We start from the raw sequence: 962,943 nt of genomic DNA, 5'->3' as shown, positions 1-962,943 counted from the left end.
TATTCCGTGCAGCCTGAAGTCTTGGCTGCACACTTTCAAGCTCCCATTGCTATCTCCCTTTGCCCTGAAGGAATTCCAAATGTCAGTTATCTGTGGCCTTCGCACACATCTGTGACCCTCTCTCGCGCTCTCTCTCTGCCCCTCTCTCTCTCTCTCATTCAGGAGAGAAAAATCAATCCGGCTGACGTCACAGCATAAACAATTATCCCCAAAAGGATGATGCAGAAGAAATATCACCCCAGTTGCCTTCAAAAGAGCCAGAGAATTAATCGCGCATGACACGCCGAAGGGCTGGGAACTGTCATTAAAACAAAGAAACAAAAGAACCCACCCGAGTGGGGCTCTGGAATCGCACTGGCAACGCTTGAGATAATTTCTGGGGCGGGAGGCGGGAGAGAGGGGAGCAGGCGGGGGAGGGAGGCCTCAGCCCGACGGAAGCCAGCTGTGCGCGCCGCTTCCTCCCACTCGGACCTGGGCCGCCGGGCGCCGACCAGACCGCGGGGCGCAGCTCCGCTCGGCGTTCGAATCCCGCCGCCGGCGCGTCCTCGGGCCCAGCGCACACGTGAGCCACCGCGCAGCCCCAGGTGGAGCGCGGCTGCCGCCGTCGCCCACCGCAGTCCCTGTAGAAACCAACTTTCTTCTCAATGACACCTTTCTCGCCAGGCGCCTCTAGCATCCGTCGTCGCCTTTAAGCCCAATCGTTCATTCCAGTGGGAATCCGGCGGGAGACAAACGTGCCGGTTCCGGCCCGAGGGGTGGGTGGAGCCCAGGGTTACGCAGTTTCCAGGGACGGGGTCGGGGCGCCGTGCTGCTACTTAAGTGGAAAGGGTTATGACACCCCAGCTGCTTGGGTTGAGACTGTCACCCGACTGGTCCCTAGGGATCCAGGAGCCTTTGAGAGGGCTCCAAGCCCCGGGGTCTGGCTATCCTCGTTTCCTTTCAAGCAGGCTTAGCCCTCAGAGGGCCAAGGAAGGAAAGGGCAGGAGGAGTTTAGGAGGGAGGAGGAGAAAGAAGGGAGATGGGAAGGGGAGGAAAGTCCTCTCTAGAACCCTAGACGACAACATCCGGCAACGTGACTAAGAGAAAGGCCACTACATCACAGAACAATTCTGAACATCAAATGAAATAATTTTAAGAAGTATGATGCATTAGACCATCAAGGTTGAGTCTCTAATACTATTATTAATTATTTATATTATAAATATACCCATGAACTTTTGATATTGCCCAGCCCTTGTCATAGTCTAGTTCTTTCTATGAGAGCAAATATGAGGTATTGGTGGCTGAGGACTACTGAAGAAAATATAACTAAAGGAGCTAACTGAAGTACCATATTAACAGATGAAAAAAATTCAGTTCCTTAGCAACTTAGAAGTTTTGAAAAACTCATTGTTCTCCCTAAGGACACATACTTCAATGGCCTTGAAATTTCAAAATGAAACTCTCCAGGGAGATACAAATGCTTGTGCCTTATTCCGTATACCTATGAGGTAGTTGAAATTTAAAAGAGGAAAGAATTCCAAAGTAAAACCTGTCTTGAGTATAACTTACACTGCTCTGAAGACTGCAAGGGTATTATTGCCAAAATCAGATTGATTAGTGTGGGAGTATTTAGCCAAATGTTTTGTAATGGTTAAGAACATGGATAGATATTGGTGTCAAACAGACTGGGATCAAGTTCTGTCTCTGCCACTTCATGAGCTCTAGTGACCCTGTACAAGTTATGTAATTCTCTGTGACTCACAGCTTCCTTATCTGCGAAGTGAAGATAATAGTACCAAGTTCATAGGACTATAAATAGTACTAATAACAAATCTTTATTAATGGTTTACTGTGTGCTAAGCAGTGTTATAAATACTTTGCCAGTAAATTACTTAGCATTGTGTCTGGAGCATAATATACCCTCCATGTTGGCTTTTTAATATTAGCATTATTACCACCAAAGGGCTGCCAGAGGCATCAAAGAAGTTTGCAGCCAACTGAGAGTTATACCACATGCACAGAGAACAACTCAGTGAAAGATTAGGTGATGCATCCAGAAGTGTAACATGTCAGAGAGTTCTCAGAGACTGCTCTGTAAAAGAGTGATTACTAAATAAGATAGGGAGCTCTAAATTAGAAAATTGGCTCAATATTGGAGGTAAGTGTAAGCACTGAAGTGTAGGGCTAGGCAACATTGTCAAAGATGTAAGGGGAGAGAAGAGCCAGGGAAATCCAGGCTGCCTGGCTTTTCTCACCCAATGTAAGTTTTACAGTGTGTTAGAGCAAACCTCTCAAAGAGATTCAGTGTGGGCACACATCAGTTTTGCTTTCGACTTGGAGCAAAGCAACTAGCCAGAGACAGAAAGATGGTTCAAAGATTCTTTTGGTCACTGGGGTAGTTATAGAAAAAAGAAAAGTGTCTAGTTAGGATTGTTAGAGAAGGAACATGAAAGGGATGTGTAGTTAAAGGTTATAAGGCCAGTATCAAGACTGGTTGAACTTTATGCAACCTTATCAAAAAAAATGTTATCAATTATAAAAGCATCCGATGAACAAAGTTCTGCTTCAAATAAAAAACTGCTGAAGTGTGTTATCAGAAAAGATTAAGCATTCTAATTTTTTCTCATAGGTTTTTTTGGGAAAAAAATTGTTTTCTCAAGAACAAAGACAGTACTTTAGATTGTAACCCCAATTTCATCCCTTCCTAGGATAGTTTTTACTTACCAACAAGAAGGAGAATTTCTAGCTGCTATAATAATGGAATACTTTTTTCAAGTCTTAAATGGAAGTCAAAGGATCTGTGGAAAAGATCAGTCAAATTACTGACTTGCATCAAAGTACAGGGACTTCCCAGGAGTCTAATCCAGGATAGCGAGTGCGTGCCCAGATCACACCAGGCTCTCAGAGAGTGCCTGAGATTTGTCCAAGACCAAAAACTTAATTGCTGAAGTCACTAGACATTTAATTTTTTTTCTGAGATATTTGTATGCTAATGATGCCCTATTACACATTGGTTATTTTACAAATCCTATTATATTTTACTATGCACATTGAATTTCTTCACTATATCCCGATTGGTGTGTGTGTGTGGAAAATCAGCTCATATCTCAGAAAGAGGAAGAAAATAATGAGAACTGAGTCACAAATGAAGGAGGAAACAAAATTAACACAGAAGGAAAGTTTAAAAAATGGATCCAGATATGTATCTCCAAGACAGTGATCTCAGCACGACATTGACTCTGCCCCTCTTGCTATCCCTGCTGAGGCAGTTCTATGAATGTAGAAAGGAAAATATTGTCCAAGCCCTGGAAATCAGCAAGAGTCCCACTTAGAGAATCAGATTTCCATAGGATGAAATGGGTGAGGAGCAGAAAATATATATACCCATGCTCAGAATGTTTATACTCTTTGTTCAAAGGAAAAACTCCAACTGGAACTGACATGGGCAAAGAAGGGGTCTATTTGGGTAGCTCACAATATGAGAAGCACTGCACAGCTGAGGGAAAGCAGGAATTCAATCCTCCAGGAAATGCTGTGACCAGAACCAAGTACTTACAACTCTGTTTCTCCCAGCACATCAGCTTCTTTTTGCTGCCTAGTTTTGCTCCCTGTGATCAGAGAGCTGGCCATTTAAATCCTTTAAGCTCACAGCTTGGCTATCCAAGATCTACTTCAAAAAACTCTGATTGACTGGCTTGGATCACTGTTCCACCTTTGAACCCATTAACGAGGCCAGGTTGATGAGGTCTCATGATAGATTTATTCAAACCAAAATTTACATTGGACTTAGTCACATGCCCACTACTGAGACTACACATGGGAGAGAGATAGGCAAGTTTCTGTGACAAACAACCTTTAATAATATGAACCCCTATTATGGTTGGAGGGGTAGAAGAGACATTGGCGAAGAAAGAGATGGAACGATTACCAGAACAAATGTGGGGAGAGCAACTATGAAACAAAAGCTGTCCATCATGTAGACATTACTCAGTACACCTAAGATAAAATTTACAGGATTCATGGTGGCAGAGGGACTCAGAATGCTATACTCAATCCCATTCGGTATAGTGGAGAGGTTATTTGTATATTCTCACTCACTATATCCAGAGAGAAACTTGCAGACCCTATAGCCATCCTCCTCCTCACTGTGGGGAAGGAGGGCAGAAAAGGGGAGAGCTGACCCTACATGTTGACCCACGGACACCAAAGACATGTTCTGAAATGTTTGCCAACCATTGGTCCAACGCTGCCCAGAGAACCACATATCCAGACCTCAACCAATACTGCAGGAACTTCTATCAGCCGGGAGTACTGCTCTATCTAGACCTATATTGATCTTCTTGTTAAATGGAGACATGTTGAAAACAATCTTCATTAAAATCAGAAATAAGACTTAAATCATGCTTGTTATTTAATACTGTTCTATGGATGCTAACCAAAAAATTAGGAATAAAAGGTATAAAATTGTTTCAGAGAGAGTGATATGTATTCATCACAGCATTTTCTCTATCTGGATACACAGGAAGACTGCATTTGTTGGCTTTCCTTGCATCTGGTAGGAGCTATATGACTGAATTAAGGCAACGGAATTTTCCAGGCCTGGCCTTTACAGGCATACTACATACTCTCCATACCTCTTTTTCCCAAATGGCACAGACCTACTTGATCTTCATTAGACTTTTTTTTTTAAATTATTACTTTTTTTTAACATCTTTAATGGAGTATAATTGCTTTACAATGGTGTGTTAGTTTCTGCTTTATAACAAAGTAAATCAGTTATACATATACATATATCCCTATATCTCTTCCCTCTGCATCTCCCTCCCTCCCACCCTCCCTATCCCACCCCTCTAGGTGGTCACAAAGCACCGAGCTGATCTCCCTGTGCTATGTGGCTGCTGCCCACTAGCTATCTATTTTACGTTTGGTAGTGTATATATGTCCATGCCACTCTCTCACTTCGTCCCAGCTTACCCTTCCCCCTCCCCGTGTCCTCAAGTCCATTTTCTAGTAGGTCTGTGTCTTTATTCCCGTCTGACCCCTAGGTTCTTCATGACCATTTTATTTTGTTTTTTAGATTCCATATATATGTGTTAGCATACAGTATTTGTTTTTCTCTTTCTGACTTTCTTCACTCTGTATGACAGATTCTAGGTCCAGCCACCTGACTACAAATAACTCAATTTCATTTCTTTTATGGCTGAGTAATATTCCATTGTATATATGTGTCACATCTTCTTTATCCATTCTTCTGTTGATGGACACTTAGGTTGCTTCCATGTCCTGGCTATTGTAAATAGAGCTGCAGTGAACACTGTGGTATATGACTCTTTTTGAATTATAGATTTCTCAGGGTATATGCCCAGTAGTGGGATTGCTGGGTCGTTTGGTAGTTCTATTTTTAGTTTTTTAAGGAACATCCATACTGTTCCCCATAGTGGCTGTATCAGTTTACGTTCCCACCAACAGTGCAAGAGGATTCCCTTTTCTCCACACCCTCTCCAGCATTTATTGTTTGTAGATTTTTTGATGATGGCCATTCTGACTGGTGTGAGATGATATCTCATTGTAGTTTTGATTTGCATTTCTCTAATGATTCATGATGTTGAGCATTCTTTCATGTGCTTGTTGGAAATCTGTAAATCTTCTTCGGAGAAATGTCTATTTAGGTCTTCTGCCCATTTTTGGATTGGGTTGTTTGTTTTTTTGATATTGAGCTGCTTGTAAATTTTGGAGATTAATTCTTTGTCAGTTGCTTCATTTGCAAATATTTTCTCCCATTCATTCTGAGGATTCTCTTTCTGCTTTGTTTATGGTTTCCTTTGCTGTGCAAAACTTTTAAGTTTCATTAGGTCACATTTGTTTCTTTTTGTTTTTATTTCCATTTCTCTAGGAGGCAGGTCAAAAAGGATCTTGCTGTGATTTATGTCATAGAGTGTTCTGCCTATGATTTCCTGATAGTGTCTGGCCTTACATTTAGGAGTTTAATCCATTTTGAGTTTATTTTTGTGTATGGTGTTAGAGAGTGTTCTAATTTCATTCTTTTACATGTAACTGTCCAGTTTTCCCAGCACCACTTATTGAAGAGGCTGTCTTTTCTCCACTGTATATTCTTGCCTCCTTTATTCAAAGATAAGGTGACCATAGGTGCGTGGGTTTATCTCTGGGCTTTCTATCCTGTTCCATTGATCTATATTTCTGTTTTTGTGCCAGTACCATACTGTCTTGATTACTGTAGCTTTGTAGTATAGTCTGAAGTCCTGGAGCCTGATTCCTCCAACTCTGTGTTTCTTTCTCAAGATTGCTTTGGCTATTCGGGGTCTTTTGTGTTTCCATACAAATTGTGAAATTTTTTGTTCTAGTTCTGTGAAAAATGCCAGTGGTAGTTTGATAGGGATTGCATTGAATCTGTAGATTGCTTGGGGTAGTATAGTCATTTTCACAATGTTGATTCTTCCAATCCAAGAACATGGTATATCTCTCCATCTGTTTGTATCATCCTTAATTTCTTTCATCAGTGTCTTATAATTTTCTGTATACAAGTCTTTTGTCTCCTTATATAGGTTTATTCCTAAGTGTATTATTCTTTTTGTTGCAATGGTAAATGGGAGTATTTTCTTAATTTCACTTTCAGATATTTTCATCATTAGTGTATAGGAATGTAAGAAATTTTTCTGTGCATTAATTTTGTATCCTGCTACTTTACCAAATTCATTGATTAGCTCTAGTAGCTTTCTGGTAGCATCTTTAGGATTCTCTATGTATAGTGTCATGTCATCTGCAAACAGTGACAGTTTTACTTCTTCTTTTCCGATTTGGATTCCTTTTATTTCTTTTTCTTCTCTGATTGCTGTGGCTAAACTTCCAAACCTATGTTGAATAATAGTGGTGAGAGTGGGCAACCTTGTTCCTGATCTTAGTGGAAATGGTTTCAGGTTTTCACCATTGAGGATGATGTTGGCTGTGGGTTTGTCATATATGGCCTTTATTATGTTGAGGTAAGTTCCCTCTATGCCTACTTTCTGGAGGGTTTTTATCATAAATGGGTGTTGAATTTTGTTGAAAGCTTTCTCTGCATCTATTGAGATGATCATATGGTTTTTATTCTTCAATTTGTTAATATGGTGTATCACATTGATTGATTTGCGTATATTGAAGAATCCTTGTATTCCTGGGATAAACCCCAGTTGATCATGGTGTATGATCCTTTTAATGTGCTCTTGGGTTCTGTTTGCTAGTATTTTGTTGAGGAGTTTTGCATCTATGTTCATCAGTGATATTGGTCTGTAGTTTTCTTCTTTTGTGACATCTTTGTCTGGTTTTGGTATCAGGGTGATGGTGGCCTCATAGAATGCGTTTGGGAGTGTTCCTCCCTCTGCTATATTTTGGAAGAGTTTGAGAAGGATAGGTGTTAGCTCTTCTCTAAATGTTTGGTAGAATTCACCTGTGAAGCCATCTGGTCCTGGGCTTTTGTTTGTTGGAAGATTTTTAATCACAGTTTCAATTTCATTACTTGTGATTGGTCTGTTCATATTTTCTATTTCTTCCTGGTTCAGTCTCAGAAGGTTGTGCATTTCTAAGGATTTGTCTATTTCTTCCAGGTTGTCCATTTTATTGGCATATAGTTGCTTGTAGTAATCTCTCATGATCCTTGTATTTCTGCAGTATCAGTTGTTACTTCCCTCTTTTCATTTCTCATTCTATTGATTTGAGTCTTCTCCTTTTTTTTCTTGATGAGTCTGGCTAATGGTTTATCAATTTTGTTTATCTTCTCAAAGAACCAGCTTTTAGTTTTATTGATCTTTGCTATCGTTTCCTTCATTTCTTTTTCATTTATTTCTGATCTGAGCTTTATGATTTCTTTTTTTCTGCTGACTTTGGGGTTTTCTTGTTCTTCTTTCTCTAATTGTTTTAGGTGTAAGGTTACGTTGTTTATTTGAAATGTTTCTTCTTTCTTAAGGTAGTATTGTATTGCTATAAACTTCCCTCTTAGAACTGCTTTTGCTGCACCACATTTGTTTTGGGTCGTTGTGTTTTCCTTGTCATTTGTTTCTAGGTATTTTTTGATTTCCTCTTTGATTTCTTCAGTGATCTCTTGGTTATTAAGTAGTGTATTGTTTAGCCTCCATGTGTTTGTATTTTTTACAGATTTTTTCCTGTAATTGATATCTAGTCTCATAGCGTTGTGGTCAGAAAAGATACTTGATATGATTTCAATTTTCTTAAATTTACCAAGGCTTGATTTGTGACCCAAGATATGATCTATCCTGGAGAATGTTCCATGAGCACTTGAGAAGGAAGTGTATTCTGTTGTTTTTGGATGGAATGTCCTATAAATATCAATTAAGTCCATCTTGATTAATGTATCATTTAAAGCTTGTGTTTCCTTATGTATTTTCATTTTGGATGATCTGTCCATTGGTGAAAGTGGGGTGTTAAAGTCCCCTACTATGATTGTGTTACTGTCGATTTCCCCTTTTATGGCTATTAGTATTTGCCTTATGTATTGAGGTGCTCCTATGTTAAGTGCATAAATATTTACAATTGTTATATCTTCTTCTTGGATTGATCCCTTGATCATTATATAGTGTCCTTCTCTGTCTCTTGTAATAGTCTTTATTTTAAAGTCTATTTTGTCTGATATGAGAATTGCTCCTCCAGCTTTCTTTTGATTTCCATTTGCATGGAATATCTTTTTCCATCCCCTCACTTTCAGTCTGTATGTGTCCCTAGGTCTGAAGTGGGTCCCTTGTAGGCAGCATATTTATGGATCTTGCTTTTGTATCTATTCAGCCAGTCTATGTCTTTTGGTTGGAGCATTTAATCCATTTACATTTAAGGTAATTATCTATATGTATGTTCCTATTACCATTCTCTTAATTGCTTTGGGTTTGTTATTGTAGGTCTTTTCCTTCTCTTGTGTTTCCTGCCTAGAGAATTTCCTTTAGCATTTGTTGTAAAGCTGGTTTGGTAGTGCTGGATTCTCTTAGCTTTTGCTTGTCTGTAAAAGTTTTAATTTCTCTGTTGAATCTGAATTAGATTGTTGCTGGGTAGAGTAATCTTGGTTGTAGGTTTTTCCCTTTCATCACTTTAAATATGTTGTGCCACTCCCTTCTGGCTTGCAGAGTTTCTGCTGAAAGATCAGCTGTTAACCTTATGGGGATTCCCTTGTGTGTTATTTGTTGTTTTTCCCTTGCTGCTTTTAATATTTTTTCTTTGTATTTAATTTTTGATAGTTTGATTAACATGTGTCTTGGCGTGTTTCTCCTTGGATTTATCCTGTATGGGACTGTCTGTGCTTCCTGGACTTGATTAACTATTTCCTCTCCCATATTAGGGAAGTTTTCAACTATAATCTCTTCAAATATTTTCTCAGTCCCTTTCTTTTTCTCTTCTTCTTCTGGGACCCCTATCATTTGAATGTTGGTGCATTTAATGTTGTCTCAGAGGTCTCTGAAACTGTCCTCAGTTCTTTTCATCCATTTTCTTTATTCTGCTCTGCAGTAGTTATTTCCACTATTTTATCTTCCAGGTCACTTATCCGTTCTTCTGCCTCAGTTATTCTGCTATTGATCCCTTCTAGAGAATTTTTAATTTCATTTATTGTGTTGTTCACCACTGTTTGTTTGCTCTATAGTTCTTCTAGGTCCTTGTTAAACGTTTCTTGTATTTTCTCCCTTCTATTTCCAAGATTTTGGATCATCTTTACTATCATTATTCTGAATTCTTTTTCAGGTAGACTGCCTATTTCCTCTTCATCTGTTAGGTCTTGTGGGTTTTTACCTTGCTCCTTCATCTGCTGTGTGTTTCTCTGTCTTCTCATTTTGCTTAACTTACTGTGTTTGGGGTCTCCATTTTGCAGGCTGCAGGTTTGTAGTTTCCATTGTTTTTGGTGTCTGCCCCCAGTGGCTAAGGTTGTTTCAGTGAGTTGTGTAGGCTTCCTGGTGGAAGGGACTAGTGCCTGTGTTTTGGTGCATGAGGCTGGGTCTTGCCTTTCTGGTGGGCAGGTCCACATCTGGTAATGTGTTTTGGGGTTTCTGTGGCCTTATTATGATTTTAGGCAGCCTCTCTGCTAATGGGTGGGGTTGTGTTCCTGTCTTGCTAGTTGTTTGGCATAGAGTGTCCAGCACTGTAGCTTGCTCGTCGTTCAGTGGAGCTGGGTCTTGGCGTTGAAATGGAAATCTCTGGGAGATTTTCGCCATTTGATATTACATGGAGCTCGAAAGTCTCTTGTGGACCAATGTCCTGAACTTGGCTCTCCCACCTCAGTGGCACAGCCCTGACGCCTGGCTGGAGCACCAAGAACCTGTCCTCTACGCGGCTCAGAACAAAAGGGAGAAAAAGAAAAAAGAAAGAAAGAAAGAGGAAGATAAAATAAAATAAAATAAAGTTCTTAAAATAAAAAATAATTATTAAAAAAATTTTTAAGTAATTAAAAAAAAAAGAAAGAAAGGAGAGCAACCAAACCAAAAATCAAATCCACCAATGATAACAATTGCTAAAAACTATACTAAAAAAACCACCACAACAACAACAACAAAAAACGGACAGACAGAACCCTAGGACAAATGGGAAAAGCAAAGCTATACAGACAAAATCTCACACAGAAGCATGCACATACACACTCACAAAAAGAGACAAAGGGAAAAAAATATATATTTATATCATTGCTTCCAAAGTCCACCTCCTCAATTTGGGATGATTCATTGTCTATTCAGGTATTCCACAGATGCAGGGTACATCAGGTTGATTGTGGAGATTTAATCCGCTGCTCTTGAGGCTGCTGGGAGAAATTTCCCTTTCTCTTCTTTGTTCGCACAGATCGAGGTTCAGCTTTAGATTTGGCCCCGCCTCTGTGTGTAGGTTGCCTAAGGGCGTCTGTTCTTCGCTCAGACAGGAGGGGGTTAAAGGAGCAGCTGATTCAGGGGCTCTGGCTCACTCAGGCTGGGGGGAGGGAGGGGTACGGAATGCGGGGCGAGGCTGGGGTGTCAGAGGCCGGAGTGACGTTGCACCGTGTGTTCTTCATTAGACTTTGAATGTGCAAGAAATAAACTTGCATTGTGTTAATTTCTACACTATGAATATACATTATATACATGTGAATATTTACATATTGTTTTCACATTATATGTGTGAATAATCTTTTATGAATGATTTATCCAATAGTATATATTTTTAAAAGAGCTAGAGGAAGAGTAATCCAAGCAGAGGACCCTCCAGGTGTAGAGGCCATCAGAAGGGAGAGAACACTGAGCAGCACTATGGCGGTCAGCCAGAACAAGCACCTTACAAAAGGTGGCCAAGAGGGGGGCAAGAAGAAAGTGTTTGACCCATTTTCTAAGAAAGACTGGTATGATGTGAAAGCATCAGCTATGTTCAATATAAGAAATATTGGGAAAACACTAATCATGAGAACTCAAGGAACCAAAATTGCATCTGATGACCTCAAGAGTCATGTTTTTGAAGTGAGCCTTGCTGATCTGCAGAATGATGAAGTTGCATTTTGAAAATTCAAGCTAATTGTTGAGGATGTTCAGGGCAAAAACTGCCTGACTAATTTCCATTGCATGGGTCTTACCTGCGACAAAATGTGCTCCATGGTCAAAAAGTGGCAGACCATGATTGAAGCTCATGTTGATATGAAGACTACCCATGGTTATTTGCTTCATCTATTCTGTGTGCATTTTACTAAAACAATGCAACAATCAGATTCAGAAGACCTCTTATGCCCAGCACCAACAGGTCCTCCTAATCTGGAAGAAGATGATGGAAAAATCATGACCCAAGAGGAGCAGACAAATAAATGACTTGAAAGAGGTAGTCAATAAATTGATTCCAGACAGCACTGGAAAAGGCATAGAAAAAGCTTGCCAATATATTTATCTGCTCCATGATTCTTTGTTAGAAAAGTAAAAATGCTGAAGAAGCCCAAGTTTGAATTGGGAAAACTCTGGAGCTTCATGGTGACGGTAATAGTTCTTGGAAAAGCTACTGGAGATGAGACAGGTGTTAAGGTCGAATGAGCTGATGGATATGAGTCACCAGTCCAAGAATCTGTTTAAAATTCAGACTTTTAATGGTGACAAATAAAAGAGCTTATTTGTGATTTTTTTTAAAAAAGGGAAAGAACTATGTATGTTCTAGAATCTAAAACTGCTCTGTCTAATATGGTAGTCACTACTACACGTGCCTCTTTAGCAATTGAAATATGTCTAGTCTGATAGAAAACAAACTTATGGTTACCAAAGAGGAAAGCTGGTGGGGGGGAGGAGGGATAAATTAGGACTTTGAGATTAACATATACACACTACTATATATAATAGATAACCAACAAGGACCCACTGTATAACATAGGGAACTATACTCAATATCTTGCAATAACCCATAATGGAAAAGAATCTAAAAAGGAATATATATATAAATATATATAGAGAATATATATATTTTATATTCATATATATAAAACAATGTACATATATATATAAAACACTGAATCAGCTTGCTGTACACCTGAAACTAATACAACATTGTAAATCAACTATATTTCAATAAAAATTAAAAATAAATGTGCCTAGTGTGAATTGAGATGCGATGTAAGTGTAAAATGCACATCAGATTTCAGAGAGTACAAAACAAAGAGAAGCTAAAATATCTCATTAATAATTTTTATAGTGATTATATGTTGAAATGATAATATTTTTATACATTTGGTTAAATAAAATATTAGTAAATTAATTTCACTTGTTTCTTCATAGTGTGTGAACTTGAAAATTTTAAATTATACCTATGCTTCACTTTTGTGGCTCACATTATATTTCTATTGGACAGTGCTGTTCTAGAGACTGACAGAAAGCTAGCCTAACAAACATTGGCATAAGCAGGAGATGGGTTAATTTAAGAGGTTATGTGTTAAGGGTGTATGTCACTACCACATTCACATTTCTTCATCCAACAAAGAAATGTTAAAAATTATCTATGCCCAGGCACTCTGTCAGGTTTGGCGACACAAAGATGAAAGAGGCATAAACCTTTCAAGAAACCTCTAGCACAGGGGAGGAGACAGATGAGCAAACCAAGAATTACAATACATCCATTTATGAATGTTCAGAGCTAAGGCGACACGAGGAGGGACACCTGGGGTAGAGGAGAGGCAGAGAAAGCTCTCAAGAAGAGTTACCGCTTGAGCTGTCTTTCAGGGGCAAGTAAGATACTCTTACAGACCCACCTTTATCCAGCCCTATCCCATCCTCCTTTCTCTCCAACTTCAATTTCTCCTCTGTTAGCCCTTTCAGTGTTCTGTCTAGATGTTCCATTCAATGGTTGACAAAAATGCCCATAATCAAACTTTAGCATCAACTTGCTTAAACTCAACCCTAGTTTTCCTTTAATGACATATTTTCTCTTTCCTCTGTGTCCACTCTACTGGAGACCATCTCCCTCTCCCATGTCCCACCCTTCATCCCCAACTCACTAGGTGAAGAGGGGTTGGCATTTTCTTAGTTCCCCATTTCAGCTTCTGTGTCAATCATTTGCTGCCATTGTCAAAAATAGCTTCTAGGTCCATCCTGCCTGCTTGCCCCCACTTTAGTTGTTTTTCTTTTTGTCAACCCCAGATCAACTCCAGGTCAAACTTTCCTCTATGACTTCAGCAACTGTGTCACAGTCCTCCTCTTTATCTCACTACCTGTCCTTATTATTCATGACTTCAGCATCCCTTCCATCATCCAGCATACTTACTTCACAGTTTCTTGACTTTCTCAAGTCTGATGACCTTAATTCCCTTAATTTCCATTGTATCTTAGTCACTAAAAGTATAGCCATATTTTGGACCTCATCTTTGTTTATTTTTATTATTTCACACTGTATATTTCACTAACCCCTAAACTATGTATCTACCCTTCCCCACCCTCCACATACCATACATATGCCTTAACACCTCCTGAATCTGCTTTTGTTTCTTATTGTGATCCCTAGGGCTGTGATGCTTCCTTATTCACTTCTCATAGTCTTGGGAGTAAAATCTGTGGTGAGGTAAGAGGAGAGCTTCTGGAAAGCAATCCCTCCCTCAAAACTCAATAATATCTGCTCTAGTCATTTTCCACTGACACTCACCTGGAATGCCTACTTTTATCTTGATAAATGTCATCCTTTCTTCAAGGTCAAACTCAAATTCCCTCCAGGAAACCAAGCACATGGATCTTTCCTTCTTTAGCTCCTACTACATGAACCAAATCAACTTTTGATTATATAGCTTAAGTCATCTCCAGATTATTTCTTATCTATTAGTCATTGCCCCAACAGAAATCTATAAGAAAAGGACCATACATTCTATTTCTTTGGCATTTCCTACCCAAAGAACACAATGCTGGATGTATATTTGGTGCTTAGATAATTATTTGATAAACAAATATATCATTTTTTATTTTGTTATGTAAATCCAGTAACAAAACATTCTGCTTATTCTCATAATTTCTTTGGCAGTGAAAAAATTGAGGAGAAAATAAAACTTTCTTGTGTAATCTCCTCAGAGAGGTCCCATTGAAAATCCTAATGGGAATATAAGCCTGGCAATTACTTCTCAGATTGGATCCAGAAGCCAGACCTGGTTGGGTGGGGTTGTTATTAGAGCAATCAGAAGCAGAAACCACAGAGCACCATGATAACAGCCAGAGTTTATGAAGCATCTCATAGCATTCTATACTTTATTAAGCATTCTATAGGCAGTCTACTAAATACTTTCTGATTATTATTTCATGCAATTCCTCCAAACCTATGAGTTAGGTATTCTATTCCCATTTTACAGATGAGGAAATAAAGACTCAGAAGTAGTAAATGACTTGTCCAAGAGAACAGCAAGTATCAGAGTTGGGGTTTGAACTCACATCTGTCTGACTCTAAAGCCTATGACTTACCCTTAAAATTCAATGAATATAAATTTGTTTTGTGAATATTAATTGGTTTGGGGAAGGTGTCTAATATTCCTTATTTCCTCTGGTAATACAACTCCCTTCTTTGGGGAGAAATTTCCTTCTTCTTTCCACCATGCTCCATCATGAAGAAGAAATGGTTACTGTCATCTCTCAACATGACAATACCTCCCTACCCATAATGTTTAGTCAAGGGAGAGATATCTGTCCAAGCTGAGCCAACAATACCTGATTTCCCAGATCAGAACCCAAGCTGCCCCAATTAGAATTCTTCCCCCAAATTCAAGAAACTAAACCTGTGAGTGAGGAGTGTTTCCTGTTAGGTACTCAAACTATACAAATGTAAACCTGAAGCCATGGCATGTCCTTCACCTCCTGAAAGAAGACTGTGTGCAGGAGAGAATAAAACTGACATGGAGAGGGAGGGAGAGAGAGACAGCCCTATTGCTTGTGAACCGTCCCCACTCACCTTTTCTCCCTTGCTGCTTCTGACCTTCCCATGGTGAGTGGAACCAATAGCTTCCCCAGTTTGCCCAAGCAAGTGCTTTCTGTCACTTGCAAAGGAGTCATAAATGATTCAGCCCAACCCAGGAAGTGCTGAAGGTCAAAAATCAGTAAAATTAAGACTCATTAGCATAATGAAGAAGTAAATGAAATACTGGAAGCAAGAGACAAAGCCAAGAGGTTGCAAATCAAACAGCACCAAGAGTGGATTAGGGGTGAGAGACAATGGAATTAAAGCCACCTAAGATCATCTATCCTGGAAGAGCTCTGTGAGACCTGAAACTATTTTCTTTTTAAAGGTCACTAGCCAAAATAAGAGTCAGTAGGTCAGCTTAGTTCAAAGACATGGATGGAGTAAGAGCAATAATCAGAATTTCATAAGATAAAATTATTCCTTTTAAGAATTAAGCCCAAATAAAGCTATCTCCATCTTAAAAGAGTGTTTTTTACTGGTATTCGCTACCTTCTTTTTAATGACCATTACAAACTAAATAAATCATATGTTAGACCCAAGGAAGGAATTAAAAGGAAATCAAAGACATTTGAATATGTAATATGTCATATTGGCTAAGAACTAAAGTTATATAGAATTTACTCACAGAAGAAAAAGAGGCTTGGCTCTTGGTAGACTTAATTTCACGAGGATGATGTGTTCAGGTTTAGAGTAGGTGAGAATCAGTCTTTGACAATGGCCCAGAGAGGCACACTAATATGGCTGTAAAAAGAAGCTTTCTCAGTCTGCATTTTCATTTCAAAAATGTAGGTACACGAGCTTAATTTCCTAACTGGGTTTACCTGAAGATCAGTGTCAAGGAGCAAGCTCTAAAATGTAAATAATTCATTGGTTCACCGAGTGATTTTCCAAGCTACCACGGACTTTAGTGCCCTGACCTCTGGGAGAAAGAGGTGAAGGCTTGGATTGAAGCTTTTTTTAGCAAATCCTTTCCATTCAAAACCCATAAGCTTCTTGTCCTTGTCAGCAAGTATCCAGAAGGTGCCTTGTCAACAGATCCCATTCGAGGGGAGCACAGCTGGGAGCTGACAGAAGTGGGAGGAGCCTTGGGAGCTTTTGCTACAATCTGGCCTGTGACATGAATTGAAAACTGCTTTGGTTTTTCAGCTGGAAGTAAATTACATTCCTTTGACTCACTTTCTGTTTTGTGATGTGCCTGTATGTGTACGCAGTATGTGTGGTTTGGACATGTACATGCACACATACAAGTGTGTTTATCAGTTGAAACTGGGCAGTGTTTTCACATAGTGCATAGTCTAATAAAAATTGTTGAATCTCCAATTGCTTCCTGTGGGTTTTGTGATCATTGCCCGGAATAAGAGCAGGATCCAATCCAACTCATTGCAGAATCTGCCACCAAATACAGTCAAGTAGTGTGATCAAAAATTGTTGAGGGCTGCTAATTTAAATGGCTAAATGTGCACCCAAGGTATAATGTTAATCTTTCAACTTTTTTTTGCTGAGGCTTTAAAATTAGGGCATGGCTTAGGATTTACACACAAAAAAGAGATGCTTATACAATTGCTTTTTTTTCCTCTTTAAGAAAATCATTGTGCCTCTATTTAGTCACTTATTGGAAATAGGCCATGGTGAAGTGTTTCTACCATAAAAAGGACAAATTATTAAGTTCTCTAAATCCTATCACTTTTACAGTTGACAATTAAACCAAATTATTACACCCATAAAACGGAATAAGAGAAGGTCCTTGCTAAATAAATCATTTCAGTTTCAGGGTTGCTTGATAAATAGTGATGGGAATATAAATTCTATTAAGTGAGAAACTCTACACTCTAAATTGGATACACATGGTGGACTTGAGAAATGAATTTGAGATGAGAAATATATTTGCTTTGTGAACCAAAGTAATATAGTGGTTGCTAAATTCATTAAAGCATTAGCTGATTATAATTCAGTGTGTTAATTTCATATAATGGGTGATAAGCTTTACCCTAGTTCTAGTTATGATCTGTAATAAACCTGGATGTATATTTGTACCCCATTTTCAGACCGTGGCTTTTTCAGTCCCTTTGAACTAACATTGTTGATACCTTTTATCTGTAGCCTCAACTGCACTTCTTATGAACCTCTTCTGACAAAAGCTGGAAAGAATGTTAGTAATTGCATTCATTCCTCCCAGCAGGTGAAGCCAAGAATCATTTGTGTTTGCAGTGTGGTATCAGTGTACTGAGGGTCAACTCTGGATGCTTGAGTGCCCTCCATCATTTTATTCTGGTCCATATCCCTTATCTCCCCTTAGTTTTCCTCCCAGCTTCTTCAGAGGACCTGCTTATCAGGGGCTCTGGCACCTTTTCTGGTTTTACCAAACAATTTCTATGGTATCCATCTTCCACTTGAGGTTTTACGTCACTGGACATAACTGCCACAGAGGCCAAGAGTACTGAATATAAACCGGCAATAGAGGATCACTCATTGTCTCAGTCTGAGTTTGTTCAAAAAAATTGAGGCATTGCAAGTGTTGATGGGTGTAATTGATGTTTAATAATGAAGAAAGGGCTTACACAAATATGGAAAGAGCTGCAGGATTATCAATCTGGTTGGCTGAAGCTAGAGAATCAAGAAAGAGTCACAAATATCAAACTGAGGTAAAGGAATAAAGAAAGAAGCATACCACTTATGGGGGGAGTTTTCAAACCAGTATGGCTGCTAGGTGAAAGCTCTTGAAGAAGTCTTGAAGCCTACCACATGGGGTTATAATAACTTTCCAAAAATTCATTTGCTTTACTTTACCTTCCAAATCTCAAGAAAGTTGTTCTCATTGGAAAACTCTAATCCAGAACCGTGTATGGAAGGAGATTTAAGGAAACACTCTTTCCAGGCCTAAAAGGGGATTTTGAAGATACTGCTAAATTGACAACAAACAATCTAACAGAGTCAACCCCTTTGGAAATTTGACAACTATGCCCCATTCCATTTAACTGCATTTAACTTGATAAGTAATATAAGTACATCATGCTTTTAATTAGCACAATGCAACCATCCTTTGACAACCAAAGACCAACAAACCCTCTTCCCAAAGAGTAGACTCAAGTCTCATATATCATTTTAACTATCTCTAAATGATGCTTAACCCTCTTTAGCTAAGTTATACTTGCCCCTTTGAAATCCTGTAATACTAATGCTAATGTTGTGTTAAAATATCTAATGTTAGATAATACAACATGAAGAGACAGAACAGAAAAGAATAATTCATTAACATATGTAAATATAAACAAATCAAAGCAATAAGGAAGATGAGTTTAATCACTACAGTTATTGTTTCTACAAGTGATGATTTGGCCATAATTGGTATTTATATCTTTCTTATTCCACTAAACTTTCCTTAGCCTCTTTGTTTTCGATAAGTGGTTCAGTTGGTTGTGGTTCTTTGCTCAATGGAATTACCCAAATCCTCCTGAAGGATCTGTCATCAGCAGTCTTGTCTGTATTGGGTTTCTGTAGTTTCTCATTATCTTTTGCTAGAGGACATAAGAGTACTAAGAAACACACCCATAGAATATTCTGGGTTATAGTCATGTCCTCTTTACTCCCATTTTGTAGTAGCAACATAATTTCCCCTTTATAATCAGAATGAATTACCCCACCTATTAGAGTAACACCCTCCTTTGCTATTGGTTCAGTGGCATGAGGTACCCATAGTGGCCAGATGGCACTGGCAGTTTCTAGTTCATAATAACTATGTTGTGCCCCCTGATTCTAGGAATTAAGATCTTAAAGCAGCAAGCCCAAGTTGTAATATTGGGAATAGAAAATTTGCTAGTGGATTGTTAAGGGTAATAATGAGAGAATCCAGTTCCATTTCCACCCTATAGTTCTTAAATCCATACATCCTGGCTAAGGGTGAAATAACATCGTATACTGATTGCTGATTCAAAGCATGTACAGTATCCTGAGGACATTTTCCCAGCCTTGCAAAGTTTGTCAAGCACCTAAAGTCCTCCATCTATAACCTACAGAGGGTTATATTGTCCCTCTGATCATTGAAAGTCTCCTCTGTTGTGGTAGCCCTTCCATGAACATTTATATGACACAAAAAAATCCTAATATTCTATGCCAATTTGGAGGATTACATCTACTTATCTCTTCTCCAGACCTCCGTGTCTACAGTTTTCCAATTTTGTGTCTCCTCACTCCATGATCATCTAGCTAAACTGTTAGCGACTGCCCACAAAACAGTATAGATCCATACCTCTGTCTACATTTCCTTCCAAGAAAAATGAATAACAAGGGGCATTGCTCAAAGTTCTTTGTACTGGGAGGATTTCTCTTTGCTACCATTCTTTAGGATCACCCCTGTGTGATGCTACAGTGTTGAAGCTGCCCACTTTAAATTGTTACTGGGATATAATACAGAATCATCTTGTAAACAAGCTCTGTGTTTGTCCATGAGCTGATCATAGAGGACTCACCATGAAGCTAGAGGTGCTGATCGGGGAAAAGAAGTCTGGCAACAGGAGTAGGGACCTCAGGAGTCTTGAGTAATTTGTCTGGGCAAATTGCTTGTGCCTCCAAGAGCTGCTTGGGCCCTATCTTGTATATAGTACTTGATGATGAAGTGCTGTTGTACACATCCAAATTTATAACTTCATGAACCAGACAGCACACATGCTATGAGAAAAGCTTGTCATTTTATCATGAAAAGCTTAGGTCACATGGTAACTCGATGGCCCATTATCACACATTCAGTCTCTTTTAGGACCCAGGAGCAAGCTGAAAGCTGTTTCTCAAAAGGACAATAGTTATCTGCAAAACACAATATAACTTTACTCCAAAATTCAAAAGGTCTGCACTGTTATTTATCTATACGACTTGCCAAAGACTCCATATAGCATTCATATCTGTCATAGATACTTCACCACCATTGGGTATGCAGGCTTATACGGCTCAAGTGGCAAAACAGCTTGAAGAGCAAGCAACCTGGACCTGTTGCATAGCTTTTCCTTGTCCTGTTTTCCGCTCAAAACTGACAGTCTTAACAGATTACTCAGTAAATGGATCAAATCCATGTTCCTAAATGAAGAATAGATTGCTTCAATACCCAAAGAGGTACCCTAGGTGTTATACATTTTCCTTACTGGTTGGAGCCACTTGTCCTTCACTTTGTAGTGATTATCTCAATGTATCCCAGAAATTCCTAGAATTCCTAGAAATTTCACTGAGTTTTCAAGCCCTGAATTTTGTGGTCTTACCCCCTGGCATGCATGAGTTTTATTAAGATGTACAAGGATATTAGCTACTTCCTGCTCACTAATTTCAATCAGCCTGATAACATCAATGCAGTAGGCCAGAATAATGTCCCATGGAATCACTAGATAATCAAGGCCCTTGAGCACTGGAGTATTGAAGGGGTCTGAGGTAAGGCCACCTAGTGAAGGTATATTGTTACTTCCCCTATATCAAAGAACACTTGTTCTGATTGTGCTTACTAACAAGTGTAGAAAAAAAAAAGCACCAGCTAGATCAACAGCTACCTACAAGATATCCGGAGCTGTGTTGATTTGTTCACTAAAAATCCACAACTGGTCAATAGTTTCAATTGAAGTCACCATCTAATTAAGTTTATGATAATTCACTGTCATTTCCAAGATTTATAATTTCTCTGTCCTGGCCAAGTATGTAGGTAGTAGGTAGGTTGAATGGGTAAAGTGGTAGAGACCAATATCTCTCCATATTTCAAGTCTTTGATCAGTATTACTTTTGGTTTGCAATTTCAGTAGGAAGAGTACTGAAGAGGCTTTCCCACCATAATACCTCCCACTCCACGGATCAAGGTGCTAATATGACAAGTCTGCATATGCCTATCCTACCTATGTATTCAGAACTAAGAAACAGCCAGAAGCTTGGACTTATAGGCAGGCATGAGCCAAAACTCCATTAACCACCAGTTCTCCATAAGTTCCTACTTTTGACTAGTGGACCACAGTGGCACTTGTGTCTCCAGGAATGAGCATCAATTCAGAGTCAGTTTCTATTAATCCCTGGAAGATTTAGCTACCTTCCTTTCCTCAGTGTGCAATCACCCCGGTAAATGGACACAAGTCCCTTTGGGAAGGTTCAGAGGCAGACTGACAGCACAATTTTTGTAAGTATAGCAGATCCTTTACTTAAAGTGACCTTTAATATAGCATATTAGTTTCCTATGGCTGCTGTAATAAATTACCACAAATGTAGTGTTTTAAAGCAACACAAATACAAGTTTATTAACTTACAGTTTTGGAGGTCAAAAGTCCAAAATGGCCCAAAATGAAAGTGTTTGTAGAGTTATGTTCCTTTCTAGAAGCTTTAGGGGACAATTTGTTTTCTTGCCTTTTCCAGATTCTAGAGGCTACTTGCACTGGCTCATCACCCCCTTATATCTTCAAAACCAGCAGGGACCAGGTATTTCAAAATGGCTCCTTTCTCTTCTGCTTGTGGGAAGCCTGAGGGGATCCTTCTCTGATATTTACTGAGAGTTCCTGTAGGAAAATCTCACAAAATTGTGGGGGCCCTTATGCTTGGATGCCCCTGGAGTTTTTAAATCTCAGAGTTGTTCAGACTGAGTCTCCAGCAAGTGATTGATTACAGCTCAAGTTTTTCTACCCCAGCACTGGTTCCTGAGGAGGTTTCCACTGCTGACAGCTCTTCAAGGATAACTACTGAACCCTGTGGGTTGAAGGAAAAAAACCCAGATTTCCAGATAGACTAAAAAACAATTTACCACTCAGCAAGAAAAGAGGTGAGAACTCAAGTTGAAACAACCTGTGTAGACAATGTCACCACAGAACTTCTAGATACTAAGAACCATGGAAGCCTGGACAGACCAGAAGCCATCTCCACCAGTGCATGGAAAAAGGAAAGAGCGTACCTGAAACAAGAAAAAACAGAGCCAGGAGGACCAGAGAAACATCTCTGATGACTTTTGGAGCAGGAGGACTCAGTAGTACCTGAAACCATTTAGCTGAATTGAAAATTTTTCTTTTATTTTTCAAAGAAAGTTTGGGGTTTTTATAATTTACAGCTATAAGACTGAAGAAATACTGTTGTTAAACATCTGATTGAGCAGAAGCAAGAAGAACTACAGTCCTGCAGCCTGTGGAACAGAAACCACATTCACAGAAAGATAGACAAGATGAAAAGGCAGAGGGCAATGTACTAGATGAAGGAACAAGATAAAACCACAGAAAAACAATTAAATGAAGTGGAGATAGGCAACCTTCCAGAAAAAGAATTCAGGATAATGAGAGTGAAGATGATCCAAGACCTCGGAAAAAGAATGGAGGCAAAGATCGAGAAGATTCAAAAAATGTTTAACAAAGACTTAGAAGAATTAAAGAACAAACAAACAGAGAAGAACAATACAATAACTGACATGAAAACTACACTAGAAGGAATCAATAGCAGAATAACTGAGGCAGAAGAACGGATAAGTGACCTGGAAGACAGAATGGTGGAATTCACTGCTACAGAACAAAATAAAGAAAAAAGAATGAAAAGAAATGAAGACAGCCTAAGAGATCTCTGGGACAACATTAAATGCAACAACATTCACATTATAGGGGTCCCAGAAGGAGAAGAGAGAGAGAAAAGACCCGAGAAAATATTTGATGAGATTATAGTCAAAAACTTCCCTAACGTGGGAATGAAATAGCCATCCAAGTCCAGGAAGCGCAGAGAGTCCCATACAGGATAAACCCAAGGAGAAACACACCGAGACACATAGTAATCAAATTGGAAAAAATCAAAGACAAAGAAAAATTATTGAAAGCAGCAAGGGAAAAATGACAAATAACATACAAGGGAACTCCCATAAGATTAACAGCTGATTTCTCAGCAGAAACTCTACAAGCCAGAAGGGAGTGGCATGATAGACTTAAAGTGATGAAAGAGAAGAACCTACAACCAAGATTACTCTACCCAGCAAGGATCTCATTCAGATTCGATGGAGAAATCAAAAGCTTTACAGACAAGCAAAAGCTAAGAGAATTCAGCACCACAGAACCAGCTCTACAACAAATGCTAAAGGAACTTCTCAGTGGGAACACAAGAGAAGAAAAGGACCTACAAAAACAAACCCAAAACAATTAAGAAAATGGTCATAGGAACATACATATTGATAATTACCTTAAACGTGAATGGATTAAATGTTCCAACCAAAAGACACAGGCTTGCTGAATGGATACAAAAACAAGACCCATATATATGCTGTCTACAAGAGACCCTCTTCAGACCTAGGGACACATACAGACTGAAAGTGAGGGGATGGAAAAAGGTATTCCATGCAAAGGGAAATCAAAAGAAAGCTGGAGTAGCAATACTCATATCAGATAAAATAGACTTTAAAATAAAGAATGTTACAAGAGACAAGGAAGGACACTACATAATGATCAAGGGATCAATCCAAGAAGAAGATATAACAGTCATAAATATATATGAACCCAACATAGGAGCACCTCAATACATAGACAACTGCTAACAACTATAAAAGAAGAAATTGACAGTAACACAATAATAGTGGGGGACTTTAACACCTCACTTACACCAATGGACAGATCATCCAGACATAAAGTTAATAAGGAGACAGAAGCTTTAAATGACACAATAGACCAGATAGTTTTAATTGATATTTATAGGACATGCCACCCAAAAACAGCAGATTACACTTTCTTCTCAAGTGCACATGGAACATTCTCCAGGATAGATCACATCTTGGGTCACAAATCAAGCCTCAGTTAACTTAAGAAAATTGAAATCATATCAAGCATCTTTTCTGACCACAACGCTCTGAGATTAGAAATGAATTACAGGGAAAAAAACGTAAAAGCACAAACACATGGAGGCTAAATACGTTACTAAACACATGGAGGGTAAATACGTTACTAAATAACCAAGAGATCACTGAAGAAATCAAAGAGGAAATCAAAAAATACCTAGAGACAAATGACAATGAAAACACTACAATCCAAAACCTATGGGATGCAGAAAAAGCAGTTCTAAGAGGAAGTTTATAGCTATACAAGCATACCTCAAGAAACAAGAAAAATCTCAAATAAACAATCTAACCTTACACTTAAAAGAACTAGAGAAAGAAGAACGAACGAAACCCAAAGTTAGCAGAAGGAAAGAAATCATAAAGATCAGAGCAGAAATAAATGAAATAGAAACAAAGAAAACAGTAGCAAAGATCAATAAAGCTAAGAGCTGGTTCTTTAAGAAGATAAACAAAATTGATAACCCACTAGCCAGACTCATCAAGAAAAAGAGGCAGAGGACTCAAATCAATAAAATTAGAAATGAAAAAGGAGAAGTTACAACAGACACCGCAGAAATACAAAGCATCCTAAGAGACTACTACAAGCAACTCTATGCCAATAAAATGGTCAACCTGGAAGAAATGGACAAATACTTAGAAAGGTATAACCTTCCAAGACTGAACCAGGAAGAAAGAGAAAATATGAACAGACCAATCACAAGTAATGAAATTGAAACTGTGATTAAAAATTTTCCAACAAACAAAAGTCCAGCGCCAGATGGCTTCACAGGTGAATTCTATCCAACATTTAGAGAAGAGCTAACACCCATCCTTCTCAAACTCTTCCAAAAAATTGCAGAGGAAGGAACATTCCCAAACTCATTCTATGAGGCCACCATCACCCTGATACCAAAACCAGACAAAGATACTACAAAAAAAGAAAATTACAGACCAATATCACTGATGAATACAGATGCAAAAATCCTCAACAAAATACTAGCAAACAGAATCCAACAACACATTAAAAGGATCATACACCATGATCAAGTGGGATTTATCCCAGGGATGTAAGGATTCTTCAGTATACGCAAATCAATCAAAATGATACTCCATATTAACAAATTGAAGAATAAAAACCATATGATCATCTCAATAGATGCAGAAAAACCTTTTGACAAAATTCAACACCATTTATGATAAAAACTCTCCAGAAAGTGGGCATAGAGGGAACCTACTGCAACATAATAAAGGCCATATACAAGAAACCCACAGCAAACATCATTCTTAATGGTGAAAAACTGGAAGTATTTTTTCTAAGATCAGGAACAAGGCAAGGATGTCCTCTCTCACCACTATTATTCAACATAGTTTTGGAAGTCCTAGCCACGGCAATCAGAGAAGAAAGAGAAATACAAATTAGAAAAGAAGACGTTAAACTGTCACTGTTTGCAGATGACATGATACTATACGTAGAGAATCCTAAAGATGCCACCAGAAAACTACTAGAGATAATCAATGAATCTGGTAAAGTTGCAGGATACAAAATTAATGCACAGAAATTCTTTCATTCCTATACATTAATGATGAAAAAACTGAAAGAGAAATTAAGGAAACACTCCCATTTACCATTGCAACAAAAAGAATAAAATACCTAGGAATAAATTACCCAGGGAGACAAAAGACCTGTATGCAGAAAACTATAAGACACTGATGAAAGAAATTAAAGATGATACCAACAGATGGAGAGATATACCATGTTCTTGGATTGGAAGAATCAATATTGTGAAAATGACTATACTACCCAAAGCAATCTACAGATTCAATGCAATCCCTATCAAATTACCAATGGCATTTTTTACAGAACTAGAACAAAAACTCTTAAAATTTGTATGGAGACACAAAAGACCCCGAATAGCCAAAGCAGTCTTGAGGGAAAAAAAACGGAGCTGGAGGAATCAGACTCCCTGACTTCAGACTAGACTACAAAGCTACAGTAATCAAGACAATATGGTACTGGCACAAAAACAGAGACATAGATCAATGGAACAAGAAAGAAAGCCCAGAGATAAACCCATGCAACTATGGTCAACTAATCTATGACAAAGGAGGCAAGGATATACAATGGAGAAAAGACAGCCTCTTCAATAAGTGGTGCTGGGAAAAGTGGACAGCTACATGTAAAAGGATGAAATTAGAACCCTCCCTAACACCATACACAAAAATAAACTCAAAATGGATTAAAGACCTAAATGTTAGACCGGACACACTGAAACTCTGAGGGGAAAAAATAGGAAGAACACTCTTTGACATAAATCACAGCAAGATCATTTTTGATCCACCTCCTAGAGTAATGGAAATAAAAACAAAAATAAACAAATGGGACCTAATGAAACTTCAAAGCTTTTGCACAGCAAAGGAAACCATAAACAAGATGAAAACACAACCCTCAGAATGGGAGAAAATATTTGCAAATGAATCAACAGACAAAGGATTAATCTCCAAAATATATAAACAGCTCATGCAGCTCAATATTAAAAAAACAAACAACGCAACCTAAAAATGGGCAGAAGACCTAAATAGACATTTCTCCAAAGAAGACATACAGATGGCCAAGAAGCACATGAAAAGCTGCTCAACATCACTAATTATTAGAGAAATGCAAATCAAAACTACAGTGAGGTATCACCTCACACCAGTTAGAATGGGCATCATCAGAAAATCTACAATCAACAAACGCTGGAGAGGGTGTGGAGAAAAGGGAACCCTCTTGCACTGTTGGTGGGAATGTAAATTGATACAGCCACTATGGAGAACAGTATGGAGGTTCCTTAAAAAAGTAAAAATAAAATTAACACATGATCCAGCAATCCCACTACTGGGCATATACCCAGAGAAAACCATAATTCAAAAAGACACATGCACCCCAATGTTCATTGCAGCACTATTTACCATAGCCAGGTCATGGAAGCAACCTAAATGTCCATCGACAGATGAATGGAAAAAGAAGTTGTGGTACATATATACAATGGAATATTACTCAGCCATAAAAAGGAACGCGATTGGGTCATTTCTTGCGACGTGGATGGATCTAGAGACTGTCATACAGAGTGAAGTAAGTCAGAAAGAGAAAAACAAATATCGTCTATTAACGCATATATGTGGAACCTAGAAAAATGGTACAGATGAACCGGTTTGCAGGGCAGAAACTGAGACACAGATGTAGAGAATAAACGTATGGACACCAAGGGGGAAAAGCGGCCAGGGGGTGGGGGTGGGGGTGGTGGTGTGATGAATTGGGCGATTGAGATTGACATGTATACACTGATGTGTATAAAATTAATGATTAATAAGAACCTGCTGTATAAATAAATAAATAAAATTCAAAAATTTTAAAAAAACAAAAGAAAAATAAACCATCTGATTAGGGTGATTTGATTAAAGGTATTATAAATCATTCAAGAGTCTTTCAAAGTAGCTTTAAATAATATGAATTTGTAGTAAATGATGCTTGATTATTGTATAAGTAATTTTAAGTAAGTATAATACTCAAAATAGTTATAGCAGAAGTATACATTTAACAAATGTTCTATTTTGTTTATTCAATTTTGTTTGTAAAACTTTGTATTTAATTTTTCATTAATTTAGACTTTGTTTTATATTATTTTATTTATTTTAAATTAATGGTATCTTTAATAACATGCTTAGGTTATTTTTTTAGATGTAGAAGATATACAATCATTATCTCCCTCCAAACCCTGCCCACTTCCTCCCCATCAACAAATGACAGGCTACTAAGTAGATTTCCATATGTAGATCTTTATGCATATTTCTTATGTGTAATTCCAAAGATTTTTATCCATATGCAAGTATGATTATATATCTCCCTTTGTTTTTACACAACAGGCAGCATAATATACACAGCAATCTTTCCCTTACTCACTGCATTTAACATCTAGACTGATAACTCCCAAGTTTATAGGCCAGACCTCTCCCCCTAATTCTAAACCCACATGTCTAACCACCTAATTAGCAACTGCACTTGGGTATATAATAGCCATCTGAAAATGAACTTGTCTAAAATTGAACTCGAGACCTCTCTCCACACCAGCTCTATTTCTAGTTTTCTTCATCTCAAGTCACTAACATTTCCATTCTACCTGTTCAGGCAAGTGATGACACCCTTCCATTTCCCCCTATTTCTCTCACAACAGTTCCAACAATAAATCCTATTGGCCCTACTTCAAAATACATCCAGAAGTCAACTGTGGCTCACCATCTCTGTTTTGCCACCATCTTCTCTCCCCTGGATTATTGCATTAGCATTTGAGCTGATCTTCCTCTCTATTTCCCTGAAGCCCACTCTCAATGCAGCAGCCAAAGTCTGCTGTATCACCTGCAAGACCCTATGTGATGGGTACCTCCTATTCTCTGGACTCATCTTTTCTGATCTCCTCTTATTCTCACTGCTTCAGCCTCATGGCTTTTCCTTCTGTTCCTCTAACATTTCTTTCTGTTCTGTTCCTCAGCCTACTGCTTCAAGGCCTCAAATTACCTGCTTTAGTTTTTCTGTTGTCATATTCATTAAATTCTGTTTTAATAATTTTAATAGTCTTTAAAATTTTTGGTTTGTTCTTTATTTAAAATTTTTTAAATATCTGAGTCAGTATTAAATAGTTTGCCATTTTCTGTTTGCATATTTCTCTAAGTATTGAAAGCTATTTATTTTCCACCAAGCACTTCCTTAGAGAAATCTCATAAATTCTTCAATATAGTGTTTTCATATTCATTATCTTTATTTTCTAGATATGCTATGGTGTTGTTTTACATTTGCTTCATGAACTGGGACTTATTTTAAAATATAGTATTAAAATTTATAGTTAGAATGAAACAAAAAACAAAACCCAGCAGGGACCAGTAGAATCATTCTCACAATGACATCTCTTTGGTTCTGACTCTTTGGTCTCCCTCTTCCATCTTTTAAGGATACTTTGATTACGTTGGGCTCACTCAGATAATCCAGGATAATCTCTTTATTTTAAGGTCAAGTAAGTAGAAACCTTAATTCTTCAACCTGGTTTCCCCTTTGCCATGTAACAAGACACATTCACCGATTCCGGGAGTTAGGACATGGACATCTTTGGGAAGCCATTATTCTCCCTCCACACCTATTCTCTCCCTTTTAAAAAGGACTCTAGGTCTATGATTTGGCTCAAGTATGGGAATTTGTTAAGGAAATATGACCATCTATTATATCGGCTCATGTCAAACCCCTGTGATCACATCAAGTTTTGGTTTTTGTTTGTCTTGCTTATACAAATGAAGTAGGTGGCTCACCACGGTCCTAGGGACCCCATCATAAATTAGCCACCATTAAAGATCTCTACAGACAAAATCATTCTAATTACTTCTTGTATCTTGTCACTCAGGGATTTCACCACCTATTGAATTCAGAGTGCTTATTTCCATGGCAGCATCTTTGGCTTTCTTTGCAGAAAACTGCCACTACAGAACCTTTCAAGGATGCTGACACTGCCTTCACCAACTTATTTCTCAAAGCCTTGATGAAGGGTATGTACTCTGGACTCTCCTAGGTGATATAACCAGTAGGCCATTCATAATAAATCTACTCCAGGTTTCATATCTCCGTAAGCCTTCGGATACCTTCTTATATAGCAATTGTTCTCAACTGGAGCCAATTTTGCTTCCCCCTACGGACATTTGACAATATCTAGAGACATTTTTTGTCATCATAAATTGGGGGAGGTGCTACTGGCATCCAGTAGGTAGTGGCTAGGGATACATCTAAACATTCTACAATCCACAGTCTCCCTCAACCTCCAACAAAGAATTATCTGGCTCCAAAATATCAATAGTGGTAAGACTGAAAAAACACTGCCCTACAGTATACCACAGGAATTCTGATATCTTAGCTTCATTGATTATAGACCACTATTGAGCCCAGATTTTAGTCAACAAATCTAGAAACTAAGTCATTCCCAGCTTCTTGAGCTAATGCATTGTATTCAGAATCTCTAGTTGATGCATCCATATTTAGAAATTCAGTCTGATCAAATGTTATATTCCTCCCACCCTGGTCTAACATATTTAAGATCTCTCTTTTTCTAATTTTATTTGTACCATTTTACCAACCTCTCCCTATTTCCCCCATATTCCAGTCCCTGGAAACCACTTTTCTACTCTCTGTTTTAAAGTTTAACTTAAAAGGAAATTAGATTCCACGTATAAGTGATATCATGTGGTACTTTTCTTTCTCTGTCTGGTTTATTTCACTGAGTATAATGCCCTCAATGTCCATCTATTTGTAGCAAACTGCAGTATTTCTCCTTTTTCATGGCTGAATACTATTCTGGTATAAATACACACTTCACTTTCCTTATCTATTCATCCCTTGATGAACACTTAGGTTGTTTCTATATCTTGGCTATTGTGAATAATGCTGCAATAAGCAAGGGAATTCAGATATCTCTTCAATATCCTGTTTTCATTTCCTTTGGATATATACCCAGAAGTAAGATTGCTGGATTTTATAGTAGTTCTATTTTTAATTTTTTGAGGAACCCTCATATTGTTTTCTACAGTGGCTGCAGCAATTTACATTCTCACCAACAGTGTATAAGTGTTCTCTTTTCTCCACATCCTCACCAACACTTGTTATTTCTTGTCTTTTGATAATAGCTACTCTAACAGGAGTGAAATGATATCTCATGTGGTTTTGATTTGCATCTCCTTGATGATAGTGATGTTGAGCACCTTTTTATGTACCTGTTGGCCATTTGTATATCTTCTTTGGAAAAACATCTATTCAGTTCCTTAGCCCATTTTTTAACTGGATTATTTTTGCTATTGAGCTATATGAGTTCTTTATATATCTTGAGATTAACTCCTTATCAGATATGATTTTCAAGTATTTTCTCTCATTCTGTAGGTTGCCTTTTCATTTCATTGATGGTTTCCTTTGCTGTGCAGAAGATTTTGAGGTAGTCCCACCTGTTTATTTTTGCTTTTGTTGCCTTCCTTAAGATCTCTTCTTATCCATACTTCCCAACTTTCTACTGATATGAATTGATAAACCTTATATTCTGTGCCTGTGCATCTGGGTTATACTCAGTGCTGAGCTGTATTACAGGCTTAGAATCATTAGAGGTGGTGGGAGTTGGTCTTTGTTTTTTATTGAAGTAAAGTTGATTTACAATGTTGTGCCAACCTCTGCTGTACAGCAAAGTGACTCAGTTATATATATATATGTATGTGTGTATATATATATATATATATATATATATATGTGTATGTGTATATATATGTATGTGTATATATATATGTATATGTGTATAAATATGTATGTGTATATATATATGTATGTGTATATATATGCATGTATATATATGTATGTGTGTATATATATGTGTGTATATATGTGTATATCTCTATATATGTATGTGTATATCTCTATACATGTATGTGTGTGTGTATATATATATATACACATTCTTTTAAAAATATTCTCTTCTATTATGGTTTATCCCAGGAGACTGGGTATAGTTCCCTGTGCTATACATTAGGACTTTGTTGTTTATTCATTCTAAATGTTGTAGTTTGCATCTACCAACCCCAAACTCCCAGTCCATCCCTCTCCCTTCCCCCAACCCCTTGGCAACCACAAGTCTGATATCTATGTCTGTGAGTCTGTTTCTGTTTTGTAGATAGTTTCATATGTGCCATCTTTTAGATTCCACATATAAGTGATGTCATATGGTATTTGTCTTTCTCTTTCTGACTTACTTCACTTAGTATGATCATCTTGAGTTGCATCCATGTTGCTGCAAATGGCATTATTTTGTTCTTTTTATGGCTGAGTAGTATTCCATTGTATATACATACCACGTCTTTATCCATTCATCTGTTGATGGACATTTAGGTTGCTTCCATGTCTTGGCTATTGTGAATAGTGCTGCTATGAACATAGGGGAACCTGTATCTTTTTGAGTTATAGTTTTGTCTGGATATATGCTCAGGAGTGGGATTGCTGGATCCTATGGTAATTCTGTTTTTAGTTTTCTGAGGAACTTCATACTGTTTGGTGGGTGTTGGTCTTAAGGATCAGCATTCACCTACAGGGAAGCTATCTCTGAAACGGTCATTACAGATTCTGCAGGCAAGAAGAATGTAACTCTCTTACATAGGGAAGGAAAGGTGCTTCCACTGGCAAGGGAGGCTCAGGGGAATCTGGAAGTTCCAGGTCCTCAGTTTAATTAAAATATAGCCAGATCTTCTCATTCCAACTTTAAAGGTCCAACTCTTTCCCAATCAGTGCCCTAAATTTAACATGAGAGAATAAAACTTTGGATTTGGTTGTCAGAAATTTCAACTCTGAGGCTACAGGAAATAGGATTTCCTTTTGGACAGTCATAGAAGTCTTCTGATTATTTATCTACCTTTGAGCTGGAATATTAGAGCCCTAAGTGCAGCTCCTCACCCTCCTTACGTTCTCTATTACATTTAGAAGCAACCAATCCATCTGACAGCACATTATTTCCATTACAGTGTTCTATTGCAGCAGCTTACAGCCTTGACTCCTATAGGTACTTGGCTCCAGGTGACTACAGTGCTCATTTAAGTAACTGTTTTGCTACCGCCTGCCATAAACTACTAATGACTCATTACCACTGAAAATGAAGGTTATTAATACCTTTAAATCTAATCAGGTCAGAGAACCAATGCAAGACTCCCATCCACAAATTTCTGTGCCCTTAAGACTACTTTAAATAGCGAAAGTTGCATTAGTTTGGGTTTGGTTGAGAAAACAGAGCTACAAGAAGTTTTATGAAAATAAGTACTTTAATACAGGAATTAGAGCTTACAAAATGGAAGGACCTGAGGGATCTGGGATATCTGGCATGCTGAAGCAGAAGAATTGGAGAAACTTTCACTGTGACATCAACGAAAGCCCTGGAACAGAGAAAGAAAGCTTCCGCTTGAGAAGTCTGCAAACCACTGTAACTTAAAAGTAAAAACTTCAAAAGGCGTTTGAAAGCCTGCCACGTATGTCTGCTAGACCACTCCAAATATAACAGCTTCTGCTTCACTTCTGCTTTCCCAGATCTCATGCAAGTACCTTCATTGGCAAATTCTAACCCAGAGACTTACAGATAAGGGAATCCTGGGTAATGTCGTTCTTGGCTTTAAAGGGACTGGTGGTGACGGTGCAAAGTTGATAACAAATGCAGCGCATTCACCCATTTTACAAATACTCATGAATCTCCATTGTTAAACTTTGCCACCTGTAACAACCCTGGTATTTCAATTCTTGCTTGTTTGACCACAGTCTGCTTTTGAATATCCTTCCTAGCATTAATGAATCAGATTCTAAAAGTGACTGTTCAGCGTTTGATCCGAAGATTTGTTTTAACTTTGCTTTTCGGAACACTACCCTGGCGTGGAGGACCACGATTCTGGACTGAATTAGGTGGTTCATGTGTTTGAACTTGATTTTGCTTTGTTAATCCTTTGTTCTTTTGAAAACCAAGTCTTCATGGTAGCTGCAGATAGAAGCCTTTCTGCATTTCCTTTGCTCCGTGATCCCGCCACCCCGATTTTAGTTCAAACATCACATCCTTGGAGAAGTTTAGCCTGACTTCGCATAGATCTAATCTACCCTATCAGATCAGATTGATTACATCCTCACAACAGTACTTTGTACTCCCTTACAGCATTTATCATAGTGTGTACTTTATACTTGTGCCATTATTTGATAAATAGCTCTAACTCCCACTGAACTATAAGTCACAGGAGGACAGAGACTATGACTGTTTTGCTTACCGTTACATCACAGTGCCTGATACATAATAGGTGCCCAGTAAATATTTGATGATGTGTCATCTGATAGCCTCATGCCATCCCTTGCAAAAGTGACAGCATGATATAAAGAAAGGAGTGCTAACAGACCATCAGGAGAGCTCGGTTCTAGTTCCACCTCACTTGCTATCTTGTTAGATGAGCTTGGGCAGGTGACTTAAACTTCCTGAGTTTCAGTTTACTCATTGGGAAATGAAGCAGTTGAACTGAAGGGAGGTCCATTTCAGTTCTAAGCCTATGACTTTTTTGTATGAATGAATCTTGTGCATAGAATTTTCTTAAAATAGGATATACTATCACATACTCCCATTGAATATGGGGGTTGTGGGAGATGCGGCATTCTGAGATGACCTCCCAATTTTTAGCTTGGATGACTGCTTTTTTTTTTTAATATATCAATGAAAGCAATCAAAGTTTATAGCATGAGTCACGGATCTTTCTTTGGATTCAAGATTAACAATATTTTCCTTATTTTTACTTATTTTTATTAATTTGGGTCAGTTTTATTGGACTGCACTCATACTACCATTTTTCCTGAAAGGTAGCAGTGTGTTTTAGAGGCAAATGCATGGGCTGGGAATCATATAGATTTAGTTTTTAATCCTGATTCTTCACTTGCTGGTCATCTGATCATAATGAAGTAACTTCACCCCTGCGAGCCCCAGGTTTCTTTTCTTTAAAATGAGAATAAGGGACTTCCCTGATGGTCCAGCAGTAGAGAATCCACCTTCCAACGCAGGGGACTTGGGTTCAATCCCTGGTCGGAGAACTAAGATCCCACATGCTGCAGACAACTAAGCCTGTGCACCACAACTACTGAGCTCGTGCACCTCAATGAGAGAGCCTGTGTGCCGCAACTAGAGAGAAGCCCGCACGCTGTAACTAGAGAGAAGCCTGTGCACTGCAATGAAGACCTGACGAAGCCAAAAAATAAATAAAATTTACTTATCCTAAATTATTAAAAAATAAAATAAAATAAAATGAGAATAAGAATGATTACACTATAGAATTCTTATGAAAATGAAATAGATCATCACTGTGAGTATCCAAGCCCAGTTCATGGAATAAAGGAGGCACTCAAAAACCTAATTGAGTTTACAAATAAGGAAATTGAGGCAACAATTTCATGTGTGTGTATGTGGCTTAAGCTCATGTGACTGGAGCACCTGTTTCTCAAATCTGCCTGGATCTCAGGTCTGTCTGGGAATCCTGTGGAAAAGGAAGATAATAAAGGATGAAAAAGGATAGTTCAGAAAGGAAGCCATGTGAATAAAAATAGTAGGCACATACATGGTATAAACAGTTCTCAGTATCTGAAAGAACATTAAGCACTTTGTTTTTTATCTCTTTAATCTCCTTTAATGTTTATCTTGGAACTGCATTGAGCAAAATGAACAGCATTTTTACATTATAAGACTTTCAAAAGGTTAAATCAAAATACAATTTTTAATTAACCAAAATGCTCAGAGAAGAGCAGGATTTTGGTTAACTGAGAAAGAAGTCCAACACTCATTTTTTTCCACTTTGAACTTGAAAACCTTTCAGCAATTACGTTTTAAAAGTTTCTAGCTATAGTCTATAAAATATGTACATTCTCGGGGATTATTTTGTTGTTGATGTCTAAGGATCTATTGATAGGTGTGTTATCATTGATTATCAATGATTCATTTAATCTATTATATTTTCTTAGTGTCTAACAGAAATTGCTAGATGCTAGGAATACAAAGACAATAGGTATAATTTCTTTACTCAAGATTCTTACAGTGTAGTGCTATGAATAATAAAAGTAAGAAATTACTAAACATAACTAAAAAGTGATTGTTTTAGTTATTGTTGTTGTTATTTAATTATAGAAGCTTTACTTTTGGACACCATTGACAGGCGCAGAGGAGAGGTGAGGGCCCCTGGGCAGAATGAGAAGGGCGGCCCAGTTTGCCATGAACGTCCATCTGGTGGGACCTAGGCCCAGCCCTGGCAAGCCGGATGTCACCAAATCCATCAATCAACCTCAAAGATAGAGAGATTTTTGTCATCTCTGGTGGAACTGAAGATAAGAAAGAAGGTCAAAGGAAGAAGAGGACTTCAGGAAAAGCCAGTAAAGAGTGCTGAGAGAGGGCAGACTGCAGAAGCAAGAAGAACTACAATCCTGCAGCCTGTGGAACAAAAACCACATTCACAGAAAGATAGACAAGATGAAAAGGCAGAGGGTTATGTACCAGATGAAGGAACAAGAAAAATCCCCAGAAAAACAACTAAATGAAGTGGAGATAGGCAACCTTCCAGAAAAAGAATTCAGAATAATGATAGTGAAGATGATGCAGGACCTTGGAAAAAGAACTGAGGCAAAGATCGAGAAGATGCAAGAAATGTTTAACAAAGACCTAGAAGAATTAAAGAACAAACAAACAGATGAACAATACAATAACTGACATGAAAATCACACTAGAAGGAATCAATAGCAGAATAACTGAGGCAGAAGAACAGATAAGTGAACTGGAAGACAGAATGGTGGAATTCACTGCTGTGGAACAGAATAAAGAAGAAAGAATGAAAAGAAATGAAAACAGCCTAAGAGATCTCTGGGACAACATTAAATGCAAGAACATTCGCATTACAGGGGTCCCAGAAGGAGAAGAGAGAGAGGAGGGACCCAAGAAAATATTTGAAGAGATTATAGTCAAAAACTTCCCTAACGTGGGAAAGGAAATAGCCATCCAAGTCCAGGAAGCGCAGAGTGTCCCATACAGGATAAACCCAAGGAGAAACACACCGAGACACATAGTAATCAAACTGGAAAAAATCAAAGACAAAGAAAAATTATTGAAAGCAGCAAGGGAAAAAACAACAAATAACATACAAGGGAACTCCCATAAGGTTAACAGCTGATTTCTCAACAGAAACTCTACAAGCCAGAAGGGAGTGGCATGATAGACTTAAAGTGATGAAAGGGAAAAACCTACAACCAAGATTACTCTACCCAGCAAGGATCTCATTCAGATTCGATGGAGAAGCCAAAAGCTTTACAGACAAGCAAAAGCTAAGAGAATTCAGCACCACAAAACCAGCTCTACAACAAATGCTAAAGGAACTTCTCTAAGTGGGAAACACAAGAGAAGAAAAGGACCTACAAAAACAAACCCAAAACAATTAAGAAAATGGTCAAAGGAGCATACATATGGATAATTACCTTAAACGTGAATGGATTAAATGCTCCAACCAAAAGACACAGGCTTGCTGAATGGATACAAAAACAAGACCCATATATATGCTGTCTAGAAGAGACCCACTTCAGACCTATGGACACATACAGACTGAAAGTGAGGGGATGGAAAAAGATATTCCATGCCAAAGGAAATCAAAAGAAAGCTGGAGTAGCAATACTCATATCAGATAAAATAGACTTTAAAATAAAGAATGTTACAAGAGACAAGGAAAGACGCGACATAATGATCAAGGGATCATTATGCTATAAAAGACGAAATCGACAGTAACACAATAATAGTGGGGGACTTTAACACCTCACTTACACCAATAGACAGATCATCCAAAATGAAAATTAATAAGGAAACAGAAGCTTTAAATGACACAATAGACCAGATAGATTTAATTGATATTTATAGGACATTCCATCCAAAAACAGCAGATTACACTTTCTTCTCAAGTGCACATGGAACATTCTTGAGGATAGATCACATCTTGGGTCACAAATCAAGCCTCAGTAAATTTAAGAAAACTGAAATCATATCCAGCATCTTTTCTGACCACAACGCTATGAGATTAGAAATGAATTACAGGGAAAAAAATGTAAAAAGTACAAACACATGGAGGCTAAACAATACGTTACTAAATAACCAAGAGATCACTGAAGAAATCAAAGGGAAAATAAAAAAATACCTAGAGACAAATGACAATGAAAGCATGACGATCCAAAACCTATGGGATGCAGCAAAAGCAGTTCTAAGAGGGAAGTTTATAGCTATACAAGCCTACGTCAAGAAACAAGAAAAATCTCAAATAAACAATCTAACCTTACACCTAAAGGAACTAGAGAAAGAAGAACAACAAAACCCAAAGTTAGCAGAAGGAAACAAATCACAAAGATCAGAGCAGAAATAAATGAAATAGAAACAAAGAAAACAATAGCAAAGATCAATAAAACTCAAAGCTAGTTCTTTGAGAAGGTAAACAAAATTGATAAACCACTAACCAGACTCATCAAGAAAAAGAGGGAGAGGACTCAAATCAATAAAATTAGAAATAAAAAAGGAGAGGTTCCAACAGACACCACAGAAATACAAAGCATCCCAAGAGACTAGTACAAGCAACTCTATGCCAATAAAATGGACAACCTAGAAGAAATGGACAAATTCTTAGAAAAGTATAACCTCCCAAGATTGAATCAGGAAGAAATAGAAAATATGAACAGACCAATCACAAGTAATGAAATTGAAACTGTGATTAAAAGTCTTCCAACAAACCGAAGTCCAGGACCAGATGGCTGCACAGGTGAATTCTATCCAACATTTAGAGAAGAGCTAACACCCATCCTTCTCAAACTCTTCCAAAAAATTGCAGAGGCAGGAACATTCCCAAACTCATTCTATGAGGCCACCATCACCCTGATACCAAAACCAGACAAAGATACTACAAAAAAAGAAAATTACAGACCAATATCACTGATGAATATAGATGCAAAAATTCTCAATAAAATACTAGCAAACAGAATCCAACAACACATTAAAAGGATCATACACAATGATCAAGTGGGATTTATCTCAGGGATGCAAGGATTCTTCAATATATGCAAATCAATCAATGTGATACACCATATTAACAAATTGAAGAAGAAAAACCATATGATCATCTCAATAGATGCAGAGAAAACTTCTGACAAAATTCAACACCCATTTATGATAACAACTCTCCAGAAAGTGGGCATAGAGGGTACCTACCTCAACATAATAAAGGTCATATACGACAAACCCACAACAGACATCATTCTCAATGGTGAAAAAATGAAAGCATTTCCTCTAAGATCAGGAACAAGACAAGGATGTCCACTCTCACCACTATTATTCAACATAGTTTTGGAAGTCCTAGCCACGGCAATCAGAGAAGGAGAAGAAATAAAAGGAATACAAATTGGAAAAGAAGAAGTAAAACTGTCACTGTTTGCAGACGACATGATACTATAGATAGAGAATCCTAAAGATGCCACCAGAAAACTACTAGAGCTAATCAATGAATTTGGTATAGTTGCAGGATACAAAATTAATGCACAGAAATTTCTTGCATTCCTATACATTAATGGTGAAAATTTTGAAAGAGAAATTAAGGAAACACTCCCATTTACCACTGCAACAAAAAGAATAAAATACCTAGGAATAAACCTACATAGGGAAACAAAAGGCCTGTATGCAGAAAACTATAAGACACTGATGAAAGAAATTAAAGATGATACCAACAGATGCAGAGATATACGATGTCTTGGATTGGAAGGATCAATATTGTGAAAATGACTATACAACCCAAAGCAATCTACAGATTCAATGCAATCCCTATCAAATTACCAATGGCATTTTTTATGGAACTAGAACAAAAAATCTTAAAATTTGTATGGAGACACAAAAGATCCCGAATAGCCAAAGCAGTCTTGAGGGAAAAATACGGAGCTGGAGAAATCAGACTCCCTGACTTCAGACAATACTACAAAGCTACAATAATCAAGACAATATGGTACTGGCACAAAATCAGAAACATAGATCAATGGAACAAGATAGAAAGCCCAGAGATAAACCCACACACCTATGGTCAACTAACCTATGACAAAGAGGCAAGGATATACAATGGAGAAAAGACAGTCTCTTCAATAAGTGGTGCTGGGAAAACTGGACAGCTACATGTAAAAGAATGAAATTAGAACACTCCCTAACACCATACACAAAAATAAATTCAAAATGGATTAAAGACCTAAATGTAAGACTGGACACTACAAAACTCTTGGAGGAAAACATAGGAAGAACACTCTATGACATAAATCACAGCAAGATCATTATTGATCCACCTCCTAAAGTAATGGAAATAAAAACAAAAATAAACAAATGGGACCTAATGAAACTTCAAAGCTTTTGCACAGCAAAGGAAACCATAAACAAGATGAAAACACAACCCTCAGAATGGGAGAAAATATTTGCAAATGAATCAACAGATAAAGGATTAATCTCCAAAATATACAAGCAACTTATGCAGCTCAATATCAAAAAAAAAAAAAAAAAAAACAACCCAATCCAAAAATGGGCAGAAGACCTAAGTAAACATTTCTCCAAAGAAGACATACAGATGGCCAAGAAGCACATGAAAAGCTGCTCAACATCACTAATTATTAGAGAAATGCAAATCAAATCTACAATAAGGTATCACCTCACACCAGTTAGAATGGGCATTATCAGAAAAGCTACAAACAACAAATGCTGGAGAGGGTGTGGAGAAAAGGGAACCCTCTTGCACTGTTGTTGGGAATGTAAATTGATACAGCCACTGTGGAGAACAGTATGGAGGTTCCTTAAAAAACTAAAAATAGAATTACCATATGATGTAGCAATCCCACTACTGGGCATATACCCAGAGAAAACCATAATTCAAAAAGACACATGCATCCCAATGTTCATTGCAGCACTATTTACCATAGCCAGGTCATGGAAGCAACCTAAATGCCCATCAACAGACGAATGGATAAAGAAGTTGTGGTACATATATACAATGGAATATTACTCAGCCATAAAAAGGAATGCAATTGGGTCATTTGTTGAGACGTGGATGGATCTAGAGACTGTCTTACAGAGTGAAGTAAGTCAGAAGGAGAAAAACAAATATCGTCTATTAACACATATATGTGGAACCTAAAAATATGGTACAGATGAACCGGTTTGCAGGGCAGAAATTGAGACACCGATGTAGAGAACAAATGTATGGACACCAAGGGGGGAAAGCCACAGGGGTTGGGGGTGGGATGCGATGAATTGGGAGATTGGGATTGACTTGTATACACTGGTGTTTATAAAATTGATGACTAATAAGAACCTGCTGTATAAAAAAATAAATTAAATGAAATTTAAAAATTAAAAATAAAATCTAAAAAAAAAACATTTAAGAAATAAATGTAAAAAAAAAAAAGAAGCTTTACTTTTTTAAAATATACATCAGGTTAGGTTCCAAAGGTTATTTCTGAACCCACTTGTTTATAACTTTAAAGTGTTGGAAGGGGTTTTTACATGTATTTCCTTGATGCAGTTCTAACTAAATTGAGGTATGATTTGTCCCTTCACAGTTTTAAAGCCAAGTTCAAATTGGATGTCGTCTCAGGGAACGTTTCCCAAAATAGATCAGTGTCATCTACATTAAAAATTAGCAAAGCCTGTTGATCACCAAACCCCCCCGCAATACACTCACACACACCCCCCCACAAAAACCCACACCCACACACAGACGCCACACACTGATAATCTCCAAGGCAACCACAGAATGCCCCAATGTCTCTTTGCTTCCTCATCACTCCTTTGATATTTAGATTCCAGTAGGTGTTGAACCATTGCACATTCAAGAGCTGCACTAGAACTTCTTTCCATCAAGAGCATTTTCACCTTGTTTAGTCTTTACTCTTGTAACAAACTTTGAACCTTCTCCGGAATGAATATTAGACTAGTGGGTTTCCAGCATGGATGCTGACTCTCTGGCCACACATGTAGAAGGTTATCCGTTTTGCTCAAAACCTTCTTCATATCTTGCTGAAGCACCGTATTCGTTATCAATGGCATGATCTAATCTCTGTCCTTTCAGAAGCATTCCTTCTCACTATACTGCAAGTTCATCCATTTGTAATATTCATAATCTTTTCACTACTTTCTAATTTTAAACATTCATCTTGTTTTTTATACATTGTACATATACACCTCTTTCTACTAGCATTTACCACACATTGCTCATGGTAACTAGGAGATATAGGACAATCATCTGGAAACATGAAGGACCCACTTGAGGCTCTTGGTCAATATTTTAAGGTGATTTCTGTCAGCACGGTTGAATGTTTTCCCCTAGGCACCTCCAGCTGAGGTGTGGGTATGGAATAGAAGAGAATTGGATTTAGCCAGGGTTGTAGTTTTGCCTGCACGTAAGACGATGAGAGAGATGGCCAAGAGATTTGATTTGTGCAGTGACTACAAACATTGACCTTGGAGTTTTAAGCTGGATAGGAAGAAAGAGAAGATATTGAACCATGAGAAATAGTGATAAGATGGAATGATCAATTGATTGGAGATGACTTGAAGAGTCAAAGATCATTGGAAACAGCTGTCAGGGTAGAGAAAATGAGATGAAAAGATGAAAGATAGTGATCAGAGAGGAATGGTATAATGGCTGGGTTGCAGGTAACAATCTTGACAAGGTCTACAGTTTGACTTAGGGAGTGAGGAGGCTGAGGTAGGGTGGACAGCAAGATCATGGGGAGAAGAGACATTAAGGTTGTGAGCAGCCATGCTGTGAAAGCATCACATATACATATACTGAGATCACCAAGAGTTAAGATATAAGTAGTATGGAGAGCATGAGAGTGAGCCAGGAGCTGAAATTGCCAAAAAAAAATGAGGAGTTGGGGTGATAACCTGGGAGTCAGTAGATAACAGCCAGGATTCCACTAGATGCAATAGTAATATTACTAAAAACCTCAGAACTGAGCATAAAGACCAATACTCACATTTTAGCCCATAGGTCTAGGCCAGTTAAGCACTAGAACCATGAATAAATCAAGCCCATTGACAAATTTTTATCTGAGGGACAATACACTTTTAAAAAGTTTGGATTAGTTGTCAACAGATAAAAATAGAAGAAATCTCATAAAAGTCCAATTTCCACCTTCTCTTGAAAAATGGAAAGTTTCGATGTTGGGCTCAAACTGACATACAGGAATAATACAGTGAAGTTGAGTGCTGACTGCCCCATCAAACAGTACACACTCGCTCCAGTTTACCACAGTCCCCACCACTCCCTCATGTCTCACTTGGCCTCTTTTACTAAGTTACTTATCAGTTCCCCTATAGGCATTTGAGTTTTTAATCCTATCTCAAATCAATAGACAATATTTTGGCCAAATGACTGTAAAAGATTGCTAAAGCTATGCTTAAAAGTGAATCTCATAGAAGGAAAAGTATTTACGTGTTGGAGAGCTCTTTTCAGTTGGAATTTAAATTTACTGAAGATTTACCGCCTTGCCCCACCACTTCACAAGCAATTATCCTCATTGAATCAACATTCCTAAATTACAATGCATTCCAAATTATATTCCAAATATATTCTTTGTGTCATAGAGATAAAGATTAAGAACCTAAAACGTACCTTACGCTCAACCTTCTTAACTTATAAGAAGAGAATGGAAGGAAGCATAGGGAGTTAAGGTAAGATGTTCAAGGTCATGAACCATGCTGCATGGCATAACTGGAATTTAAATTCTGGTCTTAACTCCCCCAAATTAAATTTAAAAATAATCATTTATCTGGTTTAGGATCTTTTGCAAATACTTTTGTTGTAAAATATTGCAAAAATTATTGCAAAAGCTTACAGAGTTTAATATATTAATATATGTGTACTTATCACCCAGCTTTATTAAAATTTCAAATATCTTTAGATTTGGGAAAGAAATATTTTAGATAGAGCTGAAGCCCTTCCCACATGTTCACCCCAAGTCTCTTCACTTCCCTTCCTCCTCAGAGGCAGCCATTATGGCAAATTTGGTATCTTTCATTTAGGAAGGCATTTAAAAGTAAATAAATTCTAAAAGTAATTATATTTATGGAGATATTTTATTCCTACTAAGATGTGTGAACATACAGTGCTAAAAGGAGAATGCATATAGAGTTTATTTACAGACCAAAATCACCCTACAAAAGGAGATGGAGCAATTCCAAATATGCCTCCAAGCGAAGTCCCAAATTGAAACTAAGTATTACTGACTCAAGACAATACATGAGACTCATTGATTTCAATAATATGAACTAAATCCTGTTTCTCCAAGAGTAAAAGTGAGGAGAGATGCTTCTAGGCAAGGCCAGGTTCGTGGGCATGCAACCTGTGTGGTCACACAGAGCCCCACAGCTCAAACGGTCCCACGCTTGGTTTAATGCTCTGCTATTGCTGTCTTGAAATTCTGGATAATTTTTGAACAAGGGGCGCCACATTTCCATTCTGCGCTAGGCCCTGCTTATTACATAGCTGGTTCTGGTCTCGGGGCAAGTGAGAGCCAAACTGAACCTTCCATCCCCAACTCTCTCTCCCTAAGATGCAGCTGTCTTCTAGTGACTCCTGAGCTGACAGTGGCTGCCAAATTTGCTTTTTCCTCAGGAGGGTGCTGTTCTACCTTTAATACTCAGTTCTAATCTTAGATGCAGACTTCATGCCTAGTTTCCCATGCACAGCTGTATATAAAAGAGGGAATGTTTAAGTAGGGTTTTAAAGGCCAAGTTACTTCAAAAGGGAAATGGACATGGAAATACAGATAGGTAAGAATTACAGTCATTTATTGAGCTCTTACCTTGTGCCAGGTGCTATGCTAAGCAGAGTAAATGCAGTATTTCTTTTATCTGTACAACACCTTATGAGATAGATGTTATTATCTCCCTTTTACAGGTAACAAAACTGAGGACCAGAGAGTTAAGTACCTTCCCAATGGCAGATAGCTAGTGAGAGGAAGAATTAGAATCTGAGCCTTGTCCTGTCTGCCTCCAGAGACCATGAATGGAAGGCTTTCGTTTGTTTGTTTTAATCTCTCTAATAGATAGATTTTACTTAATCTAATCATTCATCCTTTGAATAAATCATTTCCTTTTGGTATTTCAAAAATATCTCTAGAGCAAAACATCAGAGTAAGAGGGATCAGTTAGTCTCACTGGATCAATGGCTTTCTAAGCTTAGTAAATCATTCCCAGGTCATCATTCAAACGAGTGCTCCAGGAAAATTCCTTGTTTCTCCATGTTAGAGGCCTTTGAGGCAGCTCACAAATGATTTAATCGTGAATAATCTGTGAGTGCTAAGGTGCTAATTTTGACAATAGCTTTAATGAATGTTTAATACATTCTAGATGTTATTTTAAGTATTTCGCATACATTGTCTCTTTTAATTCCCACTATCAGCCCTGTGAAAGTGGTATGATTGCTATTATCCCCATTTTGCCGATGAAGAAACTGAGGCCCACAAATATATATATATATATCTCAGTGAAAAGAATGAAGGTTGCATTGATAAATTAACTTGTCCCCAAATGCGTGGTAATATTTCCTCTACTCTCACTTTAACCCATTGTATAATGTGTGTGGTTTTATATCAGGAGGTACTGAAATTTGGAGGATTATGTTATTCTGTGCTGTGAATAGGGTGTTCTGTAAAACCTTATTCAAGTAATATTCTTCTGAAACAAGCTTGGGCTGCTACATTGCCAGTCTTTTGTTAGATCTTTGGTGATCCCAGCCAAATTGGCCTTTTGCTTATTTTAAATTAATCTAGGATCTTAAAGAGTTATACATTCTAAAAGAGGAGAGGGCTTATTAATACTGACAGTGAAGAGACACAGAGAGCAACGTTTCTTTGCTACTAAAAGTAACTACTTATACAGCTCATAGTCACAGACCCAAATTCAGGCTCTCTTTTCAGGTTGCATCCTTACCCAGCTCCAGGTTGGAAGGAGGCACTTTTCTCTGCCACCTCCATCACTACTGGGACTAGTCTAATTATCCTCAACATGTACATGTCTCAGAGTATGCTTAGTTATGTGGCAAATAGGTAAACTCTCTATCAACAAGAGAAAGATGCTCTCCAAAGGTAAGATCTCTATCAGCAAGAGAAAGATGCTCTCCAAACAATTCAGAAGGCCACCATTTGAACCCTTCCTGCTTGCCCTAGAATTGACTTCTTTTAAGATGATTAAACTTGGGGACAATTATTCCATTTGTGTGAAACTCTTATACAGAAGTGTGGTCCTGGTCAGAATTTTATCTTTAGTTACTTTTATTCATGAAACATTTCATTGATCACTCTCTCCATCATATTTTCCTAAAAGAAAAATATTTTAACATTTTAAAAAATTTCTGGAACAATAAATCTTTATAGAATTATTTTTCTTAGTTGAGCTATTCTTATAAGTGTTAGCATAAGAACATTTCTTAATCTCTGACCCCAAATCCTGAAATTCAAAAACAAATTTTAAAATGAAAACATTTTTCCAAATTAGCAACAAACATATATGATTTGTAAACCTGTCCAAAATTAATATCTGTTCAACTGCTTGTCAAATCACATAAATATATTACGCATTTTGATAAATACTGAGCATAAACATTAAAATTCCATTGACACTGAATCTCTTAACATAAAGGATAGTGCCTTTTTAAAAAGTTAGTTTAAAAATTTGTGGAAAATACTAATTTTTGCTAGAATGAGTCAAGAACAAGCATCAATTCTATTGCAATTTTTTTTTCATTTTTAAAGATTTAGATGCTGGAGGAATCTTTCCTGTAAGTAAGTAGATGGAAATGGAAGGAGTTTTGTGATAGAAATGTCACTCAGTTCTTGTAATTCTTTATGAGCTATGTGTTAAAATTATATAATGATTCATTATCAGGCTTTGTTTTATAGTCAGTTTCCAATTTGAGTTCTCTTAATTTCTTCATCTATCTTTGCAAACAAGGAACATGGAACCCGCCAGACTTCGAATAGAATTTTTTATCCACTCATTAAAGATACTTACTTTCTCCATATCCACACTAATATTTCAAATTGTTCTTTTTGTGTGGTACCCTGAAGGTGTTTATAACCTAGGGAATTTCCCATAGCAATTTAGAATAAGTATGATGTTTGTCTATTTTAGGGAAAGTAGAAAGAAGGGAAGTGTTGAAAGGGATTCTAGCCATGGGTGCCTTTTCATATTTCAGGAAAGAGTATGAATGGAAGTTAGATATCTGGAAATCAATTCCTCAGAACTACACTTGGAATGTTTCAATTATCCATAGGAATATATATATCTTGCCACAAGCTATGGGAAACCATTAATAACATTAATCAAAGTAGTGATATGTTCAGATTTGAGCATTAGGAAGATCACTGTGGCTGCAGAGAAGAGAGATCAATAGGCTGGGGGTGAAATGAAGGGACAGGTACCAGTGGCTAAAGGAGTAAAACCAAGACATTGTGACATTGTCACAATGTGACATTTAGACATTGTGAGCCACAGAAAGAACTTGGAGTTAGGGAAGTGCTAAAATTTGGCTACTGGTGGCTCAGAGCTACAGACTGGCACTATTAACTCATGATCTCCTTGAGATTTTATATCCATCTAGATCATAGGCATTATGTAGAATGAATCCTAGGGAACAATGGAATAGGATATATTTATATATATATATTTTTTAACCTTGAGAGTTCTGTTTTTTTTTTTTTTAGTACACCTTTATTGGAGTATATTTGCTTCACAAAACCGTGTTAGTTTCTGTTGTACAAAAAAGTGAATCAGCCGTATGCATACATATATCCCCATATCTCCTCCCTCTTGCATCTCCCTCCCACCCTCCCTATCCCACCCCTCTAGGTGGTCACAAAGCACCGAGCTGATCTCCCTGTGCTATGCGGCGGCCGCTTCCCACTAGCTATCTGTTTTACATTTGGTAGTGTATATATGTCCATGCCACTCTGTCACTTCATCCCATCTTACCCTTCCCCCTCCCTGTGTCCTCAAGTCCATTCTCTACGTCTACGTCTTTATTCCTGCTCTGCCACTAGGTTCATTAGTACCATTTTGTTGTTGTTAGATTCCATATATATGTGTTAGCATACAATATTTGTTTTTCTCTTTCTGGCTTACTTCACTCTGTTATGACAGACTCTAGGTCCATCCACCTCACTACAAGTAACTCAATTTCGTTTCTTTTTAAGGCTGAGTAATATTCCATTGTATATATGTGTCACATCTTCTTTATCCATTCACTTGTTGATGGACATTTAGGTTGCTTCCATGTCCTGGCTATTGAGTTTTCAGTAATCTCAATTCAAAAAGAAAATATCACGAATTGAATAATTTCCTAGATTTCTGTATGTTTTGGAAGCTAGTAAAATAAATCAACTTCTATTCCCATTAACAAATTCTTTACTTGTGGTAAACTGGCCTGAGTAATATGCTGTAAACTATTCTACCTAAATCCTATGCATTCTTTAAGGATTATCTCATATCTGATCTAAGATCTGAAACCTCAAATGAAACCAATTTACAGCAATCTCCATTTTGTACTAATTTGTTTACAATTAATTTCTACTACCCTATATTTGTCCATTCCTTCTATATTTTCTTGAGACTTCTCTTTGGGGGTTGTAATAGATTGTTATAAATTATGGACACTTAGTATTTAGTCTTACCGATGTTTGTATCTTGCACAACCTATGAGATATTTTTTTTAGTTGGGATATAGGTGCTTTACAATGTTGTATTAGTTTCTGCTGTACAACAAAGTGAATCAGCTATATGTATACACATATCCCCTCCCCCTTGGACCTCCCTCCCACCCCACCCCCCATTTCTACCCATCTAGGTCACCACAGAGCACTGAGCTGAGCTCCCTGTGCTATACAGCAGGTTCCCACTAGCTATCTGTTTTACACATGGTAGTGTATATATGTCAATCCCAATCTCCCAATTCATCCCACCCTGCTTCCCACCACCCGTCCACATGTCTGTTCTCTATGCCCGAATCTCTATTCCTGCCTGGCAAATAGGTTCATTTGTATCATTTTTCCAGATTCCACATATATGTGTTAATATACAATATTTGTTTTTCTTTCTGACTTACGTCACTCTGTATGACAGACTCTATCCATGTTGCTACAAATGATCCAATTTTCATTCCTTTTTATGGCTGAGTAATATTCCATTGTATATATGTACCACATCTTCTTTATCCATTCATCAGTCAGTGGATGGACATTTAGGTTGCTTCCATGTCCTGGCTATTGTAAATAGTGCTGCAATGAACATTGGGGTGCATGTATCTTTTTGAATTATGCTTCTCTCAGGGTATATGCCCAGTAGTGGGATTTCTGGGTCATATGGTAGTTCTATTTTTAGTTTTTTAAGGAAGCTCCATACTGTTCTCCACAGTGGCTGTATCAATTTACATTCCCACCAATAGGGCAGGAAGGATCTCTTTTCTCCACACCCTCTCCAGCATTTATTGTTTGTAGATTTTTTGATGATGGCCATTCTGACCAGTGTGAGGTGATACCTCATTGTAGTTTTGGACTGCATTTCTCTAATAATTAGTGATGTTGAGCATCTTTTCATGTGCCTCTTGGCCATCTGTACGTCTTCTTTGGAGAAATGTCTATTTAGGTCTTCCACCCATTTTTGGATTGTGTTGTTCTTTTTTTTCTTTTTTGATATTGAGCTGCATAAGCTGCTTGTATATTTTGGAGATTAATCCTTTGTCAGTTGCTTCGTTTGCAAATATTTTCTCCCATTCTGAGTGTTGTCTTCTCATCTCGTTTATGGTTTTCTTTGCTGAGCAAAAGTTTTAAGTTTAATTAAGTCCCACTTGTTTATTTTTGTTTTTATTTTCATTACTCTAGGAGGTGGGTCAAAAAAGATCTTGCTGTGGTTTATGTCAAAGAGTGTTCTTCCTATGTTTTCCTCTAAGAGTTTTATAGTGTCCAGTCTTATATTTAGGTCTTTAATCCATTTTGAGTTGATTTTTGTGTATAGTGTGAGAAAGTGTTCTAATTTCATTCTTTTACATGTAGCTATCCAGTTTTCCCAGCACCACTTATTGAAGAGACTGTCTTTTCTCCATTGTATATTCTTGCCTCCTTTATTATAGATTAGGTGACCACATGTGCATGGGTTTATCTCTGGGCTTTCTATCCTGTTCCATTGATCTATATTTCTGTTTTTGCGCCAGTAACATACTGTCTTGATTACTGTAGCTTTGTAGTATAGTCTGAGGTCAGGGAGCCTGATTCCTCTTGCTACGTTTTTCTTTTTCAAGATTGCTTTAGCTATTCTGGGTCTTTTGTGTTTCCATACAAATTGTAAGATTTTTTTTCTAATTCTGTGAAAAATGCCATTGGTAATTTGATAGGGATTGCATTGAATCTGTAGATTGCTTTGGGTAGTATAGTCATTTTCACAATATTGATTCTTCCAATCCAAGAACATGGTATATCTCCCATCTGTTTGTGTCATCTTTGATTTCTTTCTTCAGTGTCTTATAGTTTTCTGAGTACAGATCTTTTACCTCTCTGAGATTTTAAGTTACAAGTATTGTAGGCTTCTGAAGATGGGACTGAACTCTAAGTCTTTTCTGAGGCATCCAGCGTATCCAATGCAGTGTCACACAAAATGGATCCCATAAATGCCTATTAACTGATTCAATTATATCTCTTGGGTAGCATCCCTGTCTTTATGACCATTTAAAGAGGCTATCCTCTTTCTCCAAGTTCTCTTTTAAACATTAGTTTCTATGTTTCCATAAAACCATGGACTAATCAAGTAAACATGAAGAGAAAGGTGTCAGCTAGGTCACTTCATTATAAGGCTCATTTTATTTTATTTTTATTTATTTATTTTTAAACATCTTTATTGGAGTATAATTGCTTTACAATGGTGTATTAGTTTCTACTTTCTAACAAAGTGAATCAGTTATACATATACATATGTTCCCATATCTCTTCCCTCTTGCATCTCCCTCCCTCCCACCCTCCTTATCCCACCCCTCTAGGTGGTCACAACGTACCGAACTTATCTCCCTGTGCTATGCGGTTGCTTCCCACTAGCTATCTATTTTACGTTTGGTAGTGTATATATGTCCATGATAAGGCTCATTTTATAGGCACCTCTCTTTAACACCATTAAAAACAGGGTTTCTGGGGCTTCCCTGGTGGCGCAGTGGTTAAGAATCTGCCTGCCAATGCAGGGGACACGGGTTCGAGCCCTGGTCTGGGAAGATCCCACATGCCGCGGAGCAACTAAGCCCGTGAGCCACAACTACTGAGCTTGCGCGTCTGGAGCTTGTGCTCCGCAACGGGAGAGGCCCGCGCACCGCGATGAAGAGAGGCACCTGCTCGCCGCAACTGGAGAAAGCCCTCGCACAGAAACGAAGACCCAACACAGCCAAATATAAATTAAAAAAAACAAAAACAAAAAAAAAAAACAGGGTTTCTGCACCACCCCAAACTTTATTATTTGGTTCTAAAATTAAACTGGGACTTATAAGTCCAAGGATGAAAAGAGATACAGGAAGGGAACACCTATTTAATGCCTACTCTGCAATGGAAAATTTATATCCCCTGTCCTATCATACCAGCAGTCTCTTGGGAAAGTCTGGGATGACAAAACACAGGAGAATTAAAAGCCTCTGCTCTCAGCAATCCTGTCTTGAAGACTCTTTCTAATCCTCAGGAATATTCCAATGTCTGATACCTTCAATTAACCCAGACCCTGGGCACTCACCTAAGCTTTTATAAGGAGTTTTTATGGGAACTCCCAGAATCAGATCAAGGGAGTGAACAACTTGCCCTAGTTTCCTATAGATCATTCAAATTATCAAATTCTTCCCAGTAGCAGAGAGAAGGAAAGTTAGCAAGAATAGCAGCTCCAAAAACTTTGGCTAAAGTTGTAGGTGTAGTTGAGACCTCAGGCTAGCTTTAAAAAACAAGACTATAGTAGCTTCACAGTCTCTGGAGCCAAGGCCAGTGGCTTTCAATGTAGATAGACTCCAATAATGGTCTTCAAGCTGAGTGTGAGGCTGTATCTATAGAAAGGTTGTATAAGGCTGAAGCAACTTGGCTTTGGGAACCAAATGATCTGTATGTAGCAACCTGAGTCTTGGCTTCTCGGAATCTAGCTGAGGGTAGTCTTAGAGAAGCATGGAAAAGAGGAAAGAAAGAATACTACTAGCAAATGCTATTACTAGAAGAGGAAAGAATACTATTGGACATTTTTGGAAAAGTTGAATTTGAATCTTGATTCTGTGACTTTTTGATTTTGAGTTAGGCACTTAAGCTCTCTGAACCTAAATATCCTTTTTTGCAAAAATAAGAGAATAATGATACCCTGCCTATACCAAAGAACCATCATGAAGATCAAATTTATTTCATCAATTCTTTAAGCAAATATTTATCATGTACTTTTTATGTGTCAGGCACTCTGCTACATGCTAGGGATACACTGGTGAGCACAGATGTGCTTCTTGGCCTGATGAAGATTTAGTCTAACACAAGTTTCTCAACCTCAACACTATTGATATTTTGTATTGAATAATGCTTTGTTGTGGGAGGTTACCCTGTGCCTATCCTGTAGCAGTAGCCTTCCTACCCACTAGATGCTAGTAATGTCTCTGCTTCCTGTCATAACAACCAAGAATGTCTCCAGACACTGCCAAATTTCCTTTGGGAGGAATAATTATTGCCAGTTAAGAACCACTAGTCTAATGGGAAACAGGTGGCTTCTGAGAAAGGGAAAACAAGTTTCTTTCTTTCTCCTTCTGGATGTTAATTAGGAAGCATTTCCTGGTGGTGGCCATCTTATGAACAAAAGGGGAATTGACTGAAGCTATAGGTGGCAAAATGAAACGATGGAAGAAAACTTGGGGTCCTGGTAACACAATAAAAACTTTAAAACCCTGGAGTTTGCCCTATCTCTGGACCTCTGGATTTGCTGCTAAGTGAGATATTGCATTTACACATTGTTTAAGTAAAAGAGTTTCTGTTGCTTGCAACTGTAAGAATCCTAATTCATATGGTCTTTCTTCATCTCTTCTTTCTTCATCCATAAAATGAGGATAATAAAACATTCTTTGTTTTGCAGTGAGGATAAAATGTTTATAAAACATCTTGCCCACTGTTGGGCATCAAGTAACCAGTATTATTATAATGACTAGATTTATTTTTGATCTTTTAAGATACTCATCCTCATTTGCATATGTCTCTGTTTAATGCCGATCCTTAATATGTGCATCAAATATTAGTTTTCCTCACGGATTTCCTCAGAGAATGTTCCTTCAAACATACGGTACAACTTACCAGTCATTAATATTTGTTAACCCAATAATAATGAATGTCTATAAAACTTAAACCTGCGGCATTCTTGGTAACCTGACTGTTTTCACCTCTCTATATGTGTGTTCACTCTTCAAGTTGTATATCTTCACTATAGTGTATTATTGCATCTCTGTCTCTTTGGTGAGAAGAGTCACTTCCCAAGAGGGACCTGAGCTAAAAATTATCTCCAGCCAGGAAGGATCATGGACATTATGACCCTTCCAGTGATGTAACATTAAATGTCCTTCTTATCCACACTGCAGTAGCCTTCAGGAAGTTTGTGATGGAGTTAATTAGTGCTCACCATATCCAGCTTTCCTTTCTTTCCTGGGCACAAAGGAACATGTCCCAGGCACTTACAGTTAAGTGGATCCATATGACTAATTCTGGACAGTAGTCTGTGTAGTCTGTGACAAAGCAGTATTTGAGAGTGGGTGTCATCTCTGCAATTTTCTCTTTTGCATCTTTGGAAGCTATTTTTTCCAGATGGTGTAGCCACAAATTGGAAAGAGCCTGGATCCCCGCTTGGAAGGGAACAGGCTTGAAAAGCTGTCTGACCTAAAGGAGACGTGAGTGAGAAATAAACTTTTATGTGTAAGACCACTAAGGTTTCTGGGGTTATTTGTTACCTAAAAATAGCCAATCCTGTTTTAATACAAGGGTGTTCCTACTTATCCATTTCATGTCACACATGCTGGGGCTACACGAAATCCCTTTTATCTGGAATCATCTGGGAGGCAAGTGCTCCACATTGTGAATTTTCCAAATACCCGAATGGAACCAGTATGGAGGGGAGGTGAGATAAGGGGTTTGGACAGTTTTTATTTGGCTGTGTATCTTTTTGTCCTATGGTCCTGGAACATGTTAAATTGGGCCTGACAGCTAATTTAGGTTAACTTTCTCTTGGAGTGCTTTTGTGGGCTCTATGAATGTGCTGTGCTGATGGCACCCTCTTCCATTTCTTTTGAACTAAGAATATTCATCCTTATTCTAGATGGTAAGATTTGTGATTACTTTCTCAGTTTCCAGGTATCTTCTCACTCCTCCAGGTCACTCTATTGAGTAAGACCCAAGAAGACGCCATACTGATACTGTCCTATGTGGCCCCCACCATCTATGGAAAACATTCCTGCATTGTTGGCCCTGATAAGCTCTGGAATAAAAGCTGGTCCCAATGTAGCAGTGCTCACCTGATTCTGGGTCCCTACACTAATCAGTCAACCTCTTTCCCACCTTCTACTTAACCCACAGTCCTCTTTTGCTTTCTTAGACACTGGTTTTCTCCACAACATCTTCTGACTGCAGAGGACACATAAAATGTCTCCAAGTGGTGCCCTGGAAGATTCCCTCACTAGGATTGAGGTAAGAAGATTGTAACTGTACTTCTACTTCATAGGAAGCCAGGTAGAGACTCACAGCAAGGCAAATGCACTCCTCAAAGCTATCTCCTTTCCCATTTTTTCTGTCTGATCCCACATTTATCTTTGATTTGACTGAGGGTTTAAAGAGACCTGGACTAGTTTCTAAATCTGCACATGGGAACACACGGAGGGAAAATTCTATCTCAGGCTCATTTTGCCATTCTGATATGTACAGTACAAGTGCTTTAACTGATACTAAGATAGAGCAAACAAGCCCCATGACAACATCTTGTTATATGAAGCTTACCTTTTTAAAGCAGTGGATTCTTTCTATTTTAATAATTTTTCAGTGACACATATTTTAAGTGTGTGCTTAAATTATTTATAGATAACTAAAAATTTTTATTATGCATATTAGTTATTATGCCTAAAAATTCATGCCTTTGGGGAGTACTGACATATGTGAATTTGCTTATTTCTATATCAAATGTCCCCAAATGACTATGCTTTAATAATAATGTCACATGAAGGATTGAAGAAATTTGTGGTATATGTACTGAAGAAAAAGAAGACATATGAGAGATATAAAACCATTCTTTAAACATTTGAAGGGTTATCTGTGGAAGAGAGATTAGAATTATTTTATGTTGACCTGGGGGCAGAATCAGAACCAATCCATGTGGAATTTTGGCTCAACATGAGAATGAACTTTCTGATGAATAAAACTGTGGTATCAACTGGCTGGCCATTTACCAAACCTGTTTCTCTTCATCCTGGACATGTAGTTAGACAACATTTCCCAGCCTCCTTTGCAGTTAGGTGTGTCCATGTGATCGAGTTCTGACCAATGGAATGTGATATTTGTTGTTGCAGGCCTGGTCCATAAGTACCCTCCTCGTACAATCTTCCATGCTCTTTCTCTCTCCACTGGCTTGATGTTTGTGATTCTGAACTGTACTTCTTCTGCCAGTCTTTACTTGACTAACTTTATTTGACTAGATTATTTGTTACAGATACTAGCACTGCCCTAACTAACTTAATAACTATGAAAACAGAATGGGCTCCATTGGGAAGTACTTTTTGTGACTAAGGTATCCCTTCAGCAAGGGTGACTTAGAAGGAATTAAACATTTGCACAAGGGTTGAATTACATGTTCTGAGTTCCCCTCTAATCCTGAGATTTTTATTATTTTATTCACTCAAATATTTTTCAAACTACTGTACTCTCAGACTTTCATTTAACAGTTGAGAGCATGGCTCCTTTTAATGGTCCTCAAATTTCTCTTCTAATTTGCTGCTTCTAAACTGCTCTGAATATTTTAGACAACCAAACTTGTTAACTCTGGCCTTGAAATAACAATCAGTATGAAAAGGGCAGTATACGAATTTTTATATAGAGAGAATGATTCTCATTTTGCAATTTATTTACATGCATATGCACACAAAAGAAAAAAGATTAGAATGAAATACAGTAAGTCCCCTACATATGAACCTTCAAGTTGTGAACTTTCAAAGATGCAAACATGTGTTTGCATATCCAATCACGTAAGTTAGTTCACGTGTCTGGCATACATTGTCACATGCATGCATCCTCTACAAGTGGTTGTGCTTTTGTGTACTTTACTGTACAGTAGTGTACAGAGTACAGTAGTAGTGTATCTTTATTTCAAGCCCAGGATGTCCGGAAGCAAGCATAAAAACAGCGGTGATGTAGCTGGTACTGCTAAGAAGCACCAAGCGATAACGATGGAAACAGAAGTGAAAACAATTGAGAGAGTGGAGCAAGGAGAAAAGATGGTAGACGTCGTTCGTTCTTATAACATGAATCGTTCAACCATTGGCCCAATTCTAAAGAACAAGGACAAGATCACGGAATGTGAAGTCTGCTGTGCTGATGAAGTCGACAATAATACTGAAAAAGTGGATAAGAAGAAGACAGTAATATGGAAGAAGAAAAATGATGGAGGAGATGGAGAAACATAGTGTGTGGATGCAGGATCAGCATCAGCGTCGAGTCCCACTCAGCTTAATGCTGATTCAAGAGAAAGCTAAAAGCCTTTATGAAGACTTGAAGAAGAAACATGGCAAAGAATCAGAAGGCGCATTTTTAATGCCAGCCATGGCTGGTTTCATTGGTTCAAGACTAGAGCCAAACTTCACAACGTAAAAGTAAGTGGCGAGGCAATGAGTCAGATACCGTAGTTGTCCGGGAATTTCCTGAAATGCTTCAAGAAATTATTGATGAAGGCGCATATTTACCTGAGCAGGTTTTTAATGTGGATGAGACAGGAATGTACTGGAAGAGGATGACAGACCGAAGTTATATCAGTAAGGAGGAAAAGTTGATGCCAAACTATAAAGCAGCAAAAGATAGTCTAACTCTGTTGTTAGGTGGCAATGCTTCTGGTGATATGAAGCTGAAGCCTCTCTTAATTTATCATTCAGAGAACCCAGGAGCTCTTAAAAGCATAGCCAGGGGCTCTCTTTCTGTTGTGTGGAAGAGTAACCCCAAACCCTGGGTTACACAGGCCATTTTCCAGGACTGGTTTTTCCACCACTTTATCCCAGAGGTAGAGAAATATTGCTTAGAGAAGGACATCCCATTCAACATTCTTTTGCTGCTTGACAGTGCTCTGGGCTACCTCCCATTCATGGACAACTTTCATCCCAATGTCAAAGTAGTGCATCTGCCACTGAATACTACGTCACTCATCCAACCTATGAACCAGGGAGTTGTAGCGACTTTCAAGAAATACTATTTATGACACACTTCTCATCAGGCAGTAAAGGCAAATGACAAATCAGGAACAACCTTGCAACAATTTTGGAAGACTATAACATCTACAAGGCCATAAAAAATTTGACTTTGCTTGGCGTGAGTTTACAGGCATCACCATGAATGGGGTTTGGAAGAACCTTTGCCCACAGTTTGTTCACGATTTTCGTGGATTTGAGAAGGTGGATAAGGAGTCCAAAAAGGTCTTCAGCAGTTTAGTGACCCTCAGCAAGAAGCTGGAGCTAGATCTGCAAGAGGACGACTTCATTGAACTCCTTGCTATGCAACAAGAGGAACTTACTAATGAAAACCTGATGGAATTGGAGGCCCAGAGAAAGGATGAAGACAGACAAGAGGAAGAAGAAGTAACTGAAGAACCAAAAAGATTTATGATGCAGGAAATGGCAAGGGGATTTTCTTTATTTGAGGAGGCACTGTTAGTTTTTGAGGCACAGGACCCGAACGTAGAATGGTACACGAAGGTTGCAGCAGCTGTTCAGAACGCAGTCCAGTGCTACTGTGTCATCTATGATGAGAAAAAAAGAGCTACTGCCCAGACCTCACTGGATTGTTTTTTCAAGAGGGTAGATAGAATTGAATCCAGCAAGGAACCAGAACCTGTGCCATCAACGTCAGGCCTGCGTGAAATTGCAGCTTGCACTCCATCTCCTACTGCTGATGATCCTTCATCTCTACCATCTCCCACCTCCTCTCCCTCCTCCAGTCAGTAACTCTTCTTGCCTGTTCACTCGATGCCAGCCCCTGTATGCTGGCTGTTGTACTGTACTACTGTACTTCTCAAGATACTGTACTGTAAGATTAAAAGTGTTTTTTTGTGTTTTTTTATGTATTATTTGTGTGAAAACTATTGTAAATCTATTACAGTACAGTACTATATAGCCGATTGTGTTATTTGGGTTCCTAGGCTAACTTTGTTGGACTTAACGAACAAATTGGACTTATGAACGCACTCTCGGAACAGAACTCGTTCATAGGTAGGGGACTTACTGTACACAAGATAACAAAAGTGGTAATTTCTGAGTGCTGGGATTACTGTCAATGTTTAACATTTTTCTTTAAACTTTTCTGTACTATATTTTATTTAAACTAAAAAAGAAAAACAGATTATTTTTCGTAATCTAAAAAAATCTAATAACTATTAAGGTTACTTTAAAAATTTTAAATAAATAGATTTTAAGTTAAACCTGTGAGGTATGACACAAGAATACAGCTCTGACAGTGGGTTTTGTCATAAACATTATGTCCAGACAGTGAAAGTCTAGAGTGAAGAGTTCAGGTGATCTGCCACATGGCCTCCAGTTGAGGGATGCTGCTCTACTGTACACACACCTCAGTTTTAGTTTTATCCATCACCTGGCCTCCATTTCTCATTGCTCTATAAAAACGAAGAGCAAGGGAGAAGTTGCTGACATTAGGACTATTTATCCCATTCTTTATGGCTCATTTCATTAACTGATTGTTTACATACTACCTATTGTGGCCTCGTGGAAATCTTTGGAACAATTATTCACAATTGCAGGCCTTAAATGAATGCCTTTTTTGATGGATAACTTGGTGGGGTATTACTTTTTATTCGCCCAGAATTCTAATTGGATAACTCTCATTATAGCTCTCCTTTGTTTTATTACTCCCCAAGTCCCAATTTACCTTTCGATTACTTTTTGGTTTATTAGTTTTTCCCCTAAAATCTGCAGCTATCGTTTTACATATGATGTTTCTCTGATCGATTTTATTTCTATCCTTAAAATGACTCAAAAACTAGCCATGGAAGAAAAGTCAATTTTTGCAATATAATTAGACAATGGAAAATCTGATTGGTTGTCTCCTCCTGCCTCTAAATCACAGGAAAAGTCTATAGATTAACATACCTAATTTGGAGATGCCAAGTTAGTTACAAGAAGAGCTAACCTGGGGTTTGCCCAAACTGTACTCAGTGCCATATCTCTGCCACTGGTGATAGACCACTGTTCTTTCCAAGTTCATATGTTTCCATAGACTGGGTTTTCATGGTTTTGGCCAAGTATGCTAAAGGGCCTTGGTATGTCTATGGTGAGCAGAGAGTTTTTAACAATGAAATGGTTCAAGCAGCTCTGAATCATTCTGAACACAGAGAACAAATGTTATAGGAGCCTTGAACCCGGTGTGTCTATGCTGTTCCTGCAAATGGTTGACAGTTAAGTCCAGATGTCTCAAAGGAGCCTTCCTGGATCTTGACTGGTACCAAACAGGTATATTATGCTTACACTTAGAAATATTTTTCAAACCAAAAATCAGCAACTGGCTCTGACAGCATAAGGAAGATAAAGGTATTCAACATAGATGATGGTGACAATTAGTACTTTGGGGGCACTGTTCTTTACATGTATCACTTATTTAATTCTCACAGCAATCCTGGGTGGTAAATATGTAAACAGTCAGTTAATTAAATGAGTCATGAGAAATAAAATAAACATTATTTTTTTTTTACATCTAGAATAAACACAGTTTCTCCCTTGCATTCTCTTTTAATAGAGAAAGGAGAATTGGAGGCAAGTGACGAATGTTAGTACTCCTATATCACAGATGAGAAAGCTGAAGCACAGAGAAATCAAGTTGCCTGTCCAAAGTTATATTGAATATTTAACATTGGAGTTTAAATTAGGAGACGTATTTGATATTGGAGACATGACGTGGGTGTAATGATAATAGTTTTCCTTTGCATACATTACATCTAATCTTCGTAATAACCCTGGCAAGTAGGTATACCATCCCCATTTTACAGTGAGGAAACTGAGGCTCAGTTTTAGTGAGTTATTCATGGTTGCATAGCAAGAAATTGGTGGAGCCAGAGGAGATGCTCAGCTTTCTTTGACAAAAAAGCCTGCACTGTTCTACTAGATCACACCGCCAGACACATACTTCCTGAAGTTGGTCCCAGACCTTCTTTCTTTCTATTCCCTCCCTCCTTTTCATAACTTGCCCAAATGTTAGTCAAGGATATAATTCAAGAAAATGAGAAAATTCGGATTTCAAGTAGATTAGAAAACAGGAAAATTGCCTTGTTTTTTTCTCTTCTGGATTAGATATGGGGTTTAGAGTAGAATACTCTAGCTGTTTAAGAGTGAATAAATAGTAATAATGCTAGTCAAATAGCATCACCAGATAGATGAGAAAAGATGAAATGAAATGTAGTTTAATATGGAAATGAAATGTAGCTTAATATGATTGAGGATAGGCTTGCAATAGGAGGAAATAAGGTATTGATGGAATGGAAGTCTGGGAAGATTTAATAGAACAATTAATTGAAAATTAGACTCAAAGAGCATTGTGTAATATACATACAAGATCAGTTACACAATACATACAGTTTACTCTAAGGATCAGAGCCACTCCTTTATAAACACACATACACACACACACAAACACATGCACACATATCCTTATCTAATGAGGTAGGTCTCTCAAGGAAAGAGTCTTTTTCTGCATATGTAGTCTTTCAGGAGAGAGAAATGAATGATAATAGCATAAATCGATAGCAATTATTAGTTCAAAGCACTACCCATCATGTTCATTTCAGATTTAATATTTCAGATTCAATAGTACAAATGCAGGATAGTATTTTAACATGATTTACAAGCATTTTCAATAAAAATAATTGAAAAAATCAGAAAAGTCTTTTGGTTTATTTTCCAATTTCATCTTTCATGTAGAAATTTTGGCAAATAAAAAAAATAACGTGAAAGGAAAAATAATTTTTTTCATTAATCCTTTCCAGAAATAAGTATTGCTAAATCTCTGGTATAAATATATACATGTATTTATTCAGCAGGTAGAAGAATTGCTATTAAAAATTAAAAACTGACTGCAGTTGCTCCTGCCTTCTAGATTAATGGCAAAGTTCTTGTCTAGTTGACAGATTATTATTCTGGTTTATTTGCAGAGAAGGAGGAGGAAAAGCTGTTGATGGGTCTTTTTGGTGACAATAATGTTGTTACCATATACCACCAACACACAACACAGAACACAATTTAGATGGGCAAGTGCAGGACAAAGGATGAGCTGTATGTTCAGGACAAAGGATGAGGAAAAGTAGAAGGAAGTTCAGTAGCTCAGATTTCTGGAAGGTCTAGCAACATGGTGGGAGGCTGTGGGTATACAAAGCAACAGAGCCAGTGAGAAACTGAAAAGAAATGCAAGACTGATGGTTGCCAGATTTCTGGGTCTGGCAACATCTGCCTTTGAACTGGAAATTGCTTCCGGTCCTATATTTTATCTACTGATTCTTCACCAACCCAATTTTCTCTTAAAATTTCAGTAAAATTCCATTACACAAAAAAGCTTTGTGTCTGTGATACTTTGGATGAAAATTATGTACAATGCACTTAAAAATCAAAATCATATTCTACATATAGAAATTTTTCTTATTGAAGAGCTAACTTTTAAATAATGAATCCCTTAGTTTTGGTATGTATTTTGATATGGACATGAATATATTTAGGCATATATCTTTGTATAGAATTCTATTTTCTTAATGACAAATGTCCAAAGTCAAGACACAGCTTGGCTGCAATTGACACATTTTGTTAAGAAACAGTTATGATTGTTATATCTTTATTCACACATTTTATTCTCTTCCAGTTAATCAACTTGTACATGTAGTTATCAATCCTGGCAGTTTCACTCAAGTTTATTCATTCATATGATAGCTAAAGTTGCCACCAAAGTAGCCCTAACCCTTCTGAGTTCTGAGTCCTTCTCAGACTTGGTCTGCTTAGAGATTTGAACATCCTTGTCTTTGACCTTGAGCCCTTCTGAGTCTGCTGACCTCTAAACCTGGCAGTGGAATGGGTTAGAGGAGCTGAGCAGCAAGGTCAGCAAAGGTCAGCTGAACCAAAGTGGTTAAACGTGGGGATCTTGCCCTCAGCTCCATTCATGCTGGTCATCGAGGTGCCTATGGAAGTCAGAAGGGTCTTGAGAAATGATATTTTTCCAGCTGTAAATATTACCTTATTTGGTCCTTGTATTATCTGTGAAATATAATTGTTATTATTATTCTCTCTATAAAGATGAAAAAACAGACTCAGACCAGCTCCTTGTCATGAGCTAATATGTGGCAACCTAAGGCTCTGTTAACTTGTTTTGTTGCTGTTCCTGCTCCCAAATTCTTGAAAATCCTGAAGAACAAACATAATATAGTTTGAATTATATCTCACTGATTTTATCTCTCTCTTCCTCTTCTCACTCTGGTGCAGTTGTTAAGGGGATTTAGGCCAAAAAGAAGTGGGAAGAAAGGAAGGTGTCACAATGGGACTTTGTACCTAAGAGTTAACTACACCCTCCTGGGAGCAGAACCGAGGTATGTCTGAAATCTTAGACTGTGAGTCTGATTCTTGTGGGGATTCTGTGGTCTCCTAAAATATTAGTGAACCATCACCGAAATATAACAAAATAGAATAGAAGTACTCTGTGTGGCTTCTAAGTTTGAGATGCACCCGTCTCTACTTCCCCAGACTCAAGTATTTCACAAGCATTATCTTAGTCATCTAGCACAGTTTTATTCATTCCACCTTGAAGAGGAAAAAAATCTGAAATTCAAAAATACTGCAAATTTGGGTCAAGGTCATACTAAAGCAAGACTATAATGAAAGCAGGCATAATTTAGTTAAGTTTTGATTCATCTGGGCAAATGCCTGAGGATATAGATTGATGTGTGGCAATAGCCTTCTATGTGCTCTACTTCCTCTTCCCTATCTCTCTACTTCCTCTTCCTTCTCCCTACTTCCATCCTTCCTATCTCTCTCCAACATAGAACTCCCTGCCTGGTAAGTCTCTATGTCTGAAGAGTAAATAGCATGTAGTTTAGCGTGGTATTTCATGTTTGCCCCTAATCTAGCTTTTCAACTTTTACCAAACACTTTCTGAGCTCTGTACATCCTGTGCATTTTTAGGTCTCCACGGCTTTCCATACAATGTTCCTTCCTCCTTGAAGCCCTCCCATCCTCCTCCAGTTTCCACAGGCCCTTTGCTTCAAGACTCACCTCCATGATTAGCCATTTAAGAAGCTTTCCCCAATCTCTGTTTCTCCCACTCCATAGTATTTTTTTCCTCTTTTACATCCCTTTCTACCATTGTAGGGAATATCTTTGTTTTGTCTGTCCTGAGACCTGGCTACACCAACTTTGGTTCCTTCAACATCTGCTCTGATTTTTTCAATGGCAGTTCCTTTTTTTTTTTTTTTTTTTTTAAAAAAAGTCTTTATTGAATCTGTTGCAATATTGCTTCTGTTTTATGTTTTGGTTTTTTGGCCATGAGGCATGCGGGATCCTAGCTCCCCGACCAGGGATTGAACCCGCACCCCCCTCATTGGAAGGCGAAGTCTTAACCACTGGACTGCCAGGAAAGTCCCGATGGCAGTTCCTTTGTTCTTATGGTTTCTTCTGGCCACATTTGACTGGTCTAGATGGGACTCCCATCTACACTCAGAAGTTTATTAATCAGAGTCTTAAGATTTTTTAAACCAGAATTGAGGAAAAAAATAGTCAGGTTCTCTCTGGTGGCCAAAGTTGTTGGGAGTCAGGTTTGGGAAATGTAGGTAGCCTGCCATGTGCTTCCACAGAGAACAGTACTGCCTAAACTGCTGAGCAATGAAAAAGAAGGAGTTGGAGAAGAGAAATAAAATGCTGGCAACATCCAAGTCCTGCTTCCCATGGTTTCTGAGTTGAACCTTCCTTGCAGACCATGAGCCAGTTTGCCAATTTGTTACCTATTGTCTCTTAGCTCCAACCTACATTTCTTTAGTCTATAAATTGCATTTCCTAGACCCCCTATACCAGCAGGCTCTTTGATAGCTTGCAGGAGGCACTAGAGAAGGATAAGAAGGCCCCAGAGGAGCAGGGTCTTCTTTTCTGTTTTCTGGTTGTTATTATCAGTGTCTTCCAGCAGTGACAGTTTGCTACAGCTTCCAGCTTCTTTGACACTCCCAGTAGCTGATTTATTGCAGCCCCTCAGAGAGCTGGAGTGGGAATTGCCCCTTCCTCAAAGTCTGAGCATCAACTCTACAGTCACTGCTCTGAGATGCAGGGTTCTAGAAATGCAACCCTTCTGTTTTGGTCCCCTGGTCTGGAGGAGGTAGTTTCTTCTTGCAGTTACCATCTCTGTTCCCTCTTTGCCCTTTCAGCCTTCCAACACCTGTGAGACTATTTCTTATATATTATTCCCTCAGATAGCTAATTGTGATTTCTGTCTTTCTGACACACCCATTTAAAAAAACTCCCCTTTGGCTATTTGGGGTCTTCTGTGTTTCCATACAAATTGTAAAATTTTTTGTTCTAGTTCGGTGAAAAATGCCATTGGTAATTTGACAGGCATTGCACTGAATCTGTAGATTGCTTTGGGTAGTACAGTCTTTTTCACAGTGTTGATTCTTCCAATCCAAGAACATGGTATATCTCTCCATCTGTTTGCATCATCTTTGATTAATTGTATCAGTGTCATTGTTTTCTGAATACAGGTCTTTTGCCTCCTTAGGTAGGTTTATTCCTAGGTATTCTTTTTATTGCAATCGTAAATGGGAGTGTTTCCTTAATTTCTCTTTCTGATTTTTCATTGTTAGCGTATAAGAATGCAAGAGATTTCTGTGCATTAACTTTGCATCCTGCTACTTTACCAAATTCATTAATTAGCTCCAGTAGTTTTCTGGTGGCATCTTTAGGATTTTCTATGTATAGTGTCAAATAGCCAAAGCAATCTTGAGAAAGAAAAACGGAGCTGGAGGATTCAGGCTCCCTGACTTCAAACTATACTACAAAGCTACAGTAAGCAAGACAGTATGGTACTGGCACAAAAACAGAAATATAGATCAATGGAACAGGATAGAAAGCCTAGAGATAAACCCACGCACATAGGGTCACCTTATCTTTGATAAAGGAGGCAAAAATATACAATGGAGAAAAGACAGCCTCTTCAATGAGTGATGGTGGGAAAACTGGACAGCTACGTGTAAAAGAATGAAGTTAGAACACTCCCTAACACCATACACAAAAATAAACTCAAAATGGATTAAAGATATAAATGTAAGGCCAGACACTATCAAACTCTTAGAGGAAAACATAGGCAGAACACTCTATGACATAAATTACAGCAAGATCCTTTCTGACACACCTCCTAGAGCAATGGAAATAAAAACAAAAATAAACAAATGGGACCTAATGAACTTCAAAGATTTTGCATAGCAAAGGAAACCATAAACAAGACGAAAAGACAACCTTCAGAATGGGAGAAAATATTTGCAAAAGAAGCAACTGACAAAGGATTAATCTCCAAAATATACAAGCAGCTTATGCAGCTCAATATCAAAAAAAAAAAAGGACAACTCAATCCAAAAATAGGCGGAAGACCTAAATAGACATTTCTCCAAAGAAGACACACAGATGGCCAAGAGACACATGATAAGATGCTCAACATCACTAATCATTAGAGAAATGCAGAGCAAAATAACAGTGAGCTATCAATCACCTCACACCAGTCAGAATGGCCATCATCAAAAAATCTACAAACAATAAATGCTGGAGAGGGTGTGGAGAAAAGAGATCCTTCCTGCCCTGTTGGTGGGAATGTAAATTGATAGAACCACTGTGGAGAACAGTATGGAGCTTCCTTAAAAAACTAAAAATAGAACTACCATATGACCCAGCAATCCCATTACTGGGCATATACCCTGAGAAAACCATAATTCAAAAAGATACATGCACCCCAATGTTCATTGCAGCACTATTTACAATAGCCAGGACATGGAAGCAACCCAAATGTCCATCGACAGATGAATGGATAAAGAAGATGTGATACATATATACAATGGAATATTACTCAGCCCTAAAAAGGAACAAAATTAAGTTATTTGTAGTGAGGTGGATGGACCTAGAGACTGTCATACCAAGTGAAGTAAGTCAGAAAGAGAAAAACAAACACCGTATGCTAATGCATATATATGGAATCTAAAAATATGGTACTGATGAACCTAGGGGCTGGATGGGAATTAACACACAGACGTGGAGAACAGACTTGAGGACACAGTGGGGATAGGGAAAACTAGGACGAAGTGAGAGAGTAGCATTGAAATATATACACTACCAAATGTAAAATAGATAGCTAGTGGGAAGCAGCTGCATAGCACAGGGAGATCAGCTTGGTGCTTTGTGACCACCTAGAGGGGTGGGATAGGGAGGGTGGGAGGGAGGCTCAAGAGGGAGGGGATATGGAGATATATGTATACATATAGCTGATTCACTTTGTTGTACAGCAGAAACTAACACAACATTGTAAAGCAATTATACTCCAATAAAGATGTAAAACCAAAACAAAAAAAACTCCCCTTTTTTTTAAGGTGGTTCAAACTGAGGTTCTGTCACTTGCTCTCATATCCTTCCTGACCAGCACAAGCATGCTTTATGGTTACTGTTTAGAGTAGCAGCCACTCTGTCCTGAATGTTTACTATATGCAAAGCACTGTGTAACTACTTCATATGAATACTTTTATTTAATACTCTCATTGTTATGAGATAAGCATACTAACCAAAGAGGCTCCCTTCAGCACTCATCTGTTATCTTTACCCGGCTCCGTACACACACACACAGGCTCACACACTGTGTTCCCACAGGTACCCAGAGGCACGTAAATCCTTTCCCTTTCTCTATCAGCAGCTATATGGGCAGACTTCATACCTGTTATCAAGGAACTGGCTTATTTCTAATACCAAAGGAAAAAGAGTTTCTGCATGACTGAATGAAGTGCATCTGATACGTGAGTGATATTGTCAAAAATACCAGACCAACCACGTGAATACTCTCTACTGGTCCCTCCACCAGCCTGGTAACTGTGGAAGGCAGACCTGGGACAAGGGGCCCTGGGCTTTGAATAGACTATCTTTGCTTTCCAGAAACTTATTTTAAAAACGAAGCCTTGCAAAGGAACTTTTGAATTTCCAAGGCCAGGGGCAGAGGGCCTTGATCTCATCTAACATGTTAAAGGTCCAAGTCTTTTATCTGGATACCTTCCTATAGATAGGAGGTAACCACGGTCCAGGAATAACTGCAGAACAAGTCCAATATAGAATCATTCACTGGGCACCAGAACATTCTGTCTTGATTCTTGATTCTAATACAGCATCCTTACTGTGTTATATTCTTATTGTTCAATCTAGTAAAGCTTTTCTTGAGAAGGGGTGTGATTTATCCATAATATTTGGAGATAACTGCCTAGCAGGGACCAGTAATAATTTGATGAAGGGCCAAGTCCTTCACTTGTTTTCTTTCACATCTGAGAACACTGAGGCATAATAAGGTTGATAAACTTACCGAAGACCACACTGTTAAAAAGTGAAAGATCTAAGCTCTGAAACGATATGGCTCAAACCTCATGCTTTTAACCATTATATCTCACTGCTTATCTCTTCAAAACTGTGATCAATACATGATTTCTTTTTATCCCTTCTCCACTCTTTAATCTTGCCCTCAATTTATAGGGCAGTGCCTTGCACTGACCAGAAACTCAAAGATTAAATGTTGAATATCTTTTAAAAAAGCACAAACAAACAACCACCCTCTGTGAACTTAATCCTCCTCCTCTTTGCTCTGAGGGCTTTGAGGAAGGCCCAAGCATTCGCCAGGCAATCACATCTCTGAGACCTCTGCCTCGTCTCATCCAGAGCAGTTCTTTTTTCTGTGTTGTATAGTACATCATCTGTTTTACATAAGATGTTGTCCGAGAAAAGGGCTTCTGCTACCAAAACAACTTTAAAATCCTCTGATATAGAAGATTCTTCAAACTACCTAAACTCATATATATAATAAGAACAAGTAAAAGGGTGTGTCCTTATATATATATATGTATACATATATAATTTCTTTTCCCAGACACTTACCCATCTATGGTACTTAAAAAGTTGAGCTGCTAAATCCTTAGGGACAGGCCACTAGTACTATAATACTGATGGCAGTAGAAAGAGGTGAAAATTGGGTGGTAACAAAGGTGGCAGAGTACATGGCAGAATAGGAGTGTTTCTCTTGCTGAACATCTTTGGAGAAAACATGAGTCATGTGCCTGCACCTCCAAGTGGCATTGCTGGCAAGGATGAAACCTCTGGGACTGGCAGGACAGAGATCAATGGAATTGCTTAGAGGACCCTGCCCAGCCTGGCTTCTGCTAGGTTCACTTTCTCACTTTTTTCTGGCCGCTGTTCACCTGTCACATCCATAGAGAGCCTGCCCCTGACATGCTATCTATAAAAACATCTTCTCCCATTAGTCTTCCAACCCTACTCTGCTGCATTTGCCTTAACTTTTTTATCTCTACCTGAATTATATTATATATTTGCGCTTTTTATTTGTTTATTGTCGGTCTCCGTGCACTAGAATGTAAGCTCTGTGAGGGCAGGCACTTTGTCTCTTATATTCACTTGCTTCCCCAGTGCCATAGACACTCAATTCAACGTTTTGTTGATGGATGGATAAATGAATTCCTTATCCTGGACTTGTCTTTGGCAGAGCTAAAGCTCTACAACTTTATGCATTTCAGAAAGGGTTTGGAGCATACCCCTGGCCTATGGGGTTTTTTCCTTCTTTGCCAAATTAAGCTAAAAATGACTTTTCCTATCATGATTATTAAGTTTACACTGTGCATCTATGTTCACAACTATCGGGGAGGTAGAAATCCTTAGTAACTGTGAGGTTAACTTTGACTTACATTGAAAAACCCTGATATTCTCAAACACATTAACGTCTCATTTATTTAGTGCCCATAAATTTGTAATGGTATGGGCATTACAAATTGGTCTGCAGTATATTTTCTCCATTATTTGAAGTAAGGTTTTGCTGTGTCGATTGATAGTCTGAACAAGATTGCAGGGAAACTGATTAACTACTTAACAAAATAAATTCTCATACTCTAAAAAAATACTCTTTTTTTAGAGTATTCAGCAATACCAGTATACCCATGTTCCAATGGTTTAAATGGCTCATCTCTACTGAGTAAAGCAGATCCAACAGAACCTTGAATTGAAATGCTAGCTTTGGACCTTGTTTGACCCTTAAAACAATACAACTTTGCAGAGACTGGGACATGCAATTTCTGTATTCCATTTTTGGCAACAAAATTTAAGAAGGAATTAACAAAAGAGATGCATTCAAAGATGGTCCCCTTGATGGCTGAGACACAGATTGCACCTCTAAATTCCTCAGTTTCCTTGACTTGCTCATCTAGAACTTATGACATGATTGTTAGGCAAACTCATCTAGTTCCTAAGTCAGTCCTGACTAGGGCCAGAGTCATATTAGCAATCTTTGCTCCTGTCTGTAAAAAAATAATCTAAATAATAATATTGACCATGTCCTGAATATTTACTACATGCCACACACTGAACTATGAACTAAAATAGTATTTCCATTAACCTTCTTGATAAAGCCCATGAGTTAGGCATTATCTCATTTTACAAATGGGGAAACTGAGGTTCAAAGAGGTTTATTAATTTATGCCATAAAGTCCCATAGCTGGTAAAGAGCAAAGCCAGGATTTAGAAGCAAATGCTTTTAACCCCCAGGTCACTGCTCTTATCCAGCGCACCAAAGGTAGGTGGCCTTTGGTGCCATAAACTCAGCCACAGTGTGCTGAATAAACCCTGTGTGCCCTGGTATCTGCCATGTTTTTTCCCTCCAACACTCTTGTGGCTATCCCAGTCCATAGGCCTGCACCTTTGCCTTGGTTTCTCTGCCTAGCCCTGTAGTTATTTCCAGTAACAGCCTACTGGCTAGGCCCAATACCTAACTCAGATTTGGAGTGTTTCCCTTTCCTAAGGCAACTCCCAGTGACCTACTCCACCCCACTGATGAAAACCCTTTGATTCTCATGCCAGTCAGAATGACATCTGAGCTTGCTCAGTCCTTAAAAATGCCCATTAGAGCCTTCTCCAGGCTCTGTAGACAACTTAATTTTCCCTCATCCCATCCTAAAGACCATGCCTGCCATCTTTTTTGTGAAGGTTCCATCATGTCTTGAGGTCTAATCCACTTTCCATAGTTTAGCCCAAAGACTTCTTTGGCAGAGGCTTTCTGCCCACATCATTATTTTCATTTCTTTCTTCTAGTGCAATGATTGAACTTGCTCAGTAGCAATTGTTTATCCGAGAACTTAGCAAAACGGCTATTGTTGATTGCAGTGCACCTGGAGATACAGCCTTGTCAGATGGTGCATTCTTATTCCAGGTGGATAAACTAATAGGGACAGTTGGCTACCCGAAAGAATTGAAAATCTTCTAAGCTGACATTCTAGGTAAATTAACTTCCTCACTTTCCTTATCTCCATCTTTCTGCCCAATCCACTTGCTTCTCCCAGGCAAATTTACTCAACATTCTTTTTGTGTCATCATCTTAATCCTGCCATGAAGACTTCTTCATCAAACCCTTGGCCCAGAACAATTCAGTTCATCCATTTATTATGTGACCATCTTCTAAATGTATGATTATTCATAAAACTCCATCTGACAAATTGGAAGGGAGGTTGCAATTATCTCCCAACTCTACCTTTTTTCTAAACAAGCAACTATTCTTTCTCCTCCTGTCTTTCTATGTTACAAACACATTATCAGTTAACAGCAACTATCAAGATTTCTCTAATGCATTAGTTACGTCTCCAGTTGCAAAATAATACAAAATTAAAACGATAAACTGTATTTTAATAAAATACCACGAGTAGAATTAATTTGATTCATAAAGAGTTTTAGATTTCTATAATTAGGGCTTATGGGGACCTTAAGAGTCAGGCAGTTGGTAATAAACATTATGCTGGGCAACCAAGGTACTGGACTGGGTGTCAAGGGAACTGAATTTCAGTTCTATCTCTTCCACTAGTCCTCTGTTATATTGGACAATTCTTTCCATATTTTTGGATTCTCCGAAAATACAAAAACTTGGACTACATGATGTCCTAGGTTCTGGAACATCCCATGATTATAGTATATTACAAACCTGTTTTAATGTTTTATTAAGGAACAGATGTTAACTTATTTAAGATTTTTAAAAATTTCATTGTAATCTACCAGATAATTTATTTCTACACCATTCAAAATTTCAAAAAAATTTCTTTAAACTAGACCATTGAGGTTCTTGGTACTCTATTTCCCCTTTATTATCCCTAAGTCTATAATAAAATTTCATTTGAGTGTTCTAGTCCTGTGTCATCTGGGATAAGAGATATGAAGAGAGAGGTCCAGTGTCCCTGCTTGGATAGGAGTGTGAAGGGGGTGTGGGTCAGGATGGAGATGTCAGGGACAATCAGTGACTGACCCCAAAGGAAAAGATGAATCTCTGGGACAGACTTGGGTTGATTCACCAGCTGCCCATCACCACTGAAAGATTCTTCTTTTGGTTGAAACCTAGAAAACTATGGGTTTAATATTTACGAAGAAATGAAGCTTTTCATTTATGTATTTAACTTTCATTCATTTTAATAGAGTAATTACTACGTGCCAGGCAACAGGCTAGGAACTGGAGACACAGAGAGAGGAGAGCAAAGGAGCTCAGTGTGTAGAGACAAACATTAGCCCAATAATACAATTACACCATGTGGTAAGTGCTATCATGGCTCTGGTGTAATAGGTTCCCCCTGCCCACACCGTTTACACCCCTGTGATGTTCTTTACTCTACTACATGGTAGCAAGTGAGTGTGTGTGTGTGTGTGTGTGTGTGTGTGTGTGTGTGTGCATGTGAAGATCTGTGCATGAGAATAAGGTCCCAGTCCTTTATCTTAGCTAACATCTTTGCCTAGATACAAAAGGATTTCCATAGCCCAGGATTTGATATCTCACAAATGGAAAGGGATGCATTTCTCATTCTATGAGTGAGGAAGACTGTGGGTTCTCTGCTTTCAGATTACTCTCTATATCAACAAGATCTGATTACATCACAAATCACCTACAAGCAAGCACTCTTCACCTAAGTAAATATTATTTTCTTCTAAGATAACTTACATCTCTTATGAGTTATGAGGCTAATGCGTTTGTCCTATTAACATAACTTTTGACCCTGCTTCTTACAAAATAATTATCCTGGAAGGATACTGTTAAGAAACATCTGACCTCCTCCTAAATCTACTTATATTATAAAACCCACTATATTAGCTTGGAAAATCTGTGTCCAGACCAGATGGACCTGACCTAAAATATTCTTTTTGATCATATTATCTCTCCCAAGATAGAAGATTAAAATTGTATATGTGGAAGAGCTCCGTTCACCCAGTTCATCCAACTAAATTATGAAGGAAGATAAACTGAAGAATCTGACTTTGTCTAGGGCTTTTGTTATGGGAGTTGCTAATAAGCAATGGCAGCAAAAATCTAAAGACCATCTCATTGAGAGAGGATCTAGAGACCCCACCAGGAAACACACAAACCTCATGATTCAAGCCAATGTCAACCATTTGTAGGTTTGATCCTGTTGGTTCAGTTAGTTATTCATGAAAATGTGTACAGCATTATCTACCATGCATGCAAGATGATCGTAAAGACAGAAGTGTTCTGATGTTGTTTACAATCTAGCTGGCTCTTTTATCTATCACAAACATATAAACAGTCCATGTTTATTAGCTGTGATATCCAAAAGATGTATTTTTCTTCTTATAACACATTGCTTCTGCACTAACAATGTAAGAGATCTGTGTTATACAGTGTTGGCTGAAAATTTCCCAGCTACTCTTGACTATTGAGAAGAACACAGAGAAACATGATTCTCTACATAGTTGCTGACTCTCCCCTGTGTGGGATAGGAGGGTCCAACAGGTGCTCTGGGAACCCATCAAAATAAAAGCACATTTGTGAAAAGTGAAGTCAAAGGAATAAACTAAATTTCTTAGCATATGACCCAGTCTGGAATTTGTGGTTCTATTACTCTCATGGCCTGGTTTCACTAACTGGAGTGTTCATAGAAATGGTATCAGAGGAAGACCTGTGCACATCTCAGCACAGATGCTGGCAAAAGTCCCACCAAATAGAACTCAGCTCTATAACTGATTGAACCAAAGTAACCCAGGGCTGAGAAGCTTGCTATTTCCTGAAAAGTCTTTAATGTTGGGACTTTGAGATCCAATTCAGCTGCATTTCACTGCATGTTAATAGTGTTCTAATGGGATGAATCTTAAATGTTGTTGGCTTAGTTTTTGAGACTTTCTGAGTGCTCTTAAGCCTTGTAGAATGGTGCTCAGAAAAATATCTTTAGTGTGCTGGAATCTTGATGAAAAAGCTAACAAACTTAGACTGCATTCACTGAAATTTAATATGAAGTTGAGAACAGACTACAAATGGAGTGTTGTGTCCTGTTCTGGGTGCTTGACGTCAACAGTGACACTGACAGTTATAAAATGTAAGGTACAAGAAGTGCCACTCAGGAAGGAGCCTAGGAAGAAAGTTTTACAAATAATAGTTGAGATCATACTGGATGTTTTCCCTGAAGATATGAAGACTTGGGGTTGGTGAAGATGGCAGGAGCTTGGGAAAAATCGAGTTACAGAGAATTGGCTTGTTTAGGTTTACTCCAAAAGGATGCATAAAGACTCATGCAAGTTTCTAGTAGACAAATTTAGGGGTATAAAATTAGGGGAAAAATCCCAGATGTATTCAAATATAGAAAGAACTGTCTCTTAAAACAGAATCCACCCCAGGCTGTGATATTCCAGGTGAAGCTGGGGACTCCACTCCCTGTAATCTGTGATTAGAGGAAGTAAATCTGATTTAGGAACAAAAAGTTAAGGTCTTGGAGTTGGGCACACCTGAGTGTGTATATCACCTCCATAACTTCTTGGCTATAAATATAATTAAGGAATTTACTTTATCTGAACCTGAGTTCTGTCATTTTAAAAATAGAGGTAACACTTTCCTCCACATGTTTGTTTTGTAATGAATGAGTAAGACATTATGTGTCAATGGTCTATTGAAATGCTTAACACATAGAAAGCACCCCTGAGTAACTTGTAGGGTTCCTTCCAGTTTTAAGAATCCCAAATTCTGAGAATGGTGCAGTGAGTATATAATATTTTTTGCTAGGTAACTTTTTCTGTGCTTTTCTATCTTTTCTTGTACATATTATGGTCCTGCCTTAACATGTCACTTATTGACTGGAAGTACCTTACATTCAAATCTGTGACCAGAGGTTCTGAAATCAATGTAAGTTTACTCAGGAGATGTTTGGTATGTTTAGTATTTCCATTATGGAATCATGAGTGAGCTCAAGTTAAGATGGTCTGTTTGACTTTGCCTTCAGTATTGGGGGGGGAAAAAAATCCCATGACACTTTACTGCCTCTTGGGATTTCAGGATTTGTGTTTTGGATTTTCTATAAAGTAGCTCTATTGGAGAAGTCGTTTCAACTCTGATGACCTCATATTTCTTATCATGGAAACAAGAATGTTGATTAGATAATATTTAAAACCTTCCCATCTATAAAAATAACAGGATTTTACTATATGGCCAACTCTGTCAATATTTTTCTAGAAAGATTAGCACCTTGGAAAATGCAATTTGAATTCCAAAAAAATTTTATGATGGCAGAGAAGTAGGAAGAAAAAGTGGAAAAGTGTTCACTGGAAACTAATAAAGAGAAAAGTAAATTGTACTAATTCAAGGTTAGAAAAATACCAAATTTGGATTACATAAGAGACTTCAAATATACATGAGTCAGGAAGTAAATAAAGAATAATGAAAAGAGATGCACAGGATATCCTGGAAGACCCAAATCATGTATGTGTTGGTCAAGAAAACCTTCAAGGTCCCTTCTTGATAGAGGAGGAAGGGTTTGCCAGATGGACCAAGAGAGAAGACATTTGGGGCTCATATCCAAGTGTGTGACAAAGGACATGCTGTATTTCAGGAGTAGCAAGTGGGACCAGTATGCCAAGAGTTCCAGGTGTATATAAAAAAGGTAGCAAAACGTGAAGTGAGAGAAGGAATGGGGTCAGAACTTGAAAATGAGTGTTTATTATTCTCTTCTCAAAAAACATTTAGGGGTGTGTAGTTATGCAGGGGACTTGATAAGTACTGCACAAAAAGAACTAACCAACTGACTTCTTTCTTTCCTACCTGCCTTCCAAAAGCATTGACCATGCCCCTGTAATAGGGAGGGCAGACCTTGCATGAGATACACCAGATATTCAAATCCTCACTCGAGGCTGCGGGGCATCCTTTGTCTGCACAACTCCATGGTTTGGGAACCTCAGTCTATGTCCAATTTACTCATACCCCCAACCCCCCTAAAATGTGCTCCATCCTGCTTGGGCTACCTGATTTAGCCGGCAGCCCAGGCTAATATCATTCTTGGTGCCGTCCTCAGGAATCTCAGGTAAACTCAGGACATGCTGCTTCACTCTGCTCCTTTTTCAGCTTTGCTGTTTTCTAGTTCTCTCTTCCCCTGTTCAGAGTGATAAAGGGTCAGATTAATAAGCCACTAGCCAAGCAAGTTTCTGACTAGGGAATAAATTCAGGTCTCCTCTTGCAGGCACCCCCAATCTGTATGAGCTATTCTCCCAGAGCCCCCTAAGGAGGAAGTGAAGCCACCAGCCACCCCTCCTTCACAGGTGATAGTGAGGAAGGAAACAGCCCCTCTTTGTGAACTCTGCACTTTCTAAAGTGTTCACTACCTTTTCCCTTCCTGGTTCTTCTTATAACAACTAGAGTTTGGGCAGTTTTGTTGCCTCCCACAAAGCCCTTCAGGCAAACTTCTGGAGACCCTTTGTTCTTAAAATGCAACATACTTTGCAGAGTCTTTTGCCCTAAACTTTGGGCCTTCATTGCCCACCTGACGTCTTATACTGTTTTGGAAACTTTGTGGTGCCTATAACTGTACTTTGCCTTTTAGACATGGAAGTTTAGGAAATCAGGACAATTTAGAGGATTACTATCCAATCCCTTAATTGTTCAATGGAAGAGCTGAGGTCCAAAGACATGAAGGGGTCTGTCTAAGATTACATATTTGTTATTGGATACTGGAACCATATCAGTTAGGTTGCTCTTGGTTGTAAGAAACTATAACTCTAAACTGGTTTAAACAGTAACAGAATGCATTGTATCGTGTAACACGAAGTCCAGAGGTGGGACAGTCTACAAGGCACAATCAAGAGCTCTGACTGTATCACTTTGCTCTTTGCTCTGCCCTTCAACCAGGTGTCAGCTTTGGGTCAGGCTCTCATCCCTCATGCTCTCAACATGCCTGCTCACTGTAATTGTAGCAAAAATTATTCCTTGTTCTTATCTAACCAGTGAAAGAGATTCTTCCCTCCAACCATACAATGGAAGTCCTTCTTTGTAATCCAATTGAGCCAAATTGGACATGTGCTCAATCCTGCACCAATACAGCCCCTGGGGGATGCCTGTGCACTGATTAGCTTAAATCTGGGTCCCTGAATAAATCACTAGCTAGGGGATGGGATTACTCTAATTGGCTTAGTTGTTAGGATCCATTTTTTGGAGTGCAGATAAGTTCAGCTATTCCTGAGATACATATGACTGTCAAGGAGTGGTGAAGGATGGTTATCTAAACAAAATTTGGAAGGAGGAAATGGATACTGTATAAACAACAAACAGTATCAACTATAGGAACCCAGGAACCCCATATATTCCAGTCCTATGTTGATTGGCTGACAAGAAGGAAGAAAGACGAAGGACTCTGGAGGTTGTACTTGAAAGAGTACCACATTCAGAACAGACAGTGTGGGATCCTTCTTATGAGTAATGATGCTGAGACAGTCCAAACAGAAAATAGCTAACTAAAGAGCAACCATTTTATTCTGCTGCCAAGACAATGCCACCTGCTATGACATCACAGGTAGATACAGCAGCACGTTTTATTTTCTGAAGTTGCCAAGGCAACATAGTCTGACCATGACAGTAGAATAAGGTGGGCAGCATAGAAACTGACTTTCCTTTTTTCAATATATTTTTTTCACTGTGAAAAGCAATTTAGACTAAAACAAAACTTATTGTTGGAGAATATTTTAGATACCCAGAGATAGGTTAGCCAGAGAAAAGGTAATTAATTTTTTAATTCAATATTTTTTAGACATTCTTCAGTGGGTTAAAATGATCAATAAATTATTATGGGTCGGAGCCTTCTATGATGGGTCTCAGTTGCTTTTTTTAACTTCTTTGTCTAATTCTTTTTGACTTTTTGAATTTCTTATCAATATGACACAGGTCTGTGCAGATCTGGCTTATTTTTTTTTTCCCTTGAATTTTTTTTCTCTATCAACTTCTGCCCAGCTCTCTTGAAGCTAACTGATGAGACTCATTCAATACTTTTTTGTACTTATACTCCACAGTGCCTATGATAGAACTAGACAAATAGAATGTATTTAATTATACTTGTTGGTGAATTGCTCTTTCCTTGTGTTTTCTTATTTTATTTTATATCCCACCACCAATTTTCTAAATTTATTTTTCTTACTTGCTTCTTTGTAGTAGAGATTTGTCCAAAACTAATAATGGTTGAAAATGCAGTTTACAAAACAGCATGAATCTCAGTAAAGAAGCATAACTTACACTATCTGTTTACCAGCCTAAGATGTAATTTGGTATACCTCTTTCATCTTTTCAGTTAGTGACTGAAACTTTCATAACCCTAATAAGCAACAGAAAGCCCAGCATCTCCTTCCTCAGGCTTCAGCACTAATTGTGTAAAAAACATGGGGCTTTCTCATTCATTAATTTATTCATAGAAAAAAATTATTAGGGCGTGACCATTATGTGCTAGGCACTGTTCCAGATGCTGGAGATACAACAGTGGAAGAGTTCTGCTCTCAGATACTTTTAGATAGAGAGAAATGGGAAATCTATGTGCTCTAGTACTGATACTTTGATCATTTCTACATGGTTGACTGTTGAACACTCATTCTATACCATTAGGTTAAAACCTGTCCACAATTAGGTGTTACCTTTCCATGTACAGATCCTTAACCAGTGTTTCATTAGCACCTCACCCTGAGGTCCAGAGTTATTTTACCTTTGTTTGCATTCGTAGCCATTTCCTCCAAAGCTTATAATTGAACCAAGAAAAATAAATCTTGCAGGAGTTGTATTTGTGTGAAATGATTTCCAGGTAACTTAATTTTTTTAAAGTAACTTTCACCATGGCTTAAACTTTTTATAGTGATCATGCATCAAATTTGTAAACAAATAAACAAAAGAACAACCAAAAATAATACATCTGGAGGCTTCTAGTCTCCATCTAGGATATAGAAAGCTGAAAAGAATGTTGCTTTTAACAATAGAAGATTCCAGATAATCCAACAAAATTCTAAGTTTTCTTAGGAAAGCCTGGACAGGGGAGAAACCACTGCTATGAGAAAAGCAAAAAATCCTGCCCAGACACTTCTCCCCTAAGGAACAAATACTTAGGTTGTTAGTGGAAGGGCAGCAAATACTTTTGTCCCCAGAGTACAGGTGAAGACGCATTTCAGCTGAGGGAAGGGAAAAAGAAAAAAACCTCTATGACTAGAGAATGGGCAGGGAACTGGACCTGGCTCAGACAATTTGAGGTCTCCTATTCTGGGGGAAAGGCAAGACCACCAAGTTTAAACTCTGAGACCCTTGGATATAGAGCCTGCCTAAGAATGAGGCAGAAGCAGGGCAACAGAGAATACTTCCCACATCCCACTACCACTACTGTGCTAGCAACCACCAAGTATCAAGTAATAGTAGTCTACTGCTGGGTGAAAGGCAAGAATATAGGAGAGACAACTTCTCTGATATGCAGGTGCACAGGGAAGGTGTAAAGCTAAGAGTAGAGCAGGAACATAGACAAAACCATCTGGCAAACCAGCCCCCACCTTAAGCACAATGTAATACTAGGAGAATGAAACTGGTGAGACACTAAAGCAACAACAAAGTTGAAACCAACTGAATTTCTGATCACGTTGACTCAAACCCCAACAGAAGGCATTATTCCTATTTGCAAGCATAAATAATATTGATATTTATTACAATCTCTACTGTTCTAGGTACTATATCCAGCATGCAATAAAAAGATAAAAATAACCTCTGTCAAGAGACAAAACAATCAACAGGATCATACCCAGTGATTACCCAGGTATTGGGACCATCAGCCAGGAATTTAAATCAACAATGATTAATATATTGAATACTCTAGGAGAAAAGATGCACAACGTGCATGAACATATGGGGACTATCAACCCAGAGAACTGAATACTGAAATAGTATTCCAAACAGAAATGCTTGAAATAAAGGATACAGGTAGCAGAGATAAAGAACAACCTAATGGATACATCAGGGCAATCAATACGGCTGAGGAAAGAATCAATAAACTGAAGAAATTACCCAAACTAAATCACAAAGTAAAAACAGAAAACAGAACAGAGAATTCAGAAACTATGGAATAAGATCAATCATCTCATATATGTATAATTGGAACTCCAGAAGGAGAAGAGAGAATGACATGGAAAAAAATATTTGAAGAGATGACATCCAATAATTTTCCCAAATAATGAAATATATCAAACCACAAATCCAAGAATCTCAGAAAACCCTAAGTACAAAAATACCAAACACATGCACACCTTCCCCCCACCAAGAGACATTATATTCAGACTACTGGAAATGAAAGTTTAAGAGTAAATTGTAAAGGTATTCAGGGAAAATAAGACATATATAGAGAAACCAACCAACCAACCAAATTACAGCAGACTCCTCATCAAAAACTATGCAAGCTGGGAACCACAGAGTGGTATTATCAGAGTGCTAAAACAAAATCTGTAAACCTATAATCCTATACGCAGTGAAAAGACATTTAGAAACTGAGGGAGAAATAAAGACTTTTTCAGAAAAATAAAAGCCAAGAAAATTCTTCTTAGCAGAACTGCACTGCAAGAAATGTTAAAGACAGCTCTTCAAGCAAAGGAATGTGCTACCAGAGAGAAAAGTTGATGTACGCAAAGAATGAAGATCTCTGGGAATGGTGAAAATAAATGTAGATATTTTCTTTTTAATCACTCTAAAAGATAATTGACTATCTAAAGTAAAATTAATAATGATGTATTATGGCACATGTAAAAGTAAAATGTATGACAGTGACAGAACCAAGTATAAGTGGGAGGACTAGGGAGCATGTACTATGAGGTTATTACATAACACTTGAAGTAGTGTAATACTAGTTTAGGAAAACCATGCTTCATTAATGGTGAACATTGTGAACCTTGGAACAACCACTTAAAATAAAATGTTTTTAAAAGATGTGTGAATAATAGACCAAAAGTGAAAATAAGATTGAAAGTAAATATACTCAATCCATAGCAAGTGGGGAAAAAAAGAGCTAGATATAGATGGAACAAGTAGAAAACAACTATTAAAATGGTAGGTTTTAACTAAAAGAATATATTAATTGTTACATCAAACATAAATTGTTTAAACAACAACTAAAAGAAATTATCAGACTGGATAAACAAGCAACTCAACTATATGCTCTCTATAAGAAACCCATTTTAAATATGGATTAAAAGTAAAAGAATGGAAAAAAGATTTGCCATAATAACACTGATCGAAAGAAAGCTAAAAAGGGTAAATATCAGACCAAGTAGACTTTAGAACAAGAAATATTACCAGGAAAAATGAGGGACATTGCATAATGCTAAAGGGGTCAATTTATCAGGAAGATGTAACGATCCTAAATGTGTATGAACTTAACAATGGGACTTCAAATTATCTGAAGCAAAAACTAGTAGAATGAAGAAAAAATTGACAAATCTACATTATAGGTGGAAACTTCAATCCTTCTCTCTCAGTAACTGATAAACAAATGGATTTTTAATATCAGTAAGTATAGAGAAGATATGAACAACACTATCAACAAACCTGATCTAATTAACATTAGCAGAATACTCCTTCCAACAACAGCAGAGTACACATTATTTTCAAGTGCAGGTAGAAGTACACAATAGACTATTTCTCTGCAAAATATTTCCATAAAAAAACTTCAATGAATTTAAAAGAATTGAAATTGTACAAAACATGTTATCATATAGAAATAGGACTGATTGTCAACAGAAAAATACCTAGAAGACCCTGAAAAACTTGGAAATGAAACAACACAGTTCTAAGTATCCCATGGTTCAAAGAGCAAAACACGATGGAAATCAGAAAATATTTTTAAATGAATGAAAATTAAAACACAATATATTAAAATTTGTGTAATATAGCTAAAGCAGTATTTGAAAGGAAATTGCTACTATAAGATGTTTATATTAGACAAGAAGAAAGGTCTCTAATCAATAAGATAAGCTTCCACTTTAAGAAAATGGAAGAATATTTTAAATCCAAAACAAACAAAAGAAGGAAATACTAAAGATCCCTACAAAAATCAACAAAATATAAAGCAAAACAATGAGAGAAATCAAAGCTGGTTCTTTGAAATCAGTAAAAATCAATTAATCTCTAGCCAGTCTGATCAGAAAGGGGAAAGTCACAAATGAGAATAGTGACACCTCTACATATTCTACAGATATTAAAAGATACTAAGGGAATATATGAGCAACTTTATGCAATAAAGTTGCCATGGGCTGAGTGTTTTCGGGAAGAGTTTGGCTGGGTGTTTTAAGGGACTGAGTGACTACAAAGCAGAGAATAAAGAAATTTTTGTGGATGATGAAACCGTTCTATATTGTGATTGTGGTGATTGCACGACTATATGTGTTTGTTAAAATTCACAGGACTGTGCATTATAAACAAACTGTATTTAATGTAAATTCATTAGTTTCTTTAGATTAAGGATCTCAATCGTCATTGTTTCTCAATCATCCTTGGCATATGTAATAGCTATCCTTAACTTCTGGGATTTTTTAACCTCTTGTTTTTAATTTATGTAGATTAAAAAGCTTAGATATCAAAATTTTTAGATATTAAAAATTCTTGTCATGAAGAGTGGAGGAGATTATACAGGCAGGATAACTACATGCAATGCATGATTGGATCTTGAACTGAATCCTAGAACAGAGAAGGACATTATTAGGAAAACTGGTGAAGACCACAAGATAGAAAAATAGAGTCTGAAACATGATTTTTAATTTAAATATATTGCTTAAACTAATAATGTATGTAATTCAAATGAGAACAAGATTTAAAATTAAAGAAGAAAAAATACACCACGTCTTTGTGCTGGTGCAACTGAAGGAAGTCCCAGCATCACCCACCACTGGCCACCTCCTGAGTTGACTTGTGTACTGAAGCAAAGGACATAAGACAGGAAAGATGTGCTGCTCCTGAATGTTTGTGGCTGCCCCGGTCTCTCTTGACTCTCCATTCTGGGATATGTGATATTACTATTTAACAAGAAGGAAAGCTTAGAACCAGTCCAGGCAAAGATAGAAGGTGAGGGATCTAAGCATCATCTCACCCTTGTCACAGACCTCTTAATGAAGCTTTGTGTGCGCCAATGGCAAAGAATCTGAAATCAAGAAATCCGTAACTTGTTGCACATTTATGTTTTGCATATGACAACTCTTTATTGTAGAATGAAACATTTTCTTGTTGACATAGCCATCCATCACTTCCTGGGCAGGTCTAGAGTTGCTCATGAATTTCAAGGATCAACTCCCATGCTTCTTTTGCAACCCTCGTGTGTTCACCACACAATCTGGCATTTACCTCTTCCTTCACATACAGCATTTGAGCCATTTCTTTTTAGAGATTATCCCATAAAACTTTCTCAAATCTATTTATCTGCATGTCCTTGGTGCCCCTCAGTCTTCTGCCAGAATTTCTATATAATTGGAAGGAGTTCAGACTTTTTTTTTTTTTGAAGGGAAACAAGCTTCCCTGAGTATTTCCTCAGTATGTTAATGCATCCATGGCAGATAGAACTGGCTGGTGTCCCCCATCCCCCAAAGAACACAATAAAAATGGATGCACCACCGAATTAAAATAATTTAAACTTGAATCTCTTTGGAAGCAAACATCCAAAAGGGAGCTAATGTTATTCTTTTATGATAAGACTTCTGTCTAGATTCCGCTAAGAAAATGACTGCAAGATCAGGGAAACTTCTCGATAGTTGAAGAAATTTTCCTTTACATTATAGGCTTAGATAACACTGCTCCCCAGCCACCATTCCTCCAAATTAATGACTTTTCTAAGGATATATGCATATAACAGGTAAGAATTTTCAAGCCATATGCTTAGATATGTATAGGAAATAAAATTTGTTTCCCTTAGAACTAAACCTAGTTTCTTCCTTAAGCCCTTGCTCCATCAGTAATGGGACACATGTTGCCAATTCGGAGTAAACTTTGACATCTGAGGCTTTTTTAGATGACTTAAGGAAAGTATTGTCCCTGCACACTTTTTCCTCAATCGTTTTTCCTCTGACAGGGCACCTAGGTTTCTGGCGGCCCTCAGAGCCTCCTGACAATGACATGATGGAGGAATTGTCCTAGCTCCCGGGTACCCCCAGCTCCTCCATCTTTCAGTGTCACATCCACATCCTCTTGGCTACACCAGAACTATTTTGCTGCTCTCACTGAGTGAAGGAGCTCAAGAGTCCACCTCTGGCCCATTGGCCTGGGATCTTCACACTGCATCTCCACTCTACTCCCATAACCGTGATGATGTGGAAAACTCCCCAGCTGCTCCCCCCTCCTAGTACAGGTGGGAAGCCGAGCATAGGGCTGCACTAGTCTAACACCCTCACATTTCTCTGAGTGCATTACCATCCCTTACATCCACCACTTTGACATTGAAGGAGGGACAGGGATCAGTGCCACTTTTCAAAGCCCCTCACCAGGTTCTCTTCTGAATTTCTTAGAACTCTCTCTTCTCAACTCGGAGGTATTTTAACATCTCCTCAGTGTTTGTGCTTACTTATTTTTTTGCGTGTGTGATGGGAGATGAATGAGACAATGGAGTGGAAAAAAATAACTAGAAAAATGTTCTTAGAAATCTACAGTGTATGCCAAGACCTCAGCTTTTTTTTTTTTTCTTTAATAGATTTTATTTTTTAGAACAGTTTTAGGCTCACAGCAAAATCAAGCAAAAGGTACAGAGACTACCCCTTACAACATGGGTATGCCTTCCCTATTATCAACATACCCCACCAGAGGGTCCATTTATTATAACTGATGAAGCTACATTGTCTGTAAATGTTCAACTAAATTGAACCAAAGTTCATACTTCACATTAGAGTTCACTCTTAGTGTTGCACTTCCTATGGTTTGGGTCAAATGTATAATTACACGTAACCGGGATCATGGTACCATGCAGAGTAGTTTCACTGCTCTAAAAGTCTTCTGTGCTTCACCTATTTATCCCTCCCTCTGCCTAAACCCTGGCAGACACTGATGTTTTTACTGTCTCCAGAGTTTTGCCTCTTTCAGAATGTCATAAAGTTGGAATCATACAGTATATAGCTTTACAGACTGACTTCTTTTACTTAGAAATAGGCACTCTTCTAAAAGATTCCCCTACACTTCATTGATACTAGGATGCATCATTTGTAAGATACATTACTATTTTATGCGCCACTAGGGGAAAATATGCTGCTAATTGAATATGAACAATGCTTTCTTGCATTCTGAATTTTATTTTATACTAATCAAAGATGGCACTTAATGGATTTTTTAAATCAGAGATCACAATTGTTCACACATTAAACAGGAAAATCCAAGTGAAATAAATTAGTTAATGTCTTTCTAAAACTCAATTTATCTTTGGAAACTGTCTCTTCTTAGTAACTTTTGAGGGTCCCCACTTCAGAATTCCTGTTCCAGGATTTTCTTCCCAGCCCCTGACACCCATTTTCCAGTTTTGACACTGGAGCTTCTGGGACCTTACTAGAAGAGCATTTTCCAGCAGTCAGGAGGCACGTTGCTCCTAAAATGGTCCTGAGACGGCTTGTGGCCTGACACCTGGAGCGACTGCAATGGTCCTGTCTCCCCACCTCAACAGCAGTCTTAGCCCAGGAGCAGCTGATAACAATTTTATCAGGACCACAGCGTGGACATGAGCGAGTGGAAGCCCCACACGTTGTCAGCACATCTTGATTTTAAGATGTTAAAACATGAAAAAAGAGTGCTCTTAGAATTGATGCTATACAGGTAAGCCATCTAATCCTCACAACCCTCTGAGGCAACTACGATTATATCTCCATTCTACAGATAAGGAACCTGTCTTCGTCTGTTCGAGAGGTTATAACAAATTACCATAGGCTGGGTGGCTCATAAACAACAAAAATTTATTTCTCACAGTTCCGGAGGCTGGAAGTCCAAGATCAGGGGACCAGTATGCTCAGGTTCTGGTGAGGGCCCTCTTCCAAGTTGGTTAAGAGGTTTTATCGAGTTTTAACCTCCTTCCCCCTTTACCAGTGGGCAGTGGGTGAGGCTGAAAGTTCCAAACCTCTAATCACTTTTTCTTTTTGGTGACCAGCCCCATCCAGAGGCTATCTAGGGGCCCCACCCTAAGTCATTTCATTAGCATAAATTTAAGTGTGCTCAAAAGTGAATGACATAAAACACTCCTGTCACTCAGGAAATTCCAAGAGCTTTAGGAGCTCTGTGCCAGGAACCAGGGACAAAGACTAAATATATTTCTTACTAGGCCGCAAGCCCAAATGTCCACTGATGGATGAATGCATAAGTAAAATGTGGTATACACATACCATGGAATATTATTCAGCCTTACAAAGCAATGAAATTCTAATATATGCTACAACATTCATGAACCTTAAAGACTTTAAGTTAAATAAGCACAAAAGAGTAAATGTGATGTAATTCCACTTGTAAGAGGTACCCAGAATTTGACTAAATTTACAGAGACAGAAAGTAGAATAGTGGTTATCAGGGGCTGGGAGCAGGGAGGGAAGAATGGAGAACTATTGTTTAATGAGAATCAAGTTTCATTTTGGGATGATGATGTCAACTAAAAATTGGCACTTGCCATCTGCCTCTACAAGGATTAAGTCACTAGCTACTGTAGTCGTTGACCTTCAACTCACCCCGAAGTGAGTTCGGGGTGGAGATCAGGAATGAGGCACTCTGTGCTCTGGCAGAACAGGCCTTCAGATAGTTGGATATTTTCCAGAGAAGATTTTATGAGTCCAAATTCTTGCATCTTCTCACATCTAGAAAAGCACTGAAATCATTAACAGAGACATCTGCTCCTCTTGACGAGCAGTATAACCTTCTGCAAAAAATGTGTGCTTGATTGCATGTATCCCCTTTCACCAAAATCACATATATACTGACTGCACCCACACCTTCAGAGAAGTTCCTCAAAGCTATCTGAGAGGCTATTTCCCAGGCTATAGTCCTCATTTTGCCCCAAATAAAACTTAACTCACAAATTTCTAGAGATGGCTGATGGTGATGGTGCACAAAAGTGTTAATGTACTTAATACCACTCAATTGTATGTACACTTAAAATGGTCAAAATGGTAAATTTTATGTTATGTATATTTTGTACCAATAAGAAAAAGGAAGAACACACACATACACACACACACACAAATGCACTGTATGAGGCTTTGTTAAAGAATTGGTTGTTAAGATATCAAGCGAAGCACCTCAATCTGTTGACTTTCTAGCCACCCTCCCTTGATAAGAAACTGTAGGGAAGCATTATTTCATGGTGCTTCCAGGGTCCTCCAGGAACTGTATCCATTGAAAACATAAGACCTGGCTTTGAAGCAAAGAATCCAAGAGATTCCAAGAGTCAGGGTAAAGAATTTGTGAGCAAATTCTCCCTCGTGGCTGATCATCTCCTAAATCTAAGGACTGGTTATTCTTTTTTGAGTAGTCCATTGTGTTCAGTTTCCTGATGAGAACAAGGTGGATGTTCAAATAAGCTTCATCTTTTAGTCAGATGTAACCAGTTTTGCCCAGTCAAGTTATTTATTTAGATGTATGGCACCAACTGGTATGGGCAATTGTGTCCAACCAAAATTCATGTGTTGAATTTCTAACTTCCAGTATTTCCATGTGACTGCATTTGGAGATAGAGTCTTTGAAGAGCTACTTAAGTTAAAATGAGCTCATTAGGGTAGGTCCTAATCCAATACGACTGGTGTCCTTCTAAGAGGAGATTTAGACACATACTACACAGAAGGATGACCTTGTAAAGACGTGGAGAAGACAGCCATCTGTAGGCCATCTGAGGCCATGGAGGGAGGTCTTGAAGAAACCAAACCTGCTGACAACTTGTTCTATAACTCTAGCTTCCAGGCTGGTGAGAAAATAAATTTCTCTTGTTTAAGCCACTCAACCTGTGGTATTTGTTACAACAGCCCTAGAAACAATACACAATCTTTGAGGGAAGCTTCTATTTGGTACAGATTGAAGCAAAAGAACTTCTTGGATAAAAACTGTGATATTTGACTAAACATTTCTCCCCAAAGGGTAAGCTTGTTCCTACCTATATAATTTTCCTTCCAGATAAAAACACAGGACATTGTACACCTTAATATTTTTTCTTTTTCTTTTGATACTAGTAAAAGACTGTGAGCTCCTACTTGTAGGGACATACTTCATTTCTTAAGCTGTTCTGTCAGTCTTTATAACAGACATTACCACTTTTCTAATGCACTACTAAAGTGCTATAGCTTCCATTATTAAACACCTGTTTTCTCTGTTTAAAATTTTTTTATTTTCTTTTATTTGTTATAGATTCAGCTAGAAATGAATTAGCTTGATCTTGGTCATCAATTCAAAAGGGAGCCCTCAGGTGGTTATAACCAAGTGTTATAAAGCAAAACTTATAATGAGATTCAGAGGAACAAATAGAGATACAACATCTTCATGTCTCTGGCTGGAAAAAAAATACTGAATTACTGGGCAAGATTTTTTAAAACATTTTTGTGTAAAGCAATATTCTATGTGTTTTACATGTAATAACTAATTTAATGCTTACAACACCTTAGAGACTCTTATTATCCCTATTTAATAGTCACAATGAGCTTATGTTACTTGACCCTAATCACAAAGCTGAGAAATGGGAGCGCCAGCTTGTGAGTTCTGGCCTTGTGGCTCCAGGGCCCACCCTCTCAATGGCTATTCTTCAAGGCCCCCTCCCACTTGCACACCAATTTTTACTTCTGAGACTCTAGTTAGTTATGTTACAATTTGCTTTTCATGATCTGTGTCTCTTGGTCTTTTATTCATATATACCACCTCTTTATCTCTGTGGGCTGCATTATAGGTAATTCCTTCAAATTATATTTTCCAGCTCATTGTCTCTTCAAGTCTGTTTAACTTTCTGTTTCACTCAGCCGCTGAGATCTGTGTGTGTATTTGAAATCTACAAATCTTATTTAGTTCTAAAACCTGCCTTATCTTTTTTAATATTCTGGTTTTTGTTCCTTATTTTTTATTTTCTCTCTGATTTCTTTGAACCTTTTGCACATGGTTATTTCACATTTTCATCATATCATTACAATATCTGCAGTCTTTGGAAGGTCTAAGTCTTTATTGTTTCTGCTGCCTCTCAATTATTCCCTGTATGTTTTGTAGGTTTTTAAAAAAATTGTGGATTATATTTTATTGAATGAAATCTATGAGACTCCCAAGAGCCTATGTTGGGCATGTTGATTGCAAGGATGTGAACATTTTCTTCCAGGCCATCTCATCTTACAGCTCCCTCCTCTGCTCTCTCTCTTCTTGCTTACTGTTACTATTACTGTTTATTTAATTCTTAGACCCTCATAAATTTCCCTTCACTCTAATAAGTGCTACAATGCTTTAACATTAGTTTACTGTGTTTGTGTAATTCATCATCTAATTATATTTTATCTGGAAGGCCCTTTAAAGTAACTAGTTGACCATATTGCCAGAAATTGAAAACCACATCTTTCTTTCATAAGGTAAAATTTTCTAGGCAGGATGAGTGTGGGTTGTCTGAAACTCTAAAAAATTTTTGCGTACATTCTCCAGGAATATAACACACCTTCTGGTTATCTACATGCAATCATTCCAGACTCTTTGATTTTCTAATGAAAGAAATGAAGGTTAGAGGGGGGAAATGACTTGTCCAAGTTATTTCTGCAATTGAAAAACAAATTTAATAAAAGAATTAGAACTGATCACTAGGAACAAAGAAACTTTTCAGGTTTACCCAATGGTCTGTGAATTAGACTCAGAAAAAAATTGAGAGAAAATGGCAAAATAAGAGCTCTCCTAGCAGCAGACTGCTTGGCCTGTCTAAGCAATCCAGGATATTCAGCAAAGACACCTTCTCCACCCGTTTGGGGTTCAAACCACAGTTCTTTCCAACTTGAATCTGATCAGCCCTCACAAGATGGGGTGATAAATTGGAAGGAAAGAAAATTTAACAATTGATCAGATTACTTTTTGTGTCCTGGACACATAATAAGTTACCTCATTCCAGGATTCCATGGGAATGACCCAAATCTAGACGCTTTACTCTCCAAGACTCAAGAAAGCATATACATTTGCATTCTTAGATTGATAATAACAACTGGCTGGTAATATTCCAAGGGAAATTTTGCAAAAGTCTTGCTTGCCCAGAAATGTCCACATCAGGGGCTTGGGGTTTAAAACGTCTCAATTTTGTGGGCTCTGAGAAGGCCTGAGGTCACTTTGGATCACAGATTAAGGAGTGAGGAGGGAGATCTGTCTTAGCAACTTGTCAGAAGCCTGGCTCACCTTTTTGTAGTGAAGACAGCAGATTAGGGATGCCTATAAACTAACATAGACAGATCTTTCTGAAATCAGTGTATAAGTTTTTGTAAATAACACTTGTTATACCCCCAGTGGCTAGAGTAAAGCCACACATATCAAAGGCTTTCAAATAAATACTTGCTGATTGAATTTGCTATGAAGTAAAAATTATTGAACCCTGTTTCTGAGCTTTAGTGGCAGAATTGCTTTGTGCCACTGGATGGTGCTGTAAAACCACTCACAAATACACACAATACAGATTCTGATGCTTTCTGGCCTCCCAAGCATGAGATATTTCTCTGTCTCAGCTTTTCAAATGAACTTAATCTGGATATCATGCACTTTTCTTTCTGAGAAAAGCTGAAAGCATTTCCAATTCATTCTTTAGTTAAACGACTTTATTTTTGTAGAGCAGTTTAGGTTGACAGCAAAATTAAGAAGATACAGAGATTTCTTATATATCCCCTACCTGACACATGCATAGCCCCTCCTCATTATCAACATCCCCCACCAGGGTGGTACACTTGTTACAATTGATGAACTTACATTGACCCATCATAATCACCCAAAGTCTTCAGTTTACATTAGGATCCATTCTCAGTGTTGTTCATTCTGTGGGTTTCAAATGTAGAATGACACGTATCCATCCTGATATTATCGTACAGAGTATTTTTCACTATCCTAAAAATCCTCTTGTTCTGCTTTTTTCTCCTTCCCTCTGATTCATTCCTGGAGGCAGTGATTGTTCCAGCAACACTTCTGCTAAAATTGGATCCACACTGGGAAGATTTCTACAGCTCTGACATTTGGATGATAGACACATCTATGAAGCATTTTGTTGTTTTTGTCAGAGGTGGCAGTTGTCGATTAATTAATAGAAAGAAAGGAAACCAGGAATTCTACGCTTTGGGTCCCAGACCCAACATCCCCTTATGACTTTCCTCAAAGTGAAAATGTTTAACTTGACTAGTGATTTTCAAATTGTGCTCTTGTTCCTCAGTGACCTAAGGATTCTTCAGAGATACTTTCAGCTGCCAAGGGGTATGTGTGTGTGTGTGTGTGTGTGTGCATTTGGAGGATGTGCAGAGGGGGAATGAGGGCAAGACTGTTCCTTCCAACCCTTTCAACCAGAATAGCTCCATGTCAGGGATGGGGATAGGAAACAAAATCTTTTTGTTGTCATTGTTTTTAAGAATGTTACCCTCTTTCAGAAGAAAATTTGAACAAACTACCAGGCTCAATGATCTCAAAGGCCCTTCCAGTCCTAACAGCCTATGGTTCTAAGTTCTTTCATTTCTTGGTTGAATATTTCACCTTGGCCGACCTGCATGCAGGCTAAGAGGATGAGGGGCTCTGGATTAGCCTGAAAGCAGCAGGCAGGTCTCTGCTCACCCTCAGTGCCCTTCCCTTGGTGCTGTCTCCTCCCTGTGACCATGAGTGCTGGCTGCCTGGCTCAAACAAGCCACCACTTAGGAGGAGGCCTTTGGAGAAGGATTGGAGAGACACAGAGCACTGGGGTAGTACAATTAATTGAAAAGATACCCACTTCTTAGAGTAGGCTTGGGAAAGTACATAGGCAGAAACTGAAGGCCACGGCCCTGTAACAGGAAAGCATCAACCCAGGGCCCACTGTGCATAGAGGCAGGAACCAAGTGTACACAGAGAAGAGGGTCCCAGAGATGGGCAGGTGAGAAGACGATGTCAACCAGTTCAACAAGCATGTTTTGAGTGTCTGCTGTATGCTGCACTCTAAGGATACAGAGAAGAATGTAAGGAGATATCAGGAGATGGGAGACAGACACATAAATGGAGAGCCATCAGGCCATATGTAAGCGCTTTGGGAATGAATGGAACAGGGTGTTAGGGCAATTGAGAGAGAAGGCACTGAATCTAGTTGGTGGGTTTGGGAGACTTTCTGGAAGGGCAAACACCTAAACTGAATCTCTATTGACCCAGAGACCACTGCTGTAATCATAGTGAAAAGGCTTTTATCAGTTTTTTATGAAAGTTGTTTTAAATTAATTTTTATTGGAGTATAGTTGATTTACAATGTTGTGTTAGTTTCTGTATGAAAGTTTTTAAACTCAGACTTCTGTATATTTTTGATGGTCGCTTTCATCCCATATGTAGCATTAATAGCTACTCTTCATTCAGTTCTAAGCATAGTGCTAAGCACTCTACATGTAATTCCACATTTAATCCTCACAACAATCTCATGATACAGGCAGGTATTAAGACCCTTACGTTGGAAACTTTTTATGGAAAACATCAAGCCCATACAAAAACCTTTTTTTAAGTATGATTATTTTTTTAATTAATTTTTTTGGGAGTATAGTTGCTTTACAATTTTGTGTTAGTTTCTTCCTGTATAGCAAAGTGAATCAGTCATACATATACATATATCCACTATTTTTTAGATTTCCTTCCCATTTAGGTCACCACAGAGCACTGAGTAGAGTTCCCTGTGCTATACAATAGGTTCTTATTAGTTATCTATTTTATACATAGTAGTGTATATATGTCAGTCCCAATCTCACAGTTCATCCCTTCCCCCCTTGGTAACCATAAGTTTGTTCTCTACATCTCTGACTCTATTTCTGCTTTGCAAATAAGTTCATCTCTACCATTTTTCCAGGTTCCACATATAAGTGATATTATACGATATTTGTTTTTCTCTTTCTGACTTACTTCACTCTGTATGGACCTACTCTCTAGGTCCATCCACATCTCTGCAAATGGCACTATTTTTTTTCCTTTTTATGGCTGACTAATATTCTGTTGTATATATGTGCCACATCTTCTTTATCCGTTCCTCTGCTGATGGACATTTAGGTTGCTTCCATGTCCTGGCTATTGTAAATAGTGCTGCAATGAACATCAGGGCGCATGCACCTTTTGAATTATGGTTTTCTCCAGATATATGTCTAGGAGCAGGGTTGCTGGGTCGTATGGTAGCTCTACTTTTAGTTTTTTAAGGACCCCCCATACTGTATAATTAGTTTCAGTATACTCATCACCCAATATGAACAGTTATCAACTAGGAGCCAATGGTGTTTCATCTATACCTCACACATTTTCTGATGTCAGGAGTATGTTGAAGCAAATTTCAGACATCATGTCTTTTCTGTACATAGGTCAATGCTTTAAACTAAAAGATAACAAGCAAATGTAACCACAAGTCTGCTGATAGCTAAGATGGAGTTAAGGGACTGGATTCACACTCCTGCCTGAAATAACCAAAGAAAAAGACAAAATATGTGAAATGATAGTTTTTTTAATACAGTGGATATCAGACAATGAAGGACAATGATATCCCAGATATGAGAAACAGATGAGGTATGCCCTCCCCTTGCCCTGCTTATCACCCTGAGTTCAGGTGTGACAGGGAGGAGGAACACAGAGAAGCAGGATGGGGTCCCTGAGCAGCTTTTTGTAGAAGTGATCATTTGACTGTAAAATTCAAATGGAAATGCAAATGACTCAAAATAGCCCAAGTAACTTTGAAACAGAAGAGCAAGGTTGGAGTAGTAGTACTACCTGATTTCAAAACTTATGATAAAGTTACGGTAATGAAAACAGTGTCATAATTGGCATCAAGATAGGCAAATAGATCATTGGATCAGAACAGAGGGTCCAGAAGTAGATCACATGTATATGAAAACAGATTTTTAATGAGGCACAAAGGAAATGAGTGGAGAAAGGATAATCTTCAACAAATAGTATTGGAACAAGTAAATATCCATATGCAAAAAATGAAGTTTGATACATCACGTACAATATACAAAAAATAACTCCAAATGGATCATAGATCTAAATTTAAAACCTAAAGCTACACAACTTTTAAACCTCTAGAACATTAGAGACTTCTGTGACCTTGGGTTAGGCAAAGTCTTCTTAGATATGACATCAAAAGAGTAATATGCAAAAATAAAAAATTGGTAATTTGGATTTCATCAAATTTTAAGACATGTGCTCTGTGAAAAATCCTGTTAAGAGAATGGAAAGACAGCCTACAGCCTAACAAAAGATGTTTGCAAATCATATGTCTGATAAAGGACTTGATCATATATATAATCAAGTCACTTCACCAAAGAAGATATAGATATAGACGTAGATATAGACAAAGATATAGACATAGATGAAGATATAGACATAGACGTAGATATAGACGTAGATGTAGACATAGACATAGATATAGATATAGATGTAGATATGGAAAATAAGAACTTGAAAAGATGCTCAACATAATTAAGCATTAAGGAGATGTAGATTAAGGCTAGAGTGCAATCCTATTACAAACCTATTATAATGGCTAAAAATAGAAACGATGGACCATGGCAAATGTTGGTGAGGATATAGAGCTTTAACTAGTATGGAACCTGGAGGCAGTTTGCCGAACACATTGCCAATTGCTTTGCTTTGCCAACTCTGCAAGGGGATATCTAGTTAGGGAACCAAAATGTGAGGTAAATGCAGTAAAATCAGACCTGAGAATATGGTCGTTTGCCTTCCAAGTTAGGAACATTGAACAGTGAGGAACCTTAAGAGATCTGGGAGTTTTGAGGTTTAGTGGGCACATAACACAGAGTAGGATTTAGGGGGTTACTAACTGAACCACACCTGAGGGATCCTCCTGAAAGAAGGTAGGCAGGGAGGTCTCTAAGCTGGGATATACATCAGCAGGACACATTTTCTTACCTGGACTGTCAGTCTTCACAGTTCAAATCCCCATCATGAATGGAAGTTTGATATTGCAACTCATCTGCTAAGAATGGAAGGGAAATTAAAGGGGGAGAAATATTGGATGCATTGTGGAAAAATATTGGATGTTGTCCTTCTGGTGAGGATTACCTATAAGTGTGAGGAAAACGCTATAAGTATTTTCAAACAAGCAAAACAATAAATCAAGTATTTAAAGAATATCATTAAGTTCTTGTTTCTGATCAATAACTTAACACTATGAATTAACAAGGCAATTAGTCAATAATGAGTATTCGACTTCAACAGTTGCATTTTTAGCCAGAGAAGCACACATTCAGGATTCAAATCATGGAACCGAGAATTGCAAAGTTTTTAATTGTTCTGGACACAGCTCTTCGTGCCCTGCTGCCCTTCCCCTTCCTCCTCGGTCAAAACTGTGAGGTTGCCTCGAATAGTCCCTAACCATCTGGTGCCTTAATGTTCTCATCTGCAAAATAGAGACAAATATTTTTGTTCTCAAAGAGCATAATAGGGGCCTAATATCTATTCCTTAAGTGAATTAATAGATTGGTTTCTTCAACACTTAAGTGTTATCACAGGTCACATCAGTGACCATTATCTTCCAGAGACTCTAAACCTTACAGAGGATATAAACTATTTCCTGACTCCAACTGTAAAAACCAACTTCCTCATTTCAGTAGAAATGACACCATTAGCAACAAGTCAATACCATAAAACATGCATTTCCTAATATGGATATATTTTTCAAAATTTCTCAGTGCTTTTTTTTTTTTAAGTTGGAATGAATTTCAGCAGCCTTCCAGCTATTACTGCTCTTTCGCATAGGAGCAAAGTGAAACCCTGAATGAATGAATGACTTGCTTATATTTACATAGCACAGACCCTGGGACTATTGATCTTTCTTCTATCCAAGAGCAAGTATTAGTAGAATTACCCATCCTCAATTAAATCCTAGGATAAATATAAGTATCTAATGCTCCATTAAACCTGCTGTTGGTACCACGTGGCAGAGGTGACTCTGTTGTAAAAATTGACTGAAAGGATGGCAGGAGCCATAGTGATAATGGAGTTTGGCCACCCAGATTGGTTTAATCCCCCATCACTTTGAATTATCCTGAAGTCCTAAAAAGTCAACAGGGAGGATATATCAAAGAGGGAGGATGTGGAAGGTCTGTTTAGTCCTGAAGGTAGGGCATTAATGCCAAAACACAGGATGGATTCAAATTCCAAAGAAATTGTTGGTAGGAGCAGTGGGGATGGGGAGTTGGGAGTGGGGGAATGAGATGAAAAACTTTAAAAGAAGTCTCTCCCTATTGGGAGACACATCCCAGCCAAGCCAATCCTGGTGAGACCTGGATTGAGGAAGGGGGAAGTTGTTGAAAAGTAAGATAGGTCCTAATCCAATGGAACAAAAAAGTTATTTCCAGAATATGGAAACAAGTAAAAGGAGAGAAGATGTTTACCTGGGGGTTCTAGGTTATATTCAGAGAAGTTACACATCTGCTGCTTTGAAATGTATACCATCTCAAACAGATATCCATGGCTGGATTTCCAGTGAATAGACAGGAAGTTCTGCCCCATGTTTTATTTGCCTGTTGGGTCTGCAATTATACATGCAGTTAGGAGATTAAAGCTGGCCATTCCTAGCCACACCCATTATTGCTCATCATAATCTCCTCTGAACAACAAGAACAATTATAGGTCAGAATCATAGAACTTTAGAGTTAGAGGGACTCCCTGAACAGGGTTTCTATCCTTGACACTACTGACATTAAAGGTGTAATAATTCTTTTTATGAGAGACTGTTCTGTGCATTGTAGCGTGGGTAGCAGCAACCCTGGCCTCTATACACTAGATGCCAGTAAACAGCTCCCCAGTGGTGACAACCAAAAATGTCCCCAGATGTTGTCAAATGTCCCCCGGGGGTGGGGGTGAAATCACCCTCTGTTGAAAACCACTGTCCTAGAACACTGTACCCAACCCCTCTCACACCTTGTACACATAAAAATTGAAAATATTTGTATAGGACAAAGAGTAAACTGGAGGGACTCTGAGAATAGCTATGTAAGCCTCAGTGAAAAAATTCATTACACTTTATACACTTATAGGAAAAATAAAATACAGAATATTAAATATTTAAATTTATACAAAAATTCTAAATAAACTCATTTCAAAATTTTAAATGAGAAATTTGAACTTACTTCCACTGACATATCTTTTTACCGACAGATATTATGCTTAAAATGATTTTATGCAATGCTGATCAAGATATTTTAATGATGATCGCTTCAAATTCTTAGTGGTCTCTATCAACGAGGAATTTCAGTCATACAAGCAGATGATTAAAAAAATTTAAATCATTGTTTATAGTCAATTGAAGATTTGTAACTTTTGATATTAAAGAACCTAATAGCTTATCCTTTTCTTATACAGATAAATCAGTGTTTAAATTTCTTATGATAAAGCGAAAGTATTTCAAATTTGAACTTTTATCTATCTTGTGTTTCAAAGTAATAATGAAGGTTGAATTTCTACGTCGCACGTGTACTGTGCGAGCGGCTGTCCTGCAGCCAGTGTGGAAACCACTAAATAGGCTTCTTGGCCATCAGCTGCAGATGGACAAGAGAATCTGATACACGTGAAGACAGAAATCCTGGGCTACCATTTGTCACTGGGCAGACCAGAAAGACCCACCATATGTCTGCACCCATCTATCCCCAACTGGCTGCATCTTGGCCTAAGCTCCAAGCTCTGGGCACCTGGCAACAAACTCCCTTCTGGTCCTTAGACTTTATCCAGGATGGTTATTGGTGTGTTCTGAAGCCAGCTGCTGAGATGCCCAGGCCGTAGAGCACCTCCTTGGCCGCACTCAGGGCATCATGGTGAAGCAACACATGGTAAATACGGCACAGTGTGCTAGCTGTCTTCTCTGGGGACTGCAAGCCTGGTCCTGGGACGCCAGCACTGCTAAGACCACTCCCCAAGGAGTGGTGATGAGACTCCTCTTGGTTAGAGGCACTGGCTCCAGAGCCTCAGCTACCAAGTCCCATAGGGCACTCTGAGTGTTGAGACTCAGTAATTCATAGCACACTTGGAATCCATCTGCAGCACACAATTGTAACATGGCACACAGCTTCGGAAGCTCTGCCTTAGAGAATTCTTCCTGGCTCTAGGTGAGTACGCCATGGCCCAGAGAAAGGTGTGAGTCACCCCAGGTCACGTGCTAAGCTAATGACAGAGCTGGGACCGGAACCGAATTCTTCTGGCTTGCCGTACCACAACTATGTAGATCCTTCTTTTCTTGTCACATTTTTCCCCTCTGCGTCTTCCTTCCTCCCACTGACTCATTCACCATAGATTTCTCATGTAACTAGCCTACTAATGGGTATATTTTACTGCTGTGTCTCTGTGAAGAAAGTTGCCACAGGAAGAGAGAAGAGTGAAGATGTACAGTAGAGAACATGAGGCAATATTTTCATTTTACTCCATCTAATATCTTTGGCTGCATCTTATGCTGAACACTACTAGATCTTGGTGATCTGTAAAGAGACACGGTGACCCAAAGGCTACAAATAGGCAAGAGGTCAAAATAAGATATCATTTTGTCTGAGAAAAAAATGGAAATAATTTCAAGTGCTTGGAGAGACATGCAGTGGTTTCCAAACTCCAGTGTGCATGAGAATCTCATTGGAAGCTTGTTTAACTTATCTCGGCAAGTATTTCTAAATCAGTTGGTTTGGACTGAAGCTGACAGATCTGCCTTTTAACAAGCACTCTGGGATTATCTGATTGAGAAATGCTGAAACAGGAGTAAGACCTTAGAGCTTGATTGCATTATATAATGGGGACATAGCAAAAGGTGAGAGGAAAATGATTTTTGTAATTAAAAAAATTCTAGTTTCTCTAAGGTAACTCATATTCAGGGTATTCATGTTGTAAATTATTTCTTAGAGATAAAAAATTCGTCTCCTCTCCCTCTCTGCTTTCCTCCTCTACTTTCATCTATTTTGAAGCTGGGAAAAAGGGACTTTGGGTATTTTCCCTTAAATGAATGCAAGCCATTTATATAAAAACCGCATTCCAAGTGGAATAGCCAAGATGCAAGCTTCCCTGGTCTTCTGAGTCTTTGACCCTTTGCTGTGCACCCCAAGTTCAAATACCTGTTAAGGCTCCCCTTGTTTTAGGCAACCTGATGCGACACACTTGTGTTAGACCCCCACTCCCTGTCCCTAGAAAAGGTGAGGCAGACAGTGAGAGAATAGGATAGAGGTGGTGTGCTAGTGACAGCCTATCAGAATGTAGGATGTGGGAAAGCTCAGAGCACCGCTGGCCAGTTATGGTAGAGGCATTGCCCCAGGAAACCAAAAGACAGAGTCCATAATGTAGGCCCAGAAATGGGCTCATAAACACATTTTTACCCCGAGTTAATAATTTTCTTCTCAAAGTCCTTCTAAATAAATCTTACTTGTGTACGTGTACATCATATTATATTGTTATAGATGTGTTATGTGTGTATGTGTGTGCGTGTGTGAGAGAGAGAGAATGATTACTACCATCTTACTCATGTGAAAAGAGAAGATTAAAAGCCCCTGATGTACACATCAAATACCATGATGCATTTACTTATATATTTTCTCATTTGAGCCATACAGAAGCTTTGTGAGGAAGGTAGACTTGATATTATTTTTCTCATTTTGAGGAAATGGAGATTTAGAGAGTTAACATGTTGTGTAACTTTGAACAAGTTATTCTTACTCTTCTGGCTTCTGTTGTTGTTTTTTAACCTACAAAGTCGGGGGATTAGCATAGCTTAATCCCATGGTAATAATATATCATCATTAACTTAGCCCAAATCACACAGCTAGAAAAGAACTTTAACTCATATCTTCTCCTTCCAAATTCAGTATATGTTCTTCTAAACAAATGGCTTATCAAAGAGGATGGCACTCAGAGCAGGTAACTGGAGTCCCGCAGATCTTGCTGTACCTAGCGTAATGAAGTCAAGATAAGTCCCTGCTCAGCTGTCCATCTCAGAGCCAGAATAGTCTGTGTGGACCAACCTCCTCTGTGTGGTCATGTGTTCGGGCTACCCTGAGGAGGTCATCTGGCCCTACTCATGGGTATTCCCATGAACCCACATGCTCAGTGTCCAAGAGTCAGGCTGTGGTGAGAGGACCAGGAGAACAGCAGCAGCCTCCCATAGGATGGTTCCCTCTGCCAGAGCAGGGAGACAACAGCTTGCTGGAATTTTAAGGCGGCCACACCTGCATCCATTAGGCCTTAGTTTTTCTGCCTCCCCACTTTGCAAGTGAGGAAATAGTACCTTCCATGCAACATCCAACCATGAGATATCTTGCAGTCTTGCAAGGTATCATGCAGTCTTGCATGGCATGGCAGAACAAGTCAAGCCTGTGAGTTAGAAGATCTCATCCTAGTTACAGAGAACTGTGTGACCTTGGGAGTGTCACTTAACCTCTTTGAACTCTGATTTCCACATCTTTGAAACAAATTCAGTTGGTCAAATAATCTCTAAGACAGGTGATTCTCAAGCTTTTAACAGACATTAAGAATGACTTGGAAGATTTGGGTATAAAAATGGGTTTGGTATCATACAGGTTCATCATATTAAACACAAATAAGAATGAACATATCTTAGATATTATATAATATTTATATTGGATATAATAAATAGAGGAACTGATCAATTTATACATTTAATTTCTTTCTAGTTTCCAAACAGGCAGTTTTAGCAAAATGTTATTCCTCAGTGTACATGTGTGATTAAACTGTTTGAATTTCATCAAAAAAAATCACTTGGGGATAAAATGCGTACTTATGGGGGTCTTGGTTCCTATGATTCTGATTCAGTAGGTTGAAATAAGGCACAGGAATCTGATTTTTTAACAAGCACCCAAATAATTCTGCTAGAAGTGGTCTGTAGACAATACTGCAAGGCTGAGGGCCCCTCCAGCTCATGCTGTGTGGATTATTCATCTCTCTCTGTAGTTTACCAATCACCAAGTGCAGGTGATTATTCAGGCAAATTATCTGCCTCATCCACCCCTTCCTTTGAATCCCACAACAAAGACAATTTTATGTCAGAATGACAGCAGTGACCTTTGATTTGAATTCCTGCTTCCCTTATTTTGTCCTCACGTCCTCTTATCACAGTCTGCGTATATTCTTAACATCTTCTCGTCAAAACCATGCAATGGGTGTTAGTTGTCTGTAGGATGAAATCCAAACTTCTTAATCTAGCAATTGTCTCCAAATCCTTGTCTTCCATGGGTCCTCCATAGGAATGCTCTGCACAGAGAGAATCTGACTGCTTGAAGTCTCCTGAATGAGCCTGTGTGTCCTCGCCACCAAGCCCTTTGCTCAGATATCATCTTCCTCCTGAAACTTTCCCCTTGACCCCTCTGTACCCACTGTCTAAATTCTATTCATTTTTTGAAGAACAGCTTTAAAGTTCATCTCCTTTAGGATGTATTTTCTGACCACTTCTCTTGACCGTGAGCTCTTTATTCCTTTAACCAGCCCAGCACCACAAAACAATCTTTCGAACGTTTCTGCCTACATTGTGTACCTCCATCTCCTCACTTACCTAGAGCACAGTGGTGTCTCTAAGTAGTTATGCATTTCTGTATCCTCCACAAGGCTGTGCACAGAGCAGGTATTCAATTCAGATGTACTGCACAGTCTTTTCTCACAGAAGGCCTTCACTGTTTCAACAACAAAGCTAGTATGAACCTGAGTGAGCTAAATTAACTTCTGACATTTTTCTCTGTTTGCAAAATACAAGAACCAAAACAGGATACTCCTCATCCCAGGATGTTACGAGAAACCATTTTTTCAAAATGAATAATTGTTGACCAAGAAACAAAATGAACAGGTGTATCTGCCGGCTTGGATTAAGAATGCTTCCTCTAAGTAATAACACAAGCTTTTTCCCCTCTGTGAAGGATTTCCTGGCATCCTCAGCCATATTTGTTGCTGTTAATGATAATAGCATTTATTAAACATTACAAAGAATCATATATGTTATTTCATGTAATTTTCACAACCACCCTATGTATGAATCATTATTAACTTTCTTTTACAGATAAGGAAATCGAAGCTTAAGGGATTAAACAGTTTAACAAAAGTCACCAGCTGGTGACAGAGCCAGAATTTGTGCCCAGGTCAGTCTGATCCCAAAGCTTAGGCATTTGGTCATTACATCATCTTGCTAAACTAACATCTTGCTGACCTAATATCACAGGGCCTTTCAGTTGTTGCTTGCAGGCTAAGTATCTGGGGAAACTGTAAAATTTTTGGAAGCCAGCTGTGTCTTTAATGCCTGGCACATAATAGGTGCTCAATGAAACCCAAATAAACGCAGACTGAAAGGGAAGATAAGAATGTGACAGATTATAACATGTTCCAGGCCAGGTGGTTATGACAAGTGCTAATAAGTGGCATCAACAACGTGAGAGGCAGAAGAGAGAGGGAGTCCCTTCAGCTGCCACCAAGAAAGGTTGCGTGGAGGAGGTTGCCTTTGAGATAGCAATGCCCCTTTACCTGAGAGTCCCATCCTCAGTACCCTTGGCCTGTACAAACTCCTGATCAGTAAACATCATGGTATGCACAGCACAGGGTCCTCAACCACTTAATCATTCAGATGATCTGTGTGTCACTTGGGTTCTTAGCTATAACCACAGGAACCAGCCCTAACTAGCTTAAGCAAAAAGGAATTTACTAAGGATCTTAGGGAGCTCACAAAATCTCCAGGAGGACCAGAGAATCAGTGTGAGGAGCTATTCAACCAGAAAGAACACTCAAACCCTCTGTGGATGAGGTGTTTATACCAGTCCATGACTGGGGACAAATAGCTCAACCTACAGGGGTGATGTTAGATCAAGAATGCCCAAATCTCAGCCAATGCTGTACCCCAAAGCTGGACACCCCAGCCACCCTTTTTATTAAAAGATGGAGTCCATGGGGTGTCTGCATCATCACATTGCTCTCTTCCTAATCAGAGAGCGTGAGGTTGCTGGGGGAAGCCCAGATTTATGTACTGACATTCGAGCTTCAAGATAGGCTGGGAAAAAGACTCTGGCTTCTTACTTGGCAGAGCAGAATTCAGAATGCAAGCCACTCTCCCAAATGTAGGAATGTAGTTCAAAAGATGCTGAGGGGTTCTATGAGGGATACCAGATGTTATTATCGTATAACAACAAGAATAGCTGAAACTTCCTGAGCATATACTATGTGCTAACCATTTTGCATACATTTCCCTTTCTTCCTTGCAAGACCACACAACTGATAATATTTGTATCCCCATTTCACACAGGTGGATACTAGGGCTGGGAGAGGTTAGTTTAAGGCCATACAACTGAGGTGTTAAATTCTATACCAGATTAAATTACAGGTCCTGCTACTTCCCTGAACTTCCCCTATCATAACACTCTTCTTATGTTGTTGTCATAAGGTACTTAACAGCTGCCTTTTCGGCTAAGTGACATGAGCATACAGGAAGCCTGTTTCCTGTTATATCCCCAGCACCTGTGATATTTATTCATTAACAGATACTCAACTTCCATTGTGGGTCGGGCACATTCAAATGGTGACTCAATAGTGATACACTGAATTCATCTAAAGTGCCAGGCACTGTCACTAGGTGCTGAGGGTGCTGTTGGAACAAGATAAGCAAGGTCCCTGCCTGAGGGAGACAGACAATCAACAGATAAACAAGTGTATAAAGTAACTGGAAGTAATATGTGCTATGAGGAAAACTAAAGCAAAGGAGGGGATAGAAAGTAATGGGGTGGGGTGATGAGGAGGGGCTCTGCTGGGATGGTGTTCAATACACCAGAATGAAGGAGAGAATGACTCCTATGAAAATCTGGGGAACCATGATCTAGGTGGTGGGAATAGCAAGTGCAAAGGCCCTGAGGTGAGAATGAACTTGGCCTGTTCTGGGAATAACAAGACCAGTATGGCTAAAGCATAATAAATAAAGGGGAAAGTGGTTGGAGATGAGTTCAGAGAGATAGGCCAGGATATATACATCCCGGAAGCCACTCCCTGGTATGGAATTTAAGTTTTACTCAATACAAGGGCAGCATTGGAGGGTTTCGAGCAAGGGAGTGCCATGATAATGCTTTAGTTTTAACTAGATTATGGCAGAGGCTGTGTGGAAATTAGACTGGGAGTGGGGCAAGATTTGAAATAGGGGGGTTGTATAGGTATTTTAGCAGTAGAACAGCAGAGAGAGAACTTGGACTGGGGTATTTGGGATGAAAAGAAATGGCTGAATTGGGGGGTCTATTTTGAAGGTGAAGCAGACGGGTTTCCAAATGTATTCGATTGGGGGTGGATAGAAAACTGACTTGAGTAACTGGGTAAATGGAGATACCATTTCATGAGGTGCAGAAGACTTGGGCAGGAGAAACTTTGGAGGAAAACTCAGACTTCATGGTACTTGGATGTGGACACTTTGAGGGGCTTCCTGGGTCTGAGTGGAGATGTTCAGAGGCATTGGACGGATGGATGTAAGAGGCCGGATTTGAGGGGAGAAGTCAGGACCAGATGTACAAACATGGGAGACGAGTATACAGCTGAAGTTTCAAGTCTTAAGACTAGATGATCACCTTAGCTAGAATTCAATAAACTTGTTAAATATTTAGGGATAGAGATTGTGTTGAAACATAGGTCTGACTCAAAGCCTTAAGGCACATAACTTGTCACATCCTTTCTGAACTTCAGGACAGGAAGAGGAAACAATTTTACTGAGGGAGAGAGAGATTGGTAGAGGGATAGAGACACTGAGGGAAAAAAGGGGTAGAAAGAGCAGTGCCAGATAAAGGGGAAAAACATGAAAGGGAGAGGCCAGCAGGGGATGGGGAAGAAGAGGGCAAGAGCCTACAGTTTCTGGCTGGGACTCCTTTAATCTTTAGTGATTTGTGTACTTACAGTCGCCCTCTGCCCACTGAGCGCTTTTCTTGGTTTTGTTGACTGCATTTTCTAAAATTATTCATGGAGCTAACTTTATAAGACCTCTTGGGAGCAATTTATTTCTATTTGGTGTCAGGAATAGCTATCTTTTCTTGAGAAATTTAAAGCAAATCCTGAGAAATCTAGGGATCCCGTAACTAATCAGGTTTTTTTTTTTTTTTTTGGTCGCGCCACGCACCTTGCAGGATCTTTGTTCCCCAACCAGGGGATTGAACCGTACCCCCAGTAGTGGAAGCGTGGAGTCCTAACCACTGGACCACCAGGGAAGTCCCACTGATCAGGTTTTCTTTTTGTGTATCAAAGTCTCTTGAGTAACATTTTTGCATCAGCCTAATTTCAACTCCATTTTAGGCCCCAATCATGTTTGTCTTTTTTTATGTATATGTGCTTCTTGTTTAAATTTCTTTGCTCTTTTTAAATATCCCTAAGAGTTACATCAACTGCTCTATAGAGCAAGGCAGGAAATAACAAACACATGCGGCATCTGAAAGAACCTTCCTTTCAAATCATCTGTTCCATTGCCCCTATAAACGCACTTGTCAGACGTGTGTCTCAACTTCTGGTAGAGAAATATGTCCCTCAGGTCCGCCCAGGGACTGTCCCCCACATTTCTGCTCTGTCTTTCTTTTCCCAGGAGAGGGAGTAACCAAGCTCAGCTCTCCTTCCTCCAGTCACTCTACGAATGAGAAGTAGGATTATCTTAACTATTTATACCAGGAATAAAAGAGGCCCAAATGTGACCAGCATCACTTAGCATCACCTCTTTGGTCAAATCCAGATGAGTGTAGCTACTGCTACAACCAATGCAGTAGCAGGGGTTGCAGCTTGACAGTTTAAGTTGTAGTTGTCCTAGGATACAGTTCCAAGCACATATGGCAGACTGGTGGTTTGGGCCTCCAAGGATGTGTCCCTGTGAAGGACTACCAACTGAGCCTAAGTCAGCTCACATCTGGAATGGAGAGGTCACCACTCTCCAGAAACAAGGTTATATCATGGAGTCTTTGGCAGTGGTCATGACCGAAGACATCAGTGTTACAAGCCTGAACAGGAAAACAGGAAAATGGTAGCCAAGAGCACTACATGAGATGGGCAACTTCCTGGGCACTCCCAGAGCAAATAGGGAGGAGTCTGAGGAAACCGGAAGTACTGCAATAGCAGGTGGGGGAAGAACCAGAGATATACTGTTTTGGTACGGAGTTATTGGTTTGACCTAGAGAAATTCTAGTTAAAGACTATTTTGAGAAAGAGTTCGATAATAACAGCGTAGACAATGTTTATGTAAATCTGCTTATGTTAGCATCCATGAACACTGGGGTAAATGTCCCTCTAATGCAGAAGAAGCCTCTAAGAACTCACTCACTGTTGGGAATGAGAAAGCTGTACACTGGAGAAGGGAGATGTAATTCCAGTAATCGATCATTTGTTTGTGAACTTTTATTAAGAACTGATTACAAGCTTCTACTGTGCTTGGGGCAGATCTACTTATAGAACAAAAGGCGGTTGTCATGGAAACTGCAGATAGCTGCAGTCCTCTCTGGACCCGAATGAGGAGCTAAAACCCCTCTGACCAAGTTATTGTCTCTAGCTAAGACGCCCAGGAGCTTCAAGACCGTTCAAGTCAATAGTAGACTTCTGATTTTATGCATTACTCTCCCATTTTAGTTCTGAAATGAACTGTGAAATCAGGGCTCTTCTGATGAAGAGGACGATAACGACTCAAGCAGTTGACACATTCCTAAAGGTCTGTGTTGCCTTTTTTGAGCGTGCAAATCCACCCTTGTCTTTGCATTTGCGTTATCCTAGCTTACATTGCAGAGAGAGCAAGGGGCTAAGAACAGAGGGCATCTGATCTATGAGACGGACTAGGGTGAGTTGATCATATAATATGTACTTCTGTTTGGTTCACACTAATGATTTAAACAAGCCCAGAATCCCAAAGACAAATGGCAGAGACTAAGGATGAGTGGCTCACCCTTCTCTTAATGTACCTGCCCTCTCAAATTCCAGCTCCACTGCTTAATGGTTCTTTGACATTAGGCAAATCCCTCAAGCCCTCGGAGCCTCAGATGCCCCCTTACGTTAAATGGACAGATCAGTTATTAGATCACAGAGTTATTTGAACAACAAATGAGAAGCTGCGTGTAAAAAATTTTTGGTTTTTTTTCTTTCAAATATTAGAACTTAGTGGTAATTTTACTTAGCTTCATGGAAAGAGGTTGGTACCCTGGTTAGGGCTATGTTTGCATTTTTTCAGCTTCGTGTGCTTAGATTCTGGCACAGTGCCTGGTTTACTGTAGGAGTTTAGTAAATGTTTGCTGTTGAAGAAATGAGAAAGGGTTGTAGTCGCTTTGCTTGTAATCATTCTGATATTCAATTCCAAGAATTGGAAGGGAAGTCTCAAGGTCATCTGATCCCTGACTCTGCCTCTGTCTGTAAAGAAGAGGTAGGTTGGTATACAATGAAAGCTCTTCCAAGGATATGACTGTCCATGGATCTCAAGGCTGATCAACGGGGGCTTTGGATAGAAGCGCCAATAAGACAAAAAACAGAGTGGAATTGGCCTACCTCTAGATGAAATAGGCTGTTTTTTGCATGGATGCCAGTAGATCTATCTTCTTTAAAATAATTCCACCGTCCTTATCTTCCTGTTGGTTTATGGGATCATGTCTCTAGAAGACTCCAATTGAAAATACAATTATGTTCTCAGAGAATGGTAGCTTACAAAGTCATTAATAAGTTCTTGAACCAGCAGGGTAGGGACCACTGAACAGCAAGCTTTTCAAGGGAGGGAGGAGGGATTGAGGGTAGATTTGGGGTTATTTCTTGAGGACCATGAACAAGCTGGTGTGCCTAGGTGGGTCCCAGACAAGCTGGGAACATCCCAAAAGCACCAGGGAAAAGAGGACTCAGAAACTGTGGGAGGGACATCTAAGGCAGATGTGGCAAACTCTGTCATTCTGACCAATACTTAAGGTAATTAAAATTCTCAAAGCACGGTTACCTTAATTTTCTCACGTCACTCTCATAACAACTGTGCAAGGTGGTCAAGCAGGATCAAGATCATCACCCCACAGTTTCAAGTGAAGAAACGGAGGCCCGGATCAGTCAAATGGCCTGTTTAACACCACTCAGGTAATATGTAGCAAAAGTGGTACTAGAGTTTATTTCTTACGACTCCTAATTGAGTTTTCATTAAATTCTACTGCCTCCTTGACTTGTACAACTGACAAAAAAAGCAGTGACAATGAAATACAGATAATACTAGCAGCCCTCTTTCATCAGGCTACTACTGTGTAGCAGGCATTGTGCTAAAGAGCTGAGAAACATTTTGTCATTTATTAACTATCACCTCATTTTACAGATGTGGGAAATGAGTCGTGGAGGGGATAAAATAACGTGCCCACACCCCTGCAGCCAGTGAGAGATGCAGCATGGACTCTAGTCCTGGTCTGTCTGCTGTCAAAGTCTGGGAGTGCTCAGAGCTTTTGCAGTAAAGGATCTCTGGGTTGGAAGGATCTTAAAGATAGCTTGGCATAACCGTCCATCTAAATCCTTCTCCAATGTCTCCCTAAATGCTTTTCCATGTGTTTGACTTAGAGAAAGCAATCTCCCTATTTCCTCGGGCAGCCTGTTCCATTTTAGGACAGTTCTCATTGTTAAATCACCAAAGGGAGAGATTTTTTTTCTTTCAGCAGCAGATACAAGAACATTTTCACAGGAAAACACTTTGATAGCCTCACTTGAGGCCAATCTAAGCCTCTTGAGGTCTGAGAGTCGGCTGGTGCCACTTTAAAGAAAAGGACCAGGATTGTGTAAGAGAGGATGAATTGTAGCTCTCAGAGGGCTTGGAGAATGAGAGTATAAAAAAGGAGGAAAGGAGGGAGGGTGAGTAAAATGGTGGCATGATGAGCACTTCTTCATGTATCTCCTCTTTAACTACTACTCCCCAAAACAAAACAAAAAATAAAAAAACTTATGCAAAGTCTACAAAACCCTAAAACATTTGTTTGGATTTTTATAGAAACCTTTGAAAGGGTTGGCCTGGGGATATTCCCAAAGGAGTAGAGGTAGTGCTTGTATTTGGGGAAGCTGGCCATATGAGCATAATGGGCAGAGGGCTGGCAGATGACTCTGTGAGGAAGCTTTGTGGGTGGTAGAATGGAAGGTTGTGGTATATCTAATGAGATTTTATAGCCTACAAAGGCCTCAGTTGATGCTTGACTTCCAGTTACAAGAGTTCTCCAAGTTATTGCACTTATGTTTTTTCTTTTAGCTGGATTGTTTCAAGTAGAGAAGAGGAAAATTAGTCCAGTAGATTCTTGACATCCAAATGAGATACTTTTTGAGACTTTCTCAAATCCTCATCTTCACGACTATTGCCATAGACCATGATCTCCTATACATTAATCTGTAAAAGGAGGGTAATAATATCCGCCCAGCAGGGCTGTTTGTGAGAATTTAGTGAAATCATGTGTTAAGTAGAGATAAAACACCATAGAGGATCTGATGCTGGCAGTCAGCTAAGCTCACTCATTTGCAATGACTTGTTTTTCATAGTGTGATCCACATTTGTGCCTCAACAAAAATTTTAAATGGTGGCACAGCATGGCCTTTGGAGGGTAGCATGAAAATAACTGAAACCTCAAATTTGAAAGCGTCAAGTGCCCGGATTCGCCTATGTCAAGCAATGTATTCAAAGTATCTTCCATATTCTCTGGGTTTGAAACCCTCAGATCTTTGCATGTTAGCCATCAGTTTCACACTTAAAAAGATGAATGATCCAGAATAATAGTGCCATCTTTTCTTGCCAGCTTTTTCCTCCAGCTAACAATGATCTCATCTCCAAGGTCTAATTCTCCCTCATATCCAGGAGCAGGCAGTAACTATTGATTCGATCTCCACTCCTTGCCTCTCTGTCATCAGCAGAGCTAGAAAGAGATGTTGTGCAACTGGCTGGAGTCATGTTGAGGACCAAGGGAAGGGCTGGGGTCAGAGATCAAAGCTTGTCTGGATGCCAGGTTTATGAACTAATATCATCTTGTTTTTTGTCTCCCAGGGGAATTGTGAGAGGCAAAAACTGCACTTGTTTGATTAAAGAACATGAATCTTAAGATAGAATGAGTGAGATTGGTATCATAAATAATTTTGGGAATGATAGGGTGGTCACAAACACATTGCAAGCATCCGTGGGCGAGCCAGAACTCCAAGACTGCACGTTTATACAATCTACGTGAGCCCCTGAGCGCCCCGCATGGGATGATTGACTCTCCTTGGAAAGTGACCAGCTCAGGTCCCCCAGCCCTCTGAAGATAAGACAGGGGAAGCGATGACAAGAGGGGAGAAGCTGAGAAATTGCATTCCCAGGACGATCACAGGGGATCAGCAGAATGGCTCAGGAATGTTATTTCTTGCCGGAAAGATGTGGCATTATCTCAGAACCATCTGGTGGCAGCAGGAGCGAGAAGGGGGAAGGAGGCTCTGAGCAGTGGTCACGTAGCCTTGTCTTACTGTTTGCAAATGCCCACAATCAAGCTATTTCCTGACAGAAGTGGGTCAGCTAATAGCCTTGGCTCAGGAAAAATGGAGCTTCAAGGAATTAGAGAGGTGATCTGCAGAGACTGTAGGATTCCTCTACCAAGAAACCTTAAGAGACACTATCCAAAGCTTCCTGTAACATGGGCAAAGTCCCCAGACTCGGGGAGAGTGTAGGGTGCTCTTTATCTTTCGGTGTGAAATTGATCTGGATTCAGGAAGGCCAGCTCTCTCGCAGCCTCAGTGAAAGATGGCATTTATGGACTCGAGGGTTCTATCTGGCCTCTATATACCTTTTAGCCCACATTAGTGATTACAGAACTATTGGATCAGTTCCCAACTTTAAAATATCAAGGTATTTTACATAGAATGCAGATTTCTGGCTCCTCTGAAGAATGGGAAATCTGGTCACTCTGGGCCCACATTCTCACATGGCAACCCTTGGCTGGAATTGAGCAGCCTCTGTCCCCGGAAGCAAGGGATTTACTCTCCACTACCCCATATTCCCTACCCAACCACTTCACTTAAAGCCCCTGTAGGCATTTGTTTTGTGACTCTTGCCCTAGAATGCAGTATCAGTGATAGCAAGGAATGTGAGCATGTGTCCCGAGTGTACCTCTGTCCCCAGCACATGTCTGCACAGGGCACAGGCATTTAATAAATATTTCCTTAATAACAGATGGTAAGTGAAGACAGTTCTGTCGAAGCAGGTCTGCATTTAAATCCAGGCTGTGTGAGCTTGGGTAAATGATTGAACTTTCTACGCCTCTGCTTTCCTCATTTATGAATTAGTACTGACCTCATAGCACAGTCCGAGAGAAGGAATGCAAAACATTTCACGTGGTGTTGCCCAGACTGAGCGCCCAATAAATATTTGTTGAATGGCTGAAACCATGTTCAGTCACAGAGTTGTGATCCCTGGGCCTCCTTTTTTGGATAAAGTAGAAATTATTTCATGAAGTGAGCATGGGAATTGCAAAGTGCCAGAAAAGAATCACAAATGACGACCAAAACAGTGGTTCTCGTGGGGGTGAGGGATTGCTGGGCAGGGAAGGATAACCTGTGCCTCCGTTTCATTGTTAACCATCAGGGTAACAGCATGATGTGCAGCACTAGGGGGGAGCAGCTGGGTGAATTTTAGGGGGTAGAGGTGGGGTTATGAGTACAAGATTTGGAGATGTGTAATGTGTGCTAGGCACTCGGCTAGGCTACTAAATCCATTTGAGACCTCAGTTTCCTCCATTAGAAAATGAAGATCATAATACCCACTGTTTGGGGTTTGGTCTGATTAGTTAATATGCAAATCCATATAATATGCTTAACATGTTGGCGAGCACATAGGAGATGCTTAGCAAATGATATAGTTATTGGTATGAGGGGGAAAGCACTGCTTTGAAGTTCACAGTCCTGAGTGCTATTCTTTTTTTTTTTTTTAGTTTAGTTTTTTTTTTTTAATTGAAGTATAGTTGGCACTATACTTCAGAAATCTGGCACTTTACAATGTTGTGTTAGTTTATGGTATACAGCAAAGTGATTCAGATTATATATATATATATATACATATATATACTCTTTTCCATTATAATTTATTACAAGATATTGAATATAGCTCCCTGTGCTGTACAGCAGGTCCTTGTTGGTTATCTATTTTATATATTTAGTAGTGTGTATCTGTTAATCCCAAATTCCTAACGTATCCCTCTACCCCCCTTTCCCCTTTGGTAACCATAAGTTTGTTTTCTATGTGTGAGTCTGTTTCTGTTTTGTAAATAAGTTCATTTGCACTATTTCTTAGATTCCACATAGAAGTGATATCAAATGATATTTGTCTTTCTTTGCCTGACTTACTTCACTTAGTATGATAATCTCTAGGTCCATTCATGTTGCTGCAAATGGCATTATTTCCTTCTTTTTTATGGCTGAGTAATATTCCATTGTATATATGTACCACATCTTTATCCATTCATCTACTGATGGACATTTAGGTTGCTTCCATGTCTTGGCTACTGTAAATGGCTCTGCTATGAACATTGGGGTGCATGCTGGGGTGCATCCTTTCAAATTAGAGTTTTCTCCAGATATATGTCCAGGAGTGGGATTGCTGGATCATATGGTAACTCTATTTTTAGTTTTTTATGGAACCTCCATACTATTCTCCATAGTGGTTGTACCAATTTACATTCCCACCAGCAGTGTAGGCAGGTTCCCTTTTCTCCATGTTTTCTCTGGCATTTATTATTTGTAGACATTTTGATGATGGTCATTCTGACTGGTGTGAGGTGATACCTCATTGTAGTTTTGATTTGCATTTCCCCAATAGTTAGCAACGTTGAGTATCTTTTCATGTGCTTCTTGGCCATCTGTATGTCTTCTTTGGAGAAATGTCTACTTAGGTCTTCTGCCCATTTTTTGATTGGGTTGTTTGTTTTTTTGCTTTGAGTTGTGTGAGCTGTTTGTATACTTTGGAAATTAAGCTCTTTTTGGTTACATTGTTTGCAAATATTTTCTCCCATTCTGTAGGTTGTCTTTTCATTTTGTTTATGGTTTCCTTTGTTGGGCAAAAGCTTGTAAGTTTGATTAGGTCCTATTTGTTTATTTTTGCTTTTATTTCTATTGCTGTGGGTGACTGCTTAATGCTATTCTTTCTTCATCACCTTACCATGTGACCCTGGGCCATCCAACTTCCTGCTCTAGGACTCTGCTTCCTGTACTGTGAGAGAGTTAACTTGTGTAGTGGATCCTGTGGAGTGCCACCCCAAACTACCTTCAGAACAGAGACATTCAGTACCCCCAGCAGCAGGGAGTGCTTGTTGGTTGCTGATGGACCATGGCTGAGTTCCTCTTGAAGAACTGCTCTCAAAGATAACTATCTCATCCCAGTTTCCGCACACCCCTCCCTGGGGGTGGGTCTATGCAGAGGTTCAAAGTACAGAGAAGCTAATTTAGGACATCTCTGAAGGGCCATCCCAACTTCAGAGCTCTCCCATGGGATCAGCTGAATTCTCTGTTTCATTGTAATTCAACTTCTCATCTGCCCAGTCTCCTTTCCCTCATCCCCTTATAGATGTTCCTGAGAGCACTCACCAAGAATTTGAGGGTATAAGTTTCCCTTTCAGAATATATTTCCAGGAAATATGACCAATGGCAATTTGGGTGATTTCAGCTTAGTCTCTCTGAGCTCAGAATTGTTTGGCTTGCTGTACTGCGCGTAGATGACAAGGAGTTGGTGTGTGTTACAGAGGAAGGTCAAAGTTATCTTCCTCCGAAATCCTTAATATAGACTCTAGACAATTCTCTATGAGAATTTTAAAATAACATGAGATAAAGGCAAATATTTTCTGGAAGGCCATGAGGATTCAAGGAAGTGGCAGGCCTCCTCTTGTGCAGCTGATGCAGGATTTGAGAGTTTGAGACACACACAGGACAGCTCAATTAGATAAGCCTTTCAAAGGCCTGCATAGAAACCTGGCAGGGAAATCCTGTCTCAAACCTCGGGAAATGACCGAGGTTTCTTCCCCAAAATGCAAATGCAGGTTCTGCTGAGACCTTCTTGCCAGCAGGAGGAACGGAATTTGGTGGATGCTGCCTGCATTCCAGAGAGAGGAAATTAGGAAAATCAGCTGGGATGGGAGAGCCAGTACTGTCCGGCAGCACTGCCTCTTGCCGGCAGTTTTCTCCCCAGCATCAGGCCTGTTTGTGCTAGGAATGGTGAGGAAAGCCCGCCTTTTCTTGCAGAGAATTAGGCATCTTAAGCAAGGCAAGATGACCCCAAGGTGTCACTTCTGTACTCAAAAGGGGGACAGTGTGCTCAGCCCCTCAGAGAATGGGTCTGGGCCCCTCCAAGCACTGCGTGTGCAAAAGGAGCCGGAGTGGCAGCTGGTGTTTGCACACACTCTCCCTGGGGACCCGATACTCAGAGCCATATGAGTCTTCCGTCTGGTTCAGAAGCAAAGATGCAGAGGCAAGAAGCTAAATTTGTCCTTCACAAAGATTCCCACAGAGGAAAGCACCTTGGCTAGAGCTGGAGGAGGCCAAGATGGGGGGATGGTCTTAGGGTCTGAGCAGATGAGGGGAGAAGGAGGAGGCCCTCCTGCAGGACTGGGTACAGCATATCTGCCAGAGATTCCTCAGGCATCCAAAGGAGTTAAGGACATGTCTTGGAATCACAAAACTGATCCTTCCTTGGGCAAGTTCTTTAATTCCATAGACTGTTTATTTTCCCTTCTGTCTAACAGGAATGATAGTAAGAGTCCTGGCTTCATAGGTTGCTGTGAGGCCTAAGTGAGGTCACATATGTGTCTAGAGCACTTAGCTCAGGCCCTGACCCTCAGCACACACCCTCTAAAGCATTGCTGTCTTTAACCTCATTCTCCAAGGTAGCTGGAGCTGAGAGGTGCAGGCTGGAGGAATCTGGCTTCTAGGTCAAGTGTCCACCAAGAGTCAGTTTAAGAGACCCTGTTATACATAGCGACTCATGCCTGCAATTGTCATTGCATCCTGACGGGGTTGTCCTCCTGTATTTAAAGTCTGAATCACCATCATCAATAGAAAAGGATGGTCTTTCCCTTCCAATATTCCAAACTAGCTTCTACAGGTCCCTCTTAATTTCTACGGCCATCTAGTTTAAATTGGCAGAAGGATCCAGCAGAGTGGTTTTTCTCCATTATTGATGCCGTTATTACAACTAACTTGGATTTGTTGAGTGCCTACTATGTGTCACCTCATTTAATCCCCTTGCTCACTAGTGAGTGAGGTAACTCCATCACATGGAATGAAAGTCTCATGGAAAGGGAATGCTGGAAGAGAAGAAGAAAAATGGAGTAGAAGCAACATGGTAGCCAAAAAATCTCATTCATGAGTACATGTGGGACCCCTCCTGGGGACTCCTACTACAGGGGCGTACTCTCTGGGACCTAAAAGTTCTTCATTAACAAGTAAAGGCAAGAGCTAGCCACAGCTCACGTTACAGAGTCCTTCTGAACTAGCTCCTTGTCAAAGGTTTTGTGTTTTACTATAAAACACCTGCAATATCCTTCTCCATATCTCCAGGCCTGGATTTTGCTTTGCCAAAGAAAACAAACTTCAACTCCTACCCCTTAACATTCTCCTTGACATGGGAGATCACCTTTTTAATTGAATCTTTCAGTTCAGAAGAATCTAGTATTGTCTGTGACAACACAGAAGGACCTCTTTGTGAGCATTTCTCAGAAGCTTCCTTGGGGGTTTCCCTAATCAGAGACAGAACTCTCTACTAATGCTTTCCATTTCTGTGGGATAAGCCAGAACCTTCCCAGATTTCTTTTGGTCTAGAGAGGCCCCTCAACACAGGAATGGTCTGCCTGCCTGCCTGCTTGCCTGCTTTTCCTTTTTCCCCTCTCTCCTTTATTTATTTATTTTTTTCTCCATGTGTCTGTGTGTGTGTGTCTGTGTGTGTTTTAATCAAACTCACTTCCAAGTCCTGGCTTTACCACTGTCTATGTGCCCTTGGGCAAGTTAAACTCTCTGAGTCTCTAAAATGTATAAAGTGATTTCTAACACCTCTTTCAGCCCTAAAATCAAATTTAACGCTAATATCCAAGATAGTAAATAAGAGCTTGGGCATTGGGGTCGGTCAGGACTGGGTTTAACTCCCACCTACTTTGCCACTTACTTCATGACCTTGGAGTAGGAAGGCACACATTCTTTGGGTCTCAGTTTTTCTGGCAAGGAGATAGAATTGACCTCATATGATAAGAGGGTTGGATGTGGTAGCGGTACTGAGCAGTACACTTATTATGTGCCTGATTCTGCTCTAAGCTCTTTACATGTGTTGACTCATTTAATTTGCATGATATCTCTGTAATGTTTCATTTTGTTAGGGTCTCTGCTTATTTTTCTAGCTTGTTGAGAGTTTTTATTTGCTTATTTTAAACTGAATTCCATCACTTCAAACATAGGAAGTGATGGAATTAAGTTTAAAATAAGCAAATTAAAACTCTGAACTATAACCCAAGTGGCTTCTCTGTCTTCATTCAATATGTTCTTTAAAAATATATTGTAAAGCCTATGGCCAAGAAGACAACACTAAGGAAGTAGTGCTAAACCTTTGTACATTAGAACGCTAGAGAGTTGTTGAAATATACAAATAGCTGATGGCAATGCCAGACAAACGAAATCTGAGTCTCTGAGGGTAGGGCCGGGTATTGACGTGTTTTAAAACTTCCCCTGTTTATTCTAACCATCGGCCAGGACTGAGAACCACAGCCCTATGTCATGAGTTTAAGGATACTCGCCTAGACTAATAAGCTGTGAAGGGGTGTGGATAAAGTGGTTATCAAATATGACTCTGGCTTATCACTGCACCCACATTTCTGCAATTAACCTAATTGTCAAATCTCCCTCTAAAATCAGAATACATTCTTTTTAGCATGTTCCTGACCAGGCTACTCCAGTAATCCTCTCAGACAAGTGCTGGCTCCTAGTGATGACCATTTTCATGCCTCAATGTTTAGAAATATCCTCTAGGGTTTTGCCCAAATCAATGGCATAGGCTTATCATTTCTGAAATTCAACTTTTGGATAATTAGAAACTACTTATTTCCAGTCTTCTGGAACCTTACTCCATACTTGTCAAAGATCATAGAAAACTGGCTCTCTCATCAGACCTGTTAGCTTTCTCAACCCTATGGGTTATAACACCTATGTATTTACAGGTGAAAAGTTAAAGAAACTTTATGCTCCTTTCCTATTCCTCGCTTATTTCAGGTTCTACATATTCAGAAATGCTGGGGGTGGCTGGCACTGACAGCTCACTAACAGCTCTCTCTGAAGAAATCCTCTTCACAAATCCCCTCTTAATCTTCAGCATCCCAAACCTCTTACCCTCTCAGTGTGTTTGAGTTATCCAATAGGCTCCTGATTACTTCCTGTTTGCAGGCCTTCTGGGTGGACAGCCTCAAAATTTGCTTCAGTGTCTAACATCAAGGCTATCTTGGTACTTTGGTTTACATCCCAGTTATCAAACCTGGTAAATGAATGCAAAACGCAAAACTGCCCACTTGGCTGTTTCTGTAAAAGTCTATTGCACAGCATTCATACTTGAAGCCAGCTTGTATTCTCCAAAACCTTCCTCCGTGTCCTGGAAGCCTGATTCAACATAGCCTACGTGTTGGCTGTCAGTTCCCTGTGCTAAGAGTTTTCGCAGTATACAGAAAACAGGTCAAAAATCTGTTGTGAATAGACGAAATAAATTGGCCTTTCTATTTTTTTCCTTCCTTCTCACTCTAAGGTAATTTCAACTTTTATTATTCCATGATTATATTCCCCAATTTCCTTTGCATACTAAGGGAGCTTATTATTATGGAGTCCATCATGGGGGATTGTTTAACATTTTAATTCTTATAATCCTCACAAAATCTCTTGCAGGTGAGTGCTGCTTTGTTTATTCTACAGCTTGGGAAGCAGAGATTCTGAGTTATTAAGTAAACTGCCTACATTCTGACAGGCAGCAAGTGGCAGAGCTGTGAGTCAAACCTGGGTCAGTCTGAGCCACTGTACTTTATGCAGCCACTGTTAGAGCAGCCAACTCCGGCCTGCCCCAGGCATACATCATCAACGGACAATACTTATTCCCACTGGATCCAGATATACCCACAGAGTCCCCAACACATTATTCCCATGGCCACTCATTACCTTTCAGAGTTGGCAGGCAAGCGGAAGACTTTGCCATCTCTTCACAATATGATGGGTACTGTTGTATAAATCGTATCCTAAACAGATGACTTGAATTTTTACAGTCTATCAAAAATCCTAATTCTTTTGAACTAAATCCCTTTCCATTCTCTTAGAGCAAAGACTAATTCTGGATGCTCACCAATGTTCTGCACACTCTGGTTTCTTCCTAGCTTTCCAGCCTCATCTTGAATCCCTTCTCCCCTCTATTTCTGTCCTCTAGACACAGTGGGAATCTTTCACGCCCTCAAATAATCTATGTTCCCTTATCCTCAGGGCCTTGGCACATGCTGCCTTTTCTCTCTGTAATATTTATCTTCTTCTTTATCTGGTGAACTTCTCATCTTCCTTTAGACCTCCGCATGCTGTCTCTTGCGTCCCAGCTAGATCAGATCAGACCCTCCGTCTATCGTTTTCAACACTCTAGAACTTTTTTTCATGCAACTTACCATGGTTTGTGAATATGCACTCATTGTGTTGTTATTTAATCAATTCTATCACTTCTCCATTTACTTTCAAAGCCTCAGTGTCTGGCACATAGTAGGCAGACAATAAACAAATACAGACCAATGTCTTCAAGTTTCAAATCATTACAGGAGTCTCCTGAACTGCCAGTTTCCTTTGTCCTTTGAATATTTCAAGTATTAACCATAATAAACATGCAGAGAACCTGTCAGGAAATAATGCTTTTGTGAAATGGAACCACACCAGTCAGATGGCAACTCCCCTTTCCCTAGCTGGCCCCTAGTCACATGAACGCAAACATGCTCCCTTGCTGGGCTATTCCACTTCCATCCATAGTCAGTGGGTAGAGTGATAAAAGAGAAAGTGGAAGTGCTGGAGCCAAGCTGGGATTTGAGTTCCAGCTCTAATACTCTGTAGCTGTGCAACATTTGTCATGTGGCTAACTTCTCTAGTCGTCAATTTCCTCATTTGTAAAATCCCACACTCATAGGATTCCTGGGGAGACACAATGGGCTAATGAATCTGAAGCACGTTCCCAGCACAGAGACTGGCTTGTTGTATAATACTACCTTCCCCCAGGGTACACTACATACCTGGGAAAACAGCAGTGAGTTTCTTCAATCAAGATATACGATTAAAATAGTTGACATTATGTTATGGTCTGTGGTCTAAAAATTCCTCATATATTAATCTATTTTAAACTCACAGGACCTGAACCAAGATGGCGGAGTAGAAGGACGTGCTCTCACTCGCTCTTGCAAGAACACCAGAATCAAAACTAACTGCTGAACAGTCATTGACAGGAGGACACTGGAACTCACCAAAAAAGATACCCCACATCCAAAGACAAAGGAGAAGCCACAATGACATGGTAGGAGGGGTGCAATCACAGTAAAATCAAATCCCATAACTGCTGGGTGGGTGACTCACAGACTGGAGAACACTTATACCACAGAAGTCCACCCACTGGAGTGAAGGTTCTGAGTGCCACGTCAGGCTTCCCAACCTGGGGGTCCGGCAACGGAAGGAGGAATTCCTAGAGAAGCAGACATTGAAGGCTAGTGGGATTTGTTTGCAGAACTCTGACAAGAAAGGGGGTAACAGAGACTCCACTCTAGTATTGGGTTGCCTCGGGCCAAACAACCAACAGGGAGGAAACCCAGCCCCACCCATCAGCAGTCAAGGGGATTAAAGTTTTACTGAGCTCTGCCCACCAGAGCAACAGTCAGCTCTACCCACCACCAGTCCCTCCCATCAGGAAACTTGCACAAGCCTCTTAAATAGCATCATCCACCAGAGGGCAGAGAGCAGAAGCAAGAAGAACTACAATCCTACAGCCTGTGGAACAAAAACCACATTCACAGAAAGATAAACAAGATGAAGACGCAGAGGGCTATGTACCAGATGAAGGAACAAGAAAAAAACGCCAAAAAACAACTAAATGAAGTGGAGATAGCCAACGTTCCAGATAAAGAATTCAGAATAATGATAGTGAAGATGATCCAGGACCTTGGAAAAAGAGTGGAGGCAATGATCGAGAAGATGCAAGAAATGTTTAAGAAGACCTAGAAGAATTAAAGAACAAACAAACGGAGATGAACAATACAATAACTGAAATGAAAACTACACTAGAAGAAATCAATGCAGAATAACTGAGGCAGAAGAATGCATAAGTGACCTGGAAGACAGAATGGTGGAATTCACTGCTGCAGAACAGAATAAAGAAAAAAGAATGAAAAGAAATGAAGACAGCCTAAGAGACCTCTGGGATAACATTAAATGCAACAACATTCACATTATAGGGGTCCCAGAAGGAGAAGAGAGAGAGAAAGGACCAGAGAAAATATTTGAAGAGATTATAGTCGAAAACTTCCCAAACATGGGAAAGGAAATAGTCACCCAAGTCCAGGAAGTGAGAGAGTCCCATACAGGATAAACCCAAGGACAAACATGCCGAGACACATCGTAATCAAATTGGCAAAAATTAAAGGCAAAGAAAAATTATTGAAAAAAGAAAGGGAAAAAAGACAAATAACATACAAGGGAACTCCCATAAGGATAACAGCTGATTTCTCAGCAGAAACTCTACAAGCCAGAAGGCAATGACATGATATACTTAAAGTGATGAAAGGGAAGAACGTACAACCAAGATTAATCTACCAAGCAGGATCTCATTCAGATTCGATGGAGAAATCAAAAGCTTTACAGAGAAGCAAAGGCTAAGAGAATTCAGCACCACCAAACCAGCTCTACAACAAATGCTAAAGGAACTTCTCTAAGTGGGAAATACAAGGGAAGAAAAGACCCTACAAAAACAAACCCAAAACAATTCAGAAAATTGTCATAGGAATATACATATGGATAATTACCTTAAACATGAATGGATTAAATGCTCCAACCAAAAGACACAGGCTTGCTGAATGGATACAAAAACAAGACCCATATATATGCTGTCTACAACAGACCCACTTTAGACCTAGGGACACATACAGACTGAAAGTGAGGGGATGGAAAAAGATATTCCATGCAAATGGAAATCAAAAGAAAGCTGGAGTAGCTATACTCATATCAGATAAAATAGACTTTAAAATAAAGAATGTTACAAGAGACAAGGAAGGACACTACATAATGATCCAGGGATCAATCCAAGAAGAAGACATAATGATTATAAATATATATGCACCCAACATAGGAGCACCTCAATACATAAGGCAACTGCTAACAGCTCTAAAAGAGGAAATCGACAGTAACACAATAATAGTGGGGGACTTTAACACCTCACTTACACCAATGGACAGATCATCCAAACAGAAAATAAATAAGGAAACAGAAGCTTTAAATGACACAATAGACCAGATAGATTTAATTGATATTTATAGAACACTCCATCCAAAAACAGCAGATTACACTTTCTTCTCAAGTGCGTATGGAACATTCTCCAGGATAGATCACATCTTGGGTCACAAATCAAGCCTCAGAAAATTTAAGAAAATTGAAATCATATCAAGCATCTTTTCTGACCACAACGCTATGAGATTAGAAATGAATTACAGGGAACAAAGCGTAAAAAACACAAACACATGGAGGCTAAACAATATGTTACTAAATAACCAAGAGATCACTGAAGAAATCAAAGAGGAAATCAAAAAATACCTAGAGACAAATGACAATGAAAACACAATGATTCAAAACCTATGGGACACAGCAAAAGCAATTCTAAGAGGGAAGTTTATAGCTATACAAGCCTACCTCAAGAAACAAGAAAAATCTCAAATAAAAAATCTAAAGTTACACATAAAGGAAATAGAGAAAGAAGAACAAACAAAACCCAAAGTTAGCAGAAGGAAAGAAATCATAAAGATCAGAGCAGAAATAAATGAAATAGGAACAAAGAAAACAAGAGAAAAGATCAATAAAACTAAAAGCTGGTTCTTTGATAAAAGACCTGTATGCAAAAAACTATAAGACACTGATGAAAGAAATTAAAGATGATACCAACAGATGGAGAGATGTACGATGTTCTTGGATTGGAAAAATCAATATTGAGAAAATGACTATACTATCCAAAGCAATCTACAGATTCAATGCAATCCCTATCAAATTACCAATGGCATTTTTTACAGAACTAGAGCAAAAAAATCTTAAAATTTGTTTGGAGACACAAAAGACCCTGAATAGCCAAAGCAGTCATGAGGGAAAAAAACGGAGTTGAGGAATCAGACTCCCTGACTTCAGACTATACTACAAAGCTACAGTAATGAAGACAATATGGTACTGGCACAAAAACAGAAACACAGATCAATGGAACAAGATAGAAAGCCCAGAGATAAACCCACGCACCTATGGTCAACTAATCTATGACAAAGGAGGCAAGGATATACAATGGAGAAAAGACAGTCTCTTCAATAAGTGGTGCTGGGAAAACTGGACAGCTACATGTAAAAGAATGAAATTAGAACACTCCCTTACACCATACACAAAAGTAAACTCAAAATGGATTAGAGACCTAAATGTAAGACCGGACACTACAAAACTCTTAGAAGAAAACATAGGAAGAACACTCTTTGACATAAAACACAGCAAGATCTTTTTTGATCCACCTCCTAAAGTAATGGAAATAAAAACAAAAATAAACAAATGGGACCTAATGAAACTTAAAAGCTTTTGCACAGCAAAGGAAACCATAAACAAGATGAAACTACAACCTTCAGAATGGGAGAAAATATATGCAAATTAATCAACGGACAAAGGATTAATCTCTAAAATCTATAAACAGCTCATGCAGCTCAATATTAAAAAAACAAACAACCCAATCCAAAAATGGGCAGAAGACCTAAATAGACATTTCTCCAAAGAAGACATACAGATGACCAAGAAGCACATGAAAAGCTGCTCAACATCACTAATTATTAAAGAAATGCAAATCAAAACTACAATGAGGTGCCACCTCACACCAGTTAGAATGGGTGTCATCAGAAAATCTACAAACAACAAATGCTGGAGAGGGTGTGGAGAAAAGGGAACCCTCTTGCACTGTTGGTGGGAATGTGAATTGATACAGCCACTATAGAGAACATTATGGAGGTTCCTTAAAAACCTAAAAATAGAATTACCATATGACCCAGCAATCCCCCTACTGGGCATATACCCAGAGAAAACCATAATTCAAAAAGACACATGCACCCCAATGTTCATTGCAGCACTATTTACAATAGCCAGGTCATGGAAGCAACCTAAATGCCCATCGACAGACGAATGGATAAAGAAGATGTGGTACGTATATACAATGGAATATTACTCAGCCATAAAAAGGAACGAAATTGGGTCATTTGTTGAGACGTGGATGGATCTAGAGACTGTCATACAGAGTGAAATAAGTCAGAAAGAGAAAAACAAATATCGTATATTAACGCATATATGTGGAACCTAGAAAAATGCTACAGATGAACCAGTTTGCAGGGCAGAAATTGAGACACAGATGTAGAGAACAAACGTATGGACACCAAGGGGGAAGAGCAGCGGTGGGTGGGGGTGGTAGTGGTGTGATGAACTGGGCGATTGGGATTGACATGTATACACTGATGTGTATAAAATTGATGACTAATAAGAACCTAGTGTATAAAAAAATAAATTAAATTAAATTAAAAATTAAAAAAAAAAAGATAGCTGGGTGCAAAGAAACTGGAAGTTTAATCAAGTCATTAGTTCATCATCCAACTATCACATTTTCTTTCCTGAATCCACTTAACATCTCTTCTTACTGTTTCAAAACCACTTGTGCCCAATGGAGGTCTATGAGCTGTTTCTGAAAGGTCATAGAGAACCCTCTGGAGACCAAGAGGCACTGGGGCAACGCAGCATCATATTGTCTTTAGTAAGAATTTCTGAACATTTGAGGACTATTACTATTTATTTCTTTTAATACCACTCAGCACCCCCTGTAAACTATTTTTTTTAATGAAAATGTGCTTTTTTTAGTTACCCCAGACTAGCTGAGGGACAAGATAAACAGTTTTTACAAATCTTGCTATTTCTTTTGTTGTAAGCATGCTGTTGAAGATATGGGTTGTTACATAGCACAGTTACCTTTACAAGGAGTCCCAGGAAATATTGCTCTCTGACTTCACCCTCCTGAATCATTGTGGGGCTCATGAACAATTGGACAGTTTCTATATACAGACACTGGGAATTGTGTAACTGACCACAATGTTTCCCTTTTATTGTAGAATTGATTACTGAAAAGCTCAGAGTCAAACTTATGATTGACTTTCTATAGCAAGTGTGTTAGTTTTATAATAGGCATTAAATAAATAAATAAATAAATAAATAAATAAATAAATAAATAAATAAACTCACAAGAGCCCTATGAAGCAAGTACTAGTACTAACAGCTTCATTTTACATATGAGGAAACTGAGGTTAAGAGAGATTAAGTAACTTACCCAAAGTCACAGAGATAATCATGATTGGGCCAGGATTTAAACCCAGTCAGTTTATACTCTTTTTTTTTTTTTTTAACATCTTTATTGGAGTATAATTGCCCCACAGTGGTGTGTCAGTTTCTGCTTTATAACAAAGTGACTCAGCTATACATAGATATATATCCCCATATCACCTCCCTCTTGCATCTCCCTCCCACCCTCCCTATCCCACCCCTATAGGTAGTCACAGAGCGCCGAGTTGATCTCCCTGTGCTATGCGACTGCTTCCCACTAGCTATCTATTTTACATTTGGTAGTATATATAAGTCCATGCCACTCTCTCACTTTGTCCCAGCTTACTCTTCCCCCTCCCCGTGTCCACAAGTCCATTCTCTATGTCTGCATCTTTATTCTTGTCCTGCCCCTATGTTCTTCAGAACCATTATTTTTTTAGATTCCATATATGTGTTAGCATATGGTATTTGTTTTTCTCTTTCTGACTTGCTTCACTCTGTATGACAGACTCTAGGTCCATCCACCTCACTACAAATAACTCAATTTCATTACTTTTTAGGGCTGAGTAATATTCCATTGTATATATGTGCCACATCTTCCTTAACCATTCATCTGTCAATGGACATTTAGGTTGCTTCCATGTCCTGGCTATTGTAATAGAGCTGCAATGAACATTGTGGTACAAGACTCTTTTTGAATTATGGTTTTCTCAGGGTATATGCCCAATAGTGGGATTGCTGGGTCATATGGTAGTTCTATTTTTAGTTTTTTAAGGAACCCCCATACTGTTCTCCATAGTGGCTGTATCAAGTTACATTCCCACCAACAGTGAAAGAGGGTTGCCTTTTCTATACACTCTCTCCAGCATTTATTGTTTGTAGATTTTTTGCTGATGGCCATTCTGACTGGTGTGAGGTGATACCTCACTGTAGTTTTGATTTGCATTTCTCTAATGATTAGTGATGTTGAGCATTCTTTCATGTGTTTGTTGGCTATCTGTATATCTTCTTTGGAGAATTGTCTACTTAGGTCTTCTGCCCATTTTTGGATTGGGTTGTTTCTTTTTTTGATATTGAGCTGCATGAGCTGCTTGTAAATTTTGGAGATTAATCCTTTGTCAGTTGCTTCATTTGCAAATATTTTCTCCCATTCTTTCTGAGGGTTGTCTTTCCACCTTGTTTATGGTTTCCTTTGCTGTGCAAAAGCTTTTAAGTTTCATTAGGTCTCATTTGTTTATTTTTGTCTTTATTTCCATTTCTCTAAGAGGTGGGTCAAAAAGGATCTTGCTGTGATTTATGTCATGGAGTGTTCTGCCTATGTTTTCCTCTAAGAGTTTCATACTGTCTGGCCTTACATTTAGGTCTTTAATCCATTTTGAGTTTATTTTTGTGTATGGTGTTAGGGAGTGTTCTAATTTCATTCTTTTACCTGTAGCTGTCCAGTTTTCCCAGCACCACTTATTGAAGAGGCTGTCTTCTCTCGATTGTATATTTTTGCCTCCTTTATCAAAAATAAGGTGACCATACATGCGTGGGTTTATCTCTGGGCTTTCTATCCTGTTCCATTGATCTATATTTCTGTTTTTGTGCCAGTACCATGCTGTCTTGATTACTGTAACTTTGTAGTATAGTCTGAAGTCAGGGAGCATGATTCCTCCGGCTCCGTTTTTCTTTCTCAAGACTGCTTTGGCTATTTGGAGTCTTTTGTGTTTCCATACAAATTGTGAAATTTTTTGTTCTAGTTCTGTGAAAAATGTCATTGGTAGTTTGATAGGGATATACATTGAATCTGTAGATTGCTTTGGATAGTATAGTCATTTTCACAATGTTGATTCTACCAATCCAAGAACATGGTATATCTCTCCATCTGTTTGTATCATCTTTAATTTCTTTCATCAGTGTCTTATAGTTTTCTGCATACAGGTCTTTTGTCTCCTTAGGTAGGTTTATTCCTAGGTATTTTATTCTTTTTGTTGCAATGGTAAATGAGAGTGTTTCCTTAATTTCTCTTTCAGATTTTTCATCATTAGTGTATAGGAATGCAAGAGATTTCTGTGCATTAGTTGTGTATCCTGCTACTTTACCAAATTCATTGATTAGCTCTAGTAGGTTTCTGGTAGCATCTTTAGGATTCTCTATGTATAGTATCATGTCATCTGCAAACAGTGACAGCTTTACTTCTTCTTTTCCAATCTGGATTCCTTTTATTTCTTTTTCTTCTCTGAGTGCTGTGGCTAAAACTTCCAAAACTATATTGAATACTAATAGTGTGATTGGGCAACCTTGTCTTGTTCCTGATCTTAATGGAAATGGTTTCAGTTTGCCACCATTGAGAATGCTGTTGGTTTTGAGTTTGTCATATATGGCCTTTATTATGTTGAGGTAAGTTCCCTCTATGCCTACTTTCTGGAACATTTTTATCATAAGTGGGTGTTGAATTTTGTTAAAGCTTTTTCTGCATCTATTGAGATGATCATATGGTTTTTCTCCTTCAACTTGTTAATATGGTGTATCACATTGATTGATTTGTGTATATTGAAGAATCCTTGCATTCCTGGGATAAACCCCATTTGATCATGGTGTATGATCCTTCTAATGTGCTGTTGGATTCTGTTTGCTAGTATTTTGTTGAGGATTTTTGCATCTATGTTCATCAGTGATATTGGCCTGTAGTTTTCTGTTTTTGTGACATTTTGTCTGGTTTTGGTATCAGGGTGATGGTGGCCTCGCAGAATGAATTTCGGAGTGTTCCTCCCTCTGCTATATTTTGGTAGAGTTTGAGAAGGATAGGTGTTAACTCTTCTCTAAATGTTTGATAGAATTCGCCAGTGAAGCCATCTGGTCCTGGGCTTTTGTTTGTTGGAAGATTTTTAATCACAGTCTCAATTTCAGTTCTTGTGATTGGTCTGTTTATATTTTCTATTTCTTCCTGGTTCAGTCACGGAAGGTTGGGCTTTTCTAAGAATTTGTCGAATTCTTCCAGGTTGTCCATTTTATAGGCATATAGTTGCTTGTAGTAATCTCTCATGATCCTTTGTATTTCTGCCATGTCAGTTGTTACTTCTCTTTTTTCATTTCTAATTCTATTGATTTGAGTCTTCTCCCTTTTTTTCTTGATGAGTCTGGCTAATGGTTTATCTTTTCAAAGAATCAGCTTGTAGTTTTATTGATCTCTGCTATCATTGCCTTCATTTCTTTTTCATTTATTTCTGATCTGATCACTATAATTTTTTTCCTTCTGCTAACTGGTGTTTTTTTGTTCTTTGCTCTCTAATTGCTTTAGGTGTAAGGTTAGGTTGTTTATTTGGGAGGTTTCTTGTTTCTTGAAGTATGATTGTATTGCTATAAACTTCCCTCTTAGTACTGCTTTTGCTGCATCCCATAGGTTTTGGGTCATCGTGTTTTCATTGTCATTTGTCTCTAGGTATTTTTTGATTTCCTCTTTGATTTCTTCAGTGATCTCTTGATTATTAAGTAGTGTATTGTTTAGCCTCCACGTGTTTGTATTTTTTACAGATTTTTCCCTGTAATTGATATCTAGTCTCATAGCGTTGTGGTGAGAAAAGATACTTGATACGATTTCAATTTTCTTAATTTTACCAAGGCTTGATTTGTGACTCAAGGTCTGATCTATCCTGGAGAATGTTCCATGAGCACTTGAGAAGAAAGTGTATTCTGTTGTTTTTGGATGGAATGTCCTATAAATATCAATTAAGTCCATCTTGTTTAATATATCATTTAAACCTTGTGTTTCCTTGTTTACTTTCATTTTGGATGATCTGTCCATTGGTGAAAGTGGGGTGTTAAAGTCCCCTACTATGATCGTGTTACTGTCGATTTCCCCTTTTATGGCTGTTAGTATTTGCCTTATGTATTGAGGTGCTCCTATGTTGGGTGCATAAATATTTACAATTGTTATATCTTCCTCTTGGATCGATCCCTTGATCATTATGTAGTGTCCTTCTTTGTCTCTTGTAATAGTCTTTATTTTAAAGTCTATTTTGTCTGATATGAGAATTGCTACTCCAGCTTTCTTTTGATTTCCATTTGCATGGAGTATCTTTTTCCATCCCCTCACTTTCAGTCTGTATGTGTCCCTAGGTCTGAAGTGGGTCTCTTGTAGACTGCATATTTACGGGTCTTGTTTTTGTATCAATTCAGCCAGTCTATGTCTTTTGGTTGGAACATTTAATCCAATTACATTTAAGGTAATTATCTATATGTGTGTTCCTATTATCATTTTCATAATTGTTTTAGGTTTGTTATTGTAGGTCTTTTCCTTCTCTTGTGTTTCCTGCCTAGAGAAGTTCCTTTAGCATTTGTTGTAATGCTGGTTTGGTGGTGCTGAATTCTCTCAGCTTTTGCTTGTCTGAAAATGTTTTAATTTCTCCATCAAATCTGAATGAGATCCTTGCTGGGTAGAGTAATCTTGGTTGTAGGTTTTTCCCTTTCATCACTTTAAATATGTTGTGCCACTCCCTTCTGGCTTGCAGAGTTTCTGCTGAAAGATCAGCTGTTAACCTTATGGGGATTCCCTTGTGTGTTATTTGTTGTTTTTCCCTTGCTGCTTTTAATATTTTTTCTTTGTATTTAATTTTTAATAGTTTGATTAATATGTGTCTTGGCGTGTTTCTCCTTGGATTTATCCTGTATGGGACTCTCTGCACTTCCTGGACTTTATTAACTATATCCTTTCCCATATTAGGGAAGTTTTCAACAATAATCTCTTCAAATATTTTCTCAGTCCCTTTGTTTTTCTCTCCTTCTTCTGGGACCCCTATCATTTGAATGTTGGTGTGTTTAATGTTTTCTCAGAGGTCTCTGAGACTGTCTTCAATTCTTTTCATTCTGTTTTCTTTATTCTGCTCTGCGGTAGTTATTTCCACTATTTTATCTTACAGGTCACTTATCCATTCTTCTGCCTCAGTTATTCTGATATTGATTCATTCTAGAGAATTTTAAATTTCATTTATTGTTTTGTTCATGATTGTTTGTTTGCTCTTCAGTTCTTCTAGGTCCTTGTTAAATGTTTCTTGTATTTTCTCCATTCTATTTTCAAGATTTTGGATCAGCTTTACTCTCATTACTCTGAATTGTTTTTCAGGTAGACTGCCTATTTCCTCTTCATTTGTTTGGTCTGGTGGGTTTTTATCTTGCTCCTTCATCTGCTGTGTGTTTCTCTGTCTTTTCATTTTGCTTAACTTACTGTGTTTAGGGTCTCCTTTTCGCAGGCTGCAGGTGTGTAGTTCCCATTGTTTTTGGTGTCTGCCCCCAGTGGCTAAGGTTGGTTCAGTGGGTTGTGTAGGCTTCCTGGTGGAGAGGACTAGTGCCTGTGTTCTGGAGGTTGAGGCTGGATCTTGTCTTTCTGTTGGGCAGGACCACGTCCGGTGGTGTGTTTTGGGGTGTCTGTGACCTTATTATGATTTTAGTCAGCCTCTCTGCTACTGGGTGGGTTGTGTTCCTGTCTTGATAGTTGTTTGGCATAGGGTGTCCAGCACTGTAGCTTGCTGGTCATTGAGTGGAGCTGGGTCTTATCATTGAGATGGAGATCTCTGGGAGAGCTTTCGCCATTTGATATTATGTGTAGCCGGGAAGTCTCTGGTGGACCAATGTCGTGATCTTGGCTCTCCCACCTCAGAGGCACATGCCTGATACCCGGTCAGAGCACCAAGACCCTGTCAGCCACATGGCTCAGAAGAAAAGGGAGAAAAAAAGAAAGAAAGAAAGAAAGAGTAAAATAAAATAATTAAAATGAAACATAAATAATAATTATTAAAAATTAAAAAAAATAAAAAGTAATTTTAAAAACGAAAAAAAAAGATAGAAGAGAGCAACCAAACCAAAAACAAATACTCCAATGATACAAACACTAAAAACTATACTAAAAAAAAAAAAAAAACCAGACAGACAGAACCCTAGGACACATTGTAAAAGCAAAGCTATACAGACAAAATCACACAAGGAAGCATACACATACACGTTCACAAAAAGAGAAAAAGGGGAAAAAAATATATATCATTGCTCCCAAAGTCCACCGCATCAATTTTTTTTTTTGGTTTTAAAATCAACTTTATTCAGGTATAATTAACATACAATAAAATATACCCGTTTTAAGCATACAGTTTTAATGAGTGTTGACAAATTTATGCACTTTGTAACCACCAGCACAATCAAGATATAAAACATTTTATGAAAGGTATAAAATTTTTCCCTCACTCCAAAAAGTTCCCTTGTGCTCCTTCACAGTCAAATTCTCACTTCCTACCTCTCTCCCACTGCATCAATTTTAGGATAATTCGTTTTCTATTCCAGTATTCCACAGATGCAGGGTACATCAAGTTGATTATGGGGATTTAATCCGCTACTCCTGAGGCTGTTGGGAGAGATTTCCCTTTCTCTTCTTTGTTTCGCACAGCTCCTGGGGTTCAGCTTTGGATTTGGACCTGCCTCTGCGTGTAGGTCGCCTGAGGGCATCTGTTCTTGCTCAGACAGGACTGGGTTAAAGGAGCAGCTGATTTGCGGGCTCTGGCTCACTCAGGCTGGGGGAGGGAGGGGTACGGATGCGGGGCGAGCCTGTGGGGGCAGAGGCCGGCGTGACACACCAGCCTGAGGAGTGCCGTGCATTCTCCCGGGGAAGTTGTCCCTGGATCACGGGACCCTGGCAATGGCTGGCTGCACAGGCTCCTGGGAGGAGAGGTGTGGTTAGTGACCTGTGCTCGCACACAGGCTTCTTGGTGGCGGCAGCAGCAGCCTTAGCATCTCATGCCTGTTTCTGGGGTCTGCGCTGATAGCCATGGCTCACGCCCGTCTCTGGAGCTCATTTAGGCGGTGCTCTGAATCCCCTCTCCTTGTGCACCCCAAAACAATGGGGTTAGGAGCTGCTGTTAGGCAGCTCCAGACTTTTTCCTGGACTCCCTCCCGGCTAGCCGTGGTGCACTAGCCCCTTCAGGCTGTGTTCACGCAGCCGACCCCAGTCCTCTCCCTGGGATCTGACCTCCGAAGCCAAAGCCTCAGCTCCCAGCCCCCGCCCGCCCCGGCAGGTGAGCAGACAAGCCTCTCGGGCTGGTGAGTGCTGGTCGGCACAGATCCTCTGTGCGGCAATCTCTCTGCTTTGCCCTCCGCACCCCTGTTGCTGTGCTCTCCTCTGTGGCTCCGAAGCTTCCCCACTCTGCCACCCGCAGTCTCCGCCCGCGAAGGGGCTTCTAGTGTGTGGAAACCTTTCCTCCTTCACAGCTCCCTCGCAGAGGTGCAGGTCCCTTCCCTATTCTTTTGTCTGTTTTTTCTCTTTTCTTTTGCCCTACCCAGGTATGTGGGGAGTTTCTTGCCTTTTGGGAGGTCTGAGGTCTTCTGCCAGCGTTCAGTAGGTGTTTTGTAGGAGTTGCTCCACATGTAGATGTATTTCTGATGTATTTGTGGGGAGGAAGGTGATCTCCATGTCTGACTCCTCTGCCATCTTGAAGCTGCCTCCCAGTTTATACTCTTAGACCACTACATGATACTGTCTCTTGGTTGGAAATTTAGCAAGGAATCATAGGCAGTGGAAAGATCATTAGCTTTGGAAAGAGAAGAATCTCCCAGTTTTACTATTCACTGGGTGACCTGGCCAGCTCAGTTCTCCATTCTCTAACATGGGGATTGTGGGACTTCCCTGGTGGTCCAGTGGTTAAGACTCCGTGCTTCCAATGCAGGGGGTGCAGGTTCGATCCCTGGTTGGGGATCTAAGATAGCACATGCCATGCCAAAAACATAAAAATAAAAATAAAATAATAAAATAACATAAAATGGGGATCGTGTTCCCCACCCCACCCTCTAGCGTGAGAGCCATGTGAGAGGACGAACGTAAATGCCCTGCACACACCCGGAATCAGACAAACATCGGCTCTTTCCTCTCATGACAATCAAATCTCTTTCTTTCGTAAAAATGTGAACTTTGAGTTGTCTTGCCAATAACCTGGGAAGGGTAAAGAGAACTTTGGCCCTTGACCAGCTCTAGAGTTTCTCGGATACAAATTGTTGACATCGAGCCCACACAAAGCTGGAAACTCCCACAGGGATAACTACACGGGCTCTGACCCAGCACAGATTTCCTCTGAATTCTACAGAGTTTCAACACAGCTGAGGCTCTTAGAAAGCAAAGCCCAAGGTTCTGGAAATACAGAGTCCAGCATGGGGGAGGGGAGCACTGATCCTTTGAATAGGAGGGAGTCTTGGTGATCAGGTTTAGCAGACAGGGTTCCAGCCACACTGCCCCTGCCCTTCACAAACTTCATGAACGTCTCTCTAGGAACCTCCTTCACACAGCTTTACCCAGAGAAGTGTTTCTAATAGAAAAAAAAAATTCTGACATTGGGCCTTTGATTGCCAGAGTCTCCCTGGGCTATAAAGGACAAGGGTCTGCCCAAGGTGGCCTTAGGACGTCTGCTGAGCACTCTGAGCCCCAAGAAGAGGTGGGAGTCTGCTCAGTGCCTCAGTCACAGCCGTGAAAGTGAGAACATAATGGATCCTATCTCCTAGGGTTACTCTGAGGATGCAGTGGGGTAATAAATGTTCAAAGCTTAGGACAGGGCTTTGCCCTTACTAAGCACTCCGTGAACGTGAGTTGTAGTTGTGTTATTACACTTGTCTTAGATCACACAGCAAAGTGAGTAAAGAAACTAGAATTGGAGCAAAGATCTCAGAGAATCACAAGCCCAGCTCTTTCTGTCCCGCGAAGCAGCCTCTCTCTGGCACGTCTGAGCCTCAGTATCCTACTTCGTGGAGTGAAAGGGCTAAGCCATGTTAGGGAGTCTTATAGGACATGTAGTATGAAAGAGTCTCCCCCAACTCTCCACCCCACCACAGATTCCACCCCCATGATCCCGCTTCACTAACATGCTTCCCAGCCCCTCATCCCTCTGGGTTCTCTCTACCCTCACAGGCTTCCTTCAGCTCCAGAAAGTCCCTGTGGCATAGAAGCACACACACAGAGTTTTCTGATCAGTGTTTTCCTCTGAATTCCCATGTTTTGCTAGGCCGTGGACGCTGCATGTGGCGTCCCTCTGTCAATAGGGTGCCTGTGACCTGAGCTCAGGCATGGCAGATCTGATTCTGTCCTGGCCTGGGTCAGCTTGGCTAGTAAAACCAGGACAGTGTTCCAGTTCTGCGTGACTGAGGGGCGAGGAGCCCGGTTCCCATGGCGGCAGGTGTGTAGGGGCCATGGCACTGAGTTTGTGGGCATTTGGGCCTGGGAAGGCAGCACGGGCTGGGGGAGGCCTGACTGCTGGATTGGAAAGGAATTTTGGAAGAATACAGAATTCTTTGTCTGCTTCAAGTTAGATCTTACACAAGTGGCTTAGCTTCTCTGAGTTACAACTTCTCTGCAAGTGAAAGATCTTACTGCCCTCCTCGTGGGCCCTGGGGAAGATTAAGAGGGCAGTTAGTGTAAAGCATGGGGCAGAGACTCAATAAGTAACTGTTTACTTATCATTCCGTTCCTCTTCTCTTCTAATATAAATGCAAATAATGGATCTGGCTCCCAGGAAGATGAAAAGAGAAAGAAAAGATAATAATAATTCAGTGTTATTCATGCTCCATGCAATATATCCTTTTAACTTCTCCGTAACCCTACAAGATAGGGATTATTATTATCCTCATTTTATGTATGAGAAAATGGAGGCTTGGAGAGCATAAGTAACTTGCTCATTATCACTAGGAAGCGGTGGAGTTGGGACATGAACACGGGCCTCCAGCCCCAAGCTTATCCACCAACCAAGCCTTTCTGACACCCACGAACTGAGCTGGCAGCCTTCAGCCAAGCAGTTGTGGACCAGGCCTCCTTGCAGCCTTTCTGGCAGGTTTTCCTGATAGCTGAGAATTCTTCTCAGCAAGGTTCTGCCATTTCTTCTCTTGGTTTAGTGTCAGCTTCACCTTTTTCTTTTGAAACCATAGATCTGTCAGCTGTCCACTCTCAGCCATACAAGGAGAAAATGCACAGCCAGGGCAGGATTATGGTCTTGGCAATCCAGACCCTCCTCCTGAGACTGTCCAAACTGGCCTGGGCCTGAGGCTGGAGGCATTTGTTGACTCTGGCTGTGGTCCCCCAGGATGTGCTTCTAATTCTCTTCATGGGTCATCTTACCCCCCCCTTGGTCAGTGGTGGCTCATCCTCTGTCAGGGCTTGGGCCTTGCTTTGTCCATTTCCTACTCCTTCCCACTTGCCCACCCCTGCTTTTGACTTCCCACAGTCCCTGGGTTGTGGTTATACCCTCCACTTTCTGGTCTTAAGGTATCAAGCAGGAATGGCCAGAGCTTGAGATGAATGGGAAAATTGCCATTGGCCTTCCATGTCCCCAAGAGCACCATGACTGCACAGGGACCCTCCAAAATAGCCTGGGCTTTGGAGGGATACACCTTCTACACTTGCAAAGAATACTTGGCTTCTCTAGTCATTTTCTGGTTTCTTTGTCTGAAAAACCAGGGAATTGAGTCAGGTTCTTGCTAATGCTCTTTCAAGTGCTGACATCCTATGAGCTGGTGATTAAGATTTTTAAACATATTTTTAATCCTTTTCTTCTTTTTTTTCTGATTATAGAATAGTGAATTCTAATTGTAGAAAATCTGAATAACATAGAAAAGTGTAAAACAGAAACCAGTCGAACTCTTATCCCTCAGAGAAACTTAATATTAAGATATTGGTATTAATTATTCTTTTTCTTGTAGTATACATTTGTGTGTTTAATGTGGTTTTTGTTTTATATATTTATTATACAGTTTTTAATAAATTTAACCTAAATATATTATATAATTAAATATTATTCAAAAATATTAGTTTGAAGGCATCATAGAATCCCATCATTTATTTGTTTTCATGGTGTTGGACGTTGAGACTGTTTAAAGCTTTTTTTCCAATTTAATAATATTACAGTGAATATGTTATATATGATATTATAGAGCGAATATCAATAAATCTATGTGTATACTTAAATCATTTCCTTAGCTCCACTTAAAAATAGAATTACTAAGTTAAAGGATTAGAATTATTTTTAGTGCCCAAATCCCTTTCAGAAGACTTGTATTGATTGATACTTCTACCCAAACGGAGTATGTGAGAATGTGAGTACTAATTTTACTGGAGTCTCAGTATTGGATTTGATTTTTTAAAATAACTTTGTCAATTTGAGAAATGGTATCTCATTGTTACGGTAACTTGCATTTGTTTTGTTACTTGTAAGGATAACATTTTTCACATAATAACTGGCCATTTTGATTTCTTTTTAAACTGAATTCTCTATTTATGGGCTTTACTCACTTTTTGAGTATTCATCTTTTCTTTTTTATTGATTTTTGAGAACTGTTTATTGATTTTGAGTATAAAAATCATCGCTTATTGATCTTTGGGAAACCTATTATATAAAAAATTATATCCTTTGCCTTTCATGTATGTGACATATATTTTCTATATTTACTGTTTCCTTTACTTTTGTTTATAGTAAATTTTAGCACATATATTTTAAATTTTATGGAGAAGAATTGATCAATCTTTTCCTTTATAGTTTCTTTCCTTGTTTTTATGCTTGGAAAACCTATCTCCACCTTGAGATAAAAGAGTCTCCTATAATTTCTAGTAATTCATTTCTACCGTTAATTCTATAACCAATTTAAATTTAGTTCATATATAATATGAAATTTGAGTCTATTTTTCTCTGATGATTAATAAATAGCTACAGGTTTGAACTATATTAATCAACTTCCTTTGAAAAATGATATGATATGAAGTCTATCACATTTTGAAGTCATATATAAACAGTTCAGTTTCTAGACTTTCTCTTCCGTTGTATATGTCCATTTTCTTATCCTGTAACACTGTCCCTTGTCTTAATTATTATAGTTTTATAATAATTTTAATTACCTGGAAGTTCATGTTGTCCATAACTTTTTCTTTCAACAGTTCTTCAGCTATTCTCACTGCTTTGATCTTTCAGATGAATTTTAAAATCAGTTTGTTAAATTTCTCCAAAAAACTACCATTGATTCTTTTTTGAAATTACATTAAGTTCATATGCGAACCTGAGGTGAATTTAGATTATTATGACACTGAGTTTACCACTCAGGGATATAGTATATATTGCCACTTAGAAAAGTCTTCCTTTATGCCCTTAAGTTCCAATTTCTTTCTATAGTTCCTGCCTATTTCCTCTTAAGTTTGTTCCTACCTATTTTAAAATATTTTTGCTATACTCTTGTAACTGGGATCATATTTTTTATGACACTTTGTGGTTATTATTTCATGCTGATTATTTAGCATTAAACATGACTGTTTTCATTTAGCATTACATAATAAATAGTAATCGTTTAGCTTTAGGTGATAGCATACAAATCGCACGGAAATAGCATTTCTTCTTTCTTACTGGTGCTAGGAAGCAGGGGATTTGCTTTTATTCCTGTTCCTAAACTCTCCCCACCCACCAAGAGTCAAGTATTCATTTCCGCACATACTGAGTGTCCTCCGTTTGTCCCATGCTGTGCTTGGCAGTGAGGCTCAGCACCTTCCACCTTAAAGTCACCTTTCTGAGTTTGTCCTTCCAAGTCCTCTGCCCCTTTAAGCCACAGTGAGAGGTTGGGTGTGTGTATTAATAACACTTTCTGGCTGCCTCACGATGCTTATTTGGAGGCTTCCCGGATTTGGTAGCATGGGCTTCCATTTTAATTAGCTTCTCAGGAGGTGTTTGCACAATTCATGAGACAAATAAGCCTTCTTTAGAAGTGAGAAGCCTGGCGCATAGTGGCCTGGTCTCCTGAGTAAAACTCCTGGGAGCCTTGTTTCTGGGAAGGGTGATCAAATTGTGACAGAGGAAATGGTGGATCTGGCTCAGCTCACTATGGATGAGAGGCTTGGCTGTTTCTGGAAGTGAGTGGCAAGCTAAGCCATATTAGGAACCCGAAAGGAAAAAAAAAAAAAATCACGGATTCTGTCTTTATTTACTTCTTCAATATTTTTTAATTGTTGACTTTTGGCACTCATTTTGATTTGGGGAAATATTTTATTAAAATATTTATTTCTATTATTAATTTATTTATACTGCTGAGCTTTTTTTGGTGTCCCCTTCAGTTTGGCAGCTGAGTCGAGTGCCTCACTCTCCTCATCCTAGTCCTGACCCTGCTGGAAATGCCTCTGGAATGAGTGGAATTGTGGGTACACCCCCAAAGCTATGCCCATATTTAGCCTCTAGCATCTGTGAATGTGACCTTATCTGGAAAAAGGGCCTTTGCAGATATAATTAAGGATCTCAAGATGATCTCGTTATCAGGGTGGGCCCTAAATCCAATGACAGGTGTCCTGATAAGAGAGAAGAGAAGGTGACACAGAAGAGAAGGCCATGTAAAGACAGAGGCAGAGACTGGAGTTATGAACCCACAAACAAAGGGCAGAAACTGGAAGACGCAAGGGGGATTCTTCCTGAGAGCCTTTGGAGAGAGCACAGACCTGCCAACGACTTGATTGAATCCTGGCATCCAGACTATGAAAGAATAAATTTCTGTTGGGGCAAGCCACCAACCTCGTGGTCATTTGTTATGGTAGCCCTTGGACATGATTCCAGCCCCAAAGGCAGGTGTGTTGGGAAGAAGTTTATAAGTCATACTGAGGAGAAACCTCAACCATCGGGTCCAAGGCAAGGCAGCTGCAGGTGTTGCAAAGTGTGTAGAGAGAAACAGAGGTGCAAAATAAAAAGTTAAAGACAGCTTCTGGCGGGTTAAATGGGCATGTGTGTATGTGTAAATTTCAGTTGACTCATCAAATATTTGAGTACTTTCTCTCTGCCAGTCCCTTGTGTGAGGCAGTATGTGGCCCTCACACACACGTGCCCATGCTCACTGAGCACAGACATGCATGATTTAAAGCAATCTTAAAAGACAGACTAAATTGTGAAGCTACTATAGAATTCTAATCAGCTCTTCCCAGAATACTTGCCACAGTTCTTCCAGCTCCCTAAGGAGACATAGCAAAAGCTTCTCTCTGTGATTTCATAACACCCTCTGTTTTCTACTAACGATGTACTTTCCCCACTGTGTAGTAAGGAAACGTTCTCTTACCTGCCTCTTACCCGCACTAACTGTGGACTCAGTGAAGTCAAAGATTATCTTTTAAATCTCTATTTCCCCAGCACTATACACACACGTATGTGTATATATATATGTGTGTGTGTGTGTGTGTGTGTGTATATATATATATACACACATATATATATATATGGAAAGAATAAGTTAAGTCCAAACCCCAAATAACATTTTGAGAGAAACAATCAAGGCCCCCCAATGTTAGATGTGCTACGTGAGGTCAAAAAATTTTAACTTAGAAGATTTTTAAAAAGCGGAATCCCTAATAAAGAAAAATGAGCAAACAAAAAGAGAAGGCAGTATGTGCAGTGATCAAGCTTATGAACTCCAGGTCTGCACTCCTGGGATTATGTCCTGTCTCTACTTGTTATCAGCTTGTCTCCTAGTTCTCTCATCTATAAAATCGGACTCATAGAGGTATCTGTCTCGTTGGGTTATGGTAGGGTTTAGATGAGTTATTATATGTAAAGCTTCAATGCATTTTAATTAATATTACCCATTGAATCTAAAGCTTTTAGCAATGTAGCATCCTTATGCGGACTATCTTATAAACTTCATGCTGCATTGTTTTCATTTTTGCTTAAAGGGTCAGTTATCTTTTTAAAAGATTTTTAAAATTAAGATAAAAGTATATATTTAGTAGTATAGTTGTCATTTCTGGGGCTCTTCATTTCTTGGTGGATTCAAGTTTCCATCCGGTTTCCTTTTCCATTTGCTTGAGGATTTCCATGAACATTTCTTATAGTGTGAGTGTATTGGCTACACGATCTTTCACCTTTTGTATGTCTGTAAAAAACCTTTGTTTCTCCTTCATTTTTGAGAGGTGTTTTCACTTGCTATAGAATTCTTGGTTAACAGTTTTTCTTTCAGTACTTTAAAGATGTTGTTCCATTGTCTCCTTGTTTCCATTGTTTCTGACAAGAAATCGTTGGTATGTTTATCTTTGCTCCTCTATACATAACCTAATTCCCTGCTCCACCTGCCTTGGCTACTTTTAACATGTTTTTTATCACTGGCTTTAGGAAATTTGATAATGATGTGCTTTGATGTCATTTTCTTCAAGTTTCTTGTTCTGGGGTTTCACTGAGCTTCTTATATTTGTGGGCTTATAGTTTTCATCAAATTTGGAAATTTTCCAGAATTTATTTTTTAAAAGATTTTAATGAACCCTTCCCCCTTCCTCAGGGACTCCATCTACTCCTTATTAGCCCCCTTGCAGCTGTCCTGAAGCACAGTGATGATTGGTCCATTTCTTTTTTTTTTTTTTTTAATTCTCTTCTCTTTTTGTTTCAGTTTGAATAGTTTCCATCATTATGTCTTTAAGCTCACTAATCTTTTCTTTTGTAATGTCTAATCTGCTATTAATCCTACTTAATGTATTTTTATATCTTTCTTATCTCTCCTTAACATTTTGAACATAAGGAATACAGCTTCAACTGTATTTCTATCTCCTAATTCTAACATTTCTGCTAGGTAAGTGTTAGTTTTGTTTGATTGATTTTTATCCTCATTATGGGTGGTATTTTCTTCTTTCTGTGCCTGGCAAGTTTTCATTAGATGCCATGAATTTTGAATTTTACCTTGTTTGGTGCTGGATAATTTGTATTTCTATAATATTCTTGATCTTTATTCTGTGATGCAGTTAAGTTACTTGAAAACACTGTGATCCTATGGTTTTTTAAGATTTATTAGAGGAGACTATAGCAGTACTTTTTTTTTTTTAATTAATAGCTACTTTATTTATTTATTTATTTATTTATTTATTTATTTATTTATTTTTAGCTGTGTTGGGTCTTTGTTTTGTGTGAGGGCTTTCTCCAGTTGTGGCAAGCGGGGGCCACTCCTCATCGCGGTACAGGGGCCACTCTTCATTGCGGTGCACAGGCCTCCCACCATCGCGGCCCCTCCCATTGCAGGGCACAGGATCCAGATGCGCAGGCTCAGCAGTTGTGGCTCATGGGCCCAGTTGTTCCGCGGCATGTGGGATCCTCCCAGACCAGGGCTCGAACCCGTGTCCCCTGCATTAGCAGGCAGATTCTCAACCACTGAGCCACCAGGGAAGCCCCTATAGCAGTACTTTATTTGAGATTAATTATTCCTTACCCAAGGCAGTTCATCCTCGGTACTCTAACTAATTCCCCATGAATCATGAGATTTTCCAGTCTGGCTGGAAGGTACAGGCACTCTTTCCAGCTCTATGTGAGCACAGGGGACTGTTAATCTCTTAGCCATTTCAGTAATTCTTACCTTTGACTTGGGTTGTTTTCTCATAGGTATGTGATGATCAGTACTCTGCCATATACTTGAGAAGGGCTTTCGGCAGACCTCTGAGGTTCTCTCTGTTAAGCTCCCTCTTTCCTGGTAGTCCATCCTGAGAACTATAGTTTCCTTGTTCTCCTCTGACTCTCAGCTCTATCTTCAACTCAAGGAGTCAGCTGGGCTCTGCTTGGGTTACATGGCTTGGAAATTCTTTCAAGGGAGATTATTGGGCTCACCTCACTTGTTTTCTGTTTCTCAGAAATCATTCCCTTTCATTGACTAATGTCTAGGGTTTTGAAAACCACTGCATCATAATTTGTCAAGTTTTTTTATTTTGGTTGTTTCAGTCAGGATGGTAAACCCAGTTAATTTATATTAAATGGAAGTGGAGTCTGAGACTGCTTTTTTAAATTTCATATGTCCTGGCTCCTGCAAAAGTCTGATTCAGAATTTGTATTTTGCAAAACAAGATATTCTGGTGGATACTCCTTGTTGTACACGAGAGGACTAGATCTTTGATATTCAAAGTACTGTCCATGTACCAGCAGCATCAGCATCATCTGGAACCTTGTTAAAAAATACAGAATCTCATGCCTCACCCAAGATCTACTGATTCAGAATCTGCATTTAATAAGATTCCCAGTTGATTTGTATGCACATTCAAGTTTGAGAAGTACCAGACTGGTTAATTTCAAAGTTCCCTTCTAACTAAAATTCTTTTTGCCTGTGAAATGGGTAAGATGGTTTCTAAGAGAGCAAGGGACATTGTGGGAAAGTTGAATGTTAAAAGGTATGTTAAAGACATAATTTTCTAGGGTAGGTTTGTCATATTAACTGCAAAAGTCCTAACAAAGGAAAAAATAAAAGAGCTAACAAAGGACAAAAAGGACAAATAAATACTCACTTGACTAACACATATTTTTACAATTATTTGGTTAATGTTTCTCTATATGGTTTATGTATTTCTTTTGTTTTTCACCAATCTATCCTAAGAGCCCAGATAGTGTTCGGCATGTGTCAGGCACTCAGTAAATAGTTTTTGATTGACTGAATGACTAACAGACTGAAAGATTAGAGACACTGTCAAGGTGGGTGTTTTTATGCCTCTAAGAGGGACAATTTAGACACAGAGAGCTCAAAAGGGACAGAATAATTTGACTCAGAGAAGATGGCTCAGACTACCTAAGAAATATTAATATTCAAGAGAATTTCATAAAGGAGGGTATCCCAGAAAGTTTATTCAATAATTCAATAAATATTCTTTGTAACTAAGAGAAGTAACGAAGGGAACTGCAATTCCATGTAATTTCAAACAAAGAGAAAGAGTGTGTTACAGAGGAAATAGCAGGCAGTTTTGGAGAAAGTGACCATGCCAACTCCAAATTTACAATAGCTGAGGACACAAGTCTTGGGGCAGCAGCTTTACATATAGAAAGAGCCTAGAGTTTCACGTCATGCAGATCTCCCCTTGAGTCTCTGCTTTTCATCAGTCCAGTGAAATGACTTGAGGCACTTTCTTAGTCTTCTCTGGGCCTCTATAAAACTGAGTTGGTGGAGATGATTATGATGGTGATCATGGTAGTGGTGATGCTGTTGTAGCTGGGTGGCACATAACTTGTATCTCAAGGAGTCTTTGTAATAATCAAATGCAGTGATGCCTATGAATGGATACTATAATGTTTATTAAGTGCTATGCAAATGATCATTATTCCTGGATTTTAGAAAGGTAATAAGAAAAACTCATGTGACTGCACAAAGATGCTCTCTAAAGAGCTCAGTTTGTAATATAATAGGTATAAAAAATGATAGGAAGAGGAACAGCTTTCCCAGAATGAATACAAAAATTTGAGACCATAAGAGTCAAGACAGCCACTTGATGAACGTGAATATATGCTTAGCAAGAAAACAATGAGAATAAGCTAGGTGGAAAATTGTTGAGGACAATAGAGGGAGTATTCAAAGCTCTGATGAAAATCAAGCCAAACAAAACACACACACACACACACACACACACACACACACACACAGTCAAAGAAGGACAGGGAGTCTTATAGCTTGGCAGATAGTGTAGAAGTTATATAATTCACAGGAAAACTCTAGTCTAATAATCCTCACATCTTCTCTTCTCTTTCTTTCCTATCTTCCCCTCTTTCTATCTTCTCAGGGAGAATGAACTTCATGCTGAAGAAGGAGAGAACAAATTGCCTTCATGTGTAAAGGGGAGAAAAACAGTCAAAGAAAGGGAAACGCCCAACATCCAGCCTCCCATCTCATGCTTGAATTTTCCCTTTAACATCAGCCCCAACGTAAAAGTCTCCTTGAAAACCACTTCTAATATCTTCAGTTCACCACATCTTTGATCATATTATTCCATCTTTGGGCAATAAGAACAATTAGAAAATCCAGTTTGTCATAACTCTGGGCCAAAACAAGACTTCCCATATCTTCCTTTGGCCTGGGTCCCATCCTTACTGTAATTAAGTACAAACTAATTTTCTTTTTACTTAAGAATTACTTACACATTTAAACGTTTCTTCTATTTCCCTTCTCCAAGTGGAGTTATCATTTCTTCAGGCTGAACAATCAGTTTTCCTCCAACAGTTGGATGCTTGAGTTCCTTTAGTATCCTCCAAAAGTGTTTTTACTTGATTTTAACCAAATGTTCCTCTTGGTTAAAAGAAATGGCTAGTGTGAAAGGACCAATGTTCTTTTGTTGAAAGAATATCAAAGATACCAGAAGAAAGAAATTCTTTCAACTCTCCTTCACTGAACTCACAAGTCCACTTATACATATACCCCTCCTTTTCTGGTATATTGGAGAAAGTAGCTTTTCTTCTAAGACTAATCCTTCCACCAGTGCTTTGGACCACACCACTCTGCTTTCCCAAGCAGACATTATCAATGATCCCTCCATCTTCCTTCCCTCAGTCCCTCTCAGTCTTCCTCTTCATAACTAAGCTTCTTGTCTGGTCTCACTGCCTCCATTTTTTCACTTCCCTCTTACTCTTTATTCAATGAAAACTGGCCACTGAGCCATCGCTTCATTGAAAATGATCTAAGTTCACCAGTAATATCCATAATTCTAAATAAAATGAATATCTTTTCCTTCTTACTTATTTCATCTCTCAGCAGAATTCAGTATTGTAGACCAACTCCTTATTAAAGCAATCTTTTTCTTTATCCTTCTTAGACACCAGGTTCTCTTGGTACACTCCCCACTTCTTTGACTTCTCTTTCTCATTCTTCTTTACAGACCTATCCTTTTTATATTCTGTCATTGAATAACAGAGTTCCTCAAAGATTAGTCCTACCCCCAATCCTCTTTTCTCACTATATAGTGTCTCCACAGGACATCCCACAGCTTCAGTTACCATACGTATGATCTGTGGGTATCTCGTAGCCCAGGCTTCTTTGAGTTCCAAACTGTCATATTCAAACTATCTATTTCACATCCACTTGGATGTCACAAAGACAACCAAACCAAAAATCAACACACCCCAAACTGGAATCATGCCTCCCCACAACAGTTCTTCCTAGTGTTCCTTTTTTCAGAAAACAACTTCAGTACCTTTCCAGTTTTATAAGCTAGAGACTTGGGATTTATTCTTTAGTCTTGTCTCCCTCTTTCTTCTCTAATATCATCCATCGGCAAGATCTGTAAATGCAAGGCCTAAATTGCTCCACATTCATACATTTCTCTCCATCTCTACTGTCCCATCCTAGTCCAAGATATCATTTCATTTTTGCTGAACTACTGAAATCACCTGCTAACTTTTCTCCCACATTTTTTATTGTCCTCTCAGGATCTGCCCTCCACTCTGTATTCAGAATGATGTTTCCAAAATTCAAGTTTGATCATATCGCCTCCCTGCCTCAAATTTTCAGTAGGTTCTCATTGTGTTTAAGGAAGAGCAAAATCCTTAAAATGCCCTGTGAGTTATAGCCTGTGCCTGCTTCACCAGCCACCATCTCAAGTCAAACCAGCCTTGTTTCAGGTCCTCGTGGGCACTCTGCTCCCTCCTGCTACAGAGCTTTGGCACAAATTGTTTTTACAATCATGAAAATCTTCCCTCTCTCTTTCCTTACAAATAGGTCCAGGTGATTTCTCTTAATACTCTCATGTAACTGTATTTCCATCCTTTAGAGAACCGATATCAATTCCTAATAATACACTTGCATTTAAAAAATTTGATTACTATATCTGTCTCTCTAACTATAACATTATTTAATGCGAGTAGGTCTTTTACTTGTTTAAATATCTCTGTATCTCCAGTGTCTAGTATAGCTTCTGGCCCAACAGTATGCACACAATAAATTTTTGTGGGATGAATGAGTATATGGATGAACCTCAGTGATATCCTTTCATATCCCTACTCTTTTCCTGTGCTCTTCCTTCCTCCTGGCATACAGCCCCTCCTGCCCTTCTTCCCCATGCTCTTCTGCTAGACTTGCCAAATAAAGCACAGAGGTGTTAGAAGAGCATCTCTGTTCTTTAAGTGATTTCATGTCTCTAGGTACACGATTTCCCAGGATGTTAAAAGGACTTAACCAATGTGGTTTTTGACTCATAATTGGTGATCTTTGAGGAATCAGAGAGAACACATAATATGTCATACATCTGGGGGAATGTGATAGACAAATATTATCCCAATCTTTAGAAAGATAGAGTCCATCAGTACATGTTGAGCATGACATCAGTTGTACGAAAAATTCTAGAATAGATCATCAAGAATTCTAGAATAGATTAATGTATGGTGTGTGGGTCATTGAGAGAAAAGTAACTAGCACGAGTTCCCTTAGAAAAGTCATTCTAGGGGCTTCCCTGGTGGCGCAGTGGTTAAGAATCTGCCTGCTAATGCAGGGGACACGGGTTCGAGCCCTGGTGTGGGAAGATCCCACATGCCGCGGAGCAGCTAGGCCCGTGAGCCACAGCTACTGAGCCTGCGCGTCTGGAGCCTGTGCTCCGCAACAAGAGAGGCCGCGATAGTGAGAGGCCCACGCACCGCGATGAAGAGTGGCCCCCGCTCGCCGTAACTAGAGAAAGCCCTAGCACAGAAACGAAGACACAACATAGCAATCAATCAATCAATCAATCAATAAAATAAATAAATCTTTAAAAAAAAAAAAAAGAAAAGTCATTCTATAATAGTCGCTTCTCTCAGTTAGTTAGGGTTTAGTAGATTGTACTAAGGGGGGAAGTGCTTTAGACACAATATGTCTAAATTTCAGAAAAGTCTTTGATCACATTTTTTCTGATATGTTTTTCCACATAGGTGAATGGCATACAAAGCTGAATTTATAATTGACTGACCACCTATGAAACACTGACAAATGGATCGATGCTGATCGGAAGACTGGTGGTGGTTTAACACACCTCCATTTTTGGTTAACATTTTTACTAAAAATGTAAATGAAAATATAGAATACATTTTTATTAAATATGTAGATTACAAATGTCGGGGTGGGGGTGGGCTCATAGGTAGCAGATTATCAGAATCAGAATTCAAAATTATTTTTAGGCCAAAAGGAATTTGGTTTTAGGATTAAAACCAACAACATGAAGATTTTTCCCCACACGCATATGCTGCCTCATTTAACCATCACTGTAGGGTGTTAATATTATTAATAATTCTCATTTATGACATGTCTGAATGTGCCAGACTCTTTGCATTAGTTATGTCACTTAGTCTTTCTAAATCATGCTTTGATGTGGATATCATGCCTCCATCTTACAGAAAAGGAAACTGAAAATCAAACAAGTTAAATACCTTCTCTAATGTCTTAAAGGTAGTGCTAGAGCTGGGACTGACACACAAGTCAGTCTGACACCCAAACAAAAAACCCTCTTTTCTATACTCCACTGGTTTTTCAGATAAAACATATCAATAAAGTGTAAATGATGCACTGAGTTGCAGGAACTCAATTCTACAAGCACAGAAAGGTGGAGACAAGGTTTCACAGTGGTTCGTGTGAAAAGGTGTGAAGGGCTTCTTTGCCTGTAAGCACCTTGTGAATCACCAGGGTGAGTCACTGACTTCTCACCAAATGAATATGATCTGGGCTGTGGACCAGTGCCCAGAACAAAGAAGGGCAAGAGCCACACTGTGCTCCACCGTGACTGAAACACGGTGCTTTTGGACACTCATCCTAAGAAAACACTGTCAATGTGAGCAAACCCAGGATAATTAGACCAGAATGATGAATTTAAGTCATATAGAAAGTGCTTGAAGGAACTACAATATAGAAACCATGCTACCTCTAGCTATATACAGTTAGCATGTGTTAATGTATACTGTAGGACAGACACTATCCTGAATATTTTACAGCCTTAATTCATTTAAGTCTCACAGTAATCTTTGACATAGGTTCTGTTATTATTGCTTCTATTTTATAGATAAGGAAACTGAGGCACAGAGAGGTTATATAACCTTTCCCAAGGTCACATAGTCACAAACTCTGAAAGGTTGGCTCCTATTTTCAATTGGAACAAGAAATTAGAAGAGGAACTATTTGGCTACAGAAGGAAAAAAAAACAGAGTGGGTGCTCTAGAAGAGTACAATTTGATTCCATCTCAAAAACTTAACAATTTACCTCATCTCAGAAGAATCTTGCTGAGTTCTCTATCACTGGAAGCTTTCAATCGGGCATATTTTTGAGGGATTCTACAGCATTGGAAGAGCGTGGACTAACATGATTACATGTTTCTTTCCATTTCAAAATGAGTCTATCAGTGTCAGCATAATCCCATATTGGTGGGTTGAAGTGAGAGCATTTATCCTCCTGGAGTCTTAAGGTGTGTTTGGAAAAAATCTAGATTAACTGGAACTTAATTTACAGAACCTTAAATTAATCAAAACGTATTGTTGCATTCTGTTTTCAAAGGAGAAGGTGATTTTTAATCCTTCCACCCATAAGAACACACATCCAGACAGTAAAGATTTGTTGATCCCTACTATATGTAAAGTTACATCGGATTCCATTTTTAACTGCCTATTGTTCGTTCCTGTTAATTATGAGAAAATTTAGGCTTGGAAAATTTAAGTGATTTGCCCAAATTGCCACAACTAGGAAAAGCATAACAAGGGCTGGAACACAGGTTTGTCAAACCTTGCTTTCCCCAGCGTACTCTACTCCTTCCCCAAGAAAACCAGATAGATGGATAGATATACTTCCCAAGTAATTTCAACAACAAAGTTTTCTACCTTGTTTCTTGGGTCATTTGCTCAACGAACATCACAGGGCACTCCTTTCACTAAGGGCCAGCATAATGATTGTTGGGGAGGAATACAAAGATTAAGCAAGCAAACAAAAAACATTGTCCTATCTCGAGGGGCTCAGTATTGAGTAGAGAGGCAAGTCTGAAAACAGGGCATTGCAAACTAGTGAGAAAAACTGAGAGCCAACTTGCCTGCCATGCATCTTCTTATTAACTGGGGGTTTACTGTCCTCAACAACAGATTTATTCAAAAATATTTGAGCATCAACTCTGTGCCAGGCATGATGCAAAGCATTGTGGAACCGGGGGCAAAGCACCAAACGTGGTTTCTGCCCTCACAGAGGTTCCAGTTGCTTGATCTCATGTGTTCTGGCCTGACTCTTCTTGGAGTTTCCATGTAGGAAACCAGAGAAACTGTGGCGTCACATCTTACTTGGATGTTAGGTTAGAAGTCAGTGAGAAAGACAAAAATAAATATAAACATGATTACTGTTGAAAATTGCTGTATCAGACATGACATACTATAACTCTAATCATCCAGAACAGCCAGATGTTTTTTTTTTTTTTAATCCCCTGGTGTTGTAACAGACCATTTTTTACTTTGTTTTTATTTTTACCTAAGCACCAGACAGCAGGCTTGCTTTGACGGATCATGCTGTACGATAAAATCATATCTTGGAATATTAAATATCACAGTCAGAAAGCACAATGCAGGAACTGAGACGGAGTGAGGGAGTAGTATTTTTATGTGTCTCCACTTACTCTCACTGAGGGCCTGCACTCAGGGCTCTAAACTACAGAGAGCTGTGAGAGCTGCTTGGGGAAAAGCAGGAGACCCAAAGAATATCTGCAAGCAATGAAAGGGTCTGGTAGAATTGTTCTATCAAAGATATGGAGAAGAATCTGTGCCCTTGTTGGGATGGGGTGAAATTTGAGGGGAAAGAAAAAAACAAAAAACAGAAGGATGTGGTAAAAATCACTACCCAATCCTCCAAGTCCCAACTACCAAGCCGAGGGCAATTCTCAAGCATCCGTGCAAATCTGGTCAAGCACGTGGGCAGCATTGGGCCTTGAGGTGGGGAGCCTTGGGAGACTCTTTTGAGTTTTGTCTTCTGCTCACGCATCTCTCAGAAAGTTTGTGACTGAGCCTTCCCATTTTTACTGGGGGAAGATAGATATAACAAGAGGCAGAAAGGTTCTTATACCTGAACTTCTCTTGGGAGAGCAATGTGTATATGTTTACAAAATACCTATTGAGAAGCTCTTTGGTTTGGAAGGTAAGATGCCCCCAAATCAGGCTCCACCCATAAAAGATGAATGCTGACTCTGGTGCAAAAGCCAGGGAAAATAACTGGTTCTCCTCCTGAGAGGGAGGTTCAGTGAGTTGGAGGAAAGAGTGAAAAGGAGAAAGAGGAAATGAGGCAGCTCTGTGATGGTGGAAAGCAGCATGCTGTTGAAACTGACCTCCCAGACACCCTGTAGTTTCTAGAAAATTCTACAAAATCACAAAATGCTGGGTGTGGACAGCTTTCTTGAGGAAGCTACTGAAGGGGTCCCAGTGTGGGTGAAGGATGATTTGGGGTAAAACAGAGTTAGCCCACGTGGACACAGGGCCCAGCGGATAGGGAGCCTCCTCACTGAGAGTTTGGGGACTCTCAGGAACCCTGCCCTGAATTTCGGACACATACATCTGATTGCCTCCTCAGCATCTCGACTTGGATGAACAAAAAGCACCTCAAATGTCAAGAGTCCCTCACCAAAATCTGTTCCTCTCCAAAGGCTCCCCATCGCAGGAAATATTCCCACCATTCAGTGGGCTGCTCAGACTACCTCTTCGGGATCATTTTCACACCCTTTCCTGTGGTTTCATTTTCAAGTCCATCAGCAAGCACTGTTGGCTTTGCTTTAAGAGCCTACCCCAGGGAATTCCCTGGTGGCCCACTGGTTAGGGCTCTGCCCTTCCACTGCGGGGAGCATGGGTTCAATCCCTGGTTGGAGAACTAAGATCCCTCGTGCCATGCAGTGCGACCAAGAAAAATAAAAAATAAAAAAAATAATAAAACGAGGCTGAGGATCATTAAAAATTTTTTAAAAATAAAAATCTACCCCAAACCTTCCAACTCTTAACACCTCTGCCACCACTAATCTTGTCAAGTCCCGGTCACTTCAGAAGACCCTTGCAGGAGCCTCTTGGCTGGTCTCCCTGATTCTGCATGTGCCTCAATATTGTTATTCTCCTCACAGAGTGATCTTTTAGAAATGTAGGTCTGATCATCTCAGTTCCCCTGCTTGAAACTCTCCAACAACTTCCCCATATCCTTACAATAGCCTGAGGACTCTCTGTGACCTGGCTACCAACTTTCTTTCCTACTCCTCTGCCTTCCGTGGTCTTGTTGCTGCTCTTTGCAGTGGGCAGACGCACTGTATTTTCAGGGTCTTTGTATTTGCTGTACCCCAGTCTGGACCATTAATAATGGGTGAAGCTGGGATTCCAAGCCAGGTAGCTGAACTCCAGAGCCATTGCTCTTAACCACTGTCACTCACCAACCCCACAGCACAGGTCATACTACCTGATACTGTATTACTTATCTTTTCATTTATTGGGTTTGCTTTTTTTTTCTCCCCCTCTAAAATATAAACTTCAGAAGGCCAGGGCCTTTGTCTTTTTTGTTCATCACACAGTGCCTGGCACACAACTGGCCACTCTATAAATATTTGTGGAAGGAATGAGCCTTAGCTGACATCTGTGATACAATGGCTAACACATGCCCGTTAGATGCAATATTCACTAGTCTGTACAAAATCCTCACTTTAATGAGGATGGAACTGTGGCTTGAACAGGTTAAGTATTTGCCCACAGTACACAACTAAGAAGTAGACGAGCAGGGATTTGAACTGGGATCCGTTTACCTTCAGAGCCTAAGCTCTTAACTCCTGGGCCATGTTTGTCCTCCTACCCCAAGGTCCTGCTTCCTCTTCTCCCTGATCCCTCCATGTGGAACCTAGCTACACCAAGGAAGTAATTAATTTGTTTGAAGAGCTCAGAAAAACCTTAAGAAAACAAAAACACCTTGGTATAAAGCATTACACTTTTTATAACTGAATCGTACCTGTTCAAACATATAGTCCATTCCTCTGATTTTATAGCTGAGATTAAGGTGCAGAGAAGTTGAATGGATGTCTAAGACTTCCAGATTCCAAGATGCTGCAGAAAAATCCCTGTGTAAGGAATCAGGAAATCTTCTAGTGAGTAACTGTGTGTTATGGTTTGAGTTATATCCCCCTCAAATTTATATGTTGAAGTCCTAACCCCGAGTACTTCAGAATGTGACTTTATTTGGAAATAGGGTTGTTGCAGATGTAACTAGTTAAAGTGCTACTGGAGTACGGTGGGCCCTTAACCCATGACTGGTGTGCTTATAGAAAGGGGAAATTTGGACACAGATATGCACACTGAGAGAACATCACGTGAACATGAAGGCAGAGATTGGGGTGCTGCATCTACAAGCCAAGAATGCCAGAGATTGCCAGCAAATCACCAAAAGCTAGAGGAGAGGGAAGAACAGATTCTCCCTCACAGCCCTCAGCAGGAATTCACTCTGACACCATGACCTTGGACTTATAGCCTCCAGTTCTGTGAGAATAAATTTCGGTTGTTTAAACTACCCATACTTGGTTATGGCAGCCCTATGACACTAATATACTGTCATCTCAGACAGGTCACTGGCCACCTCTGGGCCTCAGTTTCTTTAATTATAAAACAAAAGGCATAGACTGGAAGATCTCTGAGGAAATTTTGTTTCTGGAATTGTATGGCTTATCATTCCAGGGCTCTGAGACAAACACCTTTTTGGTTTGGAAAGCCTGAGACATGGGGTTGTATTTCACTCTTTCACAAAACTACTTGGTTCTATTCAGTTTGACAAATGTATATTTATTTCAGAAATTGGATTTGGTACTGGAAGTTCAATAGCAAATAAGATCCATCTTCTGACTTCAATGATTTATAGTCTTTTGGGAAAGACAAAAACCTAACTTAAATACATAGTGGTAGGTATTAATAGTCATAACATTTCTTAGAACTTTATGTATATCAGTTCATGTAATTCTCACATAACCCGCTATAAGCTAGGTATCATTATAATTATCTCCATTTTACAGATGATAAAGCTGAGAAACAGGGGAGTTAAGGGACTTGCCCAAGGTTACACAGTTAATTAGTGTCAAAGCATGAGATGTTCTGGGATTTCCAGAAAAGAGTCCTTATCCCAACCTTAGGGATCAGGGAAGCGTCTTGTAGGAGGTCACCTGATCTGAGTCTTGAGGGATGTAAGAGATGACCAGGTTGGAGAATTCTTGGTAAGGGGCGCAGGCTGCACAAATTGTGGGTTGATAAATGGCATTTGCCAGACATCTTAGTCCATTGTGGTTCACAGGCTTTAAGGCTCATACAATTGTTGATTTCATCACTCTCAAAAGATATGAGGCTCAGAGAGGTAGCAATGAAACTGTAGAAAAAGCCCTGGGTTTATTATCCCAATCTGACAGATTTCTCATCCCCATTATACTGCAGGCCAGTGAGTAAGTGACTTATTTAAAGTTGTACAGGTAGTAAATGAAGGAGTAAGGATTTGAACCCAGGCCATTTGGCTCCAGAATCAGGACAATAAACCACCTCCCTTTACTTGGACTCCATTAGGCTTCCTTCAGTGGACTGAGAATTACCATGACCCCCAACTTATTTATATCAAAATAAGCCTGTGGGAATATGTCAGGGAAATGCCATCCAGCATGTGTGTGTGTGTGTGTGTGTGTGTGTGTGTGTGTGTATGTGTGTGTGTTTTTCCAACTCTGACAGTTCCTGAGTCTGTAAATCAGCCTTTAGCTCCTATGCATTTTGTTAAGCACAAATTATCACCCTCAGCCTTGGCAAAGATGCTGCAGTAACTTCTGCTTCTGCAGTAGCTCCCTGCCATCAGGTGGGAGGATGACTACTGTTATGGCCTATGTTTTGGAGTCAGAAGATGAACTTTCTTTTAGATTGATCATCACTGTGGTTTTCCTGAGAGCATGATTATGATTTTACAATCTGGAAGGCAAGTAGTGAGCAACAACAGCACATTGTAAGCTCCTGGAGTGCAGAGCTCCATCTTACTCATTTCTGATCCCTACTTGTCTCTATACTTGAACCAGCGCCTGGCCATGATGGGTGTACAATGTCTGAAGACAGCTGGGGTGAAAGAAAGCTGTTATGGTCTGAGTGTATATGTTGCCCTATGTTGCCCTAAAATTTGTATGTTGAAATCCAAAACCCCAAAGATGATGTATTAGGAGGTGTCACCTTTGCAAGGTACTTTAGTCATGAGGGCGGAGCCCTCATGAATGGGATTAGTGCCCTTGTTAAAGAGGGTCCAGAGAGATCTCCAGCCCTTTCTACCAGGTGAGGATACAAGTGAGAAGGCACCAGCTATGAAGCAGGAAGTGGGCACTCACCAGAATGTGATCATGCTAGTATCTTAATCTTTGAATTCCCAGCCTCCAGAACTTTGAGAAATACATTTCTGCTGCTTTTAAGCTGTACAGTCTGGAATTTTGTTATAGCAGCCTGAATGCAGCTACGACAAAAGCCTTAGCTACAAGTGTGCTTCTCTCTTCTGGAGCAGTGGTTCTCCACTCAGATTACACGTTAGAATTACCTGGGGAGACTTTAAAAAATCTGATGCCCAGGGCTCCACCCAAGACCAATTCAAACAGAAATCTGCGAGTGAGGATGGAACTCAAACTTCAGTATTTAAAAAAATATTTATTCCCCAGATGATTCTAATTTTGCACCAAAGGTAAGAACTACTCTGTAGGAAGAGACCTGCAAAATGTTTATAAATATTTATAGCTCTAGATATTTTAAAGTCACACCTGTGGCTATTCTAACCAATTCACTTTTGTCACTCAATCTGTAAAAGCTCAGAGACAGTGGGGTGCAATCAGAAATCGGGGATGGTGGCAAAGAGCTATAAACACTAGCTCTGGAACCAGCAGGCAAGCTGGTTCTGCAACGGTGGCTCACCTTCAATTGTCTTTAAAAAGAAAAACAGTAATTTCAGTTTACTGAGTGGAGTTTTTCTAGAGCAGACCCCTTCCTGTTTCACGAACCGCTTCCCCCTGTGGTTAAAATATCATGGGCCATCCACTGATTCTTATTTGCAGGCTTTCTCAACACACACACACACACACACACACACACACACACACACACACACGCACACACACACACACACACACACACACACACACACACCTTTCTCAGGATAAATTTATTTTAAGCTGACTTTTTCAACAAAGCATTATTTTGTTTATGATATTTACACAGTTCTTTCCAGAAAGAAAAGCATAACCATATGATCAACAGGAGACTCCATGGATCACTGAGATGACCATGAGTGTCAGCCAGCACTCCTTGCATTGTGCTTTAAGGTGACTCTTTGGACCTCAGATTCTTCATGTGTCAGATGAATCAATGGGACAATCTGACTACACTAAGCTAATGTTGGACCATCTGACTACATTAAGTTAATGTGTTGTGAGTCTATGATTCATTTTTCTAGAGGACCCAGCCAAGTTGGAGATTCCCTTTATTCATCCAGTAGATTAAACTCTTCAGATTCTTAAAGTGGCTTTGTTTCTTTTAATTCACCGTCTCCCTTCTCGTACCACTGAGCTAGTTGAACAGTTGTTAAAAAAATAAATGTTTCAAGCAGGGGACTTTTTGGACACAGATTATGAAACTTTAGTTGTGATGCTCGCCAAGCAAAGTGGGTAGTTTGTGTCTCTGTGGGGTACGGTAGGAGAGAAGAGAAAAAAAGATCTGCTTTTAATGCGTCAGAACTAACCACAAAATAATTGGGCCTACAGTCTAATCTAATCATGCTTTTGTTTATTCACTTCATATAAAAGTCTCTTAAGAATGCATCTGAGCACAATATATAATAATAATCCTATAACATACATTGTGAGAAACTTTGGAAAACAATAAAATGTCCACCTGAAATAAGCAGTGTTCATAGACATACAAACCCATTGGTCATGCACATTTGTGCCATTTCTTGAACTACTGAGTCACAATGCTGAACTGAAAGCATGAAATAGATTTTACAAACAGAGACTGAAGCCACTCAGAGGCCTAACAAGTGTTATCAGAAGCTTCACATTTGCATAATTTACTACGTCAGTTCACATTTTATTATAAAATTCACATTGTTTTATTGTTTTCTTTTGTAATTAATTGGAACATGACATTCCTGCTTAACAGCAGGCAGGGGGCTTCCTCTTCAAAGTCAGTAGTTTGGGGACTCTCTGGAGAACCATCTGTGAGTTGCTTGTTAAAATGAATGTAGTGTTTCTTGTTAAACCGAAGCCACAATTATAGTAGAACCCAGTTAAAACTCAACTCATGTGTACAGATTTGGATAAAACAGGGGTAAAAACCACATCCCACTGCCCCCTACCCCTATCAAACTATACAAAAGTAAAAGCTCAATAGAAACCATTAGTATCTAATGTGAGAATCCTGTTTCCAAAACAGTTCATGAAGGGGTTGAGCAGTATTAGCAACTCAGACTGGGAAAAGGGCAGACCCAACTGGTGAGGGGGCCGTATGTCTCTCTTCAGCGATGTTCAGGTTCTATAATAATACACAATACAAAACGTTACAGGAAAAGTCGTAACTCTTAGGCAGAGTCTTCTACACAAATTGAACACCACCGTTGGCAGGCAATGTTAGATATATAAATTAATAACTTACAAAACATTACATTATATACATTAAGTAATAAATACACGGTTATAAACAGAAATGGAGGTGATAGCGCGGAAGGCAGTGCAAGAGAAAGACGGCAGCATTAAACTGGAAACGGTGTAACTGGTGTGAGCGTGAAGAGGGGCGCAAGAGAACAGGATGGGGGCTGTGCAACCCCAGTGGCACAGGGGTTCGGGACCCGACAGGGCAACTGCTCATGAAGCTGAATTCTACACAGACTGTTACTGTGAACAACATGACTACCCCTTAGTTTGTTCAACTTTATTCTGTTTACAGCAAAAAAGTGCAACTCTAGAGGAGAGAAAATACTGTTGGAAGCAGGCAAACAGAGATACGTTATAAGGGCAACTGAGGAGTTGTTTGGGACCATAGGAGAAGGAAGTTGAATGTGGTTAGAAGCGTAGCCTTTCTATTTGCAAAAGTAACTATAGTCAAGTGAAAGATATTGCCCAAGAAAGAAGGAAGACCATTTTCTTTCCTTTTTTTTCCCCCAGAGTCAAAAAAGTTTATGTCAACTTTGAACGCTTATCTGTGTAGAAGTTAATACTAAACTCTAGGTATTCAACAGGCATTTTAAAGACGTGAAAATGTTTTACAAAAAAGGCACACAGGTTGGCAGACAAAGGGACAGGTGAGCAGATTTAGAAATGACATTATTAGTCAGTCAGTTCAGTCACTAGAGGGGACAGATTCCCAAAACTTAGTGCAGAAAAATCTCTCAGTTTTGTGTCTTCCATTTTCAAGCCATTCGGTTGTGATGCGAACTTGGCCTCCAGAACCACAGAAAGCTTCAGCTCTCCACTAAGCTTGCAAGCAAGGCAAGTCAACTGTGGAATTTCCTGAGCTGCTATGTGCTTCCCGGTCTTGCATTCTGGCTCCAAACTCAAGTAACTGGAAAGGCCGGGAGGCCCTTGTCCTGTGCAGGCCTCGGCCCCCATGGTGGGCTGGCCCTACCATACAGCTGGCATGCTTGTCAAGGGTGGAATGTTCATCTCCATATGAAGAGGGAGATTATGTGTCAATCGGGGACTTGTCTTCTGTTGTGATGTCTACATCAGTCTCTCCCAGTGAATCCCTATTTTCCGGATCGATCACACAGAGTGTCTTTGTGTTGCCAAAATAGTTGTGGCCCTCTCCTTCTTTTTCGGGGCCTTCAGAATCCTCCTCTTCGAGGGTCAGTTCAAATTGAAACTTCTCCATCAGACCCTGGCAGTCTCTGTTCTGCTCGTCCAGTGGTGGGGAGGGACTCTGGGGTATCATGCTCTGATACCAGTTCCTGTTATCTTCTAAAGTATCCAGAATGTCCTGGGCATCAGGCTGTACCAGGTCCGCCCAGGTCTCCCACAGCGGATGGACAATGTAGTCGATGAAGCCCACCTGGAGAAAAATAAGGTTACACATCTGTTATTGTGAAGGGCCCTGGAACACCAAAGAAGCCGTCCTGGTTTGCATGCAAAGAAAGAGCCACAGCAACCCAAGAGAGGTCAATAATTCTGGAATCTGTTATTTGAGTACCTACTATATGGTACATCCTGCACTGAATGCAATATATACATTATCACTCTTAATCACGCAGAGTAAGTATGGTTATTCACCATTCACAGAGGAGGAAACTGTGACTCGTTGAGATGAAATATCTTGTCAGAGATCACAGAGCCAGTAAGTGGTGGAGATGGGACTCAGTCCCAACTTTGTCTGATCCCAAAGCCTGTGTTGGTCTCACTAGAACTGATTACTTTTCCTCTGACGTCTGCCAGGTAAGAAGTCTGGATGTAACCCTGGCTGGGAATGACTTTGTCACTCTTTGGATTCTGTGAGTCATTCTCTGAAGAAGGAAGCTCCAGGTCTACTGAGTTCTGACTCAACATTCTTTCCCTGATAACTTTAAAATATGCCACAAATATGAAAGGGAGCCGGCCTCGTATGACTCTGAGATGTCTCAAGTTCTGTGGAATGTTTTTGGTTTGTAGACGACGTAGGTAAAACATTTGAAAACACTTCAAGCCCCTAAACAAACAAATATCCCCTCTGCAGACACGTCTGCAATTGTTTTAGATCCAGAGGGCATACCGTCATTTCCATCAGGAGAAAGAAGGAAAAATAAAGACAATTAAGCAGTTCCTTTGCTAGTGTTCCTGTGAAGAAATATGAAGCTTATGGTTCTGTTATGGTTTACACAGGGGCTATGCATCCTGCATGAGCTGGCTCTGTGGCCTTATGCTGACCTCTCCACTGTGGGACAAACAGGAAACATTGGGGGTGGGAGCAGGCTGAGAGAAAGAATAGGCACTGGTTGAATGAGGGAATGGAATTCCCCTGTCATGGTCTGGGGAGCTGGAGAGATGCTGGATTCAGGGGTAGATGAGCAAAGGCAACTTCTGTGCACCCATGGGCATTACATAGCTGTCTTTCCACACTGCTGGAAACTTCCCTTTATTAACATTCTGGATTTGGGCCAGTTATTTAACACATCAAAGTTGTACCATATCAAAGAACCTTAGTCATATGTGATTTTTATCTGTCTATCTATCAATCTATCTATCATCTATCTTTTCTCTGGTGTTTCCCTAGCCTAAACAAACAGAATTCATACCACAGTCAGGGCATCTCTGATCTGCACTGATTACAAGAACTTCGACTGTGGATGATTAAGATATTTCTCTTGCTTCCACCCATCCCTCTTTCCTCCGTTTTACTTCTTTATGTATGTTTAGTGGTTTTTAGAGACTATTTTCAAGGTGTTTTCCAGGGACCCGAAAAATACAAGCTCAAGGCAATGGAGAAAATTCAATCAGCTGAACACAGTGCAGTCATTTTCTTTCTTCATTTGTTCTGCTTCTGCTAAATGTTCAGCACTTTTTTGAAAGGCAGCCTCTAGTTGCTTATTTCCTAGGCCCTGGGACGAGAGAACTCTACAAATCCAAAGAGCACCTAGTCAAGGGCTTCCTTCATTGCCAGGCTACTCAGACAATGCTCACCAGAGCCCATCTGTGGGAAACACCACGGTGGACCACAACATGGAAACAGTGAGACGTGTTCTCAGTGATGGACAGTGAAGAGTTTTGGGTGGAGGGTAGCTGGGTGAACTGGACCAAGAGGACAGCTTCTCCACCTGACACACTGGGGAAATACCTGCTATGTCTACGTCACAAGGCTGTTTGGAGGTTCAAATGGGATAATGTACGTGAAATGTGTGGAAAACCACACAGAACGTCATATACATACAAAACACCACTGTTGCTAACAAAAGGGCAATATGCTATTTAATTAACTAATTCATGAATATCTTGTTCTAATTAAGGCATTAGGGTATTTGAATTGGCCCTAACTTAATGTTATCATGTGTTTTTATGGCATATTAGACCTTCAGAGCACTTCCACAGATTTTAAACTCATTTGATTGGGTTTCTTTCAAAGGAACTATACATTGATATTATAACTACATGTAAATTTGGGAGTACAAGGTAGTGGGGAAAGAGGATAAATACTAACAAAAAATACTCTGAATGCTTTTGTGATAAAGGCCTTGGGCAGCCTAGAGACACAGTCTTAATCATGATTGCCTGGCTCAGGTCGTTTGTTGTCCTGAAAAAAATAGCATCTCAGCCGGCCCTGATGCCTTTGTAAGAATATCGATACTATCTAGTGCTACGTATTTTGCAGCTAGCGGCATCTGGGGCATTTCTGCATCTCCCTGCCTACAGTGTAATGTCCCCCCAGTCCTTAGCACACAGGGAGTTTGTAGCTTTGGACACAACCAAAAGATGTTAGCATGCTCTCAGAAGTGTAGACATGACCTTGGAAGGGGACACAGGACAGCGCTTCAACTATGAGGCAGAGAGATGTGTGGGAATGAGATTCGTCACCTCTGGTGATGGTAGCAGTGTGCATGATTAGGGAGAGACAATGAAAACAGGAAACAAGGGTGAAAAGCAGAGGTCCTGGATAAAGACAGAGCTGGGGGAAACCTAGAGGGATGAGATGAAGGAGATGGCAGCATTCAGTTAAATCAGCAGGTTTTGCTAAGGTCATAGACAATGATCTACACTGAGGATACACGGTCCAAACTTTGATGGATTTCTGAAGACTGCTTTATCTCCTCGCTGTGAAATTGAGTGTAATGGAGAAGGCGAATGAGTCATGAGCATAATGGAACTAAAGAAGTAGTTGCTTCCTTATAATTTCATACACACACACACACACACACACTTACACACACACACACACACATATACACACATACGTATATTTAAAAGAAAATAGAAAGAGCCCTCCAGTTCAGCCATCAGCAGAGCTCACAGAAACTTTGAAACCTTATATTAGATACCTGGGATTTTTCCACGGAAGCTGTGTGCTTATCACACATGGGGCTAATCTCCATTCCCCTCTCCCGCTCTTTGTCTCCCTGCTGGAAAAATTCCTCCATGATGCGGTCTGTCCATTGCCGATACAATTCCAGGGACTTGGTGGGGTTGCTCAGGTCTGCACAGTGTACCATGTTGCGAAGGACCTGAAATCATCAAATTTTGGAAATCCCATAAAATTAGGTATAAATACTACCAGAACATCTCATTCCTCTTGTACTAGTACACTTGGTACCAGACCCAAGAACATTTTAGTTGCATTATAATTATGGTGTTTGCAGGACACCAAAAAAGCAGGATTACAATGGTGCTGGCCAGAGTTGGTTATTTACCATTATAAGAGTCCCCAAAGGGAAAATGTGTCTTCTTTGATTGACAGTCATTGAATTTAAAAACTGGAAGGGACATTAGAGGTCAGATGCTGCCATGGTTTCTTCTCCTCAGTTTGGAAAAAATGCAAAGAATTACTCAAAGTAGATGTCTTCATATTTTCCACTTGTGGAAAGAGGAGACCAGCTGAGGGCAATTTGTATAACCAAAACAGAGCTAACAAAGTTCAAGTCAGTGGGATTTATATCCAAACATGAGCTTTTGGGATCAGCAGTCACGTATACCCTATTACAAAGAGATTTTGCTGTTTATTTTTAGAATTAAGCAATTCAATAAATAGGGTTCTGTTTTTCTTCGTAAATTAGAGAATCAACTTGAATGTCCATTTTCCTTTGCTCGTTCTTAAAATAAGTCCAAAGCCGTAGTAGTAACTTAGGACATGCAACTAAGTAAGCTTGTTTGTTTTCTTTTTCTAATTGTTGTTTCATTAATTTGGTGTGGCTTTGTGTTAAATCAAAGGCTTCTGTCAAATACCTGTATACGATCAGTATAGTTGTCCAGGAGAAGAACGCCGGAACTTGTAACTTTCTTTGTTTCTACCATTGTCTTCAGGTCTGCCAGCAGGCTCATGTGTTTGGACATATCAGTTGCTAAGACCTGAGGTTAAAAAAAAAAAAAGGAAACTCTCAATAAACTCAGTTTATCAAGGAAATGGATTTTCTCTTCCCGCGAAAGTAAGTGAGGAACACAGGGAGGCCAAAGTCTTACCATGTCAATAACCATCTTCCTGAGTGTCTGACGCTGCTTCTTGGTGAGATTCTGGAAGATGTCACAGTGTTCTTCTTGGAGCAGTTTGAAACCCACGGCAAGGTGATGGTTTTCCAACACAGATTCATCATTATACATCAAAGCAAGTTCTGAATCTAATAAACAAGGGAAAATGATGATTTAATAAAAAGGGATACAATTCAAACTGTGGAATTCCCTCAGTGTGAAATCAGATCTAGTTCTCTCCATATGATTTCAAGAACCAAGACCCCATATGTCATTTTCTATTAGAGACAGAGTCTCCCTCTACAAAGAGAAATAGTCAGTTCCTAAGTAAAAAAAAAAAAAAAAAAAAGTTTCCAGTAGATATTAGCTCATAAACTTTCTCTTTGATTAAAAGTCACAGTATTTTTAAAATCCTATTTTTCCTTTTCACTTCAGATGAAGAATTTGACATTTTAGGTAAGGGCATTCCCAAGCAATTAATCCTATTTTTATCTCAGTTTGTAACTTCCCTTATGTCTTCACAAATGTGTGCTTTGGAAAAAGAATAGACTGAAAATGCCACTAAACTTTACCCAAGGTATTAAAATTTTTCACATTATTTCACTTTTTGATATGTTTCCCAGCTCCATCAATTGTGAGTTTTGGATTTTTAAAGAAGATAATGGTGTGAGTGTAAAATTTCACTTTATCCAAATAATGTAGCTCTTTGGAGCTTTCTATAAATATGGTAACAAAACAATAATTTTTTACAACAATCTTGATATCCCAGTTTCTGCCCTATGGCCCTATACAACAGAAACTGCATTATCTAGATACCTAAACTACAGCGTCTAGCCTGCCTTTCACACAGAAGAATCACAGACATCCTTTGTTAGGCAGCGCCATGGTCTGCAATTGAGAACATGGTCATCAAACTCATGATGCCACATTTTCTCTTAACCAAGAATGATAGCCAAGTGATGATAATATGTTACTAATTGTAGGTGTTGTTACTCATAAACCACTGCTTTTACGGTGTGATTTGAGTTACATCTTCAGAAAAGGTGGTGGGATATGTGATGTCGTTTCAGCACTCTTGCCTTGTTCATCCTGTGATCAAGGGCATAGCTCTGCAAGCTGGCTTTTTATGGTACGTGGCTTTGGCAGAAAGACCATTTTTCTGTGTGAAGCTAACTGGCCTATATATGGAATGGTTCATGACACCACAGTACACCAGCTGATATAACCCACACAGACAAGCATCTGCCCAAAGTTTACGTGCTTTCAATAGAAAAACAAGGTAAAAAAAACCAAGGTACCTCACACTTAGTCATGCAAATATCCTGATGATAAAGTATGACAAGGGCTCTTTCACAGCAAGTAGCTCCAATATTTCTTAAAACTGTCAGCACTTGATGTTAATCTTGACCACAACAAGATAACCAGTATTCTCAGAAGAAAAAAGTACTTAGATTTTCAGCATTTAGAAATGGTACATTAACTGGGAAAAATCATGGATTTTCATTAGCATGGATACTAAATATTTCGAGCATGACAAAAGCTTTAAGTAGGGCTTGGGATCCTAAGGATGGGCCAGCCCTTGAAGGTCACTGAAGTCAGACCAATCCATACTACAGACCAGTGCATAATCAAACCTATGAAGTTGGAAGAGAGTGTGTGAGACTTTTAATGACCCGACCCTCCATCCTGAATTGTGGAAGCTTTTTCTTGGAGTCTTATTTCTATATGGAGGCTCCCACGCTCAGATACAACGTTTGGACCTGCTTCCTCAGTAGAGAGGGACACTAATGGGTCACCATGCTCTGTGTGAGAGCCCTGCATAATCCTGAAAAATCATTACCACATTATTCCCAAGCCTTTCCGTATCCTTACTGGATAATTCCACATGTGTTACTCTTTCCTCACATACTGCATTTTCCAAACATTGAGTACTTTTTATGGCTCCCCTCTGACCCTTTCAAAGTTCTCCATGCAGCTCAAAATGATGTTGCTAGACTGGACACAGTATCCAGGAAAGGTCTGACCAGCTTGTGTGGAATGGAAGGATTACCTCATTATTACCCTTATTATTATCCATAATGAAAACATCAGGAGGAAAAAAATGAAGCAGTGACTCATACAGTTATCTCAAATGACTGTTCTAGGGGCGAACTCACTTGTGTTGATGAGAAACTGATTGGAGACTCCAGGATGATCAACGTCATGAATGGCAGCTGCAAAAATGGCGGCCAGGATTTCCAAATCTGTGAAGACGGCCTGCAGGGCAAAATGAGTGCACTGAACTCCACGTTCCATTTGCCTATCCTGCTTAATTAGTTCCATACTAAGGTACCCCATTTCATTCTTGTTGGGAGAAAGATGGTTTGTTGATTTATACAATGTCTCAATATACTATTTTAATTAAATGTAGATTCTGTCCATCATCATAAGGTCTCTTATGTGAGAGGAATGATGGTCAGAGCCCATGCCCACATCGAGCTTGCAGGCTGAGGCTTGGGGAAGGCGTTAGCACAATGCTCATGGTAAGAGATCAGGTGGTACCTGATATCTGTTTCTTGGATAAGTGGTATGACAGGATGGTGCTTATGCAACACGAGCACATGTACTGGTCAAAGAAGCACGTCAGACTGGCTCTGCTCTGATATAAAAAGCTTCATATACCTTCAGGCTGAATAACTAAGATCAAATTCCAGATTTATTAGCCTGCCAAAAAGTTATTTCTCAAAGCTAAATTTGTAGCATGGTCAGAGCTTTCACACATTCATTCATTCATCCATTCAGTCAATACCCATCCACTCAGTGATTAGTATGGACAAGATTTGAGGACATTTCTGAGAAATGAGACCTAATGCCCACTGCTCAACTCCTTCATGCCATCCCGTGAAGCCTCCCTCCTCTGCCCCTACCTGTACGCAATGATTTAAACCTAGTATTTATTTAGGTATAAATTGCTTCTGGCTGAAATGTCTTTCATCATTCTGTGTGGTTACTTAAATCTTCTGATCCTTCAATTCAATCTAATTATGCAAGGACACATTGAACTTTCCCTTCTCTAAACATCTGTGGTACTCATACTCAATTTCTAGCAACACAGTAGGTAACGGCAGCAGACAGTTGATAAACAGTGTTGGCCCACCGTGTGATACTGACACAGAACATAAAAATAATACTGTTTTTTTTTTTCCTTCAGGGCTATAGAACAGTCTTAGCTTCTTGGATTTCATTTCTCAGAATATATGGAACCCAAGCAATAGAGTTGGGGTCAGTTTAATCTTTCTTCACCTTTCAAGCTGAATCTGCAGAGGTGGGCTTGACTAGGGCGTGGCCAGTCCCTTCCCACAGTGAGCCTACACATTTTGGAAATACCTGACCACCACTGCCATCTGTCAAGGAAGAGCATAGACTGCTGTACCCACTGGGCTGCTTATAGTGATACATACAAATGCATTAATCTGTGAGAGAAGCAGTCACAGCCACCTTCTAGAGAGATGTCTAACAAGTTGGAAAGCTGTCCCTCTTTGCTTCAGCATTGTTAATTCTTCAGTTCTAGATTTTTCAGTTACTTTTCCTTCAATCCATAGAACCAGTTTTATGAATTCTTAGGCGAATAAGCCTATGGATGCTTATTCCTAACAGGAACTCTATAGAACATTTTATATTATATTTCTGTGCTATCCCTCAGAGTACCTGGGATGGTGTAGGCAGCTCAGATCAGCACATGCAAACTGAGGATATACTATATACTAAATGCTGAACTAGACACTTATTAGGTACTAGAGACACAATGACAAATAGAGCACCCTATTAACTGCTTGATAAGTAAATAATTTTTCAATTGTAACAGAGGTAAAGAAAAGGTTACTCTGATATTAGAAAGCAAGCAGAAATGTCATCCATTTATATTAATAACCCAATTGATACATGCTCTACATAATAAAGAGCCAGTTCCAGTATGCACAAACATCTAATTACATTATTTCTGTAAATATATCACATGTTGTACGGCACTTTTTAAAGAGGATGGGCAGGGTATGCAAAACAGATCATAACTACTCACATCTAACGCTGGCGTAGAAAGAAGAACATGGGTTGACTGGGCTACATCAGCAGCGTGTAGGCTGTTATGATATGCCACATCAGCATGGTAATGGTCTTCTAAAGTCATCATGTAGGTAACAAAGGTGTCAGATGAAATTTTGAATGTCTTTAGGAGGTCTCTTTCCTATGCGGCAAAAAGGATTAGAAAATAAATAAGTGGATGTCCAAAAATGAAGAAAAGCCAAATCAGAAAAGTAAACTGGGATGGAAAAAAATCATAAAGAGCATCTAATTGGATAACCAACATTCACTCCTGTTTACTCACCTGGAATATGGCATACATGATGCAAGTTAGGGGCCTGTTGTGTGAATATCCAGCCACATTGAAGATGTTAAGGCCCCATTTGTTCAGGTCTTCCAGCTCCTATCATTAAAATTAGAGACATTTAGAAATAAGGACAGTTTTGTTCACATGCCTCATTATTTTTATTTATTCTGGGGACAGGGGTTGGCTAAGTCTTTAGAGTATCTATTTAGAGTGTTCTGGTTGCATGAACATTTGAAAATGGAATGATCTGGGAAGCTGAGTATCCCCTTCATGCTGGTTAGAAGTTTCTGTATATATTTTTCAGAAAAGGGAGAGTGTGTGTTTATTGATAAATTTTGTTGCTGACCTCTAATTTTTTGCCGTATGTCAGTCCTCAACCAATGTTGCTTTCAGAAGTAGGTGCAAGTGATTAGAGATCATTCTAGACCCATTTCCCTGTCTCTCCCCTTCTCTGCTCACTGGTCCATGAGTAACAGCTAGAAAACAATCTCAGGGTAACTCCTCTGCCCTTTGGTTATTATCACTGAGAGCCATGTCAAGGAGACTTAGCTGCTAGAATGTGTGTAAGTCAACCCTGATTTAGTATAAAAGGTCATGAAGATGCTAGTCATCCATTACATCCTAGAGCTCCTGGGCCACAGAAAGACCTGAAAGAAACATCATTCCATCCTGTGTTGTGGGATTATTCCAAGATTATCTGATTAAAGGAGCAATTTATTCCATTATCAATTACTGCCCAGAGTAAGGGATCCAGGCTCTCCCCAGAGGCTTGGCCCAATGTGTAATCAACCTTCTTCTAATCTTTCAGATGCTCCCTCACTGAATGTTCATTTGTTCTCATTTCATATTCTCATAAGGCTGAGAGAACCTCAGCAGTCACCTTGCACAGCCTCCGAGAGGAGGTATGAATTCTTTCTGAGCCTTCCTCCACTACTAGGGTTTGGGCTCAAGGGTCAAGGCTGTCAATTTCTCTCATTTCTTCTTCAGCTCTGCCAATCAGTGCAGATTTTCTCATCAGTCCTTGGCATACAGTCTCTGAAATATCCTCTGGGGTAATTCAGCCCTGCCTATTGCCCTCACCTTGGATTCTCCCAATATGTGTTCAACAGGATTCTCCATTCATGAGTTAATGGACCCAACTCAGGACAAAATATGGTCCTTTGGTATAGAAAAAGGGCCTTTAACTAGGTGTTCAACAATGGACAACGGGCTACATCAGCCTCATCATACTATTTAATAATAAAGCAAAAGCGATCACTGTTTTCTAGTAGGAGGTTTTAGACATCTGCCTGTTATAAAGCAGAGCTACATGAGCACACACCCAGCTCATACACACCTTGGCTAGATGATCTTCATTTTCCGTGTTGACTCCAAAGCGTGCGATACTTGTATTATTTAAGCTTGAACTATGCATCAGTTTTTTCACTCCGCTTATCTGTGTCATGAGCTGTTGCTTTTTCTTTTTCTCCCTGTCTTTCTGGGTGGGAGATGGAATCTCCACGTCATTCTGCTTGTCTGCAACAACACAAAAATAGGTTTTCCAGTCCCTGTGTGCCAATGAGAACCCACTGCAATATTCAAAAACAACTTCTAACGGTCTATAATGGATGGCTCATCTTATGAAGGTCTGTCATAGCGTTATCTCACTTGATCTCCAGGACAATCCGGTGATACATGATTTTATTGCTAAAGCAGCAAAGTGACGTCCAGAGGAGCTAAATAAGTTGTTCAAGAAGTGGCAGAGGTAGAACTCAATCCCATGTCCTCTGTTTGCAGGGTGATTTGGGACAATTACACTCATACATTTTCAAGGTGAGGCATCAGTATTTATATGCAAATTTCTTATTAAAGTGAATAACTTGTATGTTTGTAAAAATAGAAAAGGTTCATGTATCCAAGCCCAGGTTAATAAAAAGAGGCTTTATGTTTTGCTCACTTTATTATGTTTGTAATTATTTTTTAATTTAAAAGATCCATATAACAGTAGCTGGGTTCAGTTTAGACGAGTAGTATATATGTTAGAGAAATAAATGGCTTCTAATCTTCAAATGATTACTCTAAAGCCTTGGCTTATGACCATTTGAGGTTAAGAGGAAGACTGTAATTTCAGTTTTATTTCATGCCTTGTGTCTATGAATTCTGCTAGTAAATAATAACAACGCCTCTCATTGGTAACAGGCATTACATTTATTAATGTATTTGTGCTTATTAAATATAATCATCTCATTTAATTTTTTTAAAAATTCTGCTACAACAAGATGAAAGGAGAGCTAGGGTTAGTGAGAAAAACATATCTACCTGCTCATAGAAGCTCTTTCTTCTATATCATGCTATTAAAAATATCAGCAATCAAATATTCTATTTCACTTCACAGGGAGATGGATGGATCCCGAGTCCTTCTGAAAAATGCATTAACTCTCTCAGGTCACAGGGATGCCTGTGAATGCACTGAGGAAATCATTTATTGAGGTGCTCTACAGCTGCTCTACAGCTACTTCATTGAACTAAATGACACCCTGTGGCTGAAAGAGTTAATACAGCCTTCAAAAGTTCCTACACTTATCTCTACTTGTTTCAGCGAAAATGAGTCCAAAGACAACTTCTCTATTTGAAAATGACACATTTCCAGATGGCCTGCTGGGATCTAGATGATTTGCTTTCAACTCTTGCAGCTGATGGCATAGTCACACGTTCTCCCTGGAGACCTCCGCCTGCTCACACAGCCCTGTGGACAACTCATCAAAGCAAAGTGAGCGCAGGGAGGCGGAAGCAGCTGTCCTGGACCCTTGGCACCTGGCTGTAGGGCTGGAGCAAGAGATTTCTCTATCCCTAGCATCTCAGTGCTGTCTCTGGGTGCCCCCAAGTTCCTAGATTCATCAGCCTATGACTCTGCCTTAGGGAGGAATTTTAGTGGTCATCCCAGTTAGTTCAGGGGTTTCCAACCTAGTTCAGCATCAGAAGCACCCAGGGAACTTCTGAAAAATACAGATTTATGAGCCCCACCCAGTCCTACTGAATCAGTGTTTTTTAAAAATCTTCCCAAGTGACTTTGATGATCAGAGTCAGGTTTGGGAACCAATAATAATCCCACATGTTCACTTTCCAGATGAAGTCAGCAACTTTCCCAAGCTCAAAGGGCAATTTATTCAACAGATATTTATTTTGCAATCACTTTGTTCCAGACGCAGTGATTTAATAGCTTAGAACCCAGGCCTTCAGGTTCCCGTTAAAAGCTCTTTCTGGTCTCTCAACCTTTGGCATAAAAACTATATATGACATTACTTTTGAAATTACTTTTCTCCCTGTCACTTCACTCCTAATAATGACTACTTTTGCTAAAATAAAAGGCCACAATAGCCCCTGCGTTTCCTAACCATCAATCTTCACCATTCTTCATGCCTGGTTAACGAAGCTGTTAGATTCTTCTGTGCCAATGCAAATACAAAACCTCTAGTGAGACTAGCAGCTTTTTCCCTTTGTTTAATTAAAGATTCCCTGCGACAGCGAGAAATTGAGCCGAATCACTACTGTGTCTGGAACATTACGATAAAGAAGAAAGCCATTATCCACAGAGAGTGCCATTTTGACATTAATGGGTGTTTCCCTATGCAGGCATTCGAACAACTGATGGGTTTCCCAATTCTGAATTTCCTCTGCTAAATGCTTAGCCAGCCCCATGCGGAAATAACCTGAAACACACACTCAAAGAATCATACTACACGCTTTGTGAGTTCACATTTACAGAATGGTCAGACTACAGTGGGGAAAGAGTGGAACAGTACCAAATAAATAAATAAATAAACAGAGGCAAAAAACATCACATCAAAACTCTGATAATGGTGTCATTGGAGGTGCTTTTCTTGCTAGCTTACAGCATTTAATCATGCAAAATTCCTGAGTTCTCTTCCCTGTGTCTTGAGAATTCTATGTTCCAGCTTTGGAGACAGTAAGTCGGGAATTTAAAGGGGTGATTCTTCTCTGTTTGAAAAAATATTAACTAACTTGTAATATCACATCTAAATATCTTGCTTTAATCTGTGCTCCCTCCCCCTGGGTCCTTTACTTCCTCCTGTACCAGCAACCCGAGCCCATTATCCTGTATCAGCATCACAGAGTGCCTGCTGGGATGGTCTGGACACCATCCTTTTAAATGGAAACAACACAAGTTTCACACATTCCCCACAGTGAGGGATTTCCCTCCTTTCTGGATGACACATTTTAACTTTCAATGACTCTTATTGAGATACTGCTCTTCAAGTTTAACTGAAATCAATAAGGTCTTCCCATTTTGTGCTCTTGGAGATGGTTGCTGTGCTCTGACAAGAGGCTCTTATATTACTGGAAGCTGTTAACAAACACATTTTTAGGTCCAACAATCCTGATTCTAAAGACTTTTCTCCATAGATTACATCTATTACTGAAAGGCGATTTTTTTCTGACAGCCTAATAACCTTTCCTAGTTAAAGAAGTGAGGTATTTTGATCTAGGAGTCAAGAGAGTGAAGTCATAGATCTGGCTCAGGAACATTTTAGCCAAGTAATCTTGGTCAAGTTACATACACTTCTGGGCCTCAGTTTTCTTTCTTGGAAAATGAGGGAACTGGATGAGGCCATTAAGGTCCCTTTCAGATCTGACATTTTGTGAAGAAGGCTTCATGGTCCTCCAGGAATACTCTCCATGCTCACAAGGCAGGATGTGGAGTTCCATGTCCTGCATTTGCAGTTTGGAAACAAGCTTTGTTTGTTTGCTTTTTAAGATTATCAAATTGTAAGCCTACAGGCTGTTCCAGAGAATCCAGGTTGCCAGGTATGTCTTAGCAAGACTGATAAACTCTGTCCATATAGAAAGTTAGAGCTGGAATGGACAGAGGGTGTCATCTACTCCAGTGTTCCCATTTTACAGTTGAAGTAGCTGATGAATCTTTTGTTTATATGATGGATTTTTTTCTCCTTAAATTTTCTCAAGAATATAATCTGTCTGTCTAGTCTGCTTGATCGGGTCTACCTTGTGTGTGCACATGCGTGTGCATGCAAACACACACACACAAACACACACTCAGGCTCACCACCCTCCTAATGTTGAGTGTGTAAGGACTGAGGTTCTAACAACCTACCTCAAACCACTTGTTGTTGATAATTTAATTTTTTTTGGAATAATGAGAAGCCAAATGATGGTTTTCCTCAAGAGATATGCCTCCATAGCAAATGGAATATTCAACAGAGTTGACAGTTACCCCTTCTTGAGATGCAAAGTGTTGAGACTGAGAACTCATTTTTATTATCTTCTCAGCCTCCTCACTTGATAGCCTTTGATGCTAAAATAAGAATAATTGGTATACTAAACTATTCCCATGGTCCTTGGCGAGCAGATAGTGAAAGAGGCTACAAGCCAAGAGGACTGCTTAGGTACAACCTTGGATGATGAAGGGCTCAGAGACTTCCTGCAGCTTTACTCCAGTAGTCAGAGTCTCTTCTGAGACGACAGACAAGCCCTGATATTTTAACATGCAATGTTTATGAAAACAAAAACGAGTTATTGCACTTATTGATTTTATTCTTCTTTCCCACAGTCATTAACCTGGAGACTGTCCCTAAAACAGTCCCTAGCTTATGAAAAATAATTGGGTGTCGCACACATGGACAGGAGAAGATGGCTGCCTTCAAAAGAATAAAGGGGGATAATGGAGAAGGAAAGGATCAGTATACAACACTTTCTGTTCAATTAGATTCTAGCTCCTCTTGGAGCTAGGAGGTATGAAAAAAATCTTCTCTTGGTTCTCTGACAAAGGTTGCCGCAACTGCCACTGGAGAAAACCAGGTGCTGCAGACACCCACATACTGGAAACAGTTGGAAAGGCACTTGTCAATCATGCCAATGCCCACTGGCCACAGAGTAGTGCCATGAGCTTTCCACTAGGCTGACCAAAGATTGATCTGCTGATAGCAGGAACTGCTTTGGCATTAGAGAAATAGAATTGATTTTTTAAAATAAAACTAGAAGAGGTATGTGTTTCCATAAGACATCAAGGCAAATGCTCATTGATTTAAGGATATGCAGCAATGCCAAAAAGAAGGGAGGTGTAATGTTCAACTGTAAGAATAGGTCATTTCCCTGGACAGTGGAGTTCTGCTAAATAAGGATAATTCAGTGGTAATTGAAAGTCAACAGAATCAGAGTCTAAAGGCTACCCATTCACTTTGAAGTACAGATTTGCAGGTTCTGCAGGTCTTATTCAAGAAAAATACACAACAGAATGGCTTTAAACATGAGATCAGAAATTCCTAGTAATCAAACAGGATGCATGACAGTAGTTGAGAGGCACTGATGCAAACCTTTCCTGTCAGTGACATGTGTTAAAGACTAGCAATGTGAAAGCAGAGATTGATAGGTAAGTATCAAATTAGGAAGATAATGATGCTGCTTGCAGAAGGCCAGCTCCTTCAGAGAGGTGGAGATTCTTTCTGCCCTCCCCCCATGTATCGTTAAGAAATACCTTAGCAAAGCAATAGCCGAATTATTTCCAAAGCTTATTATCATGGGTCAAATCACCATACAGTTCTCCAGCCATCTCTCGCAAAGCATCTAAAAGGAAACCTTTTGCTCAAAGCCCAGTTACTGGAAGAATTTAAAGAATACCATGTCAGAGGAGCCAATTGGAGTTGTCCCTAAGGCTTGGATGATTGCAACCCCCATCATCCCCCCCTTCAGAGGTCTTGACAGAGATGGAAGTGGGTGGGTAGATAAGGAGTGACCTGAGGTCTATATAAATTTAATTAGCCCATAATAAACTTCTCTCTTTGATGGGTATTTTCATTCATTTTTTTCACAACACCTTACAGCTTTTTTTCTTTTTTTTAACCTTAAAGATTGTCTTTAGTTCTTATTTTAAATGGATTTGTTTTTCTGTGACTTAACCCCATTCCAAACTCACATAGTGATGTTCCTGACAGGTTGCAGAAATTAATATTTTAAAAAAATCTCAGTTATGGAATAAGTTTCCCAGTGAATTCTTACCTAAGAAAGTATTTGAAATGTATTCAGACACCTGGTTCCCCGATCGGCTCATTTCTGAAAGGTGTGTCAGCTCCCGGTTCAGCATTCTTTTGAACTGTTTATAAAGAACAAAAACATATTAACCACCTAAAAAATAGCAGATTATCATTTTAGATGTTTCCAACTTTATTAAGAACCAAGAGACCGAGTGAGCAGATATCATTAGATAAATGATACTGTTTCTACAAAATACAATAATGTGAAATTATTCCAACGTCACCTTAGGGAAAAAAGGTTTTCTTAAGATTTCTTAGAATTAACATCTGATTTCTTTTGAAGATACAAACATAGGAAAAGGAATTTTAACAGAGGTCAAGATCATTTCACTTAAAAATGTAACCACATTTTAAAATACGTTTATTGGAAATTAACTCTAAAATATAATTTGAGTTAATAACCTATACAGTGAGAGGTGATTAAATGTGAAAACTTTAAGGGAAAACAAAAGAAAAGATAAGCATCCTTTAAAAATAGAGATGTGTAAAAAGAATAGGATTAAAATACAACACAGTCTATTTAAATACAATGTAATATAACATGCCCCCATTTCACCATAAGCAGCCTCAGTGGGCTAAGTGATAACACAAATCATTACAGAGGTTTCCTACTTCACAGAAAACATTACACATGTAAATGTTTCACATTCTATCAAAGACACATAATGGAATCAAATTAACCCACCTTGATGTAACCCCAAGATACAGATAACAAATAGTTTGCCTCAGGCATTTTGGAATGCACTCCTTGCCACAATCCACAAATCCCTTTGAAAGAATTCACAGTTCTGAGAGAGCAGTCCCAAAAGGATCGGTAAAGCCTTGCAGATTCAGTGGTAAAATAATCAAAACTTATGATAGACAAAGCCTCCAAAATTTAGGGCGTTTTCTAATCCAAACAAAGACCATCTTCGCACTCCATTCTTGCAAGAAGCCTATGTTCCCTGCTTCTTCCCTGGCAGAGAGAGTAATGAAATCAGGACGTGCACGAAGGAGCAAAAGCCTGTCCAAATGCATTCAGCTGGCTGGTTTGCAGCACTTATGAATTATGAATAGTCCTGGTGGCCGAAGGGGTTTCCACTCTAGATTAGTCCTGCTCAGCTGAACTCTGCAAGGTAGGAGCAATTCTTCTTTCCCGAGGGGATGCCAGACTAGGAAACACAGCCATCTTTTTAAAAGGAGAAGATTAAAATGGAGGAAGCCCCATGAATATTTAAGGCAATCCGAAGTCGGTACCCTCCCCCATTTCACCTAGGTGTTCTTCACCCTCTCTCCACTGCGGAGACCAGGACACTGCAGACGCAGCCTCCGCACAGAGCTCAGCCGCTCTAAGGGTTTCGAAGTGATGGTGTGTTTGATTAATTTACTTTCCGAACATTAAAAAAAAAAAAAAATTGAAAAATCGAGAACTGTGGCTCTTTTCAAACTAGGCTTTCAGTATACAAGAATATTTTTTAAGCTAGCTTTTGGGGAGATTTTTTGCACACCAACGGCGTGCCAGTGCATTTAGACTTCTTTCACAATGAAACGAATGGGAATAGAATTAATGGATTTCGTTTTAAAAGTACTTCGTACGCAGAATGTAATTTTCTGCCCTCCATCAGCTCATTAATATGCACATGAGACTGCATTCGACAAATGAATTAAACACATTTAACCTTTCCATCTAGGATCTGGAGTGAGTTAGGAAATACAAGCTATCGTTTGCTGCATGAATGGAGAATTATTCGGGGTTATGAAAGACTGTGCTGTTTTGGTATTTCAGTGTTACATCTTCTAATTCATGCTAGAAATATTTAAGAATTAAATTAATTTTTATTTTGTTCTTGCAATCTGGAGCATGCTGAGGAAGTCTTTCCTATAGTCTCTCTCTCTCTCTCTTTCTCTCTCTTTCACCTTGTCAGCTTTAGAAAGATCACAAGCAAGAAGAAAGTCTGAGACTAGAGCCCTGCAGTGGGGTTCCCTACCCAGGCCCATCCCACTCCCCTCCTTCTCCCTCCTCCATTACCCCACCCCTGGACTCCCAGGAGTTCAAGTACAGCACGTTAAAGAAATAGCGAAGCACCATGGTAACAGCCTCCGCACGCAATTGGCTCTCTTTCCTGTGAGGCACTCCCCTTTCAAATCAGCATCCTGCACAGACAATGGCTTCACTTCAAGCATCCAGACCCCCTTCATGCCACTGCCTGTGCCCAGGAGACGAGGCCTTTTGAGGTGAAGCCAATGCAAGTCAGTATTGCCGTCCTTTGGCTCACTGCTCTATGCATTGTCCTCCAAGAGGCATGCACAGTCACCCTCTTTCTGGGGAACCCTGCTGGTGTACGTGTGGGTCTTCCCACGATATAATACATTAGTAACAGTCACCAGAAATCTCCGAATTAATCATCTCAGCTAGTGTGTTTTACTTATCGAACTGCTCTGCAGTTTGAACTCCAGGTGAATCATGTAAGTTCTAAGTTGTTTATTTTTTTAAGACAAAACTGCTCAGTCATAATAGCCCCTCATTTTCAGTTCTCAAAAGACAGGCACTTACACTAAAGACTTAGAAGCTGGAAAAGACAGGTTTCTGTGCTCTGATGGATTAGCTGAATTTTGGCAAAGAAGCAAACTTTACTCGGAGCATTGCAAAAAAAAATGTCTTGTAGAAAGCGTAGAGACAGATGGTTTTTTAAATTATGTCTCCGCACTAGACTTCACCAAATGTAATATTCAAGCAATCATCCTCATTTTGGTTCCTTTGGTCTCTTGGAAATACTTAGGAAGATTTTGGAGTCAATCAGGTTTGTACTAGTTGAATAATGCCATTTCATCTCATGTATTTGGTAAATATTTACTGAACCCCAAAATGTGCCAAGCAATGCATTAAGGATATAGCAGTAAAAAAACAAAAACAAAAAACTCCCCCAAACAAACAAAAACACTTTTCATGCTTTTAATAAGCTTTCATGCTAATAGAAACAGTCAGCTATATTAGGATATGTTCGTTAACCACAACAGTTACTAACTGTCTGGTGAGGCTGGGGCCAACCCTTTATTAGCCATATTGACCCTTCAGCTCAGAATATAGGAGCAGCTAGAAATTCAATCATAAAAGACTAGGAAAGACTTTCCTTCTTACTTTTTTTTCAATCACCTCCCGTTGCCACAGGATCCTGTTGGCATACATTGTCAATCAGTCCCAACGTGGGCACAGGGAGGTGGCTCTAAGCTACAGGGCTGAGAATAAACCAAACTCCTCACCTTTCCTGCATAGCTCACAGATGGGTTAGTGAATTCATGTAAGTAGTTAACAGCTGAAAACCACCTCTCTCCTTCTCATGCCTAAATTAGTTCTCCTATGAGCCTTCTGCTAACGGCATGACAATGCCACCAAAACCCAAAGTCATTTTAAGGCAACCATAAAACACACAACATGATGAAGTGCGCAGATGGAGGTCACTCAGTGTCAGAAACTGACCCAGTCCTTTAAATGTTGCTTAGCAACAGCCTTTGGTTTTCCTCCTCCATAAGGGAGGGTCCAACCACATTGACTAAGGCAATCACTGCTCTCATCATAAAGCGTTTATAAAGGGCCCACTTATATTGGGCTCTGTACAAACTAAGCAAGGCAGACATGGCCTTGGAGGAGCAGACAGGGGGTATCTTTTACATTCTAGTAATGCAGAGTCCAATTAGTATGGTTAGTGCTGGCCTGTGTGATGAGACACGTCAAGGAATGGAATAGCTTGTGTTTGAGGTTAAGGCTGGGGAGACAGTGGGGAAGCTTGGCTTAGTGGGGTTTTCAGTGTCTGATTCCCATATGGGAGTTGTTTCTGTTGAGCCAGAGGCAGCTACGATGTAGTAGACGAATCTAGACTTTCATTCTCAGCTCTCCATAACAGGTAACAGTCTGGTGAAGTCACCTTAGCTCTCATATACAAAATGAGAGTGATGCATGATTTTAGGATCTCAGCCCAAACCTGTCAAGATTCTATGATAAATTTTGCGGCAGCCTCCTACAGTCTGGACATATTATTTACCAGCAACCAAAATTTCCCAGAAAACAAAACTCTCTTAACACTACAGAGAAAAACAACCCAAATCGGAAATGCTTCAGTCCGTAAGAATAGGTCAGCAACAAAAGAAGAGAAGCGGTTATCACCCCTCCAGAGTTTTATATTCTAAGACCCTTGGAGTCTCCCTGTCTCCTTATCAAGTTGGGTATTCAATCCAGATAAGAAAATTAAACAGCTCCTGAGGTTAACTGTGGCCCCAGGAGCTACAGGATTGAAAGGGAATAGACATTATTTACTTTATCAAATGCAGTAGAGAAATCCACAAACAGGAGCACACTATTTCAAAGATAAATGTGTCTCTACAACCTAAGGTACACATATCCTATTTTTCTGTTAAGAAGCTGCCTTCACAAGAAAACCCTGTTAGAGCTTACCTAGAAATAATGTCCCCAGAGGAAATGGCCAAAGCCCCTTTTCAACACAGACAAGCAAAGTTTGTGAATGAACCCTTAGTAATACAAATTCCTCCAACGCTTCCTTAAGCTTACGCCCAACACTAGATTCATGAACACCGCCAGAAGTTAGTTATTTTCTGAAAAGGGAAAAAGATATCATTCTCTACTTAAATAATTCGATATTGTTTGCCTAGCATATATCTTCTCTATAAAATCATATGTGAATTTTTTTGAATAGGCTACCTTTAATAGTGGGAAGTTACTTAAAATATATAGAATAGCAAAAGCTGAAATTGAATTACACTTGATATAAACATTTTGTTTTATGGCTTCAATTTTTCTTTGGCTTCAATGCTACGTACAGAGAATATTTTCTTCCGAGCCAATTTCTCCTGAAGGGATGGAACACTTCATCATTTTTCTATATTTCTCATCAGAGGACTAGTTTGGGCTTTGCGCAAAGATCCACAGTAAAGCTAGACACTCTCTTGAAAAGTTCTTGTTAAATCAATCACACAGGAAGGCTGGACTAGAATGATCTCAGAAATTCATCCTGGTTCTAAAACTTGGTGATTCTATCTTTCTAAGAATAAAACCATCAAGAAGAGTAATAATACAAGGGACTAGTATCAAGCACATAAAAGACCTACTTTTAAGACTAACGTGGGCTTGTTAGGGGGTGACCTGGAAATCACTTAAGAGTGAATCTTTAGTGATCAAAAATATTCTTCAGCCTATCAAAGGCTAGATAAAGCAGGCACTTTCCTCTCATTGATAACCTTAAGATGAAGTAAGTAGATGAAAACTGCAGATGAAAAAAATGTGCCCCTGAGAGGAAGACAGCCTCAGGAGTCACCCTTGTGGGTGGCCGTCTGCGCAGAAGCCCATCTGTGAGACAGGCGCCTTATTGTGTGAGATCTTCCTGTTTTTGCAGTATGAAACAACCGCCAAAGTCATTAAAGTCACAATGACTTTATTAGGGACTAAATTTTGACTCATATTTTACACTTTGTTAGTCATAACTTAATAAGAATTCCCGGGCATAAGAAAAAGTGAAGGGGCTGAAAATCCTGCCTGGAATCACAGTATGCTAGTAGTGGTAGAAGGAAGTTGAAACTGCAGTGGCCGGCCCAGTTTAGTGAGAAATGGAAGTAAGGCAAGCTCGTCTCTTAGTTCTGGCACTCACCTGATGTGTGATCTTGGGTAAGATGAATTACCTTCTTGGGGCCCAGTTTCTGTAGTTGTAAAATGGCAAATTTCTCAGGTTCTTTCTGATTTTGAAAAAATTGCTTCTTCCATATTCCTAATTTTACATATGAAGTAACGAAGACCCAAGGAAGTGAAGGACTCGAATTCCTAAACACCTACACTTTCCTTTGCAAAATCTGATTTAAACAACAACGGGAATAGAGTGTACTTTTTCTAAACCCCTTTATCACACTCAGAATTCCCACAATTCTTAACATTTCAGGTTATCTGACAATGCATCTCATCTCTTGTCTCCTTTTTGTCTTTCCCTATGAACTCTACCATCTATTTGAAACTTGATGCCCAAGTTCTTTAATGACATATTTGTCTTATTTGAGAGGCAAATGAAATTGAACTGAGTTGGTAATAGGGTTAAGAAAGGAATAACTTGCCATTGTCCATTAATATCTACTTAACTGGAGACTATATAGTTCCATGATGGGGCATTCTAGCAGAAAAGTTCTGCTCTATTACTGGAGCAAACCCCTGGTGCTCCAAGGAATATAGTTAAGTCGTTCTAACTGTCCATGTGCCAGATCAGAAAGAAATGCATCTAAACGTATTAGAATTGAGTGATTCTCTTCTTAACTGTCCAGTGATGTAATAATCCACAATAAATATGTAATGAAAAACAATCATGGACATCTCTACCATAATTCTGTAACAAAACATTGGCATTTATGATGAAGCTAAAATAGAGTAAATTCCATTTGCTGGTTAGAGGACTAGTATCTGTTGAAGAGACATTTTAAAAGTCAAGGTAGGGACAAACCATTAGTGCTTTCATACACAGAACTGAAAAAAAATCAAAAGAATTTAAATATAACTTTGAATATAACTGCTCTACAACTTGATACTACGTCTTGAACAGGTCTCAAAATTATTACCATAGTTGTTTCTTCTTAACCAACTGTCTATCTATACTCTTTGCTGCTGTCTGTTTTTCTCAGAATTTCTGGAAACTTTTCAAGAGGAGATATGGCACACATTATTGGGATGCTAAAAAAACGGACTTTTCCTAGACCCAAAGTAATCCCCATAAAAATATTTAGAGGAACTTCTCATGAACTAACATTCCCCTAACTCTGAGAGTTGCTGCAGTGACACAATTTAATAGACAAAAGACACTATATTTATACCCAAAGACTTATATTTTCACTATGCATTTTTAACTATATATACATATATATGTATATATATGTATAAGCTATGATTTATAAATATAGTGTGTGAGTATATATATGTTTTCACATATGTAGGGTTTCTAGATTTAGTAAATAAAAATTCAGGATACCCAGTTAAATTTAAATTTCAGATAAACAACAAATGTTTCTTTTTAGTATAAATATGTCCCAGATATTACATGTCCTAAATATCCCTTAGAGAGACTGGATTTCAAAGTCATACACTCATAATGTGTAAGGTTTAGAGGTACCGTATATTTTTAGATAATTTAAAATATTCAAACTTGTTCTTTTTGACAGAAGTCTTTCCTTCTGATGAAAAACACCTGCAACTGTTACTGAAGCTTCACAGTTTCATTTTATGTACCTGACCTTTCCCTTTTAATATGGTTGTTAATAGTGACAGACCCCAAAGAAGGTACTATGACAGATTGAGGATGCTGGCCTGATAATTACACACAGCAGAGGCTTTATTTTTCTACAGATGACAAAAATCACAGTAGCAATGAAAAAAATCAAGGAATCAAGGTAAACTCTTTAGTTACTCTTTTCTTTTTCCGTTTAAGCCTTCTACAACTTCTTCTGTGCACGATGGCTAATATTTAACCTCAAGCTTCTAAAGCCAGTTCCAGGGCCATGGGACGTTAATGCGATTCCAAAGCAGAAGACTAAGGTTTCTTTTGAACGATTTCATAGCCAGAGGTTCTATAACTTGTTACATTTTTAAAATTAGAAATCTTACCATGGATCAGACCCACGGTCCTTTCAGTTTAGTGTCCTCTCCTGACCAGCGGAAAACACGACCTATGCTTTAAGTCCTTCATATTTAACTTGAAAGCAATGCCACAGAACAGGAAAATCATCCCCCAAACATTCTACGTTCTTTTCATAACCCCATAAAAATTGGTCATGATTCTCTTCAAGAACTGATTTCCAATTTTATCCTATAACATCTCCTGGGTTGCTTAAAATCCTGCATTAAATATTGCCTTATTAAAATTTCCAATATTTTTGCAGCCATAAAAATCTACCATAGCTGATTTTTGAGATTACTACTATACCCCTTTTAATCACAATATGCAGCATATCTTGTGTTTAATATTAATTATATTGATTTCAGCTAGCAACTTTCACATACCCTTTGAGATAAAAGACAACGGGATGCTTCAAAACCTTCCCTGGGCATCGCTGCTTCTGGATTAGCAGTTTCCCAGGGTTGGGACAGCCCCTTAGTCTGGAAATTTTCAAGATCAACTCTAGGGACCATCAAATAAATAAAGAAAATCCCTGGGTTACATAGAAATATCCTTTTCTTCCCTGAATAAATATATGTTATCTGTTGGTATTTTGGTAATCCCTACGCTCGAATACGTCCTTGCAAATTGAGAAGAATCTACCATAGGTTAGAGGTTTGAGCATATTGTTAAACCATAAAGGATGAATACAGTAGTCTTAAGTAATTTTATCCTCAAAAAAGACAGTTATACTTGTTTTGCTTTTTGTTTTTCCTATTATTAGCTACCAATGTTTAGAAGAGATGGATGGATGCTTTGCAGAACAGTGCACCCCCAGATGTACAGGTTTGTTGGGTGCATGAAATTACTTATAAAAGTAGTTTCAGAGTTAGATGCATAGGTTATACATGAAGTAGAAGGGGTTCTGACTAGAGGATGGCCTTACCGGTGGGGTCTAACAGCATAAATAAGACTCTAACAGCCGACCCAACATCATAATAACATGACATAGGATCAGCTGAGTATACAACTGGGTCTGAAAATAAAATCCTATATTGTAACTTAGACTGAGAAACTTGGCAAGTTGTTGAGTTTCTTGGAGACTAAGTTTTTCTATCTTTAAAATGGGAAGTTTAGAAACAATACATATACAGTGGTTGGTAAGGTGTCTGAGACTGTTGTAGAATTTGTACTTAAAACTGAGTTTTTCTCTGAATTTTCAAAGAATCTGAGCTCTTGGCACCTTTTTCACTTGGTTTGCATCTGGGTGGAGGTTTTGGTTGGCTCTTTAGCACCTAAACTCTTTTCTTTTCATTGTTGACAAGAAATTAACTAGAGAATTCCCCTGATACGCTGCTGCAGGTGTGATGCTGTGCTATGTCATATAGATTACGTGACACATGAGTTACTCACAGAAGTTCTGGCTCGCTGGTTGACATTTAGATTATTCATCAGTCTAAGGAGTGTAAACCAGAATTGCCAGAAAGATAGATGAAACCTGTCAGATAAAGCCGTAACTCAAAATGGCGTTGTGTTAAAGCCATACCTTTAAAAAGTTTATTTTGGAGATATCCAGCTGTTTCAAATCTAGCCTTTCATGATTTCATGACTTAGCCAATTTCCTCAAATTAAGAGACTTTAGAACTCTTTATGTATTAACCAGAAGTCATGAATGGCCACAGATTGCCTGACATAAGGACAACTGTACCAAGTATGCATTTTACTCAGATTTCCAAAGTTCAGGTCAATCCAGCAGCATATCTGAATTAATTGATTATGTGGCCAAGGTGGGGATGAGAGGAGTACCAGCAATATGTCAGGAATGAAAAATACAACCAAACAATGGCATAATGACTAAGCTCCTATGCTCCAGACACAACAGATATGGCAAATGGCTGAGTTTTAGACACAACATGTATTCACAGATATGCTCCCAGCTGAGTATGCAGTGGCTATTGTCAGTCTCTGTAGAGCTTAGATTCTTGTCCACAGGATGCGGACTTTTCAAGAGGAAGGTAAGCTGAATACCCCGATGTCGAACCAAACAACAACAAAAATTGCTTCATATTTCTGCTCACGAGGAAAGAACATTTGTCCCCAAGACTTCGTTCTCTGTTATCTGATTGCATTTGGGGAAGGCTCTGGTGCAAGCTTTTGCTGCTTCTGAGGGTACTTTGAAGAGCCACCGTGAACCAGATGGGAATTTCTCATCAAAGCTAACAATTAGAAAAACTAGAATTGGTCATGGGAAGCACCTATGTGTAGCACGGTACAGTGTAACAGGAAACAGGATTCTTGGGTTCTAATAGATTTGCCACTAACAGTATAGTTGGTCCTCAACAAATTAAGTTTCCGAGCCATCATGCACATGATCCAACAAATATTTATTTGAATGCCTAGAGCTATTCTAAATGCCAGAACTACAATAATGAACAAGGTAGACACAATTCATGTCACCAATAACCTTACAGTCAAAGGGAGGAGATCAGTAAAAACCAAGTTCTACAACAAAAACAAAAAAAAAAGTCAAAAATCATAAATTGTGACAGCGAATTGTAAAACAAATAAACTACTGACTTAGGATAATTAGAGAAGACCTCTCCAAAGAGATAACATCTAAGCTGAGGTCTGAAAAATAAGAAGGTCGAGCTCTAGCTTTAAAATTCTATGATTATATGTTTTGTTGGCAAGTCATAGAAGAATATAATAAATTACCCTGTGGATTTCTTTTTAATTATTATTATTTGTTTTTAAACTTTTATTGGTGTGCAAAATACACACAAAATAGTGCACAAAATGACCATACTTGTTTAACAAGCACTCAGGTGGGAAAGGAGAATATTACCAGCAAAAAAGTCCATTTTGCTCTCTTCCAATCATTAACCACCCCATTTCAAAGGTAACATCCTGATAAAAAATATTAGTTTTTCCTGCTGTTGTTCTTTTATAAAAATGTAAACATACATCATATTAATCTTTTGTTTTCCCTTTTAATTATTATTTTTAAGTCATTTGACTTTGAAGCAAAGAGAACAGATTTGATTCTAAGCATCCTGATTTAGTGGCTGAGGGTCTTGGACACAGCTTGCAGCTTGGTTTCACATTGAATATGGAGATATAATAATACTTTCCTCTTGGTGAGCATCAGATGAGATAACATAGGTGAGAGTGCTGTGTATGGAGCAAAGGGCTCTTCAGGTAGGTTTCCTTACCATGCTATCTTGGATCGGGCAACACAAAAGTAACAAACAGCTATACACTTAAAGAAAGTGGCCCTTTATGTAATGCTGTATCTTGGTACCGCAGGAAGCTTTGAGAGCAAATAAGCTGTAAGTGAAGAAATGGGACTTAAAAATCTCTACACTGCCCCATAATTAATGTTCCCTCAGGCAGAACCAGAGTCCTTGGGAAAGTGCAGTCCTGGCTCATGTAGTTAGATTTGAAAATTGTTCAAAGAAGAAAAATCTCTCCTGAATTATTTCTTACCAATATCTCCTCCTTCTACATTACTTTTATCAAAAAGCTCATTTTTTACTCATTTTAACTCAATATATTTATCTTACTTTAAAAAAAAGAGAATCCAGTCTTGCCCAGGGATTCATGTTTTTGTTTGTTTATTTTGGCAAAATTCTCCTATTTTAGGATTTATCAAGGGCCCTGAAAAGCCTTTTTTTTTTTATTATAAGAGAACTCTATATCTTTTGGATGATTATAACTGCCTCTTGAGCTTTTTTTTTTTAATTGGAGTTTATTTATTTATTTGTTTGTTTGTTTGTTTATTTGTTTATTTTTTGGCTGTGTTGGGTCTTCGTTTCTGTGCGAGGGCTTTCTCCAGCTGCGGCAAGCGGGGGCCACTCTTCATCGCGGTGCGCGGGCCTCTCTCTATAGCAACCTCTCTTGTTTCGGAGCACAGGCTCCAGACGCACAGGCTCAGTAGTTGTGGCGCACAGGCTTAGCTGCTCCGCGGCATGTGGGATCCTCCCAGACCAGGGCTCGAACCCGTGTCCCCTGCATTGGCAGGCAGATTCTCAACCACTGCGCCACCAGGGAAGCCCCGAAAAGCCTTTTTTTGAAAAGCAATCTATGACCTTTCTCAGTTAGAAATTTTACTCTTTTACTATGCAGCCTTCAACAATGACCTTAGCTTAATGCCTCAAACATACAAAAAAGGATTATTAGTAAAGGAGTATTTTTAATTATTGCAAGCAAAATAAAATGAACGTCCTGAAATTAAGTTATACTGATTTTAAAGTGTTTCAAAAATAATACTGATAAATCTTGAGATATTATCAGGGAAGCTCCCATGCAATTGGTAAGACAGATGCAAATAACTGCGGTGCAACTAAATCTTAAGTGTTTTAAAATACAGCAGGGAAAAATTCAGTGGCAGCTCATCCTGTCAAGAACACAAGTAATGTACTGGCCCTGGCCAAGAAAAACATACCCATTGCATCAATAAACTCAGATCTAGCTAAATCATTCTGACTCAATTACAGAATGGAGCCAGGAGTAGCGATCGCAACGGACAGGGACTAAGGCAGGGAGGGCACTGTGCCCTTTCATCTTGGTGGATGGGTAGCATCTGGCCAGTGAAACTGACCCTTCTGGGCTATCTACAGCAGGAGTTGGAGTCCATCTCATTAGTGACCCATCAGAAAGTCCCTAGCTTCTCACAGGCAAATGGGTGTGCAAAAGGATACTGGAAATGCACATTACCCCTGGATAGCCTAAGCATGTTCCACGAATTTAAAGTTTTTGAAAATGCAAAAAAATGTTTCCATCTTTAAACAGTGCTGTGCCCACCGGTGAGGTCATTACCTGTCCTAGCATTGGTCAAAACCAGGATAAGCTATCAAAACTCCCAATGCCAACAAATTTCCTAAATGACCAAATCAAGTAGAACTGCAGAGAGCTTTTCCAAATAAAACAAAACCAAAATCAATTACCACCAACTGACAAAAGCCTTCATCTGCTTTTCACTTCCCTCCTGACAGACAGAAGTAGAGCTATGCCTCCTTGATAATTTTTAGCCCCACTACCACTATAAGCAAATGTGGAGCCTCAAAAATGCAAAGCAGAATTTCAGGACTCAAGAGCTTACAAACTGGAGCACACATAAATAAAACCCCAGATAATGAAAATGTTAGCTATGATATTAACCAATATAAGATAGCTAAGAGGATGGTCTATGAAAATTTGATCCAAGTCAGGGTAGCTAAGGCAGGGTTTCAAAAAAGAAAGCCAAGAAGTCTAGCAGACCAGGAATAGGTTCGTAGTACAGGGCCTGAAGATGTATTTGAGCCAAAGGGAGGTTTTCTAGGCAACAGGATACCAAGAGAGGGGTAGAGCCAACATTCCTTCATTCTCAGGTTATCATAAAACTCTTCCTTGTTTTCAATAGATCTTCTGATATCGAGGGTAGAGAGGAAGTTGGAAGTCCAGTGTTGGGAACAACCAGAGCTACTAAAATTTTAGTCTATTTTTTTCAACTCTGTCAGTTCTTTTCCTATACTCAGCTGATTAACCTGGTTATTAAATAATCTCCTCTACCCCCTTTCACCCCCAGCAGTGAAATCTCCTTTTACATATTTTAACTTTTAAATTCAAGTCTTCTGTATCTTATTATAACGGCTAAAAAACTAAGTTGTCTTATCCATCCAGGAGTTAAAATTTTTCTTTTCATTTCCTACATTATATGCTAAGAAAATTTCTAACTTTGTCCTACTTGATAAAATAAGTAATGATTAGCAATGGGTAAATATCAAAAGAGCTAAAGTTAGACTATCAAGGATATTTTGGCATGGAATGATTTCCCTTAATAAACATTATCCACTAGTCCCTTTTTATTGGTGGAGGATATGTTCCACCCCCAGTGGGTGCATGAAACTGAAGATAGTACTGCACTCAATATATACAATGATTTTTCCTATACATTCATACCTATGATAAAGTTTAATTTACAAATTAGGTACAGTAAGAGATTAACAACAATAACTAATACTAAAATAGAACAATTATAACAATATACTGTAATAAAAGTTACGGGAACGTGGCCTCTCTCTCGAAATATCTTATTGTACAAATTTAATGCTTATACCGTCTCAATTAAGCACTTATCACACAGTGTGGCCATGACTTTTGCAGCTTGAGGCGCAAAACTGGCACAAATTTCTTTTTTCTTTTTCACAATTTCACCAATAGAAGATTTATTCTTACCATAGATCTTAGCAACCTCAGCATATGATTTTTTTCTTTCCTGATTAAGTTGAGAACTTTTACCTTTTCACTTAAAGGAAGAACTTTATAACTTCTCTTTGGCATATCTGAATGTCCAGCAGCACTACTCTTGTGCTTTGGGGCCATTATTATGTAAAATGTAAAGTAAGGCTCACTTGAACACAAGCACTGAGATACCAGGACAGTTGATCTGATAACCCCGCTGGCTACTAAGTGACTATCGGGCAGGATATGCTGGACAAAGGGGTAAATCACGTGCCTCCGGGTGGGTGGAGTGGGACGGTGTGTGATTTCATCACACTAATCAGAACAGCGCGCAATTTAAAACTTAGAAATTGTTTACTTCTGGAATTTTCCATTAAATATTTTTGGACTGCAGTTGACCATGGGTTACTGAAATGGTGGAAAGCAAAACCACAGATAAGGGGGAGGGACTACTATAAACGAGATGATCAGTTCTTCCCAAGTCATTTTCCCTTTATTTTTTCCTGCATCTGCTCATTTTAAGTAGTTAGGTTAATAGTTTAGAGTTTGTCAATGTTTTATGGCAAGATATTCGCAACATGTGCTTAACTCAGACATCTGAGTTAAACATCAGAACTCATCTTGAGCTACCTAAACACATCGAAATGTATCTCTATCTACTGTAAATGAGGTTTATTTGATTTAAAACGTTGACAAGGCATTAATTACATCAATATTGTTTCTAAATGTGTAGCTGCCAACACTGCTGAACCCAACTCCACCAAGATGTTGATAACACAACTCAAGAATCCAGAATTCTTATTTGAGTTAGGAGAGCTTTGCATAATTTGGGCCACTGGGCAGAAACATTCTGGGGTACAGGGACAGGGTCAACCTGAGATCACTGTCTTCGTTTCTACTTCCTAAGCTAACAGCTCTGCTAAGTAGCAGAGAGAATCAGAACATTGACTATTTTTCCACCAGTTGGTAAAACTCTCCAATTTATCACCTTCAGTTTCAGAGAGGGGAAAGGAAGAAATAGAAAGAAATTGAAGGAGTTTTACTAATCACAGGGTTTTTACTGCCTAAACTTTGGCATTGGGATCAGTGGGAAAGCAAATAAGTATCAAAGCCTTAAAAATGTTGCCTTTTAATCCATTAATTCCATTTATGGGAATCTAACCTAAGAAAAGAATGAAGAAATAGGCTATTATGTTAACTGAAAAAGTTGGAAATAAATTATCTGTAGGGTAGCATTTCAATTATGTGAGGATGAAAATGTTAATCCTGGTTGCCTTAATGAGATTTTTTATCTGATGATATATGTATGTATATATATGTCTATTACATTAATATGTATTAATTCAGATATATTAATATGTATATTTATTCAGAAATTGAAACAGCAAAAAGCAAAGAGAAGAAAAACAAAACAACCAATGCCAGGGACATTTAAAGTAACTTGCTCCAACTATTTCCTGCTAGATTTTGATCACAAAATTTTCAGGAATACTAAATTAGTTCTCTTTACTTGAAACGATTAAGACATGTACAGCTTTTATTCATGAAGGGTAATGAGAAGGTTAAAAATCAATGCAAGCTAAAGAGGGAATGTCCCACGTCTTTCTTAAGCTTAATCAGCTTTTTGCTGAAGATGAAGAGCAAGCTGGATTTTAGTACCTTAATCTTCCACTAATTAACCTGATGACTCTGGAGAAGTCATGTCATAATAAAATTACTTTTCATTTAGATTGCTTTTTTATATTTTACAAAGATCTTTGGAGCATATTAGATATTTAACCCTCAGTTTTTATAATCCTCATCTATAAAATGAAGTCTTAAAATAGGTAATACCTATGGCTCCCTTATAGGCTCAAAGTTCTGGAATTTTGTCTAATGCAACCACATAAGACTATAGCTAGAAAGAATACATTCAGGTCTCTTGGTTAGGTTTATCAACTCATACTGACCAAAGACATTAGATAGTTGCCAAATTATCACTCCACTTTGCCCCATTTGATTAGCTTTAGCACACAGCCTATGTGGTTGAGTTGGACAGATATTTTTATTTAATGATAACACCTCTTCTTGCTGTTTTCTTTCTAAAATAACCGTTTAAAATGTTCAGATATAAAATGCTAAGACCTCTTGTCTTAAATGCAAATTTTTAAAACTGGATAAGTCACTTTTACCTTCTGGTATCTGTACTCAAATTTCATTTTTATAATTTGCTGAGGGTTATAACATTATGCACCATGCTGTTAGCAAAGAATAAAGGGAACTGGGCCATTTAGAGTTTTAAAATGACTATCTTTAAGATGACCATATTCTGAATAGCTAAAAAAAGAAAAAGGAGATGAAATTGAGCCATGAAGATGAATTTTCTTTTCAGTAAGTTCACTAAACTTCAATCTCTGAAGGTTTCTAAATGGCAAGTAATTAGCTGAAGAAACATGTGACTCATGAGCAGAATTGCATGATTTATAGCTTTTAAACTCTACTCCATAAAGAGAAAAAAGTATCAGGCACTTTTTAAAGAGAAAAAGATTATCAGTGACTTCCCACAACAGAAACAAAAGAAACAGGAGTTTTACTGTCTTCTTCATTTCTAAATAACTTAACAGTCATTTCTTTGTGGAAACACTTGGCTACTTTAAAGTAAATCAAACAAAGGAAGTTACAGTAAAATATCCAAGAGACTAAACAGTTTGGCACCAGTTGAGGGAAACATCACGTACAACTGGGCAAGACAGAGAGAGGTTGGCAGGTCCCTGAAAAATGCTAAAGTGGAGGGATGTGCAGAGATGCACAGTGACAATGGGCACAGAGCCTTCTAGAGTGTGAAATCTATTGACCGCGGCACAAGTTTGCCCTGGTATCTTCTGGTTTGGTAAGTCCTGGCTTCCAGAGCTGAGCTATCTCTACTTGCTGAGCACACATTTACTTAGAAGTAAGATGTGCTGGAAGAATAGCACAAGAACAAGCTCCACCCTTGGCCTTTTCTCTCATAGATAACAATGGCATGGATCTGGGGAGCGTTCTAGACCAGGGCCTACTCTAAAAGAAAAAAAAAGATGAGAAAGACGTATAAAAAGATGTAAAACAAACCTTTATTCCATTGACATAGTGTAATTCTATTTTTCAAAACTAGTGTTCTAGATTTATACTTGCACTCTAAACATAATTACCTGATTTTTTTAATGTGGAGAGAAAGTCTCCCATTAAAATGACTTATTTATTCTATTTTGCAAATATCATCTCTTATCAGCTAGCCAGAGGTGCACCAATCAACGGTAATGTTCCTTCACTTCATTCCTGTTTTTTAGAGATTTTTTAAAAGATTCCTTGTTTTTTAGAGATTTGTGCACTTGGGTACTTTCAGGTGAATTAAGTGGGCTAAATGGATTAGAATTCAGTGGAGAAAATGGTTCTGTAAATACCAATGCAAAAATATTTCAATTAAGCAAAACAGATTACAGATCAAATTTACTACAAAGCACTAAACAAATTTCAAAATCTTCGATTTAGGTTTTGATAAGAATAGAACATGGAATACTGACTTACACTCAATAATACAACTCTATTTTGTCAGAAAGAGTAACTGAAATAATGCTGGATAAAGAATAAACAACTTAATTTTCTATTTCATCTCTGTATGAAGACAAATCTAAGGGAGACAGTCTCCATGTTACTTCTAGGAAATTTCCCTATATTGATTGATTACTGCTACAGAAACATCGCTCCTCTGTTTTATGTTCATATTGCATGCATTGGAAAGGACATAGTATATGATGAAATTGCCCAATTATTTTAATAATAATAAAATGAAAACATAACAGGAATAGCCTCTCTCTGTTTTCTTTTTATTTCGGGGGTTGGGGGGGTAAGTAAAAAGGAAATCAGAGGGTAGGCTAAAGTCCTTTAAACAAAACTCTATTATCTTATCTTAGGTCATGTTAGAGAAGAATTTGGGGAAAAAAAATAGATCTTTAATTTAGCAAACTGATACAGTGGATTAGTTTAATATCATTATTTACAGTTTTATGGATGCTTTAGAACAATTTTCTATAACTATGGTTATTCTTCCACCACTTCTATGTTAATGGACACTGCTTTCCAGCCACAAAGACTGAGCTGGAGGTTATTAATGGCCGATCTAGAGGCCCAGAATATGGTAATTGCAGATTAGGATTCTGAACCAGACTTACCCATCAGTGATAGCCAGAGTTAGAAGAATAAGACCTCCCAGAAACCACAACAAAATTCCCTTATAAGAATGATTAACTATCTCTTGCAAAAATCCTCAACAAAATACTAGCAAACAGAATCCAACAACACATTAAAAGGATCATACACTGCGATCAAGTGGGATTTATCCCAGGGATGCAAGGATTCTTCAATATAGGCAAATGAATCAATGTGATACACCATATTAACAAATTGAAGAATAAAAACCATATGATCGTCTCAATAGATGCAGAAAAAGCTTTTGACAAAATTCAAAACCCATTTATGATAAAAACTCTCCAGAAAGTGGGCATAGAGGGAACCTACCTCAACATAATAAAGGCCATATATGACAAACCCACAGCAAACATCATTCTCAATGGTGAAAAACTGAAAGCATTTCCTCTAAGATCAGGAACGAGACAAGGATGTCCACTCTCACCACTATTATTCAACATAGTTTTGGAAGTCCTAGCCACGGCAGAGAAGAAAAAGAAATAAAAGGAATACAAATTGGAAAATAAGAAGTAAAACTGTCACTGTTTGCAAATGACATGATGCTATACATAGAGAATCCTAAAACTGCCACCAGAAAACTACTAGAGCTAATCAATGAATTTGGTAAAGTAGCAGGATACAAAATTAATGCACAGAAATCTCTTGCTTTCCTATACACTAATGATGAAAAATCTGAAAGAGAAATTATGGAAACACTCCCATTTACCATTACAACAAAAAGAATAAAATACCTAGGAATAAACCTACTTAGGGAGACAAAAGACCTGTATGCAGAAAACTCTAAGACACTGATGAAAGAAATTAAAGATGATACCAACAGATGGAGAGATATACCATGTTCTTGGATTGGAAGAATCACTATTGTGAAAATGACTATACTACCCAAAGCAATCTACAGATTCAATGCAATCCCTATCAAATTACCAACAGCATTTTTTACGGAACTAGAACAAATCATCTTAAAATTTGTATGGAGACACAAAAGACCCTGAATAGCCAAAGCAGTCTTGAGGGAAAAAAACGGAGCTGGAGGAATCAGACTCCCTGACTTCAGACTATACTACAAAGCTACAGTAATCAAGACAATATGGTACTGGCACAAAAACAGAAACATAGATCAATGGAACAAGATAGAAAGCCCAGAGATAAACCCATGCACCTATGGTCAACTAATCTATGACAAAGGAGGCAAAGATATACAATGGAGAAAAGACAGTCTCTTCAATAAGTGGTGATGGGAAAACTGGACAGCTACATGTAAAAGAATGAAATTAGAATACTCCCTAACACCATACACAAAAATAAACTCAAAATGGATTAGAGACCTAAATGTAAGACTGGACACTATAAAACTCTTAGAGGAAAACATAGGAAGAACACTCTTTGACATAAATCACAGCAAGATCTTTTTTGATCCACCTCCTAGAGTAATGGAATTAAAAACAAAAATAAACAAATGGGACTTAATGAAACTTAAAAGCTTTTGCACAGCAAAGGAAACCATAAACAAGATGAAAAGACAACCCTCAGAATGGGAGAAAATATTTACAAATGAATCAACGGACAAAGGATTAATCTCCAAAATATATAAACAGCTCATTCAGCTCAATATTAAAGAAACAAACAACCCAATCCAAAAATGGGCAGAAGACCTGAATAGACATTTCTCCAAAGAAGACATACAGACGGCCACGAGGCACATGAAAATATGCTCAACATCACTAATTATTAGAGAAATGCAAATCAAAACTACAATGAGGTATCACCTCACACCAGTTAGAATGGGCATCATCAGAAAATCTACAAACAACAAATGCTGGAGAGGGTGTGGAGAAAAGGGAACCCTCTTGCACTGTTGGTGGGAATGTAAATTGATACAGCCACTATGGAGAACAATATGGAGGTTCCTTAAAAAACTAAAAATAGAATTACCATATGACCCAGCAATCCCACTACTGGGCATATACCCAGAGAAAACTGTAATTCAAAAAGACACATGCACCCCAATGTTCATTGCAGCACTGTTTACAATAGCCAGGTCATGGAAGCAACCTAAATGCCCATCGACAGACGAATGGATAAAGAAGATGTGGTACATATATACAATGGAATATTACTCAGCCATAAAAAGGAACGAAATTGAGTCATTTGTTGAGACGTGGACGGATCTAGGTATTGTCATACAGAGTGAAGTAAGTCAGAAAGAGTAAAACAAATATCGCATGTTAACGCATGTATGTGGAACCTAGAAAAATGGTACAGATGAACCGGGTTGCAGGGCAGAAGTTGAGACACAGATGTAGAGAACAAACGTATGGACACCAAGGGGGGAAAACTGTGGTGGGGTGGGGATGGTGGTGTGCTGAATTGGGTGATTGGGATTGACGTGTATACAGTGATGTGTATAAAATTGATGACTGATTAAAAAAAAAAAAAAAAGAAGGATTAACTATCTCTTTATTTCTATATTTATCTGTCCCATTGGGGTCATTGATGGTGAGTCAGATGGCCCTGGGTATGAATCCTGGCTCTCATCTTTACCTTAGGCAATTTATTTCAACTCTCTAAGCCACACTCTACTCATCTGTAAAATGGGGATAATAATAGTACCTATCCAAAGAGTTGCTGTGAGTATTAATGACAGAATGTCGATCAGGAGCTTAGCACAATATCTGCACACAAAGTATACACCTGCAAAAATAGATTGGTTGTTCACTATTACTGTTCTATTGATAAACACAAGAGCTGAAGTAGACCATGGAGACAGTCCTCTCCAACAATTTTTTTTTTTTGCAGTTAAGAAAAAGCAAAGATTCAAAATGATTTAATTGCTTAAGATAAAACACCTCAATAAAGGCAGAGCTAGAACTCAAACTCATGGCTTATTCCCAGGCTCTTTCCACTTTGCTGTCTGTAGTACCATACATATCTGAGCAGTAGAGAAAGAAAAATTGGATCAAAACACTGTATGAGTCCCCTGCTTGGCCATCAGAACTGATTTTTATTCTATTCTGCCCTCTAATCCGAGGTCACCTGCAACATTTGTGGAGCCACATATCATAAGTCTAATTGTATAAGGATATAAATTGAGCTACCTCCAATACTCCTACTTTGACAGACATCCCTTCCTATGGAAGGCCAGATTGAATTTAGAAAACTTGAACACCTTGGATATGGTAGTGCAGGGGGATCTTCGTGGACCATGCCCTGCCCCCTTCTTTCCCCATGTCCTGGCACCACCAGGGACCTTGTATGTGGGTCCCATAAGTACACCCTCTGCTTAGACAGCCTGCATGTCCAAGCTTCTCCCACACTACTGTCTCAAGCCAAATTGCTGCCTCTTGGCTACTCCTTGGGCCTAAAGGTATGTTTTCCTGCAGCACACCCAGGAAAGAGGCCTGCATAGGTCCTGGAAGTGAGTTCAAAGCCATTTGAGCAGACAATGTGAGGGTGGATGTAGTATGGAAGGGGGAGCACAGGTGCTCCCTCGACCCAGCAGCCTCCTCACGTCCTGGAGCGGAGTACAGCTGGATGCAGACTAGGCTAGGCTCTCTATAAGCACAGTGCCCAGGAAGAGGAGCCCTCCTGCCCCATGGGGTCACCGCTCTAATCATGTCATTTAATTTTGCGCCAAAGTGGAACTAATCCCTTTCAATAACTGGTCACCTGTCTATCATCTTCCCAACAGAGTTCTAAGATGAATCCATTGATCAATACGATCTATTTCCTTTCAGTTCTGCTGGATCCAACATTTCCCATCCTTTCAAATTATACAATTGGATAGAGAATGACTCACCAACTGTAAGGGAATCAACCTATCATGGTCACATTCCAGTGACATGCAGCTTGGGTCCCAGGTGGCTCCAGGCTGGTAGAATTCTATGACCTAATTCCCTCCCACCCAAGAGCACAGGCAATCAGTTGGCTTCACGTTTGGTACTCTAGTACGGCTACACCTGAAGAATCGGAAAAATAAACCTGTAGAGCTGAGGGGACTCATTTCCCCTGACATGGTATCTGTAGCGGACTTTCTGATGCCCTTAGAGAAAAAGGTCCGTCTGTCTCCCATTCTCATCTTATAGACTTCCTTAGAAAACATTTACTGAAATGCTGGGTCCTGGTGTTCCATTCTCCAGAAAGTACTGATATTATTCAGGACTGCTCTTTTCAACAATAGAACATCCATTTTCATCGATAAGGCCCAAACCTTTGTACTACACATAAAATAACCCCAGGGCAAAGCTAGTTGAGAAAGAAAAGTGTAGTGGGGGACTTTTAGGGGAAAGTTAGGTCAGTGACCAGCTGCTTGAACATAGCTCCTTACTGGGTATCACATCTTTTGAAAGACATTCAACATGCCGGGTACGAATGACCCCTTTGACATTTTTCACCTGAAAATTTTAGGTCAGAGACACTGTTTCTCAGTCAAAGCTCCCTTTCCCCTCAGTCACAACGCCACCTCACTGGGATTGTTCTGTGTCGGTCCTTCCTCAGCCACTGTTGTTGCAACTCTGTAATTTTCTGCCTGCGTCTGTCAGGAAGGAGACAGGAAATTCTAGTCACCCTCACAGCAGCTGCGCCATTCCTCCTCTCCTCCTCCAATGACGTCGGTTGGCTTTGGTGACACGAGGTCAGGAACTGAGCTACAGTGAAGGTCAGGAAGATAGGTCAGTGTTTATGCCGCTGTTGGGCTGGGGACCCTGCTGAGGCTATTTGCTTTCTTCCTTTCTATACTGTTTCTCTTTCCGTTCCTCTTTTTATAATGCGCAGCCAAAGCATCCTGTTTTCAAAACATCTGACTGTTTTGCCCCTGAGGAACTCATGCTCTGATGCATTTTGCTGAAGTGTAAGACAATTCTTCTAATTCAGGAGGTGATAAAAGTTGAAACAAAAAAATTAATGAACAAATCTAAGAAGGCAATCTGTGGTTACAGAAAACAGCTCTCAGGCGGCTAGCTGTTGGCAGAAGGTTCACTAGACATCCTTTTCATCTTGAAAGACAATGTCATTGCCTTGTAAAACTCCTACTTAATTTATTCCATCTTGTTGTAATTCTTGGGGGGAAATAATCTACAATACTGACCCACCTGGCTGCACCATTCTCTGTAATTCTGGAATTCCACTTGGCCTGTGGCCAGCATTAAGGAATGAGGGAAATTTGAGCCAAGGAAAAGACTATGGTTTTGTAAGTCACAGAAACAGTTCCTCATCTTACTCTCTGGGCTCTGAAGCACACTTGGGATGGTTGCAATCTTTGAGTCACAGTTTTCTTCAAAAGGGTTAAGAAAAAGCAACAAACAAATCCATCCCTACCCAGATGAAGTGAATATAAAGACTACTTGTTTTCCTCTACTAGACACAGTCGACGTTCTACCATTTGCATGTAGACTGGCACACATGTAATCTCCAAACCCCTAAGCAAAACGCAGGTTCTCCCATCACCATTCTCATGCAAGTTCAGAGGCTGCAAACAAAACTCAGCAGTCACTTAGCTGATCAGAACTAGAGACAGATAGTTTTGTGCAAAGATGTAGCAGATGCTATTAATAAGTTATCACTTATTGAACTTTTGCTACACATCAGGGGCCTTGCTGAGTGCTTTAGACGCATTATCTCAATCTTCACAGCAACCCCAGTAAGGTAGGGACCACTTTCATCCCTGTTTTACAGATGAGAAAGTTGAGTCTTAGAGCAGTTAAGTGAGTTGGCCAAGGTCAAGTAGCTAGTAAATGATAGAAACAGGATCTGAACCATGATCTTTGGACTCCAAAGCCCATGCTTTTCACAAGCTTCCTGTATAGAACATCTTCACACTTACTTCCAAGTCTGTAACTCAGAGATTTGCCACAGCGCCTGTGTTCAGTGAGAGTAAGCAGAAGATGATCGAAAAAGACTACACAGTAATGATGATAATGATGATGATGACGATGATGATATTTTTAAACAGCAGCTCAGATGGAACACTCAAATAATTTTGAGAATATTTAAAACTGAATGTGAATTTTAGTTTTACCGCAGATAATTCAGTTCCCCCTAAACTGGTATAGATCAATTTCTTTTTGGTGGCCACAAAAATATTCACATTATATTATATTATATGTGCCATGGATTAACCCTGAGATGATTATCTGGATAATCAAGACTTCGGGATTGGGGGTGGGTAAAAAGAGAGCTAAGTAAAGAGAGAGAGATCTTTTTAAAAAATTGAAACTGACTTCAGCTGTCATCTGGGCATTATTCATCCACTGGGTAATTGCTTTGCCCTACAACCTCTTCACTGTAGCTCTAGAAACAGGTGAAGCTGCATGCCTTCTACTTAAGCTAACTGTGTCAGCATTAAGGTTTAGCCCTTTCTTTAGGGTTAGCTCTATTCAACTTTCATTGCTTCCTGCACAGGACACCATAAAGGAGGAGCGGAAGCCTGAAGCGAGTGGAATCCTCACTGGGTCCTACACAGTCCCTGGTGTCAGAGCCTCATTAACTATACACTGAATATGAGATTATCTGTAATAAATTTGCAAGACAGACAATGTCTAATTTCAGCACTCTAGACACAAACCTGGTTAGAATCTACAAGGCATCAACAGTCAAAACGAAAACTAATGGCAATTTGCAGTTTCTCAATGAGTAATCTTTTTCTCCAGAGGGAGAAAGTTGCCCACTTTATCTTAGTGACTCCAGAAGAAAGTTCAGGGTGTCCTTTATGGTGAAACCTGCTAAAAAACTACCCCTAAATACCAGATCTACATCTTGCATGTGTATCAATGATCACAAAATGCAAAGAACAGAGTATCTGTGAATGTTTCACAGGAGGCTAAAGCCTGTGTGAAAATCCTCCTACATGAACTCCAGTGTGGTTTGGAGAAGTTATGCAGTTACGCCCTCCTCATGGGGAAGCAGCTGGTTGAGATTTACAACAGCCTGGAAAAACCCAGAATTTAGCTTCAATTGAGAACTTCAGAGAAAAGTCAGTAAATAGTTAAACCTCAAACCTTCTTTTTTTTTCCAACTTGAATCTGAACTAAAATTTGAGAGAGGCTTATTTTTTTTGCCCTTTCATTAACCAATAAACAAGAGTAAGAAAAGTCCACTCTCTATACCACCCCCTCTACCCCGCCAACCTTCAGGGCATGATGCTTCCTCTACTCAGATCCTCTGAGCAGGAGCCAGCAAGTCTTGAAGGGAAGGTGATACTTTTAACCCCAGGAAAAAGGGAGGAGGGACACACATGCGGGGCTGGAAAGGGCATGTTGGCAGGTGTGGAGCAAAATCTTTTCCCAGCCCCAGAACCTTAAGACAATAAGATAATACCTCAGGCTAGGATGATTGGGGATTTTGAAATGTGTATTTATAAGCGTGCAGTGTTAAGGCTTTCAATTAAAATAATACATACACAGACACACATATATGTGCATATAGATAGATAGATAGATATAAAATTAACAGTCTCCAAGAGAAGAATGCAAACAAAAAGCAACAACTCTCACTACATAAATTAGCACTCTAAATCCAGGTGTTACTTAAACAAATGATATAATGGTAGATAAATAAAGCTCTTCAACACTAAGTTTTGCCTGGGCATTGTACATAAAACCATTTCTTTGCAGTATGGGTGGAATGACTTCATTTCATATGAGTCCACTTTGCAAAGCAGCAAACTTTAAAAAAATAACTTTCTTTTTTGGAGACAAAGTATATTGTTTCTTTTTTTAATCTTAGGTCACACCAGCACCACAAAAGAAATGTTGGAGAATATCAGAACATCCTTCTGAGGAGAATTTCCGAATTTATGAAACTTCAGGGCAAACCATTCTCACCATCGACATACAGAAATCACATTATTTTCTTGTTCAGAAACACATATATAACACCTGATTGCAACGCAACATTTTACCCTATGGATTCATTCAGATTTTATCTTCCTGTTAATTGTTTACAAAAAAACATTTTCACTTGTATAGTGATTGGTACACTTCATAAACACCCCTCACCTTAAACACATTCCGCACGGCATCAATAAGAAAGAAGTTCTGGGAATTAAAGCCTGCTGAGGATCTTAAACTTTTGCTGTAGCATCACGGCGCAAGCAAAGTGGGGCACTTTGGAACAGAATCATCGGAGGCAGATCAACAAAGCTGACAGTCGCGTCCCCATGCACCTCTGCTGCTGGCGGAGGCCGGGGCAGCCCCGAGCTCCCCGCGCGGTCACACTTTAATGAATAAAACGGTCATCTCTTACCTTGTTAGAAGCCATCTCACTGACAGAGCGGTAGGTCTGGATGGTCTCTAGCTGGTCTAAGCACCAGTCCAGTTCCTCCAGCGTTTCCATTGCTAACTTTTGATAAGATTCTTCTGCAAACAAACACACAGACATGTAGTTAGGCTGGAGCTGCTGCAGGCTTTCCATAGCCGAGTCACCGCTGCCGCCGCTGATGCCGGCGCTACTGAAGGTGGCCCCGTGCTCCTTCATTATTTGCACGCCGCCGACTCCTTCCTTCCAGCTCTCTCCACCAGGAGAACAAATCACCGTGGTGCTCTGCCCGGAATGGCTCGTGCCAAGTTTTCACCCCCCCCGGCCCCTCCCGCCCCCAGGCTGGATGAGGTGTCTGCGATCTACCAAGAAACTTCCTCTGAGGAAGAAGGCGGGGAACCGGCTCTGAAAAGCTCATCTGCATACATGAGTCCTAAAACTCAAGGCAGAAGCAGTCAGTTTTCTCAGGCTCTCTCTGCCTTCGTCATCTTGGGGCTCTTTGGGGTGCGTGATGTCATTTCTGAGTGTTTGCAGTCTAGAGGAGAAATGAGGGAAGCATTTTCTCATTTGGCTTTTCTTCTAAACGAAACGTACAGTCGAAAACTGGAGGGGGAAACTGACAGTTACGTTGTTGGAAGGCTAAGCAGTCATTCATTCTGGGGAATGTGCAAATGTTGGAATAACTTTCAATTCAGCAAACACTGACCAGCACACGTCTTCCTCTCTCGCGAGTCTCTCTTTTAAGTAGAGGCAAAATGAGGTCTCCCTGATAAGAGTGCAGTCTCAGAGAAACTGTCTGGAGTTTTACATGAACACATTTATTGGCTGGGGAGTCGGGCAGTTCTTGTTATACTAAACAAAGCTAAAACTTCTCTTCTGCAACTGCCAGGATCACAGGGAAATTCTGAACCAGACTTTCAGGTGGAGCCAGATGTGAACGCTGCAGATTTTCTGATTAAAGCCAGGGCCTCGGATTTGTCACTGTAGGAATCCAGACTTTCTGTAAATATGTCTCAGCGGTCCATTCAAAAATTATTGCTTTTAAGATCATATTTTTGCTGGGTAATGAAACTCTTTTTAAGTGTTCACAATACGTCATTTCATACCCAAAAGTTCGTGAGTCTAAGCTAATACTTAAGGTTATTGACTTAAGAACCCTATGTTAATAAACACTGAAATTAATTTTATAAATGCTAGATGAACCAATGATGCTACAGACAGTTATAAAAACCAGTCAGACTCTCCTGCATGCATGACTGATTTTTGAAGGGAACACCATCCATTAACTCTACCAAGCTTTCTGGAATGCAAGCGCACAATAGGCACTAATAAAATTAAAAACCTCACATGAAATTCTATTATAAGGAAAAGACTCACACATTCCTGTCATATTTAGAATACATTTTTCATATGTTCACGCAGAAATCCTAGGGAGATCACATAGCTTTTTTATTATTATTTGAATACTTTTATGTGTGTGGCACTCACACTTGAAGCAGAAAAGGGAATAAACAGAAGAGAGATTCCAAGTGACAGGAGTCACTTGGCACCGATGCACATTTCAAAGAATAGGTGTCTTGTTCATCCCCCACATATGCCTACCCTTCAGGATAAACGGGTTAAAATTCAACATCCTGTATGTCATACTTAAAAAGCCACAAAACCACTGAAGGTGACTTCCTCCATTTTTCTTTTCACACGCCTCAAAAATGTGCAGACAAGAATTGAAGTGTTTTTAGTAAAACTCATTTCAAGCCAGCCTTGCACATACCTTCCCTCCTTTCTTCCTCAGTTTTGCCATGCTGCTTCAACACGAAGAATCTCCTCACTGACTCTTTTGTGTGTCTGAAACACCCCCTTGCCTCTATGCCCTTCCAGAAGAGCGCTTCATCCAAGGAAGCTTTTCCTGAAGTGACAGAATCCTCCCGTTCTCCCTCCTGGCCTCTCATAAAAGAAAAAGTCCAACCACTTCCCAGTTAATCATGCTTCATGACCCTGGTGTCTTCCATATCACAACCTGTGGTCCTTAAGATCAGACATTCACCATGGTGGTGGGGAGTAAGTAACTTGCTTGGAGCATTTTGAACTGACTGCGGGATGATATATTACACTTCTCCTCCCCGGAAGAGGAAAAAAGGGATCCGATCTCCACCCACAAAGAAAATATGGTAATTATAGCAGTGAAGCACTGAAGACGGAGGAGAACTCTTCAATGATCTGCCAATTAAGTGCCATCGCCACCACTCATTCCTTGTCTATTACATAGAATGAACACACGCATGCTCCTAGAGTTAGGACAATAGTGAGATGCCAGTGACTGGCCAGTGGATGTGGCAGGAACTTATTTCACTGCCCTCTCTGATTCTGGTCAGCCACAATATTTTTTTAGGTAAAAAGTTAAAATTTGAAGTTAATGAAAACTTGTCCCTTCCCAGATTCTTAATCCATGGTCAAGGTTTTCTTTATGTGCTGTTTTAGAGCCTTCTTATCACAGTAACTGAGGCAGGAGGCACAGATGTCAGAGTGGGCTAAGGATGGGAGCATCAAACCCCAGCTACTTACTGGTACTGCCAAAGGAAAGGACCAGTGCAGCTCAAACTGGCCTCCACACTAGAACTTTGTGGCTCTAGCACCAGATCCGGTGCTTGGTACCTAGTAGATACTCAGTAAATTCTCAGCGGAATGGAAACCACAGTGCCTGCCCAAGCAGCCTGAAAATATTGATACTTGGGTATCTAGAGGCTGAGGATACATCTGTAGCACTGTGAAAAGAGCACCAGCTTTGGATTGAGACTCAGGCATTTTGACTTTCTCTCCTACCACTTACTGTGTGATCCTGGACCTCCATTTCCCACATCTTAAAATAAGGAGAAGAATATTTATCTCATAAAGTTATAAAGGGGTTAAATGAAACAAAGTACAGAAAGTATGGTAACCAGTTCTTAGTAGGTGATCAGCACACAGGGGTATAATTATTAATGGCAGTAAAAGTAACCCCCAAACCTGGTATGTGTGGTGGGAGGAATAGGAAGGGAGATAGAAGAACTGCATATTCAACAAGGGGTTTTATAGTCAGGATCAGTTCCACAATTTGCAGGGCCCAGTGCAAAATGAAATGCATAGTCCCTTTTCAAAAAGCAGGAAAAAGTGCTGTGAAAGGTCTTAAAATATGAAGCTTTTTCCTTTCTTCTGAAGTTGCTCTCTCTTGACCTGTCATGGTGGTATTGTATTTTTTAAATAAACTTTTAAAAAATAGTTCTAGATTTACAGAAAAGTTGCAGAGCTAACACGGAGAGTTTCCATATACCCCACATCCAGGTTTCCCGATAGTTGACATCTTAAAATGGCATATTTGTCACAATTAATGAATGGCATGGTGTGTTTTATTTACTCTTTAAAATTGTGTTACTTCAGGCAGAGGGATACCAGGAGGAGAGTGCAGACCCTTATAGGACCCCAGAGGCCCTGCAGCCTCTGACTTAGGGCACATGCACAGCTTACCAGTTGCTGGGGTGCCTGAACCTGCTAACTTCCAAACGGCGTGCTATGCCCCGGCCCAGGGCAGGCTCTGAGAAAGGCAGACATTTCCCTTCACCATGGTACCAATGCCCCAACCCACAGCAGACAGGTGACCCCTAAGGGTGCTACAACTTCTGCACCAGGATGTGCTAGATACCTGGATCAGGGTGGATAAGAGGATCACCCCCACCAAGACATGGCCTCTGTCTACCATGGTATAGCCATGCCGGCCCAGGGCAAGGACGGCTGCTCCCATGCCCCACCTGAGACTTTGCAAGGCACCCACGTCCAGCTCAGATCCTCTCTGCACCTGCACCCAGGCCCCCGCTGGCAGTGGACAGCAGCAGTGGTCATGGGGTAGGGGTAGGGACATGGATGCTCGATGAGCCCCGGGGTGCCAAGGATCAGGGAAACAGGTGGGTGAGAACACATCCAGGGGAAGCAGGTAGGTGGCAGGAGATGGGACAGTATGGGAGCCGAGGCTTCAAGCCACGGAGTATATGCTCCATTTTCCCATCCGACTTTACTTACAAAACACCAAGATAATAATATTATGAGTTTCAAGACTAACTATGGTGGCCTTGAGTGAGGGCCCCTGTGCAGCTGCACAGGTCACATGCCCATGAAGCTGGTTCTGTTCCTTTTCTTACAAAAATGACTCTGAGAAGGAACGATGCTTAGCACCCCAGAAGCAAGTCTCAAGGGGATAAGAGAAGGTATTGGGGCCATCTGTGGTCATGGGGTGACCCTACTTGTCAAGAATTTCCGGAGAAGAAGGAGCAGGAACAACCTCCCTTCTATTCTCCATTTCTTTTGCTCTTTCACTTCAACAAGAGCGACAAAGGAAGATTTACTTCCTTCTGCGGGTCTGGGAAGTATTGCACTTGACTCTGAGAAACAGGAAGAGAGGATGAATGAATAATTATAATTAGCATTAATCTGGTAATAATACGTGACATTCAAATAGCTCTTTTCTCAAAGGAGCGCCAAGCACACTACCCATTAATCCTTGCAACATCTCTGTGCAGTAAACACCGAACAGATATGATTATCTCTAATTCACCTTAAGGCACAAGCTAAATCAGAGGTTAAACAGAGCAAGATTCCGGGCAAGACCCTATCTTGGTCAATAAAATAGAGGATTCACCTCAGGGCTGAAAATGCATGCATTCCTGAAATTGCTGCATTTAAAGTGGCATTTTACCCTTGGGTCTTTTCTATTTAAAATTGTGTAACTGCTTTCCTAAATGTTGTCATTTCTTGAGTCTCCTCTTCCCTTTTCTGATCCACCTAACACAGCCATTAGCACAGTATTTACTGTGCAGTGTTTACTCAGAAGACCTGGCTTGGTTCTGGTTCCGCCTCTTGTTTCCGAGGGTAACCTCAGGCGAGTTACTTAACTTTGCTGAGGCTACATTTCTTTATCTGAAAAATGAACATACGAAAAATACTTACTCTGTTCTCACAAGGAAGGTAGAATAGGAGAATACACACAAAACCAGACTCTAAACCTTTAAGTATAATGCACATTTTGCAAATATCACATTTATTATTACAGACAGGATATAGGTGCATTGTAGACATTGTAGACAACAAGAAAATTACAGAGAAGCAAAAAATTTGAAATGATAAAAATGTCACATTTTACCAAGCAGAAATCACCATCGTTATCCCCCTTGTGCATATCCTTTCATGTATGCATGTATATAATCAAAACTAGACAACACTCGTAATTCCCTGGCAGTCCAGTGGTTAGGTCTCCGTGCTTTCACTAACGAGGGTCTGGGTTTGATCCCTGGTTGGGGAACTAAGATCCCACAAGCCTCACAGTGCGGTCAAAAAAAAAAAAAAAAAAGAAAAGAATAGACAACACTGTACAAACTGTTGAGTAACATTCTTTTTTTTTTTTCAGTCAATGATCTCCCCTCTTCTGCTTTAATAATTTTCCAGCTCAGCTAATATTTAGCACACATTTCAATATTCCCATTTTTTTCATGCAAATTCAGTGGAGAGAGAGAGAGAGTGTGTGTGTGTGTGTGTGTGTTTTAGCAGAAAGGTGTTGGGCAGGAGAGATGCAGAGAAGGGCAGGGCAACAGGAAAGGGCAATGAGAAACCTCAGCCTTGCCACGAATAGCGAGCTGCTCAGAGCTGGAAAGCATGGAAACAGATTTTAGCAGTGATGAAGTCAGTGGCCCAGCTGGTAAGAGACCTCAGGTGCCCTAAAAGTTGGCCCCAAGCTCTGTGCAGGAAAGCATGATCTTATTACTGATCTCTGGGAAAAATCAGGACGGAGGCCCTTCATGTACTTATATCATTTGACTTTGAAGCCCTCAGTATGAGGGTTTCTCAATATAGATGAGAAAAACTGGGGCTCAGACAGGTCCTAAATCCCTATTATTAGCAAGTGAAAGCATCACAATATACCCCAAATATAAATTTTCTACAAACTATATCTAAATGCAATTTTTTATTGAGATATGATTGACATACAAAAAAGCTGGGCATGTTTCATGTATACACCTTGATGAGTTTGAAGATAAGTACACACCTATGAAACTGCCATCATAAATAATCTCATCTTAGCCATCGCCTCTAAAAGTTTCCTCCCTCCCTCTCTTTGTGTGTGTGTGTGTGTGTGTGTGTGTGTGTGTGTGATAAGCACATTTAAATAAAATCTACCTTAAATTTTTACATATATTATACAGTATGGTTAGCCATAGATACCATGCTGTACAGCAGGTCTCTAGGACTTAGTCACCTTGGGGATCTGAAACTATGTACCTTTTGATCAACACCTACCCAATCCCCCTTCACCCAACCCCTGGTAACTACCATTCTACTCTCAGCTTCTATGAGTTTGAGTATTTTAGATTCCTAATATAAGAGATCATTCTAAATGCAATTTAAACACAGCTCTGTATGTATCAGAAATGTATTTGTCAAGATTCCAAGACTTTCTACCCCAATACAGTGCATAGAAAGGAAATGTAAACAACCTTTTGTTTATCTGCCTCACATAATCAGACTCTTTTCATTAGAGAAGGTGGTACTATTTGCAAGACTGTACGGTGGTTAAATCAATCAGAACAATTGCCACAGGCAACAACAGGGATGAATCTCATAAACGTTAATGTCAAGCAAAAGAAACCAGAGATTAAAAAGCACATAAAAATATGATGTAATTTATATAAAGTTCAAAAGACGCAAAAATAAACCTATGATGTTAGAAGTCAAGATAGTGGTTAACTTAGAGTGTTAGCAACCGGGCGAGAATTGGAGGGGGACTTCCATGGGGCCGACAATGATGTACTTCTTGGTCTGGGTACAAGTTACATGGGTCTGCTCATTTTATGAAAATTCACTGACTTCTACACCTGTGATTTGTGCACTTTTCTCTGTCTTCCTGATTTTCTGTGCATGCTTTCAGCAGAGAGACCCACCTAGGGAAAGCCTAGTTTTATTTTTTTTTTAATTATTTATTTTTATTTATTTTATTTTTGGCTGCATTGGGTCTTTGTTGCTGCGCGCGGGCTTTCTCTATTTGCGGCGAGGGGGGGGCTACTCTTTGTTGCAGTGCCTGGGCTTCTCATTGGGTGGCTTCTCTTGTTGCGGAGCACGGGCTCTAGGCGTGCAGGCTTCAGTAGTTGTGGCTTGCAGGCTCAGTAGTTGTGGCAACCGGGCTTAGTTGCTCCGCGGCATGTAGGATCTTTCCAGACCAGGGATCGAACCCGTGTCCCCTGAATTGGAAGGCAGATTCTTTTTTTTAAATTTTAATTATATCACTCTTTAATTAAGTTATTGATTTGTACATCATAATATAATGTACAATATGATAAAATTGTTGTTGATCACATCAACTTCTCTCTTTTTTTTTGACATCTTTATTGGAGTATAATTGCTTTACATCGTTGCGTTAGTTTCTTCTGTGTAACAAAGTGAATCAGCTATACATATATATATATCCCCATATCCCCTCCCTCTTGCATCTCCCTCCCACCCTCCCTATCCCACCTCTCTAGGTGGTCACAAAGCACCCAGCTGATCTCCCTGTGCTATGCGGCTGCTTCCCACTAGCCATCTATTTTACATTTGGTAGTGTATATATGTCAATGGCAGGCAGATTCTTAACCACTGCGCTACCAGGGAAGTCCCAAAACCCCAGTTTTTTTAAAAAAAAAAAAAAAGAAAGAAAGAAAAGAAATAAGAAACAAGGTTTCTAAAAATGTTTCCTTTCCTTTTGTTGAACTGTAGCAATGGGTATCAACAGAGCTTGAGGGCTTCCCTGGTGGCCTAGTGGTTAAGAATCCACCTGCCAACGCAGAGGATATGGGTTCCATCCCTGGTCCGGGAAGATCCCACATGCCGCGGAGCAACTAAGCCCACGCACCACAACAAAGAGTAGCCCCTGCTCGCCGCAACTAGAGAAAGCCCGCATGTAGCAACGAAGACCTAATGCAGCCAAAGTAAATAAAAACAAAATAAAATAAAAAATAAGAAACTTACGGTTATCAAGGGGAAAGATGGGGGCAGGCAGAAATTAGCAGGTTGAGATTAACATACAAAAAAGACAAACAAACAAACAGAGTTTGAGTAAATCACACACAGCTGAAAAAGGATGTTGGTTTTTTTTGTTTTTTTTTTTGTTTGTTTTTTTGTTTTAGGATGTTGGTTTTGACATTGCATATACCAGGATGCTCCTACTAACTCAAAATTCAGTGGAACATATTGGTGTCTGGCCCAGCTGTTTACAGATCCTGACTCTGCCATTTGTTTGTTAGCACTGTGACCTTAGACAGGGTAAGGAGCCTGACTGTGTCTCTGTGTCTTTATCGGTAAAACAGGAAGAGAGCATAAACTAGCTATGAGAATTAAGTGAAGCAAGGCATGCCGAGGCTTTGATACAGAGCTTAGTACCTGTCAGGAACTTTTTCCTCCACCCCACCCCCTACAAGCCTCTCCCTGGTCCTGGCCACTTTCCTGAGGGTAGGTAGCCATATATTTGGTAGCTGAGTTGGTAGAGTTGTGCTCTGGCCCTGGGCATTGGAGGTGGGGGGGGGGGGGGGGGGGCGGGGCGGCACATATAAAGTGGCCACGAAATCCTACAGTGTGCCTCTGGCTGCATGACCTCAGATAGGGAATTGGTTCTTGGTTAGGTTAGAGTTTGTTGGTTTTCACTTCTAAAATACAGAACTCGCCTGATGTATCATTCTGCTTTTACCCAATGCATATTGACACACCAGATCAGTGGACCTTTAGACATGGAGAATTGTATAAGAAAGCCATCTGTTCATTCATTTATTCCACAAGATATACGTTGAGTATCTACTACGTGCCAAGCCTGCTGCTGCCGGGTGCTGGGACCACAGCAACGAAGAAGACTCGGTCCATTGCACTGAATGATTACATGGGAAACCCCTTTCCCATCTTCAATATGGTCAGTCTGTGAAGCTGGGTGCCTTATCATCTTCCTCCCCTGCCTTGCTCCCCATCCCAAGCTTATATAGTACCTTTGTAAAATTAGAAAAATGTGCTCTCTCTTGGCAGCCATAGCCCTTGGGCAGATAGCTTGGGAAGTGACGCAAGGGTTGAATTTCAGCTCCCCTCACCACCTGGCCAAGTACCTTTGATCAGTACCCAAACTACACAATGACCTTTTGCAATGGCCCAGTGGCACATGGCACAGTCGGGGCAACCTAGCATGAAGCTTCACCTGGTCACAGCAAAACCTGCACTTTTAGCCTCAAAATAAAGTAAACCGTTGATGTTGAAAGGAAAGCATCCCAAGACCTTTCCTAGCTCTTAATTTGTGAATATCATCAAATAACTGAAATAACATTAAATAAACCTCCATAAAATAACAAAAAAATTTAATTTGGTAGACTAATTGTTATCTTTAAATGCAGTTTTTGTTTTTGTAGACACAATTTCTAAAGCAAGGGCTCCCTTGGGGAAAATATTAAAGGAGATCTTGATGGAGAAAATTAAAAAACCACTCTTCTGATTCTTGGAAGTAAGAAGTGTATATGAATTGGACTCTACATCCAGCTCATAACTAGCTTTTTCCACAGGCTTCTAGCCCTGTAGATGTCCTCCCTAGATTCAGTGGGCCTTGAGGTTAGCAGGCTTATTTCACTCCTTGGTTCCTCCTCAAAGTGCAATAAGTATTTGTTAAAATGTAAAATTGTTTCATACATATGGAAATCAGCCTCTCTTTATTTAAGGGAGTTAGGTTGGGGCTGTGAGCCTATTTATTTAGTGATCTTGGTTATGATGTTTTTTCCCTGATGGTTAAATAGCTTTTCTTTTCATTGTAAGTTATTAAGTCCAAAGGTATATATTTTCTTTTGATCACTCTTTGGTAAATGAAATGCACCTGTGTTAGAGTGCAACTTTTCCAGAAGGCTGTTGTTTTAACCTTGAGTAAAACATTCTTAGAACAAATCCCAGGAACTGAAGAACACTCATACAGTCTGTAACACAGTTCTTCCAAAGGCCATCTGTAAGCCCCAAATGGCCTTTCTTCAGGCGGGACTTTGTTAATGTGTCTTTATAAATATGAGGAACTTTGCAATTGCACATGACAGGGATTTCACTCTGGGTGGATTCATGGAAGAAGAGGTTCACTGCCCTCAAGGGAAATAACAGTGAAAGTAGGTCATTTTGATGCTGATCTCCTTAGCAAACTCCTGTAAGACTACAAGTTATAAAAAACTCCAATCACAGCTAGCTTTGGTATATACAACTTGACAGTTTACCAAGCACTTTCACTTGTGGATCTCATTTTTTCCTTGCAAAATAAACCCCATGAGATAGAAATTATTATTATTATGACATACATTTTCCATTATGCATGTTAGAAATTTGAGGCCTGGAGATGTTTAATGATTTGCTCATTTTTTGCTCTCATCATCTGATGAGAGACAGAGAGAGATGAGAGATGAAGAGGAGGGAGGGAGAGAGAGGGAAGGAAGAAAGGGAGGAGGGAGAAGAACCAAAGTTCTCTGATCCTGAATTCCATGATCTTTTTTGCTAAGCCATGGGGCCTGTTATAAACAAATGGTCCAACTTTCTCTTTCTTTCACCCAGGCAAGATTGGACAAGGTGAAACTGTCTTTGATGTGCCAGCCTCATAGCCCTATTCCCTTTCAGTGTTCTTACCCTTGCCAAACTCTGCTCTCCAGAAGGAATCTGACTTTGGCTTTACTTACTAATGAGAGTCTGTACTCATTCAGTTAATAACATGTACCACAAATGTGAAAGGGTGCCCAAGGAACTTAATTATCCACCTGTGTTGGTGTTACAGGGCAATGCCACAAGAAAGCAATCAGACATGGAGGTCAGTCGGTGTCCAATTATTTTTCTAATACATTAAATATATACAAGAAATATTTATGAAGAATATAGAGCAGTGGTTAAAAGCTTGGTCTCTGGAACTACACTGTCTGGGTTCATATTCCATTGTCTAATCTTAGAGGAGTTACTTAATTTCTCTCTGCCTCAGTTTCCTCACCCATGTAATGAGAATAATAATGGTATCTATATAATGGGTTGTAGTCTTTACTTAATGAATAAATGTAAAATGCTTAAGGCAGTCCATGGTATAAGTGCCAGATAAATGTTGGCTATTGGTTGTTGAATATCAGACAACAAATATTTATTTAATGAGTGGATTTTTTTTTGAGTGCCTATTATGTTGTAGGCTCAGCATGAAACTCCAAGGGTATAATGGTAAATTCTATGGACATAGTTTTTGCTTACTTGAAGCCTATATTCTAGCAGGAAGAGACAAATAATTATACAAAAACTTACTTAATTACCATTGGAAAAGGAGCTGCTACTAATTTTAGAGTGCCCTAAGAATTTATAACAGGGATAACAGAGGACTCAAAAGTCTAAGAAGTGGGATGTGATAGAAAGTTCAGGGAAGGCCTAACTTGGAAAGTTATGAGATTTGACGGAATAAGAATTAGGTGCAAAGAGGGAGGAAAGCATACCAGACAGGAAGAATATCAGGGTGCATTCCACCGACTAAGATCTGTCCATGTGGCAGGAACACACCGAGAGAAAAAGACTGGTGTGAGAAGTTCAGATCAGGCCCTACACAGCCATGGAAGGCCATGGAGAGAAGCTTGGAGTGGCCTAGCCAAATCTGCGTTTAAAAAAGATCACGCTCCCTGGTGGTCCAGTGGCTAAGACTCCGTGCTCCCAATGCAGGGGACCTGGGTTACATCCCTGGTCAGGGAAATAGGTCTCACAGGCCAACTAAAGACCCTGCATGCCACAACTAAAAATCCTGCATGCTGCAACGAAGATCCCGCGTGCTGCAACTAAGACCCAGGGCAGCTAAATAAATGAATAGATAAATAAATATAAATAAATAAATAAAAATCTTAAAAAAAAAAAGAGATCACTCTCCATGCAATCTAGAGATTGAACTTGAAGGCGGGAGTGGCTGCAAGGAGGCTAGCTAAATAGTATTTAAAAGCTCAGGATAAGGAGGAAGACAGATAAGTTTGATTTCTGGCTCTGTCATTTATTTTATTAGCAGCGCAAACTTGGGCAAGTTGCTTAATTTTCTCTAAGTCTTAATTTCCTCATTTCTAAAATTAGGGGATGTATATCTTTCCGGTGGGGTTGTTATGAGAATTAAGTGAAGTAATCCACATAAAAGTACTTAGCCCAGTACCCAGCACCTAGTAAGTATTCATGCCAGTTGCTAGCAGCATTATTACTTATTTTATTGCTTTAACCTATGCAGGAAGTAGTGATGGCTAGAATTACGTTGTAGCAATGCAGATGGAGAGAGGTAAATGCATTTGAGACATTTATGAGTTGAAACCGTATCGTCCCTAGGACAGTGGTATTTGGTTGGTGACCAAAACTCTCAGTCATCTCAGCTTTTCAGGTCAGAATGTGATTTCTGTCAGTGTGCTTTAACTTCATTCCACTTTCAGTACTAGGCCAACTCATAAGAGTGCAATGAGAAATCAGAGACCAATTAATTAATTTACAGAGAGCAATAATTTATGGTAAGCTTTTCATGTCATCTAGTCATTACACATTCCTCAACATGGGAGACCAAATGCTTATCATAAGATTGCTTGGCAAGCATCAAATCAGAGCAGGGGACCTAGTTGGATGGTTTTAATCTGCTTTACTCAAGCTTGATACGCTTAGCTCAAGTGTTTCCATTGGCCTGAAGTGCCCTTCCCAACTTTGTACACCTGGCTAACTCTTATCTTTTAGGATTCAGCCTAGAGTTATCTCCTCTACAAAGCTTTCCAAATACTCCGAGGTTGGATTAAGCTCCCTTCCTCTCAGCTCCCACAACAACTGTGTTCAGGCCTCTTATTTCCAACTGACCATGTCACTGGAATTCTTTCTCTTCGTTTATTTTACCCATGACTTCTTGAGAGCAAGGAACATATCTTTTTGGCTGGTCTTTAATGTAGCACAGTATCTACTTACCTAGCAGAAGCTCAAAAAAATATTGTTTCAACTGCTGACTTGCCCAACATATCAGTAGATGGGATATCCACTACCCAAAGGAATGGGGTCTTGGCTACTGAACAGTATTGGAGAAGCAATATCAGGAATTCCTGCTCTTGGTTCTTTTTTTACTAGTCTCCAAATAAACCACCTTCTTTTTGCTGATTTATTCAACGTTACCACAATTAATAAGCTCTCTATTTCTTCTGCATTCATGTCTTGATTAGATTTCTAGCTGGCTCATTTTAATATAGGGGATGTTCTGTCTCCCAAGGGGACTTTTGCAAAATCACATGCAGGATTTGTTATTTAACTCTCACAGAATAGCTGCAGGTGTCTGTGCACTAAGCAATACTAGAATTCCAAATTGATTTTGACAGTTGTCATACAAAAGATACAAGTAAAGTTCAGAGGCAGCACAGACAGATCTTAAAGACATGGGGGAAAGGGCGATCAGGAGAGACTTGGAGGCCACGTAAAGAAGAATGGGTGGAATTTTGAGAGATGGAAAAACTGAGGTAAGGCAATGAGCAGCATGAATAAAGGTATGAAATTAGAAACACGCCACATCATTCAGTCCTATTTGGGAGAATAAGCATAATAGTCCTATTTGATTAGAACATTGGGTGTCAGCAAGGGTGCAGACTGGAATACATTTGCAAAAGTAGCATGGTCAGGCCCCGATATTGGAGAGTGTTTTATGCTAGACCAAGGAATCTGACTTTATTCGGCAGACAATGGGGAGCCATTGAAAACTGTTCAACAGAAGGATGGCACACACAGTGGTTAATAAATATCTTAATATTGTTATACAGTTGTTTAATGTTTTGCAGTTATAGATCTCTTTCATATGTACAATCTTTTTAAATCCTCATCGTGCCTTGTGAGAAATGTTTTACTGTCTCTATTTTATACAGGAAGAGACTGAAGTTTAGGGAGTTTAAGCATCTCACCCCAAATCCCATAACAGATAAATGCAGAACCCAGAGACCTGAGCCTGGGCTTTCTGCCTCAAGTTCCATGCTCTTGCTATTACAGTGAAGCCTATAAGATGAATAATTGATCTGACAGATGTAAGTTGTAAGGATAATAAGATGGAGCAGAAAATAAGCACCTGGTAAATTATTATTATCAGGGATTACTATTTGCAGAAAAAGTTAGCCGCTAAGAAGTAATGAGGTCCCAAACTGAGTGGGATCAGGGGGAATAGAAGGGTTATATATACCTTAAATTTCTCTTTACTTGTAGAGTGAAAGTTGTCAAAGGAATTTCAAGAATCGATGGAAAGCAGAAGAAAAGGTGTTTGCCATTGGGAATGAACATGGTAAGTGGGGAGAAGAGGGGTAGAAATTTCCTGTCACTCAAAACGTTATGGGCTGAAATCTCTTTCACTTACCTATAGGAAAGTGCCTCCACCTAGCGCTCTCCTGGGTGATGTCTCCGATCACACAGGACTTGGGGTACTTCACAATGTGAGAACGGCATTGCATTTGACAGTCAAGAGTTTGCCAAGAGCCCAAAGTACTACACACAGTCTTTTCCAGTTGACAAAGCATTTTCAAGTGTGCTCATTTTCTTCTACAAACAAAGCCATGAAAGTTCTCTCCATTTTTATAAATGAGATCATTGAGGCTAGTCAAGGTAAGGGGACTTTCTTTAGAATCTGGAATTTCTGCATTGTCCAGTATAGTTATTAATCATGTGTGGCTATTGAGCAGTTAAAATGTGGTTTGAGATGTGATGCAGGTGTAACATACACACTGGATTTCACAGACTTTATATAGAAAAATGATGTAAAATACCTCTGAAAAGTTTTACATTTGACATGTTGAAATTATAATATTTTGGATATAGTGAACTGAGTAAAATACATTATTAAAACAAATTGCACCTGTTTCTTTTTATGTGCTTACTAGAAAATTTTAAATTTCCTCTGGGTTTTGCATTACATGACGATTGGACAGCACTGTTCTAGACCATCAAGCTATTGCTATTGATGTGAGTACTCCAAAGCCAACATTCATTCCCCCCACACACTCACTTTAGAAGAGGTGGTAATAAGGATAATAATTGGAGTTATTATTTATCCATTACCAAAGTTTCTAAGTACTTTGCACGCATGAACTAATTTAATCTTCATCAAAATTTCATGACCTGAGTATTATTTTATATATAGTAGATCATTTTATTTTGCAGATGAGAAATAGAGAAATTCAGGAGCTCTCTGAGAGCCACAGATTTAGTGGCGTCAGAATTCAGACTTAGCCAGTCTGCCTCCAGTGCCATTAGGAAGGCTTTAGTGGCTGCCTCTGTTGGGTAAGTCCCAAGGAGACATTTGGATTGATTTCACTTTATTGTTGACCTACTATAACTCAGGCAGCATGTGAGAGACTTTAGATATTATCTCATTTAATCTTCGCAACAACTCCATTAAGTAGTTATTATTCCTATTTTACAGGTGAGTAAACTGAGGCTTGGAGAGATTGCACAACCTGCCCAAAGTCACACTAGGTACATGGTGGAACTCAGTTTATAATCCGGCCTGAATCTAAAGTTGATACTCCATCACTACGTCAGTCTGTGAAAGAGCTACACCTGAACCTCCTGGGGGTGTTCCCAGGCAAACCCCAAGGTACTGAAGCAGTCTCTCTGGGGTGGGCTCTGGGAATTTGTTCTTCTTAGAATTGCTTCAGGTGACCCTCATCCTCAGCCAAGTTTGGCGATAACCACCCTCTCCGAGTCTTTCATTTTCCTGGGAGTCCCACCCCTTCAGTCTCTCCTGGGAGCTGATGAAAAATTGAAAAAAAAAAAAAAAAAAGGAAAAGGAAAGAAACAAACAAAAACAGTATTTCCCTTAGGCAGCTTCAGTGAGGCTGACCATTCATCTCAGCAGTGTCCCTGCTTCTTTCAAATCTTATAATCATCTGCCCTAAAATGTGGGCTGAAATGATTTAATTAAGCAGAGATAATCATAGACTTCAGAGATAAAATAGCCAGTCCTCCTGAAGACATCCTTACAAACATCGAAGCAGTCCAGGGCTGTGTCTGAGATGAGAGAGGCAGGGATTTAGGGAGCGTAGAGGTGGGGGGGATGGGAGGAAGGAACGTAGCGGTAGACCCACAGGCTCTCAATGTGATTTATGGGGTCCTGGATGATTCACTAAGAACCACTGGATGTGAATGAAGACACAGAATGAATAAAATCAAGTGACTCTTGGGGGTGGGGTTGTGTGTGTGTGTGTGTGTGTGTGTCCCCATGTGCACGAGCATGCACGAGCGTGCACATGTGGTAGGAAGGTTATGTTTTTGGCAGCCTTGTTTGCACATAGTCAAGCAATTGCTTTATGTGACAGATTCAGAACTTCTGACTAGCACACAAATATAAAATTAGGTCCTAGGTTTCATGGCAACCCAACTCAACACAGTAGCAAATAAGAATTGTTTGAGAATGTGAGAAAGAAGCCAACATTGTGTATGTCACAGCTAGCTTGCCTTCCTTTGACCAATTTCTCCTAATTTAGCAGTACTTCCGTTCCTGCCCTAATTTCTCCTGGTTTGTAAACTACGTCACTTAACTGAACTCAGCTCCAGACTTTAGAAAAACAAAATTTTGTATTTCAGCAATGGTTTTCTTGGCATTTCTGCCTCTAAAGAATTTTACTTGATTCTGATTTTTCCTTTTCACCCTTGAAAGATCGTAGCTATCAGTTGTGTTTCCCTGTTTCTCCTTTTCTAATGGAGTGTCTAACACAGTATAATGCAGTGTCTGTTAAATGTGATTAAAGATTTCAGTGTTTGGTAAAAACCAATATTTACCAGGGAAATCCCGCCAACATAAATGTGCAGGCGAGGTAGAAAATATTGGCTCAATCTCCCCCGGACACACACATACAAACAAGAACTGTAAATGTTTTGCATGTCACTTCTGACATTTCTGGACTCTTTTTTGCCAGTTTCACACATGTATCCATTTAACACAGATTCTGAACAGTCTTAAAACTGGAATAATCTAGATAATAGACTCCAATAGTCATTTTTAAAGTTGTTTTCTTATTAGCTGAGGTTTGTTGTTGCTTGTTTTGTTTCTGCTCTGGTGGTTCTTCTAGCATTTATCACACACTGTCACGTAATTTGTTTAAGAGGTTTCCGTGAATTATGAGAGTTAATATTATTTGAAATAGTAAACAAGGGAATACTGATCTTTTACAAAGTAAATTATACTACAAAACTTATTTGCAGAAACATCCACAGACATTTTGAGATTAAGTCAGTCTTGTTTGAGTGATTGCTTTAATTTAGCAAACATTTACTGAATTGAATTTATTCACTGATTGAATTTATTGAATGAATGAAATACTGCTACACTTTGAATGAATTTCAAATAGTTGTAGTTTGGATTTGAAATTATTTCTCTGAAACTGAATAGGCCAGGCAGCCAGCAGACAGAAGGCCCCAGCTGGCACCTGGCAGCCACAGCCTCAGGAGGAAGACTGGAGAGGGTGGAGACTGAGTGAGTTTCACGTGGCCAAAGCTCAGGACCAACCCCTCAGTAAAAACTTTAAACTGCAGTTCCTATACCACACTTCCTCTTAGTACAGAGGGCTGGGTCTGAGACAAGGGAGAGGGAATGACTCATCTGCAAAAGAGGCCACTGAGATTGCTAATGGCAAACCCTGAACAGTGCCTGGTAAACAGCAAGCACTTAATAAATGCTTACCTTATAAACAAGTAAAATGAAATCCAATAACCTACTATAACTTATGGGTTTAGTGTGGCATGTTCTGATCAAGATTTAGGAGCAAGAACAATTTCTATGTCTAGTCGTCATGATAAAATCCCTTTGGTTACTTTCTCTAACTCCAAATGCTCAAGTGCTTATGCACCAAAAACTGAAGGACCACGGGAAGGATGGATAAGGATAATGTTAGTCAGAGCAACCATTAATTGAGAGTCTGCCTGAACAAAATCTCTCTAATCTTCGAGACAACCTTGTGCGGTAGATTGCGTTATCATTAACGTATAGAAGACAGAAGAGGTGGGAAAGGAAATGGTGAATGAGGCTGGAAAGGTGGCCTGGGTGCCTGGGCTCAATAGCAGGCCCCAGTCCAGGATACAAAAGAAGCAAAAGACAAGTCGTTGCTGTCCTCTAGGAATGTGTGATCCGAGAGGGGAGCAGGCATGCTCAGGCACAGAAGGCAAACAGCAAGCGCACACTGTGGGCTGCGGGCTGGATCATCCGAAGACTGGGAGCAGCAAAGGCATGCTTGTGATTTGAACAGAGCAGGTGCTTATTAATACATGCTTGTGGAAGTGCACTGAACTTAATTGAATTAAGAACCAAATAACGGTAATCTAGATGGAAAAGCATGGGATCCAAAAATGAAATGCAAAGCATCAGGGAGATAAGTCTTACTGAACAGAGATTGTTGAAGAAAAATGGTGAGAGAGTCGGAGCGGGGCCAGATTGTGAAGTGCAGGAGTCTGGACTTGATGTACGTACGAGCAGCAAGGAGCTACTGGAGGTTCTGGTCGAGGGACGAGGCATGAGGAAAGAGGGAATTTAGGACAATGCAGCCAACAGGAGTGTGTAAGATGCCTCTCAATGGGAAGCAGCTAGAGTTAGGGGTCCCAGGAAGACCCAACTGTGGGGATCTAAGCTGAAAACAATGCAGGCTAGAACAGGCGGTGACGATAGGATGAAAGAGAGAAGTTCTAAATAAGGTCTGGAAGGAAACAAATATATACCAATTCATGACAGGGCAAAAAATATACCATTCTCCATAAGAGATGACCAGGGAGAGGAAGGTGTACAAAACCGTCAGCACGGTTTCTAGCCTTGGCGTGGACAGAGCAGAACCACTGACAGATATGAAGGAGTTGGGGGAGGAGGGGGAAACGGTAATTTGGACTCCCTGGAGTTTGGTGTGATTCCCATATGGTTCCAAGGACTTGGGGTGGGTCTCTAGTAAGTGGACTGAGCTCCAGGCATGGATTGCTGCTGAGGATTATGAGATGGGGGTCGTGAGCACACACTGCCTGCCCATGACTCTCCAGGACAGGTGTCTATCTTCTAATTGGTTCCTGGAGAAAGGTCAATAACAAATACAAGATCCCACCCACGGCCTGCACATTATCTCACCAACTTGAGTGATTTCCAGCTCTGCAGGGCACAAGCCCAATGCAAGAGATTTCTCTCTTCTCAGCATCTGCAAGGTACAAGGCCAAATCCTCTGTGGAAAGGACCACTAAAGCTGGATGCGGCCCGAGAGACCAATCATATTTAAACCAACTCCTTGGTTCATAGGTGATAAGACTGAGGCCAGGAGAAAGGAATGGACATCTCCAAGATCATACAGCCATTCCCTCTGTGAAACAGCAGGGACCAGTTTTGAATTTTTACAGAACCTGTTGTTGCCACTTCACTGTGCCTCAACTCTGACTGGCAACATTTAAAGTACCATTCATTTAAACTAGTATCTGTGGATACATAATAGGTGTCAGTCTCCATGCTAAACACAGAGGATACCAGAAGGGTAAATAGAGCAATCACTGCCATTGAGGCACTCACAGTCCAGAAAAGACTGTTTGAGAATAGGAGTCATTGCTTTTCCTCGGGTAGGAGTGATAGGGAAGGCTTCCTGGAGGAAGTTATGCCTTGGCAGGGTTTTAAAGGATGAATAGGAGTTTTCTCAGCAAGAAATAGGAAAAGAAGGTAAAAGTATTTTATAAGCAAAGGGAACAGCGTGTATCAAAGTAAAGAGATGATACAGTATAGTGCTTGGTGTTACTATTAAGGGTTTAGTAGTTTCATGGCAATTGAGGGTAGAGAAGGAACAGCAGGAGAGGCAGACAGATCACTGTTAGGAATTTTAAAAGTATGTGTGTTGGGGGTGGGGGGAGTGAAAAACATGAGGAAGACATCCACAGAGTTCCTAAATGATATTCCTTAGAGTTATAATCAGAGATATATAGAGAGTTAGAGAGCAAAAGTCAGTAAACTTTTTTAAAAAGACCAGATAGTAATTATTCTAGGCTTGTGAGCCACATGGTCTGAGTTGCAAATATTCAACTCTGCCATTTAAGCATGAAAACAGCCACAGATAATACAGAAACAAATGCAAGTCACTGTGTTCCAATGAACCTTTATTTTCAAAAACAAGTGTACGGCCCGAGGGCCATGTTTGCCAATCACTACTACAGAGACATCCTGAGATCCTGACATCACTCTCAATACCTGTGGTAGACAGAACAAAGGCCTCCCAAAGAGGTCTACATCCTAATCCTTGCAACCTGTGAATATATTATGCCACATGGCAAAGGAGGATTAAGGTAGCAGATGGGAATATGGCTGCTAATGAGCTAACCTTAAAATAAAAATATTATTTTAGATTATCTAGGTGGGCCCTATGTACGAGGGTCCTTAAATGTGGAAGTGGAAGACAGATGAGTCAGTGTCCGAGTGATGGAATGTGAGAAATATTCAACTGACTATTGCTGCCTTTGAATGTGGAAGATGGCCAGGAGCCAAGGAAGGCAGGCAGCCTCTAGAAGCTGGAAAATGCAAGAAAATGGATTTTCCCCTAGAGACTCCAGAAAGGAACACAGCTTTGCCAAAACCTTGATCTGTGTTGTTTTAAGCCACAAAGTTTGTGTAATTTCTTACAAGGGCCATAGATAACTAATACAATGCTCACGTGAGCTAAACCTTCTAAACATTGTGGCGAACTCTCCGGCCTCCAGAGTAAAGAACTCAGGTTTAACATCCATTTAAGTGCCTCATTTAAATGCAAAGGGTAGGTTAAAGAAATCTGGATTTGGATGTGGGGAAATTAGGCCATGCTTCAGGGAGTGTCTAGAATAAGGAGCTGCTTTTACACTGAACAGGCTTCACAGCTCCCTGATGGGGTAGAGGAGGTACTGAAACAAAATTTCCCATGATGTGTGTTTCTCAGGGGGCTCCCAGACCTATACACTTGGGGATTTAGAGAACTGTGTGCGTGAGGGTGCAGATGAAAGTCCCAGAGCAGGTCCCGTAGGCAGGCTCAGAGTGGGGAAGTGGGCCGTCAGACATCGGCGCCTGACTTTCTCTTCCACCCACAGCCGGCTACCCTCTGCCCTCTGCTGTGCCACTGTAACATTTACGTCACAGGGGATACACTTTGCTGCCCTAACATGTGTGTTACAAGGGAAATGAGAGCATGAAGCTGGTGGCATTTGACAAAGGAGGCAGCATTCCAAAGACGAGCTTGGGCAGGCCCGGCAGGCACATGCTGTTAGGGGTCATTTCAGAGACAGCCACTGCCGCTGGGCACTCACAGAGGTAGGTCGGTTGAGGTCAAGGGCCTCTGCCCAAAAGGCCTCTCAAACTACCTTCCGTGGCCAGAGGCGGAGGCCATGGGTTCCAACCTCCCTTCCACACTGTAAACATCCTGAAAGCAAAGACTTCCTCGCAGCAGCTAACACAGTGCCTTCCACGCCAGAGCCAGGCGTCACTGCCCAGTGGCTAACTGATTATTAGTAAAATCGAGGAGGCGGTGAAGGCAGATCTTGTCATAACAATAACAGTTCTCACAATAAATGTGGAAAGTACATTTCAATGTACAAAATATCCTCACATACACTGTCTCAAATGATCCTCCTAAGGCTGCTAGGAAGGGAGTATTAGCAAACCCATTTTGCTGAGAAGGAGAATGAGTTTCATAGGCATTAAGTGACTAGATTAACACTCCACAGATCGCATCTGGAAGAGCTGGGCCTGAACCCAGGTCTTTGGTGTCTTAGATTGGGAGTTCATCAGCATCTTACAACTTCTCCTCCTTTCCTCCCTTCTCTTCGTCCCTCCCTTCTGGAAACACTGAGTATCTACTATGTACCAGACAACACTGTTCAAGGTCCCACAGATATAAAGTTAACTAAGAAGGTTCTGGACCTGAGGAAGATCATAGTTTGGCAGGGGAGCCAGACATGTCAGTGTGCAAACTATGATACAACCTAAGACTAAGACATTTATTGAGTACTCTATGTGCCGTGCACTGTACAACTAACGTTCAACATCTTATGATGTAGGTATCATCTTCCCCACTTTACAGGTAAGGAAATGTAGCTTTAGAGTCATTAAGTATCTCGGAAGTTGCAGCCAGGATCCCCATTCTCTCCTGATTCCTCATCTCACAGTCTCAGCCACTCTACAGTGCTATGTCACCGTAAGCACTAGCACAGAGCTCTACACCGGGGCAGTGAAAGAGCAGGGGAAAGACGGGTTGACCGTCCAGCAGAATTAGAGAAGCACAATAAAAGATGGGTTGACCGCCCCTAGAAAGTGGGACATGTGCATATAATGCAGCAGAGAGGAATGAACCAGGTCATTTAAGGATGATCTTTAAGTTTGACCCCTGATTCTAAAAACTGAACATGAGAAGAGAGTATCCCACAAATCTGATGCCATTTAAAAATATTTTTCTGAGTAACTATTAGGTGCAAAGCATTGCCCAGGGGATTCCATGAGGAATCAGATTCAGGCCCAACTCTTAAGGAGATAATCCTGATTTGCACTGAGAGAGTAGAGGTGAAGACATCTTCTAAGGTCACTGTGGGGTAGAAGAAAAAGTTCTGCACTGGGAGCTGGGAGATCTGGACTCCAGTCCCAGTTTTATCACCTGTTCACGCAGCAAGCCCCTCAGCCTCTCAGTTCCATTTCTGCAGCTTTGAAATCCAGTGTTGGAACAGATAATGTCTAGGGCCTCTTTTAGCTCTGATATTTTATTATTCTGTTTCGTTAAGGAAGTAGAGGAAAAGAGCTCACGTGTCACAGGGGACTGGAAAGGGAGAGAGTAGTTCACCTCACCAGAAGCCATCCCACAGGAGGTGCCTTTGGCACCCCAATCCTGCAGGTGCCCAGCAGCCGCGTGGTGTGAGCTGCCAGGGTCCCCGCCTGTTTTCTACTCTCAAACTTGCAAGGGATCCCCTAAATAATGAAACCACAGACAGGTAGCCCAAGAGGTCAGTGTTTTTCAGATGCCTTGCACATCCACAGCACTAAGTGGCTGCTTGAAGCTATTATACCATTATTATTGTTGTTAGAGAATTACGGTAATTAAGACTATTTACTGGGAGCATTCTACGCACAAGATGCCATGAGGGGTGCTTTGCTGACAATTACCTCCTCCTCTTGCCAAATGTAAGCAGTGTTACTGTCTCTAATCTAGAGATGAATCTGTGGCTGGAGAAGGTTAAATAACCTGCCTGAAGCCACACAGCCACCAGTCTGGGGCAGAGCCTGTACTCCCACCCAGGACCTAACCCTAATCCTAACCCTAACCGTAATCCTAACTTCATCCTCCTGCTCTATTTTGCTACAATCTGCGATGCTTCCAATCTGGGTACCCTTCCTTCACTTTAACCTGCCATGAGCAACTGAAAAGGAGGTAAAATGGCCGATACGAATCATACCATCATCTTACCTTACAGTTTGCAAAGCACTTTCTCATAAATCCATCACCTGATTCTCATGTCAGCCAGAAAGAGAGATGGAGCATTATTTCTATTTTATAGAAGAAGAAACCGAGTATCAAGGGAAGTGAGTAACCTGGAGGTTTCTTAAACCCTCTTGCCATGCTAATCATGTACTCATCTAAATTTCTGACCACTCTGGGACATTAATTTTCAGAACATTGTGTCATGCGTCTTAAAATGTATCCGGTTATTTATATTTGCATTGCAGCATGGCTAACGTAGGGCCTTCCCGAAGAGATATTACCAAATGGCAACTGGTGTTTCCTTAAATCTTCTTCCAGGACTCAGTGTAAGTGATTCCCAAATAACTAAGAATAGTTCAGTGAGTGCTAAAGTTCCAAACCCTCACAATAATACAATTTTTTTTTCTTTCAAAATGCCAGTACATTCATTGAACCCCATCCTCTTTACTGAGTTGACAGTGTTTATGTAAACTTCACAGAACATTTTGAACCTTCTTTTCTGAGTGTAAGGCTGTATGTAGTGCTATGAAGTAGATCACGAAGAACTTTCTTATAAATTTTCTACAAACTATGTCTAAATGCAATTTTAACATAGCTTTGTATACATCAGAAACATATTCATCAAGTCTTCCCAACTATATACCCAAAGAAAGCACATAGAAAAAGAAATTTAAATAATCTTTTGTTTCTCTGTCTCACAGAATCAGACTCTCTTACCACTAGAGAAGGTTGTGTGGTGGTTAAATCAATCAGAGCAATTGCCACATGAAACAACAGGGATGAATCTCATAAACTTAAATGACGAGCAAAAGAAATCAAATATTAAAAAGCACATAAAAATATGATTCAATTTATATAAAGTTCAAAAGAGGCAAAAAGGAGTCTATGATTTAGAAGTCAAGAGAGTGGTTACCTTGAGGGGGATTGTGATTGGGAGGGGACTTGCGGGGGGCTTTCATGGGGCTGGCGATGATGTATTTCTTGTTTCAGGTTCTGGCTACGTGGATGTGTTCGTTTTATAAAAATTCACTGACTTCTACACTTGTGATTTGTGTACTTTTCTCTCTGCATGTTATATTTCAATAAAACGTTTCTGGAAAAAAATCAATTAACTCTAGCTTCTTGGGCCTTGACATCTGTAACTAGCATCTTGTCGCTTCTGTCACTTCTGTTTCCCTTTGGAGCTTCTCAGTGGGAAGTGCTCCACCTTTAATTCTGAAATACCTCTACTAAGCTCAACCTTCTTATCTGCCTAATTTTGTAATTTTTTCATGGCTACTGGAGGGCAGAGCCAACGTGGTTTGAAGAAGAAAAGGTTCTACCATTTACAGTTGTTGAGTCCTTAAGCAACAGCTTGTTCAATGTGACTCTGAGGATCTCTACCTGTGTAACTGGGGTAATAATGGCTGCTTCATAAGGTTATGATTACTCGTCATGAGGATTACATGAAACAATGTGTGCAAATGCCATCAGAAATCCTAGCATAATGGTACTCTTGGAAATCTGACTTTTGCCCTTAACTCCTCCCCACATTGCCCATTCTGTTTGGATCTTCATCTAACATGAATCCCATCAACACTAATATATAAAACAATAATATTCCCCACTACCTGGGAATTCCTGGGAAACCCCCATTGTCCATATTTTCTCTTCTGCTGCCATAGTTGAAAAGCATCAATACTAGGTTAATTACATCTACCACAAATGCCCGGGTCTAACCTCAGCAGGGCTCTTAGTGCAGTTTTATCATCTCGCTACTGATTCCTCATAGGTGTATATGAAAACATTCCCACTGCTCACAAATTCCCATTTCCATGTCTATCCTCTCACTTTTACCAAAGATCCAATTTCCTACTTCACTGGTAAGATAAAGGTCAATTTGAATTCTACCAACTTCACCCCATTCTTGCCCCAGGAGGCTTCTTTGTCTCCACTTTTACCTATCCATTTTAGTGTCTCTCCTCATTTTGTTTTGTTTTTTTCTCCTCCACGCTAGTTGTTTTTTTTTTTTTTAAGACCTTGATAATTTCAGTTATAACCTCACTCATTTACGCCTTTAACAACTTGTTCTCCATGACCTTCACTGTTTCTACCTTTACACTCCTTTATGTTTTTCCCATCCTACAACCTAAAAGCTTTTCTTTAGGCCCTGCTTCAACATTATCACAACATTCTTCTTTTATTGCCACCTTCCAGAGAAATAATTTTAAATTCTAGTTCCACTTCTTCACCAGCCCATCAACCTTCAATGTTTGTAGTCTTGTTTCTGCTCCCTCCGTTCAATGGCAACTGCTTTCTCTCTCTCTCTTTTTCTCAAAACCCAGGGGCCTCCTGAATGTGAAATTTAGTGGGCACTTACTATTTATTTTATTTTATTTTTTACTGGGCACTTCTTAGTATCCATTGACATCTGTCACACTTGACTTAGTGACTTAGTGACTCTAATCTCTCCTTTGGCAATTTCATGTACTTCCATGTCTTTAAATGTTACTTTCATTTTGATAGCTCCCAAATCATTGTCCCTGATCTGTTACTGAAATGCCACATCTACATTTCCAGCTGACTAATGCATCTTACCACAACATTATTCTACTTCTACAAATTCAAACTCATCATAAAATAGATCATTTTATGGAATAAACATTGTTCAAGGCATCTGATTTCACCAACTGGCTATTCCACTAACTTGCAGAGTGATCATAGACAAGTCATTTACTCTCACTGGATTTTCTTCTACACGAAACAAAGGGATTGGGCATAATCATAATGACTTTAATAGCTGTGAAATTCTATAATGCTATGTTTAAAAAGATAAAGCCATTATCTTCTTCCCACCTACAATCTGCCCTTTTCCTTGACTTCCATATTTTTATTAATGGTACCCATATTCCCATAGTTATCTAAACTTAAAATCTCTGCTTTATCTTCCATGCCTCCTTTTTTTCTCAGTTTCTACAACCTACCAGTTGGCAGGCTTAGTGGATTCTACCTCAAAAATATCTACTGCATCCAGTCCCATCTTTCCCTTTCTCTCATTATAAATTATAGTCAAGCCCTCATTTAACCAACTGGGGCTTTTGCAGTCACTTTCTCACTGGTCTCCATGTTTTATACCATCAAAAGACTGATTTTCTTCACACATGACTCATTACATCAAGTGCCAGCTCAAAAATCTTTAATGACCCCCATGACCTTTCTAATACACCAAATACCTTTATTTGGTGTTCAGGGTTCTTTCTAACCCAGGTCTAACATCACATACTCTTCTCCTTTACTTAAATCTCAGCTGCAAACACAGGGATGGATTTGTTCCCCAAGTAAGTCCTGTTATTTTCACCACACTCTCCTGGTTTGTGCTGTTTTCTCTGAATGGATGATGTTCTCTGTAATCCTTTATTGAAATCCTTGCCATCAATCAAGTCCCAAGTCAGATGGAACTTCTACTTGACGTCTTCCTTGAATCCCACGGCTGGAAGCCATCTGTCCCAGCTCAGAACACCAGTGCCATCACGCTCTTCTGCAGTGACACTTTATCATGTTCTTAGCTGATTTAAAGTGATTTATATACACTCATTTTTCATTATCTGAAGGACAGAGGCCATGTCCACTTTGTACCCAGATCCGTACTTCTACTGTAGGCTTATAATAGAAAGGGGATAAAAGAATGAATTAAGTACTTAATATTGTACCTTGTGTATGACAAAAAAATAAAAGTCACAGGAAACATGCCCTTAAGGAGTTGTCGGGGAGACAAATCACTACCCAAGGAGACAGTTAGAAAACAATGTAAGATATTCTAACATATCAACACCAAATAGAATTGCCTCTGCTTTAGATTCAGATTTTGTTCCAACTCAGCTCCAAGTAACTGGATGGTATCAAACATAAATTGCCCTGGGTTACTTTTCTTATGAGTAAACTGCAGAGTTGTCCAATTTAGCCAAAAAACAAACAAAATGAAGACAAACAAAGACAGCCAGTTAAATTTCAATTTCAGATAAATAATATATATTTTTAGTTCTTATACTATAATTTGTCCTTATACTAAAAAATTATTTGTTATTTATCTGAAATTCAAATTTACTGGGCATCCTGCATTTTATTTGGCAGTCCTCAATAAGGGAACTGTTGTTAATCATCTCTGAGGCTGACTACTCCAACATTCTACATTCAACAGCATTTTCAGAGAAAGGAAGGATAAAGCTGTGCTGTTCCCTCGGCTTGTAATTCCTTTCCCCTAGATCTCTGCACTCAGCTTTTAGCTCAGTTACAGATGCCATAAAACCCTTTTGACTCTCCTATCCAAAACAGCACCTTCTTATCCTTCCAGCTCCCTTCTCTGGTCACCCCTTATTCCATTAGCTTGTTTTTTTTTTTCATTATCTGAAATTATCTCCTCCGTTCCTTTGGGCACATGCTTATTGCCTGTCTCTCTCTGTCACTAGAATGTAATCTTCAGAGAGAAGGGTCTTTACTATCCTGTTCACTGCTGTGTCCCCAGCACCTAGAACAACAATGGCAGATACACGAAACACTTAAAAAACCAAAAAAAAATACAATAAGTGCTAAAAATGAATTTTTTGGCCAAAGAGGACTAATGGGGTCCAAAGGAAGAAAGCTGAGTATGGGTTAATGTGGTTAGGAAAGGTTTCTTGGAGGAAGTGGGACTTTAGCAATGCCATAGAGCGCTGGTTTGGGGGGGAGAGTGTCTATCACCTGAATAAGCTTAGGAACATTTGCAAGCTATACATGTCCCTGCCCTGCCCCACCTCCTCACTGGGTGTATCAGAATTTAGGGTGGTTGATAAGCACCATGTTTAATGTCAAAAGGCTCCCCAGATGATTCTGATATAACCCCTCTACCCTATTTGAGAACATCTTTCACAAAGGATGGGTAGGATTTGGTTAAGCAGAAAGCCTTAAGAACAGAACAATGTGAACTGAGCACAAAGAGAAGAAAAAGAGCATCAACTCTCAGGTGGTGTGAAAGTACTGCTCAGATTGGAATAGAGTTAAGGAATTTGTGCTTCAGCTTGTAGGCAAAGGAAAACAAAGGAAGGATTTTCAGAAGGAAATAAAATTGTAAATTGCTACCTATACTTTATACCAGGATCAGGAAACTCTGAGGAACCAAACACAGCCTACTGCCTATTTTTGTAAATAAAGTTTAACTGGAGTACAGCCATGCCCATTTGTTTACACACTGCCTAGGACTGCTTTTGCTGAAAGTTCAGCACAATGCCTGTAATACTCAACCCTTGTCAAGCTCTCCATGTCCTTTAAGATTCTGCCATTGCATAAATGGCCTTGCAGCCAGGGCTCCACTAATTCATTTTATGTGATGATTACATTTATGCATTCATTAATTCCTAGATACTTGAAAGGATTTGGGATATACAGGTTCTAGGTTAAAGTGCTGGGTTCTGTATTTACAAGACTTGTGAGTCCTACACCTTGCTCATCATCTACCATGATTATCATACTCTGTCGATATGTGGTTCTGATAACATATATCAGTGGTATTGTAGGGTCTTCTAATCTGGCACCAAATAGGAAGATACAGTTATAAATAACCACATAGCAAGTTCAAGTCTCTTCTCAGAAACTGATATTTGACAGGATTGGTATGAAGCTTGGTTCCCAGCAATAGCACCAGACACATGAGCAGGCAGGGTGTCATGGCTAAGTTTTCCAGTAACTCCAAAAATATCTACTCTCACCTCTTTCCCCATAGAGTTACACAAACACTAACTTCCATCCTTATCACACTTTTAGTCCTCTCCCAACTCTAAGTCTTACTTCTGGGAATAACCTAATGTTTTAAGCAAATGGCTATAGAGTTTGGTTTCCTGAGAGCCTCCTCCTGGAAATGGTACTGTTTTAGATGGCTTTAAAAGAGCTTTCCGTCTTCTCCTGCCCCCAAGGGTAATGCAGAAGCAAAATTCCTTTTTGGTTACAGTAGATTATGCAGCATTTACTCAAGAAATATTTATCCAGACAGAGTTTATCATCCTATATGTTGGGGTTAAATGGTGAAAAAATAACCACTAGTGAATGACTTGTAAATAACTAGTTTTAGTGCCTAGACAGTGGTATTCCAATATGGGTATTTTAATTAGAGTGGTAAGGATAAAGCGGTGATAATCACTGGGTACCACATAAGCCTACAGAATGGTCACCTAACAAAATCTTGGGGACTTCTTGGAGGAAGTGGTGTCTAAGTGATAAGCTGAAGGAGCTACATAGATCAAGAGGAGGTGGGACGAGAAGCCAAAACAAGAGAAGTTCTAAAGGTCCAGAAAGAATAGAAGACTGGAGTCCCGTGTCAATAATATACTATAAACAGTTGCTGATTATCTGAGGATAGCTAAAAAGCTCTGTGGTAGATTCTCATCACTCTCTGGTATGTTGCATAAGGAAACAAGGGCTTTGGTTTATATTCTACTTTTTATACTGCCACCACTTTTTTGTGTGTGTGAGCTCTGGACATTGCTTAACCTTTTAGAACATCAATTTTCTCATTTGTCGAATCTCATTTGTCTCATTTGTCAATAGGAATACCTGCCCTTGAAGGACTTTGCAGAAATCCAATGACACAATGTGTGGGAACTTGCTTTGCAATCTCTAAAATGCAAGGGATTGTTATTCTAATTCCGGCCACCACCCAGGCCACTCCCTGTTTCCACCCACCATTGTCCATCTAGATTTGCTCAGCATATGCAAGCTACTTTTAATGTCATCTGCTGACAATAAATCAAATAAATCAAGAGCCCACAAATCCAGATTTTTAGATTCTCCCAGGCTACACAACACCATAGCCCACGTAATAGGTAACAGTAAGGTGACCATCAGGGAAACTTACCAAACTGTCAATCTGTAATTCTTTATGTTTTTCTTGCTCATTTGACAAATGTGGAAACCAATGGGGAAGAGTCCCATGAATGTCGCCCAGCTAGGGAGTGATGCTAAGAGCATCTGGTTTGTGGATGAACCGTGCATTTCCATCATCTCCTGCCTCCAAAGCCAATGGGTCCCTTCTGCTTCAGGACCTTCTCAAGTCCTCCAGAAATCAGTACAGGGACAGTGAACTGCAATCTGGAAGCAGTTTAGCTTTCCCCGTTTTCACCCAGGGAAGCTGTGTCCTAATCCCTCCCTGCTTCTGGGCTTACTGTAACTGAATAGTCCAAACCTCTGGGGTTTGGGAGGCTAATGACCACCTCCCAGACAAAGTTAATGAGTTGGATGAGCAGTAAGCTCCAAGCTTTAGCAGGAGATTTCTCTCAAGTTATAAACGCCCAGTGAACTTGCTACTTGTATTTCTCCCATCACAGTCATTCCCTAGGAGAAGTTCAGCAGGGATCCCTGTAATAAAAAGGTCTTTGTAACTCACATGGGTGTAAAAAACCAAACCAGTCATTTGGGAAAGGAACTCATTTATGCCCATGGGGAGGAAAGGCTAGGGGATACATTCATGACCTAGTTTTAGGTAGCATTTAAAATGAACTTTAACATTTTCATTTCATTGTTATTATTCTATCATGAGGTCACAATTATACGTTTGCAAAGAATTCTTTCTCTAATATATCCCGTGCTTTTGAAAAATATTGGCAGGCAATCTGGGGTAGTTAAAAAAAAAAAGAGTACTGTCCAGTGGCAAAAAGATCAGAGATCTAGCCCCAGCTTTATCACTTACTAGTATTGGGGATCTTGGCATGTCACTAAACTTCTCGGGGCCTCAGCTACCTCCTCTGTGACATACGAGTCCTTTTTACTCCAGGATCAACTGAAGCAAGAATGACAGCCACAAGAAGCATGAAAGTGACTTGAGGATCATGATCTCTGACTCAGTTTCCCATAGCCCAAAACTTTACAGGACTGGGAACACAGCAGGCCCTCAGGAAATACTTGCTGCTCAAATAAAGAAGCTCCAAAATGGGTCCTTAAAATAATGGAAAAAAGTATGCTTAAATTATTAAAAATTACCAGTTGACAAAAATCTGCTTATCTGATATTGGTAGTCTGGTGTATGTGGCAGCCATGTGAGGCCCAGAAGATGTCTGTAGCTTGTACTGTGGCCCATTCATGAACAAATGGTTTTCTTCTGAGTGTTTCAGTACACTACACCCGATGCACACACACACACATACACATCCATGCTATCTTTTACTAGGGAGAAAATGGAGACTATTTGAGGTATTAATAGCTTGACCTTCAGAGCCCACCCATTTAAACATTATCTATCAATAATGTCATGTTTGGGTGAGAAACCCCAATAAAAAGAAGACTAGAGAATAGGCTGTTTATGAACAATACATTTGGATACTAGAAATGGAGCTGTACGTGACAAGCTGTGATTGCCCAATCCATCCAGGGTAGAGAGATTGCCCTGCCATAGAGTCATCTTCCTAATGGAACTCAGACCCTCTGGAAATCAAAAACATAGAGAAGGGTAAAGGCCTTGAGTGCAGGATCTGTGTCTTAAGTCACAGCTACTTACACGCATGTAGGCATCTAACACATATTTGATGAATGTATTAATAAGTGAGGGACCGGGGAATGGAAAGAGCTCTGGACTGAGAGTCAAATGTGGATTCTAGCCCACATTCTATCATCAGCTATGTGAGCAGAGGGAAGTCATTCCAAATCTCTGTCCCTCACATGTGAAATGAGAAGACTGGATAAATCAGCAGCTCACAATCAATAAAGTGCAGTGAATGGGCTGATCTCTCCTCGGTGGGCAAGGAGAAGTGAGTCCAGCCAGAAGTGATGTTCCAGGCTGCAGCCAGGAATGCGGTCTGAGTGCTGACTAAGTGCCCAGAATTAAAGAGATAATATTCCCTTCCATGATCAGTATCTCAGGAAGTCTTGTGAAGAGGGGAACCAAAATCACCAGAAAATGAATTTATTCAAGGAAGCTGTTAGCTTTGGCCAGTCACTCTGCTTGTTGTAGAATGAGCCTGTCACTCTGAGAAATGAAATAGGACCCTTGAAAGTCTTCCCACATGGCTAAAGATAAAAGCAAGAACAATAGAGAGAAGACATCACTCTGGATGCCTGTGTTTGTGCAATAGAGCAAATGTCCTCAATATGCATTTGATTGCATTTTAATATTCATATCATTAGGAGTTTATATTATAGCATGTTAGTTTTCCTTGTAATATTTTCATTCTGCCATCAACTTTATTATTATTAAAAAGTACTATAGGAACTTTTGGCTACCATGAACACAATGCTTTCCACTTTACTAAATGTTTTCATATCCATGTAAAAGGCTACAGTGATGCCCTCAGAGGAACCATTCAGGGGTAGAAAGCGGAGATGATATCTCAGTTCCATTGTGTGGAACTTCTCCCTCAGTTTGTCAAGAAATATTTGTAAAGTGGAAATTTAAAAGATGTCAAGTACAACATTCACCTGACTGGACACATACAGGTTTACCTGGAGTATTCTAAGACTGTGCTGTTAGTGGAAAGAACACAAGTTGTGAAAGCTTGGGTTCAAATCTGGACCCTGCCCCCTAAGAGTTGTATGACTTTGGACAGATGACTGAATTTTTGTTATGGGCAGCATATCTTTAATTTAATGCAATAATCTTCTCCAGAGTTTCTGTGTGAGGATGTAAAAGACTGTGAAACACCTAGCACGTAGTAGGCATTCCATAAATGTTAACCCTCCTCTTTTCTCCAGAAAGCTCTGCCCTTCTGTGGTCTACCTGTCCTCCATCACTGAACCAACTAAGTGAAACCTATTAGTTAGTCAGGCAAGCTTCCCCTTCTCTTAATTCCACTTACAAAAATATGTCCTCTTTTCCCCCAAATATATTCCTCCTTCTACTTTCAAAGATGTCATGAAGAGCCCCACCTAGTCTGATATGACTATAGTAGCTTAGGGGTAATCTTAAATTTGAAAACAGAAGTCAGTGTGAGAACAAAAGTATATTAGTATATTGTTCCATTGATGGACTTAAGATATTAAATTAATATAGTGTCATAGGATTTACCATTCTTTTTTTGGTATACACTCTGTTATTATATATCTGAGGAATTTATGATAAGGAGCACACTTTGGAATTCACACCTAAATTCACTAACAAATGAGTAAAATAGTTTTTGGCAGACTTCTACATATAAAAGAGTAGGACAACCCTGTTATTACCATGTGAAATAGAAGGTAAACAACCATAATGGACTAATAATCTGGATCATTTAACCTTACTACTTAAAAGATTCTGCAGTAAATACTACAGTGAAGTGGCTTTTGGCATGAGAAAGTGAAGGTTAGAACATTTTGATGTGGATCTTTTAAATGAAGCAATACCATCATTTTATTTGTCCTGTTTTGTGGAAGACTTTGAGAATTGCTTTTTAAAATTTCTTTCTTTGTTTTGTCTTTCTGGTAGAAATGTAGTATTGAGAGATGTCCGTGAGCTAATGAAATTCAAAAAAGCTTAAAATGATACTTTCATTATTTGGCACAAGATACTCAGGAAAGTACTGAAAATAGGAAAGGCCCAAAATGAAACCTAGGAATACAAACATCTATTCATGAAATGGGAAACAGTAAGGACATTAGGCAATAATGGATTTTCCATCCTTATGGATCTTACACAAGATCTCTGCAGAGGAAGAGAATGAAACAACTCTAGGAACACTGAGAAATTCAGTCATGTTTCCCAAGACCCTGAATCAGAATCTGTGTGAGTCTATCTAACACGTAGTGAATGATGATATGGTTCATGGATGTCTAACAAGAAAAGAGACAAGAGAAGAAGAAAGAATCAAACGCCCATACATGGCAACTCAAAAACAGAACTGACCTTGCAATGACTAAACTTCATTCTAGACTAACAGCATGAAATACAACATTCTTCAGGAAGACAAATGTTTCTACCTGCATCTTGAATCATTGAATGTCAGGGTATGAAAGTGTCATCTCACAGGTAGGAGCCTAATTTCTGATCAAAGAAGTTATAAGGAATTATCATGCACATCATGCATATTCCAAGGAATCCTGTGCAAAACTTGGTAAGATATTCACAGGAATAAGAGCTGCTTTGAATTACAGAGGGCCTATTGAGAGCAGCAAAATATTCACCTATGCAACAAATATGTGCCAGCCATTTTTCTAAGTCCATGACAAGGTACCAAAGTGACAAAAATTCCTGCCCTCACGGAGCTTATATCCCATTATTTAACATCTACACAATCCTAACAACAGCCATAGAAGGTTATTATTGGCAGATAAGGGAACTGAGATATTTAAAAATTGAGTAACTTGCTTAAGGTCACAGAGCCTGTAACCAATGGGCCAGAATTCAAATCCAGTTCTGTGCAGCTCCAAAGCCTGAGTTTTCTACCTGATTTGCTACACTATATCTTATGAGCAACAGAAAAAAGATTCTGAGGGTCAGCACATCTACTGCAACTCAGGTGCATATTTTCCACTAAAGAATACTCATTTCTTGTTTGTGGTAAAGACTACAACTTACCAAGGAGGCAGCAACTCAGTACTATGTGCCGACCAACAGGCAGGCCCTCGTTCATCCAAAATTTATGAACCAGGTATGTGTCAAACCTTAGACCAGTTCCTGGGGATATAAGACATAGCCTTTGCTTTCAGGGAGTCTAGTGGGAAAGAAAAGCATATAAATGGATCATCATAACATAGCAAGATGAGGTTGAGCTAAAGACAAGGATGTCTCCAGGATGCTCGGGAGAGAGCAGAAAACAGGTCAACACAGCCTGAGGGGAAGGACTTTTGAGCCCTGGGTTGAATCTTAAGCAGATGGAGTTAGCTTGGTGCAGAAAAGGGAGGTGGAGTGAGAAAGCTCTAAAGTGCTTTGAGTAGAGACAGAGAATGACATGTGCAGGGAAGTGAAAGAGAGCATGGTGCTCAAGAAACTGCAAGTATTTCGACGTGTGGGGTGGAGCGTGAGAGGGATGCTTCTGAAAATGGGCTCTACTGTATTTGAGCAATGTGTGTGTGTCTGGGGGGAGGTGTTGCAGACAGGAAAGAAACTGGGGAACATATGTAGAAATCCAATAATAAGTTATGAAATCTATTTAATGGGTCTTGGCCAGTATTTATTTAAACAACAAAAGACTAGACTAGAATAGAAAACATCAGGTATAACACATGTAGTAAGATATTGTTTTATAAAACACACGCATATGTGGGGACTGAGTCTTGATGTAAAATATACGTCTTACTGCGAGTCATGGTCCAAAAAGTTCTAAACCACTGGTCCAGTCTATCTTTTCCAATGGGCAGACTGTCCCCTTTGGACCTATTCAACAGAGCTCCCTTGCAGGACCTACTATCTATCTATTCCTGTCAGAAGACAAAGAGAGGTCGCTTGGAACAAATCTGTCCCAGTTTCTTAAATACTTTCCATACTCCAAAGTCCATGATCTAATTCTAAATCTCAAGTGCTCAAACAGATAAACTCCAATGACCAGGGCTATTTCTGAAAAGCAATTAATATTTCCTTTGAAGAAGTGAGAAAAAATACACACACAAAATGAAGCTTCAAATGACTCCAAGAAAGTTTGGGGCCAGCAAAAAGTTCTCTGACCCAGCTATGTTTTCCACCAAATGAATCACCTAGGTACAAAGCCAACACCTTTGAGTCATGAAGCACATGTGTTGTATCTTTGGATTCTTTTCCTTTACACAGGGATTTTCCCTAAAAAACTTTTTTGGATTTTATTCCTCACTTTCTCTTCTAATTCAATTTCTTGCCAGTTTCTCTGCTCTTTGATTTTTCCTTTACGATGTTTAATCTTGTTTCTCTCCTCTTTTGTCTCACCATTCTGAATTAATAAAAAAGTTCACATGCAAAGAAAATCCGTATAAAATACAGCTTTTAAAAAAAAAGAACTTAAGATGTTATTGTTTCTTTCTTTTAAATGTATTACTCATTTGTAAAGCCCAAGAGTTAAAGAGATCCCACAATATCAAGTGCTGGGGAAATTGATAACATGAGAAATTCTTTTCACCTGCAAGGAAGTGAGGGTGGAAGAAGAGGAAACCTTTTTGTGGGACTGGTATTTGAACAGCTCTTAAGAAGATGGGAGGAATTGGATATGTACAGACGGTATTAGGGAGAGATCAAAAGTGCGACAGAAAGATGGGAAGCTTGGGAGCTGAATTTAAACTGTAATTAAAATAAAGTTTTATAATTTAACCCTTAAAAAAAAAAAGAGTTAAAGAGAAAGTTAACCGAAGTAGTTTAATAAATACTTCTTCATTAAATTATCTGGTTAATTTAGGCTAGTAAGATATTAGAGATTGATGATTCAAGTCAAAAATTCACTTTGGGCCTAAATTAATTAGATTGCTGGCCAATATCAGTAGAATTAATCAGAACGTGTGTTTTGTGGGTCAGCACACACATTTGTTTATGAATCAACAATCAGAAGTCAGTGTTGGAAATGACTATCTCTCAAGCCCTGACGATTTATCCTTCTCTAAGAATACATCTCTCTTCTTTGAGCTATAAAAACACCAATTGTTCTTGGGAGGCGATTTTGTACAACCATAGATTTCTTGAACTTGAAAACAACCTTAGAGATTATCTGGTCCAGAGTTTCTCAACCAGTTTTTTTTTTTTTTTAATTTTCTACCGGTTTTATAAGGTTAAAAACATAAAAGATCACATACCTTGCCCTTATGTAGATTCAGATGGCCCTTTTGTTGGGATTCTATGCTTTTTATATCCGTATTGGCTAAGAAGAGTTTGTGAAGCTTTATTTTCTGTGGTTTCTGAAGATATTTTTCTTCTCTTTTTTAAATGAAAAATGAAAAATTGTATATGCTTTATTAAATATGTATAAAACTTGGGAATCACTAATGTAGTCTAATTCTCCATTTTACAGACCAGAAGAATGAATCCCTAAGATGATAAATGATTTTTCCCCATGCTCCATCCTCCACGGACCTGGTACAGGATATGCATAGCAGATGCCTAATAAGTAGCCATTTCAACCACCTTGAAAATGCCCATAAAGGAAAAAAGTGAGTAAGGAAGTGAGTGACAAGAAATCATCCACTGAGTTACCATCCCAAGGCTAACATTTGCCAGAGAGGGTGATTTTCCAGGGGACTTCAGAATGTGTCCTTAATTTCTGTCCCATTTTAGTCATTCTGCCAAGAGCCCGGCAGCAAATAGCTGCTGCACATGAGGGGACATTTGTCCAAACAAGTGGTGTAAAAACAAAGCTGCTTTGTTTAGAGCTCCTCGGTGCTCCTCCCTGCTCCCTCCCTAACCTCAAGGACCTCAAAAAAGGTCATTTTGTGAAGTTCTGGTGTGTACATGAGTAAACTTGAATCATCATATGTCACAATTGGAACCACTCAGCCAAATGCCACGGACCAGATTACCATGGCGTCCCTAAATAGGTTATTATGGCAGGTCTGGGCTACTGGGTCACCAGGATACTCCAGCTGGGTTTGTTTTTCATCTTACCCACAGGGAGCTCGGGTCCATTGCAAACATCTATACCTAAAGCCATTGGAAAAATATCTTGAATTCATTCAAATTTACTTAGAAAGAACAGAAGGACAACAGAAATACTTATGTTACTTTTCAAATTATGTAGAATTAGTGTGTCTGAGGGAGTCTCAGGCACAGATCACATCCAAAAAGGTAGAAGGGAGGGGGGCGTGAGTTGATTACCTGAGTAATTTGGACACTTAAAACAATAAGGAGAGAAGAGCATATTTGATATGGGTCAGGTATTTGAAATACGTATGTTCACCAATTAAATCAAAATTATGGAATACTTATTCAACTTTCCAGCTCATTCCATTTAATAACCATAGCTACCATTCAATGAGCATCTACTACTTGGCAGGTATGTACTTGATGCTTTATGTGGATTGTTCTGCCATCCTTGCAAAGTCAGTTTTGTAAACTTTATCTTTCAAACTGCTAAGTAGTGAAGCTTTGATTTGTTTCCGTGGTTCTCTGTCTCCAAATGATGACTTGGCCTTCAAAAGCTCTAAATTCTCAATTCTCATTTTCCCTTTTAGTAACTATGTGACCTTGGGCTAGTTATTTAACCCCTCTCCATTTCATTTTCTTTATCTTCAAAATAGGGTAAATGATAGTCTCTAAGAATTTGTTATACATGAAAAGGGCACATAAAGCCCTTAGCTGGCACAGAGTTAAGCATTTGACCTGTTGTTGGCTTTTATCATTATTGTAATGATAGCATATTATTAGTATATCTGCAAATAACCTGAACAGTTAAGATGCCCAGATGCTGAGACTAAAATTTTCAAACTGACCTCAATTATCTGGGAATTTTTTGTAAAGGACAATTCTCAATTCATAATTACGTGGTGGGAAAAGATCAGGTCATTGCCAGTCCTTAGAGCCCACAGAGCTCAGGTTATGCTGTGTCACATGCATCAACAAATTTGACTTCAGGGAAAATTATATTAACGTAGGTCACCAGGCTTGCAAAAACCAACAACCATAAACCTTTCTCTTTAATAGGCTGGTTGCTATGAAAAGAGGGAAATTTGAATAAAAGCCATCAATTCTATAATCACCCCCAATGAATTAATCCCTCATTTTGAGAGTATGGGAGAGTACAAACTGGTCTCAACATAGTTGAAAACAAAATTCATGTGTTTTGTGAATAAAATTTATAGAATGGTGGCAGTGTATGATAACATGAATATGCACAGTAGTTTGATCTGGCAAGGCTGCTCACTGATTTGTTGTTATAATGTACTTGTTAAAAGAGCCTAGATTCTGGAGTCAGGCTTTCTGGAATCAACTCATGGCTTCTTCACTTGATAGCTTCCTGATATTAAAAAAATTACTTAAAGTCTTTAAAGCTCATTTTTCTTATCTGTAATACAGATATTATAACAATACATACCTCACTGTGTTGTTTTAAAGATTAAGGGACACAGTGTATAGTAAAAAAGCACTTTGCCCCGATCCTGATATAGAGTAAGTGCTCAGTAAATCTTAGCTCTTACTATTTGTTGTCAATCAAAAGCTTTCTGTGTCAAGTAAAGATTGTGTACCTCTTCTGCACTCATGAGAGCTTGGCAATGGGGAGAGTTAATGGTGATTTCTCAGGTAAAGGTGCCCTTGTTGCTGATGGAAACCTGGCAAGCTGTGAGGTACAGTGGGACAGAGCATCCAGCTTGGACTCCTTTTAAGTATGAGTCAAAATCAGCCAGTGCATGTCTATCATCATCCTGGTGGGCTGTGGTAGTTCATTCTATATATCATTCTCTCATGGAGGCCATGGTTCCTCCCTCTGAGCAGGGGCAAGAGGGGTAGTGGGGTAGGGGAAGGGCTCCTTGTGGCCAAGTCTCCAAAGCAGCTTCATGAACATTTATTAAGGGCTAGGATTCTAGTAGGGGATTCTAGTATATTTTATTACTCCTGGCATTGGAAATTACCCCTGCTTCTAAATTAAGCATCAATTAAGTCAGGCCACTGAAGTATGACTGCTGAGTGCTGTAAAGACCCACTTGGATTTTGTGTTACATTCACTTTTTAAAAAAATATATTTATTTATTTATTTTATTTTTGGGCTGCATCAGGTCTTAGTTGCGGCATGCAGGATCTTTTGTTGTGGCGCATGGGCTCTTCGCTTCGTTGCAGCGTGTGGGCTTCTCTCTAGTTCTGGCGTGTGGGCTCCAGAGTGCGTTGGCTCTGTAGTTGTGGCACGCGGGCTCTCTAGTTGTGGCTTGCAGGCTTAGTTGCACCACGGCATGTGGGATCTTAGTTCCCCGACCAGGGATCCGGAGTCCCCTGCATTGCCTGACAGATTCTCAACCACTGGACCACCAGGGAAGTCCCAGATTCACTTTTTATTGATGATTTCAAATCTCAAATGAGCTCCCAATACTGCCTGGAAGTCCCAATGAGTACTTACTTTCTGTGACACTATGTCCTACATTTTCCCTTCTCAAACCTCCCATCTGCCTTCCACTCCACAATTTAAACTATCAGATGAGAAATAACTCTCTAAGTTTTGATTGAGTATGTGTAAGAACCTATCTCAAAAGATTGTTATGAGGATTAAATGAGTTAATAAATGAAAATTACTTAGAACATTACCTGGCACATAATAAACTCAATAAATATTAGCTATAAGGATGGTGATTATTTCCTGTGCCTAAAGCCATCTCCTCCTCTTTCACCTGAAGCGGTGTCCCTGCTCCGGTCAAAAGGCAAGCCCTCAACCTACTTTCTGGATCCCACTGCCCTTTACCTGCTCTAGGATTGTTCCCTTGATTATTTCCTGTCTCTTTCCATCAGTAACCTCTCCTTGTCTCTGAAATTTTTTCAGCAACATACAAATATGCTTTACCATCCTCAAGTGTTCAACCCACTGTGAATCTGGCTTCTTACCTTATAAGTCCCATAAATCTACTCTTGTCAAGATCATCAATGACTTCTGTGTTGCCAAAACCAGTGGTCACTTTTCTATTCTCAACCTACTTCAACACAGCTGATGGCTGTCTCCTTCTCAAAATACTCTCCTCACTGAGGCTCTGTGATACCATGTTCTCCATGGTTTCCTCTTACCTCTCAGATCATTCTTTCTGAGTCTTCTTCCTGATCCCCTCCTTCTCTACTCAGAATCTCAATGCCGTCATTCTCCCTGGATCTGTATACTCAACACTCTCATTCAAGCCCATGGATTTATTCACAATTTATATGCTGAAGACTCCAAATATGGATCTCTAGCCTAACCTTTCCTATGCTGACCTGACATCTACTCAAGGATGCATCACAACACTCAAAATTAGCAGCTAAAACCAAACTCTTGACTTCTTTCCCACCCCACCTTCCACAATTTCCTCCTCTAATCTTATCCATTTTAGTCAATGGCAACAACACCATACAGTGGCTCGAGCCAGAAGCCTGAATTTCATTCTTGACGCCTTTCTTTCTCTTAGTGTTTCTACTTTTCCCTCTCCTCATCTAATCGATTAGCAAGTCTTGTCTATACCATCTCCAAAATATATGGCAAATCTGTCCATTTCTTTCTATCCCTGCCTCTCTACCATCCAGGACTAAGCAAACATCACCTCCTTACCTAGACTGCTTCAATGTTCCTCTCACTTCCTCTTTTTTTTCCAATCCAACTTACTATCTACATCGATGCCTGAGTGAGTTTTAAGAAGTTATATAACATTTTCCCTTCTACTTTTTGGTGCCTTCCCAGTTCGCTTTAATATAGTCTTAACTCCTTACTATCCCTTACAAGGCCCCACAAGATTAAACCCCTGCCCATCTCCAACCCCATTTTCTACCTGTTTTCCCCAGGTCACTCTGCTCCAGCCACACTGGCCTTCTTTCTTAAATACACCAAGCTCAAGACCTTTGAACATTCCGTTTCCCTGCCTGGAATAGTCCCCTTTTTTCTTCTTAGCTTTCTGGCTTCAGGTGAAATGTCACCTGCTTGGAGAGACATTTTCTCATCTAAACAACCTCCCCTTCCTTCCCATTATTTTCTACTTCTGTGCCCTCTTAATATACTTCAAAGCACTTATCAGAATTTGTTTACCTTTCAGTTCATAGTCTGTATCTCCCTCCTCGTCCAAAAGGGGTAAGGTCCATTTCTATTTTATTCACCACTCCCTAATAAAATGCCTGATACTTAGTGGAATCTACAAAATACTTGCTCAAAAAATGAGTGAATAAATAACCAGTCATCAAAGTCTTAATTTGAGCAGTTGAAACGCTAGAAGAATTGAAGCAGAGTTTTGGCCAAACTCACTTAAAAAGCTGGACCACGACAAATTATTCTTCCAGAAAGTGGTGCCAAGTCCTGTTGATGATGGAGCATCTCGTGACTGTGATTGGATTTTTCCTCCCTCCAGTTTATGCAGATTATATGCCTCCTCCGTGAACTCCTTAACCCTGACTATTTAATTCCTAACCAAGAGCCAACTTTAATTCCCTGTCCTTGATGAAACCCCTCACCGTATTGCTAGCCCACAAGGTCCTCGTGATCCTCAGAAAACTTAATAGCACTCTCTTAATAATTATATTCCATTTTGTGCACTTTTTAATGAGCCAGGCACTGGCTTAGGAAATGAGGATCAAATATAAAGTTCTTTGAACTAACATTTATTCAGCATCATTTGAACCAGGTTATGTTAAGCATTTTACAACATCAACACTCATTAATTCCCATGCAAACCCATTTTCTATTTATATTTTATTTATTTATTTTTATTTAACAAATATTTTTATAGCACATACTACGTGCCAGGCCCTCGTCTAAGGACTATACAGATGTTCATTCATTTAATCCTCACAACAAACCTAAGAGGTAGGAAGTATTACAATATTATCCTTACTTGATAGTGTGGGAAACTGAGGCAAAGACAAGTTATTTGCTCAAAACCACAGAACTAATAAATGACAGGTCAGAATTCAGGCCCAGACAGAGGGACTCCAGAGTCTCCATCCTCAAACATCATTCTGGACAACTTCCTAACGCCTATCAGGCAGTTGTGATTACTCCTGTACCACCCCAGTAGGGGACTCTGGACTCACAGGTTAACTTTGCTAGGGTTCCACAGTTAATTTAGGTATTCAACAGCAAATATTTATAGAGTGTCTAGTAAACGTCAGGCACTGTGCCGAATTCTATGATACACCATGTTTAAACAGACTTGTCCTCTGGGAGCTTACAATCCAGCTAATTCACGGGCAATGGGGAATTTAGATTTGAGCGTTTCTGACTCTAAAATTTATGACCTTTCCGTGATCCCATTCTAGTAGAGTTACATCAAATTGAGTTCAGACATGAACCCTCAACACACAGGTGGTGAAGGTGGGGCAGCTCTGAAAGGCTTCACTGAGGAGGAAACCACCTCTTACCACTTTTACCATTATTTAAATGATTAAATGTTTCACACTGAAATATTCCCATCCTCACTCACTGCAATCTCCTCGAGGGCTGGGACCCTAATTTAATATTGTTCACAGTGTTTGGGACAGTGCTACACATAGCGTCAGTGTCCAATAAAGGGATCTTGAATGAGCTCTGATTGGGTGAGCTCTTGAAACAGTGAACAAAGCTGGCAGAAGTAGTTTTGCTACATTTAAGATTTCTTCAAGCTTCTTCAGACTTGAACACTTAATTACCATGGCAGACACACACTAGCTTTTTCTGGCTCTTTGGGGTCTGTGACTCAAAGACTGAATGCCATAAAACCAGGAGGTGTTCTGAATAGTCTCCTTACCACACGGCCTAGATCCTATGCACTTCCAGATTCAATATTGTCCTCCCTAGGGAGCCTCACAGCCCCATCCGCTGCTACCAAGCCCTCTGGAATGAGGAGTCCTGACTTGGTGACCACAAATTGTCTCATGTTTATGTGGCCAAAATAGGCAAATTGAATTCTCACATTTTTTTTTCACCAGTGCAATGGGAAACATCCAGGGCCTTGGTCCTTGGAAACGATGAAAAACCAACCCAAATGTATAACAGAGCAAACACCACTGTTTGCCATGCTGTCTTGTTTGTTTGGGGGGAATGTGGATTTATTAATAATAAAGTTTCTCCATGTGGCAGACACATCTGGGTCACAAAGTATCAGTCATAGAAAGTAACTCAGGAAAAACCCCATTCAGTCCTGCAGAGTACGACATCTGCCAAGGCTGTGGGCTGTGTTTCTGCCTTTTGAGTTTTAACAGCATTTCAAAACAAAAGAGGAGATGTTAGGTGTGATCTCTCTCCTGTGATTCAGAATTATTATTAACAATGGTGCTCTTGATGGGAAAATGTAAAACAAACCATCCCCAAAGTTTCAACTCCTTAAAGTTTCAACTCACAACCCTGAGTAGGCTGGTTCCCCAAATTTACACAGAAAGAAACGGACTAGTAGACTTCAATGAACAGAAGCACGTGGCATCTTCTGTAGAGACACATGGGCAAAGGAACAACATCTACATTTATTTATTTAGCACTTATTTATTTAACCTTCTGGCTGGGTTGGGCTGTTGGATTTGGTTTTACATCCTGAATTACAAAATTTATGATGGGAACGTGTGTCAGCTGTTTGCTGAAGGAAAGAAAGACCTCTGTTCTTTGTTTTAACTCATAGTAGAGCCAAGCATCCTACATGTTTATTTAGAGAAGTTAAAATATGTGATGAATAAGAGCCTAACCCTAGCTGGCCTTCCTCTTCTACATCTTCTGTTCTTTCCTCCTGATTAAACCCTGGGCAGGTTCCTGGTACCTTCTTCCTGGACTGCCCTTTACCAGGTCTCCTCTCAAACCCCTCTAATCCATCTGGCCAACGGCTGCCAAAATCAGAATCCGCTAAAATTTTCTGAGAGCTGAGCACATGCCTGCTTTGTGTATAACGTGATCAAATGCATATCCTACACTTAATTTGATTCTCACAACCACTTTGTCACATAAGAAAGGGTACAGTATGAACAGTAGCCAAGGGCATGGGCTCAGGATCAGGCAGAAAGAGTTTCCAATCCTAGCTCCACTACTTCCCCCCCACCGACCCAGTTTTATTGAGATATAGTTGACATACAACATTGTGTAAGTTTAAGGTGTACAGTGTGATGATTGCTACACATATATGTTGTGAAATGATTACCACAGTAAGCTTAGTTAACATATCCATCACTTCTCTACTTTTTAATGGAGGCTTTGAGAAAGTCAGTAGCCTCATCTGTAGAGCAGGGATAAGAACAGGAATTCCTTCATAGAGTTGTTTTGGCTTTAAGAATAATTTTATTGAGGCTATTTTGCATGCCATATACTTCACCTTTTTCAAGTGTACAATTCAATGATTTTTAGTAGATTTACTAAGTTGTGCAACCATCAACACAGATCAATTTAAAACCATTTTTACCATCCCAATATGATCCCACATGAACCTTTACTGTTAATCCCTGTCTCCTACCCCTGCCCCAGGTTTTGTCTTTATGTCTTTGCTTTTTCTGGATATTTCATGCAAATAAAATACAATTTATGGTACCATACAATATGGAGTATCTCATGTCTGGCTTCTTTCACTGAATATAATACTTTTGAGGTTCATCCATGTTGTATGTAGCATGTATCCTTAGTTTGTTCCTTTCTACTGGTGAATAACATTTCATTGTATGGATGTAGCACCTTTTTCTATCTATTCACCAGTTGATGGACAGTTGGGTTGTTTCCACTTCTTAGCTATTGTAAATAATGCTGCTAAGAACATTTGTGTCAAGACTTTCTGTGGATATATATGTCTTCAGTTCTCTTGTATAGATACCTAAGAGTGATCATATGGTCAACTTATATTAAGTACTCATAGAGTTGTTTTGAGGCTTGAACATTACATAGAAATGGCCTAGCCCAATGCTACACAGGGAGCAGTAATCAATGAAAATTGTGGTTGTTTTTGCTGCTGCTCTTTTAAGGAGGTTTAATCCTGTTTACCATGTAGGTGAGGAGGCTAAAATAAAGCTCAGAAAGGGTTATCAACTTGCTCAAGATCACACAGCTAGTCAATGGATGAACTGAAATTCTCTCATGATGTCTGACTCCAAGCCTGGCACTGTTTCCTGCCACCATAGCAAACACACCACATTAACCATCCTGAAGAGCACAGCTCTGACAACGTGCTCCCCTGCAGAACAAATATCAGTGGCTCCGTGCTGCACATAAAATAAATTTTCAGCTTGTGTGCTAGGTATACAAAGCCCCCTATTGTTTTCCCACCAATCTTTCCTTCCTACTCCCCCACTACATACCCCTACCCTATCCTCCCTTCACGAATCCTTCACAATGACTTTCGTTCCAATAACTCAGCCCACATTCTTTGGGCCACTATACCTTTGTTTGAGCATGATCTACTTTCTTTCTTTTTTTTTTTTTTTTTTATTCAAACAGAAAGTCACAAAAATTATACTCATCCTCATCAGTTCACTCAGTCCCATGTAATTAATTTTTTTTTCATCTTGATCTTCTGTTAGCACTTTTCTGAATTCATCAGTTTTCCATTAGAGTTCTGAAAATGCTTATTCATTCAGTTCAGCAGTATAGTCAGTTACCAGAAAACTGTACTTGTCAGAGTCTTTTCCATGAATTCCTTGATCTACTTTCTTGAACAGTATTTCTCAACTTTTGCCCTGTGAAGTCTTACCCATCCTTCAGGGCAGAGTTCAAATGATATCTCCTATACCTTCGTCGTTCTAGTGGCTCAGGACAAAATTAACCCGTATTAGTGAGAACCTACTGTATAGCACAGGGAACTCTACTCAGTGCTCTGTGGTGACCTAAATGAGAAGGAAATCCAAAAAGGAAGGGGTATGTGTATACATATAGCTGTACAGTATACAGTAACACAATACTGTACAGTATACAGTAACAAGACTGTAAAGCAACTACACTCCAATAAAAAAAATCATAAAAAATAATAATTATATAAACAATGAAAAACAATTAACCCATAGTCTGCTAATCCACTTAGTTATAACAGGTACTCAGTGAACACACTGACTTGAGCTGAAATGGCTAAAAGAAACTTAGCTGTGTAATGAATGATCCGGCTATGGGAAATACTAATTTTTTAAAATTCAATAAAAACTTATTTATAAAATTCCTAGGTATAGCACAGTACAGAGTGTTATTTGTACCGAGGGTAGAAGCCTGCTCCTAACCACCGGCCTTCCTCTGAGTGTCCAGAGCACTCATGCTTCAGGCAAATTCTTATCATATGCTATTACATAACCATTTATGTTTGTCTACCCCACAAGACTGAGCTCTTCAAGAGAAGAAACTGTGTCTTATTCACTCCTGTATACCCATCACCCAGCACAATGCCTGATTCATGTAATAGTGAGTAGTCACGGGGTGCTTTTAGAGTGAATGAATGAATCAATCAATGAACAAGACGGTGAGTGAATGAGAGAATATCTGATTTCAGAGTTCTAAAAGAGGTTTCTCCTTTAAGAAAGACTCTAATCTTCCCATTGGCCTACTGTTAACCCTTCTGCTGATTAAGTCAATAAGTACATATGAAGAATATTTTCCTCCTAAGTCCTTCCTTAACCCTTTCTAAACAAGGGCCACAAGAAAGGAATATTTAAGGAAAAAAAATTTTCAAATTATAATTGTATAAGCTCTAAGACATAGTGACTTTTTCCTAAGTAGGTTGTTGGATACTACCAAAGCAGAGGGCTTTGCACATAGTACAAGCATTGTAAATAGCTGTTGAATAATTGGATCCAGCAAACTTTTATTAAGTGCCAATGAACAAGACCCGGTTGCAACCTTCCCAGACTCCTGCCATAAGGGGGCTAACAAACATATATAATAGTAACAAGAACAACAATTATGTATTCAGTCATTACTCTATGACTGGCACTATTTTAAATGTTTTATATGAAGTAACTCATTGAATCTTCATAACAACTTTAAGAGGAAGGTATTAAAGATGAAGAAAATTAGAATGAAGACTCTGAGGTATCAAGCAGGTTTAAGAAGTCATTAGCCTAATAAGTAGTAGAACGGGGATCTAAACGCAGGCAGTCTGGCTCCAGAATCTCCTTATGAGAATGCTTTTAAGCTGAGGTGAAGGACCACCTCCCCTTCATTTTTGTTTCCCCAGCACTCATAAGGACTCAATGACCATTTGCTATTGAATTGTGCCAACTACGGCTGGCAGGGATTAGGAAAATAATAAAGATACACTGTGTTATGCAACAATAATATAGCCAAAGTCAGGGTGGGAATGGGTGGAGGTTTTGGAGCCAAACCCATGAGACCTGGGCTTGAACTCCAGAATCACCAGTAACTAGCTCAGAGGCTATTTCTTCTCTGACAAAAAAATGATCCATCCCAACACCCAAACACCACCATTTCTGGGCCAGGAGCCATTTTGGAAGTTTGAAGGCTCTGTAAGATTGGATTCTAGACTCAAAGACTCAAAATAATTCAAAATAAAGATGACTAAGTCTGAGGTTAAAAGATTTACCTCAGGTCACACACCTGGTTGGTACCAGTACTAAAATTCAGTTTCCTGAGTTCCAGCCCAGTGCTCTTTCATTTAAGTCACACAGTTTCATTTGAGGTAGGAAAGTTGAACAAACACCGTAAGAAGTAAATTATTCAAAACGGGACTTTCCAGAGCCAGCCTAAAATTGGACAGCTGCCTCCTTGTGTTCAAGTGAGCCGTGCCCCAGTTTCACTACAGATCTGAAATCGAACTCTTGCTCCTGGTGATGTCAGAGGCCGGGGATATCTTCCCAGCAGTGAGTAATGGTCTGGAGATAATTGCCCCACTACTCTGCTCTGTCCTAAAATTTCTCCCTTGCCTCCTCTCCCTGCCAGGTTGTCCTACTCAATACCCAAAAGAAATACCTTTCAGTGAAGAGGACTTATTCCTAGAACAGAGGAAGACTGTCACCTCTCCACTGGCTCAGTGATTTCCTTGAGGGGAGACAAAGGCTTGAATCACACTTTCCTCTAGATTTTCTCTTGTCCTAGAATCCAGAGTAAGGCATAGATTAAATGTAGCACAGGAACAAAAGGGTATTGTCCAGAGAAAGCTGAACGTGATTGAAGCAGCAGATGTAAACACCAAACCCAGGGCGTGTGTATCTTTAAGGCAGGTACCTGTGTGGCCATCACCAGAGGCACTTTTACTTACCTGATAGCACAGAGGGCTAGTGCCAAGTATATAGGCTTTGGAGTCAAACAAGCCAGGGTTCAAATCCTAGCTTTGTTACTTACTAATTGAGTGCAATTATACTGCTAGTTACCCTCATTGAGGCAGGATATCATTGATTAAAAAAAGGAATAATAATATGGATTCTATAAGGGGTTGCTGAAGTAGAAAAGAGATCTCATGTGCAGAGCTCTTAATAGCAAATACAGTATTTACTTAGTAGGGGTCTAATAGTATGTTAATTCTTCTCTCCCATGCCTTGTAATTGAAACAAGTGCTTTATGGAGAGCTCTTTGGAAATACACACTTTGGGGGTAGTGTAGAGCTGAAACTAATTGATCAAACCACTGTTCTCTCATAGATACTCCTAATGCAGAAACATTTCAGAATTGACCAAGTCCACCCTTCTGCTGAATGATGGAATCCCAAGTTAAACTTTCTACATCTATCTAGACAAGTGCTCTTCCAACAGGGGAAGGCAGAATGAGTCACTTCCCAGAGAAACCCCTTCTATTTTCTGCCAAATCTCTAATGGGGCAAATGGCTCATGGACACAAAAATCTCTCTTACAAATTCCACCCACTGTAATCTGCCTTTGCTTTCTGCCCTGGTAGCACAGAATGGTGAAGAAAGACTGTTCTCTGTCAAAGACTGGAGTGAATTCCCTCCACAGAAACTTGAGGAGTCAGGGGTGGGGGGCGGGAGGGTAATAAGTAATTCCTCCAACAAAATTAGGAAATAGATGAGAAGTAGCACATTCCAGTGCTGTAGAAAAAGAGGAGGTACAGGTAAGTGTTTCTAGAAGTTGAGTAAAACAAGTTACTCAAGACCTGAAGAAAAGGTAAGATTTGGGGGAAAGGAACCTGGTGAGATGCTAATTCTCTAAACTCCAGAAAGTATCAACAGTTAAATAATTTGATGAGAGCAATTCTTTATTAAAAGATCAGTGAGACTTAGGAGGAAATTGCACCTTGAAGGCAGGATCATAGGCCTGAGGTATTCCAGACCGGGAGGGGTTAACAGGAGCCACGTGCCTTAGGATTAAAATACCTGGGGATCTTAACTGAGATGCAGAGGTGACAGCAGCCACTTGGAACCCTGGTGAACACAAGCCTGTGAACAGGGTATGGAGAATTGCCTGGTGCAAAGTGCTCTGCCCAGGGGCTGGAGGCTTCAGCTCTAAATACATGCTTTCTCAGTGACAGGAGCACAGGACTCAGAAGGGAAATGGAGATAATGGAGATGTTCAAACTCACATTTGAGAAGGGAGGAGTCCCAAGAACGACCTGGAGAATAGGGTTGGTATTAAAATTTCCAAATTGTGTAAGAGGACGTGAATGTTTCAAACCCCGTTTGGTGGAAATAAGTAATATACATAAAGAGGATTCCCACCTCACTCCTCCACTCCCACCACCCTGAGATATTTTGGGCCAAAATTAACCTTTTCTGAGATATTTCTCCCTATTAAGTCTAAGATCATCGGTTGTGGTCTCTAGACATGGGGCACACGTTGACTGGCTTTATTGTACATCCTGTGAAGCCCAAGATTTTCTCTTTTCTCTCACAGCCACTCAATAGAGAGAACGACAAGGAAGATGCTGATGGGGTGTCACCAACACCGAGGCAGCGCGCTGCAGCTGCCTGGCGCCGTCCCAGGCTCAGAATCCCACCGCTTTGCACTCCTGGTCTTTCAAAACTATCATATGGTTTTCAAAACATTTTTTGGAGCTGAGAGGAATGGTTATTTTACTGTGTTTTGAAGAAAAGTCTCGATTAGTCAGAAGAAATATAAAGATTTTTATTTTCCTGGATCTTATATACTTTATTTGTAGTAGAGCTGGGCATAATTCAGGTCTGATTCCCTAGATGAGATTTTTGTTGGTGGGTTGGTCCCTGGGATGATTAGTTTTATGTGTCAACTTGGCTAGGACCCAGCTATTTAATCAATGCGGATCTAGATGTCGCTGTAGGCATTCTGTACATGTGGTTAACATCTACCATCAGTGGACTTCAAGTAAAAGAGATGACTTCGGATGAAGTTGGTGGGCTTCATCCAATCAGTTGAAGGTCTTAAGGGCAAAAACTGAGGTTGCTCGGTAAAGGACAGATTCTGCCTCGAGACTGAAGCGTTAACTCTTGCCTGAGCTTCCGGTGTGCACTGTGGATTTCAAACTGCTGGTCCCCACAATCACACGAGCCAAATCCTCAAAATAAGTCATATATACATATGTATGTATGTATGTATGTATGCACGTGTAGAGTCTCCCACGGGTTCTGTTTCTCTGGAGAATCCTGATATGGAACATATCTTCATATAGCTTTTTCTCTAGAGTCTTATTTCTATATGGTGCGCAATCAAGATCAGATTCTGTGTCTTATTCACATTAGTACTTCTCCTCTCCACCGGCTTGGTGACAGGCCATAATAAAAAAATGTAGCATAAGGAATACACTAAAACCTGAACAAATGGATGAATGATGTAGAAAGAACTTAGGCCCATGGCCTAAAGAACTAGGATGCTTTTAAAAAGCAACACAGGACATGCATAGTCCAATATAATGTAATTAGAGTGGGCAGTTATGACACTAGGCAGGAATAATTGCAGGAGGCTTTCCATAGGTAACCTTTGAGTCAGATTAAGAGGACTGGGAATTTCCTGGTGGTCCAGGGGTTAGGACTCCACGCTTCTGCTGTAGGGGGCATGGGTTCAATCCCTGGTCGGAGAATTAAGATTCCACAAGCCTCGCAGCGTGGCACCCCCTCACCCAAAAAAAAAAAAAAAAAAAAAGACTGCAGGGAAGGTGGTTTGGAAGTGTGAGGGACGTGGAGAGAGTGGTAAATCAGAGGGAGGCCTAGAAACGTTCTGAGGGTAAAGAGAGACAGGCTGGTCAAAACTGTGATGAGAGAGGAAGAAATAATGGAAAACCAGGTCAGTGAAGACAGAGGCACATCGTGTTGACAAAAGGCATGAGAAGAACCCTTATTTTCCCCTGGGATAAAAAAGTAACAAACCATCATGCGCACGCACTCACGCACGCACACATGCACATGGCATTGAGCTGGCACGTTTAGGGAGCCAAAGGATTCATTGTTTGTCCGGGCAGGTACTCTGCATGTAGATGTAAAGGAGCTGAGTGCCTAAGACTGCCCAGCTGTACAAACATGCGAAAAGCCTCTCTCCATGCTTATGTACCACACTTAAGGTGTGTGTTGACTTCCTAGAACTGAGCCTCAGTTAGCTTGAGGCCCTACTAGCAATGCAGGGATGAAAAGGAAATCACAGTGTCAAGTTCTCGGGAGGATGACTGGCTCTTTGGTGGGACTGTCCTTCCAAAGCGATCACACAGAGAACTGCAGAGGGTCAGCCTTGCCTTTGCCTTCGGAGAGACAGTCACATAGCCTAGGAAAATGAAACGGCTTTCTTTCATGAGCCCAATTTTCTTTTTGTGCAGATGGCAATCTAGATTCTGAAACAAATTTTCGTCCCATTGTTTCAAGTTCCCCAAAGCTGGAGCAGCCGGGCAGCTGCAAAGTCATTCAGTTTCTCTGTCCCCCACAAGTAAGCTCTTCCTTATAAGAATCCACCCCTGACTCAAGGAAGTCCATTTTTCCATGAGTAGAACAGCCATATTTCTCTCCTTTTACTTACAATTCATTGCACTACCTCTCTTTCGTTGTTAATTCTTTTTTCAGTAGGTTTTTGAGCACCTGCCCTGTGCCAGGCACTGACCATACAGCTAACGGTGTAAGCAATCAAGAAAATAGGCAGTTACAATATGTTAAGAATATTAGCATTTATTTAGGGCTTTCTGAGTGCCAGCCATTGTTCTAGACACTTTACATAAATTAATTTAGCTCTCATAACAATAGTATCCTATGCCAAAGGTCCTATTATTTTCCCCATTGTACAGATGAGGAAACCAAGGCCCAGAGACATTGAATTACTTACCTACAATCATACAGAAAGAAAGGAATAGAACCAGAACTAAACTCAGGCAGTCTGGCTTCCGAGGTTGCCTTCTTAACTGTGCAGGTGGACAGAAGGGGCAGGTGCTGAGTATCTTGACAGAGAAAGCACAGGGGCTAGGAAGCACATAGGAGGTGTGGGCACAAGCCCAGACTTGTGGTTCAGGAAGTACTGTATTTAAAGTTCAAATCAGATCATGTCAACCTCATTCTCAAAATCCTTTAATGGCTCCCCAACTGGATTTAGAATAAAAGCTACATGTTCAACCATGGCTTACAAATGCTCTGCCCCATCTGGCCTCTCTGGCCTTGCGCCTTGCCGTCCCTCTATCAATCCAGGTCTCTGGCTGTAGCACCTTTTAGGTGTTAGTCACTGTCACCACCCACCCAGCTCCTACTAAGTGTTTAGGTCTCAAGACCAAGTCATTTATTTACAAAGGGCTTCCCCATCCCCTAATCTACATTAATCCCAACCATAACCAATGATAATGATAATTAGAGCAAACAGTAAATAAAACTAGCTGGTAGGCAATGTTCTAAATGCTTTACTTACAATAACATTTAAATTTTATAACAATTCTTATGGGAAGAACTAGTATTATTCCCACTTTCACAGGTGAAAAAATGAGGCATTCTGTACTTTTCTTCATTACAATGACCAAATGTATAATCATGTACCTATTCATTTGACTTTTCCTGGGCAGTAAGCTCCACAAGGTCAGGGTCTGAATTCATTCTCCTCATCATTGTATCCCCAGTGCCTAGTACAGTGTCTCGTATAGAGTAGGCATCTAATAAATGTTTATTGAATAAATGAATAATGGACGTATATGAAACATTTCTCTCAAGACTTACACGTTACAATGAAAGGGATAGATGACAAAGGAATTAAGGGAAATTCTCTATTATATAGTACTTATTGAGGCTGCAGATAACTCAGTTCCTTTGGTTTCTCTCCTGTTGTGAAATTCTAACCACCCCCTTTCCGTTCGTTATAACATCCGAGGTTTACAATGTGGGGAGGCCAGGGCGGTGTGGTGTAGACTAGAGGGAAGAGCATGGGTTTTCAAGAAACACAGATCTAGGTTTCAGTTCGGACTTAATCACTTACTAACTGTGTGTCTTGAGTAAGCCCCATATACCCACTGAGCCTCCTTTTCTCAATCTGTGAAACAAGGACAATAACATTGGCAAAACAGTTCAGTTGGTGAGAAAATAATGTCTGCAGAGGGCCGAGCACAGTGCCCAGCATGGAACAGGAGTTCTTCTCCTGCAATCAGAGGCAGGCATGTGGGGTGTTGGAAATGATCTAGTGTACTAGACAAGCAGCACTAGCCAGACTAGACCCCAGGAATGTGAAGCCCAAAGAGTAACTGAGGGACAGGGGCAAAGGCTGCATTATCTGACCTGGCTGCCTCCACGGATCAAATGAGCTGGATAATCGCCATGGTCCAAGCTCGCTCCGAGGACACAGTCAAAGAGGGGGTGGGAAAAGTACACAAACCTCCGAGGGGTCACTTTTGGTCCATGTCAATAGCTCTAGCTGGGAGTAAGTCAAGACAATAAACCAAGACAAAGATCCAGTGAGTTCTGTTGCCTGTTCTCTATTTCTAGGGGACAGTCCCTGCTTTGTTTCTCTTCTCTCTGGTGAAAGGGCTGTTCCCTGAAATGCTCCTCGTTTCCGAGAACAGCTCTGGAGGCAACTCCATGAAGTGCTGGCCAGATGAGAAGCAAGCAAGCTGAATTCACCCTGCCCGCCTGGGATCAAGTGGTTTTGGGGATGCAGGAGGGAGAAAGGGGAACTTAGATGGTCCTCTTCCTTCCTCCTTCATCTCCCAACGTCCACATTCATCCTTTTCTAGGTCAACCCGAGCTCCTTCTCATCTCCCTCCCTCCCAATAAAGAGGAGAGAAGGGAGTAGGTGGACACGGGGGTATTGAGAGAGGCATAAAGGTTTTCCAAAAGGAGTCAAAGTCCTCTCTGATGCTGTCTCTGCTAGTAGGTTCTGTCTCCTCTCCAAAAAGAAGCTCTGCACCAGCTTATGCTGCTGTTCTCTGCTGAGCTCTGTGGGCTGAAGTACCTGTGCCCGTGTAGGTGCGTGCCCAACCCTGAACATGGTTTTTACATAACCGTAATGGGTTGTGTAGCTGCAATTATTCTATCCTATAAAGTGAAGCCCTCTCAGGTTTATACAAAAGAAAACTCTCACTTAACTAAGATCCAGCTTATCAGAATGCTAATTGGACTTTCTTCTTCACACTCTGTTTTTAAGAGAAAAAGTCACACTTGTGTCGTGTTCTGTTACATTTGGTAACAGCTGCATTCTGCCCCCAGCTCCCTTAGCTTCCCACTGTATGTCCTGGAGACTCCTATCTTCAGCTCTAAATCTACTTCCATAAAATCAGATTTTCATGGCTTCAGGGGGAAAGAATCTTTCAAAAAAAGACTGCCTTCTAGATTGTATTACTATGAAAGAGAACGTGATCAGAACCTTCTAGAAAGATATCTACAAGGCTTGTTTTGGTTCCCTACTGATGCCAGCAGGCCTGAGCTCTCACCTGTCACACACTGACCATGTGCTTTGTGCTGGGTGCTATGGGAAGTGTGTTGTACAACACTAATAATATCGATACCAATATTGACACTTTCTAAGGGCCGGGAGCTATTCTAAGTGTTTTACATGTGTTTATGTATTTAATTCTTATAACCAACATATGAAATATGTACGATTTCCATCACAGTTTTATAGAGGAGGCAACTGGGACACTGTCCCAAGACCACACAGTGGTGGAGCGAGGATTTGAGAGAGGCAGTGTGGCTCCAGAGTCTTCACTGTTAATCCCTATACATAGCTTTTCTCATTTAGCCCTTCCTGCAATTTTATGAGTAGAATATTAAAATACCCATTTTCCAGATAAGAAAACTGAGTCTCAGAGAAGTAACTTGTCTAAAGGGTCGACCCATGATCCCAAGCCAATTCAGTTCAATATGCTGAGTACCTACTTTGTGCCAGGCTCTGTGCTAGACATGAAGAGCATAGTATAGTGCAAGAAACTAGTCACATTTAGTCGTTTTCATTTTTTTCCATTTCTTTTAACACTGTCACTTCTTGCTGAAGTGATGGATAATAAAGAGTTCACTTTGAGTGAAGGAAAGTCACCTGCAGTCAAGATTATCCAGGGATGCTGGTACTGGGCACATGCCTGAGAGCTAGAAGATATTTAGGCCAGGCTGAACGAAGCCAACTATGAGCCTCAGCTCCTTTCCAATCCTTTCTGATTCAGGAACAAGCATTCACCCTTTTGTCTTTGGTTATTCCATAAGCATTTATTGAGCATCTACTATGTTCCAGATCTTATGCTATAAATTGCGGATATATAAAAAGAGGATTCATACTTTATTTGGGACACTCTCAGTTTAGAAGAGGTGAAAATTAAAATAAAGATTACAGCATAATACAACAAGTGCAATAATTGAGATTTTGAGATAATAATTAAGATAATAATTGAGAGTGGTTTTGGATGAGTTGTGGAAGATGGCGTATATGTTGAGATCTGAAGGATAAGAAATGCACTTTCCAGATGGGAATGGGTAAAGGAACTAGTATTTACTGAGCATATACTATATCAGGTCCTGGATTGAGACTATATTTAGTTTAATCCAGACTCTAGAGTCCAATAATCAGAGGGTATAAAGAACTCATTCACCGTGACAACGTAAGAAAATCCCTGAGCTGAATATGTGAATGATATTTTCGGGGAAGGGCAGCCCAGGCAGAAGGAACAGCATGTACAAAGGCAGGAAGGCAAGGAAGAGCCTGGCGTATTTGAGGGACAGTAAGTTCAGTGCATCTCAGCCATTAGCTGTGCACAGGGCCAGGGGTTAAAGGGGGAGGTGAGGACAAAGAAGGAATTAGAAACAAATTCTGAAAGACTTTGCATACCTGGTAAGAAGTAAGGATCTTATCCCGAAGGTAAAGGTTAACCAACTCGGAAAACAGCATAATTGGGTTTTAGAAGAATAATTCTAGTACCAGAATAGAAGGTGGATTGAAGTGGGGAAAGACTGAGCACAATAAACCAAGTTGGAGGGCCACCACAATGGCTTAGGAAGGGAAAATGAAGCGCTAAACTGAAGGAGAGGAGATGGGGAAGAAAAGGAGGGTATAAGATTAGAGGAAATGACTACAAGAATTGTCTGTGGGAGGCGAAGAGCAAGATAAAAGATAGTGAACAGCCACTCAAATCCAGGAATATGGGAAAAGAAGAGGTGGAGGGAGGGATGGGTCTGGGCCTCCAGATGAACCCCAAGGGGTTACTAAAGGTGGCTGGATGTCTAGCATTCCTGTACATACTTACTGATAAGTGTGTACACACTTACTGATAAGGAGTGCAGGGAGGAAAGGGATGGGGTGGAGAAGGGAGATGACTGCTGAGCCAACATGGTAGATTCTGACAACCGGATATGAAGAAAGCTGTCTGCTCAAGATGGTTCCCTGACTCTGAGCCTGGGAGGGGGAGGTAGGTGTGAGGGGAGGATTTGGCTCTGACTCCTGGGGCCGTCCAGGTAAACAGAGCTGTCAAGAACACCCAGAAACAGACAGATGTTTCCTGAAGGGCTCTCTCTGACACGCCTGGGAGCTGCATGACCAGGCTTGCGGCTGGCAGCAGCTGGGGTTTGGGAGGACACAGGCACGTGGGCAGCCTCCTGCGGGGCTCTGCGGATGAGGCAGCCGAGACAAGGGAAGCTGTTTTCCCAGCCTCGTCCTCCACCTTTGCTTTAGACCCCCGGTGCTGCCACAGCACAGTGCCGACTGGCTGCATAGAGGTTGAGTCATAGATGACAGGCTGCAGCTAGAAGACACATAGAAGCAACAGAAGGGGCAAAATTGTGTGTGTGTGTGTGTGCGTGCATGTGCATGTGCAGGAAACTGTATTCAGGGAACTCTCAAGCATGGTCTTGCGGGCAGACAATAGTGATTCGCCTAGATAATTTATGTCGCCAAATAAACATCAGGATGGGCTGTGCAGAGCTAAAGGTGAGACACATTTTTAAAAGTGGGGCGTCTCCCTTTAGGGTCTCAATGACAGGAGATGCTTTTGCACACAAAGCCTTCAGGCAACAATATCTAAGCTTTGTCTGAGCTTACTGTAACCGAAGAGAAAGAAAGGCCGGAAGTAAGAGGCAAAAAAAAAGAAAGAAACTGTGTTTGGAGATAGGTCTGCTACAGTATAAACTTTTCCCTTTCTCTGGCTCACTGCTATAGCAAAACCTGATGGTTGTCTTTGTAAAAAACGTGTCTGTATCTAGGTCCCTGGCAGTGATTTGCTTCTGGGAGGGCCAGCAATCTATTTAATGACTCCATTGACGTCAATAGCATAACTGAAATACTTACTAACATGCATGATTCCAACTTTCAGGGGGGTGGGTGGATGGTGTTTCTCAGCAGTACAAAAAACGTGAAGTGGAATCAAGGCGGAATGAACTCCAGTCTTTAGGCAGCAAGTGAGAGTTGAGATGCTAAGGGTCTCATCAGTTCCATTTAATACTAAGAAACATTCACACTAAATTTAGAAATTAATTTCCAAATAGTGGAATAGCCATTAATGAGCAGGGTATTATTTTTGGTAACATTTGCTCAAGGGTAACATTTTAACTATTCACACTTTAGTTGACTTGTCAATGTTTTTTTTGCAACTTACACTTACCTAATTTTAGACACGTACGGAATAATTGCAAATCCATATAAACAGCTTAATGTTGATGCTCTGAGGTAAACTTACAACAGGAGGGCTAATTTAGACAAAAGCAATTCTTATAAGACAACCATTTGGGAAATTATTCTCCGAATGACTAGGGCTTTTCTAGTGCATCTGCCCTATCGTCCTGTATGCAGGCTGCCTAAATACTCAAGATGAATAATTAAGGCAATTATCCCAATAATTCAGGCCACACAGCATTCAGAACAAAGAAAAAAAAATCTGATATTTTTGGTTTTTTCTTTTTTTCCTTTCCTCCCTCTCTCTTCTTCCCTCCCTCCCTCTCTCTCTCTTTCTTTCTTCCTTCCTTCCTTTCCTTCTTTCTTTCTTTCTTCCTTCCTTTCTTTTTCTTTCTTTCCTTTTTCTTTCTTTCTTTCTTTCTTTTCTCTTTCTTTCTTTTCTTTCTTTCTCCTTCCTTCCCTCCTTCCTTCCTTCCTTCCTTCCTTCCTTCCTTTCTTTCTTTTCTTTCTTTCTTTCTTTCTTCCTTTTTGTTTGTAATTCCCTCCAATTTCTCCTTTTTCATGAGTGGCCATAGCCTTTGGTAACAAGATTGATTTTATTACTATTTGTTGTAAGTGTTGTAACCCTGCTTGACAGTTCTTGCTTAACGTGGAAACCGAGCAAACGTTCTGCTTGTGCTGGGCTTCATTTCCAGTCATCTGACTCAGATCAGCTCTCAGGCCATTGCTGTCATTCTCAGAGAGCCCTTTACTGGTGCACACACAGCCCATCTCTCAGCCTAGGCTCTGGCTGCTCTGGCAAAGAATGAGAACTGAATCAAGGTCATGACTTGCCAAATTTCTTAAGATCCAAGGTAACTCACTGAGCCTCTTGTTTGCTCCTCAAATAGAACCCACGTCTGACACACACACATGAACCTCCAGGGGGATATTCATAATCAAGCAAAGACATGGGAGGAACTCATACTGAGAAACAGGCTTCTTAGGAGAAAGTCTCTTCTGTTTTATCAACCGGTAAAAAGCCATTTCCTCCCCAGAATGACCTAGAGGACACATATTAGAAGAAATGGATTCCTATGAGCACTAAAAAATATTAATTAAGTCTGTTTCTCACTTAGGCCCACCTATTTCAGACTTATTGGAAAGCTCTGTATTGTCTCATCCTATTTCTCCATACACAGGCTTTTCTTGAAATACATCTAATTGACTGGTGTTGAAAACCATCATGAGCTGAGGCTGTGGATACCCAGGCTGAGAGACACTTCGGGTCTGCAGCAGTCTAGCCTGAAGTCCTCAAGGCAATGCTCTAGTCATCTTTGTGACATGGTTTGCTGTCATTTCTGATGACCCGTGGCCTTGGGGGTTGTTCTTCAAACCATCTTATCTGTTACATGGGTGACGTTCCTGCTCAATACGTTTATTAGTAAACTTTGGAAGAAGAAAATTAGTGTAGAATATTCCACCTTACACATTGATTTGGCTGCTAAAATGTTCCATATATGATACATATTATTAAAAATCAAGTCACATTTATAATAATCAGAAGTGCTGGTCATTAAAAGGAATACTTCTCTTATTCTTTGCAAAGCAAACGATCGTTTCGTAAAGGCAGTGAACACTTGATAATTTATCTTTTCAGTAAATTCTTACTTTCATGACATACCCATGATCACTACTGAAATGCATGCAAAAGCAAGGGATGGTTTGGGTGGGGAAAGTGGGAAAATTATCCTACACACACACACACACACACACACACACACTACACATACAATATACATATGCTCACACAGTCACTCATGTACACACACACACACACACACACACATACCTACACAGTGATTTTCCTCAATTACCTTTTTTTTTCTGTTGAAAATAATTTGGGGGCCTGAAATCCTGAGAATTACTTCAATTTTCCAGTTTGAATGTGTATAGATGACAGAACCCAAGTTCCTCGATAAATTATCAAGTTCCTGCCTTGTTTGGAGTGTTCTTTTTTCAATTCTATTTTTTTCCCTTTCTGTTCCAATCCTTACGTATCATGTAGAGAAGGCCTGGAATTCATGTTTGGGAAGAGGCAAAATGTGATAAAAATCGAGATGCCCATTAAACTCCACAGCATTAACATTTTCAACACCTCCAGGAGGATTTACTACATTTTCTCCTTAATGTGGGAGCATATGATTTCCACATTGCTATATTTTCTGGGTTTTAAATCCTCTATTACTTTACTCTGGCTTTCCTATTTAAAGTATAAAATGCCAACTTTTTCGATTTAACTTTTTTTGTTCAAAATCTATGTGACCATACTAATATATAGATTTAGATAGTGTAGTTATAGAATGTGTCTTGAACTTCTTTCAATTTCAATGCAATAACTGATTTTTAACAGTAAAAACACGCATGGCTTTTCATAGCCATAGAGGTAAAATATTGACTCATTATTAAAATTTAATTTATGAGCATTTTCCTTAAGATAAAGTCCCTAAACTTTATGTAGCTCTCCTGCTCAATTCAACATTTACCTATCTTCCTACTATGTGAAAATAACTATGCAAAAGTATCTTAAATGATAAAGAGAGGAATAAGGTATAGACAGTCCCAGCCTTCAAGGAGCTCCAATGGAGGAGACATATAAGCCACAAATTGGAGTATATCCTAGAATGCAATTCTCTCCATAGCACAAAAAAGGGAGCAAGTACATTGATTTTTTTTTAAAAAATCTGGATGCCTTTGCAGAAGAGAGAAATCTGTGTTGTAGCATGAGAGCTAAAAAGAATAAACTTGGTTAAACCATGAGGAGAAAGGTACTGCAGACAGAGATTTGCTTTGACTTCCCCCATGAATTTTTTCAGTTAATGATCAATTTGTAAGAGCAAATGTACCAATTTAACCATGGTTTTTGACAACTAGCTTTTAAAATGAATTGCATTTCCTTCATTTAGATGCATTTTAAAAAACGTTTTAAAAAGAAAAAAAAATCTTTCCTCTGACTTTTCTCTGTCTCTCTCTTAAACTTGCTTTTTATACAAGAATACAGTTACCTAAGTCAGCCAGCCTTTCCCAACAAACTGGGTTGTTGTTAAATCTCTTTAAATTACTGTGGTTTCTTGTATCTTTTATCTTAGATTTCAAATGAAATACATGAGTTCAGCATCAGTGCTAATAAATGAAAATCTGATCTCATTATCACGATAAATCATCTTTTAAAGCAGCACGGCAGCTTTCAGTGTTTTTGTGTGCTGTGAGCCACTTATTTTTCATTCCCCTTTAAAGTTTCTATTTAAACACACCTCTTTGTCATATGCTGATAAATATTAAAATAACAGGAAAAATCTGCCTGACTTATTTAAGCTGATAATAAAAACAAAACACAGGATGTGTGTGTCCTCCTTCCTTTTTTGACTGTGGTTGAGCATTAAGAAGGTTTTGAAACCTATAATTATGTAATAATTGGTATCGCTACATTCTCTGCCCAATGAAAAGTCAGGATTTTTGTAGTTTGCCACAAAGACAGACAAAAACAAATTGCCTAAGTGGTATTGTCATTTCTCTGCTCCATTGTTTTAAAAGAATTTAGCAAAAGACTCTGTACTTGCCAAGCTCTAGTTACTGTGCCAATGATCACAACGTGATCTTTCCGACAGCATCTTTGGCTAATGAGCTAATTTATAGAACCATAAATATCACATATTCTCCTGATGTTTGTCAGTATTTATTACAAGAAAAAGAAAACATAGTTTAAATATTCGATTTGTTGTCAAAACCATCTTAGTAAACTTGGCTAATAGAAATGGTAGTGATGGTGCCTCACAAGTGGGCCAAAATGATGAAATGACAGGAGTTTCGAAACCACCCCCTTTGATCTCCAGCATGTAACACCAGTTACATGTTAAAACACTCTAGTTATTTCGTTTCACTTTATAAAACTTCTAAAGGACATAGTACATCAGCACACCACATTTTTAAAGTCCGTGGATAGAGTACCATTTTCTTCTATTTCATATCATGGGGCTCTAGAGGTAAACTTGACTTTGCTTAATATTTTCCTTTCACTTTTATTCTTGTTCTCAATATTTTTCTCACAAACATGTTTTAAAGCATGTACCATTAATACTTCAAACGCCAGTGAGCCAATGGAACCTACTGCCTTTGTTCTCTTCTTTTAAAAGTTGGACTTTTTCAGCCATAAAAAGAAATGAAATGGAGGTATTTGTAATGAGGTGGATGGAGTTAGGGTCTGTCACACAGAGTGAAGTAAGTCAGAAAGAGAAAAACAAATACCGTATGTTAACACATATATATGGAATCTAAGGGAAAAAAAAAAAGGTCATGAAGAACCTAGTGGCAAGACGGGAATAAAGACACAGACCTACTAGAGAATGGACTTGAGGATATGGGGAGGGGAAGGGGTGAGATGTGACAGGGTGAGAGAGTGTCATGGACATATATATACACTACCAAATGTAAAATAGCTAGTGGGAAGCAGCCGCATAGCACAGGGAGATCAGCTCGGTGCTTTGTGACCACCTAGAGGGGTGGGATGGGGAGGGTGGGAGGGAGGGAGATGCAAGAGGGAGGAGATATGGGAACATATGTATATGTATAGCTGATTCACTTTGTTATAGAGCAGAAACTAACACACCATTGTAAAGCAATTATACTCCAATAAAGATGTTTAAAAAATAAAAATAAAAAGTTGGACTTTTGTATTAGCTCTGTTATATGTATGGCCATCACATCAGCAAGAAAACACAACATCCGAGCGTGGAAGATCGTAAGAATAAAGGGAAGGGAAACAGAAACCTATGAGGCAACATTAGGTGTTAGGTGATCTCAGCATGAGTTCATCTTACTGTTTCTCCCGTGGTTCTACTCAAATCCACTGCCATACTAGTGGGACAGATTAAAGAGGAAAAACTTCATTTTGCACTTTCAAAAATGTCATCTAACTGGTTGCATCTTATGGCAAGAAGAGTTTTACGTCCAACACGTCTCCAAGATGTTCCTTCAAGGTGGCCCTTCCTCTCCACAGCTCTCAACTCCACATGAAAAGCGTATGCGCAGTACTAAAAAAAATGAGAGGTTAGGTTTCTCTTAAAAAAAAAACACCTTTGAGGAACAAAGTTGGATGACCTCCAAAAGAAATGATTTGTGACCTGGAAAGAGCCTTTGGTTTCACACCTGGAAAGGATGTAGACTCAAGTGGGATGTATAGTTGACGCTAAGAGGAAAACCACTAACATTCACCATGGGGCCCTCAGGCCAATGTGGGAGCACCTGGGACCTTTGAGGTTAGCTCTCCTGGAGTTCACTGGGGCCGGCAAGCTGAGGGCAAAGCTGCACTCTTGCTCTTGTTCTGGGAAGCAGCATGACCACACATCCATCACATTCTGAAAGCCGAGGCACGCACAGGGTGGGAAAATTATTTCATCCTGCTTTTCGTTTGGTTTCACATGGAGTGAAGTAAAGCTCCAGTCTACCTTTGAAAAAAGTCACCAAGAGACCTATTTGGAGGGCCGTGATGTGCAAACGAATGCTATTATTCTACAAAAGGTTCTGGAAAAGAGGCACATTTGTTATTTTGAAACATGGAGCTAATAAGCCTCATGCCATGGCTTACCTGGAAGGTTGACTCTGGAGACAGATGGCTGACTAGCAGCTGGAGACCTCCTGTGGAGAGGGAGAGAAAGGAAGGTCTGAGTCTCTGTACGAATACCCCTCCCTGCACCCCCATGATCACAGAGGAGTTTTCCAGGTCAGAATGAGCTACCTAGTGACATAATGCTATCTCTGGAAGGCGGGCTCCTGTAACTCGTGGGTGACTGCAATTCTCACATCCAGATGGCCTGGAATTTCCCTATGCACAGCGTCCCGGATGCTACAGCGCTCCAGGAAGGAAGTCATTTACTCCAGGTCCCTAACCAGTCCTTCTGCTTTAGGTTTCCCTGCCCCAGGAGGCCTTCCAAAGATGACACCCTTGCTCAGAAATGACACCAAATACAAGTGTGAATCCCAACTCCTTTGGGCAGTGCTATAGAAAGTTACAGCCAGAGGAGCCCTTGGAGATTAATCAGTCCAGGCCTCCCATTTTTGCACCTTAGACATCTGAGACCCAGAGAGATGAAATCACTTGTCAAAGGTCACCTAGCCATTAGGAACAGCAATCTAGGTGGCTTAACTTATGGAAAAGTCTTTTCATGGTCGAACTGGGCATTATTCTACATCACAAAGCAAGCCTGCTCAACTCGAGTCAAACGAGACAAGCAAACAAACTCACGCTCCACAAATATTAGGGTTCCTTCTCCTTTTCTTTCTTGTTTTTCTTTCTTCCTTCTTTATCTTTTTTACCCCCCTCCCCCCAAAACCCTGATTTTCTTTGCTGCTCTTGCCATCCTTCTCATGCTTTGCCAGACTCTCCAAGATTCAGGGTGCATTGCTAGAGAGCCTCCCAGAAACAGGATAGAGCAGTGGCCCGCAAACTTTAGGGTGCATAGAATCGCCTGCAGAGTTTATTAAGACACATTGCTGAACCTTACTTCCAGGGTTTCTGATTCAGTCTGCCTGGGAGTTTGCATTGCTAACTAGTGCCACGTGGTGCTGATGCTGCTCATCTGGGGGCCACATTCCAGAGCCAGTGGCATAGAGGGCCGTCTGCCCCACTAAAGAGCAAACCGGAGATTAGCAGTGAGCAAGAGAGTGGCACTGCAGGCCAGTGGGTCTCAAACATGGACGCCATTTGATCACGTGGGGAGCTATCGAGAATATGATTCCCTTCCCCATCCCTGGAGGGTCTATTTCAGCGTGTCTGGGACAAGGCGTGAGAATCTGTAATGTTACTATTGCTCTGTGAATTCTGATGCACAGGCAAGGTTGGGAAGGAAGCCAAGTTCTAAATGGCCTGCAAAGGGGTTGAAAAGGAAGGGTTTCCCTACTGGTGTGGCCACAAAATTACTTTCCTAGATTTAAAGTATTCCAAATCCATTTTTGGTCCCTTAGGTGTAATATAGCTTCAAGGTAAAAATATCTTATTGTTGCAGGGTCTGATGGACAGGGTTCATATTTATCACTCATTTACTAGCTGGGTGATTCTAGGCAAGGTATTTTTATTTTTTTTAATTTATTTTTTATTTATTTTTTTTAATGTTTAACCCCACTTCTGGGCTGGGCTTTTTTTTTTTTTAATTAATTAATTTATTTATTTATTTTTGGCTGTGTTGGGTCTTCGTTTCTGTGCGAGGGCTTTCTCTAGTTGTGGCGAGCGGGGACCACTCTTCATCGCGGTGCGCGGGCCTCTCACTGTCGTGGCCTCTCTTGTTGCGGAGCACAGGCTCCAGACGCGCAGGCTCAGTAGTTGTGGCTCAAGGGCCTAGTTGCTCCGTGGCATGTGGGATCTTCCCAGACCAGGGCTCGAACCTGTGTCCCCTGCATTGGCAGGCAGATTCTCAACCACTGCGCCACCAGGGAAGCCTAGGCAAGGTACTTTTAAACTCTCTGTGGCATGACATTTTCAGGTATGATGTAGGGCAGGAAATTTTCTCTACCCTTCTAGGTTCTTTTGGCTGGTCTATTAATTAACTTGACATAAGACAGATTACCAGGTGACAAACAAATTTAACTACATACTTAAGGGAGCCCCATAAGAATATGAGACCCAAAGGCAAGTCAAGCAGTTGAGACTTATCTGTCATCCTGAGCAAAGGAATGGAACAGGAGCCTAGGGCTTCAAAGCTTAGGAGGGTCATTCACCAGACAATGAGAAGAGCAGATGATTTGTAATTAGATGTTTGCCCTGCCAAACACATGGGTCATTCAGATAAAAGTTATCTCTGATAATAGCTCTGTCTCTCTTTGAGCCAGGCCCCCAACTACAATTATTTTAGGTAGTTGAAGGAGAGGTAAAAGCTTTTCTTGAATCTGCTGGGTCTTGATTGCCTTCAGCTCAAAATAATCCACGTGCCAATGTGGCATATTTTGGGATCACACATTCTGCTCTCCTGCGGTGACAAGCAAAGGGAAATTGCCATCCAATGTGTGCTTTTCTCTGCTAGGCGCTGTGCTGGGTACTTCTTAACTTCCAATGAGAATATCATCATCTCACTTTAAGGATAAGGAAACTGAAGCTCAGAGAAGTTAAGAAATATGCTGAAGCACACATGGCTTATAACAGCAAGGTCAGGATTCAAAGCTAAGTCTTTCTGAATCCAAAGTGCATTTTCTTTGTACTATGCCATCTGTTGATAACACCTGCACTAATACTGAGGGCTGTTTTTCAGAAAAATTAAGAGATTAAATTCCAAACTCCTTAGCCTGGCATTCAAAGTCTGCTCTTTGGCCTCAACATATGCTTTTATATGCCAACCACTCAGTAAATACTTATTGAATGGAAGAATGAATGAATGAATGCATGAACGAGGGAAAGAACTAACTCATACTTTGCCAAGGCCAATCTTGATCACTTCCTTTTCCTTGAACACGTGCTATTCCTTTCCTGACGCTGCTCGAGCCGTTCCTCTGTGAAGGAAGCTTTCCTCTCACAAATCTGCACATTTAAGTGTCACCTCCATTCTATAACATTGCCAGTTATGGTAAGAAATATACATATATATTTGGCCTTCGGCTCCATTTTTGGCACAGACCTCCTAAAATCCTTGGAGCTTCCTAAGTGAGGAAAGCAATCAAGGTGTCTTTTGCTATGTTAATGAGGTGACTTTTGGACCAGCAACTACATAACCTAAGGAGGGGGTTGCCAGGGGACCCAACCATGTGATTAGAGAGTTTGAGCTTTAGGCCCACCCTGAACCTCTGGGGAGGGGAGAGAGCCTGGAGATTGAGTTCAGTCACCAATGGCCAATGATTTAATCAATCATGCCTTTGTAACAAAGCCTTCATAAAAACTCAAAAAGACTGGGTTGGTGAACACGTGGAGATTCAGAGAGAGTGATGCACTCGGAGAGCGTGAAAGCTCTGCGCTCCTTCCCCCGGCAAACCCTGCTTTGCTCTCTGCATCTCTTCCATCTGGCTGTTCCTGAGTCATATCCTTTTATAGTAGACCAGTGATCTAGTAAGTAAAATGTTTCTCTGGGTTCTATGAGCCCCTCTAGCAAGTTCACTGAACCCAAGGAAGGGCTCATGGGAACCTCCAACCTATAGCCAGTGGGCCAGAAGGCCCGGCAAGAGCCTGGGCTTTCCACTGGTGTCCCCAGTGTGTGTAGTGGGAGAGGGGTGTGCGGTGGAGGGGCAGTCTTGTAGGACTGAGCACTTAACCCACGGGATCTGACGCTATCTCCAAGTTAATAATGTCAGAACTGAATTGAATTATAGGACACCCAGCTGGTGTCAGAGAATTGCTTGGATGTGTGGGGAAAAAAAAACCCATTATCAGAATCATACCTTCAAAGGTCAAATGCCATCTTCTCCAAAGAATGTTGTTGTAGGGAGGAAAACTTGCTACCCAAAATGCTCTTGGCGTACGGATTATTTCAAGCTGAAAAGGCCCAAGGCCCGAAAGACTGAGGAAGAAACTTTGACCTTTCCCTTAACAGTCTAAAAGAATGTAAATAGAGGAAGGGAGCTCTGACCACAGATAAGTATAGTATGAACTAGGTATGGTAGACAGGGAGGAACCCAGCAAAGTCTGTTTGTTAAAATTCCATTCTGTGTGCCATTGTCTTTCTCCGCATGGTCTGGCAAACCTTTATTTACCAAACATTTGCTTTTCCACTTCCACGTCAATTGCCTTCCTTCCTCTTCAGGTCCCAAACCCCTACCCCACAATATCCTCTTTGGTCTTTAGCTGAAAATGGTGTTTAAGGTGAGGGTTTCAGCCACTTTGTCCAGTTACTTAGTTTTCCTGGGCCTCTCCCATGTATACATGCTATTAAACTTCTGTTTGACTTTCTCCTACTAATCTGTCTCATGTCCACTTAATTCTTAGACCAGCCTGAAGAACCTAGAAGGAAAGAGGAAAATGTCTTCCTTCCTGAAAAGGAAGCTAAAAAATGATTCCTCCTCTAATCTCACATGGTGCTTCATTTGTACCTTCAGGGTTATTTCCTCATGTTACAACTCATATGGCCATGGACTATCCCCACCCCTAATCTATGACCCATTGATGGTGGGCTCCAGTTCTGACCCCTTTCACGTGCCCTCTGCAGGACCTACCAACTTGCCTCGCGTAAAGTAGGAACTCCATAAATATTGGTAAACTGTCGATTGAACGAACCATTGATGTGAAAATGATTTGAGAAGCCAAATACCATATGAATGTTTTATCTGGTTTCCTTTTCCTCTATAGTCTTGGTTTTACACACTCCCCACTGGTCCTCAGACTCAGAATCTGCTTGTGTTGCTGGGCTCTTTGCACATATTTTGCTCATCTGACCACTTTTCTCCTCCTCTTTAAGTGGCAAACTCCTTCACATGTTCTAGGACTGCACTCCGGCATCACCTCAGAGGATCCTTCCCTCCTGTGACTAGTCACTGCGCCACCTATACTTTCCTAGGCTTGCCCCAGCCTAGTGCCACTCTTAACTGCATTACAATTCCCATTTTCTTGTCTGTCTCAACTAGGCTGTGAGAAATTTAAACAAAGATTGAATCTCATTCATCTTTGTAACCTTGTAATTGGCAAAATATTTGGTACGATACAGGTAGTCAATAGCTGTTGATTAGATTGATAATGTATTTTTTTAATACTTTTATTTTAACTATCTTCCTGAGTTCCAAAGAAGACTTCTGTGAAAAGAGACATAGAACCAAGAGACCCTCAATATTGGAAATCTCTGCTTTCTTAATAGCACAGCGACACATAGCACCTGATCCTCCCAATGATTTCTTAAAAATTACACAATTTACATAAACTCCTTTGTCCCAGGAGTTATTTTGAAAATATAACTTTTATTTAGAGTTGTTAATTCGGGTGAGCATCTGTGTGTGTAAGTTTTGGAAAGGCAAGGAGTACGTTTATAAAGGTTCATCACTTTTTCTCAAGACCTGGTGCAAAGAAGAAGCTCGATAGATTTTAACTGAATGAATGACATCTGGAGGCTGCATTATTGCTTGTGGGGCATGAGAGTACCAATTAGAAAACTGTGGTGAGTGCCAGAAGTAAATGGCACTGGTTGCCCATTACGAATCCAAAGGTCCGTAACTTACAGAAGAATCATAAGTTCTATGCCTGGGTTTGTAAAGATGGTGATATTAATAGGGAGGATAATATGGCCACAGCAGTTAATACTTTCCAGCCCTGAATAACACAGTGGAAAAAGAGCTGGACTATGAATAAGAAGACAGGAATTCTAACCCTGGTTCTGGCACCTTCTAACCATATAGCCCTGGGCAACTCACTGAACTTCTCGGTTTCTTCCTCACCTGGGTAGAACAGGCAGCAACTAACATTTTCTGCTAATTTACAAAGTGCCAGCTTCTGTGTGAGAGGTTTTACATATATTTCCTCCCTTACTCTGAGGAAATTTGGCTAGGTTCTGTCCAGCTCTGAATGCTCAAGATTTTTATTATTCTCAGCTAATTTAAATCCCATGCCAAAGGACACAAGGCAATGAAAGACTGAAAACAAAAATCAGTGGTTATTAATTCTTTCTCAAAGATTTCATACATGTTCATTTAATTACATCTCGGAAGAATGTTAATACAGAGATGTTACGTGATCTCCCGGTAGCCACCGGTGATGTGTGTGGTGTTAGTGACAGAGTTGGATGATGGAGACAGCTCTTTGCTCCCAGCTCAATTCCCTGGTTATCAGTCTGCTGAATGTAGGTACTCTCACTCACATGTGATTTCTCCATCAGTCTGTTTAAAGTCAGTAAATGCTTTAGGGAATGCTTATCTGAATTAACAACTCTAAATGAAAGCCATAGTTTCAAAATTCCTGGGACAAAGGATATATAGGTTTTAATCTGAAGCCAAGAAATACAAGCCCAATCAAGCATCCCTCAATAGAACATTTCAAGGAAGTGCAAGAAAATCACCTCAATAGGAACTTTGAGATTTTTACCCTTTGGGTGGTAAAGCTCAGACAGACAATGAACTGCTTTTATGCTGAGCAAAGAGCCAAAAGATAAAGGAAATCTTGACTTATGAGAATTATAGTTCTATGTGGGAGTTCCTTTTCATATAAAAGCAACACATTATCCAAATGTCTCATGAAAACCATTCCAAGGACATAATTATTGCTTAAATGTTACATTCAAGGCAAGGAGTAGCACTTTGGAACCCAAGTCAAATATCCCAGAAAACAACTTCTGAGTTCCATGAACCTTACAGTTTCAGTTGGTGAGATAAGTGACTATCTGGGTTGGGGTGGGAGGGGGAATGCTCTTAGCATGGTGGATCCATTCCTGACAGATATTCTTGTCTTCAGTTGTCTTTATTTGTTTGAGGGTATTGACTATCTAGGAATAGAATACAGTGCATTAAATGAACCCTCAGTTTTCCAACCTGACCCTGCCAGGCTGCTGCATCACTCACTTCTCAGCCTGAGCTAGACCGAGGCAATCTCAACTCCCTTTGGTGAAGCTCTAGTGGCGGACATGTTGGTTTTAAGGAAGAACTTGAACTCAGTAGGAGGATCAACTCTGTACAAATATGGGTATGGATTTGGGAATGATCATTAGATGCAACTATTCTACTGCTGGTCTATTATGTTTGCTGAGTGTGGTTTGGACCAGAGGTGACACAAAGGGCCATGATTTGGAGGGTGGTCCTCAGCCAGAGTGTGAGAATTGGCTCTGGGTGAGCTCTCTATATGGCAACTATGGTCTTAGGGCACTCTGTATATGGCAACTATGGAGGTTTATGTGGCTCAAAACCCCCAAGGCTATGGAAAAATCTTATCTCGAGAAAGCAGCTTCAGCTGACAGCCTATAATCAGCAGGGTTAGGCTGAATTCCCCGATGCTTTAACAGAGGAAGGACCTCCGAGCCCATGCCAACAAGCCAGTAACTGAAAACACCCTGACACATCACCACTGGCACCCCGTCTCCCTGGAGCTGTGCAGTGTAGTAGCCTTGAGCTCTGCTATGTTAAAGAATCCTTTGGAATGTATCCTTATTAATCTCTTCCTCCTCAATTCCTACCTCCATCATCTTGGTCCAGGGTTTTACTCTTCATATTTTAATTCCTGAAACGCTCTCCTAGCTCATGTCTCTGCCTCAGGCTCTCTGACCTTCAGCTATTCCATAAGTTCTTCCTAAATGACTCTGTTCCAAAGCCTTCAGAGATTTCGTCCCATAACCCAGAAGACTGAATAGGTATAGTAAATGGAAAGATGTGAGATAGTAGACATACATATATTGTTCTCTACCCTTGCTTCCTGACACAGAGCTCCTAAAATTCCCTGTAGTTTCCTAAGTAATAAGAGCACTAGTAGCACCTTTTTTTCTAATGAGGTGACTCTGGGTGGGGTCCTGGATTTCTCCTGGATGGGGGCTGGTCCCCAGAAACAACAAGCCATGATCAGAAGCTTAGAATTTTCAGCCCTACCCCTCATCCTCCAGAAAAGAGAGAGGGGCTACGAATGGAGTTAATAATTGATCATGCCTATGTGAAGAAGCCTTCAGCGAATCCTAATGATACAGGGTTCAGAGAGCTTCTAGGCTGGTAAACACATCCACACCAGAACGGTGACGCACCCCAACTCCAAGGGGAAGAAATTCCTGCACTCGGGACCCTCTCAGACTCTGACCTCTTCATCTGGCTGCTCACCTGTATCCTTTATCATAGCCTTTAATGAACTGGTAAACATGAGTAAATGTTTCCTTGGGTTCTGTGGGCTGCTCGAACAAATTAATGAAATTAATTAAAGGGGGGTGTCATTGGAATCTTATAGCTGGTGGGTCACAAGCAAAGATAACTTGAGCTTACAACTGGCGTCTGAAGTGGGGAGGGAGGCGGTGGGCAATCTCGTGGGACTGAGCCCTTAACCTGTGGGATCTGATGCGATGTCAGATAGCATCAGGATTGAGTTAAACTGCAGGACACCCAGCTGGTGTCGGACATTTTCTTGCTCTTGTGAGGGGAAAACCTCCACGTATTTGGTGACCAGAAGTGTCAGAAGTGAAGTGTTTTGTGTGACTAGTAAAGAAGACTCACTGGGAAGACAAACCTGGGAGGGAAGAACTGGGTTTTTCCCTACAGAGGAAGGAAGAAAACTGAGTTTTCCTTACAAAAGAGCACTGCAAGAGAATCAGGATACTAGGTTTCAGCACTGGCTCTGCTCATCCCCTCAGAAGTGAGCTGGTTTTGCACTAGTCATTTAATCTCCCTGAGCTTTGTTTCCTGTCCATAGTGTGGTGGCAACATGTGGGTCATAAACATCATTTACAGTGACGATAACTGTGATAATGCATGTGAAAACTCCAAAGTATTACACTGTTTCTGGATTCAGCAAGAGAAACGTAACTATCACTTATAATAACTCACATTTATTGAGCACCTACTACTATGTGTCAGATGCTGTTATAAATGCTTTGCAAATATTAACTCATTTCACCCTCAGAACAACCCTATTTTATAGATTGGGAAACTGAGCTCTGGAGAGGTGAAATAACTTGCCCAAGTCACATAATTTTCAATTGGTAGAATTGAGTTATGAAGCCAATAAATAAGGCCCCCAGAGGCCATATCCTGTAAAGAAAAAAAGATGGAAAAATGGAAAGGATCACTTCCAAAAAAATAATTTTCAAAACATTTGGTGGTCTTTCTCTAACAATTAGTAATTCAGAGATTTATATGCATGACGAATACTTATGGAGCACACACTATGTGTCAGGCATTCTGCTAATTCTTAGAAAGTCAAGGAAAAGTAAATGTAAATTTCAAGGGTCCTTACGGGGACACACAGTCTAGTGGTCGTGGTAGAGATCCATACATGATTTGCAGAGTGTTCTGGGGCCACTGGGGGGCGCTCAACCAGGCTTGGCAGGGTCAGGGGAAGCATCCTGGTGAAGGTAACACAAATGAGTGTTATAAAAGACAAGCAGGATTCAGTGAGGCAATCACTGGCAGGTGGAGAGAGACACTTTAGGAAGCGAGAACAGTAAGTCCATAATTAGGATGGAGAATAGAACATGCAGGGAACAACCAGGCCACAACTGTCAGAATGTGATTCCATGTGGCCAGAGACCTGGTCTGATTGCACACCTCTGTAGGCCCTGGCACTTCCTATCAGAATGTAAACCCTGAAAGGGCAGATAATTGTCTATTTTGGTCACTATTATATCACCAGGGTCTGGTACAAGGTGGTGCTCAATACATATTTGTTAAGTACACACATATACGTGTGGATGAATAGTACACTAAATAAATACTTGTTGAGTGAATTATTTAACAATAAACAGGGAGCACCATTGCAAATGAGGCTGGGCAAGCCTCTAGCTTTCCTGTATACTGCCTCCAATATAAACCCAATCAACTATCAATCAAAGTAACTTGAGCTGGATCATGAGGTGCCTTGGGGCCAAGCACACGCATTTAAACTTTATCGTAATGATCAGACTGAACCACTGAAGTGCCTCAAGCTGCAGAGTGACATGGCCAAACAGCAAGTGAGAAAGAGGACGCTGGTGGCAGTTTGGAGAACAGTTTAGAGGAGGAGAGACCAACGATGGGAAAAACTCCATGGGGCTATGCAGGACTCTCTCACAGGAAGCTCCCGGAAAAGGGATAGAACAGCGAATGGAAAAGTTAGCTTTCAAAGCAGGGTTTACTCTTGCTTTTAACAACTCCACGCAATAAAAATTTGGATAAAAGCAAAGTAGAGGGTCGATGAATCATTTCACAAAGACTGGAGAGACAGGGTGTCCTAGAGTGAACACTAGCTGAGAAAAATCAGGAGATTTAGGATTTGGCCCTGGTGCATCTTTAGCCTATGGTGTGGTTGTGAGCAACTTGCTAGATTTCTGAGGGCCTGATTTCTCCTTCTGTAAAACAAAGAGGCTGAGTCATTTCTCAAAGTTCTCCTCTGGCCCTACCATCCCAGGATCATTGATTCTATGACCTTCTGATCCCTGTGATGGGTTTTAAATTGCTGGATAGTGAACTGCATAGCACTTAGACCCACAGATTGAAGTGATTTCGGAGGAGAAAATTACTGCAGTATTATTAAGTTCAAACCTTTCATTTAACAGATCAGGAGACCAATGTTCAGCCCTGTTAGTTGAAATGGCCAAGCTTATGCAGCTCGTTAAGGGCAGAAGAGAAGATAATCCCACTCTTATCATCAAATTACATGAACCTGTTCATATATTATCAAACAATAGGCAACCTGGACCTGAACTTTTGGTACGTGTAATTTTAAGTTTGAATTCTCTGAACTCAATAGTTTATTCCAAAAGAATTTTAATAGAATTTATGGTCTTTACTGATGAGTATTCACACTTTCAAGTAGTAAATACAAAGGTTAAAAAAAAAAAACCCATCTCATTTTTTCATCTGTTGAACTCCTGTCTACTAAGTGGTAAAGGCACAAAGATAATAAGATCTGGACTAATTTCTAACATCTTACCGGTTCTAAAATACTATGGTGATCCATCCTAGTTTAAATTTTATCATGTATCCTAGCTAGGAGGGCAAATTTCCATGCATTAGTTTTGGGTTGTGGGTTTTTTTAGTGCTGTTCAGGGTTTCGCCTTTATGGAAAGGATTTATAACTCCACAAAAAGTGCATGCTTACTTGTTGGATGTTCCATGGAGGTTTGTCAGTACTGTGAAGTTGTTTCTCACACTTCGCAAGCTGGCAAGGACCTATAAAGAAAATGTTTCCACTGTTAGGAATGGTTAGGAACAAAAGGAGAGGAATGGGCAGGTTCAGAGGCTACACTTAGAAACTACACCCAGAGACAGAGTGAGAATGAGCCAGGCCAGCATGATACGTACCTGGGCAAAAGGCGTTACAATCAAGTCATCGCCATGTCTGGTGAAAAGAGAGAAAAGAAACATTTTTTAAATGCATTTGAATTATAACAGTGTCATATAAGCTGTAATATGAAACTTCATCAGTGTTAGCAACACAAAAATGTTATACAAATTCTTCCACCTGGATATAAGGCAGGACTGATTTAGGTGCAGATGGGGATTTCAGGAACTTGACAGAAAAAAACCCACCAGGTTCATGGCTCCTGGATTTACAGTGGCTACACATAAAAACACTTGCAAGTAAGCATATATCTTCAGGGTATTTTCCCATTAAATAGCAGACCCAGAGTACTGTAATTCAAAGCAATTTGTGGATTTTGGTTGCCAGAGCCAGGAAATTCAAAAGGAGGGCTGCTCACAGGCACACATAGAGTTGGAAAAAATGGCATAACAGTCTGGATAAAGGTTAACTTTGGATTTCCTGGCTTTTGTTGATTTGAACCGCAGCCTTAATGCCACTTAAACACAGATTTCTGTCTGGGAATCCCATTACTTTTTGTTTTTAAGAAAACTTTTTTCTTAAAGTACCCAAGAAAAAGCTTTTAAGGGAGTGTAGTGTAGGGACTGAACCTACTATTATATCATTGTCTCTCACTTTGTCCCAAAGATCTGATTAAGCTGAACCTAGTGTTACATAAATCTGTACTTAGGAATAGTCAAAAGTGTGTTTTCAGAAGTGCACTCTCTCTCTGACACATGCTTTGATACCTCTTCTTAAATCCACATTCAGCAAGGTCTCCATTAAAACCATTAGAAGACAGGCTGGCCTGAGCTGCAGACGCACAATCAGGCCAATTTGCTATCACAGTGTAAATCATAACAGTCGCACAGAAGGTGGTGAACAATGAGTTTCCTTCACTGTCTGATCATCTTCTCTGTCTTCACGATCACCACACATATATGGCACCTTATTCGCTAACTACGAGAGTGCAACCAATGGTTATTAAACACCTGCCCAGTACCAGGCATTAGGTGAGAACTAGGGATGCAGGGTTGGATAACACCTGCATCCTTGGGGGCCTCTTCTCTAGCATAGACTTTTACTTTGGGGTATTATTTAATACAATATTTTCCTTTCTACCTTGGTCTTTAGCTAGAAGTCCCCCTTCAATTTCATTAAACTTCCTGTGCATCTGATTTGTACAGTGACCAAGTGACTATAAAAAGATCACTGACAAGAGTAAGCATTCTTGGAGTGATTACCATCTGTCAGCCTCTGCATGAAATCTCATTTAGTTCTTGTAACAAGAACTGGGCAACGACTCTTATTCCCATTTTATAGATAATATCAACGCTCAGAGCAGGTAAGCAACTGCTTAACTAGCACACAGCTAATAAATGAAAGAACTAAGACTGATTCCAAAAATCTATGCTTTTAAACATTATGTTTCCTGTTTTATGACGACCCTGCATAGTTGATTGAATTATACAAGATTCATGATCCCCACAAATTAAAACAGAGGAGACAGAAAAATGTCCAAAACACTGCAGTAGATATTATAAATACAGAATGAGAAATACAAACAATTGATACTTAATGGGGTGCAAAGGAGATGTCATAATTACAGATTAGACATAGTAGAAAAGGCTTCATTGAATGAGTGGTATTCGAGATGAACTTTGAAGGGCAGGCTTTAAAAGGCACGGATGGTAGGTGCTACTAATGAGAACAATGCAAGAACCGAGGCATTGAAATGGGAAAGTCCTGAACATGGAGATGCTTGGTGGCTGTTTAGAGCTGAGCAGTGACAGACATTTGCAGGGGATAAGACTCAAATGTCCCCCACACCCAAGTTATGGACATTGTGGACAACGGTTGTGGAGCTGGTGCTCAACTCAGTAAAAGAAATGAGCCAGTGAAGGTTTTTAGTGAGACAGGCAAACAGAAAAGTGCTTTAGAAAGTATTGGGTTGGCCAAAAAGTTCGTCTGGTTTTTTTTTTCTTTTTTGGCTGCGTTGAGTCTTTGTTGCTGCATGGGTTTTCTCTAGTTGTGGCGAGCGGGGACTACTCTTCATTGCGGTGCACGGGCTTCTCATTGCGGTGGCTTCTCTTGTTGTGGAGCACGGGCTCTAGGCGTGCGGGCTTCAGTAGCTGTGGCACGCGGGCTCTAGAGCGCAGGCTCAGCAGTTGTGGCGTACGGGCTTAGTTGCTCCGCGGCACATGGGATCTTCCCGGACTAGGGATCGAACCTGTGTCCCCTGCATTGGCAGGTGGATTCTTAACCACTGTGCCATCAGGGAAGTCCCAGGTTTTTCCATAACATCTTATGGAAAAACCTGAACAAACTTTTGGGCCAACCCAATAAAATGCTATGGATACAAGAGATGGATGGAAGAGAGGACAGAGCCAGGAAGATGGGTTAGGGGGATATCGCCGTCATTCTGATGAGAAGACATTGGTGAGGCAGAGAAAGAAACAGGAAAAGACAACTGGAAGAGACCCTGAACGTCTTGCCAAGGACTTGGCATTGAATTGGATAAGGGGTCATAAAGAAATACTATTTTCAGTTTTAAAAATGGGTATCTGGGAAAATAGTGAAGTGGTGAGTATAAGTTAAAAAGTAAGGAGGAGTTGGAGGAGACGTGTCACTTTCTCACATGTTGAGTTTTAAGATATTTGTTGATATTCTGGTGGAAACAGCAAGCGGGAAGACTGAAACATGGGGGTTAGAGCTAGAGATTTAGGAGGTACCTACAACAGTGGGGCCCCTTAAAGCAATGGCAGGGAGTGGCTTCCTGGGGTGGGGTGTATAGAGAGAGACAGTCAAAGGAAGAACCTCAGGGCTCTTGGAGAGGAGCCCAAACGAGACAAAGTTAAGAGAGGGGCAGTTGTGATAAATGCAGGGTGGTGAGTTATTACAAGAACTGCCCCTTCTCAAGCTATTTTTTGGAGATGGGTGAAATATCTTTCTATTTGTTCAGATTTCTTCTGTGAAGTTCACATTGTTCAGAAGACATCAGGGTGAGTTGGGTGTAAAGTGATAGTGTTAGACTTAAGTAGGTCATCTATGGCTCCTGGATTTCTGGAGTCTACATGTCCAACAAAAGTTAGATAATACAAGCAAATCTCATACAGATGTAGTACCTAAAGCTGATGTATTGTTGCATGAATGGGGAGTTACTAAAACTGTACAAACTAATGATTAAACAGAGGTTAAAAGAAAAAACACATTAAGAGAGGGCTCGGTGTCAAAATGACTATTATTATGAAACTTTTGAAGTTTAGGAGAGCAGAACACTCAGAGGCAAGAGACGAATTTTCAGATCCCCATTACTGGGTCCCTTAAAGAATTTGAGCTGTAAAAGCCAATGCTGTATATCAGACAGTAGCTGTTAGAGAAATGATCAGGTAATTCATAGATAATTCATCGCAAGTCGAAGAAACAAAAGAAAAAAACTTCTATTTGAGTATAGCCAGATGATTTATAAAACCGTTCTAAATTTTTAAAATCATAATTTGGTACATTAATAATAAAATGCATGAATGTAACAAAACACTTGATTGGTTATGAAAACTGACGTACTTCTTAGTTGCCCAAACCACTAGAGACGACAATACCTCTCAGGAACGAGGCCAGATATTCAGAACCGTGGCACGAGCACCATCTAGTGACAAAACTAGCACATTACAATTTTGTAGGATAATTGGAGATCAGAACTCTGTGGGTCTTAGAATTGAGTGTAGGTCTGCTCTCAACAATGAATGCTTTTCTAGGAAGCAAAAATGCTGCTTCCTACTGCTACACTCTGGGTTTTATTAATTTTAACTTCCTCTGTTTCATGATTACAGGCACTTTGCTTGTAATACTAATTATCGTCTGCCTTAGAGAGAGACATATACTATTGTAGTGAAGAGCACAGCTTTTGGAGCCAGACAGCATTGGTTTGTTTCTCAGTTGCACTATTACTAACTATGAGACATTAGGCAACCTCTCTATGCCTCACTTTCTTCATTTGTAAAATGGGCGTTGTGAGAAATAAGTTATTATATATGTACAACTCTTACAACAGTGCTAGGCACATAAAGGCACTTTCGTTAGTTATAGTTATTCGTACTAGTAGTAGGTATCATTATTTATTATAGTAGGTATCATGTCCATCTTCCCAGCTGGTGAGAACTTCTTTAGGGTAGTCATTTCTGCCCCCATTACAATCAAGAGAACTAATATTTATATTGTACTTTACAGTTTACAAAGCATTTTCATGTCCCTTATTTCATGTGGTAAGAGTATGTTCTTGACCCTGGGGAACGGTGCAAGCACCTATCTTGTTGGTCAAGCCTGAAACCTTCCTTCCCCTCATCCCATAGTCAACCACCAACATCTGTTGATCCTAACTTGCAAATATTTATTAATCGCCCATTGGATCTGTTCTAATGTAGATCCCCATCCTTTAAGATGCAGATTACCAAAGCAGCTTCCCATTTGGCTCTTGGAAACATCTTTAGGCGTGTCCACCCTCCAAACTGTTCTTTAGACTGTAATCAGAGTTATCTTTCAAAAACATTCGTCTGATTATGTATTTTCCTGTTTTAAAGCCTTTAGTAGCCCCCCACTGCTTGTCTGCAGCATAAATGCCAACTCCTCACATAGGCCCTCCGTGATGAGGGAACTGCTTACTTCTCTGGCTTCGTCTCTCACCACTTCCTCATCCTCTCACGTTCTCTGCCTGAGCCCTGTTGAGCTGTGGTTCCCCCAAATGTTCTTGACAACAAGAGAGTCAGTGAGCACATAGCCCTTCCTCCTGCACACCTTTCTGCCTGGCTAACTCCTTTAGCTTAGCTGTAACCCCTCGAAGCAGGCTGCTCGCCTTGCCTGGCCAATCTCTCAAAGTCCAGTGCATCCCTTTCCACGGACACTGCCCTTTTCCGAAGGTAGTACAACTGCCTATTGACTTACTAATCTTTTAGCTCCCCTGAAGACAAAGAAAATGTCTCATTTGTTTGCAAAGTGCCTAAAGGTAAGTAAATTTTTGTTAAAAGAAAGGATGTGTATAATCTTCATAACAGCTGGAAAGGCAGGCAGAGCAGAGATCCGTATCATTATTTTTATTTTTCATCATTATTTAGAGTCTGTTTATGTACTGGATAACCATGTGGTTTCATCATCTAGACTCCCTGGATTTAAGCCGTGATTCCCCTTTTACTGGGCAGGTTACTTAATCTCTCTGTGCTTCAATGTCCTCATCTTTAAGACAAGAATATTACAGTACCAACTACCTTGGGGTTATAGGGATTAAATGAGTTAAAATATGTAAAGGACTTTAAATAGTATATAGGAAATGCTTAATAAACGTGTGCTTTTATTTACAGGTAATTTAGACACTACAAAAAATACTCAATGTCTTAAAGCCATGGTGCTAGTAAGTATGATGGCTGTAACTCAAGTCTTAGACACCACATTGTACTTTTTTGGTAGTCCATCAATTAACAGGTCTTACTGAGCCTGCGCGTCTGGAGCCTGTGCCCCGCAACGGGAGGGGCCGCGATAGTGAAAGGCCCGCGCACCGCGATGAAGAGCGGTCCCCGCACCGCGATGAAGAGTGGCCCCCACTTGCCGCAACTAGAGAAAGCCCTCGCACGAACCGAGGACCCAACACAGCCAAAAATAAATAAATAAATAAATAAAGTAGCTATAAAAAAAATAAAATAAAATAAAATAAATAGGTCTTAAATTTAAGTGGGCTCTTATTTCTGCTTTTCCTCTTGGCTCTCAGATCTCATTTCCCTTGACCACTCTCTCTAGAGACTACTTACTTCTCATACAAATGGTGGCTTTAAAAAGTTCCTTTGGGGCTTCCCTGGTGGCGCAGTGGTTGAGAATCTGCCTGCTAATGCAGGGGACACGGGTTCGAGCCCTGGTCTGGGAAGATCCCATATGCCACGGAGTGGCTGGGCCCGTGAGCCACAACTACTGAGCCTGCGCGTCTGGAGCCTGTGCCCCGCAACGGGAGGGGCCGCGATAGTGAAAGGCCCGCGCACCGCGATGAAGAGCGGTCCCCGCACCGCGATGAAGAGTGGCCCCCGCTTGCCGCAACTGGAGAAAGCCCTCGCACGAACCGAAGACCCAACACAGCCAAAAATAAATAAATAAATAAATAAAGTAGCTATAAAAAAACGCAGCTTTCTTTAAAAAAAAAAAAAAAAAAAAGTTCCTTGTCTGTGTAAGACTACAAATGGGACAACCAAGTGAAGGAAACATGGATCTTGCTTCCCTGTGGCTTTACTGGTGGATAATTAAAACTTGGTCCTATCCGGGGTGGTTCCCGCCACAGTTTGGGGCAATCTAACTGGCCTCACCAGTTTCCGGTACTTTATGTTCCCATTGGGAAATCTGTACCTTGGTATACAAAGACATTACGTTAAAGATGACTACAACACAGGAACGAAAGAGAAACCAATAAATTATTGCCACATCTAGGAAAGCATGTGAAATTTCCTTTTGGGATCCAATGGCGATCTTGTTTTCTTTACTACAAAGCTTTATTTCAGTCTCTCTTTTGTTGCTGTATGCTAAAGCCACTTTTAATTTTCCATTCAATTTTAACTCAATATCTTTTTCACTCATTCTCCCTGCCTATATGTTTTCTCCTGAAAGAGCTCAGATGAGAAATTTTAAAAAGCTAGTGTTGTCTCTACTGTTAAGATTTAATGCTGAGGAATTATGCAAAGTTTTCTACCTCTTGTGTAAATTCATGACCTGTTCTGGAGAGAGGGGCTTCTGAGTGGGGAACACGCTGCACCCCCATCCAGCGGGCTTCACATCAAGACTCCAAACCTATTACTGTCCTTCTTTTTCTTGGCTTTATGGGTAGAAGGCAGGAGAAGCAGTAAGAGGTTCAGGGGCTGCTGTTCCTCTATTTCAAATCATCCTGAAGAGTAATAATCAGGTGAAATAGCTTTGAGAGCATTACTTCAGGTTAGCTCAAAATACCTGTGTAAAACTGGATTTTCCAACATGGTCCTGATAAAATGAAATTTCAGAAGAATCTGGATATTCAAGTTCTACTTCTTGTTGTGTTGAGAAATATAAATTCCTAAACTGACAAACACATGAAAGTTTTACTGTCATGTTGAAATATTTGCAAAACAAAATTCTGGGCTATTTTTATTCACCCAAAGCTTTTAATATATCTTGTTATCAGTATCTTTGATAGGATGAGATCATGATTACAACTGTGTTTTCTTGGGAAGGACTATTCTTTATTATGAAAGTGTGCCCTTACTACTTTTTAAAGTTCTGGTTTGTTTTCTTTTTTAACATCTTTATCGGAGTATAATTGCTTTACAGTGCTGTGTTGGTTTCTGCTGTATAACAAAGTGAATCAGCTATATGTATACATATATCCCCATATCTCCTCCCTCTTGCGTCTCCCTCCCACCCCTCTAGGTGGTCACAAAGCACTGAGCTGATCTCTCTGTGCTATGGGGGTGCTTCACACTAGCTATCTATTTTACACTTGGTAGTGTATATATGTCCATGCCACTCTCTCACTTCGTCCCAGCTTACCCTTCCCCTTCCCCGTGTCCTCAAGTCCATTTTCTACATCTGCGTCTTTATTCCTGTCCTGCCCCTAGGTTCTTCAGAAACATATATATATATATATATATATATATATATATATTTTTTTTTTTTTGGATTCCATATATATGTGTTAGCATACGGTATTTGTCTTTCTCTTTCTGACTTACTTCACTCTGTATGACAGACTCTAGGTCCATCCACCTCACTACAAATAACTTAATTTCGTTTCTTTTTATGGCTGAATAATATTCCATTATATATATGTGCCACATCTTCTTTACCCATTCATAGGTCGATGGACACTTAGGTTGCTTCCATGTCCTGGCGATTGTAAATAGTGCTGCAATGAACATTGTGGTACATGACTCTTTTTGAATTATAGATTTTTCAGAGTATATGCCCAGTAGTGGGATTGCTGGGTCATATGGTAGTTCTATTTTTAGTTTTTTAAGGAACCTCCATACTGTTCTCCATAGTGGCTGTACCAATTTACATTCCCACCAACAGTGTATGAGGGTTCCCTTTTCTCCACACCCTCTCCAGCATTTATTGTTTGTGGATTTTTTTGATGATGGCCATTCTGACCGGTGTGAGGTGATACCTCATTGTATTTTCGATTTGCATTTCTCTAATGATTAGTGATGTTGAGCATCCGTTCATGTGTGTGTTGGCAATCTGTATATCTTCTTTGTAGAAATGTCTATTTAGGTCTCCTGCCATTTTTTGATTGGGTTGTTTGTTTTTTTAATATTGAGCTGCATGAGCTGCCTGTATATTTTGGAGATTAATTCTTTGTCCGTTGCTTCATTTGCAAATGTTTTCTCCCATTCTGACGGTTGCCTTTTCATCTTGTTTATGGTTTCCTTTGCTGTGCAAAAGCTTTGAAGTTTCATTAGGTCCCATTTGTTTATTTGTGTTTTTATTTTCCTTTCTCTAGGAGGCGGGTCAAAAAGGATCTTGCTGTAATTTATGTCATAGAGTGTTCTGCCTATGTTTTCCTCTAAGAGTTTCATACTGTCTGGCCTTACACTTAGGTCTTTAATCCATTTTGAGTTTATTTTTCTGTATGGTGTTAGAGAGTGTTCTAATTTCATTCTTTTACATGTAGCTGTTCAGTTTTCCCAGCACCACTTATTGAAGAGGCTGTCTTTTCTTCACTGTATATTCTTGCCTCCTTTATCAAAAATAAGGTGACCATATGTGCGTGGTTTCATCTCTGGGCTTTCTATCTTGTTCCATTGATCTATATTTCTGTTTTTGTGCCAGTACCATACTGTATTGATTACTGTAGCTTTGTAGTAGAGTCTGAAGACTGGGAGCCTGATTCCTCCAGCTCCGTTTTTCTTTCTCAAGATTGCTTTGGCTATTTGGGGTCTTTTGTGTTTCCATACAAATTGTGAAATTTTTTATTCTAGTTCTGTGGAAAATGTCAGTGGTAGTTTGATAGGGATTGCATTGAATCTGTAGATTGCTTTGGGTAGTATAGTTATTTTCACAAGGTTGATTCTTCCAATCCAAGAACATGGTATATCTCTCCATCTGTTTGTATCATCTTTAATTTCTTTCATCAGTGTCTTAGAGTTTTATGACTACAGGTCTTTTGTCTCCATAGGTAGGTTTATTCCTAGGTATTTTATTCCTTTTGTTGCAGTAGTAAATGGGAGTGTTTCCTTAATTTCTCTTTCAGATTTCTCATCATTAGTGTATAGGAATGCAAGAGATTTCTGTGCATTAATTTGGTATCCTGCTACTTTACCAAATTCATTGATTAGCTCTAGTAGTTTTCTGGTGGCATCTTTAGGATTCTCTATGTATAGTATCATGTCATCTGTAGTGACAGTTTTACTTCTTCTTTTCCAATTTGGATTCATTTTATTTCTTTTTCTTCTCTCATGGCTGTGGCTAAAACTTCCAAAACTATGTTGAATAATAGTTGTGAGAGTGGGCAACCTTGTCTTTTTCCTGATCTTAGAGGAAATTGTTTCAGTTTTTCACCATTGAGAATGATGTTGGCTGTGGGTTTGTCATATATGGCCTTTATTATGTTGAAGTCAGTTCCCTCTATGCCTACTTTCTGGAGGGTTTTTATTATAAATGGGTGTTGAATTTTGTCAAAAGCTTTTTCTGCATCTACTGAGATGATCATATGGTTTTTATACTTCAATTGTTAATATGGTGTATCACATTTATTGATTTGCATATATTGAAGGATACTTGCATTCCTGGGATAAACCCCACTTGATCATGGTGTATGATCCTTTTAATGTGCTGTTGGATTCTGTTTGCTAGTATCTTGTTGAGGATTTTTGCATCTATGTTCATCAGTGATATTGGCCTGTAGTTTTTTGTGTGTGTGTGTGACATCTTTGTCTGGTTTTGGTATCAGGGTGATGGTGGCCTTGTAGAATGCGTTTGGGAGTGTTCCTCCCTCTGTTATATTTTGGAAGAGTTTGAGAAGGATAGGTGTTAGCTCTTCTCTAAATGTTTGATAGAATTCACCTGTGAAACCATATATTCCTGGGCTTTTGTTTGTTGGAAGATTTTTAATCACAGTTTCAATTTCAGTGCTTGTGATAGGTCTGTTTATATTTTCTATTTCTTCCTGGTTCAGTCTCGGCAGGTTGTGCGTTTCTAAGAATTTGTCCATTTCTTCCAGGTTGTCCATTTTATTGGCATAGAGTTGCTTGTAGTAATCTCTCATGATCGTTTGTATTTCTGCAGTGTCAGTGGTTACTTCTCCTTTTTCATTTCTAATTCTGTTGATTTGGGTCTTCTCGCTTTTTTTTCTTGATGAGTCTGGCTAATGGTTTATCAATTTTGTTTATCTTCTCAAAGAAGCAGCTTTTAGTTTTACTGATCTTTGCTATTTTTCCTTCATTTCTTTTTCATTTATTTGTGATGTGATCTTTACGATTTCTTTCCTTCTGCTAACTTTGGGTTTTTTTTTGTTCTTCTTTATCAAATTGCTTTTTTTTTTCTTTTGAATTTTATTTTATTTATTTTTTTATACAGCAGGTTCTTATTAGTCATCTATTTTATACACATCAGTGTATACATGTCAATCCCAATCTCCCAATTCATCACACCACTACCACCCCCACCCGCTGCTGCTTTCCCCCCTTCGTGTCCATACGTTTGTTCCCTACATCTGTGTCTCTATTTCTGCCCTGAAAACTTGTTCATCTGTACCGTTTTTCTAGGTTCCACATATATGCGTTAATATACGATATTTGTTTTTCTCTTTCTGACTTACTTCACTCTGTATGACAGTCTCTAGATTCATCCACATCTCTACAAATGACCCAATTTTGTTCTTTTTTATGGCTGACTAATATTCCATTGTATATATGTACTACATCTTCTTTATCCATTCATCTGTCGATGGGCATTTAGGTTGCTTCCATGACCTGGCTATTGTAAATAGTGCTGCAGTGAACATTGGGGTGCATGTGTTTTTTTGAATTATGGTTTTCACTGGGTAAATGCCCAGTAGTGGGATTGCTGGGTCATATGGTAATTCTATTTTTAGTTTTTTAAGGAACCTCCATACTGTTCTCCATAGTGGCTGTACCAATTTACATTCCCACCAACAGTGCAAGAGGATGCCCTTTTCTCCACACCCTCTCCAGCATTTGTTATTTGTAGATTTTCTGATGATGCCCATTCTAACTGGTGTGAGGTGATACCTCATTGTAGTTTTGATTTGCATTTCTCTAATAATTAGTGATGTTGAGCAGCTTTTCATGTGCTTCCTGGGATCTGTATGTCCTCTTTGGAGAAATGTCTATTTAGGTCTTCTGCCCATTTTTTCATTGGGTTGTTTGTTTTTTTAATATTGAGCTGCATGAGCTGTTTATATGTTTCGGAGGTTAATCCTTTGTCCGTTGATTCATTTGCAAATATTTTTCCCATTCTGAAGGTTGTGTTTATGTCTTGTTTGTAGTTTCCTTTGCTTTGCAAAAGCTTTTAAGTTTTACTAAGTCCCATTTGTTTATTTTTGTTTTTATTTCCATTACTCTAGGAGGTGGATCAAAAAAGATCTTGCTGTGGTTTATGTCAAGGAGTGTTCTTCCTATGTTTTCCTCTAAGAGTTTTATAGTGCCCGGTCTTACATTTAGGTCTGTAATCCATTTTGAGTTTATTTTTGTGTATCGTGTTAGGTAGTGTTCTAATTTCATTCTTTTACATGTAGCTGTCCAGTTTTCCCAGCACCACTTATTGAAGAGACTGTCTTTTCTCCATTGTATATCCTTGCCTGCTTTGTCATAGATTAGTTGACCATAGGTGTGTGGGTTTATCTCTGGGTTTTCTATCCTGTTCCATTGATCTATATTTCTGTTCTTGTGCCAGTACCATTTGTCTTGATTACTGTAGCTTTGGAGTAGAGTCTGAAGTCAGGGAGTCTGATTCCTCCATCTCCATTTCTTCCCCTCAAGACTGCTTTGGCTATTCGGAGTCTTTCGTGTTTCCATACAAATTTTAAGATTTTTTGTTCTAGTTCCGTAAAAAATGCCTTTGGTAATTTGATAGGGATTGCGTTGAATCTGTAGATTGCTTTGGGTAGTACAGTCATTTTCACAATATTGATTTTTCCAATCCAAGAGCATGGTATATCTCTCCATCTGTTGGTATCATCTTTAATTTCTTTCAACAGTGTCTTATAGTTTTCTGCATACAGCTCTTTTGTCTCTCTGGGTAGGTTTATTCCTAGGTATTTTATTCTTTTTGTTGCAATAGTAAATGGGAGTGTTTCCTTAATTTCTCTTTCAGATTTTTCATGATTAGTGTATAGGAATGCAAGAGATTTCTGTGCATTAATTTTGTATCCTGCTACTTTACCAAATTCATTGATTAGCTCTAGTAGTTTTCTGGTGGCATCTTTAGGATTCTCTATGTAGAGTGTCATGTCATCTGCAAACAGTGACTGTTTTACTTCTTCTTTTCCAATTTGTATTCCTTTTATTCCTTTTTCTTCTCTGATTACCATGGCTAGGACTTCCAAAACTATGTTGAATAATGGTGGTGAGAGTGGACATCCTTGTCTTGTTCCTGATCTTAGAGGAAATGGTTTCAGTTTTTCACCATTGAGAATGATGTTTGCTGTGCGTTTGTCATATATGGCTTTATTATGTTGAGGTAGGTTCCCTCTATGCCCACTTTCTGGAGAGTTTTTATCATAAATCTGTGTTGAATTTTGTCAAAAGCTTTTTCTGCATCAATTGAGATGATCATATGGTTTTCATTCTTCAATTTATTAATATAGTGTATCACATTGATTGATTTGTGTATATTAAAGAATCCGTGCATGCCTGGGATAAATCCCACTTGAACATGGTGTTTGATCCTTTTAATGTGTTGTTGGATTCTGTTGGGTAGTATTTTGTTGAGGATTTTTGCATCTATATTCATCAGTGATATTGGTCTGTAATTTTCTTTTTTTGCAGTATCTTTGTCTGTTTTTGGTATGAGGGTGATGGTGGCCTCATAGAATGAGTTTGGGAGTGTTCCTTTCTCTGCAATTTTTTGGAAGAGTTTGAGAAGGATGGGTGTTAGCTCTTCTCTAAATGTTTGATAGAATTTACCTGTGAAGCCATCTGGTCCTGGACTTTTGTTTGTTGGAAGATTTTAAATCACAGTTTCAATTTCTTTACTTGTGATAGGTCTGTTCATATTTTCTATTTCTTCCTGGTTCAGTCTTGGAAGGTTATACCTCTCCAAGAATTTGTCCATTTCTTCTAGGTTGTCCATTTTATTGGCATAGAGTTGCTCGTAGTAGTCTATTCGGATGCTTTGTATTTCTGCAGTGTCTGTTGTAACTTCTCCATTTTCATTTCTAATTTTACTGATTTGAGTCCTCTCCCTCTTTTTCTTGATGAGTCTGGCTAATGGTTTATCAATTTTGTTTATCTTCTCAAAGAACCAGATTTTACTTTTATTAATCTTTGCTACTATTTTCTTTGTTTCTATTTCATTTATTTCTGCTCTGATCTTTATGATTTCTTTCCTTCTGCTAACTTTGGGTTTTGTTGTTCCTCTTTCTCTAGTTCCTTTAGGTGTAAGGTTAGATTGTTTATTTGAGATTTTTCTTTTTTCTTGAGGTAAGCTTGTTTAGCGATAAATTTCCCTCTTAGAACTGCTTTTGCTGCAACCAGTAGGTTTTGGATCATTGTGTTTTCATTGTCATTTGTCTCTAGGTATTTTTTGATTTCCTCTTTGATTTCTTCAGTGATCTCTTGGTTATTTAGTAACGTATTGTTTAGCCACCATGTGTTTGTTTTTTACGTTTTTTCCCCTGTAATTCATTTCTAATCTCATAGCGTTGTGGTCAGAAAAGATGCTTGATATGATTTCAATTTTCTTAAGTTTACTGAAGCTTGATTTGCGACCCAAGATGTGATCTACCCTGGAGAATGTTCCATGTGCACTTGAGAAGAAAGTGTAATCTGCTGTTTTTGGATGGAATGTCCTATAAATATCAATTAAATCTATCTGGTCTATTGTGTCATTTAAAGCTTCTGTTTCCTTATTTATTTTCATTTTGGATTATCTGTCCACTGGTGTGAGTGAGTTGTTAAAGTCCCCCACTATTATTGTGTTACTGTCAGTTTCCTCTTTTATAGCTGTTAGCAGTTGCCTTATGTAATGAGGTGCTCCTATGTTGGGTGCATATATGTTTATAATTGTTATATCTTCTTCTTGGGTTGATCCCTTGATTATTATGTAGTGTCCTTCTTTGTCTCTTGTAACATTCTTTATTTTAAAGTCATTTTGTCTGATATGAGAGATACTACTCCAGCTTTCTTTTGATTTCCATTTGCATGGAATATCTTTATCCATCCCCTCACTTTCAGTCCATATGTGTCCCTAGGTCTGAAGTGGGTCTCTTGTAGGCAGCATATTCATGGATTTTTTTTTGTATCCATTCAGCCAATCTATGTCTTTTCATTGGAGCATTTAATCCATTTACATTTAAGGTAATTATCAATATGTATGTTACTATTACCATTTTCTTAATTGTTTTGGGTTATTGTAGGTCTTTTCCTTCTCTTGTGTTTCCTGCCTAGAGAAGTTCCTTTAGCATTTGTTGTAAAGCTCGTTTGGTGGTGCTGAATTCTCTTAGCTTTTGCTTGTCTGTAAAGGTTTTAATTTCTCTGTCGAAGCTGAATGAGATCCTTGCTGGGTAGAGTAATTTTGGTTGTAGGTTTTTCCCTTTCATCACTTTATATATGTCCTGCCACTTCCTTCTGGCTTGCAGAGTTTCTGCTGAAAGATCAGCTCTTAACCTTATGAGGATTCCCTTGTATGTTATTTGTTGCTTTTCCCTTGCTGCTTTTAATATTTTTTTCTTTGTATTTAATTTTTGATAGTTTGATTAATATGTGTCTTACCATGTTTCTCCTTGGATTTATCCTTTATGGGAGTCTCTGTGTTTCCTGGAATTGATTGACTATTTCCTTTCCCATATTAGGGAAGTTTTCAACTATAATCTCTTCAAATATTTTCTCAGTCCCTTTCTTTTTCTCTTCTTTTTCTGGGACCTCTATAATTCGAATGTTGGCACATTTAAAGTTGTCCCAGAAGTCTCTGAGACTATCCTCAATTCTTTTCATTCTTTTTTCTTTATTCTGCTCTGCAGTATTTATTTCCACTATTTTATCTTCCAGGTCACTTATCCGTTTTTCTGCCTCAGTTCTTCTGATATTGATTCCCTCTAGAGAATTTTTAATTTCATTTATTGTGTTGTTCATCATTGTTTGTTTGCTCTTTAGTTCTTCTAGGTCCTTCTTAAACCTTTCTTGTATTTTCTCTATTCTATTTCCAAGATTTTGGATCTTTACTATCATTACTCTGAATTATTTTTCAGGTAAGCTGCCTATTTCCTCTTCATTTGTTTGGTCTGGTGTGTTTTTACCTTGCTCCTTCATCTGCTGTGTGTTTCTCTGTCTTCTCATTTTGCTTAACTTACTGTGTTTGGGGTCTCCTTTTTGCAGGCTGCAAGTTTGTAGTTCCCCTTGTTTTTGGTGCCTGCCCCCAGTGGCTAAGGTTGCTTCAGTGAGTTGTGTAGGCTTCCTGGTGGAGTGGACTAGTTCCTGTGATCTGGAGGATGAGGCTGGATCTTGTCTTTCTGTTGGGCTGGACCGCGTCTGGTGGTGTGTTTTGGGGTGTCTGTGACCTTATTATGATTTTAGGCAGCCTCTCTGCTAATGGGTGGGGTTGTGTTCCTGTCTTGCTAGTTGTTGGGTGTCCAACACTGGGTGTCCAGCACTGGAGCTTGCTGTTTTTTGAATGGAGATGCATCTTAGTGTTGAGACGGTGGTCCCTGGGAGAGCTTTCGCCGATTGATGTTATGTGGGGCCTGGAAGTCTCTGGTGGTCCAGTGTCCTGAACTCAGCTCTCCTACCTCAGAGGCTCATGCCTGACACCTGGCCAGAGCACCCAGACCCTTTTGGGAAGTGTGAGGTCTTCTGCCAGTGTTCAGTAGGTGTTCTGTAGGAATTGTTCCACATGTAGATGTATTTTTGATGTATTTGTGGGGAGGAAGGTGATCTCCACGTCCTACTCCTCTGCCATCTTGAAGGTACTCCCTCTTTTTTTTTTTTAAGGGAGAATGATACTAGTTAACTTACATATATAATCCTTACTTGCCTAAATCTAAAGTTGGCAACGCTATGTAGGTTCTGAAGTTAGGGGAGAATTTTTCCTGGTTGGTAAAATTGAAAAGAGGGTAACCATTAGTATTAGGGACCTGAACGCAGAGTCGTTCAGAACTCGATGTCTGTTTCTACAGCTATAGACTGAGTTGGACTGTTATCTTGAAAGTCTCTTCATGTTCAAAATTTCTATAACCTTTTCATCCTAAGTAAGGAATCACTGGAATTTAATCTGAAATTTGGTTAGAACTTGCTGGGCAGCCTCTGAGTGACCCTGAGATGCATCAGGCTGTTTGTCAGGAATCTGGGGGGTGGGGGGAGGCATTAGCTGCCTTCCAAAGCTAGTCTTTCACCCGTGAAGCACTATGTGAATGAAGCTCTAATTACTTCAGCTCAACACATCTCCTATGCTCTCCCTCGGGGGAGTCTAGAAAGCTGTTTGTTTTGGTGGAAGAGAGAATTCCAGGGATGTTCAGTGTCAAAACCCCCATTCAAACCTTGGTCAGAAACTTCCTTGGTTCTACATGATCTAGAGCAAAGAGGTTACCTCTACTTGACTCATGTTTTCTACCTGATAGGAGAGGTTCTACTTTGAAGTTTGAAGAACATAGGTAAATAAAGTCCAAAAGTTTTGCCTATGGTCTTTCTTAGCTACATCAAGGTATATAGCATGGCATAGAGTCATGGGGTAGAGGTAGGTTTCTCACTTCTCAGAGTCTTTATTTCATCATCTATAGAGTGGAGATAATAATGGTGCCTACCTGACAGGACTTTTGTAAAGATTAAAAGAGATAACGTATGTAAATGAACAGGGCCCTATGGTAAGCACTCACTAAATGTTTCCTTCCACACAGTAGCAGTGTTCCTCTTATCTTTCTCATTTAACTGTAACCTCCCTGAGAGCATGCAACCTTTTTGAGAATAATATCTGTTGTTAACGCATCTGTGATTTTTTTTCCCACTGTTCTGCTCACCTTTTATGCCCAAAGCCTGGCACACTGCATGGCACATAGGAGAGCTTCAGTAAATTTTTGCCAAATGAGTGAATAAATGAATTCTGGTCCACCCAATGATTGAGACATTTTAGGGCAGGGGTGCCTCTATTAAAATCAGCTGGCGGAAATGCCCTGGGGAATACTTTTTATTGGTAGCTTTAAAATGCCCCCTGCCTCTTTCACAAGAGGGTGACCCTTTTTAGCTTCCTTTCCAACAGCAGAAGAGAGCCCAGTGGAATTTTCCAGGCTGGAGACTTTAGAGAGCTACTGATATTTTTATAACATATGATGTTAAATACAATTGTACATGTGCCTAGAGACCTTTTAAGGCATGAATTCCAGCATCCAATTTTATTTGGTTTCAGAAACTTAATAAACAAGTAACACAACCCGGTCATTGTTCTTTAAATAAAAATTAGAGATCTCCAAGTAATAGCAGCAAAACAGAAACATCAGCCATGCTTAATAGGGCGGTGGAGTATATTCTATCTCACCCAGGAGCCAGGCAACAAGTGGGCATTGTGTTAAGGTTCCAGAGAAGGGACACAGACACGTGACTAGATGACAGCTTATTAAATGTCACCCAGCAAAGGCCACTCAGAGAGGATGCGTGTCACCAACCACCATTTTCCTTCTCTGCTGTAGCCTCATGCAAACTGCGCATGCCTTGGAAAGTTTGAGTGTGGTTTGCAAACAGTGTTAAGGTTCTCATGCCGTAAACGATTCAGCAGTTCAGGAAATGAAGCCAAATAATAAAAAATTTTTTTAAAGTGTCAATAACCGAAGTGAATCAAACACGGTTGCCTGAGGTTTTAAACACTCTTGGGGACCCCGGCTACATATTTCTCATGCAAGAGAGCATTAATGTCCTTAAGGTGGTCATCATTGTCACCTCTGCTCTGTTCGTTTTTCTCCGTCTCTCCTGTGGGTTAAAGGGGAACAGTTTGCTGCTCTGATGTGATGGGGTTAAAGATGAGGTAAGTGTGAAACTGCGAGCCAGACAGCTCGTACTTACTGCTCGCTTGGAAGTGAAGAGTTTCTCGACATCGCCTTTGGTGACAAGTCATAGTCGCTGTCTGATCTGTAGAGAAAGGACTCTCTGCGCTGGCTGTGCCCGGGAAAGGTGGCATGAAGCACCAGCCCAGAGGAAGAGCTGGCCTGAGGATCCAGCGGGCTCCGACCTGGGGAAGGGCCATTTTCCACATCAAAGCTTAAAGAGAAAGAAGAAAACTGGTCACATGAGAAACATAGAGAAGGGCATCTGACATACATACATGGAGAACCCATGCGTGCCAGGCACTTTACATAGCACTTCACACTTCATGGAAAGTTTTAAGGCTCCAAACAGCTCTGAGTTGCAGTCATTCTCATTTTATACAAAGGGAACAGTCCCACAGAAGTTCAGTCATCAGCAGAGACTGGAGCCAGGATTTGACCCTCGGAGCAAAGTCCCATGGCCTTTCAGCGGCATGAGCAACATTGACAAATTCATAAAATAAACTGGTGATAATAAGCGACTCCAGATACGGCATCTAACACACCTCTACGTGCCAGACACTCAACTATCACTTGAATGAGTCTTCTTAGCTGGGAGGCTTCTTCCTGCCATAAATAAATATCACAGTCTCATTAAAGATACAATGTGCACATTTCTGAATGTTTCAGGAACAAAGTGCTAACCTGAAAACATCCACTGGCTGATTAAACGGGAGGTCCAGTCTGACACTTAATATTCATATGCAAGTTTAAGCACAGACAATGACTTAATTAATCTGATAATGCCAAATAGCCCTCCAGGGGTGCAGAGCTTTCTCTCTGGAGGAGGATACAGCTACTGACTCTGGCAGAGGAGTGCCGTTGAGATTTCTGGTCAGTCTAGCTCACTCTGGAAAGGTACCCTCAAGTCCAGAATTATTTGAACAAGCTCTGATCAATGAACACACAGGTGGGAGCAGTAGACATTTTGGCTGTTGTTTTCTCTCTCCTGGTCCTGGTGTTACTTTAGGCACTGTGTCCTTCCCATGCTCTCCACCATCCCCTATGCATTTTTCCTGCATGCACAACCTCCCTTAGCCTCAGATTGACAGTAACCCTCTTGCCTAGTATTTCTCTAGACCACTCACTGCTCTCTGGCTAAAGCTCTGCAGAAAGGTGTTGGAGAAGGTATGGGGCTAAGGATGCTCTCTTTTCCAAGCTGGACCACAGTAGCGGGCTTCCTTTATACTCATCCAGCTGCCATAATTTATTTCTACATTTGTGGTTCTTTTCGTTCACTAGTTCTTATAGCCTTCTCTCTTGGGGTGGATTTTGCGTATTTCTTTTAGTTTATAAATTGTTTTCTGATCTATTATTCCATTTACAACCCTTATTACGACCCTGTGAAGTATGTAGTATGATCTCAGTCTACATTTGAGGAAAATGAGGCTTAGAGAGATCTTGAACACCTGCTCAAAATCACAGGCTAGCAACTGTAAAGTAAGAATTGGAAGACCCAAGTCTTCCAATTCTGTCCTCTACAACCTCAGACTTCAGTAATCACAGAACTCCAGAATGGCTCACTGGGTCACTGAGTGCAGTTTCCCTTCAGTCTCTACATTCAAGCGAAACGTGTGTTTGGTATGTAGAGAGTCAGTTGGATTATGAGCAACCTTGGCTGTTATCTTGGATGAAGACAGGGGAGGCAGTAAATTACCCTGAGGCTGTAGGTTTCACTGAAACAGGGAAAGAAGAAATGAAAGAATTCAGGGTCATAATGCTTCCCCGGAGACCATTCCGAGAAGCTGCTTTTAGCCAACCCACAAACTCCGGGTGTCTGATAAGAAGCAGCAAGTGAGAATCTCCAGTTAAGAGAACAAGGAAGAGCCATAACAATCCAATGTATGTATTTGGGCTTTCACGGTACTGCAGATGGATTTTCACAGCAGGCTCACGGTCTGGGATGGGACTGTCTTTCAGAGACTGCAGGCAAGCAGGCAGGTGGGCAATCACTCACACATTTCAGCCTGTTTGCCAGCCTGCCTGGAGGTAGAGCTATATTGTAAGGCAAACACGTTGCAGCAAGTGAAAATATAACGTAAGCTGACTTGCACACTTTCCTTGGGTGAGATCTATACTAGTTGTTGAGCAAAATAAAGAGCTCCTTTGTGGATAAGGACTCCTTTGTGCCACCCAGAGCTTGTAGAACTAGGACTTGATGCTGGCTCTGAACTCTTCTTAAGGACAAAGAGGAAAGCCTCTTAAAAGGTAAAGATGGGACTACCTAAAGCTTAAGAGTGGGCATAAATAAGCTTTGAAATTTCATGAGTAATCATGTCGTAATTCATTTGGTATCTATCTGTACAGCCTCTATGGGTATTAAAACATGGAAATACTTTTTTTTCTTTTTGATGTGGACCATTTTTAAAGTCTTTATTGAATTTGTTACAATATTGCTTCTGTTCTATGTTTTGGTTTTTTAACCCCGAGGCATGTGGGATCTTAGCTCCCTCACCAGGGATTGAACCTGCAGCCCCTGCACTGGAAGGCAAAGTCTTAACCACTGGACGGCCAGGGAAGTCCCTGAAATACTTTTGTAACAGTTGGCAGCCATCCACTGCCCCAGACCATCCAGGATCTGCTGATGACTGGAACAGCAGGGGGCCTCTAGCTTCAGCGCGGTGGCCTGTGTCCTTTTAATTGGTCAGTGCCCATGTGGTACCAGTCATTAAATATTATGAATGTCACTGCTGTGTATATCCGGGCTAAAATCTTAGAAGAGGTGCCAAGTGGGTATGCCTACCAAACTCTCAGAACTTTTTCCAGTGAGGGTTTCCACCAGGGCTCACTCTGCCCTGTTTCCTGCTGCAGGCATTCCTAGTGGGCAGAAAGTAAGTCCACAAGTATTACCCTTTAAGCAGATGTCACAAAGCATCTGCCCCCAGTGTCAGCAGGACGACCAGGAGGTTTGGTCCTGCCAGGTAAGCAGGGACTGGGCCCAGACACTAAAACTCCCTCCATGCTGCTTTCCTTTGTTTTCTTCTTTTTCTTTTTCCTTTCTTCTTTACCCTGCCTAAACTCATAGAAGAGCTTGCGAGAATTCAGAAAAAGCCAAGGAAGAATTCTCTGGGGCAAAGAAGCAGTTTCAGGGAGACAAATGGCCTTTCATATTCCCTGGGGCACTGTTTCAAAGCAACCAACACAGATGTACAACTTAGGAACAAACATGAGTCACCAACCAGACACCAGCTCCAGTCACAGCAAAATTAGTGGGCAGACATCACAATACGTCCCACAGATCCAGGGTGGGAAGAGGGATGTGGGCAAAGGGAAGACGGAGGATAGGCTTAACAAGCAAAAGGAACAGGCCGCACAAACTGAAATACAATCAGGGAAAAAACAGAATCTGAAATATCGGAAGCGAACATACAAATGGGGTCATTATTTATTTAGAGAAATTTTTGGCCCTGCCTTAATCAGGACTCATATTTCACCTTTAGGCTTCTTTATATTAAAAAATACTATTATAAAAGTAAATAAGAATGTTATGTAAAATATCAACAATAGAGAAAAAATATTAGCAGGTTAGTATTTTCTTTCTGAGTGTTAATATTTTTCCTGCAGGCTTGAATCATGATTTATTTTCGCGTAGTGCACAGTTTTCAGAATTATCATTTTCCATGCCCATGGAACTTAATGGTTCATCCAGAAGTCGTGCCGAACTTCTTCAGGCATTTTCCCTATTGTGGGTCACCGAATTTCTAATTTTAAATAACACTGTAATTGCTACCTTTGAGCTTACAGTTACTTCAATATTCGGATGATGTCACTGAGAAGTTTCAGATAGACTTGAGAGGATGTCATGCACAATTTTCTGAATAGTTGACGGGACCTGCCCAGAGCCAGCATATGGACTGAAACAGTATTGAAAGTGGCCTTTTTTCTAGGATCAGAGACACTCCCCCCACCCCCAAGTCCTGCTCTCTGACGTCCAGGATTCTGTATGCTGCTGTCCCCCGTGATTCTGCCTGCCTCGGCAGATCGCCCTGGACTGAGTCAATTGCTTGTTGTCTAAGACCTAATATTTTAACAACTTTCTCCTGCTTTGATTCTAGAGGTCTCAGCTTCTCGAGGCAGCGGCGGTAGTGGGTGATGCTGTGTGTGAGAGGTGGTGCTGCCCATAACTGGAATGCCCTTCTCCCCACTGTCTCCAATCAATCACTACTTCACATTCAGCTCGTGCCACCTCCTCCTGTAAATATTTCCTAACATTGCAGCTACCAGTCCGATTTAGATACGTACTCCCCTTCTGTGTCTTCCTAGACTCCTTTACAGCAGTACTTGATCACAGTACTTGTAATCTCTATTTAATTTTCCATTTATTTAATTATCCACTTATTTAGCTGCTCCCCGATAGATTCTTATCTCCTAAAGAGAAGGGACCCAATATTACTCACTTCTGTATCCCAGGCATCTGGATCGGAGCCTTGTAAATAGTAGGTCTATCAAAAAATGTCAGCTGAACCAATGAAAGTCAATTTACTATGAAATGTTTCTCCTATCCCTTCCCTCTTCCTGCCTCCTTACCCTCATCTCAATTCCCACTGGCAGGGGTTTCTGCCGTTTCCTTCAAATGAGTCTATACAGATGCGACATTAACTTATTTGATAAGCTTTGTGAGACGATGATCTAAAAATAAAAAAAAAAAAAAAATAAAGAGCACAGCTGTGTTCTCCCTGAACAAAACAAACTTATATAGAAAAATCACTGGCTTAGATGTTTGAGATGGTGATATCTTTACACAAACCCCCATGATGGGAAAAGCCCTCCTATACCAGCTTCTGCCTGCCATCTTCTCGTCTCTTTCTTTTTAATAAAAGCAGGAACATTCTCTGCCCCACTTTCTCTCCTGGTGGACTCCATTGCCCAGGAATCCATGCAAAGCCAGCCCTGCACTGGTGCTAAGAGGGAGCCAGCAGGCGGCAGAAGACATCTACAGCTTCCCCAGCCTGCACTGCCCAGCCTCCAGCTGGAGCAGGTAGGGCCGCTTGCCAGTCTCCGAGGGAGAAATAGGACTGAAGCCGTATTCATAAGCCTGGGAGGAAAAATCAGGGATAAAGAACAGAACCACAAGGTGTACATGAAACCTTTTATTAAACGAAGAGGAGCTCTTATTTCCAAGAATTCAAGCCAAGCCAGGTGGTTGCAGAATTGCCTGCAATTGTCCCCAGGGTGGTTGTTTCCTGATCCCCAATTACCTGCACATACCCCAATTGATGTAACAAAGAGTCATGAAGCAACATCCTAGGAATCACTCATTTCTGAATCAGAGGAGACTTTTCTTTGACAACTCATTCCTTCCCTAGGTAATACACTGTCAAATTCTCACAACTCTGGGCTGATTCTCTTCCCCCCATTTCAAAAGGAGAAAACAGAAGCCTCCAAAATGTGAAACTTCATTTGAAAAATTCTCAGGTGTAACCTCTTTTAATTTCATCCTGCAGTCTGTGCCCAGGGTCCTCTCCTCCATGGCCTCATAGACTCTTTTTGATCCCAGAACCTACCACGCTGGATTGTATGTCTCTGTTTACATTATCTCTCTCACTCCAGTAGACTGTGACCTTGAAGCAGGGACTAAGCCTTATTCATTTTGTATTCCCAGGGCCCAGAACTGAGTTTCACACCAGAAGGCATCCAACAAATATTTATTGAATGAATGTGAGGATCTCACCAGTTTATATCTCTTATCTGACAAAAAGCCATTTTTATTTGGATTAAAACCTCTGGCAGCTAAAGATCTCAGAGGAGTCCCCAAATGGAGTCAAGAGGGTCCTCTTTCTCCATCCTCCCTGCAGTATGCCAGGAACTCCATCCCACGAGTTTTGGAGAACTTTTTTTGTCTATCATAAGGTGTATGTTTGGGTGTGGAGTGTGTGTGTATGTGTGTGTTTTTGGGCGGTGGTATATTTGTGAAAAAAATGCTGTGTTTCTTTAAAGTCCTGTTGGAAAATATTTCCCTCAGTTATACTCAGAAACTAACATCTTCAAATGCTTGCTTACCACTTTGATAAAAATAACCATTCACTTATATACTTACATTGGCCATCACCTCAATGTGCTACCTGGTCCCTGTAGATGAGGAAGCTGCACAGGGGCATGCGTTTTTACCCACAATGACAGTGACCCACCTTTGTATAATTAATGGCTGCAGGCTGCAGCCAGTCCTAATTTCTAATGAAGGACTTAACTGTGCAAAATCATAGTCAGCATGATGTAGAGCCCATGTCCCAGCTGAAAGCAGGCAGACCTCCTCTGGCCATAGTTATGGCAGAATATCCCAGTTTTGCCCTAAGAATCCAGTTCCAAAGTCTTGACTTCCCTCCCGCAGAATAGGAAGGAGAACTATGATGTTCAGCTCATCTGAATTCCAGAAGCATCTTTCCACTGCTTTCCTTTTTTCCTAGGGGCTTTGAAAATTACATCCACTGCAATAATCCAAAAATGCTTTCCCCACAGAGAAGTTTAACCAGAGGGAGCAGAGTAATCCCAAAGAGCCCTGGGATTCTGCAGCCCTGGCTTCCAGCTCCTGCTCTGTGAAGAAATAACTGACACGAAACAGGGACTCCCCATATTCTGGCCCCCAAGCCTTAGTCTTTCCCCACTGAAATGAATGAAGAAATGAGTCAGTAGAAGATCTTTGAGATGCCTCTGAGATTAAACATGTTACAGAGATTTTAGAAATAGAAGATCAGTTCTCAAGTGTGGTTCAATGTGGTTTTACATTGTTAACGATAACTCATTCACTCAACAAATATTTATTAGCATCCATTATGAAACAAGGCACTGTTCTAGGCCTGAGAATTCAGCAACGTATAAGACAGACAAGGTCCTTGTGGGGAGAGATGGACAATAAATAAGTCAAATGAGATGATTTCAGAAAGTGATAAATGCTATGGAGAAGATAAAGCATAATGGTATGGTAGAAACAGGTTCGGAGAAGAATGTTTCTAGGTTGGGTGGTCAGCAGGCCCACTCTACACAGCCTCGTAGACTGTCTATTGCTTTACACCGGATGCACCACCCATCTTCCTCAGAAGTTATCATTTGAGTTGAGACCTGATAGAGGTAGTAGTAAATTCTGTCGTTGGGTTCCTTCCAATCTCTATTTCCATACCCTTTTAAGCCAAAGAATTGTGTCAAATGATATTTGGGTTTGAATGTGGTGCCATTTATTAAACTAGTGATTTAATTTTCCTCTTCCCTGCCCGCCCCCCTTTCTGAGTTGAGTTAGGTGCTCCATTGTCTCATACAGCTATCTCTGCATTGATATCTATCTATTGATATATTCTACCATAACACTTGTCCAGAATAATTGTAAGTAAGTGTTCTAGTTTGCCCCCAAAGGGCTGTGTTCCTCAGAGACACAGAACCTCTTTTTCATATTATTTATCCCATTGCTAAGGGTCATGCCTGTCAGAGGTACTTAGCAAATGTCTGATGAAAAAAGAAATGAAGGAATAAATGGTTCGAGACCAGGAACCTTATTCTAGCTCCTCTTTGATGCCCACCACAGACAGCAGAGACTTCTCCAACAAAAAGGAGTGTAAGTGGTGAGGAGATATGGAGTCATCTCCTGCCTTCTACTGTGATCACCCCTAAAAGCCAGCTCCATAAAGAAGAACCAGGGGGTTGCTACCAAATACCAAATACCACCTGCAAAGAATGGCTGGAATACCTTCCATAGGGCATCAAGCCCAAGAAGAAGGCAAATGATCCTATTTGGCAATGATCATCCTCATCCCTTGATGTTGATGGTGGATGCAAATGCCATGAATATTCCTCTTGATGTTCCTTTAGCTGAGGACTCTATGTTGCAAGTTCTTTTATTTGTTGTTTGAGATCTTTTCTCAGGGTGTTAACATTTCACTAAGGAAATGCATAAACAAATAAGTAATATCAATACCTAATTTTTCTACTGGGATTATAAAATGAGGGTCATTTTAAAAAGTCGTTGTTTCAAATGCTTAGGAGCATATTTTAATGATCCTTTAATAACTTCACACTGTGTTTTTGCTATGTTATGTAATTTGATGCACAAGAAAAACAGGACCAAATGTAAACAATCCTACCTCATAATTATAAGAACATTATTATTTCTAACCTGTTTACAAAGTGTTCTGCCCATCTATTTCCAGGTAAAAAATAATTTTCAGAAATAGGAATGTTATAAAGTGTGTGTTTCTCTATGTTTTAGAATTATGGCTGAAATTTCATATACCCACTCTCAAACTTTCATCCACTAAAACCTTCTAAGAGCTAGGACAACTCTTAACAGTAAAGGTCACTTCCTATAGGACAGTGATTCCCAGGAAAGGTAGGGGCCTCCCAGATGAGAATAATTTTGTGTGGGAATGTGTTTTGTATGTGGACTTTATAAAGCGGGGGTGTGGGAGGGTGGAAACTTACTACAAGGTCAAGAACTTACTACTTTGTGTTACTGCTGCCCTAGTTGCACTTTGGATGTACAAATTATCCTACTAGCTCAATATTTTTCAGCCTACTCTCTCCACTTTTCCTAAAAGGTTACCATAAAATATATTCAAATGGTTTCTTAACAAAATAAAAATACTCTCGTTTATAAGTTTGGTAGCCCTGCCAATAATAAACTCTAATAATTAAATATTTATTAAAATATATGGTACCAGCTTCCAGTAGCTCAAAGGCAAGTGAAACCACCTTTGAGAGAAATGAGATCAATCTAGGGAAACCATTTCTTACTCAACGAATGATGGTTTCAAGAAATTGTTCCTTTCTTTTATAAGTTCTCACATACCATCTGGAAATCTGTCCCAGAATTCTGCTTGAAATCTATAGCTAAAATATTGTAGATAAATGGTCATTTAGCATGTTTGTGTATACTCCAGTGGTGGGGGACATGTTAACCCCATGAGACACTGAATTTCACTTTTGTATTGATTTACTTGTTTCAAACTTGGGCCAGAAAACTTGAATTTATTTTAATCTTTAGCCCAAACCTCCTCTAGTAACCCCCACCAACCTCCATCCACTTACCCAGTCTCCCTCATTGTGGTAAATGAAGCCGCCATCTATTCAGTTGAATCATCCATGATTTTACATCCTTCCTCAACCCCCCTTCTTCCTTTTCAGTTGGCCAGGAAGTCCTTTCCCTCCTACATCAAAACTGTACACTCTATCTCTGCTGCCATCACTGTTTCAGGGCATTAAAATCTCACTTGAACTAGCGTAGCCACCCTATGAACCTCCTTGCTTCCACCCCCCCTCCATCCTCCAAACCCTTCTCCACATAACAGCAAGAGCAATCTCTTAACACACACAGCAAATCATGTCATTGCATTTAGCATAAAATCCTTACATAGTATTGCCCCTGCCACCCCTGCAACCTCATCTGGTACCACACTCGCCTTTGCTCAGTATAATTCATCTTCAAGGGCTTCCTTTTTGTTTCAGAAACATGCCAAATCCTTTCCCACCTCAGCAGTTCTGCATGTGTGGTGTTTTTTCACTGGTATATTTTCTTTGCTTTGAACAGTTCCTGGCTTATAGAAAGTGCTGAATAAATATTTGTTGAATGAATGAATAAATGCTGCTCTCTGCTTATTATCTCCTCTACTCTGCACGGCTGCCTTCTTCTCATTCTTTAAGCCTCGGATTAAGTCACCTCATAAAAATTCCTTCCCCAACCCATCGTTTAAGTAGGGCCCTTTTGCATCACAGTACTATTACAGCTTTTTGCTACATCTATTTTTATGTTCATTATTTTTGTAATTGTCTTCCTCTTGCATAAAACGCCAAGCTCCATGAGGACCATTTGTTGTGTTTACCAATGTATTAACTAGTGCGTGGCAATGTGCTTGGCACATATTGCTAGTCCTGGACCAATGTCTATTCAATGGATTAATGAATAAATAAATGAGTGTGTGAGTATATTAAACACCAACAATCAACTTACTGATTCATAGCAGATCCAACTTAATTGCTATTTTAAAAGCAACTCTTCTTCATTAGGAGAAGGACTCATTTATTGATTTCCTGTCATTGGCGTAGCACCCACACTAATCCTTAGGAAGCTCAAATTTAAAACATCAGTTGTTTTAAACATCATAAAAACTTGTTAGAGGTTTGAAGCATTTTTTTGTGATTATTACTCTGGGCTTATTTCAGAAAATGAGACTAGTTTTGAGATCAAATTTCACAAGTCATTGACCTTTCAGAGAGAGCTTCAAGTAGGTGTTGAGGTCTGCACTGAGGCTGCATTTCCAGTCCCCAGTTTGTGAAATGGCATTACTTAATGTTTCAAGAACTTTGTATTTCAAAAAATTATATTCTCTTGAGAATGAATAGGCTATATATCTCCCTTTTGGTGGAGTCATGGGGTGGAAGGAGTGGCAGTATGGTTTGCTATTAACTCAAATACTAATCGTAAAATTGGTAATCATTGCCTCAGCCTCTGGTCTACAGAGCACTTAATAGTGTTTACATCAGTTAACATCTGGCCTCCAAATGTTATCAGTCTTGAACACTGCACCTGCCGACAGCCTGGTATTTGAGTTTTAAATATGTTCTTTTAGAAAGGAAGGGGGGGGGTGAGAGAAGGAAGATAAGAGAAAGTAGAGGTAGAAAAATGAGGTCACAGAATCTTTTTTCCTTGACTTAGGCAGTAAAGCTAAGAAAAGCGACGCATTTTTTTCCTCATAGGTATAGAGCACTCACTGTGAGCTGGGCCACATGTTATGTGCTTGGTGGACATTAACTCATTTCATTGCTATATCACTCTGTGGGGAAGATGTTAACTTGATTCTATGGATGTGAAAACTGAAGTTCAAAGGGTGTAAAAATTTTGCTGAAGATCACTCAGCTATTGGATGGTGGATCTTGGATTTAAACCCAGTTTGATTGGAACCATTAACAAGTTCAATCAACTCACTCATATCAGTAAATATCTGCTCAGTCTTTCCTCTTGTTACTATCAATAAATCTCCATGATTATATCTGAAGTCAAGTCTTCTGTTCTGAACCCTACCCTTTCCCCCTATTCATAGACTATGTTACTTTACTTGCTCATGCATCATCATTTTCCATTTTGTACATCAGCAAGGAAATCTTTTAGGCGGAAGAAAAATAATACCAGATGGAAATCTGAATCTACACAATGAAATGAAAATTTTTTTGCTTCTTATTAAAATATCTGAAAAATATAACTGACTGAAAAGCAAAAACAATAACAATGTATTGTGATATTTATAACACGTGTAGAAGTAAGACATATAACAATAAGTGCACAAAGGCAAAGGAGGGAGAAATGAAAATATATTGTGGAAAAGATATTATACTATATGTATACTATATGTACTGCTTGAAGGTAGATTGTGGTAAGCTAAAACTTACACTAGAATCCCTAAAGTAACCATTAAATTTTTTTTTTTTAAATGAAGAGCTATACCTAAGGAAATAAAATGGAAGCACAAAACACTTAAATACCCAAAACAGAGCAGAAAAAGAGAAAAAAGCATATAATGAAGAGATAGGACAAATAGAAAACAAATAGCAACATAGCAGCTATAAACCTGACCACCTTTACAGTCTCTTTAAATGTAAATGGTCTTAATACCACAATTAAAAGGCAGACATTTTCAAGATGGATAAAAGAGCATGACCCAACTATATGCTGCCAAGATAGATAATATTCTAGGCCATAAAACAAGTCTCAATAGGTTTTAAAAAATCCGAGTCATACAAAGTATGTTTTCTGATCAGAGTGAAATTAAATTAGAAATCGTAACAGAAAGATCTCTAGTAATGTTCCATGTATTTGAAACTAAACATTCTAAATAACTCATGAGTTAAAGATAAAATCAAAAGAGAAATAGAAAGTATTTTTAACTGAATAAATATAAAAACATGACATATCAGGATAAGGAGTGAGGAGACTTTCAAGATGGCAGAAGAGTAAGATGTGGAGATCACCTTCCTCCCCACAAATACATCAGAAATACATCTACATGTGGAACAACTCCTACAGAACACCTACTGAACGCTGGCAGAAGACCTCAGACTTCCCAAAAGGCAAGAAACTCCCCACGTACCTGGGTAGGGCAAAAGAAAAAAAAAAAAAAAGAGACAAAAGAATAGGGACGGGACCTGCACCACTGGGAGGGAGCTGTAAAGGAGGAAAAGTTTCCACACACTAGGAAGCCTCTTCACTGGTGGAGACGGTGGGTGGCGGGGGGGAAGCTTCACAGCCACGGAGGAGAGCGCAGCAACAGGGGTGCAGAGGGCAAAGCGAAGAGATTTCTGCACAGAAGATTGGTGCCAACGAGAACTCACCAGCCTGAGAAGCTTGTCTGCTTACCCACCAGGGCGGATGGGGGCTGCAAGCTGAGGCTCCGGCTTCGGAGGTCAGATCCCAGGGAGAGGACTGGGGTTGGCTGCATAAACACAGCCTGAAGGGGCTAGTGCACCACACCTAGCCGGGAGGGAGTCCGGGAAAAAGTCTGGAACTGCCTAAGAGGCAAGAGACCATTGTTTTGGGGTGCGTGAGGAGAAGGGATTCAGAGTACCACCTAAACGAGCTCCAGAGAGGGGAGCGAGCCGTGGCTATCAGTGGGGACCCCAGAGACGGGCAAGAAATGCTAAGGATGCAGCTGCAGCCATCAAGAAGCCTGTGTGCGAGCACAGGTCACTATCCACACCTCCCCTCCTGGGAGCTTGTGCAGCCTGCCGCCGCCAGGGTCCCATGATCCAAGGACAACTTCCCCGGGAGAACACACGGCGCGCCTCAGGCTGGTGTAACATCATGCTGGCCTCTGCCACTGCAGGCTTGCCCCACATTCTTACCCATCCCCCCACTGGCCTGAGTGAGTCAGAACCCCCTAATCAGCTGCTCCTTTAACCCCGTCCTGTCTGAGCGAAGAACAGATGCCCTCAGCGGACCTACATGCAGAGGCATGGCCAAATCCAAAGCTGAACCCCAAGAGCTGTGCGAACAAAGAAGAGAAAGGGAATCTCTTCCAGCAGCCTCAGGAGCAGCGGATTAAATCTCCACAATCAACTTGATGTACCCTGCATCTCTGGAGTACCTGAATAGACAACAAATCATCCCCAAAATGAGGTGGTGGACTTTGGTGGCAACGATATATATATTTTATTCCTTCTTCTCTTTTTGTGACTATGTATGTGTATGCTTCTTTGTGTGATTTTGTCTGTATAGCTTTGCTTTTACCATTTGATCTAGGATTCTGTTTGTCCATTTTTTTTTTTAACTATAGTTTATAGTGTTTGTTATCATTGGTGGATCTGTTTTCTCATTTGGTTGCTCTCTTCTTTCATTCTTTTTTTTTCTTTTTTTTCCTTTTTTATTACTTTTTAATTTTTTTATTTTTAATAATTATTTTTTATTTTCTATTTTAATAACTTTATTTTATTTTATTCTTTCTTTCTTTCCTTCCTTCCTTCCTTCCTTCCTTCCTTCTTTTCTTTCTTTGTCTTTCTTTCTCCCTTTTCTTCTGAGCCGTGTGACTGAGAGGGTCTTGGTGCTCCAGCTGGGTGTCAGGCCTGGGCTCTGAGGTGGGACATCTGAGTTCAGGACATTGGTCCACAAGAGACCTCCCAGCTCCATGTAATATCAAATGGCGAAAGCTCTCCCAGAGATCCCTGTCTCAATGCTAAGACACAGCTCCACTCAACGACCAGCAAGCTACAGTGCTAGACACCCTATGCCTAACAACTAGCAACACAGGAACACAACCACACCCATTAGCAGAGAGGCTGCCTGAAATCATAATAAGGTCACAGATACCCCAAAACACACCACTGGATGCGGACCTGTTGACCAGAAAGACAAGATCCAGCCTCATCCACCAGAACACAGGCACTACTCCCCTCCACGAGGAAGCATACACAACCCACTGAACCAACCTTAGCCACTGGGGGCAGACACCAAAACAACAGGAACTACAAACCTGCAGCCTGCAAAAAGGAGACTCCAAACACAGTAAGTTAAGCAAAATGAGAAGATAGAGAAACACAGAGCAGATGAAGGAGCAAGATAAAAACCCACCAGACCAAACAAATGAAGAGGAAATAGGCAGTCAACTTGAAAAAGAATTCAGAGTAATGATAGTAAAGATGATTCAAAATATCAGAAATAGAATGGAGAAAATACAAGAAACGTTTAACAAGGACCTAGAAGAACTAAAGAGCAAACAAACAATGATGAACAACACAATAAATGAAATTAAAAATTCTCTAGAAGGAATCAATAGCAGAATAACTGAGGCAGAAAAACGGATTAGTGACCTGGAAGATAAAATAATGGAAATAATTACTGCAGAGCAGAATAAAGAAAAAAGAATGAAAAGAATTGAGGACAGTCACAGAGAACTCTGGGACAACACTAAATGCACCAACATTCGAATTAGAGGAGTCCCATAAGAAGAAGAGAAAAAGAAAGGGACTGAGAAAATATTTGAAGAGATTATAGTTGAACACTTCCCTAATATGGGAAAGGAAATGGTTAATCAAGTCCAGGAAGCACAGAGTCCTACACAGGATAAATCCAAGGAGAAACATGACAAGACACATATTAATCAAACTATCAAAAATTAAATACAAAGAAAAAATATTAAAAGCAGCAAGGGAAAAACAACAAATAACACACAAGGGAATCCCCATAAGGTTAACAGCTGACCTTTCAGCAGAAACTCTGCAAGCCAGAAGGAAGTGGCAGGACATATTTAAAATGATGAAGGAGAAAAAACTACAACCAAGATTACTCTACCCAGCAAATCTCATTCAGATTTGATGGAGAAATTAAAACCTTTACAGACAAGCAAAAGCTAAGAAAATTCAGCACCACCAAACGAGCTTTACAACAAATGCTAAAGGAACTTATCTAGGCAGGAAACACAAGAGAAGGAAAAGACCTACAATAACAAATGCAAAACAATTAAGAAAATGGTAATAGGAACATACATATCGATAATTACCTTAAATGTAAATGGATTAAATGCTCCAACCAAAATACATAGACTGGCTGAATGGATACCAAAACAGGACCTGTATATATGCTGCCTACAAGAGACCCACTTCAGACCTAGGGACACATACAGACTGAAAGTGAGGGGATGGAAAAAGATATTCCATGCAAATGGAAATCAAAAGAAAGCTGGAGTAGCAATTCTCATATCAGACAAAATAGATTTTAAAATAAAGACTATTACAAGAGACAAAGAAGGACACTACATAATGATGAAGGGATCAATCCAAGAAGAAGATAAAATAATTGAAATATTTATACACCCAACATAGGGAAACCTCAATACAAAAGGCAAATGCTAACAGCCATAAAAGGGGAAATTGACAGTAACATGATCATGCTAAGGGACATTAACACCCCGCTTTCACTAAAGAACAGATCATCCAAAATGAAAATAAATAAGAAAACACAAGTTTTAAATGATACATTAAACAAGATGGACTTAATTGATATTTATAGGACATTCCATCCATTAACAACAGAATGTACTTTCCTCTTAAGTGCTCATGGAACATTCTCCAGGATAGATCAGATCTTGGGTCACAAATCAAGCCTTGGTAAATTTAAGAAAACTGAAATCATATGAAGTATCTTTTCCGACCACAACACTTTGAGACTAGATATCAATTACAAGGAAAAATCTATAAAAAATATAAACACATGGAGTCTAAACAATACACTACTGAATAAACAAGAGATCACTGAAGAAATCAAAGAGGAAATAAAAAAATACCTAGAAACAAATGACAATGAAAACATGACGGCCCAAAACCAACGGGATGCAGCAAAAGCAGTTCTAAGCGGGAAGTTTATAGCAATACAAACCTACCTCAAGAAACAAGAAACATCGCAAATAAACAACCTAACCTTACACCTAAAGCAACTAGAGAAAGAAGAACAAAAAAATCCTCAAAGTTAGCAGAAGGAAAGAAATCATAAAGATCAGATCAGAAATAAATGAGAAAGAAATGAAGAAAACAATAGCAAAGATCAACAAAACTAAAAGCTGGTTCTTTGAGAAGATAAACAAAATTGATAACCCATTAGCCAGACTAATCAAGAAAAAACGGGAGAAGACACAAATCAATAGAATTAGAAATGAAAAAGGAGAAGTAACAAGGGACACTGTAGAAATCCAAAGGATCATGAGAGATTACTGCAAGCAACTATATCCCAATAAAATGGACAACCTGGAAGAAAAGGACAAATTCTTAGAAAAGCACAACCTTCAGAGACTGAACCAGGAAGAAATAGAAAATATAAACAGACCTATCACAAGCACTGAAATTGAGACTGTGATTAAAAATCTTCCAACAAACAAAAGCCCAGGACCTGATGGTTTCAGAGGCGAATTCTATCAAACATTTAGAGAAGAGCTAACACATGTCCTGCTCAAACTCTTCCAAAATATAGCAGAGGGAGGAACACTCACAAACTCATTCTAGGAGGCCACCATCACCCTGATACCAAAACCAAAGATGTCACAAAGAAAGAAATTATAGGCCAATATCACTGATAAACATGGATGCAAAAATCCTCAACAAAATACTAGCAAACAGAATCCAACAGCACATTAAAAGGATTATACACCATGATCAAGTAGGGTTTATCCCAGGAATGCAATGATTCTTCAATATATGCAAATCAATCAATGTGATACACCATATTCACAAACTGAAGGATAAAAACCATATGATCACCTCAAGAGATGCAGATAAAGCTTTTGATAAAATTCAACACAGATCTATGATAAAAACCCTCCAGAAAGTAGGCATAGAAGGAATGTCCATCAACATAATAAAGGCCATATAACAAAGCCACAGCCACCATCATTCTCAATGGTGAAAAACTGAAAACATTTCAACTAAGATCAGGAACAAGGCAAGGTTGCCCACTCTCACCACTATTATTCAACATAGTTTTGGAAGTTTTAGCCACAGCAATCAGAGAAGAAAAAGAAATACAAGGAATACAAATTGGAAAAGAAGAAGTAAATCTGTCACTGTTTGCAGATGACATGATACTATACATAGAGAATCCTAAAGATGCTGCCAGAAAACTACTAGAGCTAATCAATGAATTTCGTAAAGTAGCAAGATACAAAATTAATGTACAAAAATCTCTTGCATTCCTATACACTAATGATGAACACTCTCAAAGAGAAATTAAGGAAACACTCCCATTTACCACTGCAACAAAAAGAATAAAATACCTAGGAATAAACCTACCTAAGGAGACAAAAGACTTGTATGCAGAAAACTATGAGACACTGATGAAAGAAATTGAAGATGATACAAACAGATGGAGAGATACACCATGTTTTTGGATTGGAAGAATCAATATTGTGAAAATGACTATACTATCCAAAGCAATCTACAGATTCAATGCAATCTCTATGAAACTACCAATGGCATTTCTCACAGAATTGGGACAAAAAATTTCACAATTTGAATGAAAACACAAAAGACCCTGAATAGCCAAAGCAATCTTGAGAAAGAAAAATGGAGCTGGAGGAATCAGGCTCCCAGTCTCCAGACTATACTACAAAGCTACAGTAATCAAGACAGTACGGTAGTGGCACAAAAACAGAAATAGAGATCAATGGTTCAGGATAGAAAGCCCAGAGATAAACCACACATATATGGTCACCTAATTTTTCATAAAGGAGGCAAGAATATACAATGGAGAAAAGACAGTCTCTTCAATAAGTGGTGCTGGGAAAACTGGACAACTACATGTAAAAGAATGAAATTAGAACACTCCCTAACACGATACACAAAAATAAACTCAAAATGGAGTAAAGACCTAAATGTAAGGCCAGACACTATCAAACTCATAGAGGAAAACATAGGCAGAACACTCTATGACATAAATCACAGCAAGATCTTTTTTGACCCACCTCCTAGAGCAATGGAAATAAAAACAAAAATAAACAAATGGGACATATTGAAACTTACAAGCTTTTGCACAGTAAAGGAAACCATAAACAAGACGAAAAGACAACCCTCAGAATGGGAGAAAATATTTGCAAATGAAGCAACTGACAAAGGATTAATCTCCAAAATATACAAGCAGCTCATGCAGCTCAATATCAAAAAAACAAACAACCCAATCCAAAAATGGGCAGAAGACCTAAGTAGATATTTCTCCAAAGAAGATATACAGATTGCCAACAAACACATGAAAGAATGCTCAACATCACTAATCATTAGAGAAATGCAAATCATAACTACAATGAGGTATCACCTCAGACTAGTCAGAATGGCTATCATCAAAAAATCTACAAACAATAAATGCTGGAGAGGGTTTGGAGAAAAGGGAACCCTCTTGCACTGTGGGTGGGAATGTAAATTGATACAGCCACTATGGGGAACAGTACGGAGGTTCCTTAAAAAACTAAAAATTGAATTACCATACAACCCAGCAATCCCACTACTGGGCATATACCCTGAGAAAACCGTAATTCAAAGAGTCATGTACCACAATGTTCACTGCAGCACTATTTACAATAGCCAGGACTTGGAAGCAACCTAAGTGTCCATCGATAGATGAATGGATAAAGAAGATGTGGCACATATATACAATGGAATATTATTCAGCCATAAAAAGAAACAAAATTGAGTTATTTGTAGTGAGGTGGATGGACCTAGAGTTTGTCATATAGCGTGAAGTAAGTCAGAAAGAGAAAAAAAAATACCCTATGCTAACACATATATATGGAGTCTAAAAAACACAAAATGGTTCTGAAGAACCTAGGGGCAGGACAGGAATAAAGATGGAGACATAGAGAATGGACTTGAGGACATCAGGAGAGGGAAGGGTAAGCTGGGACGAAGTGAGAGAGTGGTATGTACATATATATACTACCAAATGTAAAATAGATAGCTAGTGGGAAGCAGCTGCATAGCACAGGGAGATCTGCTCAGTGCTTTGTGACCACCTAGAGAGTTTGGATAGGGAGGGTGGGAGGGAGACGAAGAGGGAGGAGATATGGGGATATATGTATTTGTATAGCTGATTCACTTGGTTATAAAGCAGTAACTAACACACCATTGTAAAGTAATTATAGTCTAATAAAGATGCTAAGAGAAAAACAAAAGAAGAAAGGATAAGGAGCTTGTCCAAGGGAAATAGTATGTAGACCTTTTCAAAATTAAAATTTGAAACCAGATCTGCCTGACTCAAAATAGCTACAGTATCTTCCTAATAAAATTATAAATTCATTAAGAACAACAAAAACAAAACAAGCCATATCAAAATCTGTGGGATGCAGCTAAACCTTACAGGGTAATCTATAGCACTAAATTTTTATTAGATAATAATAAAATAGACCAGAGGGCAGACAGCAGAAGCAAGAAGAACTACAATCCTGCAGCCTGTGGAACAAAAACCGCATTCACAGAAAGGTAGACAAGATGAAAAGGCAGAGGGCTATGTGCCAGATGAAGGAACAAGACAAAACCCCAGAAAAACAACTAAATGAAGTGGAGATAGGCAACCTTGCAGAAAAGGAATTCAGAATAATGATAGTGAAGGTGATCCAGGACTTCGGAAAAAGAATGGAGGCAAAGATCGAGATGATGCAAGAAATGTTTAACAAAGATCTAGAAGAATTAAAGAACAAACAAACAGATGAACAATACAATAACTGAAATGAAAACTACACTAGAAGGAATCAATAGCAGAATAACTGAGGCAGAAGAACAGATAAGTGACCTGGAAGGCAGAATGGTGGAATTTGCTGCTGCAGAACAGAATTAAGAAAACAGAATGAAAAGAAATGAAGACAGCCTAAGAGACCTGTGGGACACCATTGAAAGCAACAACATTTGCATTATAGGGGTCCCAGAAGGAGAAGAGAGAGAGAAAGGACCCGAGAAAATATTTGAAGAGATTATAGTCGAAAACTTCCCTAACATGGGAAAGGAAATAGCCACCCAAGTCCAGGAAGTGCAGCGAGTCCCATACAGGATAAACCCAAGGAGAAACATGCCGAGACACAGAGTAATCAAGTTGGCAAAAATTAAAGACAAAGAAAAATTATTGAAAGCAGCAAGGGAAAAACGACAAATAACATACAAGGGAACTCCCATAAGGTCAACAGCTGATTTCTCAACAGAAACTCTACAAGCCAGAAGGGAGTGGCATGACATATTTAAAGTGATGAAAGGGAAGAACCTACAACCAGGATTACTGTACCCAGCAAGGATTTCATTCAGATTCAATGGAGAAATCAAAAGCTTTACAGACAAGCAAAAGCTAAGAGAATTCAGCACCACCAAACCAGCTCTACAACAAATGCTAAAGGAACTTCTCTAAGTGGGAAACACAAGAGGAGAAAAGGACCTACAACACCAAACCCAAAACAATTACAAAAATGGTCATAGGAACATACATATCGATAGTTACCTTAAACGTGAATGGACTAAATGCTCCAACCAAAAGACACAGGCTTGTTGAATGCATACAAAAACAAGACCCATATATATGCTGTCTACAAGAGACCCTCTTCAGACCTAGGGACACATACAGACTGAAAGTGAGGGGATGGATAAAGATATTCCATGCAAATGGAAATCAAAAGAAAGCTGGAGTAGCAATACTCATATCAGATAAAATAGACTTTAAAATAAAGAATGTTACAAGAGACAAGGAAGAACACTACATAATGATCAAGGGATCAATCCAAGAAGAAGATATAACAATTATAAATATATATGCACCCAACATAGGAGCACCTCAATACATAAGGCAACTGCTAACAGCTATAAAAGAGGAAACTGACAGTAACACAATAATAGTGGGGGACTTTAACACCTCACTTCCACCAATGGACAGATCATCCAAAATGAAAATAAATAAGGAAACAGAAGCTTTAAATGACACAATAGACCAGATAGACTTAGTTGATATTTATAGGACATTCCATCCAAAAACAGCAGATTACACTTTCTTCTCAAGTGTGCACAGAACATTCTCCAGGATAGATCACATCTTGGGTCACAAATCAAGCCTCAGTAAATTTAAGAAAATTGAAATCATATCCAGCATCTTTTCTGACCACAACGCTATGAGATTAGAAATCAATTACAAGGAAAAAAATGTAAAAAACACAAACACATGGAGGCTAAACAATATGTTACTAAATAACCAAGAGATCACTGAAGAAATCAAAGAGGAAATCAAAAAATACCTAGAGACAAATGACAATGAAAACACGACGATCCAAAATCTATGGGATGTAGCAAAAGCAGTACTAAGAGGGAAGTTTATAGCTATACAAGCCTATCTCAAGAAACAAGAAAAATCTCAAACAATCTAACCTTACACCTAAAGGAACTAGAGGAAGAAGAACAACAAAACCCAAAGTTAGCAGAAGGAAAGAAATCATAAAGATCAGAGCAGAAATAAATGAAATAGAAACAAAGAAAATAGTAGCAAAGATTAATAAAAGTAAAATCTGGTTCTTTGAGAAGATAAACAAAATTGATAAGCCATTTGCCAGACTCATCAAGATAAAGAGGGAGAGGACTCACATCAATAAAATCAGAAATGAAAAAGGAGAAGTTACAACAGACACCACAGAAATATAAACCATTAAGAGTGAAAGACTGAATTATTTCCCACTAAAATTAGGGGAAAAGAAATATCTGTTCTCATCACTTCTATTCAGCATTTTACTAGAGGTTCTATTCAGTGCAATAGGCAAGACAAAGGTATGAAAGTATCTATATTAGAAAGGAAGAAGTAAAGTTGTTTCTATTCATAGATAATATGATTGTCTATATTGAATATTCACTGCAGCTTTGTTATAATAAAAACTGGAAACACCCTAAATGTAAAGGTTCATGAATAAAAAAATTATAAAATATTTATATAATGCAATACCACTTAGCAATAAAAAGGAATGAACTAAAAAAAAATTTGTGATTACCACTTGTGACCCTCCACCTATTTTCTCATTTTTTGCACTGTTTTTAAAGCAAAACTCTTCAAAAAGTTGCCTTTATTGGCTGTCTCCATTTCTTCAACATCTGTGTAATTCTTAGCACATCATAATCAAGATTTGGTCCAAAGCACTTCGTACAAAATTCCTTCTGTCAAGATTATCAGTGCCCAAACCAATGATCAATTCTCAGACACCATCTTTCTCAAAGGGTCAGGAGCATTTGACATAATCTTTCTCTTATTTTGACTTTCAAGATATCATCTTCTCCTGGTTTTCATCCTATTTCATTGACTTCCCTAAGTCTTTAATTTCTTCCCAAACCCTACATGTTGGCAGAGTCCCTGGGCTCAGCTCACAAATCTGTTTTATCTACATTCATTTCCTATGTGATTTGACCATTGCTCTTATCATGGTATAAAATACTACCTGTTCAGTAATGACTCACTAATGTGTTTAAAACAGTGATGATTATAGGAATAGTACAATGAATGGCCGAGAGGCTCACTAACTAGACAAAGCTGGAAACCGCAAGAGGAGCAAAGACTATTGAAAGGACAAACATTTGAAAATGTGGTATGGACGCCAGGTGCTGCCAGAGAGGGGCCCAGACTGTGCTTTCCAGTGTATTCGAGACACTGTCTGCACTGCTTTTGTGAATCACTGTCCTCAGCTCTGGTGGTAATTTTATGTAAAATGCATCCAATTTATATAAAACTACTTAGCATTGATTTCGCATCTGAAGAGTTTCAGAAACGTCAACATTCCAAAAATAAATGGTGTCATGATTCTATTAGAGCTTAAGCAAAGTCTCCAGGCTTTGCTGTTCTTCGCCATTATTTTTGGAAATTAAATCTTCCTGTAATTTAAACCAAATGCCTCTGCGCAGGTCACAGCTTGCCCTCATCAGCGTAGGCAGTCCCTCTCTTCCTTCCCCAAAGCCAAGGTTAAGGCGGATCAGTCAGGCTTGGGAAGTGGCCTTACAAGTACAATCTCCTTGGGGAACTGAGGATACTTTTACCTCACACCTGACCCTCACATGGAGAATGAGAGCCCTAAATCACTAGGACAGGCTTCAGCTTTTCTTCCCAGAGCAATCCTTTCAAAAGAGAGTTACAGGATCAGTGTTTTGAAGTAGATAGAGAAGATTTAATTTTTTTAATGAATGTGAATTCATATTCCTCTTCAGATATCAATTCCCATTCATGACTCCTTATTTTGGAAAGGGCATTGTTACTTTACAAATCCAGCTTTTCAATAACAGCAACAATCATTGCCTCCAAATTTCAGTACTGAGGAAACACATTGCCAAAGCATTCTCTTCCTTTCAATTGCTTCTCCTACATCCCAGTGCTTTGACTGACTCACTCACAAACAGTTAAACAAGTCATTTGAAGGGCTGATTTATTTGATAAAGACATCCCCTGAATACTTTTCCTTAGTTCTGTCAATAATCCCATTTCCTCGTTTTATCTTTTCACAACCAATTCTCTCAACATGGATTTCCTCTTTAATACTCAATTATCTTAACTTACTGGTAAATTACTCAGTCAAACCAAAACATCAGTTTCAGTAATCAAAAGGACAGAGGGCTCTTCACGTAGTGTTTATGACTCACATATTTCTGACTCACAGATGGATGTACTGTGTTCTGTGCCACCTCAATAACATAGCATTACTTGGACAAATAAAAGCCACTACCTTATGCAGTCTATCTAAGTTTCTTGCATGTTTCCTTCTCAATTTTATAAATGAGTCACTTCTTGAATATTCTTCAACAATTTGTAAAATTCTATTCTGGAGTATGACCATTCTACTCTAGACAAGGAAGCCATGATACTCTTTCTATTTCTCCATGCAGGTTTTACAACTTAGGAACTATTTTAATATAGAATTGAGAGTTGCTTAAGGCCATTTATTATTTAATGAAAATAGAAGCAAATTTTATTCTTATTAGGAAAATTTAGTTTGGGAATAGTTGTTTTTTTTTTTTTTTTTCTGTTTTTAGGCTAACAGTTCTTCTGATGCACAAGCTATAAATCTCATTGTTAGCCTGGAAAAAAATATGACAGAAAAGGGCAGGAAACATCCCTTAATAATTCCTGCAGTGGGACTATCATGTCTGCTGGGTACTCAAGGCACTTTTCAAAGAACTTCTTTTTTTTTTTTAATTGCAGCAAAAAATACAAAGTGTAATTGAACTTTCCTGTGTCAAATCCTCTAATACATCGCCATTGTAGACAGAAGAAAGTTCAAACTGATCTGTCGGGTAGTCAAGGTCCTTATGGTATAGTCTGAACCTGACCTTCTAAGCTAGGATCACTTATCTATGCTCTAACCAAGTTGAATTACACACTCTCGCAGAGATGTATTTACTCGCTTTTGCTTATGCTCTTCCTACTTCCTAGACTATCCTTCCATCTAGAATACGCTTTCTGACATTTTCACAAATCCAGATCCATGTGTGAGCAAGGGACTAGGTGGGGGATGGAAAACCCAAGAATTAGGGAGAATTCGGCAGCTCTAACTCTGGGAGTGACTGTGCAGAGACTGTTAAGGTTCTCTATGTTGTCAGCCCCATTAAGAAATACTCAAAGTGACTCAAGGGGTCCTATATATAGTGGGAAATGATTGCCCTGGGAAAGCTCTACTTAGAAGCAGTTTAATGTAATGGATCATGCAGAGGCTTTGGAATGAAACAGACCTGGGTCTGAACAGAAGCCCTGCCATTAGCTAACTAAAAGGGCTTGGATTTAAACTTTCTGAGCCTTAGTTTCCTCGTGTGTAAAATCATGATAGAAGAGAAAATTAAAGGCTTGCTATGAGCATAAAATTGAATATGTGTAAAAGTATAGCTCTTCAGTTCTAGAGTTCAGTAGCAATGCCAGCAAAGAACAAATGCAGAACAGAAATGGAAGTATAGTTTATGTAGACAGAGGATTTGAGATTTTATCATTACCTGCCCCGACTCCTGAAATGTAATTGCCCACGATCTGTAGACATCACATAGCAGACCTAAAAGTTTTCATGTGGCCTTAGAAGCTGCTGAAGTGTGGAGTAGGAATTCAGGAAAGAGTTGAGAATCCCTAGATCTGTGAAGGCGTGGTGGCCACCTGGTAACAGAGGTTCTGGGGGGGGATGGCCCAAAGCCAGGAGACTGAATAGAGTCTTGGAAGATAAGCAACTCAGGAAGAGCCAAACTGTATGGCAGGCATGGGATTTGCTGCCCCAGAGGCTCAAACAATCTTTGTCTCCTACTCTGCTTTGAGGCTAAGAGTGTTCAAGTGATATAGTTTCAGCCAATGAGATGTAGCTGGAGGTCTCCGGGAAAGGGATTCCTTCCTAAATCTTAGGTCAGACATACAAAACTGCCATTTTTGTAGGTTAAAAAGTAGCTGAAAGTCAGCAATTTCAGATGTTCAACCTATAAAAGACAAACCTTTCTAACTAGGAGAGCTCTTCATCATTTTTTACTCTAGGAGAGCTCTTCATCCTTTTTTACTTTCTCCTTTTTTTTTTTTTTTTCTTTCCTGGAACACAGAACTCAAAGCACAGACAATCAGTAGCAATCATGGCTTTGAGGATAAGCACCAGGGTAGCAGGAAAAGAAGATAAAAGGACACTGAATCTCCAGACACCACTGAGTAACATAAAGTCCTGGACCACCTACCTCTAATATTCCTGTTGCATGAGACAAATACAGCCCTCACTGTTTAACCACTGTAGTATGGAGTCTTGTTTGCATCTGGAAACACCCCTAGTTGATGTCATGGTGCTGAGTCAGAAGGCAGAGAACCAGTGGACTTTAACTGGGCCAAAGAACTGACCCCGGAGAAACTGGCTTCAGGGAGTAAAGTACCTCTCAGGATGATCAAAACATTTGAAGTAGAAACCAACCTTCTGCTGCCCCTGCAGGCAACACGGTATGATTCCTTTTCGGGAAAAGAAAGGAAGAGAAGGGAAGAGAAAAGACAGGAGGAGAAGGAGAAGGAACATATTGCTCCTTCTCCTAGAACAATAGTTCTAGGAGAGCTGCAGTTCTAAACGGAGTGGTCAGGTTAGCAAAGCAGATATCTGAGGAAATATTTGGCTGACGAAACAGGAAGTCAAAAGGCCCTAAGGCAAGAACATCCTTGTATTTTTTTTTTGAATTTTTGAATTTTATTTTATTTATTTTTTTATACAGCAGATTCTTATTAGTCATCAATTTTATACACATCAGTGTATACATGTCAATACCAATCACCCAATTCATCCCACCACCATCCCCACCCCCACCCCCCCGGCTTTCCCCCCTTGGTATCCATACATTTGTTCTCTACATCTGTGTCTGAACTTCTGCCCTGCAAACCGGTTCACCTGTACCATTTTTCTAGGTTCCACATACACGTGTTAATATACAATATTTGTTTTTCTCTTTCTAACTTACTTCACTCTGTATGACAGTCTCTAGATGCATCCACGTCTCAACAAATGACCCAATTTCGTTCCTTTTTATGGCTGAATAATATTCCATTGTATATATGTACCACATCTTCTTTATCCATTTGTCTGTCGATGGGCATTTAGGTTGCTCCCATGACCTAGCTATTGTAAATAGTGCTGCAATGAATATTGCGGTGCATGTGTCTTTTTGAATTATGGTTTTCTCTGGGTATATGCCCAGTACTGGGATTGCTGGATCATATGGTAGTTCTATTTTTAGTTTTTTAAGGAACCTCCATACTGTTCTCCATAGTGACTGTATCAATTTACATTCCCACCAACAGTGCAAGAGGGTTCCCTTTTCTCCACACCCTCTCCAGCATTTGTTGTTTGTAGATTTACTGATGATGCCCATTCTAACTGGTGTGAGGTGATACCTCATTGTAGTTTTGATTTGCATTTCTCTAATAATTAGTGATGTTGAGCAGCTTTTCATGTGCTTCTTGGCCATCTGTATGTCTTCTTTGGAGAAATGTCTATTTAGGTCTTCTGCCCATTTTTGGATTGGGTTGTTTGTTTCTTTAATATTGAGCTGCATGAGCTGTTTATGTATTTTGGAGATTAATCCTTTGTCCATTTATTTGTTTGCAAATATTTTCTCCCATTCTGAGGGATGTCTTTTCGTCTTGTTTATGGTTTCCTTTGTTGTGCAAAGCTTTGAAGTTTCATTAGGTCCCATTTGTTTATTTTTGTTTTTATTTCCATTACTCTAGGAGGTGGATCAAAAAAGATCTTGCTGTGATTTATGTCAAAGAGTGTTCTTCCTTTGTTTTCCTCTAAGAGCTTTATAGTGTCCAGTCTTACATTTAGGTCTCTAATCCATTTTCAGTTTATTTTTGTGTGTGGTGTTAGGGAGTGTCCTAATTTCATTCTTTTACATGTAGCTGTCCAGTTTTCCCAGCACCACTTATGGAAGAGACTGTCTTTTCTCCATTGTGTATCCTTGCCTCCTTTGTCATAGATTAGTTGACCATGTCATAGATTAGGTCCATGGGTTTATCTCTGGGCTTTCTATCTTGTTCCTCTGATCTATGTTGCTGTTTTTGTGCCAATACCATATTGGCTTGATTACTGTAGATTTGGAGTATAGTCTGAAGCCAGGGAGTCTGATTCCCCCAGCTCCGTTTTTTTCCCTCAAGACTGCTTTGGCTATTCGGGGTCTTTTGTGTCTCTATACAAATTTTAAGATTTTTCGTTCTAGTTCTGTAAAAAATGCCATTGGTAATTTGATAGGGATTGCATTGAATCTGTAGATTGCTTTGGGTAGTATAGTCATTTTCACAATAGTGATTCTTCCAATCCAAGAACATGGTATATCTCTCCATCTGTTGGTATCATCTTTAATTTCTTTCATCAGTGTCTTATAGTTTTCTGCAAACAGGTCTTTTGTCTCCCTAGGTAGCTTTATTCCTAGGTATTTTATTCTTTTTGTTGCAATGGTAAATGGGAGTGTTTCCTTAATTTCTCTTTCAGATTTCTCATCATTAGTGTATAGGAATGCAAGAGATTTCTGTGCATTAATTCTGTACCCTGCAACTTTACCAAATTCATTGATTAGCCCTAGTAGTTTTCTGGTGGCATTTTTAGGACTCTCTAGGTATAGCATCATGTCATCTGCAAAGAGTGACAGTTTTACTTCTTCTTTTCCAATTTGTATTCCTTTTATTTCTTTTTCTTCTCTGCCGTGGCTAGGACTTCCAAAACTATGTTGAATAATAGTGGTGAGAGTGGACATCCTTGTCTCGTTCCTGATCTTAGAGGAAATGCTTTCAGTTTTTCACCATTGAGAACAATGTTTGCTGTGAGTTTGTCATATATGGCCTTTATTATGTTGAGGTAGGTTCCCTCCATGCTCACTTTCTGGAGAGTTTTTATCATAAATGGGTGTTGAATTTTGTCAAAAGCTTTTTCTGCATCTATTGAGATGATCATATGGTTTTTATTCTTCAATTTGTTAATATGGTGTATCACATTGATTGATTTGCGTATATTGAAGAATGCTTGCATGCCTGGGATAAATCCCACTTGATCGTGGTGTATGATCCTTTTAATGTGTTGGATTCTGTTTCCTAGTATTCTGTTGAGGATTTTTGCATCTATATTCATCAGTGATATCGGTCTGTAATTTTCTTTTTTTGAAGAATCTTTGTCTGGTTTTGGTATCAGAGTAATGGTGGCCTAATAGAATGAGTTTGGGAGTGTTCCTTCCTCTGCAATTTTTTGGAAGAGTTTGAGAAGGATGGGTGTTAGCTCTTCTCTGACTGTTTGATAGAATTCACCTGTGAAGCCATCTGGTCCTGGACTTTTGTTTGTTGGAAGATTTTTAATCACAGTTTCAATTTCATTACTTGTGATTGGTCTGTTCATATTTTCTGTTTCTTCCTGGTTCAGTCTTGGAAAGTTATACCTTTCTAAGAATTTGTCCATTTCTTCCAGGTTGTCCCTTTTATTGGCATAGAGTTGCTTGTAGTAGTCTCTTAGGATGCTTTGTATTTCTGTGGTGTCTGTTGTAACTTCTCCTTTTTCATTTCTGATTTTATTGATTTGAGTCCTCTGCCTCTTTTTCTTGATGAGTCTGGCTAATGGTTTATCAATTTTGTTTATCTTCTCAAAGAACCAGCTTTTAGTTTTATAGATCTTTGCTATTGTTTTCTTTGTTTCTATTTCATTTACTTCTGCTCTGATCTTTATGATTTCTTTCCTTCTGCTAACTTTGGGTTTTGTTTGTTCTTCTTTCTCTTATTCCTTTAGGTGTAAGGTTAGATTGTTTATTTGAGATTTTTCTTGTTTCTTGAGGTAGGCCTGTATAGCTATAAACTTCCCTCTTAGAACTGCTTTTGCTGCATCCCATAGATTTTGGATCATCGTGTTTTCATTGTCATTTGTCTCTAGGTATTTTTTGATTTCCTCTTTGATTTCTTCAGTGATCTCTTGGTTATTTAGTAACATATTGTTTAACCTCCATGTGTTTGTGTTTTTTACGTTTTTTTCCCTGTAATTGATTTCTAATCTCATAGCATTGTGGTCAGAAAAGATGCTGGATATGATTTCAATTTTCTTAAATTTACTGAGGCTTGACTTGTGACCCTAGATGTGATCTATCCTGGAGAATGTTCCGTGAGCACTTGAGAAGAAAGTGTAATCTGCTGTTTTTGGATGGAATGTCCTATAAATATCAATTAAGTCTATCTGGTCTATTGTATCACTTAAAGCTTCTGTTTCCTTATTTATTTTCATTTTGGATGATCTGTCCACTGGTGTGAGTGAGGTGTTAACGTCCTCTACTATTATTTTGTTACTGTTGATTTCCTATTTTAGAGCTGTTAGCAGTTGCCTTATGTAATGAGGTGCTCCTATGTTGGGTGCATATATTTATAATCGTTATATCTTCTTCTTGGATTGATCCCTTGATCATTATGTAGTGTTCTTCCTTGTCTCTTGTAACATTCTTTATTTTAAAGTCTATTTTATCTGATATGAGTATTGCTACTCCAGCTTTCTTTTGATTTCCATTTGCATGGAATATCTTTATCCATCCCCTCACTTTCAGTCTGTATGTGTCCCTAGGTCTGAAGAGGGTCTCTTGTAGACAGCATATACATGGGTCTTGTTTTTGTATCCATTCAGCAAGCCTATCTTTTGGTTGGAGCATTTAATCCATTCACATTTAAGGTAATTATCAAAATGTATGTTCCTATGACCATATTCTTAATTGTTTTGGGTTTGTTTTTGTAGGTCCTTTTTTTCTCTGTGTTTCCCACTTAGAGAAGTTCCTTTAGCATTTGTTGTAGAGCTGGTTTGGTGGTGCTGAATTCTCTTAGCTTTTGCTTGTCTGTAAAGCTTTTGATTTCTCCATCAAATTTGAATGAAATCCTTGCTGGGTACAGTAATCCTGGTTGTAGGTTCTTCCCTTTCATCACTTTAAGTATGTCATGCCACTGCCTTCTGGCTTGTAGAGTTTCTGCTGAGAAATCAGCTGTTAGCCTTATGGGAGTTCCCTTGTATGTTATTTGTCGTTTTTCCCTTACTGCTTTCAATAATTTTTCTTTGTCTTTGATTTTTTCCAATTGGATTACTCTGTGTCTCGGTGTGTTTCTCCTTGGGTTTTTTCTGTATGGGACTCTCTACGCTTCCTGGACTTGGGTGGCTATTTCCTTTCCCATGTTAGGGAAGTTTTTGACTATAATCTCTTCAAATATTTTCTCGGGTCCTTTCTCTCTCTCTCCTCCTTCTGGGACCCCTATGATGTGAATGTTGTTGCATTTAATGTTGTCCCAGATATCTCTTAGGGTGTCTTCATTTCTTTTCATTCTGTTCTCTTTATTCTGTTCCGCAGCAGTGAATTCCACCATTCTGTCTTTCAGGTCACTTATCCGTTCCTCTGCCTCAGTTATTCTGCTATTGATTCCTTGTAGTGTAGTTTTCATTTCAGTTATTGTATTGTTCATCTCTGTTTGTTTGTTCTTTAATTCTTCTAGGTCTTTGTTAAACATTTCTTGCATCTTCTCAATCTTTGCCTCCATTCTTTTTCTGAGGTCCTGGATGATCTTCACTATCATTATTCTGAATTCTTTTTCTGGAAGGTTGCCTATCTCCACTTCATTTAGTTGTTTTGCTGGGGATTTATCTTGTTCCTTCATGTGGTACATAGCCCTCTGCCTTTTCATCTTGTCTGTCTTTCTGTGAATGTGGTTTTTGTTCCACAGGCTGCAGGATTGTAGTTCTTCTTGCTTCTGCTGTCTGCCCTCATCCTTGTATTTTTTTAATTGAAGGACAGTTGCTATAGAATATTATATAAGTTACAGATGAACAATATAGTGATTCACAATTCTTGAAGGTTAGACTCAATGTATAGTTATTATAAAATATTGGTTATATTCCCCATGTTGTACAATATATCCTTGTAGCTTATTTTATAGTTCGTACCTCTTTCTCCCTTACCCCTAGGTTGACCCTTCCCCTTCCCCTCTTGCCACTAGTTTGTTCTCTATATCTGTGAGTCTGCTTCATTTTTGTTATATTCACTAGTTTGTTGTATCCTTTAGATTCCACACATAAGTGATATCATAAAGTATTTGTCTTTATCTGTCTCTTATTTCACTTAGCATATCTGAATAACAGCAAATAGGCCAGGGTAGCTGGGCCACAGTGAGTGAGGGGGAGAGCAGGAGATGAGGGGAGGGGGCCATTTCATACAAGGCTTTCATAAAGCATGTGTGAGAAAGAAAGACAAGGGCCAGTGATGCCTGCAAGGTTTTATACCTAAGCAATTAGAAGGCCCTAGATGTCATCCATCATCTGAGATGAGGAACACAGTGGAAGGCATAGATTCTGGTTCTGGGCGTGAAGACCAGATCATGTTATGTTTGAGATGACAGACATCAAAGAAGAGATGTCAAGTGGGCAGCTGGATATAAGTGGAGAGAGACACATTTCAGGTTCATATGAACGTTTCCCAGATTGATAAGTCAGGAGTAGTCTGTGTAGGTATGCTCTTGTTTTTGAAAAGTGAAAGATAAAGTTGTATTTGCATCCATCTGTTCTCAGTCTCTTGTATACTGATATTTGTTTATTTTTTAAATTTAATTTTTATTTTATATTAGAGTATGGTTGATTTACAATGTTGTGTTAGTTTCAGGTGTACAGCAAAGTGATTCTGTTATAAATATACACATATCTATTCTTTTTCAGATCCTTTAACCATATAGGTTATTATAGAATATTGAGTAGAGTTCCCTGTGCTATACAGTAGGTCCTTGTTGATTACCTATTTTATATATAGTAGTGTGTATATGTTAATTCTAAGCTCCTAATTTATCACTCCCCCCACTTACATGGTTGATGTGAGGAGTTTGGGAGGATTTAGGTGAAATAATGTACACAAAGGGTATCACAGAATAGATGTTCAATAAATAATACCTAATATATATCGTGTTCTTATATTTTTCCAGGAATTTTGGTAAGCATTACGCATAAACTAACATATTTAATCTTTCCAGTCAATTGATGGGGTATATAATATTTTAAGCTCATTACATAAAAGAGGATAACTTAAGTAACTTAAGTAAGTTGTTCAGACAACTTAAGAATCTTGTTCAAGTTCAGAGAGCTGGTAAGCAGCAGAACCTGGTTTCATACAAAGATCTTCTACTCTTGAACCGATGTTCTTAACCTGCATACTATACCAGAGTAACAAACTCAGAAGCCCTTAGGGGTAACGTAAATTCATGCCATGATTCCTATATCCAATGCCCAGTCAACATTTACACACGGGTATCTAATGGGCATCTTAGACTCCACATGGCCAAAACAGAATCCTTTACTTTCCCAACTAAATCTGTCTCTCCTTCAGTCCTTCAGTTTCCCATATCAATTAATGGCATTGTCATCTGCCCAGTTGCTTAAGCCAAAAACCCAGGAATTGTCCTTGATCTCTCACTTTTCCTCAACGGATGCATCCAACTCATCAGCAAGGCCTGATGGCTCTATTTCCAATATTTATCCCTTATATGTATATTCTGTTCATATTTACAGGTCCAACTGTGATTTCAAGCTAATGTTATCTGTTATCTTGATTTTTTTCACTACTCGCTGGTCTTTCTGTTTCCATTCTTGGCTCCTATAACCATCTTTACCCATAGCAACCAGAATAAACTTAAATATGTAAACCAGACAGTGCTTTGAAATCTTCTACAGCCATCCATCACACTTAGAATAAAACCCCACATCCTCACTACAGCCTATATGGTTCTCCATGATCTGCTCTCTGCTATCTTTCTGACCTCATTTTAAACTAGTGTCCCTCCTTGCTCATTATATTTTAGTTGCATTGTCCTTCTTTTTCCTTGAACAAACCAAATTCTTCCTGCTGCAGGGTCTTGCCCTTGCCGTTGGCTTTGCTTATCATCCTCTGCCCCTGGTTCTTCAAATCACTGAGGCCTCAGAGCAAATATTATCTCAAGAAGGCCTTTCTGGTCTACTCCATCTATATTATCACTTCCTTCCACCAACAATCCACACCACAGCATCTTATTTTATTTACTTCATTATGTACTTACCGTTATTTGACCTTTTCCTGTTACTTGAATTTGTTGACTCATTTTTATCAGTCTCTCTCCAGTAGGATGCAAGACTCATGAGAGGTGAAACCTATCTTATTCCCTGCTATATCTGCAGGGCGTAGAACAGTGCCTGACACATAGAAGACCTTCAACAAGATTTGTTAAATAAATTTGTTGATTTATTGGTTGATTGGTTGAATATCAGATAACAGGGAGTAATTGTTGGGGTCTTGATGAACTAGATGCATATTCAGCTTAAAAAAATTTAAATTTAAATTTCTTTAAAATACTTTATTGGCCAAATCAAAAGGTCTGTTAGAACTGACAATCCCTGCAGCTCACCACTTCACCTCCTGACCCATCCTCACCAATTCCATAAGGTTGAAGACCTGAAAACCTAGAGATAGAATGACACAGAATTTCAGTATGCAAATAAGAAACTGCTTCCAAGCAAAATATTCTTGTCCTAGATCTGTAGTGATTGCACCAATAGAAGAAATTATCCAGTTACCCAGTCTTCCTTTAAACATGACATACACAATGAATGTGTTATTTCCCCCTGGTGGGAAATTTATTGATGGGAAATGTTGCAAAATCCATGAAAACAAATTTGTGTTCAAAGGAAAATAAGGGATTGAAACCTCCAGTCACCAAAAACAAAATAAAACAAAATAAAACTGGTGACCCAAAAAATAGTATGCATTTACATAAGTTAAACAGGGTGCTTTTATTTAATTGATTAATTAATTTACTTTTTATTTTTGATGTTAAGATTTTAACTTTTTTCTCATGTACACAGGGGTCTCACAGATAAGGAAATGAAAACCCAAAGAAAGAAGTAGTTAGGCTTTAAACAGGGTGCTTTTTAAAAGATTTCATAGCTAGGTTAAGCATCAAATATACCTCCTCTGGTTGCTGGGCCCAAACATTCAGTTTATAATTTCTAGAACCCAAGTCTAGATGCATCCTGGCTGGGGCTGTGCATAAGTCTTGCTTCAAAGTCTATCAGGAGAAATGCCATGGGAGTTGATGTATCCATACCCAAGGAGAAACAGGCTTTCTTCACTTAATTCAGTTCGAATCCACTTGATGAGTGTAAAAGAATTCCTCTTACTCGGGATTTCCCGTTATAAAATGTGAGGGTAGAAAATATTTGAGCTAACATTAAGATTGCAGTAGTTCTTAGAAATACTATGTACTGAGTAGAGTAAGATGAGGATAGATCATGCGCTCTAGGTTTTGGAAACAGGAAAAAAATACTGGTGGTAGTAGACAAAAGCCAGATTGAAGTGGGTTGAGGGGAGAATGAGAGGGAAGGAGATAAAGACAACTTTTTAAAGAGTTCTGCTGTGAAGGGGAGGGCAGCTATGGAACAGACACTGGAGGGGGCTCTGAAGTCCATCTGGCTTCGTTAATGCCATGCTTGAGTGCTTGAGAGGAGAGAATGATGATCAAGGTGCAGGAGAAGTGTTGCAGGTGGGAAGTCCTGCAGAAGGCAAGAGGGCATAGGGTCTAGTCTACAGTGGAGAGGCTGGACTGGGTTCATGGATTATGTCCAAAGAAAGGGCAGAGGGCATTGCTAGATTTGGGGACAGTTAGGTGAATTAGTTCTCCTGTGATTTCTTCTATTTTCTCAGTAAGAGTGAGATAGATGAACATGATTCTGTAGGTTTTAGGAGCAATGAGATTGTGTGAAATAGTTGTTTTAGAGACTGGGAGAGTGCATTGACCTGAAACACGAAGTAAGACTGCTGAGTATTGCTGACAGCTCATTTGAGATTTGTGGTCATTAATTTCGAATGAGCCCATGAAGCATGGTTGAGTGTTATTCTCCAGCCATGTTCAGCTGCTGTTTCTTGCGTGGATGCTGAGGAGGTGAAGAGCTGGTCTAACAAGTTCTGAAATGTTGACCGTAAGTATGGTGGGCAGCTAGGGATGTTTATAAAGGGGTGATTTTAATGATAAACCCTGAAGTCTAAGCTGGATACAGAAAGAAATAAGGGATGTGTGTGTGAGGAGTTGAGGGGTGTGAGGGACAGTGGGAAGGTGGTAGGGTCAGTGAATTGGAAGTCATCATAGGGTACAAGCCTAAGCAGAGGGGAATAGAGAGATGAGCTGGAAAGATGGAAAGTGGGAGTCTGACAGTGGGATACTCGACATCAAAATTCTGGAGATGGTTCAGTTATTGGTAACTAAAAGGGCTAGGATAAACATGGGAGAGAAAATGGCTTAGTTGGTGTGGAGGAAAAGATTATTCAAAGTAATAGCAAGTAACCATGAGACCAGAATACTGAATGGATCGTATACGTGGATGCGGAAGTTATTGCAAATGATGACAAAATTTATAAAGGAGAGAAAGAGTGAGTCAGATGCTGCAATATTCAGTGAATTAGGAGGGACCCAGAGGTGGATGACTGCACTCAGGAGGAGTGGTGGGTGATATAGTCTGATGGCATACACTTCAAAGGAGCCAGGTTTTCAAGAGAGAAGGCTAATAAAATGGCACCTAAGCAGTAATGAAAAGTAAGGAGGATGCCTTCTCTACCTCTAGGCCTTACAGTGCACAGAGTATGGGAGGAAAAAAGGGAGCTATCTCTTGAGGGCACTGCAAGGGTAGCTCAGTGGCCAAGAGAGAGGCAGTGTCAGAGCCAGGAAAGGGAACAATGGGCTAAGAGACTGAGAATTCAGGAAATCTTGATGATTCCCAGACCAGGAGTTCTAGTGATATGGTGGAAAGGTTAGGGGAGATTAGTTTATATTGGGGGATGTGTCAGGCCATACAGGGCTAAAGGTCAGGGTGATTATGGAAGGCTTGGACTTTTAATGGTAACAGAGGAAGACAGGAACTAAGACATAGGAGAGGGATGGTGATGGAGGGTGAGACAATCAGAGGGAGGAAAGAAGAAAAGATTTTGGAACTGAAGTTCCTCAAGGATCTTACCTGTTTGAATATCAAATAACCACAGAAGAGGAGAGACAGAGAGGAAAGAACATAAGGTACATAAACAGGAGTCTTGGTCTCGAATATGATTCTGTCATTTAATTGCTACGTGACTTGGGAGAATTTATATATTTAATTCTAAATTACATAATCTATAAAAGAGTTTTAATACTGCATACCTCATAGTGTTGCTACAAAGATTAATTGTTGATTAATACCTTTTACTTTTTTAATGAAAAATAAAGTACACTGGATTTATTTTTTGGTTGCTAAGCATGCATTTCATTTTTAACAATATCTTAATTTACCCTTAAGCAATTTTGTCTTCCCCATTAGAGAAAGTCAGTTGACATAACAAACAATCAGAGGTCCTACATAACCTGGCTAAACAAGATGTCCCATCCTTGGAATTTAAATCTCAGCTAGAGGGACAAAAGAGCTAAAAATGGCTAGAGTTCCTTTTCATCCTGGTGGGGTGGTCTTTATCAGATGGTCCTGTTTGGGAGGCTCTCTGGGGGGTCCTGCTTCTTTCCTCCAGGGCTGCCTTCATTCTTGCCTATTTTCAGGGCTGGCTTTTCAAGCGTCCAACAACTGTAGGAGCTCCCAATAGCTTTTCAGTAAATTCCCATTTGTTTAAGTTAGTCAAAATCAATATCTGTTGTAAGAAACCAAAGAAACCTAACTGATACATTAATACGTATTATATAAATGTTGTTATTGCAACTGCTACTACTAATAGCAGTAAAAAACAATGTGTCTGTTTACCACTTTAGACAGAAATAGCCAAGGCTTAATTGGAAAAACAAATGAAGAGATCAAGTTCATATTCTTCCCTGGAGCCCTGGCAATATTTTCAACTTATTCTCCTTCAAAGGACTATCAATCCGAATTGATGTCATTACCCATCTCCAACAAGGCTCTCAGCAACAATTTTAAGACACCTTTCTAAAGCTATAAATTTGCCAAACCAGTCCCAGTAAATCCAAGTCTATGCCATTATGAAACAGTAGCAGAGGGAAAGGCAGTTTAAGAATGTGAGTGGGGAAGGATAAATCACAGATAAAAAGATAAATTAGCAACCTGAAAAAGCAATGACTCAAAAAAGAGAGCATCCATTCTAATTTATAATGCAAAAGTCTCCGCTGTCATCATCCATCTTAGCCTGCAAGCAGCATCCAAAGCTTCTTTGCAATTTCAATAATCAGTTTGGATAACTAATATCCATATTCAAAGCCCCTCAACTTCATACTCCATTAAGAAGATGCGGATGTGCCAGGCTCCTGAACGTCTCCCATTTTATCCCTTGAAATTTAAGGAGAGACAATTTGGAAACTGTAACATGTTTTCTCTCTCTAATGTATAGGAGGTGAGGCTAAGAGAAAAGTACCTGAACAAAGAAATACTGAATATTAATCTAAGCTATAATGCTTTGAAATAGAAGGGGATCAAAGAGTGTTCTTGTTATCAGGTACTCTGCTCTTCTCTTTCTGTGGTAAGTAAAAGCATCCAATTTTGGCTGCTTCGCCTTGTCTCAGACCACCTCCAAGGCTCCAGACGTTCCTGTCCTCCCTGCTTCCTTCCTTTTTTTTTTTTTTTTTAATTTTTTATTTATTATTTATTTATTATTTTTATTTATGGCTGTGTTGGGTCTTAGTTTCTGTGCGAGGGCTTTCTCCAGTTGCGGAGAGTGGGGGCCACTCTTCATCGCGGTGCGCGGGCCTCTCCCTATTGCGGCCTCTCTTGTTGCGGAGCACAGGCTCCAGACGCGCAGGCTCAGTAATTGTGGCTCACGGGCCCAGTTGCTCCGCGGCATGTGGGATCTTCCCAGACCAGGGCTCGAACCCGTGTCCCCTGCGTTGGCAGGCGGATTCTCAACCACTGTGCCACCAGGGAAGCCCCTTCCTTCCTTTTACTTTATTTTGTCTTGTCATTAGGTAGCTTCTGCTAGCCATTGTGAATTTCTCTGCCCAAGCTGGCTTGGTGTATGTAGCTTCCTCAGCCCCAAATTCCATGTTGCCTTGGAAGACAAGGAGTCAGGTCTTTCTAGTTTTAAGGGTTTTGATGTTAATCATGATAGAAAAACTATCAAGGAATCACAAAAATAATAAAATAGAGAAATTACAAAGGTTTCCAGAATTGTACAAAGTATATAGTCTCTGGTCTTTCATTTCTACATCCTGGTGACTGGAAGTCCTTTTGCACTCTTGCTCTCTGATTTTGCTATTGAGGAAGAAGCCCATCTCCATCCCTAGCCTTTGTCTGATCCTGCCTCTCTGCAATGTCACGCAGAATCCTTCCTCAACAACAGTCTTCTTGCCAGTGCTTGACTTGAAGGTTCCAACCATAATTTTTGAAAGCATAATTTTTGGCAAATGGAAATGAGACCATTAAGGAGAATTTTATTTGGATGATTTGATCTCTGTGTTGCAATGTCAGATGAAGTAACATCTCTTCAAATGTCATGGCCCAACCCAGATCATTAAAATAGCTTTCAGCATAAAAATGGGGTGTAGAATCCAAAGGTAAGCCAGGGACAAAGGAAGGGCTAATACTGTGCTTTGTGACAGTCTCTGAATTTCAATTTTCCCCATGACTTGGTCTTCATAGGCAGAATAGAGACAGCACACTTTGTGACCACAACTGAAACCACAACTTAGGAAAATGCTTTACATGTGAAATGATTTGAGTCAACTATAAAAGCTCTCTCTTTGATGGTTTACTAATCAGTTTCAACCTGAGAAACTTCTATGGCAGCAAGTAAAAGCAATTGATCCTTAGTAGCAGCCAATAGAATTAGATAAGAATCATGCCACTTACATTATGATATATTACATGCCCACTGGTACCTGCGACCAACCCCTGTCATTACGCTGCCCTTGCCACTGGACCATATTCCAAGGGAAACCATATTAGAAAAAGAATCTTCTAGGGACTTATCTTTCCTGAGCCTATATATAACAAAGTTCTCCACTTGTGAGAATGGGACTCCTACATATTAGCAGCCCCTAAGTGAGAGGTAATTTGACTTTATTTACTCAATCTGAGAAGACAGACCACTGATGCTATCAAATGCTGCTGGCAGAAATGGTGCACGTTAGTAAATGCAGTGAAAGCATGATTTTTCTATAAAAACTAATTGAACCCCACAGTTAAAACCCAATGAAACAGATTTTTAAAAGATGGCTATTGCTATTCTTATAACTCTATGTACCCAATCAACCAAAAATTGTTTTAATTCTATCAAATACAAGGTCCTATGCTAGATGCTAAGAGCGCTAAGATGAGGAAGTAGTATTTCTGCTTGCAAGAACATCACTGGCTACTGGTAGAATAATATACGCACAAGGACCTGAAAGAAGATTACATCCAAGATCACAGCATTTCTGAAGGATAGGGAAGAGGTCCCACGGGGGTCATAGAAAGATTAAAATTTGTTGGGCTGGAGGTAGGGCGATAAACACTGATATTGAAAAGGATTGATTGCCTAGGAGGAGGATAACTTTTTAGCAAATGGAAATGAGACCATTAAGGACAAGACACAGAAGTGCAGCTAGTGGGTCATCTCACTACTTCCCTCCTCTGCACTTTCCAGACAGCTGAGAAAGAGACAGATAAAGAGAGAGGCCCGTAAATTCCTTTCCTAATGACTCTGTCCTTGGACTTTGGAGGATATTCTCTCTCTCTTTGCATTTGAGAGCTCAGCAGACCCTGAGTGGGAGTATCCTAGCTTCTGTCTAGTTCTCTGTCTAATAGTTAGGAGTTACTGTTTTGGATGGGGGCTGAATATTCCTGCATTTCCCATGCACTGAATAGTAATATCACCACTATCTGTTTGCACCCAACAGCCTTACAGAGGTGTTCGGTGGGCTATTACCAGGCTACTGCTGCTTCCCGCAGTGTTCTTCCTGCCTTTAATTTCTCCCCCATCAATCCATCTGATATAATGTTGTCAGCTTAATCTTTCTGTAATCCATTTCTAACTCAGCCGCTCCCATCCTGAACATCCTTCAGTGACTTCCCATTGTCTATCTAGCTAATGAAAGTTCTCAGTGATCTGGCCTCAAACTACTTTTCCAGCTGTATCTTTATTTTGGTCTTTTCTTCTTAAATCTTAACCAGCAACTACACAGAATTTCTCCAATTGCATGTGTACAAGTCAGTTTCCTGCCTATGGATTTTGCCTGTTATTCTATTGCTTGGAAAGCACTTTTTCTCTCCCACTCTTGAAATCCCAGCCATCATCCAAAGCTCTTTTCAAATGCTGCCTCCAGAAAGTTTTCTCACAATATCTCCAATATACTCTATAAATTATATGCTTAATAGCCTCTGAATTAATTGAAGAGATATTTAATAAACAGCTACTATGTGCACAGTATTATTCATGACACTTAGGATTTAAATAGTTACAGTTAAGAAATCTACTGTTTAATAGGAGAGGGGAATATAAAGAGTTAACAACATAAATTTATTGAGAAAACATGACTGCTGTTCCTAGTAGATTCCAGGCACACACAAAACTATTTTTTGGAAGTTTAAAGGCAATTTCCCTCTTTTTTTTTTCCTTATATGGATCACAGTAGAAGAAATATACACCATTTTCTGTCTAGAGTTAGAAACACTTACACTCTTCAATTTTACAGCCTCATCACTGGTTGCATTTTAAAGGAAAAAAAATGTACCACTACAGTTTAAGGATGAGGGTATAATTTAGAAACAGAAGAGAAAGAAAATAGAATCATAGAGGATAGCCTGTCATAAATTTAGGTCTGGAAAAATCCAGTGATTTCACAAATTAGCTGAAACCTGCTTACTTGAGAAGTTATAAACATTCTCTTTTTCCTTATCTTCTAGGAATTTTACCTAGTATGTTGCCATTAATTGCTAGTGGAAACATGGCCAGAACTCTTCTCCCTGCCCTTGTGTTTACACAGTGTAGGGAGATCGGTTACAGACCCACACAATTTTAGAGATTTGGATTGGGTCTTAGAAATCAGGAGTGACCTAGTGGTTGTCTACTTGTACGCTATGGAGATCTTTGAGGGTAAACCCAGGTGGGGTTAGGATTCAGGAAAATACTAGCAGGATTCCAGGCATCTACTCTCCAGCCTTCACATCCAGAGAACTGCTATTTCATTAATTTTATTTAAGTTTCTGAGTAGGATCTTACTTTTTAAAAAGTTTCCTGTGGTTTAAAACCACTAATCTAGGCCATTTCTTTTATTTTCCAGTGAAAAACCTGAGGCTCAGATAGTTAATGGGACTTGCTCATGGTCACACAAAGGCTGTGACAGAGAAGTACTCAATAACTTAATGTACATTTCTTCATTTCAGAACATTCCCCAAAGGAGTCTAGAGAAGAAATTAAGGGATGGATGGATGGATGGATGGATGGGTGGATGGGTGGGTGGAGGCATATGGATGGGTGGATAAGTGATTGAGTGAATGTATAAATGCATGTGTGTTAGGGTTTGATCCAGTTTAACCCATGCTGAAGTGCATTCATTTCATGGTGCATGAAAAGGAAAATGGATTGGGCATCAGAAGTCTTGGATGCCAATTTCAGCTCTGCCATTTACTGTTATGAGAATTTGGGAAGGTTTATCCTCTACCAGCTGCAGTTTTTTCATCTACAAAATGGAGTTAGTAATATATTCCCCTCACGGTTACAATAAGGAGTAAATGATATATTGTTTAGAAGAGCCCAGGTGCAATTCTAGTGCCAGGAATGTTAGGAGATAATAAATAATAATTGCATGAAAAAACCCAGTCCTTGTTAGAGAAATACACATTTTCACTCTAAAGTATTTTAATAAGAAATGTAAGACTAATAAAAATAATAAGCCAAACCATATAAATATTCCAAATAGCTAGGTTGATTATTATCCATTTGCTTCTCTCTACCCCTACCTTCACTCCAATCCATTCTCCATCTTTCTTTGTGATCTATGGGGTTGACCCCTAGATTCCCTTGCCGTCTGACTTTTGGTTGAGTTAAGCCAATGGAAGGCACTAAACAGAGACAGGCAGGCAGGAGAAGAAAGATGCCACAGCATTTCTTTTCTTGCTCTCTCCAGCTTGGCACTGCGGTTCTGATAGTGGCTGCATGCTACACTGTCCTAACCCTGTTTCCTCCTCCTGCTCCTTCCAGACTAGCACTACTAACTACTTCCCACTCTGGTCAGACCTTAGGCACCCCAATATCCCTTACTGGTTCCATTAACTGCCTATACTTTTGCAGATAAACCTTTATCAAATTACATTCATAATCCCAGATGGATGTGCTTTCTATTTCTTGCCAAGACTGATTATGACTGCTACATTGTTGGGGTTAACAGTTGATGATGAAATGTAACAGCCTCATACGGCCTTCAAAAATGAATAAGGTAGATTAAACATGATCCAGTAGATTAAATGTGGCCACCAATGACCCACATGGGCAGGGGCCTAGAGGGGATAAGCTAAGACCTCTACAAACCACTGTTTTCCTCCTCTTATAGTTAATGACCCATCTTACTTTTCACATTGAAAGAATAAACTTGGAGCAAATGAAGCAGGTAGGATGGTATAAGAAGAGAGTAATTTAAGTTAAAGGCTTTATTCAATCTCAAAAGCAATGGAATTTGTAGCTGGGGCTGGATTTAGGGCCATGACTTATCCTCAACTCATTTTGCTGTGCGTAGGGACTGAGATTGATGTTGGGAACATGTGGTCCAGAGAGTCACAGTCAAATCCAAAAAGAATTGGGCAAATTAATGATTGCACTACCTCTGAGATAGACTTCTTCTCCAGATAGCCTTCCCTTTCCTGTGGCTAAATGAGTTGTTTCAGTATCCCTTTTCCTTTCTTCTCTTGCATACCATGCACTGACTAGTTGGGAAATGAACACGTCGAATTGTGTCCCCAGCTAATAGCTGACTATGCTTTAAGACATTCTCAGGGATGTCTTAAGAAAGCAGGTTCAGGGCTAAATTGCATTGCCTTCTCTAATAATAAAGTATGCTTTTGTCAAAAGTAACATATTGCATTTAAAGACTAACTTGTTAGATGAACTGGAACTGAATCCATGAAACTAATTCAGGAAATTCAGATATTGAGTCGAATGTTCATAGTTAAATACTGTGGTACCACTGGATAACACTAGTGTAGCCAGTTTACAGCAAAATATCAACTCTGTTGGGGATAAAATAAGAATGATTTTTTTTTTTTTCTAATTCCTTTCTTCAAATATACTTTTGAAAATTTCCTTTGCTGTGACACTTGAATAACATCCTGGGCAGACACCATAGCTCTGCAAGCAGTTTTAGGAGTATAATTCATGCTACTTTAAAACTCCAATTTCATGTTTCCCCCTCCTCACTGCAGGCAAGGCATTTGGCCTTTACTCCTTCACTCCACCTCCCAGTCCAGCACCTCGTGAGACGGGGCACAGAGTTTCTTGTTGAAGTATAGTTGATTTACAATGTTGTGTTAGTTTCAGGTGTACAGCAAAGTGATTCAGTTCTATATACATATATAGCTATTTTTTATCAAATTCTTTTCCCTTACAGGTTATTACAAAATATTGAGTATAGTTCCCTGTGCTATACAGTAGGTACTTGTTGGTTATCTATTTTAGAAACCCAGCCCAGGGTTCTCTGCACTGTGATACCACTGGCTCTCTCATCTCCTTCCTGGCATCTCCCAGCCCCAGGATCTAGTCTCATGTATCATGCTAGAAAAATCATGTTCTTCACTGACTGTCAAAACTCTTTGCCTCTACAGTGAAAATATTTGCAGATACTAGCTCAGACTATAACCTTTCCATGGACACGTTTCCTATTACCTGCAATCTGCTGAAGAGATCTCTGAGACCTTTTGTCTGCATCTTTATACACTGCCTGTGCTGAGCTTTCCACCTCCTGGGCTCTGTCTACTTGTCAGTACACCCCATTACCTTTACTAAACTTCCCTCACCTGTCACAGCAGGTTTCAACTGTCTGTTACTAAAAAGTCTAGACTTTCTGCTTTCATCCTTACCCACAGCTGTTCAGTTTCTAACCACTACTCCACTCCAGTAATTGTTCTATTCCAGGAGGTGTGTCTTATTCTTGCTCCTATCCTCCTACTGTTATTCACCCCTGCCAGCCTGGCCATATTATGAGAGAGGATCACTTTCAATTTCATTCAGTTTGCACTGAGCTGCCCTAGCCAATTATGATTATTTTGTATTCTGAATTTGTCGTAATGAATTGTAGGTATTTACCCAAAATTTAAAGTAACGACTTGATTTGTTAATGGGTTTTGGAATTACTCAGACCTAAGCTTTAATCCTGGTTCTGCTACTTGTGACTTGGGAGGAATAATCTCTTTGGTTACAGAGTCTTGATCTGTAAAACTTAATGAAGATAACATTTAGGTTAAGCAAGGCATATTTCATTAGATATAAGACACTATTGATTTTAAGATACATTTATGGGCTGTTGATATTTAAGAGAAATATGTGTCTTAGAATTGATGTGAGAACATGTGTACAACCCTTCAGCCCAATACCTAACCAAGAGTAAGTGCCCAGTAGATCGGAACTCATTTCCCCTTCCTTGTCTCTGTGATTTCCCTTTACTCCACTGTCTTCTTCCTCTTCAAAAATCCATGAAAATTATGAAAAAACACCAGAAGGGAAAAGTAGGGGATGAATAAAAGATCTGAGGATTCTTTTGATTTTTTCTTTTTGCCTAAATGGAGCCTTTGTTTTTTTTTTTTTTTCACTTAAAGTCTAAACATAGTGGTGATCCCAGAAGTACAGTTTCCTGGACAAAATGGTTGTTCTACTTTAGGAGTTAGGGAACGTTTCATGGACCAGGAATAAAATAGTTTTTCAATAATAAAAAGGAGATCTTGCTTAGCTTTCATTGTATTATCCCCAAGATCATAGTATATCTCTTGCCACAGGTATGTTTAGGGGGACATTTCAATTTTTTAATGCAGACATGCTATTTTTGCACAGTAGGCATCCATATGGCAAGCAGAAAGGGCTGTAAAGTTAAGCAGGACAAGATTATGGAGAAGCTTTTGGTCATGATAATTAGTTCAAATTTTTCTCCTGAATGTGATGGGAGAGCATGGAAAGATTTTATGTGGATAAGAATTTTACTGTGGATCATCATATTTGCATTTCCAAGGAAATCATCCAGGGCAATGTGATGAAGAACTGAATGAATGAAAGCAGAGGTGCTCTAACTCTACACTGGAGCCCAAAGCCACCAAGGTTCTTAAATTCCAAGCCACAGTAAATGCATGGTGGAGGAGCAATGGACCAAAAGCAAATTAAAACAGGGAAGTCCAGCCACACATATGGTCCCCATTAAGCAGGAAGTAGGAAAAAAATTGACTTTACTATATACAGTTGTTTATTGCTTTCAAATTTAGTTTTCAGAGAGGAGAGCCTAAAACAATGAAAAGCACAAACTATGTTAGGTCAGTTTGAAACCTATTATTCTGCAGTAATAATGTTTATAGTGCTTAGGTGAAGTTGCTATAAAACAGAAATGCTGGGCTTCCCTGGTGGCGCAGTGGTTGAGCGTCTGCCTGCCAATGCAGGGGACACGGGTTCGAGCCCTGGTCTGGGAAGATCCCACATGTCACGGAGCAACTGGGCCCGTGAGCCACAATTGCTGAGTCTGCACGTCTGGAGCTTGTGCTCCGCAACAAGAGAGGCCGTGATAGTGAGAGGCCTGTGCACCGCGATGAGGAGTGGCCCCCACTTGCTGCAACTAGAGAAAGCCCTCGCACAGAAACGAAGACCCAACACAGCCATAAATAAATAAACAAACAAACAAACAAACAAACAAACAAACCCAAAGTTTAAAAAAACAGAAATGCTGGGTGAAGGTAGTCAAAAGGTACAAAGTTCCAGTTATAAGATAAATAAGTACTGGGGATGTAACAACATGATGACTGTAGTTAACACTGCTGTACAATATGTTTGAAAGTTGCTGAGAGAGTAGATCCTGAAAGTTCTCATCACAAGGAAAAAACCATTTTTTTTCTCCTTTTTTAAACTCTGTGAGGTGACGGATGTTAACTAAACTTACGCGGTAATCATGTTGCAATACATCTAAGTCAAGTCATTATACTATAAACCTTAAACAGCACCATATGTAAATTATATCTCACTTATTTATATATATAAAACTGAAAGAAAAAATAAAATCAGAAATGCCACAGGTATATAGCAAGGATCTAAGGATTAAGACAGCCCATGGAACACCTGGATACCATGTCTGGGCACCAAGAGTCCTATTTGCAGACTTAACAGGCATCTTAGGGTACACATGGAAAGAGATTTTAGGACTAATGATTTCCAGCTGGAAGGCAATAGCTGGAAAGGAGCTCCTGGGGAGGGCAATAAAATCTCTCTGAATAAGAAAAAAGCCAAGGTACCGTGGTCCTTTCTTAGGACAGTTATTTATCCTTGGCGGACAAGGTTGTGCCACTGAAGTACATCTAGTTCAGTCTCTAGGAGCTTTATACAGCTTCCTCAGAAAGGAGATTTTCTTCAGAGAGTTCAATGATGCACAATGAAATGGTGTCCATAGGAATACAGGCTAATTAACTATAGGGTCTCGAGCTGAAATAAATGCATAGAGCCAATTAAGGCCCTTATTGATTTAACTGGAAACAAGAACAACAGTAAAAACCCATGTCTGGAAAACAAGGCTTGACTGAGCTACCGCCAAGAAAGAGGAACAAAACTCCAGGGGCCTCCATAGACTTTGGAGGCAATATATACCATATTATGATGCCCTGCCTAAACTCACTGACCAATGACTTGAAGGCTTCTAGCTCTGAGAAAGGTCCACAGAGAGAGAAAGCCCTCCTGCCGTGCTGTGCTGTGTTGTGCTCCAGTGCACGCAGCCCTACCACTTGCTCCTTAGTACTGAGCTTATCCAATGATGCTGTCACTGTCGGTGTAGATTAGGAAGGTGTATGGAGTTTACAGCATGTCTCAGAAAGTGTATCATGATGGCAGTCTCCAGGATTCGTGTCAATTCAACAAATATTTAATGAGAACCTAATGGGCCAGGAACTGTTCTAGGTGCTTATGATAGGTCAGTGAACATGAAAGAAATGACATGAAGGAATTACATTCTAGTGGAGAGAGAAGACAATTAAAAATAAAATGATAAAGTGTATTTCATAGTATATTAAAGAGTGATACATGCTACTGAAAAGAGTAAATAAAACAGAGCAAGGTAATGAAGATCAGGAATTGGGGTGAGGGAAGTTAGGTCTTTTGGAGAATGTGAGATTGGAGCAAAGGCCTGAAGGTGGTGAGGGAGTTAGTCTTGTGGACACAGGGATGCAGAGCATTTCGGACAGAGGAAACTGCTGGAACAGAGGTTATAAGGCAGGGGTGTGCACATATGCTCTGACTGAAGAACAGCACAAAACCCCATGTGGCTGAGAGAAAAGAGTGAGAAGAAAAGTAGAAATCAGAGAAGTAGAATTTAGAGAAGTAATGAAGGGGCAGATTAAATAGGCCCTTTACTTAGGTTCTGAGAGAAAGAGGATTCGATAGTGGCTCTACACAAAGTTTGGAACCAACTGTAAGCAGGTCCTGTCACATGAAAGAGGAGAGGTTACCTAGCAGTGACCAGGACAGCAGGGAGGAGCAATTTCCCGTGGCTGAACCTCATGTGATACATGTTGCTGTCACTTTTCTTGGTAGAGAAGACTAAGGTAAGAATCCAAATTTATCGATAGGCTGTAGACAGTAGCTGCTCACAAAGAGGGCAGGAAAAAATTCTGAGGGAATCCAAGGAATTCTCTAGAGTACTCTCTGATGCCCCATGTCTGCTGGTAGAAGGCAAGAATAGTTTCTGTCAGTACTGTGCTCTCAGGACCGCAAGGACTTGATCCATCAAGATTAAAGGCTTGGGTTCCCCTCATTGGGTAAGAATATCAGCTATCTGAGATACAGGCTGAAGGCTTTTCTGGTAACTCTGTATGAGAGACCTGCTAAACAACAGTGCTACAGTCTGCCATATGCTTAGGAACGTCCCCAAGTTACGACGACATCTTCTGAAGCTGTCTTTCGAAGCTAAGCAAACCTGGTTTGCTGCCATGTACTAGTTGTACAACTTTGGGCACAAAGCTCCCCCACCCCTTACTTAGTTCCTCCTAAGCTGCAGTTTCTTTCTTTATAACTCAAGGCTAATTAAAGTATCTACTTGAAAATGTTGCTGAGATGATTAAATGGGATGATGCATGCACAGTACTTAGTAGAGGGTTATTTTATTATTAATAAACCATTATCATTTACTCCAGTATATAGCATTATTATTTAACTGGCCTCAGACAGAAGCATAGATAATTCATCTATAGGCAGGAAGGTAGAGTATTTGAGAGCAGACACTAGTAACTGGGAGTCTGTGGAAATCTTCTATTGCTTCACTTTACTCAGTGAATTAGAAAAAAGGATCATCAACTGAGAGTAGGGATAAGAGAGGAGGTCTTGAGGTTTGAGCAGCAGGGGAGGTATGAAATACTCACCTAGAATTTTAGGAGGGTGAATGGACCTGGAATGTATAGCCTGATTGCCTGGAGAAAGGCCATGCCTTTTACACAAGTAAGAAGTTGTATCTGGCTAGTGTCTGAGTCTTAGTAGAGACCCATAACCATGTAGTATCATGTTCACACTACATGGGATTCAGGTGATGATGTGGCCCAGGCTGTCCATCATGAATGGCATATCTAATCTTTCTAGCCTTAATATCAGGCATGCCCTGCCCTGCCATGCTCTTCCAGAGGAGAAAGTGCTCAAGCAAGTCTTGATGTCTCAACTAGAAGGCAAGGCTTTCAACACACACCTCTAGTGTGCCTACACCTGCCGCTCTACTCCTCCTCCTCAGCCCATATTAATGGCCCTATTGGAAATTTCTTAGGAGCAGACTTCTAAAGGCAAAGGGAAAAAATGGAATAACTAATTATGGTCTTATGATCAGGAGCAGAAATAGAGTCTAGTGTCAATGGCTGTGACAGCAGTGTCATCAACAGCCTGCTTTTTGTGATGTGACCTTGGCTGTGGTCCTGGCAGCTGCCTAGCTTTCCTCTCTCCTGCCTGTTTGACAAACCTTGTCCTGTAGGTTCTTGGTGATTGCACGAACTACCATATATCCTTTCCATAAATTCGTCTACTTTATAAGGGAGTCCAGATTGATTTCAGAATCTTGGAACTAAGAAACCTGACTGATAGATAGAGGGATAAATATCACTCATGTGGAAGTAAAAAGATCACTGACCCTAAAAGCAATGTAATCAATCATAAGGACATATTGCAGTGCAAATGGAAGTCAGTATAAATGCATAACCAAATACCTGAGAGAAAAATGTCAACACTAATCATGAGTTTCAGAAATTGGCTGGAGTCCACGTTATCCTCTGTGAGATTGGGCTTGTATGAAGGGCAATCAGAGCATCCCTCAAGACAAATGCAGAGTTCAAGAAATGTTTTAGGATAATGATGCCCATGAGCCCATAAAACTGGAATGTGAATGTTCATAGCAGCTTGATTTGTAATAGTCCCTAACTAGAAACAACCATATATCCATCATCAGGCAAATGGAAAAACAAATATCATGTAATAATAAAATGGACTATTATTCAGTAATGAAAAATGAACTACTGATATATGCTACTGTATGTGTGACTCTCACACAATATTATGCTGAGTGAAAAAAGCAGATGCAAAAGAGTATATACTGTACAATTCTTTTTACACAAAGTTCTAGAACTCGCAAAACTAATCTGTACTGATAGCAATCACATCAATGGTAACCTGAGGCAAGGGGGTGGGGTGAATTGTAAAAGGGCACAAAGCAATTTACTGAGTGGTGGACATGTTGTATCGCTTGAGAGGCGTGGTGGTTCCAAAGATACATAAAATTTTCAAATCTCATCAAATGCATAGCACTTAAAAGTACGTTTTCCTGGGCTTCCCTGGTGGCGCAGTGGTTGAGAATCTGCCTGCCAATGCAGGGGACACGGGTTTGAGTCCTGGTCTGGGAAGATCCCACATGCCACGGAGCAACTGGGCCCGTGAGCCACAATTACTGAGCCTGCACGTCTGGAGCCTGTGCTCCGCAACAAGAGAGGCCGCGATAGTGAGAGGCCCGCGCACCGCGATGAAGAGTGGCCCCCACTTGCCACAACTAGAGAAAGCCCTCGCACAGAAACGAAGACCCAACACAGCCATAAATAAAATAAATAAATAAAATTTGAAAAAAGAAAATGCTCCCTATTAAAAAAAAAAAAAAAAAAGAGGGAAAGCAATATTTAAAAAAAAAAAAAAAAGTACGCTTTCCATTGTACGGAAATTATATCTCAACAAAGTTGATTAGAAAACTCACAAGCTAGCCAAACACAAATTTATGGTAAACATAAGCTCTGACTTAACAGGGTATTTTGTGTAGATTTTGGAATCAAACAGCTGAGTCTGAATCTAAGACATTCCCTTCATTTTGTAGCTATGTAATCTTGAATAAATTATTCCAGATTTTAGAATATTGGAATCCTCACCTATTTTACAATGAGGATTAAAGGAGATAACGTGAAACTACCTAGCACATAGTAGAAACTCAAGAAATAGTTTCCATATACAACTGAATTGAATTCATGGTGCTCTGAGTAATACTACACACCAGCTTACTTCTGAGGAAAGCAGAATTAGTAACTCCTTGCATGAAGATCCCTGTGGGACAAGAAATCATTAGACTGAATTACCACTGCCTATGGAACACACACGAGAAAGGTCTAAAGCTTATGAGGTGGTCTGACATGAGACTAAGGATTCATATCTGGCATACACCGTTGAGCATAACAGAATTCTGATGAAAGAGTCTGAAGTTGTACGAGGTTGGAGCATGTTCTCTGGAGTCAAGACAATCCTGGCCTGCTGCTATTTACCAGTTACGAACTTCGGGCACGCAAGTTTCCTCCCTAAGTTTCAGATTTTCATCTGTAAATGGGAGTATATACAACACCCACTTCAAATGGTTGCTGTGAGAATTAAGTGAGATAATACAGGGAGAGCATTTAGCAGAGTATTATTTTGTAATTACTAAATTGATGCCTTTTCTGCATTTATTTAATTGACCCATCCATTGTAGTCTATGTGTTATTTGTGATAGCTTTATTTTAAACAACATACAGAATAAGTCCTGTTTTGTAAAATTTGAGTGACTTTGGAGGAGCAAGAAAGTATAGTGTAGGAAATTAATAATTTTATTGTATGGCTCTGGTTATAACAATAAGCCTACTATGATAAAGCATATTCTAGGCTCTCCATATCTCCATCTCTTCAGAATGAGAATCTTTTGAAGCGAAAGAATATTAGCGCTTCCCTTGACAATTACCTTAGGAGTCATCCAAGAAGAATCTTCAGAGAGTTAAGCACTTATGAATAATTTGCTTGGGCATCTATAGCAGGAACTGGCAGGTGCTAGCTAGAACAGCTCGCTGGAAGTAGACGCCACCTACACCATGAATTCTTTGAGGACGCATTCATCTTTCTACCCTCATCACCTGGAACATAGTACACCCTTAACAGTTGTTAGCTGCGGTCGGGGAAAGGGAGAGTAAAAGCAAGCAGTACCAATGATAACTTGTATAAAAGAACCTGTGCTCATCCTCAACACTCCTTTCAGAGAAAATGATGGGAATGATTAGCAACCATTTATGATCAATGGCCCAAAATGACAAAAAATATTGAAGGAGGCACACCTAGACAGCGTGGAACATTAACAACATAGGCTATTTAATTTATACAGGAAGCAGTTACAATTAGTGGAAAAATGTACCGTGTGATTGTGAAAATAAGAGGTTTCCCTTAGGTTTGATTCAAAATTAGTCTAAGTAGTTGAGCTACACAAAAGATAAAGAAATCACATTTTAACACCTAGAAAGCTACCCTATTAATTGGTAAAATCAAATGCGAAGAGGATTAACAAGCTGAGATCAAACCTTATGGTTCTTCATGCAATTCTAAAGACTTAATTTCAGGATACAAAAGTACTCAAAGAGTGTTTTGTAATTACAAACCAATAAGAAAATCCATCCAGGAGGAATAATTATATAATTTCTGCATGGCTTCATTGTGCGAGGCTCGGAGAACAGGAATAGATTCCTCTATCATTATGAGCGCTGCAGGGAATGACTCACCATTACAACTGGGACGGCATCCGAGAATAGTTGTTTTTTTTCCCCTCCCATTGTGTATCGTATAAGAAATTAAGCAGGCTATAGTTCCCAGTAATTTTTAAAAAATTGAGAAACCCCAAACCTGATTCAGTTTCTGAGACTCTCGCCAGTAACAAGATCAGCAATAGGGTTAAGCTATTATTAAAAATATAAGAAATTTCTCTTTTGAAAATGTTTTTCATTTGCCTTAAATTGTTGGTCTTCACTGGCAGGAAATTAATTTATATCTTCAGTGACCTGTGGTTTCATAAATATTTATGATAGCAAAATGCCATCTGTGTAAATAATTGGGGCATAGTTTCTAAATTCTTGAGACTAACATCATATATCACATGATGTTGAGACTAACACCATAAATTAAGAAACATTTCATTTGCTTTAATCCTGCTACTGAATTTTAATCAGTAAATATTATAAAAACCTCATTATAAACCTACATATTATTAAGAATAAATTATGGCACTCAAGACTAAAAATTTATCAGGTAATAAAGAAATAACATGACTATAAACAAGTTATTCTAAAAACAAAACTAAAAACGATATTTTTAGATGTTAGCTGAACTTGTCGTAATTATTTCACAATATATGTAAATCAAATGGCACACCTTCAACTTACAATGATGTATGTCAATTATTTCTCAATAAAACTGGGGGGAGAAAACCCTTAATCTTTTAACCTTCCATTTATCTCAAAGAGAATTGAGAATTGTAAATTTTTGCCCCATAAATTGTGCTTATTTCCTCAGTTCCATTATTATTTTCAGCAAAGCTTGTGGGTAAAGAAAAAAAAAAAAATGTAAGATTTCCTTTCAGTATAAACCTTGGTAATCTTTCACCAAAAAGTGGGCTCAGCCTTGGATGTTTTGTCTGAGAAAGAATAAGAAAACACTAAGGGGCAGGAGGGGTAAGTGGTGATATAATTAGTCCATCTTAAAACATGCTGTAATGCAGAATCTTGCTCATATTTAGCCCTATAACCCATCTTCAGTTTAACGTACATGTTTTAGACTCCTATACTAGAAATTCAAAGACAAATGAAAATCAGGCCCTGAGCTGGAAGATCATACAGTTTCTGAAATTCCACACATGATTATATGAGTTCCACACTCTCTGCCCTATAGTTTCCCCACTCCAGGCACGCTTGGACTACCTGGGCCAGATCCCAGCTGTGGCACTAACCAATCTCTTTACTTGCAACAGATTCCTAGCAAGCACACTGCTGAACCAAGCCAGCTGCTGGCAAAATGAATGAAGGTCTTTACAATAAATGACCCACGTCCCACAGCATTGTTTATTATTATCCCACTGAAAAGATTGTTTTTTTTTAAAGCTAGGAGATGATTATACACCTACCATGCTCAAGACTTCTATGTTCTTGCTGCTTCCTCCACCTTCCGTTTCAGGGTTACTAGACACATCTATTCTTTGGTCACTGGGCTATATGTGGGATGGGATGTTGGCATGTGGAACCGGGGTGCATGGCCCGCAGAGGGTCTATCTGTGCTCCAGGCCAAACAACCTCCTGTTGCTGAACCTTCAGGGACCCTGAAACAGGAGCCTTCTGGGAGATCATCTGAACCTATCCCAGAATGGGATTTCACTCCTATGGGGTATATTACAAGTTTCCCTGAAGGAAACTGGATTGGAAAGAGAAATTAAAAGAGGCCCTGGAGAGAAAATACTCAGGTTTGAGGGTGGAAAGCAGTGCAGGCCATGGTGAGGAGTGGCAGAGGTCCTGGGGAAAAAGTGACTGTGCCCGACCATTTGGAAGCCATGCTACTGCCACCAGTGACCAGTGTCCTTGGAAGATGATAGTTTATGAACTCCTGATTCCTGGTATATTGCTTCAGCTCCCTTCTTTCTTTGCCCCTGCAGTCACTGTATGTGTCCAGAAAGGTCCCAGCAGGAGGACAGATATTACCGCATCTTGAAGAACACTGGAGTTAGTCAGCCTATCTGAATGCAGAAAAATACCAGGGAAGGCAACAGGGCATGGACACAAGGGAGTAGGACTTGAAACTTTGACTGGAAAGGGCCATTTACTAGTTGTATGACTTTTCTGTTTCCTTTTTTCATATGTAAAATAGAGAAATTAATAATAATACCATGATGAGTGAGTGTAACGTTAAGATGCAGAACTCTAACACCAACTATTTTGCAATCACTCAGAAGAGTGGGTTTTTGTATCAGGTTTAATTAATGACCTCTACATCCAAGACTCACTAGGAAAGGGACCTGAGGCTCCTTGCAGGATATTAGCCACTTGGTTTGCTCCTAAGTCTCGATTCAAATTAACATTAGTAGCTTAATAGTGTATTAATACAAAGCCACAGCCTACTTGATCTCCAGTTGCATTCTTCCTGCAGCTGAGTACTTACTTGTAGCAGTCACGGACTTGGTCCAAAAAAGCTCTTTGCAAAGAAAGTACTAAAAGCAGTGTGATTTCCTTGGCCTACTTCTCTTCCATTCAAGCACACTAACTTGCCAACTCAACAGAAACCTGTTCCTTCCTATTCCAGTGAAACAGCAGAAAATTTTGAACAGAAATATACAGCAGCAGGGTCTTCCTTTTCTTTCTCAAATTGAATGCTAGTGCATTTTAAACGCTTTCAGGATGAATCTTAAGTTGTTAGGGATTCTAAATTTTGTCTATGTATTTCTTGTTTGCCTTAACCTTAGGTTTCAGTTTATTTTTTATTCAGATCTTTAGAGAGAAAATAAATAAATTTATACAAAATATGGATTCCAAGTCCCAGACAGGAGATTCTGAAGAAACCAGTGCTCTTCAGGTTTTGTATTTTCCCTCATCAGCAACGGGAAAAGAGCAAAGATGGTTCTTCACTGTAGTTTAGGTGGCATATCTGTGGAATATTTCAATTCAGTTTTTACTGTGAGAAACACCATTCCTGAATATTCTGCTTATAAAAGCAATAAACATGATGTGTGTCTGGCTGATTTTTTTACCCTCTTTAACAGTAGGAAAGACTGCTGCTAGCTATAAGATATTAATATCTATAAATTATTTTGCTTTTTTGGTTGGGTGAAGTGCGTTGATTTATCGTCTGTTATGGCCAAGAATACAGTTCTAGGCCAAGCATACAATTAGACACGGTCCATTTTCAAGTGCAAAGAACATGGAGAAAGAATAAAAATACAAACTTTGCAAATATATTTTTTATTCCAAATAAAGAGATCTAATTTAGGCCATAAGTGGGAGAGTCACAAATACCTATACCCTGCCAACTCCATGAAAATTAAATTACTGAGTGATATTCGTATTTGGTAAATTCAACAGAGACCGCGGCAACAAAAAACTGATTCAGACTTCAATCTCTGAAATTTGATTTAGCAGAGTAAATTACTTGTCTGATTTCAGATTTATATGGTTTTTAATCTCTTTTTTGTCATTTTTTTTATCCTGAACACCAGCTTAGTGTTCGTTTTGTTGTTATTGTTCTTTCTACAATTCTGATTAGTGACAAACTTTATTAACAATCAAGGCAGTGTGATCTTCATGTAAAAAAGAAATATGAGGGGGCAGAGTGCCTACAGAATCTTCTTGTGCTCACACCTGGTCACCTGATATTTTCCCTACAGAGATGTGCTGGCCTAAGGGCCATGTCATTTTGCAGAAGTTCTCCATGTCCGAAGTTTTGATGGCAAAACAACCCTCAACACTTCAGCGCTCCAGGCAGTGTCTCTTTGAGAGAATAACAATGTCTTAATCTCAGTACCTAGACTGTTGATACAGGAAGGCCTTGGATATAATTCTCTCATTTCAAAGATGAAGCAGTTAAGAGCCAGTAAAGAAAAGTGACTTACTCAGGGTTATCTAATTTGTGGCAGAGCTGGCTCCGAAGCAGGCCTCCTGTTCCTAGTCCAGGATTTTTTTCCCATACTGTTTGGCCTTGGCAGGCTGTAATCAATTTTCACTTTTAAAGATACAATTTTTTTTAACGTAGTTCCTCAAAAAAGGACACATTCTCAGAGCTTTGTGGCTTTGTGTCATTATCAAGTGATCAATATCACTCTTGAAAAGAAATTCAATAAAATGCTTTATCAAAGTTTCAGCCTCTTCTTGCAGGGGTCTCTTAAAATCCATTGAACATACTAGTTTTGTAAGGCATATTAACTAGCCAATTCTTACTAACAAGATATGCAAAAGAGAAGGATAACAGAGGGTGAAGAAGGTAATGAAGTTCCCCCAAATCCAATAGGGCCAGGAGTCTTAGGAACTTGGTGACATATTTCCCATTTTACAGATTAGAGAGACTGGGTGATTTTCCCAAGGATCTACTTGCATGGCAGAGCTAAGATCTCAACCTGAACCACTTTGATTACAAGCTCAAGCTCCTTGAGTCAAATATTTTTAAGTCAAGTACAAAGACAGGGGGAGGGTGTTCTTTAAAAAGATCAAACTACGATTTACAAAAACTCCTTTTTAAGTCTCTGACATAAAAATTTTCCCTATATTACTCCTCTGGTCCTCTGGCAATGTTCCCCGTGGAAGAAGGTCAGAAACCTAAGACTCCTTTTAGTTATGTTGTTAATACATAAAGCAATGTTATTTAAACCTTTGGGTGCTTTTGTTAGTCAAAGATATCACTGATTTTCTCTCCTACATAGGGAAATGTACACAAGGTCATGGGAGCCCTGGAAAAATACAAATTTTTCAGAGTAGCTCTATTCTTCTGGTGCCAGGGTGACTTTTGATTGGCCCCAGGAGGTCACCTTAGTCACATTTTAAGTTCATTTGTCATTCTTGGATTGCTCATCAGAAGAGACTAAGCAGGGCTTCCCTGGTGGCGCAGTGGTTGAGAGTCTGCCTGCCAATGCAGGGGACACGGGTTCGAGCCCTGGTCTGGGAAGATCCCACATGCCGTAGAACAGCTAGGCCCGTGAGCCACAATTACTGAGCCTGTGCATCTGGAGCCTGTGCTCTGCAACAAGAGAGGCTGCGATAGTGAGAGGCCCGCGCATCGCGATGAAGAGTGGCCCCCGCTCGCCGCAACTGGAGAAGGCCCTCGCACAAGATACGAAGACCCAACACAGCCATAAATAAATAAATAAAATTTTTTTTTTAAAAAAAGAAGAGACTAAGCATTAAACTCCAAGTAGTAAGCTGTGTACTACTGATTATTCATTTTAGGAAACGCACCTTTATCAAATTTTTATAAGATATGCAACAAATGGATAGCAGAAATGTTCCTGGAAAGATGAGTGCAAATCAAAATCTAGTTTAATTTTTTTTTAAATTCACTACTAATAATGACTCTTTAAAAATTAATAGTAATGACTCACAGTTATGTAGAGTTCAAGAGCTGACCAAATATTTTCACATACATAAATCTCATTTAATTCTCACAAGCAACCATTCAGTAAAATTCAAATATTAAGTGACCGTTAATCTATCCTATGAATTGGGCTAGGCCCTAGAGATACAAAAATAAATAAGAAATAGCCCTGGCCTTCAAGGAATTCACCATTTTTATTATTATCATCTTATGTAACATAGTATGTAAGCAAAGCTTATAAGTTAGAATATACTTGCCCATTGAGTCCAGTTATATCCAGACTGAGACTGGAGTTGTTTGAAACCAAAATTTATTCTTGTCTTACTACATCAAACTTCTGCTTAGCTTCGGAGTAGAAATGTGAGGAAAGTGGCTGTGCATTTTTTAAAAAACAGTCTCCCTTAATATATTAGTTTTTAGTTTATGACTTTTATAAATCTGGGATTTTTAAAGGCAATGTGCACCCTTGTAATCTCTCCTGCTATTACATAATGCTTTGCATTTCCACGGTTAAAAGGAAAAGTTTTCAGCATATGTTTGCTTAAACAGAAACAGAATCCAAGTTATCATGTTCATGTATGATTTCAACTAAGCAATTCACAGGGTATAATTGCTAAACATGCGATTATATATTATCCTGGGACTCACAACTGAGACAAAGACTTGGGGAGAGTTTACGTGTGCAAAAGGAAGGTGATTAAAGGGTTAGACAAAGAGAAATTATGAAGAAAGTTTCAAGGAATTTGGCTTTAGGATGAGAGCTGAATAACATCTTGATAACAATCTTCATGTACATGAGGAGTTATTATACCAGCTGTGTTTAACTCTAGGGATGGAAGAAAATGAATTCAAACTGCAGCCCTAGGGATTTAGGTTAGCTCTGAAAAGCTATTTGCTGACAGGTGAGATTGTCTTACTGGAAAAGGATACCAGGGGAAGTTGTGGAATCTCCCTTAAAAAACAAAAAGAGATTTCTAATCTCTTTTTATAGCTCAAATGTGACATGGCCCCAGGCAGAAAGGTGGACCAGATAGATAGCACCTCAAGGTCCCTTTCATCCTAATGACTCTATAACTATGATGATTTCAGCCACTAAAAACATCCTACCGTGTGGCAAAAGCCCATTTGATGCTGAAGTTATAATACCTGAAGTTTCCCTTTTACTTTGCTAATAGTTCCATGTAAACATTCCATATAGACAATAGCTTCAATTTATGGTTTTCCTCCAAATGTCAGCTAGAATCAATTTAGAGGTGTCTTGATCAATGTTTCTAAAGGTTAAAAGGCCAAATGTAGGAAAGTGCTAATATTTTGTAAACTGTTGTCCCCCTCACTCATTGTTTCATTTTAATCCCAAACCATGGAGAACCCAGTAGAGATTATCATTATAAAGCTCTGAGATGATAATATCCCCCTATGAGTATCCCCATAAGCTTTTTCTCACCAAATTAAGTTGATACTGGACTTCAGAGGTTGCTCAGAAGCAAACCAAGCACAGCAGAGGGATTGGAAGGTATGGGATATGGTGAACCTAAGACATCACTCCATTCAGTTCATTTATTTGACAACAAAGAAATAGGCTCAGGATTATTAAAGAATTAGTGCAGGATCATACAGGTTAGCAAAATACAAAGCTGAGATTAGAATTCAAGTCTTTTGACTCCTTATACAGTGACTGTTTTATAAAGCATATTTTTCATATTAAAAGGACCAAATGTTTCCAAATATATCTAGATGCTAAAAGACCAGACAAACAACTTGAAATTCCTTTCTTGTGGAAACATCTGACTTTTCTCTCCATGCTACGATAATGAAATCAGGAGGGAGGGATAGATTGGGAGTTTGGGATTGATATGTACACACTGCTATATTTAAAATAGATAACTAACAAGGACCTACTGTATAGCACAGGGTACTCTGCTCAATATTCTGTAATAACCTAAATGGGAAAAGAATTTGAAAAAGAATAGATACACATATATGTATAACTGAATCACTTTGCTGTACACCTGAAACTAATACAACATTCTTAATCAACTATACTTCAATATAAAATAAAAATTTTTAAAAATCAGGTATCTTCCTGCATGGACAGACATGTGTAACAGTTATTCCATTCATATGTGACTACCATATTCCATAAAATCCACATAAAATCCATGTCTTTTCTAATGGATTTGATAGATGCTCACTTGCCAATTTCCCCTAACTGTAAAGAGTAGGCTTTAGAGGCAGAAAACCAGGTTAATCTTGACTTTTCCAACTGCTAATATTTCTGTGGCCTTGGGCAAGTCACTTAATCTGTTTGCTTCCCCTTCTGCAAAATGAAGATTTACCTAGATTGACCAAGATATTATTACGTTAAATGCTTAGCACAGGCCTGGCAAACACTAAGTGCTCAGTAAACTATAGGTGCTGCTGTTATTATTATTGTTACTATTATTATTATTATTTCCATATACTTCAACACTCAGAAAGTTACCCTGAGACGTGATGAGAAATACAGCCTTTCCATTAGGCATACAGATATAAAAGAGCTCTTTCTTGGGAAAACAATCCCCCATCCCCCAAAGCCATGAAATCCATGTCTTCAGTGTCAAAAGTTCAGTTTAACTGACATTTTCTGCATTTCCTGAGGAGCCAATATATGTCAGAGGCTCTACTGAGTGCTGTGGATATAAAAATGAAGGAAACAGTCATGCTCCTCAAGGGTTGCATGGTCCAGAGTTGAAAGAAACAAATAGATAAATACAATATGACAGGGCAAAGAGAGCAGAAAGGGCAGTACAGGATGAGAGGATGGGGGAGAATGGCGAAGGGTGTCGGGTGGAATTTGGAAAGGCTTGTCAGAAAATTCCGTCACTTCAGCTGAGTCTAAATTTTAAGCAACAAGACAATGGAGGTTCATGATTCCTGAATAGTTTTTTTAAAACTAAAATTTTGCAGGCTAAACTAAAAGAGGTCACTGATCAAACTTGTCCCTTATCTGTTTCATCTTAAGTCAGTTTGACAGAAAGGATTACAAAATATAATCATCTGAGTGAGAGAGAGAGAGACTGTTATTTCAGCACCATGCCTGGCACATCAGTAACTGTTTGCTGGGTAAATCTTTTTCAGTGAATCTGCAATTTGTTGGAGGTAATTATCAATATAAGAAGGTCATTTGGAGGGAGATGCAAGAGGGAAGAGATATGGGAACATATGTATATGTATAACTGATTCACTTTGTTATAAAGCAGAAACTAACACACCATTGTAAAGCAATTATACTCCAATAAAGATGTTGAAAAAAAAAAAAGAAGGTCATTTTATTATCATCTTATTTTTACCAACACAACTCCTCAAAGATAATTATTCAGGTAATGTTCTCAACTCCTCACTTCAGCTTCCATGTGGATTCTTATTCTTAACTTGACAAAAGGCAGACACTTTAAATAAAGGGGGTCATTAGCAAAATCCTCAGGGTTTCTATTGACCGGATGTTAACCTAATTATATGGCTCACATTTGCTTGGATGTGAGCTAGGATCCTTAATGTCCGCTAATTTTTAAATATGCACTGGTAAAAACATCTTACTTGTAATATAACCCACAGGTCAGCATTATAAATAAGTTCTGAGACCTGTGGATATGTAGGAAAAATCACCTATACTCTATCACTCATCTAAATAACCTCAGAGGAGATAATTAGATGTTTAAACTGTTAAATGCTCAAGATGACATAGCTCACAAAATGTATCAATATATAAGGTCGAATTGAATCTCTCCCCACAGGGCACTAGCCCCCTAGACCCTCATTTTAGTAGCTCCGCACACAATGCATAATAGTTTTCATAATGTATACTGCATTAGCATATAGGCAGGGTCACAGCAGCAATGAGATGAAAAGATTACATGGCAAGGTAAGTTCCAAGCAACATTCCTTTGAAATAACTTTCCTGAGATTATTTGGAAACACATTATGAATATAAACATATTTTGACTCTTTGCTTTAAAAAGATAAGTAAAATGGGAAACAATTTACCTGATTAAACATATTGAAATATCTATATTTTGTTAGAATAAAAATACACTAAAAAGCCCCAATCAAGACTTGATAATATTGATAATATTTATGCAGCGCTTGATGCTTTGACCTATAGAGTATCCATGGGAAGTATTATTATATTGTCGAAGAGGCTGACTTCATAGTGAAAATGCACTTTTAGCAAACAGGCTATGGGGCTTGTTCCCTTGGCAGAGAAATTTCCAAGTCAGCACTAACTCTTCTTCCATTCAGGACCACTTGTTACTAAGTGCTGTTAGTTCTAGCCCCTTTGCTCCTGGTGAATTTATCTCCTCTCCATTTTAGGCAGGCAGCTTATCAGTTTGTGACTCTCATATTCTCATACCTAGAATAGTGCCTGACAGATAGTAGGTGCTCAATAAATACTTTAAAACAAATGAATGAATTCCTATATCGCCACATTATCCTATTTCCTCAAACCCCTCCTCCCACTTGTCTCTGAAAACTCCTAATTGGCATCATGAGCCAGATTTTCTATTCTCTCATGTACGTTACACACGGTTGCTTAACCAATTACACTAAAGCACAGATTTAATGGTTTTACTCCCTAGATTAAAGCATTTAAGTGTCTCCTTATTATTACAAACTTCTCACCCTGGCATTTAAAATCTGTCACTAACGGCCCTAATCAAACTTTGACCAGATCCCAGCCTTCAGCTTCAAAATAAGATCCTTTGTATCATTCCTGTCACCCCTCAGACCATCTTGCCTATTTGACTGTGTTCATGCAGGTCCCTTGGCCCACATGGCTGCACCCACCGTCTTTATCTGCTGAAATATCACCAGTCCTTCAGTATTTATGTGAAATGCTACTTCATTCCAGGTGCACTGATCAGATACTATCATTTCATCTTATACACCTATCTTATTCTGCCTAGTAATATAGTTATATGTGGGTCCATGTCTTATTCCCAGTATTCTAAGTTCTCTAAGGCCAACGACTGTATCTTATTGATACGTAGCTTTTATCCTAAAGCATACAGTAAATGGTCAATACATATCTGCTAAGATGAAGGGAATCCAAAAGATAGGTCATAGGATCAAAAAATACTACCTCTTTGAACACATGGTGGGGAAAGCAGAGGATGAATGTAGAGTTTCAAAAATTGGGATTTGAATCTTAGCCCTGCCTTTACAAGATGAGTAGCTCAGGCAAGCTTTTTTATTTTTCCTTTTAACCTGACTGAAGCCGTCTCCTCATCTATAAAATGATGACAATTACTTTATCAACCTCACAGAGTTGTCTGCCAGACAAAGTGAAAAATGGAAGGGATGTTTTGTAAACTTGAAATGTTATAAAGATTCAGCAGTTTTCCAATTGTATGCCATGTAACTTGTTGGCTCAAAAGAAATGGAAGCTACCTGGTAATTGTGAGTCCTTTCCTGCCATTCCTGGTGGAGAATGGGGACTGGGTATGCATAAGAACAGAAATGGAGAATATTCTCCTTCTGCCAGCGGTCCAATTGGCCAGCAGAGGAAAAAAATCAGCATTTGGACACATATTTTTAACATTAATGCTCAGCTAGGTCACTAAATTGCTATGTTACAGCATGTAGAAAGATTCCCTATAATAAATTATTTTGAGGCTTAGAGTTTATCATATTTTTAATGTATTAAGCTGACAAAGCAGCTTAAAGAAAAACATTGCCAAGGGGTTTCTTTTTCCTCGTCTGCTTCCTCTTGTGTATTTTCTTTTTGCTAAATTCATTAAAAAAAAATACAATGATAAGAGTCTGTCATTTTCCTTGGAAAATACTGTAGCTCTACTCTGTGCTCATATCATGGTTTTGGGGCGCTTATTTAGAGCTCGACACAAAAGACTGTGTATAGTGTAGAGACCAAGAGGAAAGGGTGCTGGTAACTAGGCAGGGCGGTTAGACCAGTCCTGCCCCCAGGGAAAGACATTTCCCAGGCCACTTTCTGCTTCAGATATCCCCGATGGTAGAGACAAGCCGGATGCAGGTTATGATATCTGAGTACCCTGGACGAATGTGGCTCATTGAGACATAATCTGATTTTAGAAGGGCTTATCCAACTCACATTCCTTGTCTGAGGCTTTCCCACATTTCTGGAGAGCTGATGACATTTTAATAATTTTTTTAAGTGCAGGGAAGGAGACAAAGTCTGCCCATTATCTGAGAAAATATAACAGCTACGTCTTTGGAGTGAAGACTGGGTTCTGAATCAGTGTTTTTCTGTTCCTTCATTTCATTTTTGTGCAGGTTAACTAGACACCCTGGACTGGTTTGAAACCTCGCAATGACGTCAATGGGGCAGAGAAATTGGAGCAGCAGAGACAGCTGCAATGCAGCAAGTCTACTGAGGTTTTATTCTTTTCTCCCAGGGTGACATCTGAGACAGATATTATCAATCAAACCCTCCTGGCTCAGCACCAAATCAAAGGCACTTTATCATTCAAAGCAGTAAAAGCTGCAATTAGATGATCTGCTCAGCTTTTTCCCTAGGAATATCTTGTTCACGACAATTAATAATGCAATTAAACCTAAATTAAACAAGAAAATGCGTACTAAAATATTTCATTTAAATATGGGAGTTCTTTCCTTTAATGGTTCAATTATCAAATTATTAAAGATCACTCTCTACATATATTTTGTATAAAAAATTCAAAACAAAGCATTACCTCTTTTGAAAATACTAATAAAAGCCAAATGATAAACTTTAGCCCGTTTCCAAGAAATGTCCAAATGTCCAGGAAAAAAATATAGGTACATAAATAGCAAAGCTTTACTATCATTTAGAAAACAACAAACAACAAACAACAACAACAAAAACCCAGGGACAGTTTACAGGAAGGAAACCAGTGCTCTGCGAATTAACATTTCTTTCAAAAACATTCAAAATAAAACCAAAAAGAAGAAAACCGAGCCAACTGCTTTTTTGTTTGTTAAGCACAACGTATTATTTACTGACTTTTCAAGCGTCTCTTCTTGGGAATTGTCTTCCTTGCCTGAGTATAAAATAGCATATTGAAATCTGAAAAAATACAGCACTTAATCTAATTATATAGTTTTAAAGTAAAGATCTTCATTCTGTCTGTCTGTCTCTCTTTTTAAAGAAGAAAACTTTAAACTACTAAGGACACCCAAGGCTAATCTTAGCAAATCTAACTAATAAACATCCTTAGAACAGATTTTTTTTTTCAAAGTTGCCTGGAAGAGCTAGGCATTGAATATGCTCACCAGAAGGAAGAACACAAAACTGACTGCTATCCTGTCTCTCCTTGCTTTCTGGAGTGTTTACTGGCAGACACAATGCTGGTGAAAAAAATAAGTGCAAAGTGGACTAGAGAGAAACTGGGGGTAAAAATCAGGGAGAAAATACCAATGTCAGTCTCAAGGTGATGTAGCCAAACTGAATGGGATTCAAAGCCATTTAGTCTAGAAAGGCAAACTGGCCAAAAACAAGAAATATAGAAAATAATATTCTTCAGCAACTGCCTTTTATCCAGGAAAGCATCATCAGCTCACTCAACGTTATCACACTAGGTAATATTATATAGGATGTATATTTCTCTATCTTAATAACAGATTCCAAAACTAGGAAAGGCCATGATGCAGGAGACTTACTATTTTAATGAGGAATAAAAAAGAGGACATGTGTTAAGTCAGCACTAAGAGTTTAGTTTAGCTAGAATAACAAATATCTTGCCAATAAGTCATGTTTACCCAAGTGTAGGGTACCAAAAGTTCTCTTTATTATTTAGATTTAAACAATAAGTTCCTTTTTTCCACCCTCTTTCATCCATTTAGCTGTGAAATAGACAATAAATCATAGCTAACACTATGAAATACCTTGTGCATTATTTACAAAGCTTCCTATCTGATCCAGCCCTAAAGTTTCTCCCACCACGAGATCCATCATTCCTTTATCCATTCCTTTCAGTCAGCATAATGGTAATAACATGGGCACTGAGGCCTGTGGATGTGGGTTTATATCCTAGCTCCATCTAGATACATATCCTTGAATAACTCAATCTGCAAAATAATAATGAAATGAAATGACACATGAATGAACATCTTGTAGGCATTCTAAATGTGATAGCTATTATTTTTAGATGTTTGTTTAAAATGTGTATTATTGTGCTTCAGTGTCAAGTATTGTGCTATGCAGTCAAAACACACACACACACACGCACACGTGCATGCACACACACAGAAAATAACAAAATGCACAGGGTAAACCAAGCTACCAACCTGAGAATCATTCTTACCTTCCCATCTAATCACCACTACCACTACCAACAAAAGCAGAGTAGGGCCCTTTCACAGCTGTCGGAAATGTCTTATCAGCCAATGTGCCAAACCTTGCCAATGTCATAAACAAGCAAGTAACAGCCCAAGTGGTCACCCAGCCTAGAGGATTCTACCTCTTTTACCCTTCTTGAATTGGTTTCCTCTTTATCTGGCCACAGATGACCTAATTTATGTCATTATCATCTATTTCCTGGATTGTGACAACAGACTCCTAACTAGTTCCCTTGCTTTGAGCTTTACCTATAAGACCATCCTTTTAAAGGATAATCTGGCAATGGCACCACCTGCTTAAAAACTTTCATGACTTCTTCAAGCTTTTATGGAAAAAGTCTCAGAAGGTCACAAAAGATCCTAAAGGATATGCAGCTTGAGTAACTTTCTAGCTTTATCCAATGACTACCTATAGTTTATTTCTATATTTCCCCTAGCTAGGCACAGGATGGCATGCTGTTTTTGAAAAATCCTGAACAAATCAATGAACATCAGTATCTATAATTTCAGTAGCTCTACCTTACCAAGAAGAGATTTTAGTATTCTTCCTGTGGAACAAGGATGGATCTTTAGCGTGCCTCTTGGGCAGTTCGGTCCTATTCCTTTCCCATGGTCATTGTTTTGATTGAGGAAATAGGCACTGGATTCTGCAGCCATGAGAAAGGATACTAGAAGTTCTAGAATCAGATTCAGTTGATTGAGGAAATAGGCACTGGATTCTGCAGCCATGAGAAAGGATACTAGAAGTTCTAGAATCAGATTCAGATTTAAAATCTACACATTCTGAGTGTCCGCAGTTCTTCTAAGGAATGTATAGCCTACCATTTCAATCCAGAAATCGCAGGGATGCCAGAAGTGAGAGCCCACGTCAGCCCATGCAGGAAGTTAATCATTTATTGACAACTACTGTTGTCCAAATGACCTGAGCATCCTGGATCATTTACTCATTCATTTAGCAAATGTTGATTGACAACTGTGTCATCCTAGACACTGCAAATTCAATGGTGAACAAACAGGTTAGTTTACTTTTATTGAGCATCTGCTGTGGTATGCTTCTTTCCTTCTAATACATTTTGATGTGTAAGCAGCCCATGACGGAGGGCCCTTTTTGTCATTGGCAAGATCTCATTCTCACACCATCCTACTGGGTCTTCTTCTCCAGTAATTTCTAGTTCTGTGTGCAGTTCCTACCCTCCACTGTATCCTGTGTTCTAATACAAAGTGTAGTCTCACTGTCTCTTGCCAGATTAAGGAGAAAAGGGTTTCTTTAAGCAGGCAGAGCAGGCACCTAGATAGTCTGGCATTGGCCATTCACCATTTGATGGTATTTTGATATTAAAAAAAATATGTACTGGGTGAGTTTCCCTGGTAAGGTTGGCAAACACTAATGAATAATTGACTTGGAATTAATCAAAGCAGTAAAGAATGAAAGTGAATTTTTTTCTGACAGGTGATTGACAGGCAGAAACTAAGTATTGAGCATAAATGCTTCATTTTCCAAACTTAATTATAAGGTCCTTGAGGGTCTTTCCCTTATTTACATCAGTTTCAGCACACAGTATACCTCATATAGTACCTCCTTGTCCACAGTATTATTCCCATAAAAATTTGTGGACTGTTGCTTTTGGAAGCAATTAAGATATTTTCAGTTGAAAGTACCAAATATGTTTAAGTAAACTGGGAAACAAATACTATTTTTCTGTTAATAAAGGCCACAAAGGAATTTAAATATATTCACTAAATAAAATGTAAATATGTATAAATTTATAAATAATAAATTAAAAATTAAAAGCACTGTCATTAGCAATCAAGAAATCAATACTTATACAAATTGTCTTTATTATGTGGTATAGAGTAAGAGTTTTAGAATCATACAGACTAGAGTTTGTGTCCAAATTCTGTTCATAATATGCTCCATGAAAACGGGAAAATTAATATCATCTAAGTCTCAGTTTTTAATAAAGGGATGATAGCTTATCCAGTAGTTTATTATGAAGAATAAGTGAGTATGTATAAAGTATCCTAAACTGGCATAGAGTAAATATTTAATATTTTTAAGTGATATACTATAATTTTTTTCTATTTTGAGTTTTTTTGGGGGGCACAGGGAAAACTGTTACATGGAAATTTCAGAATATGTCACTATAGTGAGTTTTTTCAAATAATATATAAGAGAATAAGAAATGCATAGATAATCTCTTTCTTTTACTGTATTTAAAAAAATTAATTGTAGGCATTGTGAGACTTTATAGTATTTTAAAGTCTGAATTATAATTTCAAGACTTGTCCTTTGTATCACAGAAAGTGATTTTTAACTATATGACTAAATTTTTGGGGTTTTCACAGCAACATAATGCCTACCGACGCTTGTGACAACTCTTCCAAAGCTCTGTTTACTGAGCCATCATGGCACCCCACCTTTAAGAAAGGCATTCCCGTTGCTTACTCAGAAATCAACACCAAAGGCCTACACTAAATATCCTTGAACAGGGTTTCCTAAAATGACACAGAGCCTGAATATTTATTATCTGGATTCAACATGCTATGGACACAAGCCAAAACTTGACTTATTCCTGTCTGCAGCTTATGATACTTCTCAATGACAAAAAGATCTCCCAGGGCTTTAAAACTCTGCTGCTACAGAGTGAATTTTAGTTTTAAAATAAAATCTTCCTTTGGGTCAAGTATTCACAAGGAGGTAAGAAGATCAAAGACCAAGGCTTGTCCGAGGCATGTTTCTCCAAAATCACTTGAACTCATGGAGGTGCACAAGTCCCAAGTCACAGAATTACAACTCAAACACACACACACACACACATACACACATACAGTCTTTTAACAAATATTTATTGAGCATTTACTGTGTGCTAGACACTGTTCTGTACATGTAAGATATATTCATTAACCAAACAGACAAAATACCCTGCCCTTATGGAGTTCACATTCCACCTTGGGGTATGGGGTGAGGTGGGAGAAATGGGGAAAGAAACTATAACAATACACATAAGCCACAGTGTAGACTTTATTTTTCCCTGGACCAGTCATGCCCATATCTATTATCATTCCTTTGCATTTGCTTTGCTCTCTACCTGGAATGCCTCCTTTGTCATCCTGCTAGACCAAGGTCAAATATCACCTCCTCTGTGAAGCCTTATGCTAGCTCTCCTTGGGGTCTCATGGAGCTTTATTATAGCTCTTTTATGGCATTTCTCAGATTGTCTTCTAATTGACATGTGTCTGTCTCTCTCAGTGGCAGACAAGTTCCTCCGAGGCAGGAACCTAGCAAAGACTAATTCCTAGTAAGTGTTGTATCACCAGGGCCACCCAGTACAGAGCATAATCAAGTAGCACCCTCAATGAATATTCAGTTAAAGACTGAATGCAGTTTTATTCTATAATAAAGAAAAGAAAGATTAATTGTGAGGTTAGCTATGACTAGGATGTTTCCTTGCACACAATCCACACCAAAGTTTGGCTAATACACAACTTTAAGAAAGATTATGCTTGAAATTGAACTATTTCATGTGAAATATAACGGCATTGTTTAACTAATAGCTGATTCAGCAGGCATGGTAATTCAAAAGCAAACTTTTAATTAGTTGATACAAATAGCCTTGATAGAAATACTAATTTTATGACTTGCTTATCTTTTTTTTTGATTCTCTCTTTTTTTCTAATTTGAAGCTTTTTTTTTTTTTAACTTTTATTTATTTATTTATTTATCTTTATTATTTTTGGCTGCATTGTCTTCGTTGCTGTGTGCGAGCTTTCTCTAGTTGCGGCAAGCAGGGGCTACTCTTCATTGTGGTGCATGGCCTTCTCGTTGCGGTAGCCTCTCTTGTTGCCGAACACGGGCTCTAGACACACGGGCTTCAGTAGTTGTGGCACACAGCCTCAGTAGTTGTGGCTCGAGGGCTCTAGAGCGCAGTCTCAGTAGCTGTGGCTCACGGGCTTAGTTGCTCCGTGGCATGTGGGATCTTCCGGGACCAAGGATCGAACCCGTGTCCCCTGCATTGGCAGGCGGATTCTTAACCACTGTGCCACCAGGGAAGTCTGGCTTGATGATCTTTTAAAATGCTTAATTTTACCTGTGCTATAATCATTTAGATAAGTTGAGATAGTTAAGATGTTTATTTTCTTCAACCTTCTAATTATCACAAGAAAATTAAATTACTGCGTTACTCTGAGAAAGAAGTCTTAGCCCTCTAACTTACTGTGATTGGCACAGTGGAGATTACTTTGGGGAGCTGCAATATAAGGCAGGGGATATTCCAAGAGCGGAAGTCCTCGTAGGCTTTAGAAAGTGTCTACGCCCCACTGTGGTATTAGATCTGTGGTTCTGTAGGCTGGACCCTCTCAAGACATTATCTATCAGATTAGCTTTTCTTCAGTCTATCTTCAGCTCAGAGAGCGTTGCGTTCATTGATTCAGCTATGCAATCAAAGAGGAAGCTGCATTTCTGATACAGAGGAAGGTATTAGGAGCAAGCTAACATCCCTTCCTGCAATCAACTGTCAGGGTAATGTTAGGTCTTCTACTAAACGGATAGCTGGAGCCATCTGCCTTTAACCAGCATATAATATGAAGCACTACGTAGCTGTTGATACTAAATAAGAATGTCTTCCTTCTTCATCTTTTCTCTACTGACTTTTCAAGGAAATAATCTCATGGGAAAGGTTTATTTCTCTGCCCCAAATTTGAGGCAAATGCATTCACACTTCTCTTGCATAGGCCCAACACTTAGCTTCATGCTGATAACAGCAAATACGTGATGATCGATAGAGTACTCTGACTTAGAAGCGTGTGCTTTTGCTTGAGCAGGCTGTATGCAGTTCCTTTAAATAGCATAGGAAGGAAGAAGTAATGTAATTCTTCAAATATTATATACACTTTTCCTCATTAAAGTAGGCTCACAGGCATTCACTCATACTGCTAGTGTTATGGTGAAAGTCTCAAGAGTAGGATAATGTCTATAGCACAGAGAAAATTATGAATATATTTTTTGGAAGTCTTGGGTGTTTACATTCCAGCTAAATAAATTAGTTGTTGATTGAAATGAGTTTTTCTGCTCTCTGTACCTATCAGTGACTACCAGTAAAAGATAATGTATTTGAATTTTTGTGAGTATTCAAATTTTACTGTTTTTTAACTTCATCACAGGGACCTGGTCTCGGGCACATTTTTTCCTTTTGGGTAATTAAAGCAAAGGGCCTTCTCTGAGCTAAAAAAAAGAGTATCTTTCACAACATAATTGCACACAGGACTGTAACCTAATGGTGGTCAAAAATCAGCTCTTGAACGTTAGTTTCTGTGTGGTGTTTAGCAGTGACAAATACACTCTGTCAGGCTCTATAGATTTTCTATCTATTGTTTCACAGAATAAACAAGTATTTACTGATTTCTGGAAACATTTACAAATCTGTAACTTAGCTTCTAATATGATTACCTTGGGAGCCAACACAGTTTCAAGTTAAGCCCATAATCCCACCTACTAAACATACTAAATGTAGGTGTGCCCTGCTTTAAGGAACCATGCAGTACGAAATATATGTTTACATAAAACAAATAAATTGGGAAGTAATTTTACTATAAAAATAGTTCTTCTTCTTGCTAAAGGATTTCCCCTAGGGTTCCTTTAAAGTTTAGTTCCCCTAGTGCATTTAAGTGATGTTTATGTATAATTAAACATTGAAAATGTAGAGCTCAATTTTATTTTCTCACTGAATTCACCATTAGCTATAGCTCAACTGGAAAAAAAAATGCCGGTAAAATAACTAAAAAGAAATTATGTAAGTCAAACGAGCCCAACTAGAAAAAATAACTTTACACTTAACTCTTAAGGAATTGATAAAAAGAGATAAATCTTATCAGGTAGAGGGCCTATAAGGGTACTCTAGGCAGCTTTCCAAGCTTTTAGCTGTTGAACCTTGAAAGCATTTTAATTGAACAATTTACTTGTGAAGTTCCATTTTGATCATCGAAAATTGCCATCAAAGAGTTGACCGAGCCATTGGGTCACCTCGAAGATTCTTATACACACAAATAGACTTTTGTGGGTTTAGTAGCACTTGCCTGAATTTTTTTTTTTTTTTTGCCTGAATTTTTTCCTCCAAAAATATTGAGAATAGAATACTACTCTACTTCTATGAAAGCCCCCTTTGCTTTCGTAGAAAACACTCAAACCAGTCTCTGCTTCCAGGCTGGCGCCACACAGAGGTCTATGGTCTTCCCTGCTTTAAGACCCTTAATGGTCCCTCGTACTTTTGGGGATAAAGTTGAAATTATTATGAGGGCTTATCTAGCCCTGTCTGTCTTTTCTGCATCGTCTCAGGCATCCACTTCCCTTCTTATGATTTGGAACAGCAACAGCTTTTCCCCAAATGAATCATGCTCAGCTATGTTACACCTGGAAGTTCTTTCTTCTGATTCTCTGTCTAGTTTTGGCCTACTTATCCAACAGAATTCTAGTTATGAATCACTTCCTTTATGCCCCCATCTGATATAGGTGAAGCCAAAGAAGGTTATAACATACATTATTGTTTTAACACATTAATTTATAATCAGTGATTTATTTGTGGGTTTATTCTATCTGATGGTTACACAACTTTAGATCCCAAAAGCCTAGAGCAGTACTTAGTACATAGTAAGTGCTCAATAAATGTATGTTGGAAAGATGAATGAATCAACCATATCAATGGATTAGTGGAATTTTTAAGAAGTTAATTTGAACAGCATACCATGACTAAAAAAATCCCCTGGATTTTCAACAAAACGCTAACCAATTTATAAATATGTGAAGGTGATGAGAAAAGGAGTAAAGAGGCTAATATTTGTTGAGTTAATTATTTGGACTAGGCACTGTGCTACTTTTCATCTCATTTAAATACCACAGACACATAATAACTGTATCATTTTTCATATTTCATTCTTATTATAACTTAGAGTTATTGAGAGTTTCATATGTGCCAGTAACTGTGTTAGGTGATTCACATAATGTCACTTAATTGTCACAGCATTTCAAGGGAAGCATTATAACTTCATTTACAAACAAGAAAATTAGCGCTCTGACCTGCCCAAGCTCATACAGTTGGTAAACAATGAAGCTGAGATTTTCACTCACACTGATCTGGTTCTCTAATCAGTGTTTATTTCATCGAAACAACATCACATCACCCAAACTGTTTTTCAGAGGTCTATGAAGATATTAATAGGTTGCTCCACTCCCCAAAAAGGTTTTATGGCTAGATAAGTTTAAAATACTTTTTCCCTTTTTAAATATATCCTCTTTTAGAAATTCACAATGACATTAATTGTATATCACAGCTCTGAAAGCATTATGAAACCTGCATAACTATCTAACCAAGTGTTTTCAAGTTTTAAGAAACTGCCTCCTTTTCATTTCTTCACAGACCACTAACATTACACCCCCAAAAGTTCATGACTGCCTTCAACTGAAGTTATACTAAAATAGGGTAAAAGGGGTTCTTTTGACCTCAACCTCTTTTGAATTCCATTCTTGATGGGAAGATTAGAAATTCTAAGTTCCTTTTCCTTTCATGACCCCTTTATTTTCAACTGACCCTAGCAAAAAATATATGATCAGGAAAAATTGTGGTCTGATTTATGAGAACTAATTATGCTCAAAATTGAAAGTATTTTTCTTCTCTGATTTACTCATCAATACCACCAGAAGTATTTGTTGAATGAACTGCCTGAAACCTATGCTACGCACTGGGCAAAAAATTATGCCAGCTGTAATTTCTGTCCTCTGGAAGCCTTGGCATTCAGAGAGTTGGAAAATGAAATCCCCAAATAAGCAATGCCTATGTTTAAAATGTATGCTCATATTCCTCTGTTTTGATGTATACGTCAGTCTGGGACTGTGAGATGCTACCAGGCTAAATCAGTGTAAAATTACACAAGTCACTGCTTGGTTCTACCCATTGTCTCCCATGTACCCAGAATTCCATGTTTCTTATTGTCTTAACTCTCAAAATGAAGACACAGTTCATAGACAGCGAAATATTTAAACAATGCAAAGTAGTTTACCACTCTCCCACAGCTCTAAACAACAAGATTTTTAAAAATATTCAACTATTCATTAGCCACATAAAAATACATATTTGAGAATGGTTAAAAAAATCTTTACAATTTGTAGTAACTGCTCATTACCTTATATTTCTTTTTGTAAGAGTCTAATAAAGGAAAGCTTTTCAGAAAGTCTTACTTTAAATTTCAAGTTGAGAAAAGTGAACATCATTCACAAATTTTACCATGGCCTGAGGAAACAGATAGTTTATTCTTACAGAAAAATTTCATCCAATTCACTATCTACTCCTATAACCTAAAAAAAAAAAAGATAATGTAAAGAACTTTTAATATATGAAGGTACTCAAAGTATTTTTCCTAAAAAAATCACACAATTTTACAAAGCATAACATTTTCCCGTTGTTTTGTTTATATTTATTTCTTATTATTCAGTGATTTTAAATATGAAACCATGTCTCAGCTCTATTCCTGAACTGTCAGATGAAGTTTGTTGTTCACAGCGTTACCAACACCTACCATATCCATGAATGTCTCCGGGGAGGAGGTAAATCTCCAACATGCAGCATCCTGAAGGGCTGGTGCTGTCTCAGTATCCCAGCACTCAGGAACTTAGTTCATTTCATTAATTTCCCTGTGTTCTTGAGGCCACATAGTTATTGCTTAGCTCTTTGTCCTTTTAATTTTCTTTCCGATGGCATGCCACTTCCCATTGCAGAGTAGATATCATTTTCGATATGAATACAAATGACTTAGCAATCAACATGTAAGCATTCAGCTGGAACATCATCAGTGGTTTCCTTTAGACATCAAATGAGAAAATCGATTTTCAGTCACATCTGAATGATAGCTTCCCATGGTGCGTGGAGCATTTCTTCCAATTTACCTCATAAAAGGAAAGCATTTGAGTTTCTAAAATTGTTGAAAAATCTCCCTTTAAACAGTATCCTCTGTTTTCTCTCTCATTTTGCATTTTCTCCTCCATGCCTGGTGATGTGTCAGCATGTTTTCGGGTTTTCTTTTAACTGAGGTAGTGATCAGATTAATCAAATACAATTCTCTCTCCTTCTACCTTTTGTTTCGCGTTTGGAGCTATCAAACCTCCTGTCTGACTCGTTCTGCGTTGTTTAGCCCATTCGGGGCACGATGAAAGAACACCTAACACACAGGGTCAGATTTCCTGAATGACATATGTTAGACCATAACAAAGGAGAAAACCCTGGAGAGATTATAAGTCCTTTTCATTGCAGGAGATTACAGAGCAAAGAAAATGTCTATGTTACACAAAGAAATAACAGCGTGACTGGAATAACAAATTCTCCTTTGCCCAGGTTTGGGATCAACATCCCTGACTGCTCTAAGCATGCTGGTGTGCATTTAAACTTCCACCTCTAGCCCAGGAAGACCGGCCTTTAAGCAGATACAATACCCCTTAACAGCCACTAGGATCATCATTAACACCACACAGCAGTAAACAGGTTCAAAGATCCTCAGATCCTGAAGAACTAAAGGCATCTTCCAGAGTGACAAATTATACCCCAAAGACATTCAACAGAAAAGACAAGGGTCTCAGCATTCTGGATCTCTGAGTGGAACGTGATCATGGCTACAGCTCACAGTGACAAACACTGGTTTGCAATCAAATGAGACATGTCTGCATGGCTTCCCCTTTGCCTCTTATTATAGGACTTAGTCTTATTTAACGTCCTTCTGGATCCTGATAATCCTGTATTTTAACTGGATCTGTGCTACTAAAGGGATACCCGGTTTCTTTACTTCAGATTTGCCGCCACATTTCAACTTCCCAAACCTCACTATGTCCCAGAGAAGCTGACCTTAAGATAGGACTCATTTTATACAATGGCAGCAACAGGCATGAATTTATATACAAAAGGTATATATATATATATATATATATATATATATATATATATATATATATATAAATATATTCACAGGTGATCAAAACTTAGACATGAAAACCAGTTTTCTTACTGGACTTCCTCTTGTGTCCTGGCTCCGCTACAGTCTATTGTCAAAATAGTAGCCACAGTAGTTCTTTAAAAACCTAACTCAGGTCACATCATTCATCAGCTGAACACCTTCCAATTGTTCCCCCTTTCATTCAAAGCGAGAGATAAAGTCCTTACAGTGATGTACGAGGCCCTAGTACAATCCCCAAGATCTCCCTAACCCCACTACTCACTAGGTGTTCCCTTCCTCACTCTACTTGGGCTTGCACTGGTCCTTTGCTGTGTCTAGAACATGCCAGGCATGCTTCTGCCTCAGGGAGTTTTCAATGGGTATTCTCTCTGCCTAAGATGCTCTTCCCCAGTTCCCACTCTGGCCACGCCCACACTTCCTTAAGTCATTGTTCAAATGTCACCTCATTACTGAGAACTCCCCTGACCACTCCTAACCTGACACTCTCTTTATTATTTTTGTGCACAGCATTCATCACCTTCTCACATACCTAATTTATTTATTGTTTGCATCATCTGTATCCTCGCACTAGAATGTGACTGCAAGAGAAACAAGATTCCTGCTGCTTTATTGTCAGTGCCTACTTTAGTGCCTAGTTCACAGGCTTACAGCTCACAAGAAAGAAGGTAGTTGGTCCAGTTCATAATTAAACAGAAGTTTTGGACTTCCCTGGTGTCGCAGTGGTTGAGAATCTGCCTGCCAATGCAGGGGACACGGGTTCGAGCCCTGGTCTGGGAAGATCCCACATGCCGTGGAGCAACTGGGCCCATGAGCCACAACTACTGAGCCTGCGCGTCTGGAGGCTGTGCTCCGCAACAAGAGAGGCCGCGATAGTGAGAGGCCCGCGCACAGCGATGAAGAGTGGCCCCCGCTTGCCGCAACTAGAGGAAGCCCTCGCACAGAAACGAAGACCCAACACAGACATAAATAAATAAATAAATAAATAAATAAATAAATAAATAAATAAATAAATAAATAAATAAAATAAAATAAACAGAAGTTTTTATGAAAATAATATTTTGGGTCAGGATGAATGTTCCAGTAACTCTCCTACAGGAAAAATTTTATTTTCTTTTGTGGTTTAGGGAGCAATATAATTGTTGAGAAGGACTAAACAGAAGAGAGAGGCATTGGGGAATGTAGTTCATTTAATACAATAGGGCAGCATGATGGCTTTTGAAAATGCTAAAAAGGATTGTTTTTAGATTATGAAGGAAATATAAAATTAGCAAAGGCTATCTGGGAAGACTTTGATAAGGGGAATTTTAAAGATATATGCCTAATTCACTACCACAACTACCGCAAGAGACTATGCTTTTACTCTTGGAAATAGAAAAAAAGGCACCTTATATTCATTTTCAATTCCATAGGATTACCAAAAAGCTTAAGTTCCCTTTTTTTTTAATAACAGCTTTATTGAGATATAATTCACATGCCATAAAATTCAACTTTATCAAGTGTCCAATTTGATAGTTTTTAGTATATTCACAGTCACGCAACCATCACCACCATCAATTTTAGAACATTTTCATCATCCAAAAAAGAAATTCCATCTCCATTACCTTGCCCCTAGCCCCTGGTAACCACTAACCTACTTTCTGTTTCTATGGATTTGCCTATTCTGAACATTTCATATAAATGGAATCATATAATATGCGACTTTTTTCACTTACCATAACGTTTTTAAGGTCCATTCACGTTGTAGCATGTATCAGTACTTCATTCCTTTTTATTGCTAAAAAATATTCCATTTTATGCATATATCACATAAATGAATATATGTTGATTGCCATTTTAGTTGTTTCCATTTTTTGGAAATTCATATTATGTATGAATAATGCTTCTATGAACACTCAAATACAAGTTTTTGTGTAAATGTATGTTTGCATTTTTCCTGGATATACACCTAGGAGTGAAATTGCTGGATCATATCATAACTCTATGTTTTACATTTTGAGAAACAGTCAAATTATTTCCAAAGTGGCCACACCACTTTTCAATGTCATCAACAATATCTGAGGGTTCCCCTCCTACACTGGTGGTGGGAATGTAAATTGGTGGAGCCACTATGGAGAACAGTATGGAAGTTCCTTAAAAACTAAAAATAGAGCCACCATATGATCTGAGATCCCACTTTTGGGCATATTTCTGGAGAAAACTATAATTTGAAAAGATACATGCACCCCAATGTTCATAGCAGCACTATTTACAATAGCCAAGACATGGTAGCAATCTAAATGTCCATCAACAGAAGAATGGATAAAGAAGATATGGTACATATATACAATGGAATATTACTCAGCCATAAAAAATGATGAATTAATGCCATTTGAAGCAACATGGATGGACCTAGAGATTACCACACTAAGTGAAGGAAGTCAGATAGAGAAAGACAAATATCATGTGATATCACTTATAGATACAAATGAACTTATTTATAAAACAGAAATAAACTCACAGACACAGAAAACAAACTTATGGTTACCAAAAGGGAATGGTAGGTGGAGGGATAAATTAAAAGTTGGAGATTAAAATATATACACTACTATATATGGAGTAGATAACCAACAAGGACCTACTGTATAGCACAGGGAACTATATTCAATATCTTGTAATAACCTATAATAGAAAAGAATCTAAAAAAGAATATATAGAGATATATTCTATATCTATGTCCATATATGCATAACTGAATCACTTTGCTGTACACCTGAAACAAACACAACATTGTAAAACAACTGCATTTCAATAAAAAAATTTTTTTAAAATGTCTGTGGATTCCAATTTCTTTACATCCTCTCCAACATTTGTTATTGTCTGTCTTTGTTATAGCCATTTTAATGGATGTGAAGTGTTATCTCATTGTGGTTTTGATTTGCATTTTTGTAATAACTAATGATGTTGAGCATATTTTCATGTGGTTATTGGCCATTTGTGTATTTTCTTCGGAGAAATGTCTATTCAAATATTTTGCCCATTTTTAAATTGGATTATTTGGCTTTTTATCATTGAGTTTCAAAAATTCTTCATATATGCTGGAAATAACTCCCTTATCAGATATATAATTTGCAAATATTATCTCCCATTCTAATGATTGTCTTTTCATTTTTTTTAAAAAATAAATTTATTTATTTATTTATTTATTTTTTTGGCTGTGTTCGTTTCTGTGCGAGGGTCTTCGTTTCTGTGCAAGGTCTTTCTCTAGTTGTGGCAAGCGGGGGCCACTCTTCATCGCGGTGCACGGGCCTCTCACTGTCGCGGCCTCTCTTGTTGCGGAGCACAGGCTCCAGACGCGCAGGCTCAGTAGTTGTGGCTCACGGGCCTAGTTGCTCCGCGGCATGTGGGATCTTCCCAGACCAGGGCTCGAACCCGCGTCCCCTGCATTGGCAGGCAGATTCTCAACCACTGCGCCACCAGGGAAGCCCTGTCTTTTCATTTCTTAATGGTATCCTTGGAAGCACAAAAGTTTATGATCTCAATGAAGCCCAAGGACATAATTAACAAGATAGAGTGGTAGCACAGGGATTCAAACGCAAGTTAAAGAAACTAAGTCTGAGAGACAGCTTGCTCATGGTCACTCATCTAGAAGAACCCAGAGTCAGGGCCCAAACCTAAATCCTCTGACTCTGTATTTCATGTGCAGTATGTCATGCTGCCTATAACAGATATTGTTGGTCTTCTCATAAAAGCTGAACTACTGGTAGTAGAAATTCCTCACGATGGGGAAAAAAAAGAGTATACATATGAAATACATTACTCTAGGATTATGTCTGCAAAATGGATTTCTTTTGGATTTCTACTAATGCATGTCTTGCTGATGGAGTGGATCCCAGTTTCCAGCTGAGAGGGCTGGGCAACATCAGGAAATAAATGGAAGAATAGTGATGGCAGAGACTTGCATACTTATAGACCAACACATCTTAAGATTTGTGCTTAAAGCTCACAAGGAGGAAAAGCAACAGGGAAAAACAATGTTATCTGATAGCACAAAGACACGTAGGCCATCCATCAACAGCTAATAGCACGAAAGACACTTTGCCTGAGCAGGCCGTTTTTCTTTTAGCAATAAGTCACGCACCAGTGCCGGGTGGAGATATTCCCAGGCTGGCGCTGAAAATCTGAAGTGTGATGGGCAGCTGGACAGCCTTTAACTACTTAAATAGGGCATCGCTTATCTTATTTCACTAATTTTTAACCTCACTAGTTTTAAATGACATTTAAAAAAAATTATTTTACTCAGAAACAATTTTACATGCTGAAACGTGATCTTATTAGTTCAAGTATCTTACAATAAATGTGGCTCTGAACAAAATCTTACGGGCTAAGGAATTTGAAGTTATTTCCAAGCCATCTCCTAACATGGGTATTTCTTTGATATAAAAAATTAGAATCTATACTATTTGACCTAGAAATAGTAAAAGCAATAATAATGATTAACAGTAGTAATAAGCAATAATTATTATTACTTATAAGCAATAATTACTATTACTTATTAATATTAGTTACTACTATTATTATTTTTACATTAGTAATAATAGTATTATTTTAAGTGATAGTGATGAGATTAATAATAATAATGATGATAATAATACCTTTTACATAGTACTTTGGAGTTTACAAAATGTTTTCACATATATTGTTGCATTTAATCCTCATCACAACCTTCTAGGGTTGAGTATCCTATCTTCATTTTATAGATAAGGAAATTGAGATCCAGATTCAGTCTCAACAAACATCAGTGTATCAGGTGTATGCTAGGTATTGCCACCCATGCAATCTTATCTACCACTCACAACTCCATTTGAGGAAGGTATTGTTAATTCCATTCTGCAGATGAATCTCAAGGAGAATCAAAATTTGCCCAATTCTATAGCTAGTAAGAAGCAGTAAAGAAATTTGAGCACAAAATTTTTTTTGACTCCAAAGTTGTGCTCTTCTAGTAAGAAACCATAACTCCTGAGAATGTTTATAAATTAAATTGTTTGACAAAAAGTTTTCATGGTGATTATAAAGATGGGAAGTTGTATTTTGCATCTGAGCCTCAACAAGAAAAACAACAATGGCAATAAAAATAAAAATGGTTCACATTCATTGAATACTTTCTATATGTCAAACATTGGGTTAAGTAAGCACTTTGAACTTATTATCATTTAATCCATATAACATCCCTATATTATTACATCTGTTTAAAATGTTGAAAACTGAAACTAAGAGAAGTTTCAATAACCTACCCATGACCCCAGTATGGTTAATTGACTTCAAGTCACGTTGAATTGGGTCTTCTGTTTCTCACAAACAAAAACACAATAGGTAATTCATCTATCCATTATCCTAATGATTGGCAATCCCTTAATTCATTTCTCAGTTTATCTTAGGTCCAGCACCAGTCGTCCACGCACTGTGACTGGAAACCAGTATAGACTGGGCAGCAAGCTGAGATCTGTAGTTACAGAACAGAGAGAAGCTAGCTGGCTTACCCGAGATCTGATATACGCGCTAACAAAATATACTGGCTCTGTTAGATACTAATCCCAGATGACAGCATCGACAGACTGTGGAACAGCCGCTTTCCCTTGCCTGGAAGCCACAGATTGTTAGGTTCTCTGTGTGTGTGTGTGTGTGTGTGAGATTAAAGGGTCACCAGGATGATAGAAAGCAAAGTAGGCAAGTCCATGAACCTTACTGCTAAAGAACCTTGTGAAAGCACAGCTTGTCCTGTGCATTAGTTTTCAATTAAGGATAAAGTGAGGCTGTAGAAAATCCTTAGAGCCTCAAGGCACCTGAGCACTGACCATTTTGTACTCTAAAAGTGTGGAGCTTCCAAAGACCCTCACAATACCAACACTGACTAGAGCACATTTTTTTTTTTTTTTTTTTTTTATTTATGGCTGTGTTGGGTCTTCGTTTCTGTGTGAGGGCTTTCTCTAGTTGCGGCAAGCGGCGCCCACTCTTCACCGCGGTGCGCGGGCCTCTCAGTATCGCGGCCTCTCTTGTTGCGGAGCACAGGCTCCAGACGCGCAGGCTCAGTAATTGTGGCTCACGGGCCCAGTTGCTCCGCGGCATGTGGGATCTTTCCAGACCAGGGCTCGAACCCGTGTGCCCTGCATTGGCAGGCAGATTCTTAACCACTGCGCCACCAGGGAAGCCCTAGAGCACTCTTTTTTTCAGCAGTAAAAGTTCTTGGATTAAAATTAGATTTGATGAATACCTACTTGGCATTGATAAGTACCCACATTGGTTGTGATGAGTGTTAAGCGCTTTACATGGTTTCTCATTTAATTCTCCAAAGAAGCTTATATAATTTGATATCATTAACTCCATTTTAAAGATAGTGGAATCAAAGATGAACAAGATTAAGTTATATGCTGGGGGTCACAAAACTCGTGGGCGAACTTAGGAATTCAGCCCAGATATATTTGGCTTTAAAGCCCTTGCTCTGCGCTATCTGAAGCCTGAGTAGAATATTAGCCACCACTTATTAGCTGTGTGTCCCAGGATGAGTCATCGATATCATTGAGCCTCAGGATCTTCATCTTTAAACACAAATAATAACAGAGTTGCTGTGATGATGAAAGACAAATAGGTAAAATATAAATAATAATACTACCGACTTCATAGGTTTGGTAGATAACTTAAACAGAGAGTTTGCAATGAAAACCCCTGGTAGACAATAAGATACCATATAAATATGAATTTTAAAATAATTTGAGCTTCTGTGACTATGAGATTCTAAAAAGATGAATTGATTTTCTTATTCAAAGAATTGAGTGTTAAACCAGAAATGCACTCAGAGTAAGATTATCCTGATACTTTAGACTTGGGTAATTATCAAAAGGCTTCCATGGAAGACAATTTCCCAGCACCCAGTCTAAGAACACATTCCAAAGAAAACAAAGGCTATTCTGTGTGCATGTGTGTGTGTTTCTATTCAGGTTTGCATGCCTGTTCCTGTTTGTGCATGTCGGTGCTAACATGAGCTTTACCACACTGATTTTGCCTCTCAGTGTGGTCATCTGGAGCGGTCCAGATGTTCTGTGGGAGTTGTCAAGCACCCAATTTGAATGCCAAAAGAAAGGTGCTTACAGCAACCATTCCAAAATAACGTGTTTCCAAGATTTGGGAGTATGTATTATAATTTTCAAGAAAAAAAATAAGAACTGCTTTTTCATCTTTCAAAAGATTGGTTGTATCTGGATATTTTAAAATTCCTTCCTGACAGTGCACACGTGTCCTTTAGGATTCGACTCTGATCTGGAAATAATAACCTATTGATGTTCTGACAGCGCCACTCTGGAATTATTGCTGGAGGGCTGGAAGCCAACTTGGCTTCTGATCATGAAGGCTAAAGGAGAACCTCCTCCTGATGGCTCTTTGTTTTCATATTTAAATAAACCTTAGAGGCAAAGTCAGTATAATTAGATCTCCAGAGGCACTAAGATCTTTAGAAAACTTTCCATGAAAAAAAAAAAAGATCTCAGAGGTCACTGAATCCAACTTGGTCATTTTGCAAATAAAGAAACTTAAACAGAAACTTGTGTAGGGGCACTTGAGTAGCTAGAAATTGTTTTCTATAACTATAGTAGATACTTGTCTCCATCAAAAAACAAACGAACAAAAGCAATAACAAATCCCTAAGTTGTGTTAAACTGTTGGCTGAGTGCTAACTCCGTTAGGAGGGTAGAAAGCTGTGGCAATGTGGTGTGGTGGACAACAGAGGAGGAGGCAATGCTTAGATACCCACAGACCTGAATTCAAATCTCATTTTGCCACTTAACAAGTTAGCAAGTAATTTAATTTCTCTGTACCTTAGAGAAAGGTTCGCATCTACAACATGGAGATAATACACTGTACTATTTAGTGTCAAAATTTTTAAATCTAAGAATTCCTTTTTTTTTAGGGTGCTTTTTCTGCCACTCTTGGCACTGTGCCTAAATCATCACAGTGGCGCATTGGTTTGAGGTGACTCTTAGCCAGTGGAATGCTACTGATGTTCCTATCACAAGCGCACACCACACCAACCCAAACTGAAATTTACATAATTGCTCTAATATGATGCATCTTCATTTATCTAGAAGAATCTGAAATCAAGGTTCTCAAATGTTTCCTCAGAATATTCTGGAGATATGACAAAATAGAAAGATGATCACTTTTTATAAGCCTTTGGGTTAGGGAAAGAGTACTCAAACTCTAGTCAAAGATTTACATTCAAGTCTCATTCCCTCATTCAACAAATATTTGTTGGGCACCTTGAAATAATACAGCACTTGGACTTATGTTCTAGTGAGGAAAAGAGGGACTACAATGAATTAAACAAGTATATAATATACTGACAGGTAAGTGAATAAGAAAAAATAAAGTGGGTTAAGGGACATGGAATTGTCAGGGAGGGATTACCTTTGAGTAGAATCAGAAGGAATTCAGGTAGTGAATCATGGGAAAATGTGGTAAAAGAATATTCCAAACAGGACTAGTAAGTACAAATACCTTAAGGTAGAAATAAGCTTGGAAAGGCAGAAGCTAGATCATGTAGACCTCATAGGTTCTAAAAGAGACTGTGAGTTTTAATTAGAATGAGAAAGGAACCCACTAGATGGTTTTACATTTAAAAGGACTACTTTGGCTGTTCAGTGGAGAACAGACTATAAAAAGGGGGTTTTACATTTAAAAGGACTACTTTGGCTGTTCAGTGGAGAACAGACTATAAAAAGGGGAGAGAAAGGAAGCAGAGAGCCAGTTAGAAGGGCATTTCTGAAGTCCAGGCTGGTGATAACGGTGGCTTTGCCTAGTTTGGTAGAGGTAGACATGGTAATAAGTAGTCGGATTGCAGGTAATATTTGGAAGGTAGAGTCAGTAAGACTTACTGACTGATGAAATGCTGGGCCTGAAGAGAGGCATTAAGGATGACATCTAGATTATTGGCTAGGGCACCTGGATGAATTTAGTACCACTTCCCAAGAAGGGGAGCACTGGCATTAGAGCAGGATTTTCCAGAGTTCTGCTTTAGGAGCTGTAAGCTTGAGATGCTTATCTAGAGAGTTAAGAAGACTCTTGGATACACAAGTTTGGAGCCTCAGGGAGCAAAGTGGGTTGAAGAGATGAATGTGGGAGTCACCAGTTTGCAGACAATACTAAAAACCAGGATCTGGCTGAGATCACCTTGGGAGTGTAGACAGAGACAAGAGGAGAGAGAAGACCTGAGCAGCGGGCCACTTAGAAGTCTGGAGGAGGAGGAGCCAGTGAGTAGCTGGAAAACCAGGGCAATATACTGTGTTTAAAGCCAAGTGAAGAAGAATGTTTCAAGGAGGAGGGAGTGAATAGATAAGATGTACGTTCCTAGTTACCTTGATAAAAGCAATTTCAGTGGAGTTGTGGGAATGAAAACCAGATCTGAGTTGACTGAGGAAAGAATGTCAGATGAGAAGGCAGAGACAGTGACAGCTTTGCTATAAAAGAGAAGACACATAAGGTTTGTTTCTGATGGGGAACATGAGGTCCAGAGAGGGACTCTTAAGGATGGAGATATTATAGAATGTTTACACTCTGAAGATAATGGTCCAATGGAGATTGAGAAATTGAAGTTTAAATGACATAATAAATGTGAGTGTGCTTTGTAAATTAGAAAACACTATACAAGTTTCAGATGTTCAGTAATTTGATCTAAATGAACATTTACAGTCTAACCTTTCATAACCCACATCTCACAAAACATTGCATCATGTCCCTTTTATAAATATTTATGATGACATCATAAACACTCTCCTGACTACTTCTTGTTTGTGTTCAACTCACAAGAGTTGCTTTGTTAGTCACAATAATAGCTATTGAGTTTGAGAAAAGATGAAACTGTTCATGTGCCAATGAACTTATCCTTTTAAGGTCCTTTCATTCACTCATTCTTACTGGATCTGAAGCCAGATAAAAACACAAATGCCACTTTTTAATCCACTCTAATAAGAACATACCAAATGCCTACTACTTAGAAGGCAATAGTAAGTTTTGTGAGATTTACACATTAGTTAAATCATTTAGACATCTTATCAACCTGTCTCTAAGACCCATCTTCACCCTGTCTCATACTTTGCACTTCTATTGATTCTTCCATGTACAAAGGCAAGGACATGGAACACTATAATATATTTCATGAGTGACTTTGGCTTTGTAAAGCATCAAGTACAAGAAATTGAGCAGGAGCGGGAAATAAAGCTGGAGAAGTAGGCAATAAATATCCTCATACTAATTTGGATGATAAATGTCATTAATAATTTTTAACACGGAATATCATGGCTTGATTGGTGTTTTGGAATGATTGAAGGTGGATTAGAAGAGGATGAGTGAGAAGTAAGGGCGTCAGGAGCCTCATTTAGCCATGCATTCAATGTCTGGAGTACCTATAGGATGCCAGGAATTGTGCGACGTTCTGGGGAAACCACCAAGAAAAAAATGTAATTCTGCCCTAGTGGTAATAACTATATTACATATATATTTTAAAATAAATAAATACATAGACTAAGGTATGATATGTATTAGAACATAAATATATAATAAATAGCATACTGGTAATAATCGACAGACAGGTATCTACAATGTATGATCACCTCTTGGTTATATTATGGAAAATTAACCAATCTGTGGATCAACCTGCTAAGAATTAATTTGAAAAACATATTTGTCGAAAAATTTAAATTCATATGAACCAGAGGGTATCTATTTGGAGGCATATATTTTTGAAGCTGAAAAGTCATAAGGTAGTGAGTGTCTGGGGTAGCCATGATCGGTCATGGGAAGTTGTGAGACAGGAGAAATTATAGGTAAGCAGAAGACATGAGAAAAGAGAAGAGACATGTAGGGCTGGAGGAGCAAAAGGAAAATGGAGCAAGTCTACAGAGGAGACATCATGAAAAATAGAAAGCTCATTCAGCTAATGAGAAAGAAACAGATAAGAACATAAGACTCCAAAGGCATCTTGGCTTCAGCTCCAATCTAGATGCACTTTGAAAACTCCAGCCCTATTACTTGAGAAAACTTGCGTAGGTCTGCGTTCCTTGCAGACCTACAAAGGACTTGCAAAAAATACTTTGTTGGCTGTCTTTACTAGCTGATAACTTTGAGCAAAGGCAAAGGGTGGAAGATGGGAGAGACAAGCATGAGAAGAGGTTTATGTTCTCGGTTCATGCAGAAATAAAAGATATTTTGAAAGCATTTTGTTTTTATAAATGAAGCATGTGTAGCCACTTTTACACTCAACAAATGCTTCGAGGAAAACTCCTGCCAGCTGACAGTGTTTCAGATTGTGTTTTGTAGAACAAAGAAAAGAGCATGTTTAATTCACAAGGTACTTTATCCGTGAATGAAAGCACAAAGTGGACAACAGCAAAAAGCAGGATCAAGGATGGCCCCAGACACAAAAGTGGTTTCTTTAAGGACCCTGTTTTTTAGACTTCTTCCATCTCTGCCCTTCGATTCCCTTTCATAAAGCCTGCCCCCTAGATGTGCTCAGGGCTCATTCTATCAAACAACCACTTAGTCATACCAGGAACCCTTACAGAGCATCCCACTATGTGTTTGGTACTATGCCAGATGTTGGGATAACAGAGGTGAAAACCCCTTTTTTTTTCCTTTAAGAGCCCAGTCTAGTGGGGAGCTTGGGCAAATAACAAACAGGTAAACAATAGAGGATGGAAAATGGATGTCGTAATAGGCAGAGTGCTGTGGGGACCTAGAGGAGAAGCCCCTAACTCCTCAGGGTGGTGGCAGCCTTCAGGGAGGGCCACTTAGCTGCCTTAAAGGAGGAGATGATACAGAGGTAAAGAAGGAAGAGAAAGGAATTTGAAAGAGATATCAGGACATGTATTAAATAATGTCTCCCAGGTACATCTGGAGATTGGATAGTTCCAAACCCAAATGAATGGATTCTCAATGGTGGCATATCAAGCATTATGGCATCTTAGCAACAGAGCTATTTTTGGATCAGTTGACTTCTTTGATGCCCCTCAGATCACACCACACACATTATTCCTTTACAGGTTTTATGAGGACAGAGTGTCCAGGCCACTACCAGCCGGCTGTCTGCTCTGGCTAATGTCTGTATGTAGGAGGATTAAGGTGAGGAGATGCTGAGGGGAAAGTGATTACACTTCTACAGCAGGAAGTGATTCAGTTCAACAAACACTTATGGACACCTACAGGTTACTTATTCGCTCCCCCCACTAGACTATGAACTCTCAGAGTGCTGAAAACTTACCTAATTAATCTTTACATACCCTGGCAGTTAGCATAGGACCTGGCACAGAGTAAGTATAAAGATTGGTCCATGAAGGAATGCTCTACACCCTGTAGAGAAGATAAAAATTTGATACAAAACAAAACAAAAAAGCATGAGATTCTTGACTCCCTCAAGCCACAGAAGAGGGGGGTGGTTGCCATGAATACACTTTAGAATACCGCAAAGCAAAGCAAGGTGACTGTACTGCCAGGAAATCTGTTGGGGGTTCGAGAGAGGGAGAGATGATATTTAAACAGGAAAGCAGCCAAGATTTGTGAAGGCAAAGGGTATTTGCATGGGGTCTGAGGGATAAGAAGAGGAATTTGATAGCTGGGGTATGGGGGGACCAGCAAGGCAGAGAAGTGTGGCATTCCATTAAAGCATGATTATTAGTCCGGTGTGGGGCATAAAAAGGCCTGGAAAATTGTGAAGCGGGAGAGCGAGGCAGACCCACGTGACAAAGGACCTTGTAATGATTCGTTTTATGGATCAACCTGACTAGGCTACAGAATCAATATTTAATCAAACACTAATCTATGTGTCTCTGAGAAGGTGTTTAGCAGATGTGGTTAACACCTACAATCAGTTACTTTAAGTAAAGGAGATTACTCTCAATAGTGTGGGTGGGGCCTCATCCAGTCAGTCAAAGGCCTTAAGAGCGAAAACAGGTTTCCCAGAAGATGAAATCCTGCCTCAAGGCTGCAGCACTAACACCTGCCTGATTTTCCAGTCTGCTATTTCAGTCTTAAGACTGTAACATCAATCCAGCCTGGGTTTCTAGCCTGCTGGCCTGCCCTACAAATTTTGAACTTGCCAGCCCCCATAATCATGTGAGCCAATTCCTTTAAAAAAGTCTCTCTCTCTCTTGCTTCTGTTTCTCTGGAGAACCCTGACTGATACAAACCCCAAGGGTCAATGTTAAAAAGCACAGACCTTGCTTAGGTAGCAGTCATGTATTGTCATTGCTGCTACAGGCAGTGCCACCACTCCATCTGCTCCCTTTGTCTTGTGATAGAGGGAGAATATAAGAAATACTAAACGTATTGGGAACTCCACAGTGATCCTGAGTTTCCCATATTCCAAGGCATTTAAGTAAACAGCACTGGGAATAGCTTCCAGGTACAGAAAATAAAACTTGTCACTGAAAAGTTTCTAAAATGGATTTCCCCTCTCCTAGTATCAAGCAGTGTTGTGATGATCACCAGAATCCCTAAACACAGCTCTGTTACACCAAAAATCTTCAAGTGTAATTATGTTTCAAAACACAACAGATTTGTTTTTGTATTTTCAAAAAGAGATGTCATCCAAATAGATTTTTATCATCTCTATTTTCTACAGCTACTTTGAGGCTTTTATGGTGCCTTTTTACTGAAGGGTTCAAAATGTGCTACTGACATTATAATATTAATTTGTCATACAGCTGAGTTAACTTCAATGAGCATTTACCAGTATCGCACCAGGTGCTGTGAGAAGCACAGAGAAGTACAATAACATCTCAGCTACCCACAATGCTGGAGGAAAACCTCATTCTGGATAGCAAATCTATTAGCTGAACAAATATTAGTTTAACAAATATTTAATGAATGTTTACTATGTGACAGGCACTCTACTAGATCTGAGATAAAGAGATGAATCAAACATGGTTACTGCCGTCAATTATTTATAGTACATGAGAATAACAGATTAACAAAAATACTCAGATTTGGTAGATGTTCTTCACTGATATTTTATTTAGGAATATAAACAGTCTTTATTGTGATAGCTGCAAAAATCCTTAACAAAATACTAGCAAACTGAATCCAACAATACATAAAAAGGATCATACACCATGATCCAGTTGGGTTCATTTCAGTGTTGCAAGGATGTTTCAACATATGCAAATCAACCAGTGTGATACTCCACATCAACAAAAGGATAGACAAAAACCACATGATCATCTCAGTAGACGCAGAAAAAGCATTTGACAAAATTCAACATCCATTCATGATAAAAACTCACTAAAGTGGGTATAGGGGAAACATATCTCAACATATAAAAGCCATTTACAATAAACCCACAACCAATATAATACTCAATGGTGAAAAGCTTAAAGCCTTCCTGCTAAATTCAGGAATAAGACAAGAATGCCTACTCTCACCACTTCTATTCAACATAGTACTGGAAATCCTAGCCACAGCAATCAGACAAGAAAAATAAATAAAAGGTATCCAATTGGAAGAGAGGAGGCAATACTGTCACTATTTGCAGATGACATGATACTATATATAGAGAACCCTAAAGTCTCCACACAAAACCTATTAGAAGTAATAAATGAGTTCAGTAAGGTATCAGGATACAAGATTAATATACAGAAATCTGTTGCATTTCTTTACACTAACAATAAAATATCAGAAATAGAAAGTAAAAAAAAAAAAATCCTGTTTAAAATCACATCAAAAAATAAAATACTGGACTTCCCTGGTAGTGCAGTGGTTAAGAATCTGCCTTCCAATGCAGGGGACATGGGTTCAAGCCCTGGTCCAAGAAGATCCCACATGCCACGGAGCAACTAAGCCCATGCACCACTACTGAGCCTGCGCTCTAGAGCCCATGAGCCCCAACTACTGAGCTCACATGCCACAACCACCGAAGTCTGCACACCTAAAGCCCGTGCTCTGCAACAAGAGAAGCCCCCACTTGCTGCAACTAGAGAAAGCCCGCACGCAGCAACGAAAACCCAAGGCAGCCAAAAATTAAAAAAAAGAAAAACAATAAAATACTTAGGAATAAACTTAACCAAGGTGGTGAAAGGCCTATATGCTGAAAACTATAAAACACTGATAAAGGAAAATGAAGATGATTCAAATAAATGGAAAGATAGTCTATGCTCTTGGATTGGAAGAATTAATTTGTGAAAATAGCCATACTACCCAAAGCAATCTACAGATTTAATGTAATCCCTATCAAATTACCCACAGAACTAGAACAAATAATCCTAAAATTTATCTGGAACCACGAAAGACCCAGAATTGCTGAAGCAATACTCAGGAAAAAGAACAAAGGTGAAGGAATAACCCTCCCAGATTTCAGACAATACTACAAAGCTACAGTAATCAAAACAGCATGGTATTGGCACAAAAACAGACATATGGACCAATGAAACAGAACAGAGAGCCTAGAAGTAAACCCACACACCTATGGTTATATTTGACAAAGGAGGCAAGAATATACAATGGAGAAAAGACAGTCTCTTCAGCAAGTGGTATTGGGAAAGCCGGACAGTCTCATGTATCAATAAATCAATGAAGTTAGAACACACCCTCTCACCATACACAAAAATAAACTCAAAATGGTTTAAAGACCTAAATATAAGACATGATACCATAAAACTCCTAGAAGAGAACATAGGCAAAACATTCTTGGACATAAATCATAGCAATATTTTCTTAGGTCAGTCTCCCAAGGCAAAAGAAATAAAAGCAAAAATAAACAAGTGGGACCTAATTAAACTTAAGCTTTTGAACAGCAAAGGAAACCATCAACAAATCAAACAGACAACCTATGGAATGGGAGAAAATAATGCAAATGATGTGACCAACAAGAGATTAATATACAAATAGCTCATACAACTCAGTATTGAAAAAGACATACAGATGACCAACAGGCACATGAAAAGATGGTCAACATTGTTAATTATTAGAGAAATGCGACTCAAAACCACAATGGGATATCACCTCACACTAGTCAGATGGCTATCATCAAGAAATCTACAAATAATAAATGCTGGAGAGGGTGTAGATAAAGGGAACCTTCCTACACTGTTAGTGGGAATGTAAGTTGGTGCAGTCACTGTGGAAAACAGTATGGAGTTCCCTTAAAAAGCTAAATATAGAGCTATCATATGATCTAGCAATTCCAGTCCTGGGCATATATCCAGAAAAGATGAAAACTCCAGTTAGAGAAGACATATGCATCCCAATGTTCATAGCAGCACTATTTTACAATAGCCAAGAAGTGGGAAAAACCCAAGTGCCCAGCAACAGATGATTGGCTTAAGAAGATGTCATATATATCACAATGGAGTATTACTCAGTCATAAAAAAGAATGAGATACTGTCATTTGCAGCAACATGGATGGACCTAGAGAATATTATACTTGGTGAAGTAAGTCAGACAGAGAAAGACAAATATTATATGATATCACTCATACGTGGAATCTAAAAAATAATACAAATGACTCTACATACAAAACAGAAACAGACTTACAGACATAGAAAAAAACTTATGGTTACCAAAGGGGAAAGGAATGGGGCGTGAAGGATAAATTAGGAGTATGGGATTAACAGATACAAACTACTACACATAAAATAGATAAGCAACAAGGATTTACTGTGTAGCACAGGGAACTATATTCAATATCTTGTAATAACCTATAATGGAAAATAATCTGAAAATATATATATATAACTGAATCACTTTGTTGTACCCCTGAAACTAACACAATGTTATAAATCTCTTATACTTCAATTTAAAAAAAGAGAACTAGTACCCAGTTTTCAACAAGAAGATTTTCTTCCAAATGCCACTTACTATATAAAATAAAGAATAAAAAAATATTTTAATGTTTTTAAAAAAGTCTTTATTGTGAAAGTGACACTTGATGTTAGTCTTAAACCATGAGTAGGTGTTTGGCAACTGCACAAGACTGAAGCAGGGAGGAAGCAGGGATGAATAAAGGCATAGTTTATTGTGGGTAGTGGGAACTTCATGAACAAAGTCATGAAGTGAGAGGGGCTTTAATTTCTGGGAAACTGAATATAACGGTTACTTGAGATTGTTATAGACTTAACATAGTGACTAGAAAAGAATAACTATTATTATCATTAGTTCAGCACAGATGATGCTTACAGTGAGACAGAAGTAGTGGCAAGAGATGGGTGAAGCCAGAGAGGTTAAGCAAGTTCCCCATGGAAGAGTCATGAACCAAGCTAAAGAGATTAAATTTTAACATGCAGGCAATGGGGAATCACTTCAGCTCCAGCTATCTTAGCTTTCTGTTTTTGAAAAACCAGTCAAATTCCAGTTTGTCTTCTTGTTCTCTTTGCCTATAAATCCTTTGATCCCAAAACACCCAACAAAGAAAAGTCCAGGACCAGATGACTTCACTGTTAAATTCTACCAAACATCTGGTCCAGGACCAGGTGACTTCACTGTTAAATTAACACAAATCCTTATCAAGCCCTTCCAAAAAAATAAAATAAAATAAAAGAAGAGGAAACACTTTCCAACTCATTCTATGAAGCCAGTACTACCCTAATTTCAAAACCACACAAAGATATCACCAGAAAAGAAAATTATAGGCCAATATCCCTTATGAATATAGATGCAAAAATTCTCAACAACATAGTAGAAAACTGAATTCAGCAACATATAAAAAGAGTTAGACATCATGACCAAGTGGAATTTAACCCAGGAATCCAAGGTTGGTTTAACATATAAAAATCAATTAATATAATATACAATATTCATAAAATGAAGGATAAAACCCATGTGATCATCTCAAAAAAGACAGTAAAAGCATATGAAAAATTCCAACATCCTTTCACGGTACAAACACTCAATAAACTAGGAATAGAAGGAAACTTCCTCAATTTATGAAAAACCCACAGCTATCTTCATATTTAACAGTGAAAAACTAAATCATTTCCCCTTACAATTGGGAACAATAAAAGGATGTCTGCTCTTACCACTTCTGTTCAATATTGTACTGGAGGTTTTAGTCAGTACAATTAGGCAAGAGAAAGAAATAAAAGGCACCATGATTGGAAATAAAGAAGTAGAAACATTTCTATTTGGTGATGACATGATCTGGTAAATAGAAAATCTTAAGGAATCCACTAGAAAACTATTAGAGCTAATAAATGAGTTCTGCAAGGTTTTGGAATATAAGATGAATATACAGAAATCAACTGTATATCTACACGCTAGCAATAAACAATCAGAAAATGAAATTAAGAGAACAATTTCATTTACAATGGCATCAAAAAGAATAAGATATTTAGGAATAAATTTGGTCAAGTGATATGGTCTGAATGTTTGCATCCTCCCAAAATTCATATGTTGACATCCTAATCCCCAAATGTGATGGTATTACTAAGTGGGCCCTTTAGGAGGTGCTTACATCATGAGGGTGGGGCTATCATGAATGGGATTAGTGTCATGTAAAAGAGCCTCCAGAGTGACCTCTAGCTTATTCTACCATGTGAGGACACAGTGAGAAGATGCTGGCTATGAACAAGGGCGTGGGCCCTCAAAAGAAAACAACCATGCTGGCACCTTGGACTTCCCAGACTCCAGAACTGTGAGCAATAAATTTCTGTTGTTTATAAACCACCCAGTTGGTGATATTTTGTTATAGTAGCCTTAACAGACTAAGACACCAAGGAAGTGTAAGACCTGTATTCTGAAAACTACAAAGGGTTGCTTAAAAAAACTAAAGAATTAAATAAATAGAAAGACATCCCAAGTTAACTGATTGGAAAACTGAACATTGTTAAGTTGACAATACTCCCTAAAGTGACCTACAAATTCAATGCAATCCCTATCAAAATCCCAATGGCCCTTTTTTTTTTTTCACATAAATAGAAAAGCTGATTCTAAAATTTGTATAAAATTCCAAGGGATTTCACATAGCCAAAAACAGCCTTGAAAAACAAAGCTGGAGGATTCACAGTTCCTGATTTCAAAACTTAACTTGTATGATATCGCTTATATGTGGAATCTAAAAAAGTAATACAAATAAACTTGTTTACAAAACAGAAATAGATTCAGAGACATATAAAACAAACATATGGTTACCAAAGTGGGGGGTAAATTTGGAGTTTGGGATTAAAATACACACAGTACTATATATAAAATAGATAACCAACAAGGACCTACTGTATAGCAAAAGGAACCATACTCAATATCTTGTAATAACCTTTAATGGAACCTATATATACATATGACTGAATCACTTTGCTGTACACCTGAAACTAACACAACATTGTAAATCAACTGTATTTCAATAAAACTGAAAAACAAAATAAAACAAAATTTTAAAGTCTAACAGGATTAGGAATAAGGCTAACTTCTTAAGTGCTGTGTACCAACAAAACAAATGTATAGAATAAATTGTGTTAAATGTCGTGAAAAAAAAACTTAACTTGTAATCAAGACAGTGTGGTGTTAGCATAAGGACAGACATATAGATCAGCGGAATAGAATTGAGAATCCAGAAATAAACTCATGCATCTATGGTTAATTGATTTTCTACAAGGATGTCAAGACAGTTCAATGGAGGAAAGAATAGTCTTTTCAACAAATGGTGCTGAGAAAACTGGCTATCCACATTTAAAATAATAAAGTTGGACCCCTACCTAAGACCTATTCAAAAGTTAACTCAAAATGTGTCATAGACCTAAATATAAAAGCCAAAACTTTAAATTTTCAAAATAAAACACAGGAGTAAATCTTCATGACCTTAGTTTCAGAAATGGTTTCTTAGATATGACACCAAAAGCATAAGTGATGATAGAGAAAAATAGAAATTTGACTACATCAAAATTAATGTGGTACAAATGATATCATCAAGAAGGTGAAAAGACGAACAGAATGGGAGAAACTATTTTCAAATCTTATAACTGATAACTGGATATATTTGTGTTTGGAATAAAGAACTCAATTAAAGAACAACTCATTTAAAAAGATAATTCACAAAAAATTATATACAAATTACCATAAGCACATAAAAAGATGCCATCATTATTAAAGAGAGATGCACATCAAAACACAATTAGATACTACTTACTCCTACTAGGATAGCTAAAATAATAAAGACAGGCAATAACAAGTGTTGGTGAGGATGTGAAGATATGAGAACCCTCATTCATGTCCAGTGGGATTATAAAAATGGGGCAGCCACTTTGGAAATGTTTGGCAATTTCTCAAAAAGTTCTTGTATGACCTAACAATCCCCCTCCTAGTTATATACTTGCATATGAATGTTTCTCATTATTCATGAGAGCCAAAAATTACAAACAACCCAAATGTCCATCTATTGCTGAATGGATAAACAAAATGTGGTATATCCATACAATGGAATATTATTCAGTAATAAAAAGAAATGAAGTGTCAATACATGCTACAACATAAATGAATCTGAAAACATTATATTAAGTGAAAGATGCCAGTCACAGAAGACCACACATATTGTATAACGTCATTTACATGAAATGTCCAGAGTAGGCAAATCCATAGAGGTAGAGAGTAAATTAGTGGTTGCCTAGAGCTGAAGAGAGTGGGATTGGAGAGTGAATGCTAATGGAGAATAAATGCTAACACAGGGTGTATTTTTGGGGTGATGGAATATTTTAAACTTAGATTTTGGTGATAATTGCAAATTATGTGAATATACTAAAATGATTCAACTGTACGCTTTATAAGGATACATTTATGGCATGTGAATTATATATCAACAAAGATGTTAAAAACAACAAACATATGCTGAAGTCAGATATGGAAGCTACTATGGGAGATAGAATTGTCATAGAAAGTTTAAGGGAAGAAGGGGATTTCAGCAACCCTGAAAAATAGACAGGATTTGGACATAAGGGAGCAGGTCACAGAAAATTCCATGGGGAAGCTGATGCAAATTTTTTTTTAATGATACAGATAAGATACCCATCCCAAAAAGAGGAGAAAACATATTTATTCTCATTTCTATTGTCTTTCTGCAAAACTTGGTAGGGTGATTTTGGTACACTGCAAATAATTCTAGCCTCAAATGATAGAGTAATAAAAATCATTAGATACCTGTCAGGACAGAGCTCCTACTACAAGTCAGACTTTTTCATTCTAGTTTCTCTTCCTGAGTGATTTAAAACAGTTCCATGTGGAATGCCAAGAAGCAGAATAAAGTAGGTAAGAAGTAGGTAAGAAATACCTGCCTGGAAGCACTCTATTACTGCCATCTATAATTTGTTCATTCCATACTGAAGTTTGACTGAATCCAAGCTGACAAGAAGAATTACCGGATATAGAAAAAAGCTTTTATTCCGAACAAGATATTTGAACCAGAAAAGGCAATGTGATATGTGTGGGTCTTGAAATTGTGTGGTTATTGAGAGGAAAGAATGAATGTGGGAATGTGGAAGGTATCTAGGGTCACGGATGTTGCATTGTTGATGTACCAGTGGGCATGGGTTCATGTTCCCTCACCCAGTTCTGCCATGAACTAACAACGTTATCCTGAGCAAGTTGACACTCAACCTCCAATCCATCCTCTGCAAAATGGCAGTATTTCCCAACTTACGGTATTGTAGAGAGGGTCAGAAATGATAAATGTTAACTAGCTCAACAAATCTTTATTGAGAATCTACTTGGAACTATGACATGATGAATTTTAAATTGTCTTTGACTTGAAGAAGCTCACAGTCTAGTGTGACAGCACTTTCTAAAGTATAATATACTGACCAAACATAGATGCTATTTTTGTTTTTCTTCCACATGAATTATTCCTTCTCACACAAACTGGCTCATTTAGGCTTCACAACCTGTCCACCTATGTCAAAGCTGTTGGCTGGTTCATTAATGTAGCCTAGAGAGCATGCACTCACAAATCAAAAAAGGTTGAATTTCCAGGCCCTGGAGCTGCACACAGCAACTCAGCAGAGAAGTCATGCTTTGTGTTTACCCCTCATTTTTAGTGTGCAATGGGTATAAAGAAGTACAGGATTTTAAACATGGTAAGTTTTTCTGGGGCATTAATTTGTCTCTATGGTAAACAATTTAAAACATGATTTATAACTTAGACATATATTAGAATAGAGTCAAAATTTAAATGAAATTTTAATATATAACCTTGAGTCTTTAGGGAGAGCAAGCTGACTCCCAAAGTGTATAATGCTCAGGTAGGCAGATTTCAAGTATCTTAGCTCAAAGCTGTGAGGTTTGACTGTATGAATTGTTTATTGCGCAATGTCAGGGCCACCATCCACATAGACTCTGAGTCAAACAGTGCCCCCAGGAGGTATGAAACAGTGGTAATTCTTCAGCTGCTCATCTAGGCAAAAGTCTTGGTAGACTAAGTCCCTAAAAGTCATACTGCCTAGGATATGGCCTTCTAAGTCTTGTTCAGGATGAGTGGTTTTAATATATTCTTATTATGCTGTGAGCAAAAAAGGATAAGAATATCTAGCAGCAGGTTTTGGAAGTCACTTTCAGAAATGAGTTGGGGGGGGTGGGCGGTGGACTTGTTGACCTGTCAAATGTTTTTCTATCCTTGCTTATGTTTGTGAAATAAAACTAATATTGCAGTCATATATCAGTGCCACAATTTTCAAAACGCACACTCACAAAATCTTAATAATAGCAGGGATCATCACTCAGCGTCAAAGAGCTGTTACTATTCCTCTGTGGAAATAATTAGGAGAAAAAACAGTATTCAGTATCTGTCCAGAAAAGCACAACAACCCACTGCGGGAAGCAAAGCAGCAATGAAACGGCTGGAAAGGCACCTTCTTCATTTTATCTCATCCCACATTTCTTAAAAGGCAAGCAATAATAAGTCATAAAAGCTTTTGTGGAAATCACTTACCATCATCTGAAGACCACAAGATTGTTACTTAAATAAAACGTTTGAAAATGACTTTCAGAAATCCCTGAGACTCAAGATCTCAAAACACACTGCATGTGTCATACAAAGAGGGATGATGAAGTGCCCTTCTTCCCATCAGAGGCCCAAGTTTTGACTTTTTCAGTATATGAGAGCTAACAGAACCTCAAGTTATGTATCTGAGTGTTTTTCTCCACCTATTTGTAGTAAGGTCCAAATATCTGGGCAGAGAAATAATAGCCTTGCCCATTGTTGCAACAGGCTCACTAGCACTGCTTGAGTTACACTAGCTACAAGATTCTCTTGGACTCTGACGCCGTCAAAGCTGTTTGGCTTCCTACTAACTAACCATCCATGCACCTTCTGCAGCTCTGTTAGGTGCTTGCTCTGGAAACTGCTACCTACCTGTTTTCTCTAGCATGCATAGGCTACCAGGAGCTTGAGGACAAACAACATGCCACTCTACTCTGTCTTCTCATCACATAACACAGTGGCTGGCACATAGCAGGTGACCAATAATGTTTTCTGAATGTCTGGAAAGAGATGCATTAATGCTCAAATTAAATGTTTATTTTAGGAGCTAGCAGTCAACCTTGTGGATTGCTTTTTGTGATAACCAGAGCATTATAGGGGCATAAAGAGGTTGTACGACACACACCAGTCCATTTTACTGCCTTAAGAAGTTAGATGTTTGATGGGGTGCAGTGATTTTGAAAAGTGGAGATTAGAGCCTCTGGAAGTCTATCAAAGCAGAGTAGCCATCCATAACTGTCCAGTGGTGGCATTTACATGTCTTCCAAGATGTTCTGTCTTCAGCTACTTAATTCATTTTCCATTAGAAAGACACTAACTGTGTATTTCCTTAATTCAAGATCACTAGTAATAAAACATGATAGCCCCTTTTCTTCTGTGGTACTAATGTATCAGTAACCAATTTAAACTCCAAATTGTTGGTGCAGTTGAAAGAGAATAATTTAGTCTATGTTAGAATTTCAGAAATTTTTTTAAATCACATTTTTCAAATCCAGACTATTTATGATTAACTTTGATATCCTTTTTTTCATTGGATCATGTGCTTCCTAAGGAGCCACATCATATACTTTTTTGTATCCCTGCAACCCAGCACAATGCCTGACACATAGCAAGTGCACAATAAATATTTATTTGAATGATGAATAGATGGATGTTCTAAGTAGGCATAATAGTTCAGTAGGAAAGAAAAGAGGAACTGGAACCTTTTGCTAAGTACTGACTTAAGAAGATTGGAAAGTTTACTTTTCTCCATCCTCACTAATTTTTTCTGTTGAAAAAGAGTTGACATACAATATTATGTTAGTTTCAGGTGAACTGCATACAGACTTGACATTTGCATACATAATGAAATGATCATCATGATAAGTCTAGTAACCATCTGTCCCATACAAAGTTATTACAATATTATTGACCATATTCCTTATGCTGTATATTATATCCCCCATGGCTTATTTATTTTATAACTCGAAGTTTGTATCTCTTAATTCCCTTCACCTATTTTGCCCATCCCCCCACACCCCTCCCCTCTGTCAACCACCAGTTTCTTCTCTGAATCTTTGAGTCTATTTTTGTTTTGTTTTTTTTTATTTATTTGTTTTGCTTTTAGATTCCACATATTAGTGAGATTATATAGTATTTATCTTTGTCTGACCTATTTCACCTAGCATAATACCCTCTAGATCCATCCATGTTGTCACAAATGGCAAGATTTTGTTTTTTAAGGCTAAGTAATATTCCATTGTGTATATATATATATATATATATATATATATATATATATATATATATATCCCATATTTTCTTTATCTGTTCAGATAACAATGGACACTTAGGTTGCTTCCATATCTTGGCTCTTGTAAATAACGTGCAATGAACACTGGTGTGCATATCTTTTCAAATTAGTGTTTTTGTTTTCTTCAGGTAAATACCCAGAAGTGAAATTCCTGGATCATATGGCAATCTTATTTTTAATTTTTTGAGAAACCTCCATGCTGTTTTCCATAGTGGCTGCACTAATTTATAATCCCACCAACAGTGCATGAGGGTTCTATTTTCTCCACATCCTCACCAACGTTTGTTATTTGTTGTCTTTTGATGACAGTCATTCTGACAGGTGCAAGGTAATATCTTATTGTGGTTTTGATTTGTATTTCCCTGATGATTAGTGATGTTGAGCATCTTTTCATTTGTCTGTTGGCTATCTGTATGTCTTCTTTGGAAAAATTCATGTCCTTTGCCCATTTTTTTTTTTTTTTTTTAAAGTTTATTTATTTATTTATTTATGGCTGTGTTGGGTCTTCGTTTCTGTGCGAGGACTTTCTCTAGTTGCGGCAAGCGGGGGCCACTCTTCATCGCGGTGCGCGGGCCTCTCATTATCGTGGGCTCTCTTGTTGCGGAGCACAAGCTCCAGACACGCAGGCTCAGTAGTTGTGGCTCATGGGCCTAGTTGCTCCGTGGCATGTGGGATCTTCCCAGACCAGGGCTCGAACCCATGTCCCCTACATTCGCAGGTGGACTCTCAACCACTGCGCCACCAGGGAAGCCCCCCTTTGCCCATTTTTAAATCAAGTTTTAAGGTTGTTGTTTTTGTTGTTGTGTGAGATATTTGCATATTTTGGATATTAACCCCTTATCGGATATATCATTTGCAAATATCTTCTCTCATTCAGTAGGCAGCCTTTTCATTTTGTTCATTTTCTTTCACTGTGCAAAAGTTTTTTAGTTTGATGTAGTCCCATTTGTTTATTTCTGCTTTTGTTTCCCTTGCTTGAGGAGACAGATCCAAAAATATATTGCAAAGCCTGATGTCCAAGAGCATACTGCCTATGTTTTCTTCTAGGATTTTTATGGTTTCAGATCTTACATTTAAGTGTTTACTCCACTTTGAGTTTATTTTTTTATATGGTGTGAGAAAGTAGTCCAGTTTGATTCATTTGCATGTAGCTATCCAGTTTCCCCAATACCATTTACTGAAGAGGCTGTCTTTTCCCCCATTGTATATTCTTGCCTCCTTTGCCAAACATTAATTGACCATAAAGTGTCAGTTTACTTCTGAGATCTGTATTCTGTTCCACTGATTTATCTGTTTGTTTTTGTGCCATTACCATACTGTTTTGATTACTGTAGTTTTGTAGTATAGTTTGAAATCAGGGAGTGTGACACTTTCAGCTTTGTTCTTCTTTGTCAAGATTGATTTAGTTATTTGGGGTCTTTTGTGTTTCCATATAAATTTTAAAATTATTTTTTATAGTTCTGTAAACAATACCATTGGTATTTTGATAGGGATTGCATTGAATCTGTAGATTGCCTTGGGTAGTAGGTTATTTTAACAATATTAATTCTTCCAATGTATAAGCACAGTATATATTTCCATTTGTGTTATCTTCAATTTCTTTCATCAGTGTCTTATAGTTTTCAGAGTACAAGTCTTTTACCTCTTTGGTTAGATTTATTCCTAGGTATTTTATTCTTTTTGATGCAATTGTAAACAGAACTGTTTTCTTAGTTTCTCTCTCTATGAATTCATTGTTAGAATACACAACAGATTTCTGTATATTAATTTTGTATCCTGCAATTTTACTGAATTCATTTATTCTAATCGAGTTTTGGTAGCATCTTTAGGATTTTCTATAGTATCATGTCATCTGCAAACAGTGACCGTTTTGCTTCTTCCTTTCCAATCTAGATTTCCTTTTTTTTTTTTTCTTGTCTGATTGCTATGGCTAGGACCTCCAGTACTATGTTGAATCAAAGTGGTGAGAGTGGGCATCCTTGTCTTGTTCCTGATCTTAAAGGAAATACTTTCTTCTTTTTACCATTGAGTAAGACATTGGCTGTGGGTTTGTCACATATGGCCTTTATTATATTGAGGTATGTTCCCTCTTTACCTACTTTATTGAGAGTTTTTATAGTAAGTGGATGTTGAATTTTGTCAAAAGCTTTTTCTGCATCTATTGAGATGATCATATAATTTTTATTCTTCAATTTGTTAATGTGTTGTATCACATTGACTTGCGAGTATTGATCCATCCTTGCATTTCCGGGACAAATCCTTCTTGATCATGGCATATGATCCTTTTAATGTACTGTTAATTTGGTATGCTAATATTTTTGTCAAGGATTTTTGCATCTGTGTTCATCAGTGATACTGGCTGTAATTTTCTCTTTTTCTGTGGTGTCTTTGTCTGGTTTTGGTATCAGTGTGATGCTGGTCCCATAGAAAGAGTTAGGAACTGTTCCTTCCTCTTCATTTTTTTTGGAAAAGTTTGAGAAGGATAGGTGTTAACTGTGCTCTAAATGTTTGGTAGAATTCACCTGTGAAGCTGTATGGTTGTGGACTTTTGTTTGTTGGGAGTTTTTAAATTATTAATTCAATTTCAGTACTGATAATTAGTCTGTTCATATTTTCTATTTCTTCCTGATTCAGTCTTGGGACATTGTACATTTCTAGGAATTCATCCATTTATTCTAGGTTGTCTATTTTATCAACATATAATTGTTCATAGTACTCTTATGATTCTTTGTATTTCTGTGGTGTCAGTTGTTAACTCCTCTTTCAGTCCCGTTTTATTTATTTGGTTCCTCTATTTTTCTTGATGAGTTTAGCTAAAGTTTAGCTAAAGGTTTATCTATTTTATTTCTCTTTACAAAGAACCAGTCCTTAGTTTCATTGATCTTTTCTATATTTTTTTTTAGTCACTATGTCATTTATTTCCACTCTGTCTTTATATTATCGTTCCTTCTACTAACTTTAGGTTTTGTTCTTCTTTTTCTAGTTCCTTTAGGTGTAAGTTTAGAGTGTTTGATATTTTTCTCATTTCCTGAAGTAGGCTTATATTGCTATAAACTTCCCTCTTAAAATGGCTTTTGCTCCAGTCCATAGATTTTGGATTGTTGTGGATTTCGATTTTCATTTCTCTCCAGGTGTTTTTGATTTCTTCTTTGATTGACCCATTGGTTGTTTAGTAGCATGTTTTTTAGCCTTCACATATCTGTGTTTGTTTTTGTCTTGTAGTTGATTTCTAGTCTCATACCCTTGTGGTCAGAATAGATGTGTGATATGTTTTTGATCTCAAATTTATTGAGACATGTTTTGTGGCCTTGCATAAGATCTATTCTGGAGAACATTCCACGTGCACTTGAAAAGAATGTGTATTTTGATGTTTTGGATGAAATGGTCTGTATATGTCTATTGATTACTTCTGGTCTGATGTATCATTTAAGGCCAGTGTTTCCTTATTGATTTTCTGTCTAATTGATCTGTCCATTGATGTAAGTGGAATGTTAAAATGCCGTACTATTATTGTGCTACTGTCAATTTCTTCCTTTATGTTTGTTAATATTTGCTTTATGTATTTAGGTGCTCCTATGTTGGGTGCATATATATATATATATATATATTTTGGCTGTGTTGCTGTGCGCGGGCTTTCTCTAGTTGTGGCTAGTGGGGGCTACTCTTCGTTGCAGTGCGTGGGCTTCTCATTGTTGTGGCTTCTCTTATTGCAGAGCACGGGTTCTAGGTGCATGGGCTTTGGTAGTTGTGGCACGCAGGCTCAGTAGTTTTGGCTCATGGGCTCTAGAGCGCAGGCTCAGTAGAGCATGGGTTCTAGGCGCACGGGCTTAGTTGCTCCATGGCATGTGGGATCTTCCCAGGCCAGGGATCAAACCCATGTCCCCTGAATTGGAAGGCAGATTCTTAACCAGTGCGCCACTGCAGAAGACCCTGCATATACTTTTTAAATTGTTATATCCTGTTGTTGGAGTGATCCTTTTATCATGTTATGTCCTTCTTTGTCTCTTATTACAGTCTTTGTTTGAAAGTTAATTTCATCTGATATAAGTATTGCTACCCAAGATTTCTTTTTGTTTCCATTTGCAGGGACTACTATTTCCCATCCTCTCACTTTCAGTCTGTGTGTATCTTTAGGTCTGAAATGAGTCTCTTTTAGCCAGCATACATACGGGTCTTGTGTTTTTGTTTTTGTTTTTGTTTTATCCAACCACTCTATGCCTTTTCATTGGAGCATTTAGTCCATTTATATTTAAAGTAATTACTGATAGGCATGTACTTATTGCCATTTTGTACATTGTTTGCCAGTTGTTTTCATAGTTCTTTTGTGTTCCTTTCTTCTTTTGCTCTCTTTCCTTGTGATTTGATGACTATCTTTAATGTTATGTTTAGAATTCCTTTCTCTTTTTTTTGTGGGTGTATCTATCATAGGTTTTTGGTTTGCAGTTACCATAAGGTTCATATATACATATAATTTTTTTGATGTTCTCTTATGCTCAATTGCATTCTAACAACTCTACATTTTACTCCCCCAACTACATTTAATGTTTTGATGTCATCTTTTACACTTTTTTATGTGTATTCCTTAATTACTTATTGAGGATATAAATAATTTTACTACTTTTGTCTTTTAATTTTTCTGCTAGCTTTGTAATTTGTTGATCTACTACATTTACAGTATGTTTGCCTTTACCAGTGAGATTTTACCTTTCATAATTTTCATATTTCTAGCTCTGGCTTTTTCTTTTCTGTTAGAGAAATCCCTTTAACATTTCTTGTAAAGCCAGTTTAGTGGCGCTGAACTCTTTTAGCTTTTGCTTCCCTGTAAAATTCTTTCTCTCTCCTTCAAATCTGAATGATAACTTTGCTAGCTTGTTCTTGGTTGTAGGATTTTTCCTTTCATCACTTTGAATGTATTGTTCCACCTCCTTCTGGCCAGCAAAGTTTCTGCTGAAAAGTCAGCTCACAGTCTTAAGGGAGTTCCCTTGTACATAACTAGTTGTTTTCTCTTCCTAATTTTAAGATTCTCTATTTATCCTTCATTTTGCCATTTTAATTATAATGTGTCTTGATGTGGATCTATTTGGGTTCATCTTGTTTGGGACTCTCTGTGCTTACTGGACCTAGAGGTCTGTTTCCTTCCCTAGGTTAAGGAAGGTTTCAGCTATTATTTTTTCAAATAAGTTCTGCTCCTTTCTCTCTCTCTTCTTCTGGAACTCTTATTAATGTGAATGTTGGTACATTTGATTTTGTTCCAGACGTCTCTTACACCATCCTCATTTTTAAAATATTCTTTCTTTTTTCTTTCTTTTTTTTTTTTTCTGTTCAGCTGAAGTGATTTCTACTACTCTGTCTTTCAGATTGCTGATCCATGCCTATGTATCATCTAATCTACTGTTGATTCCTTCTAGTTATTTTTTTGTTTCAGTTATTATATTCTTCAGCTGTTTAGTTCTTCTTTATGTTTGCTAACTGTTGAAATTCTCATTCTCACTGTGTTCATCCATTCTTCTCCTGAGCTCAGTGAGCATCTTTATGATCATTACCTTGAACTCTTTATCAAGTGGATTGCTTATCTCCACTTGGTTTAGTTCTTCTTCTGAGCTTTTGTCTTATTTCTTAATTTGGAACATATTCCTCTGTCTCCTCATTTTGTCCACTTCTCTGTGTTTATTTCTATGTGTTAGGTAGATTGATTACATTTCCCAATGTTAGAGAAGGGACCTTGTATAGGAGGTGTCCTATGGGGCTCAACAGCACACTCCCCTATGGTCACCAGAGCTATATGTTCTAGGGGTGCCTTCTATGTGGGCTCCATTCACCCTTCTGTTGTGGCAAGGCTGACTGCTATGGGCATACTGGTAGGTGGGACTGGCCCCCAGCCCAGCTGGTTGAAAGGCCCTGCCTCATGTGGTGGCTGTAGGCCCACTGGAGGGAACAGTAGGTTTTCCATGTGGTTGGCTGCATGGCCTTGCGGTGGGGAGCGTAGGGTTGCTGCCGGCCACTGGTGGGTGAGGCTGGGTCCTCATGCAACTGTCTGCGTGGACACAGTGTTGGGGGTGCTCAGCACTGGTGCTGGCCTGCTTCCACCTTCACAATGCTTGGGGCTTTTAACTTCCAGTTAGGATTGCTCTTACATTTTTGGTCAACAATTTCTGCTTTCCCCCACAAGCTATCTCTAACAATCAGGACTGAATTTAGCTGCATTAGTAGGTACCTGGCCACAGTGTGTTAAACAAATTAGTTTATTTTTCTCCTATAACAAGGGACCCAGGGTAGGTAGCCCAGAGCTGTTGCTCAAGAACCAGGCTCCTACCTGCTCTATGATCCTCAGTGTAAGACTTTTGCCATCCTAGTTATGAAATGGCTGTTCATCTCTGCGAGTTGAGTGGAAAGAAGGGCAAGGGCAATATGAACTACAGATGTCAGCTGTGTCTGTTCCATCTTAAAAATACCCTCTGAGCAACTTCTGCTTATACCTTAATGGCCCAAACTGTTACATAGCCATCCCTGGCTACAAGGGAGTTCTGAGAAGGTAAGTAATTTTATGTAGGCACTTTGGCTCCCAAATTAGAATTAGGTCCCTGTTCATAAGGAGAAAGAGGAGGATGGATACAAGTTGGACACCTAGCAGTGTCTCCTATACCACCACCCATCCTAGAAGCACCCTGGCTGGCACAGTGTCAAGGGTCTTCTCTACATTGCCCTGCTTCAATTCACCATTCCTGTTAGTCTCATCTCCCTACCTCACTTCGTGATGCTTTGATCATGATCAGATTATTGTCCTGGATTCCAGAACTAATGCTGGATCTTGACCTATTATTCCCACTTTCCCCCTCTCTGCCTATTGATATTCTCCCTATTTGTCAAGGCTCCACTCAAATGTTTCCTACTCAGTGAAGCCTCCTTACCTCTTAAATAATCAGAATTAATCAGCATTTTAGTGTACTAATAAGTTAGGCTGTATTAGGATATAGTTAGTTGTGGATGGACCTGTTTCCCTCAGTAGAAGGCAAACTCTTAAAGATAAGGGCTATGTCATATTTTATTGTAGCTCAGTGTCTGGGAAAAAGGTAGGTCCTCAATAAGTATCTTCTGTACTAATGTGATGCTTTTCTTGATTCTTCAAGCATTTTCTGTGCTTCTTATTCTAAATCACTGTCTGTCTCCTGTGTTGAGGTTCTCACTCTGCATCTACATTATAAATACTTGCTATAACACAGATGCAAAGCATGGATGTGAGGGGAACTGTTCTCTCTGCCTAAGCTTATTCTCCATCTTATCCATCCATTCCCTGATTCTGGGAGGAGGGTTTTCTTTAGAGATCTTTCCTGGTGGCTGATGTGAGTGTTCAAGACAAGTCCCAAATGTTCCTTCCTTCTAGCCCTTCTCTTCCAAAGGATGGAGATATATATATATAAATGAAAATTACCAGGTGCAGACAGATGTCAACAAAAGAGTGAAAGATGGATATTACAATATCATTAAGTCAGAACACGACCCTGGTACGTCAAATGAAATAGAAAGCGTGGCCCACAAGGCAAATTTTGCACATATAACTAACAGCAACTTGACATTTTCAATTCATCTGTGGATTTTTCCACGCAAAAAAAAAAAAAAGACAGTTCAGAAATTGTTTCCCCCTAACAGGGGTTATTTTTAAAGCAAGTGTTCTTGTAAATAAACTCTATTGTGCTTGCTTTCTAACACTGTTTCCCATTTAAAAAAAAAAAAAAAAAAAACACTGTCAGTATGTTGGCACACTGCAACAAAATTCAAGTTCTTCCTGTGGTTTTCTATATCAGAAAATATTTCCATACTGAATTCTTGGCGAAGGATTGTAGTTTTTCTAATCTGGGGGAGAACCATGGGAAGCAACATTAAATTGGCAGAAGTGACTTTGAATCTTTTATAGTACTACCATTTACTGACTTTTTTAGAGGTTATATAGAATTGTTTCCCTTTCATTGCTTGTTTTCATGATACCTCAAGTGCATAACACATTGTGTTGCTTTCGTAGTTGGAGCAATGACTGACCTGAAGGGGAAGTCCATGTAGTCACTGTATCACCACCCAGGATTGGCTGTGGAAATGTGGCCCTAAAGGCAACGGTTCTAAGAATTGCAGGGCAATTCTTCAAGCCCTGCCTCTCAGAGACCCAGAGAGAATTATATACGCTTGTTTTGGTTTCTCCCATAATCAGGGAGATGATCCCCACTCCCTGCTCCTAAGAGACCCAGAGCCAAAAAACAATCATCTGTAATGGAAGTTATATTCCAGGGCAAACCACAGAGGCATTCTGAGATGGCTTTTCAATCTCTCTTTTTTTTCTAACTCAATCTCCTTTCCCTTACATCTCATCCTTCACTAAACTGGGTAATAAGATATTGAAAATATCAGAAACCTGAATAAAGAAATTACTTCTAAAGACTGGTTCACTAAAATAAAGTCATCTCCAGGAATCTTTGCTCAATTCTTTCTGTCCTAGTTTAGAGTAGGTTTCTCTCCTGTGTATTTCCAAAGCTCTCTACATTCATTGCTGGCTGCTAGTACAGCATTTACCACAATATATTGTTCCAAGTTTCTCTCAACCAGAATTCTGAGAGTTCTTGAGACCAGGATCCTGTGTCTTAATAACCTTAGCATTCTCAGTGTTCAGGTCACTACAAGGAACACAGTAGGAGCTTAATAAATGTTTAAAAAATGAACGAAGAGTAAAATTCCTAAGCTATAGCATATATATATATACACACACACATATAAATGCATATTATATATGCACAAATATATATACATATGTATCCATATACTTAGCTTTGATTAGATTGATATCTCTGACAACCAGAAACTAGTAAAATTCTGCATCTGTTGAAGAACAGCATATGTGAAACCACTGTATCCAGACAGAGACCTAAAACGTTAATATGATGTTTTTAAATATATCTCACAAGCTTCAAAACAGAGAACTAAAATGTAAGTGGGTGGCAGAAGTAGGAAAACCAACTGCTACAAAGCTAATTTTCAAGAGAGCAAAATGTACGTGAAATCATATTCCAAGTAGTAGAGCAAGAGCAATCTGTAATACACCTATTCCTCCCAATGAAAATGTACCCTTCATATGCATAAGACTTAACCATAACTTTAATGGGCACACATATCACATTCAAGCACTGCCATAAGCTGAATGACACCTACTTGTATTCAAATATAACACTCCCTTAAAGTCATAAGAACTTTTAAAAGATGGATATTTTTAAAGTTTGGGAAAATAAACATAGGGATTCCTATAAACAGTGTAAAAACAGTATAAAGATTGATTTCTGTATTTTTGCATTATACAACAAGGCCATTTTTACTTTTCACTTGTTTTGTAGAGTACAAATGGAGATGTTCAACACATTTTGCCATTTCTTTCTTACATGATTAGAGCATCTTCAGCTCTTTTGACATTTAAATTATATTTTATGCTGCTTATGTAATGATGTGTCATTCTTTGCATTTAATTTGTAGTTGTAAAATCCTTTGTTTCCTGGCTCTGTATTTTTAAATCTGAGAAGCTTTGCTGACCTTTTCCCAGTTTCTAGCCCTCTCTGAGGAAATTTCATCAAGTGGCTGGCCCTTCTGGGCTTGCGAGATTGGCACTGCACAGAGTGAGATCACCAGTCGGGGCAAACTGCATGTTAACCAACTGCTCTCCACTCTTCATATCATTTTCATCTGGGTAAGGACATTTTAAAATGAGCATCAAGAACAGCCATCAACAAAAACAGAAATATAGATCAATGGAACAGGATAAGAAAGCCCAGAGAAAAACCCACACACAAATGGTTACCTTATCTTTAACAAAGGAGGCAAGAATATACAATGGAGAAAAGACAGCCTCTTCAATAAGTGGTGCTGGAAAAACTGGACAGCTTCAGGTAAAAGAATGAAATTAGAACACTCCCTAACACCATACACAAAAATAAACTCAAAATGGATTAAAGACCTAAATGTAAGGCCAGACACTATCAAACTCTTAGAGGAAAACATAGGCAGAACACTCTATGACATAAATCACAGCAAGATCCTTTTTGACCCACCTCCTAAGAAAGGGAAATAAAAACAAAAATAAACAAATGGGACCTAATGAAACTTAAAAGCTTTTGCACAGCAAAGGAAAACATAAACAAGACAAAAAGACAACCTTCAGAATGGGAGAAAATATTGGCAAATGATGCAACTGACAAAGGACTAATCTCCAAAATATACAAGCAGCTCAATATCAAAAAAACAAACAACCCAATCCTAAAATGGGCAGAAGACCTAAATAGACGTTTCTCCAAAGAAGATATACAGATTGCCAACAAACACATGAAAGGATGCTCAACATCACTAATCATTAGAGAAATGCAAATCAAAGCTACAACAAGTTATCACCTCACACCGGTCAGAATGGCCATCATCAAAAAATCTACAAACAATAAATGCTGGAGAGGGTGTGGAGAAAAGGGAACCCTCTTGCACTGTGGGTGGGAATATAAGTTGATACAGCCACTCTGGAGAACAGTATGGAGGTTCCTTAAAAAACTAAAAATAGAACTACCATATGACGCAGCAATCCCACTACTGGGCATATACCCTGAGAAAACCACAACTCAAAAAGAGTCATGTACCAGAGATTGGTTCAAGATGGCGGAGTAAAAGGACATGCTCTCACTAGCTCTTGCGAGAGCACTGGAATCACAACTAACTGCTGAACAATCATCGACAGGAAAACACTGCAACTCACCAAAAAAGATACCCCACATCCAAAGACAAAGGAGAAACCATAATGAGATGGTAGGAGGGGCACAATCACAATAAAATCAAATCCCCTAAGTGCTGGGTGGGTGACTCACAAATCGGAGAACATTTATAGCACAGAAGTCCACCCACTGGAGTGAAGGTTCTGAGGCCTGCATCAGGCTTCCCAACCTGGTGGTCTGGCAACGGGAGAAGGAATTCCTAGAGAATCAGACTTTGAAGGCCAGTGGGATTTGATTGCAGGACTTTGACAGGACTGGGGTAAAAAGAGATTCCACTCTTGAAGGGCACAAACAAAGTAGTGCGCACATTGGGACCTAGGGGAAGGAGCAGTGAACCCATAGGAGACTGAATCAGACCTACCTACAAATGTCGGAGGGTCTCCTGCAGAGGCAGGAGGTGGCTGGGTCTCACCGTGAGGACAAGGACACTGGCAGCAGAAGTTCTGGGAAGTACTCCCTGACGAGAGCCCTCTCAGAGTCCACCATTAGCCCCACCAAAGAGCCCAGGTAGGCTCCAGTGTTGGGTGGCCTCAAGCCAAACAACCAACAGGGAGGGAACTGAGCCCCACACATCAGCAGACAAGCAGATTAGAGTTTTATTGAGCTCTGCCCACCAGAGCAACACACAGCTCTACCCACAACCAGTCCCTCCCATCAGGAAACTTGCACAAGCCTCTTAGATAGCCTGATCCAACAGAGGGCAAACAGAAGAAGCAAGAAGAGCTACAATCCTGCAGCCTATGGAACAAAAACCAAATTCACAGAAAGATAGACAATATGAAAAGGCAGAGGGCCATGTACCAGATGAAGGAACAAGATAAAACCCCAGGAAAACAACTAAATGAAGTGGAGATAGGCAACTTTCCAGAAAAAGAATTCAGAAAAATGATAGTGAAGATGATCCAGGACCTCGGAAAAAGAATGGAGGCAAAGATCGAGAAGATGCAAGAAATGTTTAACAAAGACCTAGAAGAATTAAAGAACAAACACCTAGAAGAATTAAAGAAAAAGCAAACAGAGGTGAACAATATAATAACTGAAATGAAAAATACAATAGAAGGAATCAGTAGAATAACTGAGGTAGAAGAACGGATACGTGACCTGGAAGACATAATAGTGGAATTCACTGCTGCGGACACAGAATAAAGAAAAAAGAATGAAAAGAAATGAAGACAGCTTAAGAGACCTCTGGGACAACATTAAATGCAACAACATTCGCATCATAGGGGTCTCAGAAGGAGAAGAGAGACAGAAAGGAACCGAGAAAATATTTGAAAAGATTATAGTCGAACACTTCCCCAACGTGGAAAAGGAAAAACCCACCCAAGTCCAGGAAGCACAGAGAGTCCCAGGCAAGATAAACCCAAGGAGAAACATGCCGAGACACATAGTAATCAAACTGGCAGAAATTAAAGACAAAGAAAAATTATTGAAAGCAGCAAGGGAAAAATGACAAATAATATACAAGGGAACTCCCATAGGGTTAACAGCTGATTTCTCAGCAGAAACTCTACAAGCCAGAAGGGAGTGGCATAACACATTTAAAGTGATGAAAGGGAAGAACCTACAACCAAGATTACCCTACCCAACAAGGATCTCATTCAGATTCGATGGAGAAATCAAAAGCTTTACAGACAAGCAAAAGCTAAGAGAATTCAGCACCACCAAACCAGCTCTACAACTAATGCTAAAGGAACTTCTCTAAGTGGGAAACACAAGAGAATAAAAGGACCTACAAAAACAAACCCAAAACAATTACAAAAATGGTCATAGGAACATACATATCGATAATTACCTTAAACGTGAATGGATTAAATGTTCCACCCAAAAGACACAGGCTTGCTGAATGGATACAAAAACAAAACCCATATATATGCTGTCTACAAGAGACCCACTTCAGACTAGGGACACATACAGACTGAAAGTGAGGCGATGGAAAAAGTTATTCCATGCAAACGGAAATCAAAAAGAAGCTGGAGTAGCAATACTCATATCAGATAAAATAGACTTTAAAATAAAGAATGTTACAAGAGACAAGGAAGGACACTACATAATGATCAAGGGATCAATCCAAGAAGAAGATATAGCAATTAAAAATATATATGCACCAACATAGGAGCACCACAATACATAAGGCAACTGCTAACAGCTGTAAAACAGGAAATCGATAGTAACACAATAATAGTGGGGGACTTTAGCACCTCACTTACACCAATGGACAGATCATCCAAACAGAAAATTAAGAAGGAAACACAAGCTTTAAATGACACAATAGACCAGATAGATTTAATTGATATCTATAGGACATTCCGTCCAAAAACAGCAGATTACACTTTCTTCTCAAGTGCAGATGGAACATTCTCCAGGATAGATCACATCTTGGGTCACAAATCAACCCTCAGTAAATTTAAGAAAATTGAAATCATATGAAGCATCTTTTCTGACCACAATGCTATGAGATTAGAAATCAATTACAGGGGAAAAAAATGCAAAAAACACAAACACATGGAGGCTAAACAATATGTTACTAAATAACCAAGAGATCACTGAAGAAATCAAACAGGAAATCAAAAAATACCTAGAGACTAGTGACAATGAAAACACGAAAATTCAAAACCTATGGGATGCAGCAAAAGCAGTTCTAAGAGGGAAGTTTACAGCTATACAAGTCTACCTCAAGAAACAAGAAAAATCTCAAATAAACAACCTAAGCTTATACCTAAAGGAACTAGAGAATGAAGAACAAACAAAACCCAAAGTTAGTAGAAGGAAAGAAATCTTAAATATCAGAGCAGAAATAAATGAAATAGAAACAAAGAAAACAAGAGCAAAGATCAATAAAACTAAAAGCTGGTTCTTTGAGAAAATAAACAAAATTGATAAACCATTAGCCAGACTCATCAAGAAAAAGAGGCAGAGGACTCAAATCAATAAAATTAGAAATGAAAAAGGAGAAGTTACAACAGACACCACAGAAATACAAAGCCTCCTAAGAGACTACTACAAGCAACTCTATGCCAATAAAATGGACAACCTGGAAGAAATGGGCAACTTCTTAGAAAGGTATAACCTTCCAAGATTGAACCAGGAAGAAATAGAAAATATGAACAGACCAATCACAAGGAATGAAATTGAAACTGTGACCACAAATTTTCCAACAAACAAAAGTCCAGGACCAGATGGCTTCACAGTTGAATTCTATCAAACATTTAGAAAAGAGCTAACACCCATCCTTCTCAAACTCTTCCAAAAAATTGCAGAGGAAGGAACACTCCCAAACTCATTCTATGAGGCCACTATCACCCTGATACCAAAACCAGACAAAGATATTACAAAAAAAGAAAATTACAGACCAATATCACTGATGAATATAGATGCAAAAATCCTCAACAAAATACTGGCAAGCAGAATCCAACAACACATTAAAAGGATCATACACCATAATCAAGTGGGATTTATCCCAGGGATGCAAGGATTCTTCAGTATATGCAAATCAATCAATGTGGCACACCATATTAACAAATTGAAGAATAAAATCCACATGATAATCTCAATAGATGCAGAAAAAGCTTTTGACAAAATTCAAAACCCATTTATGATAAAAACTCTCCAGAAAGTGGGCATAGAGGGAACCTACCTCAACATAATAAGGCCATATATGATAAACCCACAGCAAACATCATTCTCAATGGTGAAAACCTGAAAGCATTTCCTCTAAGATCAGGAATAAGACAAGGATGTCCACTCTCGCCACTATTATTCACCATAGTTTTGGAAGTCCTAGCCACGGAAATCAGAGAAGAAAAAGAAATAAAAGGAATACAAATTGGAAAAGAAGAAGTAAAACTGTCACTCTTTGCAGATGACATGATACTATACATAAAGAATCCGAAAGATGCCACCAAACTACTAGAGCTAATCAATGAATTTGGTAAAGTAGCAGGATACAAAATTAATGCACAGAAATCTCTTGCATTCGTATACAGTAATGATGAAAAATCTGAAAGAGAAATTAAGAAAACACTCCCATTTACCATTGCAACAAAAAGAATAAAATGCCTGGGAATAAACCTACCTAGGGAGACAAAAGACATGTATGCAGAAAACCATAAGACACTGATCAAAGAAATTAAAGATGATACAAACAGATGGAGAGATATACCATGTTCTTGATTGGAAGAAACAATATTGTGAAAATGACTATACTACCCAAAGCAATCTACAGATTCAATGCAATCCCTATCAAATTACCAATGGCAGTTTTTACAGAACTAGGAAAAAAAAACTTAAAATTTGTATGGAGACACAAAAAACCCCGAATAGCCAAAGCAGTCTTGCGGAAAAAAAACTGAGCTGTAGGAATCAGACTCCCTGACTTCAGACTATACTACAAAGCTACAGTAATCAAGACAGTACGGTACTGGCAGGAAAACAGAAATATAGATCAATGGAACAGGATAGAAAGCCCAGAGATAAACCCACGCACCGATGGTCAACTAATCTATGACAAAGGAGGCAAGGATATACAATGGAGAAAAGACAGTCTCTTCAATAAGTGGTGCTGGGAAAACTGGACAGGTACATGTAATAGAATGAAATTAGAACACTCCCTAACACCACACACAAAAATAAACTCAAAATGGATTAGAGACCTAAATGTAAGACTGGACACTATAAAACTCTTAGAGGAAAACATAGGAAGAACACTCTTTGACATAAATCACAGCAAGATCTTTTTTGATCCACCTCCAAGAGTAATGGAATTAAAAACAAAAATAAACAAATGGGACCTAATGAAACTTAAAAGCTTTTGCACAGCAAAGGAAACTACAAACAAGATGAAAAGACAACCCTCAGAATGGGAGAAAATATTTGCAAATGAATCAATGGACAAAGGATTTATCTCCAAAAGATATAAACAGCTCATGCAGCTCAATATTAAAAAAGCAAACAACGCAATCAAAAAATGGGCAGAAAACCTAAATAGACATTTCTCCAAAGAAGACATACAGATGGCCAAGAAGTACATGAAAAGTTGCTCAACATCACTAATTATTAGAGAAATGCAAATCAAAACTACAATGAGGTATCACCTCACACCAGTTAGAATGGGCATCATCAGAAAATCTACAAACAACAAATGCTGGAGAGGGTGTGGAGAAAAGGGAACCCTCTTGCACTGTTGGTGGGAATGTAAATTGATACAGCCACTATGGAGAACAGTATGGAGGTCCCTTAAAAATCTAAAAATAGAACTACCATACGACCCAGCAATCCCACTACTGGGCATATACCCAGTGAAAACCATAATTCAAAAAGACACATGCACCCCAATGTTCATTGCAGCACTATGTACAATAGCCAGGTCATGGAAGTAACCTAAATGCCCATCGACAGATGAATGGATAAAGAAGTTGTGGTACATATATACAATGGAATATTAGTCAGCCATAAAAAGGAACGAAATTGGGTCATTTGTAGAGACGTGGATGGATCTAGAGACTGTCATACAGAGTGAAGTAAGTCAGAAAGAGAAAAACAAATATCGTATATTAATGCATATATGTGGAACCTAGAAAAATGGTACAGATGAACCAATTTGCAGGGCAGAAATAGAGACACAGATGTAGAGAACAAACATATGGACACCAAGTGGGGAAAGTGGCAGGGGGTGGTGGTGGTGGTGGTGGTGGTGGGATGAACTGGGAGATTGGGATTGACTTATATTCCCTAAAATGCATAAAATCTTAACTAATAAGAACCTGCTGTATAAAAAAATAAATAAAATAAAATTCAAAAAAAAAATACTGTTGGTGATAGAGAAGCTAATAAGGTGTGGTCTCTGACCCAAGAACCCTGACAACTCCAGCATGGAACATATCATTGAGCAGAGGTGCAACAAATACTTCTTGGATAGATGAGCGCATAAATGGATGTATATGAATCCTCTGCTTTGTGTAAAACCTAGCTCTTGCTTTGTAATTTCTTCATGAAAATGTAAATTTTGATAGACCTTAAAAGAGTGTTGCTGCCTATTGCCAAGCTCTGATTATTCTCACCTCTCTTGATTTGTGAGTCAAACCATTCTAACCCTACCTGCCAGGCAATCAAGCCCACACTGAGATCTCCTTCCTTACATTTCTAATTGGACTAGTCATTTTGCAATTCATCATGCCCTGCATTACTGCTCTCCTTGTATTGTTACATTATCTTGCTACTGATTGTCTTATTTGTTAAAGGCAATTCTGTTTACTTTCTGCTTTCCCAAAGAAGATAAGCACCTTAACAGCAGGAACTATACATACTATAATGGATAAAACTGTGAGTGCTTGAGCTAGACTAGCCTGGCTTTGTCACTTAATATCTGTGTGACCCAGTGTAAGTGACTTAACCTCACTGGACTTTGGTTTCCTTATGTGTAATATGGAAATAATAGGAGTTCTCCACTCTCACTGTGTTGTTGTGAGGATTACAGTCATTAATATGTATAAAGTACTTAGAATAGTTCGTGACATATAGTATGTGCTCAGTAAATATCAGTTACATATTTGGTTTCTCAGCATAGCACCTGTCACAAAATATGATAGAAGACATGAGATACTCAGCAAATAATTGTTAAAGTTTAGCCATAAAAAGGAAAGTGAAAAGATGATGAGATATGCACATTTAAAACTATTTAAAAATTTTTTTATTTTTACCCTTTGTTCTTTGATTGACTGGTAAAGATAAAACATAAAAACCTCTTAAACTCTCCAGTGCCAATAGACTAACAATCTGGAGACCCCTGATGCAGTCCGGACTCTGACTTTAGCCACCTGGGTGACCTCTGGTGAGTCACTGAAGTGTTCTGATCGTTTGTTTCCAAATCTCTCTGTTAGGCATAATAATACCACTCCCCTCAACTGAGTCTTTCAAATTTCTAAATGAGTGTATAAGAATAAGTGACTTAAGATCCTGACTCATCACATTCAGCAGAATAGCCTTACCCCCTACTTCAGTGAGAAAACTAAAGCCGTCACATGTGATCTCCTTCAACTTTCTGCCACCATGAAGAAATACATCGAAAGATATGCTTAAGTGACTCCCCTCCTTTTTCAGAGAATGAGCTTTCCCTCCTGATCAGCCCTAACTTCTTAGCTATGTCTTTGATCTCCTTCTTTGCTACACCCTATGAGGTGATGAAAATGCTCACAAAAGAAGTAATCAGCTTTAAACATCTGCCAGCAATTATCCTCTCCCTTTCCTGTATCTTCAAATCACCCCTCTCTAATGCCTGTTTTCCCTCAGCCTGTGAGCCTGCTTAAGTTTCTCCCATTCCAAAATCCTTAATCCCACATCCTCTCTAACATCTAAGATCTCTCCTCTTTCATCTAGACTTCTCAAAAGGCTTTGCCATTTCCCCTTCTTTTACTGGATTTGCTTGATATGGTAATGATTGATCTCCTAATCGCTAAATCCAACATTTTCGTATTCTAGCCCTCATCTAATCACATGCATCTGATATGCTGAGTATGCCCTCCTCTTGTAATCCACTCTACAATTTCTGTGACTCCTTCATCTCCTGGTTCTTCTTCTACCTCGACCATTGTTTCTGTCTCTCTCCTTCTCTGCCTCAGCTCACTTTCTGAATGATGGTTTCCCCCAGCAATCTGTCCCTATTCCACTTGTCTTCCCTCGTGAGTCTTCTTGCTGGGGGAGATGGGGGGCGGTCTCATCATTTCAGTTACAACTTCTAATGAAACAATTCACACATCTTTGAAACAGGATCTGAAAGTGGGAATCAATCTACTTGGGTTTTGGTTGAGGCCCCAAGACAACAGATGTAAACTAGTCCCATACTCCAGAATGAAATTCTATGGCACTTGAGCAGAACTGGAAGTTGGAAAGCACATCTTATATTATAGCTGTACTAATGTATCTTCACAAAGTGGAACTGCAGAGGTGAGGATGGGGAGGGGTCATAAGTAATCAGCCAAAGGAAACACACTGCTGGCATGTGTAGTTAGCATAGCGGTAGTCACCATAGCTCAGTACACAACTCTTCAATGAGCCCATGGAAGTGCTCAAAAGGGAAAGAATCGGGCTTCCCTGGTGGCGCAGTGGTTGAGAATCTGCCTGCTAATGCAGGGGACACGGGTTTGAGCCCTGGTCTGGGAAGATCCCACATGCCGCGGAGCAACTAGGCCCGTGAGCCACAACTACTGAGCCTGCGCGTCTGGAGCCTGTGCTCCACAACAAGAGAGGCCGCGATAGTGAGAAGCCCGCGCACCGCGATGAAGAGTGGTCCCTGATTGCCACAACTAGAGAAAGCCCTCGCACAGAAACGAAGACCCAACACAGCCAAAAATTAATTAATTAATTAATTAATTAAAAAAAAAAAAAAAGAAGAACCTCTGCTTTGCTAAAAAAAAAAGGGAAAGAACCACCTTGAAACATCTGGAACAGCCAGAGCAACCCCATACCAGATTACACTGGTGCCAGTCAAGAGAGACCTTTTCTGAACCTTACTTTCCTCCCTCCTCCCATCTATTGTCTGCTCACAGTGTGGGAAGGCAGAAGTTTGACTTGAAATGCTGATTTGCAATTTCAACTACTACATAAGATCAGATATTTTAATTACTAAAATGAGACTATCTAGGGAACCAAAGTGACCAAAAGGGCTCAATGATGACTGTCTCTCAAGTTGCATTTATTAAGTATAAGGAACACATCTATATTACTGGCCCAGACTCTTCTCTGAGCCTTGTGTTCATAATCCTAACATCCAGCCACACATCTTCACCTGGATGCCTTAAATTACACATGTTCCAAACTAAACTCATCCTTGCCTAAACTTGTTTCTACCTCTCTATTTTTTTCTCAGATGGCATCAACCATCCTTGGTTTCCATATTTATGTCAATATCCCTAAGAGCAAAATCAAGTTCCAAGGATCACTCTATTCTTTTATACTCTATTCTTAATGCCATTGTGCTAACTCAAATCTTCGTTATTGCTTCCCTGGACTACTGGACTTTCTCTGACTGTAGTCTTGATATGTCAAATCTGCAGCTGACCCAGTGAAACCCTGCATTGTGGTTATCTATTTAAAATTAAAATCTGATGGCATAAGACCCTTCAATGATTTCTCATCACCCAAAGAATTCCCTTATCAGAATATTCTGGCCTTTAACTACTTCTTCATTTTCATCTCTAGTTACATGTTGCTTCAAATTGCATGCTCCAGCCATATTAATATGTCTGGAACTTCTGTTTCCACCAACACACACCAATGTAGGTGTTTGCTGCTTTACTGTCTTGTTCTGTTATTGATACCTTGGAATGTCTATCTCACCAATCCTCCCCATACTGCCAAACTCTTCTTCATCTTCTAAGACTCAATTTGGGTATCAGCTCCTTCAGGAAGTCCATTCTAGCACCATCTTCCTATATACAGACTATGTAGTTACCTCTCTTATACATGCTATGATGCATTTCTGTAGCTGCAGATACTGCTTCGCACTGTACCCTTTTGTCTATTTATCATTCTACTTTACTAGATTATATTTCTGGAGGGAAGTGATTATATTTTATCTATAAAGCTCCAAAGAAGAGTGTTTGGCACATGGCACACATGTAACAAACATTTTTGAAAAGAAGGAAGGAATTGTATAGAAGTATTTCACAAACCTCCTTTCATCACATTATTTCATTTGACTCTCAGAACAAAATCATGGAGTAGATATTTTAATTTCTATTTTACAATAAGGGAAACCAAGCCTTGGATGGCATAAGCAACCTGCTAATGACCACTGAGGGGATTAAATGTAGCAAGGATTATGTATCTATGTCTTCTAGGACCAGGATCCATGTTTATCCCACTCAACCACGCTGGCACCTTTGAACGCCGAACCTAAATGTATATGTGAGATAAGGCATGAGGTGTTAACAGGATACTGTTAACAGGAGTTTCCTCTAGCCCTAAAACACCAAAAAGAGAAGAATCAAATTCCAGTCAAAGTAAAAGAAAGAACCAGAATTGAGTATGAAGAGATGAGGTAAAGGGCCATCGGACCTTTGAGAGATGTGCTGCTTTACACACCACCTGCGTCTTAGTGCATCCTATTATTAAGCAGAGAAGTTTTTAAACTACCACGTAATTACATTGGATTATCCAAAGTAACTCTACAGTGCCAACTCTGTAACTCTCTGCCTGAGACACAATTGTTTCTCAGGCTGAATCAGAGTATGTTTTCCGTAGGAAGCCAGCATGGTTCTGGCACAACAAGAAAGCTGTTCTTTTGGTTTCAACATATTCATCTGGATCTCTATCTCATCTTAGAAAAGATTTCCACTCTTTCATGGCAGACTTAGGAGTCTGTTTTTCCAGTTTTGTCTATATATTTGAGATGACAACCTACGCTTTTCTCTCCCTGCCTCTTCCCTGCTCACTTATCTCCCACTAAAGTAAGAGGTAGGCTCATTGTCTCAAGGGAGGAATGGGGAAAGGCAGAAGGCTTTCAGGACAGCAGATAATGGCAACACAGAGAGGGCTCAACCCCAGTTACCAACTCTCCTCGCTACCCCAGGCCAGGTTCCTGAGAGTACAGAGGTCCTGGGCTCTGCTCCTCAGCAGTACCACCAGGAAGGAGGTGTCCAGGCCCCAGGAGGAAGATGGCTTCTTAGGGTTGCTAGGCACACAGGATCAGAGGAAGACTTGCTTAAGATTCCATAAGGGCCACAAGCATGGCAAGGAAGCAGCAGAAGAATGCCAGACCTAAATAAACGATGAGGATAGGGACAACAGGCTTCTTCTCATGGTCAAGCCAGCTTGCAGGTCCAATGGCCAAAGACAAGGTTGCCCTATAGTCATACTTGGCAGTAAGACCAGGAGTTGTGACTCACCCTTGAACCGCTCACCCCTGACTCACCCTTGAACCTCAGGAAGGCCTAAGCTTAACTTTTCCACCAGGTCAACAGAATAGGACTCAGAACCAGAAGTTAAGGCATGTTAGTGAAAGTAAAGGCAGGAGCATCTATTGCGTTTCCAAGTTTGTGAACTGAGATTCATAGATAAGTTATTGTCATCATCATCACTGTCATCATCATCACCATCATCACCATCATCACCATATACTGTGGAATTTCTTCAAATACCCGACTGACAGTAATTTCCAAAGCTACCTCTATTGCACGGGAGCTTGGCAGGACCACCTGAGGCCTACAATTTTGTGGGGCATTATATTGTGGGCAAAATGTGAATAGCGCTGCAGAAGAACAGAGGCAACATCCCTACTTCTATATCTGAGTCTTTATCGCCAGGTCTTCTCCTGCTCCCACCCATGTTCTTCCTATTCGCTTTAAACAAAATCACAGGAGTTTGGGATTAGCAGATGCAAACTATCATATAGAGAATGGATAAACAACGAAGTCTTACCACATAGCACTGGGAACTGTATTCAGTACCTATGATAAACCATAATGCAAAAGAATATGAAAAAGAATGTGTGTGTATATATATATGTGTATGTGTAACTGAATCACTTTGCTGTACAGCAGAAATTAACGCAACATTGTAAATCCACTATACTTCAATAAAATAATTTTTTTTTAAAAATCACCAAACTGCAATATTGGAAGGCTCGCTGGCATGCCTTGCCCTTCATGTTCCTCTAAGCGAGGAGCCCTGGTTGTATCAACTCTTGTATCCAGTTGCCACTCAGAGGAATAGATTTTCCAAACATAATATTTTTCATGCTACACCGCTGCTGCCGCCTCTGAGCTGTATCTGAATTTTCCTAATCCTGTTAAAAAAGTTGGATGACCTTGGTCTTCTCCGGCGCTTTGCTCTTGAATCATTGAGAAAGCAAAGAAGAGGAATATTAAATGCAAATGCACACTGTGTAAATCACTCGTGCCAGCCCCGGCTGCTGTCTAGGGCTGTGTGATCTGGAGACAACAAAAACAGTCTGCTTGAGGTATAGGATTTCAAGGCAATGAGAAAAAGAGAAACATTCCAGTCTCATAGACTCAGCAGCCTTTCACTTCTAACTCCCTTTGAAGCTAGAAGGCCAATAAAGCAATTGTTTTTCTCTTTAAGAAAGGTCAGAGTTTATTTCTAGGCCTTTCTAGCACAACAAAAGTTAAGATCAGAGAAAAGCCAGCATAATTACATCAGTGTTCATTCAGTCCTATACTCCACATTCATCTCTATGACAAATATGAAACATCTACCCTGTGTCAGGCACTGCACGTGAGTCATTTCCTCCTTTTACAAATGGGGAAACTGGGACTCAGAGGATAACTTCCAGTTAGGAAGAGCTGGGATTTGAACTAAGGTGGGTATGATCTCCCCACTGTACTGCACTGCTTCCTCATCATGTCCTCTTTCATCCATGACACTAAATAATGCTTGAGTGGCTATTGAATAGACCCACATTTTTCAGGGCCGCTCCGAGTCAGAACAATCTCATAAAAATACGAATAAGGTCACGACGTCACTCCATGGCTTGAGATACGCTAATGAATTATCACACTTAGAATAAAATCGAAACACTCTTTCACGGTCCGCAAGTGATCTGGCCCTTGCCTAACCCTGGTGCTTCCCCTACACTCTCCGCATCTCTTGCTCTGCTGCAGCCATCCTGCCCTTCTTTCTGTTTTTTCAAGGTTCCCCTCATTCCCTCACAGGGTTCTACATTGGTCTTTTGCCTGAAGGTTCTTCTCACAGATCCTGAAATGGATGGCCCCTCACTGTTGAGATGTCAGCTCACAGACTGGCGTTGCTTATGTGTTTATTTTCTTGTCGGCTGTCTGCACATCCCTGGTATAAGGTAAGGTGATATGAGAGGGACCATGTCCCCCACTCACTGTTCTATCCCCAGCTCTCAGAACAGTATGTGGCACACAGTAGGTACTCAATAAATATTTATTAACTGAATTCATTTGTTATTACTAGGAAAATTTTAAATGTTAAATCATAATCCTTTCCCTGGTTATTAATATATATTTGGCATTCACAAAATATTGAAGGTTAATATTGGCATAAAGTTTGATTTTGCCATTTTCATAGGCAACATATAACTATTGTTTAATATAATGCTGATTTTTTCTCATATCCACAGCTATTCTAAATTCAGAATCTGTTTTCTATGTTACTAGCAGCTTTCTTTTTTTTAAAAAAACATGATTTCCCATAAATATTTTATGTTGTTTATAGCTCCTTATTTTGATCATTCAATATTTGGTGACACATTGAAAACAATAAAATAAGTATCTGCTAAGTGGGACTGACTTATTAACAAGGTCCCAGTAAAACAAATGAAGTAAATTCCTCTTCCGGTTGGCAATACTTACAGCAAGTTTCATCTGTCCACTAGCTCCTGCCCTCTTTCTTCCTGCTAATGGTGACATTTCGACATATCCATCTTGCCCTTGGAATGAGCTCTGCACAGCCCTTTAAACCAATTCTGAGAGCATCAGACTGCCAGTCTGGGACTGAGAAATTAAACTGACCTGGAAGGGGCTTATTTGCAACCTTGAACCCCATTTCTAATTGCCGGGTTTTTACAATATCCATGACATTTGAAGGTAGCATCCTGACTCTACCACATATTGGCTGTGTGGGCTTGGGTGAAATAATAATCAAACAAAAACAAAAACAAAAACAAAAACCTCCCCTAACTTCAGATTCCTCGATTGTAAAATGGATGTCCAGGAAATAGGCTTCTAGTCTTTATGATTTGTGTGCAGGAGGTTTGTTGGCCAATGCTTTTGGGAACATCACACTTATAAGGGGTGAAGAGAAAGGACTGGGCAGAGCAGATGAACGGTGATGCTGCAACAGAGGCTTCAGCTGAACCTACTACTGATGCTTTGGAGCTGGGATGGCCTTTCAGCGATGTTGAGACTAGGTACTGAATCTTGATAATCTACATCAATCAGTCACTGGATACAGGCTGCCCGCAGGAGGAAGTGTGACCCTGGACAATTGCTGTCTTTGGTTGACAGCAATTCCTGATAAGGAGTCAGGCAAGAGCCTTCAACTGCCAATACTTGGGGGCAGCTGGGGGAGTGAATAGCTTGGTCCTTAAGGATGTCTGGGTGGTGTCCCGCAGCATCCGCTATGTGGGGTTGGTCATATTTCTTTGCCAGATTTCATGTGATATCAAACAAGATCATGTGTGTTGAAAGCATCTAGCCTAGTCGCGAGCACTTAGATGACACTCAATAAAAATGTGCCATATGAATGAACAAAAGAAAAATGAGTAAATGTTGTATTGATGCCATGTTTTGTTGTATTTGCTAGTTCCCATGTGCTGCCCGTGTTTGTCACCTGTGTCTCTCTTTCATAAAGTATGTGATTATAAAGATTTAACTTTTTAGAGAGGCTCTACTGGGTCTACCATGAGGGGCCTGTCTCCACTTCACAAATTGATTCATTTTCCCACTTGCTTTGAATGATCAGCTACACTTTTAAGTAGGAAGGACTGTACTAAGTGGGTCGAGTTTGACAGCTACATGTTGGACCTTTGAAGACAGAATTTGGGGAATTTTTAGCATCAGAGTTAGGCTGACTGGAATCTAATCTTTTATAGAATTTTTAAAAAATCACTTCTATTTTTTAGGCTTTAAGGCTAGCCTGGCAAGGTAATATTTTCTAATTATTTCATTTCAGCTGGCCCATACATGAGATTTGCAGTAGAAACAAGGTAAATGTTATACATCTGAATCAAGAGAAAGTCATGTTATATAGTTATTTCTTTTACAAAATAAGAATTCATTTTCCTCTTTATGGAATAGATCTCCTATTTTAAAGAAATTCCTCCAATAAATACACTTTTACACATATTAATTAACAACCTTTTGAGATAAATACGTATTTATGGACAGATTTAAGTGACTTGCTGAGTGGCAGAATTTGTAAGGGACAGAGCTATAGCTTGTCAGTTTGACTATTGTGTCATGTCCACCTCCAATAATACCACAGTGATTTTGTTTCCTCTCTCAAAAATTTGTTTTCTCACTGTATAATTAGTTAATTCTTTAATTCCATTATGAAATATTTTTGTACCACTTATTATATACCAGGTCCAGACTGCAAGACGAGTAACAGTGTCACTAAATGCAAGTACTCACATAGGTAAGACCAACTATTGCAACAAGGGATGTGTCAGAACAAAGCCTTAGACCTCTGCGAGACGAATCTACTTCCTTCAGTGTCTTATTTGTTATTCAATCATTAAGTCAGGCTACTTACATGGTTTTCAAATTTCTTAAGAAGAAGCAGTCACTTTTAACCTCACTGTTAACCCTCAGGGTGAGAAATATCCTTAGAACAGGCTGTTTCTTCTCAAGTGAACATCCTGAATACATGCTACTTAGACTCCAATATAAATGAAACCTAATGGCTAGAGGAAAATCACATTCTCCTGGAATTGTACATTTATGACTCTAATAAGGTGAACAATGGCTCTGTTAATTTTTTGAAATCCAATACATTCACAATTACACTAATACAGGCCAATTTTCAAGGGAACAAAAATAAAATAAATTGCTTCTTTGGAGAAATCTCCAATGAGAGCTATCTTATGACATGGTATCTCCCTGGAGACTGGTTATAGAATTTTCTTGCAGAAAACATTTTATGTGATGAAAATGGAGTGCATTTGTTTCCTTGGAAACAAACCCTTTCACCTTCATTGCACAGAATTTTTAGCAATGAAAATTTAGTAATTAGGCCCAAAATCTACCTATTTTAAACTAGTGGAATTTTCAAACGCATGATATTATTAGAAGTAATGTGCAATAAAATCCAGTTAGCTCAGTTAAAGTCAAACAAATAACCTTTACATATCTTAGAAGCATAGACACCTGGCATTCTAAACACTGAAATAGAATTACCTAAGGACTCATACTTGAATAGGTTAGAAAATCCTTCAGTTCAAATCATCAGATGACTAAAATAATCTGTCCTAAAGAAAGAGCTAAGAAAGGCACAAGTTGAGTAAACAAATATTAGTTATTAGAAAGTTTCATCATGAGAAAGGCAGTACTGTGACTATTGGCCAGTAGTCTCAAGCAAATAACAGTTTTGGGTATAGAAAATGTTTTCTGCAGGGAAACAAGGAGTCTGTTTTCTTTGCTAAAGTGTGTGGGGGAGGCGTCTTACAGCCCTTTGGTTTTTTTCCCCCTGAGCACTTATTTTTCGAAAAATTTTTATTGATGTACACTTGATTTACAATGTTTCAGGTGTACAGCAAAGTGATTCAGTTATACATATATATGTGGACATATATATGTAGTCTTTTTCAGATTCTTTTCCATTACAGGTTACTGCAAGATATTGAATATAGTTCCCTGTGCTATACAGTAGGTCCTTGTTATTTATCTATTTTACGTACAGTGGTGTGTATCCGTTAATCCCAAATTCCAAATTTATTCCTCCTCCCCGTTTCCCCTTTGGTAACCATAAGTTTGTTTTCTATGTCTGTGAGTCTATTTCTGTTTTGTAAATGTTATTTGTATCATTATTTTATATCCCACATATAAGTGATATCATATGAAATTTTTCTATATCTAGCCCTTTTCTTTTTTACAGAATCAACCAGAATCAGCCTCCTGGATATACTTGAGATATCACATGCTTTCTTTTTTTGTATTATATACTATTTGCAGTGTAAAGGTAAAAATATTGGGAGGGGGCACTAGACCAGTTAAGACTAATTCTGACATTTCTCAGGTTCAAATGATTACTTCGATAAAAGTAATCATATACTTTAATTAATTCTACACTTTATTTAGCTTCTATATTTTATTTAAACTCTAGAAGAAAAATGTTACAGAACATTTTTCTCCTTTTTTTCTGTTACAAAATTTTCTTTAATGAAATGATTTGGATAAGCTTTGAACATTTTACCCTGTCTTTAAAGTTCAAATCACTTAGAAGTGTCCCTAATGTGTAGACAGAATTATATTTAAAATTTTTTAACTTTGAAATAAATTTAACCTTACAGAAAAGTGGCAAAAATAGTAGAGAGTTGTGGGGTACCCTTCATCCTTCACCTAGTTTCCCAAAAGTTAACATCTTGCATAACTATAGTATAATTATCAAAATTAAGAAATTAACATGCTACAATACTATTAACTAAACTGTAGTCTTTATTCATAATTTACCAGTTTTTCTACTAATGTCCTTTTTTTTCTGTCCCATGATCCAATTCAGTATCTCGCATTACATTTAGTTTTAAAATTTCTTTATTCATCTCTAACCCGTGATGGTCCTCCCTCGTTCTTTGTCTTTCATGACCTTGATACTTCTGAAGAGTACAAGTCTGTTATTTTGTAAACTGTTCCTGAGAAGTGATGCACCCTTTAAGTTTATCCTATGAAAGGGTACATGATTTCAATCTATCTTATTACCATTGATCATTGGTTAAACTTGATCATTGGTTGAGAATGGATCTGCTGGATTTCTCCACTTAAAAAAAAAAATTACTATTTTGCCTCTGTAGCTAATAAGTATCTTGGGACAGATACTTTGAGACTATGTTCTTTCTCAAACCCAATAGTTTTAGCATCTACTGGTGGATCTTGCCTACAGCTATTACTGCTATGTTTTAATGGTGACTTTCTGTTTCTCTCATTCTTTCCACATTTATTAATTCGAATTCTACTGTATAAAGGGGCTATATGGACAGTTTTTTGTTTTTATTTTTGGTTGGTTTGAAAATAATCATTTTACTGCTTTGTCCTAGGTCCTCTGAACCAATTTTAAGTTTTAGAAGATCAAAGTTGTTATCTTAATAAGGCGGGGTTGGTATGAAGAAATGTTACCGTGGGCCAAGAAAATTAAAGCTTAAAAAAAAAAAGAGAGAGTCCATAAAGCAAATGCTGTAAGGAAAGCTTCAATCTCTGAAACAATTTATTTGTATTTGATGTTAGTAACAAAAGAGGCATATTAGAAAGTTACCAAGTCTTGATTATTCAATTATGTATTCAATGAATTGAAGACATTTTGCTAGGCGAGGAACTGACCATTTTTCATGACTCAACTAAAATATCTCTTCTCAAAATCCTTCTCTGACTTACTCTGCAGAGTAATTATTCACCCCTTTTTTATTGTCTATTAGTGTGTGCCTCTGATATTTGCTGCTTTTTTTTTTAAAGATTTTTTTGATGTGGACCATTTTAAAAACCTTTATTGAATTTGTTACAATATTGCTTCTGTTTTATGTTTTGGTTTTTTGGCCGCGAGGCATGTGGGATCTTAGCTCCCCAACCAGGGATCAAACCCACACCCACTGCATTGGAAGGCGAAGTCTTAACCACTGGACCACCAGGGAAGTCCCAAATTTTTTAAATTGCATTTCAGTTGTGGACGTTCTCCCCTGCGCTCGACCCCTCTCCCTTTCTCTTTCCTCTAAGACTGCAAGCTTCTTGGGATCAGCCACCTCAACTGATTTACCCTTGTATTTCCAACACTTAACCCAGGGTTAATACATACAGGTCTTCAAATTAATGTTTAATAAGTTCTCAACAGATGGATGGATGGATGGGCCAAAATACCTGCCCTCAGGAAGCTTAATCTAGTTATAATTTGAATTATTACAGGCAAAATAAGGGGGGCAATATATAAAAAGAGTCTGGCTCAGCCATTAAAAAGTCATGTGGACATAGCAAATTCATTTACCTTTCTGGGTTTCAGTTTCCCCATCAAAAAAACTGATTAGATGATTCCTAAAGTTATTTTCAAATACATTCCATCATTCTAACGTCTATTTGGATATTGCTGAAATATGAATACTGTACTAATATGTACTCAAAATGTCCAATTGAATAAAATTTAAAGCAAGTACACATGTTCTTTCTAACACCAGAACATTTATATATTTTATCTAAATTGCATCATTATATAAAATTAGATCCTTTTTCATATGACTGTCAATCTGTTAGCTCTTCAGAACTAACCAAGGAGCATGATCATTTTCTATCTCAAGTTATGGCAAAAGTAAGCATTTTTGGTGCCTTCCCAACTCCCCTGGAACAACATTTACCAATTATGCTAATCCTGCTTCACACATGCTGATGTTGTAAGCACATCGCCTCTCGTGGGACAAATCCATAATTTGATAAATACAATTAAATGCTTAATGGCATCATACAGACTTCTTTCTGTGTAGAACAGCTTGCCTTAAACTTACTAATGAAAATAATATCTTGCATTTGCTTTGCATTTTATATTTCAAAGGGCTTTCGCATTCATCACTTTGTATGAGGAAACGTTAACAATATTTAGGAGCTGAACAGAAGTCATATATTGTTGTTATCATTACGGTGATATGACAACCTGGTGAGGTAGACAGGGAGAGTGAGAATCATTATCCAAGTGTACAAATTAAGTAACAAAGCCACAGCCTGGCCAAGGGATCACTCATGATCACATGTCCTGTGACTTCCAGGTATTGTGAAGGGTATTTTGTCCTTGGCCTAAAGGAATTCACATCTAAAAGCTGGTCTATAAACACAATTAATATGTTTTTATTTGATGAACTGACGATGAGCGGAAGGCTAAAGTGTCTGTGACGATTATTTAATGGCAACATTTACGAGTTTAAAAGAATCAGAATGATACTAAAGCTTTCAGAAAAAAGCACAAGAAATCAATAAGGGAGGGAAAGAAGGAATGGGAGGAAGGGAGGGAGAGAGGAAGGGAGGAAGGGAGGAAGGCAGGCCCACTCCCACTCATATCCTACCCCTTCACTTGAAAAAATCAAGTATCTGAAAATGCTGATGAACATAAATATTTCAGGAAGCAAGGTACACAGATATACAAAGGTACTCTGGAGGGACAGGCTTCAAAGCGGTGTCAAGAACGTTACATTTGAATACTTTCTTGTCAAATCTATTAGGATTTCAGTTATCATACCTGTTGAATTCACACGAACTAGAACAGCCTTAAGTCGTGCTATTTTCTTTTGTTAAAATCACTGTCCTAACAAAAAAGTCTCATTGTCCCACCTATTTCAAGTAGAACATGCTTAGTAGCATGTGGAAAAATACTGACCTTTTCAAATGTCAAGGTACGATAGGCTGGATATTCCCGTAAAGGAAAAAGAAAAGAGAAATAGATAAATGGTCAAAACACACAGCTCTTGAAAAATCCCAGTGAAACCCGAGACTCCTCAGGCCTTATGTATAAAGTATGTTATATCACAGACAAGTTTCTCTTTCTCAAGAGCATAGAAGAAGGCATCTACAATACAGCTATATTCTCCTAAAAGTGATCTAAGGGTTGGTTATATTTGTAAAATTAACCTATTTATCAGTCAGCCTCTAATAATTCATGATTTTCATTATCTGAACCTAGGTTGTAGATTCTACATGTTATTTCATAACAATTTTTTCAATATCAAAATAAATCTTTTAGGTCTAAAATTCAGTGAGAAATAGTATAATTTCTCTCCATATTTTAAAAAGAGTCCATCTTCAATGAGGACAAGAACAGTAGCAATACTAGCTAACACTTACTGTGTACTTAAGAGGTATTAGGCACCGTTCTAAGTGTTTTGCATATAGTAATACATGAATATTCTCAAGAACCCTACGAGGCGTTATTATTATTCCATTTTGCAGATAAGAAAACTGAGGATCGAAGACGCTAAACAGCTATCTCAGTGTTGCATAGCTAGTCAGCAGTAGCTCTAGGATTATAATTCAGGCCACATGACTCCAAAGTTATTGTTCTTAACCTCTACATGATGTTACAAAGGTACAAAGGAAGCAGGAAGGAAGAGAGGATGGGAGGAGGAAGGGAGGAAAGAATGGAGAATGAAGAAGGACAGGGAGGGAGGAAGACAGAAAGAGCTGGGAGGGAGAGAGGAGGAACATTGGGAGGGTGGAAGGGAGACAGAAAAAGAATGTCAAAGGAAATAATTTAACTCAAGTTTCAAAAGGACAGATGAGCTTCCTCAGTGAACAGTTGTGAAACTCAGCTAGTAAGTCACTGAGAATACTTCTGAGGAAGTGAGGCATGCTAACACGCTCATGTGAGAAAGCTGGAAGAGGGGAAGTTGCGGCAGAAATAGGAATGCTGTACTACTTCTTTAGGACTACTTACCAAGAACTGTGTTAGACCCATTCCCTGAAAACTGCTACTAAGAGAATGAAAAATAAATAAATAAAGGGAAATTTTCCACCATGCATCTACTAGATGCAAATGTTAAATGGCCAGTTTTCTTCTTGAGCAACAGAGGTTAAGGCACAGAGTTCTTGGCTAATTCTTAGTTACTCTTGCCTATTCTTAGCCAAAGAATAAACAGAGCTCCTTTAAGAGACTCATAACTCACCACTGCCTAACCTTAGATCTGACATTCGTGTTGTGATTGGACAGTTCCAAATAATCCTCTCTAGCTTGTTCTCCATAACTTTCCTCAGCTCAGGCAAATTGAACTATTTATTATTTCTCAAATTACCCCATACTTGCCCACTCACATGCTCAGTTTTCTTCATGTTTGATCAAATCCTACATTTTTCCAAGTCCCAGCTAAAACACCCCTCACCGCCACTACAAAATTTCCCTGATGGTTCTACCTGATGGCCCTAGCCAGAAGTGCTCTTTCCTTCCTCTGAATTCTTGTTTAACTTTGTCTGCATTTGTCTTTACACTTTTCACTTCCTTCTTTAAATCTCTTACATGGATGATTCAATATCTTACTTCCTCAGGGCAGACTGTAATCCTCTGAGGCAGCACCACTATTTGGTCTATCTTTAGAGACCTCATGGTACTTAAAAGATTGATTTTGAGATAGTGGACAAAACAGGTTTTAAATAAATGTTTGTTTAATTTCCACCATATACATTACACTATTGGGGGCATATACATAATCATTATAGGGCACACACCCTTTGTAGATATATAATGTACACATGGGGCAACTAAAATGACTTAAACTAAGTTCTAGACTCCCAGAGGAAATACTATGAAAACAAATAGTCCTCATAATGATATCTACAGAGGTCCCAAACTCAAATGCCTGTAGGGCCCGTGGAGGTAGCATTCGTGAGAGAAGCCAGCACTGGGCCTGGTGCAGGAAGAAGAGGGAGGGCTGGAGACAGTGGAAGTGGAAAGTGAACCCTTCAAAAGTAATCGCTGCTCATTGTAAACAAGCTGGAAATAGTTCATTGGTACTGCATGGGAATGCCAGCCTATTGTGCCAGAATTCAGATCTTGATATGCAATCTAGTAATTTTTATATCTTTGCAACTAATCATTACGATTGTTTTTGTGGTTTTTACTTTAATAAAACACTGTGCAGGCAAATAAAACCCATTTGTGTGCTGAATCTAGGCTGTGATCACCAGTTTACTGAGATCAGACTTGAAATTTTCAGGCAGGTGTGATGGAAAGATAGAAGGTCAGAGATCTGTGACGTTTATATGAGACACAGGGAGTCTTTTCTCTAATTCTTGCCATCACTACTGGGGTAGGGGAAGGAAGCACTTACAATAAATTTCTCCAGGAGACTGGATAAGTGTAAGATGCCCCTAGCCGTGATATCTGCACAGAAATTTATTGTCTCACCGTCCCAGGGGCTGGAAGTCCAAAATCAAGGTGTCAGCAGGGTGGGTTCTTCTGAAGCCTGGGTGGGAGAATCTGTTCCATGCCTCTCCCCTAGCTTCTGGTAGCCTCGGGTGCTCCTTGGCTTAGAGATGGCGTTCACACTGTGTCTTCATGTCATCTTCTCTCTGTGCATCTGTCTCTGTCCAAATTCCCCCTTTTTTATAAGCACACAGTCATACTGGCTTAGGACCTACCCTAATGATCTCATCTTAACTTATCATCTGCAAAGATCCTATTTACAAGCAAGGTGCATTTACTGGTCTTGGGTGCTAGAACTTCAACATCTTTTGGGAGAACACAATTCATCCCATTAACAGTGATACCATCCACAATCCAGCGCTTCTTGCAGAGCTCCCTCTTCTCCTTGAAAATCCCAGCAGAAGTTTGTGCCATGAAGAAAGAACTGGGAACTGTGGCAGTAACATCAGTTAAAGGGCAGGGTCCTGGGACACAGAAATGCTTTTTTACTCTGGTGATGTAGAATGCTGAAGACAATATTATTTCTCCTGAGAAACAAGTAAATATCTTTCCTTCCTCCCTGTAATATGAGGATACGCTCAGCTATCTGTACATGTGGCCAAGTGCACTAGCAGCTGTTCTGTGTGTCCTGCTTCAGACTAATGGCCTTAAAGGGTCAGGTCCTACCTGATTCTACAGGACTTAATGTACCAACTGCCTCTGTACAGAGCGGCTCACTGGCCAAAGTCATAGTGAAAAACACACTGCTGCGTTTCTGCACATACAGGAACTGCATGGTGAAGAGATCTTTGGAAAGCCCCTCCTACAGTGAATCCCTGACCTTTCTACTCCTCTATTTCCTTCTCAAATATCATTAGAATTCAACCAAAACAGAGATTATCCAGAACCCAGCTGGGCCACCCAACTATATATGTGGAGATTACATGGGTCTTAAATGAGACTCCTCTGTTTCTCTGAGGCCTTTATGATGTGAAGCCTTGAAAACCCAATTCATTTCTCTGGACAAATTTTGCTATTTGTAAGATGAAGAAGTTGAAGAACGTTATAAATAAAGATGAAGAAAGTGATACACATAGAGAGGAATAGCATTAGATGTTTCTGTGAGAATCCCAGAAGGCTTTACCAAAGAGGTAACATTTGAACTGGTTTTGAAAAAAGTAGTGAGGAATTCACCAAGACTCAAAGAGGGAATGAGCATTCCAGGCAAAGATAAAAGCATATAACACATATATATGGAATCTAAGAAAAAAAAAAGAAATGGTTCTGATGAACCTAGGGGCAGGACAGGAATAAAGATGCAGACATAGAGAATGGACTTGAGGACACGGGGAGGGGGAAGGGTAAGCTGGGATGAAGTGAGAGAATGGCATGGACACATATATACTACCAAATGTAAAATAGATAGCTAGTGGGAAGCAGCCGCATAGCACAGGGAGATCAGCTCAATGCTTTGTGACCACCTTGGGGGGGGATAGGGAGGGAGGGAGGGAGATGCAAGAGGGAGGAGATATGGGGATATATGTATATGTATAACTGATTCATTTTGTTATACAGCAGAAACTAACACAACATTGTAAAGCAGTTATACTCCAATAAAGATGTTAAAAAAAATTAATTGGCCATAAATATAAGGGTTTATTTCTGGACTCTCAAATCTGTCCCATTGATCTATATGTTTATCCTTGTGTCAGTGCCAGACTGTTCTGATTACTGCAGCTTATATTAAGTTTTAAGATTAGGAAATGAAAGTTATCCAACTTTGTTCTTTTTCAAAAAATTTTGGCTATTCTGTGTCTTTAGGATTTCCATATACATTTCAGGTACAGGTTGTCAACTTCTGCAAAATAGCCTGCTGGAATTTTGGTGGAGACTGAGTCGAATCTATAGATCAATTTGTGAAGAACTGCCATCTTAACAATGTTGGGTCTTCCTAACTGTGAATGTGAAATGTCTCTCCTTTTATTTAGATCATATTTAACTTTCCTCAGCAATGTTTTGAAATTTTCAGTGTTTAAGACTTGCACTTCTTTTGCTAAATTTATTCATAAGCATTTTATTCTTTTAAATACTATTGTGAATGGAATTGTTTTCTTATTTTTATTTTCAGATTGTTCATTCTAGTATATAAAAATACAATTTACTTTTGTATATTAAAAAAAGATAAAAGTATATGCAAAAGTAGAGAGGAAAGAAAAAAACAAGCAAGGAATTTATCTACTTAATTCTTAAATGCCACCAACTCTGAGACAGTTCATTAATGTAAGAGATGTAATAACAGTTTTGTTGTATTTTTTTTAGAAAGAGAAGCATAACACATTACCTCTGCATCTCAATTTTCATGCACACCCTATTTTCAGCAAAGATGATATATGAAAAAGAAAAATGTCCCGCAATCAAGAAAAAACTAGGTGATCTGATAAATTCCTTCCAGCTCTAATATTTTATAAGTAAGTGAGCTGTCCAGTCCCAGAAACTAATTCAGTTGATCAATGAGTACTCGCTATGGATAAAGCTCTGAGCTGAATGCTAAGGGAGGGTGGGGATATAAAATAATTTAGAAATAGCTGTAGCCTTGGAAACTGAGCAAACATTGAGGTAAATTCTGTGTGTTACTACCACATCGCTTCCAACCTGTATACTTGATCTGCTAATTTTTCTGCAATCAAGTACAATCTTATATCTAACAGTTTTAAATGTTACCTTGCCAGATAATTTCCATAATTACAGCTTGTGAAGATTCTCTGGGCTCTCAAGTTTTCTAATGAAACTGTTTTAGTGTTACAATGGGGTGGCTATTCATAAACAGTTGTGAAGAGGGTCAGAAGGAATTTCTCATTAACACTCAAGTACCTGGGTCCATGAATTTGATTCAAGAAGTTAAAAAAAAACTCTATACTATCAACAATCCTTTTTTTTTTTTTTTTTGCAATTCAGAAGAGCTTCTTAAGCAGACCAAAGAGAAAGAATGCAACTAGAGCAGCTGGAGTTGTGCATAATCTACATCTACTTATCTGTGGTGCAGCCCACACCCAACAATTTTCCTGAATGTCTGTTTTACTTTACACACAGGTGTTTGTCTTCTTTTCTTCCTTAGATGATTTAAAAGTAAAAATGGAATTTTCAAAAATCTGATGAATACACAATGAGAAAGTGAAGGGGGGCAGAAGTCTGTCATGAGCATTTGGAAGATGAAAGCTGGACTGAGGAGTGATAAATGATGAGGCAGGGCAAGAGATAACACAGCCTAGTGACATCCTGGGGGCTGCAGTTGAGAAGGAAGTCACAATGAGCTCTAGGCTGGAAAACTGGAAAAGCTGTTAAAAGATTTTTTATAGATAGACCTCAAGATATTTACACCCCCATGCCAAATCCTCAGGCAAAAATCAGAAGAGCTCCTCTAAAGAATTAGACTAACCTGTATGGTGAAAGTTCCAGGATATGAGTGTGGTGCTGGGGATGGAAGGGGAGCCCAGCACTAAGTACCCAGTTCAGTGTCCTATCCACTCACTCTGCCTGATTCCCCTAAAGCTAGACCTGCTTTTGCACATGGAATTCCAAACAAGCATTTTTATTGACTCATTCTTAAATATGAATGGACAATCAAAAATCATCACACATTTGAGGAAAGCCTAAAATACGAGCAAGCCCCAGATAAAAGAAACAGGAAATAGAGATAATTTGACAAAGTTTTCAAAATTAGGTATGCTCATGCAAGTGAACATCCACCTTGATGAGTGTCTCAGCAGAAAAGCAGGTTAAGAAATAACTGCTCTTCCAATGTTTGATCTATCCCTCCAAATTTCCTATCTTCTGTACGTTCGATGAACATTCTATAGCTATGCTCCAAGAGCCCTAGAACCCTTGACTAAAACAATCAAGGAAATACAGTAGAAATAGAATGTTGCCAATGTTAAATATTTCTTTGGAGTCAAAGTAGATTTGGCAATGTAAATTTAGAATATCCAGGGGACAGTTTCAAAAAAGTGATAAATATACGATCCTGAATCTATTATCAGGATTCCCTACACCGTAAGCAAAATATGCCAACACTCAATCCTTTCTGCTCAGATTCCAGCCTTCCAGAGCAATAATTTAATAAGTACATCTGGCCAGCTAATCAAAAAGGAGAAAGGGGTTTTCAGACAATGGATGTGCCCAATAGGAAGTCCTCACAGTCTCAGCATTCTGTATTCTATAGCAGACAATTTGGTATTTGATTAACATGTTATCAATTTCCTAGGGTCTGACTAACTCTCATGCAAGTTTAGAATCAAATTTTGTACCTCAACTCTTGATGAATTCACAAAAATAATGCCATTCTGGAATGTCTTGACTGGATGGCTAGGTTACTCCTTGCCTGGCAATAATCCTCTATATTTGGTGCATTTTTCTAAAACAGTGATTCTCAATTTTGGCTAATTAGGATTATCTGGGGAGCTGTTAAAGAAAATTCTGATGTCTGGACCATCTCCAGATATTCAGTTTATTCGATCTTAGCTGGGACCTGGGCATTGATAAGTCGTAAGTGCTTCCCAAGTGACCCAAAAGTAAGCGAGAGAAGAGAACCATTGCTCTGAGGTAAGTTATTGTGGGTCAGGAGTTTAAAGTAATACTGGGCTGCTGACAGCCCAGTATGAATCTTATCATCCATTTTTGATATCAATATTATCTTATCAATATTTATCATATTCATTTTTGCTCCACGATCAGACAATTTCAACAGGGGTAAATTATGGGGAGAAAGATTGTTACCTAACAGATAAAATAATTTTTAATGCCTGGAACTTCTTAAGAACAGATTGGATCGCAAACTCCCTAACCTTGGAAGGCTTTGAGTTGGACACAATTCAATTCAATATTTTCTGTGGACTACTGTATGCAAGGAGATCCAAAAATGAGTTAAACACACACTCTGTTTTCAGAGAGGTTTCAATCTAAGTTTCCTTCTCATTCTAAGCTTGTATAATTTGCACATCAATTATTTTATTTTTATCAGACTAATAATAAAATTCAGAACCAGGCATTAGTACTTTCTGCCTTTTCCTGGATTTCACTCTCATTTAAAAATCTACTTTATTATTTGATGCTTTATCTACCTCTTGCTGACTATAAAACCTTAAACTTAAAGTTTTAAGTTTAAGGCAACTTAAACACTCTAAACTTTAGTTTCCTCATTTTTGAGAAAGGGTTCATAGAGTAGAAGTGCTTACCCTCAAAAGATTCTTGCAAGCATTAAATGAATTATGCATACAATGTTCTTAGCACAGTGCCTAACACAAAGTACTTAATAAATGTTTATTATTGTCTATCAACTCTCAAAACAATATATTCAATGCATAATTTATACCTCTTTTCTTCCTGCTATTATTAGAGTTTAAAGAAAATGAGATTTTTATTAGAATTTCTCTAACTCACTGACAAGAATTCTATTGACAGTGTTTGTAGTGAACACATTTTTGTGTTTTTAAAAAGGGATAAGAAGTAAGAAACACTTAACAAATGGAATTAGGCTTGTAGTTAATCGAGTTATAAGTGTTGCTTAGACAGACATTCGGTGCACATTTCGTAATCAGATGTTTCATTTTCTTCTTCACATTTGGGCTCTTCATTCTCTTAGAGCAGCTGTGTAATTCAGTGATTAGAATTATCTTATTATGGACTAGCACAGTTAATGTACAACACATGTATGAAAATAACAGGATCTTGTATTAGGAAATGATTACAACACAGAGCAGCAACAGCAATTCTGTACTCACTTGTCTTGATGAAACCCATTTTTGTTTTATAAATCATTAGATATTTTCCAACTCTGCAAAATAATGTAAATTGATGTTTTCCCTCACAAAATGCTAGTTAAAGAAAATTTTTGATGGCAATTATAATTGTAAGTTGATCAAAAGCTTTGAAATACCAAATGCAAATAAAGCAGCTCAAAGCATAAGACATCTGGAGCAACACAGCAATGCAACTCTGTGATATTTTTCTGCACTGCGAAATGTTCTAGTTCGGTAAACAGTTTAACCTTTTTGTATGCTATTCGCACATCTGATTCACATCCATGGGGGAAAGCACCTTTCGGTGCTTGAGAATTCTAAATGTGAGTCCCAATTTTGTCTTAAAACTTAACATCAAGGGAGAGGAGGAACAAAAAGGAAACTTGGCCACTTCAGATGCTGTCACAATCACTAGAAACAAGCTGGAGTGCCATCTTATTGCTTCGGGCAACACTAGATTTGGAAGTGGAAGACCCAGTTTAAGTTCTGTTCTGCTATTTACTTGCTGTGTTATCTTGGGAAAGTCACCACATTTCTCTTGAGTCTCTGTTTCCTCCTTTGTAAAGTGGGGAGGACACCACATCCTCCCTAGAGGTGCTATGGAGATTTGTCGGTTCATGGGAATGAAGTCCTCTGTAAACTGAAAAACACTTCAAAATGTTTCAAAATGGTAAGGTATGGATACATCGATGCCAGAGGCATGTGAGGAAACGCACATGACAGCAGAGACAGAGGGAGACTGGATCTGTATAATAATCAGGCAGTATGAGTGGCAGCGGTATCACGCAGTTAGGTGCATCCTCACCTCCTTGTTTATGATCGTCATCCTGACAAGGTCAATTAAACGAGAACCTATGCAAAGTATCTGGCTCATAGTAGACAGCCAGTAAGACTTTGTTTATTCACTTTCAAGTACTAACCTATGACTTATTTTTGCTATGTTTATATGGTTATTTAATTAACTCATTCAACAGACATTTAGCAATGCTTCACTGGAGGGAAAAATTATTATATAATTCTATTCTCATTAAGGTTTGGGGTGAGACAGACATTCAATAAGTAATTTCCTCAAGTACATAATTATAAATTGTAATGAATGCTCTGAAGGGAAGGTACTAAAAGGAAGCAACACAAGAACATTCAATTTAGAAGAGTTAGGGATGATTTCGACCTCTTTATGAGTACTTTGAGTTTTCAAACATGTCTCCCTTTTCTCTACAAATAAACTTAACCTCCTAAGTATGACTCAGTAGTTATAGTTCTTTGTATTTCTCCCAGAATCTCATTCAATTATTTGCCTATAATACTTACTCAATGTATATAAAGTGATCAACTTGTCTCACACTCTCTCTTTGGTCATTTTACTTGTCTTGTATCCATCCTTGGATAAACACATAAATTGTGAGTTTCCAGTATAAAAGATTAGTCCTGCCAAAGATGCTGGGACCATTCAGTCACTTCATTATGTAGGAAATGGTGATTGTTGCAAACTCTGAATCGCTCTCTTTTGATAGAGAACCATAAGCAGACGATACAAAAATACCTGATCAAAAGAAGTATGAGCCCTTCTAATCAACTACAAATCAGACCAAGCCATATGGATTATAATGAACATATCACTTGTTGATGTACTGCCAGTGAGAAAGCTGAAATCAAGGGGAGGCAGTGCCCTTCTCATCCAAGCCTACATGTAATCACACCTGCAAATGTCTCTGTGACATAAACAAAGCCCTAGACTATAATGAGTATGACTAATCAACATCTGTTAGACACTGACAGTTATGCTCACTTGGAGCTGAAAAGGCCAAGAAACATGATTTAAGATCATGTTTTGAGACACTTTAGTGGCAACAGAAAAAAAATTAGCTGTGATTTTTTTTTTTAAAAAGCAACTTACTATGATAGATTTCCAGCGGCTGCTTCTTCTATTTACAGTTCTGTTATGTTGGGTATTCTGCTTGCTCCCTCCACATGCCCACTCCACCCTTCCCCACTCTGCTTTAGACTACAAAAGGATGCCCACCGTGACTTACATCACCTGCCTCTCTTGCCCCAACTTCTCTTTGTGTTCAGCCAGTGGGGAGTGGAAGCAGGACTGAAGAGGCATTCATCCTCCAGGCTTACATCCCGAGGGGTCAAGAGAACTGCTGAAAGGCTTGTCGCCTTAGACGGCTATCTCCACTCAAACTTGCATGGAACGGCTCCCTCTTCTCTCCTCTTGAATCTTAGGGAATTAAGGGCACCACTGTTTCTAATCTGGGTGACTGAACTATCCTTGGTGGCTTCCTTTATGCACCTTTGAACACAAATCTTTTTATAAATCTCCTCCAATTATCCTAATTTGGGAGCACAATCTGTTTCCTATTAGGATCTTGGCTAACACATACATATGTAAAATTTTAGATTAGAGGAAAGTTCACACATATTAGTGTACCACTTCAGTTTTTAGATGAAGAGAGAGAAAGTTGCTTGCTCAGAGTGGCAAAGCTAGTGGAAAACCAATACCAGAGGGTATTTTTATCAACCAAGACAATGCTATAAGGTAATGGTTCTTAAAGTGTGGTCCCCAGACCAGCAGCAACAGCATTACCAGGCAATGTGTTAGGAGGGCAAATTCTCAGGCCCTTCTGTAGACCTACTGGATCAGAAATTCTGGAGTCAGGACCAGAAATCTGTATCTTTCAAGTCCTCTAGGTAGGTGATTCTGATGCATGCTAAAGTTTGCTAACTATTATTTTAAGGTACCATTCTAATATCAAACATATGAGATAAGAAAAAGCTCACTAATTCAGACTATTATGGGAGAAAGTTCATTTTAATAGGACGCCTAAGTTAAATAATAGTCTTAAAACAGAAACAGGTATATCAATGTTCATAGCAGCATTATTTAATAACAGCCAAAAGATGAAAAGAAGGAAGCAACTCAAATGTCCCACAGATGGATCGGTAAACAAAATGTGGTATATACATACAATATAATATTATTAAGACTTAAAAAAGAATGAAATTCTGACACATACTACAGTGTGGATGAACCCTGAAGACATTATGCTAAGTGAGATAAGCCAGACACAAAAGGACAAATATTGTATGATTCCATTTACATGAGTGCCTAGAGTAGTCAAACTCATAGAGACAGAAAGTAGAATGGTGGTTGCTAGAGGCTGCAGGGAAGAAGGATGGGGAGTTGCTGTTTAATGGGTAGAGTTTCAGTTTGGGAGTATGAAAATGCTCTGGAGATGGATGGGGGTGATGGTTGCACAACAATGGGAATGTACTTAATGCCACTGAACTGTATGCTTAAAAATGGTTAAAATGGTAACTTTTATGTTATGCATATTTTACCACAGTAAAAAAAGAAACAAGTGGCAATTCTTTTAAAACACCAAAAATAACTGCTAGAAAACTGTTTCAAAATTCATATCACATAAGGTTTTTCTTAATGAATCCTGGTGCTCAGGTCATTTCCTGTTGGTAAGAATTTGGCACGCCTTAAATCTTTGTTCAAAAGAGCAACATTTCATCATTTACTTATAAATAATTTGCTAACGTTGATAAAAGTGCTTTGTTTTATCACATAGGTTAATTCTCATGATTCATAAGTGTTACAAAGTAAGATTCTGCGCTGTCCAAATTGGTCATATTAATCAGCTTGTGACATATCTAACGCTGCTTATCCAAAACCTCAAAAGTTCCCAGCCAATTCCTAACAAGACAGGAAGGATAACGGTAGTTGCAGTATCAGTGGTAGTAGCAGTAGTAGCTGTTGTCATCGTCACAGTTGTAACTGCGGTAGAAATAGCTGATATTTAACTTGAGGGCTTACTACATACTAGACATTGTTTTATCTACTTTATATGTATTCATTCATTTATTTTTCTGACAACTATGTGAGGTAGATACTATTAATATCTTGTAAGCTTCACAGAGGTTAAATAGTATTCCCATTTTACCCAGCTGGTTATTGTGGAAGATGAAAATACAGATGGTTTGACTTCAGAATCTATGCTTCTTAGCCATTAAGCATTACTACCACCCTTAGTAATATCTACCATGTATTTGGCACTTACTGTGTGCCAGGAAGCATGCTATGTGCTTTTTCATACATTATCTCAGAAAATCATACTGAGGAGCTGGAGACACGACTTATGGAGTCAGTCCATCCATTGCGCTCTTCTATATACCTCAATACTTACACGTTGGAACTCTTCCCATCTAGTTAAAGCTGCTTAAGTTGGAGGCAGTGAGGAGCTCCAAGCTCCTCCAAACACCTCCATTCACACTTCCTTACTTAGAAACGTGACAGAAATTACTATTTTGACTATGTCCATTGGCAGTATTATCTCAAACTCTCATCAATTTCTGCTCTTTATTGAAAAACTAGGTTTAAGGAATGATTTAAAAATCAGAACCTTATTCACCAGTACTGATCTGCATTTATGAACACTTTCAAACTTTTTGCTAGAACAATTGGGTTTACAGGGTATCTAGTCTTGGCAGAAGTGCTGGAAATTTACAGTAAGGCTAACTTTTCAATTGAAAAGTGTTGACTGAATGACTTGATCATTCTGCAACCAGACAAATCAGAAAATCTCTTACCTAGGAGTACTCCACAGAAATTAACTGAGTCATCCATGTATCATTTTAGAAAGAGTCCCACAGACTTGAAACCTGATATCCTAACAAAAATATCTACTGCAAAAATCCTAGCAATGTTAATATAGCCTTATAACTTCACTTACAAAACTATTGCTATGCTCACTAAAAGAATTATCCCATCATCACCAATTACATGTGTATTCTCCAATATACTTGGCAAAGAAACTCTAAGAAATAAAAATAATTTTAAGAAGTTTCCTGAGACATCTGTTGGTGTATTTTAGATAAATCTTCACCAGGATTGTCTAAAATAGAGTTTTACTAACTCTATACCCTAATTACAATGCATTAATTACCTTCCCCTTTAATTATCAGGTTCAATGATTAGCAAAGAATATTAAAAAAAAAACTTGGTTATTTGGGTCAGTACAGATTTCATTTCTCCATGTACCATGAGCACTACAATCAAGACACTGGGCAGAAAAATGGTTGATGAGGAGACTAATGGGACAAAGGTAATGCTGTGAGAACAGAGACTTTCTGTATGACCAATGGTTTGACTTAAAATCACTCAAAAACTAGAAATTAGGCAAGCTAATTTCATTAAAAATGATATGAAATCATTTGTTTGACTAGATTTTTCAGTTGCATCAAAATAATTTAAACCAGCTCTATAAGTAGAAATTGAATATTTTGATACTATGCTCAATAACTACTTATAAATATATATTAACAACGTACTATCATTCATAAAAGATATTAAAATGAATGTGCATCTTTTTAAAAAAAATCCAGATGAAACCTCCGAACATTTCACTATAAGTGTCAAGGTTTGTTGTTGCTATTGTTGTTTTATGTTGACATTTAATTCACAGCAACAAGCTGCAAAATAGCTTTTATTGTCTTGGGTTGATGCTTATACAACTAAGATTGATCATATTCACCTCGTAGCTTAGAACAGTATCCAATTTGTCTTCAGAAAGACTTGCTTCACCCATCTCATAAAACGTTTAAAATCAGGAAAGTTCCTAAAGGGAAAAACACCAGCAAATAACGTGGTGTTCTGCCTGGAATTGAATGCATCTGCATGAGAGCATACCATCTTCTGAGGCAAGGACTCAACAAATAAAGTCTTTTTGGTTGCCGCACTGGACTTATCATGAATTCTCATGGGAAGGCAGGTATTTTTTGCTGTTTTCTGAATGATTGGAACAGCTTAAAACTTTTTTTTAAAGTGCAAAGACAAAAATAGTTTTAAAGTTCACTGTACACCATAATCTTGAATAAATAGAGGGAAATGTGCTGGCATTAACAACCCAAGTTCATTACTGTGCTTTTCTCATTTCAGGTGCACTGAAAATAATGGATGATGGCTATCCATCTTAATTTAATTTGTATGTACTGTGTTGGTATGTTTTTATGCATTCACAGTAGGCTATGACTTCCCATTTTCTGCAAAGTAATGGAGCATATGCTTTAGTATAAACAGATTTTGTAATGAAAAGTGAATTTCATTCAGAGACTACTTGGAAGCCTAAAATGTTCTGATAGATTGCACAGGGGGAAATATATCTGTAGAGCTGATTCATTGGGTTTAATGGCTATCATTCCAACTCAATGTTAAGGAATTATATTGTTTATTTATGTGTACTTATTGGCTTGTTTTCCTCTGTGGTTTTAATACCATACTGGAAACTACAAGTATAGAGTGAAAAAGGTTGCCATGATCTTCACTAGAAAAGCCAAGTCTCCTTCTAGAGATTTATCATGCTAAATCAATGTCTAAATTCTATCGCTATGGACATGTACAGACAAATATTCAACTTCACTAAAAGAGGAACTCTAAGGCCATTTTTCAGTGGCATACATGCTGGCCCCATTTCATAAGTTTAAGATACAGAATAAGAAGCAGGGCAAGACCAGGAAGTTTGATGAAAGCAAAAGTTCAAAATCTTTTTAAAGTTCCCGCTTTTTGGGAATTCCCTGGCGGTCCAGTGGTTAGGACTCCGCGTTTCCACTGCAGGGGGCATGGGTCCGATCTCTGGTCAGGGAACTAAGATCTCACATGCTTTGAGGCGTGGCAAAGGAAGGAAGGAGGGAGGGAGGGAGGAAGGAAGGAAAGAAGGGAGGGAGGAAGGACAGGAGGGAGGGAGGGAAGGAGGGAGGGAGGGAGGAGGGAGGGAGGGAGACTAAATAAATAAAGTTCAAGCTTTTTGGAGAAATATGTTCAACATAAGCCTTGTCTCGGGTCCTTGAGCTTCCTCAAGATCTAGAGAAGGAGGAAGCAACGTGAAGAAGCACATGTAAGGCAGGATTTCTCTTACTCAACAAAATCAACTCATTTTAACCTTTCCATGAAGAGTCATAGTGATTCTCCAGAAGCAGATGCCAATTTTTAACAAAAGCAACAATTTACAAATACATTTCCAATGCACTTCTACAACTAAACTAAGTAATCCAGGGGAGGCAATGTGATTTTACTCTATTGCTAATAACAAACCTTCATTTATGTGTTTTAGAAAATATTAGTTTCATAGAGAATCAAAAAGAACTTTCCTTTTATATAATTAATTTCCTAAAAAGTAGACTGTGATTTATTCTCTGGAATATCTACCTCTAAGAGGAAAATGTTACTATTGAAACAATACTTAAGGCACAATATCTAAAGAATTTGGAGCCAAAGAAACTTGGCATGTTAGTAAACTGGATATGAGGTTTCTAATTTCTAGTCCTCGCCACCATTAACTTTGCGTCTTGGAGGAAGTCATGTTCTGACACAGGAAAGTTGGGCTCGATTTTTTTTTTTTTCATTTGTAAACTGAAGAAGTGGATCTAAATGATTTTGCAGATCCCTTCCATATCTAAGAATAAAAGATATTGGTTTGCTTCATTTTAATGAACCATATTAAAAAAAATGCAAGTCAAATCAAAATATAGAAAAGAGATCTATTTTGTAGGCATTTTAGCAAAAAGATGTTAGAATAACCCCAGATATTTTCTAATAGGTTGAAAATGTATGATTAAAAGATCTTAATGGTAACCTTCTAAAACATCAAAGATTCTAAGAATAACAATACTGCTCAATTTACCAGCTATACTCACAGCAAAATTAATCCCATCACTTCCCATGTGCTGCTAGAATGATAATTTCTGATTTACAGGATTTAGTCTATCTGGGACTAGTTACATTTTCATAACATTCGACATAAAGAACACTCAGGTAGACACACCTATTCAGGGAGAATCCCTGAAAGTATAATGCTATAAATTCAAAGCAGAATAATGGTACAATGCAGAAATTTTTTCTTAAAAACAAACAAACAAAAAACCGTAAAAGATCTTCTTAGTATTTAAAACTACTAGCGTCTCTTTGAATTAGCTACTAGAATCAAAGTATAAAAACTCAAAATCTTAGAGTTTAGTTTAGCCATAGATAGGTAACAGCAAAGGCTTTAGGCATCTTGATTCAGCAGTAATGCTTTTGGGGGATGTGCAATTAAACTCTACACCTAGAATACCCTCCATACAAACAACAGTGAGTTTGGAAACTGTATTCTCGGTGAGTTCTAGTATGGCTGGCCAGCAGTGGGAAATTCTAGCAAGCTACAAATAGTTTAGGCTAAACTTAAAATGTCTGCAATCATCTGAATAAAGAATTCATTTATTCATCATTGGTTGATGAAGCAAATACTTATTAAGCATTTACTTTACTAGGCACTATTTTAGGACCTATGGATACCATGATAAAGACACCAGTCTAAGTGCCTCCTCTCACAGAGCTTACTTTGAAGTCAGGGGAGAGGGAAATAAACATATACATACATAATATTCAGGTGGTGACAAAAGCTATGAAGAAACATAAAGCAGAGTAAGAAAACAGAGTAAAGAATCAGTGAAGACATCTTCAGTAGAGTGACATTTAAGCAAGGATGGATTTAAATGAAGCAAGGAACAAGACAGGATATTATCTAGGTGAGTTGTGTCGTAGGGAAAAGAAACATTCCAAGCAAAGAAAGCACCCAGTTCTGATAACATCAATAAAGAATGAAATTATGGAGTAATTATTCCATGAGGACAGAGACCACATCCCTCAATGTATTTCCCAGCACCCACCACAGCATTTTGCACATTGTAGGAGCTGACATGTGCTTGGCACTGAGATAAATTGACTAAATAATTCAATGCCTGCTCATTTAAGGATTCAAGAAAGGAAGAAAGGATATGTTCACTAGCTTTATTCTATCAGCAATGGACCTCCATTTCATCAGGGTTTACTGAATGCCAGCTATGTGTTCAGCATTGCCAACTATGTGTTCAGCATTGTAAAAAACATTTTATTCTTTTATTATTTAAAAATGTATATTCTGCTATTAAAATCATAACATAAAAAGGCATTAAAAACAAAGTTGAAATGAGTCAAAACTATAAAAATATGCTAAATAGCATGTATTAATTTATTCTTTCAAATTGTTCAAGATTTTCACCAAGTCAAAAGCAAAAGATCTAACAATTAGATTTAGTTCAGAGCTTCTTGGCAACCGAGGGGGCAAAAAAGTGATGGGAGGTATATTAGGGTAGTAAAATTTTCATTGTGTGTGTGTGTGGTTTTTTTTATTGGAGTATAATTGCTTTACAATGTTGTGTGTGTTTTTAAATAGAAGGTGTAATATGTTTTTATAAAGCCTTAATGAAAGCGATAAGGTTTACATAGCTGAGTGAAGCCGTTTATGGAAGGGTTAAAGGAAAGTACTCCAGTTAAGATGCTTTTTAGTGCTCTAACTTGATATAGAAATGAAACCTAAAAATGTTAAAACAAGCATATTCATTATAATCTGTAGACCACCTTTATTTATTTTATTTTATTTTATTTAACATCTTTATTGGAGTATAATTGCTTTAAAACATGTGTTAATTTTTGCTTTATTACAAAGTGAATCAGTTATACATGTACATTATGTCCCCATATCTCTTCCCTCTTGCATCTCCCTCCCTCCCACCCTCCCTATCCTACCCCTCTAGGTGGTCACAAAGCACCAAGCTGATCTCCCTGTGCTATGCGGCTGCTTCCCACTAGGTATCTATTTTATGTTTGGTAGTGTATATATGTCCATGTCACTCTCTCACTTTGTCTCAGCTTACCCTTCCCCCTCCCCGTATCCTCAAGTCCATTTTCTAGTTGGTCTGGTCTGCATCTTTATTCCTGTCTTGCCCCTAGATTCTTCATGATTTTCTTTTTGTTTTTTCTTTTTAGATTCCACATATATGTGTTGGCATACAGTATTTGTTTTTCTCTTTCTGACGTACTTCACTCTGTCTGACAGACTCTAGGTCCATCCACCTCACTACAAATAACTCAATTTCGTTTCTTTTTATGGCTGAGTAATAGTCCATTGTATATATGGGCCACATCTTCTTTATCCATTCATCTGTTGATGGACACTTAGGTTGCTTCCATCTCCTGGCTATTGTAAATACAGCTGCAATGAACATTGTGGTACATGACTCTTTTTGAATTATGGTTTTCTCAGGCTATATGCCCAGTAGTGGGATTGCTGGGTCGTATGGTAGTTCTATTTTTAGTTTTTTAAGGAACCTCCATACTGTTCTCCAGAGTGGCTGTACCAATTTACATTCCCACCAACAGTGCAAGAGGGTTCCCTTTTCTCCACACTCTCTCCAGCATTTATTGTTTGTAGATTTTTTGATGATGGCCATTCTGACTGGTGTGAGATGATATCTCATTGTAGTTTTGATTTGCATTTCTCTAATGATTAATGATGTTGAACATTCTTTCATGTGTTTGTTCGCAATCTGTATATCTTCTTTGGAGAAATGTCTATTTAGGTCTTCTGCCCATTTTTGGATTGGGCTGTTTGTTTTTTTGATATTAAGCTGCATGAGCTGCTTGTATATTTTGGAGATTAATCCTTTGTCAGCTGCTTCATTTGCAAATATTTTCTCCCACTCTGAGGGCTGTCTTTTCGTCTTGTTTATAGTTTCCTTTGCTGTGCAAAAGCTTTTAAGTTTCATTAGGTCCCATTTGTTTATTTTTGTTTTTATTTCTATTTCCCTAGGAGATGGGTCAAAAAGGATCTTGCTGTGATTTATGTCATAGAATGTTCTGCTTATGTTTTCCTCTAAGAGTTTTATAGTGTCTGGCCTTACATTTAGGTCTTTAATCCATTTTGAGTTTATTTTTGTGTATGGTGTTAGGGAGTGTTCTAATTTCATTCTTTTACATGTAGCTGTCCAGTTTTCCCAGCACCACTTATTGAAGAGGTTTAGACCACCTTTCTTGAATGTTAATGTATTAATATTCTTAAGTGTATTTTTCTTGGATCCTAGAGAACAACGATTCAACTAACCTCTTGAAAACTCACTAGCAGTGTTGACATTCTGAGCTGGTGATGGAAAGGAAAAATTCAGGGTGCATATGCAATATCTATAGGTTTAAAAGATGATGTTTGATTTCAAAGTTAAAGTGTTTGGACTTCTGCTTCTGACCATGATGGAATAGGAATTAACCCTCCCACCTCAAACAACAAGGAAATATATAAATATATTTTATTTATAAATAAATATAAAATATATAAAATAATGGACTGTGATTCCTTAGAGAAGGTAAAATAAGCCAGGTGAGTCCAGTGAAAGCCCAGGGTACAGCCCACAGGTATCTGCCTGGCTGCAGTTCAAGGAGAAGAACCCAGACAGAGCCCAGCATTCTCAGTGAGTTGAGAAGATCAGAGTTTAGGGAGGGTAAGGGGGTTGGAAACAACACGATAGAACACTAGAGATGAGGGAGTTGTACAGAGATAGAACTCCAGGGATCTGCTGAGGGTTGCCCATTGAGTCAGGCTGAATACTGATATGCAATTGTGTGAGAGGAAACTACCCAAGGCTGAAGAATGAATCCCAGTCTGAACAATTATCAGAGTTTATGCAGAGCTTATCACAATTCATGTTTCCACCATCCAGTGTGATTACATGGAGTATCAATATGAATCACCATTTAGTTATCACCATAATAGTGAAGGATAATCAATCTTAGACTAAAGGCTACTGTGAACCTGCTTTAACTAGTTTAAAAGCAAGCTTCAAAAGAATCAAACTGATTCCAAGTAGCTTAACCATGCCAGAAAAAATGTCTATCACTATTTAAATGAACACAACAAAATCCAGCAGCAAACAATGTAAACCCCAAAATGTCCAGCATCAATAAAAAGGGGGCAAAAAGATCAATAAATAGGGGAAAATTCAGTAAAAAGACCCAGAAATAACAGACATAATGACATGTGCAGAGAAAGATCTTTTTAAAAAGGTACAATAAATATGCTCCATTTGTTTCAGGATATAGACAAAAATATAAATATAAGGAAGAAAAAAAAATGTAAGCTATAACAAAGAGCCAACTGGAAATTTAAAGATGAAAACTGCAACATCTGAAATGAAAAAAATATAATGCATTATATTGCCAGCAGATTAAATACTGCAGAAGAAAATTATAACTGAACTTGATAACATAAAAATAGAAACTACCAAATCCAGTATACATAAAGAACCCTTTACTTTTTCAACTCAATTAGAAGACAAATAACATTTTTAAAAAGGGCAAAATATTTTAATGATACATTTCACTAAAGAAGAAATGTAAATGGTCAATAAGCACATGAAAATATCTTCAACATCATTAGTCATAGGAAAATATAAATTAAAACAACAACAAGACACCATAGACATTCACTAGAATGGCTAAAATTTAAAGAGTGACAATATCAAGCTGATGAAAATGTGGACCCCTAGCAGTTCATACACTGCTAGTGGAAATGTAAAGTGTTACAATCACTTTGGAAAACAGCTTAGCTGTTTCTTCTAAAATTGCATATATATTGATACTTACTATACACCATCCAGTAATCCCATCCTGCTATATTTACCCAATAGACATGAAAACATGTGTACATATAAAGACTTGTACTCACATATCCATAGTGGCTTTATTACAATAGTCAAAAACTGGAAACAACCCAAATGTCCATCAGCTAAGTAGATAAACAAATTGTGGAATTTCCCTCCATAAATACCACTCAACAATAAAGGAGCAAACCTCTGATTCATAACAACACGGATAAATCTGAAAAGCATTATGTTAAATGAAGGAAACCAGATACAAAAGACTATACTCTGTATGATTTCATTTATTTGATGTTCTAGAAAAGGCAAAACTATAGTGACAAAGAACCTCAATGATTGCCAAGGGCTGAGGGGGTAGAAGGAGATTGACTGCAAAGTGGCAACAGGGAAGTTTTTAGGGGTGATGGCAAGGTTGTATATAAGCATTGTCCAATAGAAATGTAGTGCCAGCTATACATGTAATTTAAATATTCTACTAGCCACATTAAAAAAGTAAAAGGAAATAGGTTAAATTAATTTTAATAATATGTTTTATTTAATTTGAGATATCTAAATATTTTTCAATGTATAATCGATATAAATTATTAATGAGATATTTAAATGTTTTTCGTACTAAGCCTTTGAAATCCAGTGTATATTTCACACTTAAAGCACAACTTAATTAGGACTAGCCACATTTTGAGTGATCAATACCACAAGTGGCTAGTAGCTACCATTTTGGACAGAGTAGTTCCATATCATGATTGTGGTGGTGGTTACACAACTGTATACTTTTGTCAAAACTCATTGAATCATACACTCAAAGTTGCTTTAGTTTATTGTATGTAAAAGATATAAAGCTGATTTAAAAAAAAAAACGTTAAAGTAGTTGATTTGTGGGTTTGCTCACATAAAAGACCTTTCCTCCCACCCTGGAAGGCAAAGCTCTAGGACACAGAAGAAATATAAAAACAAACAAGAAACATTCCTATGTAAGAATTTTATAATCGAATTGGGAAAGCAAAAGTAATACATATTATATTACACCGCAATCCATGACATACATAATACAGCAGTAGCTTGGTTCCAACTTCAAGGTCAGTAAATTAGTTCTACGAAGTAATATCACTGATTCTGAACCGGAATAGCAAGAAACATATAGAGAAATTGGCGGGTTATTTTTCTATGAACCTTGTCACTACTAAGTACTTTAGTTCAATGCAAGAAATACCGTAATCAAGAAACCTGATTTGTATCCTGGATATTCCACTACTAGCTAGCTATGTGATATAATTTCTCTGACCTTAGTTTCCTCTCCTGAATAATAATAATGGCTCCATTTTTAATTGCCTCATATATACTCTTTTAAATTAACTCATATATACTCGGTGCTGTGTCAGGCATTTTATGTCATTCCTTTCTCTCCTCAACATAATTTAGCAAGTACGATTATGCGAATTTTATAGATAAGCAAACTAAGACTTAGAGAAGTTAAGTAACTTACTCAAATTGCAAGCTACTAAGTATAGAATTGGATTTAAATAAAGGTTTTTCTAGTTCAAAAAGTCCATGTACATTCTATTAGACAGCATTCACTCCCAAGGTGGAGTTAAGACTGGATGTTCTCCCGGGATTGATGGTACTGTGTAGCACAAAGTAACGATCAAGAACTCAAATTCTAGGGTCATTAGGATAAGGCTAAAATTCTACCTCTGCTTTCCAAGGATTTTACTGAACCATCAGTCTCAATTTCTTCATACTGTCTAGTATGTAATGGTTAAATGCAAAGATTCTGGAGTCAGACTGCCCAGGTTCATTGCTTATTTGTTCTGTGATCTTGGGGAAATTACTTAACCCCTGTGCTCCTCAATTGCCCACATCTTAAAAAAGAGGGGATAATAACTTCCACAAAGGTTGTGAGGACAAAAAGTTAAGATAATTTAGGCATTTAGGATTGTGGTTGGCTCTATAAATGTTGTTAGCTATTGACACTGTGCTTCTAGATGACTTTGGCGCTCACTTTAAATTCTACAAGTCTATGATTCTACAATTTATAAATTATTGTGCATGGATAGTGAACAATTTTCCCTCTGAATTTGTTTGTGTCTTTGCCTTAAATAATTCTAAAGTGATTTTCAAAGTTTATAAGCTAACAGTGATTTTTAGTTTTTAGTCGATTAGACCCTAATGCTAAAAAGAAACTGCTTTTAATACAACTGTCCAAAGTAAAAGAAGCTAGATTTGGATGTATATGTCTTCTGCTGCAGGGACTCATTAGGTCACTAGGTAAGTGAGAGATCTTTGAAAGGGTCTTCTGTTACACAAGGACTATAAACTCTGTTTATTAGTTTGAAAAGTTGTTAATCATTAAGTTTTCATAAAATCTAAAGTGCAGCCCTTCTTCTAACCTATCAAGCTGCTACCTCTTTCAGAGTCTGTGTTTTCTATTCCCTCTGTCTTGAACTCTCTTGCCCCATATACCATTTCTTAGCTTCCCTCAGGTCTCTGATCAGCTATCACTTCCTCAGAACGTCCTTCCCTAACCACCTTTTACTGCTCTCATCCATTTGTTTTACTTCATATCATTTCTCACCCCCAGCTATGAATTACAATGAATTTTTTTGTGTTTTGTGTGTGTGTGTATGTGTGTTTCCTCTGATTTCAAAGACTTTGTTTGATGGAGTGTCCACAGTACCTAGAACTGTACCTAGCACAGAGTAGAAGTTCAATTTAAAAAATAATTGGATGTATGAATGAGTCTCAGAAGTCCAAATGACCTCTTGGTCTGTGCTGGTTCTAAATGTTTGACTCTAAAATTTAAGGGGCATAAAGGTAAACTGCTTTGTTATTCTTCCTCTTGGTACAGAATTAAAACGTCAAATTACAAATATGTCCATTTGAAAATGATTGCTAAACAAGCAATTTTAAGGATAATTCAGTAAAGTTGCTTGAAAAATAAATACGTAAATAAATGCTTGTATGAAAAAAGTTAAAGAAGAAATTGACTTCAGCTAAATTAGATTTAGTGTTGCCCGTTTCCTGGAAGCCTCAGTTAAGCAAGACTAAGGTAAGTCTTTGCCTCCCTCACTGCTGTCAGCCATTATAGAAAGGCATCTTGATAACAAGACACTTTGACCCAAACTACAGCCTAGAAGAGTGGAAATATGATGTATCATACTGAAAAAGAGCACAGCTTTTAGAACCTAAGAGCGACCTAGATCCTAACCTCAGCCTCACTGCTATGACATCATCCAGGGTATATTATTTACTGTCCCTATTCCTCAATCTCTTACTACTATGAAAAAAAGAGGTAAAACAATACCCACCTTGCTTTGCAGTTGTTAGAATTAAGTTATGTATCTAGAGCATGTACTCTAAAATCATCTTCAATAAATGCTGTTTTCTACCCCCTCTCTATTGCTGCGCTCTTTGCCTGGCTCTGAGCGTTTGGCCTCTAGCCTTCTGCTTGGATTACTGAAGCAATGACTGGCCTTCAGTCTTCCCTAAATTGGGCCCGTAGTCCACTAGCACAGTCTATCCAATGCCACAGTCGCACTACCAGCCTTATCCTACAGCGACTCAACTATCTCCGTAACCTCAGAATTACATTTTCACCTTCAGATCAAGGTCTTAAGTGATTTCTAAAACACACTTACTACTCTAAATATTAAAGCACAACTATGGGCAATGTTTCCAAACTTTTTCTGGATTGTTTCTCCTAAGTGCTGAATGTGGTGGAGAAGGCCAGTTTAGGGATCTTTCTTGACTGAAGTCTCATCCTGTTCTGTGCTCACTTCCGCTTTCTGAACTCCAGCCTCACTGGACTTTTTCAGGTTCCTCTCAATTCTCACAGGTCCTTTGCACATGCTCTCCTCTCTGTCTCTAGTATTTTCCACCATCTTTTCTTTTGCTATGCCTACTCAAACCTTCATCTCTCAGCTTAAATGTTACTTCTTCTGAGAGATTTCCCCTGACCACCCCAGCCCCAAATCCGAATGGGCTTCCTTGCTAAACTCACGTCATCATGTAGCTTCTCTTTACAGTATTGATCAAAGTTGTGTTTTTAGTTTTGTTTGTACTACCATTTAATTAATTTATAATTCCCAATAACTTCATTTTTCAAGTTCCTTGAGGCAGGAATTATGTTTAATTTTATGTATCCTTGTACTCTGAGCACTTAGGACACAGCCTGGCACATAGTAGGTCCATGATAAATATATGAATGAATAAATGGATAATATGCAAAGAAAAAGACTGACTCAAAATTAAAATTTCTTACATACAGAATTCATTATAGTGTTCTCTTTTTCCAAATGTTCATTACCTTAGCATGGCGATCTTCATCTAAAAATCTTAATTTCCACCGGAAAAAGTAAAAGAGCTGTTGACCCTTGGTCATTCATTAATTCAGTCTTTCATGTTTATCACAACTCATGTTCTATGACAGGCACTGAAGATGCAAAGATGAATAGTGTATGCAGCACAAGTTCTACTTCTAATTGTGTAAGCTTCTATTTCCTTCTTCTGTTGCCGTATTATGGATTTTAGATATATCACCAGTGAATACAGCTACCCAATATAGTTCTTCTTTAGAAGTGAATATAGAAGGAAAAAATACATAAAAGTGGTTAATGCTGATCATGCTGGCGCTGGAAATTTACCGGTCAGTATAAGTTAACAGTTATTTAATGAACTCCACCAGCAATCCTTCACATTGCCATCCATCTAAGCCTCTAAAATACACTTCATCAGTGAAAACAAGGCAGTGTTATTGGGTCCCACTCTTGAGCAACTTCAACTCTGCTCTCTTTATAGATGGCCCCTCCTGTAATTATTAAAAAGTGTTTAAATTTCATCTGCTGGGTATGTCAATGGATAGTAGTCAATTAGAAGAGATAGGAAAAGTATCTTAATTCAGAAAAAAAAAATAGGATCGGCATATTACAAAAACAATGAAAAAGAATGTATAATCTAACATGTAATTTTGCTTTGCAATCTCCACATAATCATTTATTAGAGTTATTAATACCCATGGGGAAAGAGTTCTTCTTATAAATAGAGACAATCAGAGAGCAGTAACCTGAATTTTATGGAACCTCATTCTTTAGAAGGAGAGTTTTCTTCTGAGCTTTTGAAGTTGCCCACAAGAGTTATGTCATTGCTTATAACCAAGGAAACCACAGGAAACTTGGTTGCTAGGAAACCACTGAATTATCTCCATGAAGATCACCACAGTAGTCTTGGTTTGAATAGAACAGATGCTAGGAAAATAAAATTATGAAGTTACAGTTACTTTTTTTTTCAACCTAGGATGCCTTTTTAATTGCCAGTTAAATCTTTTCACCTAAGAGGAACTGTTTGTCACTTCTGAAAGGCCATCACACAGGTAGAACGGGGTGCCACGACAGGGTGCTGCCGGGGCTGCAGGAAACGGGCACTGTACAGTGTGTGAGTCTAGGCTCCAATGCACACATCCTTCCTTTTCCCAATTAATTTAGCTACCTAGGGAAGGGATGTAGTGACAGCTACTGTCACCCCTACTGAGGGATAGATTATTTAAAAAATCACGCACACTAGCAGTTGAATATTTTCAGAACTCTGACTTCCAACATTCTCTAGTATGCTTTATGCAAAATAGAAGTCCACGCCTCCTTCTTAAAAATTTAAATTGAGCTGTGATGACACAATATAAGAACAAAGAAATGGCTAACCTTGGCCAAGCTTCTGAATGGTCCAATATAAGTTCCCTTTTAGAAAACACGGTGATCCAAAGTTTTCTTCAAATATCATATGTATTGTCCTGTCACCTGTCCTTCCCTCCATGGAATTATTAGTGATGTATTTATAAATCTATCTAAACTTGGTTAGACTACAAATATATTTCCAGCTCACACCATACCTGGAAAAATTAGGACTTATAGCCTGTCCACACCATGACAGGAAGTGATACTTCCTTTTATATGCCTCAAACCTAACTTTCAAGGTAATTCTTCTTTCTACTATTCTAGAACTACATTTACCTTATTCACACTCTTTTCTTTCTCCGGTTCTTCTACCTCTATGTTTGCCAAGGTCACTTTGTCCCAAAGTTGCCACCTCCTCCGTATTACCAATTTATGTTTTTCAAAATGAAGTTATGGGATGCAATTCTGATCATCCCTTCTTCTGTTTTCTAAGAGTTAACTTGTCAGCCACATAATTCAAGGGTCTATTGTATGCCTCTCCAAATGTAAATTTAGATTTTCAGTTGATAGTCAAATGGATAAAAATCTTCCATAAACTTTATCCTGTGGGCAGTGATCCTGTGGGACCACTGGGGAGTTTTAAATAAGGGGGATGATATAAGCAAATAATCAGATCATGATAGATAACTCTGATGGCCGAATGACAAGTTTTGGTGTAAGACTACACTGGAAGTAAACAGAATAGTTAAGAAACTATCTGTGTATTTCAGAACACTCACAACAACAAGCTTGTGTTTGGGAGGGAAAAAAGCTGGAATATCACTAAACAAATAGTTTACAAATATTCAAGAAGCCTATGGCATTATCTCATATGCAATCTCAGGAAAATGACTGGCTTAGTGCAATGCCTTTTATACAGTACAAGGGAAGAAAAATCTCTACATCTTCATGGACAAGATGAAAAACTTAATTTTTTGCAAGTGCATTGTTAGTACAATGCCGTCTAAAGATAGTCCATTAATAAATGGCATATCTGTAAGAAGATCTATGTTGGCATAGCCAATCTGGTCCTGTCCTTGGCTCTATCTTGTTCCTCTTTTGTAGCAACAACTCAGATCAACATATAGCTAACATGTTCAAGAAACCTGAGTACAATACAAATCTGAGAGGGAAACGACCAAGAGGTATTACAAAATCAGTAGGCTAAAAATGAGCCACTATCTAGAAAGATAATAATAGTTGCAGTGTAATGAATAGCTCCTATTTATAGGGTACTTTATATACGTTGTCTCTAGTCCTTGCTGAGCTCTGGCAACCTCAGTATCATCATTCTTATTCCAAAAATGAAGAAATTGCTGCTCAGAGAAGTTGCGTAAGAGTTAGTTAATTAGTAACAGAGCCAGGTCATGTGCCCATGCCTAGTTAGCTCTTTACCAGTCTGACTGGTTGGTTTATACTTTGAGAATAACAAGCTCAGTGACTTAATGCAGGAAATTTTATTACTCACTCATACTACCTGTCTAAGTGGGTCATATGGGGGACCCTGCTTATTATAGTCACTTAGGAACCCTGGCAGATGAGGGCTCCTCTCTCTAAGGCTGCAGAGGCAGAAAAAAGGAGTGTGGTGATTCGCAAACTAACTCTTAGAGCTTCTGCCTAGAAATGCCATGCTCCGTGTACTCACATCCCAGGAGCTAAAAGCTGGTCACAGAGCTAAATCTAACTTACAGGGGGCGAAGAATGTAATCTTGCTGTTCCAGGAGTAAGAAAATAACTGAAACATTTGTGAAAAGCCCTAGTGATTACCAGGCCCCTAAGGTCAAGTTCTCTCTACTTCACCTTGTTGAATATTCAATAGGATGACATTGAAAACAAAGATAAATGGACAGGTCTCCATTTCATTTAGGGTGAACAGATACAGAAATACAAGTACAGCCTAGAGTAGATCCGACACAGCAGCAGGAGGTATAAAAATACTTAAGATTAATGAGAGTAGAACCTTGCAGTGAACCATCATGAATAGGTTTACTAGTAGCATTATAAAGCCATGATTCAGAAAGGCCAATAAAAAATCCCCACACTTTCAATCCAAGTCTCCTGTCAAAACTTTCTTCATGAGCTCCAGGCCTCATCTAACTAAATACTAGATGTCTCCAATTGGATATCCAGGGTACTTGGAACTCATCATTCCAAAACTGAACTTAATTAATTTCTTGTCCTTAAATTGTAACTCAGGAACATCCTCGCATTTGCCTTATCTGAACTGACACGGCCCCAAGCCAGTGCCCCAAGTTAGAAACCTCAGACTCCTTTCCTTCTCTTCCCTCTCCTCTTCTCTGCTTCAGACAGCTGACCACCAAGTTCATTTGATCTTTGCTCAGCAACGCCTCTCCTTGGCCTAAATTGTAGTTCCTCTCAGCTATTTTTAGAACTATTGCTATACCCTCTTAACTGATCTCCGTGCCTCCAGTTTGGTCCACTCCAAATCATTTTGCATACTTCTTCCAGAGTAATCTTTCTAAGACAATTCTTAAAATATGGTCTCCCTATTTAAAAGCCATTGAGTGGTCTTCTAATACCCATAGAAAAAAGTTCAAGCCCAACTGTGTGAAACATAGGCCCTTCACAATTTGGATCCTGTATTTCTGGTTTCATCTTCTGCCTTTCAACCCATACTTCACTGGCGTGAAGCTACCAACCGTTCTCTGAACATCCTGAACACTCTGCTGTTATGACTCTGTGCCCTTGTACGTGCAGGTCTCTCCCTGGCATGAGTACCTGTCTCTTCACAGTCTGGTGAATTTCCATTCAATTTGTAAAGATCCAACTCAAATATCACTTTTCTCAATTATACTTCTCTCTTCAAACACCTCTATTATTATCCTTATCACACTGTGTTGGAATTATTTCTTTACAAGTCTATCTCCTCTGCTAGACTACATGCTGTGGTAGGAATTAATTGTCCTAGAACTTAACATGGGCCCTAAAGTTTTGGAAGAATTAGGATGGAGATGAGCTGGAGAATGAAATGCTAATTGGATGGAACTAATGGTGCGGTTTGCAAACAGTACTGTTGGGTTAAAATTTTTAGGAACTAAGTAAATTGTGAACAGATCACTGGCAAAATAAAAAATCAAGATAGAAAAAATAAAAGGTGATTATTAGCAGTATTAACAAGTAAAATGTTATTGGCCTATTCACTAATTAGAATTCCCTAATGATTAATGACATAAGAAAATAAACTTGAGGGTCTGGGATATCAGGAGGTGCAGAATGGTCTTGAAAGAGGTCATAGTGAACTGCTGGCCTCAGTCACGTAGCTCCCAAACTCTGCTGATCCTTTATGATACTGTACCGACCAACCCCTTTATAAAAATCTCAGGTAGCAAAGAGCCCAAATATTAACAACACACCTGGCTGCATGCTCTTTGAGGAATTTTAAATTAGCACAAAGAAAAGTGTTTCCCTTGAGAGCTATTCTGGCATTTTATACTTACTTATTGCAACTGGTATGTGAGACCAAAGCAACATGCTTTTAATAAAACACTCCATAAACGTGGGAGAGGTGTGTTTCATTACCCTGGTGATAATTCCGCTTTTTTCCCTTCAGAGAAGAGAGGCTCTGAACCCCGCTGAGCTGACAAAATAGGCTCGATGAATCCCTATAGCAAGAGTAGCATTAGCAGTGGGATTGCATAGATTTCAGATCGCAAAAGCCTGGGTAGCATTTCTTTATTGAAGTTGCCTGATTGCTTTGGTTCTAATCTTCTCCCCAATTCCTTTCTTTCTCTATTGAAAATCACTACAACAAACAAATGAAACAATAACACCACAAGCAGCAGCGTGGGCTGAGCCCCTCATCACGAATGACAGCTGCACAAACTTGCAGTCAAAACACCTATTTTTGAGACTAATGCAAACAAAGCCTGTCATGATTTCCCCTAACCTGTCAAGATCAAGGGCGATGTGCACTGCATGCCCCAGATCTCTGTGCTCATGCTGGTCAAATGTATCCAGAATCCAGGAGAAGTTTCTGGAATCAGAGTGCCCAGCCATTCTGCTTATTATGGCAACCTATGGTTCTGTTTTAATCAGCTGCCAAGTTATTACTTCCTTAGCTGCATGTAGAACCACTCTAGATTTCCCTTCTCCCAAAATAAAACTTCTCAGATGCTCTTAGAGCTGCTTCATAGGAAGGTAAATGGCAGGAAATGCTGCTAGCTCATATTAAAACTTCCCCATTCATTAAATTTGTACCTTCTCCCATTATTAAGAGAACTTCTAAATTTCCCTGTTTGTACTTTTCTCATAAAAAATCCTTTTTTTAAAATTCAATGACTTGTTCCAAACCACTTCATCATTCTATGTTTCATAAAAAATTTAATGGCATCTAATCTTCTAAGTCCCACTAAAATTACTTTGTATCTAATGTCAGCTCCAAGCCAGTCTAAGAGCAGATACTTATACCTAAAGCCTGTAAGTTCTGACCCACTTGGTCCCTAAATCACTGGTTCTCAAAATTTAGTCTACATGACAATCACTTGGGAGTTTGTAAAACATGCAGCTCCCCGAGACCTATGCCAAAACTACTGACTCACTAGGTCCTGGGTGGACCTGGATGGGGCACAGGAGCATAAATGCTGATAAGCACCTCTAAGTGATTCTATTCCATACACTGAGACCCACCCATAAGCCAATGAGAACAAAGCCCCAGCACAGATATGTTTTCAGCCCCATCCTCACTAATCCTAACATTTGGTGTATCCTGATTTGAAAGCCATCAGGCTAAACCACATCCTCCAACATTTCTGCCCTAACTCAGTGTGCATGGCAGTGCTAGGCTGCAATTCTTGATTAGTACTTTGTTTCCAGCCAAAATGAAAACTGTGCCTAGAATCTCAGCCCAGTTTGCTGGGGCACTAACACCCCGCCTAGTTTCCACCAGGGAGAGCCCTGTCCCAATTACAGTCTGAATTTCTACCAAAAACCAGAAAGAGTCCCCAGGAGAATGAAGGGACCACCACATATCCGAAAAAAGACTGGAATTATAGGTGAGATCTACCATATCTGATCCCACTGGATGCACGCCATCCCCCAACTTCTACATCTGAGCCTCCAGATGTCTAGAGTATTCATCGGGACCAGCACATTCTCTAACAGTTAGACCCTTAACCCTTTTACTGGATGAGAGTTTGGGGGGTAAAACCACAGTGTGTGCCCTGCTCGCCACGTGAGAAATTTTTCTTACTGTATTTTACTTTGTTGCTATGATGTCATTCGCTAGACTCAGGGTCATTATATGAAAGATTCCTATGAAACCCTTTATTGTAACTACTGTAATGATGTTGGCAAGGATGTTGTTCACTAATTTACTCAATTTCCTCTTAATTTCTCCTTAGGGAGAAATTCCTGCCTGGTCTTGATACCAAAAATAGATTTACTGCTCATGAAAAATTGATTTGTTTTTTTATCTCATGGACACTGAATTTTGTAAGAGAGAAGGCTTCTGTTTTTGACTTTGACTGCTAGAAAGCAGAGCCTACCTCTAGTGTTATGTTGTATGTTTTAAGTCACAATCCCAGCAACGCTGTCCCCAGTTTTATTTTTCTATTTTCTTTCATCCCAATACTCTCTTATTGTATTTCTCATATCTCTTATGGGGTGTCTTAATTTTTTTTAACTGAATGAAGGTTTACTCTTGACTCCTTTCTGTCCTGCCCATCTGGGTCTAAGATAACAAGATAACTCAAAGGCTAGGGATGACCAGTGGTCCTATCAACAAGCATCTATGACATATCGACCTGATGCTCAGAAAAACTGCAACTCATCTGAGGGATTTTGAAGTAAGACAAAGTGCTTGCCCTTAAGGTACCTACAGTGCAGCTGGGGAAAGAAGACTGGCACATATAGACTGGCACAAGAGAACACAGTGCAACGGGAAATGTTAGGGACAAGGTGGTATTGATGGTTAATATGCCCGAGTTCAAAGATGAAGGAAATCACTGAAGGCAGGTGGAATTAGACGTTTTCCAAGAGATAGGACTTGAACTTGCACTTAGGTCATGGAGAGAATTTAACATTTTAGATTAATAGAATGGGAAGAAGGACATTCTGGACCAAATGAAGTATGGAGTATAATATAGAGTACAGCATGGAATAGAGGCACAATGGACAGAAAAGAAAGTTGAGGTAAAGAGACGTGAGTTTGGATCCTGGCTTGACATAGGTAGATTCCTTAACCTCTCAGCGTCCTTCTCCTAATTTGTAAATCAGGATAAGGATGTCTACTAAGAGTCTCACTTTGATAAGAATTACAGATAAATTGTAAAACAGCTATACAATACCTAGCACAGGTTAAGCACTCAAAATGAGCCACCTCTATGACAATGGTGAGAAGTCTGGAGGTGAGACTTAGTGCCTCTGGCCTGCAGATTCCTTCCTTCCACAGCAGCTGCTATACCCTGAGAAGTGGGAAACATAATTACATAGAGCTGGGGACAAATGGTGGGTGGTCTGGTAAGTTAGCAGGTAACTTTGGACTTGAGATAGGAGGAACAAATGAGCTATTTAGAGTTACTAAACAGGGTAGTGACAGGATGAAAGCAGTGTTTAAAGATTAACGTGGTCATGGAGGAAGAAAATGAAGGAGAAAATACTACAGGCATGGGCACTAACTCAAAGGCTGTTGTGGTGATAGGCATAAAGTGACAAAGTACAGGATGAAGGAGGTGGCAGGGGACTGCAAAGCGGAGGCTTGGAAACACTTTAAAGAAAATATTTCTTTATTTTCTTTAGAAAGGATTTTGTGACTGACTATACAGGGGAGACGAATGAGTCAAAGGGTCAAGTCTTATCATAGTAATTGTCCTACAAATTGCCAGTTGTTTGTCTTAATCTCCCACTAGATTCTGAATTCCGTAAGGGAAAACAACATTTCTATCTGGGTCACCAGTGCCTAGCATGGTATTTCAAGCATAGATGACAATCATGATATTTTAAAATGCATTTCATTAATGAATAATGAATTCATGAACTAACTTTATTCATGGAAAATAAACTGAATGAATAAATAAATGACATTAATGACTACCACAAACAAAAATAGTGAACATGCATTGAGCACTATCTATTGAGCATTTTGTAAGACTTCATTTACATTAAATATCTTATTTCAATCCTAACAAAATTCCTATAGACCAGATACTGTTTTATCTGCATTTAAAATGAAGCACAGCAAATTCAGGCAATTTACCCAAGGTTGCTTAACTAGAAAATGACAGAGCCAGGACTCAAACCTATGTCTTCTGCTGCCAAAGCCTGTGCACTTACTCAGCAAAGTGGGATTGGGCCTTGGAAAAAGAAAGTCCTGTCAAAAGAAAAGCAGAAGTAATGGAAGCCAGTTACCTTTTATACACTTTTCACTTTATAAATATTTACTCTTCATATCAATTCCACAGGTAGATATTCAATTACAGTGATCTCCTGTGGATAAGCAGGGTCCCTAGAAAGAAAAAAAGGAGCTTCCTTGTTCTCAAGCACAGGAAAAACAAGTAGAAGAGAGTAGATGTGACAAGAAAAATCAGCCAGAAGACGACAGTAGAAGATAAACTGCAAAACCGCACTTGATGGGCTTCCCTGCTGGCGTAGTAGTTAAGAATCCGCCTGCCAGTACAGGGGACACGGGTTTGAGCCCTGGTCTGGGAAGATCCCACATGCCGCAGAGCAACTAAGCCCGTGCACCACAATTACTGAGCCTGTGCTCTAGAGCCCGTGAGCCACAACTACTGAAGCCGCGCGCTTAGAGCCCACGCTCCACAACAAGAGAAGCCACCGCAACGAGAAGCCTGTGCACTGCAACGAAGAGTAGCCCCCGCTCACTGCAACTAGAGAAAGCCCGCGCGCAGCAACGAAAACCCAACGTAGCCAAAAATAAAAAACAAACAAACAAAAAAAACGCACTTGATTAAGTGTGCAAGGAAGATGCAGGTTAATAAACATTAGGATTTGGGAAGTGAGAGTGAATGCTACCATGTTTCTTTGTTCCAATGCCCCTCTGATTACTTCTTTCTGCAAATACAATTCCAATTGTATTTCTCTGTTATAAGACTGTATAAATTGCAATAGCCCATTTCAAGAGCATTTTACAAAAATCCCCCTTTAAAAAAAAAGCTCTCTTTCCAGGCATCTGATGATAGTTTAGAATAGATGACTTGTGAAGTGAACACATGCCATTTTAGCAGGCAAAGCTAGAGTATTTGTAGCTACACACACATTGCCCTTTTCATTCCCATATAGAAGTTTTCTGTAGTAAAGAATTTCAACTGAATTCAGAATTACCGAGTTGCAGCAAAGGAAACCACTCACAAAATGAAAAGACAACTTGATGAATGGGAGAAAAATATTTACAAATGATATGACCAATAAGGGGTTAATCTCCAAAATATATAAACATCTCATACAACTCAATGTCAAAAAAGCCAAACAACCCAATTAGAAAATGGGCAGAACACCTGAATAGACATTTTCCCAAAGAAGACATACAGATGGCCAATAGGAATATGAAAAGATGCTCAATGTCGTTAATTACCAGAGAAATGCAAATCAAAACCACAATGAGATATCACTTCACATCTGTCAGAGTGGCTGTTATCAAAAAGACTACAAATAACAAATGTTGGCAAGGATGTGGAGAAAGGGAATCCTTGTACATCATTGGTGGGAATGTAAATTGGTTCAGCCACTGTGGAAAACAGTATGGAGTTCCCTTAAAAAACTAAAAATAGAACTACCCTATGAACCACAATTCCACTCCTGGGTATATATATCCTAGGAGAATGAAAATGATAATTCAAAAAGATATATGCACACCAATGTTCATAGCAGCATTATTTACAATAGCACAGATATAGAACCTAAATGTCCATCAACAGAAGAATGGGAAAAGGAGAGGCAGTCTATGTATATACAATGGAATACTACTCAGCCATAAAAAATAAGGAAATTTTGACAATTGCAACAATGTGGATGGACCTGGAGGGTATTATGCCTAGTGAAATAAGTCAGATTGAAAAAGACAAATACTGTATGTTATCACTTGTATGTGGAATCTAACAAAATAAAACAAACTAGTAAACATAACAAAACAGAAACAGACTCACAAGTACAGAGAACAAACTAGTGGTTACCAGTGGGGAGCGGGAAGGGGGAAGGGGCACAATAGGGGTAGGGGAGTAAGAGGTACAAACTGTTATGTAAAATAAGCTACAAGAATATACTGTACGGAAAGGGAATATAACCAATATTTTATAATAACTTTAAATGGAGTATAGCCTATAGAAACTTTGAATCACTATGTTGTATACCTGAAACTAATATAATGCTGTAAGTCAACTATACCTCAATTTAAAAACATTTTTAAAGAATTATTGAGTTACAACACTAGCACTAGTTCTATGAAGTATTTTAGATACCTCTATGCTATAAGAAGAGCCACTGCAGACCAAATGTACACAGATGAAACAGTTATGGAGGTGAATCTAAGGCAGTGAACACTACCCAGTTTCCCAGAAAGCTAAGAGAAAGCCCCCAATTCCTCAAATTAAGACATTTTACAATGGAAATATTTTAAAATACATACTATATGGTCTTCTGCCACCTTAACGATGGTATGCAAAATATGTAATTCATCTTTAAATCACAGATTTGGTTGTACCTTAGAATCAACTGCAGAACTTTAAAAAATATCCATTTCCTGGGCCCCACCCTTCATGAATTAAATTAGAATCCCTGAAGGTTAGGCCAAGAACATCAGGCTTTCTTTTTTAAATGCCTCAGATGATAATAATGTAAAACCAGATTGAGAACCATTATTTTAGCCTATGACTCAGAGACATATTTATGAATATCAGGTATTTCTGCATTCACTACCCATAGCTATAGAAACTGATGGGGAAGAATTGATGAGACCTTAGGCTGATGACTTAATTTGCCCCAAATCTTGTTCTCTGTGAGTGAATAGGTCCTCACTATGTGTCAGGTACATTTATGCAGTGTATACTTCTCCATACACAGCACTTGATTTCTGCTGAAAAGGACTGGCTTGTCATTGGGTTGGCCAAAAAGTTCATTCGGGTTTTTCGGCAAGATGTTATGGAAAAACCCAAAGGAATGTTTTGGCTAACCCATTATATCAACATATCACCAGTCACCCAGGGCAAACCTTTGCAACACCAACTGGCCAACAGCAGTACATCCAACCCTCGGGTCTCCCATCCACAACCTCTATGTTCATTCTGGTTACTCAGGAACTGGCTCCTCATCATTAAAGTATGGAAGGGTATGGCTCACACTGCTTAAAGGGCCTGAACCAATCTAGAAATAGAAAAGTTCCACAAATTTGTCTCCAGATAACGCCAGAGACGATCACTTCTTGAACGTCTGCTTTATGCCAGGCACTGGAGTAAGTGCTTTTCCTAACATTATCCTACTTGGTGCTCACAGGAACCCTAGGAGTGGGTATTTTGTTCAGGGTCCTGAACAAGACCAGGCTAGATAAGCCAAACCAAGGGGATTTCCTTACAGGGAATTTGTTACACAGGTATTGAAAGAGAAGTAATGAAGTGGAGGTAAACCGGGTATCAGTAACTGCAAGAAGTAGCTAACAATCCTCGGGCTGGAAAAAAAGGGAAGATGTGCGGTTAACAGAACTTACAGACTCAGAGGAAGAGGCCCCACACAGTGGTGCACAGAAGGCTGAAGGGACTTGACTGCTACTAGGAGTAAGAACAGGAACTGAAATCTGGAGCCTTCCCTCTCTTATGCTGTGGAAAAGATGCTAATAGGATCTGAAATCAGGAAGGTGGTCTTTTCTTCCCACCTCCCATCTTTTGGGTTCCCACCAGTATCTCCCATTGTTAGAACCTGACTGGAAACAAGCTAATAAGTGAGTTTGAGAAATGTGGTCCACTGAGCTCCATCTTCAGCATCACAGAATGGTAAAACAAAAAGGAGAGGGCGGAGTTTGGGGATGAGAGTCAATAGGTGAATAATTGGCATTTGTAGGTGTTATCATTTTCCCTGTTTTATAGAGGGATAAGAAAAAAAAACTAAGTAATTTGACCAAGGTTACAGTTAGTAAGAAGAGGAGATTGACTCAAATCTGTAAGCACATCTATGTTTCTAACTACTGACCAACATTGCCTTCTGTGTGGTACAGCCTTAAGATTTCCAAAGCACATAATAATAATCATATTCATTAATGAGAATTAACATTTACTGAGCACTTTTCACGTGTCAGGCTTTGGACTAAACCCTTTACATGGATTTGTTTATTTAGTTCTCACAATAATACTATGAGGTGGGTACTACAGTATTATCATCTTTGGTGGCAGTATAATGACATGGTGATCAATACCATGGGTCAAGGGCTCCAGACTTTCAAGTACCTGGATTAAAATCCCATCATTATCACTTATTAGCCTAATCTACTGTAGGTAGCTATTTAACTATTTTATACTTCAGTGTTGTCACGTGTAAAATAGGTTTATTAATAATACTTAGCTTAAACAATTGTAGGGAAAACTAAATGAGATAATGATATTAACTTCCAGAAATTCTGAATAAGCATTTGATAGGTACTAGCTATAATTGTTATCACCATTTTGCAGGTGATAAAAGTTGAGCTTTACTCCATTGCATATTCTTGCCTCCTTTATCAAAGATAAAGTGACCATATGTGCATGGGTTTATCTCTGGGCTTTCTATCCTCTTCCATTGATCTATATTTCTGTTTTTGTGCCAGTACCATACTGTCGTGATTACTGTAGCTTTGTAGTATAGTCTGAAGTCAGGGATCCTGATTCCTCCAGCTCCGTTTTTCTTTCTCAAGATTGCTTTGGCTATTTGGGGTCTTTTGGGTTTCTATACAAATTGTGAAATTTTTTGTTCTAGTTCTGTGAAAACTGCCATTGGTGGTTTGATAGGGATTGCATTGAATCTGTAGATTGCTTTGGGTAGTATAGCCATTTTCACAATGTTGATTCTTCCAGTCCAAGAACATGGTATGTCTCTCCATCTGTTTGTATCATCTTTACTTTCTTTCATCAGTGTCTTATAGTTTTCTGCATACAGGAAAACTGCATAGGTAGGTTTATTCCTAGGTGTTTTATTCTTTTTATTGCAGTGGTAAGTGGGAGTGTTTCCTTAATTTCTCTTTCAGATTTTTTGTCATTAGTGTACAGGAAAATGCAAGAGATTTCTGTGCATTATTTTTGTGTCCTGCTACTTTACTAAATTCATTGATTAGCTCTAGTAGTTTTCTGGTAGCATCTTTAGGATTCTCTCTGTATAGTATCGTGTCATCTGCAAACAGTGACAGTTTTACTTCTTCTTTTCTGATTTGAATTCCTTTTATTTCTTTTTCTTCTCTGATTGCTGTGGCTAAAACTTCCAAAACTATGTTGGATAACAGTGGTGAGAGTGGGCAACCTTGCCTTGTTCCTGATCTTAGAGGAAATGGTTTCAGTTTTTCACCATTGAAAATGATGTTGGCTGTGGGTTTATCATACATGGCCTTTATTAAGTTGAGGTAGGTTCCCTCTATGCCCACTTTCTGGAGAGCTTTTATCATAAATGGGTGTTGAATTTTGTCAAAAGCTTTTTCTGCATCTACTGATATTCTCATATGGTTTTTATCCTTCTATTTGTTAATATGGTGTATCACATTGAATGACTTGTGTATATTGAAGAATCCTTGCATTCCTGGGATAAACCCCACTCTATCATGGTGTATGATCCTTTTAATGTAGTGCTGGGAAAACTGGACAGCTACATGTAAAAGAATGAAATTAGAACACTTCCCAACACCATCCACAAAATTAACTCAAAGTGGATTAAAGATCTAAATGTAAGGCCAGACAGTATAAAGCTCTTAGAGGAAAATATTGGCAGAACACTCTATGACATAAGTCACAGCAAGATCCTTTTTGACCCACCTCCTAGAGAAATGGAAATAAAAACAAAAATAAACAAATGGGACCTAATGAGACTTAGAAGCTTTTGCACAGCAAAGGAAACCATAAACAAGATGAAAAGACAACCCTCAGGATGGGAGAAAATATTTGCAAATGAAGCAACTGACAAAGGATTAATCTCCAAAATATACAAGCATTTCATGCAGGTCAATATCAAAAAAACAAACAACCCAATCCAAAAATGGGCAGAAGACCTAAACAGACATTTCTCCAAAGAAGATATACAGATTGCCAACAAACACATGAAAGGATGCTCAACATCACTAATCATTAGAGAAATGCAAATCAAAACCGCGATGAGGTATCACCTCAGACCAGTCAGAATGGCCATCATCAAAAAATCCACAAACAATAAATGTTGGAGAGGGTGTGGAGAAAAGGAAACCCTCTTGCACTGTTGGTGGGAATGTAAATTGATACAGCCACTCTGGAGAACAGTATGGAGGTTCCTTAAAAAACTAAAAATAGAACTACCATATGACCCAGCAATCCCACTACTGGGCATATACCCTGAGAAAACCATAATTCAAAAAGAGTCATGTACCACAATGGTCACTGTAGCTCTATTTACAATAGCCAGGACATGGAAGCAACCTAAGTGTCCATCGACAAGTGAATGGATAAAGAAGATGTGGCCCATATATACAATGGAATATTACTCAGCCATAAAAAGAAACGAAATTGAGTTATTTGTAGTGAGGTGGATGGACCTAGAGTCTGTCATACAGAGTGAAGTAAGTCAAAAAGAGAAAAACAAATACCATATGCTAACACATATATATGGAATTAAAAAAAAAAAGGTTCTGATGAATCTAGGGGCAGGACAGCAATAAAGATGCAGATGTAGAGAATGGACTTGAGGACATGGAGAGGGGAACAGTAAGCTGGGACGAAGTGAGAGAGTAGCATGGACATATATACACCACCAAATGTAAAATAGATAGCTAGTGGGAAGCAGCCGCATAGCACAGGGAGATCAACTCAGTGCTTTGTGACCACGTAGAGGGGTGGGATAGGGAGGGTGGGAGGGAGGCGCGAGAGGGAGGGGATATGGGGATATATGTATATGTATAGCTGACTCACTTCGTTATACAGTGGAAACTAACACAACATTGTAAAGCAATTATACTCCAGTAAAGATGTTAAAAAAAAAAAAAAGTTGAGCTTTACACGGTTAAATAACTCTCCTAAGGCAGAGCTTAAAAGTGATACACGAAGTTTATTAGTGACACAGCCACAGTTTTTGGACTCCAGATTCTAGTTCCTTGGTCACTATAGTATAATCTATCCTGTAAATTTTATAAAGATAATTTCTAATCCTTATACGATGCTGCAGTAATAATAGTAAATACTTCTATAATATTTAGCTTGTGTCAGACATTATTCTAAGTACACTTACATATCTTGGCTCATTAAATCCTCACAACTCAATGAGGTAGGTATAATGTTATCTCTGGTTTTCAGATTAGAAAACTAAGGCACTGATGTTAAGTAATTCACTGGAGGATGCTTAGATGGTTCAGTGGCAGGACTAAACTTCTAATACCTGACAGAAAGAAAGGTTTTATTGACCCCTTTTACCAGTGAGGAAACTGAGGCTCAGAGAGGTGACTAATTCAAGGTGAAGCAACAAGACAGTAGAAACACGACAAATCTTCCCAATGCTACCACCATAGGCTGAACACTTCCCACGTAGTCCACATTGCTACCAAGTTCTCTACCAAAAAAATGTAGCTTCCTTTAGAGTCATTGACATCATAGAACTGCTAATTCCATAGGCAGAATTTTCTTTATTCCTGAAGTATCTATTATATATCCTTTATTCTACTTTAGAAATTAGTACACACAGATGATGATTAGAATATATATATATTTCAATCAAATTTTTTTTAAAAAAATGACTTTAATATTTTCTAAATTTAACTTTGTTGAAATTTTATGAAGTGTAGTCCACAAAATAGCTGGGACATAGAATATCAGCTCTGTAAGAATCTCAGACAAAGGCTGGGGGAACTCAACATCCAAGTGAAGGGCATCCAGCACTGATGTTTTTTGAATGAGATTGAGAATGTTGATAATAGAAAAGACATACACTGGATGCAAACTAATCTCAACCTATGCCAATGTTAGAAGCTTTACCTCTTGAAGGCTAAACAACAACTGTTATGAAGAAAAACAAGAAATAATAAATTAAAATAGAATTTCCTCACATGGGGGGAAAAGCCATGCAGAAAACTCTGTGGGATATTCAATAGCAATGAGTCAGGAAGACCATGATGGAAAAGCAGAGGAAGATTCAGAAGGTCTATGCTAAGAACTGAATGTACTGTGAGAGACCTCTTTCTCATTAAACATCTACAATATTCTCATAAGGGATGAGAAAGCTAGAGAGAATCCGCCTGTAATACACACAGTGGCCGCCTCCATGTTGCCTCTAAAATGAGGCCTCTCTGTTAGCACTTGAAGGCACTTTGGTGAAGACATCCCCTGGCCCAACTTTGTTTTCCGTATTTTCCATCAAAGTTAGACTTCCTACTATTTTTCCTATGAGTTCAGGCTATCTCAGCAATAACATCCAAACACCAAAACCTTTGCCAATGTTTTCAATGATTACGTTTTGAATTTTACTCATGCAATCAAGCCTCCTTTTTTTCCTTTTTTCCTCAATACTGTAATCCTAGTTATAAACCAGTATCTGCTCACTCACTAAAAAGATGACCATATTCTTTAACCAGTTCATTTTATTTATACAGTTTTCAACAACTTACAATATAGATATGTTCTATTGGTTCTTTCATGATGGTTTTGGAGGCTGGGATAGTAATACTTTGTCACAATTTTTCTACGTGAACTGGAATAACTTTCTCACTCAGGAAAGGAAAACACAATGGCATAGAAACGTGGAAATGTCATAGCCTGGTGGACAGCTCCCATTTCTCTCAGAACCATGCCAATGAAACAAAATCTTAAAAAGCAATTATTTTAATATTGCTACACTGGACCTCTCTCATGCAGTTAGAGACCTAGGATTTTACAGGACAGACATTGTAGAAACATCTGGGACAGAATGAGTTTTTGTTGGAACAAAAAGATTGCTCAAATTGAAGACTAATAAATGTGAAAAAACAGCAGGTCATTTAAACTGCCCAACAAATATTTAAGTTATTTTTTTTTAAACTTGTTAACCCATTTTAAACGCTTATTTTTATTTCTTCAAGGAGAGGCTTCTACCTGATAATTGGAAAGACTACTTCATAATTTAATAAATTTTATCTTTAATAGAGTTCACATGTACTTCATTTAAATATTCTCATTCTCAATTCTGCCTCATTGCTCTTAATAGAGCTTCATTGTATTACATAAAATATTTTTTCCTCCTCAACATTCAGCATCTTCAAACAATATCAAAGTCATTAACTCTCCCTTCAGTTTCTGCTCAGTCAAGCTGTGTGTAATTAGCTCCTTTAATCTTTTCTCTAAATAACTCTCTCCATTCTCTTAATCAGTTTGTGCATTCTCTGAAGTTTCTTTAATTCACTGGCATTTGTTGCACTGCATTACATGTGGCTTTACAGGTGTAGTATAAAAACTATGTACAGTACACTTAATTAACTACCCTGCAGAATATCCATGGGGAATTTAGAGCCCCAGCAGGTTTATATGACATATTTCACATGTAACCTGAGGGCTACCAGGTATATAAAACAACTGAGATAAAAGGTCAGAATCCTCAAGTTCCCTTAAGTCGCCAACAAGGGCACCTGTGCAACAGTGACTCAATCAGCAAGAGTTTTTAACAAAAAAATAAAAATAGTTATATTTTAACCAGAAATACCTGTCCACACCCCAGAGCCCACTAAGAAATCTTTAAATAGAATTGAGAGAGACCAAGACAGAAAGGAAGAAGATAGAGGCAGATAGATATAGACAACTCAGAAAATGAAAGAGAATGCTCTGAGCACACATTTTAATTTTTAATTCTGTTTGAAGTGAATCAATACGCACTAAATGAGACAGATGTGTAGGCTACCTGGTTGCAAAATTCATCGCTCTTTTGATCACCAGACCCATCTGATCTGAATGTGCCTGAGGTCAAGCTCCTCAGAGACAGGGAATGAGTCTATTATAGTACATAGTAGAGGCTCTAAAACCAAAAACACTTCTTGCATGAATAAATGAATTCATGGGTGATGCCACTTTCCTTCCCCTACTGCCCACTCCCCTCCCCAAAGCTGTGACGCACACTTCAAGAGAACAGGAATATTCTCTGATCAAAGTTATAAAGTACTTCTACCCACCTGATAGAATCCTCATGTATTGTGTGATTTTCATATGAGGTCCTGTGCCAGGCTATGGTGCAGAAAAGAAAGATGAGAGCTAAAATCTATGACAAGATTTAAAGTACAGATTAATATAATAATAGGGGAAAATGTCACAGCTTTGTACAAAATGAATTGCCCAATAAATAACAAAGAAGGTCAGAGAAAAAATTTCGACCAGATTTTAGGGACTAACTAGATGCTGCAGAGAAATAGGGAAAGGAAAGGAATATTCAGGGAGATGGGCAGTACGCCATGGTGGTTAAGGAAAGAAGCTTTAAGCCAGGTAGGCAGTGGCCTGAATCCAAATTCTGCAGTTTGCTAGTCATGTAACCCTAGACAATTTACTCAGTCTACTACTAAATTTCCTCTTAGTAAAATGGGCATAATAATAATAGCCAACTGTATTGAATGCTCACTGTGTGCCAGCAAACTAGAAATGCTTTACATGAATTAACTCATCTAATCCTCACAAAGTCCAGGAGCTAGATATAATTAAGAGAGATCATTCTCATAAATTGCTTAGAACAGCACAGAGCACATGGTAAACATGAGGACAGGATTCTCATTACATCATTATCACCATTTTGAAGATAATAAAAATAAGGTACATAGAGGTGTGTGACTTGATCATGATCACACAAATTATAACTAACAGAGGCAAGATTAGAATCAGAAAGTTTTTCTAGAGACCCAGAAACCAATTTCTTCATAATGTGTGCTTTATTAATAACCTAATAGCTCTGATATGTGCCTGACAATATCCCAAGCACATAGAAAGCCTTAAATATTCGTGACTGTTTCTACTATTTTAGAGTAGACAAGAATTATACAATTCTTAGAGACAGATACAATTCATTCATGCACTTAACTGAAACTTAGAGGGTATCTACATATACTTGGCACTGCACTCAGTCCTGGGGTCATGAATGTAAATAAAGCATTGTCCCTGCCCACAAATTGCCTACAGTATATAAAGGAAGTCAAATTCATAAATAAGTAACTGAAATACTCTAAGAAGTCTCTACAGAAATGATGATAAAGAAATTACACCTACCTCATTGAATTGTCATGAGAATTAAATTAAGTTGACATGTGTCAAATACTTAGACTAGTACCTGGAATGTAGTAGTCAGAAGAAATGCACTAGCTATCATTGCCTTTATTGTTATTATAATGCTCTGAATAGTGGTATACTCGTGAAGAAAAAGAGAGCAAAATTAGTAAATTGATGGTCTGTTAGCCAAATTAAATTCCCAGTTTTGTTTTGCTTGGCTCACACAGTGGTTCATTGGTTGGTTGGTTATTTATTTATTTATTTATGTGAATACATTGCCAACATTTAAAAATTAGAATATTACATAAAATCTAGATTTCCAGTATCTCTTGAAAAAAATAAAAATACGAAAGCACATTTCTGCCTGTAAAACACTAGCAAGAGCCAGGATTTAACCAGCTCAGAAGGCCTGGATGTCCTCATCCCAATGTATGGTGTAGAGACCAACTTGGAAGCAGCAGGCTCAGGGACCCACTTGCACAACATCTAGTGGACAAGGAATGATATGGAATGCTGGCCTGAGGACATGCAGAAATCCCCCTATAGATTTATACATTTCCTAAAAATTTATTTATAGGATTTTCGTCACGATCATGAATAGAATTTTTTTCCTATGTCTAAGTGGATATTGCTAAATCTCTAAAGAGGTGGGAATAAAGGTACTGACAACCTTTCCTAATACTGCAAATTGTAGGCAAACCAGAGAATACGAAGCCTGAAGTCTCACTTAAAAAAGAAAAAGAAGTTCCTCAGTAAGTTAAAGAATTATCATATGATCCCACAATTCCATTCCTAGGTATATACATAAACAATATAAAACAGCTATCTAAACAAGAACTTGCACAAAAATGTTCACAGTACAACTATTCACAATAATCAAAATGTGGCTACAACCCAGTTGTCCATCAACTGATGGATGGACAAAATGTGGTGTATCTATACAGTACAATGGACTATGATACAGCCATAAAAAAAATGAAGTATGGATACCCGCTGCAACATAAATGAACCTTGAAAACATTATGCTGCATGAAAGAAGCCAGACATAAAAGGCCACATATTATGTGATTCCATTTATTTAAAATACCCAGAATAGGCAAATTCATAGAGACAGAAACAGAAAGCAAGTTAGTAGTAGCCAGGGGCTGGGGGAGGGGGAAATGGGGAGTGATTGCATTAATGGATACAGGGTTTCTTTCCTTTTGGGGTGATGAAAATGTTCTGGAGCTAGAGTGGTGATAGTTACAAAACACTGTGAATGTACTAAAAGCCACTGGATTTTATACTTTAAAGAGGTTAAAATGGTAAATATTATGTGTATTTTAGCACAATTTTTTAAAAAGGCATTATTCACAGGACTTGGGTTCTCTAAGTGCACCGTATTTGTTCTCTTTTGTCCAAGTATCTTTGCTCAGTAAGCTTCTCTTACATGAATGGATGGTTTAATCAGCACTATGTGAATGAATATCAAATAATTATTGAGCGAAAGAAAGCATGACCTGATTACTCCTTACCAAGGAGTGTGTCATTTTAACTAACAATATTTTGTGACCAAGAAACATTTGGATATGTTTGCCATTATAAGTGTACAAACTAATTCATTAACCCAGAGTACTTCTAACCTCCCTCCTAAGGACATAACAATGAGCAATCACATCTCCAGAACCTTTTCTGACACAGGCAGTGAGTATCAAATGGGCAGAGATGTCTGCCAAAAAAGCAGGTGCTATTTGTTTATGCTCTACTTATAGCGCTACAAAATAAAAGCAATGTCTGAAGGGCTCTGGGCTTGACTTTCCTAAGGACGACTCCACTCTGCATTAACACCCTCTCTTTATTTAAAGATGGCTCTCCTATATCCTGTGTCTACTCTTTTTCATATGAAATATCCCTATGTCTTTCAACTCTTTCCTTCTATACTGTGGTTTCCATAGCATTAAACAACCAGCACACCCTTCCTGGGATGCTTTCTCTTTGTTAATGTCCTCAAGGACAGCATCAAAAACTAGGCTCAGAGTTCCAAGTGGAGTCCACAAAGGTGCCAGAGAAGGATTTCCAGAGGTCTGGAACCCACACTTGCATTGTTACAGTTTAAGTTAACATGTGATTTAGGGAACACCATGTTATTTGGTCTCCTATTGAGCTTGTTGCCAACAAAATCTTGGAGGTAGCTGTAAATGATTTTTTTTTCAAAAAGCTTAAGGGGGAGACATAGTCATACCATTATATCTCAAAGAAGGGACAGGGGGTAGGAATAGGGAAAGTGGGTCTGGAGAGGCTGGGAAAAAAAGTGTTATAAGTAATATAAAAGTGATATAAGTATTTATCTTTCTCTGACTTATTTCACTAAGCATAATACTCTTCAGGTCCATCCATGTTGTTGCAAATGTCGAATTTTCCTTCTTTTTTATTGCTGAGTAGTATTCCATTGTGTGTGTGTGTGTGTGTGTGTGTATACACACACATATACACATCTTCTTTATCCGTTCGTCTACCGATATACACTTAGGTTGCTTCCGTATCTTGGCTACTGTAAATAACGCTGTTATGAACATTAAAGTTGATGTATCATTTCGAATTAATGTTTTTGTTTTATTTGAATATATATATACTCAGGAGTGGAACTGCTGGATCATATAGTAGTTCTATTTTAAGTTTTTGAGGAAACTCCATACCATTTTGCACAGTGGCTGAACCAATTTACATTTCCACCAACAGTGAACAAGGGTTCCCTCTTCTCCACATCCTCGCCAATGTTTATTATTTGTAGTCTTTTTGATGACAGCCATTCTGACAGGTGTGAGGTGATATCTCATCATGGTTTTGATTTGCATTTCTCTGATGATTAAGCAATGGTGAGTATCTTTTCATGTGCCTGCTGCCATCTGTATGACTTTATTGGAAAAATGTCTATTCAGGTCTTCTGCACATTTTTTAATTGGGTTGTTTCTTTTTTGGATATTGAGTTGTATGAGCTGTTTATATAATTTGGATATTAACCCCTTATTGGTTATATTATTTGCGAATATTTTCTCCCATTCAGCAGGTTGTCTTTTCATTTTGTCGATGGTTTCCTTTGCTGTACAAAAGCTTTTAAGTTTAATTAGGTCACATTTGTTTATTTTTTCTTTTGTTTCCTTTGCCTTAGGAGACAGATCCAAAAAATTATAGCTACAATTTATGTCAAACAGTGTTCTGCCTACATTTTCTTCTAGGAGTTTTATGGTTTCTAGTCTTACATTTAGGCCTTTAATCCACTTTCAGCTTACTTGTGTATATGGTGGTGTAAGAAAACATTCTACTTTCATTCTTTTACATGTACTTGTCCAGTTTTTCCAGCACCACTTATTGAGGAGACTGTCTTTTCTCCATTGTAGATTCCTGCCTCCTCTGCCATAGATTAATTGGCCATAAGTGTGTGGGTTTATTTCTGGGCACTCTATTCTGTTCCACAGATCTATGTGTCTGTTTTTGGGCTGGTACCGTACTGTTTTGATTACTGTAGCTTTGTAGTATAGTCTGAATTCAGGGAGTATGATACCTCCTGCTCTGTTCTTCTTTCTTAAGATGGTTTCGGCTACTCAAGGTCTTTTGTGCTTTCATACAAATTTAAAAATTATTTGTTCTAGTTCTGTGGAAAATTCCATTGATATTTTGATAGGATTGAATTGAACCTGTATATTGCCTTGGGTAGTATGGTCATTTTAACAATATTAACTCTTCCAATTCATTAACATGATTTATCTTTCCATCTGTTTGTGTCATCTTCGATTTCTTTCATCAGTGTCTTGTATCTTTCCAAGTATAGGTCTTTTACCTCCACACGTAGGTTTTTGCCTAGGTATTTTATTATTTTTGATGCAATTGTAAATGGGATTGTTTCCTCAATTTCTCTTTTTGATAGTTCGTTGTTAGTGTATAGAAATGCAACAGATCTCTGTATATTAATTTTGTAACCTACAGCTTTACCAAATTCATTAACACCATTAGTAGTTATTTTGTGGCATCTTTAAGATTTTCTATGTATAGTTTCATGTCATCTGCCAACAGTGAGTTTTACTTCTTCCTTTCCAATTTGGATTCCTTTCATGTCTTTTTCTTCTCTGATTGCTGTGGCTAGGACTTCCAATACTATGTTGAATAAAAGTAGTGAGAGTGGGCCTCATTGCGTTGTTCCTGATCTTAGAGGAAATGTTTCAGCTTTTCACCACTGAGTATGATGTTATCTGTAGGCTTGTCATATATGGTCTTTATTATGTTGAAGTAATGTTCCCCCAAGTCAACTTTCTAAAGAGTTTTTTTTTTTTATCATAAATGGATGTTGAATTTTGTCAAAAGCTTTTTCTGCATCTATGGAGATGATCATATGATTTTTATTCTTCAGTTTTTTAGTGTGGTATTATCACATTGATTGATTTGCAGATATTGAATAATTCTTGCATCTATGGGATAAATCCCACTTGATCATGGTGTATGATCCTTTTAATGTATCGTTAGATTCAGTTTGCTAATATTTTGTTGAGCATTTTTACATCTATCTTCATCAGTGATATTGGCCTGTAATTTTCTTTTTTGTGTAATGTTCTTACCTGGTTTTGGTATCAGGGTGATGCTGGCCTCGTAGAAAGAATTCGGAAGTGCTCCTTCCTCTGCGATTTTTTGGAATAGTCTGAGAAGGATAGGTGTCAACTCTTATCTAAACATTTGGTAGAATTCACCTGTGAAGCCATCTGGTCCTGGACTTTTTTTGAGGGGAGGAGTGTTTAAAATTACTGATTCAATTTCATTACTGGTAATTGGTCTGTTCATATTTTCTATTTCTTCCTGGTTCAGTCATGGAAAATTGTACATTTCCAGGAATTTGTCCTCCTCTTCTAGGTTGTCCATTCTATTTGCATATAATTGTTGGTGGTAGTCTCTTATGATCTTTTGTATTTCTGTGGTTTCAGTTGTAACTTCTTCTTTTTCATTTCTGATTTTATTGATTAGGGCCCTCTCTCTCTCTCTCTTTTTTTTTTTTTTTTTTTTGACGAGTCTGGCTAAAGGTTTATTAGTTTGGTTTATCTTTTCAAAGAACCAACTCTTAATTTTGTTATCTTTTTATATTTTTTAGTGTCTGTTTCATTTATTTCTGTTCTGATTTTTACGATTTCTTTCCTTCTACTAACTTTGAGTTTTGTTTGTTCTTCTTTTTCTAGTTCCTTTAGGTGTAAGGTTAGATTGTTTATTTGAGATTTTTCTTGTTTCCTGAGGAAAGCTTGTATTGCTATAAACTTCCCTCTAGAACTGCTTTTGCTCCATCCCATAGATTTTGGATCATTGTGTTTTTGTTTTCATTTGCCTCCAAGTGTATTTGATTTCTCCTTTGATTTCTTCAGTGATCCATTGGTTGTTTAGTAGCATATTGTTTAGCCTCCATGTGTTTGTGTTTTGGCAGTATTTTTCTTGTAGATGATTTCTATTCTCATAGTGATGTGGTTGGAAATGATACTTAATATGATTTCAATTTTCTTAAATTTACCAAGGCTTGCTTTGTGGCCTAGCATGTGATCTGTCCTGGAGAATGTTTCATGTGCACTTGAATGTATATTCTGCTGCTTTTGGATGGAATGTTTTATATCTATATATCTCTCTCTATCTATATCTATATCTCTATATATCTAGTAAGACTATCTGATCTAATGTGTCATTTAAGGCCAGTGCTTTCTTATTGATTTTCTGTCTGGATGACCTGTCCATAGATGTAATTAGGGTGTTAAAGTCTTCCTACTGTTTTGTATTACTGTCAATGTCTCCCTTTAGGTTTGTTCATATTTGCTTTATGTATTTAGGTGGTCCTATGTTGGGTGCACGTTTATTTGCAATTGTTATATCTTCCTCTTGGATTAAACCCTTTATCATTATATAATGTCCCTCTTTGTGTCTTGTAACAGATCTATACTCAGAAAACTATAAGATACTGATGAAAGAAATAAAAGATGACACAAACAGATGGAGAGACATATCATTTTCTTGGATTGGAAGAATCAATATTGTGAAAATGACTATACTACCAAAAGCAATCTACAAATTCAATATAATCCCTATCAAATTATTAATGGCATTTTTCACAGAATTAGAACAAAAAATTTTACAATTTGTATGGAAATACAAAGACCACGAGTAGCCAAAGCAATCTTGAGAAAGAAAAACAGAGCTGGAGAATCAGGCTCCCTGACTTCAGAGTATACTACAAAGCTACAGTCAGCAAAATAGCATGGTACTGGCACAAAAACAGAAATATGGATCAGTAGAAAAGGATAGAAAGTCGAGAGATTAAACCACACACCTATGGTCACCTAATCTATGACAAAGGAGGCAAGAATATACAGTGGAGAAAAGACAGCCTCTTCAATAAATGATGCTGGGAAAACTGTACAGCTATATGTAAAAGAATGAAATTAAAACACTCCCTAATACCATACACAAAAATAAACTCAACATGGATTAAAGACCTAAATGTAAGGCTGGATACTATAAAACTCTTAGAGGAAAACATAGGCAGAATGCTCTTTGACATAAATCATAGCAAGATCTTTTATGATCCACCTCCTAGAATAAGGAAAATAAAAATAAACAAATGGGACCTAATGAAATTTCAAAGCTTTTGCACAGCAAAGGAAACCATAAACAAAATGAAAAGACAACCCACAGAATGGCAGAAATATTTGCAAATGAAGCAACTGACAAAGGATTAATCTCCAAAATATACAAACAGCTCATGCAGCTCAGTATCAAAAAGACAAACAATGCAATCAAAAAATGGATGAAAGATCTAAATAGACATTTCTCCAAAGAAGACATACAGATAGCCAAGAGGCACATGAAAAGATGCTCAACATCACTAATTATTAGAGAAATACAGATCAAAACTACAATGAGGTATCACCTCACACCGGTCAGAATGGCCATCATCAAAAAATCTACAAACAATAAATGCCAGAGAGGGTGTGGAGAAAAGGGAATCCTCTTGCACTGTTGGTGGGAATGTAAATTGGTACAACCACTACGGAGAACAGTACAGAGGTTCCTTAAAAAAGTAAACATAGAGCTACCATATGATCCAGCAATCCCACTCCTGGGCATACATCCAGAGAAAACTATAATTCAAAAAGATACATGGACCCCAGTGTTCACTGCAGCACTATTTACAACAGCCAGGACATGGAATCAACCTAAATGTCCATCAACAGAGGAATGGATATGGACAATGTACAATGAAATATTACTCAGCCATAAAAAAGAACAAAATAATGCCATTTGCAGCAACATGGATGGACCTATTGTCATAGTGAGTGAAGTCAGACAGAGAAAGACAAATATCATATGGTATCACTTATATGTGGAATCTAAAAAAAGAGTACAAATGAACTTATCTACAAAACAGAAATAGAGTTACAGATGTAGGAAAGAATCTTGTGTTTACCTGGGGGTAAGGGGGGGAAAAATTGGAAGATTGGGATTGACATATACACACTACTATATATAAAATAGGTAACTAATAAAGACCTACTGTATAGCACAGGGAACTCTACTCAATACTCTGTGATAGCCTATATGGGAAGAGAATCTAAAAAACAGTATATGTATATTCTTATTACCATTTCGTTAATTGTCCTGGGGTTGTTTTTGTAGGTCTTTTTTGTTCCTTTTGTAAGTCTTCTTTTGTTCTCTTCTACTGTAATTTGATGACTGTCTTTAGTGTTGTTTGCATTCCTTTCTCTTTTTGTATGTGTATCTATTATAGATTTTTGGTTCATGGTTACCATAAGGTTTATATATATAGCAATCTATAAATATACCTGGTTATTTTAAGTTGCTTGTCTCTTGATTTCAAACTCGTTTTAACAACACTGCATTTTTACTCTCATCCCTTCACAATTACTGTTTTTGATATCTTATTTTATATCTATTTTGTTTTGTGTAACCCATAACTGCTTATTGCAGATATAGATGATTTTACTACTTTTGTCTTTTAACCTTTCTACTAGCTCTGTATGTGGTTGATTTACTACCTTTACTGTATATTTGCCTTTACCAATGAGCTCCTTCCTTTCGTAATTTTCATGTTTCTAGCCGTGACGTTTTCTTTTTTGCTTAAAGTCCCTTTAACATTTCTTGTAAAGCCGGTTTGGTGGTGTTGAACTCTTTTAGCTTTTACTTGTCTGTACAACTTTTGATCTCTCCATCGAATCTGAATGAGAGCCTTGCCAGGTAGACTATTCTTGGTTATAGATTTTCCCCTTTCATCACATATGCTGCCACTCCCTTCTGGCCTGTAGGGTTTCTGCCGTAAAGCAGCTGATAGCTTAATGGGAGTTCCCTTATATGTAGCTTGTTGCTTTTTCCTTGCTGCTTTTAATATTTTTCTCTTTATCTTTAATTTCTGCCATTTTAATTACAATGTATCTGGGTGTAGTCCTCTTTGGGTTGATCCTGTTTGGGAATCTCTGTGCTTCCTGGAAGTTTTCAGCCTTTATGTCTTCAAATATGTTCTCTGCCCCTTTCTCTCTCTCTTTTCCTTCTGGGACCCCTATAATGTGAATGTTAGTATGCCTGATGTTGTCTCAGAGGTCTCTTAAGCTGTCCTCTTTTTTCTTTGCTCTGTTCGGCTTCAGTGTTTTCCACTACTCTCTCTTCCAGCTCACTGATCTGTTCCTCTGTATAATTTAGTCTGCTGATTCCTTCTGTAGAAGTTTTCATTTCAGTTATTGTATTCTTCACCTCTGTTTGGTTGTTCTTTATATCTTCTAACTCTTTGTTAAAAACTTCTAACTTCTCACTCTGTTCAACCATTCTTCTCCCGAGTTGTTTGATCATCTTTACAATCATTACTTTGAACTCTTTCTCAGGTAGATTGCCTATCTCCACGTCACTTTTATATTGTTCCTTCATTTAGAACATGTTCCTCTGCCACCTCATTTTGCCTAACTTGCTGTTTTTATTTTTTATGTCTCTGGTAGCTTGGTTATGTTTCCTGACCTTGGAGAAGTGACCTTTTGTAGGAGATGTCCTATGCCTCCCAGCAGTGCACACGCCTCTGATCAACAGAGCTGTATGCTCTAGGGGTGCCCCCATGTGGGCTGCATGGGTCCTTCTGTTGTGGTAGGCTGACTAATGTGGGTGGTCTGATAGGTGTGACTGGCCCCTGGTCTGGTTTGTTTCCAGGCCGTTACTTGTGTGGAGACTGATGGCCCCTGGTTGGCAGGGCCAGGTTATAAGGCAGTGGCTGCAGGTCCCCAGGGCTAGTGCTAGCTCACTGACAGGCAGAGCCAGGTCCTGAGGTCTGGCTTCAGGGCCCAGGGGTTCCAGAGCTCATGTGGAACTGCTAGTGGTTGGGCCCAGTTCCTCAGACAGCTGACTGCAGTGTCCTGGGTGTCCCAAAGTGTTGGCCTGCTGGTGGGTTGGGTCAGGGCCCAGCTGGTCATAGGGCTGGTGGTGCCCTGCTGGTGGGTGGGCTCAGTACTGTGACATCAGGTTGCGGGACTGCAGTGGTTCTGGGCTGGTGTCTGCCTGTTGATGCGTGAGGCTGGTCCTGAAGCTAGAGCAGGCTCACTGGTGGGTTTGGCAGGGGACTCTGGGGGTGCCTGCCCATTGGTGGACCGAGCTGGGTCCTGGGGTCTCTGGATGCAGGGCCCTAGGGGGGTCCTAGGTCTAGTCCTGTGCCCTTGTGTGTGGGGCGAGGACTTGGGCACTATGGTGGGCAGGGCCATGTTCAGGGGAGGTTGTGGGCAGCCTGTCTGCTGGTGGGTGGGGCTGTGTCCCTGCCCAGTTAGTTGTTTCGCCCCAGGTATCTCAGCATTTGTGCCTACAGGCTGGTGGGAGGGTGTAGCGCTGGGTCCTCAGGCCAGTGAGCTAGAAGGAGGATTGAAAAATGGCACTTGCCAGCACCAGTGTCCACGTGGTAATATAAGTATCCCAAAATGGCTGCTGCTAGTGTCTGTGTCCCCAGGGTGAGCTCCAGTTGTCTTCTGCCTCTCTGGGAGACTCTCCAAGATCAGCAGTTCTGCCTGACCCAAGATCCTTTCAAATTAGCGCTTCTGCCCTGGGTCCCAGAGCATGTGAGATTTTGTTTAAGAGTGGAGTCTCTATTTCTCCCAGCCCTCTGGGGCTCCTGAAAGTAAGCACTATGGACCTTCAAAGCCAAATGTTTTGGGAGCTTGTCTTCCCAGCACAGGACCCTGAGGCTGGGGAGCCCAATGTGGGGCTCAGACCCCTTGCTCCTTGAGGAGAACCTCTGCAATTGTAATTATTCTCCCATTTGTGGATCACCCACCTGGAGGTATGGGTCTTGACTATACAACGACCCCACCCTCCTACCCATCTCATGGTTCCTTCTTTATATCTTTAGTTATAGAAGATCTTTTCTGCTAGTTTCTGGTCTTTTTCATCAACAGTTGTTCTGTAAATAGTTGTAATTTTGGTCTGCCCATGAAAGGAGGTTAGCTCAGGTTCTTTCTACCTTGTCATCCTGGGACCTCATCCCAATAGTAGAATTTTTCTTAAAGATATTGCAAGAAAATGTCCATATACTGAGGTACTGAGAAGAGGTAAGGAAAGTCTTACTAAAGTAATTATAGAAGAAGTCAGGTCTGCCTCCTTCACTTGTAGTGATTTGGATACTTATCCTTTTGGAGGAAGGTTAATCCTTTTTAGACACACACACACCACTCTTTACTGCTTTGTCATTATTTCTCAAGCATTTTCCATGGTATTCATCAACCTCTAGTATAAAAGAAGCACCCAGTGAACAGGATTTGTTTTGAAGTTTCATTTACATAGTGAGCAGTCTATTGGTGTACATTTATTTGTGGTGGCTTAAGGGTAAGTTAATAGAGATGAGGGTATAGGCTAAAGTATACCTGAGCCATGCCTTAGAGATCTACTGATGCCATGGAGAGAACACTACAGGGACAAACAGGAGACACAGCCTTAAATTCATCACCTAACCTCTTTCTTCCTCAGCGTTTTTCCCTTTGAAATGAAAGAGTTGGACAAGTTCACCTCTAAGTCCTTCCTACCTATAAAGTTGTATGACCTTAAGAAAATAAGAGGGCTTTCAGTTGCCTGCAGTGTATGAAAAATCAACATGTATTTTCCTAAGATTGTGGATAATACCTAGTCTTATAGCATCTAATGAGGCTTTTCTTGTAACATATTGTTTGAGATACAAAAGATCAGTAATAACATGTGGGCTATCCACAAAAGGTCTATATGCTCTCCTTTTCAAACACTGAATTCTGAATGCCGAAGAAGATGACAAGAGGTGACAGCAGGAGGAGAAAGCGATTCTCAAAAAGGTAATTCAATCTAAGTGTGACACTTAAGGTGTATCAGTACCTGGCAGGAAATCATGTATTCTCTGTAACCTCTTTACATTTCAGTTTTACAGGACTAAAAAAGTAAAGAATCACTTCAGGATATATTATCTAAAGTACTCAGCAAAGGGAACTTTAAAACTTGAATCCTACAATGTGCAGATAACACTGAAGTTTAATATCCTGCTTTATCAATTCAAATTTCTGCATGTTGCATTTTTATAAACATGGATGTTTTTCAGTCATCTAATTTCTACATATTCCTCAACTACAAATATACTGTCCATAATAAAAACTTCCTTGTTTCCATAGTAAGTTGACAGCCAAAATAACCCAAATAAAATTCTAAACCTAAAAAGGATCTCAAAATCCAAGTTATAAAAACTTAAAATATACACTTATTATATATAACATAGATAACCAAAAAGGACATACTGTATAGCACAGGGAACTATACTCAATATCTTGTAATAACCTATAATGGAAGGGAATGTGAAAAAAGAATTGATATATATATAGTTATACATATATGTGTAAAACTGAATCACTTTGCTCTACACCTGAAACTAACACAACTATATTTCAATAAAAAAATTTTTTAAACTTGTTTAGAGAAAAAGTGAGCCTGTTTTTATGGTACCATCATACTAGAAATGATCTCTTAATATTTATATTTTATGCTGCTATTCAGTGCAAATTAAAAGCAATAATGGAAATTTCATTTAAAAAACTGTCATTATTAACATGACTTTAAACTCTAAAGAAAAGAGTATGCTTTAAAGAAATCTAAATGATTCATGTTTATAAAATAATGCTTTTATAGCTTCTCAAATAAATATATCATTTAAAAAAAGATTTTATAATCATAAAGGAGTGATGTCTTATAGAATTGAAATCAAAAAATATTCCTTAAATTTCTGTGACTATAACTTACTAAGATAGAAAAAAGTTCTTAAACAAATCTTAAGGAATATTAAAAATAAATTAGAAACTAAGGTGTAGCAATTTTAGATTAATCAGTTATTTAGCTGAAAGAAATAAGTAGGAATCTCTTCAAGTGCATTTCTCTGAATGTCCATGTTTCCATGGCAACTATCTCTTTCCTTTCCTGCTTCCTAATATCCTCATCAATCAATATTTTATGATAATTGTTTCCATGGAAATTTGAACTTATCTTTTTCCCTAGACTAAATTGCTACCTTCCCAAAAAGTGAACCAAAAAGATATAATTTTCAGCAAAGATTAATTTAGATTAGCCGGGACAAATTATTTTTAAATGGCTTATTATCATTTTGTGTTTCACTTTACCACCTTCACTGCCCCCAGCTTCCCACTTCATCTACTTCTCCCTCTGCCATTCTCCTGTGTATTGACACATTTTTTTTCTCCAGCTTGCAAATCTGTCTCTTCCACCCTCAAAGAGTTTTCCTCCATGAAGTTACAGACTATATATAGTAACAAGAACACTTATATATTCCAACTAAAAATTGCAGCAGACCTTTTCCTTCTGAAAAAAAATGTACATAGACACGTTAATCAATCTAGTTTAACATATTTATTGAGTGTTTGCCCTGTATGTTCCAGGCATTGAGCTGAGTACCTGTGGATATGATTAAGAGTAAATGGTGGCATTTGCTCCAAGAGTTCAGAGCCTTGTAAAGGTGTAAGGACATGAAACAAATACTTTCAGAGTACAAAGTGTACAGACACACTATATATCCTAATCAAGGTTTCACAGTCCTGCTGGATAGACACAAAAATACCTGACACACACACACACACACACTCACACACACAAATACAAGCATAAAGAAGCATGGAATAAATATTAGAACAGAGATTTGAGCAAAGAATTAAAAGACAGTAAATCTGATTTTTAATAATTATATGGACAGAACTCCACCCAAAATGGTTTAAATGAGAGAATATAAGGAAAGGGCTATTTACAAAGTTAATACTTAGCTTCCTCCTGGAAATTTTTTCTGACCCAGACCCTCAGTATCCCCTAAAATGAAGATTAACTTAGGTGTCACTCATTTATACCCTGTGACACTTTTTTATAAATCTACAATGGTATTTATCAAACTCAATTTTAGAGATTTTCTTTTCTGTGCCCTTACTAGATTTTCAATCTGGGAGAGCAGGGAGTATGGTCATTTCATCTCCATACTGCTATAAGTGTCCAAACACAGTATGTGTTTAAAATATACATAAAATACATGTGCGGCAGTATGTATATAAAATAAATGTGCAATCTTTACTAGAAGGACAGAATCATAAATAATCAGAGATATAATGTCTAAGAATAAGTACAGTGCAAAGGTAATCATAGCAAATGCTAAAAGCAGAAATACAAAAATGTGCTAAGGAAGAACTGAGAGTAGGAATTAATCCTATGATAATCAAGAAGATTGTCTTAGTGGCTGGCAACAATTTGAGTTAACCTTTGAAGTTTGTTTAGGATTTCATCCTACAGAGATAAGGCAGGATGGTGGGACATGATGAGTGACAGCATGGAAGCAGGATAGAAACAGCATGCTCAGAGAAAGATATGCTTTGACTGGATGTCAAAGACATAGCTGAGGGAATGAGGTTGGAAAAGTGGATTGAACTATGGTCAGAGCTTGACTGCTGATGGACTTCAATACCCAAAATTAAATAGACAATAGGAAACCATGTAAGGACAGAGCAGGGTGTTAACACAGTCACCAAACAGAAACAGGCCTTATCTGGAAACCATTCTTAGAAAGCTTCTTGCATGTTCCACCTACTCTTTGTTAAACAATTCTTACTGCATTTATCAGATAGATATCCATCTGGTCCTGGCACCTATCTGTACAATTAAAAGCTTTATTCACTACCTGTCTTATAAAAGAACTGAATTCTTCTAATTCAGGACTTTATGAAGACAACATAAAATTTAATTCAAAGGGATTTAGCCACTCTGTGAGGTGAAACCTATGTACAGTTAACCAAACAGCGAACTGGACATAAACCTACTGTCTGTAAACCATAAGAAATATACTTGTGGTTCTGGTATTAAGGAATTGATCAAACAATGGGAAATATCTATGTCTTGATCCCATTTTGGATTTTCCATTTCTGTGATCCTGGACTGGTCTTCTTGAGTGTCCCATTATATTCGACATTCCATGTCAGTCTATTATTTTATATAAAAGTATGGTTTGTATTAAGGATTATGTTTAAATAAGAAGAATTTTTCCATATTTCCATCTGCAATTATTCAGTTATTAATTAATACAGCGAAACATATCCTATTTCCTCAACCCAGAGATATGAGTTATTGTAAGGCAAATAATTAATTTAATATCCCCCTCCATGCCCAGGCAGGAGATAAGACATTAAGCTCAACTGTAAGGTCAATTCCAAATTCAGAAATTTTAAACTACAAATTTTGAAAGGGGGAGGAAGGGTTGAGTGTGCTTTGGTTTTAAGAAATACGGTAAGTTATTATCTCAAAAATCCTATCAACTCTTCCCCAACTCTGTTTCTATAGTTCTAGCTATTGGTTATTTCTGATAGCTGCTGCACAAATCTCCATGGAGGGCTCCTCTTCTTAAGTGCTTACTCAGCAAAACACTTGCTGACTCTTACCCTGCTTTCCTGGGAATAGCTTCACTTGTTTTGAGTTGTATTTCTGCTCTGTGTTATTCTTTCACTGAGAGTTCTCTAAGCTGTGCTGTACTCCTGGCTTTTTAGTGAGACAGGACCATCATATCCTCAAGGCACTGACTTTGGTTGCTCTAGCTTATGTGTTCCCTAGCTTTAGGAATTTAATATTTTCTGTGTAAGTAGTGCAAAATAGAAACAGCAGTTAAAATATATCAAATGCTATGCACTGAACAGCAACAACAAATTCCATTCATTTTCCTGCTAAATTGCCAAAGTAATCGTGTGAAGTTCTATTACATTTTATATTTTACATATAAGAGAACTGAGTCTCAGATCAAGCAGCATGCCTAAAATCATATATCTAGTTAGGAGCCTGAGCCAAGATTCATATTTAAGCCTTTGTAACTCAAAAACCAACATTTTTTTTCTTTTTTCTTTTAATTTAATTTAATTAATTTATTTTTTTATACATCAGGTTCTTATTAGTTATCTATTTTATACATATTAGGGTATATACGTCAATCCCAATCTCCCGATTCATCCCACCACCACCCCCTCCCCACCCCCACTTTCCCCCCTTGGTGTCCATACGTTTGTTCTCTACATCTGTGTCTCTATTTCTGCCCTGCAAACCGGTTCATCTGTACCATTTTTCTAGGTTCCACATATATGCGTTAATATATGATATTTGTTTTTCTCTTTCTGACTTACTTCACTCTGTATGACAGTCTCTAGGTCCATTCACGTCTCTACAAATGATTCAGTTTCGTTCCTTTTCATGGCTGAGTAATATTCCATTGTATATATGTACCACATCTTCTTTATCCATTCATCTGTCGATGGGTATTTAGGTTGCTTCCATGTCCTGGCTATTGCAAATAGTGCTGCAATGAACATTGGGGTGCATGTGTCTTTTTGAATTATGGCAGAACCAACATTCTTAAATACTGGGCTTCAGGTGCTATGCCTTCAGAAGATTAGCTGAGGAGGGTGAACAAGAGATGTAAGGTATAAGGACTGAAAAGCAGAAATGGACATGAAGCTTTAACTTTGTGGCCAGAATGAAGAAAGCCAACTGGTATTTATGGGCATAATGACATTCTGCAGCTTTTAAGGAATATATGTCTCCACCTGGAACTTTCCAATTTGATTTACATTTTTCTGAATGTTTACACATCACATCTACATTAACATTTCAACAAAGCTTAATGCCAAAGTAGTTACATTCAAAGGCAAAATCAGTTTTGTTTACTCAACAGAAATACTACCAATCATTTCCTACTTATGCTGGAAATAATTTGTCTTCGAATACTTAAGAATTTGTATAAAAAATACTACTCAACAATTTGCAAGGCTTCAGGGTAAGCTTTTTCTTTTTATGTAATCAATGATATAAAAGTAAATGTAGAAGATTATATACTTCAAAACAGTAGATTAAAAGCACATTAGAGCAGAATAGTTCTTATGACAAAATAAGTTAATTCAGTGTGTCCAAGACATATTTCTTTCTAATTTCCACCATATCTACATGACTCCAAAATGAATAGTTAGCTTAGGAAATGGGGGAGCAGTAATCTTATTACTAAGCACAACCAAATTAATTAAGGAAATGGGAACACTCATCACTGAAAATGAATAATTAAGTGTTAATAAGGATTAGATGAATAAATAAATGATCAAATTACTTATACATATTCTATTTTTTAAACATACAAATTACTTATACATGTTTATTTCTTTCATTCTAATTCTCGTTCCTGGAAGGAAGAATAAGGGCACCCAAAAGAAGACTTGATAAGCCATTCAGGATAACAAAAATTGGATGAAGATTTTCTAAACTAAAAACTATTAACACACAAATGCACCTAAAGGCGACACAAAGGTATCACTAAACCTTTCTGTACTAAGGTTAAATGACAGTAAAATTCTAACACCTACGTGGGGAATTAATATTTAAATTTAACCCCAATAACTAATTAATTATGAAACGGTAAGCACATAGTAAGCACGTGTGCTATTATTCACTGAATATCTACCTCTTAAAAACGTACTGGATAATGAATAAAACACTAGACCAGGAATTTGAGAACTGGACTTTAGTCTCCACTCCACTAAGACTAGCTGAGTAACTAGGGCAAGTCTGATCCACTACTTTGATTCCCTCTTCTGTACAGAAGGAGTTTGGACTAGATCACTCAATGATTTCTAAAGCCTCTTTCATCACTGACATTCTATGATAATATTGTGTGATCACACTACAGAGACTGTCAAAGAAGTATAACACAGCTCCTACTATCAAAGTATAAATTACACTTACTGAAAAAAGAAGAACAACATACAAAAATGACACCCTGGACCTAGATATTGATTTTTTTTTTGTTTTATTTTGCTTTTCTTTGGTTATAAATTCTAGATCATAAGCTATTTCCCAACTCAAGTTATTCTAAATTGAAATACAGCCACCACGTAGATCATTTCAACAATTCTAAAATGCACATTTTTTCACATTTTAATATTTCTGAAATCAGGATGTTACTTAAATTGATAATTTATATTCAATGGCATATGGTAATAGTCATCAGTAAATATTTTGTTCCATGAATGAATGGATGAAATAATAAAAGATTGATATGAACTAAGAACAAGTTGATTTTAGTCTCTAATTTCATTTCTATTAATGAAACCATAGGGAATTTCTCTCATACTTAAAATAATAAATTTAATATATTATTCTTGAAAACTATCTGTGTGCAAATGCTGGACTTTGATTTTAAGTATTTAAAGAAGAAGTTCTATACAGAAACCTAAGGAAGTACATAAAAGTGTTTTAAATATTAATAAAACATATCAGCAAATTATATACTTATTACATTTAAAAGCAACCAAAATGTTTATCTTATTCCCAAATTCATGTTTCAGAGTTGTAATATGGGAAAAGCAAAAATAATTTAGGTGAAAAAACTGCAAATTGTTCTGGAAAGTTTTGTGTGTATGTGTGTGTCTTTTTTTTATATATAGCCAATATTTTATCATAACTTTAAATGGAGTATAATCTATACAAATACTGAATCACTCTGTTGTACGCCTGAAACTAATATAATATTGGAAAGTGGTTTTTTTTAGTCCTCTGATTCTGTAAGAAATACCAAAGACATAAATCTTACAGATAATTTTTTAAACAAACGCTACTAATAGTTAGGAGTTGGCACTCAAGTTGAAATATATGGTATAACATTCTAATAACGATTGGGGATCAGAATGCAAAATGCAAGAAATCAGTAAGGCATACTGCAACTTTAGAGTTCCATATAGGTAGCAGGAAAAAATAGACTTCAGAGTCCCAGAAAACAACTAGACCATGAGGATAAGAAGCAGTGAGACAACTTCTGGTAAGTGGTCTAAGGAGAAAGCTCCACCTGGCTTCCATTTGGATTTGATCAATGGTAAACACCAGCAGGTAGCCATAGGGCAAAAGAGACCCATACTATGGATATTTCTTGCATGTCCTTCTAGCTCTGGACTGCTCTCTTTTCTTTTTTTTTTTTTTTCTTTAAGTAGTCATGACCTTCCATTTCCACATCTCCTTTGGGTGGGTCTTTAGCTTCAGCTCATAGCCCATTAACACTCTTTTACTTCTTGCCACTTCAGGCCTAGGTTTCTCACTGCTGTTAGGCTCTTGGTGTCTCACAGACCCTCGCTTTGTCCTCTACTTTGACCACACCTCTGTAAGAAGTTCCGTCACTAACATCTCCTTATTACAACCATCTGATTTGAATTCTGTTTTTGCTGTCTGACTAACAAAGGCTAGGAGAAACCCAGGTGAAACCTCCAATATGAATAATCTTGAGGAGTATGAAAATCTAATTCTGTTTAATTATACCTCAACATTTTTTTCACAACTTACCTCATTACTCTCAGGAGAAAAGCACTGACTCAACTTTCAGTGCTTCTATTGTTAATCCTGACCTTTCTGAAACCTCATTAGGCTGTTCAGCATTGACAGCTCTAACTCATTTCAGTAGTAAACATGCTGGATGTTCTTTATGGATTACTTTCTGCAAGAGCATCGTCTATAAAACAGTCAGCTTCTGATTTGATAGTTCATTTATTTTAAAACATTTAGAAATTTTCTACTTTGAAATTTAGAAAATGAACATACCAAAAGGAAAAAATAAACACTCCTTCACTCAATGTTATTTTTTAAAATAATAATTGCTCTATTTGGGGTATAAGCTAAGCTTTTCTAGGACTTGAAATAATACTAATTAAATCATTTATCCATAATATAATAGTATTTTAGATAGGTACAACGGCGCCTGGAGGGCTTCTGAGACCTCAGGGGCAGCATATATGGTAGTTGGTGGTACCTAGGGAAATGGGGCTGGAGCAGGAAAGAAATGACAGATGTCACATAAGAACTGCCTGACAGGTGACCAGACACGCTAAAGAGCACCTGGACGATAACCCCTTATGCTCTTTATGTTGTAGGCTTAGTAGCTAAGTGGCTCATTAGCCAGGGACTTATATAATTTTTCTCAGGACTCAAGGCTTTCAAAATTGGCAAGGCAACCAGAATAATAAGTAGCATGAGGACAGCCTGGTTGTCAGGAAGTGCAAGCTCATAGCCAGTGTATGGGAAACAGGCTCCAGATACTCCTAGACTCACATACCTAGGAAACCAGCCAGAAGGTTGTAAGTCAGAAGCTCCTGGCTCCCAGATTTCTGTAACTCAACTTACATCACTGAGACACTTTGAAAAATAAAGTCTTGTTCTCACAGTCATCAAAATGCCATCCTTTACAAAATTGCTAAAAAGCAGGCGACATCACCAGTGTCCGAGGGTCCTCCACCTTGCTTTTTTATGGTCTTTTGTTACCAGGGCCTAAGATTTTAGATATTTTTATTCCATATCAAAGCAAGACTCTTGTGACATTCTTTGTATACTTAGCATTTGCATGGTTCAAGGCAGAAACCCATGTCCTTAATGCTTGTTTACTCTGTTGCAGCTTCCCTGTGAGAACAAGAGTCTTTTCATCTTCACTCACACTCACTCATTCATGCACCTACCCCATTGTTTATTTTATTTCAGTAAACCTTTCTCAGGTGTGTAATACACACCAAAAACTATCCTACAAGATACGTCAATAGATTAAACCTTTGTCAAGTGTCTAGCTTTGAGGAGTTCAAGTTTTGTGTGAAGGTAAATAAATTGTAAAACCAAGAATAAGACATGGAGGACAGCTATGGACTGAGTACACAGATGATGGGAGTAGCTAATACTTCCTGCAAGACATGAAGGAAGCCTTCAGGGAGAGTGATACTGGAGTTGGATTTAAAGAATGAATAGGTTGGTGGGAATGTAAGTTGGTGCAGCCACTATGGAGAATAGTATGTAGGTTCCTTAAAAAACTAAAAATAGAGTTACCATATGATCCTGCAACCCCACTCCTGAGCATATATCCACAGAAAACTATAATTCGAAAAGACACATGCACCCCAATGCTCATAGCAGCACTATTTACACTAGCCAGGACATGGAAGCAACCTAAATCTTCATTGACAGATGAATGGATAAAGAAGATGTGGTGTGTATACAATAGAATATTACTCAACCATAAATAAGAATGAAATAATGCCATTTGCAGCAACATGGATGCAACTAGAGATTATCATACTAAGTGAAGTAAGCCACACAGAGAAAGACAAATATCATATGATGCCACTTATATCTGGAATCTAAAAAAAAAAAATACAAATGAACTTATTTACAAAACAGAAATAGACTCACAGACATAGAAAGCAAACTTATGGTTATCAAAGGGGAAAGGATGGGGAAGGGATAAATTAGGAGTTTGGGATTAATATATACACACTACTGTGTGTAAAACAGATAACCAATCAGGACCTACTGTATAGCACAGGGAACTATACTCAATATTTTGTAATAACCTATAAGGGAAAAGAATCTGAAATATATATATTCTGAGTCACTTTGCTGTACCCCTGAAACTAACACAACACTGTAAATCAACTATACTTAAATTTTTTTTAATTTTAAAAATAAAGAATGAATAGGCATTCTCCGGTATGAAGTGGGAGAAGAGCTTGTCAATATGTTGCCACAGCAGGTGCAAAGGCTTAAAGGCAGAAAATAATATTTTTTCCTTGTATCTTCGGTCCCTAACCCTTACTTCAAGGCAACACCCATCACCTCTGAGAGAGTCATGTTAATTCAGAGTGAGGGGTGGCAGCACTTTCTAGGGAAGACTGTCTCACTGAAGCTCCTCAAAAGACCTAGCTGGAGATTTCCCTGTAGAAATGAATACCAGCTCAGTGGCCTAACTGTTAGAATAAAGATTATTTTTTCATTATTTATAAGATGTTTGAATTTAATTTAAAAAAATCCCTTAATTCTTAAAACAGAGGGTTGAAATGGATAAATATTGAGCTATGATTAATTATGAGATGGATCAAATATAAGAAGGTATAGAAGTTTGAAACATAGGTGTCTATTTTAATTCAAGCATCAAAAATAGCTCTACAATACTCTTCTCATTTATATGCACTCATATTCTTTCATGACTGGAAGAAACAGGAGTGGACATTTAACTATTGGATGGAGAATGTGTATTCAAAGAACTATATCATCCATCATGTGGTCTCAATAGAAAGGCTGGAGAATTGCTGATCCATCTATTTTCTCTGCCCTTCCTTAAGTTTATGGAGGACTTGGGCCTATCGTCCAGGGACACTTTAGGAGGTCTACATTCTTATAAATAACTCTAAGCACATTGGAGAAACTGATTTATTCTATTCAGAAAATTAGAAGGGAATAATAGAACATGCAAGGGGCTTGATCTGGGTTAAATAAGCACAATGTATTTTAAAAATCATCTTAAGCACATCATTTTACAACTCAATGTCAGGTCAGGTTGACTATTCTTTTTGTGAAAACCCCCTATCAAAAATGCTGGGATCCATTGATATAAATGCTGCGATGCATGAAAATTTTTATATCATCCCTGATTCCAAGACTATTTATAAAAGCATTATATCCCTTACCACTTGTGCAAATTCAATAGTTTAACAATATCAATAACCAATTTTTCACTGACCTAATCATTTCCAAGCTTTGCAAAGCATCACTTCAACTCGTTATATTTGTTACATTCCTAACTGAAATCCTTTGACACTGGAACCATTCTGAGGTATTCAGCTAAACTTTGATCAATATATACAATTATATTTTGTTACAACTGAGTAGCAATTGTTAAAAACACAGTAGCTGTGTTTGTTTTTTCTCACCACCACATCTCCAGCAATGAATGAATGGAGGAATGAAATGTCTGTTAGGTGGAATGTTGAGCAAGGCAGGTCATGGAAATGAGTTTCAAGGACAGTAAAGCTTGTTGCAATTAGGAGTTAATAAGAAGCTGGCAACAAAGAAAGATCATAAATTTGGAGAAGCTGCCAGAATTTTGACTGTGAGAGAGCACGGTCAGGACAGTAAAGAATTGTTGACAAAGTAGACCAAGACACCAGCACAATAAGCAGGGGATGCTTTTGTAGACACTGTGAGTCATCATCATGCTGCAGCAGTGAATGTGTCGCATTGTAACCATCACTTTGTGGTTTAGAGTGGTTTTCAGTCTTCTGATTCCCTCAAGTGTATTGCCCAAACTTACAGCTTTCAAGAGTATTTTACAAACATCAAAGTTTTTGAGAACTATTCCTCTAAGTCCTAATATCCCCATTAAAAAAGAAGTTAGAAAAGACTAGTGTTTCCCAACCTTGACTACACATTAGAATTACCTGTGGAGCTGTCAAAACAAAACAAAAAAACAAACAAACCCTAAACCAGAGCCCAGGAACCACTTTTAGCTCAAGTAAAATAAATCCCTGAGTACGGGATCCAGACCTGGATTTAATTTTCAAATTAAAAATTCCAAGGGATATTCAGGGTTGAGAACCAATGAAACAAATAATTTTCACCTTCTCCTCTTGCTCTAATATCTTATCATACTGACTTAGTAAGAAACTAGACAAGAGACACATTCTCATCTTCACAGTTTTGTGAGGGTTTTAAGTTTGGTCTCTTTCAAATCCTAGGGCACAAAATGAATGCTACCTATTACGAGGCAGCTGGGTGCAAATAAGCTTCGCAAGGTCTTAGCTGATCGATGTTTTAATAAGGTCAGTGTACAGACTAGCTATACCAACAGAACTACCAGCTACCAGGCTCTGCCACATGTGGGAGGGCTGCATAAACACCTACACTCGTTAGTCACCTCTCATCAAAAGGGCTCATGCCTAGAATGTAGAGATCCTTGTTAATAAACATGTGCTTCATTGCACTCAACTAGGGATGTGAATTATAACACAAATAGTCAACAGCTTTAAATACGTAAGTGCATTTCATTGGATTTGTAATGGATAATGCAATCCAGATATCGAAAGTTTTCTTTTTAGAAACCTGTTAACACACGTCATTGCTTTTCATATAATCTTAACATTGAAGGGTTTTTGAAAGTTAGCTTGTCTAATATCCTACCATATTTCAACCCAAGGTTGAAATTCCATTCTAGCATACTTTATAGACCTCTGCTTAAACACATCCTCTCATGGATGAGCCCGACTTCTAAGCGTCACCAATTTCACTGTTATCTCTATTTATTAGGACGCTCTTTGGTAAACTTAAAAGAAATTTCCCTCATCTTTAACATCATCTCTTCTTCCTAATTCACCTGAAGCCACATAGAACAAGTCTAATTTCCTATACTGTCTGAAAGTATTCTAAATTCTTGGAAGAGACCTATACAGCATCTCTAAGCTGTCTCCCCAGTGTACCCTTCAAAGTCTCTTCTGTAAACGCTCCATGATGCTGATGGATGGAATGCCATTTTTATTTAGGTGCTATAACTACTACAGTTCCCACGATTAGCATCCAACAGTTTATCTGTCAAGTAGAAAAATGCATTTTGTAAAGAAACCCAGAGTATCTCCTGCTTTTTATTTTAACCAAGATATTATAGTGTTTGGTTTGCTTGCCTAGACAAAATTATCCATTTCTTCATGGCTCAGGAAATGGAATATTAGCAATTTTCAAATGCTAAAATGACTAAAGTATTCAACATTTTGCAAACTAGATGAATAAGCAACCCCCCCACTTCTGCTCCTAAGACAAGCAAAGACCCATTTGGGGAACCAAGTGTGATCACTTTTAAATTGCTTCCGTATGAACATCACTATTATGTCCCTCTCTCCCTGGAGGTAATTAAGAACTTCTAAAACAGATGTTCATAAGCAGTAAGAGGATATTGAAAATCTCTCCCTTTTTGCTAGCACAAAACTCATGGTTTCCTCTAGTGTATTAGCTTAAGTAAAATAATAAGATTCAACAGATTACATGGCCATAATATTATCTTTCATTAATTCCAAACAATGAGTGTAATTCACAGCACTGCAACAGAGCCTTGGAAAAGAAAAAAGAAAAAAATCTTAAAATTGGACAAAAGCTTAGACACTTTATAGTTCAACCTCCTCTCCATCCTCTTCTTCATGAAACTGAGAAGTCTTTACTTTTAGTGGGAGGACAGTCTGAACTCATGTCCAGGAGACATCAGATGTTTGGCTCCTTCTTTAGAAAGCATGGTCACTTGAATAACCACTTCCCCATGCTGTAAGAACACTAGTGCAATAAAATGATAAATGCTATATTGCAAATCAATTTCCATCACTATCAAATCTGAAGACAGTATAAAATCACGATATTTAATCCATCCCACCCAGTTCTTTCCTCTCCACTCAAATAAGGTTAAAATTTGTCATTCTCACATTCTCCTGGGTTCACATTTCTGGCTGTAGACATGACCTAATCTTTATCTGGTGAATAAACAGGCTCTTTGTCATTTTCAAGGGGTGGGTTCTAGAGCTTTCTTGAAAAAGGACAAACAACCTAGTTGCAGCTGATAGAATATGCTGCCCACTTCTATCTCCACTCTTCTGATGGCATATCAATGTTGCTCTAAACTTTCTCTTATGTCTATTTTACCTATTAATCTGTCTCTTATCAAGAAGAGTACCCCTCTTCCAGGCTCAGAAGGAGGGAAAGGACCAAGCAGGGGTGGCCTCACAAGCAAGAGACACTGACCTCACACTTAATATTTAAGAATCTGAACATGGTTGCCTACATTCTCCTACAGCTGAAATGACCGATTCAATCATCTAAAGCAGCACTGTCTAGTAGAATATAGTGTGAGACACAAAAGCAAATCACATATGTCATTGTAAATTTTCTAGTAGCCACATTAAAAGAAGTAAAAAGAAACAAGTAAAATTAATTTTAATAATATACTTAGCCGAATATATCCAAAATATTATCATTTCAACATATAATCAATACAAAACTTACTATGAGGTATTTTACATTATTTTTTCTTTTGTATGAAGTTTTCAAAAGCTGGTGTGTATTTTACACTTATATCACATCTCAATTTGGACTAACTACATTCCAAGTGCTCATGGTCACATATGTGGCTAGTGGCTACCATATTAGATAGCACAGGGAGAGTGCTACATCTCTCTGAATGTTCTTTCAGGGAAAAAAAAAAGTTATTGTATTATATATTTTAAATGAAAGAACAAATTTTATAACATGTTAAAACTCTTAGAATTTATTAGGTCCTATGTATTTTTCTTCCTAGTTTTTGCATAATACCTAAAGAGTTAGAAGTAGCAGTCAAGAACATTTGGGAAAGGTCTTATATCCACTAGTCCTACAAAATTTAGTCCTGAAGCTTCAGAACACAGTGATAAATATAGCCAGATTGGGAACCACAAGACATAATTTATTGGTTGTGTTCCCTTCTGAATCAAATAAGAGCTGTTGGCATTCATGAAATATATTATGCCATACTAGTTTAAAAGAATGAATCTTGGCAGAACCGTCATTTATGATTTAATTTTCACAGAACAACTTACTTAAAAAATGTTTCTGAAGTCAGGGTTGGATTACTATTGTGTGTCTAGATTTGGAATTCTATTTGGGATTTTACCTTGCTCACTGCTGTTTTGGCCAAAAATTGTTTTAAATTCTCCAGGATTCCACTGTAAGAGGTACCTCAAAAACAATGTAATACAGCCAAAGAAAATGAGCTGTCTCCTGATTCCACATTATATAGGGAAATCTTAAAAGACATGAGTATATATGTGTTACCTTCCAAAAGACTCCCATCCTTTAAAAATGGCTTATGTCATAACGCTAGAACAATGCTGAGTACAAACAAAGGAAGAAAGAGTCCTTATCCTCAAGAAATGTGCAATCTAAAAGGCTGTACCCCTGAAATGAATATAATATTGTAAATCAAATATACTTCAATGAGTAAACAAATATTTAACAAAAAAATAAAAGGAGGAAAAGTCTGGCAGAACTAGTCATGACTAATGTGATAATATAGTAAGAAAATGGCTATTCTTTTTAAATTGAAATATAGTTGATACACAATATTATATTAGTTTCAGGTGTACAACATAGTGATTCAGTATTTTTATACATTATACTCCATTAATAGTTATTATAAAATATTGCCTATATTTTCTGTGCTGTACGTTGCAATTTTGTATCATTTATTTTATACCTAGTAGTTTGTACCTCTTAATCCTCTTCCTCTATCTTGCCCCTCCCTCCACCACGCTCCCCACTGGTAACCACTAGTTTGTTCTCTGTATCTGTGAGTCTGTGTCTGTTTTGTTATATTCATTCCTTTGTTCTATTTTTCAGATTCCACATATAAGTGAAAACATATAGCATCTGTCTTTCTCCGTCTGACTTATTTCACTAAGCATAATACCCTCCAAGTCCATCCATCTTGTTGCAAATGGCAAAATTTATTCTTTTTTAATGGCTGAGTAGTATTTCAGTGTGTGTGTGTGTACCACATCTTCTTTATCCATTCATCTGTTGATGGTCGCTTAGGCTGCTTCCATATCTTGGCTATTGTAAATAATGCTGCTATGAACACTGGGTGCATATATCTTTTCGAATTAGTGTTTTAATTCTTTTGGATATATAACTAGGAGTGGAATTACTGGATATTATTAATTTTTGAGGGACCTCCATACTATTTTCCATAGTGGCTGTACCAATTTACATTCCCACCAACAGGGTACTAGGGTTGCTTTTTCTCCACATCTTCGCCAACATTTATTATTTGTTGTCTTTTTGATGACAGCTATTCTGACTGGTGTCAGGTAATTTCTCATTATAGTCTCGATTTGCATTTCCCTGATGATTAGTGGTATTGAGCATTTTTTCATGTGCCTGTTGGCCATCTGTATGCCTTCTTTGGACATCTTCTCACACCATATACAAAAATAAACTGAAAATGGATTAAAGACCTAAATGTAGGATCAGAAACCATAAAACTTCTGGAAGAAAACATAGGCAGTGTACTCTTTGACATGTCTTAGCAATATTTTTTTGGAAAGGAAAGGAAAAGCAACAATAAACAAATGGAACCTAACCAAACTTAAAAGCTTTTGCACAGCAAAGGAAACGTCAACAAAATGAAAAGACAATCTACCAAATGGGAGAAGTATCTACAAATGATGTGTCTTATAAGGGGTTAATATACAAAATATATAAAGAGTTCATACAAATCAGTTTCAAAAAACCAAACATGGGCAGAAGACCTGAATGGCTATTATTCTTTACAGCATCTCTGGCACTTAGCAAAGTTCCTGGTATATACCAATGAATGTTCATGATACAGCAAACTGAGGGCTTCCGTAAACAAATTTGTCTTCCGTAGGGGATGGTAATTTAAACATATATTACACATGCAACATAACAGATCATGGTAGAATAAATATAAGTTAAAAACGATAAAAATAAATGTACTTCCCTCAATGTGATATGAAATGTGTACATGCTTGTATTAATTTTTTATTGCTGCTCTAACAAATTACCACAAATTTAGTGGTTAAAACAATGCAAATTTATTATCTTACAGTTCTGGAAGTCAGACGTCTGACACAAATCTCACTGGGTTAAAATCAAGGTGCTGGCAGGGCTGTGCTCCTTTCCGGAGGCTCTAGGGCAGAATCCATTTCCTTATCTTTTCCAGCTTCTAAATGTTGCCTGCCTGCATTTCTTGACTCATGGCCACCTTCCTCCATCTCTGAAGCCACTGACATTACATCTCTCTGACCATTCTTCTATAGTCACATACCTTTCCGATCACGGTGGGAAAGCGAGAAAGGCTATATTTACTTCTCTGAAAGGTTATATCTCTCTTTCTCCCTCTCTCTCTTTTTTTGTCTCTCTCTCATTCTCTCTTTGTCTCTCTTTCCCTCTTTCTGTAATAGGCCAAGGGTCTGAAAAGAAATAGAGATAGCATGCAGATAGCAATTTAAATTAAAATTGAAAATTCTATTTAACTCCCCCTGGCTATCTGTTTCTTATTCCCTTCAGAAGTTCCATCAGCCTCATACTCCCTACATTATAGAAGAATGAGAAAAAATATTCGATAGCAGAGATGACGTATCACCTACACACCTGATTATAAAATATATCCGAGTAATAAAGTTGCATCCATCATGGGCAAAATATAGTTAAAATCACTTTGGCCCTCATCATTTCATCCTATCCTTTCATGGGAAGTGTAGCCAGAAGAGTCACATATTTGTATTTTAAAAAGCAGCTGCTCTGCTGAAATACGTATTCAAACTGTTGAGCAATGAACCATTTCTGATATTTACCTTTTAGTGGACAAAATATTCGATCAGAAACTCCCTGCCAACCTCGCTGTCAACAACCTAATATATTAACATATTTAAATGCAAAATTTTTTTTCAGGGTTTTTGCTGCAACAATTTATTTTATATCGCAATATTTCATCTCCTATCCATAATCAGGTTTCTGACACATCATTTTAGGTGAAAAAGTATGCTTTAAAAAGTAAAAATATCTGGCCTCTTAAACATTTAGTATTGAGGCACAGGGGGAGAGCACCTACATAAATCACAATCCAGACAGAAAAGGCATAGCTCTAGAGGGAACGAATGGAATGTGTTTAAAAATAGTGTCTCGTTACTGACCTATAGTACTAACCAGTCACCCATTCCCATCTACTTGTTATCAGAGTATTGAAAGAAGCATAAAAATCAGTTGTTTTTAATGTGATTTTTTAAGTCCATGAACAGAATAATTTTTTTGCTAAGACTAATAATAGCTATTTTGTGCCAGGCATCAAATTAGCTATATTATTAATAAATACTTTCTCTATTTTTATCCTCACAGCAACTCTATGCAATAGATATTGCTAGCCAGAAGATAACTGAGGCTCAGAGAAGGTAAGTGGGTGCCAACCAAAAGTTACTCACCAGGTAAGTGTTACACGTATGCTATTTACAGTGCTAAGCCAACCTCCAATACAATTAAGCACTGCCAGCCACCAGGCATTTACAAAACACTACCTTCAAATACAGAGACTATAAAAACTGGTTAATTAAGATAGTCAGTGGTTAAGTTACTTATGCTTAAGATCATGTAATAAAAGAAAAACTAATTTAATATTCCTTAGTTCCTAGACTGTAATTCTCCCTCAAAATCAAAATCAAGATCAATAAAATCAAGCCTTTGATTTGAGTGATGCTCATCTAAATTGTCTGCACTCTCAAAACCTGGCTTGTTTAATATCTTCTCTACGAAGCAGGCCATGAAAACATAATCTAAATTGATTTCTCTCTTCTTTTAAATCCTAAGACAGTTTTACTGGAACTCTATCATAGGGAGATGCCATGAAACTAAGGACGTAGTAGGGGTAGGGGCGATAGGGAGAACAATGACACTTAGAGAAGGAGAAGCCTAAGGGGGAAGCATGACATGAGAGGATGCTGAGAGGCACCTGCGGATACTGAACGCATGCAGCGTGTGTTCCAGAGCCACGGGGGAAAGTGAAGTAGAAGGAGGGTACGCAAAAGAAGGGTGTCATTCAGGAGTGACCCATGGGAGAGGGGAAAATAAGGCATCAATCCATACTACGAGTCCTAGTGACTTAGGGGAAGCAGGGAATAGGCCTGGGAGGAACCAAACCAAAGTGTGAGAAAAATAAATGGCCTGCCCTCAAATGAGACAAAGCCAATTAAGAATCATAACATGAGCTCTACCCTCTTAACAACTTTTTTAAAATCACACAGTACAGTATTGTTAACTATAGACACTATGTTGTATGACGGATCTCTACAACTTATAAAAAAAAGGGCACAAGGAATTTCTGGAAGTATTGGATATGTTTATTACCTTAATTGTAGTGATGATTTTTTCACAGGTGTATGCATATGTCCAAGCTCATAAAAATGTATACATTAAATATGTGCAGTTTTTATATATCAATTACACCTCTATAGAGCTTTTAAAATAAAAGAATAATAACAAATATGAGGCCTATGACTACCTGTCCAAACACATTACAAGTTAGCAAATCATGATCTCTTTTGCGACATATTTGTACCAAAACACAAACCATGGCCACAGGATGGAAATAGAAAAGGCAGCCTTCAGAATTACATAGAGGAGGGTTCAAACCTTGAATGCACCACCTTCTAGCTGAGAGACAGAAGAGCTAAGTGCCTAAGAGTGCGAGCAATTGCACAGACAACCTGGATCTAGTGTGACAAATCATTCCAGTTTGCCTGGGACTATTGCAGTTTTAACAATGAAAGTTCTGTGTCCTGGGAAAACCCTCAGTCCTGGGCAAACCAGGATGGCTGGTCACCCTACCTGCGCTGAATCCCGTTCCCATCGTTAACCCACTGTGAGACCTTGGCCAGGTTACCTCATCTCTGTGTGTCTGTTTTCTCATCTACAAAATGCCAGTGATGATAATGGGGCCTACTTTAATGGAGCCATTCAGAGCAATAAATAATTAATACACATAAAGCTCTTAGAGAATGTCTGGTACATAATAAATGGCAAGTGAAAGGAGTTATCGTAACTTAAACTTGATGAAGCTTAGATTTCTTACCCGAAAATGAAGATGATCATATCTACTTCACATGTTTACTGTGAGTAAATATTAAGTGAAATTATATATAACTCCCTTCTCTAGTATCTGAATATAATCACATGCATGGTATTATTTATTTGATAAACATTTAATGTATATAAGTGAAAGCATTGCATACAATGCTAAACAATTATAAAACTACTATTAAGGTATTAGAGGAAGGATAAATGGATCTCAACTACTTACAGATAGAGATCAATAGGAATGAGATAAATACAGAATACACCCAGACCACCCCTCTGGAACACATTTAGCAATAAATATACCATCTTTTCCACACTGCAAAGGCTAACATGGTCTCTGAAAAAATACATTTTTCTAGACTGAAATATCTCTACTTTGTAGGCTCTAATTCCCAAGAAATACTGAATACAATTCCCGTGATCATGGGAAGAAGGTCCTGAATGTGAAATGAAGAAACTGTCCTTCAGCCCACCTCTTGCATTCCCAGAGGAAGAGGGCTAATATTCATTGCACTGTGGAGAACAGCTTTGTGTCATGGGGTTCAGAAAGCACCCTCCAATTTGATCAATTTTAAGCACAGTTATAAGCTGACAGAATTACAAGAGCTATACGTGCCCTTTGTATACCTTCCTATACACACCACACTCCCAATCATTTCTCTAAAAGGATTTTACATTTGTGGTAAACAGCTGTGGCTTAGGATGATGAGGAAAGAAACTGGGTTCAAGGAACAGAAGATGAAAGAAGGAGAGAAGAAAGATGAAAAACTGTCTCTGAACACAGGAAGCTAAGGAAGGAGCAGTAAACCTGCCTTGTGTTCTACCCTCTAGTATGACAGTAGGACCTTGAGTGAGTCCTTTTGCCCCTCTGGGCTCCAGCTTTCTCATCTATATGAGTGCATTTAGTGGGCTCTGTAGGGTCTCCTTAACCCTGTAAATGTAATTAGGTATTTCCTTAGAACTCTTTAGTAGCTAAAGCTCTGCATGTAAAACATGAGCAAACTGAAATTTTGCAAGCATTACTTCTTTTCTTTGTGAATTCTTGAAGAATATAAAATAGATGATTTGATGGCATGTATACATTTGAAAATTGACTTTTTAATTTTATGTACATATATTTATCCATGTGAGAATTTGCACACAATAGAAAGAAGTTTATGAAACCAATTAAGTCCTCCAGAATTCAGATTCTGAGATGGAGTTCAGGATGCAGGATGTTTGTTAAGGAGTGCTTTGGGACTGAACACCTGTGGAAGGGAGGGGAGGGAAGCAGGATTGGCAGAGGGAGAATCTGAGCTGCAATGCAGGTCCTCCCACTGCTTTGGTTAACCCCATTGGACATCAGAATTGTTCCATATTGAAGCAAAATGGCTCGACCCTTAACCCGCAGCCTCCATCAGCCATGAAAGTGGGCTGCTCTGGGAATGGCATGATCTTGAATGAGGAGGCCAGAGCTGAAAGAAATTTTTCTTTGGAGGAGTATCTGGATGGCATATCACCATGTTCACCATAGCACATGAATAATATTAGTCTATAGATAAACATTTTCCAGGAGATATATCAAATTTTATAAAAATACCACCTTTGCATTCTATTCATGGCACGAATAGATGATTAAAATAAAATTTTACTTTGATAATCTACCCAAATTAGCAAATAAATGAAAGTATTAAGTCCATTAAGATCTTTTTGAAGGTCAAAAGTAACATTTTAATAGCATTTTATTAATTCCCTTTGCAAATTATCACCCACTTATATATTCACATGTGTATAATGTTTTCTACCTCTACCCATGGTCATCAAACATGAACGGGTCATTCTCTTTTTTAGAGAGAGGGACAAGGGGAAAAAAACCCTTCTTACCCTTCTTTTTCTCTTCATTCTCAAACACTCAAATTAATGATTTATATCTCATATTCCATTCCCTAATCTTTTCCCCCAATTAAAAATGTTCACTCCATGGACTGGGGTTTGAATTTGATTCTCTCATATATTAACCCATTAACTGTGAGGTTGGTATTATTTAATACCCTGTTTTAAGGTATGATCAAGTGACTTGCCCCAAATTCCAAGACTAGGAAGAAAAGAACTCAGGATTAAAATACATACTCTAGAACAAATGTTAATATTTTCCTCATTTTGTTTTCTTCCAAATTTAATTTTTAAGACAGACTACAGGATTCAAGAAGTAGCTCTAAAGGCAAAAAGATACAATATGTCTAATTTAGAAGAAAATTCCATTTTGCTTTTTTTTTTTGGCTATGCCCTGCAGCTTGCGGGATCTCAGTTCTCCGACCAGGGAGTGAACCTGGGCCCCGGCAGCGAAAGCCCGCAATCCTAACCACTAGACCACCAGGGAACTCCGAAAGTTGAATTTTTAAAAGTAGAAAAGTCACCATTTCTTTGCACTCTCCACCCAAGTTGTGATACTGTTTTTCACATTTCCTTTGGGAATTTTCAAGATCTAGGTCCCCCACCCTGCTTCATGCTGTTCTTTTGTCAATAAAGTAATTCAGTGTAGTTTCTCCCATTCTCATTGGATGGTAGCCTTTTTTGCCATTGTTCTTCCACTCCTCAATGTTCAGTCTGTCCTTTGTGGGCCCCAACAGGAGCAGCATTCATTTCTATGGTAACAATGATGTTCCCCGCACAGATCTCCCAACACTACTGACGAACACAGCCTTGCAGGATAACCTCCCTTTCATTATTTTTAGTTAGTGAGGTCCAGCAAGGAAAAGCTGAAGGGATCTTTTTTCACGAAGGCATACCTCAGAAGGGAACCAATGTTGTGTGTTTTCTGGGCCCTGTTGAATCTATATGCTATATAATCTAAAGGTGTTGTTTTTAAAGTAGGGCATGGCTTTGCAATACAAGAACAACATTATTTGCAGATTCTATAGAGCATTGTGAATCTCGTGCATTAGTATGAAAATTTAAGTAAACATTTTATGTATATATGTGTGTGCACATATATAAAATTGCTAAATATGTGCAGAGGAATCAACATTGCCCATTATACTAAGTATTCATTAGGTTCTCACAGAGCCAAACAAAGAAGCCACTGCTTTGTTTCCCAGATGTTCCAAATTCTATTTCCACTAAATGATGTCACTAATGTCATGGTTACAATACTGCACAAAGCCTCATTCCTGCCACTGGCCACTGATACAATAGATCATTTCAGCAGCTGAGTCATTAGTAACAAACAATAGATTTTCTACTGATCTTGAATTAAATGTATATTCTCACTTGAGCTTATGATTTACGGAAACAAATTTAAAAGTTGCTCAGTGTTTCATTAAGTGACAATGAACATCCTGTACTGTTCATTTTTTTTTTTAATTTTTTGTGGATATATGACATTATGTATTTTTAAAAATTTTTTAAGATTTATTTATTTATTTTTGGCTGTGTTGGGTCTTTGTTGCTGCACGTGGGCTTTCTCTAGTTGCTGCGAGCGGGGGCTACTCCTTGTTGCGGTGCGCGGGCTTCTCGTTGAGGTGGCTTCTCTTGTTGCAGAGCATGGGCTCTAGGCGCGCGGGCTTCAGTAGTTGTGTCACGTGGGCAGCAGTTGTGGCTCGCGGGCTCTAGAGCACAGGCTTACTAGTTGTGGCGCACGGGCTTAGGTGCTCCGCGGCACGTGGAATCTTCCCGGACCAGGGCTCGAACCCATGTCCCCTGCAATGGCAGGCAGATTCTTAACCACTGTGCCACCAGGGAAGTCCAACAACCTGTATTCTTGAATTCATTGAGTCCACATCTGTCTCAATAAGCCTGGATGACAAAGCGCTGAATGAGAGAAACTTAGTCAAAAGAAATGTTTTGTTGTTGTTGCCTAGTCCCCAAAATTGCCTCCATTTCAAGTTATACTTCTAGGAGTATTTTAAAATATATTTTTATTTCTTTATGTGGGTTTTTCACACTGCTTTTCTTTAATTTTCAGCATCAGTATGGGAAATCTTAAATATTTTTTCCCTCCCTAAGGCAGAGAGTAACTCAGGGTTCAATTTTTATTTTTGCAAAAGAAAAGTGACAGGCATTTTGATGAGGTACGTAACAGTGGAATACTAAGAGCCAAGAGTTGCTAAAAGCAAGTTCTTGGCATCACTGGTATCAAGACCCACCCCAATGCCTTCCATGTTTATACTTTCAGGAAGACCCAGACCATACTGCAAATGAGCATGAGTCAGGCCCTATAACCCAAATTCCTGCTCTATTCCCTTGAAAGATTTAGAAAATCCATGCTTGTGTGATCCAGTTTTAGAACATATGCTAACATACTATTTTTAACACAAATCAGCTACATTTTAATTACATGAGTTTTTTTAAAAATATGAAATAGAGGCCTAGTTGAAAAACCTCCAAAAATATCTCAGTGCTCTTACTCAGAAAATCTCTTCAGCATCCTCTTATTATTGAGTGAGAAACCCTGAGATGGGCTTTTTGTTACTCAAACCATAGGACTCCTATTTTAAAGCCCATCAGCTGACAGTACAAACACAGATGCCAAACTCCCACCTTAGTCCCTCTTCCAACAAGCAGGCATTGGAAATGTATGAAATGCATGAGGCTGACAGGACAGGTGTTAACATTCAAGGACCAGAAGCTTTTCCCATTCATAACTGAAAGGATAAACTGAGGCCAAAACTGGTAAAGTGACTTGTTCATGATCAGGCTTCAGGTTCAAAGTGGAACTTGTAGTAGAACTTAAATTACTTATGCTAAGTTTATACTCTTTCGTCTGCCCAAATCACAAGTAACTAATTTTTAAAAAATTAATTCAAATATAAAAGATAGAGAATCTAGTAAAAGCTCCACAGTTCAGGGGGTCAATCAATTACTGCAGCAACTGTAGCAGACAGGTTCAAGATGAACCAAGAACTAATTAATTGGGAAGTCTTCTCCCCTCCCCCCAACAATATAACTTAAATATGAAGAAGTCTATATGTACTCCATCACTGACTGACAGGTTAAAAGTAGACTTCTTGTGTGTCCTCTGACATATCAAGTGAAAAGGAAGCTACCTCAAGTAGTCTACCAGCCAGAAACGTTTAGACATTTTCAACCATGTTATCAGATATAAAATGTTCGTTTGAGGATGAAGAACACTGGGCTGTGAATCAGAAAGCTATTCCAGTATCACCGCAGCTCCTTGACTAAATGTGTGCTCTTGATCAAGTTAACTCCTTACCTGCCACAACTATTGAACAAAGGAGCCAGACTACACAACCATCATGTTCCTTTTATCACTAAACACCCACGAATTCCATGATTTATTTCTCCTTGACTATTTTCTTATATAGCTACACATTCCACAGAATTACTAAAAAGCATATTGAATACCATATTCATATTGTTCTACTATCTCAAAGCAGATAATATCTGGTCAAGTCTCTTTTCCATCATCCCCAAGTCATAAGAGGGTACACTCGTGGGAGCCTGTAATATTGACTGAAGAAAAGATTACTCATTGTTATGTAGGAGGATGGTGGAGTTGATTGCTCCTTAGCTGTCAGGAAACGGCTCATCTAGAAGCCTTCGAGTATGGGGGTGGCTCAAAAGGAAAAGTTTACTCATAAATACAAGTGATGCCTGGGTAATGGAATTTTAGTGATCAAAAGCCAAGGGAAGTGATGATGGCAGTCACCTAAACCTCGTGTTCAGAGAATGGTGCAAGAGGAACAGCAATGAGGAAACTGTGAGCTCTCTGCCTGAGTTAAGGGACAAGTTGCTGGCACGCGATGAGTAAGAGAGGATACTGGAAGCAAATCTGAAAATGGCAATGGTCTGCCAAGGACAACTCTAGTCACGATCCGAAGAACAGAACTGATGTGCACACCCAGTGGAAATGACTCATCTGTCACTTAGCCCGTTAGCCCTATTAACGCCAACAGGTAGCCATCGCCAGTACTGACAAGGTCACAAATGCTAAATAAACAAGCGACACTTCCCTGGGCAGGGCAGGACAGCTGATGCTGGGGTGTGATTTATTTGACTGGCACTTCCAATCTGCCTCTTCAAAGGGCCTGAACTTGCACCACCCAAAGTAGGTAAGGCCAAAGTCTTAGCATAGCAGATCGTAATCAGTGAAAGCCCATGGTAACAACAGTACTTCCATAATCTCCTCAAACAGAAAAGTTATTGTTCAATCACCTTCAGAGCCCATGTCTGTACCATTTGGAGTTATGGGTCTAGGGCATGAAAAACTACTTGGAAATTTCTGCTACCTCTAAAACATTTAATTTAATTCAGCTCAACCTTTGTGGGGCACCATAAGTTATCTCAGAACACCCACGTGGAAGAGTTTAGGAAACACTGGGCTGGAGCTCAGCATACCTGGCACAGTAGCTAGCGATAAAGTTTGGAAATCTGACCCCTCAGTATACAGGGAATATAGGCCATTCTAAGGAAAACTATGGTTCCTTTTCTTTGGAAAACAAAAGGAGCAAACACTAATATAATGCTTATTATTATATGCCAGGCATTGCTTCTAAGATCTTTGCATCCATTGATACCTATCATCCACTCAACAATCCAGAAAGGCAGGTATTATTATACCCATTTAACAGCTGATGGAACTGAGGCACAAAGAGGTTAAATACGACCAGTAAGCAGTGAAGCTGAGAGCACAACTCAGTCAGGCTCCAGGGTCCTTACCCGTAATCTCAGTGCTGTTCTGTCTCTCAAAGTAGAGATAGAAAACTTCATAAATTTTGTATTTCACCAAATCCTGCCTCATTTCTCACTGACCAGTTGTCTAACAATTACAAACAAACTCATAGGAATTAATACTGTAAGGCTAACATTTGCTATTCTCTAAATAAAGCAATTTTCAAAATCCTCTCACTCTTAGTTTTGCTATCTTGCTTCCACTTAGAGATCTCATACTGGACTAAAAAAATCTAAAGTTCAGAGAGGTTTATTTGCATTGACTCATTAGAGGTTTCATGTTTTTTGGTTCTTAAAAAGTACACTCTAAGAGTGGTTCATACCAGAGTCCAATGTATGTGAACACTGCAGTTCTCTTTTATTCAGTAAGATACAAAAAGAATAAATACTGAAGAAGGATAGTATTCCTTTGCGAAGCAATGATACCATTTTTTTCCCCATTGTATAGTCTTCCTCACTCCTCACTGTTAACAGTTATAACCATTATTCTATTCTTAAGGCCAAAAACATGTAATTCCTGATAATTCAGAAACTTATAGATAAAAAGTTGACATTATTTTGTGCAGATAAGAAAGAATAAGAATAGTATATATCCATGTTGACTACTCACCAGACATGATTACTCAATTTACCACCAAGAACAAAACGTTTTCAGTGTCCTACTCTCTCCTGACTGTCTTTCCACTATGCTCTGCTTTCATCTCTGTCATATTTCTTTGTGCTGGGAGATATTTAAAATGGGTACAGACAGTTCTGGGCTATGGCGAAAGGAAAGTTGAGGTGGTGATACGTTTAGTTTGTGCTTAATGAAATATATTTCTCTGTCTTAATTTTGTGAGGTTCATGGTTTCTGTCATGTTCTTAAAATGTGTAACTTTGTGGTTTCTTTTCTAATTTTAAGTAAATGTTTACTTTTGTACTTCATTTTGAATTCAAAATTTTGCATTCTTTTTCATCATCTGTGTAAGTTTCAGGCCCCATAAAACCTGGATTTGTTCTGCTCCGTGTAAACATTTAGAAATCTCTATGTCATTTAAGACTTTATTGAATATTTCTCTAAATTGTCTCCTCCCCCACCTCTATCACCACGGATTTAGTCCAAGTCTTCACTATATGCAGCTTAGGTCATTTGTACTCACTTCCTAACTGGTTTCCCTGCCTCCAGTTTTGCCCATTTCAAGTGTCTCTGCACACTGCTGTTAGAAAATAATTTAGCTAAATTAAAAACACTCCAGTAGTGCCCCCACCATGTACAAGATCAAGTCTGGTTCCCCAACAGCCCCAGTCTTGATCTGGTTCTCACTCCACGGCCTGCTCTCCCTCTACCCGCCATCTTTCTCACTTCTCTGCTCAGCATATTACTGCATACAGTTCCCTGAGCACAGCATTTATTTCCATGTCCCTTGTCCCACTGCCTGTCATGTCCACTCCCAATTTCTTAGCCAGACTCTCACTCACTCTTTAAGACTCATTTTGCATGAACATCTCTTCTTTGATTGAATCTTATATCTTTTTACAATAATCCACACATATACATCTTTATGTCTCTGTCCGCTACCTTAATGCATCTTGGGCATTCAGTATATGTCTTAGACTTCTTTGTGTGTGCAGCATCTTAGAGAGTGCCTCCCATATCGTAGGTAATTTATCAATGCTTAATGAACTTCCAGCTACGTATATGAACAAAATTATGAGGCACATATTAGGAAAATATTTTGGTAAGAGAATTTTGTGATATGAATCATTTTAGTGAAACATGCTGGAAGGAGTTACTTGAGGGATTGTAGGGATTTGATCATACCTCTAAATTTGAGTTAAGGATGCCTTCTCTTTGGGAATCAACATTGTCTCTGGGAAGCAAGAAGAGTTAGATTAGACTTCAAAACAGAAGAAACAGAAATGTGGCACCAAGCACTACTTTGAAACTCTAAAATGAAGGAAAAGATTTAAAGGAGATTAAAGATCAGTTGGGAAAGAGTCATAAGTTCTGAGTTAAAGCTCTATCTCTGAACATACATCATACACCTAGCAGGAGCTTCACCTATACCATGTGGTTGGAATTAGAACGCAGGTGGGTCAAATACACATATTGGTTGGTTATTCCAGCTGTAGGGGACTTAAAAATACATCATTATTACAAGGAAATGGGTATCTTAGGTTTTTGGTTTTTTTTAAGCTAGGACCAGTAGTTACTCAAGTTTATGTTTCATAAAAGTGGCATCAGTGGCAGTAAACAGAATAATTCAATAGCTGGTGTACATAATAATGACCAAGATTCAAGGAAAGGTAAAATTTTACTTAGGACATAATAACATAAGGGAGGAATATGGAATTTTTTATAGAAATCTTTATTCAAAATTCTAAAAATAATACCTTTCCCTCTTAGAGTTAAAATTCAGTTTTAGCGATGTGGAATATCTCATTTACACCTCGCAAAGCATAAAAGAAATGTAGTGTTAACTTTGCTGAACATGTGAGTTTTGACTTTAATATAATACTATAAACTATAATATATAGTCAAATATAATTGGCATAAAATACCAATGTTCTCAAGTTCCTTTGCCCTCTGTAAGTCCAGAAAGTTTTATCTAATGAAAGATATAGCCAATCTTTCAAACATTTACCTAAAAAATATTGAGTTTATAGTCCCCCCTGCTAAGGCAATTGAAACAAGCAGCATATAGAAACACTGCTGAGTCATCAAATAGTCCATTATTTTTTTCTTTTAACACATAAGTCTTCTCATTTCACAGCAGATATCCACCTATGTAAAAAATTACTCAAAGCAGTAGTCAAAATTTTTAGGCATGCAAAGCCTTTTAAAAAAATTTTTTTAATCTGTCAATACTTGGAGGATGAATCAACCTACTCTAACAATTTTTAAATCCATACAAATAAGAGATAAATTATAAACTCCTCAAGGGCTTCCCTGGTGGCGCAGTGGTTAAGAATCCACCTGCCAAGGCAGGGGACACGGGTTCGAGCCCTGGGCCGGGAAGATCCCACATGCCACAGAGCAATGAAGCCCGTGCGCCACAACTACTGAGCCTGCGCTTTAGAGCCCGCTAGCCACAACTACTGAGCCCCACGCACTACAACTACTGAAGCCCGCGTGCCTAGAGCCCGTGCTCCGCAACAAGAGAAGTCACCGCATGAGAAGCCCGTGCACCGCAACGAAGAGTAGCCCCCGCTCGCCGCAACCAGAGGAAAGCCCACGTGCAGCAACAAAGACCCAACACAGCCCCAAAAAATTAAGTAAATAAAAATTTTTAAAAAACTCCTCAAAATAGAGTGCAGTGTGTTGAAAAGGGCTTGAGACACACCTGAGATTCAATCCTGAATCCACCCCTTCTCAGCTATATGACCCTCAGAAGACACTACATCTCTCAGTCAGTTTCTTCAGAAGCTAAAATGAGGCTAAAATAATTCCTACCCCATATTGTTGGTGAGAAAATTACAGGAGAAAATGCATGTAAGAAGCTTAGCATGATGTTTGGTCAACCTTCAGTGTGACTCTCAGTGCCCTCCTATAACCAAGTGAGAAAGAGATTTTTGTTTTAATTTCAAGACTATACCTTTAGTCCTTGCCAATCATTGTCCCTAGCTGACTATAATTTACAATGCTCAATCTAATTTTCTCATTTGCCTCTAGACTACTGCAAAAGAAAAACAAAAATATTGCACCATCCAAGTTTCACTACAGAACACAATTTTGATGCCTATTTGGTTCTATTTGGACCCCTTGCTGATTTTTAGGTGAATCAGTTCCAAGTGCTCCAGAACTTTTTAAAGGAGATTAAACTGGATCCTCTTTTCACTGCCGTTAGAAATCTGTTTACATAAGTTTGATTGGTTCTGTTCATCTTTGGGAAAGAAATCCAGTTTTTCAGGAAAAAAAAAAATCTACAGGGTCCTGGGGCACTTGAACAGAGACCCCTGAAATAGCAGCTGCTCTCAGGTGGTACAATAGGAGGGTTTAGTTTCTGTGCTCCCCTTGAGTATCCATATGGAAGTTATATAAGTTGAAACCACTAAACCAGTTCAATGAAACCCAAACTGTTGAGTTTTGTACTGCTTTAAAAGAGGCCTTCTGTTTCCTAACCAGCATGAGCTTGGGAAATTTTCCATTTACTTGGAGGGCTGTCATGTAAAGCTGCTCAACCAGTTTTACTCAAAGATTCGATACAGATTAACTGAAATAATGGAATGAATCCAATTAGTTGACTTCTCCATTTCACTTTATTTTATAACTGCATTCTATGGTCAAAATTCAAAGGAATTCTCTTTAGTTTCCTTTCCTTCTTCTAAAAGCTCTAAAGAGCTATTGTTAAAGTCAGGGGCTCAGACTTATTTTTATTCCAAAAGCACTAAGAAATGTAGCTACTCAGTAGAACACACAGTAGGCACTCTGATCCATCTGTCCCCTTTTTCTTTTATGAGGCCTCTTAAAGCTCAACCCATAGCCCTAAACTCAGAATTACATCAGACTTTTTACAACTGCACATTTATGGAAAGAACACATGAATTTCACACAGTAAGAAAATAGTTAATATTGAAGATTACATTGTAAAGAATTACACCATTGCTAGAGTACAGTTCCAATTTGATTCACTAGGTACTGGGCTCAAACTATTGATGTTGTTTAGAAATTTCATAGGCGTTACACAGTCAAAGATTTTTAAGTAATACATTCAATTAATTTTTTCCAGCTTTATTCAGACATAATTGACGAATAGCACGTGTACATTTAAGGTGTACAACGTGTCAATTTGACACACTTATATACTGCAAAATGACTACCACCATAGCATTAGCTAATACCTCCATCATGTCACATAGTTACCAATTCTTTTTATGGTGACAACATTTAAGATTTACTCTCTTAGAAACTTTCAAGTACATAAGAAATATCATTGACTATAATCACCATCCAATCTATTTTTTATTAACAATTATATCTACTTTTGATAATACAAAATAATCAGTCTTTTCAATAAAAGTTTTCTTCCTTTAACAGCTCAAAAACTTTTCAATGCCAGTGAAGTCTCTTCTTAAATACGGACTGTCTGACAAAAAAAGCCACCGCAATACACTTCCTCAAGAACAGTGAAGATATAAAGAAAAGAGAAATGGTGCTTTATTGAGCACCTGCTGTGTGCTGGGAACAGGGCTGATTGCTTTCCCTGCATTATCTCTTTCAAACTGCTTAACAATGTGAACTAGGTAACATTACCAAACTGTTCCACATGAGGAAATGGGGGCTCAGGAAGGTTAAGTAACTTACTAAGTTCTCAGGGCTATTAAGTGAGGGACTCCGAATTTGAACTGTGTTGTTCTCTACAGTTTTTTTTCCCAACTCTGGCCATGCCTTCTACTTCATTTTAATTTATTCTCTTCCTCAAATTCAGTAAGTAAATCTCTCATTCAAAAATGTATTTCAGACACATGAGGAGAATCACTGTTATTATGTATGTAGTAATAAACCAGTATATTAAGATATACTGGGGCTTCTCTGTGGCACAGTGGTTGAGAATCTGCCTGCCAATGCAGGGGACACGGGTTCGAGCCCTGGTCTAGGAAGATCCCACATACCGCGGAGCAACTAGGCCCGTGAGCCACAACTACTGAGCCTGCGCGTCTAGAGCCTGTGCTCCGCAACAAGAGAGGCCACGATAGTCAGAGGCCTGTGCACCGTGATGAAGAGTGGCCCCCGCTTGCCGCAACTAGAGAAAGCCCTCGCACAGAAACGAAGACCCGACACAGCCAAAAATAAATAATAAATAAATAAATAAATAATATTTAAAAAAAAAGATATACTGAGCCCCAACATATACTTTCTTTAGATAAATAAACAAATGCATTATTATTTTTTCATCTATTAATGTTAAAAATACATCATGAATTAAGTAGCAGTAGTATAAATTCCTTCTTCTGGAAAACACATGAAGAAAATATACTTTATGCTATTTTTTGGTTTGAGAATATAAATATTAAAACACCATTTTAAAAGCTATTTAAATGTAATAGTTATATGAATCACTCCAACTTCTACACAAATAACTTTAATACTTACTTGAAGCTATGTGGAAAAAAAAAACAGAAGTTGGTTACAAAGGAACTACTGCATGATTAGTGATCTCCATGTATGACATTTCCTTTGAAAATGGGTAATCAAACCCTATATATCTTTCTAAACTTTTATATTAAAAATAAAATTGAGGGGTTTGTTTTCTCCAAGAAAAGTAACTCCTTTAAAAATATTTATTTACTATTAACATATCATATATATCCATTATGTAAAGCACTTGAAATTCATATATTCATTTATTCTTTCCATCTACTGGTTACCTACTAAGTCAGAATCACACATCGAATCATACATTAGGTGCTCTATTTATATATGCAAGAACGCGATCTCTCTCCTCAAGTTACTCATGACCCAGGAAGAGAGAGGCAGGAAAACAACATGTTCTATGTTGTGATAAATGTTATTATAAAGCACAGTAAACCTAACTGGAGCACATAAGAGAGACAGCTAACTCTGACTTCATCTGCAACCAGGCAGGCTTCTATAGGACATTGAGTCCTGTTTTGAGGATTCAGTAGAATGAGACAAGTGGAGAAGGAAGTGAAAGTGTTCCCAAAACTGGGTATCGCATAGTCAAAGACAGCATGTTGTAGAATCTGCAAATAGTTATATAGAAGCTGGGTCCTAACTTTGAAGAAAAAGACAAAAGGAAAATAGAGAAGTTGATAAGGCCTAGTGACAAAAAGCATCTGAGGCCACATTAACAACTTCTGACTTTGGACCATAAATGCAAAACAAACCAATATAAAGGGGCATTGTCAATACAAAGATAGTGCCCATTTGACTACTGGGAAAATGCTGGAAGCTTTTTGCACATATGTGAGTACTGAGTGGCCAAAAAACTGAGAAGCCAATTACTAAAAGTGAGTCATTTTAAACAATATTTCACTAAAGAAAAGCCAGCAGTTTTTCTTTGAGCCATCATGCTCTCTAAGCTACTTTGCTTAGCACGTTTACCCAAGAAGCAGTTACTAAGACCTTAATACTTCTGTTTACAACATAATGTTAATATGGGTCAGTTTTAGTGAAGGAATTATTCTATTCAACAGTAACTCATTTGAGGATTCTCTCAGCTCTTACCCACTTCCAATCTTACCAATTCCAGAAAAGATAGGCTGAAAGATTTCAAAGAAGTTGGAGCCAAGATCAGACACATCAGATTTTAAGCAAAATTATCAAGTGAATGAGGTATGGTTTTGTCTTTACTACTTCCTTTGATAAGCCTTCCTCTCCCTCCCCTATCCCAATACGCTGAGCTCAGGGCTGACTCCCAAATGGCTCTTACATGACAACACCTGAGGTCCTTCTTAAAATGGGCTCAAACTGTTAATCCCATCTTTATCTTTGCTCTTTCTGATCAAAAATTTCATTTCCTGAGTAAAGTTACTTCTTTCAAACTGCATCCAAAAAAGTCTCAGACATTTCAGGATTACATTTTTTGTGTGTGCCACATGAGAAATGCACCTGCTTTTATTTCCAGTCATTTCATCAAACCCTTTACCTATTCTTTATTTTCTAACACCCCGTGCCTGAGTATATTCTTCTTATTAAACAGGCAACCCAAAACAAACAACTTTTCTCCCTAGGTGTCAGGCTTATCAAGAGAAGTGTCACCTGTCATTTTAATCTCCTAATGCAGCAAAGAACGTTAACAGAAGATGTGGCACATATATACAATGGAATATTACTCAGCCATAAAAAGAAACGAAATTGAGTTATTTGTAGTGAGGTGGATGGACCTAGAGTCTGTCATACAGAGTGAAGTAAGTCAGAAAGAGAAAAACAAATACAGTATGCTAACACATATATATGGAATCTAAGAAAAAAAAGGTCATGAAGAACCTAGGGGTAAGACGGGAATAAAGACACAGACCTACTAGAGAATGGACTTGAGGATACGGGGAGGGGGAAGGGTAAGCTGGGACAAAGTGAGAGAGTGGCATGGACATATATACACTACCAAACGTAAAATAGATAGCTAGTGGGAAGCAGCCGCATAGCACAGGGAGATCAGTTTGGTGCTTTGTGACCACCTAGAGGAGTGGGATAGGGAGGGGGGAAGGGAGGGAGACACAAGAGGGAAGAGATATGGGAACATACGTATATGTATAACTGATTCACTTTGTTATAAAGCAGAAACTAACACACCACTGTAAAGCAATTATACTCCAAAAAAGATGTTAAAAAAATAAAAAAATAAATAATAAAACAAACAAACAAACAAACAAAAAAATACATCCAACCTACTCCCTCTCCGTAGCCTTTCTCTTTGGGGATGCGAAGAAATATGTATTTGTGCCTCCAGCCCCCTTCTTCCTGCTGGCAAAGGAAGGGGAAAGAATTAAGTATCCCTTTAACAGACTTTAAGATTCCTCTAAAGAGAACAGAATGCTTGTTTCTCCATTCAATGACAATGAGGACCTGAGTGTCCTGGGTGCCCTCTGCTAAAAGGTTTACTTGCTAGGAGTTAGGCATAGACAAAACTAATATCAGGAATCACTCTTCCTGCCAATACAAGAGTCTTCCTAGTTGAGAAGGCTGAAAGATGAACATAGAATCCTAGGAACAGCCAGTGTTCAGATGGTTCAACTACCTTCCCTGACAGAAGGACCCTTCTCATCCTCCATCCTGAAGGCTCCAGTTTGGATGCTGCTGGAGGGAGGGGAATGCCGAACCCCAGCTGCATCCTTCCAACCTTCCATTCTTAAAGAAGAAGCCGCTGAACTCAGATTTTCCTCTCAAATACTCACCAAAATTGATTAGAAAACATTGATTAAGTCAGTTACGGAAAGCAATAGCCATGTATGCCTATTTTCAACCACAGAACAATAATACCATAAAATATAACAAAATAATATCCACTCTGTACTGCATACCAATTATGAAATCCTTCATAGATATTTTTTCTAATCCTGCCATAAACTCCACAAGACAGAAGAAATTATTCACCTTTTTTCAGATTCAGAAACTGAAGCTCGCGACTATATGGCTTTTCTGGGTTACAGCTGACTGAAGCCAAGATTAAAACCCATGTTTTTCTGCCTTCAGAGTACATATACACGTGACAATAGGTAGGTGGATAGATAGATAGATAAACAGACAGAGAGAGAGATAGATCAGACAGAGAGAGAGAGAGAGAGAAAGAGTGAATACTGTCTTTGGTGACCTCTGATATCAGCCACTAAGAATGGAAAAAAATGTTTTGGTATGTAGCATACTGAAACCTAAATAAACTTTCAGAGAAATCATTTACCACGCACTCTTTGTGTCTTAAAAAGTAATGAATCTTTCTGCTTTGGGCATGTAACTGATTTCAACAAGAAAGGTACTCTTTCCAAATTACAAAGTCCTTTACTTGAAGATACACTAAGAAGCCACGCAACAAGAAAGGCTACATGTGGAAAATATACTGCAATGCAAATACTGCAAATACAATGCAAATGTTCATTCTACTCACTTAGTTACTCTGTCAATCAATAACTATAGCCACAGTGTGTTCACTACTTTCCAAACTCTGCCTTAGGTGCCCTATGCAAAATAAATAACAACTCTCTCGGCCCATGGGAAGTTAACAGTTTTATTCAGAGAACAAGAATGTAAATAATTAATTATTTCATAAAGCGTGTGCTAACAGAGGTAGAAATAGAATTCTGTGGGATTCTGGGGAGTAGCTATAACTCTTCCTGGCGGAATAGGGAGAGATTTTACTAAATATATGACTTTTGAGATATACACGCTCAACTCCATTTTTTTAAAAACTAGGAGTGAAAAGACGTCACAAAAACTGAAAACACATACAGGGTATTTTGCACGTGGACATTAAGCTCTCTTGATTCATGACCTTATTACTCCGTACCTGCTCATATGCAGCAATCTTCTATCTGACCTTTTCCTACTCCAATCATTCAACAATCTACTGCCACCAGATTCTTAAAGCAATGCCTTCACCAGTTCACTCCCTGCTCAAGAGCCTATTTGCTAAACAATCTCAACTATTTTTCCCATTTTAAAAAGACCACCAAATTGTGAAACATCATCTAAAATCCTGCAATTTCATATCCTACTTCTACCATTTTGGATACTTCACAGACATCTTCCTTTCCTCCATATTTTCAACCACTCCCTAGAGTGGGTTGCCAATCTTAAAGCAAAACAAAAAGAATTTCTCTTCACCCCACTTTAAATCTTAAGTCAATGTCCCTTCATCGTGGAATTCTCTGATCTCATACTCTAGATAGCGAGACCCTCAGCTGTATACTTTTATGACTTCAAGTTCTTTCCCTGCAAAACATATACTACATGGTTTACCATTAAATTCTTATGCAATTATTCAATTAATGCCTATATAGGAGTATATTTTATGTTACCTGTTTTTAGTTACCACTGAAACTCCAAAACCTAGTATAATGATGGGGCACAAGGTAAGAGCAACTAGATAATATTTTAAATGTGTGACTGACTGAATCAATGAATCCTGCCCACTGTACACATCTCGCTCTAGGTGTGTACCATACCAATATGTACCAATTTTATTCCACCACCTAAAGCCCTGGTACTCTTGCTGTTCTGAGCTCCTGAAAGATCCTCCCTCATTTTTCTCTATTCAAATTGTGTAAATCCTTCAAATTTCTAGAAAAAGCTTAATAAAGCCTTCAATTTTATTGACCTCTTCTGTTTCTGATTTATCATACAACTTAGACATAAGTTGAATAAGGCAGCATCAACATGTCTTATTCTCTTCCCAGTAACATTTTTCTGATTCATAATCTTTTACCCAATGATAAAAATACCCTCCATAAATAATTTTTACTGTAACTCAAAATTTTAAAAAATATTTTTATTGTTGAAAATGATGACAGTCTATAATCAAACTAAAATTTGAATTATAGTTTAGCCCATTTTTGCAATTGACAAAAGGAAATGATCCAAACTACATAGAATAAGAGTATAATACAAGGAAGTATTAGAAGACTAAGCTGCAAAGAGGGCCCTAAAGGACTCAGATAGATTGAGAAGCTCCTCTCCAGCAGAGAGAAGATACCAGAGAAGAAATAGGATGGTGACCTGAAAGTGAAAAGGTTTAAGTAATCCCTCACCTCAATTCTATCAAGTAGAGGGAGTGAATGCTTTAGCAAACAGAAATAACAATGCCAGTCCAGTTGAGGGGCTTCTGGGAGAAAGTGGACAGTAATATCAAAACTTTAGGACCAGAGGGGGAAAGCTAGAGCAGATGGAACTGAATAGAGGTAGAAATAAAAAGGAAATATTGTTACTTCTAAGATTCAGCACATGCAGCAGGAGTTCCTAGAAACGCTAAGGGTTTGAACAGAAAAGTAAGGGTCTCTCAAAACGTAGAAGGAAAAAGAACAAAGGTGGTGAGTGAGTTCAATAGATTTACAGGCAGAGGTTTGTACAGAATTGTTCAGTGTCTGAATGCTTTCTCCCCTTTTATAGCCTTTTAATGTTTGGTATATATTTCAGAGAATATTTTCTGTAGTTAAGCCAATTCATAAAACTATGTGGGATGTAACTAGAGGACCAGGCAACCCAGCCATATTCCATGATACCATGTATGAATTAAATTTATTGTCTAATAACATCAAAATAATAGCTTAAATTAGGGCTGATGACTCTTTTTCTACTGAAACATTCTGACCTAGAGTCCAAAGGAGTTGATTACATAGCAAAAAAACTCTTTTTCTCTCTTTTAAAACATGAAATTTAAAGCTTTCAACTCGTTATTTAGAGGGAAAACTCGAGGTTGTAAATCTTTATGAAGTAACTACAGTTAATATGTTCAACATACAATTCAACATCCACATACACATAAGAGTTAAGGGTATGGAAACCACTTAAAGGGGAAAAAAAGAAGAGGAGAGAAAAAGCTAATTCACAAAGATGGTGGTGGGGAAGAACTATAGAAACAAAGAGATAGAAAGATTAGGAAAACAGAGGATTCAGTAGAAGAGGCAAAAAGAGTCTGATAAAATACAATGACAGAGAAGCACAGAAAGATCAAGATTAGGGGAGAGAATTCTGAGAAGTGCAGCGTAGGGGTGGGCTGGCACCTGTGTCACTGGGTTAGTCAAGCTGTCATTCATTAAAGCCGGTGATTCACAGAATCATCATCCACTGTCTCTATCTCTTTGAAATGCTAATTAAAAGTCTAATATTAATAGCTAGTCCAAGAAGCACAAGACGATTTGAATGGAAAGCTTAAGGCAAAATTACAAAAAAAAAAAAAAGAAATTTACTTTCAGCCTCCTTTCCTGCCCCTCCCATTTTTTCAGGTTTGGTGCTTTTGTCTTCTCCTGTTTGGCATATCTACTGGCTTTCTGGCATCTTTCCTGGGTTTGTCTTGCTTTCAGCTGGCTGCTAACATATTCCAGCTAAAGTTCTAACTAAAAAATCAAAGTATACCCTCAAGTACAGGTATACCTAGTTTTATTGCACTTCTTTTTATTGAGCTTCACAGATATTGTGCTTTTTACAAGTGGAAGGTTTGTGGCAACCCTGCCTTGAGCAAGTCTGTCAGTGCCATTTCTCAACAGCATTTGCTCCATTCATGTCTCTGTGTCACATTTTGGTTATTCTCGCAATATTTCAAACTTGTTCATTATTATTTTATTTGTTATGGTGATCTGTGATCAGTGATCCTTGATGTTACTATCATAATCGTTTTGCGGAGCCACGAACCAGTCCCATATAAGACAGCGAACATAATAGATAAACATGTGTGTTCCACCTGACTACTCCAAAGACCGGCTGTTCCCCCATCTCTCTCCCTCTCCTCCCTATTCCCAGAGACACAATAATATTGTAATTAGGCCAACTAATAACCCTACAATGACCTCTAAGTGTTCAAGTGAAAGAAAGAGTCAAACATCTACTTTAAATCAAAAACTAGAAATGATCAAGCTGAGTGTGGAAGGCATGTTCAAAGCTGACAGGCTGAAATCTAGATCTCTTGTACCAGTTAGCCAAGTTGTGAGTGCAAAGGAAAAGTTCGTGATGGAGATTAAAAGTGCTAAGCCAGCGAACACACAAATGACAAGAAAGCTAAGCAGCCTTATTACTGATACGAAGGAAGTTTCAGTGGTTTGGATCAAGCCAGCTACAACATTCCCTTTTAAGTCAAAGCCTAACCCAAGCAAGGCCCTAACTCTCTTCAATTCTATGAAAGCTGAGAGAGGTGAGGAAACCTCAAAAGAAAGTTTGAAGCTAGCAGAGGTTAGTTCATGAGTTTTAAGGAAAGGAACCGTCTCTATAACATAAAAGCTCAAGGTGAAGCAGCAAGTGCTGTTCCGTAGCCCATGTATCAAGGAATAATTTTGATTTTCAAGTCTTATTATTTAAGAAATACATTTTCTAAAGCCATAGTTACGTAAGATAGTGATTCCTCTGATGGATCAGGACAAAGTAAATTGAAAAGCTTCTGGAAAGGATTCACCATTCTAGATGCCATTAGGAACATTCATGATTCATGGAAAGAGGTCAAACATCAACATTAACAGGAGTTTGGAAGAAGCTGATTCCAACCCTCATGTATGACTTTGAAAGGTTCAGGATTTCAGTAGAAGAAGTACTGAGAATTTGGAGGAAAAAAATGATTTAGAATATTACATAAACTTAATTGATTAAGCAACCACAGGGCCTGAGAGGATTGATTCCAATTTTGAAAAAATTTCTACTGTGGGTAAAATGCTATCAAAAAGCATTGCATGCTACTGAGAAATCACTTCTTGAAAGGAAGAGTCGCTCAACGTGGGAAACTTCAGTGTCTTATCTTAAGAAATTGTCATGGCCACCCCAATCTTCAGCAACCACCACCCTGATCAGTCAGCAGCCATTGACATCGAGGCAGAACCCTCCACTGGCAAAAAGATTATGACTCGCTGAAGGCTTAGAAGATGGTTAGCATTTTTTAGCTACAAAGTATTTTTAATTAAGGTACATACATTGTTCTTCAGACGCAATGCTATTGCACACTTAATAGACTACAGTAAATATAAACATCACTTTTATATGCACTGAGAAACCAAAAAATTCCTGTGACCAGCTTTATTGCCATATTTGCTTTGTTGTGGTAGTCTGGAACCCAGCCTGCAATATCTCCAAGGTATGCCTGTATACTACTTCTCAGAGGCATGTATACTTTAAAAGAAGAGACCTCTTAATGCATTCAGTAAATTGGAGAATAGTATGCATTAGTCTTCGGATTCAGTGGTGAATAGGCACTACCCTCTTGAAGCTAAGTGCCCCTCTCAAAGAAGCCAGTGAGCAGTGAGGAAGGATGAGCAAGGAGAGCCTGGGTCAGGTACTGGGTGGTAGAAACCATGGGAAGCAAGATGGTCTGGTGGATGCAAAAGTGTTCATTGCTCCACTCTGCCCATATTGCCTTGTAGGATGCCTTCTCCTAGAGAGTTCTCACCTGATGCTTTTGCTGAAAATTTCAGTTGCATAGTGTTGAGATTAAAGTGACATCCAGGAATAGAAGGCTCAATTATTTTTGGACAGCCACCACCCTCTTAGGTTGTGACACCCATTTTATTTTTTATTTCATAACTAAGACACAGCGTGTGCACAGAATAGAAGTAAGGGAAGGGAAGAAGAAAGGGAGGGAGGGAAAGCAGAAAGCAAAATGGATTGCTTGGGGCTTCCCTGGTGGCGCAGTGGTTGAGAATCTGCCTGCCAATGCAGGAGACACGGGTTCGAGCCCTGGTCTGGGAAGATCCCACATGCTGCGGAGCAACTGGGCCCGTGAGCCACAATTACTGAGCCTGCGCGTCTGGAGCCTGAGCTCCGCAACAAGAGAGGCCGCAATAGTGAGAGGCCCGCGCACCGCGATGAAGAATGGCCCCAACTTGCCGCAACTGGAGAAAGCCCTCGCACAGAAACGAAGACCCAACACAGCCATAAATAAATAAATAAATAGATAAATAAATAAATTTAAAAAAAAATGGATTGCTTATTAAGAACTGAATAATGATACCACAGCATATCAACCTCTATTTTAGAGACCCTACCCCGAATGGAACTGAGAGTCTATTTGCACATGGAAAGATTAGGTATGCCACCTTGCCCTTATGAAATTATTTTAACTGTTTGTACATACCATCAAAGAAAATTAGACCATATCCTAAGGATTTTCACCAGTTCAGTATCTTAAAGGATACTTTACAGTTGATCATTCAAAGTGGGTGCATTTTACATAAGTCTTTACACAAATCTTAGAGTTGAAAAAAAAAAAAAGCATAAACTGTAGTGTCTCAGTATTGTAATTGAAACATTCAGGTCTCTCGTCAAGAAAGCCATAATTACTGTGAGCAGTATTATCTCTACCACTTCATTATACTGCCAACACTGTAACACTATAGAGAATGTCTTAGAAGAGATTATTAAATATTGACATCAGAAATAATAAGTGCCAAGCACTTTATATGTATTACTTCAATTCTCAGAACAGTTTTATGAGGTGGGCACCATTTTTATCCCCAATTTTACTGAGGAGGTAACAACATTTAGAAAAATTGTACTACTTGCCCAAGTAATAAGGCCAGTTGGTGGTATGGTCATGGTTTACATTTAGATCTGGTCTGTCTCAGCCGTGGGCCAGAGCTACGTTCTATCTAACTAATCATTTTATCATCTACTTCAATAAATTTCAAATTCTGTTCAATGGAAACCCCAGGCTTTAAAGGAGCCACCTCCGGGGCCACCACAGAGGGGTGGAAAGTTGAGGCGACCATGGAGTAATAGTCCTTCTCAAATGCAAACCAAGCAACTCTGCTTAAATAAGTTTTAAAAGCTTGAGTCCAGATTGTAATTTAACTTGAAGAACTATTTTTACTGCTAATAGGAAACAAAGAAAAACTTTGAGAACCATTGATCTAGATTTTTTAAACTTGACTTTTTTCCATGATAAGCATGAATTATTGAAGAGCAGTGAGTACCAGAACCATATGGGGTTCATCAAGAACTAAAGAGAAAGGAAAAACACAATTCCACCTCCGCATTAATAGGAAATGAATCTTACAGGCAGCTGATCAATAATTAAAAATGAAAACAAGTGCTCTCTAATTTACTTGCAGGCTGCGCCCAATTCTGGAATAATAGGCAAACACACAAACACACACACAGACACAGACACACACATAAAAGTAAATACATGGGTCACTGAAATATTTTATTTTTCTTCTACATTATCGATTCCAAAATTTTGTCATTTTAAAAAATATGAATTTGATTTTTTTGTTTTGGGTGTACTGCACCAAATTTTCACCAGTGGGGGATGGCTTTCCTCCTAGCTAAACCACACATATTGATCATGAATCCATTTCCCTCTTTGACCACATCTCCCTGCCCCATCCCCATTTCCATTGCCCTTCTCTGTAAAGGAATGCCAGATAAAAAAAGAAGTGTTATTAATTCCTATTGCATTAATCCATGTTAAAAGAGTTTATAGCCTCATCTATGATTCTCTAATCAACTATTTTAGTTGATTTATTTAAATACCCCAAAATGCAGTATTTGCTATCAGAAGCCCAGATTTAAATACTAATTTTGTCACTACCTTTGACGATGTCACTTAGTTTCTCTGAATTTTCTGAAATTAGGATTAATAATTTCTGGTGAGCAAAAAAAAAAAAAACAGGATACCAGTTGAAAATACTTCTGTACATCAAGCAAATATAATTTACCATTACGTACACTGGATGAAAAATTAAAAACTGGTCATTTCAAAGTTAAGATTATAAAACAAAAATATCATAAACTTAAGAGTCAAAATATTTCATGATTTTATGTCTAGATGTAAGGAAATGATTTCATTATGTTATGATGATTACAATTAAGAAGAAATTTTGTCCACAGTTCTATCTATTATAGTAGCATGACTTGTAATTATCCTAAAAAGTAAAAGTATCATTCATAAATATCATATATAAATAGATATTGGGATTGTCACTGCTTAAGAAAGAAGAGTCAACAGACTCTTTATCTTCTAATCTAAAACATTTTTAACAATGGTAAATTGGAAAAATATTTGCTCTAAAATATTTGTAATGTAAATCATATTTATCTCAAAACGTTTCTACTCAAACCCTCCTGTATAAAATTACATTCTACCAGCTTAGAGCAATCTTCCTGTATAATCATACAGTTTCAAATTTTACTGGATTACAATACTTTAAAAAAGTGCCTAAAGATAACAGGTAAAATAAGGGTCACAAATATAGATATGCATTTTCACAGTAACACTGGGCAAGAAACTGATAGTATTACTCAAAGCAAATCTTGGTTTGCAAGTGGGAAAGAGAAAGAGCAAGTTTACTCAGTCATGTACTGTATAGTAGTCCTTTACAGGCATATGTCATGGCATTACACGGTGAAGTGTACATCCTCCCTCACAAGGCCATTTGCCCAGCTTATTTTGTTGGTTTCTTTGAAGTAAAGAACACAGATTTGTGTTAAGAGGATATATTCTCATCTGTTTTTCTGTGTGGCCAAAGTCTGAAATACTGCTTACAGAAATTGGAATGGAGTTTCTGGCAATAAGAATAACAGCCAGCACTTTACTGAGTACCCACTACATGCCAAAAACTACGCTGAGTGCATTATAAAAATATCAATAATAGCAAACAAATAGTAGTTTTTATGTGCTAATCAGGGTCCTAAGCACTTTTAATATATATTCACTTGTGAAATTCTCACAACAGTCATATGAATTAAGTGCTATTATTAACCCCATTTTACAGAGCAGGAAACAAAGACAGAGAGAAATTAAGTACCTTTTCCCTGGTATCAGAGCTAACAGAACCGGGATGTATACCCAAACTTCATGACTCCAAAGCCTGAGCGCTTATTAATCTTGAAGCCATGCTGCCATCCTATAGACCTCTACTAATTAGGGTGACATGGGGATAATAGAGGACATGAGACACAGTGTTATCTAGATCTAGAAAGGAATCATTGACATTATCAAGTCCAAGCTCTATTCTGACTGAGACTAATTATTTACCCAAGGTCCAAAGCCAGTTAGGTCAAAGCAGAAAGTATAGCCATGAGTTCTGATCATATCCATGGCCCCTTCTACTGTACAGGTTAAACTCTTGAGAAAAAAACCCTATCATTGATACTTCAAGGGCATTTTCTAGGTTTGTATAAGTAAAAAAAATAAACTTGTATTCACATCTTATCTTATAAAGCAATAATGACCAAATGCTATTGATATTTAAAATTCTTTTTCAGGGTTGTAACCCTGACTAACTAAAAAGGACAGTGAAAACAATAAAACAGTTCATCAACCAGAAAAAAAAGTATATTATTAGTGTTTATCTTCTGAAACATATATTCAACTAGATTCTTCAAAACTGAAACTAAGAATAAAATTGCTAGTCTAAATCTATTTGCGATCCTAAGCTTGACATTTAATACTGTGAAATTTTCCAGCACTCACAACGAAAATGAAAGCATAAAACTTCTATGGTTGGTAAAGATCTAAGTGTTTACTGTACCTAAGGAGATAAAATAATTTGCTTGCTGGAGTTGCAAACAGAGAATCAGAGTTTGGTAACTAATTAGTTGTGAAATGGGGGAGAGGAGGTTGAGTTTAAAATTTGCAGCCTGGGAGATTTAGAGGGTGCGATACCATAAACCAAATTAGGAAACTCATGAAAGCATCAGTCTGGGAAGAAATTAGTTCAAATTATTTCAAGCCTGTTAAATTTGTAGTGTGGTAGTTTAAGCTGGCATAGCAGATAGTAGGGATGAAGGGTAGAAAGGTATTCTTTTCTTTTTTTTCCCCCTTCGTTGTACTTACATTTCGTCTCAGTACAATTGTGTTCTTTGAAAACATCTATCTTTAATAAAATCCTAGATTTCTACTATATGTGGTACTCCAAATGGTTTATTAGGCCCCTGAGGAAATCAAGATATTAGCTTCTTAGGCATTGTTTCAAACTTTTACTCCTTTTTATGCACTGCTATAGTAGGTTTTTTTTCTGTAGTACTTCTATATTAGAAGTATGCAGGTTTCTTATAAATTGTTTGTTTTTCAGACATTACTTCTATCATAGCCTTCCTTAAAATATCCTAACTCTCTTAATATTCTCTCAAAGCCGATTTTTTAAAACTTAGTAAGTTCTAATATGTCCTTGAACCAAATCTTAAATGTTACCATATTTCAATCACTGGACTCCTATTAAAAAGAATAAAGATGAAATGGACAACTGAAGTGCTGGTTGAGAGGCTATAAATTTGAAGAGCCAATAAGGCTATAAATCTTAACCCTCTATCACACACATGGTCTTCAAAGTGGGACATGCAAGGCATTTTACTGAGATATTGAGATATGGGAATAAACTGTTTATATATATATACATATTTGTATAAGATATTTTAAAATATGTCTATTTAGTATACATACATAATATTTTAGTCCAGTATTTCATATTTATAATTTTTATATGTATTAAAATAAATACATATATATTGAATTTGTCTGAATTTTTTATACTATGCAATAAAAATAAATAATAATATCCTTCTAGAGGATATTAATATGTTCCATTTCATGTGCTTCATTTATCAAGAAATAGGTCAACTTTACTTACATAGAGTTTATTATTTCATAGTGAAAAAGAGAAATCATTATAATTTATTTATCTATCCATCCATCTACTGATATAAGAAACATTTATTAAAAATCTGTCTTCTTACAAGGAAAAACATTATATCCTTATTCATAATTTTAACATTTGTAGGTCTAGAAAATTCTTTGCACACATTATGTGCCTGATAAATTTTGATGAATAAATGTATGAATTGACCTAGTTTGGTGTAGCTTCCCTAGAAAGAAATTGGAAAAATAGATTTAAAGTCTTGGATACAGATGCTAGCTTAATGCAAGGTTTTTCCAAGTGTTAAAGTCAGTCAACAGTGGAATGGTTTCCTTAGGTAGTGAGCCTCCCATCTTTGAAAACGTTCACACAGAGCCTGGTGACCAGCTGCCAGAGATGTGATGCAGGTTGAGTGGCTACTTGATTGGGTAAGGAGTAAAAGAGACAACCTCTGAAGTACTTGCAACTCCAAGGTATATTGATGCTAGACATAATTTTTAGAGACATGCTGAAAATGCCTTGGTAAAAGATCTAATAGAATACTATTGAAAGTAGTGTTTTTCTATTGTTTGTACCTATTAATGATTATTTCTCTAGTCTCTAGAATGCTTCGTAAGGACAAGCAGCTCTACTCCACATTAATGGAAGATACTTGCATGGAGAGTCTCTCAGAGTGGAGAATCAAAGAGCCAAGAGGCAGACAGAAGCACAAGCACTAGTGGAGAAGCAGTACAAGAGCTAAAAAACAAACTCAGGCCGAGATAACCCACAGAAGTAATGATCAAATACGTATAACTGAGATCTTCCTGAATACAAGAGTTTTCTCCTTTATTTTACAAGCATTTCTTCCTGAGGTCAATTCTCCAGGTAAACAAACACAACATATCTTTATGAAGTACTAATATAAGAAACAGAAAATAGTAACTCAGTTCAGAAGACTAATCTCTATAACACTGCCCTAATTAGCCCTCTCCACACTGATCCTTTATTCCTAAGACTTTATCTCCTAAGCATCATTATTAAGCTTATACTCTACCTCTTTATTCTTTTACTACATAACTGTTAATTATTCTAATGTTGGTTCAGGCCTGCTTGTTTCTTTTCTCCCTCAGGTGGATTGCGGGCTATTTAAAGATAAAGACTTTGTCTTGTAATTATCTTCCCCATAAATCAATGGAATGTTAATGTTAACCATTTTCTCCACCTGGAAGTCCCTCTCCCTTTTCCCAGATGTCTGAACTCTTTCATTACTACAGGGCCAGTTATTGTGTGGAGTCTTTCAAAGGTTCTATAGCTCCTAGTAACAATTTCCTTTTCTGAACTCTTATGTAGAGTGTTTATTGTCTCCACCACTAATTGGAACTGAGCATATGCCACCTTGTCCTTGGCAACACTTCTGCTGTCTGAGCCAAAAACAGGATCCTTCCCCTGGAGAGAAAGCATGCCAACGTTGTGAACCCATGATAAGCTTATTTGTCCTCCTCAGTACATAGGAACCTTGAGGAAACCCAAAATACTGCCCATGGTCTAGTGAGAGGGCCAAAAGGTTTAATAGGATGAAGATGATATCCTGGCACCATGCAGTTTAATCGCAGCTAACTGGAGTACAGCTGTAGTAACTATCTTTCAGTGCCACCACAATGATAAACCTTAGGTAGGCCTAAGTCTAGGAGGACAAAAAGCCTCGGTAGGACCTTAAGCAAAATCAGTTACAGGTTATAGAGAGCTCTCCAAGGTACCACAGGACTAGAGCCACCCAGTCTACCCACCCAATGGTAAGAGTTCTGCTTCCCTGTGTTCCTTAGGTGACACTGTTTATTTACTTACTTGTTTACTTATATACCTATGTGACTCCCACTATTATAATGCCAGACACCTGCCTTAATCTGAATCCTACTGTACCTAGCAAAATGCTACAGTGCGCCTATTATCCTGACTTAATTACGACATGTTTTTGCAACTGGCCTGGCTATCTACACTGTTGACCAGCAGCAAAACTTCCTGACCAAATTTCCAATGGGCATTTAAAAAATGTATATATCTAGTCTCCCAACATTAATGAAAACTCTTAAAAGAGAAATTGTGCCTCTGTGTATCAATAACGCTTGTTGATAATGAATACTTAATTTTTCTTTGACTTCTATGTATACAGTCTAATGCAGGCCTCTGTCATGAGTGACCACACAGTGAATTCTTGTTTGGCTGACCTAAACTGAAGAAGCCAAAGCCAGGGCTTGAGTGATGCCTACAAGTGAACCAGAGAAGTACACTTAGCTTCTGCAACTCTCTGAGTGTACTGTCTAATACACTAGCCCTCCAAACCAGATCTGGACAGACTTCCAGCTTAGATTTAGGTTAGTGCCATATAGTAGAATAAAAGAAAAAAAGAGTATGGTTACATGTGTAAATATCTAACTGTGTTTCTGGATGCAAAGAAACTCCCATACATTACTGATTTGCAAAAGATTGCACAAAGGATGCAATATATTGAAAATAATTTTTTAAAATATTTCTGGAGCAGTAAAATGCTGCTGGATAATTTCTAAAGTATGCTGCTGGAGCATCCCATAAATTTGCATGGGACATTTAAATAACTCTATGTGAACCATAAACTTATTCTAAAAATTGCTTTTTAAATAAATTAGGCTTCAGTTCCTTAATTAGTGATTTCTAGGCTACCAGAAGCACTAATACATTTAGTTGTCATTTCAATAATGTCAAAATAAAATGTGCAGCAACTACTAGCCCCCATCAATGACACTGAAAGTTTTTGCCAGTTTTAACCAGGTCATCAACACTATATGTCATCACATCTGGAAGCATCTGAATGTGAAAATAAGAACTCTTACCATTAATTTAAGAATATAATTACTCCCAAAAGCAACAAAAAATGGTGTTTTCAATTTTATAGGTAGTTTTATCATTATAAAATATGAAATTATATAACTGTTACATCTTATAGCATTTTATCCTTAGATCACAATCTATATCACAAAACCTTTTCATTATTATCATACACATTTGTATTCTGCCTCAGGACACAGTGGGCTCTCAATTGATATTGGCTGGATAAATATATAGTGGAATATGCTTGATTATTCCATTTCTTCTTATGTTATCTTGTATTTCTTATCTCTCTTATATTGTATCACTTAGCTAAGACATTTCATCTTTTATTCCTTTTTAGATTCTCTTGGCATTTTTCCTCGCACTGACTGGATTACACTTGATATCACAGTTCACAATTTTACCTAAAAATTATTTGTGTAATTTATGTCTCTAATATCTATATTCTTCCCTCCATTGAAGGAGGGTACATTGAAGAGGATGATGCAGATGTTAAAGTATGACAGTCAAATAATGATGGCAAAGATAATACAGGCAATAAAATAGGAGTATGTGGAAAAACAGAAAAACAGTGTCTGGGGGACAGTAGGTATTCAATACATATTTATTAAATAAATATAAAAGTGAATGAATGAACTCAAACTTCACTTTTTCTTTTAAACTTTCCTAAACTTTGTAACTGAATTAATTCATCCCTTTCTGCTGTTCTGTAAAATAATCACAACAATAATAGTAGTTAATAGGTACCGAGAGATTGTTATGTGTCAGACACCATTTAAAATGCCTTCAAGGTATTAATTTACTTCATCCTCACAGCAGCTCCATAGGGTAGCTACAATAAGCTCCTCATTTTATAGATAAAGATACTCAGACACAGAGAAGTTAACCTACCCCAGGTCACGCAGTCAACAATCAGTCAACAAACTGCCCACCCACAAACAGACAAGAACTCCTTGACATAAGCATTTTGTATTGTTTATCTCAGTTTCTCCAATGCCTAGTTATAGAACAGCACCTGGAATATAGCAAGTGCTTGGTAATTTTTGATAAATGAATGCATGGATATCTTAAGAGTAATGAATAATATGAACCAACCATACAATATAAAACCAATTCCTGACATACTTGCCAACTACAGGTCTCCAAAGTTGAGAGGAGCTCCCAGCCATTTTCCTATCACAGGGTATGCACTGCCCAACCCCTTCCTCTCTTTGCCTCTGGATGAGGAAATATTAATTTGACCTCTGTTATATCACACTGCTGTCATCCTCACTTCCTTATATCATCAGCCTCACTGGCCTTATTTCTAGTTCTTAAACACGCCAAGCATGTTCCCACCTGAAAGCCTCTTCTGTTCTTTCTGATGGAAACGCTCTTTTGCCAAATTTTCTCATGGGTAGAGACTTTTAGCCAGTCAGATATCAGCTCAGTCATGATCTGCTCAATGAAGTTTCCTTGACCAAATATAAAATTACCTTAGGCAGAAGCCATGTGCTCCAGTTCAGCTTGGCAGGGAGATAAACTTTGGAATTTTAGATACAAGTCCTTGTTATTATAAAGTAACTTACTTCCAATTTATATTGTCCTTTGGGCATTTTTCTCCCAAAAGTAACTCAGAAATAAGAGGAGTAGCTGGGCCAAAACAAGCTGTAGGCCCGCCTGTAATCTTTGGCCATTATACACTCGAATAGCACCCCAAATTCTATGATTAACCCTACAAATATTCATTTGCCTCCTGACTGAAAAGGGAAAATTAATGTACGAATGAGCAAAGTCATGGTGACAGAAAGTGACAAAGAACAATCTTGAAGGGAAAAATAAAATGCAAAATAGTATTCCATTGTTAAAATCTAACTAGATATATATGAAATTCAGGTCTTTTTATAAACCACCGAGCCATAAAATTGGTCCCCTAGGCAGTCATCTCTGCAATCACCATTGTCAAGCCTTCAAATGATATAAGAGAGGATTACCCAATTTTCTAGATCCCTTTCTCACTATACACTAGGCCAGAGTGTCTCAGCCTCAGCACTAATGACATTTGAGGCCCGATAATTCCTTGTTGTAGAAGTGTGTTCTGTGCATTGTAGTATGTTTAGCAGCTTCTCTGACTGCCACTCACTAGTTACAATTAGCAACCACCCCCCATTCCCATACCAAGATATGATGACCAAAAATATCTCTAGACATTGCTAAATGTCCCCAGGGGGACAAAATTGCCCTCAGTTGAGAACTCCAGAAATAATTCCTTCTAAATCCACTGTAGTTTGGACCAAAATATGAGAAAAACTACAGGTTTACAACTATGTGGCTTGCATTTCACTTAAACTTTTAGCAGTCATTTCAATAAACAATGCTGGGAAAACAAGATATTCACATGTAAAAGAATGAAGTTGGACCTTTACCTTACACCCTACACAAAAGATAACTCAAAGTGAATCAAAGACCTAAGCATAAGAGCTATGACTATAAAACTCCTAGAAGGAAACATAGGAGAAAAGCTTTATGACTTTAGATTTGGCAATGATTTCTTAGCTATGACACCAAAAGCACAGGCAACAAAACTAAAATTAGACTACATAAAAAATTAAAACTCCTGTGCATCAAAAGATACACCCAACAGAGTGAAAAGGCAACCTATAAAATGGGAGAAAATATTTGCAAATCCTGTATCAGATAAGGAGTTAATATCCAGAATATAGAAAGAGTTCAACAACAACAAAAAAAAACTCAATTAAAAAATGGGTAGGGCTTCCCTGGTGGCGCAGTGGTTGAGAGTCTGCCTGCTAATGAGGGGACGCGGGTTCGAGCCCTGGTCTGGGAAGATCCCACATGCCGCAGAGCAGCTAGGCCCGTGAGCCACAATTACTGAGCCTGTGCGTCTGGAGCCTGTGCTCCGCAACAAGAGAGGCTGCGATAGTGAGAGGCCCGCACACCGTGATGAAGAGTGGCCCCCACTTGCCGCAACTAGAGAAAGCCCTCGCACAGAAACGAAGACCCAACACAGCCATAAATAAATAAATAAATAAATAAATAAATAAATAAAATTAAAAAAAAAAATGGGTAAAAGGGACTTCCCTGGTGGTAGAGTGGTTAAGAATCCCCCTGCCAAAGCTGGGGACACAGGTTCAAGCCCTGGGCCGGGAAGATCCCACATGCCGTGGAGTAACTAAGCCCGTGTGCCACAATTACTGAGCCCGTGCACCACAACTACTGAGCTCGTGCACCACAACTACTGAAGCCCACGCGCCTAGAGGCCCTGCTCTGCAGCAAGAGAAGCCACCGCAATGAGAAGCCTGCACATTGCAACAAAGAGTAGCCCCCCACTCGCCACAACTAGAGAAAGCTTGCACACAGCAACAAAGACCCAATAATATTTATTTATTTATCCAAAAAATAAATAAATAAAATTTTTAAAAATTAGCCCCTATTTTAAAAAAAAATGGGTTAAAGATTTGAATATACATTTCTCCAAGAAGATGTAAAAATGGCCAACAAACACATGAAAAGATGCTCAATGTCACTATTAGGTAAATGCAAATCAAAACTACAATGAGACATTAGATACATCTTATACTCAGTAGGGCAACTACTGTCAAAAAAACAGAAAATAACAAGTGTTGGCAAGGATGTGGAAAAACTGGAACACTTGTGCATTGTTGGTGGGAATGTAAAATGGTGCAGCCATTAGGGAAAACAACCACTATGATGTTTCTTCAAAGAATTAAAAATAGAATTAGCATATGATCCAGCAATTCTACTTCTGGGCATATACCTCAAAGAATTGAAAGCAGGGTCTCAAAGTGTTATTTGTATACCCATGTTCATAGCAGCATTATTCACAATAGCCAATCAGTGGAAGCATGAGACCAAAAGGTCCACAGGTGAATGAATAGATAAAATATGGTGGTTTCCAAAGGCTGGAAGGAAGGGAGAATGGGGAGTTGTTGTTTGATGGGTATAAAATTTCAGTTTTGCAAAATGAATGTGTTCTGGAAATTGGTTGCAAAATAATATGAATGCTCTTAACACTACTGAACTATATGCTTAGAAATACTTTAGATGGTAAATTTTATGTTATGTGTATTTTACCACAATTAATTTTTTAAAATTGTATCAGTAAGGAGCGATGAGTAAAACGAAGGCAAATTCTCTCAGATTTGGAAATCCAAGATGCAAAGCATCATCCTAGGAGTATCAGGGCCTTAAATATGGGTTATTATTAGATACTAGGACGCACCGGCATCTCTGAAAAAAGAGCAGCCTCTCCACTGGGTACCACTGTGATTTGCCTTTGGTTCTGCATATTTCAAAGTATGTCAACTCAGTCATTATTTCACTCATTCTTAATTAAACACTTAAGTAAATAAAAATTCATCCAGTGCCGATTATAAGTCAAGCATAGCACCGAGGGAGTAATAGTGTATAATTCAATTCTGGGGAAGCAATATTTGATTTTTGGAAATCTGCAGCTGAACACAATCATAGCAAAGTTTAGTAGTTAAGAACACAGACTCGGGCCTGACTACCTAGGTTTGAATTCTGGCTCTGCCACTTGCTAGCAGTGGTCATTTTGCTTTTTTGCCTCAGTTTCCTCATCCTTAAATTGGGGTTACTAATAATACCTTATTCATAAAGTTGCTATGAGGATTAAATGGTTTAATATTTTTGAAGCTGTTAGAACATTACCAGACATGTAATAAGGGCTACATAAGTACTCATTAAACAAATTCACAAACATGTGCTGAGCATCTAATTAAATAAAAAAGACCCTGCTAGAAGCTTGAACATTTGCTTGAACTGTGCCCTAGAACCTACTACTTAACATAGTGAAAGGGGATTCCTAGATGTTGGGTTATTTCAAGAAAATGTTCAAGTCCTTGAAAATATCCCCTCCATCTGTGATGACTGAGAACAGATTGTTTAATGAAGAGGAGGTGTGACGACTGCTAAGTTTCCTCGTACCGGACTCACAGTGTAGTTACTTCTCCTGTCCTCACAGCTTTGAACAGCACAGAAGGAAGTGGGGAGCAAGCACGTTGTCATGGTGTGCACACTATGATTGCTTTCCAAGAGACATGCACCATTAAAATCAAATATTGTTTAAGAAAAAAAAAGCAAAGACAAAAAAATGCAAAGTTAAAAATGTATCTACTCTATCAAAGTAGAGTCATGGATAGAATTATAATGATGCTCTCTGAGCAGGAGCCTGAGCTGCATTACAAATGTGAAATCTTTTATGAGAACCAGATGGAAACAATAAATGCCTAGAGAGTTGAGAACATGTTAAAAATGAAAATCCCAATCCAAACACAATAACTATGTCTGATGTATGCTACTGCAGAACCAGAAAATATTTAGAACATAAACTCCTAAAAGGTTGTCTTTCATTGAAAATTAAACAACTCTTAAGAGCTCCCAACTGGTAAAAACTTGGATAAAAAATCTTGCATAGAAGTTCAAGAAACAGCACTTGGACCTGGGCAAAAAGTGATAAGACATAACTCTTGATATTTGTCATTATTACAGTAGAAAAAGGAAAACAATTATAAATTCTAGGTCTCAATTAACAATAAGTTTCTTGAGTACCTAGAAGGAAGAAGTTTTAACTACCATAACCTAGAAAATCATATATAAATTCCCTGTGTTTATATCAAAAACAAAAAATGGGTTGTCTTTCATTTCATACATCCATTCATGTTTTAGAAATATTCTAATTGTTCGACAAATAGTGTCTGTGCAGGTTTCCTCACACCCTATAATCCTGGATATTACATTATTATATCACCCTCTGCCTTGCCAATATCTCAGTAGTAAAACAGTGACCAAAATAAGTTTGTCTCATATGCAACAGAAATATAGACACCTTAGAAAAAAAAATTAAGAAATTCAGTTCAAAAGTTACTTGCCAGGGCTTCCCTGGTGGCGCAGTGGTTGAGAGTCTGCCTACCAATGCAGGGGACACGGGTTAGAGCCCTGGTCTGGGAAGATCCCACATGCCGCGGGGCAACTGGGCCCGTGAGCCACAATTGCTGAGCCTGCGCGTCTGGAGCCTGTGCTCCGCAACAAGATAGGCCGCGGTGGTGAGAGGCCCGCGCGATGAAGAGTGGCCCCCACTTGCCGCGGCTGGAGGGGGCCCTCGCACAGAGACGAAGACCCAACACAGCCATAAATAAATAAATAAAAAGAAAAATAAATAAATAGAATAAAATAGAATTAAAACAAAACAAAAAAAAAAACTGGTCTAAAAAAAAAAAAAAAAAGTTACTTGCCAGACACCATGCAAGGTAAATAAGACTAAATTATTGTGGTGGTCGTTTTGAAACATATACATATATAGAATCAACATGTTGTACACTTTAATATGTGTACATATGTTGTACCATTGTATAAATGGTATATGTCAATTATACATCCATAAAACTAGAAATGAAAACAAAATAAAATAAAATCCTTTGCCAATTAAAAAAAAAAAAAAGAAATAGCACCTGGCCTCAAAGAAGTTAGTCTAATACAACATATGGTTACCAGAGGGGAAGGGTCAGTGAGGAGGGATAGTCAGGGAGTTTAGGATTGACATGTACACACTACTATACTTAAAATGGACAACCAACAAGGACCTACTGCATAGCACAAGGAACTCTACTCAATATTATGTAACAACCTAAATGGAAAAAAAAAATCTGAAAAAGAATAGATACATATATACGTATAACTGAATCACTTTGCTGTACACCTGAAACTAACACAACATTGTTAATCAACTATACTCCAATATAAAATAAAAATTTTTTTTAAATTTAGTCTAATACAATGACCTCTAATTTTTTTTTCAACATAATGTCTTACGAATGACATTTACAATTCTGATACTCTGTCCTAAAAATACTCATGTTGCTGTTGTTGTTTTAATAGCCTGGTTGTACCATGGGGGCAAAAATGGTCATGGTAATTTAAACTTATGTGCAATTCACACTGCATTTACTCTATGAATACGCTTTTCACTCTTGCTGATTCATGACATATTAGTGACATGGGAAGAACCACTGTTCTAGTGTGAGTAAAAGAAACATACTTCCAATTAAAGAAATATACATGTATTACTGTCCTATAATGCTGAAGACTGATCCAACTTTCTGCCCTTAGAAATACAGCTAAAGGACTCACCAGTTTATATGTATATGTTAAAGCAAGGAGAGAAGTTTGATTAATCTTTGACAGGCTGGTGAGGTTGATTATAATATCACATGATGCCAAGAAGTCTTGTAGGAGGAAAACAGAAGAAAGTCAATGGGGCAGAAATTTAGAAAGTCACTGAAGCGTGGCGGAGGAGTAAGACAGATTGTAGAGGGCTAATCTGTGAGTGTAAATTGAAGTCCTGCATATAGGAAAAAAGAAAAATAATATCTACTCAGTGCCTATTATGCATCATATTATTTGACTCAACCTTCACAAAAATAAAGTTGATGGCATAGTGGGTATAATGGGAGGAACAGACTAGATTATTTATTTGCCTAAGATCACACAACTAGTAAACAATATAATCAGAATAAGAATTAAAGTGTTTTCATTGTAAGTTCGATATACTTTCCTTATTGCCTGTGCATCTCTCTCTCCTCTCTCTCATACTTACCTACTGTGAAATTTTAATATTTTTTTAATTTAAAAATGTATATTTGCATATAAAATTGCTTCTTTGAGGGGCAGTTACTTTTACTATTTTATCTATCACTATAATTATTTAGTAATTATTTCTCATTGCACTTTAAATTATCTGTTCACATTTCTCTCTCCTATTCAACTTGGGGGCTCAGTGCTTAAACCTGTAAGGTACGCAAACAGTCTGCCCAATTCATTTTTTATTCGTTCATTCGTTCATTCAACAAATATGTATTAACTGCCTATTATGTGCTAGCTTGTGTTATGGGTTTAGGAGATTTAGCAATGAACAAAATAGGCAAAGTCTCTGTCATTATGGAGTTTATATTCTAGTGGGAAAAGGCAGACAGTAAGACAGATGATAGGCAGAGAGAGATGATGTAAATATGGACATGAATATAGTTGTGCGTGTAGATATATACATACAGACAAAGATGTAGAGCTATACATCAGGTATGGATAAGTACTGTAAAGAAATCAGAGCAGAGTTAAGGATAGGAGGAAGGCTATTTTATATTGCTTTTGTATCGATGGTCAGGAAGATCCTCTCCAATGAGATGAATTCAAGCAATGATCTGAAAAAAGGAAGAAGGCCATACAGATATCTGGGGGATGTTGTTTTCTGACAACAAAAAAAGGCAGAGGCTTTGATAAGGGATGCTGCCTGGACTGTTTGTTTGAGGACCAGCAAGTAGATCAGTGTGTCTGGAATGGTGTGGGGAGAGAAAGGAGTTTGAGAAGTAATCGGCTGAAACCAATAGGGCCTTGCAGGTATGGCACATATATATCCAATCCACACTCTGAGTGACATGCGCTGCTCTTAAAGGATTCTGAATAGAGGAGTGGCACAATCGCTCACATGTTATAAAGAATCACTGTGGCAGCTGCGTGGGGAATACACTGTAAGGAGGAAAGGGTGAAAAGCAGGAGTGTCAGGTAAGAGGTTAATTTAATAATCCAGGTCTGAGATAATGGCGACCTGGATCAGAACGGCGGCAGTGGTGGTGATGAGAAGTGGTCAGATTCTGGAGACATTGTGAAGGCAGAGCTGACAGAATTTGTTGATGCATTTGGAATGTGAAATACCAGAAAAAAGCAGGTGCCATGGAAGACTCCAAGATTTCTGGCGTGAACAATCAGAAAAATGGAATTGCATTTTACCAAGATGGAGAAGACTGGGAAACAGATAGCAACAAGGGTGGGATGTCGGGGGTGAAAATTATGACGTCAGTTCTGGACATTCTCAGTTTTAGCTGTCAAGAAGGCTGTTGGATAGATACATAGGTCTGGAGTTCACAGAAGTCTGGCTAAAGATACAAATTGGAATCATCAGTGTACAGATATTATTTAAAGTCACGAGTCTGAGATACTTGGCCTAGGGAGTGGTGTAGACAAAACAGAAAGGGAGAGAGAGAGAGAGAGAGAGAGAGAGAGAGCACATTCCTCTGGGGACATTCCAATGTTTAGAATTTGGGGAGAGGAAGCAGCTGAGGAGATTGAGAAAGAACAGCCTCTGAGGAAGGAGAGAGATTATAGTATCCAGGAAGCCAAGTGAAGGCAATGTTTCAAGAAAGAAGAAGTAATCAACTGTATGATATGCTGCTGATGGGCTAAGTAAGATGAGGATTGCTAATTGATCATTAGATGTGGCACATGGATGCCATAACCTCAGTAAGAACACTTTTAGTGGAGTTGTGAGGGGAAAACTTGATTAGAAGTTTTCAAAGAAGGACTGGAGGAGAGTAAGTGTAGAGAGACATATAGACTATTATTTTGGAGAGTTCTGCTGTAAAGGGGAACAGATATAGGGTAATAGATGGAGGGGTTCATGGGGTCAAAGAGGGCCTTTGAAAGAATAGAGCTATAGACTGATAGATGTAATCAAATAGGAAGGAAAACTGATGAGGCAGAAGACAGCAGGGACAAGTGCAAGAGCAAAGCCCTTTGAGGGTGAGAGGGGAGAGGCTGGCCTTAACCAGGTACACAGAGAAATAGGAAGGAGGGCAGGAAACATGGGCATGGAACAGGTAGGTGGTAAATTCAGTGAATGAGTGAGAGGTTTGCAAACACAACTACACGCCTGGGACATTCAGCCCATCATCTGTGTCCCAGGCCTTGAGGGGACTGGAAAATGCCCTTTCATCCTCCAAAATACTTCCCTTTGCCTCTGCTCTCTACTGTGTCAAATTCAGAGGTTAATTTGTCTGGTTTAATGTTTATTTCGCTAAAATGGAATAACACATTAAACCCCATGAGTCAATTATGCTTAAGTGCGAATGAATTTGTCAGGCCCTCACTGTGAGAAGGCTTTTAATAAGGGAACATGAGAGTATGATAACTCTGGATGTTTTCCCATAGGAGTTGGGAGTTGGGGGTTAAGAAGGGGGGTGGAGTGGATTGTGTGAAGGAGCACCGCTGAATCTGTGGACCTTGCCAATATGTACGATGTGTAACTCTAAATCAGAACACATGGGCTAATTCTTGGTTTACCACTTTGTAGCTTGGTTACCCAGCATCAGTCAGTTGACCTTCCTGAGTCTCAGTTTCCTCATCTGTAAGTAGAGGTGAGGATTAAATGATATAAGGTGTATGTGGTAGCATTTTTCTGTTATTGCCCCATTTTTTATTTAAAAAATTAAAATACTCCTATCTTGTTCCTTTCTCTCCTGGAGCATATTTTCTGCTTGCTCACACCAGCAGTCTGCTTATACCCGACCTCTTGCTGGTACATCAGATTCCCATGTACAGCTCACTATCCTTAATACTGATTAACTGCTCAAGAAAATAAGTCATCATGACAGATGCTGATTCAAGGCTCACAGACATTTGGAAAGGGGAGCACCACCGTTGCTCCGTAGACCTTTAGTTTCATAATCAGATTGACACCACTTGGTAGTCATGAGAGAGCACTATATTTTATACTTGTATACTTTTAACACTAGAATCTATCAAATAAAATGATTTCATATGCCAAATTATTATATACACTCCTTGGTTAGATAAAAGATCCTTAATGGCAAAGCATATCATGTTTGCATCATTCCACAATACACATTTGTTGATTGGAAGCAATAAAAAGTAAAAATGCAAGCCACATATCAGAATTAATTCACTAAGCAATGTCTATCTGGTTTTCAGCCATTGAAAAAGGACTAACATACACAAATATAGTAATGCTTTAAGAAACTCTAAACATAAACATCTAAACTTCCAGAGTACTAAATACTTGGCAAAAGCATTTTTAGGGTTCACATAAAATAGAAAATTCATTAATACATTTTAAAGCCAAGTCACATTTTTGAAAATCTGATATGTATAAAACTTCTTAGAAACCTTTTTTTCCTTCTGAACGTCTTTGCCAAGTTACTTTGCAGAAAACCAAAGCACTCTATAAACACTGGCATTCAATATTCATACCATAATGCATAAAGTAAGGATGGTAGAGCAGGTAATTATTAATCCCTTTTGACAAAAAAGCTACCAGCCACAGATGTATGCATATGTGCTTACTGGGCATTTGGGATGCAGCTGGCATTAAAACCCAAATCCCTTGAATCCCGAGCAAGTACTGTGTTTATAAAGATAGCTCTTTCATAATAAGATAGCTCTTTCATAATATTAGACTCTGCAAAGCTTTATTCAGATGAAGCAGTTGCTTAATTTAATCTACAGTTACCAGATAGGTTCCTAAAAATCTTATTTTTATTAATTTAGACAGAATCAGAAACTTGGCATAATTCTTTTGAAGCCCAAAAGTATTTTACTTTATTGCACTGTCGCAAAGCTTTGAGTTTATATGGATAGCCATTTATCAATGATGTACAAATTCACTTGAACAGAGCCCCTAGTCTTAAAGATATAACCTTTTACTGCCTTTCAATTGCTCAGAGACAGAATCAACCTGATCAATGATAATGTGAGAAGGAAGTCTTTGTCAAAAGAGAAGCCATAACCTTTATTTCTGTTTTCATCCTTAAATACTCTTGGAAACGACCAAGAAATACAGAGCAATTTGACTTAAATGCTGTAAAGTCATCTGGATAAAGGTGAAATACAACTTTCACTGGACTGAACATTGGTTATCTGAGTTTTCTGTTATCTTTCTGCAGGAAGCATGAAAGTGATGTAAAGACCCATGAGGGTAGTAAGACCCAAAGGTACCATTTAGTCTAGCCCCTTTCTCCACGCTGTCTCTCCCTTAAGTGGTCCCATAGAGCAGAAACTCCTCCCTTTCTGAAAAATAAAATGTTTCTGAGGCAATGTTCATGGTATTTAATCATGTTTATTAAAATGATGTTCTTTACATACAACCCAAATACACCTGTAGCATTTTGTACTCATTAGCAATAGTTTATCATTACTTTCTGTCCTATAAACTTATCTTTCCCCTTCTTTCAGAAAACAGGTTCCAATTCTTTGTGCTTTTCAACAATTCTATTTAATTTTATAAATATCATATATGAATAGGGAAATAATTGTTTTATCTATACTTTACTGATGAGGAAGTTGAGATTCCAAAAGGTTAAATGACTATCCCTATGCTGCTCAAAAAACAAAACAAAACAAAGCAAAACAGTTTGTAAGTGGTGGCGCCAGGATGCATGTCTAGAGTCTATGACTCTAGGTCCTAAGCTCTTTTCCCATTGCCTCTCTTGAATAAACTTTCTTACATAAACAAATCACTAGGAGGTTAGATTCTACTGACTAGGGAAAACAACACAGGGACATTCTGGTACTTTGAAAAGAACATTATTTTTTTCAATTTAGTAGTAATTTATTTAAATTCACTTAGAGAAAAAGTGTTTCATCAGCATCTAGTTTCACTAATGGAGACAAGTATCAAATTCAGGAAGGTAACTGGAATTTTAAAGAATAAAGAGCATTTTATGGCCAAAGTCATTTGCAGTTGTCTCTGTGAAAAATGAGAGTGATTAAACCCCATAATGTAGAGTGATTTCTTTTTCTTTTTAAATTTTATTTTACTGTTGTAAGAACACTTAATATGGGTTTTAAGATAACGTACTATCCTATGAAACTAAGGAATATCTAAGTGGTCTAAAAAGAATGAATTTAATATGTACAACATTGCTCAATAACAACTTATTTAATTAAACCATGTCATATCAAATATTTAATTTATATTACTACATAGATATATTACAAATTGTTATGTGAAATCATAAGCTCTGGATACATTTGTGAACTGATGTCTGCTGGTTACCTCTCATTGGCCAAGGATTGTGCTAAGCATTGTACACACATTACTTCATTCAATCTTCACAGTGGCCTAATGAGATACAAGTAGTATTTTTCTAATTTTGCAGATGCAGAAAAGAGGAACTAAGGTTAAACGGTTTGCCTAAAACCTAGTATCTGGTAAAAGGTGGAGTTGGGATTCAAATGCTGTGCTCTTTGCACTGCCCAGCCTCCTAAAGTCCCATGTTGTTTTGGTAAATTTGAGCATGTTAGAGACACAACCCTGTTTTCTGGGTGAGCTCAGTCCTGGCTGAGCAGGCTGATAGGTAAGGACAAAGGCCATGGTTATCCCCAGGAAGTTAACATCTGCATGTGGATTTCAATGGTAACGTCTCAGAAGGGAGTCTGGGGCAGTTAAGACATCAGCAAGAGAGACTTGGATCCCTGAGTTTCTTTGTCCTGCCTTCCTAAACTGCTCTTCAGGAGGCCTAAATAGTTCTGATGGTGAGAGACAGGTTTCCTGTGTAAACTGCTGAGGTAATTGTGGCCCAAATAAGCCACAAAAGCACTCTCAGATTCTCTGCACTGTGACAAACAAGTCTGTGCTTATTAATTTGTGCAGAAATATAACGGATAGCAAGGAGACATTTTGAGAAAAATGAGTTTTTGATGACACTGGAATTTTTCCAAGGCATTTGTTCACTGAATCCTATATTGGCTTTTTATATGTAGGATCCTGAAATAGACAAGGCATCTTCTTATGCTTTTTTCTTTTTTTACTTTTTTTTTCCTCTCAAGCTTATTGGTGCAAGTGGATGGAATTCAAAGTGCTTTTCTTCCTGTCTCTTTCGCACAGTATATGATAACACATGGCTTTTTAAAATATGTTGGTGATAGCAGCCAAACAAGGCTATAAAGTTTCTTATTGGGGATGTAAGCTATTCACATTGGGTCTTCTGATATGCGTTTCAATATAATTTAGCTTGGTTCATTAAAATGTGATTATCACATGATAATAAATGAATGATATTTTGTTTCCTCAGTATGTAGAAGGGTCACACTGTGAATATTATAAAATTATTTCTTTACAAATGCAAGTGCACTTTGACTCTTCCAAATTAGCACATTTCATACCCAGTGATGCTTTTCAAATTATGAAAAATAATTTCTGCTTTACCAACCAAGGTTGACAATAATGTGAATGTTTGTATATGTTTAGAGATTTGGTAAGATAATTAAACAGTAGCATCTATTATGTGACTTATAATGCATGAAGTATTCCACTAAGTACTTTAATACATTTCTTAGGAGATAGATAGATAGAGAGTGGGATAGATAGCAAATACATTTTTTAAATTAAATTAACATTTGAAAATATTTAAACATAAGGCTATTTTCTCCACTTTGAAAATGAAGGAATTGAGGTCCAAGACAGATAAGTAACTGGTCTAAAATTTCACTAGCAAGTCAAGAGAAAATACTGAAACCCAACCTAGCTTTCTTGACTCCAGACAATGTAACATAAAACAAAGATCAACAGTAAAAGTAAAATTCAAGATAACATCAAAATTATATAATGATAGAACCCCATGTGTAGTATATTAAGAAATTATATAATATTCCATATTAATGATACAAGCTTTATAGTTTTAGAAAAAGAAATAACATCTCTTTTGGGAGGAAGAAAAAATTGAATGCTACAGACATCCATCCTCTTAGAAATGGTTTCAAGTACCTAAAACCAACAATTTATCACCAAGAAAAGTCATAAACTATTATAGATACCTCTAACCCTCCACTATGACTGCTTCAATAGTTTACTTTTTAAAATGGCCCACAAACTTATTCATAACTTGTCAGTATATTAGTCAATTATTAAGAATTAAACTCAAATTTTGATATGAGAACATATTGATGGAATGGAAATAATTAATTCTGTACTTTTAAAATACGAGGCTCTTTTTGATCCCAAACTAATACTTTCCATCTAAGTGTGCTCCCTTCAAACTAAAGAAAACATATATAAGAGTTTATATATGGAGAGAGGTACAGAGATAGAGTAAATATGTAAAAACACTAACAATCAGTAAATCTAGGTAGAGGGTGTTCATTGTACTACTATTCTTTCAACTTTCTGAAATTGTAAATCTTCACTACCAGTAACCTCTCCTTGACCCACAGATAGGTCCATCCTCCTCATTTATTCTGCTGCCATTCCTGGACATCTTAGATGCATCTAATCTTAATGTCATAAATTGTCTGGAAATTTCTATGACTCTATCAAGCACAGCTACCCAGAAATTTGTTTCCCGGGACTTCCCTGGTGGCGCAGTGGTTGAGAATCTGCCTGCCAATGCAGGAGACATGGGTTCGAGCCCTGATCTGGGAAGATCCCACATGCCGTGGAGCAACTGGGCCCGTGAGCCACAGCTACTGAGCCTGCGCGTCTGGAGCCTGTGCTCTGCAACAAGAGAGGCCACGATAGTGAGAGGCCCGCGCACCGCAATGAAGAGTGGCTCCCGCTTGCCACAGCTAGAGAAAGCCCTAGCATAGAAACGAAGACCCAACATAGCAATCAATCAATCAATCAATCAATCAATCTAAAAAAAAAAAAAAAGAAAAGAAATTTGTTTCCCTATCTACTTATTTATCTCTTACATTGGTGGTTTTCAACCATCTGGAGATTACAGAATCTATGTGTGAGACTCCTCCAAATTTCTCCAAGCCTAGATTCATCCATGTTTCTTTGTTGGGACCTGGGACCAGGAAAAAGATCATCACTATCTTATTTTTTCAAGGAATTCCAAAAATGGGTCCAAGAACACTAATGTTTCACAAAATACAGTCTGAAAGCAGTTTTCCTTAAAGCCACACTACCCCTACCCCTTTATTTCCAATCAGTGTAATTTGCAGAAGTTGGAGTTGTGAGGGGTATAGGGAGGAGGAGGGGGACAAGCCGGGCCTGTCAGGGGAGCATGCCGAGTGACAAGTGTTCTTTTCCACAAAAGGTCAAGAGAAGTAGTCATTCGTATTCTCCCTCAAAGAGAAAATGTCTAAGTTCTAGCAAGAAGCAATCTGAGAAGGTCAACAAATTACTTTTATTTTTTTAACTTAAAGTACACAGTGGGATTCAAACATATCTCTGTCAAACAAATTACTAGGAGTGACAGAGGTCCCAACCTCTCAGTTCAGAAAAAAATGACACAGCACCAAGTGAAAATTTTCACTCCTGAGGATGTCTCTTCTAGAATACAGGGTTATTAATTCACAGTTTCCTCACTCTGCAAGTCATGGACTCTTACTTCCAAGTTCCCCGGGGAAATTCTATCAAAAGCTCAGTGTCAATATTTTTTAGATGCTGCGTCAGTGGGAAAATATCGATAATTAAGCATTCTAATATATAATATGCAGATATTTTAAAGGCCAAATAACAAATATATTCCTCTGTACAACACTTCCACTGAGACAGTTAATAAGAGATATGCAGAGCTTCCCTGAGCTGAAACACCAAACGTGCTGTTTGATACATGAAGAACACCCAAATAAATAACTGTACAGTGCTACAGACAAATATTTACTTTACAGCACTACAGGCTAGGTAATATGATTTGTACACAGTGGCTTAATTAAATAGGCTACCATGTAAAACACTTAGCCTCTAGTGAGATATTGTAATTAAACCTCTATCTACAATATCATAGAACACAAAATAGAAAGCAAGTTAGAGTAGCCCTACTGGCAGAAAGGGAACACAACTATTAAGAGATGGGGGCTTCCCTGGTGGAGCAGTGGTTGAGAATCTGCCTGCCAATGCAGGGCACACGGGTTCGAGCCCTGGTCTGGGAAGATCCCACATGCCACGGAGCGACTGGGCCCGTGAGCCACAACTACTGAGCCTGCGCGTCTGGAGCCTGTGCTCCGCAACAAGACAGTCCGCGATAGTGAGAGGCCCGTGAACCACGATGAAGAGTGGTCCCCACTTGCTGCAACTAGAGAAAGCCCTTGCACAGAAACGAAGACGCAACACAGCCATAAATAAATAAATAAATAAATAAAAATTTTTAAAAAGGGTATAATATCTCTTTAAAAAAAAAAAAAAGAGAGATGGATGAAGTAAGGATGCTTGTAGAGTATCAACCAAGCTTCCTTTTCTCCTCCTTCATAACAGGCTAAAGGGAAAGTACTATAAGAATAAAGAACAGGACATAGGAACAATATTCATTTTTTCTTTTATTTTTTCATCAAATATTTACCAAGCGCCAGCCTTTCTTTAGGTGCCTGGGATATAGTAAACAAGACAGAATCCCTGCCCTCATGCAATTCAGCTGGGTTGGTATAGAGTATAAGAGAAAAACAACATAACAAAGAAGCATGTCTTTTCCAGTAATGTATTTCCAGGTAATGATAAGACCCAAGAAGATAAATAAAGCAGAACAAGGGACAAAAAAGGGAAAGGTGCTTTTTTAGACAGAGGGGTCAGCAGAAGCCTCTCTAGCAAGTGATATTTGAGTAGAAGCCTGAATAGAAGTGAGAGAGTGAGCCATGTCAACATCTAGGGAGCTAGACTTCCAGGCAGAAGCAATACCAAGTGCAAGATCCCGGAAGTGGAAACATGCAAGGTGTTGAAGAACAGAAAGGAGGCTAATGTGGCTGGAGAATAGGAGATGAGGTCACAGGTAGCGTGGAGCCAGATAATGTAGGGCCCTGTAAACCATGGCAAGCATTTTAGATTCTTTTCTGGGAATCATTTAAATGCCTCAAGTATAATGTTTCTGACGTCTTGACAGTGACGTTAGAGAAGGAAGCACCATAAACATCCAAGTAGAAAAACTAGGAGATGACAAAAGAAGGAAGAATGGGAAAAGAAAGCAAATGGAATTTCACAAAAGGGCTTAGACTTTAGCAGTTGGGCAGCAGGCATTCCTGCTGGGCCACCTTCCGGTGTGTGTCCTGGAGGGTTGTCATCATTACTTTACAAAGCCCTTTTTCCAGTAAGTATTTTTAAAATCCAATATATTGAAGACTTGCGGACACTAAAAGGCCAGGAAAATACCATTTATAGACTTGCATTACTGAGAAAATGCTTGCTCTGATTAAAGCAATAGAATCACGCTATGAGGCATAGATTTCCACTGGCATTGAGTTCAGACTGTGGACTAAAATAATCTTTGTAAAAAACTCACCAGGATTATACACAAAACACAACACAAATCACCCCTAGTAAATGAGGACTGAGCTACTAGGTTTTCCCCAGTTGCACCCATCCTCCCAAGCACCTTCGCTAAGATTGTTTGATGCATTTGGAAGTAGTGCATCAACTAGAACTATGAACAGCATCATGCTGGAGGTGATAAATGCAAGGGATACCAAATTTACATACTTCCCTCCCAGTTTCCATAAACCATAATTTGTTAAGTCATAAAGAATGTCATAAGCACAGTTTTCGATGTTTTGGGATATACACAATAATTAGAAGTCATTATCTCTCAAATGCACATTCTCCCTTTTCCCCCTCCTTCTAATCATCTCATCTTCCAATCCACTCTCCACAATGGAGTGCAAAACGTCGTTCCAAAGTAAAAGCTATTTATGGCAATCCCCTTCTCACAACCTTGCAGTGGCTCCCCACTGATGATGGAATAAAGCCCCAAGTTCATGACATTGGAAGCCCTAGGGTATGGCTGCAATCTATAGGCAGAGTCTGACTTCCTATCTCTCCCACCTTGCACTTTAGGCTGTAACTCCAATGAACTTTGCTCACCTTCCCCCACGCTCTGAGTCAAATCCCAACTCAGCCCCTTACTTGCCGTGTAATTTTGGGCAAATTACTTGTCGTCCCTGTGCTTCATTCATTTTCCGATAAAATGGAAGTAACAGTATATAACCCATGGGCCTTTTATAGCATAAAATAAGTGAATATATTTAAAACAATGCCAGATGCATTTTTAGTGCCAAAATAAATGTGAGCTATTATTACTGTTATTTGTTGATGGAATTTTCCTATTATTGTTTCTTTGGCCAAAAAAAAAAGAAAGAAAAATGCCCTCCTGCCCACTCTTCTCCTCAAAAACTCCTATTCATTATACAAATGTCATCTCTTCTCCAAACCTTCCCCAACACATTGACTCACTTTCTAGTGGTATTTATTTTTTCTGCTCTTATGACAAGTTGAGTGTCATTCTTCAACAGCATTATTTATACACCATCGATTAATTATTAATGCATAAGTTTGTCTTCCGGGGGTATATGCGTTCTTTGAAGCCAAGGGCTCTATCTTTCTCATTTTGTATCTCCCAGAGTAGGGCCCAGAGCATAGTAGGCTCTCAACAAATGTTTTGTTCAATCAAATGTTGAATCAGTAAATATTTAAAGACAGATATTTCTCAAAAAAATGTCCAATACTGCTAGGAAATAATTCAAGGAAATTTAAGAATAACACAATGCACAGATTTAGTAGATTTAGCTAACAAACTAGGACTAAATTGTATAAGACAGTAAATGTGCTTAAAGGTTCAGAGAAAGGTTAAGCATATACTATTCATCACTTTCATTTTACTCTTCTCCAGTTATTCTAGCTTTGTCTTGTCAGGGGTAAGTTCCTTTAGAGTATGAACTATGCCTTTTAATACCTTTGTGGTCAAATATGAGGCACAAAAGTGCACATTTCATGAACCTTTGATAAAATGAGGAAATATTTCCAATGTACAGGTAGAACTAAATGGGGAAAAGGAAGAAAACCCTAAGTCTTCTTTCTAATACTAACTCTGAAAGCATATTGTCCTCTGTGAAGCATATCCCATGCGCAAGCAGGGACAGACAGACAGACAGAGTGGTGCTCACCAATCCATCTGCTCTTCAAGAGCAGTGTGGTAGGCCTGGGATGTACTCAGGACCATCACCAGTAGCTTCCGTCACAGAGCATCATGCTGCTGATAATGGAGGAGAACTGATGACTGAGGTTGGAACGTGAGCAAGGGAGAGAAGGTTGACAAAGCTGGACACCATGTGGCAAGTGCCAGTCAAGAACGAGCAGGCCCCATAAGACAAGGAGGATAAGCTTATGTCTCAGGAGTTGTCACCCCTGATTTGGGGCTAGGGATCAATAATATGGCGACCTTAAGGACTGTGGCATTAATTTCCCCACTCATCAATGCTTGACATTCCACTGACACTTTGCAGTGTAGGATATGTTTTTTATCTATATTGTCTCATTTCAACTGACATGGAGTTTGGTGTCCACTTCTTGGTTTCAGAATTCAAAGAAGAGTTTAGAAATTTGGGATAATGGTACAGAGTCAAAATAATGATTAATGGAGTAGAAATCCTTGGAAGAAGCTAAAGCAACTCAGAACATTTTTATATCTGCAGCGAGCAACATTGAAAAGAACACACATTTAGAGTATTCTTATCTCCCAAATGAAACTTAAATGAGATAATACATGTGAACATTCTAGTAAAGAACCTAAAGTATAGTAGGTGTTGGAATCCATGCAGATCAAATCAGCATTTTTTACTTTTCTTGCTCACAGCAGTGCTCAATTATACATGTTGAGTGAAAAAAGAAATCCTGGGACTGGCTAATAATGATCTTTATTTTCATGTAAGTTCTTATAAATTTTTTCTTTATATCCATTGAAGACCAAAAAAATTATATATATATATATATATATATATATATATATATATATATATAATACATATATAATTCAATACCTGGACTATGAAGTAGTAAGACTGTGTACTAAGTGAGGTTATAGAACTGCTTTCTCCAGAATCTTAAAAATAGGCCAGATTCCCATATGTCAAAGATGGAGTAATTGTGGTCCTGCCCAAGGGTAAAAGGAAGCAATGAGATAATCACCCAAATTCCTTCCAGATTTAGGATTGCGTAAATACTCTGATTAGTGACAACACATTGAATATTTACTATTTGTCAGAGATTTTAAAAATAATCCCAGAGTCAGTATTTCACAAGTGTTTCTTAAATCTTCTGCCATTAATCCACACTTCATAACTTGGGTTTTCAAAACCAGAACTACACATTCATCTGACCAAAATATGAAATCTACAAATAACTGAAGATAAAAAAATTGTTCAGTGGGTTTAGATATAAACTGCATCCTCTGCATTGTTTAGCTTCATCATGAAAATTACTTTAATTTCAAGGCTGGAATCAAAACAATCCAGTCTTCTTAAAAGACATCTACTGTCTACTGTAAAGTAATAACATGTTTTTGGAGACTTCTAAGTGCATATCTTGGAATTTCTAACTTAAATGCAAGGTTTGGAAAATACCAATTGTTGATCGTGAAAGAATGGTTACATTTCATCATGACAAAGAGGCAAAAATAAAGTACTTATGCTCTTATTTCCTCGTGTAAATTACATATGATGCTTAAAAAAAGGAGCACATAATTTTTAGGATTAGTGAAAAAGTCATTCAAATACATATGTGTGTATTTTATGAAAAGAAATTTTCATTGAATGTTTCATGAAAATAAATTTGAAAAATATTAAACATGCACTCAGATAAAACAATAGAAATAAATATAAATATAGACTTAGGAGTTAAAACAAACTGTGATACAACTTTTCTAAGAAACAGAAGAAGAGGAGTGTGTGAGTTGGTAGGTAAAAACGGGTGAAAATGAATCATGGTCATAATTAAAGTTATTTTATAAGTTTGATGGTTAGTGGATTCTTTAAACCTATATTATGGTACATCATACCAAAGTCATGTGTTTTGTTTTTTAGCAATTTGCAGAAAATTTTTTTAACTTAGCTCGAAAAAGATCACTTTAATAGCATAAGTAACCTCAAATACCATTTAATTGTTCTTTGTGTAATTTGCTGCAAGAAAATTTGTATAATGCAGGAGTGAAACTGGCTCTTTAGTCATTTTAAAATTTGGGTTCTTTTGAAAAGAAAAAATTAAGTATTTATAGCTCTACCTTCCTAGCACATCAAAAATCTATTCTAAGTAAAAGAAAGGTCATGTTATTATATTCAGGAACTCTTCAATAAGGAAATATTACCAAGGTTTTATGAAGATTTACCACTATCTGAAAATCAGTTAATTAAAATTAAGTATCCTTCTTTTCAAATTATTAACCCAACTAGTAAAACATATGAGTCTATTATCTAATTATATGTTTTCTCACCTTTATTCCTTTTATGAGAACTAATTAACAATATACTCATATACCTTCTCCTATTCAGTTATACTACTTAGCAAACTATGTGCAAGTACACACACATTAGGGGTGGGGTAAATCATGAGACACAAGACTTCCTCAAATCAGTACATACTTATATATAAACCTTCTATTTATTAAATGCTACCACTGGTAGGTTTTGAAAAACTAATCACGTGGACTCTACAAATATGAGATTACAATTAAGTAAGATTTAACTCATCAAAAAGATGACCAAAAAAGTTCCCCAATAAAGCAATTATGGGAACAACAGTGCATTGTCAGAAAACAAAAATAACCATATCATTTTTAGCTAGGTAAAGTATGTATACTGGCTTTAACATGTGGTGCCCATCAAAGGCAAGCTACATATTTCCAGGGGTAACTAGAATTTGCCAATATACTGTGCAGTAGATTAGGCAGACAAACATTTCAGACGAGTAAAAAAACAGAATTCAAGTAAATATTAATTTTTGAAAACCACATATCCTCAGTTTATAATGTTGGTTGGCAATCTAGTATGCAGTCAAAATCCCTGTGCTAGAAATGTCTTTAAGAGGTAATAGCTCCCTGCACTGCTATGGTCCCTGGTAAATAAAAATTATAGGTACCCAATTTTGAAAGGTATATTAATCTGAAAGAAAATATAACCTTCAAAGAAATCTGAAAAGGCCTAGCTTTTACAATTAAAGTTTTAAAATTTCTTTTGTGCTTTTCCTTGTATTCGGTTATTATACTGGTTTAAGGAAGCTACTCTATTGTACATAACATATATATTAAAGGTGGCAGCCTCAATACAGTTTTTACAGAGGGTTCTGGAATTTACTTGGGCATTCCCAAGTAAATTGGGAATTTATTTATTATTATCTATAAATTTTATGTCGCTTCTTTACAACAAGAATCTCTTAAAGATAATAGCAATTTGAATCACAAATAAAATTAATTAACCATGTAATTTCAGAAGTAGGAACTTAGTTTTCCCTTTCCTTAAGTAGTGTAAAGATAGAGGCAATAAATCAAAACCACTAGTTTACATACTACAAAAATGGCAATGCTGTAAATTAAGTTTGACTTTATACATTGTCTCAAGAAATAAATCCAAACGAAGATTGAATCACTTATCCTTGTACCAAAAATATACTATTAAAAAACATCATCAACAACAACCGCAAGATACACACAAAAAAGTCAGCAATCACCTCAACAGAGATTAAACAAAAAACTGAATTTTTATAACTCCTTCAATACTTGGTTGCCCTCGAATTAGCTAGGTGTTTTTTTTTAAAGCAGTAATTTTAAAGACTCTCTACAGTGAGAGGCTTATTTCATCTGGAAACAGCTAGTGGCACAGTGACATTAACGCACAGAGCACTATGTATTCTTCAGCTGACCTGCTCGCCATTCATCTCACACATGTGTTCTGTATTATGAACAAAATTCAAATGTCCTATTTGCTACATTTCTAAATCACTGTTGCTAATGAAAACCACTCCAGACACCTCCAAGTCCCATCTTACCACGTATGAGCCACAGTGAAGCGACGACGCTGCCGAATGCTTTTATTCACCAGCAACTTTCTGAAAAAGCATGGTGAGTTCCTTGGCGAACTGCGTGGAGAAATTTTAGGAGATGTAGGTCTGTTTCCCGGTAGCCTCGGAAGCTCAAGTTCTAAGTGCATTTGCTCCTTGAAAGTCTTTATGCAAACCTCAGATTCAGAAGCAGTAAGTTCTTTTGAAGAATCTTTTGCTGTCATGTCTTATATGGAGTGCTGGCTTTCACCATCCAAAACAAAAACCTCAAACATAGCAGAGACACAGCTGCAGGTTAGGAGGCTGGTAAGTCTGCAAACTGTTCCCAGTTTAATTTAGGAAGCTGTGGCTCCAGTGTAGGAGCTGCTTAGAGCAAGAGCGGCATAATCGAAGAATGGCAAGTCAGGCTGTCACAAGGAGCTTTATCAGCCTGGCTTTGCCTCTGAAAATGCGCCAAAGTGCTTCCTATGTCAGTAGCCTCCTTGTGGATGAGGTCTGTCTGCAAGCTACACACTGACACTCGCTGAATTCATTCAGCTGAATATACCAACTCATGAAATATTCATGAGGGCTTCTGATAAATCCTTTGCATGTATTTTTTTTTTAAATCTTTTCAAACCTGCTGCATCCACTAATGGATAGTAAGCAAAACCCAGTCACCTATTTTTGTTTGCACAAAGCGCAGAACCAGAGCCCATCCAGCACGTGCGATGTTTAAAGTCTTCATTCAGAATTATCTTTCTCTGTAATGCACACAACAGTAACTCCACCTACCAAATGCTTATTGGCCCAGGACTATTTAAACAACTGCACTCTGTTTCCCCCTCAACAACACCCTCCATTGCCCAGATTTTCACAACACTTGTGAACCCACTCTCATCATCAGTGAAAACATTAAATCAGGGATTGTCAAAAAGCCTAGCTAAAACAGCCCCCCAAATTCCATTTCTGAATGAAAGAGCTGATATGCTGAAGTTTTTTTTTTTCTCTCTCCCTTCCAGAAGATCCAAAACCGCATCCATATAGAAAGTGTCAGCTAACAGGAAAACATTAGATTTGGTTCATTCCCCTAAGGAATTTAAAGACTAATCTTTAATCCAATAAAAATTGCCCTCATTCTTCTGCTTAACTTCATTGTCCCTGAGGTGCCCACAGCAGCCACTCTCTGTTAGATGTAAAGTCACTTCTGAAAGTCAAAATTCCCTAGAATGGAAATGGAGGTAACAACCAGGAGAGATGAACGCTCCCCGTTTCACCTGCAGGGTCCAAAGTCAAGCATCATGCATGTGTGTGTGCACGCATACACGTGCAGGTAGATGTGCACAACAGTGTCTGTGTGTGGGTATCTTTACTTGCTAGCATGTGTGTACTTGGTTCACAAGGGCATGCCAGTGAGACATATGGGCAGGGGAGTCCAAAACTATGTCTCAAGTTCCAAAGCAGATCATGGTAACCTGAAATTTCATTTAGAAATATACTGGCATGCAGCTTCTACAATTTAAAAGAAGTAAAAAGAATATTTTAGTGCTTGAAGTGTACAGATGTTGTGAAATTCTGTACCTGCAATGTCTACTACTAGGGCCAGCCTGATCTCACACAAATTTGGCAAAACAGAACTGGGGCTAGTCAATGAGAGTGACAGTTCAGGAATGATTCACAGTAAGACTTCAGTGAAAAAGCAAGAAATTCATTTTTTCCTCTAAGGCGTGAGAACTTCCACGTTTATAAAATCATTTATATATGTCATATACTCTGGCTGAATATCTAAAGGGCTGAATAAGAGCAGACGATGACCTGTGTATAGGAAAAAATAAACCCCACTCTAGCCCTTGGGGGAAATGGTTTAAACTTAATAGGAAGGATTTAAACTCCGAGTTTACAGGTATTGCCTTGGAAGGATATAAGTATTGCAATAGTACCCTAAAATATATTACGAACAAAAGCAAAGTCATGGAATTTTAAAGTTTGAGTGAATCCCAGTAATCACCTTGTTTGGCTCCTCATTTTAAAGACAAGGAAACAGACCTAGAGAACTTCAGTGACTTGTCCAAAGTCCTATTTGTAGTTGACATTAGAGCAAAAGCTAAAACCAAGGCTTTCTGATTCCCAATTGAATGTTCTTACATTATACAATAAGAGAGGTCAACAGAGTCATTTTGTCCAGCAAAGCCCTAGCACACGCACTTTATATATTTGAAGATATTTTAACTGCTCTATTTGAGAATAAATTGTTAGTAATGTCGTGAGAGAAAATATAGTTAAAGCTATCTACTATTTACTGCATCATGAAAACAAAGCTAGGACTTTCTTCCAACAATAATGGGATATAAAACTGGAATGTGAGAACATGTGAACCTGCCAATATTCAGAGTGACTTATTTGCAAAAAAATGAAATAGCCATTTGAAGTCTTTCTCTTATTCACTTTTTAAGACTGCCAAAACACAATAAGCATTTTAGGGATTTTTACCCCTCTCAAAATTACGGCAAATTTCACAACCCAGATTTAGCTGTATGTGAACTGGGATTCAGATAAGGAAATGTTGACATAAACTTACCTAAAGCAGCATAGCGATACAATTATAATTACTTTCTAATTCTTACTGTCAACTTACGTGACATTATGTGACACTTCACATTATTCTCTCTTTGCCTACTATGACAGCCAATGTCCCAGTTAAAGAAATTTTGAGAATCATCCTAAGAATTAGAATTCTCAAAAATATGTAAAGTCGGTTAATTCTACCTACTCTAAATAACATTTAGGAATACCAAAGACAGCTAATTGAAATACAAAACTTAAAAGATAACCAGACTGTTTTAAAGTCTGAATTAGTTACCTCTGAGAAAAGGAAATGCACGTTTACAGATATATGCACAAAAGTTTGTTTCTAGAGTCAAAATGCTATAGAAAAACTTGATACTGTGTTAAATATTGAAATCAAAGATGAATATAGGGCTTCCCTGGTGGCGCGGTGGTTGAGAATCTGCCTGCCAATGCAGGGGACACGGGTTCGAGCCCTGGTCTGGGAAGATCCCACATGCCGCAGAGCAACTAGGCCCGTGAGCCACAATTGCTGAGCCTATGCTCCGCAACAAGAGAGGCCGCGATAGTGAGAGGCCCGCGCACCGCGATGAAGAGTGGCCCCCGTTCACCGCAACTAGAGAAAGCCCTCGCACAGAAACGAAGACCCAACACAGCCATAAATAAATAAATAAATATTTTTTTAAAAAGATGAATATAGACGGTAAAAAACAGGAGATGGTATCTAAGAAAATGTAAAACAAAAGCACAGTAAAAGCAAATAGTTTAGCAAAGAATACACTGTTTTGAGAGAGAGAGAGCCAGAGAACAGGAGAAAAAGCCAAGAAGAAAGCGAATAGAGTTACTGTGCCCTTCTGAGTGCCTCAGAAGGAGCTAAAGAACCACAGTGAAAACCCTCCCGTCCACACGTAATGCTTAGCTGTTTCTCCTCAAAGGCAGAAATGAGTAACTGAGTCAATTAATTAATGCGCAGATAATTCACCTTGGGAATTACTTGAGAATTCCAATTACAGCTAGGTCTCAATTTTAAATAATGAAATTCCTGGTATCCACATCCTGTCAAAGCAACAAGAATCAAGAAGTATCATCATAAAGTATCATTCAAGGATCTGAATAGAGTTGTATGGTCAACAACAGTCAATAATGTATTATGTGTAAATATTATGGACAAATCAAAACGTTGATTTTTCATTAAATTGAAATGGAAAGCAAATTAATTTCAACCAAACAAAATGATAAACTTACAGTGCAAGTATTATAATATTGTTAAAATGTTTTTTAAAGGTAACAGCTTTGTAATCAATTTATTTTAAATGAAAATAATTGTACTCTTTTTATATTCAATATCTTTCAAACTTTAAAAGTTAACTTGGAATATATTTCCTCTGAACTGAGTGACTAATTTTTAACTAACTGTTCTTATAAAACTAAAGTATTTTAAAGGCACAAAACTACTGATTCTGTGCAATAATATTATACATAACAATATTAAGTACAATATAACATGGCTCACATTTACTGTAAATACAAAGCTAGAGATTTGAAAAGACAGAGTTTATTCAGAAGTTTCTTTTTAAAGAGGAACAGATTTAAGACTGTCAATATTAACAGTTAAATTACTGTGGATTGTATCTTTATTTATATCATTATTCAGTTCTCTTTTTTTAAAACAACACACCATCTGAGCACCGCCATTAGGCTCTGCTCAATTGAGTAGAAAATACACAAGCTCTTCCTTCAGTCAGACAAGGTAGTAAGTAAATACAGAACAGCAAGAAACAACTGTTGCCTCTTTCAACAGAATACCTTACTCACCACAGATGACAACTCATCCCAATTTCTCTATTTCAGTTAGCAGAAATGGAACTAGAGAATTATTCTAATATGATTGAAGAAAAGACAACATTCAACTGAATGAAAATATTAATAGTTGTCTAGCCATCTTGGAGAAGAACAATTAGCTGACCACTCTTAAGAATTAAGAGGTTAAAAAGAAGGAATTTACATTTATTGCTTACCTCCAGGATGCCAGATATTATTGTAAGCATTTTTAATAAATTGTTTCATTTGGTTCTCGTTACAAACATATCAGACAAGTGCTATTGAAATGCTTGTTGGACTTCCCCCTAGTATTAAACCATGAGGTCCTTTAGGGCTGGGTTGAGTCTTGTTCATTTCTAGAACATGGACCAGAGTTTGGCACAGAGTGGATACTCAATAAATTTTGTAGACCGAATGCACATTATTTTGCCCATTTTCAAATGAGAATATCAAGACACAAAATTGCATGGCATTTAAGGAGTTGATCTTACACCAAGCTTTTTGTAACAGAAGATACCTAATGAGACAGAAGAGGGAATGCAGGCTCCTAGGGTGGTCTAGTCATGTCACTAGAAGTAGATGTTCACAAGTACTAAATGCCTTGAGTGTGAAGTTATCTAGCATGTTATTTTTATACAATGATATGAAGGCTTCACTTTTATCCATATGATACAATTAATAACTCATCATTAGTAAACTGATGTTCCAGAAAGATCAGTTTTAGCCTTAACCACCTTCAGTGTCACCTGAATCCTAGGGAGGAAGTGGGAAGCCTGTGCTCTAAATGCTTGAGCATGGTATCATAAGGTTCTCAGAGACTGTCCTATTCAAGAAAGAAAAACCCTCCAGTGGCTCCACATTACACTCAGAGTAAAAGCAGAAGCCCACACAATGGCCTAATGTACTCCACCAGCACTGGATTCATCTCTCAGAATGTTTCATAGTATACTATAGTAAATATTCTCATTTGTCTCCTGAACTAACCTATGAGCTCTCTAAGGACCTAAGCTATCAATATTTTACTTATCTTTGTATCTCCAGAGCCTGAGATTGCATCTTGATTGATTAGTATTTATTGATGGAAAATATGAATAGAAAATTAAGGTAGTGCCCCAAATCATGTTCTCCTGTTAGTCTCAGATTTTTCTTACTGTCTTGAAAGCTAGTCCAGTCAATATCCTAACTTCTTATACTTGATCTTACACAGGATTCCCAAATGAACTTCCTAAATCATAGCCGTTTGGCTATGTTTTGCCATTTTAACTAGCATTTCTTTGTTCTTTAAAAAATTTTTATTATCATTATCCTCATTATTATCATTATTATTAATATCCTCACTGCAATGCAAAAGCAGAATACCTATGCATTGCAATCTCTGTTCATTAGGTGGTATACAGGCAGGACAGACTTGCTATGCCCTCTCTTCACACTGCTTTCTGGTTTTGGCAGAGTAATTAGGTGCTTCTTTCACAAGGGCACATTCTATGAAGGCAGACTGCATAGACAAAAAAAACTAAGGACACTCCTCTCTTTGTTTCCCAGGTCATTGTTAACATCAAGATATATTAGCAAGGATGAGTCAGATACCTATATGCCAGATACCAAGGAGAGAAACTCTTCCCTTGGTGTTTTAAAATCTGCATCAAAAGAGGGTACTCCAGTTCCCAAAGATAATACTAGCCTGTCAGCAAATTACCTTAAAGGGTGATTTCAAATGAATACGATATTAAGGACATATATGTTAAAAACAAAGGCACATTTGGGGAAACCTCTTTCTCTAAAATAAGCTTTCATCTTTTTGTTACTTTCCACCCTGTCAGCAGTCTTCTATGAAATATGTAAGAAAAAATGGTATAGTATTAATCTACAGTTTAAAATTTTAAATGTAAATAATTATCTCTGTAAGACCAATTAATTATGATACTAGATACTACAGAGATCATAGAAAGAGTACAGCACACATGAAAATTAAGTCAAATTCATTCCATTGCTCTTAAAAAGAGAATAATTTTCAGGGATCCATTTTGTGTTTAAGTATACAATTGCAAGCTAAACAAAATTTTCCTAAATTAATATTTTAATTGCATGAGTCTAAAAAGGGTACAGAATACATATCAATATGGAAAATATTTCCAAAATAGTGGGTTAGATCAAGATTGGCTCACTTAATTTCAAGATCTGTTTACTTATTACACATTTTGTTAATTTTAAATCTATTCATATTAAACTTTTAAAATTCAGTAACATTAATAATGATGGCTTTTTGACTCATAATTAAGAAAATAGAATTTTATCTACCAAGAGCGACTAGTGTTAAGAAGTAACTCAAACTTAATTTCATATAAATATTTCATATCATTAACACTGTAATATTAGCATATGTAAAATTCAAGACTGGAGACATATTTATATAAGCATGCTGAGCTTTGTAGCAAACACTTTTAAATAAAATATATATTTTTGTAAAGTTCCCTTGGCTACTCTTTTATTTCTTTTATTTTTAAATGTATCATACAATATGATTAACATTTTTGGTGCACTGTTCTATGAAATTTAACACATGTATAGCTTCACGTAACCACTACTACAATCAAGATACAGAACAGTTCTGTCACCCCCAAAAATCTCTCTTGTGCTGTACCTTTATAGTCATATTCTCCTCTACTCCTAAAAGATGGAAAACCCTAACCTACTCTCCATCACTATAATTTTGTTACATTTATTAATAGCTCGTTCCTTTTTATTGCCAAATAGTATTCTGCTGTATGGATGTACCACAGTTTGTTCATCCATTGAAGAACGCTGAGCTGTTTCCAGTTTGGGACAATTACGAACAGACCTGTTACAAACATCCATGTACAGGTCTTTCTACAAATATATGCTGTCATTCCCCTGTTGTAAATACCCAGGAGTAGGACTGCAGGCTCATACGAAAGTGTACATTCATCTTTACAACAAAATGTCAATCTGTCTTCCAGAATGGTTGCATCACTTTGCATTTCCGTCAGCGCCCTATGAGAGTTCCCAGTTGCTCCACAGACTCACCAGCACCTCTTTTCATTATTTTTTACTTTAGCCATGCTAATAGATGTGTAGTGGTATCTCATGCTGATTTTAGTTTATATTTCCCTAATGGTTAATGTGATTATCTTTTTGTGTGCTTATCTGCCATCACTATATCCTTTTTGGTAATGTATCTGTTCAAGATTCTTGCCCATTTTTTAGTTAGGTTGGTTCTTTTTTAACAATTGAGTATTCTTCCCCAATCTGCGCAGTAACATTTACTTTTCAGAGTTCTCAAATAGCAATCCACGCATTCCATCCAGGATTAAAGCTGTATTCAGTGGTTGAAACAAAATGGAATGTGATTACTCCCAACTCCCCTGGAACCAGAACCTTTAATAGAACACAGTCTTCCCTCAGTATGCACAGGGGATTGGTTCCAGGACCCCACACAATACCAAAATCTGCAGATGCTCAAGTCCCTTATATAAAATGCTGTAGTATTTGCATATAACCTATGTACATCCTCCTGTATACTTTAAATCATCTCTAGATTACTTATGATACCTAGTACAATGTAAATACTATGTAAATAGTTTTAAATACAATGTAGATGCTGCGTAAATAGTGTAAGTAGTTGATAGCATGCAGCAAATTCAAGTTTTGCTTTTTGTAACTTTCTGATTTTTTTCCAAATATTTTCAACCTGTGGTTGATTGAATCTGCTGATGCGGAACCCGCGAATCAGCAGGAGGATGAGCTGTAACATCAGTTACAAAATCTGAAATTTTCAAATTGATTTTATAGTTTATAACCCTTTTGATTAATCAGTGCTCTTTCCAAAGCCCGCAATGTTTACATTCTTGACTTTGCTGTTTCTTGGCTTCTTGGGGCTTGCAGCTTGGCCCATCTTCAGTCATTTCCTAAAGCTGACTCTTGCAGTGATTAGTCCTCCATGCCACCACTGGGGCAAGGCGGTGGGGCGGGGCGGGGGGGCAGTAACTACCATCGAGGCACAGCAGAAGGTTTCATGCTTTTTGTGGCTATTGGAAGAACCCCTTCTAGAAATGGACTCTAGGTGACTCCCAATCTGCATCTCCTAGCCTCTCTCTCAATCTGTATTTTCTTTCCCCACTGCCAGCTGTGGCACCATGAATACCTCTTAAAGAAACCTGATCTTTTTGCTCCTTCTCTTTCTTCTATTACTTCTACTCATTCATACACTCTTCAAAGATACACTTACTGAGTAGGTACTATGTGCTAAGAATATGATTCCCTATTTTCCTTGGTAAGCCTGGATTATTGCTTGAAATTTGCACACTTGTTACTAACATAATCTAACATAATCATAATTCTAAAAAGCTTCATGCAATTTTAATTTTATCTGCCTTAATCAGTTTTTAAATTATTTTAATTAACTTTTAAAATTTATTTTGCATTTGAAGAATCTTTTTTTTCTGTACATATATAGTAAGTCGTCACTGGCATGATAGTACACTTTCTGAGAAAGTTTCAGCATCAGACTTACAATTCCTTTCTTGTCTGTATGTGCCACACAAAATATTTTATGCTCTTAGTAAAGGCCATAATTTATTTTTTGTTTGTTTTTGCTTGTTTCTTTTGTTTTTTTAATTGAGATATAGTTAATTTACAATGTTGAGTTCGTTTCAAGTGATTCAGATATACATATATACATATATTCTTTTTCAGATTCTTTTCCAGTATAGGTTATTACAAGATATTGAGTATATCCCTGTGCTATACAGTAGGCCCTTGTTGTTTATCTATTTTATACATAGTAGTGTGTATATTTTAATCCCAAACTCCTAATTTATCTCCCCCTCCAATCCCCTTTGGTAACCATGTTTGTTTTATATGTCTGTGAGTCAACTTCTGTTTTGTAAGCAAGTTCATTTTTATCATATTTTTTAGATTCCACAAATAAGTGATATCATATGATATTTGTCTTTTTCTGTCTGACTTACTTCACTTAGTATGATAATCTCTAGGTCTACACATGTTGCTGCAAATGGCATTATTTCATTCTTTTTTATGGCTGAGTAGTATTCCAGTGTGTGTGTGTGTGTGTGTGTGTGTGTGTGTGTATACCACATTTTCTTTATTCACCTGTCGCTGGACATTTAGGTTGCTTCCATGTCTTGGCTATTGTAAAGAGTGCTGCTATGAACATTGGAGTGCATGTATCTTTTCAAATTAGAGTTTTCTCTGAATACATATTTTTTATGTGTTAGCCTCTTTATCTAAACCTCTTGCGCACAACTAGAAAGTGTTTTTTTTTACTGTTACTTCTTTTTTTTTAATTAAAATTTACTTTTTTTTTAACATCTTTATTGGACTATAATTGCTTTACAATGGTGTGTTTGTTTCTGCTGTATAACAAAGTGAATCAGCTATACATATACATATATCCCCATATCTCCTCCCTCTTGTGTCTCCCTCCCACCCTCCCTATCTCACCCCTCTAGGTGGTCACAAAGCACGGAGCTGATCTCCCTGTGCTACGTGGCTGCTTCCCACTAGCTATCTATTTTACATTTGGTAGTGTAGAAAGTGTTTTGTGCATGCTAAACAAATGTTTAAAAACCCAGGAATATGAATCAACAGTTATCTATTCATTTACTGGTGTTAGTTAAATGTCAACCATGAGTCAAGCACTGTGCTAATCTGAGGAAAATTGCAATGAATAAGCTGTATGCCTGCCCTCATGGTACTTAAAGTCTAATGGCACAACTATCACAGCCTAATTCTAATCAATATTCAAAACTAATTTGCCTCCTCATTCACCTGATCTCCTTTTAAAGGAGGTCAAAACCAGGTTCTCTTCTATTTCCCTCCGTACTTGGAGTCCTCCTTGTCTCACAGTGGATTATTCTTATCCTGACTGTCCTACAAGACGAAATATGGACGGATTCTTTGTACAGAGTTTCAGGAAGTTTTTTTCTCTTAGTCTACCCTGTCAGTGCCTATTCCTTGCTCCTAACTCAGCCTATGCTTTTTTCAATATTGAAGAGAGGTAGATGTCCATGCAGTGATACACACCAACAAATACAAACAAACAAAAAACCTCTTGTTTCAACTCTCCGTGAATTCCAACTGGGGCACAGGCGATTTCTGTCGCATTTTAATAATAAATAGCAAGTAGTTTTTCTTTCTATTGAACCAAAGTCTGACTCTCAATAATGTCCTCCTATTGATTTTAGTTCTGTCACTTCGAATTACAATGAATAAATCAACTGAATGCCCTTCAAAGATGTATCCTCTAACACATTTATTTTCCCTCCTAAATAACTACAGCTCCTTCAACTTTTTCTTATGAAACACATATTAGATTTTTTTTTTATAATACTTAGACTGAACCTCTGTGAGAGGTTTATTAATTAGTTTGCTAGGGCTGCCATAACAAAGTACCACAGACTGGGTGGTTTAAACAACAGAAATTTATTATCTTACAGTTCTGAAGGCCAGAAGCCCAAAGTCAAGATGTCGGCAGGGTCAGTGCCTTCTGAGGGCTGTGAAGGAAAGATCTCTTCTAGGCCACTCTCCTTGGCTTGTAGATAGCCATCTTCTCCCTATATCTCCTCACATCATCTCCACTTTATGTATGTCTTGGTGTCCAGATTTTCCCTTTTTATAGGAACACCAGTACTACTGGATTAGAGTCCACCTTAATGACCTCATTTTAACTTGATTACCTCTGTAAAGGTGATCAAGTTACCTTGAAACAAGAGGTTTTTTGTTTGTTTGTATTTGTTGGTGTGTGTCACTGCATGGACATCTACCTCTCTTCAATCCTATCTCCAAATAAGGTCGCATTCTAAGGTAATGGGATTTAGGACTTCAACATATGAATTTGGGGGATACATTTCAACCCATAACATTCCACCCTCTGACTCCAAAATTCATGTCCTCACAGGCAAAATACACTCACCCATTTTAATGTCTCCAAAAGTCTTTATTCTGTCATTAACTCTAAGTCCAAAATCATTTAAACCATCCAAATCAGTTATGTGTAAAGCTTAAGGCAAGATTCATCATGGAGCAAAGTTCCTCTCTATCTGTGAACCTATAAAATCAGACCACAACAATGATGGGACAGACATAGGATAGATATTCCCACTCCAAAAGGGATAAATTTTAAGGAAGAAAAGGGTCCCAATCAAGTCTGAAACCTACTAGGACAAATTCCATTAGAATTTGAGGCTTGATAATAATCCTCTTTGGCTCAGTGCTCTATCCTCTGGGCTCACTTGGGTGGTGGTCCCACCCACTTAGCCCTGAGCAGTGGAGGCTCTGCCCTCTGAAACCAGGGAGGTGGCTCCATTCTCGGAAACTAAGAAGGTGACCCCACCTTCTGAAACTGAGGAGGAGACTGCCCAACCTTCAGGGGCTTGTGTCCTGTGGGCCTGTGGTGTCGGGAACAGCTGCTGGCCTCTGAATTGCCTTCAAGGTCAGTCTTCACTTTCCTTGAAGGATGACACATGTTTGCAGCTGGATAGATATCAGCCTGTTTCCTGCCCATGGTGTATCCCAGAAGTCTGAGAGCCTTCCTTCATTTCATCCTGTCTATCCTTCAGTCAAAGCTGGCAATGTTTCCTTTGATATAAATTTCTCAAAAATCTTGTCAGCCTCCTGAGCAATTCATGGGAGTCCAAACTATCAGACAGATCTTTCCTGCATGACCACATCTCTATTCCTGACTTTTGCTAAGATAGTTGATTGGATCCATGAGTCACATGCCTAATTTCCTTGGCAAACAGTAGTCCAGTTACACCCTTGATGTTCTCTCTAGAACATATTTTCTCATTTTTTTGCAATAGGAATAGGCTGAGAATTTTCCAAGTCTTCAAGTCCTGGTTACTTTTTGTTTAACAATTCCTTTTTCAATTTATCTCTCTACTCTTGCATTTTAGTATTAGCAGCAGAAGAAAGAAACCAAGTCATGCCTTTACCACTTTGCTTAGAAACCTCCTCAGCTACAAACCCAAGTTCGTCACTCATAATTTCTACTTCCCATCCAAAAAAAAAATAAGAACACATTTCAGCCAAGTTCTTTGCCACTTTATAGCAAGGATCGCCTTCCTCCAGTGTCCAAGAACATGTTCCTCATTGCCATCTGCTCAACAGAAGTACTTTTAACATTCAAATTTCTACCAAGTCTCCTCAAGGCAATCTAGGCTTTTTCTTTTTTTTTTTTTTTAACAACTTTATTGGAGTATAATTGTTTACAATGGTGTGTTAGTTTCTGCTGTATAACAAAGTGAGTCAGCTATACATATACATATATCCCCATATCTCCTCCCTCTTGTATCTCCCTCCCTCCATCGAGTGTCTCTTCCAGTCTCTATCCACAACTCAATTCCAAAGCCACTTCCATATTTTAAGTACTTGTTACCACAGCAACCCACTCTCTGGTACCAAAATCTCTATTAGTTTGCCAGGGCTGCTGTAAGAAAGTATCGCAAGCTGAATGGTTAAACAACATAAATTTATTGTCTCAAAGTTTTAGAGGCTAGAAGTCCAAAATCAAGGTATTGGCAGAGTTGGTTCCTTCTGAGGGCTGTGAAAAAAAGATCTTTTCCAGGCCTCTCTCAAGTGGGAGGCAGAAGGAGAAAGAGAGAGCAAGGTGAGGAATAAGACATCACTAGCATTTATTGAGGGCGGACTATGTATTAGGCACTTTTGCACACATTATTTTCACATTTAAACCTCACAAAACCCCTTTGAAATATATAATATACCCTTACAGATAAAGAAACTGAATTAAAGAAACATAGGATGAATTACCCAAGATCACCCAGTCAGTAGGGATTCGTACCCAAAGTCACCAAACTCAAAACTCATGCTTTAATCCACTATACAGCATTGCAAAGGAAAAATGAGAAAGAAGCATAGGGATATGCCCTAAAGATAATCAACTGTATAAAAACCTGTTAGCTCCAATTATGTTATATCCTGAAACTAGATTTGCTTCTCTATAAATGCCATATTTCAATATAATACAAAATAATTTGAATATGCAACAAAAATGATTAGTTTCACCCAGGCAGCAATAAATTTCACTAATGAGTTATTTTTAAAAATAGTTTTGTCTGAATGCGCCCTTATCAGTTTTAAGTCAATTTTGAAAAAGAGGATATTGGCTTAATGTACCTTAGTGTGTTCATTCATTGCAACTCAAAATGAGAATTTGTTTGACCTTCATGTGTAGTTAAAAACTAGAAAGTTGTCTTATATATCTCCCTTTCTTTATGATCTTAAATATTAAAGATAGAACTATCCTCCTATGATTCTATTTCTAGCCTGTTTTAGCTTCTAATAGACACTCCTGAGAGTTACATTTTGGGGACTCCCAGGTTAGAAACTTCATTCTCTTGGCTGAGATTACTACAAACAGCATTTTGGTATGAAATCTATACTGATTTTGCAAATTCTACACGCAGATTTTAAACCATTTCATTTGTGCTACATTAGCCATAACCAATATTTTCATCTTATTTTTGGTAATTTAGAAATTTTAGAAGTGGGATACCAAATTCTTAATGATACTGCTTTTGTTTAATCTCTTCTAATTTTTCTCTTTTTTTGGAAAGCAGGTCCACTTTTAGAAGATTCTCGAAGGTGCCGCTTCACACCAGCTGCCAAAATAAAATCTAGGAATTCTTCAATTCCTCCTTCCAATCTGTGCCTAGCACCATTTCTTGGTTCAGTTTTCTGGATTTCCAGACACATTTTGGGACTCAGTTGGTACAGTGTCCACTAAAATTAATGGGCACCACTTGTCAAGCACAGAAGCCAAAGAAAATTTCAACTTCATGAGAATATAAACAGACTCAAAGTAAGGCATATTGAGAACATAAACGAAAATCAAATGAAAAGAAAAGAAATGCCCTACCCCTTTTATAGCAGGTGATTTGTATTCTAAAATCACAGTCTATGATTGCGGCTGTAGATTCCATCAGATTATTTTTTACAGCTAAGGAAATGTGCCTTTTAAAGCAGGGATCTAAATTTCTGAATCGTGACAGCAACAGCTGAAGACTAAAAATAGACAGTCAAAACAGCATCTTCTGTACATTTTCAGTTGTTAAAAAAGCAGTTACAGTACATTATGTGTGAAATATACCATTTTAACCCTGTGATGGCCCCACTGGGAAAAAGATTTATAACAGAAAATGTTATTTTATGCCTTCCTTATACCACATCCTTAAAATGGCAATGGCTCTTTTTCTTGATGTAATATTTGTTAATGTATTTTATATAGATGTGTATGCTCTTTATTAACAAAACATCCCTATTTCAAATAAACGCTGTTTACACATGGCTCGTCACATGCCTACACACACTCGCCTGAGAGGCTATTTGCTTTTACCTCTGCTTGGAAAGCTCTGTCTCTAGAGCTTTCTATGGTTCCCTCTCTATTTCCTTCAGGGATCTGTTCACACATCTTCTCCTGAGAGAGGTCTTCCCTAGTTATCCTCTGTAAAGAACCCCATCCTTCCTCTCACTTTACTCAGTTTCTTCTGCTAACAGCATCTATCGCTCTCTTGACTTTGTTATTGTCTGTCATTCCCACTATAATAAAAGTCCCATAAGGACAGATTCCTTTAGTTTTATTTTCCACACTGATGCCGGCACCCAAAATAGTGCCTGGCATATAATAGGTGTTTAATACTTGTCTACTTAATAAACAAAGGTCACTTAGTTAAACAGCAAGAGCATTTACTCTGTGCTCCAATTAAGCACCATCTGTCTCCTTCTCAGTCACCTCAATCAGGTCCTTAAGCAAATTCATTCATAAGGCCACTACGAAGGATGCTGAAAGACATGTTCAGAACAGCAGAGCAAAGGTGAGGATTAAGACTTGTCTTGAATTCACCACTTCTAATGGCCTTTTAGCCACCACTACTAGGACACCACTGAAAGTCGAACCTTCAATATGCAGAGGAATACTGCAATTATCTATTGCTTAGCTGGAGCACTTCTTGCTAGACAGAAGGCAAAGCAGACATGAACTTGTGACCTTCCCAGTGGAGTAGCTCTGCCACCACCACCCAGCAGGATTCAGATAGCACAATGGTAACACTGTGTGCGGAGGCATGATTCACAGGAGAAACAGGAGCTCCGCCAAAGGCAAGAAGGCAATCTGTACAGAATACTATATGCTGAGAGGGCTTTCTTTTCATTTCAAAATGAGAAACAAGCATTTGGGGGGATGGTAACTATCGAAGCAGCAATATGTGTCCCTTAGGTGGGGAGACCCAGGATGTGCGAATCGCTCCTTTGTTCTGGAGTGGAGTTCCAATAAGGAGCTTCACTATGGTAAACTAATCAAAATGTTTCTTGAACTTGATTTTCAGTTTTTCACAGCTCAATAAATATTGGAGAAATGTGGTGATGATGATGATGATAACAATTAGGGAAACAGTGCAAATATAACTGAGTTAATGACAAAAACATATACGGATAATGTTTAATGTGATTTTGAAAATTACCTATGAAAAACCCAGATATATATAAAAAATTGAGATGCTAAGGTGAAAGACCCTTAAATCTGCATAAAATTCTAAATGATTCAGTATTCAAAACACTGAGCTTGTTGTCAAGGAGATTTATGGTAAGCATAGTAATTCTCCTTTCCATTCTAGGCTATCATTTATACCATCCAGAAGCACTGCATGATAATTAAGAACTATTTTGCCATAGATAGCATTATATTTCCTAAAGAGTAATCTTGATGCTTTTTATTAAGATTACTAAGCACAAAAATACAGCAATCTATGTTTACAAAATCTGTATGTGAAAATACTTATTGGAAACAAATTAAACCCCTGGTAAACTGAAGAGCAATCGAATAGGAGAATGACTTAAGTGAATGAATTATTTATCAGGAGTCTGTGCTTTGAGATCTAAAATAAGCCAGTTTCTTCATCATCACTGGGCAATTCCTTCAAACTTTCTGTTTCTCAGTTCCTCGCCTGAAGATGTAAATGTTCATACCAAGTATTTTGCAGGGTAATTCATGTAAATTAACAAATTATAATTTAAAATGTAAATGGCATTGCACTTGCAATGCAATCTGGTACATATATTTAGATAGTACACTCCCTTGGAGGATCTAAAAAGTGTTACAGACATAATCACATTCATTTTTAAGTATTCCCTGTAAATAGGGAAATTCCAGCCTCAATGTGGCTCCTTGGCTTTTTATACACAGTTCCCTGCTAGGTTACCATTTGTCCACTTTCCTAAACTTAAATAAAGTAAAACTTTCTCCTCAGGGCCTAAGGCAAGATTTTCAAAGCAAAGAGAAACTATCTTTAAAATACCATAGAATGAGTTTGTGAAGATTAGAATCTGTAACATTTCTTAGAAGAAAGACCAAGAACAATACATGACTGCCTCTGTTTCTCTACAGTATCCAAAACCATGCTCAACCTGATTTTTTTTCAATTACAAAGTACAAAAAAAGTACACAAAGAGAATAAACATTTGTTGAGGGATTATTTCCACTAAGTGCTTGAAATATCATTTCATGTAATGCTTAACATAATTCCATGATACAGGTTTTACTACATAGAAAATTTCATAGATAAACATTTGAGGACTAGATAGGTTAGGAAACATTCAAAGTCAGAGCACTAGTAATGATGCCCCAAGGCTTTTCTGTCTGTAATTCTGTGTTCTTTTCACTACACCAGTGGTTCTCCAAGTGTGGTTGCATAACCTGCATCACCAGGTTATATTTCCTCTTGTGGTTATACTTCCTAAAGAGTGTTCTGGACCTGTTGTTAAAGATTGCTACACCGAATCGGAAACCCTGATGGTGAGACCTGCAATGTGCTGTAACAAGTCTTCAGAAGATTGTGATGCACACCGATGTTTGTGAACCATGATATTCCAAGATGTTTTTGGAGTTGATCTCATGGAATTCAAGCATATAATGAGATCAAAAGGGGAAAAATGCAGAAATAAATAATAGGTCAAGTTTCCTAAATACAGATTTACAGATTTACTGGGCTAGAGAAATCTGCCTTCATTTAAGATAGCAGGGACATTCTCAAACTCCTAAGAAATGCTTAGGTCAGGATGACACACAGGTGTTATCACAGGTGTCAAATCAAATCAATTTGTTGTGACTGCCTGAAATGTGGAGGCCAGGTTTGTGAGGCTGCATTCAATGGGAAAGAATGCCGTGATCAATTAGTAAGGTCTGAGGACTTCCCCGGCGATCCAGTGGTTAAGACTCCACCTTCCAATGCAGGGGGTGCAGGTTTGATCCCTAGTCAGGGAACTAAGATCCCACATGCCCTGCAGTGAGGCCAAAAATTAAAAAAAAAAATCAGTAAGGTCTGCCATGGGTCAGGGAGAAGGCACCCACTACACTGAAGCACCCAAGCAGTGTAGTGATCAACTCTCAGCACCTCTAATCATGCCTACATCTGAGTAGGCATACTTCACCTACATCTGAGTACTTCCTACATAAGAAGCCAGCTTAAAGATATAGTTTTAGAGATTGGGGGCCTACTGGAGATAATACAGAATTGAGTTGAAGCAATTCATGATAATAACAAGCACAGCCCTATTATTGCAGTTGGACCAGTTATTGATAACACCAGTTATTGATAATGATTCTCAAGAACATCTTTGACTTTACTGAAAGTATTTTATTGGAACCTCAAATGTATATTACTAAGTGAAAGCAGCCAACCTGAAAAGGCTATATACTGTGTGATTCCAACTATATAACATTCTGGAAATGGCAAAACTATCGAGATAATAAAAAGATCAGTGGTTGCCAGAGGTGGAGTGGGTGGGAGAGATTATTAGGCAGAGCGCAGATTTTTAGGGCAGTATAAATACTCTGTATGGTACTATACAGAGTATTTTCTGTATATATGTATGGATATATGTCATTATACAGATGTCCAAACCCACAGAATGTACAACCCCAAGAGTGAACCCTATGGTAAACCACAGACTTTTGGGGAGTGATCATGAATGTCAATGTAGGTTCATCCTTGGTAAAAAAAATGTACCATTCTGGTGAATGATACTGATGCTGAGGGAGGCTATGTATGTGTGGGGCAGGGGATGTATGAGATATCTTTGTACCTCTCTCTCGATTTTGTTGTAAACCTGAAAGTACTCTAAAAAATAAAGTCTTTCTTCAAAAAACAAAGTATTTTATTACAGCTTCATCTAGAGAGGAGATTTCTAAATACAGATTGGGAGAGAGGCCAAAGACAATACAGAATTTCCATCCTTGTGACATAAAAATTATTTCAGAACTACATTTCTGCCTAAAAGTTTTGCATTGTTTTGTATGTATTATATTAGGATTGTTTCAGAATTATTTGATGCATGAATGTGTCTATCTCCCCATCCAAACTGTGGAAAGCTCCTTCAAAGACACAGATCTTATTTTGTTTCTCTTTGCATTCCTCCCGTAATATCTTCCTGCAATCTTTTGCTCATAATAACATTTCAATATTCATTTAAAAATAAGTTAACAACAAAAGGCAAATAGCTACCAATTGTGAAGTGTCCACTGTGTTCTAGTAGCTTTGCAGATACTAAAACAACTTTGCACAATACATATTTTTATCTCCCATTGTACACTTAAAGAAACATGTTCTGAGAGGTAAGGTTCGAAGCTGAAAACTGGTAATTCCTGAAGGCTCGATTCAAACTTGGCTGTCTCACTCCAAAGTTCTTTCTCCAACTAGAGTGTCTTCTCTAATAATCAATTACTCTATAAAATATAGTATATATTTATTATTTTATAATATCTATTACAGATAAATATAAAATAGTCACTGAGTTTGAATACCTATATAAGTAAACCTACATTCATTCATAATTATCTATGAATTAAAGCATTTCTTTGTCATCCATTCACCTTCAGTTTAGTTCTGTGGAAATGGAACTATATTAAGGAATAATTCTGTGTGGTTTCCAAGCAATGAGAAAAGGGACTTGGTTCTGGAGCTGATATTTTTTCCAATATTGTCAATTAGCTAATGCTCAAAGCTGGCTAGCCCTGGGGTTTCCTGATAAAAACAGAAGGGATAGATTTTCAGCCAAAAGAACACTTTGCTCCTAGAACTTTACCTAAATGCAATCAAAAGAATGTACAAGACAAAATATTCACTAGACTAGAAATTCTCTAGGGCAACCGTTTGTCACAATCAACTTTATGCCACAAAATAGGCATTCAGTAAACGTTTGGTCCTAGAGAAGCTAAAAACAATAGAGTGGGTTATCTTCTCCTCTCTTCACTGAAAAGGTAAGACTAATTAGTTATAGTATAACTGCATCTAAATAAGGGGAAAAATGAAAATACTGTCCAGAAATAGGCAGAAACAGCAAGTTGGAGTGTATCAAATAGGATGTAATCCCTTATATCTGTTCCTCCACTTCCACTACTTTTTGGTAAATATCACAGACCTTCAGGTTGATTCTGTCTCATCCAATTCCACACTCACCAATTGAAAAATATCATCATTCTTTGGCCTAAGTTACTTTGATCCCAGAAAGATTGATCTAGAAGATTACAAGCTATCCCTTCTTCAGGAAAATATTCAGCTTTATTACACCTCTTCCCAAACAATCGAGACCTAGAAAGTATTCTAGGAAAAAAAAAAAACAAAAAAACCTAAGACTCAAAAGGATTTTGATCTCATGGATTTCCTGAGATCTCAAGATCTGCAAACACATAATCCAAACGACAAAAAAATCTTCTGTGTAACATAGCATAATATGGTCCTCTAGGGAACTGTACAAACACACCCAGCAGACCACTTGAAGGAATAATCTCTTAGCTTTTTGGGAGACTGACCATCTAAATGGCAAACTGATTTGTAAAACAACTGGCCATCTGACCACAAAATGTAAGCATCACAACACACCTGTATGTGAAAGTGCAAAGGACCTAAATGCTTAGAAACTTAAAAATCAAATATATCAGTTTAAAAGAAAAAGAAAATCCAACAAATATACAGTAATAACATTTTAACAAAGTTTTTTTATACCATAGTCTCTACCCAGTCTGGCTGGAAAGAAGAGTATGATTTCATAACAGGGAGACACAACAATAGTGGATATTTCTTGGTAACACAGATAATGGCTTTATATTCGTATGATACAAGACATGGCATTTGAAAGTCCAAAGGAAGAATAGATCATGAGCTACTTTGTTTCATTAATAATGATGTTCATTTCTGAAATCTCTCAAATTATATATTGTTATATAAGATTATAGCAAAACACCTACTTAGGCATTCTAGAGATAATTATTTAGAATTAGTCAATTTTGGCACTAATCATTCTCCCTCGTTTTTATTCTTGATTTGTCAAAAATAGCTAATACTGCTGATAACAGCAACCTCTCTAAACACTGTCAGGGACTATCATATTCTACTTTTGAAATAGTCGAAATAAATATCATTCTCAGCACTTTCATTTCACTTCGACTATGTATCATTCTTCAAACTACTGATGGTTACATATGTGACATCTTTCCTTTATTCACTGATGGGTTCTTGCATTTAAGTAACATGAGGGTCTTCATGAAATAACTCGCTGAGAAATCTCCCCAGTATACCTATTACTATCTATTAATAGAAATGTCTAAATAAGTACTTAGTACAAGGCAGATTTACATAGCCGAGGAAGCCAATGACTGCTGTTAACATGTATGCTGCTTTCTAACAAGTGTATTGGTACTTGAAAGAAAATTTAATAGAGATGTCTTATGTAGAAAAAGCAGTCAAGTTATTAAAGGACCAGCTGCCATTTTCAAAGCACACAGTCATAATATTATAAGTTAAAGTACAAGAATTAGTCACCTATCTCAATTGCCTAGAATCTAGTCACTGGAGAATTAAGCTGATGAAACCAAGATTTAAGTTTTGTGTGCCTCCCGGTCTCACTACTTCTAGTTTCTTCTCCCTCTCCATCCCCCACTACGATTACTTATCTTCCTAAATATATCAACCTGACTGTGTCATTCTCTTGCTTTGTAGGTTTCAACAATTCCAGGTAAATTCCAATCCCTTTAGTTAATGCCTCTCTTTTCTTATCCTGAAAAAAGTAATATATTCTTCTGAGGCAAACCCAAGCCAAGACCCTGTTCTGTCTGGCTCAGGGCTTTCTTTCAGCCTCATCTCCTGCCAACACTCCCCAAACCCATGAACACAGCCCTTGGGCTGTGCATGTTTTCACACGTCCATGCATTTAATAACTCATGTCACTTGCTGTGCTTGCAATGTTCTTCTCCCTCCTCTCCTGCTAAGTGAATTCCACTCAAGACCCCAGTATATGTCACTTGATTACCTCACTCTTGGAAGATTTCACCAACACCTCCAGGTTGTTTTTCCACAAGCTCTTGGTATTTCCATTGTATTAGGTAGGTACATTTATCGTAAAACTTATTACATTATACACCTGTTAATTACACATTAACATATCTATTTCCCCCAGTTTACTGTGAACTCCAAGAGAATATGATTTACGTTTTAATGATCTTTATATTCTAAGTTTCTACCAAAGAGTAAATAAGGCATACTGTAGACCTATAGTTACTTTTGGCTAATTAAGTGAATAAAGTATGTATTCCAGAATATTTAATGGCAACATATCATACCAGTACCTCCAGTCAATAATCTTCCAAATGCGTATATCACTCTTTTGCAAAGATCACAGGAAAGAATGTAATCTAGCCCCTGCCGCTGGACATGTGTTTCAGAGTGCATGTTCCATTGTTAAGCTTGGATTGCCAGCTTCATATAAAAGAATAGAACCTTTACGACTCTTAAAGTGTAACTAACTTAGAAAATTACCTGTGATTCCTCATAAATTCTTAGTAATAGTCATATAATTAAATCAGTTTGAGTGCCTGCGACACTAGGAGTACAATAAAAATTTGTTGAATAAGTAAATAAATGAAAAAAATGAATAAAATTGTTAATGCATATAAAAATGCATTAGTTTGAGGATGTAAAGTAAAAGCCATTAATACATTGTTTACTATTTTACCTAAGAAAGCTGAATAGTGAAATGAACCTTCCAGATTGATATTCAGAAGCATTGTGAGTCTAAAATGGTTTTCTGACAAATTCCTATCTACTCTGGCTCAGAACTGCATTAGAATGGAAAATGAGCAAGCACTAGTAGAGTGCTGTCAAAGGATAATACTGAAATAGCAATACAAAGCAAAACCCTGAAAGGGTCTAATGAAAACACAAAAGGGAAAAGAAGCATTAAAGAAATAAAACCTCTACCATAACCTAAAGTCATTTCTTTTTTAATGCTTTTGAGAATCACAATAATACGCTGATTAATGTCCATGGGCAAGATTTAGAAATATACACCATAGCAAATGTCATAAATCTAAAATTTGAAGATGTTGATGAAATTTCAGCAATATATATAATGCAGTAGATATTTTCAAGAAAGATAGTACTTTGATATTTTAAAAAAATGGTTTCTCAACTAAACAAGTGGCTGGATAACCAACAGTTAATTGATTCCCAAGCCAATTAAGAGAGCTAATGCCTGAAAACAAGTCTTTCACACCATGTATGGTACTAATTGCTGTTACTCATCAAATATCCCAGCTGTCTTCCTTTTAGGCAGATGGTAGGATAACACTTCCTGGCCCCCTTGTGAGACGATGGAGCATGTGACTAATTCTGACCAATGATATGCAACTGAATGTAGCCAAATAATTCATTGCCAGGGTGAGACCCTCCAGAGCTCTCTTTGTCCCCTTGGACATCTTATGAAAATATTTGAGGTGGCTACCGTCACCCTGGATCTCAGAAGGATTATGATCAGTCTAGCTCATCCATATCCAAGGTGAATATGCAGTATGAGCAAGAAGAAAACCTATACGGTTTTAAGCCTCTGGGAGTTTGGGGTTTTTTGTTACAGCAGCATGACCAGCTTATTCTGACTTACCCTGAGAAAGCAGGATGTTTCTGAAGTAAAACTAGATAGAATATTTTAGTACATCCCCTAATAGATCAAAGTAATAAAAAGATCTATGCTGTGCCAAAATATGCCTATGATTATTTTAGTATAATTCATTTTATTAAAGTATAGAGATGCTTTGCATTAAGAAAAATCTTAAAGTAATAGAAAAATATATGTAGGTTGGGTCATAATTACACGACAATATGCCGTCATTATGTCACTGAAATATTACTTCTAATCATCAGTTTGCTCTGGTACAACGAAAATATGACAGTTTATAAAAATATAATTTATAAACTGCATTTTAAACACACATCTACATTGTAATGTGAAGTATACTCACTATGTCACTAAAAAGCTAGAAAATACTAAATTTGTCACTGTTCTGGTCCAAACAATTAAAAAGGAAATATAAATTATGAGTTTAAGCTTTCTGAATTAATTTATCTTATCAAAGAGAGCTCTATGATGACAAACAACCCCCCGCCAATAAGAATAACATCCCATTATTATAAGATCATACTTTAAACAATGAATAAAAATTTTCAAAATGTAGTCTGTTGAGTAGAAGGGCACACAACTCTCTCACTGGAGGAAGGGACCCCAAGACCAATGACTGTGTGTGCCTTGTTTGCAGGCCTATTCTGTATGACATAGCACAATGCCTAACACACAGAAGACATTCAGTAAGCATCTGTGGAATACATTAATAAATACATGAGCTTGGGCAATAGGGAGAGAAAGGAAAAAACCCCTGAGGGATCCCTTAGAATCTTAGGTACTTAAATATGAAACAAACTCCCTTTGGAGTTAATCTAGTCCAATCCCCTTTTTAGCAAATGGGTAAATGGAGCCACAAAGAGAAGTCATACACTGAGTTAACAGAAGAGCTGGGATTAGAACTCAAGTCACTGGTCTCTCCGTCCATTATTCTTTCTATCATGCCATTCTACTCAACAGCAAGCACAGATTGGAGATGTCCGTAAGCACATTTTCCAGCTCTATCAAGTACGCATAATTTTGGTGAGTGCCTATTATGTGTCAGGCACTGTGCCAAGCACTTGGGGAGAAGGTGATAAGATATGATGTTTGGTTTATAGAAATTTATTCATGGCTACCTATCCATTAATTGGGAACCATCACGGTTAACAATGTTATATTTCAGTTCAATTTTTTCCCATCAGATAAACTATTAAAACATGTTGTTTTGCATTTATGGGAAATAAAGGCATTTATTTTTAAGTAAAAAAGCTGACAAAATTCCTGGAAATGTTCATTACTGTTTAACGTTTAAAACTATGAAATTGTCTAATGTGGTTTGCTCCACATAAAACGTATTTAATCTTTATTCCAAGGATGCCATCTTTCTGTACTAGAATTACTTTGACAACAATATGTGCTTTGTAACCCTTTGAGAATAGGATCCTGCACCAATTTCACTGAAGTTTGTAACCACAGACTATGCAAAGCTGAATTCTAATTAATAGTACAGTAAAAGCTTTGTTCCCTTTGCTCTGTGGGGGGATGAGATAGATGCCTTAACTCTTTAAGCAGGCATCAATTCATGTCGCCCAAGGTGTTCCCATTCCTCTAGGTCACCCTGCTCGCCTTACTAAAGCTTATCCCTGAATAGAAGGACAGGAATTTAGTGAATTACTCACATGTCCCCACTCCATAAGTTTAGCACATATATATGTCTCACTTTATAGTCAATTGTGTATGACTCTACCCCCTTCAAAATTCAGTAAGTTCATTGAGAATAACTTTTCCTTTAAACAAAATAGTCAAGTATGCTCAGGGCAGTAAAAACAGAGCACAGTGAGCAAGGTAAATAGGAAATAGAGCAATTTAACTTTAATCATTCCACCCAGGTATAACCACTGTTAATAGATCATGTTGGTATACATTTTTCTAGTCTTATGAAACACACACACACAACACACACCACACCCATATGTGTAAAAATGTTGTCATAAAGTTTTGTAGATTGTTTTCACCACTTGGCAATATATTCTGAACATCTTTCCACAGCAGCAAATATTCTTCTACAACATCGTTTTAAATGATCTGATAGCAATCCATTAAGTGGCTGCAAATTAAATCATGCTTACTTATTAGACTGTAGAATTTTTACCCTTCTACAGAATTTTAAACGATGCGTTAGCAAACAGCTTTAGTATATACACACACATATATATGCCACTTTATGAATATCTGTTATTTAGATTTATATCATTATTTCACATTACCGAAGACATTAATGGACACAGTGGAAGCACATAGAATTTTGTGGTGAATTGATTGTCACACTATGGTTTATGAAAGTTAACTACTCTTGCTATGACCAAAAGTACCAGGAACAGTGAATCCTGACCTTCTTGATTCTGGTGCATGTCTACTAAAAGCTGAGACTTAAGAGTCTTTGTTTACAGGTGTGATTTTGTACCTTATTTTTTATAGTACTTCGGAATACGTCACCTTCGAAAATGATCATTTTATTGGTTGGCACATAAGCTGGGAAGACTTTTTAAGGAAACAACTCTTTAAGCAATTCACTTAAAAAGGACAGTGGTAGTACAAGTACAGAACTGTCATTTCTCTTGATTTCATTTCAGCTGAGAACTGCTGGAACGGAAAGTGTGTGTCTGTGTCTGTGTGTTAGCATGTGTGTGTATGAGCACACGTATCTGACTTGGAATAAATTCTGTCCCAGCAAAAGTGCAGTATCAACCATTGAACAGTCATATATTTAGGATTTCCAGAGGCAATGTCTCCCAGTCTTATCATTTCTCAGAAACAAGGAAAATTGATTGTAGAAAGTCTGTTAGAAACTGAATTCTTCTGATATTTCACTAATCTTCGAAAAGGTATAAAGATCTTTGCATACAAGCAGAAATAAGAACAAAAAGGCGGGGAAAGAAAAGAAAAATCTAGAGGCTAATTAAGAACGTATCTGCACAAAGCCAGGCTCAGCTAATAACCTCAGGTAACCAGTTTATTTCCAGAGCAGTTTGGAAGATTCTGCTTTTTGGAAGGCAAAGACTGTGTTATCTGAAGAATGAAGACCGAGGAATGAGTGTGTCAGCGCTTGCCTCAGGCCAATGTGAACAAGCCAAGGAGGAGCCCTGAACAGGCACTTAGTACCCACATGGCTATAGGGGAAGACCATCCTACCACTGAATGAATAAACTACATTTTCTGCGCACGCACGGAAGGCTGCTGTTTGACAGGGGATGGTGAGCTAACAGCAATCAAATCTGGGCGAGAGTGTCAGAGCCCAGGTCTCAGAATCCCCTGAGAAGCTGCTGCTTGCTAATCTGTCACAAAGGCGCCCTCCCACTGCTGACAGGCAAATTGCAGACCACAGCTGAGTAACCTTACTCTAGGGGAGCCAGTGAGTGACCCCTGAAGCACTAATCAGCAGTTATTTACTGACAGCTCCTGCATATTCCTCACTGTGCTGGGCACACTGGGAGTGGAAAGGAGGTTGCAGGCAGTCTCTCCCTTCAAGGAGCTGGAAGGGAGGCTTCCCACTGCCTCTAGTTTCAGACCTAAAGGCAGCACTGTTCTAATCAGTGATTTTGGAGTTTCAAGAATCACATGCACTTAAAAAACCTAAGTGAAAATGAGGGAGAGTGGACCTGACGGAGAGAGTATTTTAGGTAGTGCAATATACATCCAGTGGGATGTTGGAGCTGACTTGTCACAGCTTGAGAAGGCTGATTATTACATTTTCAGGAATTTTGCCACCAGTTGATATTGCATTGGGAGTTTAGAATCAGCCATGGTGGGAGTATTTATACCACAGAAATCAGCAAACACTACAAATCAAATTTTGCTCTGTTGTTTTCATCGCCATCACTGTTATTTTCTGGAGGGCAAGTGGTTCTTCCACCCACCATTGCCTACATCCCAGTTTATATCTGTCCTTGTCCATTTTATGCTTGGAATTATTAACAGCACCCACTTTCACTCTCAAAAGTATGTCAGTTTCGATAACAGTTATATGATCCCCCTAATTTTAGGATACAGAGATCTCTGGGATCCAAGACAGGAACTAGACCTGCTTCATGAGCCCTAAAGAACTGGGAACTGTGAATGCAGCAGAAGCTAAAGAGCTGATGCCCCCATTTCTTTTCCTCAGAGACCTCATTATGCTCCATCTTTGCTCATCTCTGCACTTGCTGTGTTTTTCCTCTTTCTAGAGTCAGTTTCCTAATCAGTTTTCACATGACCTCAAATAACTTCCTGAGCCCCCAAATTTGGATAACCTCCCTATTCTAGGGCCCTCCACAGACTAGCAATAGTCTTGGTATCCTTGCTTCAAAATTTTGAAAGAGAGAATCTGATTCACCCAACTCATACGTTTAAGCCAAGCGACACAGATCATATGTCCCTAAGAAGACAATAGACTCTGCTGCATTTGGGTCAGGGTTCTATCTCCACCCAGCCATGGTTGGGAGGTGTCCTATATCACAGTAGCAGACCTTCATCCTGGCACCTGTAGGCACAAGAACGTATCTATTACGTTTAGTGTTACAGATTCTCCAGCTACGCTTAACTGTGTGCTGTTTCCTGCATAAATGGTGCTCTTCCAAGCCTCCAACGCTTTGTTTCTGCCAGGAGATTCTCTCTCCACTCCCATCCCCAACTTCTCCTCCCTTAAGAACCCAAGCTCATTCTTCAGGCACAAGTCACATGTCACCTGCTCTTGGTGGCTTTCCATAACTCCTGTCACATTATTGTTTTTCTCCTATCTGTCTTCCCATTGAATTACTCTGCAGCCTGCACTTTCAAACAAGACAAAGTGTTGCCTCACCAACTTCCTGGGTATGTTACCTTACGAAGGTTCTTTAGATTCTCTGAATAATAGGGTCAGGTTGTAAGGACTAACCTAGTATACAGTGAGTACTCAATAAGTACTAATTATTATCATTATTTTTATTATAATATTATAGGCGAATACACTTATAATAGAGGAGCTATAAAGTTATAATATTATAATAGATATTGTCTCCCAAAGAGACAACGAATTACATAGGAAACCCATCAACTTGCACAGTTTGCCCTGGTCTCCTTGCTGTTTCTCAAACATAACAACCACACAACTTGCTTTCAAGGCCTTTTACTTTTTGTTCTCTCTGATGAGAGCTCACTTTTCCTGGATATATATGTGGCTCATTCCTTTATTTAATTCAGGTTTTTGCTCAGTTTTAACCCTCTCAAAGAAGGCTTCTAAGACATACTACCTAAAATGGCATCTACCATCATTCTCTACTTTACCAAGCTTCATTTTTCTTCATATTATTACCAAACATTCTACCGTTCTACATGTGTGTATGTGTTTGCTTACTGTCACCCTTACAAATATAAGCTCCAGGGGAAAAAGATTAGCCCATTTTGTTCATTGCTGAATATACAGTGCCTAGAACAGTGCACGTTGTAAAATGGATGAATATTTCCCTAATATATATTAGGTGCTCTATAAATGTCTATTGATTTGAACTAACTAGATAAATGCAAAAATATAGGTATGTATCAAGTAGAAATTGAGTTCAGAGAAGGAAACATTGTAATCTTATTTTTTTACAAAGCTTTACAGTTTATAAAAATGTTCACAAGCATCTTTTTTCTTACTCTTAAAATTCAAGCTTTCTATAGACACCCAGTGGCCTCAATGGGCACTGCTCGAAACTACAGATGGCTCTGAGTTACAGAGATTGGTGTCCTTGTCAAAGAGCAGAGTAGATTAAAATGAAATTTTTTTAAAAGGTTGGCCATTATTTACTGAATGGGTAGGTGTGTACCAAAAAATGTATATATTTATATACATATATATATACACACATATATACATACACACACATATACATATACACACACAAATATTTATTTCATAATCCCAAGAAATTGATATTATTCTTATCTTTCTTTCACAAATGAGGAATCTGAGACTCAGGGAGCTTGCCCAAAGCCAAGAGCCAGCAAAAGGCAAACCTGGGACAAAAATTCAAGCCTGACTCCTAAAGTGATGTTAAAAGATACAGTCCTGGTTCAGGAACAAACACTGGTGGTTCAAAGATTTCAATTAGCAATCATGGGCAATCTACTTCAGCAATTTGTTCTTGCCTCAGTTTCTCTTTTTCAAAGGTTGAGATGCTGTCTTCCATATCTGCCACTGGTAGGTAATGGAGATAGTAACCCACCACCTTTGCTGTGCCTTGGGTTTCTCAGAGGAAAATGTGTGATGTGAATCCACTGTGCTACCATACAAAAGCAAATACCCCTTCCTTAGTCACTGATTCACTAGTACAGTGAAACACAACTCTAAAGGGACTGGATGCTTCTGGGGTGTCCTCCACAGTTCTGCTGAGATCAAGATTCTCAGACATAAGGCATTAAATGAATGCTCAGATGTAAAGACCTACAAATAATAAATGCAATATATATATACACACACACATACATAATGGAAATTTATTATAGAAATTGGCTCACATTATTATGAAGGCCAAAAATTACCACATCTGCTGTCTACAAGCTGGAGAACCAGGAAAGCCAGTAACGTAATCCAGCCAAGTCTTGGTCTGAGTCCAAAGGCCCAAGTACCAGGAATGCTGATGCCCCAGGGCAGGAGAAAATGGGTGTCCCAGCTTAAACGAAGAGCAAATTCACCCTTCTTCTGCTTTTTTGTCCTATTCAGGCCCTCAAGGGATTGGATGATGCCCATCTACATTGGTGAGGATCATCTTCTTTACTGATTCAAATGTTAATCTCTTCCAGAAACACCCTGACAAACACACCCAGAGGTAATGTTTAACCAGCTATCTGGGCTTCCCTTAGCCCAGTCAAGGTGACACATGAAGTTAACCATCACAGTAGCCTAAACTAAATCAAATATATGAATTGGATGGGGTAAGGATAAAGAAGTTTGAATATCAAATCCAATAAATTTTTACAATGAATCACTGAATTCAATCTCTTTTACTGTGGATGGAGAAGCAGTGTGAAGTGGTGGGAGAAGCCTGGGTTTGGCAGTCAGTGCTGCCACCTATGAGCTTCATGAATTGAGGGGTGAATCACTTAACCAAGCTTCTACTTCCTCATCTATAAAAAATGAGCGTGACTTTTCAAGAGTATTATATTAAGAATAATATAGTTAAGCAAATAATAAGGATCTAAGATAAAATGAGCAGCCAAGAATAGTACTCCTTCTTACCATCATCATTATTACTATTGTTATTGCACTCCAGCCCATCTGCAAGTCCATTCATTTGTATGGACCTGCCAGAACCCCTGGCACCCGTTGCTCTCTCTCACAGACTTCTTGAGTCACATCTGACAGGAAGCTCACCTGCTCGGAGGGTTACTCATCCTTTATGTCAAACAGGCCTATCTCCTGGTACCCTATGTACTTCCCAATAATGTGATTGAAAATCCCATTTAAATGAATTCAGATTTTTAGAAAATTACCCAACATAAACACTACAAAACACAATAGTACCTTGTCTTCTTCTCAGAATTGGGTGATTATTATATAATAGAATCAGAAACAATGAAGCAAATATGAAATGTATACAATTTGTATGAATGGTCATCAGAGAGTACTGTTTCAAAGCTTGAATTAAAATGAATATCATGTGAGGGCTAAATAGTCTGGGTCATCCTTTGTGCAATTCTCAAATGATTATTCATTTGGAAAAGGTACACTATATTTAAACCTGCACAAAGTATAGCAACGTTAGGCTTACAGGAAATGAACAGTGCTACAATGCTGCCCCCTTGTGTTGGAAAATAAAACAAATGAAAATATGTTATTTCTGCTTATCTGGGAGGGGCTGAATGATACATAGTTATAAGCTTAAATATTTCAAGAATTTTTAAAAGAGCATGTTCACAATTGGAAGTGAGATTCCATAAATAAAAGGCATCTGCAATACAACTCACTACATAGATCTATTGCCCTTTCTATTTTATATAGCTCTCTCTACACCTGAGACAAACATGCTGTGGCCTTTCATCCATCACAAACTTGGCAAGAACTAGACTGAAATTACCTCCCATCCATCATCGAATACACATGTACACTTTGTTCGTTAGTGGCTGGTTGGGTTTACTTAACAGGCTAAAGAATGTGTGGGCCCTGGGGGATTGGGTGGTATTGTGGCATGGATTCCATACCCCCTGCAACTATTTTTTTTAAGTAAAATTTTTTTTGAATTTTAATTTTATATTGGAGTATAGTTGATTACCAATGTTGTGTTAGTTCCAGGTGTACAGCAAAGTGATTCAGTTATACATATAAATGTATCTATTCTTTTTCAGATCATGTTTTATTCCACAAAGCTAGATGACTAGAATGTAAAAGGTCCTCACACCTGTGTACCTTGTTCATCTGCTTTGAAGGCAATTCTACTGATGACAATCACTGAGAGAACAGACTAAAAGCAAGAATAAAATACTGCTTGAATGAAAGAAGGCAAGTGTATTCATTTCCTAGGGCTGCCATAACAACGTACCACAAATTGAGTGATTTAAAAATATATTCTCCCACAGTTCAGGAGGCTAGAAGTCTGAAATCACGATAGCAGCACAGCCAGGCTCCCTCTGAGATGCTGCGTAGAATACTTCCTTGCCTCCTCCTGACTTCTGACAGTGGCCATAGGTCCTTGGCATTCCGTAGCCTTCAGCTGCATCCACTCCAATACCCGCCTCTATCATCACAAGGCCTTCTTCCTGTGTGTCTGTGTCTTCACATGGCATTTTCCTCTTCTTATAAAGAAACTAATTATATTGGATTAGGGGTCCCACCCTACTCCAGTATGACCTCACCTTGGTCACATCTGCAAAGACCCTATTTCCAAATAAAATCACATTCATGGATACTGGGAGTTAGGACTGCAATACGTCTTTTGGGGGTCACAATTCAACCCACAACAGCAAGCTAAATATTCTCTCAATGCTCTTATGGGGAAGAATTTATTAATTTTTACCTAAATATTTCTGGTAAATTAATCTATTAGTGATCAGAGAGCATCAATCCAAAGGAGGATAGGAGAAAAAACACATGACAGAAGAAAACTGTCAAAAAGGATTATCTTATCTCAGGCTGCCATAACAAAATATCATAGGCTGTGTGGCTTAGACAATAAAAATTTATTTTCTCACAGTTCTAGAGGCTGGGAGTTTGTGATCAGAATGCCAGCATGGTCATGTTCTTGGGAGCACTCTCTTTCTGGCTTGCAGAAGGCTGCCTTCTCTGTGTGTCCTCACATGGCCTTTCCCTGGTGTCAGCGTGTGGAGAGAGAAATATCTCTCTTCCTCATTGTAGAAAGCCACTAATCCCATCATGAGGGCCCCATCCTCATAACCTAGTCTAACCCTAATTACCTCCCAAAGGCCCCTTCTCCAAATGCCACCACAATAGGGGTTACAGTTTCAACATAGGGATTTGGGGTACACAGTTCAGCCCACAGCAAGGGTAGAGTAATCTAGAGGAAGCCCATGCCTGCTTTTTTTTTTGGGGGGGGGCCTTATTTGCTTTAGTTTAGATATTCACTGCACTATACCTTGGGAACACCCTGAGCTATTTTGCAAGAATTTGGACTTCCCTCTCAGAGCTCATCACTTTGGGATGACTAATGAGGTAAATCATGATAGAAGGAGTCTGTACTCCAAACAGGCACTATATATAAAATTGAAGACAAGGGGCATACGACCATCATGGGGACTATGCCTCCAGGTTTTCTGTTTCAGAGGTGAAATTGTGTAAACCTGTACACCAGAATTAACTATTTAGAACATATTGACAAGAGATTACCTCTTCTCCTCAAGGGCACATTGACCCATCCAGAGGTGAATGCTAAGTGGAGTTGCTGTGCTGACCAGGACAAATGTTTTACTCTGTGGTTTGTAGTTGTCATGTCCTTCACTACAGTGTTGTTCACATGTGTTCCCAAACCTTTCCCTACAAAGGACCCTTTCGATTATTTTTCTCTCATAGCATGTATGTTTTAGAAGCGTTTGGGTATCTTTTCTAAAACCAAGAACAGTTAACGTTTGAATGAATACCATATACCAGGTACCATGCCATGGAGAAGTTACAATTAACTCATGTAACATTCACACATATCCTATGATTTTCAGATGGGACATAAAGAATGTTTAGGGAACTTACCCAAGGTATCAACATTGGTAAATCACAAAGCTCACTCAGGAAATCTGATTCCAGAACCCACTGGCTTAACTTCACTAATTCTAACTTTTTCACATGACAGCTACTGTAGTAGTGTTTGTTAATTAGTTTTTTAACTAGCAAATTTCAAATACTTGTAGGCCCTGTCATCAATATTTTCTCAATGAGGAAAAAGGTTCAGAGGGTTTAAGAACTTTGCCCAAGGCCATAAAATATAGAGGACAGAGGCATGATTCAATCCCACATCTTTCAGACATCTAAAGGCCATGTTTCTCCTTCTATACCAAATTGTCTACTCAGGACCAGCTATATTATTTGTGAGACCCATTGAAAAATTAAACTGTGGCACTCCTGGTTAAAAAATGATTATGAATTTCAAGGCATCCACTAAGCATGAAATCAATAGCTGGGACCCTCTGAATTTGGGACCAGTCACACGCCAATGAAGCTGGGCCTGCACCTACATCCATGTCCAATAGTTATGAGGGTGTTGCAGGATACAAGCAAGCAAAATAGATCAAATTTCTTTGTTATAACACCTTTGGCTACCTTTTCTATACTCTATTTTATGGCCACGTTCAAAACTATTTGAGGAAATTTGCTAGGAGTATCCAAGGAAAGAACAAAAAAATACACAAAGAGGCAAAGAAGGAACACAGCACTAAAGGCTGGTAAGTGCCTTGGTCTCAAAGCTCAGAACCACAGATCACTTGAATAATAGAACTTAAAGAGTAAAGATCAGAGTTCAGTCCCCTTTGTTTGGAGACAACGGGAGACCACAAAGTGAGTTAATGACCTTTTACGAAATATTTCAACTCTGGGTCTCAATTTTTTTATTTTAGAATGATGTAAAACTAGATTATTTCTAAATGGCTCCCAGGACTAAAATTCATGACATGGTATAGATATTTTAAGTATGTACTCTACAGGGCCATGTAAGTTCTAAAAATTTTTGAAAATGAGACTGTTTTAGTTCAATGTCCTCCAGGAAAGCAGACTCTGAGGCCGATTTGCATGCAAGAAGTTTATTGGGGGGGCGGTGCCCATAAGATCATCAATACCTGTGGGGAAGTGACAAAAGCAGGATTTGCAGAGAACGTGATACAGTCACGATAAAGGTCTCAACCAACTCCACAGGGGACTCTGAGCTAGGATGGTCCCTGAGAGGTGTCCTGAATTGGGCACACACAGATACATCAATAGTCACTGGATGCAGATTGACCCTTGGGCATGACAGTCCTCTTCAGACAAGGGCAAGTCAGAGAGGATAGTGGTGCCCGGCAGCTGGGGAAATGAGTGCTTCAGTCCTGTAAGGGCGGGGGGGTGGGGTCAAGAGGGGATACTGGCAACAATCCAAGACGAACACTACAAAGACAATACAATTTTATTCAGTACTCATTCCAAAGATCAATAACCACTGTCACCTTTTCTCCCGAACTTCTGCTTCCAGCAATATGGTAGGCTAAGAGTTTTATTGACCTTCTGCAACAAAGCAGCTGGATATTCAATAGGACCTAATTTGTGATATATTGCTGTGCTCACAAGCCCCACTAAAAAACAAATAAACCTTAAACAGGGCAGCCACTGAATGCAGTAAGCAGTGAGAGTTGAGGAGAGGCAGAGTTGCCTCGAGGGCAAAGGACCACAACAGGACTGCCAAAGGATGCAGAATGGGAGGAAATAAGCCTGTTATTCCTTCACCAAGCCAGGTCCCTAAGGGTCTCAAAATGGTCCTGGGTCGGTGGCATCAAAAACAGACCAGCAAAACAGACACAAATATCTCTGGAAGAAGCCACCCCAGCTTAGGCTGGCAGGATTCTCACATAATATGATTAAGTAATGAGCTCACATTAAAATGTCCCAAAACACATTAGGGTCAGCTGCAATGAGTGAAAGTCAGAGGTCTCCAAGGACTATAGATGTTGGAATTGCCCAGTACAGAATGTAGAATTACTAGGTTTGAAATGTTTAAATAAGTGCAGAATAAAATTACAAAGAAGAGTGATACTACACTGTAGTTTTGCAAGATGTTAAGGGAAACTAGGTAAACAGTATACCAGGTTAAGGGTACTCAGCTACATATGAATCTACAATTATCTCAAAGTAAAAGGTTAATTAGAAAAAAAAGCAGTTGCAGCAAAAAGACAGATCACCTACAAAGGACAGCTGGTCAGACAGGAGAGCAGTCTTCTGACCAACATGAAAATCAGATATGAGTAGGTGGAAACATTGAGAGAAAATAACTGTCAGACTAGTATTTTCAATCAAACAAAGCAATCTTTTAAGAAAGAGAGAAAGTAAAGGCAAACTCAGACCATCACCAAACCTTCACTAAAGGAACTTCTGAAGGATGTAATTCAAGAAGTAATGATCCCAGGGCAACAGATCTAAGAGGAAAGAGCAAATGGTGAGCAAACAAAATGGAGATGTGTTACTTAATCCAAATGAACAAATTTGATAAGAACATCAGACATGTGGCAGTTGTTTAAAAATAGGGCAGAACTAAAATAGCATGATAAATAAGGAAAATGTTTGAAGGTTTTGAGGCTTTTTTTGGAGGGTTGTGGCTTAAGAGTAACCACTAAGAATAGTAGAAAACAAAGAATAAAATTGTGGGAAAACTACTTCAATCAATCAAAAAAAATCAAAAGAAGAAAAATGCCTAGAGGGAATTCCTTGGCAGTCCAGTGGTTGGAACTTCACGCTTTCACTGCCGAGGGCCCGGGTTCAATCCCTGGCTGGGGAACTAAGATCCCACAAGCTGCACAGCACGGTCAAAAAAAAAAAGGAAAAAAATGCATAGAAAAATGGACAGAGAAAAAAAATAATATGATAGAAACAAGCCCAATGGTACCAATAATCATAATGACTATGAAAGGCTTAAATTTGTCCTTTAAAACACAGAGATTATGAGACCAGAAAGAAAAACAAAACAAAACCATTCCAGATATACACTATTTATGAGAAACACTCCTAGCTCATAAAGACATGGAAATTTTGAAAACAAATGCATGTAAAAAGGTACCCTAGACAAATACATGATGGACAAAAAAGCAAAAACAAATAATCAGACAAAATAGAGTTAAAGTCTATCATTACTAGCACTAAAGTGAGTCACTATATAGTGATGGAAAGTTTATTACATCAAGAATATATAAAATTATACTAAAGGTATTTGCAGCACATATAACTGACAAAACATAGTATTCAAAATATGTAAAGAATGCCTGAAGATCACTAATAGAGAAGAAAATACAGAAAATGGATAAAACACACAAGCATGTCACAGAAATAAAAAAACAAATGGTAATAAGCAACTCTATGCCCACAAAACTGATGTACATAAAATGGACCAATTCCTTCAATGACACAATCTGCCAAAACTCACACAAGAAGACACAAACGATCTGAATAGGCCTATATCTATTAAAGAAATTAAATCAATAATTAATAACCTTCCAAAACAGAAAGCACCAGGCCTAGCTGGGTTCACTGGTGAATTCTACTGAACATGAAGGAAGAAAGTATACCAATTCTCTACAATCTCTGTTAGAGGATAGAAGCAAGGGGAATACTTCCTAACTTATTCTATGAGGCCAGCATTACCCTCATACCAAAAACAGACAAATACATACCAAGAAAAGAAAACTACAGAGCAATATCTCTCATAAACATAGATGCAAAAATACTCAACAAAATTTTAGCAAATTGAATCCAAAAGGTATAAAAATAATTATACATGACAACCAAATGGAATTAAATGGTATGCAAGGCTGGTTCAACATTCAAAAATCAATTAGAATGATCCATCACAGCAACAGACTACAGCAAAATCAGATGATAATATCAATAGATGCAGAAAAGCATTTGACAAAATCCAACACCTATTCATAATAAAAACTCCCAGTAAACTAGGAATAGAGGAGACTTTCTCAACTTGATAAACTATCTATAAAACCCTACAGCTAACATCATATTTAAGCATAAGAAACTTGAAACTTTCTCACTAAGAATCAGGTATAATGTAAGGATGTCCCCTCTCATCACTCCTTTTCAACAATGAACTGGAAGTCTTTGCTAATTCAACAAGGCAAAAAAAGAAAATAAAAGGTATATAGATTGGGAAAGAAGACATAAAACTGTCTTTGTTCACAGATGACATGATCATTTATGTAGAAAATCCAAAAGAATCAACAACAACAAAAACCTTCTGGAACTAATAAGCAAATATGGCAAGGTTGAAGGATACAAGATTAATATAAAGTCAATTTCTTTCCTATATAGTAACACTGAACAAGTAGAATTTGAAATTAATAATGCAATACCATTTACAATAGCACCCCTCCAAAATAAAATGCTTAGGTATAAATCTAATTAAATATGTACACTATATGTAGGGGGGAAACTACAAAACTCTGATGAATGAAACCAAAGAGGAACTAAATAAATGGAAAGATATTCCATGTTCATGGATAGGAAGACTCAATATTGTCAAGATGTCAGTTCTTCTCAACATGATCTACAGATTCAATACAATCCCAATCAGACTTCCAGCAAGCTACTTTATGGATATCAAGAGACTGGTTCTAAAATTTAGATGGAGAATAGCCATGTACTATTGAAGGAGAAGAACAAAGTTGGAGGACTGACACTACCTGACCTCAGGACATACTATAAAGCTACAGTAATCAAGGCAGTGTGGTACTGATGAAAGAAGGGACAACTAGATTGGAATAGAAGATACAGCCCAGAAATAGATCTCCATAAACATAGTCAAGTCTTTGACAGAGGAACAAAGGTAATACATGGAGCAAAGTCTCTTTAGTAAATGACACTAGAACAACAGAACATCAATATGCAAAAAAAACCACAAAAAACAAATCTGGGCACAGACTATACCCTTCACAAAAATTAATTCAAAATGGATCAAAGACATAGGTGTAATATGTAAAACTAAAAAACTCCTAAAAGATAACATATGAGAAAATCTAGGTGACCTTGAGCATGGTGATGGCTTTTGATACAACACCAAAAACACAGTCCATGAAAGAAATAACTGATAAGCTGTACATCATTAAAATTAAAATTTTCTGCTCTGCAGAAGACAATGTCAAGAAAATTAGAAGACGGGCCAAAGACTGGGAGAAAATATTTGCAACAGACATCTGATAAAGGACTGTTATCCAAGATATACAAAGAACTCTTAATACTCAACATTAAGAAAATAAATCCAATTTTAAAATGGGCCAAATACTTGAACAGACACTGCACCAAAGAAGATATACCAATGGCAAGTAAGCATATAAAAAGATCATATGTCATCTGGGAAAATGCAAATTAAAACAACAAGATACCATTACACACCTATTAGAATGGCCAAAATCCAGAACCCTGACAAAACCAAGTGCTTCTGAGGATGTGGAGCAGCAGGAACTCTCATGCATTGCTGGTGGGAATGCAAACTGGCACAGCCACCTCGAAAGATGGTTTGGCAGTTTCTGACAAAACGAAACATACTCTTACCACACAATCCAGCAGTTATGCTCCTTGATATCTACCCAAAGGATCTGCAAACTTATGTCCACTCAAAACCTGCACAGGGATGTTTATAGTAGGTTTATTCATAATCGCCAAAACTTGGAGGCACCAAGATTCTCTCCAGTAAATAAACAGATAAATAAATATGGACATACAGACAATGGACTATTATTCAACACTAAAATGAAAGGTGCTTTCAAGCCATGAAAAGATATGATGGAACTTTAAATGCATATAACTAAGTGAAAGAAGCCAATCTGAAAGGATACATACATATGATTCCAACTATATGACTTCTAGAAAATGCAGAACTATAGAGACAATAAAAAGATCAATGGTTTTGGGGGTGGGGGATGAATAGGTGGAACACAGAGAATTTTTAGGACAAATACTCTGTATTATATTATAGAGATGAATATATATTCATAGAATGTATAGCACCAAAGGTGAACCCTAAAGGAAACTGTGGACTTTGGGCGATTATGATGTGTCAATGTAGGTTCATCCTTGGTAAAAAAAAAAAAAAAAAAAAAAAAATTACCATTCTGAAGAGTGATGTTGATAATGAGGGAGACTGCATGTGAGGAGGGCGGGAGCAGAGGATATATGGGAAATCTCTGTACTTTCCTCTAAACTTTCTTGTAATCCTAAAACTGCTCTAAAAAATAGTCAAAAAATGGCAAATAAACACTTGAAAATTTGCTGAAATTCATTAGTAATTATGTAACACAAATTAAAGTCACAATGAGATATCATTACATACTGACTAGATTGGCAAAAACCAAGATGTCTGAAAATATCAAGGGTCAGATAGTGAATAGATAAATAGGAACTTTTACACACTGCTGGTAGGAATGTACATTTTCGACCTCTTTGAAAAATAACTTGGTGTTTCCTGGTAAAGTTCAAGGTGTACACCCTCTATGCCAGCATTGTCACCAGTGCATATTTCTTAGAGAAAATCTTGCACAAATGTACCAGGGAGACAAGTATACATAACATTCACAACAATAGAAACAAAGGTAACAAGGTTATTTCAAGCTCCACCTTACTTTATCTCACTCATTATTTCAGGTATTTCACAAACATTTACTGAAAGTCACTGGAAAGTCACCGGAGAATTGCACAAGGAGAAAACCCTCAGAAAATCAAGGAACTACAATCTATATCTACATCGCTTTGTATATCTACATCTAAAATAGCATCTATGCATGATGTAATACTCTGTGTGCATATGTGTGTGCCAGCAGGTGTGTATGTGTCTTTTAAATAAAGTGGCTTTGAGAACATGGAGGAAGGAGTGAACTATTGTGCTTGGAAAGGAGAATAATTGATGGAAAGGCCTCAAAGAGGAAACAATGAGATGCTATCACTGTTACTAAAACCAACAGTTTTTGTTTCCTGAATTAAAACAGGACGGTTCAGCCAAGAAACTAAAAATACTGCTCTTTAAAATGTGCTGAGTTAAGACGTTCTCAAACCTTAAATATGCCCCAGTGGTAAGAATGAAACTTTGGCAATTACAGCAGCTCTCTCAGAGTTGCAGCACATCATTTAGAAAGCACTGCTTCAGGTTAAATATCAGGAAGAGTTTGCTGACAGCATGAAAGAGCCTTGAAGAAAACTGTGGAATCTTCTCAGGATCCCTCTTAAAATATCCCAGGGGCTAATCAGTCTGGAACCTAAAGACATTTGAGTGACTTCTGTATGTCATGCCATACTTATGGTTCTGTATTTGCTGAATTATAAGAGGTGGATTTCTTTTTCTAGATCAATAACTTTCTTATTATTCCATTTAATTTAGTCAAAACTTATTTGTTCAGTCCCTAATATATTCCAGGCACGCTGTGAGGTCTCAGAAATACAGAAATGAATAAGACACACCCTGTACTCAAGAAACTCAGAGATCAATAGACTAGCATGCAATACAGTAGGTGATGTTTTTTTCTTCCAGTTTTATTGAGATACAGTTGACATACAGCACTCTATAAGTTTCAGGTGTACAGCATAATAATTTGGCTACATACATCATGAAATGATTATCACAATAAGTTTAGTGAACATCCATCATCTTATATAGATACAAAATTAAAGAAATAGAAAATTTTTGTGCATGATGAGCTCTCAGGATTTACTCTCTTAACAGCTTTCATATATAACATACAGCCGTGGTAATTATATTTTTCGTGTTGTACATGACATCCCTAGCACTTATTTACCTTATAACTGGAAGTCTGTACCATTTGACTACCTTCATCCAGTTGCCTCTCCCCCCACCCCCGCCCACACCTCTGGTAATCACAAGTCTGTTCTCTTTTCCTGTTTTTTTTTGTTTTTGAAGTATAATTGACCTACAACACTATGTTAGTTCCTATCATACAACATAGTGATTTGATACGTCTATATATTTCAAAATGATCACCATGATGAGTCTAGTTACTGTATGTTATCATATAAACATATTATATATTTGACTATACTCCCCACATTGTACATTTCATAACCATGACTCATTTATTTTGCAGCTGGAAGTTTATACTTCTTAATCTCTCTCGCCTATTTCTTTCCTCCCGTCATTCCCTTCCCCTTTGCCCATTTTAAAATTGGGTTATTTTTCTTTTTACTATTGAGTTGTAAGAGATCTTTATACTCTTGCTATAAGTCCCTTATCCGATATATGATCTGCAAATATTTTCTTCCATTCTATGGCTCTCTTTTCACTTTCTTGATAGTGTTCTTTGAAGCACAAAAGTTTTAAATTTATACAAAGTCCAATTTATCTTTTTGTTGCTGTTGTTGTTGCTTGTGCTTTTGATGTCATATCTAAGAATCCATTGCCAAACCCAAGGTCACAAAAAGTTACCTCTGTGTTTTCTTCTAAGAGTTTCATAGTTTTAGTTTTTACACTTAGGGCTCTCATCCATTTGAGTTAATTTTTGTATATGGTGTAAAGTAAGGTTTCGACTTCATTCTTTTGCCTGTGGCCATCCAGTTGTTCCCGCACCGCTTATTGAAAACAGTCCTTTCTCAACTGAATGGTCTTGGCACCCTTGCCAAAAATCAATTGATCATGGGTTAATTTTTGGACTCTCACTTCTGTTCCATTGATCTGTATGTCTATCTTTATGCCAGTAACAGTCAGTCTTGAAGTAGGTGATTAATAGATGTGTTACTTGTAACATCAGAATTATGTTTACAAAATTCAAAAGGGGATCAGGAAGAATTCCCCAAAGAAGCAAAATATGAGCTGGATTTGAGTGACAAAGGTTATGGTTAAGATACTAGACAATTAACTGAGAGAAAGAGGTATAAATCTCTACTCTTCAGGAAACAGGCTAGAGTACCAGAATGAGCTTTGTGTGAAGCAGACCTGGGCTTGAATCACAAGTCTCACTGTTATTAATACAAGCTTGAGCAACTTACTTAAATGCTTCACTTGTGTATGTGTATGTGTGTGTTAGCTTGCACACACGTGCCACTTATACTGTAGTAATGGATTATGCCTTTGTTGTTGTCATCATTTTTTTTTTAGGCAATAGGGGGAAGACACATTTCTGTGGGTAGAGAATAGAATATCCACTAAACGGGTAGATGTTCCCCCAATACCATGCTTGACTTTAGAGGGTATTTCATAAACTGTCCATGGCCTGGAGAAGCACTTGTCTACATTTCTTGTCCCAGTCTTCAAAATAGAAAGTCACTGTGTCTTAATACCAGGTTTATGGGCTGTGCCATAACTGATATTGAGATGGATATGGCTTCAGAGTATGGGGAAGGATTTAAGGAAAAGACAACACAAATTACTTAAATATATCTTCTCCTATAGAATGAATGCAATAGATTCTCTCATAACATATCATTTTCCAGCGGGGCCAAGCATCCATTATCTTACATCTGTGTTCCTGCTCATGGTTCTTGAGGTACTCACAAACTGTGCAGTATTTTCAACAAAAACACAAACAGACATGAGTTTGGCTACTTTACTTTAAAAAGAATAAAAAGGATTTTTAAATTTTTTGAAAAAAAATTTCTAAATTGAAAAAACTGCATGTAAAATATGCAACAAAGTGACATTCCAATAAAATATAAAGCAACTGGAAAGAGAAAATGAAAAAGTCGCATGAAGAATAAGATTTGTATACAAATAAACTTGAGACTCATTCTGGCCATTCTAGGTCTTGCTGTAGTTTCAGCTGAGCTGAGAGGCTTGAACAAATTAAGCATTATATTTCTATTTTTTTAAAATTTTCTCTTAATATCCCAGTATTTAAAAAAATAAGAAAAAAAAAGAATTTAAGAAAAGCTCTATCCATCTAGATATTGCTTTACAGATGTGAAAAATCACAGCTATATTTGACAGTGAACTGTTTCCTTAAGTTAAATATTTGGGGTTTTTTCCCAAGATCATGATAATTTATTATATGTAATTCCCTTAAAATGTGTGACCATGATATATAAACTAATAGTTTATTTTTAAATCTAAGTATTCATTAAGAGTTTTAATGACAATTCAGTTGCCACTGCCTCAGTAGAGCCAAGTGTTGTAATTAATAAAAAATATTATCTAAGAACTACAATAACTCAAAAAAGGTGATCTAATTTGGCAATACTTTCTATTAAAAGCAAGTTCTCTGAACAATATAACTCATAATTATGCTGAAATAAAGGTAAGAAAAATAAATAGAATGGAATAAAAATAATTAATGACATATATTAATTGTATTATTCATTTAAATATCACTGGATCATTCACAGACCATTCACTATGCAAAATAATCATTAAGTTTAATCACCATTGATACTTTGCTAATGTGTACTCTTGTAAAAGCATATATACAAATTTTTTAAAATTTCATAGTTATGAAGGTAGGAGGGCTATTAGTTTCTTAATGCTGCTATAAAAATTATCACAGACTTATTCACTTAAAATAACACAAATGTGTTACTGAATAATTCTGAAGTTCAGAAATCCAAAATTGGTCAGCAGGGCTGTGTTCTCTCTGATGGTTCTAGGGGAGAATCTATTTCCTCTCTTTTTCTATCTTCTAGAGGCTGCCTGCATTCCTCACTCATGGGCACCAAACCATGACTGTTGCTTGTGGTCACATGTCCTTCTCTGACTCACCTGCCTCCCTCTTATAAGGACCCTTGTGATTACATGACTGATTATTCCGGATAATCTCCCCACCTCAAGGTCTTTAATTAATCACGCCCACAAAGTCCCTTTATCACATAAGGTAATGTATCCACAGGTTCCAGGGATTGTGGGGCTGTTATTCTGCCCACACAGAGGATAAAGCTTTTTTTTAATCTTGCCCTGTTAAATTATAAATGTAAGTGTATGTTGTGTGGGACTCCAATTTATACTCTTGTTCCAAACCCTGTAAATGTTGGGGGTGGGCCTGATGTTTCCCCAAAACGACAGCCTAGATAATAGGAAGGCACTGAGATGATAAATTAGTATTGGGGCTGAAGAGAGAATTCCTGTACCTCTTTTGGCCTAGACTTCAAGTACCCTAGATATTGTTGCGGGTGCTTTGGAATTCCAAGGGTGAAAAATGTTCCAAGCCCTATGGAGGTGGCCTGAGGGCTAGTTGCTGAGATCCACTGCCAACAGGGGGCTATGCACTGATGATGACTAAGCAAAATCCAGTTTATTACCCTTTAGTGAACACCTTCTATGAGTCAGGTGCTCTGCTAATTGCTTAACTCTCATCATCTCACCTAATTTTCACAACAGCTTTAAAAGATAGGTATTATTATTACAGATGCAGAGCCTTAATATCAACATGATTAAGTGACACGCTGGATTCAAAGTCTAGTTTGTCTAACTATAAAACTGGTGCTTTTAGCCACTATAATGCATTTCCATATTTGATGAATCATTGTATCTAATTATACATTACTGGGGAAGCTCATTTTCCTTTTATTATGGACAAGCCATTAGGAAAGTTGTTTAAATGTTATAATTGTGCCATGGCAATTAAGGGTTTATTTGGCTTCAGTGGTACATGGGAAAGTACTCCCTGAGGTCCGAAGGATGTATCAAAGGTGATCAGTAAAAGACTCCCTCAGACAGTGATTCTCAAACTTTAGCAGACCTCAGAATCACCTGGAAGGTTTATTAAAACACAGATCGTGGACCGTACACCTAGAGTTTCTAATTTCATAGGTCTGGGGCGGAGCCAGTAATTTTCATTTTAACAAATTCTCCAGTGTTAATACTCTAGCTTGGAGACCACACTTTGAGAATATCATCCTAAGGAAGGGAGTTCCCTTAAGGACGGAGAATCTCAGTAGACAAGAGTGAAACCCACAGGTTTCTGCCATGGTTTCCCACAGGGAGATTCATCTTATGTTGCCAAATCTTGGAGTATCAGGATTTGTTTCCTCAGAGCGGACATTCAAACCAAGCTTAGAATTATGAGTGGAATTTTGACAGCTAGGAAGGAGAAGATGAAAAGGGGATTCTGCAGCAAGTAGAAGGAAAAATTGCAAGCTAGAACAAGGGATTTATGTATGGGAGAAATGGAATATAAGCTGAAAGACAACTTTAGTGCAGACTTTGGAGAGGTTCACTTAAAGAAACCATAATGCCCTATTTTTTTATGTGGATTTTCACAGTTTTCAAAGCACGTTAGCATGCATCACCATTTTTCAAGTGTTTATGGAGCAGGGACTACTCATTCTGCAGTGTACTCTAAGCTTTGTAAAGTGAAGAACAGGATGGTCCTAACCATAAACTGCTTTTTGTCAACTTGGGAGACAATGACTTATTTCCAGACCCTTCAAGAAGACGGAAGTCCTGAGCGAGGTTATACATTGTTTTGCTGGCAAAAAAGTACAAATTCCCAAACTCAAACTGAAATAACAGAAAATCAAAATCTCACTCTCATCCATTTGTACACTACCTTTGGATCTTCTATATTCTCTTTCCTTTTTTACTTTCTGTCCCCTTTTCATAAATAGTGTACTGGTATAGAGACATTCTCACTTGTACATGGAAAGCAAAAGGGTAAAGCATTGTTCACAGTACAATCATGCCATTCCAAATGGGACAATGTCCTCATAATCTCTCACTCCAACTACTATAGAGTAAAAGTAAGGATAAGAAGGAGGGGAAACTTGATGAAATTAACCAAGGGTCACAGTGGGGAATAACATTCTCAATTTGAGGATGCTGAGTTGATAGCAGACCAGGAGGGAACACCTCATTTTCATGAGGGTCCCCAGTCAAAGACGGTGAATTAGGCATTTGGGACTTATGGCCAATGGGACTGAGTGTAATTTTGCTAAAAGGAAGGAAAGATAAACACAACTTTCCTACCCAAGCATAGAGCAGATTTCCAAATAGTTCAAAGAAATATATTTCTTACCTTGGATACAGAATAGAAAGAGTTTATTGATCATGAAGAGTGGAGAGTTCAGAATAGCTCTACCCTGTTGTACTGAATGCTGTTTATGTCCACCCAGATCCCCTCCTCAGGCTGGTGCACCCCTAACCTGTTTGCTGTAATTGTTGGAGATAACAGTACAGAGAATTGCCCTGGACCAAATGGAAGCACCTTGCCTGGGAGGCTATACCTCTCCCCACTCTCCACCAGGGTTGACTCCGTCAATGACCTGCTGGTGTGGAACAGAGAAGGCCGGCCCCCTTGCCTGAATGTGAGACTAGCTCTGTCATGCCATTTATGCTCTACAGTATTTGTGGGATCAGACTGAAGCCAGTCTTTACTGAGACCACATTCTTTTTTTTAATTGAAGTATAGTTGTTTACAATATTGTGTTAATTTCTGCTATACAGCAAAGTTAATTTCAGTTATACATATATATACATTTTTTATATTCTTTTCCATTATGGTTTATCACAGGATATTGAATATAGTACCCTGTGCTATACAGCAGAACCTTGTTGTTTATCGATTCTATATATAATAGTTTGCATCTGCTAATCCCAAACTCCCAACCTATCCCTTCCCCACCCTGTTGGCAACCACAAGTCTGTTCTCTATGTCTGTTTCTGTTTCATAGATAAGTTCATTTGTGTAAGACGACATTCTTGCTTGACATTTTTCCCCTGCCCTGTTATGTTTTCCTCACTTACTTTCTTCTGAGAGCACATTCCCAATAAATCCCTTAATCATGGGTCTCTATTTCAGGTTTTGTTCTGAGGAACCCAATCTAAGACAGTTGATACCAGAAGTGTTCCTGGGAAGCAGACTCTAAAGATGGGAATTCTGGAATTAGATCATTTTCCAGCTAGATGCCAATAAGAACGCCATCACTGGTGATAGGTAGAGTGGGGATAGTCCTTGGAATGCTAGAGCATGTTTCTGGCTTCCACCAGTGGTCACCTGTGATGGGATACAGGTGGAAGGGGATGCAATGGCTGGAACAACACCCTGAGTATTTTAGTGCTCTGAGGAAATAATAACTATAAGAACTGGGGAACTGGTTGGCTGTTGCTAAGCACCATTGATTTAAGAGAGAAAATGACAGGCTTGGATCTGTTAATCACCAATTTTAATCAAAATGTGAGAGCAGGAGGGATTCCTTGGTAGCACTTAAAGAGAACTTCTGCTCCTGCAGCTGGACGGCAGTCATAGTAAAACAAGGACAGAACTTAATTGCTAGCAGAGCTTCAGAAAAGGTTGAATCTCAGCCTAGGCAAGTCTGTTACACAAACTCAGGGCCCTGCAGGGAAGGAGAGGCATCCTGACACTTGGAAGGAGATGTCTGTGAAGATACAGTTAAGAACCTCAAATCCTGAGGTTATCCTGAATCCTATGGGCCTGAAGAAATAGCCAATTCCCCCTTATCAGAAGATACAACTAGACACACACACACACACACACACACACACTTGAAGTTATACAAAGGCCTCAAATGAGGCAAGTGCCTGAGAAGATATTTTTTTTTAATATATTTATTTTATTTATTTATTTTCGGCTGCGTTGGGCCCTCATTGCTGCATGTGGGCTTTCTCTAGTTGTGGCGAGTGGGGCTACTCTTCATTGCGGTGCGCATGCTTCTCATTGTGGTGGCTTCTCTTATGGCAGAGCACAGGTTCTAGGCGCACAGGCTTCAGTAGTTGTGGTGCGCGGGCTCAGTAGTTGTGGCTCACAGGCTCTAGAGCTGAGGCTCAGTAGTTGTGGTGCACAGGCTTAGTTGCTCTGCAGCATGTGGGATTTTCCCGGACCAGGGATCGAACCCATGTCCCCTGCATTGGCAGGCAGATTCTTAACCACTGCGCCACCAGGGAAGTCCCGATATTTCTTATCCTTCTCAAGATTTGCCCTACCTCCTCTGTTGGCTCATAACTAGAATCAAATCTTAGCGTAACCTAACTCAGGAAGTGCTGGGCCAGCTAAGGCAGAAGAGAAAGTATATGCCTAAAAAGCTTCAGGACTTGGATAACACATTACCATCAGGAACTAGGAGCAGTTCCTGATGGGGCTAGATCAAGAGGGGACAGAATATAAAGCTGGATTAGGGAGAGTTTTGCAACATGATAATACTTTCCACTGATACAGGATTTAATGCCCTAGTAGGGACCCTGGTGACAGTTGTAACAGGATGTTGCAAAGGCTCTTAAAAGCTTGAAAAAACCAACGGCCTATATTAGACAAAATAGAGATGCCAAAATTGCTGTAGCAAAGTGTAGAAGAAGGGTTTAAAAATCAAAGAGAAGCATGTATAGGTTCTCTATTAGACAGAAAACCCTGAAGCTATCCTTAGGAAGGCCCAGAAGACACTCCCTTTATAAAGGCAATGATGTTAGAGAGACAACTGCATCGTTCAATAGGCTGGGAATAACATCAGGAGATATTGTGATAGTACTGTGTTCCCTAATAGTGGTACGGATGATAGACTCTGGGAATAGCAGATGCCAGGTGGCAGCACATAACCACTAGAAGAGAGTTGGACAGAATTGCTATAAACTGTAGCAAGTTCAGAATGAGTCAGCAAGGCCTAACCCACAGAAATTTATGGAAATGGCTCATAGAACACAGTATTCCTAGGAACAAGATAGATGGGCAGCCGAAAAGGGTATAGACACACACATATACAATAGAGATCAAGAACTGATGAGAAAAAGTTTGAAGTCAGCCACCCTCAATGAAAAGCTATGTTCACATGCCCAGTTCTCTGACCCAGAACACATCATCTAAAGGGAAGCCCCTGCAACACCACAGCTAGCCCTGTGGATTATGCAGACCTTTCAAGGCTGTTGAACACAGATTGATGCTGATAACCAGAGATCCCGAATACCATCATGGCCTTCCCTTTAAGAGTAGACGTGTGTGGAAGTCAGCTGATAAATGGTATCCTAACCATGTTCGTCTCACAGTGGTCATTTCCCTGGTTTCCAAATGCATAATTGGAATGAGTACACTTAGCAATTGGCAGAACCCTAACTTTGTTCCTTGAATTGTAAAATTAGAGATGTTTTGTAGGAAAGCCAAGAGAAGATCCTGAAGGTGCCCCTACAACCATATCATGAGAATAATAATTTTTTTAATATTTATATTGCATCCATATAAGCTTCTTAGGCTATTATAACAAAGTACCATAAACTGGATGGCTTTAAACAAAAGAAATTTATTCTCTCATAGTTCTGAAGGCTGGAAGTCTGAAAGCAAGGTGTGAGCAGGGCCATGCTCCTTCCAAAGCCTCTAAGGGAGGATCTTTCCTTGCCTCTCCAGCCTCAGGTAGCCCCCACGTATCCTTTGATTTGTGGTAGTACAACTTCAATCTGCCTCCTTCTGTCTTCTCTCTAGCTGTCTTTCCTCTGTATCTGTATCTGTGTCTAAATTTCCCTCTTCTTATAAGGACACCTGTCTCACTAGATTAAGGGCCCACCCCACTCCGGTATGGGTACATCTTAACTAATTACATCTACAATGACCCTATTTCCAAATAAGGTCATATTCACAGGTACAAGATGGTAGGACTTCAATATATCTTTGGGGGATATACACTTCAACCTATAACAGCATCTAAAAGGGATGACAGAAATCAGTGCCACCCTCAAAATCTTAAAGAACATAGGAGTGGTAGTCCCCAGCATAACACTATTTAATACACTAGTCTGGCCACTGCAAAAGTTAGGTAGACCATAGAAGCTTAGGGACTACCACAAGTTAATCAGGCAGTCACTTCAATTTCAGCTGCTGTACCACATGTGGTATATTTACCAAAGCAGATTAAAACAGTCTTGACAAATGTATTCTTTTTAATTCTTATCAGGAAGAAGAATCGTAAGTTCCCATTCACATGGACAGACAACAGTGCACATCCACAGTCTTGCCTCAGGGCTGTTTTAATTCTCCTTCCTCTTGTCATAATATCGCCAGAAGAGCCTTCTGGACCTTCTGCAGATCATCACACTGGTCCACTATACTGATGATGCCATGTTAATCATATGCCTTAGAAGGATGCCTTAGAAAGACACACGTGCTCCAGAGGGAGACAAAACCCAGAAAGATTTAGAAGTTTGCACACAGGTAAAGTCTTTAGGGGTCCAGTCTTAAAGGCATCCCGGGATATTCCCTTGAAAGTAAAGGATAAGTTATTACTTTGCATCTCTTAGCAGTAAAAAAGAATCATAATGTTTGATGGGCATCTTTGCTTTTGCGAAGCAGCATATAATACACTTGAGAATACTGCTATGACCCATTTTTCAGATGATATAGAAAGCCACTGAGTGGAGCTCAGGGCAAGGAAAGGTTCTGTATAAGGTCTAGGAAGGTTGCTTGGGCTACATCACCCGTGGTACTGGAATTATTGATATTTGTGGCAGCAAAATACATGATGTACAGTACACACTCCTAGGTTTCTAGAGAAAAGCTATGACATCTACAGCAGAGAACTCTGAACTATTGATAAACAACACCTGGCATGTCCTGGGGCCCCATTAGAAACTGAGCATCAAACAATGGGATTTCAAGTGACATCAAGTGGACCATATAGCCAGAATTGCCCACCACTCGCTGTATGCAGTGGTGTGCTAGAGACAGTTCATATAAGCACATCTCTTCCCAACTCCACATTCTGTGACCTTACTTTGGCAGCTTGAAATCAGCCATGATGGGAATATTTACACCACAAAACTCAACAAATGCTACAAAACCAGGTGGTATTTTTCAGAGGTGATTATTAAACATTTGCCAGCACACCACTGATACTAATAGACCCAACAGGTCATATAGTTAGGTGACCCCAGCAGCAATCCACCATAACATGAATGTGATATATCTGGGATCAAATGTGAGCAGGCCTAGAAATATATTTGTGCAGGGAGCTGCACAAATATATGTCCCAAACCCCCATGTCATCTGTCACTGTGACAGCAATGCTTTTCCCTCATTTCACACCTATGAACTCATGGAAGGCTTCCTGTGACCTACTGATGAGGAGGAAAAAGCCCAAGATGGGTACATGGCTAGGTCAACTCAGTATGTGGGTGTAAGCTGAAAATGAATTGCTATTGTGCTACAGAGCAGCCCTGGAAAATTGCAGTTAAGGGAAGAAAAAGAGAAGCGGACTGAGACTGGGATATATGAACTAAGGACTTAGCTGACTGGGTGGTCAGGACCCTGCAATATGCAAGTTTGGAAGATGGGTATAGGAAGGTCAGGGTAAGGGGCATGTGGATGAACCTATGAAGGTGGGCACAAAGTATGGGGATTGTTAGAGTGCATGTTCATGCCTACCAGAGAGAATCCATTGCAGAAGAAGAGAAAAGAACACCAAGGATGAATCAGAGAGTAGATATCAGCCAGATTCTGCACGTGGCTACCCTGAAGCCTGGTCAATGGTCTTCTGAACAGAGTAGCCAGAGTGGTAGCAATGGAGAATATGAATGGACCTAATATCATGGGCTCCACCTCTTCAAAGCTTATCTAGTAACTGCTGCTGCTTAATGTTGGGTCTGCCAGCAACAGAGAGCAATGCAGAGACCACCCCTCAAGGAGATCAACCTGCCACCTGGTAGCAAATTGATTACATAAGACACTTTTCATGCAGGAAAATGGGTGAATGTTTAATCTATGTTTAATCAAGCTAGGACTAACATGTATTCTTGGTCTGAGTTTGCCTTTCTTGCCAACAGTGTCTCAGCCAGCCCACTAGCCAAGGACTCAAACTGTATAATGACCAAATTGGAATCCCACATATTATCAACTTGGGCCAAAGGATCACTTTACAGCAAAGGAGGTATGGTGGAGAGGAAATGCCAAGGGGTACACTAATCCTACTACCACCATACCATCTAGAAGTTGCCAGCATTAGAATGGAATGTAGTGGACTTAACGTCATTATTGAGGTGCTAGCTTGAAGGAGACACCCTTATGGGATGGGGCACTGTACATGTTAAGTACTCTTAACATGCTTCGAGCGCCCCTCTTGGGAACCAGCACCACTAGACTCATAGAGCCTAAAGTGGGGGATTAGGAAGTCATAAATGGTCTCCAAATTGTCAAACTCAATTCACATTCCCTGCCCTAGCCTGGGGTCTTGGTAGTAAAAGTACAAGGAATAAAGTTTGGGGACACTTATGGTGCCCTAGCCTATGGAAGTTCATAGAGAAGGATGCTCTGTAATTGCCAAGTCTCTACACATAACAAAAACTAAACATATACTAATAGGAGTGTCAGAATTGGAAACCTACTACAATTGACTATAATTTTACAGATGCAGAAAGATGGGTATCACTTAAATATAAAGTCCATTGGGGACCTGTATCAGTGAGATCGTGTAGTATGAAACAGGGTACATGGCTATACCCATAAGAGACTCAAAATCAGAACTTACTGAGATTTGGCACTTAATTTATACTCCAGTCCATTACAACATCTGTTATATGGGCAAGAGCTGCTATTGTTAGGAAGTTAACTCTAACTGACATTTTGTAATGATTGTAGTCTAATTCATAATGTAACTACATAATAATGAGGAAATTGGTAAGGATAATTTGATTTATTTTTTTAAAAATCCTATCATAATACTAATATCAATGATCAAATGTATTAGGAAATTGAATTAAAATCCCTATAGAATTTTCTCCCAATGGAAGCTAATTGGCCAGAGGAGGAACTAGATTTACTTGGCAATCAATTAATCTTTACATTAAATCAATCTATTAATGCTTTACATAAAAGTCATATTTTGGTGATAAAAGGAGGTAAAGGGGTTGACAAACATGTGCAAGATTACAAATAAACCTGTGCTGGATATTTGGAAAACCAAAATATTTCTTTAAAACAATACCTATACTCTATTAGATGAAACAAGTAATTAGTATTTTGTTATTTGCATTTCTGCTTATTTTGGGGGGGGGAGGTTCTATAAATGGTGCAAAAGATGCATGAAAAAAGAACAATAACAAGCAAGTTATAATTAAGAGGCTTGACCAAAAGTCAGGTGGGTGAACTGTATAATACAGTTACACTGCAGCTGGATTGGAAGAGTTTTTGGTTATCTCCAGGGACAACCCGACATCAGTAGCTGATTTTTGGTCAAGATAACAATGAGTAGGTTAACAATGTATAATGTGCTGTGTAAAGTTTAACACCACTGATGGCACTCAGGGCCAGCTTGATTGTTGATGGTTTACAACTACTGTAACCAATTAAAGAGACTGACTTGACTATAGGAGAGAGATCTGCCTGGAAACTTCTGCCAGAGCTCTCCTGAAAAAAATTCCTCACTTGCATCTTGGTGGCTCATGATCCAGAGACGAAGTGCATTCTGTACAACTAAGAAAGGACCCTGGGGACTCCTCTTGGAAGTCTTCTGCACTTTTTCTCCTGCAATCGTTTATACTTTGTCTTATTAAGAGGCTTCCTTGAATATGGGCTGAGGAAATCTTATGAGTTATTTCGATTATCCAAACTGTATAATCTTTGCTGAAATTACAAAGGCATTCTTGATTTAAGTTTAACACCATAGTTAGTAATAACTTTCACCACTTCCCAAATGATATGTGTACCTTATAAAGGTAAGACTGTTTTTTTTTTTTGTCCTCCAGTCTTTCTGGTTCCACCATTTCTGGAACTAGGCTGAGAACCTAAGGCCCTGGATGAGCATCTTCAACAGTTTTCTTCAGTTTCTGTTTCCACTCCTTAGGCCCAGCCAGTCAATGGCTTCAACCTTATCCCCTGTTTTGTTTTTCTGTTTCATTTCAGGTCTAGAGAATTTCTTTAATCTGCAACTGCTGTGTTTTTCAAGCAGAACTTACATTTTATCAAAACTCTCCATGTATGTATCTTCAAAGATTGTTTAATCTTTTATTTTAACTGTGTTTCTTAAAAACAGCATGAGGCTTAGGGGTCATATGATCCAATCTGACAGGCTCTGTCTTTCAGTGAGATCATTCAGTCCATTCACATTTAGTGTTATACCATGTATATTTTACTTCCAATTCTCCTTATAGTTACCAACCTTATAAAGCTAGATAGCAAGAGGACATTTTTTTTCACTTTGTTGTACCCTCTTTGTATTTTTCTTTTTTCTCGTTTGATTACATTGATTTTTATGTCTTTTTTTCCCCACTTTAATTTGAAAAGACTACTATACTTTTGTATTCCATTAATACCTGTTTTCCCTTTCCCAGTGCTCATAATCAAAACAGCTTCTTTACAGTTATGTGACCATAAGATATGTTATGTCCTTTACCATTATGTGCTCTTCCCTCACTTCTCCCAAATACAGTTGGTCTTTTATAATATTTTCCCTACCCCCCAACTACTCAGAAGCAAACTTTGCAGGGCTTTCATTGAAACCCTTAAGTCCCAGGCTATGCTAAAATGGTTATTATATTTATTTCCAGATTATTATGAGTTTTCCTTTCATCATGTCATTTTTATTCCAGAATTTTTTTTTTTTTTTTTTTTTTTGCCTTTGTTCTAAGCCCGGGTTGCTTGGTTGCTTGGTTGATGTATTTTTGTTTAGGTATAGTTGATTTACAGTAATTACGTTAGTTTCAGGCATACAATTTAGCGATTCTGTATTTTTACTGTTTATACTCCATTAAAAGTTACTGCAAGACAATGGCTATAGACTCAAGGGGGCGGAGTCAAGATGGCGGTGTGGGAGGACGCCTAGTTAGCGTCTCCCCACAACTAGGGAGCGTGCCAGCCACTGGTGGGGGACCCTGACGCCCAAGTAGACAGGAGGAACCCCCAAGTGAACCGATAGGACATGGTGGGACTGAGGGGGGAGGAGAAGTGGAGGCCAGACAGGATCAGCTCCCAGGGCAGGGGAGATAAGGAGAAGCAGGTGGGAGGGGCCCTAGAAGAGGAACAGGAGAGGAGCAGAGGGCGACTGCCCCGCCCACTTGGGCCCCAGGAATCTGCTGAGCTCCCAGGTGAGGTCCCCCCGCTCTCCAAGGCCCCCCACTCCCCTTGGCCACATTGGTCCTGGGGGCATAGGAAGGAGGCTGAGGGGAGAACAGGAGAGGTAGGTGGGAGGGGCCCTCCAGGACCAGAGCAGGAGAGGAGAGGAGGGCGGTTGCCCTGCACACTCAAGCCCAGGAAGCCTGCTGGGCTCCCAGGTGAGGTCCCCTGCCCTCTGAGACCAGGAGTGGGGGGCACGCCTGGGCCCCTTCTGTTCCATTGAGCCTAAGCCCCACCCCCCACAGCCCGCAGGGCCTTTTCCAGCCCTGTGGGTCCTAAATATAGGCCCCGCCCACTGCCCAAACCTCACCCCTGCTTAGGCCCTGCCCTCCACAGCCAAGGCCTTTTCTCCCCTTTTTCTTTTTTTTTTTTCTTTTCTCTGCTCCTCTTTTTTACTATTGTGGTACTGTTGTACCATCTGGTTGTTGATTCATCTATATTTTTATTTTTATATTCTTTCTAACATATGTGTTAGTTTCCTAGTCTAATTTTATTTTTTACTTTGTTATCGTTCTCTCTTTTTTATTTTTTATTTTTTTTTGCCACGCCACACAGCTTGCAGGATCTTGGTTCACGAGCCGGGGGTTGGGCCGAAGCTACTGCAGTAGGAGCTCCAAGTCCAAACCACTGGACTAATACAGAACCTCAGATACCAGGGAATAATTATCGCAGTGAGGTCTCATGGAGGTCTTCATCTCAGCACCAAGACCCAGCTCTACCCAATAGCTTACAAATTCCAGTGTTGGAAGCCTCAGGCCAAACAACCAGTAAGACAGGAACACAATCCCACTCATTAAAAAAAAAAAAGAGAGAGAGACAGCAAATAAATATGTCACACATGAAGGAGCAAGGTAAAAACCCACAAGACCAAATAAATGAAGAGGAAATAGGCAATCTACCTGAAAAAGAATTCAGAGTAATGATAGTAAAGATGATCCAGAATCTTGGAAATAGAATGGAGGCATGGACTGAGAAAATACAAGAAATGTTCAACAAAGATCTAGAAGAACTAAAGAAAAAACAGAGATGAACAGCACAATAACTGAAATGAAAAATACACTAGAAGGAATCAATAACAGAATAACTGAGGCAGAAGAACAAATAAGTGAGCTGGAAGGCAAAATGGTGGAAATAACTGCAGAGGAGCAGAATAAAGAAAAAAGAATGAAAACAATTGAAGACAATCTCCGAGACTTCTGGGCAACACTAAACGCAACAACATTCGAATTATAGGGGTCCCAGAAGAAGAAGCGAAAAAGAAAGGGTCTGAGAAAATATTTGAGGAGGTTATAGTCAAAAACTTCCCTAACATGGGAAAGGAAATTGTCACCCAAGTCCAGGAAACATAGAGAGTCCCATACAGGATAAACCCTAGGAAAAACACACCAAGACACATAATAATTAAACTAACAAAAATTAAATTCAAAGAAAAATTATTAAAAGCAGCAAGGGAAAAACAAAAAATAACATTCAAAGGAATCCCTATAAGGTTATCAGCTGATTTTTCAGCAGAAACTCTGCAGGCCAGAAGGGAGTGGCAGGATATACTTAAAGTGATGAAAGAGAAAAACCTACAACCAAGATTACCCAGCAAGGATCTCATTCAGATTTGACGGAGAAATCAAAAGCTTTTCAGACAAGCAAAAGCTAAGAGAATTCAGCACCACCAAACCAGCGTTATAACAAATGCTAAAGAAACTTCTGTAAGTGGGAAACACAAGAGAAGAAAAAGATCCACAAAAAAACCCCAAAAGAATTAAGAAAATGGTAATAGGAACATACATACCAATAATAACCTTGAATGTAAATGGATTAAATGCCCCAACCAAAAGACACAGACTGGCTGAATGGATACAAAAACAAGACCCATATATATGCTATCTAAAAGAGACCCACTTCAGACCTAGGGACACAAACAGACTGAAAGTGCAGGGATGGAAAAAGATATTCCATGGAAATGGAAATCAAAAGAAAGCTGGAGTAGCAATACTCGTATCAGATAAAATAGACTTTAAAATAAAGACTGTTACAAGAGATAAGGAGAGACACTACATAACAATCAAAGGATCAACCCAAGAAGAAGATATAGCAATTATAAATGTTTATGCACCCAACAGAGGAGCACCTCAATACATAAGGCAAATACTAACAACCATGAAAGGAGAAATCAACAGTAACACAATAATAGTAGGGGACTTTAACACCCTACTTACATCAATGGACAGATCATCCAAACAGAAAACAAATAAGGAAACAGAAACTTTAAATGACACAATAGACCAGATAGACTTAATTGATATTTATAGAACATTTCACCCAAAAGTGGCAGAATACCTTTTCTTCTCAAGTGCACACGGAACATTCTCCAGGATAGATCACATTTTGGGTCACAAATCAAGACTCAGAAAATTTAAGAAAACTGAAATTGTACCAAGCATCTTTTCTGACCACAATGCTATGAGATTGGAAATCTATTACAGGAAAAAAAAACTGTAAAAAACACAAATACATGGAGGCTAAACAGTGCACTACTAAATAACCAAGAGATCACTGAAGAAATCAAAGAAGAAATTTAAAAATACATAGAAACAAATGACAATGAAACCACAAAACCTATGGGATGAAGCAAAACCAGTTCTAAGAGAGAAGTTTATGGCAATTCAGTCTCACCTCAAGAAACAAGAAAAATCTCAAATAAACAATCTAACACTTAAACAACTTAAAACAACTAGAGAAAGAAGAAAACACTTAAAACAACTAGAGAAAGAAGAAAAAAGAAAACCCAAAGTCAATAGAAGGAAAGAAATCATAAAGATCAGAGCAGAAATAAATGAAATAGAAATGAAGAAAACAATAGCAAAGATCAATAAAACTAAGAGCTGGTTCTTTGAGAATATAAACAAAATTGATAAACCCTTAGCCAGACTTATCAAGAAAAAAAGGGATAGGATGCAAATCAATAAAATTAGAAGTAAAAAAGGAGAAATCACAATTGACACCGTAGAAATGCAAAGGATTATAAGAGACTACTACAAATAACTATATGCCAATAAAATGGACAACCATGAAGAAAGGGACAAATTCTTGGAAAGGTACAATTTTCTAAGACTGAACCAGGAAGAATTAGAAAATATAAACAGACCTATCACAAGTAATGGTATTGAAACCATAATTAAAAATCTTCCAACAAACAAAAGTCCAGGACCAGATGGCTTCTCAGGCGAATTCTATCAAACATTTAGAGAAGAGCTAACACCAATCCTTCCCAAACTCTTCCAAAAAAATTGCAGAGGGATAAACACTTCCAAATTCATTCTATGAAGCCACCAACACCCTGATACCAAAACCAGAAAAAGATATCACAAAAAAAGAAAATTATAGATCAATATCACTGATGAATATAGATGCAAAAATCCTGAACAAAATACTAGCAAGCAGAATCCAACAACACATTAAAAGGATCATACACCATGATCAAGTGGGATTTACCCCAGGGATGCAAAGATTCTTCAATATACACAAATCAACCAATGTGATACACCACATTAACAAATTAAGTAATAAAAACCATATGATCATCTCAATAGATGCAGAAAAAGCTTTAGACAAAATTCAACACTGATTTATGATAAGAACTCTCCAGTAAATGGGCATAGAGGGAACCTCCCTCAACATAATAATGGCCATATATGACAAACCCACAGCAAGCATCATACTCAATGGTGAAAAAATGAAAGCATTTCCACTACAATCAGGAACAAGACCAGGATGTCCACTCTCGCCACTCTTATTCCACATAGTTTTGGAAGTCCTAGCCACAGCAATCAGGGAAGAAAAAGAAATAAAAGGAATACAAATTAGAAAAGAAGAAGTAAAACTGTCATTGTTTGCAGATGACGTGATACTATACACAGAAAATCCTAAAGATGCCACCAGAAAAGTACTAGAACTAATCGATGAATTTGGTAAGGTTGCAGGATACAAAATTAATGCACAGAAATCTCTGGCATTCCTATACACCAACAATGAAAAATCAGAAAGAGAAATTAAGGAAACACTCCCATTTACCATTGCAACAAAAAGAATAAAATACCTAGGAATAAACCTGCCTAGGGAGGTGAAAGTCTTGTACTCAGAAAACTATAAAACACTGATGAAAGAAATCAAAGATGATACAAACAGATGGAGAAATATACCATGTTCTTGGATTGGAAGAATCAATATTGTGAAAATGACTAAACTACCCAAGGCAATCTACAGATTCAGTGCAATCCCTATCAAACTACCAATGGCATTCTTCACAGAATTAGAACAAAAATTTTTACACTTTGTATGGAAACACAAAATACCCCGAATAGCTAAAGCAATCTTGAGAAAGAAAAACGGAGTTGGAGGAATCAGGCTCCCCGACTTCAATATAACACAAAGCTGCAGTAATCAAGAGAGTATGGTACTGGCACAAAAACAGAAATATAGATCAATGGTACAGGATAGAAGGCCCAGAGATAAAGCCACACAAATATGGTCACCTAATTTATGACAAAGGAGGCAAGAACATACAATGGAGAAAAGAAAGCCTCTTCAATAAGTGGTACTGGGTAAACTGGACAGCTACATGTAAAAGAATGAAATTAGAACACTCCCTAACACCATACACAAAAATAAACTCAAAATGGATAAAAGACCTAAATGTAAGACCAGACAGTATAAAACTCTCAGGGGAAAACATAGGAAAAACACTCTTTGATATAAACCACAGCATGATCTTTTCTGACCCACTTCCTAAAGTAATGGAAATAAAAACAAAAATAAACAAATGGGACTTTATTAAACTTAATAGCTTTTGCACAGCAAAGGAAACCATAAACTAGACAAAAAGACAATCCTCAGAATGGGAGAAAATATTTTAAAATGAAACAACAGACAAAGGATTAATCTCCAAAATATACAAACAGCTCATGGAGCTCAATATCAAAAAAACAAACAATCCAATTAAAAAATGGGCGGAAGACCTAAATAGACATTTCACCAAGGAAGACATACAGATGGCCAAGAGGCACATGAAAAGATGCTCAACATCACTAATTATTAGAGAAATGCAAATCAAAACTACAATGAGGTTTCACCTCACACCAGTCAGAATGGCTATTATCAAAAAATCTAGAAACAATAAATGCTGGAAAGGGTGTGATGAAAAGGGAACCCTCCTGCACTGTTGGTGGCAATGTAAATTGATACAACCACTATGGAGAACAATATGGAGGTTCCTTAAAAAACTAAAAATTGAACTACCATACGACCCAGCAATCCCACTACTGGGCATATACCCTGAGAAAACCATAATTCAAAAAGAGTCATGTACCACAATGTTCACTGCAGCTCTATTTACAATAACCAGGACATGGAACCAACCTAAATGCCCATCGACAGATGAATGGATAAAGAAGATGTGGTACATATATACAATGGAATATTACTCAGCCAGAAAGAGAAATGAAATTGAGTTATTTGTAGTGAGGTGGATGGACCTAGAGTCTGTCATACAGAGTGAAGTAAGTCAGAAAGAGAAAAACAAATACCGTATGCTAACACATATATATGGAATCTAAAAAAAAAAAAAAGGTTCTGAAGAACCTAGGGGAAGGACAGAAATAAAGACACAGACGTAGAGAACGGACTTGAGGACATGGGGAGGGGGAAGGGTAAGCTGGGATGAAGTGAGAGAGTGGCACGGACATATATACACTACCAAATGTAAAATAGTTAGCTAGTGGGTAGCAGCAGCATAGCACAGGGAGATCAGCTCGGCGCTTTGCGATCACCCAGAGGGGTGGGATAGGGAGGGTGGGAGGGAGGCTCAAGAGGGAGGGGATATGGGGACATACGTATGCATATGGCTGATTCAGTTTGGTGTACAACAGAAACTAACACAGTATTGTGAGCGATCATACTCCAATAAACATCTATTTAAAAAAAAAGTTACTCAAAAAAAAAAAAGATAATGGCTATAATTCCCTGTGCTATACACAATATATCCTTGCTGCTTATTTATTCTATACATAGCAGTTTATATCTCTTAATCCCATACACTTCTCTTCCATCTCCCCACTGGTAACCACTAGTTTGTTTTCTATATCTCTGAGTTTGTTTCTCTTTTGCTACATACATTCATTTGTATTATTTTTTAAATTCCACATATAAGTGATATCATACAGTATTTGTCTTTGTCTGACTTATTTCACTTAGCATAATACCCTCCAGGTCCATCCATGTTGTTTCATATGGCAGAATTTCATTCTTTTTATGGCTGAGTAGTATTCCACTGTATATATATATGCCACATCTTCTTTACCTATTTGTCTGTTGATGGACACTTGGGTTGCTTCCATAACTTTGCTATTGTAAATAGTGCTGCTATGATCATTGGCATGCATGTATATTTTCTTATTAGTGTTTTCATTTTTCCAGATATGTAACTAGGAATAGAATTTCTGGGTTATACGGTAGTTCTATTTTTAGTTTTTTGAGAAATCTCCATACAGTTTTTCATAGTGGCTGCCCATCCATAATTCTTATTTATCACCTGTACTACATATTCCCTTATAGTCCACAATTGTCCACTTAGTTTTAACTTCACATATCGCAAGATTCATTTCTAATCATTGTTTCTACTCTTTGTCTTCAACTATGTAGTTTTCTGTTTTAATCTGCTACTTGTTAAAGTTCTTTATCGAGTATTTTCCTCAGATTGGGTATGTAGATGATATATGCTCTAAACCATTCTATCTCTACAAATACCCTTTTTTTCCCCAAGAGAGATTATTTTCATTTTCTATTCTTTCCATAATAAATGACCACAAATGTAGTGGCTTAAAACAACATAAATTTATTATTTTACATTCAATGGACTAAATGTTTGTGTCCCCTCAAAACTCATATGTTGAAACTCTAATCCCAGTGTTTTGGAGGTTGGCTCTTTGGAAGGTAATTAGGTCATGAGGGTGGAGCCTTCATGAATGCAATTAGTATCCTCATAAGAAGAGGCCAGAGAGCTAGTTAGGTCTCTTTCTGCCTTGTGAGGATACCAGAAGTTCACAGTCTGCCACCCAGAAGAGGGCTCTTACGAGAACTGACCGTGCTGGCACCTTTATCTCAGACTTCCAGCCTCCAGAATTGTCAGAAGTAAATGTCTGTTGTTTGTAAGTGTCCCAGTGTAAGGTACTTTGTTATAGCAGCCCAAACTGACGAAGACATTACAGTGCTGTAGGTCAGAGGTCTGATATGGGTCTCACCAGGCTAAAATTAAGGTGTCATCTGGGCTGGGTTCCTTTCTGGAGGCTCTAGAGGAAAATCTGTTTCCTTGCCTTTTTCAGCTTCTAGAGGCCACCTACATTCCTTGGTCCATGGCCCCTTCTTCCATCACTAAAGCCAGCAACAGCAGGTCAAGTCCTTCTCACACTACCATTTCTCTGGTTCTCTCCAGCTAGGAAATGTTCTCTCCGTTTAAGGACACATGTGATTAGATCGAGTCCACCAGGATAATTCAGGATAATCTTTCCATCTCAAGATCCTTCATATTAATCAAAACCATCATTTTCCTTAACAGAGTTGTGAATTACATCTTGGTATCTTGGTTGAATACAGGATTCTTGGGTTGCAGTCCTTTTTTCTTAGTAGTCTGTAGGTTGTACCCTTCTACTATTTAGTTTCTCATGTTGAAAATTAATAGTCAAATTTCATTTTACATTTTTTTCTTGTAACTGAATTGTTCTTTCTTGCTGAAAGCTTAAAGACATTTTTCTTATATGTACCTGAAATCCCAGCACTTTGCTAGAGTATATCTAGATGTGAGTCTGTAGTCATCAGTCTTGCCTGGAATTGTAAGCGCATTCAGTTTTCAGACTCAGGTCTTTCTTAAACTCTGGGAAACACTTGTCTGATATTTATTTAACTATTGCCTATCTTTCATCTATGTCTTTTTCTTCTTCCAGAACCCTTATTATTTACACGTTAGGGTTTATTGAACTAATTTTCGAGTATTTTTTGTTCTTTAAAGATTTTTTTTACATCCTTGTATTTTTCTCTGACATTTGAGATAGTTCTACCACTTGATCTTTCAGAACATTAGTTTATGTATGTGTACACAAGTTGTGTGTTTGTATGTGTCTGTGTGTGTGTGCTATTTTTAATCTCAAAGATTTTACTCTGTTTTGATTCATCTGCTGAATGTTTTAAATGATTTTCGTTTCAAAAAGTCTTTCTTTGTTCACTACTTGAATGTCAAGTACTTTGTTTTTGCCTTAAGTCTTTGTCTTCCCCAGTAACTCCACTTCACAGGAACCTCCTCTGTGTTTTCTCCTTGCTCTTCATTTCTCCGGTAACTTAATGCCCTTAGTTGCACTGATATTTTTCCTGGTCTTCTCCTGGGGGCTTAAGGTGATGGGGTTCATTAAGCAGTAGCAGTCTTGCCAACCTCCATTCTTATAATTCAGTACTGTGGGGGTTGGTACCTCACTGGTAGCATGTCGAGGCATGAGGAGGAAACCTCTCTCATATTCTTGCTTTGGCCTCTTCATGCTCTCCCAACCTAAAAGGTAGAAGGATCTAGCAACTGGTTAGGTTACTTCTCAGTGTTTAGGAATCCAGAAATAGAATATTAGATATATTCCTATGCATGTAAATTTGCGTGAGATCACGAGTTTCTGAGGGCTAAGCTGTCGTAGGATGCGGGCATTTTCATCCTCACTCTGGGACTCTTCACTGCTGATTTCCAGGCTCTCCCCTTGCCAGAAGGGAGAAAGTCCTATCCTATCTTTGGCAAGGTTGTGAAAGAATCTGAGGTTTCTTTCTTATCCTCCAGGACCTGTCTACTGGCAGAAGAGGAAGAGCTCAGAGTGGATGAGAACTGAAATGCATTTAAGCCACTGTCTTCCCAGCATCTTTTAGAATGTTCTCACTCCTTAATCTGCAACATCATATTTTTAAAAGGACTGAAGCAAAAAAAGGCAAAGTGTCAACATTTGTTAAATCTAGATAGCAGGTATAGCAATAGATGGTGTTTGTTGAATTATTTTCTGTATTTTTAGTTTGTTTGAAGTACTTATAAACCAAATGAACTTTTAAAGTATTAATGCTATATTTATTCTGATGACTTATCAAATTTCTAACTCTCCTCCAGACCCATATACCTCTAACTGCCTATGGCCATCACAAACCATCGCCACCTTCATACTTGACTTGTCCAAAATGGGTCTTTTGGTTTATACCCATCAAAATCTTTCCCCAGGTGTTTCTAATTTCAACAAATGGCACCACTATCAACCCAGCCGCTCAAGCAAAAAGCATAGGATTGGTTGTTGATGCCTTCCTCCCCCAGACCTCTACATGCATTCCCTTTAGCAAGCCCTATCAATATACTTCTAAACAGCAATTAAATCCTTTCACTTCTCTCCAGCTCCTCTGGAATCATCCTGTTTCAAATCACTTTTCTGCAACAGTCTCTGCTTCCACTTTGACCCTGCAATTCATTATACCTGTACCCAAAACACTATTTTTTTAAAGTCAGATCCTGTCGTGTTTCTTGTTTTTTGTTTTAAAGTACTTATATTCACTATCCTACATGAACTGCAACTAACTGAAACGATCTTTCCTTTTTTTTTTAAATTAATTTATTTATGTATTTATTTTTATGGCTGTGTTGGGTCTTCATTTCTGTGCGAGGGCTTTCTCTAGTTGTGGCAAGCGGGGGCCACTCTTCATCGCAGTGCACGGGCCTCTCACTATCGCAGCCTCTCCTGTTGTGGAGCACAGGCTCCAGACGCGCAGGCTCAGTAGTTGTGGCTCACGGGCCTAGTTGCTCCACGGCATGTGGGATCTTCCCAGACCAGGGCTCGAACCCGTGTCCCCTGCATTAGCAGGCAGATTCTCAACCACTGCACCACCAGGGAAGCCCCCCTGTCATGTTTTTAAAACATTGTAATGGCTTCTCATTGCTCATAGGATAAAACAAAACTTACTATAGCCTACAAGTAACTAGGTGATCTAACTCCTCCCTGCCTCTCAAATCCCAGCTTCCTTCTTCCTCCCCTTTGCTTTCTGTGCTCCAGCCACACTGGTCTCCGGTCTCCTATTCAAATATACTAGGCTCTTTCCCATCCCAGGGCTTTTACGTTTCTATTCCCTCTGCCTATTAAGAGGCTGCGCCCCCTCACCACCACTTTTTGAATAGATTAACTGCTTCCTATCATTCAGGTATCAATCAAATATCATCTCCTCTCAGAGGTCTTTCATAGCTACCTTATCTAAGTACCATTCCTTTGCTCAGCTCATAGTTACTCCATCACATCACCCTGGCTATTTCCTTCATCATATTATTTCAGTCTATAGTTTTCTGTTAATTATTGTGATCACTATTGTAATCAGCTTGCACCTCAATGAACAGACTCATGCCTTTATCAACTAACTAACCATTTTACTTAAGATTGGATTAGTAAGTACATCACATAATAAGAAGACATAATGAAGGGATATTCAGCTCTCATCACATTGGCTGGCACACTCAGATGTAAGTACTTTGTACAAGTGGGTCTTTCTTGTCTGAAGAACAACCAACTAACTGGCTTGGGCATTCTTTAAACCTCTTCCTTGCATGCAAATTACAGCTAGTAGTTATTTTGAATAATAATATATTAAGTGTAACAGATCCAACTGTATACAACATACTTATAGAACTTATTTATACTTTTAGATGACTGCCTTTGTAAGATTCATGATCTGGGCATCCCCTTTATGTAAACCTCCACTACAATTGTATATCTCTCCCAGTATTACTTATGATACAGGTTCAGATGCCGTATCAGAGAGAAGCACAAAACAACAACAGAACTGTATTTACTTCACATTAAAACCCAGTGTGGTGTGGTGGCTCTCTATGAAGTTGTCACATACTCAGGGCCCTTCAGTTTTGCTGCTGCATCAGGCCCGTGGTGTTAACCTTGGACACAAAGTGCAAGCAACCTCACCACTGCATACTCATTCCTGCCCATAGAAAGGGGGAGAATGGAAGGAAAAGGATGTCCTTCGATTTCAAGGGCATGACCTGGCCAGAATCTAGTGTAACTAGGTTCTAGCTAGACTAAAAAGAAGCTGCAAGAAAGCCAAAAAGAACCATCTATTTTCTGGGGAGCCTTGGGCTCAGTTACGATTCTAAAGTTTTCTTACTGTTAGAGAGAAGGAAAGGGTGGACATTAGGGGTTCTCTCCTACGTACCCCTTTAGAATGTAAACTTCATAAAAACAGCAGCCATTATCACTGCTCACTTGGACTAAAGCAAGTCTAAATTATCTCTGTGTCTCAATACCAATCTATCTTCCACACTGCCATCAAAGTGAACTATTTAAAATAAAAACATTCTTCTTTGATTCCATTTCTTAAAGCCCTCCAGTAGCTCAGCAATGTCCTTAGGATAAGATCCAATGTACGAGCAGAGCCTTCAAGGCCCTTGCCAACTGCATCTCACCACACTCACCCTGTTCTACAGCCAAATAAATATGAATACAGTTCCTTCAACATTCCATCCTCTTCCATGCTTTTATGACTTTACACACGTGTTGTTCAATCCAGGAAGACTCACAGCCATTCACTCTCCTGCATTCCCATAGTACCTTGTACATATTACATATGACATAATTTTGTAGTTTTTTAATTTACATGTCTGCCTCTTCTATGAGACTATAACTACTGAAGAGAAGGACAGAGACCATGTCCTGTTCATCTTTCAGTTCTTAGCCCTGAGTTAACCACAATATTTTTTCATTATTTTTGTTGTCTGAAATGACCACATATCTGAAGGAATAAAGCACTATTAGCTTATCTAAAACTAAGAAACCTGTTTTATCCAGGCACCTAACATCCCCTGCAGGATACTGGGCAGCCCCTGCCCAGGAATTTATGGATGTCAGGATGAACGACACATAGGACTAATAGATATGAAATTAGTTTACTACTCATATAATAAACAGCAAAAGGATTCCCCAAGGAGAAGGGCTCAGGTTCCGTCTAAGGTGAAACAAAGTTGAGAGGGAGGTGGAAGGTGGCTTAGGGTTTTATTATGATTAAGGGGTGGCGGGTAGGGCCGGCATGAGGATTCCCAGAGAGAGCAGAGTTTTGCATCTTTTGAACTTCTCACAGGCACCAAGGGAGGGAGTGTCCAGATGTACTTATCCTTCCTAGATGTGGGGCAAAAAGGGAAGGGGAGAGACGGAGAGTTGAAAGCCGTCAGCCACCAATCATCAAAAATGGAGTCTTTCCCTATTATGAAACCTTTCATGCCCATGATCATACTTAGGTTGAAGTCATTTTTATTTTTGTTTTACCTTAAGGAAAAAGTGCCCACCTTGCAAGGTTGTTGTGGGAGTTAAGTTTAAATAAAATAGGAGATGGAAAGGGTATTACATACTATAATGTACTACAGTGAGAATATTATCTATATTACACCAACATTACATTATTATATTATATAATTATATTATTGTATAATATTATATTATTGGTATTATATTTAATACCAATATTAAAGTATTATACCAATTATTATAATCATATAGACCAGATCCTATCCTAAGTACCTTCTATATAATATATATCCTAATATTCTAATACAATTTTGACCTTATTGAGAATATATAAGCAACGAGGTATAGAGTGGATGATGCATGATTTTAAATATCCACTGTCTATTATCTCACATACCTGACAGGGGGAATCAGGGGGAACTTTGTGAATTGCTGACTTGTAGATTGCAATGCCTGATGCACAAGTCACAAATGCAGTTTCTGTAGCCAAAAGATTTCAGTGGGTGGTAAAGCCTGGTGGGAGCTAAACAGATGTGTCATCAATTTCCCATCTTCACACCAGCTTTTGTTGAATCTATGGCATTTGTGCACAGCATCTGTGGGTATTTTGATCTTTAGAACAGGGCTTTAGGCTCTGTAGTTGAGAGGCAACCCCAAAGCATAAAATATTTTTATTGAAAACCCCATCAGACTGTAAACTTGTTACAGATTGTGGGAGCAATAAAGCATAGCCCATGTTTCTGAACCACCACCTCAGCGGACTGACTGCATTTCCCTTCCGTGATAATGAGAACAGTTGAAATTGCTCCCAGCCTTCCAGACAGTAACAGGGCAACTGACACCACTCTCCCCAATGTAGGTGAAAGTTGGGACAGCGGACATTAAGGACATCACACCTAAGTTAATAGATGCCCAAATAGAATCATCATGTTCACAACTGAAACATTTAGAGAAGCAAAGCACAGCCCTCAGGCAGACAGAGGTGGGAGACAAGCAAACTGATATTTATAATCTTCTTTGAGGGAATAACAAAGGAGAAGCCAGAACTGTTTCTTATGAAAAAGTGCACCATTAGGAAAACCCTGAAACAAGATTCCCTGCCTACTTTATCTCTGAGCTCTTCCTATTCAACTGAAAATGCAGCTGACAATAGTTCTATTGCATCATTAAGATGTGAGCATTCTTAGAGCAGTACTGTTATCTCACACCTGAGAGTTCAGTCCCACCACAGGTCAGCTGGCATGGCACAGAAAAAAGAAATGCCCCCAGACAGAAACACATGCTTGGTGATCTGGAACAATGTATGCCTTTGGTTGAAAGGACAGTAGAGGGTCCGCACCCCCTTATTCTCAGCAGATGACTTAACCTCCTACTTCTGAGAAAATCTAGGCCAGAGTCCTCAAAATGTGGTCCCCAGGTCAGTTCCTCAAGTTTCACCTAGGAACTTATTAGAACTACAGATCCCCAGCCCTATCTCAGACACCCAGCTCTAGGGTTGGGGTTCAGCGATAAGTTGAACCAACTTTTTCAATAAATTGTCCAAGTGATTCTGAACCACTCTAATATTTGACGACCACTGATCTCCACCTTTGGAAATAAGGTTCTCCTATTTCTCTCCTTGTCATTTCCAATATATTCATTCTTTTCTGCATTGGATTTACATGTCTCAAAAGAAGGTATTTCTAATCGTGTCTAAAGTTTATCTTTCCTTGTGCTACTCCTACTATATTCTATATTAATTATTGTCCATCTCTCTTATCTTCAATCTCTCCCTATCTACCAGTTCCTTCTGTTCAGCATAGATAAAAATGTCTCCACATTATAACACTTTTCCATAATCTTGTCTACCCCAATCAGCTTCCATTCTCACTCTTTTCACTAACAAAAAACTTGAACGAGTAATATTTTATTGCTATCCTTTCCTCCTCAGCTCTAATTTTTGCTTTTTTAAAGTTGTATTTTGTCCTCTAGTATCACTTTTAATATAGTATCTGATATACAAAAGAACATATGTACCTGCCCAACAGAACTAGCACAGGACCTATGCCATTGCTGTGCATTCCTCTGCTTTCCCTCTGCCTCCCTGGTTCACTCTTAATCCCATGCATTCTGATTCCATGATTCTACTAAGACTTCCACTAGTGTTACCAATGTCCACTAACTGAATTATCCAAAGGACTTTTCTCTGTCCTCATCTTACCTGTACTCTGTGCAACTTGTGTTTTTGCTGACCAAACCTTCCCTATGGCCTAACTTCTGTCCTTTTATAATAATTCTCTATTCTAATTCTCCTCCTATTTCTCTGTTCATGTTCTGCCTTCTCCCTGCTCTTCTTTCCCCCTTATTTGACCTCATGTTATTATTATTCCTTAGGGCTATATCCTTAGTTCAAGACAAAAATTGATATTGACTAATCTCTGCATACTTGGTCTGGGTAATCTCATTCATTCCATTACCTCATTACCACCTGTACACCTATGACCTCCAAACTATGATATTCACACACACACACATTTTTAACGGCTCCCAGACAATATCCACTTAGTAACATGTTTAAAGTACTTTAAACTCACCCTATTCAAAACTAAGCCCACCATCTTTCCCTTTATACCTTAACCCCTCATTTTTTTGTCCTTGTTCATGGCATTTCCATTCATCCAGCTGAACAAGAAACTGCTGCATGTTCATGGCTTCTCCTCCATGCTCCTAATCCACATTCAACTACGCACCACTTCCCATCCATTCAACCCCAGGGTTGTTCAGTTTTCCTCCTCCTTCTCATTCCCACACCTACTGCCTGCTCAAATCCCTCAGCATCCATCATCCACCTCGCTCTGAAATCTTCCTCTCTAGATTTTCAACCTTCAACCTTTCTCTTTCCAAACAGCCTCTACATTGTCTCTCATTATCTTATTACCTTACAGATCTATATTCAATTTATTTAAAAAATCCAATGGCTTCAATTTATTAATTTGGATAAAGGCAAAACTGTAAGACCCTTCACGTTCTGACCTCTATCCACCTTTTCAAACTCAGATTTCCCGCCTTTTACTTAAGCCATATCTCCATCCACACCATCTCACATACCCTACATGCCCTATGAATACTTGCATTCCTTGAATATGTCACTTTGTCTCAAGGAGTCATGGTCTTGCCCATGCTATTTCCTCCATCTGAAATGTTACTTCTACTTCTGTCCAGCAGATATATGCTTGCTCAGCTTCAGAGTCAAGGACAAATAATAGCTTTCACTGTTGCTTCTCCCCTCCAAGGAAGAATTCATTGCTCCTCACCTGTATCTTATTCTAGAACTAAATATATTGTATTATATTAATTTGTCTACATCTACATTTCTCACTAAATCTGAGGGTTTTAAAGATTATTTCATTTTTTTCAACACTCTCTCCTGAGCCCCTGGCAACCACTGATCTTATACCATCTCTATAGTTTTGCTTTTTTCTAGAATGCCATATAAGTGGAATCATACAGTATGTTGCCTTTTCATACTTGATTCTTTCACGTAGCAACATGCATTTAAGGCTCAACCATGTCTTTTTTGTTGGTTTGACAGCTTATTTCTTTTCATCATTAACGTTGCACTGTATGGATGTACCACAATTTATCAATTCACCTATTAAAGCATATCTTTATTGCTTCCAGCTTTTGGTGATTTTTAATAAATTTGTTATAAATATGTTTGTGCGGGTTTTTGTGACAATGTAAGTTTTTAAATCAGTTAAGTAAATATCTAGGAGCATGATTGCCAGATCATATGATAACACTATGTTTAGTTTTGTAAGAAACTGCCAAACTGTATTCCAAAGTGCCTGTGCCATTTTGCACTTCCACCAGCAATGAATGAGAGTTCTTGCTCTAAATTCTCGCCAGCAATTGGTTTGTTTTGTTTTGTTTTGTTTTGGATTTTGGCCATTGTAATAACTGTGTAATGGCATCTCATTGTTTTATTAACAGTTCTCTAATGGCAAACGATGTTGTACATCTTTTTCAAATGCTTGTTTGCCATACGTATATTTTCTTTGATTTGTTGGCTCTTCAGATCATATGCCCATTTTCTAATTGGATTATTTGTTTTCTTATTGTTGAATTTTTTATGTTTCTTGTATATTTTGGATACAAGTTTATTATCAGATATGTGTTTTGCAAATCTTTTCTCCCAATCTGTGGCTTGTCTTTTCATTCTTTTAACAGTGCCTTTCACAGAGCAGAAATTTTTAATTTTAATGAAGTCCAACATATCATTATTTTTCTTTCATAGACCATGGGGTTTTTTTTTTTTGGTATTTTATCAAAAACTCATGGCCAAATCCAAGGTCACCTAGGTTTTCTCTATGTTATCTTCTAGGAGTTGTGTAGTTTTGCATTTTACATTCAGGTCTATGATCATTTTGAGTTGATTTTGGTGAAATATGTAAGGCTTCTGTCTAGATTATTATTAATTTTTTGATATGAATGGCTATTTTTTCCAACACAATTTGTTGAAAGATTATGTCTTCTCAACTGAAATGCCTTTACTCCTTTATCAAAGATCCGTTGACTGTATTTTATCGGTCTACTTCTGAACTCTCTATTCTGTTCCATTCATCTATGCCACTATTCTTTTGCCAATATAAAGCTATCTTGATTATTGTAGCTTTATATTAAGTCAAAATCAGGTAGTGTGACTCTTCCATCTTTTTTCTTCTTCAGTATTTATTGTGTTGGCTATTCCAGATCTTTTGTCTTTTACACAAAGTTTAGGATCAGTTTTTCAATATCTACAAAATAGCTTGCTGGTATTTTGACTGGAATTGCATTGAATCTATAGATCAAGTTAGGAAGAATTACACCCTAACAATTTTGAATCTTTTAATCCATGACTATCATATATATATTTATTTAGAATTCCTTTGGTTTTTTAATCAGAATTTCATAGTTTCCTGAATACATATCCTGTACATATTTTTAATTTATATCTAAATACTCCTCTTTTTGTTTTCAGGCAGTTATAAATAATATTATTATAATATTTATTTATTTCAAATTCTAATTGTTCATTTCCAATGTATAGGGAAGTAATGAATTTTATATATTAACCTTGTAATCTGCAACCTTGCTCTACTCATTTATTAGTTTCAGAAGTTTTATTTGACAATTCTTTGGGATTTTCTGCATAGACATTCATGTCATCTGCAAACAGAGACTGTTTTATTTCTTCCTTTCCAAATTGTATGCCTTTTATTTCCTTTCCTTTGCTTATTGCACTAGCTAGGACTTCCAGTGTAATACTGAATAGGATTGGTCAGGCAGAACACCCTTACTTTGGTCCCAATCTTAAACGAAAGCATCTAGCTTCTGACCATTAAGTATGTTAGCTATAGGTTTTTTGTAGAGGTCTTCAAGTTGAGGCAATTCTCCTTTATTTTTAGTTTGCTGAGAGTTTTTACCATGAATGGGTGTTGTATATTGCCAAATTCTTTCTCTGCATCAACTGATAAGATTACATGATTGTTCTTCATCTATTGGTGTGGTAGATTACATTGATTGACCTTAAAATGTTGAACCAGGCTTGCATACCTGGAATAAACCCCACTTGGCCATAGGGTATAATTTTTTTTATACATTGTTGAAGTTTATTTGCTAAATTTTTTGAGGACTTTTGTATCTATTATGTTCATGAGAGATACTGCAGTTTTCCTTTCTTATAATGTCTTTGTCTGGTTTGGGTGTTAGGGCAACACTGGCCTCATAGAATGAGTTGGGAAGTGTTCCATCTACTTCAATTTTCTGGAACAGATTGTGGAGAATTGGTATCATTTCTGTTTTAAGTGTTTGGTAAAATTTGTAAGAAAACCATCTAGGCCTAGAGCTTTCTTTTTCTTGGTAGGTTAATAATTTTCTATTCAATGTCTTTGATACAGACCTTTCATGTTATCTATTTCCCCTCTGTGAGTTTTGGTACTTTTGAGTCTTTCAAGGAATTAGTCCATTTCATCTAAATTTTCAAATATGTGGGTATAGAGTTGTCCACAGTATTCCTTTATTATTCTTTTCATCTCCAGGGAATCAATAGTGATGTTCTCTCATTTCTTAAAGTGGTAATTTATGTCTTTTCTTCTTTTTCTTGGTGAGCCTGGCCAGAGGTTTATCAGTGTATTGATCTTTTCAAAGAACCATCTTTTGGTTCCACTGACTTTCTCTACTGTTTTCCTGTTTTCAATTGCACTGATTTCTGCTCTAATTTAATTATTGATTTTCTTCTGCTTGCTTGAGTCTTAAATTACTCCTTTTCTTTATGGTTTTCTAAGATAGAAGAAGTACTGATTTCGTCTTTTGTTCTTGTCAAATATGTCTCTATATAGAGATAGACATAAATCGATATATAGACATATATATAGGTATAGATATAAATTTCCCTCTAAGCACTCCTTTTGCTGCATCCCATAAATAATAGTAAATTTTAATTTTATTTTCACTTAGTTCAAAATATTTTTAATTTTCTCTTGAGATTTCTCTTTGGCCCATTTGGTCTGTTATTTACAGTTGGGTTTTTAATCTCTGAATAGTTGGGACTTTCCAGTTATCTTTCTGTTATTGATTTCTTAGTTAATTCCACTGTGGTCTGAGAACATACTTTATATGATCTTTACTCTTTTAAATTTGTTAAGGTGTGTGTGATAGATGTATCTTGGTGAGCATTCAATGCAAGCTTGAGAAGAATGTATACTCTGTTGTTGTGGGAGGAAGTATTCTAAAAAATTTCAATTAAATCAAGTTGATTGATAGTGCTGTTCACATCAAATATATTTGTAATGATTTCTCCCTGTTTGGTCTATCAATTTTCTGCAGTGTTGAAGTCGATAAGTATAATAGTGGATTTGTCTATTTCTCCTTACTCTTGCTATATTTAAAGAAATTTTTAAAAGCTTGAAAACATCTGCAATGTGGTAGGCAACCTCTAAATTGGTCCCCAATGATGCCCACCTCCTCATATTCAGGCCCTTGCACAGTTCCTCCCCTTGAGTGTAGGCTAGATCTAATGAACGGAATTTGTAAAAGTGATGGGATGTCACTAAAAAGATTTTGACTTCTCTCTTGCTCACCTTCTATTGGTCCGTCTTTCTCTATCAAAAACCCTTGCTCCATAAAAAGCAAACTGTCATGTCATGAGTAGCACAATGGAGAGGCCCATATAGCAAAAAACTGATGTTTCCAGTCATCAGTCAGCAAGGAGGTGAACCTGTCAAAAACCGTGTGAATGAGCTTGGAAGCAGATCCCTCCCACCCAGTCAACCATTGAAATGATTGTAACACTGGCTAATAACTTGACTTTGGCCTTGTGAGGGATCCAGTCAGAGGCACCCAGCTAGGCCACAACTAGATTCCTGACCCACAGAAAATATAAGATAACAATGTTTGTTACTTTAAGCCATTAAATTTGGGGATTATTTGTTACACAGCAATAGATAACTAACACATGTAGGGAAAAGAAAACTATATAAAATTACCTCACATATTTAAAAACTAAATAAATATAAACTTTAAAAACAGAAAATACAATAATCAAAATTGAAATACTCAATATAATAGGTTTTACAGCAAATTAAACATAGTTGAAAAGAGAATTAGCAAACCAGAAGGCAGACCAAAAGCAATTACCAGAATACGGCCCAGGAAGACAAAATTTTTAATTATATATATATGAAAGACATTAAGAGAAATGGAAGATAAAAAAGTAGATTCAAAATACATTTAATCATAAGTCCAATAGCAGAGGAGCAAAAAGCTGGCAGAGAAAATATCTGAAGAGATAATGACAAAGAATATTCCAGATCTGATGAGAAAGACACCAACTGACATATTTGAGAAGTCCAGTAAATCTCATATAGGATAAATAAAAGGAAATCCACCCCTAGTTACATCAAAGATGGAATTCAGAAATCAAGAGCCCACCCCCCCAAAAAATGCAGATTATTTACACAGAAAAACAATTAGACTTACAGCCATTTTCCCAACAACAGTAATGGAAGCCAAAAGGCAAGGGGAAAAGTGTTGAAATAAAGAAACTGCTATATAATGACAAAGAAAACACTTTCAAGAATGAGAGCAAAATAAGGACATTTTCAGAGAAACAAACCAAAAAATAAGAGTAAATTCTAAAGGACTTAATTCAAGCAAAAAGGCAAGTAAGTGATCCCAGGGCTAGTGTATTTGGGGGTTAAAATATATAGATAATTAAAAACTGTAAACAGGGAAGGGCTAGAAGGAGTTAAAGAGTTAAAAGATCCTCATGGAGGAAAGTTAAAATTATAGATTAATTGTAGACATTCAAGGCTGAGTATTGGCTTATTTTCCTAACTTGGTTGTGGTGACATTGCTTTGATAAATTTGGTAGATCAATAAACTCCTTTAATTATTCAAAAAGTGAAGACCACCAGAGGCTTGGCAATGGCCACATCCCAAGTGTGACCCCAGACTAAAGGTGAAAAGAGGAGGGAAAAAGTTGGGGAATGTCAGGAAGAATGTATTTTTCCCACTTTTTGATGTGTCTTCCAAGTGTCAGGAATGCCACCAGCTTAACATTCCTAACCTCCTTCTGCCTTTTTCCTCAGTCTTCCCTGGAAAGAAGGAGTAATTTAATCTGCACTGGTCTTTCCAGAAGGAGAAGGTAGACATGCACAACTCAGTCCTTCCTTCCTACTGTCTCACCGGGGCAGGATTCTACAACTCCTCCATTTTCAAATTTCATAGAGGTAGATTCTCCCTCTGAGGACGAGGGCTGCCTGCACAGGCCCAGCACCTCCTATTACTGGGTGGTAAGTCTGTATGATTACGGTGTACAGTGTTAGCAGCCTACTTGCCCACAGACACAGAGTACATATTCCAATATTAACTTTATCAGTAATGAGGATAACATCTTGTTTTCATATCTGACTTCTTCTTTCATCATATTTCCAAGATGGTTCCAATAACTCAGGTGGTGAAGTTCCTCCAGAACCCCCAATAATAGAAAATGCATAATTCTGGCTATTTAGTCTATGTATAACAATAACATAACAATAATAACAATAACATCAAAATAATCACTAAGTGCTACATATATTACATTTTCTTTCTCACACAACTCTGAAAAGCTGTATCATCTCCACTGTTTATTCATTTGAGTTTTTGTAGGATAAAGAAACTCATCCAAAAGGTAGCAAGATGGAAGTCCACCCAACTGGACTCAGGTCCTCACTTTCTTTCTCCATAGTAAATCGAATCATTGTCCTTCTATTCCAGGCCTTTTGCCTGCAGTGGTGGCCACCTCCCTTCACCAATATACTCCCCCCAAACAAGGGCTAAATTTATATCAATGTTTTTCTATTTAACTTTATATACCTTGGGCAGTAACTTTCATTTGTTCTCACTCAGATTCCTTCACTGGCTATAAATACTTGATCTGTAGCACATATTCCCAGACTTTTGACATATTTAGAACACCAACCAGGAACTCAAGGTCAGTTTCACCCAGTTACAACTGTCAAAGCAATTATCAGAGCAGGAGTCATATCTTAGAGATTTTTACTGGTCTAGAATAGGAGTCATCAAACTGACTGGCAGGCAAAATCTAGCTTGCTGCCTGTTTATGTAAGTAAAGTTTCACTGGAGCTGAGCTACACATTCATTTATGTATTGTCTACGGCCATGTTCACACTACAGTGGCAGTGTTGAATAGTGGCAACAGAGACTATAAAGCCCACAAAGCCAAAAATATTTACTAACTGGCAGAGAAAGCTTATTGACCTCTCGTCTAGACCTGGAGATTGATTCCACATTCTGCGTGTTCTAAGTAGTGAGTATAATTCTTTCTCACACATGGTTGTAGGCTGCACCCCTTAACCTCTAGGACCTTTCATCAAGTTGATGGCAATGATGGTATCTGGAACCCTACTTCCTCACTTCTAATCAAATGATCTTTCAATTAGATTCCTCTGTCAGCAATTCCACCGGTATTCATCAATATTGCAAAGGAAGTATTTTTAAAGGATGTATTGAAATGCTTTTAGTTGCTTAGACCTAAAAATAAATTTGGAGTCAATGACTGAATACTCTCACACTTTAAAAACTATCCAGGTAACTGAAAAAAAAAACAGACATATTATGAATGAATTACTAACATGTGGTGTTGGCTGACTGCGTGACAAACTGGATAATGGCTAAATCTTCCATTTCACTCAGCATGAGGCTAGTGATACTTGAAACACGGTTTCTAATTTTCAAAAGGCTTTAATGGATAATGATCAAGAGAAGAGAGACTAATGTTTGTTGATTGCCTAACATGTGCTTTTTACTAAACTAGGTATTTTGGAAAGATTACCATATTTAATCCTTACAATAGCCTATGAGGTGAGTATAATTACTCTCTTTATACAGATGAATATATTCAATTTACAGAGGTAGACAAGTGTGCCCCACATGTCAGAGTCTGGATTCGATACTTCTAAGGAAGGAACAATTCTGCAACTCCCAAAGGGTCTTTGAGTAAAATGAACTCCAACATTGCAAGGTACTCCAACATTGCAAGGTACATTTCATCTGGAGTGTTATTCTAACAGATAAAACACCAACGCCCAACAAAACTGTACTCCTGCTGTGCCAGTCATTACCTCTTTAGTTGTTGGTTTGTGAGGAATTTGCTTCTGGGGAAGAGTCTGGAATAGTAATAAGGGCAATCAGAGAACTCAAGAAAGCATGTATTTACCAACTGGTATGGAAGCAGCATTTCAATATTGTAACAACTGGTAATACTGCACCAGTGCCAACTTGCTGAAAAATAAATCCGTAGAAATCTTCTGAACTCCAAATCTGCCATCATGCAGAAGCAAACCAAGACTAAACACATAAGTTATGTGACTGAGTAAGCAATGCAGGAGCAATATGCCCGTTTTAGTGCTCAATGATTGGTTATGACTATTCTAATGTTAATTCAGCTGAGGAGCAGATGTTAGTCAGTGCTTTTCAAATTTTTAACCCATTCCCCCTACGACACGTTCACATGCTTCTCTATCACATACAGACTGATGAACCATTTCAGGCTAATAACTGTGAGAGCTGAAGTCTCAGTGATCTAATTCTTAGTGTATTTGATAACCACCAACTAAAAGCTTTCCTGCATCATTCAATGAGCACATACTGGACTACTCATCAGCACTGTACAGCTCAGCATGTGGCAAGGGTATACAGCACACCATAAAAACCACATATTTTAAGGATTTACTGTGATAATATTGCACAGTGATTTAATATATTTAGTTTTTCTCCTTAACAAATGAGTTAAATGAAAAGTGATTTTTTTAAAGCACCATATTATTATAATTTAAAATTACATAAAAAATAGAGAAAGTATTTTTCTTTTTAATAAGACTCCATGCTATGTAAGCAGACTATTCTTGGAAAATATTTGGAAATAATGTAGAGTAAAAAGAAAAACCAGAGAAAGTGCTAAAAACTAAATATGTGATTAAAAACACGTATTTGAAGAAATATCATGGCACAATTTTAACCACAGTTATAAATTATATGTATTCAATTAACGTTTCAACACTAGATTAAAATAGCCTCTTTCACAAACACAGACTCTGCAAAACAGTCCAAGCATCTCTCATAGTACAATTTTCATTCCTCTTTTAATTTATAATGAAGTGTTTTATTTTCTAGATAATCACAAACTGAAATTAGTAAAGTGGGATTATAATAAAAAGAAGCTAAGAATAACTATATTTTGAGTACAGTAATAAGAATATCTCCTGTCATTCATCTATATATGTTTTACTTCCTTTAGGCACTCATATAATTTTGCTTTTCTAAATTAAAACATCATATTGACATACACTAATAGTTTTTTTTTTAAAAAGATCATAGGCAGTAATTTTGCTTTCCTTGTCATTAATAAAAACGCATCTCATTCCTTCCTCAATAGGCCCCTTCCAATCTTAAGAGGTAGGAGATACCTCCACTCCTCATTTTGCTACCCAAAGGGAAACAAATTCTCAAAATGTCAAAAGCCTTAGTTACTCCACAGATAACTAACATTTTAATAACAAGAAATTGTATCGGGAGTGACTGGAAAATAAAACTTCGAACTGACATTTAAGTTGGGGGTTACTCACCACTCCTGGCTTACAGTTGTAATAGCAATGCTTGGAAGTGTCACCAAAGGAAGCGTGGTCGGTCTGGAAATGCCATCTCCCTCAGGAGTCCTTGCCCTTCCGCTCTGTCTTTGGGACAGTGGTGGCAACTGCAGGTTTCCTGAGCAACACCTTCTCCCTCTCCAGAGGTCAATCCCAAGTGTGTTACTAGAAGAACTGTAGGATTTACTCAAGTTGCATTCAAAATAATCTTTAACATTCTAGAGGAACCACAGGGAAAGAAAAAAGAGAAAAAGAAAATGAAATTCAAATGTTTAAAATGATGCACGATGGAGTAAAATAAGAAGCTAAATGATCAAGCTAAATGATCAAGAAGCTACATGATCACTCATAAAGTCCTGATTCATTATCTCACAATCAGAATCGAACACTGGCGTCAAAAGCTTAAGAGAAAACACATAGGCACAGGGGGCTAATTCTCAAATTTTAAACACATCAGTTGCACAGCCTTGGTGATCTTTAGGACTGTCGATAATATTTTCCAGTTAGAAGCATGTGGATTGCAGGGCTTTGTATCTTCTTTCACTTTTTTAAATTATTCTTTTTTTCCTTCTCTTTTTTAACTTGCTAAAATGAAAGCTTTTCATAGAAAATATATTTTGGACATCAGTGTTATCACTCTGCAACACGGGAACAAACTATACTAGCTAAAGTATAACATTTCTTGTTCAATGTTTTAAAGTAAATATATTTTCTATCTCAGGCCAGCAAGATACTCATAATTGTGGGTGACTGGGTAACTGACTTTTCCTGTTCTTATAAAAGGTCTCCTCAGAGTTGAGGGGATTTGAGGGTAGGGTTTTTTTTTTCTTGTCAAACATACAAGAGCTCAGAAAAAGAAGAATATACTTTATCTGGTCCCGAATTGAACTGCCATGTGTTCAATATATGCCCTAATGCTGACATGAATGAAATACTTGTGAGAAGATAGAGGCATTGTATTATAACCAATAATAAGAGTTATTCATTCTTCCTATATCTCTTGGTGACTCTGGTTCCTGGTACTGTGGGGAGTGGAAGCCCCAAAAGAACCTCTGCCTGGGTCACCATTCACACCGGCTTAAAGACAAGAAATGTTACAGCAATGCAAGTAGCCACTGATAGCAACTTGGAGTTTAAAAGTTATAACTGTCACTCTCCACTCGTATCTTAAGCAATAATGGAAGTCCTAACACCAGGCCAAGGTCTCTCACCTGGAAGTCATTCTGTAGCCCTAAAAAGACAGGTACTTCCTACTAGCCCTTCAGAATGGACTTAGGAGAGCCTGGGACTAGACTGCCTTAGGTTTAAACAAACTAAAGTTCTCCAACCACCACTCCTCCACCCATCCCTATACTAGTTCATACAAGGATAATTAACTCAAGTTTAAGGGTCCAGCTGGGTTCATTCAACAAATATTTTCTACACACCTATTAAAGTCTTGCTCTGTGCTACTTAAGAAAGGATACAACAGCAAAAAGAGACAGAGTCTGTATTCTAGTGATTATGCTTATCTCATCCATGCAAAATCACATTTTCATGATGAAAATCTGGGCATGAATAGGCCTGACAATTTTCAGGGGCCCCACTCTCTCCACCTGGAAATGGGATATCATCATATATTTTGTGCTTGACTTATGGTTTTGGAATACCACTTATTTAAAATTCAGTAGAACCACAATTCAGTAACAGGAAGGAGACAAAACAATTTACAATTTTCCAGAGTTTGAAATATTCTGGAATGTGGCCAGTGTTTTACTGTTTAGTAACTGGTTATATTAAATCTACTGTAGGCCTAGCACTTATATGTGTGTGTGTGTGTGTGTGCGTGTGCGCGCGCGCGCGTGTGTGTGTGTGTGTGTGTGTTAGAAATGAGAGGCTGAGGAGAAAGCATAGTATATGTAAGTTTCTTTCTCAAAAGACTTAGAGACTAGTTGAGGAGACAGAAAGTCTTAGGACAAAGTCTTCCTAAAGAGATTCAAGAACAAACTAAAAGTCAGAAATTTTATAACTCAGTTTGTTCCAAATATGCATGTAAAGAAAGTACTGATTATCTGGAAAGCAAAGCAGTGTTTCTTGTATAGGTGGTAAAGCCTATACTTTACCATCTACATAAGAAACACTGTACCAAAGAACAGAAATGAGGATGTCACTTAGTTAAACCACCAACCACAATAGTCTTATAATAAAGTTATTGGATATTTTTCCTCTTTTAGAAATGGAAATATTACCAACCAGGTTTAATTGCAGTGAATAGATTAAATGGGTACTTATTTGGTACTTGTTATTTGAAAAGTAACAAAGTCACGCCTAACACAAAATATATCCCATACTGACTTGCGAACAAGCTTGAATTTACAGATTTGGAGTCATTCTTTGAAGAATTTGTTTCAAAAGACCTCAGTTAATGTGAAAATGCATTGCCACAAAAGAGCTTAATGGAATAGCTTTTTAGAAATTAAGTTAAATACTAAAAACAGTAACATTGTTATGCAAACACTCATTAACCTAAGTTGAGTTATTCATAATTACCTCAAACTTTCTAATTCATACTCATAATTACTGCCCCAAATTTGCTAACATCCTCAAAGGCAAAGTCTAATTCAGTCAATTCTAAACTACTGAATTTGTGATCTTGGACTTATTTTCCTATTTTAACCAGCGTGATACTGGCCAACTACACCACTCATCAGATCAAAGATTTGGGGGAAAAAACATTAATTTGAATGTTACTTTTGGAAATCACACTGTTCCCTTTGCCAGAAACTCTCTTCCCCCAGATTTTCACAGGGCTCACTCCCTCAATGCTTATATGTCCTCACTGTCTGTATTTCATCTCTTCATGTTATCCTTCTATGAACACCTATTGTCACCATCCAACCATTCTTTGCCCCCTGACCAACTTCATTTTTCTCCACAGCTCTTATCATAGCTGGGATTATTTTATAACTTATTGATTGATGTATGCCCTCCCCTCTAGAATATAACCTACAAAGGGACAAGGACTCTAATCCTTAGAACCTAACCAGTGTTGAGTGCATAATAGGTGCTAAATTAATATTAGGTGAATATTTAAATCACTGAGTAACTGTTTGTTGAGCTGAAATAATGAGAATATAATAAAATATCCTTGACTTAAGGGTGAACCTTTCTTCAGAGTGTGGTATAAAAAAATATAATATCTGCCAATTTGATTTTGTTGTAAGGGAAGAGATACTGTGTGTAACATCTGATATGATCTTCTGTACTATACTGGAAAGGTTGAGGGGCATGGTGAAAAGTTTTAGGTTATGACTGTCCACCAGAAATAAAGTACAAGCCACAAATGGGAGCCAAATGTATAATTTTAAATATTCTAGTAGTCACATTAAAAAAGGAAAAAAAAAGGAAACAGGTGAAATTACTGTTAATAGTATATTTTACTTAGCTTAGTATATCCAAAATATTGTCATTTCAATATGTATTCTATATCAAAAATTATTAATAACATATTTTATATTCTTTTCTATTTGTACTATTATGTAATCAAAATCCAAGATGTATTTCACATTTACAGCACCTCCCCATTCGTACTAGTGCTTAATAGTCACGTGTGGCGAGCGGCTACCACGTCAGACAGTGCAAATCTAGGTAATAATACTAACCCCACCAGTCTAGGTGGGGTTAGTATTCTTCAAATGTGCTTTTCTTTTTTTGCACATTCTTCTATGCAACCTTCCCTGTCTTTTGATTGTGGTAACCATTACCTCAGAGAGGATTAGGATTATTACTGCAATGATAGAATGAAAAGGAAAAAAAATCACTGATCATCCTTTACAGACAGGATGCATTGCTTAGTTTTATTCTTCCAAAGAAATAGAATCTGGAGCACACAGTATACAAATAGTATTATGGGACAACCCCAAGCTTTTTTTTTTTAAGCGAAACAGAATTTCTAAATTCCAGAAGTTTCCCCTTAGATATCCTAACCAGAGCATGAAGGTCTGAACACAGCTTTTTACCACTGGTACTGAGGACTTAGAATATGACTTAAGGGCAGTTGCCTTGTGGTCAAGGAGCAGGGAAGGGGGAAAGAAGAAAAGAAAATATGGCACAGGCAATGAGACTAGATCACTAACCAAGTGTCTCAACACAAGAGTAGAAACGGCAATGGCAAAGGAGTGTGCTTTGGCGGGCAAGAGCCCCATGGCACAACTAAGTCTCACTCTGCATTTGCGGGTCCTAGAAGTTCTTACAAACCCAGATAGGGACAGAGAAGAAAACTGAGAATTAGCCTCAGCTTGCTTGCCAAGGGGTTTTCTGCAGCATAAGGTAAAGGGACCAGAGGTTCATGGGGTGAGCAGCCCAAAGGTAAGGGCTGCACAGAAAGCAAAGCTGAGTCTTTTAAACAATCAGAGCTCCACTGAAAGGTTAGGTGAAGAGCCCAGGCAGCAGGGGAGAAGGTCAAATTTACTTCTCAGCGAGCTGAGAAGGTCCCCTGCTCCGGCTGAGAGCCCTCACCACCTGTTACACCTACCATGTGCCTAAGCACACTGGATCAAGGGCGGAGACTGACAACCAAATATCTGGGGAAATGAGCTATTCCTCAATAGGACAACAGTAAGAACCAGTGGAAACACAAGACAAGGACAATACCACACACCTGTGACTATAACATCAATTAATGTTGTTTTCCCACTTGCCCACGTGGAAGGGAAGGAGTAAGAACTTGGAGAGATACTCATAGACTGGGCATTTACTCAAAAGATACCAGTTTACATTATTAATTACCAAGTTCAAGTTCCTCCCAGCCCCTCCCCCATCTGTGAAATAGAAGTTTAACAACAAGATGAGCTATTACAGACAGCAAGGAAAATGACTTCTTTTTCCTTCCTCCCTCCCTTCCTTCCTTCTGCACATCTGATTAGTGGCATATAATTTTTAGCTCAATTACAAACAGAAGCTGAGTAAACACTGGACAATTAAAAACACACTAATGGGGGACTGGTCAATTGAAAACAAAAAAGACAATCTCAGCTGACCAAGATGCAAAGCTATTAAAAATGATGAGTCTACAGACTTCTCAAATACAATGTACATATGTAGTCAGCCTGGGACTTACGTATATTAAAAATGCACTTGGTACATAGTAGGTTCTCAAAAATATTTGTAAAATGAGTAAATCAAAGAATATAATTAAATGTGAAAATCCTTAGATTTCAAGGAAAGCTTTGGGAAGGAAATGCGGTTTCTTTTTAGCCTTAAATAATAAGTAGAATTTGTTTAGTGAAGATAATGGAAATTTACATATGTACATAATGTACATATGTAATCACCTTGGGAATAAATTCTGATCTTTAGGTCTGAGGGATGGTTCTGAAATTCTGCATTTCTAATAAATACACAGGTGATGCTAGTTCTGCTGGTCTGAGGCCCACACTTGAGCCAAGTCCTAGAAGATGGGTTACAAACAGCTGTCAAAGACCCCACCATAGGAGATGACTCAAGGATCAGCTGAACTTGGATAAAAGTGTGCAAGAAAGTCATCAAGAAATGCAAACAGGGTGAAAAGAAAAATTTCCACAGATAGGTGGTTTTGTAAATGAAAATCACAAAGCTCAAACTGAGCCCATCTCCAAGCTGCAGAGAGGGCAGTGTGCCGGCTGCCTAGCATGTAGAGTGCTGAGTCCAAGGGCTGCCAATGTCCAGGTCACAGAAACACCTAGCGACAGAGTGGTACTATTAGACAACCTTGCCTGCCCTTGGAACAGAATTATGGAGTGACTTCTTTATTGAGCAAAGAGTGGGTGGAATCGGTAACTGACTTTTGGAACTTACATCATCGGCCGTCACTGTCATTACACTCCTGCTTTTCTTCATTATAAAGGGGAAAAGCAGCCCCTCTTAGGGTGTCTGTTATTCAGCGCAGCTTTGCTGACAATTTTTAAGACCTGCAGGGGAAAACAAGACACACACAAAAAAGAACAGTTCAGTATCCTTAAATACAAATACGTAGCTTATTTGTATTCTCCACACTAACATCTGAACGTACACAATGCACATGTATAAGTCAATATCACAATTTACCAAGCCAATTAAATCTAACATGTGGGGAAAGAGGTTCACAAATGCAAAATCCAAGACATCAGTGCAAAGATATTTGAGAGGAGAGAAAAAGAATAGACGATAACAATTAGGCTCCCAAATAATCAATGATCCTTAAGAATACAGAAATAATATGTATTAGTGAAGGGCTTTAAACTTAGAAAGTACTTTCCCATACAATATTTCATTTGATCCCCATAACAATCGGTGAGATTATTTTCATCTTTTTTTCTAATGAGAGAACAGAGGATCAGAAAAATAATTGGGCCAAGGTAACACAGCTAAAACATGGCAGATTTAGAATTTAATGAATATGATCCATTGATACTATTGTCAAAGAAAAAAGGAAAAGAAAGAAAACCAATACAAAAATATGCATGACCAAAAAAAAATCTTAATTTCAATTGTACCATCAGTTTAAACCTCTTACACGTATAAGTACATAGGCAAGTATTCATCACAGAGAATTTTAGCAACCAACAGTTAGAAAGAGCTAGTATTCCCTGGTTTAAATCACACAAACTTGGCCATTCTGAAGCAGAGGCACTGCGGTTCATGACATTTGTTTTGTGTAGATCACTGGAAGCCACTTCAGCAACAAAGAATCTCAATAACATTACCAAAATTTAAGGATGCACCCAACTTGTGCCAGCTCCAGAGGAAAAAGTCACTGGTTTATGAAAACTCAGGCTATTAAAACAGGCCCAAATTTAAAGTTCAGACATACAATAGTCTAAAAGAGAATATGAAGAATTCTGAGTTTGCAGAATTGAACTGGAAAAGGTACAGTATAGAAACCATTGAATCCAAGAAGCGTTGGTCCACATGGCCGATTCTCAAGATCTTAACATCAAAAATGGCCTGCATCGATGCTGGGCTCAAGAAGCTCCTATGTTTTCTCACTCTGTACATTTAAAACTCTTAATACATGCCTGATTTGAAGAGTCTGCTTCTCGAACATGAAGATATATATAGATTAAGAGCGTGATGGAATTGTAGCTATGTGACTAGGAATACTAAGTAGTGGCATTGTCCCATCACCCAGGAAACCAGGGTTGAATTTATAACACATAATTTGATGATATTATGCAGGAGTTGGCAGTGAAACTGACAGAGTGGATAAGAGAGTGGGGGGAGGGAGAAACTTTGCCTTTATAAGTCTTCTAGGGAGAGAACCCCACAGGCCTTTCAGGTGTTCGATTCAATATGCCAAGGAAAAGAATTTCCTCAGCATACACCAAGGAATGATTACAATTACTGAACTCCTCTAACACTGACCAAAGAGGAATAGGCAGAATTTTAGAGCTTTTTACTCAAAGGCGGTTTGAAACTTAACAAAAGTCAACAAATAACAGACATTTTATCTCTGTTATGTTCAGTCTTGAGTGCCTCTATAAGGCCGAACCTGAAAAAAAATGTTTATACTCCTAAGCAAAGAAAAAGCAAGATTAAAAGATGTAAGTTTTAAATGCAGGATATAGGATTAGATATCCCCAATCAGTATAATTCTGTAAAAATGTGAGCACAGAAAATTATTAAAGAAGCTGTGTAAAATTAAAACAGTGAACATTATATAAGAGTTATTGGAGGTTTTTCTTTCTTTTTCATATTTTCCAAATTTTTGTGATATATTCTTTTCTGAGCCAAAAAAATGATCCATTTTGCTTGGCAGGAAATGCACTTAAAAATAGGATAAAACAACACAACTGGAGTAGAATCTCTAGGCTGTCTTCAGCAGGGAGAAACAAGGATCAAGTTTCCCCAGCAGAAATGAAGAGTAAGACCTTAGCTATATCTCCTTAGAAGTGAACAAGGCATTCTAGGATCCAGATGAAGCTCAATGCAAACCCAGCCCTCAAGAATTTTAGGTCTAGTCTGGCAGGGAAGACTTACATATATTAAATGTGCACTTGGTACAGAGTAGGTTCTCAAATATGTTTGTAAAATGAGTGAATCAAAGAATATAATGAAATGTTAAAATGCTTAGGTTTCAGGGAAGACTTTGGGAAGGAAATGACGTTTCTTTTTAGCCTTAAATAATAAGTAGAATTTGTTTAGTGGAGATAATAGAAAAGTATATGGTGTGCAAAAATATGGGAAAGAATTTAATGCACTAAGGGTGTGACACATGCAGGAAGATGCCATACTAAGGAAATTTATGACAGGCAGAAAGACATGTTCCAGGGTAACATCAGTAGATCTGGGGCATGCAAGAGTATTTTTGTGAGGTCTTAGCCATGAAAATAAACTTATGTTTTAAAACACTTTGAGTGTGAGAGCTGACTGGATAAATTCACGTGCCTTCAACTGGGAGCATGTCCTGGCTAGGAAGAAGCAAGACCTCAAGTTACAAGGAAGTTTTCCAAATGTTCTACATTTAAAATATATTACTTTTACATTCGGAAATAAAACCCAGCGTCTGTTATATATTGGGCTGGCCAAAAAGTTCGTTCGGGTTTTTCCGTAAGATGGTATGGAAAAACCCGAACGAACTTTTTGGCCAACCCGATAAAACAAAATAAAAGAGAGGAGAGATTGTTTTCTAGACAGTTTATGTTTGCCCCTCAAGATCCACTCCAACACCTTCTCCATCCTGGCTGTGCCCTAGGAGGCTGGTCCTCACAGACTGAGTCCATGGGCTCTCTAGCCCTCTGGCTCCTGGGAAGTGCATCAGGAAGACAGGAGGAAAGAAAGGTTCCTCTCTGCTGGCTAGAGTGTAATAGTGGCGAAAGCCCTCTACTCTAGATCACAGCTCCTGCAGTCACCCCTCTCTAAGGAGATAGGTTTCCCTGGGTTCCATTAACTACTGTCTCCACTTGACCCTTCAGACATAAGGCTGGTAGCAACTTTCCACTTTTGCTAACCTCATGGTGCTGCATCATGCCTTTGTGGTTATCCTCAACCCTGTCCACACCTTTTGTAAATAGTACCTACATTAAATTCTCTTTCACTCCCTGTGGGAGTGCAATCTGTTTCCTGCTGGGACCCTGACTGATAACAGATTTGCTCCAAAAACTCTACAAAGCCAGAGGGCAATTTTACAATATCCTCCCTCAGTGCCTCGTACAGTGACTGACACAAAGCAGGGTCTCAATAAATAACTGTTAGAGAATGAATAAGTAAAATCTAGTTGGAGTTCTAGAATGGTTTTATGGCTTTTAGAAAAGAAGGTCAGCAGGCCTTATCTCAAATTGCTTTTGTGAGGCAGAAATAGTTTTATGTCATCACTCGTGGGTGGCAATGGTGATTCTGTTTGGGAATTCAGAGAAATGTTATAACATGTTTAATATTACATTGTTATATTACTGTATTATACTATTGTTATATAATAGTATACAATATAATTTAACATTATAATATATTGTGTTATAATATTATGAAATAGAAGAATAGAGATTATACATGCCATGTTATTGCTGATTGCTAGTGTCAGCTGCCTTTCGTTTAGATTGACATGGATGGAGAAATTATCTTGTGCCAGTTTATACTATGCATATAAGAGTTCAATTATGTCTCATTAGAGCAGCCAACCAAATAAGGTGGGCACAATTATCACAACAGGTGAGGGAATCAAGTCTCGGAACAGTAATAAAATACGCACAAAGTCACATACTCTGCTGGTTCAGACTAGAACTTTATTTCTAAAGCCAAGTCTCTTAACCAATCACTATGCAGCTGATTGGGTCTTATTCACATCTTTTCAAGGCAGAAGTGAACGAAGTGATTTTTATTTATTTTTCTGATATTGGAATACAAGTTAAGTTGATCAGTTTTCTGGAATCATGCTCCCTAATCATGTAAGGACAAAAAGCAGTAATTTTTAAAAGATACTGACGTTTTTAAGCGCCTCAAATTTAAGGCAAATGTAAACAAGAGAAGTCAGGCTCTCTTAATTTGAGATTATTCTTCCATTAGCAAAATTTGCTTCTCAATACATAGAATGCCATTTGGTTCATTAAAACTAAGTGTTTCTAAGAATTTCAAAGTTATGAGTAAGTATGATGACTATAAATTCCATTTCTGGCACATATGAGTAGTTTTCCTGTGGTTTTATCTTTCACCACTTAAAAGATGCTTTTAAACTTATATTAATCTTTCACAACATTCTGTTATTTTCTAAGACTACAGTATTCTTCATATAATTATGTATTTCCCTCTTTCTCCACAGAGATATAAAAGCTAAAATGAGGAAAAAGACCGTGACTGACTGCTATAGCTATAGTGTAAATTTCTCCTTCGGCAGGTTTCAGTTATCAGTACTAGTAATCTCTGTCTGATAGAAAGTTCAATGAATAATGATAATCATTCTAAAATCCTACATTATGGATATAAACCATGATGAAATGACCAAACCCTGAAGAGATGAAAAAAATAAGGGTAATACTTTGAGTTTTTAAGAAAGTTGTTTTTTCCAGTTTAAAGATTGCCCTTTATTCTGAAATGATGTTCAAAAAAGTTTCATTTTGTTTTTTGTATAATTGATTTATAGAACATTCTGCACATGTTTTAATTTTTCTCTAATAACTGTTTTCCATCTTCAATGTTAAATCTATTTCCTCTTCCTTAACAGCAGCTCAAATTGAGTCCATAACTTATAAGTGCTTTAAATCCCATCTCCTTCCCTTTTCTCTGCTCAGTGGCCAGGATCTGTGGGGCCACTTGGTGGCCGGTGTGTAGGACTTGGAAGGGCCAGAAGGAATAATCTACTCTTTTATTCCTCCTCCCCCCTCTTTTCTTTAGGTTCTAGCTGTTTCCACACTGCAGCAGAGTAGAAGAGTTCATGAAAAGGGAAGTCTTGGGCTTCCCTGGTGGTGCAGTGGTTGAGAATCTGCCTGCTAATGCAGGGGACACAGGTTCGAGCCCTGGTCTGGGAAGATCCCACATGCCGTGGAGCGACTAGGCCCGTGAGCCACAATTGCTGAGCCTGCGCGTCTGGAGCCTGTGCTCTGCAACAGGAGGGGCCGCGATAGTGAGAGGCCCGCGCACCGCAATGAAGAGTGGCCCCCGCTTGCCGCAACTAGAGAAAGCCCTCACACAGAAACGAAGACCCAACACAGCCATAAATTAATTAATTAATTAATTAAAAAAAAAAAAAAAAGGGCAGTCTTCTTATGTAACTGGGCATTTAATTGCAGTCCTCTGTTAAGTGTCATTGCTTCTCTGACAAAAAGAGACTGTATATTGATGCCCTCTCTAAGGCAGGTGTCCAAATGCTGGCTCTCTTCTTAGGGGTAAGTAGGAGCTTTCACTGGGAAAAAAAAATAACTTTTCTCATCTCCTCAGTTCCCATCCCCACTGGTACACACTGAAACTCTTGTTGGTAAGGTTCCCTTGAGCACATCTATTCTTCTGATTAAAGTAATGACAAGATGGCTCAATCCACAATGTACTTATCCAGAATAAGCTCAAGCATCCTTGTTACCCCAAGTGGCGAAGGTTAAGCTTCTTTGCTGCCATCTCTTCTCTCTGCCCTGCCAACTCTCTCCATTTCCCCTTTCCCTTGCTCAAGGGGACATAAAGAACCAATCAGAAATTCTTCTGCATAAATGATCAATGGAGAAATGAGATACTGTGTCCGTTTTTTTATCATTGTCTTTCAGACCAAAGCCAACCGTTCAGTTACTCTGCTCTGTGACGCTGCGGCTGAGACATTGCAAACTGTAGTTCACAAATTCTCTTCCCAGCTGGCTTCCCTTAGGTGCTGACAACAGGAGTCGTGAGGAGGAAAGTGGAAGAAGAGAGTTGGAGAGAAGGGACTCTCTTCCTTTTATCAGGAGCATGAACAACACTGACCCCCGCCCCAGGCAGACCCAGAAGCAGCCACACAACACCCCATCAGATGTCTGCTCACCAGCTTCAGAGCCATCCCTTGGTGCTTCCAGCTCCTAAGGTGGTGACCCCTCCTTTTCACTGCTAGACTCTCATAATACTACCTTCCCTTTCTCCCTCAGCACTAGGAATGGTAGCTGCTTCACTAACCTTCGGGTTACCTGGCTGGCCTGTTTTCACTATCATTATTCATATTTATGTAATCCATTTATTATATTAAATCCCTTTTGTTTTCCTAAAGGATATAGAATCTAACCTTCTTTTTATTGACGGCACCCCCAATCTCTAGAAGTGGTTCTTCATCTTCAGTAGGCCAACAATTCACTTCCCCAACACCTCTCCACATACCATCCTGCCCCAACCCAGAGTCAGTTGATATGAGGACTGGAAGGTTGCTGGGGTGATGACTGGTGTCAGAACCCATCTGGCTCCCTCTCAGGGGGAGCTGCCCGAGCACTTTTATATACAGCTCTCCTTGGACAACGTGGGATATTTGGACGGTTCTTGGTCCTCTGTTTAGGGTTACAGTCTCCATTTTTTTAAACAGGAAAAGTCCTACTCATCACTCTTTCAGATGTGAAAATATCCATTTTTGAGATGATGATAATGTAATGCGGCATGGAGCATTTCTTTCTTCCGTTTCTTAATGGCCTCAATTGAGAAAATTAGACATCGGCAATTTCTATGTCATTCCTCTAGTTCTCTGGAAATTTTACTGATTCCTAAAGTACAAATGTCTAAGAACCTCTTTACAGTGGATATTAACCTTTTAAAATAAATAGCATAAAGTCTCGTTCAAGAAGATAAGGGATTTCTGTTTTGGGCTGGGATCTAATGTAGTATGACTGGAAGGAAGAAATGCTGGCCAAAGAGGAGTGTGACGTGCTATCCGCATTCACAGCCCCACAGCTGCCTAGCAGAGCTATCAACCTCGCTCTGGGTCTTGTAAAAGGGTTGTGGTATAATTATCCACAAACTTTATGAATCTAATGAAATTCCAGGAAACTAGCAGAAGTAAACACAAACCATAAAACCAACTCTCTAGACTCAGCAAATGGATAAACATGTCCAGAAGTCAATACAGAAAATATAAAGTCCTCCCTGGAGTTTATATCTACTGGTCTCATCACACTTTCAGAAACTCAGGGCTACTGTGCCCAGTTAGAGCTGATTTTGGATTTGACTGTTGGGGAGATAAAAAGGAGAGACAAATGTGCTTCCTCCCAAAAACTCTTGTAATGGGATGCAAATAATGGAGAGCAAAAAACAATTGATAAAAAAAAAAAGTGTATGTAATACAAAAAGACTTGTTTTATGTAAAATTTCTTAAGACTATAAGCACCCAACATTTAGATATAGGCATTTCTGGGAGAGAAAAATGTTTGTTTAATTAGGCAATAAGCATCAAGGACTTTTGAGATAAAAATTGAGAAGTATTAAAAATTAATATGAACTTAAACCATTAGCTTAGCCTGAGAGAATTATAAGTAACAAAGAGATAATGGCATTCGTTTAATAGTTGTCAGGCTGCAAAGTAGCTAGGCTAAATTCTGCTCTGAGTAAGACATGTCTCCTAAACAACCACTTAAAACCAATTTCTACTACAAAATGTGTTCTTTGTAACTTACTAATAGAACACAAACTTGAAATCAATACACATGTTGACAAGAAAGAAAGAATTCTTATTGTACAATTTGTTTGGATGAATGTCAATTCTTGACAACAACAGAACAGAGAGAAAGTGACAAACTATTCCCATGTTTCTACTAGTATAAATACTGTAATGCCTTAATGGGTTTATTAGTGAGTTTCTCTCCAATAAAAACAGTCTAAATGGAAAAATTTTGAAGTGTTGAATTATTTTTCCTACTCTAAAAAAAGTAACTGGTACACTGATTAATTTTTTATAGTTTACAGTGCCATAAGACATTATATAAACTGCTTTGTTTTTTCAGCCTCTTATTTAAGAGGGAAAGAACAAAGAAGCTCTACATTCAAATGACATATTCAAGCCATATATTCAGATAAATGAACAATTTGATATTGTAAGCTCTCTCAACATCTGAGGGTTTCCATCTCAGAGTTATCATTGTACCAAAGTGACGATGTGATCAGGAAGATTTAGGAAGCATGAGGAATTTTTACTACCTCCTGAAGTGAACCATAGAAAGCCTACAAACAAATGTAAAGGGCCAGTATGGATGAAGGATCTTCAGTTCCCTTAAGTATTTGTGGGGAACGTGCTCAGGCTCAAATTGAAATATTTTAATTCCACCTTCAGAGCTACTTAGTAACTTTCACAAACCTATTACAGCTGCTCTAGGACCCCAATTAATGTTACCAAATTTCAATGAGAGTATAACAAATTAAATTGCATCTATGATCCAAAATTCCCATTTCCACCCAAAATGAATAATGACACTTCTTTTCCTTCAGTTTCCCAAGAGCAGCAACAAAAACCATTGAGAACCCAGTGTGTGACAGAGACTTGCTAGATGCTGAGTAATACAAGATGAATATGACATAATCCTCGACCTTAAAATGTCCACTGTCTAGTCTTCAGAGAGATGAATCAACAATTTTTCATTCTGCAATACTTATGCCTCCTTGGCACGCGTCAGGCTCACAGAGCAGAGTGATAAGTGCTGTGATAGGAACAAACAATGGGTTCATTAGGCGAACAAATTAGTGAAGGCCACCTCTATGGGTAAAAATCATCAAGGAAAGCTTCATAGAAGAGGTTCCAGTAACTGGTTCCAGAGGTTCCAGTACTGTAACTAAGGGACAAAGAAAGAAGCCCTTCTGCTCCCCCTCTATGTATTCTCCAGAATGATCTTTTGAAAATGCAGAGTTCCTTATATACTTCCCTGCTTTACATCCCTCATGGCTTCCTGTTACATTTAGGATAAGCCAAAACCCTTCATGTGACATACCAGTCCCTACAGATTCGGTCCCAGCTTGCCTTTTCAGCCTCAACTTCCTATGTTGGCTTCTACTCGCTTCCGCACCTTACCCCACATCACTGTCCCCTTTAACTCATTTATCTTTAACCAAACTGCATTTAGGGTTTACCCAACATGCCTTCCTTGCCGCAGGACTGTTCCTGCGCTGTAATAATCTCTCCATTTTGCCTGGTGAACTCATTCCTCAGCCTTCAGCTTACGGGTCATTACTTCAAAAAATACTTTACTGACTTCCCCTACGTGTCACGGGGCCTTATCACATCATTACTTTTTTCTTATTCATACTATTCATCATGATTATATATTTATTTGTAAGAATGCGTAATTTTGCATTGTAGTTTGCAGAATGTATGGAGCCTATGAAAAGCTACTCCTTTATGTACTCTCATACAAATTTACATCAAATTGAAAAACTTGGAATACGAAAGAACTGTAGATATGAAACAGCTAAAATGGCATAGTAAGTTGCCTCTGCTTTCTCCTATGCTTGAGCAAGAATTCACAAGTATTTTCTTCTTCTAAATTAGGTCTCTGCTTCAATACCTAAAATAATTTTAAGTTAATGCAGAAGACTCTGAATGTTCATTCACAAGTGCTATGTCTTTAGGCTTTTTAAAACTGTCCACCAGTATAATGCTTTTCAAACATGTTTCATGGAACATGTGGGAGATAAATAAGATTTTGGTCAAAGTCTTCTTCTTAGGCTCAAAATCCCAAATACTCATCATCAGTGTAAAAGTCTTCTTTTCTTGGGAAGAAGACTGAAATAACAAAGTTCATTATTATTTTAAGCAAGCAAGCACACACAATTTCTGTGTGCTCCTTTCTCAGAAATATAAGTACTACATCATTACAGACTTCCTATGAGAAAGACGCAAAAAATGTGAGGAATCTTCTGAGGACATCAAATGAATTAATGGCGTGCCATTTACTGGCTTTACTGAATTAATGGGATATTAACTCTGGCAATGATTACCACCTATTTAGAAGCAGACACCCAATTTTGGGCCAAACAGTCTGTCCCAGCCCTACTAAAAGTTTGGGGGTCCAGACTGAGGTGAACATATGAAAAAGAGAGGAAATATCTCAAAAACAGAAGGCTGAAACTAATATGGCAATACCAGAATGTTGTGTAACATTATTTTGATAGAGCATAAAGGAATATATGAAAATATTTTTATTGGTTTTTAAATATCTTCATATTCAGAAACTGTAATTTCTTTGTTTATTTTTAAAGATGCAAAATTAGACCACACCCTAAGAATGGACTCACTCATGAATTTGACAAGTACCTAATATATCTGATATATAAGTGATGAGTGAACAGACTGGGCAGGTATTAGAAGACAAAGATGCTTGGCAGCCACAAAATCTCAATTTTTACCTATTTTATATTCTGGGGCTCTATGGAAGATTTTATTTGACAAGAAGTTCTGCCAGTTAGAAAAGTTTGAAAACCAGAACTGCCTATAACACCCCTCCCCCATTAGTTCCTTAGAGCAGTGTTTTTCAAAGTTTATTTATTTGAGTGCCATCTCTGTAACATTTGCCATATGGGATTCCCTCATTTTACAGATGAAATACAGACCCTATAAAAGCTGATTTGTCATTCACCTAATGATGGCACAAGGAGGACAAAAATTCCAGTAACCTGGATTTGGTTCCACTTCAGTGCTTACATTTGCTACCTCTAAATTAAAGGGTTTTGTCTGTTTTTGTTTGTTTTTGTTTTAGCAAAACTTTATACATTAAAGAGCATGCTAAAGCACACACACAAAAGACTTCAGCACAAAGCAATTCATTTATGAATTCATATATGCATGTACTCAGGTACTCTTTTATTCATTCATTTATCTGAAAATCATTCACTGAGTACTACTGAGGGCCATGTACTGTATAGGCCCTGAAAATACACAGATGAAAAGGCATGATCTCTGTCTTCAAGGACTGTACAGTCTAAGTAGAGTAGCAGAGTGGAAATGGACAATTGACGTAACTATAGGGGTGGCAACAGCATACAGGAAGGTTATATAAGACTGCCTAGGAGGACCAGGAAAGGAATCACAAAGATACATCTGAACCATGCTCTTGTAGGATAAGTAAAATTTTATCAGGAAGGTGAAGGACAGCAGTTCATTCCAAACAAAACAAGACTTCCTCTCACTGATCTTTAGCTACCAGTAAGAGCCCAATTAGTGATTATGGAATCTTTATTAAGTCATTTGATCCTTCTAATCTTGTACTTCTATTGGTGAAAAACAATTTGCTGTGTCTATTTTTGATATGGCTGCAATCATATAATAAATATTAAATGTGGTTAAAATGTTGTGTGCTTTAGAATGACAGAAGCAGTAAGATTTCTGGTTTTAGTGATAGGCATTTGTAGATTCTCCAATATAAACTACATTCAATGCAAGCCAGCAGTTGTATAAAGGAAAGCTCTCTGAAACTGGATTCAGACAATTCTAGGTTGAGATTCCAACTCTATCACGTACTAACTGTGGGATGTTAGCAATTTGCGTGACCTCTCTGAGACTGTGTTCTTCCTTGTAAAAACAGGCGCAATGCCTCCTATCTCACAGGGTTATTGTGAGGATTAAATGAAATAGTGAGCAATGCCTAGCAGGGTCTTGTATGTAATAGGTCCTCATTAAGTGGCTTGCTGAATCACAATCCCATCAAAACACTTCAGTTAAGTCTTATCTCTTGACACCTCACCACAAAGATGCCCTCTTTCAACTTCTTTCCTTTTAAAAAACACAACTGAAATAACACGACCTTATATAACTGTGCTTTAGAGCTATTTATGCCTGAATTTTATTATCAAGAGACTATAACAACTGCTTCACAGGGGAAAGACAGTCTCCAGGGATCTGAGCAGAGAGTCAAGATGAATCTGACAAGGTAAATACTACAAACATTACAAAAGGGCAAATCATAAGGTGAGGAAATAATATAGTGTCTGAAATGGCATTAATCCCAAGTCCTTTAAACTATAGTCCATTCATGGATGATTGTGGGAAATAACAATACTGAAAAATTATTATACAACCATGACTGTAATATAGAACACTATTCCTCAGTCTTTTAATGAATAAGAAGCGGTACCTATTTCTCTCTTCTATCATAAAGCTAAATAACATCATCTGGGTCACAAAAAGTCTTTTGGCCTTCCCTCTATTTGACAGGTTTTGTGTGTATGTGTGTGTGTGTGTATATAATGAAAATACAGATCAAATTTTTGTAAAAATATGAACTTCAAACACAGAATGACAGAATGCAAAGGTTACACAGGTGTTCCTTCTTAGGGAATTATAGATAATTTGAGATAGTATTGTTATTTTCTTTTTTATCTTTGCCAAGATGATAATTAAACAACTACCATTATCATTCGTTAATCATGTTAAATCTAGGACTATATTAAGTAATACTGAATAGAGAGAAAATTACCTTCAAAGTCTACAATTTCTGTCTGTGAGTTCTCCTGTTTCATTATCAAGTGGCCATGTTTTTAAGTGCCAGACAGGAAATGAGGCAATGGTCTCAAGCCTAAATCTTATGAGATCTTTATTCATTTACTGAAAGAAAATAAATAGCATAGGTCTACTATTTGACAGGCACTGCTACCAGCAGAAGATCCCCAGTTTGCCTGCCAAAGAGTTCACAGTCTAGGACACTGCAATGCTGAATGGCGATAATAAGCATTATTATTCATTATGTAGAGAAGAAACACATGAAAAGGATTGATTAATGTAAATAAGAGGATTATAGATTTATAGGAGCATGGTTTTGAAGGATGAATGGATTTCCTCAGAGCAAAAGAGCTGGAAGAATAATCCAACTGGAAGACACATCACGGAGATGTTCAACATTATGGTATGTTTGGTGAAGTATATCCAGTTTGTATGGCTCTGAAGAATAGGATCTGAAGGATGAAAAGCAATAGAAAACACAACTTAAGAAATGTGGAAGAGACAGAACATGTTAATCTTTTAATGTAATGCTAAATGGTAAGACTTTAAATGGAGGTGGGAAATGTTTTGAAAGAATGTAAATAGGGGATTGAAATGTTCAGCTCTGCACTCTAGAAAATATATTCTTATGGCAAGAAGAAAGTAAGCTGAAGAGTAGAATTTTGAAAGAAGGATAGTAAGAAGACTGAAAACAAGGCGTCAGTAGTGACAGAAACCAAGGAGCTTTAAGGAGGAGGCACAATGGACATGGTCTTATGACACAGAAAGGTCAAGCAAGATAAGAACTGAGAAGTAATTACTAAACAGAGAAAGTAGTTGGTCATTAACCAGCTTTGAAAAGAAGAGGCTTCAAAAAGTGAGAGGGATAGAAGCTTGATTTGAGTGTCTACAGGATGAGATTAACATCTTTGGAAACCCTGAGCACTGAAAAGATTAGAGTGTCTCTGCATGTGGGATTCAAAATAAAAACAACACTGAAGAGCCAATTTCTGTTATCTGAGAAAAAAGTCTAAAATAAATCAGGTATACACTCAACCTTATGACAAAAGGAGGATTTCTTTATTCCTAGAACAAAGTACTGACTCTACCCTCATACAAACCTCCAACAAATGACTGGCCAAGAAGAACTCATTTTACTCAAAGATAAATGAGAATCAAAAAGGAAAGAACACAGATCTATGCAAGCAAATGAATGAATGAAGGAGCAAACCAATGAATGAATAAAAGAATAAAGAGGTAAGTAAATGAAAGAATACCACTAGAAAAATACTATCATGAGACTAGATAAAAATTTTAATTAAGCACATTGCTATTAAATTGTGTCTGTGTGTATGTGCGTGTAAAGAAAGAGCATGTGTTTGAAAGAGAGCAAGAGAGAGAGAGATCACTTCTATAAAATAAGATCACATAGAAGAGATGCAACAATTGAGAGAAGTGTCTAATACATGGTAGAAGACATTCCATAAATATCTGTCAAGTGAATGACCTGTAAAACAACAAAAGAAGATAAACATGAATACATGAATTGGCAAAGTTTAATGAAGTAGTGAAGTACATAATAAAATCAACATAAAAATAAAGGCCAAATTGGAAGCAGCAAAAAGCCGAACTGGCGATGTTAGAAACATATTAGGTAACAGACTCACTTAAAGTAGGCTAAGTAAATTGGAAATGAGCAAAGAGTTTAAAGGAATTAGAGAAATAATGACAAATAAAGAAAAGAAGAAACACATAATTAGCATCTCTGAAAAAGGAACCCCCAAAAAAGGAGGCATTAATATGAGACAAATATCTAAAGGTATAATTTAAGACAATTTTTTAGAAATAAAAGAAAATTGAAGAAGAATGAATAGATATACAGTATGGTCCAGGAAAAAGTGACCAATAACAATCATATCTTAGTAAAGTTAATAGATTCAAAAATGAAAAAAGACTTGAGTAAAAAAATGTAGATTCTAGTAAAAAAATCGAGCCACTAATAAAATTTCTAAAAATAAACATTTTTATCACTGTATCATATAAGCAATCATACAGGCTGTTCTCTTGTGTCTAGTTTCTTCTGTTCAACTTAATGTCACTGAGTTCCATCTGTTTTGTCACATCTACCAGCAGTTCATTCTTTTTTTTATGTATATTTCTGAGAAGGTTAAATGACAAAAGTGGTAAAAAAATAATTATAATTGCAATAATTATTTAAGGGATACACAAGATATAAAGATGTAAAATGGGACATGAAAAACATACAATTTGTGTGTGGGGTGAGAGTAAAAATTTAGAGCTGTAGAATGCATTCAAACTTAAGTTGCTACCAACTTTAAATAGACTGTTATAAAATATAGGTAGTTACATATAAGGCTCATAGTAATCACAAAGCAAAATCCTATAGTAGATACACAAAAGATAATGAGAAAGCATTCTAAGCATAACACTAAAGAAAGTCGTCAAACCACAATGAAAGAGAGGAAGAGAAAAATAAAAAAACAGAGAGGAACTACCAGAAAACAATTAACAAAATGGCAGTAAGTACATATCTATCGATAATTACCTTAAATGTAAATGAACTAAATTCTCCAATCAAAAAGCATAGAGTGGCTGAATGAATTTAAAAAACAGAACATCTAATTCTGCTTACATGAGACTCAGTTCAGATGTAAGGACATGCATAGACTGAAAATGAAGGAATGCAAAAAGATGTCCCACACAAACGGAAACCAAAAGAAAGCTTGACTAGCTATAATTATATAATTACAACAGACAAAATAGACTTTAAAGCAAAGACTGTAATAACAATCAAAGAAGGGCACTACATAATGATAAAGGGGTCAATACAACCAGAGGATATAACATTTGAAAATATTTATGCACCCAACATAGGAGCACATAAACATATAAAGTGAATATTAACAGACCTAAAGGAAGAAATGGACAGCAACACAATAATATTAGGGGACTTTAATACCTGCTTACATCAATGGATAGATCATCCAGTCAGAAAATCAACAAGGAGACACTGGCCTTAAATAACATCATAGGTCAGATCATCTTAACAGATATATACAGAACATTCCATACAAAAGCAGCAGATTACATATTCTTCTCAAGTGAAGAGGGAACATTCTTCAGGATAGATCATGTTAGGCCACAAAACAGGTCTTAATGAATTTAAGAATACTGAAATCATATCAAGCATCTTTTCCACAATGATAGGAAAACAGAAATCAATTAAAAGAAGAAAACTGGAAAATTCACAAATATGTGATCTTAAACAAAATGCTGCTAAACAATGAATAAGTCAACAAAGAAATCAAAAGACAAGTCAAAAACACCTTGAGACTAGTTAAAATGGAAATACAACATACCAAAATTTATGGGATGCAGCAAAAGCATATAAGTGAGAAGTTCATAACAATACATGCTTACCTCAAGAAACAAGACATTTCAAATAAACAACCTAACTTTACACCTCAAAGAACTAGAAAAAGAAGAATGAGGCCCAAAGTTAGTAGAAGAAAGGAAGTAACAAAGATCAGAGTGGAAATAAATGAAACAAAGACTGTAAAGACAATAGAAAGATCAATGAAACTAAAGCGGTTCTTTGAAAAGACCAACAAAGTTGACAAACCTTTAGCTAAACTAACCAAGAAAAAAGGAGAGAGGGCTCAAATAAATAAAGTTGAAAATGAAAAAGGAGATATCACAACTGATACCACAGAAATACAAAAGATTATAAGAGACTACCATGAACAACTACACACCAACAAATTGGACAATCTAGAAGATATGGATAAATGCCTAGAAACATATTATCTTCCAAGATTGAATCATGAAAAATTAGAAAATCTGAAGACTGATTACTAGTAAGGAGGTTGAATCAGTAATCACAAACTTCCCCATGAACGAAAGTCCATAATCAGACAGCTTCAGTGGTGAATTCTACCAAACATTCAAAGAAGAATTAATACCAATTCTTCTCAAACTCTTCCAAAAAATAGAAGAAGAGGAAACTCTTCAAAGCTCATTTTATGAGGTCAAGATTACCTTGATACCAAAACCAGACAAGGATACCCCAAGAAAAAATTTCAGGCCAATATCCGATGAACATAGATGCAAAAATCCTCAACAAAATGTTAGCAAGCTGAATTCAACAATACATTAAAAGGATCATATACCTTGATCAAGTGAGATTTATTCCAAGATGCAAGGATGGTTCAACATCAGCAAATCAATCAAGGTGATACACCACATTAACACAATGAAAAATAAAAATAATACGATCATCTCAATAGATGGAGAAAAAGCATTTGACAAAATTCAATATCCATTTATGATTCTAAAAACTCTCAATGAAGTCAGTATAGAGGAAACATAACTCAATATAATAAAGGTCATATATGATAAGCCCACAGCTAACATCATACTTAACAGTGAAAAACTGACAGCTTTTCTTCTAAGATCAGGAACAAGACAAGAATGCCAATTCTCACCATTGTTTATTCAACATATTATTGGAAGTCCTAGCCAGATCAGTTAGGCAATAAAAATAAATAAAGTCATCCAAATTGTAAAGGAAAAAGGAAAACTGTCACTACTTGCAGATGACATGATATTGTATATAGAAAACCCTAAAGACTCTATCAAAAAACTGTTAGAACTAATTAAAAAATTCAGTATAATAGCAGGATACAAAATCAATATACAAAAATCTGTTGGGTTTCTATACACTAATAACAAGCTATCGGAAACAAAATTAAGAAAACAATCCCATTTACAATTACATCAAAAAGAATAAAATACATAGGAATACATTTAATCAAGGAGGTGGAAGAACTATACACTGAAAATCATAAGACACCAGTGAAAGAAATTGAAGAAGACACAAACAAATGTGAAGGTATACTGTGTTCATGGATTAAAAGAATTAATACTGTTAAAATGTCCATACTACCCAAAGCAATCTACAAATTCAATAAAATCCCTACCAAAATTCTACTGGCATTCTTCATAGAAATAGAACAATCTTAAAATTTGTATGAAACTACAAAAGACACTGAATAGCCAAAGTGATCTTGAGAAAGAAGAACAGAGCTGGAGGAATCATGCTCCCTGATTTCAAACTATACTACAAAGCTATAGTAATCAAAATGGTATGGTTTATATTTATCTGAAGAAAATGAAAAAACTAATTTCAAAAGATATATGCACTCCCACGTTCACTGCAGCATTATTTACAATACGCTATAAAAATAATCTAAGTGGCATCCATTGGTGGATGGAAATCCCTTCAAGATGTTTGTATACACTTCTTTCTTTTGCTTCTCCATTCTTCTCCATGTATTCAAATTCTTTAAAATCACCTTAAATCTCATGCCTCTCATGGGACTCTATGCCCCTCTCAACTCTGATTACAGCAGACTTCAATTGTTGTTTAATTGGTCAATATTACTCCAAACTAGAGTGTAAGCACATTGATAATGAAAACATATATTTTTCAATCTGTCACAATATCTAGTTTTTTAACTGATTAAGTTGGTTTCGATACTTGAGTTACCACAGTAAAAAAAACCAAAAAACAAAAAACAATACTGAGACTATGAATATTTGCATTTGCTATGGTGTCTAATGTATCCAATGATTTAAATTTCAGAACTCACACATTAAAAGAATCATACATCATGATCAAGTGGGATTTATCCCAGGGATGCAAAGATTCTTCAATATATGCAAATCAATCAATGTGATATACCATACTAACAAACTGAAAAATAAAAACCGTACAATCATCTCAAGAGATGCAGAAAAAGCTTTTGACAGAATTCAACACCCATTTATGATAAAAACTCTCCAGAAAGTGGGCATAAAGGGAACCCACCACAACATAATAAAGTCCATATATGACAAACCACAGCAAACATTATTCTCAATGGTAAAAAACTGAAAGCATTTCCTCTAAGATAAGGAAGAAGACCAGGGTGTCCACACTTGCCACTATTATTCAACATAGTCTTGGAAGTCCTAGCCACAGCAATCAGAGAAGAAAAAGAAATAAAAGGAATACAAATTGGAAAAGAAGAAGTAAAACTGTCACTGTTTGCAGATGACATGATACTATACATAGAAAATCCTAAAGATGCCACCAGAAAACTACTAGACCTAATCAATGAATTTAGTAAAGTCACGGGATACAAAATTAATCTTGCATTCCTATAAACTAACAACGAAAGATCAGAAAGAGAAATTAAGGAAACAATCCCTTTTACCATTGCAACAAAAAGAATAAAATACCTAGGAATAAACCTACCTAAGGAGGCAAAAGAACTGTATGCAGAAAACTATAAGATGCCGATTAAAGAAATCACAGACGACACAAACAGATGGAGAGTATACCACGTTCTTGCACTGGAAGAATCAATAATGATGTGAAGATGACTATACTACCCAAAGCAATCTACAGATTCAATGCAATCCCTATCAAATTACCACTGGCATTTTTCACAGAACTAGAACAGAAAATTTTACAATTTGTATGGAAACACAAAAGACCCTGAAGAGCCAAAGCAATATTGAGAAAGAACAACAGAGCTGGAGGAATCAGGATCCCTAACTTCAGACTATACTACAAAGCTACAGTCATCAAGACAGTATGGTACTGTCACAAAAACAGAAATATAGACCAATGAACAGGATAGAAAGCGCAGAGATAAACCCACCCACTACGGTCACCTAACCTATGACAAAGGAGGCAAAAATATACAATGGAGAAAAGACAGCCTCTTCAGTAAGTGGTGCTGGGAAAACTGGGCAGCTACATGTAAAAGAATGAAATTAGAACACTCCCTAACACCATACACAAAAATAAGCTCCAAATGGATTAAAGACCTAAATGTAAGGCCAGACACTATAAAACTCTTAGAGGAAAACATAGGCAGAACACTCTTTGACATAAATCGCAGCATAATCTTTTTTGACCCACCTCCTAGAGTAATGAGGATAAAAACAAAAATAAACAAATGGATCTAATGAAACTTAAAACCTTTTGCACAGCAAAGAAAACCATAAACAAGACGAAAAGACAACCTTCAGAACAGGAGAAAATATTTGCATACAAAGCAACAGACAAAGGATTAATCTCCAAAATATACAAACAGCTGCTGCAGCTCAATATCGAAAAAACAAACAACCTAATCAAAAAATGGGTGGAAGACCTAAATAAACGTTTCTCCAGAGAAGACATACAGATGGCCAACAAACACATGAAAAGATGCTCAACATCACTAATTATTAGAGAAATGCAAATCAACAGTACAATGAGGTATCACCTCACACCCGTCAGAATGGGCATCATTAAAAAACCTACAAACAATAAATGCTGGAGAGCATGTGGTGAAAAGAGAACCCTCTCGCATTGTTGGTGGGATACAGCCACTATGGAGAACAGTATGGAGGGTCCTTAAAAAACTAAAAACAGAACTACCATATGACCCAGCAATCATACTACTGGGCATATACTCAGAAAAACCATAATTCAAAAAGACACATGCACCCCAATGTTCATTGCAGCACTATTTACAATAGCCAGGACATGGAAGCAACCTAAATGTCCATCAACAGAGGAATGGATAAAGAAGATGTGGTACATATATACAATGGAAAATTACTCAGCCATAAAAAAGGAATGAAATGGGGTCATTTGTAGAGATGTGGATGAACCTAGAAACTGTCATAGTGAAGTAAGTCAGAAAGAGAAAAACAAATATTGTATATTAACACATATATGTGGAATCTAGAAAAATGGTATAGATGATCTTATTTGCAAAGCAGAAATAGAGACACAGACATAGAGAACAAACATATGGATACCAAGGGGGGAAGGGGGGATTGGGATGAATTGGGAGATTGGGATTGACATATATACACTGTTGATACTATGTATAGAATAGATAACTAATGAGAACCTACTGTATGGCACAGGGAACTCTACTCAGTGCTCTGTGGTGACCTAGATGGGAAGGAAATCCAAACAAGAGGGAATATATGTATACGTATAGCCGATTCACTTTGCTGTACAGTAGAAACTAATACAACACTGTAAAGCAACTACACTCTGATAAAAATTAATTTAAAAAAAATAAATTTCAGAACTCTCTAGCTTCCAGGGTAAAAAATGTTTAGATTTTAACTGTATTAAAATAAACATACAACTTGATGTACTCAAACACATGTATTCACACATACAATCACATATGATTGGACACAGAAACAGCCTTTCCATGAAAATGCAAATCAACATAAGGCAAATAATTCTTTTGGTTTCATTTAAGTAGAAGAATTGAAATCAAATTTGAAAAATAAGCAAAGATCATATTGGATTTTGCCATAGTGGGGAAAGACAAATTCATCAAGCTTTAAATTACAGAAATTCCGCAAGTCATTATAATATTTACAGTTCTAGCAATTCTAAATCGTTCATACAGATCTTCCTTGACTTTCAGTGGGGTTATGTGCCGATAAACCAATTGTTAAGTTGAAAATATCTTAAGTCAAAAATGCATTTAATACACCTAACCTACTAAACATCATAACTTAGCCTAGCCTAACTTAAACTTGCTCAGAACACTTACATTAGCCAACAGTTGGGCAAAATCATCTAACACAAAGACTATTTTAAAATAAAGTGTAATTTATTACTCATGTAATTTTTTTTTTTTTTTGGCTGTGTTGGGTCTTCGTTGCTGCGTGCAGGCTTTCTCTAGTTGCAGCAAGTGGGGGCTACTCTTCATTGCGGTGTGCGGGCTTCTCATTGCAGTAGCTTCTCTTGTTGTGGAGCATGGGCTCTAGGCGTGCGGGCTTCAGTAGTTGCAATACACGGCTCAGTAGTTGCGGCACACGGGCTCAGTAGTTGTGGCACACGGGCTTAGCTGTTCCACAGCATGTGGGATCTTCCCAGGCCAGGGATTGAACCCGTGTCCCCTGCATTGGCAGGCGGATTCTTGACCACTGTGCCACCAGAGAAGTCCCACTCATGTAATTTATTGACTACTGTACTGAAAGTGAAAAAGAGAATAGTTGTCTAGGTACAGAATAGTTGTAAGTGTATCAGTTGTTTATCTTCACGATCACATGACTGAGTGAGAGTTGCAGCTCACTGCCATCACCCAGCAATATGAGAGTATCCTACTGCATATAGGTAGCCTGGGAAAAGATCAAAATTAAATATTCAACTTAAGCTTTCGACTGAACATATATCTCTTTCACACCATTGTAAAGTTGAAAAATTATTAAGTCAAATCATCATAAGTTGGAAATCATTTGTATTCTCAAAGGTACAAATAAGATCTTAAGAACTTTTTTTTTTTTTAAAAGATCATTGGCAGGGCTGTTTAAATTTATTTTTTATTTATTTATTTTTTTATGGCTGTGTTGGGTCTTCATTTCTGTGTGAGGGCTTTCTCTAGTTGTGGCAAGCGGGGGCCACTCTTCATCATGGTGCGCGGGCCTCACATTATCGCGGCCTCTCTTGTTGCGGAGCACAGGCTCCAGACGCGCAGGCTCAGTAATTGTGGCTCACGGGCCCAGTTGCTCCGTGGCAGGTGGGATCTTCCCAGACCAGGGCTCGAACCCGTGTCCCCTGCATTGGCAGACAGATTCTCAACCACCGTGCCACCAGGGAAGCCCTAAGAATTTTTTTAATTGAGGTGCAGTTGATGTACAATATTATATAAATTTCAAGTGATTTGCAATTTTACAACACAGTGATTTGCAATTTTAAGGTTATACTCCAGTTATAGTTATTTTAAATATTGGCTATATTCCCTGTGTTGTACTATATTTCCTTGTAGTTTATTTATGTATACATGGTAGTTTGTACCTCTTAATCCCCTACCCCTATACTGCCTCTCCCCACTTCTCTCTCCCCACTGGTAGCCATTAGTTTGCTCTCTATCTATGAGACTGTTTCTTTTTTGCTATATTTACTAGTTTGTTTTATTTTTTAGATTCCACAGGTAAGTGATATCATACATTATTTGTCTTTCTATGTCTGGCTTATTTCACATAGTATAATATCTTCCAAGTCCAACCACGTTGTTGCAAATGGCAAAACTTCAATCTTTTTTATGGCTGTATACTATTGCATTGTGTGTGTGTGTGTTTGTGTGTGTGTGTGTATGTGTGTGTATACCACATCTTCTTTATCCATTCATCTGTTGTTGGATACTTAGGTTGCTTCCATATCTTGGCTATTGTAAATAATGCTGCTATGCATATCAGGGTGCATGTATCTTTTCAAATTAGTGTTCCCATTTTTTTTCAGAAAAATACCCAGGAGTGAAATTGCTGGGTCATATGGTAGTTCTATTTTTAGTTTTTTTGAGAAACCTCCATATTGTTTTCCATAGTGTCTGCACCAATTTACATCGCCACCAACAGTGTATGAGCAATATCTCCACATCCTTGCCAACATTTATTATTTGTGGTCTTTTTGATGATAGCCATGAGATTTTTATAAATTTATGGATTAGCTATTTAATTTGAAGATAGTTAAACTTTAAAACTATTGAGTTAGCCAAATTAACAGCTATTCAAACTTGGCGTGATTCAGTTGGGGAATGTTTAACCTTTGGCAGGATTATGAATCCAGTGAAGGCTCTAAAATAGGAAGGAATATGTGCTACATTTATTGTTCATAGCTATAGTTACTGTGTACTCTGTAGTATTCAATACATAATAACATAGAATTTTAGCTTTTCTATGAGGATGTCTGCTGAACACAATGCCCCAAATTGAAGGAAACTTCTGAGCAGAGGAACACTGTAGCCATAATGTTAATGCAAAGTGCCTGTTCTAGGGCCCCCACTAGAGCAGCAACCACACGTTGTGAGGCCTGCCAGAGAGTACTAAGAAGATGTCCCTGTCTTTTCCCTGGCCACCTCTCAGTCAGATGTTGAGTTATCTGGCACCTCATTAAAAGGACAAATATCTTCAGCAGTAACATGTGCCTTCCTTGGCTTCAATTCTAAACATATTTGACATTATGGAGCATTTTATTTGTCAAAAAAAATGTATGATTTAGTTTTATTTTATATTTTTAGCAATTAGCTATGAGTTACCCATAGTGTAAATATTAAGGTGTGAAAAGCAGGATATTAATAATAGAGTTTGCATAACATTGTACAGTTTTACAAAGCCCTTTCACATAGGAGTCTCATCTAATTCGCTTAACCCCATAAGGTACACATATAATTACTAGTCCCATTTTACGGATGAACAAATGAGGCTCAACAAGGACAAATGGTTTGCCCAAGGTCACATAATTAGTAATATGATACAAATTAAGGACTCAAATTAAGACCTCAATTCCAAGTTCAGTGTTCTTTCTACTCTTATGGCCTAAATTGAAATTAGTTCATGTGTATCTTTTTTTTTTTTTTAATTTATTTTTATTTATTTATTTTTGGCTGCACAGGGTCTTCATTGCTGTGTGTGGGCTTTCTCTAGTTGTGGAGAGCAGGGGTTGCTCAGCAGTTGTGGAGCAGGGGCTTAGCTGCTCCGCAGCATGTGGGATCTTCCCGGGCCAGGGCTCGAACCCGTGTCCCCCGCATTAGCAGGCAGACTCCCAACCACTGCGCCACCAGGGAAGTCCCAGTTCATGTGTATCTTAAAGGCATTTTGATCTTCAAATGCCTATACTTCTAGGAAAAGACTGATTATTCAGTTACCACGGTAATAAGTAGTTACCCAGTGGGGGTTCAAACTTATTTAACTGGTCAGTGACAACTCACCTCAAGAACCAAGTTTCTGAAAATCAGCCAATCAATGACACCTCAGGATTATGAAAGCCAGTGATCACACTTTTGAAAGTCAGAAAATCAACAACAGACGAACACTGGTAACTATGCTTCTACAACAAACGGTCAACGAATCACTAAGCAGTTCTGTGTTGTTTTAGGCCCCCAAACACCTAAACTCTATGCTTCCCCCAAATTTCACAAAATCAGATTCATGCTTTGCTCACAAAGGGCCGTGCCTAAAATGCAAGGCTCTCCCATGCTTATAATAGTAAGAAATTCAGTATTTTGTTTCAGGTATTTAGTGATGGTCTCGTCTCTCAACAAAGATGATAATTTATGCATACAGATTTGTTCTTCCTTTTAATTGTTTAAGAATAAATTCCCAGGAAAGTGACTATTAGGCAAAGTAGCACAATGACATATAACGTCATGCATTTTTCTCAGAGTTATTTTCATTATCAATGTTGTCAGCAGTGTATAAATATATCTGTGCCCTAACAACTTCAACAATACTGGATGCTATTATATTTTTAAATATTTGCTGACTTAGTAGGCATAAATTGGTAGTTTAATGTAGTTTTAATGCTAGTTTTAGAGAATTTTTCAAGGGCACAGATTGACATAAGAGTATGAGAAGACCATAAAGGATCCTAGGGAAGTGAACTGGGAAGGTACAGAAACAAAATTATGCCCATTGTGGGTCCTACTAGTAACTACAGGCAAGAGAAGACAATTACTCTTTAGAGGAATTAGCCAGCTCACATGCTTTTTAAGAGGGAGTACTGTAAATTGGACTCCCTGTGAGGGAGATGCAGAGTCTGAGCTCAACATTCCAGGTAATTATTAGGGAGCACTCTCCGGATTCAGGTTTGTGAAAATGAGGACAAGGAAGCAGGTCTGGCAGGGGCAGAAGCCAAGCTTCAGTGCATCCCCAACAAAGGTCTCGAACAATCCTACACTGGGTCCAAAGGACCCTTTATACTTGACGTTGATCAGTCCTTGGATTCAGGCTGCTCCAGGAAGGGGACAGAACCTTGGTGAGGGCAACTGACTGAGGGTAATTCCTGAAAGAACTGAGAACCATTCATCAGTCCTGATGGAGGGTCTGCTTGGTGTAGCACAGCATCCATTAATTTAAGGGACATTTTACAGAGGTACAGGCAGGGTTAAGGAAACTGACCAAAGATGGTGAAGCAGCCAAAGACTAGTAACAGTGGGGAGTTATCATCAACCCTCCATCTGAAGGGAGACGGAAGGGTACAGTGTCACTGAAACCTGATAAGGGCTGGAGTCAAGAATGAGGGGCAGGGCTTCCCTGGTGGTGCAGTGGTTGAGAATCCGCCTGCCAATGCAGGGGACACGGGTTCGAGCCCTGATCTGGGAAGGTCCCACATGCCGCGGAGCAACTGGGCCCATGAGCCACAACTACTGAGCCTGCGCGTCTGGAGCCTGTGCTCCGCAACAAGAGAGGCCACGATAGTGAGGCCCACGCACCGCGATGAAGAGTGGCCCCCGCTTGCCACAACTAGAGAAAGCCCTCGCACAGAAACGAAGACCCAACACAGCCAAAAATAAATAAATAAATAAATTTATTAAAAAAAAAAAAAAAGAATGAGGGGCTATCTGACAGTAGCTACAGGAACACAGCGGCTGCCAACACTATGGTCTGGGAGTAACGAACACCTCAGCTCTCTTCATTTTCCCTTTCTTCTTCCTCTACTGCTTCCCAGAGGCCAAAATCAAGAGGATTCCAAAGGACAGGAATACCATTAATGTAGAACTAGAGATCAGCCTCCTAGAAGAGAGAAGAGCAGAGGATGGATTTGGAGGAACAAACAGAGAAAGACCAGCATAGGCAGGGAAATATTTTGCTCCTCAGAAGATTTACATTGTATTGATGGCCACCTACTCAGTCCTGACCTGATTCACTTTTCTTTAAATTCTGAGTCCTTGCTAGTCAAAAGTCAGCAGAGGTGTTCTCAGTGGCTGATATCATTGGAGACTCCTTCTGTCCAGGTATTAAAGGGAAATTGAAACAGCATAGCTGGACCTATTGTCCAGATTATTTCTTTTCTGGTCAGATCTCAAATCTAGCCATTGTGTCACCTTCTCCTGTCTTGTAGTGATCATGATTGAATATTTGGGGAAGCAGCATATACTAACGTTGTGGGAAAGGCAAGCCAGCTGCACTTCCTCCTTTTGTCATTCTTTTTCAGAGTCCTTATATAAGGCAAGTAAGGTACTCAGACCAAGAATAGTATTAGACCTATGCTGGTCTATGCAAGCAATGAGAAGAGAAAGAAGACGGATGCAACTAATCTTCAATAATCTAGGGTAAACAGTCCTGAAGTCTGGTCAGGAATCAGTACTCTTCAAATGCATAAGTGACCTTGAGTTAAAGTGCAACTGACCATTCTCTTTCCAAGTTTCTTTCATATCCCTTGTACTCCAGCTAAAGAGGCCTCATCACTGTACCTGACAGACCCTTTAAGTCTTTCAATGCTTTTATTCATGCTTTTTCTGTTCCTGAATACCTACCTAACTGGGTTCCAGCCAATCTCCTACTTCTTTTAAAACCCGCTCCAATCACATTCTTTCTCTGTAGCCTTTCACACTTTTGCTTCCTCTGGTCTGAATTAAATCTTTTCTCACCTGTTCTTCTATAACACTTTTTATACATATTTACTTTATATTATTTATGTTTTACCTATATTTATTTGGGAGCTTGACTCTTCCCCTACTAAGCTGTTTATTTTATATATCTTTTCATCACATTCACTAGCAGGTACTTAACATCTGTTAAACAAATGAATGACCAAGTAATATTTCATATGAAACCTTGGAAATATCAGGGACAAAAAACAGCATACACCTGTGCCTGCTACACAGTAGGCATGTGTTAGTTCTGGGCCGTTTGTCCTGGGATCCACTCTTCACCCTTCCCCAGTTTGGTGTATATTTCAGGAGTATTGAACTTTGACTACCGTATTTCCCAGGAAGTCGTGACGGATGGTTTATGGCTGGGTTCAGACACTAGAAAGACTCATAGGGAGCGAGAACGCAAGGGAATATGTTGTTTGTTCTCGCTCCCCACTGCTGCAGCAGGGACCCCAATAAAGCCTTGCCTGAATTTCTTGTCTGGCCTCTAGTCAATTTCTATTGATTGGGGAAGGCCAAGAACCCTGGTCAGTATCAGATTTATCGTGCCCAACGTGGGGCAGTTGTCCTCTTCTAGGGAGAGGATCTGGGCACCTCCGGGACCACTGAACACAGCTTCCCCGTAGGTGACAAGTGGCCACCTGAACCTCTTGTTCCAGTGTTACCACATTTGTTAAGTCTGCCTTCTTGGCCCCTGGAGGCCTCAGTACCCTCATTCAGGCAACGCTCTTCCTCTCCCCCTTTTCTCTCTCCTGATATCTCTCTAGTTCTCCTCTCTCTGTGCTCTCTTACTTCTGGCCTATCCTTCCGGGAGAGTGGACATCGGGCAGCTACAGCATCACTCTTCTCAGCTTGTGAGGCCATGCTCCCTCTGGCCGGCAATGGCTCACCTTGACGGGTGACAGGCAGAGGTGGGAGAGGCTCGCCTCACACCGTGCCGACCCTGGTCCATCAGGCTCTCCCTGATGGGAGATTTATGAGAGTGACAGAGGTTTAAACGTCATTCCATGTAGTGGCTGGAAGTCCTGTCGTCCCAGTACTCTCACCTTTATTTTCCTGCTGTCTCTTTCTCTTTTTCAGTCTTTTCTGTCCCTCCTCCCTTTACCTCTCCCTTGATCCTTACATCTGCACCCCTGTCCCTTTTATCCTGAAAACGTCTTGTTTGTGTCTTTAAGCTTTTGTCATTGGTATCTTCGTTTTATATAGTTTTGTCTGTCCAGCTGCTCCTGCAAGTCTCTACCAAGATTATGGGCACGGTTGAGCATTTAAATCTTGAAATACAAACGCAGCCTACATTGCCTATGACTCCAGCCTTGGGTTATTTGGTGGGATTTTAAAGGGCAAAAAGAAAAGAAAAGAGCTTGCATTTTTCCTTCCTCTGCTTTTGCAATGTAACTATTCTTTCTGCCTGAGCTCAAGGAGCTTGCATCTCTCTCCTCTGCCTTTGCAATCTAACTATTCTGCCTGGGCTCTCAGGAACTACCTGATTCATCTGTAGTCCCCCAGACTGAGAGGAAAAAGGGGGGCCATTTTAAATTCAAGCAGGAAAACTATGAGATCTCTGGTTCTGTCTGTCTTTATGTAAAAATAACCTTGTAAATGAGCTGTATTTAATTAGCTTAAAGGAAACTGAGCACTTATATACATTCTCAGAAATATAAAAGAGGCTCACCAGAATACATTTTGGGTTCATGGGAGCTGGGAAATATTCAATATTAAATTAATACCTGGTATTAAAACTAGCTTAACCTTGTGGGTTTAATTAATACAGACCTGTCTTTAGAATCATCAACATTAAGTATAATACTTTTATTGCACCTAGGGTTACTGAAAGTCAGTAAGTACATATTGTTTTTGTCCTGAAACTTGTCAACAGGGAAAATAACCTGATATGATTAATTTTTTAAGTAAATGTAAATGGGATAAGAACTTTTTGGTAAACTCTATAGGAATAATTATGTTTTGGAAACATCCATCTAAAACAGTCCTTCCAAATTTTGGTAACTTTAAAGTAAGTTAAATGATAGGAATTCATTGAGTATCCAGGCCATTTCAAATAAGATAAAATATTGGGAACATTAATTGCTAAACAGGTCTAAATTTACCTATTTTTGTCTTCTTGTGAGAGGGAAACTAAAGATGTTTGGTGCCACCTTGAGATGTTCTCCACCAATCTATAGAATGATGATGTAAAAGACACTTCATGGTTGTTTAAGGAAAGTAGGATGTGTGTTTTCAGAAAAGAAGGTATGAGGAATGGAAATAAATTTTGTTAAAGGAAAAAGATTGATTTTTGTTCTAAAGCTGGTTATTTCTAAATGGAAAGAAAAGGGACAAAGTATGGCTACAGAAAGTAGCAGAACATTTGCAGAAGAGGAATATTGAGAAAAGAATTTTGTACGTGGTCAGGATTTTCTAAGGTTGAATTAAATTTAATTAGGTAAATGGGTTTTATTAAGAGTAGGCTGATGTAAGACTGGATTTGGATTCTCTCTCTCATAAGAGAACAAAGTTTTCCTGGAATGCTGCTTTTGATATCAGATTGTGTGAGTTTCTGTGCCTTTAAGTGATCTGTATTTATTTTTGAAATCTTTTTTCACCTTAGCTCAAGGAATAATTGTTTCACAGAGACTTATGAGTCTATCTGACCAGGTGTTTTTAAATTTTTTAATATTTTTGACAGACTTCCTAAATATCAAATTCTAACTAAAGTTCTTTTGACCTCCAAGTAACTTTGGGGTGCTTCAAAGGGCCCTTGGAGCATTCCCAAAGAGAGATCCTAAACTAATTGGGTTCATTTGGTATGTTAAATTACATGGGAAACATTGTCCAAACTCGCTATTGCCTGTGTCAGATGGAATCATCAGGCTCTCCCCAATTTTATTGCAGCCGCCAAACAGATAGGGGAAAGGGTTTGGGGTTCTTCTCCTGTCTAGTCTCTCACCTTAATCTATATCCAAAAAAAAATCCTCTGTGGGAATACTCCCACCTCTAGGTCCTCAGATCCTGACCCCCATGGCATTTTGCATTGCGCCCAACTCCAATTCCTCCAGGAGTTCCTTTTTGCACCTCTAGGACCCCCTTCACTCCAGGCCTTGGCATCCCATTCACTGTTACAGACTACCTATTGGGTTGGCCACTTCCAAGCAGCCCACATCCTAGGTTTTACAGATGCTCAATCTCGAGGAATACACCCCAACACAGGGAAACTTACTATAGGACATAAGTTTTATAGACAACAGATTCCCGCTCAAGGAGAGCCCTGGCAATGCACTGGCACTGGTTCAAACGTCCCCTATCGGGGACCCCTCGCATGAGGGACTGGAGACCAGAGACGTCTGGTTAGGAATCGATGGTAGAATAGAGGACACTCAAAATCCCATTAGGTAAGAAGGGAATTTGGAGGACACTCCGACCCCCTTCCGACAAAAGCCCCCTGGTAAGTGTCTCCGGGACGCCAGACTTCATTTCTAGCAGTGCTCTCGGGTGCAGGTTACTCAGCATGGGAGGGTCCTCTTCTAAGCCAGAAGAAACACCTCTGGAATGTATCCTTAAAAATTGGAAATTTTTTAAAATAGATGGGCTGAAAAGGGGAAAACTTAACCTCTACTCTAACACTGCCTGGCCTTTATATAAGTTGGGGGGATGAAGAAAAATGGCCTGAAAAATGGGTCTCTAAATTACAATACCATCTTGCAATTGGATCTTTACTGTCACAAGATGGGGAAATGGACTAAGATTCCATATGTCCAAGCCTTTACGGTCCTTTACCAAAACCCCACTCTACGTGGCTCCTGTAGTCAAAAGCCTGGGGAATCAGAAAGCACTCCCAACATTTTAGATGATCTCCTAACATTTCCCAATTCTCAGGGGGTAACCAAGTTTCCCCTGCTTCTCCAGAGCCACCTGCTTCTCCAGAGCTACCTGCTTCTCCAGAGCCACCTACTTCCCCAGAGGCACCTACTTCTCCAGATTGATCCCTCTGACCAATCCCAAACTCCGCCTCCCTATGTCCCTTTATACCCTCCGATACCCCAGGAGGGAGAAACTAATCCCTCCAGGGTAACTCGTAGTGGAACTTCCTATCACTCAGGATCAGGAAAAATATGCCCTCTTAGGGAAGTAGCAAATGGTGAAGGGACAATCAGAGTACATGTGCCCTTCCTTTTAACCGATTTAGCCCAATGCAAACAGAGACTGGGCCAATTTTCTGAAGACCCTAGTAAGTTTGTTGAAGGGTTTCAGGCCCTAACTCTGGCCTTTGATTTAACTTGGAAGGATGTCGAAATAGTTCTATCTACTTGCTGCACCCCTGAGGAAAAATAGAGAATTTGGGCAGCAGCCCAGGGGCATGGTGACCAGCTTGCCAGGGACCAACCTGAACGTTTTGTTATGGAGGAGACACAGTCCCAAACCAGGAGCTCTGTTGGAATTATAATTCCCGGGAGGGAACAGAAGCTAGGAAGCACATGATCCAATGTGTATTAGAAGGGATGAGAAAGTGTATCAAAAAGTCAGTTAACTATGAAAAGGTTAAAGGAATGACCCAAGAAGAAAAAAATCTAGCCCTCTTTCAGGGACAGCTTGTGAAGGCTTTTAGAAAACTTACTAACATTGATCCATCCACTCCCGAGGGTCAATCCCTGCTGGGACAACATTTTATCAGCCAGTCTGCCCCTGATATTAGGCGGAAACTCCAAAAGTTACAATTAGGCCCACAAACCCCGATGCCCCAACTCCTAGAGGTGGCCTTTGGGGTGTTTAATGATCGAGATCAAGCTGAGGAGGAAGAGAGAACCCAGTGTGCAAACAGGCAGGCCAGGGCTCAAGTTAAACTGATGGCCATAGCTGTCAGCCATGCCTTGCAACCTCAGGACAACCCAAGGGAGCCAAAGAAGTTTAACCATCCACCTGGAGGTAAAACCCGCAAGGGGGAATGCTTCAAATGTAAGTCAACCAGCGACTGGGCCCAAAAGTGCCAAACAGAACCCCCTGGTCCATGCCCAGTCTGCAAACAAATAGGTCATTGGAAGTGGGACTGTCCTCAGTCCCAAAGGGGAAGGGAGTTCCCTCTCCCAAGATGGCCATGCTGGACGACTGAGGTGGCCCCGGGGATTCTGGCGGCTCCCCCCAGCGAGATGTCTATCTTCATCCAGAAGCCCCGGGTGGGCTGTTTTTAAATTGATACGGGAGCCACTTACTCTGTCCTGATCTCTCATGCTGGGCCTCTTTCCTCCAAAAACTGTACTGTGACTGGTGTTGACGGAAAGTCTCACACCCGTTTCTTCACTGGGCCTCTTACTTGTCAATTTGAACAGTGTTTGACCTCACATGGCTTTTTAGTTGTGCCTGAGTGTCCTACCCCACTTCTGGGGAGAGACTTTCTGGGCTCCCTCAGAGCCATATTACAATTAGGAGGCCCCGAGCAGTCCCTTTTCTTGACTCTAAGACAAATCAGCGGGAAGAGCAAGGTCCTATTCCTAGCCATATTCTACACACAGTAAACCCTGCAGTTTCGGGCAAAGAAATCCCTGGGAAGGCTATAAATGCCCAACCTGTAAAAATTAGCCTTAAGCCAGAAGTCGCTTAACGTAACAAGAGACAGTACTCCATAAAGTTGAAAGCAGAAAAGGTTTGCAACCCCTCATAGATAAATTCTTACAACATGGCCTCTTAGTGCACTGTCAGTCTCCATGCAATACCCCTGCTCTACCAGCTGTTAAGCCAAATGCGGAATATCGAATGGTACAAGACCTTAGAGCAGTAAATGATGCAGTGGTCCCTATACATCCCCTTGTGGACAATCCTTATAATATATTAGTCCAAATTCCTGGAGATGCCAAATGGTTTACTGTGCTTGACCTCAGGATGCCTTCTTTTGCATCCCAGTTCATCCCTCATCTCAGTATCTGTTTGTCTTCGAGTGAACTAACCCTCACTTGGGCCAAATGCAGCAATATACCTGCACAGTATTGCCTCAGGGCTTTCAGGACAGTCCATACTTGTTTGCCCAGGCCCTAGAAAAAGAACTGAGGGAAATACACCTAAAAGAAGGGGCCATTCTACAGTATGTAAAAGACATATTAATATGTAGTCCCACCACGGAGGCCTCAGATCAGAACACCACTGAAGTTCTTAATTTCCTTGGGGCCCAGGGGTACAGGATCTCCCAGAAAAAAAAGCACAAATCTCAAAGCAACAAGTTAAATATCTGGCATACATTATAAACCTTGGAAGCAGACAGTTATCTCCAGATAGAAAACAAGCTATATTAGGCCTAAGCACCCCAAAGGAAAAAATAAAATCTTTGTACTTTCTCAGGCATGGCACGGTGTTGCAGAATTTGGATTCCAGGATTTGGACTAATGGCTAAGCCTCTATATGAAGCCACTAAAGGCCCAGATACAGAACCATTACTGTGAACTGGAACAAGAAAAGGCTTTTAATAATATCAAACAGGCCCTCACCAGAGCTCCTGCTCTGGGTCTCCCCAGTTTGAAAAAAAAACACCATTTATCTTATACGTAGCTGAAAAACAGGGGACAGCTCTGGGGGTCCTTGCACAAAAGCTAGGAGAAGTTCCTCAGCCTATAGGCTATTTTTCCAAACAACTAGATTCCATGGCCCAAGGTTGGCCGGGCTGCCTCCAGGTAGTAGCTGCCACTGCTTTATTAGTGGAAGAAGCTAACAAGCTTACCTTTGGACAGCCACTGGAAGTCCAGACCCCCATCAAGTACAAGGAATTCTGGAGATTCAAGGCCACCACTGGCTAACTGGAGGCCACCTTACTAAATACCAGGCTTTACTCCTTGACTCCCCAGAGCTAACCCTCAAAACTTGCCATACCCTTAATCAGGCTGCACTCATGCCCACTGAAAGCCCAAAACTAACACATTCCTGCCTTGAAACCTTGACCAGCTTTACGCCTGTAGGCCTGATCTAACAGACCAGGCCATAAAAAACTGGGAGGAAGAAGAATAGTTTAATGATGGCAGTAGTTTCATTAAAGATGGAGTCAGGAGGGCAGGGTATGCTACTGTGAGCACTTACAGTGTTATAGAAGCAAAACCTTTGTCACCTAACACTTCAGCCCAAAAGGCTGAACTAATATAGCCCTAACTCAAGCTTTAACCTTAGGGGAAGGAAAAATTATAAATATATATACAAACTCAAAATATGCCTTCCTTGTTTTACATGCCCATGCAGCTATCTGGAAAAAAAAAAAAAAAGGAGTTTTAAATACAAAAATTCCCCTGTAAAATATGGGGCTGAGATATTACATATCATAGAAGCAGCTCAAAAACCAAAACTAGTAGCAGTCATTCACTGCCATGGGCACTAAAAGGAAAATTCTCAATTTACCCAAGGGAACAACAGGGCAGATTGGGAGGCAAAGAAAGCAGCCCTGATGCCCATACCAGGTGGAAACCAATATTGAGAAAAATCAACAACAAGCCACTCGGCTTCAGCAGACAATTAACCACCAATCCTCGCTATTCAATATGGGCGGGGAAATTGAAAACTGGTTCTCCACAAGGTATAAAACAATTTCTGTCAGGAGGTTTTCATTTTCTCATAATCCTTCTCTTTTCAGTCATACTGATTTATGCCATATTTCGTCTAGTACTCTGTCGTCTTCCCTACTGTTGTAAACTTGTGACTAAGACTTTTCGGTCCAAGAAGGAGACCTGGGACCAACAGATCCAGACCTTCCATTCTAAAAATGGAGAAACATGTTAAACTTTAACCCAGAGATTAACAAAAATGTACACCCAAGCAGAATCGCTTCTTGGCAGGGGTGACATCACCTCCCCTGCCTGGTCAACAGCTAAGGAAGCCCTCCCAGAGTTAACCACATTCCTTCCCTTTTTAGGCCTTTTAATGGCTATTGTTGTTCTTCTTTTTAGCCTTTGTTTGTTTAACGTTTTGGTTAAGTTTATGTCTTTTAGGCTTCAACAGTTTGAAGTAAGGCTCACCATGGCTCAAGGAATTTAGCCCATTCCAGTGGAAAGTGGCCCAGCTCCCTACAGGTCCTTGGAAAAGTCAGAGAGGGACTTTTACACCTCTAGGGTAGGCTAGGGTCTGCGGCACCTGTCCAGCAGGAAGAAGTTTCAGAAAAAGACTGCTTCGGCCCCTTACCCCTTAAGAATAAAGGTGTAGAGTCTCTGAGGGGGAGAATGAGACAGGCCTGGAACCTGGGACCCTTTGCTGCAGTGCTGCAACGCTTGCACCTGGACACACCTCTCCTTAAGCAACAAAATGCAAAGAAACTATACGGGACTAAAAATAACGCGCAGTTGGGACAAAATTATGGACTAAAGACACGGCAACCAAAAAACTCAACTGCCATTTCTGAAGAGCTGGGAGCAAAAACAGGGTGTCGGGAGCAAAAGCAGGGTACTGAGCATGCCCCCTGCACACAACACCACCTAAAGGGGTGGGCAAACCACCTAAGCTACCCCTCTGGCGCGACCCCTGGACACGCCCCTACCCTCACCCCATATAAGGAACAAGCTCGCCCCCCGTCAGCGAGCAAGCAAGCAGGGGAACCTGTTGCTTGTTCTCGCTCCTCCCTGCTGCAGCAGGGGCCCCGATAAAGCCTTGCCTGAAAAGAAAAAAAAAAAAAGAAACACTGATAGAAGATTGGAAGGCAAGAGGAAGAAAGAATCCAGGGCATCAGTTTTCTGCATCTCAATTTCTTCATTTCTAAAATGAGAATAACAGTTATCTCATAGAGTATACTTAAAGATAAATGTGTAAAGAGTTCAAGTAATATAATAATACCTGGCATATAATAACGCCTCAACAAATTAGTTTTTCTCATTATTTAAGTACTTTCTAAAATTTTTCGTAATGACTTTATAATCTTTGAAAACTTCTCTGTTAATTGCATTCATTTGAAAATGTTACACAGACGCATACTTCCAGGCTATCATTCCCAACCATGAAAATATTTCAAATTGTATAAATAGAGACAACAGTGATTAATAAGTCTATACATCTACAATGTGTGATAAATTATAAAAAATGTATTAATCGACAGTTTTAAGATCATATATTTTGGGAACCCTGACCACCAATAATTTAAATAAGTTACTGAAGAGGATCCTAAAGAATTTGGCCTGTGCACTGACACTAATAAAAAAAAAGATTTAATAGTAAATAAAATATACACCCATTTTATTTTTCTAATTTAATCAATCTCAACCCAACAATAAAACTTTACACACATATTATATACGTATATATGTGCATATATATATTATATATGTAACTGTTTTGTTTTGCTCATTTGACAAAATGCTAAGTATTTTTCATTGTGTTCTGTGATATTCATAAGAAGCTTTATGGTCCTAAACAAATACTTTTTAGACAGAATCTTTTAGTTAATTGAATTTTTGTAAGGATGGACAGCATTAAATTATATAAAGAAATATTTTTGATAAAAAAATGCTGTGTATTACTGATTAATAATGGGGAAATCTAAAATTAAACTACAATAAAACAATTAGTAAGTGATTCAGGTTAAAGTTGGAGGTTTAGAATATGTACTAAAACTTTTTATCTATATTGGCCTTTAAATCCAGAGAAATTCATCCTGCCCCTCCCCCTTATATCAATTTTTGAACTACTTTGTACATGAAAATAAATGAGCTGCAATAGGATGAAGATCAGAATATAATATAAAGAAAAATGAGAAAGAATTACAGAGAATACCCTTGAATAAACAAACTGTGGAGAAGAAAATCAGAATTTGGCAAAAATCTCTAGCTCCATTTGTGAAGTACCATGTCAAGCCCCAGTATGTATATGTAGAACTCAATGCTTCTACAAAAATAAGTCTTAGACACTGATCTGATGAAAACAATATCTTGATAACAAAAGATAACTGTTCATTTTCATATATTCAATTAAAAGAGTTCTTTTATATCAAATTCCCAAAATAATTTTTAAATGTCTTTTAAAAGAAAAATTTAGGAAAGTTTTATGATGACTATTACACTAATTGCTTCATACAACATAGTTAAGCTTAGAAGAGAAATGCTTTAAACTGATCATTAAAAAACTAGTTTCTTGCACCTTATCTCACCCTTTATAATCCACACATCACACTCTACCATATTTATGTTCATTATTTTTTTGTAGATCGTTCTACTGCTTAAAAACTCCTTATCTCACACTTCCTGGGTTCTATTTTGTTGCTCCTGACCCCCTCCTCCACCCACCCGCCCACACACACAACTTCAAAGCTCTGCCTTTTTTACCTGAGTGAAAAGGACTTCCCTCTCTAAACTGTCAGTTGATTTCACTTGGCCTCTGTACCACCCACCCAGAGCCCAGCATTTTCTACTTAGGATTGTTATTTTCCCCTCTCCTCTTCTGGACTGTGAGCTCTGGAACAGCAAGGGCTTTCTATCATTGCACCAGTACTTGGTATGGTGCTTGGCACATAGTAGGACCACAACAAATATTTTCAAATGAATGAATATTTGTATATGAAGATGTGGATCCAGATGCCAATTCTGCAGATCATTGGACAAATCATTTAATTCCAAAAGGCTTTAAACTGTCTTACCTCTAAAGTGGGAAAAATAATAACATCTATATTTCTTCCTTACAGGGATGTTGTCAAGATTCCATGAGATGATATATGTGAAAGAACTTTCTTTACTTGAAATGTGTTACACAAATGCTTTTATTTTACTTTTTTATATTCCTCCACAATGCTTAATATACAGTACTTTGCACATAGTGCTTTGCATGCAATAAGTATTTAATGAAGCATGCTGAATGATTGAAGATGGATAAAAATTCCGTGTCCATTATCACTGCCATTCTGTCCCCCTTTGAAAACTGTGATGGCTGAATAGCTGCCTTTTTCTCTTCTCTAGACATTAAGCAACCTGACCTTTACTTCAGCAATCTATTCATTGAGTGCTGAGGATTACAAGGCTGCTATGGTTCTGAATTGTTAGTAACTCTTTGATCTAAGTACTAAGTAAGGTACAGTGGTTTAACTGTACACTGTTCTTTCTTTATTTCCCATTCTCACAGTGAACCCAGTGTCAGCTGAAACACCGACCTTACTAAGATGTATCTCTCATGATTGCATTTTAAGGACTGTACATTATTCAAGGCTAGAATCTATCTCTTGACTGTGTTTCATTATTTGTCATTAATTACTAACAATTATTCAATAAATTGCATGTTATTTCATTACTCATAAACATAACCCTTCATTATGTCATTACTCATAAACATAACTATTTTTCTAAAAATGATTTCAGAAATTATTTTTTTTAATAATTTGGTGTGTAGGTGGTAATTATTTTAAAAATTTACATTTTCTAAAATATGGCTAAATCTGGCACTTATAAATTTGAAAAAAAACGTAAGTCTGATAAGCGAGAAGGAAGAAACTGGATAACTTACACAGTACATATGTAGGGTTTTCGCATAAAATTTATCATGAAACCAAAATGGTAACCATTAAGAAAACAATTATTAATTTCATCTACTCTTTTTTTAAAAGCATATTTGCATCTTATTCTTAGTACAATACTCAACATTTTCACAAAAGAATCATACACACACACACACACAAACTCTCCATATTATATTGTATTCAGAAGAGAAAAGTCATATTCAGAGCTTAGGCAAAATTGATTAATATATTAAACAGACCTCTAGAGATAGGATTTAGGATGTTATGTTTCTTAGCAAGCATGATTACAGTATTTTTATTGATACATATTATGGAACTGCCACACGATTCAGCCAGGCTGACAGGCACAAGGAAAGAGGTAGAAGTGGGAAGCCCACTGAATGTCTGGTCAGATGATGGAAGGCTGTGTGTCTGAGTATCAACCCTTCAACCAAACTAGTTAGAAATAAAAATAAAGTGCAAATTCTAATGACCTCTGTGCCTGGCATTATACCAACTGGTTTTACATCAACGCTAACAATCGGGCTGTGAAGTATTTTACTTATTCTCATATTATAGATAAAGAAACAGAAGCTTTGAGAAGTTAAATAACCTGTCCTGGGTCCCAAAGCTAGTGAAGGGATATGTCTAAAACCAGAACTTCTGTGTTTAACTACCATCCTATACATTAGTTAGCAGTTAAACTAACAGATTGGTTTAGATTAGAGCAAAGAGGAACTGTGCTTCACCAGGGGATGAATCATGAATGTGAATATTTTAGATCTTAATTCTCATCTGCAAGCCCTGGTTCAGCACTCCAGGTCCAGGACCAAGTCCGACTTTCATTTGGGGAGATGTAAAGCATACTCAAAAGAGCTCAATTTACCCTGCCATTTCAAGGGTCCTGACTGTACGTCTCACCCTAACAGCCAAGTTTCTATCTTGTGCTTGGCAGTAAATCTCTACCTTGAACCCCAGTTCTGATAACTAAGTCCCTGTTATGCCCCCTTGCTGCTGGTCAAAATATTCTGCCCAGGATCTCAATGTTGATCACATTCCAGGGCTGCAGTGCTGCCCTTGGACATCAGGCTTAAGGCATGGTCCTTCCTCTAATTGTGCCATCTCTAATTTAATAGGTCCAACTCTCTTGACCCAGATACTCTTTTTCTTACCTACTTGGCTTTTAGACCATTAAAATTATTTATACTTCGACCTACCTAAGTCACAGTATATTGCTATCTATCACTATGCTCTCTGATCATCTTTCATGGTTCTCAATTAAACAAGGACAGGCTTAGCCACACCCATTAGTGACAATAAGATACTCGTTTTAGTGTTGGTAATTTATTTAAATGGTCTGATCTACGTGGGGAAAATGAAAATGCAGTCCCTCTCCTCTCACTATAAACTTTAGTTATTGGTGGTTTAAAAGATAAATTACTGCATTGAAACTATTTTGCTAATTTTCTTGTTAGTCTCAAAGACATTTACCAAGGAGTGCCATCTAGGCACTCAGATGAGAATTCATTTTTTAATTAAACCCCAAATATGATCTGGATGATTTTAATGTGTTCTAAGTAGAAAGGGATTTTTTAACCCTCTACTCTTTACATTTTTAGTTTTGTTTCGGTTTGTTTTTGTTGTTATTGTTTTTTGGCTAGTGGCAAGGGAGGTAAAGGGGTTGGTGGAAGACTATTGAGAAATGATATCCTTTGATAAAATAACTTTGTGCTCAATGAGCAACTGAGTGCGCTATTGTGAGCATTCCAGGGCATGACTTGAAGACAAAGTAACACAAAAGAGCATGAATATGTTGGTTCTGGAGACATGGTTAGAATATGCAAACCTTTTACACATTCCTTGGCCTAGCTCTGAAATTTATTCAGCTTGGAGAAGAATATAAATGCAAACTAAAACAATCCTCTTGGGAAATAATTCTCTCTGTCTCTCTGGTCAAAAATTTCTTGGGTATTTTAAATCTTAGCATGATACTATAAAAAATGGAGAAAGTAAGCAAGCATTGAATGGAAAAAATACCTAGTCTAAAATTAATCTTATGACATATGTGAGCTATCTCAGTTCTCAAATCCTTCCCACAATCATACTCACATTTTCTCATCTCTAATGAAAGCAGTCAAAGTTCTGGAGATAACGATGAAAGACTCTAATTGCCTTTATGGGAGCATTTTCATGAGATGATGAAAAAAATCACAAGTTATACCTTAAACTGGAATTTTGTCTTTCATATAAAAGACACAAAAATCCACTTTTTAAAAAAATGTGATAAAGGCAGGTAATAGGTGCAGCTCTATTCAAGCACTCCGGTTACCAAAAATTAAATAAACTAATACTAATATCACCTCAGAAATTTAAAAGAGTGGATTTAAATAGATTTCAGCTATTGAAAAATGTGCATGAACCATGTAGCCTCCTTCTCAGAAAAATAAGGTGGAACTCCAACACACTTTGATGTAATTTGTACATTGGAAACTGACACCTGATAGTTAACTCCATGTAATGATTGGTTACTATCACTGGTTCACAAATTAATTCTTTCTGTAACATTCTGTAAGCTCCTGCACTCTGTGTAGCTACAACATACAGACACACACACACAAACAAACCCAGACCCCTGCTGTTTCATCCTTCTGGAAATGTTGCAACTAACATTGGTTCAAAATCCCCAGACTTTAAACAATTATATTTATTGAACACCTTCCAAGTGACAAATATTCTTGAGTTACATAAGTTATGTTTATTACTCCCAAGAATCTGTAGGGTGGCTATACTTATTTTCATTTTACAAATATGGAAACAAGGGCACAGAATGAATAGCTTTGCCCAAGATAACACATTTGGAATTTGCATCCACATAAATGGCACTGATTATACCTGAAATGGAAAATGATTTACCTGCCTTATCTACTTGCACTTCCAAAGCTGTCTGATTATGAGCCTATCCAAGAGCATCTGCCAAGAATCAGACTGAGTGTCTCATTCCCCAAACCTGGACTTGATCTGTGAACATCTGATCCTATTCCACTGCCCATCCGTGAGCCAGATTATCAGTAATCCCCATATTGTCTCTGGATTGGTGCCCTTTTCACCTGCTCAATCAGTGCCTAGCAGAGTCCCTGCCGTATAGTAGGCACTTGATAAATATTTGTTCAATGAGTCAATAAATAAATTAGTGCTCTATGGCTAACCCCAGCTACATGGAGGAGAGAGGGGCAGTGGAAAGAAAATGTTAACCCAATTGTGTACGTCATCCTTTGAAACCCAAACTAATTTTCACGCTCTGCAAAGCCCTTCCTTAGCCACCAAGCCGCGTCATGCAGAATTCCCTCTGTTCCTTGTACACTCTTATACCATCAGAGTGTTTAAGCATCTCTGTCTCTCACTAGAGAGCAGTGTTCCCAGGGCCTGGAACGTAGTAGGATGCTCAACTACTGTTAAATGAATGGGGAATGATGAGAGAAATGCCTATATTTCATCAGAGGCAGCAGCAATTGGTGAATTGTCCAAGAGATGGAATAAGCTTAGAGCAGAGGGAGTCTAGGGAGCCATCTGGGACCTTAAGAATTAGAAAGTTTTTATAAAGCAGAGGACATCAATGTCAAATATAGCACTGAAGAGAAAGAGACTGAGCATTAAGAAAAGAAAGAACAGGGGAGCAAGAACCATGCCTCATATGTTCACCTCTTTATCTCCAGGACCGAGCCCTGAGTCACCATTTGTTAGCCATTCATTAAATGTTTATTAAATGACCACCAAGCGAGTGCACCGGTGACTTCTGTAATAACAGTGTCAGTGGAATTTGCAATATCAGAGTCAGTGGATAAATAAACGGATTTTGATCAAGAACAGAATGGTGAGGCAAAGTATGTATTCTCCCTCACCCACTATGCCTAGAAAATCAATAAATAGGGGTTGGTTGACAGATTTACATCTGCTCCTTTCTGAAGTGTGCACCTCTGTTTGAAAAAAGACACTGACCACTCTGAACAATGATGTAGGTCATAGAGAACAGTTCCTAAGTAAAGGGGATAACAAGTCAGATTTATAATTTAGTCTAGGGCTTCCTAAGCATTTTTAGAGTATGACACAAATAAGAAATTATAATCTCTATATCATATATTAAGGCCAAAGACAATGTTACTTACAGCTGGACACTGAAAGTCGTAGCCCAGGAGATTATATATCCCAGGCACCCCAATGGCTAAAGCAAATCTGTAATCCATGCTCATCATGCAAGCTGGGAAACTCTGGTTTGGTAAAAAGTTGGGGGAACTGCCAATCTGTCAGACAGGGCTTTTTAAGTGTAAGACACAAATATATTACAAAGTTAAAAAAAAAAAAGAACTTTGCATTTACCTGTTATTGTAGATCAGGGGTCCCCAATCCCCGGGCCACAGACTGGTAGCACAGAGCAGGAGGTGAGCAGCGGGTGAATGGCGAAGCTTCATCTGCTGCTCTCCATCGCTCCCCATTGCTCGCCTTACCACCTGAACCATACCCCCACCCCATCCCCCATCCACGGAAAAACCGTCTTCCATGAAACCGGTCCCTGGTGCCAAAAAGGTTGGGGACTTCTATCGCAGATTGCCAGGGAACCACAATATTTGAACAGAACTGGATTGATTTTATCCAGGATTACTAAATCTTCTTTGGCTTTCCTTCACTTTATACTCTGAAAACCATGTTCTCTAAAGTCTTACTGGCCCATCCTCTGGTTCTTACAGTCTCATTTAAATATCTTTGTTCTCTCTTTTTATTTTTAATAGATCTTTATTGGAGTATAATTGCTTCACAATACTGTGTTAGTTTCTGTTGTACATCAAAGTGAATCAGCCATATGCATACATATGTCCCCATATCCCCTCCCTCTTGCATCTCCCTCCCATCCTCCCTATCCCACCCCTCTAGGTGGTCACAAAGCACTAAGCTGATCTCCCTGTGCTATGCTGCTGCTTCCCACTAGCTACCTATTTTACATTCGGTAATGTATATAGGTCGATGCTACTCTCACTTCACCCCAGCTTCCCCCTTCCCACCCCGTGTCCTCAAGTCCATTCTCTATGTCTACGTCTTTATTCCTGCCCTGCCCCTAGGTTCATCAGTACCATTCTTTGTTCTCTTGGTAGATGTTTTTAAAATTTTCATTACAGAAAATTTCAAACATATTCCACAACAGAGACAGACTACTATAATGAACCTCAATCACCAGCTTCAAAAAATATTAACTTGTGACCAATCTTACTCCATCATTTTATTTCCTCCCTTTCAGACATCATATTATCTGCAAGTACTTCATTATACCTCTCTAAAAGTTAGGTATTCTTTTTAAAATGACCACAATACTATTATCACATCTTTTAAAATATCATTAATGATAATTCCTTAATATCATCAGAAAGTTCTATTCATATTTTCTAAATTTTTTATAATTTTTATAATTTGCATCAAGATCCTAACATAATCCAGACATCACAACTGGTTAGTATACTAATGTGTCTCTGAAGTCTCTTTAGTCTATTTTTTTTTTTTTTTTTTCAGTTCTTTGTTAAAGGTACCTTTTCTCTAGCAGGGTTTCTCCCCATAACCCAGAATATGCTGACTGTATTCCTATAGCCGGGTTCAACATGTTCCTAGGCTGTATTTCCAGGAAATGAGTAGTCACATCTAGAGCTCATTATGATGTACATGTTATTGCTGTTGGTAGTTTTACCTAACTGATCATATTTTGGAATTCATACCTCATCAGCTAGTTTTGTTACAGGTATTTTCTATAGGTTTGGGGCCTTGCTATCCTAGCTGCTTTTTTGGTTTTTTATGGTGAATTCAGGAAAATTTTAAAACTAGCTATCATCATTACCATATTCTAAAAATATTTCTTAAAATTGACTTTATTTTTTAAAGTTTCAAGAGATATTGCCTTAGTATTTATTTTGAGTTTGAGTATGTTAATGACAGTTCTCTTAGATTTCCTCTAACTTACGTGACATATGGATGCATATTAAAGGAAAAGCATGCTCGGGGATTCTTGGTGTTGACAAATTATTTTCATTATAATTTTTCTTATATTTATGTAACACTAAACAGGAATGAAATCCTTTGAATATTGCTCTCATATAATCTTAAAAATAAAACAAATTTACAAAATAAATAAAAAGAAAATTGTCAGGGTTTAAGATGCTCAGTAATGATTAATTTCTCTCCCTCCCAAAGTGGAAACCAATCAAGAGAAAGAGACAGACAGATGGAAATCAAAACCTCATCTTTCATGCTGATAAGGCAGCTAAAGAACACGGCTCAGTGTTAGGATGAGCATTCCCTGCCCTAGCCCTTCCAAGTCCAAACCTCGGGACAACATACTTGTACAAAGTTTGGGTCTACTGAGCAGCCACAACATATAATGAATCAGTGCTTATTATCCTTCAACAAGGTAATTCACTCCACCTCTGTGGACAAGAATGAGGGTTGGAGCAAGATGTCAGGAGTGTTTCTTTAATGGGCATATATCCACACAGAAATAGGGAGAGGGGAGAAATTTCCTCTCACTGAAATTACAAAACAATTACCAATCAAATTAACTACATTAAGTTAATGTGATATATAATGTTTTTCTAAAACTGAGTGAACTAGTAGAAAGCTGTATTTGTCTACAGTATTTATATGTTTTATGTCACTTGCTACTGGCTTGATTATTATTGCTTTGAGCATATTTTGATTTGATTAATTTTCATTATTTTCCCTTTTTAATGGCAAACTCCTTTGGACAACCAATTGGTCACTTTCTGTGACAAAGAACATATTAGTATACCAAAATGCAATACCAATGTTTCTTAAATATTGCTTACGAAAATATCTTCACTGAATTGCAAAGCATAAAGAAAGAAATGTTGCAATTAGTACAAAGATAGAATCCACACAATCACCCAGCACATTCATATGCAAGATAAACATCCTATGGTACATATTCTTTTGTATTTGACGTCCCTATAGCAGTGTCCTGTGATGATTCAATTCTCCCAACTCTTCTCAATTCAAACTAGGGCAAAACTTTTGCATTAATTATGGTGATGTCAGTTGACTTTCACTTTGTTCCAAAGTAAATGTAAAGTCAACAGAAAATGGGCATCCAGATAATCTAGAATATTTTATGTCAATTACTTTACATCATCAAATAGAAAATCTAAACATTCTCCTTATATTCATGGATAACTAAAACTAAGTTGTCAAGGTTCCAGGTATCTGTAGATGCCAGTTTGAGAAGTACTGGGCAGAGAAGGGGAATACACAAACATCTGAGGTTGAATACATGGATGACAAAATGTGGCAATACAGCAAGTGATAAAATTCAAACATATCCAGAGGAAACTAAGAATCCACATACTACCAAAGGCAAACATCTCTAAAATGGGAGCAAAAGGCTCTCTCTTCCCATCCCGTTCAAAAATGGTCTACTACGGAATAGGGATTGTTAAGTAATGGAAGGGAGGCTGAAGAGAACAAAGATAAGGACATATACAAAATCTACTGTAGAGTTATTGAATCAGCCCAGAGACATTGCACAGTCTAATCTCAACATGAGATGAAAAGTTTGTTCAGTCTTCTAGAGGATGAACTTGTCTCTTTTTGTCTGTAGGTCACTGTGTGATTCTAAGGGACCACAGTTACAGCAGCATGATGGCAGGAACATAGATTATCTTCACAAATGTTCCAGACCAGAATTCAGAGCTTAACTGTATCACCTATCTCTCATTTCCTCTGTTAACAGGTTGTTTGGCAAACAAAATCAGGGCCACAGGAATGGTCCATTGCCATTCTGTGGTAAATTCTCTGTCCTTCTGTTAACAAAATTGCTAATCTTTTAAATGTTAAAATGGCCAATCCTGAAGTCTGATTTGCTAACCAGGTGATGTAGGCCAAAAGAAGAGAATGCTGTATACAGGCTGGTAAGAAGGGCCACATGTTTGTATGAGAGAAGGATGAAAAAAACTACAAAATTAAGCCTAAAAATGTTATAACAATGCTTTTAAACTTCTTATTCCTCTATACTACATTTAATCAACATTGTCACATTTTATCCAAGATAATGAAATGTTTCCAAGTAAATGTAATCCCCAACATGTCATCAAGCTATATTTCAAAAGTGTTTGTAAATCAGTTACTTGGAACTTGTAGCCAGATAACCCTCACAGCTACTTAGAACTCAGATATAGTTTCTCATATAAAAATAGTTTATAAATCATGTAGGTACAATGATATTATTAGAATTACCATTCAGCTTCATGTGGATAAAAGAGACTTCTGTGGACTTAACCACCATTTATAACAAGGAAGTGGCAAGGAATAAACACTGATTATATGAATTCAAATGTTCACAGCTGGACTGAACTCATTTTTAACACATTCAAAGAGGTTATTGGTGATTACAATGAGTTGCCCTAAAACTTAAAGTTGCCATCTGAGAATGAAACTTCAGAAAGAAACCACAAATAACGAAATTAATTCTCAGTAGAAATAACACACTCCAAGAGGTATATACCTGAGTCTACTTGGACACTTTCAAGTCTAAGCAAAATAACTAATTTACAAAGCCAGGAAAATATGTCTGAAAACAAAAGAAAGCTCTACCCTAAATATGGGTATTATGAAACTGCCTGCAGGAAGAGAATGTGGTCTGTGTGAAGTCTCAAAAAAAGGGGGAGTCATAGGTCAGGTCCCTGCAAGTTTTTGTAAAACACCACCAATGGCAAAGAAATACTGAGTTTGCAAGGCACAAATATCTGGTCACTAAAATAACTGACTTCAAATATTCATTTACTCCAAAAATATCTCTTGAGTGTGTATGATGTTCTCAATAGTGTTTTAGGCAACAGGGACAGTCTAGTGATTAAACGGGATAAAAATTACATTCTAGGTGGAATAGAAAGAAAATAAACAAAACAAAAAGGTAGGGGGCTTCCCTGGTGGCGCAGTGGTTGAGAGTCTGCCTGCCGGTGCCGGGGACGCGGGTTCGAGCCCTGGCCTGGGAGGATCCCACATGCCGCGGAGCGGCTGGGCCCGTGAGCCACAACTACTGAGCCTGCGCGTCTGGAGCCTGTGCTCCGCAACGGGAGAGGCCGTGACGGTGAGAGGCCCGCGCACCGCGATGAGGAGCGGCCCCCGCTCGCTGCAACTGGAGAGAGCCCTCGCACAGTAACGAGGACCCAACACAGTCAAAATAAATAAATAAATAAATAAAATTAAAAAAAAAAAAAAGAAAGAAAGAAACAGCTGGGGGTTGGACACCTAGTAGGAAAAGATTATTAAAAAAAAAAAAAAAAAAAAGATAAAATATTTGGCTATGTTTGATGATGAGCAATCCTATTGGGAAAAAAAACAGAGAAAAGAAGGAGAATAATGAAGACGTAGAGGGGTATAATTCTAAATAGGTTGATTAGGGAATTCTAAGTAGGTCTAACAGAGAAGGTGACTTAAAATTAAACCTGCTGATGGTAAGAGGAGCAATGTGGATACCGGATGCAAAAGACAAAGAATGAGGAAAACAGAAATGCTAAGGCCTTGGGGTAAAAGCATGCCTGGGGTGTTTGAGAAATAGCAAGGACACCACTATGTCTGGAATGCTTGCATCATAGGAAAAAAGAAGCAACTGAGGCTAGTCTATGTAGGCCCTTATAGACTATTCTCAGGAGTTTGGCTCTTACTCAGGGTCAAATGGAAAATCACCGCAGAGGGTAATATGACCTGACTTGCATTTTAACAGCATTACTTTGGGTACTCCGTCAACATTAGACTGGGGGGAGGAGTGCGTGCAGGTTGTAAGGGACAAAGCAGAGGAAACAGATAGGGAGCTACAATATTGCAGGCACTAAATAATAATGACAAGCACCGTTAATGGTGACAAGCATGGTGGCAGTGGAAATGATGACAAGACGCTGGATGATTTTGATGGTCGAACTGACAGAATTTCCTGAGAGATTGGGTGATATGCAAAAGAAAGTGAGACGTCAAGGATGCCTCCAAGATATTTAGCATGATCCACTGACAAGGCAGGGCTGCAGTTATCTGAGGTGGGGCAACTTGGGAAGAATATATTTGTGAGACTGACAGAGTTCACAAGACTGTTCTGTGGCTGAGGCAAACAAACACTTAAAAATCTCCATCTCCCTGTATGTTGATTCCATGCTCACCAGGAAAGCTTTCAATCATTAATGCAATCCACCCAATGGTATTAGGGAGACAGTACCCAGGATAACAAATGTGAGTATTTTAGTCATAATAAAGTTTATCTTCTATCACTTTAAAGAGGGTGCTCCATTTACACCCTCGCTTAAGAAGTCTGAAATCATTCTCATATTCATTTCTCTCTATATAATGTCTCATATTCTCTGACGGCTTTTAAGTATTTATGTTTATCGCTAGCCTTTGGCAATTTAATTTTGATGTGTGTGTGTGTTTTTCTTGTGTTTATCCTATATAAATTAAACGAAATAAGTTTATTATTAAAATCTTAGCAACTACAAAAATTTCAAACCCAGATGGCTTCATTGAAGATTTCTATCAAATATTTACGTAAAATATAATACTAATGAGACAAAAACTCTTTTAGATATGTAAAGATGAGGGAATACTTCCAACACATTTTATGAGGCCAGCGTAACTCAGATACCTTAGCCAGACAAAGAAAGAAACAAGAAAACTACAGATCAATATCCTTCATGAATATAGATACAAAAAACTCAAGATATTTTTGGAAATAGAATCCAGCAATATACAAAAAGGGGTACTACACCATAACCAAAAAGGTTTTATCCCACAAATGTAAGGTTAGTTTCACATTCAAAAATCAACCAATGTAATTCACCACATTAATAAAATAAGATATATATTATCATCTCAATAGACACTGGAAAAAAGATACCTGAATTTAAAATGTTTTAAAACTCTCAGAAAACTAGCAACAGAAGACATACTTATCAAAATTCCTTCTATTGATGAATGAATGAATAATTTCCCCTTAATATTCAGTAAAATAAGTAAGGATTCCAATCTCACCACTTCTATTCAACAGTATAATAGTAATCCTAGCCATTGCAGCAGGTGAGAAAAGGAAATAAAAGATATACAGACTAGAAAGAAATAATTAAATTCCTAAATAATTTAGAAAAAAATGCTGATAGAACAAATAAGTTTAACAAGATCTCAAATTTAAAGCCAATATTTAAACATCAAGTTTATTTTTATATACTAGCAACAAACAATTGGAAATGCTTTTTAAAATATGAAGAAAGGAAAGGAAAGAAGAAAAATAACAATAAAATAGTATCTAAAACCATGGATTATTCATTGATAAATTGAACAATTTATGTGTAGACTTGTACAATGAAAGCTACAAAGAACTGGGGGGAAGAAATTTTAAAAGACATAAATAAGTGGAAAAACATACTATGTTAATGGAATACAAGACCAAAATTGTTCAGATGTAAGTTCTTCCCAAATTGACCTACAGATTCAACTCAATCACAATTTAAATCTCAGCAAACTCTTTTGCAGACTTTGACAATATGATTCTAAAATATGTGTGAAAATGCAAAAGAAAAAAAGCTAGACTATGTATGAAAATGCAAAGAAAAAGCAAAAACAAATTTGAAAAAAAAAACATATGGAGGAATTATACTGTTGGATTGCAAATTTTACCATAGAACTACTGTAGTCAATACAGTGTGGTACTGGCATAAGGATAAAACATAGATTAATGGAACAGATCAGAGAATCCATAAATAGACAAGGCATACATAGTCTATTGATTTTCGACAAAATGCCCAAGGTAACTCAATGGAACAAAGAAAGTCTTTTCAACTAATGGTGCTAGAACAATTCAGTGTCCACATGTGAGGGGAGGGGTGGATTCATATTCACATCCACATAAACCTCAATCTTTATCTCACCCTATACAGAAAAATTAACCTGAAATGGATCATAGACCCAAATGTAAAAGCTAACTCTCTAAAACTTATAGAATAAAATATGGGAGAAAAATATCTGTTATCTGGGCAAAGATTTATTAAATTGAACAGAAAATCACTGTTTAAGAAAAATTGTTCAATTGGACTTCACCAAATTTTAAAAGTTCTTCTCTTTGAAACACATAATTAACAAAATGCCAAGACAAGACACAGACTAGGAGAAAGCATTATAATACATGTATATGACAATGGATCTTTTTCCAAAAAAAAAATATATATATATGTATATACACATGCATATATATATACCACATGTATGTACATACAAACATACATACATACACACACTCTTACAACTCAGTTATAAGAAGACCAAAAAAACCTACTTTTTTACTTCGGTTTTTGTTTGTTTGGTTGGTTTTGGTTTTTTGGCCATGCCGTATGGCTTGTGGGATCTTAGTTCCCTGACCAGGGATTGAACCAGGGCCGTCGGCAGTGAAAGCGCCAAGTCCTAACCACTGGACCGCCAGGGAATTCCCCAAACCTACATTTTTAAATGAACAAAATATTTGAACAAACACATCAAAAAAAGATACACAAATGGCCAGTAAGCAAATCAAAAGCTTATCTTTTACCATCAGGGAAATGTTAATTAAAACCAAAAAGATATACCATACCAAATTCACTGCAACAGTTAAAAGTAGAAAGACTGATAATACCAAGTGTTAGTAATGATGTGGGGCAACAGAAACCCTCATATGTCACTGGCTGGTGGGAATGTAAATGTTAAAACCACTTTGGAAAACAGTTTGGAGGCTTCCTATGTAGTTAAACATACAGTAGTCACATATGACTCAGCAACTCCACTTCTATGGATTTATCAAGTGTGCCAGTTATCAGTTTATCAACTCCCAGCTCCATATTCACATTTCATTGTCTGCTCTGTGATAATGGAGCTTAACCCTGTAAATATTTCTCCTCTGCCAGAGGGCACAACATAAGGCTCTGTAGTAGAGGGTTCTGGAAAAACAGTGGAGAAAGAAGAGGTTTCTCTTTCTGGTTGTGGTGCACTCCTCACGTCAGGCTCCTGAAGTATACACAAGGCTTCCCTGAGGTGCCCAGGGGTCAAAAGCATATGGCACCTTCTAGTGAGCAGCTTCATGTAGCACTTTGTAGTAGAATGCCACTGTCAAGGCACCTCCCTGTGAATTCCCCCAGGACCCATATAGTTGCTTCCCTAGCAGTGCCACCTGCTAAGCACCTTCCCTTGAACAGCTTTCCCTGGCAGCAGACAAAAGTATCACTGGCAAGGCGACTCCACTTGACCAGCTTCCCTCAGCACTCCCTTAGGATGCTTCCCTGTTGAGTGCCACTGCATGCCCCTCTTGGTGAACATCTTCTTCCCTTGATACCCAAGACAGTGATTTCCCATTGAGTGTGGCCATCTAGGCACCTGCCCTTGAACAGCTTCCTAGCCCCGCTTGGGTATCTTTGCAGTGAGTTCCAGAGTACAGCATCTCCCTGTGGACACTGCCCTCCCTCTCCAGCACTCCTGAAGGCAGATATCAGGCACCTCATGGATAGTCTCCACCTTCCGTTGAGCCATGAACATACCCTCTCAAATGAGCCCTGGATCTCAGCTCAGGAAGGGGAATGGCCTCCTCCGTGGGTGCTCCATCTCAATCCTAGGGGCAATGGCTGCTCCCTGTTATGCTAATCCTGTATTCCTTAGAATTTTCTTTACCTCTTAAAAGCCAAGTTCCCATTAGCCCAATCCTCTAATAATAATCTCCTAGTAATAATTACCTGCTATTTTTATGATTTTAACAATATTTCTCCATGTTCAAATTACTGTGTGGTTTCTATCTCTTGATTGAACCCTGACTAGTATACCAAGACAAACGAAAACTTACATCCACAAAAAGACTTGTACATAAATATTCAGAGTGGCTTCATTTATGATAGCTAAGAGTTGGAAACAACTCAAATATTCATCATCAGGGAAGTGGTTAAACGATTTATAGTATATCGATACAATAAAATACCGTCAGCAATAAAAATGAACGAACTAATGATACGTGAAATGACGTGAATGAATCTCAGAAATATTTTGTTGAACAGGAGAACCACCCACAAAAGAGTATATACTACATGATCCCACTTATACGAAACTTAAGAAAGAAAATTTAATCTATGGTGAGAGAAAGCCTGTCAGTGGTTGCCTGACGCTGAGAGTAGGGCATGGGAAGAGCCTGGAACTTGGCATGAGGGACTCTGAGGAATAATGGAAAGTTCTACACGTTAACTGTGGTTGATTTTTCACAGTTCTATACATTTGTAAAATTCATCACACTGCACCTTAAAAACTGGTCAATTTTACTGTTTAAAAATTATACCTCATAGTTGATTTAAAAATTAATGAGTTCACAAATTGATTAATACATTAGTCCCTGTTCATTCAATTTTGGTGACGTTGTCCCCCTGAGCTTACTCAACTCTTAATATACTGACAAAACTGAGTTTCCAGATATTCAAAACTAAGGACTTGGTACTGCATGATGATTTTATACTAAAGAAGTTCCATTTGCTAGACTTTCCCTTGATACTCTCTCTTTCTGAGTTCTCTCTGTGCTACGATTACATTAAGGTGGGAATGACAATAAAGCAGGGGCAGTGAATGCAGCTGTGTCACTCACATACAGGTTACTGAGACTGTAGAAAAAGCACGGTACCTCACCAAGCCCCCACACTTTAAGAGATGTCCAATCTGCTCCAGTCAGACAGTGATTGAGAGACATCCAGTAAGGAGGAAGGCTAAGAAAAGGACCCATGGTTGGCAAAACAATAGTTTTAAACAAAATCATAACTTTATTCCTCTCCTGGTTAAAAACACTTAACGACTTCATAACCCTCCCTAAATTAAATTAAATTGAGGCTCTTCATCCCAGCATTCAGGGCCCTCCACAGCACATCCCAAATGTTTCTCCTTTCTACAGCTTACCTCTCTATGCCACAACCAAACTGGACTATTTCTTTGTGTCCAAGCATGTCCTATGGTTTCTCACCTCAAGGTTCATTCTCTAAAATCTCACAATCTTTCCCTATATCCATTTGTTGAAATATAATTTATCAAATATTTAAATATTCAACCAAGTCTCCTGATGCTTGTTGTCAGTCCTGACAAGCTTTGAAGAGTGCAGAGCTCATGGCGGGAGGCTAGTCTCTCCTCATCCTGTGCTTTTTGCTTGCTGGAACTAAGTAAGAGAGGCTCCCAGAGACTTGTTCATAGAGATTAGGAAGCCCTGACATCCACCCTGGCTGGATAGAGAAAGAACATGCAGGCCAGCTTGAGTGCCATCATGGAGTTGGCAAGATGATACGGAACAAAGACCCCAAAGTTATAGGGACAGGTGACCACAGAGCCTGAGGCCTTTTTTTGGAAAAGAGATTTCTGAAGCCAGAAAGCCCACTGAAGTGGCCAGGCCAGCAAGGCTTAAAGACACTATAGTACAGTGCATTTTGAAGAACAGGAAGAGAACTCTCTTCTTTATATTCTAAGCCCACCAGAAGGCACTGAAGAGAACCTTGAGGGTTCTCGTGAATTCTTCCAATGGCACACTCATCCAGAGAAGGGAGATGCAGAGCTCAAGAAAGATCTGACTTCCCCAGTCTAAGGGGTCCATGGGGACAAAGGGAGCAGGCATAAAGCTAACCATTACCTAAAAAAGACCATATGCACAGCACCTGTGTGGACATCCCTGCACACTAACAGGCCACCAGGATAAGCCATATCCAAGATGGACTACAGTGACAGCAAAGGCACTTTCCAGCATCACCAACACAAAACCAGCTATACTACAAGATCTCTGTCTTCCTCCATTCTGCCCACCTTTCCCCAAACCAAAAGAGCTTAACCTTGAAGAATAAAGTGGTGAAGGTATCTCTGAGGCAGATGTGCCTCACCCCTACAATAAAGTCAGGGTTACAGCTCTAGCCCACGGTATAGAAGGAGGGGGCCTTGATTCAGATATGAGAATGAAGTCTTAAACTAGACTAAACTCAGTTTTAGTAGCTGAAAATGATTTAAAAGTTATAGAACCTATCCAGGTTATTGTTAAGGGATGCTAACAGGGGTTTCACATAGCACAGTCAAATATTTAGACTTGAAAAAATAAAGGTATTTCATATTTATAGTGTAATGAATGTATATACCTTAACAAATCATTTACAAGTGTTGACAACTGTGGAAAGAAGTACGTCATATAAACTCACCTCTGAAAACTGCCAAAGATGCTATGTTGGAGGTTCTGTTGGATGCTGAGATATTTATTATCCAGAGAAGGATAAATTGTTTGCAATACTAATTAAAGAGTCTGTCATGTCATAGAAACCCAGAACACAGAAATGATAGGTGGAGAGGCCCCTTAGCCAGATGGGGGGGTGAGCAGAACTCTCCATGGCAATTACAAATTCAGCAGCTAGGACTGTCTGGGCTTATGGGTATCACTGTGGATGTCAAACTACAGCCCATTGAAGTGATACAAACTTAAGAACAACTACTCCAAAACAGAGTTGCTTTACAAATCACTTTCACCTCAGAATTCCTTAACAATTCTATAATGAAAACAACTGGTCCATTCTTCTGCTTATGATTCTGGAAAGCTGTCCACCTGGTCACACCATCTTTTTTGAAATATTTTTTTTACTGAAGTATAGTTGATTTACAATGTTTCAGGTGTACAGCAAAGTGATTCAGTCACATATATATATATATATATATATATATAGAGAGAGAGAGAGAGAGAGAGAGAGAATATATATATATATATATTCTTTTTCAGATTGTTTTCCATGATAGGCTATTAAAAGATATTGAATATAGTTCCCTGTGCTACAGAGTAGGTCCTTGATGTTTATCTATTTTATATATAGTGGTGTGCATCTGTAAACTCAAATTCCCAATTTATCCCTCCCTCCCTTTTACCCTTTGGTAACCATAAGTTTGTTTTCTATTCCTGTTTTGTAAATAAGTTCATTTGTGTCATATTTTAGATTTCACATATAAGTGATATATGATACTTGTCTTTCTCTGTCTGACTTACTTGACTTAGTATGATAATCTCTAGGTCCATCCATGTTGCTGCAAATGCCATTATTTCATTCTTTTTTATGGCTTAGTAATATTCCATTGTATATATATACCACAACTTCTTTCTGACTTTTGAGCCAAGAAGCAGCAAAATAGAATGTCCTGTGTCTTCCCCCTGCTTCTTTTTATCTCCCTTTTTTAGTTGCTGTTCTTTCAAGTAATATGGTCAGGTGGAAAATAAACTACATGTTAAAGAAAGCAGCCTTTTGGTTTTGGTCACTAAACGGTCTTGGAACAAAACTCCTGTGACAAAAGAGATTATAAGAAACCCAAATTAGTTTTTGTTTTGTTTTGCTTCAATTTTTTTGAACTTCAAATCCAACACAAAATGAGTTCGTAAACCATTTTCAGCTGCCAAGTTAATAGTAATGAGTAAACCAGTTTAACTGGAAAGCTTCCATTTGTCTAAGAGAATACAATGATCTCTAAGCTTCCAGCTCTGAGAACACATTTCTTCAGTAACGTTAGACCCATCATCAAGGCAATCCTGAACACTCCCATGTGTACTACTATTATTCCTCTTCAAAAAAGTATTTGTGTTTGGACTGCCTGGCTAAATTAGGCTACCCAGAAGCATAGAAAAAATTTTCTTTCTCAATTTTGTTAGCGCCTACAGCACTCCTACAGCACCAGTAAAATCATTAGTGTCCAATAAATGCTCTTACACTATTGGCTGCTTTTCCCATCTTGCCCACAGGCCTAAATCCACATTTATAAAGCAATTTATGAATGTCAGGTGTCAGGTACTTTAGATGTACCAAGTATTATGATTATATATTGAAGACTTGGATAAGAAATGTTTGAGGTACATGCAGTTAGATGGTAGTTTGTTTCCCTCAAGATCAAACAGAAAGTAAAAACCAGGAAAAAATAAACTCAACTACCTGAAACAGACAAACAAATCTAACTAAGCCATCCACTCAGATAAGCCTTATATGGCAACTTTGTTACCAGAACTGTCTATAATTGTCTTATTCCCACTTATGTCACACTCTAGAAACAGGCAAGTAATATTCAATTTCACCATGCAAGCATATGTAGAGATATGCCATTCTTAGAATAATTATATTTAACTGAAAGGAAATTTTAGATTACAGCTTTTAAAAAATATATCTTTATCCTTAAAAAATTTGGAAGAATGATATGTTTAGGTACAAAACTTATTTGCAAATGTAACAAAAAAAGCTGCTTGGAAAAAATATATTCTATCTTTCAACATCTACTGATTTAAAAATAATCTAACAAAGTGATTAAATGCATTTTCTTATGAAACCTTAGCCTTAATTTTTCAGATGAAGAAAGTCGAGTTTAGATATACGACCAAACTTACCCCAAGTCAGATAGCTAGGAAGTGAAAAAGCTGAAAGTCCAAAATATATCTCTTGTTTTTAACCGTTAACATGTGGTGCCTCTCATGGCCATGCATGGCTTTAGTAGTAGGAAATTTTCATGGGCTCTCTAAATAGCTGTACCTTGGGAATGAAAGGGCAAAGTTTCCCATACAGGAATTAGAGTGAAGCCAAATGCTGGAGGAGAAGCCAGCAAAGGAATCTTTTTAAGTATCTTCCTTAGAATTTTTCCTGGGACCTTCCTAAGGGGTCTGACTACGTTTCCAGTGTTTAGGAAGTTAGGCCTTCTCAGCCTCGCTCTTTCTGGCAAACGTGCCTAAGAATGTAACTCTGACATCACCTGCTCTCTTCATGATCCCTCAGTGTACCCCCAGGGCCTTCAGAATAAATCCACAGTTCCTTAGCATGATAGATATGGTTCTTAAAGAAATGACCTCCATCTAAATCTCCAGTCTCATCTTTTCCCTCTCCCTTATCCATATGGATCTTAGGAATTTAGTAATTTCCCCAACAATCATACACTTTCAGACCTCCATGCCTGTGCACATGCCCTCTGTCTGGAGCTGCTTCCTCCACATCCTTAGATGTCTGGCACAGCTCTCACGCATCCCACTAGATGCCACCCGTTTTCTGAGGATGCCCGTGTGAAGCCTTCTTGAATGTACCTCAGGTACTTTACATACAACTCTAATTCCTACATGGGTAAAATTTCCCATGTAGGAATTAGAGTATCTAGCTCCAAAGACTGAAGTCAAATAATGGAGGAGAAGCCAGGATATTAATCTTTTAAAGTATCTTCCTTTAAGGATCTTCCTGGGGCTGTCCTAACGTAATGAGTATGTTTCTGAGCACACACGCACGCACACACACACACACACACACACACATACCTTTTGACTGCGAGCTCTTTGAAGGCACAGATTTATTCTTCTCTGCCTCTATTCTCAGTATTTTGCACAATGCTTGGCATGGAGTGGGTCTTCATTTATTTATTCAGCATTTACTCATCACATGCCAAGTACTAGGCACCACACTATCTCAGAATGACAAGTCAGATGAACTTGACCTCTGACTTTATAGAACTTACCTTTCAGTAAATTTCAATAAATATCTGCTGAATTAAATCATATTCCTTATTATGGTTTGCTTAAATATTCCCACTCATGAGCAGCCATGCATGCTGGTCCTTGTGCCTGGAATATCCAATGCCCTCCTCCCTCCACGTTTACCTAAATGCAGTTTGGCCTTCGAAATCCAGCTCATATTCCATGCTCCCAAGCTTTACATAACCAATCTCATCTATGCTGACCTCCGTAAGAATTAAAACTCCCTGCCATCATCTTTCCTTCCTCATACAATTCACCCTCTGACTTTCTTACTTCTGCCGACAGCCACAGCCTCCTCCCAGTGACCCAGTGCAAAATCCCTGACTCACCTTTGCCTCTTCCTTTGCTCAGCAGCTGTTGCATCCTGCCGCATCCACCCCTGCAATGCCACGGCAACCTGTTCCCTCCCTTTAGTTCCCAGTGCATTTACCGCCATCCAGCCCCTCATGCCTTCTCTCCAGTCTATTGCTACAGCAGCTCTCTTTCTTTGTCCCACTCCCCATTTCAATTCATTCCAGGTTAAGCTTCAGAGTTCTATTATAGTTCTATTTATTTTTACCTTTGTTCATAAATCCATAATAATACTTCCTCACTACCTCACGGATAAGGTTCAGACTCCTCCCTTGACCCCGCTTTACTTTTCTAACGTTAGAGGTTTACTTCAGGTAAACACATATGTGTCATGAATATGCCTTCAGCCAATTATCTTTGCTCTACTCCTCCCTCTCTGCTCATCTGAACTATTATTAAATCCCAATCATGGTGCCACACCTTTCTCAAAGCGGTTTTTTTTTAATTAATTTATTTATTTTTTATAAATTTATTTATTTATTTTTGGCTGTGTTGAGTCTTCGTTGCTGCACGAAGGTTTTCTCTAGTTGCAGAGAGCGGGGGCTACGCTTCATTGTGGTGCGCAGGCTTCTCATTGCGGTGGCTTCTCTTGTTGCAGAGCATGGGCTCTAGGAGCGCGGGCTTCAGTAGTCGGGGCACGCAGGCTCAGTAGTTGTGGCTCGCGGGCTCTAGAGCTCAGGCTCAGTAGTTGCGGTGCACGGGCTTAGTTGCTCCACGGCATGTGGGATCTTCCCAGACCAGGGATCGAACCCGTGTCCCCTGCATTGGCAGGAGGATTCTCAACCACTGCCCCACCAGGGAAGCCCTCAAAGCATATTTTAGATTGTTCCCTCAAACTCCCTTCCCCACAGATGACAGAGAACTCTCCGTCCTCAGAAGCAGCATGGAACTTCATAGCAAATTTTGATACAATATATTTTTGCCTTGTGTTTTAGTTGTTTGTTTATTGTACCACTCAATTAGACTTGAGACCACTGAGAGCCATTTTGTGGGTCAGCTTAGAGTGACTCTTCTGTTTTCTCATGCACTTTTTGCATATCTGAATATAATACTGGATCACAACACTATAATGATTTGTTTTTGTGTCTATTTCCCACACTATGACAGTCCCTAATGTTGAAAGACCATGTAGTATTTTTTAGTGTATTTTTGTGCCTGGCATACAGTCAGTGCTCAATAAATTTCTCTTGCATGGATTAACACAAAACTTTGGAAATATCTCCTAAATACATCAGTTAGAATGAATAATATGTTTCACTTACAGCCAGTATAGTCTTAAATATAGCTTCCCTCTAATTTTCCATGGTGTAAGATTCATCTCCGCAACTACACTGAAATGAAAGATTAGCTTGATTTAGTCTTTGGTTTTTAGTCTGGGTTCTTTGAAGAAAGATATTGGTATACACTTCACTATTCCCCTTTGTTACTACAGTTCAAAATATGTAACGGTTATCAATAGATGTTCATTAGCTGCTTGATAGGTTAATTATTTGATTAAGGTAGGAAACAGAGAATGACCCAAAATGGGATTTCTCTTATATAATAACAAGCTGAAAGTTTTATTTCCTAACTTTTATCTGCTGAACAAAATTTTTGTGTGTTACGCCAAAGACTATTTTTTAAAGTAAAATAAACTTTAGAGACAGTTTAGACCAGAAATTAAACTTGGGTGGCAGAAAGAAAATTTGAGTGTAGACTCCTGAGAATCTATTGAAGTTTTTCTCCAGGTAAAAATATATATTCTCAAACATCTACACATCATTTTGTACACCATATAAAGTCATTCAAGACCTCCATTAAGGTCATTTGTGACTTCAGATTAAGAAACTTTCTTTGGCCCTCGTGTTAAAGATGAAAAATCTCAAGTTCAAAGACAGTAGGCACCTGCCCACAATCACACAGGTATCTTACCCCCAGACTCCTGCTCTTTCCACTATACTAAGTGTTAAAACAAATAGACATGTTTAACACTATAAATGCTTAAATGCAATACTGTTATTTGAATGCTGTTAAATAATTTGCATCCTAGCAAGTTCAAGAGATCCTACACCTGTGTTTCCTTCCATTTACAAACTTTCTGAGAAGCCCAAACATGACTCAACTTAGTGAGTGCAAAATCTTAGATTTTCACTCTGGCAACAAATATTTGACTCAACACATCTAGCAGACATTGACTGCTTTTAATGTGTTGAGCTTTGCGCTAGATGCTAAAAGCACAGAGATGAATAATACACATACAAGGAACAAAGCTAGCCACTTCATCTGTTCTTGGAGACAGGAAGTATGTCTAATTCATCCGGTGCCCAGCACAGGGCCTGGTAACTAATGAGTACTTCTAAGGTTTTTGTTTAAAATATTATAAGAGGTGGTACATGCCCTTAAACAGCTCATATTTTCTTGGAAATTTTTTTCACTGTTATTTCTGTTTTCCCAGACTGAATCACCAAGCTGTTGCATTTTAAAATTTTTAGTATCGTTAGTGCTAAACATAATACTGAAAAATTCAAAAGACAAACAACTAAACTTTTAAGAGGTTATAATAAAAATACACCTATTCATTTAAAAAATCAGGATAATGTTTTTAATGTCCTAAGAAAATCATTCTGTTAAAACTCAATTAGTCGTTATTTTTGGCATCAAGTTTAAAAAGCGTAACTATATGTTTCTCTTTTTAAACTTTTATTCTTTTAAATAAATTATTTTAAAGTATGCTACACTGAATATAGCTTATTGGTTTAATCTACATTTATTTTGAGGAATTTACATTCATTTACTTCCATTACAACTTCTACATGCTTTCCATAGTTTTGTGTATATATATACATTTATATATATATATATAAATCTAACTATATATATATATTTAAGCCACAATCCTTACCACATTTGTTGATGAATAATTAACTAATAGAACTGTTTTTTCTCATAAATGAGATCATTTTCTTTCTTTTTCAGATAACTTTGCTGTTAGTGTATAGACACACTACTGATTTTTGTATGTTAATTTTGTACCCTGCAGCGTTACTAAATTCATTGATTAGATCTAACAGTTTTTTGTTAGAGTTGTTAAGATTTTCTACATACAAAATCACGTCATCAGCAAATAGAGACAATTTTATTTCTTTCTTTCCAATTCTGATGCCTTCTATTTCTTCTTCTTTCCTGATTGTTAGTCTATTTATTAACTGAATTTTAAGGACATGGTTAGATTTCACAGTTTAGCTTTCTTTCTTTCTTTCTCTCTTTCCTTTTTTTGGCAGCTCTGCTTGTGGGATCTTAGTTCCCCAATCCCACCAGGGATCAAACCCAGGCCACGGCAGTGAAAGTGCCAAGTGCTAACTACTGAACCGCCAGGGAATTCCCCAGTTTAGCTTTCTATTAACTTTGATGAACATCTTTTTTTGTTTCATGTTTTGTAGCATACACATACACTACCTTCATTTTGTTTATTTCTTTTTTTCCTATATTTAAAATCACAGAAAAATATGCATCTAACAAAAGAACTCAGACCTAATCTTGGAAAGCTGAAGGTAAAAAGTATGGAATTTTTAACTTCAGCTGTTATAGTTATTTCCAAATCCTAAAGGATACAGCAAAATTTCGTATCTTACGTATGTCTACTGCACAAGCCACTAGTTACAACCGGTTTCAGAAATAAATTATTTTTCCTAGTACAATCTTTATAAGCTCATCATTCAACACAGTGAAATCATACAAAGCATTTATTAGCTTCAAGGTCTTTTTTGGTTGCACAAAAACCTTCACTTGCACTTGTCATTTTTAAGCAACAGAAACCTAAGAGCTTATAAATCAGTAGGAATGATTAACATTAGAAGAGCTTTTCCAAAAAAATCCAAGGAAAAACAGGAAATTTTTTTCTGCCTTTCTTATTAAAAGAAAAAGAAAGTAAAGGAATGAATGCAATTAGAGCACCATGGTATTTTCAAGTCATCTCCCAGGGCTAGATCAGTCACTAGCACTATACGCTGCTGCAATAAAGAAATGGAAAAGAAAAAAAAAAATGCAATGATCTAGAGGAAGAAGAAAGAATCAGTGGGACCAAACTGTAAATTGTACAAACAAAATTTTCTAAATTAGACACCTTATTAAATCTTAAAAGTATGTGTTTCTGCTATAGGGTTTTTTTTTTACATCTTTATTTCCACATAATCTCTAATATTATCCTCTGCACTCAGGAGCCAATTAAACTTCTTGTCATTCTGCACATTTATTTAATAATCTAGAACACAAAATAGGAAAAAGTATCAGTGAAATACCTTTCCTCTTAAGAAAGACAGTGTCAATTCTTAGGCACTTTAAATACAAATTACATACAGAGGCTTCAATGGCTAGAGATACATTCCTAATTTGAACAGAAAAATTGAGAGGAAAAAAACTCTTCACAAGTAACTATGCATATCTCGTCCAGCTATGAAACTAAAAAAAAAAAAAAAAAAAAAAAGCATTTCATTTTTATAATGATGTTTTATATCCAAACAGAAAAAAAAGCATCATAAAAGTACAATCCATTAGATGTGCTTGAAACAAAACCATGTCCCAACAAGGCTGCCCATCAGCTTTTACCTTATATCGGGTCCTCAAGCTACTACAGAAGCTAGCATACTAGAGACAGTATCTTTATCGCTGTGAACCAAGTTTGAGAAATACTGTTTCAAAAGCTGTACATTTAGATGTGGTAAACACTTTATCCTTTATGTAAATGGGTATCTTATGTAGACTACAAAGAAAAATGTAAATTGTTTTGTTCTTTATATATGTAAGTCTAGGATATCTATCACCATGGTAGCTTAATGCCAAAGACCTGGCTGGCTGTTATATTCTACTTAGAAAAGTATACAATGAACATTTTCAGCAATTGACGTCTTTGATATTTCAAGCAAATTATACTCAGAAAATACAGTGGAAATTTTAAAAAAAAAGAAGTATTTTCCCTGAATTGTGGAATCCTCTTTTAGAATCACCATTTTTTTTCTGCTTCAAGCCCTATAAAGACTCTAAACAAAGCAAATGTTCTGTCTTATAAGAAGAAGGAATAGAGACTGGATAGTTAGGCACACTTCAAGTCCCACACTTTCTCTTTACCACAGATAACCTTTAGGCATCATGGTCTAAAATACACAGTAAGAGAAAAATAATCTTTTGCATAATGATAGTGATAGAGATGGAGATGGAGAAAGAGAGCATAGAGATAGAAATATGAGTTAGAAACAAAAACTGTAAGAAAACAGTATAAGTGTTTAGGTTATTCAGTGTGAGCATAGAACGCCAGAGTAGCAAGAAGCCTTAGTGATCATGTGGGGTAACCATTTCACTTATACCTAAGAAAATGAGACTCAGGGAGGTTAACTGTCTAGTGGAAGGATTACTGGCTCCTAAACAACAGAATGTAGCCCCTGTTAGCCACCCAACTGTCAGATGTTATCAATATTACACAAGAAAATGGCTATTCAACAATATCAAAAGAATACAAGGACCGGGCAAATAACCTAATGGAACAGGGCAGACCAGGTTTGGACGTCAGGACATTGGGACATGGTGGGGAAGGTGATGTGCTGTAGAGTTTATGGCCCATCTAAAGAGGGTAAAACTACGTGACTCGAGTGGGTTTTCGCCTTGTGGGAATACAGGTCTGTTGTTACTGGATATACTGAATTTTCAAGAGAAGTCAGAAATCCAGATATTTAGTGGAAATCCCCTGATATTTAATTGTGAGAAACTAATTCAAATTTCTTAACTTCCACACAGACCTAACATATCTGTAGCCCAGGCACTGTCTACAGATTGCTAGCTCATGAACCTTGGTGTACAGCAGCTCAAATGTCCTCAGAAAACCTTTTTATACGTGGTCAATTGGTCAAAAGTTGGTGTCTCTAGTTACTTCATTAAGATAACCAATAGACTACAGGCTAGGGAACTTTTCAGTGAAACCTCTTTAAGATGGTTGGTGTAATTTGCCTTCATTTTCCCTTCTCAGCTTTCCTTGATGGCCACCTAATTGTACTGGCTTCTCTAGACTGACAGACAATCCACTTCATAGCCTTATCTTCTTTGGTTTTGCTGAGAGTGAGTTTTGGGGGTTAAGGTTTATCTGAGTGAAGATTTTATCTCTTTGCCCCCAAAATCAGCAGCCTTGCCTACAAATGCAATTGCATTAGATACCACAAGCAAAGAAAAGATGTCAAATTTTCTTCAGGAAATTATGAATGATGCAGAGATTGCTTTGGAAAGATCTCCTTGGAGAACTGGGAGGGATAATCTCTGTTTGCAAACTGAATGATGTTAGGTGCCATTTCCTATGCACTCACTGTCTGTGTAATACAGCCCAGGCAGGCACAGCCAAAAGAACACAAAGCAATTTCAACCTCATCAAAACCTTCCCACTCCATGTTCCCTGGTTTCTCTCATCTTGCTTCTTTTAAACTCTCTGCTGGCCCTGTCATTAATCCATTCAATAAATAAACACTTACTGAGCGCTAACAACAGTGAACATAGACTCCATCCTCAAGGAGCTTAAATTCTAGAGGCAGGGAGAGATATAGATGGACACGGTGAGTGCTGGTAAATGTTTAGCAAGCAGTTCTCCAGGGAGAAGACTCTGACTTGTAGTGTTTGATGATTTGTTATAAATACTCCCACCATAGCTGATTTCAAGCTATCAATGTACATCACTGAAGGCAAAGTTGGGAGAGACATCAGTAACATGCCATTGTATGTTTCCACCATACAGATGTGATCGATGAAAACAATCACAAGAGCATAAATAATAGTAAAACGTAGCAAAGTAATTAGGAAGTGATGAGTTTTTAGTGTTATTACCTAGTTTTTTTAATATAAATTATTTCATTGTAAGTTTATATAATGGAACTTTTAATAATGTCTGTGTTCTTAACAACTAGCTCTAAAAATTACTGAAAATTTAAAATTTGGTTATCTTGGCTTTGTACAAGCACACTACTGGATACAGATAGATTGATAGATAAATGGATTTTTCATAAAATGAAAAAGGAAGTGATAGATTAGGCAAAAAAAAAGGGGGGGGGAGATATAGAATAATAGAGGAGGTTATCCATTGAAAGAGATCTAAGAATCAGAAACCCTGAGGCTAGAAATGGCCAGCCAATGAGAGAATGTCTTCTACCACATACCCAGTATAATCAATCAGTGCTTTAACATTTCCTGTGACAGCAGCTCCCTCTTTAGTGCCCCACTCCATCTTTGGATATTTCTGACTGAGGGAAAGTATTTCCTTTTATTGAACTAAAATCTATCTTCTTGTACTTGTGGTTTATAAATTGTGCTTTGTTAAGACTTAGGAGTTCTATAAATGGGACCCAAGGATCTCAGAGATCTCAAAGTCTGGTGAGGAGAGGGATGGGAAGGCTGGCTAGAAGGAGACATTTCAGCTTCTGCTCTAAGTAGTTGCACAATTTACACATTTATATAATAGAAATCTTCTTCAACTTGTATTTGAGAAAATAGTTTTATTTTTAAAACCTAGTTGAAAGCCACTTCTATAATTATATATACTTATTACTTATATATTACTTATTATATACACTTATATATTACATACTTCCATCAATTTATAAATTTCCACAACGATATGTATCTTTGTCTCAGTAAGCACAGGCTAGATTATGCAACAGTAACAAAATGATCCCCAAAGTCTAAGGGCTTTAACATGACAGAAGTTTATTTCTCATTCATGAAATGTTCTCCAAGTCCATGTGACATTGCTTACTTTTGCTCACTTTCACTCATCATAGAGAGTGACAAGGTTACATGTTCAAGGAAGAAGCAGAGAAGGGCATACTTCCTGTGCTCAGAGGAGCAGAACTGAAAACAGTATTGAGCTGCACTAATGCCTAGTACACCCTTCCACTCACTGGACTATATACTACTTATACCCCTAATAACTTTAACCAGGACTATACAAAATTGGATCTTTAAAAGTGACACGTGAAATTCTGACATTTACCATTACTTTAACCTATTATTCCCTATTGAAAACCACCGATTGAAGAAGAAGAAAACATATCTTTCCACCACTTGTGATTTTGACTTTTAACACTTTCAAAGAGGTTGTCTGTGACTACAATGAGGGAACTTAATGTTGCCATCTGAGAACGAAACCTTCAGAAACAAACCACAAATGGCAAAATTAGTTCTTGGTAGAAATAGCCCACTCCAAAAGATATGTACCTGAGTCTACTCAGGGACTCTCGCTTATTACATTCAACAAATGCTAAATGCTAGAATACTTTCTTTTCTTTCTCTTCTCCCTCTCTTGACTTTTGTTAAGTACTCTCAGCTATTTTACCTCTATTTTGGGGGTTGTGGAAGCTTCTTACCCTTACATTGCAAAATAACCCTCTAGACAAAGGGTTGGTAAACTACAATCCATGGACAGAATCCAACCTATGCCTTGTTTTTGTATGAACCATTAAGAATTGCTTTTGCATTTTGAAAGGGTTATAAAAACAAAAATAAAAATATGCAAAAGTGACCTTCTGCATGGCCTGCAAAGCCTAAATCATTTACTTTCTGGATCTTTTCAGGAAAAATCTGCCTACACTCACTCTAGAACAAAAAGCCCCATATTCACTGGAAATCTATGGTTGAAGTTCAATGATTCCATTAAATTCCATCAGGAAGTTAGGAAGCATGGACAAAAAAATAAATAACTTATCTACTAAAGTTATTTTGCAAGGAAGCATTACAAGGATTTCTGGGTAAACCTAGCTCCAGTAAGGCAATTTTTCCAAAATAAGAAGTCTCATGGATTTCTCAGAAATGTGGACTTCGGGAAGGAAAGTTGTCCTGTAGGTGAAGAGTTTGTTAAAACTCAGTAAAGGGGCAAAATTAGCAATTCTTCTGTAAACCAAGCATTCCTACATGTAGATAAGCACAGACATTTTAGGGCAGTCCAGATGTAAAATATGATGAAATTTTAATATGAGTCAGATTTCCATAATGATGATAATATCATCATCATAAGAGTATCACACCCAGTGCCAGAAAGATGTAGTATATAAAAAGAATGAGTAAAAAGTTGTTATAAAATCTTGGGAAAAGAAATTAAAGGAGAGTCTTGTGAAGCTCATTTCAGGACAGATAACAGAAAAACTCACCAAGAGGTTGTTAAAATTATAGATAGATAGATAGAGAGATAGAGAGATAGAGAGATAGATAGATAGACAGACAGACAGACAGACAGACAGACAGATAGATATTTTCAAGAAGATTATGGAGAGAATTACAGATGGATGATTCTATCACTTAGGATGTATTCAGGTTCAAATAACAGAAAACTTAATGAACAGTAAACAATAAGACAATTATTTTTCACTTCTACCAAGTGTGGAGGTGGCATTTCCAGGGTTCATTCTGTTGCTTAATAGGATCATCATGAACCAGCCTCTTTCCATTCTTGTGTTCCATACCTCAGCTCAGTGCACTGGCTTTTTGCCCTCGTAGTCACAGAATGACTGCTACAGTTTCATATATAGTTATCACCTCAACAACATCCCAAGAAAGAAGGGAAGGAATGATGCCAATGACCTCTCTTCATATGCCTATCCTTTTCATTGGGAAGAAAATTATCATTCTCAGAAGGTTCTCAATAGTCATTCCCCAAGTCTCTTTGGGTCACATCCAAGTATCTGGATTTTCAACTTCTAGTGTAAGGGGACAAGACATAAAAGAAGAAAGGGGTAAGAAATACTTTGGAGTTACCAGCCAAGCAGGTCTGCTACTGATCTAAATGATATTGGGAAATTTCATTAAAGAAATATCCACATTCTTCTACTTTCACTCTGAGAGATAGGCTAGGTCTACTGGACCTTTGGTATCATCCAAAGTAACCATTCTAATGATATGGGGTATCACTAAGGAGCCTGATTCATCTGGACTTCTGAACCTGGTCCTCCTTATTGCTTGCACACCAGCCCAACTCAGAGACCTGAGGAAGCAGCAGCAAAGTTGCATTCAGGATCAACAGCACAAAAATCTACCAAGAAAACTTTATTGTAAGATGAGATTGTAAAACGACAAGAAAGGTTTTAAACAAGAGAATATATTGGTGAATAAATTGGATATATATGGAATATTTTGGTGGAGACTATATATATATTTCAATGATGTCATCTCTAAAAATATTTTTTGGAACATTCATGTAGAAATGACTTTAGGGTCAATTTATAAGTCACACAAGGAATTCAGTCTTATTTCTTTCTATTTCTTCATAATTAATCCTTTAATATTTTTTGCATACAGAGCCTTGTCAATATTTTTTATAAGTAAAACTGCCCAGTTGCTTAAAAAGCTTAATCACCAGATTTAATTCCTAATAAATTTAAACTGCTTTCTTTAAGCAGACTCACATTAAAATATTTACTATTTCTCATCACTGAGAATTTTTTTCAAAGTATCTTTCATCTTAAAGGTAGAGTTTATTGTGTAATTTTCAAAACATTTGTCAAAACAAATCAGCAATAAAGCCCATGACCTTCTTTCATCTTCACACCAAGCATGTGAAAGATATTCTAGTTAGGAAAAATCATAGACACAACTCATAAGACTCAGTTCTTGGCCTTGAGGAGTTGATCGGTTTAACAGAAAAAAAAAAAAAAGAAGACTAAATTCTGAAAGTTGGGTTCTATTTCCACTCCACAATTTCATTCATCCACAAAAAATTACTATCACCTAGTCTATAAAAGGCACTGAGATGGGGGTGGGGAAAATGAAGGACTGTACTTTCATGGATTCACTGCCTGGCAAAGACAACAATAACACCAGGTAGAAAGTGGTAAGTAGAATAAAGGAACTATATACAATTACAAAATGTTACAGCAGTGGAGCTCATGGGTGACCAGGCATGAAAGAAGAAATCGTGGTGCTCATGTTGCTATTGACAAGATATTAGGATCGACAGAAGTAAAAGGTATATGATGAAACTAGAGGTACCCAATATGTAGGTAGGTATTAATCAAAAAGTTACAAGAAGTTCAGACTTTATTTGCAGGCAATATGAAGTCAGCAACATTTTCTACAAGGAAGTTGGATAATCAGTCAGAACCAAGTTCCAGGAAGAAGAACCTGGTCAGATGAATTCATGGTGGGAGATCGGATGCTCAGAGACCAGTGAGAGGAGTACTGTAAATAGATGAGATGTTCCGAGGTGATGAGGGCCTGAACATGTGCAGACACAGTAAGAACAATGAGGAAGGGACAGACACAGAGGCAGTTCCTCTCACTCCTGGCTGCTTTCAGAATTACCTGTGGAATTTTAAAAATTCAGATGCATGGCAAAAGAGAACACGAATTCTGCAGAAGAGGAAATAAGAATGGTAAATACACATAAGATAAGATGCTCAGCCTCATTAGTTATCAAGAAAAATTAAAATCACTGTGAGATTCTACTTTACATCCTCCAGTATGAAAACAAAAAACAAAACCAAAACCTTGGGCATTAACGAGTGAAGACAGAAATATGGAACAACACAAATTCTCATGTATGGCTGGGAGTACATGGATACAACCACTATGGGGGGGAAAAAGTGGCATTATTTTGGAAAGTTGAAAATGTAAATGTGAAGATGCAGTCCAGTAATACTGCTCCTAGGTATATGCCGTAAAAAAGTTGTATAATATGTGCCTCTGGGGAAAAAAAAGAAAAACAATCTAAATATCCATCCATGGGACAGTGGATGAATCAACTGGGTTGTAGTGGTAAGTGGGGTACTATATTAAATAAATGAGCCACAGCTGTAGGCACCAGCACAGACGAATCTCAAAATGATAATGGAGAATAAAAAAGGCAAGTCACAGAGTATAGACATAAGGTTCAACAAACAAAATTTGACCATATGTTGGTTAGGAAGACACATATCTGTAAGAAAACTACAATGAAACCTAAGGGGAAAATAATTTTAACATTCAGAATAGAAATTTCCCTTGAAGAGAAGGAGAAAGAAATGGTAGACCAGTAGTACTTAAGAGACTTCAGTTCTACTGGTAATGTTCCATCTTTTTGAACTGCATGGTAGCTTTAAAAAATCATTTTATTATATCCACACTTTATTTTTGTATTTTATATTGTATTTATTCTTCAATATCTATGAAACCTTCATGACTCAAAATAAAGATACTTATACCCCAACATATCCAGGGATGGGTTTTAGGAGCAGTATTTTTAAAAGGCTCCACAGGTGACTCTCACACAGGCTAGGAATCACTGTATTAGGACAGCAAATTTGGCAGGAGGTCAACAATTTTAGGCTGTAGTAAAGGAGTATCAAATGACACTCAGTTGTGAACTTTTATTTCTAGAGAGAGAAACAGGTACCATTAGCCAAAACAGGGAATTCAGAAGGAGAACTGGATTAGGAAAAACTATGATCAAGATAAATTTAAGGTACGAATAGGGCCAGGATCATTTGTTGAAGGTAACTGGTTAAAGCAATTAATTTTTCAGTTAATTTTCATTAAATTGAGAACCTTTATCTGTCTGAAGACCAGGACTGGAGAAAGTAGGCTTCTTTAGGAGGTAGCTTCCAGCCCCAAGAACTATTATATGGAATCTATGCAACTTCCCAGGAAAATATGACAAAAGGACTTGTTAAATTGCTTTAAAATTAAAGGATTTTTAAAATAAATCATAACAGGATTAGAACCTCCCAAATTGCCAGTCTCTCTAATAAGGGATATTCTTGTGCTTATCTGCATTGGAGGGGATAGCTGTTGCTATGGTAATTACTCTCCTGCAACCTTAAGAATAAAAAGGCTGCTGTTTATAAATGACACACCACTTTATTCTTTCCAAGGGCAGCATGAGCTATGCTCCCTGTGCCTGACCAAGCTGTGTTCAAGTTGGAGTCATCACTAGAGACAGAGTGCCCTGTCTCCTGCTCTGCACGCATCTCTCCTCAATGGATTCACACAAGCTGTAGGGTTTGCAAATTATGGTCAGGGTAGCGGAAATTTTTTTATTAAGTTTTCAAGTAGTTAAATGGATTCTGAGGCTCTGGGGAAAGAAATTTCCCTTGCTGGGGACCTCCATGCATCACTATTAACCCTGATTTATCTTACAGGGATACAGGAAGTGTCCAAAAGTAAATCAGTGCTGATCAAATTATTTCTAACCTCTCTTATCCTGCAAGTTCCTAAGAACTAAAAGTGGATGAGTGAGTCATTATCACTGTAATTATTTCAATTAGTACATCATCGGAGCTACCACTGATTGTCAATATTCCACATACATTATTATTTATTATAATAAAACATCAAGGTAAACATTATTATCCCTACTTTGTAGATGAAAAAAGTAGGAATCAAAGAGATTAATTTTCCCAGGGTCTCTGCTATCAAGGAGTACAGGCTGAATTAAAAATCGAAATCCAAGAAGTTAAAAAAAAAATGTTTGATCCATCTTACTGAAAACGTGTGCTGTTCCTCTGCTTCTAGATCTCCTCTTCAAGTAATTCTAATTGCCCCCACTGAATCTCTTGTATTAATACACATTTCTGACCACACAGAGTCTAATCTCAAAAGTGAGAAAGCAATGATTCGATTAATCTTTATGATTTCCTACTTTACCTTACCCATAAAATAAGATTACTAGAATTTCAAAAAGTACCTATCTAACTTAAATATTTGAAGGTCCACTTTTTTTTCTGTAGAGAATTACTGAGACTAACTGCAGTCATTCAAGGAGATTAATGTGGTTATTCAGGGATAGAATCCATTCTTCATTTTTTTTTTAATTAATTAATTTATTTCTTTCTTTTTGGCTGTGTTGGGTCTTCGTTTCTGTACGAGGGCTTTCTCCAGTTGCGGCGAGCGGGGGCCACTCTTCATCGCGGTGCGCGGGCCTCTCACCATCGCAGCCTCTCTTGTTGCGGAGCACAGGCTCCAGACGCACAGGCTCCAGACGCGCAGGCTCAGTAGCTGTGGCTCACGGGCCCAGTTGCTCTGGGGCATGTGGGATCCTCCCAGACCAGGGCTCGAACCCGTGTCCCCTGCACTGGCAGGCAGACTCTCAACCACTGAGCCACCAGGGAAGCCCCATTCTTCATTTTTAAAGATATTTCCTTCTGTGTATCTGAGAAAATTTAGAACTAGACCACCTGAATATACTGCAGAGAGAAAAACCTGTATCTCTCCGATACAGGATCTTGACAGCACTCCCACCCCTGATCTCAGTCTCCAAATGCTCTGAAAGATAAATATTGTCACTATCACTTCTGCCCTTTAAAGTCTGATCAAATCTGAAAATACTCACTTATTTGCCCCCTTGGCCTCACGGAAGTATCTGACAGCAAAGACCTTTTCTAACCAAATCTTACAGTCTTTTTTCCTCATCAGTCTCTTTCTATGTTTGATACTGCTCTTGTTCTTTTCCGTCAGAATTTTTTTTCCTTAACCTGATTTCTCTGAAATGATACACTTCTGGCCTTTTTCTACCGCTGAGGTCATTCTTTCTCTTCTTTAATCATCACTGCAGATATTTCCCTGCGCTTTACAGAATAAAAGCAAACACAAGAGAGAATGAGCAGAGAGATATTAGAGAAAGTGTTATTAGTAAGTATCTGAGACTAAGTAATACAAACAGCAAACTCATTCAGAATGGGCTCTGATGTTAGACTAACCAAATCACAGCTCTGGCGCACCTACTAGCTTTGTGACATTCAGTCGTTCAGCCACCAAATACTGAGATCTTCAACGTACAGGCATAGTAATAAGTGCTGAATAGGCAGTGGTAAACAAAGTAGTTCCCTGTGGTAGATTATACTAATGTTTGCCAAATATTTCATTTTTCCTCTCTTGGGTGCCATCCTCATAGAAGGATTATATATACCCATCCTGTTGTACAGTACTTAGGAGTGGTCATGTGACTTGCTTTGGTCAATAAAACGGGCAAATATTCAAAATCCACCATGTGGTTCCATGTCCCTTTTCCTTCTGCTTCCTTGACAACTGGCAACGCTCCAGATGAAGGCTGTTCTGTCAGCAAATAACAACACAATAAATGTGTCTCTAAGCTTCCACCTCCTAGGTGTGTTGCAGGGAATTAAAAGAGTCAATGTACATAAAGTTCCTAACTTTTATACGTGTAAGTATTAAACATCCATCACATAACAGGCCCTCAGCTAGTTGAGGGAAACATGGTTTGAGTACTTTGAGTACTTCCCATATTTACACGCAAGACACACAAATAAGGAAAAAACTGCAGTTTTGTATATATGGTGCTGGGAACACAAGGTAGGAATAGATTATTCTGCCAGGTAAAACTAAGCTCATTAAAGGAAAATTAGAAGTTTTCTCCAAAGAAAGAGACAGTAGCAAGAATGAAGGAGGGAAGAGAAAAAAAGCATGAGAAACTAAGAAAAAGCATGAAAAAAGATCACAGCACTCTAGGAAAATTACAAGTAATTTAACAAAGTTAAAGAATAGGATGCAAATATGGAAAGAAGCAAGACGCCCGGGATGGCATTTAAGGGGAGTCTAAGGGGGAAGGGCACCGTGTGCCAGGCCCAGATTTGGCTTTCAACAGGAAAGTAACCACAGCCAGATTTGCATTCCAGAAACATCCCTCAGAAGGCAGTGTTGAGGGTAGAAGAGGCTGAAGCAGAGGCTAGTTAGAAGGCAGCCAAGGCATTCTAGATGAGATGTGATGAGAGCAAAATCAGTGTCAGTGACAGCTGAGCAATGAATTTTAGCTTTGTGTTCTGGTAAATAAAGCAGAAGAGGCCCCATATTTTTGTCTGACAGAAGAAATCTTACAAGTTTATCTGGAGAAACATTTTCCTGAGGTGCTAATCTTTGAAGAATGACACTAGTATATGGATCCTTCTAAAATGCAAATCAAGTAACACAATGAACATTATGTTTAATTACAATTTTTCAAAAGACATATTCTTATAATATATATAATGGTAAGATTATAAATTATACTTATTGGTTGTTGAAAAGATAGGGAAGACTAAATATATGAATATAATGCCTAAATAATCCCACTACCAACAGACAGCTATCTTTAATTTTAGTGTGTATTCTTCTAGCCCTTTTTGCTCATTCATATAGATACAGAACACAAACACAATTCTATTTTTTTCTTAAAGTACATTTTTTATGTAGAATCCAGCCAACATAGTAAGTTGCGATAACAAAAAAGGAAGGCTAGAGTTTTCCAATTGGGATTGGAAGAACATAAAATCAATTCCTGTGCATACTGCAATGAGTTAAGACTCCTCAATAAACCACACGCCCACTGACACACACACATAAACCTTCAATTATTAGAACAGTCTTGCTTTGATATTTAAGGCTCAGTCCTTTTGCTTTAAAATTTCAACCTTAAACTGAATTCAAAGCTCTTCTATTCCCCTGCCACCAGTGAAAGCTGGATTTGAGTTGACTCTTAAAAGCTGTGTAAGTGAAGTGAGACATCCTGACACCCCACCTCCTTCCTCTTAAAGGCTAACTCCTCCAAAGGAGGGGAGGGTAAAAGGGGCAAATCTCTCCTAGTTTTACTGGGAGAGACTAGCATCCTCTCCCATTATTTTCCTGGTTACCGTTATTCTGATTAATAATGACACACTGGCTTCCATGCAGCAGGCATCTTGATAATGTCCCTTGCACTGGGCCTCTCTTCCCAAACACTGTACTCCCCCCAAAGACAACCATCTCTCCAGGGTACATTGTAATTAACCTTTGTTCTCAGCTTTGGAACTCAGCTGCAAGTCCAGAAAACAAGAATAATCTCACCTGATATTCTATTCTATGACTATGTTTTTTTTGTTTTTTTTTTTAAACATCTTTATTGGAGTATAACTGCTTTACAATGGTGTGTTCGTTTCTGCTTTATAACAAAGTGAATCAGTTATACATATACATATGTTCCCATATCCCTTCCCTCTTGCATCTCCCTCCCTCCCACCCTCCCTATCCCACCCCTCTAGGTGGTCACAAAGCACCAAGCTGATCTCCCTGTGCTATGCGGTTGCTTCCCACTAGCTATCTATTTTACATTTGGTAGTGTATATATGTCCATGCCACTCTCTCACTTTGTCACAGACCTACTAGAGAATGCACTTGAGGATATGGGGAGGGGGAAGGGTAAGCTATGACTATGTTTATGAATGTTTTTGTTTTGTTACAAAATTCTTTTTCAAATTATACTTTTAGAAAAATGCTTTTTACAGAACTTATTTCATAGAGAAAGGCTGCTTACAAAAGTAGTATCACACACATGGTATTATATCTTTATTTAATTTGTACTTGGATCGTATGCATTTTCTCAATTCTTTAAATACTCCTCAAAAAATGCTTTTTATGGCTTTAATCATAAGTAGTACAATATTTTCTTATTATAGACAAGTTGCTTCCCGTTTTTGCCCATTATAAATAATGCTGTGATTCACATTCTTGTTTATATATCTTTGATTACTACCTTAGATTTTATCCTAAAAATGCAAATGAGTATCAACCTTTTATGGTTATTGATACAAACTGATGACTTATTCGCCTTTTGAAAAAACTACACCAATTTTTATTTCTACTTACAGTTTAAAAGATCCTTTCATAACAATTTCTTCAATACTAGCTATCTTTCCTTCTGAAACCTTTTGTAAATTATCAGTTTGGTAGCAGAAAAAAATGGTACCCTCTTGTTTTAAATTGCATTGCTTTGATTACTTATGGAGAATTAATATTTTCAAGTGTTTATTAGCTGTCAGAGTTTTGGATAATTAATAACACTCTCCCCCCCACGCACACACACACACCACCCCCTCTCAGTCTCTGTCTCTCCATCTCTCTCTTACATTCACACGCTCTCACACTCACTCACACACACACACACACACACAAACACACACAAACAGTACATTAATAATCACTAAAAATTGAAGCAGGAATCACACTAACCTAAAAATAACTTTCTTAATGTTTAGTCTGGTCAAAAAAGAAAACATAACTTTAGATAACAATTGGGCGTCCTAAGATTCTTCTAACATTGAAACATAAGCAGCAGAGGTGCATCCAAAGAAAAGAGAAAACAGAGAAAAAGCTGAGCCATTCATGTGCGATTTTTTTCTCCTAAATCCTTAAAACCAGATAAGTAAATTCTCCTTACGTAAGACAGAGTGAGAAATGGGGAAATGGGTTAAGGCCGATGGGTTCCTGTGGAAACATGAGGCAAGGAAATAGGATCCATTCCTTACATAAGCCATATGTACAAATTATTTTATTGACTGCCTTTATGTTCTCGGCCCATTTTTCTTAGAGGAGATTAGTATTTTTATTACTGACATATAACTGCATTTTATTTAATAAGGATTCATCTTGGGACTTCCCTGGTGGTGCAGTGGCCAATGCAGGGGACACAGGTTTGAGCCCTGGTCCGGGAAGATCCCACATGCTGCGGAGCAACTAAGCCCATGTGCCACAACTACTGAGCCGGCGCTCTAGAGCCCGTGAGCCACAACTACTGAGCCCGTGAGCCACAACTCCTGAAGCCTGCGCGCCTAGAGCCCGTGCTCCACAACAAGAGAAGCCACCGCAATGAGAAGCCCGTGCACCGCAACGAAGAGTAGCCCCCGCTCACCGCAGCTAGAGAAAGCCCATGTGCAATCAAGACCCAACGCAGCCAAGAATAAATAAATAAATGAATTAAAAAAAAAAATAAGGATGCATCTTTTTTTTTATATGGTTTTTATTCTTCAATTTGTTAATATGGTGTATCACATTGATTGATTTGGTAAATTGAAGAATCCTTGCATTCCTGGGATAAATCCCACTTGATCGTGGTGTATGATCCTTTTAATGTGTTGTTGGATTCTGTTTGCTAGTATTTTGTTGAGGATTTTTGCATCTATATTCATCAGTGATATTGGTCTGTAATTTTCTTTTTTTGTAGTATCTTTGTCTGGTTTTGGTATCAGGTTGATGGTGGCCTCATAGAATGAGTTTGGGAGTATTCCTTCCTCTGCAATTTTTTGGAAGAGTTTGAGAAGGATGGATGTTAGCTCTTCTCTAAATGTTTGATAGAATTCACCTGTGAAGCCATCTGGTCCTGGAATTTTGTTTGTTGGAAGATTTTTAATCACAGTTTCAATTTCATTACTTGTGATTGGTCTGTTCATATTTTCTGTTTCTTCCTGGTTCAGTCTTGGAAGGTTATACCTTTCTAAGAGTTTGTCCATTTCTTCCAGGTTGTCCATTTTATTGGCATAGGGTTGCTTGTAGTAGTCTCTTAGGATGCTTTGTATTTCTGCGGTGTCTGTTGTAACGTCTCCTTTTTCATTTCTAATTTTATTGATTTGAGTCCTCTCGCTCTTTTTCTTGATGAGTCTGGTTAATGGCTTATCAATTTTCTTTATCTTCTCAAAGAACCAGCTTTAGTTTTATTGATCTTTGCTATTGTTTCCTTCATTTCTTTTTCATTTATTTCCGCTCTGATCTTTATGATTTCTTTCCTTCTGCTAACTTTGGGTTTTGTTTGTTCTTCTTTCTCTAGTTCCTTTAGGTGTAAGGTTAGATTGTTTACTTGAGATTTTTCTTGTTTCTTTAGGTAGGCTTGTATAGCTAGCTATAAACTTCCCTCTTAGAACTGCTTTTGCTGCATTCCATGGGTTTTGGATCATCGTGTTTTCATTGTCATTTGTCTCTAGGTATTTTTTGATTTCCTCTTTGATTTCTTCAGTGATCTCTTGGTTATTTAGTAACATATTGTTTAGCCTCCATGTGTTTGTGCTTTTTACATTTTTTTCCCTGTAATTCATTTCTAATCTCATAGCATTGTGGTCAGAAAAGATGCTTGATATGATTTCAGTTTTCTTAAATTCACTGAGGCTTGATTTGTGACCCAAGATGTGATCTATCCTGGAGAATGTTCCGTGCGCACTTGAGAAGAAAGTGTAATCTGCTGTTTTTGGATGAAATGTCCTATAAATATCAATTAAATCTATCTGGTCTATTTTGTCATTTAAAGCTTCTGTTTCCTTATTTATTTTCATTTTGGATGATCTGTCCATTGGTGTAAATGAGGTGTTAAAGTCCCCCACTATTATTGTGTTACTGTCGATTTCCTCTTTTATAGCTGTTAGCAGTTGCCTTATGTATTGAGGTGCTCCTATGTTGGGTGCATATATATTTATAATTGTTATATCTTCTTCTTGGATTGATCCCTTGATCATTATGTAGTGTCCTTCCTTGTCTCTTGTAACATTCTTTATTTTAAAGTCTATTTTATCTGATATGAGTATAGCTACTCCAGCTTTCTTTTGATTTCCATTTGCATGGAATATCTTTTTCCATCCCCTCACTTTCAGTCTGTATGTGTCCCTAGGTCTGAAGTGGGTCTCTTGTAGACAGCATATATATGGGTCTTGTTTTTGTATCCATTCAGCAAGCTTGTGTCTTTTGGTTGGAGCATTTAATCCATTCACGTTTAAGGTGATTATCGATATGTATGTTCCTATGACCATTTTCTTAATTGTTTTCGGTTTGTTTTTGTAGGTCCTTTTCTTCTCTTGTGTTTCCCACTTAGAGAAGTTCCTTTAGCATTTGTTGTAGAGCTGGTTTGGTGGTGCTGAATTCTCTTAGCTTTTGCTTGTCTGTAAAGCTTTTGATTTCTCCATCAAATCTAAATGAGATCCTTGCCGGGTAGAGTAATCTTGGTTGTAGGTTCTTCCCTTTCATCACTTTAAGTATATCATGCCACTCCCTTCTGGCTTGTAGAGTTTCTGCTGAGAAATCAGCTGTTAACCTTATGGGAGTTCCCTTGTATGTTATTTGTCGTTTTTCCCTTGCTGCTTTCAATAATTTTTCTTTGTCTTTGATTTTTGCCAATTTGATTAGTATGTGTCTCGGTGTGTTTCTCCTTGGGTTTATCCTGTATGGGACTCGCTGCGCTTCCTGGACTTGGGTGGCTATTTCCTTTCCCATGTCAGGGAAGTTTTCGACTATAATCTCTTCAGATATTTTCTCTGGTCCTTTCTCTCTCTCTTCTCCTTCTGGGACCCCTATAATGCGAATGTTGTTGCGTTTAATGTTTTACCAGAGGTCTCTTAGGCTGTCTTCATTTCTTTTCGTTCTTTTTTCTTTATTCTGTTCCGCAGCAGTGAATTCCACCATTCTGTCTTCCAGGTCACTTATCCGTTCTTCTGCCTCAGTTATTCTGCTACTGATTCCTTCTAGTATATTTTTCATTTCAGTTATTGTATTGTTCATTTCTGTTTGTTTGTTCTTTAATTCTTCTAGGTCTTTGTTAAACATTTCTTGCATCTTCTCGATCTTTGCCTCCATTCTTATTCCGAGGTCCTGGATCATCTTCACTATCATTATTCTGAAATCTTTTTCTGGAAGGTTGCCTATCTCCACTTCATTTAGTTGTTTTTCTGGGGCTTTATCTTGTTCCTTCATCTGGTATATAGCCCTCTGCCTTTTCATCTTGTCTGTCTTTCTGTGAATGTGTAAGGATGCATCTTTGTCATATATACATCAACTGTTTTTCTCACTTTATTTCTTGGCTTATAATTTTATTGAGCAGAAACTCTTAATTATGCATTTGGTATCTCAATGAAACTTTTTTTTAAGTTTCTGTAAATTTAAATAAGTTTAAATTTACAGAAAATTTGCAAAGATTGCACAGAGTTCCTATATACAGTCTACCCATTTTCCCACTAACGTCCTTTTACTGTTCCAGGATCCAATCCAGGGTACCATATTGCATTTAATCTCAGTTTGATTTTTAATTTTGGTTGTACTTCTTCTTTATTTAATTTACAGAGCCAAGAATGTTAAATTTCTTCTCTCAAATTGACCAATCATTTGACAAGTAATTACTATGTTCTCCAGTGACTACAAACACCAACTTAATCTTATAAATAACTTCCAAATTTGTATTTCTTAAATTAAATTCCTACAAAAGCAGAGATGCAATATTTAACTTTGGCTCTCAAAGCACAAAATGCGTTTGCTCAAAACTGTGTGTTGAACGCAGAATGAATGAATATTTTTTCTGCAAAATGTGATAATTTTAGTATAGCCATATACTTTTTGATAACCTAGAACAACCAAGCTATTCCATAACTAGGTATTTACCCATGACAAATGAAAACATATATGCACACAAAGACTTACTTTTTAAAAAGTGTGTAGCTGGGGCATCCCTGGTGGTGCAGTGGTTGAGAATCTGCCTGCCAATGCAGCGGACACGGGTTCGAGCCGTGGGCTGGGAAGATCCCACATGCCGCGGAGCAACTAGGCCCGTGAGCCACAGCTGCTGAGCCTGCGCATCTGGAGCCTGTGCTCCGCAACAAGAGAGGCCGCGACAGTGAAAGGCCCGCGCACCGCAACGAAGAGTGGCCCCCACTTGCCACAACTAGAGAAAGCCCTCGCACAGAAACGAAGACCCAACACAGCTAAAAATAAATAAATAAATAAATAAATAAATAAATAAATTTTTTTTTTTTAAAAAAGTGTGTAGCTGGCGTATTTGTAATAGCCCATTGCTGGGAACAACCTAAATCCCAATCAGTAGGTTAATGGATAAACAAATTTTGATATATCCATACAGCAATTAAAAGGAAAGGCATTGACTGGAGGGAAAAAAAGAGACAAAAAGAGTACATATTGTAATCTATTTATATAAAATTCTAAAACTACACACTAAGTTACAGTGAAAGAAAGGAGATCAGTGACGGCCAAGGGCTGAGGCGAAGGGAGAAGTGACTGCAGAAGGAGGAAATTTTGATGCTAATAGAAATATCTCGATGGTTGTGGTTGCTGTGGTGGTTTCATAAGCGAATGCATTTAATACCAAAAAATCACCAAATCGTAGACTTCAAGTGAGTGTAATTTATTGTACATAAGAAATACCTCAGTAAAGCTGCTTTCAAAACATTGCAGAAGGTGCACAAAATCATCTGTTCATTATAGCAATATACGTTACAACTCATTCTTTATCCATTTATTTCATCATTATAAATTTCTGTTTTCATGTTTTCTCTCCATTACACACACATATATGATAGTATGCTTTTTTTAAAATGAACTCTTTTTAATTTTTAAATGACTTTCTTTTTATTGAAGTATAGCTGATTTACAATGTTGTGTTAGTTTCAGGTGTACAGCATACTGCTTCTTCTTCAGATTCTTTTCCATTATAGATTATTACAAGATACTGAATATGGTTCCCTGTGATATACAGTAGGTCCTTGTTGCTTATCCATTTTATATATAGTAGTGTGTATCTGTTAATCCTAAACTCTTTATTTAGGTAAATTAGGAGTTTGGGATAGTGTGCTTTACATGAATTTAGTTATAAGGATAAAGGAGCAAAAAGATTTAAAGACTACCAATCCAGAAAACTGGAGGAAAAGAATGATGATATGTCTCTTGAACTGTTTCTATCAACCAGCAGCTGTCTCAAGCAAGGCCTTGCAAGCAATGTGCTTTAGTCAATTCACGACTGAATTTTCTGTCAAGTGTCCGGAGTGCCCCAGTCCTTCTGTTCATCGGGCTCTCTACTCTGGGTATTACCCAGAGCTCAAAACTTGGCCTTCTGCACTGTTCTGTCTTTATTCGAAACCTTTGCTTAGAGCTCGAATACACTCACGGCTTCCAACATCACTGTGACGCTGAAGACTAACAAATCTGCACTCCAGATCTCTCACTGGTTTTCCTTTGCCTCAACCCCTGCGGCCTGTTGGACACACTAATTTCCAAAGTTCTATTCCAACTCAAATATTCTAATCATATATCTTCCCAAACCAGTTCCTTTCCATACTCTTGCATTACTGCCAAAGGAAAAAAATACCCTGAAGTTATCTTTGATTCATTCACCTCTTTTACTTTAAAAATACTAATTTCTGCCAATTTTCGTCTTCCGGTCTTAATTTACTGTCTGTGGCAGTGATTCCTTGAAACCATGGTGGACCCTCTCCTCCAAAAAACCACACTGGTGCACAACATTTTTATATAGTTTTTCATTTTCATGGACCACTCCCCACTCCCAACCCCTAACCAAAAATGTATGGATCTCTATACTGTTCACTTCTAAAATCTGGATTCTGTGATGTGGCTCTTTCTTGAGAGTTCCAGAACCACTTTCCAGACAGCTGTTATTTTACGCTGCACAAATATCTCAAACTCAGGAGGTTCAAAACTCAATGTGCCATCTCCCCACCCAAAATTGCACCTTTTTCTTGCTCCTTTTTTTTAAGTGACTCATAACACCGTCCTCCCAATTATTTAAAATAGTAACTTGAATAGTATTGTTAACTCCTTTCTCCCCACACCCCTCACATCTAAATGGTAATGATGGTAGTCTGACAAAATTGGTCAAGGGTGTAAATACAGCTTCATTCGCCAAGGTGGTAAATGGCCCATCATATACACTCGAGTCTTCTGTGTATGAATAAAACAAGTGACTCATTCCTTTCCAGTTTGGTAGCCAACACTCCAAATCCTCAAGACCTCACCCTGGGATTCCGTCAGGAGCCTCCTCACTCTCCCTGTTCTCTATCTTTTCCAGTTCTAACATCTCCCACCATGTATTAAAGTGGATTTAGCTTTTCCCTCCCTGGCCCCCTACAGAAACTGGTGTCCTTATCCTCATTCTAAAGTCTTTCTATCCCTAGGGCAACTTATCCAGGGCTGCCTGGACCTTTTAGAAAGCATCTGATAATTAAATAGAAAATAAAGAGGCTAGAGAATCACTGTTTACACTCTCCCACCCCACATCCGGTGCTATTATTTGCATTTTCCTGGGGAACTTCACAATAATAAGCCTCCTAGTATGATACATATAGTTTCATACAGGAGGCTAAGATATTCATGCCCCCATGATAGCTACGCAGGTCCTGGAACTAAGAACAGCTTTATCTATGTATCTCAGCATTCCCAACAAACATTAATACTTCCAAAGCAGGGACTTCCCTGGTGGCACAGTGGTTAAGAATCCGCCTGCCAATGCAGGGGACATGGGTTCGAGCCCAGTCCGGGAAGATCCCACATGCCTCGGAGCAACTAAGCCCACGAACCACAACTACTGAGCCCGCGTGCCACAACTACTGAAGCCCACGCACCTACAGACCATGCTCCCCAACAAGAAAAGCCACCGCAATAAGAAGCCCGCGCACCACAAAGAGTAGCCCCCGCTCGCCACAACAAGAGAAAGCCCGCGTGCAGCAACGAAGACCCAACGCAGCCATAAATAAATAAATAAATTTCTTTTAATGTTTAAAATAATTAATTAATTAATTTTAAAAAATATTTCCAAAGTGTGCCAAAAGATGAAAAAAATTGAGAGGCATTGCAAGCACAAAAAAAACCCTCAAGAGTCTAGAAACAATGAATTTGCATCATGGCATTTTACTGTCTGGGGAATTCAATGTCACCAACCTATAGTTAAAACCTAAATGGTTATGGCCAATTACACTCAGAAGGGATTTGTTAAAGTTGGTTTACGCCGGGGGAGCAGCAGAAGGTGAGAAATGCTAGCTCTGAGCAGTCCGTGCAGCTCAGGCATGGCGGGGCTTGGAGTGTCCTCACCAAAGGAAGGAGTCCAGTGGAGAAACTAAATCCAGTCAGGAACTAACTGGAGGACCCGGGAATCTAGAAAAGGAATCCTCAGAGCAGAAGCTGAAAGCCAGGAGCAGAACCCAAAAATGAGTCAGAGGAAATGTAAAAGGTCAGACCTTGGGGAAGGAAGCAAGAGATGCCAAATCAGCAGAAGGCTGTGGGCTGAGATCAGGGATGAGTCAAGTCAGCTGTTCTTGAGGTCAAAAGAGGGCTCTCCTCTGAGCCACCAAGAGGGTTAATCATTCTTTACTGAAATGAAATGAACTAAACTTAATTCTTTGTCAAAACCTAAATAATTCAGTACGTTATTATAGTCTGTGTAATGACGCTATGTTTTTTGGTTTTACTTTATGTTTCCCCCCTACTTTCCTCATTTCTCTTCTGAATGCTTTTCTGTTTTATGTAATTTTTATTTAATGCTAATGCAAAGGCAACTTTCAAGTTGTTCCACATAAACAAAAGAAAATATTTTTTTAACTTGATTGAAATTAAGTATATGTAATGATCTCATATTATAAAGGGAAAATCCAAAACATTTTTTATCATTAATATTATGATTATTTGTATTACTAGCAGCTACCATTTACTAAATTTTTTGTAACCTCATGGCATGTACTGTGCTAGGTGACATTTACTCCTCACGATATCTACAGGAGGAATTATTAGTCCCAAAACAGACAAGGATACCAAAGCTAAAAGACGTCAAAGACTTTTCCCTGGATCCTAGAACTCACAGATGGCAGGAATGAGATTTAAATTTGTGACGTGTCTGATTCCAAACCCTGTGTTCTTCATTACTGCACTAAGCTAAATTTTGTTTAAAAGATTCTTGTTTAAATATGACCCACATAAAACAGGCCATTTGTTTAATGAACAGCTGTCAAAGCACTGTGATATTAAGTACTCTTCCAGGCACCCCTGGGGCAAAAGAAAAAAAAAAAATCCGATACAGCCCAAGTCTTCTAGAACTCTGAAGTTAAGTTTGAAGACAGAATCCATGAAATAAGGAGAAAATTAGACCAGTGTGACATGTAAGCCTTGAGTTTGAGTCCTAGAGATGCCCCTGCCCAGCAATGTGACCCTGAGCAAGTTATTCCTTCTGTGTGAAACTGAGATCATAAGGGTGTGAGCTTCACAGGAGCCTCTGAGGATAAGATGGGAAAATACGGACCAGTGGTTCTCACTTTGGTTTCTCCCCACCAAAGGATATTTGGCAATGTCTGGGGGCATTTTTGGTTGTCCCAACTGGAAAGAAAGGTAGGAGTGCTATTGCAAGAGGCCAGGGATGCTGCTAAACACCTTGCAATGCACAGGACAGGCCACTCCTCCCCAACAACAAGGAATCAGCTGGCCCTAAATGTCAATAGTGCGGAGGTTAAGACACCCTAATGTAGAAAAAGCACGTAGCAGAGTGCTAATGGTATGTAGTACCTTCAGACTAGCTCTTATTGCATTTACATAAAAAGATGGCAGGCACTGTATGTACTTGAGCAGCAAAATAATATTCATAATTTTAAAATAATGGTGAAAAAGTAATAATAATGTTAAAACATAACCTTTAAAGCCAAAGACTTCACACAGCAATGTAGTAGGTAAGAGCATAGGCTTTGGAATCAGATGGACCTACCTTTGAATACCAGGTCTGTGTGATGCTGAACAAATTACTCAGACTTTGAACCTCTTGGTTTCTTCATCTTTCTAATGAAAATAAATGTATCTACTTCTCTTTGTTTTGGTGATGATTAAATGAGATCATTTATGTACCTGGAACATAATAAAACTCTCAATAAGTATTTTTAATATATTGAGTCTTAAGCAGGGCCTAGAAAAAGTACTTTGGATTAGTGAAAGGAAAAATAAATCATTTATTTCTATATAAACTTAAGCAAGGTACTTAATCTAGTAGAGACTTATGGTTTGTATCTTCAAAATGTGTATAAAATACCTCTATTGCAAAGTTACACTAAGAATTAAATGAATCAGCATTTTAAAGCACTAAGTAAGGTGCCTGGCATATGGTGGGGGGGGGGCAGTATTCGATAAATATTAGTTACCTTCTCCCCAAAGGGTTAAAAAAAAGTTTTTATAAAGGTACCAAGGTTGAAATAAATAATAAAAATTGCCTTTGCTAGAGCAGAAAGTCTGGCCTGAGAAGGACTGGGAATACTCCATAATTTACAAACAGTCCACCTTGGAGAAGCCCTCTGCATTTGAAAGGGAAGTTACACATACACCACATCTCCTTCACACCACTCTTCAGCTTTCAACAAGCATCCTTCTTTTGACCTAGGAATGCCACTGTGACTTACCTAGGCCCAAAGACAGCACAGCCCTTGGCTGCAGTTACTGGAAGAACAGAAATTGAATTCTTCAACTACAAATGTAACTGCATTTTATGAGAACCAAAAAGATCCACAGCAATAACTATTCATAAATGAGCTAAGCACAAGGCATGATTTATTAGAAGGCATCTGCCACTCTACCTCCAAAAAATAATCATTAATGAGGCTTTATGATCATCTCTGAAAATCACTGTTTGTCAGGCAGTAATACCAGAGATGAAATTACCTATTCAGTTACTGACTGCCAAGGCAGACTATATCTAAGAGTATAATGAATGCTATTTCAGAAAACACAGTTTAAATTTCAATGAAAATAAGAAAATCATCATCAACCATCCAATTCTAAGCTATTAACGTTAAGGCCTTTTTAAATATCCTGTACCATTGTGCTTAAGATAATTTCCCAATCAAATGAAGGCAATGTTTAGATCTCATTTACCCTACTATTTCAAGTGTGAAAGATGTGTCCATATACAAATGAAATAAAAAATATAACACATATAACTTTGCCAGTCTAAATGGCTTAATGAGTGCATTTTCCATTTGAAATTACACATTAGCTGCCATCTGGCAAAGTTGATGATCTTATGGTAAGTCTATATGATTCTCTGATGCAGTTTCTGAATTCATTTTGCCTTTTTATACACCCAATATCTACCCACCTACCACATGACATGTTCAAAAACAATTTTACTTTCTGTTACAACCTACACATATTCTAAAGGCCTCACCTGTCTGTCAAAAAATGAACTACTTCCTACTTTCCTTTCTGGGAAATAGAGACTAGCAACAACCTGCACTGGATGCATTCACCTGATTCTATGTCATTCTGAACATAAATCAGCCACATGGAAAAGGTTCTAGGTCCAGTGGTTAAGATTCCCCGCTTCCACTGTAGAGGGGACAGGTTCAATCCCTGGTCGGGGAACTAAGATCCCATATGCCATGCGTCATGGCCAAAAAATAAAATTAAAAAAAAGAAAACAAAAGAAAAGGTTCTAGCCTTTATCAACTGTAAGATACATGTAGAAACCAGGAATACAACCTTTTGCATTGCCTGCATCCATTTCCAATGTGGTCTAATGCTATTAACTTTCCAAAATCATGACATTTGTCAGGTCTTACCATACTAGGACTCCAAAAATCTTAGAAGTCCCCCTCTGTCCTTAAGATAAATAACATACTCCATAGACTCACATTCAAGGCACACTCAAGTTTACAACGTGACCTCATTTCACCTTTCAAACACATCCTCCCTTCCTTTCCTATATGGACAATCGTCTAGAGTTAAACTTCCCTCACTCAGCCTTATATTGTCTGCTTTCAAACGCTTGTGCTCTTCACCTACTTGGTAGACCCTCCCTTTACTCTCTATTGACTCAAAGCCCCACTTACATCTCCCCTACTTATTGCCCCAAGGCCACTCAGTCTGTGGGATTAGTGAGGATCATACAGTCTGGAGGTTGCAGCTATGTCCTCAAAGACACCACAGGCAAAGTAACAAAACCTATGGTATCTGGAAGGCATCCAGCACTTAGGGAAGTCAATGAAAAGGATCCCTGTGAAGGTTGCAGGGTTTAAACCACAGAGTTCCCCAGACCTTCCAAGCCTCCGAAGCAGTAAATACCCATTCCCTGCCAGATACCTTCTACTGACAACAACCCAAAAGCCACTCCAGCTGCCCTGCTCCAACCACCTGCTTAAGCAGCCTCCTACTCTTTCCCAGGACACCATGGCAGATAAGAAAGTTCTTCAGGCTCCCTAGTAATCAAAGAAAACAAACTGAAAACAGCAAGGAGATCATTTTTTTCTCCTCACGTTAACAGAAGACTGACAAAACTCAGAATTATTGGGATCTGGGAAAATGATCACGTTGATGGATAGTTGTGAAAATGTAAATTGGTGTAACCTATTCTGAAAGGCAATTTGGTGGCAAAAAGCCTTTAAAATGTGTATAGCCTTTAACTCAGCAAATTACAAACATTTGTATTAGGATGTTTATCAAAGCATTGTTTAATTGCAAAAATTACAATGGAAGCAATTTAGTGATCAACATTAAAGAAAGGATTAAATAAAGCACCATGAATTTATTCAATAAAATACTATGCAGCCATTCATAAAGATGTAGGAAATCTATATTTTTCATTCAATTTTGGGTGAATAGATCCAGTTATACTATAGCATATACACTATGATTGTGAATCTATACAGAGGGACAGCTGGAAAAATGTTTTCCACTGCTTTTAGGCATGGTTCCCTGATGCACCTGTAAAAGGATGCCTGAACCATAAATGTGGTACTTCTTGTGTGTTGATCACCTCCAAGTTCAGGTGAGTCTTCTGGCACATGTGCTGCTTTTAGAGGTCAAGGACCCCCAAGGATCTTTACCATTTCATCTTCAGAAAATTCAAGTTCTTCTTCCTTACAATTAAGGAACACAGTAGGAGAGTGTCTGTCTATCTATACTAAAATGTCATTTATAACAATACGTAAGATGTGAAAACTGAATTTTAAAAGATAAGACATTTCTAGAGGATTCACCCATCTGGTTCAACATCTAAATATCATGCACATTTTCCACATTATTATAGCCCTCAAATCAGATACATCTCACAATCGGTAGTATCTTACAATTGTTCTCAGAGAGGCAGCAGTAATGAGCTAGTTGTCACGACCTGCACATTTATGAAAACCTGCAGAATGAGTGTTAGTTTGGTTGCAAGAAAACCCAAGAGACAATAATGGAACACTGTTTTAACATCTAGAAACCATATGCTTGTGAGGAAGCAAAAGGAAGAGTGGAGAATCAAGCATTTTTAACAACATTCTTGTAGAAGGAATCACAAAGCAAGCTCACTCTACATGATTGCTAAGCATCTTTTCAGGACCAGCACTATTCCTGGCACACAAAGTGATAGTGCATGAATGGGCACAGAAATGAATGACTTGGAATTCAAAAGGGATTCAGAAGAGATGAATTCTGAATATAAATAAGTCTTTAGAATAACTTATCCAATTTATTTTAGTGCATGTTCTTTTTTATGCACCCACAGGAGAAATATATGATACATTTTATATTTAATTAAGTTTAAACATATTCTCTGAATCAGAATAAAATTAACATTCTAAGCGATAACAAAACATTTTTATAGTTTAATTGAAAGTATGCTTTTCTTAGTGATACATAAAATAATGGTGTATCTTACAACAGAAAGCATATTAGATTAATTGAAATATAGGAACAGAAGTTCTAGAAAGAGGGAACCAAGAAAACCAAATGAAAGAATTTACATTATTTCATGGAACCTAAGATTCTTTGATGCTGGCCCTTCTCTTATCATACAAGATAGTGTCAACAGAATGTTGTTTTACACAGCCATGTCATGACTGCCACCTGGCCGATGGCTATTATAAGACACCATCAATTTAATATGCATCCTGATTTGAGATGTTAAATTGCAGGGGGAAGTTGACTTTACAATTGATCAAATCAGTAATGCAAGAAAAATATCGGGACTGAAAGGCATATGTCCAAAAGGAAAAGATCCATTCCTTCCCCCACACAATCAATTAAAAATGACATACACCCAGGCACATCATCTTGAAACTTCAAAATTCCAAAGATAATAAGATGATGCTAAAAGCTTCAAATTGGGAAAAAAATGTTCACATTTAAAGGATCAAGATTCAGAATAGCATCAGACTTCTCTATAGCTAAAAATGGCAGCAAGAAGACAATGAAATACTCCATCAAAATGCTGAGGGAAAATGACCTCCAACAAGAATCCTACAACCAGAAAAACTATCCACCAGGTGTAAAACAGAATAAAAATATTCTCAGATATAAAACGTCTCAAAAACTTCACCTTCAACATATCCTTTCTTAGGAAGATACTGGCGGATGTGCTTCATTCATCAAAACAAGAGACTAAATTAAGGAAAAGCAAAAGATATGGAAATCAGGAAACAAGGGATCCAACATAAGAAAGAGGTAAAGAAATCTGCAGAATGATTGCACTGCAGATACTATTAGCTCTCCACCAAAACCCATTCCCTCTTCTCTGGACACACAGTTAGACATTATCTCAGCCACCCTTGAAATTAGACTTGGCCACAAGGCTGAGTTCTAGACAATGATATCCAAGTGAGAGGGGTGTGAGCCACTCCCAGGACTATGTCCATGCCTGACTGAATGGAGTTGACCATGAAAACTGTGGAATCCATGTACTGAAAATAGTAGTACCTCTAACCAGGGTCCCTGAGTGACCACAGGAAACAGAGCAGCACCCCACCCTATTCACCTAGAAGAGCTCAGTAGTTTTACATGAGTGAGAAATGTACTTCTGTTGTGTTTGAACCATTATCCATTTGTGAACTACTTGTTCCCTCAGCCTAAGATTACCCTAACTAATTTAGATGTAAAAGGAAGATTCCAAAATGACAACGATGAGCAAATGTATGAAGAGCTTGAGGATGCATGTGGCCAAGAAAAAGACGAATGTATAGGTGGTCTGATTAAACTAAATATATTAAGAAGAGATTTACAATTTAGATGGAGATTTTGGTGGTAAAATAGTGAGAGAGACTTCGAAAACTGAGCAAAATAAAATAATTAAAACAGTCATAAAATATGGGGAAAATATTGGGTTGGCCGAAAGGTTCGTTCGGGTTTTTCTGTAAGATGTTACAGAAAAACCCGAACGAACCTTTCGGCCAACCCAATAAAAACATTTATAAGAAAGTAAATGTAATCATATCATAATATGCCAAAGGATTCAGCTGTGAGTGATAGTTACAGTCAGAGCAATTTAAAAATTAAATTGAGGAAGCAAAGTAGGCGAACGTATGTGTGTCATCTTCCATAGCAGGAAATAACTATATAAAGAAGAAAACTAAAAAAATCAAGAAATAGCATCATAAGCATCTTGTTTTCACAAAATGGAGGCAAACATGAAAAAACAGTGAACTATTTGAAGGTAATCCCTCTAGGAAGTAAGAATCAGAGGTGCGAAAGGGTACAAGAGGGCAATGGGAACCACTGCTTTCGATGACATATCAAACTGTAAACTTGCAATTTGATAAATGTGCCAACATTTATTACATTTTTGCGTGAACAAAAATACCAAATTTGTTTGCTTTAGGCTGAATTATAACTTCTCCAAAAGGTAACACTAGCTTTCTCATGTTAATTGGAAGCTCTAATTGGCAGCTGTATATGCTGCTGATTACTTTTAAAAGATATGATTATGGAAATAATTTGATAGATAAAATATTTCAAAACAAGGGAGTCAGAGGGGGGAAAATAAAAATGGCTGTGAAACTAACCAGGCCTAATCCTTTCATTTTCTAGATAAGAAAACTGCAACCCTTCTGTGAATCTGCTACCATCTTCCGCAAAAGTAAACCCCAAGCTGTTAAAGTGCAGTGGAAGAAGAGCCTTCATTTGAAAACTGGAGCAAGACCTCGAGTGCTTGGCGGCCACAACTCCTCAATTTCCACCATAATCTCCTCTGCTATTACCACACTGGTTTGGGCTGGGGGCACTCTTCCCACCTATAGCTATTGCCGGATTGGATATTTCCCTTAATTTTCATAAAACAGATAAGACAATTAAACAAGACTTTCTACAGATTTGGAAGATAGATAGATGATAGATAGATAGATAGATAGATAGATAGATAGATAGATAGATAGATAGATAGATAGATAGATAGATAGATGGTAGATAGATTAAAAATAATCTGGATAATCTTTACAAAGTAGGACATGCTTTCCTTAACCGGCAAACTTTGTTCCATTTTAGCTACTGTCTGTTTAGCATATACCACCAATGAGCCCACACTGAAACACTACCTTCCACAAGTCACCCAAGTGAATAAGACACAGAAAAAAGCAAAGCTTCCTTCCTCATACCCATTTCCAGACCAGCTTTCACAGGCCAGTTTCACGACTGAACACACATCCCAAAAGACTGACATGAAAGAGGCCCAGCATTCTTCCCACAGAAATATGACTTTCTCCTGTGACCTCAATTGGTCAACTTTAGCACCTTAAGTCTAGAATTGCGGAAGAGGAGAAGGATATGGCCTGAAGGTGTTTCTTCACAAAGAGCAACTGAAAATCTTTCCCAGTTACAAAGATAAATTACTAGCAAACCTGAGACAGGAACCTTACTCCCCGGCTCAAAGTCAAGGGTTCTTATCACCATACAATGCAATTCATCTTTACTGCGGATCAGCACATAAAAAGCATGGCAGTTAAGTCGGAAATAAGGAAAAGCTTCCTTTCTCAAATCTTCTTTCAAGGAAAAAATCTTCTGGCCAAGGAGATGACAAAAACCTTTACTGAAGATATTACAAAAACCTTTTTTGAAGATTTTTATGAGTCAGGCAGAGCCTCATTGTTTTCAAGAGAGAGCCACTGAAAGTTGCATTCTAGGTTGTAACCAACATTCACATTTTAATCACAGTTTTCCCATTTCTTCAACCATTTAAGAGACCCAAAGACCTTTTATATCTGGACGAAACTTATTACTATATTGCATCATTCAATAAATCCCTCTCTTTGAAACTCTTTCTATATATTCTCTTCCCCTCACAATGAGGTTTACCTTTGATATTTCAATGCCAGAATGTAAGAGTGTGTTGCTATATTGCTCTTCATTGAAAAAAACAGACGCTAAGGACGGCACTCAAAATTCCTGGTTATGATACTCACTTTTGGAAATGCTCAGCCATTATCTTATTTACACAGTACAGATACTATTAATAGAATTTATATAACACCTTCTTTCAGAGGAAAAAAAATGCACTTCACATCCATTATTTCATTTATCTTTGTACTCGCCCTCGGAAGTGTAGTCAGGACAGTTGCCTCACCCTATTTTAATGGAAAAAAACTTAACCTGAAAAGATCTATTATCCTTGATGTGGATAAACAGCTTCTAAGTAGAGTGCCTACATCAATTGGAGAATAAACCCTCAATTACAGAATATTTCTATCAATACCCTGAATGAGAATAGCAAAGTAGAAATACTGGAATTCAGCCAATTTTATTCTTTTTAAGATAAATATCTGTTCTTGGATATTATTCATATATGTCATTAAAATTTTTAGAGCAACAAAATAGCCCAAAATAACTAAATGCAAATTTACACAAAAAATAAAGCACAGTATTTCATGAATGAATAGTATATAATACTGTCACTGTCTGATTTGTCAGAATTTCACACTTACAGATGCCATTGCAGAAGGAAATTATGACCTTTTCCACCCACAATTAGCTTAATACTAATTTCTATTAATATATACTTTGAGTTTTATATGTCAGTCAGCTATCTTGACACAAAGTGACAACTTATACAAAACTTTAAAGGACTGTAACTTCTAGGACTATAAGACAAGTAATAAGAACTATTTTAAAACTGTCATATTTTAAGAACTCTCCAGATTATACATTATTGATACAACACAACAAATATTTTTAAAGCTGAAAAATATTCTTCATATGCAATGACAATGATGGTTGCCTACCCAATATCCATTCTCCCCTTCTTTCTTAATAATAATGGAATCCTGGCATTTGGGGAGGTACTGATTTCCCCAGATTAAAAAAAAATTTTTTTTAAACCTTCTATTTCTCAGACCTCCCTGCCATTAAGGATGGGCACTGACATAGTTCTGGTCAATAAGATATTAGTAGACGTCTACCAGATGCATCTTCCTGGGAGCTATCATTTTCCTTATTAAAAGGACTATCAGCTGATGTGTGCCTTGCCTTTTGTCCAGGCGCTTCTTCCTGCCTGTAGTACAGAAGGCATGCTTGGAGGCTCACTAACTGTCTTTCCACCAAGAGAGGGAAAGCCATACGCTAACGGTGGTAGGGCCAAAAGCAAGAAGGAGCCCGAATTCTTGATTACCTCAAGGATGGTGCAGTTGCTCCAGCCTTGTACTCTCTCCCACCAGATATCTCATGGCACGTAAAACAATAATGAACTCCTTACTTGTGATTGCCAAGGGGAAAAGATGAAGGGGAGGGATGAATTGGGAGGTTGGGACTGGCATATGCACATTAGTATATGTAAAATAGATAATCAACAAGGACCTACTGTATAGCACAGGGAACTATACTCAATACTCTGTAATAACCTGTACGGGAAAAGAATCAGAAAAAGAATAGAAATATGAATATGTATAACTAAATCACTTTGCTGTACACCTGAAACTAACACAACATTGTGAATCAACTATATGCCAATATAAAATTTAAAAATTAAAAATTTTGAAAATAAATAAACTCCTTCCTTGTTAGTGTTACATGTCAAATTTTACTCTCAAATGAATACAATCCTGATAAAATAACAAATATATCCCAATTGAATTCTTCTTTCCTCTCATCAAATGGCTTAATGCAAAAGTTAATCCCCTACACTTAAGAAAGGCAAATCCAAGTGAAAAGTGGGCAGATACTCTGTCACACAATAAATTATTTTCCATCTTTTATATACACTTACTGTGAATGGCCATCCTTCTTTAACCTTTAAAGTCCGGCTTTAAAGTATTTCTCATTCATGTGAAAGTGTGAAGTCAGAAGGAAACAAACCTAGACTAAACAGCAAAGAGGGTAACCAGCTCTGCTATACATTTTTGCCTATAAACCAAATGAGGAAAACATTTTTTTCAAGACTCATTGGTATTCTCCAGCTGTATCTCCATCTTACTGAAGATTATAGATAAGTAGGAGGTGTGACTCACAGAAATAGTTTTCCTCACATAAATTTCACCCATTGAATAAAATCTGAAATATTCTCTGAGCAATACAAAATAGAGACTTTTCGATTCTTATGCTATTCTTCATGCTATGAACAATAAAATAAAAATTTTACAAATTATCCAAAATTTTCACACCCAAGATTCCTCAGAATGATAATATTCATACCAACTAGCCTAAATTTCACAGTCCAAGATCAGTAATTACAAAGATCTGTAAACACTAATTTTATCCTTCAAAAATGTAAAATGCAAAGTCATAACAATCACTTTACGTATTCAGTTGGGAACGTATTTGGCTGGGAGTAACAGAGAACCTAATAAATAGTGGAAGAAATAGGAGTTTTATTTTTTTTCTCTTGGAATAATAGACTGGAGGTAGGCAGTGCAGAGCTGATATATCCACTTTAAGATGTCATCAAAAATCCAAGTTTTATCATCCTAAGTTTGTGGTTTTATTCCTCATGCTTGCAAGATAGCTGCTCACCTCAAAGCAAAAACGTGATAAGGGTCAAGGGCAAGAGCCTTCTCCTTGAGAAACTTTGCCTTTTCAAAAATGTACGTGGTCCCCAGAAATCTCCATCTAATCTTTGTAATGTGGGCCATTCCTAGCTTCGAGGGAGACTGGGAAGTTGAATAATTTCCCTTCCAGCTTGTACGGCAGAGGAAGATGAAAGAGAAAGAGGGTGAATGGATGCTAAAGGAGCGATCCACAATATCGCTACACCTCCAGACCAATTAAATCTAGAGCCATCCTCATTAGCATGCTCATTATTGTAATTATCACCATCAGCATTAAAGTGTTTGTTCCCCAAGTTGTGTTGTGTTGTATCCATATAGTTGGGTAGTCCTCACCCAACCATGACCTCTCTAATTATTGTAAATTTCGGACCAAATCAAGGTATTATATTATAATAACATCAAACTAAAAATTTGATTCCCTGGAGTGCTTTCTTATGAATAATACAGTGGTCCCTCAGTTTGCGGGGAGGGAAGCGGGTGGGGAAATTGGCTTCAGGACCCCCACAGATACCAAAATATGTGAATGATCATGTCCTTTATATATAATGGCATGGCACAGTGGCACCCCAGTATCCAGATTCCACATCCACGCAGTAGGTCAGCCCTCATTCAACGGCGGGTGTGGAAACCTGCGGATATTGACTATGCTTAATTACACAGGCTTATCCAAAAATTCCACTAATTTTGTGTCAAATAATACCTCATAATCTAAAGTTTCACCAAATCATAATGCTAGAAAGAATCTTAGAAATTAGCATAATTCAAAGTCTTAATTATACCCTGAGCCTTACACAGGGTATGTCATTTACCCACTTAGTTGCATAGCAGAACAAAAACTCAGGGCTTCTTATTCCCAGTCCTCACTTATGCAGTTATTAAAGAGCAACCCTAAAAACAAAACTCCTTTCACTCTTTTAAAAGATGTAAAATCACTAGGAAGAAAAACCTGTCATTCTATTATTTGTTTCCCTACAACCGCCTCATTTTTCTGCATTGAGTTTTTCACCATAGTATACATCATGGCACTTCAAGTCATTCCAGGTTCTTAGTTACAGAGAAGTACAGAGTAACTTCCTTGAAGGATATATAGGTAGCTTCCTAAAAGTAATTTCAACTACTCTAATAAATACTTCGTGATCTCTGAATGTAGAGACATGTATCATTCTGTGCTCTTAAATTATTATGATCCATAGTATAGAAAAACCATGGATGTCATTTTCTTCTTACTCTCAAAAAGTCCCCAGTCAGTACATCAAATGCCACTCTATGCTTTCTTCTTTCAACCTATAACATTTGATATGGGTGAAATTAGGTTAAAATGACCACGAGAGCAGCCTTACTAGAGGAAGGGAGAATAGCCTCCAAGGGCAATGTTTCTCTCTACAGTGAGAGAATGAAAGGAGACAGGAGCAGAGGAAGAATCTTTCTAAGGAATCTAGAGATCTGTGTATGTGTGTGTATGGAGGAGGAGGGAGCAAGTATTATAGGCTGAGTTGCCTGTTTTTATTTCCCACAGTCTGTTTTAACATCTGCTGGTCCTGCTATATCCTTCTCACCTACTGGCTCCCTAGAACCTGCAGGAAAACAAATTCCTCAGCACACCAATGCATGGTGCCACAACCCACAAGCCTTTAAAGGTGAGTCTGTCTATAAAATGAGACATTTAAGTCACTTTCCCAGCAAAGACCATCCACAGATATCATCATATGGTACAAACAATACAAAAACAGAATCTAGGACTCTTCCTTAGGAGTTCATAAATCTCCAAGATTATATGCAAACTTTTGAGTTTATGTTAATTTTGTGGGATAATTGGTCCATATGTTCATCAGATTTTCAAACATACTTATTTTTTAAAGAGTACCATCATGCCATCCCAACTTATTAAAGTATTATTTTCTCTTTAGAAAAGGGTACTGAAAACCCATGCCTCAATATAAAATTTTAAGTCTTCTCAAAAGAAAGTGATTCTGATTTCTTAAAGAAAACATAAAATTAAGAAATGCTAAGAACTCATAATAAACAAGCCCTGCCATTATTGAATTAAAGGAAATTAAGCTCCCTATGGCCTTTCAAGGTATCAATGTTCTTAACTATAAAACAATAGGATTGAAATAGGCGATCTCTACGTTCGCTTTCAGTTTAGAAAGGCTGTTATTCTATGAGTCAGCACTGTGGTGTAAACCAGGATAGCCAAAAACAGAATCCTGTTATCTGTTCCTTAATCTACACGAAATATCAGTACATTGCTTGTGCAAATAATGTCATTTATTTTCTCTACTGTTTAAAGTCCATCTGATATAGGATTTTTTTAGCAATTCCCAGAGATGGCAACAGATAACAGATATTAATATTTTTCAAATGCTTTAAGGCAACTTAGAGAAAAATATTCAATACAGAAAATACAGCATACATAGATTTTTTTTATCTTATATTCCACTGGCAAGATGTGACTTAACATTAAATTATTCAATTATAGTAATATTAATTAAAGTAAATAAGATATGTACTAATTTTTTAAACTGAGGTTATACTGTGTCTCTGAAACAAATGCAAATTACAGGAGAACACAAGTCAAACTAGTGTTTTCTACTATATTAACAGATAACGTGGCTGAGGAGTTCGAGTTTTTTTAAAAAGCATATATTTCCAGTGCCGACAAGATGGCATATACTTTCCTCCTCCCCACTTCATATAACTCTAAACCTTGAAAATAAGGCAAGAGGCAACCAAAGGAGGACTCAGAACAGTGAAAAGGAGGTGGACTGGTTAGTGGCCTTGAACTAGAGGAACAACAGAGCAGAAGGTACCTTATGACCCCCTACCCAATAGCAGGTTATGCAGGTCCAGGGTCTCCCAACCCCCCCAATCTAGCATTAGGTGATACAGGTGAGCTTACATTCCTCCCTTGTGTCTAACTGCGATCCAGTCAACAACACCAGATGGCCTCTCAGCACCGGCATGGGGATTCCTGCCATAACAAGCTCCAGGCCCAGGAGTGCTCCTTATCCCTGCAGGCCGAAAAAGCCCTTCCCTCACCTACAGGCATCAGTGGCACTGGCCTTGGCAGGCCCCTTCTGCCCCCTTCAGGGGCATCAGCAGGGTTCAGTGGGAGCTCCAGAAGCACCAGTCAAGCCAGGCAGACTGAAGCAGCACCATAAAGCTTCTGTAAAGTAAATTGTCATTGGAACCACAGCCCACAAAAGTAATCCTGGACATGTGTACTAAACCTACACAGGGTGACTGTCTGCTAAAGTATAAGATTTCAATAGGACCCAGACCCTTTTAACATGGTAGCCAAAATACCCAAGACATGATCACAGCTGGAATGAGAAAAGACAATCAACTAAAACCAACACTGAAGTGAATCAGATGTGAGAATTTGGAATTATTTAGTAAGAATTTTAGAGCATCCATTATAAAAGTGCTTCAACAAGCAAATTCAAATTCTCTGAAAAAAAAAAAAGAATAGAAAATTTCAACGAAGATGCATAAGTTCTAATAAGTTCTAATTGCCAAATGGCAATTATAGAACTAAAAAATACAATAACCAAAATAAAACGCTCACTGGATGGGTTCAATAGTGGAGATGACAGAGGATAGAATCAGTGAACTTCAGAATAGATCAATAGAGTTTATCCAATCTGAACAACAGAGAGAAACTAGACAAAAAAAAAAAAAAAAAGGAGGAGGAGGAAAAGGAAAAGGAGAAGAAGAACAACAAGAACAGAGCCTCAGGGTCCTGTGGGACAGTAACAAAAGATCCAGTATTCATATCATCACTTCCCAGAATGACATGAGAAAGACAGTAGAGCTGAAGAGTATTTGAAGAAATAATGAAATAATGCTAGGAAAAATTTGGTGCAAGACACAAACCTATAGATTTAAGAAGCTGATCAAATCTCAAACAGAATAAACCCAAAGAAATCTATACCAAGACACAACATCACTAAGCTTCTAAAAGACTAAAGACAATGAAAGTATCTTAAACTACCCCGAGAGAAATGGCACATTGCCTTTAGCAGAGCATCAATTCAAATGACAACAATTTTCTCATCAGAAACCATGGGGGCCTAAAGGAAGTGGCACATTTTTCAAGTGCTGAGAGAAAAGAACTGTCAACCACAAAGTCTTTCCCAATATGAGTTGTTTAAATAATATTCAATGAGTGAAACAAAAAACATAACACTGTCTTACACTCAGAACAACAGCATTTAAATAGAACCAAGAGAAGAGACCTAAGTACATATAGTAATAGCCAGAGCAACCACTGAGAAAACTGTACAAAGAGATACACTCAAAAACACTATAAATAATTCAAAATGGAATCCTATAAAATGTTCAAATAACTCACAGGAAGACAAGAAAAGAGAAATAAAGGAACAAGAAACAGAGGAAACAAAGAGAAAACATAATAAAATGGCAGACTTAAACGCTAACATAATGCAGAGAAATTGAATCACTCATACATTGCTGGTCGGAATGTAAAGATACAGCCCCCCTGGAAAATAGTTTGGCAGTTTCTTATGAAACTAAACATGCAATTATCATAGGACCTAACAATCACACCCATGGGCATTTATCCCAGAGAAGTGAAAACTTATATCCACACAAACACCTGTACACACGTGTGCATACCAGCTTTAATCATAATAGCCAAAAACTGGAAACAACCCAAATGTCCTTCAATGCCTAAACAAGCTGGGGTACACCCATACATCGGGACAGTACTCAGCAATAAAAATGAACAAACCATTGACACATACGACATCTTGGATGACTCTCTGGGGAATTATGGTGAGTGGAGGACAAAAACAACCTCAAAGATTATACAACCTATGATTCCATTTATATAACACTTTGGAAACGACAAATTTATAGTGATAAAGAGATTAGTGGTTGTCAGAGGTTAGGAATGGGGCAGGGAGTGCGAGGGAGGTGGGTGTAGTTATAAAAAGGGCAGCACCAGGGCTCCTTGTGGTGATGGAACTATTCTGTATCTTGACTGTGGTGGTGAATACAGGAACCTACATATGTGATAAAATTGCATAGAACTAAACACTTACACAAATAAGTGTAAAACTGGTAAATCCGAATAAGAGCTGCAGATTATATCGTCTCAGTCTCCTGGTTGTGACATTGTGTTATACTTTTCCAAGATGTTACTCTTGGGGAACACTGAATGAAGGGTACACAGGATCTCTCTGTACTATTTCTCACAATTGCATGTAAATCTACAATTGTCTCAAAATAAAAAATTTAATTAGAAAGAATACTGGGTGAAAGTTGTGGGGAAGCTGGTCTTTCACATAGTCTCAAAGTATCACTTTACAGAGTCTATATTAACCTCAAAGGAAAAAAAAAGGATCAATTTGGTAAGGACCATCTTTCAAGTGCTCTGACTTACTCACCAGTAATGGGACAAACAGACTCTCCTGTTGTGATGCAATAGGAAGTACATATCACCAATGTACGAGTATTCTTGCTGAAAATATTTAACCTGAACCTAACCAAGTGAGTAAGCCATTAGACAAATCCATACTTAGAGACACTCTGTAAGTCAACTGCCCTGGACTCAACATAAATATTAATGTCACAAAAAGAAAAAATAGACAAGGGGACTAGCATAAATTAAGCTTTTAAAAATAATGTGCAGATAGTATAAAAAAAAGAAAATAACTGAAAAGAGTTGATTCTCAGAGTGTATACAGTCACAGAAAGACATCTTATGCCACCAGCATGGCAGACTGAGTTCATGTGAACAAAATTCCCTTCCGCTACAAACACATATATACTTAGATTTTTAAAAGACCGGAAAAATTGAAATAGGTTAAAGTGTTAAGCTTGAAGAAAAAAAAAAAGAAAGGTAATCTGTAGCTGTCAGAACAGAAAGGAAACAGATATGGTAATAGCAGGCACAGAAATCGGTAATACAGCAACCCAAAATTATACACAACTTAGACGCAGGCACAAATGCCAAGAGGCTGGAGATTTCACATGTGTTTAGGGACAGGAAACTTAGTTTGGGACCCATAAAAAGAAGGAGCTGAGACCTCTGCCTAAGAACCCTGAAAGAATTGACCATTTAGTTTAAGAAGGACTAGGAGTTTGGCCTGGAAGCAGCAAGAAAGTTTGTCTTTTCCTGGGGCTCTGGATAGAAGAAAAAAAAAAGGATTCTTTGAATTAAATCCCTAAACAACCTCCCCCCACACAGTTTGAATTTACATCACCTGCATGGTATAGGAATCGCAAGCCAAGAAATTAATGAAAAAGCCGATTCTACGGATGATTACTAGACTTAACGTGGTGATCATTTCACAATACATAACAAATAGCAAAGCGTTACGCTGTACACCTGAAACTAATAAAATGTCAATTATATTATATGTCAATTATACCTTAATAATTTTTTAAATCTGATGGATCCTAGACCAGCAAAATCCCTAGGTTAATCTACAGAAGCAAACACAATATCACTCTACAGGGAAACTTCCAAAAACTAGGAAGAATATGGCTACCACAGGGAAAAACCAAAAGCAGAAACTCAGCTGAAGATGAGTTCATAATCCCAATAATAAACCACATGAGGAAAGGATCCTCCTTTAAGCGGATATATAGTTCTGGAAGAACCAGTAGACCCAACCACTGGGATGAGTAACTCCCAGAAGAATTCAAGTAAGAAAACAATCTGATACTTATTATAAAATAAGTATAGGTATAATTATTAAAGAGACAAAATATGGATAGAATCCAAAATAAAAGGATAGAAAAACTCAGGGAAAAAACAGGAAGATATGAAAAGGCATCAAATAGCACTCCTAAAAATAAAAAAATAAATCATAGCTCAATGGAAATTTAAGCAATAGATATCAATAAAGAATTAGTTAGCTGGAAAATAGTCCTGAATAATTACCCAAATGCCTTTTTAAAACATTTCTTAATAGAAAATAATACAGAGGTAACAGACACGAGACATAAAACAGGAAGGTCCAACATATATCTAAGAATTCCAGTGGAAAAAATAGAGACAATGAAGGCAACATAATGTATGATGAGATATGCTATGAATTTTTAATAATTCAAGAAACAGAAAAGTCATCTGATTAAAGAAGCATAAGAAATCCCATGAAGAAAACGTAAAAATAAACCCACACCTGGGCATACCTCAGTAAAACTGCAGAACACCAAAGACAGAGTAATCTCTTTTTTGTAAATCGAAGTATAGTTGATTTACAATGTTGTGTTAGTCTCAGGCGCACAGCAAAGTGATTCAATTATACATATATATATATATATATATATATATATATATATATGTACATATAGTTTTTCAGATTCTTTCCCATTATAGGTTATTACAAGATATTAAATATAGTTCCCTGTGTTATACAGTAGGTCCTTGTTTACCTGTTTTCTATATAGTAGTGTGTATCTGTTAATCCCAAACTTCTAATTTATAGAGTAATCTTAAAAGCAATGAAGAGGGCTTCCCTGGTGGCACAGTGGATGAGAGTCTGCCTCCCAGCGCAGGGACACGGGGTTCGAGCCCTGGTCTGGGAGGATCCCACATGCCACGGAGCAACTGGGCCTGTGAGCCACAACTACTTAAAAAAAAAAAAAAAAAAAAAAAAAGCAATGAAGAAACTACTCATCATCAACAAGAGAGACAATATCTTCAAAATGATGAGAAAAATAATTGTCAACTTAGAATCCTGCTCTCAGATTGTCTATTATTCAAGTGTTAGGATGACATAGTTTCAAACAAACAACAACAACAATAAAAAGATTAAGAGTTTTATCTGTATATGCTTACCAAATAGCTACATACTTCTAATAAAGAGGAATTTGAATCTAGAAGGAAAGAGAGAGATGCAAGAAGCAATAGCAAACATAGAAAACGTGGGTAAATTTAAATAAGCATTGACTATGAAAACAATCAAAAAAAAAGGAAAAACTAAATATATAAAAAATGACATAATGGCTGCAAAAAATGTAGTAGAACTATATCACTATACAATATTATGAAACATGAAGTATGATCAGAATTATAACATTGTAGAGCCTTTTAGTATTCGAGAGTAGATATTTTGATTAATATCATCTGTTAAGACAAAACGTGAATGTTGAAAACATAAAAATACCTCCTACTCAAAGTATAGAAATATATACAATATTTAAATCAATAGACCGAAAAGAGACTAAAGAAAGTATAAGTCCACTAAAAGGAAAGAATGGTATAACAAGGAGGGACAGAAGAGGATCAGGGACATAGAAATGTCCTCCAGTGAGAAGTGACACTATATTTTAAAAGATGAAAACGGGCAAAACGAATGTGCATGAAGGAGCTGTTGCTACAGGATGGCTTCCCCAGGGCAGCCGACTCCAAGATGAAGTTGAGCATGCAATTTTATTAAGCACTGCCTTGCTATCAACATCTGAGAATGGGGAAGGAAGCAGAAATGGGCGAAGAGAGACGTGGTGCTGCAACACAAGCCCCATGGGGGTTTCCAGAGCCAGAATGGTCCTTCAGAGTTACCTGGAGTTGGATTGAGATGGCCGAGCCTTTATACTCTAACATGGATCAGCCATTGGATGTGAGCTGCCCTGGAAAGTGGCGTGACCTTGGACAAAGGGGCTTTCTACAGTTCAGGCAATCCTCAAAGGGACTGGCCCTCGAAGACCGTCTGCTGATAGATAGCACTCCCACAAGCTGGGGCAACAAGCTCTCCTTGAAGGAGGGTTTGGCACATCACAGCGTCTGCCATATTACCACAAGGTGACTGCAAAAAAAACAGCGCTCAAAGGAACCCATTTGTCCCGTGATCAACATCCCCAACACTTTCTCCGAAGCCTGCTGCTCAAATGTTCTTGGAAAGAGCAATGACGTTTTATGCCATAATAATAAAAGATAAATCCAAATTACTAACCCCCAAATCCTTCTAACTCAAGACTACATCATGTACCTCTTGCTCCCTAATCAAAGTAAGCCAAATAAGAGATTAAGAGCAACCTGGGACTCTTTATGCCTTCACAATTTTAAAGCTTCAGTTTGTAAACAACATGAAAATACCATTTCTCTGTCTAATATTTTTATCATACACAAATCCTTACTCGGGCACAGTACTATTATTAAATACCTGTCTCTAGACAGGCAAAAGACTCCAAGATCAGAAAACCATATATGATTGATATCTCATTCCTCATATCAAAACCAGTTCTATTCAAGAGAAACAAGCATGCTTAAGTGGGTACCCTCTAGAGGAATTCAATATAATTTATCTTTGTAAAATACGTCAAGTCAGAAATAAATAAAAGGCAGATCGGCTGAGAAAAAAAATACAAGTAGACATATTGCAAAATTGATTACCTTACAACTGTTATGAGAAATACAGAGAGATGATAGATATACAGATAGATGGCCTCAATGTTATCAATCATGCCTTCTCAACCATTCCAGTCTACTCAAAAACTTTACTTATTTTTTGTAATTGGGATTGTTGTTGAAAAAGAACACAAACAGCCAGCAAATATGTTACTAGCCAAGTCCTACAAGTACAGATTTGAAGAGTTGAATAGACCATTGTTATGCTGAAGACACATGTTGACATTAAGGGGATTTCTCTCTTGGCATATCGTAATGTAAATGAGGTACCCTCAGAGGGAAGTGCAGCTGAATTTCCTTTCACCTGAAGTGAAATCATTTACCTTATCCACCTTCATGTCGAATTCACGCACAGGTAACTTCCAGACCCCTCCCTACACCTTAGGCTTAGGTAAAAACACTAGGTAAAAGTCCCCAGATTATTTTTGCTTTTATGAAAATTATTGGCATAACAACCAGCTTTTAGTAAAAGGAAGATGGGGAACGTGGATGGTCCACTAAAAAAAACCCAGCATCTGTACTTTTTTTAAAATTTAATGTGTCTTTTATTCTCACACTGTAGCCCAGGGCTTTCAAGTAGCCGGAAACCTCTGAATTTAAAAGATGTTTGTGATTCAAAGAATAGCTATATCTCATACAGATCGAAGAGATGAAATGCACAGATTTATCATTTCTGTTTAGTAATATCATATACATGTGATGTCAACATAATGTAAATGTAATGTAATTTTAGGCAGGAGCCTCAAAATATTTCTTCAAATTTATCCCAGGCGTGTGTATACACATATATTTGTCTTTAAAATGAACCACACTATTTAAGAGCTATTCCTCTGTGCTCTCTTCTTCATACTTGCTTTAAAGCTATTGACTACAGTAGGTTCAGAATAATTTGAAATACAGCACTTGGAAGGGGGGTGGCCTGTGAAAAAAGAGAAGGAAGGAAGCAAAACAGGAAGATGGAAGAGGAGAGAAGGCAGGAAGGAAGCGGGAAAAAACCCTACAAACACACACACACACACACACACACACACACACACTCGTAGCTTAGAAAGGGCCAGGCCCTAAACACACCCCAGCACCCCTCCCCAAACATGAGACAAAGCTTCCCAAAAGTTCCTAGCGGAGCCTTCGTTTAGCCGTGGCCTGGGTGCACCCACTTGGTGCCCCAAACCCCGGGCAGGCAGGACCATCCTGGGGCCGCAGCCCTGCAAACTCTCAGGTACTTCAGGCTCCCTCCCGTGCCCACTGTCAATCACCTGGCGCAGCGCGCCAACCCTTCGCCCACTCCCGGGCGAATCCTTCTGCCCTTCTCCATCCTCCCTTGGCTCTCTCCTTCCCAGGGACTTTCCAAGGAGTTCAGGGCCGAAGGTAGAGGCAGAGGAGGAGCGAGCGAAGAGTAAGGGCCAGCTGGCGGATTTACCACAAGGGGTAGGAACGTCGCGGTCAAGGCGACCATCCTGGCGCGGCCCCATATTCCCCCCGCGCTCCCTACGAGCCCCGCAGCACCCACACTCTCCATTTCGGCTTCGCTGTGTGACCGAGTAAGAGACGGGGGGAAGTAAACCCGCAGCCTACGGGACAGCCCTTACCTCCGGCTACCCTCGCGGAAGCCGCCCTCGTCCTGTTCGACGCGCCGCCGATGCACTGCCGCGGCCGCCGCGCTCTGGACGCCCGGGCTCCGGCGGCGGCTCCGCCCCGCGCAGCTCGTCCGTGCGAGACGAGCCAGCCCTCTGCGCTTCCCTGCCCGGGGCACGAGAGGCGGCGGGGAGACGCCGGCGAGACGCCGGCGAGACGCTAGCGCGCCGCTCGCGTGCAGCCCGGCCGGCTATCCGCAGCCCGCAGCCACCGCGGAAGCGGGGCCGGCAGCCCCGGAAAGGCGCGCACAAACCGTGGGCGGCTGCGGAGCGCGCACGGACCCGCCGGCGTGGAGGACCCCGCAGGGGCGGCACGGACGGCCGCGACGCACCCCCGAGCTCCTGTCTCCTCAGCTGGCCCCCCAAACTCCCCCTCTGTTCTCCCACTGCCCCGCTCCCCCGGAGAGACAGCTCGCCGGCGGCACTTGGTCTGCCGCGCTGCGCCCTTCAGCCCGGCGCGGGGAATAACAATTGGATCATATTGCACGGACTAGATGCTGTGTAGTAGGTTGTAACTGCTGCGGCGGCCACCTGTCAATTCTAAGGAGCAAGGCACACGGTCCCCAGCCTTCTGGCCTCTCCCCGATTCCCCACCCCGCTTATTTTCCTCCCCCACCTACCTCGCCGACCGCCCGCAGTACTCCACCAGCACTAGACCAAGGGAGTTTTGCAAAATAACCCTCACTCTCAGCCGGGAGCTCGCGGCATCTCCCTTCCCTCCCCGGCTGAAGGATTACGCACAGCCCTGCGTGCCTAGCCAAAGCCGGATGCCGAAAAGCCTGGTTTGAACCCCACACTCGCCGGCCCCCCCACCCCCATTCATAATCCCAGCGGCCGTCTGCCACTACGCACCCTCCCCCCGCCGGCCGCGCTCGCTGCGATTGGCAGTCCCTGGAACGTGTCAGTCACTCGCTCTTCAACTGCCGTGAATACGGTGCTAGAGGCTCCGCTGCCAAGGGGGGACACAAAGAGGGATGGGGAGGGAGAGCACTCAGAGCTCGGGTGCGGGGAGGCGAGGGAGTGAGTGGGGCAATTACGTGGAAGGAGCCCGAGGGAGGGTGAGAGCCCGCTGCTCTCGGGTTGCACACAGGAGGTCCAAGAGTGGATCAGCGCCGTGCTACTGAGCCAACCGGTCAGATCACCACCGCGGAGGTGCCCCACCAAGATACCCTGGGAGTGGGTCCCAAAACTTGGGGAATTTGTGTGACCCAGCAACAGGCACCCGGGAGCCTGACTGCCCCACCTTGAAAGAACGCAGCTGCGTGGAGGCCTGCCAGCTATGGGGGTCTTGGGGGGCGGGGGGCGATATGAGAAACACAGGCTTCCTTTTCCCCAGTTGTCCAACCCTTGCAGTCATAGAAAGAGAGAAGAAAGATGGCAAGGAAAAGAGAAAGATAGGAAGGCAGTTAACTCTGCCTAGTGAGCTGCTCCAACAAGCTAGAGACCAGAAAGACCTTAATGGATAAAATTGGCTTATTTCTCAGTTTATGCCAATAAATATTAGGGCACACCCATTTGCAGTGAGCACAACATACTGTGCCAGATGCTGGGGTACAGAGATGATTAGGACACAGTTCCTAAACCCAAGGAGCTCACAGCCTAGTGGGAGAAGCAACTATGAAAGCCCAGAACGGACGATACAAGTATTATTACACAACAGAAACACATACCAATTACATTAGTGGGAGGAATTTTCTCTAGCTGGAGGGGGAATCGGTCATGGAATTAGATCCCTTTTGAACCGTGCATTAAGGGGCAAATAACAGTGTCCCAAAGAAATGGCAATAACCTTCTATTATTCAGCAATTAATCCAAACCAGCTTTACATACCCACTCATTCAAAGTCACACCTGAGAGCTTATTAATGTAGATAGGTAATGAACTCCTGCCCTGCACTGTTTCCCATTTACAGTTTCGGAGGAAACATTACCAAACACTAGCCCTTGGAGTGTAGAACTCCTGGTCCTCCCCAGCTGAGATGCTGCCTTCTTGGGCCTGTTGCTTTACATCCTATACCATCTACCTTATCTATTAGCTTGAAATTGAGCCCAAAGCCAAAATTAATAATATGGAAGCAATGAGCATCTGGAGAGAAGCCAATAAATCCTGCAACGCAGTCATGCTTCTGACACAGTCTCTGTAAAATGATGACAATATAATCTCTTTTTCCTGAAATCCAGTGATGATTAATTAGTCAGACTCATTAAATATAAAGAGACCGTTGCCCGAATAGAGCGTGGGATGGGAACCTAAACTGTGATTCAGTCTCAGAAAAAAAGAACCAGTCTGAGTGGCACGCTCCCCCTCTCTGAATATTAGAACTTTGAAAAGTATTAACGATTACTAAAGCACTCAAGGTTATTATATCGTCTTCTGAAAAATATGTCCAAAGTGGTCTTGTTGCAAAAAAGAATTAAATGGACTCCAGTATGAAGATGATGTCATCGATTAAACTATAAGGCAGAAGAGGCACACATGGAGGGGATAAGAGGCGCAGAGGATTTCCAGGGAACCCAGTAGCAGGTCTCAGGGTCAACAAAACTATAATCCTTAAAGATGAGGTAGTTGCTATGAGATGTAGGAGCCCTATTCCTTGTTTGCAAGAACTGGGGAGCACAGAGCTGTTAGCAAAAGGTCTCCTGAACCAAATTTACTTCAGGGACTCAAAGGGAGTACGTTTACAGAGAAGCCATCATTACTGGAAGCAGTCTGTTTTTGAGGCAGCAATAAAAGTGAATCTGTAATGTACTGCTGCATGACAAACCACCCAAAACAATGGTTTAAGAAGCTACCAGTTATTGGCCTACAATTCAATGAGGTGAAAAATTGGGGTGGGCTCAACTGGGATGGCTGGCCTCCATGTGGTGTCAGCAGGTCTCACTCATGTATTTGGGCCTCAGGAGGAAAGGCTTGGACACCTGGAGACTCTTTCCAGAAAGCTAGCTCAGGCTTTTTCACATGGAAGTGCAAGAGTTCCCAGTAGCAAGAGAGAGGGCAGGTCCCAATGTTCACACCCTTTCAGAATTCTGCATGTGTCATGTTTACTAATGTCTCATTGTCTAAAGCAAGTCATACAGCTAAGAATAGAGTCAATGTGCGAGGGCATGGATATGGAACGGTGTCATTGTTGGAGGTCTTTAATACAACAATCTAACACAGAAAGTAAGAGCTTTTTGACTGAGAGAACAGGAAAGCTACCTTGAAGCATCCATGTCAGGAACTTTCTATAAGGACTGACCAGAAAAATATAATTCATTCAGTAGTGAGGAGTGATAAAGAAGAAACTGGCACAAAAAGGATACAAAGATACTATAAAAGGATACAAAGACACCATTTAAAAAGAAGCGTCAAAATTTACCAAGAGATGAGGAAAGAAGTGTTGCCACAGACCCAATGAAAATTGTGACTATGTATTTTCAAATGAAAAAGAATCCAATAGGTAAAACATGAATAGGATTTATTGTTGCCAGGTAATATTCTAACCACTTTGCAGATATGAACTCAATAGATTCTCAAAACGACTCTGTGAATTAGGCATCATTGTTATTCCTATTATGTATATGAAAAGAACTAAGATACTTAAAAGTTAAATAACTTGTTCAAGATCACACAGCTAGTCAGAGGAGAAGCCAGTATTAAAACCCACTCATTCTTTCTCCAGTGTCTGTAACTCTTATTTATTAAGCTATATTTCCTCCCTAAATGAAATATATTTACTATTATGTTAACGAATCAATATGATCTATTATGAAAGATAACAGCACAAATGAAGAAACAAAGAAAAGAGATGAGGCTGAAATGAGCTGATATAAATCAGGTATGAAGAAGAAAAAGAACTAAACCATCACAAAAATGAAGACAACACAAATTGGAAGAAACACAGAGAGGAATAAGCACTGTGGATAAGTAAGTAACAGGGAAGACAGGTATAAGAAGAATGGCTAACGTTAAATGAAAATAATGAGAAATATATTTTTAAAGTATTACGTGAAAATGACAGCAATAGAAGAAATGTAATGAAGAGCCAGCATATCTAAAATCAGAGTCTCTGAAGGAGAAAACCTTAGCAGTGGGACAGAGCAAATACTTTCAAACAGAATTATGAGAGAATTTTCCGGAAATTAAAAAAAAAGTCCTGAATCTAAATGTTGAAAGTAAACAACATGCACTAAAGAAAGTTGGTTTATGATAGTTAACTTAAGACATATTATTCCTTACCATTTAATTTCTCTCACTAGGGAGAAATTAAGTTAAAATTTTCTCTTAGGGGGAGCAAAAATGAAGAATAAATTATGGGGACACATTATATTCAATTAGATTATAGTAGATTAGAGTAATCCTTAGGATTATATTAGCATTCTCTTTCTGTGCTTTAACACTTTATCATTTCTAATTTTTAGTACTTATATCTTTTTATTTTATTTTATTTTATTTTTTTATTTATTTATTTATGGCTGTGTTGGGTCTTCGTTTCTGTGCGAGGGCTTTCCCTAGTTGCGGCAAGTGGGGGCCACTCTTCATCGCGGTGCGCGGGCCTCCCACCATCGCGGCCTCTCTTGTTGCGAAGCACAGGCTCCAGACGTGCAAGCTCAGCAATTGTGGCTCACGGGCCCAGCCGCTCCGCGGCACGTGGGATCCTCCCAGACCAGGGCTCGAACCCATGTCCCCTGCATTGGCAGGCAGACTCTCAATCACTGCGCCACCAGGGAAGCCCAGTACTTATATCTTTTTTTTTTTAATTGAAGTATAGTTGATTTACAATATTGTATTGATTTCAGATGTACAACATAGTGATTCAGTACATTTATAGATTATACTCTATTTAAAGTTACTACAAAGTAATGACTATATTTCCCAGTACTATACAATAGATCCTTGTTGCTTATCTATTTTATACTTAGTAGTTTGTATCTCTTTTCCTGATTAATTTAACAATATTTTAGATGTTTTATTTTTATAATGATAAAAATCCAGCTTTTAGAATTATGTATTAATTCTAATCACTTTCATTTCTTCTTCTAAATGACTTAGTTCTTTGTTTCTGTTTTCCTTCTTTTTACTTAGTAGTGTTTCTCTACGTTTTTGAGTTGATGCTTATTTAATTAATTAAGCTAATGCTGTGTCACAGAATCCTGCTAGGTAGTGTTTTCTTTTATCATTATTTTCTAAAAATCCTTCAAGTTTTGTTCATGAGTATGTAAGAGAATTTTTTAATAATTTCCAGGTGGACAGATTTTTGATTTTCTGATTTTCTATTGATTTCTAGTTTTATTGCATTTTCAGCATAGAATTATGTCCATAATTCCTTATTTTTAGATTTTATTGAAGTTTTTTTATGGCTTAATATATGGCCATTTTTCATCAATTCAGGCTGCAAAACCATCACAATTTGTAGAAAATATGAGAGTATATCTGGAAAACCAAAGTAACTAAATTGAAAACTATTACAAATAATAAGCAGTATATCAATATGAAATATATTTTTACATATACAAATAAACAGACAATATAATGAATATAATATCTAATTTATATTAACAACAAAAAAGCTGAAATATCCAAGAATACACTAAACAGGAAATGTATAAGATCTATACACAGAAAACTTTGGTAGACTACTGAAGGACACAGAAGAAGTATGAACACATAAAAAGGCATTCCACGTTTTTTTAAAAAATTTTTTTAAACATCTTTATTGGAGTATAATTGCTTTACAATGGTGTGTTAGTTTCTGCTGTATAACAAAGTGAATCAGCTATATGTATACATATATCACCGTATCCCCTCCCTCTTGTGTCTCCCTCACACTCTCCCTATCCCACCCTTCTAGGTGGTCATAAAGCACCAAGCTGATCTCCCTGTGCTATGCAGCTGATTCCCACTAGCTATCTATTTTACATTTGGTACTGTATATATGTCAATGCCACTCGCTCACTTCGTCCCAGCTTACCCTTCCCCTGCCTGAGTCCTCAAGTCCATTCTCTATGTCTTCATCTTTATTCCTGTCCTGCCCCTAGGTTCTTCAGAACCCTTTTTTTTTTTTTTTAAGATTCTATATATATGTGTTAGCATATGGTATTTGTTTTTCTCTTTCTGACTTACTTCACTCTGTATGACAGACTCTAGGTCCATCCACCTCACTACAAATAACTCAGTTTCATTCCTTTTTATGGCTGAGTAATATTCCATTGTATTTATGTGCCACATCTTCTTTATCCATTCAACTGTCGATGGACATTTAGGTTGCTTCCAATCCTGGCTATTGTAAATAGACCTGCAATGAACATTGTGGTACATGACTCTTTTTGAGTTATGGTTTTCTCAGGGTATATGACCAGCAGTGGGATTGCTTGGTCGTATGGTAGCTCTATTTTTAGTTTTTTAAGGAACCTCCATACTGTTCTCCAGAGTGGCTGTATCAATTGACATTCCCACCAACAGTGTATGAGGGTTCCCTTTTCTCCACACCCTCTCCAGCATTTATTGTTTGAAGATTTTTTGATGATGGCGATTTTGACTGGTGAGAGATGATATCTCATTGTACTTTTGATTTGCATTTCTCTAATGATTAATGATGTTGCGCATTCTTTCATGTATTTGTTGGCAATCTGTATATCAGCTTTGGAGAAATGTCTATTTAGGTCTTCTGCCCATTTTTGGACTGGGTTGTTTGTTTTTTTGATATTGAGCTGCATGAGCTGCTTGTAAATTTTGGAGATTAATCCTTTGTCAGCTGCTTCATTGGCAAATATATTCTCCCATTCTGAGGGTTGTCTTTTCATCTTGTTTATGGTTTCCTTTGCTGTGCAAAAGCTTTTAAGTTTCATTAGGTCCCATTTGTGTATTTTTGTCTTTATTTCCATTTCACTAGGAGGTGGGTCAAAAAGGATCTTGCTGTGATTTATGTCATAAAGTGTTCTGCCTATGTTTTCCTCTAAGAGTTTGATAGTGTCTGGCCTTACATTTAGGTCTTTAATCCATTTTGAGTTGATTTTTGTGTATGGTGTTAGGACTGTTCTAATTACATTCTTTTACATGTAGCTGTCCAGTTTTCCCAGCACCACTTATAGAAGAGGCTGTCTTTTATCCATTGTATATTCTTACCTCCTTTATCAAAGATAAGGTGACCATATGTGCGTGGGTTTATCTCTGGACTTTCTATCCTGTTCCATTGATCTACATTTCTGTTTTTGTGCCAGTACCATACTGTCTTGATTACTGTAGCTTTGTAGTATAGTCTGAAGTCAGGGAGTCTGATTCCTCCAGCTCTGTTTTTCTTTCTCAAGATTGCTTTGGCTATTCGGGGTCTTTTGTGTTTCCATACAAGTTGTGAAATTTTTTATTCTAGTTCTGTGAAAAATGCAATTGGTAGTTTGATAGAGATTGCATTGAATCTGTAGATTGCTTTGGGTAGTATAGTCAATTCCACAATGTTGATTCTTCCAATCCAAGAACATGGTATATCTCTCCATCTATTTGTATCATCTTTAATTTCTTTCATCAGTGTCTTATAATTTTCTGCATACAGGTCTTTTCTCTCCTTAGGTAGGTTTATTCCTAGGTATTTTTTTCTTTTTGTTGCAAAGGTAAATGGGAGTGTTTTCTTAATTTCACTTTCAGATTTTTCATCATTAGTGTATAGGAATGCAAGAGATTTCTGTGCATTAATTTTGTATCCTGCTACTTCACCAAATTCATTGATTAGCTCTAGTAGTTTTCTGGTAGCATCTTCAGGATTCTCTATGTATATTATCATGTCATCTGCAAACAGTGACAGCTTTACTTCTTCTTTTCCGATTTGGATTCCTTTTATTTCTTTTTCTTCTCTGATTGCTGTGGCTAACACTTCCAAAACTATGTTGAATAATAGTGGTGAGAGTGGGCAACCTTGTCTTGTTCCTGATCTTAGTGGAAATGGTTTCAGTTTTTCACCACTGAGGATGATGTTGGCTGTGGTTTTGTCATATACAGCCTTTATTATGTTGAGGTAAGTTCCCTCTATGCCTACTTTCTGCAGGGCTTTTATCATAAATGGGTGTTGAATTTTGTCGAAAGCTTTCTCTGCATCTATTGAGATGGTCATATGGTTTTTTCCTTCAATTTGTTAATATGGTGTATCACATTGATTGATTTGCGTATATTGAAGAATCCTTGCATTCCTGGGATAAACCCCACTTGATCATGGTGTATGATCCTTTTAATGTGCTGTTGGATTCTGTTTGCTAGTATTTTGTTGAGGATATTTGCATCTTTGTTCATCAGTGACATTGGCCTGTAGTTTTCTTTCTTTGTGACATCTTTGTCTGGTTTTGGTATCAGGGTGATGGTGGCCTTGTAGAATGAGTTTGAGAGTGTTCCTCCCTCTGCTATATTTTGGAAGAGTTTGAGAAGGATAGGATTTAGCTCTTCTCCAAATGTTTGATAGAATTCGCCTGTGAAGCCATCTGGTTCTGGACTTTTGTTTGTTGGAAGATTTTAAATCACAGTTTCAATTTCAGTGCCTGTGATTGGTCTGTTTATATTTTCTATTTCTTCCTTGTTCAGCCTTGGAAGGTTGTACATTTCTAAGAATTTGTCCATTTCTTCCAGGTTGTCCATTTTATTGGCATAGAGTTGCTTGTAGTAATCTCTCATGATCCTTTGTATTTCTGCAGTGTCCAGTGTTACTTCCCCTTTTTCACTTTTCATTCTATTGATTTGAGTCTTCTCCCTTTTTTTCTTCATGAGTCTGGCTAATGGTTTTTCAATTTTGTTTATCTTCTCAAAGAACCAGCGTTTAGTTTCATTGATCTTTGCTATCATTTCCTTCATTTCTTTTTCATTTATTTCTGATCTGATCTTTATGATTTCTTTCCTTCTGCTAACTTTGGGGGTTTTTTGTTCTTCTTTCTCTAATTGCTTTAGGTGTAAGGTTAGGTTGTTTATTTGAGATGTTTCTTCTTTCTTAAGGTAGGATAGTATTGCTATAAACTTCCCTCTTAGAACTGCTTTTGCTGCATCCCATAGGTTTTAAGTCATCGTGTTTTCATTGTCATGTGTTTCTAGGTATTATTTGAGTTCCTCTTTGATTTCTTTAGTGATCTCTTGGTTATTAAGTAGTGTATTGTTTAGCCTCCATGTGTTTGTATTTTTTACAGATTTTTTCCTGTAATTGATATCTAGTTTTATAGCATTGTGGTCAGAAAAGATACTTGATACGATTTCAATTTTCCTAAAATTACCAACGCTTGACTTGTGACCCAAGATATGATCTATCCTTGAGAATGTTCCATGAGCACTTGAGAAGAAAGTGTATTCTGTTGTTTTTGGATGGAATGTCCTATAAATATCAATTAAGTCCATCTTGTTTAAGGTATCATTTAAAGCTTGTGTCTCCTTATTTATTTTCATTTTGGATGATCTGTCCATTGGTGAAAGTGGGGTGTTAAAGTCCCCTACTATGATTGTGTTACTGTCGATTTCCCCTTTTATGGCTCTTAGTATTTGCCTTATGTATTGAGGTGCTCCTATGTTGGGTGCATAAATATTTACAATTGTTATATCTTCTTCTTGGATTGATGCCGAGATCGTTATGTAGTGTCCTTCTTTGTCTCTTATAATACTCTTTGTTTTAAAGTCTATTTTATCTGATATGAGAATTGCTACTCCACCTTTCTTTTGATTTCCATTTGCATGGACTACCTTTTTCCATCCCCTCACTCTCAGTCTGTATGTGTCCCTAGGTCTGAAGTGGGTCTCTTGTAGACAGCATATATACGGGTCTTGTTTTTGTATCCATTCAGCCAGTCTATGTCTTTGGGTGGGAGCATTTAATCCATTTACATTTAAGGTAATTATCGATATGTATGTTCCTATTACCATTGTCTTAATTGTTTTGGGTTTGTTATTGTACGTCTTTTCCTTCTCTTGTGTTTGCTGCCTAGAGAATTTCCTTTAGCGTTTGTTGTAAAGCTGGTTTGATGGTGCTGAATTCTCTTAGCTTTTGCTTGTCTGTAAAGGTTTTAATTTTTCTGTCAAATCTGAATGAGATCCTTGCTGGATAGAGTAATCTTGGTTGTAGGTTTTTCCCTTTCATCACTTTAAATATGCCCTGCCACTCCCTTCTGGCTTGCAGAGTTTCTGCTGAAAGATCAGCTCTTAACCTTCTGGGGATTCCCTTATGTGTTATTTGTTGTTTTTTCCTTGCTGCTTTTAACATTTTTTCTTTTCATTTAATTTTTGATAGTTTGATTAAAGTGTGTCTTGCTGTGTTTCTCCTTGGATTTATTCTGTATGGGACTCTCTGTGCTTCCTGGATTTGATTAACTATTTCCTTACCCATGTTAGGGAAGTTTTCAACTATAATCTCTTCAAATATTTTCTCAATCCCTTTCTTTTTCTCTTCTTCTTCTGGGACCCCTATAATTCGAATGTTGGTACGTTTAATATTGTCCCAGAGGTCTCTGAGACTGTCTTTAATTCTTTTCATTCTTTTTTCTATATTACGTTCTGTGGTAGTTATTTCCACTGTTTTATCTTCCAGACCACTTATCCGTTCTTCTGCCTCAGTTATTCTGCTATTGATTCCTTCTAGAGAATTTTTAATTTCATTGATTGTGTTGTTCATGATTGTTTGTTTGCTCTTTAGTTCTTCTAGGTCCTTGTTAAATGTTTCTTGTATTTTCTCCATTCTATTTCCAAGATTTTGGATCATCTTTACTGTCATTATTCTGAATTCTTTTTCAGGTAGACTGCCTATTTCCTCTTCATTTGTTAGGTCTGGTTGGTTTTTATCTTGCTCCTTCATCTGCTGTGTGTTTCTCTGTCCTCTCATTTTGCTTAACTTACTGTGTTTGGGGTCTCCTTTTCGCAGGCTGCACATTCATAGTTCCCGTTGTTTTTGGTGTCTGCCCCCAGTGGCTAAGGTTGGTTCAGTGGGTTGTGTAGGCTTCCCGGTGGAGGGGACTAGTGCCTCTGTTCTGGTGGATGAGGCTGGATCTTGTCTTTCTGGTAGGCAAGACCACGCCCAGTGGTGTGTTTTGGTGTGTCTGTGACCTTATTATGATTTTAGGCAGCCTCTCTGCTAATGGATGGGGCTGTGTTCCTGTCTTGCTAGTTGTTTGTCATAGGGTGTCCAGCACTGTAGCTTGCTGGTCATTGAGTGGAGCTGGGTTTTGGCGTTGAGATGGAGATCTCTGGGAGATTTTCCCCGTTTGATATTACGTGGAGCTGGGAAGTCTCTGGTGGACCAATGTCCTGAACTTGGCTCTCCCACCTCAGAGGCACAGCCCTGACGCCTGGCTGGAGCACCAAGAGCCTGTCATCCACACGGCTCAGAATAAAAGGGAGAAAGAAAGAAAGAAAAAGATAAAATAAAATAAAACAAGATAAAATAAAAAGTTATTAAAATAAAAAAAATTATTAAAAATAAATTTTTAAGCAATTAAAAAAAAGAAAGAAGGAAGAGAACAACCAAACCAAAACAAATCCACCAATGATAACAAGCGCTGAAAACTATACTTAAAAAAAAAAAAAAAAAAAGGACAGAGAGAACCCTAGGACAAATGGTAAAGCCAAAGCTATTCAGAGAAAATCACACACAGAAGCATAGACATACACACTCACAAAAAGAGAAAAAGGGAAATATATATATATATATATATATATATATATATATATATCATTGCTCCCAAAGTCCACGTCCTCAATTTGGGATGATTCGTTGTCTAATCAGGTATTCCACAGATGCAGGGTACATCGAGTTGACTGTGGAGATTTAATCCGCTGCTCCTGAGGCTGCTGGGAGAGATTTCCCTTTCTCTTCTTTGTTTGCACAGCTCCTGGGATTCAGCTTTGGATTTGGCTCTGCCTCTGCCTGTAGGTCGCCTGAGGGCGTCAGTTCGCGCCCAGACAGGATGGGGTTAAAGGAGCAGCTGATTCAGGAGCTCTGGCTCATTCAGGCCGCGGGGGAGGGAGGGGTACAGATGCGTGGGCAAGCCTGCAGCGGCAGAGGCCGGCGTGACGTGACGTTGCACCAGCCTGAGGCGCATCCTGTGTTCTCCCAGGGAAGTTGTCCTTGGATCACGGGACCCTGGCAGTGGCGGGCTGCACAGGCTCCCGGGAGGGGAGGTGTGGATAGTGACCTGTGCTCGCACACAGGCTTCTTGGTGGCGGCAGCAGCTGCCTTAGCATCTCATGCCCATCTCTGGGGTCCGCGCTGATAGCCGCGGCTCGCATCGTCTCTGGAGCTCCTTTAAGCAGCGCACTTAATCCCCTCTCCTTGCCCAACAGCAAACAGAGACAAGAAAAAGTCTCTTGCCCCTTCGGCAGTTCCAGACCTTTTCCCAGACTCCTCCGGGCTAGCTGTGGCACACTAGCCCCCTTCAGGCTGTGCTCACACAGCCAACCCCAGTCCTCTCCCTGGGATTCGACAAAAGCCAGAGCCTCTGCTTCCAGCCCGCGCCTGTCCCGGTGGGTGAGCAGACAAGCCTCTCGGGCTGGTGAGTGCTGGGTGGCACTGATCCTCTGTGCCGGAATCTCTCTGCTTTGCCCTCCGCACCCCTGTGGCTGTGTTCTCCTCCGTGGCTCCAAAGCTTCCCCCCTCCGCCACCCACAGTCTCCGCCCGTGAAGGGGCTTCCAAGTGTGTGGAAACCTTTCCTCCTTCACAGCTCCCTCCCACTGGTGCAGGTCCCATCCCTATTCTTTTGTTTCTGTTTTTTCTTTTTTCTTTCGCCCTACCCAGGTACGTGGGGAGTTTCTTTCCTTTTGGGAGGTCTGAGGTCTTCTGCCAGCATTCAGTAGGTGTTCTGTAGGAGTTGCTCCACATGCAGATGTATTTCTGATGTATTTGTGGGGAGGAAGGTGATCTCCACGTCTTACTCTTCTGCCATCTTGAAGCTCCTTTATTTTTGTTTTTATTTCCATTACTCTAGGAGGTGGATCAAAAATGATCTTGCTGTGATTTATGTCAAAGAGTGTTCTTCCTATATTTTCCTCTAAGAGTTTTATAGTATCCACTCTTACATTTAGGTCTCTAATCCATTTTGAGTTTATTTTTGTGTATGGTGTCTGGGAATGTTCTAATTTAATTCTTTTACATGTAGCTGTCCAGTTTTCCCAGCACCACTTATTGAAGAGACTATCTTTTCTCCATTGTATATCTTGCCTCCTTTGTCATAGATTAGTTGACCATAGGTGTGTGGCATTATCTCTGGGCTTTCTATCCTGTTCTATTGATCTACATTTCTGTTTTTGTGCCAGTACCATATTGTCTTGATTACTGTAGCTTTGTAGTATAGTCTAAAGTCAGGGAGTCTGATTCCTCCAGCTCTGTTTTTTTCCCTCAAGACTGCATTGGCTATTCGGGGTCTTGTGTGCCTCCATACAAATTTTAAGATTTTTTGTTCTAGTTCTGTATATAATGCCATTGGTAATTTGATAAGGATTGCACTGAGTCTGTAGATTGCTTTGGGTAGTATAGTCATTTTCACAATATTGATTCTTCCAATCCAAGAACATGGTATATCTCTCCATGTGTTGGTATCATCTTTAATTTCTTTCATCAGTGTCTTATAGTTTTCTGCATACAGGTCTTTTGTCTCCCTAGGTAGGTTTATTCCTAGGTATTTTATTCTTTTTGTTGCAATGGTAAATGGGAGTGTTTCCTTAATTTCTGTTTCAGATTTTTCATCATTAGTGTATAGGAATGCAAGAGATTTCTGTGCATTAATTTTGTATCCTGCAATTTTACCTAATTCATTGATCAGCTCTAGTAGTTTTCTGGTGGCATGTTTAGGATTCTCTATGTATATTATCACGTCATCTGCAAACAGTGACAGTTTTACTTCCTCTTTTCTGATTCGAATTCCTTTTATTTCTTTTTTTGCTCTGATTGCCGTGGCTAAAACTTCCAAAATTATGTTGAATAATAGTGGCGAGAGTGGACATCCTTGTCTTGTTCCTCATCTTAGAGGAAATGCTTTCAGTTTTTCACCATTGAGAATGATGTTGGCTGTGGGTTTGTCATATATGGCCTTTATTATGTTGAGGTAGGTTCCCTCTATGCCCAGTTTCTGGAGAGTTTCTATCATAAATGGGTGTTAAATTTTGTCAGTAGCTTTTTCTGCATCTAGTGAGATGATCATATGATTTTTATTCTTCAATTTGTTATTATGGTGTGTCACATTGATTGATTTGTGTATATTGAAGAATCCTTGCATCCCTGAGATAAATCCCACTTGATCATGATGTATGATCCTTTTAATGTGTTGTTGGATTTTGATTGCTAGTATTTTGTTGAGGATTTTTGCATCTATATTCATCAGTAATACTGGTCTGTAATTTTCTTTTTTTGTAGTATCTCTGTTTGGTTTTGGTATCAGGGTGATGGTGGCCTCGTAGAATGAGTTTGAGAGTGTTCCTCCCTCTGCTATATTTTGGAAGTTTGAGAAGGATGGTGTTAGCTCTTCTCTAAATGTTTGATAGAATTCACCTGTGAAGCCCTCTGGTCCTCGACTTTTGTTTGTTGGAAGATTTTTAATCACAGTTTCAATTTCAGTGCTTGTGATTGGTCTGTTCATATTTTCTATTTTTTCCTGGTTCAGTCTTTGAAAGTTATACTTTTCTAAGAATTTTTCCATTTCTTCCAGGTTGTCCATTTTATTGGCATAGAGCTGCTTGTAGTAATCTCTTAAGATGCTTTGTGTTTCTGTGTTGTCTGGTGTAAATTCTCCTTTTTCATTTCTAATTTTATTGATTTGAGTCCTCTCCCTCTTTTTCTTGATGAGTCTGGCTAATGGTTTATCAATTTTGTTTATCTTCTCAAAGAACCAGGTTTTGAGAGAGTGGCATGGACATATATACACTACCAAACATCAAATAGATAGCTAGTGGGAAGCAGCCGCATAGCACATGGAGATCAGATCGGTGCTTTGTGACAACATAAAGGGGTGGGATAGGGAGGGTGGGAGGGAGGGAGATGCAAGAGGGAAGAAATATGGGGACATATGTATATGTATAACTGATTCACTTTGTTATAAAGCAGAAACTAACACACCATTGTAAAGCAATTATACTCCAATAAAGATGTTAAAAAAAAAAAAAAAGAACCAGGTTTTAGTTTTATTGATCTTTGCTATTTTTTTCTTTGTTTCTATTTCATTTATTTCTGCTCTGATCTTTATGATTTCTTTCCTTGTACTAACTTTGGGTTTTGTTTGTTCTTCTTTCTGTAGTTCCTTTAGGTGTAAGTTTAGATTGTTTATTTGAGATTTTTCTTGTTTCTTGAGGTAGGCTTGTATTGCTATAAACTTCCCTCTTAGAATTCATTTTGCTGCATTCCATAGGTTTTGGATCATCGTGTTTTCATTGTCATTTGTCTCTAGGTACTTTTTGATTTCCTCTTTGATTTCTTCAGTGATCTCTTGGTTATTTAGTAACGTATTGTTTAGCCTCCATATGTTTGTGTTTTGTACGTGTTTTTCCCTGTAATTGATTTCTAATCTCATAGCATTGTGGTCAGAAAAGATCCTTGTTATGATTTCAATTTTCTTAAATTTCCTGAGGCTTGATTTGTGACCCAAGATGTGATCTATCCTGGAGAATGTTCCGTGCGCACTTAAGAAGAAAGTGTAATCTGCTGTTTTTGGATGGAATGTCCTATAAATATCAATTACATCTATCTGGTCTATTTTGTCATTTAAAGCTTGTTTCCTTATTAATTTTCTGTTTGGATGATCTGTCCATTGGTGTAAGTGAAGTGTTAAAGTCCCCCACTATTATTGTGTTACTGTTGATTTCCTCTTTTATAGCTGTTTGCAGTCGCCTTATGTATTGAGGTGCTCCTATGTTGGCACATATATATTTATAATTGTTATATCTTCTTCTTGGATTGATCCCTTGGTCATTATGTAGTGTCCTTCCTTGTCTCTTGTAACATTCTTTATTTTAAAGTCTGTTTTTTCTGATAAGTGTATTGCTACTCCAGCTTTCTTTTGATTTCCATTTGCATGGAATATCTTTTTCCATCCCCTCACTTTCACTCTGTATGTGTCCCTAGGTCTGAAGTGGGTCTCTTGTAGACAGCATATATACGGGTCTTGTTTTTGTATCCATTCAGCAAGCTTGTGTCTTTTGGTTGGAGCATTTAATCCATTCACATTTCAGGTAATTATCGATATGTATGTTCCTATTACCATTTTGTTAATTGTTATGGGTTTGTTTTTGTAGGTCCTTTTCTTCTCTTGTATTTCCCACTTAGAGAATTTCCTTTAGCATTTGTTGTAGAGCTGGTTTGGTGGTGCTGAATTCTCTTAGCTTTTTCTTGTCTGTAAAGCTTTTGATTTCTCCATCAAATCTGAATGAGATCCTTGCCAGGTAGAGTAATCTTGGTTGTAGGTTCTTCCCTTTCATCAGTTTAAATATATCATGCCACTCCCTTCTGGCTTGTAGAGTTTCTGCTGAGAAATCTGCTGTTAACTTTATGGGAGTTCCCTTGTATGTTATTTTGTCAGTTTGATTACTATGTGTCTCGCCTTGTTTCTCCTTGTGTTTATTCTGCCTGGGACTCTCTGCACTTCCTGGACTTGGGCAGCTATTTCCTTTCCCATGTTAGGGAAGTTTTCAACTATAATCTCTTCAAATATTTTCTCCGGTCCTTTCTCTCTCTCTTCTCCCTCTGGGACCCCTATACTGTGAATGTTGTTGTGTTTAATGTTGTCCCAGAGGTCTCTTAGGCTGTCTTCCTTTCTTTTCATTTTTTTTCTTTATTCTGTTCTGCAGCAGTGAATTCCACCATTATGTCTTCCAGGTCATTTATCCGTTCTTCTGCCTCAGTTATTCTGCTACTGATTCCTTCTAGTGTATTTTTCATTTCAGTTATTGTATTGTTCATCTCTGTTTGTTTGTTCTTTAATTCTTCCCTGTGTTTGTTCTTTAATTCTTCTAGGTCTTTGTTAAACATTTCTTGCATCTTCTCGATCTTTGCCTCCATTCTTTTTCCGAAGTCCTGGATCATCTTCACTATCATTATTCTGAATTCTTTTTCTGGAAGGTTGCCTATCACCACTTTGTTTAGTTGTTTTTCTGGGGTTTTATCTTGTTCCTTCATCTGGTACATAGCCCTCTGCCTTTTCATCTTGTCTATCTTCCTGTGAATGTGGTTTTTGTTCCACAGGCTTCAGGATTGTAGTTCTTGCTTCTGCTGTCTGCCCTCTGCTGGATGAGGCTATCTAAGAGGCTTGTGCAAGTTTCCTGATGGGAGGGACTGGTGGTGGGTAGAGCTGGTTGTTGCTCTGTTGGGCAGAGCTCAGTAAGACTTTAATCCGCTTGTCTTCTGATACGTGAGGATGGGTTCCCTCCCTGTTGGTTGTTTGGCCTGAGGTGACCCAACACTAGAGCCTACCCGGCTCTTTGGTTGGGCTAATGGCAGACTCTAGGAGGGCTCATGCCAAGGAGTACTCCCCAGAACTTCTGCTGCCAGTGTCGTTGTTCTCACAGTGAGCCACAGTCACCCTCCACCTCTGCAGGAGACCCTCCAACACTAGCAGGTAAGTCTGGTTCTGTCTCCTACGGGGTCACTGCTCCTTCGCCTGGGTCCCAATGTGCACACCACTTTGTGTGTGCCCTCCAGGAGTGGAGTCTCTGTTTACCCCAGTTTTGTCAAAGCCTTGCAATCAAATCCCACTAGCCTTCAAAATCTGATTCTCTGGGAATTCCTCCTCCCGTTACCGGACCCCCAGGTTGGGGAGCCTGACATGGGACTCAGAACCTTCACTCCAGTGGGTGGACTTCTGTGGTATAAGTGTTCTCCAGTTTGTGAGTCACCCACCCAGCAGTTATGGGATTTGATTTTATTGTGATTGCGCCCCTCTTACCATCTCATTGTGGCTTCTCCTTTGTATTTGGATGTGGGGTATCTTTTTCGGTGCGTTCCAGTGTCTTCCTGTCAATGATGGTTCAGCAGTTAGTTGTGATTCCGGTGCTCTCGCAAGAGGGAGTGATCGCACGTCCTTCTACTCTGCCATCTTGAACCAATCTCTCCAAAATTTCGTTTTTTAAACCATTTTCACAGAAAGGGAACTGTTTTTTCCCCCAAGTTGGAAATCTTAATTTTGTTACAAAGAGGAACAGCCAGGGTTTCCCTGGTGGCGCAGTGGTTGAGAATCTGCCTGCCAATGCAGGGGACACGGGTTCAAGCCCTGGTCTGGGAAGATTCCACATGCCGCGGAGCAATTAGGCCCGTGAGCCACAACTGCTGAGCCTGCACGTCTGGAGCCTGTGCTCCGCAACAAGAGAGGCCGCGACAGTGAGAGGCCCGCGTACCGCGATGAAGAGTGGCCCCCACTTGCCACAACTAGAGAAAGCCCTAGCACAGAAACGAAGACCCAACATAGAAATCAATCAATAAATCTTTAAAAAAAAAAAAAAAAAGAGGAACAGCCAAATGGAAGCGATGCATAGGGCAAGGTCTGGGGAAATGGCGCAGAGCTTCTTTGCTGTCTCTGAGCAAGCCACTCTCCTCCAGCCTCCAAGTCTTCCTATATAGTTCTCTTTATCTTCTCTATTTGGTGAGACATCATTCATGTACTTTTTTTCATACTATCCTTTTATTCTCTAGACATGATTTCCTTTAGTTCTTTGGAGATATTAATAGCTCATTTAAAGTCTTTGTGTGATAGGTCCAACATTGGGGCTTCCTCAGCATACTTTGTATTTGGTGTTTTTATTTTCCTGTGTGTGGCCCATACATTCCCATTTCTTTGCATGAATCATAAATTTTTGTTGAAAACTGGATGTTTAAAATAATATATTGTATTAACTCTGAGAAATTAGATCCCCACCCCTCAGTGTTTGTTGTTATTGCTGCTTGTTGTTTTTGTCTTTTCTGTTTGCTAGTTTAGTGACTTTCCTGGACGAATGCTATGAAATCTATATTCTTTATCATGTGCAACCACTTTGGCTTCTGCTCAGTCATCTTAGTGTGGTCAGGTAACTACTGGACAGGGATTTCTTTAATGTCTTGACTCATTTGGTCTCCCAGCCTTTGTTGAAGGACTCTGTATGTGCATGGGGGCATGCCTTCAACACCCCAGAGTCAGTTTAATGTTCTGCCTTAGCTTCACTTCCTGCTTGCACAAAGACTCAAGGACAACTATATGTGACAGTGTAGGGCCTTCTCAGGTTTTCCTGCTGCATGTCCACAGCCCTGTATATGAGTGTGATTTTCTAGATTCTCAGGAATAGTTGGAGCTTTTCAAAACTCTTATAGACTTCTTTTTCCCCAGGTTTTCTTTAAAGATTTTTGGTCAGTTTCTTATTAGCCCCAACTGGTAATGCCACGGCAGGCAGCTGTTATGCTAAATAACTGCTGCTAATTCTATTCAACAAATGGCCTGTGGGGAAGGCTGTTTGCACAGAGCAGAGCTCTGAATCAGGCCAAGTAAAAGACCCGGAGAATAGAGTTTTTCAATGAACTTCCAGACAGGTCAGTAGTAACAATCCTCTTTAGATGGGGCTTTTAGAGAGCTCAAAACCTGTTCTGAACCTTTCATTGGCTACTAGGTTGCTAGTTTCACAGAGACTATATTTGCAGGGTGTGTTGTTGGGCTTGTAGCTGGTGTGTTAAATTAAACTTACTAAGCGGATTATGACCTGTAAAATGAGGAGGCACAAGCCACCCACGTGGGGTCAGCAGGTAGGTCCCTCAACACCCAAGCTCCCACTTCGGGTAAATGGAAACTTCAGGGCCTTTTTGATTGAAAGTGCAGTTTTGTTATACTCACACAAAGGAAGTAAAGTCACAAGATTTATTACTGACAAATTCTAGAAATGGGAGGGTAGGGTTGGGAGGGTGCAACGAGCAGGGGGAAGGGCAGTCCTCTGTCCCAGGTCACCAGTGGGCCGGAGATAAGAGAGCAGAGTAGCAAGCACCTATTACTTACAAGGTGGTTGGGGCGACAGTCACTAACTTTTCATGGGCTCAACTCCAGTTATTTTAAAAGATGCGCTGGGGAAAGCAAGGCAGGAACATGTGGCAGGAATCCTAAACTCAGGTCCTTATCTAAATGTCCATGCTTGGTGTGAGCAGGGTTGTCATACTGTAAAGTGCCTAGGGAACAACTCAAAATAGCTGTTTTCTCTTCACACAGGGTTGATTATTTTCAAGGCTACTATGGAGCTGGGGAAAGGGACATGGGGTTAGGGCAAGTTAAAAGCCTCAGTTTTATTGAGATGTAGTCATTTTTCTTGAATAAACACTCTTTGGATTGTTACAAATCTTTAATTTTCAGAGTTTGAAAAGGTTGATTTTGACAGATTTTGCCAGTGTTTTTGTTGCTTTTATGGAAGAATAGATATTTGGAGGTCTTTATTCCATCATTCCAGAAGTAGATATTGCAGACATTTTTGCACATATAAAAAATTCTTCCTTTCAGTTTGGTGAGCACCTTGAAGATAGGAACTGGAATAATGGAGGCTGAGTAGCATAGTAGACCGATCATTAGAGAGGAAGAGACTAGCTTTCTAATCAAACAAACTTGGATTAAAACTGTTTTGCCATTTACAAGCTGTACAACTTGGAGACTCAATTTTCCCTGAGACTCAATTTTCTTACCAGTAAAACAGGGAAAATACTTTCTATGCAGGCTATGGTGAGAATAATAGGTAATGTAAGCAATATTAAAGATAATATCAACAACAATAATCCAAGCAAACTCCAATTAAATTTCCCTCTTCAGTCCTGTTATGATCTAGATCTTGTGTCAGCAGTCAGCTTTTGGGAAGTACATCTACTTCTAGACTGGAAAAAATCCTGAAAATGCTGACTCAATACATTGATACAGTCTGAAAATTGTCTAAGTGATGTCAGCTGAGAGGGCTTTACCCAAGATTTTATTTTTCAAAGCATCAATTGTTCAGAGAACCTGGAACAGTCCTTTCTTCAAGGTTCCAAGTGTGTCTATATATGTTGAAGATATAAATTGTATACTAAAGCTTACATAGCAGGATCTTTAAGCCAGTATCAGAGGGACACAAAAACCTATTGGAGAATGAGACTGAGTGGTTGTAATTATTTTAATCCAGTGACCAGTAATCTCAGAATGGAGGAAAGTAAAATTTTCTATTGATAGTACATTACTATTTTCCAGGAGTTTAATCAAAATTTCCCTTAAGGGTAAGAGCATATTATAGATTATGAAAATTGAAAAATCTCCAGGGCCTTGCCATGAAGTGTAAATTTTGTGAAATGTCTCTATGAATAGCATGCTTCCTATATAAACTTAACATGGGAAAGATTGAGCATCTTTTCTAATTTGATGATTCTTCCCAGTAAGCAATTACAATAGTGTTAACCTAATTAAGAAATAGGAAAAAAAAAAAAGAAAAAAAAAAAAAAAAAGAAATAGGGAGCAAATCAAACAAACCTATTTTTAGCACTCCTATTTTTATAAGGCACAATAACAAACTTTGGCAAATTCCAGGGGCTTTAAGAAAACTCAAAAATAATTTCAGGTTTGAAAAATATCCTGATAATTTTTTTTCTGTTTTTTTTTTTTTTTTTTTAATTTAGAATCTAGTCTTGAGAATGGAAAAGGAAGGGAAAAGTAGTATAAGAAAATGTGGTTGTTTGATTAAGACAAATCAGAGGTGGATGAAATGGTGAAGGTGGTCAAAAGATATAAACTCCCAGTTATAAACTAAGTAAGTCATGGGGATATCATGGACTGCATGGTGACTATAATTAATAATACTGTATTGCATATTTGAAAGCTGCTGAGAGTAAGTCTTAAAAGTTCTCATCACAAGAAAAAATATTTGTAACTATATACAGTGATGGACATTAACTAGACTTATTGCGGTGAGCATTTAACAATATATATAAATACTGAGTCATTATATTGTGCTCCTGAAACTAATATACGGTTTTACGTCAATTATATCCCAATTTTAAAAAGATTGCATCCTGGATCCCTGAGAAGTAACACTTGGCTACCTAGGTAGTCAAACTGACAATAAAATATTTTCAAATAGATATAGAAGCACAATGTGGAAACAGCTCTTTCACAAGTGAGGAAATTTTGTTCCTTAAAAACAATAACAAATGGGACCTAATGAAACTTAAAAGCTTTGGCACAGCACAGGAAACCATAAAAAAAAAAAAATAGCAACAACAACAAAACAAGGGTATGATACAATCAACCAAAGGCAGAGCTTATTCTGGTGAGATGTAGAGTTCCTGCTATTTGGGGGCATTACCTGAACAGTAAAGCTCTAACACCAATTTATTATCTTACAGAGCTAGCCAAATTCTAGTTTTGTATTTAGTAATATTTTCCCCCCAAGGGAGAAAAATAGACTTTATTTACAAGTAATAACATTTAGAAAAGATCCATACCTAATGCTTAAAACCCTCCCCATCCCTCCAAATCTTACCCCAGTGCATGACTGGGGAAGGCAGGGGTGAGCTGCCTCTAAAGGCTGCCCCTGCTATCTCCTCAAGGCATGGGGCCCATCTGTCCTGGAAAAGAGCATCCCTTGGGCAACCGTGCCCTTGGGTGGATGGGTGCACGTGGGAGTGAGCATAAACCCACTTGGTCAATGGCCAGTCCTGAACTTCAAGAGCAAGTTCCCCTGCTAGGCCCAGCCACCAGGAGCAGCAGGGACCAGGGCCTGTTCCTCCAATGGTCCCTTCTACAATCAGAGGCTGAGAGGAGGACTGACTGAGCCCAAGGACCCAGCCACTGAGTGCCAACCTTAAATCTGGCTGTGGAGAAGTGACTTTGCTCTAAGAAAACATCAGGAGGCAAGGCAGGGAGAAGACTGACTGTCAAGGCTCCAGGCCTCCTGGGACAACTCTGAGAACACATCTATTTACCTGGTGAAGGTCCAGGTACCAGGCTGGGATGTGGGCAGGCATCACTGTCTATCACTAGGGATTTGGCCACTGTTGGCCTGGGAGCTGAGAGAAGGCACAGAAAGAGACAGTAGAATACATATATATATGCATATATTTAGTAATAAAGGTTTCATAAGCGCTCTTTTTTCCTTAACTTTGTGAATATGCCCATCAAAATTATATAAAATTTGCCAAATTTAACACATTCCATAGGTCCTTTACAGATTTATGTACTATTATAAACCAAAGCAAATAAATTCATCCCTTTTAAACCTACATTCATCTACTCCCCCAGGTTTTCTCCTTTACTAGGCTTTTTCTTGTTCTGGAACAGGATGTGCTTTTACTTTAGGAGAAAAGGACTCTCCTTTTTCTTGAAAAACAAAATCATATACCCAGTTGTATGTCTCCAAAGATAGTCTCAACCACCCATATTGATTATAACTTTTAATTAATGTAACTACTCTTATTTTACAGAGAAACCAAAAGGTAGGTAATTCATAACAGTCCATCATTCACAAGTCTTTTAGCCAACCAGCGTATCTCACGAATACACATAATTCAATAAATTGAATGCATCTCTTTTTTCATCCATTTGATGTTCTCTTAAAGAAGCAAAAAATAAACATTTTCATTAATATAATCCTAAAATATATATCCACTCTGTAGAGTATGTAAAAATAAGAAACAAAAGTTTATAAACTTACAATTATGCTTAGTAATCAATGTTTCAGTATTCCAAATTATCCAACTATTCAAAGATTATTCAAAAATAACTTGACGTTAATACAGATATTTAAGTTATCTAAGGATCTTGGAAATTAATTTTAAGTTGGCACACTATAAAACATGGTTATTGCTATTAAAATGTTTGTTGGAATTATTATTCAACTCAGTTGAACACAAATTTGCCTTATTCATAACCTTAAACTGTATGTAGGAGTAATGTTAACTTATTTGATCAAGAAACCAATATATGAAGTTTAAAATATTTAGCTTAACTAGTCTTTTCATGAGAAAAACAAATCCAAACCTTAGTTTTTTAACGTATGCTTACTTCATACTCCATAATGATTCATTTAAAGAAAAGACAAAAAGCTATTATTGTTTTTTAAAACCAAAATCACTAAACCAGTCTAATTTGTTCAAATATTCATCAAAATTATGTAAACTTAAGTTCTTTTTTTTTTTTTAATATTTATTTATTTATTTAGGCTGCACCAGGTCTTAGCTGTGGCACGTAGGATCTTCGTTGTGGCATGTTTTAGTTGCGGCATACGGGATCTTTTTTAGTTGTGGCATGCGGGATCTAGTTTCCCGACCAGGGATAGAACCCGGGCCCCCTGCATTAGAAGCATGAAGGCTTACCCACTGGACCACCAGGGAAGTCCCGGTAAACTTAAGTTCTTAAGTTCTACAAACATTGTCCTAAGCCAGCAGCTTATGTAAGAAGAATTTTTTTTTTCCTTAAAGGTCTAGCACATTTATAGTCATTAGAAATTGGGCTTCTTTTTATTTGTGAATTTGGTAAATATTTTATTTCATAAAGCACTTATTTATCTCATCAAATGAATCCAAACAAAGTTCCTGTATTTTAAGAGACAATTATCTAATCCATTAACACGTTCTGCAGTTAGGAAACTACTTTTCTGATCACAGGCACACAGAAACAGAGAGTTTTTAGCTTGTTTTACAACTCAGTCACAGGTCAGATGTCAACATAAAAATACAAAACCTCACTGGTCTAGATCTCAAACAACTGTTTTTCTTCCTAGTGTGCATGAAATTTTTAATTGATTTGAGCTCACTAACAGACAAAAAACACAATCCAACTGGATTCTGTTTTCTCTCACCCAGCAGAGAATAGATCTGCATCAACTTTCCAAGTGATCAGATCATAAAGCCAAACACACAGTTTTAACTGCTACACACAAAGAATAACTTATCAGCCAGGAAAGTACAAAGTGGGGCTCTGAGGGGAGGAGGTGGGGGATGAAACTGGAGAGGAAAAAACCGAGAGATTCGGCAAAGTCACTGAAATTCACCCTAGGAGCCAAGAAAAGATGTGTGTGGGCTTAGTAGCCCATGAAGTGTACATCTCTGTCAACACAATTCACTTTTTTTTGCCAGGTGAGTTTTATTGGTCACCTTGGTGGATGAACTCCAAAATTGTTAAAGGTCTAATTCTTGAGAGATTAAAAATCATGATTTCATACAAATACAAGACAAACACGTCATATTTTTTATTTAATTCATTAATTAATGAGAAGGTTATTAAAGATATTAAAACTGGCCCAAAGAACACTTTAATAACAAGATATATATAGGGAATTTAATCCAAAATGTTGGGATAAGTTACCTGGATAAGATACAAGAGTGGTTAAAGTCTTCCAGGGCAACAAATTGTAAGCTTTGCTGTATCTATCTGTTCCACTGGATGGAAATTATTTGCCTCTATACCATACAAAAATCTACAACTTAATTTCTGCTCCCACTGCGTTATAAAATACCCTAGTCAATAAAAAGCCCAGACAGTAGCACACTGAAGGAATGCCCAATAATCTCTTTTTCCTATTTCTACGTTTTAGATCATTTTTCTGATTCCCTATTTTCTGTTGTAATACCCCTTTTTACCTTGCATAAAATTAGTAAAGTATACAAGTCTTTTCTTTTATTGATTTAGACTCAGCCTTTGAGTTTTCATGATTTTCCCTCTTGGCTCTCTCTTTCCAGGAACTGGATTTCCATCCCAAAATCCCTGGCCCATACTTTCACTCGAGGTCAGGGGGTTTGGCCAGGCTATGGATAAAATCTTTTAGATCCGTTTTCTTCTCCTGGTCTAATTAGCTATAGGCAGGGGGACAGCAATGGCAGTGAGTGGAGAGTGTTCCTTAAGTAAGGAGATAGAGTGGGGCAGGTACAGTGTTCAATGTAGTAATAATACGTCAAGAAGAGAATCAATCACCTGTGGGAGGAAGACCTCAGAGAGGGCAGGACTTTTCGGATATTTCCAACTTAGAAACATGACACTCCATGAGCAAAGTCAGGGGTATCTAACATCAGACACTAGTTCTTTCTGCTTCCTCTTCACTCTTCTCATATATCCTGGACCTGCCTCCTTAACTTTTCCTGGCCCACACCCAATTCAAGGCCTTTCTTAGGGGAAACACCAAGATGTCTCTAAGGTACTTATGCTTACTTTTTCTTCCACCCAGTTAATTTTTAAGTATAGTGAGTGAGCTCAGCTCTCCAGGTCTAGGTATTTGGAGCTTAATGATGAACACCATAGAGTATGTGGGATAGGCACTTACTATCTCTTAGTTATTCTGCAAAGTAATGATATCTTGGAGGGATGAATTGGAAAAACTCTGTAAAATTAAAATCTTATTATAACTGTTTGGAGCATGAATGTACAGAGGTAATACATTTTTAAATTCTTTGTAACAATTGTCAGTAACAGTTTAGAGATTATTCACATGAAAAGAATATTAAAATGTAATTTGCTTCTCATATTTTATTGTCTTAGTTTATAGTCTGTGTTTCACTATGCTTGGGTGATTTGTGACTTTTGTTCCTAGTCAGTAAAAATTTTTGCTCTCTTGGTGATTATGCAGTCAAAAAGGCTTAAGAGGGAAAGATCTAACTAGTGTTTCCATGAATTTGTTCCAAGGACATTTATAAGAAGTGACTTCAGAAATGGTCTTCAGTGGTAGGGTAAGAGCATGGTAGAGAAGAGAAAAAGAAAAGAGGTGTGTTTTGAAATGCTTCGTAGGTGATTCTGATGTTCTTATATGGTTTCCTGCTGAGAACAACCACATGTTTGAAATGATGGCTATGGAACAGATAAATTAGGTGTGATACTTAAGGAGTAGATCTTTAAAAACTAATTTAAAAAAAACAACTCTGGAAATTTAGGTAACCAATAGGCCAATAAAAGAAAGTTAAAATGATGACTGGTGGGTTTAGAAATCAAGGCTTGTAGTCTTACCTCTGCTCTAAAGAAAAGACATTGGTAAGTTTGGGGTTTATTCTTTATGCTGTATCAGATTTCTCAGTGAAAAAAAGCAAGATGATTAAATTATTCCTTTCAGGATCTATTTTATAAGAATTCTTATTTTCAAAAAATAAAAGGTTAATGTTTCTTATTCCCTTGGAGTCAGATCTTATAAAGAATTAAACAGCTCACTAATGCTTTCATAACAGACCCATCACACAGTAAGATCCCACTTTCCTGATAATTCACCTCTGCTAAGATACCCTTTAATCTTTCATCAGCTGTTTATTGAGCATTCTTGGTATTTGAAAACAATTAATTCCTGATGAATGCCTAGATGATTTATATATATACTATCCAACTTTCTTCAGAGTTTTTAAACAGTAATATATTAATGTCTACATGTTTTTAAAGGGGTGAGCTTTCACAGCACGGTGGCAGAATAATTTTGAGTGTGCAGTACTGAATGTTATTGTATGCAGTGAAAGAGAAAAAAGTGACTGAGTACAAAATTAATAAGATAGATAGCCGCACGGAATGTGGCTTACACCGTGTATAGCACACCAGCAGATCATAGCCTCTGAGTATGAGTAATAAACCAATAAAAAGGTGAAACACTTCTTTAATCCACAGGGCTTTCTTCATATTTTCTGAGGTTTATAGCGTAAGTTTTCCTCTGCAATAATAAATCCTTCTCTGTGGGATGACTTGATACTGGCAATCAGGGTTGGTTTCCCACATAAGGGAAAAAGAAAGCCAGGCTGATGCCCAGGTGGTAGTATTTGAGAGACAGTGTGGTGTAGAAGAGAATTCATGGGGAGAAATATACAGACATGAGTACTGTTTCCATTTGGTCTCTTTGGACCAAATATGTAACTCCTCTTAAACTTAATTTCCTCTTCTATGGAGGAATACCTTCCTGCCTACCTCACATCATTTTTCACAGCTCAAGAGAGAAAACCCATGTGATAACACAAGTAAACTATAAAGAACCAAGTTTTAATTTGCTATGTAAATGTAAGGAATCACAAGTATGAGAGCACCAAAAGATTCCTTGATCAAAACACATCTCTCAAAGAGTCCAATTATAACTTTTCAGTGTTATTATCTTTCCTGAATTGCTTCAAAACCGGTGGAAAAGTAGCCTATTTGCTTCATAGATTATCAGTAGTCCATCTAGTACATTATTAAGTGCACCTGTTGGTTGCCTATTTGGAAACTATGCTCAACTAAAGATTTGTGTTGCTTTCTTCGTGACAGTCTCTGCTTTAAGGGGTTGAATCACATCAGAGTCAATTGTTTCTCCGGCCACCCTACATGGACAGATCCAGAAGCTGAAGAGCAACAAGGTCATGCTCTGAGTATATTACACTTGCTGCAGTGTTCCCAATTTGACAATGAAACAAAATAAGCATTTTCTTGCCAAGACTTAACTGCTACTTTTAAAATGCCCACCGTGATTCACTCAGGTGACTCATTATACACAGGGTCTACAGTCTGACCTATGTTCAAGTCCCATCTTCCTCAACTGTGTAACCATGTATACCTTTGTCTATAAAATGATGGTAGTTGTCAAGTCTACCTTCAAAAGACCTGACTGAAGGGAGATAGCAAGCAGAGTTCATGTAAGGGTTTAGTAGGTCAGGCTTAGGAGTAAAAGACATCACTTCTACCACCACTTCTGCCACTACCTCCTGCACCAAGCAACCATCATTTGTCACTTTAACTATTGCAATAGCCTTCTACATGGTCTCCCTGCTTTCAGCCTCACCTCTTTAATTCTTTTCTCCATAGAAGTCTCAGATGAACATTATAAAATATGTCAGATAACATTGCAGCAGATAAAGCCTTGCTGCCAATTATTTATTTAAGAACCCAGTCATTGAAGCCTTCGTAGTCTTTCATGGTTGCTCTAGGCTGCAATATCTAGCCAGCCGCTTGGGAAAGAGAGCACACTTGGAGAATATATGGAAGGTTTTTATGGCTTAGGCCTGGAAGGGGCACGCAATATTTCTATCCACATTCTATTGGCAAGACTCAGTCACATGAGCCCTCCTGGTTGGAGGGGGAGGGAGAATTGGAAGACATATTCCCTGTCTGAGTAACCACTTCTCAACATTCAATAATATCGCTACCTTCTGGAAGGGGGTCTTAGTCTTTAGTAGACTAGTTGACTTTGCCACAAACATAGCATCAAGAACTCTGTCTATTTAATTCACTGCTATATCTTCTAAACCTAGAACAGTAGTGGCTTGTACATAATGGAAATTCAGAAATATTTGTACAATAAATGAGCTTTTCAGGAATCCGTGAGATATATTTCCTGTAAAAGCTAACACAGTGCTTGGCACAGAGCACATGCACCATAGATGTTAACATAGTGTTAGACTATCCTGTGTTTTCAGTGATCTTCATTGCATGGACTTTCCAACAGATGGGGCATATACGTTGCCTTGCTTATTTCTATCTCTTTCCCAATGTCTTGAGGCTTCTTTTGGTGGATAACAGCACAGGTCAACAAAAAGTGTTGACATAAAGGGGAGTTACAGAGTATAACTACAGTAAACAAAACATCCTACCCAAAATATCCTAAAGGTGGTCTTTGACAATACAACAAGCTATTTAGCTCTCTTGTACTTTATGCTAGATTAATCAGAGTCAAGCCACATTAAACTGTTAGGGATCCCTTAAGCATGACTGCAGTTCAGCAGCCTTGCAGTTCAGCAACTTTGGCTAACGAGAAATGTCATTAATTCTGTCAAAACAGAAATAAAATGAAATTATCAACCGGGATACCATTTGCAAACTCTTGTCTCACTATTTACATGGAAAGGAACTTACTATTGAGAAACATATAATTATTATGTCTGAGTCTTAAACATTAAATTATTATGTCTGAGTCTTAAATACATAATTATTATGTCTGAGTCTTAAATATAAACACAAAATAGCCCTGAAGTTTGTTAAAGAAATACAATCATAATTTGTATGCAATAAGATTAAAAGTCCTTGTTTATTTATTGCCCAATCATTTTCATGTATATTATCTTGCAAGGAGTAAGTAAATTGTAATTATCAATATGTTTCTACCTTAGTTGGTTGGAATAAAGAGATATTAAAGATCAATAGCCAATGAGTCAGGTATGAATGCTTGAGTCTAGAAAAATGGGTGGGGTGTTGTAGAATAACAATAATGAGGCTTTTACTGTCCTTTCAAGCCCTCTCTATAGGTACATTTCAGTTAGAAGACAAAAACTAGAGTAATTTAAACAGGGACGTTTTAATATAAAGAATTGTTGAGCCATCATATGAGATTAACTATAAGGTTGGAAAGAGAACTCTGAAGGATACTTTAGGACTGAGGGAGAATACTCACAGAAGGACAAACTTGGAAGGGTGATTCATACCTTACTGAAGAAAGTAATGGATAGTGGAGAAGTTCCCTGAGTTTCACTGCTCATAGTCTCTAGCAAAGCACAAACGACCTAGTGGGATGCAGGCAAGCTGAGATTGGAGGCAGATACACAGGCAGAGTGAGTTCAGAAGGAAACAAGCACTACTGTCCACGTGTGGCCTGAAGCACATGATGTCTGCATCAGAAGGCCATGGAAAACAAATTTCCAGTGGTGCAGTCAATCCAAGGCTGATGAATAAGCACGTGGAGGGAGTAAGGTACCACTGTGGGTGCTTCTAGAATGGGGACCTGGAAAGACCTCCTTCATAAGCCTAGTGAACTTCTGTGTATGGCTTGGGCTGTAGTAGCTCTAGGCTGCTGCACAAGACAAAAGTCAGGTGGCTGGTTTGCTGGATGGCCTGCTCCATGGGGCCCCCAGTGTATGTGCACATGGGGTTGAGGAGAAGAGGTAAGGAACTGGGCTGCCTGGGGCTTCTGGCTATGCCACTGCTGCCCATATATGCTGTGAGAATATGAACAACTTACTTAACCTTGCTCAGGTTTTATTTCCCTGTTTGTCAAATCAGGTAGTGATGGTGTTCACTTCATGGGATTGTTGTGAGGATTAAATGACTTATCACATGTAAAAGGCTTAGTATGTTAATAATGCATAATCAGTGATCATTATATGTTTCCTATCTCTGCCTTTGATTTCCTGTCACTATGATAATAGGAAGTTATTCATTCACTAAATATATTACTGCTGGCTGTGGTTTCCAGGTACTGTCCTTGGTGCTGAAACCATCCCCTAAGGTTTACTTCCTTCAAGCCCCAGGTTGTCATCCATAAAAGGGATGTGATAATAAAATAATAATACCAATTTCAAAGGGTTGTTCTGACAATCTAAATGAATTAGTGTATGTTAAAGATCTTTATTTCTGTATTACTGTTGAAACCACAATAATATACTGGGTAAATATGCTTTCTTTAGCTTTTGAACATGAGATCAGTGAAGACTTTTTTCTTTAGTGCCCGTTTTCAATAAAAGAGGTGAAAAATTGGCAGTGAAAACATTCTAACATGGAATTCTATACCTTTTAAGTGTTCTTAAGTGAACTTGAGTCTATTTGGATAAGATGATTGCATGTTCTTTTACTATAAAGGACAATAAGATTCATATCACTTTATCACAGAGAAAATGATTTTATACCATTATCTAGGAGTGACTTTTACATCAGCTACTCCTATTACCTGATTATTGCAGAGAGAACAGCTACAGATGAATGATTCTCAAACTAAAGATTAATTTTTTTGTGTTTGTCTTCTAAAGTTCTTTAGAACAGACTTCCCTACTCATTAACATAGATACACATTTTATAGAGTTATCTTGAAAGGTATACAGGATGTAGGATTATCCAGACTCCAAACTACTGAGATTTAAAAGAAAAAAAAAAAACTGAGTAGAATTCATTATTTTAAAAATTCTTACATATATAAAGAAACAAAAGTTAAAGAAGACCATTATTCCATCATGTAGGTAACACATGATGACACTGTTGAGAAAATTAAAATAAAACACGAAAGTGATTTTAATATTCAAACAATCCAGAGGATGGAAAATGAAAATTTTAAGTTCTCCCATACACTTCCCAACAGCTGCTCCTCCCAAGAAAAGCTTTGGAATACTTCTTTGTTTATTTTCAGGAAAATTTTATGTATACACCAGGAAATATATTTCCATATATATTTTTTCATTATTTGTACAAAATAGTCATATATACACATAAATTTATAAAATAATAATAACAGGGCTTCCCTGGTGGTGCAGTGGTTGAGAATCTCCAGGGGATTCAGGGGACACGGGTTCGAGCCCTGGTCTGGGAAGATCCCACATGCCACGGAGCAACTAGGCCCGTGAGCCACAACTACTGAGCCTGCACATCTGGAGCCTGTGCTCCGCAACAAGAGAGGCTGCGATAGTGAGAGGCCCGTGCACCGTGATGAAGAGTGGCCCCCACTTGCCACAACTAGAGAAAGCCCTCGCACAGAAATGAAGACCCAACACAGCCAAAAATAAATATAAAAATAAATTTAAAAAAAAGAAAAAAAGGTGAAATTAATTTAAAAAAAATAATAATAACATACTTTGTTTCTTTTTTGCTGATCTTTTTATGCTAATACATGGAATGAGCCATCTCACTCTCTTTTCCTGGCAGCATTATATTCCATTACTTGAAAGTTCATTTTATTTAACTAATTTCCCACTGATGAACATTTATAATTATATTTTATTTTATTAATACTAATAATATTTTAATAAATATCGTTATGCATCTTACTGAATTTTGTGCATATATCCATTGAGTAAATTCTTGGCAGTCAGATTCAGAAGGCATATTTACATAAAATTTTGTTTGAACTCTAAAAGTACCATTTAAAGAAGTTACAATAATGTCCATTCTCACAAAAATTATGACAGTACTCTTCATGTCACCACAAGCACTGGGTCTCATCAAAGTCTGTAACTTATCCCACTAAGAAAGGTGAATAAAAATGATCTCATTGTCACATTTATTGTGACTTGGATTTATTATGAGTGAGAATGAGCATTTTTCAGTATGTGCATTGGACATTAATTTTTTCTATAAGCATTCTCTTCATGTTATCCCCCTTAACTTTTTCTGTTAACTATTTCTTATTTTTCCTTATTGATTTAGATGTGCTGTGTGTGAATCCAAGAATAAACTCTTTGTCAACCTTCTGTGTCAGTCCTATCTTTTATGGTTTCTTTATTATATAGCCTTTTAGAAAAGCCTTCCCAACTTCAAGATTAAAATAAATTTATCCATGATTTATCCAAAAACATTTATCATTTTGTACACATAAAAATTAGAGTTCATCTGAAATGTTTTTGGCGTGGATATTTTCTTTTGGTTTTGGATGTAAATAGATCTTTTTTAAAATGTACTATTAATCAATTGCTCCTGCACCATTCATTGAATAAACCCATTTATTCCACTTTATTTGAAATAACTTATTTAAAATAAATTAAATTCTGATATATATCTGAGTCTATATCTGGACCCTATTCCATTAAACTTCTATTTCTTATTCTGAAATGGTTTGGTTTTGTAGTGTCCTAATTTGTTTTGATATTTTGTTAAGTAATAAGTCAATGCCATCCTCATTAATTTTTTCCACCCCCCCCCCCCCAGGGTTTTTCAGGATATTCTCTGCTGTTTATTTTTCTAGATGAATTTTAGTATTATTTTCTTCATTCTCCAAGTTTGTTGTTGTTCTATCAGAATTTATATTGCATGGTCTTTGTTCTTCATTTACTTAAGTGTTCTTTTACCTCCCTCAGAGAGCATAAATATTTTCTTCATACAGGTCCTATACATTCCTTATAAGATTTACTTCTAGATATACATTCTTCCGGGTGGTATTTATTCTTTGATTCTAGTTTCTTATTGACAGGGGTTTTTTTGGGGGGTGTATACTGGGAAGTTATTTATTTTTGTTTAATAAGTTTTCAGTCCATCACCTTACTGATTCCTTTTGCCTCTAATGGCTTTTCAGATATACTTAGTTTTTCGACTTTATATAATCATATCATTTGCAAATAAAGATAATTTTGCTTTCTCTTTTGCTTCATTTATATTGCTAATATAATTATCTTGTCCAATTGCATTAACTAATCCTTCTGTAGAAATATTAAACAATAGAATTAGTAGTCACTATTATTATTTCGCTGTACTTCTTTTCAACCTTTTTATTCTTATGTATTTACAAAGATAATAATAAAATTTATATATTATACATTATTTTACAAAGTATTTTGTCTGCAAATTTTAACAGAATTTTCATTCTACAGAAATTTTTGAATTTTATTTTCCTTCAGTTTACAGATAGTGCATTTCCCTTTCACCAAATATTCTTTTAATGTTAATTTTGATGAATATATTTGTTTAATCATTTAGTTATGCCATGATTCATTTAGTCCTTATCATATTATTGAATAAATAAATATCTCTAACTCTTCAACTTCTCTAAAGATGTTGCATTCATTCATTTATTTGACAAAAATATATTGAGTGCCAATATGCAACAGGCAGTATTGTAGATGATAGAGACAAAATTCCTGCCTCATGGAGCTTACATTTCTAGTAAAATATATAACAAACAAGCAAAACATATGTTATATAAGAATTACAGAAGATGGAAGATAGGGAATAGGAACAAGAATTTCTAGAAAAATGGGTTATAATTTAAATAGCCTGGTAATGTATGGTGTCATCTGATGTGCTGTTTGAACAGAGAACTTTAAGAGTTAAGGAGCGAGCTATATGTGTGTCTGATGGAAAGCATTTCAAGTAGTGCCAGTGCAAATGTCCTGAGATAGGCTTTTACTTATGTGTTCAAAGAACAAGGAGATAGAGTGGTTAGAGTAAATGATAAATGGACCAAGAGGTAAATGGTAAGAGTAGTGGTCAGAGAATAAGTGGCCAGATAATAGTGAGCATTGGTGAAAACTAGGACTTTCAACCTGAGGGAGATGGGGAGACTTAGAAAGTTTTACACAGAGGAGAGATATGATCAGACTTACATTTTTAAAAGATCACTCTGGATGCTGTACTGAGTGAACTAAAATGGGATAAGAGTGCAGTAGTCTAGATAAGAGATGAAAGTAGTTTGAGCTAGAGAGATAGTGGGGAAACTAGTGAGAAGGAGTCAGATTCTGGATATTGACGGTAGTGCCAATTTTCTAATAAATGACATAATGGAAAGAGAAGTTAGTGATAAATTTAAGGTCTAGACCTTGACTGCTGAAAGAATCGAGTTGTCATTTAATGAGACTGGGAGGAGCAAGATGGGACAATCATATGGTCAGGTTTTGTTCAGATACAATTGACATGCAAATTAATCCCCCAAGTGTTGAGGTCAAGTAGGCAGTTGGATATTTGAGCCTGGAGTTCAGGGGACTGGTCTAGCATAAAGAAATAATTCAGAAGTCATCAGCATTAACATGATATTTAAAACCATAAGGATGGATAAAATAACCTTGGGAGGAAGCACAGAGAGAAAATATGTTAGGACTGAGTCCTAGGGTATTCCAATATTTAGAAGTCAGGACATGAGGAGAAACCAGGAAAAAGAGACATGCATGACCATTGAGGTAGGAAGAAAACCAAAAGAGAGTAATATTCCTGAAGCTAAGGTGAAAAAAAGTGGTTCAAAAAGGAATGATTAACTATGTCAAATGCTTACTGCTGGGTCAAATAAGCTGAAGACTAAGAATTGATCTCTAGCTCTAGAAACAAGGTGGTCACTGATGGTTTTTATAAAAGCTATTTCTCTGGAGTGGTGGAAAGGAACGCTCCCTGGAGAGAAATCAAGAGCAAATATGGGAAGCAAGAGCAGCAAATGTGAGAGAAGAGGAAGGAGAGGATGATAGAGATTTAGCAAGCTGATGGGAAAGTAAAAAGCTGAGTGTAAAATAATAGAATTGCCAGGCAATATGAGCCCCCTTGTGGCTACAGGTCATAAAATTAAACTGAGAACAGTCACAAAACTTATTTTTCTCCAGCCAATTCAGCAGCTTAAATACAAAGATGGAATACCTGGAGAAGCTGCTTTAACCAGAATTCTATTTGAGCCACGTGAGTGCAGCAGAGGGAGAAAAAGTCAGGAGAATGCCTATAATGAAGGAACATTGAACTGAATGGAGAGAGGAAGAAATTAGGACATGAAAAGGACAAGGTGAATAGTAGGTCTTGGAGGGGTTTATGAATTGTTAGAATTGGGTTATGTTAACTCTAACAGCCTTTCTAAAGTTATCTTAGAGGGAATTAATTGTAAAGACACAAGTGGTGTTCAAAGAATTAGGATGTTCAGAACTGAGACTATGCTCTTGGACAGCATGACAAATTCTAGGAGATAACAATGGAAATGGAAATCTCAGGTGCGATGGAGATAAAAACCATTGGAAGAGAAGAGGTTTAGTAACTAAGAGGTCAGGGTTTTGAAAGGATTGTCGATGCAGATATTGAAGTCACTAAGATTTGATGCAGGAGCAGTGCTTGAGATATTGGTAGTGAGTCAGGAGATCAAATCTTTGAGTGAGAGGGAATAATCCACAGTCTTCAAAAAAGTTGCACAAGAAGAGGTAGCAGGTGGTATATTCTACTTAAACAGGTTTAAAGCTGGGGGTGGAGGTGGTTAAGAATATACCAGCAAGAAAGTTACTGCATTTGCAAGAATAGCCTTCTGTGTAACTCTGATTATTTCCTTAAGTTATATTTCTGAATAGAATTCAAAGGCTATGAACATTTTTGAGCTCTAGATCCAATTGTCAAATTACCCTCTAGAGATGTGGCATCGATTTACAAATTCACCAGCAGTGTATAAGAATGTCCTTTTTAATGATCTTCACTAACACTGAAAATTATCAGTTTAAAACTCCTTGCAAATTTTGAATGCAAGAATTATATCAAACTGTTGCTTTCATCTCATTTCATTCATTAAATTAACATCTATTGAGTGCTTACTGTCCAGCACTATGTTAGACTCTGGATTTGTCCCTGCTTTTATGGAGGTTATAATCTCACCAGAGAAAGACTTTACACAAATAACTAATTAATTACTATTGTGTCAACAGTGAGGGAAGAAAAGTACTGGTACTGCAAGGGAGTACCAGGATAACAAGGAAGACCTATCCCGTCTTGGGTGTGGAGTAAACACTTGAAGTGTTAAGCTGAGTCTAGGTGATTAACGTTAGTTGGTGAGACATTTTTAAGATTGTTTTTGGAAATTTTATTTCTTCATTTATAGATTTTATGATCATGTGTTCTGTACACTTTTAACTGAAACTTGCATTTGCTTTTAAACAGACAATGTATAATTTTAGATGGTTTTTCTCATGGCATGTCTTAGAACAGAACACTAGTGAAATGTTGTCTTTGTGTTGGCTATTCTTTACATAACATTGTACCCTTTTTCTCCTCTCCCCACCTTTATAGCCTGGTAACAGACCCTACCTTCCTGGCCCCAGGGAGGTGGGCATATGACAATGAGTGGGCTAATAATGTACCCAACCAACTGGTCAAAAGTTGGGCACATCCATAGGTCATGTAGGAACCTTCTATTTAACTGAAGCTGGTTGGGAAAAGTATAATTTCTTCTCCAGAAACAAACCTGTAAAGATATAAATCCAGAACTCCCTGTGGCTGTAGTTATATGCTTATGGGACTAGGTAGCCTGGAGAACAAAGTTAACATCTAGAGAGAAATAGGAGATATTTAGATGGAAAGGGAGAAAGGGAGTACAGGAGGGAGAGCAAGGAAGAGAGAGGAAAAAGACAGGGAATACAACAGTCAAGTCCCTGTACACAGCCACCCCTGAGGCCAGGCCAGAGTTCCTGCCAGCTTGGCTCTTCTGCGGCTTACGTGAGCCAAGAGAGTCCTGACTGATCAGCCCTATGAGACTAATCAGTCTCACCCATTAGCAACAGGCAGAGTGCCTTGTTGAATATATTAACATTTTCTTATGTGTGTGTGTGTGTGTTTTAAATTTTTATTGGAGTATAGTTGATTTACAGTATTGTGTTAGTTTCTGCTGTACTGCAAAGTGGATCAGTTATACATATATTGATACATATATCCACTCTTTTTTAGATTCTTTTCCCATATAGGTCATTACACACTACTGAGTGGAATTCCCTGTGCTATACAGTAGGTCCTAATTAGTTATCAATTTTATATACAGTAGTGTATATATGTCAACCCCAAACTCCCAATTTATCCTTCTCCCTTTTTATCCCTTGGTAACCATAAGATTGTTTTCTACATCTATGACTCCATTTCTGTTTTGTAAATAAGTTCATTTGTACCATTTTTTTAGATTCCACATATAAGCGATATCATATGATATTTGTCTTTGTCTGACTTACTTCACTCAGTATGACAATCTCTAGGTCCATCCATGTTGCTGCCGATGAACATTTTCTTATTTAATTTAGTACCTGACACACAGTAGGAACTTAATGATTGATTCATGAATTGAATTGAATATGAATTAATGAATTGATTGAATGAATGATACAAGAACAACATTTTTTAAGCAGTATACAGAAAACACAGGGTTTTGTTAGTGGTGATGTTTTGTTTTGTTTTGTTTACAACACTGCAAAGATCCTAAACTGGTGCTGTCTGGATAGCTTTAAGAAAGCAAGACAAGAATTGGTTCGGAAATATCAAGTTCATCAAGGCTGTATGTTTTAATTGGATTTTTAGGGATGAGATATGTTTCAATGTACTTTTATTTAATAAAAGTACATAATGTTTCTATTATAATGTTGCTTCTGGAAGCCTTCTTCCTGGTGGGGTTTTTTTTTTTTCCATTCCATGTATTGATGTATTAGTAAACTCCATCTCCATACAAACAAAGGGAGAGGAGGACAAATAACAGTGTGTCCTCTGTTACATTGTTAAAGCTGGGGTCTAGGGAGTAAGTGGAGCCAATAGAAATAATCCTGGCAGAAATACAATGCTTCTTTATTTACCTGTTTTAAATAAGAAGGAAATCATCTTTTACCTGTATTTCTTACTAGTGTTCAGCTCCCAAAATTCTTTTAGAACATAAAACACTATAAAATGAATAGGAAAATATTTCCTTTTGCATTGCTATAGAAACATGCACTTGGCTTTACTTTAATATTTTAAAAAACAATAAAATAGGGACTTCCTTGGTGGTGCAGTGGTTAAGAATCTGCCTGTCAATGCATGGGACACAGGTTCGAGCCCTGGTCTGGGAAGATCTCACATGCCGTGGAGCAACTAAGCCTGAGAGCCACAACTACTGAGCCCGCATGCCACAACTACTGAAGCCCATGCACCTAGAGCCCGTGCTCCACAACAAGAGAAGCCACCACAACGAGCAGCCCGCGCACCACAAAGGAGAGTAGCTCCCACTTGCCACAACTAGAGAAAGCCCGCACGCAGCAACAAAGACCCAACACAGCCAAAAATAAATAAAATAAAATAAATTTATAAAAATAATAATAATAAAATAAAAGGGTAAAAACCATGACGTTACTTCTAAGTTCCATTGACTATAACGCCACCACAAAACTGATACTATAAACTTTGCATACACCGTTTTCCTTTGAGAAGCACTTTTCGAACCATTAATTTCAACATGTAGTACAATGTAGTACACGTAGTACAACGGATAAGTCACAATGTCTTGAATCAGAAAGTTTAGTCTGCATTTGGACAAGTCACTCAGTCTCCCTAAGCATGTTTACTCTTCTATAAAGTGAGGATAGTAATACCTACCCATTTGACGGGTAAAGAAAATGAAGAACAGGAAGAGTAAGTGACTTGGCCCAAGGTACTATCAGAAGGCTGGCCGAGGCAAACACAGGAACTCAGTTCTTTTGTCCTTCTTAGGATTCCTTGAAGGATATTGCAAATAGTAGCTACTGTTCTATATATAAGTACATAAACAATTTTAGGAAAATTGTTTATATATTCTGTAGAAGTTTTTTTAAGAATAATGACAAATTAATTTTGTAACACATGATACAGGCTCATTATAAATAATACATGGAATTTTAAAAAATATCTGAGTCACATTCCTCTACCCACTGAGAACAATGTAATAGCCAATACTTCTTGTACATATGTACGGGGACAGATTAAAGAACAGAACTTTTGCTTTTGTCTGTCAACATTTCAGTCAAAGACCCAAAGTTGAAAACAATCCATGAGAAGTACTCCTATATCCTATAGAAGCCTGGAGACTCTTTCTAAGGGTTTCTGGTTTCAACTTCTTACTTCCTTTTTTTCCCTTAATTTTCAAGGGATCTTTAAAAAGTCCGTGTCATTCATTCTAAATTGATTTTCCTATTTATCAATCTTCATATTCGGATCTTTCATTTCAAAAAAAATTTTTAAAGATCTTTTCTGCCTCTTTGTTGGAATCTCTACTTCAAAAACACCAAGTGTAGTTATGTTTTGTCATCTTTTTTCTTTACTTCTAATATCTATAAAATTGCTTTAAACTCTTCATCTTTTGTCTCTTCATTCAATGTGATCATTTCAACCCTTTTCTCCACGTCAGTAATTTGAATATGAGTCATATATATTCTGTTCTTGGTGGTTCCCATTTATTTACTCATTACATAATGTCATTATTTTGGTAGCACATTTTTTTTCTCATCTCTGCAGTTTCCTGTCATCTTATTCTGTCGATTTATCAGAATTTTCATTTTTACCAAACTTGTGCTTTTTTTAATCCTTTTATAGCAAAAAATGATTGCAAGCGATTTGCCTTCTGACCCTTGAGTTATATTTTTTCCAGTCTCAGTTGTCCACTTTTTTTTTTCATATTGTTTCCTTCCTCCAAATTTTTAAATTATATATTGTTTGCATAGTTGCCATACAATTTTTTCATATCTATATAATGTTAATGTTGACTACTCTGAATATATATTTTATTTCTTTGATATTCTACTGATGAATTCTCTAAAATTCTCTTCCCACGCTATCTGAGCTGTAGTTTGAGAGTAAGGGATGGGTTTGGTGAGATATCATCTTGGGTTAGTGCAGTTTTTGTAAAATGGCCTTAGTTTTGCTCTCTCTTTTGGTGTTCTGTTAACTATCTCTTATAATTATTTACTTGACCTGGAGGGTGTATAATCTATTCACTGGGGGTATCTTCAGGCCTTTTAGTGTTACCACCATTTAATATGAACCACGTATACTTCATCAGAGTTAGCCTATGCTAGTTGTTAACTTTGCCTATTTTGCCCCTGTCCTTGAAGCCACTTCTATTCCATCTAACACAAGAGAGGAAAAATAAAAGATCAGAATTTGACCTCTTTTCTTTCACTAGAACTGATTTTGTGGAGTTGGGGCCAGATCAGGAGCCAACAAAGCAAGGCTCAGGTCTTCTTTCTTTCCATGGCTACATATATTTTTAAATGTTATGTCACAAAACACTGCTCCTATTTCCCTGTTAGATTTCTTATGATTACATTTTTGCTAGTTTTTGTTTATTTTACTGTTTTTTTTTTTTCTCATTCAGTTAAGTACTAATAAGGAAATTTTGTGATTCATCCTCACTCCATCATTTTTACCCAGGTGTTATTAGTGAAAAATAATGTTTTTATATTTCATTCATTCAACATGCAATATCTATTTATGAAACACCTACTTTGTTCCAAGTAATGTAGCTACACTCCCATGGGCCAGAGGAGAAAAAACGTTTCCATGATGCAAAATTTGCATGATCTTTTTCCCCAACCTCTCCAAGCTACATCAGCCAGTACTTTTGATTTTATCACTTTGGCAACTTACAAACTTTTCAAGCTCCCTAGTTAATCATTCATATCCCCAATCTTGTCTACATCACCAGCCATGACTGCTATTCTCTCTTATCTCCTTCAAAAGCTTTGACAAAAGCAGAATGATCTCTGTACCAGAAAGGAAGGCTGTTAGTACTCAAAGAACTGTAGAACTGAAACCACAAATAACAATAAAAGTAACTGATATAGATTGACATCCATGTGTGGATTCTACAAAAACAAGAAAACAAAGAAATTCTACTTTATTAACTAAGTAGTTATCTCTGAATTGTATTTATCTCCAGATTCTTCAGCTTTCAGAGGAGTCCCTTTGGCCTCTGCAAACATCCAGGGATAGGAAAGAGGAGTTGCTGAGATTACAGACCTCGTTATTCCCTAAAGCCTAGTTTACCCTGAGTACTTAGCAAAGAAGAGATGATATGACCATTAGTTCTTATTCTTGCTTGTGCAAAGAGCGTTGTCAAGACTGAGTGTGATTGGTAATCTCTTCAATTGTTATGGAGCAGATCTGGGGATGTTATCAAGTAGCATAGCGCTTTCCAGACTGAGTGCTGCCGTGCATGTAGCCGGGTATGTGCCCAGTATGCAAAACTAGAATGTCTCGGTGGAGCAGGTAAACACTTGGTATTTGTTCTCTAATCAGAAATACAAATTTCTGCATAATAACACCCCACTATTAGTTAAGGTATTTCTTTGCAATAAATATAGTCTGTTATATGCTGTTATACAGTGAAACTAAATCACAGGTTGCAATGAGCTCCACATTTCTCTTCAGAAGATTGCATTATACATGTAAATTAAGCTTCAGATTGCTTTATACGTGTATGGTAAAGTTTAAATATATATTAAACTACTTGCTTTGTCACTTTTGATGGTATCATATATTTTGTTGAATTATTCCAACTTAGCAAGTGTGGAAATCGATGTATTTGTATAACTTATACTGAGGTGTAGCAGAAGCTCTCCTTGACTCTGTAATCTAGGAAAAAATTAGTATTGGCCTCTCAAAGAATGTAACATGATTTTTTATTTTTAAAATATAAGTCAGTCAAATATAATGCCTTTTTTATATACATAATTTATAAAACCAAGAGGAAAGGTGAGGTTTCCAAGATGTAGTTTATAAAGCAGGGGTCCCCAGCCCCTGCTTTAAAATTGTCTTCCATGAAACTGGTCCCTGGTGCCAAAAAAAGGTTGGAGACCGCTGGTTATAAAGGATCTAGGGTTTCTCAGACTCCATGATCTGAACTTTATTTCAAGATTCAAAAATCCAATTGCAGGTTTGAAATGTAAACACTTAGGGCTGATAACCCACTAAATTACTGAAACTTGTATGTGGATGATTATGGTAGTTACCTATTATCTTGACACCCAGCATCTGTGCTTTCTTCTGGTAATGAATCTTGATTTTCCAAAGAAAAACTAGTCTCTCCCCTGCTTTCTGACCAAGATCACAGGTGGTACATGTGGTTCAATCCTAATTTAAATACATCCTAAAAACAATCAGCCTAACACATCTGCTGGATACATTCAGTGCTTGGCTCTTGAAAGGCAAAGAGATGTTCCCAACAGGAACATTTATACCAGATATCTGACCCTTCTTCTATAAGGTCTGTAGCTAAGGCTGCCATAGCCGGGGCTGTTACAGGAAATTTCTTTTATAGAAATCCATGGGAGCTTGAAGTAGAGGAAAATTTTGAATGGAAAGTTGAGAATGGGACTGAGATATTAAGACTATCTACAGAATCTAAACAGGTTACAGAACATGAAACCACAGTCAGGAGATAGCAGTTGGAATATACATGTGAGAATCAAAGAGCCAAAAAATGATAAGTTAAACAGGTACCAGAAAAAGGGCTGTTTTCTACGACTAGCTTTTTCCATCTTTTTGCAGCCTTATGCTTAGACAAGTCAGCTGCATTTAAATGCAAACACCAGATATCCACTTGTTATACACTTGATATGATACCTTGATCATAAGGTACCTGTAAAGCTGACATATGCATTCACAGATCATTGTATATCTGATCTTAATGCTGTCAGGTACTATAGACCTAAACTTAAAATACAACATAACAGAAATCACAGGAGATGGAGGTCTGAGGATTGGAAGGTTCCTTGGAAGCATCTGTACAGTGATAGCCCCAGAGAGCATTCCAGAGGAACACAGCGGTGGTTTATGGTTTAGTAGCATAGACATTCTGGGAACATTTGGGGAGAAACTAAGATGCTACTCACTGCAATATTGAGCTCCCACACACTCAAATACTCCAGCTTTAAATTCAGCCAGGAGCAAAACAGAAGAATGGGAAACTTCTCTTACCAGACAGTAAGCACAAGGTAATAGCCTCAGAATCACAGCTCTGCTGAATTCCTCATTATTAAATTGTATTTTTAATGACCAGAGGCACAAAGGATGCCAGCCATTTAAGAGCCACTCCTTCTTTTCAGAACCCAGCTGGCAGAAACTGTAATTCCCAGCAGCCCTTGAACAGGTATCCCAGCAACAGCACCTTCCCCTGACTAATTACAGGCCAGCGGGGCTTTCTCTTACCTGTCACTTTATTCCTTATCTCTCTTCAGACACTCTTCCAACTGTGCCCTGTATCTCTCTAAATCTTGAGTTCTCTGCATCCTGCTTCCTCTTCAGAGGGCCTTCTCAGAACCACTTTTACTAGGGCTCACACCTTCTGTGCGTACACTTTTGGTATATACCATTCTTGTACCATGAGTTCCCTTCTGTGTTCTCTCTTTGGGAATAGTCCATCTTTTCTCTCATTCTTTTCTAACTTCTCCTCTTTTTCCCTAGCATCTGGGCATTCCCTCATTCCTCAGTATATCTCCTAATCTTAACAAGAGTAATTTTTCTCATAATTTTCCCTCCAGAGAAAGAGCTTAGTGTTTAACTCTATAGAAGTTGACGTAGACACAGTTCCTTGCTTACCCAACCTCCATTACTCTCACTTTCTTTATTTCTAGAACAACTCTGATCTGGTTCAAGTAACCACCATTACTCCACAAAGCCATGTGCTTCAGAAGAAATGAGCTCCCCTTGGGTGATTCCTAAGTACTGTAAGCCAACTGAAATCATCTCATTCCTTTTTCTTTTTTTTAAAAAATTAATTAATTAATTTATTTTTGGCTGCGTTGGGTCTTCGTTGTTGCATGGGGTCTTTCTCTAGTTGAGGCGAGCGCCGGCTATTCTTCATTGCAGTGGCTTCTCTTGTTGTGGAGCATGGGCTCTAGGCACACGGGCTTCAGTAGTTGTGGCACGCAGGCTCAGTAGTTGTGGCGCATGGGCTTAGTTGCTCCGTGGCATGTGGGATCTTCCTGGAAGAGGGCTCAAACCCGTGTCCCCTGCATTGGTAGGCGGATTCTTAACCACTGTGCTGCCAGGGAAGTCCTCATTCCTTTTTCTAAGCATAGGCAGGTGAAAGCCACCCCTTTCTTCTAAATGCCATCATTCTGCTTTAATAATAATATGTTAACCATTTGTTGAGATCATATTTCATCTCAGGCTCACTGATTTATAAATGATCTTTCATCCTCCACAGTTCTGCAAGTATGTATTATAATCCCCTGAGCTTTAGAAGATATAAATTCATACAAATAACAAAGCCAGGACATTAACCCACTTTTTTTTTAATCTGTGGTACATTCAGTCATTTTAATTAGAATTTTTTCTTCCTTATATACAAAAATTATTTTAAACATGAACATAATTACTAACTGGTATTCTATGGAAAGAAAGCTTTTTATGAATATAATAAAAATTAAGGTTATTAATTTGCTATATCTACATTCAATTATATTTGAGCAATATTTTTCTAATTACCTTATTAATACATTATAAAACTTGGAAAATCAAAAGAAGAAACAACTATCTCATAATCTAAAAGTAACTACTATCAATATTTTCATATGTGTTCTACCAGTATTTTTTAACTGAAGCTTATAAGATTTATAAATGCATTGTAAAGTTGGTATCATATTGCATGCGCTATTCTGTAGCTCATTTTTTAAATAAAGTAATATATAGTGAACAACTTCCCCCACCAAAAATACTCTTCCACAACATGATTTTTAATATCCTTGTATGATATACAAATATATTTTTCTTAATTATCCTACATAGTTGGACATTTGTTTTTTCCAATTTTGTAACTGCAGAACCAGACCAAACTGGTCCTTTCCTGTTTCTAACAAGATATTGAGTTGTTTTTCAGAGACAACAGAACAAAACCACAAGTCATGCAGCAAAAGCATGTGCAGAGAGGAAAATTTTGACCTTGAATAACGACGTGAATCAAAGTTTTCTCCCCACCTCCCACCCCCACCATGTAACCAAAGGACTAGGATATGACCAGAACCTAAAGGCAGATCTGGAAGATCAGATGCTGAAGTCTCTTAACCATACCTTACCATAAATTGCCAAGTTCCAAACCCTCCAACCAAAATCTGTCCACCAGCGCTTCATGTATCAACTATCCTCCCCTAACTTATAAAAATTTGATTGAACCCCAGATGGGAGAGAGATTTAAATCCTTTCTCCTGTCTCCTTGCTGGTCGACCTCGCAATAAAGCTCTTTCTTTTCTCAAAAGCCAGTGCCATGCTATTGGCTTCTATGGGTGTCGACAGTGAGCCCTTTGCTCGGTAACAATTCTTGCTATCATAAATAAGACTATGCTAAACATTTGTATACACATATTTTGTCCATTCCTCTACTTGCTTTCTTATTTTTTTGTGTTTTTTTCCATAGTATGGATTAATTTTATTTTTTTCTTATTAGTTAACTATTTTATACATATTATTAGTTAACTATTTTGTGCATATTAGTGTATATATGTCAATCCCAACCTCCCAGTTCATCCCATCACCACCACAATCCCACCCCCCGCTTTCCCCTCTTGGTGTCAATACGTTTGTTCTCTACAACTGTGTCTCTATTTCTGCCTTGCAAACGGGTTCATCGGTACCATTTCTCTAGATTCCACATATATGCGTTACTATACAATATTTGTTTTTCTCTTTCTGACTTACTTCACTGTGTATGACAGACTCTAGGTCCATCCATGTCTCTACAAAGACACATATTCCTTTCTATGGCTGAGTAATATTCCATTGTATCTATGTGCCACATCTTCTTTATCCATTTGTCTGTCGATAGGCATTTAGGTTGCTTCCATGACCTGGCTATTGTAAATAGTGCTGCAATGAACATTGGGGTGCATGTGTCTTTTTGAATTACAGTTTTCTCTGGGTATATGCCCAGTAGTGGGGTTGCTGGGTCATATGGTAATTCTATTTTTAATTATTTAAGGAACCTCCATACTGTTCTCCATAGTGGCTGTATCAATTTACATTCCCACCAACAGTGCAAGAGGCTTCCCTTTTCTCCACACCTTCTCCATCATTTGTTTTTTGTATATTTTCTGATGATGCCCATTCTGACTAGTGTGAGGTGATACCTCATTGTAGTTTTGATTTGCATTTCTCTACTAATTACTGATGTTGAGCACCTTTTCATGTGCCTCTTGGCCATCTGTATGTCTCCTTTGGAGAAATCTTTATTTAGGTCTTCTGCCCATTTTTGGATTGGGTTGTTTGTTTTTTTAATATTGAGCTGCATGAGCTGTTTATATATTTTGGAGATTAATCCTTTGTCCATTGATTCGTTTGCAGATATTTTCTCCCCTTCTGAGGGATGTCTTTTTGTCTGTTTATAGTTTCCTTTGTTGTGTAAAAGCTTTTAAGTTTCATTAGGTCCCATTTGTTTATTTTTGTTTTTATTACCATTACTCTAGGAGGTGGGTCAAAGAAGATCTTGCTGTGATTTATGTCATAGAGTGTTCTGCCTATGTTTTCCTCTAAGAGTTTTACAGTGTCTGGCCTTACATTTAGGTCTTTAATCCATTTTGAGTTTATTTTTGTGTATGGTGTTAAGGAGCATTCTAATTTCATTCTTTTACATGTACCTGTCCAGTTTTCCCAGTACCACTTATTGAAGAGACTGCCTTTTCTCCCTTGTGTATCCTTGCCTCCTTTGTCATAGTTGACCATAGGTACGTGGGTTTATCTCTGGGCTTTCTATCCTGTTCCATTGATCTATATTTCTGTTTTTGTGCCAGTACCATATTGTCTTGATTACTGTAGCTTTGTAGCATAGTCTGAAGTCAGGGAGTCTGATTCCTCCAGCTCCGTTTTTTTCCCTCAAGATTGCTTTGGCTATTCGGGGTCTTTTGTGTCTCCATACAAATTTTAAGATTTTTTGTTCTAGTTCTGTATAAAATGCAACTGGTAATTTGATAGGGATTGCATTGAATCTGTAGATTGCTTTGGGTAGTATTGTCATTTTCACAATGTTGTTTCTTCCAATCCAAGAACATGGTATATCTCTCCATCTGTTTGTGTCATCTTTGATGTCTTTCACCAGTGTCTTATAGTTTTCTGAGTACAGGTCTTTTACTTCCTTAAGTAGGTTTATTCCTAGGTATTTTATTCTTTTTCTTGCAGTGGTGAATGGGATTGCTTCCTTAATTTCTCTTTCGGATCTTTCGTTGTTAGTGAGTAGGAATGCAAGAGATTTCTATGCATTAATTTTGAATCCTGCAAATTTACCAAGTTCATTGATTAGCTCTAGTAGCTTACGGGTGGCATCTTTAGGATTATCTATGTATAGTATCGTGTCATCTGCAAACAGTGACAGTTTTACTGCTTCTTTTCCAATTTGTATTCCTTTTATTTCTTTTTCTTCTCTGATTGCCATGGTTAGGACTTCCAAAAGTATGTTGAATAATAGTGGTGAGAGCGGACATCCTTCTCTTGTTCCTGATCTTAGAGGAAATGCTTTCAATTTTTCACCATTGAGAATGATGTTTGCTGTGGGTTTGTCATATATGGCCTTTATTATGTTGAGGTAGGTTCCCTCTGTGCCCACTTTCTGGAGAGTTTTTATCATAAATGGGTGTTGAATTTTATCAAAAACTTTTTCTGCATCTAATGAGATGATCATATGGTTTTTATTCTTCAGTTTGTTAATATGGTGTATCACATTGATGGATTTGCATGTATTGAAGAATCCTTGCATCCCTGGAATAAATCCCACTTGATCATGGTGTATGATCCTTTTAATGTGTTGTTGGATTCTGTTTGCTAGTATTTTGTTGAGGATTTTTGCATCTATATTCATCAGTGATATTGTTCTGTAATTTTCTTTTTTTGGAGTACCTCTGTCTGGTTTTGGTATCAGGGTGATGGTGGCCTCGTGGAATGAGTTTGAGAGTGGTCCTTCCTCTGCAATATTTTGGAAGAGTTTGAGAAGTACGAGTGTTAGCTCTTCTCTAAATGTTTGATAGAATTCACCTGTGAAGCCATCTGGTCCTGGACTTTTGTTTGTTGGAAGATTTTAAATCACACTCTCAATTTCATTTCTTGTGACTGGGCTGTTCATATTTTCTATTTCTTCCTGGTTCAGTTTTGGAAGTTTATACCTTTCTAAGAATTTGTCCATTTCTTCCAGGTTGTCCATTTTATTGGCATAGAGTTGCTTGTAGTATTCTCTTATGATACTTTGTATTTCTGCAGTGTCCGTTGTAACTTCTCCTTTTTCATTTCTAATGTTATTGATTTGAGTCCTCCATCTTTTTCTTGATGAGTCTGGCTAAAGGTTTATTAATTTTGTTTATCTTCTCAATGGACCAGCTTTTAGTATTATTGCTATTGTTTTCTTTGTTTCTATTTCATTTATTTCTGCTCTGATCTTTATGATTTCTTTCCTTCTACTGACCTTGGGTTTTGTTTGTTCTTCTTTCTCTAATTCCTTTAGGTGCAAGGTTAGATTGTTTATTTGAGATTTTTCTTGTTTCTTGAGGTAGGCTTGTATAGCTATAAACTTCCCTCTTAGAACTGCTTTTGCTGCATCCCATAGGTTTTGGATCATCGTGTTTTCATTGTCATTTGTCTCTAGGTATTTTTTGATTTCCTCTTTTATTTCTTCAGTGATCTCTTGGTTATTTAGTAACATATTGTTTAGCCTCCATGTGTTTGTGTTTTTTACGTCTTTTCCCCCTGTATTTGATTTCTAATCTCATAGCGTTGTGGTCAGAAAAGATGCTTGATATGGTTTCAATTTTCTTAAATTTACTGAGGCTTGATTTGTGATCCAAGATCTGATCTATCCTGGAGAATGTTCCATGTGCACTTGAGAAGAAAGTGTAATCTGCTGTTTTTGGGTGGAATGTCTTATAAATATCAATTAAATCTGGTCTACTGTGTCACTTAAAACTTGTGTTTCCTTACTAATTTTCTGTCTGGATGATCTGTCCATTGGTGTAAGTGAGCTGTTAAAGTCCCCCACTATTATTGTGTTACTGTCGATTTCCTCTTTTCCTCGTTTTATTGAGATATAATTGAAATGTGGCACTGCATAAGTTTAAGGTGTTCAACATAATGATTTGACTTATATACATCATGTAATGATGATGACAGTAGGTTTAGTGAATATCCATCATCTCATATAGATACAAAATTAGTGAAATAAAATATATATATATGCATTTTTTCCTTGTGATGAGAACACTTAGAAAAGGGGGTCATTTTAATGCATTACTTTGGTTACTAGAAGGCTGAACTTTTTTTTATTTTGTGAATTTCCTCCTCCTGACTTTTAACTATGTTTATTTGGAGAGTTATCTTTTGATGTTGATTTGTAACACATGATAGGGTAGGATAATAATAATTTGCTATATCCATTACCAAAAATTTCAATTTTCCATTTGCCTTTTATTTTTTAATGAAAATATTTAGCTTTTATTCCTTTTAAAATATATGTACCATTTTTTAAATCAGTAAATAACTAAAAGTATAAGAAAAAAGTGAGAAATCTCAAATAATTTTCCAGCTTGGAGACAACAACTGATAATATTTTGCTGTATATCTGTCCAGCCTTGATAGATGGATACATAGATGACTGGATAGAAATGTGTATGTACAAACAGGCAAACACATATCATTTTATAAAAGTTGGACCACATTTGCTGTTTTGTAGCCTGCAACATTTGCGCTACTATCCTTACAAATTCACCTTTTTTTTTCACTTTTTAAAAATTAATACTTTACTTTTTTAGAGCAATTTTTGGATCACAGCAAAACTGAGGGGAAAGTGGAGATATTTCCCCTGTACCCTTATCTTCACACATGCATAGACTCCCTCATTATCAACGTTACAAATTCATTTTTATGCCTGTGTCAGTTTTTCTTTAGGACATATTTATAGAATGTTTATGTTTTTGATGTAAAGAAGTGAACTCAAATTTTTTACAACTGAACAGTGTATACTGTTAACCACATGCGTAACTCCTATAAGGTGGACAAGATGAAATTCTACAGAATGTCAAATTTATACAAGTATAGGCAGCAACAACTGTGGCACTTATTCTATCTGGTGGATGACAAGATTATTTTGATATCTATTGTAACATTCACATTAGTTTCAGGACATTAAAATGGTGAGAAAATATGTGTTTCTGGGAAACAAGAAACTTTGGATCTTAAAGCTGTTTATTGTGAATTAAAATGTGGAAGTACATGCACCCTCTCATTTTTATTTCAATGTATTCTTATCTGTTTTACTGTTTTTCCTTCTAGATCAGTGACTCGCAATCATTTTCTATGAATATAAATATTTTAGGCTTTACAGGACTAATGGTTTCTGTCACACTACTGAATTCTGCATTTGTAGAGCAATAGGCTCCATAAAGCATATGTAAACAAATAAATGTGTTCCAATAAAACTTTATTTACAAAAATAATATCAGGCCAAATTTGATCCCTGGGCCTCAGTTTGCAGACCCTTGTTCTAAATAAATATTAGAATCATTTTGCTGTGGGGGAATTTCATTGTAATTCCATCAAGGGTCAAATTAATCTGGGGATGGTTAACATTTTTACAATAATGCAACTTCCCATCTTGGAGCAAGATACATCACTAAACAGATTTGAATTCTTTTATGTCCCATAGAAAAATGTCATCTATCTTAAAAACTGACCAAATTATTTGTCAGTTACCGCCTGTACAGTGCACGTACCACGGATCAGTCTCTCCATCCTTTAATCTCAGAATACATCACTTTGTACAGAGCCCATTCTAAGGATAGGGTTATTTTTTTTATTTTTATTTTTTGGCTGCACCTTGCGGCATGCGAGATCTTAGTTCCCAGACCAGGGATCAACCGGTGCCCCCTGCATTGGGAACACGGAGTCTTAACCACTGGACTGCCAGGTAAGTACCAGGAGAGGGTTCTTTTCTCTTCCTACTTTAGTTACAGGTGTGTGGATAACTGACTGTGTGGTTCAGCTTTTTTCTTTTTTTAATTTAATTTTTTTTGAGTAGTTTTAAGTTCAAAACAAAAATGAAAAAGAAGATACAGAGATTTCCCATACACTCCCTGCTCCTACCCATGCATAGCATCCCCCATTATCAACACCACTCAAGAGTGGTACATTTGTTACCAAGGTTGAACCTACCTTATACATCATAATCACCCAAAGTCCATAGTTTACCTTAGAGTTCATTCTTGGTGATGTACATTCTATGGGTTTGGGCAAATATATAATGACATGTATCCATCATTATAATATCATATAGAGTATTTCACTGCCCTAAAAATCCTCTGTGCTCTGCCTATTCACCCCTTCCCCTCTAGCAACCACTGATCTTTTCACCATCTATATTTTTACCTTTTCCAGAGATCAAATAGTTGAAATCAACGCATCCATAGCCTTTTCAACTTGGCTTCTTTCACTTAGCAATATGCATTTCAGGTTCCTCCATGTCTTTTCATGACTTGATAACTATTTATTTTTAGTACTAAATAATATTCCATTGTCTGGATGTTCCACAGTTTATTTGTCCATTTACCTACTGGAGGACATCTGGGTTGCTTCCAAGTTTTGGCAATTATGAATAAAGCAGCCATAAACATCCTTATGCAGATTTTTGTGTATACATAAGTTTTCAACCTCTTTGGGTAAATACCAAGAAATGAAATTGCTAGATCTTATGATAAGAGTATGTTTAGTTTGTAAGAAACTACCAAACTGTCTTCCAAAGTAGCTATATCATTTTACATTTTTACCAGCAATGTATGAGAGTTCCTGTTTCTCCACATCCTCACCAGCATTCAATGTTGTCAGTGTTCCATATTTTAGCCATTCTAATAGATGTGTAGTGGTATCTCATTGTTTTAATTTTCCTGATGACATATGAGATGGGACATCTTTTCACTTGCTTATTTGCCACTTATGTATCTTCCTTGGTAAGGCGTCTGTTAAGGTCCATGACCTATTTTTTAATCAAGTTATTTTCTTACTGTTAACTTTTAAGTGTTCTTTGTATACTTTGTATAACAGTCCTTTATCAGATATGGCATTTGAAAATATTTTCTCCCAGTCTATGGCTTGTCTTCTCATTCCCTTGGCATTGTCTTTTGCAGAACAGACATCTTCAATTTTAACAAAATCCAGCTTATCAGTGATTTCTTTTATGGATCATATCTTTGGTGTTGTATATAAAAAGGCATCACCATATCCAAGGTCAACTAGGTTTTTCTCTATGTTATCTTAAAGGAGTTTTATATTTTTGTGCTTTGCATTTAGGTCTATGATTCATTCTGAGTTAAATTTTGTGAAGAGTGTAAGATCTGTGTCTAGATTCTTTTTTTTTTTTTTTTGCATGTGGATGTCCAGTTGTACCAGCACCATTTGTTGAAGAGATTGCCTTTGCTTCATTGCATTGCCTTTGCTCCTTTGTCAAGGATCAGTTGGCTATATCTATGAAGGTCTATTTCTGGGCTTTCTACTCTGTTCCATTGATCTTTCAGTCTATTCTTTTTTTTTTTTTTTTTTTTGGTCTATTCCTATACTGCACTTTTCTTGATTACTGTGGCTTTATAGTAAGTCTTAATGTTAGGTAGTGTCAGTTCTCCAACTTTGTTCTTCTCTTGCAATATCGTATTGGCTATTCTGGGTTGGTTCACCTATTTTACCAGTAGAATTTAGGTATTAATAACTTCTTTCTCTTACAGGTCGAGGCTTCAATCAACTGAAAAGAGAAAGTGAAGAGAGTGAGAACGTTGATGGAAGAGGATGATAGATCTGATAAACATATTCTGAGAAGCCAGTTTGGCCTTAATGCATTAACTCCCTTGCCCTCTTAACAGAAACCTGCTAATGGTTTCCATTTATTCCCACAAACACTTTCTCCCTTTCATGATTTATAGCTAAGATATAATGTGAGCACATTTCTCTCGTTGGCATAAGAAACAGAGCTAGGGAATTCCCTTTTATTACTGGTTTCCATCCTGAACAGCAACAATAAATTCTTACTTCACTGAGCCTGAGACAATCACATTTGTTATCAATGCGTGTGTCATTTTCTCCTTTGGATATAAGATGGTATGTTTGGAGCTTTTCCATTTCCATAAAGTTTCCTTAGAAACATTTGCCTTGCAGAAGAATACACTTGCATTGTAGATGGGAGTTTGGTATAAGGGTCATTCTGGAGGCTTTAGCTGAACTCAGATGGAATGAAACTACCATGCACCCTATGTTAATTACACATAACTGATATCTTCTATTGTAGAAGGGAAACATGCAAAAATAAAAGACCAATTTTCCTTAATTCAGTTAAAAAAAAAAGTAAGATAGAATTCAAAATCTATTGACATTAGTAGATGAATTATTGGGGACAGAATCTAGGAAATTTAATTGAACTCTTCATTCAAATATAAAATGTGTCCTTATTAAGAAAAAAAAAAAAGCTCCTTTTACCTCACCTTTTTGCCTTAGGTATCTCGGGATTCTCTGCTGCACAGAACCATATTGTTAACAGGTGATCAATAACATTCATTGAGAAGAAGATTCCAGTTTTGCTTTTTCCATAGCACTAAGCTATATTTTCCTCTTATACCCATCTGTATTTAATGTTAGGTAGATGCATTTTTTCATCTTTTGATTTTTTTTCTTGCTTCTGGACCACATAAAACCTCTTCTAATTACTTTCTTCTTTTTAAGTGTTCTTAATTCATATCTGTTATGGAAAAATTATAAAATACCAGTAGACAGAAAAGGTGAATCATTCAAAATTCTACTACTCAGAGATAACCACTGTTTAAATGTTGGTTCTTCCTGACCTGTGTATCATGCATTAATATACAATATGTAAAAAAACATGATATTTGATTCTACATATTCTGCTGTACCTGCTTTCATTTGAACATTTTTTGTACTGATAAATATAGACTTATATTCTAATTTTAAAGGATTCCATAAAATTTCATTATATATATATATGTGATAATTTAGTAAAACCTTTATCGTTGAACACTAAGATTGCTTCACTTACAAAAATGTCGTTTAAAAAATACCTCTGCATGTTTTTTCTTTCTGTAGGATAGATTTCTAGAAGAGAGTTACAGGGTTTAAGTGTAGGAAAATTTTTAAGGCTGTTGATGCATTTTGTCAAATTATTCTTTGAAAAGGTTGTAACAATTACACTTCCACCTGGATTATGTAAAAGTTCCTATATACCTACACTTCATCAATACCAAGTATTTACATACTTATGCTAATTCACTCCTAAAGGGCATATTTTTATTTTCAAAGTGGTTGCTATGGGTTAAAAGAACAAAGAAAGAAAGATCATATCATTTTTGAAAATTACAAAAGGTCTGTTGGTTGTTCCCCATTTACTGAACCATCATGGAGTCCCATCTCAATCTCTAACTCATATTAATATAAATCCATATTCCTAATTATTCCTGTAGCTAAATGAAATGTATTAAGAATTGTTTGTTTCCAGCAAAGCCACTATTAAACCTGAGAATACTATTCATTTCAAGATACTGCAATTATCAATCTAAAAAGCTTTTAACGAAGTCCATAAGGCTGAATATTGGCATCCTTTCCCAGTGGTTTAATGAAATAAACAGCATAGAAAAGAAGCTTAAATTGAGCTGCCAGTTTAAGACTTGGGACTTCTACCATCTTCTGACTGAGATTTGACCCAGCTTTTTTTTTTTTTTAACTTCTAACTGCTTCTATATAGGTGATTCTTCGCCAATATTCTTCAAAATGGAGAGGTTACCAGACATTTTTCTTCAGCTGAATCTCCAGGTCCTTGACATGGCAAAAGGGAGACATAAAATTCTGTAGGTTTTCCTGTTCTCAGTTGTGATTTAAAAAAATAATAATGACAGAACGTTAAAATGAGATCTTTTAATCTCAGGTGTTTTTTGAGGGTTTTGTTTTGTTTTGTTTTTTGTTTTTTTGGCCGCTCCATGTGGCATGTGGGATCTTAGTTCCCTGACCAGGGATCAAACCTGTGCTCCCTGCAGTGGAAGCACGGAGTCTTAACCACTGGACCACCATGGAAGCCCTTTATCTCAGTTTTGACTAATGTGGTACATAGCAGATATCAGACTGCAAGTTCAGCCTCTAAAGGGGGTGAGGGGTGGATATAGAGACAGGACTTGTAGAGAGATTTCTTTGGAAAGAGCTTGGCTTTTCTGTGATACCCCAACCTACTCCACCCAAAATGAAAAAAGGGTTCATCTCTGTCCCCTTTAGCTACTTGCAAGTTCTGCAAGAACTTTAGATTGTTCTCTAAAGCTGCAGAACACTAAGGAATGTTGCCTTAACCCTCATATGAGAAAGATTAACATGACCTGCAGGTAAAGGATAAAAGTCGCTGCCTTGTTATGAGCCAACACTCCCAGACTGTCGGGGTGAGCCATGAGTGCCTGTTCCTTGTGGGTCTGATATGAACCAGACAAGAGAGAAGGCCAGCCTGGAGCTATGTTAAGCCCCTTCTTGAGGAATATCTAGAAGGGTAAAGAACTCCAATGAGGAGAATCTGCTGGAGAGAGGGCTGGAAAACTAGGGACTGGCGTGGCATGGTGGCGTTGGGTGGAGAGTGAAAGGCAAAGCATTGCCTGCATCAGGGCTGCACTGAGGCCACAAAAGCCTCCCAAAAAGTGAGTCCACTTGAAGATCGTGAAACTATGTGGCCAAGATCAGAAATAGCAGTTGGCCTCCTTGGGCAGGCAGTGAACAGAGAGCAGAGGCCCTGGAAGCTGGTGGCTCACCAACTAGAAGAAGTCCAACTTTTCAGTTAACCTATAAGGGGAAATCAATATTTTGGACTGGATATTTTAAACATATGATCCAGACTGATTTGAAAGTTAATGAGAATTGTCTCTTGGGACCTGACAGAAATAAAGTTTTATCCAGGAAAAGGGCACTATTTCCTCTCTAAAAAAAAAAATATATTTACGAGAAAAATGGCGGACTTTTTTTTTTTTTAATATAACGCTATTTATTTATTTTTGGCTGCGTTGAGTCTTCGTTGCTGCGCGCAGGCTTTCTCTAGTTGTGGCGAGCAGAGACTACTCTTCGTTGCGGTGCTTCTCGTTACAGGCTTCTCATTGCGGTGGCTTCTCTTGCTGCGGAGCACTGGCTTTAGGTGCACAGGCTTTGTAGTTGTAACGCGCGAACTCAGTAGTTGTGACTCGCAGGCTTAGTTGCTCCGCGGCATGTGGGATCTTCCCGGACTAGAGCTCAAACCCGTGTCCCCTGAATTGGCAGGCGGATTCTTAACCACTGTGCCAGCAGGGAAGCCCCAATGGCAGACTTAATGATAGTGTTGGAGCCCAGGGCAGGCAGTCTCAAAATATGCCTCAGGGACATATTATTTTGAATTAAAGTTACTTAAGAAATTGCTGATGCCAAAGATACAAGTCTCTATACTATTGGCCCAAATTTTCCCCCAACACTCAGCTCAAGTCCACCTCCTTTGTGAGAAGTCTCAGTGATATCTCCCTCTCTGAACTTCTGTGTGGCCTTGTCTATACCTCTGAGCTGGTGTCTTGTGACTTGCAGCTACCTCTAACCAGGCATTATCTATTATTTGATATTCAAGACCTGTCTTAACAGCACTGAGATCAAGGACCTTGCCTCATTCCTCTCCATTTGTCCTATAGCCACGTACTCTCAGTGTGGAATGAGTTGAGAAGGAGTGAAATCAATACCCGGCTGGAGTGGCATCATGGAGCTTAGCTACACAGCAGGTTCTGAAAGATGGCCAAGAATCTCCCTCACAAAGAGAAGAGCTGATACTCAAAATACTGAAGCAGAATGGACTCCCAAACAATCAGAATGGACACCAGCTATAATGGCTGCATGTAATGGCTGAATATTCTCCCTGCCTAAGGGGATACTAGTTATGGCATAAATATAGGAATATGAGCTCTTCAATTAAATAAACTGCATTGAATCACGTGGCTGTTTAACCATAGAAAAATGTTCTTTGTACTCAATCTCCTTATCTTTAAAGGGTGTATAAAAATAGTACTTTCTTCACAGTGTTGTTAAGAAGATTAAATATGCTAGAATAGACAACACATTTAGAATTATACCAAGTATATAAATGCTCAGTAAGTGTTGGTTATATTTGTTAATTTCTCTGAGTTACAAGGCCAAGTCTGTGCACGTAGCCTGGTAGGAGGCACCAGGCAGAGGTGGCACTTGCAGTCAGACTGTCTAAGGCTGTTTATTAGTTAGCCGTTGTTGCAGCAAAACCCCTGCTAGACAGTAAAAGAGGGACTTACTCCCAAGCACAGGAACGAGACTGGGAGGTCAAGCACCTCCAGGCATCTCACTCTGAGGTTTCATCCAGATACAACAGATGCTGGCCTTACGGCAACGAGATTTACTCCAGAATCCACCCACTGGTAAGGAAGTGATATATGGCAAAGTCTCCTAACACAAACTCAGGGATGGAGAAGGGTGCTGATCTATTGGATGATGATCATTGATGTCTATAGCTAAGCAGAGCGGAAGGAATAAGGACCTTCCTGGGTTCCCTACAAAATTTGGGTGCTCAAGAGGATAGTGTTGATGATGATCATGATGATGAAAAAATCATTTAATTATTCATCCCATCAGAACATTTTCTTGAGGGTTTACTATGACTTAGGCACTATGCTTTACAATGGGAATGCAATAGAGAACAAGACAGACATGGTCTAGCAGGTCCAGATGAATACTATGCAATATTCCGAATTTACTACCCTTAAAAACTTGTAGTGACCATGTAGAAAGGTAAATGCTCTTTACTTTGAAAGGGAGCTGCTGACTTCCACAAATTTGTTTGGCTGGTATCCTAGAAATCAGGGTGGGAAATATTTAGATTATAAATTTCACGATCTGACCCCAAAGCTCTCAACCCCAGGCAGCACTTAATCTAACACTTCTAAATTCAAATCTTAAAAGAAGCTTTCTTTAAAAAGTAAAAATAAGAAAATTCTTACTCCCTGAGAGTGCTAGTCATTCAGGGCAGATATGATGTGCAAATTTGAACAGAAATATCCATCTTAGCACAGTTCATTTTTTCCCTTAGAAAGATAACTGCATATTGAATTCTTTCTTATCTCTAGGGTGAGTTCTAAAAGGTCTTAGAAAACATGCTGTGCCCAGTAGAGAAAAGCTTTGTTCTTCTCTTTGGCTTCTCTCTGTTCCTTTTTGGTAAGTAATCATGCTTTTTAATAATGTAGTCAAGGAGGGTGTGAACACTCTGCCTCTTTAGATTCTAGTTCTACAAGTGGAGCCAGAGGTGTCAGAGACAAAGCATAGGAAGGACTCCAGAGCTTCAGGCCAGCGGCACTTTCAAGAGCCAGCACGATACCCACCATTTCAATTTCATGAAATTAAATTTGCCCACAGTGATAGATGCTTTGGAAATAGAGAACCTCATATCAACACTGCTTCTCCCACACACACCCACACACACCCACACACACACACACACATACACACTTGTGTTTTTGTTCTTAACCCTTCAACTGGTCACAGGGCGAAAGACACACACCAAATTAAAAATTTTTTTCTTCCTCTGGCCTCCTAATGAGCTGATCATCTCTCTCACTTGAAGGACTAAATGTCATCCTTTTCATAACATCACGTAGCAAACGGCTTCCCGGCAGGTGTGTGGTAGCTCAGCTTGAAACACAGCTGGTATTAGGATCAAGAAGATGAAACAGAAAAAGAGTTTCCTCTCCAGCTTTAATCAGTGGCTCTCATCAGCACCCAGGCCAGCAGGCAGTCTGCATTCTGTACTTGCCTTTCCTCCCACTTGAAGGAAAATAGAGGGTGGTAATGAGGAGAAAGTGAAGGCAGCTCACAGGTGGTCAGTGACCCAGCCATGCTGGGACTGCTGCCTCCCTTTATTACCCACCTATCACACATGTGCTTTGCTTTTTCTAATCCTAACTCTGTGAGCTTCCCTAGCATTGAGCCCTGGCAGCAGATGTGCTGATAGTTTTTAAATCCACTCTAAACATCACTGTGCCCTGAGCAAAACAGTTGCTCCAGAAATGTTCAATCATGATCATAAGCATGGGGGATGGGAACATGAGAAAACCCAAGCTCACAATATCTTGATTGTATTCTTACATTCAAACAAATCTTTGAATGTTAAGTAGCTATTGAGTGATTACTATGGGGCAGACACTGATGGTCTTCATAAAAGTGAATAAAAATGGTCATAGCCCTGCCCCTTGGAAGTTACATTTAAATGGGGGAAAATAAGTCAAATGAGTGTGAATTTGTAATAGCGATCAGTGCTAACAAGGAGAAGTTCAAGTTGCCAAAAGGGGGAATTTTAGAAGAATTTGATCTAGACTAAGGGGTCTAGGAGGTCTTTTCTGAGCAAGGACAATTGACCTGAGATCTAAAAGATGAAGAAGAATTACCAGAGGTGGAGGATGGAAGGAAGAGGAAAGTATATTTCCAACACATGGAAGAGCATGGGCAAATTCCTGAGGCCAGAAACAGCACTGTGAGGACTGAAGGCCCAAACAGGGGGACTATGAGGGCCATGGAGGACACAGTATGAGATGAGGCTGAAAGGCATTTGCATCCTGTGTTAAGGATTTGGGACTTGATCCTAGAGGCAAGGGAAAACCATTTAAGATTTTTTCTGAGGGTGAAGGTGAGACAGGAAGGGGGCAGGGCACAACCTTTAAAAGAATGACATAGCCCAAGGACATGACATAAACTGATTGGAACCAAGAAGGTCCAAGATGGGTTGACTTCCACTAGACCTTGAGCCTCAGTATATGCTCTTTGTAACACATCAGCATGCTAAATGATACACCCACAGGGGCCATGACAGTTCCAAGGCTGACCATAAAGGTCAAAAGTGGGTGGTGGCCCAATTCCTGGAAATCCACCCCCCTCCTCAAAACAGCTGGAATACTCCTTCCACTCATTAGCCTATGAAATTACCCACCCCTATAAAAACTGACAACTCCCATACCCTGGTGCCACTCTCACCTTCCGAGATGGCCCACACTCTGTCTATGGAGTGTGTATCTCCATGAATAAACCTTCTTTCATTTTACTATGGCTCATTCTTGAATTCTTTCCTGTGCAAAGCCAAGAACCCACACTTGGCGGCCGTCCCAAGGACGAGGACATGACCTGGGACCATCCTTTCGCGCCCCACTCTCTTTCCTGCATCAGAGGGGGAAAGGTTTTGCATTTTGAAATGTACTTTCTGGTTGTTACAGTGAGAATAGATTGGAGGAAACCAAGTTTGAAGAAGTCTAGGCAAAATGGATGGGGGCCTGGGCTAATGCTGACAATACAAATGGAAAAAAGTAAATAGAGCCTAGATGTATTTAAGAAGTAATTGGTACATTATTTTGGTTATTCACAATTCAAATCATCATTTTTATTCATTAATTCACTAAACAAATATTTCTTAAATGCGTACGTGCTAGACTGTGGAAGAATAAGTACAATGAATAAAGATACAGTTCTAACTGGAAAACATTGCAAGCATCCATTTAGCAGGACAGTCAAGAGTGTGGGCGTAAGAGTCAGATGGACTGCTTTGATTTCTGACCATGCTTCTAATGGGGAGCAGAATATGTGACCCCAAAATATGTCACTTTGGCATGTGGATTGTTTTGAACCGAAGGCAATCAAGATTCAGCAGACTCAAGAAAAACATTTACCTCTCCCTTAACTAAAAAGAATTTATATAGTAGGCCTGACCCGGAAAGAGAGCTAATACCAGAGATAACTTTTTTATCTGAAATGGCAGGGTGGACATCTAATTACCAAACATCTACTCTTTTTATTGTTCTGTGAATGTTTCTCCTCCCCTTTGAAGCCCCAGGCCCCTATCCCAGGATGGCATATAAGTCTCAACTTGCCCTTGGGTCTCATATCTTTGGGACTCCAGTATATACAAAATTAAATTTGTTTTTCTTCTGTGACTCTGTCTTATGTCAATTTAATTATCAGACCAGCCAAAGAACCTAGAAGGGAAGACGGGAAAATTTTTCCACCCCTACCCTTCTTACCACCTGTGTCACCTTGGGCAAGTCAAAGACTATGAGCCATTTTTATAAATGGACATTAATGGTACCTAATCTTAGAGTTGTCTTGAGGATAAAAATCAGATGATGCATGTCAAATTAATGATAAGATGATTGCATTTAGAAAGTAATAAATGGCAGCTATTTTCCTGATTCATAAAACAATTGAAATATCAAAGATATGTCAAAGTTAATTTGCAAATGCAATGCTTATTTAAAGGATAAATGATTATAAGGTAGATACTTGGAGAGTCCTTTCTAGTTAATGACGTGGATTTACCACAAGCTAGCTTACTATCAAGGAAGCTATATTATACTTCACACATCATGTCCCAGATGTGTAAACTGGTATCGAAGACATGTACAACATAACCTACGTTACATAAATATCTCCTCCACATCATCTATAAATACCATTCTCAAGACCTCCCCATGCCTGTTATGGCTGAAATAAAATTATATCTTGTTCACTCAAAGGTAGCTATAGACTAATGTACAGGATAAAGCCATTATATTAATTTGACCCCAAAAATCTTGCTTTTGTAATCTTCCTTACCATAAATAAAACCCCATTGTAATGATCAGCAATTTTATGTATAATAGCTAATGACTTTGGGCAATTCTATCACGGATCCTGCTTGGCAATAAATAGATTAGCTGGTTGAAGTCAGATACACTCTGAGTTTTGAGCAAAGAATCAATAAAGAAGGTAAAGTGACCTTGGAAAATCTCCCTCACCTTCTCTTATTTCATTCAAACGTTTTCAGAGGCATTCATGCATATCAAATAACCATAAAAAATTTTGGGATAAATAATACTAATATTGAAAACAGTTTGAAAATCCTTGGAGCAATGAGACGACCTACACTTGGTGTAGAAATGTTTATCAGGCTCAAGTTAAATAAATTCTTCAGCCAATAAAACTCATGTAGGAAAAAGTCTTCCAAAGGAAACATCTTTAATGTGAATTCCATGTTCATAACTGTTTCATTTTTCTCTACCCTTATTTTAATGACTGATTTTGGATTTAGTATGGTTTGAAATGGGGTCTCAGAAACAGATCACAAAGTTTAACATTGATCCTATAGGAGATAAGGGTTCTACTCACAAAGGCACTCTTGTGACCATCATCTAGAAATGGATTAAGTCAGTGGCTTTCACATTTTTCTCAGATCCTAACAATTCTTCAGAGGTGTCTCAGAGCTGGAGGAGGGCCAGGGGAGGCTAGGAATTACCTGGATGAGTACAGCAAGTTCCATCCCAGTCTCATCCGTTTTATATGTTAAGGTTCAGTACAACGTGTCACTTGATGAAAAAAAAAAGTCTGAAGCTTTAAAAAATTTGTTTTTAAATCACTGAATGAGGATTTCTGCAAAGCAGAGGTGAGTGGGTTGTCAGTTGTATGGTCCCAAAGCTTCACATACTTTTTATTCTCTCTGCAATCCTATTTTTCCTGTTCTGCCTCTTTGTTTCTTCCCCTTCTCTTTCCTCTTTCTCCTTCTTCTCCCCTTCCTTCTACTTCTTCTCTATCATAATAAATATTCGTTCTGTACTTAAAGACAAAAGAGAATGTTGAGGGTGGAGAGAGGCAGTTATGGGAGGTTTCTAGGAGAAGCACAGTAAACAAGGGTGATTGTGATGCAGATTTAAGTTGTAGCCTTCTTCATGATAAGAGTTTCTAGAGATTTGGTCATCCTCCTCTTCCAAGTACAGAGAGGGAGACACACTTAAGTGGAGGTTTCCTTTACAGATGTGTTTCTTACAAAAGGGCAACTTCTAGTTGGTTTTCAGAGCCCTTCCCATGTCTGCTGTTTCTCAAAAAATAACCACACTAAAACAATGAATATGCCAAAGAGACATATTTTAGGTTGGCAAACTCTACTCCCCTACTCTCCCATGTATAAATGTTACTAAACTTTTGTTTGATTTTCTCCTGTTTGTCTCACGTCAATTTAATTCTTAGACAAGCCAGAACCTAGGAGGACAGAGGAAAATTTTTCTCCCTGACAATTTTATTATCCAGAAATAATCACTAAATAATTTGCCTATTTCTTTCTAGACTTCATAAGGCCTACTTGCTTTTCAGAATAGAAATTCATTATGAATATTTCCCCATGTCATTATTCTTCTACAGCACATTTTTAATAGCTACATAACATCCCATGTTAATTTATAAATAGCATGCTTGTTCATACATTTTTTTTAAATTAATTAATTAATGTATTTATTCATTTTTGGCTGTGTTGGGTCTTCGTTTCTGTGCGAGGGCTTTCTCTAGTTGCGGCGAGCGGGGGCCACTCTTCATCGCGGTACGCGGGCCTCTCACTGTCGTGGCCTCTCTTGTTGCGGAGCACAGGCTCCAGACACGCAGGCTCAGTAGTTGTGGCTCACGGGCCCAGTTGCTCCACGGCATGTGGGATCTTCCCAGACCAGAGCTCGAACCCGTGTCCCCTGCATTGGCAGGCAGATTCTCAACCACTGCGCCATCAGGGAAGCCCCTGTTCATACATTTTTAACACATTTTAATTATTTCCTTTGAATAATTTCCTAGAATTAGAATTGCCAAGTTAAGGAGTATATCCATTTTAAGGCTTTCGATGTATACGTACAGTCAAGATGTTACCGAATTCGTGGAACAAGTTTTGGTTGGAAAGGCAAGGTTTCTTTGTTGTTCAGGAGGCCAGAAACCTGGGGAGAAAGTGGACTCATGTCCAGGAACCAACTCCAAAGATCCTACTTGACCATGAAAGCTTTTAAAGGGAGAAAGGGGAAGTTGATTGCAGTTAATTGTTTGGGGAGGGGGTCAGAGTCTTCGTTGTCTTCCCACCCTGTGTAGACTTTCTTTTGTTTGGCTGGCGGTGAGGTAACAGTGCGATGCTCCAGGACTCTTGTGCTCCTCCACCTCGGTGGGGGACTTAGTTCCTGCAGAAGAACTCAAAGGTATTGTTATGTGTATCCCTTGAGGAGAAACCAGGACCCTGCTTTATCACTGCATTATTGTTTCTTGATTATTCCTCCTTTGTTCCTGCATTCCCTCACCTTTCTGATTAGCCACTATTTGAATCTGCCCTTTGGAACTCAGGGAAGGTCTAGGAGGCTGAAGCCTTTCTCCTGCAAACAGGAAATGGGAGACCCAGAAAGGATTTGTACCCAGGAGGGCCCCTGCGAGGGTCCTGCTTGGTTTCAAAGATACTCTTCAGAAAGTTTGTATTATAAATAGGGAACTCGCTGGGTGTCCTTTTTCGTTACAATAATGCAGGCACTTGCTGGAGGTTATGCATCTGTCCAAGAGTAAGGACAATTTGTGGGTGAAACCTGAATGCGTACATAACTAGGGTCACAGCAAAATTAATCCCATGTCTAGAGGAAAAGATAAAAGCCAAGAGGTGAGGAAAATGACACAAATGTTCAGTGGCATTTCTGGTCATGTGTTTCTTTCATAAAACGACATTCCTTGTATTTGGTCAATTAATTTGTATCACCTCTAGTCCATTCCCATTAGTGACTACAATACTTTCTGCCTATTCCTGTTCACTTGTCACTTCACTGGGAGTGTGTGTATGAAAGTGAATTTCCACCTTTGCTGTTGGGTAGGTCTTGGTGGAACCAAGCAGGACACTGTCTTTGAGTTCTTCTGCAGGAACTAAGGCCCATCCGGGTGGAGGATGGTGACTTCAGGCTGAACACAAGAGTCCTGGAGCACCACCCTGTTACCTCACCACCAACCAATCAGAAGAAAGTTTGCACATGATGGAAGATAACGAACACTCTGACCCCACTCCCCAAATGATTCTCCCTTTAAAAACTTTCATGGTCAAGCAGAATCTTGGGAGTTGGTTCCTGGACATGAGTCCACCTTCTCCCCAGGTTGCTGGGCTGCTGAACAAAGCAAACTTTCCTTTCCAACTAACGCTTGGCTCTCAAGTATTGCCTTTCAAGCAGCAAGCTGCCGAACCTGAGTTCAGTAACATCGGAAGGGTCAGTTTAAACTTTTCAATTAAAAGCACTTTTGTGGTGCACGGTAAATATTCAGTGAGACCATGCTGGAGGTTGGAAGGATGGGGAGGATCTAATATCTGTTAAGAATATACTACGACCCAGCAATTTGCCTACATATATTATTTAATCCCTCAATTACTGTCTAGGTAGTTATTATAGTCGTTGCTATTTTTAAAGGATGAAATTGAAACTCAAGAAGATTAAGTGACCTATGTGACCCTGCTGCAGATAACTTGCAAAGCAGGGGCTCCACCCACACCCTGCTGAATTCCAAGCTCCTTCCTGCTCCCACCACCTCCTTGAAATGGAGGCGCCCACAAATGCGAACTCCACACAGGCATGTTCTAGCAGGCTCTCCAGTCTTTTTCCATTGTTCCTTTGGGTACCGTCTGGATTGACGTGCTAAACACTTAAATTAAAAAATAAAGGGCTGGGGCTTCCCTGGTGGCGCAGTGGTTGGGAATCCACCTGCCAATGCAGGGGACACGGATGCTAGCCCTGGTCTGGGAAGATCTCACATGCCGGGGAGCAACGAAGCCCATGCACCACAACTACTGAGCCTGCACTCTAGAGCCTGCGTGCCACAACTGCTGAGCCCACGTGCCACAACTACTGAAGCCCGCGTGCCACAACTACTGAGCCCGCGTGCCACAACTACTGAGCCTGCATGCCTAGAGCCCGTGCTCTGCAACGAGAGAAGCCACTGCAATGAGAAGCCCGTGCACCCAATGAAGAGTAGCCCCTGCTTGCCGCAACTAGAGAAAGCCCGCGCGTAGCAACGAAGACGCAAGGCAGCCAAAAATTAATTAATTAATTAATTAAAATAAATAAGTAAATAAAGGGCTGAGGAAGGAGAGGTTTGGTGCCTTGGGAAAGACAGGGGACATGAGCAGCAAAGAACCTGGCACAGAGTAGGAGTTTGGCTACTATTTGTTTGTTAAATGAGACATTTAAAAGTACAGGCTGTTTTCAGATGCCACTTTATTCTTTTCTTTCACCAAGATACCACCAGGTATCCACTCACTGAGATGACAAATGAAATCAGAATATCACTTTGGGATTGGGGTTCAGGTCTTGGTTTCAAGGCTCCTGGCTAGAGTCCTGTGCAGAACTTCAGATCAATTTCAGCCAAGACACTTCATTTGCACTAGAAACCCGGAGCCGAACAGACTTGGAATGTGTGTGGTGGAGGTGAAGTGGATGTTAAGATTAGGAGGTGTGAGAAGGAGATTTGCTTCTTGACACTCCCTGTGGGAGTGGGAGGGGCCTTCTGCGCCAGATTACCTCTAGCGGCTGGAGAACTGCGTTCAGCTCTGACCTTAAAACTATTCTTCTTCCTGAACCCAGGACCCCGACTTCCTTCTGAACCTAGTCTACTTCCTTGAGAAGGAAATGGAAACTCAGAAAGGGGAATACACGAAGCCAGGGCCACACGAGAGTGGAAGATGACAAAACTCCAGGGCAGAGTAAAATTCTCACTTTGAGGCTGGCGTGAGACAGTCAGTGTTCTGATTCCCGAAGGGCTATAATGGAATCTATGCTGACTCCAGAGAAAAAGTGGGACCCCAGTGCTTTTGTGTCCTGTGGGGTTGTTTTCTAGTCTTTAGAGGCCCTGAGTTCTCTTACTTTTGAAGAGCCCACCCTTCAAATACCAAGCATATTACAAGCACCCACATCCCATATTACATTTAATGCAGGTACAATATGTTTCAGTTCAGTGGCAAACTTTTCCGGGAAAGACATGTAATTACTTATTTATTCATTTCAGTTTTGCAGTTTTTTGTGTGTGTATTTTGAGGCCAATGTGTTTTGTTCTTTAGGCCTTGAATATTTTCATAAACTCTCGGCAAGTTGGTCCTAGAGATTTTGGCTTTAGGGCTGTCCTACAAAATTGAACAAAGGTGCCTCCCTCTAGGCAATTGAATTTTTAAAAATGCTTACCCTTCTTGGGTTAAATTCAAAGCCTTTGTACTTCCAGTTAGGATTCAGCAGGTGATAGAAGGTAAGCGGAGGGGCTTCAGAGCTAAGAAGCTTCCTTCCTAAGCCAAGGAGGACTGAGGTTGGGTCTGAGGTTCCGTGTGGGGTGAGTTTAAAGGCTCAAGGTTGGGAGGCCTGGGTTTCTCACCTGGATTCCCCCTTTCCTTCATCAGGCAGTCCCTCCAAATGATATTCAGGGGGGCTAAATTCCTCAGCCCAACACTCACTTTCTAATTAATAGCCTTTATTCTCTATCTTTTCTGGCTTTCAATAAAGATTAAGGTTGAAACCTCTAAGGCTAAACTTTTCCCAAGATATGTACTTGAACGATCCTTGGGGCTGGGGGTTCATTATCTTCATCATGGGTGTTGAAAGCCTGAGTCAATAAAATTCACTAAAATGATGGGGGAGGGAAGCTAAAGATGAAGAGTCTCCCTAATCTAAAAATGGCATTATAACAGGAGATTGAACTTTAGAGCACATGCCAGCCTGGCAGGGACAGATACTTTCTAGGTATCAAAGAGGGTATCACAGAGGGGTCCAAGCTCAAATGCCTTTAGGGACCAGGCTGGTAAGGTTAATGTTGAAAATGGCCAGTTATAAAACCACTGGACATGTGGAGTGTGTAGCACAAGGAGTGTATGTGCCCAAGGTTCAAATGGAAAAAAGCAAGTGAATGAACATTTTCTTTCCCTAAATTTTTCACTGAGAGACTCAAGGAAGGGAGAGGATGTTATCTCTCATGTCCTCTTGTACATATTCAACAGGCATACTTTAGCTTCATAAAAAGATTAAAGAATTCCTTGTGGAAATTACAATTTAGTAGAATAAATTATTTACCCAAAGGTTTAGATCAGAAACCCAACTACAACGGGGAAAACTGAGAAAGATGTGCACCTAAAGAACTGAGTATCCAACATTTTTTCCGTTTGGTGTGTACCTAAATAATAAATGAGCAAAGTGATCAGAAATTTGGCATGGCAACATCTTCAACATTTTCATTCAATTTAAATTATTTTTGCTGTTCTTTAAAGTCTTTATTATGGAATTTTTCACACATTCACAAAAGCAGAGAGAATAGTATAATGACGTACCCATCAACCAGTTTCAACTAATGTCAATATTTTGCCATTATTATTATTTCACCAATACCTACCCCCCCCCCACAGTACATACACACACACACACACAATTTTTTTTCCTTTGGCTGGACTATATTAAAGCAAATCCCAGATATTGCATTCTTTCTTTGTATATATATTTGCATATACACTATATATGACATGAACATAACCACAACATCAATATAATACCCAATAAAATTTTTTTCAATTCTTCAAAATCATGTAATTCCCAACCTGTGTTTGATTTTTCCTGATAATTAAAAAAAAATTTTTTATAATTGAAGGTCCACATATTGAATTTTATTAATATGTTTCTTAAGTATATTTCAATATATAGAAGTTCTTCCTCCTTTGTTTTCATATCATGTATCTGTTGAAGAAAACAAGTCATTTGTTTTGTGGAATTGCTCACATTCTGGATTTGGCTGATGGCAACTTCATGGTATCATTTGACATCTTCCTCTATGCTCTGTAATTCTTGGTTACTTGAGGTTAAATCTAGAGGAGAAGTCAGCAAACCGTAGGCCAAAACTATAGGCCACCCACCTGTTTTTGTAAATAACTCTTTTTGGAACACGGCCATGCTCGTTTATTTACGTCTTGTCTATGACTGCTACATCAGTAGAGTTAAATAGTTATGACAGAGACTGCATTGCCTGAAATGCTGAAAATATTTACTATCTGGCCCTTCAAGAAAACGTTGGCCAATTGCTGATCTAGAGGCTTGAATAAATTCAATGAACTCTCTGAGTTTCAAACATACTCTTTCCTACCCCTCCCCATTGTGTAGCAGCAATACTAGCCCCTCATGGTAATCAGGGTCCACTGTGACAATCAATATAGTAATTCCTTTATTTACTGGATGGCTTACATGCATGAGGCGCCCAATGTGGCCAGGTGGCTGTCACTGCTTCCAATTCAGGAAAGTGTGCAGAGGCCTGCCCTGAAAGGGGCCTCTCCCACTCCCGTGGGAATCAGGACCTCTCACATAGCAGAACTGAAGGTTGTGAGGAGAGAAAACATCACGCCCTACCTGGGTCACTGGAAGTAACGAAGTCAAACCTAGCTCCACGCATTGCCTCCTGAGCCATGTAGTCAAGCTACTGAGGAACTATGAGAGTATGACATTATAGAAGCCAAGATGATGTAGTATTTAAAGGAAGGAAAAGTTATCAACAGAGTCAAATGCTGCCAAAAGATGAAATAAAATAAGGTCTGCAGCGAGGAGTCACTTTTCTGCCTAAATGCCTTCAAAAACTCACCTTTCCCTACAGAGAAATAGTCATGAACGTGATGTAATAATTGGGATCTGCTCAGGGCACATGAAGTTTTTTAAACAGAGGCTCTTAGGATCAGGAATTGGTCACTCAAGTACTGGCAGGCTGAGAGTGTAAAGGGGAACAGGACGATAACCTGGAGAGTAAGAACTGCAGGAAGCAAGAGCTCCTCCTCAGAACGGGGGACCTAAAGGGAAAGATGATGTTTCCAGAACCAGAGAACTTAAAGGAGGAGTTCTGAGAGCCTGGAATTTAGACTTCTTGGAGGAAGCTCTGCAAAGCTGGTACTCAGACCACCGAGGAAGGAGAATCCAGCAGAGGCTTCGATTAATTATCAAGGAATTTTAAGGTCCATCTGGTGAAGGACCAGCAGGGCTGGCTCACTGATTGTCAAAGGGGTTACAACCCAGCAGCTGCTGGCACCCAAGGGGCCTTGGAAAGGCTGGAGCCAACTGTCCATGACTCTCGAGAAACATGGACAACAGGAGAAGTCAACTTTCTCCTTCTTTCGCTCTCCAGCGCTTTCTAGTGCCTCCTATTGGCAAAACGTAATAGAGAAGCAGCTGGCATCCTAAGCTGCTTTAGCCATTCTACACCTGCCATGTACCTGCCATGTACTCTTCCAATTCCACGCATCCGTGCGTCTGTTGCCTCTGCCTGAAACGTCCACCGATTCCCCAGCCCCTTTATCCACTCCAAGTCGGTGAGATAATTCCCGTTCCTTACCTGTCCCCAGCCTGACACTCTCCAGCTTGGACTCCTGGAGAGCCTTGGGCATCCCTCTAGAGCACTTATTACACTGTGGCTGCTTCTCTATCAGGACTTGGGGCTGCTGGTGGGCGTGCACTGTGTCTCACTTGTGTCCACAGCCCCAGTGGCCATTAGCATGCCCGGAACATAATCGTCAAATCTGGCTGCTGACTAAGAAGTTACAAGGAGGGGAGTAGAGATGATAAGCCTGAGATTGGATTGTGGAGGGGCTTATACGCCCAGCTTTGGAATTCAGATTTTATTTGGTCAGTACTGGGTGTCAACTGAAAAAAAATACACAACCTAAAAGTTGAGAATTATATTTTCTTTGGTGCACTTGCTGAGGACTTAAGCCTGGAAGCTTCTCAGATAGTTCTGAGGGACTGCTCCAAAGAGGTAAGAGAGGAGCCAGGAAATATAGGAGTTTCTGCAAAAAAAAAAAAAAAAAAGGGAACATAAATGACTACTGGTGGGGGTGTGGTGGTGGTGGTGGGATGAACTGGGAGATTTGGATTGACATGTATACACTAATATGTATAAACTAGAAAACTAATGAGAACCTGCTGTATAAAAAAAAAAACAAATAAGATTCAAAAAAAAAAAAGACTACCGATAATTAAATAAAACATCTCGGGGCTTCCTTTGGTGGCGCAGTGGTTGAGAATCTGCCTGCCAATGCAGGGGACACGGGTTCGAGCCCTGGTCTGGGAGGATCCCACATGCCGCGGAGCAACTGGGCCCGTGAGCCACAACTGCTGAGCCTGCGCGTCTGGAGCCTGTGCTCCGCAACAAGAGAGGCCACGATAGTGAGAGGCCCGCGCACCGCGATGAAGAGTGGCCCCCACTTGCCGCAACTGGAGAAAGTCCACGCACAGAAACGAAGACCCAACGCAGCCGAAAATAAATAAATAAATAAACAAATTAAAAACAAACAAAAAAAAAGAGTCAATTTGTATTTGTAACCTAAAATATTAAAAAAAAAAAATCTCAAGTTAATGAATTTAGCACTTTTCTATGTATGGGAGGATACAAGAGCCTGGGCTCACTGAAATCATTCCTTTGATCTGCACCTTAACTGCTGGGCCAGTGTCCTGCTCTCCTCCATCCTGAATCCCCTCAGGGTGCACAGTCTGGGGCAGCTGCCATGGCTGATGGCTCGATGGTCTCAACATCCTTTTCTTTACTGATATGGCAGGCGACATTCTTAGTCCACACTGGGTAACTTGTGAATGCTTTTGACAGCATGGTGAAAACTGACCCTCCTGGTAGTCAGACAGACTGGACCAAGGCAGACTGGGAGCATGAAACCTCTTAGGAAACCAGTGGTATGGGGTGAGCAGAGGCAATGGAATGGAGGAAGGAAACCACAGTGGGAAGGAGAGAAGATAACAAATATCCTGGAGACAGAATCTTCAAGGCTGCATACTTGTTTAGATGGGGAGAAGAGGCAAAACTAACTCCCAGACTTTATGCGTACGTTTCTTGAAGGGCGATGGCCCCATTTTCAGAAAGGAGAAGAGGAGAAAAAAAGAGTTCATTGTGAGTGAGGAGAAGCTGGGTTCAATTTCACTCACCTGGTATTTCGGTTGCTAATGGGGAGAGCCTCAGTTTTAGCCTCTCTCAGCTCATGTTAAATTGCATAGGTTCATAAGTCTTAAACTTTGATATTCACAAACATCTCCAATGGTAAAAAAGTCCTTGTGGTCCCCTCCCTCTCTCCCTTGACTTAATACTGAATGATCAATGTCTGTCTCTAGCCACTTGTTTGTGAACATTTCCCCAGGTGATGGAAAGAGATGTCATAGTGAGGACGGGACGATTACCATTAGCAGGGAGGGCTAGGGACAGAGGAAGTGGCAGGAGATCATGGGTGAAGCAGGAATGAAAACAGGTGGGGACACAAGGCAGTGCCAGGTCTCTGGACTCCAGGGCCAGCAGCGTGCCATCCAAGCCAAGCTAGTGGTGGCATAAAAGAGGCTGCATAACTGTCTACCATCTTCAAATTGCTGATGTGAGTGAGCTGCAATCATGAAATAGAATTGCCTTTTCTTTTCTTTTCATTTTTTCTTTTGGCTGCCGCGCAGCTTGTGGCATCTCAGTTCCTGGACCAGGAATTGAACCCAGGCCACGGCAGTGTAAGCCCGGAATCCTAACCACTAGGCCACCAGGGAACTCCCCAGAATTCCCTTTTCTTTTCTGCTTTCCCATCTCCAGCCTGGGAGACCTGTATCCATCCTACCCACAGCAAAAATTCCCAAGTGCCAGGTCTCTGATTAAGAAATATTGGGTTTTTTTTTTAGGTTAAAAAATGTTACACCAGTAATAAATGTTCACTTTAGGGGGAAAAAAAAAAAAAAACACCTAGAAAATGCAGTAAGGGAAAATAATAATCTCATCACCTTGTCTTCTCAGATAAGTACTGTTGATATTGGGTCTCTTATCGGAAATTTATATTATTTGTATATGTGTGAATATATACATTCACACATTATTCCTTAATGTTTCTCCCAGATTTTAGGTGGAAAAAAATAATGGTCAATCTTCTGAAGTCACTAATGGATGTTTTTCAGTCCTACTGCACAATCTGGAGTCTGAGTCCCCTGCTGACCACAAAATCCCACCTAGCTAAAGCCCTGGCATAACCAGGTCAGCTGCCTGCCGACTCTGCAGTGGTGCACACACCCCAAATGAGGAGGGTCTCTCTTGCATAAGTCCATGACAGATTTTTTCAGCTAGGGAGTCCTAAATGCCAGCAAGAAGTCTCCAAATTCTTGGGACTATTTCAGGCTTTAAGCGTGCTCCAAATGGGAGGACTACAAGGGCCAAGCATTTCCTTTGGGGCAGGGGATAGTTGGGGAGGACGGGGAGAATGAAGAACTCTCATTTGGAAAACGCCCACTATGCACCAGTCAGGCACTGCTGAGTGAACCATTATTTATATCAAAGGTTCAGGGAACGCAGGGGAGAGGCCTCTGTCAGCATCCTGTTTGAAGGCCGGCCGGAACATCAGACTCTGGGGAGAAGTCCTTCACTCTGAATTTTTCAGAAACACCTGAAAAATAGAGACAAGCCAAGGATTTCAAAACCAGCCCCTTAAGAACAACTGCAGGTGACGCTGTAGTCACTCGGTAGGGCTGGACTGGTAATGACAGCTTCACATGCGAAGCTTCCCACAGATGACCAGCAGGTGGTAGCAGAGCACAACTCAAATCAGGAGGGCTGTGGGCAAGATCTGGGAAAGAGAAGTTGGAACCATCATGCTATTTTTTTTCTTTTTTTCTTTTGATTGATGGATGCTCTTTTCACCTCATGGATAACTTAATGAGTCCCACCGCAGTTGATTAGCCCATGATTGTCTCCTAACTCTTTGGAGATTTGGAGTCTGGGGATCCTATGTCCTCACCCACCACCATTCTGGTTTTCACACTCCCAAGTCAGAAGATCTTTCCTATAAGAAGCAAAATATGTGATAAGCTGGTTTCAATCTTTAGACCTGGACTCCTTTTTTCACTCGACCACTTACTAGTTCTGAATTGGAAAAGTTACTAAGCCCCCATTTTCTCCTGGGGATGTTAACCGTATGAGGACTAATTAAAATAAGAACATAGGGTTAAATCACTAGCACAACACTGGCCACGTGGGAAGCTCTCAGTAAGTGCCCGTTACCTTGCCCCAGGCCAGACAACATAACGGTGAAGTGAATCAAGAGATTATCTATTATAGGGAGAGGTATCATTTCAAAGAGCTTTAAAGAGGCAGAGAAAATGATTCTCAAACCAGCATTTTGCTTGTTAATTTATTTTTAACTCTGCTGTGCAATGCAAGCATGCCAACACTTCTTTGTCCTAAACACTTCACTCAAATTGATCTTGTTCAATAACATTCAATAAAGTTGCCAAAGACTTACTAGGTAACACACACTATCGTAGACCTTGATGATATAAACATAAGACATTTGATTTGTTTATATTTTCAAGATTTTATCTTGATGTTTGGGTCTGTATTTTTTTTTTTTTTTCTTGTAATGTCTTTGTCTGGTTTCAGTATTGGGGCATTTTTAGCCCCAGTTTTAGGAAGTATGTCCTCCTCTTTTTTGATTGTGGAAGAGATTGTGCAGAATTGGTATTGCCTCTGCCTTTAAGTTGGAAAAATTCATCAGTGAAAACGTCTGGGCCTAGAGTTTTCTTTGAGGGAAAATTTTTAACAACAAATTCAATTTCTTTAGTAGATATAGAACTGGTCAGGTTAACTATTCCTTTTTGACTAAGCTTTAGTAGTTTGTGTTTTTCAAGGAACTGGTAAAATTTATGTAAGTTGTTGTACTCTCTAAATTTTTATTGAGTTGTGCCACTCTGAGCTATTAAACAGAGAGCACAATGGGCAGAAAATAACACCTAGAAAAAGACTGACTTTGAAAAGCGTCTGGCTTGAAATGTGATGAGGAGCCCAGTGACGCTGAGATTATGGTTAGGCTTCTAGCAGCTCAATATGCATTTATTCGGGAAAAAAAAATGATGGGTGTACTTTGTTTCAGGCACTGTTCTAGGCATTAAGGATATAAAATTGAGAAAACAATTCCATGCCCTTTGAAACGTATAAGATTATATTTTAATGAAATATACAGGCTATAAAAAGTAAATTATTAATATAACTTTAAAGAATGGTTTTATTTTAAAAAGAAGAAGAATGACTTGAAAAGGCACAACTTAGATAGATTGGTTTTGGATGGTCTCTCTGAGGTGAGGAAATCAATTTGAGCAGAGATCTGCCTGAAGTGAGGCAGTGACCCACGAACACACTGGAGCATTTCGGGTTCACAGGTCCTAAGTGAGAACCAGGGTGTCAGTGTTCTGACTCTCAATATGTTCTTATCCAGGTTAATTTATCTGACCTCTTGACAAGGATCTCTGTGGGTCCTCCTTATTTGTGTTTTTCTTTAGCTTTCTTTAGGAAGAGCAAAAAAATGCTCATGCAGCCCATTTTAACATATATTACTGCCATGTTGGAAGAAATGTAACGTTTTTCTTTCTACAAGGACACTAACTTATGAATTTCCATTTCTTTTCTGCTGAGAGGATACTAACATTTCTCTGCCTTTCCTCTGCCTTGCTCCCCTCTCTTCCACACTTCCCTTTGCCCCAGAAGGCTGACCTGTATGGACTGCAGCAACAGGACTCCAAGCCCTCTTTCTCAGGTTGGGTTTGGCTGCTTGAAGCTCTGAGAGGAACCTGGAGGGAGGTGAGGAGAGCGATGGTTATTCCCTGGATCTCTCACTGAGGGGAGCTGCAAGGCCTCCAGTTTTCTGTGTCCTTCAGCCAACCCTACTGCTCCTCTCAAAGTGGCTGATTCTCTTTCTCTCTCTGTCTCTCTCTCTCTCTCTCATGTTTTCGGGTGGGAGCTCCATCCCCTCCTCTCTTGGGACCCAGGACAGTAACAGTTTTGTTGTTATTTTCTTGACATCCTTTTGAAAAAGGAGACCAAAGTCGTAGAGAAATAGGTGGGTTGGAATGGATATATGATGGGCGACCTGCTCAGGATCTCTTATCACACCCTCCTCAGAGGACTTGAGGACCCTCCCTTCACTAACCAAGTCCTTGTGAAGGGGCACCTGCATCCTTGAAGAGCTCGGTGGTGACTCCTCTGGGACTGGAAATGACCATGCAGTATGATGCCGTGGAATTGGGTTCCTGCTTCAATGGGAAAAATAGATATGGGTGTGGTAGAGGCCAGGAGATGGCACTTAAAAAAGCAATAAAGTAGCACAAATGCTACTGTAAGCCACCAGACAGAGAGTTAATCCGAGTATTTAACAGTAGCCTTAAACTAGAAAATGAGGAAAGAAGATAGCTAGGAAAATAAAGAACAAAAGAATGAAGATTTAAGCATGACAATCTATGTCTTGTTCATTGACTCTGGGGGAAAAGTTTTATATATTTCATGCAGTCATCTGCATGTTTGAAGGTTTGAGGGTCTAGGGTGAGACCTGTCATCTTAAAGGAGACCATAGGTTTCCAGAAGATTCCCAAGAATCCCCAGCTTGAGGTCTGGTAGGAAGCACCACAGTTGCAGCTCTCATGGTGGCAGTTAGCTCTGCAATTGTCCCCCTGGGTGGAGCAGCTCCAAGGCCTTCCACTTGGCCTTTCCCACCATAATAGCTCTCACTCCTTGGGTCAGAGAACAAACATGGTGATTCTGACAGTTACAAAGAAAGTCTATTCCCACTCCATAATCTGGGACTGGGAAAAGAAATAACGTAAATCTGAGGCTCAGGCCAGGACTCCCCCATCACTGATCTCCATAAACTCTAATGCATGGAACACTGTGATGTTTCTGATCTCTGGGAATCAGTGTCAATTCACAGCGAGTATCTAATAACGTTTGGAAGATCTGGGTATTTACCTGTCTGCAGTGCACCATTAACTTAGTAAATGGCTGCAGCTGCTCTTTGTCGAGGGTCTTTGGTTCTATAAACTGGCTTAATTCTAGCAACCTGGTAAGAAGCTGTGAATGTCCACTATGGGTCCCCCATGTCTTCTCAGCAAACCCCCAAAGTTTCATCCTATATATGTCAAGCAACATCTTACTAGGCTGCCCATCCATTTCATTTCTAGAGACTCTGTTATCAGTTAGCCATCACCACAGATCCTTGTGGTTAAAGCAATCCTGCAATTCTCCTTTCCCTATCAAATTAGTAGGTCTGACATCACAGAAGAGGAAAGAATGTTCCTTGGTTAAAGGTCTGAGGGTAAACCCAGTCATGGTCTGGAACATGAGAAATATCTGAGGTTTGTTAGGGATACCCACCATTTGAGTTTGTTGATTTCAAGGGAGAGCTTGGGAATTTGTGGTAAGGTTTAAGGTTTACATTGCAGTGCCTATGGATATAAAAAATTTGCAAGGTAATCCTTTAATATTACATACAGAAATTTCTCCTTGTTAGTCAGCATTTGTATTATTGTTTAATTCAGTCAGTTTACCCACATGCTTACCAATTTGTTTGCTGAAGAATACATCTTGTATCTCACTCTGTCCTTCCGGGTTCCATTTCTTTCTTATCAATGTTATTGGGTGGCTCTTTTAGCAAAGATCTGTCAGTGGTAAACTCTAGGTGCACTGTTCTTTTCTCTCATGACTTCACAGATATTATTCTATTTTGGTTCCCACTGTTGCTTTTGAGAAGTCTATTTAGAGTTTAATTGTTCTTCCTTCGTAGATTGTCATTTTTTCTCTGGTTTCTTTTAGTATCTTTTCTTCTGTTCATGGTTTGGAAGTTTCATCATATGTCTGGTTATGGATATAGTTTTATTTACAATTTGGCCTTGTGATTCCTGGGTTTTAAGATTCGTGTTTTTCTCTAATTCTGAGCCATTGTCTGTCAGACAACTCTTTGAATAGTACTGTTCTTTCATTCTCTTCATTATCTCTTCCTAGAATTCCTATTACACACCTTTTCTCTTCACCCCCATATCTTTTAACTTCTCTTTCATATATTCTTTTTCTTTATTTTTAGGGGCAGCATTCTGGGTAAATGCATGAGCTTTATCTCCTAGTTCACTAAATCTCTCTTTGATTGTGTTTATTCTGTTGTTGAATTTTCCATTACTTTTAAAATTGTAATGACTATTGTTTTACTTTCTAGAAGTTAATTTGGTTCTTTTTAGAATCCACATGTTTGATTAGTAATAATGATTTTCTGTGTCACTTTCCATTTTTTATTTTATATCTTTAGTTATTATCAGCATGCTAATTTTAAAGTTCTTATGTATCTAACCTGGTTTTCATTGGGTATGATAACTTATTCCCATAGTGCATGGTTTATTCTTTTGATTGTGAGCTTCTCTTTAGTGAAAGTTATCTGTGGGAATCAGGTGTAGCTCTGTTGAAGGCAATTGCTCCTGCTGTGTGCCTTAGATTTACCAGTGGCAGTCACTACTTTTTAATTTCAATAACTATATATTTTATTTCTGTAAGTTGTATTTGTGTGTTTTTCAGATCTACCTGATCTTTGTTAATATCTCTTTCTTATCTCATATATTTTATTCCTTTGTTACTTCAGTTAAGTTGCTCTCATTCATCTTAGAGTCTGATAATTCCAATTTCTTAAATTCTTGAAGGGTCTAATTGTGACGTTTTTCTTCTCTCTCCTATTCATGGATGGTTGTGTCCTCATGTGTTTCATAATTTTGGACTGTGAGTTCATGTTTGGCTGATTTAAATCTATGTAATCCTGTGGAGTCTGGATTGAAGATGTATCCCTCTAGACTAGTTTTGAATTTGCTTTTGTCAAAAGCTGTAAGGATATTACACAGGACCACATGTATATTAACATCTTGACTTGTTGGTTATAGACCTTGCAGAGTGTAAATTTATTTCCCAAACTTGTGCCAGGACAGAACTCTGGTTATAAATTCTCAGGGAAGATTTTTTTCCTACTCATATCCCAGGACAAAATAGACAAGGTTACTGTTATTCCCCCTTGCTAATAGCAAAATTTTATCTAATATTTTTACTGGTGGTGGAGTCCTTCAAGGAACCTGATCTTAGTTCTAAATCTATGTCTCCCAAAGACTTGACATCTCATTTGCCCCTAAGATGCTACTAAAACACCAAACTCCTGTGTTACTTAGACCAGCAAACAGTGCAGAGAATCAGCAGCAGAAGTTCAGGTGCTTACGGTTCTGGTTTTCAGTTCCTATTTGTTTTAAGCCCATGAAAATATGCCTTCATTTTTGTGGGATTATCTAAGCATTTAAAAAGATATTTATCATAATTAATGAGCATTTCTAGTTTTTCTAATAAGAAATATGTTTAACTTATTTAACCCACTCTAATGCTGGGAGAAGAGACCTCCTTCTGCATTATTTAGAATATAATTCTAATATTAATCCTCTAAGCTGTGGCTCTTTGCATGCAGCACTTTATCACCACCAACAAAGCATGGCTTTTTTAAATGAAGTTCTGGCTTTCCAGACTCTTGTTTTGGCCATAGTCTTAAAAGACTATTATTCTGGCCACAGTCTTAAAAATTTTATTTGGGAAGTCAAAGCTGAAAAGTGACCTCTTCGAGCTGTATATATCTTCCTCATTCCCTGGACTAATGAACTTTAGCCCATGACTTAGTGTTAATAGGAACATGGCTGTGGAATATGGAAGTCAGGAAATTACTGGGAAGAAAAAGTATGTCAGGTAATAGTTCACAATATACTGGCTAATAAGGCTTATCTTTTCCAGTATCTTCTTTTTTAAATATGGTTCTCTTTCTTTCAACATTTTATTATAAAAATTTCAAATAGAAAGTTAAAAGAATGATATAATGCACACCTACAAATCTACCACCTGGATTCAATAATTGTTTACATTTTTCTACATTTTAAATGATATGTATGCATAAGGAGATTATATACATGTATATATGTATATATACTTATATACAATCATTTGAAAGTAAGTTGTAGACATTTTGTACCTCACCTAAGAATGAAGACATTTTCCTACATAACCTAAGAACGTTGAACAATAATTCCCAGATACCATCTAATTTCCAGTCCATTTGTAAATGTCCAAGTGTGTATTATAGCTTTCCCCACACCCTTAACAGTTTTAGATAAAGAGAACACTCTTGGCTGATATTGGATGTTTTTAGTATGACAAAGCTTTGGAAGAAGGGGATGGTTATCTCATTCTTTGTACAAAAAGCCCTTGAAAAAAAGGATATAATCTAAATAAATATCCTTCATTTTCCAGTATATGAGAATATTGGAGCTGCAAGAGTCACTTTATCAACCTCAGTTTTTCAGATCTAATATAAATCTCCCAAACTCAACACATTTTTATATGCTATAATGTTTCCTATTTAGAATGTTAGTTGGTTTCAACTGCACATAAACTTTTTAATCTTTGCAGAACTGATATTATTACAGAAAAGGAATAGTTATACTTTCGATTTAGGCTTTCAAAAACTACCTGTGATAGTCACCTTAGGACTGAGGGCGTGGGCACTGAATCTGCCTCTCTTTGTCTCCCAGCCATGATTCATGAAGATGCACCTAGCTAGCCAGCTCCTAAGGTAGCCGCAAGGGGTACCAGTGAGTTGGTCTAGAAAGCTGATGCATCCCCTAGCTGTAATAAAGCAGACAACACAAATAGACAAAAACACCATCTTGGCCTGATTCACATCAAGCCATTCAGAGCTACAGTCTAGCTCCAGCTAACATTTTGCCATTACTATAAAGCCAATGGCTTCGTTTCTCAATTTGTAAATTCCCTGGCGTGTGCCTCCCAGGGCTTAAGATGCCAGTCTTTAACTGGGTCAGGTTTCAAAAGTAATGATCATAATATGTTAGCTATTTGAAATAGGATTAACATTACATGTCTGTAAGGAATTTTTATTTTTAGAAAACTAATTTTCTCCTATGGAATGTTTTAAAACCATATAGTTTTCCAGCTGTAAGTGTGCGTATTTCTGATGAAGTTAAGGCTGATATGGCTGACCTGCATTTCTATACTTCCAGGTACTACAGGGCATGAATCTCTTCCTTCCCAGCCTGATTTTTCTCTCTAAATATTCTCTCTCTTCTGCTATGCTATACTCTCCATGGCCAAAACACCTGTTAATCCCCTTACTCTCCAGCAGCCTTGGCCTACACATCTGGTGGAACTATTGAATCCATCTGCATATCTCAGCTGAGAGCAGTTTCTCTGCTCAGTCTTCATGACCAGAGCACGAAAGGCAGATAGGCTTGTACCAGAAAATGCTGAGAACATATTGCTGAAGTTACTGAAAGGGAAATTTAGGGAATTTGAGGCAGTCAATTTGCTACAAGGACTCTAATGGGTCAGTTGCCCTGGAGAGAATGATGAACACTTCTCACTTCAAGTGCCCTCTACTGCAGATCCAATACCTCAGAGCTGAGAAGGTATAGCTGCCTCCTGTGCACCTCTCATCCACTTCACCGGGCTTTCATTTCCTTTTGGCGTTTTCCTATTTAAATGACCTCATTTGTTAGATACACTCATCCTTTCCTCTGATGTTTTGATGATATTAGGAAGCGTAAAAATGTGATAATTCTATGTGGCACAGAGGGCTTTAGAGCACACAGCACTCAAAGTGACCTTCTACTTTTAAGCTTCCTCCCAACCCTACTCCAGGGAAGAAACAACAGGTAGTTCTTTCCACACTGATACCCAATGACTGTATCAGTGGTGGGTGCATGACTAAAGGCGACATGCATCCAAGCAGATAGAACTGCCTAATAGGAGTGCTGGAAATTAGTGAAACCAATCAAACTATCTCCCTCTGTTATTCAGAGAGTAGAATACAGAGAAGAGCTTGAATCTACAGATATTCAGAAAAAGAGATGCCTGAAAGACAACCTGCCCTGGAGTTGGGACAGAGATCATGAAATTAGCATCTCCTGGAGCTGCCTCGGTCGCTGACAGGCTTCCGGTTCCAGTGCCAGCTCCAATCTTAATCTGAAGTAGTTGGCCAGATAGGTGGGTGCTCATGGATCATCACAGGGAAATCAAAAGGGGCAGAATTAGAGCCCAGGGGCTCAGTACTAAGGTAACTAAGAATGTAATTTTTCAAAATTAAATCTAAAGTATCCCCATTCATTCAAATAATATCAGTTCTGCAAAGATGAAAGATTTTACATGCAGTTGGAGCCAACTAAAGTAGTAAGTAGGAAAGATTCTTGCATATAAAAACTTCTTGAGTTTGGGAGATTTACATTGGGCCTGATATAGTAAGGTTGATAAAGTGATTCTTTTGTAGCTCCGTTATTCCCAGAATAATTGGGAAACATACCATAGAAGATCTATCTGGCTAAGGTTATTTCCTTAAAATAAACACTTATTTCCTTAAATTCTCCTAACTGTTCTTTGAAATCAAAGAGCTTATCTCACTCAGAGATATACAACACCTTAAAGTAATTAGATAAGGTCCAAGACTAAATAAAGTATTACATAAAGCAGAAGTGGGGATTCTGCTTTAAACAGGAGGGTAGACTAGAGATTCTCAAACAAATAGACATCCCACTGCAAAACACTTAATGCTGGACAAAAAGTTAATGAAATCCTCAAGGTCTAAAAACTTGACCAGGGAGCTGAAACAAGAAAGATAAGAAAATCAAAATTCAGATATTAAATTTAGCAAATAAAAATATAGAACACCCAGTTAAATTTGAATTTTAGGTGAAAAGAATTATTTCATGGGACAGGCTTGTACTAAAAAATTATCCATTGTTCATCCTAAATTCATATGTAACCGAGTGACCTGTATTTTATCTGACAACACTGTCCCAGGACCAAATGGTTACTGCTTATATGCTACTGGGCTGAGGCTTTGTATCTGCAAACAGTGGGGGCTAAACCTGGGAGCTTCACACAAAGCTAGGACCCTCTTTCTGTCCAAGGGAACCAATAGGGAAATGTGTCTGTCTCTCCTACATCTCTGATTAGAAAAAAAAACATAGCCCTAGTAAGTCTCCCCATGAGAACATGGACTGGAATTCAATTTGTATTTACAGTTTGGTGGGTGAAATTAAAGTTCTAAAAGCTTGGTAGAGCCCCTGACTCAGAAGACGATGCAAATTCACTCTGAGGGAAAGCATGTTTAACTCAGATCTCTTATAGTTTCCAAAAATGAAGTTCAATCAAAAATGATTCCACAATTTTAAAAAACATGCAACAGTAAACCAGCCACTATGAGTTAGAGTTAACAGAAATAACAATAGATTTAGATGACCTAGGACTTCAAATATTGACTTTATCAGCTACCAAATATAAGGTAATTACTAATAAGCTATGTTAAAAATAGATATTGAGATTTTTTTTAAACATCTTTATTGAAGTATAATTGCTTTACAATGGTGTGTTAGTTTCTGCTTTATAACAAAGTGAATCAGTTATACATATACATAATTTCCCATATCTCTTCCCTCTTGCATGTCCCTCCCTCCCACTCTCCCCATCCCACCCCTCTAGGTGGTCACAAAGCACCAAGCTGATCTCCCTGTGCTATGCGGCTGTTTCCCACTAGCTATCTATTTTACATCTGGTAGTGTATATATGTCCATGACACTCTCTCACCCTGTCACATCTCACCCCTCCCCCTCCCCATATCCTCAAGTCCATTCTCTAGTAGGTCTGTGTCTTTATTCCCGTTTTGCCACTAGGTTCTTCATGGCCTTTTTTTTTTTTTCCTTAGATTCCATATATATGTGTTAGCATACTGTATTTGTTTTTCTCTTTCTGACTTACTTCACTCTGTATGACAGACTCTAACTCCATCCACCTCATTACAAATACCTCCATTTCATTTCTTTTTATGGCTGAGTAATATTCCATTGTATATATGTGCCACATCTTCTTTATCCATTCATCCAATGATGGACACTTAGGTTGCTTCCATGTCCTGGCTATTGTAAATAGAGCTGCAATGAACATTTTGGTACATGATTCTTTTTGAACTATGGTTTTCTCAGGGTATATGCCCAGTAGTGGGATTGCTGGGTCATATGGTAGTTCTATTTGTAGTTTTTTAAGGAACCTCCATACTGAGATTTTTAAAATAAGCATAAAATAAGATACAATAAAAATGCCTAGAAGATTTGAAAGAGAATTCCTCAAGTTAAAAAATAATGTCATTGAAATTTAAAATTCAATAAATATTTGATACAATAAGGCTAGGCTACTCTAACAAAAAGATCCAACAATAATTCAATGCCTTAAAGGAGACTAAAGTTTACTTTCCTCCCACATAATAGTCTGAGGGAATGTTCAAGGTAAACGTTGAGCCTCTATTTCATTTGGCCATTCAGGGATACACTATCCTCCAGGTCCTTGTTTTCATCTATAGTTGGGGTAGTGAGTTGTCATGGGTTCCAGATAGCTAGAAGGGAGAAGAGAGAATGGAGGAGTTATGAAGAGGCCTTACATTTCCATCCTGGAAGTGGTATGCTTCTATTCTGTTCATGTTTTATTGACAAGAACTTAGACCTAAGTGTGCTCCTTGGTAATTCCTCCTCTCACCCCTCCCCAACCCATTGACCCCAGGCATACATTGTCCTACTTTCTGTAACCATAAATTACTTTGAATTTTCCAGAATTTTAAATAAATAAAATTATATGGTATATACCCTTTTTTTTTCTGGTGGTGGTGGTGTTGGGGTCTGGTTTTTTTCACTCAATAAAATTATGTTAAGATTCATCCATGTTAGGATGTGACTAGAGATCATCATACGAAGTGAAGTAAGTCAGAAAGAGAGAGACAAATACCATATGATACACTTATATGTGGAATCTAAAATATGACACAAATGAACCTATCTACAAAACAGAAATAGAATCACAGATATAGAGAACAGACTTGTGGTTGCAAAGGGGGAGGGAGTTGGGGGAGGGATGGAATAGGATGTCGGGGTTAGCAGATATAAGCTGTTATGTATGGAATGGATAAACAGCAAGGTCCTACTGTATAGCACAGGGAGCTATATTTAGTATCCTATGACAAACCATAATGGAAAAGAATATTTTAAAAAAGAATGTATATATGTATATACGTATAACTGAATCACTTTGCTGTACAGCAGAAATTAACACAATATAGTAAATCAACTATACTTCAATTTAAAAAGATATATCCATGTTACTGTATATATTACAGATGTTGGTATATATTAAAAGCGTTGGTGTACAAATCTTCATATGAATACATGCTTTTATTTCTCTGGGTGAAATGGCTGGATCATATGTGAGGTGTATATAACATTTTAAGAATGTTAAAGCAACCTTGCAGGTTTGGAATAAATCTCACTTGGATATGCTATATAATTCCTTTATATATTGTTGAAATAATTAGCTAAAATTTTATTAGAAATTTTTGAATTTACATTCAGGAAGGATTTTATTCTGTAGTTTTATTTAGTCATAAGGTCTTTTTCTTGACTTTGGCATCAGGGAAAACTGGTTTTATTGCTTGCGTGAGTAGGGAAAAAAGTCCCTCTACTTTCGTTTTTCTTGAGGAATTTCTGTAGAATTAGTATTATTTATTCCTTAAATATTTAGTAGGATTCACTGGTGAAGTTAAGTAGGCCAGGAATTCTCTTTGTGTGAAGATTTTTAACTACAAATTTAATTTCTTTAATAGTTATTATGATGTTTAAATTATCTATTTCTGCTTGAGTGATCTTTGGTAGTTTGGGTCATTCAAGGAATTTGTCGTATCATCTAAGTATTGATTTTACTGAGAAAAGAATATTTACAATATTCCCTTATTTTCCTTTTGATATCTGCTGAAACTGTTGGATATCAATCATCTCTGTCATTCCTGATTTTGGTAACTCTGTCTTCACCTTTTTTTCCTGCTCAGTCTGGCTAGATTTTTTTCAATATTATTGGTCTTTTAAAGAACCACTTTTTTGTTTTTCTCTCTTGTTTTTAGGCCTTCTGTGTCATTGTTTTCTGCTTAGGTCTTTATTACCTTTTTGCCTTAAAATCTACCGTGTCTGATATTATTATAGGCACTTCAGCTTTCTTTTAATTAGTGTTAGTGTCATATAACTTGTTTCATCATTTTACTTTTAGCTTATTTGTGTCTTTATGTTTAAAATAGGTTGCTATGATCAGGTGTAGCTCTTATATATTTCATCTTGATAAAAGAAACTACCAGAAAAAACCTACTGAAAATATTATATTTAACAGTAAATTGTTGAAAGATCCCCCCTGGTATTGGTAATGAGATAAAGATGCTTGTTCTCACCACTTCTATTCAACATTATAATGGAGGAGCTAGCCAGTGAAATAAAACAAGAAAAAGAAACAAATGGATTAAGAATGTATGAGAACAGGGCTTCCCTGGTGGTGCAGTGGTTAAGAATCCCCCTGCCAACGCAGGGCACATGGGTTCGAGCCCTGGTCCAGGAAGATCCCACATGCCGCAGAGCAACTAAGCCCGTGCTCCACAACTACTGAGCCTGCACTCTAGAGCCCACAAACCACAACTGCAGAGCCCAGGTGCCACATCTACTGAAGCCTAGAGCTACACACCTAGAGCCCATGATCCACAACAAGAGAAGCCACTGCAATGAGAAGCCTGCACACCACAACAAAGAGTAGCCCCCACTCACTGCAATTAGAGAAAGCCCGCATGCAGCAATGAAGACTCAACACAGCCAAAAATAAATAAATAAAATTAAAAAAAAGAACGTGTGAGAACAAATAAAACTGCCATTATTCACAAATTAAGTCATTGTGGATGTAGAAAATCCAAAAGGATCTACAGACCTTTTATTAATTAGAATTAATCAATACATTTATAAACACTATAAGGTTTGTATACAAAACCAAATTCCTATATACTGACAATACTAATAGAAAATAAATATGTTTAAATTATATCACTTACAATAGCATCAAAAAAACCATCAAATATCTAGTAATAAATCTAAGAAAATTATATATGAACATCCACACTGAAAAAAAAACATTATTGAGTCAAATTAAAGGAAATCTAAATGAATGAAGAGCTATACCATGTTCATGCATTGGAATATCTGATACTTTTGAAATATAAAGTCAAGGAAATTCCCCTCAAAATTTTTGACACATTGATTTGGGAAATTAACCAACTGATTACAGTAAGTCCCCTACATATGAACCAGTTCCATTCCAAGAGTGCATTTGTAAGTCCAATTTGTTCATTAGTCCAACAAAGTTAGCCTAGGTACCCAACTAACACAATCAACTATATTGTACTGTACTGTAATAGGTTTATAATACTTTCCACACAAATAATACATAAAAAACAAACACAAAAAATAAAACATTTTTAATCTTACAGTACAGCACCTTGAAAAGTACAGTAGTACAGTACAACAGCTGGCATACAGGGGCTGGCATTGAGACAGCAAGCAAGAAGAGTTACTGACTGGAGGAGGGAGAGGAGGTGGGAGATGGTAGAGCTGAAGGATCATCAGCAATAGGAGACGGTAGGCAGGCTGCAATTTCACTCATGCCTGATGTTGATGGAACGCATGTTCGCATCTTTGAAAGTTCACAACTTGAAGATTCGTAGGTAGGGGACCTACTGTATAGGATTTGTATGGAAATATAAAGGACCAAGATCAGTCAATGCAATCTGAGAAAGAACAAAGCTGAGGCACTTATAATCAGATATCAAGATTTATGGTAAATCTACAGTCATGAAACAATATGGATACTGGCACAAGGGCAGACAGAAAATAATGGAACAGAATGGTGTCCAGATACAAGCCCACACATAATATGTTTAGGACAAAGTGATACTATAATTCAGTGAGGAAAATGATAGTTTCTTCAATAAATGGACCTGAGTCTATTATACCATGGGAAAAAAATAAAGATTGTTGTAAGCAGAGTACTAAGGATGGTCTCCCATGATTTCTACCCCCTGGTATCCATGCCTTTGTAAATTCCCTTCCTCTTGACTGTTGGCAGGACCTGTAACTTGCTTTTAATCAATAGAACACGGCAAAGGTTAAGGGATTTTTTAGAGGTTATTAAGTTCTCTAATCAGTGGACTTTAAATTAACCAAAGGGCAGATAATCCTGGGTGGGCCTCACCTAACCAAGAGAGCCCTTTACAATAGGATCTAGGGGTGAGCAACCCAAACAAGCCAAATATCCCCCTCTGCCTAGCTGACTTTGAAGAAAGAAGCTGCCATGATTGAAAGCTTCAAGAAAATTAATTCTGCTGTCGTATTAGGGCAGAAGAGGACATCGAACCTCAGATAAGCCCCAAGCCCAGTTTACACCTTGACTGTAGCTTTCTGAGTGGAAGACCCAGCTAAGCAATTTCAAGGACTGCTGACTCATGGAAACTATGAGATAATAAAACACGTGTTGTTTTAAGCTACTATATTTATGGTGATTTGTATACAGCAATAAAAAACTAATACAGAGAATCTTAACTGATACCATACAAAAAACAAACAAACAAGAGAAACCAAAAAAAAAAAAAAACTAACTCTAGATGGATTGTGAAAGTAAGTAGAAGAATATATTGATAATCCTAAGATAGGTTAAAAGTTCTTAAACAGAACTCCAAAAATGCTAACCATTGAGAAAAATAATAAATTGTACTATATTACAATTATGTTTGAAAATTCACATATGTGACAAAAGATTCACATCCAGAATATATTTAAAAAATTTTACAAATCAATTGAAAACAAAAGCAAATGACCAAGTAGAACAAATAGGCAGAAGACTTAGTCAAATACTTTTAAAAAGCAGATTATCTGAATGACCAAAACATATAAGAAAAGATGCTTAATCTCATTTCTCATCAGAGAAATGCAAAACATTGGTCTACCATACTATTACACATTCACGCAGATGCCTGAAATAAACAGACAATTGCCATCATCTAATGAGATATCGTGGAAGCCTGGACTAGAATGGTGGTAGAGGGACTTGAAAACCATTACAGATTCAAAAATATTCCCTGACAGCCTTCCCGTTAATTTACAGTGCCTTGAAATATCAGACTTTGAGGCCGTAGACAAAATATTTAGTAAAGAGATTTTCATAAAGATAGGCCATCAATATTCATTTAATGTACTCTGGTGTCTTGTTTTATAAGCATATCATTTTGCTTTAAAATATATACATATAAAACTACTCTATTTATATATACACACACACACACACACACACACACACATATTTCTCTCCGTCATGTACCCCTGTGTGTTGCCAAAATAGTCTGTGTGAAGTTGCAAGCAATTCTCAACCAATCTGAGACTCTTAAGACTAAATATTCTGCTTATGTTTTGCTGGGCCACACAAGTAGTATGAATTTTGACCCCAAATCCATGTGATGGAAAATCTGAGGACAGAAATCTGAGGGGGACGGAAACCTGAGGTAGGAATACTCAGAGCAGCTTTTCTTTTTCCTTTTCTTTTTTCGACTCAGTCCTGAGCAATGGCTGAGATCAAAACGTAAGCCCCACCATTTTTCTCTGCGGAGCACGATTTTATCCTGTTCACCTCTGAGGTCCTCAACTCATGCGAAGGTCTCCCCACTCTTTTTCTCCCTAGATGTTGCCCTCTCAAAACTAGGTTAAAGGTCATGGAGATCAGTTGATGATCCTCCATGATCCAAAGTTAGCATACTTCTCTGGGGTTTTCTTACTTTCTCTTCAGTGTAACCATACATTAAAATGATGTTTTAATCTAGCATTTTTTTAGCTATGCTATATTGGGAGAGATTTCTCTGAACATCTAGTTTACTGTATTGATGAATAAAGAGAGCTTTTATGTTATTTTTGAGAAGGAGATACATATATACAAATAATAGTAATTTGCTAATAGACAGTTGTTTCCAGGTGATAAAATAAGAAAACTAAAGCAATATCTTGATGTTCTTTAAAGTGTACCATGATTTCCAAATGTTCTACACCTGAAAAAAGTTGATAAAAACTGAGATAAAAGAGAAAAAAGCCATGGTAACAATTATTGTCAACAAGGCTAGTTCTTTACAGGATGAACATATACTTTGTTGTCGAAACTGAGACACTTATAAGATTGAAAGGAGTCTCATGTATACATAAAGGGAGAGTAGGCCAGACACAGTGAGATGGATAATCACCTTATTTATAACTCCACATCTAAAGCACAAAGTTTAGAGCACCTATCACCTTTCTATCCTCTAGTATCAAAGATGAATTCTGGGAAGAGTTTAATATTATAGACATGAATTATTTGTCTTTATTATTTAGGAAGATAAAAGTAATATTTTGCTCTCAGCATTTAAAAGTTGACAGATAACCGTGGGCAACTAAATACTGTAGTGATGACATTTTTCAGTATTTTTATCTTAACTCTGAATGAAATACCAAAAGAATTTTTTTTTACAAAAATTTAATTAAACTACAATTGGCCTAGAAAGATATCAGTGAGGTATAACGAGCAGAGCTGAGGGATCCAGCCATCCAGATATTAAAATATTGAGTAGCTGGTGATAATTAATAAACTTAGTAGAGGAAAATAGATTGAACAATCAATAAAAAAGAATAGAGAGCCCGGAAATAAAAATATACTTGAGGATTAGTAGGTGATAAATGTGGCGTTTTATGTGAGTGAAAAAAAGTTTTTTTTCCCAGAAACAAATTGTGTTGGGACAACTGATTAGCCACTTGGAAAACATAAAAGCTAAATCATTATTCCACTCCTTATTATTCCACTCCTTATATCAAAATTAATTGCAAATAAATGAAAAATATTAACCCCAAAATAACAGCATAAATATAAGAAAAATTAATTATCAATGAAGTGTTAGAATTTGGTATACTTTTCTAAGTATGATGCAAAACCCAGAAGGAATGAAGGAAAAGTTGAAAAATGTAATAATGTAAGAAAGCAAAATGTATGAATGGCAATAATACTACAAAGTCAAAATATAAGTGAAAAACTGTAACAAATATTTCAATATATGAGAGAAAAGGAACAGCTTTTTAATAAAAGAATTATTGCATACTTCTAGTAGTAGCCGTGGCAGAGTCTTATCAGATTTACTCTCCCATAAGCAACTATAAAACTTAACACAACTGCTTTCTGGCATTAGACAAGGAGATGAGGGAAGGAAGCACATGGAGAAACCCCATATTTAACATGGCTTTCTCCCTTATTCTCTAAGCACAAGAAAATTAGGCCCAGAAGAGAGCATCAGTGTTGCTGGGAGTGTCAGTTTGAGTGGTAAGGCAGTTGGTATTTAGAGGGCAAGGTACTCAATAGGAACAAGTTGTTAAGAATCTTCAAAACTCCCCATGAGGTGTGGTTCCTTGGGTCCTTGGCCAAATTCTAAGCTGTGTATTTAGTGGGTGAAACTCTAATATCCCTAGTAGAAAAGAGCTGCTTGTGAATTAAGACCTGATTAGTAATAATAGCACAATATTGGGGAAAGTTTAGAATTTCATCCCAGCCATAATGAAAAGACATTGAACAACACCCAAGAGATTTAGTTGTAACTCTAGAAAGGTCATACCTAGGAATAATAGTAAAGACTAAAACCTAGGATGGGACAAAACTGAAATATACCCTCCTCAAGTAGCATAAAACAAATGTAAATGAGATCCAAGTGATCCATAAATTCTTTAACTGCCAAAAAGAATGAAACTCAACATTTGGAGGAAAAAGATAACACAGTCCAGAGCCCCTACAGCATATTATTCATAATATCCAGCATACAAGCAAAAATTACTACATATGTGAAAAAAACAGGAAATCAGGAGATAAACCAATTAATAGAAGCAGGCGCAGAAATTCACACATTGAAGTTAGAGAAACATGTTTAAATAATTATAATTAACAAAAAGGAAATAGAAGAAAATATGGGCAAAGTAGAGGGAAAGTATAACATTTCAAGAGACTATTAAAAGCTATAAAAAAGAATTAAAAGAACAAGAACAATTGGATAGTTTTAACTACACACTGTTCATAGAAATGACATTAACTAGTGACCTCAAAGACAGATCAAGAAAAAAATAAACAAAACTAAGAATAAAGACAAAAAAAGATTGGGAAAGAAATAGACATGTGGACCTAGACCAGAATAACTAACATGTGACTCAAGAGTTTCAGAAGGGAGCACAACTAGGGCACCTACCAGGCAACAGTGGGGGAACCACAGACACCTAATGGGATGGGAGGAACCCCCAGTGACCAGGTAGGACGTGGGGCATGGGGGGAGTGAATGGGGAGGAGAAGTGGAGGTGGGACAGGGCTGGTGCCCCTGAGGGGCGGCTGGAGAAGGGGAAGGGATCCCACGCCTAAAGGGGGAAATTGGGGAACCTTTGGGAGGGCAGAGGATCAAAAGGGAGCATGGCCAAGTTTCCCCTGCCCACTTGGGCCCCCAGGAACCTGCTGAGATCCCGGGCCTGATCCTCAGCCCACCGAGACCCCCTCCAGCCATGCGCATCTGAGGGAGTGGATGGGAGGGAAGGGGGAGCAAAAGTAAAGGCCAGACCTCTGGGACTGACACCCCTGAGGGGTGGCTAGGGGAGGGGAGGAGTTCCTACACCCAGCGGGATGTACCCACAATTAGGGGTCCAGCAGCGATGGGGGAGACCCTGGGGGAGATGGTGAGGGAGTGGTGCGAAGGAATGGAAGGGAACATGGCCAGTGCTTTCCCTGTCCACTTAAGCACCGGCGAGCCTGTTGGGCTCCTGGGCCTAAACCTCTGCCCTTGGAGCCTCCCTCCTGCTGCACAGAACCCAAGCCCCACCCCTACACCCCCACCCAGGGCCCTACCTCTACACTTGGAGACCCCCTTCAATGCGCTTGGCCTAAACCCCAACCACACACCCTCACTCAGGCCCTACCTCCAAACTCAGGAACTCCACACTCCAGAGGCCCTCCTTTCTACATGCTGCATCTCCCCTTCCGTGCAGGTCCTAAGTAGAGGCCCCGCCCCACGCTTGAACGTCACCCTACCTAGGCCCCACCCCAAGCTCAAACATCACCCCCCCACCCACCTAGGTCCCTCCCCACCCTAAACCCCGCCCTACCTAAGTCCCACACCTGGCTAAACTCTGCCACTATAGCCAGGCTTTTTTTCTTTCTTTCTTCCTCTTTTAGATTGGGGTTCTGTTTTACCTTGTTGATTCTTGTTGTTGATTCTTTTATATGCTTATTTGTCCTAATAAATCTTTATTTTTCTAATTTTATTTTATTCTTTATACTTTGTTATTGTTCTCTCCTTTTGGCTTGTTCCCCTCCCTCCCTTTTATATTTTTCTTTTTTCTTTTTTCTGTTGTGGTTTTATTTGACCTTGTTGCAGTTTTTTCAATTATAGTTTTATTTTACCTAATATTTTTTTATCTTTCTAATTTTTTTTTAAAAATTTTTTTCTATTTCTTTAATTTTTTTTTTAAATTAATTAATTAATTTATTTATTTTTGGCTGTGTTGGGTCTTCGTTTCTGTGTGAGGGCTTTCTCCAGTTGCAGTGATCGGGGGCCACTCTTCATCGTGGTGCACGGGCCTCTCACTGTCGCAGCCTCTCATTGCGGAGCACAGGCTCCAGACGCACAGGCTCAGTAGTTGTGGCTCATGGGCCCAGTTGCTCTGCGGCATGTGGGATCTTCCCAGACCAGGGCTCAAACCCGTGTCCCCTGCATCGGCAGGCAGATTCTCAACCACTGCACCACCTGGGAAGCCCTATCTTTCTAATTTTATTTTGATTTTTATTCTTTGATATTGTACTGCTCCTTTTTTTCTTTCTTTCTTTTTTACCGTGCCACAAAGCTTGTGGGATCTTGGTTCCCAGGCTGGAGATCGAGCCCGAGCTCCTGTGGTGGGAGGTCCAAATCCAAACTGCTGGACTAACAGAGAACCTCAGACCCCAGGCAATATTAACTGGAGTGAGGTCTCCTGGAAGTCCTCACCTGGCTCTATGCAACTGCATTCAAATTCCAGTGCTGGACGTCTCAGCCCAAACAACCAGTAAGACAGGGATATAGCACCACCCATCAAAAAAAAAAAAAAAAAAAAAAGAAATGACAAAAAATATGTTACAGACGAGGGAGCAAGGTAAAAACCTACAAAACCAAATAAATGAAGACGAAATAGGCAACCTACCTGAAAAAGAATTCAGAGTTATGACAGTAAAGATGATCCAAAATCTCAGAAACAGAATGGAGAAAATACAAGAAACATTTAACAAGGATCTAGAAGAACTAAAGAGCAAACAAACAGAGATGAACAACACAATTACTGAAATTAAAAATACTCTAGAAGGAATCAGTAGCAGAATAACTGAAGCAGAAGAATGGATAAGTGAGCTGGAAGATAAAATGGTGGAAATAACTGCCATGGAGCAGAACAAAGAAAAAAGAATGAAAAGAATTGAGGACAGTCTTAGAGACCTCGGGGACAACATTAAATGCACCAACATTCGAATTATAGGGGTCCCAGAAGAAGAAGAGAAAAAGAAAGGGTCTGAGAAAATATTTGAAGAGATTATAGTCAAAAACTTCCCTAACATGGGAAAGGATATAGTCGATCAAGTCCAGGAAGCACAGAGAGTACCATGCAGGAAAAACCCAAAGAGAAACAGGCCAAGACACATATTAATCAAACTATCAAAAATTAAATACAAAGAAAAAATGTTAAAAGCAGCAAGGAAAAGCAACAAATAACATACAAGGGAATCCCCTTAAGGTTAACAGCTGATCTTTCAGTAGAAACTCTGCAAGCCAGAAGGGAGTAGCAGGACATATTTAAAGTGATGAAAGGGAAAAATCTACAACCAAGATTACTCTACCCAGCAAGGATCTCATTCAGATTCCATGGAGAAATTAAAACCTTTACAGACAAGCAAAAGTTAAGAGAATTCAACACCACCAAACCAGCTTTCCAACAAATGCTAAAGGAACTTCCCTAGGCAGGAAACACAAGAGAAGGAAAAGACCTACAATAACAAACCCCAAACAATTAAGAAAATGGTAATAGGAGCATAAAACTTGATAATTACCTTAAATGTAAATGGATTAAATGCTCCAACCAAATGACATAGACTGGCTGAATGGATACAAAAACAAGACCCGTATATATGCTGTCTACAAGAGACCCACTTCAGACCTAGGGACACATACAGACTGAACGTGAGGGGATGGATAAAGATATTCTATGCAAATGGAAATCAAAAGAAAGCTGGAGTAGCAATTCTCATATCAGATGAAATAGAGTTCAAAACAAAGAGTATTACAAGAGACAAAGAAGGACACTACATAACGATCAAGGGATCAATCCAAGAAGAAGATATAACAATTGCAAATATTTATGCACCCCACATAGGAGCACCTCAGTACATAAGGCAAATGCTAACAGCCACAAAAGGGGAAATCAACAGTAACACAATAATACTAAGGGACTTTAACACCCCACTTTCACCAATGGACAGATCACCCAAAATGAAAATAAATAAGGAAACACAAGCTTTAAATGGCACAATAGACCAGATAGATGTGATTGATATTTATAGGACATTTCATCCAAAAACAACAGAATACACTTTCTGCTCAAGTGCTCATGGAACATTCTCCGGGATAGACCATATCTGGGTCAGAAATCAAGCCTTGGTAAATTTAAGAAAATTGAAATCATATCAAATATCTTTTCTGACCACAATGCTATGAGACTAGATATTAATTACAGGAAAAAAACTGTAAAAAATACAAACACGTGGAGGTTAAACAGTACACTACTAAATAACCAAGATCATGGAAGAAATCAAAGAGGAAATCAAAAAATACCTGGAAAAAAATGACAATGAAAACATGACGACTCAAAACCTATGGGATGCAGCAAAAGCAGTTCTAAGACAGAAGTTTATACCAATACAATCCTACCTCAAGAAAAGAGAAAAATCTCAAACAACCTAACCTTACACCTAAAGCAATTATAAAAGAAGAACAAAAAAACCCCAAAGTTAGCAGAAGGAAAGAAATCATAAAGTTCAGATCAGAAATAAATGAAAAAGAAATGAAGGAAACAATAGCAAAGATCAATAAAACTAAAAACTGCTCCTTTGAGAAGATAAACAAAATTGATAAACCACTAGCCAGACTCATCAAGAAAAAAAGGGAGAAAACTCAAATCAACAGAGTTAAAAATGAAAAAGGAGAAGTAACAATTGACACTGCAGAAATACAAAGGATCATGAGAGATTACTACAAGCAACTATATGCCAATAAAATGGACAACCTAGAAGAAATGGACAAATTCTTAGAAAGGGACAACCTTCCAAGACTGAACCAGGAAGAAATAGAAAATATAAACAAACCAATCACAGGCACTGAAATTGAACCTGTGATTAAAAATCTTCCAAAAACAAAAGCCCAGGACCAGATGGCTTCACAGGCGAATTCTATCAAGCATTTAGAGAAGAGCTAACTTCTCAAACTCTTCCAAAATATAGCAGAGAGAGGAACACCCCCAAACTCATTCTACGAGGTCACCACCTAAAACCAAAGATGTCACAAAAAAAGAAAACTACAGGCCAATATCTCTGATGAACATAGATGCAAAAATCCTCAAGAAAATACTAGCAAACAGAATCCAACAGCACATCAAAAGGCTCATACACCATGATCAAGTGGGGTTTATCCCAGGAATGCAAGGATTCTTCAATATATGCAAATGAATCAATGTGATACACCATATTAACAAATTGCCGGAGAAAACCCTTATGATCATCTCAATAGATGCAGAATAAGCTTTTGACAAAATTCAACACCATTTATGATAAAAACTTTCCAGAAAGTAGGCAGAGGGAAACTACCTCAGCATAATAAAGGCCATATATGACAAACCCACAGCCAACATCGTCCTCAATGGTGAAAAACTGAAACCATTTCCTCTAAGATCAGGAAAAAGAAAAGGTTACCCACTCTCACCACTATCATTCAACATAGTTTTGGAAGTTTTAGCCATAGCAATCAGACAAGAAAAAGAAATAAAAGGAATCCAAATCAGAAAAGAAGAAGTAAAGCTGTCACTGTTTGCAGATGACATGATACTATACATAGAGAACCCTAATGACGGTACCAGAAAACTACTAGAGCTAATCAGTGAATTTGGTAGACTAGCAGGATATAAAATTAATGCACAGAAATCTCTTGCATTCCTATACACTAACAATGAAAAATCTGAAAGAGAAATTAAGGAAACACTCCCATTTACCATTGCAACAAAAGAATAAAATACCTAGGAATAAACCTACTTAAGGAGAAAAAAGACCTGTATGCAGAAAACTATAAGACACTGATGAAAGAAATTAAAGATGATACAAACAGATGGGGAGATATACCATGTTCTTGGATTGGAAAAATCAACATTGTGAAAATGACTATACTACCCAAAGGAATCTACAGATTCAGTGCAATCCCTATCAAACTACCAATGGCATTTTTCACAGAACTAGAACAAAAACTTGCACAATTTGTATGGAAACCCAAAAAGACCCCGATTAGCCAAAGCAATCTTGAGAACTAAAAATGGAGCTGGAGGAATCAGGCTCCCTGACTTCAGACTATACTACAATACTACAGTAATCAAGATGGTATGGTACTGGCACAAAACCAGAAATATAGATCAATGGAACAGGATAGAAAACCCAGAGATAAACCCATGCTCATATGGTCACCTTATTTTTTGATAAAGGAGGCAAAAAGTATACAATGGAGAAAAGACAGCCTCTTCAATAAGTGGTGCTGGGAAAACTGGACAGCTATATGTAAAAGAATGAAATCAGAACACTTCCTATCACCATACACAGAAATAAACTCAAAATGGATTAAAGACCTAAATGTAAGGCCAGACACTATCAAACTCTTAGAGGAAAAGATAGGCAGAACACTCTATGACATAAATCACAGCAAGATCCTTTTTGACCTACCTCCTAGAGAAATGGAAATAAAAACAAAAATAAACAAATGGGACCTAATGAAACTTAAAAGCGTTTGCACAGCAAAGGAAACCATAAGCAAGATGAAAAGACAACCCTCAGAATGGGAGAAAATGTTTGCAAATGAAGATACTGACAAAGGATTAATCACCAACATATACAAGCAGCTCATGCAGCTCAATATCAAAAAAACAAATAACCCAATCTAAAAATAGGCAGAAGACCTAAATAGACATTTCTCCTAAGAAGATACACAGATTGCCAACAAACACGTGAAAAGCTGCTCAACATCACTAATCATGAGAGAAATGCAAATCAAAACTACAATGAGATATCACCTCACACCTTTCAGAATGGCCATCATCAAATAATCTACAAACAATAAATGCTGGAGAGGGTGTGGAGAAAAGGGAACCCTCTTGCACTGTTGGTGGGAAGGTAAATTGATACAGCCACTATGGAGAACAGTATGGAGGTTCCTTAAAAAACTAAAAATAGAACTACCATATGACCCAGCAATCCCACTACTGGGCATATACCCTGAGAAAACCATAATTCAAAAAGAGTCATGGACCACAATGTTCACTGCAGCACTATTTACAATCGCCAGGACATGGAAGCAAGCTAAGTGTCCATTGACAGATGAATGGATAAAGAAGATGTGGCACATATATACAATGGAATATTACTCAGCCATAAAAAGAAACGAAACTGAGTTATTTGTAGTGAGGTGGATGGACCTAGAGTCTGTCATACAGAGTGAAGTAAGTCAGAAAGAGAAAAACAAATACCGTATGCTAACACATATATATGGAATCTAAAAACAAAATTGTTCTGATGAACCTAGGGGTAGGACAGGAATAAAGACGCAGACGTAGAGAATGGACTTGAGGACACGGGGAGTTGGAAGGGTAAGCTGGGACAAAGTGAGAGTGTGGCATGGACATATATACACTACAAAATGTAAAATAGATAGCCAGTGGGAAGCAGCTGCATAGCACAGGGAGATCAGCTTGGAGCTTTGCGACCACCTAGAGGGGTGGGATTAGGAGTGTTGGAGAGAGATGCAAGAGGGAAGGGATAAGGGGATATACGTATGCATATAGCTGATTCACTCTGTTATACAGCAGAAACTAATACAACATTGTAAAGCAATTATACTCAAATAAAGATGTTAAAAAACAAGTTTCAGAAGGGAAGGATAAATAAAATGGGATGAAATTGACATGTGAAGAAATAATGGTTGAGAATTTTTCAAGTCTAATAAAACCTATTGACGCTCAGTTAAAAGAAGCTCAATGGATACCAATCTGGACAAGTAAAAAAGAAAGCACACCTAGACTTATAATAGTCAAACAACTAAAAACAAAAGATAAAGAGAAAAATCTTAAAAGCAAACAAACTAACAAAGAGAAATTACCTTAAGGAAACAACAATTAAAACGATGGCTAACTTCTCAACAGTAACAATGGACACCAGACACCAGAAGACAATAAAAAGACAACTTACAAATATGGAAAATAAGTGCAAACTTAGAATTCAACTTTGAGCAAAAATATCTATCAAAATTGAAGATAAAATATAGATGTTCCCAAACAAAGCCTGAAAGAATTTGTCACAGTTGATCCACAGTACAAGAAAGTTCTTTAGGTTGAAGGGAAATTATCCCAGATGGAAGCACAAAGATACAAGAAGTAATAAACAAACAGTACAAAGGGGAAATTTGAAAGACTCGGTACTGCCTAAAGCAGCAATGTAACAATATTTCAGATGTTTATGAAATACACAGAAATAGGAGAGGGATTCGTTAAATGTCTCTCAAAATTATTACATATTAGAGAAGTGCAAACTAAAACTCTAAGAAACCCATACACAACCATCAGACTGACTAAAATTCAAAAGGCTGACAATATCAATGTTGATTAGAAATTGGTATATAAAGCAACAGAACTCTTCAACCTTACTGACAGCAGTGTAAATTAGTATGTATTTACATATGTATTTGTCAGTATGTATATATTAAAGCTAAACTAAAACCTATCCTGTGATTCAGTGATTTTACTCAGATATGAAGTGTGTAAAAATTCATTAAGCTTACACTGAAGACTTGTGTAGTTTACAGTACATAAGTCATATCTTAATTAAGAAAACTTAGATCACATATATGAAAAATAATGATAAGAAAGCAATGAAATTATAATAGCCCAGTAGAAAATTAGGGAACGAATAGGAAGGTAGAGAAAAACAAAAGGCTTATAAACATGAAAATATGCTCAACTTCACTCATCAAGTTAAAATTAAAATAGCAAAAAGATACTTTAGACAATTTCAGGTGGTTTCTTACACTTGAAACCAAGAGTCCTGACAAGTAGATTTGCGAAAGTATGCCAAGACATAATTATGTATGAGAATGCTCACTTCAGTATTGTCCATAAAAGTAAAAGATTAGAAACAACCTAAATGTTCACCAATTTTGAACAGCTTACATAAATCATTGTACTTTGATATAATGGAATAACTATGTAACCATTAAAATAATAAAGTAGGTATATTTGAGTTTCTATGGAAATATCACCAAGATATATTAAGGGAAAAGGGTAATTTTATAACAGCAAGCAGAATATGATCCCAACTATATAAAAACTTTAAATGTACGTGGTATAATAATAGGTTATTTTTAGGGAATAGGAACTAAAGATCGAGAATGGAGGGAGACAACAATTTTTATTTTATATTTCCATGTACTGTTTGAAATTTTTTATGTTCGTTTCATTTACATTTTAAAACTAAGCAAGAAAGAGAACATATCTGAATCCTAGCCCAAATACTAGCCCCCAAACTCAAATTGCTAGAAAACTAAGTGATGAAACAAATGTTCACAAATGACTGTAAATCAAGATTTCTAAAGGAAGTAAAGAATCAAACTACAGAGCTCTTGATGTTTAAAATGAGTAATTTTTCATTGCAAGTGGCTATAATGCCAGCAAGTATTTGGTGTGGGTGATATATTGAGAATACAGAGAATAACAGTAAAGAGAGACAGCTGGATCTAAAATGTTTTCAAATCCCTTCCAAAGGCAAGGCATGTTTGTAACAATTTTAAAAACACAAATGCTAACAATGGGTACAAATAATATAGTAACTATTCACATAAAATACAAGGATTACTTCATATTTTTCAAATCTTTGCTGAAAGCAGTAATCATACAAACATAAAATAATCCTAAAATAACTTAAATTCATAGAAATTCTATTTGGACTTTCCATTTCTCATATTTGATCTCATATCAATTCCAACATTGCTTATGATTTATAATGATAAAAATTTCACAGTCATAATTTACACATTTTTCGTTATGACTTTAGGGACAAAAAGGAGAATTAGGATAATTAAATTTTATAAAACAATTAGTGATGCATGTCTCAGCACTTATGTTTATAACATTTATTAACATACCAATTGTGACTAAAGAGAAAGTGTTATCTGCATGCCAAATACTTAATGACAAGTTTAAAAAGTACAATATCTACAATATAAGTATTTCACTACAAAATTAAATATCTTCCAAATTTTTTCACAGTTCAGACTTTTTGAATGGACATGTTATTTAAAATATCCTGTCAAAGATCCTTACAAAATTGAATTTGATGCCATACATTTTACGTATAATTAATTTTGAAAGAGCAACTTTCCACAATAAATATTGATTGATAAACTTTGTATAAAAATATTTCATTCAATATAAAAACCCATGGAAACCATTTCTTGATGCTCATACAAATGCAAGTAACAATATTTCAGCTCTAAAGCAGTCTGTTGTATTCTAAGCTGCTCGCCCAACATCATGATGAGGTACAGGAACACTTTCCTGCTTTAAACAATTGTTCAAGAAGGAGTAAAACTACTGACTTACCCAGTTTCTTTTTATAAACAGTTCTTCACATTTTTGGTAACTATGTTTAAATTTTTTTCTCAAATGTGGCTTCTTTTAATCATAATAGAGTGGACAATTTTAATTTTGTGTTTTAAAGTTTGAGAATGTGTTTTCTCAATAGTAAATACTTTAGAAGAGTCTGTAACTATCGATGACCCTTGAAAGATGAAAAGTAGAACACATTTCTTTTAAAAACTACAAGAAATAATTTAGAGAGAGGTTTTTTTTTCAGCCAAGTCTACGTGACATATGGTTGCAGTATGTCTTGATTCATTTAGCACGTCATCCATGCCCACGGGAGACCCGTGGGCACAGCTCTTACAGCCTAATCTTCATATTGTGTTAACGAAAGTAGCTTTGGAATCTGGTATCAATTTGTGGAGGAAGTTTATCTTCTCTCAACTTTTGAGTAGTTAAAATGCATATTCCTAAGAGAATATAACCATATGTTTGATATTTGGAAAGAGGGAGTTGGTTTTATTGGAAATGGATGAGAGGAGGTAGAAGAATGTCATGCTTAGGGTCATAAAACCTTATTCTCGGTCCAGGATCACCCACTGGTTTGGGACTTTCATCCAGGTCTTTTTACTACTCGAGACTAGGTTTGAAAATAAAAGACTATCTGTTCCTATTCCTCTTGTCACTATGTAGCTCATCTCTAAATGGGAACACAGGGCTCCAATAGGAGGCCCCTATTCATACTGATGTGTATCTCGTCTTCTTTCTTCTTCTTTGTTCTTGGGGGCTTTAACCTAGGACATCTATAATCTCATTAACCCTGACAAATGATTTATCTTCAAACAATCTGTTTAAACTTGAAGCCATAGCTCAAATTATTAATTTCTGAGTTTATTTTCATGAAGCTCAGATTTAGAGAGACTGATTCACAGCTTGTGTTGAAATTTTAGGCCTTTAAATGAAATACACAAAATTCCAGATTTATCCTAAGTTTAAAAGTCCAAACCTATATTTCAGCTCCTCTCTCACTTAAAATTTTTTTTATAGAATCTCTGCAAAGAAATGAAGAATATCTAACCAAACTGAAGTACAAAACATTCTAAATTTTCATCTAAATGGTAATTTTCATAAAGACCCAATAATATACAGTAATACATATAGTGAAATGAACTTTCAAAAGTGAAGATCAGAGCCCTAGCACACTGACAGTAAATATGATCTAAATTTGTATATACCAATAGGCCAAACTGAACCACTTCAACCTGCTCTATGAAAAGAAAGTCCCTTGGAATTTCAATTTCTGAAATGTTTTTGTTTGTTTTGGGAACTGAAGCTGCACCAGAATGGTATCAGTGATCTCAGGTTTAATGTGCTGTCACAAAATTCCTTTAACTCAGACCTGCAGCACTATGGTGGCCCTGGGATGTCTGAATTCACTACAGAGTACACACAGCATGGCAAAACCTTGGGCTGACTGGAACATTTATCAGTTTCTCTTCCCTGTTGTTCTGGGTCCCACACCACAGGAGAATGGGAGGGTGTCATGTCTCAGAGGACTTGCTCAGTGTTTAATCTCCAATTATATGCAGAATGGGGCAAAATGTAAATTTCTATCTATGTATATTCTGTGAGCAGTATTAAAAATAATGGTCAATTTTACTAAAATTTCCATACATGGAATAATTCTTTCTGTTTCTGAAACTATAAATCACTGAAAAATCATTGAAAAAAAATTTTTTCTCTCTTTATCTTTGTATAGAACTAATTATTCAGTGAGTTGATATGGGTCCTCTACCTTTCTCTTGTAAGAGAGTCACTGGTTGAGTGTGTGAGATCCTGAGATATCTCAACAATACTTATAGCATGAAACTGCTTTATCGATTTCTAGTTGGCAAATGATCATGAAAGGTGTGAAAAAATATCTATCAATTGGGGTCTGAACAGCTCATTTCATATGGTCACAACTGGAATAAAGACAGGGGGAGGATTTTATTTATCGTAATAGTAAATCAGTGGAATCCTCTCTCAGTCTAAGTATGAAACTAGTGTTGTTTAACAACTCATAGGAATATTTTTGAGGACTAAAGTATTTTGACGATACCGATAATCTTGAAATTCTTACTTATTGCCATTGAGCAACTATCTCTGCAGGTTTCTTAATTTAGTTTGTTGTTCAATATGCTGTCTGGGTTTTCTTGCCGTATCAAGAACTGAAATAAACAATAAACATTAAAGTCCTTAAAGGCAAAGACAACATCTGTGTAATTCTCACTTAATTTTCATCCAGTGTTATATTTCTACTTAATAAATTTTATTTGATTACAAGTCAGTTTTTTTTAATGGATGATAATGTAAGGTATGGGTTAAAAACATAATCACTAGCACTAAAAAGATCTGGGTTTATATATGGGTTCCACTAACTCTGTGACCTTGGGCAAATTACTTAATCTTCTAATCTTTAAGAGGAATGTAATAGTAGTACATGTCTCATACAATTATTTCAATAATTAATTGAGCTAAAGTATGGAAAGTATTAGCACAGTGGTTGGTTTATATACAGGAAGAATGCTCGGTAAGTGAGGAAAAAAACAGTGTACATGCAAGTGGGAATGGGGAAGACGATTCCAGAGTGATACACAGTAACATTTAGCAATCTAACTGTAGCAGAAAGTGAGCATTTCAACATCTTTTAAAGAGAAGAGGTGAGGCAGACATTATGTTTTCATAAGGGCTTGTGTTCTCATCAAAACACTTGTTGTGGGTATCACCATTCTAACAGGTAGTTTCATTCTATGGTACAGATCTTAGATTTGATACATAAACATTTGTTTCTTGTATATCTTCACAAGTATATCCCCTAGACCAGGGCTAAATCCTCTATCTGCAACATTCAGTTGAGTGCTTACCACAGAGTAAGTACTCAGGGAAAGTATGTTAAATTGAAACATCTTCAAATCACACAGTCTAGTAGCACAAAATACATCGCACACTTTTAAAATGCACAAGGATGACTATTAGGTATAATTGTGTGTATGTGTAAATTAGTGCACAGCAAAGACAACTCAAGGTAAAATAACCACACCCTTGAAAACACAGTTACATTTCACAAGTGTTAGTGTGAAGTGTTCTTTCAGATGTGAGTGTAATTCAGATGACTAGCTCTTTCTACATGGGTTCAATGTTCAAAAAAAATAGTATTGTTGGGTTTATGGCTAGCTAGACACAAGCCACTGGAGACCTTCCCAAGGTGCTGATTAATCATTAGAAGAGTTGGTCTACACTGCTAGGCTTTTGAAGGCTTTCTCACATTTTTTGTCTATATTACTGAGTGAGGACAAACAGATACCATTCGTTTTGAAACAATCATTTTCAAATTTGCCTCTGACAGTTTTCTTTTCTCTCCCCTAACCAACACTATAGTGGACTATATAACCCTTCATATTACTCATTACATCATAAATCTGAGATGTGTCTGGAATGAAATTAGACAGTTAGGTCACACATCTTGTTTTCCACTATTTTCTGAGTCTGAGTAGAACAAGTCTGAAATTGAGGCATGTAAGATACAAAAGTCTTCTGACCAGAAGTTCCTAAATTGAAGTTATTTTCTACAAGGTGTGAGCAACTGTCCTGGAGGATTCTGATGTCAGTGAATAAACAGTGGGATGGGAATGGGGACAACACTCTTGACTCATCAGTCAAAAGCACATCACTCTCTCTCTTTTTGATTGAAGTGACTCCTAAATAATAGACAGACCTTTCGTCATTATTTTCTTCAGGGAAATTTCCCTCGAGTTTCAAAAGTTCATCCAATCCTCCTGAGAATGGAAGGTGTGGTGAAATTATATTGGGATGCTGATCTGATAATATAAAAAATGCCTGGGTTTCTATCTCCCATGAGTTATTACAGAAAGAATCCTTAGGTAGAGAATTTTTGCTAGAGAAGCATTTGCTGACTGAGCTATTTACAAGCCCTTGCTCTTCCTCAGTTTCACCTGATTTAGAGTTGCTGAGCAGGGTGGCATATTTAACAGAGGGTTGTCTCCTGCTTTCCTCCTCACAGGTTATCTCTGTGCTCTCAACCTCAGAGAAGTGAGCACTGCTGCATTGGTCACTAATACAAAGAGAACCCTTTTCAAGATCCCGAGTCATCAAAAGTAGAGAGACTGTAGTTGGTGGCACCATCTCATCTTTATTTTTCCATGATGTATCAACACTGATATCTTCTGAAATGGTTTCAGGCTCCAAAAGAAGAGGACCAAATGTCACTGATTCTGTATGCTTGATAAAAAGATGCTCAAATGTTTCTGGCTAAAAGAAAAGACACATTTTAATACTCAATTGTATTAATTTTTTTTCTTTTTGCTTTACTGTGATATCATGGAAGAAATGGAAGTGTGAAAGGTTAATACTAAAGGACATAAGTCAAGCACAAATTAACTGGTTTTGGTCTGAAATAAACAGATCAAAAATCATAAGGGAGAGGCACTATAAGATAGTGTTTAAAAGTGGGATGGGACAGACATGAGTCATTCTGTTTCTATGACCATGGACAAGTACATCAACGTCTCTGCCTTTCAGTTTCCTCATCTGTAAAACTGTGTTCAATATTTACTTCATGGTGTTGTGCAAGGAATAAATTAGATAGTGTCTGAAAGTACTTAGCTCTCAATAAAGATTGGTTACTGTAATTAGAAAGTGCTATCTTCAGAAGAATTCCTAATATTTTATAGCAAATTACACTTCCATGAACTAAAAAATTTAACCCAAGTTTAAAAAGTAAATTGATATAAAATTGAATGAGCAAAACAACTTGTCCAAAGATAGCTAAAATAAGTACTCCATGACATAAGATATATGAAGGTAAACTATATGTGGCCTTATCTGCCTTACATCATACTAAAAATCTGTTTATGACTATCAGAAAATAAGAACTAAGAATATCTATTTGTTGAAAACAATGAAGGTGAAAGAGATGATCACAGACTTTTAAATTACCATTCCTTATAAATAACTTCATATAAAAATACAAACTATAGGACATGTGGAATGAAGACAAAGATGCAAAACAAATGTACATCATATTTTTTATAAGAACAGTGGTTACATCACAACAAAAAATCCTGCCAAGCAGCTACAAGCAAGAATCTGTGTGCAAAAAAGCTCAACTCATACAATGTAAACATGTTGAAAAAATAAATGCAAAATAAAAAATACTGTGGACACATCACATTAAAAAATTAACACAACTAAATGAAGTGCTATAGAAAATGTGCTCAATTTTTATGTTATACATATAATTAAACTTTTGAATTTTACAATTTTTAAACTAATAGAATGAATTCAGATTTATTGCTTGAAATAACAATATAACTGACTATTCTTCATAATGGCAAATATATTCCATATAAAAATACAATTCATTTAACATAGTTTTGAACTCTTAAATGAAATATATTGGTGATTATAACCATAAAGGAATAAATATATGAAACACCAAATATAATGGAATAGACTTATACAGATATTAAAATACTGCATAATAACAAATACTATATTAACACAACCTTTTCTATTATTCTATGAACATAGTATGTGAAGAGAAAACTGTTCCTGTGCCTATTTTCTTTCTGACAGAAATCTATTAGATTTATAATTTTCTTCAAAAATTTTCTTGCTCATTTTGTGTTTCTTAAGGTTATGACTATATATGTATTGAATTTCTTAAAATTTAAAGTAACCTAGAAATTAAGATCTCCAAATAAAGGAATGTCAGGCTATCAACATGAAAACAAAAAATACAAATAGCACATAGCATACAGTCAAACTCACAGCTGTTCTTCAAATGATGTGTTTGGCATATTTCATGCCCTCTAAAACTTCATAATTGGTAACTAAGTATTATGTCAAATAATTTACATGTCTTCAAATGCATTTGATGAAAGATTTCACTAATAATTAAAAAATCACATATCCATATATTATTAAAGTATATTTTATAAATGGGTCACAAACATTTATTAAAAGTATGTTTATTAAAAAATCATTTCAATCACCATATGCATCTAATTTTTCAAGATTTTAGAACAGTCTGGAAGCATACTGAATATGTATTCAGCTGGTAAGAATTAAAGAATATCCTTTCATATTTTCACACTTCAATTTTACTTTACAATGATGTCTATTAAAAGTCAGTGAAGGGGGAAAGGACACATTCTTCCTGATTTTTGGGGGTTTTTTTAAGATTCAAATCAAACTATGAATGAAATCTAAATGTAAGTAATATATATGTAGCCTAAATCTGAGTAGTATTTGGGTTTATCAAACAGAGGCTTTGGTTTATTTTGAATGTGAGCAATATACCACACAAGTTAAACTCATAGAAATAGCAGGTGGTCTTTTTTTCAGGTAGAAAAGTCCTATGTTTGCCTTGAACTAGTTCTAAAAACTCCAGAGAGTCTCCTTTTTTGCATCACTGCCCACTTACCTGACTCCCAGAAGCTTTGGGTGGTTCAGTGTAAATAAATTAAATTTAGTAAAGAATTTCATGAGGAGGTTGAATTGGAGGTTGATGTGTTTTCTGATCTGGTCAATCTGACCTGGATATGTCAGGTCATCCTGATACAAACTGTAACTTCTACTGGCCTTTGACCAGAACAAACTGTCTTTCTTTGAACTGAAATGGAAGTTAGCACTTAAGCCATTTTTAAGGCTATTGAAAATGAAAATTCCCATATTGATCAAAGTTAGATATACATAAAAGCTATCAATATAAGACATTCAAAAGAATACCCAAATGGGTCAGTTTATAGGCTGAAGTGTCTAAAAGAATATAAAATGGAAAAATTTGGACATAAAAATATGAACTAAATATTTTGACTGTATTCTATATTTAGAGCCATTGTATTGCAAAGCTATGTGTCAGAAGTTGCAGTTTTCACCTAGTCACAGCATAGTCTACTATATATTTGATGATGTCTAATAAATCTGTGGTAAGAGCAACAGTTATAATTCTTTAATGTTTTATGACCAAATGACAAATCAAAAGCTAGATATCATAAATATTACTTTTTAAACTTTAGATGACTTGAAAAGTAATCATACATCCAAACTGAATTAGACTCAGACGTATACCTTGACCCCAAATTTACCCATCTATTTTAAGTTCTAAATCAACATAATCCACCATATTTTAGTTCTCAATAGTTCCACCAAAATTTTTTAGATTGTCTCCCCTTCTTCAAAATGTAAAAATCTTCTAATACTCTATAGAATGTTGGGAAGTTGGTAGATTGGGTTCATCTGTAGTGACCATGATTAGACTTCAAAGAATGTCCATTCTCTGTTCAGATAAAATAAAACAAAATAAGAAAGAAAAATAAAAAAATCACTCAGAAAGCAAAAGATAAAAGATTTCAAAAAGATGTTCTGTCAAGCATGAGTTCTGGATTATAAATTCTTGTGTTATACTACAGTAACGCATGTTTTTAGGAAAAGATAAAATTCTGAATTAAGGTGTCCTCTTCCATTTTCTTAATGCATGCCCTAATATCACACTCTAAGGACAGTCTTAATGATCCCAGAAAAGGAAAAACTATAGAGGAATAACAGAATAAGTAGAATGAGAGAAAAACAAAGAGCTGGAAAAATAAAAAGGAAGTAGAGGAGCAGCACTATTGAAGAGTTTGGAACAAGAAAGAGTAAAAGAGTGTATCTCTGAAAACAAATATTTAAAAATTGAAAGAAGGAAGAGTTGAAATTGTGAAGAATAGAATAACAGAATCATTATCATGATTTTTTTAATCTAGAAAAATGTTCTAAGAAATCATCTGGTCCACATTTCTCCCTTTTTATAGACAAAGCAATCAAGGCTTAAAGTTGCACCGCTAATTATAGCAGAGTGAGGCCCCTGACTTTTTTTCTAATCCAACAAGCTTTCTATAATACAATGGAAGATGAAAAGATATTCCAAACACAAGTAGGGAGGAGAACATGTTGTTTTGCTTTTTCTATTTGTTGTGATAGATTTGAGCTGATTAAATTCATCCTCTCTTCTGGTTCCTTATAACCCAAGGGCATATATATATAGATATTAAGAAGAACAAGAAAATAGAGAAAACTGAAGTCATATTTTAGGGCAGTGAAATATACATTTCTAAGCCCAGTCATGTGCCCTTCTAGAAAGAACTTCTTAACTCGAAGCTGCACCAGCTCTTCTACACTTCTGTAAAGCCATTCTAGCAATTTCAGGGATGCTCTGCCTCAGATCCATGAGGATGGTGTTCTGGGAACTTGTGGGTTGCTCAGCTTCTTATTTGGAGAGCTAGAACAGGCTGAGGAATCTAGGATGGTCTTTGAACTACAAGAAAAAAATCCATTTGTTTTTAGATTTAACACTCTAAAGTAGGGTGTTAAGTGGAGTACACTCTTGTGGAAATAGTCATAAATGTAGACAACAAAGGAGCAGGGTTAGACTCCCCCCACCTCAAATATAGATGGTTTGGATTTGGAGGAAGAAAGTAATATTTTAGGCAAAAATGCTAAAGAAAAAGGTAAAACACAAACAAATTGGCTACAGTCTTTTAAACACTGTGAAATTTGAATTAGAAGAAAGGCAAGGTTATTGACTCACTGCAATACATTTTCCTACCACAAGAATTCAACCTTTGTTTAAAATTTTTATTTTTATGCTCTTTAAAAACTTTTTAAAAGATTCTGATTTTTTTCATTTATTTTATTGAAGTATGATTGATTTACAATGTTGTTAAAGATTCTGATTTCTAAAGTATCATGAGAAATGGTGTAGAGAAGTATTCTGGGTCAAGATGGCAGTTTGAGCATATATATTTCTCTCTTATCTCTGTAGAGACTCTGTTAGGATGAAAGTACATGAATAAATCAAATATATACCCACAACAAACAAGATAGTCTGAGAAGGTTAAGAGGGAATGAGATTTTTGAATTTCTAAAAGATGGAAAACCGAAGGAGATGAACAAAGGAAGCTGCAGACCAGAATATCTCCAGAGTGGGCTATAGCTGAAAAGAAAGACAGTTTGCCCTGTTGAATACAGTGGAGATGGGAGGGAGGGCAGTGGGGGGGTGAAAAAATGGAAGGTAAAAACACAGGAAGAAATGAGACCTTTGGCTGAAAACTGGAAACTCTGCATATGAATGGGGCTCTTCTAACTCTGCTGCACATAGAAAGGCCTGCATACTCTCCACACCCAAATTGAGGTTTTATTCTCAAAAGTAATTAAGAAATTATCTGGGGAGGAGACCGTCAAGACGGCAGAGGAGTAAGACGTGGAGATCACCTTCCTCCTCACAAATACATCAGAAATACATCTACAAGTGGAACAACTCCTACACAATACCTACTGAACGCTGGCAGAAGACCTCAGACTTCCCAAAAGGCAAGAAACTCCCCAAGTACCGGGGTAGGGCAAAAGAAAAAAGAAAAAACAGAGACAAAAGAATAGGGATGGGACCTGCACCTCTGGGAGGGAGCTGTGAAGGAGGAAAAGTTTCCACACACTAGGAAGCCCCTTCACTGGCAGAGACAGGGGGTGGAGGGGGGAAGCTTTGGAGCCACGGAGGAGAGCACAGCAACAGGGGCGCAGAGGGAAAAGTGGAGAGGTTCCTGCACAGAGGATCGGTGCCGACCAGCACTCACCAGCCTGAGAGGCTTGTCTGCTCACCCGCCGGGATGGGCGGGGGCTGGGAGCTGAGGCTCGGGCTTCGGTCGGATCCCAGGGAGAGGACTGGGGTTGGCTGCGTGAACACAGCCTGAAGGGGGCTAGTGCGTCACAGCTAGCTGGGAGGGAGTCCAGGAAAAAGTCTGGAACTGCCTAAGAGGCAAGAGACCATTGTTTCAGGGTGCGTGAGGAGAGGGGATTCAGAGGACCGCCTAAACAAGCTCCAGAGATGGGCTCGAGCGGCAGCTATCAGCGTGGACCCCAGAGACGGGCATGAAATTCTAAGGCTGCTGCTGCAGCCACCAAGAAGCCTGTGTGCAAGCACAGGTCACTATCCACACCTCCCCTCCCGGGAGCCTGTGCAGCCCGCTACTGCCAGGGCCCCGTGATCCAGGCACAACTTCCCAGGCAGAACACACGGCGCGCCTCAGGCTAGGGCAATGTCATGCCAGCCTCTGCTGCCACAGGCTCGCCCCACATTCTGTACCCCTCCACCCCCCCCAGCCTGAGTGAACCAGAGCCCCCGAATCAGCTGCTCCTTTAACCCCGTCCTGTCTGAGTGAAGAACACATGCCCTCAGGTGACGTACACCCAGAGGCGGGGCCAAATCCAAAGCTGAACCCCAGGAGCTGTGCGAACAAAGAAGAGAAAGGGAAATCTCTCCCCAGCCTCAGGAGTAGTGGATTAAATCTCCACAATCAACTTGATGTACCCTGCATCTGTGGAATACCTGAATAGACAATGAATCACCCCAAAATTGAGGCAGTGAACTTTGGGAGTAACTGTAGACTTGGGGTTTGCTTTCTGCATCTAATTTGTTTCTGGTTTTATGTTTAACTTAGTGTACTATTTTGAGTTTATTATCATTGGTAGATTTGTTTATTGATTTGGTTGCTATCTCCCTCCTTTTTTTTTTTTTTAATATAGTTTATATATATTTTTTCCTTTGTTTGTGAGTGTGTATGTGTATGCTTCTTTGTGTGATTTTGTCTGCATATCTTTGCTTTTACCATTTGTCCTAGGGTTCTGTCCGTTTTTGGTGTTTTTTTTTAAGTATAGTTTTTAGCACTTGTTATCATTGGTGGATTGGTTTTTTGGTTTGGTTGCTCTCTTCTTTCTTTCTTTTTTTTTTTTTGCTTTTTAAATTACTTTTTAATTTTTAAATTTTTAATAATTATTTTTTATTTTAATAACTTTTTTATTTTATTTTATTTTATTTTATTTTTTTCTTTTTTTCTTACTTTTCTTCTGAGCCATGGGGCTAACAGGGTCTTGGTGCTCTGGCCGGGTGACAGGCCTGTGCCTCTGAGGTGGAAGAGCCGAGTTCAGGACATTAGTCCACCACAGACCTCCTGGCTCCACTTAATATCAAAAGGCGAAAGCTCTCCCAGAGATCTCCATCTCAACATTAAGACCCAGCTCCACTCAACGACCAGCAAGCTACAGTTCTGGACACCATATGCCAAACAACTGCCAAGACGGGAACACAATCCCACCCATTAGCAGAGAGGCTGCCTAAAATCATAATAAGGTCACAGACACCCCAAAACACATCACCGGGCATGCTCCTGCCCACCAGAAAGACAAGATCCAAGCCTCATCCACCAGAACACAGGCACTAGTCCCCTCCACCAGGAAGCCTACACAACCCACTGAACCAACCTTAGCCACTGGGGGAAGACACCAAAAACAACGTGAACTACGAACCTGCAGCCTGCGAAAAGGAGACCCCAAACACAGTAAGTTAAGCAAAATGAGAAGATAGAAAAATACACAGCAGATGAAGGAGCAACATAAAAACCCACCAGACCAAACAAATGAAGAGGAAATAGGCAGTTTACCTGAAAAAGAATTCAGAGTAATGATAGTAAAGATGAACCAAAATCTTGGAAATAGAATAGAGAAAATACAAGAAACGTTTAACAGGGACCTGGAAGAACTAAAGAGCAAACAAACAATGATGAACAACACAATAAATGAAAACAAAATTCTCTAGAAGGAATCAATAGCAGAATAACTGAGGCAAAAGAAGGGATAAGTGACCTGGAAGATAAAATAGTGGAAATAACTACTGCAGAGCAGAATAAAGAAAACAGAATGAAAAGAATTGAGGGCAGTCTCAGAGACCTCTGGGACAACATTAAATGCACCAACATTCGAATGATAGGAGTCCCAGAAGAAGAAGAGAAAAGGAAAGGGACTGAGAAAATATTTGAAGAGATTATAGTTGAAAACTTCCCTAATATGGGTAAGGAAATAGTTAATCAAGTCCAGGAAGCACAGACAGTCCCATACAGGATAAATGCAAGGAGAAACACTCCAAGACACATATTAATCAAACTATCAAAAATTAAATACAAAGAAAAAATATTAAAAGTAACAAGGGAAAAACAACAAATAACATACAAGGGAATCCCCATAAGGCAAACAGCTGACCTTTCAGCAGAAACTCTGGAAGCCAGAAGGGAGTAGCAGGACATATTTAAAGTGATGAAAGGGAAAAACCTACAACAAAGATTACTCTACCCAGCAAGGATCTCATTCAGATACAAGGCAGAAATTAAAACCTTTACAGACAAGCAAAAGCTAACAGAATTCAGCACCACCAAACCAGCTTTACGACAAATGCTAAAGGAACTTCTCTAGGCAGGAAACACAAGAGAAGGAAAAGACCTACAATAACAAACCCCAAACAATTAAGGAAAAGGTAATAGGAACATACATATCGATAATTACCTTAAATGTAAATGGATTAAATGCTCCAACCAAAAGACATAGACTGGCTGAATGGATACAAAAACAAGACCTGTATATATGCTGTCTAAAAGAGACCCGCTGCAGACATAGGGACACATACAGACTGAAAGTGAGGGGATGGAAAAAGATATTCCATGCAAATGGAAATCAAAAGAAAGCTGGAGTAGCAAGTCTCATATCAGACAAAATAGACTTTGAAAGAAAGACTACTACAAAAGACAAAGAAGGACACTACATATTGATCAAGGGACCAATCCAAGAAGAAGACATAACAATTGTAAATATGTATGCACCCAACATAGGAGCACCTCAGTACATAAGGCAAACGCTAACAGCCATAAAAGGGGAAATCGACAGTAACACAATCATAGTAGGGGACTTTAACACCCCACTTTCACCAATGGACAGATCATCCAAAATGAAAATAAATAAGGAAATATGAGCTTTAAATGATACATTAAACAAGATGGACTTAGTTAATATTTATAGGACGTTCCATTCAAAAACAACAGAATACACTTTCTTCTCAAGTGCTCATGGAACATTCTCAAGGATAGATCATATCTTGGGTCTCAAATCAAGCCTTGGTAAATTTAAGAAAATTGAAATCATATCAAGTATCTTTTCCGACCACAATGCTATGAGACTAGATATCAATTACAGGAAAAAATCTGTAAAAAATACAAAAACATGGAGGCTAAACAATACACTACTAAATAACCAAGAGATCACTGAAGAAATCAAAGAGGAAACCAAACAATACCTAGAAACAGATGACAATGAAAACACGGTGACCCAAAATCTATGGGGTGGAGAAAAACAGTTCTAAGAGGGAAGTTTATAGCAATACAATCCTACCTCAAGAAACAACAAACATCTCAAATAAACAACCTAACCTTACATCTAAGAGAAAGAAGAACAAAAAAACCCCAAAGTCAGCAGAAGGAAAGAAATCATAAAGATCAGATCTGAAATAAATGAAAAAGAAATGAAGGAAATGATAGCAAAGATCAATGAAACTAAAAGCTGGTTCTTTGAGAAGATAAACAAAATTGATAAACCATTAGCCAGACTCATCAAGAAAAAAAGGGATAAGACTCAAATCAACAGAATCAGAAATGAAAAAGGAGAAATAACAACCAACACTGCAGGAACACAAAGGATTATGAGAGATTACTACAAGCAACTATATGCCAATAAAATGGATAACCTGGAAGAAATGGACAAATTCTTAGAAAAGCACAACCTTCTGAGACTGAACCAGGAAGAAATAGAAAACATAAACAGACCAATCACAAGCACTGAAATTGAGACTGTGATTAAAAATCTTCCAACAAACAAAAGCCCAGGACCAGATGGCTTCACAGGCGAATTCTATCAAACATTTAGAGAAGAGCTAACACTAATCCTTCTCAAACTCTTCCAAAATATAGCAGAGGGAGGAACACTCTCAAACTCATTCTACGAGGCCACCATCACCCTGATACCAAAACCAAAGATGTCACAAAGAAAGAAAACTACAGGCCAATATCACTGATGAACATAAATGCAAAAATCCTCAACAAAATACTAGCAAAGAGAATCCAACAGCACATTAAAAGGCTCATACACCATGATCAAGTGGGGTTTATTCCAGGAATGCAAGGATTCTTCAATATATGCAAATCAATCAACGTGATACACCATATTAACAAATTGAAGGAGAAAAACCATATGATCATCTCAATAGATGCAGAGAAAGCTTTTGACAAAATTCAACACCCATTTATGACAAAAACCCTCCAGAAAGTAGGCATAGAGGGAGCTTACCTCAACATAATAAAGGTCATATATGACAAACCCACAGCCAACATCGTTCTCAATGATGAAAAACTGAAAGCATTTCCTCTAAGATAAGGAAAAACACAAGGTTGCCCACTCTCACCACTATTATTCAACATAGTTTTGGAAGTTTTAGCCACAGCAATCAGAGAAGAAAAAGAAATAAAAGGGATCCAAATTGGAAAGGAAGAAAGAAAGCTGTCACTGTTTTCAGATGACATGATACTATACATAGAGAATCCTAAAGATGCTACCAGAAAACTACTAGAGCTAATCAATGAATTTGGTAAAGGAGCAGGATACAAAATTAATGCACAGAAATCTCTTGCATTCCTATGCACTAATGATGAAAAATCTGAAAGTGAAATTAAGAAAACACTCCCATTTACCATTGCAACAAGAAGAATAAAATACCTAGGAATAAACTTACCTAAGGAGACAAAAGACCTGTATGCAGAAAACTATAAGACACTGATGAAAGAAATTAAAGATGATACAAACAGATGGAGAGATATACCATGTTCTTGGATTGGAAGAATCAATATTGTGAAAATGACTATACTACCCAAAGCAATCTACAGATTCAATGCAATCCCTATCAAACTACCAATGGCATTTTTCACAGAACTAGAACAAAAAATTTCACAATTTGTATGGAAACACAAAAGACCCTGAATAGCCAAAGCAATCTTGAGAACTAAAAACGGAGCTGGAGGAATCAGGCTCCCTGACTTCAGACTATACTACAAAGCTACAGTAATCAAGACAGTATGGTACTGGCACAAAAACAGAAATATAGTCAATGGAACAGGATAGAAAGCCCAGAGATAAACCCATGCTCATATGGTCACCTTATTTTTGATAAAGGAGACAAGAATATATAATGGAGAAAAGACAGCCTCTTCAATAAGTGGTGCTGGGAAAACTGGAGAGCTACATGTAAAAGAATGAAATTAGAACACTCCCTAACACCGTACACAAAAATAAACTCAAAATGGAGTAAAGACCTAGATGTAAGGCCAGACACTATCAAACTCTTTGAGGAAAACATAGGCAGAACACTCTATGACATAAATCACAGCAAGATCCTTTTTGACCCCCCTCCTAGTGTAATGGAAATAAAAACAAAAATAAACAAATGGGACCTAATGAAACTTAAAAGCTTTCGCACAGCAAAGGAAACCATAAACAAGACAAAAAGACAACCCTCAGAATGGGAGAAAATATTTGCAAATGAAGCAACTGACAAAGGATTAATCTCCAAAATTTACAAGCAGCCCATGCAGCTCAATATCAAAAGAACACACAACCCAATCCAAAAATGGGCAGAAGACCTAAATAGACATTTCTCCAAAGAAGATATACAGAAACCCTACAAACACATGAAAGAATGCTCAACATCACTAATCATGAGAGAAATGCAAATCAAAACTACCATGAGGTATCACCTCACACCAGTCAGAATGGCCATCATCAAAAAATCTACAAACAATAAATGCTGGAGAGGGTTTGGAGAAAAGGGAACCCTCTTGCACTGTTGGTAGGAAGGTAAATTGATACAGCCACTATGGAGAACAATATGGAGGTTCCTTAAAAAACTAAAAATAGAACTACCATACGAGCCAGCAATTCCACTACTGGGCCTATACTCTGAGAAAACCATAATTCAAAAAGAGTCATGTACCACAATGTTCATTGCAGCTCTATTCACAATAGCCAGGACACGGAAGCAACCTAAGTGTCCATCGACAGACGAATGCATAAAGAAGATGTGGTACATATATACAATGGAATATTACTCAGCCATAAAAAGAAACGAAACTGAGTTATTTGTAGTGAAGTGGATGGACCTAGAGTCTGTCATATAGAGTGAAGTAAGTCAGAAAGAGAAAAACAAATACCGTTTGCTAACACATATATATGGAATGTAAAAAAAAAAAAAGGTTCTGAAGAACCTAGGGGCAGGACAGGAATAAAGACGTCGATGTAGAGAATGGACTTGAGGACACAGGGAGGGGGAAGGATAAGCTGGGACAAAGTCAGAGATTGGCATGGACTTATATACACTACCAAATGTAAAATAGACAGCTAGCGGGAGGCAGCCGCATGGCACAGGGATATCAGCTCGGTGCTTTGTGACTGCCTGGAGGGGTGGGATAGGGAGCGTGGCGGGGAGACGCAGGAAGGGGGCGATATGGGGATGTGTGTGTATGTATAGCTGATTCACTTTGTTATAGAGCAGAAACTAGAACACCATTGTAAAGCAATTATACTCCAATAAAGATGTTAAATAAATAAATACAAAAAAAAAAAAAAAAAAGGAAATTATCTGGGGAGGAATCTAGCAGCTGTGAGGTACTGGTGTCTACGACCATATCTCTCCTCATCTAGCCAGAGCCCTGTCTACCCATTTAGGCCAACAATCCCTGCTTAGGTGCATTATGCTCTCCCAGTCAGCCTGTCTATTATTTTATTCTTAAACATGAAAGAAAAACAAAGGATTTCCAGATATTTGGGGAAATTGTGAGATAAAAAAAAATAAAGCCAAGATAAATAGGAGGAGAGCATGATCCTAGCAGAAATAGAGAATTCAGGGAATAGAAGAAAAGAGAATTTCTAAAACAAACAATGATCCTCTAAATTGGTATTTCTAGTAAGACTTAAGAAAATATTGCATGCATAAAACCAGAACAGAATACAATGAAAATGAATACTTGGAAATTGACAAATATAAATAGCAAATAAATGTTTAATAGAAGCACTGAAAAAACAGGGTATGGCAAGGTCTCAAACGTAAAACAAAAAGACAAAGAAACAGAACATATTAGAGAAGTGATAAGAAATATAGAAGATCTATGCAGAGGGTTCAACATCCATCTAATACAGATTCTAGAAAGAGATCCAAAAAAATAGGAGAGGAAGTTATCAAAGAAATAATTGCTTAGAGTTGACAGGAGACATGGAATCAAAAGTGTCTTCAAATGAGGACAAAGTTACATAAAAAAGAATCTCCCTAAATAGATTTAGACCTATCTCTAAAATTTTAGAACATCAATAATGTGGACATATTTTAAAAGTCAGAAATCTGCAAGTAACCAGTGAGGAGTAAAAATCAGAATGGCCTCTGACTTCTCAGAAGTGATACTGATGCTAGATGATAAGGCAGGAATTGTCTCAAAGTTTTATTGGAAAGGCTCGTCGACCTGGAAATTGATATTCCACCAAACTATCAAGCAAGGAAGGCACAAATAAAAAGAATTTCAGGCATGCACAGATTCTGACTTACACAATATTTCCTGGCAGGTCATTTAAGGAATTAGTTAATCAATAAGGAGGAAGGGGAAAAAATCTAGAAAACAGTATGCATTAGAAACCAGTTAAGGGAAAATTCAGAGTGATGGCTTGCAGCAATTTTAGAAAAGGCCTAATCCAGATTGCAGTAGGAGGGTAAAGGGTTTCTTGGACAGGGTGCCCTGGGAACAGGTCTCAGTGAAGAAGCTTATATAATAGCAGCGCACAGAAGGTTAAAAAAAAAATTTTTTTTAAGAAGCAATTAGAAACTCCAGAAAAAGCAAAACAAACACAAAACATAAAAACTAAAAATGAAACCAACTAAAATTTGGCACAATTTAAATCAACAGGGTGGAATGTTTCTAAAATTTTTTTAAAAAACATTCTCCTGTGACACTGGAACCACCAAAAAGTGTGGTAATATAATCACATATTACTTGCTTCGGCAAGGAACAATATTTACATACTCATAACAATGCAAATGCAGTTTACTGGGTTTTTTATTTTTTAAAATGAACCCATAGACAAATTATAGCACGGAATATGTTATCAACACCGACTTAAGTAAAAGTGTAAAGTTACAGTTGACAGAGATTGGGAAGTGGAGGGAGAAATGGAGGGAAGGGTAAGAGTGCTAATGTCTTTATTTTATTAAAAAGAAAAAATGGGGGAAGGGGAGCTCCAAGAAACAGTCTCTATTTCATGGAACAAGAAACGAAGTTTAAGAAGATTCATCTGAGGTTGCAGAGTGATTACTGAAGGAATTGAAAAAAGTGACAAACTATATATGGTAGGAACATGGGGAAAGAAGGGGAGAAAAAGTATGTGTATAAGTAAATCCTCATTATAGCCAGAAATCAGTAAATAATGTCTACATTTCATAATGCCATAAGCATATTATTTTTAGAAATATGAAGGTGACCTGCCAGAAAAATTAAAAGCAAACCAGTTTAAAGTAATGGCACTTGGGAAGCAAGACTAAACGTAGAGAAGGGTGCAGAAGAGACTATACTGTCCAATAAATGTTTTCCCACACTATTTCACTATTAAACCATGCACACTAGGCATACCGTAATGCAAAATGAGTTTTTAAAATAATTGGACATATCAAGGAATATATTCCCAGAGAACAAAGAGACATATACAACCATGTGTCCTGTAGCATTGTTTGTAATAAATAGAAAAGAGTTTTCTGTCCATCAGCAGGGGAATGGATATATGAATCGTGGTATATATACATAGGATGAAATATTATGGATCAAATGATTAAACTAGATGAACTATATCAACATGAAGATATCTCAAAAAGAATGTTGAGAAAATAATAATTTTTGAATGATATGGAAGATGTATTAAATTAACAATAACCAAATGTATTATTGTTAATTGGTCATAGATACATACATGCAGGCGTAAGAAAAAAGGTGTTGTATAAAAGCACGAACTAGACAAATACATACTATATTCTTGAAAGTGGGTGCCCTAGGAAGGGAAGGAGAGACCAAAACTAGTAAGGGCAACAAGCAGGACAAACTTTATCTATAATTTTTATTAATAAAAAAAAATGAGGCAAATATGAGAAAATTTTAAGATATTGTGTTAGTATACAGATGTTTTTATATTACTCCATTTTATGTACTTATATTGTCTTAAAATAATTTTAAAGGGTAAAAGGAAATGGAACATACAAAAGAAAGAAAATCAAGGGGAAATTATGTAAGAGAATTTTCATCACATGTGGTATCATCCTATACTGACATGTTGTTTTAAACAAATGTGGGTTTTTTGGGAAATACCTCAAAATACTGGCTTTTTTCATCTTTGATTTGAATACTTACAGGTTTAGTAAGGATTTTGATTTACTATAAAGGGAAGGAGAATGATAGCTTAAAAAGTGGAAGAAATTAATTAATTTTAGGGGACATTTTAGAAATCAGGTTTATTGTCTAGAAATTACAGGTATAGATAAAAACCAATGTTCAAAAAGATCTGAATTTGAAGAACAAATTAAGGGAAATAGTTTATACAAAAATTATTACCTCCTTTTAAACAATACTGTATTTGAATTGTTTTTAAAAACAATGGGCTCCCATAGTCTGTTTGCTTTGCAATGCGTTGTGGGTTTTTTGTTTGTTTCCTTTTGTTTTAGAATTGGGAATCTCAAATTTTGCTTATCCATTTCATCATTTGATGGATATTTGGGTTGTTTCCATGTTTTGACCACTATGAACACTGTTGCTATGAACATTCATATAGAAGCTTCTGTGTAGATATATGACTTCATTTCTATTGGATATATACCTAGCAGTGGATTGCTGGGTCATATGGTAATTCTATGTTTAACTGTTGAAGAACTGTCAGACTATTTTCCAAAAGCGCTGCACCATTTTCACATTCCCATCAGCAGTGTAGGAGAGTTCCAATTTCCCCACATTCTCACCAACATTTATTATCTGTCATTTTTATTATAGCCATCCTAGTTAGTGTAAAGTGCTATCTTGTGTTTTTGGTTTGCATTTCCCTAATCGCGAATGATGTTGAGCATCTATATATTCTTTTGTGCTTATGGCTATTGGTACATCTTCTTTGCAGAAATGTCTATTCAGATCCTTTGCCAATTTTTGTGCGTGTTGATATGCGTAACATAAAATTTACCATTTCAACTATTTTTAAGTGTACAATTTAGGGACATTAAGTACATTAAGCAATACATTGTTAATATGGAATTGATGGCTAGGGTATTAATGTGAGGTCCAAATGATGGACCTGAGTTTAACCAAGATTTTCACACCTAAGAAAAAAGGTGCTGTATAAAAGCACGAACTAGACAAATACATACTATATTCTTGAAAGTGGGTGCCCTATGGATGATCAAGACAAGCTACTGAACCACTCTGTGCCTCAGTTTTGTCATCAGAAAATATAAGGCTATTAGGTCTATGAAAGAATTAAATAAAATAATACGAATATGAAAGTATGGAGCAGATAGTAAATTTGTCTTGTCCTCTTTAGAAATATAATGTGAATTATACTATATTATTTTCCCCTAAAAAGATATATTTTAGTTATTTAGGAGATTAAAGTAGAAGATGAAATTTTCAGAAGTTATCGAATTTTAGAAGATTAGATTTTTATCATTAGTAAAACCTTTGAAATTATATTCTTCTATACTCTTCAAATATTCCTAAAACTGATTTATTCCTAATTGTGTACCTGTTAAGCCCTAGTAATAAACTAAGCATCTTGAAGGCTAGTTATGCTTAAAGAATATCTTAACAAGATTATGAAGTCTAACGCTGGCAGAAGTAAAAAAAAAAAAAAAATCAGTCTTACAAATAAGGACATTCACACCTACTCTACTTAAAAAATTCTTCACACTTCCTCAGTTTACCAGAACCTGGGGAAATGTGATGATATTTCCATCTATTGTATATGTCTGCCAGATGATCTGCTGTGGCATTACACTCCTCCTCAGGGAGCTCAGCGGGGTATTGCATAGGCTAAAAACAGTCACTGACTGAACCTACATCCACCAAGTGGTTCCTTGTGTCGGGCATTTTCTGGAAAAGGGAAAAGCCATTTGGTGCAAGTTCTAACTGCATTTTGCTGAGGTGGGCCTAATCATTTCCCTGCCCTGGTAAACACTTAGAAACCATTTTCCTGGTGGTTCATAGAGAGATTTCAGAGATTAACATATTGAAGACAGAATGTTTTAGCTTCTCTGAAAGAGACAGTAAGATGGTTATTCCCTGCATTTATATGTACTGACATGGTGAAGCTTTTAAATTTTTATTTAGATTTTTTAGACAAAACTCCTCTCACATTAAAAGAAGAAAAAAACCCAATATTTAAGAAAAATAATCTCCTCCTTACTCTTTGTCTTTTAATCTCCCTGCTTTCAGCTTGCAAATGTGCTAAGGTACTTCCTACCACAGGGCTTTGTATTCACGGGTGGACTTGCCTGGGCTCTAACCTCCACCACAAATCCTAGTTAATGACTACTCATCTTCCAGATCTCAGCTCACCTGTCGCTTTCCTAGCTTCACCAGCTCACCCCCGTCCCACGCACGACACTCAGCACACTGGGCCCCTTTCTTTCACAACACGTAGTTTATCATTATTACTGTCTGTAATATTATCATAATATATATTACATATAACATATATAATGTATATTATTTGTTATTTCAGTTATAAATTGATTAATGCTTATCTTCCCCATAGACTGCACACTCCAAGAGTTCCTGTTTTCTGACCATTTTAACCCCAAGGCCTAGCATAGTGACTGGCATAGGATAACTATTCAATAAATATCTCTTGAATGAATGGATGGAATGAATTAATGGATTTTAAAATAAGTAAACCATTTTAGAGAGAGAAAAGAAAAGTTCTTTCTATTCTGCTTTCAACCAAGTCACTCCTCTATGACCTCACTGTCTTACTGCCTAGATGGTAAGGAGAATCTCTTACAAATTGTTTTCCCAGAGCCTAGCAACATCCTAGACTTACATGTAAATACTTATTCTCATTTTGTGCTTGCTGAATGAATGAATGAATGAATGACAAACAAATACACATGGCTGAAATATCACTATCACTACAATAAACGTCACTGTAAGAATTCATAACGGAAGAGAAAGAAGAGGAATAAATACTTTACTAATTGAAAAAACCATCAGCTCTGCTTTAATGAAAGGAGACTCCGTGGCTTACAGTGAGTAAGGGCATAGCTGACAAGTGTATGGGTGTGGGGCTGGTTAGATTCAGGCTAAGTGAAGTTTCTATAACGAGAATGACCATATGTAAAACTACACTGCTACCATGTCTGAAGATATGGCACTGTCTCTTCCTCTGAAAGATTACAGTTTAAATGTCTGCATTATTTTGCCCACATTATTACATATCTGTTCACTCATTCATTCATTGGTAAACTGTAGAGCAGTGTTTTCTAACTGCAAATCATATCCGTTAGTATGTGAATTAATGTAGAGTGTTGTAACCAGTACTTTTGAAATGAAACAGAATTTTGAAAACAGATGGTGCTGCAAATAGTAAAACTGTTTTGAGCATCTTTTGTTTCAGTTTTGCATGTTATCTACATCTACTCATTTACTAGGTTGCAAGGTAAAGCATTTTTCTCACTGTGGGTCATGGTCAAAAACAAAAAAAAATTGAAAGCCAGAGAGAACACTTACTAATAGAACAGCCTCCAAAGTCAGACAAATTAGAAAACTAAGCCAGACTCTAAAACAAGTTACCTAACCATTATAAGCTTTAGGTTTTTTCTTCTATAAAATGGAGATTATAACACTTATCCCACAGGGTAACTGAAAGAATAACATAAAACATGTAAATATGTAAAATAATGATAACTAATATTTGTTGAGACAATACTGTTAGAAGTACTATCTTCTTTAGTCCCCCAAACAACCCAATGAGGTAAGTTCTATTAAACCTCATTTTACAGGAGAGGAAACAGAGATAGATACTGAGAATTGAAGTAAAAATCTTAATGAGTGTAAGAATATGTATCTCAGTGATTTGCACATAAATAAATGGACACTATTATAAGATATCAGCAAGTCATTAATAAATCCTGACTTTAGTACTTTGCATTTAGCAGGAGGAGCTCAACAATAGTTGTGATTGGTAAAACACAGCCCTTGAACTCGGAACACTCTTCACAATAAAAAATAAAATGCTCCAGGAACTTAAACGGGGCAGAAATTCTTCTGAACTACGTTTGTTCACAAAAGGCTTGGGGAAAGAAGAGCTTAGAGCAAGGTCTTCATTGACGTGGAAGGGTCTGTAGAGGTGAGGAGAATAGTATAGGCATGACTAAGGCCCACGGACAGAAAAAATGAAATCTGTAGGTTGATAACAGATTGTAGAGAGAAGTCATTGAGTACTTGATCTTGTAACTAAAAGAAAACCACTGAAGACTTGTAACAGTGACTAATGATGACACAATTATTGAGACTGCATAATAACCTCCATATGATTATTGTTCAAAACAGCATGAAGATATTTTGCCATGAAAATTGAACTCTATTTTCCCAATTTTATGGGTGGAAAACCAACCTTGCTTCAAGGGAAATTATGGGAATTAATGATACATTTGTTAAACTCTAGAGTTTTCTGAGAAATTCTATTATAAAGTGCAAATTATTTTATTAGAGTTGACTAATTGTTTCATAAAGTAGCTTGAAAGGAACTATCTTCATAAATGTAAGTTTTATTATGATAATTGCATTTTTCAGATTGCAGTATTTGAGGAAAGGATTATTTATATAGTTTTTAATTGATTTAAGTAATTATGGAGATAATTACAAGGGTTAAAAAATATTGATTCCAGCCTTTTCCTAAGGACAATCAATTTATACCAAAAAAGTATATACAAATATTTGTTCTCCACCAGATTTGACTCTAATATTCTAATATTTATTTTATTATATACTGTGACAATGAAGAAAGATATGTATTTGTTAACTCAGATGATAAACTACCTATTGAATTTTTTTTGTCCTGGTTTCAAATCCTTGCATCTTGCTATTCTTGAAAACAAATAACAGATTAAATAGACTCATATTAAGATGAATTGAATAAAATAAGATTTAAACCTTATCCTTAAAATGTTTTAAACCTTAAAAATGTTTGAAGCTCTAGAAGGCATATAGCATCTAAAATGCGATCTTATATATTCTGGGGTTTAAAAAACTGAAAAAGGGACCTTCTGAAAATTAAGTCCTTGTGCCCAGGAACAATTCTTGGGGTTTGGAACATCTTCCCAAAACAGCTTTTTCATCCTACAAAAGATAAACAAGGCATTAGAAGTAAAGAAAAACATTCACATTGAAAATGTTAGCAGTTAATAAATGTACAAACTAGAAATTTATCTACCAGACTGGTTATGCCTCAGTAGGATCAGATTCACTTTCACATGCTCTACCATGAAGATCTCCACCAACTTTCTGTCTAGACCAAAGTTAATGATCACTATAATAAACATAGCCAACTCTTATTGAAAACTGTTTGCCAGGTACTGTGCTAAATGCTTTGCACAGGTTTTTCTCAGAGAAAATTAAATATTAAATATGGTCATCAATTGAGTTTCAGAAACAATTCTACTGGATATGGCCCGATCAGCTCACTTGACTGAAAGGTAAATTCAGATTGTAAAATCACTGTTCCCTCTTCACTGCTAGAAGACAAAATTTTCTGTAGAGATTTGGCATGTGTGAAATAACCTCAATGGTCCAGACCTCTCAGCACAGAGTAATGGGGCACCCAAAGAACCATCCAAGAAATTCAAGGCCATTTGCCAAACCAAACAGAATGGGGCCACTCAGCGCTGACGTTTAAAAAGCAAAATGCCTACTGACCATAAGTGAACTGACGGCTTCAGATAAATCTTCACCACTAAAAGTTCTCAACCTAGATTGTACAACTCTGAAAGTCATTCTTCTCACCTCTAAGAACATACTGCCTAGGATTTCCTATTATAAGCTTGTTATTTCATGAATGTATATACAGTAAAAAAAAAAACAAACAAACTAATTTCTTCCCTGAGGCTTATGTGTACTAGCAAAACGGAGTGTGGTTTCCTGAAATCAGGCTTTTTCTTTTTATGCCATCTCATTGCCATCAAATACATATAAAAATATTTAGAACACTTTAGTGTTTCTGATTTGGATTTAAAATCAAGGTTTAAATATGTTCAAGATTTTAACAAGTACAATACCTTTGGTGTGATATTAACAATGTTCCAAGCAATAAGATGGAAGAGGAAATAATTATTGGCACAATTACATATAGACCTGCATCATGCTGGTGTTTTTCATCATCTGAAAAAGAAAAAATTCACACAACTCTGAAGCTTGAGGAAATAACATCTTTCTGAATCAGAAATTATAATAGACTTTTTTTCTGATTTCAACATAAATCTGAATGACCTTTAAAGATATAAAAATCAGAAAGAGGAAGATAAAAGTATAGCTTTGATCACATTAATAAAATTATTATTTTGGTCAGAATTATGCTTCTTGTAATTTAGCAAAACATTTTTTCAAAAGTATTTATTTGCCAGCTCTCTCCATCTGGTCACTTTTAGGTTATATGAGTCCAAGTGTCAATAAAAGTTGTTATGATGACTCTTTGTTTCAGCATCTGCTTTTAGAGAAGGCAACCTACAACACCCACCAACCTCTATCTTGCTCACTCCAGACACATTGACCTCCTTACTGTTTCTTGAACCACAAAGCATGCTCACTCTTCAGGGCCTTTGCACTTGCTATCCCCTTGCTGAAATGCTCTTTCCCTTTGTTCTTGCAGGACTTTACCCAAATATCACCTTCACAGAGAAAAAGACCATTTTTGGCCATCCTTACTAAAGCACCACATTTTAACTCTATCCCTTCATTTTACTTTTATTTTGCTTCATGCACTTATTTCTATCTGACATTATATTATACACGATTTGTTTATTGTCTGTCATTCTTATTAGAGTACTGGAGTTTAAGCTCCATTTAGGGCACAGACTTATGTTCACTGTTCAATCCCCAGTGCTTAGAACAGTGTTCAGTGTATATTTGTTGAACAATACATGAATGAAGCTTTATAATTATTTTAATTCTAAAACCAGGTGAAATGTTTCTCTCTTGAAACTTCATTATTGGGTTGCTTGGATTTGAAGACAATCTGAAAAGTAATAGCAAAATCAAAATGTTCCCACTTCAAGTACAGTAAGGTGAATCAGAAATATAAGACACCCTGTGAACTTTTTTCTATAATTATTGCTACAGTTTTACTTTTAGAAAAAGATTTCCTTTAGAAGATGATTAAAATTTAAAGACTCATAAATATGAGTCAAAACATATTGTTTGGGTAGGTGTATTTATATTAATTATACAGAAAATTAATATTTTTCCAATTAATCTTTATGATGATGTATTTTATTGTATAGCTGGATACTTCCCTTTATTTTGTTTCCATCAACTTTTAGACTGAAATTTTTACTTACCAATACAAGAACACAATACCACGCCTGATTATTCTTCTTACCACCACCATGGAACCATGTACCCTTACTGCAGTCACGCATGAGGCATCTACATAAGACTCTGGGCTATTCCATGATTCCATCAGAAAGAAAATAATCAGATGGCAGCATTACTGCTAGCTAAGGAGGAAACCACACATCTGTGTAAAAAGAAACTAAAAGTAAACATTTTTACCTTGGGTGAAGTTATCAATTATCTTCGGTTTCCCCACTCCCTCCATAAATATTGGGTAAAGACTGAACTGATACTTCTCAATGGGGATAAAATGATCTGAGGAGAAAAAATATTTTAAAGAGTCATTCCCACTGAATTAATATAAATGAGTGAAATCTATGTAAAAAAAAATGTTAAGTGACTCTCTCTTATATTTCCATGGATGTAAAACTGATGACTTATGGGTTGAAACTGATGTATTAAAAACTGATGATTGTTACCTATGGATTGAAACTGATAATTAGGGAGTTTCAAAGACAATCTAAGCACTATCAATTCTACTGTAATGACAACAATTTCACAAATAATGTTTTAAAATCTTACCCAAAGGTAGAAGATTGCAATTTTTCAAAGGCATGTTCCAGTGATAGCTGGTTTGTTCAAGTTCAGGGTTTAGGAGTTGTTTTATTTCCCTTTCCAGGACAATACACTCTACCTCCTAAGACCAAAGCCAGCAATATTCCCTTTTCATAAGAATTTAGTTTACTCAGCCTCCCCATTCAAGGCAGCTGGGAGACTAAAGTCTCATGAAATCCCATACAAAGAAGATGGGAGTGGGGACCAGGAATTCCCTTATATATCCAGGTGTCTAGATCTATGAAGGGTGATCGTCTTCATAGCAAAGCTCAAAATGGATCTATCAGTGATCTATCATTTTTACAAATGCTAATAAGATATAAATATTATTCCACAAGAGATAAATCTCTTTGAAGCACAGAGAGTAACCACCTAGACAACAGTATAGTAATGAACTGGATTTAGTTCTCTATCAATAATTTGTTTCTATTTACCTTGATGCTAAATTCTAGGGTCTTTGCAATGAAATAGAAGTATGTGCCTTTGGGATGATGTTGTAAGTAAGAACATGGCAATCCTTAGCTTCCCTGCTTAAACCTTACTCAGGCTTGGAGACTCTGTAATGTGCGCTAATATTTTGCATTTTAATCACCTTGTGGGGTAACTGGTCTACTTTGGGAATATTATGCTGGCTTATGATCCTCAGACCTTCAGATTGGCCCTCCCACTCATTGCTAGTGGCATCATAAGTTGGTACACAATTTGGGAAAACAATTTGTCAGTAGATATCAAAAGCCATTAAAATGGTTTTTAAAAAAGGTTAAGCTGGAAGCAACATAAATGTTCTCAAATAAATAAATGGTTTATGTAGATTCTTGAATAAAATGCTATACAATCATTTAAAAAATAGTTATAAGGATTGTGAACAAAATAGAAACATGCTTGTGATATATCAAAGGAACAGATCATAAGAAAAGTGGTAGATGATATGATTACAACTACATAAAATATTTAAATGGAAAAGGATCAAATGAAATAGAATTAAATGTTTGTAATAGGATGACAATTTAGGCAGCAAGATCTATCATCTACATTTTTGAAGTTTTCATTAACTGACTATGTTATTTGAATTAATAATCTGTAGCGTCATACTAATCCATAGGAGAAACTTAATTAAAGTACAGTAAGCTTACCGTGGACATAATACTTCTTAACAGAGGAAGAGATTCTAAGCCATTTAATTTCATTGTCTTCATGAAGAATTTTCCACTCAAGAATAAAATACATCAGATTGTAATCACTGGGTGATAGCATCCAGGAAAGAATTACACAACTGCTGTTTAAAGGATAAGCACTGAGTGACTGCACGATATTTACTGTGCGGAAAAGAAGGAAATTTATTTTTAAATTCAAAATTAATGAAGATCTCCTAATTGCCTTTAGGAACATATAACCTACTGAAAAGGGGAGAAGGAAGAGAAAGCAGACATTTATACAAATAAATAAAGCAGACATTTACACATGGCAATTATTTTTGTATCACAAGAGTCATATAAGCAGAGAGGTGTGGGAATATATGCTATGAGGAGAAATAAGATTCTACCTAAAATCCAAAAAAGAGATTTTTGGATATGGTCAAAAGGTGTTCTCTACTGTAATACTGTACAAGCCTATTAATCATTCTAATTCCCTCCAAATCTTCTCTTCCGCTGATGGAGTCGTGCTTTCAAAGCACAAATCTGGTCATTTTAACACCTTCTCCACAGAGTCCCACTTAAAAGCCTCCAGACTTCCGCATGTGAGAACAAAATTCCTATCATGCCTATAATTCCCTGAGGGCCATGCCTCAGAGTTTCTGTCGGCCTTTCTGGACGTTTTTTGCACCAGCGCCAACCTGGTCTTCCTTCATATCCTCTCCTGGACCACAGGACTTTTGGTCAGATTTTTCCTCTCGGGGGAGCGCTTCCCCCGACCTTCTGGGGAAGTTTAATTCCTCTACTGTATCCTCAAGAAAGCTTCTCTGACCCTCAATACCAGGTTAGGCTCCTATTTTCTTCTCTTTTACAAAATTATACTCCTTTCCTGGGAACACTCGTACCAGTTTGTAAATAGGCATTAACTTGCATGATTATTTGATTAATGTCTGTCTCATCCATTGGACTCTGTGAATGCAAAGTGAGGTGTACCTTTTCTTACCTTTGCTCATGGGCCATGAGAATGTTAAATTAAAATTTGCAGAAGAAGCACCAATTGAATTGATGGCCAGAACGGTAACAGAGTGTGCTTGCTCTGTCCAAAGGAAAGTGAATTTAGTGTGATTTCCTACATCTTCTGACCATGTTCCATTGAGGGAAGTATGATGTTTCACCACGTATCTTCTCACACTGCACAACGAGTCATTTTTCATCAGGGGCTGCGGTAAACATAAAAATTGATTATCTCAAGGGCTACAGTGCTTTTTATACTGACTGAGCTCATGGAACTCCTATTAAACATTTCCCATTGGTAAGCAGGGGTCAGGCCAGAGCAAGCACTGCTGAATTCAAGGCTGAGGTATGGGGCTCTGACCACAGTCTCCCTGAAGCCGTCTGGGTGGCTATGGAGCATGGGAAACTTATCTCCCCCTTTTTGTTTTTTTTTTTAAGACTCAAAGGCTAAATCATTTGAAGATAATGAAGTATGGATACAAATAGGACACTTTTCTACCTGCAAGTTTCACTCTAATTCTAGAGAAAAGAAAGACTGAAAGAGAGTTGAGAGTTTCTTCATCTAAAAAGCAAAAAAGGAATAACCCTCTGTTTTCATAAAGTAACAACTAGAGAGAGTTGAAAAGATATTAATCATCACTTCTATTAATCCTGGTAAGACTGGTCACTCATTTTTTTTCTTCCCTTGATATGCTGCCCCTTCCAGTAACAGAGGCTATCAGGACAGTGTACATGGAACCCTAGAATTTGTGCCTTCAGTTAAAAAAAAATCATACCAGGTCACTGATGATTCAGTGTAAACTATATAATTAGTCCAATTGTATTCATCCATTCTACAGAATATAACATGTCCCACTTTCCCCATCACCTTCACCTGTTTCAGGTAAGATTTAAGTGCTACCAACCCCTTGTAAACCCTTAGAAAGCTTAACCCTATACAATAGACTAGAACTGTGCTTCTCAATTTTTGTCATTGAGATTCTTCTAAGTCAGAAATTGAGAAACATAAATACAAACAAACATAGATATGTCCCTGCAGGGCGTGGAAGAACCTGGGTAGGTGGTGAGTAAGATTTTAGCAGCCACTGCAAGAAATAAATGTCTGAAAAATCATGCAAATTTTGCATTTTGTTTTTTAAAAAAATCTATGTCAGTTTTCATATACAAATATTTACTTTCGTAACCATCAAGTAAAATTGATGATAAAGTCCTTACTTTCTAGTCCTACAAGCTGCTCTAGGCTCATCTTGTGTTATTTCCTGCCCCAGCCCTATAACCAAGCATTTTTTCACAGAGCCCTAGTTCCTTTTATTGGAGAATAGTATTAGAAACAAATCTGGGAATGCTCCTTACTACCAGAATATGGATTTCTCAGCTTACAGATCAAGGAAATACATCTGTGTATACTACATCTGCATACACACATATCTATGAAAATTTCTAAATGAATCCATCTGTATCCATATTAAGCTAAACATGAGTTCATACTGATGTCTCCAACCCTAATCCATTACCACACGGATCATTCCGATCTTCTCCTTGCTTGTCTGTAACCAATTCAACAGTGAGAAACCTGTGTCCTTCCTACCATCCATCATCCAATGCTTAATTGTTCAATTCCAGTTTGCATATCTAATGATACAAGAATTGTTAACCCATACCTCGTGAGAGAAATGACTTTATCAACTAGAACACAGTGGTTATGTACAGTTTCTTTTGCCTTTAGTCTTAAGAATCTAGTCATTAACAAGGTTACCTAGGCCTGAACCTTTTTCTCCCAACTCCTTCAGTAAGACTGTTCCATACACTTGTAATACAGTTAGTTTCTCTTATTGCAGTCTGGATTCCATCCTAGGATTCTCCAACCTCCTAACGATTTATCTTTAATTTGTAGACACTAAGGTTTTTTCTTTGTGGTATAAGGTTTTATGAGTTTCGGCAAATGCATAATGCTATGTACTCACCAGGACAATATTATACAGAATAGTTTCACCATCATAAAAAATCCCCTGTTCTTCACCCATTCAAACCTCTCCCCATCAACCAAACCCCTGGAAACCATTGATCTTTCTGCCATCTCTCTAGTTATGCCTTTTCTTGAACGTCCTATAAATGGAATCATAATGTAGCCCTTTGGCAGCCTTCTAGCACTTAACAACATTCATTTAAGAGTCATCCATATCTTTTTGTGGCTTTATAGCAGTTTCTTTTTATCACTGAATCATATTCCATTGTATGAAAGTACCGAAGTTTTTTGTAAGAAGCTACCGAACTATATTCCAAAGTGGCTGTACCATTTTCCATTCCCACCAGCAAAGAATAAAAGTTCCTGTTGCTTTGCATGCTAGCCAGCAATTTATTGTCAGTTTTTTTGGATTTTAACCATTCTAATAAGTGTGTAGTGGTATCTCATTGTTGTTCTAATATGTATTTCCCTAATGACAAATGACATTTGCTATGGACTGAATGTTTGTGTCTCCCTAAAATTCGGACCAAGAAAAATACATTCACTTGGGATAGAAATCAATTCATTTGGGGGAGAGAACGCTTTGAAAATTTCTAAGCTGTACACTCATTGTTTTTGGAAATATCCGTTGTGTACTTGCCATCATACAAAAAGAATAATCTAAATGCCCTTGAGATATGTAGGGAAGGCCACGTTTACTCTGTTTAGAATTAAATACAAATGGAATTTTTGGACTTGAAGGAACACTAGATATCATCTAGTCCAATCTTATGCTGACACAGATGAGGAAACTGAGGCTGAAGGGTCTAAGTGACTTTGTCAAAATAGCACTGATTAACTATACTATGTTAAGCCAAGAATAGAATTAAAGTCTCCAAACTCCAGGCCAGTGCTCCCTCTATTCTACATCTTGGCTCTTTGTAATCACTTCTCCAAATTGAAATAAACTTGGGATTGCAGAGACTAAAAATGATAGAATTATTAAGTAAGTGTTTTTACAATGAAGTCTTTTTTACAATGAAGCAAATCTTTCAAGAGTATAGAAGTAAAATTTAAGAATAACATAAAAATCAGGAATACCTTCCAAAGCAACGTGACATTTCTCTCTTTTTTAGTGTTGTCTTCATTAGTTATTCTCCAAAATTCAGGTCCTCTGATAGGAACTGCAAAATAACAAGGAGCCCAAGTTGTACATGTGTTCTTGGAAGGATTACTTTTCAGTCACATTGGAAGCACATACTTATGCATTTTTAAGACACGTTCACAAAATCTTTGCAAACCTTTTATATCCGTGACAACTGTGTAGGCTGGAGTACTCCAATTACTCCAATATCCCAGTCCATCTAGCCTCTTACAGCGCACCTGGACAGCATAGACGGCACACAGGTCTGGCACCGGGAAACTGGCAGATTTTAATTTTGCATCATACACCTCAAATACCTGTAAAATAAGTCAAACTATTAGATTGATCACTACTAACACATATGTAGCTAAAGGGCCCTGAAGTGCATTTTATTTTAAACTCTAACACTATTCCAAAATTAAGAGAGAACTGACTTTGTGTTTTCTGGCTTTATAAATACTCTTATTAAGCTTGAATCATGAGCTCCTTCAAGTTAAGGATTGCCTTAGTCATCTTGTTATTTCCATCTCGTGACAAGATTTGGACTGGCCCACTTGCAACCTCACTTCCCAATCACTCTTTTACCCTATTACTAATCTCTATCCACTAATCCTCTATACACAAAGACTTTTAAGAATTTTAACCTAGGGGTTAGATAGGGCCTGCTGTAGAGAATCTCTGATATTCAGTCTCCTCAATAAGCAAGTAAACTGTCACATTTATTACAGCTGAACTCATTGTGATCTAATTCTATTCTAGGGTTCCTGCTATTTCTAGGTCTTTGCAGGCTGCCATCAGAAAACTGACACAGGAAGCCATCATATGCACACTTGCCACTATGGGTGTGATTCTGGTTGTTTGATAAAAGCAGCTTCTTCCAAAATGTGTCCCATTGAACATGTGTGTACTAAAGAACATCGTTAAAGGGGAAAAGGTTCCTTGGTAAAATGAGTTTGAGAAACATAAGATGAAATAAAGTCACAAATGTTTCTTAAATTCAGGACTTCTCCAAACCTTTAATACGTAATATACCATGATTCTACACTAGGGACATATGGTTATTCAGAGTTTCTTAAACTTTATGAAGCCATGTGATCTTTCTTCAAGAAACATTGTATGGGATCAATGTACTATAAAACACATTTTGGGAAATGATAAATAGCAGGAAAGTTCATTTCTTAAAAGGGTTAGAATTAGATCAATCTATTTAATAAAAAGAGCTATGGAATACAGGAGGATGTACTTTTATGCCAATAAAATAAACCTTATGCAATAAAATTCTTAAACAGTTATAAGAAATAATATTTAGTGAGGCAAGCTGAAGAAATTTCCAGGTAAAGGGTACCTTCCATTGTACTTCTTTTCCACTTAAACCATAGCGAATCTGGAACTGAAGATTATTCTCTGGAAAGACTGGCTTCTCCCAAGATATTTTCAGTAATCCAATTTTTACAGTAATTTCTGCTTTCACACTAGATGGAGGCAGTGGTTTCACTAGAAAATTTTTTTAAAGTATTATATAACAGTAATTTAAACAGTAACAATATTTTTAAAATGTTATTATGATGTTATAATCTTCCATATCTTCTATTTATAAAGTAACATCTCTTTCTCAAAACCTTCTCCTTCATTATCTCATTTGATCCCCTACAACTTTATGCGATACATAAGAAAGGGATTATCTCTATTTTGAAAATAGAGAGGTTGATTGAAAAAAGATCAATGCATCGTCCATGTCACTCTGCACATTAATTGTAAGACCCGATTAGAAATGGAACCATTGGCTCTGCATGCAAAAGATATCATACTGATCACATGAGGAATATCAATAGCAAACTCTGTTCTACATAGAGCTTTAATTAAAAGCAAAAAACTATGCACCGCATTCATTTCCACACGTGTGAGTTTCAAAATCTACTGTCTGTTGTTAGGTATTTCTAGGTCAAGGTCAGAGGAAGTCTTGCAGAGTAAAGCCTTGGTTCTCTACAATCTGAGGAAAATAAGCTTTTTAAAGGGTAGAAATAGAGGCAAAGATGAACAGAACAGCAAGGGCTTTAAAAAATAATAAAAGGCAACATGCAAACTCAACGTATTTGGGAACTAACATCTCACAGCTCAAGCACAACAGTGTGAACCTCTGAAGCTACAGACTTTATCAACAATACTTCTTTAGACTGTTGATGACCAAAACACCTAAACTTTTTAATTACTATACAGTATCTCATGCTTATTCAATTCCTCATATGCCAAGAAGACGTTCTTCACCAACCAGTAAGATGACATATATTTCATCCTTGAAAAGATAATTCCTCTTCAGGAAAGGAAGTATAAGCGTTCAAGAGACCCTAACACATTAAAGCTGTGATTGCCCTTGACGGAATCATATGGCTATCACATGTATATATTCCATGAATATCTAGTTTATAGAAAGAATGCTTTGAAGTACAATGGTTTATGTGATCCCCACAATACCCACATTAGGGAGGTATAAGGAGCTTTCCACATTCTATAGGTGATAAAATAGTCACGGAGCACTTAAGTGACTAGCCCAAGTTTACAAAGCTAGTAATAAGTGGAGCTGGCATTTGGATTCCAAAGTTGAATTTTCACATTGTTTTCTAGTACTCAATAGGCAATATAAGCACAATTTAAATGCCTTATGTTAGTACTGAAAAGAATAACATCAAAAATTGTTCAGATATCGAACTGAACCCATGTTGCAGTTGTCATATAATACATGTGAGGGTATATCTGTGCATGTCTGTAGGGTAGGGAGGTAGGACAGTTCCTTGCCATCTTAGGATATTTAGTACCAGAGAAGTATTGCTTACAGTAAACTCACTTAAAATGGAACCAAACTAAACAGGAAGGGGCAGTGAGAGGGCAGATCAATTAACTGGGACTTCATACTGAAAAAAATTTTTTAATTATGACAACTTTATGCTATATTTAACAAAATATAGGTTTGAATTCAGATGTGTACTAATTATTTGAAAATACAATGGATCAAATATTAATTTTTGGTACAATTCCCCAACAAAATATTATATAGCATCAAAAGATACTCTTCTACATTTGCTGTGAAATCATAAATGGATCATTTCCCAAAGAGTTCACAGTGATACTTAGAGTAATATATCAAAATCTCCAAGGGGTTTCTTATTCCTTTGAAATCAAAATATCCTTTTAAACGAATGTTTAAAATGTTATAATGGATGTCATCATCCTTGTCTATTTTCTCTTTATTTCATATGAGTTATTTTGAATCCTTCTGCTTCCTACCCAGCCTTACAAATTAAAGCCTTGAGCTATGACTACTCAGATTACAAAAACCATCAGAATATCCAAATTAAACTTTTAGATTAAAAGCATCAAATGTTTTCATAAGTACATTGGGAAAAAAACAAAAAATAGTGCATTATTTAGAATAATATTACTACTAAATTTATACCCAGTGATCAACATAATTCATCAAATTATATGCTGAAAATCTTCCTATTATTGATTTAAAATAAAGCCAAAAGTGTAAAACTTTCTAAGGCTAATTGTCTTTTCAATTCCACTGTAAGTAGGAAAAAAAAATTTTTTAATCTAGTGTGATCAGAAAATTCAACAGTTACCCTGAATCAACCTGAGTCCAAATATGCTAATAAAAATGAAGACATACACATAGTTTTTGACATACCCACAGAATCAGGAATGACACATGTTGGTGGAGAGTCCAGTGAACCCAAGGAGTGATTAATTCTAATCCACATTGTATAGCCAGATAATAGGAAGATTGGCTGAAATAGGCATTCATAAAAACCATCTCTCTGCAAGTGGCAATCTTTGGGTTCAGATATGGGATGTATAGATGGAACATCAGAACAGTAAAGGCTGCTCCTTAAAAGATACAAAAACAATCAATAAATATACAACACTGATGAAAGCAATAAGATATTTGAGAATTCTGCTTTGTTGTTTAAAATAGACAGTTTTTGCTCCATCTAAAAGTAGTTGTTCTTATTAGAAAGGCATTTTTGAATTCTCAGCTATATCACGATCTTTCCATAAAAATAGAAAATAACCCTTCTTAAATATTTCACTAGACAGTAAGTGGGTATGCAAATGAAATAAGTGACAATGTTCTAACAAGGAGGTAAGGATCCAATTGGAGATAGAACTTACAACACTTTGGAAGCTACGCTAATACTATACCGAAGTGATCGAATTTTTAAAATAAAGATCACAAGTGGTAATGGGGAATTCCTGAGATGGAAAGGAAGATAAATTCCTTGCACTTTAAATTCCACAAAACAAATTGAAAACATAATGATAGTAAATTGTAGCTTAATTGACATTGTCCTAATCTTTTCTAGTTCAAAGCAATATAATTAAAATAATATCAATTATTGACTTCTATATGGATCATATAGTCAGGTATATCACTTATTTTCTCAGGGAAGAAAATTAAGAAAATATTTTTTTATCACTACATCCCAATCAACACTCCACCTCAGAGAATACAAAGCATTTCTCCTCTTCTTTGCAATAGCCCTTCTGCCATTATTTGCTTTAAATATGGTATTTAAGTGGCTAAAGTAGCAGTTACTGTTTCCATAAGAATGGGAGTAAGGAGGTTACAAGAAAATGAAAAATCTGTATTTTCCTGTCTCTCATTTTCCATTTTTGGTGACACCTTTTTCTTCCTATTTCCTCAAAATTACAACTGTGTGTGTGTGTGTGTGTGTGTGTGTGTGTGTGTGTGTGTGAATCAGCGTGGTGGGGGGGGGTTAAATGAGAAAGAGGGATGAAGAGTCATCTGTGCATAAAAAATAAGAACCATGACCTTGTACAGAAGCACAGTAATAGTCCACTTGGAACCCAAAGGTTAGCATCATTATCATCACGACAGATATAACCATTTATTGAATGTTTACCAGCAGAAATCATATCACTTAATTATAATTAAATAAAATGTCATTAATTCTCACAGAAGCCCTGCAAGTCCTATTATTCATTCCATTTTACAGGCAAGGAAATTGAGGCCTTAGAGAGGTTAAAAAAACTTGAACACGTATATTCAGCTAGTTTCATGGTTCTTCTATAAATATTAGGAAGATAAATGAGTCCAAGTGCTTATGGAATAGTTGTCCACAAACACCATTTTTAATGTGAAAATGCCATGGAAAGAAAGTAAAGACAGATTACAAAAGTAAAATGGTATGCCATGAATATTCTATTGATTTTAAAGTTCTCATATCAGGTAAGATGAAGACAGCTATTATTCCCACGTGAGAAACAAAGAAATTGCCTCACTTTTTTCTAATATTACTTAAGAATAGACTGGTAGCATTAGAAATAGGAATCAGAACACAGTATTTGAGGAAATGGACTTGTTTTTCAAGCAGAAATTTTAGATTTTAAGAATAAATGAGCACAAGCTATACAAATTGAAAGTCCCAGTACAAACTGAGACAGGGTGTTTAAGAGTAGTACACACACTTGAAAACTACTAAAGAATGTTATAAAAATTGTCCTAATCAAGAGTGTTATTATTTTAGATAAAGGTCTTTGTAGAGAGAAGAATACTATAGGAAGACGATGACTTGAATTCTTTTCAAATCAGAGAACGGTAAAAAAAAATAAAAAGCCATGCAAATTACTCTTTACTAGAATTGTTTAATCCTTATTAAGTAAACAAAGTTATGGTTACCAAAGGGGAAAGGGCGGGGAGGGAGGGATAATTTAGGAGTTTGGGATTAACAGATACACAGTATTATATATAAAATAGATAAACAAGGATTTACTATATAGCACAGAGAATTATATTCAGTATCTTATAATAACCTATAATGAAAAGAATCTGAAAAAGAATAGATACATATATATATATATATAACTGAATCACTTTGCTGTACACCTGAAACTAACACAACATTGTAAATCAACTATACTTCAATTAAAAAATAATAATAATCTTACCTATTTCTAAAGACCATTCATATTATCTCTTACAATATTTGTACCACTACCTCCAACTTTTTTCTAAAACATTAATCTTCAGCAAATGATACGAGGCTTCTATAATCCTTGATATTCTCCTCTAGCCAATTCTCCAAGTCAAATTAAAATGTATAGACATTAATTTTTTGTATTTCATTTATTAACTAAAATGCAACTGTGGAGAATTAACTGATCATCAGAAAAAAATAATCTGAAGCAAAAACAAATTACAATCTTTTTGTGTGTGAATTTTTTCAAGAATCACCAATTTATTTAACCCTCTAAAAATTTCCTAATTAAGAATATTCTACCTTCCTCTTTCGGGAATAAATCTACAAGACTACTGCTATGGTGATATTTTACAGGAGATGTTTATCTCACCATATCCACAGAAAAATAAAACAGCAAAAATATACATACCTATGATACCTCAACTGCAAAGTGCTTCCCACAAGTGATTGGATTGCACTGGGTGACCATCTGCAAGTCATTTTAGTTAAGTACCCATCAGTTTCACATGATATATTGATATTGACATCTATTTAAAACACATTAAAATATTACTATAAAGCAAAAACACCAAAACATTTTTAATGAAAATAAAATTTCCTTAATATCTTTAATGGGACTCTAAGATAGAGTCCATAATAAGAATGTATCTCATGGAATAAAATGAAGAAAATCCCGGGATTCTTACCAATCACATATAACTCAGCATAGCGATGGTGGCACTCATGCTCATTGCAGCAGTACACTGCGTCATAGGTGAACTTTCCTCGGGGTTTGGTTGCATTCAAATTAGGAAAAGTAACTTTGCTAACATGGTCACCCACAACATCATACTGGCTTTGGGGAATTTTCTCAGCTAAATTCATCCACCAAACAATCTTTTTTGAGGAAACTATCTTGTTTTCATTTTTATAGATGCAGTGAAAAGAAACGTTAGACCCAACAGTTGTCAGAATTTTAGGTGGAAAGTATATGACATCTGTAATGGGGAAAAAAAGGTAGGATGTTAGATGAAGACAGAAAACATCACGTAAGCAATTGATACCATGTAAAAAAGATTCACAAGGCATTCAGGATTATACCGCCCAAAATAAAATGAGTGTGCTGAGAGACTGCAGAACTGTAGCTGCCTGTTCGTGTACAGTTAGTAAGAGCCCCAAGCATTCCCATTCCCAAGTGGCTTGAGCCTCCATAAATGTCCTCAGTATTTTCTAAACACAGAGACTTATGCATTATAAAATATGTTTTAGAGAGTAATTGTCACTTGCTCACTGATAGGCAGAAAATCAACGAAAATGAAAGGTAGTCTAATTCCACAATGGTATGTCTTCCATCAGACTCTGCTTTCAGAATCAGTGAACCTTAGCGCAAGTTCTTTAGTCAAATCCCTACAAAACAAAATCCTGAAGAGTAAATGGTGATAGCCACTGTCTCGTTTGGATACATGAAAATTTCAAGTAAGCAGGTAGAGAAATAAGCTTTAAATAAGAAAACTTGTTAGAAAATGTAAAATCAATGATGCACCAGTAAACAAAGCAGGCAAAACTGTGAATACTCTTCTGTAGTATCATTTGAAGTTATTTAGTGCCAGTACCCTGTGGTTGAGGACAAGGGGAATCAGTATTTTTCTAAAATATTATTTTTAATGCCTTACACTATTCCATACCACTCTTTCAGTCTCCTATTGTTGGAAACATAGTTTGTCTCTATGTTTTATTAGAAACAATAAAAATAAATGAATGTTTACATAGGATGAAATTATTTCTGCCATAGTGTATTACAAAAACAGGGTATTTCAGTTGTACAATTTAAGGTAAGTTATTTTCTGCTGATAGAATATGAATATCTGTTTTCATACATATGTGGATTACCCTCAAAACAAGTCCAAAAAAACCTTGATTAGTTTTTATTATTTTTCTCTTTTCAGTAATAGCATGCTAAACTTCAATGCCTTTATATTTATAATCCATATAAGATATTTGCATCTTGTATGTCTACAGTCAAGGATAAACAGGAAAAAATTTATTTATTTATTGTAAAATAAGGAAACAATAATGATTTTCTTCTCATGACCAAGTATCAATACCTTTACAGAATCTACATTAATAAATTTTATTTAAAAAGGAAATTCTATTGATAAATATTAGTGAATTACTCAAAAGAACATAAATCATGGATCAAAACATTTTAGATAAGTTATTTTAAAATGTGTTATCATAGCTCTAGAAAATAGCTTTTTTTTTAAATTCTTGGAGCAGATTACCTATCTTTCTTTAAGGAAAAAATATTTTCTTTAATCTGGTATAAGAGCTACACAGGAAGTGTAGAAATTATCTAATATCTGTTTTTCCTCTTCTTTCACAGCAACAAGAATGCAGTTAATAAAGGTACTACAAGAATTCAGCAATTCTAAAGTTGTTTTTAGTATGTAAATTGCAATATTCTTGTACTTTATAAGTTCTGGGAAGTTCCTGAGTTTTCCTCTAAAAGCCCAAGATCTCCCAACAGCTACAGAGAAAGAACCTATCCAATTCATTTTAAAAGGATCCATAAGATGCGACTTCCCTGGCGGTCCAGTAGTTAAGACTCCACGCTTCCAAAGCAGGAGGCGCGGGTTCCATCCCTGGTTGGGGAACTAAGGTCCCACATGGCGGGTGGCCAAAAAAACAAATTTTTTTAAAAAGAGAGATAAGACCTACAGAATTAGAAAATAAAGGGATTCATACCCCATTTAAAAATAAATTAAAGAATCCATAAGAATTCCTTGACTAGGAATAGTCAATGCTCCATTAACTGTGCACTTGGTAGGTTCACCTTTAATATATTAATGAATAAAAAGTAGTAGTTACAAAGGTACTGAGAATTAGCATTCTGTCTGCAGTAATACATCAAGTAACCTCTGTTTTTTTTAAAAAAAAAACAAACCCAAAGTGTTTGGAAATGAAACGGTGGGTGTTCTAATTCATTCTAAACAAATTAACACCTCAATCTTACAGAACGTTTCTGTTTGGTGGATGCTGTTACAGCACCTATCAGTGAACAATGGAGGTGAATCTAATAATATTAGGTAACTAGACTTAAGGGAGACGGATTCAAATCCCTTTACACAAGAACAGGAAGTCCCCGAGTTTGGAGACATACTTTGCTGTTGCACACCTTTCAGGGAATAAACCTCAAGTGTGGTCAGCACTGTGAAGGGCAGACATTGCAGCCAACATAACTCAGCAAACCTAAACCTAAAAAACCTAAGCAGCACTAAAACCTCATTTACCAGGAATCATGAAGGAAACGAGGCGTTCCACTAAAATGCTCTATGTAATTAGGCTTACTGCTTACTAGCTTTGAGAATCAATTTTTAGTGCCACCAGAAATCTTGCATAATTATACGTTTATGCACTTAATTGTTTTACTAGTGGTTACAAACATGAACTTTGGAATTAGGCTACTTTCTAACTGCATTAGCTTTTACAAATTATTTAACCCTATCTAACTCTCAATTTCTTTGTCTATGAAACAGGAATAACAGTACCTATCTCACAGGGTTGTTGAAAGGATAGAATGATAGTATGTGCAAAGCACTTAGAACAGTGCCTAGACACAGGAGGCACCCTATAATTGTCAATATTATTATTATTATTCAGTAAGGAATTATCAATCTACTTCTACCTTTTATTTGTGATTCAATACGCATTACATCATTACAGTAGACAATACTGTGATAGAGAAATGTGCTTGGGAGATACTAAAGTGTATAAGCTTTTCTCCCCACTCTTGGTGTCCTAGTCTACTTTCTATTTGGCAAGTCTCTGTCTTTCCCTTAATAATCGCATGGTACCACTTAGTGGCATAGGAGCTAACCAAGTTTGTTAAATTAGTAAGCTTAACTTTACACTCATTGCTAAATCAACAAATTCTGCCCTTTGGGGCAGCCGTTTGCTCACTGTCTGGATTTATTTCTCACTTATTTTCAGGTTTTTCTGTTTGGGATGTCTACAGTCACTAGAGGGACACACCTGTGTTGAATAAGTAAAAGGCTAGCGGTTAATGGTAATATTGTTGGATATTGCACAAGCAAATAAATTGGCAAAGCTTCTTTTCAACAAAACATACCTTTATTACCTTCGTGTACTCAAAACACTAAATATTTGCCTATGGAAGGGCATATACATGTGTATGTATGTGCTTTATAATATATATTAATAAATCTGATTATATTATACATGAAAGCATAAAAATATGATACAAAATATTAAGAAACCAAGCAAATTTAATCCTACAGACATTGACATGAACTAGGAAAGTAATAGAAGTACAAAAGGGCTTTGCATAAAGCAAAACAGAACTAAAAATATGTCCATCCAAAGGTCTAAAAACCTAAGTTGAACAATCCAAAACAAAATCTCATATAAGTGTAGCACAAGTAGCTATTATATTATTCTGGATCAAATTTTCATATTCATCCAACTGAATACATAATATTGCTAAGAATCATTATTCTAGGAAGGTATAAATGTATAACTTGAATATCAGCAAACTTTAAAAACAATGATGATTCTTTTAGAATTTCCCTTTTCTTCAGAGAGGATAGGTTCTCAGATCTAATAAGAAGTAAAACAGCAAAGAATGAAGCCATTTTCTTGTGGAAGAGAAACATTTCACCAGACAGTTAAATAAAGTACAAGCCACAAGCCACTCAGAGTGGAGCAGGGGCTGTTGCCTCTATTTCCTTTGTCAAACTACCCTCTCCTACCACCCATTCACCCCATCCCACTGTATAAAAACCTCCATGGGCCATTCACTGAAATTTGATGTTGTTAATTCATTCCTCTCTACATATTTCACAGCTGGTCATTAAGACCTATTAATCAATGATACATAACTGAACATAGAACAAAAGTTGAATTTTCAGCATCATATTACTCACATCGTGATACTCCATAATTATTATTTGAGGAAGAGAGATGAGAAATTCCTGTCTTCTAAGTCTGTTCACTCAAGGTTCCTGACTTTTCCAATGAGAATTAATTCCTCCTGGTGCTTAGCACTTATTTTAGCTCTTCTCACAATCTTACTTGTGCTAAGCAATTAGTTACATATCATGTCAATCTCTCACCTTCATTAGACTTTGAGATTTTGAATATTGAGCTTGTCAGCTTACAAGCTATGATATTTACAAGCTATGATCTGCTATTTCATGAGTGCTTACTAAGGGTCAGCACTGCAGTAAGCACTTTATGTGCATTATGAACTATCCACATGAAAAGTCCTTATTTTACAGATGAGGAAATCGAGGTATAGAGAGGTTAAGAAACTTTCCAAATAAGTGGTAATAAACTTCAGTCAGACTCCGAAGTCAGGGCTCCTAAACCACTACTGCTACTTACTTTTTAACAATCAGTGCTTTTTAAATAGTAAGTAATCAATAAATAAACCTATTTAGTTAAATGTGTTGAATATCTGCTGAGTGTTTTACATGGTCCTTGCTATCTACACATATCCATAATCAACCTGAATGAGTTTGAGTAGGAATAATTTTTGCACATTTGACAGATCAGACAACTAGTCAAAGGACCATGAACTGTCTTCCTATAGTCACACCCTGGTTTGTGCCAGGGCTAGCACCATTAGACTCCTGGACCTCTATGTAAAATATTGCACCTCAACTCCACGAGGAAGCTGTGAATAAATTGCAGTTTTTCTGATGTTAAAGATACCTTTAAAAATATGAAAATTGAAAGTAAAAACTCTGAAAAGCAAGCACCTGGAGTGAAAAGAATTGCTTAATTATATAATATGTAATACTCAAATAAAATTTTAATACTTAAAAATCTATGCCAAATAAATATATCTGATTTTCAAGTGTAAATTCAGGAGCTGTCAATACAAGTAGTGTTCTGAATTTGTAAATTTGGAACTATTATATTAACTCTCTCTTTTGGGTCAGAAAGAGTAATTCAGCAAGATACTGCTATGGATGCACATAAATGTGGGAGCTCTCACACAAGTTTTCATTAACAGGTTAAAAATTTAAATTGTTCAAAATTTAAATTCACAGTTAATATGGTGTTCCTCCTTTAGGTTTACTGCCACAAAATTTAAGATGCATTATAATATGCCAAAGGCAAATTCAGGAACCATATTCCCCTGTCAGTAGAAGTGACTCTTATAAAACCTACCTTGTGTGGTAAAGGTAAGGGGGGTGCTCCAGTCACTCCAGATTCCTGGGCCATCCAGTCTCTTGCTCCTCACCTGAAACTCATATGAAGACCCAGGAAGCACACTGTCTACTAGCAGAGATGTAGCTGAGACAATCTCATCAGCCTGTTAAATATTATTTGAAAACATCAGAGCATCAGGTCGGTGTGAAACCTTTACCAAAACTGATCACAAGCAGGTCTCAACTAATCTCAAAGAATTAAAATCTTACAGAGTAGTTAGCTGGCCACAGTGGAATTTAAAAGAGATCAATAACCCAATAACAAATGTTTGACTAACAATAGTCAATACAATTTTAAATAGCCTGTAAGTCCAAGGAAAAAAATCACAATGATAATCTGCATTTAACTGAGTGATAATGAATATTGACCTTTCAAAATTTGAGAGATACAGCTAAAGTCAGTGGGAAGCTTCAAGCCTCTGCTGACATCTGTAACACACACAGTAGAAGATGATGCACAAGGGTGGACAGAAAACTATAAACATTCCTAGAACAAAGTGTCACAGAAGAAGGGCATAAATAATTTTAAGGACCCAAGGCTGATGATCAGCTATAGTGAATCAAAATATCTAAGAGACCTAACTGCATGAAACAACCAATGATGTACTCCAAAGATATTGAACTCCCTGGCTCATTAGACTGTGGGGCACCACAGACTAAAAATGGCGAAAAGCATCAGAAATGCATTAAACAATTTCAGATCACCTGTAGTTCAAATCCTATTATCTCCATTTTACAGATGAGAAAGCTAAAGCCCAGAGAAGCCGCAACTGCTTTTTCCATACATGACACCAGATTCCCATTCTGTTCTTTATGAATATAAAGTCTTAAAAAATTAGCCCAGATCTAAAAAGACAGGGTTTTACCTCTAAATTAGATAACAATTAGTTTCACAAATTAAAGTGCCAAAGTCTCTGCATGGCCCACAAGGCTCTTTATGACCTCCTCCTCCCCTCCCCCTCTTTGATGATCCACTACTACTATTGCCCTCACTCACCACCCTGGCCTCCAGCTTCTCATCCAGCTTAGGGCCTCTGAATTGCTATTTTCCCTATTTAGACTCCAATTCTCCCAGATATCTACATCACCACTTCCTTCAAATCCCTGCTCAAATATCACCTTCTCAAGGAGAGCTTCCCCTACCTCCATTTAATATTTCAACCCACCCTCTCCCACTAGCATTCCCAAGCTCCCCTCATCCTGTTCTACTACACAATGGATCCTGAGTTCTTGGCACCTAGAAGGCGCTCAATACTTACTGAAAGAACGAAAAAAGGATTTGACACACTACACATGTTTGTACTGCATGTAAACAAATACATTGAGCAATAAGAAAAAATAAGGATGACGTGTAAAATCAGAAACCAGAGAAGGTCTTTAGGTGAAAATATTATAATTATGAATTCAATAATTCTGTATCTGGACTTCTTGTAGCCATTAGTTGTGCGTGTGTGTGTGTGGGGTGTGTGTGGGGTGTGTGTGTGGGGTGTGTGTGTGTGGGGGGTGTGTGTGTGGGGTGTGTGTGTGTGGTGTGTGTGTGTGGGGGGTGTGTGTGTGGTGTTAATGAGAGGGAAAGGGAGGAGAGGGAGAGGGAGGGTGAGAAGAAGAGAGAGAGAGAGAGAGAGAATTAATCTAATATACATAAACTTTTGGAAAAGGAACCTTTCCTCGCAGTAAATTCTGGGAGGAATTTGTCATGCTCCTCAAAATATAACATGGATTTACATGTAAGAGATATTGAGTAACATCAAACAATTTTTCTAAAATCATTTTATGGAAGATGCAGACATGCTGTATATATGCTCATCTCTTATGCTGCTCTTGAATGAATGCCAGTGGTATGATATTAAATGATGACTGATTCTGCTCCAGAAGCAGTATGCACATTTGGTATGCAGAGGTGTTCTGTATGGGATTTGGAGGGGGTCTAACCTTTCCTTAATTGCTTCTCAACTTTTCATTTTATTTACTAAAATATACTTACTTTTCTCATATTTTTTGTAGAATTCTCTGAATATTTCACTTGATATTGAAGTTGAAATGGTACCAATGTTGGGCTGGACCAAGAAATCTTTAAATTACCAGTATCTGTGATTTTCATACACAAACCTAATGGTGGATCAGGCTTCACTTAAGAAAAAAAAAGGAACACTTTTAAGTCATGTAATTTTCATGATAATCATAAAGTGAAGTCAAAATGAGTTTTTAGCATATCCTATTCTTTCAACTAAAGTGTCTTTATCCAAAGGCTACTTACAGAACCAAAATATTGGTTCTACTCCTGTACCTTACTATAGCAATCCATGTATCTTCATTTCCTTCTCTCTACATGGTAAAAACTATAAATCAGTAAATGATGTTATTTTGATAAATGTGAATTCCTGCTGTAAAAAAGCCTGCCTTACTTTATTTAACCTAGCTTTTGCCATGCTTATTTGAAGCCTCCCCTGACAAAACCCACTGTTTTAGCAAATGACAAGGGGAAAAAGTATATTACAGAGCACTATTTGGAAAATGCATATAAATTTTGCATGCAAAGATCAAAGCACATATTCATGCAAATTCATGTAAATATGCATGCAAAATTCAGTATATTTATTACTTTTAAAATACAACAAATCCAGATATACCCATTCAAATAGCCCAAACCATGCACAATTTACACGCAGTAAACATAGCATTAGCAGGCCCTGGCTTGTCACCAGAAATGGGGATGGAGTTTCTTATTCTAATGGGGTATTTAACTCAGTTTATAATTTCTGAGTTCACGTGTATATGTGTTTTTATGTACACCTATGCATTTGTGTATACTCATACATGGAGATTTGTGTGTGTGTGGCTTTAAACATAGAATATAACCTTTAAATCATTTGTAGAAACAACACAAACATCTTACAATAAAGGATTGATTGAATAAATAATGATTCATCTCTTTAAGGGAAATCTATACAGCCTTTAAAAATAATATTAGAGAAGAATATTGAAAATGTTTAATACTGTTAGTTTTAAAAGTTTATTGAACAACATCTATACTTGGATTCCTGATTTATTAAAATTTACAAATTAAAGGATATTTGTAAATACATATTAAAATAGAAATAAATGCCAAAATAGTAGATAATAAATGAATAAAATAATTTTTCTTCTTTGTGCATCTCTATGCTTTCAAGATTTTTGTGATTAACAGGAATTACTCATGAACACAGAAATCACCATTACATTGAAATATTTACTGACTTTTATTTTCAAGAAATAAAATGGCACATTCTTTACACATTCTATATTTTCATGAATTTAGTCATAGTTTTTTTTCTTTTCCTTGAGTCAAAATTAATGAAGCTTTCACTTTCTGTGACATATTACAAATTTTAGTTACTTTAAAGCAGGGATATCTAAACTCTAAAGTCCAGAAACAACAGGTGAAATTCACTGAGTTCTCGTGACCAATAAGACAGAAAACAAAGACACCAAACAGAAGTGAAATCATAAAATTATAAACTATTTTACATTTCCTATTTGCATACATATATGTCTTCATATTAGAAATCTAAAAATAAATCTTTCCCTGGACCCCCTATGTACTCAGTCCCAGACCCCATCTACCTGCTTCTTTCAGAGGAAAATTCCTCCAAAGAGCTGGCATACTCACTTTCTCCACTTTGCATCCCATTTTCCTGAGCAACCTATTCTGATCAGGTCTTCCTTCTCGCTAGTCCACTGAAACTACTCTTATCAAGGTCACTACCCTTTGCCAAATCCAATGTCAACTGTCTGATTCATTTTACTCCATCTCTCAGCAGCATTCCTACTGCTTGTTCCGTGAGTAGCTGAAACACTTTTTTCACTTGGCTTCCAGGCCACCACACTCCTTTACTCCTCTTTTCTCTCTGATCACCCCTCAGTCTTTCTCTCACTGAACTCTAAATACGTGATCTCATACAATCCCATAAACATCTGTATGCTAGAGACTCCCAAATATATATCTCCCCTGAACTCCAGGCTCATATATCCAACTATGTACTCAACATCTCTTCGGTTTCTAATAAGCATCTCAAACATAATATGTCACACACCTAATCCTCTCTAATATCCCCATCTCAGCATCTGGTACCACTATTCTGGTACCACCCAGGTCCAAGCCTAACTATTATCCTTGATTCCTCTCTGCCCTTCACACTCCATACCCAATCCACTAGAACGTTCAGTCAGCACCATCTCCTAAATAGATCCCAAGCCTGATTGTTTCTTTATTTCTCCACTGCAACAACCCTAAGCCAACGGGATGATTCCAACAGCTTCCTATCTGATTCCTCTGCTTCCACTCTTGCAACTATCCTTCCTTCCTTCCTCATCAATTTCCTTCTTCACATGCAGCATAAATTTTAAACATATGCATGCTTACACACGCACACATGCACACACACACACACACCCTTGATCATATCACTCTCCTGGTTCAAAAGCCTCCATTGCAATTAGAATAAAATCCAAAAGTTGTAACCCTGGTTTATAGTATGACCTGGACCCAGATGACTCTCTAACCACATCTCTAAATATTCTCCTACTTCATTCACTCCAAGCAAAAGAGTCTTGTATTTGGTTCTTCCAACTTCCAAGCTCATTCCATCCCAGGAATTTTGTGAGTGCTATTCTTCCTGCTTAGAGCACCTTTTGTTTTTGCATGGCTATCTCTTTTTCTTTCAGCTTAAATGCTATCTCCTAAAAGAGGACATCTATAACGGAAATAATAGCCCCTACACCTGACATTCTCCATCACACAACTTCTCTTATTTCTTTCATAGCACTTTTTTAGATATTATCACATATATCCCAATACAAGGAAAGATTTTTTCCCCAAAATTATCCGAAATAAGACAAAATCATTTTTAAGGTTCTTATAAAGTCTATCGCAGCAACTTCTCTTAACTACTTTACTTTTAAAAATAATTTAATTCAGTGCTGGCTCTAAATATTTCTAAAAATCACCTGATAGAACTGGTTTTAAAAAGAGAAAATGATGATACTTTATAGATTTTGTATTTTTCCCTGTGGTATAACGTCATGACTGAATTCCTTGGATATCATTGTAATTACGTTGTGGACATCACAAATATATCCCTAGAGGACAAGTTATTTAAAAGTCCTAATGTTAAATATGATGTCATATGCAGATTCAAAAAGTGCTATGTCCTCAGTAACTTAGATAGAAGTGAAGGTAAACCTGTGTGGGAAAGTGTGTCAGATACTTGGAAAAGTGGCTCTAGTGATGTCAAAAACAATGATGCAGAGATGCATATAAAGAGTTTGTATACAATCGTTTCAGGAAATGTAAATGTAAAATAGTAACACTGTTAAATTATGTATCATATGTAATATATAATTTAACATACACATACAAAACTGAGTTAATAAATTAAATAGTTTGTTAACATTCGCCTATATTATTCACACTGAATAACTGAATACACGGAATATATGTAATTATATATTCCAGTTGATCAAATAAATTTGGGGAATCTTTGCACTGAAAATATGGGCCTTTGCCTATAATTTGAGTTTTTCTTAAGGTCAGATTTGTACTGCAAATTATTTGTTTACGTTTTTCCTGTTTCTCTCTGCCCACTACTGTCTGCCCCTGTTCTGTGAGGCATTCACCATTGTTTCCCCAGCTCCTAGGTCAGTGGCTGACACCCATGAGCCTCTAAGAAATGTTTATTGAAGGCATAAATTCAGGTAAAAACAAGCTTTCAGTTATTTTCAGAAATAGTTATCCTAGATGTGAAAAAGTAATAACCAAGCAATAAATATCCATTAGACGGATCCAGGATTTAAAGAAATCAAACTGTTTTCAAAAAGAATTTAAGTTACAATTGCAGAGATATCTATACTGCTGTTAAGTCATTCCAGAAGCTGCTTTTAATACTCCCTAGAACTACACTTACCATCTTTAGAGTGTTGGTCAAAGCAAGATAAGCTAGTGAAAAATTTTGTAAGCAATCTTCAACCTGTTTGTAGGACTGATGTTGATATCTATTACCTTTTTTATGCACAACTTACCAACATTAATGGGCTGAACTGACATTGGAGGTGAGTGAAAAATTACTCCACCAGATGTGATTTTCAAATACATAAGAAGGGTGTAATTGATTTTGACTGTTGGCACCGGCACGTGACATTCACAACATTCATGAACACTGCAGTTGCACTGAACAATCTGAAAACTGCTTTTCTGGGGGAGCAGGGGTGACTCTTCTAATACTTCAAGCCTATATGGAAAAAGAAGAGCTAAATATTAACACAGATGTGAAAGCACTGGATATATTTAAAATGTGGGACACAATATCCAAACTGAGGGCAGCTATTCTGCACACTCAGCTTAAAGAGCATCTGGGGAAAAAAGATACATTACAACAAGGATACAAAGACAAGGTTTAAAGCAGGTTAGCCATCAGAAATAATATAAACAAGAAGACAGTGAAGTACTGAAAGGAAAGAAAAATTGTGATCCTAAACCCTATATGCAGTAAAAATATCTTTCAAAATAAACATGCAATAAAGGTTTTTTCAGGCACGCCAAAATGGAAATAACTCATTATCATCAGACCTGCATTATAAAAAATGCTAAAGGAAGTCCTTCAGGCAAAAAGAAAATGATAGTAGATAGAAGTCTGGTTCCACACAAATAAATGAAATTTAACTAAAAGTGTAGATATTTACTGACTGATTAAAGCAAAAATAATAACCGTGTAGTGTTGGGTTTATAACATAGGTAGAAGTAAAATGTATGACATTAGTACCAAACTTGGGGAAGGGGGAGATCTGTAAGTACACAGTTGTAATGTTCTTCTACTATACACAAAGTGGTGAAATAGCAGCTAGAGGTATAATATCAGTTCGACTATAATAAGTCAAAGACCTATATTCTAAATCCTAAAGCCATCACTAAAGTAATAAAACAAGAAGTTACAGCTAATAAGCTATGATAATCAGCCAATGGTGTATGAGTGTAAAGATAGAAAAATAGATTAATGGAACAGAAGAGAGACCAACACCTATATGTACAATCAATTTTCTACAAAGGTACAAGCAGTTCTGTGGAGAAAAAGTAATCTTTTCAATAAATTGTGCTGGAACAGTGGGATATCTACATGCTCCCCACCCCAAAAAGTAACTTTAATCCACACCTCCCACCAGATCTAAAAATTAATTCAAAATGGATCATCAATCCAAATGTCAAGTCTAAAGCTATGAATCTTTTAGAAGAGAATATGGGAAAAAATTTTTGTGGCCTTGGTTTAGATAAGAATTTCTTAGATGCAACACAAAAGCATGATCCATAAAAGAACAAATTGATATTGTTATAAAGTAGAAACTAACACACCACTGTAAAGCAATTATACTCCAATAAAGATGTTAAAAAAGAAAAAGAACAAATTGATAATTGGACTTCTGTCAAGATTGAAAACTTCTGTTCTTCAAAAGACACTGTGAAAGATAAAAAAATAACAAAAGACAAGCCATAGGCTGAGAGAATACATTTGCCAGTCATCTCTCTAATAAAGGACTTGAATCCAGAAGATATAAAGAACTTTCATAACTCAATAATAATATTAAAAAATCCAATTAAAAATAGGCCAAAATGTCAATAGTCACTTCTCCACAGAATACATAGAATGAAAAGAAGCATGTGAAAAGAAGCCCCAAATCACTAGTTATTCAGGAAATGCAAATTAAAACCCCAATGAAATACTACTATCCACATATTAGAATGGTCAAAATTGAAAAGATTCATCATATCACATATTGAAGAGGTATGCAGGAACTGGAACTCTAATACACTGCTGGTAGGAATGTAAAATGATACAACTTTGGAAAACAGTTTTGCAATTTCTTAAGCTGTTAAACATACACCTACTATATAATTTACATATTCCATTCCCAGGTATTCATCCAGGAGAAATAAAAGCATATATCTTTACAGAGATCTGTACACAAACAAGTACAGAGAATTGTAGCAGCTTTCTTTGTAAGAGCCAAAACCTGTAAACAACTCATTTATCTATCAATAGGTGAGCAGATAAACAAACTGTGGTATATTCATATAATGGAATGCTACTCAGCAATGAAAAGGAATGGACTGCCAGTAGATTCACACAGCATTAATGAATCTCAAAATAATCACGCCTTGTGAAAGCAAGACAAAAGTTCTGTAGGAATGCATTTATATAAAATTCTAGAAAATGCAAAGAAACCTGTGGTTACAGAAAGGGGCAGATCAGTCATTGCCTGGGGACAGTGGGGGATGGGAGGTGGGGCTGGTGGTAGGGTATCACAGGTAGGAGTAGAGGGTGGGATTACAAAGGGGCAAGAAGAAATTTTGTGATTGACGATAGGTTCATTTTCCTTATTATGGTGAAGATTTTATGAGTGGTTTCATATATCAGAACTTATCAAGTTTACACTAAATACGTACAGTTTATTTTATATTCTTATATGTCAAAAAAGCTGTTTACAAACAAAAGGAAATCTAGGGAAAAGTTTTTAAGCAATACTTTGCCTGCCACTGTAAACCTACAAATGAATGGGTTAACCTTAAAAAATAACTGTAATTATCTTATAGGGTTACCCAACTCAAGGCATAGAGAATAACAGCATGCAACCAAGACACAGAGAGTTGTTATTTCTGATTTTTTCGTGTTTGTTTTTTTAATCTGTCTCATCCCATGGAGAGTCTAAGCCTTGGTATAAATGAGAAGACTTTAGGGTGGAAGTTCATGGCAGGGGCGGGGGGGTATCCATGCCTCATATTCCCTGTCTTGCTTGAGCTACCCCCATTCTGTCCATAAACACCTGCTGCCTCGTATCCAAGCCACTGCATGCTTCTTAAAGAACCTGGGGACAGGGAGAGAGTATTAATATTTAGGCATGATCACTGCCTTCATAAAAGACCTCAGTCCTTTTGGAGGAAAAAGCTGTAAGAGATAAATATACTAACTAAAAATTCAATGTCGAGAAAGTGTTGCTTTAGAAACTGTGCTAACTAGCCTATACATGAGTATTCAGATATAAATACAACATGAGAGAAACGGACCCTAACCTTTCCATACACAGCCCACGACTATTAAGTGTTTTGAATTATGATAGATTTTTCAAGTTTCCTGAGCTAGACTTTAGTATTCCCTTAGTCCTAAAAAAAAAAACATCAATCAGGAAACAACATTTACAAGATATTTTAATGTGCAAAGCAATATCCTGGGCACTGTGGAAGGGATATTGTTATTGTAAGAAGCACACTAAATTAACATTGAGACCTAAATCAGGTTTTTCTGTTTGCTTATGAACCATAAGACCATAGACAAGTAAGTTCATCTTTGTGAGCCTTGGTCTCCTTAAACAGTAAAACAGAGAAAATGCCTGAACCATCTGTCTTTATAAAGTTGTTGTGAATATAAAGGACAATTACATAAAAGTATTTTTTAAAACTTTAAAGGGCTATACACCCAATTCCATTTGGAATTGGAGGTGGAATGACTTAGCACTTTCAACTTTGTCTAAATCTTTAAACAAATCCAATGAAATGTTATTTTTAAAAATATCACGCCATGGCTTTTATGTGTTTTTCAAATATTAAAATAAAAGCTTTTATCAGAAGAGTATGGAACAAATTAAATGAATTGTGGTATTTATGTCAGAAATATGCTTGCAGCTTGTATTATGCTTTGACTGAAGAACTCCCAAATTTTAAGCCACAAATAGAACTGAACAGAAAACAAGACACATATACTCCAGTAAAATTTTTTAAAGGATAGGAAATTCTGGTGATATTTTTCTTTTTTAAAACAAAAAGAAAAGTTAGAATTACACTGTCTTACTTTACATGGTCTCACCAATGCCATCTTTTTCTAAATACAGTGGACATTTGTAGAATACGGCTGATTACCAATGAAATTAACTCGGTGGTCTCTCTACCACTTCACTGTTGTGTTCTATTTAACCAATCTATTTTCATTTTCTTTACAATTTAAATATATGCAAATATATATATATTCATAAAATGACTTTATACAATGATTATATATTATATAGTATGTATATATACAACATATATTGTAGTATTTCATAATTTGTGGGTTTTTTTAAAAAAAAACTCCATTCAGTAATTTCCCAAACCACTCCAACAGATAACCCCATCATGAAAGTCTAAGAATGAACCTAAACCTAGTTTTCAAATGCTCTAAACAGGGGTGAGAAACCTGCAGCCCAAATAACACCCGTTTTTAGAAGGACTTCTTACATTAACCAATGGTTTAAAACAATACAAAGAAAAGAGGAAGAATATTCCATGATTCATGTAAATTATATGAAATTCAAATTTCAGTGTCCATAAACACAGTCGTGCTCATTCATTTACATATTAATTGTGACTACAAGGTTGTGATAGAGACAGTATGATGGGCAAAGTCTAAAATATTTACTCTCTAGACTTTTAAGAAAAAAATTTTTAATCCCAGCTATAGGCCAAAAACATTTTGTACTCCCTACAGGTGGGTATTTGATGGGCAAAAGACACAAAAATAAGGAAACCACATTAAATATATCATCAAATTTCATTACATAACATACTTGCAATGTACACGAAACACCTTGAGGATCACTAATTCAATTTTTCAAACCACCTTATTAGTTCCCTTATGAGGGAACTAATATCACCTACTTTACAAGTAAAAACCTGAGCTCAGAGAGAACGTAGACCTGAAATTCATCTTAAGTCTCATGTTTCCATGTTCAGTGCTCGTTTCATTACGCCCAAGCTATCTTATCATTACAAGCTGTCTTATCATTACAGGATAAGTTTCACTTTTACCATTGTCATTTTATTTAGGGGATTGATAAAGACTTTAATGGCCACAACTAAAGAATAATTATAATCTGAATTATGTTAATATTTCTATAAATCAGAATATTAGAGAATTACAGAATTATTTCAAATTATTTTTTCCTTGAGGAAAACATTAGATATTTCTCATATTTATGACAGCAGAAGTTTCTCCAAGTTTGTGTGAAACCTGGAATACACCAGCCTTCTTACTTGCCAAAGTCAGCATTTGAACTTTTATTACCTTCCAAAAGATTTTTAAAAGTTTTAAGTATTTAAGAACATCAAATGATACTTTAAAATTTTGATAATACTACTTTTAAACCATAAAAATTTTAACGTAGTATAAGTTAACATGATGATCAAATGTTTAAAATAAGAAAGAGATACACTGGTTTAAAATAACCAAAACTTAAGAATTTCTGAAATTCTTGAAAAATGGTTACGCAGCAAAATATTTTATGCGTTGCCAACACACACACACACAAATTCAGTGCCACTATTTATTTAATTTCTCTATATGTGAGTAAACTTTACTTTCAAGTGAAAATAGTGAAAAAAATTGTCAAATTTTAAATTTGGCTTCTTTGCAAATTTCACAATTTGGGCAATATTTCTACTCAAAAATTAGATATATAATTAGTACTGAAATTTCATCTTTTAGGCACAAATACTTTATAGAAAGCACATTCTATCATCTGACCTTTGATCAAATTACTTGTTTCCCCCAAATTTTTCTATGAATATATTAACGCTTCTCTAAGCAAAGATCTATACTAAATTATTATAGGAATAACACCAAATGAGTGTTCTTGACTGTGACATAAACTGAAAGCAAAACATAGTGGGCAAACCAATAAACATGAATTGGAACATTTAGCATTAGCTTTGTGTATAATTTAATCAAGTCACATTTTAAATCTCAGACTGGTAGCCTATACAAATGTTACTTCCCAAAATCTAGTTTACCAATCCCAAGTAATTTCAAAGAACAGGTTAGTGTCCCAGACTAGTCTCATCATAATAGATTCCTGGACCCTCCATGGAGAATTCAGTAGGTCTGGGGCCAAGGAATCTGTTTTTAGTAAGTGTCATAGACCAGCGGTTCTCAAAGTATGGTCCCCAAGCCAGTAACATCAGCATCATCTGGAAATTGATAGAAATGCAAATCCAGCCCAGACCTCATGAATTAGGCCCAGGTGGGAAGTTGACTTAGATGTATTTCATCAAGGAGACAAATTTAAGAAGCATTCTGTAAAACACAAAGTACTCGTCAGATGTACAATATCACCAAACAAATGGAAAATCAACAAGGATGAGAGGGAGGAAGAAAAAAGAAAGAAAATAAAAAAAGAATGCAAACAAAAGCAAATAGACCTAAATGTACATCAAGTTAACAATACAACCACCTGAGGCGGAAGGGGAGGGGATATCCTAATTAACTTCAGAACACAGAATTTTAGCAAAGGCAAAATGAGTCTAAACAAACATTGCACTCTAGTTACCCTATTTGTTTTCTATGGTGGTATGGCTTAGCTATCCCAAAACTACTTTGTGTGTATTCTAGGACTGAGCAACTAGGTAATATATTGTTGGAAAGGGAAGCAAGATTTCTCACTGCTAGAAAAAGGAGTTACAAAAAAAAAGAAAGAAAAGAAAGGCTAGGATAGATCCTGTGGTTTTGAACTAGAACAAGAGACATTAGTATGAACACATGCTTTTAATATGTGTATATACAGAGAGATATAAAAATATAGACTTGTGAGTATTATATATACACATTATGTGTGACCTGTGTGTATGCATACATATAACTAACTCTGTAGCTGAGTGGGCCTAGAAACAATACCACCCAAGTAACAGTGAGCATCTAGCCCCCCGATACCACTTTGTAAACATCATTCTCCAACAGAAAGGAATCAGGGCTCCTTGGAAAAATGGCTGATTCCAGTGTCAGAGCAGGAAAAGTATAAAATCAACCTGAAACATCTTGTAGTGCTAGAAAGTAAGGAGTCCTATTTAAAAAAAAAAAAAGATCTAACACATCAAAAGGACACAGAGGCCAGTTTACATAAGTGCCCACTGCTAAATATGGGACAGTGTGAGCAATAAAATAAATAATGATAGTAACTAAATATAGCTCACAAATAAAATAATAATCCATGAGCCCATCTTGATAGGAAGGAAGACAGGAAGGAAGGAAGGGAGGGAGGGAGGGAGGGAGCGAGGGAGGAGGAAAAAAGGAGGGGGAAGGAAAGAAAAAAGGTAAGAGAGAAAGAATGGAAAGTGTACTTCTCACAGATCCTAGCACTGTGGCCTGCACACACTGTTTCTTAATTAAATAACACTATGCCTAAAATGTCCCAATTAACATTGAGCACATTTGTTTACAAATAATGCATCTTTCTTATCTAAAAATTTCAGTTGTTCTTTTTTATATTGTCAATTTCTCTCCTCATTACGTTCATGTTTTCCTTTATATCCTTGAGCATGTGGAGCACGCTAAAACTAACTGTCTGCTAATTCTATTATCTCTGCCATTTCTGGGTCTGCTTCTATTGTCTATTTTTTCTTTCGGTGTTATGTTTTCCTGTTCCTTCATATATGTACCATTTTTTACTGGATGCCAGACATCGTGAATATTACATTTTTGAGTGTTGGATTATGTTATTTTACCTTAAAGAATGTTGGATTTTGTTCTGGCAATCAGTTAAGTTACTTGGGTGACTTAAGTGTGAACCTTTTAAGCTTCTTTTAAGCTCTTTTGGGGGGAGTATAGAATAGCCTTGACTCTAGGGCTAATCTGGCCCCACTTTTAAAGTGTGGCTATTATGGGATTTCTACTGAATGTCAGTGATACTCAACAAGGTCTCTCCAAGTCTCCCTGTTGGAAACTTTCATTATTCCTGGCCCTGTGTGACCTCTGGGAATTTCTTAGATTACAGCTCTTGGTAATTGTTCTCTTCCTAGAAGTTTTCTTGTCCAAGATCATAGACAGATGGGTATTCAGCCAAAGAATCAAGAGGACCCCAGTGCTAATTCCTGTGTACCTCCCTGCTTCAGGTACCCTGCCCTATGAACCAAGCCCCCTTTTACCCTCTGAACTCTTCTGTCTCCTCAATTCAGCAATATTGCTGGGCTCTGCTTGAGTTCCCCAGCCTTGTGCCATGTCCTGGAAATTGCCTCCAGCCCGGAAAACCTGAGTAAAATAGAACTTACTTTGTTTCCTCCTCTCAGGAATCACGTTCTGTTCTGCCTTTGTCCAATATCTGAAAATAGATGTTTTCTACTTTTATCGACTTTTCTAGTTGTTTATGACAGAAGAGTAATCCCAGAACTTATTATTCCCTCATGGCCAGATGTCAATTTTGCTGACTTTTTATATTAACTTCTGAAGATATGTATTCACATAGTTCAAAACTTGGTTTTCTTTAAAGGGAGTAGTGAAATGGGCTGATTACTTGATGGAAATGTGTGATCAAGGAAATCTATTACCGCAGCATGTGTATCAGCTGAGAGGAAAACTTGATGATGCAGAAGAGAGAGGGGATAATTGCCAGAAAAAAGTCCTTGAGTGACAACAGGGGATGGGACTCAAAACACAGAAGAAAGGGTTCATTTTAGATTGGAACCCAGGGAATTCATCAGCAATTAAAGAAAACAAGGAAACTGTATAGGCACAGACATGAGCAGGCTGGTAGATTTTGGTGAGAAAAGCAAAAACTTGAGCCCGCCCCCTCCCCCTCCTGCTTTCCCAGTGAAAATATAAAACAAGGTCATCAGCGAGTCTCTTTGGCTCTCTCTAAGGGAAGCCAGCTGCCATGTTGTAAGGTGCTCTATGGCGAATACAAAGGACAAAGAACTGAAGAAGGCCTCCAGTCATAGCCTGGGAGGAACTAAGGCTTTCTGTCTAGTGGCCCATGAGGAACTTGGAAGCCTAGGGAGTGAGCTTGGAAACAGATCCTCCTGAAGTTGAACCTTGAAATAACTGCACTCCTACCTGACACCTGCATTGCAACCTTGTGAAAGACCTTAAGGCAGATGTCCCAGTTAAGCTGCACCTAGATTCCTGACCCACAGAAACTGTGAAATGATGAATGATTGTTGTTTTAAGCCACTAAATTTTGGGTAATTTATTATACGGCATAGATAGCCAAGGAAGATATTGGTACCTGGAAGTAGGATGCTGCCATAACAAATACCTAAAAATGTGGGTGTGGCTTTGGAGCTAGGTGATGGACAGAGGCTGGAAGTATTTGGAGAGGCATGATGGAGAAAGCCTAAAACACCTTGAACAGACTGTTAGTAGAAATCTACAGTTTGAGGACACTGCCAGTGAGGACACGAAAGGGAGTGAGGAACATGATATTGGAAACTGGAGGAAAGGGAATCTTTCTTACATAGTGGTCAAAAGCTAAGTAACACATCTGCAGTTCTGTGGACAGTGTAGAATGTGCCTACTGATCTGGTGATCTATTTCAGGAGATTTCCAAGCAAGTGCTGAAAGTGCCTCTTGGCTCCTTACTGTTTCAAGAGGAGAGATATTCATTGACAAAAGGGCTGTTGAACAAAGGAACTAGTACTTGAGAGTTGTAAAATTCCCAGCCTCTCCAGATGGCTAAAGATGTTTGAAACGGCTTCTAAGCAAAGATCAAAGAGAAGGCAAAGAAGAGCTTATTTCTAAGAGATCTGCGGGCTTTTATCTAATGGAGTGAACCCCAGTAAGATTCCCAGGAGGCTGTGTGATCTTGTGAGAGAATTACAGTAGCAGAAACACTGCTAGCTTAGACTGAAGGAGTACAAAATGAAACAAAGCCACTGGATTCCCAAAATTGTGCCAACCGGAAGCATGCTGAGAAAACTACTCAGCTGCAGAGATGTATAGCCTTTCATAAAAAAGGGAAGGCGAATCAGAGGGCAGAACCAAGGGCCCAGAGAGCAGAGCCAAGGGGCATGGAGATTTACTCCTGAGGTTGCGGTGACAGAGGGAATAGGCCTGACATGACGGGTAGGGGGAGAGATGGTCAAAAAGTGGGATCTTTGAAACTGAGATTAGAGAAAGAGCAAGCTTATCAGCAACGACAAGATCCATGAGAGTGGGTAAGCTAGGTTGGGTGAAAAAGAGAAGAGTAAAAGTAAAGCTTTCAAGAAATTGAAGATCATCCAGGTTGATGCTGAAATCACCAAGAATGCTGACAAGAGTGGCAGTGAAGAGACAAAGTAAACTAGGTATTAGCAGTTACAAAAGTCCAAACCCCCTGGATGACCCTTGCTTATTCATCCACCTTGATTTCTCATCATTCCCCAGCTTCCCAACCACAGAACTTTTCAAGTCCTCAAATGTCTATATGTGACTGTGTTCCTTTGCAAATGCTCTTCACTCTCTCTGGCTCATTCTTCTCTGCCCCCTTATAATCTAGGCAGATACTTCTAGCATATGTTTCTGAAAGTCCCCATATTTATTACATCACAGCATTTTCAAACTTTGTTATGTTCTTTGTCTTTACTATCAGCTCCAAGAAGGCAAGGGTTGAGTCTGAGTTGTTTAACACTGTTCTCTACACTCAGCTCAGTGTCTGATGTACACATAGGCACCTCACAAAGGAAGAAGAGGATTTCCTTCCTAGGTCTAAGAGAAAATTCAAAAATAACACATTTGTATGGTATCTCTCCTTCAGTTTCTCTGACAAACATTAATATCTGAGCTTAAACAATGCTTTCCCTTAAGGGACATATTTATAGGGCTTTAAATCCCTTATAAACATTAGGTTTTAGTTCCTTTTAAATACATACTTATTTACACATGGAAGCATTTGAAAGACTTCTCTCATGAATTCTCTAATGTCTTGGGGAGGTGATTTTGATGAAAAACTTTTCTATAGTAACCATCCTTATGGATTTCCTCTTCCACAGAGGTTTCATTTGTTATGTTGGCCAGGTCTTCCTCCTGATCTGAAGAGTCTTATTTAAATTTTTGGAGATATATTGCCCAAAGATGCACACAAAAATAGAATTCAAGGTGGAAATAGTATGTGACAATTGGTAAAATTAACCAAATCATACAATGGAGAGAACAATTAAAGTGGCAAGAAAAAAAAAAAAGAAAAGAAAATGCTTCTCAAATTGCATGCAATTAGGTTTTCCTGTATTAATATTTTTAGAAACCTGAGTTCAAATAAAAGCAGGTCAAAAGAATCTACTAAATTCATCATATGAGCAAGTTGAAAAATCTATTTAGTTTATCATAATTTTCTCATTTTTCTGGGTCTTACCATTTAGATGAACAGACCAATGACTACTTAGCTGACTGAAGTTCAAATTCGCAGCTGTAGCTAACTTACTGTGCAATTTTGTAATGTTCTGACATATTCATATATAATATCTTTTTCAGGAAATGCAGACCTCAGACATAACTATGGCCTATACATTATAAAAATTATAAAATATAAATCCTTACACATAGTCACAGAGCTTTAAAACTGAGCACATTACCCTAGCCCACTGATGATATTTGAAATTCTCTTGAATAGGCACCTAGTGAGATTTTAATCATCACCCAAAGTATTCAGGTCATCACAAAAATGTACTACATTGCAAAGGAATTCTTTTCTCTGAGCTAAAATCTGTCTTGGTTAATACAGCAGGAAACTTTCTGCCCAGACGTCAAATATATCCTCATCCACCACAGTGCTTCCATTCTTCTCTCAATACTCTGAAGTTGAGGTGAGCCTCCTTCATTTTAAGACCAACCCTTCATCTCTGCTCTTTTTCTGGAACTTGCCTATTCAACCATTCACTCTTTGTCATGTACCTTCCATGGGTCCCCTTCTACCACATCTTCAATTTTTCTCTCCCTGCTGGGTCATTTTCTATAGCCTAGAAACAAGCTCATTCTTTCCCATCCTTTACATGTTCACCTTTGGCTGTGCATTGCCCATTACTCCTCCACCTTCCCACTTTACTACTTCAGCTAGGCTTCCTGGGCCTCTAGAGATTTATAGCCCAGTCATTCTGTTGTGGACATTTATCCACCTGGCTGCCCAGCATCTGCCTGGAAAATCTACTCTTCTGTTAGGCTGAAACACTAGCAGCTACGGCACATTCTCACCAGTCAGATACTCCCATTCAAGACACTGGCCCTAATGAGAATTGCACTCATTAAAGCAGCAGGGGCTAGCAGGGGCTTCTAGATTCATCTAGTGACCAGCATTAGAGGTGGAAATGATCACAGAGACACTCAATGTCCAGATGTGACAGCAGGGGCACCCTATCTGGGCTACTCCTGTGGGGTGACTTTAAGAATTAGTCCAGGGAATTCCCTGGATGTCCAGTGGTTAGGACTTGGCACTTTCACTGCGGGGGGCCCGGGTTCAATCCTTTGGTGGGGAACTAAGATTCCACAAGCTTTGCGGTGAGGCCAAAAAAAAAATTAGTCCAGTAGTCTAACATAAGTTATAAATACTAACTACAGTCTGATAATCAGTACATAATGAGGATGGTAGCAGCTATGCGAATTTTCTTCTAAAATTTGTCTTATTTACCTTTACACCAGAAATTTTCAAATTTTAGTTCCATCAGATTCATCTAAAGGGCTTGATAAAATACAGATCGATGGGCCTCACCCCCAAAATTTCTGATCCTAGTTCTGGGATGGAGTTATCAAATTTAAATTTCTATAATATTTCCAGGTGATGTTGATATGCTTCTCAATGCTACCTGACCACACATTTTTGTTATTAGCTCTTATTCATTCCTGAAGTTTCAACTTAGCTGTCTCCTTCCTTGGGAAACCTTCACTCCTCTTGCCACCAGTGCGCTAGACATCCCCACATAAGGCTCTCACACCAGTCTTGTGCTCCCACACCTTCGTGTGCCTACCAAGTGCACATCAGTAACCACTAAAACTGAAACCCTATTTTGATACATATTTGTACATATCTGTCCCAACCACTAGCCTGTGAGTGGCTCAAGAGCAGAGATCATAACTATTCTTTTTCTAAAAAAAGATAAGACAAAATATATTTTTTAAACTAAAGGCAGGATACAAAACAAAGAAGAATGTTGTATAAAGGTTAATGGGAAAATACATCAAGAAGATGTAACAACTAAGAACATAGATCCACCCAACAATATAGTCTAAAAATACATAGAACAACATACGGCAAAACAGTGAGAATAAATACATAAATCAACCATTGCAGTTATTTTAAAAAGTTGAGGTAAAATACACATTTAGTAAAGTCTATGAATACATCTTTTTCTTGACATTTTTGTTTCTTTAAAATTTTTTTACTGTGGTAAAATATACATAACATAACATTTACCATTTTAAGTGTACAGTTTATGACATTAAGTACATTCACATTGTTGGGTAACAATCCCTACCATTCAACTTCAGAACTTTTTTCATCTCCCCAAACTGAAACTCTGAACCCATTTAAACAAGAACTCTTCATTACCCCTCCCCTAGTCCCTGGTAGCCATCATTCTACTTTCTGTCTCTATTCATCTTTATATGGACAGTTTCTAGCACACTGCCCCTTAATTATATGACCTCAATAACTGCAGAACTGAGGGAGGTGAGTGACATTCTCCTTAAGCATCAAATAAAAGAACAAATGAGAATGAATTTTAAAGAGTTAAAATTCAAATAGAAATGGTATGTATTATCACTGGAATTATTAGAAAACTTGAATGACATGTTAGCTGTTAGAATCATAAGTGTATGGCTGTTTGAAACCACCATCGTGGCTCTCTACCTAGCACAAATAAATAAAAAGCACTTACATTTTTAAGATAATAAAAAGATCAAATGTGAGAGAAAAATCCACCAGAAAAAGAAATATAAACTATTTCCCCTTCTCCACTCAAATATCTAAGACTACTGAATTGAGTTCACGCTTCTTTGAGAATATATGCCCATCCATATCTGCAATGTCTTGCTACCTGAACCAACATGAGGAGAAAAGAGGAAACCTAATGGAGAAGAAGGTTGTATAAAAAATACAGAAATGTACATTGATATAAAAGGAAATGCAGAGATAGAAGAGCTTTCATAATCTACTTCTGTATATGGAAGCTCTTGCATTTCAAAAAAACTTGTGTCATGGAAATGTCCAAATTTATTTATTTGGTACTTACAGAAGATATAAAAGATGGACCTTAAGGTCATAATTCTTGAAAGGACTCTTAAATAATGACTCCATATAGCAGATGAATAATTTCAAGTCCTCTTTCATCCAGCACTGTATGTTCCAGTTTGCACCTGAATTAAAAATAAACTAAATTAAACCCGAAAAAAACATTCTGAACAACTCAGTGAAAGAGAAGAGCTAAATTAAATTTACCAGTGTTCTGATACAACTTCCACTGCCCATTCTGAAAGAAAAAGAACAGGCTCTAACTGGTTGTATGTGTTTGCCCATTTAGTCCCTTTGGCCTTCAATTTCCTTTTTCATAAAGTAAGAGAATTAAATTCAATTATTGTTTCTCAAACGTTTTTAAGATCCTGAACCACTTAAGTAGGACAGAAGACCCCAAAACTCACCTAGCTCAGTCCATCCTCACTTTCCAAGAGACGAGAGAACATGAAATATCAAGGTACAAGCAAATTTGGGGCAGTATTTAAGTGTCTGCTTTAGCAATAAAGCATGGTGATTCACATTGGAACTAAGATGCATATCTTAAATTCTTGTTATTGTAATATTATAGACCCCACATACAACCTATGTGAGTATATTTCCCTGTACACTGAAAAACTCACCTGACAATGATAAACTATTAGTGATTTGTAATTTAGAGAGCAAGAATAGCAATAGTTGAAAATCATGACTAACTTAAGACAACACTAATACTTATCTTTAAGCACCACTAACATATTTCCCCATTTGAAGGATTTCTAGCTAGTAGGGACTTTGTGTAGGTTGAGCCCTATGAAGTAAACAGCCCATATGGCAGAATATTAAATGGAAATCCTGAATAACCACCACTTAACCTAGTAATTTTAGTTACAAAAACTTAAACTCATTTTAAAATAATGAATTATTAGCCTTTATATATATACGTAAAATTAAAATCTGCATCAAAATCATTTCACTTGATAATCAAAAAAAGTGCTAACATTTTTTGATCATTTCACAGCTCATCACAGGGACCCTAACATTTTAAGTTCATTCTTAATATATTTAATAATCATTGGAATGGCTAAGTTAAGTTCCCTTACAAATTAAAAAAGTGTGTCATTTAAAATTAACTTAAATGCTTATAGCGTCAGTTGGAGACACTGGGAGTTATTATTTCTAACTTGTTTTAAAACTTTGATTTTATTGCACAGTTATGCTTTATCCTTACTCCTAACCTGATTTCAACAAACTGAGTGTTTCTTCCATCTAATCAGTGGTGCTTTGGCCCTCCAAGGGACATCTGGCAAAGTCTGGAGATATGTTTTGATTGTCACAACTGGGGAGTGAGTGTTAACAGACATTAAGTGGGCAGAAGGCGGGGATGCTTTGAACATCCCACAATGCACAGAACAGTCCCCCATAACCAAGAATTATCTGGCCCACAATGTCAATAATTTTGAGGTTGAGAAATTCTGACTAAGCCTACATAGGAGTGTTATATTATGTACGTCTTCATTTTCATACTGTAGGTCTCTACAGTGCTAAGTCAATTGTCTCTGCTCTATTTAGCTTTTCCAGAGGCTTGGAGATAATTTTGTTGTTTAGATTTCCAGATGCAGAATTATTAACAACATGAGCTACATTTAGTATGCATTATACGTAAACAACAAAAAAAACCTTGATTTGGTTTTTTGATCTCTCCTTGGTTACGGAGAGATTCCTTGCTTGCTTTAACTAACTCAACAGTATTATCTGCCATTTGATATTTTATCTACTTAACAAAAATAAGTTGTACTTTTTCCATTTTAAAGCCAATTTAGAAGACTACAAGAAATATATTTTAAGGTTAAAAAGTTCCCTAATTACACTTTTATTTTATTTTTAGGGGATAGAAAATAATTGGGGACTTATTAGTTTGGTCCTAATTTTATTACTAATATAAAATGATAATGTGTGCTCAGAATCACATCCATAAGACATCTATTTCACACAGGTTTCAGAGAATAGAACCATTTTGTTCAATACAGTTAAGTAAGAGGTAATGCTTGGAACATTAAAATACTTACCTATTTGTTGAAAAACTAAAGAATTTACTGTTGAAACAAATGCCTTCCCTTCAATGTTGTCTGCATGTACAGAGCAGTTTTTATCTTCCTCGCTCCAAAAGCAACAGTGGAAAGTTGTTTTGGATGATAAGTTAGATAAGTAGGTACCACTTGAATTAAGTTTAGTTTCAACAACTGCCTCATAATGTCCACTCAAATTTGAAGTGTTCTTTGAGATTCCAGCAGGCAAGAGGAAGTCATATGTTGTATTTGGTGGCATGCAAGACAACTTAAATTTCCAGGGAGTAATTGGATATGCCAAGTTAAATGCAGTTATCACATAAATAAATTCTGTTAGGACATTTAAAAGACACACAGAAAAGCAATTAATCATTTTGACTAGACATAAATAGGAAGTATCTAAGATTAAGCCATGTAGTGCTCAATAGTAATTACTTAACTTTCTAAGTGCTCAATCAGTGCCTAATGCATAGCTCTGTGCTTCCACTGAACAAAGTGTTACACTTAAAAGGGTGCATTTATTTATAGAGGTAACTTCACTCTTTAGCACCCCTTTTTGGAAATTCACACTTCATTTTCCTCATTAATCTAACATCTCATATTTATATTTTAATGATAGGAAATTATAGCTAAATATTCCAATTTCCTTTTCTAAAAAATAAATTATTCTAATGAACTTCCAGCATAAATGGTATCTGGATGTGCAATTATATAAGCAAACATTAACGTGCTGTTTTAATATTTCTTAATGAGAATAACACCAAAATGTTAACACTACTTTCACTGAGTGCTTTTAGAAAGGGTTTGTCTTCAACATCAGGACAGCTGGATGATTTCCTGAATCTGCCCATGGTTCTCCAGATATATGACATCATATAAGACATGTCCTTAATGCATTCTCCAATAATTGATGCACAATGACAGACTTCTTACAGGAAACGTCCACTGCTGATTAAAGACAATTTATCACTTTTTAGACACATAAAATTAAGAACAATTTTATAATCCTGTACCCCCCGCAAAAATCCTCAAAAGTGATACTTGTTTTTTAATGAGTAGTTGCTTGATAATAAAATAATGAATTCTCCATAATTCTTTCTTTTATAAGTTACCCTAACTATCCAACAGCTGTGTTTCCTCATATACAAAGTAATGAAGAATGAAAATTCTAAGAATTTTTCATGGATTTGTATAGAATGAGACTTTTGAAGGATTATGGTAAACGTAAAAATGTAAGAAAATAGAAATTTTTAAAAAAAATTCACAAAAGTATTGTTCTAAATTACAAAAGTAATACATGTAAAAATATTCAAATACACAAGTAATGACTGTTAACAATTTGGTTTCTAGAACTTTCTATTAATGTTAATTAATATAAACATGTATCAGATGCAAAAATTAAGGCAAAAATGATTAACACGACTAGTATTATTTTTCCCACGCTGATAACAATTAGGTATTATAACATCACCAAAAGTGAATCCTCACTGCAACTATGTTCCTTTGGACTTCAATCCTTCTAACATTTATTTCTGAAATTAGAATTCACTAAAAAGAGAACTGGGTATTTCTTTCATTTTACAAAACCATGAATATGTATTGGTACTAATTAAAAGCATTATATTTTCTAGCTGCACATGGAAGATTCGGTTGGCTGAACTGAAATTAGCCTAAAATCCTCAAAGAAGTATTTAAAACTTAAAATGTAATAATGAATGTCTTAGACATAACTACTGAATCAGTTTAATTAAAAGATGATTCTATTTTGTTTACATGCTTCCTTTGCAAATGATATTTCTTTCCCTCCAAAGAGGGAAAAATATTCATCTGAAGGCATATGTTATCATGTTATCATATGACATCTGTTATCATCCTATCATATGTTATATATCAAGGCCCCAGACCTCTGCCAATTCACAAAACTTGACCAAACCACAAACCTTTTGGAAAGCCAATGTGAAACATTAGCATGGAGCCTAATAAAAATTAGATAGAGAATGTAAGAGAGAATGTTACCACTCTTTGATAGCCCTCTGTGGTCTAGTTTTTCTGAAATCTGTAACAGTGGAATTATCCTGGATATTTTCAGTAAATATAGATATGGCTAAAATGACAAAGAACAGTATATATAACAAGGAAAGCTCCAAGAGCACTTTTAACGATTGGAAGTTTGTGATTGACATGTACACACTGCTATATTTAAAACAGATAACCAACAAGGACCTACTGTACAGCACAGGGAACTCTGCTCAATACTCTGAAATAATCTAAATAGAAAAAGAATTTGAAAAAGAATAGATACATGTATATGTATAACTGAATCTCTTTGCTGTACACCTGAAACTAACACATCATTGTTAATCAACTATACTCCAATATAAAATAAAAATTTAAAAAAGAAAAAGATTAGAGTAGCCAAAAAGATGCCCAGAACTAGCTGACACACAGGTAATGGTTGCTAGAGAAAATAGGTTTTCTTAAAGATAGCTTGACTTTAATTTCAAAAACTTGGAACACAGTCTAAATAGATGATTTGAGTTAAAAAAAAAATCAAAATATCTCTAGAATGCTGTAAGAAGCAACTGAGAATAGTACAATGCAGAGGTTAAGGGCACTGACCCTCTGAGCAGTGGAAAATTTGCATATAACTTATAGTTGGCCCTCCCTATACACAGTTCCTCTGTATACACAGTTCTTCTGCATCTGCAGATTCAACTAACCTTGGATCGTGCAGTACTGCAGTATTTACTACTGAAAAAAATCTGAGTATAAGTGGACCTGCGAAAACCCATGCTCTTCGAGGGTCAACTATATACTCAAAAGTCACTGGCATTGTGTGACTACTTTCCAACAGAAGCCTGCTATGCTTCACAGAAATTTAAAACACAAGATTCTAAAAAAATGTCTATTAAGCTTTCTCTCGAGGATATTCGAGAGATAGGAATAGGTAGGAGGAAGACTAGTATACATTTAATTTTTGAAAGCATTCTTCTGGTGATAGTCAAGGTGGGAATTCCCAAGGTATACACCATCCCTTGATAATATCCCCTTATAACATTATCTTGTCATTGTTTATCAGAGTCATAATGGGGAATACCATTTAAAATGACATTTCCTTTCCATTTTAGAACAAATCTGTTATTCTGTATGGTAGCCATTTATTTTAAATATTATCACCAAGTAAACTGCTCCTGGATACAGACAATTAAAGTTTTGACTATCATCTGATATACATATTCATAATTTAATAATGCTACATTTGCTAAATAAAATTAAAATATTTAAATGTCTTGATATCTTGTTTCCAAGTATGTATAAGGGTGTTAATGTGTATGTATAAATATTCTGCACTGTAAAAGAAAACCAAGTTAGAAAATAAATGATGGGCAAGGAGAAAAAATTTGCAAAGAGTAATAAATTCTTAGGGCTTGTGATGGTTAATGTTATGTGTCAACTTCACTAGGCCCACAGGGTGCTCAGACATTTGGTCAAATGTTAATCTGGGTGTGTCTGTGAGGCTGTTCCTGGATGAACCAGTAAACTGAGCAAAGCAGATGCCCTCCCTGATGTGGGTGGGCCTCATCCAATCAATTGAAGACCTAAATAGAACAAAAATGACTCGGTAAGAGGGAACTCCTCCTGTTTGACAGGCTTGAACTGGGACATCAGTCTTTTCCTTCCTTTGGACTCAAACTGAAACTTTACTCTTCCTGGGTCCCAAACCTGCCATTGTTTGGACAGGAACTTACACCATCAGCTCTCCTGGGTCTCCAGCTTGCCAACTGCAAATCTTGGGACTTCTCAGCCTCCATAATCATGTGAGCCAATTCCTTATAACAAACCTCATCCTAGATATATACAAATCCTATTGGTTCTGCTTCTCTGGAGAACTTTGACTAATACAGAGCTAAATATCTACATTTTAGAAATTTCTAAAAATCAATTGAGACAAATAAAATCCAACAACAAAATAGTCAAAGTATGTGAATTAGAAAATCACATAAAAAAATAGAAATGGTCACTAAACAGTACTCAATCTTACAAATAACCAAATAAATAAAATTAAAGTGAGATGTTGTATTTTGCTTTGACAGGGCAAAAAGGTAAAAGAATGATAACATGCATCTTTGGCAGGAATGCAATGGAATACCACTCATATACTCATGTTGGGACTGCAAAAGGCACAGAGCTTTGTGGAGAAGATTTCACAGTATCTATCAAATTCAAACATGTGCTTACTACTCAACACAGAAATTCCTCTTTAGGAATTAACCTGTAGAAATACTCTTCCAAATACACAAAGATATATGTATACGAATTTCAATGTAGCATTATCTGTTATGGAAAAAGAAATGTCTATCAATGGGAATTGTTCAAATAAATTTATAATTTAAGGCACATTCATACAGTTCATTGTCATGCAACCATTAAACAAATAAGTAAATCAGTAAACACTGGCAAGAATAGTTGTGATGATAAATTGAAAAGCTGTTAAGTGGAAAAAAGAAAAATGCAGAATGTATAGACCAGTTCTATTTTTGCAACTAGAGATATGAATGTGTGTGTGTGTGTGTGTGTGTGTGTGTGTGTGTGTGTGTGTGTTATGTTCCTGGGAGGATACACATCACATTGTTTCCAGGAGGTTGGGAAGAGTTTTCATTTTCACACTTATACGTTTGTTTGGTTTGCATTTTTAATCATAAGCAAGAGAATTCCTAATTGGAAACGGGAAATTTGATTAGCCATTAAAGGAAACAGCATCTCTAAGGGCAAAATCTCTACCTCATATATGGATACTTAAAAAGCAAATAACTTACCCCAATGTAACAAAGCCACACAGAATTTTTGACAACTCATCTTACTTCAGAGAAGTGCGCCTGAAAAACAGTAAATCTAAAACAAATACACACGCACATAAAAAAACTGACATATACACAAGCCGTCTGTGGAAAAATATAAAAGGAAAAGGATTATAATTAAGAATTCTTTAAATTGTAATCCTCTATAATACTCTGGATCAGTATCAGTGTTTAAGATTAACGTAAAACTGTAAGTTATAGATTCATTCCTATGCACATGCTATTTTACATAGTTAAAATATAAGCAATACATTCATACATGGCTTAATCAAAAAAATGGCAATGTTCCTTTATGACATGACAAATCAGGACAGGTATCACAGATGAGATTGAATTTTTAACTAAACAAAAGTGCTCACAATGTTAATTAAATATGTACAGCTGATCTAACATTATAAGTATCACACGCTTCATTTTTTGTGTGTGCTCAGTTCTTAAATTTCTCTTATTTCCTAAAGCCTTTATCTTTACTATGATACTACAAAGCCAAATGATTATAGCACAGGTAATGCACTGCACATTTATTTCCAATAAAGACGAGGAAATTTTCCCATATGCTTTTGGAAACCCCCGTTCATTAGCAAATGAGGTAATATTCATTCACATTGGCGAGTTATCAGTAATTGAAGGAAAGTCTGATGGCTTCATATATGCAGATGATAGGGATGACTTCAGAGACAAACTTTCCCATGAGTTCTACTCAATTTGAATATATTATGAATAAGATTATTTGTACTACTATGTTAACATATTGGGCTTAGATTTGTAAGGGAACACTAAAGGCTTTTGATGTCCGAGTCTTTTTCATTATCTCATATTTGGAATTCAGTTCACTATATGAAAATTAATCTGAGGTAAAACGCCCTGAATTAAGCGTCGGGAATGTTGGGTGCCAATTAAGGCTCTTTGACTAATCAGCTATAGGACTTGGGACGTCACCACTCTAGACCTCAGGTTCCTCATCTACAAATCAGACTGAAGGACGATCTCTACAATCCCCTTCAGAGCTGCCTATGATTCTGGGGAGACTTTGGTTTAAAACAGTGATCACAGCTTGAGCACAAAGAATATTATAAAGTATTGAGTGAGAAACATGTCTCATAAGTCATATTTGAGAACTGGTAGCATGTGATGAGCAAATAGAAAAACGTGTTTGTTTAGTTCACAACTTACATGACTCTTAGGAAAAAGATGGACGAGTGTGACCATTTTGTAGTCTCATAAATTTGTTTGTCAGACTGAGTTTTTCACCAGGATTTTGGTTCTTTACACACTTGACATCAGAATGTATCCTTAGGGTTTCTAGAAATCGGTTCAGTGTGCAATCTTAATTATCTAATGGTATTAAATGTGTGCAAAGTCCTCCCAGTTTTTTTATGCTACTTGTTTCTGAAACAACATTGTCTCATAAAACCAACCCAAGGTCAATTTCATAATCAGGATGTGTCATAAATGCAACATATCACTAGACTAAGTGTTTCGACTGAACTGACTAGTGACTAAGTAATTCAGTCCAACAACTGATTTGACTCACTGTTAACTCAACTGATCTACTGAGTCAAGTGGATCAACAATACATCATATTGTTCTTCCTTACATAAGACAACCATTCTTTTATTTAATGTTCCAGGCAAAACACAAACTACTCTTAGGTTTGAATTCTTGCAATCAGGTTTCACTCTTCTATAGCAGAGTAACAATCACAAGTGTAAAGAGGGCATAGCCGTAACATTGAAGAGACTGTGAAAGGTGATATTTACATAGACACAAAGAAAGAAATATTTATATCCACCCTAAATTGTGCCAGAAAGGAATATAAGAGGAGGATTATAAAAATGTAAATAATAGGGAAAAAATGACATATCTTAAAGCTGTGAGAAAAAAATCAAGCAAAGGGAAAGTTAATGGTAAGATGACCAAAATGAGTATAATATACAAAACGCCATTAATTGAAATTCACTTCCTACAGATGAGCTTTTGATTTAAGCTTTTTTTTAAATTCAGAGAACTTAAAGTGAAACCAACAGTTTAGGGGGAAAGTACAAATAATCTAGAAAAATAATCTAACACTAAGAACAGAAAGAAATTTTGCCTGAGTAACTTCATAAGATAACAAGTAACATCCTCATAGGTATCCTAACAGCACCGAGTTTCACGGGAATTTAAAAATTCAGTCATTTCTCACTCCCTCCACTGCCAACACCCTGCTCCAAGCCACCACGATCATCTCTTCCCTGGACAATCAGAAGGGCCTCCTAACTGGTCTCCTGGCTGCAGCCCTTGCTCCCCAATTCAGTCTGTTTCCAATGCAGCAGCCAGAATGGTCTTGTTAACATATGAGTCAGCCCATGTCTCTTTTCCAAAACACTGCAGTGCTCACCTTTTCACTCAGAGTAAAAGTCCCAGTCCTGTGCAACACTACAAGGTCCTGGATCTCTAGTGCCCCTCTGACCTCATCAACTGCTGCTCTCCCCTTTGCTTGAGTCGCCTTCTCAGAGGAGCCTTCCCTGAACAGCCTACCTAAAATTCCAACACCTTCCCCAACCCGTCATGTCATATCTGCTGTTCTGTTTACTTTTTTTCTCCTTATTACTTAACACTATCTAACATGAATATGGTTCATTATTTTTCTTGCTTATTTTCTAACTCTTCCTGCTAGAATGTAAACTCCTCTAGACCAAGGGATTTTTTGACTGTGTCCTTTTCATGATATCCTTCCCACATAGAAGCCTGCCTCTCATACAGAAGGTGCTCCATATATAGTAACTGAATGAATGAGTGAAGAAATGAATAAATGAGTGTCAAGATAAGACTCTTTCTTGAAATATCCTTCGAAATAGGCTGGTGGTATCACACCAAGACAAAATTGAATAAAAGCAATCTTTAAAAGAGGCATTCTAAAATCATCCAGATACAGCTCTTTGAGAAACTGTCGTAATATCAGAGAGAATTTCAGAATGGTGATTCCTAACTATTTTTGGATCATTGACCTTGTTGAGAATTTGGTGAGAGCAATGTACCAACGGGCAGGAGGAGGCACATATACCTAAAATTAAGGCTATAATTTCAAGGGGTTAATAAACGCTCTGAAATTTATCCAAAGCTCCCAGATTAAGAATTCTTAATGTAGGTAAATGAAGTGCACATCCCTCTATAACTATAGCTCCATGAATTGAGTCATTGATAGACATCAAGTTATGAGGAGCTTGAGATAATACGGCCTAACATTTCTCCTGGAATGTAATCATTCTACAGTGATAGTTAAAAGGAGTAATGTGTCTTATCTGAAATATCTGAAGAAATCTTTAGTAAACTATACAAAGATTCACCCATAGTCTGATCTAAACGACACATCCATTATATCTGGATGTACAGGCACTAATTCAATTTGCATAATATACCAAACATAGTAAAGCATATTAAACATATCACTAACTAACTCTTCAGTTATTACTAAACTTAAAACAAAAGGAAAAATAATAATCTGTATTCTACATAAATTATCATTTTATCAGACTTTAACATCTATTGTAGAGAACTTTTGTGTTATTTTTATGTATCAAATTCTACTTATATATAAACAGAATAGTCTCAATTAGTGTTTGAATGAGTCTTTGGGCAGAAAAGAAATTAACTACAACTTTCTCCAATGATCTCAAAAAGTCTCTAGATTTGTAGAAAATTTTACGAGTAAGAAAAGCAATTCTGGCAATACTGTTGTTTTGATGAACAAACTCAATGAGCTCCATCTGCCACCAATTTTTGCTTTTACTTTCTGCTAGAGAAGCTGCCATGTATCTTTCACCTAAATACCAACATTTAAGCATTTTATTTAAATATAAATGAAAAACACTCTTAGAGTATCAAAATTTAGCAAATATAGCCTGGTCTATTTCTAGTAACCTCATTATTTTAAGTATGTTTACTTTTATTTCTTCACTTAGGGGGAAATTGGTCATGTTATTCCCATTAAGTAGCTGTTATAGACTTAAATTAGTTTTTTAATTAAACAATAAATTTCTTCCTTCATCCTGGTATAAGCATTTGTCCCTTTGAAAACATAATTTCGAGCTCTTTAATTCCTGATATGACTCTAATTGTGTGTTCTTGTTGCAAATTAATTCCTTGAAATTAGAGTAATAAGCTATGATTTATTGACCTAGGTACCAAAGTCAACACAGTTGAGTCAAAATAGGCATCTTACCGATATACAAAGTAACTTAAAATCTGTACATAAATCAACTCATTCAAATATTAGTTGAATACTTGGTAAAATGTAAGTTATTACATGGGGTGCTACAAATACAGAAATTAAGAAGAAATCATCATTTACTTTAAGAAATAATATTATTTTTTAATTTTTATTTTATACTGACATTATTTTATTATTTTACATGTCAAAGTACTATAATTCCAGTATGAATAAAGTGCCATGGGACTTCAGATTCAAGATGGCAAACTAAACAAACTGATCTTCTTTTCCTCCTGAGATGCCTTTAGAATTATAGTAAAGTCAATCCACTTAGAACAGAGAGAATGACGGGACCAGCAGCAAAAAAGAGATTTAAACAAACTTCTGGAAGATGAAACAAAGACTAACAAAGTAGAATGAAGGAAGGAACTACCTAGGACATTTGGGTAAGGCTCTGTCATCAATGAGGAAACAAACTTGCTTGGGGGAACCCTGGATGTTGGATAGTTTGGTCTCTATATGTAATGTTTGACTTCTTTATCCTCTCATAAACAACAAAATCTAGCTCCCTGTAACTGTCAGTGGAGTGGTTTACAAACAACCAAAATCAACTCTGGCTAGTTTAAGTAGTGCCAACTGAAAACTGTCACTTGCTATCTGGAATGAAGTCATTAGCCACTGTAGTCGCTGACCTTCAACACACCCTGAAGTGAGTTCAGGGTGGAGATCAGGAATGAGGTACTCTGCGCTCTGGGAAAACCTGGCAGAACAGGCCTTCAGATAGTTAGATATTTTCAGATGACTTTATGAGCCCAATTTCTTGCAACGTCTCACATCTAGAAAAGCACAGTCATTAACAGAGACATCTGATCCTCATGACTAGCAGCTACCCTCTGCCAAAATGTGTGCTTGATTGCACGTACCCCCTTCAACAAAATCACATATATACTGTCCCCCCACATCTCTTCAGAGCAGTTTCTTAGAGCTGTCTGAGAGGCTCTCTCCCGGGCTATAGTCCTCATTTTGCCCCAAATAAAACTTAACTTACAACTCTCACATTGTGCATTTTTTTTAGTCAACGGTAGAAAAGGAACTTACTAAAGATTACTGGGTACCTCACAGAACCTCAGTGAGGACCAGAGAACCCAGCCAGTAAAGCACACAGTCAAGAACCATACCCAGTATCTAATGTAGAATTGCTCTAGAAAAGACAGCCCTGACACCACAACAGAACACTGTATGCTATGACTAAAACCATAGTGCCTACTACCTCTGAGTTCTTCTGAGCTCATCTGCCCCTTCATGTCCCACACTTCTCATCTAAAATCTGGCATGAATGCCTCTAAGTGGTAAAACCTAATTCACAATCTACCTTCAGACAGCCAGAAAACTTGGTAAAATATGGATCTATAATGTGGGGAATTCCCCAAACACAAACAAAATATTCAAAGGTGTCAAATGGCCAAAGAGAATAAATAATTGTCCTTTATACTCCTATATGATAAAGGGGGGGAAATACAAGTTATCTGAGGAGAACTTGGGCTTCTAGTATAGGCTTGGCACCAACATGGTAAAGACCTTATACATCCTGATACTTAAGGGGATGAGCCTTCAGTATAAATGGCAGCTCCTTACTCAAGTGCCTAAAATGAAGGCTGTCAGATGGCAAACAATGCCCATACACACAGAATTCACATTCTTCTTATTTCTTCACGTAAAGCCACCCTGAGTGGAGACATGAGCTAAGACATGAAGAAAGTCTTCAGCATAATGGAAAAATTTTGTAAAAAGAAAGATAGAAAAAGAAAACCTACCACAGGGGACACAGAGATAAATCAGAGAAAAAAAAGTAGCTTTAACAAATGTTAATGAGGATGTGTCAAAAGACTTTGCACCCATAAACTCAAAGATTTTTCTGACAAAGGAATATCAGAGGAAGAAAGAGCTTTGGGGAAAAAAAAAAGGAATAGTTGAGAAAAATTTTTTCCAATGGAAAGGTTAGAAAACACATTTGCATAATTAATTCCTCCCCAAGGTGGGGGGGGAGGGGAATAAAGTCAAGTGATTCATACCCAACCAATAGCATTTACAGAAAAAAAGAATAAAGAGAAAATGATCAGCGAAATAATATAAGAAAATTTCCCAGGGCTGATAAGAGACATAAGTCTTCAAACTGAAAAAAAAAAAAAAAAAAAAAAAAAAAAAAAAAAAATTCTACCAAGTTCCATAAAAGAGGAATGGAAAAAAATCCATTCCTAAACATATCATTAAGAAATTGCAGAAGAGTAAAGAAGAAGAGAAGATAGGAAGAGTTTCCAGAGAGAAAAAAATCACTAAAGGAATGATAAACAGAATTAAAACAAATGTTTCATCTCAAAACACTGAATTCTAGAAAACAATCCAGTAATGACTGATGGAAAATCATTTATAGTTTAAAATTCTATTAGCCAATCAAGCAAGTATCAGAGCAAAACAAATATATTTTCAATAATGCAATGATTTAGAAAATTTATATCCCGTGAATCTCTTTCTCAGAGGTAATTTTATGATGTATTCCAGCAAAATGAGGAATAAACCAAGAAAGAGGGATTCAGGGACTCAGGAGCCAGGAAAGCTTGACTACAACCCAGTTGATGACTCTGCAGACTTGAGAATGACCTGTCCAGATAGCAGATGGGGTACAGATGACCGCTGAAAGGAAATGGCCAAGAAAAAGGTGAGGACAGAAGGCAACTTAATGCATAATATGATTCTGAAGCTGCAAAACTTTGAAAATAAAACAAACAAAAAACCAGAATAACACGAGGGAAAAAAGGAAGCCCTAGTTCAAAATTGAAGCCACTAGTCCAAATAAGAATATGCATTCAATAAGCTTCAAAAAGAAGAATGAAATGGATTCCAAAAAATAAAGGGAATGAGTAAAAAACTTAAAATTAAAGACATAATGAACAAGGCTCACATATCTTCTCCCAATAAGAAAAAATTCAGCTAACTGGGAAAAGCCTTATTAAAAAGTCCTGATCTAAATATGAATTGAAATAAAATATGGTACAATTTTGAGCAAATGCTGGAATTAAAAAATCCATTTGAAAGAAGAAAGAATCCCCTTAACCTTGATTCTAGGAACATTCTCCTTTGGGTGGCTGAGAAGTCATATTGAATGAAATAATCCTAGAACTCTTCCTGGTTCTGCAATGAGTAATACTTACAAAGTCACAATAACATTAATGCTGCTATTTATTTATTTTTCAACTTTTTGGCCTAACCAATGGACAAAAATGAAAAATTTAATTACAAATATTAAGCATAACATATTATCAATATTCTCACTGTACAGCTGTCAAAATTGGAGTGGTATAATTATAAAAGGAGAGATGGGGAGAAGGCGAAGGGTGAAATATCCCAACCTCATAAAGTAGGGAGTCAAGAGAAACCATCTGTAGTGAATGGAACAAGAAATGGTCGTGGAATTATAAACGGAACCAATAAAAGAGGTCAGAAAATTAATATAATTATATGTAGAGGAGGGTCAGAGAAAGAAGGTGAAATTAGTAAGCTAAATTCTTTCCTACTATGGTACTTGTTTAAAGTTGATAAATGAAAAGAAAAGGGAAAAAAGTCAATATAAGCATATTATATAGCCCTACAGAGGTAGCCAAAGGAGGAAACAAACCCAGAAATGATTAAAGTTAGTTGTTCTCAAAGTCAGGAATAAAAAAGTGAAGGGAGTGGGGCAAGGTGCCACTGTGTTTTATTACAGTAGGCTTTTGTAACCATGTGCATGGATTCTTTTCATGCAAAATTATTATTTTGTCCTTTTAATTAAATTAAGTACTAATGGATTTCAAAGAAAGTAGTTACTAACAAAGTCCTAGGAGCTAATTAAAGGTTCACAGAAATGACATATTAGTTGAACTCCAAGAAATACAATACAAAGGGAGACAGTAGTATTGTATTTCCTCTATTCTAAGATTCACAATATTTTAACACCTCTGACACCAGGATCCTTGTTAAAATCGATGTCATCTTACAACCACTGATGGCCTGGTAGCAGCTGTGATCTCGTTGTCATTGACTGCATACACAGAAACCTGGGGTGCTTTTCTAATGACAGACTGGACAATTTTAATCCATCAATATTTCAGTTAACAAACTATTTAAAGACCATTTGAGGAAGAAAGGAATATGAGCCCTGTGTGCTATCTGAAAACCTTCTGTGGACATCTTTTGCTAAGATCAATATAGAGCCAGCATAAAATTTGCAAAATGGACCGACTTAAAAGAAAATCACGGAGATTGATTCAAGATGGCGGAGTAGAAGGACGTGCTCTCACTCCCTCCTGCGAGAACACCGGAATCACAACTAACTGCTGAACAATCATCGACAAGAACACACTGGAACTCACCAGAAAAGATACCCCACATCCAAAGACAAAGGAGAAGCCACAATGAGACGGTAGGAGGGGCACAATCACAATAAAATCAAGTCCCATAACCGCTGGGTGGGTGACCCACAAACTGGAGAACAATTATACCACAGAAGTCCACCCACTGGAGTGAAGGTTCTGAGCCCCACGTCAGGCTTCTTAACCTGGGGGTCTGGCAACGAGAGGAGGAATTCCAAGAGAATCAGACTTTGAAGGCTAGTGGGATTTGATTGCAGGGCTTCGACAGGACTGGGGGAAACAGAGACTCCACTCTTGGAGGGCACACACAAAGTAGTGTGCACATCAGGACCCAGGGGAAGGAGCAGTGACCCCATAGGAGACCAAACCAGATCTACCTGCTAGTGTTGCAGGGTCTCCTGCAGAGGAAGGGAGTGGCTGTGTCTCACCGCGAGGACAAGGACACTGGCAGCAGAAGTTCTGGGAAGTACTCCTTGGCGTGAGCCCTCTCAGAGTCAGCAATTAGCCCCACCAAAGAGCCTGGGTAGGCTCCAGTGTTGGGTCGCCTCAGGCCAAACAACCAACAGGGAGGGAACCCAGCCCCACCCATCAGCAGTCAAGTGGATTAAAGTTTTACTGAGCTCTGTTCACCAGAGCAACAGCCAGCTCTACCCAGCACCAGTCCCTCCCATCAGGAAACTTGCACAAGCCCCGTAAATAGACTCATCCACCAGGGGGCAGAGAGCAAAAGCAAGAAGAACTACAATCATGCAGCCTGTGGAACAAAAACCACACTCACAGAAAGAAAGAAAAGATGAAAAGGCAGAGGGCTATGTACCAGATGGAGGAACAAGATAAAACCCCAGAAAAACAACTAAATGAAGGGCAGACAGGCAACCTTCCAGAACAAGAATTCAGAATAATGATAGTGAACATGATCCAGGACCTCAGAAACAGAATGGAGGCAAAGATCGAGAAGATGCAAGAAATGTTTAACAAAGACTAGAAGAATGAAAGAACAAACAAACAGAGATGAACAATACAATAACTGAAATGAAAAATACACTAGAAGGAATCAATAGCAGAATAACTGAGGCAGAAGAATGGATAAGTGACCTGGAGGACAGGATGGTGGAATTCACTGCTGTGGAACAGAATAAAGAAAAAGGAATGAAAAGAAATGAAGACAGCCTAAGAGACCTCTGGGATAACATTAAACGCAACAACATTCGCATTATAGGGGTCCCAGAAGGAGAAGAGAGAGAGAAAGGACCCGAGAAAATATTTGAAGAGATTATAGTCAAAAACTTCCCTAACATGGGAAAGGAAATAGCCACCCAAGTCCAGGAAGCATAGAGAGTCCCATACAGGATGAACCCAAAGAGAAACACGCTGAGACACATAGTAATCAAACTGGCAAAAATTAAAGACAAAGAAAAATTATTGAAAGCAGCAAGGGAAAAATGACAAATAACATATAAGGGAACTCCCATAAGGTTAACAGCTGATTTCTCAGCAGAAACTCTACAAGCCAGAAGGGAGTGGCATGATATAATTAAAATGATGAAAGGGAAGAACCTACAATCAAGATTACTCTACCTGGCAAGGATCTCATTCAGATTTGATGAAGAAATCAAAAAGCTTTACAGACAACCAAAAGCTAAGAGAATTCAGCACCACCAAACCAGCTTTACAACAAATGCTAAAGGAACTTCTCTAACTGGGAAACAAAAGAGAAGAAAAGGACCTACAAAAACAAACCCAAAACAATTAAGAAAATGGTCATAGGAAAATACATATCAATAATTACTTTAAACGTGAATGGATTAAATGCTCCAACCAAAAGGCACAGGCTTGCTGAATGGATACAAAAACAAGACTCATATATATGCTGTCTACAAGAGACCCACTTCAGACCTAGGGACACATACAGACTGAAAGTGAGGGGATGGAAAAAGATATTCCATGCAAATGGAAATCAAAAGAAAGCTGGAGTAGCAATACTCCTATCAGATAAAATAGACTTCAAAAGAAAGAATATTACAAGAGATAAGGAAGGACACTACATAATGATCAAGGGATCAATCCAAGAAGAAGATATAACAATTATAAATATATATGCACCCAACATAGGAGCACCTCAATACATAAGGCAACTGCTAACAGCTATAAAAGATGAAATCGACACTAACAAAATAATAGTGGGGGACTTTAACATCTCACTTACACCGATGGACAGATCTTCCAAACAGAAAATTAATAAGGAAACACAAGCCTTAAATGACACAATAGACCAGATAGATTTAATGGATATTTATAGGACATTCCATCCAAAAACAGCAGATTACACTTTCTTCTCAAGTGCGCACGGAACATTCTCCAGGATAGATCACATCTATGGTCACAAATCAAGCCTCAGTAAATTTAAGAAAACTGAAACCATATCAAGCATCTTTTCTGACCACAACGCTATGAGATTAGAAATGAATTACAGGGAAAAAAACGTAAAAAACACAAACACATGGAGGCTAAACAATACGTTACTAAATAACTAAGAGATCACTGGAGAAATCAAAGAGGAAATCAAAAAATACCTAGAAACAAATAACAATTAAACACGATCCAAAACCTATGGGATGCAGCAAAAGCAGTTCTAAGAGGGAAGTTTATAGCTATACAAGCCTACCTCAAGAAACAAGAAAAATCCCAAATAAACAATCTAACCTTACACCTAAAGGAACTAGAGAAAGAAGAACAAACAAAACCCAAAGTTAGCAGAAGGAAAGAAATCATAAAGATCAGAGCAGAAATAAATGAAATAGAAACAAAGAAAACAATAGCAAAGATCAATAAAACTAAAAACTGCTTCTTTGAGAAGATAAACAAAATTGATAAACCATTAGCCAGACTCATCAAGAAAAAGAGGGGGGGCTTCCCTGGTGGCGCAGTGGTTGAGAATCTGCCTGCCAATGCAGGGGACACGGGTTCGAGCCCTGGTCTGGGAAGATCCCACATGCCACGGAGCAACTGGGCCCGTGAGCCACAATTGCTGAGCCTGCACGTCTGGAGCCTGTGCTCCGCAACAAGAGAGGCCGCGATGGTGAGAGGCCTGCGCACCGCGATGAAGAGTGGTCCCCACTTGCCGCAACTGGAGAAAGCCCTCGCACAGAAACGAGGACTCAACACAGTCATAAATAAATAAATAAATAAATAAAAGACCGTGAATTTCTTAAAAAAAAAAAAAGAAAAAGAGGGAGGGGACTCACATCAATAAAATTAGAAATGAAAAAGGAGAAGTTACAACGGACACTGCAGAAATACAAAGCATCACAAGAGACTACTACAATCAACTCTATGCCAATAAACTGGACAACCTGGAAGAAATGGACAAATTCTTAGAAAGGTATAACCTTCCAAGACTTAACCAGGAAGAAACAGAAAATATGAACAGACCAATCACAAGTAATGAAATTGAAACTGTGATTAAAAATCTTCCAACAAACAAAAGTCCAGGAACAGAGGGCTTCACAGGTGAATTCTATCAAACATTTAAAGAAGAGCTAACACCCATCCTTCTCAAACTCTTCCAAAAAATTGCAGAGGAAGGGACACTCCCAAACTCATTCTACGAGGCCACCATCACCCTGATACCAAAACCAGACAAAGATACTACAAAAAAAGAAAATTACAGACCAATATCACTGATGAATAGAGATGCAAAAATCCTCAACAAAATACTAGCAAACAGAATCCAACAACATATTAAAAGGATCATACACCATGATCAAGTGGGATTTATCCCAGGGATGCAAGGATTCTTCAATATACGCAAATCAATCAATGTGATACACCATATTAGCAAATTGAAGATGAAGAACCATATGTTCATCTCAATAGATGCAGAAAAAGCTTTTGACAAAATTCAACACCCATTTATGATAAAAACTCTCCAGAAAGTGGGCATACAGGGAACTACGTCAACATAACAAAGGCCATATATGACAAACCCACAGCAAACATCATTCTCAATGGTGAAAAACTGAAAGCATTTCCTCTAAGATCAGGAACAAGGCAAGGATGTCCACTCTCACCACTATTATTCAACATAGTTTTGGAAGTCCTAGCCACGGCAATCAGAGAAGAAAAAGAAATAAAAGGAATACAAAAGGAAAAGAAGCGGTAAAACTCTCACTGTCTGCAGATGACACGATACTATACATAGAGAATCCTAAAGATGCCACCAGAAAACTACTAGAGCTAATCAATGAATTTGGTAAAGTTTCAGGATACAAAATTAATGCACAGAAATCTCTTGCATTCCTATATACTAATGATGAAAAATCTGAAAGAGAAATTAAGGAAACACTCCCATTTACCACTGTAACAAAAAGAATAAAATACCTAGGAATAAACCTACCTAGGGAGACAAAAGACCTGTATGCAGAAAACTATAAGACACTGATGAAATAAATTAAAGATAATACCAACAGATGGAGAGATATACCAAGTTCTTGGACTGGAAGAATCAATATTGTGAAAATGATTATACTACCCAAAGGAATCTACAGATTCAATGCAATCCCTATCAACTTACCAATGGCATTTTTTACAGCACTAGAACAAAAAATCTTAAAATTTGTATGGAGACCCAAAAGACCCCGAAGAGGGAAAATTTGTATGGAGACCCAAAAGACCCACAGCAGTCTTGAGAGAAAAAAATGGAGCTGGAGCAATCAGGCTCCCTGACTTCAGACTATACTACAAAGCTACAGTCACCAAGACAATATGGTACTGGCACAAAAACAGAAATATAGATCAATGGAACAAGATAGAAAGCCCAGAGATAAACCTACGCACCTACGGTCAACTAGTCTATGACAAAGGAGGCAAGGATATACAATGGAGAAAAGACAGTCTCTTCAATAAGTGGTGCTGGGAAAACTGGACAGCTACATGTAAAAGAATGAAATTAGAACACTCCCTAACACCATACACAAAAATAAACTCAAGATGGATTAGAGACCTAAATGTAAGACCGGACACTATAAAACTCTTAGAGGAAAACATAGGAACAACACTCTTTGACATAATCACAGCAAGATCTTTTTTGACCCACCTCCTAGAGTAATGGAAATAAAAACAAAAATAAACAAATGGGACCTAATGAAACTTCAAAGCTTTTGCACAGCAAAGGAAACCATAAACAAAACGAAAAGACAACCCTCAGAATGGGAGAAAATATTTGCAAACGAATCAACAGACAAAGGATTGATCTCCAAAATATATAAACAGTTCACGCAGCTCAATATTAAAAAAACAAACAACCCAACCCAAAAATGGGCAGAAGACCTAAATAGAGATTTCTCCAAAGAAGACATACAGATGGCCAAGAAGCACTTGAAAAGCTGCTCAACACCACTATTAGAGAAATGCAAATCAAAACTACAATGAGGTATCACCTCACACCAGTCAGAGCGGCCATCATCGAAAAATCTACAAACAATAAATGCTGGAGAGGGTGTGGAGAAAAGGGAACCCTCTTGCACTGTTGGTGGGAATGTAAATTGATACAGCCACTATGGAGAACAGTATGGAGGTTCCTTAAAAAACTAAAAATAGAACTACCATATGACAGAGCAATCCCACTCCTGGGCATATACCCAGAGAAAACCATAATTCAAAAAGACACATGCACCCCAATGTTCATTGCAGCACTATTTACAATAGCCAGGTCATGGAAGCAACCTATATGCGCATCGACAGACAAATGGATAAAGATGTGGTACATATATACAATGGAATATTACTCAGCCATAAAAAAGAACGAAATTGGGTCATTTGTAGAGACGTGGATGGATCTAGAGACTGTCCTACAGAGTGAAGTAAGTCAGAAAGAGAAAAACAAATATCATATATTAACGCATATATATGGAACTTAGAAAAATGGTACAGATGAACCGGTTTTCAGGGCAGAAGTTGAGACACAGATGTAGAGAACAAACGTATGGACACCAAGGGGGAAAGCGTTGGGGGTGGGGGTGGGGGTGGGATGAAGTGGGAGATTGGGATTGACATGTATACACTGATGTGTATAAAATGGATGACTAATAAGAACCTGCTGTATAAAAAAATAAATAAAATAAAATTCAAATATTCAAAAAAAAAAAATAAGAGCCCACAAATAGCATTCCCCTGGGCCACAGTCCCCCTCTCCCAAGGGAACAGATGAAAAAAAAGAAAAAAGAAGAATATCTCAGAAACCATAGTGAAGCATTCTTTTTTGAAGTGCTGTATAGCAAATAGTCTTGATAACCCAGAGTATGATACCATTTGGGAGAATACTGACATCAACAACACTGAGTTGAAAAGTGATTCAGAAAAACCGGATTCTGAATAAGAAAAAGAATTCCTTAATGGATTTCTTTGACTTTTACTTTCCTTATAAGAGTGATATGATTTAAACAAAAATCTTTACCTGAATAATTCTAAAAGAGCTCTTTCAGTAGATATAAAACAAAAATTCTAAACAATGAGAAAGCATTGTAAAATAAATAGGCAGAGCTTTTTCTTTCTTAGCAGTACAAAAGCAGTGGTGTATCTTAAAAATCCACGATGTCTTAGATTTAAAGAATTACAACTAACTAGAAAGAGCGGTAACTAGGAGGAATCAGAGATTACTTTTAATTTGGATAAATCATAACAGATTTCAGAGAGGAGTGAGGATTTAACTGCCTCTTGAAGAATGGGGAGGAATGTGAAGCATATCATAAGTATTATTTTAACAGAACATTTTCTTCTCTCAGATCAGACCTGTAACCAGCAGTGTTACTGCAAGACACCCAGGTCACTAGAGAAATACTCAGCTACCTCCTGGGTAGGTCATGATCCTAACAGATAACATCTTCATAATATAACAGCAACTACAATTATCAGGTGCTTATTATGTATGTGCCAGTATGTTTTCTCTCTGTTTATGCATAAACACATATACACACACACACATATATGTGTGTGTATAATTTATTTTCTCTTTCATCTCCTACACACTGACCAGTTTGGTTCAGAAACTTTGTTGGTGCATACAGAAGTCTAATTATTTGATTATCTCATAGGTTTAGACACCCAAATAACAGGTGCTAGTTAAAGTAAAACGAGGAAATATAATTCTGAGAAAAACTAAGTTGTCCTATGCCTTCACTAAACAGCTATTTGGTAACAGCTGTTCTTAAACATGAGTTCACATTTTAAAGCCTATTATAATACCATTATAGACGTCGCTGAGAATCCTTACTTGGCTCACATCTTTAGCTATTATCTAGTACAAATAGATAAAACATTTATACATTTCCATAAACATTATAGAAATTATTAGCCCAAGAGTAGAGTCGGTCAGTCAGTCCGTCAGTCTGTCTCTCTCTCTCTCTCTCTTCCCATTCCCTCCCTTCCTCCTTCTCTCTTTATCTTTCTCATTCACTGTTATACACACATATATATATACAGATTTGTAAGTCTGTACTGTTTCTGGATTTTCTCTCTAATTGGCAAAGACTTAAAAATTAATATCAATGTCACAATGCCCCTTTAGGGTGTCTCCATTTGGGTCATTTTTATTTGCTAGTCCATAGTACTCTAGTCTGATTTAAATAGGTCCACAGGGTACCAGAAAATTTCATTAAAATAGTTCTCATATGCGTGACTCTCTCCTTTAAGACCATCCACGGACAATGGTCCCCACAGCTCTGTTCTCTCCTCAGCGAGTCTCCATGCTACACTCAGCAAAGCCACAGCTTTAACCCAGCCGACTGGACCACTTAAAGATGCTAATGCCAGGCAAAACTGAAAGTGGGCTGTATTCACTTTGGAGGACACTTTATTGGTACGATAAAATTGTATAAGTGGGAAGAATCTAGCCTATCAGTTCTATGGAAGAATAAGTGACGTGCTGACTTTCATTCAGTGAGAATCAATATCCACAAAAATTTCACATAGCCTACCTTAGACATATTCAGTGTTCATATTCTGGAAAAGATTTTAGGGACTTCCCTTGTGGCCCAGTGGTTAAGGATCTGCCTTCCAGTGCAGGCGACGCAGGTTCAATCCCTGGTCGGGGAACTAGGATCCCACACGCCACAGGGCAACTAAGCCCATGCGCTGCAACTACTGAGCCCAAGTGCTCTGGAGCCTGGGCACCACAACTAGAGAGAAGCCCACGCACCACAACGAAAGATCCCGCATGCTGCAATGAAGATCCTGCATGCTGCAACAAAGACCTGACGCAGCCAAATAAATAAATAAATTTTTTTTTAAAAAAAGATTTTAAACTTCCAAGTTGATGGCACTTAAATTTGACAGGGATTTTTTACTACATAACCAGCATTTCTGTGTCTGATATTTCTTATAAACATCTACTAAATCTCACTTAAAAATATTATAATGGCATTAATCACATCTTTAAGCTTGGCACATCAGCAATGTGGATTGAAGGGTTACAAGAGTGGATATTTCTGGTTTTCATTTTAAAGCCAACAGGAAGCATGAGGATAATCATAAGTCAGAACTATTGAAAAAGGTTGTTAAACATATAAATACATATTTTAAAGTAGTATCCCTTTAATAAAACCCTACAAAAACAGAAATATAACTCAAGAGAATCACTCCAAATTAATGAACGCATCCGTTCAGCAGGAATATATAATAATTTTAAATGTGTACATGTAGTATAACCTCAAAATAACATATATTTATTACAATGTAGCTTTGAAATGTATATGGTGAAAATTCAGAGCACCACAAGGAAAAAGACAGATATCCACATATATGGTAGAAAATTTTAATACACTCTCCTAAAGAATGAATAGAACAGCAGACACAAATACATAAGGATATATGAGATTGAAATAATACTAACAAATGATACTGGAACAAAAACATTAACAAATTTGACATACATTGAACTCTGCTCCCCCAAACTGTAGACAGCATATTATTTTTAATCACCAATGGGGCATTTACAAAAACTGACCACGTACAAAGACATAAGGCAAGTTACAAACAAATCCAAAGGACTAAAATCATACAGACCACGTTCTCTGTCCACGGTGTTTTTAAAACAGAAAAAATAGCAAAAATATAACTACACAAATGCCATATATTAGGATATTAAGAAAAAAAGTAATCCACTGGGCAAAAAAGATATATTTTAAACTGATGATAGTGAAAAAAGCATCTCAAAACTTAAATTATTTCATGCAGATAAAGCAGTACTGAGAGGAAATTCAAAGTCAGAAAGAAACATCATTCTTAATGTGAAATGACTTCCCCTGTGAGCACTTCAAATCAACATTATACCTGAGGTCCTAGGCAAGGCAGAAAGAGAAGTGGAAAAGGTTTAAGGATTATAAAGGAAGAAACAAAACTGTCATTATTCATGAATGACAAGAAAAGTGGAAAATCCCGAAGTATCTATATGTAAGTTGTTTAACTTAATTACAAAACTTAGCAAGATTGCTGGTGGAAAATATAACTACCTAAAACCAAGCATTTTAAACCCTTCCCAACTTATTATATGAAGCCAGTATTACTCTGATACCAAAACCAGACAAAGACATCACGATGAAAGAAAACTACTGACCAAAATCCTTTATGAATATAGATGCAAAAATACTAGCAAACCAAATCCAGCAATGTATAAAAAGGATTATACAATATGACCAAATATGATTTACCTCAGGAATGCAAGTTTGATTTAAAATGTGAAAATCAACAACATATCAATCAATCATAATAATAGAATAAAAGACATGACATGTCCATAGAAAAAGGGTTTGACAAATTCCAATGCCATTTCATGACAAAAACATTCAACTAGGAATAGAAGAGAACTTCTCCAACTTGATAAAGCTGCATATGAATAACCCATAGCTAACATCATACTTAATGGTGAAAGACTGGCTGCTTTCCTGCTAAGATCAGGAACAAGACAAAGTTATTCACCTGTACTTTCTACTCAACTAGAGGTTTTAGCCAGGGCAATTGAGCAAGAAAAAGAAACAGAAGGCATCCAGATTAGAAACAAAGAAGTAAAACTATCTCTATTCTCAGACGACATGATCTTGTATGTAGAAAATAATAAGGAATTCACAAAAACTATATTGCACCTAATAAATAAGTTCTGCAAGGTTGCAGAATACAAGATCAATGTACAAGAATCATTTCTATTTCTGTGCATTAGCAATGAACAATCTGAAATACAATTAAAACATAATTCAATTTCCTATAGCATCAGAAAGAATAAAATACTCAGGAATATTTTCAACAAAAGAAGTGCAACTGTTTGTACACTGAATGCTATAAAACATCACTGAAAGAAATTAAAGAATACCTAAATAAATGGAAAAACATCCCACGTTCATAGACTGAAAAACAATTTTATTAAGATTGTAATACTTCCCAAATTGATTCAATGCAATCCCTTCAAATTTATAGCTACATTTTGTATCTATATTGACAAGCTGATTCTAAAATTCGTATGTATTGATATATGCAAGGGAATAGCTAAAACAATATTGAAAAAGAAGAACAAAGTTGGAGGATTCACTTCTGATTTCAAAACTTGCTTCAAAGCTACAGTAATCAAGACAGTGTGGTACCTGGTATAAAGATAGAAATATAGATCAATGTAACAGAGTTGAGATTCCAGAAGTAAATCCTTACATTTTTGGCAAAATGATTTTTGACAAGACACTTAGATATGGGGAAAGAATGGTCTTTTCAACAAATGGTGGTGGGACAAGTAGATACCCAAATGTGAAAGAATGAAATTGGTCCTTTCCTTCATTCCATATATTCAAAGTAATCAAAAACCTAAACATAAAAGCTAAAACTCTAATATTCTTATAAGTAAAACATAGAAATGAAGCTCTGCAACCTTGAATTAGGTGATGGCTTCTCAGACTGAAATTAAGTATAAAAATAGATAAACTAGACTTAAAGTTAAAACCCTTGGGCTTCAAAGGATACCATCAAAAATGTGAGAAAACTCACAGAATGGGAGAAAATATTTGAAATCCTATATCTTAAAAGTGATTGTACACTATATAAAGAACTCTCACAACACAACAATAAAAAGACAAACAGTCCAATTAAAAAATAGGCAAAGAACATTTCTCAAAAAGAAGATATATAAATGGTCAATAAGCACATGAAAAGGTGCTCAACATCATCAGTCATCAGAAAATGCAAATCAAAACCATAATGAGTATCACTTCACATCCACTATGATACCTTAATCAAGGTTCTGAACTGTAACAAATGTTGACAAGGAGGTGGAGAAATTGGAACCCTTGTACATTGCTGGTGGGAATGTAAAATGATGAAAACTGCTTTGGAAAATAGTTTGGCAGATTTTCAAATGTTAAACATAATGTTACATATGACTGAACAATTCTACTCCCAGGTATATACCCAAAAGAGATGAAAACATACATTCACACAAAAACTTGTATGCAAATGTTAGTAGCAGCACTATTCATAATAGCCAAAAAGTGAAAACTACCCAAATGTCCATCAACTGATGAATGAATGAACAAAATGTGATATATCCATATAAGGGAATATTATTTGGCCATAAAAAGAATGAAGTACTGATCCATGATACAGCATGGATAAACCTTAAAAACATGCTAAGTGAAAGAATCTGTTCACTAAAGGGCCCATGATTTTATTCGTCCAGAATGTCCAGAACAGGCAAATCCATAGACACAGAAAGTACATCAGTGGTTTCCAGGGATCGGAGGTGGGGGGGCATGGGGGGTGAATGCTAAGGGGTATGGGGTTTCTTTTGGGAGTGACAAAAATGCTCTAAAATTAGATAGTGGTGATGGTTACATAACTCTGTTAACGTACTGAAAACCAGTGATTTGTACACTATAAAAGGATGAATTTTATGATATGCGAATTATAGTCCAATAAAGCTATTATTTTTAAAATACTTTTAAAGGTCAAGTTTATTTCTATATGGCAGTAACAGAAACACAATGAATTTTTTGAAAAGATTCATTTAAAATAACTTCAAAAATATGCAGTTCCTGTGAATAAATCAAACAAGGTAATGTTCAAGGACTCCTAAGGGAAAAATTAGACTATGTTTACATTTATCATATTAGAGAAGACCTAAATATATTGAGAGACAGTCATGGATTCTAGAACTGAATATTTACAAGGTATCAATTTCCTTTTAATTGTTTATAGACTCAAAACAATCTCAATAGAATCTCCATTAAATTTACTAATTTTTTAGTACTAATAGTACTAATTTTTTAGAACTTGACAAACTGATTCAAAAAATGTATATGGAAAGGTAAAGGGCCAAGGAATGCTATAGCACTCCTGAAAAAATTGCACCAAGCGGAAGGATTTACTCCCCTACCTACCAGATAGCAAGACAATTTAAACCTGTAGTAATTACAGAAAGAGACCAAAGGAACAAATACAGAGCCCAAAAACAGACCCACACATATTATCAACTCTTGATACTTGAAAACAGTAAGTATTTGTTGTTTTAAGCCACTAAATGTGGTGGTAACTTGTTACACAGAAATGGATAACTAATACATTGCTGCTCACCAGTATTCTCAGATTTATTTTTTCTTTTAGAACAGAGGTTAACCTTCCCCACCTCCTTGAACTTAGGCATACCATATGACTTCTTTTGCGTCTGAAGTATGAGTGTAAATCATTCATGTCACTTCCAGATGGAGGCATTTAAAGCTAGTTCATGATTACCCACACTTTCTTTTCCCATACTATACCAACTGGGAAAGTCCTGTGTTCCAGATTGTACAGCTACAGAATGACGGAGGTTCCCTGAATTTAGACCTGACAATAGTTGCCCTGTACAGTTGCCTTAATCCAGAGGAAACTTTTCTTGAATGAAAAATAAACCTTTATTGCATTAAGTCAATGAGATTTGGGGATAATCTGTTACCGCAGCATAACCTAGCCTATTTTTACAGATACTAGGCTCAATCTCACTAGTAATTGAAGAAACAAACAGTAATGATATAATACATACCTACCAGATGGGCAAAAATTAAAGGTCATGATAATACTAAATTTTGGCAGGGATGCAGAGGAATGAAAGTAGGAATATAAATTGGTGGACCCATGCTGGAAAAGTGTGGCATTATCTAACAAAGCTGATATCTGCAAGCCCTGTGTTCTAGTAATTTGACTAGCAGTTTTATACTCTAAAGAAACTCCTGCATCTAAGCACATTTGTAGAAGAAGAATCATAGGTGGTTTATTTATGGTAGTGAAAGAAAGAAAGGGACAGAAGGAGGGAGGGAGGAAGGGAGGGAGGGAGGGAGGAAGAAGGAAGAAAGGAAAAAGGGAGGGAGGGAAGGAGAGAAGGACAGAAATGACCCAAATATCCTTAAACAGAATGAGTAAAAAATAAAGGTATTATATTCATATAATAAAATATATCCAGTAATGAAAACAAACAAACAACATCCACTGTCAGCAACAGCATTCAATCATCAAAAAAAAATTACTGAGCTCCCCTTATATGCTTGGCTCTATTTCAAGTACTAGGCTCTATTTTGGAGCAAAACAGGAAAAAAAATCCACCCTCATGGAGTTTGCATTCTAACAGAAATGAGACAGGAAAAATGATTAAGTCATACAGTATTTTTAAAGGTAGTAAGTACATGCGGAAAAGCAAAGGAAAGGGGAAAGTGTTTTGCAAGGTAAGATGTACAATTTTAAATGTGATAATCAGAGTAGGCTTCATTGAAAAGGAGACAACTGAACAAAGATTTAAAAGAAGTGAAAGTAACAGAGTAAGTCCTGTGGTATCTGGGAGAAGAGCTTTCCAGCCAGAGCAAAGATGGTCTCTGATATACTCAAAGAATAGCAAGGAGACCAGTCAGTGTAGCTGGAACTGAGTGAATGAGAAAAACAGCAAGAAGTGAGATCAGATAGGTAAATGGGAGAGAAAAAAACAGGTAGCACCTTATAGGTAATTCTAAGGATTTGGGTCCTTTAAGACTTTACTCTGTATGAACTGGAAAGGCACTGGAGGTTTTGGAGGAAAAAAGTGACATGATCTGACATATGTTGCAAGAAAAGAGCTCTAATTGCAATTTTGAGACTGGATTATGGAGGGAAAAGGATGAAAACGGGGAGACCAGTTAGGAGGTTCTTGCAATAATCCACGTGGGAGATGGTGTCAGCTCAGACTAGGATGACAGCCATGGAGGTGATGAAAGCAATTATATTCAGGAATTATTCTGAAGATAGAGCAAAGAGGACTTCCTGACACGTTACATCTAAGGTATGAGGGAATGGGAGATATCAAAGATGACTCCAAGTTTTGGGGCATGAGTAACGTGAAGGATGAAGATAGGGAAGGCTGCAGATAGAGTGGGCTTGGGCAAGATGAAGATTCCATTTGGAGCATGCTGAACTGGAGATGTCTACTAGACATCCAAATGGAAATGTTGAGCAGGCAGGTGGACACAGAGGTCTGAAGTTCAAGGAGATAAGTCAAAGCTTGAGCTATCATTTTGGAGGCATCAGTGTACAAATATAGAGATTGCATGAAATCATCAAAGAGTGTAGAAAGAAATGAGCTCCCAAGGACTGCAGCTTAAGATATTCTAAGGTTAAAACCTCTGAGAGCAGAAGAGAGATCAGCAAAGGGGACAGAAAGCAATGGCTAGTGAAGAAGGAGGAAAAATCAAGAGTACATGGTGCCCTGGAGGTCAACAAAGAAATATTACAAGGAGCAGAGAGTGATAACTGTGACAATGCTACCAACAGGTGAAGTAAGATCAAAGGTGACAACTGACTACTGGATTTGGGAGAGGTGATGTCACCGGTGACAGTGAAAGGAATAGTTTTGGCAGAGTACTGAAAACAAAAGAGTGATAGAAGTAGGTTTAAGAGAGAATGTGAAGAAATGAATCAATGATAGGGAATACAGACATCTCTTTTTAAAAGTTTATGCTTTCAAATGGAGAGGATATGGCTTAGTCTCATAAGCATAATCTTAAGCAAAAGAATCTATGAAAGAATGCCTCCTATATTCATCTAATTTTTTTAAGTAAAAGGAAAATTGTGATTAGGAAGGAACAAGCAAGAGGTTTCTGGGTATTGGCATGTTCTCTTACTTGTATGGTAAATAATGCGTATTTGCCTTGTAATTATCTGTTATAATGATTTGCTATATTATTTGTCAACCAGTACATTTGTTTTATGTACTCTTCTCCCTGTATATGTCATAGTTCAAAAAATTTAAAGATTAATAAGATCATGTGTATGAAAAGACAACAGGTAATATCACTACGGAGTTTAGAGAAGTTTTAAAAAATATTTGAGGAGGAATATTTCAAATTATAAGCAGACCAAATTTGAACTGAAACTCCAAAAGTTTATATGTACAAGGTCTGGCCAGGAGGTGAACACTTGTGCCTTTCTGATTTAATTAAAAGTGGAATTTGTAAATCACATAAAAATCTTAAAAGAATTAGAGCAGACTGTAAGCCCTTTTCTTCATTTTTAACTCCACAGGACATGTTTTTTAGTTATGTGTTTGGCTCTCAGTAGGGAAAAGTGCAGTGCAATATCTGCCAAGGCAATTCTTTTCTTTTTCTGGATATTTTTAAAGTTTTATTCCTAAGACCCCCTTGGGATACTGCACTTCACAAACACAAACCTTTTAGTTATATAATAGTGATCTAACTGTGAAGACACACTGTTTTTTTCTTGGTAAATTCATTACAAAAGAGGAATAGAGCTTCTGCCAACCATGATGGCTCTCCCAAGCCATGAATGAGTTGGACCATGAGCAGATCCATCCACTGTTTTCAGCTGTTTTCCAACAAGCGACTAGAAGCCAGGATATTTGAGTTCTACTACTCTCTGTTCATTCAACAACCAATTTCTTTAACATTCTGGGCATCTCTTTCAAAGGAGATGATCATCTACTTCACCAGAGACTATGATGGAAGACAAATGCCTGAATAATTGATGACACTTCCAGTCCAAAGGTGAAAAGGCAATGAAAATAAATTTAAATGTCTTCATAAAAGAGTACTTCAAATCTATTCCACTCTTCCAAATGGAATACAAAGCACATGCTAGGTGGGAACACATTGTTTTATTTTAGATCAAAGCCACCAAAAAGAGCCAGAGACACTTCTAAACCTATCCCAACTACTGATGACTAGGTCGCAAATAATTTTGAATTACAAGGAAGAACAAAAGCTATTCTAACATTCTGTCTGCTAAAACAGGTCAACAGTTGTTTGTTGTTTTTTATCAAAAGGAAATAAAAATCTCACTGACACTTTATAGTGCACACTTCTTGTACAACTTTGTGTGTGTCTGTGTGTCAATTCCTAATTTCTGGTTTATCTGTTTAGTTAACTCTGCCATTTTTCTAGGATTCATCCCAAGACAACTAAAATGCATTACTAAAATTGGCACCTCTGCTATTGAACTTAATTTCAGAGAGGCTCTAAAGTGGTCTGAAACCATTTTTTTAATATCCTGCACACAACTTCATGCTAAAAAGTAACACTGTTCAAGAGCAGAAATTGATAGGAAAGGTGCAATTTTTGTTTTCCTCCTAAACAATTTTTATTTCCTCCAAATATACAATACTGAAAGTGAATAAGTACTATACTAAAGCCACATGTTTTTGTTGCAGTGTTGCAAATATTAACTTCAAGTTGAACATGATTCGTTAAGCTAGACTCAGAGATGATCTAAATATTTACATGTAAACTACATATTTCTGAGCTCTTTTATAAGTGTTTTTCTCTTTAAGTTTTGGTTGGAAAACCCTAAAATCATAAGTCATAAATGCATATGAACAAAAATGCCAAGATCAGTATAGATTTTTTAAATTTCATGAAATTATGAATCTAGCAATGTTTGTAACATGTTAAAAAGTGAAAGAATTATAAATTTTTAAGTTGGGAAACATCTTAGATATTATTAAAAGGCCCTCAGAATTTGAATCCAACCCTCTAACTTGACAGATGAGAAAACTGAGGCCCAAAGAGATTAAACTAACCACAGCTGTCACCATAAACGGCAAATCATACCAAAAGCCAGATGTTCTGACTCCAAGTCCAGAGCTCTGAAAGAGTATTTGTTTCAACATACTTTAATACTTAAGGATATGAAAGTTAACAGAGGACACTCCAGGCAGCCCCTCAATATAAGGAACTCCCTCAGGCTTACAAGAGCCAGTCTCCTCTTCTGCTTGCAAACCCAAGTCCTAGAAATAACACCCCCAAATACCCACTTTCTCAAATGGCCTCATCCTACCTGGGGTTTCCAAAATGATTCCTCGGTTGGGTCTCTTTTTCACATCCCTACAAGTCCCATTAAATAAGGGCTTTGGTTGGGATTGGGTTTTGTTGTTTTTGTTTTGTTTTATTAATTTGCTTGGGGAGAGCCGGAGATGGTGGAAACAGAAGCTCCGGGCTAAACCACCCCTAGAGCACATTTTTTTTCTTTTGTCATCCAAACCAACAAATCCTTCCTCCGGGCCCCAGGGCTTACTGGTTTCCGTCGCAGTCCCTTCAGTTTCCAAAGTAGGAAGGAGACCTGGAAAAGAAGTTGGCCAGGTGGCACGTCTTTTCGGGGGCACCCGGCAGGTGCGCGCCCAGGCTCGGAGGGCTGCCCTCGGGCGCGCGCCCCGATGCGCCTCGCCCCGGGGGAACGAGAGCCCCCGCCGCCCCTCCCGCCTGGCGCGGGCCCCTCCGGTGGCGCCGCCGGACCCGCCCCGGCCTCCCGGTCCCCAGGTGGCCAGCGGGCTCCGGCCGGCCACGCGCGCCCCGGCGCCCGGCTCCTCGCGTAGCCGGGAGAGGGAAGAGGTGGCAGAAGGGGGTAGAGGAGAGAGAGAGTTGGGTCTCACCTCGAGGCCCAGGTCCCACCCAGGCGGAGGCAGAGATGGCGGCGGCGCGGGGGCTCGGCCGGCTGTAGGCTCTGCGGTGGGGCGGCTCCAAACTCCCTGCCGAAGGTGCCGGGCAGCTGTCAGGAGAGAGGAGGCAGCGGAGTGCGGAAGGAGGGGCTGAGGGCGAGCGGAGGGAGAGGCGGGAGTTGGGGGAGAGAAGAGAGGAAAGGCCGGGTCGCCGCCCGCGCGCCCCGCGCCCTCCGCCACCGCTCCCGGGGCGGCAGGAGCGGCCCCCGAGCCGCCAGGGCTGCCGCGCAGGTGACGGGGGCGGCGGCGGGGATGCGGCTGCGCGTGGCGGCGGGCCTGGGGGAGGAAAAGCGAGGAGTTTGGGGAGAAGGACCCTGTGCCCGCAGGGAAGCCGAGACTCGCGGCGAACTCAGCAGAAAGGTGGCGCCGCTACCTTACCCAACTGTCAGCTACCGCGCGTCCACTCTGAGCCCGGGGGTCTCAGACCCTGAACTGGGCCCTGGGGTTCCCTCTGTCCCTCCCACTTCCAGACTTCCAGGCCTCTGTGCATCAGGTGTGCAAAATGCTACAATAAAGATTGTAATAATCGGGAGGAGTGGGAAAGGAAAGTGAAATGGAAAAGACCAGAAGTAGTGAGGTAGTGAGTTTCCTGTCACCGAGAATGTTTCAGCCAAGCATTTTGGTCGTATCTGTCAGGAAGGCATGATTCTTTTCAATCTTGAAATTCAATGGCGTTTGACGTAGTAAGTTTAAAAAAAAAAAAAATCCGTCCTTGAACAGTCTGATTCTGACCCCAAAGTAATAATCATTTTCTTGCTCTCCACTCAAAATGTTCACTCATTGATTTATTCATTAATACATTTTTGTTGAGGCCCTACTGAGTGCCACACAATATGCTAGGTGCAATTATTATGTTCCTTGAACTTGGAGTTATGACAAGCAAGTATTCATATAATTACCAGTTGTGATGGATGATATGAAAGAAACCAACAGAGTGCGGAAGAAAGACTAAAGGGAAGTAGAGTACTCTGGATTGGGTGGATGGTTAATTTTCAACTGAACTTGCCTAACATCCTCATAGGAAGAAGCATCAGAGACACAGAAAGAACTTAGCCCAGAGATGGGTAGAGCCAGAAGCAATGTCTCCCTGCTCCCTGATCCAGACACTTGGCCAACCTGTGGAGCTTTGTAAACGGAACTTTTCCCCCAGAGGAATATCGTCCCAGGGTCAGTGTCACTTTAATGGAAACAAATGTCTTCACTGGATGAAAATAAGAATTGGAGTAGAAATACTGACTTCCTCAAATTATTGTGAAATAAAACAACCCAAGAGAATCCTTAATTAGATAGTTGCTATGAACTAGCGTATTAGTTTTCTAGGGTTGCCTTAACAAATGACCACAGGCTCAACGCTTAATACAAGAGAAATATATTTGTTCACTCTTCTGGAGGCCAGAAGTCCAAAGGCGAGATGTCGTCAGGTCCATAGACTTCCCCAAGGCCTAGGAGAGAATCCTTCCTTGCCTCATTCAGCTTCTGGCGGCTCCAGGACTCCATCGGCTTATGGCTAAATATCTCCAACCTCTGCCTCCATCTTCACATGGCCTTCCTCTCTGTGTCTGTGTCTTCTTCTCTTCTGTCTCCTTTAAAGACATTTGTCATTGGAATTGGAAACCATCTAGGTAATCCAGGGTGATCTCAGCTCGAAATCCTTACTAATTAAATCTGCAAAGACCCCTTTTCCAAATAAGGTCACATTCACAGATTCTAGAGTTTAGGATGTGGACATATTTTGGGGAGAAGCCACCATTTAACCCACTAAAGCTAGTAAACTAATAGGGGCCAAAATCATTGTCTACTGTGGAATCAGGGTGTCATTCCAGGACCACTATTTAAAATTGTACTGATACTAAGCATAATTAATGATTTTATTGTGAACTGCTAAAAATGTGTCATTAAACTTGGGCTTATGAGGAGTAACTGTAATAAGGAAAAGAAGTACAGAGGCTCAAGCTTTTAATTCATGTCTGAGTCACAGGAAATATTTGAAGGCCAAGCATAGCTTGCCAGAAGCTACCATTGTTAAATTAATACAGAAATACACTCCACATCCATATGTATGGATTTCTGATAGTGTGATCCAACACTGAATGTCTGCTAGGCACCAGGCTCTGAGTCATGAGCTCCTATGCAGCTTACATTCTAGGTTATGGGACACGTTTGAAACTCATTTCCTCTGGCACAGTGTCTGATGCATACCTGAAGCTTGAAAAAGAGTTGTTGAATGAAGAGATGAGTACAAATAAATCACTATCAATCAGCTAGGCAATTATCACCACACTGAAAAACATCTCCATAATAAGAAGATAAGATTCATTAGAGCAAAACAGATTAGCACCGTGACTCATTCAGTATTTTCCTGAGTGAAGGAAAAATCCCTAAAAGGAAACCTTTGATTTAAAAAAGAAAATAATGAGATCACCTATCTTCTCTTTTTTAAAAAAATCAATATGTGCCTATTTACACAGATACAAATCCTGCTGGGAACAATCAATCATAACTGAAGTTATGGTTACTGAAAGTGAATAAAATATTTTGTCCAAGTATTTTGGTTGATAGTTTCAACTATTAATTTCATTATGTTGATGCATTACTTCTTGAAACTCTTTACAAACAATGATTTCAATGACTCCACTCTCTCCTGGTTCACCTCTTTCCTCTTTGAGTTTCCTTCTTACTCTTCTACTCTTACAATTATGAACCATCAACCAATATGTTAATATCTACTAAACCGAGTCCCACTCATTGACTTACTTGGGTCATGAGCCCATCTCTGAATCAGTCATGGTGGCCAATAACTTCGAATATGATGACCGGACAGGTGTGAGTCACCTGTGCACTCCTGGAAAACAAGAAATGGGAAGAGAATTGATCTCACTCTAACCAAATAACTTACAGTGGGGGAAAAGTGGTACCTCAAAATAAAACTAGGGTGATCTTACTGAAGGAGCAGTGGGCAAAAAAGCCCAGATACATATCCACTACAGTAGACACTCAAAAAGTTTTGCTGTGAACTGAACATAGTTTTAATTGAAACAGTTGGCACTTCACCCTCTTTATGGTGTTCTAAATGTTTCATAGAAAGTTATTTTTAAAGAAATGACAATTGCGACTATTGATTATGTGTCTGATTACCACACAAATCTTAAAATTTTACATTTACAAGGACTTTGAAAAATGCTTTTATATGCATTGGAGTCCATATAATCAAGCACATGGGTTCTGGAATCTGATTGCCTAAGTTTTTATGCACACCTATTATGAGACATTGAATAAGTTTCTTACCCTCTTTCTGTCTCAGCTTCCTTTTTTGTAAAATGGAGATGATAATAACCAACTCTCTGAAATGTCATCAGACGTAATGAGATAGCCGCTATGCCTTTCGAATGGTGCTTATTACCTAGTACTCTATTATGCTTGCTTGTTATTCAACTCATTTAGTCTTCAAGCATCTCTGGAAAACATTTTGGTACTTTGTTGTACGTTGAAAATTTATTTTTCCCTTAATAGATAATCAATATCTATTGTGTATCAGGTACAGTTACCAAGATAAAGAGCATGGGTCCTTTATTCCCAAAAAGAGTAAAGTGAGGATTCCCAAAGTTCAACCAGGTTGGTATAGGGCACTCCATGCAGGGGAACAGAGTGTGGAAAGAAAGGCACAGAGGAGGAAAGGCATGGTACCTTAGGGAAATTCAAGCAGTATAGTGAGACCTCAGGGTATGTTCAGAAAAGTATACCTGGAAAAGTACTTAGAAGTCTATTAGGAAGAACTTTGAAGGTCATGTGGATTTTGAAGGTCATCTGGACTTTAACCGTTATGCATGATGAAATGTTGAAAACTTTTAGACTTAGGAATTATGTTTTCAGGTTTGTAGGAAGGAAAGCACATCCCGGGTGTGTTAAGTATGGCGGAAAAGGTAGAAGATAAGCCTAGAGCCAGGCCTAACAGTGAAGAAACTAAGCCATTGCAGTAGACCAGTGCTTCTCAAACTTCAGTGTACAACCGAATCAAACTTGGGGTATTTAAAACACAGATTCTACTTCAGGAGTGCTGGGGTGAGAGCCTGGAGTCTGTACTTCTAATAAGCTCTCAGGTGATGTCAATGCTGCTAGTACCCAGTAGGACAACAGACTATTTAAATACCACTAATGCCATTGCCAACAAAAAGAAATTTATATGTAATGGACATCAAACTTTTAAATCCTCATGGAGAAATAATTTGCAGCTTATAAAGTTACAACTGCTAATTGAAGAACTATTACGTACAACAAGCTAATAAGGTAGAATTATTTTATTTTGATCCTTAAAATATCTCTGAGAATAAATCCTTTTAAAGCCTGAATATCCAAATGAAAATTACTAGGGTATATGTGAGGAGGCAGCTGGGTTAATGAAAGAAGCATAATACAGTACACTGTGATGGTTCTTTTATGTGTCAACTTGGCAAGGCTACAGTTCCCAGTTATGCAGTCAAACTCTAATCTAGGTGTTGCTACGAAGATATTTTGCAGATGTGTTTAAAGTCCATAATCAGTTGACTTTAAGTAAGACAGGTTATCCTAGATAATCAAGATGGGCCTGGTTCAGTCAGTTGAAAGGCCATAAAAGCAGAGCTGAGGCTTCCCTTTTGAAGAAAAAATTCCACCTGTGGACAGAAGCTTCAGACCATGACCAAGAGTTCTAGCTTGCTGTTCCCGGCAGTCTGCTCTATGGATTCTGGACTTGCCTAGCCAGGCCCTGCAATCACATGAGCTTTGCAATAAATATCTTACTATGTATCTTCTACTGGTTCTGCTTCTCTAGCTGAACCCTAACAAATTTTGGTAACTGGAAGCAGTGTGCTGCTATTAAGAAGACTGAAAATGTAGACATGGCTTTGGAATTGGGCAATGGGCAGAAACTGGAGGAATTTCAAGGAATATGATGGAAAAAACCTATCTTGCCTTAAACAAGCTGTTAGTAGAAACATGAATGTTAACAACTCTGCTAGTGATGACTCAAAAGGAAGAGAGGAAAATGGCAGAAAAAAACATATATCACCTTAGAGAGTAGCTAAATCATCACCTACAGACTGTTGGTAGAAATATGGACGTTAAAGTGGCTGCTGGTGAAGACTAAGAAGGAAGTGAGGAACATGCAATTGGAAATTTGAAGAAGGGGGATCCTTTTTATACAGTGGCTGAAAGCTTAGCAGAATTGTGTCCTGCAGTTATGTGGAAAATAGAACTTGTATACAATGAAATTGGACATACAGCTGAGGAGCTTTCCAAGCAAAGTGTTGAATATGCATCCTGGCTTTTTCTTACTGCCTATAGTAAATTGCAGAAAGAAAGAGATGAATTGAGAAAAGAACTCTTTTTTTATTTTATTGAAGTATAGTTGATTTATAATGTTGTGTTAATTGCTGCTGTACAGCAAAGTGATTCAGTTATACATTTATATACATTCTTTTTTTAATATTCTTTTCCATTATGGTTTATCATAGGATAGTGAATATAGTTCTCTATGCTATAAAGTAGGACCTTGTTGTTTATCCATTCCATATATAACAGCTTACATCTACTAACGCCAACCTCCCACTTCATCTCCCCCAATCCCCTCCCCATTGGCAACCACAAGGATGCTCTCTGTGTCCGTGAGTCTGTTTCTGTTTTGTAAATAGGTTCATTTGTGTCATATTTTGGGTTCCACATATAAATGATATCACATGGTATGTGTCTTTCTCTTTCTGACTTACTTCACTTAGTATGATAATCTCTAGCTGCATCCATGTTGCTGCAAATGCATTACTTTGTTCTTTTTTATGGCTGAGTAGTATTCCATTGTATATATGTACCACATCTTCTTTATCCATTCATCTGTCGATGGACATTAACATTGTTTCCATGTCTTGGCTATTGTGAATAATGTTGCTATGAACATAGGGGTGCATGTATCTTTTTGGATTACAGTTTTGTCTGTATATATGCCCAGGAGTGGGATTGCTGGATCATATGATAGTTCTATTTTTTGGTTTCTGAGGAACCTCCTTACTGTTTTCCATAATGGCTGCACCAACTTACATTCCCACCAACAGTGTAGGAGTTTCCCCTTTTCTCCACATCCTCTCCAGCATTTGCTATTTGTAGAGTTTTTAATGATGGCCATTCTGATCGGTGTGAGGTGGTTTTGATCTGCATTTCTCTAATAATTAGTGATGTTGAGCATCTTTTCATGTGCCTATTGGCCATTTGTGTTTCTTCTTTGTAGAAATGTCTATTTAGGCCTTCTTCCCATTTTTTGATTGGGTTGTTTGTTTTCCTTTTTGTTGTTGAGTCGTATGAGCTGTTTGTATATTTTGGAAATTAGGCCCTTGTCAGTCACATCGCTTACAAGTATTTTCTCCCAGCCTGTAGGTTGTCTTTTCATTTTGTTTATGGTTTCCTTTGCTGTGCAAAAGCTTTTAAGTTTGATTAGGTCCGTTTGTTTATTTTTGTTTTTATTTCTATTGCCTTGGGAGGCTGACCTAAGAAATCATTGGTACAATTTATGCCAGAGAATGTTTTGCCTGTGATCTCTTCTAGGAGTTTTATGGTGTCATGTCTTACGTTTAAGTCTTTAAGCCATTTTGAGTTTATTTTTGTGTATGGTGTGAGAGTGTGTTCTGGCTTCATCGATTTACATGTGGCTGTCCAACTTGAGGAAAGAACTCAAACAAAAAGGAACCAGGGCTTGATTTGAGAAGTTCTCAGCTTATCCAGTTTCAAACAAAACACAAAAATTAAGAGATTCACTACCAGGAAAGCATTCTGCAGAGAAAAAGCCAAGAATGTGGCTGGTCAAACTTTGGCTAATACTTCAGAAAGATTAATAAGTCAGAGTATTCAGTCCCACAAATCTCTCTGGCGAGATTGACTCATAGTTCCCCTCAAAGCTCTAATATAGAGATGGGATTATCTGGGGAACATCTATAGACAAGCCTCTGTTCTTCTGGAGTGAATTCCTTTAACATATGCAGGAGACCTCATAGATTCTTGACAATTTTATACCAGTAGAAACACTGCCAGCTTGGAATTAAAGAGACAGCATACAAAATGGAAGAAAGCTGTTGGACCTCCAAATTACTACATACAGGAAACAGGCTGATAAAACTACTCAGTTGCAAACACAGCTCATACAAAAATCCTGGAGCCCACCACAGACCTAATGAATAAAAGTGTCCGGAGATGGGGAAACAGAACTGTGTATTTTTTTAAAAATATCTATTTATTTATTTTTGGCTATGTCGGGTCTTAGTTGCGGCACGTGGGCTCTTCACTGCGGCTCAGGCCTCTCTCTAGTTGTGGCACATGGGCTTAGTTGCCCCGCAGCATGTGGGATCTTAGCTCCCCGACCAGGGATCGACCCGCATCCCCTGCGTTGGAAGGCAGATTCTTAACACTGGACCACTAGGGAAGTCCCCAGAACTCTGTATTTTAATAGGCACGCCAAATGAAACTAGAGAAAATTTGCTTTTGGAAGCAAGCAAGAATTACAGTTTACCTCAAACACTGGAAACACAATCATCAAAAGATGTGGTAGATTTTTCAGTATATAGCTCCTGTAAACCAAACTAAAATCAGTGAATAGAAAGCATAGGTAGCTAGATTTAAATCAAATCAAAGAAATAACTTTCTAGCTCTCATAGCCATTAGAAGTGAAATGGGCTTCCTGGTGAGTCCAGGCCAACAAACTGATCCAGAATCAAAGCTTGAGTATCAGGGTCCGGCCTTCTTTCTGTCTTCAACAAGAGGTACTGTTTGATCACATCTCAAGAAAGATCAACTTCAAGAATGGATGGGAAATGTGGTTTATTATGTTTATCTCTAGGCTGATTTTCCTAGTGATTTGTGAAGCTCTTTATAGAAGATGAGAAACTAAGGAGACTTCTGTCCAGGTTTCATAGCTATTTGTCTTAAGAATTTATTTTAGCTTATCAATTTCATGATATTTATTTCTGAAAACATTATGACTGCAAATTTAGGGATTAAGAGGCAATGTTCCATGAGTGCTGTGATCTAAATATGCATGATTGGCCTGAAAATAGAGTTGTACTTATGTTGACTATTATTCCTACATGGAACAATTGTCATATGAATACTGAGAAATCACATTTTTCTTATGTGAGATACAGGTACACACGTATTCTGTAGATAATGCTCAGTAAGTTAACTGCATAATATATATTTATCTTTCTCTTTTTAGTTGTAAACTGAGCTTAACAGGATGATAATGAAAGGAATGATAAAAACATCAAGCATTCAAAAAAAATTTTTTTCCACCATTCAGCTTTATTTTAGTGCTGGTTTTTGGTTCCCCATGAACTGCGTGAGTGATAGTCTTGGCCACCTGACTGGAGCCCCTTGAGGACTGGGCACTGTGGGCAGGATGCCTCTGAAAAGAGCTGAAGATAAAGGAATCATGCTTATCTTTAACACCACTGGGGAAGGCCCAGGCTGAGGGCAAGGAGAGGTTCCAGTACCACCTGGGGAGAAAATAAGAGAGGCTTGGGCACCAACTCCTAGTGGCCCCTCAACCTGGTGAGACATTAAGCCCTTCATCACTAGATATTTTTAAATAGAGACTAAAAGACTGTCCATCAGAAATATTGTAAGACAACATTGGGTGGGAAAGAGGTTAGACTAGAGTGATGGTAATTAAGGCCCCCAGCACACCAAATAATCTATGATTTGGAGCTGCAACTTCAGAGTATATATATGTAGAAGTTTTTGTGTATAAATGATGTTACATATTTTAAATGTTACCTACCACCCACAGTACAGTTGAATCACAAAGCATGAACAATTTTTTCCCTCTAAAGGTGACGATTGCTTTACTTACTTTGCCAGCATCTGTTCTTCATTGTATCTAGGTCTATCTATCTATCTATCTGTCTTATTTTCCATCCAGTTGGGGTAAATCAGTAAACCTAAAACAAGAAAATTAATTGATGCAGATTGTTTAAACATACATACACAGGCTTTGACTTTAACCAGTTCAGTTAAGCATTCAAAGAACCACTAAGTAATTTGACAGCTTATGATGTGTATGCATCATAGGTGGTTAACAAGCAATGAAAGAAAACACTTTAAAAATTTAGAAAGGAAATTAAAGAACAAATAAGAGAAATCTAAATTTCCAAATATTTAATAACCAGGATAATTAGTATCAACTAATAAGGTTTGGTTATCTCAAGTGCTAGCATTTTCCTTAAATGAATGATATTCAAAATTCCCCTTACTAAAATGCTATCTTCAGGCCCAGAATTTATCCCAAATTATCCAGGGCACATAGTTCCTGTAATACTCATTATGTAACACAGTATTCTATTCATATAGTTGTCCATAAATGCTTTTTGAGTGAATGAAGCATTTCATGAAAGAGAGACAAAGGGAATAAATATATACAGAAAAAATGAACACTTCATTGCTAAGTTGCAAATTAAAAAAACAAATACTAATGACAAGGAAGTTTAGACATTAAAATATTTTAGGCAATTCTTATGCTCTTTTAAGTAGTTCTAAAAAGGTTTTTTGGGGTATAGAAAGAAAAAACATATCAATTTATAATAAAAAATTAAAAAGGTATTTAGAAAACCACTATACAAACACCAACCTACACACAAATGACATATCATACCTTCTAGGAATTTTATGTCCCATGTAATATTCTTAAGGTATAGCCCTGATCATTTTATGCCCCTTTTCAAAAGTATCTGTGGTTCTACACTGCCTACAGAAGAAACATACATATAAAATCATTCTGACATTCAAATTTGTTTTTAGTGTATCGTCTGAGATTTACTTTACCAGTGTTTTCTTCTACTACAGAGGTCAACTCATTTTTTTTCACTTCTTGCTTTTGTTCATGCTATTCCATCCTGAATGTGTTTCCTTCATTCCACATCACCCTTCCTTCAACCATTACCCATCACCACCATCTGTGGGTTGAAATCCTAGCCATATACCAAGACCCAACTCAACTGACCCATCTTTGTAATCTCCCAAACTGGAGCTCTTCTATCTATGGCCTATGATCATTTGGAAATTTATTTAGTGTCTATTTTATAAAGAAACACTCTCTGATTCATCTAATGGTTAGTTGTGCATATATCTATATAAAATGCATTGAGGGCAAAAGTTGTGTCTTATAAATGTTTTGTTCTGTTTTTAATCTCCCAAAGTGTTTTTCACATTATATTGGATGTAGAATTTGCTCAATTAATATGCATTGGACTGAAGTATAAGAAGCAAATCTTGTAGTTTTTCATTTGCATAATTAAAAGGAACAAAAACAAAAATGTTTTTTTATAAGTACTTTACAATGATTACTGACCTATTGCACTGTTTAAAAGTCACATACCAAAGGGAGATTTTTATTCTAAATTTCCAAAGCATATATATTATAGGAATTATATATGTAACATAATCCCAATGGATTTTAAATTATATACGCATAGGAAAAAAGACAAGAAATACACCGAAATGTTTCCAGTGGCTATCTTTAGATTACCTAATTTAGGAGATTGTTTTCTTAGTTATTTGTACCTTTCCAAGTTATCTAAAAGGATAATATGATCAGAGGAAATGTAAGATCATGTGTTCTTTGAAAACTATTCCTGAGAACTAGAGCCATTCAGATGACCCTTAAGGCCTGGGATAGCCCAGTTCCTGTCAGGTGCTGTTCACTGGCTAGCAGACCCAATCTGTAACTCCTTTAGGCTCCTAATCTATTGGAACATCTTTTTGTTTTTTTTGTTTTTTTTTGCTCTTTAAAATGCTACCAGCATAAATAAGGGAGAATTTTATTACCCCCGACTACCTAAAAAGCTATATAACACCAATAAAACTCACAGCAGCTATTTATTTTTATTTTTTAAATTTTTATACAGTTTTTAAAGTTTACTCTACATTTACAGTTATTACAAAATATTGGCTATATTCCTTGTGCTGTACAATACATCCTTGCACCTATCTAAACACCCAATAGTTTCACAGCAGCTATTTCAACTGTGACCTAAAAGCTATTATGAGTTGAAAGGCAAATCAATTGGAGTATTTGTTTACAATTTACTACCAAGAATAAAACTTATTTCACGCCAAGCTTTAAATTAGTACCAGAACCTGGACTAAAATATGACTTTTCCTCAAGGAATTTATCTTTTACATTTTTTCAGTATTTCATGCTATATCTTCATATTTATTATCTATTTATCTCTTTACCAGAAGTGGGCATCAGGGTGTAAGAGAAATTACAAAATTCTCCAAATTTTATGCTTAAGCCAAAGTAATTATTTCCTTGCATCTGAAAGAATACAATAAAAAGTAAAGTTAAGAGAATAAACGTGGAGAAATTACTCCTCGACAGTTGCCCGAGGGAGACTGCTATGAATGAACAGTTGGCTGGAATCATTTCAGAATCACGCAGCTAAATGACGTTTTCATAGAATTGTGTTTCAGTTTAAGTCCCTATGGACCTTAAAGGAAAGTGATCAATATATCTGGTAATCCTGATGATTGGTACTCACATTCTATAGGCCAATTTTCACATAGCACAAAGCACTTTGTCCTCTGCAGGAGTATAATGGGAGTTAAGAGCAAACGGTACCTGGGTATTCGCTGGCCTATAAACCAAGTCTCATAGTTAAGCTGTTGCAAAGTTTACACATTTACAATGAAAAAGACTAAGTGTTGTGGGGTTTTTTGTTTGTTTTTTTCAGAGCCCAGATTCTAGTTCTGAGCTACTAGGTTGTAAAAGACATAGTATCCTGTTCATTATTTTAGTTACTTGCCTTGATTGTATCAATATAACAGTAAGGAAATCTTTATTAGCCTGGTCCTACCAGAGAGATACCCAATACAAACAGATTATAGAGGACACTTACTATTTTATCAGCAAGCTCCCCTTCTCTTCTTCTGGTCAACGTATTTCCTTTTGGCAGAGGAACTGCTCTTCTCCGACTCCAGGCACGTGCATCTAGTTGGGGCTGCCAGTTATAGCATCCTGGCTTCAGAGGCTATGTAGCACGTCATCCGAGCTGGATCTATCATAGACTCTTACACGCCTGGCTCTGTAGTTGGTCAGTGGGGTGGGAACATGACTAGAGAAAGGCCAGTCAAGGTTGTTCTCTAAGGCTTTGCCAACAGGAGCTGGGCTGGGGGTTCCAGGGGGGTGGGAGTCAAAGGGGTGCTCGAGAGCTTTTTCCCCTCAGATGGTGAATCTGTGTGGTTGTGAGCTGCAGCTGGGAGCAGCCAGGCTCTCTGCCACATGAATGAACAGAGTCTACAGTAGAAGACAGAATTTGAATTTGAAGCCACATAAGCAGGTGTTGAGAAAGTGTGTCAATTATTTTTATGCCAGTGAGCTTAATTTCTTCAGTGAAGTCCTGTTTTACCAACTAATAGAAGCTAAACCCCAATAAATTCCGGGTCCTATTTCCTTTTCTTAACTTCTAAGCAGGGGACAATTGGAGGGGAAGGAAAACAGGACCCAGGATAAGCAAAGGTCCTGATCTTTGTCATCTGTTGAATTTGGCATCTGTTGAATCGTCATCCTGTCTGTTTTTCAGGTGTTGATCTACATGGGTCCATGCCAAAGGTCACTTCAGGATCAATGACTCTCCTTGCTTGCCCCTGAAGCCTTTCTGAAGTACACTAAGAGGTGTTCACCAAATACCACTCTGGGCTATAGGCACCTTGGTGAGGCTTTACAAGGCCCAGAACCATTATCTATGCTACTCTCAGGAATTATTCTACTGTTCCTATACCTTAAGTGAGTCAAGCTGGAACTCTATGAGGCTGCTTTAGATTTGACTGCCTTCATCACACAGCGCTTCCTACGTACTACCCCATGCTGCCCCAAGTTGCCAAGAGCCCTACGGCTTTCTCTCCACCCCTAGCTCTATCTAGGTTAAAGGGCAATGGCTCTTCCTACTCTGTGATTCCTCCGTTCTTGGAGTCCCCCTAGATTCATTGGGAGTGTCTGTTACTGCTCTCCCTTAGGGTTCAATCCTCTGATATAAACTTCATAGGTTACTTCAAAATTTTTGTTTCAATTATAGATTGGCCATACTTGATAGGATGAAACATATTTGATCTAAAATACCAATAAACACAAATTGTCATTGTGTGTTGCTTAGTGATGGAGTCATCTATGGGGTGCAGGGCCTCTTTCTCAGGGGTACACCGACTTAGCTCTCCCTGCTTCCCTCTTAGTGTTCTTCTTTTCCCCCTAACTTGGGAAAGCTCTCTTAGTGTTCAGAGCTTGAATTGGCTCTTGGCCGGTGTTTCTGAGACTCAAACACAGCCTGCTATAACATCTCCTTCTGCGGCAATGGACACAAAAATGCCCATGAATGGAAGAGGGCTAAGGGGTAAATACCTGGGAAAAAACATGGCAGGTAATATATCAAACTACTCCTCCACAGAGGCCACATGAGGGAAAAGTGAGTCTTGATGGTACCTAACTCCTGGCCCTAGGCACTGGGTCCCCGCCATGAGTGCCAGCTCCTGTCTTCTTGAAGCCTCGCTGATCAACTTTTCTTTTAATTCTGTGAACTTCCTCAGGATCTTTCCTTAAGTCTCTCTTTTTACTTACACTAATTCAATCTAAATTAGCTAATCCAACATAATAGCTTAGCCAAGAAGGGGAATTTTTATTTCATGGAATCAGGTAGAATCGAACAGTCAAATAATAGAAAGAGCAGACACGTAGCTGGTTTTCAAGAACCCTAAAACCACCAGTAATTTCTCCATGTCTTATCTCTGCTTCCCAACAGGGGTGGGCTTCATTCCCTCTTACTGACTAAATCTCTCTACAAGGTAGGAAACATAGTTACTGACATTCCCAGGCTTTGCATCTATTGGTCTTTGCCACCAGATAAAGGAGGAAATATATCAAGGTTTAAAGTTTCTATTCATTTATTTCAGTGGTAGAAATGTAAAGAGAAAGAAAATCCTTGAATTTACGAATTCTTCTTTCATGTTATGTGAACAATAGATTGTGTTTGGATTTTAACTGTGTGGAAAAAAAAAAATTCTTCTCTATGACAAAGCCCTTCTAAAGCTCCCTTTTAAAAGTATATAAAGCAGTGGGAAGCAGCCGGAAGCAGGGAGATCAGCTCGATGCTTTGCAAAGACCTAGAGGGGTGGGATAGGGAGGGTGGGAGCGAGGCTCAAGAGGGAGGGGATATGGGGACATATGTATGCATATGGCTGATTCGCTTTGTTGTACAGCAGAAAGTAACACAGCACTGTGAAGCAATTATACTCCAATAAAGATGTATTTTTAAAAAAAGTATATAAAGCAAAGAATGAATTTTAAAAGTTGCTTTGTGTCTTTTCTTATGTTAAATGATAAAAAGAGAAAGTAATGAGAATAAAAACAAAAGAATGTTTTAAATGGGTGAAAACAAACAAGCAAACAAAACCCCAATCACATGTTAATGCCTTCGCAGTCCAAATTAAATGTGATAAAATACAACAAAGAAGGATATCACATTCCCAACATAGAATAATTTTAAAGTCAAGGAGACTGAACTGTGATAAATATGTACCCTATGTTCCTCTACCTAGCCCAAGCACAGGGCACTTCAAAGATTGTGTTTCAGTTGTATACTGGCTGTACTTGACATCATGAAACATACTCCATTTGAAACACCAATAAACACAAATGTCCAATGCGTGTTGCTTAGTGATGGAGTCGTTTATAAATGAGCCTCTGTAACTATTTATAATAAAACAAATACAAATATTTCTGGAACTGTGAAGATAGAAGTTCTAAGTCACTATCACCAAAACTCCACAATTGATGGAAGAGTATTTTCAACTTCTTGCAAAAACTTCCAGATGCACCCATATCTTCTTCCTCTATCCCTTCCCCAATCAGATATCCAATGACATGCGATACTGAAAGATGCAGAAGATAACCACTTCAATTTTTATAGTTCCTTCTATTTTCCCCTGATACTGTTTCCCTCTTTATCAGGAGTGGGACAATCAGTTATGCAAACAACAGAACCCCAGTAACTTGAGTGCCTGCCATGACAACTTTCACATTGGCAACTTTCACTAGATTTGTAGATTCTTGTGGTAAGATGAGTTACAGCTGAATTCCCTGAATGTTTCAAAGTCAAATACTCATTTAGATCAATGGTTCCCAGACTCTGGATTTCAAAAGTGAAATTTCAAAAATGTGTGGTGAACCAGCATAGGTTTGCCAACTTTTTCTTTGCCAAGTAAAGATTTAGGGAAAATAATATTCTCTCCTACTCGCATCCCTTCACAAAATAAAGGACATTTTAAGGCCAAAGTAGTATGCAGGACATTATACCAACTTTTTTAAAAAAAGGGGCAGTGGTCATCATTTCCAAGTACAAAGAGTAGACAGCTATGCACTGTTTCCATCATAATTCTGACAGGGAACAGATGGCACCTTCTAAGGGTTAAACTAAAAATATTTCAGTGAAGAGACTATTTACTGAGGTGCAGGCAAAAATTTTTAAAAAGCCAACAAAAGATGATGAGTTACCCAGAGACTAGCCACAGCAGGAAGCCATTACTTCCTTGGGGCCTGAAGGGCTGAAGAAAGAGGACAGTGTCTCCGGAGCCAAGTGAGAGCTGGAGATGACAGAAACTGGACTTAGGACAAACGCAGCCACTGCCAGAACCATGATGAGGAAGGGAAAGAGTGGGGCTCACGATAACCTTTCCGTCTCCTCCATCCTGCATGAACCCAACTGGAAATCAGAGGGCAAGGGGCCCTGCATATTGCAACTGATAGAGTCAGCCTCAGGGAGCACAGAACAAGTCAAAAAAGGGTGGGAAATGGGTCCACTAGAACATAATGATATACTCTGGTGAGGGGGAATGGGACCAGACAGAGGAAAGGGTATACATGTGAATTTCTTTTTTCACTTCAGTTGCAGGAAAATTACAAGAGAAATTTTATTTTAAGATATAATATTGTTTGTAATTATATGCTTGATACATTTGTCAATTAGTGGCTCCATAGTCAATAGTGTGACATCAAGTGGTGCTCAAATGGGCAACTTGTTCCAGTACATTATTTTTACCACACTCATTATTAAAAATTCAATTTCACGTAGGTATAAAATAGAAGCAACACTCAACACTTTTATTTAGTTTGGAACATTTTAAGCAAATTAAGGAATGCCAAAATACAGCCTCTATGCCTCAGAGACTTCTACCCCAGAGGTTCCCAAACTATGCTACACGTTGTTATCACTTGGGATCTTAAAAAATAAAATACTGATGCCTAGTTCACACCCCAGACATTCTGATTTAACA

The 962,943-nt window shown here is 38.1% G+C and overlaps 2 protein-coding genes and 1 pseudogene across 4 annotated transcripts; 1 reads left to right on the top strand and 2 right to left on the bottom strand.

Moving 5' to 3' along the window:
• The first annotated feature begins 11,243 nt into the window (after positions 1-11,243).
• Positions 11,244-12,044, top strand: LOC118904704 (annotated as a pseudogene).
• A 142,798-nt stretch (positions 12,045-154,842) lies between these two features.
• PDE4B (phosphodiesterase 4B) lies at positions 154,843-745,928 on the bottom strand. 2 transcript variants are annotated; one of them, XM_036865911.1, is made up of 17 exons: positions 745,889-745,928; positions 639,343-639,455; positions 633,508-633,746; positions 292,894-293,088; positions 274,672-274,708; positions 274,469-274,539; positions 263,399-263,448; positions 198,925-199,037; positions 172,590-172,683; positions 166,912-167,090; positions 165,573-165,671; positions 165,267-165,431; positions 163,366-163,465; positions 161,204-161,358; positions 160,970-161,092; positions 160,069-160,251; positions 154,845-157,118 (listed from the first exon to the last, which is right to left on the bottom strand). In XM_036865911.1, exons 2-17 carry the CDS (start codon positions 639,382-639,384, stop codon positions 156,753-156,755), a joined length of 2,211 nt encoding a protein of 736 aa, XP_036721806.1. In that variant the 5' UTR covers positions 639,385-639,455; positions 745,889-745,928; the 3' UTR covers positions 154,845-156,752. The 2 variants fall into 2 exon arrangements, with proteins under 2 accessions (XP_036721813.1, XP_036721806.1); XM_036865918.1 differs by lacking the exons at positions 198,925-199,037; positions 263,399-263,448; positions 274,469-274,539; ... (3 more) ...; positions 639,343-639,455; positions 745,889-745,928 and adding an exon at positions 173,310-173,898 and having other exon boundaries at positions 154,843-157,118.
• A 105,512-nt stretch (positions 745,929-851,440) lies between these two features.
• Positions 851,441-946,787, bottom strand: LEPR (leptin receptor). 2 transcript variants are annotated; one of them, XM_036872078.1, is made up of 20 exons: positions 946,549-946,787; positions 946,194-946,238; positions 919,998-920,123; positions 915,181-915,510; positions 913,134-913,257; positions 899,174-899,382; positions 895,101-895,246; positions 893,076-893,220; positions 887,588-887,878; positions 887,311-887,428; positions 884,588-884,787; positions 882,248-882,396; positions 881,060-881,219; positions 880,860-880,942; positions 877,803-878,019; positions 876,800-876,982; positions 875,271-875,366; positions 873,779-873,881; positions 872,768-872,843; positions 851,441-852,783 (listed from the first exon to the last, which is right to left on the bottom strand). In XM_036872078.1, the coding sequence occupies exons 3-20, from the start codon at positions 920,035-920,037 to the stop codon at positions 851,956-851,958; spliced, it is 3,498 nt and encodes a 1,165-aa protein (XP_036727973.1). In that variant the 5' UTR covers positions 920,038-920,123; positions 946,194-946,238; positions 946,549-946,787; the 3' UTR covers positions 851,441-851,955. The 2 variants fall into 2 exon arrangements, with proteins under 2 accessions (XP_036727973.1, XP_036727980.1); XM_036872085.1 differs by lacking the exon at positions 851,441-852,783 and adding an exon at positions 853,732-855,814 and having other exon boundaries at positions 946,549-946,769.
• Positions 946,788-962,943: the final 16,156 nt, after the last annotated feature.

Source organism: Balaenoptera musculus, chromosome 1 (genome assembly GCF_009873245.2).
Source record: "Balaenoptera musculus isolate JJ_BM4_2016_0621 chromosome 1, mBalMus1.pri.v3, whole genome shotgun sequence".
Lineage (NCBI taxonomy): Eukaryota > Metazoa > Chordata > Mammalia > Artiodactyla > Balaenopteridae > Balaenoptera > Balaenoptera musculus.
This window is presented reverse-complemented; position numbering and strand designations above follow the sequence as displayed.

Excerpts from the sequence above, each read along its gene's own strand:
- PDE4B (XM_036865911.1), bottom strand. The coding sequence starts at position 639,384 with ATGAAGAAAAGCAGGAGTGTAATGACAGTGACGGCCGATGAT. Across the intron at positions 161,093-161,203 it reads GGAAGATGGTTATTGACATG|GTCTTAGCAACTGATATGTC; the intron begins GTAAGACTTTGG and ends TTTTAACCTCAG. Across the intron at positions 157,119-160,068 it reads CTTCCGTGGAAAAATCCCAG|GTGGGCTTCATCGACTACAT; the intron begins GTATCTAATATA and ends ATTTTTCTCCAG.
- LEPR (XM_036872078.1), bottom strand. The coding sequence starts at position 920,037 with ATGAGTTGTCAAAAATTCTGTGTGGCTTTGTTACATTGGG. Across the intron at positions 887,429-887,587 it reads TGCTGAGTTATATGTGATTG|ATGTCAATATCAATATATCA; the intron begins GTAAGAATCCCG and ends TGTTTTAAATAG. Across the intron at positions 881,220-882,247 it reads GAAAAGAAGTACAATGGAAG|GTATTTGAGGTGTATGATGC; the intron begins GTACCCTTTACC and ends CTTATTTTACAG.